This window comes from Callithrix jacchus, chromosome 2 (genome assembly GCF_049354715.1).
Source record: "Callithrix jacchus isolate 240 chromosome 2, calJac240_pri, whole genome shotgun sequence".
Lineage (NCBI taxonomy): Eukaryota > Metazoa > Chordata > Mammalia > Primates > Cebidae > Callithrix > Callithrix jacchus.
In genome coordinates, this window is record NC_133503.1 from 101,346,443 (window position 1) to 102,471,337 (window position 1,124,895).

The 1,124,895-nt window shown below is 37.5% G+C and overlaps 2 protein-coding genes, 1 long non-coding RNA gene and 6 pseudogenes across 32 annotated transcripts; 5 read left to right on the forward strand and 4 right to left on the reverse strand.

The window, feature by feature from the left end:
- Positions 1-16,287: 16,287 nt before the first annotated feature.
- Positions 16,288-17,715, reverse strand: LOC100386132 (ADP/ATP translocase 2 pseudogene; annotated as a pseudogene).
- Positions 17,716-54,833: 37,118 nt separating this feature from the next.
- On the forward strand, positions 54,834-55,708 carry LOC144581572 (small ribosomal subunit protein uS5 pseudogene; annotated as a pseudogene).
- A 62,638-nt stretch (positions 55,709-118,346) lies between these two features.
- On the reverse strand, positions 118,347-359,357 carry LOC128931339 (uncharacterized). Of its 18 annotated transcripts, none has more exons than XM_078365074.1 (9): positions 359,094-359,357; positions 357,786-357,869; positions 355,980-356,098; positions 351,819-351,911; positions 302,711-302,820; positions 282,127-282,226; positions 225,123-225,158; positions 221,771-221,809; positions 157,741-159,206 (listed from the first exon to the last, which is right to left on the reverse strand). In XM_078365074.1, the coding sequence occupies exons 5-9, from the start codon at positions 302,746-302,748 to the stop codon at positions 158,820-158,822; spliced, it is 600 nt and encodes a 199-aa protein (XP_078221200.1). In that variant the 5' UTR covers positions 302,749-302,820; positions 351,819-351,911; positions 355,980-356,098; positions 357,786-357,869; positions 359,094-359,357; the 3' UTR covers positions 157,741-158,819. The 18 variants fall into 18 exon arrangements, 14 of the variants coding, with proteins under 14 accessions (XP_078221200.1, XP_078221203.1, XP_078221198.1 ...); XM_078365077.1 differs by adding an exon at positions 296,677-296,875 and having other exon boundaries at positions 357,786-359,357; XM_078365072.1 differs by lacking the exon at positions 357,786-357,869.
- LOC100895762 (protein sprouty homolog 2-like) lies at positions 159,124-160,308 on the forward strand (annotated as a pseudogene).
- Positions 359,358-359,404: 47 nt separating the features above from the next.
- Positions 359,405-932,385, forward strand: FBXL17 (F-box and leucine rich repeat protein 17). Of its 11 annotated transcripts, none has more exons than XM_054252081.2 (11): positions 359,405-360,824; positions 373,441-373,563; positions 376,433-376,690; positions 392,548-392,679; positions 525,487-525,594; positions 526,286-526,378; positions 556,291-556,421; positions 750,190-750,266; positions 758,530-758,598; positions 909,339-909,481; positions 929,584-932,385. In XM_054252081.2, exons 1-11 carry the CDS (start codon positions 359,823-359,825, stop codon positions 929,722-929,724), a joined length of 2,277 nt encoding a protein of 758 aa, XP_054108056.1. In that variant the 5' UTR covers positions 359,405-359,822; the 3' UTR covers positions 929,725-932,385. The 11 variants fall into 11 exon arrangements, with proteins under 11 accessions (XP_054108056.1, XP_035148097.1, XP_035148099.1 ...); XM_035292206.3 differs by lacking the exon at positions 758,530-758,598 and adding an exon at positions 801,850-801,942; XM_035292208.3 differs by lacking the exon at positions 758,530-758,598.
- Positions 633,733-674,600, forward strand: LOC103791474 (large ribosomal subunit protein eL34 pseudogene; annotated as a pseudogene). Its single transcript, XR_013532421.1, has 2 exons — positions 633,733-633,736; positions 634,054-674,600. The product of XR_013532421.1 is annotated as a large ribosomal subunit protein eL34 pseudogene (transcript).
- Positions 796,328-801,843, forward strand: LOC108590603 (large ribosomal subunit protein eL21 pseudogene; annotated as a pseudogene). The gene has a single exon (XR_013532186.1). The product of XR_013532186.1 is annotated as a large ribosomal subunit protein eL21 pseudogene (transcript).
- A 24,448-nt stretch (positions 932,386-956,833) lies between the features above and the next one.
- LOC103791468 (uncharacterized) lies at positions 956,834-978,977 on the reverse strand. Its single transcript, XR_617856.5, has 3 exons — positions 978,776-978,977; positions 966,744-966,886; positions 956,834-959,195 (listed from the first exon to the last, which is right to left on the reverse strand). It is a non-coding gene; the product is annotated as an uncharacterized LOC103791468 (long non-coding RNA).
- Positions 978,978-1,074,378: 95,401 nt separating this feature from the next.
- Positions 1,074,379-1,081,263, reverse strand: LOC100407268 (ubiquitin carboxyl-terminal hydrolase 7 pseudogene; annotated as a pseudogene).
- Positions 1,081,264-1,124,895: the final 43,632 nt, after the last annotated feature.

The following is a 1,124,895-nucleotide window of genomic DNA, read 5'->3' on the forward strand; positions in this document are numbered from 1 at the left end:
GAATTATATGTGACAAATGTCAGGTCCTCTTACTTGAGGACTAGTTATTGTTCATCTTGAAAATATGTATGTAATGAGTCATACATACTTGGCTATATAAAATGGCGAGATTTCTGTTGTTGCAGTCTCTTAGCAAATTGTGATGTGCATCACATTCTAGTTTAATGCTTATTGAATAATAAAAGTGTTTTGTCCACTCCCGTTTGTGGAGAGGATTTCTGGATTGGGAGATTTGGATTTTTAATATATTTTTCCAACAATGCCTACACCCAGAATGTTGGGATGATAAAGTTAAGGTAAGTAAGTACTTCTGAGATTTCCCTAAAATTTGTTCCCTAAAATGATAGTTAAAGATTGGTGTGTATTTCATAGTGACTGTTAAATGCACAAACTATGGTTCTGTGAGTAAATTTCTTTCTTTTTTTTTTTTTGAGACGGAGTTTTGCTCTTGTTACCCAGGCTGGAGTGCAATGGCACGATCTCGGCTCACCGCAACCTCCGCCTCCTGAGTTCAAGCAATTCTCCTACCTCAGCCTCCTGAGTAGCTGGGACTACAGGTGTGCGCCACCATGCCCAGCTAATTTTTGTATTTTTAGTAGAGACGGGGTTTCACCTTGTTGACCAGGATGGTCTCGATCTCTTGACCTCGTGATCCACCCACCTCGGCCTCCCAAAGTGCTGGGTTTATAGGCGTGAGCCACCGTGCCCGGCCCGTGTGTTTGTGTTTTTAAGGAACCCAAATCTAAAAAAAACAGTAAGAATGTTTCCATATCTACAGTTGTTCTCTGAATTTTCACCTATTCATTCCAAAACCTTAAAAAGTTGCCTGCCAGATACCAGTCATTGTGCTAGGAAATGAAATTGTCAAAGAATGTACTTGAAGTAAATGAATGTGGCAAAAATCTATGCTGCTTTTTTGAAACAAAAAAAATATATATAGCAAATCCAGTTTAACATTTTTTTCTCTGTTGTAATTATCACATTACATTGCAACACATTTAATAAACACTTTGGGTCACCTTAGTATATATTCCATGTTCCCAAATACCAAACTTTGTTCTAATAGCATTACATAATGGACAAATGAAAATAATAATGTGGACATCAAACCTAGGTGAGTAATAAAAAATGATTGAAAAAGTTTTTTACTTTTTTTGATTAGCGCCATCCATGCCTCACTCCATCTCTCCACCTCCCTTTTTTCCTGTTTCTCATAGGCTTCAAGAGGAATCTTGGTTGTTTGCCATCTTAGTTCAGTATTTCCCATACTTAACCCTCCCTTTTTTTCTTCATCTATGTCTCTTTTTTCTGCCAAGTCCTTTGACTTGTGACTTTCTGCTTTCTAATCCTCTATTCATACTGTACCACACACACATACTGCTCCTAAAATAGAGATCATAATGAGGTATGCAACATGGAAAACATATTTATCCTTATTCTGTATATGCTGCAGTGTCTGTTTTCAGTGGATATATATATTTTTTTATTTTGAAAATTGTTCACTTGAATGAATACTGTTCCTAGAGGTCACATTTGTGTGAAATTTTCTTTAGGAATGTTTTTTTGGGCTTTCCAAATTTCAGATTTTCAAAATGGCTTAATTGTTTATTTTTCCAATCCCTGTTAGGAAAATAGCAGGGTAGTCGAAGGGAGAGGGGAGAAAAGAAGATGAGGTGGAGTTCAAGGAAGAAAAGATCTATTCTGTCTTCAAACCAAATGTCAAATGTATTAACACCATCTCCCAGCCACTTTTCCCAGCCAGTGGGTGGCCGTCCTGGTACTCTAATTAATATTGGTTCTCCTGCTTCCCTGACCTGCTCTCCGTTAAGAAATACTACCATCAACATTCAGAATCAAGACATGCCCTCTCCAAAGTGCCCCTAGATCACTCGAGGCCTGTCCATTTTAAGACACCCTTTTCTCAGTTTTTTTTTTTTTTTTTTTTTTTTTTTTTGGAGATGGAGTTTAGCTCTTGTCACCCAGGCTGGAGTGCAATGGCGCAATCTCGGCTCACTGCAACCTCCGCCTCCTGGGTTCAGGCAATTCTCCTGCCTCAGCCTCCTGAGTAGCTGGGATTACAGGTATGCACCACCATACCCAGCTAATTTTTTGTATTTTTAGTAGAGACGGGGTTTCACCATGTTGACCAGGATGGTCTCGATCTCTTGACCTCGTGATCCACCCGCCTTGGCCTCCCAAATTGCTGGGATTACAGGCTTGAGCCACCGCACCCAGCCTCTTCTCAGATTTTTTTTTTTTTAAGACAGAGTCTAACTCTGTTGCCCAGCCTGGAGTGCAGTGGCATGACCTCGGCTCCCTGCAACCTCTCCCTCCCAGGTTCAGGCTATTCTCCTGCCTCAGCCTCCTGAGCAGTTGGGATTACAGGAATGCACCACCATGCTCAGCTAATATTTGTATTTTTATTAGAGACAGGGTTTCACCAGGTTTAGCCAGGCTACTTTCAAACTCCTGACCTCAAGTGATCCGCTTGCCTCGGCCTCCCAAAGTGCTGGGATTACTGGCAAGAGCCACCACTCCTGGCCTTTTCTTAGAATTTACCTGACCTTTTCCTCATCTCCTTATCAGTGGTTCATTATGCCTTCAGAGTTAACTGTAAAATGTGTATGCCTGTGTGACAGTGCTGTAATAATGCATTTGTATGTATGATATTAGAATCACCTGAGGATCTTTTCAAAAATAGACTCCCAGATTAACTCCCAAAGATTCTCACTGGAAACGCAAAGGAGTTCAGGAAAGTCTGTATGTTTGGCATGAGACCAGTGAATTGTTCAACATGGTGTGTTGAACTCAGGCATTTATCTCTACACTGTCCTGAAAATCCTTGATACAGATAAACATAGGTCCAGGTGACCAGAAATCTAAGACGTAGGATCTCTGAGGGGGCATGGTTGAGAAAAGATGCTGTAAGCAACAGGATTGCTTGAAAGTCTGTAAAGGCGTAGGGAGACCCTTCTTCTCTCTCCAAGATCATTTTCCCCACCAAACAGCTAGGTAACACACTACCATACCACAATCCAGAGGCAACAAGATTTACTCCTCAGTATCATTAGGGAAGCTCTGATCTTGAAGATACAGAGACAGCTGAATAGTACTTAGGAGAAAAATGCCTTACTGCACATTGGGGTAAAGGGAATACGTTAAAGTCTACATACTGAACTTTGAGACTTCTCCTCCAGACTCCCATAATGCTGTATTTAGGTTCCTATCCCTCAGAGAAGATCTTACAGGATTCCTTTTAGGGAAATTTCCTTGCATAAGGGAAAAGTATTTTTATAGCTAGTGAGTACTGAGGGTGAGGGAGTGGATTTTCTAAAATGGACAGATTCCCTACCCAATCACATCAAAAATAAAGAATCCCAATCCTTAAAAATACTGTACCCTTGAATGAAAACAGGATGCTATTTTTCTAAAGAAAAATTCAGAGAGACAAACAAGCTTTGAAAAGTAAAAAAAAGAAAAGAAAAAAAAGAAATTCAATAGCAGATGATAAAAGGAAATTGAGAAGTCTCAGAAAAACAAAAAGACAAGCAGTTGAAAAATATGAGGAAAAAATGTAGGATCAATTCAGGAGATGATACATCTAATCTATAGAAAGAAAAAAGGAGATGAGGGAAGCGGGCAAAATTGTCAAAGGAAGAATGAAGGACCTGAATTTCCAGATTGAAAAGGATCTAGTGAGTGCCTTGCAAAATGAATGAAAAAGACACACAAAAGCACTTAATCCTAAAATGTCAGAACAGCTGAGATGTTTTAAATTCCCTGAATGCTTCAGATAAAATAACAGAATCCAGACAAAAGAGCAGGCATGAAAACAGAGAAAGGCATTGGACTTCCAAATGATACTAGAAGCTAGAAGAAAATGGAGCAATACCCTAAATTCCAAGGAGAGATCATTTACAATCTAGAATTCTCAATAAAACCAACAGATCAATGAAGTCTAAGAGCAGAAGAAAAGTACTTTCAGACATACAACATCTCAAAAAGTTTTCTTTCTATGAAATTATTTCTCATGAAGGTACTTAAAGGTGTTTTCCACCAAAAAGAGGGCTTAAAATATAAGATTGTGGCAGGCCATGTCTCACTAATGTAGGCCTCCATAACAACTGTTTCAGTACTGAGTGGTTAAGCTAAATATTAAAAGCAAGTGCCCTTATACAAAGGCTGGAATGTAACAAAAGCCCACCAAGAGTGTTGCCTAGGCCTTAAAGAATGACAAAATAACAAAGAATTCTTAACAGGGCCCATTTAGGATTAAACAAGTTTTATTGGGGATCTGTAGAAACTCCCCAAGCAACCACAAATAAATTTATTAGGGGTCTCAAGGAACTCCTCAAACCTCCGTGAATCAGCACTCCCTGGTGATCCTATGAAACTGTCTGGAGAGGGCCTTGTTGCTACAGTTTGCCAGTAACTCTGCCATCAGTCTGGAGCTATACCCTGTCCCCTCCCAGTCTACCCACCTTGGCCAAAAAGACGACCACAGGACAATGGGAACAGAAGATAAGCCATCCTCCAGGTGCTCCTGATGTTCATCTTCTCAACCCCTAGCCCAGGGCATGTAGGTGTCCACTGTGATCTCTCATTTGTGTAAATATTTATGTACGTATGTATTTTTACTTTTAATGTGTGCATTTGTGTTGAAGGAAGATAAATCCTTTCTGATTAAAGACTTTTTAATACAAAAAAAAAGAGAATAGTATAGCTTACAATTCCTTTCAAAGGTACAGTTCATCATTTTCATATGCCGTTATGTGAATTGAAGGATAATGCTGAAAGAAAATACATGCACAAAGAGTTTATGTTATTTTTTTTGATGTAGTTATACAAAATTATATGTGTGTTTATTTTTTAATTGTACTTTAGGTTCTGGGGTACATGTGCAGATCATGCAGGATTGTTGCACAGATACATACATGACAAGATAAGAATAGTCACCCCAGCACCTAGACCCATTTACATTAAAAAATTTACTGAGGCTCCAGAGGAAGGTGTTCAGGACTCAGACATTAGTTATAGATTAAAAGAAGTTAATCACTGATGTCTTTAGATGAATGCACACTTACACGTAGACATATAGCTTAGAAGATACATAAGCTCTAGAAAACTTTGTAATTTTGAGTTGGTCTGGCAATAACTTCCAGGCCTTCTCCCTGTAACTGGTTGTAGAAATAAAAACTCTCTTCCTCCCCAATTCATCTGCATCTCATTATTGAGCCACAAGAAATAGCAGCCTCACGGTCAGTTTGGTCCAAGAACAAGATGAAGACATGGAATCAACATTGGAGAAAGGGAAAGAGGAATATCCAGGATGATATTAAAAGTAATTTCTAGGACAACAGTTGTATCACAGGCCTAAAAGTATAGACTGAAGCAAGAGAATGAATATCTCTGGAACTGATGTCTCCAAGAAAAAAAAAATGGGGTCAAGAGAGTTCCTGATGTATTTCATCACAGTACAGCTGTACTAACCAAATTTGTAGATGACTTCGGGGCAGGCATATATAAGAGATAAAACAAACAGAAAATAGCAATTATTAACCACAGAAGGAAAAATTTAATTCAAAAACAGAAACTTTATATTTATTAATGTAATCATAGTATTTCATGTAACTTAGCCTTAACATTTATTGCATAAGTATCTTAATCTAAGCACTAAAATTAATTAAATGAGGAATCATAATTGTAGTTTCTATAATATTATAGGACAAGGGTAAGGGAAACTGGGTGGAAGTAATGTGAGAGAGCTAAATTCTCTTCTTTCTTAGTAGGAAGTCAGCGGATAATTTCCAATATTGAAAACTCAAGAAAAGGTATTGTGAGTATGCTTCATGGTAGAAAGGGTAAATACCAGTGTTAAGAGTAGAGTTCAACTATCAGATGGTGATGGGGACTGAAGAGTAACAGTGGTTAGGGCTGGGCTGCTGTTTTCTGTTATAAATGAAGGTATCATTTCACCTGCATTGCTTTGATAAATACAGCATTAAAATAAAAAAGATCTGTACATGAATCTGTTGCATAGCCAGGTTTGAGAGCTATTGAGAGAAAAAACAGAGCAAGGAACATCTGTCTCCATCACTGCAGAGAGAATACATGTTAAAAAGGATATGCTTGGAACTCAGAGCCAGAACAAATAAACACAATAGAGGTCTCCATTTTAAACACATTAAATATGCATTAACCACTTTAAACACTCAAAATATTGATCGGCCATTATTGAAACCCATTTTAGGAATGAGTAATATTCCTTTTTCCCTCATTTTCTTTTTTTTCCCCTTGTTTTTCTCTTTTTCCCTCAATAAAAAAAAAAGAAGAAGGCATAGGCTTAATGAAAGTGTGAAAAACTTATTAAAAAAAAAAAGGATATGCCTCGTCTACGTAAGTGACATTCTAGAGGAAAAAAAAGGCGGGGGGGGGCAGGCATCGTGGCTTACGCCTATAATCCCAACACTTCGGGAGACTGAGGTGGGCAGATCACTTGAGGCCAGGAGTTGGAGACCAGCCTGGCCAACATGGTGAAGGCCAATCTCTACTAAAAATACAAAAATTAGCTAAGCGTGGTGGTGGGCGCCTATAAGCCCAGCTAGGATGGATGAGGCAGGAGGATTGTTTGAAGCTGGGAGGTGTAGGTTGCAGTGACCTGAGATTGTGCCATTGCACTACAACCTGGGTGACAGAGAGAGACTCTGTTTCTAAACAAATAAAAATAAAATAAAAAGGAAAAAACTATGTCAATTATAACAATATTTTATCTTTGCTTTCTAACTTAGTTCTTCACTCAATGAATATTTCTTGAGCACCTATTATGTACCAAAAGCACTGTTAAGAAGCTCTGAGGATACAAGGAGCTGCTCCCAGGACAGGGTTCCTTCCCTGAAGTCAAGTGGGACATACAGACAATAAGCAAGAAAAAGGATCAGCAGACAACCTACAGACTGTGATAAATGCTAAGAAGGAAGTGAATAGAATGACATGAGAGAGAATAAAAAGGACTAGAAAGAAGGAAACAGTTAAGCTACAAGTCTTAGAATCATAGTTATATAGTGGGAACTTAAATCGCTTAGCCTTTCTGAGCTTCAATTTTTGCATCTATTAATTGCAGATAATAATTACAACCTCACTGGTTCTTAAGAGGATTAAGATGCAGTAAACAAACAAACAAAAAAAAAACTGAAAGAATTTTCAATGGATAGATTCCTTTTCAAATATAAGGTATCACCCTTAGGGGAGCCATTGTCACCTCTTAATTGGTTTCCCTGCCTCCCACCCTAGGGCTCTGTGGTACACATTGTCAACAGTGAAGTCACCAAACCATCATTTTCATTTTTACATTCTGATTTTCAAATTCTTTGGCTTAGAAGTATGTCTAGTTTCTCAACCTTGGCTTCAGGGACTTTTACAAATCTGTAAGCAATTTATCCAGACTTATCTCCCACCTCACAGTTACCTCTCCCTCTTCTTCTCCAGCAATAGAATACTTTATGCTTCCACATTTACTTTATTTTCTAATTTACATACAGTAAAATTCACTGTTTTTGGTGTACAGTGTTCTATAAATTTTGACCAACGCATAGCTGCATAACTATCACCACGATCAAAATCCAGAATAGTTCCAACTTCCCCACCCGCAAAATTCATTCATGCTATTCGTTCATAGTCAACCCTATCCCCACACAACCCCTGATAACCAGTGATCTGCTCTTTGTCACTATAGTTTTGCCTTTTCAAAATGTTATATAAACGGAATCATACAGTATATAGCCTTTTAACCCTGACTTCTTTCACTTACCATAATGTATTTGAGATTTGTCTGTTACTGTGTGTATTAGTCGTTGTCGTTTTTTTTTTTTTTTTTCATTCTATCAAAGTATGGTGTTTCACTGTTTGTTCACCCATATCTCAGTTGAGGGATGTTTGGTGTTTTCCAGATTTGGGCAATTATGAATAAAGTTGCTATAAACATTCACACACAGGTTTTATTGTATGAACACAAATTTTCAGTTTACTTGGCCGAATACCTAGGAGTGAAATTGCCAAACCCATGGTAAGTGCATATTCAGCTTTATAACTGCTGAACTTTTCTGAAGTGGCTGCACCATTTTACATTTCCACCAGTAACGAATGACAGTTCCAGTTGCTTCTCTCTCACCAGCACTTGGTGGTGGTACGGAGGTACTGGAGTTTGTTTGTTTTGCCATTCATATAGGTGTGTAGTGGTGTCTTGTGGGCTTTTAATTTACATTTCCCTAATGACTAATACTGGTAAGAATCTTTGCATGTGTTTACCTGCCGTCCATGTACAGTCATTCCTCTGTATTCTCCAGAGATTGATTCCAGGATCCCCACTTTTATCAGAATCTGCACATATTCAAGTCACTCACTTGGCACTGCAAAACCTACTTTGTGAAATCAGCCCTCTATATACTTGAATTATGCTTCTGCAAATACTGTATTTCACTTCACCTTTGTTTTATTTATTTATTTATTTTTGAGAAGAAGTCTCATTCTGTTGCCCAGGCTGGAGTGCAGTGGTGTGATCTCAGCTCACTGCAAATTCCACATCCTGGGTTCAAGCTCTTCTCATGCCTCAGCCTCCAGAGTAGCTGGAAGGTGCCTGACACCATGCCGGACTAATGTTTGTATTTTTAATAGAGACAGAATTTCACCATGTTGGGCAGATTGGTTTCAAACTCCTGACCTCAAGTTGACCCACCCACCTCAGCCTCCTAAATCACTGGGATTACAGGTGTGAGCCACCATGCCTGGCCTCACTTCATCTTTGGTTGAAAAAAACCGGCATGTAAGTGGACTTGTGCGGTTCAAACCCATGTTGTTCAAGGATCAACTGTATATTATTTGGTGAAGTGTCTGTTCAAATCTTTTGTCCATTTAAAAAATTTGGTTTTGTTTTGAAAACAAAGAAAAGCTGAAGGACTCAAACAACATGATTTCAAGACTTATTATAAAGCTATAGTAATTAAGAGAGTGAAATATTGGTAAAAACATAGGCAATCAGATCAATGGAACAGAATAAAGAATCTAGAAATATACCCATGCAAATATGGTCAGTAAATTATTGAAAAGGTGCAAAGACAATTCGGTGAAGAAAGGACAATCTTTTTAAAAAATGGTACTGGAACAATTGGACATTGACATAGAACCATGACCCATATCTCTTACCTTATATAAAAATTACTCAAAAATTGATCACAGACCTAAATGCAAAATATAAAATGATAAAACATTAAAAGAAAGCACAGAAAATCTTTGTGATCTTCAGTTAAGAAAAGTGTTCTTAAATACAGCATCAAAAACACAATACGTAAAAGAAAACATTTGGTAAATTTGACTTGATCAAATGTAAAGATTTTGCTCTATGAAAGATATTGTCAAGAGAATGAAAAGGCAACCCACAGAAAATAACTGTAAATCATTATTACTTTCCTGTGGAGAAACACACTTTGATAAATATACCCTAATATTCTAGTCCCCTTTGTAACTTAAAACCTGTATACATTTGCAGACACTGCACATGGATTAGATATACTGCAGTGTGTTGCCGTGGAATGAAATAAAACTTTACCAAAACAAATAAGTACCATGGATGGCATCATGTTACAGATCCCAAATTGCTCTCATCATGGCTTATCCCTGGGGAAGTCATATCTAATGAGGGCAGGGATAGAAAGGAACATGTATTTTATAACTGTAGATAATGTCTTGAGTGGATCTGTGAACATACAGTTACAGAAAGTTAAAAATCATTTGAAAAAAATTCTAAATCATATATCTTATTTGGCTGACATAGCAACTCTATTGTTTCATTTTGTTGCCACATCTACTGTTGTATTACTGTTTTCTTTTAAAATCAGAAGACTGGCAAAATAAGAAAGAGAGAGAGAGAGAGAGGGAGGGAGGGAAATAAATTTAGCTCAGGCTATCTTTAAAAGAAATAACGAAACTTTAGGAAAAGGGGTCTGTACTTGACTCATTCTCTCTCCAACTGGTTGGCATGTGAAGAGATTCAAATACCTTTTCATTTTGGTATATTGAAAATTTAGAGTCATAAATAATAATTGGGAACTCTCGAGTCCAATGTGTAAAATTAAAACATAATATTTCTTAAGCAATCTTTAGAAAGAGTTTCTACAGCATGCTCTGGAAAGAATGGAAACTTGGCATTACAATATGCTTCCGATCCCCAAAAAATTATGCTGTTATGGGCTAAACTGTACTCCCCCCAATTCATATGTTGAAGCCCTAATTTCCCTACCTTACAATGTGACTATATTTGGATACAAGGCATTTGAAAAGGTGATTTAAGTTAAAATGAGACGGTTAGCGTGTGACTGATTTCCTTACAAGAAGAGGAAATTGAGACACACAGACTCTAGGGATGCTCACATACAGAAGAAAGATCATCTGAGGACACAGAGAAGGTGTCCATCTGCAAGCCCAGAGGCCTCAGAGAAAACCAGTCCTGCCAAAACCTTGATCACGGACTTCTAGTCTCTAGAACTATAAGAAAATAAATTTCTGTTATTTAAGTCATCCAGTCTGTGCCACTCTGTTATTGCAGCCTCAGCTAACTAATACATACACCAAGGCATTTATTCATACTCATAATGTCAGCTCAATAATATTTTTTATATAAATGAAACATAATATTTTAAGATTGAAAACAAAGCAAAACAGAAAAACTAAGAAATGAATATAATAGATGTGTTCAGAAGTATTAGACCGAGCATCCAAACCATAGCAGTGTGATGCTTGCAAGAGGTAATGTCAAGGGATGATAACATGTCACTGAAGGAAATCTATCACACACAAGTTAAAATCAGAAAATGTTAGAGGCTTAGTGTATTAGAGACCACCCTAGTAGTCTCATTTTAACTTACCAGCCTTTTTAATAGCCCTGTCTCCAAATACAGTCACATTCTGAGGCACTCGGCTTCAATATATGAATTTTGGGAGGACACAATTCAGCCCGTATGACTTACACCTTGAGAACTGAAGTACCTCTTTTTTGGTCTTTTAATGTTCATAGAAGAACATGCATTTTCTTTGACAAAACTTGTCCTATTTTTCTTCCCTGAATATATATTTGCTGCATAGCATATTACCACAAACTTAGTGGTTTAGAATAATACCCATTTATTATCCCATATTTCTGTAGGTCAGTTCAGGTAACAAACACATGGTTGGGCCCTCTGCAGAGTTCTCACAAGGCTGCCATCAAGGGTTCCACTCAGGCTATGATCTCATCCAAACTCCGGGTCTTCCATACTCACTCAGGCTGTTGGCAAAATTTAGTCCCATGCAGCTATAGAACTCATGGTGGCCTTCATCTTCTGCAAAGCAAGGAGGTGAGCAATTCTCTGCCTCTGAATCTTTGCCATACAAAGTAATGTAATCATGGGAGTGAAATCCCATCATATTCATAAGTTGCACCCCTATTCAAGTGAAGGAGATTATACCAAATGTGTATGCCAATGGGCCAGGAATTTGGGATCTGTCTTACATGTGTGGTGTGGCTTTTTATTTTTATTTTTTGAGATGGGGGTCTTACGATGTTGCTAAGGCTAGTCTCAAACTCCTGGGCTCAAGCGATTTTCTTGCCTCAGCCTTCTGAACAGCTGGGATTATAAGCATAGTGCTACCTTGCTGAGTCTCTTGTGGGCCATCTTAAAATTCTGCCTATCACAGTAAGACAATAAAACAGTAATTATATAGTGTAATACATAATTTCATAATTGAAATTACTTAAGTAATTTCAGTGTGATGAGTTTTAAAGTGTGTGTTAGGAATTTTCTGGTGCAAATGCCAGAAACCCAACTTAAGCACCTTTAGGCAAACAGGGCAAAGCTATTTGAAAGATGTCATATATTTGGAATAAGTATGAATAACCACAGTGCTAGGAGTTACATAGGTATGCAGAAGCAACTAAACCAAGGTCTAGGCAGTAGTCACAATTCACTTTCTCTCTCCCCCATTTTTTTCCTTCTCCCTCATTTTTACTCTTTCATATTCTTCCTGTTACATGCACATACACATAAACATGCTAACAAACACTTTCTTCTATGTGGCACTGACAGTATTCAAGTTTCATATTCATAGCTACTACTATGGAAGAGGGAAAAATATCTTAGCAATTCTAGTTTGAAAAATTCAAGAAGGACCCCGATTGACTCCTCTTTCATTTATCAAATATCAAGATCAGGCCCGGTGCTATGCCTCATAGCTGTAATCCCAGAGCTTTGGGAAGCTGAGGTGGGCGGATTACTAGAGCCCAAAAATTCATGACCAGCCTGGGCAACATGGTGAAACCCATCTCTACTAAAAAATACAAAAATTAGCAGGGTGTGGTAGGGCACCCCTATGATACCAGCTACTAGGGAGGCTGAGGCCAAGGGAGGTTGCAGCTGCAGTGAACTATGATCATGAGTCACTTCAGCCTAGGTGACAGAGTAAGACCTGTCAAAAGAAAGGAAAGGAAAAAGGAAAAGAAAGGAAAGGAAAACAAAGGAAGAAGGAATGGAAGAAGGAATGAAAAAAAGGAAGATAGGAAGGAAAGAAGGAAACAAATCAAGATCAGTCAAGTATCAATGATTGGCAGAATTATGCAAAAACATGGCAGTTTCCACTGGAACTGCATGGTTGAAGTGGCATAAAAGCCCTTCTCAAGGATGGTTATGGCTTTCTAACAGAGGATAGGTAGTATGGAGATTCTATACAGAGTTTTCTTTTCTTTTTTGACACGGAGTCTTGCTCTGTCACCTAGGCTGGAGTGCAGTGGCACAATCGCAGCTCAGTGCAACCTCTGCCTCCTGGGTTCAAGCAATTCTCCTGCCTCAGGCACCAAAGCAGCTGGGACTACAGGTGTGAACCACCAAGCCCTGCTAATTTTTTTTTTGTTTTTGTATTTTTAGTAAAGATGAGATTTCACTCTGTTGGCCAGGGTGGTCTCAAACTCCTGACCTCAAGTGATCTAACCAACTTAGCCTCCCAAAGTGCTGGAATTAAAGGCATGAGCCACTGCACCCAGCCTCTAAATAGAGTTTTGTATTTCAAAACTTTAGCACCCTTTTATTATAAATCTTTTTCTAAAAGATTATTTCTAAGTTACATTTTCATAATTAAGATATTCTAAATGTACTAGAAGTACTCACTATTGGTAGCAGGTTATCATGGAGTTTACAGTTGGTTTTAATGGAATCCATTTGCCTCAAAACTGTATGGGAAATTGGACAATTATATGAGCATATAAGAGACACAGTTTTCCGGGAAAAATGGTTAAGACTCATTTGGCTCTAGAGCAACCTTGCTTGGTTTAAGTCATAGCTCAGTCACTTGCTACCTGGTTAATCCTACTCTGGTTATAAACCTGTATGCTTCAGCTTTCCTCATCTGTAAAATGAGGATAATAATACAAACAAATCAGAAGGTTTGTCTTGAAAATAAGTACACTAATATGTATAAAAGATTTAGAATGGTAAGTAGTAAACATTAGCTATTGTTAGTTCAACAGCACTCTTTTGATTCCTAGTAGAATCCAAATGCCAAAAAGGTTAAAAATAACAGATTTGAAGAAATCCTTTTGTAAATCCTTTTTAAAATAAACTTTAGTTAATCACATCCACATGTATCTGTTTTCTGACTCCAGATGTTCATATACCAGGCTTCAAACCACAATGCAGCATTAATGACTATGAAGATTGTGTGAGAAAGACCTACCAAAAACTCTTATAAGCAAGGTTTGATTATAAAGACGCCAAGGCAATCTTTATAAATCCTTTTCCTTGCAGAGTGAGTCCGAGATTTTGCTACCTATTTAGTAATGATAATCAATGCCCACATTTAGAATAACCTCTTTAGTATTTACTCCATCATCAATGGTATGAAATACACAGAAGTTACTTTCCTGATAGCATTTAGACCTTGCATTCAGTCACTAATAATCTTTAACTTCATCTCCTCTTCCTCGACTCTGGGGGAACGACTCAAAAGGCCCAAAGGGGTCTATGGGCCAGTGTTTCACTTCCTTCTAAACAAATGTCAGCTGGGTCTCTGCTTCTTCACAGGCTTTTGTTGGAAAATGTTATCATATGTACTACTGGTCCCTAATAAAAACTAATATGTACTGAGCACTTATTTTATGCTTAGTTATATACCAAGTGCTTTTACACACACCATCTCATTTAAGTCTTTAAAAAAAACCATGTGGGGTTGGTACTGGTATTATCCCTATTTACAGATGTAAAAAATGAGGCAGATAGAGGTCAAATCCATGATTCACAGTCTCACAACTTCTTAGTGTAGGTATTGTGATTTGAATCCAGGTAATCGAATGCAACAGGCACATTCCTTAACCATTATCTATGCTGCCTTGCCAGTTAGTTCTTAAAAAGGAGAAGAGTGATTGTGAGAGTAAGGAGGGATGACTAACATCCATGCAAAATGACAAAAACAGTAGAGAAGATTAGATCTTTTAAAGTAAAAAATAACTTGGCTGATAGGCAAACCCATTTGAGAACTTGCTCCACAACTTTCCAGCTATATGACCTTGAGGAAATTACTTAGCTAAGTCTTAGTAATCTAGCTTGTAAAATGAGGGCAATGCCAGCACCAGCTTCACAGGGTGGTTGTGAGGATTAAATGGCATCGTGCCTGTAAACTGTTTATCAAGGTGGCTGGCTTTTAATAAACACTGCATAAACATTGCTTACTGTTATTATTATTTTCAGTATTTTATTCTACTTGGGCTTCTCAGCTTCAGACACCCTTTTTCTTTCTGTTTTTGTGGTTTAAGTACAGAGCTGTGTTGAACTAGGGTTGAGTCTTACTAATTCAAGCTCCAGGCAACCAGATCTTCACTTTCTTCCTGCAATTCTATTTGCCACCCACCATATCAGTAGTGATTTCGTGCCAGATTATAGATTTTCATTCACACATTTTAATTTAGAACTTTCTCTTTTATCTGTTTTTCAAGCATATTGTGTTAAAATTCCCAAATGATACTCTCAGAGTTTGCTACAAAGTCCTTATGATAGCTTTTAGAAAACTTAAAGTTGTTCTTAGGGGAACAATCATTGCTTTGCATTTCGTTGCTGAATAGAAAATCTAGAAGAACAATATCAACTTTTAAATGAAATTATATGCCTGGAAGGGGAGTATAAATATAAAAAAAGGAGAGCACCTCATTATCATTCTTTCAAGCTGCTGGAGTGAAACTTGAGTCATTGCAAATTCCAATATCAAAAACTCTCTTGGATATACTAAAGAACGTCATTATGCACATAGCAATAAAATGAGGATGTTATTAGAGGGAGCCACTAAGAATAAAAGATAGCCAAAGCAGATTTCTAAAATGAATAATACAATAAGCTCGTTAATAAGTACTGCGAAATAGCTCTAAAATTTTCCAACTGAAACTGAATTCCTTGTGGTTCTTCACCAGCCAGGGGCATCATTTTTTTTTTTCTGCTTAAATTACCCATTCTTCTTTGCTGGCCCATGCAAGAATTGTCTACCTATAACTGTCTAAACACAAAGAAACGTTGGATTTCGGTATTGATATTTATCAGAGTACTCTTCAAAATAAGTGAAATTAGGCTTCTTTTTACGCTGGGGAATCTGCAAACGGCTTTTGAACGAAGAATAAGCATGTGAAGAAGTCATGCTTCACCATTTTGCTGTAATCTTCTAAACTGTCTTCATGACATAAAACTTTCAATTGCAGAACATTTAAGAATTATTGCATGTCTCTTCAATAAAGCTAGTCATTAAAGTTTATTTTTTAGTTGATAGTAGTATATTTAGAAATATACATACCAGTTCATTTTCTCTTGCCATTTCCGTTTACCTCGTACAGAGGTTTCAAGTGGGATCTCTGTCACATTCACATTCAGAGATTTTGGCCCTAAGAACTGTTCATTTTTAATGTTTGTAGTTTCAATAGTTTAACTTTTTCTTTTTTCTCATTTTTTTTTTGCTGTGTAATTATAAATTATAAATTTCTGAATTAATTAGCTGAGTAGGCTACAGTGTAGATAATAGAGCTAGTGTTAGATAATTTTTTTAATTTTAGATATTTTTATTTCTCCAAATTTGATATTTATCAGGAGTGACTGAAATAAAAAATATAATTGAGTCCCATCATCATCATCATGGAAATGGCTTTAAGAGAAAACTGGTCAGATGAATATTATTGCTTCCCATTTTCAACCAGTAAATAGTTGCCACAGATAAATTGACAGCCAGGAGTCTGTCGAGAATGCTCAAGATACGTTATATAATACAACATGCCTGTTCACAGGGGGAAAATTCCCAGGAAATAACTTATGTGTACGTCTTGATTTCATCATACAAGACAAGTACAAAAGCACCACCCATGCCTCTGAGAACATTGGACCATGCACCCTTGAAGAAAGCTTTGCCTCCTTCATCACGAACAATCTTCGACTAGCAGTCAAGTGTGCCTGTGTACATGATGTTAGTTCCTTTGCGCCCGGACTGCATCATCATGCGGCAGCGAACAGTGTCAAATGGATAGGAAGTCAACCTGGCAACAGCAGTGACAGTCTGTGCGATCATCCAGCTGATAACGATGTGAGTGTTCTTGGGATCTGGAAGCATTCCCTTTGCAGTGTCATAGATACCGAAGTAGGCAGCTTGGTAGATGATAATACCCTGCACAGATACGTTAAAGCCTTGGTACAGGCCCTTAATCCCATCAGATTTGTAGATCTTAGCCTCGGAATTCCCTTTCAGCTCCAGCTTTACCCACATCTGCTGCTAGAGGGGTATGGGCAAAATCAAGAGAGTACACAAAACACAAGGATGTGGCCCCAGCAGCATCGCCTGATGGCAGATTCCCTGCAAAGTAGCGCCAAAACTGGGTCCTCTTGTCCTCACCACCCAGGAAGATCTGCTTGTATTTATCTTTGAAGGCAAAGTTAAGGGCCTGGGTGGGGAAATATCTGATGACATTGGCCAGGTTACCGCGCCAGAAGGACAGGACTCCCTGCTCCTTGGGAACACCGACCACGCAGTCTATAATGCTCTTGTATTGCTTATCTGCAGTGATCTGCTTGCTGGCATGCTGTACCTGCAGCAGCAGCTTGACCCGCTCGATGGGCGCTACCGCCGTCTTGGAGATGGCTGCGGCCACTCCACCTGCCAGGAAGTCCTTGGCGAAGGACACAGCGGCATCTGTCATGCTGAAAGGAAAGAGGAGGCAGGCTGCTGCAGGACGGGACTGGGCCAGGAACCGGCTTTGACTCCGGGGCTGTGGGGCGTGTTAGATCATTTTTGAAGGCTTTTAGGTCTGTATGGAGGGCAAAAAGAAAAGGAAGTCGGGGAGTTCCCATACCCCACACTCTGTCCAAAGGTTAGGAAGTTGCGTCAAGGGTTCCTTTCCTTGGCTTCCACCATCTGAAGGCGTCTATAGCAAGAATTAGAATCAAAACCACAGAAACAAGAAATCAGCTGAAAATAAAACACTAAGAAATGGTAGTTTATTTTCTTTTGCCATTCTGCAAAGGAGGGTCGAATTTTTTGCAAAAGCTGATGGAGCTGCTGGCTGAGTTTTTCCCGGAGCAGGCAGGATGTCCATCCCGTCCTTCGCGCCTTCTCCCAGCTCCGGCCGGGTTCGCAGACTGAAGATTGACGCAAGGCCTGCGCCTCGCCGGGGACTCCGGCCAGGCCCCGCCCAGCCCAGAGGTAGGCTGCTCCCGCCGCGGGGGCGGCCCAGTCCCAACCACCGAGAAGAGGACCTTTGGTGTCCTAGAGCGGCCGCAGGCCGCGGGGCCGGGTTGGAGAACACCGAGTGCCTGAGGCCGCTTTTGCGGTCCCGCGCGGTCTCCTGCGTTCCAGGAGCCCTCACCTGATTCCCTACGCTGAGTGCGGCCCTCTGGCAGAACGGCGTCTGTGGCGAGGAGCGGGGTTCCAGCCTGCTGCGCTGACGCGGTCCCTGGTGTTTTCTGTGCGGTCCCTGGTGTTTTCTGTACTGGCCCTGGGTCGCCCTCGACGCTGCTTCCAGCCAGGAGTCTCCTTCTCACCGCAGAAAGGAGCTTCACCTGGGGCGGCCGGCGGGGAACCGAGAAGAACCCGCCGGGGAAGTGACTCCCAGGCCGCCAGACCTCGTGCGGATTGCGTCACTTTCCTCGGTTTTCTAGACCCCAATTTTGGGGTTGAATCCTTGCTGTGGTTTTGTAAGAATTAAATGATAAGGCGAACACCAATCATTGCTGCTTACTGAGTGCTTTCTGTGGGCCTGGCAATATTAACAGCTTAACACGAACTCGTTCCTGCATTCATTCGCTTCTGGCTGACTTTCCTATCAATACTGCAAGGTGCTGGAGGGGCCCCCACCCTTTGGTCAGTAAAACTGTCAGGGTCGGCCGGGTACGGTGGCTCACGCCTGTAATCCCAGCACTTTGGGAGGCCGAGGCGGGTGGATCACGAGGTCAAGAGATCGAGACCATCCTGGTCAACATGGTGAAACCCCGTCTCTACTAAAAATACAAAAAATTAGCTGGGCATGGTGGCACGTGCCTGTAATCCCAGCTACTCAGGAGGCTGAGGCAGGAGAATTGCCTGAACCCAGGAGGCGGAGGTTGCGGTGAGCCGAGATCGCGCCATTGCACTCCAGCCTGGGTAACAAGAGCGAAACTCCGTCTCAAAAAAAAAAAAAAAACTGTCAGGGTCACTGACCTTCTGAAGATGTTGAGGATGAGAGGTTTGTTGGATTCCAGAAGTGGAGACAGACTGAATAGTTAACTACAAAACACGCTTTTTAATTACGACTTTGAGAGCCCACAGCTGGAGACCCCTTTGGTGAGGAGTGGAGGTGGGGAGAGAGGAAGGGAAAGGCTTCCCTGAGGAAGTAATGTTGCAGCTGTGACCTGACAGATGGGGCCGAACCAGCTGGACTCGAATTGCGTTTCAGGCCTAGGAAATAGCATAAGGACTCAAGCTGTTTCCTTCCAGCTTGAGTCCCTGTGCTCAAACTGATATTTGGCACACACCAGTAGTGGAACGCCACTCAATGCCTTATTCTCTTCCCCTTCTCTCAGCTCTGTCCCCTCCACATGGTAGGAAAATGAAGCTGGTAACTAATTTTGGCCCGAATAGTCCTGTTATTATATCTATTGTACTCCGCCATGTGGGTTCTTCCTAACTCCTTTTGATCCAAATAGATATTTTTGAAAATGTGAAGAAAGCAGTATCATATCTTGTATGGTTTCTCATTGCCTTCTAAATCAGATATAAACAACAAAGTTGCTTGTGGTGTTCTCTGTCAAACCAAGGACCTACATTTAATTCCAACTTACACTCTGCCGCACCCTTTTTGCTATATTCCTTAGTTGATGTTGATTCCATTTGGAACCCTGTATTCAGCGTTGAAAGCATTGCATATTCTGAAGCAATTGTGTTCTTACTCAGCACAGGCATTTCTGTTATCCCAAGAATCTCCCTACCTCCAGAACATGTTTACTTCTTAATCACTTCCTGATAGTAGAGAAGACTACTATTACTGTAAATAGTTACAATTATTGAATATAGGCATGTTTTTGAATTAGAAGAATCCTATCCCAATCCAAGGTATAATTTGCTGATCCCATACTGATTCCTTTTCTTCCCACTCCGTGTCCTTTCATCTGCTATTCCCGAGTCCAGATGCCAGCCAGGCATTTGAGAACCATCCGATGGTAACAGGATGGAGGCTGACTCAACTTCACTCCACCACCTGCTTTCCTGCCTTCAGGGAGATTTTTGTACATAGCTTATGCTTTAACTTCTGCTTGTTACTGTTCACAGCACTGTGATTCTACTATTTTTTGGGGGGGGAGAGGAAGGGAGAAAGGCAGGAAGGCAGGGAAGGAGGAAGGGAGGGAAGGAGGAAGGGAGGGAGGAAGGGGGAGGGAGGGAGGGAAGGAAGGGAAGGAAGGAAATCAAGCAATGAGAGAGACATTGCCGACCTGGATCTAGAGGTTTACAAGTTGATTTCTTTTTTTTTTTTTTTCTTTTTTTTGAGAGAAGGAAAGAAAAAAATGAGTAAAGGAGAGGAAGAAAGAGGAAGAGAAAGAGGGAGAGTGATGGAAATATTGCTTTATTCTGAAAAAAATGGGTATTAATAATGGCCAATCAATGTTTCATTTAAACCTATGAGTAGGTGTGATGTGGTATTGACAAGAATGTATGTTTTGTGTATTTGAAGTAGAGAGCTCTATAGATATTTATTAAGTTTACTTGTTCTGGATCTGAGTTCAAGTCCTTGATATCCTTATTAATTTTCTGTCTCATTGAATCTATGTCTCCTATCTGGGTGTTAGGATCGTTAGCTCTTGTTGTTGCATTGATCCTTTTACCACTATATCTTTGTTGCTTTAAAATCTATTTTATCCGCTACGAGAATTGCAACTCCTGCTTTTTATTTATTTATTTATTTTTGCTCTCCATTTGGTTGGTAAATCTTTCTCCATCCCTTTGTTTTGAGTTTTTGTGTATCCTTGCATGTGAAACAGGTCTGGATGTAACATGCTGTTGGGTTTTGGCTGTGTCTTTTGATTGGGGGATTTATTCGATTTAGATTTAGGGTTACTGCCATTTGATGTTAACTGGTTGTTTTATCCATTCGTTGGTGTAAATTCTTCTTTATGTTGGTGCTCTTTACTTTTTGGTATATTTTTAGAAAGGCTAATACTGGTTGTTTCTTTCTGTGTGTAATGCTTCTTTCAGAAGCTCTTGTAAAGCAGGCCTGGTGGTAATAAAATCTCTGAGTTCTTGCTTGTTCATAAAAGATTTTATTTTTCCTTCAGTTGTGAAGCTTAGTTTGGCTGGATATGAAATTCTGGGCTGAAGGTTCTGTTCTTTGAGGATGTTGAATATTGGCCCCCACTCTCTTCTGGCTTGTAGAGTTTCTGCTGAGAGATCTGCTATAAGTCTGATAGGCTTGCCTTTGTGGGTAACCTGACCTTTCTCTCTGGCTGCCCTTAGTATTTTCTCCTTCATTTCAACCCTGGTGAATCTAACGATTATGTGCCTTGGGGTTGCTCTTCTTGAGGAATATCTTTGTGGTGTTCTCTGTATTACCTGGGGTTGAATATTGACCTGCTTTGCTAGTTTAGGAAAATTTTCCTGAATAATATCCTGAAGGGTATTTTCCAGTTTGGATTCATTCTCTCTGTCGCATTCAGGTACACCTATCAAACGTAAATTTGGTCTTTTCACATAGTCCCACATTTCTTGGAGACTTTGCTCATTTTTTTTTATCCTTTTTTCTCAAATCTTGTCTTCTTGTTTTATTTCATTAAATTGGACTTTGACCTCTGATATCCTTTCTTCTGCTTGAACAATTCGAGTGTTTAAACCTGTGCATACTTCTCGGAGTTGCTGTATTGTATTCTTCAGTTCCATTAATTCACTTATATTCCTCTCTAAGTTGTTTATTCTCAATAGGATTTCGTCAAACCTTTTTTCAAAGTTCTTAGTTTCTTTACGTTGGGTTACAACATGTTCTTTTAACTCACAGAAGTTTCTTATTATCCATTCCCTGAAGCATGGTTCTGTTATTGGGATGTGCTCGTTCTCCATCAAGCCTTGTTCCATTGTTGATGTGGAACTGTGATCATCTTTAGAGGGAGAAGCATTCTGATTTTGAGTATTCTAAGCCTTGTTACGATGGTTTCTTCCCATCGTTGTAAATTTATCCTTCTGTCGTCTTTGAAATTACCAACTTTCAGATTAGGTCTCTTGAGTGGACATCCAAGTTGTTAGTTCCCAGGGCCAGAACAGCAGCAGTAAGACTGATGGTGCTTTTCTGCCCAGGATTCTCTTGTCTGGCTTCCTTCTTGTGTCCGTAATGGGCGACTCTGCCTTCCCGGGGCTTCAAACGTCGGTCAGAAGGGGAACCAGTCTCGTTTACTCTGCACTGAGAGCTGCTGCACCAAGGTGCCATCACAGCCGCTGTGCCGGTCTCAGGAGTCATGCTGGGGACCTGTGTGGGTCCTCCAAACCTTGGTCAGAAGGGGAGCCTGCCCTGTTTACTCTGCTCCGAGAGCTGCCACGCCAAGTGCCAGCGAAACCGCTGCGCCAGCCACAAGAGTCGTGCTGGCGACCCGTGTGACTCCACTGGGGTTCTTCTGCTCCGTGAGCAACCAGAATTTGTCTGAAAGTGTGACGTCCTCTAGTTCTCTGCGCTTCCACTGAGAGCTGCAATCCCGAGATGTTAGTGATCGGCCCTTTTGGATCGTTCCGTGATTCTACTTTAGGCACCTTCTATACATTCTTATTCATTACTTTTTTTTCTCCTCTTTCCTGTTTATAATTAGAAAGGTGCTTAACCTATTTTATTTCAGAAGCAAAAAAGAGATCGAATTATAATGATAACATGAGTATAGTATTATACTTGATATATGATCACCATTGATATGTTCCTCATCCTCCAACATCCCTTAGATGAATTCTCATAACCCTAGCCTGTCATCAGCAAGAATCCTGTTCGGTTGTGTTAGCCAAAGTCCTCCTTATCCTTGATGCTTCCTCTTAGCAGTTTTGTATTCACTTATCCTACCCTGTTCCTTGTCGATACATTCCCACATTTCCCATGCTGTATACAGAGTTGAGCACAATCTCTCTCCCCAACTGCGTAATCTTATTGCAGTGGTCCCTATCCCTATGGCAATGATCTTGAATAAAGTCCTCCATGCCGTGCTTTAAGAAGTGTCATTGATTTCTTTTACAAGGCCTGTCCTATGCAATGCAGAATATTTAACAGCATCCCTGGACTTTATCCACTGTATGCCATTAATACTACCCCTTCTTCATTGTGGCAAATATAAATGTCTCCAGACATTGCCAAATGTTTCCTGGAGGACAAAATTGTCCCTGGTTTATTCTAATATTAATCATTTCTCTTTTCTTGACACTTGCCTACCCAATGACTATTGAAAACTCAATAGTAAATATTTTGCATTTTGCATTTTGTTTTAGAAATAGTTAATATCAAGTTAACAGAAGTTTTACAAAATTAGATGTTCTAAACTCTTTATTAAACTCTGAAATAATGCCACCAAACCCTGGAATGCTTTTTCATCTTAGAATGTACCCTTTTTATGACCTGTGGATTTGTTGTTTAAAATTTAAAATAAGTTAGCTTTGAGTGAATGAATTATCTTAAAGCAAAGGTATAGTAACATTATGAAAAAGAGTATTAAGACTGATATAGCCTTTGGGAGAAGTGAATTTGCTAAATGAGTGACTTTGATAACATTTTTATGCACAGATATATGTACTTGGTTGATTTTTACAATTGCAATGTCTTTTGTATCTTTGATTTTCAAAAGATTTCTACAATAAGTACATTCTTACACTAAAACTTCTTGAACATCTTTCCAAGTTTAAAAAGTCAGAAATTTTTAGAAGCTGTTATATTTTACTTTTTCAAAAATGTTTTTGGCTGGGCACGGTGGCTCACACCTATAATCCCAGAACTTTGGGATCACAAGGTCAGGAGTTTAAGACCAGTCTGGCCAACATGGTGAAACCCCGTCTCTACTAAAAATACAAAAATTAGCTGGGCATGGTGGCACATGCCTGTAATCCCAGCTACTCAGGAGACTGAGGCAGGAGAATTGCTTGAACCAGGACCTGGGAAGTGGAGGTTACAGCGAGCTGAGATAGGGCCACTGCACTCCAGCCTGGGCTACAAAGCGAGACTCTGTCTTATAAAAAAAAAAAAAATTTTTTTTACTGTGAATTGAAAACTCATTATAAAAATTGCATTAAAAATGCAGTTTACTGAATTACTATAATAGGAACACCGTATAATCACCAATGCAGGTGAAGAAGCAGAATATTGGTAGGGCTCAGAAGCATCCCTACCTCCATGCCCATCCCCAGCCACAGCTTCCTCTCTCCTAAGTGTAGTTCCTTCCCGGCACTTATGGGTAATATGTAGTCACTTCATTGTTCTGTTTATTCTCTATTTTTAATTTTAATTTTAGAGACAGGGTCTCAATCTGTCACCCAGCTTGGAGTGCACTGGCACCATCATAGCTCACTGCTGCCTCAAACTCCTGGGCTCAAGCAACTCTCCATCTCAGCCTCCCAAGTAGCTGGGATTTTAGGTATGAACCACCATGTCTAGTCCTTTTTTAATCTTTCACCAAAAAATGTGCATCTGTTTACACTGGAGTTTAGTTTTGCTTGGTTTTGAAGTTTATACAAATGGAATTACATACTATGTGGTTTTTTTCTATCTAGCTCAAAATTATGTTTACGAGCTTCATCTGTATCATTATGTACATTACATATTATTTATTTGCACTGTTGTATTATTTTACATTCTAAGAATATATCACTACCCTTGATGAACATTTGCTTTTTTCTGGTTTTGGCCAATGATAATGCCTGTTGATACACATGTGCCTACATTTTTGTTGCCTATATATCTAGAATTAAATTGGTGCATTTAAGAAAACACATTCTACAAATTTATTGCAAAATACCAAACTGTTTCCCAAAGTGACTCTCTACTTATATCTCCACCAGCAGTTTATGAGAGTTCTTGAATTTTCATATTCTTGCCAACACTTGGTATTTTTAGTCTTTTTTATATGTAGCCATAGTGGTGGGTTTCTAGTGGCTTTAATTTGTATTTGCCTGATTCATAATGAGGTAGAGCACCTTTTCATGTGTTTATGAAAAGATATCTTCTTCTTTGACATCTGGTCAAAATGTATCCTAAGTGTCTGGTCAAGTTTCTTGACCATTTTTCTATTGAGCTTACCTTCAATCTTTTTCTTAGTATTTTGTAGTAAATATTTTCTCAATATGAGTTACTGTGTTTCATTTCATTTCATGACTTGTTTCTTTACTTTTCAGTTTTCAACTTTTCTAAGTACTCTGTATTAGGAATACATCTTATGCATAACATTTAATTAGATTTTGTGGCATAATTCTTCTGAAAGTCATTCTGTTTTCATAGGCAAATGTATTGATATAATAGACATCCATTTTATGTTTCTTGGTTTTTATCTTTTATTATGTGATTGATATCTTTTTTATGTTTGTATTTTATATTTATAGGTGTTCCTTCTAAAAATGTAAAAAATTGCATTCTATGTTGTTTTTAGGCTGGATGTTACCATAACTTTCTTTTTCTTTCTTCTTTTTTTTCTTTTCCTTTTCTTTTTTTTGTTGTTGTTGTTGAGACAGGGTCTCCCTCTGTCACCCAGGCTGGAGTGCAGAGGAGTGATCATGGGTCACTGCAGCCTTGACCTTCCGGGCTTAAGCAATCCTCACCTCAGCCTCCCAAGTAGCTGTGACTGTAGGTGAGTGCTACCCCACCCAGGTAATTTATTTTTCTTTCATTTTTAGTAGAGACAAGGTTTTACCATGTTGGCCAGGCTGGTGTCAAACTCCTGACCTCAAGTGATCCATTCGCCTCAGCCTCCCAAAAGGCTGGGATTATAGATGTGAGCCACCATGCCAGGCCCATAACTTTCTATAAACTATTTTATTCTCGCCAGGCGTAGTGGCTCACACCTGTAATCCCAGCACTTTGGGAGGCCACGGTGGGTGGATCACCTGAGGTCAGGAGTTCGAGATCAGCCTGATCAACCTGGAGAAACCCCATCTCTACTAAAAATACAAAATTAGCCGGGCATGGTGGCACATGCCTGTAATCCCAGCTACTAGGGAGGCTGAGGCAGGAGAATCACTTAAACCCAGGAGGCGGAGGTTGCAGTGAGCCTCACCATTGTACTACAGCCTGGGCAACAAGAGCAAAACTCTGTCTCAAAAAAAAAAATTATTCTCGGCAGCTCTCAGGGAAGGCGCTGAGAACTAGAGGAGACAAAGTCTGGTCGCTCACGGAGCAGAAGATCCCTCAGTGGTGGAAACACACGAGTAGCCAGCGCGACTCTCGTGGTCAGCGCAGCGGTTCCGCCAGCACCTCGATGCGGCAGCGCTCGGCGCAGAGTAAACCGGACCGGTTCCCCTTCTGACCGAGGTTTGGAGCCCCGGGAAGGCAGAGTCGCCTACTACGGACACAAGAAGGAAGCCAGACAGGAGAATCCTGGGCAGAAAAGCACCAACAGTTTTAACGCCGCTGCTCTGGCCCGGGGAACTAACAACCTGGATGCCCACTCAAGAGACCTAATCTGAAAGTTGGTAATTTCAAAGAGACAGGAGGGTAAACTTACAATGACGGGAAGAAACAAGCATAAAAAAGCTGAGAATACTCAAAGTCAGAACGCCTCTCCCTCTAAAGATGATCACAGTTCCACATCAACAATGGAACAAGGCTTGATGGAGAACAAGCGCCTCCTGATGACAGAATCACTCTTCAAGGAATGGATAATAACAAACTTCGGTGAGTTAAAATAACATGTTGTAGTCCAACGTAAAGAAACTAGGAACTTTGAAAAAAGGTTTGATGAAGTCCTATTGAGAATAGACAACTTAGAGAGGAGTATGAGTGAATTAATGGAAATGAAGAATACAATACAGGAACTCCGAGAAGTATGCACAGGTTTAAACACTCGAATTGTTCAAGCAGAAGAAGGGATATCAGAGGTCAAAGTCCAACTTAATGAAATAAAATGTGAAGAAAAGATTAGAGAAAAAAGGATAAAAAGGAATGAGCAAAGTCTCCAAGAAATGTGGGACTATGTGAAAAGACCAAATTTACGTTTGATAGGTGTACCTGAATGCGACAGAGAGAATGAATCCAAGCTGGAAAATACCCTTCAGGATATTATTCAGGAAAATTTTCCTAAACTAGCAAAGCAGGTCAACATTCAACCCCAGGTAATACAGAGAACACCACAAAGATATTCCTCAAGAAGAGCAACCCCAAGGCACATAATCGTTAGATTCACCAGGGTTGAAACGAAGGAGAGGATACTAAGGGCAGCCAGAGAGAAAGGTCAGATTACCCACAAAGGCAAGCCTATCAGACTTATAGCAGATCTCTCGGCAGAAACTCTACAGGCCAGAAGAGAGTGGGGGCCAATATTCAACATCCTCAAAGAACAGAACCTTCAGCCCAGAATTTCATATCCAGCCAAACTAAGCTTCACAACTGAAGGAAAAATAAAATCTTTTATGAACAAGCAAGAACTCAGAGATTTTATTACCACCAGGCCTGCTTTACAAGAGCTTCTGAAAGAAGCATTACACACAGAAAGAAACAACCAGTATTAGCCTTTCTAAAAACACACCAAAAAATAAAGAGCACCAACATAAAGAAGAATTTACACCAACAAATGGATAAAACAGCCAGTCAACATCAAATGGCAGTAACCCTAAATTTAAATTGACTGAATTCCCAATCAAAAGACACAGCCAAAACCCAACGGCATGTTACATCCAGACCTGTTTCACATGCAAGGATACACAAAGACTCAAAACAAAGGGATGGAGAAATATTTACCAGCCAAATGGAGAGCAAAAATAAATAATAAATAAATAAAAAGCAGGAGTTGCCATTCTTGTATCGGATAAAATAGATTTTAAAGCAACAAAGATATAGTGGTAAAAGGATCAATGCAACAACAAGAGCTAACGATCCTAACACCCAGACAGGAGACTTAGACTCAATGAGACAGAAAATTAATAAGGATATCAAGGACTTGAACTCAGATCCAGAACAAGTAAACTTAATAAATATTTACAGAGCTCTCCACTTCAAATACACAAAATATATATTCTTGTCAATACCACATCACACCTACCCATTAGTTTAAATGAAACATTGATTGGCCATTATTAATACCCAATTTTTTTCAACATAAAGCAATATTTCCATTTACTCTCCCTCTTTCTCTTCCTCTTTCTTCCTCTCCTTTACTTATTTTTTTTTTTCTTTCCTTCTCTCAAAAAAAAAAAAAAAGAAATCAACTTGTAAACCTCTAGATCCAGGTCGGCAATGTCTCTTTCATTGCTTGATTTCCTTTCTTCCCTTCCCTACCTCCCTCCCTCCCTCCCTCCCCGCTTCCTCCCTCCCTCCCTCCCCGCTTCCTCCCTTCCTTCCTTGCTTCATCCCTTCCTTCCTCCCTACCGTCCTTATTCCTTTCCTTCCTGCCTTCCTCCCCCCCACACACACAAAAAAAAATTATTCTCTATTTCTTTTCAATATACATACTATGCATATATATATGTATAAAATTCCCCATTATGAACAATAGGTCTTTTTTATTTCTACTCTCTGCCCTCTAAAACCTGAGTTAAATTAAACTGTATTTTTTATATTCTTATAATGTTTACTTCTGTATCTTGAAATGTGGTTCTATATTTATCACTTGATCTGTCAACTTTAAAACCTAACTTTGTAACCTCAGCTATAACTTAGAGAAAATCAACATGTTACATACCTCCCACCTTTTTACTCTTTCTCCTCTCCTCTTTTGTGAATTATATATATTTCTATTTTTACTGTAGCCCTCATGGTTGTTTTATTTTTAGTCTTAAGTTAAGTTAAATGGAATCACTGCTTTCCACAGGCACTGTTGGAAATAATGTTAGTGTCCCAGTGTTGTTAGGAGGACCAAATGAGAAAGAATCAACATTCATTAAATTTTACTGAGAATTTAGTGTATCGTAAGTCCTATGCCAGGTGTCTGGGAATATAGAGGGCAACAACATTGTCTCTGCTTTTGGGGCGCTCCCATGCTCATGGAAGTGACAAAGAATTTCAGTCCAGTGTGATAAGACATGTGCCAGAGATGAGTACCCTGTGCTCCACACCAGAGAGAAGGTGTTTCTAACTCAAGCTTGGGAATACAGAAATGATCGGATTCCGGGAGGAGGTGCTACTGATATCTTATTCATGTGTCTTGAAGCCTGAATAAGATATCGCTGACTGATAAAGGGATGAAAGGAATTATTGGTCTAGAAAACATCAATGGCAGAGGCATGAGAGAGAACCATGTTCAAAAATTTGTAGTAATCCTGAACTTAAGTCTGGACTTAAGCTAGTGTGAGTGGGGAAAAGAGAATCAAGGGAACTAAAGAAATGGGCAAGAGGGCATTCATGAAGGCTGTATGGAACTACTGTGGAGTCTTAAGAACAAAAGTGACTGACTGGATTTGTGTTTCTGATGAACATTGGCAGCAGCAAGTGTGGACTCAATGAAGCTAGACTGGAGGAAGGAGATGAGTTACATAGTCACCACTCTCCAACAAGGTGATTCTTTGTGAGACTGACACCAAGACTTTAAACTCTTCATGAGGAGTGACTGAAAATGGACTAGAATGAGACTGGTTCAGGCTGACTTCCACTGAGCTGTTGATGTCCCGTATAAGAGGGGATTTAAAATGAAATTACCCAGACTTTAGGGAATGAACTGATATTGGCCAATGTATTTTGATGTAATTATCTTTGGGAACTGGCTCATATCCCTATTTGGACAGAGGGTGAGGGGAGGGAAGGGGGATTGAGGTTTTTGTCTGCAAGGAATGTCAGCCATACTGAGAAAGAAAACTGGCAGGTTTCAACTGGGTAAGGGGAAAACTTCCTCCTGTTTCTGGTGCTATAGTCAGTTTGGAATAAATTCAAAGCCATGGAGAGTCCTGGGGCATATCCAGAGGGGAAGCCACCCCTGGACAGGTGGATATTGGCTAAGAACAGGATCTCTGGGACCTTTGCATGGGTCTGGGCCTGTGCAGGCTGTAAGTAACTACCTCACTCTGCTTCCTTTTTTTAATTCCTAAACCTGCAGTGAAGTTGTGTCAAAAGTTATAGTCTGGACTTGGTTATACTGTGGGGAATTCAGGAAGGGCCTAGCCAGTCTTTGGAAAGAAATGCCAAAGAGAGAGCAGTACACTTGTTGGTAACGGAAGTCATCTGCAGAAAGACACACTCAACTGAGCTGTCATTGTGGTCTTACAGAAAGACATGCAGCCTTAGAGCCTTAGAGGGCACATGGCCCCTGGAGACTTGCTAAAGAGACCATATGGTGGAAATTGAGAGTTCTCAGAAGCAGCTGGTAAGTCATCTGATGAGGGCTTTCTGGAAATTAATCAGGATTGAAGCCATTATAGTTTGTGCCATAAGAAAAAGGGATTTCCTTATTTTATACCCACAGGATAGTGTGATCTTGCACAATGAGGTCACACAGTCATCCATGAAAACAAGGATGAGGGCCAAATAATGCAGAGGGAGTGATGGAGGAATACTGAAGACAGAAAATCAGCAGGGTGTAGTAACATTGAAATCTGGCCTAGTGGTAAATATTTGAAAATCGCAACCATAGAGATGAAAGTCGGGGCTATAGGTTTAGATAATATTGCCAGGAAAAGGGTACTGAGAAAGTACTTTATAAACAGTAAAACATTTCTAAATGTTAGCAATTAACTTCACATCCTAACAAAGTAGTCACATCATTTTATAAGCACATTTCATACATTTTTATTTAGTATGAATCTATATGTATAGATAGATATACGTGTGTGTGTAGTACGTGCTGTTTCTATGTTATCTTTTTTAATCCTCACCTTTTAAAGACAAAAACCTTTATGAAGTCCATTAAAGCTGTTGCTAAATTTCTTTAGTGCTAGAAGAGGATCTCTCAACCTTGGTAGTATTATTTGGGTGTGGGCTGGATAATTCTTTGACGTGGGATAGTCCTATGCATTGTAGGCTGTTTAGAGGCATCCCTGGCTTCTCTATCCATTAAATGCTGGTACCTCTACTCTGCCTCCTCCCTGGCCCGGTTAGTGTGACAAATTAAAACGTCTCTAGACATTGCCAGATGTCCCCTAGAGGGCAACATCAACCCTGCTTGAAAACCACTAGTAGACTATATGTAGCCGTAAGTTAAATAGTGCTAAATCTGAGATTTTTTTTTTTTCTTTTATTTTTTTGAGACAGTTTTGCTCTTTTGCCCAGGCTGGAGTGCAGTGGTGAAATCTTGGTTCACTGCAACCTCTGCCTTCTAGGTTCAAGCGATTCAACTGCCTCAGCCTCCTGAGTAGCTGGCACTACACTGTGCTACCATGCTCAGCTAATTTTTATATTTTTAGTACAGACAGGGTTTCACCATGTTGGCCAGGCTGGTCTTGAACTTCTGACCTCATGATCTGTCCACCTCAGCCTCCCAAAGTGCTGGGATTATAGGCATGAGCCACCGCACCTGGCTGAGATTAAAATATTTTAAAGCAATGAAATTTATGATGGGAACATCCTTTCAACATTACTGTAATAATTTCTAATTTCATCTGTTCTTTTTCTATTTTTTAATTAATTACTTAATTTTTACTTTTTCTTTTTTCTTTTATTTACTTTTTTTAAATAAAGACCGGGTTTCACCATGTTGGTCAGGCAGGTCTTGAACTCCCGCCCTCACGTGATCCGCCCACCTTGGCCTCCAAAGTGCTTGGATTACAGGCGTGAGCCACTACACCCGGCCTTATCTGTTCTATATACAATGCTCAGGCATTCATAAGTTTCAAGCTGAATGTCCTTTGTGGCATATTAAAGGAAGTATCAGCAGAACAATTAATTTCCCTCAAACTGATTTGAAAATTTGTCAGTATTCAGAGGAAGCCTAATTTGAAGTGTGATAGTGCTCGCTTGGTAAGCCTTTCCTTTTTCTGCAAGTTAAGAGTTTAAACAAGTGACAAGAAGATTATTTTTATTTCTTAAGAAAATGAATGTTTAAAGAATCTGTAAGCACTTTTGAATTACCATTTAGAATTTAGTAACTGATATATTAAGCAGAAATCATTCTGTACCATTCATTTAGAGTTGGACCACAAAAGCAACTCACTTGTAGCTTGATTCAATAATTCTCAATTAGCTTTGAAAATAAGACATTTTATCAAACACATCACATAATTTAGAACTTATTTATTTATAATTTATTCTGTACTTTTCACAATTACCTTGATTTAGAGAGAAGTTATCATAACAAACAAACAGGTGTTAGAAAAAAATGGCCTCCTGCTGTTAAGATCTGCTTGAATTTATGATTTTCTTTTCTTCTAGTTTAACCTCACTTTCAGTTTTCTGCCATTATCCAGAAAAGGAACACCACTAATCAAGAGGTAAATGGCAGTTTTATATTTTCATGGCTAAATAACACAGACTTTTAGTGCTTAAAGGAACTATTGCTACACCTTCATTACGAACATAAGAAACTGAGTTCTGGAATAAGTGACTTATTCCAGTGTTCATAGCTTCGGTGCCACTTCTTAATAGGGGGTCAGGAAGTTTCCTCAGATAACACGTGAAAGAAGTGTGCCCAAAGACTACAGAAGAGTGGAGAACAGAACTGTCTAGTAACATGAAAGAAAGCATGCCAATTTGGGAGGCAGAAGGATCGCAATTCAAATGGCTCTGTACCTGTTAGCTGGCTCTACCCCTAAATGGCTGGATTATTTGGAGGCAAGTTGGTTAACTTATCAGGTTCTCAGTTTCTACATTTGAAAAATGAGGATAGTGACACCTAACTTTCAGTTGTTGGAGAATTAGAAATAATATATGAATAATGTATATTGTATATCCAAACATGAATCACAGCTAAGTTGTATAGTAAATGCTGATTAATTCTAAATGTATTCCTAAGTATAAAAACAACATATATGTAATACATAATATAGATAAAAGCTATACTTATATATAGTCTATATTTTATATATAAAGGTTTATATATTTGAGATACAGTATATTTTAATTTTAATGTAATTGAATTGATCAGTATTCTCCTTCATAAGTCATATACACATATTTTCTTGTGTGTAAATAAATCCATTTGTTTTCCTGCTTTCCTCTTCTCCATTGTTTTTGAATTTAAGAAATGGGTTTGAGGGGAGGACTCAAGATGGCGCTGTGAGAACAACCCAGGATTGGAGCTCTTCTCGTTGAATCCGCAAACGGTGAGTCAGAGCGGCATTTCCAGACTGATCTTTGTTGCCCACAGAATGGGGAAACTCCCAAGTATAAAAAAGACACGGGACGCCAGGCAGTAGGTCTGCCTGGTGAAGCCAGCAGCCGGGGCAGCGGCGGCCGGTCCTACCCAGCAATCCCCACAGGGCGCGCTTGTCCGGGTGCCCTGTTGAACCGGCGACCTGAGACTTGAGAGGGCTGGATTTGAGACTGAACGAGACTTGGACAATAGGCCAGCCCAGGGGATTGCAGGGATTGGGATACCCAGTGGGACGAACAAAACCGCGATTTCAAACTATCCCGAGCAGATGGTCCGAGACGCTCTGTGGGGGAGGGGCGTCCACCACTACCGAGGCAACCCGCCCCAACTGAGATACACGCCCACTGCTGACGCAGCCAGCCGTTGCCGAGGCAACCCGCCCCAACTGAGATACACCCCCATTGCTGACCCAGCCAGCCGTTGCTGAGGCAACCCGTCCCTACTGAGATACACGCCCACTGCTGACGCAGCCTGCCGTTGCTGAGGCAACACGCTACAACGAAGAGACTCCGCCGCAGGGCGTGGCAGAGACCACAGCAAAGCCGGCGGGAACAGCGCGATCACACAACAGCAGGGCGGAGCCTCGGCAGCCAAACAGTGGCTAGTCTGCCTTCTAGCTGGGCAGGACACCTGATCAAACATCCAAAAATAAAGCCCAAACCCCTCAACACAGAGCATTTGAGAAAAAAAAAAAAAAAGAGTTTTTTAATGAGCTCTGTTGCAGCAGAATCAAACATAGCAGCCTAACAGCCCTGAATGAACAACAGAGTGCACAGCTCAGCAATTAAACCCCTATAAAGTAAAAACTGTCTCCTCAAGCAGCTCCCTGACCCCTCTATATCCAAAAGACTGACATTAGGCAGGCATCATCCTGGGACAAAGAGAGCAGAAAAAGAAACTGGTAGCATCCCTCGCTGTGCCACAGCTGCTAGAGGTGCACCCCAGACAAGCAGGGTCTGGAGCGGACCTCAGCAGTCGTACAGCGAAGGGGCTAGACTGGTAGAAGGAAAACCAAGCAACAGAAATACTTCATCATCAACATTCTGGGTGTCCACTCAGAGACCCAAACGAAAAGTCAGCAACTACACAGACGACCAGCGGACAAATCCACAAATATGGGAAGAAACCAGCGCAAAAAGGAGGAAAACACCCAAAACCAGAACACCTCGCCTCCTAGAAAGGACCAAAACTCCTCACCAGCAAGGGAGCAAAGCTGGACGGAGAATGACTGTGACGAAATGACGGAATTAGACTTCAGAAGATGGATAATGAGAAACTTTTGTGAGCGAAAAGATCATGTATTAAATCAATGCAAAGAAACTACGAACCTTGAAAAAAGATTTGAAAAAAGATTCGAGGAAATGATAACAAGAATGGATACCTTAGAGAGGAATATGAATGAATTAAAGGAGCTGAAAAACACAATACGAGAACTTCGCGAAGCAAACACAAGTTTCAATAGCTGAATTGACCAAGCAGAAGAAAGAATATCTGAAGTCGAAGACCAACTCAGTGAAATAAAACGAGAAACCAAGATCAGAGAAAAAAGCACAAAAAGGAATGAACAAAGTCTCCAAGAAATGTGGGACTATGTGAAAAGACCTAACCTATGTTTGATAGGTGTACCAGAAGGGGACGAAGAGAATGAATCCAAGCTGGAAAATACTCTTCAGGACATCATCCAGGAAAATTTTCCCCACCTAGCAAGACAAGCCAACACTCAATTGCAGGAAATACAGAGAACACCACAAAGATATTCCGCAAGAAGAGCAACCCCAAGGCACATAATCGTCAGATTCAACAGGTTTGAAATAAAGGAGAGAATACTAAGGGCAGCCAGAGAGAAAGGTCGGGTCACCCACAAAGGGAAGCCCATCAGACTCACAGCAGATCTCTCGGCAGAAACACTACAAGCCAGAAGAGAGTGGGGGCCAATATTCAACATTCTTAAAGAAAAGAATTTTCAACCCAGAATTTCATATCCAGCCAAACTGAGCTTCAGAAGTGAAGGAAGAATAAAATCCTTTGTGAACAAGCAAGTACTCAGAGATTTTGTCACTGCCAGGCCTGCTTTACAAGAGCTCCTAAAAGAGGCACTACACATAGAAAGGATCAATCAGTACCAGCCATTCCAAAATCACACTGAATGCTAAAGAGCTTCAACATAATGAAGAATCTACAACAACTAACAGGCAAAACAGCCACTTAGCATCAAAATGGCAGTATCAAATTCACACATAACAATATTAACCCTAAATGTAAATGGACTAAATGCACCAATCAAAAGACACAGACTGGCAAATTGGATAAAAATCCAAAACCCATCAGTGTGCTGTATCCAGGAAACCCATCTCACATGCAAGGATACACAAAGGCTCAAAATAAAGGGATGGAGGAAGATTTACCAAGCAAATGGAGAGCAAAAAAAAGCAGGAGTTGCAATTCTCATCTCTGATAAAATAGACTTTAAAGCAACAAAGATCAAAAGAGACAAAGAAGGCCATTACATAATGGTAAAAGGATCAATACAACAAGAAAAGCTAACGATCCTAAACATATATGGACCCAACACAGGAGCACCCAGATACATAAGGCAAGTTCTTAATGACTTACAAAAGGACTTAGACTCCCACACAATAATAGTGGGAGACTTTAACACTCCACTGTCAATACTAGACAGATCAACCAGACAGAAAATCAACAAGGATATCCAGGGCTTGAACTCAGACCTGGAGCAAGCAAACCTGGTGGACATTTACAGAACTCTCCACCCCAAATCCACAGAATACACATTCTTCTCAGCACCACATCACACCTACTCTAAAATTGACCACATAATTGGAAGTAAAGCACTGCTCAACAAATGCAAAACAACTGAAATCATAACAAACAGCCTCTCAGACCATAGTGCAATCAAGTTAGAACTCAGAATTCAGAAACCGACCCAGAACCGCACAGCTTCATGGAAACTGAACAACTGGCTCTTGAATGTTGACTGGGTAAACAACGAAATGAAGGCAGAAATAAAGAAGTTCTTCGAAACCAATGAGAACGAAGACACAACGTGCCAGAACCTCTGGGACACATTTAAAGCAGTCTCTAGAGGAAAATATATAGCAATAAGTGCCTATATGAGGAGAATGGAGAGATCCAAAATTGACACCCTATCGTCAAAATTGAAAGAGCTAGAGGAGCAAGATCAAAAAAACTCAAAACCCAGCAGAAGACAAGAAATTACTAAGATCAGAGCTGAGCTGAAGGAGATTGAGACACGAAAAACCCTTCAAAAAATCAATAAATCCAAGAGCTGGTTTTTTGAAAAGATCAACAAAATAGACAGACCACTAGCCAGATTGATTAAAAAGAAAAGAGAGAACAACCAAATAGATGCAATAAAAAATGATAAAGGGGAAATCACCACAGATTCCACAGAAATTCAAACCATCATCAGAGAATATTACAAACAACTCTATGCACATAAACTAGTAAACCTGGAAGAAATGGATAAATTCCTGGACTCCTGTGTCCTCCCAAGCCTCAACCAGGAGGAAGCTGAAACTATGACTAGACCAATAACAAGGTCTGAAGTTGAGGCAGCAATTAAGAGCCTACCTCACAAAAAAAGCCCAGGTCCAGATGGGTTCACAGCCGAATTCTACCAGACACACAAGGAGGAGCTGGTACCATTCCTTCTAAAACTATTTCAAACAATCCAAAAAGAGGGAATCCTTCCCAAATCATTTTATGAGACCAACATCATCCTGATACCAAAACCCGGCAGAGACCCAACGAGAAAAGAAAACTTCAGGCCAATATCCATGATGAACATAGATGCAAAAATCTTCAATAAAATATTGGCAAGCCGATTGCAACAGCAAATCAAAAAACTTACTCATCATGATCAAGTAGGATTCATCCCAGGGATGCAAGGCTGGTTCAACATACGCAAGTCTATCAACGTAATTCACCACATAAACAGAACCAAAAACAAAAACCACATGATTATCTCAATTGACGCAGAGAAGGCATTTGACAAAATTCAACAGCCCTTTATGCTAAAAACCCTCAATAAACTCGGTATCGATGGAACGTATCTCAAAGTAATAAAAGCTATTTATGACAAACCAACAGCCAATATCATACTGAATGGGCAAAAACTGGAAGCATTCCCTTTGAAATCTGGCACTAGACAAGGATGCTCTCTCTCACCACTCCTATTCAATATAGTACTGGAAGTTCTAGCCAGAGCAATCAGGCAAGAAAAAGAAATAAAGGGTATTCAAATAGGAAAGGTGGAAGCCAAATTGTCTCTATTTGCAGACGACATGATAGTATACCTAGAAGACCCCATCGCCTCAGCCCAAAAACTCCTGAAACTGATAAACAACTTCAGCAAAGTCTCAGGATATAAAATCAATGTGCAAAAATCACAAGCATTCGTCTACACCAATAACAGACTTAAGGAAAGCCAAATCAAGAGCGAACTGCCATTCGCAATTGCTACAAAAAGAATAAAATACCTTGGAATACAACTCACAAGGAACGTAAGGGACCTCTTCAAGGAGAACTACAAACCACTGCTCAACGAAATCAGAGAGGACACAAACAGATGGAGAAACATTCCATGTTCATGGTTAGGAAGAATTAATATCGTGAAAATGGCTATACTGCCCAAAGTAATTTACAGAATCAACGCTATCCCCATCAAGCTACCATTGACTTTCTTCACAGAACTGGAAAAAACCACCATGAACTTCATATGGAACCAAAAGAGAGCCCACATAGCCAAGTCAATTCTAAGCAAAAAGAACACAGCGGGGGGCATCACACTACCGGATTTCAAACTATACTACAAGGCTACAGTAATCAAAACAGCATGGTACTGGTACCAAAACAGAGATATAGACCAATGGAACAAAACAGAGGCACCGGAGGCAACACAACATACATACAACTATACAATCTTTGATAAACCTGACAAAAACAAGCAATGGGGCAAGGATTCCATGTTTAACAAATGGTGTTGGGAAAACTGGCTAGCCATGTGCAGAAAGCAGAAACTGGACCCCTTCCTGACACCTTACACTAAAATTAACTCCAGATGGATTAAAGACTTAAACATAAGACCTGGCACCATAAAAACCCTAGAAGGAAATCTAGGCAAAACTATCCAGGACATAGGAGTAGGCAAGGACTTCATGAACAAAACACCAAAAGCATTGGCAACAAAAGCCAAAATAGACAAATGGGACCTAATGAAACTCCACAGCTTCTGCACGGCAAAAGAAACAGTCACTAGAGTGGATCGGCAACCAACAGAATGGGAAAAAATTTTCGCAGTCTACCCATCTGACAAAGGGCTGATATCCAGAATTTACAAAGAACACAAGCAGATTTACAGGAAAAAAACAAACAAGCCCATTCAAAAGTGGGCAAAGGATATGAACAGATACTTTACGAAAGAAGACATATATGAGGCCAACAATCATATGAAAAAATGCTCATCGTCACTGGTCATCAGAGAGATGCAAATCAAAACCACATTGAGATACCATCTCACGCCAGTTAGAATGGCGATCATTAAAAAATCTGGAGACAACAGATGCTGGAGAGGATGTGGAGAAAAAGGAACACTTTTACACTGTTGGTGGGAGTGTAAATTAGTTCAACCATTGTGGAAGACAGTGTGGCGATTCCTCAAGGCCTTAGAAATAGAAATTCCATTTGACCCAGCAATCCCATTACTGGGTATATATCCAAAAGACTATAAATCGTTCTACTATAAGGACACATGTACACGAATTGCAGCACTGTTTACAATAGCAAAGACCTGGAATCAACCCAAATGCCCATTGATAATAGACTGGATTGGAAAAATGTGGCACATATACACCATGGAATATTATGCAGCAATCAGAAATGATGAGTTCGTGTCGTTTGTAGGGACATGGATGAATCTGGAGAACATCATCCTCAGCAAACTGACACAAGAACAGAAAATGAAACACCGCATATTCTCACTCATAGGTGGGTGATGAAAAATGAGAACACATGGACACAGAAAGGGGAGTACTAAACACTGGGGTCTATTGGGGGGAAAAGGGGAGGGCCAGTGGGAGGGGGAGGTGGGGAGGGATAGCCTGGGGAGAAATGCCAAATGTGGGTGAAGGGGAGAAGAAAAGCAAAGCACACTGCCATGTGTGTACCTACGCAACTGTCTTGCATGCTCTGCTCACGTACCCCAAAACCTATAATCAAATAAAAAATTAAAAAAAAAAAAAAAAAAGAAATGGGTTTGAATGTATTTATTTAAGTGGGCTGAGCCAATGGTATATCACATGAAAACATTTTAATAAAGAGAAAACCTATGATTTTTGTTCTTTTTATAAATTGTGAAATACATATACATAAGAATGTATGAAATGTAAGCACATGATATAAATAGAAATAACAAAGTGTACATTAAGTATCTACTTTTTCTGTTACAAAATAAAACACTGTCAATAATTGGAAGCTCCTTTTTTGCCTTTTCCTGAACATGGCTCCTTCCCTTTCCATGGAAATAGTTACACTTACTTTAATAATAATCATTTTCTTGCTTCATTTTAATATTTACTCAATGCTGTGTATGCATCCCTCAATGACCAATTGTGTCTGTTTTTGAACTGTGTATAACAGAATCATAATGTATATATTCTGTTTCTATTTACTTTTGCCAAAATATTTTGTGAGATTCCCACATTTTGCTAGATGTCCATTTGGCTTCTGTATGGGGTTCCATTGTATGAGTGTGTCAGTACCCTTTCTGCTGTAATGCATATCTTAGTTATCTTCACCTTTTCCATATGACAAACCAGGCTGCCATGAATGTCCCAATATATGATTCTTAGTGTACATGCACAAGAATCTTTCTAGAGCACATACCCAGGAGTATAAATGAGGGTAAAAGTATGAGTGTATTCAGCTCTACTAAGTACTGCTAATCTCTTTTCCAATGAAATTGTATCAATTAATACTTCTATTAATACGGATAGGAGACTTCAATGTTAACTATATTTGATTTGAGGTTTTAATTTGCGTCTGTCTGGTTACTTGTCAAGTTGAACATCTTGTTTGCATTAGCTTTTAATTTCCTCTTTTGTAAAGTCCCTGTTCTAGTCATCTGCCCATTTTTCTAGTAGGCTGTATATCTTTTTCTATTGTTTTATAGTTCTTTATATATTCTTTATATTGGTTCCTTGTCAATATTTGACAAATTTATTTGCCTAATTTGTAGCTTGTCTTTCCATTCTCTTTATTATGCTTAAGTGTTTTTGTTTGAGACAGTATCTCACCTGTCCAGGCTAGAGTCCAGTGGCATGATCATAGCTCACTGCAGCCTGGAACTCCTGGGCTCAAGTGATTCTCCTGCCTCAGCCTCCTGAGTATCTGGGACCACAGGCATGCACCACAATGTCCAGTTAATCTTTAAAATTTTTTGTAGGGATAGGGTCTCACTATCTTGCCCGGGTTGGTATCAAACTCCTGGCCTTAAACAATCCTCCTACCTAGGCCTCTCAGAGTGCTGGGATTATAGGCATGAGCCACTGTGCCTGGCCAGATGTTTTAAATTAAATGTAACCAGATAATGCTTCTTTTCCTTTATGATTGTCTTTGTGCCTTATTTGAGGAATCTTTTCTATCAAAGACTATAATACTTTTTACAAATTGTTTACAAAATTTTTTCTTATGTCAAAATCATAGGATGTTGTCTTACATTTACCTCAAAGCATTTATATTTTCCCCCTCACATTTAGGTCTTTAATTAACCTAAAATTGATTTTATGTATACTGTGAGGTAGGGAGTCAAAAAAATTTCCCCTAAATGAATAATATATTTTTTCTGCATCATTTATTAAAATCTATCTTCTATCCACTGATCTATGATGTGACCTCTATTATATGTTAGGCTTCCATATATGTGTGAATTTATGAGGGCTTTTTGTTCTGATTCTTTAGTAATATCTTAATTATCATGTATTTATAATAAGACTTGAGAATTTAGGCTAAGTATCTTATACTTTGTTCTTCAAAATGGTCTTGGCATTGTTCATTTGTTTTGTTTTGTTTTTCATTATATAGTTTTACAAAGTCCTAGGAAATACTCTTGGTATTTAAAAAAACTGCATTGAATTTATAGATTAATTTGTGGGAAATTGACATTATAAGAATATTGAGTCTACTTACCCATAAACATGGTATTGCTCTTTGTTTAGAATTTATTTTTTCATAAAGATCTTAAAGATTGTTACAAATGACAATTGCATCCCTCTCACTCTCCAAATTCATATATCAAAACCTAATTTCCAATGTGATGGTCTTCGGAAATGGGGCCTTGGGGAGGTAATTAGGTTACAGGGGTGGAACTTACATGACTGGGATTAGGGCCCTTATAAGGAAAGACATGCTGTCTCTTGGCTATGTGAGGAGAAAAGGAGACAGCTGTCTACGAACCAAAAAGAGGCCCCTCCCCAAACATCAAATCTGTCAGCACCCTGATTTTAGACTTCCCAGCCCTTCAAATTGTGAGAAATAGAATCTGTTGTTTAAACCACCCAGTCCAGGGCATTTTGTTAAAGCAGCCCTAGTGGATGAAGACACACATGTTCTGTAGATTCGTTTCTATATGCCCCTGCCAGACACCTTCTATTTGCCTCTCCTTATCTAATCGCCACTCTTCTCTGCTTTCTCGTCTCTGCTTTGTTCTTTATTCTGGGAGGAGGCTGACTTGCAAGGACTATATCCATGGGCTCCTATCCTCTCTGTCTGTGATTGTGTTCAGCCAAAAGGGAGCTTTAGCAGTAAATCAGAGAATGAATAGGAGGAGAGAGAGGTCGGGGTATCACTGATTACTGTTTTTCTTACAACGCTACTTTGGGTTGGCTATGTCCCTACACTGAGGGTTACTTCTCCTCTCAAAGCTGTATAAATCTCTTTTTTGCTGGGTTTTTCTCTTCATCCCTATAAGCAGAGTGATAACAGCTTCTTATATGATAAAAAATAGAAGTCCAAGAATTGGACATTAAGGGTTATTTAAAGTTTTGTCCCGGAAGAAGAAAGAGAACATTTTTCATAAGTACAAGATGGTGACATATATCACATGACATAGAAATATAGGAGAAATAAACACATGTGAAAAGCCTTTTTAAAATAATAAGAATAATCATTGAGCATGAACTATGTGCCTTGCTTTGTGCTGGATGCTTTACATATTTTATGTCAGTCAATCTTTGTGATAATCTTATTATATAGGTTTTATTGTCCCTTTTCACAAGTGAAGTTTTAAAAATGATTTCTCAAAGTCACCAGGGCTAGTTAGCAAATAACAGAAGCAGGAGTTTAACTTAGATCTGCCTAATTCCAATCCATTCTATTAAATTTCTTGCTGTTCTGTGTACATTATACAGTTAAATTAATATTCAAAGAATTATGTTATTTTAGGATGTAGTTTCAGTTAAGTGATCAGGATGTAGTTTCAGAGGAGTGATCTGGCTGGATGATCGTAAGAGATTAAATAATTAAGTGGCACGGAAATAAAGACGGCAGTGGCATACCAGTTATTTGATAAGTCTAATAATAAAAGGTTGGGACTAAACAGTATGATTTTCTATTCATCTCATTTTTTTCTACAAATTCTATGCCACACAAAGTCTAACTTTTCTCACCCCGAGAAAGCTTACTGACCCTTCCTGAGGAGTACTCTACTTTATTCTAATAGCGATGCCCCAGTTTTACAGGGTTTCTTATTCTCATAGGGAAAAAGAAGCTAGACAATGAGCTTCTTGGGGACAGAGCATCTCATTCATCTCTGTATTCCAACCACAGAGCCTGGTATGCTTTGAACTAAACATTATGATTTGGACTCTACTATTTGAGTCTTGCTGCAGGGCTTGTTTATACTCATTAACATTAATACAGTGACTGTCTTCCAGGTCACCTTGTCCCAGCAACACAGAAAAAGATATTTATGTCTGCCATCCTTCTGGCTTTCCTTCCTAATAGCTCTCCTACCTAATATTTAAGCACAGACAGGTGCCATTTAACAAAAACCACTGAAGAAGTTTGGGGGAATAATCAGCTTTAACCTTGGATCACAACTCTCAAAAGAGAGTAATCATTGCTATCACAGGAAACAGAGAAATTCTCTGAGGATAGTAGTCAAAATGTAGAATAAAAACTAGTGCCCAGATTCATGGTGAGAAGGTAATGGAACACGTAACATTTTTTTCCTCCCCATTTCAGATGAACAAAGACCAAGAAGAATTTAGGTCACGGCAGGGCTCATAAGAAAGGTATGAGATGTCCTAAAGAAGAGAACACAGTTCAGCTAACTAAACTTTGCTTATTTCTTTTCATATATCTTTCTTGTTTATATAGTATTTAATTTTTTTTAATTTTTGAGTTTTGTGGGTATGTAGTTGGTGCACATATTTACGAGGTACAGCATTTTTCCTTCCTTCAACTCACATACTTTATGTTTTTAACATGCTTCTTAAAAATGTCTTTACTGTATAAAGTCACAATAATAACAGTTTAACAACAATTATTAAATTTTGGTACACAAGAAGTGTTATTCAAATTATTGGGAAAAGTAAATATGGTAAATAAGAACCGTGAAGACTATAATAAAATTCTACTCGCAAAAGATCACATCTATCCAACTAACATGAGAGGAAAGGAATCAGCAGGATATAAATTGTACTTATGAAAGACTAATAATGGTAATAATAATGACAATTACAGGTCAACCCTTCTAATTTGAGAATTGAAATAAGTGGGAATCCGTGAAAGACTGCTAAGTATAGGGCAAAAATCTCCTATTTCTGGTTTAAACTTTGGAAAGTGAATTAAAGAGATTAAAAAAAAGAAGAGTGATTTACCATAGCATGGCTTAAAGAGAATGATGCTTTGAACAAGAACTCTGGCTGCTCATTTTAGTCTCCATAATTGAATGGCGTGATAAAGCATAGTACATGAAGAAAATATCTGATCTAAGTGATGTTAGAGAGGTTTTTACAAGATTTAGAAGCCCAAAACGATAAGGTAAAAGACAGTTCAGGGTGAAGTTAGATGTCTTATGTGCTTAGTAACACAGAGAATATGAGCTATTTTTAAGTTTAAGAGAAAGTTTTCCAGGGCTTAGAATCTCTCATATTTCATTTGGCATGACAACTAGATGGATTTCCAAATAAGTAAAACATTAGATACTTTCTAATGTTTCTTTACTACAAGCCCTTTTTTCTCTTGAAGGTAGCCTGCTAAATGTGGGTGAAAAGATATTTATGTCTACGTAAAAGAGAAATTCAAAATTAATTCCATCTTATGGAAAAGAAAGTGTTAGTTGGTGAAATTTGCTTGCAAAGTATTGTAAAACTTAGTGGAAACAGTTTTAAGGTCTAGTTTAATACAAATTCAAATACATTTTTCTTTACTATTCATCTAGTTCTCTAAATATTACTCTATTGATAATATAGTTTTGAATTATAATAGTATCACAATAATAAAATTATCATAACAAAATGGAGATGAAGAAAAGTGAATTCATACTTAATAATATTTTACATTTATTTGACCTGACATAATTTTCAATTTTGATAGAGAAAAGTTAAAATTAGATCTCTAGTCCAGGACTGGACAGAATAATATGTGTAAGTTGTTTTAAAGATCATTAGCCAATCTAAAATAAAAATATATCAGATATACAATGTCTCAATGAAAATAAATGACTATTATTCCAAGCTCAGTAAAATAAAAATACTCCTATTTATATATTTATGCTCCCTTTCTCAGACATTGCAGCCTTTAGCATCTCATAAATTCTAGCTAGTTACATGTCAAAAGGAAAGGTTAATTATAAGTTTAATATGCTTCCCTTTTCTATCTAATGAATCAATATCACACAATGGAGAATGCGAAAAGACTACAAGAGTAAGGCAAATACTTTAAAATAACGGCCTTAGGTTCCATTTGTGAAGAACTTCCTAAACAGTGATGCTGCCCCTTAATGGAAAAGGCTGCCTCGCTAGTCAGGCTATTTATTCAACAACCATTAATCGAGCGTCAAGTACGTTTCAGGCATACTATGCTAGGTTGTGGGTTGTATAAGGAACCTTGTTATTTGCTGATTTATAATTTCTGTATTTTCCAGATTTGCTAAAATGACTCTATTATGTAAGGAAAAGTCTTAGAACAACAAGGAGACAATATAGTTTAAAGGTTAAGACTGTGGGTGCTGGAACCAGATGAACTATTTTTAAAAAGACCTGCTTCTTGATAACTATGTATCTTGATGATCTCTTTGTTTCTCAGTTTTCTCATGTGAGAAATAATAAAATTGACTTAAAGATTATTTGAGGATTTAGTGAATAATGCTATATTTTATCTATTCTTAAGAGAATCTTTTTTTCACCCTTTAATATCTCTGATATTGGGCCATGACTTACAGTTGATGGTCGTTGCTTATACATGTAAACTTGGCTGTTGCTTTTCTTGTGGTTGCTACATCAATTGAATTGTGTACATTGTAGTGCTATACAATTTGAATTTATTACCATTTAAAATACCTTCAACATTACATTGATTCACCACGGAAACAAACATTGTTGTGTATGGACAATGGCACCAAAGTAAAGCAGGAGGGCTTAAATTTGATATTTAGTAAAGCAAGTATTTGTCCCTGAAGAAAAGACTGCAATTCCACTTATTCAAGCAAAACACCCCAAAGAGGAAGCTGCGTTACATTTTGTGACTGAATTGTAAGCCTATCATATACCAGCCAATGCAAAGAAACTGTATAGTCCTCAGAACAGAGGAGAGAGATTTCAAAGTAATGAGAGGCTGGTATGATCAATTCATGCCCTGTGCAGAACCATTATTAAGATGTCAAGCACCAATATGTCAGAAGTTTCCTGTTTACTTTAGATAGAAGTTGCTTAGCTTTCAACAACATGTGGTTCAACTGGAGAAAAAAGTATGTGCTGTTTGTATTATAGTTTAGTGAGCACTTTTTCAAAAAAAGTGATTTCTTAATGATACGTAGGGAAATGGTGCATCTTACAATCAATAACATCTCAGTTTCAATGAAATAAGATTCAAAGAAATACTTTATCACTTAAAACATGGTAAGTACTTCCTAAATGTTAGTTATATATAGTAAGCAGGAAGAAAAGCAGATTATAAAGTTGTACGTGTAGCTATCTCACTGTAAAAAAAAAACCAAACAAGATTTAGAGGGAATATATAAAAGCACAAATGATATTTGTTAGATTGATCGGTTGGTGGATATTTTTTCTTTCTGTTTTCAAATTGTTAGAGACCTGTCATTTTCTCATAATTAAAAAAATTTAATCGAAAAAATGTGTTTTGTAAACGTGGTTAAAAAAAATCACAACAGTTTAAATTGTACATTAAAAAAATGTAAATCTCTCTCCCATTCCAGATCCCATTTGTTTTCCCAGAAGCAATTACTTATTTCATTTCCTTATATAACCTTCTTGATTTTTTCTGTGTATAAATAGCATATGTGTGTATGTACATGATTATAAATGCTTTATTCTTATACAAATGAAAGTATACTTTATATACTATTCTCTATTTTTATTTGGACTGTAATGGTATAAATAGTATACTGTTCCATAGTCCATATAATTTTTTTTTTTTTTTTTTTGAGACGGAGTTTCATTCTTGTTACCCGGGCTGGAGTGCAATGGCGCGATCTCGGCTCACTGCAACCTCCGCCTCCTGGGTTCAGGCAATTCTCCTGCCTCAGCCTCCTGAGTAGCTGGGATTACAGGCATGTGCCACCACGCCCAGCTAATTTTTTGTATTTTTAGTAGAGACGGGGTTTCATCTTGTTGACCAGGATGGTTTCGATCTCTCGACCTCGTGATCCACCCGCCTCAGCCTCCCAAAGTGCTGGGATTATAGGCGCGAGCCACTGCGCCCGGCCCATAAATCTTAATTCTTGATATCCACATAGTATTAGTATCCATCAGGATTTAGTACAGGAAACAGAAATTACTCTAGGTATTTCAGATAGAAGGGATTTAAAACAGGAAATTGAGTACTCACAAAATTGCTGGATGGGTTCACGAGGCAGAAGACAGGGGTCTGTCTGCTACTGGATACTGATCTCAAGGGATCAGCACTGCGATACACAGGTCAGCAAATTGCTGCTGCTTCCACTGCTTGAGCCCCACAACTGCCCCAGTTCCCCTGAAGCTGGTGACTAGACACTGACTGCTACATCTGGGTGGATGCCTCCAGGTTATGACAAAGCTGATAACTAGACACTGGAATGCTGACTCCAGCTGCAAACACTCATGAGCTGGCAGCTCATATAAAGGAGGCCTCCATTTACTTCCAACTTTCAGACATCACACACGTTTCCCATTGGTGCCATCAAATTCTCACCGAGAACTCTAGCTGCAAGAGAATTTGAGAAAACTGTTTCTTCCTCTGGGCAGGAACATAGAAAGGGGTAGAAATATGTCCTCAGGGCTAATTCACCATAAACAGCATAGTGCCCCACAGTACCAATGTGCTATAAATGACTTAACTGGCCCCCAACTGTGGGAGTGGGGGTGTGTGATATGTATGTAGACCTATTATACAACTTTGCTATAATAAACAATGTGCCAATAAATATCAGTCTAAATACAGCTTTGAGCATCTGTCATAATACAATACATTCTAAGTGAAATTCATGATATTATTCTTCGTAGACATCTTTACATATTAAGTAACAAACTAATGAAGTAAAACTGGTGGCATTATAAGTTAGTTGTAGACAACTTTACATAATAAATAATAAACAAAAACTCACGTCACACTAGCTGAAACACAAAATAGCATTAGTAGCTCAATTATGCCATCAAGGATATATTTAAAATTTTTTAAATGTTGGCTGGGCGCGATGGCTCACGCCTGTAATCCCAGCACTTTGGGAGGCTGAGGCGGGAGGATCACGAAGTCAAGATATCAAGATCATCCTGGCCAACACGGTGAAACCCCGTCTCTACTAAAAATACAAAAAAATTAGCCAGGCGTGGCGGCAAGTGCCTCTGGTCCCAGCTACTTGGGAGGCTGAGGTGGAAGAATCGCTTGAACCCAGGAGGTGGAGGGTGTGGTGAGCCGAGATTGCGCCACTGCACTCCAGCCTGGTGACAGAGCAAGACTCCGTCTCAAAAAAAAAAAAAAAAAAAAAAAAAAAAATTTTTAAAATGTTTGTGTAATGTTTAAAATCATACAGAAAAGTGCCCACATTCCTGTTTGCTCTATCGCTATGATATACAGAAATGTTTTAGAAATACCTTTATTCCTCTATTTTAAAACCTAAATGAATGCCAGGTTTGTAGCTTTTTGCCTTTCACCAAAATCTCTGCCCCACTGTGGCTTCATTGTGTTTACCAGGCCTGCACTGGGGACAGAACAAGAAGGGGTGTGGCCCACAGTTCAGAGCAAAAGTAACTGGGCCACCAGGGACAGCAACTACGAGCTCAGTAGTGCAGCATTCCCAACCCCTGCACCACCCAAAGGAGGAGTAATAATAATTAGCGTTCTTGGAGTGCTTGCCAGAGGCCAAGATTCGTTCCTTCATTTAATCCTCAGGATGCCTCTCTGAGGAACAGGCACCATCGTGATCCCCACACACAAATAAGAAAAGCAATCCTTAGAGAGGTGATGAACCGCTCAAGGTCACAGGGCTTGGTTTTGCAGGAGCCTTTGAATCTCAATCATCTATCTCCAGAGGCTGTCCTTGCCATTCTCCTAGAGTGCAGATTTGTTCTTTCTTTTAGGACTAAGCAATAATTCCTGAAACATGAATCTGTCTGAGGTGAGGGAACGCTGGTATTTGGTGTAGTCAAAAAAGATGGAATCCCAATCTTAGGAAAACCCACATGTTCTATAGCCACAAACTCTACCTCATATGCCAATGTGTTCTCAATATGATAACAAGCAGGAGAATAACTGCAGATTAGAATAAATCTTCTACTGGAAAAGCAATGCATAGTGCATGTATATTTTCATTTAGTCAGCCAACCAGCCAGCCATTCATTCATTAACTGGCTGCTATTCACAGAACACTGTAGGTCTGTGGGGACTAAGAAAATAATACAAGTTACAGTCTCCCTTATGCTCTAAAGGAATTTACAATCATATTACTAAGAATAGATAAATACATATCAAAAATTTAAATAATTACAGTACAAGACAGAATAGTATCTTTGTAATGTTCTTGTGAAATTTAAAAACTCTTACACTGTAATTTTTAAATAAAATTTTTATGTAATTTGTTCCTATCATACTTGTAATGATATGAATATATTAAGGTTTTAAAACAATTAGAGTAACTTTCACAATCTATCATGACATACTCAGTTCAATCTTCAACTCCATGAAAATTACAAGTGCCTTTAATCCTAGTTCTAATTTCTACTAAAGACAATAACTTTTTTTCAAAAAGTTCCCATTAAAATGATTTTTTTAAAAATGGACTAGGTGCTGTGGTTTACACCTGTAATCTCAGCGCTTTGGGAGGCTCACAAGGTTAGGAGTTCTAGACCAGCCTGGCCAAGATGGTGAAACCCCCTCTCTACTAAAAATACAATTAGCCAGGCTAATTTTGGTGGTGGGCACCTGTAATCCCAGCTACTCAGGAGGCTGAGGCAGATAATTGCTTGAACTTGGGAGGCAGAGGTTGCAGTGAGTCGAGATTGCACCACTGCACTCCAGCCTGGGCAACAGAGAGACTCTGTCTACAAAAATAAATAAATAAAACAAAAGCCCAGCCCTGCATCCCTCGATTAAAACTGAAGACAAAAATTCCCTTTTCCAGCAGCCAGTGCATTTGAGTGGGTTGAAGGTACACTGAATACGACCCAATTTTGGTGAATTGGATGTCCCTATGTGTGGTGAGGTTCAGAGGATGGCTAAGGCTGGTCATGGCCAGTACTCAGGATTGTGGAGTCCCGCAGGGTGGCAGTGAGTGTCTAGTGGTTGCATCCTAAGAATACTGTACTGTGATGTGATTGTGACCTTAGCTTGACCCTACTGGTTCCCATCCATTTTTCAGCCTCATTTCAGTAGTCCTACCAGCTCAGGTCCAATAATCTTACAATAAATTTGTTTTGTTTTTAGCCTAAATTAGCTGTTTGACACCAAGAATCCAGAGGGCTAGGATTTTCAGCAACCTTGGGGCAGGCATTTGAGGGTGTTGAGTGCAGTGTCTAGTGGCAGTGGTGGCTGCAGCTGAAAGAACTGTCTAAGGTCTCCACTATGGACAAGATCAGGGACCCTATGCTGCCTCTGGCAGGTCCTTGAGTGTCACCTGCTTTATGGGAAAGTGCTATGCTGAGATATAAAAAACATTGAATTGCTTAATGATAGGGAATTAAAAAAAAAAAACAAAAAACACTGAAGGCCAAGAGCAGTGGCTCACACTTGTTTTCCCAGCATTTTGGGAGGCTGAGACAGGCAGATCACCTGAGGTCAGGAGCTCAAGACCAGCCTGGCCAATGTGAAACCGTTTCTTTATTAAAAATACAAAAAATTATCTGGGCATGGTGGCACACAACTGTAACCCCTGTTACTTGGAGGCTGAGGCAGGAAAATAGCTTGAACCTGGGTGGCAGAGGCTGCAACGAGCTGAGATTGCACCACTACACTATAGCCTGGGCGACAGAGCAATAAACTGTCTCAAAAAAAATCAGACAAAAAAAGGACACTGAAGCCTCAGTTTTAATTCAAGCATTGCTGCATTGCCTTTTAGGCCCTAGTGTCCTTTTAGGCTTGAGTGTCCCATTCATACCCTGCAGTGATGAGAACAGAGCACTGAAAAGAGCCCTCCCTGTGTTAGGGTTCTGTAAGTCTCCTCTATCATTCTAGACAACTAAGGTTGTGATTGCCATTTCTTTTTTTTTTTTTTTGAAACAAGGTCTTGCTCTGTCATCTAGATTGGAGTGCAGTGGCAGGAACATAGTTCACTGCAGCCTCAACCTCCTGGATTCAAGCGATCCTCCTGCCTTAGCCTCCCATCTAGCTGGGACCACAGATGCATGCCACCACATATAGCTAAGTTTTTTATTTTTTATTTTTGGTGCAGATGGGGTATCACAATCCTAGGCTCAAGTGATCCTCTCATCTTAGTCTCCCAAATGCTGGGATTACGCGTGTGAGCCACTATGCCTGGCTCAGGTTGCGATTTTAAATTTATTTAATTTATTTTTTGTTCAGTAAATATTTATAGGCTGCATATGCCTAGTAATAAACAATGAAGTTTTAAACTGCTAGCATAATTTGCCTTCCTAACCCTGAGATGTTTACTTACAACAAGAGATCTGAAGAAAAAATAAGTTCTGTACTACTGTGTAATATTATCTAGAATATTTGTTTTATTAAATTAAGATTAATTTTTAATGAATAATATGAAACACTAGCAAATATGTTCTTCAATGCCATCTACATATAATTTCTACTATACTAAGAAAATAATACAAGTTACAGTCTCCCTTACACCTTACAATCACTTCAGAAAAAATAGTTAAATACATATCAAAAACTGAAATTACAATTAGAGTACAAGACAGAACAGTATCTAAAAATTCCTAAAACAGTAGTTTTGAATATGCATAAAAATGTATGAAGAATGTATTAGTCAGGGCTGACCCGAGAAATGGAACCCTCGAATATGTGTGTGTGTGTGTGTGTGTGTGTATGTATAGATAGACAGAGAAGGAGAGATAGAGAGAGAGATTGATTTTAAATAATTGGCTTACATGATTGTGGAGTTTTGAAGCCTGGCAAGCCCAAAATCTGGAGGGTAGACTGGCAGACTGGACACGCAGAGGAATGGCAGTTGGAGTCAGAAGACATTCTGCGGGTCAAATTCCCTCTCCTTTAAGGGAGGTCAGTCGTTTTTCTCTTAAGGTTTTCAACTGATTAGACGAGACTGACCCACATTATGGAGGATAATCTGCTTTACTGAAAGTCTGCCAATTTACACGTTAATTTCATTTAACAATACTTTCACAGAAGCATCTTTAATAATATTTGACCAAATATATGGGCACTGTAGCCTAGCCAAGTTGACACATAAAATTAATCATCATAAAGATCTGACATATGGTTAAGTGTGAAAATGCATAGTGTGGAGAGAAAATGCCATCTATCATTGAGAGGAGAAAGGAAGAGAGATGGTGTCATGGAAACAGTGTGGCTTACACTGTGCCTAAGGGGAGGTAATGATGACAAGAACGTCTACTGTCTTTCTCACCCTCCAGATAGTGAATGACAGGATGGAGGTAAGTAGGCTGCCAGCAAGGAAGATTCTTCCAGCTCTTTCTTCCCACGTCATTCTCAGTGAGTGGCCACTTACCCTCCCTATGAGCGCATCTGAAACCTAACTAATTTAGATGAACTTAGACCTACTACACATCTTTTAGAACAAAATAAAATGTTATTAAACCAAGATAATCACAGCTAACATTTATTGAGTACTTCTTATATGTATTAGCCACTGAACTAAGTGTATTATCTAATTTAATGGATACAAGACACAACAATGTAAAATAGGTGCTACCAATTAGCCCCACTTTACCAATGCAGAAGACTGAAGCTCAGAGAGGTTAAATCACTTGCCCTAAATTACACAGCTAATTCCAGGAGAAGCCAGGATTTAAATCTAGGCCTGCTTGATGTAAGAGCTTGTGATTTTCACTACCAAAATGGATGTAAAAAAAAGATTTAAAAAGTGCTACCAAGGTAAGAATTGTCAATGGCTCAAATTTATCTTGGTTTGGATTTTCCCCAAAGCATACTTGAGACAACATTTTAAATGTATGTAAACTAATCTGAGAGGTTATTCTAAGAAACCCAGTGAGGGTGTGAGGAGATAGGCAGAGAAGGGAGGTCAGCTGACAAAAGGAGTGTTAACCAATACATCACTATGTAAGCTCAGGGCCCTGGAAATGCTCCAAGAGACTGCAGAACATGGCTCAGAACTGACCTACCAAGAGCAAGGAATCTGGCATTTTAATCCACCAATATTCATCCTTACTGGGTGACCGTTGTTCCTAAAGATGTTCATTCCACGCTTTTACTCTGTTGGTGGGAGTGTAAATCAGTTCAACCACTGTGGAAGAGAGTGTGGCAATTCCTCAAGGATCTAGAACCAGAAATACTATCTGACCCAGCAATCCCATTATTAGTTATATGCCCAAAGGAATATATGTCATTCTACTATAAAGACACATGCATATATATGCTTACTGCAGTATTGTTTACAATGGCAAACACATGAAACCAACTCAAATGTCCATATACAATGGAATACTATGCAGCCACAAAAAGGAGTGAGATCACTTTCTTTGCAGAGACATGGATGAAGCTGGAAGCTACCATCCTCAGCAAACTAACACAGGAACAGAAAACCAAACATCACATGTTCTCACTCATAAGTGGGAGGTGAGCAATAAGAACACATGGACACGGAGTGGGGGAAAAACACACACCTGGGCCTGTTGACGGATGTGGGGCCGAGGGGAGTGTGGGGCTGAATTAAGAAAAACCGAGTCCACAAGGGGCCTAGTTTTAAAGGCAAGAGCTTCCCAGTGCCATGCCTCCACCCACACCCCCATCTGGGAATGTAAAGTTGTTCATCTGCACAGCTAGCTAGAAATTCCAGGCGTGCTTGCTTGTTCAAAAAGCCCTGGAAAACTCTGGGAGGAAGGGCCTCTGTTCCCGACCTAGCAGCCAATCCGGTATCAGAGTCAAAGATCAATCAGTCCAGGGGAACTTTGAAAGAACTCCTCTCATTGGAGGAGAACATGAATGGGGCGGGAATAAGTCCAAGGTTAAAAACCCACTGCTCCTTACCCATAGGCATTCCTCCCTTAGATCCCCTTCCACGATAGCATGGGAGCTCTCTCTCTCTCTCTCTCTCTCTCTCTCTCTCTCTCTCTCTCTCTCCCTCCCTCCCTCCCTCCCTCCCTCCCTCCCTCTCTCCCTCTCTCCCTCTCTCTCTCCCCACCCCCCCCACACCAATAAATCGCTCCTTGCAAAGCCCTTTGGGTCCACAAAATTTATTCAAACGGTAAGCTCACATTGCCTCGGGGGCCCTTTCCCCCATTCCTGGGGCAAGAGAGGCCAAGGCCTGGGCACAAGTGGGAAAAAATCAGATCAAAGAACTGGAAGCTCTTTGGGACGCCACCACAGCTCTACTCCTGTCCCACTGCCCGTTACGTCTTTGGCGAGCATGGCAGAGAGCTGAGCACCTGTGCCCTGCCCAGTTACAGGAGGAAACCTAAATGATGGGTCAATAGGTGCAGCAAACTACTATGGTACAGGTATACCTGTATAACAAACCTGCACGTTCTGCACATGTATCCCAGAACTTAAAGTAAAAAACAACAGCAACAACAACAAAAATTTACAGAAATGTTCCCTGGCACTTCTGACCTGTAGCATACATGGGCTGAGCAGGAGGGACAGGTACTTCAGGAAGCCCTTGGTGTGCACAAGAAGTTACAATTGCCCCATGGGTTGGGCCCATGGATATGGGTGGGACATTGACAGATAACAAGATACAAATTAATTAAAACAATTAATAACCAGGAACTTCCCTTGTTGTGTTTGAACAGTTAATTTCGTAAATAGATTTCTGCTTCAGTGAAATTGTATCATAAAGTAGTTTTCATCCTTTAAATTCTCAATTTAAGGAATGCTTGTAATACTACAAAAAAAAAAAAACCACCTAAAATGTTATCCAATTCTAAGAACATGACAGAATTGATAAAAGATTCATATATTTTAAAAAATGCTGCTTCTCCGAGAAAATACCAAATGGCTGATGACGCAGATGCAGTGGGGGCAGGGGAGGGGGCCCCGGGATGGGGAACCGCCGTGCCTTCCGCGGAGGTTTCAGCAGTGTCATCTGGGGCCCGACTTGCAGCCGTGGAAGGGGCCAGGCCTGGGCAGAGGCCACAGAGCTCATGGAGGCAAGGCTGAGGATAAGGAGTGGATGCCTGTCACCAAGCTGGGCCGCCTGGTCAAGGTCATGAAGATATGTCCCTGGAGGAGATATATCTCTTCTCCCTGCCCATCAAGGAGACTGCGATCATTGACTTTTTCCTGGGGGGGCCTCTCTCAAGGAAGAGGTTTTGAACAGTATATCAGTCCAGAAGCAGACCCGCGCTGGCCAGCGCACCAGGTTCAAGGGATTTGTCATCGGGGACTATAATGGCCACATAGGTCTGGCTGTGAAGTGCTCCAAGGAGTTGGCCACTGCCATCCGCGGGACCATCATCCTGGCCAAGCCCTCCATTGTTCCCGTGCACTGAGGCTACTGGGGGAACAAGATCAGCACATACCATACTGTCCCTTGCAAGGTGACAGGCGCTGCGGCCCTGTGCTGGTGGGCCTCATCCCTGTGCCCAGGGGCACTGGCAGCTCTTGGTGCCTGTGCCCAAGAAGCTGCTCATGATGGCTGGTATCATGACTGCTACACCTCAGCCAGAGGCTGCACTGCCACCCTGGGTAACTTCGCCAAGGCCACCTTTGATGCCATCTCTAAGACCTACAGCAATCTGACCCCCGACCTCTGGAAGGAGACTGTATTCATCAAGTCTCCCTATCAGGAATTCACTGACCACCTCCTCAAGACCCACACCAGAGTCTCCATGCAGAGGACCCAGGCTCCTTCGGTGGCTATAACATAGAGTTTTTATACAAGAAAAAAAAGCTGAATTAAGCCTGAAAAAAAAATTCGCAATGTTAGCTGGGCCACCCCAGCATTTCTCTGGAGAATCACCAGCCGTGGTCACAAAAATAATTGCTGCTGTTCCTCATGCTGGAGACACACAGCTATGTGTGTGCCTGTCATTGCGCTGCCCCTGCAAAACTGAAAGCTTGTAGCTGTTCTAGAAGATAGGATACTCCCCTGTCTCTTTGAAGTGCCACCCCAATGACTTTTCAAAATGAATTGTGTGTGCATCCTTATGACTAATCTTTTTTTTTATGCATCAGACTTTCCCAAACATATTCTACAATCCATTCAGCCCTATTTTCGTGATACAGCAATAAAAAAGCAAAGACTCTATTTTATTTATATAGGTAAACTGGATTTCAGAACTGAAATAAACTAAAGTAGTAAACAGCCAAACCACAATTTCCCCAAAGGACAAAGTTTAGGGCTGTTTTAAAATTGTTTATTTGTGTTCTTATCATGTGACTATAGCTTCTAATTGATTCTAAGTCATGGATTCTAATACGTGTTTTCCACGCACTGCTTGTAGTGAAGGAGGAGAAGGACCAAGACTCTTTTTTTTTTTTTTGAGACTGTGTCTTGCTCTCTTGCCCAGGCTGGAGTGTAGTAGGGTGATCTCAGCTCACTGCAACCTTTGCCTCCCAGGTTCGAGTGATTCTCTTGTCTCAGCCTCCTGAGCAGCTGGGACTACAGGCACCTGCCACCACGCCTGGCTAATTTTTGTATTTTTAGTAAAGATGGCATTTCACCATGTTGGCCAGGCTGGTCTTGAACTCCTGACCTCAGGTGATCCACCCGCCTTGACCTCCCAAAGTGCTGGGATTACAGATGTGAGCCATCATGCCCGGCCTACTTCACTTCAATTTCTGAATGTTGTGTTTTGACTTCATAGTTATTAAGTTCAGCAGAGAATTAGGATTGATTTTTTTTTTTTAAACATTCTTCATGGAGAAAATGAGAAACTTGTCACAGAATTTTTAGAACCATCTTCCAGATACATGGAGAGTTTGTAAAGAGGATCTTGAAGAAAATGGAAAGGTATCGAGAGATGCCAGTTCAGTAAAACTGAGTTAATCTGAGGGTGTTCTCCTGGAAATACTCTACTAAAATTATATCCTAGGCTAAAAACCCCTTAGCTTTTTAGCTTTCAGTTTATTTCCTATAAATATCACAGCCACTGTTTATTTAGTAGAGATTATAGTTATTGCCTCATAAAAAGAAAATACCCACAATTTATCTCCTTAAGGATATTTAATCTAGAGGTGAGTTTTAAAGGACTAAAAAGACCAGAGTTTGGAAAGTTGAAAACTACACTCACTGAGGGGAAATATATATTCGTGCTATAGGAATTTTAACCTTCTTATAAATGTGAGCAAAAGATCTTAATGTGCTTTAGGATGTAATTTTTATTTAACAGACAGTTATCACCATGGATATTTTCTTTAATCTAGAAAAGTGCCTCAAAGGGTAATTAGACTGAATAATATATTGAGAATGAATAATAGAAGACTATATCCATTTCCATCATAATCAAAGTCAAAGCCACAGCTCTAATTCAACCTTCAGTATTTGAACCCATCTAGGTGGATGATCCCTTGCGAATTTGCAAAATTTTTCCTTTTTTTAACTCAAAGTTCGTTAAGCAAAAACTTAATCTAAAACTGCCAGACTTTGTACCCCATGATTATCAGGTTATTCTTGAGAAATTCTCTACCTGTCTTCTTTGTCTGCATTGATTTCCTGGGTTTCAGCAGCAACTTTTTTTTTTCCACGTGAGCTTGAGAAGAAGCAATTCATGTTTGTCTGTTTATGTAGAACACTGGGAATGTAGAATATATTCTACCTGCCCTTTGCAACTGATATCACCAGTCTCACCATCAGAATTATTACATAGAATTATTTTGCCTTTCGTATATGCTTACAGAGAGAGCTAAATATTTGAGATTTAAAAAAGAACACTCCACTAGAAAGAATAAAATATAACCATTCTTCAAATTCGATGTAAAAGTTTTAAAGTCTACTTAGGGGTGATAAAAACAGTCAACTTCAGAGTCTATCTTATTTGTTTCCAAAGCTAAACATATAAAAACTAACTGTTCTGGAATGAGTAGGAATGCAGAATTTAATTTCTTATCAGGTTGTATCTACATTAATGGAAAAGTAAGTCCAGCATATTGCATTTTTATTGTGTTACATTTCAGAAACACAAGCACAATGACTTTCATATGTCAATTACAACTGCTTATTTATAGATAACAATGTTTTTGCATTTCTGCCCTCTATTATCTTTCTTCAGTTTCCATTTTTAGTATATTTCTGTTGTTTTGTTTTAACCCAGACATTCTCTCTGAATTAACCTCCTTCTTCTACCTTTGGCAGCATCCTTCTCTCTTCCAAGGATTTCAATACATTATTATGTTCTGCACATCCCAGTAGCTGCTGGAAAAAAGCCTTCTGTATCTGCTGCCCTGTAATCCAATTATAATCACACAGTGCCATATTTTGGAGGTGTTTATAGTTGGAGACACTTAGTTTACAAATTAAATAAGACAAAAAGTTTGTGCTTCTGAATGTTCAGTTGTCCTTTTCAAGGGTCAAGACACATCAGCTCTGTAAAACTCAGCTTCCTCATCTATGGAGAGAAGGGGTTAGAATACATAATCTCTAAGGTTTCTTTCAACTGAGATTCTAGAGCTTAGGCTCTGCATCAGAATACCTAGGTTTGAATCTTCATTATTTCTTTACCACTTTGAAAAACTTGCTTAACCTTCCAGTTAACAAGAATAATAATACCTGGCTAGCTAATAGGGTTGCTATAAATATTAAATAAATTAATGCATGTAAAGCACATTGGATAGTGTTAGGCATAAAAGTATGCTTTAATAAATGTTAGTTCCTATTATTACTATTTTATAGTATCTTCATTTTGTAAGTAGGTATGTATTTTTAAGCTTTCATTTACTTACTTAACAAATATTTATTAAGCATTCATTTGGTATAAATCTATATTGAGGATACCAAAAAAAAGAAGCCAAATAAGACATTATTTCTGATCTCAAACTTGTTAGAGTCTCATGGAGAAGAAAAACAAGTAAACAAATGATTATAATTCAGTGGAGTAGGTGCTTTAATAGTAGAAAGAATCCTGGGCATGGGCGGGATGGAGTGAGGCAAAGCTTATGGTGAATGAGATCATGTCTAAGTTGAATCTTAAATTTGACCTGGAGTTAACTAGAGTCAGCAAGGCACAGGGCAGTAACAGGGGTAAGGACTGGGGGATGGAAGGAGTGAGGAGGTCCAAATAGAGGGAGTATCATGGGCCAAGACTCAGACGCATGAAAGAGGATGAAGTATTTAGAACTGTAGATGTTCTGTTAATCTGGAGAGGGGGATACGTGCGGCAAGTGACAGGCAAGCAACTTAGGTGGAGAGAGTGTCAGCATTTAAGAGCGTCAGGGGAGGAAGGATTTGGGAAGGAGACTGAGAAAGAGCAGCCTGGTGGGGAGAAGAAAATTAAGGTTGAGTAACAGAAGACAAGGGAAGAGAGGGCTCATGTGGACACACAATCGTGTGGGATGTAGCAGGGAGCTTAAGTGTTACTTGTTTCTACGTCTTCTGTTTTCCTTTGGATGAACTGAGCTTTTTTAATGTTTCCATTTTTCTCCGCTTTTGACTTACTACTTATACTTGTTTCATTTATCTTTTTAGTGGTTGTTCTAAGGCAGTGGTGGCAAGTTTTTCTGTAAAGGGCCAGATAGTAAATATTTTAGCTCTGTAGGTCCTCCAAATATGAAAACAAATGAATTTGGCTGTGTTCCAATAAAACTATTTATAAAACATTAGGCAGGGCAATTTTGGCTGGTAGGCTGTAGTTTGCCAACTCCTGCTCTAGAGTTTACAATATACATCTTGAAGTTATCACTGTATACCTTTAAATAATATTTTACCACTTTATATTTTAAGAATTATGCTACTGTATACTTCCATTTTCTTCCTCTCCTACTTTGTGCTGTCGTTGTCATATTGTTATAATTCTTCTTCTTCCGTTATACTTCTACAAGTGTTATAGTGTCTACATAAATACCCTGCTTTTATTTTTACTTAAGCAATGATCTCTTTAAAAACATTTTTTTAATGAGAAAAGAAAAACTAATTATTTTTTATTTCTGCACTGATTCACCATTTCTGGTGCTGCTCATTTCTTGGTCTAGATCCAAGTTTCCATATGATGTAATTTTCTTCTGCCTCAGTTGGGAGTGGGAATGACTATAATATCTAGGGGCAGGTCAGGTATCAATCTTTTTCCCCATGCTCCTGTCATGTGGCTAGCTTGGGCTTCCTCATGACATGGCAGTCTTCTGGTAGTTTTTTTTTTTTTTTTTTTTTTAGGGAGGGAAGGAGGAAGGGAGGAAGGCAGGAAGGGAGGGAAGGAGGAAGGGAGGGAAGGAGGAAGGGAGGGAGGGAGGAAGGAAGGGTTGATGGAAGGAAGGAAGGGAGGAAGGGGGGAGGGAGGGAGGGAGGGAGGGAAGGGAAGGGAAGGAAGGAATTCAAGCAATGAGAGAGACATTGCCAACCTGGATCTAGAGGTTTACAAGTTGATTTCTTTTTTTGAGAGAAGGAAAGAAAAAGAAATGAGTAAAGGAGAGAAAGAAAGAGGAAGAGAAAGAGGGAGGGTGAACAGAAATATTGCTTTATTCTGAAAAAAAAAATGGGTATTAATAATGGCCAATCAATGTTTCATTTAAACCTATGTGTATGTGTGATGTGGTACTGACAAGAAAATATATTTTATGTATTTGAAGTGGAGAGCTCTATAAATATTTATTAAGTTTACTTGTTCCAGATCTGAGTTCAAGTCCTTGATATCCTTGTTAATTTTCTGTCTTATTGAATCTATGTCTCTATGTATCTGGGCGTTAGGATCGTTAGCTCTTGTTGTTGTATTAATCCTTTTACCACTATATCTTTGTTGCTTTAAAATCTATTTTATTCGCTACGAGAATTGCAACTCCTGCTTTTAATTTATTTATTCATTTATTTTTGCTCTCCATTTGGTTGGTAAATCTTTCTCCATCCCTTTGTTTTCAGTCTTTGTGTATCCTTGCATGTGAAACAGGTCTGGATGTAACATGCCGTTGGGTTTTGGCTGTGTCTTTTGATTGGGGGATTTATTTGATTTAGATTTAGGGTTACTGCCATTTGATGTTAACTGGCTGTTTTATCCATTCGTTGATGAAAATTCTTCTTTATGTTGGTGCTCTTTACTTTTTGGTATATTTTTAGTAAGGCTAATACTGGTTGTTTCGTTCTGTGTGTAATGCCTCTTTCAGAAGCTCTTGTAAAGCAGGCCTGGTGGTAATAAAATCTCTGAGTACTTGCTTGTTCATAAAAGATTTTATTTTTCCTTCAGTTGTGAAGCTTAGTTTGGCTGGATATGAAATTCTGGGCTGAAGGTTCTGTTCTTTGAGGATGTTGAATATTGGCCCCCACTCTCTTCTGGCTTGTAGAGTTTCTGCTGAGAGATCTGCTGTAAGTCTGATAGGCTTGCCTTTGTGGGTAACCTGACCTTTCTCTCTGGCTGCCCTTAGTATTTTCTCCTTCGTTTCAGCCCTAGTGAATCTAACGATTATGTGCCTTGGGGTTGCTCTTCTTGAGGAATAGCTTTGTGGTGTTCTCTGTATTACCTGGGGTTGAATATTGACCTGCTTTGCTAGTTTAGGAAAATTTTCCTGAATAATTTCCTGAAGGGTATTTTCCATTTTGGATTCATTCTCTCCGTCGCATTCAGGTACACCTATCAAACGTAAATTTGGTCTTTTCACATAGTCCCATATTTCTTGATTTCATCAAACCTTTTTTCAAAGTTCCTAGTTTCTTTACGTTGGGCTACAACATGTTCTTTTAACTCACAGAAGTTTCTTATTATCCATTCCCTGAAGAGTGATTCTGTCATTGGGATGTGCTCGTTCTCCATCAAGCCTTGTTCCATTGTTGATGTGGAGCTGTGATCATCTTTAGAGGGAGAGGTGTTCTGATTTTGAGTAGTCTCAGCCTTTTTATGATGGTTTCTTCCCATCATTGTAAATTTATCCTCCTGTCGTCTTTGAAATTACCAACTTTCAGATTAGGTCTCTTGAGTGGACATCCAAGTTGTTAGTTCCCAGTGCCAGAACAGCGGCGTTAAAACTGATGGTGCTTTTCTGCCCAGGATTCTCCTGTCTGGCTTCCTTCTTGTGTCCATAGTGGGCGACTTTGCCTTCCCAGGGCTCCAAACCTTGGTCAGAAGGGGAACCAGTCTTGTTTACTCTGTGCCGAGAGCTGCCGCGCTGAGGTGCCGTCACAGCCGCTGCGCCGGTCTCAGGAGTCGTGCTGGGGACCCGTGTGGGTCCTCCAAACCTCGGTTAGAAGGGGAGCCGCCCCTGTTTACTCTGCTCCGAGAGCTGCCTCCCCGAGGTGCTGGCGAAACCACTGCGCCGGCCACAAGAGTCGCGCTGGCAACCCGTGTGGTTCCTGCATTGGGGATCTTCTGCTCCGTGAGCGACCAGAATTTATCTGAAAGTGTGGCGTCCTCTAGTTCTCTGTGCTTTGACTGAGAGCTGCAATCCCCAGCTGTTATCGATCTGCCATCTTGGATCATTCCTCCGTTTTTTTTTTTTTTAAACCTGATGGCTGACTTTCACCAGAGCAAGCATTCTAAGAGTAAGTGCTTTCAGAGACCCAGCAAGAAACTAGTAGGTTTTATTTTTTTTGTTACCTAGCTTCAGAAGTTATTCAATTTCATTTCCATTACATTCTATTAGTTAAAAAAAAAATGAGTACATCCTCTTAGGAGGATCTGGATTTGACTGCCTTTTCCATTTATTAACCCTGTTTCTGGGTTCTAAACCTAACTGATTAGTTGGTGGGGTTGGGGACATGCCAGAAATACCAGTATACTCAAAAAGCCTGGATTCTATCTGGGGATCATTTTAAAAAAAGAAAGGAGCTATTATTACTCATAAAATGATGACATTCCAAGCTGTTTAAAAATGGAAGCTTACTGTAGTCTCGACCTCCCAGGCTCAAGCCATCTTCCCACTTCTGCTTCCAAGTAGCTGGGGCTACAGGCACATGCCACCATGCCTGGCAAAACTTTTGTAATTTTTGAGACAAGTTTTCACCATGTTCCCAGCTGTTTGGCTGCTTTTAAGATTTCTCTTTATCATTTAATCAGTTTGACTATAATGTACTTTGGTGCTTGTATTAATTTGCTATTGCTGTGGTAACAAATTAGTATGAACTTAGTTTATCTTATGGTTCTAGATATGAGATGCCCAAAACTCTGCCCTTAACAATTAAAATCAAGGTGTTGGCAGGGCTACCTTCCTTCTGGAGGTTCTAGGGGAGACTCCATAACTTGTCTTTTTCAGCTTCTAGAGGCTGCCTGTATTCCTCGATTCATGGCTTACTCCTTGCTCACTCTGACCTCCACTTCCATTACCACATCTTCTTCGATTCTCTCGTCTCCTTCTTATAAGAACCCTTGTGATTACATTGGGCCTGCCCATATAATTCAGGTTAATTGCCTCATGACAAAATCTGTAATTAATCCCATTTGCAAACATATTATAAGGTAACATTCACAGACACCAAGAATTAGGACATGGAGATCTAGGGGGACCATTAATCTGCCTACTATAGTGCTTTTGTTTTGTTCCCTGTTTCTTCACTTGAAGTTTGTTGAGCTTGTTATATCTGTGGATTTATCGTTTTCATTAAACTTGGGGAAATATTACTTCAATTTTTTTTCATTTTGCCCTGTCCTTCCTTCTGTGACTTCAATATATGTTTATTAGACTGCCTGATAATGGTCCCACAAGTCATTGCTTCTATATTCCTTTTTTCTTCAGTCTTTTTTCTCTCTGAGGATAGTGTCTATTCAATGTCTTTAAGTCCAGTGATCTAATTTGCTGTTAATTTCTTCCAATGTATTTTTCATTTCAGGTATTATATTATCACCTCTAGATAAACATCTAGGTCTTTCTTCTATCTTTAATTTCTCTTCTCATTACGGTTAATGTTTTCTTCTACCTTCTTGAACATATGAAGTATATTTATAATAGATGTTTTAATATTTTTGACTGTTGATTCTAACATATTTGTGATTGATTTTCTCTTAGCTGACAATCATGTTGTCCCACTTTTTGCATGCCTGCTAGTTTTGACTGGATAACAGACATTTTGAATTTCATGTTGTGAGTGTTGTGTTTTGCTGTTTTTCATTAATTCTTGTTGAGCTTTGTTTTGGGATGTCGTTAAATCACTTTGAATTGACTTTGATAATTTTGAAGCTTGCTTTTAAGATTTGTCTGGTTTGGATCAGAATAGCCATCAGTTTAGAGCTAATTTGTGGTTGCCACTAAAATCATATCCTTTGGAAATTCTGATCAATGCCCCATGTATGAGGAGGTCTTCTTCCCATTTAGACTATTGTGAACAGAAATTACTCCTAGATATGCATGAATTCTGGTGATTCCTATGCTTATTCCTTCCTCTTGGTTCACCCATTGGCCTTGTGTAGTTTCCTTACAAACATGCTTACTCAGATCAATACTCAGCTAAAGATCTGAGGAAAGTCCTGTGCAGACCTCTTTATTTGCAGCTCTTTTCTTCTTTACTTTGCCCCATAAATTCTAACCATTATTGGCCTTCATGCATTTTTAAATCAGTGAGAATGCCAGGCCCTACCTCTGTTGTGGTCTTCTCATCAATAAACTGGGATAATTATAGGATTCTTCTCTCATGGATTACAATTCTGTAGTACCTGTTATCTAATGTAGCATACATTAAATATACTAACCATTGTTTTATATATTTGAAAACCATTGTTTTATAAATTTGTCTGGTTTTCTAACTGTTTAAGATGGTAGGGTAAATCCAGTCCTTATTAACCCATCATGATCAAAAGCTTTTAGTGTATTTTAAAGTATAAAAACAAACATACATTAAATATGTGTATTTATATAACAATGATTTAAAGCACTTTTATAGCCATTTCTTCAGAAGCCTTTCTTAGAACAGAAATAGTTAGTACCAGCTTCTACTGTCCTTAATTCCACAATATCTGAGTCCTTAAATCAAAGACCGATCACAATATGAAGCAGGCAGCATATTAACTACCTCCCTCTCTGATATGGTTTGGCTGTGTCCCCACCCAAATCTCACCTTGAACTGTAATAATCCCCATATATCAAGGGTGGGGCCAGGTGGTGATAATTGAATCATGGAGCCGGTTTACCCCATACTGTTCTCATGATGGTGAATAAGTCTCACAAGATCTGATGGTTTTATAAATGGGAGTTCCCCTGCACAAGCTCTCTTGCTTGCTGCCATATAACATGTGACTTGGCTCCTCATTCTCCTTCTGCCATGACTGTGAGGCCTCCCATCCCTATAGAACTGTGAGTCAATTAAACATCTTTCCTTTATAAATTACCCAGTCTCAGGTATGTCTTTATTAGTACCATGAGAACAGACTAATATACTCTCAATCTTCCATCAAATGAGAATTAGAATTTATTTGGGTAGATGGCTTACAATAACTCCCTTAATTGTCCCTCCTGCCCACCTTTTAATCACTCTAATTCTCAAATATGATGGTTAATTTTATGTGTCAATTTGGGCCACAGGATGCTTACACACCTGGTTAAACATTTTCTGGGTGTGTTTGTGAGGGTACTTTTAGAAGAGATCAGCATTTGAATTGGGAGACTAGGTAAAGCAGATGGCCCTCCCCTGTGGATAGGTGCCATCCCATCAATCCATTGAAGGCTTAAATGGAAGAAAAAAGTGGAAGAAGGCTGAAATCTCTCTCTGTGTGTCTGGGCTAAGACACTGATCTCCTCTTGCCCTCAGTGCTTCTGATTCTCAGGCCTTTAGACTCAGCTTGAAGTATAAGGCATTCATTCTCCAGCTCTCAGACCTTTGAACACCACCATCAGCTTTCCTGGGACTCTAGCTTGCAGATGGCAGATCACAAGACTTCTCAGCCTCCACAATCATGTGAGACAATTCCTTATATAAGACTTATTACCACTCTCTCTCTTCCTCCCTCCCCTCCCCCCACTGGTTTTGTTTTTCCTGAGAATTCTGACTAATACATCAGGGTTGGGTTTCCATGGTCCTATCTCTTCACTGTGACCCTACCTGCCTTGAATACAGCTGACTATACTAGAGCTGGGCCAATCATTAAATAAAATTTGTTACTAGATGGAGGTTGCAAGAGACCACGGGTAATAAATAACGAGAGATTCAGAGTCTGTGTATACCCTATGAATTCAGGAGCTAGAAGCTGCCATGATCAGTGTGGACTGAGGCAAGCTAGCCAACAGATGCAGAGAGAGAAGAATGTAGCATATGTCCAATGAGAAGCAGAGATGGTAAAATATGGCCTGTGTTCCTGATGATTTTCCTATTCCAAATTCCAGTTCCTTCCTGAATTCGTGACCTTTCTCTTATGATAACCCTATCCTTCTCTTCACTGAAACTATTGTTATGGGCCTGGATTTTGAGTTGCCCAGAGCAAACTGCTGGGTTTCCACATTCCACATTGAGTCTCCTTTGCTGCCAGTCAAATTTGGGGAAGGCCCATTTTTCTCTGACTTGCAGCTCTTTCCACCACTGTGTGCTACAGTTTACAGGATTTGCTTTTTTTCTCTGGTCTTGGTAACTTGTCTCTTCCCCTTGCCAGATCTCCCTGGGCCACTAAAGTCTTGTCCCAGTCCTCAGTGACTGCAACCTCTCTGCCTTACCTGCAAACTGATTTTTGGGATAAAGCCCATCTGATTCAAGGGCTATCCGTCCACGGTTCCTGGCTCCCGCACTGCTGCTTGCACTAAGAGAGACCTGTTGTCTCCTGTTGTGATCTCTGTGACCTGTTGATCACACAGAGGAGGCCGCCACTCTCTACATACAAGGCCAGACCCAAAGGTGACACAGAATTTTCTTCTGATGTGATAATTTCTGGGACAAAGCAGGCTGCTACACTTTCTAATATTCTTTCCAATCCAGTCAAAGTCATGGGAGGAGGTTAGGCAGTAAGAGAGTGGAGCACTGTTCATCACGTCTCCCCTTTTCTCTTAAGAGAGCACCTCACTAATGCCAATCTATATAAAAATGTGTAATTGAATACATTAATAATGAAGACTAAATTTGCTGTTTACCTGGATTGCAACCACAAGGAAAACTGACATTTTCAGAATAAAAATGGACAAGTTGCCTCCTATATCTTGAGCATGTATTGTTATTAGAGTTCATTTTTTATTTTACATGTTCACGTTTCTCTCCAGCTGATCATAAATTTGGTAAGCCCTGACATAAAACAATTTTTAGTAAGAGGGTGCACGAGGAAAGTCATAGTGGATTATTAAGGCAGTACAGAGAAACCTAAATATTAATAGGTCATAAACAAATCTTTAAAATGAGCAGTTACATAACTTAAGAATACTGGTGAATGAAATCAAAGTTGTAAGATTCCATGTGAATTTAGATTATAATTATTAAATTATTAAACTCTTTCATGAGTTTATCCAAATGCGACAGATATGAAAATGTTTTAAAAAAGAGAAGGTTTTTGTGCCTCTCGTGATTTTCAGGGTTTTTTTTGTTTTTCCATTTTGTGACCTGACCTAAAAAGCCAATGTCAATTTCTGTCCTGTAATAATATGCCTTTCTATCCAAACCAGAGATATTAAAATAAAGAGCATATTATGTCCAACTTTAAAAAATGACTACCTAGCCTCAAATTCAACTTAACAAAACTTAGAAAAATCAGCCAAGGATATGAATAGAAAATGCAGAGACGACTAAATACAAATGACTAATAAATACTATATATAAAAGTATGTTCAACCTTCTTAACAAAAATTCAAATTTATATCACAAGATGGTACTATTGTGGTACTATTATTTCTTTATCCTATCAACATGAAGTTTTAAGAAGATAATACTTGATAATGGTAAAGATACATTGAAATGGTTCCTCATATACTGCTGTTGGGGATGTAAATTGATGCAAGCTTTCTCAGAATAAAATTGGCAATAAATATAAAGAACAGTGGCCAGGCACAGTGGCTTATGCCTGTAATCCCAGCACTTTGGGAGGGCATGGTGGATCGCTTGAGCCCAGAAATTCAAGACCAACCTGGGCAACATAGTGAGACCCTGTATCTCAAGAAAAAGATATAAAAAAAGAACAATTAAACATGTTTTTCTTCAGAGATTCTATCTTAGGAAATAATCAGAGACATAAAAAAGATTTATGAATGAAGATTGTTGTAAGAGTAAAATTTAGAAAAAAATTTGTGTCAAAATAATTTTACCTGCAAGTATCTGAAACCATGATACAAGCTGACTTAAATCAAAAGCAAATTTATCTCACATAACAAGTACAGAGGGGGAAGTTAACTTCAAGGCTGTGATTCAGTTATTCATCAATGTCACAAAGAAACTAAGTCTTCTTCCTCTTTTCTGTTATTTTTCAGAAGTAAGATGGCTGACCATTCAGAATTCACAATGTCTAGAGGAAGAAAAGAGACTATTTTCTAATGACTCTCTCTCAGATGTGAGAAAACTTCCCTAAATCCTTCTAATCAAACTTCCTTTCATATATTATTGGCTAGAAGTAGTCATATGTCATTTCTGAACCAATCATGGGAAAGGGAATTGTATTATTCTTAGACCAGTCAGGTCCACTCCTAGAACTTGTAGTGAAATCATCTCTTTATGATGTATGGCTACTTGGAGGAAGACTATTATTATGGAAAAAATAATTATTCGTTTGGAAAACAGAAAGGACAACCCAAAGTGTGCATTATATATCTAAATGAATTAAAACAGTAGTATGTTAAATTATAGTACATTGATGTTTTATGGTGGATGATTATCTGATCATTATAAATCTTGGGTTTTAGGAATGTTTAAAATGAAAAAATTATAAATGCTGTCTTAGCTCCTGTTACCATAACAGAATACCATAGACTGGGTGACTTAAACCACAAAAACTTATTTATCACAGTTTGGTAGGCTAGAAAATCTACCATCAAGATGCTGCCTAATTCAGTTCTTGGTGAAGGCTCTAATTGTGGCTTATAGACGGCTGTGTTCTCAGTGTGTCCTCATAATGCAGGGAGAGAGAGAGAAAATGCAAATTCTCTGGTATCTCTCTTTATGCGGGTACTAATCTTATCATGAAGGCCCTACTTTTTTGACTTCATTTAATCCTAATGACCTGCTAAAGACCCAGTCTCCAAATACTGTTATATTGATGGTTAGGACTTTGAAATATGAATTTGGGGTAGGAGGAAATGGCACAAACATTCAGTCCATAACAAATATTATATCAAAAAAAAGAGAATATTTTTGATCTCTCAGGCAAGATAAAAAGAAAACAAAACAAAAGAAAAATGTATATACATTATACCTATGTGATACATAGCTATACATGTTAACATGTATGGAGATAAATCAGGAAAAAATGATAAAAAGTTAGCTGTGTATATCTCTGTATAATAAGATTATTGTTGACTTTTATTGTCTATTTTTCTACATTTTTAATTTTTTACATGAGTATATATAAAAGAGAAAAAAGTTATTTATAAAAATTCAACTCATATTTAAGGCTTATGACAGATCTAATTTTAGTAATGTCAATTCTCCACCTTTACTGTGTGGTTGATAGTTTTTGGATCTACAGAAGACCAACTTTGCAGGTTTATTAGGTCAGAAGTCTTTAAAGGTACTTCCCTTTGACTGTTCATACAGTACTCAGTCAAATCGCTGTTGTTTTACTACCCAAAGATTCCGCCTACCTTTGATACCAGCACCTGGAGTACTGTGATAAACTTTTTGAGGAATGCACGGTAGTGGCAGCAGCTGTCTCCTGTTTGGGGCTTGATGGCATCTGTCTCTAAGACAACTGATTGAGGACTAGTGTGAAATATTCCTTTTATAAGTACATGGCTCAGTGGCCCTTTGACTAGCTGTAGCCACATGAACATATTCAAATAAGTGAGACCCTTCTATTCTCAGATTGAGACAAGCCCAATAATCTTATCACCTTGTGTCTAAAGGGATACTGAAAGAGTTGGATAGGAAAAAATTCCAGGACTGGAAAAGAAGGCTTTTAGGGTGTTCCTTCTAACAGACAGGTAGGGTGACTAACTGTCCCAGTTTGTTCGTTAAGGACTGACAGGTTTCCCAGGATGAGAGACTTTCAATACTAAAACCAGAAAGTCCCGGGAAAGTTGGGATGGGTTTGTCTCCCTAGTCACAGTTCCAGAAACTGCTAGAGCCAAAAGAGCTACACCTTGGTGTCACTGAAAAATGATTTGGGGAGCTCAGAAAGTATTCATATTATGTTTTGTTTTCTTCCATTTTCTTATTAACATCCCTCTTGGAACATTCCAGGCTGTTTCTGTTGCACTACTAAGGAATGATATTTTTTGCCTCTTTTCAGCCAGCAGTCAAGGGAAGCAGAAAGACTCCATGGGCCTGGCTGGGTGTCAGTATCAGGAAACCCTTAGAAGGCAGAGGGAAGTAAAACCCAATGGAAGAGGCCTTTCTTGTCTAGAGGGATCTCCTACAGCAACTTTGCCCACTAAGAAAATTTATTTTTAAAAAATTAAAGATTTGATCCTTTTATAAGTTCTGCAACCTAAATTTTTGTTCATCTTTATCTTCACTTTCAGTTTTCAAGCTCTGTTGTCATGACAACATCATGAACTGAGTAGTTCAACCTCCTTAATATTTGTTTGTGTCTGCTATGGTATTTAAAACTGCGAGGCTTTCTTTAAAAAAAACTTGATATTTTATTTCTCAATTGCCTCAGAAATTTTATGGACTTATGATGCTTCTTTTGGACATGAACACCAGGGCCATATTCAACACATAAATAATCTCTAAGAATTTTATCATAGGCCTTATCCTCATATATAGAGGTTATGTGCAAAACTATACTCTGTTTTCACAAGGTTGTACAGATCAATGCATTCTGTGCAGTATGTTACACACTGCCCTACTTTTTTTTCACTGGTGTGATTATCAGAAAAGTCAAGAAAAAAAAAAACCTTAAACTGTGAAAATGCTTATATAGCTAACAACATAATGCAATCAGAAACTCAAGAATATGAGAGTTAGGCTGCGTGCAGTGGCTTAAGACTGTAATTCCAGCAATTTGGGAGGCCGAGGTGGGGTGATCACTTGAGCCCAAGAGTTCAAGACTAGTCTGGGAAACATAGGGAGACCTTCTCTCTACAAAAAATAAACAAAATTAGCTGGGTGTCCTGGTACAAGCCTGTGGTCCCAGCTACTTGTAGGACTGAGGTGGAAGGACTGCTTGGACCAGGGAAGCAGTCATGCTGCAGCGAGTCATGATTGTGCTACTGCACTCAAACCTGGGCGACCTACCCGGCCGTCCCTCCCACAGAACATGAGAGTTAAAAGTATACTTAAGAAATTAATGATTAGTGTAGTTTCCAACATTGGATGTTACTGAGAAACAAATATTTAATACTTGAATTACAATTCAGACAGGTTTCTTGAATAGTATACTAACTGTACTGAATGGATGGCTAAACTCAGACACCCATGCCTTTAGGCTAATGAGATGCATTTTCTTTCTTTCTGGAATTAGCATGTGAATGCACATACTTTAGCATCTGAATGCTTTTGTGTTTGTTGAATGAATCAGTTTATTCCTTAAAATGTTCGCAAGAAAATATGCTTGAGAAATTAATCAATATTATTTTTTTCTTTTTATTTCTTCTACTTCTCCCTTCCTTCAGGCTATATATCAGTTTGATCAGATAAAAAAATGTGGCAGAGGGCCGGGCGCCGTGGCTTACGCCTGTAATCCCAGCACTTTGGAAGGCTGAGGCCGGTGGATCACGAGGTCAAGAGATCGAGACCATCCTGGTCAACATGGTGAAACCCCCGTCTCTACTAAAAATACAAAAAATTAGCTGGGCATGGTGGCACGTGCCTGTAATCCCAGCTACTCAGGAGGCTGAGGCAGGAGAATTGCCTGAACCCAGGAGGTGGAGGTTGTTGCAGTGAGCTGAGATCGCGCCATTGCACTCCAGCCTGGGTAACGAGCGAAACTCCGTCTCAAAAAAAAAAAAAAAAATGTGGCAGAAAGAGAACTATCCTAGGTATCTAGACAGACTTTCTCATAGGCTACCTAGAAATAAGATTCCTATGTTCCAAATATGGCAACGAGGTTGCAGAGCTATGCTAAGCAGCACAATGGACCACCCTGCTATAAATCAGATGGATGGACAATTGATATCCAGAGAGGCCCACCTTGGTCCTGGGTACTGAAACCTTGGCCTAACTGGTGGTAGGTAGGAATTGAAATGGTTCCTGGAGTTAGGAAGCAAAACTCCCCCAAAAAGCTATATTTAAATGTTCTGAAGGCCATGTAAACTGGGGACTGACCAAGATGACCTTAATGCTCCCCACAGCTGGGCTAAACTTTACACAGTCTTGTTCCTGACCATAAGTTTCTGACCTCCCTTTCTTAGAATATTTTCTTTAAAAGATATTGCAATTGTAAATTATTTTTCTGCCTCTTTGAAATGTAAATCTTTCACAACCCAGGGATGTCTTTCTCAAGGAGCTGGCGCTGGGAGGCATCCCTTTCAAATGTAATCATCAAAAAAAAAAAAAAAAAAGAAAGAAAGAAAAAGAAAAGAAAAGAAAAGAAAAGAAAAGAAAAGAAAAGAAAAGAAAAGAAAAAGGGCTCCTGTCTCCCAGTTGCTGTGGGAGGGAGGAGCCTAAGTTGATAGTAAACAATGAGTAAATAAACATGACTCCCTGAAACATCCTCCAGTACTTTCCAATAAGCTTACACTAATCTTACTGTGGAGTTGGGTTCAGTGTCTCTCTCCTGTTGCTTTCGTTTCTCTCCCTTATTGCAATAGTCTTGGATAAAGTTTTGCTTGTCTGCTTAACTAGTCCAGTGCAATTTTTGTTTTCATTTCTTTTTTTTAGAGATGGGGTCTTACTGTTGCCCAGCATGGAGAGCAGTGTCTATTCACAGGTGCATCATAGCGCCCTTCTGTCTCAAACTCCTGGCCTCAAGCAATCCTCCTGTCTCAGTCTCCTGAGTAGCTGGTACTACAGGCATGCAACACCATGCCCAGCAACTTTTCTTTTACAGAGCTCAACATTAAACAATTAAGCTGCCATATAAAATTTAAAAAGAAATTATTTGTTGCACAGTTTAGCTCCCAGCCTGAAATTCATAACCCTTAAAGATAGAAACATTTCTCCTCTGCAGGTGGCTCCTAAAATCCTGAACATTTTGCATAGTGGAATCAGATTCAAAAATACACTATTTCCTTATAAACCTGCCTCCTTTTTGAAATAACGTTCCTTATTTTTCTTATCACCAGATATGGTTGCTGTTTTTTTCCTCAATTTGATCATTTGTTTTCCCTCTGGGGCGTAAAAGTCGTTATGAGGACTGGAAGTGGGATCTATAAGCTGACTAGCACAGAGCCTAGCCCTTGACATCCATTCAGTCAGTGCAAAGAGAGCTGCATTCTTTCATCAAAAGACCAAAACATTCTATAGTCCATAAGCAAAGAAGGGAAAGTTTTAACTTTTAAGCCTTTTTTTTTCACTGCTGGAGAATTCAAGACAATATAAATTTTTTTCTTTAATTATAAATACCAGAAGAACTACAGCTTAAACAGTAAAGACTTTTAAAATCCCACATAACAAGAATGGTGTTGTAAGTAATTATAATGAACACAGGTCTGTGGGTCAAGAGTCTGGGCACAGCAATTGCTCAAATGGGTCTTCTACTCAGGGCTTCGCAGAGCTGAAATCAAGTCATCAGCCGGACAGGGCTCTGGAGGCTCTTTCGGAGATTCTACTTTCCAGCTCATATAGTTTGTTGGCAAAATTCAGTTTCCCGAGGGTCCCATTTCCTTGACATGGTTACCTTCATCTTCAAGCTAACGACGGCATTTTTAATCCTTTTTATTCTTGGAATATCTGACTTTACATTCTACTACTAGCTGGAAAAATATTTCTGCTTTTAAGAGCTCATGTGATTCCACTGGACACACTTAGATAAGCCAATATAACCTTCCATTTTATGTCAACTGACTAGTAACCTTAATTACACCTGTGAAGTCCATTTTGCTACGTAAAGTAACATTCACAGGAGTGACTCCCAGAGAGGTCATGAGGCCCAAAATTCTGCCTACCACAGATGGATTTGGAATATATTTCATAGGTAGAAGTGAAAATATGGGCTTCAAAAAGTATTTAACATTTTATCTAATGACACATTTATCCCTTATCTAGAAACATCTTTTTTCTTTCTTTCTTTATTTGATGTTCTTTATTTTTTTTTTTTTGAGGAAGGGAGGGATGAAGGAAGGGAGGAAGGGGGGAGGGAGGGAGGGAGGGAAGGGAAGGAAGGAATTCAAGCAATGAGAGAGACATTGCCGACCTGGATCTAGAGGTTTACAAGTTGATTTCTTTTTTTTTGAGTGAAGGAAAGAAGAAAAAAATGAGTAAAGGAGAGGAAGAAAGAGGAAGAGAAAGAGGGAGAGTGAGTGGAAATATTGCTTTATTCTTAAAAAAAAATGGGTATTAATAATGGCCAATCAATGTTTCATTTAAACCTATGCGTACGTGTGATATGGTATTGACTAGAATGTTTATTTTGTGTATTTGAAGTGGAGAGCTCTATAAATATTTATTAAGTTTACTTGTTCCGGATCTGAGTTCGAGTCCTTGATATCCTTAATAATTTTCTGTCTCATTGTGTCTAAGTCTCTATGTATCTGGGTGTTAGGATCGTTAGCTCTTGTTGTTGTATTAATCCTTTTACCACGATGTCTTTGTTGCTTTAAAATCTATTTTATCCGCTACGAGAATTGTAACTCCTGCTTTTTATTTATTTATTTATTTATTTATGCTCTCCATTTGGTTGGTAAATCTTTCTCCATCCCTTTGTTTTGAGTCTTTGTGTATCCTTGCATGTGAAACAGGTCTGGATGTAACATGCCGTTGGGTTTTGGCTGTGTCTTTTGATTGGGGGATTTAGTCGATTTAAATTTAGGGTTACTGCCATTTGATGTTAACTGGCTGTTTTATCCATTCGTTGATGAAAATTCTTCTTTATGTTGGTGCTCTTTACTTTTTGGTATATTTTTAGGAGGGCTGATACTGGTTGTTTCTTTCTGTGTATAATGTTTCTTTCAGAAGCTCTTGTAAAGCAGGCCTGGTGGTAATAAAATCTCTGAGTTCTTGCTTGTTCATAAAAGATTTTATTTTTCCTTCAGTTGTGAAGCTTAGTTTGGCTGGATATGAAATTCTGGGCTGAAGGTTCTGTTCTTTGAGGATGTTGAATATTGGCCCCCACTCTCTTCTGGCCTGTAGAGTTTCTGCTGAGAGATCTGCTGTAAGTCTGATAGGCTTGCCTTTGTGGGTAACCTGACCTTTCTCTCTGGCTGCCCTTAGTATTTTCTCCTTCATTTCAACCCTGATGAATCTAATGATTATGTGCCTTGGGGTTGCTCTTCTTGAGGAATATCTTTGTGGTGTTCTCTGTATTACCTGGGGTTGAATATTGACCTGCTTTGCTAGTTTAGGAAAATTTTCCTGAATAATATCCTGAAGGGTATTTTCCAGCTTGGATTCATTCTCTCTGTCGCATTCAGGTACACCTATCAAACGTAAATTTGGTCTTTTCACATAGTCCCACATTTCTTGGAGACTTTGCTCATTTTTTTTTATCCTTTTTTCTCAAATCTTGTCTTCTTGTTTTATTTCATTAAGTTGGACTTTGACCTCTGATATCCTTTCTTCTGCTTGAACAATTCGAGTGTTTAAACCTGTGCATACTTCTCGGAGTTGCTGTATTGTATTCTTCAGTTCCATTAATTCACTTATATTCCTCTCTAAGTTGTTTATTCTCAATAGGATTTCGTCAAACCTTTTTTCAAAGTTCTTAGTTTCTTTACGTTGGGTTACAACATGTTCTTTTAACTCACAGAAGTTTCTTATTATCCATTCCCTGAAGCATGGTTCTGTTATTGGGATGTGCTCGTTCTCCATCAAGCCTTGTTCCATTGTTGATGTGGAACTGTGATCATCTTTAGAGGGAGAAGCATTCTGATTTTGAGTATTCTAAGCCTTGTTACGATGGTTTCTTCCCATCGTTGTAAATTTATCCTTCTGTCGTCTTTGAAATTACCAACTTTCAGATTAGGTCTCTTGAGTGGACATCCAAGTTGTTAGTTCCCAGGGCCAGAACAGCAGCAGTAAGACTGATGGTGCTTTTCTGCCCAGGATTCTCTTGTCTGGCTTCCTTCTTGTGTCCGTAATGGGCGACTCTGCCTTCCCGGGGCTTCAAACGTCGGTCAGAAGGGGAACCAGTCTCGTTTACTCTGCACTGAGAGCTGCTGCACCGAGGTGCCGTCACAGCCGCTGTGCCGGTCTCAGGAGTCATGCTGGGGACCCGTGTGGGTCCTCCAAACCTTGGTCAGAAGGGGAGCCTGCCCTGTTTACTCTGCTCCGAGAGCTGCCACGCCAAGTGCCAGCGAAACCGCTGCGCCAGCCACAAGAGTCGTGCTGGCGACCCGTGTGACTCCACTGGGGTTCTTCTGCTCCGTGAGCAACCAGTGTGGCGTTGTCTAGTTCTCCGCGCCTTCACTGAGAGCTGCAGTCCCGAGATGTTAGCAATCGTCCATCTTGGATCGGTCCCCTATTTTATTTTTTTTTTGAGACAGGGTGTCACTATTGCCCAGCCGGCTGGAGTGCAGTGATGATCACAGCTCACTGCAGCCTCAACCTCTGGGCTCAAGTGATTCTCCCCGCTCAGCCTCCTAAGTTGCTGTGACTACAGGTACCCATCACCATGCCTCACTATTTAAAATTTTTTTTTGTAGAAATAGGGCCTCCTTCTTTTGCCTAGGCTGGTGTTGAACTCCTGGGCTTAAGCAATCTTCCCACTTCAGCCTCTCAAGAGTATTGGAGTTACAGGCATGAGCTACCACACCTGGCCTAGAAGATTCCTTGAGGCCCCAATCATTTCTTTGAGTTCTCCCCTTCATCAGTCTGTAAATATCCTACTTGAGATCTTTGGGTGTGCAGAAAGAAGAGAACAACAACTATCACTCAAGAAAAAATTTGAATTTGGAAATAAGAATTGTGGTTTGTGGGGCAAAAAGCATGATGAAATAAAGCAGGAATTAGTGACTGTGGAAGTCACTTTTCCCGTGGCTTTTCTTCTGCCTGGGTGTGCTGGCATGAAGGAAGCAGCAGAAATTAGTAAAGAGCAAAATAATCTGGGACTTGGAATCAGATATGATATGTGAGTGGGGGAAACCAGAAGTGTTTCATATTAAAGAAGGTAAAATAACAAAGAAGATCCAGCAAGCCCTTAGCAGGAAGGGAGCAAAATAAAGGCAGAGACAATGTTAAGGCCACACAATATCATTGACTAACTAACTTCTTTAGGAAAAAAAATTTATTAATATGTGTACATTTTAAAAAGAAACCATTTTCATAAAACACATATCTCACTACTTAGAATCGACCCTGTAATTTTCTAATGATAGTCAAATATTTATCAAGTTCCTTGTCAAGTACATTATATACATACATGCAAACATGGGGGGCTGTTATTATTATTTTTGAGACGGAGTCTCGCTCTTGTTACCCAGGCTGGAGTGCAATGGCGCGATCTTGGCTCACCACAACCTCTGCCTCCTGGCTTCAGGCAATTCTCCCGCCTCAGCTTCCTGAGTAGCTGGGATTATAGGCACGCGCCACCATGCCCAGCTAATTTTTTGTATTTTTAGTAGAGACGGGGTTTCACCTTGTTGACCAGGATGGTCTCGATCTCTTGACCTAGTGATCCACTCGCCTCAGCCTCCCAAAGTGCTGGGATTACAGGCTTGAGCCACCGCGCCTGGCTCGGGCTGTTATTATTATATTTAAAAATTTTTTATTTTTTGAGATGGAGTTTTGTTCTTATCTCCCAGGCTGGAGTGCGGTGGCACGATCTCAGCTCACTGAAACTTCTGCCTCCCAGGTTCAAGAGATTCTCCTGCCTCAGCCTCCTGAGTAGCTGGGATTACAGATGCCCACCACCACACTCAGCTAATTTTTTTTTTGTATTTTTACTATGCCATGTGGGCAGGCTGGTCTCAAACTCCTGACCTCAGGTGATCTGCCCACCTCAGCCTCCCAAAGTCCTGGGATTACAGGCATGAGCCACTGTGCCTGACCAGGGCTGTTATTTTTTGGAGAAAAAGGCCACGGTAAAAACTGAGGGGACAGCTTGATAAATCTAAGATAGGCAAATTTTGTTGAACCACAGGACCTTTTGGAATGTTCTATTTTTTCTCACACATCTAAGACCTCTGCAAAAACATCTACCACAACTATAGAAAATGTACATTTTAATCTACTGTTTCTTCCAGCAGATACAGATTTGGATTTTCAGCGAGGAACAGTCTCACATTCTTGGTCCAAATTTTAAAACTGCTAAGTCACTGTGTAAGAAACAGATGACTAGATTTTGCTTTCCATAGCCTTTGAGCAGCTAAAACAATTGCGCCCCCTAGCCTATGAAGTCTGTACTGCAAAGGCCATTTCAACAGTGTTTGCTTCAGGTTTATCCTTAACTTTGGTTCTTGAAGCCAAAAGTCATGAAAAATATGGTAGAGATTCACAAAGCCCTCTCCAATTTTCTCTTTCAATTATAAATAACAGAATAACTAAAATGAAAACAGTTTAAATAGTGAAGACTTTTAATATCCCACATAACAAGAATTGTGTAATAATGTAATGGCGTAAATAAAGCAATTAATCTCATTTGGGTGCATAAACTGGCTACTGTGAGGTTCATTTACTTCCTTAGCTCTACCAGAAAAACAAATTAGCTACACTTTTGTCCTCATATTTGAAAAACCTTACGTATTATAGGAAAAATATTCCCTAAAATATTGCTAAGTAAGAAGTTATTGATCATTCCCTAAAGAAGGCACATGACTAAACTCATTATGATAAAGTCTGGAATTCGCCTGCTTGACTTTTATGAATCACCTGGCATTTAGGATACTGATTTTTTAAAAGCTACATTTCAGTCAGTTAAAACCACCTCAGCATCTTTAAAGAATGCTTAGATTTGATCTATTTCTACTTTTACTTTGAGGAAATCAAGCTGGGAGTTCTGAGAGCACATTGTTTGTTTATTTGTTCCCTTTATCCCTTTCTGTCCTCTCTGCTTGCTAGAGCACACCTCACCTTGAAAAGAACTCAGCAGCAGCTCTCATAATGGGAGTTGCAATGCCTTCATCTAGAGCCACATTTAACACAGTTCAATTTTTCTTTTCTGCTTTGATTTTGAATAGTGCATATGTTTGAACACGCTAACCACATTTTGGCCAAGTTTCCTTCATAGAGTTGGAATTCAGATTGGTTGTCAGGTTATTTAAAATAACTTTCTATCTGGATTGGATCCCTGATAATTGCTCTGATCAACTGAAGTACATGGTTAAGGTAAAACAATATATATATTGAGAAGAGACCTTAGTTAATCTGATCTTATTTCATAGACAAAGACAAATGGCCAGTTTATTTTATTTAAGGAGACCAGGAAGGAAGAGGAGACATCATTAAAGAGTAAATGTTTCCAGCAATTAGTTTCCAGGTTGTTAAGCCCAAATGATTGATCTCATTTGGTTATTTTAAAGGCTACTTGGAAATAAAATGGAAATAGTTGGGAATACTTCCTTTGTATATAGAGAATTTGGTTCATGGCAACAGCTATGTGTGCCTGAACATTTTGTGTCACACAAACTCCTGCATTTGACGTTGCCATCAGAGAGAACAAATAAAAACCATCTGAGAGCTTTCAAACACTCAAGCCATCTGGGGGCTTTGAAAGATCTTGTCATTTCAGAAGTGAAGAAATGGGGATGCTCTCAAGAGCAAGGGCAGCTTAACGGATTCCCCCAAGGCCCCAGAAGCAACTTCTCATGACTTAATTACTCTAAAATTTTCTATTTTTTTACATTGACTAAAATTCTCATCAACAAGAAATTCATTTGATTTATTAATATCAAAACCTCATATGAAGATAGTAAATACCTTTGGGATGGTTAAGGTAATCTCTGCCATTCACAAATGTACATATATAATTAGTTGAGATTGGTTTAAAAAAATCTTTGGGACAATAAAGGGTATTTTTCTTAATTAAAAATTACGATAGAAAATTCAGTATCAGTCATGTTTAGTAGTTCTTCCTCTTCTCTAGTGTTGAGAGTCCCAAACAGCTTGTGCTATCCAAAAACCTTGGAAAGGAGAGCCTGGTATCAGTTCATCATAGTTGCACTGAGATCCTCATTATTTGTGCTTATTACATGGCACTCTGCTGATTGTGGCACCTGCCCCTCTGCACCGGAGTCAGCCACTGGGCTCTCTGAGGAAGCTCTAAAGGCTGAGGCACTCTGCTCAGCAAACAGGCACCAATCCCATCAGACATCCTTCTGAGTTTCTGTGTAGGGGAGGGCATGAGTGTCAACTACAAGAACTTACCACCCCTTTACTTCTTCTAGGCTCTGGAAGGCATCCATACTTAGAGGTGGGTTCTCCCCTCTTTCAATCAAATTGAAAGAGCGTTCTCCCCTTCCTATCCACACAATCCCCTTCCTATCCACACAATCCTGCTGTTACAGCGAGAGAGACAGAGAGAGAGAGAGAGAGAGAGAGACAGAGAGAGAGACAGAGAGAGAGAGAGACAGAGAGAAACAGAGAGACAAAGACAGAGACAGAGAGAGGGAGAGACCTTTTTTTTTTTTGAGATGGAGTCTTGCTCTGTAGCTCAGTCTGCAGTACAGTGGTGCCATCTCAGCTCACTGCAACCTTCACTTCTCGGGTCCTGATTCAAGCAATTCTCCTGCCTCAGCCTCCTGAGTAGCTGGGATTACAGGCGTGCACCACCATGCCCAGCTAATTTTTGTATTTTTAGTAGAGACAGGGTTTCACCATGTTGGTCAGGCTGGTCTGGAACTCATGACCTTGTGATCCACCTGCCTCGGTCTCCCAAAGTGCTAGGATTACAGGCATGAGCCACCGCGCCCTGCCGCACTGGAGGGACCCTTTTGAAAACACAGACTTAACCTTCTCCTGAGCAAAGACAGCTTCAGACCTCCAGGATACTTGCCATTTTGAGAAAGGATAGTTAAAAGACCCTATTATGGAGAGCTCTTCAAGTTATCTATTGCTATGCAGTGAAAGGTGGCTGGGCCTGGGGTCATCTTGAAGGCCCTTCCACTCATTTATAGCTGGTACCTGTACTGGGGATACTCCAACAGCTGAGGCTGGAACAGCTGAGTTCCTTGGGCATCTCTCTGTCTATATTATCCCTCCACATGGTCTCAAGGAAGCCTCAGGGCAGTTGGACTTCTGAGTGGCCAAAAGCTCCCAGAGTGAGTAGAGTGAGTATCCCAGGGGCACCAGCAGAGGCTGCCTAGTCTTTTCTAACCTAGCAGTGAAGTGACTCAGTGTTATACTTCCAGTGTATTGGAAGCAGTCATGAAGATCCACTTGGCTTCAAAAGATGGGGCCATGCACTTCACTCTTGGTGGGAGAAGTGTGAAAGAATTTGTGAACATGTTTTGAAATCACCACAAGAGCATATAAGAAAGAAGCAGGAGAAGGAGGAAGAAGATGAGGAAGAGGAGGACAAGGATGAAGAGGACAAGGAGAAGAAATCACTTCTCAGATTCTTTCTCCCCTGTGTGCACCCATGACCATCAGGCAGCTGCGAACTCTCTCTCTTGCTTGGAAATCCTGTGTAAAGCTCTCCTGCTTTCACTTTTGGTCTCGCTGTCCCAAAACCTGATCATCCCTCTCCACCATGCCCCTTTAGACTAAAGCCAGGTTGGGTTCTGTTTCTGATTACTCTGCAGTTGTGTGCACTGAAAGCTATGGGTAAGTTTATACTATTTCAGTCCTGGCCAGACCATGGGGGGAACCAGGTCCCAGCCTGGGCAAGAAACAGCTCCTGTTTTCTGGGAGGAAGACTAGGAGGGGTTAGAGGCACTGAGGTTTGAAAAAGAAAGCTTGGCATATGCAAGTGGCGTTCTTTAAATCAGCAGTTCACCGGGCTTTCTGCTCTGTGGCTAAGAGTTGGAAAAATGTCTCTGGGCTTCATGTCTTTCCTCTTGGAACCCCATGGTTTCCCTCAGAGGACACAGAGCACAGACTGACTCTGTTGGTGCTGACGGTAGCTCCATATGGATTACCCGTGAGCTTCCATTCTCACTTATAAAATGGGCACCCTTGTAGGATTAGGCATCTAAAACTCCTACTGTGATATGGGTCTGGCCCATATCGATTCTGTGGCAGTACCTTTTCTTTAACAAGATCTATTCTAAGCTCTGGCCTACCCACTTACCAAAGAAATGGAACCATAAACCCACTGTATATTGGATTTTACTTATAATAAGTGAAGATCTCAGCACATTAACAGTGATTCAGAATCACCTTGCAGAACAAATTCTGTCTCTTCTATTAAACTTTTTTTTAAACAGTTCACAAAATTTGGGCAGATTTGATTCATTTTGGATTTAAAAAATATTATTTATATGAAATTCCTCCTCAAAGAAGTGCTTATTCATTATACATAATTCAGTAAACTATTTCTTTCAGCCTCCATAGGAAAAAATCGGGAAAGCAATTCCATTTCTTCTTCTGCATATAATGAATCTTTTCCCATTTCTTGTAGTTAATGTCTTAAAAAATAAAAATGAATGACAGCCTGAAACATGCTTCTCATATTCATCTGTGATGTTGTGTGGTTAATAGTCCAGTCTCGCATTTGCATGGGACCAGCTGTCAAAGATGGCACCGCAGGGAATCCACTATAATTTTAAAACATGTTGCGGAGTCACATATGTCCATAAATCTAAATTCACTATAATGCTTATGGGAACATATTATCATCAGATTTGAAAATAAATCCTTTATTGCTTTCATTTTGAACTTCACCCTTTACTTGACTCAAATTATCTTTATCAGATAATGAATGAGGGCCTTCATTATGAGTTCACAAGTTTCCAGGAGCAATTTCATTTGCAAAACTTCTTAAAATTCTTATCAGAGTCCATTTTGGACATATAAGAAAAGTCTATTTTACCTAGTTAACATCTATGATATGTTACAGTTAACATGTAATGGGAACAATAGTCAAAACCATAAATTCGTTTAATAAGTGCAGATTAAGAAATTTGAAATCCACATATTGGCAACCATAAAAATATAGTGTCCTCATCCCACACATAGTAAAGATTGACACACCCTACAAAGCTGTCTCTATATGCTTGATAAAAATCATTTTTTACTTATATATAACATAGCCCTGAAGTTTGTTAAAAGGAAAGAAATGGAATTTAAGTCAAATATTTTCTCATTAGTTCCTAAAATGTCAATGCAGTTACTAATTAATTTATTTAGTGAGTTAAGATTAGAACAATATAAGTCATAGCCTTTATTCTTGCATATTCCTAAGAATAAGTATAAAAATCTTAAATAAGTATTCATTCTCAAAAATAAGTATAAAATAATATTTAGATGGGATTTAAGCCTTCCTGCAGCACTCCTACCCCAATTCCAAACCTTGGAAGAGTTTCCCAATACACAAAAAATGAGGTGACTAAAATTTTTGAACCTCTCTCCAAAATGATAGCACTAAATTCAGTAGGTGTGTGTTGGGGGCAACATGCTATTTTCTATTTCTCCACAAATATACCCAATACTAAAATGAAAGCTAAATCCCAGCAAGGCATGTAATTGTCTATATCAGACACAGCCAAGTGTAACATCCCATTAAAATAAAGAGATCTTTTTATTTTGAAGTTAGTTGTGGCTCCTTATAGTAAACTTTCATCATGTATCTGTGGAATTAAATATATAAATACATATATAATTATAAATAATTTATTCACAGGCAAAGATCATTTATCTTAAAAAGTGAAAATAAGTTTCTTTTGTAGTTGAAAAAAAGCTAAGCTAAGGGAACTTGAGTATGTTCCTTAAACCTCTCTGAGCCTCCATTACCTCATCTGTGAAGTGGGCAGAAAAATACTTTCATGTGGAAGAATTAGACTAGAAGCAGGAGTAAGAGGTCGGTTTATTATTTCTTTAACTGGGTTAGGTGAGTCTCCTTCTCCAGTCCTCACCTTGGTAAATCGCTGTGTAGTGATTACCAAGCACCCTCTTCTCACTCGCTATTGTTCCACCCCAGATCCCCTTCAGAGCCTGCCATTCCCCTACCCTGTACATCAGTGTTGTCTAACCTGTCCAGTTCTGCCAAGGGGCTCCTGAGGGATGTTAAAGAAAACTCCATGTCTGGAATTGCAGATGGTGGTCCAGCCTCAGAGGAGCCCCACCTCAGCCTACAGATGGCTTAGGGTGCTATTGAGTTCACTCACCATCAGGGACGATTTCACTTACCCTGCTCTAGGTTTTTACTATCCTTGTTCCCCATCTTTTTCTCAGCAGATTATCTTGCCTCCCGTGACACTAGAAAAATGGAGACCTAAAGGCAGGTGCTCAGCTTCCCATCTCCTTCCTGGCTCCCATTCTAGCTCTGTTGCTCATTTCTTTGATTTTATTTTGTCTCTAATCAGTGTTTGATCTTTCCTTCTTCATTGATTTCTCCTCAGCTTATAGACATAGCCAAGCCCAGCCAATCCAAAAAGAGTTCCTATCAACCCTGCTTTCTTCTCCAGCCATCTTCAACCCTCAATCATTTTCCTCTTTTATGGCTAGTATTCCTGAGTGTCCTGGACAATCTCCATTTCTATCCAGTATGGGTTCCATTCCTACTCTGTTATTGGTGCTGCTGTGATTAACAATGAGTGCACTGATGAAATCAATTTCTAGGAATGGGAACTAGGCACTGTTGGTAGAGTGGTAAGGCAGACATGATTCTGTGGGATGCCATGCTGTATCTTTATGGAACATAAAATATAGTGGGGTGTCAGTTCTGTTCCTTGGAGAAACAGTTGTCAAGACAGAATTAGATGTGTAAGAGATTTATTGAGGGAAATGCCTATGAAGAATAAAGGAACTGGAGTAGGCAAGGAGAGCCCTTAGATCACAGTGCAGGTGGGATATCTGTGCAAAGAGAGAAAGAAGGAAGGGTTAGATGGGAAGGGCCACAGACCACAGTTCAGCTCTAAGAAAATCTCAGCTGTGCTGATAGGGCATCCTGGAGCAAAAGTTGCCTGTTAGAGGATTCCTGTTGCTATAGAATGAATGTTTGTCTGCCCCAAGTGCATATGTTGAAATCCTAACCCCCAAGGTTATGGTATTAGAAGATGGGGACTTTGGTAGGTGCTTAGGCCATGAGGATAGAACCCTAATCAGTAGGCTTTATGCCCTTAAAAGAGACCCTGGAGAATTCTCTTGCCCCTCTGCCACATGGAGACACACTGAAAAGAGAGCCATCTATGTGCCAAAAAGTGGGCCTTGCCAGACATCAAATTTGCTGGAGCCTTGATCTTGAACTCCCAGCTGTCAGAACTGTGAGAAATAACTTTCTGTTGTTGAGAAGCCACCCAGCCTATGGTATGTTGTTAGAGAAGCCCAAACAGACTAAGGGAGAAAACTGGTACTAAGAAGTAAGGGTGCCGTTGTAACAAATGCCTGAAAATGTGGAAGTGGCTTTGGAATTGGATACTGGGTAGAGGCTGGGAGAGTTTTGAAATCTGTGCTAGACAAAGCCTACGATTGCAATGAACAGATATTTAAAGGCAATTCTGGTGATGGCTCAGAAAGAGACGGGAGCCTCAGAGGAGGCCTGGATCTTCTCAGAGAAGATTAACCTAAGTGGTCACAAACAGAATGCTATTAGAAATACGGACAGTAAAGCCCATTCGATGAAGTCTCAGGTGGAGCAAAGGAACATGTTATTGAACAGTGGAGGAAAGGCCATCTTCATTATAAAGCAGCAAATAACAGAGTCATGTTCATGTCCTAGTGTTTGTGTTTTGTAGAAGGTACAGCTGGTTGTAAGGAGCTGCACATATAGGCACAGATGGGTGCTGAGAAATGCTGAGTGTATGATAAATTACGCTGTTGGCTAAGAACAGCAGCAAGGAAAGCTGAGCCAGCCCCCCAAAGCAGAAAACTGCTCAGGATAGTCTAAAGTAGCAAAACAGTGTATGTGTATCATACACCAGTTAAAAACAATTCTCTAAGCATGAGATATGTGACCCTGCCCCTGTGGCCCCCTTGTGGAGAATACTTTCTGGTTTGTCCTTCATCAATGGTAAGAAGGCACCAGCTGCCTATCTAGTTTATCTTGGTTCTAGGAGAAAACACAGAACACCTGCTGTTAATAATAATCACCTGTTCAGAGAGAAAAACTACGTGGGTCAGAGTCTCCTTGAGGCCCTCAGCCCAGGATGCTGTCAGCCCCCTGAGGCTCTCAGGTCAGAAGGCTGTTGGCCCCTGGATAGTCCCACTTTGCTGTTCTATCTGGGTCTCTGCTTCTTAATTACTTCAGCACCATTTGGGTGGGGATCTCTATGGCCAAGCTGGTCTCAGTAGATGAGATCTGGAAGAGGGATCCCAGAGCACCCGTGATGAAAATTTAAACCATCTGCCTGTGCAGTTTACTTGTGCCCTCTGGTCTTGCTTCTGGCTGCAGATTTTTAGCAGCACTGGCCAATTTTGCCCCATTGGATACCATGCTCTATTAATTTTCTCTGCAACTCCCTAGAGTCAGGCATCATTGACTGCCCCTTTGTCCTTATTGATCAATACAATAATTGTGGGCTTCTGGCTTTTAGTGGCTAAGCACCACTTCTTGGCTGTATTAGTTCACTTCTTCATGATGAGTCCAGCTCTATGAATGCCTCTTTTACCATTGTCCCTGGCCTGCAAAGGAGGCCGCCACTGAATATTCAAGCATCGTTGCTGCCCCTCTTTCCAGTACATTCCTGATGGCCATAGCAAATGGTATATTCTCTGGGTCCTTCCATGGAATATCATCCTGTGGCAGGTCTTCTGGTTTCATATACTATACCAATCCAGCATCTCACTTTCTACGTCTTTTTTATTTCCTCCTCCACCATGTGCAGAGCAACTCAGGCATTTCCATTTTGCCTAGCATAGGACATTATTTTTTCCAGGCTTCTAACAGTCACCCTAGTTAGAAGTTTGTCCTATTCATTTGAGTCCTTGCCAGGGCAGTGAATCTCATGTCTGGAGGAAGTGTTGCAAGTTACTGGATTTCTACTTATCCAGTTTCGTGTTCTATAATAACTCCCTTTATCAAGCACTCTCAAAATTCACTCCCGAGGGTATTTTCCCAGCTCTTTTATACACATGCTGGTTAATTTTTGCAACTCCTTCAACAGAAATCTCCATCTTTGATTTTCAGGTTCAGCATGTCCCCAGCTGGATTATGTTATCTTGACAGCCAGGAGTGTAGGCAGAATTAACCCCTGAAGAGGGTACCTATTACTTTATGGAGGAAAGACCTTTGAGGTATCTTTCCTCTGAGGCTGCTAGCTCTTCCTCTGGAGAGGTAGGCTCCCTCTCTAATTTCTGAGATTTCAAGGGGCTCTGCAGAGGTAAAATACACAGAAAGATTTTTTAGATGTCCTCATTTTGTTTCAGAAACCAGGTTTTCCCAACCTCAGCCCTTACCTTAACAAACAGACCTGCTTTGTCTGTACATTTAAATATCTCTGGAGTTAGGCAACCTCAACTATCCCACCTTAGCTTTGTTCCTCAGCTGTGATCCTTCGACCACTGCAGGAGATAAGGGCCCCTTTGTAAACCACTTAAACTCATACTTAGCCCTTAACTGTTTGTTAACTCTCACTTCTCATGATCCCCCTGTGGGGCTTCAGTACAACTTACTAATAACCAGTCATTAACCAAAGTAGGCGTTCTTGCTCCATTTTTCAACTGCTTAAATCATTTCACTGACAGGGGCATTTTCCTTCACTGGATGTTTCCTATGTCATCACCTTCCCAAAGTCATCCCAAACGACCTTTCCAACCTCCTCTCCTGACACCTGCCTTCTCTCATAAGCACTTTAGGCTGACTGTTCTGTAAGCATTTTGGGGGCTGCATCGAGCCTACATGGCTGTGGGGTTGTCTTGGCCTACAGTTTTCATTGTTCTTCTCATCCTATAATCCATCATTGTTCAGTGGTCAGCCCAGGCATTGTCTACTGGAAGAGTCACAGAGAGAACATGCATTTGCTTCAGGGTCAAACAGTCCTGGGATATAGTCCCAGCTCTGCCACTTACTGCTGCAAGAATCCAGCAGCTTTCTCAGGATGGAAACCCCTTTGTGAATGCTCAACCTGCAGGCACCGCTAAGTTTCCAGGTAAGCCCCAGAGTGTAGATCCAGGCTATGGTAAGGGTGTATTCAGGTGCCCAGTGGGTGCAAATGGAAGCTGGATTGAGGTTGGGGCTTTTAAACATGCATCCAAGGACTTTTAAAAGCCAAACTACCTCTGTAGGCCTTGGGAAGCCTCAACCAGTCAGAAGAGGTGAGATAGTGACTGCCGGAGTGGTGAGATGTAAGCAGATGAACCAGTGGTAAAAAGCAGGTCTGTTAAGGTAAGGGCTGAGGTTGGGAAAGTCGTTTTTTTTTTTTTTTTGAGACGGAGTTTCACTCTTGTTACCCAGGCTCGAGTACAGTGGCTTGATCTTAGCTCACTGCAACCTCCACCACCCGGGTTCAAGTGATTCTTTTTCCTCAGCCTCCTGAGTAGCTGGGATTATAGGCATGTGCCACCACACCTGGCTAATTTTGTATTTTTAGTTGAGAGGGCATTTCTCTATGTTGGTCAGGATGGTCTTGAACTCCCAACCTCAGGTGAGCCCACCTTGGCCTCCTAAAGTGCTGGAATTACAGCCGTGAACCATCATGCCCAGCCCAAAATCTGGTTTCTAAAATGAAATGCAGACATCTGGGAAATGCTTCTGTAAGTTTTACCTCTGAAGAGGTAAAGTCTTAACAGTGGTTAAGAGCCAGAATGGATCTAGATTCAAATCCTGACTCTGCTACTCAGCTGAATGACTGTGGGCAGTTTAGTTAAGCTCTCTGAACTTCAGTTTCTTCATGGGAAACCTGGAAGCTAAGCCTAGTGACACACAGTAGTGAGGGCTAACTGACAGAGTGCATAGAAACTATCTGGCACTCTGCTCACAACATTCTGGATAAAATGAAGAAATAACACTGACCAGTCCATGTTCCTGTGCCAGGTGAGGGGCTCTGCCATAGGTGGCGAAGGGGATTTCCTGAGTGGATTCTAGGCCTGATGAGGCCCCCAGCTGGCCTCCTTTGTCCCTAAAGCTCCTTGCTTTTTCTTTTTTCCTGACTCTTGATCTCCCTCTGGGCGCTCTGTTTCTGCCCAGGTTGCTGAGCACAGTTTTCCCCAACTAGTCCCCAGGACACTATCTCATTTATTCCCTTACTTTATCAACAGTTACCTGCTCTGCCTCCCCTTGATTAGGGCCTTGCTGAGGATCCACTCAATTAATCTGGTGAAACAATCCAGGGCAGGGCATTAATGACTGATAATGCTGCCTTCCTTCTAGGGAATCTGCTGTCCTTTAGTAAAAATCTCCTTAACTCGGTGCAAAGGAGTGACAAATGGGTTAATTTCAGGACCCTTTCAAGGTCAACACTGGGACAACAACCTACACACAGTCCAACTGGATGATCAAATAGGAGGGTTAGCAGCAGAAGTGTGGCTGAGAACAGGGCTCTATTGTCCCTTAAATCTGGTTTATGTTGCAGAGGCAACAGGGCTACTTCAAGGAGCATACCAAGCTGAACTGTGCAGGGGAGGGGCTCCAGACAGGTGCATTTATGAGCCACTGCTTCGATCCAGGACTTAGCCTATCTCACCTGGCCTAGTACAGAAGGCTCTTCTCTAGTCTTTCTGCCTCCTTGACAGGTCTCTCTCTCTCTAATCTCTCTTTCATACCATTGCTGGGGGACCTTTAGAAGATCCATTCTTGAGATGTCATCCTCTTGCTTAAAATCTTTTGTTGGGTGTCCATTACTTTCACGATACAGCATGGATGCCTCAGCCTGACACACAAGCCCCTCCTGTCCAGCTCCCTTCTGCTGGCTCATCTCCTGCCACCCACAGCGCACACACACACACACCAGATTGATCAAATGACTTACTGTTCCTGAAATTCCTGAAGACCTAGCATTTGCAGTTCCCAGCACCTAGACTATCTTCCCCCTCACCCTGTGTCCTGACACCCCCTGGCACCCTGCCTGTCATCTCCCCATTCTCCCTCCCTTTGATTGTCCCATGGACTCCTGTCCATTTTTCAAGATTCATCTCTTATCACATGCTGGTAACAGTGCCACTCTCCTTCCACTTTCACTGCACTCTGGCAAAATGAGCTGTTTTCTCTTTTGCCTACCAAGCATGCTCTGTTATAATATTTTCACTTTAATAAACATGTTTTGCCAGGTGTGATGGCTCACACCTGTAATCCCAGCACTTTGGGAGGCCCAGGCAGGTGGATCACGAGGTCAAGAGATCAAGAACATCCTGGCCAACATGGTGAAACCTTGTCTGTACTAAAAAATAGAAAAATTAGCTGGGCATTATGGCGCATGCCTTAGTCCCAGCTGCTTGGGAGACTAAGGCAGGAGAATTACTTGAACCCAGGAGGCAGAAGTTGCAGTGAGCCGAGATTGCACCACTGCACTCTAGCCTGGTGACAGAGCGAGACTCTGTCTCAAAACAAAAAACAAAAAACAGTTTTACCCACATTAGGTAAAAGTTCTTTGAGCATTTGGAGCCTGTCCTGTTTGTTTGAACTGTCAGCTTCAGAGATTCAAGACAATCAATAAATGTGTTCTGAGCAAAATGAATACGGCCATGAATAACCAGAATTTAATTTTCACTTTATATCCATCACACATTATTTAATCTCTCATTCCTCCATTTCCTATTTTGGCAAAAGAAAATCAAATGCCTACCTCTGAGGATGGAAGTGAGATTTTACGTATATGAAGTGTCCTTCATATACATGGGCTACACATTGGGCTGCTGCTGCCACCTTAACCCACCTCAGTGTAGATCTGGGTTGAGTTAGAGTACCTTTGAAGATACACCTCAAGAGTCAAAGGAGAAATCAAGAAACTTGGGGAAAACCAGAATTCGCCAGTGTCTTCTGTGTGCCTACCCTTATGCCTTGGCATTTTACACACTGTTCCCAAGGCCCTTTCTGGGTGTCCTATTTGCTATCTTTCCTCACTGCTTAGAGTTGGAGAGTAATAGTGGTTGCTCAATAAACATTTTAATTTATACGAATGGGGTAGAATCTTTCCTATATTGATTAGTAGTTTACAGAGCACCCTTTTCTTCTGCTATACCTTCTCAGTAATTAAGTTACAGATTTTCCTTGAACAACAACTACAATGCTGACAGATTTATATGCTGTTACTGTTGATTGCTTGAAAGAGACTAGTCCTTCACACTGGGATAAATGAGTTTGGCTCCCAGTTTTTGTCAGCTTTGTGAGTAAATGGTTCGAAGAAATAAATCTCTTCTGTGGTTGACATTTTCTCTATTAACAAGTAGAGGGAGTGAAAGAGACAGAGAGAAAGATTCCCATATGTGTACAGATACATATGGAGATAAATATCCCTCCCATTTGATAGCTATTCAAAGCACACTACTAGCCTGGTGCCCTGGAATAGCCTGTTTCTTAAATGCTAGAAGAATCAAGTAACTCTACAAGTTTCAAATTGCTACTGAATGTCAATCTTTGAAATATGTTGTCTGCTCAAATAAACTGACAAGCAAATTTTTCAGAAGGCAGGAGAAGACCTTCTGGATGTAAAAGGAAAAAAATCTAACAAAGAGCTCTTGGTTATGAAACACTTTTAAAACAAAGGGAGGTGACAATAAAATATCATTTCTTTGGCATTGTACAAATTCAGTCTGTCAGTACCTGGGCAAGACTATTTCAGTCCTTCACTACCAGATCTGAATGATAATATATGCTGTTACTTATTGCTTACAGAATGTTGTCTCTTAAGAAATGTTTCTGTGAAAGTGTACTTATGTAATGGCATTTTCCTGATGTCTAATTTGCATATATTTACTTATGAGTAAGCAATTACATATAGCATGCCTAGTACGGGCCAGGTGTGTTTTAGATACTGGGGATGTCGCTAACAACAAGACAGTATTTACTCTCATGAAGTTTACATTCTGAAAGCTGGGGCTGGGGAGATGGAGAAAACATGGTTGTTAAACTGATGAACAAGAAAAATATTAGAGAGTAAAAATATTATGCACTGGGAACATAAAAGCCTCTACAGTGGGAATGGGCTTGGTGTGTTGAAGGATCAGCAGTCAGGTCAATGTAGTTGGAGTGAAGTGACAAGTGTAGCAGTAGGAGATAAGGTGGAGAATTAGATGTGGCAAGTACAGATATTGAGTTTGGATTTTACTGACAGTGCAAATGGGAAGTTGTTGGAGGGATTTTTAACCTCAGTAGTGAAAAAATCTGAGGAACATTTAGAAATGTGGGTAGAGAACAGATTCCAGTGAGTCAAGAGTGGAAACAAGATTTGCAGTTAGAAGCTATAGTTCTGGGTCAGGAAAGGAATGATGGTGGCATAGACTAGGGAGATGCTAATGAAGATGAAACCAGTGGGAAGATCCTACATATGAGTCATGTATGGCTTCTGTTAACTGATTGCTCATGACACTTTTCTAAACAAAATTTTAAGCATGGGAACAAATTCCCCTGTGAAACAATTGCAAAAAATAAAATATGTTCACTTTTTGGATATTCAAATGCTAAATCTAAGCCAAGCACCACTATTTATACTTTATCTTGTTTATCATCGTTACAACCTTATGAAGGAGATGTTATAATTATTCCTATTATATTAAAGATAATTGATGAGGAAACTGAGACTTAGAGGACTGAGGTCACACAGCTAATAAAGAGTATAGTGAAGACTTGTAATCCAGGCCAATTTCTACCAAAACCAGTGAATTTACCAACCTAAGCCACTCTCCAAGAATGAAATATACAAGTGATTTGCTGTAAACACCCTCTCTTCTGTTATAGTTTTACTAAGGACTCTAGGTTCAACTGTTTACTAGTATTGGGGAAGGAGCACATATCTTGAGTCTCTGGGTGTGACTTTGGAATGGAGTATAACAAAGAGAACCAAAGAGTTACCAGATGGATTGTACATTTCTCAAGCTCCATCCTGTGTGCAAGCATCTGGCCAAGCATTTATAGGACAGTTTTCATCAGTAAAAAGGGGCCTTAACAACCCACATTTGTATTATAATTTGAAAATCTTGTTGACTCTCTTTCAGTGCCTCATACCCTTACAGTTTTTTATCCACAGCTTCTTTTCATACCCTAGTCTAGGCCCTTATCATCTTGTGCCTAAAGAAAGTAATCTCAGTAGTGCCTTATAGTTTACAAAATTCCCTTTCATGCTCATGAATGGGTAGAATCAATATTGAAAAATAACCATATTGCCAAAAGCAATCTATGAATTCAACACAATCCCCATCAAAATACCACCATCATTCTTCACAGAATTAGAAAAAAGATTCTAAAATTCATATGGAACCAGAAAAGAGCCCACATAGCCAGAGCAAGACTAAGTAAAAAGAACAAATCTGGAGGCATCACACTACCTGATTTCAAACTATGCTATAAGGCCATACTCACCAAAACAGCATAGTACTGGTATACAAAGGCACATAGACCAATGCAACAGAATAGAGAATGGAGAAATAAACCCAAATACTTACAGCCAACTGATCTTTGACAAAGCAAACAAAAACATAAAGTAGGGAAAGGACACTCTTTTCAACAAACGGTGCTGGGATAATTGGCTAGCCATGTGTAGGAAAATGAAACTGGATTCTCATCTTCACCTTATACAAAAATCAACTCAAGATGGATTAAGGACTTAAAATCTAAGACTTGAAACTATAAAAATTCTAGAAGATAACATTGGAAAAACCCTTCTAGACACTGGCTTAGGCAAGGATTTCATGTCCAAGAACCCAAAAGCAAATGCAATAAAAACAATGATAAATAGTTGGAACTTAATTAAACTAAAGAGCTTTTGCACAGCAAAAGGAATGGTCAGTAGAGTAAATAGACAACACATAGAATGGGAGAAAACCTTCACAATCGATATATCTGATAGGGACTAATATCAAGAATCTACAAAGAACTCAAATCATTAAGAAAAAACCGAACAGACCGGGTGCGGTGGCTCATGCCTATAATCCCAGCACTTTGGGAGGCCGAGGTGGGCAGATTACCTGAGGTCAGGAGTTTGAGACCAGCCTGGCCAACATAGTGAAACTCTGTCTCTACTAAAATACAAAAGTTAGCCAGATGTGGTGGTGGATGCCTGTAATCCCAGCTACTTGAGAGGCTGAGGCAGGAGACTTGCCTGAACCCGGGAGGAAGAGGTTGCAGTGAGCCTAGATGGTGCCACTGCACTCCAGCCTGGGCAACAGAGCAGACTCCCTCTCAAAAATAAACAATTCCATCAAAAAGTGGACTAAGGACATGAATAGACAATTCTGGAAAGATGATATACAAATGGCTAACAAACATGAAAAATGCTCAACGTCACTAATAAGCAGGAAACTGCAAATCAAAACCACAATGTGATACCACCTCACTCCTGCAAGAATGGCCATAATAAAAAAATAAATAATGGCCACAATAAAAAATAAATAAATAAATAAATAAATAATGGCCATAATAAAAAAATTAAAAACCAGTAGATGTTGGCATGTATGTGGTAATCAGGGAGCACTTCTGCACTGCTGGTGGAAATGTAAACTAGTACAGCCGGTATGGAAAACCGCATGGAGATTCCCTAAAGAACTAAAAGTGGAACTGCCATTTGATTTAGCAATCCCACTACTGGGTATCCACCCAGAGGAAAAGAAGTCATTATACCAAAAAGGTACTTGCACATGCATCTTTATAGCAGAGCAATTTGCAATTCCAAAATCATGGAACCAACCAAATGCCCACCAACTAACTAGTGGATAAATAAACAATGCCATATATGTATGATGGAATACTACTCAGCCATAAAAAGGAATGAATTAACAGCATTCACAGCAACCTGGATGAGATTGGAGACTATTATTCCAAGTGAAGTAGCTCAGGAATAGAAAACCAAATATCTTATGTTCTCACTGATATGTGGGAGCTAAGCTATGAGGACACAGCGGTATAAGAATGATACGATGGGCTTTGGGGACTTGGGGGAAAGGTGGGATGGGTGCCAAGGGATGAAAGACTCCAAATAGGGTGCAGATTTGTTGATGGGAGTACCAAAATCTCACAAATCACAGCTAAAGAACTTATTCATGTCACATCAACCTGTACCCCAATAACCTATGAGAAAAAAAGTTTGTCCTGCAAAAACAAACAAAAAACCTAAGAAATCACGGCCTTTCACATATATTATGTTAACTCTCACAACATTATGAAACAGATATCACTGCATTTGGTTGGTTTGTTGATGCATATATCTTTTTTCATACTTTAACATATTTAAAATCGGAATTGAGTTATACTCAATGACAACTTATTAAATTGCCATTGGCTTGAAGGCAGTTCTGGTGTATTTGTCATTGCCTCTATGAGCTCATTCTTATGTATTTTTCCTGGTAGTACAAATGGAACTCAGTGTTCTCAACTTCTAGATTTCAATAGACTGTTCTGGTTATTGCCTAAAAGCGAGTTTTAAATATGAGTTCTGGTTATTGCCTAAAAACTTTTCATGAACACCTTTGAATATTTTCCAACAACAAAACTTCCTAAATGAATGAAGCTTGAAAAAACATATTGCAAGGACGATAGTGCACTACTTTTAAAAAACAGTGCACTGCTGGGCATGGGGGCTCATGCCTGTAATCCCAGCACTTTGGAAGGCCGAGGTGGGTAGATCACAAGGGCAAGAGATCGAGCCCATCCTGGACAATATCGTGAAACCCTGTCTTTCCTAAAAATACAAAAATTAGCTGGGCATGGTGGCTTGTGCCTATAGTCCCAGCTACTCGAGAGGCTGAGGCAGGAGAACTGCTTGAACCTGGGAGGCGGAAGTTGCAGTGAGCTGAGATTGTGCCATTGCACTCCAGCCTGGCGCCTGGCGACAGAGAGATACTCTGTCTCAAAAAAAAAAAAAAAAAAAAAAAACCACAAAACAAAACAGTGCATTGCCAATGCATCTATGGCAAAGGCATAACACTATACACATCAAACATGGATGTAGATACTTTGAATCAAAGAGTGATCCAGAATTGTAGTAGGGATGTCAAGAAGTTTTAGGAATACTTTAACCCAGAGATTCTCAAACTTTCTTGGTTGAAGGTACTTCTAGTTTCTTGGTACCTTTTTCACAGTACCCCTAGACTAAAAGAAATATCTAACATTTCCATTTATTAAATAGTTAGGTCCAACAACTTAGTAGCCATTTGAAAAAATGTTTTCATTTTATCCTCAAGTAACTAGAATGACCTACTTATGGGATGGGTGTGCACTGCACAACATTCCAAATCTTGGGATCAAATTGGACATTACCTTCTTCATTTTCTATTCCTTTGTTTCTGCAGTACTCACTTTTAAAAAAAAAATCACAGCAATTGCCAACAAACCAAGCTTCACAAAATATGTCAGCCAAAGGAATGTAGCCTGATCTAATGTTGAAATGTCACTAACGTTGAGCTAGAAGTTTATACCATATCTGAACAAATGTCAAGAATCACTGTGTTAAAAATATTACCTCCCACAGCATCCCAGTAAGTGCCCAGTAGCTCTGTGAGGTGCTGTGGTGCACAGTTTGGGAACCATGGCCTTGAGCAATCCATTTTGCTCATAGTTTACTTTTATGAATGTATGAGGGAAATATATGATAAAAAGCAATGTCTAAATATAAAAGATCAATTCAATAAGCATGAAATAAAAATTCCAATGTGACAAGGAATCATTTTTCCATAGTTTTATTAAAATTTTTCTTTCTTTGTGTATGTCTAACTGCTTCTAATAACTGATGGCACCTTGGTTAGATTCTATTTTACAGATCAAGCTAATAAGGCATTGGATTCTCAATTGATCTCTCTGACTCTAGGCACTTATGCTATATGTTGTTACCAGATCAGCTGTCCTAACTTGTATTTTCACTATGTCACTTCCTCTTATCAAATTATTCAATAATTTGCTATGGCCTATAAAATACAATTTAGATTTCTCAATGTGACAAGTAACGCTTTCTGCAATCTAAGATACCTGCCTTGGAGCCTTACCCTGTCTCTACCTTTCAGAGACAGGAGACTCTCAACCTACATCTTCTGTTAATGAGTAAATAACTTCTCCACTCTAGGCCTCAGTTTCCCTATTTATAAAATGAGAAGTTGGACTCAATCATTGGTTCCTAGCTTCTTTGAAAAAAAAAGTAGAGACTGACTTAGTGTTACCAGGTTTTAGCCTATGATTAAATGTAATACTTATATAGGTATAGTTGACCCTCTATATTCATAGGCTTCACATCTTTTGAGTCAACCAGTCACAGATCAAAAGTTTTTGAAAAAATGGATGGTTGAGTATGCACTGAACATGCACAGACCTTTTTCTTGTCATTATTTCCTAAACAATAATGTATTGCAACTATTTCCATAGCATTTACATTGTGTTAGGTATTGGAAGTAATCTAGAGATGATTTAACGTATACCAGAGGATGTGCACAAGTGATATGCAACTACTACACATTTTACGTAAGGGACTTGAGCATTCATGGATTTTGATATCTGCAGGGGTCCTGGAACTAATCTCCCACAGATACTGAGGGATGACTGTCATCTATTTTAATTGTCTTGTGTTGCAAATAAAGTGAATTATATCTCAAAATAAATAATAAAAAACTGAATAAATTACCTGTGAAAAACCCTCAATCTATTGTTATATTTTTTTCATTTAACTATAGACTTTTTTATAGACTGTTAAGCACTGGTTCTTAGAACTACATTTGAGACCAAAGGGCGAGACCTTTACTACTCAAATTGTAGCCTTAGATCAGGGACATCACATCACTTGCAAGCTTGTCAGAAATGCTTCTCCTGTCCTGGACCAGCTGAATTAGACTATGCATTTTAACATGATCCCCAAGTGACTTGTATCCATATTAAAGTCTGAGAAGCCTTGAGCTAGATGCCATTCAGTCCACACATTCTCTATTATTTGGGATTGTCTTGTACAAACAACACAGCTACCTAACAATGACTTGCACTATGACTTGTATCCAACTAATCTTGTATTGTTCCTCCGAGTTTTCTATTGCTTGCCTACCTCCATGACTTCCTCCTATCTATTTTTCAACAGTTGGCTCAGGTTTCGTCTTTGCTTCTCTGTCTTCCGGCCTTGAGCAACTTTAGAAAACTTGAGTTTTCAGTCTAAGTCAGTTTCTTCGACCATAAAATGAGAATCATAATATCTATTTCATAATGTTTTTGAAAAGATTAAATGAGCTAGTAAATGTAAACTTTGTACCACACTGCTTGGTGTAGCAGGCCCTCAATAGGGTAGCTGCTATTGTTATTGTCCTTGTTCCTATAAAAACCGTAATAATACAGCAGTGTGCCAAACAGACAAAATAGACTGCCCTGTGAAGATTACTTTCTAGTGTGTACTTCTAAATAAATGCTTGTTAGGAACGGTAGTCATGCCTTAATTTGCCACACAGTCACTTGTAGGCACAGTGGGTCTTAGAGATTGTTGGAAAGCTAGTTGTGAGATTTTGTATGCCTTTCTTATACTATTTATCATATTATGTTTTGTATTATGGCTATTTAGGAGAGCATTTTCTCCTATTGCACTTGACATACAGTGTGTATGCTTAGTGAATGAAAGCCTTGAGGGAGCCTTTGTCCTTTCACCATGAGATAGCTGTGGCAAAGGCTGTCTGAACAGCCATTTCGGATGAAGGTGTTCTTGGTTCCAATTAGATGTTGTTCTCTCTGAATTACTATGCTTGCGCCAGCTGTTTAATGTGGACATCAGTATAGCCTCCCACCCTTCCTTCCTTCCCTCCTTCCTTCCTTCCTTCCTTCCTTCCTTCCTTCCTTCCTTCCTTCCTTCCTTCCTTCCTTCCTTCCTTCCTTCTTTCCTTCCTTCCTTCTTTCCTGCAGCAGCAAACTCCTGGGCTTAAGTGGTCCTCCCCTCTCAGCCTCCCAAGTAGCTGGGACCACATGCATGCACCACCATGTATGAAATTTGTTTATTTTTGTAAAGGTGGAGGCCTCCCTATGTTGGCCAGACTGGTCTCAAACTACTAGCCTCAAGCAATCCTCCCACGTCAGCCTCACAAAAGGCTAGGATTAGAGGTTGAGTCACCTTGCCAGGCCCTCAGTATCTTTAAGTTGTCTTGTCACAAATGCTAATGGCTTTAGGGAAAACTTCTAGCTAGAAAAAACAATGCCAACTACAGGATGGTAAAGAGTGCACAGACTTTCAATCTATTATAGTATGCGATGCATCCATTCTCTCTGATATTCCAATGTGGCCCTTCTTGTAGTGTTAGATGACTATTACAAAAAAAGATATTGGAAACTTTAGCGTAAATATAAATATTACCTCTAAACAAATTTCAAGGAAATAAGGAACTGCCAAATGGTTCCTTTGGCCTTGCTTGCTCCATGATGTAACTGATATCATTCCTTTTCCATTAATCACTCAATTTGCTTTGGTAAATCTAAGGTCAATGCGACTTGTTCTCTCCCCATTAACCCTTTGGTAAAGTCCAGGGTGTGTGCTTGTGTGAATCCATTTTCTGAAACTAGCTCAATATGAGCACAGACGACTTGGAAACCAAGGTTGTCTGGTTCACGAAAAGAGCTTAAAAATCACCCTCCAACTGAAGTCTCATCGGCAATTTGCCGATTAGTTTCTCTTTCTATAAAAAGCTCCAATAAAACTGCATCTCTCATTGGAAACACTCATGTCACCTTCATCCTCAAATCTACTATCTAAATCCAGGATGCTTGGGGACATCATTAATTCAGACATTTGACTGAACAGAGCCCTTTATCCCTTTTTTCCCCCAAGTAGCAAGTTATGCTTAATGCAGGGTAGGAAAACTCAATAACTCATAGAAAAGGCATTCATTTTACTTTCAAATTTCAATCACCAGGGTGAAGGGTCAGGAAAGGCCATGACAGAAATTCTTGCAGAAAATCCCCCCGTTGCCCTGCAGCCAGTCATCTTCCTGCTGCATAAATCATTGCATTCCGTGGAATGTCAGTGCCAGCTGTAATCAGACTGCCAAAGAGAAGGGCTTTCTTCAGGGCTTCTGACTGAGGCAGTTGTATTTATTTGGGCTTGGACTGACAGCTGAATGGCCCTTTCAAAATAGCAAGATTCATGAAAGAGTTTTTCCTATACATGCACTTGGCGCTGGCCTGGTCCCACTGTGGCAATGTGGAATCCGCATTGCTGTGCATGGTCTCTGCCTGTAGCACACTCAGACCCCTCGCTTCCCTCTAAGGTCACCTGAGGTGGCTGTTCGTGTCCTCTTGCTTCACTCCTTTTGGTAGAATACCACATTTAAAAGACATAGAGGATGCAGACTCTTGACTCTAACATGTAGCAAATGAACAAAGTAGGAAGCCCAGAAAAATCAGATTTTTCTAAACCAGATATTTCTGAACTTCCTTAACCCTCTTCATTCTTTTCTGCTCTCCGCAGAATCAGGAATGAGATTTATAGGCAGGCTGGAGCCTGGCCTCAGACGTGTAGGGAAGGATATACATTTGACTTTGGCCATCGTCCCACTTTTTGCCTCTCTCCCAGAGAGCATCACTTCCTTCTTATCACTTGTTTTCTCAGCTCACTCACATGTGCTCATATTCCCCTCCCTTAGTGCTCGAAGACTTGACTTCTGCACCCATCCTCTCCCGTTATGGGCCAGGATGGAACCTTGGTTGGAACAAATGCAAAAATAGTGTTTTGCTTCATTCAGGAAGGCTGCGGGGAGGAGAGTGCAGCTCATGGGTTTGAGAGCTCCTGCTAACCTCTGCTTTCTGCACACCCAGAGAACAGTGAAGGTCGTCAACCTGTTGGGATAAATGCTGCCTATAGGAATCTCAAACTGAGCTTTTCCACATAATTCTTGCAGGATGAGAAAATGTGTGCCAACATTTCCGCAAAGAAAGAAGTTAAAGGAACTCATTTGGCCAAAGATTCTCTAATAGGATGTGCACTGGACCCCCTAGGGTTCCCACAACTGAGCCAGAAGGAAGGAACCTCACTCCCACGGTGCCTCTACTTATGTGGGTAGTGAGGTTTCTTCTACCTGCTTTTCAACCATGTTTCACATTTCCATGAAGCATCTGGCCTTTGGCAGCACCAGCAGGCATCTGTTTCTTGTTTATGTCGTAGGATCTGTACGCTGCAAGGCAAGGACTTCCCTCTGGCTCAAAGAAATCACCCACACATCCCTGAGAGAGCCTTTTTTTTTTTCAGGTCAATAATTCTCAAATTTAAGCATGTACCAGATTTCACTTGGAGGCCTTGTTCAAACAGATTACAGATTACCAACCTCCGGAGGTACTAATTCAGTAGGTCTAAGGTAGAGCCCAAGAGCCCAATTTATGCATTTCTCATAAGTTCCCCAGTGGTGCTGATGCTGCTTTTGCTGGGACTGCACTTTGAGAACCACAATTTTATCTGAGATGTGTTTGTGTAGCAGAAGTTAGTGATTAACCATCAGTGAGGTCCCAGGAAAGGGTAGCCTGGAACAGGTGAAAAAGTCAGATGTTGGCCTTGGGTGTGACTCTGTCTTTCTCTGACCTCATCATCAGCCTGGACATTTCTTCTGCTCCTGGTAAAAGGCAGTGAAACACATGAAGTCAACTTATTTGTCCCTGGATCCCTCCCTCTTCCAATTCTTCCTTTCTTTTCCTTTTTTTCTCTCCTCTTCTCTCTTCCTTTTGAAGAGAATGGCCCTTTTTGAAGGTCACTTTCTCTGAGATACCATGTATGAGAAGTATCACAAAAAAGTAAACCAGAATCCCATTTTAGCAACAGATTTCAACTAAGTTTGAAAAGGAGAGCCCTATGGTATGGAGGAGAGTCCTATAAGGAGTGAAGTAAAAAATTCAAGAAGGACAGAAAGATTAAATCCTTCTCCAGCTTCAAACTCCTTTCTTGCAAATTATTTTTTTCACTAAGAGACACAATCGGGCAAATGAAACACAAAAATACTGCTTTTGCACCATACATATTTTACTTTATCTTTACAACCATATGAAGTAGTATGGTTACTAGCCTTTTTTTAGATGAAGAAATTGAAATTTTGAAAAGCTAATAACATGAGCACACTCATACAGTGACTCTGCTCCAGAGGAAAGATCTTAGTCCTAGGTCTGGGATGACTTCCTTCACAAAAGCCACCACAATGAATGTGACAATAATGGTGTTGTGGGTGGGGGCGTCGTGGGGATGATAATTCACAGAGGAGCTATTTTGACAAATAACCAGAAACTGGAGAATGAAAAGACTTGTGCAGAGGGCTAACAAACTCAGAGGATTAGAATATTCATGAGGAATAAAAAGTAAGAAAATGGAAAGAGGAAATGAAAACTTTCAATTGCTAGAGCAGAGGTCAAGAAAAAAGTCAGTCAATTATACAAATAACTGGTCCAGTATTGTTTCCTTATCTCTGTTACCATCCACAGTGGTCACCTGGGCAAAACCTCAGGTCCTCGATTGCTCTTTAGTACCTGTAAGGACCCCACAGAAAATCGCTGGGTGTGAATGTAGAAACCCTCCAGACTAGTTACTCTATGCTCCAATGGCCCTTGCCCTCATCCGAGCTTTCTGTCTCCTGGGACTACCTTGGTGTTTGAAGCTATTATCCTTTTGCACCTGGCTCTGCTTCTGTATTTTATTCCAACTTCACTTCCTAGCTGACTGATGAAAATCTCTACCGGGAGCACCACCTATCCTCAAACTCAGCACTTCCAAACTAAACAGCTTCACCCTCAAACCACTTCTCCACCTGACTCCCGTTTCTCCTGTTAAACAGACTTGAAAACAACAATCATATTTGTGCCTCATTTTCTCCTCCACAGAATTTAGCCAATAACCAAGTTGATACAAACTTCTACAGTGTCTCTTTAATCCATTGTTTTTCAAATACCAAGGCCTCAATTCTAGTTTAGACCCTCATTTTCTTTTTCTTTTTTTCTGAGACAGAGTCTCACTCTGTCACCCAGGCTGGAGTGCAGTGGTGTCATCATGGCTCGCTGCAGCATCAACGTCCTGGGCTCCAGCGATCCTCCCACCTCAGTCTCCTAAGTAGCTGGGACTACAATCCTAGGCTACCATGACTAGTTAATTTTTATACTTTTGGTAGCGATGGGGTTTTGCCATGTTGCCCAGGCTGGTCTTGAACTCTTGAGCTCAAGCAATCCACCTGCCTCAGCCTCCCAAAGTGCTAGAATTACAGGCATGAGTCACCACACCAGGCAGAGACCCTCATTTTCTTTATAAAACATTATTACGGAATCATTTTTTCCCTTGCAGGCACTTTCAGTCTCTCTCAACACTTACCTGTTCTCTACCTTAGGACCAGATCATTCTGGAACTGTTCTAATCATGCTGCTTCTTTGCCTAAAAATTTTCAGTTGCTCAAGTGCATTTTCTTCAGATTGGTTTCAGAGGCTGGCAGGGACACCTGCTGTTTTTTCTACCCAACAGGCAGTTATTTATTTGGTAGGGCTTTAAGTTTCTTTACAGGCACCCATTCCTTCATTCCAGTTTGGCTGGCAGTGATCCTTCTTCTTGGCTCTAGGAGTGAACACATGACGAATCCTCCTAGACCCAATAATTGGATCAGGGATAGGTATCTATTAGTTAAGTCAGACAGATGAATCTCTATTCTGAGACTTTTGTCTGAGCAGTTGAGAAAGAGCAGCTCATTTTCTGTTGAGGCTGCTAGAAGTCACTAAGATAAAAGACAAAACTTACCAGGAATTACCAACTACAACATGAAACCAACAGAAAAGAAAGAGGTGTAGTCTACTGAGCAAAGTGACAATCCCTGAAACCAGCTCTGAGTGATGCCAGAGCACATCCTCGACTTTGTGTTTTTTGTTTTTGTTTATTTTTTTTAGAGACAGGGTCATCACTATGTTGCCCAGGCTAGTTTTGAACTCCTGAGCTCAGAGGATCCTCCAGTCTCAGCCTCTTAAGTCGCTGCGATTACAGTTGCATACTTCCACACCTAGCATTCCTGACTTTCCAGTTAAATAGGCCAATACATGTCTTTCTGAGCTTAGTTCAATTTTAGTTATGTTGCAGTCACCTTCAGCCTACTGAAGAATCCTGACCAATATAGCTTTCTTCTTTTTTTTTAAACATCTCTTTCAACCCCTCTGTTACCTGCTAAACCATTCACTCTTGTCTCAAAGCATAATGATTTTATATATCTGTGCTTTTGCTTGTGCTGCTCTTTCAATCTGGGATGCAGCTTGCAGGCATCTCCAAGGCCCAATCTTCTAAGATCTATTTCAGATGTTACCCTCACATATGAGGTCTTTTCTGCCCTTTAGCTACATAAAGTCTTCATTTGAATTCCCCCATTCCCTGCTGAGTCTTCTTTGCTATTAAATTTTAACATATTTCACCAGTGGTCCACATTAGATGCTCAATAAACTGGTGTGAATTGAATCAGAGAAAAGGAAAATGAAACTAATGCTTGTTGGATTGAGTTGACTTAAGGTCCTGAGGAAAACAACAGGAAATAGCTTATTATCCTTTCTATATCATACCTAGCTTTTGTTTCTCCAAGCAGACAGGTAGACACTGCTACTTCTTTAATCACACAAGATGCTGTAAACTGTAATTTTGCAGAATAAAAGCACTTTTATTTGAACCCATCTGGTTCAAATAAAAAAATAAACGAATAAGTCTGATTTTAGGAAGATATTGTATTTATTTTAATATTGGTTGCTTCTCTTTGTACATAAACTTCGTTGTTTTTGTTGATCTTATTGTTATTTTGACGTTTGTTTTTTTCAAAGTCAATTTTGTTGATTTGTTTTACTAGCAATTTCAGTATTTTTGAGGCTTCTATATATTGCTTTCTTCTTTGGAATACTGCAACATTTTTTGAGTCTTGTTGAAGTTTTAATATGACATTATTTGAAAGGAATGTTCAGTTGTATTCAGTGTTTATGAAACACCTGCCAGTTTATCCTCTGAGTAATTTACAACTTCTCTAGGTAACAAGAAAGTAACCAACAAGGTAATCTGGCAGAAGAGGGGTTCTTTCTACAAATGCCAACCCGAGTGGTTAAACATGAAAATTTCAATCAAACACCTTGAGCTCTTGTCTATGTGATGCCAAAGACACTTTTTGACCCTAAGTTAAAATAGCTACTTTGATGTCACTTAAACACAATTCATGGAATCAATGTTGAATTTAAAGGGAGTCTTAAGACTGAAATCCAGACCTTTTCCCCCTTATTGCCATAGGCTGCATAAACCTGAAGGGCTGCTTTATAGCACAGCAGAAAAAAAATCTAAGAGGTTATGTTTGTCTTAGAAAGTGGCTTAGGAAAGGAACTCTAGATAGTTTATGCTTTTTCCCATATTCAACTCATACACCATTGAGAATTTTTTTTTTATCACAACTGAAGGATGGGGGAACTCGTATGTTTAGATTTTATATGTATGTGAGTTTCTGAATCAATGTATTTCTGTTTCCACTTGCTTTTTTAGCTGGCTTTGTAAGTAATATTTGCACTGTTTCTACCTGATTTTTCAAGTAGTACATATATACTTACAGAAAACAAGAATACAGACAGGCACACTGGCTCATGCGTGTAATCCCAGAACTTTCGGAGGCCAAGGCAGGAGGATTGCTTGAAGCCAGGAGTTTGAGACCAGCCTGGGTAACAAAGGAAGACCTCCCCCCGCCCACATCTCTACAAAACAAAAATTAATTAATCAAAAATTTTCCCATTGTAGCATGTATCAGTACTTTATTCATTTAAAAAAGACTACAATATTATTTTATAGTCACTTTACTGATAAAATTAAGAGATTTGGCATTCCCGGTATTGGAGAGGATATAGATTAACAACATCTTTTATATGTCAAGAGTTTAACTGGTCCAACTACACTGAAAAATAACTTGGCATTATCCTGAAGAGTTGAGAATTCATATGCCCTATGGCACAATTGTACTCATTAGAATATGCCCAAAGGAACATGTACCAGAAGTTAATGTACAAGAATGTTTATAGCAACCCTGTAACAGTAATAAATAAACCAACCAACAAACAAAAACTGGAAACAACAGAAATGCCCAGAGACTAGCAAATGTATAAATTAACTATTGAATAATTAAGCAACAGTGAAAATGAATGAATTATAACTACATACAGCAGGCTGTTAAAATCTAAGTAACATATGGTGAATGAGAAAAGCAAGTCTCAGAAGACTACATACAACATGATGTCCTTTAGTAAAGTTCAAAAGCAATGAGTACTAAAGATTTTGTTTAAGCATACATACATATAATAAAAAAGAAAAGTAAGAGAATGATAAACCCCAATATAGGAAAATGATTATTTATGGCAAGAAAGCAAAAGCATGCAATAGGGTAGAGTAGATGAGAGAGTTAAATCATTGTTACTGTTCTAATTCTTGGATTGTGTGGTAATTTGTGGGTGTTTGTTGGGTTACCAAGAAATAAAATGAGACAATGCGGTGAATGGGCCAATGATGGTAGCGTACCATTAACCAAGAATTAAGGTGAATCCAGTTCTTTGTACCTGAAGTCCAGAGTTTAAAAATAAAGGACAACAAATGCATACAAGAATAATAAGAAAAATCCATGTTCTCTGAAAGTACTTTTTTCGGTTTCAGATAAACGTGAATCAGCTTCCTTATCTCTTCTTGGACTGGCATTCTTAGTAGGACCTTCATTCTCAGGAAGGCTAAAGCCAAAGGGGCATGCTGACCAAGGCTAACCTCTCTTAAAAGGATCCCCGAAGTCCCGTTTAGCTTCTATGAGCCTTTTAAAAATTTCTGCCTTTATTTTTTATTGTTTTTTAAAATTTCTTTTTTTTGAGTTGGAATCTCACTCTGTCTTCCAGGCTGGAGTGCAGTGGCACAATCTTGTCCCACTGCAACCTCCGCCTCCCAGGTTCAAGCGATTCTCCTGCCTCAGCCTCCTGAGTAGCTGGGACTACAGCCACATGCCATCACATCCAGGTAATTTTCTGTATTTTTAGTAGAGATGGGGTTTCACCATGTTAGCCAGGATGGTCTTGATCTCCTGACCTCATGATCTGCCTGCCTCAGCCTCCCAAAGTGCTGGGATTACAGGTGTAAGCCACCACGCCCTGCCAAATTTCTGCCTTTATTAATTCTGCTGGTTCACACCAACTTCTCTCTACTTCCCTTCTCTCTTTCACATTGCTCCTGTTTATTATCTCTTATTGCTTCTGATTATTCATGACCTCAGTGTCTTACTTTCTCTCTTTGTTATTTGGCGCTTTGTTCCCAAAACAAATGATTCATTCCAATGCCTTAAATTCAGAATTCCTTGGGAGAGATCTATTTGGGCAAAGCTCACATATCAATCACCTAAAATGTGTCTAACCAGTAGGTTTATTAATTGCCTGCCCTGATTCATTCACTTGGGACCACAGGTAACTTTTGGGAAAATCTCTTTTGAGAAGGGATGTGGGCATGGCGGACATTCCAAAGTGTGGCTCATCCAGGACAGGCCAGCTCATAAGGCACAGCAACATAGGCAGGAAGAGCATAAGATATTTAGGAAGAGGGAGGATTTCTATCTCCTATGGTTTCAGAGAACATCAGCAACTCATTTTAGACTAATATGTAAAGAATTCTTGGAGGAGGTTTTAGTGTTTTCTTTTTTAAAGAAAAGAAGGAATTTCATATTGACTTGGGAAAGGCTTAAGGAAAGAATTGAGGACAAAGGAATGAGCCTGCAATGAAAAGAAGTAGGCTGAAATATTAGGATATCTGAGATGGTAAGAGAAGAGAGAGTCTGGTGTAACTGGTAGAGAGAAATTGGCGATAATATTAATCAATCCATTCATTCAACAAACATTTATTTTTGAATAGATACATGTGCATGAATTAAAATATGTTAAGTACTTAGAATAGCACCAGGTTTTGTTCCAGGTCTTGGTATACACCAGTAAATAAAATCACAAAAGTCTCTGCCGTGTGGAACTTATATCCTATTATTATTTAAATTCGGTGCTTAAATAACTTGACTCACTTTATCTTCATGAGAGTACTCTGAAGTAGAGTCATCTATATAAGCTTGAGTGATCTACTTTGTGCCAGGCTCCACTCCAAAAGTTTTACACACTTAATTTAGATTCTCCTCACAACAATCTTAAGAGTCAAGGTAATGTTATCACCCCCATTTTACAGGTGGGAAAACTGAAGCATGTGGATAGGTTAAGTCACACAAGCAATAGGTGGTAGAGCTGGGAATTAACTAGTGGATCTAGTTTCAGATTCTGTGATTCTTGTTATTTTGTGATGATGCTTTTCTGCTGTGCTGTAATATTATTCAAGACACAGAGGTAGGTGTTAAAACTCAGGTCTAACTCCATACAGTAGATATTCTGGCTACATTCATATGCCCTACAATTTAGACCTTGAACTTGATCTATAGAACCATAAGAAGTTGTTAAGGAGCTTTGTGAAGAAGGTACAGTGGTTCAAACAGGGACAAGTAGAAAAAGAGAAAGAATAAAGATGGTAAATTCAAGTAGGAAGTTGCAAACATTGAGGTAAGGGTGAAGCGTGTACAGATCAAGGACTAACGTGGGAATAAAGTCGTCAGAATGAATTGAGTCAATATTAGTTGCCAATCTGCTGGTATCATCAACATTTGGGAAATGACTTGATTTCAGATATTCTATCTAAAAGAAGTAGAATGAGATAAACATAAGCTTTAAGAATATCACAAAAATATTGTATTATGAACTTCATGTACATGGCAACCAACACTTAAAAGAGGAAACCATATGACATAAAAAGTAAATTTATCGTTTCTCTTTCTCCCCCAAAAATCGTTTTTAAAAATACAACTGATGATTATCAACATAATTCTAAATAATTTCTGTATCCCTCAATTTAACAGTATCTGTTGATGCCTAATAATACAAAATGAGCAAACTAGTGCTCCCACAGTATTTCTGCATTTCTGCTATCATCCCAAATTGTTAGTCTTATCATGGCATTTACGCTGTTGTTGACATTTACATTCTACTTTATAACTAAAGTTATCTTTCATGCTTTACATAAAGAACATTTTTTTTCGTAAATTAGAAACCAAAACACAAAATGATAAATATTATGATAATGTTAATTTTATTCTCTGTATAATTGACTAATGTGACTGGAACCACAGAAAAAGAAATGTAGTTTATGTTATCAACTTGTGCCATTCAAAAAATAAATTTTCACAAACAAGGCATAAGTGGATTTTCTTTTCTTACTCTCTACCAATTATTCAGACTCATGTATCTCTAAGTTTGCTTCACATTCATACTGTGATTTTTCTGGTATAGTTTTCTGTTTTCCTGACATTTTTAGTTGCCTTTCATCATTTTGAGTCAATGAAGAAATATGACTTTTTCTATTACACAATTAAGCTTTCTGGCTTCTTTGTTATTCCTCTTAGAATAGAAGTCTGCTCATATCCAGGTCTGATTTTGTATGATTGCTTTCTATGATTGCTGGTCAGCTATCTTTCTGATATTACTTTCCTCTTGCATTCTTAGCTTAGCCTGTTCTATTGGATTCCATGTTGCCCTCTTCAGTGAATTCTTACATTTTTTTTTCATAGTATATCCTCAAATATTTTTGGGAAAGTAAATGGAATAAATTTTTTGAGTCTCCCAGTGCCTAGAAAAATTGTTATTTTGCTTATACGTTCTTCTTTTAATAAATATTCTAAACTAGTCTAAGTTAAAAATAATTCTCCTTCAGAACTTAAGGGTATTGTTCCATTGTTTTTTGGTAACCAGTATTGCTGTTGAGGAGCCTAATGCCAATCAAATTTGAATTCCTTTGTAAAGGACCATTTTTTTTTCTCTCTAACCTTTCAGAATGTTTTTGAATAATCATAAGGATGTGACTAAATGTGTTTTTCTTTATTAGTCATACTTATAGGTTGTTATGAGAGTGAGTGAGACAATCCATGGAAGGCACTTAGTGGATGGTGTCGAGAATGTTATTCATGCTAGTTGTAGTCATCCTGCTCAGTGGTGAATAAGCCTTTCAATTTGAAGAGTGTCTTTCATTAATGAAAATGTTATTCAGCTATTTCCTCAATAATTTCCCCCATGCCATGTTTTCCTCATTATGCATGACTTGTTAGACAGATTTTAGAGTGCATAGCTGTATTGTTTGTATCTCTGAACTTTTAAAAATTTTTCATATTTTCCATCCTTTTCTGTCTTTGGCCTACTTCTGAAAGATTTCCTTTACTTTGTCTTTGCTAGTTTATTATGTATTTTATTTTGGTAATCATGTTTTTGGATTTTTTTCTTTTATTATCCCTTTTTATAGCAGCTACTCCTGTTTTATAGAAGCTAATATCTCATTGGATTGATACTAATTAGAATTCTCAAAAAATTCCTACTTCCTCTACCCACCCACCCCTGCTTTTCCCTTCAGTTGTTTATATCCTCAGCTATTTATTCCTCTGGGTAACTTTTTATTCTATTCGTTTCTCTCGTGCCATGGATGAGTTTTGGTTTTCTACTCAGATTTGCGAATTAAGGATGAGGTTGGTTAATAATGATTGCTGATACAGGTTTCTCTGCTGCTGTATGGGCCTTTCCTTCACTCCAGGATTGCACTGTGATTTCTATGTGTGTGTCTCACTTCGCCCTCCAGATATGGGGACAGGGCACAGATAGGATTACCTCCAGTCACACTCTTTTTGGTGTCAAAATTTTCAGGGTTTTACTCTGGAGCCATCTTTTCTTTAGAGACCAGCCCTATGGTTTGTCCCAAGGACAAAAATAATAGCAACCACTTCCAGTTTAAGTAAGGAGCAGAATGGAGGGACAGAGCTGTTCTGAAGATACTTTTCCAGGTTCCATCCTGATTGCTACTCCTGTTCTTGCTTGTCTCTCCTTCTGACTTTTAGTTGTGAGCCTCTCCACTCCAGGAAGAGAGGCTCCCACCTGTACTTCATCCCTTTTGCACACATTCTTGGCTATACTTCTTTCAGCTTTAACTTATCCATCACTATAATCTACAAGTCCATCTTCTAAAAGTCTGTCAGAAATCTCTGGCCTGCTGAGAGCTGCTCTTTCCTGCTTCCAGTATTATTATGAATCTATCTTTCTTCAGATATCTTTACTGTCACTTCTGTGGGACTTGGGGGAAGATAAATACAGGTTTTCAATCAATTTCCTGAACCAGAACCTAGCTGCTACATTTTGACGTGCTTAAGTTCATTTTCCCTTGCATCCTTGAAAACTACATATTTTCACAAGATAAACCTCATGTTCTGGTATCATAGCAGTATCACAGTGGGCTACAAATTTTAGAAGATGTGAATTTTGGGAAAGGCAAAGTTTAGGCACTTCAGCAGGGAACTGGGCCAGTGAGCTAATCTGTGGCCTCACTATCTGGGGAAGGAATCATCCCCTAGAAATTTAGCTAAATGACTGACCATCAGTGGATAGTTTCTGATATGCTTTGTGCTTGGGAAAGAAATAAACAAGACTAATTCCTAGAGGGCTGAGTAATCTTTTTAGGATCAGTTAAAGTTAGTAAGAAAAATCTAGAAGCTCAGCTCAGACAGGCCTGCAAGTAGCATTCTTTGACCATCTTATTGTTGGGTCTTCTTGACTCAGCAGGTAGTATTTATGGCATCATAAAACAGCCATGGAACAAGAAACAGGGAGCCTGTTACACAATGTGCTAAGTATGCAGTAAAATACTTGATTTTCTGGTGAGGATCGTAAGCCCAGTGCTTGGTTCTCAACACTGGCAGCACATTAAAAATCATCTGGTAGACTTTAAAGTCGTAGCACCCAGCTCAGTAACATCAGACTCTCTGGGGACAGGAGAAAGCCATCAGTATCTCTGGAAGCTCTCTGGTGTTGAGAATCAAATCCCTAGAGAAATTCACAGCAAGGGAAGGGAAATAATGTCTGTTATGCAAAGAAGGGAATGGGATGTTTTTGGTACAAAAGGTGGTGGCAGAAATACATGAGATTGGGTAATTTATAAAGAAAAGAAGTTTAATTGGCTCATGGTTACACAGGCTGTACAAGGAAGCACAGCAGCATCTGCTTCTGGGGAGGCCTCAGGGAGCTTTTAATCATGGTGGGAGGCAAAGTGGGAGCAGGCATCTTACATGGCAAGAGCAGGACTGAGAGAGAGGTGGGAGGTGCTTCACGCTGTTAAACCACCAGATCTTGTGAGAACTCATTCACTATCATAAGAACAGCACCAAAAGGGATGGTATTAAAGGACTCATGATAAACCACCCCCAAGATTCAATCACCTTCCACCGGACCCCACCTCCAACACTGGGGATTACAATGTGACATGAGATTTGGGTGGGGACATATCAGGATGTTCATTGCAGCTTTGTTCATTTCTGCCAAAATTTGGAAGCAACTGAGATTCCCTTCATTAGGTGAATAAATAAACTGTGGTATATCTATACATGGCTTAAGATTCAGTAATAAAAAGAGAAAAACTATCAAGTTAGAAAATAAACATGGAGGAACCAAATGCATGTTACTAAATCAAAAAAGCCAATTGAAAAGGCTACATATTGTATGATTCCAACTATATCACATTGTGGAAAAGGCAAAACTATGGAGACAGTAAAAAGATCAGTGGTTGTGGGAGGAGGAAGAAGAATAGATAGAGCACAGAAGATTTTTAGGCAATAAAACTATTCTGTATGATAATCATGACCACATGTCATTAAACATTTGTCAAAACTCACAGAATGTATATCAAGAACAAACTCTATGGAAACTATGGATTTGGGATGAGAATGATGTGTAAATGTATGTTCATTGATTGCAAACAATATATCACTCTAGTACAGGATGATGACAGTGAGGGAGGCTGTATGTGTGGGGGGGGCGGGTATATAGGCACTCTCTATAGTTCCTGTTCAATTTTGCTGTGATTCTAAAACTATCCTAAAAAGTAAAGTCTATTTAAAAAAATTTTTAAAAAGCAAGTCAGGATAAGGAGTTGAAAGTTAGACTGGAGCCAGTAGATTGCTCTTATCATTTCTTGGACAGGGAATTACATGGTTAAGAGGAATGCTTGAAGAATGACACCTTCCACAATGTATAGAGTGGATCACATCAGAAGGCTATGGCAACAACACAGATGCAAGGTGATGAGAGAAAACGAAGGTTTGGTGATGACCTGAGATTTGGCAATTATGAAGAAAGACCTGATGATTGACAACTCCTCAATGCAAGCCCTATTGTATTCTTTTAATTATTCTGATAAATGAAAGTAGTGGTGAAGTCATCTAAAACGAAAGGCAAAAGCATGAATTACGAGTTGAAATGTGCATTAGGTTCTAAAAAATCTGTTCTTCAGAACAAGGCTGGAAGGCTGCACATGGGAGGCACTTGAGTACATTAAAAAGCCACTATGTGAATTATTTTAAAAATCTAATTTGCAAAGGCCACTGGCATTGCTTGGGTGCATTTGTAAATCAGGCACTCGCTTAAGTCATCTTCACTGGCTAAAGCTATAATTTCCATGCCAAGGCTCAAAATATTAAAACATTAATTGAAAAACAGTACTTTGAAAATCCTGTTTGCAGAGTTCATTCAGCTGGGCAGGATAGGGTCAGGCCAGTTTTTCATCTGCAGAATAGGCTAAGCCTTTTTGCATGATTGCTCTGGAAAACAAATCCTTCATATGGCAAATGAATGACTCCTTGGTCTGTTTGCTTTATTAAAGGCTATCGTGGTCCTTTTTATTTATATGCTCTCAGTTTCTGCTAAACTCACAAACTTGAATATAAAATGTCCTGCCTTATTTAATCTGCTAGCTATTGTTTATTCCCTCTCTTATGAAGCTAGGGCTGGCAGACTCAGCTTTTATTACAATGGCTATAAAGTGTCTGTGGCATCTGTAACAAGGGCAGGGGTTTGCTGCTCTGTGCTCTTCTGCTGCAGGCTGGCAACTTGGGGTAGTGGGCACAGATGCTCCCCAAGCTCTCCCTCCTACCCCCAACTGCTACTGCCAAGCCTAGATCACCTTTACAGAACAGAGGGTAACTCAATGTCAGCATCTCACACAAGCTAATATTTCCTCTGAGGCAGCTGACAAAAGCTGCTGAGAACAGGGGAGTGATTCTGGGTTCCCTCTCTGAAGGTCTTTGCTGATTTCAAGGTCAGGTAGGTAGTGCACATGGTATCTTAATTAGAGCAGATGCCACAGAGTCTGGAATGAAATAGAAAACAGGGAAAAAGAGAATTCACATGCCTCATCTGGTCCTGATACTTTCCCTATGTTACCACATTTTAGCCCTCTCCCATCTTAAGAGATAAGAAACATTATTTTTCCTCTCCTAATAGTTGAAAAAAATGAAAGCATAGGGAAATTTAAAAACCTGCAGGCAGGCATTCTGATAAGCAGTAATTAGTAAGTGCAGAACTTGGGGGGCAAAGCCAGGCCTGCCTAACTTCAGAGCCCAGGGCTTTTCCCTCCACTGATTTTTGCTTTGGAGAATGGTCCCCATGCCTTGGCCCACGTCCCCATGGGCCCCCAGCATTCTGTGCCTCCATTACTACATTACTTCCAAGTCCTTGCTTGGATGGCAGAACCCAAGGGCTCACCCATAAAGTTATTTCTCTGTCCCTCCCACAGAATGCAGGTCAGTTGGGAAATTCTCATTCTTATCACACACATCAATTTTTGTCAGCGGTAGGATTAATTTAGCCCATTAAGTAGTTTCCCATTAAGCTTCAGGCTTAACTGAGGTGTCAAAATTTGATGTCTAATATTTTATGAATTACATTGATATGCTACTTATTTGATTCCTTTTCATAGTCTGTGTTATGACCATCTGGACACCTCCTTCTCTTGGAGTTTTTGGGATGGTGGCCAAAGCAAGTACAGAATACTGAACAGATCAATAGAGTTAAGCACATTACCATAATCCACAGACATTAAAACGTCAATACCTCATTCCCCTGACAAAGCTTATATCAAACAGAAGGCTCCATGGCACAATAGACAGATTCATTAGGCTTTCACCTCTGGGAATCGGTTTCAACAAGCTTAGGTCACTTACAAAGACGAGTTTCATGGTCTTAACTTTGCCAAACTTTGTTTATTAGTATTTGGGCTGCAAATGTGATCCAATCCAATCAGGCCAACAGCTTTTCCTTGTGAAAGGAACATTCTCTACATGTGTCCCATCAAATGCATAATGTCAACATAAGAATTTATTTGAGCTGTGAGTGACCAGAATCCTGTTCTACTAAAAATGCCTGCAAACATTTAGACTGAGAAGCTTTGCATATAACCACATCAGTATGTTAATCCAAGACATGAAGAATCATAATTATTTTATTTTTTTCAGAGACAGGGTCTTGTCCTGTTGCTCAGACTGGAGTCCAGTGGCACAATCATAGCTCACTGCAGCCTCAAACACCTGGGCTCAAGCAATCCTCCCGGTTCAGCCTCCCCGGTAGCTGACACTACAGACACAATACACCATACCTGGCTAATTTTTAAGAATTTTTTTAGAGATGGAGTCTCACTATGTTGCCCTGATTTTGAACTCCTGGCCTCAAGCCATCCTCCTGCCTCAGCCTCCCAAAGCACTGGGATTACAGCCACCACACCTGGCTTCTTGAGGAATTTTAAAACATGGCGAATATTTCTTGGGCACCTACTGTGTGCCTGGCACTGTTCAGGACACGAGAGACATAGTAGTGTGCACAACAGACTAGGAGTTTATCTTGTAGTTGAGGGGACAGATAAGAAAACATGTACATTAAGTCATCTCATGTAACTATAGATGCTGGGAAGAACACAGACATGATAATGTGACGTGGGGGCATACGAGGTAGGGTTGGTGAGAGAACTTTCTGAGGAGCTGGATCCACTATGTAAAGAAAGTGGCCCTGCAGAAAGGTGCCCTAGACAGGAAGAATAGCAAGTGTGACTGCCTTGAGGTGAGAATGAGCTTTGTTTATATGAGGAATAGAAATCAGGCCATGGCGGCCTTAAAGTCAGAGAGGTTGGCAGGAACTAGATCATGCAGAGACTTCTGGGCCGTGATAAGAGCCTTGGGAGTCACTGGAGGATTTAAATGAGAGAAGTGACATTACTATAATTGTTATTTTATTTGATTTTACTACTTACCATTATTGCTAATTATGACTCATTTGTTTTTTAAGTAAACTTGTTCATGCTATGGCAGAGATTCTCAACAGGGGGTGATTTTTGCCTCCTGGGAACATTTGTCCGTGTTGGGAGACATCTTCGTAGTCACACTGGGGAGTGCTACTGACATCTAGTGGGCAAAGGCCAGAGATGCTGCTAAACATCCTACCATGAGTGGACTACTCCCCACAACAAAGAAATAGGAAGACTAAAATGTCAATCCTGACGTGGCTGAGAAAACCTGAGTTATGGCAGGGAGAATGGATAACTGGAGAAGGAGATAGAGTGGAAGCAGGAGGCTGGAGCAAAAGCTCAGGAGAAATGTTGGTTATTTGGACTTGGAAGGGTAGCAGCAGGCCTGTAGAGAGTGACTCAGGATATATTTTGGAGATAAAGCTGATAGGACCTGTCAGTCAATTAGCTATGGAAAGTAAAGGAAAAGGAGCCAAGGGTTACTCTCTTATTTTCAGTGGGAACAACTGGGTAGACAGAGAGGTTATTTACCAAGATGGGGCACAATACACGAGGAATAGGTTGAGAGAGGTAAGATCAAGAATATTGTTTTGGACACATTAAATATGAGCTCTGTTAAACTTCCCTGTGGTGATAGCAAATGAGAGCTGAATAGTATGAGTCTGAAACTAAGGGTGGGGCCAGTTATCAGCATGTAGATTAAGGGACAAAGTAAGGAAGAAAATCCAGTGGTGGGGGCTGGGAGAGAGAGGTTAGGAAAGCAGGAAACTACAGTGCCCTGGAAACCACGGGGAAAGGATTTGAAACTGATGCTATCTGTGTTGAATGTTTCTGAGAAGCCAGTGAGATAAGAGCAAAAAATAACGCCAGAATTTGGGTGGCCTGGCTGGCTTTGGCCAAGGGAGTTGTGACACAGACTATCACAGCTTTGTTGGAGTGGACAGGATTGAGTTCTGATTGAAGTGGGCTTCAGAGAGCAAGGAAGTGTAGGAAATGTAATCAGAATATTGTAATCTTTCAGTAAATATTGATGAAAAGAGAAGCAGAGAAATAGGGCAGTAACATAATTCCAATTGTAGAACAACACAAAAAGTGTTATTTAAAAAAAAGAGTTCTTTTTTTTTAAGTCCCAATTTGTGACATTTACTTATGAAATTAACCAATAGAATTTAAATGAATATTTTCATGGTGTTACAGGTGTTGATAAATAACACATGCATTTCATTCAAATTAGATTCCATTTTATAAATGAAATTCAAATAAAATTTTCTAGAACACTGAAACTTTAGAATGGTAATTTTTGGAAGAATGCATTGGAATGCCACTATACAAAATTAGTTTTAACAGCAAAATTTCATGCATCAATCAGTCAGTAGGGCAATGAAGTTTTACTCACAATAAGCCCTTTCTCTTGACCCTGAAATTATAGCAAGATTTTAATCCTGTTGCTGTCACTTTTTAGCTCCTTGGCCTTGAGCAAATTACTTAACCTTCTGACATGTAAGGTTCGCCATTTGTAAACCAGTCAAGGTGAGTGTGATGAATAAATGAAATAATATATGCAAATGTGTGTGTCCGGCATGGGGCCCACCTTCTCCCTTCTTTCTGGCACCTCCACTTTAGAACTCTCTGACCAAAATTAGCTTGCAATGACTTTGTGTGGAACATTACTTACAGCAGTGCTGGTCATCATGGCAGGCTCTGGCTCTAGTTTTGTCCTCAGCTCACCTGTTATGTCTTTGCACCTCATCAAGCAAACATCTAGACCCAGAATGCAATGGACTTTGCAAACACTGGCTGCCTATTACCTTGAATTTATAAATGATGTAAAACGAAGGAAAGATTTGTTTTTGTGGTTTCTGGATTTTGGTGTATGAGATATTATAGAAAAGTAAATACGTGTAAGCTGTGACAACTTCAATGAGAGCATGCCACCACATTTTTAGATTAGGTTTTAGACACAACCAGGACCACAAAATAGTTACTTTTCCCCAAACTTCCAACCACAAATAGAAGGTTTTTCAAAACAAGGAAGATAAAAAAGACCAATAATAACTCTTGAATTATTTATACCAGTAGAAGTGAAAAAAAGTACTTTCAAATTAAAAAAAAAAGTGCCTAATATTGAGATTGTTGAAGAGAAAAGAACTTATTTGTTGATTTGTATTCTCTTTTCAGTAATGGGGATTGTTAAAAGGAATCCATACAGGAGACAAGGAAATTGTAGTAATGAAATCTTTGTATAATTTAAGCTAAGCAGTCATCTCCAGTACACCAAACCAAAGGCTTCCAGTACTCATCAGTCCAGACGAATGACACATTCACGAATGTCTCATTAGAGTGAGCAAAAGGTTTCTTGTTTTGTTTTTTATTTTTAGACATTGCTTGGTAATATTTATTTCTGTGCAATTCCTAAATTCTGTCAATCTTCAACTGATTTAAATGAACAAAAGATATCACTAAGTCACAGGCTAGAGTTGGAAGGAAGCTTAAAAAAGCCAAAAGCCCATCTACTCCTCAGCAGTGTCCATAACCATTGGTCATCCAGGTCTCCAATTCAACTCTCCAGAGATTTAGAAGGGACTGTCCAAATTGGCAGCCCATGCTAATTCCAGTTTACTCAGATGTCTATAAACTCCCTCCTTTAAAGCCACACAGAAACAGGCTAATGCCTCTTTCTAGGCAGGCATTGCCTGTAACACAACTCAACTCCTAGTAGAGAGTGATGGTCGTGGGAGTGAGGGAATGATTAGGTTGCTGTAGGTGGGTCCCCAGGCACTTCAGGGCTCTTGCTTCTTGTGAGAGGAGGGAGTACTGGTGAGTGAGAGTGGATAATGCTGTCTGTTGACACTGACCGTGTTTCAAGATACAGTTTGAACCTTATGGACATGCTGAAGGATGTATGCGATTTCAGTCCCAATTACAGCTGACACCAAGTGAGTTTCACATATTTTTCCCTTGCAGTCCTAATTTCCCCACTACCACTCTGCATGTCTTAGGTTGGAAAACGAACATTCCAGAAATCATCTATGTGAATATTCTGGGAGGGCAGGGAGAATATCAGGGAGAGAACTCCCCCAGATTAGAGTTGAAAACTGTCTTTGAGATTTTAACCTATGTCCAGCACCCTTCCTGGGCAGCTTTCATGATGAATGAATTCTGTCTTCAAACATGGAGTGCACTTGGGCTTTCAAAAATATGAATGTCTTTCACTATCACATGGAGTCAATGCCAAAAAGAATTAATTAAGATCTGCTGATCATTTCTGCCATGCCCTCCTTTATGTAAACAGAGAGAGCTTCCAAATTTCTTCAGGCTCAAAACAGGGTGCAAAGTTCCATAGTCTTCCCATGTACCAGCGTCCTTAGTGTAAGACTTCTGATACAGAAAATTTTCAAAGGTTCCATTTTCAGGGGATGTTTTTTCATTTTGATCATGCTTTATTTTCTCTTAGTGTCATTTTTATCTGTCTGGGATTCATTTTACTTTTTTAAAAACATTTTTTTTTAAGATGAGGTGTCACACTGTCCCCCAGGCTGAAGTCCAGTAGCACAATCACAGCTCACTGTAGCCTTAAACTCCTGAGTTCAAACAATCCTCCCCTCTCAGCCTCCTGAGTAGCAAGGACAACAGGTGTGTGCCACCATCCCCAGTTAATTTCTTTTATTTTTTTGTAGAGATAGGGGTCTCACTATGTTGCCCAGTCTGGTCTCAAACTTCTGGCCTCAAACAATCCTCCCATCTTAGCCTTCTAAAGTGCTGAGATTACAGATGTGAGTCATTGCTCCTGGTGAATTTTTTAAATTTATTTTAGGTTATGTGGGTTACTTTATAGCCCTGAGACAAAGACAATTAATAAGAATGAAGCAGTATCTAGTTCAATGATTTTCAGAATGTTAATAGTTAAAACCCTTTAAACGTTAAAAATATGTCCTGCTTCCCATATTATAGTAGTAGAACATTTAGTAGCCATTGATTGAGAAATTTTATAATGAAAAAAGTGGAAGCTTTTGAACATGTCCCAGGAGCAACTGAACAAGTCCACAAGTTTGAAAAACGTAATAGAAGTGTGTCACATTAATCCTTTAAAGGTAGTGCTTGGTATGGACACCAATGCACTAATTCTTTAACTCAATCTCCACTTAGAAGTTTGCACCCACCCTTTCCCCATGTTCCCTCCTTCCCTGCTACAGACTTCCATGAAGAACCAACATCTTTCTTTAGCCGCTTCTTGATTCATAATACTTACTAGTTTTGTCCAGAATGCAAGCTAAAGCTTCTAGCTTGACCTAATTGGATTTTACCTTAAAATCATAGAAATTTGGATTTGGAAAGGATAATAGAGGTCATCTAGTTTTACCTTCTTAATACCCAAATGAGAAACCTAAGACCCCAAGGCTTAGAAGTGGCTGCCCTGGAGCACAAAGAGTAGGACAGAACCAGGTCCTCCTAGTAGCATTCTGGTCCCAGTCTCTGCCTGGGTCTGGTGCACAGAGCTACTAGGTCTGCGTCTGGAGCACTGGCCGCTCCAAATGGCTGGAAGATTCACCGGTATCAGGCTGTGTCCTGCTACTAGCATACTATTCGTGTAACTCCTCTTGCCCAGAATCTATTTCTCCCCACAATTACTTGGAAACAATTTAGTTCATCTTCTAGATTCAGCTACAGTAGAACCCTTCCATGAGGCATCTTTAGACCTTCAAATAAGACACACCACCTCTTTTGTGCTTCTACTGTAGAAATAATAAGAATAATGTCTAACATTTACTGAGCACTTACGAAATGCCAGTAACATTACATGTTACATCTCACTTAATCCTCATAACATACTATGCCATAGGAACTATTATTTGCCTCCAGTTAAAAAATAAGGAAATGAAAATTTAGGGATATTGAGTAATTTGTATAAGTGTCAGAAGTGAGATCCTCGCTCCCACAGTGTGAGTCAAGCATCACACACTTAACCAATTCTGTTATGTTGCTGTGTATTGCACAATAGTTGTAGCAAAGCATCCATAACTTCTGAGCATACTTATGTTTTCATGTATGTCTTTCTTTTCCATTAGACCATAAGCTCCTCAGAGGAAGGAATAATATTTTATCTGTCTTTTTTTACCCCATAACTAGCAGTCTCTGTCAGAGAGTATGTTCTCAGTATGTATTTGCTTAATGAATGAATGCATAAATAAAATAATCACCGCAAAGGTGGTTTTTAAAGTGCAGTTCCAAAAACAGTTCATGCATAATGATCATTTATAAGTGAGAGGGCAGAACTAATAATTTATCTGCATGAATCATGACAAATTGTGGCAAAGTGTCAGATAACGGAAGTCCTTATATATTAGCAGAATCAAATATTGCTATAGGACAATATGGAAACTTCAGATTTCTCTTTCTTCCTGAATCCCTTTCTCTCTCCACAGACCCCTTCTTGTTAAGGAAGAGCACAGAGGAAGCAGAGAACTTGGAAGTAGCATTAGAATGGAATCAGGAGAGCTGGACCCAAACCACTTAGCTTCCTGTGAGACTCTGGCATGTGAGACAGCCTGGAAAAACAGCTCTTTCCATTTCTTCTAAGCAGGGATATGCTCTCTAAGCCCTTGTAGATGCAAACATTCTGGAATTCTAAAATTCACCAGGTGGTCTGTAGGCTGATCCAAAATGAAAGTCATTTGAAAAAAGTCTGTTATTTTGGGCTGCATTTTGAAAGGCAGAAAATAAAGATTTTAAAAATTGAAACTAAACCTGTGCTTCTTTTGTAGGGGCAAGGCCCCCAAAGATTTTGTGTTTGTGGTGGTGAAAAGAATTAGAGCAGACTGGGCACAGTGGCTCATGCCTGTAATCCCAGCACTTTGGGGGGCCAAAGCAAGTCACTTGAGTACAGCGGTTGCCTGGGCAACACAGCAAGATCCTGTCTTTTCAAATAAATAAAAAATTACCTGGGCATAGTGGCATGTGCCTGTAGTTCCAGCAGAGGTGGGAGGATCATTTGTTTGAGCCAGGGAGGTTGAGGCTGCAGTGAGCCATGATTTTGCCACTGTTCTCAGCCTGGGTTACAGAGTGAGACCCTGTCTCAAAAAAGAAAAAAAAAAATTAGAGGAGCTCTCATATACAGGAGGGTTTTAGCCAGGAAAAGCAAGAAAGATGCTTATGACCCCAAGTTAATCCCCTAGCCCATCTTGGTCTACCTGTCTGTCAAATGGAAGGGTGGGAGCTCATCAAAGGTCTCTTCTAGAGCAAACATTCCATGCTTTTATGTGCTCCTGAAATCAACTCAGGATCTCTCTTCACACCACCAGTGGGGGTAAGCCCCCATTTAGAAGCCCCTGTCCACTTCGTTGCCACTTCTTCCACTGCCTTTCTACTGATATTATGGCTTTGGTCATGTCCATCATCTCTGTATGACCATTATAAGGTCAAATTCAATTGCTTCTTTTTGCTGTTGTTTTTACTTTGATCCCTATCTATATTTTTTGGAGGGATACTTGTGAATTATCTAAGGAAGGGCAAATGCTCATGCATGTCATATTCTAGCTGTAAGTCAAGGGGTCTGCACCTACCTCTTACAATAAGAAAAATACAATATGCATGTATTTAACATAGTACTTTAGCCAGGCATGGTGGTGCACATCTGCAGTACCAGCTACTTGTGAGTCTGAGGCAGTAGGATCATTGAGCCTAGGAGTTCAAGACCAGCCTGGGCAACATAACAACACTTTATCTCTAAATAAATAAATAAAAAGGAAAATATAAATAAACTGGGATTTCCCTTAGAATGAGTGTTCTTAATTTTATAAATAAATGATTTGGTTTGACACTTGAAATCATCTTTATTTTTAATTTTCATGATTCTTCTCATGAAATATATTTTGTTTTAAAAAATAAGTAATAATAATTCAGTGTTTGAAATTAGCCATGAATGTTCATGATTTAATTATTATAACGTGCTATGACATTTTTAGTGATAACTATGGTAATCACAGCACACAAGTTTCCCATAGATATTTTTGGACAAATTATGTCAGCTGTTCTTACAAAGCTTCCTTTTATCCTTTACCACTTTCCCTTTTAAACTTGCTATATATATTTACAGAACAGCAAAATTTCCCACAAGATGTTTTAATTTGCATTTCTCTCAATGACTAATCTGACATGCCAGATAGGAGATTCTTGTTTTTTCTATCTCAGTAAATGCTAACCAAGTATTTTGATTTTGTGCATTGAGAAATCTAGCAATAATAGACAAGAAATAAAGAGTCCGATGTTTGCATGTTTTCATTCTCACGATGACCATATTTTTTGAGATTATACTTTTTTGCAAAATGGCAGTCCACATTTCCATTTCAGTAACTTTGCTGTAATGGAAAGTCATACAAGTGTTGCCAGTATCAATAGTTTAGATTCTCGTGTCTGTCTCTGACAGAAGGATTGCTGTATGTACCATGTGTTTCCATTTGATATTACCTGAGTTTCTTATTTGTAGTTATCTTTTAGGATAGTGTGATTCTGAGTCTTCTTTACTCCCAAAGTGATACATGATTTTATCGTCATTTTTTTTAAAAAAACCACATTTTATCATTTGTAAAACATTGAGTAATTATTTCATTTCTCTGTATTTGTACCAAGAAGGAGGCATTTATCCCTTTCTGTCTTATCTGTCACATTGGTTGGCAAATTAATGCTCTGTAAGCTTCCATTGGATGTTTTTCTACCAGCTATTTATAGCCAACAAATGGTCACTTTTCGGGAAATTTTGTCCGTGTTCCACATGTTTGATTGTAACAAGGCAGTTAACAGCCAAGAAGTTTCAATGAGAAGGCTCCTCAAAAACTGGCTTCAGCAGTTAGAATGGTGATCATTAAAAAATCTGGAGACAGCAGATGCTGGAGAGGATGTGGAGAAATAGGAACACTTTTACTGTTGGTGGGAGTGTAAATTAGTTCAATAATTGTGCAAGACAGTGTGGCAATTCCTCAAGAATCCAGAAATAGAAATTCCATTTGACCCCACAATCCCATTACTGGGTATATATTCAAAAGATTGTACATCATTCTATTATAAAGACACATGCACACGTATGTTCATCACAGCACTGTTTATAATAGCAAGACCTGGAACCAACCCAAATGCCCATCAATGATAGACTGGACAAGGAAAATGTGGCACATATACACCACGGAATACTATGCAGCCATAAAAAACGATGAGTTCGTGTCCTTTGAAGGGACATGGATGAATCTGGAAACCATCATTCTCAGCAAACTGACACAAGAACAAAAAAACAAACACCGCATGTTCTCACTCATAGGTGGGTGTTGAACAATTAGAACGTATGGACGTAGGGAGGGGAGAATCATACACTGGGGTCTGTTGGAAGGGAAATAGGGGAGGGACAGAGGGGGATAGGGAGGTTGGGGAGGGATAACAAGGCGAATTGCCAGATATAGGTGATGGGGGGATGGAGGCATTGCCATGTATGTACTTATGCAACAATCCTATATGTTTTGCACATGTACTCCAGAACCCAAAGTGCAATAATATATATATTTTGAAAAAAACTGGCTTCAGGATTTTCTGCACCTATTGCTGGTTAGAAAGAGGACTTGGGAAGTATTCATCTGCACTTGTCACCAAAAACAAACTGAAGATCTACTTATGATAAATGGAGGCATCCACATATTAATGGTAGTCTAGGTTCGTAAATGCAGACCATGTGTGTAATTGCACTGTTTCTGCTGGTGTTTACAGACCTTAAGTAAATCTTGCATCTGGCCACTGGGATACATCTTCTAGGAAAGCCCTCATGACTATGAGAATGGAAACCACTAAGTTCAAAGGGTAGCCAGGAGCTGAGGCTAAAGAATGGCAAAGATTAAAAAAGAGAAAAATATTTCCATTTGTGAAAGAAATGGGACAAATAATTTGCCTGACTTATTGGTAGTTTTACTTTTGAAACAATCATAAAGATTTCTTGGGAGGGTGGACAGAAGGACCAGAGACAGAGAATGGGGGCGAGGCAGAGGTTAAATAGACATGTCCAGACTGAGAGATATGAGCAAAAACCATTTCCAAAGCTGGAGAGCCCAGGACTAAGTTCCATTCAGCAGCATTTATTGAGTACCTATTGTATGTGAGTCACTGATTATATTACTATGCATTTCCAGCTCACTACTAAACAGATTGCTACTTTGCTGGCATTGCTGCCTTGAGTGGACAGGCATTGCTGTGTCTGTCCAGAACAGTACCCCTTCTTCTCTGGGGAATCATTCTTCACTCATTCCAACCATGTGGCTGTGCTAATGGAGGCCAATCTTCCTCCCTCTATGAGGAGTGGGTACCTAGCACAGATTGGTCAAGCTTTATACCCATTTTTGCTTGCCACAGTGATTGTACTAGGTTGTATGACCTAGGTCAAGCCAATCAGAGTCCTTTCTCAGAATTTTTCTAACTGCAGCTGTTAGGGCAGATCCCTCTTTCATCCTCATCGTGAAATTGTCAGGATGGAAGCCTAAATCTAGCTATCATTAGAGTCCTATAAAGACAGCTGGCCTAGAGGACCAAAGCTGACATTCAGAAAGAAGAGAAGAAAGTGGAATAGAAACATAGAGAAATATTGACCTGTTGGCTTTTGATTTCTGTAACCAATCACCTATGAGGTCAGATCCCAGGTAGTCCATGGCATTATGTGGGCTTATTCACTTCTTCAGAGAGTTAAAACTGTGTCTTTGCACCTTGCAACTGAGAATCTTGAGTATCCCCTGAAATTTGTTATTTTGTTAAGATGATTGTCACAATTATACTAGAAGAAGTTGTAAAAAAGGGTTGAAGAGGAAAGGCATATACTAGGAAGATGGAGGCAGAGGTAGTGTGGAGAACTGCATTCCCAAGTCTTGGCCCCAGGAGAAATCACCAAGCCCTCAGTCAAGAGTAGAGAAGGCAAGGGACAAGCCACAAGCTAGTGATTATAATCTGACATAAAGAAAAGATTGCTGGTTCACCATTCAGTTGCCGGATGTGTTTTGAACTAGTGTAGATAATATCTTATCATGGTTAGGCTATTAGTGCATTACCAAAGCACAAATGCTCAGGTTTATTTTCTGAATCTTGATTTGAGATCATGTAGTTTAAGAAGTCACTCTACACAAATAGTGTCAGCATTTAGGTCATCTGTCTTCTTTTCAGATTAAGCAGAAATCAGACACCAGAAAGAAAAATGGTAAACTCTGAATATCCTGGAAGAGGCAGGAACAATAGAATGGAATAAATGTTAAGCAACAGTGACACATTTTAGGCCTTGTTGTATTGATTTAAAGAAAGTAACTAAAAGTAAGCAAATGTTCTTTGGAAGATTAGTAACTGTAAATAACTGAAAACCCAACTCAAATTTGCTTAAGCATTCCAGAGAAATTATAGTTTACATCATTTATGTGGGGCCTTCAGGTGAGGTTGATTGGGGTTATATCCCTTTCCCTGTAATTCTCTAGGTATTTCCAATACTGTGACTCCAGATTTTCAGTAAGGGCTTCTCTTAGGAAATACATGCTCCACCTTTCCTTTTTTGTACAAGCTCTGTTAAGACTAAGCTTGCCTTTCTATTTTATGATCCTTCTGAGGACCACAAGGCATTCTAATCCACTGAGTTTTCTTTCCAGGTTTTCTAGTGCTATAGCCTCAGGTGGCATGTGGTCACAATCCCCATGTTTAACCAGCTGATTTGCTATCACATGACAATGATGGCCAATTTCCCAGACTAGAATAAAGGTTCACTACCTTCTATCTAAATTTCACTCAGCAACTCTGGCAATTTACAATCTGTTACTTTCAATTCTTAGGAACAAATTCTGGGTCCATTAAGATGTATTTGGTTGGAAGTAACAGAATATGCAGAGTAACAGAACACTCAGCTTAAGCACTGAAAGCGCTTTATTGGCTCATATAATGCACAGTTTGGCTCACACTGATAATGCCAGCATTTTGGGAGGCTGAGCTATGAGGATTCTTTGAGGCTAAGAGTGTGAGAACCGCCCGGACAACATAGTGAGACTCCATCTCTCCAAATATAAAGTTTGATGGTCATACAGCTTTAAGCCTGGTTTGATCAGGACTCTGGCTCCGTTTCTCCAGCACGCTTGGCTGTGCCTCTCCCTGTGTTGGTTTGGGTTTCAGGCTGGTTTCCCTCATGGTAGTGGCATGGCTGCCAATAGCTAACAAGGCTACGAGTTTCTTGTTTACAAATAATTTCTTTCTAAATTTTACAGCTTTTCTGTCACATTAGTGGAGAGACAGGAGTGCTGGCCCACAACTAAGTCGTACGTAATAGTTCCCCATTCCTACCTGTTAACCTAACAAAATGTAAACCATTCGCAAAATTAGGAGACAGGAAATCTCAGCCCATTAATTATTTTTACAAGCATTCTTTTTAGGGCACCTGACACTAAGCAGGTTTTTCTCTTATCAAACACTGAGATCCATTTCTTTCTTCTTCTGTCCCTCAAACAGAACAATTTTCTTGTTTCCAGATTGATATCTGACAGCAAGGAGGATAGACGGTTGCTGGTGATAATAGGAAGACCTTGGGAAAGGGGCCGTGTCATAAAGAACATGCCATCATCCTACTTCTTCCCATATGGCCTATTATGGGCTAAATTACGCCACTCACTCTCACATTCATATCTTGAGGGCCTATTCCTCAGTACCTCAGAAGGTAACTATTTGGATACAGGATTTTAAAAGAGGTAATTAAGTTAAAATGGATTTGTTAGGATGGGGCTTAGTCCAATATGACTGGCATCTTTATAAGAAGCTATTAGGACAGAGATAACATCAATAGAGAAAAGAAGATGGCCGTCTAAAAGACACACAGAGAGGCCTCAGAGTGAAACCAACTCTGCCAACACCTTGATCTTGGACTTCTAGCTTCCAGAACTTGAGGAAGTACATTTCTGTTGTTTAAGCTTCCTAGTCTGTGGTATTTGTGATGGCAGCTGTACCAAACTAACACTCGACCTTCTTCCTTCTCTCTTCTCATCTTTCTCTTAGAATTATCAGTAGAAAAAGGAACAAGTCATTTTTCAGAGGAGAAACAGGCAGTGGGACAATGTTACCACACACCATACGCACACACCCGGGGATATAGAGACCTGGTTGTCTGAGGATGTCTGCTCCTTCATGCCAGCTCTGCAGAGGGTCCCTGGACACCACTTTGCATCCAGGACAGTCGTATTATAGACTCATAATATACTCTATTCTTTTTTTCTTTTTTGCTAAGGCATAAACACATCATAGTTTCAAGTTGAATTCCTTAAGAATGAATTTAAGTATTGGAATAGTTTATGTATAAACCTGTGTTTATTTAGAATGTCCAACTACATGTTCAATTGGAAAGGAAATAACAGGTTATGAGGAAGATGTAGTCAGAGGACTACTTATAAATATCCTAAGGCAGGGGCTTAGCCCTGTCCTGGCCCTCTCCTCTATGAAATGTGCAGAAATGTCCAGGAGAAGGCCTGACTCCTTCCTTCCTTAAATAAATTCTGGGGAATTCCTAAAGAAAAATAGTAGAAGGAGGAAAATTTGGAAAAGACAACATAAATAACTCAGAAGTCACAGCAAAGAATATTAGATTCGATGGTTCAAGCTTATAATTCTCTCCCCAAAGTGCCATTCTTTGAGAGCTTACATGGAACTATGCTTAAAACACTGCCTTTCTGGTTCAACATACACAAGTCTATCAACGTAATTCACCACATAAACAGAACCAAAAACAAAAACCACATGATTATCTCAATTGACGCAGAGAAGGCATTTGACAAAATTCAACAGCCCTTTATGCTAAAAACCCTCAATAAACTCGGTATCGATGGAACGTATCTCAAAGTAATAAAAGCTATTTATGACAAACCAACAGCCAATATCATACTGAATGGGCAAAAACTGGAAGCATTCCCTTTGAAATCTGGCACTAGACAAGGATGCCCTCTTTCACCACTCCTATTCAATATAGTTCTGGTAGTTCTAGCCAGAGCAATCAGGCAAGAAAAAGAAATAAAGGGTATTCAAATTGGAAAGGTGGAAGCCAAACTGTCTCTATTTGCAGACGACATGATAGTATACCTAGAAGACCCCATCGCCTCAGCCCAAAAACTCCTGAAACTGATAAGCAACTTCAGCAAAGTCTCAGGATATAAAATCAATGTGCAAAAATCACAAGCATTCGTCTACACCAAGAACAGACTTAAAGAAAGCCAAATCAAGAACGAACTGCCATTCACAATTGCTACAAAAAGAATAAAATACCTTGGAATACAACTCACAAGGAATGTAAGGGACCTCTTCAAGGAGAACTACAAACCACTGCTCAACGAAATCAGAGAGGACACAAACAGATGGAGAAAGATTCCATGTTCATGGTTAGGAAGAATTAACATCGTGAAAATGGCTATACTGCCCAAAGTAATTTACAGAATCAACGCTATCCCCATCAAGCTACCATTGACTTTCTTCACAGAACTGGAAAAAACCACCATGAACTTCATATGGAACCAAAAGAGAGCCCGCATAGCCAAGTCAATTCTAAGCAAAAAGAACACAGCGGGGGGCATCACACTACCGGATTTCAAACTATACTACAAGGCTACAGTAATCAAAACAGCATGGTACTGGTACCAAAACAGAGATATAGACCAATGGAACAAAACAGAGGCACCGGAGGCAACACAACATATCTACAACTATACAATCTTTGATAAACCTGACAAAAACAAGCAATGGGGAAAGGATTCCCTGTTTAACAAATGGTGTTGGGAAAACTGGCTAGCCATGTGCAGAAAGCAGAAACCGGACCCCTCCTGACACCTTACACTAAAATTAACTCCAGATGGATTAAAGACTTAAACATAAGACCTGGCACGATAAAAACCCTAGAAGGAAATCTAGGCAAAACTATCCAGGACATAGGAGTAGGCAAGGACTTCAACAAAACACCAAAAGCATTGGCAACAAAGCCAAAATAGACAAATGGGACCTAATTAAACTCCATAGCTTCTGCACGGCAAAAGAAACAGTCACTAGAGTGGATCGGCAACCAACAGAATGGGAAAAAATTTTCGCAGTTTACCCATCTGACAAAGGGCTGATATCCAGAATTTACAAAGAACTCAAACAGATTTACAGGAAAAAAACAAACAAGCCCATTCAAAAGTGGGCAAAGGATATGAACAGACACTTTACGAAAGAAGACATATATGAGGCCAACAATCATATGAAAAAATGCTCATCGTCACTGGTCATCAGATCAAAACCACATTGAGATACCATCTCACGCCAGTTAGAATGGCGATCATTAAAATATCTGGAGACAACAGATACTGGAGAGGATGTGGAGAAAAAGGAACACTTTTACACTGTTGGTGGGCGTGTAAATTAGTTCAACCATTGTGGAAGACAGTGTGGCGATTCCTCAACGCCTTAGAAATAAAAATTCCATTTGACCCAGCAATCCCATTACTGGGTATATATCCAAAAGACTACAAATCGTTCTACTATAAGGACACATGTACACGAATGTTCATTGCAGCACTGTTTACAATAGCAAAGACCTGGAATCAACCCAAATGCCCACTGATAATAGACTGGATTGGAAAAATGTGGCACATATACACCATGGAATATTATGCAGCAATCAGAAATGATGAGTTTGTGTCGTTTGTAGGGACATGGATGAATCTGGAGAACATCATCCTCAGCAAACTGACACAAGAACAGAAACTGAAACACCGCATATTCTCACTCATAGGCGGGTGATGAAAAATGAGAACACATGGACACAGAAAGGGGAGTACTAAACACTGGGGTCTATAGGGGGGAAAAGGGGAGGGCCAGTGGGAGAGGGAGGTGTGAGGGACAGCCTGGGGAGAAATGCCAAACGTGGGTGAAGGTGAAAAGGAAAGCAAAGCACACTGCCATGTGTGTACCTACGCAACTGTCTTGCATGCTCTGCTCATGTACCCCAAAACCTAAAATCCAATAAAAAATTAAAAAAAAAAAACCACTGCCTTTTCCAATCACTATGCCCTTCGTGATTTAAATGTCACAAATAAGCAGAGTACAACTTGACACCACCTCAGTCTTGACAAAAGATCAAGGACCACAGCATCTGCTGCGGGATTGGGTACAGCTGTGATTTCAGTTAGTGGACAACCAATCTAAATTGCTCCTGGCTGCTGGTCTCAGAACAGCTCTCACTTCTCACCTAGGCAGCCATCCTGTTTCCCAAGCAGCTCAAAAGCCCAGCAATTTGATCATGTGATCAATACAAATAAAGCTTTTGATTTCACCCATCCTTCTTTATTATGAACACTGGATGATGCCAACTTAAGGGAGTAAGTGTTCAAGGAAAGAAATAGTTACTGTGTTACCATTGTACACAAAACAGGTGGGTGCAAATTCCTTACTTAATTGTTTTGTTTGGTTTGCTTCATTTCCTTCCACCCAGACCTTCTCCCTCTCTCCATAACCTGTTTTATATTCTCCTCATAGATCTAGCCCCTCCTCCCCAAAGAAAGAAAGCTAAATTGTTTTTAGATAAAAGTGTCATCTGCCTCCCTCAAAATGGGAAATTCAATCATACAAATGACTGTACAAATGACTGTGGAGGCTGGTTTTCCATTTCCAATGTGGTGTCACTTAGAATGAGATGTTCCTCAGCAGCTGTTGTACATTATTATGGAGGCTGAAAGCCCATCCCGCCAATCACAGCAGAGGACACCCAAAGCTGCTGTGACTCCCTCCACAAACAAATTACTTCAGGCTGTAAAATCTTAATTGCCAAGAGCAACCAAGAGAGCAGACTACATTTGGGAAGTCCGATGTACCATGCTTGGAGTACAAGCCAGAGACAGAAAATGGGAGCAGCGACTTGCTGTGTGGCCAGGGGACCAATGAGTGACTCTTCACACTGTCAACTCCTCTGTGAGGTAAAGGTATAGGGGATCTGAGAACCACCAGAGGTGAGGGGCCACAAAGCTTGGTTGCATGTCAGCTGGCCTCAGCCAGACCTCTACCCTCTAATTCCAACAAAATATTTTCCTGGGCCTGCTGCCCTTCTCTGTTGGATATTGTTCTTTAGGTAGATTTAGAACATGTTTTTAAGGTGAGTAGATACAGTTTAAGGACAACTTTAATTTATGAAATACACATATCTTACAGTCTCACAATTGAAGAAAAAAGGACTAATAATTTGAGACACCTGGAAGAGAATAATTCAGTGGAAATGTACAACAAAGTCATTCTAATGTGCTCAGATAACTATTATCCCCACAAGATGGGGGACAATAAATTAAAGTGCAGTGGCTTTTTCATTTGGCATCCACAAAGATGGTAGAGGGAAAGGGAATAAATATTTGCTGCCTGTCTATCTGGGGCCAGGCCTCAGTGTAAAATATTTTCATACACATTATCTCATAGAGTCCTAGAAAACCTTGTTAGGAATTGTTATTTCCATTTTTACGGGTGAGGATATTGAGGCTGACACTATTTAAATTGCCCAAATTTCTACACAGAGAGTGAGTGAACTAGAATCTGACCTAGTTGACTCTGTGTTCTTTATATTACATATTTCAGTTTTGGTTATGTGACTTTAAGAAAGTAGATACCAGTAAATCTTTCCTACCTTGAATATGCCTGATTTTTAGAGTATGTGCTATATGACAATAATATGTCTTTGGAAGCAAATTTCTCATAACTCAAGTAACGTAAGTTTCTCCTCAGTATTTTCACTTCCACAATATTCTCTTCCCTTTTCCTATTTGCATGAGCAAGGAATTTATAATAATAGAGTAAAATAGTAATGCTAGGAAATACGTGATCATAGTCCTCTAAAAAACACTAAAGTGCTAGTCCAGGGGAACACATATAATTATTCCCTTCATTGAAAATCATGAAGATACCATGGGTCATGACAGCAAATGAAAGCCATGAAGACAAATACCAAAAAAAAAAAAAAAACCCAAAAAACCTACAGGCATGCACATACACACACACACACACACTCAGGAAAAACACTCTCTGTGTGTCGCCTAGGCTTGCTGGTGCGTTCCTTATATAAAAAAAAATGTGAACAGAAGATCTCATTTAGGAAATAAATGATGGTTTGGCTGACTTGGCCACTGCTCCAATTGCTGGTGTGAGTCTGAAGGTTTGACTGAGGGAGCCCGAGATTTACACAGCCAAGGGACAAGCCAAGCCAATTTACACTCTGCAGGTAAAATGTGGAAAAGTCAAGGCCAAAGTTTTAGAGATAGGACAGAAGTCAAAGGTGCAGAGTGCAGAGCCAAGAGGTGAGAGTCTGGTAGAAGTGGAGATCAAGGCAAGGGCAGGGCAAAAACAGCACTGAAGGCAATGACCACGAACAGCCTTGAAGCATTGGTAAAGCTTTCCCATGTTGGGACTGATCAATCTTTAAAGTATAGTGTATGTAACGTGGGTGGTATGTGGTAGAGTGGACAGGTACCTAGGACGGAGAGCCACAAAATTATCCATGCATTCTATATGAAATTATTCTTGTTGTTTTTATATTTATTTTAGGGTGGCTCTCCCCAGTTCCAATAACCAACACCTCCATTTTTCTTTGCAGAGAAAGCACTTTATCCTTTTCCTTTCTGTGAGGTTACTCCTACTGGACCTCTTCCTGATGCACATATACTGTTGCATTTCTCTGTTACACATTTTCTTACCATGTGTAAGAAAATATTTCTGCCATGTTTTCCATTATTTACATTATTCCAAGTGCAATTTACATTTCTTACTGAGTATTATAGTCATTCGTGTCTCCTTTTCATAAAATTCCCTGAAAAAAAAGTTTAAAGCTGTGGAAACAAAGTATTATTGCCTGGATGGAAAAACTTAGAACATCAGCATTCAGACAGCCCTGTAGTCATGGAGCCCAATGGAAACCTGCCCTCTTATACAAATATTCTCCTTTAATATTACACAAAGAATCTGGTGTATTGAGTCCCTCTGGAAAACAAAGTAAGCACTACTATAAACTTGCTTTGCAATACCTAGGCAAGGGACATTGGGACTCTACCTTGAATTATAAAACACTGAAGCACAAAACATTGTTGGGCCTGCGGTTGCACTTAAAATAAGATAAATGCAATTCTTAAGCTCAAAATCAGAGAGCTGTAAGTCAAAAGTGGGCCTGGGTTGCGGTGAGAACCCCCTCAGACTCTTCACTTCTCCTCCCTCTTGACCCCTTGTAGGGAAGAGCCACACTTGGGGCTATGGTTCTTGGCCAACATACTTGCACTCTGCGTAGAGCAAAACACATGCTCTTCAAGTAAGTGTGCCCTAAAGGAGATATCATGGAGGCAGAGGAATACTCTGTCAAAACTTCTATTCCCTCCATGCAAACTTCTTCAGGGACTCAGAGAGGTGATTGAAGACCCAGGGGTCTTCAATCAGGTTGGTTTCAGCAAATCTCTCAATCAACTCTAAATTCCATTTGGGGTAGAAAACCAGGGAATGGTATTTTCTTCTTCCTACAGCTCTGAGACTTGTTTTAATTGAATATCTTGATTCATTAAAGGCAGATCAGACTCCAAGGTTTCTTAGAGTTAAAATGTGCCTGCAAACAAGTTGCCAGCATACTGAGCCTGATTTTTCTTCTTTTAAATTCAGAATACCTCCTGAGGTTTCTTCACTACGTCCTCACACAGTCCCCTTAGTGGACTCATGGTTGGTCTAGTTAAAAGTCTGAACACTATCTTCCCTAATGTATCTGCTGTCGGCTGACAGATTCTAACTTTGTTGTGTTTCCAGATCGTTGTCTCTTATGGTTTGGAAATGGGAATATACAGCTGCAATGTGGCAGTCAAAGTGGGGGAGGTGATCATTTACATTCTAACACACAGAGACTTCCTAGTCAAGGTTACTTATAAATCAAATACATGCCATTTCATAAACACCCCCAAACAACTGTATTTCATTATGAAAATGTGAAGCAGGGCAGTTAATGGATATCTAAGGACTAAAATCAATTTAACTTACAGGCACTCAGCTGCTGTAACAGTTGTGAACATGTCTGAATGTTAATAAACACTGATTAGTATTAATATCATACAAGATTTTTAAATGCGACTGGCATGAAATTCTCAATCTAATGGATAGGGAAGCCTGTTGACAAAGATTTATTCTCTTTATTCTCTTGTCGACAGAAATTTTCATAGGCTTGACAGTATTACCATCAGCTTCACAAGTGTACTATGTCACTGCTTGATTTTTAGAGACTATAACAACCTCATGAAAAGACAGAGGGTTGAACACTCATTTGTCACTCAGGCACAACACTGAAATGACACAGAGTAAACCAAGGCGCAGAAAGTGAAATGTGAAAATGAAGAGGAAAGAGAAAGTGAAGATGCACAGACCATGATCATACAGAACAGTTGTGCAAATGAGGGGCTGTTCCTCAGAGAAGTTGACAGTAGCCATGAACTCCAAAACAAGTGGTAATGCAGAGACACAGCTTACTTTTGTTACCTTTCAACACAATGTAAAGGAGCAAAATGAAGAAGAAAAATACATTGATTGGAATTGCAGAGATGTCTGATTTTAGCAAGTTTCATGTGAATTCTGATTCTATTTTCTCACTCACCATTATTTGCCTTGACTATTCTGTATATGAAATATCTCCCACTCGGAGTGGAGAGTAAAGGTCAGGATTACTATGAATCAGTGGGTTTTACTTGAATAATGTCGTTTTTCTAGAAACTGAACACAGTTAAACACAAATATTTCAAACCCACTTGAACTTCCACCAGTCTCCATCATAGGAAAAAGTATACAAAGAGGCTCAACAGTTGTTTCACCTAAAAAAAAAAAAAGGTGAAAAGAAAGAGAACACTACCTTTAAAAAGTAATCAAATTTAAATGACAGTCCATGCAAAATTTTTGTTTTGGAAATTGGCAATCAAATTCTAAAACTTAGATGGAAAGGCAAAGAGCTAAGTGTAGCTAAGGCAATCTTCAAGAAAAACAAAGCTGGTGGACTTGTATTATGAGATACCAAGAGCTGTAATAATTAAGACAGTATGGTAGTGGCACAAGGATTGGCAAATAGAACAATGAAAGGAAAAAAGAAAGTCCAGAAATATGGTTACCTGATTTATGAAAAAGGTGACACTACAGTGCAGTGGAGAATGAATAATCTTCTTAATAATTGGTGTTGGATCAGATACCCAGATGGGGAAAAATAAATTTGTACCCCACCTCTCACCATACAAAAAAATAAATCCTGAATGGGTTGTAGATCCAAATGTGAAAGGTAAAACAATAAAATTTCTAGGAGAACATGGGCAAAATTTCTTAACCATACAAAGAAAAAGATTGATAAATTCAACTTTAAGCACTGCGTATTAAAGCACCCCATTAAATGAGTAAATCTACCACCCATGGTGTAGGGAAGATATTTGTAATACAGATAACCAACCAAGGACATAAAACCTGATTATGTAAATAATAATGCAAATTGGGAAAAACTCTAACACGTTACTGTGTTTTTCTCTGCTCTCACACCACAATAATCATCAACACAGAAGACTTCTGGGACCAAATGTGTGTGTGAGGGGGCTCTCCCCACCACCAAGTGGGCATTCAGTTAATTCTCCAGTGGACACCAACTGGGTGTCCTCCCATTCAGTTCCAACACTATCTAGCTGGAGATTACATTGGATCTCACAGGTTGAGGGCTCAGTACCCAAGACTACCCACCTTCAGATACCAGTCACAAGTCCTGGCCTCTGGAACTTCTGACCAATGAGCTTCAAGTTGAGGGTCCCATGACCCCCCTCTTTAGGTTTGATTACTTTGCTGGAGTGGCTCACAGAACTCAAGGAAATACTTACTGGTTTATTATAAAGGATATTACAAGGGATACAGATGAAGAGATGCATAAGGAGAGGAGGAGAAGGCGTGTGGAACTTCCATGCCCTCCCTGGGATTACCACCTTCTAGGAACCTCCATGTATTCAACTATCCAGAAGCTCACCAAACCCTGTCCTTTTGGGTTTTTATGGAGGCTTCATTACGTAGGCATGATTGACAACTTTGTAGACATGTGACTGAACAAAAAGAGTATGATCTCGTACTAGTAGATTGAGTGGGGAAAACCAGCAAGACTCGTCTGTTCAGATTCTTCTTGACCTCTCTGTGCAGCATTCCTTCCTCCAGAGTATGGGGTGGGACTCTCTCTGGAATAAGGGTCTTTTGACCCACAGATTAGAGTCCTGTTCTGGGCAGGTAAAAGGAGGCCAGGATAAAATTAGAGAGATTCTGTTTCCTGGGGCTTGCTCCTAAAACATCCTAAAATTATAACAAAAGACTGTAACAAAGGCCATGGGATTTATGAGACTGTAACAAAGGCTAAAGGAGTTATGATCCAGGAACTGTGGACAAAAGCCAACAGATATATTTGATATTTGTTATTCATAACACAAATGAATAAGAAAAAAAATCTATATTTTTTAACATATATATATATTATGTATATATATATAGTAAAGGATATTACAAAGGATACCAATGAAGAGATATATAAGAAGAGGAGGGGGAGGTGATATATATATATAAGTTAAAAAATATAAATTTTTTCTTATTAATTTGTGTGATAGGATGAATACACATATATATGTATATATGAAAAACACAAATAAGTTAATACAAAAATAAGGTTTTACTTGGACAGAGAAGATCCAAGTGGCCAATGAACATATGAGAATGAGCTCAACTTCATTGATCACAAGCAAATGCCACATTGAAGAAAATAAAAGTAAAAGTTGAATATTATCACCTTCTGGCACACTTAGTAATTGGATGTTCTTTCTTGTAGGTCTTTCTGTTAGTACACGTGGCCAGGTGGCCTACTCTAATGAGCAGTATGTACACAGGTAAGGAAAGCTGCACTTAACCTCCTTCTTGGCTCATGTGTATAACCATTTAGCCTAAGACAGGACTAATACAGGACAATCACAGGAAAATAGAAAATTCCAGGCAGCAGTTTCACACAACTAGCAAAAGGAAACTATAGTAATAACTGCAGAATCTAGAGGCTGATAAGATTCTGAAAAACCAAGGTGTAGGCCAAGCTGGCTAAGACTGACTGGACCTATACCATGGCACTGGATTTGACCGAGGATTCAGCTAGGACCTCATTATATGCTCGTTAGCATACCAAACCCACACCCTTCAGTACCATGACAGTTCTGTGAGTACTCATATTTGTTGTAAAAATGAGTGGCACCTCAGTTCCCAGAAATCTCCATCTTTTTCCAGGAAACTTCATGAACATTCTACTCTTTGGTTAAAGAAACTCATAAAGATAGCAGCCGCAAACGCCCTTGTGTGTGACTCTCTTTAGAGTATCCCCAGACTCCCCTTTCTTGAGTGTGTCCTTTTTGCTTTGCAATAAATCTCCATACTTTCCCTGTTTTCTGACTCGTCCTTGAATTTATTCTCAAGAAGGTATAAGAGCCTGGACACTGGTTGGGGTTGAGGTCCCACTGACATTTTGGGACCTCCCCCAGACAACTGGCATCACTCCTACCCAATCTATTGACGCAAAGCAACAGGATCTACTGAGTACATGTATGTTTGTTTTATAAGTGGGCTTCTGGGGTCCTGTTAATGTACTTTCTCTTTTATCTGGATATTGATTATACAGGTGTACTTAGTTTGTAAAAATCATCTAACTGTGTACCCATAATTTATACATAACTTCTCTGTATAAATGTTATATACATATTATAGCTGTTATACTTCAATGAAAAGGTTTAAAAATCAAATAACCACCTGAACTTAAAATCTTAGTGCATCCTTATTGTCTGCTACAACCTACAGAAATATTGAAAGATTTACTAAAACAATGAATACACACACACTATATTCACCAATTAGTAAAATTTTCAACAATTAGTAAAATTTTGCCACTATACTTTACTTCTAAATCCTTCAGTGTATCTCCTAAAAACAAGAACATAACCGACCATACAAATACTTTTAAAGGAAAAAACAAACTACATTTTTCCTCTCTACTTTCACATGCAACACAGCACAGAATACTTCTTTTTATTTGTTTTAGTAGACAGTTAAAAAACTGTATATATTTATTGTGTATAGCATGATGCTTTGAAATATGTATCCATTGTGGAATGGTTAAATCAGGCTAGTTAACATATGGATTACCTCACATACTTATCATTGTTTTTGTGGCAAGGATGCTAAAAATCCACTTTCTTCGTGATCTTCAAGAATTTGTTATTAACTATAGTCACTGTGTTGTCTCTTAATCTTATTCCTTCTAACTGTATAAGTTTTTATCCTTTGACCAGTATTTCCCAAACCACCCTGCTCCCACAGCTCCTGGTAACCACCACTCTACTCTCTGCTTCTATTGTGTTCAATTTTTTTAGATTCCACATGTAAGTGAGATAATGTGATCTTTATCTTTCTGTGCCTGGCTTATTTCATGTAATGTCTTCCAGGTTCATCCATTTTGTTGCAAATGACAGGAATTTCCTCTCCTTTTAAAGTCTGAATAGTATTTGACTGTGTATATATGCCACATTTTCTTTATCCATTCATCCAGTTGTTACAGTAGGGTAAATAGTCAGACGAGAGCAGGGCAGAAGAGCAACCCCCCCAACCAGGAATGTCAGGTGACTATCAGGTGATGGTTAGGCAGTTGTTAACTGTTGTTAACTGTCTCTCAAAAATAATAATTGTTCACAGCCAGGACCATGGAAAGGTAGTCTCCCAAAATAATAGGAAAAACCTGAAGCTGGTGATCAGCAGCTTCCCCAGAAGATCTCAGGAGTTAGGGAAGTGGGCTTACACATGTGCAGTAAGAAACAAAATGGAGATGCTTTACTGGTATATGACCTTATAGGAACACTCAACTGATAAGGGAAGAACATCTCAACGGAGCGTGCATACAACTTCAGTATAAACACACTGTGCGTGCAAGCCTCTCCCAGGCGCTGGCAGGCCACTGTACATGTGGACAGCCCACTCCAAGGGAAGAATCAGGGAAGAAGTAACGCAACCCTGGAAACATGCCAATGTATAAAACTCCAAGTCAAAGGTCAACTTGCACATTTGATCTCTCAAGTTGCCTTCCTGGACCTCTTTCAAGTGTATGTTATACTTCCTTTCATTCCTGCTCTAAAGCATTTGAATAAACTTTCACTCCTGCTCTAACACTTGCCTGGCTGGGCGCGGTGGCTCATGCCTGTAATCCCAGCACTTTGGGAGGCCGAGGCGGGCGGATCACGAGGTCAAGAGATCGAGACCATCCTGGCCAACATGGTGAAACCCCGTCTCTACCAAAAATACAAAAAAATTAGCTGGGCGTGGTGTTGTGCGCCTGTAGTCCCAGCTACTCGGGAGGCTGAGGCAGGAGAATTGCTTGAACCCGGGAGGCGGAGGTTGCAGTGAGCCGAGGTCGTGCCACTGCACTCCAGCCTGGCGCCTGGTGATGGCGTGAGACTCTGTAACAAAAACAAAACAAAAAAAACTTGCCTCAGTCTCTCACTCTGCCTTATGTCCCTCAGTCAAATTATTTCTTCTGAAGAGCAAGGACTGGAGATGGCTGCAGACCTCTGCAGATTCGCCACCGCTAACACAGTGATGGACACTTATGTTAATTCAATTCCGTAGCTATTGTGAATGAAACTGCAACGAAGATGGGAGGTGCAGATGTCTCTTGACATACTGTAAGAAGGTATTTTAATGGTCCATTTGCAAGGCACGATAAATCTAAGCACTGGCAGCCAGCCTGTGGACATAACAAACCGAATGGCTCATGCACCTAGAAAGTTACGGTAAGTGAACGGAATGTAGAGGAGGGGTCAGCCCATAAAGTTTCATTATTGAAAAATCAAAACTTAAGCAGGGAAGGGGTCCAGGGTATGACCTTATAAGGGGATAATGAAACTTGGGTGATGTCTGGGAAGATTACAACCCCACAGAACTCAACCAATAAGAACTGGTGAAGGGACTTAGATGCTAGGAAATAACTGGCCCGGATGTGCCTGTCTACCAGACACCCGATCTTGCAAGACCGCCATTAAAAATCTCCCTTCTGGGCCGTCTCAAAAAAAAAAAAAAAAAAAAAACTCCCTTCTGCTATTCTTCGTGTCCCGGAGTCCATTCTTTGGGTTTGGACAGGTAAGTGTGTTTCTCATAATATCAATTTCATTTTCTTTGGAGATATACCCAACAGTGGGATTGCTGGATCATATGGTATTTCTATTTTGAATTTTTTAAAGTTTTTTTTTTGAAATTTTTGAAGTTCTCCATAATGGGTGTACTAATTTATATTCCCACCAAAAGTGTACAAGTGTTCCCTGTTCTCCACATCCTCAGCAATACTTGTTAGCTTGCATCTTTTTTATAATAGCCATTCTAACAGCTCTGAGGTAATATCTCATTGTGTTTTTGATTTGCATTTTTCTGATGCTTCGTGATTTTGAGGATTTTTTTCATTTACTTGTTGGATAGTTGTATGTCTTTCAGAAATGTCTATTCAGGTCCTTAGCCCATTTTTAAACTGGGTTATTTGTTTTCTCACTATTTAGTTGTTTGAGTTCCTTGTATATTTTGGAATGTTAACCTATTATCAGATACATGGTTTGCAAAAGGTTTTCTCCCATTCCACAGGTAGTCTCTTCACTCTCTTGATTGTTTACTTTGTGGTGCAGAAGTTTTTTAGTTTGATGCCATCCAGTTTGTTTATTTTTGCCTTGTTGCCTGTGCTTTTGTGGTCATAGACAAAAAATCTTCACCCAGACCAATGTCATGAAGCTTTCCCCCTATGGTTTCTTCCAGTGGTTTTACAGTTTCAGGTCTTAACATTTAAGTCTTATGCATTTTGAGTTGATTTTTATGTATGATGGAGGGTCTAATTTCATTATTCTGCATGTGAATATTCAGTTTTTCAACACCATTTATTGAACAGACTTTCCTTTCCCCATTGTACAGAGTACTTCTGTGACCAGATGTGTAGGGATTATTCCCCACATGCCAAGCAATTCTCCAACTCTCTGAATGCCAGCTGGATGTCCTAAAATCACTCCGATTCTGACACTACCTGGAAAGCATCAGATACCACAGGTAACGGGCTTAGTTCCACAAGACTGCTCCTACTATAGATGCCAATCACAAGTTCCAGGCTGTGGCCTGTGCTTCTGATTGACCAGCTATAAATTGAGGTTCCTATACACCAATTCTTGGGTTTGATAATTTTCTAGAATCACTCATAGAATCCAGGGAAACATTTTATGTACATTTACTGGTTTATTATAAAGGATATTATAAAGGCTACAGATGAATAGCCACACAAAGAAATGCATAGGGTAAGATACGGAGGAAGATATGTGGAGCTTCCAGGCTCTCTTCAGGCGTGCCACCTAGCACCTCCAAGGGTTCAAGAGTTTTTATACAGCTCAATCTCCAGCCTCCTCACCCTCTCCCACCCTTTTCTGGAGGTTGGGTGGTGGGGCTGAAAGTTCCAACTCTAATCCTCTAATCCTTAGGTCTTCATGGTGACCAACCCCTTCACAGGCTATCCTGGAGCCCCATCCCAAGTCACCTCATTAGCAAAAACTTAGGTGTTAGGCAAAGGGTGTTATGAATAGCAAAGACATTCCTATTACTCAGGAAATTCCAAGAGTTTTAAGAGCTTTGTGATAGGAATCAGTGACAAAGACTAAATATATTTTATATTATACCACATCACTACATAACCACAAGACCATGATTATCCTGAAAATATGTAACAGTTCTTATGTAAATTCCATGTTCAAATTTCTCCAATTGTCCCAATAATATCCTTTATAGATTTTGTTTTCCTAAAGATCCGGGCCTCAAACAATTTTTTGTCAAGTCTCTTCAGTAGCAGTTACTCTCCTTCTCCAGGCTGCCTGGTGAGGGAGACATTCTACATTCTCCACTTTGCCCAAGTCAGTCTTCCTCCCAGTGCCCACTGGGGTCTGTGCAGAGTAACCTGAAAGTGCTTGTAAATGTTCCTTGTACCTGAACCTTCCAGTGGCTCTGTATTTTCATACTTGCCCATACTCAACTTTTAGCAATTCATTAAAAATTTTACCCTTGCCTCTCACTCACTTGTCTAATGACCTCATCTTCCTCTGTGCCCTGCCAGAGGCAACCCACGGCTCATGCACTGTCTCTTCCAGGAAGCATCCATTTTTAACTTAGATTTTATATTAGTTGGATACACTGGAAAACTTAGGTCTTAGATGGGTTCAAGAAAATTATGCCTTTATGCAATATGTAACATTCACTTGATCTTGGGGGTTGGAATGACACTTTCCAACTTTCTACATCTTAAGAAGCTAGAACTCAACTTGATTTTAAACATTTAATGTATTCTCTTTCACATTAGAATTTTGAATGTGAGACAATTTGAGCATCAAAATGATGCCTTCAAGCTGCCTCTTGTGACTTTTTGACACGTTGTCATTTGTTCTTGAGCACTTCCTTTCTAGTTTAAGATCTTCCATCCTCACACTGTACTTTTTCTGCTTCAGATCTGGAATTGTTCTTGTCTTTACAGATCTTTGGTTCCTTTTAGTAGGAAGTAGCAAAGGGAGACCTGAATGGTAAATGAGTTCATTGCCAGTTGTTTGTCGTTATTTCTAGAAACTTTTAGTGATAAAGCTAACAAATATATACTTTTTAAAAAAATGTTAGTTTGTACAGAATTGTCTATTCCATTTCCATACCACACTCCCCCTTTCCTTCTTCATTTTTTTATTGTATTTTCCCTTCCATGGTAAGAACTCTGGTTCAAACATTGATAAATTAAATTTAATCATTTTCTCTATTTTATAAGAAAAATATATTTCAGGATAAGTATTTTTATAATAGTATCAAGAACAAGCCAACTAAGTAAAATCCAAAATTTCTTGCAGTTCTGAGGGTGTGTACCATATACATATAGTGTACTGTGTTTAGAAGTTGCTTGAATTGATTCTTTTTTGGTGCTTATGTTAAAATTTGATATTCAAAATTTTAGCTTCATTTGATTTTGTTTATATTCAATTTAGGGCTTTTTCATCGTTGTAGATATAATTATATTTCTTAAAATATATAAAACATTACTTCAAAAGTAAAATGTATATTACAAAATATACTCGGGTGGTCTCACTCCCTTCCCTATTCCTTCCATTCTGTTCTCATCCAACACTTGCAGGTAATTGGTTCCATTAATTTCTGATTTATACATGCATTATACACGTAGACATTTACTTAAAGACCAGCAAAATACGCAAGTGGATTTGCTAGCAGTTATCTTGGGTTTATGAGTGCAAATTTATTTACAAGAGAGGAAAATTTCATTTTTTTTCTCATAAAGATGACAACTGACTTGAGAAATTAAAAGCTTCTTGAAAGTTTTCATGCAGAGAATCGTGTTCTCTTGCATCATCTGTCAACTATAATTTTTTGTTGTATTAGAGCATAACAGAAAATATGATTGTTAAAGACTGTGATAAACATTAATACCTTTCATTTACTTTTTTTCCTATATTTCCTTTCCTTCCCCCTTTCTTTTCTTCCTTTATTACATGGACACTTATTTTTTATCCTTCTAAGTATGAGGTACAGAGATTAACAATACAGGTGAAACTCCTTCCTTTAAGACAGTAATATTCTATTTGGAGAGATAGTGAATGAATAAAGCAGTATAGAAAGATGAGCTAACATTTCCCCATATTACTGTAGGTGGTGACAGCAGGTAAGCTGAGGGATACCTATGAATAGTCTGAGTTGTGATAACATCTCAATATCCACCTACTTGCCTTCTTCTTTCCAGGTTGAACAAACAGAAGTTAGGAAGAGGTCATTAATGGTATGAAATTCTCTTCCTTCCCTTTGTTTAACCAGCCAGATTTGCTTTGACACATGTTGGAGATGGGAGTACTGGGAATAAAGACTGTAAAACAGAAACTCCTTTGCAAACTAACTTTGAATTTAGGAGTTTGGAGAGATACAAACAAACAAAACTATATGTTTGTGTAAGAGTATCACCTCAGCCCCATCTCAGCAGAGTATCACTGCCAAAGGACGATGTCAGCAGTTATGTAGTTAAATTAGTCATAGGCATAGTGCTGTTTTTTTTGCTCCAAGGCAATTTGTAACATTTCCAGATTTATTACCAGATCATATATAATCCCATAAATTCAAAAGCATTGAATGTGCTTAAAAAAAAGAACATGTTATGATAGAAACCAAAGTGATATTAGTTAGCTCTGTACAGATGGTTCATATACCTGTTACATTGTTCTTATAAATAAATGGACTTAGGATCAGACTTTAACCTGCATATAACTACAGGAGCTTCTGAATTTAATTATATAAGAATAGATTCTGTGTCTTTAAGATATACATCTTCCAGCAACATAAGGTCCTAAAGTCATTTAGTCAGGAATCCCCTGTAGTCAAAATGATCTTTGAAAATTCCTACATGGATTTGTGTATGTAACTGCATAATATTTCTAAAGTTTGAAGACTATTGAGTTAGTCTTTAAAAAATGAATAAAAATAAGCTCTCAATGCAATGAAATATCCGCATTCAAGTCATTCATCCTTTAAGATAATCATCAAATCTCTGGCTGGCATGGGGATAGATGAGAATTCTAAGCTGTCTTTGCTTATCTTCAGGATGACTTCATATTTTAATAGCAGGAAGCACATTTATTTTTAACACTGTGGAATTAATAAGGTATGTATGTGAAAGCATCTAGTCTAGGAACCAGCACATAGCTGGTCCTCAATAAATAATAGGGGCTGATTTTGAGTCTAAGATTTATTTGATCAGGGCCACATGCATACTGATTTTAAAAAGTAATAGAGAAGGACTCAGCCACCTGCTGCTTGTCATTTCAAATATGCATTTCTTGTGACTCTGATGAACTGCTGTCACACTCATGCCTTTGGGAACTGATGTTAAGCTCCCTTAAGTGGAGTCACACTCAGCCAAGGGATAGGTTCTCATATCAGTATGAAAAATAAATGCATTTGGACAGCATGACTAAAGTATAGATGTCTTCTTATCTGTAGTTCAGTGCACAAGTCATTTCTCCATAATTCCCAAATCTCTGTGTTCCCTTTTTCTTCCTTTCTCATCTCTATCAGAGTTTGTGCAACCTTGCAGGATGCCCCTTGCTGAGTTTTTTTAGCATTTGTTTTCTCAGTAGGAATATACAGACTCTAGGAGAACCTCCTTGGCAATTATTTAACTTCCCAGTAATGACATAGAAACAATTAAAGCAACGTTTCTTAATTTTACTCATTGAGTATTAATTAATTTGGAAAGTAGTGTGGATTTTTTCTGTATCTATGTCTAGAGCTTAATTAAATTAACCCCTAAGAGGAAATATAGCCTATTTACAGAAGTGCTCTTCTTTAAATATTTTCATTATCAATTTTTATAACTAAATTGCAAACATATTCCCTGTATTAAAGCACACACACAACTGGGCACAGTGGCTCACGCTTGTAATCCTAGCACTTTGGGAGGCCAAGGTGGGATGGATCACTTGAGGTCAAGTGTTCAAGACCAGCCTGACCAATATGGTGAAATTCTGTCTTTACCCAAAATACAAAAATTAGCTGGGTATGGTGGCTCGTGCTTGTAATCCAAGCTTCTCAGGAGGCTGAGGCAGGAGAATCACTTGAATCCAGGAGGCAGAGTTTGCAGTAAACAGAGATCGTGTCACTGCACTATAACCCGGGTGACAGAGTGAGACTCTGTCTCAAAAAACAAAACAATACAACGCGCGCGCGCGCACACACACACACACACACACACACACACACAATAGAGAAGAATATAACATGAAAGATCATAATCCTTAGTATGCTGTATTAGTCCATTTTCATGTTGATAAAGACATACCCGAGACTGGGCAATTTACATAAGAAAGAAGTTTAATTGGACTTACAGTTCCATATGGCTGGGGGAGCTTCACAATCATAATGGGAGGCAAGGAGGAGCAGGTCCTTTCTTACATGAATGGCAGCAGGCAAAGAGAGAATGAAGAAGATGCAAAAGCGGAAACCCCTGAAAAAACCATCAGCTCTTGTCAAACTTATTCACTATCATGAGAACAATATGGGGAAAACCACCCCCATGATTCAATGATCTCCCACAGGTCCCTCCCACAACACGTGGAAACTATGGGAATATAATTCAAGATGAGATTTGGGTGGGGACACAGTGCCAAACCATACCACATGCCCCCTAAATTCCAATCCACTCTCCAGAGACAACCAACTATGTTAACGGCTTTGTGTATTTCTCCAGAACTTTAATTTTTATTTGCATATGTATATGCAATTTAAAATATTTAGTATTGTTTTCTTTGCCTTTATATAGCAATACTGTAGTTATATAACAATATGTTGTAGTTCAATTTGCTTTTTTTTCACTTAACAATGTATCTTGGTAAACTTTCCCTAACCACGATCCACCTCGCTACCTCCTTCATTACCTCTGAAATTGTTGTTGTTGTTGCTGGTGGTTGTGGTGGTGGGGTTAGCAGGGTGTGTGTGGGGGGCCTGGTGGGGGGAGGCTATCTTTTTCTCCATTTTGTCCCATGTGCTTTCTGTTTCCTAGGAATTTTTCACAATTTCTGATCTGTTGATAGCACTTTTAAAAACTAATTTATTTTCTTGTGATTCTAAAGATTTATTTATTGCAAAATTTTTTAAAGGGATTTGAGTGGAAAAGGAGGTAGATGTGTGGTTCAGTCCAACATTTTGCTATAATCCCACAAGATTTTTTTTTATAATTTGGGTTAACTGTCTGCTGGTAGATAATTTAGTCAACTCTCAAATTGTTTTCTTGCCCTTTTATTTTCTTAATATTTATTCTTCCTTCCTTAGTTGTCCAAATAAAGAGGACAAAGAGAAGGCAAATAGAAAAATCAAATATCATTTTTCCTTTTGTGTTCATTACTGTGGAAAAAAAAGCTGACTTTGGGTGAAATTGCTGGCTGAAATAAAGCCCATGCCTTATTAGTGGGTGTCCTCTCTGCCTGAATCCCTTTTGCATGTGTAGGGGGGAGATAAGAATAAATTGGCATAAAACAGATTAACAGGAGAAAAACCATATTTAATTACATATATATGCATGGGAGTCCCACAGAAATATAAGACATCAAAGAAGGGCCAGATCATTGAAGATTATATAGTATTCTGAGCCACAGAGAGGAAAAAGGTCTTGGGGCTTCTGAGAGGTATTGGAGACAAGTTATGGGAGGGTGAGGGCAGGAAGTGTGTGGTGAATAAAGGTTGCCTTATTATGGGATAAGAAGTCTCTCAGGTAATTAAAAGTCTCAAGCAGCCCTTTTTCTGGTACAGATACTTTTACTAATGCTGATTTATTTTATAGACATAAATTTCTTTTACAAAAGTGCAGCTTTTGAGAGCTACTTCTGTGTTTGCAGTTTCTCACAATAACCTGTTTGAAATATGCTACAAAAGTATATTTTGGAGTGGCATATTCTGGTCATCTACAGTCATATTTTGTCCTGAGTCCTAAAACGTGGATAACTGAGGCACTTTCATTACTTAGAAATGACTAGAATATTTTAATGAAACAGGCTTATTCAATAAGCCCTCAAAAGCAAAAAGAAAGTGGAATCAACTTAGTAGCCTCTCTTAGGGAACTAAAGTAAAAGTACTGAGAGAGCCCAACCTTACAAAAAATAATGAAGTTTCCTAATTGGATAATAGAGTACAAAATGTCTTGTCACAAGATAATATGGCATAATTTAGCCTATGATTTAAGGGAGAGATTTTAAAGAATCAGATTTTGAAAATCATATAAATAAAGCAAACAACACATGCAACTAGTATATGTGCAATTATACAAATACACATACAATTTATTGTCCAACTCACAGAACAAGGTGGTCAAATTTGAACTACATTGAACTAAATCTATAGCAGACTTGTATGCTAAATGTATATAAGAGATCAGAGCATGAATTCAGATCCTGAGACAGTAGTAGTAACTGACATATAGGGCAGGGGAGAGCCATTTCACATGTTCTTTCAGCAGAAATATAGTAAAGGGAATTAAAAAAAATGTTTCAGAGAAAGCCATGGTTTGCAAAATGGGCCAGGTGGAAAGAATATTAATTCTAATATACAAGGCAAGCATTCGAGGGTGAAGGACTAGAGATTGTAATCCATCCTCCTCTATGCCAGATTGAGTGCCATCCATACCATGCCAGGAAAACGTTCTTTTTAGGGCCATGAACCCAGTGAAAAATTGAGTACCACCTATAAATTCTATTCACTCCGTTTTCCAGATCATTAAAGGCATTAAACTAGACCAGACCCAACATGGACTCTTGCAACGCCCTACTACACATTGCCCTAGAGTTAATTATACTATCATTAATCATTTGCCCATTGTTTATAATCACCCAAGCATTTTTAATATAACTAGATTCTTATTCAAGCCTGTTTTAAATTAATTTTGCAAATAAGATTTGGAGGTCCAGATAGAATGATCCATTGGCACTTACATTAATCAATTATGCAGCACTTTCTCTCTCTCCTCCTTGGGTGTTTTTCTGATAGAATATGCCCTCTCTGCAGATCTGTGTTTCATGTTAGACATGAAATATGCCCTCTCCTGTGCTCTAGTTGTTTACAACTTTTCTCTTTCAATAACTGCACCATAATTTTTTAATCTGTTGACATAAAAACAACCAGATAATATTGACCCAAATCATACTTATTGTTTAAAAAATTAATTATACATCTGCTTTATTTCTTATTCACTTCTCTGCTCATGTCTTTATTTTTAGTAATTCATGCTAGTTCTCCATTTGAAGTAACTTGTTTTACTTGTTGATGTATTTCTTTTAACATCATCTAATCATTTTATGCTTGGATATATGTCATATATATTTATCCTTTTGGATGTACTAAATATTTTATTACTTTTTCAGACTAAATTGTAGTTATTTTTCTCATTTCTTCCTATATACTTTCTTATTTCTTCTACAGACTTTCAAAAACAATCTTTTATCTTCCTTTTAAGTTAGGCATCTCTACATTTATTACTAGACCTTATTCTTTTCCAGCTCTCTCACTAATAAAACATAGTGCACATAGCTAACCATAGTTTAGAATCAAATAATTTTATAAGGTTGGTAAGGAAAAATAATAGTTTCCCATCCCCACTCCAGCATTTCCCTCTTTGAGAAACAACAAATTTCAAGACATTGCTGAATATTTCATTATTTACCACTATGACTTGAATTAAAGTGCTTGAATTTGTACCACATCAATTTTATTTTAGGCATTATCTATTGCCTTCCCACTATGGAAGTTGGGATTTTTGTCATCTGTACCATACCAAGCCTCACCTGTTCCTACCACATACATACTTCCTTTCCTTTACTTCATTCTCCGCCTCATACTTTTTATTAGATTAACAATGAGGGTTTATTTTATTATGACTACCTAAATGCTATCTGAAATTGAAATAAATTATAAACTCTGATAAGTTACTTTTACTTGATCGTTACTTTTACTGCGGAACTTTTTGGTTTTTCCTGGAATTAATGATTACCTTCCTCTTTTTGTTTGATTTTTGTTTTACTTATCAATCATTCATCCCCTAACTTATGTATTGATGAACGCTCCCCTCAAGACTGCTAGACTCATTAGATATTTTCTTCATGTCATCTTCCTATAGAAGACTCTTCCAGAGCCTCTGACAACGTCCTGTCTGAAATGGCAGCACTCTAGGTCTGATACTCAGCTTTCATCCTGGGACTCCCCCTTCACCACTGTCCTGGGATTCGTTTATCTCCTCTTTCTGTTGGCTCTCCTGGTCCCTCAGTCTTAGGTTTTCCACTTTCTTGGCTTATTCTCCAAGCTTTCTAAAAATACATGCACAGGAGGTGATTTTTTTGGGGTAACTTGCATGTCTGAAGATGCTTTATGGCCACGCTTGTCCAACCTGCAGCCCACAGGTTGCCTGTGGCCCAGGATGGCTTTCAATGTGGCCCAAAACAAATTTTTCTTTCTTTCTGGAAGCTTCTATTCCTTTTCAATTTTCTCTGTGTTCTGCAATTTTACAATGATGAACCTTGGTGTAGATCTCTTTTTATCTATATGCGTTGTAGATTTGGTGGGCCCTTTAAATCTGGAAGCTAGTTAACGCATTTCTAATAATTTTTTACCCCTGATTACTTGTTGATTGCTTCCCTTCTATTTTCTTTCTTTCCTCTTTTGGAACTCCAGTCATTTGAATATTAAACTGAATTAGACTTCTCATTTTATTCTCTTTCATTTTCCATATTTTTGTTCTTTTGCTCTGCTTTCTGAGATATTTCCTTAATTTTATTTTTCAACCCTTCTATTAAATTATTGTTTTATCATATTTTCAGTTTCAAATATTTTATCTAGTAAGTTCAGTTTCAGATTCTAATAGATCTAATAGAATGTTCTTTTTTTAAATGGATCCTGTCTGGTTTCGTTTTTACATCATCTTTTGCTACCTAAGGATATTTTCTCCAACTTTTTATTATGAAAAATTTTAAACATATATAAATGGCAAAAGAGTAGTAGAATGATTAATAACCATATAAATTCTACCTAAATTCAATAATTGTTAACATTTTACTTTATTTATCTATATTATGTATGTATATATATATAAATTTTTTGCCAAACCACTTGAAAATCAGGTGTAGACATTGTGTCACTTAACCCCTAAGTTCTTCAGTGGGTCTAGGATGATCAACTTATCCTGGTCTGGTTTTTAAATGGAAAGTCTTGAGTGTTGAGAACCCCTTCACTCCCTCCCCATGTCCTAGAAAACCAGGACAGTTGATGACATTCTCCTACAGACCCACAGGACCACTATCACACCTAAGAAAATTAATGCTAATTTCATCTGATTCAATTCTACATTCAAATTTATCTAATTGTCTATTTCAGCATATATATGCATATGTGTGTGTATGTGTGTGTGTGTACTGTCTCTCTCTCTCTCTGACATTGAGAAACCAGACCAACTACTTACAGAATAATGTTTCATATTGTATTTTGAATTTTTCTAATTTTTTCTTCTGGGTGTTATTTAGCTTTCTGCTCTAATAATGTTTTATACTGCATGCTAGTACTCAGGTTAGGAAGTTGAATAGATTGAGGCTAAATATGTTTGGCAAAAGCATTCTGTAGATTATACCATCCACTCAGAGCACATCACGGTAGAAGGCACAAAGTGTCAAATTTTTCCACTATTAGTGATGTTTTTTTTTTTTTTTTTTTTTTTTTTTTTTTTTTTTTTTTTTTTTTTTTTAATCCTGCCTCAGGTTTATTTGTACAAATAGCACAGGAGGACCCCAGCCCCATGCAGATGGCAGCCCCAGGGGAGTTACACCAGTCCTTCTGTCCTCGCATTGGCAGACAAAGATATCTATTCTGAAGCCTTTGTAGGGGCCTGGGCACCTTTGAGAGCCTGAGCTGGAACTGAAACTGGAGCTGAAGCCTGGGCCTTGGTTTGATCCTTGGCCTTGGCCTTGACCTTGACCTTTGGCCGGCAGAGCCTGAGCCCCTTGGCAATGCGTGCCCGAGCACGCTTCCCAAGCTTGGGGTGGGCAATGTAGGCAAGTCGATCGAGCTTGCGGCTGACACCCTTTGGGATCTTGGGCTTAACCTCCTTGGGCTTTACGAGGGCCTTGATGGCCTCAGCTCGTGAACTCATGGCCTTGGCATTGTTGGCCTGCATCTTCTTTAGGCCCTTCTTGTTGTGCTTCTTGGCAAAGCGCATGTTCCTCAGGAACTTGGGGTCCACCCCCTTAAGAGACTCGTATCTTTGTGATCGGGGTTTCTTGATACCATTTCTGTGCCATTTTCGGGACTGGTTGTGTGTGGTGTGGTTCTTGGACTTGGCCATGTCTGCACCCAAGCCGCGGTTCCCGAAGCTCCTAGGACCGGAAGAGCTAGTGATGTTAAGTTTGAACTCTCAAGTAAGATGATGATCAGCAGATCTTTCTACTATAAATGAATGTTATTTCCTTTGCAGTTAGCAAGTAATCCACAGGATGGTATCTGGGGGCTCTGAAAATATTCTGTTCTCCACAACATGATTTTAGCATCTATTAATGATTTTTATTTGGAACATTATTACAAATGGGGTTACAAAGTACTGATTTGTCTAATTCACTTATTTCTCCTACATTTTTAGCTGATAGTCTTCTATAACAAAGAACTTAAACTGAAATAAAATAGAAGTTCTCATAAAGAGGGTCAGTAATTGTTTACTTTTTTCTCTTCGATTGCCAATTTTCAGAGTCAGGAATGGTGCTATTGCCTCCACTGGTGGCAAATAGGGTCTCTCTCTCTCTCTCTCTGCCCCCCCCACTCCATATCTGGAATTATAGGTATTTTTGTTAATATAAAAGATTGAAAAATTAGTTTACTAAGATTTTCTTAAAGTCCTGCTGCATAGAAAAAGATTGATTTCTCTTGATGATGGTAAAATGAATTTGTTTGATCATTTTCCTATTGCAGTAGTGTTTAATAAAGTGATTCCTGGCAGCTTATTTTCTAAAACCTCAAACAAAACACCAGATATGATTCTGGGTATGTAAATATCTATCTCTCTACATGTAGTTACTTTTCCCAAAATGGAACTAGAGTGGCGGTATCTATCAATGTCCACCATTCGCAAATACCTTTGCATCTGTTTTCACTGTGGGGTCTGTCTCTCTCCCCTGACTTAAGAATAAATCTGATTGGATCTGACTAATGGGCATCTGTTTCAAATGCTGGTGAGCCTGCCACAGCCTGTGTTTCCTGCCTCAAAAAGAATAACTGGGCCAATTACCTTTTTTTCCCAGGAATTTGGCATGGGAAATCTGAGAAACCAAAGCAGCTAGCAGTAACACTGAAGTAGAGGTTTGATAAGCCATGTTAAGCAACAACCACATGAAAGGCAAAGTTGTGGGGAGGAGAAGCTGTAAGCAAAACAGAGAAAAGCAAGTCAGGTGGGTTGATGAACCAGGACAGTGTTTCTCCTCCAGTTGTTCATCTCTGGGAATGGCACCATCAGGTATCCAGTAGCCCCAGCCTAATGCAAGACATTGACGTATGGTAACAGGCTTAACTGCATCCCCTTCGACGATTCTTCAAGCAATTCTCCACCAAAAGTATAAATTTTATCCTGTTATCACTATTCCCACCTCAACTCTTACCCCTATAAATTTCATAAGACTTCCCATTTTTCATAAAAGGGAGCTAGAACTTCCACATGGCTTCCCAGCACATCCACTTCAGTCTTCTTGGCGCCTTGTTCTCTCTTCAAGCCATCGGGACTTGCCACATACTGCCCCTTGTTTCTGGAGCACTACTGCCTCTTTCTTAGACAACTCTTACTCCCACTTCAGCATTGGCATCACCTCGTCAGGACACTCATTCCTCTCTTATAGCCTCTAACAGGTCTGTGAATCCCCTCTTCATAGTATACAGTGGAAATTGTTTATTTTATATTTTTTCCTGTTTAATATCTCTCTTCCCCACTATTCTAGAACCCCCGTGGCCACTATATCTGGTTATTGCTCACTATTTTATCTCAGTATCTAGCACAGATATCGACACATGGAAGTGACTCAGCAAATATCTATTAGATGAATAAATGAGAAGCAAAGAAGCAGGGGAAGGGGGAGAACATGAACTTGCTTCTCTTTCATTCTCTCCACTCCACATTTGATTCATTAGTTGGTTGTGCAGAATCTACATGCAAAAATGTGGATTCACACCTGAATCTGAATACTTCTCATTACCGCCACTTCTTTTTTTTTCCTGAGCTAGCTGAGATTTTATTTTGGACCAGAAGCAATTGAATTGTTTTGCAGCTAGAGGCATGGGCAAGGGGAGTCCCCAGGCAGTAAACTCCCACGGGTGGGCTGAGGGTCGGGTGGGTCTCCCATTCCCTGCACAGCGGCCTCTCTCCTGGACTCTGGAGCAGCCTTGGGAGGGGTAGGCAGGGAGGGGCTGTTGCAGCTGTTCACTTGGGCAGGACATCAGAGGACTCAGACACCAGCCTCCCATCACGGGTCTCCATCTTCTTCACAACCACAGCCTTGGTGGAGCTGGTGCTGCTGAAGGAGCTGGAGCCCGCGACAGAGCCAAAGCTGGAGCCCAGGCCGTAGCTGAGGCCGGGGCTTGTGAGACCCCCATAGGCAGAGCTCAGACCACCTGCATAGCCGCTGGTGGTCTTCGTGTGGATACTCATGATCTGAATCCCGGACTCCAGCCGGCTCTCCTCGCCCTCCAGTAGCTTGTGGTAGATGGCGATCTCGATGTCCAGGGCCAGTTTGACGTTCATCAGCTCCTGGTACTCATGCAGCTGCCGTGCCATGTTCTGCTTGGCCTGATGCAGGGCTGCCTCCAGCTCCTGCTGCTTGGCATGAGCATCCTTGAGTGCTCGCTGCCCACGATCCTCAGCATCTGCAATGGCGGCCTCCAGGGAAGCCCTCTGGCCTTTGAGGCCCTTGATCTCAGCCTGGAGCCAGCTGATGTTCCAGTTCATCTCGGAGATCTGTCTTCGTACGCCGCAGGTCATCCCTGTGCTTCCCAGCCAGCATCTGCAGCTCCTCATACTTGATCTGGTATACGCTCTCCGCCTCAGCCCGGCTGCGGTTGGCGATCTCCTCGTACTGCGACTTGACCTCAGCAATGATGCTGTCCATGTCCATGGAGCGGCTGTTGTCCATGGACAGCACCACAGACGTGTCGGAGATCTGGGACTGCAGCTCCCGGATCTCCTCTTCATACAGCTGCCTGAGGAAGTTGATCTCGTCAGTCAGTCCTTCCAGGCGAGACTCCAGCTCTACCTTGTTCATGTAAGCTTCATCCACATCCTTCTTGATGAGGACAAATTCATTCTCCATCTCTATATGCTTACTGATCTCTTCCTCATACTTGTTCTTGAAGTCCCCCACCAGATCCTGAATGTTGCCAAGCTCCGCCTCCAGCTTCAGCTTCTCCTGGCCCAGTCTCCAGCTACCGCCTCAGGTTATTGATGTAGTTCTCAAACATGTTGTCCATGTTGCTCCTAGCCATTTTCTGCTGCTGCAGGAGGCTCCACTTGGTCTCCAGCATCTTGTTCTGCTGCTCCAGGAACCACACCTTGTCGATGAAGGAAGCAAACTTGTTGTTGAGGGTCTTGATCTGCTCCTTCTCCTGGGTACGCACGGCCTGGATGTTGGGGTCCACATCCACCTTAATGGGGTTCAGCAGGCTCTGGTTGATGGTGACGGCAGTGATGCCTCCCATGCCTATGCAGCTGGCCCCAGCATATCCTGCACCCAGGCCACCCTGGAAGCCACTGCCACTCACTCGGGAGAAGTTCAAGGAACTCAAGCGGGCACTGGGCCCACTCATGAAGGAGCGGCTGCTGAAGGCCCCGGGGCCAGAGGTGGACACCTTGTAGGACTTCTGGGTCACCCTGATGGACATGGTGGAGGCAGGAGTGGAGGCAGGTGGGCTGAACCCGGAAGAGATTCCAGAAGGAGTGGAGAAGCTGCTTCTTGCCATTACCTCCACTTCTGCTAACCTAGTCCAAGCCACCATTAACTCTCATCTGAATTATTATACTAACCTACTTCCTGGTCTTCCTTCTTCTCTAGGTCCCGTTAGAGCAGTCAGAGTGGTTTCTTAAAATACCAGTCCCACATGACACCTTCCAATGCCTCCCATAACAAAGAGAGCAACGTCTAAGCATTTTCACACTCATGAGCCTCTACATGATCCTTGGCTACTCTCTCTAGTTCACCTTTTCCATTTCCTTCTTCACACTACCCAGTCATGCTGGCCTTTTTGTTATTCCCTCAACACATGAAAACCATTCTGGCCCTAAGAATTCAAACATTTATATTTTCTTTGCCTGGAATACATTCCCCTACATTGCCTCCTCCAATCTTTCAGGTGTCTGCTCAAAAGTCTCCTTCCCTGATAGGCCTTTTCTGACCACTCTAACTAAAATAGTCCACTTGCCATCCCTGTCAATCTATGTCATCTTTTTGTTCTTTTTCTTCATAGAAAATTTTACTTTCTCAGATTAAATCACACATTATTTTCTTATCTTCCCTAGTGGAATATAATAACCACTGAACACCATATTGCTATTAGGAAAAATCAGAGTCCAGAACAAAGGAACCTAGAGTTTGCTTGATGAATATTATGGAATGAATAAATTAGAAAGAAAACTAGCACCAAGACAGTGCCTAGCACATAGCAGTTGCTCAACAAATAATGTTACTCCATTTCTAAAGATATTTAACCTTTGATATCAGAAAAAAATGAGACTGAATTCTCAAATTAAGACAAATATAAATGACATTTTAAAACAGTATATTTAATGGAAGAAAGAATAATCTTTTCAATAAATTATGCCAGGACAACTGAATAGGCACAGGCAAAAGAATGAAGTTAGATCCCTACCATATGCCATATACAAAATTAACTGAAAATGAATCAAGGACCTAAATGTAGAGCTGAAATCATACAATTCTTAGAAGAAAATATGATTATAAATCTTTGTAACCTTGGATTAGGCAATGATGTCTTAGACATGACACCCAAAGCACAAGCCATGAAAGAAAAAAGTAGATAAATTGGTTCAGGTGTGGTAGCTCATGCCTGTAATCCCAGCACTTTGGGAGGCTGAGGCAGTCCGATCACCTGAAATCAGGAGTTTGAGACCAGAGACCAGCCTGGCTGGCATAGTGAAACCCTGTCTCTACTAAAACTACAAAATTTAGCTGGGCATGGTGGTGCATGCCTGTGATCTTGGCTGCTTGGGAGGCTGAGGCAGGAAAATTGTTTGAATGCAGGAGGCAGAGGTTGCAGTGAGCCAAGATTGCACCAGTGTACTCCAGTCTGGGTGATAGAGTGAGACTCCTCAAAAAAAGAAAAGAAGTGAAAACTAGATAAAGTAGATAGATAAAACTTCAGAAACATTTAAAACTTCTTAGATTCAAAGAATACCATCCACAAAAATAAAAAGATAATCCACAGAATGGGAGAAAATATTTGTAAATAATATATCTGACAGGGTTGCTACTCAGAATACATGAAGAACTGTTGCAACTCAACAATATGGGCAAAGTATTTTAATTGACATTTCTCCAATAAAGATAAATAACCAAAACACATAAGAAGATGCTCAACATCATTAGCAATTAGAGAAATGTAAATCAAAACCACAATGGGATACCACCAAACACCTACTAGAATGGCTAAAATATTTTTTTTAAAGGAAAATAACAAGTGTTGGCAAGGAAATGGAGCCTGCATAGGTTGCTGATGGGAATATAAAATGGTACAGCCGGCCTCCACAATGCCCAGTCTGCACTGCCGAGAGCTGCGCGTCGCAGCGCTATCGGAGGAGAGGGGCCAGCGGAGCGCGCAGCGCTATCGGAGGAGAGGGGCCAGCGGAGCGCGCAGCGCTATCGGAGGAGAGGGGCCAGCGGAGCGCGCAGCGTCCATGCCCGGGCCGCGCCCCCGGGCCGCCCCGCTACGACGCGGACCCGGCCGCACCACTTGGACATCTGGCTTTAGGTTCTCTGTGAGGCCGTTTTCTTTTCCCACTCGCTCATCTGCTAGGAAAAAGGACTTGCCGTTGGCGCTTCGGCCTCTTGTGCATTGAGAAAAAAGAGGAAATACTCCGCGTGCGCTTCTAGAAGGCGGGTCGTCTACAGCCCCGAACCCCGGAGTGTTCATCAGCAGTGAATTTGGCTCCGAATTTTCCTCTGTTTTTTCTTCTCCCGCCGATTGCTTGGAAGTTGGACTGAAGCAGAGCTTGGAAAGAAAGGAAAAAAGTTTGCATCGAGACTGGATTTATTTGCACATCGCAGAAAGAAGAGAATCCAAGGGAGAGGGGTTGGTGCAAACCCACCATCACGGAGTTCAGATGTGTTCTAAGCCTGCTGGAGTGACCACACTTCCAAGACCTGATGGAGGCCAGAGCTCAGAATGGCAACGGGTCGCATCCCTTGCTGCAGATGCCCCGTGACGGTGGCAGACAGCCTGGGGAGCCCGACCCTAGAGACACCCTCACTCAGCAAGTACATGTCTTGTCTCAGGATCAGATCAGAGCCATCCGAAACACCAATGAGTACACAGAGGGGCCTACTGTCGTCCCAAGACCTGGGCTCAAGCCTGCTCCGTGCCCCTCCACTCAGCACAAACACGACAGACTCCACGGTCTGCCCGAGCGCCGCCAGCCTCCTAGGCTCCAGCACTCGCAGGTTCATTCTTCTGCACGAACCCATCTGTCCAGATCCATAAGCATGGTCAGCTCAGGGTCGCGGAGCAGTACGAGGACAAGTACCAGCAGCAGCTCCTCTGAACAGAGACTGCTAGGATCATCCTTCTCCTCCGGGCCTGTGGCTGATGGGATCATCCGGGTGCAACCCAAATCTGAGCTCAAGCCAAGTGAGCTTAAGCCACTAGGCGAGGAAGATTTGGGCTTGCACACCTACAGGTATGAGGACTGTGGCAAGTACAAATGTAAGGAGTGCACCTACCCAAGGCCTCTGCCATCAGACTGGATCTGCGACAAGCAGTGCCTTTGCTCAGCCCAGAACGTGATTGACTATGGGACTTGTGTATGCTGTGTGAAAGGTCTCTTCTATCACTGTTCTAATGATGATGAGGACAATTGTGCTGACAACCTGTGTTCTTGCAGCCAGTCTCACTGTTGTACACGATGGTCGGCCATGGGTGTCATGTCCCTTTTTTTGCCTTGTTTATGGTGTTACCTTCCAGCCAAGGGTTGCCTTAAATTGTGCCAGGGGTGTTACGACCATGTTAACAGGCCTGGATGCTGTTGTAAAAACTCAAACACAGTTTGCTGCAAAGTTCCCACTGTCCCCCCAGGAACTTTGAAAAACCAACATAGCATCATTAATCAGGAATATTATAGTAATGAGGATTTTTTTCTTTCTTTTTTTAACACACACATGCAACCAACTAAACAGTTATAATCTTGGCACTGTTCACAGAGAGTTGGGATAGTCTTTGCTGTTTGCAGTGAAATGCTTTTTGTCCATGTGCCATTTTAACTGATAGGCTTGTTAGAACTCAGCTAATGGAGCTCAAAGTATGAGATACAGAACTTGGTGACCCATGTATTGCATAAGCTGAAGCAACACACACACTCACACACTCCTAGGCAAAGTTTTTGTTTGTGAACAGTACTTGCAAAACTTGTAAATTAGCAGATGACTTTTTTCCATTGTTTTCTCCAGAGAGAATGTGCTATATTTTTGTATACACAATAATATTTGCAACTGTGAAAAACAAGTTGTGCCATACTACATGGCACAGTCACAAAATATTATACTAATATGTTGTACATTCGGAAGAATGTGAATCAATCAGTATGTTTTTAGATTGTGATTTGCCTTACAGAAAGCCTTTGTTGTAAGACTCTGATTTCCCCTTGGACTTCATGTGTATTGTACAGTTACAGTAAGATTCAACCTTTATTTTCTAATTTTTTCAACATATTGTTTAGTGTAAAGACTATTTGAAGTTTTATTATTTTATAAAAAAGAATATTTATTTTAAGAGGCATCTTACAAATTTTGCCCCTTTTATGAGGATGTGATAGTTGCTGCAAATGAGGGGTTACAGATGCATATGTTCAGTATAAAACAAAAAATATATTAACGTTTGAAATAAAAAAAAAAATGGTATAGCCATTTTGAGGATCCTCAAAAGGTTAAACATAGATTTACTATTGGACCCTGTAGTTCCACTCCCATGTATATATCCAAGATATTTAAAGGTGTACCTCTTCAAAACAGTTTGAACATCAGTATTTATAGCAGCATAATTTGTGGTAGCCAAAAATGGCAACAATACAGATGTCCATCAGCTGATGAATGAACAACAAACAAATGTTGTATACATACAATGGGATATTATTCAACCATAAGAAGGAATGATGTTTTGATTTGTGCCACAAAATGAATAAACCTTAAAAAAAATTAGGCTAAATGAAAGATGCTAGACGCAAAATATTACATATTGCATGATCCCTTTTATATGGAATGTCCAAAATAGGCAAATCCATAGAGACAGAAGATAGATTGGTTGATTGCCAGGGGCTGAAGCAGATGGGAAATGGAATGACTGCTAATGGGTACAGGGTTTCTTCTGGAATGATGAAAATGTCCTGGAATTAGATAGCGGTAATGGTTGCAGAACTTTGTGAATATACTTTAAAAATCACTGAATTTTATCCCTAAAAAGTGTGAATATTAGTATATAAATTATATTTCAATAAAATAAAGAAAAAACTAAGTATAATTTATGAGCCCATTAGAAATATCCCTGTATAAAGGCATTATTAGTTCCTCATTTTGAGCTATAATTTTCTTTTCAATTATTTATTAAATTTTAAAGCTCATTTTTGAATAAGAGATAATCATTGACAATTTTCTGTAAAACAAAAGCAAAGAAGGTGAAAGAATTAGAATAAAATCATTTAAAGTAGCTCTTGGTCATTCTGTATTTTCTATGTGGTCAGTATGTATACATTTGAAGAGAACTGCCCCAGAGTCTGATGGCTTCCTAATTTCTATAGTTGCTTTCATGATGCCCTGCAGTACTGTGGTTACTGTCTCTGAATTTCCAGGAGAGACAGTATACCTAAAATAACCCACATTTAATTAACTGGTTAGGTGAGTTACTGTGTCTTATGGTCATACAAACTCCATGAGAACAAGCATTTACTCCCACGTTTTATTTTTTTTATGTAATCATATAGTATGAAAAATCTATCCAATGTCAACAAACGTACACTGTATATGAATCATATAAAATGACTACATAGTGTTTCATTTAGCACAGATCTCCACACATAGAAGTAACTAAAATGTAAAATCTGACCAGTTTTCCATAATTAGACTTTTAAATTTAAGCACATTTATCTTCTTCACTCATTTGCCCACTTTTGTGAAAGGAAAATAAATCTTGGGGCCCCCAAATCACTAAGCTAAAGGAAAAAGTCAAGCTTAATAGCTTTTATTGAATTTTCAAACACATTTTTCTAAAACAAACCCTAAAATCTTCTCTGGAGAAAACAAAACATAAAAAGATGAAAGACTTACAATAAACTGATTAATATTTTGATGTTTTATTTTTTCTATTGGGGTTAAAAAATGGCTGAACATAAACCAGAATTCAGAATTCTGTGCAAGAGAACTGATGTCATAGAGAACGGATGTCACACAGCCTGTGTGCTGACCCATGGAAAAATGGGCAAAACAGTGGTTTTCTAGTTTCTTAGCCTTAGCTAAAGAGTGTGCCTGTAAAAGCCAGATTTTAAAATTTGGATACTCATTATCCATAATAAGGATCATTCTATAAGTCATATATTTGAGTAAAGAAGTACTTTACTCAAGTTCTTATTTCCTAAAATTAGTTTTGTTTTTAACTTTCTTTGCAGTTGACTCTAACTTACCTATGGGAAATTGGACTCAACTAAGTATGGAAGGTAATAGAATTGTTTCTTTGTGTTTTTTAGTTCCACTTCAGTTTACTAATAAAATAAATATAATTATTTCTTTTTCTTTCTTAGGTCACTTAAACCTCTGTTATTTTAAGTGTAATAGATTGTAATCGTTCAGTGTGTGTGATTGACCAAATTGCTCATTCCAGATAAACTGGATTTTCAGGGATTAAATTTATTTAGAAGGGAAATGCAGAAGAATGCTGTGATTTATAAAAGGGACAGAATGAGAAGCCCAATGAAAGGGTTGGCCGGATGCTCTGCGGTATCTTCTTAAAAATCTTTGAGGTTTTTATTGACCACTGGGTCAATAGCGAGAATTATCCTAGAGATAATTCAAACATTTTTTCCCCTAAAATTCTTCTCATAAAATGGACTTGGGTATTCTCAGTTTGTAAGATTAACAGTTTGAACAAAAATTCATTCCCATTCCTTTAGTCATTCCAAAAGGACTGTTTTGAACCTGACTTACAGCATAGAATTAATTCTGAGTCTCATAGGAAACATATTTTGGAATTTCTGGGAGCGGCCGCGGGAAACAGAGCTCTCGAACACCGAATGGGGAAAGAAGGAATTTATTATTATTATTATTACGGTCGGGAGCCGGGCGCTGGTTCCAAATTACCCAGCTGGTCTAACAAAGGAAGGTTCTGTCTTTATATAGGCTTACACTCCAGATATTACAGGTGGAAGAATTTTAGGTTAGCCTTAGAAATCACAATTGAAAGAGTTTTGGATTTACAGCTTTAGGAATCACATGTGAAAAGGTTCTAGTTTCCGGATGGAGGTTTGATCTTGCTTTAAGTAAAAACAGTGTCTCCCGGAGAGTTTCTCGATACCAAGCGTATTATTTACAGGAAGGTAAATTCAGGAGGTGCCAGTCAGCCAGTCTTTCCTTCTATTGAAATGCATTATGGAAGTCGAGGGGGAAGTTGATCCCAGATGCCTGGGTCTCCTTCCTCACCCCCCACTTTGAGACCTTCACTACTTTATCATATCAGCGACAGGTCTCACTCTTATTTTCACTTTCCAGATTCTTTGAAGAGATTGATTGATAATGAATTATATAATATACTTGTGATGTCGTTTTTCTGGTCTATTACAGCAATAAAGGATTTCTTAGACATTCAGAAGAACAAGGGGAGTAATAAACAAATAGCCACTATTGTTATTACATTTAGATGAGGGTTTTTAATCCTCCCAAGGCTGAGGACCAGCCTTTAAACAAGGACTTAGGGTTGAATTTATGTCATACCTACACAGGTACGTGTGCTGGTTTGGTTATATTCTTAACTGCATGACCCTGGTCGGTTATGTGCCGGCAGCAGTTGGTTAGTTTGAATTTTCCACAGATGACTCCGTCAGCTGCCAGTAAATAATCTAGGGCCAGCCAGTTCTGATAAATCCCATTTCTCATTTGAGTTTCTTGTCGGGCCAAAAGGGACAGAGCTAATTTTTGTATTTTTAGGAGAGTTGGGGTTTCACTGTGTTGGCCAGGATGGTCTCGATCTCTTGATCTCATGATCCACCCACCTCAGCCTCCCAAAGTGCTGGGTTTATAGGCATAAGCCACTGTACCTGGCCTGTTCTTTGTCTAATAGTTGCAAAATTTTTCTTCCAGTTTGGAATTTATGTTTTGACTTTGCATGTAATACTTTTTTTAGTATTGGTTTTTTTGTAGCTTTATTGAGATTTTATACACATACTACACAATTTACCCATTTAAAGTATACAATTCATTGGCTTTTAGTATATTCACAAAGTTGTGCATTCATTGCCACAATCTATTTTAGAACATTTTTATTACTCCAAAGAGCTACTCTGTAACTCATTCTTCTAGCCCAAAGAAACCATTAATGTACTTTTCTTTTGTTTTTTTTTTTTGAGACAGAGTCTTGCTTTGTCACCAGGCATCAGGCTGGAGTGCAGTGGCGGGATCTCAGCTCACTGCAACCTCTGCCTCCCAGGTTCGAGCAATCCTCCTGCCTCAGCCTCCTGAGTAGCTGGGACCACAGGCACGTGCCACCATGCCCAGCTAAGTTTTGTATTTTTTAGTAGAGACAGAGTTTCACCATCTTGGCCAGGATGGTCTCGATCTCCTGACCTTGTGATCCACCCACCATGGCCTCCCAAAGTGATGGGATTACAGGCATGAGTCACTGCTCCCGTCCACTTCTTTTTTTTTAATTGAAGAAAATTTTAAATATTTTAATAGTTTTTAGGGTACAAGTGGGTTTTTTTTTTTTATTTCAATAGGTTTTTGTAGAGCAGGTGGTGTTCGTTTATATAAATAAGTTCTTTATTGGTGATATCTGAGGTTTTGGTGCACTCATCACCTGAGCAGTGCACACTGTAATCAAGGTGTAGTCTTTTATCCCTGACCCCCTCCTATTCTTTTCCCTGAGTCCCCAAAGTCCATTGTATGATTTTTACGCCTTTATGTCCTCATAGCTTAGCTTCCACTTACAAGTGAGAACATACGATGTTTGATTTTTCATTCCTCAGTTACTTCACTTAGAATAATGGTCTCCAGTTGTATCTAGGTTGCTGTGAATGCCATTATTTCATTCCTTCTCATGGATGAATAGTATCCCATGGTATACGTATACTACAATTTCTTTATCCACTTGTTTACTGATGGGCATTTGGGCTGGTTGCATATTTTGCAATCGCAAATTGTGCTGCTAGAAACATGCATATGCAAGTATCTTTTTCATATAATGACTCCTTTTCCTCTGGGTTGATACCCAGTAGTGAGATTTCTGGATCAAATGGTAGTTCTACTTTTAGTTCTCTAAGGAATATACACACTGTTTTCCACAGTGGTTGAACTAGTTTACATTCCCACCAGCAGTGTAGAAGTGTTCTCTTTTCACCACATCCATGCCAACATCTATTATTTTTTCATTTTTTTGATTATGGCCATTTTTGCAGGAGCAAGGTGATACTGCATTGTGGTTTTGATTTGCATTTTCCTAAAAATTAGTGATGTTGAGCATTTTTTCATACATTTGTTAGCTATTTGTATATCTTCTTTTGAGAATTGTCTATTCATGTCCTTAGTCCACTTTTTGATAGATTGTTTGTTTTTTTCTTGCTGATACGAGTTCTTTGTAGATTCTGGATATTAGTGAGGGAATGTATTCTCTCCCTGGTCCACAAGGGAGCGTAGTTTCAAAGGCAAGAACTTCCCAGTGCCATACCTCCACCCACGTCTCCATCTGGGATCTTAGAGGTCTTTGTTTAACTTTTGCACGCTCAAGAAAATAATCAAAGATCAATCACTGCAGTGGAATTTTAAAGAAACTGCTTTCATAGGCTGAAAAACTTAAATGGGGCGGGAATATCTCCCAGGTTAAAAGTCTCCTCTCTCATCCGAGCAGGCTCCATATCTGGAGTCTGCTTTCTTTCTCCTTTTTATCTCTCTCTGTCTAAATAAATCACTTTCTGCAAAACTTTTTGGGGTCTGATATTTATTTATAAGCCCCTGTGCCCCAAGGTGTCCTCCTTCCCATTTGGGGTGGGTGAGGGACCAAGGGCTTGGAAGAACACATCCTAGCAGGGGAACTGAGCCTCCCCTACGACCCAGAACCTGGTCTCATCATTCCTTTGTCAGATGTATAGGTTGTGAAGATTTTTTTCCCACTTTGTGCATTGTCTGTTTGCTGATTATTTCCTTTGCTGTCCAGAAGCTTTTTAGTTTAAGTCCCATCTCTTTATCTTTGTTTTTGTTGTATTTGCTTTTGGGGTCTTGGTCATAAAGTCTTTGCCTAAGCCGATGTCTAGAAGGGTTTTTTCTATGTCATCTTCTAGAATTTTTAGGGTTTCAGGTTCTAGATTTAAGATCTTGATCCATCTTAAGTTGACTTTTGTATAAGGTGAGAGATAAGGATCCAGTTTCATTCTCCTACATGTGGCTTGCCCATTATCACAGCATTATTTGTTAAATAAGGTTTATTTTCCTCACTTTATGTTTTTAATTTCCATTTTGATTTCATTGTTGATCCATTGATCATTCAGGGGCAGGTTATTTAATTTCCACATATTTGCATGGTTTTGAGAGTTCCTTTTGGAGTGTTCAATTTTATTCCACTGTGGTCCTAGAGAGTACTTGATATGATTTCAGTTTTCTTAAATTTGTAGAGACTTGTTTTGTAGCCCATAATATGATTTATCTTGGAGAATGTTCCACGTGCTGATGAATAGAATGTATATTCTGCAGTTGTTGTGTAGAATGTTCTGTGAATATCTGTTAAGTACATTTGTTCTAGGGTATAGATTAAATCAATTGTTTCTTTGTTGACTTTTGGTCTTGATGACTTGTCTAGTGCTCTTGGTGGAGTATTGAAGGCCTCCACTATTATTATGTTGCTGTTTATCTCATTTCTTAGGTCTAGTAGTAATTATTTAAAGATTTGGGAGCTCCAGTGATAGGTGCATAAATATTTAGGACTGCAATGTTTTTCTGTTCAAGCTCCAGTGTTAGTGCATAAATATTTAGGACTGTGATTATTTTTCTTTTTGCTAAGTCCTTTTGTCATTATATAAATGCCCCTCTTTGTCTTTTTTAAGTGCTGTTGCTTTAAAGTTTGTTTTGTCTGATCTAAGAATAGCTACTCCTTCTCCCTTTTGGTGTCCATTTTTATGGAATATCTTTTCCCACTCCTTTATCTTAAGTTTATGTGAGTTCTTATGTGTTAGGTCAGTCTTCTGAAGACAGCAGAAACTGGTTCTGTAAATTCTTATCCATCCCACTATTCTGTATCTTTTATTTATTTTTTATTTTTATTTTTAGAGACAGGGTCTTACTCCGTTGTCCAGGCTGGAGGGCAATGATGTGATCTCAGCTCACTGCAACCTCCATCTCCTGGGTTCAAGCAATTCTCCTGGCTCAGCCTCCTGAGTAGCTGGGATTACAGGCACATGCCACCACATCTGGCTAATTTTTGCATTTTTAGTGGAGACAGGATTTCACCATATTGACTACGCTAGTCTCGAACTCCTGACCTTAGGTGATATGCCCACCTTGGGCATATGCTGTGATTACAGGATTAGCCACCATGCCCAGCCTACTATTCTGTATCTTTTAAGTGGAGCCCTCAGGCCACTTACATTCAACATTAGTATTGACATGTGAGGCTGCCTGAATACCTTGCTTTTTAAAAAAATTGTGTTTTTGTTTTATAGGTCCTGTGAGATTTGTTTTAAGGTGGTTCTATTTTTGGTGTATTTCAAGAATTTGTTTCAAGATTTAGTGCTCCTTTTAGCAGTTCCTTCAGTGCTGGCTTGGTAGTGGCAAATTCTCGCAGCATTTACTTGCCTGAAAAAGACTATCTTTTCTTCATTTATGAAGTTTAGTTTCAATAGATACAAAATTCTTGGCTGATAATTGTTTTGTTTAAGGAAGTTGAAGATCAGGCCCCAATCTCTTCTAGCTTATAGGATTTCAGTTGAGAAATCCTGCTGTTAATCTGATAGGTTTTCCTTTATAGGTTACCTGGTGCTTTTGCCTCACAGCTCTTAAGAGTCTTTGCTTCATCTTGACTTGAGATAACTTGATGACTATGTGCTTAGGCAATGATCTTTTTGCAAAGAATTTACCAGGTGTTCTTTGAGTTCCTGTATTTGGATGTCTAGATCTCTAGCAATGCTGAGAAAGTTTTCCTTGATCATTCATTCCCTCAAATATGTTTTCCAAACTTTTAGATTTCTCTTCTCCTTCAAGAACACCAATTATTCTGAGGTCACTTAATATAATCCCAAACTTCTTGGAGGCTTTGTTTATTTTTTTAAATTATTTTTTCTTTTTCTTTATTGGATTGGGTTAATTCAGAAACCTTCTCTTCAAGTTCTGAAGTTCTTTCATCTGCTTGTTTGATTCTATTGCTGAGAATTTGCAGTGCATTTTGCATTTCTCTAAGTGTGTCCTTGATTTCCAGAAGTTGTGATTATTTTCTATTTATGCTATCTATTGCACTAAAGATTCTTCCTTTCATATCTTGTATCATTTTTTGAAAATTTCATTAAGTTGGGCTTTACCTTTCTCCGTTGCCTCCTTGGTTAGCTTAATAATCAACCTTCTGAATTCTTTTTCTGGCAATTGAGGGTTTCTTCTTGGTTTGGATCCATTGCTGGTAGGCTAGCATGATCTTTTGGGGATGTTAGAAAATCTTACTGTGTCATATTACCAGAAATGTTTTTCTGGTTCTTTCTCATTTGGGTAGACTATGTCATAAGGAAGAGCTGGGGCTCAAGGGCTGCTGTTCAGATTCTTTTGTCCCATGGAGTGCTCCCTTGATGTGGTGTTCTCCTCCTTCCCCAAGGGATGTGGCTTCCTGAAAGCAGAGCTGCAATGATTGGTTTTCTTTTTTTTTTTTGAGATGGAGTCTCACTCTGCCACCCAGGCTGGAGTACAGTGGTGCAATCTTGGCTCACTGCAACCTCTGCCTCCCAGGTTCAAGCAATTCTCCCAACTCGGCCTCCTGAGTAGCTGGGATTACAGGCACATGCCACCATATCCAGCTGATTTTTGTACTTTTACTAGAGACAAGGTTTCACCATGTTGGCCAGGCTGGTCTTGAACTCCTGGCCTCAAGAGATCCACCCACCTCAGCTTCCCAAAATGTTGGGATTACCAGTGTGAGCCAACAGAGTTATGATCCCAGGTGGATTATGATCGCCTCTGGTATCATGCAGGTCCCCAGGGAAGTGAAGGAAAGCTGGCAATTACAGGCCTCCCCAAGCTTGCACACAGCCCAGGCCAGGCTAACTCCCACTATGCCCCTCCCCCAGTAACACTTGGTTTATTTTAGGCAGAACTTGCGCTAGGCTACCAGCCTCCTGGCTGAAAAAGCAAGCAGGGCTTTCAGGTTTTGCGCTCCCAATTCACCCCCACTTTCCAGGTTCTGTCCAGAAAACTTTACGTTTGTTCAAAATTGTTACGAAGTTCAGCTGGAAGTTTCCTTCACCCTGTGGTCTTTTCCTAGTTCCTCTGGTAGCCCTCCCAACGACCTCTGCAAGACAATGTCAGAAGTAGCTTTCCTGGCGGCCGAGAAAGCCCACAGGGCTCTTCCCACTGCTTCTTCTACCCTTGTATTTTGCTTGGCTCTCTAAATTCATCTTAGCTCCAAGTAAGATCAAATTTTCCTCCCGTGATCTGGACCTTCGGGTTCCCTAGTGAGGGTGTGCGTTCAGCGGCAGATGATCCCCTTTTCACACTTTGGACACTCACAATTTTTCGGCTACCTCCTAGGGCCTACAGGAGCAATTTGCTTCCTGCAAAGGGTCTGTGGATTATCTTGGCTTTCCTGGTATGTTCCTGTGGCAGTTCTTGGAGCAAAAGTTCTCAGTGTTTCAGTTTCCGCATGGTTCTCTGTTCATCTGAGTGGGAGCTGCAAATTAGTCCTGCCTCCTATCTGCCATATTCCCAAACTCCCAATCCCACTAATCTACTTCTATCTCTATAACTATTGGTTGGGTTTTTTACATGCAAAAAAAGATTATTCTTCTCAGTTTTATATCAAATTTATCTCTTTTTTTATACTTACTCCCGTTTTTGTACTCTTTTTTTATTCTTCTAAAGAATTTTGAGTCATAGTTTGGAAGATTTTCTTATTCTCAAATTATGATAGAATCTACCCCTTCTTGTACTTGCACAAGTTTTTGGGTTTTTTTTTTTTTTACATTTAGATCTCTGATTTATTTTGAGTTTATCAGGTGAATCACATGAGGTATCATTTTTTCCCAAATGACTATATAGTTCTAACACTTCCACTGAAAAAAGTTTCTAGGTATTAGTTTCCTATTGCTGCTGTAACAAGTTACTACAAATTTAGTAGCTTAAAACAACACAAATTTATTACCTTATAGTTCTGCAGGTCAGAAGTTCAAAAGCAGTTTTACCGAGCTAAAATCAAGGTGTTGGAAGCGCTGCATTTCTTCTGAAACTTCTTTTTTTTTTTTGAGATGGAGTTTCGCTCCTGTTACCCAGGCTGGAGTGCAATGGCGCGATCTCGGCTCACTGCAACCTCTGGGTTCAGGCAATTCTCCTGCCTCAGCCTCCTGAGTAGCTGGGATTACAGGCACGCGCCACCATGCCCAGCTAAATTTTTGTATTTTTAGTAGAGACGGGGTTTCACCATATTGACCAGGATGGTCTCGATATCTTGACCTCATGATCCACCTGCCTCGGCCTCCCAAAGTGCTGGGATTACAGGCGCGAGCCACCATCTTCTGAAACTTCTAAGAGAGAATTTGTTCCTTGTATTTTCTAGCTTCTAGGGTCTGTCACATTCCTTGGCTCACAGGCTTGTCATCCTGAACTCTGCTTTTCATTTTCTTATTTTGTTCCTTTTGTCTCCCTTTTATAGGGACCCTTGTTATTGCATCAAGTTCACCTGGATAATACAGAAGGATCTCCCCCTCAAGATCTTTCACATAATCACATCTGCAAAGTTCCTTTTACCATTGAAGGTAGCACATTTGCAGGTTCTGGGGATGAGAATGTGGACGTCTTTGAGGATTATTATTTGGTCTACCACATCATCTTTTCCCCAGTGTTGTAAGTTGACGCTTTTACTATGCATCAATCTTCAATAATTGGCTATTTCTGGAGTGTCTATTCCATTTGTCTGTCAATGTGCCAGTACACACTGTTTTATTTAAAAAGACTTTATAGCTTCTCTAGCCTTCCACTCTTACTCCCTTGCTTTCTTTTGAGGTTTTCCTTGGCTGTTTTTGTTTATTTTTCATAAAAATTTCAGAGTCATCTTGTTCAACCCCAGAAAAGAAGTGTGTTAGTATTTTATCAGAATTGTTTTACATTTCTGTGTTAACTTACAGATATCTGATATTTTTATAATGTTTATTCACCCTATTCAAGAATATAAGATGCTTTGTATTCATTTAAGTCAAATTTCATGACTTTAGGAGTGTTTTTTATCCTATTCATATAGGTTTTCCATATTTTTTACTAAGTTTATTCCTAGATATTTCTTTTATACTTTGCTTTTTTAAATGTCTTCTCTTTCTTTGTATCATCAACCTGGTTATTGTTTGTATATATATAGAGAGAGGTATTAATTTTCTTAAACTAATTTTACATCTTGCCACTTTACTCAGTTTATTGTTTATATGTTTTACTTTCTTGTTTAGTCATGTAAAAACCATAAAAAGATTTTAAAAATACTTATGTAGTTGAATTTACTGATGTTTTTTATTGCTTCCAGATTTTGAATCATAGTTAGAAGGCCTTACCTACTCTCAAGTTACAAAGAAATTCACCTTGAAGGCTGGGTGTGGTGGCTCATGCCTGTAATCCCAGGCTGAGGCAGGCAGATCACTTGGGGGCAGGAGTTTGAGAATAACCTGGCCAACATGGTAAAACCCTGTCTCTACTAAAAATACAAAAATTAGCTGGGCATGGTGGCATGCACCTATAGTCCCAGCTACTCAGGGAGGCTGAGGTAGGAGAATTGCTTGAACCCCGAGGGTGGAGGTTGCAGTCAGCCAAGATTGCACCACTGCACTCCAACCTGGGTGACAGAGTGAGACTGTCAAAAAAAAAATCACCTTGATATCCAGATATATTAACAAATCAACTGAAAATAGTCCTTTCTGCCTCTGCTTTTCCAAGTTTTATACCTCTATATATTCTCTTTTCTACTTTTAAGTAGTAATGGAGATAGTGGGAAACCTTGGCTTGTTCTTGACTGTAGCAATGATGCCTCTAGAGTATCCTTACTAATTTAGATGCTAGTTTTGGCTTTGAGAGGTATATACCATATACAGTGATGCTAACGAAGGATTCATTGATACCTATGTAACCAAGTATTTTTATTTATCTGGAACGAGTACTGAATTTTTTAAAAAGATCTTTACAGGGCTTATAAGATGAGCATATGAATTTTCTCTGTAGATATACTAATATGGTGAATTAGGTAAATAGTTTTCCTAATACTAAATTATATTTGCAATTTCAACCAAAAATAAATAAGCCTCCCAAGAATCTAAATGACTCCCTCCCCTTGGCCAAGTACATTTCAAAGTTAACCTGAAAAACTAGTTCAGGCCATGATGATTAGGGGAAGGTTCAGGTGCCTCATTACACCTTCCTCTCTTTTGGAATTACTATAGAATAGGCTCTTTAAGTTTGATAAGAAACATTTACAATCTATTCTCTCTGAAACCTGCTACTGGAGACTTCATCTGCATGATAAAACCTTGGTCTCCACAAGCACTTATAAGCCAGACATTCCACTCCAATGATTTCATGTCTTCAGATAATAACCTTTTCAACCAATTGCCAATCAGAAAATCTGAATCTGCCTGTGACCTGGAAGGTACCCTGCTTCCAGTTGTCCTGCCTTTATGGACCAAAATGCTTACCTTGGGCACATGGTCTCAGGATCTCCTGAGGGCTGTGTCATGGGCCATTGGTCACTCATATTTGGTTCAGAATAAATCTTTTCAAATATTTTAGAGTTTGACTGTTTTTTGTTGACACATTCTTACAGACGTTTGTAAATTTTTTCAATTTTAATGGCTAGATAGTTAATTCCCCTTTGTTCTTCCTAATCCTGTGCATTTGTGTTTTTGTTTTCTCTTCCTAAGTTCAGTAATTTAGGTACTTTGTTGATATTTTTCAATTTATGAAGTTATTTATTGAACTTTTTTTTTTTTTTGTGACGGAGTTTCACTCTTGTTACCCAGGCTGGAGTGCAATGGCACATTCTTGGCTCACCGCAACCTCCGCCTCCTGGGTTCAGGCAATTCTCCTGCCTCAGCCTCCTGAGTAGCTGGGATTACAGGCACGCACCACCATGCCCAGATAATTTTTTTGTATTTTTAGTAGAGATGGGGTTTCACCATGTTGACCAGGATGGTCTCGATCTCTTGACCTCGTGATCCACCTGCCTCGGCCTCCCAAAGTGCTGGGATTACAGGCTTGAGCCACCGTGCCTGGCCTTTATTGAACTTTTTATTGTACTGTTATCTTTTATTATTTCTGAATTTTGGCATTTATCTTTTGCTTTTAGTTTACTTTTTTCTAAATTAATTTTATTTATTTTTATTCTATTTTATTAATGTAAATGAGGAAATGACAACTTTTTTTGTAAAGGATCAAATAGTATATATTATTGACTTGGTGGACCATATTTTTCCTACTGCAACTACTCAATTCTCCTTTATAGTAGGAAAGCAGCCATAGACAATATTTAAATGAATGGCATGGCTGAGTTCCAATATAACTTATCAAAACAAGCAGCAGGTTGAGTTTGGCCTGCTGGCTGTGGCTTGATGACCCCTGGTATGAGTTGTTAAAGCTATGAATTTTATTTTGAGAACATCTTTAATTGTATACTATAGATTATGATATGTAGTGATTTTTTATCTTTGGTTTTAGAGATTTTTGCAACATCAGTGTATTTTCCCTTTAACTCAAGCAGTATATATAATAGTTTATAACATGTTCTTCCTAATCTTGAATTTGGTTTAAAAATGCAAGTATAATTCAGTGTGCTGAATTAGGTAGGTAAGTCAGATAAAATGTTCTTTTACAAAATGTTATTTCTAGTTTTATTGCATTACAGTTAGCTAATGTTATACTAGTTCTACCTCATGGAACTTATTGAGATTTTCTTTGTTACCCAAAATATGGTAAAATGTCATTTATGTTCCATAAATGTTTGAAAAGACAATGTATTTTTATAACCAATGAATAAAATTTGTTATATTTTTATTATATTCATTTTATGTTGTGTGTATTTTGTTTTCTTGACCTGTCTTGAACTGAGTGAATTAAGGGTCTCCTTTTATTAGATATATCTGCTTCTCATTATATTCCTATATTTTCTGCTTTATTGCAGCTGCTGTGTTATTTATGTATAGGTAATTATAACTGTTACAGTTTCATTATGAATTATGGCACTATACAATATCCTTATTTGTCTTATTTGTCATTTATTGCTTTTTTACTTGCATTATTCTATTTTATCAGATATCAAAATCACAAACATTGCTTAAATTTTATTTTTACTTTTGCCTTATATACTTTACCCATTCCTTTATTTTTAGACTTGCTGAATCACTTTGTTTTAGGTATATCTCTTTGGTGAGTTAGACTCACTTATATTTATAAATAAAATTGATATATTTGATCTGAGGGGTATGTATAATGTGTCTTACATTGACTATGTCAGTATGCAATGTTACTTTAGCTCTTCTAAAACTTTTGGAAAATTTTTATATACTTACAAAGGTTTGTGTTTTTGTTTCATGGTAGCCTTTATATTAATAATTCGGTATTAAAATAATTTAAAATACTGCTTTTTGTCCCCTGATTTTTCTTACTTAGCTGCTTGTTATCATGGAAACTTTACACAATATGTTTTGATGGCCATCAGTTAGCTCTGCAGCAGTCAATGAGTTTTTTCTATTTTCTCTCTCTCTTGCTTTTCTTCTCATTATTTTTAGTATTATTATTTCTATTTGTCAGAACATATAAATGTTGTATGTTCTGCAATGCAGTTACCTAATGTTGTATTAGTTCTACCTCACGGAACTTACTGAGATTTTCTTTGTTACCGAAAATATGGTAAAATGTCATTCATGTTCCATAAGTGTTTGAAAAGACCATGTACTTTATAACCAATGAATAAAATTTCTTATATTTTCATTATATTCATTATATATCATATATTTATGTATTCATTATATTCATTATAACGTTATATGTTCTGACAAATAGAAATAATATATACTACTTTTCCCCCTTAACTTCATTTTGTTTCAATCTTAAATTTTCTTTCTTTCTTTTTTTTCTTTCTTTTTTTGAGATGGAGTTTTGCTCTTGTTATCCAGGCTGAGTGCAATGGCGCAATCTTGGCTCACCGCAACCTCCGCCTCCTGGGTTCAAGCAATTCTTCTTCCTTAGCCTCCTGAGTAGCTGGGACTACAGGCATGCGCCACCATGCGCAGCTAATTTTTGTATTTTTAGTAGAGATGGGGTTTCACCATGTTGACCAGGATGGTCTTGATCTCTTGACCTTGTGATCCACCCGCCTTGGCCTCCCAAAGTGCTGGGATTACAGGCGTGAGCCACTGTGCCCAGCTTAAATTTTCAATTAAATGTTCAAGGCTCACCACAAGTCCTTTACCTGAGGTTTCTCTAATTATTTCTTTGTTGGATGAAACTTGTTCTCTACAGATTCTTGCTTTTCTTATAGTTTATTTATAGCAAATTATTATAAATAAAACTGTCAGGTCAAAATATGTGTATTTTATAAGACTTTTCATACATATAGCCAAATTGTCCACAAGACACCAATTTATACTTAACCAGTTGTATATGATAATTCACATGTCTCAAGAAAAATACTGCAACATGTATTTTAAGGTGTTATATGTGTACTTTATTACAAATTCATCATCAATCAATTTAACAAGTAGTTATTTTAGTGAGTTTACAAACACTTAGGAGTTGCATCAAAGTGTTGCATCAAACTCAGAACACATTTTATGTTATCTTTTAAATATCTTTCCTTAAGTATATGACAATTAATATATGTTTATTTTAGTTCTCATATTATTACCTTGTCAGGAGAAATAGTTACATATTTTCCAATTCTTTCAGTAGAGTTTAGAGTTCTGTATTTTTCTAGTGAATTTTTTTTTGCATAATAGTTGATGTCAAACCTAGTAGTTTAAAAAAAGCCTATCATTTTATTATATCTCAAGATTTTGTGGTTCAAAAATTCAGACAGAGCTTGGATGGGTGATTCTTATGCTTTACTGGCACTAACCAGTGTCATTATGCAGTGTTCAGTTGGCAGCTGAGCTGGTCTTGAGGACCCAAGATGGCATCACTTACATAGCTCATGCCCTGGCAGGGATGGCTGCAGACTGGGTTTAACCTCTTCCTCTCTATATAATCTCAGGACTTCTTTGTAGGTTCTTCCTAATAGGTAGCAAGCTTCTTATATTGTAGCTTTAGGGCTCAAAGAACTAGTTTTAACAGAGATGAGAAGTAGAAGTACCAGTTTATGTCCCAAGCTTAAAAATGGGCACAGCATGCCTTCTACAATATTCTATTGGTCAACGTAGTCATGGAGCTCAGATCAAGAAGAGATGACTTAGAACTTACCTGTTGATGAGAGAAGGGTAAAGGGAATTTGTAGCCATTTTGAGTCCACTGCAAATATTCCCTAAATGATGGCATTTTTAAAATTGTTTTTCTATATTCTTAAAACTTGACTGATAACTTAGCTGGATATAAAATCTTCGACTAACATTTTTGTGAAGTTTTTTGAATATGTTCCTCCTCTATTGTCTTGCTTTGTTTATTGCTATTGCAACATTAATGCCAATTTTATTTTATTTTTTAAGTGACTGGAGAACTCAAAGGGTATTTAATTGTTAAGGTCCAAAAGTTTTATTAACGTACACCTTCAAGTTTACTAATCTGGGAAAATTTTCCTGGTAAACAGTGGGTTCTTTCATATGTAAATTAAGAACTATTTTTATTTCAGAAAACTTTTCTTTATAGTTTGAATATAGTTCTAGTATGTTGTATTGCTTTATCTTCTAGGAATTTAATCGTATGTATTTTGGATCTTATTTTCCTGTTCTTTTAATAGTTTTTACCTTTGTCTTCATTTCTACATTTCTTTTGGTTCTTTTACTTTCTAGACCATGTAATTCTTACTATATTGGGTCCTATGCATTTTCCATGGGTATCCTGTAATTTAGTTTTTTTAAAAAATGATTCTGTCAGCTGGGCGTGGTGGCTCGTGCCTGTAATCTCAGCACTTAGAGAGGCCAAGGTGGGTGGATCATGAGGTCAAAAGATAGAGACCATCCTGGCCAACATGGTGAAACTCCGTCTCTACTAAAAATACAAAAGTTAGCTGGGCGTGGAGGTGTGCGCCTGTAGTCTCAGCTACTCAGGAGGCTGAGGCAAGAGAATTGCTTGAACCCAGAGGCAGAGGTTGCAGTGAGCCGAGATCGCACCACTGCACTCCAGCCTGGCACCTGGCAACATAGAGAGACTCTGTCCCTCCCGCCAAAAAAAAAAGAAAAAAGATTCTGTCTTTTTAAACAAAAATTTTTTCCATGAGTTTATTCAGATCGTATTTTATATCTTCTTATTGCTTGCCCATTACTATTCTGAATTTTTAATTTCTGATCCATGATAGTCCTTCACATTTGCAGTTACTTTGGGGATTATATTTAGTTCATGGAGAATATTTTGTTTCAGTGTTCCCCTCTTTCATACTTTTGTTATTTTCCTTTGCTTAGTTTTTTTAATGTTTTAATCTGCTGAAAAGTTTTATTGTTATTTTGTTTTTTTCACATAACTGCATGGATCCTGTTTTTTTTTCTTCATGACTATTTGTGCTGTGTTTTTCAAGTCCAGAAAGAATAAGCGATTCCGTTCTAAGGAGGAGGGAATTTGAGTATTTTATTTCTTAGTGCAATATTATCTTCATTTGTTGATACAGTGCAGTTCCCTTAATAAATTATGCTTTAGAAAAATGTTTCCAGCTCTAATTTTTATGTTATAATGCTTTAATAGGTCCTTATATTCAGCCACTCCCTTTGCCTTTATTGCCTATTTACAAAGGACATTACTTCCTTCTCAAACAGAAATGGGGCTTTCTCAAAACTGACTCCTCTAGTTTGTATTCTTAGGAGATGGGGGTCTCTTAAAGGTTCAGCCAGGATGAACTTGAACTCCTGAGTAAAAGCAATCCTTCTGCCTCCATCTCCTATGTAGCTGGAAGTACAGGTGCATACCACAGCACCCAGCTATTCTGTTTCAACACATTTCCCAGCCCCTTACTTTTGATTCATTAGTAGTCAGGTCTCAGATTTGTTATTAGTATTTTCCCACACAAATGGGATTCTCATCTTTTTGAGATGAACCCACTATACTCTCTTCCACATGATCTCTGCCTGACCATTAAATCTCTTGTGGGTCCTGGAGCTAATTCTGCTTGTCTTGGATATTTGTTTTTTAACCTGTATGTAAATTAAAGTTTGTAGTTTTCTCAGTCTCTTAGTTATGATGTAGGTGTAGGCTATGGGTAATTTTACTGCTACATGTAAATCTGAATATTTGTATTATAAAGGAGGTGTAGTGGTTTTCCAAAACAGGTAACCACCATTTTTACTTAATCATATACTTGTGTGTACACACAGAGGCACACACATGAACACTCTTTTTTGAAGTTTCTTCTCCCTGTGGAGTTTCTGTTTCCTATAGATTACTTTCTTCTGTTTCCTTGTTTTTTTTTTTTTTTTTTGAGACAGTCTAGCTCTGTTACCAGGTGCCAGGCTGGAGTGCAGTGGCACGATCTCGGCTCACTGCAACCTCCGCCTCCCGGGTTCAAGCAATTCTCCTGCCTCAGCCTCCCGAGTAGCTGGCACTACAGGCGCGTGCCACCATGCCCAGCTAATTTTTGTATTTTTAGTAGAGACAGGGTTTCACCATGTTCACCAGGATGGTCTCGATCCCTTGACCTTGTGATTCACCCACCTCAGCCTCCCAAAGTGCTGGGATTACAGGCGTGAGCCATCACGCCCGGCTCTGTTTCCTTTTTTTTGATGCCTTTGTCATGTTGGCGGCTTTTCCCCTGACAACTGGTTATCCGTAGAAGCTGGAGATTTTAGCATTGTGTATGGAAATGTCACTCATTTGCCCTGTTTTCAGTGTTTCCTATTCTACATACCTTTTGTTCTCTCCAAATTAAGTCTTTTCGCTGTGGCTGGGCAGGATCAATAACTTGGCTGTGTGGAATGGAGACAAGATACGGTGATCTAACTGCTTCTTAAACAGGCTCTCACCCTAGTCCTTGTTTTGAGGATTCTTGTGGCTGGCCGCGCTGGCTCACGCCCGTAATCCCTGCACTTTCGGAGGCCGAGGCGGGTGGATCATGAGGTCAGGAGTCTGAGACCAGCCTTACCAACATGATAAAACCCCGTCTCTACTAAAAATACAAAAATTAGCGGGCATGGTGGCGCGCGCCTATAATCACCGCAACTCAGGAGGCTGAGGCAGGAGAATTGCTTGAACCTGGGAGGCAAAGGTTGCAGTGAGCCGAGATTGTGCCACAGCACTCCAGCCTGTCAACAGACTCCTCGGAAAGAAAAAAAAAAATCTGTTAACCCTCTCTTCTACAAATACCTACTGCTACTTATTTCCGAGGCTTTATTGAGATTCTTTGTTGTAAATCTTTCAACTCTTGTTGCAGCTGGCTTGTTATGTCGTTTTCTCACATCTATTCTGATATTTAAGATTTATTCATCTGTTTTCTGGCTTCCAAGGCATTGCTGCTGTTCTGCTCCTAAACTTTTCTCTATGTTCTTGTAGGTTGATGTCTTTTTCAATCCCAGCACTATTTTCTCATGAGGTTGCAAGAGTCAAAATAGATATGTTTCTGTGACATGCCATCTTTATTGTCTGGAATTTTTTTTCTCAAGATATTTTTAAAAATCACGTTTACTCTTGCTTGCATTCGTTGGTATTACTTCATATAATTTAATTTGATTCTGCTCTTATAAAATCCCAACTCCCCACACCCCATCATTCTCCAAAGCTTTTGATGAAAAAACATATTTCTATACTGCTGCACCCCACCTTCTTTTTACCTAATTTCCAATACCAAGAAGCTCAGGGCTCCTAGTTGTACTTCTGGTCATTACATTGGAGACTCTTTGTTATATATTATTTTTCAAAAGAATGATAAATGACTATATTCTGATTATGATATCGCTTGTTAGAGCACATATTTTTTCAAATTTGGCACATATTTTCTGCAACATCCAAAAAATCTCATTTGATTTCTAAACTGCATAGAAGTTCCTGTTCTCTGACTTAAGGGCCTTGGGTCCCTTCTTTTTAATATACTTTATTTGATCAGGAGATGCCCTACGTTTACTCTCACAATCATGACTGTGAGCAGTGCAACTTTCTCAGTATAATTTTAAAATCCATGAGTACCTTAAGTGATTATTCTTAGTTAAAACAAAGTTAATGGAAACAACAATGTAAGGAAAGTCCTTACACTCTCTTGACACCCAAACAAATACAACTTCTGAGTTTCTTGCCAGCGTCTATGCATATGCATGATACATTTTTATAGTTATTATTGTGTATATACAATTTTGTTTAGTTTTTGATTTAATGTCTCAAAATAATTTTCTTTGTTGTTGAATAGTCTTCAGAATTTTAAATCTTAATGAAAGCACAGTGTCCGCCAAAGATCATTGAAAAAAATCACAGAAAGCTGAAAAGAGATACCATTTCTCCCAAGCCAATGTAAACAATACAGTGAAAAATCTGGATAGAATTGCTTATGGGAAATATATACTATCACAGTTTCTTCTAGTCAGATGATAACTGGCCCATATTAAGCTCCTCATTTTGACCTGTCTCAGCTGAAGCCCCACCCTGACTGTGAACATGTTTAATTTCTTTCACATCTTTTTACCTTCATGAAGTGTAACCATAGAAGTTCTGGTATTCAGCTTTGTCTAGGGAGCAGGTATGCAAACTGGAGCAACCCTCCTTGACCCCAGGTTGGGTTGGAGAGCTGCCTCCAAGGACTGAAGGCACAGTAGTGGGGAATCCATAGGCCGCTAGGCCTGGCCACACTGACCCTGTGGCATAGCTTTTCCCTTACCTACAAAACCACAAGTCCTTTTGTGGTTTCTCCTAGTCACCTCTCCCCATGTATGTGTCTTTTATATTTATCCCTTTCCTCTCACACCCCACATTCAGTGCTAGGTATGTTCATTCTAGATCAAATCATGTTTCCCATGATCATCTCACCATTCTTCCTGTCACCCTGCCTCAGGTCTTCAGAATCTTATCGATATGTTACAAATGCTCCTTACAGGATTTCATTCCTTCCCATAGGTCTATTTCCCACAGTTCCCAAATACCCACTTGCAGAATATACACATATACAATGTTCCCCCCTGCCACTTGCACACTCTACTAGTAATATGGCTATGAGTTATTTTTCTTAAGGATCATTCAAACATGTCACTCCTCTTCATTTATTAAAATAGGTTTACTGTGTAATTATCACATGCCATTTATTATGCTCTAATTTTTGAAATACAGAGTGTGTTAGTCACAGTTCTCTAGAGAGAGATAACTAATAGGATGCAGATATATATATGGGAGTTTATTAATTCACACAATCACAAAGTCCCACCATAGGCTATCTACAAGCTGAGAAGCAAGGAAAGCCAAAACTGAAGAACTCAGAATCTGATGTTCAAGGGAAGGAAGGGCCCAGCACAGGAGAAAGATGTAGGCTGGGAGGCTAGGCCAGCCTCATCTTTTCACATTTTTCTGACTGCTTTATATTCTTTATATATATATATGTACTAAGTTTTTAGATACCTGTGCGGAACATGCAGGTTTGTTATATAGGTATACATGTGCCATGGAGGTTTGCTGTACCCATGACCCCATCATCTACATTAAGCATTTCTCCTAATGCTATCCCTCCCCTAGCTCCCCACTCTCACAGATCCCAGTGTGTGATGTTCCTGTTCCTGTGTCCATGTGTTCTCATTGTTCAATTCACACTTATGAGTGAAAACATGCAGTGTTTGGTTTTCCGTTCTTGTGTTAGTTTTCTGAGAATGATGGTTTCCAGCTTCTTCCATGTTGCTGCAAAGAACATGAACTCATCATTTTTTATGGCTGCATAGTATTCCATGGTGTATATGTGCCACATTTTCTTCATCCAGTCTATCATTGAGGGCATTTGGGTTGGTTCCAAATCTTTGCTATTGTGAACAGTGCTGCAGTAAATATAAGTGTACATGTGTCTTTATAGTAGAATGATTTATAATCCTTTGGGTATATAGACAGTAATGGGATTACTGGGTCAAATGATATTTCTGCTTCTAGATCCTTGAGGAATCGCCACCCTGTCTTCCACAATGGTTGAACTAATTTACACTTCCACGAACAGTGTAAAAGCGTTCCTATTTCACCACATTCTCGCCAGCATCTGTTGTTTCCTGACTTTTTAATGATTGCCATTCTAACTGGCATGAGATGGCATCTCATTGTGGTTTTGATTTGCATTCCTCTAGTGACTAGTGTTGATGCGCTTTTTAAAATATGTCTGCTGGCTGCATAAATGTCTTCTTTTGAGAAGTGTCTGTTCATATCCTTTACCCACTTTTTGATGGGGTTGTTTTTTTCTTGTAAATTTGTTTAGGTTCTTTGTAGATTCTGGATATTAGTCCTTTGTCAGAAGGATAGATTGCAAAAATTTTCTCCCATTCTATAGGTTGCCTGTTCACTTTGATGATAATTTCATTTGCTGTGCAGAAGCTCTTTAATTAGGTCCCATTCATCAGTTTTGGCTTTTGTTGCCATTGCTTTTGGTGCTTTAGTCATGAAGTCTTTGCCCATGCATATGTCCTGAATGATACTGCCTAGGTTTTCTTCTAGGGTTTTTATGGTTTTAGGCCTTACATTTAAGTCTTTAATCCATCTTGAGTTAATTTTTATATAAGGTGTAAGGAAGAGGTCCAGTTTCTGTTTTTTGCACATAGCTAGACAGTTTTCCCAGAACCATTTATTAAATAGGGAATCCTTTCCCCATTGTTTATGTTTGTCAGGTTTGTCAAAGATTAGATGGTTGTAGATGTGTGGCGCTATTTCTGAGGTCTCTGTTCTGTTCCACTGGTCTATATCTCTGTTTTGGTACCAATACCATGCTGTTTTGATTACTATAGCCTTGTAGTACGTTTGAAGTCAGGTAGCATGATGCCTCCAGCTTTGTTATTGTTGCTTATGATTGTCTTGGGTACCAGGCTCTTCCTTGGTTCCATATAAAATTTAAAGTAGTTTTTCCTACTTCTGTGAAGAAAGTCAATGGTAGCTTGATGGGGATAGCATTGAATCTACAAATTACTTTGGGCAGTATGGCCATTTTCATGATATTGATTCTTTCTATCCATGAATATGGAATATTTTTCAATTTGTTTGTGTCCTCCCTTATTTTCTTTAGCAGTGGTTTGTGGTTCTCCTTGAGGTTCTTCACATATCCCTTGTTAAGTTATAGTCCTAGGTATTTTATTCTCTTTATAGCAATTCTGAATGGGAGTTCACTCATGATTTGGCTCTCTATTATTGGTGTACAGGAATGCTTGTGAATTTTGCACATGGATTTTGTGTACTGAGACTTTGCTGAAGTTGCATATCAGCTTAAGGAGATTTGGGGCTGAGATGCTAGGGTTTTCTAAATATAGAATCATATCATCTGCAAACAGAGACAATTTGACTTCCTCTTTTTCTATTCAAATACCTTTTATTTCTTTCTCTTGTCTGATTGTCCTGGCCAGAACTTCCAATAGTATGTTGAATAGGAGTGGTGAGAGAGGGCATCCTTGTGCCAGTTTTCAAAGTGAATGTTTTCAGCTTTTCCCATTCAGTATGATATTGGCTGTGGGTTTGTCATAGATAGCTCTGATTAATTGGAGATACATTTGATCAATACCTAGTTTATTGAGAATTTTCAGCATAAATGGTGTTTGAATTTTATTGAAGGTCTTTTCTGCATCTATTGAGATAATCATGTGGTTTTTGTCATTGCTTCTGTCTATGTGATGGATTACGTTTATTGAATTTGTGTATGTTGAACCAGCCTTGCATTGCAGGGATAAAGCCAACTTGATCATGGTGGATAAGCTTTTTGATGTGCTGCTGGATTTGGTTTGCAAGTATTTTATTGAGGATTTTTGCATCAATGTTCATCGGGCATATTGGCCTGCAATTTCCTTTTTTGTGTGTGTCTCTACCAGGTTTTGGTATCAGGATGATGCTGGCCTCATAAAATGAGTTAGGGAGGAGCTCCTCTTTTTCTATTGTTTGGAATAGTTTCAGAAGGAATGGTACCAGCTCCTCTTTGTACCTCTGGTAGAATTTGGCTGTGAATCTGTCTAGTCCTGGGCTTTTTTTGGTTGGTAGGCTATTAATTACTGCCTCAATTTCAGAACTTGTTATTGGTCTATTCAGGGATTCAACTTCTTCCTGATTTAGTCTTGAGAGGGTGTATGTGTCCAGGAATCTACCCATTTCTTCTAGATTTTCTAGTTTATTTGCATAGATGTGTTTATAGTATTCTCTGATGGTAGTTTATATTTCTGTGGGCTCAGTGGTGATACCCTCCCCTTTATCATTTCTTATTTTGTCTATTTGATTCTTTTCTCTTTTCTTTTTTATTAGTCTGGCTAGTGGTCTATTTTGTTGATCTTTTCAAAAAACCAGTTCCTGGATTCATTGATTTTTTGAAGGGTCTTTCATGTTTCTATCTCCTTCACTTCGGCTCTGATCTTGGTTATTTCTTGTCTTCTGCTAGCTTTTGAATTTATTTTCTTTGCTTCTCTAATTCTTTTAATTGTGATGTTAGGGTATCAATTTTAGATCTTTCCTGCTTTCTCTTGTGGGCATTTAGTGCTATAAATTTCCCTCTAAACACTGCTTAGGTTGTGTCACAGAGATTCTAATACATTGTGTCTTTGTTCTCATTGGTTTCAAATAACTTACTTATTTCTGCCTTCATTTCATTATTTGCCCAGTAGTCATTAGGAGCGGGTTGTACAGTTTCCATGTAGTTATGTGGTTTTGAGTGAGTTTCTTAATCCTGAGTTCTAATTTGATTGCACTGTGGTCTGAGAGACTGTTTGTTATGATATCCATTCCTTTGCTTGCTGAGAAGTGTTTCACTTCCAGTTATGTGGCCAACTTTAGAATAAGTGTGATGTAGTGCTGAGAAGAATGTATATTCTTCCAATTTGGGTTGGAGAGTTCTGCAGATGTCTATTAGGTCTGCTTGGTCCAGAGATGAGTTCATGTCCTGAATGTTCTTGTTAATTTTCTGTCTCATTGATCTGTCTAATATTGACAGTAGTATGTAAAAGTCTCCCACTATTATTGTGTGGAAGTCTAAGTCTCTTTGTAGGTCTCTATTTGCTTTATCTTGGTGCTCCTGTATTGGGTGCATATATATTTAAGATAGTTAGCTCTTGTTGTTGCATTGATCCCATTACCATTATGCAATGCCTTTCTTTGTCTTTTTTGATCTTTATTGGTTTCCATTCTGTTTTATTAGAGACTAGGATTGCAACCCCTGCTTTTTTTTTTCTTTCCATTTGCTTGGTAAATGTTCCTCCATCCCTTTGTTTTGAGCCTATGAGTGTCTCTGCACATAAGATTAGTCTCCTGAATACAGCACACTGATGGATCTTGACTCTTTATCCAATTTGCCAGTCTATGTCTTTAATTGAGGCAGTTAGCCTGTTTACATTTAAGGTTAATATTGTTATGTATAAATTTGATTCTGTCATTATGTTGCTAGCTGGTTATTTTGCCCATTAGTTGAATGCAGTTCCTTCATAATGTCAATGGTCTTTACAATTGGATATGTTTTTGCAGTAGCAGGTACTCGTTTTTCGTTTACATATTTAGTGATTCCTTCAGGAGCTGTTGTATGGCAGGTCTGGTGGTGTAAAAATCTCTCAGAAGTTGCTTGTCTGTAAAGGATTTTATTTCTCCTTTGCTTACGAAGCTTAGTTTGTCTGGTTATGAAATCTGGGTTGAAAATTCTTTTCTTTAAGAATGATGAATATTGGCCCCCACTGTCTTCTGGCTTGTAGGGTTTCTGCAGAGAGAACTGCTGTTAGTCTAATGGGCTTCCCTCTGTGGGTAACCTGACTTTTCTCTCTGGCTGCTCTTAATATTTTTCCTTCATGTCAACCTTGGTGAATCTGAAGATTATGTGTCTTGGGGTTGCTCTTCTCAAGTAGTATCTTTGTGGTGTTCTCTGTATTTTGAATTTGAATGTCGGCCTGTCTTGCTAGGTTGGGGACGTTCTCCTGGATAATATCCTAAAGTGTGTTTTCCCACTTGGTACCATTCTCCTCATTGCTTTCAGGTACACCAATCAAACAAAACTTTGGTCTTTTCTCATAGTCCCATATTTCTGGGATCCACTGTTCAGTCCTTTTCATTCTTTTTTATCTAATATTGTTTTCACACTTTATTTCATTAAGTTGATCTTCAATCTCTGATATCTTTTCTTCCACTTGATCAATTCAGGTATTGACACTTTTGTATGCTTCACAAACTTCTCATGCTGTGTTTTTCAACTCCATCAGGTCATTTATATTCTTCTCTAAACTGGTTGTTCTAGTTAGCAACTCCTCTAACCTTTTATCAAGGTTCTTAGCTTCCTTGCATTGAGTGAACATGCTCCTTTAGCTTGGAGATGTTTGTTATTATCCACCTTCTGAAGCCTATTTCTGTCAGTTTGTCAAACTTACTCTCCATCCAGTTTTGTTCTCTTGTTGGTGAGGAGTTGTGTTCTTTTGGAGGAGAAGAGGCATTCTGGTTTTTGGAATTTTCAGCCTTTTTTCATTATCTCTGTAGATTTATCTACCTTTGGGCTTTGGTGTTGGTGAGCTTCAAATGGAGTTTCTGAGTGGACGTCCTTTTGGTTGATGTTGATGCTATTCCTTTCTGTTAGTTAATTTTTCTTCTAACAGGCCCTTCTGATGCAGGAGTTTAGAGTTTGCTGGAGTTTGCTGGAGAACCACTCCAGATTCTGTTTTCCTGCATCACCAGCAGAGGCTGCAGAATACCAGACTGCTGCCTATTCCTTCCTCTGGAAGTTCTGTCCCAGAGGGGCACCCACCAGATGCTGGAGCTCTCCTGTATGAGGTGCATGTCAACCCTGCTGGGAGGTGTCTCGCAGTCAGGAGGCTTGGGGGTCAGGGACCCACTTGAGGAGGTCCGTTAGCATAGCTCCAGTGCTATGCTGGGAGATCCTATGCTCTCTTCAGAATCAGCACAGCAGGCAGGAACATAGCCGCCCCTGCCTGAAGCTGCACCCATAGCCACCCCTTCCCCCAGGTGCTCTGTCCCAGGGAGATGGGAGTTTGATCTATATGCTCCTGACTGAGGCTGCTGCCTTTTTTTATAGTACATCCAGAGGGGAGGAAATTGGAGAGGCAGTCTAGCTACAGTGGCTTTGTGGAGCTGTGGTGGGATCTGCCCTGATTGAATTTCCCAGCAGCTTTGTTTACACCATGAGGGGGAAATCGGCCTACTCAAGCCTCAGTAATGGCGGACGCCACTCCCTGCACGAAGCTTGAGCAACCCAGATTAACTTCAGACTGCTGTGCTGGCAGTGAGAATTTCAAGTCAGTGCATCTAAGCTTGCTGGGTTCCATGGGTGTGGGATCAGCTGAGCTAGACCACCTGGCTTCCTGGCGTCAGCCTTCTTTGTGGGGAGTGAATGATTCTGTCTCACTGGCGCTCCAGGCTCCATTGAGGTATGAAAAAAAAAAAAAAAAAACTCCTGAAGCTAGCTCGGTGTCTGCCCAAACAACCACCTATTTTTGTGCTTGAAACCCAGGGCCTGGTTCCTTCACAGTGTCAATGGTCTTTACATTGGCATAGGCACCAGAGGTAATCTCCTGGTCTGTGGGTTGCAAAGACTGTGGAAAAAGCATAGTATCTGGGCTGGAGTACACAATTCTTCACAGCACAGAGCCTCAAGGCTTCCCTTGGTTAGAGGAGGGAGTTACCTGACCCCTTGCACTTCCCACTGAGGCAGGCCCCACTCTGCTTTGGCTCACCCTCTGTGGGCTGCACCCACTGTCTAACAAGTCCCAGTGAGATAAACTGGGTACCTCAGTTGGAAATGCAGAAATTACCCACCTTCTGTGTTGATCTCAGTGGAAGGTGCAGACCGGAGCTGTTCCTATTTAGCCATCTTGTCCAGAAGTCCAACTACTTTATATTCTAGCCACACTGGCAGCTGATCATGTGGTGCCCACCCAGGTTAAGAGTAGGTCTGCTTTTCCTAGCCCACTGACTCAAATGTTAATCTCTTTGGCAACACACTCACAGACACACCCAGGACCAATAGTTTGCATCTTTCAATCCAATAAAGTTGACACTCAGTATTAACTCTCACACAGAGATTCTTGCCCTCAACAAACATCCCAAGTATCATGAGACACAGGTCACTTCAGTGCAATGTGGTGGATCTTAGGTTTATGTCCTTTAGGAGAGCTACTCAACCCAAAACAGGTGGAGAGGAGCTAGAGAAGAATTTTATAAAGAAAAAAACACTTGAGTTTAGATTTGGGGAGAATATATATGAATATTTAAATGTTTAATTTTCACAATTTTAGCAAGAGTAATATAGGTTCATAGTTTCAAAACAGCTTAAACACTACTAAAAACCTTATAATATAAAGTAACTGCCTCAGTGGAATTCTCAGTACCCAGAGACAATCACTTTAAATTATTTCTGTTGGTAATTCTCTTAGAGATTACTGCCATTTGTGTAAATAAAACATTTATTATAACTTTTTCTTGATTTTTTAGGTAACTTTTTTTTAGCTTCCTGCTCTTATAGATGATAATTTACCACATTTTAACTAGTTCTGCAGTGTAAAGAAAACTCTTTCCTTATCTGGGGGTAATTTTAAAATTTGTTTGCAAATTCTTTAAACTCTTCATTTCAAAAGATAAAATTATAGTTCTCTCTCCGTGAATGTGGGAAGGATTCACTGCTAACAAATTGTGATAGAAATGATGTTATGTGACTTCTCTCTGGTCTCTGTCAGTTTGGTTTGTCTTAGAACTCAGCCACCATCTTGTGAGGAAGCCCAAGTAATCCAGAAAGGCCACTTGAGAATGTTTTGGCCTAAGGTCCCAGTGAGTTAGGTCCTCAGCCAATAGCCAGAATGAACTCCACTCCCAGACACATGAGTGAAGATTCTAGCCCTCAGTATTCAAGCCTTCCTTCTGAAGGTCAGGATATTGTGGAACAGAGATAAGCCATCCCACTCACAGAAACCATGGGAGATAATAAATGATTGTTAAAGGCAAGACTCTTTAGTGAGTCAAACAGAAAAACACTTGATTCCCCTCTGGGAGGTATACTCAGACTTTCAGAAACACTGTGTTGACCTCCTTTTCAGAAATGAAGATGAGAACAAAAGATGCATTAATTAGCTTATTTCTTAAGTCACCATCTGTTTATCTGATCATAACTCCCTGGGTTGCACTTTTGGAAAAATTTAACCAAATGTAGCTTATACAAAGAAATGGGAGTTTATTGCTTCAAGTATATGAAAGATCCAATGTGAATCCTGCTTTCACAACCTTCCAAGTTTAAGTCTAACAACAATAAACAATTATCCTCTCAGCAGATCCAGCAAAACATCTGACTAAATTTCATTGGCCCTGATTGGGTGTTTGTCCATCTGTGGACAAATACTATACATCAGGGGAATGGAATGCTCTAATTAGCTAGATCTAAGTCACAGGAACCTCCTTGAAGCACATGAATTGAAAATGCAGAAGAAGGTGATTCTGGGAAGGCATCAGGCTTTAGTTAAAAAAAAGAAGGATGTATAGGTGGACAAAAATAACACTTGCAAAGAACCTGAATAATGTAACTCTCCTCTGCCATACCATTCCTTAATATTCTAGTCTTACCACATAACCTGCCTGGGGCTGATGCCATCAATCATCAGGGACCTGCTGGGAGCATAACCTGGTTTTGTGTCCAGCTCCCTTTCCCAATTCTTGGCCTTTATTTTGTGCTCTACCATTAACTTAGTGGCTCTTCCATGAGGCTTCTCTTTTTTTGGCCCTAAGCTAGATCCTAACTTTGGATATAACAGTACAGTAGGGCCGGGCGTGGTGGCTCACGCCTATAATCCCAGCACTTTGGGAGGCTGAGGCGGGTGGATCATGAGGTCAAGAGATCAAGACCATCCTGGTCAACATGGTGAAACCCTGTCTCTACTAAAAATACAAAAAAAAATTAGCTGGACATGGTGGTGCATGCCTGTAATCCCAGCTACTCAGGAGGCTGAGGCAGGAGAATTGCCTGAACCCAGGAGGTGGAGGTTGTGGTGAGCCGAGATCGTGCCATTGCACTCCAGCCTGGGTAACAAGAGCGAAACTCCGTCTCAATAAAAAAAAAAAAAACAGTATAGTAAAAATCTCCACAGACTGTAAATTTTCTTATGTCTTAGCCAATATACTTGTTTGGTTTGCTCTTTTACAAGTTGAAGCTGTAATATAAACAGAATTGACTTAGCCTTTGAAAGCCACACTGATTGGATTGAACTTGAAGCTTCTTATAAAATTCATCCAACCAGATGTTTCAGTCTCTGAAATTCTTAGCCATATAGGAGAATGAGAGGAAGCCACAGTGCAATGCAATGACACTTTTTATTTGAACAACAAGATCATTGAAAAGCAATCTCAGAATTGGGAATTTATCTTTACCATACATATCCTTTTCTCCTAAGAATCTGCTGTACATGGCTAAATTTTTATTTGCAACATTACAGAACTCAATTCAACACAGTGCTTATTTGAAAGAAGTGTTTTAATATATTATTAATTTTCAATAATTTATAATGAAGGAATTTCCATATTATGACTCTGTGAGTCAAAACAAGTCTTTATCTTTCCTTTGAAGTCTTTTTTAATGTTAATTCTGCAACCACACTTAACCAAAAAAAAATTATATTCTTCCTTTTTGAAGTTGTTTACTAAACAGAACATAAGACATTTTATCATACGGAGAATAACTAGCTGAGGAGTCTATTACATATAATCATAAATACAGTAAGTAGTATAATATTTTAAAAATGTTTACCTACTTCTGAACTGCAAATATGCTTTGCTCAGTACAGTGGTGCAAATTAAGATTATGAATCCAATAAAAGAAAAAGGCTTAAGTTTACATGGCTTATCCTTTAGGAATTGCATAAAAAGTAACTGCAGAAATGTGCTTAGAATGATTTACTTTTCTTTGTAGTTGCATTTTAAAACAATATATTTTTCTAATAGATTTTCTGTATAATTTTTATCAATATTTTTCATAAAAATTGTATCATTTTAATCAATATTTTATTTATTTTAAAATGTATTATTATTATTTTTGACTGGCAAATAATAATTATGTACGTTTAAGGGGTACAACACAATGTTTTGATATATGTATCCAATCTGGTATGATCTAATCAAGCAAGTCAACATGTTCATCACTTACCTCACTTACGTATTATTTTTTATGATGCGAGACATTGAAATTCACTCTTTTATTTTGAAATGTATAATACATTATTATTGACTATAGTTACCCTGATGTGCAGCAGGTCTCAAAACCTATTCCTCTTGTCAATCTGAAAATTTGTACCCTTTGATCAACAACTCCTCTTCCCTCTCTTCCCACCCTCCCAGTCTCTGGTAACCATTGCTCTACTCTCTACTTCTATGAGTTCTACTTTATTAGATTTTACATGTAAGTGGGATCATGTGATATTTGTCTTTCCATGCCTGGCTTATTTCACTTAGCATAATTTCTTCCAGGTTCATCCGTGTTGTTACAAATGTCCAAATTTCCCCTCTTTTAAGGCTGAATAGTATTCTATTATGTATACATATCACATTTTCTTTATTCATTACCTCTTGATGGACATTTTAGGTTAATCCCTATCATGGTTATTGTGAATGATGCTACAATAAACATGGGAGTGCGGTTATCCCTTTGACATGTTGATTTCAGTTCCTTGAATATATATCCAGAAGTGGGTTTACTGGATCATATAGTAGTTCTACATTTAGTTTTTTGAAGAACCTTTATACTGTAACAATTTACATTCCCATCGACAGTGAAGAAGAGTTTCCTTTTCTCTGCATCCTCTCCAATACTTGCTACCTTTCTTTTTTTTGACAAAAGCCATTCAAACAGGTGTAAGGTAATATCTCATTGTAGTTTTAATTTGCATTTCCCTAATGATTAGTGATGTTAAGCATTATTCATGAACTTATTGGACATTTGTGTGTGTTCTTTAGAGAAAGTCTATTCAGGTCTGTTGCCATTTTTAAATCAGGTTGTTTTCTTGCTATTAAGTTGAGTTCCTTGTATTCTGAATGTTAACTCCTTATCAGATGTACCATATTCTCCCATTCTCTAGGTTGTCTCTTTACTCTGTTGCTTCTTTCACTGTGCAGAAGCTTTTACGCTCTGCACATTTGTCTATTTTTGTTTCCGTTGCCTGTGGTTTTGGTGTCATATCCAAAAAATCATTGCCCAGATCAGTGTCATGAAGCTTTCCCTCAATGTTTTCTTCTTGTAGTTTTACAGTTTCAGGTCTTACATTTAATCCAGTTTGAGCTGAGTGTTTTTTTTTTTAATATGGTATGAGATGAGGATCCAATTTCATTCCTCTGCTTAAGGAGATTCAGCTTTTCCAACACCATTTATTGAAGAGACTGTTCTTTCCCAATTGTATGCACAGAACATTCTGTGACCAGATGTGTAGAGAATTTTCCTTAACACACCACGCAATTCTCCAACTATTATGTATAATCATAAATCATATGCTATTTTAAAAATACCTACCAATCTCTGAACTGCAAATATGCCTTGTTGAATACAGTGGTGCAAATATGATTATGGATTCCATAGAGGAAAAAGGCTTACATTTGCATGCATTATTCTTTAGGAATTACATAAAATGCAATGATAGGAATTTTTCAGAATGATTTACTTTCTTTGTAGTTACATTTTAAAAATACATATTTTCCCAATAGCTTTTCTGTACAAAATTACCAACATTTTAATTATCAAAGTTTTTTTTTTGTTTGGTTGTTTTTGCTATCAGAAGACTATTCCTTCATCTGCTATGTGCAGGAACTAAAATAACTTTGAGTTACATAAACTGAGGTTTTGGAGCTTTACTCTTAAAATTATATAATTCTATTTTAGCAAGGTTAACAAAAAGGAAGTTATGCTTATACCCTGATCAATTATCTGATATTATCTATGCTTCATGAAAGTAGAAACAGGGTTCAGCTGTAGAGAGGATGGCCCTTTTCATTTACCAGTTTGCAAAACAAAAGGATTCTAAGTTGAATATAATTGTACATAGTTGCCAAACACACATTCAAGATCTTTTATTATTGTTGCTGATGATGATACATTCAGGGTTATTCCTTTCAGGTTGATGTCTACTGGCTGTCCACTTTTTGTTCTCTGCATGTTGACCTTTCACAACATAGGACATGTAATGTTGGTCTCCCATATTATGGGACTCACAAGATCTATAGCTGGGCCAATAGTTGCTATATTGTGCAGGAAATCTAGGAACTCTTGAAATATAGTGGAGAGTGATGTTCAGGTCTCAGTAGGTGACTTGTTTCTATACTCTCAAAAACTGATATTTTATTTGGTGGATCAATGCTCCCATAAATCTATATTAAACTAATTAGCCAGAGACCAGAAATGTGCCCTATTTTGACTCTCAAACATTTCTAGATGTAAATGTCAGACAGGAATTGTATAACACAGATGAATGGCCTCTCCTTGTTCTGCTGATAAGTCTGCTTCTATTCTTGTTTCATTTTGGTTAGCAGTGAAAGGAATTCAACAGACACTGTTAAGTATTCCATATTTTTATTCTTTCTTCTTTTTAATAAAAGGCTGACCTATTTTTAGCTTGGAACATCACTGCCTAGCTGGAGATGGCATTTCTCAGCCCTTCTTAGAGGTAAGCGAAGCAAAACGGGATTCAGCATAATAGACTGGGATAGGACCATACATGTGGCAACTTCTGGTCATCTCCATAAAGAGAAATCACTTCCTCTGGGCTCCCTCTTTTCCTATTCCTAACATTAGGGAAATGCAACTGGAAAAGCTGCCTTGGACCTAGAGATGTACGCTATGTATTAAGGATGGTTGGTCTGGCCCAGCAGCCTGGATTTTGGATGAGCGTGTGAAGTAGTAACCCCATCATTCACATTGTATTTGAAGGCCTCTTTATTTTATCAGCTTTGCCTGCATCCTAAAATAATGGGAAATCTCTGAAAATCATTTTTATTTTTTATTTTTTTAAGATGGAGTTTGACTCTTGTCGCCCAGACTGGAGTGCAATGGTGCTATCTTGGCTCACTGCAACCTCTTCCTGCTGGGTTAAAGTGATTCTCCTGTCTCAGACTCCCAAGTAGCTGGGTTTACAGGCATGGGTCACCACACCCCACTAATTTTTTGTATTTTTAGTAGATATGGGGTTTTGCCATTTGGCCAGGCTGGCCTTGAACTCCTAACCTCAGGTGATTCACCTGCCTTGGCCTCCCAAAGTGCTGGGATTACAGGCGTGAGCCACTGCGCACGGCCAGTAAAATCTCTGAAAATTTTAACCACTCCTAGAACCAGCATAATCCCTGCCATTTTTATTGTCCTCACGAAAAAACCTTTATCCATTGTCACCTGATTTATTCACTAATTAAATAAACTGCCCATGTCAAGATTAGCATATCAACAATGACAACATACAACATTATAGGTGTAATACAACATGAGGTGCAGATTACAACAACAACAGCAAATACATGTATGTCTGGAGCAGTACTTTTATGCTAAAGGCAAGTTTGAGTAATGTGTGTGTACAGACTTCACATCTCTTCACCAGACTCTGGAGTATCAGAAAGAAGGTGACATGCTACAGATCCTTTGGAACAGGCAGTAGTGCAATCAGGAAACAGGGAAATAGAAAGGTGTGACAAAAGTTTGGAATCTCAAGTTGTATCTCTCTTGGAAATATATTTGCTGCTAGGTAACTGGTACTAAAATCTTTGATATTTTGAAACTGAAATTGACAGTTGCAGTGAAACTTTAGGGCAAACATACCACTCTTCGAGGGCAAAAAGGCAGCGTATAACATTCATCATCTAATTTGTGACTTTAGGTAAAATTAATCACCTCTTCAGGCTGCCATGACCTATCTTCTGCCCCTCCTCCCTTTTATTCTCTAGTGCAAAAGTTGGCAGAGCAGAGACTCCAGGACAGCTGCAGGCTGACAGAAATTGCTGGCAGTGAAGTTGTCTTTAGGTTTTTCTGTATCATTAAAATTCTATTTCCAAGGACTTTAATGCAGCAATGGAATATATTAAAATATTTGTATTACTCACTAGTCCTACTTAGCTACACACAAAAAGTTTATTCTAGATTCAGGGTCTCTGAGTCTTAAAGCTTCATAGATAAGAGTGTTTCTTTCTATAATCTGAAAAGGAGGTGGATGTGAGAATTTCTCCTTGGAAAAAAACACAGCCTCAAGCATCTGAGACCTTCCTGCCACAAATTTACCCTCTCCTGAGAAGCTCAAATCTCCTCTCCAAATTTATGAATATGTAAAGAGGATCTTGCCTTTCATGCTTGAGTACATGGGGTATGTACTGCGGAAAATCCCTGAAAAATAGACTTAATTAGCACAGGAAAATACCCAAAAGCAGTCATATAGAGACAAATCAAATGACTCTAACTTTATAAAGCCTAACAAACTGAAGAATGTCTCTTTCCCACAGATCATGAGCAATACAAGTTATTCATTTTCAGTGCTCACATTTACAATTCGCATTACTGAAAATTATCATACTCCAGCAAGGTCAGTTAAATTAGCACTACTGTGACCTCTTTGCTGTGTGTCCCAGCAATTATTCAGTGTGCTAAGTTGGGACAGGTACCTGTGAGGTGAATGCCATCATCATTTACGCCATAAAATCAACTGTTACTACGTGCTAGCTTTGAGTTGAATAGATAGAATAAGGACAATTTGGTCCTCTTATAAAGTATAGAAGCTAGTTGAGAAGCAAGAAACAAATATAACAAGCTTAACACTTTTCCTTAGCTGCTAAGTAGAATAAGAGGTACACAAAAATAAATTCTTAATAAGTTGCCCAGCCCTTGGCTAAGGACTTCCCATGTATAATATCATGCAATCCTTTCTACAGCGTCTGAGGTATTACCCCTGTTCTAGAAAACTGAAGTTTAGAGAAGAAGTTTGATTAAATTCACACAACTGATAGATGACGGGTTTGGGATTGGAATCCAGACCTGTTTTCTCTAACGATTTGAGTGTAGTGGACTGATTACATTTCTTGGAAGAGAAGTAACCTGATATGAGCTGAATTTTAGAGGACAGAGCATGTGGCTAAAAGAAGGACAAGAGCCTTCCAAGTCAGGTATGAGGCGCTATAGTCTGGATGTTTGAGTCCTCCAATAAGTCACATGTTGAAACCTAATCTAGAAGGTATCAGAAAGTGGGGTCTTTAGGTGATTAGGGAATGACAATGGGGACTTCATGAATGGGATTAGGGCCCTTATAAAAGAGGTCCTACTTCATGAACAAAACACCAAGAGCATTGGCAACAAAAGCCAAAATAGACAAATGGGATCTAATGAAACTCCACAGCTTCTGCACGGCAAAAGAAACAGTCACTAGAGTGGATCGGCAACCAACAGAATGGGAAAAAATTTTCGCAGTCTACCCATCTGACAAAGGGCTGATATCCAGAATTTACAAACAACTCAAGCAGATTTACAGGAAAAAAACAAACAAGCCCATTCAAAAGTGGGCAAAGGATATGAACAGATACTTTACGAAAGAAGACATATATGAGGCCAACAATCATATGAAAAAATGTTCATCGTCACTGGTCATCAGAGAGATGCAAATCAAAACCACATTGAGATACCATCTCACGCCAGTTAGAATGGCGATCATTAAAAAATCTGGAGACAACAGATGCTGGAGAGGATGTGCAGAAAAAGGAACACTTTTACACTGTTGGTGGGAGTGTAAATTAGTTCAACCATTGTGGAAGACAGTGTGGCGATTCCTCAAGGCCTTAGAAATAGAAATTCCATTTGACCCAGCAATCCCATTACTGGGTATATATCCAAAAGACTATAAATCGTTCTACTATAAGGACACATGTACACGAATGTTCATTGCAGCACTGTTTACAATAGCAAAGACCTGGAATCAACCCAAATGCCCATTGATAATAGACTGGATTGGAAAAATGTGGCACATATACACCATGGAATATTATGCAGCAATCAGAAATGATGAGTTCGTGTCGTTTGTAGGGACATGGATGAATCTGGAAAACATCATCCTCAGCAAACTGACACAAGAACAGAAAATGAAACACCGCATATTCTCACTCATAGGTGGGTGATGAAAAATGAGAACACATGGACACAGAAAGGGGAGTACTAAACACTGGGGTCTATTGGGGGGAAAAGGGGAGGGCCAGTGGGAGGGGGAGGTGGGGAGGGATAGCCTGGGGAGAAATGCCAAATGTGGGTGAAGGGGAGAAGAAAAGCAAAGCACACTGCCATGTGTGTACCTACGCAATTGTCTTGCATGCTCTGCTCATGCACCCCAAAACCTATAATCCAATAAAAAATTAAAAAAAAATAAATAAAAGAGGTCCTAGAGAGACCCCTTTCCCCTTCTACCACATACGGACACTGCTAGAAGCACTGTTTATGAACCAGGAAATGGACCCTCACCAGGGACTAAATCTGTTGGCATCTTTATCTTGGACTTCCCAGCCTTCACAATTTTGAGAAAGAAATTTCTGTTGTTTATAAGCCCCCTGGGTAGTGGTATTCTTTTATAGCAGCCCAAATGGACTAAGAAGGTAAGAAAGGACTGGAATATAGAAGCCTGAGGCTGGCCTGTCTGTCCTGAAGCTCTCAATCCTGGGGTGCGATTACTTTCTTCCTTTTGCTATGACATTCAGAGAGCTAGTTAGTTGTTTATAGTATACTCACTTTCTACATTTACATTTTCTCTTTGTTTCACTGGTGGTCTAATAGTGTGAGTTAGCTTTGGGGTCAGAAAAACCTGCATTCTATAATTCAAAAAAGAAAGTCCTCAGTTTCTTTCCATAGAAGGGCATCTGGATATTAGCATTTCCAATAGTGCCTAGGAGCCAAGAAATACATAAACACATCAGAAAGCTGACTTTTCATTATGTCCTTGAGCAGCTCATTGCAATGGAAACTTTAGTCCAATTAGGGTTTATGCTGCAAACCTAAAGTTCCAATAAAGCTACTAAATTTGTAAAGAAGATTCTGTTTTAAATCTGCTGGAAATTTCAAGCTAGTATCTCCTAGGGTTTCTAAGATACAGTTGTCTCCAAATTGGCCCTTTGTGTTGTGCCCTAGGGCAGCACAGCAGAGCTGCAATTGTGTCTAATTAACCTCCTGCTAAACACAAAATGTCAGAAAGGCAAATCACCAAACTAGAGAGGGATGCTGGGTTGTTGTTATTTTCAACAAGGATAAAACTAGCTATCCTGTTTAAATTTTTGAGGCAACTACTCTGAAATTTGGCATAATATTAGCATAATTTGCATTTCAAAGATGATATCTGAATAGGTCTTAACTTTGATGAGGTTGTATTTTAAAACCAGTGCTGAGAAAGGCATAGAGATTATTATAGCTGAATATTAATTTGGGAGGAGGTAAGATTTTTTAACTAAGTTCTGGATCCATGCAAAATTCTGTTTTCTGCGTAACTCAAGGTGACTATAATAGCTGGGTTTTTTCTTTGTTCAGTAATGTGGTAGCCTGGCAGAGAGAGCAAAAAACTGCCTTATAATTCAGTCAGGATAAGCTAAAGTAAGCTTTAGTAACAACTCCAAAATCATAGTGCTTTAAATACTAAGGCTTCATTTTGCAACCACACTACACGTCCATTGGGTCAGCTGGAACCTAGGTTAAAGGAGGCTCTATATCTGTGTTGTCACAATTGCCAGTTTGTTTTCTATTGCTCCTTATCAAATTATCACCAACTGAGCAATTAAAACACACACACACACACACACACACACACACGCTTATTTTCTCACAGGTTTTATGTATGGGTCAGGAATTCAGGCATGGCTTGAGCTGGGCCCTTGGCTTCACAATCTCTCACAAGGCTGCTATCAAGGTGTTAGCCAGGACTGGGAATCTTACCTGAAGGTTTTTCTGGGGCAGAACTTGCTTCCAAGCTTAAGTGGTTGTTGACAGGTTTCAGTTCCTTGCAGGGAGAAAATGTGCTAGCAAGATAGAGTTTGCAGTTTTATGTAATACAATAATGGAAGTGGCCTCCCATCACCTTTGCCATATTCTATTGATTTGCTGCAGGTCACTAAATCAGCCAACACTTAAGGGGAGGGGATTGTACAAGGATGTAAATTCCAGGTGGCAGGGATTATTGGGGGCCATCTGAAAGTCTGTCTGCCACTCACCAAAGCACATACACACACAAAATGGACATAAGAGTTCATGCCTTGACTCTTAAAGACATAATACTTTCACTTCCATTTCATTGGCCACATCAGGTCACGGGGCCATATGGCAATATCTATCTTGTGTGTGGAGTATGGGAAGGATGGATGGTGGGAAAGATGTAAACCTACCATATACCTGGACAGAGGAGAAACAGAACATTTGTGTAAAGCCCAAACGACAATTTTTGTCTATGAAATAAAATCACTTTTTTCTCTATAGGAGGATTTACCAGTTATATAACAGATCAGTGCATAGAACAAGAGGCTAAAAATTAACGAAGTAAATTATACTATGATACCATTGTTTTAGCTTGGTTTCCCTAGAAGCAACCCCTGAGGTGGGAAACTGAGTACAAGTAGTTTATTTAGGATGTGATCACAGGGGAGTGAAGTGTGAGATGGGAAGGGAAGGAAGCTAAAAGGAGTGTATCATCACAGTGGTTGTGACAGTGGGCAACTGGTGCTCTAACCCTCTGGGAACATTGATCCCACCTATGGAATTGTAGAGGTAGGATATTTATCTTTTGACTCCCATCCGTCATTGGCTGAGGCTATTCTAGGGGCATTAACTCTGAGCCTTTCTGGCCTGCTCTTTGACTGGCTGAGAGAGGGCACTCAGACTAAGAGTTTGATCTGTTTGCAGTAGAAACCTGTTTACATGCACTGGCACAGCAAGTGATGAGGGTTTTTATGGTCTGGGCCCAATAGTATCTGCTACAACCATTAGGCTTGTCTCATATTGTGCTGAAAATGAAGGGAACTGGATTTTAGAAAGGTTTTTATACCACTGAGTAATTTGATATCTGTGTCATTGAAATTCTGTGCTCCTCTCATACCCTGAGCTTGCTTCTAAGTTTATTTGGAAAAAAATAGTAGTAAAAACTATTCCCTAAGCTTCTTAGTTGTAGATAACAATGAGGTTATTCATTACCATTATTTAGTAATAATCATGAGTAATGATCATAAGCCTGAAAGTCCATGCACTCTTTTATAATATCACCAGAGGACCGAAGAAAAAAGGGGAGATGGTGGGAGGACAGTTTGATATTATGACCAGTAACTTTCCTACTTCTTATCTACATATGGCTGTTGATGAGGTATGAAGGTAATAGGTAATAAAGTCAAAGGCATCAGAGGTTGGGGAACTCTGAGGGAGGTGGAGACACAGGAATAGGAAGAGAACTTCATAACTTAAGGTAACTTCTTGGCATGTGTATTGGTTTACTGGGCCGCCATAATAAAGTACCATGAATTATGTGACTTATAAAACAGAAACATATTGTCTGACAGTTCTGGAGCTAGAAGTCCAAGATCAGTAGAGTTTGTTCCTTCTGAAGGTTGTAAGAATCTGTTCCATGCCCCTCTCCTAGCTTCTGATGGTTTGCTGACAATCACTGGCATTCCTTGGCTTGCAGAAACATAATGCCAATCTCTGCCTTCATCTTCACATAGGGTTCTCCCTGTATGCAGGTCTGTGTCCAAATTTCCCCTTTTTATAACACTAAGCATATTTCGTTGAATGACTTCATCTTGACTAACTATAACTGCAATGACCCTATTCCAAATAAGATCACATTCTGAAGTACTGGGGGTTAGGACACAACATAACAGAATTTCAGGGGGACACAATTTAACCCATAATATCATGTAATGCAAAATATATTGTCACTTAATAGATCTAAAGTCCAGCCTGCCACCTAAATCCTAAAGATTCTATGAAGTGTTTCTCTTTCTTTGTAAATATAGACACCTGCCTTTTCCATAGCATAAAAACCTGCCATTGATTTTAGATAATTTTTAATTTTCCCATAATTGTTACATATGCAAGTGTCTCCACAGCAAGTTTCTCAAAGACTGGAATCATAAGAAACACATGTCTGTGGCAATATTACGTTCTAGATTCCTTTAACATGGGTTAACATAACATCAGGTGACATACACCCTTTTCCACACTAAGTTCTAGAAGGGCAGTAGTTCATAGTCTTGTTGAACTTTACAAATACAGATTCCTGGGCTCCATGCAGATCTAGATAATCTGCACTTTGGGGGATATGAGGTATACAAATCTGTGTGTTCATAAGCTCCTCTGGCAATTTTGATGCAGCTATACCCATAGGCCAGTACTGGGAAAGCTCTAGGGTAGAGTCTACTCTTCATTGAGTCTTTGGCCACTGCTTGCCAAATATGTTATTATTTTTACATATTTCTAGCTCTTCTTCTAGGGTAACATAAAATATTATTTCTTAAAATTCCAAGGTAGCACGTTGGCAGAGATTCATGATCAAATAGGTTTGAGATATGCTAAGTTAATCACAGTAAAACAAATTTATCTACCACAGGACTTTTCAAAAATTATAATAGGTAATATAAATTATGAGCTGGGATAGGGAAGGATGGTATACAACATCATCCATTCTTATTGTACTAAAGAAACTCTTTTTTCCTAGGGTACCTCATGAGACCATTCTTGTGAAGAACACATTTTGGGAAATGAGATGAAATCTGGGGTCAATTTCAAGAAGCCTGGCTTCTAGCACCACCATTATTGTTCAAAGGAGCTAAGACTTCTTTGAATCTTATTATTTTCCTCACTATACAATTAAGGAAATTTGCTCCAGAATATTTTTTAGATATTATAAAAATACCTATTTCTGACTCACATGTAGTGTGATGTGTGTGATTTATTTATTAAGAAATCTATTTTGGTGCATTTGAGTCTATCACATTCAAGAGCAACTGAATTTCTACCACTATAAGGTACTAGTGGCAGGAACCATAAAAGAAAGAATCATTTTTCCTCAGGATAGGAAGGAGAAACAGACATTTACACCTTTCCTTATCTCTCTCTCGCTTTACTCTGACTGCACCCCCTCTTCCCCCTATATCATCTATGTCTGTCTTTGGTAATCTGAAGAAACAAATGCAGCAAAAGATGCAATAAAGTGCTATGTTATTTCCTACTTATCTTCATTATCACCAGAGAGAAGATACGCCAACATGAAAATCAATGAAGAGTTTACTGTTCTTTTCTCCTTACAAAAGAAATCTTTAAAATGATTCCTTATCAGAAAAATTTGACCTAGGGTCCCTTTGTGAGTTTCATTTAATTAAAATTAGGATAGAGAACTAATTCCATGACAAGTAAGTGCAATGCCACAGGCAAATTTTTGACTGATCCAAAGAAACAATTTCTAATATTGAATAATTTCTGCATACTGCTAGCAGTGGAAAACACAAAGGGAATGCTAGCGTGGTCATGATCCCAGATGTTGGAAGTTTGGCTTGAGGGCTTGAGAGTAGACTGCTGAGCAGCAGTTCTCAAGGGACTGGTACTTTCTTCCAGGATATGGTTGCTGGATTTAGCAAGTAAAAATACAGGACACCTTGTTAAAAGGAATTTCAGAGGCACCTTTCTTTTTAAAGTAAAGATATATCCCAAATATTGTGTGGTACATATTTATACTGAAAAAAAAATTGTGTCTCTAAAATTCAGTTTTAACCAGGCATCCTGGACTTAATTTGGCAACCCTATTCTGAGGAGCTTTTTCATAATTTGTGGAGGAAATTTTTGTCATCACAGTGATGGAGGGAGCAGGGATGTTAGGTATTGTGCATATGTTGAGCGATGAACAGTCTTACACAACAATTGTCCCATAGCCACATGACTTTGCATATCCCCATGGACATTCTTGAAAACAAAGTATTTTGGGTTGGTTTCAATGTACAATGAATTTAACATACAATGGACTATTAAGAATCACAATGCAATGACTATGTAAATTAAGGGATGATTTGACTTTTTGTTTTAGTAATTTCAGCTGTTCATTGTTCCGGAAAATCATTTCACCTATGACAACAGTGCTTGAGGTATTTCAGTTGCCATCATAGTGATTCTATGTGGGTGTGCAAGCATCCAATTGTTCATTACTCTTGTAGTATTATTAACCCCAACTTCTTACTTATTACTTTTAGTTTGTTTTTTTTTTACATTAAAATTAGGGCACTATATATTTAGTTCCAAAAAATTTTGTAGATAATGTCACCTGTCCTGTGAATTTCATTTCAGGAAAGTAAGGGGGTCTTGGGTTTGATACAGTTGATAGTCAGTGGTAGAGAAGGCTGGTACCTCAGATTGTCTACTATTTCACATGGGTAGACTCCAGTAGTGGGGGAAACACTTTGACTGAAAATGGTTCTAAAATTTTGGAGGAAAAATCAAAATGTCACTACTATGCAAACATATTGCAACCTCTTCATCTCCTGCTTTCTCACCTCTCTAAATCTCTCAGAGAAGCATAGAAATCAAATCTTCTTTCTGCTTTGTTTTAAAAATGCTGTTTTTCCCCCTAAGCATTTGGACACTAATCACATCATTGAATATCAAACTTATTTCTTGGCATTAATCAAATTTGTGTTTTATGAGTCCTGACATTTCTAAATGGAAAGGAAATTTAAGCCCTGAGGCTGCTTAGGGTTTACTAATACTGATACTTCTATCAGAATAAGTAATGATAATGTTGATTAGGGCTTAAAAAATATATGTTTCTAAGGGAATATATTGTCTTGCTAAGTAGAAGACAGCCCAGATCTTGAAGATATCCAAACACAAAGATTACAATTCACATTCTAGGCTATTAAGCAGTTTGTCTGGCAATTAAATTTCTATATGGTTCCTTGAACCACCATTATTATAATAAATCACATTTGGGTAAAATGGATGTTGGAGATGCTATCAGGCTGTCTTGGGGAGAAGAAGGGGAAAAAAGGATGCCAGTGACAAGGGAGGTGACTAGGAAGAAGAACAGTAATGAGCTTGGATGTTCTGGTTACCAAGTGCTATGTAATAAACTCTCACCAAAATTCGTGGCTTAAAACAACAGCCAGTTTAATTATATCTCATAATATCAAGGATCAGGGATTCAGGCAGGGTTCACATGAGCATTTCTGCTCCATGTGGTGGCCACTAGTCACTCTGCAGAGATATTCAGCTGGAGGATAGTCTAGTTTGGAAGGTCTAAGACAACTTCATGTGCATATCCAATATCTTAACAAGGAGAGTTAGAGGCAAGGTTTGTCTGGGCTCCTTGTCATCTCCATGTGATCTTTTTTTGCAGGGTAATTGGTCTGCTTACGTAGTGTCTCAGGATTGCAAGAGCGATCATTTCTTGAGATGTGAAGTGGAAGCAGCTGGTCTTTTGGCCTAGAAGGTAGTGCAGCATCATTTGTGCTATATTCTACTGGCCGAAACAGTCACAAATTCAGAGGAAAGAAAAAAACACCTCACCTTTCAAGAGGAAAAGGATCAAAGAATTTGTGACTATCTTCAATCAAAACCATCAGATTTGAAGGAAAATAAAGATAAGCAGGTTGATGGACACAAATGAGACTACCCCAAGATGCAAAGTACCATGTTCATGCAGGAGAGATTGTGAAAAGAGATAGAGGAAAATGGCCCAGTGCAAGATGAAACAGAATGTGATGGATGGGCAGAAGTACTGCTACTATGATCCTGAAGACATCTGAAAACAGGTTAAATTTACAGTGTCACGAAGCATGACAGTATCATGCTTGCTAATACAAAAAGGTACAGCAGGCGAATATTTTCAAATATTATACTGTGTCTATTTTGTTTCTGGAAGATTATTTCTCCAAAGGCCCTCTGGAAAGTGAGGAAAGAACACGGCAGACAAAAGATTAAGTGGTTCCATCTGGATTTCCAAGTTAAGTTCACAAAGTCCATTTTGCCCAAGAGTGTGAAAGTGTTAAGTTGTTTAGGTAAGTAGGGCTTGCAGTTTCAAATGAGCCTAAACATCAAGGAATCAAAGAACAGAGGTTATAAAATGGACCTCAAAATAGGAAGGATACAGCTATAATTGCTTTGTCGAGAACTGGGAGATGTGACTCTGCTTGAAAAGCTATGTACTTTTTAATATGTGAATACTGCAGAGACATGAGGCATCTGGGTCAGGGAAGAGTTCTTTACCAGTATAAGCAGATCAACAGCCAGAGTAACACTGCAGCACCAGTTCTGCACACTGAGCCCTGCAGGAGATAAGAGCCATGAAATCTTTTTATGTAGGTGCCAAGGGACAGGAAATAATGGATTTTCTTCATTTTATAGGAAAGAACCAATTGCCTCCCACTTCCCTCCCAAAATAAGAAAGGAAGAAGAAAAAAAAAAACTTTTGCTGCTTTCAGGTGGGGATGAAAAGGATCTGGGTTTCTCAGCTTAACCATTTGGATTACAAATGAAATGTCTCCAGGAGTGTGTTCCCGCCTAGATAGGTCCTGATCCACTCTTTATACGCAAATTCCTAGGAACTAAGCTAGACAACTATCATAGGACAACTGACTTTAGGGGAGATAAGAGAAGTTTTATCGTTATTTCAGATCAGAGCAATTAGCTCCATCAATTAGGGAAACATTGGCTACAGATCTAATCTTCATGGTATGTGAAATGTTTCTAGGGGAAGTGAGAGCCAACTTTTTTTTCCTCTTTCTATCAGTTACATTTCCAAGTTTCAGGAGGCTAGTGCATTTTACAAGAGCACTGATGAATTGAGGAAAGTTTCATACCCCTACAATGGTGCACCAGTAGTTTCACAAAATGTATGATGGCAATAAAAAAAAACTTGCTAGTCTGGGAGGTAGAGATGGGGTTTAGGAGGCCACATATACTCAGAGACCATAAGACTAGGCTAAATAAGGTACCCAAACTGATCATTTTGTGATGCTTCTAGTAGCATGTACAAATGGCCAGATCACAGTGGTATAAGTAAACAGGCATTTTTTTCCTCCCCTAACAAGAAGTCTGAAGGTCTGCACTCAGGGAAGTAATATTAGTCCAGATTCCTCCTAGATTCCTTCTGCCCTCTTAGTATGTAACTTGCTGGTTGCAAAGTGGCTGCTCTACCTCCTGCCATCATGTAGGTATTACAATCACTAAGAAGGGAAAAGAGCAAAGGTAAAAGGTGCCAGCTTTTTTTTTTTAAGAAGTCCTTCTGAAAAGCCTATAAAGTAATATCCATTTATATCTTATTACCCATCTCCAGCAAAAGGAAGTTCAAAAAGGTAAATATTGATACTAATCACATCAATACCCTGAACAAAAATGGGCTTCTTTCAGCAAAGAGATAGAGCTGTTAGAAAGGCAACCAGTAATGTCATCCATCACCTGGGCCTCAGTTGAGAAAGAAGCACAAGGCTACACAAGTCCCATTAGTTTGGGAGTAGGCTGACTGCCCCACTTCCTATTTGGAACTGTGGGAGGAGGCTTCCTCTCGATGTACTGGCATTGTCACAATGTGATGAAGTTGGGTAGAAAGGCGGAGGGGTGTGTTTAGATGGAGAGAGGCCTAAGCACAATATGAGGTTTTGTCCAGAAGTTCACTTCCCCATTGGGGTACTCAGAAGGAAGGTAACAGCAATGGACTAAAAGATACTCCAGCCAGGGGTGAAGAGGAGGCAGAAGATATGGACCTTGTTACTAGAGGCTCTGGCAGGGACCACAAACATCAACAACATATTTCTGATCAAGCCCCCAAACCAGGTGTGACCAGATACATCAGCAGCATAGCATTACAGAGGCCAATATCGAAAGAGCCCAGGGAGGAGGACAGCAGCAGAGGCCAGGGAAGACCTGTGGCAGGTCTGTAGACCAGATACACTCCCCAACACTGTAATGGGAGATAAACTCCCATACCCACAACTGTAATATTGATGCAGGGGTGGGTGGTAGGAAAAGCTATAAATTTTGAATTGTGTAACTATGAATCCTGACCTGAACCTAATAAATGAGAGACTAAATTTCAAACTGAATGTGATTAAATTACCTTTAATTTGCAAAATCAAGTCATTTTCCCCAACATCTGAAGAAATGATGACTGGGGGTGGGGTGGGAACTTGAATTAGTTGAATTTAATTGTGGAGATGTAAAGAGTTAATATTTTTGCACACCTGAGCAGTATATAAATTTAAAATCGATGGTCATGGATAAAATTAGGTTTACTGTGTCGAAGTTATTAAAAATTAGAAATAAATGTCTGACTATTTCTGATATCTAAGTAAAGTTATGAGCTGATTTAGCTAATTCCTTTGTCAATGAAAAGAGCCAAACTCTATAAAATATTTGAAGAGATTTATTCTGAGACAAATATGAATGACATGGCCTGAGGCAAAGTCACAAGAGGTCCTGAGAACATGTGTCCAAAGCATTTGGGTTACAGCTTGATTTTATACATTTTAGGGGGACATAAGACATCAATCAATACATGTGAGGCATACATTGGTTTTGTCTGGAAGGGTGGAACAACTTGAAGGGTGGTGGAATCGTGGGTGGTGGGATGGCAATGGGTCATAGAAGATTTTCTGACTGACAGTTGGTTGAAAGAGTTAAGTAATTATTTAAAGACCTGGAATTAATAGAAAGAAGTGTCTGGGTTCAGATAAGGGATTGTAGACACCAAGGGTCTTACAGGCGGCTGCCCTTAGAGAGAATAGATGGTGAGTGTTTCCCATTCAGACCTTTAAAAGGTGTTAGAGTCTCAGTTAATCTCTTCAGAATTGGTGGTGGTGGTGGGGTGGGGGCTGCAAGGGGAAAGATCTAGTTATGTTAATAGAGACTCTTAACATATGCAGATTCTCTCCCACGAAAGACAGCTTTGCAGGGCCATTTTAAAATATGTCAAATAAATATATTTTGGAGTAAAATACTTTGATTTGCTTCAGGGTCCTGCTGTCTGTCATGTGATGCTCTAGTAGAGTCAGGTTGGAATTTGCTATCTTATTGCTAGGAAGAATCTGTTTTGTCAGTCTTAGGATCTCTATTTTATTTTACTTATTTATTTATTTATTTTTAAATTGCATTTTAGGTTTTGGGGTGCATGTGAAGAACATGCAAGATAGTTGCATAGGTACACACGTGGAAGTGTGATTTGCTGCCTTCCTCCCCTTCACCTATATCTGGCATTTCTCCCCATGCTATCTCTCCCCAACTCCCACCCCCCGCTGTCCCTCCCCTATTCCCCCCAATAGACCCCAGTGTGTAGCGCTCCCCTCCCTGTATCCATGTGTTCTCATTGTTCAACACCCACTTATGAGTGAGAACATGTGTTATTTCATTTTCTGTTCTTGTGTCAGTTTGCTGAGAATGATGTTCTCCAGGTTCATCCATGTCCCTACAAAGGATACAAACTCATCGTTTTTGCTTGCTGAATAATATTCCATGGTGTATATGTGCCACATTTTCCCTGTCCGGTCTATCATCAATGGTCATTTGGGTTGGTTCCAGGTCTTTGCTATTGTAAACAGTGCTGCAATGAACATTCGTGTGCATGTGTCCTTATAGTAGAACAATTTATAATCCTTCAAATATATACTCAGTAATGGGATTGCTGGGTCAAATAGAATTTCTATTTCTAGGTCCTTGAGGAATCGCCACACTGTCTTCCACAATAGTTGAACTAATTTACACTCCCACCAGCAATGTAAAAGTGTTCGTATTTCACCACATCCTCTCCAGCATCTGTTGTCTCCAGATTTTTTAGGGATTGCCATTCTAATTGGCGTGAGATGGTATCTCAATGTAGTTTTGATTTGCATTTCTCTAATGACCAGTGATGATGAGAATTTTTTCTCATGCCTGTTGGCCTCATGTAGGTCTTCTTTTGTAAAGTGTCTGTTCATACCTTTGCCCACTTTTGAATGGGCTTGTTTATTTTTTTCTTGTAAATCTGTTTGAGTTCTTTGTAAATTCTGGATATCAGCCCTTTGTCAGATGTTTAAATTGCAAAAATTTTTTCCCATTCTGTTGGTTGCCGATTCACCCTAATCACTGTTTCTTTTGCCATGCAGAAGCTGTGGAGTTTGATTAGGCCCCATTTGTCTATTTTGGCTTTTGTTGCCAATGCTTTTGGTGTATTGGTCATGAAGTCCTTGCCTACTCCTATGTCCTGAATGGTTTTGCCTAGATTTTCTTCTAGGGTTTTTATGGTGTTAGGTCTTATGTTTTAAGTATTTCATCCCTCTGGAGTTAATTTTAGTGTAAGGTGTCAGGAAGAGGTCCAGTTCCTGCCTTCTGCACATAGCTAGCCAGTTTTCCCAACACCATTTATTAAACAGGGAATCCTTTCCCCATTGCTTGTTTTTGTCAGGTTTATCAAAGATTGTATGGTTGTGGATTGTTGTATTGCCTCCGATGCCTCTGTTCTGTTCCATTGGTCTATATCTCTGTTTTGGTACCAGTACTATCTGTTTTGATTACTGTAGCCTTGTAGTACAGTTTGAGGTCCAGTAGTGTGATGCCTCCTGCTGTGTTCTTTTTGCTTAGAATTGACTTGACTATGCGGGCTCTCTTTTGGTTCCATATGAAGTTTAAGGTAGTTTTTTCCAGTTCTGTGAAGAAGGTCATTGGTAGCTTGATGGGGATAGCATTGAATCTGTAAATTACTTTGGGCAGTTTGGCCATTTTCACGATATTGATTCTTCCTAACCATGAACATGGAATATTTCTCCATCTATTTGTGCCCTCTCTTATTTCACTGAGCAGTGGTTTGTAATTCTCCTTGAAGAGGTCCTTTACATTCCTTGTTAGTTGTATTCCTAGGTATTTTATTCTCTTTGTAGCAATTGTGAATGGCAGTTCATTCACAATTGATTTGGCTCTCTTTAAGTCTGTTATTGGTGTATAGGAATGCTTGTGATTTTTGCACATTGATTTTATATCCTGAGATTTTGTTGAAGTTGCTTATCAGTTTCAGGAGATTTTGGGCTGAGACGATGGGGTCTTCTAGATATACTATCATGTCATGTGCAAATAGAGACAATTTGGTTTCCACCTTTCCTATTTGAATACCCTTTATTTCATTTTCTTGCCTGATTGCTCTGGCTAGAACCTCCAGTACTATATTGAACAGGAGTGGTGCGAGAGGGCATCCTTGTCTAGTGCCAGATTTCAAAGGGAATGCTTCCAGTTTTTGCCCATTCAGTATGATATTGGCTGTTGGTTTGTCGTAAATAGCTTTTATTATTTTGAGATACGTTCCATCAATACCGAGTTTATTGAGAGTTTTTAGCCTAAATGGCTGTTGAATTTTGTCAAAGGCCTTCTCTGCATCAATTGTAATAATCATGTGGTTTTTGTTTTTGGTTCTGTTGATATGGTGAATTATGTTTATAGACTTGCATATGTTGAACCAGCCTCGCATCCCTGGGTTGAATCCTACTTGATCATGGTGGATAAGCTTTTTGATGTGCTGTTGCAATCGGCTTGCCAGTATTTTATTGAAGATTTTTGCGTCTATGTTCATCATGGATATTGGCCTGAAGTTTTCTTTTCTTGTTGAGTCTCTGCCGGGTTTTGGTATCAGAATGATGTTGGTCTCATAAAATGATTTGGGAAGGATTCCCTCTTTTTGGATTATTTGGAATAGTTTCAGGAGGTATGGTAACAGTTCCTCTTTGTGTGTCTGGTAGAATTCGGCTGTGAACCCATCTGGACCTGGGCTTTTTTTGTGTGGTAGGCTCTTAATTGCTGCCTCAACTTCAGATCTTGTTATTGATCTATTCATGGTTTTGACTTATTCCTGGTTTAGGCTTGGGAGGATGCAAGTGTCCAAGAATTTATCAATTTCTTCCAGGTTTACTAGTTTATGTGCATAGAGTTGTTTGCAATATTCTCTGATGTTGGTTTGAATTTCTGTGGGATCTGTGGTGATTTCCCCTTTATCGTTTTTTATTGCATCTATTTCATTATTCTCTCTCTCTCTCTTTTTTTAATTAATCTGGCTAGTGGTCTATTTTATTGATCTTTTTGAAAAACCAGCTCCTGGATTTATAGATGTTTTTGAAGGGTTTTTCGTGTCTCTATCTCCTTCAGTTCTGCTCTGATCTTAGTTATTTCTTTTCTTCTGCTAGGTTTTGAGATTTTTTGATCTTGCTCCTCCAGCTCTTTCAATTTTGACAATAGGGTGTCAATTTTGGATCTCTCCACTCTTCTCATGTGGGCACTTATTGCTATATATTTTCCTCTAGAGACTGCTTTAAATGTGTCCCAGAGATTCTGGTATGTTGTGTCTTCATTTTCACTGGTTTCGAAGAACTTCTTTATTTCTGCCTTCATTTCATTGTTTAACCAGTCAACATTCAAAAGTCAGTTGTTCAGTTTCCATGAATCTGTGCAGTTCTGAGTTAGTATCTGAATTCTGAGTTCTAACTTGATTGCACTGTGGTCTGAAAGACTGTTTGTTATAATTTCCATTCTTTTGCATTTGCTGAGGAGTGATTTACTTCCAATTATGTGGCCAATTTTCAAGTAGGTGTGATGTGGTGCTGAGAAGAATGTATATTCTGTGGATTTGGGGTGGAGAGTTCTGTAAATGTCTATCAGGTTTGCTTGTTCCAGGTCTGAGTTCAGGTCCTGGATATCCTTGTTAATTTTCTGTCTGGTTGATCTGTCTAATATTGACAGTGGAGCGTTAAAGTCTCCCACTATTATTGTGTGGGAGTCTAAGTCTCTTTGTAAGTCATTAAGAACTTGCCTTATGTATCTGGGTGCTCCTGTATTGGGTCCATATATATTTAGGATCGTTAGCTCTTCTTGTTTTATTGATCCTTTTACCATTATGTCATGTCCTTCTTTGTCTCTTTTGATCTTTGTTGCATTAAAGTCTATTTTATCAGAGACAAGAATTGTAACTCCTGCTTTTTTTTGCTCTCCATTTGCTTGGTAAACCTTCCTCCATCCCTTTATTTTGAGCCTTTGTGTATCCTTGCATGTGAGATGGGTTTCCTGGATACAGCACACCAGTGGGTTTTAGATTTTTAACCAATTTGCCAGTCTGTGTCTTTTGATTGGTGCATTTAGCCCATTTACATTTAGGGTTAATATTGTTATGTGTGAATTTGATACTGCCATTTTCATGCTAGCTGGTTGTTTTGTCCATTAGTTGATGCAGATTCTTCATTTTGTTGATGCTCTTTACCATTTGGTATGTTTTTGGAGTGGCTGGTACTGTTTTTTCCTTTCTATGTGTAGTGCCTCTTTCAGGAGCTCTTGTAAAGCAGCCCTGGTGGTGACACAATCTCTGAGTACTTGCTTGTTCGCAAAGGATTTTATTTTTCCTTCACTTCTGAAGCTCAGTTTGGCTGGATATGAAATTCTGGGTTAAAAGTTCTTTTCTTTAAGGATGTTGAATATTGGCCCCCACTCTCTTCTGGCTTGTAGGGTTTCCACCAAGAGATCTGCTGTGAGTCTGATGGGCTTCCCTTCGTGGGTGACCCGACCTTTCTCTCTGGCTGCCCTTAGCATTTTCTCCTTCATTTCAACCCTGGTGAATCTGATGATTATGTGTCTTGGGATTGCTCTTCTTGAGGAATATCTTTGTGGTGTTCTCTGTATTTCCTGGACTTGAATATTGGCCTGCCTTGCTAGGTTGGGGAAGTTTTCCGGGTAATATCCTGAAGAGTATTTTCCAGCTTGGATTCATTCTCTTCCTCACATTCAGGTACACCTATCAAACGTAGATTAGGTCTTTTCACATAGTCCCACATTTCTTGAAGACTTTGTTCATTCCTTTTTGTGCTTTTTTCTCTGATCTTGCCTTCTTATTTTATTTCATTGAGTTGATCTTTGACATCTCATACCTTTTTTCTCCTTGGTCAATTCGGCTGTTGAAACTTGTGCATGCTTCCCAAAATCCTCATGTTGTGTTTTTCAGTTCCATGAATTCACTCATATTCCTCTCTAAGTTGTCCATACTTGTTATCATTTCCTCAGATCTTTTTTCAAGGTTCTTAGTTTCTTTGCATTGAGTTAGAGCATGTTCTTTTAGCTCACAGAAGTTTCTCATTACCCACCTTCTGAATTCTGATTCTGTCATTTCATCACACTCATTTTCCATCCAGCTTTGTTCCCTTACTGGTGAGGGGTTGTGATCCCTTGTAGGAGGAGAGGCATTCTGGTTTTGGGTGTTTTCCTCCTTTTTGTGCTGGTTTCTTTCCATCTTTGTGCATTTATCCACCTGTCATCTGTGTAGTTGCTGATTTTCAGATTGGGTCTCTGAGTGGACATCCAGGTTGTTGATGATGAAGTTGTTTCTGTTTCTTAGTTTTCCTTCTAACAGTCTGGCCCCTCTGCTTTAAGACTGCTGAGGTCCACTGCAGGCCCTGCTTGCCTGAGGATCACCTGTGGCAGCTGCAGAACAGTAAAGGTTGCTACCAGTTTCTTCTGCTATCTTTGTCCCAGAATGATACCCACCAAATGTCAGTCTGATCAGTCTTTTGTGAGGTGACTCTTTGGATATACGGGGGTAACGGAGCTGCTTGAGGAGACAGTCTGTTCTTTATAGGAGCTCAAGTGTTGAGCTGTGAGCTCCGTTGTTCTTTCAGAGCTGCTAGGCGGGTACATTTAAGTCTGCTGCAGCAGAACTCATAAACCGCCTGTTTTTTCCCCAGGTGCTCTGTCCTGGGGAGTTAGGGCTTTATTTATGAATGTCTGTTGTGCTGCTGCCTTCTTTTTTTTTTTCAGGGCTGCCCTGCCCAGCAAGGAGGCAGCCTAGTCACTGTCTGCCTGCAGAGGCTTTGCTGAGCTCCGTGCTGCTGCCGTTGAGCTTCCCTGTAGTCCTGTTTATATGGGTGTGGTTAGAACTGGCTTGGCAATGGTGGCCCACCTCTGTAATGGTGGACTCTCTCTGTTGTGGCGGGTTGCCTCGGCAATGGCAAGCTGCCTCAGCGATGGCGGACTACCTCCATAGGGGTGGAGTGCCTCGATAACGGCGGATGCCCCTTCCTCACTGAGCTGCCCTGTCCTGGGTTCAGCTGTGCTTGCCGTGAAACTCTCAACACCGAGCATTTCCAATTGCTGGTTTTTTTTGTTTGTTTTTATGGGGGTGGAACCCACTGAGCCTGATCACCTGGCTCCCTGCCTCAGAGTCTTTTTTTTTTTAAGTTGAAGTGTTGACTCTCTCCTAGGTGTTCCAGTCGCCTGCTGAAAGCGTGCCAGGATCTGTGTGATTTCCCGTGTGGCGATCCACTGTGCTGGCTGAAACAATGGCACTGCCTGGGAATCTCCTGGCCAGCTTAAAAGGGCAACCAGACCAGTGTATTTTGTACGGAGAGCCACTGCACTGCAGCACCTCCTCCGCCTAGGAATCTCCTGGTCTGTGGGCAATAAAGATCCATCTGGAAATGTGGCGTCCACTCACCTTCTGCACTTTTACTGGGAGCTGCAATCCTGAGCTGCTCCTAAAAGGGCCATCGTGGATCTTCTCCAGGATGTCTATTTTAATGTTAATGTGGTTAATTGTGTTCCTGAACTCCAAAGGAAAGAGAGTCTAATGAGGCATGTCTGATCCCTACCTGTCCCCTCCTGTAGTGGTCTGAACTGGTTTTCAGGTTTCTTTGGAATCCCTGTGGCCAAAAGGGGGTCCATTCAGTCAGTTTTGGGGCTTAGAATTTATCTTTGGTTTACATATTTACTCAGGGCACAAATATTGATTGCCCTCCCATGAACAGATGCCATGCTTTATGCTGACGGCCTGATCCTAACTGTAAAGTGGCGTTGTGGAAAGTCTCTGGGGCTCTCTAAGCACGAAGAGGAGAACCCCATAAACTGGAAGGAAGCAAGACAACTTCTGCGTGTTCAGGTCTGAGTCCAAGGAGACTCTTGTGGGCTGGTCAGCAGGCTGAGGAAATTTGGGGTAAGTTTGGGAGGAGATGGTGAAAGTTATTTCTGCCTCCTTGGACCTAGTTCACCCAAAGAGAAAAGAAGAAATAGAATGTCCTTCTGTACTTAGTTGTCACTGGAGAGTTTGTAAGGAATTCTCAGGAGAAAGAGATAGGAGAGGGAGAGGAGATAATAATAGTAATAATTATAAGTTAACTATTATTATTGGTTATAATTTTCTACCTTGTGGAAAACATTAAAATAATAGTTGTCTTCAACTTTCACGACTATTTTTGCATGGTAGATATTTTGATTCCTACTGTAGTACATAAGGAAATGGAAACTCATATATTTAGAAACTTTCCCAGGGTCATGAAGCTAGTAATGATCAGGAGTTCAAACCCAGTCTAGGGAGTTTGATGCCAGAGCAGAGCTTGTTTTGCTGTGCTGTGTGACCCCAGTACATGTGTCTACTTCACAGGCCTACTGTGAAACCCCCTTGGACATCTGTACAACTTCTCTCACTCTGAGAGTAAGCAGAGATCATTAGAGATGAGGAGTGGGGTTTTACCACTTGTCCCTAGACTCCCTACTTCTCATTCCTGCCAAAAAGGCAGTGGCTGCGGGCCCCTATGTTTAGGTTTGGTTCCTAACCTCTAAAATCTGGCTCCATGAGTAGGAGGAACAGGATTGTCAACAGACAGTTTCGTGGTAACAGCAAAAGGCTCTCCTGATTCCTACAAGATGTAGTCAGTCTTCTCAGTATAAACACAGTAATCTTTCTGGATTCATAACCAACTACACATGCATTTTGGATTTTTCCATTACATTATTTGAACTACTCCCTCTCAAGTTCATAGCAAGTGGTGTCACCCGTGAGGCCATCAGGGAGCCCAGGGATTTTATGTCTTAAATCTGTGTTTAGATTACAATAGTGTAGCTAAATCACATTACAGTAATTGCAAATATGCACCTCATTATTTTCTTTGGATCACTGGAGTGCAGCACTAAAAACTCTAAATTTCAATTTTTGGTTTCTTTCTCAAAATAGAACTCATTATTACATCCAGAGTTTTATGAGTCTCTTTAGGAAGATAAGGACAGCTCTCATCCTATCACTATGAGGGAAATAATAAGTGAAGGTACTCTGCGGCCTGCATCTCCCATACCTAACTTCCTTCCTTTGCCCAAATTCATAAAGGTTTGATGGTACGATATTGGATGAAAAGAGGAGGATAAAAGTGCATGACAGGAAAGTTTATGTCACCAGCTGGCTTAATGAAAGATGCTTGGGAATTGATCCTCTAAATATTTTTGAGTTTTTAATGTATAACCAAAAATAAAAAAATGTGGTATTTATTGGCATGTTTCATCAGTTAAATTTAAAACTTTATTGTCAGGGCTCTTAACTGAAGTAATTTAAAACTTGGCCCACACTTGCATGGATTAATAAAGGTCGAGTGTTGTCTTTTGTGTTGCCCACTAGACCCTCCAAAGTGACCCTGCATGAAGAAGGGAATAAGCCCAAAATGGCAGGATCAATGCTGGGCATCAAATCACAACAGGACAAATCACAGTATTTGAGGAGGCTGAGCATAGGCTTGATCTGAGCTGAATCTGATAGGTGAAGCTTGTCGGCAATGGCTGGATGCAGTGGCTCGTGCCTGGAATCCTGGCATTTTGGGAGGCCAGAGTAGAGGGTCACTTGAGACCAGCAGTTCAAGATCAGCCTGGGCAACGTAGTGAGCCTCTGTCTTTACAAAAAATGTAAAACATTAGCCAGGTGCAGAGCCATGTGCCTGTACTTCCAGCTACTTAAGAGGCTGAGATGGGTAGATTGCTTGATCTCACGAGTTTTAGGCTATGGTGAGCCATGATTGCAACACCCACTTAGGCCTGGTGGAAGAGCAAGACCCTATCTCAGGAAAAAAAAAAAAAAAAGATTTGCTAGCAAGAGTTTCTGGAGCAGAGTGAGGCAAACTATACTTGGCTAGACAAGGCTCTAGCCAAGTGTGGGGGTAGAGTAGGATGGGTTCAGAGAACAGATTCTAGTTCCCTTGAGAAGGAAATGTAAGAATCACAAAGAGATTAGGGTAGCGTTCTAGAACCAGAAAGAAAAACCACATTAAGAAACCAAAGCAAGAGCCAAGTCATAAGCAACGTATACCACTGGTTGAAGGGGAAAGTCTGCAGCCAGATAAGCCTGAGAATGCCTGGCGGCCTACCCAAGGTACCACAGACCCCTGCCACAGATGGGAAAGGGGTATTTAATAAGTATATGAGGCTGGTTCATGGAGGTATGAGCAACAGGGCTGCCTCATTCTACAACTCCAAGAGCATTTGAAGGGCAGCCCTTGCGACTACGCAGTAGGGATTGGGGAGGGACTCACAGTGAATATTGTATGGAGTTGTCCCATGCATTTGCCTTGAGTGGGAGAAATTTAGTTTGCACATTTAAAGTCTTTGGAACCTTTAGTGTGGTGCAGATGGAGCAGAGATCACTGACAGCAAATTTCTTTGTATTTGTGCACATTTGAAATGTAGATTTAGAAATAATTCTAAATGTCTTGCTGCAAGTTAAGCATAGCATATTTGCAGTAAGCATAGTGGTGAGGGAAGCATTTCACTTGAAAGCAAATTTTACTTGTCAGAGGCAAGAATCATGTGATTTTTGATACTAAGTGCTTTGATTCTTATTTTCAGATTTATTTGTACACGTTTCTCACATGAGCCTGGAAAATGTTACACAGGGAGATCAACAACCAGCTAAACTGTGAGGCCAAGCAGGAACTGAAAATTGCCAGAGACTGCAATGTCTGGCTAATGGAACGCATTTATTTCCCTCCATTGCTGCATCTTCAAGGCATGCCTGTCAGTCACTCCTCACAACGATAAACTACTATTTTATTCTGGTGTCTGCACTCCCCTTCCCTCAGATGGGAATGATAAACTATAATCTGAAAAGTTGCAAAGGTTTGCACAGAAAATAATTCTCACTCATTTTCTTCTAGCCCAGCTATGATTGATTGAGTTCAGTCATGATGACACAAAGCTGGAGCTGTGATCACTCAATATCCCTTCATCAGAGAAAATAAATCAAAGGGAATAGCGCCATGTGGCCGGGAAGTGAGGTATCCCAGAGCGATTTCTGTGGCAGGCTGGGACAGTAAGAGTCTCCTACAGAGGCTGAGTCTCTCATTTTTATATTTATGATCAGGTTAGCTCCTTTTCAAAGATGTACTGTGACACTCACAAGGGGAGAGCCCATGTTACCTGCCTCAGCTAAATATGCCGACAGTGAAAAGGGTTAGGAACAGACCTTCCCCTCTTTTTTCCCTGAGTGAACTGAAAAGCACTTTGAAAATATTTTTAGTGTCTTTTAACATTTCTGGGCTCACTGCTGGATAGTGTTTCTAGAAGCCAAGTAGGGATATAGAAGAGTCACTCTCAAAAGCAAGCTGAGTTGAGTAAAACTCATGATCTAAATACTCTGTTCTAGGTTGGGTGATTGAGGCAGGGTGGGATGACAGTGTATCCTAGTTACCAGAAACCTTGGACTCTCCTTTGAGGCCTTTCCCTCCCTCTGTACCCTCTCCAATCCATCACCAGGCCCTATTGATATTACCTCCTAAATGTCTCAAGTCTATACACTTGTTTCTATCTCAATCTCTAATACTTGACCTTCACCTCTCACCAGGACCCCCTGCCACCACCAAGCTGTCCTTACTCCCATTCCTGTGCTTTCATAGTCCTTTCCCCACTTGGCGGCTAGGGAGCTGTTTTCATAATGCCAGTTAAGTTATAACACCGTCTTAATAAAATTCCTTCACTGGCTCACTTTGCACTTCAATGAAATCCTAATTCTTGACTGGGGCCTTCAAGGTCCTACATTATCTGACTTCTCTCTCCCTCTGTTTTTACTTCCTGCAACTCACTGATGATCCTCCAAACACACCTATGTCCATCTTGTTCCTTCTACTCTGCACTTGCTGTCCTCTCTTCATAGAAGGTGCTTCCTTCCAACCTTGGCTTCTTTGTGCCATTCAGATAATCAGATTAATGTCCACTCCACAGAACATCCTTCCTAGCCACCATTAGATTTTCATTCTCTTCCAAATCAGTCACATCTTATAGATTAACCATTCATCCATTAATTGTTCATCTTCAACAGACTGAGGGATCTCTGAGAAAAAGTATCTCACCCTTGTGTCTAGTAATGACTGGCACTTAGTAGGCACTCAGTAGTGAAGGAATGACATTCTGGCTCTGATTTCCAGCCCTGAGTTGCTGAGTTGTTCTAGCTATTAGGCTACCCTGTTCCCAGCATTACATTATCTGGATTTCCTCTGGCTCAAGGCACTACAAGAGACAATTTGATATTGTACTCCTCTTCTGATCTATGCTGCTTTGACTGAGTTCTGCTTATGAGAGTGGGCTTAGCCCATGACTGACCAGGAATACCAATGACTGTTATCCAGGTTCACTAGCAAACAGTGGGAAGGGATAATATGATAGATAAAAGAACACCACAAACTCACTAGCCCTCTTCTCCAGTATGTGTCTGGGAATATATATCCACTTGAATCTGGTTCTGTGAATGCTTTGGCTGATGGAATACATTGAGAATAACACTGTGCCAGACCTGAGCCTAGGACTTAAGACATTAGTTGCTTTTATTTTTGGCCTCCAGAAACACACTCTCTTAGAGCCCTGAGCCACATGGAAGAAATTCAGCTATCTTGCAAAGAGGCCATGTGGAGAAGCCTTGAAACCGCAGGACAGTAAGAGCGCCCTAGCTGAGCCCAGGTGTCAGCAGACTCAACTAAGCTGTTAGACACATAAAAGAATGCTTATTGGACCCCCACAAATCTGAACATCCACCAGCTGAAAGTAACTTGAATATTGTATTCATTGATTGAGTGGCCCCAATCAATGCCATGAGGCAGAAGAATTGCCAACCTAAGCCCTGGCCAAATTTCTAACCTATAGGTTTTGAACTTAATGAATTGACTATTGTTTTACGACGTTAAATTTTGGGTGGTTTGTTAAATGATGGTACATGACAGGACAAGCATGTAGACTGATTTTTGAACTTCAAAGAAGGTATGACCCTCTACTTGCTTCCTACCTTGAAAGAAATGGTTGTAACTGCCTAGCAATATGATATGCAACAAAACCACAAACAACACTTGGGAATGAAGGGTGGGTGAGAAGATGGCTTCACAGGTGCAGAAGCAGATTCCTGTTTTTTAGGATGGTTGATCTAAGCCACAATAATATCAAGGATATCTCATCAGGACAGTGCATAAATAAGAAATACCATTATAATAACCAGTTAAATTCCAGTCCAGTTTTCCTCCAGACCTAGCTGATAAGCCTATACAGTGTGTGATGTGGTAATCATAGGTGTACTTTATCAGATGCTAATAACAGCATATGATCATGATTTCTAAGTTTATTTGAGGATGCACAACATTCTCAGAGATTAGTCTTAAAAGGCTTTTTGGCACCCTCTACCAACACATCCACCAAATCCACTAACAGCAAATAAGAGAAAATCTCAGCAATTTTTTTTTCTGCAGTCGTCTTTCTTGATACTGTCTAAACCTAAAATGCACTAGAATATATTTCTGTTTGTTTTAATCACTGCTATGTTCTCAGTACCTAGAACAGGTCCTAGAACATAGTAGGTAATAAATATTGCAGATGAAATAAATTGTTGCATTAGAAAAAAGTAAGACACAATTCTGGGCAGAGGTGGTCACTCTCTAGAGGTATCAGACTACCAGCATCTCTTCAAGGCCTCAGGCATCCCCAAGTATGGTTCAGAAGATTATCACAAAACACTTTATTTAAAAAGTGTTGAAGTATATTTTATAACATTTAAGAAAAAAGAATGAAGAATAACATAAATAACACCCATGTACTACCACCTGGCTTAAGAGCCAGTATATTGCCAACAATATTCAATTTACCTTGTGTGGCTGTCCCTGGGTGCCTTCTCCATCCTGCCCCTGAAATATAATGATTAGACTTAATTTAGTTTTTATCAATTTCATACATTTCTTTATAATTTTATTATATGTATATGTATCTTTAAGCACCAGTAGTGTGTTGCATGCTTTAAATCGTAGGTGTTATTTTACTGCGTAAGTTCTTCTGTAATTTGCTCTAGTTTATTATTTTTAAAATTATACTTTAAGTTCTGAGGTACATGTGCAGAATGTGCAGGTTTGTTACATAGGTATACACATGCCATGTGTATCTATCATCCCGTCATCTACATTAGGTATTTCTCCTAATGCTATCTCTCCCCTAGCCTCCTACCCCCTGACAGGCCCTAGTATGTGATGTTCCCCTCTCTGTGTCTATGTGTTCTCATTGTTCAATGTGTACTTATGTGTGAGAACATGCAGTGTTTGGCTTTCTGTTATTGCGTTAGTTTGCTAAGAATGATGGTTTCCAGCTTCATACATGTCCCTGCAAAGGACATTAACTCATCCTTTTTTATGGCTGCATAGTATTCCATGGTGTATATGTGCCACATTTTCTTTATCCAGTCTATAATTGAGGGGCATCTGGGTTGGTTCCAAGTCTTTGCTATTGTGAATAGTGCTACAATAAACATATGTGTGCATGTGTCTTTATAATATAATGATTTATACTCCTTTGGATATATACACAGTAATGGGATTGCTGGGTCAAATGGTATTTCTATTTCTAATCCTTGAGGAATTGCCACACTGTCTTCCACAATGATTGAACTAATTTACACACCCACCAACAGTGTAAAAGCGTTCCTATTTCTCCATATCCTCTCCAGCATCTGTTGTCTCCTGACTTTTTATGATCGCCATTCTAACTGGTCTGAGATGGTATCTCAGTGTGGTTTTGATCTGCATTTCTTTAATGACTAGTGACAATGAATTTACTCTAGTTTATATTTAAGTGCACATCTTTCAGAAATTCTATACACATACATGTGCACACGTATATGCAGACCTACTATATATGCTGCTTTGTGACCTCATTTTTTCTTTACAGTTTTTCATCCTAAGACATCTCACAAATACAAAAAGTAATATAAAAAAACCCAAGTTGGGCAAAACTTAAGATTAAACATTGTACCCTATGTCTTCCCTTCCTCCATTGCATTCAGCTCCTCCCCACGTAGACATTTATGTTTTCTATCCCCCCGAAATATCTAGTATTTGTTTATATTTTTTACAACTTCATATTGCATTCTGTTCTGAAAAGAAGAGGTGAAATTATGACTTTTGAGGTTCTGGGCTTCCTATAGGGGTGTCAGTTCCAGCTCCCAACCTGGTGAGTGCCATTGCACCATTACTTGGTTTCAGGTCCCCTCCTGCCCCCTCCCACTCACTCCCCACCATCCCACAACTTCATTACACCTCTACTCTAGTCTCTTCGTTCTTCAGATTCCTTCAGGGCACACCGTGGGTATCACCACCACTCATATTTTTCTCCTTTATTTTGACATTTGTGGATTTTCCTGTTTTATTATGAAATCAATCATCTATGCCTTTTTTTTTTTTTTTGAGACAGAGTCTCACTCTTTCTTCCAGGCTGAAGTGCAGTGGCTCAATCATGGCTCACTGTGGCCTTGAATTCCCAAGCTCAAGCTATCCTCCCACCTCAGCTCTGGAGTAGCTGGAATTACAGGCACATGCCACCACATGCCAGCTAGTTTTTTTTTTTTTTTTTTTTTCAGTGACAGGGTCTCCATATATTTTCCCAGCTGGTCTCCTACCTCAGACTCCCAAAGTGCTAGTGTATAGAGCACCCTTGACATAAGTAACTCCATCTCAGATTCCATCTTCTATTTCCAAAGGCACTTTGCCAACAGGGACGATCAATAAAGACTGCACCCAGCCAGATAAGGAAATAACCAAGCATACTCTTTCAATATCAGTCCTCACCAGAGGACTCTGTGGTCATAAAAAGAGCAGGACTTCAGCAGCTCCTAACACCCATCGCTGCTGTCACTTGTGATAAGCACCTGGCATCTGCAGCCGAAGGCTCTGCCCACAACAAAGACTCCTCCTCGCAAGAATGACAGATCACCTGGGCTAGACCAGGATATTCTTTTTATCTACATCACTCTTGCTTGACTGGTTCAATAATCCTTTTTCCTATCTGCTTAATGTTAAATGTTTGTTGTGAAACATTTAGTCTATAACATTTATATACTGAGTAAGTATACTATTATGTATGGTTTGCAACATTGACTGACTTGTGGAGTGACTTAAGCCCATGGCTCTGACTACTGAGTGAACAGGAAGTACTAGGAAGAACTGGCTCCTTGGAAACTCCATGAAGCTCTTGTCTTTTGTAATTAAAATAGCATTAATAAAAGTCTGACATTGTGGAAAGACAGACGTCTGTGGACCTGGTTATCTCTGATTTGCATCCTTCACAATAGCTGGGATTACAGGCATGAGCTACCATACGTGGCCTCATCTACGCATTTTAAAAGATGTTTATTCTACCATATGCAGATTTTCTAGGTGTAGCAGGGGAGATTTCAGGATAAGAAATCTGCCAAATTTCTGGAAGTAAAAGTCTTGAAAGTTTCTAGTAATTTCCCATAAGAATCTCACAATTTAAATAGCTGGCAGATATTTATAAAACATCTGCTAGATTTTATTAGGGGTATGTCAATTTAATCTAAACAACTCACTGTGTTTCAGTGTTAACGTGTTTATATAATAATTTGTTTTCATAGCTATATTTTATAGTTATTAGAGAATAACAATACATGTCTGATAGGTTAAGAAAAAACCCAACAGACTTTTCCTTTATTATAATAAAAATGAAGGGAATTCTTTCATAGGAATTAGAATAAAAATGAAAGGAATTCTTTCATAGCAGAGTAGTAAAGAAAAGGAGAGGAAGGTATTTCAGGGACAATCTCCAAACTGGTTAGAACAAGTTTAGTTAGAAAGAACATTTTGAGTTGGATTGACTAACTCAGATGTGAGGGTGCAAAAAAGGTTTTGGTGTGACCATACAAGCAAGTATAACCATTAGTTATGACCAGTGGAAAAACGGAACTCTGTAAATTTGGGAAGCTCAGTTCTAGAACTACACACCAAATATCAAGTAGATATTATTTCATCTGAGGTTCATATTTTGTGGTTATGATTCCTTAGGTGTTTTTATTTTGTGCTGGTTCTCTTTTTATATTTGAAATTTATCTCTGATTTAGTAGATATCCTGACAAGTTTCTGACTGCTCCTCCCCATGTTCTGGCCTCTTGCTGCTTCAGCTCCTGGAGACTCATGCATTTCCACAATGGTTTCTTACCTCTGACTTGCAGTTGAGTTCAGTCAATGACAGGCACTAGGATGGGTAGAAGGAAATGAGTTGCATATGAGATGAATGAGTATGAATACTTGTTTCCCCAGCATGCTCCCTGACAGGTCATCTTGGGTTATCTGTCTCTCTACTCAAGGTTGTGGCTCCTGCCAGGCAACATTTCCATACAGTTTCCATCTCCTGGTTATGGTAACTCTTGCCACTTCAGGCTTGAATGGTCCCCATACTCCTTGCTACTAGCTCCACACACCATTGACACTGCCTACCTCTTTATTAAACTCTCTTCAAATTATTTAACTTGATTGTTACGTCCAATTCATGCTGGCTAATACAGGTGGATAATTTTGGTGTGAAATGAGGCAAGGATATTGAAAGCGAACAACCCTGCTGATATGGTCAGATATTTTTTTAAAAAGATTGCTCTGGCTGTAATAAAAAACAATTGTAAGAAAGCCAGGATGGATGTGGGTAGATCTATTAGGAAATTTTATAAGTTGCCCTGGAGAGACTAATACTATTTGTCATGGATTTAGATGAGGAGATGATGATGATTACTCTCAGGTTTCCAGCTTGCATACCTGGAAAACATGGCAGCCATAACATGGAGAACACTGGAACAAACCAGGTTTTCCAAGTACAGGCAAGCAAGCACAGGCAGGAGCTCATTTATTTTGATTCTGAATGTGTTTAGTGAAAGGAGTCTTTGGGACATCCAAAATGAGGGCAAGGGGCCAGCTGGACTGTATGGGTCTGGGAAGCTTGGAAGATGTAAATTTGTGAGACATGTACAGAGATCAGATGGCCTGAGGACAGAGTAAGGAGTGAAAAGAGGAGAGGGCTAGGAATGAAACTTGAGGAATCCCATCATATAATGACTAGTGTGAGGCAAGGTGTACAAATGAAACTGAGAAGGACTAGCCAGAGAGCAAAAAGGAATTCAGCTATCAAAATAGCTCTGAGTCTAATACAAATATTGGACAGACTAGTCAGTTTTTCCAACATTCAGATCCATCTCACCTGATGATGACAGCCAATGGTTGCAAAGTCTCACTAGGTTTCTCTCAAACCTTGGGAAGCCACAGAGACAGGTGGGTAGGTCAGGGTTTAGTAATACTGGCTCAGAGCCAGATAACCTGGGTTTGCATACTAATTTCATCTTCTGTCATCTAAATGACCTTGGGCAAGTTGCTTAACCTGTGTTATCCATAAAATGGAGATAAATTTACTTCCATCTTAAGGCATTGTGAAAATTAGACAAAAATAAAGTATATAAAGTCTATAGCACAGTGTATGACACACAGTAAATTTTGGATGTTATTCTTACTTTTCATGAAAAGATTAGGGAATAATACCAGGAAAGCAAAACAAAACAAAAGGTAAAAGAAAGAGAGATGAAATTTAGTGATAGAAAGCCCAGCCACACATTTCAGTAGGGTAGAGAGACTGGGGAATGAGGAAAAGCAGATGACAATGGCAAGTAGCTCTAATCTACCCCTGCCAGCTTCCATACCCTTTCCTGGTTTTAGTACTGTTAAGTCCTGACAAACCCCTCAATCTGGGGAGATTTTAGATAGTTGGTTACTCTACTGATCTCTCACTCTGATACTGAAGAAAAAAAACCAACACTTCCCCCAACCAGTTTGACACCTGGGGTTATAACTAACTTGCTGTTTATGAACAGAGAAGAGAGGATCCCTAAAGGGTATGAACTAAGGGGGTACCAAAAACCTTTTGTCTCTAGTCACAGTGTTCCTCATTTTCAGCCCAATTTCTACTCGTATTCCATTGGTTGATCCTGCCTGAAATTCTGAACTGGCTGACCCTGGGCTGGGGCCACCTGATGCTTCCTTGCAATATCGATGCAGCCTCAGAGAAGCAAGAAAGCTCTTAGCAGGCACTAACATTTTACCTCAATATAATTTATCAAATTTGTCAGTTCCCTGGCAGACGCTGGTGGAAATGGACTAAAATTATGTAAATTTTAGTGGAGTACATAGCAGGTCAAGAAAGAGTCAGATCATGGATGAAATTCCACACGCATTGATTTAGATAGGTTACCGTTGTAGAAACGTCTAGTCTTCTAGAAAAAATTTCCAATTATTTTTTTCCACTGTCCCAAGTTTCTCTCTATTTTGGGCTCTTTGGCAAATTATCGTTAGAAAACCTGACATGTTACCTCTCCTTTTTTTTAGAGATTCAATATGCAGAGTAGCACAGTAAGAGCTCTGAGAAGTCCAGCATTAAATAATCCTTTTGAATTTTCTTTAACTCATCATTTTTCCATTTTTTTTAATCATTAAGCCTTTTGCAGTAGTATCTCTCAGAACTAGTATGCTGCAGAACAGTTTTCAGGAAAAATGCTATCATTTTTGAAGAGAAAAAAGTTACCTCTGCACACTTGAGGCAAACAGATACTAAAAAAAGAAAATAACCGGATAGGAGGGTTAAAAAAAAAACTCATCTGCTTGACAATAGGGCCAAGTCTGTATTCATTCATTCATTCATCCATTCATTCCATAAATCTTTACGATGACTAAATGTGACCACTGACAATGGGGCACGCAGAGTTTCACATGTGGAGATAATAAGAAAGAGCTAGACAAAGACCACCTCACAGAAGTTTCATCCTACAGGGAGACTATAAAATTGAACCTAGGCTTTTAATCCTCTTTGAACATGTTTGTAAAATAAATCTTCAGAACACGAGGTGAGTTAAAAGTCCCTACTGGAGTTTGGATAATTACATTGCTAACTCCTGACCTTGTGGACCTAGATCTGAATCCCTAATTCTGTCAGCCCCTGCTTCAACTCCTCTCAATGTCCTTGAACCTCAGCTTTCCTCTATGGAATTATCACTCTAGATGTTAGTATGTTGTGGTATCTACAGTAGAGTAACCAGTTCCAGCCCATGACTGACAAATGCTAATCCTGACGTCCCAGATGGATGGAAGAGCCCTAGATCTTCAGGGGACAGGATGGGGTTAAAGTGGTAGTGCTGAGGGAGGTATTCAGCAGCAATTATATATATTGAATTTTTGAAATGTCATATAAATTCACATAAATTGATAAAACATTCCATTTTATTAAACAGAAGGAGGAAGAATTACTCTAAAACTCAAACATATGCTTGTCTTAAAAAGCAAGAGTTCAAGTCATGTCTATGCTACTTCATTTCATATATTTCATATTTACTTCATTTCAAGGTAGCAAATATTTCAATTATTTAGTTATATAAATCTAAACAAAGGCAAAAGGAGTTAGAAAATTAATGTTCTTTTTTTTTTTTTTGAGACAAAGTCTCGTTCTGTCACCAGGCTGGAGTGCAATGGCACGATCTCGGCTCACCGCAACCTCCACCTCCTGGATTCAAGCGATTCTCCTCCCTCAGCCTCCCAAGTAGCTGGGACTACAGGCCTGTGTCACCATGCCCAACTAATTTTGTAATTTTAGTAGAGATGGGGTCTTACCACGTTGGCCAAGATGGTCTCGATCTCCTGACCTTGTGATCTGCCCACCTTGGCCTCCTGAAGTGCTGTGATTACAGGTGTAAGCCACTGTGCCCAGCACAAAAATTAATGTTCTAATATGCACTGCTATTTGTAAGATTAAATCATATGTAAGTCTCCTGGCCAGTGGCCAAGATAATATGTCAGTTGCAAAAATGAGAGTAAAACCATCTCCAATAGCTACTCTAAAGCTGAACCAAGTTAACAGATAAAGCACTTGCCATTTAATGACATTTTTAAAACCAAATGAATTTTTCTCTTTAATTTCCTATAAGGAAAATTTCAATTAAAAATAAGTGCAATGCTAATAACTTCCAAAATGACAATAGGCTCCTTCATTTTAAATTACTAAAATATTTTTCATTATTTTATAACTTTAGGCAGTAGTGTCCTCATAAATGTTTAACAATTGGCTCTTTGAGTAGGGAAGAGGGGGTTCTGATTTGTAGCATTTGCCAATTTCCATGGTGTAAATACACTCATTCACCATGGTTGGTTTCAAGCTACCAGTGTGATATTTTTGAGCTGAAAGCTGCATATAATTAGCTTTCTTTAGTCAAGGGAAGCCAATAAGAGTGGCCTATTGCATACCATGAGAGTGGCCTACTGCATACCACGGATTAGATTTTCTTGTTCTGTGTACAGGTTTACTCAAATCCTTTTCTTACAATTAAGGGAACTGCCACCAGGTGATGAGAAATGCATGGATCCTGTGTTTCCAGAAATACAAAGAAATTCATATAATGAATCTTGAATTTTGAAGTCTAACATTAAAGAAAACCCAAATGCCAAACTATAGCTCTTTATTAGAGTCGCTAAATTATGTACAGATATTTAACATTTTTTTCTTAAGAGGTGGTATAGCATAGTGGGTAACAGAGTCAGAGTCCTAATGTTGAGTTCAGACTCTGCCCCTCTCTACCTCTGTGATTTGGGGCTATTTTATTTTTATCTCTTTGTACTATTGTTTCATTACCTGTGAATAAACAGAGCTAATTATCACATTAGCTAATGGAGTTATTGTGAGGATCAAATGAGACAGTATATATAAAGGACTTTGTAACCATGCATAGCACAGTGAGAATTTAATTGTATTAATATTATTAATGTCACCGGCTACTGCTAATGAAATACACTCATCAAGTTGTTGATTGAGGGTTGGCTCAGCTGCAAGATATGCTGGAACTTTGGCATTCTAGGGTCAGTGAAGAGGAGTGGATTTAGAGACAGCCAGAGACTCGCCTGCTGAACAACTAGGGATGGTCTCCCAACTCCACCACTTAGTCACTTTACCCCTCTATGTCTGAGTTCTCATATGTAAAACAGGCATAATAATAGTACCTAACTCATAGCATTGTAACGAAGATTAGTATATGTATATAAAGCACTTAGAATAGCACATTGGCATACAGCAAGCACTCGATGAACATTAGTTATTGTTTTTTAAGGCATAGACTGTTGAACAGGAAGTGTGCTAAAGTTGTGATTTGGCCAAAAGCACAAGTGTCATCAAGTGATAGCAGTAGACTGCAAATATTGTTACTGTCTCCTCGATATGGATTCAGGAAATGGGGCAGAACAACATATAAGGACAATTGTTCAAATTAACTCATAGGAAAAAAGAAAAATAGAAATAAGGAAATAAGTCACTGACAGAAAAAGATAATGTGATAGCTTTTTCAATAGTTTATACTAAATTGTTGTGCTACCATAGCTTAATATTTCTCTAGCTTATTCTTCACATTGTAGTAATAATTGTTTTCCAATGTCTCTTAAATCATCTCTGGAAATACGTTGCTCCTAGAAATAGCACTGTTCATTACAACCATATGGAGTCATTATGAAACATACTAATTCTTAGAAACTGGCTTAGTTATTCTAGGGTAGGACCTGGACATCTGCTTTGTTTTCAAATGGCCCAGATTATTTAAGTGTGCAGCTGGGCTGAGGACTTCTATCTTAGAAGAAGATGGTTTCAGAATTCAAATCAGTGGCCATTAAAAATCTTTTCCTCACAGCTGCTAGCTTTGAGTATTGCAGCATGATGAATAATTCCTGTGACTATCCCTTTTTCTAACACTACTGAAATCAGACTTTAATTTCTCTTTCTTTCATTAAGCAAAGGGGGAAAAAAGGAGTAAGAAAGAAGGAAAAAAAACCTTTCAACCAACATTTTTGTCTTTATTCAACCTATATTTGTTGAACATCTGCTATAGGACAAACATAGTGTTGACTTCTAATGAATAATGTAGATTTCATAGCCTGTTAAAGGAATGTGTGACCTGAAGTTCAAAGAATACCTCCTACCTGGTTAGAATTAATTTGCAGATTCTTTAGATGAAATTTTTTTCTTCAATATTTTTTATTGTGGTAAAATGCACTTATCATAAGATTTACCATCTTAATGATTTTAAGTGTATAGTGCAGTGGTATTAAGTATACTCATATTGTTTTGCAACCATTATCACTATCTCCAGATCTTTTTATTTTTTTATTTTTTGAGACTGAATCTTGCTCTATTGCCCAGGCTGGAGCACAACTACATGATTTTGGCTCACTGCAACCTCTGCCTCCTGGGTTCAAGCGATTCTCTTGCCTCACTCTCCCAAGTAGCTGGGATTACAGACATGTGCCACCATGCCCTGCTAATTTTTGTATTTTTTAGTAGAGACAGGGTTTTGCCATGTTGGCTAGGCTGATCTCCAACACCTTACCCGGGGTGATCCACCCACTTTGGCCTCACACAGTGCTGGGATTACAGGTGTGAGCCACCAGCCCAGTTTATAGAGCTTTTTTCATCTTTCAAAACTGAAACTCTATACCCATTAAATAACAATGCACTCTCTCACCTCCACTCCCAGCCCTAGGCAGTCACCATTCTACTTTCTGTATCTATCAATTTGATTCCTCTAGGTACCTCAGATAAGTAAAATCACATAGTATTTGTCTTTTTGTGACTGGCTTATTCTCCTTAGCATAATGTCCTCAAGGTTCAACCATGTTGTAGCATATACCAGAATTCCTTTCCCTTTTAAGGCTTCCCTTTTAAATATTAATAAAATATTTAAAAATATTTCATTTTATGTATATATCACATTTTGCTTATCCACTCTTCTGTTGGTGGTCACTTGAGTTGCTTTCATGTTTTAGCGGTTGTGAATATGTCTATGAAAATGAATGTACAAATATCCCTTTCAGACCTTTCCTTAGGTTTTTGACAACTTCTTTAGAGTTGGGTCTCGATCTGTTTCCCAGGCTGGAGTGATCATGGCTCACTGCATCTCCAACTCTTGGGCCCAAGGGTTCCTCCCACCCCAGCCTCTGAGTAGCTGGGGCTACAGATGCATGGCCATCACACCCAGGTAAGTTTATTTATTTTTTAGAGCTTGTTGCTCTGTTGCAGTGGCTGGTCTTGCTATGTTGTCCAGGCTGGTCTTGAACTCCTGGCTCCAGGTAATCCTTCCACCTTGGCCTCCCAAGTTTGATGGGATTACAGGCATGAGCCACTGAATCTGGCTGAAACCCTACTTTCAATTCTTGTGGATATACACTCAGAAGTAGAATTATCGGATCATACTGTCATTCTATTTTTAATTTTTGAGAAAACACTATACTGGTTTCTACATTGACTGTGCCATTTTACATTCCTATCAGCTGTGCACAGTGTTCTAATTTATCCACGTCCTCGCCAAACCTTGTTATTTTCTGTTTTATTGATAGTAGTCATCCAAATGAGTGTGAGATAGCATCACATTGTGGTTTTGATTTGCATTTGCCTAGTAATTAGGGACATTGAGCGTCTTTTCATGTGCTTGTTAATCAGTTATATATCTTCTTTTGTGAAATGTCTATTCAAGTCCCTTGCTCATTTTGAATCTGGTTGTTTTTGTTGTTGTTGAGCTTTAGGAGTTTTTCTATATATTCTGGATATTAATCCCTTATAAGATATACTATTTGTAAGTATTTCCTCCTATTCAGTAGGTTGCCTTTACACTCTGTTAATAACGTCCATCAATGCACAGAAGTTTTTTTAATTTTAGGGAAGGCTAATATTTATTTGTCTTTTGTTGCTTATGTCCTTGGTGTCATATCCAAGAAATCATTGACAAATCCAATGTTGTGAGGATTTTGCCCTATATTTTCTTTTGAGTTTTATAGTTTTAGGTCTTATATTTAACTTCTTGATCTATTTTGAGTTAATTTTTGTATATGGAGTTAGAAAAGGATCTAGCTTCATTCTTTTGCATGTGGATATCCAGTTATTCCAGCATGATTTGTTGAAAAGACTTTCCTTTCCCTCATTGAATGGGCTTGGCACCCTTGCTGAAAATCATTTGACTATGTGTATGGGTTTATTTCTGAGCTCTTTATTCTATTCCAGCAATCTATATGTCTGTCTTTATGCCAGTTATTTGGGTTAAATTTTGATAGGTGGAAGATTACTATTAGCATCAGTAGAGGATCAAAAGAAATAACGGAGCTATAGAAATCTGGGCCAAGAAAATATTTTTAGGCTGGCAACATGTGAGCCATATATTTATATAACCCAGCTTCTAGCCACCTTCATTTTGTACTGGCATCTTTTGGAGAAGAAGCAACAAAAATAGCCCAATACAACCTCTGATGTCTTCTTTTCAACATTTCTCTTTCTGCATGCCTCTGTGGTTCCTCCTTGCTTTATCTGCTTTTCTCACAATTCCAACAAGCAGGCTGACATGGAGGGAAGATTTTTTTCAGGTTTGGAGCTTACATTGGGAGGGATAAAGTAACGTTTGTCAGTCACTTATACTTTAGTGTACAATACAGAATGCTGATAATCTGGGGTACTTAGAGATCACTGAGACAGAAATAGCAGAGAGAAGCTACTTTGACATCTACTTGGCTGCAGAGTCAGTACTATAAAAACCCAGATATCTGTTCAGCATTTTTTTTAACTTATCGCTTCCTAATGGTGGAGTCAAGAGCAGGTGTTTTAGTAGAAGTTTGACTAAGGGTTCTCAGTGCTTTGGGCTGGGTTGTGAGTGCAAACAATGTGGCAAAGGATGCCAAACAGGATGATGGCAATGAAAAGCATTGCCTGCCTTTGTATTTTGCAAAGACATGGTCCTTGATCAAATTTCACTGAGATGAATTGGGTGTTATGAAATATTGAACTAGTTTCAAAAAAGGTGATGTTTGTCCCATTCTTACTTAAGTTTGCAAGACACTCTCAGCTATTCAGAGCACTCACACAGAGTATGTATTTGAATATCACCGCAGGATAATGCTATTCTTGTCCTGGGGATGATCAGAGGGTTTCAGGCTCCCGTTATTTCACTTTCTGCTTGCTAAAAAGAGAGGTGAAAATCTCTCACAGCAGGAGAAGCTCTTTCCTTGTCAAAAATTCTCACATAAATCATAGTTTCTAGTTATTCTCTTAATCACTGTACCCTTGATTTTCCAATTTCATAAATTTTTGGAAAGTCTTAATACACAAAGGGCATGGCAGTTTAACAATAATGGTGGGCAAGAAAGGAGTCTTTGGTGTGTTTTCTGTGTAAAGCAGCTAAAAAAAAAATCCCACCTAAATGTACAGAATTAATACATTTTCTTCATGGTTCTCCAGGGTTACCACCTAAGGCAAAAATCAGAACTGAAAACACTTAGGCCAGAAGACACTGTACTTGGAGAGCTTACTTGGATTGCCTGACTTGGAGCTTTTTTGTTCCTCATTTGTGATTTTCATGGGCTACCAATATGCTATAAAGTTAGGTATTTCTCATCTGGGTTGGGTGTGAGATTTCTTATTAAACATGAAGTTATCACAGGAAGACAAAATATAATTGTACCAATCTGAGATTATGGCTGGAGTACATTTATTCAAAGAAGATTTCTTCTTTTAATAGCTATTAGTTAGGGTCTAGGTCAAAATTTCTGCATGCCTTTTAAAATTAAGGTATTTGAAAGAGACCTTTTTGATGCTGTGTGCTGAATCTTGAAATTGTTTGAGTGTTGCTGCCGAAGACTCTCAGTGCTGAACTTGAAAAGATGTTTCAATGGACAATCATTTAGAACATTTATAGGAAATGAGCATTTGAATGAATCATTGACCCAAACAAGAAAAGCTTCCACATTATTTAAAATGTATCAGAAATCCTCAAGTAATCATCAGCAAATGTGAGTTCAGTGGAACATCCCTAGATCTTTGCTCCAAGAGCAAAATGGTGAATCATCCTTCTAAGGCCCATCAAAAATTAACATTCTTTAAGGCTCCTTTCATAGCACTTACTGTAGGGTGTGTTTTACCTTATCAAAGGAGAATATGAGTAGGAGGGTGTTAACATAAGCAGTCAAGCCAAAAAAAGTCATTATTCCTTACAATTTTCTGCTCATGTATAAAATATGACTTTTTAATATTACTATCCAAGCAATCCTACTAAATAAATAACAAGAAGTAATCAAAATTAAAATAATTGTCTATGGTCTCTAACCTGTCCAAAATGATTCATATATTTGAAAGATTTGTTGAACTTGTTGCAATTAAAAATAGGTCTATGAATGCTGAAAATATTATTTTATTTCTTATCTGGGTGGTGAATATATGGGTGTCTTCACTTGTTTGTATATTACACCTCAACAAAATGTAAATATAGGTAATATAAGACATGCCCTATAATAATAAACTTGGAAAAAATATTTACAGCGCATATCATAGACCAAAGGTTAATTTTCCTAATCTATATATAACTATATATAGTTATATAGGTTATATATAAACCTCCTAAAATCAAAATGAAAAAGATCTATAACCCAAGAAAAAAATGTGCAAAGGACATGAACTTACATTATGGTTCACAGAAAAAAGAAGTACGAGAGGGTCTTAAATATATATGATAATGTGCAATCTCATTTCAAGAGAAATATAAATAATACTTTATTGAAACAGAATTTTTTGTCTATCAGATTGTTTAAGGTCAGAAAGATTGTTACCACTATGTGGCAAAATCAAATCTCTTCAAGATTTTCTATATTACAGAGAGATATGAATTGGTACCACTTTTATGGAGGACAATTTGATGATATCTATCACATTTACAAATGGATTTTCTTTGACCCAGCAATTCTACTTCTAAAAATTTAATCTATAGACATGTTCAAGCATTTGTAAATTGACACATATACAAGGATATGTGTGGCAGCGCTGCACAAGCAAAAGATGAAAAGCATGAGCAAATGATGAAAAGCAACCTAACTGTCTGCCAGTATTGGACTGGTAAAATAATACTAAAGTCAAACAACAAGATACCCTTAGCCCCAGAAAAGAATGGGAATATTCTTTCTGAGCTGATGGAACAGGAGATTTTCCCTGATCACTTCACAAGACTCATGAAGGAGGTGACTAATTTACTCAGCTTGTAGCTCTCAACCCCTCACAGCGGGGAAGCATGCAGGTGAATGGGTGCAGGGGCCAGGACAAGTACTTCTAGGTGATGGCAGAAACAGAATTCTGTATGGCCCTGTGGCAGCATCTAGGAGGACACTCACGACCGGCAGAGCTCCAGAGGAGATGGGTTACTGTGTTTGCTTTAGCTTTGCTGTCTGTGGACAGCCTAAGTGTTTAACAGCTCAGTTTAACAACTGTCTGTATCCTGAGCTCTTGTTCGGTGTCAGGAAGAATCAGGTCACACAAACAAGTTGAAGATGGGAAATGTAGGAGATTTTATTGCTAATGAAAGTGGCTGTCAGTGGGATGGAGAGATGGAAAGACGATGGAGTGGGAAGGTGGTCTTCCCCTGGAGTTTGGCCATCCCTGGTCGAACTCTTCTGAGATCCCACCGTCAGGCTGTCCCTCTGAAGTCAAACTGCTTCTCTCCAATATCTCCCCTTCTCTGCTGCACCACTCCAAGTATAGGCTGGGGTTTTTATAGGTATAGGATAGGGGGCGGGGCAGGCAAGGGTGGTTTTGGAAAAGGCAACATTTGAGCAAGAAAACAAGAATGTAAACTTCTCATTTTGGGCTGTAGGTTCAGGCTTCAGGGTGAGGCCCTAACTGGTGACCGCCCTCCTCTACCCAACATTTCCCTGCCTCCTGTCCATATCACTGATATGGAATGATCTCCAAGATATATTGCTGGGTGAAAATAAAAACAGGGTACAGGACAGTGTATATAGTACACTATTATCCACAGAAGAGGGGGAGATTATATATTATATCTGCTCATATATGCACAAAATATACCTAGAGAAATAGATCAGAAATTCATTATTATTATTATTGCTTGTTTTCTTGCTTCCTGTCTTCTAGAATGTCAAGTTGGAGGACAGAGAGATATTAGCACAGCTTTGTTCACTACACCAATTAGAGAACCTGTTACACAGGGAAGGTTAATACCTATTGAATATTAGCACTCAGACACATCCAAATACACGGGTTTTACACAAACCTCAACATAGGTCCATCGATACATGATGCTCAGTAAATAGAGAAACTCACATTATTGATCGTTCTACAGAAAGCAACTGGGTGGCTTGGGAACTGAGGTTCAAAGAATACATTTCATTACATAGCTTTCTGTACCTTTTGGATATTGAACCAAGTGAATATATTATTTCCAAAATAAAAGGATAAAATTTAAAAAATATACCCATGAATACCTGTCCTTTCAAATAAACTTGACATGTCTTGCAAATAGAAATAGGTCAGAAGCATGGTGGGTGCATGAGGAATCTTATCCAGCATTAAGGGGCTGGCAGGTCAGAGAAGTCAATGCACGTAGTACAATTCAGTTAAAAAAATCAATCCAGGTAGTCTGTTCTGTTATGTTTTGTGTTGCGTGCTGATTTTTAGTGACTATTTATGTTCCTAGTGAGTTATCATTGTTACTAAAAAGGCAAATTATGTCCAGGCGCAGTGGCTTATGCCTGTAATCCTAGGACTTTGGGAGGCTGAGGCGAGTGGATCACCTGAGTTCAGGAGTTTGAGACCATCCTGGTCAATATGGTGAAACCCTGTCTCTACTAAAAATACAAAAAATTAGCTGGGCATGGTGGCGTGTGCCTGTAATCCCAGCTACTCAGGAGGCTGAGGCAGGAGAATTGCCTGAACCCAGGAGGCAAAGGTTGCAGTGAGCCGAGATCGCGCCATTGCACTCCAGCCTGGGTAACAAGAGCGAAACTCCACCCCCTCCAAAATAAATAAATAAATAAAATAAAATAAAAGGCAAATTACTAAAAAAGCAAAAATTGTGGCAGGAAATTACAGAGTCTCTTTCAATACCAGTTCCATTACTCTAAGAAATTCTAGGAATCAGTTAAAGATTGTGGTTATTCAAATTCTAATTCAATCCTATATTTATTGAAATATTGTTGTCTTTCTGAAGAATGCCCTTTATAGAATGCCCCAAATAGAATTCATACGACACAAGAAAAGACAGTCTTGGCATTAAGACAAACAGCTTGTTGGGTTGGTGTCATGTCTTATTTGGTGTTCAGCAGGCGTAACACTCTGTAAATAATCAAAACTGTTTTTGGCAGTTAATTAGTAAATGGTGGGGGCTGTATAGCCAATCTGGTTGTGCCAATGTTAATCGTTAAGCTAGCTGAGAAAAATTATACCACATGTAGTAATGGCCTTAATTCCTCATGATGGTAAGATATATGTTTAGTGAAATTGTTTAACTCTTTCATAGTATTGATATGAATAGGAGACAGGGAAATATTGGGTAGAAGAGGGCAGTTCCCCAGCAAGGGCTCCACCCTCAAGCCTGGACCCACGCCCCAAAGTGAGAACTTTACATCTCACTTTTCCCGCACAAATGTTGCCTTTCTCAAAACCACCATGGCCTGCCCTGCCCCTCATCTTGTACCCATAAAAACCTCAGGCTCCACTGGCAGTAGCATGGCAGAGAAGGAGAGAAGAGAAGAAACTGGATATTGGCGAGAAGCAGCTTGATCTCAGAGGGATGGCTTGATGGCAGGACCTCGGAGAAGAGTTCCCTTTGAAGTCAAGTTGTCCCTCTGAAGTGAAGCTGCATTTCCAGGGGAAGACCATCTTCCTGCTCATCCCCTTTCTGGCTCTCCATCTCACTGAGAGCCACTTTCATTAGCAATAAAATACCCCACATTTACCATCGTCAATTCATTTGTGCAACCTGATTCTTTCTGGATGTCGAAAAAGAGCTCAGGATACAGAAGTCTGTCACACTGAGCTGTTAAACCCTTAAACCATCAGTGGACAGCAAATCTAAAAGAGTGCACTGCAACACATGTCCTCTGGGGCTCTGAGAGTCATGGGTACTCCCCTAGATGCTGCCATGGGGCTCCATGAAGTTCTGCCCAGTTCCCAACCTACCCAGGAGTGCCCAGAAGCACTTATCCTGGCCCCTGCACCTGCTCACCTGTGTGCTCTTCATCCCGTGAGGGATTGAGAGCTGCAGGCTGAGTAAACGAGCCACATTTTTAATAAGTCCCACTGAGGAATCAGGGGAAACTTTGTTTCACTATTAGGATAGAGAGATCATTTTCAGCGATCACATTTGGTTTTTGACATGGAAAACTTGCATTGTCAGCTTCCCTACTTTTGAGGTTTTGGGACTCAGACTAGCTCCTTGCTCTTCAGCTTGCAGATGGCCTACTGTGGGACTTCATTTTGTGATTGTGTGAGTCAATACTCCTCAATAAATTTCCTTTCATATATACATCTATCCTATTAGTCCTGTCCCTCTAGAGGACCCTGACTAATACAGACGTTGCAGGTAGTGGGGAACTGCTGTAAGGATACCCAAAAATGTGGAAGCAACTTTGGAACTGGGTAACCGGCAGAGGTTGGAACAGTTTGGAGGGTTCAGAAGACAGAAAAATGTGGGAAATTCTTCCTAGAGAATTGTTGGAATGGCTTTGACCAAAAAGCTGATAATGGTATGACGATAAAGTCTAGTCTGAGGTAGTCCCAAATGGAAATGAGGAACTTGTTGGGAACTGGAAAAGGTGACTCTTGTTGGGCTTTATCAAAGAGACTGGTGGCTTCTTGCCCCTGCCCTAGAGATATGTGAAACTTCGAACTTGAGAGAGATGATTTGGGGTAACTGGTGGAAGAAATTTCTAAGCAACAAAGCATTCAAGAGAAAGCAGAACATAAGAGTTTGGAAAATTTGCAGCCTGACAATGCAATAGAAAAAGAAAACCTATTTTCTGGAAAGAAATTTAAACTGGCTGCAGAAATTTGCATAAGTGATGAGGAACCAAATGCTACTTGCCAAGGCAATGGGGAAAATGTCTCTAGAGCTTGTCAGAGACCCTCAGGACAGCCCCCCCATCACAGGTCTTGAGGCCTAGGAGGGAAAAATGGCTTTATGGGCCAGGTGCAGGGCCCCCCTAATCTATCAACCTTGGGACATGGTGCTCTGTGTCCCAGCTGTGGCTAAAAGGGGCCAACATAGAGCTCAGGCTGTTGCTTCAGAGACTGCAAGCCCCAAGTCTTGGCAGCTTAAATGTGGTGTTAGTTCTGGTGGTGCACAGAAGTCAAGAACTGAGGTTTGGGAACCTCTGCCTAGATTTCAGAGTATGTATGGAAATGCCTGGATGTCTAAGCACAAGTTTGCTGCAGAACCATGAGGTTCAACTCATGAAGAAACTTTGCTAGGGCAGTGTGGAAGAGAAATGTGGGGTTTGAGCCCCCACACAAAGTACCCACTGGGGTGCTGCCTAGTGGAGCTTTGAGAAGAGGACCACTGTCCTCCAAACCCCAGAATGGTAGATCCACTGACAGCTTGCACTGTGCACCTGGAAAAGCCACAGACACTCAACACCAGCCTGTGAAAGCAGCCAGGAGGGGGTTGTACCCTGCAAAGCCACAGGGGTGGAGCTTCCCAAGGCTGTGGGAGCCCACCTCTTGCATCAGCATGCCCTGAATGTGAGACATGGAGTCAAAGGAGATCGTTTTGGAGCTTTAAGATTTTGAAATGGCCTTATTGCCTGAGGGATCATAGTAATTTGTTTCATGACCAAGAAAATCAAGGAACACAAACTCCAAGGGAGAGGTTAGAGCGGTAGTTTAGTAAGTGAAAAAAAGAGAGAAAGCTCTCTGCACAGAGAGGGATCCTGAAAAAGGGTTGCCGTTTTACAGCTGAATACAAAGGCTTTTATCAACAAGCTAGTGAGGAGGAGTGTTTCATTTACATAAGGAGCAAAAAAACTGGTTAGGACTAGGTATATCATTTGCATAAGGTGTGAATTTCTGATAGCCCTCAACCTGCCCATATGGTGCGCATGGGGGCTCTTGACCAGAGTTACTCCATGTTTTTCAACGTCTCTTACTGTGCCTGTGTTAAGGGGCAGAATTCTTCATTGCAGAGGTGCCTAGCCCAGTGTAGCTCCTCTTATCTTTGCAGGTGCAGACATGTTCCAAGTAAATCTCCCCCTGTGTAAGCTTCCTTATCTGGGTATGTCCAAAAAAGGAAAGGAATGTGCTCACTGAGGCCTGCTGTATATATGTGAAGTTTGCTGATCACAGAAGGCATCCTTTTATGCTGGAACCTGCTTACTTATCTGTGTGTGAAGTTTAATCTTTCAGGCTGCCTCTTCCATAAGAAAGGAAATCCAACTGAGAACTTTGCTGTCTGCCTAACTGCTTCCTTCTTTCTTCCTTCTCAATTTAACTGCTCTGCTGGATTTTGAACTTGCATGGGGCTGGTATCCCCTTTGTTTTGGCCAATTTCTCTCATTTGGAATGGGTGTATTTTTTCATTGCCTGTGTCTCTATTGTATCTAGGAAGTAACTAACTTGCTTTTGATTTTATATACTTATAGGCAAAAGGGAATTGCTTTGTCTCAGATGAGACTTTGGACTGTGGACTTTTGAGTTAAGGTTGAAATGAGTTAAGACTTTGCGGGACTGTTGGGAAGGCATGATTGGTTTTGAAATGTGAAGACATGAGATTTGGGAGGGGCCAGGAGCAGACTAATGTGGTTTGGCTGTGCCCCCACCAAAATCTCATCTTGAAATTTAGCTTCCATAATCCCCGCATGTCATGGGAGGGACCCGGTGGGAGGTAATTGATTCATGGGGGTGGGTTTTTCCTGTGCTGTTCTCATGATAGTAAACAAGTCTCATGTGATCTGATGGTTTTATAAAGAGCAGTTCCCCTACACACATCCTCTTGCCTGCCACCATGTAAGAAAGACATGCCTTTGCTCCTCCTTTGCCTTCTGCCATGATTGTGAGACCACCCCAGCCATATGGAATTCTGAGTCCTTTAAAGCTCATTTTCTTTATAAATTACCCAGTCTTGGGTATTTCTTCATAGCAGTTGAAAATGGACTAAAACAGTAAATATTACCTGGAAGCACACAGTGTGCATCTGTCCCTCATGGATGATGCTAATTTTAAACACCTGGTCAAAGTATTTTCCAGTTTCTTCACTTTATAATTACTGGGGCTTTCCCTCAGTTGCAATCTATAAGATGTCAGTAGGGAGGTATTTTAACGCTATGCAAATATCATGCTCATCACTAAATTTCCTCCTAGGTTTAGCATGCATTGGTGATTCTTGTATAAACCAGTCTTTACCACCATGGTTGCAAATGATGATTTCCCAAATCCAATATTCCCTTAACATTTACCAGGAAGTCCTTGTCATTCTGTGTTAAGCAAGAGAAGTAACTTATATGCTATTATCTATCTATCCACCTATTTACCAATCATCTGTCTGTCATTAGTAAAGACTCATGAGTTCCTATTTTTCAATAATTTATAACTCATTATTTTACTTATTCAGTTGTAAACCTATTCAGTTGGCCTCTGTGACTTTTTGACATGCCTCTATCATGCTTTTGAGTACTTCTTTAGTTTCTGGAATAACAGTATATTCCTGTATTACCTTGTACCTACCCTGACCCTGCCCAAACCCTGGAATCAGCTATTTCTCTGAAAAGTCTTAATTTTTTTCAGTGGGGACTGATATTAAAGACTAAAATCTGGATACTAAGTATGCTGATTACTACTGGCATGTCTTTGCTTCTTAGCCATTTCTGCAGTTAGGAAATATATGCATGTATATCCCTACATACATACATATATGTACAAATAAATACACACACATAAATATATACATGTATCTATATACTGGCATTATGATAGCCAGCCTCCAAGATGATCTCCAGTGATCCCTGGCTATGGATATTCATACTCTTAGGCACATATAACATTGGATGAAGTCTGGTCAGTGTGACCAACAGAACATGGCAGAAGTGATGGCGTGTCACTTCTAAGATTCAGTTGTAAAACACTGGCTTCCATCTTGGTTTTTATCTCTCTCTCTCTCTCTCATTATTTTCTCTGGGAGAAGCAAGCTGCCATGTTATGAGCAGCCTATGGAGAGACTCATGTAAGGAAGAAATAAATCTTTCTACCAACGACCATATCCGTGAGCTTGGAAGTGGATCCTTCAGCATCTATCCACTTTTTTTTTTCAGATGGAGTTTCGCTCTTGTTACCCAGGCTGGAGTGCCATGGCGCAATCTCTGCTCACCGCAACCTCCGCCTCCTGGGTTTAGGCAATTCTCCTGCCTCAGCCTCCTGAGTAGCTGGGATTACAGGCACACGCCACCATGCCCAGCTAATTTTTTGTATTTTTAGTAGAGACGGGGTTTCACCATGTTGACCAGGATGGTTTCCATCTCTTGACCTTGTGATCCACCCGCCTCGGCCTCCCAAAGTGCTAGGAATACAAGCGTGAGCCACCGCGCCCGGCCCTATCCACTCTTTAAGATCATTTCGGTCTTAGTTGGTAAGACTGGTTGTAACCTCATCAGAGACAGTAAGTCAGAACTGTCCAGCTATGATAATCCTGGATTCCTGACCCATAGCAATTGTGAGATAATAAATATTTTAAGTTGCTAAATTTTAGGCTCACACACACACGCATACACACACACACACACACACACACAGAGAAATCATGAGTACATATCACAAGAAAGAATCCTATGGGAAGGGACTGATATCTAATACATCTTATGGAACTGACCTACTGTGACCCCCACAACTGTATAAGTAAAATGTCAGGTTTGGAGATCTGCCCAAGCATTACCAAAGTACTTAACATCCAGGTTCAAATTAGAACCGAATTATTTTGGTTCCTAGCAGTTCCCTTATTCTAAGGATTCACTGAACTTGTTCCACTGGTATGAATTCAATAACTAACTTAAAACTCAGAGTGCTTTAAATAGGTTAACGATTTCTCAAAGCACTTATGTTTAAAACTTAAAAAATAAATTGAATCATTTCCTCTTCTTTTTATCTTGAAATCAAATGCTACAGGGCAGATTTTTATTCATAATTCTTCTACTAAAACAAGGCATAATTGATCAAGTTTTAGTAATATTTTGATGTATTGCTTTTGAAAAAACCTTTTGCTAAGAGATTAGTAATATGATATCTGGATAAACAGTTGCCTGCAAGTTGAAAAGCAAAGGTTCTTCTCAATTAACTTATATCACATTAGATATTTATGTCAAGTGGGTACTTCATGGAATTTGACATCAGGACAAACATTATTAATAATAAATCCATCTTTCAAGTATATTATAAAGTATAAGTAGTTACTATCTAAAGACTGCTTTGTATGTAGAAACTGCTTTATAAATTCCAAGTACTATTTCTCATTAATAACCTTGAATGCATTTGACATTAATCAAATGTGAGTTAATTTGTTATGAATCAAAATTGATCATGACCTAGGAGTGGTATAAAAGATGTAATTATAAAACTTGACGGTTCTAGTCAAGTAGGAAGAAATGCATAATGGAAAAAGATATAAATATTTGAGAAAAAATTAAACACTAATCAAAAATAATTAAAAATCAGCTCAGGGCTCAAGAAAAATAATAAAGTTGTGGGGTGGGAAAACAATAAGACAACCATTTGACTATTGCTTTGGATCAAATGATATTCTTTTTTTGCAGAATTGATAATTTGACTTCATGTGAATATCCAAAAGGAATCAAAGCAAGGAAGTAATTACCCCATAAATCCTTGCAGTAGTTAAAGACTCATAAAAATTTCCAAAGGGTCATAGATGGGCATCTTTTATTTCATTGGGATTAAGATGAGCTCCTTTTCAAAAGGTTGCCCAGTACCTTGAAGTTAAAACTATTGCTTCTAAAATTCTTACAATTCAGCAATAAAAAGACAAATAAGCCAATTATAAAATGAGCGGAAGAACTGAATACACATTCTTCTAAATAAGACACAGTTAAGACCTCATTTAATATGTTGTGAGGTTCTTGGAAACTGTGACTTGAAGAGAAATAACATATAACAAAACCAATTTTACTATGGGCTAATTGATATGAATAAGAGTTAAGTTTCTATGGCATATTTCTGGTCACAAAAAATCACCAAAATTCTAAATAAAGTCCAAGACATTTCTAATATTATACATGGAAATAAATGTGAGCTCTACACACATTTAGAAAACATCAACAAAACCAAGATCATTATTTACCCAGTTGGTCTAGTTCAGGATCACAGGGGGCCAAAGCCTCTCCCGGTAGCTCAGGGAACAAGGCAGGAACCTGCTGTGGCCAGGATGCCATTCCATTACAGAGCAAACTCATACATACACCCACACTCACTCAGACTGAAACGATGCAGACACACCAATTCACTCAATGGGCACAGCTGTAGGTTGTGGGAGGAAACCAGAGTGGCCAGAAAAAAACCCATGCAGACATGGGAAGAATGTACAAACTCCAGACAGACAGTGGCCCTGGCTGAGAACTGATTTTCTTTTTCTCATCAACATTATAACAAAATGACATTGAATGAAACAATATTATTCAAGGATCTGTTATATGCAAATGGCCATTAAACACATGGAGAGACATTCATAGGTCATTAAGGAAATGCAAGTTAAAACTACAATGAGATACCACCTTATACTCACTAAGATGGCTAGACCCGAAAAGTCAGGTAATAATAAGTGTTGCAAAGGATATGGAGAAATCAAAATCCTCATACACTGTTTATGGAAATGCAAAATGATATAGTCATTTTGGAAAATAGCCTAGCATTTTCTCCAAAAGTTAGAGATAAAATATTACTCCACACCTAGTAGGATGGCTATACATTTTTTAAATGAAATTAACAAGTATTGGTGAGTTTGGAGAGAAATTAGAATCCTTATATATTGTTGATGGGAATATAGAAAAGTATAGCCACTGTGGAAAACAGTTTAATCACTCCTCAAAAAGTTACAGAATTACCATATGACCCAGAAATTTCACTCCTAGGTATCCACCCAAAACAGTGAAAGCAGGGACTTAAGCAGATACTTGTACACCAACTTTTATTGCAGCATTATTCACAGTAGCCAAAATGTAGAAACAACCCAAGTGTCTATCAATAGATGAACTGATAAACAAAATGTATTATATAGACACATAATGGAATATTATTCAGCTATAAAAAGGAATGAAATTTTGCTACATGCTACAACATTAATGAACCTCAAGCACATTATCTAAGTGAAAGGAGCCAGACATAAGAGGACAAATATTATGACTCTACTAATATGAGGTACCCAGCATAGACATATTCATAGAGACAGAAAGTAGAATAGAGGTTTCCAGGGGTTGAGGGAAGGAGGAATGAGGCGTTATTGTTTAATGAGTATGGAGATTCAGTTTGGGATGATGAAAAAGTTTTGGAAATAGATACTAGTGATGGTGGCATACATTGTGAGTGTAATTAATGGCACTGAATTATACACTTAAGAATAGTTAAAATTCCATTTTTTCCACATAACCACATTTTGGCCAAAAATTTTAATGCCAAATTTTATGTTATATACATTTTACCATAATTTTTAAAAATTAATAATACATCAAAGCCATGAAATTGTACTGTTAAAATTGGTGGATATTATATATGAAGTATATCTCAATAAAGCTGTTACTAAACACACACATACACACACATAACTATGGCTGCTGAAGGCAAAAATACCTCTTAAATGTTACTTACACACATATACACAAATAAATATATTTGTATATTTCATCTCTGATCTTAAGCAAGCTTTCTTAAACCCCACTAGTCCCATTAGAATTAGTCCTATCCATGCTGTTCCTCTATAGCATTACCACAGCTGGAATTACCACAGTTGAAACTAGATTGCTAGTTCCATGAGAACAAGGGCTTTTAATTCATTACTTTTAATTCACTACTGCTCCAAGTGCCTAGCATAGTGTCTGGAATAAAATTGTCAGATGGATGAATGGATGGATGGATGGATGCATGGATGGATGGATGATTGGATGGATGGATGACTGATTGGGCTTAAAGTCTGCATGAATAGCTACGAGTCTTGTCTGCTGATAATTTAACACTTGCAGAATTTATGGGTTACACAGGACAAAGAGTTCAAATAAGGAAGTAAATAGCACCTGATTCTCAAAATTGCCTTAAGAACTCACCCCAAGAGACATACTTAGAAGCATATTGAATACAGTTTGAAACATTGTTAAAAAGTCACCCAAGTCTGATTTGAAAAGTAAGGCAAGAGGTTTCTAATGGTGCTATATTGTAGTTGAATAAAAGATTCACTTATACATTATATGAAAAATGAATTTGGGAGATAAAATATTAAGAGAAACTTTAAATTCTAGAAACAAACATAAACTACTGATACAAGAGGGAAACTACTCGAAGACGTCAAGAGATCTAATTTATTTAGTCAAAGGAACATTTCAAATAGAAAAACTCTAATAAAAAAGTCTAACTTGAGAGGAAAACAGACTTTAGATTGAAGAGGTCTGAAGAACAGTAAAGCAAGAGCAGAGGGCAAACTCAAACTGAAATTGGAAAAATATTCCTGTAGCTAATTACAGTCAGAAAGTGGAACCATTTCCCTAAAGAGGTAATTATAGTACACTCAATAGAGATGTTCAAATGGAAATTAAATGTTTATGGAAAATGTGGAGTTCATTTTTCTGAGAGAGGAGGTTCTGCTGGCTGACTCATGAGTTCATTACCCTCTTCCACCTTGTCCTTCCAGGTTTTTTTTTTTTTTTTTTTTTTGCCTCTTATGAAGTTTTCCATTGTATCTGAGACTGGGTGTAGTGAGTGTTTTACAATTGTGTACTTAGTCAGCATTTGACATTTTATAGGAGACATTAGTTTAAATACCATATGTAAAACTTCACCAAAAAAACTAGGTCAGTGAAGGTTTGCAACATGATTTCTTAGCTTCAGTTCATTGCAAGAAAGTATCTCAGGCCAAAGTTTTCCAATGTAAAGGACATTGAAGACTAGTGAAATATTCAAAATCTCTTATTTAGATAGTTCTACATTCTATTTTCTACAGAAAATTGGTGTATTTATATTTCAAGATACAAATTGTGATTTATAGCTCAAATAGGAAATTTAGAACAAATGCTTATCTATTCTCTCTCCCTAGACCTCAATGAAATGATAGTAAAGAATTAAACCCAAATCACATCAGTGGAGGAGAGATTTTGAGACATTTCTAGAAAATAAAAAAGAAAGTCTGTTGACAGATTCAACAAAGCAAAGACAAGACAACTCTGAGCCGTGTATGTGAAATAAATGCTGATATTCTGTAGAAGCTCGGTGGAGCAGGTACTGTGGGAAAGTCAGATGCAAAGGGGAACCAAAAAGAATGAAGGGGTGATGGACCTTCTGTCTCTGAATAGCTCCTCCCCGAGGCTCTTCTCTCTAGGATACCAAGAGTTTCATTCCCAGGCAAAAAAATCAGGGGCTCTTCTCTTACGAATTTAGTCAACCATCAGAGGAGAATTAGAGTTATTAGGGCACATGTGTGCAGCCATTATCATTCTGACATTTGGAGGCCACTCCTGCGTATAGCCAGCTCCCTGTCTGCCCCCACTGCCCGTGGATGTAGAGCTCCTGGTCAGCCATTCTGATGGTGCTAAAGAAACAATGAGAAAAACAGCAAAGGTGCTCCAGGCCAGCTATCTGGAAATCAACACTGTCAGACAAAATCACAGACAGCTTAGGAAACCATCACCATTGAGTGGAGAGAAAAAGGTATTGTACAGATGAAACAAAAATCCTATGAACATGGAACAAACAGAAGTGGTCCTTGAGAAAAATAGAATGGATCCAACACACCAAATAGCAAAAGTAAGGTGAATAGGAGATGTTCTGACATGATTTAAAAAAAAAGGGGCAGGTACAGGGGCTCACGCCTGTAATCCCAGCACTTTGGGAGGCCGAGGCAGATGTATCATGAGGTCAGGAGGTCGAGACCAGCCTGGCCAAAATGGTGAAACCCCGTTTCTACTAAAAATACAAACAAATTAGCTGGGGGTGGTGGTGGGCATCTGTAATCCCAGCTACTCAGGAGGCTGAGGCAGGAGAATCATTTGAACTTGGGAGGCAGAGGTTGCAGTGCCTCTGATCACTAGAGCCTAGATCACGCCATTGCACTCCAGCCTGGGCAACAGGGTGACACTGTCTCAAAAAACAAAAACAACAACAACAAAAAAAACGAAAGTAAATGTTTCTTCTATCAAGAAGAGCAAATTAGAACTTCAGGGAGAAAAAAACCCTTTATAATAAAGCAAATTGAATTATGGCCAGATTTGGATGGAAAATATAAAGATAATTCATGTTAGACATATTCTTTATAGGAATATTAGTCTGTGAGTGGCCCAGGACGTGGGTTCTAATTGTTCCATTATTTAAGACTTTTTGTCTTATAGGCTTAAGGCCAATAGGCTGTATAGTTTGATCATTACTAGACTGTTCTGAGTGACTTGGAACCAGGCACTTTGCCTAGGTACTACAGCATGCAGGAGTTCCCAACTGCATGTATATGCAAAGTGGTGGAGACTGATGTGTGCCTTATACCTACCCACCCCCACAGTGTTGAGTGTGTGACATCACTCTTCAAGTGGTCTTCACCTCTCCCAGACTTTACTAGTTTCAGTGAATGTTGTCTTGAGCAGTGCAGAGAAGTAGTGAAATGAATTGCTGTGCCCCATAAAGCATTCTGCACAATTAAATTCGACCTTTGGCTTATCGATTCCCAATATTCTGTGTCATATAGCCCTACCTTCAAGTATAATTACGAGAGAGGTATGGCCACATGCATTTAAGTCATTATAAATGGTGACCTCTCCTGGCTGCTAATGGTGTGGCACATATAGCTGAAGCCTCTCTTCTGGAAAAGGAATGTCTTAACCCCATAAAAAATGTCCTAAGGATCTAGAAGACAACTAGACAAATCAACAGAAGTATTTATTGGTTTTACTCTAGTATTGATATGTAATGCAATGCTATTAAAAATGTTTTTTAGAATTCTGAAAGATTCCTGCTGCATGACTTCTTGGAATGAAATATTATTATGAAATAAACTATTATGACATAAACTATTATTATGAAAACCATTCATCTGTGCTTCATAAGTGACAGAGCAAAAAATCCAAACTACTTAAGCCAGACCTGACAATTAGGACTTTGTTAGACCAAAAGAATGAAAATGTAGTTTATAGGCTCTGGAGCTGAAATTCAGGGTTTGAAACTGGTTCTGCCATTTACACGTTACTATACCTGTCTGAGTTTCAAATTCCCTAAATTGGGATCACATACACTACTGTGGAAAACAAAAATAAGCCACCCTAAAATACACTTCTTTGACATATTTCGAGATGGCTGTTCAGAGGGTTGCAGACACAAGAATAGCTATGAAAAGCTGTCCTTTGTGAGGGAGATTTGCATCTGTAGAGGAAATCTGCAGTCATAAAGTAAACAGCAGATGCAAACATCCTTTCTTTGAGGCTCCCTTATCTGCTTTATCTGGTTTTAGAAAAGATTAACTCACAGGAAAAAAGACTCTAAAGGTCTGGCATTTTTTTTTCTCTTTTTCTTTCTTTTCTTCTTCCCCCCCGCCCTTTTATTTATTGCATTTTAGGTTTTGGGGTACATGTAAAGAACATGCAAGATAGTTGCATAGGTACACACTTGGCAGTGTGATTTGCTGCCTTCCTCCCCTTCACCTGTATCTGGCATTTCTCCCCATGCTATCTCTCCCCAATTCCCCACCCCCTGCTGTCCCTCCCCTATTACCCCCAACAGACCCCAGTGTGTAGTGCTGCCCTCCCTGTGTCCATGTATTCTCATTGTTCAACACCCGCCTGTGAGTGAGAACATGCGGTATTTCATTTTCTGTTCTTGTGTCAGTTTGCTGAGAATGATGTTCTCCAGGTTCATCCATGTCCCTACAAAGGTCTGGCATTTTTAAAGTTCAGACAGAGAAACTTTTATGACAGCAGGTCGTTCTGAGGGCTGCTCCCCAAGGAAACTCCTTTGTATAACAGAAAACCTTGGTATTTCCTCTCCTCATCTCCCCATAACCGCCAAAACCTGTGGCAACTTCACCCAGGAGCTCAAAGGCTCTATTTCTTTCTATACGGTGTAAAAACTTCAGTCATGTGACCCTTCATTGAGTCTCATATTTTGTGTGGCTCCAGTGCACGTGTGCACATCAATAAATTTTACACCTCTTCTCCTGTTAATCTGTCTATTGTCAGTTGTTTTATAGACAGAAATTATCAAACCTTCAGAAGCAGAGGGAGAAAAATTCCTTTTGCCTCTACACTATTTACTGCACAGGTTGGGTTAAATGAAATAATATTGTTAGACGAAACACTTAACATAGTCCCTGGCACTTTTGTTTTGGAGATGGGGTCTTGCTCTGTCACTCAGGCTAGAGTACAGTGGTGTGATCAGGGCTCACCGCAGCCTTAAACTCCAGAGCTCAAATGATCCTTCCATCTCAGTCCCCCAATTAGGTGGGACCACCAGCATGAGCAACCATGCCTGGCTAATCTTTTTATTTTGTAGAGATGGGGTCACCCTACGTTGCCCAGGCTGGTCTCAAACTCCTAAGCTCAAGCAATCCTCCTGCCTTGGCCTTCCAAAGTGCTTGGATTACAGATGTAAGCCACTGCACCTGACCTGATCATTCACTTCTATCAGAAAATAAAATGAGATATTATATCCCCAATATATTTATATTTCTTGAAAATTATATCCATGTAGCCCAATGTGTTACACAATCCAAAAAATTAAAACAGAACTGTTTAAAGGATACAATACAAAGTAAATATAAAGAAAAGTTTTATTACTTTCTCCCCACATCCCAATAAGTTATCTCATGCAAATCCTTCCATACATGTACCCTACTATGGAGACTACTACAATAAAGGCTCAAAATGAAAGGCATTTCCCAAACGATCTAGGTTTGAATCCAAGGTCGTAATTCTCCTCTATAATCTCCTACAATTCCTCTCTAAACTTAGCTTTCACTGCCACAAAAGGTAAATCCCATAGTATAAGGAGCTTTCTTTCTGCAATCCTGGTAAGCCACACTCACTGCAATTGAAGGCTCAGCTCCTTTGCTCAAGAGCCTTCCAGGAAGGCCCTAAGTGACTTCCCCAACACATGGGGTCTCATGTTAGTCCTGTCCTGTCTATTGCCAGCCCCATGTGAGTACAGGCTATCTTGGATCTATGATGGAATATTGAGTGTCGACTTGATTGGATCAAAGGATGCAAAGTATTGTTCCTGGGTGTGTTGCCAAAGGAGATTAGCATTTGAGTCAGTGGGCTGGGAGATGCAGACCCACTCTCAGTCTACATGGGCACCATCTAATAAGCTGTCAGTGTGTCTAGAATAAAGTAGGCAGAAGAAGTTGGAAAAAGAGCAGACTTGCTGAATCTCTCGCCTTCATCTTTCTCCTGTGCTGGATGCTTCCTGCCCTCAAACACTGGACTCCAAGTTCTTCAGTTTTTGAACTCTTGGACTTATGCCAGTGGTTTGTTGGGGGCTCTTGGGCCTTTGGCCATAGACTGAAGGCTGCGCTGTCAGCTTCCCTGCTTTTGAGGTTTTGGGACTCAAACTGGCTTCCTTGCTCCTCAACTTGCAGAAGGCCTACTATGGGATTTCACCTTGTGATTGTTTGAGTCAATACTTCTTAATGAAGTCCTCTTCATATACACATATACGCTATTGAAGTGGTGTTGTTCATCTGTGGTAATACCCGAGGTTTGTTGCCTCATCCCAAGGAAATCAAAGACATGGACATGTGGAGTGAGGTTAAGAGTAGAGGTTTAATAGGCAAAAGAAAGAGAAAAGAGAATAGCTCTTTTTCCTGCAGAGAGAGAAGGGCTCCTGAGTGGGTCTTTTGGTTCCGTGGTGAAATGCATGGGGATTTATAGACAGGCTTGATGAGGCTGTGTCTGATTTACATAGGGCCCAAAGATTTGTTAGACCAGGTGTGACATTTACACAACACGTGAAGGAGCTGGCCACTCCATCCTAATGTTTTTTTTTTTTTTTTTTTTTTTGAGATGGAGTTTCACTCTTCACTCAAGCTGGATTGCGGTGGCACGATCTTGGCTCACGGCAACCTCCACCTCCTGGATTCAAGTGATTCTCCTGCCTCGGCCTCCCAAGTAACTGGGATTACAGGCTCCCACCACCACACCCAACTAATTTTTGTATTTTTAGTAGAGACAGGTTTCACCATGTTGGGCAGTGGCCTCAAACTCCTGACCTCATCTCGGCCTTCCAAAGTGCTGGGATTACAGGCATGAGGCACCGCACCTGGCCCATCCTCATCTTTTATTATGCAAATGGGTTTTTTACCTGGCTGGTGCCCTGTTGTCTGCTCCTTACTATGCACATGGTTGATAAGAAAAAGGGAAGATGGAGCCGCCATGTTGAACACGCCTATCCCACAGGTAGACTTTGCTATTGTCACAGCTGCTGGCATTCACCCATGCAAGCTTCCAGCTTGCCTATCTATGTTTGCAGCTCAATTTTATAGGCGGCTTTTTGTTAGAATAGAAATTATTTGGGGGCTGCTTTTTATTAAAAGGGAAACCTTACCAAGAACTTCCTTACCCTTATTATCTGCCTAAATAATTTCTTTTTAACTCCTCTATCACTATTAGTTCTGTCCCTTTAGAGAACCCTGACTAACACAGACTCTTTGGCATATATCTTGTCTGTTTATCTTGTCTCTTCAGCAAGGCTATTGTTATCAAATGCAGGTTCAACCACTCGCAGCTTACAAAACCAAATTAGCAAGGTTGAGGGGTTGAGGTATGGTAGAAGGAGAGTGACTTTATTATAAACCAAAGCTAGCAGTGGGGAAAACGATCCAGGCTCTTGCCTTAAGGGAACTGCTTCAAATTTCCAAGTAAAATTCAAGGGTGTATGAAGGGTAAGTTTTGGCATAGAGGGTATGTAGGGGGTGAGGCAGTGCAGGTCTACACGACTTGTTCCAAGGACTTATCTTGAGTTATTGCCCAATATTGTGAATGGGTTGGCATCATCTCAGGCTTGGTTGGGTTGTAAATTAACTGTAGTCCTGAAGCAATCTCTTGGTGGGGGAGATTTCCTTAGGTGCTTGTGTCAGAGGTGTTTGAACCGTAGCACCTCCATCTTGAATAGGGGCTGGGTAAAATAAGATTGAGACCTATGTGGCTGTATTCCAAGAATGTTAGGCATTCTAAGTCACAGGATGAGATAGGAGGTCAACACAAGATACAGGTCATAAAGACCTTGCTGATAAAACAGGTTGCAGTAAAGAAGCAGGCTAAACCCCACTAAAACCAAGATGGTAAAGAGAGTGACTTCTGGTCATCTTCACTGCTACACTCCCAGTAGTGCCGACAGTTTACAAATGCCATGGCAATGTCAGAAAGTTACCCTATATGGTCCGAAAAGGGGAGGCATGAGTAATCCACCCTTATTTCAAATACAATCAAGAAATAACCATAAAAATGGGCAACCAGAAGCCCTCAAGGCTGCTCTGTTTATGGAATAGCCATTCTTTTATTGCTTTACTTTTTTTTTTTTGAGACAGAGTCTTGCTCTGTCGACGGGCGCCAGGCTGGAGTGCAGTGGCACAGTCTCGGCTCACTGCAACCTCTGCCTCCTGCATTCAAGCAATTCTCCTACCTCAGCCTCCCGAGTAGCTGGGACTACAGGCGTGCACCACCACGCCCAGCTAATTTTTTTGTATTTTTAGTAGAGACGGGATTTCACTATGTTGGCCAGGATGGTCTCGATCTCTTGACCTTGTGATCTGCCCGTTTCGGCCTCCTAAAGTGCTGGGATTACAGGTGATTTACTTTCTTAATAAACTTGCTTCACTTAATGGACTCACCTGGAATTCTTTCTTGTGCATGATCCAAGAACCCTCTCTTGGAGTCTGGATCAGGATCTCTTTCCAGTAATACCTGTAGTGTTTCCAAATAATTAGATAACACTTACAGTTTGAAGGGGAACACAGTGGTTAAATGAACATTAAGAAAAAAAGAATAAAACTTTAAAAACTGTGTACTCAGTTACACTATCGATCTGAAGACAGAGACCATGTCAGGTTTCTGGTAATCTCTGGCACCAAGACAGTCTGGGTGCTGGGGAATACGACATCTTCAGAAAACATCTGTTGAAACATTCACATTCAACTTACTTGTTTTTAAAAAGTATCCTGTGACTTCCTTGTCTAAAAACTTGTTCCACCATCAAACTAAACATAAAAGTAGACGTTTCTTGCTACATCTACTTAAAATCAAAACAATCTAAGAGGTAAAGAGAACTGTCTTATTTTTCAGATGTAGAAACCAGGATTTTGGGATATTGTGTGAATTTACATGTTTTAAAAATTCCAAAATAAATGTTCAGAGTTCAAGATAATTCTTAATTGATCAGAATAAAAATGGTTAGAGGGCATAGAAAGAGAATTTGGATATTCTTTTTATTGTTGGTTCAAATGAGACTCATTAGGACAGGATAACCTCCTTCTGTCTTCCTTGTCTCTGTACTTAATTTGTCTCCAACTCTAGGTATTATTTTATGTTCTGAAAAAGCACTAGGCTTTTAAAATCTGTCAAAAAAGAAAAAGAAAAATCAACTGCCCTTGTTATATAAGGTACCCTGAGAAATGAACATAAGCAGTGCTAGGCTGTTAGATGGCCTAAGTATAAGATAATGACTATCGGATAGAAAAAATCAATTGTCTATTTTTCCCCACCCCAGAAAGTGCTCTTTAGGGGATAGATAAGTGCAGGCTGTAAATAGTTTATTACTTGGTAGTTCTTTCTAATGGCAGGCAGCACCAAGACTGACAAGGTAACAAGCAGTCACTCATCCAAAGGTCACTTGCTCTGGCCCAGCAGCCTTTTCACTTGGAAATACAATCAGGGTCTAACATTGATTCTAAGAGAGCTCATTATACCGCAGCTCCAGGCGTCAGCTTCCTAATATTTTTTAAGTTGTCCTTCTTTTAAAAAATAAGCTCAGGTTTGTGATATTTGTGCTTTATTGCTAGTGGAAAGAACGGATTATCATAGTTAGCATAACTGCTTTTATTGAGAAGTAGAAGCCAGGTAGTGGAAAATAAATATTGTGGCTGTGTGTGGGAAGCCTAAAATAAAATTCATTGCTTCAGTTAGCTTTAAGAAAGAAAAGAGATGGGGACGGGGCTCTGGTTCCTTTGGATTTACATTGTCCATGCAAGTGGATAGGGAGACAGGGTGGGGTCTGAAGGGTGCTGCTGGGGAGGGGTTCACTGGGGATCACTGAGCAAAAGGGAAGGACCTCCAGATGGCTGCAGGCACTCTAGACCAGCGGGAAGCCCTTGTAAAGTAGCAAAAGACTAGTTCTGAGCTGCCCTGCACTGGGCAGAAAGGCTAGAACCCCAAAGATTTACATTTACACTTTTCAAAAAAACTCTATCCTTGAGAGTAAACCCAAGCAATTCTACTGGGATGGAGGAAGTAGAACTTACATTAAAGATGTGATTTTCCTCATTAATCAAGGAAGGCACTCTTCTACTTCTGGCTTTAGTAGTAATATTAGTAACACTGCACACAGCCAGTTAAATTTCAGTTATTTGGCATTGATTTAGTTTTGGCTCTTTGGGAGCCAATTAGTTAAAAACTGAATAACGCTGATTATTACATATAAGTTTTTCCTGATTATGTCCCTTGTTAAATTTCATACACTATTTATATTTACACATTTTATAATGTCTGCTTGACTATATCTCCCACAGCAGTATTCAGAATCACTCTTAAAATGGAGCTGGACTGACTGCATATTTCATAATTCAGCCCATATTATTTGCAGAGGGAAAATGACTCACCCCAATATAATTACATGGCTTGTGATTTGCTTCCATGGCTTATGTTTTGAAACCTAACTATTGGCAAATTATTCTTCATGTTCAGTAATTCCTTTGGAAAGTTTCCTTGATTATGTAAATACATTTCAGAGGTAGGTTATTCAAGCCAGCTTCGATTTGTGTGCTGGCCTTGCTATAACTCCACAATATATTATTCATAATTCTTTCCATTAGACAGCCCCTACTTATGTCACACTGCAGTAATGCAGCTTTATCTTGGGGTCATCACCACTAAAATCTCTACTTCTCAGAGGTACAGCATTACAAGCCATTTTGAATCAAACCACACTGAAATCAGAACTGCCATTTCTATACCTCCCTGAAGAAAATGTGTTCCTTAGTTTTAAGCTAACTAAAATGAGCAAAGGGTCACTTTGCTTCAAAGAGAATAATGGAAAATTTGTGTGCCTTTTCTCTTATATTTGCCTTTGGTCAGCTGACTTTCAGGAAGCTTCAGAGGGCAAAGGGGAAGTTTTCCTCTAACCCTTACATAACTGCATTATGACCAAAAGAGAAGTACTGCAGAGCTAAGAAATAATGAGAATTCCAAAGCAAGATAAAGAGACAGAAAATATGAAAGAGATATTAAGGGACATTGGGGATAGAAAAATCAGAGCCTATATATATCTAATTAAAGTTCCAGAGAAGGAGGAGATGCAATATTTAAATTAAAAATGGCTTAGATTCTCCAAGAGAATTGCCTTGTCTATAAAGCGACATGAGGTATTAAATGAAGGGAGCCCACCAATTCCTGAGGAGAGTAGGTGAAATCAATGTACATCTGGCAACATTGTATTGAAACTGCTAATATTAAGATCACAGAGAAAATCCTAACAGCTACCAGAGAGAAAAGTCAGATTATAGGCTTAGATAACTCACCTCTGATGTATATCCAGATCATAAAGAAAAAAATCAAAGATGTTACTGACAATGCTGTCCTCTACCAGTAGTTTGAGTTTCACAACATTGTCTGTACATATGAGGGAAATTTATTTCTATATAATTTTGTACCCTGCTATCTCACTGAATTATCTCAGTGTTTCCATAGTTGTCTACTGGATTCTTGTGTTTTCCACGTAGAGAATTACATCACTTAGAAATGACAGTACTGTTACTTCCTTTTTCCCAATGTTTATTCATTTGCCTTGTCTTTTTAATTGTATTAACCAGGACTTCCAGAAGAATGTGAAATAACAGTCAGCATCCTTGTCTTGCTCATTAGTTTATGAGATCATTTCCAGGGTACAATTTTAAATTAACATGATGTCCCTTTAAGGTGAAAGTGTCTTGTTCTTCAACATGATAAAATGTATCTCCTAATTCTTATTTTATTTATGGATTGTTTATGAAAAATGGATTTGAGTATTATTAAATACATTTTCAGCATCTGTCAACATGATCATATACTTTTACATTTTGTTTTATTGATGTGATACATTATTTTAATAGTTTTTTTCCTGGTGTTGAATTATTCCTATATTTCTAGATAAAATTCCACTTGGTCATAATTTCTTATCCTTTAAAAGTGCTGCTGAGTTTTGTTTATGGATGTTTTATTTAGATTATATAGTCATAAGAAAGATTAATCTGCCATTTTCTTTCTTTTCTTATTTTTGCTGTCATATTTAGGTTCCGGTATCAATGTTTTCTCATTTTATGAAAATTATTTGGAAGCTTTACTTTTTTTCCTATGTTCTAGAGCAATTTAGGTAACATTGGAACTATCCTTTAGGAGCTAAGTAGGATTCTATTGTGAGACCATATGGACTTGATAATGGTGTGGGGCTTATTGTTTGACAATATTCCATATTTCTTCTATGATAATTCCTGTTTATATTTTCAAATCTCTTCTCAGGTCACTGTTGGTAATTAAATTTTTCCCATGAAGTCAATCATTTATCGAGAGTAAACACACACACACTCTCACACACACACGGCTTAAACCAATCACAAACTTAACAAAAGTTGGAAATTAATACAAAGAACTTTGGTTTTCCTGAATTCTTTGAGAGTAACTTGCTGACCTGTTACACCATCATCCCCAAATATTAGTGCAAGTTTCCTACAAACAAGGAAAGTCTCCTTTATAATCACAATATGAGGATCAAATTCAGAAATCTAACATTGATGTATTACTACTAATTCTTAAACCCATTTAGGTTTTACCAGTTGCACTCAGAATGTCCTTTATAGCAAAAAGCTCTAATTCAGAATCATGTTTTCCATTTAGTTATCACATCCCTTTAGTCTCCTTCAGTGTGGAAGGAGATATTCTGTCAGTGACATTCATTATCTTGGCACTTTAAAACATTGTAGCACAGTTATTTTGTAAAATGCTCCTCAGTTTAGGTTTGTCTAATGTTTCCTTATGATTAGATCCTGATTAAGTGTCTTTGGCAGGAATATCACAGAAGTTATAAAAAACGTTTTGATTTTATGTAGTTAAAGGTATCACTTTTAATTATCTCTGGATTTTGAGTTACAGTTAGAAAGTCTTTCCCACACTAATATTAAAGAGGTATTCACCCTTGTTTTCTTTTGACATTTAAGTTACTATAATTTTACATTTAGTTCTCTGAGGAATCTGGAGTTTATTCTTTGGTGTATTGTGAAATCCAATTTCCTTTTCCCAAATGGCTACCTAGGGACATCTTTGACTCAGTAATTTGAGGTGCAATTCTTATCATATGCTGAATTTCTGTATGAACTTGGATCTCTATCTGGGTTTTCTGTTCTGTTTCACTTGTCCTTCTGTCTATTCATGCATCAGTACCACACTGCCTTAATTATAGAGGCTTTCTAATACATTTTAATGCCTCGTAAAAGTAGTCCTCCTTCCTGCTTTTCTTTTTTTGGTGCTGTCTCTTTTTTTTCTGGCAATTCTTGTATGTTTATTTTTATACACAAACTTTAGTATCAACTTACCTAACTCCATACCAAAGCTTGTTGGTATTTTTATTGGGAATGCATTAAATTAATAAATTCATTTAGGGTGCATGTCATGAGTTTTCCTATTCAAGAATAGTGGGTATACTTTTCATTTCTTCAAGTCTATGTTTGTATACTTGAGGAGTGTTTTAATGTTTACCTCATATGGATTTTAGATATTTCTTGTTAACTTTATTCCTAAATATTTGTTACTATTGTAAATGTGGTTTCTTTCTCTCTGCCATTACATAGAGGACTTTATTTTGAAATGGACAAACTTGCCTCATCTCCACAGCTGCCCCCTGTTCTTCTTCTATGTAATATGTTATCTATCCCATAAACCATCCCTCTACACAGACAACCATTCATCTATTCTTTTAACAAGTAGAGAGGCCAGCATGTGCTAGGCACAAGGCCACCATGTATGGTGTATGTAGGTGGTACACTACCTGATTTCAAAGCACACCATGCACAGTGTGGTCTATGGCCCTTTAGAGTCCTGGCCAGGAAGCCCAAAACATCATCTTTGATATCCAGAGGGAAAGGACATAGAAAGGTCTGTAGAGAGCAATTTGTTATAGAATTGCTTCTGGCAATGTCTGACAAACTTTAGACACTTTGTTCTGGGAGAAGCTTGTCTATTTCTTAACATAACAGTTATCATCATGCAATATGATTATTTGATAATGTGTCCATCTTCTCCCATCTGAGTCCCTCTTTGAAAGGAATGAAGTCTTAATTACTTTTGGATTAACAGTTTGTGGCACATCATACTAGGTACTCAATAAATGTTTATTGAATGAATGAGTTAATGAATGAATGAATTATATTAATCAGTAATAGTCTGTACTCTGAAAAAAACATGGATTGCCTCTTCCGGTGGCATTTTCTATCTCCTGAAAATTTAAAATGGAGAATTTTTTTCCTCAGAGTAAGAAGAGAATATAGTATTTTAGACTTACTATCTTAAAAGATACCATTAAAGTGAGATTTTCCCCTAAAGTAGTTCATTGAGTGTGACCACTCTTCATGGACTGTTTAGAGCCTCCCAGAACCTCTCTTTAGTGGATGTTTCAAGATACCAAAACCACTGGATTCCTTATGAGCCCTCTGCATGTTTTCAGGTATCACAGGATTGTGGACTTGTCACTATCAAAATTCCTCTAGCTAAGAAAGAAGGATTTCTCTCTAGATATAAAAACCAAAGTTGTTTTTTATTTTTTTAAAGAGTAGCCTTTAGCTGAAACTCACTGTACTGAACATAACTGCATTCTCTCACTCTAGTGTTGCCCCTTCTAAAGTCTTAAATTGAACTCACAGTGAGTTTTTAAGGCTTCAGAAGAATAGAGTGCTTTCAAACATTTTTCTGGCTTTCTTTTCCAGGCAGAGTTGTTCACTTTTATTCTCAGAGCCATTCAATTTGGTAAATCTCTTCACAAATACCAAAAAATGTTTCATACCTTTTACAAGCACAAAGCACTTTTTTTTACAAGAATCCTCAGGTAGTAGGCAAACAGCAGCAATATTCTTAGAAATGATGGTGAGGAAGTAAATGCTACTGTTGCATCTCTTCTCTCTCAGAGAAAATGAGACATCAGAAGGTGAAGCAAAAAAATGTCATAGGTAAAGGAAAGTTACATGGAATGATAGAATGAAATCTAATCTCTCAAGGAAGTACCATCAACCTTTCAGAAGCAATATCCTAAAGGTCATTAATCTTCTGATGGGCTTACATTTTCCGAGTGTGGGTGGGAAATGTGAAAGAGAGGAGATTGTGTGATGATTATGACCAGCTCATTTTTTTTTTTTTTTTTTTTTTGAGACGGAGTTTCGCTCTTCCTACCCAGGCTGAAGTGCAAATGGCGCGATCTCGGCTCACTGCAACCCTTGCCTCCTGGGTTCAGGCAATTCTCCCGCCTCAGCCTCCTGAGTAGCTGGGATTACAGGACGCGCCACCATGCCCAGCTAATTTTTTGTATTTTTAGTAGAGACGGGGCTTCACCATGTTGACCAGGATGGTCTCGATCTCTTGACTTCATGATCCACCAGCCTCGGCCTCTCAAAGTGCTGGGATTACAGGCTTGAGCCACTGCGCCCGGCAAGACCAACTCATTCTTGAAAAGTGAAACAGGTGGTGGACTTTTAGCTCTCTTAGTTGGTGGAGAAAGCCATTGCTTCTCACAAAGCACAAGGAAAGAATATTACCATGGTAACTCTTGAGATGGAAAAGAAGAGACAATATTCTACTTTTGTGCTTTGAGAAAATGCACCTGAAGTGATAAGATGGGCAACTCCTACAGAAAAACAGCAGGAGACTTGCACTGGTGGCTAGAGCCAGGCTGAAAGCAACTAAAATGTTACCCTTGTCTCACTCTTGGCTCTAAAAAGTATAGATTCTTGACTTGTCCTATTTTGAGAAATATTTTTAAGAAATGTCATTTGCCAAACTTTGTGGGGATAAACCTTCATCTTCATAATTCGGAAGAGAATATTATATTTCAGCTCTCCTGAATCAATTTTATCCTATTCATATGATAAGAATAAGTAAGTCATGACAATTATCTTCAAATATTAGGGACTAGATTTTCTATTATTTCAGAACAAAAGGTCAACAAGTTAACAGGTGATCCTAACATGAACAATATTTATTTAGGTATACAATTATTTCTATAAGAACATTTAAACCAAATATATATTTGAAGTTCAGAATGCATAGTGTGAAGATGAAAAAAGATTATTTTCAGTCTAAGATATTTAAAAAACTGTCTGTGTTTCAGAAAGTAAAAACTAAAAGTTTTCTACAGATCTAGGCCATTATAATCATTCTTGAAAAACATACTTCACGAGACTCATTTAATTCCAAAACAGATCTGCACAGTCTGTGATCACTAGAGGTTTAAATACATGTAGAGTTATTGTTTTTTAATTGCCTGCAAATTTAAATTAAGGCTTGATCCTGAGATTAAAGATTATCATAGCCTTAATACTAAAATCAGTATTTTTAATGTTCTCTTTTGATACCTTTTGCTTAGCTAAAAATTAATTTACCCAGTTGTCTTTTAAATTGTTGCAGTCATTCTTTTGACTTTGAATTTATGATAGCAGTGGGTGGTGGATCACAGAAAAAATTAACATTTTCTCTGCTGAGATCAATTTTTTTTTTTTTTTTTTGAGACGGAGTTTCGCTCTTGTTACGCAGGTTGGAGTGCAATGGCGAGATCTCGGCTCACCGCAACCTCCGCCTCCTGGGTTCAGGCAATTCTCCTGCCTCAGCCTCCTGAGTAGCTGGGATTACAAGCAAGCGCCACCATGCCCAGCTAATTTTTTGTATTTTTAGTAGAGACGGGGTTTCACCATGTTGACCAGGATGGTCTCGATCTCTTGACCTCGTGATCCATCCGCCTCGGCCTCCCAAAGTGCTGGGATTACACAGGCTTGAGCCACCACGCCCAGCCGAGATCAGTTTTTTAAGACTGCATAACAATAATATGAATGAGTCTACTTTAATAGAAATAAAAGTAACACAATTTTAAAATAAGCTTCTTAAGGGATCCATAACTAGCCCCTTTTAATTTGAAAACTAGCAGAATATACAAGACAACCAAAGAAATTCTAGATTCAAAACCCTTGTTATAACTATTGATTAGCAAAAACTGTACAGGGTATCTGTAGCCTAATTCATGTGATTATGGTAAACAACTCTGATATTATATTGTTTCTGTTCACCATTACATAGTCAATATTCTTGGTAGTGAAAAAACAGCTAATCTACCTTTGCCAACTTCAGAAAAACAACTTGTAACTCAAGTTCAATTCGTGGCACAGCCAGCACCTCTATGATCAACAGCAGAAAACACACATGTTCTCTGATAATAAATATTAGCAAAGGGTGTGCATATTTCTGTTCTTCAGATGACTTAGTCAGTTTAATCAAATTTTAGTTTAAAGATTTATTCATCTCTGGTTCTGCATCAGAGACAAAAATTACTTTATTTGATTAACCGTGAGGACTGGGAAGAAGTCTTCCATATATCTTAATACTCAATTCTAATGCATTCATTAGAAAGAAACAATTCCATAACCTCAAGTAAATTGTCTTAAATTGGAATGGGCAAAACAAAAATCTTAATACCCAAATAGAATTTAGTGTGTTACATAAGCATGCACAATCATCTAAAATTAAAACTAATTACTTTGTATCGGAAGCGGTAATAAAAGCCAAAGTTCTGCCTCATTGTTCTCCAGTGAAGCATGAATAATTCATGATTCAGGTAAGCTTTCCATCTCCCTTGGGTCTTCTACAAGATTTTACCAATTTCACTATTCAAATTCTATCTCTTTAGAGCACTTTAACCATGCTAGAACTGAAATGATGCTAGACATCAAACCCTCTGATACTATTTGTAGATGTGTCACTCATGCAAAGCAGAGTATGACCAGGTCTTATGGTTCCCACTCTTCCTGAATCTGGCCTGGTTCTTTTCCATACTCCTTAACAATCTCCCTAAATTCAAATCTTTTCTTTCTTTCTTTTTTTTTGAGAGAGGGTCTCACTCTGTTGCCGAGGCTGCAGTGCAGTGCAGTGGCACGATCACTGCTCACTGCAGCCTCAGTCTCCTAGGCTCAAGCAATCTCCCACCTCAGCCTCCTGAGTAGCTGGGACAACAGGAGTGCACCACCATGCCTGTCTAGTGTGTGTGTGTGTGTGTGTGTGTGTGTGTGTGGTGTTTGTTTGTTTTGTAGGGACAGAGTTTTGTCCTGTTGCCCAGGCTGTTCTCAAACTCCTAAGTTCAAGCGATCTGCCTTCCTTGGCCTCCCTATCACATCTACTTCTCTTTTATAGTCAAATCTTCCACTGCCTCCCTCATACAGGCATGAACCACTGCATGCAGCCTCAAATATTTTCTCATTCAAAAGTATCTGGTTCCATCTATTCTTTCCAGAAAACTGCTATATGGGAAAACAAATATTATCCTTTTTTTAATAACTGAAACTCTTCTTTTTATAGCATTTTAAAACGTCATAATAAATGCCCCTGTCTGTAGTGTCACTGGTTTCATCCGTGACATTTATTTACTCTGCAAACATCTATTGAATTTGCAATGTGGGTGATGTGCTAATGATAGAAGACTCTAACTCTGCCTTCAAGGAGGTGACAGATGAAGTAAGCTAAACATTAACATACTGGTGATGAGAGCTACTATCCCACACAGACAGGAAATGTGAAGAAAGCTTCCCAGAGAGGGAGAACGTTCACTTGTTCTTCAGGGTTGAGTAGGAGTATCCAGGTGATTGTAGAGGAAGGAGAATAAGAAAAAGAACTCTAGGAGGAGATGAACCTCTATGAAGGTGAAGAGTTGTGAAATGGCACAAAAATTTTAGTACAGGCATTATACACTCCAGTGTCTCCAGGCACCAGGCAGTTAGTGTGGATGAGAAAATGCAGCTGAATGCAGAGCAGTAGGAACTGATAGGTACTAAACTGAATGTGGGCCACTCTGAAGGCATGGGCCTATCATAGCCATGTAGATGGACTGCAGGTCCAGAGAGGTCAGATCTTCCTGACTTCTCAAAAGAAGCCAGAAATGTGGATTTTCATGTAGTATGTTGAAATTTTTCACTGTTAGCAATTTTTTAAATTGCCACTCTGTAGACAAAGTAAAACATGTCTTCTGTGTCAGGCTGAATAATGGTCCTGATGATATCCAAGTCTTAATTTCTGGAACCTGTGAATATGTTATCTTAGTTAGCAAAAGGGATTTTGCAAATATGATTAAGGAGAAGAATCTTGAAAAGGAGTGATTATCCCGGATTATCTGAGTGGGTCTCAAATGTAATGACACTTCAAGTGTCCTTAGAAGAGGGAGGCAGAGGAAGATTTGACTATAAAAGAGAAGTAGACTGACATAGAGACAAGAGATGGGAATTATGTGAAGAAGGGTTCACAAGCCAAAGAATACAGGCAGTCTCTGTAAACTAGAAAAACAAAAACAAATACAAATACAAAAACTTTCCCCTGATCCTGTAGAATAAACTAGCCTTCTAATAACACCTTGAGCTTAGCCTGGTAAAACTGATTTTGAACTTATGGTCTTCAGAACTATAAAAGGATAAATTTGTGTTCAAGACACCAGATTTGTTGTAATTTGTTACAGCAGCCATAGGAAAGTAATATATTTTCTGACCTGATTCAGCTCGTGAGCTTTTAGTTTGTAACCTTTGCTTTAAGGCCACAGTTAGAGTTGTGTTTGGGATGGTGTGCCTATGTGGAGAATGGCTAGAATTAGACTAGAGAGATAAGCCTAGACTAGATTCCTGGTGTCATTCTTATTACCTTATTTTGTAAAAAAACATTTGTTGACACATTATTCTCCTCTGTTAGACTATAAGTTTTTTTGGGACAGGAACAGTCTTATTCTCTTTGCATCTTCATTGCCTAGCAGAAGGCTTAGCACATGTTCTTTGCTTACTAAATGAATTAAATGCAAGGTTTAAAGGGAAGCTGGAGCCAAACCATCAAGCACTTGCTATTGCCATATCAAGGAATTTGAATTTTATCCTGAAAGAGATGGGGAACAAATGAAATGTTTTAAGTATTATAGGAATATGAGCAGTTTTGCTTTCTAGAAACTAACAATAACTTAGAGAATAGTTTAGAAAAGCACAAATGAAACCAGTAGATTGGCTAGAAAATTGTTGTAATACAGAAATCCTGTAACACTGGAGAATAGTCGATATAACAAAGATTGAAATTTGTCCAAGAAATTTGGCAATTACAAAGATATAAATACCCTTAGCAAGACAAGTTTCAGCAATGAGGCAAGGTATGTAAGGGTAGAGCAGAAACCATATTTCAGTGGACTGAGCAGTGCATTCAAGGTGAAGTTTGAAAACAGTGTGCAGAGGTGAAAAAATTAGCTCTGAACATAGATTGTAAAATGGAACTGGAAGTTATCTTGGCGGAAATTGAAGAGGTTCTTGTCTGATTAATTCCATTTTGTCTGTTAAGTGGGAGTTGAAATTCTTTCTTGAGAGTAATAGTGGGTTAGAAGACATGAGGAGAGTAGTGAAGGCTTGGAGTAGTTACCAAAGTGAGATGATGGAGAAAGTTAGCTGGCTAGGAGAATGAGGATAAATTAAAGGCAGTGTGAAAGACCAGAAGACACTGCAGGCTATGAATCTGTGGAGGTTCCATATCAACCCAGTTGTATGATTTTTCTCCATGGCTGGTACAGTGAAAACAAGAGGCCAAAAGAGTTGAGGGTATTTATATGTCATGGATCTCTGCCAGAAAGAAGGAAGTGAAGCCAGGACAAGACTGACAGCCTCAGAGATGATGATGGGATTAAGGGTCAAGTTGCTAGAGAATAGGCAGCAGAGAACCAAAATGATAGGATGCTCTAGTCATATAACAACATGTAGAGATCTTGTATTTCAGAGTTGGAACCAGTCTGGTTTAAGGAACAGCCTTGAAGTAAGTGACTAAATGGGAGTGGGCAAAACTCTGTAGAGCTGAGGAGAGTAGAAATCTTAAGACAAATATGATGCTAGAAGAGTATGTGTAGATATTGAGGTAACCCAGAAGGACTTTGGGTGGAGAAGAAGGCAACAGTTCAATGAACTTTTGTGCAGCCCCACTTGTATCAGGTACTGCATTAAGGGATGAGACAACCTCAGTGTGAACTAAAGGGCACACATGGTTGATCAGAGAAAACCGGTAAATAAATGTATCCCATTTAGTACATGGTAGATAGTAACTGACATGAAATACCCAATTACTTGGGTATTTCCTTTGTTGGGATACAAAGGAGAAAGTATACTCAACAACTTGACGATTTCACCGAGGAGGTAATGGGTGCCAAGGTTACTGGGGAAATTAATTTGGAAGTAGATAGATGGACTTAGGACAGCCAGTCCCTATTATATACAAGTGAGGATACAAGCACCAGAAGTGTACATGAAAAAAATGACATCCTCCCTCCAACATCTCTAGCTGCCCTAAATCCAGGTTTTCTCAACCTAAACCCTTCAGCACAACATCACCAGTCCTACTGGCCTTAAATGTCACGTTCAATACATCAGTTTCCTTATCAAATCCTTCCATTTTTTTTTCCAGTTTCTACACCATTGTGCCTAAACTCCTACATCACAGAGAGATAAAGGTTGCGTTGGCTGTTTTACTTGTGCCACATTCCCTGTCCAATAATACTTTCCACCACTTATCTATCATGTACTCCTACAATATGTCATATGCTTCCCTTCTCCTTTAGTCATAAACACTTATGCTCATTCCCACATCTTTTTTCCATGTAGTCTCCTCACTTGTAATATTTCTCCCAAATTTCTCTTCCAAATGAACTCATCCTTCATGGTCTGGCTGAAGTTCTATGGCTCCCATGGAATCTTGAGTATCTCTGAATCACTTTATTGCGTATCACTATCCTTAGAACTGTGCTATCTGCTGGTATTCTCTAATGGTTCAAGTGTGTTAGACTTGTTTTCTCAAATGAGGTCTCTGAGGACAGAGACATTGTTTTATATCCCTAGATTCTGACAGTAGTTTGTATTAAGTTGAGCACACAGTAGATATTTGAGAGACAATATGATAGAAAGTATCTGAATCAGGAGATCATTTTTTAAATTCAAGCTTTCCCTTTCAGGCTGAATTATCTTTATTTGGGAATTGAAGAGCCTGGATGCATATCACTTAGACAACTTTTACCTCCTGAAATATGATTCTACTAGATTCTAATTATTTTAGTTATTTGCTCAGCAGCCAAGATAGTAAAAATTATGTACATCATATTGATTTGATTCTAAGATTCTATCACATGGCATGCAGTGTATTTAATAGGTGAAAAACTAGATATTCAATGTCACTTTAATTGTGAGAGTTAAGCTCAGTGAAGGGTCTTATGTAGATATGCAATAAATATTTATTAATACATTTATTAAGAAAATATTTTATGAGCATCTGTTATGTGTCAGGTATAGTTTAGACTCTGTAGGACACCATAATAAACACAACAAACAAGCTATTTGCTCTCTTGCAGTTTATATTCTAGTGAAAGAAGACAGATAATAAATAAATGTATAATATAATGTCAGGTGTCAGTAAGTGGTATGAAGAAAAATAAAGCATGGAAAAGGGATAGAGAGTCATCAGGGTGGTTTCAACTAAGACAGCTGTCCTTATTTCAATTTCATACAGTAAAGACATGGATATTTTTGTAGACCTGTGCATAGTCAAATGCAGATATAAACATATAAACAGGTATAAATATGCAGGTAAATATAGATCTAAACAGTCTAGATATAACATTAATTATATTCCATGTATTGAGCTAAGGTGCATCATAGTCACTAGTTTGTCTATCCTTTCAACAATATTTTGAGATGGGTATTACTCCATGTTGCCAATGAAAAACCTATGGTTCAGAGGCTTTAAATAACTTGCCCCAAGTTACTTAGCTATAAAGTGTCAGTAGTTGAAACCACATTGCAGTTTCCTGTTATCTGCATAAGAAAACATATTATGTTGATTTTCTTGCACAAAAATATTCAAAATTAGAATAGGAAGGTAAACCATTATGTATTCTGATAATGAGAAAGGAAATTTATTTTCATTTTAAATATGTCTTAAATCCGTATACAACATCATACTGAGTGGGCAAAAGCTGAAAGCATTCCCTCTAACAACTGGAACAAGACAAAGATACTCACTCACCAATCCTATTCAACATAATACTGAAAGTTCTAGCCAGAGCAATCAGGCAACAGAAAAATAAAAGGAAGGAAACGAGGAAGTAAAATTGTCTCTCTTCATTGATGATATGATTCTGTACCTAGCAAACTCTAAAGATTCCACCAAAAGGTTCCTAAACCAGATACATGACTTTGGCAAAGTCTCAGGATACAAAATCAAAGTCCAAAAAACCAATAGCATTTCTTTTTTTTTTCCTATTTTTTTATTGCATTTTAGGTTTTGGGGTACATGTGCAGAGCATGCAATACAGTTGCATAGGTATACACATGGCAGTGTGTTCTGTTTGCTTTCACCCCTTCACCCACATTTGGCGTTTCTCCCCAGGCTATCCCTCCCCACCTCCCCCTCCCACTGGCCCTCCCCTTTTCCCCCCAATAGACCCCAGTGTTTAGTACTCCCCTCTCTGTGTCCATGTGTTCTCATTTTTCATCACCCGCCTATGAGTGAGAATAAGCGGTGTTTCATTTTCTGTTCTTGTGTCAGTTTGCTGAGAATGATGTTCTCCAGATTCATCCATGTCCCTACAAACGACACGAACTCATCATTTCCGATTGCTGCATAATATTCCATGGTGTATATGTGCCACATTTTCCCAATCCAGTCTATCATCAATGGGCATTTGGGTTGATTCCAGGTCTTTGCTATTGTAAACAGTGCTGCAATAAACATTCGTGTGCATGTGTCCTTATAGTAGAATGATTTATAGTCCTTTGGGTATATACCCAGTAATGGGATTGCTGGGTCAAATGGAATTTCTATTTCTAAGGCGTTGAGGAATCGCCACACTGTCTTCCACAATGGTTGAACTAATTTACACTCCCACCAACAGTATAAAAGTGTTCCTTTTTCTCCACATCCTCTCCAGCATCTGTTGTCTCCAGATTTTTTAATGATCGCCATTCTGACTGGCGTGAGATGGTATCTCAATGTGGTTTTGATTTGCATCTCTCTGATGACCAGTGACGATGAGCATTTTTTCATATGTTTGCTGGCCTCATATATATCTTCTTTCATAAAGTGTCTGTTCATATCCTTTGCCCACTTTTGAATGGGCTTGTTTGTTTTTTTCTTGTAAATCTGTTTGAGTTCTTTGTAAATTCTGGATATCAGCCCTTTGTCAGATGGGTAAACTGCAAAAATTTTTTCCCATTCTGTTGGTTGCCGATTCACTCTAGTGACTGTTTCTTTTGCTGTGCAGAAGCTGTGGAGTTTGATTAGGTCCCATTTGTCTATTTTGGCTTTTGTTGCCAATGCTTTTGGTGTCCAATAGCATTTCTATACATCAATAGCACACAAACTGAGGACCGAATAAAAAAATTCAATAACATTTACAATAGCCATACAAAAAAATAAAGTATTTAGAAATGCATCTATCCAGGGAAGTGAAAGATGGAGTTCTACATGGAGAACTACAAAACACTGCTGAAAGAAATTGTAGATATCACAAAGAAATTGAAAAATATCACATGCTCATGGATTGAAAGAATTAATATTGTTAAAAATGTCTGTACTGCCCAAAGCAATGTACAGATTCAACTCTATTCCTATCAAATTATCAATGCCATTTTTCACATAATTAGAAAAAAAACCATTCTAAAATTCATATGGAAAAAAAAGAGCCCAAATATCCAAAGCAATCCTAAGCAAAAAGAACGAATCTGGAGACATCACATAATCCAACTTCAAACTATACTATAGGGCTACAATAACCAAAACAGCATGGTTTTGGTATAAAAATAGACAGACCAATGGAGCAGAACAAAGAATCCATAATTATAAATGTATCACATACAAGAACTGATCTTCAAAAAAGTCAACAAAAAATAAACAATAGGGAAAAGACTTTGTATTCAATACATGGTACTGCAAACCATATGCAGAAGAATGAAACTAGACCCCTATTTCTGATCATATGCAAAAATTAACTCAAGGTGGATTAAAGACTTAAATGTAAGACCTCAAACTATAAAAATCCTAAAACAAAGTCTAGGCAACATTATTATGGACATCAGTCTTGGGAAATAATTTATGACAAAGTCCTTGCATTAGGCCATTCTTGCATTGCTATAAAGAAATAACTGAGATTGGGTAATTTATAAGAAAAGGTATTTAATTGGCTGACAGTTTTGCAGGGTGACAGTGCTGGCATCTGCTTGGCTTCTAGGAAGGCCACAGGAGACTTACAATCATGGTGGAAGGCAAAGTGGGAGCAGGCACATCACATGGTGAAGGCAGGATATATATAAAGGGAGAGAGGGAGAGAGAGAGAGAGCAGGGAGCAGGTGCCACACACTTTTAAATGACCAGATCTTGCAAGAACTTAAGATCACAAAGACAGCAGAAAGTCATGAGGGATCCACCTCCATAATCCAAAACCTCCCACCAGATCTCACCTCCAAAATTGGGGATTACAATTCAATATGAGATTTGAGCAGGGACAAATATCCAAAGTATATCATCGAGCCTCTGGCCCCTCCCAAATCTCATGTCCTTCTCACATTGCAGGATACAATCATGCCTTCCCAACAGTTCCCTGAAGTCTTAGCTCATCCCAGCATTAACTGAAAAGTCCAAAGTCTCATCTGAGACAAGGCAAAGCCCTTCCACCTGCGAGCTGAAAATAAAAAACTAGTTAATTATTTCCAAAGATACAATGAGGGTATGAGCATTGGGTAAACATTCCTTCTTCAAAAAGGGAGAAATCAGCCAAAAGAAAGGAGCTACAGGGCCCATGCAAGTTCAAAACTTAGCAGGCAGTCATTAAATCTTAAAGCCCCAAAATAATTCCCTTGACTCTTTGTCCCACATCCAGGGGACACTGATGCAAGGGGTAGGCCCCTAAGGCCTTGGGCAGCTCTGCCCCTGTGGCTTTGTAGAGTACAGCCACCAGAGCTGCTCTCACAGGCTGGAGTTTGAGTGCCTGCAGCTGTTTTAGGGAAAGGGTACTTGTGGATCTACCATTCTGGAATCTGGAGAATGGTGGCACCCTTCTCACAACTCCATTAGGCAGTGCCCCAGTGTGAGCTCTCTGTGGGGGCCCCCACTCCATACTTTCCCCTGGCACTGCCCTAGTAGAGGTTCTCTGCGAGGGCTCTGCCCTTGCAGCAGGTTTCTATCAGGGCACCCAGGTCTTCTCATAAATCCTCTGAAATCTAGGCAGAGGCTGGCAAGCCTCATTCATTCTTTCATTCTGTGTACCTGCAGACTTAACAGCACATGGAAGCCACCAAGGCTTATGGGTTATGTTGTCCAGAGCAGTAGCCTTAGCTCTACCTGGGCCCTTCTGAGTTAAGGCTAGAACTGTAGTGGTCAGGATTCAGGGAGGAGTGTCTCAAGGATGTGTACTGGGGTCCTGGGCCTGCCCCATAAAACCAGTTAGTCCTTCTAGGCTTTAGGGCCTGTGAGGTTAGGAGCAAACTGAAAGATTTCTGAAATGCCGTTGACGTCTTTTTCCCACGTTTTGGCTATTAGCACTTGGCTCTTCTTTTGTTATGCAAATCTCTCTTGAAAATGGTTGCTCCACAGCCTGCTTAAATTACTCTCCAAAAAAAGCCATTCTTTCCTTGTCACATGACTATGTGCAAATTTTCCAAACTTTTACACTCCTCTTCCCTTTTAAATATGAGTTCCAACTTATTTCTTTGCTCCTGTATCTGAGTATAGGTTGTTAGAAACAGCCAGGGCATATCTCGAATGCTTTGCTCCTTAGAAATTTCTTCTGTTAGATACCCTAGGTAATCATGCTGAGCTTCAAACTTCCACAGATCTCTAGGGCATAAACACAATACAGACACATTCTTTGCTAAGGTATAACAAGGGTGACCTTTGTTCCAGTTCCCAATAATTTTCTCATTTCCATCTGAGACCCTGGCAGCTGGGACTTCACTGTGTATCGCCATCAGCATTTTGGTCATAATGATTTAACCAGTCTCTAAGAAGTTCTAAACTTTTGCTCATCTTCGTTTCTGCTTCTGAGCTCTCCAAACTCCTCCAATCTTTGCATGTTACCCAGCTATAAAGTCTATTCCACATTTTCAGGTGTCTTAATAGCAATGCCTGATACCTGGTACCAAATTTTCTATATTAGGCCATTCTTCCACTTCTCTAAAGAAATACCTGAGACTGAATTATTTATAAGAAAAGAGATTTAATTGGCTCATGGTTCTGCAGGCTGTTCAGGAAAGCATAGTGGCATCTGCTGCTGGGGAGGCCTCAGAAAGCATCTAATCATGGCAGAAGGCAAAGGAGGTTCAGGCACATCACGTGACAAGAAAGGAGCAATAGAAATAGTTGGGGGGGTGTTCACACACTTTAAACAACCAGATCTTTCAAGAATTCACTCATTATCATTTGGATAGTACCAAGGGGAAGGTGTTAAATCATTCATAAGAAATTCACCATGAATCAATCCCTCCCACCAAGCCCCATCTCCAATGTTGAATATCACAATTCAACATGAGATTTGGGACAAACATACGAACTCTATCAGTTCTCAAAATAAATTGTAAGAAAACAAAAACTGACAAGTAGGATATAATTAACTAAAGAGCGGCCGGGCGCAGTGGCTCACGCCTGTAATCCCAGTACTGTGGTAGGCCGAGGCAGGTGGATCATGAGGTCAACAGATCGAGACCATCCCGGTCTACACGGTGAAACCCCATCTCTACTAAAAATACAAAAAATTAGCTGGGCATGGTGGCGCGTGCCTGTAATCCCAGCTACTCAGGAGGCTGAGGCAGGAGAATTGCCTGAACCCAGGAGGCGGAGGTTGCGGTGAGCCAAGATCAAGCCATTGCCTGGGTAACAAGAGCGAAACTACGTCTCAAAAAAAAAAAATTAACTAAAGAGCTTCCACACAGGAAAAAAGTATCAACGGAGTAAACAGACACCTAAAAAATGAGAGACAATATTCACAAACTATGCATCTAACAAAGGATTAATATCCAGAGTCTATTAGGAACTTAAACAAATCAACAACCAAAGAAACAAACAACCCTATCAAAAGGTGGGCAAAGGACATAAACAGACAGTTCTCAGAAGAAAACATACAAGTGGTCAAGAAACATAAGAAAAAATGTTCAACATTACTAATCATCAGAGAAATGCAAATCAAAACCACAATAGGATACCAACAGCAGAATGGCTACTAATAAAGTCAAAAATAATAGATGTTGGCAAGGCTGTAGATAAAAGGTAACACTTATACACAGTTCAGGCCCTATAGAAAGTAGTTTAGAGACTTCTCAATGAATTAAAAATAGAACTGCCATTTGACCCAGCAATCCCATTACTATTTACCCAATGGAAAATAAATTGTCCTACCAAAAAGATATCTGCACTTATGTTTATCACAGCACTAATCACAATAGCAAAAACATGGAACCTAGTTGCCCATCACTCATTGACTGGATAAAGAAAAATGTAGTATGGAATACTACACATTCACCAATACACCATGGAATACTACACATTCACAAAACAGAACAAAATTATATCCTTTGCAAAAACATGGATGCAGCTGGAGGCCATTATCCTAAGCAAATGAACAGAAACAGTAATCCAAATATTACATGTTCTCTCTTATAACTGGGAGCTAAACCCTGGGTACACATGGGCGTAAAGATGGAAACAATAGACACTGAGGTCTCCGAAAGGAGGGATGGAGGGAATGGGGCAAGGGCTGAAAAACTTTCTGTTGAATACTGCTATGCTTACTATATGGGTCACAGGATCAATAGAAGCCCAAACCTCAGCATCATGCAACATATCCTTGTAACAAACCTGCTCGTGTATCCCCTGTATCTAAAATTAAAACTAAAAGAAAAAGTCTTAAGAGATCAGAGACTCTTTGTGTATTCAATAATTGTGATGGAATAGAATACAGCCATAAAAACCAATAAAAACAACTGAATATGAAGAGCTCTATCTCCAAGAAATATTATTATATGAAAAAGCAAAGCATAAAACTGTTATATGTTATGCTGTTATTTGTGTTTAAAAGTGGATGGATTTTTTTTATATTTTTGCATATGAATACCTCTAGAAGACCACAAAAAATGCTGGTAAGAGTGGTTGTTCTAGAGATGAATAAGAGGGAGGCTTACTTTACACAGTGCATACTTTTCATAATTCTTGAAATTTTTCATATGTGTATGTGTTGTTTATTAAAAATAAATCTAAAATTAAAAATGTAAAATTGGAATAATTAATGTCAGTGAGACACCCAAATTGTTGATAGAACAATCTTGTGCAAATAGATCCTTTTCTTAACAAGTCATACAAATTTTCAATGAAAGAGGTTTCATTAATGTGTGGATACACTGAAAATTGATATTACAATAAGCTTGGCTTTCTTCAATAATTGTGGAACAGTAATCCATTTATAAACAAAGGATTAATGGACAAGTGGATGATACCTGAGGATTCGGAAGTGAGTACACAATCTGAGCACTACAGTGAATGTATATGCAGTAATTATCCAGCAGACATCAAAAGAATGATAGGATCCCAGAAGTTGCTTCCAAGTATTAATATAATGAAATAAAAATTTGATTTTTTTTCCCAAAATAATCCAAACTTTGCTACTATATAGACTTTTCAAAGTTTCAAGTCTCCACTGAGAATCTATAAGGTAACATATTAGTCACAAAAAAGTGGTCAGAAATAAATGAGAACATACCAGAAATCTCTTTATATAAAATTATAAGCATGCCAAAAGCCAGTATGACCCTTTTATTTAATGTATTTTAAATACGAGACACAGTTTATACTAACCATTTGCCCTTTGAGTCATAAAATGTAAGTTTTTAGATATAATAGGTATGTCATCTAAAAAAGTTTTACCTGATTCAAATTCATACTCCTCATTAATAGAAGGTAGAAAGCAGAGTACAACCTCTGTGTAATCCCCTGGAAATCAGACCTGTTATTGGCTATCCTTGGGTATCACCATTTGCTGTTCAATAGACTTGCCACTGATAAAGCATTTATCTGGTAATAAGAGCTTTTTATATATTATATGTGTCAGCTTTGTGTAGTTAGTCATATCTGCAATTAACTCTCCTTTACAATAAGCTTTGTGGAAAGATGTGTGAGTACTGGAAACAAAATCAGAACAGGTTGATGTTCTGTGTCATTTTGTAGGCTACTTTGGCTCCAGGAAGAGAAAGGTGCCAGGTTAACACAAAATTGAATATAGCATGATCTTTAATTTCTGAGACATTTACAAGTAAATAACTAGTTTCATATTCACCAGTTCTGCATCCATGGAAATATGAGCTCTTCACTTTGAAAATTCACTCATAATGATGAGGCTACCTTCAGTTTTCTCACTTCCTGATGAAGCAGGTGGCTCATTGATATGTCTGACTGCACTAAATACTATACCCATTTACAGCAGAAATGTTCTTAACATAAAACTAATCCACTTGGCCTGAAATGTGGCTCTGTCATTGTTACTATTATTAGCATCTTGTTGGAACCAAACAACCCACATACTTTTGAATCTTTACTGCATTCTGTGAATTAGTAAATGGGAACTCTCATGGTTTACTCAATGACAAACGTTTTACTTCAGGAAGGATTTTTTGTCAGTCTGCTACTTTTTTTTACTGATCCATGACTATTGTATATATTTATGGGGAACATGTGATATTTTGATACATGAATATAATGTGTAATGATCAAATCAGGGTAATTGGAATATCCATCACCTTAAACATTTATCAGTTGTGTTGACAATATTCTAAATCTTCTAACTATTTTGAAATATAAATTATTGATAAAGTTACCTGACTATGCTTTTGAACACTAGAACCTTTCCTTTTAACAGTATTTTTGTACCCATTAACCAAACCCCTCTCAGCCTCTAGTAACCACCATTCTACCTCCTTGAGATCAACTTTCATTTTAGCTCCCAGAAAAGTTTTGTTCTTTTTGCTAAAAAAAACAGTATGAACATGTGATATTTGTCTTTCTGTGCCTTGCTAATTACAAGTAATATAATGTACCCAGGCTCATCCATGTTGTTGAAAATGACAGAATTTCATTCTTTTGTATGGCTCAATAGTAATCTATTGTATACATATACCACATGTTCTTTATCCATTCATCCACTGATAGATACTTAGGTCAATTCTACATTTTGACTATTGTGAATACTGCTATGATAATCATGGAAATGCAGATATTTCTTCAATATATTAGTTTCCTTTCTTTTGGATATATACCCAGTAGTGGGATTGCAGGATCATGTGATAGCTCTAGTTTTAGTTTTTTGAGGAACCACCATATGATTTTCCATAATGGCTGTACTAATTTACATTCCTACCAATGTTGTACAAGCATTCCTTTTTCTCTACGTCCTTGCCAGCATCTATTTTTTTGTTTTTAAAATAATAGCCACTTTAACTACAGTGAGAAATCTCATGGTGGTTTTCATTTCCCTGATGATTAATAATGTCTTGAGCATTTTCTTCATTTACCAGTTGCCCATCTCTCTGTTCCCTTTTGTGAACTATTTAGATCAATTGCCCATTTTTAAATCTATTTGATTTTTTTCTGCTGTCAAGTTGTTTGCCTACCTTATATATTCTGCTTATTAACCCCTTGTTGGAGGAGTAGTTTTCAAACATTTTCTTCCATTTGTAGATTATCTCTTCACTGTCTTAATTGTTTCCTTTGCTGTGCAGAATTCCCCAATATGATGCTGTTTTTCTACTTTTGCTTTTGTAACCTGTGTTTTCGAGGTCTTACCCCAAAAATCATTGCCCAGACCAATGTCCTAAATGTTTCCCCTGTGTTTTTTTCTAATAATAGTTTCATAGTTCTGGATCTGACATTTAGGCCTTCAACCATTTTAATTTGATTTTAATATATGGTGAGGTCTAGTATGGGGTCTAGTTTTATTCTTCTGCATATGGATATCCAGTTTTCCCAGCACCATTTATTGAAGAAACTGTCCTTTCTTCAGTGTATGTTCTTGGTGTCTTTGCTAAAAATGAATTACCTGTAAACACATATTATTTCTGGGCTCTCTATTTTATTCTATTGGTCTGTGTGTCTGTTTTTATGCCAGTGCCATGTTGTTTTGGTTACTATATCTTTGCTGTATATTTTGAAGTCAGGTAGTCTGATGCTTCCAGCCTTGTTCATTTTACTCATGATTGTTTTGACTATTCACATCTTTTGTGGTTTCAAACATATTTTGAAATTGTTTTTTCTATTTTTGTGAAAAATGTCATTGGTATTTGGATAGGGATTGCATTGAATCTGTAGATAGATTACTTTGAGTAGTACGGACATTTTAACAATATTAAATTATTCCAATCCATGAACCTGGGATATCTTTTCATTTTTGTTGTGTCTTCTTGATTTCTTCCATCTGTATTTTATAGTTTTCAGTGTAGAAATCTTTCACTTCTTTGGTTAAGTTTATTCTTAGGTTTTTTTTTTTGTGGCTATTATAAATGGGATTGCTTTCTTGATTTCCTTTTCAGATTGTTCACTGTTGGCAAATAGAAATGCTACTACTTTTTGTATGCTGATTTTCTATTCTGCATCTCTATTGAATTCAAGTATCAGTTTCTAAGTGTCTATTGACAGAAACTTTGGGTTCTTCTAAATGTAAGATCATGTCATCTGCAAATAAGGATAATCTGACCTTTTTCTTTCCAGTTTCAATGCCCTTTCTTTCTCTGGCTAAGACTTCCAAAACTATGTTCAATAAAAGTAGTAAAAGTCTTTGTCTTGTTCCATATCTTAGGGGAAAGGCTATAAAATTTTCCCCATCAGTATGATGTTAACTGTGGATTTGTCATATATGACCTCTATCATCTTGAGGTATGTTGCTTATATAGTCAGTTTGTTGAGAGTTTTTATTATGAAGGAATATTGAATTTTTCAAATGCTTATTTTTAGTTCCATTGAGATGATCATATGATTTTGTCCTTTATTCTGTTAATGCTGTGGTTCCCTATGCTTTGGGCAAACTCATTGATGTGTTCAACCACCTGTTTCTCAGGGAGTAGGATGTTGCATGGGCTCAGATGCCAAGGACATAGCTGTACTACTGGGTCCAGGCAGTGCCATGATACTGCAACCCTCTGGGTGGATGTGGAGGGATCTTGGTGGGGTCCTAAGGATGTGGCAGTATAGAGACTATTGGACCCCAGGGCAGGATAAAAGTCCAGTGTTGGCTGTTCTTTCAAAATGGCACCATCTTGCAGCAGCTTAGGGGCCATACATACTCTCTCTGGAGCAATGTGTAGCCACATGGACTCCAGACAGCTCTCTATACTAGATTCAGGAATTGGGAGGATGAAGTGATTTCACAAAAAATTTTATTCATTTCTAATAATTGTTAACCATGTTGTGAGTTTTTTTTTTATAATACTTGAAATTTAGGTCAAGAAAACCTAAGGGATTTATGTGACGCATTAACAAATGGTTAGAATAAAAATAAAATAAGCTTCCTCTGGATTATAACAAAAAAAAAAACCACCATTTTTTCCCATCAGAGCGGTTTCAAAACAGTAAAGAAACACATTGGTAAAGATTCCCTTTGACATAACATAAAGATTGAGATGGGAATAACAGAATTACAAAAAAGATGTTCTTCTAAAGTTGAAAGTATAAAAGATCCACAATTAGAGAGCTATATTAGTCATATATCTAGACCACATGTCTGAGACAAGAAATCCTATGAAAAAAAGGCACTTGAACTAATCTAGTATCTATAGGTGGACCTGTTACCTCAACTATCATGTATGCAACTGAATCCTTTGAGCTCAAGCTGCCTTCGAAGCCCTGCACAAATGTACATTAGTGGTAAAGGAATTGCTTTTTTCTACCCACTCCTATGTAATGTGACAATTTCCAGACATCTTTATACAAAGAAGGCTTGTTTGAGGAGGAACAAAGATATGTACAAAGAAGGGCCAACATTTTTTTCTCAAATCACTAGCCATCCTGTCTGTTGTTCTGTCATCCTTGACTGAATAGGTGTCATCTATTGTCTACCAGACATAATACAAGATGATTAAAATAATATAAAGAGGATGTTAATAATGCTCTTCTCTTCTCTGTACTACAGAAAGAATGTACATTTACTCAGAGTAGGTAATAGCATACTTAGAGATGCTAAGCACATATACCCTCACGTAGAGAACAATAATTCATAGTATTTGATCAGCCCCCTCACCTGCAATGCATGGGGAAGTAGTTACAGGGAAGTAGAATAAGTGAATCTATGTAGTCCAGACTTAGAGTCATGGAAACATTAGAATGTGAGATGGCTTAGAAGGTAGGAAAAGGTGCCTTCCCTCCAAGCAATAGCTTAAAAGATTGCATATGGGCAAGAGTAAGCAAGGTATATTCAGAGAACAATGATGAGGCCAATGATTGTCTTGGATTGGTTAGTGGGCTAAGTATTAACTTGGAAGAGCAACCAGTACATAACATAGAGTCTAGATTTATTTCTTACTGACGTTAAACACCCCATTGGAAGATCATGAGCAAAGGAAAATTAATTATGCATAAGTACAAAGCTTATCTACATAGAAATTTCCTGAAATTGTAAATTTGTTATAAAAGCACTTCACTTAACCAAAGGTCATATCCTCATCTAGACATGGTTGAGAAAACCAGAAGCAAGCAATAAGCAGCCTTGAGTATTCAGGGGGGGAAAAAAAATCACAAAACCACACACTAAGGTCATCCAATTAACCATTAGAAAACTCTCAGACTTTCACTTAAAAATCCAATTTCTTTCTTCACTGCAGATTAGAAGCAAGAAATTAAAAGGGGTAGCTTCTAGACTCGGGCATCTGACAGTTGTAATATGTGATAGCTGACAGAATGACAATGAAAAAGGAGGCAGAAAAAGTATTCAAAGCAGCCTTAAGTTGAGAGATGTGGGTAATTATTTACCTGAAATTGAGATCAATTAACTCAGTAAAAAAATCTTCATTACATTATTATAATACATTGTTTTCACTCTTTAATAATTTTGTTCCTGTAACAGAAATTCATATTGTGCAATACTATCCAAAGGAGTATAGCTTAAAAACATGCCAAAAGGTCAACCTTTCTCTGATTTTCTGACCAATTTCAAATATTACATCCTTTTTTGTGTAATATAGTTTCCAATTATAACATGTGGTTTTACTTACACTAGATATGTCTAATATTTGCTACAAGAGAGCTCAATGAAGGCTACTGTACAACCATAATGTCTTCATTGTAATGCTATAATCACATATTTTCAGAAAAATAAAAAGTTCTAAATAAAAATGTTTAAAGCCATATATAGTCTAAGAAAACATATATTTTTTTCTTTCTTTCTTTCTTTTTTTAACCAGGCAGATTTCTTGCCATCACAATTCTCTTCTCATTGATTTCAAATAGCATACAAACTGGTCTAAATGAACATATAAAAATGGAAATTGCTTCAAGGCTGAATATAATCCTGATATAGCAGTCATACTTTGTTGAATTTCTATATTAACCATTAACCCACAAAAAACTGACAACCTTCTCAGGTCTAGTATAGAATCTTGCATTGATACCTTAGGCTGTTGATCCATGTCCAAATGTGGCTGGAGAAACATGGGGATGGTGTCATGGTGTGAGAATCCTGGGTTCCTCTCTGGGGCAATGATGCGATGTCTAAAATTAATGAGAAATAACATAACCAATGCACTTTGAGTACTTATTATACCCAGACACTGTTCTAAGCTTGTTCCCCAAATTAACCTGTTTAGTTTTTTTAAAAGCCCTATTAGGCAGGACTATTATCAGTCCTACTCTAAATATGAGGCAACTGTGGCTGAAAGGTTATGTAACTTGGCCACATTACAAAGCTAGAAAGCAGAGTCTAAATTCAAAAGTATGTCCATCACATGAGAACAATTTGGTACCTCAACTGGGATTTCCCCATTTATTTATTAATTATGGTACCTGTCAACAAAATACTAAGATTTGCTTTAGGACTGTAGAGCTGACATCATGCTGTAGCACAAGCATTTCCGTAATCAGTACTCTCCACTACTCCAGTTTTATGAAAAGGATACATGACACTAATGTAGAATTCCAAATAAACCACTAGCAATCTGCATTTCACTTTCTGATCTTCAGGGATATGCCAGCAATTAATTTCAAGGCCCACTCTTCAGCATTAACAATATGACTACTTTTGGGGGAAGGCGTGCATAGGCACATAACTGCTTTTGAGATTCAGTTTGTGGTCATCCCTACTGAGTTACTCAAGATTCTTCTGGTTGCAAAAGATATAACCCAATCCAGTAGCTAAGCTAACCTAAAATGTTAAGGGTTTATTGTTGGCCTCAGGTGAAGCTAGATCTAGGTGCTCAAAAATATAGTTCGTATGTTCTTCACCTCCCAGCTTGCTTTCCCCTATGCTGCCTTCATTCTTAGGCTAACCTCAAGTGGCGTCAAAATGGCTACAAGCAAGTCTAGGCTTAGCTACCACATAAAACAAAGACAGTGTTTCTTTCCCAGTGGTTCCAGCAGAAAGTCCTAGAGTTATGTTCATGGCTGTGACTGGCCTGCTTAGGTCACAGGCCTACTCTTTAACAAGTCTTAATAGTCAAGACATATATTATATTCAACTGTCGTGTACCAATCACTGGCTTCAGAGTGTGGTTTAGCCCCAGTAGTATCATGGGCCTTAATTGAATCAACAGAGGAGGGTCAGTTCCCAAAGGAGTTGATTTTACCTCATTGTAAGGAAACAGATGCTGAGCAGGGATAAACCACAGATTACCATTATATCCATCTTGGCATGCCAGAAGAATAAGTTGCCATCTTGTGTCATGTGACTTTAAGGAGATTTGGGAAATCTCCATCATCATGACTTCCCTGTGGTGAACTAATGTGTGGTGAGTCAAGGTAAGAGTAAGCCAAAGAATACTAACAAGGTCTCATATCAGTGCAGATTGTATAGACACAATAGCAGCAGAAAACATACAAGCTATGGCAATCAGAGATGATATGGCTGCTTGGGCAAAGACAACCTTTAACACAGAGTAGAGACACTGCTGCCAAAGAACTTTGCCACACAACAATCCACAGACCGAATTCACATAGATAATGCTTATTGTGAAAGTAACTGCAAGTCACACATGCATCAGCCTTTGTAGTCTTGCAAATACACAGAAAGCAATACTGTCTGTCAGCAGTAGTATCTTTAAATGCAAAGAATGCTGCATGAAGATAAGATATGAAAGAGCTCTAGTATTCTCCACATACATTATTCTAATTTGATTCAGTTTCTCATGCTGCATAGGTTTCCATTCATTGAAAGTTGCAGTCACCCAGTTCAGATAGTTCTCTACTTATAAATACATTGTGTTAACATACTCCATTTGTAAGTCAGTGCTTTTAAAGTTGAAGCTCATTTTTACATTGCAAATTTATTATAAATTGTAACTGGATTCTAAGACTAATCCATGAGTCTTAATCAGGTAATTTGAATGTGCTTAGTACAATGCCTAGCACATTGTAAACTCTTAATAGATTAAAGCTTTAATTAGTTATAAGCATGAACAAAATCATCAAAATAATTTTTAAAAATAAAAATACAAATTAAGGTAATAGCATTTAGAAAAACGACAGATAGGGACACTCAGTAAAGTAATATGAAAAATTAAGTCCTCAATTCTACTTAAGGTATTTAATATATTTCAGCTTAAAGATTGTTTATTGTTACTAAAGAAGAATTTACAAAATTATTATACCATCTTTTAGAATATCATATTACTTAAATTATTATGTTTTAATTTTGGAATTCTATGTAGTTACAAAACTGAAATTTGGGAGTATAACTAGATCCATACAGATGGGAATAGTATTTAATAAATTGCTTTTTATTTACAAGAAATTTTCAGAACTTCTTTTTCCACATACTTATATCTGGATGCAGTTCCACTTATAAATTGAGGACATAAAATACTGCTATTACCATAAAAAGAACCGTAATGGGAACACAGCCATAATCAAATTTACATCTTAATTATTTACAGTCTTCTCTTTGCAGCCTGAATATTCTATGCTTCAGAGTTGTTTTGCAGACAAAATATCATCCAGGATTTGTCCTGCAAACAGTCTTTCGATGCAGGTGACAAGTTCTTTTTGGTAACTTACATAACTTCTCAGTAAAATAAACTTTATTTAAGAATTAGTTCTACAGATCTATTATAGAATAATCTAATGCTAATTTCAATGTGTTTTCAATTATATAAATGCTAAAAATATCTCTGTCACTTATCTGACCATTTTTGTTTTAGTGACAACTTTGGGGAGATTTGATTTTTTAAAATTAAAATTAATTTAAGAAATAAAAGTATAAGATAATGGGTATCTAAGAAATTTAATGAGCTAGCATTAATAAGACCACCTGATTAGGACTGGGCTGCTACTTTCCAAGTATCTGCCATACAACGTGTCAAAAGAGATGGTGTAGACATATCAGGACTGAACTTTGCTTCATTCTTCTACTCAGTCAACAAGTAGTTATTGAGTACCTAATATGTATCAGGCATTTTTTTAGTTCTGGGGAGGCAAGAGTAAACAATCTGTGTCCTAGAGTTCTATGGTATTTACATACTTTATGACAAAGACACAATAAATTTTTCAGTACTTCTATTCTTCTGAGGGAGAAAAAAGCAGGGGAGGATAAGGTTGGGAAAGGGGGCAGTCATCAGGGAAATCCTCTCCAAAGAAGTGACACCTGAGAAGAGACTTTAATGGGAACACAAACTATGCAAAAATCAGAGAGACAATAGAGAAGTGCAAAGACCCCAGGTGGAACAAGCATTTGTGTTCAAAAAACATCAAGACCATGGTGGCTACCACCAAGTGAGCAGACAAGAGAGGGAGTATGGCAGAAGATGAGGTCAGGGAGAGGGCCAGATCCTGTAGGGCCTTGCAGATCATTTTAAGGAGGTTGGGTTTACTTTAGTTGTGATGAGAAGGCATAGGCTGGGAATGGGAGAGTGATATGATATGGACTTTGAAGAGGCTCTACAGAGGCAAGAAGTAGCGCATTTCAGCAATTTGGGCAAGGACTAATGTTCCTGCAATTGTGTAATATTGACTCTTTCCTACCTAATTTTCAAGATGAAAAATAAAAATAGTTTTTGTGCAAATGGTATGTCGGGAACACAAAAATCAGCTGTTTAATCTTTGTGGGGTGGTACAAAGGCAGCTGGAATAAAATGTCTGTTTTTTATTGACTGTAGGGAAACTGCTTACCTCAACTGCCAATTTACAGAGGATCTCTGTGGATGTTAAATCAGAGAAGAGTGCGAAAGGTAAGAATATCTTGAAACACATCTACTACTTTGTCTTCCATCCCCTCCCACTGTTGACAGCCTGACTTGGGTGCTGCTATAAATCAAAATGCACTGCAAGCACTGAACACCTTCCCAAGTAAAATGCTGCCATCTGGAGGCTTCCAGAGTACAAAAATTATGCCAAAAAAAAAAAAAAAAAAAAAAGCCAATAAATCCCACAAACACTCTGTTTTTGTTTCATGTTTCTATATGCAAGGGATTTTATTGAGAAAAAAAATTTTTAAAGGTCATTAATTCAAAAGAAACAAGAATGAAATTGCCCAGTCTCAATCTCTTGCTTCGCCTGGCCCTATTTATGAAGTGGAACTTGTTTATGTTGGTTTTGAAACCTTTCTATTTATTAGGCTGTAAATTTATTATACAAAATTTGCATAGTATGAAAGTTTGTATTCATTTCTTTTCCCTCTATAACAACTAAGACTGGGTGCTTATTCAAATGGTATATGTTCTCTGTTTCTTCCATGATTACTGATCTATTCAGGTTTTCTATGTATTCCATTTTGATAATTTATATTTTTCTGGGAAAACATTAATTTCTTCCATATTTTTAATATATTGTCATAGAGTTGCAAATAATATTCCTTTATAAAATATTTAGTCTCAGATACCCAGAGTTCCATATAACTTTTTATCTTTAATATTATATCCTTTTACTTTTCTCTTTTATTGTAGGATTATGAGCAGAAGAATGACATATTTGGACTATGTCCCAGAGAGATAACACTGATGATAATGAATATAATGGACTGAAAGAGAACACTAGGAACACTGTTTAGAAGGCAAGTATAACATCTCAGATTAGTGATGACTGACATCTAAACCATGGAGAAGATTTTGCAAACTAAAACTTGTAGGAATTTCTGACCACTGATATGTTTATAAGACAAACAAAAAAAGGTTAGCATGATGCTACAGTTTCCTGCCTAGGATGATGGGAACATTCGTAACCAAAGGGCAGGGAAAAATAATTTTTTGAGGGGACATTTGACTTTGAGGTGTTGGAATGATAGCCATATAAAAATGTCCCATCAGCTGGAGCTAGAAATATAAGTCAAAGCCAGAAGTTGCAGATGAAGTTATGAGATAGGATGAAAAAAATGTAGAGAGAGAAAAAAATGAGTGTATTAAGATGTCAATAACTGAAAACTTTTTGTAGAGGTTTACATTTTGGGGCAGCTAAACAAAATCAGGGAGCATATTACAGAAGCCAAAGGAGAAGAGAATTTTAAAGAGAAGGTTTAGGAAACTCATAGCACAAAACAAGTAATACCTTAAAATGATTATGAATTTGACTATACAATGGAAGAATAATTTTTGTATGAAACAAAGTTCCATAAATTGGAAAAATATTTACAATACATCTGACAGTCATAGAACTAATTTCTTCAATATATGAGCATTTAAAAGTCAATAAAACCATAAAGGAAAATTTGATAAACTTGGTTTTATCAAAAAATAAAACTTCTGCTCTATGAAACGCCTGTTAAGAAGATGAAAGAACAATGTTCAGACTAGAGAAAACAGTTGCAAATGACATACCCAACAAGAAATTTTCTCTAGAATATAAATAACTCTCAAATCCCAAAAGCAAAATAAACAAATGATCCAATTAGAAAATGGGAAAAAGATATGAAGAGACATTTTACCAGGAATGAAATAGGAATGGCAAATAAGCACATGAAAACAAGTTAAACAACATTAGCTGTTAGGAAAATGCAAATAAAAATGATACATCATTACACATCTAAGAGAATGACTAAAATAAAAAATGGTGATAATACCAAATACTGGCTAAGATAAGGAGAAACGTTATGACTTATACATTACTGGTAGAATATAAAATGGTACAAACACTCTGGAAAATAACATAGCAGTTTCTCTTAAAAGTAAACATGCATGGCCAGGTGTGGTGGCTCACGCCTATAATCCCAGCACTTTGGGTGGCCGAGGCGGGTGGATCACAAGGTCAAGAGATTGAGACCATCCTGGTCAACAAGGTGAAACCCTGTCTCTACTAAAAATACAAAAATTAGCTGGGCATGGTGGTGCGCGCCTGTAATCCCAACTACTCGGGAGGCTGAGGCAGGAGAATTGCTTGAACCCAGGAGGCGGAGATTGCGGTGAGCCGAGATTGTGCCATTGCACTCCAGTCTGGTTAACAACAGCGAGACTCCGTCTCAAAAAAAAAAAAAAAAGTAAACATGCATTTGCCATATGATGCAGCGGTCACATTCTTGGGCATTCATCTGACATGAAAATTTATGTTCACACAAAAATCTGTTCATGAATGTTCACAGCAGTTTTATTTGCAGCTGCCAAGATTGAAAACAACCCAACATCCTTCAATGGGTGAATAGTTAAACTCTGGTACATTCATGCAATGGAATACAACTCAGCAAAAAAAAGAGTAAATTTGTGTAATAAACAACCTGGATGGATCTCAAGGCTATTATTAGAAAATACTGACCTCAAATGGTTAAAATCTGTATGGTTACATTTATATACCATTCTCCAAGTGATAAAACTATAGAGATAGATAAACGATCAGTGGATGCTAGAGGACAGGGATGGGGTGGATGCTTATATAAAGTAGCACGAGTCTCCAATGTCCATTATACCACTCTTTATGCCTTTGCATACCCATACCTTAGCTCCCACTTATAAGAAATACAGTATTTGGTTTTCTATTCCTAAATTACTTCACTTAGAATAATGGCCTCTAGCTACATCCAAATTGCTGCAAAGGACACTATTTCATTCTTTTTGATGGTTAAGTAGTATTCCATGGTTATATATACACATTTTCTTTATCCACTCATCAGTTGACGGGCATTTAGGCTGATTATTGCAATTATGAATTGTGCTGTGACAAACATACACGGGCATGTGCCTGTTTAATATAGCTACTTCATTTTCTGTGGGTAGACACCCAAAAATGGGATTGATGGATCAAATGGTAGATCTACTTTTTGTTCTCTGAGAAATCTCCATACTGCTTACCATACAGATTGTACTAATTTACATTCCCACCAGCAGTGTATAAGTATTCCCTTTTCAACACATCCATGTCAATATCTGTTGTTTTTAATTTTTTAATAATGGTCATTCTGGCTGGGGCAAGATGGTATCTCATTGTGGCTTTAATTTGCATTTCCCTGGTGATATGTGATATTGAACATTTTTTTCATATGTTTGTTTGCCATTTGCATGTTTTCTTCTGAGAAATGTCTATTTATGTCATTTGCTCACTTTTTGATGGGAGTATTTGTGTTTTTTCTTGCCGATTTGTTTGAATTCCCTGTAGATTCTGGATATTAGTCCTTTGTTGAAAGTATAGTTTCCAAATATGTTGTCCCATTCCATGGAGTGTGTGTTTACTCTGATGATTATTTCTTTTGTTGTGCAGAAGCTTTTTTATTTAATTAGGTCCCACTTATTTATTTTTCTTTTTATCGCATTTGCTTTTGGGATATTAGTCTTAATTTCTTTGCCTAGGCCAATATCCAGAAGAGTTTTTCCTAGATTTTCTTCTAGAATGTTTATGGTTCCAGGTCTTAAGATTTAAATCTTAATCTATTTTGAATTAATTTTTGGTATGGTGAGAGACAGAGATCCAGTTTCATTCTTCTACATGTGGCTATCCAGTTTTCCCAGCACCATTTACTGAATAGGGTGCCTTTTCCCCAACTTATGTTTCTGTATGCTTTGTCAAAGATCAACTGGTTGTAAGTATTTGGCTTTCTTTCTAGGTTCTCTATTGTGTTCTATTGATTTATGTATCTACTTTTATATCAGTATCATGCTGTTTTGGTTACTATAGCCTTATAGTATGAAGTCAGGTAATGTGATACCTCCAGATTTGTTCATTTTGCTTATGATTACTTTGGATATTCAGGCTTTTTTGTGTTTCTATATGAATTTTAGTATTTTTTTCTAATTTTTTGAAAAATGATGTTGGTATTTTGATGATGATGATAAGAATTGCATTGAACCTGTAGATTGCCTTGGGCAGTATGATCATTTCCGTAATATTGATTCTTCCAATCCATGAGCACAGGATGTATTTCCATTTGTTTGTATTATCTATGATTTCTTTCAGCGGCGTTTTGTACTTCTCCTTGTGGAGATCTTTCATCTCCTTGGTTAAGCATACTCCTAATACTCCTAGGTATTTTATTTCTTTATTGCTGTTGTAAAAGGGATTGAGTTCTTGATTTGATTCTCAATTTGGTTGTTGTTGGTATATAGCAATACTACTAATTTGTGTACATTGATTTTGTAATTTGAGACTTTAATAAATTCATTTATAGACAGCCTTTTGGAGAAGTCTTTAGGATTTTCTAGGTATACAATCATATCATTGGCAAACAGAGATAGTTTGACTTCTTCTTTTTCAATTTGGATGCCCTTTATTTCTTTCTCTTGCCTAATTGCTCTGGCTAGGACTTCCAGAACTATGTTGAACACAAGTGGTGAAAGTGGGCATCATTGTGCTGTTCCAGTTCTTAGGGTGGATGCTTTTACCTTTTCCCTATTCAGTATGATGTTGGCTATGAGTTTGTCATAAATGGCTTTTACTATTTTGAGGTGTATTCCTTTTATGTCTAGTTTGTTGAGAATTTTTATCATAAAGGGATGCTGAATTTCATTTAATGCTTTTTCTCCGTCTGTTGAGATGATCATGTGGGTTTTGTTTTTAATTATGTTTATGAGCTGAATTACATTTATTGACTTACATATGTTGAACCATTCCTGCATCCCTGGGATGAAATCTATTTGATCACGGTGAATTTTTATTATTACTACTGTTATTTTTTAGAAAAGGTCTCTCTCTGTCACTTAGGCTGGAGTACAGTGGCACAATCATGGCTTACTGCAGCCTTGACTTCTGGGGGTCAAGCAATCTTCCCACCTCAGCCTCCTGAGTAACTGGGACTATAGGTACACACTACCACACCCATCAAATGTATATATATATATATATATTTTTTTTTTTTTTTGTAGAAATAGTGTTTCACCATGTTGCTCAGGCTAGTTCTGAACTCCTGAGCTCAAGCAATCCTCCTGTCTTGACCTCCCAAAGTGCTGGGATTACTGGTGTGAGCCACTGTACCCGACTTGAATTATCTTTTTGATGTGCTGTTTGACTTGGCTTTATAGTATTTGTTGAGAATTTTTGCATCTATGTTCATCGGGGATATTGGTCTGTTTTCCCTTTTTTTTTTGGTTGTATCCTTTCCTGGCTTTGGTATCAGGGTGATACTGTCTTGATAGAATGTGTTAGGAAAGATTCCCTCTTTCTGAGTCTTTTGGAATAGTATCAGTAGGACTGGTACCAACTCTTTGGCCCGTAACTCCAACTAGCACTGGGCTTTTTTTGGTGTCGGCAATTGTTTAATTACTGACTCAATCTCGCTGCTTGCTATTGGTCTGTTCAGGATTTCTATTTCTTCCTGAATCAAGCTAGGAGGGTTACATGTTTCCAAGCATTTATCCACTTCCTCTAGATTTTTTAGTTTGTGTGCATAGTAGTCACAAATTTTGTATTTCTTTTGATCTTTTGTATTTCTGTGGTGTCATTGTAATGTCGCTATTTTCATTTCTAACAATGTTTGAATCTTCTCTTGGTTAATCTAGCTAATGGTCTATTGATTTTGTTTATCTTTTCAAAGAAGTAACTTTTTGTTTCATTAATCTATTATATTGTTTTTATGTTTAATTTCATTTAGTTTTGCTTTGATCTTTGTTATTTCTTACTTTCTACTAGCTTTGGGTTTGTTCTTGTTTCTCTAGGTCCTTGAGGTGTGTGTTAGATTGTCAATTTGTGACCTTGCAGATTTTTTGATGCAGGCATTTAGTACTATAAACTTTCCTCTTATATTGCTTCTGCTGTTTCCCAGAGGTTTTGATAACTTATGTCACTATTATCATTCATTTCAAAGAATTTTTTAACTTTTCTTCTAGATTTCATTGTTAACCCCAAAATTATTGTGAAGCAAATTAATTTCCATGTATTTATACGGTTCTGAGGGTTTCTTTTGCAGTTGGTTTCTAGTTTTATTCGACTGTGGTCTGAGAATATACTTGATATAATTTGGATTTAAAAAAATTTATTGAGTCATATTTTGAGGCTTATGATATGGTTTATCTTGCAGACTGTTCCATGTACTAATGAGAACATATATTTTGCAGTTCTTGGGTAGAATGTTCTGTAAATATTTATTAGGTTCATTTTTTCTAGAGTGCAGCTTAAGTGCAATACTTCTTTATTGATTTTCTGCCTTAATGATCTCTGTCTAGTGCTGTCAATGGAGTGTTGAAGTTCCCCCACTATTATTGTGTTGTTGTCTATTTCTTTTCTGAGGTCCAGTAGTAATTGTTTTATTAATCTGGGAATGCCACACTTAAATGCATACATATTTAAGACTATAATATCTTCTTGATGGATTTATAATTTTATTAGTAAATAGTGACCTTCTTTGTCTTTTTTATTGCTGTTGCTTTAAAGTCTGTTTTTATCTGGTATAAGAATAGTATATTCCTTCTCACTTTTGGTTTCCATTTGCATAGAATATATTTTTTTAGCCCTTTACCTTGAGTCAGTAAGAATCTTTATATGTTAAATGAGTCTCTTGAAAATGGCAGATATTTGGTTTGTGACTTTTAAATCTGTTCTCCCAATTTGTACCTTTTTATTTTCTTTTTGAGTTGGAGTTTCGCTCTTGTTATGCAGGCTGGAGTGCAATGGAGCGATCTCGGCTCACCTCAACCTCCGCCTCCTGGGTTCAGGCAATTCTCCTGCCTCAGCCTCCTGAGTAGCTGGGATTACAGGCACGTGCCCCCATGCCCAGCTAAGTTTGTGTATTTTTAGTAGAGACGGGGTTTCACCATGTTGACCAGATGGTCTCGATCTCTTGACCTCGTGATCCACCCACCTCGGCCTCCCAAAATGCTGGGATTACAGGCTGGAGCCACGGTGCCCGGCAGCCAATTTGTACCTTTTAAGTGAAGCGTTTAGACTACCTACATTCAGTGTTTAATATTGAGATGTGAGGTACTGTTCTAGTCATCATGTTGTTACCTAGATACTTTGTTTTTCACTGTTATTGTTTTATAGCCCTTATGAGGCTTTATGCTTTTAAGAGGTTCTACTCCGGTGCATATAGACCTTTTGTTTCAATATTTAGAACTCCTGTCAGCATTTTTTTTTTTTTGTAGGGATAATCTGGTAGTGAAAAATTCCCCCAGAATTTTCTTGTCTGAAAAAGACTATTTCTTCTTCATTCATGAAACTTTGTTTTGCTGGATACAAAATTATTAACTGACAGTTCCTCTGTTTAAGGAGACTAAAGATAGGATCCCAATGCCTTCTGGCTTGTAAGGTTTCTGCCGAGAAGTCTGCTATTAATGTGATAGGTTTTCCTTTATAGGTTACCTGACACTTTTGTCTAACTGCTCTTAGAATTCTTTTCTTCATGTTAAGTTTACATAGCCTGATGACTATATGTGCCTTGGCGAAATACTTTTTCCAGGAATCTTTCAGGAGTTCTTTAAGCTTCTGATATTTGGATGACTAAATCTCTAGGAAGGCCAGGTAAGTTTTCCTCAATTATTCCCTCAAATACGTTTCCAAAACATTTTGCTTTTTCTTCAACCTCAGGAACACCAATGATTCTTAGGTTAGGCCATTTTACATTATAATATTTACTGGAGACTTTGTTCACTTCTTTTGATTTTTTTTTCTTTATTTTTGTCTGATTGGGTGAGTTTAAAAGGCTTATCTTTGAGCTCTGAAATTCTTTCTTCTACTTATTCAAATCTATTGTTAAAACTTTCCACTGCATCTTATGATTCCCTAAAATGTGTCTTTCATTTCCATATGTTCTGATTGGTTTTTCTTTAAAATATCTATCTCTTTTGAAATTTTTTCATTCATATCCTGATTTAAAAATTTTTCCATATTAGTTTTCACTTTTCTCTTGTATCTCCTTCAGTCATTTAATAAGTAACCTGTTGAATTATTTATCTAGTATTTCAAAGATTTTGTCATGGTTTGGATCAGTTGCTAGAAAGCTACTGTGATCTTTGTAGGTAGGGGACAGTTATAGAACCCTGTTTTGTCATATTACCAGAATTACTTTTTCGGATTCCTCCTCATTTGGATAGAGTATTTCTTCTAATTGTATTTCTTCTCATTGTTTTAGAATTTTTTTCAACCGTGTTTATTTTTTAATTTCTTTTCCTTAAGGCTATGACTTTAATGATTATAGTTTATTATAATCTAATTCAGTTCTGGGTGCTTTCAAGAGTGACTACATGAGTTTCTTGTTTATAGAGAGTCTTTATGATGGCCTTCTCAGATGCTGGTTGTAGTCGCAATGTGCTCAGTGTGTAGGCAGATTCACTGACTTCTATGGGGTAGAATGGCAGAGATCTCTTGAAGCTTATCTCATTCCTCAGTGGTGTGCAGTTTTTTATTTATTATTTTTCCACTAGTAGTTTATTTACTTGGTTAAACAGTTCAGGATTCATGCCAGTAGCTGTGGCTAGAGCAGGTGGATAAGTGCAATACCCAATGGTGGGGCGAGGTCCGAGTCTTGCCAGAGATGGCTAAGGGAGCTCTCTGTGAAACACACTGAGGTCTTTTCACAGGGAGGGAGGGAGCCACCTCACCTCTTCTGCAAGCCAGCATAAAAGCAGTCTGCCTCCCAACCAAACTCCTGGCCCAGTGTTCCAGCTATTTAGATCAGACAGGCACCTCTTTACATCTGTAAGAATGCTGATGGTCCATGCAGAGAGGGATTGTGACTCTATCCCTGTGGAAGCCTGAACTGAAGAGTAGTCCTCCTGTGGGGATGCAGTCACCCTTAAGTGCTCCAGAAAGTCTGTCTACAAGTACACCCACACCAAGCTCCCATGAGAGAAGCCCCAGCTGTGTCTGCACAAAAGAAGACATTTATGCAGCCAACAAACATGAAAAAATGCTCATCAACACTGGTCATTAGAGAGATGCAAATCAAAACTACATTGAGATACGATCTCATGCCAGTTAGAATGGTGATCATTAAAAAAATCTGGAGACAGCAGATGCTGGAGAAGATGTGGAGAAATAGGAATAATTTTACACTGTTGATGGGAGTGTAAATTAGTTCAAACCTTGTGGAAGACAGTCTGGTGGTTCCTCAAGGATCTAGAAATAGAAATACCATTTGACCCAGCAACTCCATTACTGAAAGGATTATAAATATTTCTATTATAAAGACACATGCACACATATGTTCATTGTGGCACTGTTTACAATAGCAAAGACTTGAAACCAAACCAAATGCCAATCAATAATAGACTGGATAAAGAAAATGTGGCACATATATACCATGGAATGCTATGCAGCATTAAAAAAGGGATGAGTTCACGTCCTTTGCAGGGACACGGATAAAGCTGGAAACCATCATTCTCAGCAATCTGACCCAAGAACAGAAAACCAAACACCACATGTTCTCACTCATGAGTGGGTGTTGAACAATAATAACGCACGGATACAGTGAGGGGAATATCACACACTGAGGCCTGTTGGGGTGGGAGGGTGGAAGGGCTAGGAAAGGGATAGCAGGGGGTGGGGGGATTGGGAAGGGATAACATTAGGAGAAATATCTAATGTAGATGGCAGGGGAATGGATGCAGCAAACCACCATGGCATATTTATATCTATGTAACAATCCTGCTTGACCTGCACATGTACCCCAGAACTTAAAGTATAATAGAAAAAAGAAAGAAATTCCCTTCGCCAAAATCCTTCATTAGCACCAGGGCTGCCTAACTGTTAGGGTAGAGCTGCAGACTTTCCCCACTGAGCCCAGTACTGTACCTGTGCCTCTGCTAAAAGAAACTTTTCACAAGCAGAAAGTTCTGGGATTCAATTTCTGTCATCTGGATTCTTTTGTCCCATGAAGTGCTCCCTTGATGTGGTATACTCCCCCTTCTCCTAGGAGTAGGAGTCCCTAAGGCCCAATTCTGCTGTTCCTTTGGGTCTAGCTACCCAGTGGGACCACAATACTCCACACTGGTGCTGGGAAATGTCTGCAGATTTTGATAGGGATGGCAGGGGAGTGATATAGACTCTGTGAGATTCCTTGGCTCTCAAATTCCAGCTATAATATTAATGTGGGCAGACGTAAGACCTTCTGGTTATCTACCCAGATAGATCTATCTTAGCTTGGTTTACCCCAAAACAGATGCAGATTTGGTTCTTTGAGAGGTAAGCCCAGAAGTGAGACAGGGAAGGAAGGAAAGCAAAGACAGTGTTGATGAGCAGGTTACCACTGGGGGTGAAGTAGACCTCAATCCTTCTGGAGATCCTCTCAGAAACTATGGGAGATGCCTCAGAGTTGTCCTACCGAGGGATAAGGAAGCTGGGGTATATACAACATCTCTCATCCTCATTGGTTGAGGATTATTTCAGAGGTGTTAATGCAGTTCTGAGAGTACACCCAGGCCTAGAGAACACCCTCAGCAGAGACACTTGGGAATCCATTGACATGTACAGGGACCAAGTGCAGGAAATCTCCAGAGAAGGCTGAATGGATATGGGCCGGGCAAGAACAAGCTATTCCTGTCATAGCCTCAGCACCCAGAAGAAGCTCTGGAACATGTTACATGCTCCATAAACAAGAGCCAAACAAAAAGGAAGATTGAGAGATGGATGAATAAAAGAAGGACTGAATGGGATTCTAGTAATTCTATTACCTGAGAGGACTGTTTTTTCTTTCTTGGGGTTGGCCTTAATTTTGATCCAGATTTTTAATTTTTACATCCTCTTTGTTTATATACTGGGACAGGTCCATCCAATTTTTCCTGGCAAACACTCCTCTTCCTCTTCACCTCTGTGGTTGCTGCTTCATATTCCTCCTTCATCAGCAAAAGGTGTTTCCTTGTGCTCGCCCACCTCAGAAAAAAAGCACTTTCAGATTGACTTCATTCCTACTCATTTTTCAGTGGGAAAAACATTGCTAGATTTCTTAGAAATAAATATTGCATTACATATTGATCCAGTTTTTTTCTTCTTATATGTAAGCTATTGCCTATAAATTAGCTGGCCTACTTTTTAGAAGTTGCGTTAATTCTTTTGGGGCAATTGAGTACCCTTCAGTGCACAAACAGCAATAGAAGCTAAATTTACAACATGGAAGACTGGAACCATTAATCTAGATCAATGCATTCTAGGAACCACTTGCTTCTTTCCTACTTTTTATATTGTTTTCATCTGGGTTATGAATAGAACATCTTGTCCTAAGCAAAGAAGTATTATATCTTTGGGACATTTTAATTCTTGATTAATAATACTAAAAGTCTTTTAACCTTAAATGAATATTGCTGATGTGCACATTCTTTTTGCTTTTCACCCAGAGCTCTTGGTTCACATAAGCTTGGCTTAATTTTATTATATAGTAAATACTCAGTGAGAATGAACTTTAACCATGTAGCAAATAATAACCCAAGTATTGAAGATGAGACCTGGTGGAGTGTGATGAGATCATGGGGGTGCATTCTAATGGTTTAGCACCATCCCCTCACGAGATCTGGTTGTTTGGAAACGTGTAGAACCTCTCACTTTGCCCTTTCTTCCTCCTGCTCTGGCCATGTGAAGACATGCTTATCATCTTCTTTGCCTTCTACCCTCATAGTAAGTTTCCTGAGGCCTCCCCAGCCATGCAGAACTTTGAGTCAACTAAACCTCTTTTCTTCATAAATTACCCAGTCCCAGGAGGTTCTTTATAGCAATGTGAGAAGGAACTAATGTAACTATTAAATAAATGTATTTCTCTTTAAGGGTCCTATGGTGGTTAATTTTATGTGTCAAATGGCTAGACCATGGTACCGCAGTTTTTGGTCAAACAGCAATCTAGATGTTGCCAGGAAGATAATTTTTAGATAAGATTAACATTTAAAACTATAGATTTTGAGTAAAGTAAATTAGTGTTCAAAATGTGGTTTGGTCTTATTGAATCAGTCAAAGGCCTTAAGAGAAAGCTAAAGTTTCCCAAAAAAGAAAGCATTCTGCTGCCACATAGCCTTCAGATTTGAGACTGCAACATCATCTCTTCCCTGGGTCTCCAGCCCACTTGACTGCCCCTAAGATTTCAGACCTGTCAACCTCCAGACTGGTGTGAGCCATATTCTTAAAATAAATCTGTGTGCATGCATGTGTGTATTAATTCTTTTGGGGCAATTTTATACACATATTTTGCTTTATTGCATTTTGCAGATATTATGTTTTTTCACAAACTGAAAATTTGGCACTCCTGCACTGAGCAAGTCTATCTGTGCTATTTTTCCAACTGGACTGATTCAGATTTTGAAAAACGTTCTGCTGTGGCTAAAATGCTATCAAACAGCATTGCAGACTACAGAAAACTCTCTCATAAAAGAAGAAGTGAATTGATGCAGCAAACTTCATTGTGGTCTTAGAAATTACCACAGCTATGCCAACCTTCAGCAACTACTGCCTTAATCAATCAGCAGCCATCAACACCGAGGCAAGACCCTCTACCAGCAAAAAGATTACAAGTTGCTGGAGCCTCAGATGATTGTTAGCACTTTTGGCAACAAAGTATTTTTAATTAAGGTATGTACATTGTGTTTTTAAACATAATGCTATTGCACATTTAATAGTATAAATATAACATTTATATGTGCTGGGGAACCAAAAAAAATTGTGTGACTTGCTTTACTGCAATGATTTGGAATAGAACCCACAACATTTCTGAAGTATGCCTGTGAGTGTATAAACAAACACACACATACACACACACACACACACACACACAAATTGAGTATCACATCACTAATCTTAAAATCCAAAATCTGAAAAGCTCCAAAGTCTAAAACTCTTTGAGTGCCAACATGATGCCACATGTGGAAAATTCCAAACGGAACCTCAGGATGGGTCAGAGTCAAAACACAGGCCCACATTACAGTTTATCCAGCATCCCAAAGGAAAAAAGGATCCTCTCAGCCCTATTCTCCATTAAATGGAACCAGATGTCTGACTCCTTACATATACAAAAAGTATGTTTCATAGTCCATCAGTAAACTGAAAGAAGTCAATATTGAGAAGATTTGACATTGATAATGAGGCTCCAGACCATGCATGTGGCTCACACCTGTAATCCCAGCACTTTGAGAGGCTGAGGTGGATGGATCACCCACCTGAGGTCAGGAGTTCAAGACCAGCCCAACCAACATGGTGAACCCACGTCTCTACTAAATGCAAAAAATTAGCCAGGCATGATGATGCATGTCTGTAATTCCAGCTACTCAGGAGGCTGAGGCAGAAGAATTGCTGGAACCCAGGAGGTGGAGGTTGCAGTAGGCTGAGATTGTATGCCACTGCACTCCAGCCTGGGAGACAAGAGCAAATCTCCGTCTCAAAAAAAAAAAAAAAGATAATGAGGCTCCAGTTGTTCATTCTTTGACTGGCGGTGAAACAGCAGAAATTGTTCTGAATCAAGGTTATCGTGATAACACCGATAATGAAAATGACATTTGTTAATGCTGCAGAAAAAGTGCCCGTAGACATGGTGAAAATATGTGATGGGCTTATGGAAGGACTAGAGAAGTCTGCATTCATAACAGAGCAAGAAATCATGTCAGTTTATAAAATCAAAGAGACAGCCAGAAGCATTGGCTCACTCCTGTAATCCCAGCACTTCAGAAGGCTGAGATGGGAAAATCACTTGTGTTCAGGAGTTTGAGACCAGTCTAGGCAACACAGTGAGACCTCATTTCTACAAAATAATTTAAAGATTATCCAGGCATGATAGCATGCACTTGTCGTCCAACCTACTCAGGAGGCTGAGGTGGGAAGGTCAATTGATCCTGGGAGGTCGAGGCTGAAATAAGCTATGATCAAACTGCTGCACTCCAGCCTGAATGACAGAGCAAAACCGTTTCCAAAAAAAAAAAATCAAAACCAAAAATAAAATCAAATAGAAGATAGACTTCTAAGCCACCAAATTTGGGTTAATGAGGCAGATGACTGGAGGAAACATTTTAAAAAGCCATCCAGAAGAATGGCTCCTCATCCCTAGAGGACCCACTACCTCATCCCTCAACTACTTCTGATTGTTTCTTTTACCTTAAGAAATTATTTTAAATAAAAACACAGCATTCAAACTGGGTGCGATAGTTCTAGTCTATGGTCTCTGCTATTCAGGAGGCTGAGGCAGGAAGATAGCTTGAACCCAGGAGTTCAAACTCAGCCTGAGCAACATAGTGAGACCCCATTTCTAAAAATTAAAAAAAAAAACCAACAGCATTGTACATGGAGACTGACTGAAAGCCTGCTGTTGTTTGTTGTCTGTGTTGTTTAACAGCTGATACAGGTATTCTGGTGGTGCTACTGTGCTGCTTAGTTACCCTGATATTATATTTTCACTGTATTAATTGTTAAGTGCTTAAGTGTGAATAAGTGTAAGAAAATGATTGCTTATCCATTGCATATTAATTCAGAGTCAAGAATGATGGTGATGCCAAACAACCACAGGTTATCTACATGGGTGGCCGAGAAAATGACACCTTTACTTTCTGATGGTTCAGTGCATACAAACTGTTTCATGCACAAACGTATTATAAATATTGTATAAAATTACCTTTAGCTATGTGTATAAGGTATATATGAAACATAAAATAATTTTGTGGCCGGGCACGGTGGCTCACGCCTGTAATCCCAGCACTTTGGGAGGCCGAGGCGGGCGAATCATGAGGTCAACAGATCGAGACCATCCGGGTCAACATGGTGAAACCCCGTCTCTACTAAAATTACAAAAAATTAGCTGGGCATGGTGGCACGTGCCTATAATCCCAGCTACTCAGGAGGCTGAGGCAGGAAAATTGCCTGAACCCAGGAGGCGGAGGTTGAGGTGAGCCAAGATGGCGCCATTGCACTCCAACCTGGGTAACAAGAGTGAAACTCCGTCCCTAAATAAATAAATAAATAAATAAATAGAAAGAATTTTGTGTTTGGACTTGGGTCCCCTTCCCAAAATATCTTATTATGTATATGCAAATATTCCAAAATCTGAAAAAGTCTAAAATCTATAACACCTCTGGTCCCAAGCCTTTTGGATAAGGAATCATCATTTCATATATACCCTAGTAGTTTTATTTCTTTGGAGAAAACTTGTTCCTAAATTTCAAAGAAAGTAAATCTTTTGAGGAAAGTCTTATGTGAATTTTTATGTTTAGGAGAATTTCTTCCTTGATTATCCTCCATTGTTTCAGACACCAAATTGGGTATTAAGGACACAGAAGAAAAATCATGGTCATTGTTCTGATGTTTCAACATGATGAGACAACAGCAAAGGTACATGCAAGGGAGGAAAGGAGGCTAGGAAAGCTTGAGAGAAAGTCACATTTGAGCTGGATCTTGGGAGATTAGTAGGGGCTGGCTAACTGATAAAGGAAGAAGGGATTTTCTAGAAGAAGATTTGGGTTAAAAATATGGCAGCCATCTCCAATATTCATACATTTATTTAACAAATATTTAATGCATGTATGTTTTGTGTCAAAGACAGTTTTGTCCCTAATTTTGACCCATGTTTTTATATCTCCTTCCTCAGGCTGGGAAAGATGAATCATATTTATCCTGCTAGATGGCTGAGTCTCATAGTTCTGTTCCCTTCAGATTTTATCCCTGGAGATAAAATCGTGAGCAAAAACAAACAGAAAGGAGATGTTTAGAATTAGTTTTGTCAGCTAATGACAGAAAACCTAAAATAACAGTGGCTTATTTTTTGAATGTTAACATTTTAGAATGTTATTGTTCTCTTATGATCTAGAGTGAACAGATAACAGTGGACTTTATTTTTATCTTACTGTTCCATTAACCTCATTAGGCAGCCATTGCTTGGTGACCCCAGATGGAAGCTTCAGTTCTATTTCTCTTGTCTACAGTATTCTAGCCAACAGAGGGGGAAAAGGAACACAAGATGAACATTAACCTTCTCTTTAAAGACACTTCTTGGAGGTTCCATACGTCACTTTATCAATATCCCATTTTAAATAATTTAGTTCTATAACTAAAACTAGTTTTCATTCCTACCTAACATATACTCAGCTAAAAATTGAAGAAGAAAAGACAAATATTAAGAGTCAACGGCCTGCACTGCAGAAAGGAGAGAATCAGGATGAATATTACTCTGAAGACTATACTCAAGCTGAGAAACAGAGTTGATAAGCAGAAGCTAATTGTTTTATATCTTTTAAAGTCTTTACTACATAATTACATTGTTTTAATGGTAGCCATTTATAGCTAGTTGTTTAGAAGAAAAGTATACTTGAATTAAAAAAAACAGGTAACAAATTTATTTTTGTCTATGTGAGTTAATTGACCATTGGTTATGGCAATTGGTTTTTAAAAGGTGAATTTATTATAACTACTCAATAGTTATCTCTTTATTTTTTAATGTTTTGAATCCTTCATATGATTCACGTGAAGGGAAAACACAGCACTGAAAACACAAATAGAAGTCAATAATAAGGTTTTGCTATTAGTTTTTCACCAATAGCAAAAGTAAAAAATGTTTTTAATTATTGTATTCAACTATATCTATGTGGTGCCCTGGAGAAGCAGCACTCAGACCTCCTTTCAAAGTACTTACTGTGAGAAACATTATTGACTGATATATCTCCACAAGCTTCACATGGAGGCCACACACTTCCCCCTTGCTCCCAGCCCATGACTAAGTAAACAGTGGAGAGGAGATACTAGAAAAGTAACCTGTGAGATTTCCAAGCCCAGTCCTCAAAAGGTCTCATAGCTTCTATTCTCTGTCTTCACATGCCAACACCACAGGAAGAAGTCCAGGCATCTTCCTCAAGAATAAGATACTAAACAGAGAAAATAACTCAGTCAACAGCTGACACCAACCACCAGACCTAGAAGAACATCTTGAACCATCTAACTACACTGAAATTACCAAATGACTTGTAACCACCTGAGCAATCCCACGCAAGACCTGTAGGAGAACTATGTGGCTCAATTCTATCTATATTGCTGACCCACAGAATCATGAGCAAATAAAACTGTTGCTGTAATAAGCTAGAAAATTTTTGAGCATCATATTAAGCAGCAATATATAACTAATATGTACCATAAATAGAAGGAATAGGGTGATTAAAGACTTTAAAAATATATATGACAAATACGAACAAGGTAAAAGTTCAGCTCCATATTAATATCAAATAAAATAGATTTTAATACAAAAGTTACTCTCACAGTTAAAAGGGAGATATAATTCTAAATTGTGTATGCATTATAAAAAGTTCTCAAAATATATAAAGCAGAAAAAAGGAAATGATGCAACTATAAGAAGTAGAGGCTGGGTGCAGTGGCTCAGGCCTGTAATCCCAGAACTTTGGGAGGCTGAGGCAGGTGGATCACTTGAGGACAGGAGTCGAGACCAGCTTGGCCAAAATTGTGAAACCCCATCTCCATTAAAAATACAAAAAAAAAAAAAAAAAAAAAATAGCTGGATGTGGTGGCAGGTGCCTGTAGTTCCAGCTACTCAAGAGGCTGAGGCAGGAGAATTGCTTGAACCCAGGAGGCAGAAGTTACAGTGAGCCAAGATCTACCACTGCACTCCAGCCTGGGCAACAGAGTGAGACTCCGTCTCAAAAAAAAAAAAAAAAGTAGATTAATTTGAAATCAACAGAACGGTTTTACTGATTAAAATAAGTCAAGCAGACAAAAAAAATAGGCATAAAGGATATGTAAGACCCTATACCCTATGGTGGGCAGAATTCTAAGATGGTCAGAATCCCAATATAGCCCTCTGATATACACAACCCATATAACCTCCTCCACTTGAATATGTGCAGGAACTGTGTGATAGTCAGTTCCTTAATTACATTATGTTATATCCAACCCCATCTTGCCAGACTAGAGAGATTCTTGTGCTGGCTTTTGGTAAAGTAACATGTCATTAGGGAGAGGATCCTTTGGCTAGGACAAGAGTGGGCTCTAGGAGCTGAGAGTAACCCTTGGCCAATAGCCAGTAAGGTCATGAAGATATCAGTTCTACAACCACAGGAACTGAATACAACTAACAACGTGAATGAGCTTGGAAGACGACCTTGAGCTGCAGATGAGAACACTGCTGGTGGATACTTTGATTTCAGTCTTGTTTCTCATGAGCCCATGCCCAGATTTCTGACTTAGAGAAGCTGTGAGTTAATCAATGGGTGTTGTTTTAAGCCTCCAAGTTTGTATTAATTTGTTATACAGGAATAGAAAACTAATACAGTAGTATCTCCTTATCTGAGGGGAATACATTTCACAACCCCCAGTTAATGCCTAAAACTGTAGATAGGACTGAAGCCTATATAAACTGTTTTTCCTATAAAAACATAGCGTGATAAAGTTTATAGATTAGGCGCAGTAAGATATTAGCAACAATAACTAATAATAAAACAATTATTATAATATATTGCAATAAATTATGTGAATGTGGTCTTTCTCTCCTAGAATATCTTATTGTACTTTACTCTGTTACAATGACTATGCGATGAGATGAAGTCCGGTGAAAGGCATTGTGATGGAGTATTAGGCTCCTACTGACTTTCTGTATTCCTAAATCTGTGTAACCACCTCTTATTTGCACTAAATGGCTTGGTGTCACTCATTTCAGAGGATCACTTGCTTAAGTCTCCATATAGGTTCAACGCTTTCTGGTGCAAACTACATTGCTGTTGATTGGAACACATTTTCTGTTCATGTCTTCTGTTCACAAATTCCATGCCTTTTCCACTGGAACTAAGCACTTATTATGCACTGGGGCTGTAACTTTTACAGTTTAAGTTGCAACAGCAAAACTAACAGGAATTTCTTTTTCCTTTTTTGTGATTTCACAGATAGAAGATTCATTCTTACTGTATCTTTTAGCAATCTCAGCATACAATTTTTTTCTTTCTTTATTAAGTTGTCACCTTTTTATTTAAAGGAAGCACTTTATACCTTCTCTGTGGCACATCTGAATTACCATCATTGCTACTCTTGCAATTTGGGGCCATTAACAAGTAAAATAGGGGTTATTTGAATGCAAGCACTGTAATTCCATGACAGTTGATCTGATATCTAAGAGGGTTATTAACTAATGGGTGGGTAGCTCATATAGCATGGCTACACTGGACGAAGGAATGATTCACATCCCTAGTGGGACAGCATGAGATTTCATCACTGCTCAGAATGGCATGCAATTTAAAACTTATGAATTATTTCTGGAAGTTTCCATTTAATATTTTCTGACTGTGGTTAACCATGGGTACCTAAAACAATGGAAAATGAAACCCCAAAAGACTAAATGGACATAAATTGAGTGTCCCCAAAAGACTAAATGGACATAAACTGAGATACTATCGATAAGCAAAGTTTAAATTTCGCTTAATTTCCCTATTATACAACATAGATGGCTTGTGAGACTTTTTTTTCCCACAGCTGAGAGGAGTGTGAGTGAGAATATTTTAACACACCACATACAATTACACAATTTTCTTTTAAATGAGTTTTAAAGAAGTGTGTGCGTGTGTGTGTGTGCGTGACAGAGTATTTCTCTGTCACCTAGGCTGGAATGCAGTGGCTTGATCACACCTCTTTGCAACCTTGACCTCCCAGGCTCATGTGATCCTCCCAAGTCAGCCTCCTGAGTAGCTGGGACTACAGGTATATACCACTACACAGAGCTAATTTTTTTTTTTTAAGTAGAAATGCGGGTCTTGCTGTTTCCCAGGCTGGTCTCATATTCTTGAGCCCTGCAATCCTCCCACCTCAGCCTACCAAAGTGTTGGGATTACAGGCATGAAGCACCATGCTTAGCCTACAAGAACAGTTTTTAAAGTCAGTTCATAACATAGCATCTCACGGTAGGTGAGATGTTAGACTTATCTCTATACGAGGACCTCAAACTCAATTGCTTAACAAAGACCAGGCAGATAACAGACATTAAATGAAGCAAACTAAGTTTAACAGAATAGGATATGGTAGAGTCTTTGACAAATTAAGGAACACAAGCTCAAAATGAAAGCACCTCAAATTCTGTGGGCTGATTCTAGTCGATGGGCCCCATTTTTCATCTTCCATAATATGGAATACATATGTATAGTTGTTATCTCTATAACAGCTTGATCAAATTGTATCATAATCAAGTATTTTTTTATCTGTTTCTCCCACAGTGACAGCCTTCAAATGTTGGAACATTGTCCTATTCATCTTTATATTACCAGGATATATCTCCTAGCATATAATAAGCCTGCAATAAATGTTTGTGGTGGGAATGGTGAATGAAAGAATAAATGCACAAGGGCCCATACAGCAAAGAAATGCAAATTAATGTATTAACTGAATGATAGTAAGAGTAATCAAATCAGGGACATGAGCATGAGACAACTAACAAAAGTCTGCTTCTCTGGGATGTGGCATGCAAACAGCTGACAGCTCTCTGCTAAATGACAATCTGTGACCTGAGATTCTAGAAGCTCAGTGTTTGAAAAAGGCACTAATTTCTTTCATTTTTAATTAGGTGACCAGTGATTAGATTATTATTGCTAAAGACAGGCTGATTAAGAAGTCACTGACAGTCATTTGTCCTCCTCAGAGAGCTGTCACACGGGTACATTTACATAATGACAGCTTCCCAGCTGGGAACTCTACTCTGCTTGTGTCACTTCTGGTGATAAATGCTGGTCCCTCACTGTTTGGGACTTCAGTAAATTTTTCCAAGCAGTCAATCTTTCAGAGGAAACTTTAAATGAAAAACCTTATAAATGAAAATACACCTAGGGGAATTTGCTAAGCCTTCTACATCTCTTTTTTACCCCAGGAAGTTTCTTAAGGTAACGGTTGTAGGGGAGCGTTCACCATTTGCATTTAAATGCTTGGAAGAATTGTTTAAAACTGTATCACCTTAAAGGAGGTGGATAGCTATAGGTGAGCGTGTGTCTATGTGTGTGTGTGTGCGTGGGTGGGTGTGTGTGGGTGTAAGGGGTTGGGAAGTGGGGGATGGGTGGAAAGTTCTCACCTAAATATTGTATCTGAAAAGCAGAGAAAGGCCTTTTCACTTAATAAATGTTTAAAACTGACAATATCAAGCCTCTTGATTGCCTTATTTTAATTTTTTTCTAATTTTTAATTTTCAGAAACCCTTCAAGGCTCATTGTGTTTCTCCATTTTTACATAAACAGTTGATTACATTAACAAAATAAAACATTCATTAGTATAAGTCAAAGACAGGGAGGAAAGAGGGGAAAGGAAGGGGAGGGGAAAACGAAAAGGGAGAGATAGGAGGTAGAAAGGAAGACAGAGAGAAGGAGAGAGAGGGAGAGAGAATTCCTCTTCTGATTATTTCATATTAGTGAAGCCTGGGTTATTTTCTAAATGGAATGTCATTAATCAAGTCTCGAAGTTGAATCATAAAAAAGACAAATGGAAAAACAGAACACCAAATGCTGCCTTCAAAACAACGGAAAAATATAAGACATTAGCTCATTTGGATTAAGTGTTCTAAATTAAATAAAAATCCAATTATGCAAAATAAGGAAAACTGGTTTACAATGTTGCGAGTTAGGAGTACTTCTGGACTAATAATGATATTCTATCCATGTGTCTGAAATTTTCTGAAATATGTGTAACAGTTTTCATGTATTTTATTTACATTATTACTTTGGTAAATCTATTTTTCCATGGTTATGCTAAGTACAGTATCCACATCTAGATTAAAAAGGGTTTATTCCAAGAACACAAGGAATTCAACATCAGAGAATCTACAAATGCAATTTACCATATTAACAGACTCAAAAAATATTCAGTACAATCATTTATTTTGCTTGTAGTCATGTAATTTAAGCAGGACTTGGTAGAGATAGTTTACCTCTGCTACATACAGTTTTAGTTTGGGTGGGTCAACTGCAGCTGAGCAGATCAACTTACTTCCTCACTTACTTGGCAGTAAGTTGGTACTAGCTATCATCTAGAAGCCCAAATGAAATTTTTAGGGAGCCTCAGTTCCACTCCAAAGGGCTACTTGGACTTCTTTCCAGCATGGCCACTGATTTCTAAGAGCAAGTGGTCCAAAGGACTTGGGTGGAAGCTGCAAGGCTTCTTATGATTTAGTCTTGGAAGTCCCAGAACATCATGTCCACTGCATTCTCTAGAGTGAAGCAAGTCTCTAAAGCCAATCTAGATTTAAGGGGAGGAGACTACCTAGTCTGATTTATGAATGCCAGCCTTTATAGGAGTTCCATGAGAACCCTAGCAGGTTACACCTGGAGATCTGGGGGGTCTGTGGGATGGTATAGCACCTCCTCTGTCAGGGGGCAGAAGTCATTGATCCCATGGGAAGCTAAACCTGGATGTATCCTCTCTGCTCAATGGAGGAGGTAAGCTGAGTCTCAGATTGTTGACCAGACAACCCACAGTGAGCACCACAATGAGGACTTTAGCCAATCCTTTCATTGCATTCCAGGTTTATTTGTCTATTTTCATCCATTGTGATGGACACTTCCTGGGCCTCTTCAATATTTCCCACCATCAGGTGTCTCTGTTCTCTCTTCCTGGAATTCCTATTATTTGGACATTGAATTTCCTAGACTAGTTTTCTAATTTTCTTGTGTGTTTTTTTAAATTCGTATTTTCCATCTTTTATCTTTGTTCTGCTTAGTGGGGGATTTCCTCAATTTGATCTACCAATATTCTATTGAGTCTCTTTCTCCCTATTACTGTGTTTTTAACTTCTAAAACTTCATTTTATGACTTTAAAAATGGTTTAGCATCCAGAGGTACAAAGAGGAGCTGGTACCACTCCTTCTGAAACTATTCCAAACAATAGAAAAAGAGGGACTCCTCCCTAACTCATTTTATGAAGACAGCATCATCCTGATACCAAAGCCTGGTAGAGACATAACAAAAAAGAAAATTTCAGGACAATATCCCTCATGAACATTGATGCAAAAATCCTCAATAAAATACTGGCAAACCGAATCCAGCATTATGATCAAGTTGGCTTTATCCCTGAGATGCAAGCCTGGTTCAACACACACAAATCAATAAATGTAATCCATCACATAAACAGAACCAATGACAAAAACTACATGATTATCTCAACAGATGCAGAAAAGACCTTTAAAAAAATTCAACACCACTTCATGCTAAAAGCTCTCAATAAACTGCTATTCATGAAATGTATCTCAAAATAATAAGAGCCATTTATGACGAACCCACAGCCAATAACATACTGAATGGGCAAAAGCTAGAAGCATTCCCTTTGAAAACTGGCACAAGACAAGGATGCCCTCTCTCACCACTCCTATTCGACATAGTCTTAGAAGTCCTGGCCAGGGCAATCAGGCAAGAGAAAAAAATAAAGGTATTCAAATAGAAAGAGAGGAAGTCAAATTCCCTCTGTTTGAAGATGACATGATTGTATATTTAGAAAACCCCATGATCTCAGCTCAAAATCTTCTTAAGCCGATAAACAACTTCAGAAAAGTCTCAGGATACAAAATCAATGTGCAAAAATCACAAGCATTCTTATACACCAATATACACAGAGAACCAAATCATTTGTGAACTCCCATTCACAATTGCTACTAAGAGAATAAAATACCTACGAATACAACTTACAAGAGATGTGAAGGACCTTTTCAAGGAGAACTACAAACTACTGATAAAGGAAATAAGAGTGGACAAAAACAAATGGAAAAACATTCCTTGCTCATGGATAGGAAGAATCAATATTGTGAAAATGACCATATTGCCCAAAGTAATTTATAAATTCAGTGCTATTCTCATCAAACTATCATTGCCTTTCTTCACAGAATTAGAAAAAAAACTACTGTAAATCTCACAGGGAACCAAAAAAGGGCCCAGATAGCCAAGACAATTCTAAGCAAAAAGAACAAAGCTGGAGGTATCATGTTATCTGTCTTATAACTATATTACAAGGCTACAGTAACAAATATAGCATGGTACTGGTACCAAAACAGATATACACAACAATGGAATAGAACAGAGGCCTCAGAAATAATGCTCCACATCTACAACCATGTGATCTTTGACAAACCTGACAAAAACAAGCAATGGGGAAATAATTCCCTATTTAATAAATAGTGTTGGGAAAACTGGCTAGCCATATGCACAAAACTGAAATTGAACCCCTTCCTTACACATTATACAAAAATTAACTCAAGATGGATTAAAGACTTAAATGGAAGACCTAGGCCAGGCACTGTGGCGTACGCCTGTAATCCCAGCACTTTGGGAGGCCGAGGTGGGTGGATCACGAGGTCAAGAGATCGAGACCATCCTGGTTAACACAGTGAAACCACATCTCTACTAAAAATACAAAAAATTAGCTGGACATGTTGGTACGTGCCTGTAATACCAGCTACTCAGGAGGCTGAGGCAGGAGAATTGCCTGAACCCAGGAGGCGGAGGTTGTGGTGAGCCAAGATCAAGCCATTGCACTCCAGCCTGGGTAACAAGAACGAAACTCCATCTCAAAAAAAAAAAAAAAAGACCTAAAACCATAAAAACCCTAGCAGAAAACCTAGGCAATACCATTCAGGACATAGGCATGGGCAAAGACTTCATGACAAAAACACCAAAAGCAACGAACACAAAAGCCAAAACTGACAAATGGGGTCTAATTAAATGAAAGAGCTTCTGCACAGCAAAGGAAACTATCACCAGAGTGAACAAGCAACCTACAGAATAGAAAAAATTTTTTTCTATTTTGCAATGTATCATCTGACAAAGGACTACTGTCCAGATTCTACAAGGAACTTCAACAAATTTACAAGAAAAAAAACAACCCCATCAACAAGTGGGCAAAGTATATAAACAGACACTTCTCAAAAGAAGACATTTAGGCAGCCAACAAACATATGAAAAAAAGCTCATCATCACTAGTCATTAGAGAAATGCAAATCAAAACCACAATGAGATACCATCACACACCAGTTAGAATGGTGATCATTAAAAAGTCAGGCAACAACAGATGCTGGAGAGGATGTGAAGAAATAGGGACACTTTTATGCTGTTTGTGGGAGTGTAAATTAATTCAAACCTTGTGGAAGACAGTGTAGTGATTCCTCAAGGATCTAGAACCAGAAATACCATTTGACCCAGCAATCCTATTACTGGGTATATACACAAAGGATTAAAAATCATTCCACTATATAGACACATGCACATGTATGGTTACTGCAGCACTATTCACAATAGCAAAGATTTGGAACCAACCAAAATGCCCATCAATGATAGACTAAGTAAAAAAAATGGGGCACATACACACCATGGAATACTATGCAGGCATAAAAAAGAATGAATTCATGTCCTATGCTGGGACATGGATGAAACTGGAAACCATCATTCTCGGCAAACTAACACAGAAACAGAAAACCAAACACCACATGTTCTTACTCATAATTGGGAGTTATAAATGAGAACACATGGACACAGGAAGAACATCACACAATAGGGCCTGTTGGGGAGTGGGGAGCTAGGGGAGGAATAGCATTAGGAGATATACCTAACGTAGATGATGAGTTAATGAGTGCAGCAAACCACCATGGCACATGTATACCTATGTAACAATCCTGCATGTATCTGCACATGTATCCCAGAACTTAAGGTATAATTTTAAAAACTGGTTTAGCATCCTCTTCTTCTTTAATAGTTGTAACATTTTATTACTCAGAGGAAATTTTAAAGAATGTTTTGTTTTACATTTTCTTTTACCTGGTGTATTAGTCCATTTTCAGACTGCTAATAAAGACATGACCAAGACCTCAATTTAACAAAAGAAAGAGAGTTAATGAATTTACAGTTCCATGTGGCTGGGGAAGCCTTACAATCATGGCGGAAGGTGAAAGGCACATCTCACATGGCGGCAGATAAAAGAAGAGAGCTTGTGCAGGGAAACTCCCTTTATAAAACCATCAGATCTCATGAGACTTATTCAGTATCTATCATGAGACTATCAGGGGAAAGATCCACTCCCGTGATTCAATGACCTCATTATGGTCCCTCCCACCACATGTGGGAATTGTGTGAGTTACAATTCAAGATGAGATTTTGGTGGGGACCAAACCATGTCATTCCACCCTTGGTCCCTCCCAAATGTCATGCCCTTACATTTCAAAACCAACCATGCCTCCCCAACAGTCCCAGAAAGTCTTAACTCATTTCTGCATTAACTCAAAAGTCCACAGTCCAAAGGTTTATCTGAGACAAGGCAAGTCCCTTCTGCCTATTGGCCTGTAAAATCAAAAGCACGTTGGTTACTTCCTAGATACAATGGGGGTACAGGCATTGGGTACATACAGCCATTCCAAATGGGAGCAATTGGCCAAAACAAAAGAGCCACAGAGCCCATGCAAATCCGAAATCCAGTGGGGCAGTCAAATCTTAAAGCTCCAAAATGATCTTCTTTGACTCCAGGTCTCCCATCCAGGTCATGCTGATGCAAGAGGTGGGCTCCCACCAACTTGGACAGCTCCACCCCTGTGTCTTTGCAGGGTATAGCCCCACTCCTGGCTGCTTTCACAGGCTGGAATTGAGTGTCTGTGGCTTTTCCAGGCACATGGTGCAAGCTGTCAGTGGATCTATGATTCTGGGGTCTGGAGGATAGTGGCCCTCTTCTCACAGCTCCCCTAGGCAGTGCCCCAGTAGGGACTTTGTGTGGTGGCTCTGACCCCACATTTACCTTCCACACTGCCCTAGCAGAGGTCCTCCATGAGGGCCCTGCCCTGCAGCAAACTTCTGCCTGGGCATCCAGGAATTTCCATATATCCTCTGAAATCTAGGCGGAGGTTCCCAAACCTTAATTCTTGACTTCTGAGCCTGCCTACTTGCAGGCTCAATACCACGTGGAAGCTGCCAAGGCTTGGGGCTTCCACCCTCTGAAGCAACAGCCTGAGCTGTATCTTGGTCCCTTTTAGTCATGGCTGGAGCAGAGCACCAAGTCTCCAGACTGCACTCAGCACAGGGACTCTGGGCCCAGCCCAGGAAACTATTTTTACCTCCTAAACTCTGGGTCTGTGATGGGATGTGCTGCTTCAAAAGTCTCTGACATGCTCTGGAGAGAGTTTGCTTCAAAAGTCTGTAAGCCATTATCTTGGGGATTAACATTCAACTTCTCACTACTTATGCAAGTTTCTGCAGCCAGCTTGAATTTCTCCTCAGACAAAGGGTTTTTCTTTTCTACTGCATTGTCAGGCTACACATTTTCTGAACTTTTATGCTTTGTTTCTCTTTCAAGACTGACTGCCTTTAACAGCACCCAAGTAACCTCTTGAACGCTTTGCTGCTTAGATATTTCTTCTGCCAGATACCCTAAATCATCTCTCTCATGTTCAAAGTTCCACAAATCTGTACAGCAGGGGCAAAATGCCACCAGTCTGTTTGCTAAAACAAAACAAAAGTCACCTTTGCTCCAGTTCCCAGCAAGTTCCTTATCTCCATCTGAGACCACCTTATCCTGGATTTCATTGTCTATATCATTATCAGCATTTTGGTCAAAGTTACCAACAAGTCTCTAGGAAATTTCAAACTTTCCCACTTTTTCCTGTCATCTTCTGAGCCCTCCAAACTATTCCAAACTCTGTCTGTTACTCAGTTCCAAAGTAGCTTCTACATTTTCAGATGCCTTTTCAGCAGTGCCCTACTCTACCGGTACCCATTTACTGTATTAGTCTATTTTCACACTGTTCATAAGGACATACCAGAATGTGGGCAATTTACAAAAGAAAGAGGTTTAATGAACTTCCATTTCCAAATCACTGGGGAGGCCTCACAATCATGGCGGAAGGCAAGGAGGAGCATGACACATCTTACATGGATGGCAGCTGTCAAAGTGAAAGTGCTTGTACAGGGAAACTCCCCTTTATAAAACCATCAGATCTTGTGAGACTTATTGATCATCACGAGAATGGCATGAGAAAAATCTGCCCCCATGATTCAATTACCTCCCAGTAGGACCCTCCCACAACATGTGGGAATTATGAGAGTTACAGTTCAAGATGAGATTTGGGTGAGGACACAGCCAAACCTTATCACCTGAATAGTTTCTGTTCCCTCCAAGTTGCTGTTTTCTGCAAGCTTTTGTCCTAATTTTCTATGGTAGCTTTCCTCCTATACCTGGCAATACTTGGCTGCATGTCCTTGACTGATTAAGATTGGGAAATTAAAAAGTTAACTAGAAGCTTTTGGCATGTGACTGAGGTCTGTCAACTCTAGGCATCTGTATAAGTTTATCTGGATAAGCCATTTTAAGAGAAGGATCTGGTGTTGATATTGTTAGCTATTCCCTTCTGGCCTGATCATTTTTCCAAGAGTACTCCAATACTCTGACTGGAGAGTGAACATCTGGCTGCCCCTGTTTTGGAAGCCAAATAAGGGATGAAGGCAAGGAGTCTGCATTCAGCATTTGGTTAAGTATATGGTCTTTCATTCCCCATTTTTGGCATAGAATCCATGTATTCTCAACTGTGAATTGAATTCCCTTCCCTACCAGTCCCTATGCTTTCTGATCTATAATCAAGTTTATAAAACCATCCTAAAATTGCTAAAGTACTATATATGTATGGCAGTTTAACTTCTACAAATTTTTTTAAGTTCATTGGTGGCATAGTGCTGTGTCCTAGAAACACATTTCATGGATTTGAAAACCAGACTTTGGATTTTCAAGATCTCCTTGGCTCAATCGATCCATCCACCTTGGTTTCCTGAAGTGCTGGTATGACAGGTAAGAGCCACTGTGTCTGGCTTCAAGTACAAATACTTAAGATAACTTTTACATAGTATTTATGAAATTTGATCATCATATAATCATATATATCATTGAAAGAAAGACCTTCAAAAAAGTTAACAACTTCTCTTTTTCTTCAGTAGGAAAATTCAAAGTCATTTATAATAATTTCTAGTTTGTTCTTACTGACCTTAAACTTTGTCAGTTCTACCAAGAAGTAGAGAAAATGATACTTTAAATTTTTATTATAATTTTAATAACATCAATTAAAACCATCAAACAACCACTGCATATGTCAATTTAATAAAGCTTGTATGTTATTAACAGCCAGCTAAGCCCCATGGGATAATTCTTTCACTCTTTTGGTGAGAGGTAGGGGTTTCAAAGAATTACCTCTTTCTTTGGTAATTGAAGCCAATCAAGTTTTTTTGCATTTCTACTATGAAAATGAATGCCTTTTTATGTCTTATTGCTTAATTAAGGGATATAAGTGTTCCCTGCTGATAAAAGTGCTTCACCACTTAAAAACCAGCATTGCAGTATCTCTTTTTCATTTTCCGGTTGAAAGTTGTCTTTATATAGCATGAAGCAAGAGTGACATCTGGTGATCAATAAGTTCATCACATACAACTATGCTCTTAGAAATATTTCATTTGTGTTTTAAGGTTTCTATTAAAAACAAAAACTTTTAAGTGTGTACTTTTATATTTCATGAACTTCAAAAGCTGCTTTTAGGTAAAACATGTAGATAATTACAAAAGTCATAAGAGATGGGCTATATAATGAAAATCAATCAAGGGATATTTTCAGTTTCATGAGCACAAAAAATGGCAACTCGATTTATCTTGTTTGATTTGTAGGAAAGCTGAAACCTGCTTTTTATGTTAAAAAAGTATATCGATTCTTCTGAAAACATAAGGATTTTGCAGAAGATTCCTCCCAAATATTTTTTAATCTGAAAATAAACAGAGTATAATGACACTACTATCAACTGTGAACTAAAAGAATGTGTATAATCTTGTCTAAAAGCTCCACAAGTCATCAATAAAGAATAATTCAATTTATACCAAAGTAAATGTAAATACCAAGGTCAAAAGAGCTTCCTTTATGGAAAGGTCAAGGTATATAGCAAGACATTAAAAAACATTTTTTTTCAGCCTGAGTATCATAAGAAAACTTGTCGCAACAAAAAGAATTTTTTAATTGTCCAGGCATGGTGGTGCACACCTGTGGTTCCACCTACTCAGGAGGCTAAGGTGGAAAGATTGTTTGCTTGAGCCCAGAAAGTCAAGGCTGCAGTGAAACATGATTGTGCCATTGCACTCCAGACTGAGTGACAGAGTGAGACCCTGTGTCAGAAACAAACAAAAAACACACACACATAAACCCCAACAACTTCTTTGGTGCTCCCAGTTTGGAAGTACCACATCTGATGACAGGAGCATACTACGAAAAAGACATGGAATATATTCTTTGGATCCTTAGCCAACATTCTAAGGTAGGAGTTAAAAGAGATACCAAGCCACAGAGGTTTTCTCCTTGACTCACCACAAAGTGGGAGAGAGATGAGAATAATTCCTGGGGACCACTAACTTGTTCTTCAGTGAGAGTGGCAAGAAAAAGCAGATGAATTCAGGGATGTAGGTGAACACACACATATACACACACAAATGATAAAAAATATGGTCACTATTCACCAGTGTGGTTCACTCACCTTGAAGAGAAGAGCAAAACACACTGAAGGTAGTATGTCCTCCCAGTTGGTTAGAAAATACTATATCACTGGCTCAACTCAGCTAGCTTCTGGTTCAGGAATTTCAGCAGAATTATGAATAAAAAAGACAACAGAAATAAATTTTCCTGCATACAGTTGCCCATAGATATAGATGTCTTTTCACTCATCTCATATAGCTTCATAATTGGATAGAAAAAACAAACCAACAATATGTAGTCTTCTAGCTTGAGCTCTAAGTGAAAATTCAGTGTACAGGGAAATAGGAAAAGTCAGTAAGAATTCATATATAGTATTTTGGGCAAATAATAATTCTGAATAAACTATTCTGATTCAAAGTTGGCAATAAAAGAAGCAAATAATAAAGTTGAGAATAAAAGAAGCAAATAATAGAACCAACGCAAAAGTTTAGCAAAAGGAAAAGGAAAGTGAACATCAGCATCCCAAGAGCATACACTGGAAGAAGTTTACTCCAGAAAAAAGAAAAAAATATCATAAAACATGGCTTAACAATGTCAGAAAAAAAAATAAGAGGATAAAATAAAATAGAATAGATGGAAGTAAGTATTTTAGGAAGAAGATACTTCAAGTTAATCTGGAGCAAAATTTACCCTACAAAAAAGTGAACTTATGACATTCGGACATATTTAGGATTTCTACACAATGCAGAGGGAAAAGACAAAAGGATAAACATAGTGTAGGAGAAAAAAAGACAATAGACAACAGAAAGGCAACATAGAAATATCTGGTATAAATTGAAGGACAGAACAAAAACAAGGGAATTTGCATAATATGGAAGCATATATACCTCAGTCTACACATCTAAGGGATCACTGTATTACAGATAAAAATTAATGTAACTAGAATAAGCTACTCCACAAAAATCATCTGTAAATATGGTATCTTATTTGTTTCATTTGATTATACAGTTCCCTAACTGCTTTATTAAAAGAAAGTTTAGTATCTCCCTCTTGAAACTCCATTCTCTCACAGACCTATTCATTACAATCCCACAAAGTTCAGAAGAAGGATACTCCAGCTTCCACATCTATGCAGGAATAGAACTGCATTATGATCAGCCCATCTTTGGAATTGGTACAACCCAACAGGTTATTGAAAAACAGCCCCTTAGGCAAACAGGCAAGAATCATCAATGGGTGTTAAAATTAGCAAGTAAAATATAATGAGAAATAAGACAGGCTCAAAGACTCCCCTTCCAATATATTTATTATTAATTGAAAATAGAAAAAATAGAAAGTGTACATGGAAAAACCCTCCAGACACCATGTTAATCAGGTGATAAAAGGTAATGTGGTAATATGATACATTAATATCATGTACCTCCTGATATGATTCACTGAAAAGAGCATAATTTCTGTTTTTTGGCCAAAAATGCCAAAGTAATACATAATGTATTTACACCAAAGTAATACATAATGTAATTATGTAATTAATACATTTTTAATTAATACATTTAATTATGTAATTTAATTAATACATTTAATTATGTAATTAATACATAATTACATAATTATGTAATTATGTAAGTAATACAAAGTAATTACACCAAAGTAATACATAATGAAATACTGGACTAATCCTATCTGAGGGACATTGTAAAAAAACGAAAATACTGACCTATCAAACTCTTCAAAAGTGTCAAAGTCATGAAAGACAAAGGAAATGTCACAGATTAAAGGAGATGAAGGAAACATTACAAATAATTGTAATATGTATCCTAGACTAGAAAAAGAACAATAGTGAGAAAATGACAAAATTATAATAGGATTGCAGTTTAGTCAATATTGTTCTAATGTTAATTCCCTGGCTTTGATAATTATATAATTATTATGTATATAATATAACTGAGTCCCAGTTGCCCATGTTAGTTACAGACTCCATAATGTATTCTTTTTTGACTTTCTACTTTGGCTGTCTCACTTTTAGCATTTTCTCACTTGTGCTTATATATTGTGTAGGATGTTAACATTAGCGGAAGCTGTGTGAAGGGTATATGGAAATTTTTTAAATTGTTTTTGTAACTTTTCTATGTAAAATTATTTCAAAATAAAAGGGCTGTAGCTCATGCTTGTCATCTCAGTGCTTTGGGAGATAGAAACAGCAGGATCACTTGAGGCCAGGATTCAAGACCAGCCTGGGCAACATAGCAAGCCCTCATACCTACAAAAAATTCTTTTAATTAGCAAGGCATGGTAGCATGCATTTGTATTCCCAATGACTTGGGAGGCTGAGGTAGGAGGATCACTTGAGCCCAGGTTTGGGAGACTGCAGTGAGCTACGATTGTACCACTGCACTCCAGTGCTTGGACAACAGAGCAAGACCCTGTTTCTAAAAAAAAAATATTTTTTTAAATTAAAAATTAATTTAAAATGAAAGGGTTTTTAAAATTAATATAATTCATTAATCTTGAAACAGATCCCTGTCCAGGGCACATTGTCCTTTGAATGGGAATGATCCATTCCCTCAAAGCTAATCAATCAGCTAAATTTCTTCTACCCTTGGGCTCCTTGGAGAGAAGTCTTTTGTGCTGGCTCCTTTCGTTTCTCATACACAGACACATCCCAGGGTTTCTATTAAGCTAGGAGTGCTGGGGTAGGATTGGTTTCTGGGTTAGGCCTTCTCACTGTATCAAAATCATGTCTGCCTTTTCTCCGCAGAGAATAATCCAAAAGACAAGCAGCATTTTCTTTCTTTCTTTCTTTCTCTCTCTCTCTTTCTCTCTGTATTTTTCTTTCTCCCTTTCTTCCTTTCTTTGAGACAGTCTCACTACTGTGTTGTCTAGGCTGCCTTTGAACTCCTGGGCTCTAGCATTCTTCCTGTATCAGCCTCCAGAATAGCTGGAACTACAGGTGTTCACCACCACATGCCCAGCTGTTTGTAATTCTAAAACATAAAGGGTCTGATGATTTCCCTTTCTCTGAGTTATTCTCCCATTACTTCTGTCATCCTACATGCAGCAGGCATGGCTGCTTTCCCAGCCCATATCCCCCTAATCCAGTGAGTTCACTTGCACATACTGTAGACAGCTTCTAGCATGCTGAGGTGCTCACCTCAAGTGCTTCTTCTCATTGCCTGTGAGCTCTTTCTAGCATCAAATGCAAGTAGTCTTGGCCAGCAGGTATGACCTACAGTGTGGGAAAGTTAAGCCCCTGAGCGTCCAACAATGGGGGAAGGGAGTGGAGAAATAAATGCTCCATCCTTTCCTCCTCTCCTGTAATTGAGGGAATTTTTCCTGTATTTTCTCAGAGATGGCCTGAGTCCCAGTTGCCCATGGTGGTTACAGACTATATAATGTATTCTTTTTTGACTTTCTACCTTGCTTGTTTCACTTTTACCATTTCCTCACTTGTGCTTCCTAGAATAATCTAAAAAACTATCACACCCAAACTGTAACATGGAGTTAATTTAATGATGAAGATAAATGTTCACAAGATATTCTGAAGCAAAAAATAAAACATATTAGAAAGTAGCACAGCCAATCCATGTCTAACTAGCATGTGATGTGACTTCCTTCCCCTACAACTAACCATAGACATTCTGCTGAAGCTAGAAGGTGGTTGGTGTGTTCCAATGCCAACCCCCCAAACTGTGGAAAGCACATGGATATGGAGTATGTGTATGGGCGAGAAAGGTAATGTGAAGAGGAAGAGGAATGTGTAGGTAGAGTAAATGAAGGCCAGACATGAGGGACAGGCATGGGCTGGGGAGGCCTTCTTTAGTTCCTCCCTTCTCTGTCCCTTAACATCTCCTAGACAAGCCCATTGGCTGTTGCAATGCCTTGTGTAGCAGCCCTATCCAAGTGCCCCCTGGAGGTATTGGGTAACAATGAGTAGTGCAGAAACTTGGCTACAGACTGGAGCTGATAAGGGTCAGTGTAGGCCTTTATTTCCACCTCTCACCATCTTCCTATGTCCTCAGACCTCCATTTCCACCCCCCACACTCAAATGGCCACAGGATAAACAGTTAAAATTTTAAAAGGCAGCCCCTGTTTCAGAGTGGTAGGCATAGGCTGGGGTCGGGAGTGAGATAAATGAGTGGTTGAGCCTAGATTGTTTTATTCCTAGACATTGCAACACTCCTAAATAATCTAGGGTGACATAAGCAACGGCCTATGTTTTCTCCCCTCCCCTAGCTAAATATTTTCTGTCAAGAGAATCAGGCCCAAGGGAATATGAAGGGGTAAAAGGAGATCACTGAACAGTACAAACACAATAACACAATAAAAGAGATTACTTTCATACTTTTTTAAATGTTAGAAGAAAAAGAAGACATAAGTCATATAGTTAGAATTACACAGTATATTGACTTTTCAGATTGATTTCTTTCACTTAGTAATATGCATATAAATTTCCTCCATGTCTGTTTATGGCTTGATTGGTATTTCATTGTCTGGATATACCACAATTTATTTATCCTTTCACCTACTAAAGGACATGTTGGTTGCTATAAATATCCATGGGTACATATCAAGGAGTGTGACTGCTAGTCTGTATAGTAAGGACATGTTTAGCATTGTAATAAATTATCAAACTGCCTTCTAAAGTGGCTGTACCATTTTCCATTCCCAAAAGCAATGAATGAGATTTCCTGTTGCTCCACATCCTTGTTAGTATAATATTTGGTGTTGTCCGTGTTCTGAATCTTGGGCATTCTAATACCATTCTAATAGGTATGTAGTGGTATCTTACTGTTGTTTTAGTTTACATTTCTCTGATGACATATGATGTGGAGCATCTTTTCATATGCTATTTGCCACTTGTACATCTTCTTTGGTGATGTGTCTGTTAAGGTCTTTAACCCATTTTTTTATTGAACTTTTTGTGTTCTTATTGTTGAGTTTTAAGTGTTCTCTGTATATTTTTGATAACAGTCATTTATCTTTTCCAAATTCTCTCAGTCTGCAGTTTGCCTTTTAAGTCTCTTGGCAGTGTCTTTTGCAGAGCAGAAATTTTTAATTTTTTTGAATTCCAGCTTTCTTTTTAATTATTTCTTTTATGAATTATGCCTTTGGTGTTGCATCTAAAAAGTCCTCAATGAACTCAAAATTATCTTTTAAGAGATTTGCTATATTTTAAGAGTTTTATAGTTTCTCATTTTATAGTTAGGTATATGATTCATTTTGAGTTAATTTTCATGAATAGTATAAGGTTTGGGATTAGATTAATTTTTTTGAATGTGAATGTTCAGTCATTTCAGCACCATTTGTTGAAAAACCTATTTGCCCATTGGTCTTTGACAAAGGGCAAAGGCAATACATGGAGGAAACTTCCATGTATTGGAAGCCCTTTGTCAAAGACCAATTGACTCTATTTATATGGGTCTATTTCTGGGCTTCTACTATATTCCATTGATCAATGTGTCTTTTTTTTTTTTTTTTTTTTTTTTTTGCCAATACCACATTGTCTGGATTACTGTAGCCTTGTAGTATGTCTTGAAGCTGAGTATTATCAGTCCTTAAACTTTGTTCTTCTCCCTCAGATTTAATATTGTGTTGGCGATTATGTGTCTTTTGCCTGTTGATATAAACTTCACTTTTTGTTTTTTAATATTTGAAAGATATATGCATTTTATTGTAATATTTTGTGTTTTAAGACACGTAAAAAGCAGATTAAAAAACTGTATGTAGTATTTGACATCATTTGATATGATTGCATTTGAAAAAACGTATGGTTACCTCTTGGTTGTAAGACTACTGGTGATTTTTAAACGTTTCTTTTTCTAGGGCTGGGTGCAGTGGCTCATGCCTATAATCTCAGCACTTTGGGAGGCCACAGATGAAGGAGCACTTGAGCCCAGGAGTTTGAGATTACAGTGAGCTTTGATCACACCACTGCACTCCAAGACTGGGCAACAAAGCAAGACCCTATCTCAATGCTGTTTAGGGGCAGCCACTATAACAGAGCTGAATCCAGTTGCTGGGCTGAAGAGATAACAATCTTTTTCCAGACAATTAAATTGCTATTTAGGGAACAACTAACCTTTGTATTTTCACTGCCACATACGACCACATACAGCTCATTTGCTTGTCAAACCCCTATAGACACTCAGCCTGCCCAGCAGGTCCCATCCTCTTTCATACCAGGGGAGACCCTGGGATGACACATATAAACTTTAGAATCAGTTTGTCAATACCCATAAAATAATTTGCTGGGATTTTGATTGGTATTGCATTAAATCTATAGATCACACTGGGAAGAACTGACATTTTGATAATATTGAGTCTTCCTTATCCATGAACATGGAATATCTTCCAATTCATTTAGTTCTTTGATTTCTTTCATCACAGTTTTGTAATTTTTCTCGCACAAATCTTATACACATTTTGTTAGATTTATAGCTAAGTATTTTATTTTTGTGTGTGCTAATGTAAATTGTATTGTGTTGTTAATTTAATCTTCCACTTGTCCATTGCTGGTATATAGGAAAGCAATTCACTTTTTTTTTCATATTAATCTTTTATCCTGCAACCCTGCTATAATTGCTTATTACTTCCTGGAGCTTTTTGTCAAGTCTTTCAGATTTTCTACAGTGACAATCATGTCATCTGCTAGGTCTTTTATTTTAATTACATGTTTTATATACTCTTGTTTATGTGCTTGTGTTTTCTTACCAGTAATTTATAAAAAGAGAATATGGGGTGAAATCATGTAATTTGTTTCTCTAGCAAATTTCTTCACAAAATAGAGTATGTAGTCAAACCTTTTTTTTTGTTTTTTGAGATGGTGTCTCACTCTGTTGCCAGGCTGGAGTGCAGTGGTGCAATCTCGGCTCACTGCAACTTCTGCCTCCTGGGTTCAAGTGATTCTCCTGCCTCAGCCTCTTGAGTAGCTGGGACTACAGGTGCATGCCACCATGCCCAGCTAATTTTTGTATTTTTAGTAGAGAAGGGGTTTCACCATGTTGGTCAGGATAGTCTCTATCTCTTGACCTCATGATCCACCCACCTTGCCTCCCAAAGTGCTAGGATTACAGAAGCCACTGTCCCTGGCCAAACCTTTTGTTTAATAATTGATGAAACCCTGCTTTGTTTCTCAGATAAAAGATTTCCTTTTATCCTGAGAAGAATAATCATCTTTAACTGATAATTGATTAGAGATTCTGTGTCTCTAGAGCCTGTTCTCAAGGAGTTTCCATCTGGAGCAGGAATTTAGTTGCAGGTAGAAACAGAAAAGTGAACATGATATCCCTTCAGGAAGGCTTGCTGATCACACATGGTCACCATATTCTAGGATTTTTCCCTCTCCTTGCCAGGTACAACCTGACTCATGCTAATAAATTCTCCAGCTGCTATGATGTGTCCAACAAGGCCAGATAAAGCTATATGCAGACCAGGTCATGTTCAAAATGGCTGGGACAATTTGGTACAATACTAGGGCCAAAAAGGAAACTTCAGAGAGACCCCCCAAACCCCCTCTGTGGGGATGCCCTCAGCTGCTGCCAACATTGCATCTGCCAGTAGAGCCAACAAAGTCTACTGCTGCACATGATTATGTCAGTTTAACCCTACATTGGAGTCTGGCTGGTGTCCTCTGCTATCTAGCAACCACAAGTGAAAATGTAGGCCCCCAAACTCCCCGAAAGACCTCAAGACCATGGTTTGGTTCCTGGTTAGAGCTGGCCAAAAGAGAAATATGAGAGGGATTTGAAAAGTTGTGAACTTAGAGGCAACAGTTAAGAAGAGGAAACAGCTTTTCATACATGCTGACACTAGCCCTGTAGAGTCCCACTCTAGCAGCTGGATGTGCCTGGCTTTCCCGAAGCTCTGACTTGTTCATCTGTGCCAGTACTTTAGAGCAACTCACCTTTTCATAATCCTTCAACTCCTTTATTTTCTCCAGAACTTTATTGCCTCAGCACTTCTCTCAACTGTATACTGTCCAATTCCTAAAATAAATCCTTATTCTATATACTCATAGTTGTTCTGTGTCTCTGAATGAGCTTCATGGAAACACCTGCTCTGCAATAATCCATGATAGCAAAATGGGTGCTCTGTACCTACCTGTTTCCCTGCATAACTCAGCTCCAAATAAACATTGCAGGAGGCTATATCTGATTAGTGGAATGTAATTCATGTTGGCATTCAAGCAAATGAGGGTATCAGAAATGTGTGGGCTTGGTTTTGCTTTTGAGTATTAAAATGCGGAGATAAGGCTGAGCCTGTAATCCCAGCACTTTGGGAGGCCGAGGTGGGTGGATCACGAGGTCAAGAGATTGAGACCATCCTGGTCAACATGGTGAAACCCCGTCTCTACTAAAAATACAAAAATTAGCTGGGTATGGTGGTGCGTGCCTGTAATCCCAGCTACTCAGGAGGCTGAGGCAGGAGAATTACCTGAACCCGGGAGGCGGAGGTTGCGGTGAGCCGAGATCGCGCCATTGCACTCCATCCTGGGTAACAAGAGTGAAACTCGGTCTCAAAAAAAAAAAAATGTGGAGATAGTATCTGTATCAGTCCTATTTGGAATAATTGATACCCTTAAACTGAGTACTTTGAAGCTAGTTTTTGGTTTGGGAAAGTAACAAGGGCTCATTCCCTAATCCAGGGATAGTAAACATGGAGACTGGTTATAATCTCTAGGCCTGAGGGGTAAATCCAGGAGACGGATAACATAAACAGACAGAGGGTTGAACAGACAGGAGATGGGGCCTTCCACAGAGGGACACAGCTAATCCATTGTGACCTGTCAGAGGTAAATATCTTGACCATTTTCTCTTTCTGCCCTCTGGACCTCCTCTGGTGTCTTCTATGGCTATGCACTCTCCTACCTCAGGTATTTGTCCATGCTATGGTCCTCACCCCTTAGTGTAATTAATTCCTGACCACACTTCTGATATCACATCAACTATTACTTCAATCAGTAATACTTTTTATAGTGACTGGATGCAGTTTCTCACACCTATAATCCTAGCACTTTGGGAGGCTGAGGTGGGTGGATTGCTTGAACCCAGGAGTTTGAGACCAGTGTGGGCAACATGGCAAAACCCCACCAAAAACTGGCCAGGCATGGTGGTGGATGTCTGTAGTCCCAATAACTTGGGAGGTTGAGGTAGAAGGATCACCTGAGTCCAGGGAGTTCAAGGCAGCACTGAGCTGTGATTGTAACACAGCACTCCAGCCTGGGTGACAGAGTGAAATCGTGTCTCAAAAAAAGTAATAATTTATAAATAATATTAAAAATAATTGTTTCTTTCTGCCACAAAAAGACTTTGCAGCATAAGTTTTAAAATGTATGTTGAAGACACTTAAGGCCCTGTGAAATTATTTACAATAGTAATTCTTAATTTTAAAATTCTACTTCATCATACAGCAATGTTTATAAAATACAAGTGAATAGAAAAATGTATAAAAATAAAAGTAAATAAAATACAAGCTGAAGTATTTTACTATTCAAAGGTAAACATTTTTTTGGTTAAAATAAGTTTGTTTTTCTTTTTTCCTTTTTATTGACTCATGGCCTTGCTTTGTCATCCAGGCTGGAGTGCAGTGGCACAATTTCAGCTCACTGCAGCCTCAAACTCCAAGGCTCACGCAATCATCCCGACTCAGCCTCTCGAGTAGCTGGGACTGTAGGCATGCACCTCCATACTGGACTTTTTTGTTGTTTTTCTGTAGATAGAGGGTGTCACTATGTTGCTCAGGCTGGTCTCGAACTCCTGGCCTCAAGCAACCCTCCAACCTCAGTCTTCCAAAGTTCTGGGAAATAGGCGTGAGCCACTGTACCCAGTTTAAAAGTTTCTTAATGCATATCCTCAATTCTATACTGCCGGTGAATCTGTGCCTTGGCTACACACATGAGGATAAATATCACCAGGGGACGTTTTAAAATATAGTACTAGATTCCTACCCCAGATCAATTAAATCAAAATCTCTGGAAGGTGAGACCTGGAGTGAGTGAGTGAGTGTGTGTGTGTGTGTGTGTGTGTGTGTATTTTAAATTCCTTCACAGGAGATCATAGTTGAAAATCAATTTCCCACACTGATGAGTTTGCTAAATAAGATAAATTGATTCTTCTTTTCCTCTAGTTACATAGCCATAAAGCCCTAAAATTGATTTTTCTAATACTAAATTAATGTATTTACAAAATATTTACATGGAAAAAAACTCTTTTCCTTGAGGCATTTAGATTTCAATACCACAGTAATTTAGAAAATTCATAATTTTGATACAGCAATTTATTTAATACTTCTTTTCCTTTCTCCAACATTTCTTTTTTACCCTCTGAAGTATTTTATCTTAATTATTGAAGGTACTGGGAAACAGTTTAGAAAATCTTGCATGAAGGCATCTGTTTCTCTCTACTTATTTAATGTAACTTCTCTGAACTTTTTTATCTTGTACCAGCTCTGAGGCCTGTTTACCCTTCCAGTAACCTAGTTTAAAAGGTCAGGGATGGGGCTCAGAACATCCTACCCCAAAATATGATGCCTTAGTATAATGTATATTTTAAACTGAAAGAATTTGAGAAAATCAAAGGAGAAAGAAAGTCTCTCTGACCTTTTCCCACTGCTCTCCCCTGAAGCAAGTCATAAAACCTAGGAAGGATTTTCTGACCTTTTCCTGAAGCAGGTCATAAGACCCGCATATGAGAGGTGTCCTCCTATACCTGGAGGAAGGAGCATCCAGGAGCCAATCATAATCTGGAAAGACACAGTCCTGAATGCCATAATCCCAAATGACTATAATCCTCAAAATATGAATGTGGAAAAAGTCATTTAAAATTTCTTTAAAAGATTTTATCTATATTTTTAAAGGGAATTTATTTAAAAAACATATAAAAATTCAACAGAACACTTCATAGGCTACTTTACACAATAAAATCGGCAATAATAATATACATATTATTTTTGCAAGTATAAACATTGAGGTACACTATCCACAGTTGCACAGGTATAACAGTTATGGGCAGATGAACCATATTCATGAAGAAATAGGTCAAAAAGGGAACTGTACAAACACATATTACCATGATTGCTAGTTGTGTGCAACCACTTTGTAACTACAGTTATTTGAAATACCATGACCAACAACCTAAGTCTTTTGACAAGATTGGTTAAAAACTGTGATGGGGCCAGGCACAGTTGCTCACACCTAACACTTTGGGAGTCTGAGGCAGCAAGATCCCTTGAGGCCAGGAGTTCAAGATCAACATGGGCAACATAGTGAGACCCTGTCTCTATGAAAAATTTAATAATTAGCTAAGCATGGTAGCACATTCCTATAGTCCTAGCTATTGGGGAGGCTGAGGTGGGAGGATCCCTTGAGCCCACCAGTTTAAGGCTTCAGTGAGCTATGATCTAGCCACTGCACTCCTGCACTTCAGCCTGAGCAACAGAGTGAGACCATGTTGCTAATCAACAACAACAACAAACAAACAAAAACTACAATGGGTGACCATCACATATGCAGTTGCCCCCAAAGCCAAGATCTCCAGAAATTTTAACTTTCACCAATTCATGTATCTTTCACAAATTCAAAATGAAGAGAGAGGGTCATCTCTTCTTTTATTGAGGAAGTTTCAACAGTTTACTGTATATGCATGGTTCTTACACACAAAGTGTTCATGCAGTCAAATTTGTGGGAAAAAAATGCAGAAAACAAATTAGAACTCTCTAAAAGTCTCTACATAATTGGTACCTCCAGTATCGGAAATGATGTTAAGATGAAATACATAGCACAGCAAATTGCTTTACTAGATTTCTAAGTATTCCTTAATCCAGTCAAGTTGACACCTATAATTAAGTCCACAACTCCACCTCTTCTCAACTTGGCACCCATGTTCATCTCCTAAAACCATACTTAATTTCCAAATAAAGATAATAACAAGGTAATAGTTCTGCCTAACATGATGCAATTATCCTGTGATTGTGATATTGGGGATTTTGAATGTTAGAGATTTTAGACTCGAGATTTTAACATTCAGAATTATGGTGTTTGGGATTGTGTCTTTCAAGATTATGATCCAAACCTGGAGACCCTTTATCTCCAAAGACACAAAGATGCCCAGAAGAATTTAAACAAACAGGCCTTGCTAAGTTTCCCCTAGTTTAATACCATTGATCATATCCATTTTGTCTCATCATATTTATCTTCATGAAACCTACTATTAAGACAAATTCAGGTCTGGCATGGTAGTTCATGCCTATAATCCAAATGCTTTGGTGGGGCTAACGTGGGAGAATCACTTTGAGGCAAGGAGTTGGAGGCCAGCCCAGGCAACATACCAAGACTTCATCTCTTCAAAAAAAATTTTTAAATTAGCTGGGAGTGGTGGTACATGGCTGTAGCCCCAGCTACTCAGGAGGCTGAGGCAGGAGGATCTCTGGAGGCCAGGGGTTTGAGGATGCAGTAAACTATGATCACACCATTGTACTCCAGCCTGGGAGACAGAGAGAGATCCTGTCCAAAAAAAAAAAGAGAGAGAGAGAGAGATGACTTAACTGTCTTTTTGAGTCTTCATTTCTTCATAAAGGCACTCATGTCATGTAAAACATATTAAGTAAATTTGTATGCTTTCCTTCTACTAATCTGTCATCAGTTTGATTTTTAGGCCTAGACAGGGACCCTAAGATTATTGAAAAATACCTTTCCTCCTCTACATCAGATTGGTGTAATCCATATCCTCAATTATCTAAGAAAATTTTTACATAAATTTAATTTTTATTTCCACTAAAATTATTCTCTTTGTGCTTTTATTTTTCTACCTGTATTAAATTTTTATTTTTTAACTTTTTAAAATTTTCCTTATTTTATTTATTTACTTCTTTGTGCTGTCTTTCCTTATTTTATTGATTTTTCTGGCTTTGCTTTTAAGATTTTTCATAGATCTTCTCTAATCTCCCCAAGAATACTTTTATTTCTTCCTACTCTTAAAGACCCAAGACAGTACACTTTTAAATAAGTTCTACCATTTTATTCATTCTAGCTTTGATGATGTCAAAGAGTCTTTGTGAAGATTTTAGGGGCTCTGGAAAATTATAGGAGAAATTAAAAAAGAAATTATTCTTTCATTTGTCAATTTTATAGTCTTAATGACCTTAGAGGATTTTTCTAAATAAGAGGCTTCAAATTAATTTGATTTTTTCTTTTACTTCCTATTTTCTTTCTTGGCAGTCTGACTGTTAAAACAGAAACTGAAAATTTTAGATGAGACTCTGAGGAATTCTTTAAGAAGCTGCCCTTGAATCTATTTCTTTCTCTTCTATCTAATAGAGGTTTTCTTCCCACTCTGGGGTAGAAAGTGTTTTTAATGAAGTTTTCTCCGTCTCCTAGTAGCCTAGTTTTAAAATAAAGGGTGGATTTCTTAAACATGAAAATTTTCCAGAGCACACTTCTTCTTCTTCACCTTTTTAACAGCTGCTGGCTTCTTGTAAAAAATCTGTCTTAGCATCTTAAAGGCACTGGGGAATTAATTATTGAGGAAGTTCTACATGGAGACATAATCTTTTCTACTTCAAGCACCTTGTTCTTTCTGCAAGCCTGAGATGGTGTTCTCTGATGAGGAACAACATCTTATAATGAGAAGTGTTGACTGAACCTAGCTCTACCTTGTGGTTGTGAAATTCAGGTGTAGATGAAAGAACATGGGTTTTAGAGTCAGAATACAGAGTTTGAGTTTTCTATAAAAATCACCTGTTAACTACATATTTATAAGATTCACTTAGACTCTCTCAGCCTCATTTCCTTTATCTTGTTGCTGAGGGAATCATATCTATTCCCACAGAGTTGTTGGGAGAATTAAATTTTATGATGATGGGGTTCAGACTAAATATTTATGGCTGAAGAAATCTGAGAAAACATCAGAAACAGTAAGGTCATTCTCACCTTCCCCTTGCCCTTCGTCCCCTGAAACAGGTCATAAAACCATAGAAAGGATTTTCTGACCTCCCAAAGACCCTCATGTGAGAGGCGTCTTCCCTTTATCTGGAGGAAAGGATCATCCTTATCTCTGAAGAGATAGAAAAAGTAATCTCAAAAAAAAAAAAAAAAAAAAAGGCCTCACTAAGTTTTCCCTAGTGTATGATAGGAGCTTCACTATTTACTAAATCGTACTTCTCCACGACTCTCCATTCTTCATTGAAACTACTATTTTAAAAACTTGGGTTTAACTGTTCCTTTCAGTGTTCATTTCCTTATGAAGCCTCCCATGTCACATTTAATTTGTATTAAATAAAGTTGTAAGTGCTTTTCTTGTTACTTTGTTAGTTTTCCTCTCAGACCCAGCCAGGAACATATGCAGCTCCCTCAAGCTTTACTTTTGCCTTCAAAAATGTCAGTTCGTTTGCACAATTTGTGTTAAGCTACTTCCTCTTCTTCTCCTTTCCTGCCCAACCTCAAAATAAAGGAATAGGAAAAGAAGTAGATTTAGTAAGTAGCATTAGGGCTGTTCTTTGGAAAAATTGTAAAGTAGGTACTTGTGTTTGGATTCCTCAGTAACTTCCTGTGCTGTCCCCCAAATTTCCCCATGCTTCCAGACTCTCCGTGGTTTCTTGCTCCCTCTGCAGGAACCAAGTGCCACACCTATCTTCCTTTTCTTTTTCAACTTTCGATTCAGGAGGTACAGGTGCAGGCTTGTTACCTGGGTATATTGCATGATGCTGAGGTTTGGGGTACGAATGATTCTTTCACCCAGGTACTAAGCATAGTTAGTTTTTCAACCCTTGTCTCTCCTCCTCCTTCCCTCTTGTAGTCTTCTGTGTCTATTGTTGCCATCTTTATGTCCATGAGTACCTGATGTTTAGCTCCCACTTTTAAGTTAGAATGTGTGGTATTTGGTTTTCTGTTTCTGCATCAACTCACTTAAGATAATGGGCTCCAGCTGCATCCATGTTGCTGCAAAGGATGTGATTTCTTTCTTTTAACAACTGCATGGTATTCCATGGTGAATAATTACCACATTTTCTTTATCCAGTTCACCGTTGATGGGCACCTAGGTTGATTCCATGTCTTTGCTATTGTGAATAGTGCTGCGATGAACATGAGAGTGTGTGTGTCTTTTTAGTAGAAAAAATTGTTTTCTGTTGGATATATTCTCAGTAGTTGGATTGTTGGGTCGAATGGTAGTTGTAAGTTCTTTGAGAAATCTCCAAACTACTTTTCCACAGTGGTTGAATTTAAATTCCCACCAATAGTGTATAAGCAATCCCTTTTCTCCCCAGCCTTGCCAATATCTGCTGCTTTTAGGCTTTTTAATAATAGCCATTCTGACTCCCACATAGCTTTCTAGGACAATGATTCACAATACTTTCAAACACTTTTGTTTACTTATTATTACAATAAATATGAAACTCTATGAACACTCTTGCTCATGTTTGACAACTAAAATTTTATCACTATTTAAATATGTGTATTTATTTTTAATAGAAGATACAAAATCTTAAATATTTTTTAAGTAAAATGGAATGATTGAGTAAAACTGAAATCAATCTTTCAAGATACAATTTGATTAAATGGTTCTAAACTACCTTTTTGAATAAGTATATCCTATCTGAGGAAGTGATGTTAACTTTTTATCTGTGGGTCTTATCTAATGTATTTCAAATACTTGGTAGCCTCATGACACATTCCATTTGCATTTAAAGGAAAAAGTATCATGATCTATACTGTCTATCCTATTCTGAATTCAGAAATTCTGAACATGGGTCAACACCTTATTTCTCAGACTAAACTTTACCTTTAACAGAAATATGCATTAGACATATGTGATATAATGAATCATTGAAAAAGGTTTTCTTGAGCAAAATAAACTTGATATTTTTATTTTTGGTTCCTCAAAGGTATTTAGACTCCAGAGCCAACTGCTGTGGTGAGATTTGGGATGAGAGATGGGACATCAGTGTGCCCTTCTTATGGACCACTGGGAAGTCAGACATTATAGGCAGATGGATTTTAGGAAAAGGTGCAAAGGATGTTGATACCCCTTAAAACTATTCATTTAAGTGCACATAGTGTCATTGTTTTAAACCTTACATGTATTTTAAGCTTTATTTATATTTATGAAATAAAAGGATTCATTCTGTTTAAAGAAACTTCAAGTACCATCAAACTGGTGATTCAAAGAACTTTGGAAGGTATTAGACGTTGTTCATTGCTGTGGAAATTACTCAGTGATGGTTGTCATCTACTGCATACAAGTAACCTATACCATAGTTTTAGATTCTTTAGACAATTCTACATTCAATAGCTTTATTTCTAAGCAGACTTTCTATTGTATTTCTGAGCTATAAAAATTTAGATGTGTCTTTCAGATTTCTTACAAAAGTGATTTTTTTCTTTTCTGCTTTACATACACTCATATTTATCACCTTAAAAATTATATACTTTTTTTTTGAGACAGACTCTTGCTCTGTCACCAAGACTGGAGTGCAGTGGTACGATCATGGCTCAATGCAGTCTCAACCTCCTGGCCTCAAGCATCCTCCTGCCTTAGTTTCCCAAGTAGCTGGGCCTACAGGTGTGTACCACTGTGCCCAGCTAATTATTTTATTTTATTTTTTGTAGAGACAGAGCCTTGATATGTTTTCCAGGCTGTTCATGAACTCCTGGGCTCAAGTGATCTTCCTGCCTTGGCCTCCCAAATTGCTAGGATTACAGGCTTGAGCCACCATACTCAGCCCCAAATTATATTCACTTAAGATGTCAGTAACTTTTCTTTTACATTTTTGTCTTAAATATATAAGTGAATATGTTACTTAAGAGAGTTCAAATGGCAGTAATTTTTCATCTTGTGCCCCAAGTTATTTCTTCTTCCAGTAGCCTAGAAATAAAAACCCAATATAATATTGTAACAAATTATGATTTCAACAGAAAATGGCAAAATACAAACTGTGGGCCCAATCCAATCCAACTCAAAGCTGCTTCTTCTTCTTCTTCTTTTTTTAATAAAGGGTCTCACTATGTTGCCAAGGCTTGTCTCAAACTCCTAGCTTCAAGCAATCCTCCCACCTAAACATTCTGAGTAGCTGTAGCCAAGAGCCATTATACCTGATCCAAAGTCTCTTTTTATATGACCCATGAAGTCAGAGTGGGTTTTACATTTTAAAATGGTTAGGAAAAGGGGTGAGGCCAAAATGGCTGACTAGAAACCGCAGTGTTCAGAGCCTTCCATAGAAAAAACACATAATAAGTGTGTGAATCCTTCACTAGCAACCAAGGTATGCAGTTTCTCTCATCAAAATTGACTAGAAGGCTGATGTGACCCACGAAGAGAAGGAAGAGCAGTGTGGTGCAGTGGCCCACCTGAGAGTCACATGGGGAAGGGGAAACCCCTCCCACAGCCTACTGCTTTTTTCCATGAAACTGTGAAACCCCAAGATCAGAAATCCCACTTGCAAACCAGCATCACCGGGGCCTAGTGTTTGAACCCTGAAATGTTCAGATTCTTAGAGCCTCTCAGCTGGAATCTGCTTAAGCCTACGAAACTCCCGGGGAGGAGGGATTATTAGCACCTGCTGCCTGCTGTCTAAGCCCTTTGAGCTCTTTGGGGAATGGGCAGCAGCCAGCACTGGGACTCACTACTGTCTAACACGCTAATCTCCCTAGGTGGGGGAAGGGCTGCCCCCATTTCTACAGTTCCAGACTGCACTCTTCCCTGCTGTAGCCAGGGAGGCTGGATGTCTTGGTTTCAAGAGTTGTCCCCACAGTCAAACAGAACAGCTGTGGCAGTCTGTGACCAGAGTGTCTCTTCAGGCCTAGCCCTGACCCAACCGTCCTCAGTGGGTCTTCCCTAAAAGATCTCCAATAACTCCAGCCAGAGCCTCAGAGAGCCTCAGCCCCTAGGGAGAGGGGTGGCAACAGTCTCCGCAGACCAGCAGACTTAGCCTCTGCTCCTAGTAGTTCTGAGAAATCTGGGCAGCCCAGATGAGTGTGCTTCCCCCCCAGCAGAGAAACCCTCTCAACCAAGGGAAAAAAATATTTTGTTAAACGGGTCCTGCTCCCTGTGCCACCCAACTGGGTAAGACACTCCAACAGGGGTTGTCAGATAACATATATAGGAATGACCCTACTGGCATCTGGATGGTACCCCTTGAGGTCAGAGGTCCCAGAATAAGAAGGAGGCACCCATCTTTGCTGCTCTCAGCCTCCTTGAATGACATCTCCAGGCATGGGAGTGAATCAGATGAACAGGGCCTAAAGTGAACCCCCAGAAAATTACAGCAGCCTTACAGAAGAGGGACCAGATTACTGAAAGTAAAACAGGCAGAAGGTGACAACAGCATCAGCAACGACAACAACAAAAAGGCCCCCAGAAAAACCCCATCCAAGGGTCAGCAGCCTCAAAGACTGAAACTAGACAAACTCATGAAGATGAAAAAGAATCAATGAAAAATTGCCAAAAAACCCAAAGGCCAGCATTCCTCTTCTCTAAATGATCAAAACATGTCTCCACCAAGGGCATAGAACTAGACAGAGGATCAGACAGGATGAATTGACAGAATTAGGTTTCAGAAGATGGGTAATAAAAAACAACAAGGAGCCAAAGGATCATGTTCTAACAACCCAAGGCAAAGAAGCTAAGAAACTTGATAAAAGGTTAGAGGAATTGATAACTAGAATAACCAGTTTAGAGAGGAACATAAACGATCTAATGGAGATGAAAAACACAGCGTGAGAACTATGTGAAGCATACACAAGTATCATTAGCTGAATTAATCAAGCAAAAGAAAGGATATCAGAGTTTGAAGACTACCTTACTGAAATGAGACATGTAGACAAGAATAGAGAAAAAAGAAGTAAAAGAAATGAACAAAGCCTCCAAGAAATATGGGACTTCATAAAAAGACCAAACCTATAATCGATTGGAGTATCAGAAGATGGAGAGAATGGAAACAAGCTAGAAAATACAATTCAGGATATTATCCAGGAGCTCTTCCTTAACCTAGCAAGAAAGGCAAATGTGCAAATTCAGGAAATACAGATAACACTGCTAAGATACTCCATAAGAAGACTGACCCCAAGACACATAATCATCAGACTCTCCAAGGTTGAAATGAAGGAAAAACTGTTAAAGGCAGCCAGAGAGAAAGGCTAGGTCACCACAAAGGAAAGCCCATCAAACTGACAGCAGACCTTTCAGCAGAAACTCTGCAACCCAGAAGAGATTGGGGGCCAATATTCAACAATCTTAAAAGAATTTTCAACCAAGAATTTTATATCCCGCCAAACTGAGCTTCATAAGTGAAGGAGAAATAAAATCATTTCCAGACAAGTAAACGCTGAGGGATTTCATTATCACCAGGCCTGACTTGCAAGAGATCCTGAAAGAAACACTAAATATGGAAAGGAAAAACTGGTACCAGCCACTGCAAAAACACACCAAAATATAAAGACCAATGACATTACAAAGAAAGTGAGTCAACTAGTGTGTAGAATAACCAAATAGCACCATGATGACAGGATCAAATTCACATATAACAATACTAACCTTAACTGTGAATGGGCTAAATGCCCCACTGAAAAGACACAGATTGGCAAATTGGATAAGGAGTAAAAAGACCCATCAGTGTACTGTATTAAGGAGACCCATCTTGCGTGCAGAGAAATACACAGTCTCAAAATAAAGGGATGGAGGAAAATTCACCAAACAATGGAAAGCAAAAAAAAGCAGGGGTTGCAAACCTAGTCTCTGACAAAACAGACTTTAAATCAACAAAGACAAAGAATGGTATTACATAATGGTAAAGGGAAAAATTCAACAAGAAGAGCTAACTATTCTAAATATATATACACCCAATACTGGAGCATCCAGATTCACAAAACAAGTTCTTAGAGACCTACAAAGAGACTTAGACTCCTAGACAGTATTAGTGGGAGAATTTAACACCACATTGTCAATATTATATCAACGAAACAGAAAATTAAAAAGGATATTCAAGACCTGAATTCAGCTCTGGATCAAGTGGACCTAGTAGATGTGTACAGAATTCTCTACCCCATACAAACAGAATAGACATTCTTCTCAGTGCCACAGGGCACTTATTCTAAGATTAACCACATAATTGGAAGTAAAACATGCCTCAGCAAATGCAAAGGAACTGAAATAATAACAAACATTCTCTCAGACCACATTGCTATCATATTAGAACTCAGGATTAAGAAACTCACTGAAAACCACACAATTTCATGAAAATTGACCAACCTGCTCCCGAATGACTCCTGAGTAGATAATGAAATTAAGGCAGAATTCAAGAAGTTCTTTGAAACCGATGAGAACAAAGAGACAACATACCAGAATCTCTGGGACACAAAGCAGTGATAAAGGGAAATTTACAGAACTAAATGCCCACATCAGAAAATGAAAAAGATCTCAAATCAACACCCTAACATCACAATAAAAAGCACTAGAGAGTCAAGAGCAAACTCATCCAAAGCTAGCAGAAGACAAGAAATAACTAAGATTAGGGGAGCTGAAGGAGATAGAGACACAAAAAAACTCTCCAAAAACTCAACAAATCCAGGAGCTCGTTTTTTGGAAAAAAAACTAAATAGATAGACCGCTAGCTAGGCTAATAAGGAAGAAGAGAAAGAATAATCAAATAGACACAATAAAAAATGATAAAGGGGATATCACCACTGGCCCCACAGAAATACAATCTACCATCAGAGAATATTATAAACGCCTCTATACAAACTAGAAAATCTAGAAGAAATGGATAAATACCTAAACAAATACAATCTCCCAAGCCTAAACCAAAAAAAAAAAATAGTTTAATCCCTGAACAGACCAATAATAGGTTCTGAAGTTTAGGCAGTAATTAATAGCCTACCAACCAAAAAGAACCCAGGACCAGAAATATTAAGAGCTGAATTCTACCAGAAATACAAAGAAGAGCTGGTACCATTCCTTCTGCATCTATTCCAAACAATTCAAAAGGAGGGCCTCCTCCCTAATTCATTTTATGAAGCTAGCATCATCCTGATACCAAAACTGGGAAGAGACAAAAAAAAAAAAAAAGAAAACTTCAGGCCAATATTCCTGATGACCATTGATATGAAAATCCTCAATAAAATACTGGCAAACTGAATCCAGCAGCATATGAAAAACCTTATCCACCACGATCAAGTTGGATTTATCCCTGGGATAAGGCTGGTTCAACGTACACAAATCAATAAACGTAATCTATCATATAAACAGAACCAATGACAAAACCCACATGATTATGTCAATAGATGCAGAAAATACCTTTGATAAAATTCAACATCCCTTCATGTTAAAAACTCTCAATAAACTAGGTATTGATGGAACATATCTCAAATAATAAGACGTATTAATGACAAACACACAGCCAATTTCATATTGAATGGGCAAAAACTGGAAGCATTCCCTTTGAAAACTCATACAAGACATAATTGCCCTCTCTTACCACTCCTATTCAGAATGTATTGGAAGTTCTGGCCAGGACAATTAGGCAAGAGAAAGAAAGGTATTCAAATAGGAAGAGAGGAAGTCAAGTTATCTCTGCAGATGACATGATTTTATATTTAGAAAATTCCATCTTCTCTGCCCAAAAACTTCTTGAACTGATAAGCAACTTCAGCAAAGTCTCGGGATACAAAATCAATGTACAAAAATCACAGGCATTCCTTTATTATCAACAATAGGCAAGCAGAGAGCCAATAAAATACCTAGGAATTGGCCGGGCGCGGTGGCTCAAGCCTGTAATCCCAGCACTTTGGGAGGCTGAGGCGGGTGGATCACGAGGTCAAGAGATCGAGACCATCCTGGTCAACATGGTGAAACCCCATCTCTACTAAAAATACAAAAAATTAGCTGGGCATGGTGGCGCATGCCTATAATCCCAGCTACTCCGGAGGCTGAGGCAGGAGAATTGCCTGAACCCGGGAAGCGGAGGTTGCGGTGAGCCGATCGCGCCATTGCACTCCAGCCTGGGTAACAAGAGCGAAACTCCATCTCAAAAAAAACAAAAAAAAATACGTAGGAATATATCTAACAAGGGATGTGAAGGGCCTCTTCAATGAGAACTACAAACCACTACTCAAGGAAATAAAAGGACACAAACAAATGGAAAAACATCCCAACCTCATGTATAGGAAGAATCAATATCATGAAAATGGCCATACTGCCCAAAGTTATTTATAGATTCAATGCTATTCCCATCAAACTACCATTGACATTCTTCACTATTTTATATTTCATATGGAATCAAAAAAGACTCTGTATAGCCAAGACAATCCTAAGCAAAAAGAACAAAGCTGAAGGTATCATGCTACCTGACTTCAGACTATTACATGGCTACAGTAACCAAAGCAGCAATGGTACTGGTACTGGTACTAAAACAGACATATACAACTATGGAGCAGAACAGAGACCTCAGAAATAACACCACACATCTGATCTTCAGATCAGATGGTTGTAAATGTGTGGTGGAAGATCAGATGGTTGTAAATGGGAAAAATGATCTTCCTATTCAGCAAGTGGTGTTGGGAAAACTGCCTAGCCATATGCAGAAAAGTGAAACTGGACCCATTCCTTACATACACCTTATACAAAAATTAAGTCAAGATGGATTACAGATTTAAATGTAAAACCCCAAGCCATAAAAACACCAGAAGAAAACCTAGGTAATACCATTAAGGACATAGGCATGGGCAAAGACTTCATGAGAAGGAAGCCAAAAGCAATTGCAACAAAAGCCAACATTGACAAATGGGATCTAATAAAACTAAAGCGCTTCTGCACAGCAAAATAAACTATCATGAGAGTGAACAGGCAACCTACAGAATGGGAGAAAATTTTTGCAATCTACCCATCTGACAAAGGTTTAACATCCAGAATTTACAAATAACTTAAACATATTTACATGGAAAAAACAACCCCATCAAAAAGTGGGCAAAGGATATGGACATGACACATCTCAAAAGAAGACATTTATGTGGCCAACAACATATGAAAAAAAGTTCCACATCACTGATCATCAGAGAAATGCAAATCAAAACCACAATAAGATACCATCTCACACCAGTCAGAATGGCAATTATTAAAAAGTCAGGAAACAATATATGCTGGTGAGGCTGTGGAGAAATAGTAACGCTTTTATACTGTTGATGGGAGTATAAGTTAGTTAACAATTGTGGAAGACAGTATGGCAATTCCTCAAAGATCTAGAACCAGAAATACCATTTGACCCAGCAACCCCATCACTGGTTATATGCCCAAAGGAATATAAATCATTGTACTATAAAGACACATATGTTTATTGCACACTAGTTACAATAGTAAAGACTTGGGACCAGGTGCAGTGGCTCATGCCTGTAATCCCAGCACTTTGGGAGGCTGAGGCAGGCAGATCACCTGAGGTCAGGAGTTTAAGATGAGCATGGCCAACATGGTCAAACCCCATCTCTACTAAAAATACAAAAATTAGCCTGGCACCGTGGCACATGCCTGTAGTCCCAGCTACTCAGGAGGCTGAGGCAGGAGAATTGCTTGAACCTGGGAGGCGGAGGCTGTAATGAGCTGAGATCATGCCACCACATTCCAGCCTGGGCAACAGAGCCAGCCATTGTCTTGGAAAAAAAAAAAAAAGACTTGGACTCAACTCAAATGCCCATCAATGATAGACTGGATAAAGAAAGTGTGGTACATATACATCATGGAATACCATGCAGCTATAAAAAAGAATTATATCATGTCCTTTGCAGGGACATGGATGAAGCTGGAACCCATCATCCTCATCAAACTAACACAGGAACAGAAAACCAAACACTGCATGTTCTCGTTCATTACTGGGAGCTGAATACTGAGAACACATGGACACAGAGAGGGGAACAACACACACCAGGGTCTTTTGAGGAGTTGGGGGGGGTGAGGGGAGGGAACTTAGAGGATGGGTCAATAGGTACAGTAAACCACTATGGCACACGTATACCTATATGACAAACCTGCACATTCTGTACATGTATCTCAGATACATTCTAGAAAATAAAGAAAAAAAAAGCTTGAGAAAAAAATAGTAATATTTCATGACATGAAAATTATATAAAATTTCAATTTCAGAGTTTTACTGGAACATAGCTATGCTCCTTTGTTCACATATGTCTATGCCTGTTTTTATACTATGGTGGCACAGTTGAGTAGTTGTGACAGAAACTGTGTGAACCAAAATGTCTAACATATTTACATCTGGCTCTTTACAGAAAATGTTTGCTGAACATTGTGTCAGCTAATTATTGTATGATTAAGAGCATGCCTCAGGCTGGGAGCAGTGGCTCATGCATGTAATTCTAGCATTCTGGGAGGCCGAAGTGGGAGGATTTCTTGAGCCTAGGAGTTTGAGACCAGCCTGGGCAACATGGTGAAGGTGGAGGTTGCAGTGAACCAACATTGTGCCACTGCACTCCAGCCTGGGTGACAGCGAAAGATTCTGTCTCAAAAAAAAAAAAAAGAAAAAAGAAAGAAAGAAGAGCATGCCTCAAGGTAGAAATAAAATGATGCATGCTTGTGTCAGAGGCATTTGAACCAGAGTGATTCCATCTTGAATTGGGGCTGGGTAAAATGAGGCTGAGAGTTACACAGCTGCATTCCCAGGAGGTAAAGAACTTGTAGTCACAGGATATTTATGGTTAAGGGAACAGATGAATAATGTTTAACAAATGGACCTGGGACTTAACAGACCCAGGAAATGTCTGTATGTTCCTTTATCTTAAGAACAAAAGCACTCTCAATTTAAGAATATGTTTTGCTTTAAATATAATAATACAAATTCTTGCAGAAGATGCAGTTACACAGAGACCCTGCTGATAAAACAGGATGCAGTTAAAAAAAAGCCAGACAAAACCTGCCAAAACCAAGATGGTGATGAAAGTGACCACTGCTCATTATATGTTAATTATAATGCATTAGCATGCTGAAAGACACTCCCACTCGCACCACAATAGTTTATGAATGCCATGGCTATGTCGAGAAGTTACCCTATATGGTCTAAAAGGAAGAGGAACCCCTAGTTCCCTGGGAACTTACTCCGCCTTTCCCAGAAAACTGCTGAATAATCCACCGCTTGTTTAGCATATGATCAAGAAATAATGATAATAATAGCCAACCGGCAGCCTTTGAGGCTGCTCTGCCTATGCAGTAGCCATTCTTTTATTTCTTTACTTCTCTAATAAACTTGCTTTCACTTTGCTCTGTGGCCTCACCCTGAATTATTTCTTGTGCGAATTCTGAGAACCCTCTCTTGGTGTCTGGATAGGGCCCCCTTTTTGGTAACATAAGGACTAAGTTGATTTTTAGCATTGGTCTTTTTAAAAGCAGAGCTCAGTTTAAAATGGTATTTCTTCTAGTGGTTTCCCACATCATTCCGAATGAATTCTGAAGACATTAACTAGAGCAAAAGAAGGTCACTCTCAATATTGCCTGTAGCTACCTCTCAGATTTCTACTATACTTCGCCCTTAGTCACTCTGCTCTAGCAACACTTCCTCCTTACTGTTCTGGGAGTTGTACCTCAGGGCCTTGACACTGTCCTCCCCCTAACCACAACACCTTTGAGCATAACCTGCTTGCTAATTGCATTCCTCAATCTGTTCAAATGTTACCACATTGAGGCCTCTGTTACTTACCTTATCTAAGATAGCCCCAGTTCCCATAACAAAAACTCCTGTTTTCTAAAAGGTAAGCTCCCTCACCCAACCCTCCCAATCCTCACTGCCCACTGGCTGCCCCAAGAAACAGGCACTTTGACAGTTTTATTCTATACATCTTAAAAGTGTTTGGTTCAGAGTAGATGCTCAAAAATATGTGCTGAATGAATGAATAAATATATGATCCTCTGAAATGGATACATGAGTTACTGCATCAAATAGTGATTCATGTCTAAAATGCTGCAAGTTACATGGACAAAATAAATGCGTGCATGTATGTACTACCCTTTGTTGATAAAAAGATTTAAGGCAGAAAAAAAGGAGAGTAACCCACGTTAAGGCAATTGTGGCTGAAACTGAACTACTATTGGCTAGACTGGTGGCCTAACAGGTGATAGCCGTGGACTAGATGAAGCCAGTTTAGGAAGATCACGTGGTGTGCTGAAACAAAGTGGCCTGTGAGCTGTCTGGAGCAGAACCAACAGTGACTGTGCACCTACTGGCTATGTGTTAGTGGTCCTCACTTACAGGAGCTCATTAACCATGGAAGAGCTGCGGGGCCAGCCTTTTCAGATATGGAAATTAGCTCTCAGATAGAAAATTTGCTTTAACTTTCTCTCACTTATTTATGCAACTACAACTAGTAGATTTTGTAAATGATAAAATTGCCAAGTGGGAAAACAAAACATTGGTGGTGTTTTGTAAAATAAAATTATGCTTGATTTATTGGAATTCTTCAAAGGAGAAAACACAGATGAGGGGGACTGGGACTAACTACTGAAATTATAGTTTATTTATTTATTTATTAACAATTCGTTATGGAAATAAGACAAGGAAGGGGGTGGGATTTTGTCCAAAACTGAAAGTTGGCCTGAAGAGAGAAAATAAACAGAGTATATAGATGAAAAGTTTGAAGGGCTGATTTCTTAATAATTAGTGGTAGGATCAGTCTTTTTAGCATTTTTATAAATGATGTGGGGAGGTCTTATCAGAGAATCACTGGGTTTAAATGAACTTTTTTTTATATAGCAGGAAGGATTTAAGATAAGAAACTGCAGTCATGGAGTCATAATACATTCTATCTCTACTTGAAGGATTTTACATAGCTGACTCTGGACCAATCAAATGCACTGTTACCATCCAGAAGTGGAAAAGGAACTGTCTGTGCTTGTGTGTGTGTGTGTGTGTGTGTGTGTGTGTGTGTTTACGAGAGAGAGACAGAGAGGCAGACAGAACAGGGTGGGGGTAGTGGGAGAAGTAATTGAAGGTGGAATTAAAATGGGAACTTTAGAAAAACAGGGCCAGAATGTGTTTTAGGTTAGAAACACTACTGATATTTTTCTAAGGCATTAGTGAATCCCCCCTAGGAAATTCTGACACCAGTATCAACAAAACAAGAAAACCCTTCTCCTACACTTTTGTAAAACCAAGTGTTAATATACTTGGAATATTGTGTATTTTTTATAGTTATTTGTGAATATCGGGAATGTTGAAGGACAACTAAACTCACTGAAAGGACATGGGTAAGAGGTAGGCTGCTTATATGGCTTAAGAGAGCATGAAAACAATAGGTTGAGAAGAATAATGTAGGACATAGGGTGAGGACAGCATAGTGGCTTTTGTCTAATAATTTTTGCTAGTCAAGATCTGCTAAGGCTTGGATATATGTTGCTGGTTCCCTGGGTGTAATTCAAGACTTTATATAACCTAGATTTATTATAAATTGCCTTCCTCAAATCATTTCTCATTTCAGTCTCAGACCACTGCCACACAGCATCAGAAGTGCATCCAATTAACAAAGGTTAATTGTTGTCATTATCACTATCAAACTTAAAAAACACAGTCAGCTGCTCCACTCTCTGAAGCCTTCCCAAAAGATCTCTCCCTCCCTCAACAGGATTAACTGATCCATTTTTTTTCTGGTTTTTCAAAGCACACATCTTTTTAAAAAAATTTTTTTAGGTTCAGGGATGCATTGAAGGTTTGTTAAATAGGTAAATTCATGTGACAGGGGTTTGTTGTATAGATTATTTCATTGTCAGGGAATTTATGCCAATAACCTTAATTACATCACACTTGTCAATTTTTGCTGTTTTTGCATTTTCTTTCAGTGTCTTTGTCATGAAATCTTTGCCTATTCCTATGTCCAGGATGGTATTAACTAGATTGTATTCCAGGATTTTTATATTTTGGGTTTTACATTTAAGTCTTTAATCCATCTTGAATTGATTTTTGTATAGGGTATAAATGACACAGCATTTTTTTTTTTTTTTTTGGTGCTACTTCCCAGCCAGAAATTTGTATGATTGGCAGCACTCCTGTCTGGGCTTCGCTTGGCTCCGGGCTTGCCGCTACACTTGCCTTGCTCACTTGACCCTCAAAGGCTGAACTCAGCTTGCACTACTAGCCTGGATTTCATATCTGCTAAGGGTGAACCAGGTGTGCTGGTTGCTGTGACGGGGTGGGGGGGGGTGGGGGGGGGTGGCTCCAGGCGCTGGAGGACAACTCCACGTGGACAAATCAAAGCAGGGGCCTCTGTGTGTGGCTATGGCTGGACCAGGTGTACCACAGCAGCTTCTGTCCTGGGTGCTGGTGTTTGGACAAGGGGAATACGGGTGATCAAAAAACTTGGAGATGCCAGCAACCACAGAACCCCAAAGAGGGTGTTATGGGGTATGTTACAACTCCTGCTCAGGGAGTCTCGAGGTCTGGGCCCCAGAAGGGTTGCAGCTCATCCATGCTACAGTTCCTTTTGTACCCACTGTTCCATGGGTCCTCATTTCTTGTCCACATCCAAGGAGAATGAGGTTATACACACAACCAGATAGTAAGCAAGGTGGAGAATAATTTTATTGAGTGATAGAATAGTTCTCAGCAGGCAGGGACCCAAAGTGGGTAGGGTAGTCCCCCACCTGGAGGTGGGTTGGCCCTATCCAAAGGCAGGTAGTACCCCCATTTGGCTCAGTCCAACGTTTTTATAGGCTGAGAACTGGGGAGGTGTGGGCTGTAGGTAGCCCTGGAAAAGGCAACATTTGGTTGGTTAAAAAGCATTATTCAGAAAAAACCAATTGGGAAAGAGCAGGCACACAGGAATAGAAGTTCTCACTCTAGTCATGGACTCCATCTGAAACCAGTCACCTGCAACAATCTGGAAATTTATATGCAAAGAGAAAAATGAGGGAGACATTGAATAAAAATTACTAAGAGGGTACTGCCAAAGGTGGTTGAATAGGAACAGCTCTGCAATCCAGCAAAAACCCAGAGGCCACGGCAGGTGATCCCCAGGCAAGCAGGGTCTGGAGTGGACCTCCAGCAGTCCTACAGCAGAGGGGCCTGACTGTTAGAAGGAAAACTAAGAAACAGAAAGTACTTCATCATCAACAAACAGGATGTCCACTCAGAGACCCCATCTGAAAAGTCACCAAATACAAAGACCACAGGTAAATAAATCCACAAAGATGGGAAGAAACCAGCGCAAAAAGGATGAAAACACCCAAAACCAGAACGCCTCTACTCCTACAAGGAATCACAACTCCTCATCAGCAAGGGAACAAGGCTGAATGGAGAATGAGTCTGATGAATTGACAGAAACAGGCTTCAGAAAGTTGGTAATAAGAAACTTCTCTGAGATAAAAGACCATGTTCTAACCCAATGAAAAGAAATGAAGAACCTTGAAAAAAGGTTCTTCTAAGAGACTTTTGTTGTCTCTTAGCTATTTTACCACTCTGTTAGTTGTGGTAAACTGTTAGTAATACAAATGACTTTTGCTGGTCATGCGATTGATTATTTCTCTGTGGAATCTGACCACTTTTGAATCTACTGAATTCACGTAATTACTCTGGATTACCTCTATTTGTGTCTTCTTTGGAATCTCCTTGATTTGGCTCTATACCCTTTTCTAGTTTCTCAATACCTGAGTTAAAACATTCTTTAACATATCTTTATTTTTTGTTCAAGATTCATCATTTTACCTTTAAAAAATTTATCCTTTAATAATGGGTTAAGACATGCATAAGTTATTATAAAAGTTATACACTCAAGAAACTGAGGATATATCTGGAATGATTCATGTGATCCAACTATGTGGCAGGGTGTTGGGGATACAATTATGAATAAGGAAGACAAGTTCCGTCCTTCCAGAATTTACAACCCAGTTAATTTCCTGGTCCTTTCTATTGATTCATCCATTCAATCACTCTTCTATACTGTTTATTGAAGCACACTGTTAGTACTAAAACTCAGTCATATTTGAGTTGAATAAACTTTTTCAATCTAGCCTTTAGGCCTTGAAGAGGTGTTTAACAATGTTACTGTATGAAACCATGTAATGCATTCCACCCAACATTTGTTGATTAAATAAAAATCTTAGTAACATTTCTCCAGCTTTTTAAAATAGAAGAGTAAGAGGTTCTACTCTCATAATTCCTATGACTACAAGACTAGTAACAACTTACAAATAAATTGTTATTCTATTATTATACTGCATACTATATTCTCTATAGAAGGTATATACTTACCCAATGATGCTGTTACTGAAAATGTTTCTCAAAATTCTTTGGAATTGCCTTCAAATATACAAGTACACTATTATGAATACCTCACTGTAATATTCATCCATTTAAGGAGGATCTGATTTTAGAATAGGCCAAAAGTCTTTTGGAAATAATTTTAGTCTCATTTTGCAGATACGAAACTAAAGACAAAAAAAAAAATAAGGTTTTAGATGACCTCTTTTACTTTCCTTGAGTGTTTTACCACAAGAAATGTAGAAATCATCCAAAAGACATTTAGCATTTTAAAGTAAAATAAAGTATTTAGTACTAAATGAAATGTCCACTTGGGTCCTTCCAGTCCTGCTGCTCCCCTGCTTCATTTACCAGTGGGTGCCATTATTAATGATATAAAGTACATTAATGCCAACCTTTTCAGTTTATAAAGATAGAACTATATGTACTAATCAAACATAGGTTTTTTTAAAACCTAGAATCATGCAATACATATTTGTCTATAATTTTCCTTTTATTCATAGTCATTTACTATGGGTTTCTTTTTAGTCAGAATAAGAAAGTTGTTATTCATTAGTTTTAAGAGTTATTCAATTTTTTTGTGGTAGCAGATCATAGTTTATTCAACCATTTTTCTATTAATGGTCATTTGTTTTAGTGTATTGCAATTGCAAAAAAAAAGATGCTTCAATGAATATCTATACATTTATATTTATTTTTGTAATATTTCTGTAGGATATTTTATATATTATGTAATATTAAAATGTTATATAATATACAATAAAATATATATTAAAGTTATATAATAAAATAAAAAACTATATAAGCATATTTTAATAGATTTTTCCAATTTGTATTTTCAAAAGACTGTAGAAGTTATTACACCTCCCAATTATTCTTGAAGAATATCAGAGAACAGCAGTTTCTACATGCTCACCAACACTGGATTGTATTAATTTTTTAACTTTTGACAATGTGATGAGTGAAAACAAAATTTCATTGTTACAGCAATTTGCATCTTCCTGACCAATAATAAAGTCAAGCACATTTTAATGTAATTATTGATTTTTATGTTTTTCTTCAAATATTCTTTTCCATATTTTTGTCTAATTCCAATTTTAGGTTGCTTTCTAAATTATTATTAATTTCTAGAAGCCCTCTAAATATCAAAATGCCTCTATTAACTCTTCATTCCATGTAAAACATCCATTTTCTCCCAGTTTTTTGAATTTTTTCATATGTGTCACTAGATATATACAAATGTGGCTGGGTGAGGTGGCTCATGCCTATAATACCAGCACTTTGGGAGGCCAAGGCAGGAAGACCCTTTGAGCTGAGGAGGTCAAGACCAGAAATTAGCCGGGCATGGTTGTGTGCACCTGGGGGTCCTGGCTACTCAGGACACTGAGTCAGGACACTTGCTTGAGTTCAGGAGGTGGAGGCTATAGTTAGCCATGATAGTGCGACTGCATTCCAGCCTGGGCAACAGGGTGAGACTGTCTCAAAAAAATAAAAATGTATAATCAAATCCGTCACTCCCCTCTTTAAAATTATAGCTTCCCTGCATTGCTTAGGAAGAAATTTTTTTATTTCCAAAGAAAAATAATAAAATAATAGTGTGTGAAATACAACAAAAACTTTCTCCAGCTCCTAAGTCAAAATGAGAAATCTTAGTTTTAAGCCAAAATAATTAATAACCAATTCAACTCATATATTCAAAAATCTAAAAAAAAGTAAACAAAATGACTCATAATATATTAAAATAATACAATATAATCACATAAAGTTTATTACAATAATGTGAGTATGACTTACTAGTTAGAAATTTGTTAATGTAATTTATCACATCAATAGGGCAAAGATTAAAAAATGTGTAATTATTAATACACATGCCCCCCAAATCATGAAATTGTATCCAATTTCCACTGCTGCTTTTTAAAAAAATACAAAAATAGGAATTCAAGAAAAAGAATATTTATCTCAAATAGCCAAAATCACACTTAATTTGGGAAGCATTAGAATCATTAGTTTTATATTTCAGGTACATGACATCATTGCTTGTTTCATCACTATTATCTGATTTTGCTTGGAAAGTCTATGCAAATGAGTAAGATTAAGAAAAAGAAATGAAAGCTATTTATATAGAAAAATGAGCCAAATTAGAAGATTGGATAATTTTCCACCTAAGAAAATTTTAATTCAAAAGATATAAGAGCTAATAAGCAAATTCATTCAAGGGTTTTTTTTGGTTTTTTTTTTTTTTTTTTGGTAGAGATGGGCATCTTGCTATGTTGCCCAGGCTGTTTTCAAACTCCTAGCCTCAAGCAGTCCTGCCTCAACCTTCCAAAGTGCTGGGATTACAAGTATGAGCAACCATGCCCAGCTAAAGTTTGTAACAAAATAATGATACAACAATTACTACATTCCTAACTAGCAGGAATTACACTAACTAAACAATGCACTAGAAAAAGCATCAATTTCCAGTAGTACAAATGCTATTAAGTAATGAGAAATAAATATTTTTAAATGTCCAGGAAAATGTAATACTTTATGAAGGAACATAAAGCTTTGAGTAAATATAGAACTATATTACGTTTCTCAAAGAAATATTGCTATTTAGGCCGGGTGCAGTGGCTCATGCTTGTAATCCCAGCACTGTGGAAGGCTGAGGCGGGCAGATCATGAGGTCAGGAGTTCGAGAACAGCCTGGCCCACATGGTGAAACCCCGTTTCTACTAAAAACACAAAAATTAACTGGGCATAGTGGCAGGCATGTGTAGTCCTATCTACTCAGGAGGCTGAGGCAGGAGAATCGCTTGAACCTGGGAAGTGGAGGTTGCAGTGAGCAGAGATTGCACCACTGTTCTCCAGCTTGGGCGACGGAGTGAGACTTCATCTCAAAACAAACAAAGAAATACTGCAATTTAAAAATATGTCAGCCATGCATGGTGACTCATGCCTGTAATCCCAGTACTTTGGGAGGCCAAAGTGGGAGAGTTGCTTGAGTCTAGGAGTTTCAGATCAGGCTGGGCAACACAGTGAGACCATGTATCTTCAAAAAATACAAAAAAATTAGGTGAGTGTGGTGGTGGCTATTTTTTATCCCTCCAGTTTTGCCTTTTTAGGAAAGTTATATAAAGGAAATCAAACAGTATGTAGCCTTTTGAATTGGACTTCTTTTACTTTTCATATTTGTTTGATATTTATCCATTGTGTGGATGTACCAAAGTTTATCCATTTACAAGTGGAAATATTTTTGAGTGGTATTCTTGTTTTGAGTTATGGATAAAACCTCTATAAATATTGGTATACAAGCTTTTGTGTTAACACACGTTTTCATTTCTCATTGGTAAACAGCTAGAAATGAGATTGGGGGAAGGTAGGTTAAATTTTATAAGAAACTGGCAACATGTTTTCCAAAGTGGATATACCATTTACATTTTCATCATCAGTATATGAAAGTCTGGCTGGGTGTGGTGGTTCATGCCTATCACCTAGTACCTTGGGAGCCTGAGGCAGGAGGATCACTTGAGGCCAGGAGTTCAAGGCTACTCTATGAGATTTTTAGTGGGTTCACATTCTTGCCAACACTTGCTATGTCACTCTTTAATTTAGCCATTCTAAATAGTTGTGTGATGGTGTCTCATTATGGCTTTAATTTGCATTACTCTCATGAACAATTATGTTGAACTCTATATTTCTAAGACAGGAAGAAACAGTTTTTAAGCTGGCTGCTATTAGAAGGACTCTACCCCAGTGAAATAATAAAGTCATTTCTCCATTGTCTTTGTTTTCCCCTTTCAAGCTTTCTCTCTGTTGGGTAAGAAAATAAAACCAAGCCCCAGTGCTTGTTTCAGTCTACTTGGAAGGCTGCAAGAATTTTCCTAACATTGATTTTTTTTTGTTTTGTTTTACTTCTGTGGATTATGGTTTCACTACCAAAGGACAATAATGAGTTGGAAAATCATTTGGAATTCCTTGAAAATTATTGATGATAGCAGAAATGAGGAGCTCTATTTCTGTCATCTTCACTTTCTCTTTCACACATATATGCATATGAATACCTCACATAGTCTAAAAAATGGTGGCTTTTCAAAAAATGTATTCCATGCTCACATTTATTCCAGAAATTATTCTTTACCCATAAAACCTCACTTCAAATTTCTTTTCAGAATAATTATTTTCCAACTTGATATTAGCAAATATTCCCTTTAATGTGCCTGAAAAGGATTTTCTTCACAGACTACTCCCCAAAACTATATCCATGAGAAAAAACTAAGAAGCAGATCTCAATATTGTTGAGGTATAGATTGGAATGTAAAGGAAGAGTCAGAAATGGGACATTTCAAGGGTGAGAAAAACTAATTTCATTAGTTAGTAATGAAAGTAGATGAAACTGTATGAAACAGGCAATGCAATTTAAAGTAGGTTTTAGGGTTAACTTCCCTTAGAATTCACTTCCTTTAGAAATAACACATTTTCTTGCAGTCCTTTATGGATTCTTGTCTCTTACCAATGACCATGTGCTCTACAAAATTTTCCAGTGAAGATTATGACACATTTTGGGCCTCTTATGACTTCCAAAGTAAATTTTCCTTTTTTTTTAATTTATAAAAAAGATGGGGAGGATATTACTTATCATTTCATGATTGACATAAAAAACAGCTATATTAATTTTTAAAATAGATTTCCTCTGGATCCTCAGCACATGAAAACAGCACCTATCTGCAGTTGTTACCTATTGACAACTCAGCAGTGAACATCTTTGATTTGTAGTGCAATAAAGATTTTAATTATTCAAATTAGGCCTAATTCATTAATGTTTAGAGATGTCAAGTTTTTACAAATGTTGAAGACAACAGAGAGGAAATATATTGATTTGCCAGGGAAAATCATTGGCAAAACGATAGAATTTGCAAGAGTTTCTGCCTCTTAGTACTCTTCCCAAGACACAAACACACTGTCTCTATTTTTCAAAATAAGATTTAAATGAAGATATAAAGCAGTGTTGAAAGGAAAAGAAGTTAGCAAGGACACCATACTACCCATGATAATGGTTCTCAAGCTTACAAAATGAATTCCCCTGGAGGGAGCAAAAGATCCTTATACCCACATTTTACTCATTTCCAGTTTTCAATTGAGGATGGAAAAGTTGACTGAATACCAAGTGTTGCTGAACAAACAAATTTAAGAATATTATGTTTCAGGCCTGGCATGGTGGCTCATACCTGTAATCCCAGCACTTCGTCAGGCTGAGGCGGGAGGATCACTTGATTCTGGGAGTTCAAGACCAGCCTGGGCAACATAGTTAGGCCTTGTCTCTACAAATAATAAAAACAATTAGTGGGGCATGGTGGTGCTTGCCTGTATTCCCAGCTACTCAGGAGGTTGAAGTGGGAGGACTGCCTGAGCCTAGGAGGTTGAGGTTGCAGTGTGCCACTGCCCACTCTAGCCTGGGTGACAGAGTGAAACTCCGTCTAAAAACAGAAAAAAAAAGATGTTTGTATCTCCTTTAACAATTGGGTACAGATAATATTTTTAAATCTCTGTCCCCTTATCTTACTTAACATGTAGTTAGTAGGAACTAATGAACCCTAAATAATGGACCCTAAATATGGTTGATACATTTATATGACAATGTACTATAGGTGTGACTGAATAACATACAATAACCTAAATGTGATAAACAAATGATAATGTATAATTAAAAAGCATGTAGAACAGAATCAAAACCTAAGCCCACTCAATGTAACACTAGTGATATGTTGATAAAGTGTCCTGCCAGAATAGGGAGTTTATGTGATTTACGAGGTTACAGAGAACTTAGATTCCTAAGTCATTTTGTCCACTGCTTTCAGAATTAGGTATGACTCCAGCTTTCTATTTTTAGAAAGGAAAAACAACTAAAAAAAAAAAAGTCATTTATCATCCCTTTCCACATCTAAGGAAAATTATCCACTAATTTTCCCTAAGTTGTGACAAAGACCAGTGCTTCATTACTTTCCACAGGAGTAAAATAAGGTTAAAAATAAAGGGGGGACGGAATTACTAAACCCAGCAATATCAGATAGATAGGTGACAGCCACCTGCAGTGGCTCTGATCAGAGTGATCTCTGCCTCACTACTGCTGCCACCCTTCCTCTGTTGCCCACCAGGAGAGATTACATATAACTTAAATGGTTATTTCCATTCCTCCAGTTTCTGGATTCTGGTTATCATGATTTTATCTCCAGATATAGGGAATGAATTAGGAAGGGGCAACCTGCTACTCATCAGACTCAGAGTAGAGCACACAAGTTTGGGACAGACATTTCATTATTATAATAATAGCACAAATTCTTAATACACAGAGTTGTGAAGGTGACTTGTCATTTCTGAGTCACTAAAAGTAGATTTAATTATCTGGCTATAATGTGCAAGTATGTAACCACTTAAAAATTATATAATAAGAAATACAATGTTATTAAATTCAAGAGGAGGCCAGGCGCATTGGCTCACACCTGTAATCCCAGCACTTTAGGGAGGCAGGTGGATCATCTGAGGTCAGGAGTTTGAGACCAGCCTAGCCAACATGGTGAAACCCTGTTTCTTCTAAAAATACAAAAATTGGCTGGGCACAGTGGCTCATGCCTGTAATCCCAGGACTTTGGGAGGCCAACGTAGGTGGACCAGAAGGTCAGGAGTTAGAGACCAGCCTGGCCAACCAATATAGTGAAACCCCATCTCTATTAAAAAGCAGCTGCATGTGGTGGCAGGTGCCTGTAATCCCAGCTGTTTGAGAGGATGAGGCAGAGGTTGCAGTGATCCAAGATCTCACCACTACACTCCAGGCTGGGTGATGAAGTGAGGCTCCATCTCAAAAAAAAAAGAAAAAAAAAAGGAGAAAAAAATAAATTTAGTAGGAAAAATATTTACTATTAGGGAGACACATGCAATTTCTATTTTCTATAGGCACTGTTTCTGTCAGTTGAAAATGAGAAAATACTAATTATAGAATATAGACACACACAAAATTGAAGGAATATAAACAGTTGAACATCTTTGTATTACATTAATTCTATTTAAGGAAAAGATATATATGTGAGTCTTAAGCAAAAAATAAGCCCATACCTTTGTCTCGATTATCTAATTTATGTAAAAGTGGGAGAACAACAAATAGTCTGTACATGTATTAACTTCTAATTAGTTGTTTCCTTTCATGAGCTTCAATTAATCTTTGAAGTTATAGATAATTGATAATTTGATTTCTGCCATTAAAACTACATTGTTTTGGTATTCACAGGACTGTATTTAATATATGCTTTATTCCATGCAAAAACATTCGCATTTAATGCACAAACGATTACCAGAAATAAAGTGACTTAAAATAACACATTTATTATCTCATAGTTCTGTAAGTCAGAAGTCCTGGCATGGGCTCAGCTGGGTTCTCTGCTCAGGTTCTTGCCAGGCTGAAATCAAGGTGTCAGCCAGACTGTTCTCCCTTCTGTAGTTCTGGGTATTCTTCCAAGCTCATGTGGTTGTCGGCTGAATTAAGAATTCTGTAGGAGGGAAAGCCTGCTTTCTTACTGGCCATCAGCCTAGGGGCTACTCTCCATTCTTAGGGGCCACTGCCATCTTCTGCCACAAAAGCCTCTCTACAACATGAAACTTTACTTCTTCAAGGCCAAAACAAAACGATCTACTGTTGCTTTGAATCTCTCTGACTTGTCCTTGACCCTCTTTTTAAGAGTTCACTTGATTATGTGGATAATATGCCTTTATTTATTTATTTGATTCTTTTTGAGACAGTGTCTCTCTAACTCTGTCACCCAGGCTCTGGAGTGCAGTGGTACAAGATCATGGCTCACTGTGGCCTGGACCTCCCAGGCTCAAGCAACCCTTCCACCACAGCCACCAGATTAGCTAGCACTACAGGTATAAGCCACCATGTCTGGCTAATTTTTAAATTTTTTGTAAAGATAGGGTCTCCTTATGTTGCCCAAGTTGGTCTTGAACTCCTGGACTTAAGTGATCCTCCTGTCTCAGCCTCCAAAAATCTCCCTTTAAAATTCAGTTAATTGACAAATTGAGGTACTGGCAATTTGAGAGTAAACAAAGTAGGAATTAATTCTGATGGGTATGATAGTCAACTAACACAGAAATACCACAGCTGCAGACTATGGTAACTGCTGTGAAGAAAATGAACAGGGCAGTATGACAGAGTAACTAGTGAAGAACTCTCATGACGGGAGATGATATCAGGGCTGATATCATCTAGAAACTCAGAATGAATCAGTTAAGAGCTGAGCTGAGGGAAGAACAGGCCAGGAAACAGCTGAACTTTCATATCATGTCTGAAACAAATTATTCAGGAGTATAGATTGTCCTCCTGAAGAAAATTCTCTGGAAACCTGTTTTCACTATCATCTTTGGCCTTGAGTGTTTTAGCAAAAACACAATATAGAATTAAATTTACTGAACACCTGGGTGTTCCACGATTTCCAGATGCACAAGACAATGTCTTCTGCCCTCAGAGTGCCTTTCTAGGCCACCCATCACACTTACCACAATTATTGGGATCAACGGCACAAGAACTTTGTTCTCCTTGACAAATGGTGCTATTGGATGTTTTAGCTATTTACCACAACCACCATTACCCAACTTCAAGCTTGAAAACTTTTTACACAGGCTGTCTTTTTATAGGAAAATGTGAATTTCAAAGTGAGTATAATCTATGTTAGCAAAGAAGAAAGAAAAATGTTTTTTACGTGTTTTGTAACATTTTAAATTTATATACTGGTTTTCAGTATGAATCTCAGTATGTCACAACTCAAATCTACCCTAGGTTGGGATACTATTCAAATACGTAACTATTTTACATTACAGAATCCATTATTTCATCACAGTAAGTTATTCATTGAAGTAAGTCATAAGAACATAAAATTTGGGTGTTCATTTTCTCCCTATATCCATCATTCCCTTCCCTCTATCCGGTTCAGAAAGAATTCATTAAATCCTGACAACTCCCATCAGAAATGTTTCTCAATAACAACCTTATTTCATTATTCTCAGAATGTCTAAGTTCCTATTTTCTTTTTTAAGTTTCACTCTTGTGGCCCAGGCTGTAGTGCAATGGTGCGATATAGGCTCACTGCAACCCCCACCTCTGGGGTTCAAGCGATTCTCCTGCCTCAGCCTCCTGAGTGGCTGGGATTACAGGCATGCATCACTGCACCCAGCCAATTTTTGTATTTTCAGCTGTGTGGGGTTTCACCATGTTGGTCAGGCTGTATCGAATTCCTAACCTCAGGTGATCTGCCCACTTCATCCTCCCAAAGTGCTGGGATTACAGGGGTGAACCACCATGCCTGGCCCTAAATTCATACTTTTAAGGCCTTGTCACTAACCTTTTGATCAACTTTAACTGGTCTTCCTTCCAAGAGCTTGCTTCTTCCCTAGTCCATCTTCTACATAGTAGCCTGATTATCTTCCTGAATACTGAACAAAATTCCTGTCCTCATGGAGCCTATGGTATAATGGAACAAACCAAAAATTTTTTGAAACGTGACAATGAGTTACAAAAAAAATAACAACAGGGTAAGAGGAAAGGGTAAAGGAGGGAGTCACTTTAGATAGGCTGGTGACATCTGATTATAATAAATGCTAATGCCCTTCAGCTAAAAAGCAGCAGGAAAACACCTAGAGTCAAATGAAGCTGGGTTTAATGACTCGTTGCAAGGGGTGGGGGTGGGGGTGGGGGGCACTCTCCGTAAGTGGGTATTGGTATTGTGAAAAACATTTCAGCTTGGGTTAGGTGATTTTGGGGAAGTGTCAAGGTTTTGCTCTGGATTGAATGCTGGCAGGAAACAGGTAATCCTGTAATTGAATATTTTAATATTTGTTATCTAGAAGGCAGGAAGAATGGAGCAAGACTAAGGTTGTAATTGGTCAAGAAGCGGTGGTGACTTATATTAACCAGAATGTTTGGTCATCTTTGTAGTTTAGAGACTGTGCTTCTATTTGGTGTGTTTAGACATGATTATGAAGGGGTCTTATTTTTGTCTTGTCTGTTACAGTCACAGAGAGACGATAACCGATATTGACGTTTTGTGAGATTGTTTATATTTGATAAAACACTCAGAACTAAGAATGCCAAGACAGCTGCCAGTACCACAAATACACAGCTAATAGTGCCAGTACAGCTCCAAGCTGTCCAGGGTTGGTTCCCACTGCAACCCAGCTCCCTCTGTCCCCCAACAAGCAAAGCTATCAGCTGTTACATTTGTCCCTATAATTGCAATTTATGACTCTTATTCATAATTTTGTATCTTTAACATTTACAATAGTATTACTATTATTTAGGGTACTGAGTTCCAAAACTCATTGTGGCTCTCCTGATAATAGTAGAGAACTAGTGGTATGATGATGGTGGGTGATGAGAACAGACATGCAAAATATCTTAACTAAAAAAAACAGGTATTATTTGTCTGCAGAGTCCAATAGGTAGACCAAAGACAATCTGCTTGTGGCTAAATGGTTTAGAAATTGGGAGTAAGAAAACGAATACTGTAAATTTTGTCAACGACTTCAGAAGTCCCAGAGTCAGTTGCTTCATCTCTAAAAACACGAAGCTGAAGTTGGATGGTGTGTGTAGTTCTGATATATTTGCATGGTGCCAGGCTGTCTGTACAGAAATCATATAGGGAGCTTGTTATAAGCAGGTAGAGATTCAAGGGCCTCATCTCCAGAAAGTAATAATCATCCTAAGTTTTTGAGACTCATCCATGTTTTTTTCTTTTGTTGCTGAGTTGTATCTAATTAGATGAATATATTGCCTTATTAATGATGGACATTTTTGGTGACCACGAATAAAGTTGTTAGGGATATTTTTGTACAAGTCTTCTTATTGATATATGCTTTTATTTCTCTGGATAAATACCTAGATGTGGGACTGCTGGCTCATAGGGCAGATGTGCATTTAACTTATATGAAATAGATAGGTCACATTTTTTTAAATCAAACTGGGACTCACTATGCTACTCAAAATGGAGTATAGTTGCTATTCACATGCATAACCATAACAAACTGGGTTCAAGCAATCCTCATCCCTCAGCCTCCCCTGCTGCAGCTTGAATGATGGGTAGCACTACAACTGGTTCTGACAGGTTCACATTTTTGACATAAAGCAACAAAACATTTTATAATACTCTTGCCTTTGGTCAAAGTGCAGCCTAGTAGAGATGTCAAAGGATCTGTTATAAGGCCTCAAGCACTGCCCTGGGGCCCAGGAAGATACCCTACAGGCAAATGGAAGAAAGTTATGTGGATTTTATCTGTAGGTAAATGTAGTTCAGGCAATGCATTTGATAATATGTAGGTGAAACCTTTTGACAAATATATCGCCTCCAGGGTTCTTGGAATTCCACATCACTGTCATTAGGCTCTGAAAAATGGATACCTGAACATGACAGACTTAAGACTAAAGTCATTTCTGACAGAGGACAGAATTAACAAATATTTGATAGCATGTTTGAGTGGAGGCTGGGTGGGGCTGGCCACTGTTAACTCTCAAGTTATCCTTAGCAGATTTTTTTTTAAACACCTGACACTTCCACCCTTCGGCAGGTAAACAAACTCTATCTAAAGGAAAATGGAACCTAAAGAAAGAACTCTTTCACCTTCCTGTTAGAAACATCCATCTTGCCTTCTTGATAGCCTTGGTCTCTCATAAGTTGCCAAGCAATATTTCCTATAACAAGTTTAACTCCCATTGTCAAAAAAAAAAAAAAAAAAAAAACCATACATCTATCTGTATCCATCCTTTATTCACCTCTCCTCATTCTCTGTAATCACAATCAAGAAAAGCATCCTTCCTAAGTACTCTTCATTCCACCTTCTCCCCTTATTTCTCTCATTAGAGTGGCTCATTCCCATCGGTATTTGCCTCCTCCAATTTTTCCCTCGTGAAAGTTAACCTCGATATTGTTAAACCTTCTAAAGGATTGCCGGCACAGCTATTTACTCTTTCTAACCGGGATCACCAAGGTTTGTCATACAGCAGGCACTGCACCTTCATCTTTAAAATACGTAATATATGACTAGACAGGATTCCGAGGGTGCAGATAATGAAGCTATCTACAGCTTGTAGCCTGGGTGTTGCATGGCTCACTGGATGAGGAAACTGCTTATCCTTCAGCTGTATATGGGTAATTTGATATATGCTTTCATTCTGAAATAAAGTTGTGGAAAGGAAGTAGTACGCAACAAGTACGAAAACAAGTGGGGAAACAGTGGTGCGGTACAACCAATTAACCCCTCACACGACTTGGGTGCGCATCACCCAGGAGCCGCGCATCTGCCACTCCGCTCGCCGAGCGGTCAGGGCTCGCACAGGCCCTTCCGGCGGAACCCGCCTAGTGGATTCGAAGAGGCCTCAGTTTCCGAGTCGGGAGTAGTGATGGGGGTGGAAGGTGAGGGGAAAAGCCAAGGGGCTCCCGGCCAATGGCAGCTCTTGAACTTACACCTCCGGACGTCAGCGCGGCTGTGTAAACGGATGTCACACAGCAGGCTCGGAAGTGTCTCCTCCCGCCTCAGAAACGTGGCGCACGCCCAGCAGGCTCGGAAAAAACCTTAGGCGGCGGGAGGGAGGGGCGTGCGCCGCACCTCGTGAGCCCAGAGTCCCGAGCCCTCGCCGGCCGGCCTCCTCCCCGCAGTGTCTCTGTGGCAGCCGTCCCGGTTGAGCAGCTGGGCGCCGGCGTCCTAGCCACAAGCGCGCCGCCGCAACTGGCTCCGCCCCTGCCGGAATGGGCCGCGCGCTCCTGCGGCTCTCAGCAGAGTCGCGGGCGCGCGCGCCGCCGGCAGAGCCGCAGTTAAAATGGTCCGAGCGGGTACCGGCGTTGCCCCCGCTGCCGCGCTGACTGACTGAGCCGGCTGACCGGGCCCGACTGGTCGCCTAGCCGGCAGGCTCGCTCGCTCCCTCCCTCCCTCGCGTCCCTAAAGCTCGCTCCCATCGTTCTCCCGGCTTCTCTGGGCAAAGCATGTAGCCCCCTTCGGGCACTCCGGCGGCCCGCGGCTAACGCCCACCCCCCTACCGTCGCGTGTGTGCCCGTGTGTGCGTGTGTGTGCGCAGAGCGGGCGACCCCGCTGCGGGCCGGAGGCCGAGCCAGCGAGCGGCCTGCCCCGCTGCCGGGAGCTCGCCTCTCTGGGCCTCCCTCCCTCCCGTCCTGGTGCCCCTCCTCGGGGCCTTCTATATGGGCCACCTTCTCTCGAAGGAGCCGCGTAACCGCCCGAGCCAGAAGAGGCCTCGCTGTTGCAGTTGGTGCCGCCGCCGGCGCCCTCTCCTCAGGCTGCCCCGCCGGACCCCAGCCAAGGTGCCCCCTCAGCCGGCGGCGCCCCGGAGCCGGGACTGCTTCTTCCGCGGGCCCTGCATGCTTTGCTTCATCGTGCACAGTCCCGGCGCGCCCGCCCCCGCCGGCCCAGAGGAGGAGCCGCCGTTCTCGCCGCCGCCGCCGCCGCGGGACGGGGCCTACGCTGCCGCCGCCTCCTCTTCTCAGCACCTGGCGCGGCGCTACGCGGCCCTGGCCGCCGAGGACTGCGCCGCAGCCGCCCGCCGCTTCCTGCTATCCTCGGCCGCCGCAGCCGCCGCCGCTGCTGCCTCGGCTTCGTCGCCCGCCTCTTGCTGCAAAGAGCTGGGGCTGGCTGCGGCCGCCGCCTGGGAGCAGCAGGGCCGAAGCCTTTTCCTGGCCAGCTTGGGGCCGGTGCGTTTCCTGGGGCCGCCCGCCGCTGTGCAGCTCTTCCGGGGGCCGCCGCCGCCGGCCGAGCCCCTTACGCCCCTCGAAATGGTGTGCAAGCGGAAGGGGGCCGGGGTCCCCGCCTGCACCCCCTGCAAGCAGCCCCGCTGTGGCGGCGGGGGTTGCGGCGGCGGTGGCGGCGGCGGCGGCGGTGGGGGAGGGCCTGCCGGGGGAGGCGCCTCGCCGCCCAGACCCCCCGACGCCGGCTGCTGCCAGGGTCCGGAGCAGCCCCAGCAGCCGCTCTGCCCCCCGCCCTCTTCTCCCACTTCCGAAGGTGCTCCCACCGAGGCTGGCGGGGACGTTGTCCGAGTCGGGGGCACCGCCCCCTCGTCCGCCCAGCAGCAGCGTGAATGTGGCGACGCGGACTGTCTGGAGCCCCCCGAAAACCCCTGCGACTGTCACAGGGAGCCGCCCCCCGAAACCCCAGACATCAACCAGCTGCCGCCGTCCATCCTGCTCAAGGTGGGTCTGGGCGAGAGGCGCAGGGATGCTCGTTTTCCCCCACCCCGGGCCCCCGCCTCCGAGGCTTTCTCTCTCCTCCCCCTAAGCGCGGAGGAGGGGGGGTTCCCTGACAGCCGAGGGACGTCCGAACCGGAGACTGGGAAGCCAGTGGGTCCTCTGCCTGTGGCCTATTTTTTGAAGTATAAGCACTTGGAGTCTACTGAATGTCTTCATAGCTTGACTCTATAACCCACCCTTCAGGGTTCAGCTATTATTAGAATCCCAACCCAGTGTTTTAGAAACTTCGCAGGCATTCTGTGGGGGGCGGGGGGGAGGGAATTTGTTTTTAATCAATTGAGGAATTTATAGTTAGTGGGTAAAGGCTTTGCATATCAGTGTTTGGAAGTGTTCAGACGTTACTTTCAGGTTTAATGGCTGGTAGTTAATGTCAAACAGTTAACTTTTATTGAGCATTTACCATAATCAGGCACTGCGCTAGAGCTTTATATATACAGTATCCCACTTATTTATCCAGTTAACGCTGCGAGATAAATATATTGTTAATATATTTATTTTATACAAGAAGAAACTGATTTCTCCGTGCCGTGGAGCAGGGTTTTTACAGTAGTGAGTCAGGAAGAAGTGGTCTTAGCGCCTATGGAGCTGACAGTCTAGTGGGGCTTGAACTGGTTGAATGACTTGTGCAAGGTCACATACAGAAAGTAAAGGGCAGATCCAGGTCTTGAACGAGGTAATTTAAGACTACTTGATTTAAAAATTCCTTTGTTTACTATGTGGTAATGCCCTCCTACATTTTAACCCTTACGTAAAAGCATACAGATTACCAGAGGTAGCACAGATGTATTTTTTTGTTGGGAGACCAGTGAGTAGAGGTAGGTGTCCTGGATGAAATTTGTGTCATTTTCAACTACCATATTTTGCAGTTTTGTCAATGCTAGTGACAACCTTAGTTATGTAATAGAGTTTTTATTAAGTTATTATTAACTTTTTTCCTCTTTTTCTGCCGTCTCTCACCCCACCCTTTCTGGGGCTTAATAAATATAAACTATTTTCATTGTGGATGATACTAGAGACTAGCCATAGATAACCTTGTTAAGAATTTGGCTACTTTTAATATTACTGAAGTAACTTTAATTACAATTGTTATTGTCACCAACATGGTTTATTTGATTAGACTTTTTGCATATTTACAGTACTGTGTGTTTGGGTCTGTTTTACTGTGGTACTAATGTTCTTGTGAATGATACAGCAAGAGAGTGGGAAAACTTACATTTCCTTGTGTCAAGATGTAATAATCTAATTCTTATGGTGGTATACTTGTTGGAAGAGTAATTGCTTACTCTTTGTGTGCAGAGGAGCATTTTAGGACAAAGGGAACTTTCTTGAGTCCTTTAAATCACTGGATGATATGGGTAAATAAAATACCAACAAATTTTTGGTGTAGAAGTTTGATTGCTGCCTTCTTGACGAGTAAGACTGTTTCGGAATGAACCAGAACAAAGCCAGGTACCTTCTACTTAAAACGTTATTTCATGAAGTAAAAAAAACATTTTAATATCAAGAAAAAAAAAAAGGAAGGACGTCTCATAATAAGGAGAAACTCTAATAGAATAAAATAAATTTATTCTATGAATTCTGCATTGTTCTTTTTCATATTTTTCCCTGTGGGTGGTTGAAAAGTTTGTCTAAAGGACATTTGGGAATTACATGGGCTTACCCTTTTGTGTGTATTTGGACATGTTTTGTAGATTTCCATTTTTTGTATTGGAAAACTCTAATAAAGATTCTCTGTCTGAGTCTCATGGTCCTAGTGGTATTCAGCACGAAGTGAGTTGTACTATCTGGGATGAATTGAATTAGAGATTGTTCAGTGTCTGCCAACCCCAGTTTTTGGGGGTAGAGACTCAGGATTCATATCTTGTTCATTGCTTTCTCCTCCTTTAAGTGCAGTGCTTGGCATATAGTAGCACTCAGTAAATACTTAAGAACAAATGTATGCTTAGGTGTTTAGAGTCTGTGCTGAAACTCGGGGTGATATGCCACACTACGAAGAGACATTTCTAGGGAATGTCCATATTCTTACTAGAGTTTGAGCCACAGTAGAGCCTTGTGGTGGTGAAAGGGTTTTGGCTCTGCTTCTGTTAAAGACTGGAGTTGTTTGACTTGGAGAAAGGAAGACTTAAGGAGCTATGACAATTATTTTTTTCTGATATTAGAAGAGTTGTTGCATGAAGAGGCACAAGTCCATCATCACTATTGGAAAACATTCTCTGAAATTATGCCCTGTTTTGGTAGTGGGTCCATAGCTATTATAATTGTATTGCTTTTATAGCTGTAAAAAAAAAAAAAAAAATGAGGCAGGTAGAATTTGGGAGAGAAATGTGAGGATGTTTAAAAATTAAAAAGATGTTTCTGAGGAAAGCTACCGTGCTTGCCCAGTGGTGTTTTTTATTTTTTTAAATTTTTTTGGTATGGCAGAGGAGAAAAACTAAACTGTGTTATATCAGAGGCCGATTTGTGGCTCAATGTCAACAAGAATCTTTCTCCTCTATATAGGTTAATAAATATGATGTGCTTTAAAACAGTCAAAAATGCATTTTAATATAATAGTTTCTTTCAAAAGTTGTTTAGCTTTGGCAGAATATCCTATTTTATGCTTATTACCCACATCTTAAATTTCTTCACTTGGATAAACAAAACAAATCTGGATTTAGTCAATGATCTTTGGTTTATGACAGCCGTCTCACTTTTTTAAAAAAGGAAACTAACCTTCAAAGAAGATAATAGCATGTTTAAAACAAGATGCTACTTGGTTCCAGTGACCATGCCTATGTGTTGATTGTTAACTGACAAATTAGCCCTTCAAGACCATTTAGTCCTTTAACCTTAAAAAATGATCTAGGCCCCCTAAGTTTTTATTTTCTCATGTGTCAGATAAGGAGGATGAGCATAAAAATATCCACAAGAAATTTACTTTGACCTGTGCCTGCTTGAAGAGTTTGGTGAATATTTTCCACACACAAAGAAGTATAAAACTGGCAAAATTGCCCAAAACTATTTGAACTCTGGAAATCAACTAAAAGCAAGGAAAAAAATTGAGAAACATTTATTCTTAGGAAAACTGTTAGAGCTTCAGGTAAGAATAGCCCAAGTCTACAGCATTCTTGCATGGGCCCCTACTATGACCTCTTGCCCCAGCACCTTTGGCAAAAAGTGTAGTTTGGAAAACCAGCAGCTTTGCTGTCAGAGAGCTGATTCAATTTGGGGCAATGAGTAAAAACCTTTGTCGATAAAATATAGTGAACTTGGTAGGGAAAAACAAGGAGAAACCATATATTTTCTAGTTTAAGGTTGTAGTGTCAGTTGGGATGAGTGGAAGACTAGCTATAAATTAAAAGGCTGACCCTGGAAATGAGAGAACCATAAAGGGATAATCTCTACATATCCCGTCATATTGTGAAACTGTGCACATGTGTAGGGGATACCTGAGGTTGTCTAACTGAGAGCAAGGTTCAAGGCAGATAAGAATTCTCTAAGCTTTGAATGTGCCCTTCTTAACCCAAACACAGATTGAAGAGCAGGCTCAAGCTGTTTGAGCATATCTTTGGCATATACATAGCTAAAAACTAAGCTATTTAGACACAGGATAACTTCCCTAGAAAGCCAGGATAAAACATGTATATGTGAATTAAAATCTAAACAGACGTATTCACACTGCCCAGAACACAGATTTCATAGTTTAAGGCCAGACATGTTGAAAGGCTCAGAAATATAAAATTCTACACTGACTGTTATCTAAAATGTCCAGTTTCTAACAAAAAATTATGAGACATAAAGAGACAGAAAAATGTGACCCATACTAAGGGAAAAAGAAAGCAGTTAATAGAAATTGACTCTGAGTAAGCCTACATATTAGACTTAGCATAGACTTCAAACTATTATAAATATGGTAAAAGAAAGGAAGCATTATTTAAATAATTACAGAATATAATGACATTTACCCAACAAATTGGAAATCTCAATGAAGAAATTGAAGCTATAAAAGTGTTTTATTCTTTTTGATGCTATTGTAAATGGAAGTACTTTCTTAATTTCATCTTCAGATGAGTCATTGCTAGTATATAAAAATATTTGCTTATTAGTGCTAAAATTAATTTTCGTATTCTTTGGGATTTTTCTCTATATAAGATCATGACATCTGTGAATAGAGGCTATTTTAATTCCAACTCCACAATTTGGATGCCTTTTATTTATTTTTCTTGCCTAATTGCCCTGGTCAGAGTCTCCAGTACAGTATTGCATAGAAGTCATGATGCAGGCATCCTTGTTTTGTTTCTGATTTTGGAGAAAAACTTTTATTCTTTTACCATTAAGTATAATGATAACTTGGGGTTTTGGTAGATACTGTTTCCCAGGTTGAGGAAGTTTATTTCTGAATGTTTTAAGAAAGGGTGTTGGATTTTGTCCATTGCTTTTTCCTGCATCAGTTGGGATGATCATGTGTTTTTTGTTTTTTGCCTTTATTCTATTAATACAGTTTGTCACATGGATTTTTTTCATATGTCGAACCATCTTCCTGGGATAAATCCCACTTGGTCATGATGTATAATCCTTTTAGTATACTGTGGATTTAGTTTCCTTATATTTTATTGAAGATTTTCACATCTATATTCATAAGGGATGTTAGTCTGTAATATTTTGAGATATCTTTGCCTGGCTTTATAGCATGAGTTAGGAACTATTATCCCATCTTCTCATTTTTGGAAGAATTTTAGATAGATTGGTGTTTATTCTTATTTAAGCATGTTACTGGTGAGGTCATCTGGTCCTTGTCTTTGTTGTAAGTTTTTTGTTTTTTATTACACATTCCCTCTTTTTACATGGTGTACATATTTTCAGATTTACTGTTTCGAGTCAGTTTATTATAGTTTGTGTTCTAGGAACTTGTCATCTGTTTCACCAATTTATTAGTATACAGTTATTTGGGTCCCGATTCAAACAATTCTCCTGCCTCAGCCTCCCAAGTGGCTGGGATTACAGGTGCGCACAACCATGCCCAGCTAATTTTTGTATTTTTAGCAGAGACGGGTTTCACCATGTTACCTAGGCTGGTTTTGAACTCCTGACCTCATGATCCGCCAGCCTCAGCCTCCTAAAGTTCTGGGATTGTAGGTCTTAGCCACCATGCCCAGCCTTTGATTTTTTTTTTTTTTTTTTTTTTTTTTGACATAGGGTCTCTGTCACCCAGGCTTGAGTGCAGTGGTGTGATCATAGCTCATAGCTATGTAAATGGAAGTGCAGCCTTAGACTCCTGGGCTCAAGTGACCTTCCCTCCTCTCAGCCTCCTAAGTAGCTGGGTCCACAGGCATGCTGGTGCATACATGGTTAATTTCTGAAATAATTTTTGTAGAGACAAGGTTTTGCTATGTTTCCCATCCTGATCTCAAACTCCTGGCTTCAAGCAGTCTTCCCACTTTGGCTTCCCAAAGTGCTGGGATTATAATTGTGAGCCATTGGGCTCAGCCTGATCATTTTAAAGAATAAACTTTTGGTTTTGTTGATTGTCTATTATTTTTCTAGTCTATATTTTATTCGTAGCTCTATTTTTCCCCTTGTTTCTGCTTGGTTTGTGTTGAGTTTTTAAAGTTTCTTAAGGTAGAAGTTTAAGTTGCCAATTCAAGACCTTTCTTCTTTTTAAATGTTGTTATTTGTATCTATATCCCATACATTTTGCTATATGTATTTGTTTTCATTCATTTCAAATTATTTTCTAATATTCTTTATCAGTTCTTACTTGATTTTCATGTATTTGTAAAATTTCCAGATTTCCTCCTGTTAGTGATTTCTCCTCCTCTTCCCTCCCTTCCCCTCTTCTCTTCTCTCTTATTTTTTGAGACAGAGTCTCACTGTATCAACCAGGCTGGAGTGCAGTGGTGTGATCATGGCTTACTGGAACCTCTGCCTTCTGGGCTTAAGCAATCCTTCCACCTTAGTCGCTCTGGTACCTTGGAGTACAGGTGACGTGCCACCACGTCCGGCTAGTTTTTGTATTTTTTTATAGAGATGGAGATTTGCCATATTGCCCAGGCTCATCTTAAACTCCTGGGCTCAAGTGATCCGCCTGCTCTGGCCTCCCAAAATGTTGCAATTAATAGGCCTGAGCTGCTTTTCCTGGCCTCTGTTTCTGATGTCTAATTTCATCATTGTTATTGGAAAAGATACTTTGTATGAGTTTAATATTTTAAAATCTGTTGAGACTTGACTTACAGTCTAATATATGGTTTTTGAGAATGTTCTTTGCACTTCAGAAGAGTATGTATTCTATTTTATACAGTGTTCTAGAGATATCCGATAGGCCCAGTTAAGTTTTGTTCTTCAGTTTCCTTGTTCATCTCTTGTCTGGTTGTTGTATCCATTATTGAAAGTGAGGTGTTACAGTCTTCAAGCATTAATGCAGAACTCTCTTTTTTTTCCTTTCAATTCTGTCAGTTTTTGCTTTATATATTATTCCATGCTTTTACTTTCAATCTGTGTATATTTTTGGATCTAAAATGAGTCTCCTAAAGACAGTATATAATCGGATTGTGCTTTTAAATTTCATCCTATCATTACTTGTGTCTTTTTTTTTGAGACAGCGTCTCAGTCTGTTGCCCAGTCTGGAATGCAGTGGCATGATCACAACTCACTGCAGCCTTGACCTCCTAGGCTCAAGCTATTCTCCAACCTCAGCCTCCCACATAGCTGAGACCATAGGTGCACACCACCATGTCTGGATAATTTTGTCATTTTTTAGTTGAAACAGGGTCTTGCCATGTTGCCCAGGCTGGTCTTGAATTCCTGGGCTCAAGTGATCCAACACAGCCTCCCAAAAGTGCTGGGATTGCAGGTGTAAGCCACTGTGCCTGGCCCTAGCCCTATGTATCTTAACTGGAAAGTTTAGTCCATTTACATTTAGTGTAATTACTGATAAGGAAAGACATTTACTGTTTTATTATTTGTTTTCTCTGTCTCTTATATTACTTTTGTCAATTCCTCTGATGCTGTTTTTTCTGTTAGATATTTCTAGTGTACCATTTTGATCCCCTTCTCATTTATACATATAATTCTCACATTATGTATTTATTTATATTTGAATTTATATAAACATATATAATTTATGTTTATATAATTATATAATTAATAGTTGTATATTGTAAACATACAATTTACAGTTATATATTATATAAACATAAATATATAGATATATAAGTATATTTATATATTTTAATATGTAGATATATCTATATATTTAAACATATTTATATATTTGTATATATATTTTAATATATATACATATCTATGTAAATATATTTGTATATTTCAAGATACAGATTTTTTAAATTATATATTTTAATATATAGATTATATATTTATGTTTATATAATGTGAGGATTATATATATGAGAATTATATATATGTATAAATAAAATATAAATAATTATATGTTTATTTCTTAGTATTTGCCCTGGGGATTATAATTGACACTATATTTTATAACAATCTAGTTTGAATTAATACCAGTTTAGTTTCAGTGGTATACAAAAACTTAGCTCCTATATTTATTGTGATTGTCACAAGTTACACCTTTATGTATTTTGTGCTAATCAACATAGATTCATAATTACTGTTTTATGTAGTCTTTTAAATCATATAGGAAAGAAGAGTCATTACAAACCAAAAACACATTAATATGTACTTTTATATTTACCTATGTAAATACCAACCATTACTGGTGTCCTTTATTTCTTAAGTGATTTTAAGCCACTGTCTGATGCCCTTACATTTCAGCCTGTTGGACTCTTTCTAGTATTTCTTTTAGGGGAGGTCTACCAGTGACAAACTTCCTCAGTTGTTTATCTGGAAAGATCTTAATTTTGCCTTTATTTTTAAAGCGTTTTTTACAAGATAGAGGATTCTTGGTTAAGTTTCCTTTCAGCATTTTGAATCTGTTATCCCACTGCCTTCTGGCCTCCATAGTTTCCAGTGGAAGATCAGGCATTAGTCACATTAAATGTCCTTTTTATGAATTGCATTTTTCTTGTTGCTTTCAGGGTTTTCTCTTGGATTTTTGTCTTCAACAATTTGATTACGATACATCTTAATGTGGATCTTTTTGCATTTATCCTGCTTGGAATTCATTGAGTTTATGAGCTAGATTCATGTCTTTCATCAGATATGGAAAGTTTTAGGATCATTTCTTGAAATATTTAGGCCTTTTGAATTCTTTCTTCCTTCTGTGACTCCAATTATATGTATGTTAGTATGTTCGGTGGTGTTCCACAGGTATGTTAGGTTCTGTTCATTTTCCTTCAGTCCACAGACTCAGTAATTTCAATTGGCCTATCTTCATTCTTTCTTCTTGGAGAGATTCAACAGATTTTGATGCTTACCAAGAAAGAGATATGATTATAAGAGGTGGTGACACACAACAAGCTTCATTGGGTGGCAGTTGGACAGTATTATATGAGAGGAAAATTCTTTTACAGCGTGAGGCTGTGCAGAAGCTTATAGCAAGGTAGACCACCATCCAGAAGTGGAGGAGGGCAAGGCAACCCCTGGGGGCACAGGAGAATTGGAGAGCAGGCTTACTGGTCTAGGTGATGTCACTCAGCAGCAAGGTGGGATGTATAAAAATTTGAGTTTGGTACTAGTGGGCTCTCGAGCTAATGATTCTCATCCTGTGGAGAAGAAATAACCTAGGGACCAACACAGAGAAATCATCTTTGGCTCATTTATATAACACTTCTGCTTGCTCTCATCTGTTGAATCTCTGCAGTGAATTTTTAAAGGTCAGTAATTGTATAATTTAGTTCGAGAATCCTTACTAGATTTAGTCATAATTTCTACTTTTTATTAATATTCTCCATTTGGTTAAACAGTTCTGTTTGGTTCTCATCATTTCCTTTAGTTCTTAGTCCATGGTTTTCTTTAGCTCTTTGAGCATGTTTAAATTATTGATTGTCTTTGTCTAGTAGGTCCAATGTCTAGGTTACCTCATGGGCAGTTTCTTTTCATTTCTATTTTTCTTGTGAATAGGCCAGCAAACTAGCCCTTTGCAGGCCAAATCCTCTGCCAGTTTTTGTAAATCATGTTTATTGGCACATAGTTGCATACATTCATTTATGTTTTGTGTGCTAATAAAACTTTATTTGGTTATCTGGCTTGAAAGATGGAGTTTCTCTTAGAGATACAGTCACCTGTGCTGCTGTGTAGTTTTTTGTGGCTGGGGCTGCTTTTATGATAAAATTAAGCAAAGGTAGTGGGAATTCCTTGCATAATTGTGGAATCACCGAGTTCTCTTCCCCAATTATTTTGGCCATAATGGTGAGTTTACTTTTGGATTCTGCTACTGACAGAGCATTTGGGACATAGCCAGTAGGGAGAAAAGAGAAAAGGAGAAGAAAGGAAAGCCAAAAATGAGGATTCTTCTCACATTCTGTCTTGTGGAGGCCCATTTTCCTGTTCCTTTGTCCAGAAAGATAGCTTTTTCTCTGAATTTTTGTTGATTGTACCTCCTGTGCATTTCTGTACAGGGACCACCCTGAATTCTATGCTAGGGGATTAAAGAAAAAAAAAAAACAGGAAACTCATCCTTATTATTGGCCATTCTTCAAATTTTGGCACCCCTTCACAATCCATTTGTTATTAACTTTGTAGAGTTTTGAGGTAATTGCTTTTAGTATATTGTCCAGATATTTTAGTTGTAATGACTGCAAGTGAAAGGCTGTAATGGGCTTAATACATGTTTGCTGGCATTGCAGACAAACTCGCTAGTGACTTTTATGATTTTTGTTTTTTTTGACATAGAGTCTCGCTCTGTTGCTCAGGCTGGAGTGCAGTGGCACAGTCTTGACTCACTGCAACTTCCGCCTCCCATGTTCAAGTGATTCTACTGCCTCAGCCTCTCGAGTAACTAGGACAACAGGGGTGCACCACCACGTCCGGCTAATTTTTGTATTTTTAGTAGAGACAAGGTTTCACCAATATCGGCCAGGCTGGTCTTGAACTGACCTTATGATTTGCCTGTCTCTGCCTCCCAAAGTGCCAGGATTATAGACATGAGCCACTGTGCCTGGCTGCTTTTATGATATTCTCTACTTCTCACTAGACTTGTTAGAGGAAAAACAGTGGTTGTGAAAGGAACAGGCAGTTATTTTCCCAAGGCTCAAGATTTAAACATAATAGAGATTCTAGCTTATATGTCTACAACTTTTGTCCATATAGAGGTAAGTCATTTTAGGTCATAGTTATGATTGAAATCATTTATGTATTAAAACAAGTCCTTGAATGATAGCCTTTATTTAGTTCAACATCATTTTGTTATAATGTTGATGAGAAAAAAATTTGTAGCTGGGGCCACAGTCTGTGTAGAGTTTGCATTTTTTGCCCATGCCTGCATATATTTTCTTTGGGTACTCGGGTTTCCTCCCACATCCCAAAGCTGTGTATGTTAGGTTGTGTATAAGGTGTGCATGTGTCGATAGTCCCAGTATGAGTGAGTGTACATGTTTCCTGTGGTGCAGTGGTGTCCTGTTCATTGTTAGTTCTTACCTTGAGCCCTGACCTCTGGCCACTTGCAACCCTGAACTGGAATAATTGGGTAAATAATTATCTTGTTTTTATTAATCTTTTTTAAATGTATAGCTCACATTTATTTCAGTGTTTAATATTATTTAATAATTCTTTAATATCATTTGTGTTCAGTTTTATTTGTCTCAGAAAATCATCTTAGAGTTGGTTCATTTCTGGATCTCATTGTGGCCCACACATGGTGTTTGTTGAAGTAGCTTTTAATTTTCCAAGATTTGTATTGGACCTCACCTGACCCTAGCCATCTTTTTATGATGTAACTTTTAAAAATTATTTTTTAAAATAGATTTTATTTTGGAATAATTTTATTGTATATATTTAAAGTATATGTTTTCACATGGAATACTTCTAGATCTATAGAAAAATTGCAGTGATAGTATAGAGATTTCCCCTGTGTTCCTTATGCAGTGTTGATGAAAGCAGTCAAACTGTAAAATATTTGAAGAGTTTTACTCTGAGCCACATATGAGTGATCAGTGGCCTGTGACGCAGCCCTCAGGAAATCCTGAGTACGTGTGCCCAAGGTGGTTGGGGCACAGCCTAATTTTGTATATTTTAGGGAGACACGAGACATAAGATATACATTGGTTCAGTCCAGAAAGGCATGACAGGCTCAAAGTCAGGGCTTCCAGGTTATAGGTAGTTAAAAGATAAAAGGTTGCATTCTTTGGGGTCTTTCATCAGCCTTTCACTGAATACATAGTTTACATGTGACGGGGGTAGAGGAATAATCACTTATGCCTTAGTCTGACTCAGTGAACCTACCTTTTTACATAAACAGTACTGCAGAGGAAACAATCATATATGCATTTGTCTCAGGTGAGCAGAGGGATGACCGAGTTCTGTTATTTGTCCCACATCTGTGAAGAGAAGCTATCAATTTACATGGTCAGGGTGAAATTCAACAGAAGTGCTTTAGGGTCAAGATCTTGAGGTCTACAGAGAATTTCCTTGTGGGCAAATTGTAAGGGAAGTATGTAGCTTTATTTATTTATTTATCTTTAATCCTTGTAGCTATCTTATTTAGAAATAAAATGGGAGACAGGCTTACCTGATGCAGTTCCCACTTTGACTTTTGTCTTTGGCTTAGTGATTTTGGGGTCTTGAGACTTATTTTCCTTTCACACCAGTTTACTTCCCCTAATTTTATTTTCTTCTGACACTGTGTTACATTTGCTAAAACTATGAAACCAGCATTGGCAAATTACTGTTAGTTAAACTTCAGTTAAAATTAAACTTCCAGTTAGTTAAACTTACAGTTTTTCGATTAATGTCCTTTTCTGTCCCAGGATCTAACTGGATTATATTAGTTGTCATTCTTTCTTAGTCTCCTCCGGATTGTGATAATTTCTGTCTTTTCTTGATGTTTTTCATGACCTTGAATTTTTTGAGGAATTTTGATCCAGTGTAGAATGTTCCACATTTTGTATATATTTTTTCCTTAGTATTAGATTGGGTTACGGATATTTTGAAAAAGATACCATAAAGGTAAAGTACCTTTCTTATGATTCACTTTTCTTTTTCTTTTTTTCTTAAATCACATATAAAAAGTTCACATGGCTCCAAGGTCAAACTGTAAAACTTCAGAATATTCTCAAGTTTATCACTCTTTCTTCTCTCATCTTCTTTCCTTTCCCAGAAATGTAAACAGTTGTTTTAATTAGTTTAATTAGTTTATGCTTTCAATTCATTTTTTTCAAATGCAAGCAAACACAAAGATATACATGAATACAAATGTTAGTATGTGTCTGTTCTCTTCTTCTCCATAACATCAGTCCATTTTTAGCTCCTATGTCATAGTTTCTCTTTAAGGCAGTCTCTTACAGTGACTTATAAAATGACCACTTTTATTCAAAAAGGTTTCCTTTTTAAAAAGTTAACTTTTTGTAACTGGTGAAAATCTTTTTCCTATGCCTTGAAAATGTTTAGCACGTAATAGTTTTAATTCTAAGTAAAAAAACTAAATAGTACGTGTTTTTATTCACAGATATTTTCCAATTTGTCACTGGATGAGCGTTGCCTTTCTGCATCATTGGTTTGCAAGTACTGGCGTGACCTTTGTTTAGACTTCCAGTTTTGGAAGCAGCTGGATCTTAGTAGTCGTCAGCAGGTATGGAATCGAATTTCAAGTAGCACTTATATGACCTACTCAAAAAATATCTTTATTTCTCTTCAGAAATCTTTACTGTCTTTTTTTTTGACATAGTTCAAATGACTATAATGTACAATTTTGTGCTTTTGTATTTTTTTGTATGTGAATTCAAGTTAAAGCTAGATTCTCATAGTAAATAAGATAGTTTTTTTGTGTAGATTGGTAATTTAGGGCTGCTATTTAATTCTTTTTTTCTTTGTCTTTTTTCATTACCTTTTCAAAAAGTTGTTAAACATTTTTATTGCTGGAGATCATATTACTATTACTAGCTTAATAGTAGAAAATGATGGCAAACATTTCTGTAGTACTGCCTCTGTGCTGTGTACTGTTCTAAGGGCTTTTTACATATTAATTCATTTGATCCACCCAACAACTCTGTAAGTAGATACTGTTATTTTTTCTGTTTTACAGCTGAAGAAATGGAAGTAAAATAGGCTAAGATAACCTTTTATTTTCTTAACTTTTCTTTTTGTGCACTTTCTACTCTTCCTGTTGCTTAGCTGCCTAATGTGTAGCTGCCTAATAAGGGCATAAATTAGGAAAAAAATGTTTATTGCTAACAGTTTTTTGGACTTGTTAGATCCCATTTTTAAAACGTGGTAGTATTTGACATTAGAAATGTGTAAAAAAACCTATTCTAAACTTAGAACAGGTTTAGGACTTCAATAAAATCCTATCCAATAAAAAAGAATAGGATTTTATTGAAGTACTAAACCTGTTCTAAATTCTGCCATGGTATATTATTAGTAGTGTCCTGACAAGTGTTTAATAACTGGCTTTAAAACAAAAGCCCTGATTTTTAATATTTACCAATTTCTATTACATAAATACTCCCACCATGACCAATGTCAGGCTGCACGTTATGCCACTGAGTGCAGATTTGGAAAGAGGGACACACTATAAACTCCTGTGAGTTGCTACGAGCCAGCTATAGCATACTGGTAGTGTTTGTGTGTGTATAACACACACTTTAACCAAGTTAAGCATGCCCATGAGAATTTGTGCATAAGTTGTTCCCTTTCTGTTTTTCTGCTTCATTAATAAGAGGTTAAAACAATTAAGATAATTTCTTATTTATCTGCTTGTGTTCATGACATTTATGTCCAAGGAGAATGGTGAGGGAGTTAGTTGTGGACAGTGGAATGGAGAGAAGATATGCGTAAAACAATCTATCATCTTGTTATTTCATTACTCTTCAATGTTTAAGTTACTTATTATGAATTAAGACTAAGAATAGCTTCCTACCCGATACCGCATTCCCTCCCCTCCCAGCCCGATGTTGGTAGTAAGGTATGGAGAATGAAAAAGTAAGAAATAAAAGGAAAGGTATGTCAGAGTTTTAACTTTTTCAGGAACTATGTTTATGCTGTTTCCAACAAGCATAAAGATAGATAGTTTTATCTTTGGCTCTTACTCTGAGTGCTGCCTAACATTATAGTTATTTCCTTCTATTCTAAATTTTATGTGCATTTTCTATCTCCATTATTTTTCCTGAAATGACTTGAATAACATTAACTATGTTTTGTATTTTGAAAATGTGGTGATTGGGCACGGAATATGTAGAGGCTGGTTTAAAAAAAAATTCAGATGGCCATCTGAGTAAAATTAGATGAATGCTAAGCTTACTTATATTTAGCATTGACTCTTTTGAGAAAAGCTTTTTGATGTGGATATTTCTATATAGTCTTTGGTGTTCTGATTTGCAAAATGGTATATTTTCTAACCCATGAATTGGTAGCATTCTCATAGAAACAGTAAAAGATTTAAAACTTAATGTGCCGTTGTATCATCTGATACCAGCTGTAAAAAGTGAAAATACATATTGTGACTGATGTAAACTATTTCATGGGTTACAAATGGAAAGTGAAACATTGAAAGTCTCAATATAGTTTTGTTTGTGGTGAGTTTTTGCTGAATTTGAAGGTTTAAGTAAAGTGAATTTTCACAGCAATGATAGATTTTTAGGCTTTTAGTGAAACTAACACATATCTTTTGTTGGTGTTTTCTGATAACACTTCTGACATCAAATATGTGGGGTTTTTTTCCACACTAACAAACAGTTTTTTGACACTAACTGTGTGTACAAAAATTCAATTTAGCTAATAACTCCCAGAGTATCACTGAGTTTAAGGGCTTAATCCCACTAGACTACCCACACTTCAAATGTCAGTTGCAAGTCCCAGAAGCCACCTGAACTTCTCACTGACCAGTTATAAATTTGTGAGTTCCCTTAATTTCCTTCTCAGTTTTCATAATTAGCCATAACTATTCACAGAACTTATAAGGGTTTCTTATAAAAGATACAGCTCAGGACCAGCCAAATGGAAGAGATGCAGGAAGCAAGGTATGGGATATACCACTCTCTCAGCACTTTGATGTGTTTACCATCTGAATCTCTTGTCATTTGAGTTTTTATAACCCAATCTCCAGCTTCCCTCCCCTCCTGGAAGTAGCACTGAAAGTTAGTCTTTCTGGTAACCAGCCCTCATCCTGAAGCCATCTGGGTGCCCCACTCTAAATCACTTCATTAGTATGAACTCAAGTATGGTCTAAAGGGCTTGTTATGAATAACTAAAGAAATTCTATTGCTTAGGAAATTCCAACAGTTTTGGGAGATCTGTGGCAGGAATTCCGGACAAAGATCAAATATAATATTTTTATTATACCAAATTCTTGTTATGCTTCAATATTAAGGTTTATTTTTTATTGTATTGTTCATGCTATAATGTGATTAGTATATTGCTTATTGAGGAAAGTTTAGTTGAAGAATTGAAACTAAGTTTTTATTTGTAGCAAAAGTTTAAATTTATTGCTTTTTCTCTTACAGGTCACTGATGAATTATTGGAAAAAATTGCATCAAGAAGTCAGAATATAATTGAAATCAACATTTCTGATTGTCGTAGTATGTCTGATACTGGCGTATGTGTTCTAGCATTTAAATGTCCTGGACTTCTTAGGTATACAGCCTACAGGTGTAAACAACTTTCTGACACCTCTATTATTGCGGTTGCCTCTCACTGTCCTTTACTTCAGAAAGTGCATGTAGGCAACCAGGACAAACTTACTGATGAAGGACTCAAGCAGGTAAATTTTAGCATTGATAAAGTGATTTTACTTGAATTAATTCAAAATGTTTTCTAGCAATAATATTTTGAATGGTTATGTTAAAAATAATGCTGAGACTCAAATGAGTCATCTTTTTTAGATATTAATGAATATTTGTTTAGATTAGTGAACTAGAGTGCCATGGTTATAATCAGTAAATTAACTGCTATGTTTTGTAGTGAGAGCCTGAACTTCTTTGACCAGCCATTTTATTCATTTGTGCTTTTGTTACTTAAATTTTGTACCACATTTTGCTTTAGGCAACTGTGTACTTTAGGTCAGCATAAGGTTTTAAAAATTAACTTGTAATTTCCCCTTTATTATACTGGATGACATACATGCTTAAATTGAGGGCATAAATGGAAGTTCTAATTGAAGAGCATAAAAGTTAGAACAAAGGGCTAATTACCTATATTTGGCATTATAACTGGATTAAAAATAGTATTATACATTCCTTCTGTTTGTTATATTTCCTTTGGAAGTGACATTTAAGGTTTCTTGGCTCAGAGTGGATCATTTATTCAGCAGATGAATATGCTTAAATTTAAACCTTATATATGAATTAACTGAAAGCTTAGTATGAGAAGAAATTTGGGAAGATTATCTTAAATAGTGAGTACTGGGTGTGTCAGTACAATTTATCTATTAAGAATGTTACCAACTTATAAGGGAGCCCATTTTGTTTGTCAAGGCATATTGTGCAAAAAGTCTTATTGAATATTTTTCTTGATTCATTTCTGCTATGTACAGGATTATTTACTAGCAAAGCATTTTATGAAGTTCTTTAACATATTAATCTTTTCTGAAGAAATATATATTTTGTGTATATAGCATGATTTTATTTGATCAAAATTTCTCAGCAATTTATCTTTTACAAAGAAACATTTTTAAAACATGTATGTGTTTATTATGAACTAGATTAAATCTATTTCTTATTTAATTCTGATACAACACAAAGAGTAGTTTAGCAGCCTTCTTAGGGTATAGCTAGTAATCTTTGTGAAAAAGAAAATGATCATAGTCATGGGTAAAGTAGAGAAGGAGCAAAATTTAATATGCCAATCAAGTATTATAAATTTATATTATATTTACAACTTTGAGACTAATTATGTAAATCTTCCTTAGAATGTGAGGTATTTTGGAGCCTGTTAACTTACTTAGATTAGATGTTTCCTTCAGATTTGTATGGTTTCTGAATTATGAATTAATTACATATCAGGTAATATTCTGATAAAAGTAGCAAAAACAATGAAATTTTTTCCCCCACAGGTAGTTTTCTTCTTAAGTAATTACATAGGATATCATTGCAGTGTAGAGAATATTATCCTGTACTTAAGACTGCTGTAGCAGGGTGTGTCTGACTTCATAATAGACTATTTTCCTCTGATGGAATAATGTTATGGGTATTGTAGTAAGAGAATGGCTTTCATATATGCATAAAATAGAAGGGTATATTAGAAAGAGAATGGCTTTCATATATATATATGAAATAGAAATAAAGTTTTATGAAATAATACATATCCTTATGTGCAGTGCTCGTTGATATTATCTATTCTGTTCTATACTACTATGTTAAATAAATGTTGGCCTTGGCCCACTCACTAAATTAATTTATGATCCAGTGATATTTCATAAATCTGACTATAGATTTATATTATGGTTGTAGTAAACTAACAGTGTTATGTTAAAATGTATAATAAAGTTACAAAAGCCTAAAAGGGAACTAGCCATAATTGATGATTTTATTGGGGCTGTTATTTTTTCTTGAACTCATTAATTTAACAATTGACTGAATTGTTGATTCTACAGATTATTGCATGGTTTTGTTTTTTACGTCTTCTGTAAGTAAAATTTGACAAGTGTTTTAGAATGAGGTATGTAAGTTTTATTGATAATTTCTTTAGAATATGTTTTCTTTATAACTGCCATAATTTTGATTGACTTTAGCAGACAACAAATATGTGTGCTTTTTGAATTCTGTCAGTTTGTTTACAGAAACAGTTGCTTAAAGCATTTCAATTTGGAGCTCTAATAGATGTAGACTCTGATGTTTTAAATATCGGATTCTGCTTAACAATATTTCTTAAACATGGTGTAGCACCTAAAAAAGTCAGGCTGCTATTGGCTGAATATTGTCCTTTTTCTGAAGTACTACCCTGAAATATTTATATTTTTATTTTCATAATAGTCACTCAGTTTTACCATTGGAATGTATGTCTATGGTATACATCTTTTAAAACTATGTATCTAGGGCAAAAATCTATTTAATCAAGAATAAAAAGCTGTTTCAATTTTTCTAATATTTTATCATTTAGTACTTGCCAGCAAACAAACAATAATAGTAGTCAAAGTATTAAAATATAAAAAATTATATTCATTAAGTTGCAATTTTATGTGACTAATTATATGCAGTTTTAGCAGTTTAACACTCCAACTCGTGGAACTCAGTAGAAATTTTTGGAAATAAGACACTGTAGGCTTTTAAAGATAAAATGGTACAAAAATAATAAATGTTACAATAGTAGATTTTTATCTGGCTATGCTATCAATTTTTAGATCTTTAAAAATAACTACTTAGCGTGCCATCAGCAAAATGTTGGAGCAGGCAGCCCTAAAACCCTACCTCTCCACAAAAACATTGAAAAGCAAGCCTAAACTATCAGATTCAACTTTGTCAGAACCTGGAAACATCAAAGGTTTATACCAACTGAAGGAGTGCTGAGAAAAGAAAAAGACAACTGAAAGGTGGAAAGAATGCTTTGTTCCTTTTTTATTTGCCTAAGCCTCATTCCTTCCCCAGCTTGGCAACAGTCTTGAAGATGACAGTCTAAGTTGCCACTGTGGGACCCAGATGCCCTGTTCTAGAGGGAGCAGAGCAGACCTTATTTGCAAATTATTGCATTTGTCTGATCAACCTACCTGAGAGCTACTTGAAGGGCTGATGCAGGTGCTTATATATCTGTTTTACCTAATTTGAACCTAGTCAGGCGGGAAAATTAGTAGGCATTGGTTGAACACATTATAAAGCAAATGAAAACTTGCTTTTGGGCAAGCTTTTTTGGGCAATAGAGTACGGTGAGAAATATAGTTGACCTAGTAGAAAGAGTCTAGCAGAGAATTTGTTTTTATTTTTGTTTTTGTTTTGAAATTAGTACAAGCAGCCTCAGTGTATAGAAGGGAATTTAAAAAGCCACATGCATGCCCAGGGCAGGACACATGTTCAGGAAAGACCAAAGAAGACCATAAACTTTATCACTGTGTGCTTTCTAGGCCCAGTAAAAGCAGGAAGAAAAGGCCAAGGCAGAGTTGTGAATGGTATGGTTAAGTCTTAAAGGAATATCCCAGCACACAGTCAGTCTGCAAAGACTGGGATAAGTGCTTTTGTTTTTTGTTTTAGTTTTGTTTTTAAGCTTTGACTTCTAAGGAAATCTCTTTCAAAACATTGGCTGAACACTAGCTAAGCCTCGATTAATCAAAAACAGTGAAATGTAGGGAAGTGGGGAGAATCTAATTTCCCAAGTTACCACATTATAATCTAATATTTTAATATCTAATTTGCAGCAAGAAATTACAGGCATGCAAAGAAAACAGTATTACCCATTAAAACAAAAAGAATAAATAGAACCCATTCTTGAGGAAGCCCAAACATTGGATTTACTAGATAAAGATTTTAAATTGAGTATCTGAAATATGCTCAAAGATGTAAAGGAAACCATGGCCAAAGAACTAAAGGAAATAAGAAAAATAATGTATGAACAAATTGGGAATGTCATTAAAGAGCTAGAAATTATGAAAAGAACCAAATAGAAATTTGGAGCTGAGAAGTACAATAACTATAAAAAATTTACCAGAGGGATTCAAGAGTGGATGTGAGCAGGTGGAAGAAAGAATAAATGAACCTGAAGATAGGATAATTGAATTTATTGAGTCTAAGAAGCAGAAAGAAAAAAGAGTGAAGAAAAGTAAGTAGAGCCTAAAAGACCTGTGGGACATCCATCAAGCAGAAGAACATTTACACGTTAGTAATTCCAGAAAAAAGGAGAAATAAAAGGGGCAAGAAGAATATTTGAAGAAATAATGGCCCAAACTTCCAAAATTTGGTAGAAGATATGAACCTATACATCCAAGAAACTCAATAGATTCAGGTAGTATAATGTCAGAGAGGTCTACACTGAGACACATTGTAGTCTAATTGGGAGAAGTCAAAGACAGAATTTTGAAAGCAGTAAAAGATAAGTGACTCATCACATATAAGCACTAGTCTATAAGATTTACAACTGATTTATCATCAGAAACTATGGAAGCCAGAAAGCTGTGGGCTGACAATAAAGTGCTGAAAGAAAAAAAGTCAAGAAAGAATTCTGTATTTGTCTGTACTATTAAAGAATAGGGGGACATTCAAGGGGACATTAAGATATCTCCAGATAAGCAAAAGCTTAAGGAGTTTGTTACTAATAGATCTACCCTACAAGAAATGCTAAAGGGAGTCCTGGCTGAAGTAAGATACTAGACAGTAACTGAAAGCCATATGAAGAAGAAAGAAAACTGATAAAAGTAACTACATAGAGGTTGAAAGGATGGAAAAAGATATTCCATACCAAGAGTGAGCTAGAGCAACTGTTTTATTATCAAACAACACGAACAACAAACATTTTAAGTCCAAAAGGGATCAAAGAGACAAAGAGAATTATTATATATTGATAAACATATAATATTATTCTGTCAGGAAGATGTAGCAATTATAACCTTGTGTGTACCTAACAACAGAATCCCTAAAAAATATATATATATTTTAGGGATTCTGTCATTTAAATCATACATAAAAGAGTAGACATTACTACTGACTTTATAGAAATGTATATATAATATATAATGTAATATATATTATATTATATATTTTTATATTCTATGTTTTTATATATAATATACAAATATATAAATTATATAATCATTATTAATGAATTTAATATGTTATATATTATATCACATTATATAATACATATTTATTAATACATTTATGTTTATTAATATATCAATAACTTGTATCAATAAATTTTTATAATAAATTATATAAATATAAATATGCATAATATGTTTATATAATACATAATATATAATAATACAATATATGTAATATATATAAATATATTTTAGGGATTCTGTCATTTAAATCATAAATAAAAGAATAGACATTACTACTGACTTTATAGAAATAAAAAGTATTGTATGAGAAAACCATGAATAACCACGTACCAACAAACTGGATAGCCTAGATGAAATAGAAATTTTCTGGAAATACAGAAACCAGAAAAACTGACCCAAGAAGTAGAAACTCTGAGTTCCAGCTACTTGGGAGCCTGGGGCAGGAGGATTGCTTGAGCCCAAGAGTTTTAGGTTATAGTCACTTCACTTCAGTCAGGGCAATATAGCAAGACCTCATCTCTTAACAAAAAAATGAAAAGGTAGAAAATCTGAAAAGATTTACTTACAATAAATAAGGAGACTTAATCAGTTAAAAAATTGCCAGTGAAGAAAGGCTAAGGACCAAATAGCTTTACCAACGAATGTTTTCAAATATTTAAAGAAGAATTAACACGAGTCCTTCTCAAACTCTTTCAAAAAATTGAAGAGGAGACAACACTTCTTAACTTATTCTGTGAGGCTAGCATTACCCTGATTCTGAAGCCGGCCAAAGACCCTACAAAAATGAAACTACAAAACAAACAGAAAACAGCTATAAACCAGTATCTTTAATGAATATGTAAAAATCTTCAGAATGCTAGCAAACTGAATTTAGCAGCAGATTAAAAAGATTCTACACTGTGACCTACTATGATTTATCCAAGGAGTACAAGGGTGGCTCAACATACAAATAGCGATCAATATAATATACCACATTAAGAGAATGAAGGGTAAAAAAAACCAATCATCTTAATTGGTATACAAAAACATTTGGTGAAATAAACAGCCTTTCTTGAAAAAAAAGAAAAAGAAACAAAACACCTATCAACCTAGGAATAGAGTGATGCTTCCTAAATATAATAAAAACCATATGTGACAGACCCACAAATAACATATTCAGTGATAAAAGATGGAAAACTTTTCTCCTAAGATCAAGAACAAGACAAGAAGGCCTGCTTTTGGCAATCCTGTTTTACATTGTGCTGGAAGTTCTAAGGAGGAATTTGGCAAGAAAAAGAAATGAAATGCTTCCAGTTGGAAAGGAAGAAGTAAAACTATTTTTATTTGAAGCTGACATTATTTTATGAATGGAAAACCCTAAAGAAACCACAAAAAAACCCATTTGAACTAATAAATGATATCAGCAGAGTGCCAGGATACAAAATCAAGATTAAAAAAATCAGTCGTATTTCTACACACCCCACAAGAAATAGAATCTAAACTATTTCATTTACAACAGCATCCATAACTATAAATTTCCCTTTAAACAGTGCTTTTGCTGTATCTCATACATTTTGATAGTTTTCATTTAGTTCAAAATATTTTAAAGTTTCTTCTGAAGTTTCTTCTTTGACCCATGTGTTATTAAGAAATGTGCTATTTAAATCTCTGAGTATTTTAAAGTTATGGGAGTATTTTCAGTCATCTTTTTGGAATTCATTTTTAGTTTATTGTCTTAGAGCAGATATTGTATAATTTTTATTTTAAATTTGTGAATATGTGTTTTGTGCCTTGGAATGCAGTCTGTCTTGGTGAATATTCCATGTAAGTTAGAGAAGAATGTGTATTCTACTATTGGATGAAGTGGTCTATAGATGTCCGTTATATCCAGTCAATTAATGGTTTTATTGAGTTGAACTATGTCTTTACTAATTTTCTGCCTGCTGAATTGTCCATTTCAGATAGAAGGATATTAAGATCACTAAGTCTAATAGTGGATTTATCTAATTTTCCTTGTAGTTCTAACAGTTTTTGCTTCACATATTCTGATACTCTCTTGTTAGATGAATGCATGTTAAGGATTATTATGTCTTCCTGGAGTGTTGTTTCTTTTATCATTATGTATGTCCCTCTTGATCCCTGATAACTTTTCTTTTGAAATCTGTTCTGTCTGAAGTAAATCTGGCTATTCCCAGTTTTATTTTAGTTAATAATTGTAATGCTTCTTAAGCATTTCTGAAGGATTGTTTTTAACTACCTTTTCTCTCAATTTGCAGTTCTCTTAATTTACAGTTTTATTCACTGTTCAATTTTTGAATTAATTGAAATTTTGAAATTTTGTTTGCTGTCTAATTTCTGTGAATGCTCTTTTGACTTTTAAAAGAGGAATTCACTGCAAAATTAAGAGGAATGTACAGAAATTTCTTACATACTCTGATTCCATGCATGCATAGCCCCTCCCATTATCAGTATCCCCCACCAGAGTGATACATTTATTATAATCGATAAACCTTCATTGATACATTATTTCCAAAGCTCACAGTTTATGTTAGGGTTCACTCTTGGTGGTATACTTTCTATGAGTTTTACATGTATCTACCATTACAGATACAGTAAAGAGTATCTTCACTGCTCTAAAAATTTTCTGTGCTCTGCCTGTTTATTCACTCCATTCCTCTAACACCTGGCAACCCCTGATCTTTTTATTGTCTTTGTAGTTTTACCTCTTCTAGAATGTCTGTGATCTGAGTTATATAATATGTAACCCCTTTTAGATTCGATTCCTTCACTTAGTAGTATGCAGTTAAGGTTCCTCCATGTCTTTTCATAGCTCATTTATTTTTAGCAATTAATATATCTTATTGTCTGTTGTGTACCACAGTTTGTTGATTCAAATATTGAAGGGCATATTGGGCATGTACAAGTTCTAATAATTATAAATAAAACTGCTATAAACTTCTGTATGTAGGTTTTTGTATGGACATAATTTTTTTAAGTTCTGGGGTACGTGTGCAGATCTTGCAGGATTGTTGCATAGGTACACACATGACATGGTGGTTTGCTGTCTCCATCCCCCCATCACCTACATCAGGCATTTCTCCCCGTGTTATCCCTCCCCAACTTCCCTGCCCTCCCCTAGTTTCCCACCCTCCAACAGACACCAGTCTGTGATGTTCCCCTCCCTGTGCCCGTGTATTCTCATTGTTCAGCACCTGCCTGTGAGAACATGCAGTGTTTAGTTTTCTGTCCTTATTTCAGTTTGCTGAGAATGATGGTTTCCATATTCATCCATGTCCCTACAAAGGACACAAACTCATTGTTTTTTATGGCTGCATAGTATTCTGTGGTGTATATGTGCCATGTTTTCTTTGTCCAGTCTATCACTGATGGGCATTTGGGTTGGTTCCAGGTCTTTGCTATTGTAAACAGTGCTGCAGTGAACATACATGTGCCTGTGTATTTATAATAGAACCATTTGGACATAATTTTAAAACTTTTTTGGGTAAAAACCAAGGTGTACATTGGATCATGTGATAAGAGTCTCCAGTTATAATAGTAAATTCATCTATTTCTCCTTCTAGTTCTGTCATTTTTTTACTTCACATATTCTGATGCTCTATTGTTAGGTACATACACCTTAAAGATTGCCAAGTGTTTTTGGAGTGTTGACTCCTTTATCATTATGTAATATCCCCTTGATCCCTGATAACATGATTCGCTTTGAAGGTTGTTCTGTCTGAAATTAATATATATGAATACAGCATATCTTTCTTCATCTATTTACTTTAAATTTATATATTTCTGTCTATTTAAAGTAGTTTTTTGTAGACATCATAGAGTTGGGTCTTGTTTTTTGATCTATTTTGATAATCTGTCTTTTAATTGCTATTTTTAGACCACTGATGTTTAAAGACATTATTTCTGTAGTTGGATTAATAGCTACCATATCTGTTAAAGTTTACTCTTTGCTGCCTTAGTTCTTTGCTAATATTTTTGTCTTCCATACTTTTTTTGCCTTTTGTGATTGTAATTGAGCATTTTAATGATTCCGTTTTCTTTCTTAGCAATCAATCATAGTTTTTTCTTTTACTTTTAAAAGTAGTTATTCTAGAATTCACAATATATGTTTATAACTAATTCAAATCCACTTTCAAATAACTTTGTACTGCGTCACAGGTAGTGAAAATATCATAGGTAATGAAAATATCCTATAATAACAAAATATTTTAAAGTTTTCTGGCTGGGTGTGGTGGCTCACGCCTGTAATTCCAGCATTTGGGGAGGCAGAGGCGGGTGGATTAGTTGAGGTCAGGAGTTTGAGACCAGCCTGGCCAATATGGAGAGACCCTGTGTCTACTAAAAATAGAAAAATTAGTCAGGTGCCATGGTGTGTGGCTGTAATTCCAGCTATTCAGCAGGCTGAGGCACAAGAACTGCTTCAACATGCGGGAGTGGAGATCGCAGTGAGCTGAGATTGCACCACTGCACTCCAGACTAGTGACAGAGACTGTCTCAAAAATAAAGTTTTCATCCCTCATATTATTATTTATTTCACTTATATATAAGCATGTATATGTGTGTACATGATCAAATGCATTATTATTTTGAGCAAATTGTTATCTATCTTAAGAATAAGGAAAAGTTTTTGTTTTACCTTTATTATTCTTTCCCTGATTCATTCTTTATCTATATAGATCCAATTTTCCTACCTATGTCATTTTTCTTGTTTCTGAAGAACTTTTTTTTTTTTTTATCATTTCTTGGAAGGCAGGTCTAGTGTTAACAAATTCCCTCATTTTTTCTTTCTCTGAGAAAGTCTTTATTTCTCTTCACTTTTGAAAGAAAATTTCACAGGCTATAGAATCCTAGGTTGGTGGGTTTTTTTTTTCACTTGAAACTTTAAATATTTTACTCTACTTTCTTCTTGATTTCTGTGTGGTTTCTAAGGCAAAGTTGGATATAATTTTTATTTTTGCCCCTCTATAGGTAAGGTGTTTTTATCCTCTGTCTTCTTTCTAGATATTTTTTTTTTAACCTTTGATCTCTTGTACTTTGAAAATGATATACCTAGGTGTAGTTTTTTCTTTCTTTATTTGCAGTCTTCCTGCATGGTATTCTTTGAACTTTTTGGATCTGTAATTTGGTGTCTGATATTAATTTGGGTAAATTATTTGTCATGAGTACTTCAGATGTTTCTGTGTTCCTGTTTCTCTCTCTTTTCTTGGTATTCACTTTTCACTTATTTTATACCTTTTGTAGTTTTTCTGTACTTCTTAGATACTCTGTTCATTTTTAATCAGTCTTTTTTCTCCTGATTTTCGGTTTTGAAACTTTCTATCATATTCTTAAACTCAGACTTTTTTCCTCAGCCATATCCAGTCTACTAATGTCTCTTTTTATAGTGCCTGTTGGTTCTTGCCATGTTGCCTACTTTTTTCATTAAAGGTCTTAGCATATTAATCATGGTTTTAAAAAATCTCTGGTCTGATAATTCCAACATTCCTGCCATATCTGACTGTTGTTCTGATGTGTTTTTCAGTCTCTTGAAATTGTGTCTTTTGCCTGTTAGTATGCCTTGTAATTTTTCATTGAAAGGTGAACATAATGCACAGTTTGAGTCTCCCTACCTCAAAATTCCAAAATCTAATATAGTCTAAAACTGGAAGCTTTTTAAGTGCTAACATGATACTCAAAGGAAATACACGTTGGAACATTTCAGATTTTGGATTTTCAGATTAGGCATGCTCATCTGATAAATGTAATGTAAATATTCAAAAATCTGAAAAATATCCCAAAATTAAAATGCTTCCGGTCCCAAATATTTTGGTTGAGGGATACTCAGCCTATCCTGGGAAATGCACCTTCTGTGAATGGACCTTTAGTAATGGTTAGGTGTGGGGAGAGAGGAAATGTTCTATAGTTTTAGGATTAGGTTTTAATCTTTTGGCAAGTTTATGCCGCTGGACTACCTTCATCAGTGCTATTTTTTTCCCTACACTTAGGTGGACTAGACTGACTAGAGGGGGCTGGAGTTTGGTGTATCCCTTTTCTTATATGGAAGACTAGAGCTGGCTGGAATTCAATCTTTCTCTTCCCCTAGGAAAGTTAGGCTCTGACAAGACTCACACAGGTTAGGCTCTGGTAAAATAGTTCCTCCTGAGAACAGGCCTTGTTAAGAATAATAGAATGCTCTGGTATATTTCAAAATGGTTACTTTTCTCCTCTCACTGCTGTATGCATGAGGTGATTTCTCTCCAATATTCTCCCTGAGGACCTGGAAGAGTTCCTGTAGATAAACTCACAAAAATGTGAGTGTTGTCTTATAACTAGGTCCCCCTGGAATTTTTAATTGTTAGACTTATCCACACTGTGCCTCCAGTATTTTGGCAAATAGAGTTCATGTTTTCCTACTCCAGTCCTGGTTCCTGCTGAGGTTTCTGGTAGTAATTTCTCTTGTGGTGAGTTGTGCTTCTCTGTATCTGCCTATCTGTTTCTGCAGTTTTGCAGCAGTGGTTTGGTCTGTGTCCTCATTTCTCTGATGGATCTAAAAAGAATTGTTAATTTTCAGTTTGTTCAGCTTTTTATTTTTTAGAACAGAGTGGCAACTTCTAAAGTTCTTACATGCCAGACTGAAAACCAGAAATATTTTTTTTTAAGGCAAGCCTTACAGTTACTGAATGATCATCCTCATCTTGTTTATGTTCAGTTTTATGCTTTATTTTGTGGAAAGCCCAAGATGTTTCCCAAATACTTCTAACTTGAATGGTCTAGAATAGGCCTTATTCTAGGACATTGTTTTTGCTCCCAAGGTATCATCTTTTTCATGTCTCAGCTGGATGCCAGGGCACTAGGATTTCTCCCTTTTGACAGGGTAGAGCTCCAGTTTCTTGCAACATTGAGAGATTTAAAGACTATCAGCCAAATTGGTAAATATATCAGTTATAATGATTGACTTTACAGTGCTTGGGTAGTCTGGAACTTAGGACATTTATGGATGGCTCAATGGTGATTAGTGCAGATAGGCACTGATTAGGTGTAGTCTTGCCAGTTATATCCAGTGATGTCTGAAACAGAGTATCGGTTTCTGCAGTGAGATTAATGATGGTTTTACTCAGTAGTAGTAAATCGTGATAGCTTCCCCTGTGAGGCACTGTTCCCCATATCTAACTACCTCACATGCTGGTAATTTTTGCATATGCCATCCACATGGTTCCCATCTTTGTGACCTCTATAAAAAGTGATTTCCTTATAGATAAAGCCACCAAAGCTACTTTTTAATGTCAAAACACCATGCAGTCAGTTTAAATTTTTTTCCCAGTCTGCAGCACTGTGATTTACGTCTCTTAACCTGAGGTTCTACAACTTGTCTATTCACATTGATGTTTAAGACTTCACCAAAAACCTCCTTTATTTCTTCTGTTAATATATAGATTCTGTTCTTTTATTTCTCAGTATTTCTAGTTGTCGTACTAACTGTTGAGGTCTCACACAACCTCCTCTTCACTGCTCAGGATGTTATCAGATTGATAAGTATGACAAAGAAGTAGTGATAGAGGAACAAGATGTCAACTTTAGGACTCGGAAAATCTAAGGTAGAGAATGTTGCTTACAAACAGTGATAAATGGGTTTGTTAATCTAACTCTGAAGTTTGGCTAACTGACTAGTCATTGGCTATGCTGACCAGCAGAGTAGCCCCAAATAGAGAAGTAAAGATAGCTTGCTGCCTGTGTGTAGTTTATTCACAATGAGAAGAAGTATATAGACTTACGAGCTGGAAATGTCCAGTTTATTAAATAAAGAATAATCAATGGAGAGACTAGGAATTAGACTAGTTGGGCTTCCTACCGAATGAGAAAATGTCTTCCCCTACCATATCTGCTTGTATTTTTTAAAAACATATTCACTTTTGACTATTTATTGCTGATTCTTTTCTGTTGAAGATAAGGATTTAGCTCACGTACACTTCCTTCCCTTCCTTGTGTCTTATCCTCTCATCCTTCCAACATAATTCTTTTATAATTTTTGTTAAATAAGTATTCAGCATTTACATTTTACAATTATGTACCTACCTTTTTTTTTCTCTAAAGCATTTTGTTTTCATTGGAATTAATAGATGTCTTTTTTTTCCTTTACCTAGTTTTTATACTCTTAGCACTAATAAAGACCAAAGCCTTCTTCCAGTTGCATTAGTATGCCTATATGTGAATACTTTATTAAATTTACTGCCTTAAAGCAGATTTGCCTGTAATAGTCTAGTCTGGACTTCTCCTATACAAGTGTGATTGTATTAGTGGTCATCTTAGTGTCTTACCACTGTTATTCTTAAGGTTTTCTTCCTCTTGCTGTTGGGTTAGATCTTCTGTTACCCAGATGTCATATTTCCTTTCCCTTGGTGTATTCTTATGTTTTGTAGAGCACAGATTCCAAAACCTTCCTGATAAGAGTATATGGGAGGTAAATCTTTTGATAACTTATATGTCTGACAGTGTCTCTAATTCTACTTTCACACTTAATTCATAGTTTGACTCCTGAGTACTGAATTCTAGTTTAGAAATAATTTCTCTTCAGAATTTGATAGGATTGGACTGTTGCTTTCTTTTAGTTTTGTTAAGAAGTTTGATGTATTTTCCTCCTAATCCTTTCCATGAAGTTTATCTCTGTAAGTCTGTAGAATCTCTTTAAACTCATATTTCTGAAACTTTATAATGATTTGCATTGCCACGTGTCTATTTTTGTCATTTGTGCTGGACACATGGATGAGCCCTTTCAGTCTGGAAGTTGATATCCTTTCATCCTGGAAAATTGGATAGAACTATTTGTTTGAATTTTTCATTTTCACTGTATCCGCTTTTACAAATCCCCATATTTTCAGCATTGTTTTTTGTTTCTCAGCTATGTGTGGTATACGGCAGTCCAAAAACTCATACGTTTTGCTCTCCCCAGAGAAATACAGTTTTTAGCCATTGTGGGAAAATGGGGAAGATCTGCCTATGCAGTAATGGGCAGGTGATCTGAGGGTTTAACTAATTTTTAAGCTGACTTTCAAGAATTCTAGTATTTCTGGCCCCACCCTCATCCTCACTGCCAGACATACGTGAGCCTGTTGAGAGTTCTTTAGTAAACTTCTTTGCTTTTCCCACTGTTGTCTTTGGATTTAGTTTTCTCAGGTCCAGTGACATGCCGTCGTACATTTGTTATAGAACTATATATGCCTCTTTTAATGAATTCAGTAAAATCTGATATCTAATGAGCATGCTGAATACTAATGAAGGAAAATATTTCAAGGTATCTGCAACAGTGATATATGAAATAATCTTTGATTTCTATTGCTTACAAAGTCTCGGGTGTTGCTAAACTACTGTGGTGTTTTTCATGTAATAAGGAAAGGCTGAAGTTCACTTAGAGGATAACTTAAAAAAATGAACGTGTCCTTTTTAAAAATCTGCTTTCCTGGACCCCTGAATTATCTCCTTGGGCCAGGTAGAACCCTTGGATTAACTGGAACTTAGTAGTATGTGAGGCCACAATCATGGTTTCTTGTATTTGCCCATTTAAAATGAACTTTTTTATAGTGCATAATCCTGATCGGCTTTTTCATTCATTTAACAAATATTTATTTATTTATTTATTTGAGACAGAGTCTTGCTCTGTTGCCAGGGGCCAGGCTGGAGTGCAGTGGTGTGATCTTGGCTCACTGCACCCTCCACCTCCTGGGTTCAAGCAATTCTCCTGCCTCAGCCTCCCGAGTAGCTAGTACCACAGGCGCGTGCCACCACCATGCCCAGCTAATTTTTCAGTTAAGGAATATTTATTAAGTGTCAACTAAGTGTAAGATACTCGGCACTAGAGATACCTTATTTAACAGAATAGACAAACCACTGTTTTCACGAAGTTTACATTTCTGTAGGAATATTTAATTGGTTGTAGTGCAGCCTAGATTAGAATAACATAGTTTATGTCTATCACCACCCCTGGAAAAGTAACTGAATTCCCACGTTTCCAATGTCATTACTTCACTTGAAACAGAACTTGGAAGTTTTTAAAAATTATTATTACAAAAGTAATGTTTATTGCAAAAATTAGAGAAGATTCATAGGCAGAAGGAAATAAAAACTCATGTACTTGTCAGGATTAACCACTGTGAACACCTTGGTATGTATTTTAGTCTCTTTTTCTGTACACAAATACATATGTATGCATTTAAATTTGCATAATTTCTTTATAAAATTTGATCATACTATAAAAGTTATATACATTTTTGTCAAATGTTTGTTCCAATTTTAATGTTTATATAATATTCAATTTTATGAATACACCATAATTTATTCCTTTAAGTGTAACTTTTTTTTTCCTAATTATTAAGACTAAAAAGAGACTGGGTTCAGTGGCTCACACCAGTAATACCAGCACTTTGGGAGGCTGAGGTGGGAGAATTGCTTGAGCCCAGGAGTTCAAGACTGGTCTGGGCAACATAGCAAGACCCTAGCTCTACAACAAAATTTAATAAGTAGCCAAGTGTGGTGGCATGCACCTGTACTGTAGCTGCTCAGGAGGCTGAGGTGAGAGGGTCTCTTTAGCCAGGAGGTTGAGGCTGCAGTGAGCCATGATTGAGCCACTGCACTGTAGCCTGGGTGACACAGTGAGACCCTGTCTCAAAAAAAAATACTGGAGTAATAAATATATAACTTTGAACTGTTAAGTAATCTGTGTACCTTGGTGGGCATGTAGTATGAGTTAGTTGAAGCAGGGAGGAAGGTAAAAATGTTTATATAGTACTGTTTTAAGTTATGGGTTGCTTACATTTTATCTTATTTTAAAAGTAACAGATATTTAACTCTGACATGATTATTTTCAAAAAATATGTGAAAATCTCACTGGAAATACATTACCTTTGTTATGTTTTGAGCATTCAGCTAAATCTCTTTGTTTACAGCTGGGCTCAAAATGCAGAGAACTCAAAGATATTCATTTTGGCCAATGTTACAAGATCTCAGATGAAGGCATGATCGTCATAGCTAAGGGCTGTCTGAAATTACAGAGAATATACATGCAGGAAAACAAATTAGTAAGTACTTGTTTTCATCCTCATGTTGTCCATTTAGTTGCTTACCTTCAAATTCTTCCTACTATTTATAATTTTTTTTTCTGCTTGTTTTCTTGTGGTGGTTCAAATACTACTTTGTCAAAAGCAAAAATTCTTTTAAAGTGATGATTTTATAATGATTTTTTAAGTGAATAGATGGTGTTTGTAGGTGCTACTTGCATGTTAAAAATCCATCATTAGCATGTGCTAATGTGTCTTTTCTAATGTGGACAGTGAACTAATGCTGGTAAATTGGAAAAATCAAACTTATTTGCCAAACATAAGTCTATGGTTGTAGTTCTTTCCGTATCTCTAGGGATTGTAATAATTGTAGAGAATTAGAATTTTTTAATGTCCAGAAAAATGTACTCTTGTAAAATAGAGCCATTTACTTATGATAAAAAATGGGATTCGATAAATTAGAGCAGATAATATGGGCAATTACATAGATTTTGTATTTTAAGCATATATATGGGTAACTCAGACACATTTAATGTATAATACTTAAACGTCTTTTAATCTTTTTTATTGAGAGGTAATTCACGTAAAATAAATTTCCCCTCTTTAAAGTATACAATGCATCAGTTTTTAGTGTATTTACCATGTTGTGCAGTTATTACACATGTCTAATTTTTTGAATATTTTCATTGCCTCTAAAAAACCCTGTGCCCATTAACTACCACTCCCCATTTTACCCTTCTTCTAGTCCCCGGTAACTGCTAATCTACTTTCTATCTCTATGGGGTTTTCCTATTCTAGATATTTTGTATAAATGGAATCACATGATACATGGTCTTTTATTTCTGGTGTCTCACTTAGCATGATGTTTTCAAGGTTCGTTTGTGTTTACCATGTATCAGAGCCTTATTAATTTTTATGGCTGAATAATATTCCAAAGCATTTATGTATTTACTGGATAGGTACATCATATCAGTTAAACGAAAAAGTTGTCACTAGGAGGCACCAGTAGGAGTTCTCAAAATTGAAAAATAGCATACATACAGTCATGGGCTATATAACAATGTTTTGGTTAACGGTGGATAGCATATACAATAGTGGTCCTGTAAGATTATTATAGTGCATTTTTGCCTTTTCTATGTTTAGATACAGAAATACTTACCATTGTGTTACAGTTGCATACAGTATTCAATACAGTGACATGCTGTTCAGCTTTGCAGCTTAGGCACAGTAAAAACTATACCATATAGCTCAGGGCTTTAGTAGGCTGTTTGGTCTAGGTTTGTGTAAGTACATTCTATGATGTTCATACAACTACCTAATGACACATTTCTCATAATATTTTCCTGTCATTAAGCAATGCATGTCCGTATTTGAAAATGTTGTCAGGGTAGTCCTGAACGTGTAGTATACCACAAAGAAGACTTGCTTTTTTAGTTGTACTTCAAAAATAAAGAGATCTTTTTATTGACCCTCAGAATTGATAACATTTAATAAACATTGTGTAATAGTCATTCTTGAGACAGTAAGATTTGGTAAAGAGAGTTAGGTCTTCTGTGTTAGAGAGACTGAATTTTTGAATATTGATATCTACTCACTTGCATTGTGACCCTGGGAAAGTTACTTGAGTTCTTTATACCTCATTTGTAAATGAGGTTATTGATATCTGTCTATTTGCTGGTTATAATTTTGAGAAATAAATTACATAGTATCTTTAAATTGGTGCAAACTATGACTTATAAGAGACATGTAAAATATAGTAGTTTTTATGGCATCACAACTGTATTTGTTATCCAATTTTTGGGTTTCACTTTATATCCAAGATAAATTAAGGGATGGTGATCTCAATTTGGAAGTTTTCTATTCCTCAAGAAATAGGATATTTGCTGACTTGTATTTTTCTTGTTGAACAAGCATAGAGAAATAGTTTTATTGGCACATCAAACAGTTTTTAGCCAGTGGTTTCCCAAAGAAAGCAACTTGTTTTGTTTTGAAGGTTCTTGTTATTTTCACATTAGTTTTTTCCTAATATTTTGGTACATTGAAAAGATGTTATATACTTAAATGCTAAATGCTAAGGGAATCAGTTTTGTATTTAGTTTTTTGATTAAACGTTTTTATTTCATTGGAAATTTGAGGTAATTTTGCTGTTTTAAAGGCTAATTCACTGCAGTTTTTCCCATTTAAATTTCTTAGAAAAAGAAATGTAGAATCATTTGAACTATTTATTGGATATTTGAGATATTGATAACTAACCTCCCATAGGAAGTTTATATTTTTAAAATTTAAAACAAGGAGAAATATTTAAATACTTGAAAAGCTACAATTTTAAGTAGTTGGGATGTTTTTGTTTTGATATGTATTCTAATTAATATAACAACAAATATTTTAAATTAGCAGCTGATACAGATATGTACAGAGAACACTGTGTCAGAAAGAATGCCATAAGAATCTCACCTATGCTTTGACAAATACTGATCATTAGCCAAAATTATTTTGCTAATTCTCTTAATAAACTGAATCTTCTCAAAAAGTGTTAGAGCTTAATTGCATAGTCTAAAAATAATCAGCATAGTTTTAGTATAAACTTTTCTGACTAAAATATGAAGTTGTTTTGGTAGTATTTGAGTATGCATACATCTTTTCATATTATATCTTGGCCTTTAGATGGCAGCATTGTCTTTGTATATTTCTATGGCATAGCTTTTATATCCTTGATGTAAGTATAAGGATGGAATGCCTCTACAAGTTTCTGCACATGTTATAGTTTATTTTACACTTTTGTCCTTTATGTGCTCTTAATGGGAACATTTCTTCTTAAGTAATTCACAATATTAGTTGCATCTAGAATGCTACAGGATGAAGTTACCATATTATACAAAGTGGTAAGATAGTAGAACATTCTTATTTGTGGCACTGGTTTAAGTAAGATATAATTTAGAATAGGGGAAGGATTCCAGTGTTTATGAGGGAGAAGTTTTATTCATGTGGAAAGTGAGAACAATGATTTGACTTCAATGAGTTATAGTGAAGCAGAGGATTTAGATATAGAATTTTCTCAAAAGAGAATGAGTTTTTGTTTTAGTTATTTTTGAGTGAGACAAATGTGATGTACCTTCATAGGTAAAGTTTGTATTTGCTATAAAACTCTTGTGTTGACTGTACAATTAGATTTAAGGAGTACAACTATAGTGAGGGTCTAGCATATTGTATCTATCTGTCTCTTCTAGAGGTAGGTTTTGTATCACTTCTATGTAGAGCATGCCACAAAGCTATTTTTAAGTCATATTTAGTTTGAGCATATAGTTATTAATGATCTAGAAACCTCAGTTAAGTATGTTTCCACTGCTTTCTTACTTTCCCTGCACCAAATTCTGCTTCTCTACTTTTTGGACAGAGAAGCTTTTGGGTGCCTTTTTATTCCATTGTAAAACAATGAGGTCAGATAGATTATCTGTCATTTGTTATCTAGGCTGATGTTTTAAAGTATTGGAATTTTATTTCAAAAATAACTTCTGTGCTATGTCCTAGTATCAGCATTTTTGATGTAGATCTGTATATGTTATGTGTGTATTTGGTCTATTTTTTACATTTTCTACCCTAAAAAATTGGGCTGTAAACTATTATAGATTACTCAACTGTCAGTAAAATAGTAATGTACTATAAATAGATTTCAGAAGGTTATAGGGAAATGATGAAATTTCCTCATTGAAAGCTGATTTCCTGAAAATTAATTGTGACTGTTTACTTTTTCAGTTTTTTAGTTGATATTTTACTAGTTTTATAATTTTGTGACTTCTCAGAGTCCTTTGGCTGCTGTGGTAACACTATTCTTTTAAATTTAATTATCCTTTGGAGACTTACATGAATGATATAGGACCAAATTCACCTCTCCAGGCTTTTTTTTCCCTTCTCAGGCTGAAAGCATTTTAAGTGGAGATGGAGGCAAACACCGTTTTTGAGTTGCACTGAATTCATTTAAAACCTTGAGCCTGCCGTTTCTTACTCAGGTGACTTGTTTTAGTTATCTTAATTTTTACAAGGAAGGAAAGATCTTTGTTTTCCTTCCTTGCAGAAAGGATACAATGCTACCTCATACATGTTCTTATGAGGATCAGACTAAATGAGATTAAGAGGTAAAGCACCAAATAGGTTTCGTGGCCCCAAAACACAAGAAGGCTTCAATAAAGGTTTTTTATCCTCTCCTATCAGGAGAGGATATTGAAGCTTATTATTTGCTTTCTGCAGTTTACTAATTTGAATTGGGCTGTATCAGTGCCTAGTATCACCTCGTCTGATTTCACCAGTTAGCCACTGACAGTTTCATGTTTTATTTTTATTTATTATTTATATTTATATTTATATTTTTTTGCTCTTTGCTGTGATTTGAGGCTGTTGTAGCAGTCAGCTGAAAAGATTGGTAGCCATGTTGATAACTAGAGTAGTATATAAGATAAACATTTGTGTCAGAGTTTAAATAGCAGTAGTTAATTCAGCATATGTGAAAGCTTCCATTTCCTGACTCTCTTACTGTTCACCGTAGTTAATATATTAATGGGTTTAAATATAAGAGTTAATAAGGAGATTGTTTGTCCCCATCCCTACTATACTCTTGATGTCTTATTTCTCAAATACTTCTTGTGAAGCGAGTTTAATTGTAATACCAGACATAAATAATTTACATTTTGAAGGATTTTGTAGAAAAGGGCTAAGTACTCACTTTAGTCTCCAAAATCATCAAGCATATACACTTGCCTTCAGTGTTGTTTTCCCTCTTAATGGATGGGACATTTACTTAAACCAAGAATGGTAGTTTCCAGTGAACAGTGATATTTGAATATAGCGTTCTAACGGAGTTGATCTAAAGATACTGAACCTCATCTTATTGTTGTCTTTGTCCATTTGGGTTGCTGTACCAAAATACCATAAACTGGGTAACTTATAAACAACAGAAATATGTATGTCACAGATCTGGAGGCTGACAAGTCCAAGATGAAGGCACTGGCAGGTTTGGTGTCTGGTTTATAGACACCTTCTCCCTGTGTCCTCACATGGTAGAAAGGCAAACAAGCTCCCTGGGGTCTATTTTATGAAGGCACTAATTCCATTTATTAGGGCTCTGCCCTCATGATTTAATTACTCCCCAAAGGTCCCACCTCCTAATACCATCATCTTGGAGGTTAGGATTTCAACATACGGATTTTGGGGGTACACAGTCCTTTAGACCATAGCAACTACATTTCAGAATTTTGCTGTCATTTGTTGGTAATGGAAAATATTTAATACAGGTTATCTTTTATTGAGTATTTTTAATATACCAGGTACTGTGCTGTTTTATATAATTAATCCTCATAACTACCACATGAGATAGCTATTTTTATCCCATTTTACCAGTGAGGTAATTGAGGCATAAAGAAGTTAACAACAGATAGATGTCAAAGTCAAGATTCTAATTCAGATCTGTTAAGATTCCCAAATCTTTCATTTCCAGCTCTTTGGATTGCATGGATACATTACCTATAATGCTAATCCACACATCTTTGAACAAAGTAGCAGCTTCCGAAAGACATTATCTGCCTTTAAAACACTTATGGATTAGTGCTGTGAGACATTAAACTAGCAGGAGTAGAAAATCATTTTTTAGAATGATAATTGATTTCAGGAGAAGCTGCAAGTACCAGCGGAAGTGTATTCAAAACTTTTTTCTAGGAAAATTACTGAAATTATCAAAGAGGAAAGCTAGTATTTAGTGTCAATCTTAATCCTATGTGAATATGAATATAATCAATAATAGAATTGCAGTATTTTATACAAAGCGCCTCTGTATTGCAAACATAGTATTTTATGTTTTTGTGACATTTGGATTCAGCAGCTATACATTTAATTTTTGTCCAGAAGATTTAGTGGAAATTTTAATGAATTCATGAACTGATAACTCTGTACTCTGTTCCTTAACACTGGTTTCAGATGTTCATTCAGTTCAGTTAACATTTGAACAGTTACTGTGTGCCAGGCACTGTGAGAAGTGTTGAAGCATTAAACAAGAGTTATACTGCCAAAGAGAGGAGATTCTGGTCTCACAATAGTGCTATAGAAACACCAATTGCAAAAATAGTTATTCTTATGTGAGGGATAAGGGAGGAATCTGAAAATCCTATAAATAGTAGGTGACATTTGAACTGGGTTTTGAATTATATATAGTGATGTGATGATTATGCAAGAGACATATTTTGGGATAAGGTAATTGCAGTAATGGGAAAGAGCATTAACAAAGATAAGATGTCAGAAAAATATGGGGAATGTTTAGTAAGTGGTGAGTGTTAAAGTGCCACTAGGTTGGTAGGCTAGATGGTAGGGAAGTGTTCATATTTGGGTCTGGAAAAGAAGGAAGGGACCAGATTATTAATTTTTTTCAGTATCATGCTGTGGAATTTGAAAGTCTCTAGGTAATAAGGATTATAGCATGGGATTTTAGCAAATGTGAAGTGTGATCAGATATTAATGTCTTGTTTTATTTTCCTATTTTGAGAAATTAAGAAAAATGTAGAATACAAAAAGGAGTAATAACAGCTCTATGCCTGTCACCCAGAAATTGACAGTTAGCATTTTATTAAATTTGCTGCTGCTTCTTGAATTAATAAAGCAAATAAACTTCAAGTCTCTGTAGTCATACATTTTTACTGTTGTCCCATTATTCCCTTGCAGAGCAACTGCTGTGATGATCTAAAATGCTTTTAAAAATATTTTAATGTGTATGTAGATAACCATGACATGTGGCATTTATTTAGTTTGTGGTCACATATAATTTATATCTGGTGTCATATGGTTAAATATTTGGTCTCACAAAGTATATATGAGTCTATAATTTGTATTTTTACTTTTATTTTTGAGATCTAGCTGCAATGAATATGATGCATTCTTTTTCGTTGTTAGTATTCTATTATATATATAAACCTCCTGGTTATTTATTCCCTATTGAAGGACACTTACATTGCTTCCACTGGTTTACTATTACAGACAGTGTTGCAATAAAATTATTGTACAGATCTCTTGTGCTCATCTTTAAGAGTTTCTCTCAGGCATATACCTAGAAGTATATACAATATGGTGCTAAGATATATACATTTTCAGATTTTTCTAGATCGTATTAAATCACTCTCTACTGATAATTGAAATCATGTTTTAAAGATATATCTTGCTGATGAGTGTCAACTCTTTTGAGGGCCAGGAGTATGCACTCATCTTTTTATCATTACCTCCTAATGTTGGAATATAGTAGACATTCAATAAATGTTGGTTTAGTGACGGATGGGTTACTACCGAATTGAGCATGCTTTAAAAAATGTTATCACTTAAAATATTTTGGTGATATATTTTATGAAATAAAAGGTTAAAATAAAGTTTAATGATAAAGAATCAAATGTTTTTTCACTTTTCAAGTAAGTAAATTGTTTTGATCTAGTTAGCACATTAATGATGCTATTCTTTGTGTATCAGATTTATGCAGCCAAAGTCACTAATGTACTCAAAGGGTATTTTTTGGGATAATTGCCTTTAATAACATTTAATTCTGGTCAACTGGAATATAATTCTTGTCAGAATTATGTTGACTTGCATATTTTTACGTTAATAAAATATGTTGACTTGCATATTTTTACGTTAATAAAATCAGTTTTATTTTGTTAAAGTAGTATTTGAAAGATTCAGTTGAATTTAAAACAAGTTTGTTTTGTTTTGTTTTTAAGTAGAGACAGTCTCACTGTATTGCCCAAGGCTGGTGTTGAACTCGCAGGCTCGGGCGATTCTACTGCCTTGGTCTCCCAAAGTGGTGGGATTGCAGGCATCAGTCACTTTGCCTGTCGTAAAACAAGTTTTTGATGGTGTAATTTCAATCTGAGGAATAAACACATTTTTACTCATTTTAAATTATTTGCTAGATCTTAATCTCTTACTCTCTTTTTAGTCTATTGGTGTCTTTCTCTTAAGGCTGCTGTTGTTTTTTTAAATCAGATAACACAAGTGAATTATATTCTGCTATTTGAAGGCATAGAAAGCAATAAAGAATGAATGTGTATTTTTTTCTTTCCCTGTGTGCCAGTGTCGTATAGAGGATAGACAGTGACTTTGGATGATATCCAAATAATTTTTTTTGGAATGCGTTATTTTTTACCCAGCAGATTTACCTGCTTAATTATATTAGTTTAGTAATATTAAAATTAGTTCACAAACTCTGGGGACTCATCAGCTTATGATAGGAGATGACCAAATGCAAACAGGATCTCAGGAGGAAGCTGGCTTAGTATTAAAAACTCTGATAAAGATATCCCAGTGTGAATAATGCAGAATTTGTTATGGTTAAAAATAGGAAACTCCACATAGTATTTAAGTATTCTTTAAATATATGTATTTTTTTGGATCAAATTCAAAAGTGCTTCTTTTGGGTTTAAAATTTATAATTGGTAGATTATTCCTAGTGTTATAATTTTTTGCTGGTGCTTCCCCCCATACCTATATAGTCTGTAGTTTAAGTCCTGTTTTTTTTTTTTTAAATAAAAATCTAATTTTTATTTGCTTTCTTTTTTGACTACCTGTTAAAATCAGAGATTTGAAGCAAAACAAATTATCACTAAGATACAAGCATGAAAGTGCAGTCTTGGGCTTTGTGCTCAAGTGTTGGCAATAGGAGATAGTGGGTTGAGTAAAGAGTTGAGCTGTTAGACTTAGCAAACAGAAATTTTATAAGGTTAGATGGTAGTGGCATGGTAGGAGTACATTAAGCCGATCATTTATGAGCATATGTTCCTGAACTACCTTTCTAGCCTGTCAGTCAACAAGTGAGTTATATTATTTGAATCTAGGAAGAAGTTTTTGCTTATGTTTTTATCCACAGTAATGAGGCGCTACAGTTTTAGGATATCCAAGAGTTAATCCCAGTTATTTCAGTGATTAGGCTTAAAGGAAGGAGAATTGGAGAATCAGCTTTTTTTCTTTTAGTATATATTTTTTATTGCATTTTAGCTGCTGGGGTGGGTACATGTAAAGAACATGCAGGATTGTTGCATAGGTACATACATGGCAATGTGGTTTGTTGCCTCCATAAATATAGTTTACAAACTGTAGTTAAATCTGGCTTCCAGGCAGTAGGATGCAGTCTTTCCATCATTTTATTGTAGTCATTATCAAAAAGATACATTGTCGTGAATGTTCTGTGCTACTTGGGCCTTTGTCAGGCAACCCTGTCTTTAGGCAAAATATACACAGGCGATGTTCCTGTCTAAACCTGTGTGTTAAATATTGTTTCTATTAGTGATGCAGATTTTGTTTACTCATATTAGGTAGGTTGTCTTTTTTTGCTGTCTTTCTTGAAATTATTTTCAAAGATTTGAACAAAAAGTTACCTGATAGTAGAAAGATGAGTAGTAATATGAGTTTTGGGTAGATTTTTTTTTTTTTTACTAGATTGTCTAGATTTTAATAACCAAGAAGTGTAAAAGCCAGATAAGTCCATACAGTTCTGACACTTACTTTTTTTCCCAGTCCTTCTTGTGTTGCATCTTAATTTGTGTAGCACATCTAGGTTGCAGAATACATCAGTATAGTCATTTTCTTTAGTGCTGCCTTATTTCATTATTTTTCTTTTGAAAGTATGATGGTAGAAGTACTCAAGTTACTTCAGGAGAGTTTGGGGGTAAAAACTTTGTAGTGTCTGTTACCAGATCTTCATTGGTTATTTTTTAATTGGAGCCTAAAATCTAGATGGTTATCATTCACTTTAAGAAGACATATAAATAAATATATTGAGACTCTGTAATACAAAGAAAAGTAATTGTAAATCTGAGTCCTTATTTTCTTTTTTACAGAATATCTTTGAGACTATAAAGAAGGTATATATTTATATTCATTAATGTTGAAATGTCCAAGTGAATGCTTAGCAGTTATAAAATTGTTTGCATCATGTTCTGCTAGCTTTTCATTTTAACTCCTCTGAGAACATGATAAAATTTCCATATCTTTTTACTAGGTTAATAGTTGAGTATTTGAAGATAATTTTGTAGTTTGCTACTTCATTTTAAGTTGTTGTGGGACATCATTTTCTTCATACACACACACATATACCCTTATTCCATTAATATACTGATAAATCTGCTTGTCATATATAATTGTAGGCAGTTTCATTATGTAGTATGCATTCTATAGTTTATATTTGTTTTGAGCTTTTTTTGGGTGAAGAATTTAATGGATAGAAGTATGAACGGGTAAAGATACATTGTATATATTCCTCTGAATTCACTCATGAACTAAGATGTTTCCAAAGGTTGACTTTTATTGATCATATCTACAATCCAGGAGTGTTCTTTCCAAAATATTGTTTTTTTATCATTTCAGAAATCTGTAGTTGCTCATTTCAAAGATTGCTTCAGTTACTAGTCTCTGTCTCATCATTTTCCATACTTGTCCATTTATCAGTCACTTCTTCTTATGTTTATTCCAGTATGTGTTCATTACTACTGTCAAGCTTAGCTGAAATTACTGCCAAGCTTATTTTTTCTCAGATATTCTTTGAGAATGACCCCATATTTTTTACTTTCCTGTCTTCTATCAGCTTCCAGTATTTAGTTGGTTCTTATTAATCCATTGATAATTTGTTGTAGGTTTGAGAGTTTTCGTTTAGTAATGTTTCCCCATGTAACTCCTTAGAATGGGAATGAGATTGTTTGCATACTGGTTAAAGAAATATGTATATTCTTCAGTATTTTGATTAAATGGATAGTTGTTAGAATTTCTTAAAAATAATTTTTTTTCAATGTATGAATTGTAAATTTTCTGAAATGGACTGCCAATGAAGATGAATCATTTATACACTTAAGTTCTTTTGGTTTAGTTCTGGAAAGATTCTTTTTGAGATAAGGAAGAAGGAGTTTCTTTTAAAGTCACATTTTAAGTGAGACATATGTCAGTAACTTTAAACATGACCATTTATACTTTAATATGTACACAAAAGTATATGTTTTAGGACATAAAATTCAATTTTTATTAACTGAATGGGTGAAACATACTTTATTCGATAGCAGTATCAAGTGATTCTTCATTAGCATTAATCTGAGAAGAATGGCAATGATAGTTTGAAGAAGTAAAATCCCAAATAAGTGTGTTTTTTTTAAAGAATTAGATAGATTTTAGGATATGATTTCTTAAAAGTGAAAGTTGAAACTTAGGGCTTTAAACATTTTTATTACAAATTACCTATTATATATTTTCATTTACATGGTTTACATCTCATTGAGGATATTTGGTTTGTTTCAGTATTTCCCCCAATGCATTTTCTTCCTTCTGTTTTCAGGCAACCCTACCAAAAATCTCTCAAGGCTGCTATGAAGGGTGGTGTCTCTTTTCTTTTGTCATACTTTAAACCTGATTCTTGAAAAGATGAAAGTTAGCTAGTTGCTTCTGTGATTGAGTTTGTTCAGAAGAGCTTGACTTTATTGTTGCAATTAGAAAGAGGTAGATATAATATATAATATTTGATATATATTTGCTGCTTGGTACCAATAAAATGCATCAGGCAGATCTGGCATTAAATTTAGTTCAGAACACTGGCATTGCATGCCTTGAGCATAATATACCATGCAGAAATTACACTGGCAAGTTGTTTTTTTAAAAAAAATACTTTCTGAAATGGACTGCCAATGAAGATGAAGTTTTTTTAAAAAAAATACTTCATATAAAATTTTTAGGTTTTAACTTGATAAATTCTTCCCATATATTTTATTATTTTTTCTTTAATATGTTTAACAATTTTGTAGAATTGAAAATGAGAAAAGAATGCCCAAGAATAAGCATAGATATTTTGTTACAATACTGCAGTTTGTTTTTTCATTTTCTTGGAGGATTAAGTGACATTTGGAAGACTTGAGAGGGGAAAAAAACTGGACAAGTATTGGTTCTGCCAAATGTATTGTTTATCCTTGGATTAAATTGTTGTTTTTATTTCCCCTTCTAGAAGTAATATATTTTTCTAGTATGCCCTTATGACTTTCTACTGTAAAGTTAGTCCAAGTATATAGGAATAATCTTTTTTCATATATTAAAATCTATTTAAAACAATAACATTTTTCTAATAGACTATATATTATGATGTTTTTAGATTACAGTCAAGAACAGGTTTTTTTTTTTTTTTTAGAATAATATAATTATGCTGACTGCTGGTCAGTACAAGAATAGAAGGTATTTCACATCTGGTCTTCAATAGTGGTAAATCATTTTCAGTCTAGTGTGTGCTTTTGCCTAGTGTCACAGGTTAATTCTTCAGACATGGGTACCTTACTCCTTTCTGTTAAGGCTTACCTTTGTCAGCTGTTGTAGAAATGAACTTCCAGTTATATTCATCAACTTGTAATCACCTTAGTGCTTACTGTCTATGTTTGAGCTTCTGTATTTGTATATATCTAAGGTTATTTGTTTTTATGCATTATAATTCGGTATTTTCATTAAATTTGCATGTAACTTATAATCATGCAGTTTCCTCTTCTGGTCCTCCTTTTCAAAATTTAAAAAAGGCTCTTTTTTTTTTTGTTTTTAAAGATGGTGTTTTTAACCTTAAAAATGATACTTGCCTCTAAGCCTGCTTTTTGGCAAATCTCATTATTGCATGTCTGATAATGAATCATATATCATTATATGTGTGTTGAGGGGGCTTGGGGAGTGCAAATATGTATATTCAAGAATTCATAAAATGTTTTAATGATAGTGAAAAATTATGAGTAAAATATTATCAAAATGATATTTGATTTTTCTAATTTCTAACATTTAAGACTTATTATCAATGCCTTAAGAAAAAGGTTATATATAATTATCACATTATTTAAACAAGACTAGTGGAATTTATTTTCAATTTTACCTTATTCTCACACTAGTATGGTAGAATTTGTAATTTAACAATTGAAATGTTTACTTCTTGTGAATACGTGCATTGCTCTAGGGGACTTTTCCATTTTTAGACAGTGAATGGCAGTACCCACTAAGTAGTGGTCCTTGTAAAACTTCGGTGGTTTCATTTAACCATTAACGTGCTCTTTGACAGCTGGCCTTTACTAATCTCACACCATGGGTTTGAAATTTTTTCCTTAAAGCTTTATAGTTGAATTATAATATATTGTTTCCTTTGTTTTCTCCTGGAAAAGGATTTTAAACAAACTTTCTATTGCACTTGTTGAATGTGTATTTCATAGTAACCACCATGAAGTTTGCAGCATTTAAGAAGATGAAGAAGCAAAGATAAAAGATACACATTCAAGAAGGCTTGGTTTCACAGTTGGTGCATAATCCTTTCTGCTGTCATTGGTACCCTAACCCTGTACCTACCAGAACAAAAGAAACTGAATTGAAAATTGTGGGAGCTGGGGAACATTCTGTTGGCAGCACATCGCATGGCCCATAGGCGTTGTCAGGTCTCAGTTTGATGCCCTTTATTCTTTCTGACAGATGTGAGGTAGGGTCTATGAGGGGGAAGTCATTACTAGAGAGAGGGCAGTGTCAGATCAAAAGTAACCAGTGATCAAACAAGGTAAAAGGCTGTGGAAAATAGGCTCTCTTTCTGGCCTCAACACCTGCCTCACCACTGAAGGGAATAGTCCTTATGTGTCAGGGCAAGTTGATTTTCTTTGATGTACAGTGAATTAGAAGTCAGAATGGAAGCTTAACTGGAGCACAGAAGATTTTTATTTCCTAGTTCTTGGGCAATTTAGGTGTTTAATTTTTTTTTTAACCCTAATTACCTAGAAATCATTCTGTTGAATAAAATATTAAAATTTACTCATTCTGACTTTGTTATCACTATATATTTGGAAGTGGTACTAATAAGCAATTTCCAGTGGTACTGTAGGTCAGGCTTTACAAGTCATTAGACTCTCCATTTCTCACAAGCTTCTATTGTGACTTCAGTCACATCATTTGTAAAATATAATGGTGGATATAAAGTGCATAGTACTGATGTTGGCACATAGTAGGTCCCTTCATGGTAAAATTTGGGAATTTATCTCACTAAGTAATTTTGAATAAATTTGAATTAACTCTTTGCACATAAGTACTTATTATGTTTTCTTTTAAGGTAACCGTTTCTAATCAAGTCCACTGAAAGAAAATATAAAGAGGTAATATCATTGGGGTTTTTGTATGTATGGTTCTTTTCCCCTCCCCTTTCATCTTTAGAGTATGTGACTCAAGTCCAGAAGGATGATATTTCTGTCTTTTGTTAGCTTCCTGTGTGGATAAATTAACAGTTGAGACTACTTATAAAAATTTCAGTTATATTGCTTTCCTTTACATTAAGAGCAAAGATTTGACCACTACTAGCTCTAAATGTATCAACCTTTGGTATTTTAAATACTGCCACATTTTTATTCAGGTTCTTAAATAGTTAACAGTCATTTTGTCCTCAGAATTCTGGATATAAGAGTTTATTTGAAATTATTTATTTTCTTGTCAAAGGAATAAAGAATTTGAGTACTTAAGCATTTTAAACGTGATTTTTTAATCTAGTAATTTGTCTATTTGTCTTTGCATGAAGTCCCGTGTTTGATTTTGATACTTTTAGGTAACCTTAAATCTTCTTCCTTTTTACATTTAGAAATGTAAATATAAAACATAAAATATATTATGTTGCATTGTCTTCACGTTAATATTTGGCTTATAGACTACTATTAGCTATAAATATATTTTATGCTTGGGAAATTTTAGAATAATATGTTGAATATAAATATACAGATACTGCTAATTTGACTTAAGCAAAATTTGCTTATAAATTATTATATGTTTTGCTTTGGCTCTCATTTTAATGTGGTTTGACGTAGAAGTTCTTATATAAGATTTGATATCTATTTTGAAGGTTTTTTTTTTTTAAATTTACAAGATCTTAATACAGATTCATTTCATAATCTATAGATTCTTTTTTTTTTTCCTTGCTTTTTGCTTTTTTGATTGTTGTTTAACATGTTTGTCCTGGCCACATGGCTTACACCTGTAATCCCAGCACTTTGGGAGGCCAAGGTGATGGATGACTTGAGGTCAGGAGTTTGAAACTTGCCTGGTGAACATGACGAAACTCTTGTCTCTACTAAAAATACAAAAATTAGCTGGGCTTGATGGTGAACACCCATAATCCCAGCTACTCAGGAGGCTGAGAGAGGAGAATTGCTTGAACCTGGGAAGTGGAGGTTGCAGTGAGCTGAGATCATACCACTGCACTCCAGCGTGGGCAACACAGAATGAAACTCTGTTTCAGAAAAACCCAACAATAACAACAACAAACAAAAAGTTTGCCCTGAACTACCTTTGAGGGACAGTAATTTGAAACCAATATGGTAGTATTACTCTGATTTAGGGAGAAGAATGATTTTGGTTTTCGTTTTCTGAGGTCATTTCTACAATCCTTCCTTTAACTTGAATGTTTATTTAAAAAGATTGGAGTTTGTGGATATTTTAATATTAATGTTAGAAGTAACATTTATAAAAAGTGAATTTCTGTAAGTGGATATAAATTATTTTTTTTCAAAATGGACCTCAGCAGCATAGAATTTTACTATTTATAATCTTTGATTCATGATGTACTGTGGTAATTGGTCCAGGCATAATGTTATTTCATTATAAAAGTTAATTTAGCTAAAAGTTCTTAAACATTTACTCAGGAACCTTCCATCTATACTATTAACTAGAATATTATCAATAACTTTCATCTACCTATGCATTCCTCCCTTCTCTCATCTTGACTCCTCTTCAGAGATAATCAGAATTAACTATCCTGAATTTTATGTTTATCATTCTTTCCATTTTGTTACATTTGTATATATGTCTGATCAATACATTATTTAGTTTTTACTAGTTTTTAAGAAGGTCATTGATGAACTGGTTGATACTATTCAATTCTAACTTTTAAGATATTCTCCACTATTTTTTCACATCAAGTTATTTCAGATTTTTAGATTGAATATGTGGTATCTATATGTTGGTCCCTTGTATTTTGCATTTTCCATTTATAAGTTATATTCATAAATATGGATAATGAGGTCTTTTTTTCCAGTTTTGATTTGTTGTAATTTTAGCCAGTCCTGTGACTTGATGTATGGGTTAGAAAATTTACTCTGTTAGGTGACAGGTGTAGTTGGTTAGGAATAGCCAACCATTTCCCAGTTTGGAATGGAGATAAGTGAATATTAAGCCTACCAAATGACTTTTATATCTTACTTATCAGTGTTTAGTGTCATTAACAAGTTCAACCACTGTAATTTTTCATAAGGATAAAATGATAGTATTAAATTTCTTTGATTGCTAGAAGTGCTATTAATTTAATAACAGCTTAAAAGGAGAAAAATGGAAAAACACATTAAACATATATGTTGATTTTAAGACTTGGATTTCAAAACTACCCATTTCAAAAAAAAATTAGTCTTTTTTTTTTTTTCTATAACAGCTTAGTTAATTGGTTAGTAGCTTAGTATTTGACTCATACAGTTTTGGTAAAATCAAACCGAACAAAATACTTGCTTTCGCTACAGATGGAGTTTTTTTCAGTTTTCATTTTTAACATATAGTTTTATGTAAAATAAAAATATATGTTCATAATCTGCCTTCATACTTTTGCTAGTCCTTTGGAAATGGTGTTGATTATAACTGAGAATAGTCAGTGCTGTAATGGTTAATGACTTACTGATATTGAGTGAACTGATAACATTTTACTAGATAGCAAATTAGCACATTTTAACTTTGACAACAATAGATGTTTTTTCCTTTTGAATAAGTTATGATCAGTTGTATTTACAAGGATGTAGGATATAGAATACATTTTTGTACCAGTCTCAATTTTTAGGAGATTTTCATCTAAGTGGAAAGCTCATGTGGGCATATGTATGTGTATGTGTGCCTGTGCTATGATGTGTGTGCCTATATGTATAAAATAATATAAGGTGATGAAGTGATTTCAGATTAATACAGTGTGAGTTTAGGAGGGTTTTTTTTGGTTCCCTTTTTTTTTATATTGAGACTATACTTCTTTGCTTTATTAAGTATTCTAGGAAATCTATATTTGTTGATTTGTATGTGTTATTTAAAGTATTATCTTGGTGAGATTGCTTATGAATTATTAATATAAAATAGTTGACATTGAAAGTTTTGGGTTGTAGTGTGAGAAGTTTTACATAATTTATTGCATTGAAGTTTATTCATTATTGTTTTAAACACATGATGAAGCTAAACAGTAATCCCTTGCATGCTTTTTAAAACAATGTCAAATAATTTTATAAAGATAAAATGGTATAGCTTCTTGGGTTTTCTCGATGTAGATTAGTCATTTGAATAATTTAATGGAAAAAAGTTATATGGTTCATAGCAGTCATTTCCTTATGGTATTTTGGAGAAGGGACTGGATTTTGAGAGTGATGTGACATTATTTTATACCCTGCAAAACTATATTGAAAGCTAGGGCATACATGGTTCTGTTCTAGTAGGTGGTATGATCCTAGCTCCATAAAGTAGTCTTTGGCTACTTCGTGGTTGTTAGCTATGTAGATCAGTTAATTTTCTGTAACCCCATATCCTACTGTCCTCTCATGCAGTAAGTATTTATTGAATATTAACCACCTATGAAACAGTATGTTTCCAGACCCTTTTTCCATAAGCCATGCCAGTCCACTGATTTTAAGTAACTTTTAACTCATAGGAGTAATTTCCTATTATGTTGTATTTACCTATCTAAGTGCTTGCTGGGGAGGACAGTAACACCTGGTATCAAAACAACTGTTCCAGAGTCTGGACTGTAGCCTCTCATATTTTGAATATTGTATTTTAAGAGTAAACATTTGAAAATGATGGCACTTATATAATATTTAATTTACTAATAACTTCTAAGTTAGTTCATCTTAAAGTGAAATATTTTGAAGATTTAAGTTAAAGGAGCTATTTTATAGTATAAAACATGGTGTACTCATTACAGTGACTTATTCTGATAATTTTTTATAAAGACATTTTGCTATTAAAGACTTGTTTCATTGAGCTATGGTAGTACTTGGGTAATGCAAAGGTGGCAATACTTGAAGAATTAAAGTGAATTGAGTTTTGGAATTATTCTATTGAGTTGATATTTGTTTATTTTTAAGGACATTGTCCACTGTATTTTATGAATCCTCCCTTATGAGAACCTGCAGTTAAGTATTCCACCTGGTCTTAGTACTAGGGAAGGCTAAACTTCTAAGTAATTGTTTTCCTTTATTATGATAATGCTGTGAATTTTATTAAAGATGTATAATTGTCCATTTTCTCTTTGCTTTAACATCTAAGAAACCAAGAAGCAAATAGTAGTCCATCTAAGGCAAAGTATTCAGGACTTCCATCTTTGTTATAGATAAACTTTTTGGAAAATGTTTCTTTTTCCTTTTGCCTTATGTTTATTTCTACCTGTTTTTCTCCTGTAACGTTTATTTCCAGAAAGAATTGCCTCAATTCCTTTTTGGAAAGAGACAAGACATACCTACATATAAACAGAAGTTATTACATAAGTATATTCTAAATTTAAAATACCTTCTTGTTTGCATAGGCAATTGTAGCATAATGAAAAGTACCTTGGAACTTGAATTGGGAAAATCAGAGGATAGATAATTACCTCTGTCTCTCAGTTGAGTGACCCTTAGCAAATGACTCCGAGGTGGTTTTCTCATTTATAGTATAAGAATAATACTGCTTTAGGAGTAAGTCAGATATATGTAAAAGTGTTAGTCACATGTTAAATGAGTAGATTTTCTCTTCAGTCAGTTAACTGTTAAAACTCTTGATAAATACTGAAAGCTATTCATAATTTATAAATGTATACTTGGGACAATTTTATAATATATTGAGATACATAAGAAAGAGGCCCATATAATCCCTGTTCTTATAAAAATGTGCATAGTATAAAATTCTAATAATGTAGAAAAGTAGAAAAATAAAAACTGAAAGTCTCTTGCTAATTCCTCTGATGATTATTTTCAGAAAACTTTTAATACACATACCAATATCCATGTATCTGTTCCTATTTTCAAAAATTATATTGCATCTTCTCTTCTACAATACTTCGTTATTGTTAGGTACTATGGCTCTTTCATTTTTTTCCCATAACAAAGCTATAAATTTTGATGGTTTCTATCAGAAGAATATATTCTCATATTTTCCCACCCTTTTTATGTTATCTTGTTGATAATTTTGATGAAACCAAGAGGCATGTCTTTTCTACATACTTCTCTTTATATCCATTCCTAGTGTTTTTGTTTTTCTTTTAAATAATGTCCATGTCTGCTGCTTTTTCTGAGACCACCAAATAGTTTAATATCTGGAGTTAGAGATAAGAATAAACAGGCTTAAGATGCTTTTAAAAATGTTCAATACTCGGTCATATCATTAGTGAACATATTTTTCTTTTGGGAAGTAACTAATGCTTTCCTTAAGGCTAGGCTGGACAAAGGGATACACAGTGACAAACTTCTTGGTGCTTACTCTCATCAGGTGGTTTGTGGGAAGGTACTTTTTGTGTCAGACAGATAAAGATTCCAATACCAGTATAACCATTTTACAAGTTGTAAGTTCCTTGTTAAGCATTTAAATGCATACATTTAAAAAATCAAGATCCAAGAAATCAAGATCCAGGGTTTCTCCTTGGATATTGATTTTTTAAATGTGTGCATTGGAGATGATATAATCTCTTCTTGAGAAGATCAAATGAACTCAGTGTATGTAAATTGTACAATAAAGCATCTTGGGAAATAGTTGTTAACAAATGTTAGCTTCCCTCTTGTTAACTTTGCAACTGCTGTTTTTCTTCTGTCTTCTTCATGACCAAAGGAAACCCGTTGCCAGAGCTTTGTTGGTAGTGAATGCTATTCTTACTGAGAACTTAGCGAGGGGAAAAGGTAACCAATGGTTGCGTTATGTATTTTTTTTTTTTTTTTTTTAATTTTTTATTGGATTATAGGTTTTGGGGTACATGAGCAGAGCATGCGAGACAGTTGCGTAGGTACACACATGGCAGTGTGCTTTGCTTTTCTTCTCCCCTTCACCCACATTTGGCATTTCTCCCCAGGCTATCCCTCCCCACCTCCCCCTCCCACTGGCCCTCCCCTTTTCCCCCCAATAGACCCCAGTGTTTAGTACTCCCCTTTCTGTGTCCATGTGTTCTCATTTTTCATCACCCACCTATGAGTGAGAATATGCGGTGTTTCATTTTCTGTTCTTGTGTCAGTTTGCTGAGGATGATGTTTTCCAGATTCATCCATGTCCCTACAAACGACACAAACTCATCATTTCTGATTGCTGCATAATATTCCATGGTGTATATGTGCCACATTTTTCCAATCCAGTCTATTATCAATGGGCATTTGGGTTGATTCCAGGTCTTTGCTATTGTAAACAGTGCTGCAGTGAACATTCGTGTACATGTGTCCTTATAGTAGAACGATTTATAGTCTTTTGGATATATACCCAGTAATGGGATTGCTGGGTCAAATGGAATTTCTATTTCTAAGGCCTATTTGAGGGTCCAGTGAGCCTTTCATCTTGGGAATTTCTGCAAGACTCATATTTAACCTTTGTGTTTACTTGTTTTCAAAACTCTGCCTACACTTGTTACATCTTTTATATTTTTTACTCCTAGTCACATATCCACAGTGGGTGTTCCAGTCCATTCATTTTTTTTTTCCTTTGTTACCTGTCATTTTCTTTGCCACAAATCTTCATTCTTTCCAGTTAAATGATCTTACTGTTAAATGGCAAATACTGAAATCATTAAATATGAGCTACATGATATAATCTGTAATTTACTTGACTGCAGAAAATCAAGTGAGTTTGGTTAAACAATAAGAAGTTTATTGACTTATAACTGAACTGTGCTGAGGTAGTTCAAGCTTTAGGGTTGAGTTAATTCAGTGTCTCCATAGTGCATTTAGGAAGCTAGTTCTTTTTGACTCTTGGCTTAGCTTTCTCTTATGTCAACCTTAGTCTAAGTCTGGATTTACTTCTGGGTCAAAGATTGTTGACAATTCCTAAGTAAGTGTTGTATGTATATCACAGTTTATTATTTTTTATTGCTGAGTAGCATTCCATTGTAAGGACATACAACAATTTGCCTCATCCATTTACCTGTTAATGGACATTTCAGTTGTTTCCAGGTTTTTTTTGGGGGCGGGGGATGGGGTTTTGCTCTTGTTGCCCAGGCTAGAGTGCAATGGTGTGATCTCGGCTAACTGCAACCTCCACTCCCTGGGTTCAAGTGATTCTCGTGCCTCAGCCTCCCCAGTAGCTGGGATTACAGGTGTCTGCCACCACGCCCAGCAAATTTTTTTGTTTTTTTTATTAAGGTGGGGTTTCACCGTATTGGGCAGGCTGGTCTTGAACTCCTGACATCAGATGATCTCCCTGCCTTGGCCTCCCAAAGTACTGGGATTACAGGTGTGAGCCACTGTGCCCAGCCTGTTTCTAGTTTTTAACTATTTCACATAAAGCTGCTGTGAATATATATGAGCCAGGTTTTGAATGGACAAAAGCTTTCATTTCTCTTGAGTAAATTTTTAGGAATGAGTTGGCTCAATTGTTTGGGAAATGTATGTTTAACTTGAACTTTGTGAGAAACTGCGAGTTTTGAAGAGTGGTTGTGCCATTTTATACTCTTCCCAGCAGTGTTTGAGAACTCCGTTTGCACTACATTTTCACCAACAGGTGGTATTATTTTTAGACTTTCAAATTTTAGCCATTCTGAGTGGGTGTGTAGCGGTACCTTATTGTGGTTTTGACTCTGAGTGAGTGTGTGGTGGTACCTTATTTGGTTATCCTTTTGTCTAATGATGTTGAGTACCTTTTAATGTACGTATTAGCCTTTCCTGTCTCTTTTATAAACTGTTCAAATCTTCTGCCTTCTTTTTGTTTAAGACTGAGTGTCTCTCTGTCACCCAGGGTGGAGTGCAGTGGTGCAATCTCAGCTCACTGCAACCTCCACCTCCTGAATTCAAGTGATTCTCCTGCCTCAGCCTCCCGAGTAGCTGGGATTACAGGTGTGCACAATCCTGCTCAGCTCATTTAAAAATTTTTTAGTTTTAGTACAGACAGGGTTTCACCATATTAGCCATGCTAGTCTTGAACTCCTCGCCTGAAGTCATCTGCTCCCTGCGGCCTTTCAAAGTGCTGAGATTACAAACATGAGCCACTGCGCCCACTTAAATCTTCTGTCTTTTTTTTTTAATTGGTTGTCTTTTTATCAGGTTGTAAGACTTCTATATTTTTGACACAAGTTCTTGTGTCAGATGTATGCATTGTGATTACTTTTTCTATGTGTGTATCTTTTAATTTTCTTAATTGTGTCTTTTGAAGAGTGCAAGGTTTTAATTTTGATGAAGCCCAATTTATTAATGGTAAGTACTTTTGGGTCTTGTTAAAATCTTCTGTTGTTTCATTCTTGTTAAAATATCTGTTGCTTTTCTCTGTTATTGTTTGTTTATCATGTTCACTACCAAAGTGTAAACTCAGTGGAAATAAGGAGGTTATCTTCATTATTCCTTGCTATATCCTCTGTCTAGAAGAGTGTTGGGCACATGATAGTTGCTCAAAAGTAATTTTTGAATAAATGTATTCTTTTGGTTTCATAGGCTAGAAAATGTTATCTATTGCTTATGTCATGTTCACTTCTATTCTCTGTATTTCACTTGTCACTATTACTGTCTTGTTTCTTTAGGTTGATTCCTTGCTTTTCTATTTCTGCTTCCGACTCCTTAATCCTAACCCTTATATGTGTGTCTGAATTGCAGTAGCATCTCTTTAGGCTTGTCAGGTGCCACCACTTCTCCTAGGTTTACCTATAACCAAATTCTAGACAAATCAGGTGTTTACTGTTTTTTTAAATAATATTGCTTTCCTGCTTAAGAACTGATTTAAGCTCTGTTATAGCTAGTGAGGCTGGACCTGCCATGTTAATATTTCTTTTTCCCTTTATTCTTATTTTTCAGTTTCTAACTTTGATTATACTTTTTCCTGAAATACTATCCCTTTTTCTCTTGCTAAAAATCAATCCCACTTATTTTTCAGGTGTGCCGTTTATTCTTAAGATTAAATTTTTGCCTAACTCACCTAGCTGAATATTTCACAGATACTGTATTTTTGTGCCTTTAGAATTGTTTGTCCTTGAGATAAGAATTCATGCATTCTACTTCTTTGGTAAAGTTTTGAATACAAAGATAATACTTCTTGGTTTATCACTCTTTTCTTCCTTGACTGAATTTTGATGGCAGTACATGGCAGATTTATGCCTTTCTATCAGTTTTACATCTTAAATTAAAAAATAATTGTGGTAAAATATATATACCATAAAATTTTCCATCTAATTCATTTTTAATTATGCAATTTATTGATGGTAAGTACATTCACATTGTTGTGTAACCGGTCTCCAAAACTCGTTATCTTGCAAAACTGAACTTTATACCCATTAAACAACAATACACTGCTTTTCCTCCAGCTTCTGAAAACTACCATTCTACTTTGTGTCTCTGTCACTCTGACCCCTCTAGGTACCTACTTTCTGCCTCTCTGACTTTGATTCCTCTAGGTACCTCTTCTAGGTACCTTAATTTCTTTTTCAGATTGTTCATTATAATCACACAGAATTGTCTTTTGTGGCTAGCTTATTTTATTTAGCATGGTGCCCTCAAGATTCCTCTATGTTGTAGCATGTTAGAATTTTCCTCCTTCTAAAGGCTGGATAATATTACATTGCGTATATGTGTACATTTGCATATGCATGCATGCACAAACATATATATACATACATATACCACCTTTTGTTTATCCATTCATCTATTGATGGACACTAGGTTGCTTTTACTTTTTGGTTATTATGAATAATGCTGCTATGAACGTGAGTATGCAAATACCTCTTTGAGACCCTGCTTTCAGTTCTTTGGGGTATATATTCAGAAGCAAAATTACTGGATCCTAATATAATTCTATTATTAATATTTTTAGGAACTGCCATACTATTTTTATAGTGATCATACCACCATTTTACATTTCAGCCAACAGTGTACAAAGATTCTAATTTCTTCACATCCTTGCTAACACTTGTTATTTTCTGTTGTTTTTTTTTTTTTAATGGTAGATACCTTAATGGATGTAATGTTGTATCTTTTTGTTTTGATTTGCATATCCCTAATGATTTGTGATGCTAAGCATATTTTCATGTACTTTTCTTGGCCATGTATATACCTTTGGATAAATATTTTTTCAAATACTTTACCCATTTTAAAATTGGGTTATTTTGTTGTTGAGTTATAGAAGTTCTTTGTGTGTGTTTTGGATAGTAACTGCTTATCAGGTAATGATTTGCAAATATTTTCTTTCATTCCATAGGTTTCTTTGTTATTCTGTTAATTGTGTTCTTTGTTGCACAGAAATTATTAATTTTTATGTATTTTTATTTTTGCTTTTGTTGCCCATGCTTTTGTCATCAAAACTTAGAAATTATTGCCAAATCCAGGCTGGGCACGGTGGCTCATACCTGTAATCCCAGCACTTTAGGAAGCCGAGGTGGGCGGATCACGAGGTCAAGGGATCGAGACCATCCAGGCCAACATGGTGAAACCCCATCTCTACTAAAAATACAAAAAATTAGCTGGGCATGGTGGTGCGCGCCTGTAGTCCCAGCTACTGGGGAGTCAGAGGCACAAAAATTGCTTGAACCTGGGAGGTGGAGGTTGCAGTGAGCCAAGATAGCGCCATTCCACTCCAGCCTGGTGGCAGAGTAAAACTCTGTCTCAGAAAAAAAAAAAAAAGAAAAAAAAAGAACTAATTGCCAAATCCAATGTTGTAAAGCTTTTGCCCTATATTTTCTTGTAAGAGTTTTATAGTTTTAATTCATATGCTTTAGGTCTTTAATTCATTTTTAAATAATTTTTACATATAGATCAAGCTGAAGGTCCTACTTTATTCTTTTGCACATAGACATCCAAATTTCCCAGCACCATTTGTGGAAAGGCTGCCCTTTCCTCACTGAATAGTGCTGGTACCCTTGTTGGAAATGATTTGACTTTTTATGCAAGAGTTTGTTTCTTCACTGTTTCATGTATTTGGTCTGTGTCTGTTTTTTTTTGCCAGTACCACACTGTTTTTTTTTATTACTGTAACTTTGTAATAAGTTTTAGAACCAGTTTTAAAATAAAACTTTGTAATAAGTTTTAGAATACAGTGTGGAACTCTAATTGGATTCTTCTTTCCAGGATCGTTTTGGCTATTTCTGGTCCCTAGATTCCATATGATTTTTAGGATGGGTTTTTCTTTTTCTGCAAAAAATGACCTTGGGATTTTGATAAGGATCTTATTGAACCTGTGTATTTCATTGAGTAGTATAGACATTTTAACAATATTAAGTATTTCAGTCCATTAACACAGGATGCCTTTCCATTTATTTGTGTCTTTAATTTCTTTCAGTAATATCTTGTAATTTTCAGTGTATAAGTCTTTTACCTCTTTTAAATTTATTTCTAAGAATTTTACTCCTTTTGATGCTAATGTAAGTGGAATTGTTCTCTTAATTTCTTTTTCAAATTGTTCCTTATAATTGTTTAGAAATGCACCTGATTTTTTGTTGATTTTTTAAAATTCTACCACTTTGCTGAAGTCATTTATTAGTTATAATAATTCTTGTGCATGTGGAATCTTTAGAGTTGTTATTTATAATATTATGTCATCTGTGAACAGAATTTTGTTTCTTCCTTTCTAATTAGATTCCTTTTCTTTCTTTTTTCCCTCTGATTTCTCTGATTAGAACTTTTAGTACTAGTTAAATAGAAGTCGCATAAATGAGCATCATGTCTTGTTCCTATTCTTAGAGGAAAAGCTTTTAGTCTTTCACCATTGAACATGTTGTTAATTGTGGGTCCTTTCTGTCACTTTTTATTGAACACTGTTGATTACATCCAGTGTACACATTATACATTTTCTGGCTATAAACTGACCATGTTATACTGGTATTTAATAAGATTTTGGAGCTTGATCTTTTTTTCCAGGAGTCTGGCATATAGTAAATTCTCAAATAACATTTTCAGTGACCGTACAGGCCTTGATGTAGAGTACAGATAAGCCTTTTTTTCTTTTGAGACTGAGTCTTGCTCTGTCACCCAGGCTGGAGTGCAGTGGCATAATCTTGGCTCACTTACAACCTCTGCCTCCCGGGTTCAAGTAATTCTCCTGCCTCAGCTCCCGAGTAGCTGGGATTACAGGCGCCCACGACCATGCCCGGCTAATTTTATTATTTTTAGTACAGATGCGGTTTCACTGTGTTAGCCAGGATGGCCTTGATCTCCTGACCTGGTGATCTGCCTCCCTTGGCCTCCCAAAGTGCTGGGTTTACAGGTGTGAGCCACCACACCTGGCCCTGTACAGGCCTTGATACTATCTTAGCACCCTGTTTGGAAACACCTATTAAATTATTGATGGAAATGTAATAGATGATTTGAGAGATCTAGAGCAGTAGTTTCCCTCTAATATTTGGCAAAATCAATATTTATTATTATTTTTAGAAAGGATCATGGTTCAAAAATGAAATTATTAAAAAAAATACGAACCAGGAAGTCGTACTTCTACCAATCACCATCTGCTACAGTGCTCTCTATGTGTAATTAGTGTTTATGAAAATACGAGAAAAAATAATATATTCTTACATTCTTATACAAAAAAGTAGCTAGTATTTACACAAAGAACAGGATAATATTTACATAAAAGTTAAAGTAGTATATACATATATACGTCATACTTTTTCCCTCCAACGTAACAGGTCTCTCATAATGGGTTCATAAGATTGCTCCCTTTTTTTCTCTTTTTTTTCTGGAACTGTGGTATAATAGTCTAGTATTAGGCGGTTGCTTAATTCTTTCAATCAGTAGCCAATTGATCACTAGAAACTTAACATATGCCATTGTTTTGCAATTACATAAATTATGTCATTTATAAATATATTGTACAAATTTGGGTATATTTGTAGGGAACATTCTCAGGATGGGATCCCTAAATCAGGGGGTATAGGCCCCTGTGATTTTTATAGATATTGCTGGATTTCCTTCCTTGGTGATTATACCTATATGCAGTGGATTTGAGAATGCTTGTTTCCCACATTCTTATTACTGGTGTGTTGTTCAGCTATTCTGTTTTTTGCTATTTTAACAGGTGAGAAATGGTATCAGAGTTGGTTTTAATTTGTGTTTCATTATGAATCTGATTGGGAATGGTATGTTTAAAAACCATTTAGATTTCTTTTTCTGTGAATGTATACTTGACTCATTTTCCTGCTGAATTGCTAACCTTTTTCTTCTACATTCCTAAGTACTTTTTTATAAATTAAAGATATTAGTTCCTCATATGTGATAGGAGTTGTAATTTTTTTTTCTTGTTTGTCATTTAGTTTTAGCTTTTGCCAATAGCAATTTTGTCATTTAAAAGTTCTTTTTTTTAATTTATTTATGTTTACTACTTTTTTGTTTTTTTGGCTTCTGAGTTTTGATTTATAGTTAGAAAGTTAAAACAGCACTTTTTGAATGGGCTGGAGGTAATAGGAGCAGTAGCAGTATACATTGACAATATGGTATCTGTCCAGGGACATTGGAACGTGTTCAGGACAATAGTATGCAGATGTACTCTTAAAGAATAGCATTCTATGCCAGTCTACTGTTCTGTAAATCAGTGACTATTTTTTATGTGAAACAGTATGGAAAGAGCTTCTGGCCATTTTTTCAAATCAGTACTGATAACATGTACTTGATTTGGTCAGTACTTGGAAAAAAGTTGTTTTCTATACTCAAAGCAGCAGAATAAGTATTTGAGTTGTGAATTTACCTCTAGCAATAGACACTTAGATATTCAGTTTCTTCCAGTTCAATATTTTATTATACACTCAGTAGTTAAGGATGTTAAATGTAAACATTACTTAGATTTGAACATACTACAACAATAAATGCATTTGTGACATGTGGTAGGTAATAATAGTAGTAATAATAATTGATTGTAAGCATCAATGAATAGGCAACATGAAGATTAGTGTTACTAGATAATATTGTGGAATACATACTCTTAGGACATCTCTCCTAGGTGTATTACTTGGTAATTGTTTATTTAACTTTAGATATTTGGCATAAAGTTTGGTTTGCATCTGGCATTAAACATGTGCTTTTTCTTTAAATAAATTTACATGGTTTTTCTAATTTAAAATTAGCATTATCTGTAAATTGTAACAAAGCTAATCTGTTTTAAGAAAACCCTGTTTGAAGATAACCTATTTAAATATGATAATATGCTGAAAATCACGTTTTTAGAGGCCATAGAATTACTTTGGTTAATTATTTTCTTAATTGTAAAAATGAGGGTTTTCGTTCTTGACTAATCTAGCAATTACATATTTAGTAACTGATATCTCATTGGAGCAAACATCATGGGAAGTAGAAAATAGAGTTGAGCCTTCCCTCAGATTTAAATTTTTAAATGAAATTTAAAATTGTCAAAACATTTAAAGTCTTAACTTACAAAGATTTCATTCAAAACATTTTCATGTTAAATAGACTTGTAAAAGGGATTGAATTATTATAGTCCAATTATTTTTTTAGTTTTCTAGACAGGAGAGAAAAGACCAAAAAAAAAAAATTTTTTTTTTTGGATGCTTTCCAAGAGCTCTATGTGTTTGCATGAGAAGTTACAATCACTTGATTCAAGTCTGAGTTTTATTGGACAGGCTTGTCTGGTGGGTTAAAATCCCCTCATGCTCTCCCAGATGATTACTGGCTTGTTTTTCTTTCCTTAAAAATAGTAAGAATTTTTTTTTTTTTAGCTATACCAGACCAAGTGACATAGGCCACTTTGGGTCTGTATGCTGCTGGCTTAAAGAAAGAATGAAATATGAAAAGACAAAAACAAAGAAGGTTGTAAAAGAAGAGGTAAGGAAAGGAACAAAGCCAAAGGTAAAAGAAAGGAGACCATGATAATTTTAGAGTAGTGAAGTAATTTCATAATAAGGAGACAGAAGTTTGAATGCTAAGTGTTCTAAAGGAGGACCTCATCATACTAGAAAGTGATGTTTTTTGAGGTAAGAGAATATCTTTTTTTTAAATATCAAAATTGAGTAATTTTTCATGATATATAAGTAATATTCAAGGCCAGTAAATCACTTTTACTTTGGGACCCTAGAAAACAGGGTCAGTGTACATATTTGAGAAAAAAACGACTGCTGCTGACTTTTTGATGATATCTAACCTCGATTCTAGTGTTTAAAGAAATAGAAGTTATATATTTAAAAATAAATTCTTAAATTGAAAAAGTGAAAGTTGTAAAAAATGTCATTGTATTTTTTTCTGAGAGATAATTTTCTCCAGTTAAAATAATTTTTATATTTTTGTCCATTTAAAATATATGATTCTTAGGGTTATATATAATTATTTTCATAATTAGGTTGTGCTTCTTCAAAAATAACATTTTTAAGTTATTTTGAAAATATTTTAACTGATAGAAAAACATTAAAATCTTCATATTAATTCAAATGTTTTATAAATTCTGTTGAAAACTATTAAATAAGTAATTTCCTTTGTTAATACGTTTGCATTACAGTGCATAGTTAAAATTCATTAGATTTAACCTCTCCCTAATGATAGTTACTTGTCCCAACCAAATTACAAATGCTTTAATTCAATAAATAAAATAACTTTTGTTTTATAATAAATAAAATATTTGACTTTTGTTTTAACTGTAGGTGTAATGCCACACTGATAATTTTCACATCCAGAAAAATTTCAGTGCAGGTGCATAATTAATGCTGTTTTATTGGGAATGACTTCATATTTTGCTTTTTTTAATGTTAATTTGCCCATTCTGCACTAGAATGATCAGTTTCAAGAACTGGTTTTCTTCTTTCATTTTAACACTATTATACAGAAGTTATTTATTTTTTTGACAAGTTTAAGTGGAATGTCTTATTTAAAATATTTTTGTTGTTGTTGCCTGTTTTTGTAGAATAAAATCATTGGAAGGCAGTGCCGCATGTCCCCACCTTGTGTCTTTCAGGGGAGTAGACAAAGCAGAATGTTCCATGTGTGAACTCAGTCATAATCAGTCATGAGTGGGTTCGGCCTTGATTTGGGATGTGTTATGACTTATATTTTTAAAATCAATATTTCATTTCACTGCAATTTTTAAAACTGTAAAGTTAACAGAGCTTTAAAAATATTAATTGCTGCTATCCTATCATAAATATAATGGAGTCTAAGCAGTTGTTTTCATAACCATCACTTGTTTTACTCATAATTTTTAATGCCATGGATGGCTATATTGAGCATTTCACTATCTGAGAGCATCATATTTTATCTTTATCTTATATGCTGTTAATTCTAGGTACTCAAATTCTGGCTCTTAATTCTGTTGCACTGAGTGCCAGAAATGCTTAATCATATACAGATGATACAGAGCTCTATGTGTTTGAGAGCTGATGAGAGAGAATCGAAATATATCCTATATTTAAAAGTGTATACAAATAGTAAAAGATATTAGATGCTTTTAATCTTTAAAACTAGTTTTCACTTCCTGCCTCAAAATTTCAGGGATACATATTTTTTTAATAGTTTTGAATTATTTGGGATTAATTTGGAAATCAAAATAGAAATAAATATATTAACAGAACAGTGTAAAGTATGTAACAGGAGGTCAATAAATACTTTTTGATTGATATCTGTGTATCTTACTGATTGTTTTGCTAAAGACATAGCAAGGATGAAAAACAAGTGCATAAGGCAGTAAGTTACTGGGTGCATTAGTCTTCTATTATTGAGTACAGTATGCTTGGTATAGCTCATTATTAATTTGATGAACTCATTGTTGATTATTAAGAATACAGGGCATTTTTGTTGTGCATGTGGGTTTTTTCTCCTATATTAAGGAAACATAATGTTCGCTTGTTAGGGAGGAAAATGTTTATAGTATTTTTTAGCTATCAGTGTATTGTTTTACGTTATATGCAGACATTGGAATATTTTATGATCTGTTTCATAAAAGTCATTTGGGCCAGAACCATATGTAATTTTATAATTATTTAATTATCCATAAAGCTTTTGTGTTAGCAAACATTAATTCTAATAAAAGCAGTAGCCTCATTTGATTATTTGCAGATATGTACATGGATAGAATGTATGATTTTAAAACCTTTTGCATTTGCATCACTTGAGTTGCAATACTTTTACACTAAAGAATACTGTTCCACTTGATTGCTGAAATTCTATGTAGGTCTTGGGATAGATATTTAATCATTGTTTTAAGATAATATGATGTGCTTATTGGTATAACTTGTTCATGGATTTGGCATATTAAGATGTTTGAAAATTTTTTTAATTGTACTTAGGTAGTTAACCTATACCATATCGTATCCCCGTTTTTATTCCATAACAGAGTATTTATAAGATCATTAATTTGTAGCAATTGAGCAATAAGTAAAAACACTATTTAAAAAAACTCCAAAAAGTTTTCAGTTGATGTGTACTGGTTGTATATATTTTGCAGATACATGTGATTTTTTGATACTTGCATACAATGTGAATTGATAAAATCAAGGTAGTTAGGATATGCATTCCCTCAAACTTTTGTCTTTTCTTTGCATTGGGACCATTGCAAATCTCTTCTAGTTAAAAACAAAACAAAGAAACAAAAAAAAACAAATCAGTAATTTATTGTAACTTTTAAATATGTGTTCTTTATGTTAGAATTTAAAAAGTTACCACCCAGGTTTTATGTATATGACAATAACAAATAAATGAATACATATGGGTTTGATTTGGGGGGAACCAGTTTATTAACTTTGCATGCTTAAATCTTATAGTGGAAAACATAATTATTATGAATAACTTTAAACGTGATAAATTTACAGTTTGATAAATACACAGTTAATTATATAAAAAGGTAGAGAACATTTTATTGACTCAGTGATAAAATTATATTTCATATAATTAATTGGATATATAATAACTTAAGGAGTTTCCAGTGGTTTAATACTTTGGTGCGATTCAGTGATTATTCATCTCTAAAAAAATCAACAGTATAATTTCCTGTATGTACTATTTATTTTAAGGTTTCTTTTGGTATGCTGTTTTCTGGTTCATGACTTGCTTATTGTTTTTGGAACATTATACTGTTTAAAAATGACTATTTGATTGAAAAGGCTAAAACCGTATTGAATCTGGTTAGTGTAATAATGAATAGGCATCATTAAACACAGGAAATAAGTTTTGTCTTCTGAATTTAAAAGTGCTCTTCAGTGTTTTGTTTTGATATTTTAATATTAAAAATGTTACAGTTTAGATTTGAAGATAGCTATTATTTATATGATATACTTTTCAGTGCCTGCTGTGTTAAGGTTCTGTACAATGTTGGCTAGCACTTGTGTTTTGGAAGAGGATTTTATTAATCATAAATTGTCTTTTAGCTTTAATATTTAATGTAGAACAGAAGTAATTTATTGTTGTAGGAGTTATTTCATAAGAACTTAGAATTTAAAATTGATATTGCCATATAAAAATGGTTTATAGTTCACATTGAATTCTTTCATTGTTGATTTTTTAAAGATATATTGTCTAGCAAAGTATTTTGATCACAGTTTGCCACTGTTTTTTTTTTTCCTTTGAAGTTTTCAGAGGGTCATGCAAGCAAGCATGGATTCTACTAAAAGTCTTAATCTTTTTTAAGGGAAGAGTTTTGTTAGATTTCATAATATACAGTATTTTAATGTATCGTAATACATAATTTTCTGGATAGATCTATGTGAGCCTTATTCAAAGAGATTTTATTACTGAAGACCCTTCTTTAATCGATGTCATGAGCCTCATCATTAAGGTATGTGTGTTTGCAGGGCAGCATTGCAGTCAGGCTTCAATTATATTTTGTGCCCATTTCAGAATGTTTTAAAATGAAGGCTATTTACATATAGGGTTTATTTTATACATCTAATATATTTCTTAACATTATCAATTCTGAAATATTTTATAGACTTATGACATGTTAATTACTCTTTAAATATTGTGTTTTAAATACTAGAAAAGCATTAGATTTATATCCTAATTGAATTATTAAATGATGTTGATTAGCAAGCCTAATTAAATTGTTTTGTTTGGGAATTCTTTATGTTTTTATGAGAGACCAAGATGCTGAAGTTAAATAAGCATATGATTGATGCTTTCTTGGTTAAAGGATATTTTTTCTCTCTTTTTAAACAAGGTTCATTTTTGGAATACATTATCTTGGTTGTATTGTAATTAGAAATAACACAGAAATATCAGTGAAAGCAGTATGTTACCAGATTTGGTTAAAATTATTCAAGCTTGGGGTAATTTTTAGTGTGTTAGTTTATTTACATACAAATATTTTGAAATTTGTATACATTTACACTTTAATAAATAATAGTGTATTGATTGCACTGTTACTAAATTTATACATGAATTACGTTTTCACCTTGACATTTAAAAGCACAAAATATTATAAATGAAAGAATATTACTGATGTTACTATTTGTATTTTAAATGACAAACTCAGAAAAAGTAAAACTAAGAATATATTACTAAAACTGATTTTCTTTCCATCTTTTCTGGAGTTCATAGATCTAATAGATTCTAAAAAGATAAATGAGAATTCCTCTTTTGATCATTTTATCTTTTTATTTTAGTAATAAAATAACCAAATTTATATGTTGTTTTTCTGAGTTTTGTCTTTATTTTCTAATGAGCTCTATTTTTTTAAACCATGGTAATTTATTGTAAAAATGATTAATCTGTCAGTCTTGATCCATTTTTAGAGGACAGTTCTCATAGAGAAAATAATAATGTATTACCTGGTGTTTCTTGTTTAGAATTTACATAAAATTGTAAATAAAAATGGAAAAAAATTTAAATTTGAAAATAAAACAATAAATGATCTTTACTATTACAATAGGTATGAAAACTTAACTACTAAATTAGTATTATGATACCTATATTGACCTAGTTTACAATATTTTTTGAGACTGAAATAAGACTATAGATTTTGAAGTACTTTATAAATAATGAAATGTTTTATAAACATAGAATAGTAGGATTATATCTTAGGACTTTAATGACTTTCTTGCCTGATTTTAAAATAATGAAATGAAATAAATGCATCATCACTCTTAGAAATAGTAATTTCAGACACTGATTTTTTTTTTTTTCCTGGTGATGGTTCTTTTTTGGCCTAATTTCTAGGTAGTAATGATCAACTAACTTTTGAACACAGTATTAATCTGAATTAAATTTGTAATATGGAAGAAGTATTCAGACTAAGTACAAAATTTAGAGTTAAAGTGAATAATGGCTTTTGGAATATGGCATATGCCAAACATATGAATGATATGTTAAATTACAAATCATTTCTCTTATTATGCTTATTTTCTAAACTTACTTATGGGATAGTCTTAGGAATTTTATGTTTTCAAATAATTACTTTTTTCTTATACATCTCATCTTTGTAAATATAATTTAGAGGCTTTTTGATTATGCCGTTTTAATATTGGCAGAGTGTGTGAGGACCATGATTATTTTTAAGAGTGTATTTCAGTTGGTAGATGTCTTTTTTTCTTTTATCACAGTTCAGGAGAAAATATATTCAGAAGAATGTGCAAACATGTTAGCATTTAAGGCTTCATGATTACTTTTAAATATTGGTAGTATTAAGATGTTTTAAGTACGACCTTTCTTGCTCAGATTTTAGTTTAAATTTTGCTCTATTTTGAAGTAATGAAAAATAGAAATGTTGCAAAAATAGCACAGAGAACTCCTATTTTTTACTTAGATTTAATAATTTTAACGTTTTTGTCACCAAATAGATCTCCCATTATCTTATATTTTTATCATGAAAACCTACATCTTTCTTTATGGTAACTCAATATTCATATTAGTAAGAATTTTATTTTTAGACTTCTTTTATCAGGTTCTTTTTGCCATGTAAACCTTATATAGTAAAATGAATAGAATACTGTACTGTTGTTCAAAAGTATATACTTTGGGACTAGAACTGATGAGCATTAATAGACTACAACATACAGATATTTACCTCCTTTCTTATATGTGATATTCCTTGTCACTGAGGCTGATGAATGAAACGATAATCTGTATCTTAATAATGGGTTTAGGAATAATAGACAATAGAATATGATAATATATAAATGTAAATAATTGAAAGAAAAATCTTTAAACCTGATTACCAGCTTGTGATAATTCTTCTTTTGCTACTGTCCAACTCTTACTGAAATGTTAATGAGCAGAATAGTTTAGTATAGCTACTAAGTGCATATTTTGTAGTTGTTGGCTTACTGTAATTGAGTGACAGAACTAGGTCTGTCTGTTATAATTATTTCCTCACCAACATGGTGGTGGACTTCTTACATGGCGTAAGGTAGAGTTGAAATTAAATGGCCTTAAGTATCTACTTTTTGAAGGCAGCTGGGCTGTTTTTTTCCAAATTGAAAATTCTGCTCCCATAGGATATGTATCCAGTCCAGGTGCCAAAGGCTGGATGTAAATATAAGTGGTAGGTAGGCTTCTTCAAGAGAAGTTGTGATTGCTGGTACCTCTTTTAATAGAATGGATTATCTATATTTCTATATGATTGGAAGTACATTCATAAGGTAGAATGCTGGATTAGATAAATGTCTACGTTACCATCTCTTCTTATAATTACTTTATTTCTTCGATGGGTAAGCAGTGAAGGTGACCCAAGAGCAGAAGTTGGAAGGAGAAAAAAAAGCTGCTTGAACATTGGACAGTCAGATTTTTAGTAATTAAGATTTGATTATGTGTGAAATATGTCCCGTCATTTAAAAACATGATGATAATTATCAATTGAAATTTGTAATTGATTAAATTCATTTTATTTCATATGAGTAACTTCAGTCTAACCTAAAAATAGGAAGTCAGAGTCAGTGTTATTAGCTTATTATGGTTTAACTGCTGAAATGACTATGCTGATAACTTAGAAATTATCAATATTGGAGTAGTTTAATTAGGGGGCCTGGAAGAAATATACATTTGTAAATATATTACATAGAATAACTAAGTTGGCCCTATGGACAATAATAGAGTGAGACTCATTTCTTTGTATGTCCTTAAAATAGTGAAAAAGTTACATAGTTGTGTTTTTAAGGGTAGAATTTTGTTTTTACTATAATATTACCTTGGCTTGGAAGTAACACATTTAAAATTAGAATAACACGGATTTTTTTTCCTTTAGTTTTAAGGTGCTTTTCAAGTATAACTTAGGTTTATAAGAGTTTTTTTTATCATGCTTTGGCATTTGGGCAGTGTCATAACATGTGTGGCTGCTTAAATAGAAGATATGTGTGAAATTACTCTCATCCTACTATTGGGGCTGCCTTCCAGCAATGGCTTGGACTGCTACAGTCAAGCAATCTGCTACTCAGGATATGTAAGTTTAGAAAAAAGAGATTCTTTTTTTTTTTTTAATAGAGAAAGGAAATTGCTTTCTACATGGAAATTAGAAGTATAGGTAGTTCATGAAATACAAATGAGCAACCATCTAGGAGTTGATTTTTTTGAAGTTATGTTTTTTATAGGAGTTGAGAGAGATTAGGGATGCCTATTCTTTCTAGGAATGTTTTATGTAATGAATTTCTAATCTGTTCTGCAATAGCCTTTTACATGAACTACGATGTTGATGGTATGTATTATTAGACCTAGCCACCTTTTATAAGAATGTTTTTATAGAAAAACGTATATCTTTTTGAGTCCTAGCAATGTGTCCCAAAGGCACATTTCTGTCTTCTGATGGTAGCTTCAATGACCTGGATAGAGTGTCAAGCAGTATGCTAGCTGAAGCTGTAGGAGATGGGGTCAGGGTCTGGAGAATAGGTTTTCTACAATAATTTGAAAGCCAAAGGGACTAACTGGAACTCTTCCTATATAAGTACCTAGAAAGCATGCAGCATTTCCTGGCTCTGGGCCTTTCTCTCTCTTCTCTTTCATAGGTTCATTGTTAGCCCTTTGTTATTATGCATTCTCTTTCTGACGAAGAGTTCTTTCTTCTTCAGCTAACAAGACACAAAACATTTTAACGTTTCTTTCTCTTTTCCTGTCATCAGAGCAAATCTATCTTTTTTTTTTGATTCTCTATGAGCTTATGCAGAATGGCAAATGGAGATTTGGAGATGAAATAAAAAGACTCTTAGGAAGACTCTGTCCAAGTAAAGATACCAGTGGTGGATCTTTGGGAATTCAGAGACCCAGAATAATTTATTGTACATTTGGAACAATACTCAGACTTCCTTGAAGCATATTAAGAATAAAAAGCATGAAGAGAATTAATGATAAAAAGTATGTAAGAAGGCCAGGTGCGGTAGCTCACGTCTGTAATCCTAGCACTTTGGGAGGCCGAGGCGGGTGGATCACCTGAGGTCAGGAGTTCAAGACTAGCATAGCCAACATGGTGAAACCCTGTGTCTACTAAAAGTACAAAAACTAGCTGGGTGTGGTGGTGGGCACCTGTAATCTCAGATACTTGGGATGCTGAGGCAGGAAAATTTCTGGTACCTGGGAGGCAGAGGTTGCAGTGAGCCTACATCATGCCATTGCAGTCCAGCCCAGCTGACAACAGTGGGACTCCATCTCAAAAAACAAACAAACAAAAAAACAAACTATGTAGGTAGGTTGACTTTTCTGCATTGGGGAACTAAAGGTAGAATGCAGTGATTTCAGTGATGCTTACCTTTCCCCCATTCCCTTTTCTCCTTCAGTCCCAAATTTTATTTGCGTTGAACTGGTGGTGAATTCTTCTCTGTTAGAAGCTAGAATGGCAGTGGCTGTCATTATCTGAAGAAGTTTATTGGCATTTTGGCAAAGAGGTAATGCTGAAAGGAGATTAAATCTCAACTGGCACCTGCAGGTAGTGAAGGAAGATTGTCTGTGGACCTTCAATGGTGGGCTGGAGATAATTCATATGTAGGACATGTGTAAAGAAGGAACCCTGACAAGTCACACATTAACTTTTATTTAAAATAATAGAAACTTACACTCCATATTAATGATGCTTAAGTAGTGGTGTAATGGTTGTCTTAAATCGCAAAAGAGAAAAGCCCTTCAATAGTTGAATGAATTTCCTAACATATATAATCTATTTATTTTAAGTAGCTAGCTTTAAATTATTTCTTGAAACAGTTTTAAAAAATCTCAAAGTTCTGATTCAAAGTAACTATTATATAAGTAATTTACTAGAACATTTCAAATTGTATATATTGTAACCACAAGTGGGTGGGTTATTTATTTAGCTACATGGTTTAAATGAGCAATTTCTGTTATAATTAAACTTTTTGGGATACAGATAGCTTGACAGGATCATTAAGTAGAAATAGTGTGGCCAAATTTGGGACAGATGATTTAAATTTTTTTTTAGAGTAAAGCAGCTCTTAGAGTTAAAACATTTAGTAATTGAGGGCAAGTTATTTGGGTAGGAAAGGAAGTCCATTGGCTAGGTAATATTTTAAAGGTCAGGATATGTGGATAGTATGATAGTGCTTTTCTCTTAACATTGCAGTCCTTTTGCATATATTGAAGAATGTAGTCCACTCAGAGGTCTCATGTGTTTTGTGAGACCTCAGAATTGTAGAACTGTGATCTTGTGTAGAAAATATGCCAGATGCATAGGAAGACTTTCATCTGGTTAGGATACTTAGGAAGGTGATGCTTAGGAGGACCTGATACCTTCAAACAATTATTTAAAGATATTTCTTAATGCATGGAAATTCATCTGCCTTTAAAAAACCCTGAATATTTAACTTATAGAATATATTTTATGTTTTGATAAATATTCAATTTCAGAAGACCTTTTGTGATTTTTAGCCATCTAACATAATAATTTAAACAGAATTGTTCTTATTTGAAGTATTGAATATAGAATATTTGTTGTTACAAATAAAAGTAGATGAGGGGTAGAGAATCCTTTTATTTCTTTGTTTTACTTTTTTGAATTACAAAATCAATACATTCTCACTAAAGGGAAAACCTTGGAAAGCACAGTAAAGTACAAATGACAGAAATCATAAATTACCCATAATCCACTGCCCAAATACAAAAATCAATCACTGTTTATACCTGAGTGAATGTTTTCTGTAAAAATATAAGTTGTATTGTATAAAAATATTTTATTATTTGTATGTAGCTTCACTTATTAGTATATTTTGAACTTTATTCTAAGATAAATAATCAAATAGAACATTAGTTATGGCTGGGAAATAATGCATATATTAATTTATTCGATATTTTAATTTTTCTCTTTCTTGCTCTCTGTGTTACGCTGTAATGAATATTGTAGTTATACCTTGGTAGGCTTCTTGTTTCCTTTGTTTTTTAAAAGATGAAAATAGCCTTTTTTCTGATTAGTAAAGATAATGCATGCTGGTTGGAATTTACAGAGTACAGTAATGTCTTTTTAAAAGTGTACATTTACAGAGGTCTTTCAAACACATAATCTGTTGTTAATAATTTGGTCAATTTTATTTCATACTTGTTAATACATATATGTATAGATTTAAATGTTTTTATTTTAATATTAAAATGGCTATGCTCTGTTATTTGGGGTTATGCTTATTTACATTATCTCTTATACATTATTCTGTGTGAAGGAATATAGATTTTACCATCATTTTAAAAAACTATTTTGATCTTCCATTGTACTGATGTGTCATAGTTGGTATAACCAATTAATTACGTTTCATATTTAGGTTATTTCTGATGTTTCAGTATTATAAACATCCCTATAATAATTCTCTATTGCCATGCCAGGTTTTTGTTTTTTCTTTTACTCTTGGAATTATTTCCTGGAAATATATTCTGAAAGTGAAATTTTGGGATCCAGAGGATATTTGCTTTTAAAATTTGCTATTCGTTGGCAGATACCTCTCAGGTAGAATAGTTGTGTCTGTTTAAACTCTTACCCACAGTGTATATAAATGCTCTTTTCCTTGTGTCTATTCCAAACCATAAGTTAGCCATTTTGAAATTATTTAAAATTAGTAAGTTTACAATTATGCTTTTAAAAAATTAATGCTACCTGATTTATTTTCTTTTCTAGTGAAAATTACTGTCTTATCAATTACAGTTAAAGGATGGAGGAAGTGAACACCAAAGTTAATTCTGTTCTGAGTAGCAACCTGATGTGTCACAGTGCTCATTCAGATTCTCTTAGTAATTAAGCAGTTTTGTGTAATAATTGCCAATTCAAAATCTATAAGGAAGGTTTTCCTTCCAAATTACAGTTAATATTTCTATCACAATGTCCATTCAGCAAAACCTGTTTTGACTGCAGGATATAGTTACAGGAGTCGGAGTTCGTACTGTTGTTCGTTCATACTATCGTCTGATAGTACTGATTTGAATTTCCATTCTACCCTTACTAGCTTTGTGATTGTGGGCAAGTTATTTACCTCTCTGCACCTCAGTTTTACTAATCAGTAACATGGGAATATTTTCTTATAGGATTATTATAATGAGATAATATATAAATATGCTTTTTATAATGCCTATAGACTCGACACTAAAAAATGAAAATCACCATTATTTGTTATTATTTCTACTACTATTATTTTTACTACTACCATTGTCATTTTTACTATTAATACAATAATGTTTTGTCATTCCTTAATTTTAGTTAATAAAGATGTTTTTAAAGATCATGATAGTAAAAAAACAGCAGTAGTAGGCATTTCTTTGGAAAGCTAGAGTAAAATGGGGACAAGATTGTGTTTCTATTTCTAGGAATAAACAGAACCAAGAACCTGAATCTTTGAGGCAGTATTCATTGATCATACGATATGTAAGAAAATGTGTATGTGTATTTTATTATGTCTCCCATTATACAATAGTTAAATGAAGTTGTTAAATTGTGTGTAACATATAAACATAGATGAAACCTAAGGCAAACTGGAGTTGCTTATAAAGTTTCTGATGGTTTGCCTTTTGTTTATTCCTTCATGTTTTATAGCAACATATCTAAAACAAAGCAATTTTTTCCTTAGCTATCTTATTTTAAAGCTATGTTAATGGGTCAGGATGAAGGGTAATTTGTTGTACAGGCTCTTTCATACAACAGAGCATCCTGTCATTCATAGCAACAAAGTACCTTTATGCAAAGATGAACTATCAGTAACGACAATATATATGTTAAACAGAATCAGAGGTTGATATGGTATACAACAAAACAAGATATGGCTGGGTGCAATGGGTCACACCTATAATCCCAGCACTGTGAAAGGCCAAGGTGGGAGGATTGCTTAAGGCCAGGAGTTCAAGACTAGCCAGGGCAATATAGTGAAACCCTGTGTCTACAAAAAAATAAAAAATTAGGTGTCTATGGTGACACATGCCAGTAGTCCCAGCTACTCAGGAAGCTGAGGCAGGCAGGAGAATTGCTTGAGTCTAGGAGTTTGAGGCTGCAGTAAGCTATGATTGCAACCACTGCACTCCAGCCTGGGTGAGAGTGAGACTCTGTCTCAAAAAGTAAATAAATAAAACAAGATTTTACATATACTACAAAAGAGTTAACACCTTTGACTAGATAACTAAAGGTCACTTAAATTTAAAGCTTTTTTTCTTTTTTTAAAACAGTCTTTCAAAAATGTCTTCCCAAGGAGAATATCAATATAATAAAACATTTTCTTAGTGACTCAAATTCATCACCATAAATACCAGTAACAGGTCCTGTGTTACATACGTTGATACACTGAGGGACAAGTGAGAGACATAGGGGTACTTGACCTGATGATCTCAGACTATTACCTTTTGGGTTTCATGATGGATACCTAAAGATAATGTATATCATAAAAAAGAGAGGAAGTGTAAGAACCAATAAATGGGAGGGATTAAAGGAGGCATAATCAATAAAGTTAAATTAGTACATTTAATAGTATGGAGTAATTGCTAGTGTCAATATTTAGAGATAACCCTTGGACTTTTAAAAAATGTGCTCACAAGTGATGTTTAATTAGTGAAGAGAGAGAATATGAAGGTTCAGTTTCTTTTTATATGAGACTTGCAAATTATACCCAAGTTAAAATCTGCCTCTGTGTTCTGTAGACACGATGATGGAAAAATGCTATTCTGTATTTCTTACAGTGAACATGATAGAATACTTGAAAAACCTTGCAGTGAAATACACCTTTACTTCAAAGAAGCTAGATAACATGTTCAAAGATAAATTATATTAATAGTTAACATTTGAACCTGACTCCTTAAAAAACACTATACATATTTTGTCTAGTTTAATTCTCACACTATCTTTGTAAGGTAGTTACTCCATTTTCCAGATGAGGAAACTTGAAGTTGCTAGTATATATCAGGTACAGGGTTAGAAACCCAGCAATATGGCATCAAAATTCATATTCTTAACCACTACCACCTGTGTAGCAAATTATTAAATACAATGTTTTAGACTACAGTATGCTAACAGTTGTTCTTGGAGACCTATATCCTTCAATAATTTGTATTAAATGCATAATCACCATGTTTGTAATTCACAGCATCATTGATTAAGTCTTTAGGCCTACTCGAGGCAGTAGGAAGTATATTTCCCCCCATATATCTAAAATGCAGAATTATGATATCAATACATACACATACTTTTTTCAAGAAAATGTATAAAATTTACTGCCAAGGTAAAAAATGTCTCCTAAAATATGCAAATTCATGTATACTTCCATTTATGTAAATAGGTATGGATAAGATTAAAAATCCAAATGTAACAGCCTTTGGATATTGGGGATCTACGCAAGTTACTACAGCAGTATCCTAGATAATTATTAATCTAACTCTACTAATGGGTTTTGATATAAATTTATGAGATCTAAACTGGCATTTTTTAAAAGAAAATAAGCTATAAGAATCTATCACACAATAAGGGTAAACATTGTTTTATAGAACTTTTATTTTCAGGGCTGGAGAGTTAAAACAGATGGATGTTTCTTTCTGTCCAGATTGTTCAAAAACAGTTTCAAAGGACTACCTAACAGTGTTCTGACTTTACCCCCTTTATGCTGAGATTGTTGAGCAATTTTCTTAGTCTTCTCTTTATTTTCAGTTCAAACTGAGCATGCCCAAAACTCAATTGGACTGAACTTGTGTTCTTAGCTGTTCTCTTCTGTCACTATATTCTTCTGTGTTCCCATTCTTGGGTAAAGCCTTTGTGATTTTTCCTTTCATACAGGATGGAGATGCCACACTTCTTAGCATACTTGACAGTGTCTCTTGTGGCTTCACTTATGCTTAGCAAACCTCACTTCTTTTTTTCCCCCACTTCAACTTTTAAGTTCCAGGGTACATGTGCAGGATGTTTGTTACATAGGTAAACCTGCGCCATGGTGGTTTGCTGCACAGATCATCTCATCACCTAGCTATTAAGCCCAGCATCTATTAGCTATTCTTCTCTGGTGCTTTCCCTATCACCCACTTCCAATAGGCTCCAGTGTGTTGATCCCCCTCCATGTGTCCATGTGTTCTCATAATTCAGCTCCCATTTATAAGTGAGAACATGAGGTAGCAAATCTTAGTTTTACTGTGTCCTTACTAACTTACTCTGTGTTAGCCAAATCCACATCTGGTTTTCTGAGCATGCCATATACACTCATTTTTCCCTGCTAACAATTTCTCCTTGCCCTCTTCTCTGTTGATTTATGAGCGCTTTATGAGGTAGATCTTATATCCTCATTGTTCCTATGGAGAAATAAAAGCTCAAAAAGTTTACCTTTTCCTAAATCCTTCTTTTAAGAATTGGAAATTGAGAAACAGAATCAGTTTCTAATACAAAGTTTTATTGTAGACATTCAGTAGAGTATTGGTCCCTCATGGAAAAGTTTTATTCTTACTATAGAGAAGTATAAGGAAGAGGTTTCCCTTTTTGCAGGGAGGTAAATGGTTTTTAGTTTTTAATCCAGTATGGACAAGGCTGAGATATGAGGTAACAGAAAAGGAATATTGATTGATTATGAGAGGTAGAAATTCCAACTGAGGGAGAGAGAGAGATTTCTTGGTGCATAGGCTTTTTCATTCTTGCATTGATAATTGTAAGAGATTCTCTTTTTCTGAAGTTGATTTCAGTTTATTTTTGTTCTTGGCTACCGAAAAGGCAAAATTAAAGCAAATAGGTGTATTTATTTATTTATTTACTTATCTGGCTAATCTTCATTTCATTTAAGTAGGGGAAATCTTCACTGAAAGTGATTGTATCCTTCAGATTTGTTCAGGAATTTTGGAATTCAGGAAACTTTTCATGATAATTATAAATGATAATTATGTTATATAGTTAACTCATAAATGTTGAATAAACCTATTGGGTTGAATTACTAAATATTAAAATGAAATACTATTGGCATATTATTTCTGAAGTACAATAGTAATTCTAATTAAGATTCAAAAAGTTTTTCTAGAATGCTGTTACTTGAAGAAAAGCAGATTTATAGAAGTGTAAAGTACTAGATGCAAATTTTCATAGAGATTTTGGCTGATACAAATTTAAAACAACTATTAAAGTGTTTAATGCCCATCATAGGTTATTGGTTTTGATTTTAAAAGTGTAATAAAATTAAAATGGGTGGAGATACATGTCTTTGGGCTATGAAAGATAAATTAGTTGGAAGGAACATGGTATAAGATTACCCTGCCCAATAAAAAGCCGTATTTGATTTCCACTAGTTCACTGATTCTCAAGCTCTGGTCTAAGGACCTGTTATACTCTTAAAAGTTATTTGAGATGTCGAAGAGATTTTGTTGTTATATCTATTGATATTTTTTCATTTGAAATTCAAAATGAGAAAATTTGAATATATAAGTATACATTCTATTTGTCATTGGGGTGATGATGTTATCACAGGTCATGTAGTCTATGAAAAATTTCACTGTTACTGAGACAATGAGAGTGAAAAGACAAATAACGTGTTACTGTTATATTATTATTAAAATAGTTTTGACTTTGCAGATAACCTGGACAGATCCCAGGTAATAATCCCTGGACCAAACTCTGAAAATTTCACTTGTACTTAAAATACTTCCACTTTAAAACCTTGTTTTACATGGGAGAAGCCTTTAGTTGAAGTAAAAAATAAAATCTTCAGAATATATACATTGTAAGTGGTAGTTCGGCAAACTCTTTACATTCAGAATTATTTTCCACAGTGAAAGAAAGCAGTTTGACTTGTCTTTATTTGCATTTAGTCTTAAATTGGAAAATCGAAATATGAAAAAGAGGAATGAGTAGCGTTGGCTGTGTGTGTGTGTGTGTGTGTGTGTGTGTGTGTGTGTGTGTTTTGGAGGAAGTGATCTGGTCAAGAGAAATTGAACTGGAGCTAGAAATTTGTTCTGGTGTCTCATTAAGTTAACATTTATGGTGGCCATATGTGCATTTTGCAGCCCGTTTTTAGTCATACATTATGGTTTACTATACAACTGTTACTTATTCCTAATACTCACTAATTCAGAGTTAGTAGAGGGACTATATTTTGAAATCTTTATATATATACACAAATCTTATGATCTTTTAGAGCTTTAGGAAGAGTATATTAAAACTTAAGCATTTTGTAATGTTTGTTATGAACACAAACTAGATTTGGACCAAGGGCTTAAATGTAATGGGGAAGCTATATAATTTAATGTTCAGTTTTCTTAAAATATTTGTGTTTGCACTTTTATGTGTTAGGTACTCTACTTAGGAAGTGAATGTAAATCACCTTGATATATGGAGTTACATGTTAATTATCTGTGACATTTTTGGCTTAAATGATATGGCTTTTCTTTTTTATAAATAAAAATTATTTTGGACTATGAATTATCACTGATTTGTCTTTCAACTTAGGGTTTTCTTTAGAAAATGGAGCACATCTGTATGTAAGTTCCATGGATTACATTATTGAAAATACTGTAGTATATACATGAAGGATAAATGTCAGTAGCTAAATGAACATTTTATATTAAAATATCCAAGAAAATACAAAAATTTTATTCCTTAAAGTATTATTTAAATATAGTAAAATTAACAGTTCACTTAGGTTAAGGGTTTGATGAGGAAAATTATCTTAATTACAGCTGTTTGATTAAAAGAAATTTTTCAGGCTTTGTATGTAGAATTACATGTTGTAAGTATCTGTTAATTTTCCAGGATTTCTCTCAATCCTAGACAATGATAGGCTAATGCTCTGTTTTAAAAGGGTTAATTTAAAAGTGATTATTTACTTAAGCTATAGACTCATTTAGAGAGGCTTCTAGAAAGACTTAACTCTGTAGAATTAGGAAGCAATATATATTTCTTTTACTTTGGGATTTTGTTTGAAGCACTCATTCCATAAACTGGAGGTGAACCCTATTACCCTTGTTTTGGAAAGAAATTGTTCTTCAGTTACAATATATTGGTGTATTCATGGAAGTATTTTTGATTAGTGATGACTTTATATTTACTTGGGATAATCATTATACTATCTTTGTCTTGAGTTTAGTGTACACTTTGTGTTTCCTTGGATGTATCAGTTTAGTTACATTGGATGACATATATATTTCAGATAAAGGAGACTTGACCAATTACTTTATTGATTGGTCCACATTTGTGGCATGTTTTTCAGAAAGACATTTGAAGGGTTGGCGCACAGAAATGTCATATTCCAATCACGACATGAGAAATGGTTGGATTGCCTGTCCTACTAGGAGGTATTCTTAAAATTAGTTATCCTGTTATATTATGTCAATACGTATATCTTCCATTAAGAATGAGACATAATGAATTTTGTTATTATCAGAGTTAAAAATTATAATAGGCATTTATAGGTATGATAGACATCTATAAAATTTATAGAAATTATAATTCTAGGGATTAATGCACTGAACATTTTTGGATTCTAAATTTTTGATGGTTGTCCTAAATGGAAAAATCCTATCTCTTAGTGGATAGTTATTAATACACACCATTTATACCAATAACTAATGTAAATTTTCAAGGAATGATAAAATTTTATTCACCTTTCATCCAAGAATAAGTGTTATTTCTCCAGTGTTTGTCTTTTTTTCTGGAGATTAGTACCTATGGTATTGCAATTTAAAACAAACAACTCCCCCTGTATCTTAACCACAGTTTATTTTTGTTGCATTCAACTGTGTAGCAGTTAGCATAGCATTTAATTTTTCCCGTTAGAAATGTAGCTGCAAGTGCTGTATGAGAAAGATGTAACAATCTTGCAGCATAGATAAGCTGTTGTAAATGTGTTAAATTTAGTAAAATTACTGACCTGAAATCGTTTTGGATTCAAATGATGCCAACAGTTCTCTGAGAAAAGGACTTGCATTGTTTTTAAAACTTCTTTTTATTAATATGCATTTTTAAAGCTCTTGAGTTCATCTTAGGTTTTTATCACTTAATTCATCTGTATACATATATATCCCCTCTATCTTAAGACTGGGTAATAGAAAACTGAGCACCAAAGGCCACTGAATTAATAACTGGAAGGAATAATAGAATTCAGAAATCTCTGAGTATTTTTATACATTTTCATACTCTCAGAGACAAAAAAAATGAAGTAAGAAGCTGTAATTAAAATGCTATAGTAATCACATCATGAATCAATTTGATTTTACAAAATGAAACTTTAGTAGGTCTGTTACTTTTTATTGTGTACATGTATATGTATACTATATTTTACTCTGTGATCTAATTATAGACTGCATTTTAAACTGTTTCAGACTTAAAGTATATATACACACATATTTTTTAATACTTATTTTACTATGATCTCTAATTTTAAATCATTTTGCGTCATCAGTTTTTTGGAACTAGCAGAGAACTTTACTCTTACATATATAACACAATTCCATATAGAGCTTCATTATTATGAATGCAAGGTACTAAAAATATAGATCTTTATTTTTTCCTTCTCTTTGTTACCTTTTTATTTGTGGGTGAATGAAGAAAGCTGAGTTATGTCATACTAATGAATAATTTTTAGGTCTAGGAGCTGCCCTCCAGGTTTTCTCAAATTGCTGCCATAGTGAAATAAAACCGTTTCTTCAGTATATAAAACATGGTTAAACTTTACAGTGGAAAAATCTTCATGTGGAGATAAGTAATACAAAAAGAAGACCTTTTATAGTCATTAATTTTAAACAATTATTCAAATAATACCATAGATAATTGGATATACACATTTAATTACAACTATTGTATTTCTTTCTGGAAGCATTTGTTCAACAATTCCAAAAATTGAATATGAGAAAAAATAATAAATGTATTTGTTTCTAAACTGGGCCACTTTGAACTAAGTAGAGAAGTAGAAAAAGTTTGAATGTATCTCTGTAAAAAGAATTTTCCATTTGAGATCTTTGACATAGGTGAATATTGAAGGATACACACACACACACACACACACACACACACAGACACATATAATTTTTCCTTGCTGCTCTATTTTTTTAATCAAGTAAATGGAGTTCTTTAGTATCAATGAGTAAAACTTTTGAAAATTATTTTACTTCTTAAGTTGGTAAAAGATTTTGAGTCAGAGATATAAATACTAAATCATTTGTATAAGCAGTGATTATTCTAAAATATTAATGAAAATCTCAAATGAGCTGCTGATACATAATCATCTATTTCTGGTTTTGAAAATTTTATACACTGAAAATTGTAACAAGAATTGTCCCTAAGAATGGACATACTCCTTTTAAACTTTAAGAAATTAATTTTCTGAAACTTTTAAAAGTAGGATCTAGATTTGGACATTTACCTTTATTTACCCATCATTTTAGATGTTCTGGGAAGAAATATCTAATGATTTTTCCATGGCATCTACCCTTTTTTTCAGATTCTCGACTGACATTTTATCGTGTTATTGTGTCCACGCTAATTAGTTCCTCCTGGAGCCTTCCGAATTTCACATGCACTGCTTCAATCAGCTCCTGCAGAGTGGATAACTTACCTAGGGACCCAGGCCTTACTGGACAAGCAGCCAATCATGAACAGGGGCAGACTGGCCTTTTTTTTAAATTTAAAATTTTATAATTTTGCATTTTGAAATATAGGTATTCATTATAGCAATTTATTGGAAAGTAAAAAGCCAGGGAGCTTTTCTAGAAAATTATGTCTTTATCTAAAATTGAAGGATTATATGGATATTAGCCCACCTGTTTTCTTTTCTTTCCTTATCAATAACTTTTATATCGTGATTTAAGCACTTTTCTATCTCTATAAACTTCTGTGTCTTTGCTTTTAGTACATATTTGTGTAATGTAAATTTGCTTGTATAGATATGAAAAAGTAGTTTGAGAAAAGTACTATGTATGTACAAAATATACTTTAATGGTATCTTGGAATTGGAGATGGGTGAGTGAAACCTCAGTTTTCGTTAGGAAATAGAAGAGAGGGATTTGCCCTGAGGAGCTTTAAACTAGGTGCAGATTGGGAATTTATCGTGTATGTATGTCATAAAGATACAAAGGTCCAACTCTGCCATTTGTTTAAAAGAAAATAAAATTGGTAGAACCCTGACAGATTTTTAGCAATTTTAAATTATTTTAAAAACTGTTATAAATCAGACAGTGTTTTATAATAGCAGTAAAAATTTGGGGCTTTTTTTTCAGATATGTACTCATATTGAAATGAGGTGTCCATATTGGGACTTAGGTAATACAGGAAAAAGTATTGTACTCTTCTAATAAATACTGGCACTATATGTGAAACTGAAAGTAATATTATTATTTAAATCAGTGTGCTATACTTTTAATGTGGATATAGAAAAATTCATTTTAAAAACTGCAAAAATAAATACTTTTAAATATTGAAGTGTTAGGTTTTTATTTTTTGTTTCATTCTGAAAATATGTATGAATTAAATTAGGATTTTGATTAATGGTTATGAATAGTGAATAAACAAACATGGATTTAAAATTTAAATGAATTAGGAATTGTAGGACTTTGATACTTTAATATTCTATACAAGGAAGATAGTATATCAGTGTATCAAAGGATGAACTGTGTTTTGTGTTAGTCAAGAACTTTGCTATTAAAAAAAGGTTCATATTTTCTACAATTACAACATTGTTTCTCATCTTTCAGACTGAATTTGTGTTGATTTATTTCTTAGCCCCATTAGGCAAGTTAGTGAAATTTAATTTTTATAAAGGAAAACTTAGGGCTTTAGATGTTTTCAGTAAAATTTAAAGCCTATTGAAACTGTTTTGTTGAGATTTTAGTTTAAATCTTTGACTGTCTTGCTTTATTGATCTTCTTTGCCTAGTAGAGTAGAAAGAAACAGCTTTTTCTATGCACAGATTTTATACAAAATCAGTTTTTCTCAGTGCCTTCTGTTCTTTATTTAGATGTTTGGAAACCAAATTCGGTATGTCTTGTTCACATAGCAGTAAGATGTAGCAAGAAAACTATAACTTCAATACAAAAAATTATTGTTGGGGCATTGTCTATCATATGGAACTGTACTTTGTAGAATCCTGTGGTACTTTGTTTCTTTCTCCCCAAAAAAGAAAAATAGATTAGTCATATAATAGTAAATTAATATTGTATCATATAAGCCCTACATGGGTATTTGTGGCAATTTAGGAGTAATTGCTTTATCATTATTCTGTTAAGAAATAATTGCATTGCTTTTGGTGATTGTAGCTTTCATTTAGAATTCAGTTAATTGTGTCATATGCCATTTTTTACAAACGAAGAATATAGTGCCATAAAATGTGAATTTCTGAAGGTACATGGATTCTGATTTTGCTGAATTTTTTAGTTTTGTTTTTTTAGGTTTGTTATAAAAACTACATTTCTACCAAAGGGAGAGAATGTTAAATGCTTACTTAATAAGAATTCTAAAGTATAAGTTAAGTTCGGATAAATGACTTAAATTATTTCTTAAATTGTGATGAATAAACATTTTTTTGAATTTTATTTCTGAGTTGCTTAATGTTTTTTGTAGTACTGAATGTCAATTTTGAAAGCAATGTTTCAGAAACATATAGAAAACAATTTTATAGGTCAGTATCATTCTTAAAATTCTCTTTGAAGGTATCCAAAATTATTTACAGTGAACAGTTAAATGTGGTGTTTATATATTGGGTTTTTGATGTTTGAGTCTTTAAATTGCCACATAGTCTGAAAATAATTTTATTTTACTGGTAATGCTTTTGTAATATTTATTTTCTTTATATATGGAGGTTGAGCACCATCTATTGGCTAACCTGAAGTATATTTGTGAATTCAGCAAAAATCGTTATTTAATTAAGTTCCTTAATTACTGAGGTTACATATATTACATAATTTTGTCACGATATGGACTTATGTCTAAAAACTTTACCTCTCATAAAATTTACCAGATTTTCACTGTTGTAGATTATAAAATGACTCACCTTTACTGTTTAAGTTTATAAATCTGCTATAGATTACTGAATTATATTAAAAGAGGTGAATGCTCTTAACCCTGTGTTAAGGATAAATCCTGTTTATTTATGGATTTATTAGAGATGATTATTTGCTTTATGTGGAGATTATCCAATTGAAGAAGAACAGGCGATTTATATATTATTACCTGTGCATGCTAGATTTATTATTTCAGAAAACGATGCCACATTTAACATTTAACATAATAAAATACTTTTTGTTTCCTTTAATATCAATTTGAAGGAAAAAAGTATATTATCACATTGAGCAACAATGGAATTAGGTATATTAAAAAGAAAAATTGCCATTTTTGTTAATATGTAATTTTAGAATTTTGATTTTTAAGATATTGAATGTGTTATTTTGTTTGAAATGGATACTTACAGTTTAAGTATGTATTAGTAAACAAAGTATTAATTCTAAAAGCTATTTTAATGATAGATTGAAAATAGATATTAATAAAGCTACCAGTTTTCTTAGAGCAAAGCAAAAAAATATAAAATGACATTTCATGATCTCAAAGATATTAAAAATGTGTATTCAAGACTAGATATAGAAGGCAACTCTGATACTTCTCTTCATTCCTGACATCAAAGTGAGGCTACAGCTGTATCAAAGTCTTAACCCTCATATATTAATAATGTACAGTAAATAAATCAGTGCTTTTGGGTTTTAGGGAGGTTGATTTTTTTATTTTAGGTTGTACTTTTTAAACAAATCATTCAGCACTTAGATGCATTCTTAGAAAGAAAATAGTTATAAATAAGGCAAAAAGAAACAAGTTTTAAGAAACATATTAGTATTTTATGTTTCGTAACAGAAAGTCACTGATTTTTTATATAAAAATGAAGACTAGTAGTGTCAGCTGTATTACATTGTTTCAAATTATGAATCGTATCCTAATTCCCCTTGACTCCTGTTGCTTTTTCCTTATCCACTTAATGTCATCACTTCTTCCTAGTGTTCTAATCTAGAAACTTGAGGCTCAGTCTTGATTCTTCCCTATCTCTTATCTTTCTCCTAAAAATTTAGTGTCTAAGCTTTGGAAATAACTTTATTCTTTCTCTTCTCTTCACAACTCTCCTGTTTCAGTCTTCCTCATCTCTCCGACAATTCCAGAGAGCTTATTGTGTAATGTTGAGTAATTAAATTAACTAATGTTATTATCTCCAATCTCTTTCATGTTGCATCATATTCTTACTAGCACTGAAAGGTTTTGTTTGTTGGTTGGTTGGTTTTGTTTTGTTTTTGTTTAATTTTCCTTCTAAAACACTTCACTGGTCATTTTAAAGATTCTTTAATGGCTGTCGACTATGGACTACACAATTGAATCTAAATTCCTTAGAATGTCATTCACTAGGACTTTTATAGTCTTGTTCCAACTGACCTTTTTAGCCTTAATTTTTTCCTTTCCCCTTCCTGTTCCTACATTTTGAGACCTGAATGAAGAATAGGGCAAATTTGTGAAGTGTTACTTTAAGGATTAATCATACTGGTTTGAGCTCTACTAGCAATTGGATTGTATTACTGGAAGATCTCTTATTACTAGAAGGTTTGTTGGTCGTGTGTGTATTCATAGTTTTGAACTCTGAAAACAGTGACTGATTTGTGTGTTTGATCTGTCAATTTCAAGTCTTAAGGACAGTGCTTGGCACGTAGCAGTCTGTATAATATAGTAAAGAGTATGGACTCTGGAGCAAAACTGCCTGTATTCAATTCTTAGCTCTTTTGCTTTGCCTCCTTGAACAACTTAATTCCTTAGCCCTTCAGTAAAATGGGGATTGTAACAGTATTTATGTTATTACTGTGAGGATTAAATGTGTTAGTATACACGCAATGTGCTTAGAACATTGTATGATATTATGTACTTGGTATATAGATACATATGAGAATTAAATACTCTGTTATTTTTAATATTTAAAAATATTAAAATGAATAATTTACGATATTTCAAAATTTGGAAAAGTACATGAATTTGGGAAAGAGTTCTTAAGTTTTTTTCTTGTAGCAAAATATCACAAATTAATGTTAATTGAAAATCTTTTTTTGCTTGAAAAATATTTTGTTTAAAATTTTAGTAACTAAGAATCAAATTGTGTACAGTTTCAGTGAATAATACATCCTTCACAGTGTAAAAAAGTGCACTCGTATATAAATACTTTTTTGGTTAAAGTTGTTGCTGTATTGTGTTAAAGTAATGCCACTGTAAATAACTATTAACCAAAATGTGTTTTTTTAGAAATATGAATACTTATATTAAGAACAAAGAATAAATTGGCACCTTATCTGTATAAGTAGACTTTTAAATTTAAAAATGAAGACCTAACATAGTTGTTTTTTTTTAAAGATAGGCTGAATATAGTAGCATTAGTAGGTAGCTTTAAAGAACAACTGTGGATATGAAGTAAGTCATTCTGTAACAAGGTTTGTTGCAGAAATAGATTTGCTAATGACTAATAATGTCTTAGATTTGGATTATTTTGTTTTTTAACTTTTTTCTATATTTGTTGTCTCGAGTTTTCTCATCACTTCTAGCCATGTTCCAAGTAAAGATTTAGCTTTGTGCAATTTGCTTTCAGTGTTTTTGGAGGAAGAATATGGATGGATACAAATGTCGAGAAGAGAGAGTTAAATTTAATTTCTTCATTTTGAGATTTTTATTCATCATTTGGCATTTTAAGATGAAGGTTAAAAGTCTCTGTTGGGATATAAACTTCTGAACCTAGGCAGTTCTCCTTGGAAATTCATAAAAATATTATAATGAATGAGAACACTGAGTAATGTTAATATTAGCTTAGATGATAAAGTATTTTTTTAGGAGCCTACAGCTATTAGGAATTATAAAAAGTATACACTTCAGATAATAGAGTAATAAGAATTTATCCTTTTTTGGGTTAGAACTTATCTTTTGAATGCTAGTGTCAGTAAAAAAAATATATAGTATATCTTTTCAAAATACTGTTCATATGTATTCTTTCTTTGATTGAATGCTTATGTTAGAAATATGTATAGATTTGACAGTCTGTATTTGTTTAATATCATGTCTGCTTTGAATTTTTTTATCTTAATGATTGAAATACATTACTTCTTTTTTTTTTTTTTTTCCTTCTGAGACAGAGTCTTGATCTGTCTGTCGCCCAGGCTGGAGTGCAGTGGTGTGATCTCAGTTCACTGCAACCTCTGCCTCCCGGGTTCAAGCGATTCTTGTGGTTCAGCCTCTGAATTAGCTGGAATTACATTCATTATAAATATTTTTGTGTTTTTAGTAGAGATGGGATTTCACTAGGCTGGTCTTGAACTCCTGTCCTCAAGTGATCCGCCTGCCTTGGCCTCTCAAAGTGCTGGGATTATAGGCATGAGCTACCATGTCTGGTCAAAATACATTACTTCCCGGTGAGATCCTTTTTGTTGATACTGTTCTTAAATAATTTGTGCAGTGGTAAAATTAACAACTTAACAGCAAAAAAACAGTTTGCCTTTTATGGTGTTTCATCTTTTGGTTATAAAATATATTATGATTTAGCAAGCAAGTCTGATTTATTTGGGAAAGTTACTTAAACATATCTTCATTTTAGACATAATTTTGAAGCTGTATTTTTGTTTTGGAAACTATATATGATTTCCTAAAAGTTGTATAGGATCAGGTAGAGACTTAAAACTTAGGGAAATTATAGAGGAAACAGAAGTATTCCAGTATTATTTTCTAGGAATAAAATTATGCCTTTCCCCATGTTTGAGAATGTCTTTCACTTATGAAATTCACAGTTTTCACACTTTATTTTAGATGTGAAAGCTTTCACTAGTTTCTTATGAATAGGCCACTAAAATTAGTGTAAAATATTTTAATTTTCTAAAATAACTTAGTATTGCAATATTTCACTTTATAATGAGAAATCCTTACTGTAAGATGTAATGATTCCTACCAAGAAATATTTTAAAGTATCAGCAATAACCATATTTTCAGACTAATAAGAAGCTAATATAGGTTTACTGTTTCTAGTCAACAAGTATTTTTACAGTGTCTAATAAATACTGACACTGTACTAAGTCTCAGTATTTCCCAATGAAATATTATTTAGGAGGAGAAAGACATTAATAGAGAATTAAAATGTGATGTTCTATGTGCTATGTAATAAGGCATGATTGAAAAGAAACTTAAGAGTATTGCTTACATCTTCTTGGGAGTTCAGAGGTCTTTTGTGAGGTCATGATACCTCAGCTAGTTTATAAAGATTTGAAGAATATTTCCAGGTGGATAGTAGAAAATAAAGAAGGGATTTTAGATTGAGGGAGCTGTATTAGCAAAGGTCTGGGGGCCATTTAGAAAGCAAGATCAGGAAGAACAGACTGTGGACCATGAGGCTAACTAGAGATATAGAATATAAAAGCTTTTTGGATGATATTATAACAATTTTGGATTTTATCCTTTAAGCATGGGGAGGCATTAAATAATTTTGAATAGAAGAGTAACATACATACATCTGTTTACATTTTTGAATTATTATTCTGATCATTCTGTAAAGTATGGAGATAGAAAGACCAGTTAAAGGAATTACTGCAACAGTACAGTAAAGAAATGATGACCACCTGAACTGAGGGCAGTGATAATGAGAGGAGAGAAGGTATTAAGGAAGTAGAGTCAGCCAGCAAGTCTTGATGATTAATTGCATGTTGGGTTCAGAATGTTTTTTGCAGTACTCAAGACTGACTGCTGGGTTTCTGGCTTGAACTACTAGTCACTGACATAGGGATTAATGGAAAGAGGACATAGTTTTGGGAATGGGTGGGCTTCAGTAGTAAACATGTCTCATTTGAGATGTCAGAGAACACTTGATTAGGAATGTCCAAGTATGCAGTTGGATGTCTTGAGATCTGGAGCTCAGGACATGGCAATTTGGACATTAGCATACTGGTCCCAATCTCACTTCATTATTTTCATTTTAAAAAAATTTATTAATATTCCTCTAAAAAAGGGTAAAGTAATGACAATAAGAAGAACTTAGAACTTAAGTTAAAGAAATTAAAAAAAATAAATGTCTATATAGAGCCTATTTCACACTTTAAGGGAACTGTCTGGGATTCATTTCTTCTGCCAGGAATTTTAGTTCTTTGCCACCAGCTGTCTTGTGATAAGTGAAGTTGTTTTAAGGAAAAGTAGAGCAGATGATGACCTGGTTGTTCTGAATACTTAGAAATTTAGAGGACATCTAACTTTTTAGCATGTCTCCAACTCACCTAAGTGAACTATTTGTGTTTTTTTTTTGTTGGGTGTATCATTGTTTATCTCTGTTGGTTTGAGCAGTTGCAAGTTGACAGAATGTAATCATTAAGATGGGTGAGAATAGTTGTTTTGATATCATTACCACTCATATCATTTATTTCGCAGTTGCAGAAATGGGACTAGTCCAATATTTAATAATCCAACATTTTATGTGTATTGTATAATCTACATGAGAGTAGGTTTTGGTTGCTGTGTTCTTTCCAGGACAATTTAAATCTATTTTTAAAATTATTTTGAATAACGTTGCATATGTGGTATGATCTTTTGTTTTGACTTTGCTGTTTTAATATTCTGTATATCATGGGAATGTTTTGTTAATTTTTAAATTGTGACCTGTATCGAAATATAGAAAAGCAAGATTAAACATTGATATTAATTGAATCACCATATATACTTGAGATTGCTTAATATGCCATCAATTTACAGAATGTAATTCAAACATTATTTGCAATAACAATCACCAAAATACCAGTGAATAAATCCAACAAAAGATACGTAAGACCTTTATGGAAAAAGTTATACAACTTTGTTGAAAGATGTTGGATCAAAATAAATGGAGAGCAGTGTTATGCTTTTGAATGGAAAAACAGGAATTTCTGTTCTATAGTTTATTCTGTAATTTCTATGATTGAATAGAAATTTCTATGATTGAATGGAAATTTCTCCAAAATTAATCCATTAAGTTCAATACCATTACAGTTAAAATCCCAACTAGCATTTTCTTTTTACAACATTTGACAATCTGATTTGAAATTGACATGAGAAAGTAAGAGCAAGAAGAGCCAAATAATTTTGAAGAACACTGAGGTAAATTTATCTTACCAAATACCAAGATTTACCATATAGAAATAGTAAAATAATGTGATCATGAGACATGGGGTAAAAAAACAACTAATGGAACGGTCTGCCTTTTCAGTCTTGCTTCCTAACTCCTCTTTGTATGTGACACACCAGCCAACCTGAGCTATGTGTGCTAACATTCATGTCTAGTACTCTGCATTTGCTATTGCAATTCCTTGGAATTCTCTTCTTCCCTATAGACTCTACTTCACTGAATCTTAGGTGTGTTATTAATTTATGTACCACTAAGAAAAAATGTTGCCAATTAAACTGACACACCATCATTGCCGGATACAGCCAGCTTCAGAGATGTTAAAACATAAAAATGTGTCTTAAGATTTATGGAAGATGATATTTAAAATGCCAGTGTCTCCACTAAAAAGATTCCTTAGTTTGTCTTATCTGAAAGTAGATTCTCTCCCTATGAATCTGCGTAGCATTTATTTGTGCATTTTTGTGAATGTTTTATATAGCAAAACAGACTTGTACAAAGGTTTTCCCCTGAATTTTTCATTTTGGAAGGTATCTCCTATAATAATTTTAATAGGACCAAGAGTTACCAAATATTGAGCACATACTGTATGTCACATGATAGTTGCTTTAAGGATATTATCCTGACTGTTAGGCAACCTTCCAAGGCAATTTCTGTTCTTCAGATTTTTACATAGGAAACTGGAACTTAAGAGTTTGAGAAATTTTCCCCAAAACACAGTTGTAGGATTGGAACCCCAGACTGCCTAACTTCAAAACCATAACGTCATGTCATGTTGTGGCAGCATTTGCTTGTTTCTTCTCTGCTTCCCTCTCCTGATTACAGTACGCTCTTTGAGCACAGTCACCGTGCATTTTGCATCTTTATAGTCCCCATACCTTCTTGTGCCATTCCATGAAACCTTATGAATGGCCAATATCTGTAGAATGAATAGAAGCAGAGGAGGAGATCAGGGCACTTCTTTAAACTGATACTTCTTTATATATTGGTCTAGTGTTTATTTATGTGTGACATCAGCAGAAAGGAGGTGTAATTGAGGCTAAGCTATTCCTTTAAAAGCATTCAAATGTTAGAACAAAGAATAGATACAACTTCCTAATTCAAGGAGTGTGTTAACATTTTAGAAAAACATTTTTGAATTAAATTTACATATTCATTATTGAAAAGTTGAAAAGTGGAGTAAAATAATAATACATTATCAGGCGTGTACTGTGAACCAGGTACTTTGTGTGTATTATATCATTTAATTTACAAAACAACATTATCATGTAGGTATTGTTGTTATCTCTGTTTTGTACATGAGAAAGCTGTAGCTAAGAGCCGGTATTCATTTATGCATCATGTCATTACTAGTAAGTAGAGGTGTTCCAGTTTGCTTAACTTCAGAGTACACACTTCCCTCTTTTTGTTTGGTTTTCTGTATTTAAACTTGGTATAAATGGCATCAATAGTGAAGTTTCTTCAGTTTTCATTTTATGCCCAACATATTTTGATTTGTTATCAACATTGATTTATGCAGTTTTACTTCATTCAAGTAATTTAAAATGTTTCTAAAAGTAGTAAGTGTGCATAGTTTAACAAGTCAAAGTTGTTTAAAGTGAAGAGTAGATACTTCTCTCCATTCCTTAGTCTTCTCCACAGAGACAGCTGCTTTCAACTTTTTGTTATTGTATTTCCTCTTTTATTTTCCTCTGTATTACCCCACTCAAATTTCTCACTACCATTTCCTGACTTTTAAATTTTAATTACATAATGCCTTTCTACTATGAAAGAAAATAATACTTTTCTTCCCTTCCATCATTTTCTGTTTTTCTTTTTTCTCTTTCTATCCTTCCAATATATTGATATCACACTATTATTACTATGTGAACATTCGCAGCAGAGCTATGTAATGTACTATGTTCAATTTTTCCCCTTTTTTGTAACTGCTCTTATTTATAAGCATACCTCATTTTATTGTGCTTTGCTTTATTGTGTTTCTGAGATACTGTGTGTTGTACAAATTGAAGGTTTGTGACAACCTTATATCAGGCAAGTCTGTTGGTACCATTTTTTTTCAATAGCATGTGCTAATTTCATGTCTCTGTGTCATATTTTGGTAACTTTCACAATGTTTTATTTTTTTCTAAATGTGATTTTAAACTTTTTTTTGTTAAAGTTTTATTTTAGGTTCAAGGGTACATGTGTAGGTTTGTTATATAGGTAAATTGCATGTTGTGGGGGTTTGCTATACAGAATGTTTTTCCACCCAGGTACCAAGCATAGTGCCTGATATAAAGTAGTTTTTTATCCTCATCCTCCTCCTCCCCTCCACCCTCAAGTAGGCCCTGGTGTCTGTTGTTCTCTTCTTAGTGTTCTTATGTACTCAGTGGTTATCTCCTACTTGTAAGTGAGAACATGTAGTATTTGATTTTCTGTTCCTTTGTTAGTTCACTTCGGATAATGGCCTCTAGCTCCATCCATGTTACTGTAAAGGATAGGATTTCGTTCTTTTTATGACTGCACAGTAATCCATAGTGTATATGTACCATATTTTCTTTATCCAGTTTACCAATAGGTATTTGCTATTGTGAATAGTGCTGTGATGAACTTGCACATCCATTTGTCTGTAAGGTAGAATGATTTATATTTCTTAGAGTATATACTCAATAATGGGATTGCGGGGTTGAATGGTAATTCTGCTTGAGCCCTTTGAGAGAGAAATCACCACACTCCTTTCCCCAATGGCTGAACTGATTTATGTTCCCACCAGTGGTATAGAAGCAGTTCCTTTTGTTCACAGCCTCGCCAACATCTGTTATTATTATTTTTTAATAATAGTCATTCTGACTGGGATGAGATGACATCTCATTGTGGTTTTTCTTTGCATTTCTTTGATGATTAGTAATACTGTGCATTTTTTATATACTTATTGGCCATGTGTATGTCTTCTTTTGAGAAGTGTCTGTTCATCTCCTTTGCCCACTTTTTAATGGGATTGTTGCTTTTTGCTTATTTATTTAAGTTCCTTATAAATTCTGGATATTAGACCTTTGTCAGATGCATAGTTTGCAAATATATTCTCTCATTTTGTAGATTGTCACTTTATTCTGTCAGTAGTTTTTTTTTTTTTTTTGCTGTTTAGAAGCTCTTTAATTAGGTCCCATTTGTCAGTGTTCGTTTTTGTTGCAATTGCTTTTATCTTTGTCGTGAAATCTTTGCCGGGTCCTATGTCCAAAATAGTATTTACTAGGTTATCTTCTAGTATTTTTATAGTTTTAGGTTTTATTTTGAAGTTTTTAACTTATCTTGAGTCGACTTTATAACTGATCTAAGGAAGGGATCCAGTTTCAATCTTCTGCATGTGGCTAACCAGTTATCCCAGCACCATTTATTGAGTAGGGAGTCTGTTTTCCCATTGGTTGTTTTTGTTGACCTTGTTGAAGATCAGATTGTTGTAGGTGTTTGTCATTATTTCTGGGCTCTCTGTTCTGTTCCATTTGTCTGTGTATCTTTTTTTCTACCAGTATAATGCTGTTTTGGTTGCGGTAGGCCTCGTAGTATAAAGTCATGTAATGTGGTGCCTCCAGCCTTATTCTTTTTACGTAGGATTGCTGGTGCTATTCAGGCTTGTTTTGGTTCCATATCAATTTTAAAGTAGTTTTTTTTCTAATTTTATGAATAATGTCATTGGTGTTTGATAGGAATAGCATTGAATCCGTAAATTGCTTTTGGCAGTATGACCATTTTAACAGTATTGATTCTTCCTAACTATGAGCATGGAATGTTCTTCTGTGTCATCTCTGATTTCTTTGAGCGGTGTTTTTATAATTCTTACTGTAGAGATCCTTTACCTCTCTGTTTAGCTGTATTGCTAGGTATTTTATTCTTTTTTTGTGGCTACAGTGAATTGGATTGCATTCTTGATTTGGCTCTCAGCTTGGATGTTGTTTGTATATAGGAATGATACTGATTTTTGTACATTGATTTTGTTTCCTGAAACTTTGCTATAGTTGTTTGTCAGTTCAAGAAGCTTTGGGGTAGATGCTATAAGGTTTCTAGGTAGAGAACTATATAGTTCTAAATTGAAAACTTTCTGGAAAGGATTCACCATTCTAGATGGCATTAAGAACATTCATTTCTAGGTAGAAAACCATATAGTCTGCAACATGGATAGTTTGACTTCATTTTTTTCTATTTGGTTGCCTTTCATTCCTTTTTCTTGACTAATTGCTGTGTCCAGGATGTCCAGTACTATGTTGAATATAGTAGTGAGAGAGGGCATCCTGTTCTTGTTCTGGTTTTCCAGGAGAATGCTTCCAACTTTTGCCCGTGCAGTATAATGTTGGCTGTGGGTTTGTCATAGATGGCTCTTATTATTTTGAAGTACTTTTCTTCAGTGTCTAGTTTGTTGAGGGTTTTTAACATGAAGGTATGTTGAATTATATTGAAAGCCTTTTCTGCATCTATTGAGATAATAATGTGGTTTTTGTTTTCAGTTTTATTTATAAGGTAAATGACATTTATTGACATGTATGTTGAGCCAATCTTGCATCCCAAAGATAAATCCTTCTCAATTGTGGTGGATTAGCTTTTTGATACAATGCTGGATATAGTTTACTAGTATTTTGTTGGGGACTTTTGCATCTATGTTCATTAATGATGTTGGCCTCAAGCTTTTTTATTTTCTCACAACATTTTAAATCTTTCCATTATTATTATATATGTTATGGTTAAAGGTGATATTCAAGTTTTAATTGTTTTAGGATACCATGATCTGTGTTCATATAAAATTCTAAGCTTAAATGTTGCATGTATTCTCACTGCCCCATTGACCAGTCTTCCACTCTCTCCCTCTCCTGCACCTCTCTATTCCTTGAGACTCAGCAATCATGAAATTAGGCCAATTTATAACCCTACAGTAGCCTCCAAGTGTTCAGGTATGAAGTAGAATCATGTATCTCTCACTTTAAATCAAAAGCTAGAAATGACTAATATTAGTGAGGAAAGAATATCAAAAGCCGAGACAGGCTTAAAGCTAGGCCTCCTGTGCCAAACGCCATGTTGTGAATGCAAAGGAGAAGTTCTTGAAGGAAATTCAAAGTGCTACTCTAATGAATACATAAATAAGAAAGCTAAACAGCCTTATTGCTGATATGGCAAAAGGTTTGGTGGTCTTGATAGAAGATGAAAGCAGCTATAAAGCCAAAGCCTGATTCAGATCAAGGACCTAACTGTTCTCAATTTGATGAAGACTGAGACCGGTGAGAAAAACTCAGAAAAAGGTTTGAAGCTAGCAGAGGTGAATTTATGAGGCTAAAAGACAGAAGCTGTCTTCATTACATAAAAGTGCAAGGTGAACCAGCAAATGCTGCTTTAGAAGCTGAAGCACATTATCCAGAAGATCTAGCTAAGATCATTGATGAAGGTGACTACAGTAAACAGTACATTTTCAGTGGCGATGAGACAGGCTTATATTGAAAGAAGATGACATCTAGGAATTTTACTGATAGAGAGGAGAAATCAGTCCCTGGCTTTAGAAGACAGGCTGACTCTCTGAAGCTGATGACTTTAATTAAGTTGAAGCCAATGCTCATTTACCATTTCAGAAAATCCTAGGGTCCTTAAGAATTCTGTTAAATTATTTTGTCTGTGCTCTATAAATTGAACAACAAAATCTGTCATACCACAGCTGTTTATAGCATGGTTTACTGAATAGTGTAAGCCCACTGTTGGGACCTACTGCTCAGAAGAAAAGATTTCTTTGAAAATAATACTACTCATTGACAATGTACCTGGTTACCCAAGAACTCTGATGGGATTTACAAGGACATTAATGTCATTTTGATGCCCACTAACACATCTATTCTGTAGCCTGTGGATTAAGGAGTTTTAACTATTATTATTTAAGAAATACATTTTGTAAGGCTACAGCTGCCATAAATATGATTTCGCTAATGGAGCTTGGCAAAGGAAATTGAAAACTTTCTGGAAAAGATTCACCATTCTAGATGGCATTAAGAACATTCATTATTCATGGGTTGAGGCCAAAATATAAATATTAACAGAAGTTTGGAGGAAGTTTATTCCAGCTCTCTTGAATGACTTTGAGGGGTTCAATACTTCGGTGGAGGAAGTAAATTCAGATGTGGGAGAAATAGCAAGAGAACTAGAATTAGAAGTGAAGCAAGAAGATGTGACTGAATTGCTGTAGTTGCATGATCAAACTTCTTAGGGATATGCAAAGAAAGTGGTTTCTTGAGATGGATTCTACTCCTGGTGAAGATGCCATGAATATTGTTGAAATCACAAAGGATTTAGAATATTATGTAAATTGAGTTCATGAATCAGTGTCAGGGTTTGAGACAATTTACTCCAATTTTTACTCCATAGTAGAAAGAAGCTGTGCTGTGGGTAAAATGTTATCAAGCAGCATCACATGCTACAGAGAAATCTTTCGTGAACAGTTCATTGATGCATCATACACCATTGTTGACTTATTTTAAGAAAGTATTAACAGCCACCCCAATCTTCAGCAACCACTACCCTGGTCAATGAGTAGCCATCAACATTGGGGCAAGACTTTCTACCGCAAAAAGATTACAGCTTACTGAAGGCTCAGATGATCATTTGCATTTTTTAGGACTAAAATTATGGGGTACATGTGCAATTTTGTTATATGCATAGGTTGTATAGTAGTTACGTCAAAGCTTTAAGGGTGTCCATCACCCAAATAACCTACATTGTATCTGTTAACTAATTTCTCATCTTCTTCCCCCACCCCGACACACTCCCTCACTTTTCCAATTCTTCGTTATCTATCATTCCACTATCTACATCCATGTGAACATATTTTTTAGCATACGCCTAGAAATACAAATGATATTTGTCTTTCTGTACCTGGCTTGTGTTACTTAAGATAATGACCTCCAGTTCCATCCATGTTGCTGCAAAAGACATTTTATTCTTTTTTATGGCTCAGTAGTATTTTGTTGTGTGTATATACCACATTTCCTTTATCTGTTGATGGACACTTAGGTTGATTGAATATTTTTTGCTATTGTGAATAATGCTGCAGTAAACATATGAATGTAGATATGTTTTTGATGCAGTAAACACATGAATGCAGGTATCTTTTTTGATTTCTTTTCCTTTGGGTTGATGCTTAGTAGCAGAATTGGGCAGATGCTCAGAAGCAGAGATCAAATGGTAAATCTATTTTTAATTCTTTGAGAAATCATACTGTTTTCCTAGAGGTTGTACTAATTTACATGCCCACCACAGTGTATAAGTGTTCCCTTTTCTGTACATCCTTGCAAACATCGATTATTTTTTAATCTTCTTTTATTGCCTTTTAGGTTTTGGTGTACAAGTGCAGAACATGCAAGATAGTTGCATAGGTACACACGTGGCAGTGTGATTTGCTGTCTTCCTCCCCTTCACCCACATCTGGCATTTCTTCCCATGCTATCCCTCCCCATCTCTCCCCCAACTGTCACTCCCCTATTCCCCCCAATAGACCCCAGTGTGTAGTGCTCCCCTCCCTGTGTCCATGTGTTCTCATTGTTCATCACTCACCTATGATGAGAATATGTGGTATTTCATTTTCTGTTCTTGTGTCAGTTGCTGAGAATGATGTTCTCCAGATTCATCCATGTCCCTACAAAGGACACGAACTCATCGTTTTTGATTGCTGCATAATACTCCATGGTGTATATGTGCCACATTTTCCCTGTCCAGTCTATCATCGATGGGCATTTGGGTTGGTTCCAGGTCTTTGCTATTGTAAACAATGCTGCAGTGAACATTCATGTGCATGTGTCCTTATAGTAGAGTGATTTATAGCCCTTTGGATATATACCCAGTAATGGGATGGCTGGGTCAAATGGAATTTCTATTTCTAGGTCCTTGAGGAATTGCCACACTGTCTTCCACAATGGTTGAACTAATTTACACTCCCACCAGCAGTGTAAAAGTGTTCCTATTTCTCCACATCCTCTCCCGAATATGTTGTCTCCAGATTTTTTAATGATCGCCATTCTAACTGGTGTGAGATGGTATCTCAGTGAAGTTTTGATTTGCATTTCTCTGATGACCAGTGATGATGAGCATTTTTCATATGTTTCTGGGCCTCATGTAGGTCTTCTTTTGTAAAGTGTCTGTTCATATCCTTTGCCCACTTTTGAATGGGCTTGTTTGTTTTTTTTCCTGTAAATTTGTTTGAGTTCTTTGTAAATTATGGATATCAGCCCTTTGTCAGATGGGTAAACTGCAAAAATTTTTTCCCATTCTGTTGGTTGCCGATTCACTCTAGTGACTGTTTCTTTTGCCGTGCAGAAGCTGTGGAGTTTGATTAGGTCCCATTTGTCTATTTTGGCCTTTGCTGCCAATGCTTTTGGTGTTTTGTTCATGAAGTCCTTGCCTACTCCTATGTCCTGAATGGTTTTGCCTAGATTTTCTTCTAGGGTTTTTATGGTGCCAGGTCTTATGTTTAAGTCTTTAATCCATCTGGAGTTAATTTTAGTGTAAGGTGTCAGGAAGGGGTCTCGTTTCTGCTTTCTGTACATGGCTAGCCAGTTTTTCCAACACCATTTATTAAACAGGGAATCCTTTCCCCATTGCTTGTTTTTGTCAGGTTTATCAAAGATTGTATGGTTGTAGATATGTTCTGTTGCCTCCGATGCCTCTGTTCTGTTCCATTGGTCTATATCTCTGTTTTGGTACCACTGCCATGCTGTTTTGATTACTGTAGCCTTGTAATATAGTTTGAAGTCCAGTAGTGTGATGCCTCCTGCTGTGTTCTTTTTGCTTAGAATTGACTTGGCTATGCGGGTTCTCTTTTGGTTCCATATGAAGTTTAAGGTGGTTTTTCCCATTCTGTGAAGAAAGTTAATGGTAGCTTGATGGGGATAGCATTGAGTCTGTAACTTACTTTGGGCAGTATGGCCATTTTCACGATATTGATTCTTCCTAACCATGAACATGGAATGTTTCTCCATTTGTTTGTGTCCTCTCTTATTTCGTTGAGCGGTGGTTTGTAGTTCTCCATGAAGAGGTCCCTTACGTTCCTTGTTAGTTGTATTCCTAGGTATTTTATTCTCTTTGTAGCAATTGTGAATGGCAGTTCGTTCTTGATTTGGCTCTTGTTAAATCTGTTATTGGTGTATAGGAATGCTTGTGTTTTTGCACATTGATTTTATATCCTGAGACTGCTGAAGTTGCTTATCAGTTTCAGGAGTTTTTGGGCTGAGGTGATGGGGTCTTCTAGGTATACTATCATGTCGTCTGCAAATAGAGACAATTTGGCTTCCTCCTTTCCTATTTGAATATCCTTTATTTCTTTTTCTTGTCTGATTGCTCTCGCTAGAACTTCCAGTACTATATTGACTAGGAGTGGTGAGAGAGGGTATCCTTGTCTAGTGTCAGATTTCAAAGGGAATGCTTCCAGTTTTTGCCCATTCAGTATGATATTGGCTGTTGGTTTGTTGTAAATAGCTTTTATTATTTTGAGATACATTCCATCAATACTGAGTTTATTGAGGGTTTTTTAGCATAAAGGGCTGTTGAATTTTGTCAAATGCCTTCTCTGCGTCAATTGAGATAATCCTGTGGTTTTTGTTTTTGGTTCTGTTTATGTGGTGAATTACGTTTATAGACTTGCATATGTTGAACCAGCCTTGCATCCCTGGGATGAATCCTATTTGATCATGGTGGATAAGCTTTTTGATGTGCTGTTGCAATCGGCTTGCCAGTATTTTATTGAAGATTTTTACGTCTATGTTTATCATGGATATTGGCCCGAAGTTTTCTTTTCTTGTTGAGTCTCTGCCAGGTTTTGGTATCAGGATGATGTTGGTCTCATAAAATGATTTGGTAAGGATTCTCTCTTTTTTGGATTGTTTGGAATAGTTTCATAAGGAGTGGTACTAACTCCTCTTCATATGTTTGGTAGAATTCGGCTGTGAACCCATCTGGACCTGGGCTTTTTTTGTGTGGTAGGCTCTTAATTGCTGCCTCAACTTCAGACCTTGTTATTGGTCTATTTGGGGTTTCGACTTCCTCCTGGTTTAGGCTTGGGAGGACACAAGTGTCCAGGAATTTATCCATTTCTTCCAGGCTTACTAGTTTATGTGCGTAGAGTTGTTTGTAATATTCTCTGATGATGGTTTGAATTTCTGTGGAATCTGAGGTGATTTCTCCTTGATCATTTTTTATTGCATCTATTTGGTTATTCTCTCTTTTCTTTTTTATCAATCTGGCTAGTGGTCTGTCTATTTTGTTGATCTTTTCAAAAAGCCAGCTCTTGGATTTATTGATTTTTTGAAGGGTTTTCCGTGTCTGTATCTCCTGCTCTGATCTTAGTTATTTCTTGTCTTCTAGGTTTTGAGTTTTTTTTGGTCTTGCTCCTCCAGCTCTTTCAGTTTTGCCATTAGGGTGTCAATTTTGGATCTCTCCACTCTTCTCATGGGGGCACTTATTGCTGTATATTTGCCTCTAGTGACTGCTTTAAATGTGTCCCAGAGATTCTGGTATGTTGTGTCTTCGTTCTCGTTGGTTTCGAAGAACTTCTTTATTTCTGCCTTCATTTCATTGTTTATTTAGTCTACATTCAAGAGCCAGTTGTTCAGTTTCCATGAAGCTGTGTGGTTTTGAGTTAGTTTCTGAATTCTGAGTTCTAACTTAATTACACTGTGGTCTGAGAGACTGTTTGTTATGATTTCAGTTGTTTTGCATTTGCTGAGGAGTGCTTTACTTCCAATTATGTGGTCAATTTTAGAGAGGTGTAATGTGGTGCTGAGAAGAATGTGTATTCTGTGGATTTGGGGTGGAGAGTTCTGTAAGTGTCTATCAGGTTTGCTTGTTCCAGGTCTGAGTTCAGGTCCTGTATATCCTTACTAATTTTCTGTCTGGTTGATCTGTCTAATATTGACAGTGGAGTGTTAAAGTCTCACTATTATTGTGTGGGAGTCTAAGTCTCTTTGTAAGTCATTAAGAACTTGCCTTATATATCTGGGTGCTTCTGTATTGGGTCCATATATATTTAGGATCATTAGCTCTTCTTGTTGTATTGATCCTTTTACTATTATGTCATGTCCTTCTTTGTCTCTTTTGATCTTTGTTGCTTTAAAGTGTATTTTATCAGAGATGAGAATTGCAAATCCTGCTTTGTTTTTGCTCTCCATTTGCTTGGTAAATCTTCCTCCATCCCTTTATTTTGAGCCTTTTTGTATCCTTGCATGTGAGATGAGTTTCCTGGTTACAGCACACTGATGGGTTTTGGCTTTTTATCCAATTTGCCAGTCTGTGTCTTTTGATGGTACATTTAGCCCATTTACATTTGGGGTTAATATTGTTATGTGTGAATTTGATACTGCCATTTTGATGCTAGCTGACTGTTTTGCCCGTTAGTTGATGCAGATTCTTCATTTTGTTGATGCTCTTTAGCATTTGATATGTTTTTGGAATGGCTGGTACTGGTTGTTCCTTTCTATGTATAGTGCCTCTTTCAGGAGCTCTTGTAAAGCAGGCCTGGTGGTGACAAAATCTCTGAGTACTTGCTTGTTCACAAAGGATTTTATTTTTCCTTCACTTCTGAAGCTCAGTTTGGCTGGATATGAAATTCTGGGTTGAAAGTTATTTTCTTTAAGCATGCTGAATATTGGCCCCCACTCTCTTCTGGCTTGTAGGGTTTCCACCGAGAGATCTGCTGTGAGTCTGATGGGCTTCCCTTTGTGGGTGACCCGACCTTTCTCTCTGGCTGTCCTTAGTATTCTCTCCTTTATTTCAACCCTGTTGAATCTGACGATTATGTGCCTTGGGGTTGCTCTTCTTGCGGAATATTTTTGTGGTGATCTGTGTATTTCTTGGACTTGAATTTTGGCCTGCCTTTTAGGTTGGGAAATTTTCCTGGATAATATCCTGAAGAGTATTTTTCAACTTGGATTCATTCTCTTTGTCACATTCAGGTACACCTATCAAACATAGATTAGGTCTCTTCACATAGGCCCACATTTTTTGGAGACTTTGTTCATTCCTTTTTGCACTTTTTTCTCTAATCTTGCCTTCTCATTTTATTTCATTGAGTTGATCTTTGACTTCTGATATCCTTTCTTCTGCTTGGTCAATTCGGCTGTTGAAACTTGTGCATGCTTTGCGAAGTTCTCGTGTTGTGTTTTTTAGTTCCTTCAATTCACTCATATTCCTCTCTAAGTTGTCCATTCTTGTTATCATTTCCTCAGATCTTTTTTCAAGGTTCTTAGTTTCTTTGCATTGAGTTAGAACATGTTCTTTTAGCTCACAAAAGTTTCTCATTACCCACCTTCTAAAGTCTGATTCTGTCATTTCATCACACTCATTCTCCATCCAGCTTTGTTCCCTTCCTGGTGAGGAGTTGTGGTTCCTTGTAGGAGGCGAGGTGTTCTGGTTTCGGGTGTTTTTCTCCTTTTTGTGCTGGTTTCTTTCCATCTTTGTGGATTTATTCACCTGTCCTCTGAGTAGTTGCTGAGTTTCCGTTTGGGTCTCTGAGTGGACATCCAGATTGTTGATAATGAAGTATTTCTGTTTCTTAGTTTTCCTTCTAACAGACTGGCCCCTCTGCTGTAGGACTGCTGAGGTCCACTCTAGGCCCTGCTTGCCTGGGGTACACCTGTAGCAGGTGTGGAACCATGAGGGTTGCTACCAGTTTCTTCTTCTGCTATCTTTGTCCCTGAATGATGCCTGCCAAATGTCAGTCTGATCAGTCCTTTGTGATGTGACTCTTTAGATATATGGGGGTCAGGGAGCTGCTTGAGGAGACTGTCTGTACTTTATCCTTGAGGAGACAGTCTGTACTTTATAGGAGGTCAAGTGCTGAGCTGTGAGCTTCGTTGTTCATTCAGGCCTCTTAGGCAGGTACGTTTAAGTCTGCTGCAGCAGAACTCGTAAAGCCCCTTTTTTTCCTCAGGTGCTCTGTCCTGGGGAGCTAGGGCTTTATGAGTATCCGTTGCACTGACCTGCCCAGCAAGGAGGCAGTCTAATCACTGCCTGCCTGTAGTGGCTATGCTGAGCTGCTGTGGGCTCCGCCCTGCTGTCGTGGGCTCTGCCCTGCTGCCGTGTGTAATTCCCTGTAGTCCTGTTTATATGGGTGTGGTTAGAGCTGCCGTGGTGATGGTGGCCCGCCTCTGTCATGACGGACTCTCTCTGTTATGGCAGGTTGCCTCAGCAACGGCAGGCTGCATCCGCAATGGCTGAGTACCTCTGTAGGGGTCGAGTGCCTCGGTAATGGTGGACGCCACTCCCCCTGTAAGCCTCACCATCCTGGGTTCAGCTGTGCTTGCTGTGTAACTCTCAACCCTGAGTGTTTCCAATTGCTGTTTTTTTTGTTTTTGTGAAGGTGGGACCCACCGAGCCTGATCACCTGGCTCCCTGCCTCAGAGCCCCCACCTTTTTTTTTTTAAAAGTTTAATGATTGACTCTCTCCCAGGTGTTCTAGTCGCCTGCTGAAAGGGTGCCGGCATTTGTGTGATTTCTTGTGCAGCGACCCACTGCGCCGGCTGAAACAACGTTGCTGCTTGGGAATGTCCTGGCCTGGCTTTCTGTTTCAGTCCCGTTTAATCAGATGAATGTGCTAATCTGCCTTCCAAAATCTCCAATTGCCGGTTTAACAGGGTAACCAAACTAGTGTATTTTGTACAGAGTGCCGCTGTGCTGCAGCCCCAGCCCAAACAGCCGCGCTGGCAGCCCTTGGGGCTCCTACACCTGGGAATCTCCTGGTCTGTGGGCAATAAAGATCCATCTGGAAATGCGGTGTCCGCTCACACTGCATTTTACTAGGAGCTCCTGAGTTGGTCCTACAGAGCCATCTTCTCCCCTCTTCTTCTTGTCTTTTTAATAGCTGTTTTGCCTGGAGTAAGATGACATTTCATCATAGTTTTGATTTGCATTTCTCTGATGATTAGTAATGTGGAGCATTGGTTCATATGCCTGTTTACCATTTCTGTGTCATCTTTTGAAAAATATCTATTTACATCTTTTGTTAACTTTTAAATGGGGTTATTCGTAGTCTTTGGTGGTTGGCGAGCTGTTTGAGTTCTTTGTGTATTTTGTGCATTAGTCCCCTGTTAGATGTATAGTTTGCAAATGTTTTCTCCCATTCTGCACGTTGTTTCTTCACTCTGTTTACCTCTTTTGCCACGCAGAATGCTTTTAGTTTAATTAAGTCACATCAATTTTTGTTTTTGTTTCTCTTTTGATGTCTTAGTCTAAATTCTTTGCCTAGATCAATGTCCAGAAGAATTTTTTCTAGGGTTTCTTCTAGTATTTTTATAACTTTGGTTCGTACATTTAAGTCTTTAATCCATCTTGAGTGTATTTTTGTATATGGTGACAGATAGAGGTCCAGCTTTCTCCTTCATATGGCAGTCCAGTTTTTCCAGCACTATTTGTCCTTACACCAGTGTTTTTTCCTGTCAACTGTGTCAAAGATCAGTTGACTGTAAATATGTGGCTTTATTTCTGAGTTGTATTCTGTTCCACTGATCTATGTGTCTGTTTTTATACCAGTACCATGTTGTTGTGGTTACAGTAATTTGTTACCAGCTTACGTGATGCCTCCAGCTTTGTTCTTTTTTTTTCTTTTTTACTCCTAGTCCAGATCCCAAGGGCTGACTGCTGCAGCTGACCTCATAGACTGGACTCACTCACAGTCCTTCAGGATGTCTGGCTTTGTTCTTTTATGACAAAATTATAATACAATTTGATATCAGCTAATGCAACAACTCTAGCTTTGTCCTTTTTGTTCAAGATTGCTTTGGCTATTTGGGCTCTTTTTTGGTTCCATACTATTTTTAGGATTGTTTTTTCTAATTGTGTAAAAAATGACATTGATATTTTGATTGGGATTGCATTGAAACTGTAGATTGCTTTAGGAGTATGGTCAGTTTAATGATATTAATTCATTTGATCTGTGAGCATGGGCTCTTTTTTTATTTGTGTCATCTATAATACAATTTCTTTCATTGGGGTTTTTGTGTTTTTTCTTGCAGAGATTTTTCACCTCCTTGTTTAAATGTTTCTAGATATATTTTTTGTAGCTATTATAAATGGGTTTGCCAAGCTGATTTCTTTTTTAGCTAGATCATCATTGATATATAGAAGCATTACTGATTTTTTTATATTGATTTTGTATCCTGCAACTTAAATTATTTATCTGATCTAAGAATAGGGTCTTTAAATTTTTTTAGATATAAGGTTGTATCTTAGCAAACAGGGATAATTTGACATTTACTTTTCCAATTTGGATCCTTTATTTATTTTACCTGATTGCTCTAGCTAAGGTTTCCAGTACTTTCTTAAATAGGAGTAGTAAAGTCGGCATCCTTACTTTGTTCCAGTTATTAGAAGAAATGCTTTAAATATTCATCATTCATTATTATGGTAGCTGTGGTTTTGCTTATATAGCCTTTATTACTTTGAGGTATGTTTCTTCCATGCCTGTTTTGTTATGAAGTGTTTTTATCATGAAGGTATGCCTAACTTTATCAAATGTTTTTTCTGTGTCTAATGAGATGATTGTATGGTTTTTGTCCTTGTTCCTGTTTATGTGAAATATCACATTTATTGATTTGCAAATGTTGAACCATCCTTGGATACCTGGTATACCACCCACTTGATCACGGTATATTTTTTGGATGTTCTGTTGGATTTGGTTTGCTAGTATGTTGAGGATTTTTGTCTCTGCGTTCAACAGAGATACTAGTCTGCAGTTTACTTTTTATTTTATGTTTTTCATTTTGGTATTCAGATCATACTGGACTAATATAGTGAGATTGGAAGAATTCTGTCCTTGATTTTTTCAAACAGTTTTAGGAGGATTGTGGTTAGTTGTGTTTTGTACCTTTGGGATACTTTGGCTGTGGACCATCTGGTCCTGAGTTTTTCTTTTTTAGGGAATTTTTTTTTTATTACTGATTGATCTTTTTATTACTGACTCATTATTGGTTTGTTTAGGTTTTTTATTTTTTCCTGGTGCAAACTTGGGAGGCTATATGTTTCCAGGCATTTATCCATTTCCTCTAGATTTTCTAGTTTGTGAGCATATTAGTGTATGATGATCTTTTGTATTTCTGTGGTTATCAGTTTTAATTTCTCCTTTTCATTTCTGATTTTGTGTCTTCTCACTTCTTTGAATAGTCTGTGTAGCTATTTATCAATTTTGTCTTTTTCAAAAACCAACTTTTTGTTTTGTTGATCCTTGGTATTTTTTAAAGTGTCTATTACGTTTAGGTCTGCTCTGATCTTTGTTATTTAGTTTCCTCTGCTAATTTGGAGTTTAGTTTAATTTTGCTTTTATGATTCCTGGAGATGCATTTTTATACTGACAGTTTGTAATCTTTCTTCTTTTTTGATGTAGGTATTTAATGCAATAAACTTCCCTCTTAGTACTGCTTTTCCTGTATCCCACAGATTTTGGTATGCTATATTTCTGTTTTCATTTATTTCAAAAAATTTTAATTTCCATCTTAGTTTCTTCATTGAGCCAATTGTCATTCAGGAGAATGTTGTTTAATTTCCATGTAGTCTTATAATTTCCAAAGTCCCTCTTGGTAATGATTTCCACTTCAGTATTGATTTTCTAGTTTTATTCCACTGTGGGCTAAGAAGATACTTAATATTATTTTTATTTTTAAAAATGTGTCAAGACTTGTTTTGTGGCTTAACATATGCTCTGTCTGTTCAATATGTTGATAAAAAGAATGTATATTCTTCAGTTTGGCAGAATGTTCTGTAACTTCTGTTAGGTCCATTTGATCTAAAGTCCAGTTTAAGTCCAGTGTTTAAAAATTTTTGTATTGATTATCTGTTTAATACTGTGAGTAAGGTGTTGAAGTCCTCTACTATTATTGTATTGCTATCTCTCTGTCTCTTTAGGTCTAGTAATACTTTTTTTAATGAATCTGGGTGTTTCACTGTTGGGTCCATATGTATTTTTAGAATTGTTATATCCTTGCACTGAATTGATTCATTATTATAGCCCCCTTCTCTCTGTCTTTCTCTCTTTTTACTGTTTTTAACTTAATGTCTGTTTTATCTGATACAAGTATAGTTACTATGGCTTTAGTTTGATTTATGTTTGTGTGGAATATCTTTTTCTATCCCTTTATTTTCAGTTATATATGTCTTTGTCCTTATAGGTAAGGTCAGTTTCTTGTGATCAGCATATAGTTGGATCATGTTTTCTTTTTAATTCATCCAATGTATAGCTTTTAATTGGAGCATTTAATCCATTTACATTAAAAAAATACAAAGGATCAACAAAGAGTTGATTTTTGAAAAAGAAAAACACTGATATGTGAGGTTTTATTCCTGTCATATTGTAATTGTTTTCTAAATTCTTTTTCTTTTTTTTTTTTCCCTGTATTTGTTACTGTAGTTTGGTGATATTTTGTTGTGGTGACATTTCTCTCTTTCTTCTTTGTGTGATTACTTTGCCAATGAGTTTTATATTCTCATGTGTTTTTGTGAAGGTTAATGTTGCCTTTTTGCTTCCAAGTTTAGGACTCCCTTGAGCATTTCTTTTAAAGCCAGTTTTTAATATTTGCTTGTCTGGGAAAGACTTTATTTTGCCTTCTTTTATGAAGATTAATCTTGCTGGCAGTGTTTTCCTTCAGCACATTCAGTATATCATCTCATTTTCTTCTGGTCTGTAAGGTTTCTGCTGAGAAGTCTGCTGTTAATCTGATGTAATTTCCTTTATAGGTGACTAGGTGCTTTTTTCTTTCTGTTTTCAGAATTTGCTCTTTTACTTTGACTTTAAGTAGTCAAAGTAATAATGTGCTATGGCAAAGTCATTTTTGCATTATATTTGCCTGGGGATCTCTGAGCCTCCTGTGTCTGGTTGTCTATATCTCTTGTTAAACTTGGGAAGTTTTCAGTTATTATTTCATCAAATAGGTTTTCTAAACTTTTTGATCTCTCTTTTTTCTTTAGGGATACCAGTAATTTGTAAATTCAGTTGCTTTACGTTGTCCCAAATGTCTTGAAGGCTTTGCTTATTCTTTTTTAAATTTTTTCTTTATTTTTATTTGACTGGATTATTTCAAAAGAGTTGTCTTCAAGTTCTAAAATTCTGTTTGGTCTAGTCTTTTTTGGAAATTTTAAAAATGTATTTTCTATTTTCTTCATTGAATTCCTTAGTCCAGAATTTTTTTTTTCCCAAAGATATCTGTTTGGTAAATTTTTTATTAATGTTCTTAATTGTTTTTCTGTGTTCTTTGTATTTGTTTTCAGACTCCTCTTGCATCTGGTTGAGTTTCTTTAAATACTTAAAATTCTTTATCTGAGGTTTTAAAAAAAAGATTTTTTTGTTGTTAAGATCTATTGGTAGAGAACTATTGTGCCTCTTTAGGGGAGTCATCTTATTCTACTTTTTCATGTTTCCTGTGTCTTTACACTGATTTCTGCTCATCTGGTGAAATGGTCACTTATTCCTAGGTTTGAATTTATTTTCCTTGGAGGCGGGGGACTTTAGAAGGGAGTTTTTTTTTTTTTTTTTGTTCTTGCTTTTTGTTTTGTTTTGTTTTGTTTTTCTGAAGATGTGACTATGATGTTAGTTGAGTAGGATGCTTTGGTGTTGTTTCTGGGTGCATGTAGCACTTAAGTTTCTGTATGATTATGAATATTATTATTTTAGCTAAATAGTGTTGCTGGTATCTGTGGTTTCCTCAGTTTGTTAGAGTGCTATTGTTGGTGGAGGCTGTGATGAAGTTGTGCTGGGTTCTGGGATGCTGGATGGCCTGGTCTTTTAAGTTTTAGTGGTGACAGTGGTGGGCTAAGCATGCCTATCTTTGTTACCAGGGCTTTGAACACTGGCAACTGTGTTAGTGATTCCAGGCATGCTGATTCTTGGGCCTCTAGGTGTCTTTCTTGGATGTTGGTTTTAATAGCAGTTAACTGGACAGGTGAGGTGGACTCACAAGTCTCTAGGTTGGTTGGCATGGCATTATTGATGGCAGTAACAGTGTTGAGATACTTTTCTGGGTTCCAAATGCTGTGTGCTTGTGTTGGCAGTGGTTGAAATGTGAAGGCTGGCTTCCAGGCCAGCAGGTGGTGCTTACAGGTAAGAGCCAGAAACAGCAGGGTATTTATGACCAACCTCAGTCTCTCAGGAGGAGTGCTTCAGTGTACCAGGTGGCACCATGGCCCATGACTGAGTTGCAAGCCAGGTACAGCTGCCAGGTCTGAGTGAACAGCAAGGTCAGCTGCAACAGCTGGGACAGGGGAGTGAGCCCCACCAGAATTAGGGTATGAGTGGGATGCAGGCCTTAGCCACTAGATTTGGCTCCACCCTCCCTGTGGCTGGACCTCAATGCTGCAGCAACCACCACTCACCCAAGCATTCTACCAGGGGCCTGAGAACTGCATCACCGTCCCATCACAGCTGGTGCATGCACTTGCCATTCAGGGCCTGAGTGCAAGCTTGACCAGTCCAGATGTGCCTGGCTTTGCCCAACCTCCCCTGACAAGACAGAGTGAGAGATTCAGGATCCTATAGGTTACAGACCAATCTACCCACCTGGTAGGACCAAGCCTCTATAGCAAAGCTCCTTCTGCTTAAGTCCCAGAGACAGTGCCTTCTTCTAATACTGGGAGCTGCAGCCCATGTCACACTTTTTTTTCTCTGTCACCCTGCCACCACTCATGCCTCTGTCTGCATGCAGCAGCCCCAATTTTCCTAACACCTGGAACTGGTGAAGCAGGTTACTAGGAGCGCACACAGTCTTTTAAGAGCTAAGATTGAGAATGGCATCTTACTACTCTCTTAGGTTTCAGAAAGGATGTGGGACCCAGGGTGTGTTCCTTCCCTGAAGTAGTTCCTTTTCACAGTCTTCCAGCCACTCTGTAAGTTAGATTTGAGGGTTGGAGGGTCAGGGCATTCTCTGGTGGTCTGGATTGTATGATTCCCTTGTAGGAAAGTGGGAAATAGGACCTCACTTAGCCTCTTCCATATTGGAGAATAACTTCCAATTCCTGGCTGGTCCCAGCCAAGCAGGTTGCCGGCTCTCTTTTTCCTTCCCCATTTGCAGTGTTTCCTTTTGCTTTTCTATTGAACTCCTGTGTTTCCTCTTGGGCATGTATTCAGAGTGTGACTGTCTACACATGATTTGGGTTCTTCTAAGCGCATGAAGCATGCTTGAAATGCTTCTAGTCAGCTATCTTGAAAAAAGTATTTTTAGTTAAGATGTGTACATTTTTTAAAGACATGATGTTATTTTACACTTAATAGAATACAGCATAGTGTAAACGTACCTTTTATATGCACTGGAAACCAAAAATTCATATGATTTGCTTTTTTATGATATTCACTTTATTGCAGTGGTCTGGAACTGAACCTGCAATATCTCTGAGGTATTCATTTTTTTTTTTTTTAGTGGAAGTTAATAACTTCTAAAACCTCCATTTGCTTAATTTTCTTTGTACCAATTACTGCTTCTTGTTCCAGACTGGGAGGAGTCTAAGCACTTTTTAGAATGACCAAATAAATTAGCGTTTGGCTTTTTATTGTTGTTTTTAGAGACATTCCTCCTGAAACTTTTAGCCCTCCTCCTTCAATTTGGGTTTCTTCTGTCTCTTTTCTGTATTAGATTTCTGTTTTTCTTCATTCTATATTTTTCTTTTACTTGTTTTACACCTTTAATTTTAATTTTTTCAGTAGTTTCTTGAGAAAGAATGCATGGAGGTTACACTTTTTCCCCCAGAAAGTTTAATAAGTTGGTAAGAAGTTAATTCTTCCATAAATCCAATAAACAGATTATTTTTAAAAATAATACCCAACAATAAAACCAGATTATTTCCTCTCATTAGTTAACTAGTTTGGGAGAAGAAATATGGTGAACTGCTAGCTTGTTGAAAAATTTCCCTTCCCGTTTAATGCTGTAAAAGATATCAGGTTAGTTGAATTTAATACATGATAAAAATGCAGATTTAGAGAAGACATAGTTAACATAACTCTTTGTATAAAAGAGGCAATGCCAACTGTAAAGCAGGGTCATCATTCTGTAGGATGGCATTTATTTTAAGTAATTTTTAGTTTAAATGAAAACATCTAAATTGTAGTGTTTAAAGGCAATTATAACCTTCTCAGTAAAGATATCTCACAATCTAAATATAGATTAAATGGGAAAAAGTCCTCTAATTGCTTATGGAGAAAAAATTGACCAGAGTATGCATTGGCTTATGTTTTATGGTTTTTAAGTGGAAGTTTTCTGTTTCTGACATGGTAGAGAAGGCTTTTTACATAAATAACCTCCCATATATCATTTCAAAATGCCTAAATGCTTGAATAATAATTTTTTTCTTGAGTAGTCAGTAAATGACATCTTAGTCATTAACTACTTTAGGATAAAAGCATTTTGCTAACATTGAACTTCACTCAAAATTCTTAACTTGTTTGGATTGGCATATGCTGTTTATTGTTGTATTTGGCTTGTTCGTTAGGTGTCTTTTTTTCTCCGTAGTAAGAAATTTTACTGCTAGTTAGCTTGTCAGAGATAATTATAAATAGAAGGATAAAAATTCTGGTGGTAGATTGCAGTGTTTTATACTGAGCATTATTGATCCATAAAGACTTACAATATATTATTCTAACATTGTCATTGCTAGAAAGGACTGAATAAGGATTAAGAAACTATGTTGACAGAAGCCATCACTTTAACGACAGGCAATTTAGTTTGCAGTAACTGAAGCAAGGAAAAACGCAATCAATCATCACAGCAAGGATTTTCACAAATGTTTACCAGTCTGTAATGAATGTTGTGTAGATCATCAAGGTCATTTGATATCTTCTCTGACAGTAATGTTTTTATATTCTAACAAAACAATTCAAGTATTTCAAATAAACTGCTATGTCCATTTCTTGAAGTTCTGTAGTACATTGAAGGAGTGAAATATGATGGATTAAAAAGTTAAGAAACATTAAAATAAATTCAGCTAATTAATTAAGCATTTTGTTTCATGCTTGGAGTTAGACATGTTATTTTTCCCCCAGTGATAATTGCCTCAAGTGTCTGGCTAAAAAAATGCACATGGAACCTAATGTGTATTTTTACACATTAGTTTCTTAATGTCTCTTCAAATTGTTTTCTCTTGATAATGTTGAAGAGTAAATTTATATGCAATGTACAAATTTTCTCCTACCAAGATTCCCCATCCACATTGATTCTGGGATAGTAAATGGATTGGAATTAGGAGACTAGAGCCAGCAAAGAAAGTTAGGTACATAGGCTTGTTCTTGAAGCATTGCTGAGGCTGCTTCTGGAATCCATGGCTGAGCAAGCTCTAGATTTAGAGTTCAGATTCAAGCTCTGTCCATTTCTTAGTGGAAGATTTAGTCAAGAGACGTAAGTCTCTCTTTCATTTCCCTACTTGGAAAATTTGAATAATATCTTGCTCAAATTGGGAAGATATATTTCACAACTTTTGTAGGGGCCTATAGTTCTTGACACAGGTGGCGCGTCAGAGATGTTACTTAATTCCTGTTCACCATCACTCCAGTCTCGTAGCAAAGATAGTAAAACATTTGACCTATTTAGTGGCAATAGAAGTAGGCAGAAGGGAGTCATAGTTACTATTTTACATTCTATGGAAATATATTCAGGGTAAGTCATAGCATGCTTAGCATAGGCCAGGCCACTTAAGATGACAGTTGTATTTTTTTTTTTCAATTGGTTTAGTAATTTCACACACTGGTTTGATATAAAATACTTAAAAAAAAAAAAAAAGAGCAACCCTCCAAAACAATAAGCAAGGCAAAAAATCTAAACTAGCTCTTTGACCAACTTGTTTGTTGGAGTCTTGTGTCATAGGCAGTGCCTTAGTCAGCCAGACTCATTGTAGGCTTAGGGTGAAAGAAGTGTCCTTATCCTCTAGTCTATAAGTTGTGCATTTGTATTTCATTCAGCATTCATTATAAGTAACCTTACAGGTCATTAAAGGTATAATGTATGTATGTGTGTATAAATTGAATTCTGAGTGAGTTGGGAGTTATTTGCGAATGTAGTGTTCATACTGGTAAGGAACTCTGTTTTGGAGGGTTACAAAGACTTGGGTTTAATTCTGTCTTGGTCACTTTTTTTCTTGTGGACTTGAGTAAATTAATCTCTCTCTGCTCTTCAGTTTCCTTATATGTGTAACTAGGATAATAGTACGAATAGTACTATTATTGGGAAAGAAAGTGAATTCTATGCTTATACTTGGGGTTCTGTTTTAAATTAAATATTGTAACAAATGTAAAATTTGTAACATATAAAATGCCTAATGTCATTAACTATGATTATGTTTTTCATATTATACTCTGCATAATTTATTTTTATGTACATACACATATAAATCATTTTGCTGTAGCTGTATTCATGATGTGACTTTTTACAATTAGGACACTAGTCACATATATAACAGGTTTCTGATGGCAATAATATTGATTTTATCCTAAGTTAGAAACCCTTTTATTGGAAAAATGCAGAATAATTTGTTATAGAGATTGTAGATAATGGCCAGGCGTAGCGGCTCACGGCTATAATCCCAGCCCTTAGGGAGACTGAGGCGGGTGGATCACTTGAGGCCAGGAGTTTGAGACCAGCTTGGCCAACATGGTGAAACCCTGTCTTTACTAAAAATATAAAATTTAGCCAGGTCTAGTGGCACATGCCTGTAGTCCCAGTGACTTGGGAAGCTGAGGTACAAGAATCACTTGAACCTGGGAGGTAGAGGCTGCAGTGAGCTGAGATTATGCCACTGCCCTCCAGCTTGGGCAACAGAGTGAGACCCTGTCTAAAAAAAAAAAAATTATAGCTAACATTTTTTGTTGCTTTTTATGTGCTACTTATTGTGCCAGTGTATTAGCTCATTTAATCTTTAGTACCACCCTATAAGGCCCATTTTAGGGCCTTTTGCCCTGGTAATAGCCTCATTTTATCTGTGAAGAAACTGAAGCACAGAGAGGTTAATTTGCTGAAGGTCACATAGATAGTAAGTGAGGGAGCCAGAAATTCCTGTTTTGGAGATCTTTAAAGAATTCTTAATGCTTCCTTATTCTCTTACTAAATACTTGGAAGGCGTTTTTCCAATGGATGAAAACAATGAATTAACTATTACCATGTTACAAATAGATACATGGAAAAATCTTGCATTTATTTATGTCTCTCCGAGGATGTTGTTTCAGGTGTTGTTTTATAGTTTATAATATATTGTCAGGTATTTCCCAGCTCATAAACATGTGTTAATCTGCCAATATGTCCTCAAGAAGTTGGCTGTATTTGTAGTTTTCTTTATGGTAGCTGCCCATCCTTCATAATGTGTGGTTGTAGGACTTTACTTTTTTCTCCAGAGTTTGAGTTTATTGTAATGAATAAAGAGAACACTTATGGTTTTGCCAGGTGTGAGGGATTCACTAGCTATCTTAACCTGCTTTTTTCTGTGTGTATATTCTGGTGCCTCCTGCCAGATTACTCAATATGTAGAGAAGAACAGGAAAAGCATAATAGAGCTCAGTGATAATATTTCATGGAGTAAGTCTTCAGTGTTGAGCAACCTCTCTTCTTTGTTTCAGTTCTCCATATCTTAGCAGTGATCCTTCTAGCCAAGCATAGGGCCTGGAACTTAGAATGGGCTTAATAAATGTGTGTTGGGTAAATGTAAATGAATATGTAAAATGAATGTTCTCTTTTGCTTGTAGCATTCTTTCCTTATCCCAATCAAACATGTTGGGCCAAGAGTGGGGGAAGGATGAGAACCTGCCACACATAAATATGATTTGGCCATTTGTTGGATTAATAGAGAAGATAGGCCTTCTTTAATAGACTGGAAGAGGAAGGGAGCTCTAGTTTTAGTGGTTTATTTTACTGGAGGAAGTGAGACCATCATGTGTTATGAGTTCTACTATCATTTGATTAGGTATAGGTACCTCTTTTTCATTAATCATATTCTCTTTTTTTGCTATTTTTTTTGCATTGTCTTTATTTACCAAATCATTTGTCTTCTTCATTTCCCCTGCTCTCTTGGATGCAATTACTGGGAAAGGAAGTGAATTGTATGATTACACAGGGAGGTAGGGAATATGGAGAAGGAGAGAGGGAAAGAGGGAGACATGCATGTTTATGTGAAAAAATAGACTTATGGGGGAGAATTTCAGCAATCTGTTAGTCTATGTTTATGCGGTTTTCCTCTCTTCTTATAATAGTAAAAAGGGTACAGGAGAAATAATTTAAAACCATCAACTGTTTAGTTATTTTAACTTAATAATTTAAAAGTGTTCACCTAACTGTTACTGTGACTTTAAATAAACATCATTCTGAGAAAGAAAAATCTTAAATGGCAATTATCCTCAAAGTTTGTGGCTAATAGATCCTTGTTTCTTTGGTTTTACTAAAATAAAATATCTCAAGATAAATTTCCTTGAAAACGTCTTTTTTGTAAATTAACCTAAGAGTTGCCTCCTTTTCATTACAATGGTTGCTAAATATATGATTTATACATTTATAAATAAATATATGATGTATAAATTATATTTAATTTTAAATATTAAAATATGATTTATGTATTTCTAAATAAATATGTGATTTAGCTGCATCATAAATATAGGATTTAGCTGCATTTCATTTAGATACATATATGAGGGAAACAGCCTCTCTGAACCTGTAACTGGAGTGAATCGTAGGGGAGATTGCCATCACTTTTTTGTAGGTTATCCACAGACACTGAGAATTTCTCAGTATTTAAGATTCCTTTTCCATTAAGAGATTCCACAGTTTTCTTAGAATCTAATTCTTTACATGGCAACATGCCTGGCATCCATGCTTTTTACTTTTCCTGGGTGCTTTTAGATGCTTGGAGATTTACTTCTTTAGTATCTTTTAATCTGCATGTTTGAAATCTTGGCTTCAGAGTTGTTGAGAAGATCTTTTATATTTGGTACTTGATTTTGCTGCCTTTTTTTTTTTATCTTTGGTTCTGCCAGGACCTACCTAATCTCCATTGAGGGGAATATAGGCACACTCCTTTACCTTGATATTTGCAGCAACAGTAGAAGGGGGAAATGCATTTTAGGGCAGTACTTAGGTTTTATTCAGTGTTTCAAGTAGTAAAGTAACTTGATTAAAAAAAAAGAGAAAAATCCTTATCTAAAAGATTTCAGCCAATATTCTTTTTTTATTTTTTATTTTTGAGACAGAGTCTTGCTCTGTCGCCAGGCTGGAGTACAGTGGTGTGATCTCAGCTCACTGCAGCCTCTACCTCCTGGGTTCAAGTGATTCTCCTGCCTCAGCCTCCTGAGTAGCTGGAATTACAGGTGCACGCCACCATGCTCAGCTAATTTTTGTATTTTTGGTAGAAATGGGGTTTCACCATGTTGGCTAGGATGATCTTGATCTCTTCACCTCATGATCTACCCTCCTCTGCCTCCCAAAGTGTTGGGATTACAGGCTTGAGCCACTGTGCCTGGCCTCAGCTAATATTTTTTATTATTATATTTGAATATCTTTTTTTGGTGGTGGCACTGTCTTAGATACTATGGATTCCAAGACAAATAACATATGATACTCTTCTTTGGAAGACCTTAAAGTCTGTCTAGGTGGTGGAAGAGGGGCATGGAGGGTGTGGGAAAAGATCTAGTACCCATATTTTAAGCTTTTTGCCTTACTTCAGATTTTTCCAGGTCTGGAGAATGAAGATTCTTCTTTTGTGCACCAATTTTATGAGCATGTGGAAAAAGAAATAAAAATTGAGGAATTTACAGCTGCTTCATCTGTATCCAATATAACCAAATTTGATGAGAGTAGTTACTGTGTATATTCTTCCCACTAAGTTCTTGAGGTTATACCTGTCTTGGGTTATCCCTAGAGATAGTGGTATCAGTACCATTGCTCTCATCATGAGTGTCATTTGAAACTAAAGATTGAAAGCTTGCATAACAGTGTAAGGAAATAATTAAAGAACTTAAGAGCATGCGACCCCAAAATATGCCATTTTGGCATATTGACTATTTTGAGGTGAAGGCATTTGAAAAACAGTAGGTGCAGTCAGATCACTGTCACCTTCCTCCTACTCCTTAAAAGCACAAGATGGAATTCCTACATGAAAGAGGTCCTCCTGATAAGAAGGAAAGTATCATTCTTATCAAGGACGGGAAGTTGAAGCTGAGGGGAATCTGTACGAACCAACCTTATGAAACCAACCTTTTATCTTCCTAGTCACTTCTCTGCCTAAATAACTACCCTAACTGAAGCCTCTTTGCTTTTTTATATTTTCATGAGTTACTTCTCTTTGTCTACCTCGTTATATGAGTATTCAACTTTAATTGAGTCTTTGGGTCTTCATATCTTTATGAAGGCTCCTGTGCTAAATAAAATTTGTATTAAATAAATGTGTAAGCTTTTCTCCTGTGGATCTGTCTTACGTCAATTGAATTTTCAGGTACAGCTTAAAAACCCTAAGATGGTAGTGGTAAAATTCTATCTCCTCTAAAGAATGCTTTCCAAGATAATTCATATAGTCAATTTTAAAGTTCTTTAATTAAAAACCTATAAAAAGAGGATATGTAATAACTAATAGCAGCCTCTTTTGAGTAGTATTTGTATATCTTTAAAGAAAATGCATTTCTTTCCTTGCCATTTTTTTTCAGTTTGAATTCTAGGTTTTTAGTTTGATACTTAAAAATACATTCAACATAGTTCTGATTGAACAGTTTATCAGGGAAGGAGTGAGGAATCAGGCACTCTGCAGTGACTGAAGTATTGTGCCAAGCGACTGATGCATCTCAGAAGAAAAACATGAGAATTTATATAACCTAAAGTTCTGGTCCTTTTCTGATAACGTTGAACCAGAGCCATTTCATAGTTACAGATTTGCCTTTAAATCTTATAGTTTGACATAAAATGCTTCGAAAGTAAAAAGAGGAGTGTTAGGTGAAGTTAAGTATAAAAGCCACGGCACACATGCATGCATTTTTGTCTACAGACACACACACACACACACACACACTCTGCCATTAAAATTGTTGCCTCTGAGGAATAAAATGAAAATAGAAATGTCACTTATGATTTATTCATGAGTTAGATATCCACTTTATGGATCACGTAGACCTTTAATTTCCCTTTATTCTTCCCCTTTCCCCAGTTTCTCCCATCAACTGCCCAATGTTTTCTGTTTTTTCTTTCTTATTACTATACTAGAGGATGGGACATGTCCAGGACACAAAATTTAAATTATCCAACTTTGTTAGCAGTCAACAAAAAACTAACATTAATTGGAAATTATCTTTTGCATTTAGTTGTTAATGCCATCCCTGTTTATAATTATTATAAATAAATGAGAGTTCATCATTTAATAATAAAATTTAGAAAGTATATTTAAAACAAAATAGCCATGAATATTGGTTTTACATAATATCTTAGAGACAGGTCTTATCTCAAACGTCACTCCGCAAGGAGGCCTACTTTACCCCTGTCAAATACAGCAGTTCTAATCACTTTTAACCCTTGTGTCTGACTTTATCTGACTTCATAGCACTTATTTTATTATTTATTCCTGTTTGTCCAGCCACCTGTATATTGTCTTTCTTTTGGTTTAAATTGTAAGTGCTGCGGTGAGCAGTTGATCATCTTTACTTCAGCATTGTGCCTGTCCCAGAGTAGGCACAAAATATTTGTTTTAATAAACCATAGATGAGGGAATTAATTTGCTTTTTTTTATAGAAATGGGGAATTAATATTTAGCGATACTTTACCAATGTTACACTACTTATGACTAGGAGTAGGAGTAGGATTAAGTAGCACCCTGCATCTTATACTGAATAGCTTGAACACCGATGAATTATATAATTAAGAATTTCCAACCACCTAAATTTGTTAATCTCTTATATAAACTAGAAGTTGAATATTCTGTGGTTATGTGAAATTTCTTATTGTAGTTCTTAGATTTCTAGTTCAGCAGTAAAAATTTGGTCTGTTTTCTAAATGTGTTCCATAATATGTCTTTGAAATATGTTTGGAGACTTCTGTACATAGATGTTTTAAAAATGTTACATTTTCTATTTATATAAATATTTAACTCAAGTATATGGGAAAAACATTTAGATTTGCTTGTATAGATTTAGAAACTTTGAAATAGCAGTAAGGGTAAACATTTTCCAAACTTAAAATTATTTTCAAGCTTACATTTGCAAGTGCTATTTAACAAACTTACAGACCTGCCTGCCCTGAAAAGTAAGATTAGGTGTATGTAATTTGCAGCATTTTTTAGAAATACATTGAATAACTAGATGTAAATGCTACTAGATGTTTGATATTTAAATTATATAACAATTTCAAATATACAAAGATTTGAAAATAGCATTAATTTTTCTTAACTTTTTATTATTGTTTAGGAAAACTGGTTCTTTATTGCCAACTAGATTTTTTAAATGATGTCATAAATAATTTTTACTGATATCCATTATTGGAAAATCCTTAATATGTAATGCTAATCCCTTCAAAATTGTACTATCTAAATGTTAAATACTTTTAATAGTAAAAGCTTTTTTGAATAATTTTTTTTGTGGGAACCTTAAATGTAACTTACGGTATAGAATAAATAAAAAATTATGCTGTAGACTAAATCTAAAATTGAAATCTAAATAATTAAAAATTAATTTTCATTCTAATAGTTCCCCTTATCTATGAGGGATCTCAATGGATGCCGGAAACAACAGATAGTGCTAATCCTAACTGCCCTCAATCGGAACACATTTCTGTTGTCTACAAATTTAATGCCTTTGCCATCTTATCTAAGCACTTTATCATGCACTCTAGCCACAAATTTTGCTGTTTTGAGGTGTGATGGAAAAACTAGCATGATTTTCTTTTTCCTTCTTCACAATTTCAGAGATAGAAGATTCGTTCTTGCCACAGATTTTAGCAACCTCTGTATACCATTTTTTCCTTAAGTCCAAAACTGTTACCTTTTTACTTAAAGGAAGCACTTTATGGCTTCTTGGTGGCATATGTGAATTGCCAGCATCAGTAGTCTTGCACTTTGGGGCCATTATTAAGTAAAATAAGAGTTTCTTGAACATAAACACTGCAATACTCTGACAGTTGATTTGATAACTGAGCCAGCCACTAAGTGACTAAGGGTGTGTGGTGTTGACAATGTGGATATACTGGACAAAGGAATGATTTATGACTTGGGTAGAACAGAGCAGGATGGCATAAGATTTCATCATGATACTTGGTGTTCAGAGTGATGCGAAAGTGAAAAATTAATAAATATTTTATTTCCAAAATTTTCTGCTTTATATTTTTGAACTGTGGTTGATAACAAGTAACTGAAACTATGGAATTTGAAACAATGGATAAGGGGGACCACTGTATTCAAATTTTAAAATTAGAATTATAGTTCCTACTAATAGTTGACCCTTACTTAAAGTTACAGGGTGAGATTTCAAGCAAATTCTGGCTACTTTTACAACTTGAAAGTAAATTGTATATATTTTTTGTGCCCCAACTCCACCACACTTAATCATCTGTTATAGATATTTTAAAGTTCAGAAACATGGAAGATTTGGAATAAGTTCACCTAAGTAAGAAGCTGAAGGGCAACTAAGTATCTCTATCTGGAGAACTATATTGCATTTCTGTAAAAGTTAAACTTAATTGTAATCTTGAACCTTACTATTCAAAGTGTCATCTGAGGACCAGCAGTATACCAGCATCACTTAAATGTTTGTTAGAAATGCAGGAACTCAGGTTTTACCCCAGACCCACCAAGGTTTTTGAAATGCTTTGGTTTAGAGAAAACTTCTCAAACAAAAAAAGAAAACAGATCCTGATGTTATGATGATTAAATACTATTTTCCAGAGATTTTTAAGATATTTAATAATAGCGCAAATTCCATAAGTCTTGGTTAAAGTAAGGATGTTACTGTGTATGGGAGCCCTAAGAAGAATGGTTGGTTTTGTTATCTCCTAATGAATGATATAGATGTTAACAAAATACAATTGAACATTGGAGATCACTGATAGGATCTTTTTAGTGTATGTTGATTTTATTTATTAAATTATTATCAAATGGTACTGGGCTTAATATAGTCTGGATATAATACGGGAATTGTTGAGAACAGTAAATAGTATTCGCAATGGTGGCTTTTGGTCTCTATCATTTGAAAATGTATATGGTTACTTGGGTCCGATTTAAGAGTTGTATTAATATCTTTAAATGTCAAATTAAAATATTTTTCCCTGAAGATTAGTGCAAGTAGTTTTCTTTTTTCCTTCTGATTAGGTAAAATTACTAATAAAGTATTTAAAAAAATAAAGTGACAGCTGCCTCAGGTTAGTCATATACTCAAAGCAACTAAAAGGGGAATGAAATAATCAGTGTCTAAGAAAACGAGAAAGCTTTTAAATGTAGATAAATCGTCAATTAAAAAAAACTTGTAAATTATTCTGTCGCTTCGTTTAAAGATTTTTGTGTTCTTGATAGTATTAATTCATATAGTAATCTTTTAATATAGAGGATGGATCATGAATAAAAGAAATGGGACTTTTGACCCTGTGACAATGCCAATAAAAAATTAAAAACCATTTATCAACTATTACTATAATTCTCTATGATTGTTTTTATGTTTACTAATATTAGATAGCATAAGGAAATGTAAACTAAGGAATTAGAAAACAATTGACTGGTTTATTCTTTCATGAAGAATTATAACTGGTACTTTCATACTAAGATTTATTCAGCTAAAGTTACTGTCATGAGTCAAGAAAGCTGGCAAGGCTTAAGAGAGCTGATCTTGGCCAGGCGCGGTGGCTCAAGCCTGTAATCCTAGCACTTTGGGAGCCCGAGGCGGGTGGATCACGAGGTCAAGAGATCGAGACCATCCTGGTCAACATGGTGAAACCCCGTCTCTACTAAAAATACAAAAAATTAGCTGGGCATGGTGGCGCGTGCCTGTAATCCCAGCTACTCAGGAGGCTGAGGCAGGAGAATTGCCTGAACCCAGGAGGTGGAGGTTGCAGTGAGCCGAGATCACACCATTGTACTCCAGCCTGGGTAACAAGAGTGAAACTCCGTCTCAAAAAAAAAAAAAAAAAGCTGATCTCATCTTTGCACTCTGAACCTTTTTCAGCAACTGGAGATCTATTTAGAAAGTCTTCTGGATGAAAATATGAATACTTCCTAATTTATTTGAATGTCAGAAAATTTTAATTTATTTTTAATTGAAATTTATTTTTATTTTACACTTACTAATACCTGTACATTTAAAAATTGAAATAATATAAAGAGCTAGTATAGCGACAGGGACCATCTTGTTATTCTGCTTTATATAATGATTTATAAAGTTGACTACTTTCATCTAGGCTCTCTTTGTTAGCCAGTTTAAGTAATTTAGTTCCTTCATCAGTTCTCTCTTCATCTTTTGACCACTTGGGACCATGCTCCTGACTCTTTGAGTGTTTTGGGTGCTCTTAACATATAGATGTTACACTGGTACACAGTACCTGTTGTCTTTCTGAATCAGTTAGGACCAAATGATTTCATTGAATAGAGGTGTTTAAAGTAGAGATTCTTTTTTTTTTTTTTTGAGACAGAGTCTCATCGCACTGTCGCCCAGGCTGGAGTGCAGTGGCGTGATCTTAGCTCACTGCAACCTCCACCTCCCAGGTTCAAGCGATTCTCCTGCCTCAGCCTCCTGAGTAGCTGGGACTACAGGCACATGCCACCATGCCCAGCTAATTTTTGTATTTTTAGTAGACATTGGGTTTCACCATGCTGGACAGGTGGTCCTGAACTCCTGACCTTGTAATCTGCCCACCTGAACCTCCCAAAGTGTTGGTATTACAGGCGTGAACCACCACACTTGCATACAGTAGAGATTCTTGAAATGAGTAACAAAATACTTTACATTAAGAATGAAATTTGCTCATCATGTGGGTAGTTTGTTCTATAAACATACTTTTCTGTTTCTGTGATATCATGGTTTTTTGGAGTTAAGTTCCCTGGACACTTTGCAATGCAGGGAAGTCTATGGGAACCTTTTCAGGATAATGTGAAAATACATAGATGTGTTTTTTATGTAATAAATAATATTGGCCAATAATAATAATTTTGAAATAATGGACATTAATGCTTTTTTAAAGATGTCTGCAACAACTGTAATGTGATGTGGAAACACCTTTGATTTTTATTGCTGACAACTACTGTGGTTTCTTGACTATATTTATAATAGAAATGCTGAATAGAGATTAGTGAAAGTAGAAATGTAATAAAGTTTAGGGAAAATAAATAGAAATATTTCAAGTAGAAATGGAATGTAAACATGTAATTACTTTTCCCTCCAAATTTATGGACCCATTAGAGTTTGTGGACTCCAAGATAAGAACTCTTCATCTGACAACTTCACTGAATTCCCTTATACTGCAATTTTAAAAGTTTTATTGTTTTTTCCTACGTGGTTATATCATCTAAAAATAATGATAGTTTTTTTCCTTTCTATCCTATCTTTGCAAATTTTATTTTTAATTTAATTTTGTCCAAGACCTCTATAGCTGTGTTTGAGTTGTGTTGATAGTAGTCTCCTTTGTTCCTGACCTTAAAGGAGATGCAGACCCTCCATTAAGTGTGGTGTTCATGCAGGTTTTTGTTATATAGGTATTCATTGCTAAGATTACTTGGGGCCAGAAATCAGATAGGGAATTGTTGTAGCAAGATTCTCAATTAATTGGTTATATATGGTTCATGAATTTTGGATAGTGAGTAGTGAGAACTGCGATAGGAAAATTAAAAATTGAACATTTATTTGTGTTAATTGTGTCACTGAGTTTCACTAGCAGGTTTTCAGCTAAGTTCAGATTGAACAGTAGCCTTGTACAACTTTTACCTGGTAAGAAAGTTCCTTTCACTTTATAATTTAACACTTTAAAAATTATAAATAGATAAGAAAGATTATCACATGCTTTTCCTCTATAAGTGAACAAATCATAGGTCATGTTGAACTAAGTTTACATTCCAGGACACTTTATAACAATTGTATTTTAATAAAGTATTGGATTTATTTCGCTCATTTTTTTTTTGATGGAGGTTTTTATGGTTGTTGCTCTCTTTTTTCCCACCTAATTCCTAAGTGAAGTGGGCCCATATTTTCTTCCTGTAAATTGTCTAATTTTGGAATAAAGATTCCAGTAGCTTCCTATAATGAGCTGGGTGGTTTTATACTCTTCCTATCTGCTGTAACAGCTTGCATTAGAAAGTCAGTAATGTTTCTTAAAAGTTTATTAACCCCACTTGTGAAAAATCATGTAGACCTTTGACTTTTTGAGAGGGATGCTTTGAGTACCTTCCAAATTATTTCATAATTTTTGGTATATTCAAGGCCTCTATTTCTTTTGACAATTTTGATGTGTATTTTTTTCTGGGATTTTTTCCTTTTTATGTAGATTTCCAAATTATTAGCCTATATTTAAGGCACTTAAAAAATACATTTAACATTTTGTATTCTCTCTTTTCTTTACTTTTTTTTTTTTTTTGAGACAGAGTTTCGCTCTTGTTACCCAGGCTGGAGTGCAATGGCGCGATCTTGGCTCACCGCAACCTCTGCCTCCTGGGTTCCAGCAATTCTCCTGCCTCAGCCTCCTGAGTAGCTGGAACTACAGGCGCACGCCACCATGCCCAGCTAATTTTTGTATTTTTAGTAGAGACGGAGTTTCACCTTGTTGACCAGGATGGTCTCGATCTCTTGACTTCGTGATCCACTCGCCTCGGCCTCCCAAAGTGCTGGGATTATAGGCGTGAGCCACTGCGCCCGGCCTGTATTCTCTCTTTTCATTCTGTATTTTGCTGCTTTCTCCCATCTCCCCATCTCATCCCTATGTTTGATGAATCTTGAGAAAAGTTTATAAATATTTATTAATATGTTTAGTCTCAGGAAAGTAATTATGAGATCTTTCATCTTTTTTTTTTTCTTTTTAGTTCTGTAGCATTTACTTTAACCTTTCAAGCTTTTCTTTGTCTCTCTGTCAACCTTCCTCTTCTCACCATTTTTTTCTGAGCCTCCTGTTACCTGGATGTTCACGTAACTGCTTCTGTTCCTTGGCTTTTCTTTCATGTTGTTTTATGTTATTCTTTTGTTTTCTTTTATCTTTCTTTCTTTCTTTTATTGAGGCAGAATCTTGCTCTGTCGCACAGACTGGAGTGCAGTGGTGCAATCTCGGGTCACTGCAACTTCTGCCTCTCACATTCTAGCGATTCTCCTGCTCAGCCTTCCAAGTAGCTGGGACTACAAGTGCGCACCACCACCCCCAGCTAATTTTTTGTATTTTTAGTAGAGACGGGGTTTTACTGTGTTTAGCCAGGATGGTCTTGATCTCCTGACCTCGTTATCCACCCGCCTTGGCCTCCCAAAGTGCTGGAATCACAATCTTGAGCCACCGCGCCTGGCCTGTATTGTTCTTTTTTATTGTCTTTTAGGAAGGACCCATAATGTGATTTTTTGAACTCAACAATTTATCCTATAATTCTTTTTGTCCTGCTGTTTTTCTCTATTGTATTTTAAAATTATGTCTTTTTTAATGAATACTTTACATTATTTTTAATGATTTCTTATTCATACTTAACATTACTGATTTCTTACTGCCTTAGCTGTATCATGTTTATTTTGAATTATTGGAGTATATTTCAATAATTTTGCTTCAGGAACACATGAAACCTCTCCACAAGACAATAAGGGGAGCCCAGATTTTTCAGTATGTAAAGTGCGAGACTGTGATACCAGTATCAGTGAAATGACTATAGCAAACTTGGCGCAGATTGACAGCCAGAAATCCTGGGAGTTGGGCTCTGAGCTGAATCTTTCTTGGTCCCGGCTGTAGTTTGGTGCCACCTAGTGGCCATTGCCTCCTCTGCTCCTCTGGCTTAAAGTTTCACAGGTTCCTTTTGTGAGCTCCAGGACAGTGGCAGCAATTTCAAGAATCTCTTGGTTAGTTGTCTCTCATTTTGTGGGCCTAATTGGAATGATTGGTCTGGGAGAAATGTAGGGGTGTAGGAACCCGTTCTCTTCTTTCTACTTATAAATACGATGTTGCCTGGCATGGTTGTGCCGTTTCCTCCACTTCCTATATCCCCCTTTCCTTTCCCATGTTATATGTTTAGATGGTTGTATTTCTTTAATAGGTAGATGTTTTTATTAGTTGATTTTTAGATCAATTCTTATTTCCTGGATATAGCTACCATGTGTGGCAATGTGAATTGGGAAGGGCAGAAGGCCAGCCTCTCTGGTCATTGTTAATCTGGCAGAGAACCCCGGGAACCACTCAATCTCTGCTGATCAATCCTTGTCTCTTCACTACCTATGGTTTTCACCTTTACTTCACAAGTCCTTAAGCTACCCCAAATTACTAATTGTTAATGCTGACATTAACAACTAGTCCTCTCCTGTCCATTGTCTATGCCGTGGTAAAGGTGTATGTTTTACCTGTCTTCAGAAGAGAGGCAAGAGTAGCATGGAAAGTTTTCCAACAACTGGTTTCCTCCCAAATTAGGCTGCAGTATTCTGACCTGACTTCAGCATACGTAGTTTTTCTTTTCTTTTTTTTTTTTTTTTAAGTTTCTTATAACTGTTTCTCTCACTAAGCTAGTTTCTCCAGTATTGATTTTTGTGGAGGAAGCTGGTAGTGGACAGAGTTTACCATCTTGATATGAACAATGAAATATACTACCTTATAGATAAATCCACATTTCAACTTAGCCTAAATTATAAAAACTGTTAGTCCCAAGTAGGTAAATTTAAAAATAATACTTTGACTGAGGGAGGAAAATTGCTTGAACCCAGGGGGCAGAGGTTGTGGTGAGCCGAGATCGTAACACTGCATTCCAGCCTGGGCGACAGAGCTAGACTCCATCTCAAAATAATAATAATAATAATTTATTGTTTGCTTTCAGATATTTAAATTTTTATTTTGCTGGCTGTTGAAAAACATTCCTTCTAGATACCCTCTGTATCCTTATGTGATTCTTTGGCCTTAGAACTTTCTTTTGCTTTTTGTTTTACTTTACATGTTTTACGTCTTACATTATTACATCTTTGATACTGAGACATTGTCTTGAACTTCTTTAGAAGTTCTCACATTTTTTCAAGCAACATTTTTACAAAGCCCTTTCACATATTTAATCATATTCATTTCTGAGGCTGTATGGGTGAAACTATAAGGCTAGAGATTTTGTGTTAGACCTGATGATACAGCCAGCAACTGGCAAACCAGAAATGTAAACATGAGACCAACTTGAATTCCAGGGCTTTGTCTGCCACACTACAGCTACATTGAGGATACATTTTTTTTTTTTTTAACATCAGAATCTTCTGAATGCTTCAAAAGAAATTCTTAATTTCAGTTTTCATAATAAAATGAATTTCATAGTTTTAGCTTTTCATAAACTTTTAAGTTAAAGATTTCCACAAAACTGTCATATCCCACGTTGATAGACATTTTTGATGGATTGTGGTATATATATTTTTAACCAGCATAGTTTCTTTGTACCTGACTTCCTCTTAGATCAGATCTCTTCAATTCCTGATTCTTATAGCTTGAAAAACAGTGTTGTTTGTGCTGTCTTTCCTTCATTTCAAATTATACTGTAAAAATAGCGGATAGTCGCCAAAGATTTATTGTCTGACGGAGAAAAAAACCTGCCACTTTAAAAGCATAGAAACTTGTTATTTAAATGGAAATTGTGTAATTGCTTTCATTATGATCTATAGACGACTGCCTTGGAAATGTGAGGGCCCTGGATAAAGCATATCACAACTTTTATTATGTCTAGCTTTATGTATTATGTTTATTATGTTTAGTTTTTCTAATGGTTTCAGAGATCTAATTTGGAATTTCTTTTAAATCCTCTGTGTGTTATCACTTCAGAAATATATCCTGGATATACTCTTCTGTTGACTAGCTTTCCCACAAGCTAGATTGTAGGATCCTAGAGTGTTTTCGCAGAAAAAAAGATGTTAAAGGTCATTTATCCTGGCTTCCTTGATTAATCTGAGGAAATGGAAAGGTTAAATGATTTGACTAATGAGCGTCTAGCTAATAAGAGACTGAGCCTCCTTAGAGCCCAGGTTTTTTAACTCCAACTCTGCTCTTTATATGCCACTTGATCTCCTTAATGAATGACAAACAGAATTTTTTCTTTGAGCCTATTCTACTTCTAGAAATCTCACCTTATTTTTCTTTTCAACAGCTGAGTGCTTCTTTGCTACCTATTTTTTTTACACCAGCATGTGAAAGGGTAGAAAGAAGAAAAATAACCTTGTTCTTTTTAAGTTCATGTTTTATATTCATCTGCTTAGGCTGCCATAACAAAAGCTCATAAACTGGGTGGCCTAAACAACAGAAATTTATTTCTCACAACTCTAGAGGATAAAAAGTCCAAGATCAAGGTCTGGCTGGGTTTGATTTCCGGTGAGTGCTCTCTTCTGGCTTTCAGACTACTGCCTTCTTGCTGTGTCATCACATAGCAGAGAGAGCATAAAAGCCACAGCACTGTTGGATTATGACCCCACCATTATGACCTTATTTAACCTTAATTACATTCCAAAGACCCTATCTCCAGATATAGTCTGGAGTTAGGAAGTTACGGCTTTAACATATGAATTTGAGGGCAGCACAATTCAATTTATAGTATGCTCTATATATCATCATCTTGTATTGTGATGTAATTTGCATTCCTCACAGTTGGTGGCGTGCTCGCCTCAGCATCCTTAATGTGATCAGTCTTTGAGATCAAGGTATGACTGGTCTGGGGAGATGCAGGTTGATACATGCACAATTTTTTCCGCTACCTTAGCCAAAGCACACACAACCTCATAGGATTGGTACCAACAGGTCTTTTGTTCAAAAAATCATAATACAATATGTATGTGAACAATATTAGATTATTTTTTCCATTTAAATCTTCATGGAAGACATTGTCAGGTCATGATCGAGTTCACATGTGCACATATTTTGGCATCAGAATTCCTGGTTTCTTGGATCTGTGAAGCTGAATAGGATTTAGTCACTGCCTCTGTTTCTCATCTGTGAAGTGGATAGGATTATATCACAGCTACGGACAGTGAGGGTTATATGAGATAGTGCCTGATGCATAGAAATTATTCAGTTAATGATAATGATAATTATTATCTTTTTGTTGTTGTTGCTTTTCCTGAACTTTGGAACTCAAATGACTAGCTCATTTGTTGTCAGTATGTACCCTAAAGATTCCTCACTTTGTCATTTATGGCCTTGGTAAGCTTTAATTAATTCTTTGTCTCATCTTGGTGTGTGTATGCTTATAGAAGATTTTATCCAAGTCCTTTGTTACTAAATTATTCAAGTGAGTAATTCAGAAATCAACTTAATGATATTCCCAATAGTCTCTGTTTTACAGATAAGGAAACCGAGGCTCAAAGAAGTTAATAACTGTTCAGCTAGGGTGAAACCAGAATTCTCTATTGAATCTGTCTTCGTAAGTTGTCCTGTTTCTATTGCATCATGTTAAAAAAATTTAATTCGTTTAAGTGATAGTAAATCAGTGTTAAATTCTGTAATGTGAAATATCTGTAACCAATATAAAGCCCAGGTAGTTTGTGATCCAAGCCTAATGGACTGATTCAGTTAGAGGCTGGTAACTGAAACACAGTTAAAAACAATTTAAATATTTATGTTGCTCCTGAAAATGCTAAAGGGACACCACTGCCATAATGCACAAGACAACTTTAAAAATATCCTTTAGTGAAGAATTTTGTGTTGAATTCTTGTTACATGCTTAGAGAACTAAGGAAAACACAGAAGAAAAAAAATACACTCATTAACCTCAGGTAAACAAAAACTTAGGCAGGGAAGGAGAAGGAGTAATAGCTCACTACTATTACTGGATTATCAGCTCTGGATATTTTTATATAGTCATAACTATGTAAATACTAAATGTGAATCTAACTACAATTATAATACAACTACATAGGAAAGATTGTGTATATGTTGGGTCTGGGTGAAGCATATATAGCTTCATCCTCATTTTCATATTTGAAAAGTCAAATGCCTAAAACTTGAAATCAAGAAGTAGCAATATAAACATTTGGAGATACGGCATTTGGAGATATGGAAGTAAATTCCAAAATAATCATGAAAGAACTGAAAATGTTTACCTCTGGAAAGGGGGAAATGGGGTAGAGGTGGTGGGGAAAGAGTAGTCTGCTATTTTTCAAACAAACCTTTTGGGTTATTTGATAATTCAAGCCAGGTGCCTATGTAATTTTAATAAAATGATGTAAAGAAAAAGCAAACTTTTGCCCAATGATAAATATTTTGACTTGACTTTAGCTGATGTTTTGTTTGAATGTCAAGATAAGCATTGATTTTCTTTAGAAGGCATAGTACTTAATTAATTTGCCTAATATTAATTGAATGGCTGCAGTGTGCTAGGCATAGCAGGGGATGTAAATGTAAATTAGACAATAATCCTTCCAAGGAAGTTGTGATCTTGTCAGAAGATGAGATATATGCAAATAACCGAAATGGAAGATTGTAAGTAATACCTGCCAAGAGAGCAGGTTTTGCTTAGTCTTCTTGACTCTGAGGTTTGCCTCAAGCCTTGGGTTAATAGTGCAGCTCATCTTTCCAATGATCTTGGTCTTGCTTATGATTTGCAGAATTGGTTTTATTCTAGACCTTTATCTGTTTCCAATCTTGGTGATCTTGGCCCTTGCCTTACGCTTTGCTTTGTTTAGCATTTTCTTTGGTGGATGTCTCGTAAGTCGAATCCCAGTTAAAGAAATTCAATAGGAACAAAACCTTTTCATCAACATTATATTTTTAGTTCTAATTTTCCTCTTATGTCAGAGCAAATGTTTCTTCATTTGTCAACAAATTTTTTTTATGTATCTGTGATGGGGTAGAGGTGAAACTACTGAAAGGCTAGATATAATATTTATATGAAATAGGAATCAGATCACCCTCAGTTTCCTTCCTGTCCAGTCCTTTGAGTCCGAGTCTCTTAGTTGGAAAGATTAGAACCTAGGAGTATGATTTTACAGATGAGAAAACAAGCCTAGAGAGACTAAGTGGTTTCTCTCAGGGCAAAATGCTAGGCTATTTTCAAGGTGAACATAGAAGCCAGTATTCAAAGTTTTTGCCAAAATTTGTTGTGCATGCTTTTCATGAGCCTGGCTTTTTGCTAATTACTTTTACACATAGATTCTTACTTTATCACTATAATAACTGTGTGTTTTAGGCATTACTTCCTACCACTCCCAACAACCAAAGAAAAAGTTTGGAATTTATGTGCAGACACATATTTAAATCTGTTTTCCTAAGTGATTTGACTAAAGGTTGACTTCCTAGAAAGAGGCCTAAGGAAAAAAAAAGTTCTGTGTTATCTATTTTGGATGTTAAGTCTCCCATTATCTTATTTTCAACCAGTTTACTACACCAGCGCAATGTGTGGAAATAAACTAACATGTCTCATGTGTTAGAAATGACATCTGCCTTTGTTTCATGCAGACGGTGAAACTAGATCATGTCATGGATCTGGTCAGTTTTTCCTTGGATGCAAGCCCAGATGACTCCCGAAATTAAACCTAAATATGAACCCAACAGAATTCTGTTAAATTCCCATAAACCAGGAAAACCTATTGATGATAAATTAAAAATCAATTAATTAGATGACTTTAAACAAAAAGTGAAAAGAAAACCTGCTATCTATCTGTTCTTCCTTTTTTTTGAAATTAGCTTCGAATTGGTCAAAATGTAGGGATCATTGAACAAACATAAAAAATTGTATTAGTTTTTAGATTTATGATTTTATAAAATACTACAAAGATAAGATAGGAATAACGGAAAAAGTGAAAATTCATGTTATGACATGTGTATGTATTAAAATATGCTGTATGCTAAGCTTTCAGTACACAGTAACAGACTTCTATTTTTAGAATAATTGAATTCTGCCATTATTATGTTCTATCTTAATGCTTTTCAGGATTTGCAAAATATATATTTTAGTGTGTCAGAAAATAAACTACAAATTATGTGTATACATATGTAGGTACATATATGCATGTCTATGTGTATTTTTCTACCTGATTGATATAGATAATACTTAACACTGTTTTCCATCAAGTTGTATGAGTTTTTGTACATGCTCTAAAGCCACACTAAATTTTTTTCAGCATCATATATATATGTATTAAAGCAATAACTTTAGTGTAGAGATTGCAAAGTGTCATATTACAGTAGATTGTGACTGAGTGGCGTGTATATATGTAGGCAGTTGAAGACATTGGGATTAACTTAAACATTGACACTTAATAATTTTTCTGAAGGTTATAATGCAGTACTTCTAACAGCCCTATTAAAGAGAACAAAGGATAGGGCTTTGCTCTCTTTAAAATCATTGTTTTACCATAATTATTTAGCTCACCTTTGTGGGGGAAAATATATATTTGTGTGAAATTATGACTTAAATTATTAAATATTCTACAAATTAACATATTGTAGCTCCCTTGCAATACAATTAAATAGGAATCTGTTAATCTTTAATATTACAGAGTTAAGTGAGCATCTTGGGAAATTAGAGGTGTTTATGATTTTCATTTTCTCCCAGTGTTCATTTCATCTCTTGAGAATAAGTGAAGCCCATACAATGTCCTGATTGTGATTTCTGATCCTTACCGGATCAGCAAACTTAGTCACAGCATTGACTTAAACAGTGGCGAGAAGGAAAGCATTTGGGACAGTTTTTTGTCTAGTTGGGTATTGGCAGGGAAGAGACTATAGGCAGAGAATTTTGGAAATTTTCAGTTGCTCTCTTGTCTCCTCTAAAATACCAGAGAATATATAATTTATCCAGTTTAAGCTTAAATAGGGAAATTGTCTTGAATATGTTGTGATTTTGGGAGAAAACTTTGTTCTTTCTTTCCTAGAGGCACAGTTTACAGTTGTCAAAAGGCATAATTATCTCATTTATCAGTAAGTTTCTTTAATATATAATGCACTTGAAAATTCTTTAAATTTGAAGTTTAAGATTTTGTAAAATTTATTCATACCCTAATCAGTTGTTTCTATGAATTCAAAATATGAGCTTACATAAGAATATCTATACTGTGTGAAAAGGTGATTTCACATCTACTATAGTATTACTTTTATGTAGATACCTCTTTATACTTTCTTTTCGTTTTTTGAAACAGGGTCTAGCTCTGTGGCCCAGGCTGGAGCATAGTTGTGCAATCTCCGCTCACTGCAACCTCCACCTCCTGGCCTCAAGCGATCCTCTCACCCCAGCCTCCTGAGTAGCTGGGTTGGCAGGTGCCCACAACTAACCCTGGCTAATTTTTGTATTTTTAGTAGAGCTGAGGTTTCACCTTGTTGCCCAGGCTGGTCTCGAATTCCTGGGCTCAAGTGATCTGTCCACCTTGGCCTCCCAAAGTGTGATTATGGGAGCAGGCCGCTGCACCCAGCCCTCTTTACAAATTTTTAATTATTTGCTTTTTTTGCCTAATTACTTCTTAAATTATTGCTAGTTCTAATTATCCCTAATGGTTAATGCAGAATGTTAGAACCAAGGAGAATGGACTGAGTAGAGGAGTCATCAGCTGGTGGCAAGATGCAAGCTAATTTATTTATTTTCCTCTTATTAAGAGAACAAAGAGGAGGGAGGAATATAATTTTATGAGATACATTGGTAAGACATATGACATTGAAACAACCATTAAATGATGAATAGTATTTCTGTAATCTGAAGAACTTTGAGTGGAGAGGTAGTATTTCATGCTTTAATAAACATCAGTAAAGATTTAAAAATAATACATTTAGCAGGTATGAATCATTTGGAGACAGTATTCAAAGAGCCATTCTACATGCATAAATACCAGAATTGCCATTACAGAAAACCTGTTGAGGACAGAAATAAAAATTAAAAAAACCAAAAACCAAAGCCCTCACTTTTCTTTCCTAGAATAAAGTACCCTTTCTGTGTCATGAGACTTGTCTTAAAGGGAAAATTTCATATACTACAGGTTGGGAAAGCTTTTCTTCTCTTCATTAGCTTTAACAGTTACTTTGATCATGCAGTTACAGTTTTGAAGGTTCGTTTCGAGAATGCTTTATTTGATATGGTAATCTGCTTTAACTTTCTGAGGTGATTTATTATTGTAGTTCTTTGGAATCTCTCAGATCATTGTTATAGACTCCTAGATCCTTTAGAGGATCCACACATTCTACTTGGGGGCCTCAACATCTTCACATCAGCCTTTCCTAAGAGTATAAGTGTAACTGACTCATGTGGATGATGGTGCAGATACGCTGTGCATAATGAAAATTTGAGAATTTCTCAATTAGAGCATAAGGAACAGCAAAAGGACCTTTTACCCAGCTTCGTGGATGAAATAGTGTTTGCCTCTCTGTTGTCAGAAATTTGATATCTATACAGCTGTCTTGTGGCCTATAGTTGTTTCTGTGACATTTTGCCCTCAAACCAAAGTCAAGTATTGTCTTTTTTTTTTTTTAGACGGAGTTTCTGCTCTTGTTAACCCAGGCTGGAGTGCAATGGCGCAATCTCGGCTCACCGCAACCTCCGCCTCCTGGGTTCAGGCAATTCTCCTACCTCAGCCTCCTGAGTAGCTGGGATTGCAGGCATGTGCCACCACACCCAGCTAATTTTTTTGTATTTTTAGTAGAGATGGGGTTTCACCATGTTGACCAGGATGGTCTCGATCTCTTGACCTTGTGATCCACCCGCCTTGGCCTCCCAAACTACTGGGATTACAGGCTTGAGCCACCGCGCCCGGCCAAGGATAGTCTTATATGTGTTTATGTATCCTTCTATGTGTAGTAGAATATATTTAAATGGCATTAGGTTTCTAGGCATATGTGCATTACCAACTTTAAGATAGCAAATGACTATAGGAATTCACACTAAATATCTTACTATGTTTTACATGGTTTTAGTCATCTTGCTTATTCCAGAAATTTTAGAAGCAATTTGAAAATAATAATCTTTCAGAATTCTGGTTTTTCAGAATTAGTTTTTTTTTAAAAAAGCAACATAGGATTTTGTCTTAACAAAGAGGCAGCCGATTTAATTTTGTACAAATGATGTTTTTTAACCTTGTAAAGCACTGTTCTTCAGTCATGTATTAATGTTTTAGATTGCAGCTTAATTGCTCTAAATACACTTAAGCCAGTTTATATGCCTGATAACAAGAAACAGTCCCAGTTATAAAATTATAAGAATAGAAGGAATCTTAGTGATAAACTAGTTTATAGTCACAGATGAAGAAACTTTATAAGATATTGGCAAATTGTTCTCAAAAATGCTCATGAAAATTTGTATTCTCTCCAATATTGGAAAAGTTCTCTTTTCTTTATATTCTCTCCAGCACCTGTGCAAGGGCTTTGTTAAGATTCAGCAATTCCATTTCTACATACACACATATCTATATATACATATCTTGTCATGGTTATTGTCCACGTGTTCAAAGAGACATGTGCAAGAATGTTCATTGTATCATTGTACTAAAATTAATAAGAGAATTGATAAATCACTCTATATTAAATAATGTGAAGTGGTTAAAATTAATGGAATATGTCTATATGTGTCAATGAATATGTGTATATCTTAGTCACATAATATTGAATGAAAAGATAAAAGCCAATCGTAGAAGGACTATACAACATATTATGTATATAAAGAACACAAACCTATAAAACACAATTTATATAGGATTGATGGAATATTATTGAGCTTCACAAAGAGTTTACATAATGTGGGGAAATATGTGTTATGTATAACAGGGTAGCAAATTGTGATTCTAGCTAAAGGAAAGCTACTACATGCCATGTTTACAGTATACATTCTTCTGTTTGAAACCTGCTTGTCCTATAGTGTTGCCAACTTCTCTTGGCTCTGTTTCAGGAAATTTTATGAATTTTGAAACCAGACATTAGATTGTGTCCTAATAATGAAGTCTGGCTATAGGAAGATTTCTATTAAACTGTTATTTGATTCATGTGATAAGAGGACAATAGCATTTGGGTCTTATCTTTAAGGCCCTAAATGAAAGGGAACAAGCTTAATTTTCCTGCTCTATCTACATAAGAAAATAATAATAACTAAAAATAAATATATGGGAATGTTTACACCCTTAATAATGAAAATAATAATGACTAAAAATAAATATATGGGAATGTTTACACCCTTAATAATGAAGGAACTCCAAGCGAAGACATCATTGAGATTTTTTTTTACTCTGCAGGTTGGCAAAAATAAGTTTGATAATTTCTGGTGGTGGCAAGTGCATGAAGCAAGAGACACTCTTTTCAATGGCTGGTATCAATCAGTGCAGTTTTTCTGGAAGACAGTATAAATGAATATGTCACAATTAAAAAGGTCCATTTTTTTTAACCTGAAAGTTGGACTGCAAGGAATTATTGCAGATAATTGGTACAAGTTTTTCAAAGTATATCTACAAGGATGTTTGTTGAAGTATTTTTTTTTGCAATAACAAAACAAATAAAAACAGGAAATAGATATTCATCAATATAAATTTGTATTTTCATCTGATAGAATACTGCATAGCTATTAAATAAATGAGATAGATCTATGCATGCCGATGTGCAAGGTTCTCCAACATATTTTAATAGCTCCAAGATATTTTAGGTAAAAAAAATGCAAACAATATGTCACATTTGAAACTATTATATAAAATCAAAAGGAAAAATAAACAAGTATAGATACTATACATGAGCATTTGCATTAAACAATTTATAAGCAATTCCAAGAAACATAGCAGTGTTTGCTTTTGGAGAATGTAAGTAAGAGAAAGATGGCTTTTACTTTTCATTTTGTACCTTTTAGCACTTTATATTTTTTAACCCAATACATGTTTTACTGTACTTGTTTTTTAAATGCTGCTAGAGTTTGTGTCAGAATTTCTATCTCTTCATTTTCTATTCTTATTCCTTTATTAATTATAAAATACTACTAGCTGCAACAAGAAAAGCAAAAATCAGCAAGTGATTATATAAAACACAATACAATTATGTTTTCAGTGAGCATAGATGGTCACTGAAAAAATCCTTCAAAATAGGTCATTATTAATAATTATTTATTGCCTTGTTAGTTTAAAAAATGATGTAAAGGTCAGAACATTAAGGGCTAAAGCCAATTGGTCATTAACTGTGGTAATCATTGACCTTAAAAAGGAGAATTGGTCTTCTAAATGATTTTCTGAAGTTGTTAATAACTGTATTTGAAGATTAGCAGCTATATTGTGATGACAAGCGTGCCAAAAGACATTGTCCCCATTCATATGAAAAATTATGTTTTTAGTGTGTAATTTGCTGTAGCATTCATCAAAATTATGCATTCTTTCTAAAAGGAAAAAATTGATTGGTAGCAGCTGCAGTGCCAAGGTTAGAATTAATGGTACTGAAACATCTAAATTTCCTGGCTTTTAAACCTTTTAAAAACCTTTGAAGAGATTTATATGGGCTCTTGGATATGAAACAGTTCTTAAAAAAATAATAAGGTCACTTTTTTGTTGCATGCCAGAAGTGTTTCCTAATGTAGGAGAGCTGTCAGCTCCTTCTGACTATTTTTACAATCTCTTCATTTGTGGCTGTTTACTTTTGGATAAAGGAAAGAAGAGTTAGTTTCTCTGCCCTAATGTGGTGGTCCCCAGCCGACTTTCCTTGTATTCATATTTTGTTAGTACAAGAATATATCTAATTGTGGTTAGGTGACCTCTACTAGCATGTTCCAGAAAATATATGTCGGTAATGTTTTGTAGTTCTTGACTCTCTACTACTTCTTATGGCATCGTGCTTGGGGCAGTGGAATATGAACCGAGGCCAAGCACAGTAGATAACATTCCTGAAGGCTGAGGTGCAAAACTCCCTTTTTGTTACAGCGTAGGTTGTACTTGTATACAGGGTATGGCTTTTCAAATTGCAGAGAAACAAGCTTTACTATTTGAATAAGTTAAATGTAGAGTTAAACTTAATTTGTCACAAAGTACATGATGCTGTTTGTAATACTGACTAGAGATGTTTCTATATATTAATATCTTGGTATAGAATAAGGCAGTATATTTTTTTGACCAGATAATAAATAGAATGAACCTTCAGTTTTAATATATTGCTCCTCTCATGTTTAAAAATCATGTGCAAAACTCTTATATCAGTCAGATATATTCCTAGCTGTCTGATACCCTTCCCAGCAGGGTAAGGCATGTCTAGTCATGGTGGTGCAGAATCAGAGGGTTAGACCGGTCTCTAGGCCAAGGAATGATTAGTGTACCTATTTTCTGGTGAAAAAGGGAAAAAATGGTAAAAGGAGCATTAACTCTGGGTTGAATCTGGCTTTGAACTTTTCTCATCCTGGACTGGCTTAAGTGTCTTGATGTCAAACATAATTTAGAAAACTCCAGAGAAGAGAGAAAGTCTATTGTATTAATCCATATTTTTACTTCTCCTGTTGCTGCTTCTTCCTGATGTTTCAAGATTCCTTCTTTAATCATTGGAATTTCATTTCATGAACTGTCTCTTATACCTTTAAGATAGGGCTGCTGGGAAAAAAATTCTGTAAGTTTTTCTTATCTATGAATGTTTTAACTTCCTATTTATTCCTGAAGGATATTTTTTTTCTGGATATAGAACTCTGGCTTGACATTTCTTTTCTTGTGGCACTGGAAAAATATTGCCCCACTACCATTTGGCTTCCATGGTTTCTGATGAGAAATCTGATGTCATTCAGATTGTGTTTTCAGTTTTAGTTGTAGAGAGATCTTACTGCTTTCTTTCTTTATATATATATATATACGTTATATATTATATATAAATATAATATATATAAATATAACGTATATATTATATATTTTAATATATGTTATATATAATGTATATATATAATTATATATATTAATATATATAATATATATATTACTGCATTTTAGGTTCTGAGGTACATGTAAAGAACATGCAGGATTGTTGCATAGGTACATACATGGCAAGGTGGTTTGTTGCCTCCATCCCCATCACCTATATCTGGCATTTCTCCCCATGTTATCCTTCCCAACTCCCCACCCCCCACTATCCCTCCCCTGTTTCTCCCCCACAGACCTCAGTGTGTGATGCTCCCCTCCCTGAGTCAATGTGTTCTCATTGTTCAACACCCACCTGTGATTGAGATTCTTGTTCCAGAGATTCTTGATTCTCTGTTCCTGTGTCAGTTTGCTGAGAATGATGGTTTCCAGGTTCATCCGTGTCCTTACAAAGGACACGAACTCATCATTGTTTATGGCTGCATAGTATTCCATGGTGTATATGTGCCACATTTTCCCTATCCAGTCTATCATCAGTGGGCATTTGGGTTGGTTCCAAGTCTTTGCTATTGTAAACAATGCTGCAATGAACATACGTGTGCATGTGTCCTTATAATAGAACGATTTATAATCCTTTGGATATATACCCAGTAATGGGATTGCTGGATCAAATGGAATTTCTATTTCTAGGTCCTTTAGGAATTGCCACACTGTCTTCCACAATGGTTGAACTAATTTACACTCCCACCAACAGTGTAAAAGTGTTCCTATTTCTCTACATCCTCTCCAGGATCTGTTGTCTCCAGATTTTTTAATGATCGCCATTCTAACTGGCTTGAGATGGTATCTCAATGTGGTTTTGATTTGCATTTCTTTAATGACTGGTGATGATGAGCATTTTTTCATGTTTGTTGGCCTCATATATGTCTTCTTTTGAAAAGTGTCTGTTCATATCCTTTGCCCACTTTTGAATGGGTTTGTTCATTTTTTTCTTGTAAATCTGTTTTAGTTCTCTGTAGATTTTGGATATAAGTCCTTTTTCAGATGGGTAGATTACAAAAATTTTTTCCCATTCTTTTGGTTGCTGGCTCACTCTAATGATTGTTTCTTTTGTTGTGCAGAAGCTCTGGAGTTTAATTAGATCCTTACTGCTTTCAAGATTATTTTTGTCTTTAGTTTTTAGGAATTTGGTTATGATATGTCCTGACTTGTATTTCTTTGGGTGTTTCATTTTTGACATTCACTCATCTTGAATTTGTTGGTTTATGTCTTTTAACAAATTTGGGGAAATTTCTGCCATTATTTCTTTAAATACTATTTTAGTCCTATATTCTTTCTCCCTTCTTTCTGGAATTCTGATAACATGAATGTTAAATTTTCTGTCATAGTCACATAGGTGTCTAAGGTTATGTTCTTTTATTTCAGTCATTTTCTCTCTGTTTTTCAGACTGGGTTCTTTTTATACTATCTTCAGATTCACTGACTCTTTTCTCTGTCATCTTCATTCTGCTGTTGAGATATCCAGTGGCTTTTTCATTTTGGTTATGTATTATGTTTTTTAGTTCAAAAACTTCCATTTGGTTCTTCTTTATATCATCTACTTATTTACTGAGACTTTCTGTTCGTTTGCTTCAAGTATATCAAATTGTTAAAGCATTTTTATGATGGTTGATTTACAATTTTTGTCAAATAATTCTAAAATCTTTGTTCTCTCTTGATTGTCTTTTCTTAAGTTGCGATTTTCCTAGGAACCAGAAAAGCAACAGAACAATGAATTATCTGGATTTTCTTTTTGCTTCATATATTGCAGACTAGGTGCTAAATTAGCAGATAACCCAGAAACACCAATGAGTACAAATAAAAAAGCCCCAAGGAAATACTGCTCTTTCTAGCCAAAGAATCAGAGTCTTCATGTGTTTGTTTTACAAATAACGTCCAGAGTTTTTAGCTGTTCTTAGCTAAAATGCTTTCTCTTCTTTGAAGCCAGGGCAATTTTTGCATAATTGTTTTAACATTTATCTCATGTTATTATGGATATTTGTGCACATTATCCCACCATCACCACTATTGCAAACACAGACATACTAGACAGTGCCTTTATTTTTTGAAAGTGTGCATTATTACATAGTTGGTGGTGAACATTTATGATTTGAATTAAATTTAATATCTACTCCCAGTCAGGCCGTCACTTTACTCATGCATACTCTGGATATAGTGGATTCCACAATGTTAGGTAAGTACAAATTACTCAGTATTTCAAAGAGACTGAGTCTCCTCAACAAAACAAATCCAAATACGTTATTGAGCAAAGATATGCTTTTCTTGATACTTTTGTTTCTTAAATGAAATTCTGAAAATTTAGTTATTTCCTCCAGATTAACATACAATCTTTTCTAACTTTTGCCAGATTAACTGATTTATTTTAAAACAATTTGACCGAGCTTATATTATGTGAATTCTTTACTTGCATATCTCCATTAGTTCTTACAACTCAATGAGAAATGCACTATGGCAATTCTGTTTACAATGAAATTATTATGGTTAGGAGAGGTTAAGTATGTGGCTGGTGGGTTGAGAAATGAGTGATTCAAATTCATTCCTTTAGACTCTGGATGCAAGTCTTAATCATTTGAAGTTATAGAAACTGTTGTCTGCCCATTTCTTTTTGTATATGTGCCTATACACATCATGTTTGCCAGTTTCTTTTTATTTTTTTTTCTCTTTTTTTTTTTTTTTTGAGATAGGGTCAGCTAGGCTGGAGTGCAATGAAATGATCATGGCTTACTGTAGCCTCAACCTTCTGAGCTCAAGTGATCCTTCCGCCTCAGACTCCTGAGCACCTGGGGCTATAGGTATGCACAACCATGCCCAGCTTGCTTGCTTATTTGCTTATTTATTTTTGAGACGGGTCTCACTATGTTGCCCAGGCTGGTCTTGAATTCTTGGGCTCAACTGATTCTCCCACCTCGGCCTCCCAAAGTGTTGGGATTACAGTTGTGAGTCACCATACCCGGCCTCTTGTGTTTGACAATTTCTAATGTGTATATTTGGAAAATATGAGGAGAAGGGAGAGATGTATACTTGGAGAGTAAAGAAAGAGTCAAGGTATATGGCACCTCTTCCTCATCCAACTTCTTGTACTTGATTTTAATTCCTGTAGTTATCAGGATATGTGGTTAGAAATATGTAGGTTTTGTAGTTAGAAATAAATATAGGAATTAAAATCAAGTACAAGAGGTTGAATGAGGGAAAGGGCCAGAAACTGAAGAAACTGTGCATGGGAGAGACAGACATTGTGAGGCATTGGGGTCCAAATAAAAGCACTGGATTGATTTAACTCATTCATGTGTTCAATAAACGTTTATTGAGTACTTACTTTCTGTCAGGCCCTGTGCTACTGATACTTGTTAACTTGGACTTGAGTAGAAGAGTTATTATGAAAATACCCCAAAACTTCCTTTGACCCCTCTACTTGGAGAGGTGAATCTGTGTCTTGGTGTTGTACAATGTGAGGTCTGCCCTTTCTGAACTTCTAATTTAAAAAAGTTAAACAGATTTGTATAATATACTTGCTTTTTTCTGTCTGCCAAAAGTGACCAAGAAAATGTCTTCTTTGCTTTCCTGTTACTAGCATAGCTTCCTTTGTAGAGGTTAAGTGTTTGTACCAAGAGGGCTGGGTTAGGATGGATGGTGGATTCTCCATCTTATTTCCCATTATTGGAGAACCTTATTTAAAGAAGGTGGGATTTTATAAGCTGTTTGAAATGTAAGAAAGAACATGTAGTGAGCTGTGAATTTATTTGTCTGACATGATGAAAAATGTATAACCTAATTTTAGATTTTGTTTTTTGATGATAGGTTTTCTTGTTTAAAGAATGTTAACATGAATATGTAAGAAATGTTCTATATTCATACATCAGGGTGTTTGTTTTCTTTTTTTCACAAGTAATTATTGTCTTTCATTTATGATTAAAACACAGATTATTAGGGCTTTAAACCTTGGTTAGATTTTATTCATCTTGGGAAGCGTTTTCTCCTGTTAAAATATTAAAGTCTAGTCTGAAATATTTTCACAAACACAGGTGACTTTTTGAAGGTCATGCTCTTGCTCTTGTGCATTTTCTTTTTGCATATTGTCTATCAGACTTCCAGGGATGGGTATGTTCTTTGTTGTTATGGAATATTGTATATTTAAATCAAGTCTATTCATATGTATATAAGTGAAATACCTTAGTGGAAACTTTCTTGATGTATTTTCGTTACCAATAAGAAATTTCACTGTTTTACTTATTACTCAAGACTTCATATCCTTAAGACCATTACAAAGCCTAATTTTGAGTATATACACATTGTTGTGCTTTCCAGAGACTTTAACAACAGTAGAATATGCTGCCATATTCAAGTATCAAACAGTTATTTGGAAACTTTTAAAAATTACCTGTAATTTTAAATATATTACAAAGGACAGGTAAACCTGTTATATACAGTTGAACTTGTTACTGATATTTTCCTAACTGGAAGTTTTGTTTAACTTGCATTTTTTTCCCCCAATATGTAACTTCAGCCTGGTGATTAAGTATAGAATAGAACAGTTTGTGTATTGTTTTCATTTCTATTTCTAATGGTTTGGAGAGTTTAGGTGCAGCATACCGTAATGAAGTTTTTCATTAAATGATTTATATTCTATCTAGTACAATGATAGAAATAAAAGTTAGTGTACAATACTATTCAAAATGTCAGCTCCATATAAGTGGAGAAAGGAAGTATTTATATGTTGAATAGTGGCTAGCCCTTGTTAAGCACATTGTATTGTATATGCACAGCCCACAGGTCTTCTGAAGGAACTGTCACAAGAACCGCCTTAGGTTGGTATCTCATTTTTACACTTTTCAGAAATAACTTCCTCAAGGTCACATAGCTAGTAAGAAGTCAAGCTGGATTGCAACCTAGACACACATTCCAGTGATTTCATAGGGTTGCATAAACTTTAATTTTCTCTTGAGATAAATTAAAGTTTAATATTATTGATTTTAAATTAATATAAGATTTATGATTTCATTCCATATTATGACCAGTCAGTTAAGAAAGGGTATGACAATGGGCAAAAGGATTCAGAAGAAATAGGAGGAAAGAGAACTAGTAAAAGGAGGTAAGGTGACAAATGGAAATGCAGGAAAGGGGTGAGGACAACAAACAGCATGGAGAGGAAAAGGTATTTAAGATGAGGTTGAAGAATAAAAACACAGAAAGCAAAGTTATGTTAGTAAGAAAAAGACCACAGACAGTTTGAAAATCTAAATACATTGCCTTTATCATAGCTGGCTTTTCCCTTGTTTTGTGAATTTTAGCATGCCTCTTGAAATACTATCTAGCTCTGCCACTGCTCAGAGCTCCTCCACTGTTTTGTATGTTACCCATCTAAGACGTAAGTTCATCTCATCCTTTATGATTAGAGGATTCAGACTTCAAATTGTATATACTATTTCTGTTTTTTCTGTTTTCATATGTAACACATGATATATTCACATCATCAACTTTTGGTAAGTGATCTGTATAGTGGGGTTAATTTAGCCTTTAGCAATACTGTTGTACATTTCTTTTTTAGTCTTTAACCTTATCTGTTAATTTAAATATCTTATTTAGAAATGAAATAAAGTTTGACAAAATGGAAGAGGATTTCATTACTTTCAGAGAATTAAAATACTACCAAATGACTAGCTGTTTTTAAATGAAATACGTACTGGGCTAACGTACAATCTTTGGAAGATTGCTTAACTTCTCTCTTTCTTCATTTGTAAAACTGAAATTGCACCTGCCTGTTGATCTCAGTAAGCTAATGTGCAAATGTATGTGTGTGACAGAAAGTACTTTGTAAACATTACTGCTATACACACCTATGGTTGTTACATTAGTAGGTTACATTTTGAATTACCTTTTTCATGAATTAAAGATGGAACAGTCAGAGAATAATTCTTCTGTTTCATTTGAATTATCTCAGTATTAAATTTCAATAAATGAAAGCAGTATTAGTCAAAGAAATTTGGTCAGTAAATTGAAGGAAAGTGGTTAAGTCATGCTTAACTTATTGTTGGTCTTTTTAATAGGGACAAATCTCTGTGTCATTAGTTTTAGACCAATGTCTTTCTCTTTCACAATACTTTAACACATAACTTATCAATCTCTTTTTGTCAGCCACTCTGACTTTTCCAAATACAGTACTAGGCAAGATAGAATGAACAAAAATCAGGGAAGTTCAAATAATCAAATTATCAGATTCTCATTGGGTGCTAATAGAGTTTTAAATATTTAGAAAATGATTAGTTATGAATTCCAATGCCGTTGTTGACAAAGGATCAGTTATCATAAAGTTGTGGTAAAATTTTAATAAGATTTAAAAATCATTCGGTGTATTATTAGCTGCATAAAACTATTCTTAGTTCATTTTTCATACTAAGTTTCACATGACCATTTTTGCTGAATTGTTTTTTAAATATATGGGTATTATGGTTATGATTTTTAAGGGGACTTATCTTTCATAGATACATTGAAATAATTAAATATATTTTGGAGGTAGATGAAGCTGACCATAAAAAAAAAAATGAGCCATGAATTGAAATTGTTGAAGCTAGAAGATTGTTAAATGGAGGTTTATTTTAGTATTTTTGTCAACTTTCATTTTTTGTTTTTGAAATCTTTTATAATTAAAAGCTAAAATATTTCACTTCTTTGTTCTTCTAGTTGCTTGATGAAATAATTACATAGGGGTAACTTAAATTCAGAGTTATACGCCAGGCACAGTGCCTCACACCTACAATTCCAGCACTTGAGGAGGCTGAGGTGGGAGGATTACTTGAGACCAGGACTTTGACGCCAATCTGGGCAACATAGCAAAAACTTGTCTCTACAACAACAACAAGAACCACTAGCCAGGCATGATGGCACCTGCCTTTAGTCCTAGCTACTTGGGAGGCTGAGGCAGGAGGATTGCTGGAGTCCAGAAGTTCCAGGTTACAGTGAGCTATTCATATCTTATTGTACTATCTATGTCTTGAAAAGTTGTTATAGTTATTATTATTGATCAGTTTATATTTTAGTCTTTCCACTCAAGATATGAGTAGTTTACACACCACAATTACCATATTATGATATTCTGTGTTTTTCTGTGTACTTACTATGACCAGTGAGTGTATGTCTTATTGCTCATTAGCATCCTTCTCTTTCAGACTGATAACTCTCTTTAGCATTTCTTGTAGGACAAATCTAGTGTTGATGAAATCCCTCAGGTTTTGTTTGTCTGGGAAAGTCTTTATTTCTCCTTCATGTTCAAAGGATATTTTTTGTTAGATAGACTATTCTAGGATAAAATTTTTTTTTCTTCAATATTTTAAATATATCATGCCACTCTTTCCTGGCCTATAAGGTTTCCACTGAAAAGTCTGCTCTGGACGTATCAGAGCTCCATTGTATGTTACTTGTTTTTGTTTTTATTTTTATTTTGTAGCTTTTAGGAGCCTTTCTTTATCTTTGACCTTGTGAATTTGATTATTAAATGTCTTGTTCATTGAGGTAGTTCTTCTTTGGGTTAAATCTGCTTCGTGTTCTGTAACCTTTTTTTGCTTGAATATTGTTATCTTTCTCTAGGTTTGAGAAATTCTGTTATCATCCCTTTGAATAAACTTTCTACTGCTCTCTCTCTCTGCTTCTTTTAAAAGCAATAACTCCTAGATTTGCCCTTTCGAGGCTGTTTTCTAAATCTTGTAAGCATGTTTTATTCTTTTTTCCTTTGTTTCCTCTGACTATATATTTTCAAATAGCCTGTCTTCAAGCTTACTGATTCTTTCTTCTGCTCCATCAATTCAGATAAGAGACTCAGATCATTCTTCAAGTATGCCAGTTGCATTTTTCAGCTCCAGAATTTCTGCTTGATTTAAAAAAATATATATTTTAGTCTCTTTGTTAAACTTATCTGATAGGATTCTAAATTCCTTCTCTGTGTTATTTTGAATTTCATTGAGTTTCCTTAAAATAGCTATTTTGAATTCCCTTTGAAAGGTCATGTATCTCTATCCCTTAATGATTGATCACTGATGTCTTATTTAGTTTGGTAAGGTCTTGTTTTCCTGATGGTCTTTTGGATGCTTATGAAAGTTCACTGGTGTCTAGGCATTACAGAGGTATTTATTATAGTGTTTTCAGTTTGAGCTTGTTCGTCCTATCCTTCTTGGGAAGGCTTTCCAGTAATGCTATGGCTCTTGCATAGAGGTACTACCTTGGTGGTCTTGGATAATATCTGGAAGAATTCTGTGAATTACCAGGCAGAAACTCTTCTCTTAACTTTCTCCCAAACAAAGGGAGTCAGTCTCTCTCTCTCTATCTCTCTCCCCTTCCCTCCCTCCCTCCCCGCTCTCCCACCCTGTGCTGAGCTGTACCTGGAGCTGGGTGTGGAGTGACACAAGCACCCTGTGACCACTACCAGTGGGACTGTGCTGCGTCAGACCTGAACCAGAATAGCACTGGGTCTTGCCTAGGGGCTGCAGTATATTCACTATCTGGCTACTGCCTATATTCATTCAAGGCCCTAGTACTCTGCAATCAGTAGATGGTCAAGCCATCCAGGCTTGTGTCCTTCCCTTCAGGGTGGCAAATTCCCCATGGTCCTGGGCATATCCAAAGAATGACATCTGGGGACCAGGACCTGGAATCAGAAACCTTAGGAATCTACTTGTATTCTATTCTGCTGTGGTTGAGCTGGTACCCAAGCCACAAGTAAAAGTTTTTCCCACTCTTCCCACCCCTTTCCACAAGAGAGGAGTCTCTTCTCCTGGCCACCACTACCACAGGCCCACAGAGAGTACTGCCTGGCTACCATCGATGTTCATTCAAGGACCAAGGGCTTTTTAGTCAGCTTGGGATGAGTGCTGCCAGGCCTGGGACTCACCCTTCAGGGCAGTTGGCTTCTCTCTGGCCCAGGGTAGTTATAGAAATCCAAGAGCCAACACCTGGAATCAGGGTTGCCAATAGCCTAGTTGTTGTTCTACCCAACTGTGGCCCAGCTGGTACCTAAGCTGCAAGATAAAGTCCTCTTTAGTCTTCTGTTTTCTTTTCTCAAGCAGAAGGAGTTCTTTCCCTGTAGGCACAACAGCTAGGAATGCTCTGAGTCACCATGAAGCCAGCACATCTCTGAGTCTCACTCAAGGCCCATGGCAAGCAGTTCCTGAGTTCTGCTTCGATTATTCAGGCCCCGAGGGCTCTTTTTATCAGAAGATGATGAATTCTTCCAGGCCTAGGTCCTTCCCTTCAAGATGGCAGGTTCTTTTGTGCCTTAAAGTGTATCTAGAAATGTTTTCCTGGAGCTAGGTTCTAGAATGTGGGCCTCAGGACTCTGCCTACTGCCCTACCTCACTGTGACTGAGCCAGTACTCAAATTGCAAGACAAAGTCTTCTTTACTCTTCCCTGTCTTCTAGCAGAAGGAAGGAGTCTCTCCTGGAGCTGTGAGCTGTGCTGCCTACGGTTCAGGAAGGGGTGGTGCAAGCACTCCCTTGGCCCCCCTCACCACAACTGATATCTCACTGCGTCATGTGCACCTCAACTTCACTGGCTCTGAGCCCAGCACAGGACTTACTTAGGAATTGCATTCTTTGTGACCTAGACTGCCTTTCAAGTTTATTTAGAACTTGAGAGCACTTTAGCCCAAAGTGGCAGGCTTGCCAAAGCTAAGGTTTTGACTGGTGGGATGGGAATTCCTCTCTGGCTAGGGCTGGTATAAAATGCTCCCTCCATGGGCGCCAGCGTAGTTCTGCCTGGTATTGCTTTCCACGGTGACAGGGCAGCACTGAGTTCAGATGCAGGGTCACAGAGTCACTGCACTGTCCCTTCCCCAAGCACACAGATTCTCTCTGTGCCACGTGGCTGCTGCCAGGGAATGGTGGAGGGGTGGTGGTAACAATTCAAGAGTATCTTTTCAACTGTCTTTAGTGCCTCTTTCAATGATATGAAGTTAAAATCAGGTATTCTGATCACTCACCTGAGTTTTGTTTCTTACAAAGGTGCTTTTTTATGTGGATAGTTGTTCAGTTTGGTGTTTCTGCAGGGAGGATAACTGGAGGCAGGTTCTGCTCAGCCATCTTGCTTTGCCTCCTACGGTGAGATATGATCGTGCTACTGTACTGCAGCCTGGGTGACAGAGTGTGGCACTGTCTCTAAAAAAAAATGTCAAAATTATGTTAGCACATGTAGGTTCTTAAATCTTGTTTTTCTCATGATATGTAAAAGCAATATTTATTTAAAAAGTAGTATTTGTTATAGCTCTCTACTGAAATGATATCAGTCATGTAATTAAAACAAAATATTTGAGAAAAATATTTGTACTAATTACTATAATTTTTAGTAATGTGTTTGGCTCATTTCCACATTAACCACATGTGGAATTATGGCTTATATAGAAAATAACAGTTTGGCTGGGCGCAATAGCTCCCGGAACTTTGGGAGGCTGAGGCAGTTGGATTGCTTGAGCTTAGGAGTTTGAGACCAGCCTGGGCAACATGGTGAAACCCTGTCTCTAAAAAAAATACAAAAAAAAAAAAAAAAAAAAGAAAATTAGCCTGGCATGGTGGCTCATGCCTGGGTCCAAGCTACTGGGAAGGCTGAGGTGGGAGGATTACTGGAGCCTGGGAAGTGAAGGCTGCAGTAAGCCATGATTGTACCACTGCACTTCAGCCTGGGTGACAGAGCGAGACCCTGTTCCCCAAAAATAAGTAAATAAAAATTAAAAAGTCACAATTCATTGACTAATGCAAATGACTATATTAATATAGTAACCATACTTGAAATAGATGTTTAACTTGTGCCCTTCTTACTAGATTGTAAGTTCCAAGAGGGCTGCCTGCCTTTCTCAATCATTGTATATAGCAAAGTACTTAGCACATAACATGTGCTCTGTAAATATTGTTGCCTGACTGTGGTTTGAAAGAAAAGTACTTTAAATAATCTTTTAGATTTATTTTAAAAATTTACTAGATATGAAGTTTTTATTAAATGAAAAGCACAATGATGAAAGTCTTTTTGAAATGATTTATAAAGTGAATCCATACCAAGTATTTTTTCACCATATTTATCTGTTTCCTTTTATGTGACAAGTGCCAGTTTGTTTTCTGTTTTTGTATTTCTATTTCAAATAAGAAGGCTTCTTGGTGCATTAATAGTAGGTATACATACTGTACCCTGTAAAAGATATAATTTTCACATGGATTTTGAAGACTTGAGTAAACAAATGGAAAAATTTCCTTGCATTCCATTTTTAAAGCCCCTAATAGGAAATTTAAATAAATTTCTTTCATTTGGTATTTCTGTCATCACAGTACTTCATATACTCTTTGTACAGCATCAGATATGGATGGTTAGTGACACTGGCATGTGGTTAAGCCTAACTGAGGCCCCCTGGATGTGGTATACTATTGTCCTCTGGGTACATGGGGTTTATTTTATCCATAGCCTCCTGGCCTCCTTGAGGCCAAAATATCCCTTTAGTTGGTCTTGTATATACTTATTGGACTTTAAAGTGCAACTTTGTCTTTATTACCCTGCCCTTAAAGTGTTTAATGAATGACTCCATCAGTCATGGACCTGCAGTCTGTTGGAACTCAAGGGGATATTAAAGTCCATTAAGCTCATATGTTTCTATATTACTAATAAAATAGCCTCCTTCAGTATAAAGTCACAACCATTCTGCTGGTGTTCGGTGTCCCATAACCTTGTTCTCTCTTTAAACTTGCTTTCAGATCTAGTCAGAAGTCCTTGGGGGAACTGAGCTGGGATGCAGTCTACAGATTAAAATATTCCCAGAGATCTCACTGGTAGTTATAGGAGCTAGGCCTGTTCACATCACAACCTATTACCTTTCCTCTTGGAGGCAGACACTACCTCATCTTCATACAGCATCAGCACTTAACATGAAGTGTTGTGCATATAGTAGGTGCTTGTATATTTGTTGAATTAGAGGGATTTAGGAGACCTGAGTGAAATAAACCCTTCATTGAACACAGTATAAATGTGCCTTTATTATTTTCAAAGATAATGCCAACTCAGTGGACTGAAGTAGTTGTTCAGGATTGGAGTAAATTCTCCAATTTACTTCCCTAAATCAATAACCTGTCCTGATGGCCACCATTGTTCTCTTTTGTTACTACCCACTATCTGGCAGAGGGGATAGTCAGACAACCAAATTGTCCCACAGGCTCCTGCCCAGAATCTGTATGACTGTTCTAGACTGGTAAATCTCACTGAACTGGAACAATGGAAATGATTTCCCCTTCCTGTATAAGTTTTGTCAGGGCAGAGCCTAGCCTAGGGAAATTGCTTTATGCTGGTTTTATTTTGCATTCAGAAGATGAGGGTGCCCTATGAGCCCACTGACCACTCGACCTGCAAGAGATGAAAAAATTAATCAAAGATTGGTATTTCCCCTGGAAAATAACCCAGAAAGTAGCCTTGCTATGCTGTGGGTCTTTGTTTTGCCCTTTTTCATTGAGGGTGGAAAGAAGGTCTTGAATTGGTCCTGAAGTCTTGAGTAAGATTAGTTGTTCACCCCTGGTAATTTTTTCACATTGTTATTGTTTTCTGTTTGTTTGCTTTTTGTTTTTGTTTGTTTGTTTGTTTTGAGACGGAGTCTCACTCTGTCACCCAGGCTAGAGACCTGAGTCTTGCCCTGTCTTCCAGGCTGGAGTACAATGGCATGATCTCTGCTCACTGCAACCTCTGCTTCCCAGGGTCAAGCAATTCTCCTGTCTCAGCCTCCCAAGTAGCTGGAATTACAAGCGCCCCTCCACCACACCCAGCTAATGTTTTGTATTTTTAGTAGAGACAGAATTTCACCATGTTAGCCAGGCTGGTTTCAAACTCCTGGCCTCAAATGATCCCCCTGCTGCAGCCTCCCAAAGTGGTAGGATTATAGGCGTGAGCCACCACACCGGCCTGTTTGTTGTTTTTATTTTTATTTAATTAAATTAATTAATTTATTTATGTTTATTTTTAGGACGGGGTTTCACCATGTTGGTCAGGCTGGTTTTGAACTCCTGACCTCAGGTGATCCACCCGCCTTGGCTTCAAAGTGCTTGGATTACAGGTGTGAACCACCACGCCTGGCCGACCTGTTTGTTGTTTTAAGAGACAGGGTCTCACTCTGTCATCCAGGCTGGAGTGCAGTGGTATGATCCTAGCTAACTGCAAACTTGAACTCTGGGCTCAAGTGATTCTACCACCTCAGCTTCCCAAGTAACTGGGACTACATGCATGAGCCACTATGTCTAACTAATCCCATATTGGTTTTTCAGTTTACTTCAGACATATTGAAGAGTCAAAGTACTGCTGTTGATTTCTTTGAAAATTCTGTCCTTAGTTTTGTGATGTCATTTATCTGATTCTTAGCTACTACTTCTGTGTGCCACATGAAGCCAATAAAATCAATAGTTCAGTTTTTCTTGGCATTAAAAAATACATTTCTATAGTATTGGACCAGCAAGTCATTGACACGCATCAAAACAGTACTTCAATTATTCATTTTGATTTCTGGAGCTTCTGTTGTATGTGGGATGCTGTACTCAACTCTAGGGGGTAGAGTAGTAAAGTAGTGAACAGGATAAATGGAGAGATCACGAAGTGAGCAAGGAGAGGGGATAGTGGGATGAAATAAGTTGGATGAGATAGGATCAGGTCATGCAGGGCCTTATTGGTTATGAAAGGAGTTTGGATTTTATTTTATGAGTACCACTGGAGAATTTTGAATAGCAGATTGACATGATTTGATCTGTGCTTCTTAAAAGATTACTCTGACTTGATGAGTGGAAAATAGATTGGTGGCATCAAGAATGGCAGAAGGAGGTCCATTTGTGTAGGTTATTCCAAATATCCAGGAAAAGAATGACATATGGTCTTTGACCATGGTGGGGGCAGTAGAAATGGGCAGTAACAATGGGTTATACTAGTGCTGTAAATGGCCTTGAATATACATTTTGATAATCTTGTACTAGTACTGTAGATACTAGTATAACCCATTATTATACTGGCCTTTGTTGTACAATCATTGTTATTAGATTTAGTCATGAGACTTTCTGGATTTATTCCAAAAGAATCATTAAGAGACGGATTAAAAGTGCATATTTTCAGGCTCTGAATTAGTTGTCTGGGGCAAAATCTAGGGAAAACAGTTTTTTGTTTTTTTTTTAGTTTCTAATGAAATTCAAAAAATACTGTTATATTGTTTGGTATATGCATGTAGGATTACACAGAATAACTCTATAATGCTGGCAGTATTAAAATGTCCAAAGATTGTTCCACCTTTTTAGAATTAGTACTGCAAATTCCTTTCCTTCCCAGATATGCTAGCAATTATTCCTAAAATATCTTTTCGGCATAGATTACAAAATTCCTCTTATTCGAATCAGTTTTGTTCTGATAAAGATAGATCTCTTTTCCCATAGTCCATGAAAACATCAGGTCTTAAAATAAGACTACATTGCATCTTTTTATTTAGAATCTTGTAATTTACATAAAAGCTTTCCCTGTCCTTACTTTTTTTTTTCTTTGTTAATTTTAATCCTTTCTAGATAAAACTGCTTCCTTGGATTTCAGTTACTACTTTTATGGTTTTATAATTTACTACCATTAAGGAGCTTCTTCAACACCTCTGAATTAGACTTCCCTGACCCTCTACTATGCTTCCATCTTTTGGAGGGGTTCTCAGGATATATAAGACTATCATAGCATCAGTACCAAAGCGATTCTATCTGCAGGAGATGAAAACAGTAATCAAGTGGTAATACTTCTCTTAGAAAATTCCCTAGAAAGTAGACCCATTGTGCCTTGATTTCTGCCACTCTACTTATCTGGAGGTGAAAGGAAGGCCTTGAATTTACTCTTGCATTTGAATGAGATTAGTTCCGTCAAAGGAATCATAGCCTAATTGCTGTAACATAAAAAGCACAGGTTTTAAAACCTAACAGACCAATGTTTAAAACCCAGTTTTGCCACTTGCTACTTGTTTGATTTGGAGGAGGAAGTCAATCTCTAATATGCTTATTTTAGTCACCTATTAAATGAGAATAATTATGCCTCTCAATACTATTATGAGACTCAAGATGATGGATAGAGAGAACTTAGCTGGGCACATGGTAAGGCCTTAGTAAATGTAGCTTTTTTTTTGTTTGTTTGTTTTTGAGACAGTGTCTTGCCCCATTGCCAGGTGCCAGGCTGGAGTGCGGAGGCATGATCTCGGCTCACTGTAAACTCCACCTTCCGGATTCAAGCAATTCTCCTGCCACGGCCTCCCGAGTAGCTGGGGCTATAGGTGTGCGTCACCACACCCAGCTAATTTTTGTATGTTTAGTAGAGATGGCGTTTCACCATGTTGCCAGGATGGTCTTAATCTCTTGACCTCGTGATCTGCCTGCCTTGGCCTCCCAAAGTGATAGGATTACAGGCGTGTGCCACTGCGCCCGGCAATGTAGCTATTTTTATTGCCTATTATCTCTCCAACCCTGTGGCTGCTAGTACCCAAATCTCAGCTGAGTGTGAGCTGCCTAGAAACTGAATCTCCAAGTTTAGAAGTAGAGTAATCCACAGTCCCAAATCACATTTATAAACGGTAATTCTCCAAGCAAAATTGGTGACCCTGTACTGCCTGTCTTTTCTTTAATCTTCTAGCCAAGAGTTTCTTAGTCATATATGGCCATTTCTGCCACAGTCGCTATTACTGTTGTCCCCCAACTCTGCATTTTCTAAGCCTATTATTTCTGCCTCCTGCAGGGACTTCTCTTTTGTCCCTACATTTGATCTCACAGGAATCTACCATCAAAAGATTTCTGATTGAGTGCAGCCCTCAAGAGCTTATGAGAACCAACATTCTCCTCCTTTTCCCTTTTGCACCCTGGGTCTCTGGTTTTCATTTGCCTTAGGTTTAGCAGCTTAAGACTTCTAAACTGAAGCTTTACTAGGATCTTGATGTATGTTGATATTATTCAGGCTTTTAATGGTCCTTTTGAGTCTGGTACAATAGACATTCCTTATCACCAGTGCTTTTCCTGGTCTAACACTAAATGCGCCTACTTTCTTTTCATGCAGTTATAAAAGTGTAGCTTGGCTTTTAGAATGCCAACTTAAGGAGATGATTTTTCTTTACCTCTGCCATGCGAATCAAGTTGAATCTGAGAGTTATCTTTCTCTTAGTCACTATCATAGCATTGACTGACTGAAAGATCAAAATCTACTTTGCAAGCTGATCTCATTGTTCTCTAATTTTCCGATGCTTCTTTGCAAATCCTGAATCACGTTTCTGTCTGCATACTAATTCTCACCTATTGCCTGGTTTTCCCATAGCCTGTGAGTATGTATGATTCTTCAAGGTGTTCCAGGCAGGAGCTTTGAAATTCCTCCATAGTGTGTAGTCTTTTCAACAAATGGTGCTGGCAAAATTGGATATACCTATGCACAGATGAACCTTTGCCTTTATTTCACACCATAAACAAAGATGAACTCTGAGAACATCATAGACCTAAATGTCAGAGCTAAGAACACCATTAAGAAAATTAAAGACAAGGCACAGAGTGCAAGAAAACAACTGTGAAACAAATATCTGATAAGGGTGTGTATTCAGAATATATAAAGAACTCCTATAACTTAATTAGACAAATGGCCCAATTTTAAAAATGGGTGAAAAATTACACATACGTTTGTGTGACTCACAAGTTCTACTCCTAGATATTTACTCAAGAGAAATGAGAATTTATATCCATACAGTACTTATATGTGAATGATCACAGCAGCATTATTTGTCAAAGCCCCAAATTGGAAACAGTTCAAATATTTATCAACTGGCGAATAGATACACAAGACGTAGTATATCCATACAGTGGAATTCTATGCAGTAATAAAATGAATAAACTACTGTATTAGTCAGGGATCCCTAGAGAGACAGACTAATAGTATATATATATGGGAGTTTATTAAGTATTAACTTACATGATCACAAGGTCCCACAATAGGTTGTCTACAAGCCAAGGAGCAAGGAGAGCCAATTCAAATCCCAAAACTGAAGAACTTGGAGTCTGATGTCTGGGGGTAGGAAGCACCCAGCATGAGAGAAAGATGTAGGCTGGGAGGGTAGGCCTGTCTTGTCTCTTCACGTTTTTCTGCCTGCTTCATCTTCACTGGCAGCTGATTAGATTGGGCCCACCAGAGTAAGGGTGGGTCTGCCTTTCCAAGCCCACTGACTCAAATGTTCATCTCCTTTGGCAACAGCCTCACAGACACACCCAGGATCAATACTTTGCATCCATCAATCAAGTTGACATTCAGTATTTCTTTTTTTTTTTTGAGATGGAGTTTCGCTCTTGTTACCCAGGTTGGAGTGCAATGGCATGATCTCGGCTCACCGCAACCTCCACCTCCTGGGTTCAGGCAATTCTCCTGCCTCAGCCTCCTGAGTAGCTGGGATTACAGGCACGTGCCACCATGCCCAGCTAATTTTTTGTATTTTTAGTAGAGACGGGGTTTCACCATGTTGACCAGGATGGTCTTGATCTCTTGACCTCGTGATCCACCCGCCTCGGCCTCCCAAAGTGCTGGGATTACAGGCTTGAGCCACCGCGCCCTGCCAACATTCAGCATTAATCATCACAAGTCTTAACCCTTGTCAACTTGAACCCATACACATCTCCAGAGATGATACATAATCTTCAAATAAAGACAATAATAAGTTCATAATTACACCTAACATAATACAGTTATCCTTCATACAACCAGAAACTCACCAATTCCCAATCCAAATACGATTTTATAAAGTTAACAATACTTAAATGCTGATGTGAAGTCAATAAATCTTATGTTTCATGATAAAAGAAAAGGAAATAAAATGAAGATATTTCCTTATTATAATTGTATACATGAACATACATGTTTTTAACAAAAGAAGGAATAAAGAAATACTCATGACAGTTAACAGTCCTAATTTCTGCAGCTGGTATTGATGACTACCTTCTTCTACTGCCCATTGGGTATTTCCTTTGCCTTCAACAAGCACCTCAGCAAGTCGTGGTTTTTTTTTCCTGGTGAAGTGACTCAATCCTTCATCCCTGTGGGGTCTGGATCATTTGTAGTCTTGCCTGGATTGGGCTGTTGTAGTTTCCCATTTACCTTAATCACAGGGCATGGCAATACTAAGAGATGCCTGAATAGATCTCCTGTATTCCATGCGTACTCTTCCTACCTCCGTTATAGAGTAGTAGACTGATTTCATCTTGATAGTCCTGGTCAGTCACCCCAGCCAACAGTATAACTCCCTTCTTAGCCGGTTGACTTAAAGGTAGGAGGAGCCCAGAGTGTTCAGATGGTAATTTTAATTTCCAGTTTAATGGAATCGTTGTTGTTTCTCCTGGTGGCAGAGTTCCTTCTTCTAGAACTAAGACCTCTAGGCCAGCAGAATGTAATGTCATGAAAACAGGAAGCAAAAATTTTGCTAGTAGATCACTAGGGGTAATGGTGAATCATGCCATTACTACTACTATTGATACATGGAATAACATGGATAAACCTCAGAACATTACACTAGTGAAAGAAGCTAGAGACAAAAGACTACTTATCGTACAATTCTATTTATATGAAGTTTCTAGAAAAGGCAAAAGTATAGAGATAGGAAGCAGATCAGTAGTTGCCTGTGGGTGACAGCTGTGATTAACTGTACATGAGCATAGAGGATAGAGGGAATTTTTGGGGTGGTGTCATGAAAGTGTTCAAAACTGGATTGTGGTGATGATTATATAACTGTGTAAACTTATTAAAACTTGATGAACTATACTCAAAATTAATTTATGGTATGTAAATTGTACCTCAATAAAGCAGTTTAAAAAATTATGCATAGTGCTTGGGTTATGACATAGCCATTTAGTTTTTGCTTCATCTCACCGCAAGAAGATGACATAGTCCCTTATCTCATGAGCAGTATTTCTCAGGCTTTAAGGTTTATAAGAATCACCTGAGGATTTTGCTAAAAGCTGAGTAAGATTCAATAGGTCTGTGCCAGGACCTACTGTTTTGCTTTAAAAATTTTTTTTTTACTGTAAGTTATTGGAGTACACGTGGTATTTGATTACATGAGTAAGTTTTTTAGTAGTGATTTGTGAGTTTTTGGTGCACCCATCACCTGAGCAGTATACACTGCACTCTATTTGTAGTCTTTTATCCCTTGCCCCCTCTTAACCTTTCCCCCAGGTCCCCAAAGTTCACTTTATTGTTCTTATGCCTTTAGATTTTGCTTTAAGAAGAAATATTTCCATTGGTTTCTGGGGAACAGGTGGCATTTCATTACATGACAGAGTCCTTCAGTGGTGATTTGTGAGATCTTGGTGCACCCATCACCTGAGCAGTATACACTGAACCCAATTTGTAGTATTTTATCTCTCATCCACCTCCTACCCTTTCCTCAGAGTCCCCAAAGTTCACTGTATCGTTCTTATGCCTTTGGATCCTCATAGCTTAGTTCCCACTCATGAGTGAGAACATGTGATGTTTGGTTTTCCATTCCTGAATTACTTCATTTAGAATAATAGTCTTCAGTCCCATTCACGTTACTGTGAATGCCCTTAATTCGTTCATTTTTATGGCTGAGTAGTATTTCATCATGTATATATACCACACTGTCTTTATCCTCTTGTTGATTGATGAGTATTTGGGCTGGTTTCATATTTCTGCAATTGCAAATTGTGTTGGCATAAACATGCATGTGCAAGTATCTTCTTCATATAGTGACTTCTTTTCCTGTGGGTAGATACCCAGTAGTGGGATTGCTGGATCAAATGGTAGTTCTACTTTTAGTTCTTTAAGGAATCTCCACACTGGTTTTCATATTGGTTTTACTAGTTTACATTCCCATTAGCAGTGTAGAAGTGTTCTCTTTTCACCACATCCATGCCACCGTCTATTACTTTTTAATTTTTTGATTATGGCCATTCTTACAGGAGTAAGCATTGTGGTTTTGATTTGCATTTTCCTGATGATGAGTGATATTGAGCATTTTTTTCATGTATTTGCTGGCCATTTGAATATCCTCTTTTGTGAACTGACTATTCATGACCTTAGCCCACTTTTTGATGGGATTGTTTTTTCTTGTTGATTTTTTGAGTTGTTTGTAGGTTCTAGATATTAGTCCTTTGTCAGATGCATAGATTGTGACGATTTTCTTCCACTCTTTGGGTTGTCTGTCTATTTTGCTGACTGTTCCTTTTGTTGTGCAGAAGCTCTTTAGTTTAATTAAGTCCCACTTATTTATCTTTTTTTTTGTTGCATTTGCCTTTGGGTCCTTGGTAATAAAGTCTTTGCCTAACTCAGTGTCTAGAATGGTTTTTCTGATGTTATCTTCTAGAATTTTTATAGTTTCAGGTCTTAGATTTAAGTCCATGATCCATCTTGAGTTGATTTTTTTTATAAGATGAGAGATGAGGATCCAGTTTCATTCTCCTACAAATGGCTAGCCAGTTATCCCAGCACCATTTGTTGAATAGGGTGTCCTTTCTTCACTTTATGTTTTTGTTGGCTTTGTCTAAGATCACTTGGCTATATGTATTTGAGTTTATTTCTGGGTTCTCTGTTCTGTTCCGTTGGTCTATATGCCTGTTTTTATACCAGCACCATACTGTTTTGGTGACTGTGGCCCTATAGGATAGTTTGAACTCGTAATGTGATGACCCCAGATTTGTTCTTTTTGCTTAGTCTTGCTTTGGCTATGCGGGCTCTTTTTTGGTTCCATATGAATTTTAGGATTGTTTTTTTCTAGTCTGTGAAGAATGTTGGTGGTATTTCAGTGGGAATTAAATGGAGTATCCCATGCTTATAGATTGGTAGAATTAATGTTGTGAAAATGACCATACTGCTAAAAGCAATCTACAGATTTTGCATTTTTAACAAATTCCAAAGTGATGTCATTGCTGCTGGTATGAGAACCATGCTTTCAATGGAAGGCATTAAAATTTTTTCATTAGAATCCCCTGGGGAGCTCTTAAAATAAAATTTTATTTGATGTAGAGCTCTATCCAATAAATTAAATCAGAAATCTTGTTTGGTGATTTTATTGTGCATCTAGGTTAAGAGCCTTGACAAAATGGGATTCTTTCCAACATAGGGAGTCAATAACAAACTTTCACCTATGTCTCCTTACACACAGCCATCTCATAGTTTAGGTTATAACTGAAGACCCCCAAATTAAGATCAGGATCTCTTGTGATAACCAGGAGAAGAAAGTAGAATGCTTTAACTACACTCCTTTTGAATAATCTCTTACACATTTCAACTCTTTAGTCCTAGTAATCAGAATACAGAAGAAAGGGGAACCTGGAATGATTATGATAATAGTTAAAATCTACTGACTAATGACAATGTGTCATACTTTGTTCAAAACATTTTACATGCATTATCTTATTTTACCTTCACATTTTACCCTGTGTGGTAGGTACTGTAATTTTCTCTATATTATAGAATGAACAAAATGTATAGAGAGGAGAAATGACTTGTTCAAAATCACACAGCTACTAAGTGGTCCAGCTGGGATTTGAAGCTAGGCAGTCAGACTCCAGGGTCCCAGAGAAGCTGATACCCACCAGTACCTGCTTCCTGTAATCTGTAGTCTGTTTCTGCCAGACTTTCTGCCCCAAATCCCTAACTGATCTATCTTTGGGAAGTGGAGCTGGATTCCACCCAAATCTTCAAGGCCATTTTATTAGTCTCCTGAAACATACCCAAGCCTACTAACAGTGTTTCTGTATCCTCACGACACACTCTTGCTTTGCTTTCCAGGACCCTGTTGGTGTTAGAGGTTCCTCTGAGCTATCTTACTCTAATTGCTTGAGCTGAGAGAGAAAGACCCAAGAAGCACATTTTTAAACCCCATTTTTTGCTCTCTGAATGCTCTGGCCTCTTGGACCTGAGTTTTCTTGTGCCCTTAATCCTTATCTGTGTTCTTCTCCTCTCCTCGAAGATAGATATAGAGAAAACTTAATGTTAGACTGAAATTGAGCAGGGTGTTTAACCAACTGACCATGTACTTAACCTCTGTTACCCCTTTTTGTTTTAAATAGTGATTGAATTTCATTGAAGCTTCCAGCGATTTTAGTGCTTTAAATATTCTTTGTTAACATAATGCCTTTAGAATGCTAAGTATCAGGAAGTCTATTTTTAATTTATCAATGGCACCCTTAGTCTTAATATGCTTAAGCATACTTTACTTTTGAGGGGAGAATTAATCTTTTATCACATGTACCATAGATGCTGTTGGTTTCATTATTTTAGGAAAATGTTCTTATGATTGTTTTAGCATTAATGCTATGCACATACCTCTTTTTCCAATATCTGTTCAGCATAGATAAGGAAGATACAAAAAGAGTGACCCATACTAAAGCTAATGCCAAAGAGATGTAAATTGCAGCTGTTTGAAAAACTAACAAAGACGTTAAACTTGTTGATTTCATCTTGACTGAGAAGAAAGTGAATCTGAAATTAGGAATATGATGGAGAATATTTGGACTTTCTTTTATAAGCTACATCTTTGGGAAACCTTGAATATTTAAGCACAATTACAAGAAGATAATTCTATAAAAGGAAATTTTTTGGAGGTGGGGAGATAAAAAGGGAATTTTATTCTGCCATTCATGTGAAGCAGAGCTGCTTAGAAAAACCAAACACTGTCAGTGTAACTTCTTTGCAGCACTGGGGACTCATGCTTTCACATGCTTATGTGCCACTTGGCAACTTGCTGAAAATACAGTTCCTTGGGCCTTACTCCTTTCAACTCTGAGTTTTTAATATAATAAAGCTCAGGATTATAATGCTCAAGGTTTTATTCAGGGTTCTCCACAGAAACAGAACAATTAGGATATTGCCTATCTGTCTGTTGATATACTTTTCTAGAGATTGATGTTAGGAATTGGTTTCCATGATTATGGAGACTGAGAAGTTCCAAGATCTCCATTTGGCAATCTGGTGTTCCAGGAGAGCCAGTGGTATAGTCTCAGTCCAAGTCTGAAGGCCTGAGAAGTAAAAAAACTAATGGTATAAATTCTAGTCCAAGTTTGAAGACCTGAGAACTGGGAGAGCCAATGGTGAAAATTCCAGTGCAAGTCTTAGTCAAAGGCAGGAGAACACTAATGTCCTACCTGGAAGATAGGCAGAGGGAGCATCAGTTCTCCCTTACTCTGACTTTTTGTTCTATTCAGGCCTTTGACAGACTGGATGAAGTCTCTCTCCATTGAAGAAGGCAATCTGCTTCACTCAGTCTACTGATTCACTTGTTAATATTACTCAGAAACTCTCACAGAAATACCCAGAATAATGTTTAACCAAATATTTGGGCACCTCATGGTATAGTCAAGTTGATATAGAAAATTAATCATGGTACAGATCAAAGTTGAGTCACTGGTGTAAAAAATGTGCCTCCTCCCACTTTTTAAAAAAAGTCTTCATAAAACACATGAACTATATCAGAAAATAAAGCCACTAGTAGAATGACATTTAAAAAATCAGTGTATTAAAATAATACAAATATACCCTCTGTCTAAAAATAAATAAAATAAAGTAGAAGTAAAAAGTATGATGGAGTACATAGAAGGAAAAACAATTTATTTACTTCTTTCAGTTTTTTCTGCTAAGTACCTGGGATTATTCTAGGTGCCGATGGGGAACTAAGTAGTTTTCTGGGTTGTAGGACTTTCAGTGCTAAGACTGAAACTCTCTGAGGCAAACCAGAATGGTTCGTTATTCTAGGGGAGAAGGAGAGAAGAGTTATTTTCAAAGGGGAAGACCGACAAACTAATATGTGAGGAAGTGTGTAATGTGATCAGTAGTGATAAGTATGAAGAAAATCAAAGTGTGCTCAGAGACAGAGAGAGTCTAGGAGAGTTATTTAGGAGCCATGAGATTAGATTTTATTCACTAGGGAATGAAGTAAGATGGAAAAGAGAGGCCGGGTGCGGTGGCTCAAGGCTGTAATCCCAGCACTTTGGGAGGCCGAGGTGGGTGGATCACGAGGTCAAGAGATTGAGACCATCCTGGTCAACATGGTGAAACCCTCTCTCTACTAAAAATACAAAAAATTAGCTGGGCATGGTGGCACGTGCCTGTAATCCCAGCTACCCAGGAGGCTGAGGCAGGAGAATTGCCTGAACCCAGGAGGCGGAGGTTGCGTGAGCCGAGATCGCGCCATTGCACTCCAGCCTGGGTAACGAGTGAAACTCCGACTCATAAAAAAAAAAGAGATGTAAAAGAGAAATGAGCTGAGGACTGAGATGAGATAGACTCAACCAAGTGACCAAGAGCCAACAGTAAGGAAGGAGGAAAGCTAGAATAGTGTGATGCACAAGAAACAACTTAAGTAATTGTTTCCAGAAGACTCATCAACTGGAGTCTTCTCCAGTTGATGTTGCTGGGATGAAAATTCAGACTGACCATTTAATTAATAGAATGGTGACAGTGATTGAGAGGGACAAAAACTTGATTACTGTGAGATCAAGAGGCCGTGGAAATTAATGTGTATATTAGCTTGCTAGGGATGTTATAACCAAGTACCACAAACTGAGTGGCTTAAACAATAGAAATTTATTGTATCACAGTTCTAGGGCCTGGAAATTCAAGATCAAAGTGTTGTCAGGGCCATGTTCCTTCTGAAGGTGCTGGGAAAGGATGTGTTCCAGGCCTCTCACCTAACTTCTGGTACTTTTTTGGCAATCTGGTGTTCCTTGGCTTGTGGCTGCATAACTTAGTCTTCACATGGCATTCTCCCTGTGTGTGCATCTGTGCTCCACCAGTTATGTTGGACTGGCAACCCACTCCACTCCAGTACAACTTCATTCTAACTTAGTTACTTACAACTATAGCAGCCCTGTTTCCAAATAAGATCACATTGTGAGGTGCTGAGGGTTAAGATTTCAAAATAGGAATATTAAGACATAATTCAACCCATAAAAATGTAGTATATCCATACAATGGAGCATTTTCAGCCTTGAAAAGTAAGGAAATTCCAACACCTGTTACAACATAGATGAACCTTGAAGATTATGCTAAGTGAAAGAAGCTAGTCACAAATGATCACAAATTGTGTAGTTATTTTTATATAAGGTGTTTAGAATAGGAAAATCTAGACTGTCAGACTTGGAGGCAGTGGGAAATAGGGAAATGACCGTTAATGGGCATGGGGTTTTTGGAGGGTGGTGAACATGTTCTGGAATTAGATATCGATAATGGTGCATAACCTTGTGAATATACTGAACTGTACACGTTGAAAGGGTAAATTTTATGGTAAGTGAATTAAATGTCAATAAAAATATATATATTGGCTGGGTGTGTTTGCTTGCACCTCTAATCAGCACTTTGGGAAGCCGAGGAGGCTGGATCACTTAAGGTCAGGAGTTTGAGACCAGCCTGGCCAACATGGTGAAACCCTGTCTTCACTAAAAGTACAGAAAAAAAAAAAAAAAAAAAAAAAAAGACCGGGCACAGTGGCTCACACCTGTAATCCCAGCACTTTGGGAGGCCAAAGAGGGCAGATCACGAGGTCAAGAGATCGAGACCATCCTGGCCAACATGGTGAACCCCCATCTCTTAAAAAATACAAAAATTAGCTAGGTGTGGTGGTGTGCACCTATAGTCCCAGCTACTTGGGAGGCTGTGACAGGAGCATTGCTTGAACCTGGGTGGCAGAGGTTGCAGTGGGCCGAGATTGTGCCACTGCACTCCAGTCTGGTGCCTGGCGACAGGGCAAGACTCTGTCTCAAAAAAAAAAAAATATTAGCTGGTCATGGTGGTGCATGCCTGTAGTCCCAGCTACTTTGGGAGCCTGAGGCAGGAGAATCACTTGAACTTGAGAGGCAGAGATTGTAGTGAGCCGAGATTGTGCCACTACACTCCATCCTGGGCAACACAGTGAGACTCTGTCTCAAAATAATACAAATAAAAATAAAGCCAAAAAAAACCCAACCAAACAAATGCATGTATATATGTGTGTGTGTGTGTGTGTGTGTGTGTGTGTGTGTGTGTGTGTATGTGTATATATACATATATAAAAAATATATATATTTTGACAGAGGGAGGGGAGAAGGTAAAGAAGTAGAGGTAGCCAGTGTCAATATCACTGAGTAATTTTCTATGGAGAAGTGTACAAACATGGGGTGATGAGAATTGGATGTAGGGTCAAGAGAGGACTTTTAAAAATATGGGAATATTATAGCATGTTTGTATGCTAACTCAAACCATCTAAGAGAGGGAAATACTAGTGATGCACGGCAGGGCCGAGGGGATTTTCAGGAGCCAGATCCTTACATTCATTGAACTATCACCTTGAATAACTTTATCCATGTCTCTTCCTAGGTGACAGATCAGTCGGTGAAAGCATTTGCTGAACACTGTCCTGAGCTTCAATATGTAGGCTTCATGGGTTGTTCAGTCACTTCTAAAGGAGTCATTCACCTAACCAAGGTATGTACTATGGCTGCTTTTCCTTGGTTATCCCTAAATTGTTGAATTTACTTGAATAAGGGATAGTCAGACCATTATAGAAGTATACTAATGTTTGATAAAGTTAAAATGAGTTGAAGAAAGCAATACCAAACTTTTACTTTCTGAAATGGAATACTCATTTAAACAAGAAGCTTTTTGCTTTTTCATTGCTAATGGCTATGAAATATATATCAAATAAATATATATGACAAGAATCATTTAAATGTAATCCATTGTGCTTAGAAGATATTTTGATTGATTTAATTTTAAGTGCTCATATATCACTAGATCCTATGAGTATTTGGCTTTAAAAAGTGAATATGGTCAGTGCATATGATCAAGTTGAATATGTAAAGTGAAAAGAGAGGTGAATATATGATATAAACTTACATTGTGGTTCAGAGAGTTCACTAATATAATGATTATATGAAATTTCATATTTTTAGAAATGATCAAACTGCCAGTTCTTTTGTAATCTCTCACTGATGTGTCATCTCTACTGCTTTCCAGAGCTTTAAAATAATTAGAAGCCAACTCTCACATCTGTGTAATGGAAAAAACAGCTACTATAAAATTTACCCATGTATTATCTGTAATTTGTTACTGTATATAGCCTTCAGTTCTATCCTATAGTACCTAGGAAAGTGAATGTGAGTCTTGCCTTTTCCAGCTTATAGCTAAGCAACCTTTTTCTTCAACCTTCCTTCATTTCACAACTATTAGAAAGCTGCTATATTGGCAACACAATGATGAAAAAAAACAGGTAAGATCCCAGGTCTCTTCAGTTTGATGTCTTCAGATCTCTTTGAGCTTACACTTTAATGGGATATAATGTCTTTCTTTACTCCCTAGGAAATGAGCAAATATTTATGAGTTACCTAGGACTGTGATAAGGCCATACAGTGAACAGGACCCTGGATGCCATTATAACCTCAAATTGGATTATTGGGTCTATCACTTAGCTAAATGGGAAAATTATTTTTTAGGGTGTTAAATAAGGTAATATATATATAAGATGATTGAATGAGAGTAGAGACTACAGTAAACGCTAAGTATAAACTATTGATATTAAAACAGGTGTCAGCAGGGTGTGGTGGCTCACACCTGTAATCCCAGCACTTCGGGAGGCTAAAGAAGGCCGATCACATGAGGCCAGGAGTTTGAGACCAGCCTGGCCAAGGCAGTGAAACCCTGTCTCTACTAAAATACAAAAATTAGCTGGGTGTAGTGGCGTGTGCCTGTAATCCCAGCTACTTGGGAGGCTGAGATGGGAAAATTGTTTGAACCTGGGAGGTGGAGGTTGCAGTGAGCCAAGATCATGCCACTGCACTCCAGCCTGAGTGACAGACTGAGACTCTGTTTCAAAACAACAACAACAACAACAACAACAACACAACAACAGCAACAGCAACAAAAACCAGATGCCATAGTATCTAAATTGCTAGAAAATTAGTACAAAATTTGATTTTAAGAAATCAAATCACTATTCTAGTCTAGTGTATCTAAAAGAGAGCCTGCAGTTGTACTGTGTCTTAAAGGACTGATTAGCTTTAATTTTATTTTGAAGATCAAAGCCTAAAGCTAGAGGAGAGGATAGGCCTGTTATTCTCAATTATTGCTCTATCAGAACATCTTAGTGTAACCATAATTTTTAATTTATTTTTTATAACCTTGGCCTGAACAACTTGGTAGATGAGTTTTTCTAGTCACATTTAATGCTGTTTATGGTGTAGAGTAAAAATGCCTTTGATTGAACAGATTGTGCACAACAAGTGTTGTGATGGCCATATGTGGGCTTTTTATGATCACTTGAAATTGTACTCATTAATGACAAAACAAGACTTATTAGATCAGTGAGTGCTTCCCTGAGCATTTTGAGATGGCCAAAAATTGTGGTACACTGGTACTTAAAAGATCACAATTATTCTCTGTGATAAAACACAGCTACAGCAAATGTCTGTATTGGAAAGCTCAATTTGCTGAGATGGTTCTTCTGAAGATTATGGGCAAGGATTGCTGGTTTGGTCTGTCAACAATCAGAATCTATTGGACTCAGAGTTAGTCCACAAAGTTTTGAGGAACATCTTTGTTCTTCAACAGAGCCTTTGCTTTGATGAGAAAACTGTTGTGTAAAACTAAGTGACTAGTGTTGCTTAGTTTTCTGGATTCAAGTAAAGGCAAGAAGACATTTTATACATGCATGGGTTCTGCAAAGCTGTTTTAATTGGTTTATCTCTTGAAAAGAGTAGAACTCAGTTTTTAATAAAATTAATGCTTTTTATTTTATGAGATTTGTATTCGGGTAGTGTTTTCATACCAGTTACTAAGACATTCACAAAAATGTTTGTAATTATATAAACACCACTTAAAAAGTTGTGTTTTCCTTATCATCATAGTGCATAATAAAACAAATAATCAGGAAGATGTGAGATATAGAGTGTTGAGAGATATCAACCTAAATATGTTTTTACATGATTTTAAAAAATCTAACACATGATGTCACTACATATCTGCCTTTTTAAGTTTACTAAGAGAGGCAAGGAGCATAAAATCTCTGTATCTTAGTTCTCTGTCTTTGAAATTATGTGCCTGTATTAGATGATCTCTCATCAGATTTGGAGTTCTTGCACCCTGAAGAATTTATGAATTTATGAATCATTGGCCTAGAATGGACTGTGAGGGGCTCTCATGGAAACTAAGAAATATCAAGTCTAATTTAGTAGGTTAGAAGGGAAAATTGGGGATTTGTGATATCTTAGATTGTTAAATCAAGGGCAGGAGAATAGATGATTGGGAATAGATGGAAGGACATTGGTATCCTTCTGTGGTCCCTTGGATTTAATTTTATTTTGATTTCCTCAGGCTTGACTGAATTCTCATTTACTTTGTATTACTTACTGATGGCACACCATTGTTACTTAGATTCTGCTAATATCAAGCAATATTAGGATAAGAAGCCTTCTTTTTAAGCTGCTATGACCGTGTAAATGAGAGTTCAGAATTAGCAGACTGAATACACACTGGTTGATAAGATAAAGTCGACTTATGGGATGATGTTTGGAAACTTAGAGGTCCATATTTAAGAAGCAAAGATAAGAATTTTTGAGGTCTATATGTAACAGTTAAGAGTATTAGTGACTTGTATGTGGTAGAATTGGGTCTCCTCTAACACAAGGGTGTTCTTTTCATTGTAGTGTACCTGTTATGTAAATATAAAATCTCTCTATCTTGGTCTCTTTTCCACTTTTAAAAACAAGTTCAGAAAATGCAAATATATAGTTATCTTCAGTGTTTAGACTGTGGGGCCTGCATGTCATTTGCCACTAAAGAGACTAGAAGGAATATGTCAAAGGACCAAAAGCCAACGTGAAATAGCTACTACTGACTTAAGCTGAGATATTTTGAGCATTGAAAAGGAAGATTCTGTAAAGAATTAAAATAAATCAAATGGGTTTATAATGATATAAGCAAAATGAAATGGAACTTCTTCCAGCTTATGTGGAGTAACAGGCCAATTTATTTATTTATTTATTTTTTGAGATGGAATCTCACTGTGTCACCCAGGCTGGAGTGCTGTGGCACAATCTTGGCTCTGTGCAACCTCCACCTCTTGTGTTCAAGCAGATTTTTTGCCTCAGCCTCCTGAGTAGCTGGGATTACAGGCACCTGTCGCCACATCTGGCTAATTTTTGTATTTTTAGTAGAGACGGGGTTATACTATCTTGTCCAGGCTGGTCTTGAACTCCTGACCTTGTGATCCACATGCCTTGGCCTCCCATAGGGCTGGGATTACAGGTATAAGCAACTGCGTCCGGCCAGGGGCCAAATTTACTCTCTTCCCTGAAAAAAAACCATAAAAAAAAAACAGGCAAAATATATGAAACGGTGGTTTTTAAGACACTGGATATCAGGCAACCAAGGACATTGGTCCCCCGCGATATGGGAAAAAGGCAAGAGGAGTGCTATGATTGTCTCAGTTTACTGCATTGAAAGAGTTTCCATACTGCAGCACAGGAAGGGGCTAACTCAGGTAATGCATAGCAGACTGTCTGAGTTGACAAAACAGAACAGAAAGGCCAGGGAGACCAAAACAGCCAGATTTCAGAGGACAGAACACTGGCGTGAAGAGAACTGCATAGAGAATCCCAGAGATCTCTGGGTGACTCCTCTTATGCATTCATCTACATAACCCGCGAGTAAAGACAAAATCCAAAGAGAAATTAGGAAGTATTTTGAAATGAATGAAAAATGAAAACACATTGTATCAGATTCAGTGTGATGCTACTAAAGTACTACTTAGATAAAAATAATGAAACAAATACCAATATGAGAAAAAAGAAAGATTTCAAATCATGACTTCAACTTCCGTTTTGTGAAATTTGAGAAAGAAGAGCAAATTAAACCCAAAGTAAGCAAAAGGAAGGAAATAGTAAAGATCAAAGAGGAAATCAATGAAATGGAAAGCAAAAAGAAGAGAGAAAATTATGAAACCAAAAACTAGTGATTTGATAAGACAGATAAAATTGATAAATCTCTAGTTACACTGATCAAAAAAAAAAAGGGAAGACATAGTTGCCAATGTTATAGCTCAGAGGATTGACAAAACTACAGATACTACAGGTATTAAAAGGATAACAAGGAAATATTATGAACATCTTTTTTTTTTTTTTTGAGATAGAGTTTTGTTCTTATTGCCCAGGCTGGAGTACAATGCAATCTTGGCTCGCTGCAACCTCTGCTTCTTGGGTTCTAGTGATTCTCTTCTCTCAGCCTCCCAAGAGTCTGCGACTACAGGGGCCCACCACCATGCCCAGCTAATGTTTTGTAATTTTAGTAGAGATGGGGTTTTACCATGTTAACCAGCTGGTTTCGAACTCCTGACCTCAAGTGATCCACCTGCATCAGCCTCCCAAAGTGCTGGGATTACAGGAGTGAGCTGCCACACCCAGCCAATGAACATCTTTAGGCCTATCAATTCAACAATTTAGATAAAATGGAAAATTTATTTGAAGAACACAGACTACCAAAGCTCACTTAAGAAGAAATAGATAACCAAATGCCCCTGTATTTCTTAAAGAAATTGCATCTGTAGTTAAAAATTTTCCACCAATACTCTAAGCCCAGATGACTTCATTGTTGAATTCTGCCAAGTATTTAAGTAATAATTAATACCAATTCAACACAAGTCCTCTAGAAATTATACTATTATTACCCACATAAAAAAACTTGATAACGACACTCTAAGTGAAGAAAATTGAACACCACTATCTTTCATGAATATAGATTCAAAAATAATAAGCAAAAATTTAGAAAATCATATCTAACAATATTTTAAAAGGATAATATGCCATGACCTAATAGACTTTATTCCAGGAAAGCAAAGTTGGTTAGGCATTCAGAATAAAGCAAAGCTAGGAGATCACTACACAAAAATTTGTTGTATCTCTATAGCAAAGGAAACAACAGAGTGAAAAGACAGCCTGTAGAATGGAAGAAAATATTTCAAAACCATATATCTGTTAAGGAGTGAGTATCCAAAATATGTAAGGAACTCAACTCAGTAGTTAGAAAACAAACAACCTGATAGAAAAATGGGCTAAGTACCTAAATAGACATTTTTCAAAAAGAGACATACAAGTGACAAGCAAGTATATGAAAATAATGCTCAGTATCACTAATCATCAGGGACATGCAAATTACAACCACAATGAGATATAACTTTATGCTTGTCAGAATGTTATTATTAAAAAGAGGAAAGATAACAAGTTTTGGTGGGGATGTAGGGAAAAGGGAGCTCTTGTACATTTTTGGTAGAAATGTGAATTAGTATAGCCATCACAGAACACACTATGGAAGTGACTCAAAAAAATTAGAAATACCATAAGATCCAGCAATAGTGCTGCTGGGAATATATCCAAAGGATATAAAATCAATATGTTGAATAAATGTCTGCACGCTTATGTTTGCATAAGCAGCACTATTCACCATAGCCAAAGTTGGCATGGAATGTCCATCAAAGGATAAATGGAAAAAGAAAATATAGTATATACACACAATGGAATACTATTCAGCCCTAAAAAGAAGGAAATTTCTGTCATTTGCAACATCATGGATGAAACCAGGGGAACATTATGTTAAATAAAATAAGCCAGGCACAGACAGACAATACTGCAGGGTCTCCTTACATATGGAATCTAAAAAAAGTCAGACTCATAGAGTCAGATTAGAATGGTGGTTACCAGGTGCTAAAAGGAGGGAAGGGATTAAGGAGATGCTGGTCAAAGAATACAAAGTGTCAGTTAGGAAGAATAAGCTCAAGAAATCTATAGTACATCGTAGTGACTATAGTTAATAAATATATTGAATACTTGAAAATTGCAGAGAGAATACATTTTACGTGGTCTGCCATAAAAAATATGATATTGAAACAGACTTTCATTGTCTGAGATAATGCCTGGAGTTCTTGTCCTACCTCCAAGATGATTAAGGAACACGGACACAAAGGTGAGGTTAGAGTGAAAGTTTAATAAGGAAAAGAAGAAAGCTCTCTGCCAGCGGAAAGGGGGTCCGGAATGGGAGTATCCACTATGGGGCTGGGGTCCAGGGTTTTTATGGACTGGGAAGGGGAAGGAATGAGCTTAGTCTGCGGGCCGTCTTGGCGAACGTGTGACTCAACTTGGCCTGGGATCAATCAGGGGCTGAGGTTACGATTCATAGGGGCCAGACTTACAGTCTAAATAAAGGAAAGTAGAGCGCCTACCAGAACTCACTGGAGCCCACTATGCCTATGCCCACAAAAGAAGAAACTTTACCTGGGAGCCCACTGACTATACAGAAGACAAAGGCATTTCTGTGCCAGGCCTTGTTCCCTTATCTGAGTGAGCTGGAGGTTTGTGCAAGTTCTTATCCAAATGGTCCGGAGGTTCTTCTAACTGTGCAGCCACGGGCATGTCTCCAGGCATAACACCCTGAGCTATGAGCTAGTTCCCTTATTGGTGCCTGCCGCTTGAATCTTTTCTCAGGCTGCTTTTTACGTAATGTGCGGATGAGACACTGACCCATGGAAAGGGGGCTCTCTGGGACCATTCCCTTGTTATCTCCATAAGGCAAGCTAACTAACTCCTTTCATTATGTGAGGTAAGGCATATATTAATTATCTTGGTCTGGCCATTCCACAATGTCTACTTATATCAAAACATCATGTTGTACACCATAAATGCATACAATTGTGTCAGTTAAAAAAATTAAAAAGATTTTTAAAAGAAGCATTAAAAAGTTATGTTTTTATATGCTAGCAATGAATAATCTGCAAATGGTATAAGGAAAAACCTTTCATTTACATTATTATCAAAAATAATAAAACATTTATAAATAAATTTAACGAAGGATATCAAGACTTGTACACCAAAACTCACAAAATATTACTGAAAGGAATTAAAGAAGACCTACATAATGAAAAGGCATCCACTGTTAATCTGAAAATACTAAATATTGTTAAGATGGCAATATTACGACTCAAAGCATTTTAGAGACAATTAAATCTCTATAAAAATCTAAGCAGCTTTTTAAAATGGAAAGTGTAATATTCAAATTAGTATTGAATTGCAGGACACTTCAAGAGCCATAACTATCTAAAAAAAGAAAAACAATGTTGGAGGACTCATTTGTCCCAATTTTAACACTTATTACAGAGTTATAAGAATCAAAACATTATGGTCCTGAAGTAAGAATAGACATATAGGTCAATGGATAACAATTGAGACTCCCTAAAGAAACTCACACATCTATGTCCTATTAATATTTGAAAGGGTTCTAAAACCATTCAATGGGAAAAGAAGAGTCTCGTAAGCACATGGTGCTAGGATATCTGGATATCCATATGGAAAAGAGTGAAATTAGACCTCTACCTTAGACTGTATATAAAAATTAACTGAAACATGGTACAAAGACCTAAATGTAGGAGTTAAAACTACAAAACACTTAGAAGAAAACATGGGAGAAATCTTCATGACCTTGAATTCAGTAATGGATTCTTAGATATGATACCAAAAGCATGAGCAGCAGCAGAAAAAAAAAGATAAATTGGACTTTATCACAATTAAAAACTCAAAGAATACTCTCAAGAAATTGAAGAGGCAATCTACAGAATAGGAGAAAATATTTGCAAATCACATATCTGGTAAGTGTCTTGAATATATAAAGAACTCATATCTTAGCAACAAAAAGACAGCCTAATTTTTAAAAATGTGCAAATGACTTGAATAGATATTTCTCCAAAGAAGATATACTTGGCTGGCAAGTACATGAAAAGCTGCTCAACATTATTAGTTATGCAAATTACTGGGAAATGCAAATCAGAAACCCCAGTGAGGTACAGTTTCACATCTAGGATGGTTGTAATCAAAACATGGACAATAGCAAATGTTGACAAAGATGTGGAGAAAGTAGAACGCTTGTACATTAATGGTGGGGATATAAAATTATTCAGCTGCTATGGAAAACAGTTAGGCAGTTCCTCAAAAATTTAAATATAGAATTACCATATGATCCAGCAGTTTCAATCCTAAGTATAGAATAAATAATTAAAAACACGTTTCAAAGAGAAACGTGTATATGAATGCCCACAGCAGCAATATACACAATAGCCAAAATATAGAAACAATGTAAATGCTTATCGTCTCAAGTATGTATAAGCAGAATGTCTTATATTCATATAGTAGAATATTATTCATCCATGAAAAAGAATGATGTTCTGAAACATTCTATAACGTGGCCTTGGAAGCATTATGCTAAAGAAGATAGCTCCTTTATAGTAGCTATTTTTTTATATTATTCTGTTTATATGAAATGTCCAGAATATGCCCATGTATACTGGGTTTCTTTCTGGTTTAATGAAAATGTTCTGTAATTAGATATTGGTGATGGTTGCACAAATCACTCAATGTACTAAAAACCATTGAACTGTACACTTTATCAGGATGACTTTTATAGGAAGTAAATTTTGTACCAATAAAAAAGTTTTAGAAGAACATATAGGAGATAACTTGTGTGACCTTGGGTTAGACAAAGATTTCTAAATTAGGATACCAAAAGCATGATCAAAATTAATAAGTCAATTAATAAATTTATAAATTAATAAATTACACTTTATCAAAATTAAAATCTTCTGCTCTTTGACATGTACAGTGGTTCCCCCTTATCCTCGTGGGATATATTCCACACCCTCCAGTGCATGCTTTAAACCATGGATAGTACCAAGTCTTTGGATGCTATGATTTTTCTTACACATACATACTTATGATAAAGTTTAATTCATTAATTAGGCACAATATGAGATTAATAACTAATAATGAAATAGAACAATTATACAGTATGCTGTAATAAAAGTGATGTGAATGTGGTCTTCCCCACCCTGTCAGAATATCTTCTGGAACTGTACCTTGGGTAACTGATACCACCCATGAGAAGTGAAACTGCAGGGAGGGGAGAGGGACCCCTGTACTGTTAAGGAGACAAGCCCCAGATTGGGGAAAAAAAATATTGAAAAACGTATATCTTATAAACTAATTATGTTTAGAATATATTAAGAACTACCAAAACTCAATAAGAAAATAAGCATATGGAAAGATGTTCAGTAGCATTAGGGATTAGGGACACACAAATTAAAACTATAGCAAAATACCACCACACACCTATTAGATTAATATTAAAAATACTTGCTGTATCAAGTGTTGGTGAGAATTTAGAGAAACCGGAACCCTCTATTAATTCAACAATTTAGATGAATGGAAATTTCATGCAAACTAAGGGGAGAGTCCCTTTTCCCTTATCTGCAGTTTCACTTTCTGTGGGTAGTATCAGTTCCCCAAAATACGAAACAAGAAGATATTTTGAGGGGATCCGGGAGACCACATTTACATCACTTTTATTGCAGCTTATTGTTATAATTGTTCTATTTTATTATTAGTTATTGTTACTAATCTCATATTGTGCCTAACTGATGAAATAAATTTTATCATAGGTATATAGTCCAATTACACATACTTGTGGTCCATTTTACACATTGTGATAATATAAAATAGTCCAACCACTTTGGTAAACACTTTAGTAATTTCTAAAATTGTTAAATGTGTACCTGCTATATGATAGTCATTCCACAACTAGGTATTTACCCAAGATTAGTGAAAGCACATGTACAGTGAAAGACATGGATCTATATAGCAGCTTTATTAGAAACAGTCCCAAACTGAAAATCACCCAAACCTCTGTGGGTTGGTGTACCTGTAAACAATCTAGCATATTTATACAATGGGATACCACACAGTATGAAATGAAGGAATTACTGATACATACTATAGTATGGATTAATCTCAAAATAATTCTGCCAAGTATAATGAACCAGATGAAGAAGTTTTGTTTCATCTGTAAAATTCTAAGAAATGCAAATATTTGTCTAGTTACAAAAAGCTCACCAATAAGGGAGGGGAGGGAGGAGAGAGGAACAAAAAGGAAGGAGTACAAAGGAGCATGTGACAACTTTGGGGGATGACATACATTATGTTGGTTGTGGTGAATATTTCATGCTGCACGTCTCAGAGCTTATCGAATTATACACTTTAAATATGTGTCAGTTTTTCTTCAGTAAAGCTGTTTTTTAAGAAAAGCTCATTGGTCATTTTTGGAACTTAATAAGGCAGCAGTTTATTACTGTAAAAATGAGTAAACAAAATGCGTATCACACATTTATCCCTTTTTTCTTATAAGAATTACATAAAAATAACCAGACAATTCATAAGGGAAACAACTTCTGTATAGGATTATAGTAACAAATGGGAGAGGAATGATAGAGGTAGAAAATTACAGTTTTGCAGTTACTGTGAAATAATGGACCAAGGCAATGCTCATCGTCAATGAAAGCAAAAGCAGTTGGATGTGGATTGATATTCTAATTCAGGAATATCATAACGGAGGGAAGAAGTTGATACAATTTAACTCACTGATCAATCTTAGCATGAAGAAAAGTGAGACAGCCAGACCTTAAGTACTCATTAGGTGATGCAGTAGAGATTACAAGCATCACTTATATAGTATTCTTGCTACTAAAAAACAAAAATTAGCCAGGCAGGGTGCAGGGCAACTGTAATCCCACTTACTAAGGAGCGTGAGGCACAAAAATCGCTTGAAACCCAGGAAGTGGAGGTTGCAGTGAGCCGAGATTGCACCACTGCATGCTAACCTGGGTAACAGAGTGAGAGTGTGTCTAAAAAAAAAAAAACGAAAAACCAGGAGCCTGAATCCAATCTGCCTCTGTATTTACCCATTTACAGGGACTAAAGCATTATGTTAAATAACACCACAAAAAGACAATCAGCTAAATCCTGATTTGTCTAAGGCAAATGACCCAGTTTCTCCAAGAAAAAACATCGTAGAAAAAAAACAGAGACATTTTTATAGAAAACACTTAAGACAAAACAACTAAACGTGATGTGGAGATTTTGCTTGAATCCTGATATTGAATCCTGAGAGTAACAAAACAACATTAGAATATATATTCTTTAGACTATTGAGAAAACTTGAATGTGAAATGGTTATTGGATGATGATAAGGTATTATTGTTAGTTTTGCCAAGGATGATAGTGGCATGCTTGTTAAATTTTTATTAGTAAGAGACACATACTTTATTTACTGGTAAAATGACACAGTATTAGGGATTTCGTTTAAAATATTACAGTGGGACTAAAAACAAGAAAAAGACCAAAGTGCATAGGCCAATAAAGGAAACAAAAATGGTGAATATATTGGGCCAGTATGGTGGTTTGTGCCTGTAATTTCAGATGCTTGGGATGCTGAAGTGAGAGGATGGCTTGTATGATAATAAGGGACATGCCTTTTAGAGTCATGGTAACAGACCCTGTTTCTAAAAAAAAAAAAAAAATTAATTAGCTTGATATGGTGACACATGCTTATGGTCCCAGCTACTTGGAAGGCTGAAACAGGAGGATCCTTTGAGCCCAAGAGTTAGAGGCTGCAGTGAGTTTCAATCACACCACTGCACTCCAGCCTGGGCAAGAGTGAGACCTGTTTCTGAAAGAAAAAAATGTAAAATATTGATAATCAAGCTGGATTTTAAGACATGAAGGTTTATTATACCTCCTGAATACTTTTGTTTATATTTAATAATTTCCATATGATTAAAAAAAAACTTTTGAGGATTCAAAAAATTAAAAATGTTGATGTTAGTCTAACCTAATAAAATTGTACCATTCAGTATTATACTTTTCAAGAATACATAATGACATGAAAAATGCTTAGGATAATAATATGTATTAACAAATATTATTTTAAAATTCAGTTGAATAGGTTACCTGTAGAATCTGAAATGCCAAAAATGGCAAGTTATTTTTACATGTAGTTCAAAGGCAAGCCTTACAGATGCTAATTCATCAGTATAATGTCACAAATTTCTTGTGATTTTATTTATATCAAATCAGTTTAAATGCTTTTAGTCAGTGGTCAAGAAGACCTTTTTTTAGGCTGGGTGTGATGGCTCATTACTATAATCCCAGTACTTTGGGATGCTGAGGTGAGAGGATACCTTGAGCCCAGGAGTTCAAGACCAGCTTGGGCAATATAGTAAGACCCATCTCTACAAAAAACTAGCTGGATGTGGTGGCAAATGCCTGTAGTCCCAGCTACTCCGGGGGCTTTAGGTGAGCGGATTGCTTGAGCCCAAGAAATTGAGGCTACTTACTCTGAGCCATGATCATACCCCTGCAATCCAGCAAGACCGTGTCTCTGAAAAGAAAAAAAGACCTTATATTAAATAACTATTATTTAATATAGATATTAAATAGATGGTAGAGAATTTTTATTTATATTTATAGTATTTATTTATCAACATTCAGTTTATAAACATTAACTGAATTCTTGGAGTTTGTTGAGTATAAGTTTGGTGAGTTTTTTTTGATACTGTTTTTTAAAAACAAAGTTCCTTAGGAAGGTAACAAACAGCTAAATAGAACTTGTGATATTTTCTTGTATCATAATCACATTTAAAGAACTTTGAAAAAGCACATATTTTAAAAGTGCTTATGGTTGGAAATATGAAATGTTTTTTAAAGGAAAACAAAATTGATTTTTTTCAGTTGATTTAACATAAGTAACTGAAAGAATGTTCATTCATGCAGCTAACTCAATTTTCATCTTCTTTTTTTTGTTTATTCAGAGACTAGAAATGAAAAATGAACTTTCTTGCCTTCCAAATTTTCAAACCACTGATTAGTTTAGATTGCTTTACTCTACAGAAATAACATACTATTTTACCACTTAAATGGGAATACTGCTGCTTTGTCATAGATTATTTCATTTGTTTCTGATTAATTATAGGTGCTTGAGTGGTATTCTGAGATGTGGAAAATATGTTCTTAAATCCATTCAGCTCTGAAATATTCCCTAATGAATATGACTTAGTGAGTACAGTATTACGAAAGGCTTTTGTTGGAGGACCATGTTTTTGGTCCTTTTTAGCATTTCAGAGTTGAGCTAAAAATTGAGTGTTGAGAATATAAGCATTGATTATCTAGGCCTGAGGTGATCCGTTAATTGATCTTTTTTTCTTAGAAGTTTGCCAAGGCCAGCAAAGCATTTATTGCTGTCAACGAAGCTAATTGTGACTGCTGATTGTATGACTTAGGACAAATCACCTAATCTCTCTGCCTCGGTTTTCTCATCTGTAAAAAGAGGATAATAATAGCATCTATCTACCTCTAGGGCTGTAACAGGAAGAGTGCTTGGCACATAACTAAAGAAATGATTGAAAAATGAAAAAAAAGCAAATTAAAAAATATAAATCATGACATAAAAAAAACTTCCTCATAACTTGTTAGTCCTGATTCACTTATATCCTTTCATTAACATAAGATAAAATAATTTTATGAAAATAAATCTTACTTAAAAACTTTATAACCTTTTTTCTACCTGAGTGCCAGTGCTGAATGTTAAGATTAATAACTGTTTGTTTGCTCTTCATTGTATAATTTTTTTTCTTTTTCTGCTGACCCATTAAAGGTTGCTTAATTATTTAAGTTAAACACACTGTGTAACTAAAATAGTATTTTTTAAAAATCATTTAAAAAAACTCACACTATAGCAATACACTGAATCCGGGGTATACGGTAGATCCCACCATGTACTGTTTCACTTTCCCAGGTTTCAGTTACCTGCAGTCAACCACAGGCCGAAACTGTTAGATGTTAAATTTCAGAAATAAACACTTCATAAGTGTTAAATTGCAGCTCTTCTAAGTAGTGTGTTGAAATCTCACACTGTTGCACTCCCTCCTGGCAGGGCTGTGAATCATCTTTATCCAGCATATCCACAATGTAAATGCTACCTGCCTGTTACTATATGGGAAAACATATAGTATAGATAGAGTTCAGCATTATTCTGTTTCAGGCATCCTCTGGGATTCTTGGATTGCATCTCCCTTGGCTAAGGGGAAACTGGGATATACTCTTCTACCTCATCATTATTGCCCAAATTAGTGACTTCAGTGTTTTTATAAATTAGTATAGACAATGTCTACATAAGCAATAACAACTTATCTATTTTTGATGCTGTTTAGTCAGTAATACCTGATCAGTGAGGCTACTCTTTTTATATTTTATAACTCTGTTATTCACATTCTAGTTGTAATGTGTATTTGTTTGAGCTACGTTTTCATTTCAGCAACTGGAATGGCAATATGTATCAATATCACACCACTAAAATAAATGAATTCATCTTTCAAATAGCTCAGTTTGTAAAAGTCCTAACAAATAAAGTGAGCCAGTGAGTTTCTCTGTGGCATCTATCTTTTGGTAAAATGGTTGCTTCAGGCTTTAAAATAAATATATAAATATAAAATGAAGAGAATTGGCAATTGTTTTTGAAAGGGCCTTTCTTGGATTATGGCTTTATATTTTAAATATTATTTTGTTTTGTTTATATTATCCTCAGTTCACTCTTTGAATGTTTATCATATACTTGTTTGCAAAATGTGGTTTTTGTTGAAAATACGCTTATAAAAAGGATTTCCACTGAATTTTATCTGGTCTCTAACACATGAGGTCAGTCTTTATCCAAGAAAGATATTATAAGCTGTTGCTTTCATTCCTTTTTGTTTTTTCTTTCAAATTCATTCACAGTGTTTTGTGGCAGAAATTTTATTTAAGGATCAGTGTCACTCTGCTTCCCCTATCTTGTGGTTTATAACATAAAGAGTGATCATGAACATGGACGGGGTCCCATTTCTAAATCAGCAGAACAGACTGCCCAAATTCGAGAAACCAGGTTTGGACCTTAATGAGAATAAATTAGTAATTTAATTTAATGAGAAAAAAATATGCAGATCTCATTTATAAACTTGAAGTAAACATGTATTGAGAATTACAGAGTTAAATAGAATCCAGTTAATTTAAAAAACATAATTGATTAAAGACATTGATAGTTATAGGCAATTGTTTTGTACATGTATAAAATACTTAACCATATTTTATTTTTAATTAATTCAACTATCTTATTTTAGCACCATTTTTACTCCACCTGGGCAGATCTTGCCTGCCACAATCAGCCACAGGGAAGTACATGTCTATGTACATATTGTTTATTCATTTATATACATCAACACAATACACACATCCACACCGTGCTAGTTGTTAATCACAGATAATCCAAAGAATCTATGTATTATCTTTTCCTTTGCAATTTTGTTTAATGATGTGTGAAGTCTATAGTCGTGATGGAAAATATTCTACATGAGTCTAAAGGGGCTCCTGGATACTAAAAGCAAACAAATAATGTTGTGTTTTTATTGTAGTAACATTCTTTGAAAATAGAGAATTCATTATCATAGTAACTCCCTATTATTAAGAGTTACAAGTTGGTTGTTGTGAGACAGAGTGTTGTGAAATTTTAGCTTGGAAACTCAACATTTTAGCAGAATTTGGGCCTACATGTTATTACTCATTGTTTTCTCTAATAATTTTTGGATTAGAGTTTGGTTTTGAGCTCCCGCTTCTCTAGACACACTTGCCCAATAATAGAGTCCAATAGAATACATTGACTAAAGGCAATTGAGCTCCCCACATGTTTGCTCTCTAGCCCAGAGGTATTACAGGCATTTACACAAAAGCTGTTGATCACAGTGTATTTACAAAACCTTCAGGAGCATAGCTGCTTCCCCCACTGTAGACTTCTGTTCAATTGATTTTATCCCAGTGGGATGATTGGCCATCAATTTTTTTTTTTTTTTCAAGAAAAAGCTTTCCACTGGAGCTTTCTCTGTTATATTCACCAGAGGAAATGCTTGGTTATTGTGTTTTATCAGAGGCCCTTTTCAACATGCAATTGACTATCAATCTTGAATCTTCAACAATGAAACAGTACTCCTGTGCCTGAGAAAGCAGCTTTCATCTGGCTCAAAGAAGAAAACAAACTTGGTCAGCACTGTGGGTTTCTCAGGCAAAGTACAGGAATACACTGGCAATTATTCCTGTTTCTGGATAGTTAAAAAGAACTCCCATTAGAGTGACTCTGCTTCTTTTCATTGCTAGAAACCTGTGCCCCACTTCCTCCTTTTCTTTTGCTTCATGCTGCTTGCCCTCAAAACCAAGTCTCCTTGCCCTCAGAACCTTTCTTCTCTCTAATCATGCTCTTCTATAGCTATATTCTATAGGGGGCTTCACTTTGCAGGCTGCATTTAGTGAGAGACAGGAATGCCAAAGAGAGGCAGAAACTACAATAAATGTTTCTCTCCCTCCCTCTCTGTCTCAGGTAGCAATTTTGGCAACACCTCTGTCTTCTCCGTTTCCAGCCCTGGACTGATCCAGGGTAGTAGTTCCAACTTATGTTGGCTGACTGTGGCTTGTGGGTCCCAGTAACGCTGACTCTTCCTTTTAGGTCTTCAGCTTTGGGATGCTGAAGGGATCAGCTTTAATGTCTTTAGCTTTGGGATCTGGTGGTTTCCTGCTGTTGTAAAATTTGTGGCTTACACTACCATATTCAGTTTGTCGTCTTAGCTGCTCCTTCACCAAAATAACCAATTCCCTTAACCAAATTCCCTTCATGTAATTTCATATTTATAGTAGTTTTTGTTTTCTTAATTATACCTTGATTAACACATCTTCCTGTCCATGTCATTCTGGGTTTCTTACATGAAATCACATTTAAGACAATAGAACTGATATTTATTTTCTTTATGAGAGTATTGGAACAATTGGGATCAAAGAACAGCAGAGAATTGAACATAATATAAGATTTAAATTAGACCTGACTCTTTCTTAGACCACCACTGAGTCCATAGTGATGTCCTGAATCCAGACAAGCTGTAGCTAGAAACATAAGGGCAGCCAGTTACATGAAATTAAGAATAATAAAGCTACAAGTCCATGATGAGTTCCAAGAATAGGGTAGAGCACTAGCTGCTTAATTACAGAAAGATAGTTTTCATACATGCCCCGAGCAACAACAGCGTTGTAATGTTTTCTCAGTGCCAAAATCTATAATATCAACCTACAGAAGCAAATGTAAAGAAAAGTATTTGACTAAAGAAGTTAACTTGCGAACTAGTTATTTGAGTTATTGGTTACTAGTTATTTGAAGCTATGTCTTGGATAGTTTTGATTGACAATTAAAAAACAATTCATGTTATCCTGTTTATACTTGTTCATATGTTTTTAAAAATCTTGGTCATGTTTTTGTATTGGTGTGAGAAGGTATAAGTGACCAAAGTATGAAATTTTTTTTTTTTTTTGAGATGGAGTTTCGCTCTTGTTACCCAGGCTGGAGTGCAATGGCACGATCTTGGCTCACCGCAACCTCCGCCTCCTGGGTTCAAGCAATTCTCCTGCCTCAGCCTCCTGAGTAGCTGGGACTACAGGCTTGCGCCACCATGCCCAGCTAATTTTTTTGTATTTTTAGTAGAGACAGGGTTTCACCATGTTGACCAGTAGGGTCTTGATCTCTTGATCTCGTGATCCACCCGCCTCAGCCTCCCAAAGTGCTGGGATTATAGGCGTGAGCCACCGAGCCCGGCCCAAAGTATGCAATATTAAGGTAAATTATAAATTGATATTTAAAGACCTACCTTAGATGTACACTAGATATTGTCATTTTAAATTTTATTTCAATTGGCTGAAGCTTTTGAACTCAGAGGAGGTTAAAATTGGTTGAGAGCAGTTTTACCAATGGACATTTCTTTGTATCAGAAAGTAGAGCTTTAATATATAAATCAAAGTTACAAATTTTTACACCTCATTTAAAAATACTTTTATCATCTCCCTTAATGGTAGTTTTATATTCCATGTTGTTTAATATCAGGGAAAACTTTATAGAGATCTTTCTGATTACCATTTTTTACCGATAATTGATTTACTCCCTGTAGCATAGTCATTAACCTAGACTTTTAGCTCTTTCACTTCCAGCTCATAACATTGAGTGTAATTACAGAAGTCAGGAAGTAAAAGTTACTAATTCCAAATTGAAATACTTTGTGGACCAAATGCTGTTGCTTCTTGGAACTATTTGTAGAACAATGTAAAACGAAATAAAACCAATGGGAACTGATTCAGTGTTTCAGGAGTTATTGACCTGAATTTCGAATATGAATCCTTACCGGCCCTTTAAAAAGTTTGACTCTTCTAAGATTGTTCTCACCTGGAAAGTGTTCATTCCTTCACTGTCTATCACAGGTGACTGGGAGCACTTTGGTAATAACCATGAAAAATGAAATCAAGTACAATGCTGAAGATTGTGGAAGAAATACTATTTTTCTCAAATCTGCATCGTTATTTATTTTAGGACTATTTATTTATTCTGTGACTTCTATTGCAGTATTATGTAAGACCCGATTGATTCCTTTTTAGATTATTAATATCAGACTTGTGGCTTTCTTTGCAGACTTTGGAGCAGGGATTGGGAGAGAAGTATATATTTTGGAATTTTTTTGCTCATAAAAAATGGCTTAAAATTGGAAGGAGAGAGAGTTGCTACTGAATGCCTAGGTTATTTCGTTTCTTCCTGGGCGACTTGGAGCATTCTAGACCTATGCAGTAAACCCCTTCTACAGAGAGAAGCCATAGGGACCTGTTGACAGGGCCTCATGGTGTTTCTCAACATATTAGAGAATCTTTTGTGATAGAAGACCCAAAGATTGCAGGTGGCCCAGCTGGTGGTTATCATCCTGTGCACCACAGCTTTTTGGCTCAAAAGATGAAAATTTCTCATCCACTCTTTGAAACAGTACTTGGTCACGGAATAGAAAAACTGATTTCTGAAATTAAGGTTTAGGAGTTTTTTATTCACTTTAGGTTGAGGCCCATAAATGAAAATGTAAGGCCATGAGATTTTCCATGTAAAGGTGAGTCCCAGTTCTATACTGTAAACCAGGAAAAAAAGATATTTTATTTGAGGGTGTAGATATAACATTTCTGTAACATGTTTGGAATGCCAGAAAATAAAAATATATGCCAGAACATTCATTAATTTAAAAATCATTACTGTCATTCCTTTGTTTTTCAGCTTAGCCCATTTAGAAATAATGAGTGAAATGATTTGACTGTATTGCTTTAATAGACAGTATAAGATCAAGAGGCCAATGTACAGGTCATTGGTTTGCATATGGTAAGCTTTTGTCTTGGGCTAATGACATTTTAGTTATTTCATTACTTTAAAAAATACGATTGTAAAACTTTCATTTGGAATGTATTTCCAAAACTTTTGACCCTTCGAAGAGTGATCCATGAGTGCAAGTGACTGAAGCTGGTTCAAAATTTTGTAAACAGTCTCTCTTTTTTGTAAATCACTGGACTTGATATGAGGAAGTGAAGTACACAACCAGTCCAATTAGTTGAAGCAATCTCTTCTCGCTTGCATTCACATTTGACTTAATTTACCCTTAATTTACTTAAGCTTTGATTTTTTTTTCTGCTTTAACTGAAACAGTGTGAATATTTTATTTTTTAATTGAAGGGAAATTTTCATTCTTAGCTCCTGCTGGGTAAAAAAGTGACAGGGTTGCTTAGCACTGCTAACTTTAAGAGCTGTTTGTAGTCTGTTATGAGCTCTAGAAATCTTATATGGAGAAATGAAAGAGATTTGGTGGAAAGAAAAGTCCTAGGAAAAAAGTCAATTAGAGACTGTGTGACTGCCAGAGTGAAAGAGGAGGAGCAGAGCAACCATTCTGAATTGGTATATTGAGAAGCAGAAATCCAATTAACAAATTCACATTTCTGCAGCAGCAGACAGTGATTAAAATTTTGGTGAACTACTCAAAATTCCTGCCACATACTTCAAACAGATAACTTATAGAGGCTCTTAAAAAAAAAGTTCTTCATTTTAAGAACAAATGTGTAAATATAGCACTCATTATGCTTCATGTTCTGAAATGACCTTTAATTGTATGCAATGAGAATGTTGTTTTTTATTAGTATTTAATGTTTACAAATTACTTAACTTTATGTTCAAATAGAAGAACTTTAAAAGCATGTAGCCTCAGAGCTGCAGATCCTGCATTCGATGAAGTTAAAAGAACAGAACTGATTTGTAGAAACTTCAATAAATAGTTATATCTAAAGTTTTGATCCTGATTTCAAAATTTACTCATTCAGTTCTAAGCATTTAATAGATATGTTTAGGCCAGGCACTATGGCTCATGCCTGTGGGAGGCTGAGCTGGGTGGATCACCTGAGGTCAGGAGTTTGAGACCAGCCTGACCAACATGGTGAAACTCTCTACTAAAAATGCAAAAATTAGCTGGGCATGGAGGCATATGCCTATAATTCCAGCTACTCGGGAAGCTGAGGCAGGAGAATCACTTGAACCCAGGAGGCAGAGGTTGCAGTGAGCTGAGATTGCGCCATTGCACTCCAACCCAGGTGACAATGTGAGACTCTATCTCAAATAAAATAAAAACATGTTTAATGCACCTAGTACTCTGTTAAGCACTGGTGACACAAAAGTGAATAAGACATGGTCCTGACCTGCAGTAGCTTCCTTTTGTCTCTAGTGGGAGGAACACACACTTAAATTAGACCAGATTATAAAGCAACGTAGTTAACAACATGGTGAAAGGCTGAGCAACATCAGTGTGTGTACAGAGGGCAGAGTCTCCTGCTGTGAATGCTCGCATCCCAGGTAGCTTTGCAGAGGACATGCACTGGGGCTGTGAAGACTGACTTATGCTGTTATAGACTAAGGAAATGAATTTCACCTTGTAACTGCCTCAGATGGCCTGGGTGACACTATTGCTATAAGCCTTTTTTTTTTTTTTTTTAAAGAATTGGGCTAGGCTTTTTGCACTCTGTTTTATTACTGGTGTGCCTGCACATTAATTCAATCAATTAATTCAAAATTGATTCACCATAAATTGTAAGACTACTGTTTGTACCTAGCTAACTTAATGAATTTAACACATTTATATATAATTATTACAATTATATATTAAATGTAGAGGCATAAATGTCATTTGTGTGCTACTGACACCTAAATTTATTTGACATCTCTACTTGATTATCTAGGCATTTCAAACGTAGTATATTCAAAACAGTCTTTCCTGCCTGCCCCAAAAATGTCTTTGTTAGTTGCAACAGTATTTTCTGATTGCTCAAACTAAAACTCTTGGCTTCGTCCTTGATTCTTCTTTTTCTCTGATGCTCCTTAAGATATTTGTCAAAAAATTCTGTTGATTCTACTTTCAAATACTGTATAGCCAAAATCACTTCATACCACCTCCAACAGCCATCACAGTGGTCCCAGTCACTGATACTTCTTGACTGGATTAATTCAATATAGCTTCTCTCTGCTTCCACCCTTGTGTCTATATTCTGGATTCAACACAGAAGCTAGGGTGATTGTTTCAAAACATAAGTTGGAACATGGTACACTCCTGTTCACAACCCTCCAGAGGCTCCCGAGATTCCTCAGAGCAAAAGCTAAAAGCCTTACAGACCCACAGGACAGTGTGATCTGTCCTTAGCTTCCCTCTTTGACCGTGTGCCCTGTTGGTGTTCCTTCCATTCACTCTGTTGCAGCACCACTGGCTCCTGAATCATCCTCCAAAGCACTGGGCCAGTTTCCACGTCAGGGCCTTTGCACTGTTCTGACTCTTACTCCAGATATCAGCCTGGTTTTGTTTGCTCTTTCACTTCCTTTAAATCTTTGTTCTAATATCTTTTCAGTAAGATCATCTTTGACTGTCTGTTTAAAATTACACCCCATCTTCCCTCTCTCTCTTCTCCATCCAGCTTGTCTTCCATAATTTTTCTCTATAGTACTTAACACCTTTTAACACATTTTATAATTTATTTATTTATTACCCCCAACCCCCCAACTAGGAATATAATCATTCTATGGACTGAGATTTTTGCTTTTTTGTTCACTGCTGTATTTTTATCATCTAGAGAAGTTCCTGGTACATGATAGCTGCTTAATCAATAGTTACTGACTACATGAATAATACCTTTTGCATTTTTTTTGAGTGATTAAAGAGACTACGCTTTACAAATTATTTTTTGTACTTTCAGTAACTGGATTTAAATATCAATTGTTCTGCACCAGAGAAGTGGTTACCAGTCCAGGTTGAGATCAACTGGATATCTTTTTCAGAAATACTAATGGTTTGCCCTGTTCCAAGCTAATTAAATGAAAATCTCTAAATATGGGGCCTGATTATCAGTCTTCTTTTTATGTTCCCTGGTTATCCTGACTTGTAGCCAGGGTTAGAGCCAGGTGCTCAGGAAACATTTAAATGAATGTGAATAAATGAATAAAGAGTTACCACAGCTACTACCTCAGAGACTCAGAAAAGGCCCAGCTTAAGCATCAAGATTAGATTTCAGATGTTTGTAATGAGAGACTGATTCTGAGAAGCACAGCCTAAGAAAGGCTGGAGAGGTGGAAGGAAGGGGTCAGGGAAGGGAGGGTGAAGAGAAGGAGACGTCAAAGAGGGCATTCCTAAATAGTTATAGCAGGAACAAAAGATTGTTGCCTTGTCCCTTGGCAGCTGTTGCCTACTAATGGTTCCCCATTTAAAGAGCATAGATATGTTGGGAATTACCTAGTTAATAATTTGCATTAAGGCAAGTTTATTATATTTCCAAGACTTTATTTTTTGCTCTCCATATATGAATCAAAAAGGCTTTGTGTAGAAGATGAGATTTGAACCATGTAGTAGAATAAGAGGAAGGGAGAGGGGAGCAGATACTTCTAAGTTATCAGAGTAAAATAAGTGAAGTGAGAGCAGATTTAAAATAATGAGCACAGTTCACCGAACATAGTGAGAACAACTTCTCAAAATCTGGGGAAAGAGATTCTAGTTGGCTTAACAGATTTCAGAGAATGGTAGGGATGGACAGTGAAGGGCCTTGATAGGGAAGTTCTGAGATTCCTTTTTGCAGCAGAAATATTTTTGTTGCTTAAAGGCTTTGGAGAAGGTAGATTTGATTGAAGTAGTTTCAGGAAGATTAATCTGGCTGGTGATGTGGCAAGAAGGAGTTATAAGGGACCACTTTGAGGAGAAGCTGGGCTGTAACATATCCTAGAAAGCAAAACAGAATGGATAAAATGGAGAATAATGTCAGATCTGTTAGGAGAATGGCAAAACCAAACAGGTCTTGAATTTGAAAATAATGCGAAGAGAAAAGCCCAGTGTGATTAAGAAGGCAGTGGGTGAAAGAGAATACATAGAGAAAGTGCCTCAAAATTAAGATCATAGCTGCTATTGATTCCAAGACCCTGGAAGTCCTGTCTTCATAGTTAGTACTAGCAATTTTTATTGTCTCTACCAAGCTTTAAGGATTTTAGAAGCCTTTCAGTTCCACCCTCAGGGCTGGGAAGGATTTGCCTGATTTCCTAAATATGACTTATTTAGATTTTTATTACATTTAATATGCTAGCTGAGATTCCAGCCTAGTTAATCAGTAGAAGGGATAACCCTATTCCCTCTCTTGTTCAAACAAGTCCTTTTCTAAGTTAGATACCAGACCTTCTCAAAGTGTAGAAGTCTTTCTAGGCTTGGAAACAGAAATTCTCTCTGCCCCTTTTCTTTTCATTCCCAGCAGTCTTAGTTTCTTTACTTTTTTCTGTTTTTATACTTCAATATCTATTGCTACCACCCCCTTCCCTTTCTCCTTGAATCACTCACCCTGTCCTTAATAGGAAGCTTTCCCTAGTTTTCATATAGCGGCCTTTCTCTGACCCTTCTCTCTTCCTCTGCCTTTAGGCTCACCCATAGTCTCCATCTTGACAGCCTGACAGCTGTTTGGCAGATTAGTGCGTGGTGCTAATCTATGCCCAACAAGCAACCCCTTCATCAGCGAGGCAGCCTGTCTTAACTCTTGACTTTGCTCCCTAAACATTGCAACTGCTTAAAACCTAGTCCAATAAAGTCAATATGTGCAGTACTGGCAAGAAGTAATTTAGGTACTAATTAACATTTGAACATACTTAACTATATAGAAGTTTTTATTATTTTCAAAAATGACCACTTCTAAGTTGTGTCACTTAAATTATCCTCAGTGTCCTGAAGTGATAGAACATCCATCCTGCCTTTGCCAAGGTACTGTGAGTACTCTTTTGTTAGTTCATCCACTTCAGTCACCCTGCACAATTGGGGGTTTTGTTTCATTTTCAACTTTTGTAGGGTCTTAAGAAAATTTGGAAGCCATCTGAGGTCTTTCTATAATCCACCAAGCCTGTGTTTCCTAGGTAACATTTTAGTGTCTCATTTATATTTAAGTACATACATGGCCATACCAATCATTGACTAATTTTAGTCTTTAACATGAATTAATTAGATGTCACATTTTTTTCTAATAAAAGCAGTATTAAACTGAAAGATGATTACCTACATTCTACATTCTGGACTTGGGTTTCTGTTAAAATACTAAGTGTTTAAAAATTGGAATGAAACATTTAGATCTTGGTTGTAAGGCTTTGCTTATTCAAATCTTCTGTGATTTATGTAACTCACAACTACCAGTGAATTATAAGGAAAGTAAGTTTAATTAAAATGTAGTTTCCTAAATGTAATTATCTGTTTGAGACTATGAAGGATTATTTTAGGTAGCTTTTTATGAAACACTGTAGGGCACCATTATGAAATTCTCATGGCGAAGGAAGGGAGTTTGATGAATTTGACAGAACTGTTTGTGGAGTTTTGAATAAAAATGACACATTTCATAGAAGTGCTACTTTTGTGTCTTGTAATGATGCTGGTAACTGGGTATTAGTCTCTTGGAACTGCCTTTGGATACTGTCATATTTCATGTTGAGTTAGCCACAGTAGTTATAGGCAAGGCCGTGTGAACATAGTGACTGTCGGCGCATGAAAAAATGAAAGTAAAATATTCCTTAAGATCCCCGTAGAATCCTGGAGTGTAAGAGCTCAAGTAAACCGTTTTCCTCAAGGATTCAAGAGTGAGAAACTTTTTATTTATGGACAGTACATACAGGGCAGTAAGAGGCACAAGTAGACCAGTGTCATCCGTCATCTAGTTTATGTTACTATGAGGTGTAGGCCTGGATTCTAAAAGTTCAAGAGTCAAATAGAACTCAAGTTTTAGATATTTTTGGATTTCCACAAGTCTATAAAATATTTTAGATTTGCCAACATCTGTCTATCAAGCATCTGCAATTTGATAAGTTATTCCCTCTTCATTAGCACTTAGTTATCTTTTCAATGAGGAAAGACTGAACTGGCACGAGCAGCTTTATATTTTCTTCTTTACACAATTTTTATTGTAGGCTCTCACCAATCTTCTTCTTGATATGTGATTTTTTTTTTACTGTGGTAAAATGTACATAACATAGAATTTACTATTTTAACCATTTAAAATGTACAGTTTAGTGGCATCAAGTTCATTCAAACTGTTGTGATGAAGAGATACATTACAATGAAGGAAGCCAAGAGATAGGTAAGGATTCACATGGAAACTCTGTGTCAGAAGCTGTGCTGGAACCCCAAATATGCATATGGAGGAGATAGCTATGTAGCTGGATAAAATTTTTGTGACTTTGAATCTTCCTAGAAATTAAAGATAAATTGGGAAAATAAGGTCATGCTGTATGTGTATTTTGCATGGTTATATTTAGTGGTTCACATATGCATACGGTTACAAATAGCAAAATTAATGCTTAATGTTTATAAGTGTAAGAGTCATATGTCAAAGTATTTTCAAGCAGCTTTGAGGGTCCATTTAATGCAGTTTATTTCTGATTTTCCTGTGATACCATCATGAGGCGACTGTCAGCATATGAGGCCAGAAAGCTACACAGCATCTGCAGTTCACAAGGGCTGTCTGCTTCTTTTTACATGTTACTGGAAGAGTATATTTCCAACAGTGATAAAAACTTTTTGGGTGTGGGGATAAAAAATACCCTATAAAGGAAGCTAACTGTAAAGATAATGTGGTTTTAAAAAATGGTGATTTTTAAGGAAGAAAATAGAAATGCGGGGAACAGCAATATGAGGATTATCAAATTTAACAGTGACTCAGATGCTTGACACATACAAGTTCATCTTTGCTCAATCAAAAACAAGAAAACCTGACCAGTGAAACCATTTTATCCACCTCTCTAGCCCTAATGCAAAAATCTTGTGAAAAATAAAACTTTAGGAAACGTGAAAAGGCAGTTAACCTGTTTTAAGGATACATGTATATGGAAGCACATGACTATTGACAAGTATGAATTGAGTAAAAGCCAGAAGGTGTGCAAATATTTTCATAAAGCGTTTCCATTAAGCCCATCTTTCCATGAATAAGGGTCGCTTTAAGAAATTTAGGAAGATCTCCCCACTTTCTCACTATCTCTGTCTCTGTCTCTCTCTCTCTCTCTCTCTCTCTTTTTCTTCTGATGAGAGTGGCCACATCTTAACTGACTGTTTTCTAGGAAGTACTTTCTTGGAAGCTGGAGACAAACCTAGACGAGAAGGCTAAATGGACCAAGCCTCTCCCTCTGTGCTTTTGTGAGCATAAGTATCTAAAGAGGGCAGAAAGCCTCAGCATTTAAAGTGGGCAAGAATATTCCTCTTGAGTGAAACCTGGCTTTTTTTCAGCAATACAGTGTCCCCTGCAGCTTACCTGTATTTGTTTTCTACTGATGCACATAAATTACTACAAATTTAGCAGCTTAAAACAATGTACGTTTATCATCTCACTAGTTCTGTGGGTCAGGAGACCAGACATGGCTTAGCTGTGTCCTCTGCCTAGGGTTTCACAATGCAATCAAGATCTCAACTGGGGATGTTCTTTATAGAGCTCAACTCTTATTACAAGTTCATGTAGTTGCTGGAAGACTTCAGTGCCACGTGGTTGTAGGACTGCTGGCCATCAGCCAGTGGCCAATCCCCAGAAGACTCTCACAGTCCTTTTTATAACACAGCTGCTTAGTTCTTCAAGGCCAAGCAAGATAATTTTTTGACCTCCAGACCCTTTGTAAAGGCCCAACTGATTAGGTCAGGTTCACCTAGGATACTTTCCCTTTTGATTCATTCAGTGTTAACTAATCAGGAGCCATAATTATAGCTGCAAAATCTTTTTGCTTTATAAGGAGAATTTCCATCCTAATCATGGGTCCTATCCACACTCAAGGGGCAGGGATTATGGTAGAGCATAGGCCATTGGGATCATCTTAGAATTTCGCCTACCATACCTGTTTATTTTCTGTGTTTCTCTCAGTGTCAGGAGGAGGGGGCAGGATTCTCTTTGCTTTCCATAGCTGCTTTCAGACTATTAGTTTCCTTCTTCTCATGAGAAATAACAACAAAAAAACACTGTGTCTGAGACCTGTGTTTTTTGCTATTACTGTTGTCTCTTTCATTTTATTGCCATCCTATACTATCCTATGAATTATTCCAGCAACTACATAAGCTTGTAAGAGGATGTGAGCTCTTGAAAGAAATACAGCCCCAGTTGAGATCTTGATTGCCTTATGAAACCATAGGCAGAGGACACAGCTAATCCATGCCTGGTCTCCTGACCCACAGAACTAGTGAGTTGATCAATGTACATTGCCATCTATCCTTCTGGTATGTCCTGTTAATAAAAGATGTTGGCCTTTCATTTTGCTCCAAGCCTAGCCATGACTGTGGGTGATTTCAATTTCTGGGCCCACCACATGCAGATCAGGCATGGGAAGGAAGAAAGCTTAGGAAGGAGCATGCATATCAACCCTTTGTTCCTTTAGGTGATTTCTAGTGAGGTCAGAAAAGTTGTAGAAATGTATTTTGCTGTTTATTTTGTATTTTCTCTCTCTCTCTCTCTCTCTCTCTCTCTCTCTCTCTCTCTCTCTCTCTCTCTTTCTCTTTCTCTCTTTTTGGTACCTGTAGATGCTTAAAAAAAGTTAGCTACAATGAGAGGTAAGATCTAGGGATCAGAAGCTAGATCCCTAGCTCCTGTTTGTTTGCAGCAAAACTTTAGAGCCCAAACAGCTTACCTTAAGAGCCCTGGGCTTAGTATTGTCTATAATTATTTCAGTAAGGCGAACCTTGAAGAAAGGGAAATTGAGGGAGTTGACCCAGGTTCTGACTGGTCAGTTGCCTGAAGCTGTCAAGATAGCCAGAAAGGTCTATGTTTTAATGAGAATGAGTCCATTCCTGTGTGCTTTGGTTGGCAAGTACAAAGTATGTTCTGATGTTGCTAAAGCCCTTACTCTGCAGTTATTGAATGGGCTTTGTCCGAACCTATTTCTTCTTTGCTTGTCCTGCCTCTGTTCTGGAGCATCATTTTGCTGAGTCCCATACTGGACTGGATGTGACTTCCTTGAACATCCCAGCTGTTAAGGCAATTGCAGAGAGCTTTTCCTGAAGCTCTGCCTTTTCTAATGCCTACAATCCAGCCCTTAGAAGAAGCTGGTACAGATGCTCGCTGTCTCCATTAGAAAGAATTTACCTACTGTTGTGGACCTTTCTGTATTTTATGTGCAGCAGCTATCTCTTTTTATCTCCATAGTTGGGCAGCATGCTTCAGAGGGCATCGAGTAGTGACTCTATGAACTTACTCTGTATAGCTTCTCCCATTGGGAGCTGAGGTGGAAAGAGAGTGTGAGTACTGCCTGGCACGTTTGCCTCCCACCCTTCCAATGACCATTCTTTTGAGCCATGCTGTTCAACACTATAGCCATTAGCCACATATAGATATAAAAATTAAATGTAAATTAAATAAAATTAAAAGTTCAGGTTCCCTGTCACACTGGTAACATTTTAGGTGCTCCATAGGTACAAGTGATTAATGGTTACTCTATCAGACAGCAGAAATATAGAACATTTTCAGTGGAGATTCAAGTGTCTACTCTTCCCTTGGGGTTTAAGCTAAACTGACTTAAATTCCCACACACTTAGCAACTTAAAACAGCACCAGTTTATTATTTCACTATTCTATAAAACAGACACCCATCTGACACAGGTCTCACCAGGCTAAATTCAAGGTGTCAGCTGGATTTTTTTCTTTCCAAGAGCCTGAAGGGAGCATCTATTTTCTTGCTCACCTCTGCAGGTTGTTTGGCAGAATTAAGTTCCTTAAGGTTGTAAGTCCGAGGTCCTTATTTCTTACTGGCTGTCAGCTGAGGACTGTTTCCAACTGTAAAGCTGCCCATATTCCTTAGCTCCTGGCCCCTTCCTCAATAGTCGAAGCTAGTAAAAGTAGCTTGAATCCGTTTCATGATTGAAACATCTCCTGTATCTTCCATCACATCTCTCTGACTTTCTCTGAGTAAGTCTGTGCTTGTAAGGGGCTCCAGTGATTAAACTGGGCCTACTCAGATAATCTAGGATAATATCCCCATCTCAAGATCCATACCTTTAATTAATCACATTTGCAAAATCTCTTGCCTTATAAGGTAACATATTAGAGCATAAATATCTTCGGTGGGAGGGTATTTGTGTTATTTGGTCTATCATATGCCTCCAGATTAAGTTTTGCAATTATTAAGCAAAAAGAGCTTACTTAATATTTGAAAAGGTAGCTTATTTGAAGAGGATAATTAAGATTCTACCACTTTTATGTAAATATTATCACTAATTTGCTTTAGAGGTTAAACATCAGGGGAAAACAGGAAAATTAAAGACATAGATGAAGACATGGAGAAGGTGGAACCTGGAATTTTTGTTTCTTAAAACACATTTTATATCATGTCATGATGAAACACATATCCATAATAGTACAGTTTAGAGTACATTGATAATTTATCACCAAGCTATCTCTGAATTAAACGTTTACTCATATTTCATCTTTTAAAAAATGAAAAAAATCTATACAGAAATGACATTATAATTATGAAGATAATATCTGACATTGAACAATGTTATAATAATCTTACCAAATTGTAGGTATTTACTGTAATATACTCAATAGCTTGCCTGCCTATCAGACAATAGATTTCTAACTTGATTTTTAAGATACTTGAGTAAAATCTACTTTCTTTTAATGTTTGTTGCCATTCAAATATTCACCGTAGACTTCTGTACTACACTCATGTTTAATGTGTAAAATATTATACAATATATTTAATTAAAAGATTCTAGTTTATCATCTATTTTAAATATTTTACAATGATATGCTACCTTAATAAACTCCATTTATAAGTTTTAAGAATGAATGCAGTATTTACGTTTTTCATCTTTCATTTTATTTATCTCATTAGCTAAGAAACCTTTCCAGCTTGGACCTACGTCATATCACTGAACTGGATAATGAAACCGTGATGGAAATTGTCAAGAGGTGCAAAAATCTTAGCTCTCTCAATCTCTGTCTGAACTGGATCATAAATGACAGGTAACCATTGTAACATGTTAAAAATACTTTTCTGGAGGAAGACATGTAGCAAATACTAATTATCATTATAACAAGGCATGTCTTTAAAATTGAATGCAGTTGTGCCTTTTCAAATAGATATGTTTAAGTTTTGAAAACTATCTAGATCTATACATTTAATGCATTTTTTTGCTTGTAAGTGCAGCAAAGTTTTTAGGTGCTTTAATACAAATGTTTGCCTCAACAGTTGTAACAATAGTAAGCTGTTGAATTTTTTCTTTGATATCCATCTAAGATGTGCCTGCTTTTTGCCATGCTTGTAAGTTTGTAATGATATATTATTTGTCGCTTTAACATTTTTGCAACATTTGTGGTTGATTTTAATGATTTGGAGAAAGCATCTGAAACATTATACATTTAAACCCTTTCCTAAAGGTGACTTTTTTTTTTTTGGAGATGGAGTCTCACTGTGTTTCCCAGGTGCAATTCCTGGGCTCAAGTGATCCTTCCACCTCAGCCTCCTGAATAGCTTGGACTACAGGCATATATGCCACTGTGCCTATATTAGTCCATTCTAGTATTGCCGTAAAGAACTACCTTAGACTTGGTAATTTATAAAGATAAGAGGTTTGATACATAGTTCTGCAGGTTGTATAGGAACTATGGCTGGAGAGGCCTCAGGAAACTTAAAAGTATGGCAAAAAGCAGACGCGTCTTACATGGCCAGAGAAGTAAGGAAGAGAGTAGTGAAGTGGGATGTACTCCACACTTTTAGACATCCAGTTCTCATGAGAACTCACTCACTATCAGGAGAACAGCAAGGGGGAAATTTGTTCCCGTGATCCAGTCACCTCCCAACAGGCAGGCCCCTCCTTCAACATTAGGGGTAACAATTTGACATGAAATTTGGGTGGGAACACAAACCAAACCATATCAGTGCCTAAGGATGAAATTTTCCTTTCGGTATATACATGCAATTTGTTTCAGAAATGGAAGTCTCGTGATGAATAGTTTAATATACAGTATAGAATTGAAAGTTTTTTTCTTATGAATAATGATTAACTCATTTTTCTTTGAAATATTTCAGGAAGGAAGAAAAAAATACAGGAAAACCCTTAAAAGTAGCCTATTATAATGAAAACAACTACAGAGTAGCACTAGTACTACTGATTAGGTAGATTTGTAAATATGGGCATGAGAGGATTCTTGCCCAGTAAGTTTCCAAGAATTTTTATTTTAAGATAAGTTTCTAAAAATATTTTCCTTTCAAAATAGAAAGCACTACTTCAGCTAAAATTAGAACCTATTTAGATTTAAATATTCTTTTAAAAATAGGAGAAATAATTTTTGGTGTCAGATAATGCTTTAAATTTAAGATATTTCCCCTCTTTTTTTTTTTTCTTGAGACTGAGTCTTGCTCTGTCACCCAGTCTGGAGTGTAGTCAGTGGCACGATCTCTGCTCACTGCAACCTCTGCCTCCTAGGTTCAAGGGATTCTAGTGCCTCAGCATCCCAGTAACTGGGATTACAAGTGGGCACCACCACTCATGGCTAATGTTTGTATTTTTAGTAGAGATGGGGTTCTGACATGTTGGCCAGGCTGGTCTCAAACTATTGGCCTTAAGAGATCCCCCACCCCCTGCCTTGACCTTTCAAAGTGCTGGGATTATAGGCATGAGCCAATGTACCTGGCCTCCCCTCTTTTAATTTCCTTTTATACTTTAAAAATAAAACCATGTAGACTCCATTTTTCCCAATTTTGGTAAATTCTAGTGACATTTTCTTAAATTACCCTTAATTACCCTTTAAATTATGTGATAGCCTTTACTTCACTCTTAGTGAAATTTTTCTTGAAAAATGTACTCATCTAGAATGGGTATGTGATCACCATTTATAAAAATTCTCTCGTTTTTGAGTACTGTTCACCCTATGAAATATATCACTTTCTAAAAAAAATGGAACTGGAGGTCGTTATTCTAAGTGAAGTAACTCAGGAATAAAAAACCAAATACCATGTGTTCTCACTTATAAGTGGGCATTGAGCTATAGGTATGCAAAGGCATACAGAGCAGTATAATGGACATGGGAGCTCAAAGTGAGGAGTCTTGGAAGGGGGTGAGGGATAAAAACTGCCTATTGAGTACAATGTACACTACTCAGGTAAGGGGTGCACTAAAATCCTAGACCTTACCACTATACAATTCATCCGTGTAACCAAAACCACTTAACGCTCCTAAAGTTATTGAAATTAAAAAATTAAGAAAAAGAAAATTCAAATAAATTAACTTTCCTGAAAAGAAAGTGTACAAAGTAAAATTCTCTATAATCAACATTCTATATAAAAATTTAAAGTAATCTTTAAAAAGCTATTCACAACAAATAATAAAGTACATAAATAAACAATATCTTGTGGGCATTGGTATCTAACATTAGTTTAATATATTACCAGAAATTTCTTGGTAGTACGTTGAATTAAAAGGAGAAAACTGTTTCTGCAACAAGATGATTATATTCCAAAACAGTTTTCAGTATACAGGACATGTGTAGAAGAGTCACTAATTGGAGACTACTATAATTGATAAATAAGATACAGTCTATACATGGCTATATGAATTATCTAAGTAAATATTTTGCTTAGGTTTGTATCATCTAATTAAAGATGGGAGAATAGATTTCTAATCTTCTAGTTCTTTAAATGCTAATTTTGTTGTAACTGGGTAATTTACAAATGAAAATGTTGGGAGCTCTCACTTTGCTTATCCTTCCCTTTGTTAGGCTTCCTGTATTCAAACTTTATGCTTTTTCAATCATTTTTTCCTACTTAACTGTAATGGTTATTTGGTGCTTGATGCTAAATATATGTATTGTAGAGATTTATTTGTAAGGAATGAAAGTGTATTTTTATGTTCTTAATGGAAAAGTTTGGATTGAGAAAACATGCATTTTAATGAGGTTGAACAGTAGCATTTTAAAGATCAGGCTCTTTTAGGTTTTAATTACACTACTTGCACTTATCCTGTATACTGTAATAGAAGTTTCAAACATTAAAACCCACTTTGCAGTATGATCTAAATTACTCATCTCATTGTTCTTGCCATACTATATTACTAAGCTAAGTAACATTTGTAATTATATTGGTGTAAATCTAGAACTTCTCATCAGACTTAATTATAATTTCAGCACTTAGCTGAGATGGGTTAGTAACCTTCCACATAGAGGGCACTGGAATGCACTAATGCATTTAGCCTATCAATTAAGTCTGTTTTACATTTGTTCATTATTATTATCCTCCAATAAATCAGAAAGCATTTATTAGCCCCCTACTAAATACTTGCTAGTATGTCTCAGACTATGGGGCACTGAGTTCCTGCTGTTCTCAAAGGTCACTCTCTTTAGGTGACATAAGACTTAATGATAATAGTGAGCCTTGTAAGGATTGAGGGGATGAAAGTAACCTTTATTACCCAGGTAATTGATAGGCACTTTACAAGTATTCTCATTTAATCTCTTCAACGTCTTTTATTCTGGGGAAAGTCATACTATTTCTATTAAGTCTAGACCATTCCTTTGACTTTTCTTTGGCTTTTCAGTGGATGTATTTCTCCATCGTCATTGCAATAAAAACTAAGTGAGGACAAACAAGAAAAAATGAATGGCTAATCAGTCAATTTTCCATGTCATAGTTGGGATTCACATACAACTAACATGTATAAAATTCTTAATTTTTAAACTAAGCTCATTATTTTCTTTCATACTGAAAGTATAGTGGAACTTTTAGATATTAATTTCTATACAATATCTGTTACAAGGATTTATCCTGAATGTTGCTGGTTTTAATAAAGGATTTCTCACATTAAGATAAACTTCAATACTTGTCACAGTCCTTATATATAAGATTTACCCTAGGCTTTAAAAGTTCTTATCTGTGAACATTTTTTTAAGTTCAAAATTTTAAAACATGCAGTAATTGAAAGACTTTACTCTTATGGTGCCTTTTAGCATTTTCTGGTCCTTGAATTGATGATCTCTGTGACTAAGACATGCTGCTCTTTATCTGTGTTTTTCTAAAAGCACTTTTTGTGTTTAGAGAGTTAAACAGCATGATATTTTCTTGTATTCAGAAGGATGGTCTGGTAGTCATTTGACATTTACCATTGCTTTTGAATACAAATAAAATCCAAGTGTTTTATGAAAAGAGGACACTGACTATTTCTATCACTGATTTAAATTAAACATCTGGTTATTATGTCTCCTCCACTCTGATTCTAAGTTTATTGAAAATTTTTTTTGTATTTATATTAGTCTTTATTATTTCACATCCAATTTGGTCTACAACATTTTTATATGTTTGACACAGAGTCTAAAAGCAGCAAGTTTTGGGTGTAAAAGCTGATGTATGAAAAACTGAATGGTCTGAGCATTGTTATAGCAATATACTTATAATGGTTCTTTTATTCTTTTTTGTTAATAAGAATTAAATAAAATCTAACTGATTTTAATAGATCTTTACAAAAGCTGTTTTTAGTTTTTAAACTATCAAAGAGCTAATCTCATTTTCAATTTTTAACATTGGTCCTGAAAATTAAATTAGTTTAATCTTATGTTTTATATCCCCATTATCAAATATATGAGCCTTTTTTGACAGTTGACCATGCTTGCTCATGAATTAGGAGAACAATATAGAAAATACTACAAGGCAAATAACATTATCTAATAAGTAGCTAAAATCACAAAGCATAACAAAGCCAGTGTTGTTGTTAATATCAATTATGTTGCCATAATTTGCTGTGTGAATCTTGTATTTATGTTAAGGAAGCTACTTCATCACTGCATATTCTAAAATTTGGAAAATTTTAAATCTTAGACTGGTATCCATTTTCTTTCAAGTAAAAAATAAGGTTTACAAAATAATTACTGTTTTATTCTGTATGTGCTAGAGGTTAAAATAGTGCCTATAGATATTTCTCTCTCTCTTTTTTTTAAAGATGAAGTCACACTCTGCTGCCCAGGCTGGAGTGCAGTGGCACCATCTCAGCTCACTGCAACCTCTGCCTCCTGGGGTTCAAGTGATTCTCCTGCCTCATCCTCCCAAGTAGCTGGATATACAGGCATTCACCACCATGTGGGGCTTGTTTTAGTGTTTTTAGTAGAGATGGGGTTTTACCAGTTTGGCCAGGCTGGTCTAGAACTCCTAACTGCAAGTTATCCATCCATCTTGGCCTCCCAAAGTGCTGAGGTTACAGGTGTGAGCCACTGCCCCCGACCCAGATATTTCTCTTTAAATATAACTTTTAAATAAGACCATTTGAAGTTGCAAACTAGTGAGCAACAGCTGAGTCTAGTCCACAAAGCTGTTTTGTTTGGCATACATAGTATTTAAAAATTTTGAATTAGTTGCCAGCACTTTAAAAATTAGGATATTTAGCATAAATATTCTGAATTCAGGCTTTCTTTTGGAAAAGTTGTGGACCCAATAATAATAGGCCCACATTTTCTCATGTCAGCATTCTTTCCAGGATGAGGAATGCACTGTTCTCTTTGGCCATTTTCCATTTATCCACTCTTCCCACCAGGCATGATCCATTTTCTTTATATTATCTGCCTGTTCCCCATCTAGTCTACAAACTGAATTCTCCTTCCTTAAAATTGAAATTTGTTAGATATTTCATACTGAAATCATACAGTTCTTTTTAAATTGCATCTGATAAAATATGTTAAAAAATGAAAGAGAGTTCATTAGTTTACCTAAATTAGTTACTTATTATTTTAGGCACCGAAATGTTAGTCAACCGGTGGAAGTTATAGATAGAGACAGAATGAAGTTTAAAATAAGTTAAAACCTTGATTTTCATCAGCTGCTTTCCGAAACAGAGAATGCACTCTTTGTTAGTGTCCAAACAGAGTGCTGTAAAAAGTTTCCTGAATTATAAGGAGGGTTGGACTAGTTGATTAACATTCCTCCAACTCCAAACCTATGATTTAAACTTGCTAATTTTAAAATGAATTCATTGGCAATGTTTAGTGTTTGATTCATGATTCCTTTGTTTTCAATATTAAGAAAACTCTTAATACTATTCTCTTTTTCTTTTTTGTATGGAAAAATCCCTCTTTTTTTTTTTTTTAGGTATACTGAGGTGAAAGTTGTAGAGTGACAGATTACTTCACTATCCCTTTCAGTGAGACTGACAGCACCTTGGCTCATGTAAAACTCAATGAGTCTTTATATAAAGATTTTTCTAACTCCCCTGATCCTCTCTGGATGTTTATTCTGTTTCTTCTTTCAAATTTCCGTTGATTCAATAAAAAACGGTGATATTTAGAAATAAAGTTCAGAGAGGATTTGAGCAGGTGTTGGTGATATAAAATATTTGCTGAGTGCCCATTGTGTTTTATTTCCAAGAATTGTTTTGTGAACATATGCTATATATTGTATTTATAAGTGTTCAAGGACTGGGTAGATAATCTACCATCTTCCTGTGAATGTCATGTCACAGTGGACTTAGAATTTTATTTCATTTCAATCCCCTAATATTACTTAATTCTCCTAGAGACTGAGGTTTTAAAGATTGCCCAAGGGAAACAAACCTATCCATTAAATCCAGCAGGCAGAGTTGAAATGAGTTTGAGAATATTTTGTTTTCTGTTAAAGTTAAGTGGTGTAGAGGAGAGAAATACTTTTCACCTTGGAGTATTGAGTGTGAAGTTTGAGCAATTTTCTATCATAAAAACCTGAAAACTTGGAATCAAAGAGGTGGCAAAAATAATGCTGACTGTTGAAACTGCTTGGTGGTGGTATTTATAGCAGCACCGCCCTGCCTCTATAGAATGCAGAGCAATCTGTCTGCAAACTTTTGGTGCCTAATAATGTGTCTGGGCTGGTTAGGTAAAGCTTTAGTAAAATTGAATTTTAGCTTATTTATTTAATACACTGAATAGTTTTGCATATGTTCTATGACATTATTTGTGTTTTTGCAAAAAGAATAATGAAATATATTTTGCTGAGTTCTGAGACTACTGTAGAAACAGAATGAAGTCTTTCTAAACTAGTGACATCAGTTTGAAGTAAGCATATTTTTGGCACTATTTTTTTTATTCACAAATTTACATTTATGTGTAAGACCATCCCTAGAAGAATAGATTGGTATTGGAGTAACTATTATTCCAGGCTTCCAAACTATCTTTAAAAAATCATGAGGCCAGGCAGTAGTCTCACCTCTTGTCATCTCAGTACTTTGGGAGGCAAAGGAGGGTAGATTACTTGAGCTCAGGAGTTTGAGACTAGCCTGGGCAACATAGTAAAACCCCATCTCTAAAAAACTAGCCGGGTGTGATGGGACGTGACTGTAGACCCAGATGTGAGAGAGGCTGAGCTGGCAGGATCGCTTGAGAGTGGGGGACAAAGGTTGCAGTGACCTGTGATCGTGCCATCACTCTCCAGTCTGGGAGACAGAGGAAGATCCTTTCTCAAAGAAATAAAATAAAATAAAAAACCATGTCTTCTTTATTATTCTATCAGAGCTTCTTTCTAAAACCATAATTGGCTGTGTAGTGCTAGTAAGGTAAGAGTGTATATTTTTTCTCTTTCTTTTTTCTGGAGCCAGGATAATAGCAATAACTGTAATAGTTACCACTTAATTACAATCTGTTCCAGACACTGTTCTGTTTATACATGTTGTTTTATTTAATCTCTACAACCCTGAGGAAGGAATTATCCCCATTTTCAAACAAAGGAATTAAGGCCCAGACATCTTGACTAGTTCACAACTAGTAGAACCAAGACTGGAACCCATTTTCATGTGTCTTCAATGTCCAAGATCCTACTATGAAAGGCTCACTGTCTTCCACATCCTTATTCTGCTTCAGACCTAGAGTGACCATATAGCTTGGTTTGCTCAGAATAGTTACAGCCCATGCCTGTTATTTTGGCATTCTGCGAGGTTTAGTATTTGTGTTGCTGCTCTTCCTAAGTTCCAGAATATCTTGGTTTGGATGATAAATGGTCATACGCCCTCAGACATCAGATATGGTTGATCATTCTAAATATAGTTAGAATGATACCTTTTCTTATTCCTATGGGATATCTGAAAGTTGACATGTTTTGAATATTTTAGAGCATATAGCAAGTTGTGAATATTTTTTGAAACAGCTTATTTTTGGTAAAAAGTAATTTTTCCAGTCAACCCCATTTGTAACTCTTCATTTCTTATGATGTTTCTTGAGGAAAAGTAGAAAATCTTGCCCACTTTTTTGTTTTGTACTACACATGACTCATAGTTGGTCTGAAAAAGAATTTCCTTAATGAATTTTGAATAGGTATTTATTTAACTTATAATGATGCACAGTTATTTTTACAAATATTTCATTATCTGTAAATGCTACTTTGTTATTTGTAGCAAATGCTTAACCACTGCAGATTAAACCACTGTATGACTACAGGTTATATACTTTGAATAAGTTGTCTTTCTGTTAAAAAGAAGGAAGCTGGCCCCGCACAGTGGCTCATGCCTGTAATCCCAGTACTTTGGGAGGCAGAGGTGGGCGGATCATGAGGTCAGGAGATTGAGATCATCCTGACCAGCATGGTGATGAAACTCCATCTCTACTAAAATAGAAAAAATTAGCTAGACTTGGTGGCATGTGACTGTATTCCCAGCCACTTGGAAAGCTAAGGCAGGGGAATTGCTTGACCCTGGGAGGCAGAGGTTGCAGTGAGCCGAGATCATACCTCTACACTTCACCCTGGAGACAGAGCAAGACTCTGTCTCAAAAAAAAAAGAAAGAAAGAAATAATTGGCACAATTAATGTCTATACTTCTTTAAGTATGTGGGATTTTTCAAATAAAAATTGGTGATATTTTACTCCAAAATGCAAAGTTTTTCTGGTAAAATTATTTGTGCATTTATCTTCAGATGAGATTTTTAGTGCATTCAAATTTAAAGAAATTTTTTCAGTTGTTTGGTAGGTATAGTATTAGATATCAGTTCTGATATTGGTTCTTTTAGTACTTCTAGTAACTAAATATCATTTTTAAGGAAATATTAATTGCTATGTAACACCAGAGTATTTAACCTGGTAAGGTAACTTTAAAGGAAAAATCTATAATATATGTGTATATTTCAGCCTGCTTTTTTAACTCCAAGAGAGAGAAGGGACTGAATTTGATGTGGGTGATTTTGGCATATTGATTCTCCATGTTGACACTATTTTGTCAAATAGAATAATGTGAATATTTAATAGAGTCCTAACATGTAATGGTAATTTTTAAATTTCTGTGTTCTCTTTGATTCCTAGTGAGCAATAGTGCATAAGCGAACATTTCTGTAAATACAAGTAGTAGTAATTAACAACTTCCATAGAACCACTTTATGGATATTTCTGGATGTACTACTCTAAATGCTGAAACTGCTTTTGTGTTTTTTAGGCCATAAAAAGTTGAGTGAACAGAGGTAGGCATTTAGCTTGCAGGATTTAAATGTATTTTCCATGTTATGAAGTCGTAATTTGTGATTAAATTATAGGAAAGAATGAGATACAGTTTATATAATGATAAATACAGTGCTATAAGCACATGGATTTAGAGACTTCCTAGTCTCAGATCTGTTTAAAATTACCAGCAATGAAGAAAATCTTCATTTATTGATGAAAATGATGATAGCTTATTGACTGCTTGGACAAATTTATTTCGTCTTCCATTTCTCCCAGGTGTTGTCTTATTCTTAATCCACCAAACCAAAGGTGGCAATTAAAATAACTCACTGTTGTCAAATTTTTAAAATGTATGATAAATGAAGCCCAGTAAATAGTGAAAATATGAGAAAGGTGATTAAATCTGACAATTTTCTTGTAAAAGACTTGAGATGATAAATATCTCCTGTGATTAGTTATTAATTTGGTGCAAGGGATTTTGCTTCAGCCTGAAATATTTTATGAACAGTGGCATAAAGAAATATTTTAGAAGATAAGTGCACACATGTTTAACCATAGGAGAAATTGCTGGAACTTGATTGGTAATAATTAAAAATGGCAGACATGACATGCAAGTGTCTGGGCTATTTTCTGTATGACAAGTACTTTCAGAAATTAAGAAAGGGAGGTGTTCCCTGGAGACATGAAGAATGACAGAATACTTTCAGCTTGAACCTTTATGCCTCATGAAAATGGAAAGGTTTTATGTGTATCACTCTTCAACTGATAAAACATTTAATTTAAGACAGTATAAAATTACTCCTTACTTACTGAAGTATGAAAAAAACCCAAAGTTGTTCCTTAACAATTATAGTTGCACTGCTACTAATAGTTTCCCTTAAAATGAATATGAATTCCTTTTATTTAAAGAAAAGATGAAATAATAATGGTGATTGTAATGAAGTGCTGTATCATGTTACTGTCTAGCTAAATCTATAGCACATGGCCCTGTTGGTGGCATATATTATTGTGTGGCTGTGTGACATTTTGTTTACGAGTCTTTCTCCTTGTAAGGAGGACCTGGGTCTTGCATCCCACTCCCTCACCTCACAGCCGCCTACCACCCCTGCTTCCAATCAGCACCTCACACAGCTCCCTGCTCAGAGAATAAGTTTAATATATTTGTGTTGAGAGAATGATAGATCATGCTTTTGTATGATGAATAAATTTTCTTTTAAATTTGGCTCAAACTCTGGCTAAAATCCAGGCAGTTGGTTCAGATTCTCTTTTCTAACAGATTTATTTATTTCTGAATAAAGTTGGTGCTTCATAAAGTGAGGATTTAATGTCATTGTTCAGATTCAGATAGAGCTTGCTTTATGTAGTACATGCTATTTGTCTGAAAGCCATAGTCTCATTTTTGAGCCAGAAATAGAATTTCAATGTTCAATCAGTGGGTTTTGCCCTTTTAGTAGGGACTTTGGAATACTTTGAGTAAAGAAGTGAAGAACCAGAAACTTTACTTGCCTTCCATTTATACCTTGTATTAATTGAAAAGAGATGGAGGAGACAGTCGCAGCTTATTTTTTCTTTTTCTTTCTTTCTTTCCCTCCCTCCCTCCCTCCCTCCCTCCCTCCTTCCCCCTCCCTCCCTCCCTCCCTCCCTCTCTTCCTTCCTTCCTTCCTTCCTTCCTTCCTTCCTTCCTTCCTTCCTTCCTTCCTTCCTTCCCTCCCTCCCTCCCTCCCTCCCTCCCTCCCTCCCTCCCTCCCTCCCTCCCTCCCTCCCTCCTTCCTTCCTTCCTTCCTTCCTTCCTTCCTTCCTTCCTTCCTTCCTTCCATTCTTTTCTTTCTTCTTGGTGAAAAAAATATGGCTATATGAGGAAAAAAATCTTATGAGTTTTTCTTTAGCTCTTCTTGTAGTACTTTTAAGTGCTACTTTAAAAACGTATATTTAGTGTTTGGTTAATTGCTACTATGAACCTAAACACACTGATTAAGGCCAGGTTCACATTAGAACAATTATCTGGTTAATTGCTCTGGTGCAAAAAGAGGCTAAAAAATCATCAGAACATCAAGTTGTGAAAGCACTGGCAGGAGTTTCAAAACCACCAAGCATACCTACTGCAAATCACATCAGCAAAGCAATTAATTTAGCCTAATTGCTTTTCTGTTTGTTCAAGATGCACTTTGGAACTGTCTTTTGAAATTGTGGCAATTAAGATTAGTGAGCAATATAATTAAAAAATGTTGGAATAGTCACTATTTTTTAAAAGTGGTACTATTTCATATAAACCTGTACAGTATATCTCTCATCCATGTAATACTTTGAAATAATTTAAAAAATAAGATTATTTTATATCTTTATAAGATCTCCATAAAAAAATTAATTGAGGAGTAGATTACCTATGCCTGAACTATAGCATAGGGTTATCTTTAATTCTAATTATTAGTTAGAATTGGCTAATTTCCAATAATTCATGCTGTGACAGCTTGTTCAATATGGTGAGAAACAGCTAGCCACCAAAGGTGACATTGGCTAGTGGCATTTTCTCCAGATGAACGTATGTTTGGCTTCTCATATGGCTTCTTATAACATAATCAGGATTTTAAAAAGTATTAAAAACCAGATTTGACACAATTCACATTATTGAGGTTTTCCTTGTTATTAACTATTATAATTTTGAAAGCACCCATTTGTCTAAAATTGTAACTACTTAAGTTTCCAGCTGTTTCTCTATGAAGCAGTGTTATAGCATGTCCCCATCTGAAAAGAATGACAATTTTAGGAATCAGTTCCTTGTTAGGAAATGTAGTAATGCCATTATTGGGGGAATAACCTTTCATTCCCCAAACTGTCTGTTTACCATATTGTCAAACAAGCAAGTAGCTCTTTCCTTTACCTCTCTCCTTCCATTGAAGCAATTCTTATGCAGTATGTGTAGTGACATATTCTGCCCCATGAAATTGTTCAAAGAAAATATATTGCATTATATTAAGGAGTGTGGCTCCTCAAATGAATATTTTAGAGACACACGTGTTAAAGGAAGTCCTGGTAGCAATTATCATTTCTTCACCATAATAAATTTGATCTCTTCATAATTCAGTATGAATAGATCTTTGGACATAGCTAATTAACTACATCACAAAATTAAATTTTTCTCTAGGGATTATTTTCATAGGAAAAAAGTATATGTGCTTTTTATAATATATTTTTCTTCTTTTATAAACTTCATAGTTTCTAGAAAGGCTACCTACTCAACCAAGATTTCCTGGTGTTCCTATTTATTGTGGAATGTCCAATTAGAAAGCTGCTGTTGGCCAGGCATGGTGGCTCACACCTGTAATCCCAGCACTTTGGGAGGCCGATGCAGGTAGATCACTTGAGGTCAGGAGTTCAGGAGCAACCTGACCAACATGGTGAAACGCCATCTCTACTAAAGAAAAGTACAAAATTAGCCAGATATGGTGGTACATTTTGGGAGGCTGAGGCAGGAGAATCACTTGAGTCTGCCTGTAATCCCAGCTACTTGGGAGCTGAGGCAGGAGAATTGCTTGAACCTGGGAGGTGGAGGTTGCAATGAACCCAAGATCATGCCATTGCACTTTAGCCTGGGCAACAAGCAAAACATCATCTCAAAAAAATAAAATAAAATAAAACACAGAAAACTGCTCTTGTAGGTAAAAATACCAAATTAGATGGAAATCAAGTTATTGATTAGATCAGATAGAAAGTGTTGGAGGCTCTTAAAACACAGAAAAACCAACCAACCAAGCAACTTAAATGATGGTATTAGATGTTGAGTCTGGATCTTGGTCTTCTGTTGAAATCTGTGACTGAAGCAGCAGAGTAATATTACTTCATGTTGGGGAAAATGCAAACTAGTACTTACTTTTGCCCTTTGAAAGTTGACTTCTGTGATTATTTATAGTTGAAAATATAGGTACTATAAAAATTTCTCTATTTTGTAGACAGTAGAAGATGTCAAAATATAACCACAAATTGTGGCTATATATGCACTTTTTTGTGCAATATGACATTGCCTATCCTCCCATTGAAAGGTGGAGTCTTTTTCTCTCTCCTTCTATCCCCTTGCATTTGTGCTGGCTTTGTGACTTGGATGTGACTGATAGAATATGGTGGAAATTTTGTTGTGGAGCTTCTGAGCTTTGGCTACAAGAGGCCTTGCAACTGCTGTTCTTGCATTTTTGCAATATTGCCACCAACATTTAAATAAGCTCAGACTGGTCTTTCTAAGGATGAGAAATGACATGAAGATGGAAGTCTAACCAACAGCCAGGACAGACATGAACTGTCAGACATGTGATTAAGGCCATCTTAGACCATCTGTATTAGTCCATTTTCATACTGCTGTTAAAGACCTACCCAGACTGGGCAATTTACAAAAGAAAGAGGCTTAAATGGACTCACAGTTCCATGTGGCTGGGGCTTTCACAATCGTGGCAGAAGGCAAGGAGGAGGAAGTCACCTCTTACATGGATGGCAGCAGGCAAAAAGAGAGAGAGCGAGCTTGTGCAGGGGAACTCCTCTTTTTAAAACCATCAGATCCTGTGAGACTTATTCACTGTCATGAGAACAGCACTGGAAAGACCTGCCCCCGTGATTCAATTACCTCCCATCAGGTCCCTCCCACAACACGTGGGAATTCCAGATGAGATTTGGGTGGGGACACAGCCAAACCGTATCACCATCCAATCTCAGTCAAGCCTTCAGATTTCTGCAGTCCTTGGTAGTACAACTAGCAGAACTGCATAGCAAAGTCCAGTTCAAATAGCCGGTCCAGAGTTGTGAGCAAGTAAGAGTTGTTTTTTTAAAGCTACTAAGTTTTGGTATGGTTTGTTATACAGCAATGAATGACTAAGACACTGACTTTGTAGCTGCCCTATGTGGTAAATTTTAAGTCAGACTAAGAGTTTTTCATTCATTAACTTATTTAATTATCACATTATATGACATAGGTTTCATTATGCCCTGTTATACAGATAAAACAAAATGGAGCACAGAGAGGTAGTGTCTTGCTGAAGATCACAGATAGCAAGTGCAGAGCCAAGACTGAATGCAGATCTATCTGACCTCAAAGCCCTTGCTATTTCCTAGCTATCAAACTGCCTCTAACACCTTATTCTGAATTTAAAAATACGATTGGTTGCAACAAGCAGTTAAACTTACCTGGGAGTCTCTGAAATACAAGTGCTAGCTAATAACATTACAATAAAATAAGAATTAAATAAAATAAATATTACAATAAAATAACATCCATTTGCAGTTTCTAATACTGCTATTTAATCTTGAGTATTCATTTAGTGAATGCAAGGAGAAAAAGACACCTCTTCTGGTCTCATAAGGGCCTAAGTCTGAAAGGGAGAATGTAAAAACAAAATTTAAAACATGTAAATATAAGCCCTTGACTTTATATACATTGAAGATAGTTTTAGTATTTCACAGTATTAAATATCTGTATTCTTTTCTCTGTTGTCAAGTTATGGAGAAATGGAGAGGGGAAAGAAGACCCTTCCTTAGAATAATTGTGATTATGGCTTAATCACCACTCTATTTTTGTCTTTGACATCTTTGTCGTCTAATGAAAAGTCTTATAATGCTGGGTACAGTGGCTCATGCCTGTAATCCCAACACTGTGGGAGGCCAAGGTGGGTGGATCACTTGAGGTCAGGAGTTTGAGATGAGCCTGGCTAACATTGTGAAACCCTGTCTACTGAAAAAAGCAAAAATTAGCCGGGCATGGTAGCAAGGCCTATAGTCCCAGCTACTCGGGAGACTGAGGCAGGAGAATTGCTTGAACCTGGGAGGTGGAGGTTGCAGTGATCTGAGATGGCACCATTGCACTCCAGCCTGGGAGATAGAGTGAGACTCTTGTCTCAAAAAAAGGAAAAAGAAGTCTTATAATAACATAATTTCTATGGTACACAGGTAATAATGGTACTAATATCTACCAAAAAACTTCACATATAGAAATGGGAATCTTCATTTTTGAAATTCTTTTAACTAATACGTAAATGACAATACAACCATAAACTAGTTAGTAGGTGATTCTGACATATATGTATCTTATCATACCCATTTACCGTAGCGACACACTAATCAGACCTGCCTCGGGATTTTATTGCTTGTTAAATATTAATGCCTGGGAGCATTTTCTCTGTGATTTGTTTTTGTATTTTTAGAGCTATTTTCATTTAGGAAATACGATTTCCATTTGTTTTCCTTTTAACCTGAATTTAAACTGAACTCCCATTTTTGCTTTTGACATAATCGTTTTTCATTAATAAATTACCAACAATTTTAATATTTTATTGTATTGTGCACACATGCACATGAATATATTGCTATGTGTGAATATATATTTGGAGAATCTTAGGTTTGGGAAAAGAAGGGAGAGGGTTATACTTTTTTTCTTTTAGTTTTAATTTACACTCAGATGGATTATAAATTTTTTAGAATGTTACATTGATAACAGCATGGGTATTACAATTATAGGCAGGAATTGTGACTAAGCTCAGTAGATGCATGCTGATTGATTGATTGGATGGAAATCAAACCTAGTGAATATAAGCCTATGTTCAAGGTAAGATAAAAGAAAATTGACTTACTCAAGTTGAACAAGAAATAGAGCAAGTCGAAATAAGTCAGTAAAAATTTTCAAGTTTATTTAATGGGGGTAGACATAGCCCTTAACAATAAACAGCACTCACTGAATTCGCTAACATAGAATGGTGGCTTATGTATGAGGTACGTGGATTCAGTTTCAGTCTAACTGACAACATGTTAACCTTAGATTTAAAAAAAAACTACAGGAGAATGAAAATGCTGGAAAAACATAATATTCTTGTGGCAACAGTTTATTTGGAAAGAGATGACAAAATATGTCAAGACAATGCCCTGGCTTTCTTCATTAAATTCAGTAAATACATTTGAAGAAAACTAAAACAACAGTTGTTTTCTATAACATTTCTTTCTGCAGATTAATAGACATCTATGGGATGACTATCTTTGAGGAAATATATATTATTTACATAGAGTTAATATTTTGGGTACTATGATCTTGTTGGAATTAGAAGCTCACAGTAATTTATATCCTTAAATAGATGTCTATCTTTTTTTTATTTCCAAGATTTTTCTCACAAGTTTATTCCCAGTATGGAGACATCATTATGTTATAGAGGAGCTTTTTTGTGTGATGGCTCTTGGCAGCCATCCATCTCTAAGTAGGACATAACAGTGAAGCTTGTTAGAGGGGAGAAGTGTAAAATATTACCAGGCAGGCCCTGACAGACATTTAGACATCCACACAGACATTGTTGCTATTTGATGGCCATCTTCCATTGTGAAAAATGTAGCTGTTTAAAAATGGACAAGGTTACAATAACTTTACAATGCTACACTCCTGATGTTTATGGTATGCACATATATTTTACTCCTGATTCTTTCCCCAGTGACAGTGTTTTTCTTATGTTTAATTTGAATGGTTTTATTTATCTTTACTAACTTGCTACTCTTAGTTGTACACTGTATTTTAGTCCTTTAAATAGGTTCTCTATCTGCACATTGCACTTGGTAAAGCACTTAGAATTTGTAATGATCCACACTGGTTGTCTTCAGGGGTATGCATAGGAGAGAACATAGAATAGTAATACAGAGTGGTAGGAGATCCTAAATTGTAGCTCTCTAACTGTGTTTTATTAATGCTTATATTCGCATTGATTTCACTTCAGCTGGATGTTGGGAGGATGATATCCTATAAGCATTTAGGTAGAGCAGACTGCCTAGGATTACACCTAGGCAGATTAATCTTGGAAACAGTTAATCCTTAGGCCGTTGATGGAAAGTCGACATATGTGTTATTTCAAATGTTCTATTAAAGCAGTCATTTGAAATGTGCCAATTATATATGTATGAAAATTTCGGAATATACAAAAAATATATTCTGTACATCTGTAATGAACTGCAGTCACTCTTTAGATTATCACATTTGTAAGCTAGACCTATTTGAAAGAAAGATCTCCATTCTTATTGCAAAAGTAATTTTCTCAGTGAGATCACTCTTACCCTTCCCCTCTCTTTGTTAAATTTCAGAGAGTAGATGTATCCAACTGGGTTGTTTCATTTTAAATATATATATGTGAAACTTACTTCCAAAGACTGTGAAGTAGGAAAATCAACAACTTTTGACTTTCTATTTTAAGGGCAGCTGGAGTAAATTTTTGTTCAATTTTTATTTAAGTTGCTGTGACTACTTTTGACGTTCACAAATTATATCATTCACTTTGACATGCAAATAGGAAAATGAATAACTTTGGGATTCAGATGTGAAGAGCTCCTCACAGGTGCTTAGATATGTTGCCTCCCATCTCCTCATTCCTTCTTTCCCCAGGCGCAATGATATGATCTCTAAAAGAGATGTAGTTTTTCCACCAGCTTTTGTAAAAGGCGTCTTTCTTTCTCTTTACTTTTTTGTCACTGTAGTCTCTTATGACATTTTCTCAGGTAATTTATTTCCCCTGTAATACGGATCTTCTTCTCTTTCTTAAATCTGTAGAATATTTTCTTTTATTGTTGTCTGTGTCACTGATGACATTTTCATCTGATTCTTGACATATTCATTTTATAAAACATGGCTTTGTAAGGAGTTTTTTGGTCACTGACATTTTGGCAAACACTTGCCAGTGGCCACCAGAGAAGGTCAGTTAGATTCAAAGCAGTGACATAAATTATCCTGAAAGGCTTCTTCAAATACCTGTGAATAGAGCTTGCAGTGGGAGCTAGGAGACTGAGGACCTTTATGTTTTTGTTTTTGTTCCAAACTTTTATCATTGGGTCATTCACTATATAACCTTGCTAAACTTATTTAAGTTATCTTTTATGCTTGGGGTAATGGGAACCCACCTTAGTGAAATGTTTGGAGGCTTAATCATGTTTCAAAAGCACCTTGAGCATGAATCATTAGTTCATTATTAGAATGGTGGCTTGGGTGGTACCATCAATCATCAATGCTTTATCACCATCTTAGCCTCATGGTTTTCTGCAAATTGACAGTGAAGGTCTTAAATCAAACTTTGTAAAGACACTAGCAGATTCTTGAAGGTTACTTATTGCTTATGGTATGGTAGCACTGAAGTGTTCACAATTATCTGAGGAATGTAAGACAATTATAGTATACTCATTGTATTCTCTGTTTTCAGATTAAATGGGCAAAGTGTATTCAAATTCATAAGTAGAGATGAAAATAAACAGCGATTTCTCTTATGTTTTACTCTGTAATAAAATAAGATTCCTTAGTATATAGCTATTTTGTATTTTTGTGAAATAGTTTTCATTTGAATTTTTCATCCAAATATATTTTAATGAGTTACATTTAAAAAGATAGATTTTAACATTATCTGCACATACACACATGATGGATTAATAAGCGATAAATGAAATTCAAAATATTCCAGGAAGCATAGCTTTTAATTTCTAATTTCTAGCTCAGTTGAAAAAAATGATCTAGTGATGGAAAATTAACTGTTTGATTGTTTATGTATAATTTTGAGCTTGATGTATTTCAGGAATCAGGATCTGATTGGAAGTAGTGTCAAAGGTCAGCTAATTTAGCCTTCTCCCAACAAGCTCTTGGCTCTTTATCTATTGCATATAGCTCATTGTTTTTTATTTCTCCTCTTGTTACCATGTTTTCTTCATATACCATTTGGGTCCACTTTGTTAACATATCAAATCACACTCTGACACTCAAAATGTTTCTTACAACTAAAAGATCAGCACTTTCTTAGGGTATTTTTTAAATCAGGAGGGTATTTTTTAAATCAGGTTATTCATTATCAGTTTTTTAAAAAGACTGTAACACATCCCCTTAACTTTGTAGCTTAGAAACATCTACGAGAAATTTAAAAATACAGAGGTGTCTCCGTGGAGTGTGTGTTTTGCAGTAGCAGAGCAGGGAGGGCACAGTGGACTGCCAAAGGGCACACTGCTAGAGGTGAGATACTGGCAGCTGCCGATTTTTCTTTGCTTGGGTCTTGCTCTGTTTTTCCAGGCCCGTGGCTTGCAGGTTTATTAAAATGCTAATGCTATTTATTCCATTTTTATTGGCAGCTCTCCAGATTTGCTTATTGATATATCTGAATTACAGTGGAATGCAACAGCTAAGTCTCACTTGATTTTTTCCTTAGATTTTTGTCTGTGGAAATATGTATACCTCAGTGTGAGATAGATCATATGTACTTTTAAATCTGTATGAAAGTGAAATGTTATAAGGGAACGGTCAACTGCTTGAAAATGAGCTTTTAGTGGGATAGTGAGGTGTCTCACGTGGGCTTCTTCCTTAGGTTAGTGTATTATTTCACTCCCTGAAGAATAATCATATTTTCAATAACAAGCACTCAAATGTATTTGTGGATTTCCTTTGTTGTTTCCATTTTCTGTGCTTTGATATTTCACATCTTATGCAAACTGACTGAAGTGTAGATTAATAAACTGCAGAGTAATCCACTTGTGACTTGTAGCAGATGGAGTTTTCATGTTCCTACATGTCTTTCTGAAATTTTTAACCACAGATACTCAGAATTGTAAAGAATTTCTGAGCAGTACAACCCATCTAACACCTATATTTTGCTATTTTGAAACTGAAGCTCAAGGATAATCTGTGACCTGTCCAGGTTCATGCAGCTAGTTAGTGATGAAGGTGAAGCCTGAATGCTGCTTTGCATTAATTGTGAGGCAGTTATATCCCACTATGCTCAGCTACTCCCCTGCCTTTCTTTATTAGAAATTTATTTGTCACCAACACTTGTTTTTTTTTCATGGTATAGAATTGACTGTGGTCTCTAGATTGTAGGCTCTTGTATCTCTTTTATGTTCCTTTGAGTGGAATAGCATGCACACAGTAGATATTTAGTAAATATTTTTTTAAAAGAAAATTAAGACTACCTAATATCCCACTGTTTAGAGATTTTCACTGTTTACATTTTGGTGATCATCTTTTCAGTTATATGTATATCCATGTGTAAATTACCCACTCCCTTCTGCACTGTTCGTAATACTTTACAATTTGCGTCTGTCACTCAACTTCTTTTTGTTTTAATAAATATAGACCTATGTCACCATTTCTAATAGGTTAGTGGTAAGATTTAGCACAGTGTATTTAATGAATTGCTTATTAACAGACATTCTAACTAGTTCAAATTTTTACTCCTACAAATAACTGTATGATAAACATTCTTATACACATACCTTTGTATACTTTTTTGTTGTCTCCTTAGGAATAATTTCTTGAAATGGAATTTCTATGTCTGTGTCTGTTTCTCCATACCTATGCCAATTGTGGATGTTACCATCAGCTGTTTTGGAGTATTTAAAAATAACTTTAAGGTTTAAGAACTGACAAATTTGGAATACGTTATTTAGGCACAAGCATATTTTTCACTAAGGGGCAGAATGCAGTAATAGGTATCAGCATCAGCTCTGGAGCCAGACCATCTGGACTTGAATCCTGGCTCTGCCACTTTACCTGCTTGTTGTTGGGCAAGTTACTTAACTTCCCTGTTTCTCATTTTCTCATCTGTACAATGGGGACAGCAGTAGTACTTATTTCATAAACTTATTGTGTGATATAAATTTATTGTGTGATCATATATGTGAAGTACTTAGAATAGTTCCTGGCACATAGTTGACTACTCAATATAATAATTATTATTATCAGTCAGTGAGTATTTGATTTCTGCCTACAATTTATAGTACATGATGTTGGAATGTAGAACTTGAAAAGAAATGTGAGAAATTACCACAGTGTTTTTTTAAAAAAAAAAAAGCCCTACCAAAACTGGAGGAGATAAGATGTTAAGTAAATGAAAGTTGCATAATTAGGTTAAATAAAGCAGAACCACAGCCTAAGAAGAGGTTTGGACTAAGGCATTGTTAATTACCAAATGACTGACATATTCATGAAATAGGGTCCTCTTGTGATACTTGGAAGGGCAAAAATGAAGTTTTTTCTACTTTTTTATTCTAACAGGAACAAACCTTCTGATTTAAAGTGGTCATGTGTCTCACTTGGTGCAGCACAGTCCTGGTTCATATGGCTTAATGTCATGGTTGGATAATTAATTAATTATATGCTTATCTTATTTCCTTTTGATATCTTCTTTCTGTCAGTGTCATTGCGATGTTGATTCTTGCTTAGGCCTGAGAACTATTTTGATTACTAAGTCATCTTTGCTCATTTGTTCTATTTTGGAGTGATTTTATAGTTTGATTTAGAGGACAATCCTATTTTCAGGTGCTCAGGGAAAAGCTTGTACTTGCCTATCATGTACTGCTTATAAATATCAGGAGAGAAAATCTAGAAAAATAGTTTATTGTCAAGTTTTAGATGATCTAGCATGTTGCATTAAGATAACCAACGAAGACTTTATTTTTCTGAGATTAAAGAGAGCAATATTTTAGGCAATTAGGTGGAAAGTTTTATAACTATAAGTAAAACAAATCCAGTGTTTCTTGGACTTCTAACATATAATTTTGCACACAAGTTTGCATGTAATGCTAAACATATTTTGAGCAATGCATAGTTCTCTATATCTTCAATGCAGATTTTTAAAAATGTTTTAATGTCCTGTATTGTTGACATCTTAGCCCATTTTCCTATATTTGATTGTCAGTTGAACCTTCTTTTCTTGCCTTTGGAGTCACAATAATACATTTAAAGAATTGAGAGTTTAGTCTTTGAATTATGAATAAATGATAAGGAGAATGTAAAGGAATAGAGGTTGACTCTCTGATGGTCCCTGGCAAAAATGAAACATTTTAGCCTCTTTCGTTATGACTGTCTTCTAATTAGATATTATCAAATGTGAGAGGAAAATGCTTGTCACATTTGGATTTATTATGTAGGAAATTTATGCTCTGAATCATAATGGGACTAGATGACTTTTTTTCTGAACTTGTTAAGAATATTATAAGAGTTTGATCCAATACAACTTGTATTTCTTAAAAAATCCTTTTTTATATGTTAGGCACTGTGCTTTGTACTGGTGATACATAGTTGAATCAGAAATGGGCTCTATTCTGAGGGGTTAATAGGGCCTGTGGATGGCTACTTAGGATTTCAGAAATGTCTGCACATCAGTACAGAATGATACCAGTGACCACTGACACTTCTATAGCACTGACTCTGACAGTTACTATTCCAAGTGTTTTATATATTTTTAATTTCTAGTAACCCTGTGAGGTGATACTGTTATTGTGCTCAGTTTTCAAATGAGAGAACCAAGGCACAGAGATTAACTTGCTCAATGTTGTATAGGTAGAAAACAATTTTCTATTCCAAGTGAACTGTTTTGAGAAGCACTATTCACATGTCACTGTTTTGTGTCTTATATTATGAGAAGTAGTTGCTTATGTATCTCAAGAATGAATATATGGAAATTACTGAATATAATTCATTCATTCATTTACCAGATTTTTGTATGTATGTTTGTTTTTGAGACAGAGTCTTGCTCTGTCACCCAAGCTGTAGTGCAGTGTCATACCTCACTGTAACCTTGAACTTGCGGGCTCAAGCAATCCTCCAGCCTCAGTCTCCCAAGTAGCTGGGACTACAGGTGCACTTCACCATGCCTAGCTAATTTTTACATTTTTTATAGAGGTAGAGTCTCAATGTCTTACTCAGGCTGGTCTCAAATACCTGGTCTCAAGCAGTCCTCCTTCCTCTGCTCCCAAAGTGCTGGGATTATAGGTATGAGCCACTGCACCCAACCCCAAGTGTTTATTGAGCTCCTACCTTGATCCAACATTTGGAATAAAGCAGTGAGTAAACATTCGGGTTTCCTACCTTCACATAGTTTAAAAGTCAGCATGAATTTGCCACAGAATTTATAATTTAGCAATATTTGCCTCATAGAGTTTATAATTCAAGAATAATTGTATAATGCTTTTGCCACTTTACATTTTCATAATTTTTATTTACCACTTTTAACTCTGTTGAGCATGCTCTGAAACCTTATTTGCTATTCCTATAATTAATGATTTCCAATTTGCATGTGTGGACATTTTTAATTACTGTATATTGTACTTTTCTATAAGCTAGATTTTCACACATTGTACAATAAATTCCTTAACCTGCCTTTTATATGTCTAGTATCATTGCACTTGCTGATGAGAGGTGGTTCCTGGCTCTCACTTAGGTTTTCCAACTTAATTATGAACTAACAGGGATATAGTATTTAACTAAAAATCCTATTGCAATCAAATTTCTTTACATATGTAGAGAAAATGAATATGCTTTTATTATCATAATGAGAAAGTAATTTTGGACCCTGAGTTGATTCATTATTGCCCAGTGGTGTGAATGCCTACTGGTTATTGCAGCTGATGAGGAAGGTCTAACCTATGTGGAGGTCTTGGGATGCAAATGGGTAGCAATTTGTGAAAAGAATCAACTTACTAGTTGAATTTGTGAGTTATTTATGTATTTATTTCTTCCCAAGATGCCACAGTTTTCTCTCCAGGGACTCTCTAAACATGTTACTATTTATGCATAATCTTGGATGTTGAAAAATAAATTCCCTTCCCCTTCCTCTCCTCCAGGGACCTAGTATTTCCCAATGTGAAGGCTTAAAGGCTTGGGGACTAGGTGACCTTCTCAGAGGCCCAAAAGCAGGGTGAAGAAAAGCGTTCTTATTCTCAGCAAGGAAATGGCTCCCTTCACAGACTCAGCCATAAGTCATCTGGGTTGACTAGCAGCTAACTGTCCAACAAGGCCCTCGTCAAGACTCTTACCTCCCCACAGAATTATGTGGGGCCCGGAAAAGGTGCATGCCTGTGGACCACAGTTTGTTGTTTTCAATCATTATTATTTTTAGATCTTTGGGAGTAAACTTCTCTCTTCTCTAGTCCTTTCTCCAACTGTCCTAAATAACATCTGAATTCACTTTTTGACTTTCAACCCTGTTTTTAGGTCTCATTTTTGTCCGCACAGTGGCTGCCTCTAGTATATGAGAAGGGCTTTCCTATGGAATTTTTGTCTACAGTTCAGATATTAAACTAAACATGGGACATAATTTATGAAAAACCAATTTTCTTATTGGTTGCTCATTTTGCCCCAGTAGAATGCCAACCCAATTTCACTCTGTATTTTTAAAGCTACTGACTGAAAACTTTCTTCTTCTTCTCTTTGTTTCACAAGAAAGTAGTGGTTTGTCTAATTACTATACTGTGGTTACCATTATAGAGAAAAGGTCAGTCTAGTCATTGCCAATTAAAGTAGGAAAAAGCCACATTTATAATCACTAAGTGCCATTATGTCAATTTAATGCTGTTCATCAGCGTGTAACCCGTTTTCTAAGACATATAAATCTAATCCTGGTATTATAGTACACTCACCTTATTAAAGGCCTTTGGTGCTGCAGAGAAGAGATTATTACAAGCAACCTATATTTACTATAGGTTATCTATCTTTTCATGTAGCTTATCATACCTTTTAAGATCTGAGTTTTGTAAAACCTAGCCAACATGAGTACAAATAGATCCTCCAAATCACTGGTTAGTCCTTTTATTTTTAACATTTGACAAAGCAAAATAACTTGTTGAGATTGAGGTTTCTCTAATTTTTTTTAACGGGGTTATACTATATAATCATGCATTGTATACTATTGCAATCATGTTTCTTTTGTATATAGTCAAAGTGTATAAATATTTACTATCCTAAAGAGAAAATAATCCTGGGTTTATTTATCATTGCTATTTCCACTTTTATATCTTCATGTAGTATTTAAGGGATTTTAGCTCATAAGAGACATCATAGATTTAGTAGAATTAAAGAAAATATGATAAAAATAAAGGATTTTCATTAGTTTCACCATTATGAAAAGTCTATCTGAACACTTTTGAATGTACTTTAAACAATGTTTTAGTCTATTCAGGCTACTATAGCAAAATGCCGTAAACTGAGTGTCTTATAAACAACAAAAATTTATGTCTTAAATTTCTGGAGGTTTGGAAGTTAAGATGAGAGTGCCAGCATTGCTGGGCTCTGGTGAGGACCCACTTCCTGGCTCATAGATGGCACTTCTCACTGAGTCCTCACATCATAGAGGAAGGAGCTACCTCTCTGTGGCCTCTTTTATAGGAGAGTGAATTCCATTCAGAAGGACTCTGCCTCTGACCTGATTACTTCCCAATGGCCCCACCTATCAATACCATCACCTTGGTGATTATGGTTTCAAAATAAGAGTTTTTAGGGAATACAGACATTCAGACCATAGTGTATGCTATGCAGGATATATCACCTATCAACAAATTATTACAAATTTGAAATGTTGTCTTCCTAAATTTTCCTTTGCTGTAAGATTTTTATGGATCAAATTTCATTGTGTTTTGAAGTAAGAAAAAGCAAAAGGAAAGTTTTTTGGCTTAGAGTTTTGAGGGATATGAGAAAACACCTACATCTTGATACTGAGATGTAGATTTCTCTTTTTAGAGTAACTGTCATAATAAGGTCAAGAACATTCTGATCTTTTTCTCTGATACCCTTATAAATCTAAAATACTGCATTACTAATTGAAATACCACTACTCACTTGTCAGAAACATATTATACTGGTTCCCTTTTCCTTGTTCCAGTGAGGTTTGAGATATATTTTCCAATTTTTGAAGCTCTCCTTAGCTACATTTGCCTCTTCTGGTATCTTCTACACCCCAGAAAAAAATGTAAAACTGAAAAGACTTGTCAAGGCTTTCTTTTATTGTTTTAGATCCCAGATCTATTGTCTTGAGTTTCTTAATCTGAATATTTCTTGGTTGATTACCTTAAACTTCCTACTGAGCCTACTTTACTCTAACTGAAACTGAAGCTGAGACATTCCAATTATCTGCATAATCAATGTCTATTATCTTGACTCTCTAAAAATCAAATTTTGGATTGAATTGATTTTAGAATCTTTAATTCTTGGTTCATATGTCACCCAAATAGTGCCTGGCTCTGCTTTTTCTGCCCCAGTTTCTAGTTTTCTTAATGTTTGAACAATGCAACCCTCTATCTCCCCTCACCTTGGGCACATGGATACACATGTGCACATGTGGGTGTGCAAATGCACACGCACATGCATACACACACACACCACTATTACTGCTTTACCATTATAGTTTTATTTGTAGAAATTTGATACCTTTAAAATATTTTAAGACACAGCACTTTTTATTTGCTTTAAGCCCCTTTTTAGAGGTTTTAATTTGTGCTGTTGCAATCTGTTTGCCAGTATTTTATTGAAGATTTTTGCGTCGTTGTTCATCATGGATTTTGGCCTGAAGTTTTCTTTTTTAGTTGAGTCTCTGCCTGGTTTTGATGTCAGGATTATGTTGGTCTCAAAAAATGAGTTAAGAAGGATTCCTTCCTTCTGTATAGTTTGATACAGTTTCAGAAGGAATGGAACCAGCTCTTCTTTGTACGTCTGGTAGAATTTGGCTGTGAACCCATCTGGACCTGGACTTTATTTGGTTGGTAGACTATTGATTGTTGCCTCTACTTCAGCCTTTGTTAGGTTTACTCAGGGTTTCAACTTCCTCCTGGTTTAGTCTTCGTAGAGTACAAGCATCTAGGAATTTATCCATTTCTTCCTGGTTTACTGGTTTATGTGAGTAGAGCTGTTTGTAGTAATCCTTGATAGTAGTTTGTATTTCTGTGGGATCAGTGGTGATATCCCCTTTATCATTTTTTATTGCATTTATTTGATTCTTCTCCCTTTTCATTTTTATTAATTTGGCTAGCAGTCTGTCTTTTTATTGATTTTTTGAAGGGTTTTTTGTGTCTCTGTCTCCTTCGGTTCTGCTCTGATCCCAGTTATTTCTTGTCTTCTGCTAGCTTTTGAATTTTTTCGATCTTGCTTCTCTAGCTCTTTCAATTTTGACAATAGGATGTCAATTTTAGATCTCTCCTATTTATTACTATAAATTTCCCTCTTGACACTGCTTTAAAGGTGTCCAAGAGATTCTGGTAAGTTGTGTCTTCATTCTGGTTGGTTTCAAAGAACATCTGTATTTCTGCCTTCATTTCATTATTTATCTAGTTGACACTCAGAAGCAAGTTGTTCAGTTTCCAAGTGATTGTGCGGGTTTGAGTGTGTTTCCTGATCCTGAGTTCTAGTCTGATTGTGCTGTGGTCTGATAGACTGTTTGTTATGATTTCTGTTGTTTTGCATTTGCTAAGGAGTGATTTGCTTCCAGTGATGTGGCCAATTTTAGAGTAAGTACAATGTGGTGCTGAGAAAAGTGTATATTCTGTGGATTTGGGGTGGAGCGTTCTGTATGTATCTAATAGGTCCTCTTGGTCCAGCACTACATTCAGGTCCTCAATATCCTTGTTAATTTTCTGTCTCATTGATCTGTCTAACACTGACAGTGGACTGTTGAAGTCTCCCCCTATTGTTGTATGGGAGTCTAAATCTCGTTTTAGGTCATTAAGAACTTGCTTTATGTATCTGGGTGCTCCCGTGTTGGGGGCGTATATATTTACGATAGTTAGCTCTTCCTGTTGGATTGATCCTTTCTCCATTATGTAGTGTCCTTCTTTGTCTCTTTTGATCTTTGTTGGTTTGAAGTCCGTTTTATCAGAGACTAGGTTTGCAACCCCTGCTTTTTTTTGTTCTCCATTTGCTTGGTAAATCTTCTTCCATCCTTTTGTTTTGAGTCTATGTGTGAGATGGGTTTCCTGAATATAGCACACTGATGGGTTCTGACTTTTTATCCAGTTTCCCAGTCTGTACCTTTTGATTGGGGTGTTTAGGCCATTTACATTCAATGTTGATACTGTTATGTGTGAATTTGATCTGCCATTTTTTTACTGGCTGGTTTTCTTTCCCATTAGTTGACTCATTTTCTTCATTGCATTTTTGCTCTTTGCCAACTGGTTTGTTTTTGCAGTGACTGGTACTTGTTCCTTTCCATGCTTAGTGTTTCTTTCAGGAGCTCTTGTAGGGCAGGTCTGGTGGTGACAAAATCTCTCAATAATTGCTTGTCTATAAAGGATTTTATTTCTCCTTCACTTACAAAGCTTAGTTTGGCTGGATATGAGATTCTGGGTTGAAAGTTCTTTTCTTTAAGGATGTTGAATATTGGCCCTCATTTTCTTCTGGCTTGTAGGGTTTCTGCCGAGAGATCTGCTGTGAGTCTGACTGGCTTCCCTCTGTGGGTGACTGACCTTTCTCTCTGGCGGCTCTTCACATTTTTTCCTTCATTTCAACCCTGGCAAATCTGACAATTATGTGCCTTGGGGTTGCTATTCTTGAGGAATATCTTTGTGGAGTTCTCTGTATTTCTTGAATTTGAAATTTGGACTGCCTTGTTAGGCTTGGGAAGTTCTCCTGGATAATATCCTGGAGCGTGTTTTTCAGCTTGGATTCATTCTCCTCATTATCTGCAGGTACACCGATCAAGCGTAGATTAGGTCTTTTCACATAATCCCATATTTCTCAGAGGCTTTGTTCATTTCTTTTCTCTCTTTTTTCTCTTGTCTTCTCTTTTTATTTCATTGAGTTGATCTTCAGTCTCTAATATCCTTTCTCCTGCTTGATCAATTCGGCTATTAAAACTTGTGTTTGCTTCACGTAGTTCTCGTGCTGTGTTTTTAAACTCCATCAAGTCATTGTTTATGTTCTTCTCTAAGCTGATTGTTCTAGTTAGCATTTCGTCTCACTTTTTTTCAAGGTTTTTGGTTTCTTTGCATTGAGTTAGAATATGTTCCTTTAGCTCAGAAAAGTTTGTTATTGTCCACCTTCTGAAGTCTGTTTCTGTCAATTCGTCGCACTCCTCTGTCAAGTTGTGATCCTGTGTTGTTGAGATGTGATCCCTTGAAGAAGAAGAGGTCTGGTCTTTAATGGTTTCATCTTTTTTGCTTTGGTTTTTTCCCATCTTTGTGGATTTACCTGGCTGTGGTGTCAGGGAGCTGCTTGATGAGGTCACTTGTCTGTCTCTGGAGGTGCTACTGGGTTTCTAGGGATTCCTTCAGGTTACTAGGGAAGCTTCCTGTGTCTTTTTTGTTTATTCTGGGAGATTAGGCCTGCCTCTTCTGGTGACCTGTAGGTGCTGCTGGCTTGTCAAGAATGTGCCTTCCTGTTGCTATGTAAGCTTCCTGTGTTTTTCGTTAAAACATGTAGCCCAATCCCACCCCTCTAGTGGTGGGTTGTGCCATTCCTCCACTGGGCTGGATCATTCAGGGTTCATCTCAGACTGTGGCACTGGCTGCGTAACCCACTAGAGTCAGAGCTTCAGCCCTCTGGGGTTTATGGGGGAGGGTAGGGACCTGCTCAGTTGCACCTGGCTGTCTCCCCCTTTCAGCTTCCTGTCTCTCTGGTCATGGGGTGGGGGCCCGCCCAGCTGCTCCCACTTACAGCTCCTTCTCTCTCTGGGTGGGGGTAGGGAATGATAGCTCAGTCCGCAGGCTCTTATTCAACTCTGTGCTTGTAATTCCCGGTGCTTGACTGGCAAAGATCCCCTGTTCCATGTATTGCTGAGGTTTTGGGGGAAGTGCTGTATCTGGACCGGAGTGCCAGAAGGGGAGCCTCTGACTTAGTGGTCAGATGCACTTTCTGGCTGAAGCAGGACCCCTCCCCACCTTGGTCTGACCTGAGTGGGCTTTGCCCACCACTGAACCTGACCCACTGAAATGCACCAGGTACCTTGGTTGGAGCGAGGAGATCTCTGGATTTCTGCATCTCTCTTGCTGGGTGTTGTGCACTGGAGTTGTGTCTAATTGGCCATCTTGGATCCACCTCCACACCCTTTTATTTCTTTTATATACCTGATTGTATGTTGTAGATATTCAAAAGGCAAGTTTTGTAAGTAAAGTTTCATTCTTTAAATCTACTTCTTGTTTTTTTGTGTGAACTTTCCCTCTTTTCTTTTTCTTCTCTATTTTTTAAACAGATAAATGAAATAAAATGGCAACAAGTATTAATGGAAAGTTACCATTTTCTGGGTAGGGTTGAAAGGTGGTACATAGATAGAATTGATACATTCATTCTACTTAACATTGAACTTTTAAAAAGCTAAACTGGGTTACATTTTTGTTTTTAATTTCTATCAAGAAAAAATTAGTGTTTCTCTGTTTCTTTATATATTTTCGTTTTCTGAAGTAGTCATTAAAATATGGCTCTTCTCAAATAGTACCATTCTATGAATTTATTTTTCATATAGTATGCTAAGAAAAATCAAAGTTCAATTCACTGGTTATTGAGTCTTCATAGATTGTTTTTAAAGCTGTTCATAGAATACAGCAAGCATGATCTTTTGAAATAAAAAATGTTTTATTTGTGAGTTTTCCTATTTTCTCTTTAAAAGAACAAACCTTTTGTAAGAGATATCTTGACATGTTTTCATGACTAGATCTATATAAAATAATGTAACTTAGTAGTGATTTAGAATTTTAGAACATTTTGTTCACGGAATTTGTATTAATGCCCCGTGTTGTCAAAGGAAATGAATTATTTGCAATGGAAAAGTCTTTTGGGAAGAAATTTTTCTCCTTTCATTTATTTATTTAATTTTTGTCTCTAATTATGTCACATTTGTATGTTGTCCCTATCTTAGTTTTTTTCCAGTTTGTTCAGTGCCACATGTAGGAGTGCATGAACTGGAAAATCGAATACTAGATGATGCATATTATCAGATGGTAGGTATTTGCATATCTAAGAGCTAGATCTATTTCTTGTGTTTTGATTCATTGTATAAAATAGATTTATTGAGATTCTTATTTTTAAATATGGAAAATATAGATTATTTAAAGAACGATTAGACATAAAGTTATATAATTTAATTTTGAAAGATTATTACTTTAGTCTTTTGTATAACTCATTGTCCTGGCCCTCACTAATTTAATTGTTTTAATTTTTTGGTGTCTGTTTGCCATGCAAATGTGCTATCATATTTGCATTAGAAACAAATTATTATTCTTGGAACTTTAGATTAGAGCAGGAGTGTAATTGCTTCCTTTAATTTTTTTTTAAATTTGATATATAAAACTAAAAATATATTTCAAGAAAACATAATTTTAGATTGAGTCATAAAGTGATTCCCAAAACTTGCTTTTATGAAAGAAGATGAGAACTTATTTATACTAAATATTTTTTATAGCAACACATTTCTAATTTCTTTAAGTAAGGAAAAAACAGAAATAACTAAGGATTCCTAGTAGGATGCTAACATTTCAACCAGCTTTGCTACTTTCTCTACTACAAGAAATTTTAACTATCAACACTGTAAAAAAGATAACTTAAAAAAAACTTCAGTGTAATATGTCTAATATATATAAATAGGATTATTTATTAGCCATATTACTGTACATGTTTACAGAAATTATTTACTGTTATCAAATATATTGATTTTTTTCTACTTTGAATATATACAGTTTGCATTTCATAGAGGATTTTGTCCTTTCAATTAATTTTTCAAATTCAAGTATATATATTGAACACCTATTATATACCAACACTGTGGTAAGTGCTGGGCACAAAAAGATAAGTAAATAATGTGATCTCTTGTCATAAATATGAACCAATAACTAAAGCATGATATGATGCCTATTGTAATAGAAATAATGAGAAGCAAAATTGAGAATAATTCCCTGTTAAGGTTAAATAAGCAAATATTCTTCCCAAGTTTTAATAGTTTATCTTGGATAAAACTGTCCTCAGCTAATTAGAACTGTTTATAGATTGCTTCTGTAAAATTAAAATTAAGATTAAATTTTAGTGTCTTTTTTTCTAGCAAAAGGTAGTCTTTTTATTTGCAGTACTGTAACTTTCCAGGCAGCATATAAGAATTATATAATTTTGATATGCTATAAATAAAATTTTAAAAAGCAAACTGCAGAGAAAGATAATAATTCAAATTGAAAATAACCTGAGGGCATAAAGTGTTTATTGCAAGATGAATTCTGTAAGTAATTTTTATTTATTTATTTTTGTTCTAAATCATAATTTAATCTAGGACTAATTTATATCTGAATTCTGATGGTATTTTAGGTGTTTACAAAAATCAGTTTAAGGATTAGGAGCTAGGGAAATTAGAAAGGCACACTCGTAAGCTCATCAGAAATCAAAATAAATTCTTACTAAGCATTTCAAGGATCTGCTAGTCAAAATACTGTACAAAGTCAGAGAGTTTTAACCCACTTAGCTACTTGGGGGTTAATTGTAGAGACCAGGACCAATTAAAAAAAAAATTTTTTTTGAGACAGAATCTCTCTCTATTACCCAAGCTGGAGTGCAGTGGCACGATCTCTGCTCATTGCAACCTCTGCCTCTTGGGTTCAATCGATTCTCCAGCCTCAGCCTCCTGAGTAGCTGAGATTACAGGCTCATACCACTACACCTGGCTAATTTTTGTATTTTTAGTAAAGATGGGGTTGCACCATGTTGGTCAGGTTGGTCTCGAACTCCTGACCTCATGATCTGCCTGCTTTGGCCTCCCAAAGTACTGGGATTACAGGTATGAGCCACTGCACCTGGCCTAAAATTTGTATTAATCTCTAACTGGAAACCACAAACAGCTATAGGATCCTACTTGATGTGTTAATATCTCAGTTTTTTTCTGAGAAACTTCACCTGAGGTTTAAAATGTATATATATATATTGTTTTTGAGTTTATATGTGTGTAATTAGTTAGTACTTGGTTACAAAAGACTTTAATCAGCTTATCATGAATATTAGTTTTATTAGATTAATTTTACTGGTAGCTAGTTATAGGAAAGTGCCAAATTAGGTTGTTTTTTCTTATTAAATCTGAAGGGTGGCCTGATTTCTTGTTAATCTCTAATCTGTTGCTTAAATTTATGGAAATCCCCAGTTTCTTGATTTCTTGTTTTGCTTCCTGCTTTCAGAGCAGTCCATGAGGATTAGGTCCTTCTTGATTTCTCTGGGGTTCATTGGTCTGTTCAGGGGTCATGATTGGCTGGGTCTCCTTTGTGCTTCCTGTTTTCACCAGCTTTACTCATCTTTTTAAAAATATTTTTTCTCCTTTTTTTCATATCGTCTTTTTGTCAGCTGTGATCTTTTTTTCCCTCTGAATTTACCTATCTCTGAAATGTCCCTTTCTCTCTCCTCTCTCCCATTCTCTCATTCACCCATTTTGAAGATAATCTTGTTCTCTACCAATCCAAATTCAATGTTTTCTGTTTGGTGGCAGGTAGAATAGTGAGTCAAGTAATCCACTAACCTGATGTCCCAGTTAGCAAATTTGAGGAATGGGCTCATTTGAGCTATTTATTAGCAGATTTGAGGAACTCTCATTTGGGCTATGTGAGAGTTCCTGTAAAGCCACAGAAAAGAAACACTGCCTGCAAGAAGGAAATTTTACAGGTTAATTGGGCCCTGGACACCTAGTTGGTTCATAAATACAGGTGTAAAGGATGTTGAGCATTCTGGATGTTTTAAAAATTGGTTTTTAAACACAGTTTTACAGAATTATTAATCATCTGTAACTAGTCCTGACAACAATGTAGAGAGTGTTCTCATGGATTGAACCTTGTGTCAAAGAATTGTTCTGACTATGAATGAAGCTCCATGTTCAAGAAGGCAAGCTGGCTCAACCTTGATATTTTTAAAATGAAATTTCTTAACTCTTAGTCACAGACTTAATTGTCTGTGGACCAAGTGCTGATTGTGGAACTGTTGGGTTACCACCTAGTAGATCAGCAATGTGAAGGCTAGACTCTATAATAAAACTTAAATTCTTATTTTCTTATTACTTATACCTTATAAGTCTTTTCCACAAATATTTAATATCAGGTTTATTGAGCCTAGCAATCCTGCAAAATATGTAGAACAAATTATATTATTATATTAAGTGGAAAAACTAAATTCAGGGAAGTAGCTTATCCAGTGTTATCCTGCTAGTTGGTGAATTTATTTCAGTGCCATTTGTCATAATGCTTCCTAGCTGAATAGTAACTAGTAGCTGAATAGTAGTTTCCAAATAGTAAAGTAGGAATTTTTAATTTAGATCCATATTTCAAGATTCAGTTTATGTGCTACCACATCAGGATTGCCAGATAAAATAAAGGCTACTATATTAGTGCCTTCTCACACTACTAATAAAGATATACCAAAGACAGGGTAATGTAGAAAGAAAAAGGTTTAACAGACTCACAGTTCTACATGACTGGGGAGGCCTCACAATCATGGGGGAAGGCAAAGGAGGAGCAAAGTCACATCTTACATGGCAGCAGGCAAGAGAGAGAGCATGTACAGGGGAACTGCCCTTTATAAAACCATCATATCTCATGACACTTATTCACTGTAATGAGAACAGCATGGAAAAGACCTGCCTTCATGATTCAAGTACCTTCCACCAGGTTCCTCTCACATCACATGGGAATTATGGGAGCTACAATTCTAGATTTGAGTGGGGACAAAGGCAAACCATATTAGATGCCCAGTTAAATCTGAATTTTACATAAACAAGAAATACTTTTTAATATATCTCATGCAGTATTTGCATTTTTATTTACTAAATATAATACTCCTGTGTCACTTCCAGGGGTCCTTTTCTAATTTTCATGCCTTCCAACAGAAGGATACATGATGCTCCCTGAATTCCAAGATTTTTTTTTTCTCTCTGCAGTACTTTGTATTTCACTGTACTTGTTTGGAAAATTGATTCTTCATTTTTATGAGACTGAAAGCTCCTGTAGTAGAGGCATTTAGTTTTAAGCATTTTGATGCTCTATCAGTTGACAGAATGAATTCTTAAATCTAGTACCCTGCTGAATCATATTGGAACCTGAGGCAAAAATAGAAAAGAAAGTGTGCCTGTATATACACTTAACAAAATATCTCCTCATATTTTGTACCAAATGAGAAAAAGTTAATAAAAACTCTACAATAAGAAAAAGTGACTGTATAGAAAGATCCACAGTGCCCAATCTGTTGGACACCATTATGTCATTCTAAGTAGGGGACTCTACCAGTTGAGTAGAAATGGCTATTTCCATAGCATAATAGCAGAGGGTTATAAAAAATAACAGCGTTTGTTTAAAATTCTGATATTTTGTTCATCATAGATTTTTGCATTAATTTTTATGTTAAAAACTGTTGTACTAAATTATTATCTTGACTTTGGAGTGTTTTGGGTACCCCTTAAGTCTTGTACTTCTAGTTAAATCTTTTGGGAGAATTCATGGAGTAATTTCATTTTAGTATCTACTTACGTTTTTATATCTAAGTCACCAGTGTATTCAGGTTCACAGGTGATTGAAAATCTTGAGGACTCATTGAGTTTTTTATTTTCATAAGTGAAGAAACTGACCACAATGGCAAGGTTGAGAGCAGAACTTCTAACTTGCTGTTATTTCTGCTGGCCATTTAGGCTTCCCTGGGGAAGAATGAATCATTTAATTCAAGCATTCTTTTTGCCTTTGATATTAAAGTTCTTAAGAATAAAGAATGTCATTGGAGCATATTGTGTTCATTATTGGAACCATGAATGCATGTTGATCATCCCTAGATCACTTACTTTGAATGTCTGCCAGGTTTTTCACAGAGGTAAAAATGTAAATGGAAACATAGGTGTCGTTATATAAATTGCCTTTCCATTTTGCATAATAGGAGGATCAGTTTTGGTTTTTATGGATAACATTTGAGCCTAGGTCACAGTTAGTTTCTCAAAAAGTTTCACTATTGTAATTATCTGTCTTAGTAAAGTTTTTTTCTGGTTGTCTACAAATAGCTATGCTCTGCCTTGAATTGCCCTCTTGACTTCTGTTTTGGGAATTAAGATTTCGATAGAAACCTTATCTCACCTTCCTATGTAGTTTGCTTCATTAGGGCTGATAAAGTAAAATCCACAGCAAATACAGAACATTGGAGATGTGACAGACAACCTGTTAAAACTCTTTTTTGAGACAAGTTAGGAGTCTGATTGACAGATTGTCCTGTAATATTTGTGAAGCAAAGAGAATTTTCTTATTAAGTAAGGAGTCTGATAGGCTGAAATGTGATAGACTTAGTTTATGATGGGAAATACTGTATTTGAAGCTGTAATTCAGAGAAACTTCAAAAGATTTAGGGGAAAAAAACAAGACTCTTTACATTGAGTACTTCAGCAAACTTACGCTAAAACTACAGGCCTCACAAAAGAACTTATAGTACCATTAGTAAAGTAAGCATTCCGAGAAAGACAAACTGGTCAATGTAGCATCCAAAATGAATAAGAGACCCACACAAAACCTAAGGTCGTAAGATTATCACGATAAAATGACTGTGTAGAAAGCTGTGGAAAAGATAATATTGTAGTCTCAAAATGCTAGCTCACTAATTATTAATTATGTAAGGCAAAGATACCTTTACAATAGGGAAATCCAGCAGATGGCACCTTAATCAGGTGATCAAATATCACCTCCAATAATGAGGAAAATGGTTATTATGTGCCTTCATATGTGATCCTCTGATCCTGTGGGAAATACAGCACCTCTTATTGTATTCTTGCCAAAAAACGCTTCATCTGAATTTAATCGCAAGGAAGCAAACAGACAAATCAAGATTATGAACATCTCACAAGACATCTGATACAGACTTTTCAAAATCGTCATTGTGATGAAACACGAGCAAAAGGAAAAGGAAAATGACAATTAAATGCATTGCGTGATCTCTTGTTGGATCCTGGATTGAAAGAAATCTATTAAGAGCATGACTGGGGACCAGGCATGGTGGCTCACCCCTATATTCCCAACACTTTGGAAGGCCAAAGCTAGAGGATTACTTGAGCCCAGGAGTTTGAGATCAGCCTGGGCAACATAGAGAGACCCTATCTTGACAAAAAGTAAAAAAGTTAGCCAGGCATGGTGGTGTGTTGCCTGTGGTCCTAGCTACTGTGGAACCTGAGGTGGGAGGATCACTTGAGCCCAAGAGGTTGAAGCTGCAGTATGACTGGCACAAGTAGAGATAGACTGTACCTGAAAAAAAAAATGATTGCATCAAAGTTAAGTTTCTTGGGTATGATAATGATATAATGTGATTTAATAGGAGAATATCCTAGTTCTTAGGAGATACATGCTGAATACTTAGGGGCAACATGTTATGATGTTTGAAATTTACTTTCAAATGGTTTTGAAAGCAATGAAGCAAATGTGGTGAAATGTTAGCAATTGATAAATCTGAGATAAACATTCATGGGTGTTATCTTTGTTCTTTCCTCTTTTAGTATGTTTGAAAATTTTCCAACAAATAAACATTAGGTTTTTAACCACATATAAGATGGAAAGTTAAAGTGCCTAAGAACAGAGGTCATCTCTAAAGAATTCTTTGCTGTCAGTTTTTGCTGCCTTATGCATTGGACTTAGAAAAAAAGGTAAAAAGGAATATTTTTAAAACATAAGCCATATGGTATGTAAGAAAACAGAGAGAAACATGGACTATCTTAAAATTAGGGCTGTTTTGTCCATTCATAGTTAATAGTGGATAACTAACTTGGAGTTAATAATGAGAAGGATTGAATATGACTTACTGAACCTTCAGAGATTGATATGTAAGGTGGTTAAGATAGCAGGAGTCTTCATAATTCCAAACTGAAGCCACTCTACAGACTGTCCGAAGAGACTCATATGTCAAGAGTAGTTAAAATAAAAGACGCCAGTACTAGAGCCTAGCCCTTTCATGCTTAACACATGTGTAACGCACTTCAAAGTGAGACTGAGGAAGCTTAAATGTGAGATTTACTTAGGAGGTGATGAGAAATGAGAGTAATCAGGAACTGAGTAGTCAGAAACTATCTTTGAAGGAAATAATTTATAGCTAAGATATTCTTTAAATGACATAATTTCTCTAAATTGTATGTAATGATAAATTTTAGTTTTAAATAAATAAATTAAAAGTTTAAGGCTTTTTAAAAATTGAATGTTTACTTTGAAGGATACAAGAAAAATAAATCATGTATAGACCCTACCCTCAAGGAAGTTATATTGTTGAATTACAATATATCTATCTATAAATCATTGTCATCCTACAAGATGCACTGTGTACATTCCACAAAACAGTGGTGGAAAGTCAACAGGCTTTGGAGTCATGTAATTAGAACCTGTCATTTGCCATGTGCTTTATAACCTTGATAAAATAACTTTTCTTGCATTTATTATTAGCAAAGTAAGGAACCTCTGTTTTGCTTGAGTCATGAGGACAGGACTGACATGTAGTTAACATTGAAGAGATTATAAACATGATCATATTAATGATATTATTGTGACATACTTTCATATAGTTCAGCATTCTGTATTTTTTCCAGAACCCATACCGTGACCTGCCCCTTAGTGGCAACCATCAGAATTATATATGCTGCTGTAGAGGATGAAATCATTTGGGCTGATGTGTCCTGTGAGACCATCTTGAGATATTAATCTGTAATATTTGAATGTGAATATTCAATTTTTCAAGAGTCTACCTCACCATACTCTTAGCCTGGCACATTTTATCATAGATTTTGTCACCTATGTAACTCTATACATTTTGCCTATTTTTATTTCTTTATTTAGATAAAATCATACTGTGTGTATTCCTCTATGTCTTGCTTCTTTTGTTTGATAAAAGATAAACTGAGGCATAGTAAAATTTTAGAGGATTTATTTGGACAGTGATTCATGAAACAGGCAGCTTTAGACTATAGATGGTTTGGGGCTCCACTAAAAGGACACAAGGGAATGATTTTTATAGGGTGAATGTGGAAGCAAGGCAAACGAAATATTTGATTGGTTAAAGTGGAGCATTAGTTTTATTTGGATTATCTCAGTGGAAAGTCTCAGTGGAATGTCAGGATTCCCTGGCACTTGTTTTTTCTTTGTTTAGTGGTTATATACTCTTATTATCTGCTATTTTAATGATTACACTTATATTTTAATATGCATAGTTAACAAAGTATGTAGGTAATCAATGTGTACTCTTTTGTCTGATTTACTACTCCCTCCCCTATCAGAAATAATTACTGTTTTGTACAGTTGACGTTTACAGCTGCCCATATATATACAAGTGTTTTTGCTTGCATCTCTTTCTCTTTGAGATAATTTTTCTTCCTTCTGCATGTGTTCTTTAGAATTTCCTTTAATAATAGACCCTTTTCAATTTTTTCCCTTTGCATATGTTACAGTTTTTTTTATTTTTTGGGAAGATAGTTTGGCTGAATATGAAATTCTGCATTATTTGTTATGTTTTCTTAGCTCATTGAAGATACTATTTTACTGTTTCCTGGTACTCTATCTTGCTATTAAAAGATTGTTATAAATCTAATTAAGATTCTTACATAGGTAAGAATCTTATTAGCCTTTATTTTCTGGCAGGTTTTAATATCTCCTCTCTGTCTTTGGTACCATTCAGATTTATAATGAGATACTGAGGTGTTTATTTTTTACTTATTATGCTTGTAATTGAGCTCCTTACATTTGAGGATTGATGTTCATTATTTCTCTACATTCTTAGTATCTCTAAAAATTTTTACTTTTTCATATGCTGATGTGTTCTTCTGGGATTCTGATTACAAATGTGTTGTTTCCCTCTACGTGCATTCTACTGAATATCTTGTAACCTATCCTTCTACTTGTTTGTTTGTTTATTTATTTCAGACAGGATCTCATTGTGTTCCCCAGGCTGGTCTAGAACTCCTGACCTCCAGTGATCCTCTCGCTGCCTCTGCCTCTCAAAGTGCTGGGATTATAGGCATGAGCCACTGTCTGGCCCAGTTTTTACATTTTTGATGAAAATTCATCAATATTGTGTTATGCCAATTTCGTCTAAACACAATACTTTCCATTGAGTGTAAAAGTGGGGGAGAGGGGAGACAGCAGAAGAGAGAAAGATGTTGTTACCTCAGCTTTTATTTTTTTCTGCTTCCACTTTATCCTGGATGTTGGAAAACTGAGTTCTTGCTGCTTGCTATGGTCTGAATGTTGTCCCTCAAAAAGTTACAAGTTGAAATTGAATACCTATTGTGATAGTATTAAGAGGTAGAGACTTTTGGAAGGTGATTAAAGTGATGAGGGCAGAGTGCCCTTATAAAAGAAGGTGAAGTGAATGCCCCGGTCTCCTTCCACCATGTGAGGATGCAACAGCAAGGCATCTTCTATGAAGCAGAGAGAGAACCTTCACCAGATATTGAGTCTGCTAGTTCCTTGATCTTGGACTTATCAGCCTCCAAAACTGGGAGAAATACGTTTCTATTTCTTATTAATTACTCAGCCTAAGGTATTTTGTTATAGAAGCAGCAACAGACTAAGACCCTGGTCTTGTGGCCTGTGTGAGATAAGGTTTCACAGATCCCTTTTTGCTGGAATCTGTTTGAGGATCTCTAGCCTACACTTCTAGGGTCCCCACCCCAGGGTACATATTCTCTAAATGTTTCTCTTCTCCTCTATGTGGAAACTGTAGATAGTCTTTGGCATGAGAGAAATGACTGATTCTCCAGGAGTCTTCTAGATCTTTGTGTGATGGCAAAAGTTATATAGCTTTAGTCCTTAATCATAAAAGCCCATTTATTATAACTCAAAAGCCTGGGTAGGGTTTATAAAACTCAAAGAAGAATTCGATTCTTATTTTCTCAGGATTGCTTCTCTGAGAAAATTGTGAGGTAGACTTTTGTAGCCATTTTGATTGGGGGAAGAGGGTATGGCATTTCAAGAACTGAACTGGGAGCGAGTGTGAAACTCCTGTTAATATATCCTACTATAGTGATAGTGAAAGAGAAAGTACCACTAGAATTACCATGGAAGCCATGAATCAAATTTATCCTCATTTGAATATGGGGATTTGTACTTCCCTTTTTTTTTTTGGTACCAAACTGGTGAAATTAATACAGGTTCTAAGATCCTGGTTCAGCTTTGGTGATGAGTCTTAATATCTTATGATTACCACTGCTGTCTTGTGCATTTCTGACTCAATGTTGATAGTGATTGTCTCTATATTGTAATAAATTATTATTACTATTATTATTTAGGCAACTGAAGATTTAGTGCTATATTTTGTAAGTAAAATGGTTCCTTTGCTGTCCTTTAAAAATGTCCTTTGGGAACTGACAGAACCACTTAAAGTTCTGATTTCAAATAACTCTTCAAAATTGACCTCATTGTTGTTTAAAATAATTTCCATTATCTGACAAGTCATTTTCTTTATTTGTAGAAATGGGACTAAAAATATAATCTGTTTCAGATCCTTGACTTCCCCATAGTAAACATTGTAAGATACTTCTTAACATTTCTGTGTTAGTAAATGAAAGTAAGTGGGAGAAGGAAGGAAATTGGCCAGTTAGTATTGTTTAATGAGGGAAATTATTAAGTAAGCTGCTTTGGTGGGGAGATAAAACTGAAGATGTCTTTATCTATCTGATGCTGGAATTTATGAACTTTAGAGTTCTGTCCAATTCTAGCAATTCTGAAAGAGAAGAAATTTGTGATGCCCTTGTCTTTGAGGAATAGAGTTCTGCTTGTTACTATGTGATCTCTACTTATTTATTTCTGTTAAGTTCATTGTTTTGTTTTTGATGCATTTTCTTCACAAGTACTTTACTTCTAATGACAGAAGTAGAAAATTATCTGATCAGTAAACTTAATGCATGTTTTTAAATCTAAATTATATTATTCAATCCATCATTGGCAAGTGCTATAAACTAGAATATATCAAAGTATATGGAAAATTTGGTCCTAATTTACTATTTTCTTAAAAATTTTTGTGAAACTCTGATAGTGCAGCAACTGTTTTCTCTACCTAATGCCATTTTTTTCTTGGTTCTAGTGGGTTTTGATTGAAAATGCATAATCCTAAAACAATGTTTTTAAAATGTTATTATGCTTCTCCATCACATTTGCATTTTTAAATGTAGAAAAGTTAGCAATATCAGTCTGTAAGTCTAACTAAATTACTTGAATATTAAACATGTTTGTTTTCAATTTATATGGAGATTCAGAGTCATGAGCTCTATTTTACTGGTTCCTCCAGGTAAAATAGGCCAACTAAAAGATTTTGTCAGTTTCATTCCTATTATGATTTAATTTAGTTAGAGAATTTCAGTAGATTATATGTGTTAAAGAAGTTTCTGATAAGAAAAAGTATGCAAAATCTATTAGACATACTGTATGAGGAATGTTTATGAAATAGTTTAAAATGTAGACAGTATAGAATTACTAGGTACAGTTTTTTGCCTACAGCAGTTGACTATCAAATGATTAGAAATGTTGGAACACTTGGTATATCTTTGAAAGAAAAATCTTTAGAAGTCTGTATCTACCCTTGGCAAGTAGCCAAATCCATGTATTATGGCATTTTAATATAATTTTGTTTTTATATCAGATTTTTAAATATTTTTAGCTGTGGGAAATTGCTTTCTCCAGTCAACACATGATTAAATTATGGCTTTTTCATGTTAGAAATAATTCCAGCATATGTATATTGGTCCATGTGAATACCTAAAATTCGGCCCAAATGATTTACTATTTATCATATCATTTTGGATTCATGCAGAATTAGTTTTTTTAAGCGCCTTTTAAGAATCACTTTCCCTAATAGTATGTGCATTAACTCTTTGAGGGCATTAGAGTATAATCTGGAAGAAAACAATGTTCTCCTTGAAATGGGTCAAATAGAAAACCTCTTTTTAACTTAAGATTCTTTTTAATTTGGTCAAGTGTGCTATAAATACCAATTATAGAACCAAAGTAAGGTTTCCAAGGATATGACCCTTCCTTGGTTCTGCTGTCATCATACAAATGTGAGTTGCTATTCTGTTTTTCAAAAGCTGCAAATAAGGAGATGCTATAATATTTCTCTGTCGTTTTTCAATTATAAGTTTTTTTTATTAGGTTAAGTTTTGGGGGTTTTGTTTGTTTGTTTTTTTTTTTAATCAAAATCTCTACCAGCTTACTGGGACATAGATTAAGAAATTGAACAGTGTGAGTTATGTTTTCTTTGCCAAAATGGAGTCTTTTCTCAAATTTGTATGGAGCAAAATTGCAGACATATCCACAGACAGGATGATTATCAGTCTAAGAAATCAGTTTTGGGTTTTGTTTTTTGTTTTTTTTTTTCATGAAAAAAAGCAAGTTCACAAGTATGAAGAATATAGAAGCACCTTTACTTCGGCTAAGGGACTCCAGGAAGGTTTATTGGATGTTTCTTGGTGCCATCTGGGCTTCAAAATATACTTAAATATTCATATACATAAAAGAAGATGGAAGAAATTTAGCTACAAATGTTTGTAAAAGCAGAGGCAGAAGAAAGCAGGGTACAATCAGAAGACTGAGTGTTCCACTGTGACCAAAAATCTGTTGTAGAAAATCTGGTCATGAAGAGATGCCTGTGGTTACACTTTATGTTCTTTATGAAATACTATAGCAAATGAATAAATACTTAATAGAATGTTCTTTGTGTACACACACACACACACGAATGCTGTTCTTCTGGTAAAACATTTTAACTGTCTATTTATTGAAGAATGTGTTTAGTATCTGAATAATTTTGTGTGGTGGGATCTGTAATGTCATATTTTCTCCTTTAAGCACTTAAATTCATCATGTAAGGGAGTGATCCCCAACCTTTTTGGCACCAGGGGCTGGTTTTGTGGAAGACAGTTTTTCTGTGGACTCAGGGTTGGGGAGCAGTTGGTCTCAGAATGAAACCATTTCACCTCAGATCATCAGGCGTTAGGTTCTCAAAAGGGCCATGCAACTTAAATCCCTCATATGTGCAGTTCATAATAGGGTTCATGGTCCTGTGAGAACCTTATGCCCCTGCTGCTGCTGCCGATCTGACAGGAAGTGAAGCTCAGGTCATAACACTTGGCCACTGCTTACCTCCTGCTTAGTAGCCTGGTTCCTAATAGGTTGGGGACTTCTGGTATAAGGGTTTTTACAGTTTGAAAGAAATCCTGTCTAACTTCTCATCAACATTTTTTTCCTATGGTTTTCCTTGTTCCTAACTTGTTTTCAAATAAAATGGTAAGTATTACTAATTGATATTATTTATGTGGGCTGTAGGCAAAAAATCAGTTAACAAATTGATATTTATTTATAAACAACATTTTGGACAGAGATGCTCTCTGTGAATGCCAAAGCACTGCTGCTTTGAGTCGATTAAGAAAATAAATAAGGCTCATCTAGAAATTCAAGTCCAACTGATTTACCATTTACTCTATCATTTGGGTCTGTACAGATTTAGCTCATTAAACACCTTTTAAGAATCTCTTTTTGCTAAAAGTAGACTGGGGAAAAAGTACCAAAACAGTCTTTGAAAAAATTACTATTTGCAAAAAAGATTACAGAGGCAGTAAAACGTTGAATTCAAAATAATTATAATTAGAGTAGAGCTTCTTACAGTTTCTGAAGTACCAGTTCAAAAATGATAGGAATAGAGAGAGAATATTTTAAGTGTAGACAAATTAATGCCAACCAAAGTGACATTAGAATGTGTTTGTATTTTTGTGTTTATACATGCTCATCTTGTTATTCTGCTACTATGTGAAACATATGCTTTTAAGTGCCAGAGATTTAAAGATAAATGTAACAACCTCCATTCTGAAGGAGCTGATATTCTAGTAGGAGAACCACATTTTTAAACCAATAATGAAAACACGTAAAGAGAGTCAAACATACTGAGCTCTGCTGGAAGTTTATCAGAGCGCAGGTGAATCAACTCAACTTGGAATGGGAGCCGTGAGGTTGAAAATGATTCATAGAGATGTGATGTTTACACTGAAGCTTGAAGGATAAAGGAGACTTTCCCATGTGGACATTGGAGGCGAACAGTGCCCACATGTGCAGACCTGGGGCATAAAACAATGTATAGTCTGATTGCTGGATTCTGACATGAGGATGAGTGTTAGAAAGTGACTGAAGCAGGCTGGGCATGGTGGTTCATGCCTGTAATTCCAGCACTTTGGAGGCCAAAGGAGCCGGATCACGAGGTCAGGAGTTCGAGAGCAGCCTGACCAACATGATTAAACCTCGTTCCAATCAAAATACAAAAATTAGCCGGGCATGGTGGCAGTGCCTGTAATCCTAGCTACTCAGGAGGCTGAGGCAGGAGAATCGCTTGAACCCAGGAGGTGGAGGCTATAATGAGCCAAGATTGCACCAGTGCACTCCAGCCTGGATGACAAGAGCGAGACTCCATCTCAAAAAAAAAAATAAAGTGACTGAAGCAAACAAGGTTCGGGTGGGTCCTACAGAGATTAGGACGCCATCTTGAGGTGTTTGGAAATTTCTCCAGAGGCTCCACATTGCCTTCAGATTAATTAGGCAAGCAACCTGATCAGATCTGTTTTTAGAAACAGAACTTCTGTAGATGTGTAGAAGAGTGGCTGGAAAGAGAAAGGACTGATGTTTTTTTTTTCATTGAAAAAAAAAATTGATTAGTTCCTATAATGGCTTAGGTATATGGTTTGAGACTCCTGAGTTACAAAGCAAAGAAAACCTGGCCTCTGCCTTGCTCAGAGAATAGCAGGGATACCGCATTTTTAGCACATAAAAATATAGTATGGAAAGGTCTGTAGTGATAGTAGTCATTTTGACAATAAAAACGAATGTGTGAAACTTCCAGGTCTGTGTGTCTTTTGGGGTTGGTGGGTCAAGGGAGGGGATCCAAAGATGGTTTCACTAAGAAGGGAAAAATGTTGGACATGAGACTTGAACTCAAAGTAGAATTTTGCCAGGCTGATGATCTGTTCTTCCAGGTAGATAAGCCATCCTGGGCAGACAAAACCAGGCTGTAGGAGGAATGCCATTTGTGAAGCAATAGAAATTTCTCATTGTTACTAGAGTATAGTGTGTGCAAGAAGCAGGCAAGGTAGACGGGGACCACCATGAAGGATACTCTGGATAGGGGAGTAATATCACATTTCTGTGATAGAACAAATAGAAGAAGTTTAATATCGAGATGTAAGAAAATTGATGGAGACAGTTCAGGTGGTCCAGGCAAGAGATGACATACCTAGTTTATAGGCAGGGATAGGGAGAAAGCATTAAGGGAAAAGAGGTGAAAATTAGAAGGAGATAGAATTAATGATTTGGTGTGGGGAGTAAAAAAAAAGAATGATGTTTCTTGTATGTGTAATTGGGTGGTACCATTCAATGAATAAGGAGTCATGTTGAATTTTAGGGGATATTTTTGAGTTTACATCTACTCAGCTATTGAATGTATGGAGTAGAACTTGGGAGAGAAATCTGAGCCAGATATTCAGGATATGTCAATTTATAGGTGACTGTTGCAGCCTTGGGTGTGGATGCGTTCTCAGGATTGCTATGGCATTAAGGCCCAGATGTAACCTCAATGAACATCATTTCTACGGGATGAGCAGAGGAAGCAGAAACACTGGCGAAAACAAAGAAATCATTTGAAAAATAGGCAAAGTTGTCACCTGAAGCCAAAGGAAGAGAAAATTTCGAGCAAGAGGTTGTCAGGTGCCTCAGAGAGTTATGAAGATTAAGGACTATAGGAAGCAGTTTGAATTTGGCTTTAGGAGGATCTTGCAAAATAAGTTTTCTTTTTTTTCTTAGCAAAGGACATGATGGGTTGCCAGGCACAGTAGCTCACACCTGTAATCCCAGTGTTTTGAGAGGCTAAGGCAGGTGGATCACTTGACCCCAGGAATTGGAGGCTAGCTTGGGCAACAAAGTGAGACCCCATCTCTAAAGAAAACAGAAAAATCGCCGGGTGCTGTGGCTCATGCCTGTAATCCCAGCTCTTAGGGAGGCAGAGGCAGTAGGATAGCTTGAGCCCAGGAGTTCAAGACCTGCCTGAGCAATATAGCAAGACCCTGTTCTCCATAAAAAGGAAAAACAAAGATGAAAAAAAAAAAGGAAATCAGAAAAATTTTTAGCTGGGTGTGGTGGCATGTTCCTGTAGTCCCAGCTACTTGGGAGACTGAGGCAGGAAGATTGCTTGAGCCCAGGAGGCAGAGGTTGCAGTGAGCTGAGATCACGCTACTGCACTTTAGTAGCATGGGTAACAGAGAAAGACCGTCTCAAAGAAAGAAAGAAAGAAAAAATGATGGGGTGGGGAACTAAACCCAGATTATAGTATACTGAAGAGTTTCACTTTGTTTAGTCTTTCAAAGTAGGAGAAACTTGAACATGTTTAGGGACTGAGGCAAAGGAGATAAGAATGAGAGAGATATAAGTGAGAGGAAGGGGAAATTCGTGGAGCAGGTTCAGGAGGAATTCAGAAGGCATGCAAATTATACACTAAATCACTAGTAAGTAAGTAGTTAAGAATAAGCTAATATTGGAAGGAATTAACCTGAAGGAGGCAGAGAGGTAGATGCCTTCCAGCTCTGAGAAAGAGGATGGATGCTGATTAAACATTTGTAAGAGTTTGTGGAGTGTTAGAAGTTGAGAGAACGCAAGCTTGAGGTCTTATAATTGTTCTTTCAAGCCAGTCAGGTTCTGCGATTCCCCGAGCCAGGAAAAGAATTGGTAGGGCCCTTGGGACAGAGGCTAAATTTTGGAAGAGCTGCTATGAGAAGTGGCAGAGGGAGCTGACGAGCAGAATGTAGAATTGCTGAGTGGTTTTGAGTGCTTGGAAACTGTAAATTTTTAGTGGCATCAGTCCACGTGATTGTGGTATTTCCTCCAGCAGAAGTCAGCAGTCCAGTTATGGGAACTCAAAAAATGCTGATTGAAACTGAAACTGTAGGTGCTGTGAGCCCAAGATGGTATAAGACACCTATCAAATTTCATAAATTCAGATTTGTAGATGACAATAGACTGAATTATTTTGTCATTTCTAAAATTAGTGAATGCTGTATCTCAGGTGCTAAATGGACACAATTAGTTTTCTATGTAATGTTTCCTATCCAGGAATATCCTCCATTACTTAAACACTGTAATCACTACATGCATGCTTCCCCCTTTCCCCTATCATGCGTGTGTACACACACACACACACACACACTAAATATGGCATGATCTTCATTCTTCCAGTGCCTATTTTTGTGCATAAAATATTCTTATTTCACTTAGAGCATTTTATCTGAATATTAAAGATTTCTGAATTTGTCCACATATGAATACAAGATTACTCCTGATAAATGATTCTATTGCAGGCAGATGAATGCTCATTCCCAATGAATTAGTAAATCTGGGGCAAGTCTTACCTAAATGTAGTTCTTATATGGCTCTCTCCATAAAATCTGCCACAAGCTTTTTTTTTTTTTTTTAAATTTTTTATTGGATTTTAGGTTTTGGTGTACATGAGCAGAGCATGCAAGACAGTTGCGTAGGAACACACAAGGCAGTGTGCTTTTCTTTCCTTCTCCCCTTCACCCATATTTGGCTTTTCTCCCCAGGCTATCCCTCCCCTTTTTTTTTTTTTTTTTTCTGCCACAAGCTTTTATTTTCCCTCTTAGATAGGCAACTTGATCTCTTCTTTCTGTATCTTTTTCGTATTTTGTCCATATTGCACTTATCACAGAATTTCATGGTTCTTTCTGGATAATTTCATATTCCATGAGAGTGGGGACTGAGTCTTACTCATCTTTGTATTTCCAATATCTTCCTGTTGCCTAGTGCAAATTGCACATTAAATCACTAATAAGTGAATACTAATTTCATGAGTGACTCATTACTTCTTCAAAATGAGTTAAGTGAGAGGAAAAATCAAACTTTATGACTATCTGTAATTTCTCTTTGTCCCCTCTTCCCACCTGCAGTATCATCTGATTTACCTTTTTAACCTTTGGCCAGTTGAAGAGAAGAAGTTTATTTCTTGAATAATATCAGGCCCAATTATACTAGGCATTGGAATAGAAAAAAAAAAGTATGATATCTACACACAGTCCAAAAACCCACACTAAATCTACCAACGTTATTGATAAATAAAAAGAGAGTTTTAAATTCTTCATGCTTAGGTTTTATGGATAATGTAAATTTAGAGTAAAGCTAATGAAAAATTAGCCAGATGTGTGAGAGAGGAGGAGAAAAGGGAGAGAAGTAAAGTGTTTCTATAAATTTCAGTAATCTTGATGTTTATAGTCTGAAACATATTTTCTTTGCTTGACCTTGTTTTACTTTTGTTTGTAAGACGTCTCCAATTAGCTAGGGTCTCTTTTAAATATAACTTTAGACAAATTACTGAACAGCACATTATCCTACCAACAATTTTGTCCTTTTGATTTAGGATCTTTAAGTTATATTTGCATTTATAAAGTCCTGGTCCTGAGAACTTTCTTAGGAAGTTACAAAAAATTGACACAAAATTTTAGAAAAATAAAACAAGGTAACATAAAATTCAAGTAGTGTACAGTTACAAATAGTTTTAATAGCACTTGGGTTTTTATCTTGGAAGCATTGTGCCCAGATTATTGATAGTCTAGGCATAGATAATGTGTTTCTTAGCAACTCATCCAGTTCTTACTGGATCTAAAATTACATGCGATGCTTCTCTTTATCCCAACATTTGAGGTTTCATTTTGTTCAAGAGACATTGTATGAAATAAATGTGTAGGTGGTCCTGTAAGATCATTTATTTTGAGGAAGAAGGGTGCTACTAAGATACCTGCCCAGGAGTTTTTCTTTTCAAATTGATTTCATGACTTTCTCTTGAAATATATAATTCACAAGTACAGTACATTTTCTGAAGCGAGTAATTGCTGGACAATGAGAAGCTCCGGAATAATGAAATAATCTTCTAAGTGGGCAGTTATCATCTATGGCAGCTTTTTCAAAAGGGGCATGCCACTTTATTCTCATGCATGATTACTAATAGGTGATTATGCCAAATTTTAAAAACACAGAGGTTATGTGATGTGTCTGATTCTGTGAAGGTGGGTGGTGGGGAGATAAGGAGCAACATGCCGTGACTTTAGGCAGAAATCAGGGAGGAGAGCCTCTTCCAAATAATGCATGAGAGAAAGCAGAGGCTGATCCTCTTACCTCCCCTTATAAAAAAAAAAAAAAAAAAAAGCCTTGGCTTGCCAACACCTGCTATGTATCATGCCCAGATAACCAATTTCCATAGAGTTAGAATGAAATAAAGTATGCTTATAAGAGATTACACTGAATGTAATTATCCTTCTTAAAAATGCCAAAGACATTTCAAGATTTTTCCATGTTTCGTGATTAACATTATGATTGTCATCTTAAAAGAGATATATTTAGTTCATAGAGAATTAAGCTATGGCAACTTTGATAATACTATAAGTTAATATAGCATTTCTGATAACTCTGGTTTTTAAATTTTATTATTCTTTGTTTAAAAGATTGGATGATGTTATATGATCATCAAAATGAGTTTCTTGGAATTTGAAATGAATGTTACCATTTCTTTAAATATACAATTTTAAGTTATAGTTTTGAAGTAATTAATGAGTTAAAATTTGGTTTTAAAATAACATCAGTAATATTCTGTATTCATCAAATCTTCCTTTTTTGCTATATTAAGAAAATGTGGAATGATCAAAACAATTTTTTTTTACTAACAGAAATATGAGGTTTCCTATTGAGTTTAGAACACATTCTTAATTATAAACAGTCACAGAAATTTCTGGGGATTACCAAGCACTTGTATGTTTTTGCAGTGGGGCTTTATCACCAGTGCAAATTTAATATAATTAGGAAATTTTTTCTGAGGAATCAGTTTTGTGTATTAGTAAGGTGTAAGGAAGGTACCACTAAATATCACTGTGTATGTTTGTATGGATTGGCTGCAGTCGCTATTCCTAGCTATTTCTTTGACTAGAGTCCTTTGCTCTATATTGCTTGACTGAGCAAGAAAAACTAGTTCCTATGTCCACAACCCACTTTGAAGCAAGAAAAATCATTGTGTTAACTTGGTGTTATAGCGTACCCAGAAATGTGTTAGAGAAACTTGCTATCATTGTGACTTAGTGGTTTTGGATCTTTTATTTGAATGCCTAATTTTTCATATTTACCAAGCTTAAGATGTGTTTGTCATTTTCCTTTTTTTGTGAGAATAAAGGAAAGTTGTTCAGGATAAATGAATGATTCAGGAAACTATCAGTAGTAATTTGAATTAAAGAGTTAAGGTCATAAATACAAAAAAGGTCTAAGGTTTTCCCGTCTCCAAATATAAAAGGTTTGACCTATCTGCATATTTTTCTTTTACATATAAACAGCATACTTATTCATATTTTCAGTTGACAAAAAAATTGTTCTTCAGAAGTCATCTTATGTTATTCTTCCCCAAAAATAACTCAACTTGATTTTCCTTCTATTTTGAAATAGCAACCATTGTTGCTCATTGATGATTGAAATACCCCTTATACTTGCCATGGCCTGCAAAGAACTATATTGGAGGCATTGACACCTGGATAGTATGAGGAAAAGATGAATATTTTAGAACTTACTTCTTTGCCTCCATTCTGATGCTTACCAAAATAATTCATCTAAAAAATTTCATTTTATTGGAGATCAGATATGTCCAATTTATCATAAAGTTTAGAGTGACTGGTTGGAGAAGAAATAACTGTCTTATTCTTCTGCTTCTAAACTCCATAAGCCCTAATCGAAAATCAAGAGGAAAAGAAATGCCAAATGCAAATGGCATTTAGAACGAAGACCTTTTTTTTCCCCACCTTTCTCTGGATTTTTCAAAATTCCATGTGTAGCCTAAGTTCCTTCTTGTCTACTCAGAAAGAAATTTTTTAGGAGTGTGAGGAATTATGAAGGAAGATAGACCAAAAAAATCTAGATTTGTTCACTTCACTACTGATAAATGTACTTTAAGATGTTAGTGGAGTACTGAATCTCTTATAAACATGATTTGATTCCAAGGATATTAGTTAAGGTGGTTTCTGATCAGAATCCAGATGCTTGCATAATTTTTTTCCTTTTACATGTAAGGGTGAAATTACCAGGAACAGAAACAGCACATGTGAGTAAATATTACCCTTGTTCCCACCTTCACTCCTAGTTCTTATTGAAACTATCTCCTTTAGATATGAAGGAGCTATTTTGTAAGGAGTGTTTTGTGGGTCTTAGCTTATGATATCCATTGGTACTCTTCCTTCCACCTGATTGATGTCCCCAGAACCCTTCTTCAGTGAAATTCTGAAGCTATCACTACATATATTGCTACCCTTTTTGAGTCTGTGAGTTTCTGATCAAATTACTTTAGAACATAAGCGATAACAGTAATACTTTTTATTTAAATATTAATGACCAAAATATATGTAGATGATGTCATTATTAAAATACAAATTTATTAAGCACTACAAATTCCATAGCAGCTGTTTTTGCTAATAAGGAGGAGAAAGAAACGCAAATGCAGGAGAAGCTTAATTTGTAGAAGTAGGAGACAAAGCATCATCTGAGGATTTCTACAGAAGAAGCTGCCAACCTATGGGGAATTCAGGAGCCTGGAGGATGTTGGAATTAGGATCGGAAATCAGCAGATACATCAATATAGTACACATATGTATGGTTTTCAAATGTTCTACTTCATGGGGAATTTCTTCAAATATTTACTCTTGTCACATTGGTAGTTCTCTGTGGTACCTCTCCTGATACAACTGTGCTTTTCTTTTCGTCACTACACTAAGCTGGGCTCATTTTGGAAAGAGAACTCTGTTATTATCCTAGAAAGAGTGGCTGCAGTTCAGATACGTGGTTTTGGGGAAAAAATAAGTTGGATTTTTATGTGTCTTTTTCTGAAATTACATCTATCTGTTATTTAAAAACTTATGATTAGAAATACAACTATGTTCCCAGTTTAAGAAAACCTCATGTATTAAATTATAAAAGTAAAAACCAGACAAAGGGAACAGGGAATTATTTACATTATGAAATAATTTCTTAAAACGAAGGATTCTCTCCAGCTCTCCTGATAGATTTTCTCTATTTACAACTCCATATATGTTCATAGGTTTGTTTCCAGCCCTGATTTTTAGATGAAATATAAGAGTTTGGGTTTTTTTGTTGTTGTTCACATAATTTCCCTTTAGTGGAATATTGTGGTCTTTTAGCAAATATTAGAGTTGTTTGCCATTGGCATTATCTTGAGAATCACTATTTATTGTTTTTTGCCATTTTGGAAGAAATGAAGCTAGATTGTTAGACTTTTGTAAATAATGGTAATATATCTTCAAAACCAGCTATTAAGGACAGCCAATTTTTAACCTTGTCTTACTGCCAATACTTAAATTTATAGTATTAGAACATTAGAAGTTATTTAAAAACATATATTCTTCCAAGTGTACCAAGACATTAATAGAGCAGCTGGTATTTATGGAATACCTACTGTGTATTGGACTTCTGCTGAACATTTTACTTGTGCCAACTCATTTGACTCATTTTTACAGACAAGGCAATGGGAGCATAAAAGTTAAAATACGTTTGAAATTTTACAGTCGGTAGGAATAGACACAGAATTCGAGTTGAGATATTTGACTCCAAACCCTACATTTTTGTCTTTTCTTCTTTTTGCATTGTTTTCCTCTTCCTTTTCATTGCTTTCATACAGACCAACTTATTTTCCTTCCTTTCTTCTCAGCCCTCCATTTCTTTCTCTCTTCCAGCAGATCTTCGTATGCTCTCTTGATTCCTGTCATTGTGGTAGGAATTCAGTGATGCTCTTAGGGAACGTAAAATTTAATCTCTAAAATGCACTGTTCATTTGTGCTCTGAATGAATGAATGGAGTAAATAAAATAAATACTTCAAATTTCTCTCATAATTTCAAATAGTTTATTATTGCTGCTTATATGTAAGGCTAATGTGGCAGATAGAATTCAAATGTATAAACTATTAATATTTAAATATAGTGTATGAATATCTCATTTGTGGCCACTTCCCCCAGGTATAGTAGTAGTTGGAGACCCCTGGAAGAAAAAAAATGAGCCAAACTTTATATAAAAAATTTTAGATATACAAACAGACAGAAAAAGATTAAGAGGGGGTAGTTTATGGGGCAAGTTTAAAATTCATTTCAAACATTTCATAATTTTTTATGCTTTTTCTCTACATCTTCATGAATAATGCTTTTAAAATTATCATCATAGTGCTTATATAGTTTTACTGTTAGCCTTTGCATTCTTCTAGAATCTTCAGTGATCATATTAATGATGGTTATTGTTTCCCAATATGCATTGGAGTGGGCATTTATCAGTTTGCTTAACCATTTCTATTTCTCTCTTTGAAGGCACTTAAAATTTTTATTTTTCCCACTGCTATTATGACATTTCTTTATTTTGGTTCCATGTTTATATGCCAGGTTAGAGGTAAACTGATAGTGGAACAGAGATGTTCTTATGCTTATTTGGAAATACAGAGTGTGGGTGAGAGCTGGCAGTGTAAACTTCAGTGGTCCTAGTGATCTTTTCACAGCCTGACCTGGGAAATCAGATACTGCTTTGTATGGTGAGGCCATCATTATTACTTAGTCAGATAACATATCTGTCAAAAGGAGGTAATATTGAAGGCAAAGGTATTTTATAAATCATTGTTTACTGAAAGTTTACTGAAATGCAGACATTTTGTACTTGCTAATCAAATCAATTAGAAAATAAAATTTCTGTAATTGAATTTTTAAAGAGAAAATATTATTTACATAATTTTTCAGTGTTTGTTATATATACAACATATTATATAGAGAAAAATATTATGTATTCCCTTAAAAAGAACACGTTTTCCTTAGTAGTTTTTCATTTTGGTTAATATCTATTAACAAGATGTGAGCATTAGTGTATTAAGTAATTAGGGGTTTCTGTTCTTCTGCATGTAACATAACAAACACAGATCTTGGTCTATTGTGGTCTTTGCTATCTATCTATAAGAGATAATTTTGATTTAACAGAGCTGTGTGAATTGTTTACATTTTTGCATTTCTTAAAAAGGACTTTCTTCAGTCAAGGTTAATATAAAATAATTCATTTTGGAAGGACTCATGATTATCCTTCTAGTAAAATACTAGATTGAATATGATTGTACATGTAAATGTATGCCAATTACTCTTAAATAATTAAAATGATTTTGTAAAAATAAAACCCAAAAATTTAGCCTTTACATTTATTGAGATAACTTTTATAAGAGAAAGCTACAAGTTATAATAGAACCATAATTACTATAGCTATCTAATAATTAGCATTCATTATTATAACAAAAGCTATAATAATTTTTTCTTACTAATCAATCAATGTTTGAAATTCCCTCTGTAGTAAAGATTTATAGTTTGATGAAAATGTGTTCTCTTGCTGCTCTGAGAATATAAGGGAATTCAGTGGTGATTAGTTGGTAAGAAGTAAATCCCACCCCATATTCTAACCCCCCTAATGGAATGTTTTATTAGCATTTTCTCCAAAAGTGTGGGTTCTCATTATTAAAACCAATAATGCCCATGTAAGTTATCTTTTCATAGACACATCCACCTCACTGCAATTTTAAATCATTTATAGTCATCCTATTAATGAAGACTCTGGAGGTCTCTTCATTTGTGATGTGGGTAACTGAATTCTTGGGCTGCTTGCAAATCTTTCACAAATCACTCTTATAGAAAAATATTGTTACCAAACAGTCACATATTTATTTATAATAGAATTCAGAACTTTCACTGGTGAATAGTCAAGGAAACACATTTATTATTTAAGATTCATTAGATGCTCAAGGAGCCTTTTAATGTAACCAGGAGGTAATAATTTACTGGGGTTGGAAACAACTTGAACCAAGAATTTTGTGTCAGAATAGACATAAAACAGGCATAGATCTAAACCTGCAAAATTGTTCCTATTCCTGTTTGAAATAGGTTATTTATTTCAGTAACAGAGTTGAGAATTACATAGAGATTTATATGGAAACTATGTCGCTTGAGTTTTGCTGTTTTTCTGAAATTTGAAGATTTAGAAAGACTTGAAAAATTCAGAGCAATGAAAAAAATTACTTATTCTATCTTCCTTCTTCAGAAACAAAATCTAAATGAGAAATATTGTAAAATGAGGACCAGAACTTCAAAGTCAGTCTTTTAGATTAGGACCCAATAATATGGTGTTTTTAACCGAACTTATAAGAGCTATCCTAATCTCAGCACACCTGGCTAATGTGGTTGTGCCATCTTTGAGCCCATAAATCTTACACAATTGACAGTCTATATAAAGTTAAAAAAATAAAGTAGGATATTAAAGCAGACATTCTTTAACATTTATCAACCTAGTAAGGTAGCAATAGAAAAGAATTGATTTGAGATGTTTTCAGCATACAGAGAAGCTATCTTTACAAATGAGCTTGTTCTGGGTTTTTACATTTTATTAACCAAGTTAAAATCTTGAAATACTTTTTGTTTTCTTTATTCATTTAAATTGAATCGCATATAATAACAGCCCCTGATGTCTTATCCACGGGCCTAGTAATCATTCTATTGTGGGTTTAGGGGCATGTCCTAAAATTATATTACTATATCCAGATACTTTTGAATATTGTTATTATTTTCCACTCCCACTCACAGCGTCTTGATTACTAAGATTTGAGATTTTCTGCTAATTTTAAGGTTTGTGATTCTTGGGTTAGAATGTAAAATTCACATGTACATATGAAAGGGAGATTCTTTTTTTCTTCCTGTCATTTCTTTCCTAAGCCAACTCTCAGTTTTGACTTCACAAAACCTTTTTAGTGTTTTCTTTCTCTCCCATGATAAAAATTATATTTTAAAAGTAAATTATATTTATTATGTTCATGGTTATATACAAATATATAACAAAGTCTTAAAGAGAACATGAAAAATAAACAGTTTATGTATGATTATTCTTCCTATGAAACAATTTTTCTCCTTTTAAAATATTATTTTAATAAAACAATCATAAAAAGTAGAATTTTTTATAGAGACTTACCAGAACCTGTATTGATTCTCAATTGTCTGGTCACTTTTTATTAGATTATTAAGTAAATGTGGTTAAAAGAAATAGCTTATTTAGATTTTAAAAAAACTATGCAACAGCCTCTTGAACAACATTATTTTAAAAAATGGTAATTTAATATTATTTTAAATATAAAAGATCTTAGTTTATCTGCCAATAATTATTTTTATTTATTTTGAAAATCTTTGTTCTATTCAGGTTTTGGAATAGATTTTAGCAATCTATTATGGTAATGAATTACTGCTATAAGAAATGCAATTTGATATATTCTCAGGAGTTATGTAACTACCATGACATATTTTTACTCAGTAATTTTCATCTCAGTAGAGACATATTTAAATGAGTAATGTTATTCAAAATGATTCCTGAAGTCTTTTGACTCATTTTCACTGTATAGAAAATATTAAGGTTAAAACTGCAAAGTGATTGAAGCTAAATGGGAGCCTACTTGGATTCTAAAAGAAAATGATATTCAATTAGACAATTTCATACCTGTGAGACTTTTCGACAGATAGTGGTAGGTTGTCTATTTTAAGAATGTAAATCAGACTACAGCTAGATTCCTTAGAAATCTGTGTATGCAACCCTGCTTGAAGATGCATTCCCTTAATTTACAATACTGTCATCCTGTGACTGACAACTAGTGAATACATTGCATCGATTTCATAATACTTGACAGCCTATACAACTGTAGAACAAATTGGTAAAATCCCACTTCTTGAAAAGACATTACTGAAAGAGCCTTTCTTTCGGTTCTCTCATTCTTAACTCATGTGCTCCATCAGGGTGCAGTATCAGATTGATTGCTTACCATTGAAAGAAAATACAGAAATTCAGATTTTTCTGCTAACAATAGTCAAGACCATAGAATGAGTTTTTAAGTCAATCTATTTGATACAATTCTCTGAGTATGTAATTCTCTCATTCATAATTGGTATAACATTTACCTAAAAATTATATCAACCAAAAAATCCCATTTAAATAGTTTTAAGGAAATGAATTTCTACATACTATGAACGTAAATGTAGTAATTCAGCTTGGTTGGGCTCATTATTTTGTTGCAAATATTTAAATATCTACATATTCCTGTTGAAATTATATATACTTTTGAAAAGTTTGTTTTCCTTATAGTTGGTATGATCTATAGAAATATACATGTAGCTGTACTCCCTGGTGTTTCCCAGTTACTTTCCTTAGCTAGTGTTGAGTGACCTGTATCTCATTAAAATTTTAAACTGCTTGAAATAAAAATGTGCTGTAGATCTTCACATAATTTTTAACTGTGCTTTGTAGACTCTTGCTGAATTTGGTATTTTAATCAGTTATCATAACAAACCATCAGAAGTGTGTTGTGTTCAGAGGGAGCACTCATGGTTGCTGTTTTTATCACAGAGTTTCTATTTGCCATAGGGCAAGTTACAATAAGGTGACAAATAATTGTTGGTATATTAACCCTTTCACTTTTCATCTGTTTTGTAGCCTTCTTTCATAATGCAATAGCATTTTTAGTACTGAAGCTGAGCCAGGCTAGTTGACTAAAAAATCCCTAGTTGCACAACTACTGACTGCTCATATTAGAGAAAATGATACCTCAAATGAGGAACATTGGCCTCCATCATAGATGGAAATCCAGTGAAAACAAAAAATGATTACTGAAAGTTGGTTACATTTTCTGGTAAATTGAGGATTAAAGAGAAAAAAATTTTTTTTTTTTTGAGACAGAGTCTCGCTCTGTTGCCCAGGCTGGAGTGCAGTGGTATGATCTCGGCTCACCGCAACCTCCGCCTCCTAGGTTCAGGTGATTCTTGTGCCTCAGCCTCCCCAGTAGCTAGGATTACAGGCATGAGCCACCATGCCCAGCTAATTTCTGTATTTTTATTAGAGACGTTTTTCACCATGTTGATCAACCTGGTCTCTAATTCTTGATCTCAAGTAATCCACCTGCCTCAGCCTCCCAAAGTACTGGGATTATAGACATGAGCCACTGTACCCAGTGAGAAATTCTTAATAATTAATTGATATATAGAGAAAACAAAAAAACATATTGTTTTATGAAAATGTACAACTCTGATTAGAAAGTCTTACCAGGGGATTATTATTCAAAGGTTTGTCAATATTTAGATGGATTTATACATAGCATATTAAAAATTAATTTTTAATTCATACTTGTTTTTTACTAGATTAATTTTATTGAAACCCATTAACATTTGGGAAGTTTTTCTTGAATGTTAAAAATTATGCTTTCAAGTATATATCATATTTTCTATAGATTTTTTTGAGGCAGAGTTTTAAAAAATCTATTAAAGATTTTTTTAATTGGAAACAATACTGTGCTTCATAATTTCCCCCTTCTTAGCTCATTCCATGTTCTAAGCACTCTCTTTTCTCATCATCTTCTTAACTCTAAGCACCTCCCTTTCCCCAAGGGAACAAGCATAATATGTCAATCATCTTTGAAACCCAAAGTCCTGTTAGTTATGCCAATTTGACTGTGAATTTTATTTATATGAGTAAGACAAGAACATTAATGGTAATTTCAAAAAGGAAGAAAAAAGGCATAACCCCCTTGTGTCAGCACAGCTTTTTTACACTGTTTTCTTTCCTGTTATGTTTTGAACAGGACAATGACAGTGATTTGATGTTAGTCATCACTGTAGCTCTTAAGTATCAGGATTTATCACTGTGGGTCTTATCATAACCTAAATTTGTACTATAGTGAGAATGATAGGCAATTTGAAAGCTACTTCTACAAAGATATGTGTTGATGTCTTCCAAATTTATAATTACTTTCTTAGATAAAACTGGCTTTAAAAATTTCATATGTATATTTTTCTCATTATTGTTCACATAAGCAAACTAAAAAACAAAACACATACACACACACATAAAAAACAACAATATCAAGTATAATATACAGAAGCAAAGACAAGATTGAAATTGTATTGGGAACCCAAGTGTTTCTGGTGACTTTATTTTTTATTTTTATTTTTTTTAATTTTTTATTGGATTATAGGTTTTGGGGTACATGAGCAGAGCATGCAAGACAGTTGCGTAGGTACACACATGGCAGTGTGCTTTCTTTTCTTCTCCCCTTCACCCACATTTGGCATTTCTCCCCAGGCTATCCCTCCCCACCTCCCCCTCCCACTGGCCATCCCCTTTTCCCCCCAATAGACCCCAGTGTTTAGTACTCCCCTTTCTGTGTCCATGTGTTCTCATTTTACTTCACCCACCTATGAGTGAGAATATGCGGTGTTTCATTTACTGTTCTTGTGTCAGTTTGCTGAGGATGATGTTCTCCAGATTCATCCATGTCCCTACAAACGACACAAACTCATCATTTCTGATTGCTGCATAATATTCCATGGTGTATATGTGCCACATTTTTCCAATCCAGTCTATTATCAATGGGCATTTGGGTTGATTCCAGGTCTTTGCTATTGTAAACAGTGCTGCAGTGAACATTCGTGTACATGTGTCCTTATAGTAGAACGATTTATAGTCTTTTGGATATATACCCAGTAATGGGATTGCTGGGTCAAATGGAATTTCTATTTCTAAGGCCTTGAGGAATCGCCACACTGTCTTCCACAATGGTTGAACTAATTTACACTCCCACCAACAGTGTAAAAGTGTTCCTTTTTCTCCACATCCTCTCCAGCATCTGTTGTCTCCAGATTTTTTAATGATCGCCATTCTAACTGGCGTGAGATGGTATCTCAATGTGGTTTTGATTTGCATCTCTCTGATGACCAGTGACGATGAGCATTTTTTCATATGATTGTTGGCCTCATATATGTCTTCTTTCGTAAAGTATCTGTTCATATCCTTTGCCCACTTTTGAATGGGCTTGTTTGTTTTTTTTCCTGTAAATCTGTTTGAGTTCTTTGTAAATTCTGGATATCAGCCCTTTGTCAGATGGGTAGACTGCAAAAATTTTTTCCCATTCTGTTGGTTGCCGATCCACTCTACTGACTGTTTCTTTTGCCGTGCAGAAGCTGTGGAGTTTCATTAGGTCCCATTTGTCTATTTTGGCTTTTGTTGCCAATGCTTTTGGTGTTTTGTTCATGAAGTCCTTGCCTACTCCTATGTCCTGGATAGTTTTGCCTAGATTTTCTTCTAGGGTTTTTATGGTGCCAGGTCTTATGTTTAAGTCTTTAATCCATCTGGAGTTAATTTTAGTGTAAGGTGTCAGGAAGGGGTCCAGTTTCTGCTTTCTGCACATGGCTAGCCAGTTTTCCCAACACCATTTGTTAAACATGGAATCCTTTCCCCATTGCTTGTTTTTGTCAGGTTTATCAAAGATTGTATAGTTGTATGTATGTTGTGTTGCCTCCGGTGCCTCTGTTTTGTTCCATTGGTCTATATCTCTGTTTTGGTACCAGTACCATGCTGTTTTGATTACTGTAGCCTTGTAGTATAGTTTGAAATCCGGTAGTGTGATGCCCCCCACTGTGTTCTTTTTGCTTAGAATTGACTTGGCTATGCGGGCTCTCTTTTGGTTCCATATGAAGTTCATGGTGGTTTTTTCCAGTTCTGTGAAGAAAGTCGATGGTAGCTTGATGGGGATAGCGTTGATTCTGTAAATTACTTTGGGCAGTATAGCCATTTTCACGATATTAATTCTTCCTAACCATGAACATGGAATGTTTCTCCATCTGTTTGTGTCCTCTCTGATTTCGTTGAGCAGTGGTTTGTAGTTCTCCTTGAAGAGGTCTCTTACATTCCTTGTGAGTTGTATTCCAAGGTATTTTATTCTTTTTGTAGCAATGGCGAATGGCAGTTCGCTCTTGATTTGGCTTTCTTTAAGTCTGTTATTGGTGTAGACGAATGCTTGTGATTTTTGCACATTGATTTTATATCCTGAGACTTTGCTGAAGTTGCTTATCAGTTTCAGGAGTTTTTGGGCTGAGGCAATGGGGTCTTCTAGGTATACTATCATGTCATCTGCAAATAGAGACAATTTGGCTTCCACCTTTCCTATTTGAATACCCTTTATTTCTTTTTCTTGCCTGATTGCTCTGGCTAGAACTTCCAGTACTAATTGAATAGGAGTGGTGAAAGAGGGCATCCTTGTCTAGTGCCAGATTTCAAAGGGAATGCTTCCAGTTTTTGCCCATTCAGTATGATATTGGCTGTTGGTTTGTCATAAATAGCTTTTATTACTTTGAGATACGTTCCATCGATACCAAGTTTATTGAGGGTTTTTAGCATAAAGGGCTGTTGAATTTTGTCAAATGCCTTCTCTGCGTCAATTGAGATAATCATGTGGTTTTTGTTTTTCGTTCTGTTTATGTGGTGAATTACATTGATAGACTTGCGTATGTTGAACCAGCCTTGCATCCCCAGGATGAATCCTACTTGATCATGATGAATAAGTTTTTTGATTTGCTCTTGCAATCGGCTTGCCAATATTTTATTGAAGATTTTTGCATCTATGTTCATCATGGATATTGGCCTGAAGTTTTCTTTTCTCATTGGGTCTCTGCCGGGTTTTAGTATCAGGATGATGTTGGTCTCATAAAATGATTTGGGAAGGATTCCCTCTTTTTGGATTGTTTGAAATAGTTTTAGAAGAAATGGTGCCAGCTCTTCCTTGTGTGTCTGGTAGAATTCGGCTGTGAACCCGTCTGGACCTGGGCTTTTTTTGTGTGGTAGGCTCTTAATTGCTGCCTCAACTTCAGACCTTGTTATTGGTCTATTCATAGTTTCAGCTTCCTCCTGGTTTAGGCTTGGGAGGACACAGGAATCCAGGAATTTGTCCATTTCTTCCAGGTTTACTAGTTTATGCGCATAGAGTTGTTTGTAATATTCTCTGATGATGGTTTGAATTTCTGTGGAATCTGTGGTGATTTCCCCTTTATCATTTTTTATTGCATCTATTTGGTTGTTCTCTCTTTTATTTTTAATCAATCTGGCTAGTGGTCTGTCTATTTTGTTGATCTTTTCAAAACACCAGCTCTTGGATTTATTGATTTTTTGAAGGGTTTTTCGTGTCTCAATCTCCTTCAGCTCAGCTCTGATCTTAGTAATTTCTTGTCTTCTGCTGGGTTTTGAGTTTTTTTGATCTTGCTCCTCTAGCTCTTTCAATTTTGACGATAGGGTGTCAATTTTGGATCTCTCCATTCTCCTCATATGGGCACTTTTTGCTATATACTTTCCTCTAGAGACTGCTTTAAATGTGTCCCAGAGGTTCTGGCACATTGTGTCTTCGTTCTCATTGGTTTCAAAGAACTTCTTTATTTCTGCCTTCATTTCGTTGTTTACCCAGTCAACATTCAAGAGCCAGTTGTTCAGTTTCCATGAAGCTGTGCGGTTCTGGGTCTGTTTCTGAATTCTGAGTTCTAACTTGATTGCACTATGGTCTGAGAGGCTGTTTGTTATGATTTCAGTTGTTTTGCATTTGTTGAGCAGTGCTTTACTTCCAATTATGTGGTCAATTTTAGAGTAGGTGTGATGTGGTGCTGAGAAGAATGTGTATTCTGTGGATTTGGGGTGGAGAGTTCTGTAAATGTCTATCAGGTTTGCTTGCTCCAGGTCTGAGTTCAAGCCCTGGATATCCTTGCTGATTTTTTGTCTGGTAGATCTGTCTAGTATTGACAGTGGAGTGTTAAAGTCTCCCACTATTATTGTGTGGGAGTCTAAGTCCTTTTGTAAGTCCTTAAGAACTTGGCTTATGTATCTGGGTGCTCCTGCATTGGGTCCATATATGTTTAGGATTGTTAGCTCTTCTTGTTGTATCGATCCTTTTACCATTATGTAATGGCCTTCTTTGTCTCTTTTGATCTTTGTTGCTTTAAAGTCTATTTTATCAGAGATGAGAATTGCAACTCCTGCTTTTTTTTGCTTTCCATTTGCTTGGTAAATCTTCCTCCATCCCTTTATTTTGAGCCTTTGTGTATCCTTGCATGTGAGATGGGTTTCCTGGATACAGCACACTGATGGGTTTTGGATTTTTATCCAATTTGCCAGTCTGTGTCTTTTGATTGGTGCATTTAGTCCATTTACATTTAGGGTTAATATTGTTATGTGTGAATTTGATACTGCCATTTTGATGCTAAGTGGCTGTTTTGCCTGTTAGTTGTTGTAGATTCTTCATTATGTTGATGCTCTTTAGCATTCAGTGTGATTTTGGAATGGCTGGTACTGGTTGATGCTTTCTATGTGTAGTGCCTCTTTTAGGAGCTCTTGTAAAGCAGGCCTGGTGGTGACAAAATCTCTGAGTACTTGCTTGTTCGCAAAGGATTTTATTTTTCCTTCACTTCTGAAGCTCAGTTTGGCTGGATATGAAATTCTGGGTTGAAAGTTCTTTTCTTTAAGAATGTTGAATATTGGCCCCCACTCTCTTCTGGCTTGTAGTGTTTCTGCCGAGAGATCTGCTGTGAGTCTGATGGGCTTCCCTTTGTGGGTGACCCGACCTTTCTCTCTGGCAGCCCTTAGTATTCTCTCCTTTATTTCAACCCTATTGAATCTGACGATTATGTGCCTTGGGGTTGCTCTTCTTGCGGAATATCTTTGTGGTGTTCTCTGAATTTCCTGCAATTGAGTGTTGGCCTGTCTTGCTAGATGGGGGAAATTTTCCTGGATGATGTCCTGAAGAGTATTTTCCAGCTTGGATTCATTGTCTTCGTCCCCTTCTGGTACACCTATCAAACGTAGGTTAGGTCTTTTCACATAGTCCCACATTTCTTGGAGACTTTGTTCATTCCTTTTTGCGTTTTTTTCTCTAATCTTGGTTTCTCATTTTATTTCATTGAGTTGGTCTTCGACTTCAGATATTCTTTCTTCTGCTTGGTCAATTCGGCTATTGAAACTTGTGCATGCTTCGCGAAGTTCTCGTATTGTGTTTCTCAGCTCCTTTAATTCATTCATATTCCTCTCTAAGTTATCCATTCTTGTTATCATTTCCTCAAATCTTTTTTCAAATCTTTTCTCAAGGTTCTTAGTTTCTTTGCATTGATTTAATACATGATCTTTTAGCTCACCAAAGTTTCTCATTATCCATCTTCTGAAGTCTAATTCCGTCATTTCGTCACAGTCATTCTCCGTCCAGCTTTGTTCCCTTGCTGGTGAGGAGTTTTGGTCCTTTCTAGGAGGCGAGGTGTTCTGGTTTCGGGTGTTTTCCTCCTTTTTGCGCTGGTTTCTTCCCATCTTTGTGGATTTGTCCGCTGGTCCTCTGCGTAGTTGCTGACTTTTCGATTGGGTCTCTGAGTGGACACCCTGAATGTTGATGATGAAGTATTTCTGTTGCTTGGTTTTCCTTCTACCGGTCTAGCCCCTTCGCTGAACGAGTGCTGAGGTCCGCTCCAGACCCTGCTTGTCTGGGGTGCACCTCTAGCAGCTGTGGCACAGCGAGGGATGCTACCAGTTTCTTTTTCTGCTATCTTTGTCCCAGGATGGTGCCTGCCTAATGTCAGTCTTTTGGATATAGAGGGGTCAGGGAGCTGCTTGAGGAGACAGTTTGTACTTTATAGGGGTTTAATTGCTGAGCTGTGAGCTGTGTTGTTCATTCAGGGCTGTTAGGCTGCTATGTTTGATTCTGCTGCAACAGAGCTCATTTAAAAAACCCTTTTTTTTCTCAAATGCTCTGTGTTGAGGGGTTTGGGCTTTATTTTTGGATGTCCGTTGAGGTCCTGCCCAGCTAGGATGCAGACTAGCCACTGTTTGCCTGCCGAGGCTCCGCCCTGCTGTTGTGAGGCTCACCCTGGCTCAGCTGTTCTGCTGTTCTCCACCAAGCCCTGCGGTGGAGTCTCTCTGTTGTAGCGGGTTGCCTCGGCAACGGCAGGCTGCCTTAGCAGTGGGCGTGTATCTCAGTAGGGACGGGTTGCCTCGGCAACGGCTGGCTGCCTCAGCAGTGGGCGTGTATCTCAGTAGGGACGGGTTGCCTCGGCAACGGCTGGCTGCGTCAGCAATGGGCGTGTATCTCAGTTGGGGCGGGTTGCCTCGGTAATGGTGGCCGCCCCTCCCCCTCAGAGCGTCTCGGGCGGTCTGCATGGGGCTTGTTTGAAATCGCGGTTTTGTTCGTCCCACTGGGCCAATCCTAACACTCTGTTCCTGCAATCCCCTGGGCTGGCCCACTGTCCAAGTCTAGCTCAGTCTCAAGTCCAGCCCTTCACGTCTCCGGTTGCCGGTTCAACGGGGCACCCGGACAAGTGCGCCCTGTGGGGAGCACTGGGTAGGACTGGCCGCCGCCGCCCCGGCTGCCGGCTTCGCCAGGCGGAGGTTCTGCCTGGCGTCCCGCGTCTCCTCTTCACTTGGGAATTTCCCCGTTCCGTGGGCAACAAAGATCAGTCTGGAAATGCAGCTCAGACTCACCTCTCCGCCGACACAACGAGAACTCCAATCCTGGGTTGTTCTCACAGCGCCATCTTGAGTCCTCCCCCTTCTCTGGTGACTTTAAATGGAAATTTTGTGATGTTTATAGAAGTATTCAGTGACTGCTGAGATTTTTTCTTTTTTTTTCCTTTTACTTTTCATTAACAAGGTATTTCCTTTTTTTTTTTTTTTTTTGAGACAGAATCTTGCTCTGTCACCCAGGCTGGAGTGCAGAGGAGCAATCTCGGCTCACTCACTGCAACCTTCACCTCCCAGATTCAAGTGATTCTTCTGTCTCAGCCTCCCAAGTAGCTGGGACTACAGGTGCCTGCCACCACACCTGGCTAATTTTTTGTATTTTTAGTAGAGATGGGGCTTCACTGTGTTAGCCAGGGTGGTCTCCATCTCCTGACCTCGTGATCCGCCCGCCTCTGCCTCCCAAATTGCTGGGATTACAGGCATGAGTCACGGTGCCCAGCTGACAAGATATTTTCTTTTGACTCAAAATGTCTTTTTTTTTTTTTTTTTTTTTTTGCTACTTGTGCCTTTAGGTGAATTAAAGAATAGACCAAACGCCTTCATCTAAAATATTGTGCCATGATAGCTTTTTAAAGTCAGTGAGCTTTGTCATGTGACCCTTCTTTTAAGAAATAGGCCTTTAGCTCACTCATACTATATATATATATTCTTATATAGCATGAGTTGCTCCAAGAATTAATGGTATATACACACATATGTAAAATAAGCTATGACTGGTGGTAAAAATATAAACTGTCAGTTTCTTCTAGGGTCTTAGCTGTCTAGAATGTTAATAAAATTTTGTTTAATCTGAAGTAAATATAGTCTGATTTGAATTGGATGAATTTTTTAGGTTTATTTAGCAGTATTTTTAAAGACTGCTTAGTGGTTTAACAAAAGAAACTGAATCTTAAATGAAAATAGAGGGAAATGAATGAACCTGATCTAGTTTCACCTACAAGACCTCCAAAATAGTTTTGAAGAAAATGTGCCATTGGACTCATATCTTATATGCCAGGTTCTAGCCTAGTGCCCAATTTCTTTTTTTTGGTCTGATCTTCAAACTGATCAAATTAGAGAGTAAATTATGCTCCGTATTTTAGTCAAGCCATGTGCTATTAGCAGGGCACTCTAGGACTATCTCTAGTCTACAGCTGACGAGAAACTACTTGCCTCTGCACCTCTTATAACTGCACATGATTGCTCTAGAGGAAATTCTCAAAACTCCATTCCATCAGAGTAATCTAAAATTAAGGAGTTGAGAAATAGGATTTTTACACTTATGGGCTTTCAGAATTTTTGACTCTTTGGGCCCTTTGGACTGTAAGAATATACAGGTGTTATGTTTCACTTGGTTACCTGCCTAGGAAAATAGAAGGGTATATATGACTAAAAAAAGATTTTCTGGTTCTTTTTCAGGTTTAGATATTTTTTGAATGATAACTAAATACCTATAAACACATCCAGCTTAAAAAGGATCTTCTCCTCCAACACAAAACTATAACATAGTTCTGGTAACACTAATGAAGATTATATGTAAATATCAGCCCAAATTTCTATTAGCATAGCCCACTAAAGCTATCACCTTCCATCAAAACTGCCATTTTTCAAAGGTTTAAAACATTTCATTACCTGCCCCTTTCTTGCTACTCTCCATAGAATACTCCTATAGTTACTAATAGATATAAATATAAATTCTAAATATTTCATTTAGGAAGTTCTTATTCCAGGCTAACTTAAATTATAGCCCATATAAGTGTTATCCATTTTGTTCAGTTTTCATCATGACCTACTTTTATTGATTCTTCTGGAACTCTTACAAAATTTTCAAGCCTTCCAAGTTTATTTTCGTGTAGCTTTATTTCATCTTTCTATATAGTATAAGCAGAGAAAGCCCCTAAGTTTAAAATCCTTTATTTATTTATTTAAGGTACATAGCAGGTATATATATTTATGGGGTACATGAAATATTTCAATATAGGCATATAATATGTAATAATCACATCACGATAAATGGGGTAAGATTATGTTGCATTACATTTTAGTTTTCTAATATGTGGCTTAAATATGTATGTTTTTGGTTTCAAGCATTTTTTTTTTTTTTTTAATTGGAGATGGAGTTTTGCTCTTGTTACCCAGGCTGGAGTGCAATGGCGCGATCTCGGCTCACCGCAACCTCCGCCTCCTGGGTTCAAGCAATTCTCCTGCCTCAGCCTCCTGAGTAGCTGGGATTACAGGCACGCGCCACCATGCCTAGCTAATTTTTTGTGTTTTTAGTAGAGACGGGGTTTCACCATGTTGACCAGGATGGTCTTGATCTGTTGACCTCATGATCCACCTGCCTCGGCCTCCCAAAGTGCTGGGATTACAGGCTTGAGCCACCGCGCCTGGCTCTTTTTTTTTTTTTTTTTTTTTAATAAAATACTTGTTGTATGGCTTGTATAGAATTGTATAGCTTGTAGTACCTAGATAACAAAGAGAAATTGTATTAGCCAGGTTTCCAAATTCTATCCCTTTTCCTTGAACAACTAGTTAGATAAATTCAGGATGGTTTAGTTGAACATGGATTTTTATTCTTAGGATATTGCCCTAGTCGTTTTCCTTTCTTGAAAAGCGGTTATTTGATTGTGGTTAAATTGTGATGTTGTAAAGCTATGTTAGCTAAATTTTTTACTATGTCAGCAAGCAGAATATTGTTTGCACTTCTTTGCTTTTTAAATGCTGCTCAGGGAGCTGCGTAAGTTATAATTGATGCACAGAAGAGATTTCAAATTTTATATGCCTATAAATTGGCACTGCTACACAGACTAGAAAGATGAGATTGGAGAAGTTATTTTCCCGTGAGAATGATACAAATTACTGTCAAACTGTTTATGCTTGCTGTAAAAATATTTTCAATGTACAGGTATTTGCTTACTATCTGGGTAGCACTCTTATTAAAGTAGAATAACATTTTGAGCCAAAATGAAATGTTTTCAGTACCATTACATATTGTAGTAGGCTGGTTTAGTCATTCCTGGGCTTATATGCCTGTAATTATGTTTGTTTTTTTTTAAATTATTGAATTTGCTTAAGTTTGGAGTTTTAGAATTTTTAGGAACCACAGTGTTTATAACAGTCCAGCCTTCTTATTTTACATATGAAGAAACTGAGGCTCAGAAGTGTTAAAAAAAATATGCCAAGGTCAAAGACCTAAAAATTTGCATGAATGGAATTAAAATAAGTTTTTTTGCATCACTCCACTTCTTTTTCTTTTTCTTTTCTTTCTTTTTTTTTTTTTAACATATCTCATATCTTAGGAAATTGCCATGTTTAATATGTATTCGTTTCAGGAATATAAATGCCTTTACTTCTTCCCAGTTTACACTTAACCTCTAGATGACCTGAAATTTGCAGCGTTTAAGATGAATTTGTTGGACTCATTTGGTGAAGTTGGCCGAAACTTTAAAAATATAGACTAAAGTAGGTGTAAACAATTATGCATCTCTTATTTTGTGAAGACTGTTTACTAATGTCAACAACAGGAGTGTAAAGTGATCCTTTACCGTAAATAAACTTCTAGTCATTGTCTCAAACTTACTGCATTCTTTAATATATTTTCCTAAAGAATGCTGGTTGGTAGGTGGTCTTTAGTTTGGATCAGGAGAAGAACTGTCATCCCTAGGTTCTTGGGAAATTCGAATTCTTCATTTTGTGAGTGGTGTATCATAATAGTATTATGTTTTGCAAAAAAAAAAAAAAGGATTATTATGCAAAAATAATAGTTTTGCATATGAAAATACTGATTTTGACTCATTTAGGAATATAGGTTTTTGTTTTACTTTCCCATTTCTCAATAGCAGAATCTGCTAGATCTAATATTTTGCAGCAATTTTTTTGTGTGTGCGTTGGTATATAGACAAGAAAACAGAAATAGGGAGTATCAGCTAATGAAAGGTGACAATGAGATGACAGTTTGAGGTGTGCTGAAATAGGATGAAACTAGGGTTTGCTTTCATTCAGACTGCTGGGTTTTTTCTTTCATCCTAGAAAGTAAGTTCTAAGGTAAAGGCTCGGTGATATCTTTACTAAAGATTCAGTAACATGAAAATACTAGAAAATAATTCGTTTATATTAAAGTTATCAAATGGAAATATAAACATAGTAGCCAAATATATTTCAGTGCCCACAGTGACATTTATTTTAAGATTTGTGTTTAGGAATTGGCTTGCACACATGATTGCTGATCTTAAGGTAGTTTCTCCCAATTATTTTAAGAATTGCTCCATGTTGCTTTGTAGAGCTTCGCCTGTGTTGGGGGCAAAGAAAAAGATGGGGAGAGGAAAATTGACAGGCTAAGGTACTTCTTTCAGGGTAAAACTGCATTGAAAATAGAGATATCTGAGCAATTCTTGGGGAATGTTAACTTTCCTCTAAACAGTTTTGCCAAAACTGTGTGGTGGCAATTAAAAAAAGCAAAAGACAAAAACTTACTCAAGCACATACACATCAACTATCACGCAACAAAAAAAGAAAAACTTTTCTAAAAGATCTAGTATGGAGAAGTAGGAAATTCTATATGCAGCCAAAGAATAAAGAGTAAAAATCACACTAAAACGTGAGAAACAATGCATGTATCACCCAGCCCTAGCCTTTGGCCACAGATTAAGGTCATGTGTTGACGATATCAAAAGCAGATGCTCTTATGAACTAAATGTTAGGCTAATGAGTCCGATAGCACTTTTGGTAATCAGAGGTGACCGTTAGGAACATGTTGTTTTCTTGCACATGCTTTTCTGAAATGCTCTAGGAATGAGAGTATACTGTAGGAAGAGGCAGAGGCAAGAGGCAGTGCTGTCTTGGTTAGTTCCTCGTGGGCATTTTCTGTAAAGCATTTTGCAGATAAATAATGCAGTAGACAATAATAAGAGTCGTTTGCATTTTCCTTCCTGACTTTGAGTATATGTTACTCAAGGTCTTGCTTTTGTGTGAACACAAAATTGGCATTTGTTTTACATTTCTATAATGTTGATTTTCTTTATATTCATTTCTCTCTAGAGATTATTTCTTTTTCTTTCCTGCTGTATGCATGCAACTCCCATTCATGGTAAAATAAATTACTATAAAACATAAGTCCATATTTTAAGGGAAATTTATAAGTGGATTTATTAAAAGACTGTAAGTTATCTTTGTTAAGTGTGCTCTGAATGAAGAGATCACCTAAACAGGCTTTGTGTGAGCAACAAGGCTGTTTATTCACTTGAGCGTGAGTGGGCTGAGTCCGAAAAGAGAGTCAGCAGAGGGTGGTGGGATAGGAGCTGGTTTTATAGGTTGGGGGTAAGTAATGCAAAGTTGCAGTTTAGAGTGTTTTTTTGTAAGCCAGGGGCAGGGGGATGTCACGGCATCCAGTGTTACAAGGCTGACCTATCATTTGAGGTAGGAACAGTGGTAGAGTGTCATAAGGTCAGTTAATCAGGCCACAGGGTCCAGTGTCACAAGGTCAACTTATCAGTTGAGGGAGTAACAATGGTGGAATGTCGCAAGGTTGGGTAATCAGGCACTGCAGGAGCTAGCTATTCCTCTTCTTTTGTGATTTTTCTGTTACCTTAGACTTTCTGGCTCTGGGAGGCTATCTAGAGGTGTATGTGTGGGTCAGAGGGGTCACCATTGGCATGACTGTGGTGTAGTCCATGGTGCAGTCAGTTTGAAGAACCTTGCAATCTTTATGTTTTCCAACAATATACTTAATTTGTGATATTTTCAAAAAAAGATTAAAATGTAATTGTTTATGAAGTATAGCACTGTGGTTAAGAACGTGAAGTCAGGAGTCAGACCCTGAATTTGAATCTTGGCTTTGTCATATATTAGCTATGTGACCTATCAGCAAGTTATTTAATATCTGTTTGCTCAGCTTCTTCATGTTTAAAATGGAGACTATCCCATCTACTTCATAGGATTTTTGTGAGAGTCAAATATATGGGTATTGTACTTACCACTTGAAATGAAATAAAAACTACATTTTTTAATATTATGATGTACTTAGTATAATACCTGGTACATAATAAGCCCTTTTCAAAATGTGATTTATAATTTAGAGTATAATATTTCATTGCCTTTTTAAGATGTTTTTAATATTTATTAATTTGATTCCATCTGTCTCTTAGTGCCTAGAATTAGAGTATTAGTCTTTCAAATGAAAGCAAAATTTTAAGGTTGGAATAGATATTAAAAATGTAGAGTAACAAAGGATCTCTTGTCATCATCTTTAAAAATAAGATAAAGAAAACTTTTAAATTATAAACATTTTTGTATCAATTAGATTTATGTAGCATTTTCTTTTCATATAAAAAACAGTTATATTAAAATATGCATAGACTCATTCTGTATAACTTAGATTTTCTTTCTTGCTTTATGTTTTTGTCAAGACTGTGTGTAGAGCATATAAATGTGTGCTTCTGTTTGTTATCATTTTATGTGTTCCATTGCCAAAAAACATTAAAAAGATTTTCTTTTTTTTTGTTATTGTTGTTGTTTTTTGAGACGGAGTTTCGATCTTGTTACCCAGGCTGGAGTGCAATGGTGCGATCTCAGCTCACCGCAACCTCCGCCTCCTGGGTTCAGGCAATTCTCCTGCCTCAGCCTCCTGAGTAGCTGGGATTATGGGCACACGCCACCATGCCCAGCTAATTTTTTGTATTTTTAGTAGAGATAGGGTTGGTCTTGATCTCTTGACCTCGTGATCCACCCGCCTCGGCCTCCCAAAGTGCTGGAATTACAGGCTTGAGCCACTGTTGTTGTTTTTTTTGAGAGGGAGTCTTGCTCTGTCACTAGGCTGGAGTGCAGTGCATGATCTCGGCTCACTGCAGCCTCCACCTCCTGGGTTCAAGCAATTCTCTTGCCTCAGCCTCCTGAGTAGGTGGGACTATAGGTAGGTGCCACCACACCCAGCTAATTTTTGTATTTTTAATAGAGACAGGGTTTCACCATGTTAGCCATGGTGGTCTTGATCTCTTGACTTTGTGATCCACCTGCCTTAGCCTCCCAAAGTGCTGGGATTACAGGTGTGAGCCACCACGCCTGGCCAAAAATATTTTCTTAATGGTATAGCCTATTCACTTAAAAATTATTTAATAGTGAAGAGCTGAATCTGAAACTCCTTTAATTTTCTGAGCTTTTAAAGTTTGTTTTGTTTGGGTTCTTTTTTTAAAAAAATAACATACATATGGTGATTAAGGATAGGCATTCATTCATTTATTCAATCAGTATTTGAGTGCTTCAAGGCACTGTCCTAGGCATTAAGGATACATCAGGGAAACATTTATCTATTTAGAGACAGGATCTTGCTCTATCTCCTAGCTCTCTGCAGCCTCAAACTCCTGGGTTCAAAGGATCCTCCTGCCTCAGCCTTCTGAGTGGTTAGGACTACAGGCATATGCCACCAGGCCTGGCTGATTTTTAGGATTTTTTTTGTAGAGACAGAGTCTTGCTATGTTTCCTAGTTTGGTCTTAAACTTCTGGCTTCAAGTGATCCTCCTGTCTCCACCTCCTGAAGCCCGGAGATTATTCATGTGAGCCATTGTATCCAGCCACACTGAAACTTTTAGATCAAACAATAAACTCATAATTGTATCAATTAGATTTTTCTCAATTGTTTAGGAACTTCATAGTCTTACTTTTGGATAGCAACCAAGTACATATTCGGTACACAGAGCTTTCCTTTATCTGTGTCATGCAGTTAAAAAGGTTTTTTATTGTCTTCTATAAAATAGTTAATATGCAATGGTCAAATCTGAAACATCATCTCTTACAAAGATTACACAGAAAAGAATTATTTATAGAATTTATAACTTATTATAAGCCACACTTTTCATTATTTTGGATAACTAGTGGTGCTTTCCTACCTGATTTAAACTAGTTTTATTGGCCAGGTGCAGTGGCTCATGCCTGTAATCCCAGGACTTTGGGAGGCCAAGGTGGGTAGATCACGAGGTCAAGAGTTCAAGATCAACCTGGCCAATATGGTGAAACCCTGTCTCTACTAAAAATACAAAAATTAGCTGGGTGTGGTGGTGGGTGCTTGTAATCCCAGCTACACGGGAGGCTGAGGCAGGAGAATTGTTTGAACCCAGGAGGTGAAGTTTGCCGTGAGCCACGATCGTGCCATTGCACTCCAGCCTCGGCAACAGGTTGATGCTCCGTCTCAGAAAAAAACAAAACAAAAACTAGTCCTGTTTAGGCTATGGATCAACCTCTTTGTTCCAAAACACTGGAATAGGGGAATTTTGTGCCTTTCCCCTTCCCCCCAGAGAGTTTTTGTTCCACTAAGTGACATTAAGATCCTGTTCTCAAGCTGTTTTCCTTTCACCTACTGCCTAGTTTTTTGAGGTGGGAATGAAGGTAGGCGAAAGTTAATTGTAGACCAACACAAAGAGTACAATGCAGCATGTGTTTGCAATAATGATTAATGGACACTATGAAGCAAGTCTGATGGCAGGACCTGATCAAGCAGTGCTCTAGAGCCAATGGGTGACCCATCAGATACAACTGGTTTCTTTATTTTTTGAAGTTCTATAACATGGAAATGCAGTCACAGGTTAATCTTTACTAAATTTCGTTCTACAGGATTATTTAAAAATATAGGGAAATGATCAGGAATTGCTGTTGTTAGAATGTAGGGGGATTAAATAGGTTCAAAATGAGTAGATTGTATATTCTCATTACATAGAACCTTTTGCAAAATGTCTAATTCAAGTAACAAGTTAGTCTACAGCTAATTCCTCCTCACTGGAGTATTAGATGTTCTTAATTAATTTTCTGACAAAAATATGAATGCTGCAATTTCATTGATCCTTAAGGCCTTATTCCAGAACTTTCTTCATTGAGTTTTAGAAAAAGAGAAATACATTCTTTCTGAAGTTGAGGGTCCTGATTTTCTCAGTGTTAACAATAGGGCCTATTATGCTGCTTCCAACTGAGCAAGGCTAGAAAGAACTTCACAGCTGGCTGGGCACCTGACATGCCCAAGGCAGGTACTCTGACCTGCTCATATAGCCCTGGTTCCTCCTGGGGAGAATAGCAGTTTCCATTCCCTGAAGTGCATAATTTATTCCAGGCTATGAATAGAATGAGCTTGTTGATTTGGGACTAGTGGCATTCCCCTTGCACAACCTCAGGACATGATTATCCACACCAGGGTCATGCAGGAGCTTCCCATCTGACCCTGAGCAGTCCTCACCCTGAGCACTTAACAAGAGTGATAAGAGGCTATTGGAATGTCACATTCCCTTGAATTTATTTATATTTTTAATAAGGTACTGGCATCCTCTTTTGCTTTTATCTAAGCCTGACTTTCTAGAAACCTGATTACAAAAAGTCTATTAACTCAGTGAGTTGTTAGATTAACTATATTAATACATGAATCAGGAAAATCGTAGTCCTATAACGTTTCCTTTTACAGCACATGTGTTTTTTGAGTTCATAAAGTATGCAGAGCACTGCATTAGGTTCTATCAGTGACACAGAAATAAACAGGAAATAATGGTCCTGCTCCTGAGGCGAGACAAAAACTAGAGACAGAGAAATTTGACAGCAAGTAGAAGGAGACATATTAATGAATAAAATTATGAGTACCGTGGTATGACAAAATACTTGTGTTTTATTTAAACACAGAGGACAAACAACAGAGAGAGGGTGATTAGGAAAGACTTCTTGTAGATAGCAAATTGTACTAAATCTTAGAGTGCTTAAATAGGGCTCAAAAGAATGAAAGGGTCACTGTCATGAGTGGTTTTTGCTAAATATGGGAAAACTGTTACCTTCATACCTGACGTGACCCCTTTGTGGTTGCTCAGTAATTTTTGAATTGAATCAATTTTTCCCATAGAGGAAGAAAGACTAAGGCCTCTAACAGAAGAATCAGGTCAAGTATTTCAGATTCTAATGTCCTTCAGGCATATGGATTTGTGACCAGAAGAGAAGGGACATACATTAAAATTAACATATTTGAAACTTGACTATATTTTGTGCTTTAATTATAGAAATGAGTAGGAAAAATAGGAGGGGACATCTATCATTTACTATTGGCCAATTAAAAAAAAACAAAAAAAGAAAAGTTGAAATAGGTAAGATAGTGAGATGGAAATTTCTGATGGAATTTCTAAGGGAGAATTAGACAAAGAAGAAAATAGTTGAATTATAACTTAGACTTAAAAAAAAATTAGAGTATTGGCCGGGCACAATGGCTCAAGCTTGTAATTCCAGCACTTTGGGAGGCCGAGGTGGGTGGATCATGCGGTCAGGAGTTCGAAATAGCCTGTCCAATGTGGTGAAGGTCTGTTTCTACTAAATGAAAATTAGCTGGGTGTGGTGGCACACTCCTGTAGTCCCAGCTACTCAGGAGGCTGAGGCAGGAGTATCATTTGAACCTGGGAGGCGGAGGTTGCAGTGAGTCAAGATCGTGCCACTGCATTACAGCCTGGGTGACAGAGTGAGCCTCCATCTCAAAAATAAAAAATAAAAATAAAAAAAATTAAGAGTATTGACTTAGTTTAGGTACTTTGCCAGGTATTTTTCAAAGATTTTACAAGATCTGGAAAGTACTCCATGTTGTTCCAGTCTTAGCGGCCTGGCAGCTATGTAAAGCAAATAATTGCAGCAATTTGAAATGAGTGCCTTTTGCATATATGACTAAAGTGTGGTGAACTAGGCCAGAAAAATAAGGAAATATGTAAAGGGTAGGGGAGGCTCCCCAGAGGAGGTGGTATCTCATTTGAATCTTCATGGGTGAGTTAGGAGTTTTTTGGGAGAAGGGAATATAGTAAGGGTGTTCCAGAGAAAACCGCATGTATAAAGATAGAGAGATCAGAAGGATCACTGCATGTGTGACAAGTTGGATGTGTCCAGAACACAGCATAAGCCTAGAGGTCATAGTGAGAGAGGGGTCTAGAGAGCTAAGTAGAAGCCAGAACATGAAGGACTATGGATATTATCCCAGGAATTTAGAATATTATATATACATGATCGGGAAGCATTGAATGACTTATGCTAAAAAACAAAATTTGAAACACCTCATACTATGGACTATAGAGGGAGATCATAAGAAAGACAACCGCTTTTCTGGGGAGGTTGTCTTCAGGCACTCAAAAGGGTCCAGCATTTGACATACCGGCATAGGCTTTCCTACAATAAAGCCTCTAACAAAATTAGGCTGTCCCAAATCCCTGGTAATAGCATTATTTACCTTTATACCAAGAAGGTTGAGAAAGCACCAAAATCTGCATGTGGCGTGTGCCCAGGCAGACTTCAAAGGGTTGGTGCTATAAGATCTAAAGTTCTTATGAGATTGTCCAAAACAAAGAAACATGTCAGCAGGGCCTATGGTGGTTCCATGTCTGCTAAATGTGTTCCTGACAGGATCAAGCATGCTTTCCTTATTGAGGAGCAGAAAATTGTGAAAGTGTTGAAGGTGCAAGCACGGAGTCAGAAAGCTAAATAAAAAATGAAACTTTTTGAATATTAAAAATGAAAAAGCTTGCCAAAAAAAAAAAAAAAAAGAAAGACAACCCGTCAGAGATTGCAAAGCCCCAGGAAAAAAAATAATGACATCCTAAATGTCAGTAGTGAAAACCAAAATGGAAAAAAAAGGATGAACTTAAGTGGGATCAGGGATGTGTTGCAAAAGGTCTTACCCATGTGGAGGCTGAGGGAGATGAGGGACTCTAGAATTTTCTCAAGTTTTTAGATTGAGCACCTGGGTAGATGGGATACTGTAACAGAATTGTGGAAAGCTGCAGTACAAACAACTTTTGTATGGAAAAGAATGGACTCAGTATTGACTTTGTCGAATTTGAAGTTATTTTAGGTCCACCAGGCAGGGATGTCCCTTAGGCAGTTGGGTTTGAATCTGAAGATGTAAGTCAGGAATGGCGTTAAGGATTTTGGAATCATCCAGAATATAGGTTATAGTGAAAATCTAATATATGCATGGAGTTTTAAGAAGAGAACAGGCTCAAGTGTTATACTTAGGAAAGCACAAACAGTAGTTTTTAGCAGTGATAATACCTGAAAAAAATCCTGAGGTAGAACTATACCATGTCATTAAGGCAGCCTACCTGCCAGCTGTTATGTCGTAATACCAAATAATGAAAACATCAGCCTCCTGCCATCTCTTTCATTTTCATTCCTTATGGTTCCTAGTATTCTGATGAAGAAGAATCCTTGAAGGAGTTTTTCCCTGCTGTCTAATGTAAGGCTTCCTAAACTGTGCTTTCTAGAGCATTTCTGGCAATTCTGCAAGATGTTAATAAGCCTTCACAAACTCCTATGTCAAAAACTGAAATATGAAACATTTCTTAATTGCAATCCTTCTTAACACCTTTAATAATGTACACCAGGAATTTCTAAGAGGGATTGTAGTTAGTAGCTCCTTCCTGAGTTCCCCCCACCCCAAACCACAGACCCCTTTTCTTTAGGGACTACCTATTAATATCTCAATTTTTTTTTAAAAATGCTCATTTTTTGATTGGAGAAATTAATGTCATCTTCATAGTCATTTGGGCTTTCAATATTTGAGGGTCTTTTGTATATGAAAGGTATACTAATAGTTACTGTGTTTTAATTTATAAAGCTGAGTGTTTTCATAAACCTTTAAGCTCAATTTATAAATCTTATTAATCTAGTAATTTGGGATTATATTTAAAACACTCATTTTCATTTGTTCCTTAATTAGTGATCAATTAGCTTATACATTTGACAGATTAAATTCTCCTAAACATTTCACATCATTTTCAAACTTGATTAATTGCATTACTTTAGACTTCTCAAACTGTAACTCCCAATATGCTTAATTTTCCCAAGCACTCTAAATCTCTGGGAAGGCAGCCTTACAAATCTAATACAAGTCTTTCTGAGCACTTAAACACCACTTTCACACTGAAAGCCAAATGCATGCCCTAGTCAATCAGTTTTCAAACACTGTATATGAACTTAGTCAATCAAACTGTTCTTAAGTATTTCAAATTAAAATGTCAAGATTACTACTACTTGCTTTAAAATATTTTAAATAAAAACCACAAGCCTTAAATATCGATTTCCTAATGTGTCAGATTCTCTTAAATGTTTCACACACTTGAAATAACAAATGAAATATTCCTAGCCCTAACAGAAGTATGAAAATTACTGTTTTCACCAATTCCATTTTTTAAAATATATTCTCTCCCTGTTTCTGGTTGAGGGCAGAGAATTACAGTCAGCCCTGCTAAAGCTGAAGATACAAGGCTGCTGGCCAGATTGGGAATTAAATACCTGGGTGTTAATTCCAGGATGGATCTATCTGAGCTTTTTTTTTTTTTTGAGTGATAATATTTTGTGCACATAAATTTTTTTGAAAACTGTATTATGCATCTGTCATCCCATTATTCTTTATCTTATTAACCAGTTTTATTATTTTAATTGCCCAATTGAATTAATGATATTCACTACCCTGCCATGGATTGCAGTTAATCTCTTAACTACCTAACGATTCTCCACCTGCTTTATATTTTGTTGCTCTTTCTCCTAGAACTATTCTTTAATACTTTTACTGATAAAAGGCAAAGAAGCCCTTACTATGCTCCTTATTATATGCTTTCTTAACTTTAGTGTTTTTCTTGTTTCTGCTTTCTTTTTTGTTTATTATACTCCATCTATGGTGATTTTGTTCACTGTCACCTTTATTTCAAAATTTCCTTTTCATCTTTTTTCAGGCCATGAATTATTAAGTAAAATTTCCAAGCCAATAGTTATTTAGCTTAAAAACAAAAACAGTCATGGAAAGTGGTCAGCTTGTCATGTTATTTACTTTCAGTGTGATTTTGGATAAGCTCATTTTAATCTCTGAGCCTTGACTGCCTCAGCTTTTAAACCAGATGAATATCTTACCTGTCTGCAGGCAGGGGCCAAATGAGAAGATATCTTGGGGCCTTCTCTTTCATCTTCGATAGCTCTAATTCTTACTGCTTTTCATCTTGCTCAGTTGCTCTTTACTGACACGGTCTGTATATGCGGGTCATTTTGTAGAACTACTCAGAGAAATAACTTTTTCAACCTTTAATTAGTTGTAAATATTTAAAAACTGGGAGATTTTACTCTTTTTTTTCCCAAAGATGGAAAGATGTGAAAATACTGTGTCTGCATTTCTCCTTCTCCCCAGCAGCTTGAGCTGACTTCTGTCTAGTGTCCTGTGCTTTCCAATTTGCCTCAGTGCCTACCGCATCCGTTTTGTAATGAATTGAGCCAATGAGGTTTACATAGAAACAGTTAGTGTAAAAAATAAGGTCAGTTCTAGAATTTAAGGCCCTAAGTTTATGTATATGATAGTATCAGCTTTTTGAAGAAACAAAAGTTTTAAATACTATACTTTTTTCGTATCAGTTTCAACCTATATGCATACTGAATTTTCATATAAAAACTAACTTCGGTTTAAAAAAACCAGTGAATAAAGCTCATGCTTCTCCTGTTTCTGCTTTTTTTTTTCTTCCAGTGTGAACATTCTGATTTTCCGTTGGGTACTAGGAAGAGGTGAATACTTTTGTTTGCTTAACTTGAGGACTTACTGTTCTATCAGGTTATTGCACTTGGACATAAATACCTTCGTATATTTCTGAATAATTATTCCTCAGATTTTTTTTGTGATATGTCTTGAATTTGCCCAATTTTCAGGTGATTGATGCAGTCATTTAAAAAATTGCTTGGGGATTATGATCTTGTATACACTTAAAAGAGTGGACACCACGTTGAAATTACTACATTTTTTGGACTACATTTCTGTATAGGATTGGAGACACTCTGTTAATATTCCAGATAAGAAATCTGCTACATGTTTGTCATTTACCGTGGTTTTCTGGACTTAGGACATGAAATTCTATCAAGCAGCTTGAGAGCAATATTAAAAAATGATGTAGCATCACAAGCCAATGATAAATGTGTTCACCATAAGAATTTAAATGTGGTGAATAGATGCAGTAGTGTGATTAGCATTCAGTGGCCTATCTCTAATTTTCTTTACCTGCATTGAAAGCCAACCAAGCTTGAAACATTTTCAGTGCGCCGAGCATTTGTGTGCTCCACTCAGTATCAGGGCAAATTTTGCCCCTTTGAATTTCTTTCCGATATACATAGTTTGAAAAACAAATGTCCACAAATAAGAATATAAAAGTCACTTGATATCCTACACCATCACAAAAAAAGAATGTGGGGCTACTAGCACACAACAACTTTATTTCTCATTATTGGCTATAAAATTATTTTCTTGCCTAATTTGTTTCAATCAGACATTTAGTGGTGTATACCTAATTGTCTTTCATTAACAATCACACTCAATTAATATAAACATTGATTTATGCTTGATATCATACTGAATTTATAATAATTTGGAAACAAGAGACAACTTATAGGGAATAGAATGGAATAAACTCTGTAAGATACAAAACAAATCAGAAGTACTTTAAGAGTAAGCAAATTGTTATGATGCACAATAAATACACAAACAATTGTGAAGATCTGGGAACTGGATTTTGTAAAATGTGAACATGTTATATTCATACAATGGTGTATAAATTCTTTGGGAGGGGTACTTTCTTGTTTATTTCATTAGAATGATAATGAAAATTAGCTTCATGACCTTCATATACAGCACTGCTGTGTAATACAAATAATTAACTGCCACAAGTCTATTTCTGTAACTGAAAGAGACATGCAAAGGATTATGTTGTTTAAAGGACTCTTAAAATTAATAATTATAAATTTCTTCTACATGTAAAAGTTCTAAAAAAGAGAAGAAACTGAAATGGATATGTCTTAACTAATTATGCCTAAAATCTGATGCACATTTTCCTTTGAAAAGCCAATTTTCTGAAGAATAGTTATACACAGCTTCATTCCTGGCATGACTATTTCAGGTGTAGTGTTCAGGGATTATTTCAAAGCAGACAGATATATGATATAGAATGATTCTGGGGACAGACTTTCCAGATTAACAAGAAAAGAGAATTTTAAAATAGGTATACCTAAAATTGGATATTTTTAATGTGAGGAGTGCTTAATTCAATGGGGACATTTCTCAGAGAGATTTATTACTTTTTGATGGTGCCTCTGTGACTTTTATGAGAGTCCCTCAGTAGCTGTCCTCCATCAGAGAACATCTCAGAATTACTTTTTTTTCTGTCCATTTCCCCATATTTTTCATTTACTTTACTAGATTTGCTCACATTTATTACCCCTATTCATATTTCCTTTCATTCTTGATACATTGGAAGAAAATTTAAGAAAACAATTTTTCCAACACATACACATATGTGTACATATGCTATATCTATGTATATGTATGTGTATACATAGTTTGAAAAATGAATGTCCACAACTAAGAATATAAAAGTCACTTAGTATCCTACGCCATCACAAACAAAGAATGTGGGGCCACTGGCACACAACAACTTTATTTCTCATTATTGGCTATAATATTATTTTCTTGCCTAATTTGTTTCAATCAGACATTTAGTGTGTGTACCTAATTGTCTTTCATTAACTGTCACACTAAATTAATATAAATGATGATTTATATTTGTATATATGCTATATATATGTATATGTATGTGTATAGCATATATACACACAGTGCAAGCTTAGCATAGCATCTGTCTCTCTTGCACATTAGATTTAAAGGCTCACTAGCTAAAATGTGTTTAAAAATTGCAGATTACATCCAATCTTTTAATTTAGAAGATAAAGATATTGAGATCTACCCAGGTTAGCCACATGCCCATGTGGTCTTCAGACAGAGGCATAGCTCAGATGGGAAGGCACGACTCTGATGCCCTGCTCATACCTTCCCTTCAGTACTGCCACATCTGGATGAAGGAGGTCTGGGTGAAAGTAAGAAGTATTAAGAAAGACTGGGTGAGGTATTAGCAAACTCTAGATTGCAGTCAACTTGATCACTATATGCTAGGCAATTTTAGGAATATGACTTTCTATCTGTAAATGGAGGTAGAATAGATGAAGAACATTAGAAAGATTATTTAAGAATATGAATGGTGAATTAAGAAAAAGGTTAGGACCAATGAGATGTGACACAATATCTACTCCCACTTTACCCCTGTTTTAGAGTTAAAATATCAGAAGATATCAGAGGAAGTAAATAAAGTTTTATGAAAATACAATATTTGTTAAATTTAGGATATTTTGACCTTGAAGCATGTTAGCATACCATTTCATCTATCGATGTTTGATTGGGATCTTTTTACAACTTTCATTTTGTTCTTGATCATATTCATGCATTCCTTCTCCTTCTTAAACAGTAACACACTTTAATACCGGATTAAATGCCTTGTTCACTAATTCTATCGCCTATTTATATGTCTATTTATATTGATTGTTTTTTCTCCTCATTTTGGGATATGATTTTTTTCTGTTTCTTTTCATGCCTGGCAATTTTGACTGGATGACAGACATTATGAATATTATGTCGTTTGGTATTGATTTAAAAATTTTTAAAAAATATTTCTGGAGGCTGGGCACGGTGGCTCACACCTGTAATCTCAGCACTTTGGGAGGCCAAGGTGGGCAGATCATGAGGTCAAGAGATCAAGACCATCCTGGCCAACATGGTGAAACCCCATCTGTACTAATAATGCAAAAATTAGCTGGGTGTGGTGGCACACACCTGTAGTCACAGCTACTTGGGACTCTGAGGCAGGAGAATTGCTTGAACCTGGGAGGCGGAGGTTGCAGTGAACCAAAATCGCGCCACTGCACTCCAGCCTGGCACCTGGCGATGAAGGAAGACTCTGTCTCACAAAAAAGAAAAGAAAAGAAAATATTTATGGGCCTTGTTCTGGGAAGAGTAAAGGTGCTTGGGCACAGTTTGATCATCTTTGGCTTGCTTGTAAGCCTTTTTGGTAAATCCTGAACAGTGTTTATAGTCAAGTGCTAATTTGGCCACACTAGTGAGGGTTTGCCCTTCTGAGCCCTTGACTCAATGCCCTGTGAATTAGCAGGTCATTTCTATCCAAGATCATCAAGTACCAAGGCCTTCATGAGCTCCAGATAGTTTCCACTTCTTCCTTAATGATGGTTCTTTCCCTGGAGTCAGTAGTTTTCTTTTATATATGACCAGACCAGTATTCAACCAAAGACTCAATTGGACTGTGCCTGTCTCCAGAGCTTGCTCACTTGCCCTTTCTGTGCAGCTCCCTCCTTTCTGGTACTCTTGCGAGCAGATTCTGGCCAACTTGGTGTCCTAGAGCCCTAAACTCTGTCTCCTGAACCAAGCAAGACCGTTGGGCTCTGTTTGGAATCTGCTTCCCCATGCCACATCTGGAAACCCTTTTCAGGCAGTGAACATTTTACTTATACATATTGCTGTCTTCATTTGTCTCCCTTCTCTCAGATTTTATTGCGCAACATTACCCCTTATTCAATGTGTGTCAAAAAGTTTATGATACAGAGTGCTAACATGATCTATATACTGGGTTCTCTGAACACTGCTTGAACTTCTGTAAGCTCAAAGGCAGAGCCTTATCAATTTATTTGCAAACATTTATTGAGAGTTCATTACATAATAGGATTCTCTTAATTATTGGAAATACAGAGATTAATAAACTGTGTCCCCGTAGCCTTGATGAAAAAGCTAGCATGAACATTTTTTTTTACACTGACTGAGATTAAAAGATTGTTATAATTGGAGATTATCCTGAGAGATCAGAAGGTCTTAGAAACTTTGTGTGTGCAGTATGTAGCATGTAACTAGATCTTGAATACAGCATTCAATAAGTACTAAAGGATGAAGGATAGTGCAGCTAATTTATAGGCATATTCTGCTAAGAAATGCTTACAGCTTTTTTTCTTAGTTCCCAAGAAAAGATAACTTAAATCTAAGAATATGATGATGTATGTTTTAGAGAGAAAAAAAATCTAACTTATTTTGATTTGGACTATCATGAATGTTATTTATTGACAATTCCAAAAAACTTTAAATGTCACATTGATATCTAAGTTTATAGTCTTGTTTTGCTTTCTAATTGTCATATCAAACAATTGAAAAGTACCAATCGTATCAAACCTTCATTTGTAACTGCTGCTTCCCCTTTCTTCTTTTTTTCTCTTCTTTTTTTATTCTTTTGCTTATTTCTGTTCATGTTTTGAAAAGCAGGGTCTGCAGATAGTTATTTATATGTATGAATTCACTGGTTCATTCTAGTGCGAAATAGGTCATTCTGGAACAGTGAGAAATGTGATTGCTGAATTTCAAGCAGTTTTTGCTGCTCAGCTGGATCTGTAGAAAAAGGAAAGGGGTCAGGCCCGCACTTGTTGAAGGTTTCTTGTTGCCATTGTCCTAGTGAAAGAGACTTGATGCTGGTGAATGTGAAGTATTCAATATATTAGGGAGGAGGAAAGGGAGGCTTAGTATCAAGTTTAATAATTATTACAGTATTTTATTTTAACTGCTCTTTAGATGGTTAATACAAAAAACACCTAAAATGCCATCCTAATAAAGATGTGTAGGGCTCTTTCTCCTTAAAAAAAAAAATAGGTACAGCAAATAATAGCACTGTGAAAATTTTTAGGCACAAATCCGCCCTTTTTTTTTTTTTTTTTTTGCATGCCAATGTACTGAAAAAGAAAGAAAACTGCAGTAGGATTGGCAAGTTATGATTCTCATAAAAACTTTTAAAAAATTAAACAAGAAAATAAAGAATGTTAGAAAAAATTGTACATTACTCAGTATTTTAAAATGAAAATCATTTAATCTTCTGCCTTCTTTTCCTCTGTGTGGAAATTAGGGTTGTAAATAGGAAACTACTTTCAAATGTGAAACTGTTTACAAACTTGACAAAAAGAGCCATTAATTAAAATCTAATTTCCACATTCAAGTGGCAATTTTGTTTATGAATACAGCCATTAATTCATAGGTTTCTTTTTCTTTTTTGTATGACATAGTCATAATGTACTTCAATTATTTCCATTAATATCTAGTTAAGAAATTTCAGAAATTCTATATTTAGAAATATGTACTTTAGTCTATTTCAGTTGTTAATATAAATAAATAGGCTGCATTACTGAAGAATTTCTTTTAAATTAAACTTGAAGAGAGAATCTTATAAGAGATTAATTCAGAATTATGCTCAGGTTCTGCTTGGGTGTTCTTGAATCCAGTGGTTTGTCTCATATCCATTTTAAAGCAAGTGAGTTAGAATGAGTACCAACAGAACAGTGAGAGCTTCGCTTGGCTGGCCAAGGAGCAGGTGTGAGCTACGGGCACACCCTTCCCATTTAGGAGCTGTGTGGTACTGACAGACTATGATCTTAATCACTTATTGACCTGTAAGCTGGAAAAGAATGAAGGTTTCTGACTCAGTCATATGGCAGACTTTTAAATGGAAATCTTCATTATAAAGAAAGGGAATTCTTTCTCTGATTTTAACAGAATGGGAGTGTTATCTGCATCATCCCCATGACCCCACCTTCTGTGGACTGAATGAATTTAATGTTTGGAAACTGATTCAGATAAAATGTAGTATTGTGATTAAAGCTATCTCAGAACATTTTATCATGTATTGCTCTTGTATTATATACATTGTATCATGTATTATATACATTGTTTACATTGAGCTAATGCAATAACATAATTAAAGATTCCCCTAGGACTGCATAGGAATCTAGGAGTGGGGCACTAACCGGTATTCCATTGTGTGGGGGAAGGAAATTTCTCATCTTATTCGTTACTAGGTTTATGGCTGAGACCCCTATGACAAGACAGATATCAAGAAAAAAATAGAAATTTATTTAAATATAAGTTTTAGGTGACAGAGGGGCCTTCATAAGGAAATTAAAACCTAAAGAAACAAGTAAACCTGTATATTTTTATGCTAGGTTTGATGAAAAAGTCAATCAATACAGAGAAGTATGATTAGACAAAAAGGTTATGAACTAATGGTAATAAACTGTGAAGAACTTAGCAAGTCTTGTTTGTTGAGATTCTCCTCTGTGTCCCTGTATCATCAGAGATGAGGATGTTCCTTTCTTGTGGATATAGAATGAACACCTCTCACATGAAGGTCTTATGACCTGCTTCAGGGGAAGGTTAGAAAAAGGATATGGGGAAGGTGAGAGTGACCTTCCTCCTTCTGCTGTTTTCTCCAATGCCAAGGTATCATATTTTGGGGTAGTGTGTCCTGACCCTCCTCAATTCTCTCCATTACTCTTTGTCCTTCCTTTTGTAAACCTCAGATATTTCCCTGACTGTTCTCCCTTTTTACTTTCCTAATAGATCTTTGCAAGTGTGAGTCTTTTGGCCCACAGGAGAACCAGATATAATGGGGGTGCTTTTCCTAACTTGCCTTGTTTTAAGTAAGGACACAAATCTAGGATTTCTAAGGAGTGTTCTACTTAGTGCTGAAAAAAATGGAGAGGATTATCAAAGTGTTTTTTACAGTAGAAAACTAAAGGAAACATTTAGAAATCTTTAGTAATAGCTACCCATGTCTTTATTTAAATATATATATAGATCTATCCTAACATGATTATTCTTAGACATAACAACTTCATTCATTCATGAATCTATCAAACCTTTGAACATACTAGATGTGCAGCCCTAAGTGCCCAAAACTGACTCCTATATCTAAAGAGCTTATAATACTTCATAGTTTTCTAAGCACTTTCATTAGGATTCATCTGATTGTTTATCTACTTATTTAACAAATACTTGTTTATCTCCCTGTTGTTAGCACTGGAATTACAGCAGTGAATAAAATAAAACTCCACTGCCTTTGTAGAGTTATATTCCAGCAGGAAAAATGATAATGGACAAGTAGAAATATTCTTTACCTCACACAGTGCTAAGAAAAGTGTAAGAGATTAAAAGGATGTAGAGGGTGGGGTGTATGTTTGCAGTTTGAACTACAACTCATGGAGGAACTGGCGCTGGAGCAGAAACTTGAGTAAATTCAAGGAGTAAGCCACTTGGATAAAAGAGTAAATAATAAGTAAAAAGTTCTTGAAGCAGAAACACGTTGGTGTGTTTGAGAAACAAAAAGAAGGGCAGTATAGCCAGACCAAATCAGAGAAGGAGGGAAAGGCAGCAAATAAGGTTGGAGTGCTAGCCAACGGGCAGATTATGTTGGGCCTAATAGGTCATGCAAAGGGGTCTGGATTTTATTCTAGGTACAATGGAAAGCCTTTGGAAGATTTTGAACAGGAGAATGACAGGTTCTCAGTATTGGTTTAAAAGAATCATGCTGGCTAGTGGGTTGTGAGGAGATAGTACTGGGGAAAGGATGGCAAGCAGATAAATCAGGAGTAGTTTAAGTGAGATAAGATAGTGGTGTCCACTTGGGTGATAGGAGTGGAGATTATGGGAAGTGGTCAGCTTTTGTATATATTTTGAGGATAGAGCCAACAGCATTTGCTGCTGACTTGGATGTAGGAACTCAAGAGAGTAGTTAAGATGACCCCCCTATGCTATTGCTCCACACTGCAGTTAAGGAATGGAGGTTCCAATGTGAGCAGTACTTTCCCAAAACTAGTTCTGTTTTAGAACCTGGATTAACACTGAAACAAATGTAAAGTTTTTCTTGTTTTTTTCTTCTGTTCAGAAAACTAAGACCATTCTGGATTTAAGCAAGGAGGTGATATTCTGGATATCTGCACTCTAAATATAACAAATATCCTTATCACCATAAGGGTCACACACAATTTCATTGTGGGTTTTTTGTTTGTTTTGTTTTGTTTTTCTGAAAGCACACACTCAAGATCCTAAAAAAAATATTTAAGATTGTTTTATCCCTTCCATTCCATGTCTCCTTTCCTTAGTAGGACAGTAATGAATGATCAACAGCCATGTGTGCTTTTAGAAGGAGAAAGGAATACTTAAAGAAGGGCTCTTATGAAGCTGAAAAAGAACAGGAAAGAGAGAATAAATTGGGAATTAAAGTACCTCTCATTTATTTGTGTATATTATTCTCTTTCCAGCTCCTTTTCTTGTACTGTGTCAGCCTGGATGTCCAGATAAGTTAAGGCTGATCTTAGTCCAAGCTGCAAATAAAGTTGGGGACTGCAGATAATTTCTGTTTTCATTATTAAGGAATTAGCTAACTTACAGACATTGCTTATGTTGTACTACATACGTGACACTTATCAAAGTGCTTATATATTCTAACTTGTATAACTCATTTAATACTCACCAAAGTGTGCAAGGAAGTTAATACTTCAGATTTCCCTACTTTAAGATGAAGAAACTGACCCCAGAGAGGTCAAGTGACTTGCCTTGGGTTTGTAGAGCTATAGTGGAGTAGCAGAGCTAGGATTACCATCCTTCTCATGAGAAATAAGATGTGTGTTGAATCCAGTGAAAAGGGAGAACATTATTTACCTTTCATAATTCAGCAGACTCTGAAGTTTTAGATAAATGAAGAGGAATATAGGATTAGGAAAAAATGTTCCCTGGAATATAATTAATTCAATTTCATCAAAAGCAGAATCAAAGTGTGTGTGTGTGTGTGTGTGTGTGTGTGTGTGTGTATGTGTGTGTATTTAGCAGATATCCATTGGAAGGATACAAGGAAGATGAGCACAATGATGGAGTGAGATGCGCTCACATTAGTCAACCCTTAGGAAATCCCTCGGGAAATGGGTATACATCCTGATTCTGTTAAAGTGTCATGGGATCCTTGGAGTGTTGCTTTGCCAGCCAGAAACCTCTGTAGCTGGTGGCACCTTTGCCTGAGTTTTGTGCTAGCCCACTGGGCTTGTTCTACCCACTTGGCCTGGCAGGCTGTGCTTGGCTTGCCCTTGTGGCCCAGATCCCCCACTCACCAAAGGCAAGCCAGGTGCGTGACGAGGGGTGTGTGAGCGAGCAAGTGCAGGGTCCAGCCACTGCACACAGCCAGGCATGCCAGCTGCGGCAGGGTGGGCAGCTCTGGGCACCAGCATGGGTACCAGCTCCCTGTGAGGCTGTGGCTGGACCAGGAGTACTACAAGTGGCTTCCACTGTGGGCACTGGAAAATGTGGTGGTACCTTGAAGCTTGGAGATACCAGGAACCACGGAGCCCCAAAGAGTGTGTCACAGCCCTGGCTTGGGGAGCTCCTAGGTCTGGACTCCCCAAAGGGCTACAGTTCTTCTCTCCCTCTCATCTCCTGCAATGTGGCAAGTGGGGTTGGGGACCATGTTTCATCCCTGTTTTTGTTACAGCTCTTTCGGTCCCACCATTTGGTGGGTCCCAATTTCTTGTCCTATGTCCAGGAAGAATGAGGTATACAAATGACGGGAGGGTGAGCAAGGCAACGAGGTGCTTTATTGAGCCATAGTATAGCTTTCAGGAGACCAAAAGTGGGTGCCTTCCTTCTGCAGGCAGGTTACCCTGGAGAGTGCAGCTCTTAGCAGAGAGGAGACCTGGACTGGGTAGCTCCCATCTCCAGGAAGGTTGTCCTGTTTTTTCTGCATCCCTCAGTTGAGAGATGACCCAGAGTTGGTAGCTCCTATCCACAGGCAGGTCATCTGCCTTCTGCCCAAGTCTGGCTGAATCTGGGGGGTTTTATGGGCTTCAGAGGGGAGTAAGTTTGTGCTGATTGGTCCATGGGTGGCCATGGGCAGCCATGGTCAGCAGGAAAAAGCACTGTAAGTTCTCACTCTGGTCTGCAGAACTGGCAGCCTGACCCCCAGGCTTCACACCATTCCTGGCCTGCAGGTGGGGCTTCACCCTGGATTTGCCCCTTCCTGCCTAGGACCCTGTCTGCCTCCAGCCACCATCAACCTGCCATCCATAGCCCCCAGGCTGTGCATGCTAAGGAGTGCCAGCAGGCTTGTGCTGAGCTGCCCTCACACCCCCATTGACCTCCCTCTGATGGTTGTCAGTGTATCGCAAATTCCAGAGACCTCTGTGGCAGGGGTCTAGTGTGTCAGCACTGCCCCCATTGTGGGTACACCTAGCTGGGTCGCAGCAGCCCCAGGCTCGGCCTCAACTTTGCTTCAAAATCATCATGGGTGTCAGGAGTGTGGAGATGCCAGGTAGCAGGAACAGGCACTTCTGAGCCTGTGGGCAGGGGGCCTGCCTGGCCCCAGGAGCGCAGCAATGCCTGGGTCCACAGCTACAGCTGGGCATTGGTAGCTGCACCTGAGAGGGCAGGGCTCCCTCCCCTCCAACGCAGAAAAGGGTGGGGCTCCTGGCTTTTCCAAGCTCCCACCACCTCTGTGGAGCAAGTGGCCCTGGCGACACTTCCCGCACTGCAGTCAGCATCTTGGCAGCCACTGCTCCAGACAGGCCACAGCTGCCATCAAAAACAGTACCTGTGGCTTGCCAAAGTTGTGTTTATGTATGTGTCATCTGTTCCTTTAAAAATACCTTTTGCCGGCTGGGTACAGTGACTCTCGCCTGTAATCCCAACACTTCGAGAGGCCGAGATGGGTGGATCACCTGAGGTTAGGAGTTAGAGACCAGCCTGACCAACATGGTGAAACCCCGTCTCTACAAAAATAAAAAAATAAAAAAAATTAACCAGGCATGGTGGCAGGTGCCTGTTATCCCAGCTACTTGGGAGTCTGAGACAGGAGAATCACTTCAACCCGAGAGGCAGAGGTTGCAGTGAGCCCAGATCGCACCATTGCACTCCAGCCTGGGCAAAAAGAGCAAAACTGGGTCTCAAAAAAGAAAAACCTTTTACCTTGTTTCTCACCACATATTCTATTCAACTTATGTATTTTATTAAGACAGTTTAGAATCTGTAATTCACCTTTTTATTTTTCATGTTTTTATTTAAACAGCTTTTGGAATGAAAAGAATGAGATTTCTCTTAAAGGAATCTAGCAAAATGAAATTGTCCAGCTTCAAAGGACAGTGAATTATAAATTAATGACTGATCATGTAGACACTTTGCTTAACAGTTAAAACGCATTTATGTCTTTATTTCATCTAATTAACAGAAAACACAAAAATAATATGCTTTTCATAGTTGTATTTCAAATTCAGAGGTGTTCACTTTGGGAGACCGATGGCAGGCATTGGAGACCAGCCTGGCCAACATGGTGAAACCCTGTCTACTAAAAATACAAAAATTAGCCAAGCATGGTGGTGCATGCCTGTAATCCCAGCTACTCAGGAGGCTGAAGCAGGAGAATCGCTTGAACCTGCGAGCTGGAGGTTGCAGTGAGCTGAGATCTCACCATGCACTCCAGCCTGGGCGACAGAGTGAGACTCTGTCTCAAAAAAATGAATAAATAAAATAAAATTCGAGGTTTTTAAGTAGGAAATTTTACATAATTGATTCTTATCGTATTTACCATTTTTCAAATTTTATGAGCATTTCCTTTAGTTTTTTTCACCTCTTTAAAAAGTGACAACTTTGGGCTGGGCACGGTGGCTCACGCCTGTAATCCCAGCACTTTGGGAGGCCGAGGTGGGTGGATCATGAGGTCAAGAAATCGAGACCATTCTGGTCAACATGGTAAAACCCCGTCTCTACTAAAAATACAAAAATTAGCTGGGAATGGTGGTACGCGCTTGTGGTCCCAGCTACTTGGGAGGCTGAGGCAGGAGAATTTCTTGAACCCAAGAAGCGGAGGTTGTGGTGAGCCGAGATCGTGCCATTTCACTCCAGCCTGGCTGGGTAACAAGAATGAAACTCCGTCCCAATAAATAAATAAATAAATAAATAAATAAATAAATAAATAAATAAATAAAGACAACTTTATTGAGATGTTACTACATACCACAAAATTCACCCATTTAAGGTATACTATTCAGTGGCTTTAGTATTTTCACAGTGGTTTAATATATTCATATTTAGCACATTCACAATTTAGTATATTCAGTATTGCTGCTATCTAATTTCAGTAAATTTTCATCAGTCCAAAAAGAAATCCTGTAACCCATAGCATCACTCCTTGTTATTCCTTTTCCTTAGCCCTTGGCAACTATCCGTCTACTTTTTGTCTCTTAGGATTTGCCTATTCTGGATATTTCATATAAATGGAATACTGTAATATAATGTGCACCCTTTTATGTCATTTTTTTTTCAGGTAATACAGTGTTTTCAGTGTTCTTTCATGTTGTAGCATGTATTCATTTCCAAACTTCATTTCTTTTTATTTACAAATAATATTCCATTGTACTGATATACCATGTGTCTGTTCATTAGTTGATAGACATTTAGGTTGTTTCTATTTTCCTATTATGAATATTTGTATACAAGTTTTTGTATGGACATATATTTCCATTTCTCTTGGATATATACCTTCGAGTAGAATGGCTGGGACATGGGGTAACTTTACATTTCATATTTTGAGGAATTCCCAGACTCCTTTCCAAAGTGGTTGTACCATCTTATAATCCCACTAGCAGCATTTAAAAGTTCTAATTTTGGCCGGGCGCAGTGGCTCATGCCTATAATCCCAGCACTTTGGGAGGCTGAGGCAGGTGGATCACCTGAGGCCAGGAGTTCGAGACCAGCCTGACCAACGTGGTGAAACCAATCTCTACTAAAACTTAAAAAACTTAGCTGGGCATGGTTTTGGGTGCCTGTAATCCCAGCTACTCGGGAGGCTGAGATAGGAGACTTGCTTGAACCCAGGAGACGGATGTTGCAGTGAGCTGAGATTGTACTATTGCATTCCATCCTGGGCAACAAGAGCAAAACTCAAAAAAAAAAAAGTTCTAGTTTCTACACATTCTTGCCATCACTTGTTATTGTCTGTCTTTTCAATTTGATTTTTGTTTATTTTCTTATTTAGAAGAACTGAAAACCTGTCCTACTTGCTTGTTGGGGCCGTACATGCTCAGTTTTTCCCTGTTTTAGACTGTGGTGGGGATGGTATAGTAGAAAGAGCCCGAAACTTAGAAGAATTGGCATGAGTCCCAGTTTAGCACTTACTGCTTGAATGAACTTGAGTAAATCATTCAGTTCACTTTTGTGAACTTCAGTTTCTCCCTGTTTAAAATAGGATTAACTCTTGCTTTCTAGCGATGATCCAGTAAAGCAATATGTAAAATATATTAGAGGATCAGATTCTTCTTCTTGTTCCTTTTCAGTCACTCTCCCTTTTACTCTCTCTTTGATGCATATTTCTTAATAAATAAGGAGAGATACTAAGTAATTTTGTTTTAATGGCCTTTCCCTCATGGGATATAAACCCTAAACAAGCTTTAAATTTCCTTTCTGTCTTTGTAATTGTTAGTTAACATTAAAAGTAGTTGTATCAGCAGAAAAGTTGAAAGCAAAGTTTGTCTCCTGCTCTATTCCATTTGGGAAGAATTTTATAATTTGTCTAGGATAATAAATGAAGTAGATAATCTATATATATGGATAATTAAGAGATGAATGTGGCTTTTTTTCTAGTATTTAAATTGTTTTCCCATATTTTTCTTATTTATTCTTATAACTTAATTGTGTATCCAAAGAAAGCTGTGTTTTCTCCTTTACCTTCTTTTCAGGTAAAGGCAACTTTCAGAACATATGCAAGGTTTAATGGCTTCAAAACAGCATGTGGCCTTAGTCTTCACTGGTTTACAACAGCCAGACTTTTCTGCTACAGTTTTGCCTGAATCACCTTCTGAAGCCAAATCAACACAACTATACTCTTTCACAAGTGCTATTAACTTTCTTTTCATTGTGTTTTGCCCTCTCTGCCACTTGCCTGGCCCATCATTCCTCCTGTCCAGCCCCCAAGGTCCACTTCAGTTGCACCTTATCCAAGAAGCCTTCTCTTCTCTTTCTTCATTCATTAGAATCCTTTTTATTTACTGCTATTTTTTGATATAAGAAGCTATTTATACATTTAAAAAAATCAGAATTGCATACTCCCCAAATTACTATATATGTATCCTTCCAGTCATTTTAAATATATATCCAAATATATTTTTGACACAAATGAGAATATCCCATATATGTTGTTACATACTTGCTTTGTCACAAAACCATGGGTCATCTATTGCACTCACTGAATGAATCTCTTACTTTGTATTTCTGTTTTTATTTAATGTTTTTATTAGTGTATTAGTCTTACTCTTCCAATTAAAATAGACACATCTTGGAGGACAGAGACTATATCTTAAACTCTTAGACATTAACCAGGAGCACACAGAAGTCTGCCCTGCAAGAGACATTCAATAAGTGTTGTTGGTTAAGTTGGACATTTTGAGCCTATACTTAGTGTGATCTTTTGTAAATTCAAGAGAAATCTTAGAGGATTGACTTCTTTATTTTCACTATCGGTAATCTTTCTAATCAAAATAACATTTAGAAGTACAGTTGCATGTAAGATTAATATTTGGTTTACAGAAAGAATAAAACTGATGTTGGAAGTTTGAGAAGGCCTGGCATGAGGCATATTGTCTGGAACAATTTGTTTTGTAAAATGAGGGAAAAGGATAGCAGGTAGAGGGGGATGAAAAGGGTAAATCAACAAAAAGTAAAACAGTTATTTGGTTGGGGATTGAAAGAAAGGGTAACTGTAGGGAAACTTTTTGAGAATTCAAAGACATGTAGTCAATACAAAAACTACGGAAGAGACCTGTTATTCTTTTAACTATAATTAAAAAGCCCTACTGGCTTCCCAAAATACCTATTCCATCAAGGAAAAAGATAAGCTTTGTGTGTAAGTGAAAGACAGTATCTCTTCTTTGTCTTGAAACAGTTGAAAAATAATATGTTTTACTACAAGAGTATGAGATTGCCTGATAAATACATGATATAAAAGCCCAAAATTAATCTTTTGACATGTATTTGTTTACTTTTGATTCACGCAAAGACTAATGTTATGTTTTATTTTTTTTCTAAATTTGATTAATAGTATTTTATACTAAAGGTTCGCAGTGAAGATAGCAATGATAGAATCTGGTGACCAAAAGATCATTTTTAACAGTAGTAAATAATGTATTGTTTTTAAAACAGGCAATGGCCCGACTTTGTGCATTTTCTAATGAATGCTATTTGAATTTTAAAGTTCTTCATGCCACTGGAAAGCAGAATGGCTGCCGCTTAAAACCATAAGCTGCAGGAAGTTTCCTGAACTTTTAGAAATTGAATTACTGAATACAGGTTACCTTTTGCATAATTGTATAAAGCTGATGAAATGGGTCTCTTTTGCTCTGATTGCTTTCCAAATTCTACCCAAGTGAATTCACAGCTGATGGTTTTAAGCAGAGCAAAGACAGATTAACTGGCTCACATAAAATAAAACGTTTAGAGACAGAAAAATTAAATAGTCCTACAGCTCCAGAAGATGTTATACATATTTTCAAAATACCCAGTAATTCTTATGGCAAGTACCATCTCTCCCTCTGATTAAATTCATTGTGGTGTTTATAACATATTTTACCTGGTGCTATTAGTTGATATTACATCTTTTATTTAGTTTCTCAACTTTGCTTTACAGTGTTTAGAATAGTAAATGTCACTGGCAAAAAAAAAAAAAATAGCATGAGAAAATTGCTTTAAGATTTCTCTATTCGATTAAAGGTATTTATATATTAATTCTGCCAGGAATGCTTTAGATGGTTAAACATTAGTGACACACATAGAGACATTATTCCTGAGTGTGTGTTTGCAGAAGTATCTTTATCTTTTCATGAAGGTTTTTGTCTTGCCTTGTTTTTTGGTACTGTATATCTACACACACCATTGTGCAATGATGGACTTAAATGAAAGCAAAACAAAAGAGAAGCCAAAAGTAACACAGTTGCTGTGGTCTGGAGCCCTTCTGACCAACAGTGTGGCCTAAGCTAAAATGGAGATAGCCCATCCCACAAATACATGCACTTCAAATTCAAAGGAGTAATGTAGACATTATTTTCATTTAAAAGATAAGGAATCAGTATCTTAAAAAGGTTTAAACAATTTGCCGAGATCTCAGTTAGTGGTGAAATCAGGATTAAAATTCAGGTCTGTCTGATTGGAAGATTGGTTTGGTTACCTTAGTGCTAAAACATTTGATATACATAAAGCCATTTTTAGTGAAAGAAAATTAAAATTTAAGAAATTTATATTCTTAATTTGAGACTGAAAACTGATACAGAACTAAAAAATTCAGCATTTAAAAATAGTGCGAAGTCACTTCAGAGTTTCTGTTTTAGTACCAGGATCTTTTATGCCCTCTGTATCTCTTCAGATTCTGACTTTGTGAATGTCCCTCTTTGGAGACACAAACACTTTAATGAACATCTGTCTCTCAAGGCGGTATTTAATCCTTCTTCCTTGGGGCAGAGTATAGGCTACTGAAATAAATTCAACTCATCTCACTTAGGCCTCAGCCACTTAAATTCCCTATTGTACCAATTGACCTAGTCCTGGAGTGCAGCAGCCCTGGGAACTTGTGAACCCATTCACACAGGTCTCTGTCAAATGTGCCGCTTTCTCAAGCGGTTTTTTGCTTCTATGATGTCTACCTTGAACTTTTTGCAAAGTATATTCCTAGCATTTCTTCCAGACTTAAGTGGCATGCCCTGTATAGTCAATTCTGTATTTTTAGTAGCTTTGAAACATTTTTGTTCATTAAAATAAAAGCCACAGATTAGTGTAGGTGGTAATTAAAAGTTGGTACTTTTTGTCCAATACTTTTCCCTGCCCATGCACCATTGAGAAGCGTGGGAGAAGATTGCTTGGGAAATTACTATCACAAAGTATATTTTAAAATGGCTAATTATAAACAGTTTCTCCTCTTTTTGTATCACTTAGGGTTGAAATAAGGCAGAGAGGTAACTCAATTTAGTTCAAAAGCCATTTTCTAAATGAGAGGAATTAGCTGAGAACTGTTACATTAATAGACACTGCCAGTGGCTGTATTCTGCATACAAAACACTTGTTCATGTTTTCCTTGACCTCCTTTGATTGTGCCCAGCACTAAGTGTATACTGAATGGGTTCAGTCTGGTCTTTGGCAAGCATCAGGGAGTAATGAATAGTGGAACATAGAAAGGCTTAAATGTCCTGGCACAGGCCCTGTGTCAGTATGATGCACTAACCACAGCATTGTTCAATGAGAAGGCCCTGTGTTCCTTTGGAAATAAAATCTTGGCTTGTGGACAGAGGTCTATGTACACACATTGAATTTCTCTGTCTTCCGGCTATGCTATTCCATTCATAATTAAACTTTGAAAGCAAAGTTCTGAAGAGGTTCTTCAATGAGCCTCTCCTCTGAGTATGCCCAGAAACAAGTGGCTGATGTAAAAATGGCATAGCCCTACTCTTATTTGGGAGCTCTCTGAAATTTAAGTCCAAAGACTTGAAGAACAAACTCTTTAAGCTGGAGAGCAGTGTAGACATTCACTGTTTTTCCCCCAAAAGGTCTTCCCTCTGAAAGCTATGGTAATCACAGATTTTTGCTGCAGAATTTCTGATGTTCCGATCTTTTATGTTTACAGCTCCATCTGTATTTGTAGTGAAATGTCTAAATTTGTCTCAGTACATCTCAATTCCAAGAATGAATTGATCTTCTTATGAGCAGTTTCCCCTTGAAAACAAAGAAAGGAAGGAAAACTAGGCTCTAGAGATGGTTAAAGCTATGACATTATAACTTGCCTTTTCTTTCTAATTTTTATTCTTAAAATTGTATAGTCAGAGTCTGCCAGAAAGTACCTAAAGAAGCCAGGAATATTTGGGTAATAGCAATGTATGCTGTTGATATTGTAAATTATCAAGAAGAGTCTCCTAGGAGTCCTTCTAAAGCATATTTTAATTTTGTGTTATAAAACCAGCCGCCTGGTTAGGGTATAAGCAGTTAAATAAAACCATCAAGAACCTGCATTATGCAAGTATTTTAAATCTGAAGATGTTTTAGAACTACTTATAGAACTACTTAGATAATAACAACACAATTTCTGGGATTTGCTTAAAGACAGTTTGATGCAAGGATGAGTAGGTCAGCATACAAAGGAAGTAAGATTAGCCATGAATTCATTGTTGACCTGGGTAATGCATACATGCAAATTCTTATACTATTCCCTCTACTTTTTAGATGTTGGAAATTTTTCATAATTAAAAGTTAAAAACTTTTTTAGATGGTTCAGAATGATGGTTTCATAGGATGAAATGTTTTCTTGCTAAAGTAACACAGTGCAAAGATCTAAGCTACTTTATAATCTTAAAAAATTTGTATGCTATACAAATAATACAATTGTAAAGAATCTATTTTTACTTCAGTGATTGCATTTAGAATGCTAGCAGTGAATATGGTTCTAAAAACCATAGTATAAATCGTTTGATTCCTGAAATGCTTAGGTCATTGAGATAATTGGGATAGTTTAATTAATTTTGAATATAGGTTATTCACAGGTAAACAATACTAAAAGCATTACTATTTTGGAATACATAGCAGTAAACCCATACTAGACAATCTAATTTCTGTGAGATGATCAAGAAAATGGTTGTATTCTTATGGTTGCGATTTTTCATACCTTTGTGGTGTTGGAAACATTTTGATTAATAAACTGTCAGTTAAGAGAATGAAAGATGATGAAGAAGTTAAGAATATGCCATCCTCAGACATGCCATTCTAGCATATTAACTATTTTGAGGTAAAGACACTTGATAAACAGCAGGAGCAAGAAGGTCATTCTGACCTTCCTTCTGTTTCTTAAAAGCAGGGGGTGAAATTTCCATGTGAAAGATGTCCTTCCTCCCTATACCAGAAGGAAAGTATCATTCATATCTAGGGTGGTAAGTTGAGCCCAAGGAAAACTGTACAAACAGACATGAAACTTTCTCTTCCTATCCCTTCTCTACCGAAAAGACTCTAGCCCAAGCCTCTTTGCCTTGCCACATTTCCACAGTTTACTGCTTTTTGTCTAAATTTGTCTAATGATTTGTCTATAAATCAGTATCTAAATGTTCAGCTCTTAACTGCATCTTTGGGTCTTCATTTCCCTATGAGATCTCCTGTGCCATGTAAAACTTATATTAAATTAATGTGTTTGCTTTTCTCTTGTTGATCTGTCTTTGGTTGGTTTAATTCTCAGGCCTAGCCTAAACAAACTAAGAGGACAGAGGCAAAATACTGACCCCCTACAGTGTTCTGTGTACCCAAAGTAACAGATAAATATAAACATATATCTACTTATATAATAAGCTGTTTTATACTTTATTTCTCATTGGCTTAGTTCAACCATTATTGATCAATTGTATTAAAGTTCAGATTTTTAAAAAACTATAGTTATAATATTGCTTAGTTGGGGGGTGATTATATCTTGGTGGATTCCCACTGGGAAAGCTTTACTCTAATGAGGCTACTCATGATAGTATTCCAAGAAATGGAAATATCAAGTAGTTGCTGGTGACTATTGAGTAAGTAGGATGAATCTTTAATGACTCTGCTCTTATCTATTGCTACTCTTAGTATTTTCTTGAACATAGCAATTCAGAGCCTAAGTAACTGATCATATATTCTCTGAAGAATGCTACAATTTATCCATTAAGTTATTAATGATGATAAACATGATATAAACATGTAAACATGTTATATTCATGTTTACAGTCATTTACTTGTGCCACATGAAAAAAATTACATTGTTTTGTTCAGCTTCCATTCCATTTGAGAAATATTTTTTAAATACTGGTTTTTGGCCGGGTGTGGTGGCTCACGCCTATAATCCCAGCACTTTGGGAGGCCAAGGCAGGTGGATCACGAGGTCAAGAGATTGAGACCATCCTGGTCAACGAGGTGAAACACCATCCCTACTAAAAATACAAAAATTAGCTGGGCATGATGGTGTGTGCCTGTAGTCCCAGCTACTCAGGAGGCTGAGGCAGGAGAATTGCTTGAACTGAGAAGGTGGAGGTTGCAGTGAGCCGAGATCGTGCCATTGCACTCCAGCCTGGGTAACAACAGCGAAACTCCATCTCAAAAAAAAAAACAAAACTGGTTTTTGTGGCAAGTTGACCCAACAAGTTAATAGGAGGTGAATCAAAGCCTTTATTTATTTGTTTTCAGATGGGGTCTCACTCTGTGGCTCAGGCTGGAGTACAGTGGCATGATCATGGCTCACTGCAGCCTTGACCACCTGAGTTCAAGCTACCCTTCATTAAGAAATCAAATCCTTCATTAAGAAAAAATATACCCTGTGATTCATAGACTGTGCAGATAGACATGAAAGTCATATTTGCAATATGTGATAGCCCAGATTAGATTTTTGTTTTTTTCAGAATACTATCATCAGATATTTATTGAAGTTTTGCTGAAGTCTGTGTTTTCATCCATCTGATCATACACTTGTCCGTTTGTTCATTCAATATTCATTTAGTGTGTACTATGAGCTTCTTCTAGGAGATGTAGTGGTGAATAATAGACAAGTTTTCTGCAGTCATGGAGCTTATGTTATAGGGATTATGGACAGATAGATAAGAAACATGTTAGTAGAAAATGTTGTTCAGAGAATTATGGTAGCATGATGTTATGGAAAGAGATGGTAGGTGGTCAGGGAAGACATCTCTGAATATATAATCTTTAAGCTGAGATCTGAATATTGACAAAGAGTCAGTCATACAAAAATGAATTGCTTAGTTCTTTTGTTAAACACTAGAATGTTAGAGCTATGTACAACTTTCATAGTGTCAGGCTTTTGTCCAAATTATATATATGTATTAATCCATTTTCACACTGCTGTAAAGATACTGCCTGAGCCTGGGTAATTTATAAACCAAGAAAGTTTAATTGACCCACAGTTCCACGTGGCTGGGTGGCTGGGGAGGCCTCAGGAAACTTTCAGTTATGGCAGAAGGTGAAGCAGGCACGTTTTTCACAAGGCAGCAAGAGAGGGAGAGAGAGAGAGAGAGTGAATGCAGAGTGAAACTGCCATTTATTAAACCAACAGATCTCATGAGAACTCATTCACTATCACAAAAACAGCATAGGAGAAACTGCCCCTATATAGGATTCAGTCATCTCCCACCAGACCCCTCTCTTGACACCTTGGGATTACAATTGGGAGATGAGATTTGGGTGGGGACACAAAGCCAGACTATATCAATATATGTATAACCCTAGTTCTACTAGACCCATCAGTAAACTAGTTAAATGTCCCCCACAGGTGCCTTTAAATCTGTACTGCTCTTTCATTCATCAACACGCTATAAGAGCTTTTTAACTTCCAGTGCGAAGCCCAAAGCAGGATGCTTAAGTTTGACATACTTCTCTTGCCTTTCATTTATTGTTCTGAGGCCTGCCTGCCCTAACCCAGAGCTTCATCTCATTGCTCAGACAGCTCCTTATTTCTTGATCCTTTTCCTTCCATACTCACTGGCCATCCAGGCACATTTGTTGCATACATCCTATACCACACAAATAAGAAAAGCTGATTTTGTTGTTTATGTCTGCTTAATGCCAAATTCTTGTTCTTCTGGAGTTTACTTCTGGATAATATGATTCATCCTAAGCTGAGCCAGTGAGTGCAAGAAAGTTTGACTATGTTCTCCTTCTCTGTGTCCCATTACACTTTCCCTTGCTTGTCAATCATATTTTCTCACTCCAGGGTAACATAAGCACATATTCCAGTGGTCTTTTGAGGCATCTCCAATACATTTGGTATTAATTTTGAACTGCCACCAAAGACATTATGGAGAAAATGGGCCTAGTGACACTAAGATCATCCTATGTGGGTAACTGCCTAAATTAAGAGCTGTTCCTGCTCATGTCTGAAAAACACTGTATTTTCTATTTGCACAGGATCAGTGTTATTGATAATGAATTAATGGCTTCTTACTGAGATGAAAAATCGTTTTGCTAATCCTCCATATGTGGACTCTTCAGGCCTAAATAGCCACATCAGTACATAGGCAAAGGATAACTAACATTTATGAACAAAATCAGAATATTTTGTGTTGCAATAATCATTCATGTTTTTTTGGACTCCTTAGCTTTATGGAATTGCAAACAAGAGTAACAGTTTTAAAATACTGAATCTATATCTAGGAAAATAACTAGATTGATATGTTAATCATGTTGTTTAAACAGATTCAGAGCAGTTTTAGCTCCTTAGAATTTTAAACTTTTAAAAAACAATTTTATCTATATATTTAGAAGTTGTGTTTTGGCATATAGAGTATGTTTATGTTTTTCAATGATTTTACCTGTCTGGGAAATAGATTTATCTGTTTTTCTTTTTTTGAGAAGACAGTTCTTTCCATAAAATTTCCTAGTTCTTTTCAAACAATTGAATTTGTGTCATTTTGTTCTGGCATCTGACTTAAAAGGTGAGAACTCTATGAATGATGCCATTTATCATATTAGTTCTTAGTATGAATAAAATATAAGTAAATTTTCCATTTATTGCCTCTTGTCTAATAATAAAATTGCTAAATTGCAATAATGGATTCCTAACACATTATATGTTCCTAATACACTAAATATTAAGAGTTGTTGAAGAATCAAAAACTTATCTAAATTGTCAATAGATTATCAAAACAGATGCTAGATAACATTTTGTTAATTTATTTGATTAGCTACTCACTGATCTACCCTATACAGTATATAAGATTAGGACTAGAAGACAATTCTTCAACAATTTCTTTGTTAATAGCTTACTAAAATACTTTATTTAAATTTTATTTAGATTGAGTTTTTCCACACAGTGGGCATAAATACCAAGCCCTCTCTTTCTTCCTAAGTGTGGTAAAGGTTAAATAAATACCACATATTAAGCGAGAAAGCATCTGAGGTTCCCACTGATATCTATTCTCAGTTCTTTCTTTATTTTCATACTGTAGGTAAACAATTGTTTTTTACCATTTGATGGTATTTATAAAAGTTGATTTAGGACGTTTAGAAGTAGAATTCTGGTGGACACATGGAAAATGCTAACTATTAATAGGAAGAAAAATTCATGAACCCCCCCAAATGTAAATATATTACATGTTATGATTTTTAAATGAATGTTATAAATGGCTTATTGGCTTTTTAAGAGGACTCAACTTCTATACAAAGGAGAAGAGCTAAATATATCACTTATCATATTTGGCCAGAGAAGCAAATTTTTTCCTCAGTGTGATGATTGCTTTCCTACCAATTTTGAAATGCTCTGATAAAATGCATAAGAAATAGGCTTGCCAAGATAACATTAAGTTGATTTTTCATAGACGGTTACTCATTTATTTTTTTGCATCCTTGTTCCTGTCAATTTTGATATAACCTTTCAAAATTTCGGCTCTTAAAGTCATTTTTATTTTTGCTTCAGCCTCCATGAGATTCCGAATCATAGTAAATAATGTAATAATTAGTCCCAGAAATGGTTTAGACAATAACATTTTTAGAGCAGACTATGAGGGCCCTTTGCAGATTTTGAAAGGATCTATTTCAATTACAAAAAGACCTTTCTTTCATAAAATAGTAGGAGCACATTTCCAACCTTATATTATTTGTCCACAGACCTGTTTTTATACATGAATGGGGAACTTGTAAATGTTGTTCATGTGGATGAGTAGGATGACATTTAAAAATAGCTTCAGTATTCTTTAAATATATTGAAGAGAGATGGAATGAATGTGAATAGAAAAAAGTTTTCTGGATTTCTTCTCCAAATAATGCAAAATTGTTACACAGTGTTAGACACTTGTCCTGCTGGCATTTGTATGAAGGATCGCCAAGTAATCACCCCTCCTTTGTATGCCAGAGTTTGAACAAGTTTCTGGACATAAGATATACAGAGATACGTTATTAATTTCATCCTTTTTATCAGAATGATGATTTTATAATTTGTGCAGAAGAGCTTTTCCCTCATGTTCTACATTTGCTTTTTATTAACTGAATGGTCAAGAGAGCTTAATTTGCACAAAACAATGACTGAATAAAGCACATGCTACTGTGAACTGTAGACTGTGTTTTGTGCCTGTGTTCTAGTAAAGTAACCATTTAAAGTTGAAGAGCCCAAGGCTTTTTAACTGTTCAGCCTTCAGAGACCATACCATGCAGAGGTACAGATTTTGATTTTTAATCCATAGACTTTATGCTATTATTTTAGAACAGGTGATCAAGAAACTACAAAGGGGAGTACAGACATCTAAAATTAAGGCTTACAGATGTGTTTTCAAGCTCCAACATCCTGAATCTGTGGTTTTCCAAGTATTTAATGACTTTGATTTTTAAAAATCACACTGTTTCTTTCTACATTATCATACATTTACATTACATCTTGAAATAAATTTAGACATTAGAATAAAACATAGACACCCCACTGAGTTAAAGATTTTAAATCTTATTCTATTGTACTTACCCTTAGACAGATCCACCCACTTAACTCTGAGGTCTGCATATAATATTCACCGATATAAATGCAACAAGATTACTAAATCAGAAGATGTTAAAAACTGTCGGTGTAGGATTGTGAACTTGAATAGGTAGAAAAGGAAATTCTTCTAAGACAGTAAACACTGTATGATTAAATATTTTTTCATTGGTGACCATTAGGGAATATATAGTAGTGAAAATTACCTTTTCAGCTTTTCAAGATGAGTTTCTGATTAGAAATTCAAAGGAAATCTTCTTTGGTAATCATTTTAATGCTCCACATCAGTGAAGTCAACTTTGCTTCCTCATAAAGTTTTGTTTTTCATTGGTAATTTACTAATAAAATGCAGTGAGGGGTGGTGCAGGACTGTGTTTTCTAATAGAACTCAAGGGGGCAGTAGTTCCAGGGGAAGATAAACTGCACTAAACTACTCATTTTTGTTTTTTTAAAGTAGATTAAAATTTTTAGTGGGAACATTATAACAGTTATGGCATGTAAAATACAGAAAATGGCATTTTTCAATAGTAAACTAATTACTGGTTTTGTTAATAAATTATAAAAATTGAATTTTAATTTACTCTCTGGAAGGGTGATTGGAAATATGCATGATGCATCTATGGGGAGAGGGCTAGTGTGGTGAAAAAAGGGGTCTGCATATGTATAAAGTTAAAATATTAATTGTTAAATTTTGTTATTGGTCTAAGTGAATGGTTTAGAAGAATGTTTTATTCTCCCTCTCTATTGACAATTTTCTGTATAGTTATTTCACACATTGATTATATGTTTATATTACATGGGAATCAAAGAGAGTATACCATATGCAGTGTCTCTATTCATAGTCCTTTCCTTAAAACAAAAGAAGAATATCAAAATTCTCAAAATATGTCATACATCTTAACAGTATGCACAAATTCAGTAGTTACTCCTTATTTTCATTCTGTTCCCTTTGGGAAATACTCATCCCTCAGGTGTGATTGAAAAGGGCTGCCTGTGTACTTATATCGGGGAAAGCATTTAATGAGACCTATAAATGATTCTTGGCAATAGAAAGAAAACAACTACAAATTTTGTAAATTCCATATTTACAAAAAAGATGCACCCACTTGCCAGGCACAGTGGCTCGTGTCTGTAATCCCAGCAGTTTGGGAGACTAAGGTGGGCAGATTGCTTGAGCTCAGGAGTTTGAGATCAGCCTGGACAACATGGTGAAAGTCCGTGTCTCTTAAAACTTCACAAATTAGCCAGGTATGGTGGCACGTACCTGTAATTCCAACTATTTGGGAGGCTGGGAATCATCTGAGCCCAGGAAGTCAAGGCTGTGACCCATGATCACACCACTGCACTCCAGCCTAGGCAACAGGACTGAGACCCTGCCTCAAAAAAAAAAAAAACATTTAGCAGCTCCAGCTTCACTCTCTCATTTCTGAAGGCCAAGTGTTATCTACTCTCATTATATCCAACTTTCTCCTAAATGCTAAGGGTCATTTGAAAAAGTCCGGACTTCCACTGGTCCAGCATACTAGGAGAAGGCTTCATAGAGCTTCTCTGTTCTTAAATTGCAACAATGACACTAGTTAATTTTTGGTGGTGCAGTCCAATAAGTTTTAGTATGTAAAGTAGTACTTTTCTCAGCCTGGCAGATTACAGGACAGTCCCAAAGCTAATGCCAGAAAATAAACAGATACTGTGTTGACCAGGCAGAGGTGTATGACACCTAAATTAACAAAGAAAACATGTTGTGATAGATTATTTTACTGTTACTAAAACTAAATATTTTGTATTGATATCCATGTATTATTATAATCTGCAACATAATGTTAAGATTAGAGCATACTAAAAATTTAGGGGAATTCCTATATGTACCTCACTTTCAGTGAAATGCATTTAAGCAAAATGCAGATTTAAGGAATTCACAAATTAAGTTAAAAATTCACTCTGTAAGTAGCAGTTCATTTCCTAGGGTCCTGCTGTACTAACCTTGTTTTAGGGGAGTGAATAGGGTGTTTTGTGTGTAAGAAGTAGGGGGAAAGTATAAGCCCTGATTCCCATTCTCAAGAAACGTATTTAACAACCTACTTAGAGAAAAAGTAAGGTTTGTATAAAACAAACAGCAGAGAAGCAAATAATAATAAGAAACCTGCAATAAAGTGCCCAAGTGGGTAGTGTATTAAAGGAAAAAGTAAAAGCAGACCTCCCTTTCCAAATCAAAGTATATGCAAAACACCAACACAGAAAATGGAGAAATGTGATTTTTTATTACTATAATTTTGTCATACAAGGTCAAATGTATATAACATTTACTCAAAGCATTCAAAAAAATGAGGCCATTTAAATAAGTAGCAAAGGGACTGATCTGTGGGAAGGACTCAATAAATGTTAAATACTGTTATTGGTATAAGTTATATATTATGTGCTTTGAATAGCCGTGGCAATACTCTATTAGCCTCAGCTTTCAGTTTGTTTCTGTATTTTGTTCAGGCTGCACATTGTAGAGACGAATTTTGACATGGTGAGGTTTTGTTTGGTGGTAACAGCTTGCTCTGCTAACATCACATTGGGATAGTCTTCAGTTAAATCAAGAGGTCAAGAAAAGAGTTTCTTTCAACCAGCACCCTCTTGCACACCCAACAGAAGAAACAACAAGAACAACAAAAAAAAAAACCTTAGTGGCACAAGTTAAATTGGTTATTTTAGTAAACAAAAATAGGTAATAGTGACTGTGTGTTTTGTATTCATGTTAAACCTATAAAATACAACCAGGCATATGAAAACCCCTTATAATATCCTGATGAAAAACTAACTTTTCAGTGGGACATGGTGGCTCACGCCTGTAATCCTAGCACTTTGGGAGGCCAAGAAGGGTGAATTACCTGAGGTCAGGAGTTTGAGACCAGCCTGGTGAAACCCAGTCTCTACCAATTGTACACAAATTAGCAGGGTGGGCATGGTGGCTCCTGCCTATAATCCCAGCTACTCAGGAGGTTGAGGCAGGAGAATCACTTAAACCCGGGAGATGGAAGTTGCAGTGAGCCGAAATTGCGCCATTGCACTCCAGCCTTGGCAACAAGAGAGAAACTCAGTCTCAAACAGAAACAACAACAACAACAGCAAAAGGCTAACTTTCCAAGGTATGTGCTCTGAGAAACCCCAATAAGTCTTGTAAGACAGGGAGTCAACAGACCACGTAGTCCATAGGCCAAATCTGGCCAACATCTGTTTTTGTATGGCCCACATGCTGAGACTGACTTTTGTATTTTCAGAGATTGAAACACATTTTTAAAAAAGAAAGAATTTATTATGATGTGAAAAATATATGGAATTCTAGTTAATTATCTATAAATTAAATTTTATTGGAACACAGCCATGTTCATTCACTTACATATTGTCTGTGAATGGTTTCCTGCTAGAGTGGCTGAGCATAGTAGTTTTGATAGATTCCACATAGCCTGCAAAGCCTCTTATTTACTATCAAGCCCTTTACAGAAAAAGTTTGCCAATCCCTTCCATAAGAAATATTAAGGTGGAAAAAGAGGGGACCATTAAATGCTGAAGCCAGGGAAGGCATCGTGAAAGAGTTGGTCTTGACTCAGACTATTTGGATGGACAAAGGAAGGTCCAAACAATGAAGGAAAATACAGGAGAGAAAATGTAGAAGACTAAGGGTGAATGGCTCGCATTTGGTACACCATAATCAAATTCCTACATGTGATTTTTTTTAAAGATGTCAATAATTTGTCAAAACAGGAGATTTTATCTACTTACATTATTTAATGATGACACATGTTACTAATAGTTTCTTTATGTTATGATCAAGCTTATTAAAACATTGTACTTTGGCTGGGCATGGTGGCTCACACCTGTAATCCCAGAACTTTGGGAGGCCAAGGCAGGTAGATTGCTTGAGCTCAGGAGTTCAAGATCAGCCTGGGCCAACATGGTTAAACCCCGTTTCTACAAAAAAAAGTGCAAAAATTATCTCATATCGTGGCACGCGCCTGTAGTCCCAGCTCCTTGGGAGGCTGAGGTGGGAAGATCTCTTGAGCCCGGGACGTTGAGGCTGCAGTGAACTGTTTGTGCCACTGTACTCCACCCTGGGTGACAAAATGAGACCCTGTCTCAATACAAAACAAAAACAACAACAAAAACAAAAACATTCTACTTATATTTATTAACTCTTTGGTCATTCTTTTATTGGGGGCAGGGGGGAAGGAGTTTCGCTCTTGTTACCCAGGCTGGAGTGCAATGGCGCAATCTCGGCTCACCGCAACCTCCGCCTCCTGGGTTCAGGCAATTCTCCTGCCTCAGCCTCCTGAGTAGCTGGGATTACAGGCACGCGCCACCATGCCCAGCTAATTTTTTGTATTTTTAGTAGAGACGGGGTTTCACCATGTTGACCAGGATGGTCTTGATCTCTTGACCTCATGATCCACCCGCCTCGGCCTCCCAAAGTGCTGGGCATTCTTTTAACAAATATCTCTTGAGTGCCTATTGTGTACGAGGCAGTTTGTCAGGAACCTCAGTTGCAATGATGAGCAAAACAAAAACTAAACAAGGGCAAAAAGGCTATGAGTCCCAGCCATTTTAGGAGCTTACAGTCTATGGGGAAGAAGAAGGTTTCTCAAATAATCACAAACAAATAAAACATTTTCCTGCGGTCGGGCGCTGTGGCTCAATCCTGTAATCACAGCACTTCGGGAGGCTGAGGCGGGTGGATCACGAGGTCAAGAGATCGAGACCATCCTGGTCAACATGTTGAAACCCCGTCTCTACTAAAAATACAAAAAATTAGCTGGGCATGGTGGCGCGTGCCTGTAATCCCAGCTACTCAGGAGGCTGAGGCAGGAGAATTGCCTGAACCCAGGAGGCGGAGGTTGCAGTGAGCCGAGATCGCGCCATTGTACTCCAGCCTGGGTAACAAGAGCTAAACTCCGTCTCAAAAAAAAAAAAATTTTTTCCTAGGAAAGCCTGTAGTTGACGTCAAGGATCTGAGCATATATTAAGTAGGTCCAGAACTGGAGGACCATGAGAATCTTCCCTGAGGAGGTAGAGATTAAGCTGAGATTTAAGGAAGAAGCAGGGGTTATTGTGGTGATGGGTATGGGAGAGTGGTGAGCATTTGAGTCAGAAGGAATACAGGTGCTAAGGGTCCATGGTAGGAGTAACAGTGAAAATCGGCTCCTGTGGCAAGGTACAGGGAAAAGGAAGAGCTTAGTGCTGATGGAAATTGAGGCAAAAACCAGGAGATGCAGTGCATTGTAGCCACATTAAGATTTTTTATCTTTACCCCAAGAGCAGCAGATTTCATTGAAATGTTTTAAACAAGGGGCACAAATTTTAACTGGCCCACTAGACAAGTTAGAAGGTCATTGCAGTCTAAGTGAGAGATGAGAGCATTTTGTTTTATGATAGAGCCTGTAGGGATAGGGAAAAATGTATTGTGAATAGTGTTCAGAATACATTTTGGAGGCTGTACCAACATAACTTGATGGATTTGAATATGGGGAGACAGTGAAGGAAAGAGGGATTTTACCTAAGACTATTTGGTTTTGGTTTTTCATGACAGGATGAATAGGAGCACCATTCTCTGAGATAGGCAACTTGGGAGGAGGGCTGTCAAAAGTTCACTCTTTGGCAGGTGGAATTTGAGGTGCCTTTGAGGCATTCATTTGAAATGTTATGTAAGTAATCTGTGTATAAGTTGATTATGCATATCTGTGTATCAGTGATCTGTGGATAAGTGCTGCTTTAGAGCCAGGAGTATGGCTGAGAACACCAGAGATTGCTAATAGAGTGAGAAGGGAGAAAGCATTCTTTTTTTTTTTTTGAAACAAAGCCTCACTCTGTCACCCAGGCTTGAGTGCATTGGTACGATCTCGGCTCACTGCAACCTCCACCTCCCAGGTTCAAATGATTCTTCTGCCTCAGCTTCCTGAGTAGCTGGGACCACAGGCGCCTGCCCCCATGCTCGGCTGAGTTTTTGTATTTTTAGTAGAGACAGAGTTTCACTGTGTTAGCGAGAATGGTCTCGATGTATTGACGTTGTTATCCACCTGCCTCAGCCTCCCAAAGTTTTGGTTTTACAGGCATGAGTCTGGAAAGTATATCGAGGAGAAGCAGAAAAATGGGAATAAAACTAGAAAAGTATAGTGTGGTAGAAGTCAAAGAAGAGAAGTGTCAAGGGAATGATAATGCTTTAGAAAAGTCAACAGAAAGAGATTGATGAATGTCCATGGATTTTGTGAAATCAATGTCTTTGGTGACCAGAGTAAGAAATGTTTCAATGAGGCAGTGAGACTAGAATCCCTAAATCATTGTTTTATCAAAGTTATTTATACTTTTAAATATATTAGTTGTAAAGAAAACCTAAAGAAAGGTCCCAGGCGTAATCTTTCTATTGTTCAGTTGATCTCCAACTTTACAATGGCAGTTAATTAAAAATCGATTCACTTAAAAGAAATTTGCTTCACAGCAAATTTTGACTGAAGACATCTATTTCCCATCACCTAAATACTTAAATCTTACCCAGATTGGCCAGGCGCAGTGGCTCACGCCTGTAATCCCAGCACTTTGGGAGGCCGAGGCAGGTGGATCACAAGGTCAAGAGATCGAGACCATTCTGGTCAACATGGTGAAACCCCGTCTCTACTAAAAATACAAAAAATTAGCTGGACATGCTGGCACATGCCTGTAATCCCAGCTACTCAGGAGGCTGAGGCAGGAGAATTGCCTGAACCCAGGAGGCGGAGGTTGCGGTGAGCCGAGATCGTGCCATTGCACTCCAGCCTGGGTAACAAGAGCAAAACTCCGTCTCAAAAAAAAAAAGAAAAAAGCAAAACTGGTGACTCATGAGAAATACATCCACAAAGGCCTTTTCAATTTTAAGTAGGTTTTCAGCAAACTTAATTATATTACATCAATTTATTAAATAATGCCTTTCTGCCTCACCAAGATTAGTTCTGTATGTGGCTATAAGGAAGGTTGAAAAGGGAAGGATGGGGCATATTGTTTGTTTACATGTGGCTTCTCATATGTATTTAATTGCTTTTCTTCTGCTTTCTTTTTTTTTATAATGTGAAAGTGTGTTATAATGTGAAAGTGTGTTATAATGTGAAAAAGGGCAGAGATTGTATGTTACTGTTGGATTCTTCAGAAGCAGGCACTGAGATGGAGATTGGGGTATAAGATGTTTACTAGGGATCAACTTCCATAAAAGAAAGTATGAAGGAAGAAGGATTGAACAGAGGTAAAATTCAAACTGTGATGCAGTCACAGAGATGCTTTGGCCAACCCAACAGGAACGCTCAAGCAAGTTTTCCCTGTTGGAGTGTCCTGCTTTGGGTTGACCTGGATGAGTGTTTATGTCCCCCCTCACTCAGTGGCTGTTGCAGGCTGCTGTTTGGAAGATGCTGGCTGCCGCCCCACCCAGTAGTTGGCTGCAAGTCCTTATTTGAAGAGGAATCTGAGCAGTGCATCTGTCTCTACCATAGCATATTGTAATCTTCACATAATTGAATTGAATACTTGTATACATATAAATTGGTTTGGATCTTTTAAAAGCAACAACTTGCACTTACCCAGTCAAGGACTTAATAGGCTCATGTGAACAGAGGCCCAGGGGTTTGGTAGGCTTCAGAATTTCCTTAATCCGTCAGCTCCAGCTCCATTCGCCAGAGTGTTCTGGACGTTGTCCTGTTCAGTGCTTGGACAGTGTATGTCCTATTCAGTGTGCTTTTGCTGCAGCCAACCTTTCTGGTAGTAGCAAGGTGACTAAGGCCCCACATCTGCATACCATCAAGTCCAGGAGAGGAAAGACCATCTGATGATATGCCACTGTAGAGGTGAAAGGGGGTGATACCTTTCCTCACGCATTATAAGGGTCATAGCCAACATTCCTATAAAACAAGACAGGTTAGCAAGAAAAAAAACAAATTTATTTAATCAGAGTTTTATGTGACATGGAGCCTTCAGAAATCAAGACCCACAGACTCAGAAAAACTGTTTATTTTTTATGCTTAGGTTTGATGAAGGATAGACAGCTGTGTTGAAATGTGATTGGATAAAAGGCTACAATTGAATGTAATAGATGGGAGGGTGGGTGGACCCACCAAAGCCTGTCTGTTTAAATTTTTTCCGGCCTCTTTGTGTATCATTTCTTCTTTCTAATTATGGGGCAGGACTTCTCTGGAATGAGGATCTTTAAGGGAGAAGAAAGAGAGTGACCTTTCTAGGTTTTATGGCTTGCTCTGGGGTTGAGGAATTCAGTTTCTATGATCTTCCATGGTGGAAAGAAATTCTGATTTCTATGAATAACTTTGATAGGGTAGAAAAAGGGGCAGGAGATATGAGAAAGACCTTGCTTCCAAGGCTCTTCCAATGTTCTGTATTGTTGTTGTTATCAAGACAAGGTCTCAGTGTGTCATCCAGGATGGAGTGCAGTGACACAATCTCTGATAACTGCAGCCATTGCCTCTCGGTCTCAAGAGATCCTCCCATCTCAGCTTCCTAGTAGCTGGGACTACAGTGCATGCCATTACACCCAGCTAAATTTTTTTGTACTTTTTGTAGAGACTGGGTTTTGCCATGTTGCCCAGGCTGGTGTCAAACTCCTGGCCTCAAGCAGTCTATCTGTCTCTGCCTCCCAGTGTGCTAGGATTACAGGCATGAGCTACCACACCCAGCCCCAGTGTTCTGTTGCTCAAAGTATTCAGCATGCTAAGGTACCATACACTGAGGTTTCATGTTCTGAGCCCCAACAGCACACAGTGTTCAGGCACAGTCCTGAGACATGCTCAGCCCGGACCACATGGGGTTGGAAATAGTGGCAGAGGTAAAGAAGGCAATAATTAGCTTAGCCTAGGTTCAGCCATCTATTGTTGGAGCCACTAGTAGAGTCAACTTGTCCTGGAATCCCTTGGTTTCCCAGTGAGAAACTAAGGAGAGGAGACCACCAACAAACAATGAGAAATGGATTTTTGACAAATTCTGTCTGTGTTGTTGTCAGATGATAATCAGTTTACTTTACCTGTGTGGGCATAACTGTAGACCAAGCTACAAACAAAAAACTTGTTTTTTTTTTTTTGGTTACTAAGAACCAATTATCTTTGTTCTTTGAACTGTTACTTGTGGGTCAAATTAAACTTATCAACACTAAAGTTTTTATAACCTTTTAAAGTTATAAGTTTTATAAACTTATAAAAACTTATGACTAAAGCTGTCATAGAGTTGGACATCCAGTGAAGGGAAGGAGGAACTATGCAAGACTATGAAGTCAAAATTTGAAATTGATATGTTTGACTTTCAGCTTGTCTTTTTTGCTCTGGTTCACCTCTGAGTGAAGATAATGAGGAAAAAAAGTGAAAGAATCAAGGAGCTTAGACAATTCAAAAATGTAAACCCAAATTAAATCACGGCAAGCTTTCTTTTGGGTCAAGTTGCAACTCCAAAGAGAAAAGAGAAACGAATAAAACTGGCATATAGGAATTGTAAGTGTTAAAATATTTATCTACGTTAAGAAGTTCCTAGTCCCATCTGGGACACCTATTGTATTGATGGAAGTAGACTCTATAAAAATTTCATTTTCTTGGAGATTTTATTAGGTTTTTTTTTTAAAAAACAGCAGCATTTGATTTCTCTGCCTTTACTAAATGGTTGAGATTGCAGGCTGACACTTATTAATTATACCAGATTTCTAGTTTTAATTAGAAAATCTCTTCTGAGACTAAACCTTTTTACCATTAGGCTGTTTGAAACCTATGAGATAAAAAGGGAGAGTTCTTTCAGAAAATTATTTACATGAATTTAATTAATGATTATAATCTCCATGGTCATTTCTGCAAAAGAGCATTTAATCCCTTAACCAGTTTTCATGATTTGCATTTTGCAAAAACATGTTGGCCCTGCAGGCTTATTATCTGAGTTGTGTTTCTTTTCCAGATGAAACTTATTTTGGGTGAGTTTTATTTTGCTACTGCTCCAAGACCCCCCCCACCCCCCACCCCCCGTTTCATACCTTAACACCTGTTTCTCATGCAGAGCAAACCGATTGGTAGAAAAGTAAAGTTTGCTTCCTTTTGCCAAGACAGAACATAGCCCTTGGCAAGGTTACCTTTGAAAACAGTTTTTCATGCAGAGACCGTATACAAGTAGCATTGCTGTTGCCAAGATCCTCTGACTAATGAAGGGTCGGAGCGATGGTGTATTCTTTTTCATTGCTTGCGGCACGTATATGTGGCATTTCTTCTGAGAAAAGGCACTCTAGCGTTTCAAACACAAGCTAGAAGTTTAACCTTCCAAGAGGAAGGTCAGTGTTAGTTTTTATTGATAACACAGAAGAAAGCCACTTTATAAGAATATGAAAGATAAATTCTTTGCTAAGTAAAAACGATTAAACACACTGAGCTTTCCAGCTTTCTTATGAAAATCAGTTTGAAACTATTTTACATTTTCAAAGTTTCTTTTGTTTTCCATCCTAGCTTGGGTGTCAGTCAGATCCTTCATATTGATGATGCTCAGCAACAGTCTCCAAGCTGTGGAGACATGGTAACGATTCCAGGCTCAGGTCCCTGTATACAGCTGTCTGTTCTGTTTTGTTGCTGTTATACTATATTTTTTTTGGTTATGTTTAATCGTATTTTATGAGAACATTTCCATTTCCATTATGCTTTAAGCCATCTATAGTTAACAACGGTTTCATAAACTCTGAGGCTGCCGGGCATGATGGTTCAGGCCTGTAATCTCAGCACTTTTGGAGGCTGAGGCAGGTGGATTATTTAAGGCCAGAAGTTCAAGACTAACCTGAGCAACATGGCAAAACCCTGTCTCTACAAAAAAAAACCAAAAAACAAAAAAATTAGCCACCAAAAATATGGTGAGACATACCTGTAGTCCCAGCTATTCAGGAGGTTGAGGTGTGAGAATGGCTTGAACCTGGGTGGCATAGGTTGCAGTGAACTGAGATCACACTACTGCACTCCAGCCTAGGTGGCAAAGCAAGACCCTGTCTCAAAACAAACAAACAAACAAATAAACTCTGGGACAATGCTTTGTTTCACAAGTACTAAAACCCTAGAGGGCAGTGTTTTGTGAGTTTACATGAAGCTAAAAAAAGAATGGAAAATATTTTATTCTTATGTGCATGATAAAAGAAGCTGCTTTCTTAATATCTGTGTGTGTGTGTGTGTGTGTGTGTGTGTGTGTGTGTGTGTTTGCTGGGGTGTGTGTGTGTCTTTGTGTCCGTGTGCTCTGAGGTAAGGGTGAGGGAGAAGCCATGGAGATGGATTGTTTCTTGCTTTATTTTCCTTTTATTAGGTGGATGTTTTTCACATTAAATATTTTTACTATTTTATAGCTTCTTAAATATTGATTATTTGGGGTTATAATTTTTCAGTTTTCTTATATCTTCGCCTCTTCAGTCATGGACAAGGGCAAAATAATGCATTAATTCTATAACATTTCAGCAATACTGCTACACAATATTGCCTTCTTAAACAATTGTCAATAGCTGATTGAAAAGTACATTTCTTTAAATAACAAATTTTATTATCCCAATCCTACTGAAAGGCTCCACTTACCTCCAGTTATTGGAGGAATTCAACTATTTCACTTTAGTTCTACAGTCTTTTTATATTTCTTTTGGCCAAACACGATATGGTCACAGAAAGTTCAGTCATACAAAGATGAGGAAATCGATTCTGCAAAAGGTACTGGAAACAAAACAATAATGTTATAATCATTTGATTATTACTATTATTATTTTTTTGATGTTTTAAAAAAGGGATTTGTAGATGATCACTCTTGAATTGGGGTTCATGTTCTACCACACTTTGCAGATTATAAAGGAATGTTTACAGGACTGGAAATAAGAAAACTCGAAAAAGCAAAGAGATTGCTACTTTATAAAATGTTGTCTACTGGGAAATAGAGGCAGCATGCTGGGTGGCTGCTTACACCTGTATGTCACTGGAAATTTTTAGAATAACAATGACAATAACAAACATGTTGAGCACTCAATATATGTCAGCTGTTAATCTAAGTACTTATAGATAATATTGACTCATTTAATTTTTATAACAATGCTATAAGGTGTATTGCTGTGTTAGAGATGAGAAGTCAGCCAGGTGCAGTGGCTCACACCTGTAATCCCAGCACTTTGGGAGGTGGAGGCAGGTGGATCACTAGATCAGGAGTTTGAGACCAGCCTGGCCAACGTGGTGAAATCCTGTCTCTACTAAAAACACAAAAAATTAGCTGGGCATGGTGGTACTAGCCTGTAATCCCAGCTACTTAGGAGGCTGAGGCAGGAGAATCGCTTGAACCTCTGAGGCAGAGGCTGCAGTGAGCTGAGATCACACCACTGCACTCCAGCCTGGGTGACAAAGTGAGACTCCATCTCAAAAAAAAAGAAAAGAAAATCAGAAATCAGAGACCCACAGTCATATTTCTTGGAAGTGAAATAGCTGAAATTTAAACCCAGGAAACCTGAGCCCACTGTCCTTGGTTCAACTGCTGTTTTTTCCACATCATAGTATTAGCATTTTTCATTAGAGGGGGACTTTAAGAAATCCTCTTTAATAATCTTTATTTTTCATGTATCTTCCTATGTAAATATATAACTGGCTCAGAGTCACTGAGTTACTTTCCAAAGGTCAGATTGTCAGGACAGAGGCATGATTATAGTTGAGCCTGTGTACCTTTTGGTTCCATGTTTTCTCACCTACTAGGCTTCTGCCCTGGTAGCAATACTGGAGGCTTATCTAATAGGAAGCCTCTTTTCTCCTGCTCTATGAAGAGTTGAGAGTTGGGCTTAACTCTTTCCTTCCTGATGAACTTGCAGCCCAGAGTGTGATGTTCAGCTAAGTCAGCAGACTAGAAATGTTCTTGGAGAGGGGTAGAATGGGGAGGGAAGCTGGACAAGCACAGGTGAAGTGGGGCCTGGAAGAATGACTTGGACATTTATTTGTGAGGCAAACCTTGAATAATATTTGAATATGTGGTTGTAAGGAGATCTTGTTACTGGTTCTTACCTTAGAAAAAGCAGTCTTAATGGTAAGGAACCCTAATTTCTCAAAATATAAATGCTCTGTTCACATTCTAAAATAAAAAATAAAATTCCAGGCTCCCCAACCAACTGAATCAATCCTTCCTTTCAGCCAAGGAGATTCTAAAGTAAATCTGAAAATTTAATTCAGGCTGTGGTGAGAAGGAAGAGTCAGACAGGCCTCATTATACTCTCCTTCTTTAGGAATTCAGGCACAACTGACCGACATTCACATTAAAAAGAGATCTAAGACTGGCAAAACTGACTTTTTGTTGTGATAAGATACGAAACTCCAACCTGACTCCAGTGTGGTATCACATGACAGATAGCAGGACTTGATCAAAATTTTACCCCAAAATATATTTCTTTGACATAGTTTGAAATGGCCTTACAAAGCTGTCTCTTATGAAGAAAATCTACATTTTGTAGAGAATCTCTTTCCCTTTCCAGGTTTCCTTCTGATCCAGGAGAGATTAAAGAGTCTGGCACCTTTTTAGATCTGATAAGAGACATTTAACATCTATTCCCTCCAAACCTGCTACTTGGAGGCTTCATCTACATTATAATAACCTTGGTCCCCAGGACCCCTTATCTTAACTCAGATACCCTTTTCTATTGATTCCATGTCTTTGGATAATAATTTAACTCCTTCAACCAATTGCCAATTTGAAAATATTTCAATCCACCAACACCTGGAAACCCCAACTTCAGTTGTGCTGCCTTTTCAGACTAAACCAATGTATGTAAGTATACCTTACATACATTCATTGATGTCTGCCTGTAACTTCTGTTCCCCTAAAGTGTATACACTCAAGCTGTAGCCCAGCCACCTTGGGCACATGTTTTCAGGACCTCTTGAGACTGCTTTGGACCTTGGTCACTCATACTTGGCTCAGATTCCTTCAAATATTTTACCGAGTTTGACTGTTTATCATCAATAACGTGAATTTGGGTATATGACTACTGATTCCAGATCTTGCCTTTACTGACAAAGTGCATGACTTCTGAACAAGATGGGAAACTTAAATGCTTTTGAAACATAAGAATCGTTTCCCCAATGGCAATTTGGTTGGAAACATTAATTTCAGAGGAAAATTCTATTCTTACTATAGATATAAATAATTAATAGAACAGATCATTATCCTTTGTATTTCTATGTGAAAATTAAATTTTAGATGTAGGTAGGCTTTTATTTTTAAAAGCACCAAAAATTTAACCATAAGTTAAATTTATCTGGTTGTAGTTCTTTGCTAAGATATTTGCTTTAACTCATATTCATGGGGTTCCATCAGCCATATTCACAGTGTCACAGGAATACACTGAATAAATCTAGTGCCTGCAGACAATAAGTAGGTGGTGGTGTTCAATCCTATACAGAAGTGCTGTGTAATACCAAAAACTATGCTTAAACAAGGCCTGCCTCCCCGCCTCGATTCTTAATTGGATCTGTGTTCTAGGGGGCATTAGGTTGAAGTGAACAAAAATGTAGAAACAACATTCCATTTTTGAAGCCACGTCAGTTAATCACACAGTACATTTCAGAAGAGTAACTTCTAAGAAATCGTTGTGTAAATCAGGCCCATTGCAATTGCTGAGTGGTTAACATGAGACAAACCTGTTTTATGCAACCTAAAATACTTCACAACTGCTACTTCTAAACCCTCTCTGAGATAATCCTCAAAACCTCATTGCTGGCACCCACAAAATAACCATAAAGTTTTTTCATAACTACATTGGTTATGTTCTTCCAGTGAGCCTATAATTACACATTTAACTTTTTAAGTGGAGGTTAATAATAATGATTTTTTAGTTTAAAGGTATTTTATTTTTCTCTAATATTTTCTCTGGTCCTTTTGTCTAATACAGAGGATTAAAGCATATGTAAGGAATGTTTTGTCTTTAACAGTATTGAAACTCTACCCGGTGGCTTTCATCATATTGAATAATACCAAATATATTACTATTTCTAATTTTATTTTAATCAGTAGTCAACAATTGTATCTTTAGGCTTCCTATTTCAAAAATATGTCAAAAATTCTAAAAAAGCCTTGCGAGAGGCCTGGCGCAGTGGCTCACGCCTGTAATTCCAGCATTTTGAGGCCGAGGCGGGTGGATCACGAGATCAAGAGATCGAGGCCATCCTGGTCAACAAGGTAAAACCCCGTCTCTACTAAGAATACAAAAATTAGCTGGGCGTGGTGGTGTGCTCCTGTAGTCCCAGCTACTCGGGAGGCTGAGGCAGGAGAATTGCTTGAACTCAGAAGGCGGAGGTTGCGGTGAGCCGAGATCGTGCCATTGCACTCCAGTCTGGGTAACAACAGCGAAACTCCATCTCAAAAAAAAACCCTTGTGAGAGAGTTTCAGGATCACTTTGATCCATTATTACACAAACGATTTTTCAGCAACATAGTCTAGATACTCAATAAAAGTTTCCCACGGGTCTCATTAAGAATCACCCAGCTTTCTAGGCCTGGCGCAGTGGCTCACGCCTGTAATCCCAGCACTTTGGGAGGCCAAAGTGGGTGAATCACGAGGTCAGGAGTTCAAGACCAGCCTGGCCAAGATGGTAAAACCCCCTACTAAAAATACCAAAAATTAGCCGGGCATGGTGGCATGTGCCTGTAATCTCAGCTACTTCGGAGGCTGAGGCAGCAGAATTGCTTCAACCCTGGAGGTGGAGGTTGCAGTGAACTGAGATTGCGCCACTGCACTCCAGCCTTGGCACCAGAGGGAGACTCTGTCTCAAAAGAAAGAAAGAAAGAAAGAAAGAAAAAGAATCAACTAGCTTTCTAATAAGCATGTGTAAAGACCTTCCTCTCTTCCTCTGAAGGTTGACTGAAAAATCAACTCACTAAAGGCAGATTAATAACAGAAGAGGGATTAGGCACGATGACTCATGCCTGTAATCCCACCACTTTGGGAGGCTGAGGCAGGAAGATCACTTGAGCCCAGGAGTTTGAGACCAGCCTGGGCCACATAGTGAGACCCTGTTTCTACAGAAAACAATTAGATTCTTCAAGGCTGCAAGATTGAGGCTGCAGTGAGCTGACTGTGCCACTGCACTGCAGCATGAGCAACAGAGTGTGATCCATCTCTAGTAATAAGTAAATAAATAAGAGAAAAGGCATACAATTATTAATCTGTACACAGGGAGCATCACACAGTGATTACCCAATGTCCCCCCTCCCCACCCCACATTGGAGTACAGAAGCTTATATACTATTAATATATTGAGGTTACATAAAGAATGGAGGCTCAGTGCATACCCGAAAACAAGTAATGGTGATAAATCAGTGGCAAGGCAGGTTATGGAAGGGAGAAAAGAGGAAGCCTTAGCTAGCAAAGGTAGTCTTTTTATGTGATGAAACCTCACCGGTAGCAGCCCTCAGAGAAAATAGAGAGTAAATGTTTCTTTCAGATCTTTAAGGTGTCAGACTCTCAGTTAATCTTTCCTAGATACCCACAAGAGAAGGCCTGCCTGCATCAATGCAGATTCTCTACAGATGCAAATTTCCCTCACAAAGACAGCTTTTCAGGGCCGCGTCTGTTTGCTGGCTTTCTGACAGTCATCTCAAAATATGTCAAAGAAATATATTTTGGAGTAAAATATTTAGATTTCCTCCGGTTCCCACTTCGAAACTTTAAAAAGTTTTCCATATGACAACCAAGTTGATAGCTTTGGAGAGATTTGGGTTAGAGGTTGTTAGAGATAGACAAAGGAAAGGGAAAACAACTTGAGATAAGCAAAAAAGAGCAAATTTAAGTATGTCATCTCATATCTTCTTGAATCAGTCTCTTACTCCTGAAAATAGATTTGTTCAGTTCAACAGCTGTGTCCCAGTCCAGGTGGTGGCATTGCAGATGGGTGAGGCCTCTCTATATGATGTAGGCAAACAGATTTTTAACCAGAGGCATTTCTGTGGAAACATAAGAAAAACAAAGGTTGATGTCTGGAGTAGTCTATAGACTAGATTTTTAGAGCCTCTGAAGTATCTTCAGATTACAGTGGCAATCTGACAGATGTTTCTGGATTGTAGTTTGAATCAGGTGTTTAAGTGAACTTTTTGAGTAGTCTATACAGCAGCAGACGTGAAGGCTGTTTATATGTAAGTTAGTGTGCGTTCTCCCGAAGTTCATTTAAGTTGTTTAGCTTCTGTTTTCCGGGCTTTAAGAAAAGCACAGTTTTAATTTCTAGTGATTCGAAGTCAGAAGAAATGGAAGAAAAATTTGAAAATGTTAGTTTGGAGACTTGTAGCCAGGAAGGAACTCAGGATTCAGTCTAAATTGTAGACAAATAATAAAAACTCAAAAACAATGGACCAATACAAAAATGAGTATTTTCTTTTTTTTCCTTTTTTTTGAGATAGGGTCTTGCTTTGTTATCAGGCTGGAGTGCAGTGGTGTGAACATGGCTCACTGCATCTTCAATCTCCTGGGCTCAAGGGATCCTCCTGCCTTAGCCTCATATGTAGCTGGGACCACAGGCACATGCTACCACATCTGATAAATTTTTTTGATTTTTTTGTAGAGAGGGGGTCTCATTTGTTGCCTAGGCTGGTCTCAAACTACGGGGCTCAAGTGGTCCTCATGCCTCAGACTCCCAGCTTGCTGGGATTATAGGCATGAGCCATCATACCCAGCCTATAGTTTTCTTTTGAAACGTATTTTTTTTCTTTCCAGCTGTTGTGGATGAATTTCACCTCAAAAGAAACCCAAATGGTACTCAGAGGGTTGGAGGAACACAGTTTATTATACCAGCAGGCCCAGACGGGTTTGTACCCAAAGGTTTGGACCCCCCAACCTGGAATAGCACACAGCTCTTATAGATTGGGGGGGGGCGGGAACTAACTCAAGGTTTTAGGCAACGTGGTAGTTTCTCTAGGGACTTCCTAGTGAGCAGGCAGGAATCGAGCATACAGAAGCAGATAGTGGTGGTTAGTCGGGCAATCAGGAGATTTTTCACAAACTTTTCACTTCATTCCCCCCTTTGATGCTCTTTTATGAACTATATAGAGCATCACCTTTATATTTCAGTTGAGTTTAGTGGCTGATAACCCAAGAGGGCTAGCAGTTGACTACTGTGGTCTTGATGAAGCCCTGGAGTGTGCTGACTAGGCATGGGCTGAAGGTGAGGGCCATGAAAAGCGTCAGTACGGACCTTAAGAAAGGTAGGACCCATTGAGTCTAAGCTTCGAGTCCTGGGAAGCCCCAGAAGCTTTCTGACTCCATACGTCACCTTTGAATGTGATCCCTCAGTTCCTTGACCTTTTCCTGTTACAATTCCTGACTGATTTACATAGTAACAGCATTCTTCCTACAAGAAGAGGCAGGTACCCCTTTTTCAGCCATGAGTAAGTCCAAGGCCCTGTGGTTTTGCAGAACCACGGCTGCTATGGAATTTAATTGGTTTTGCAAGGACATGAGGGAGTCAGCCACCCTTTCCATGTCCTTATTGAGTTCCCAGGACAGTTTATGAAAGAAGTGGACTGAAGTGCTGATGCCGTCTATCCCGGTGTCTATTCCAGCTGCTGTGCCAGTTTCTACCAGGAGGGGAATATAGCCTGTTTGGACCGGTAGTGGGGATTTAGAGCCATCTTAATTTCTTGGTCTGTTGCAACTGAGATTTCTGGGGTTAAGAATGCTCAGATACATACTCCAGTCCAATTTCTGTCTAAACAAGTATACGCCTGTCTGCCACGTACGAAGAAGGTACCTGGGGGGGAACACTGGACCTCCGCGTTGGAGAGGTTAACAGTAGTAGTGCAAGGGAGGCTTGAGAGGTTGCCGACTGGCAAGTTTCCTCAGGGACTCCGGACACAGGTAAGGTTGGTTTCCACCTTCATGAGTACATTCTCAGCTACTGGTCCTAGCTGAGCCATTCCGTTGGCTTCTGTCCAGGAGAGATTCCAACCATAAGGGACTGGAGTAGCCATAAATATTCCCTGTTGGAAGGGGAGATATAACCAGCAAGGGTTAGTGAGATTAGTCTCCCCTTGTGTATACTGATAAGTTGTGTTTAGAATTTGAGTCAATTGGACATCAGTTTCTAAGGGCTGTGTAAGCCTTCTAATTGCTGAGAGATTTATGCTTCAATAGGGCTCAGGTGTAGCCCTGGCTAGTTTAATAAGTTTATTTTTAACCTCTTGGATTTTGTTTTGTTTGGGCCTGGTTCTGAACCCCGAAGCTGTTTGACATCCCATAATAGGTATAATAGGTCCAGCACTGGTCCTGACCCTGCCTGTGGTATCTCGCTATTGGGCAATCAGATTTTTCCATTTTTCCTGTCCAATAGGTTTTTTAGTCCCTAGGCCTGTGCAGAGCTTAGGGCTGCCTTGCTTATAGCAGGTGGCCTTCATGGGGTTGAAGTATGCAAGGGGTGAAAATGCCTTTGATTTTGCATGTTTCCAGGCGTGATGGGTGCAAGTGAACTAGGGTCCCACACAGAAAAAGGAGGGGAAGAAGCAAGGCTGACAGCAGAGGCATCCATGTAGCATAGGTGTAGATAGGATGGTTATTTAGAACATCCCCCGCTTACTAAGTTTGCCATAAAGGCCATCATGAACAAAATAGAAAGTAACATTGTACACTAGGCATGGGCAAGGAATGTCCTTAAAGGGATGGCAACAATGACAGCACAATAGCAGAACAGTAAGTACTGCCAACATAGCACCAAGTATTAAGATTTCAGTCCACATTTGCTTGTTCAATGAAGACTCCTCAAGCTTCGGCTGTGTATTGACTAGTCAGCTTCCAGTTGTGTGACTAGAGCAGGGCTTGATGAGTCCTCAGGATTCAGCTCACTGAAGAGTGATTTTCATAGGGTGCTGGGGGTCTGGCTGTGGGGTCCACAGGTCTGGTGAAGTGTCCGGGTAGGCCATTTTGGCTCTGGAATGGTGAATCCACAGAACGATTCCTGTAACTTTGAGTGCAGTTGGAGTGACAAGGATTACAGTATGGGGCCTTGTCCAAACAGGTTGGAAGACTTCCTTTTTCCAGTCCTTTCCCCAGACTAGGTCCCTGGGTTGGAAGGGATGTACTGGATTGGCTAGGGAGATGGGTGCTCTCTCCATTACAAACTGGTTGACCCGGGACAGTATTTTTCCCAATGCCTGTAACTGAGATGATACGTCTATTTCTCCTAGCTATCTGAGGTCTCCCCATACTTTGCTGACCAAGTGGAAGGGGGGCCTCCCAAAGAGTATTTCAAAGGGTGAGTAGCTGGTGGATCCTTGTGTGCACTGTGACCGTAGCAGGGCTAGGGGAAGCATATCTACTCGGGAAGCCTGGGTTTCTTGACAGAGCTTTGCCAGTGCAACCTTTAGGGTTTGATTCATGTGCCCCACTTTCCCTGAACTTTGTGGCCTATAGGCTGTATGGAGTTTCCATTTGATTTTGAGTGCAGTGCTCTGGTGAGAGTTTGGATGATCTCTGCGACAAACACTGGCCCATTGTCACTGTATAGGGTGAGTGGAAACCTGTATTGGGGAACAATCTCACGGAGTAAGATTTTTACTACTTCTCTGGCCCTTTTAGTCTCGGTCAGGAGTGCCTCGGCCCAACCTATGTATGTGTATACAAGAACCAGAAGGTATTTGTACCCTTTACTGGGCTTGATTTCAGTAAAGTCCACCTCTGTGTCTTCAAAGGGGTAGCTCCCTACTTGTTGCACCCCTGGAACGAGTTTCAGCTGCTGTGTGGGGTTGTTCTTAGCGCAGGTTAGTCACTGGTTGCTCACTGCAGCACAAAGTTTAGGGAGGTGTGCAATGTAGTAATATCTGTTGAGTAGGGTTCCCAGGGCAGTCTTGCCTAGGTGGGTGAGAATGTGGCACTGAGTAATGACAGTGTGAGCCAGGTTCTTGGGCACCAAATGTCTGTTATCAGGGAATAGCCAGCATCCCTCTGTGTGCTCTCTTTTGCCCCCTCCTGTTGCACCCATTTATTTTCCTTCTTGGAGTACTCTGGCTTTCCCAAATCCTCGCAGAGCCAAAGGGTGACTATGAATAAAAGGGTGGGGGTTTGTGTTGGATCTTCCTGCATTGCAGCTGCTTTAGCATCTTGGTCAGCCAGCCAGTTTCCCATGGAGATGAGATCTGTTCCTCTTTGGTGGCCCTTACAATGTATAATGGCTATCTCTGTGGGTTTCCAAACTGCTTCCAGCAATTTGAGGATTTCTTCCTTGTTTTTGATTTCCTTTCCCCCTGCTGTCAGTAGTCCTCTTTTCTTGTATATTGCCCCGTGTATGTGGACTGTTGTGAAGGCATACTTGGAATCAGTGTAGATATTGGCCATTTCATTTTCTGCATGGCACAGAGCCTGGATAAGGGCATATAATTCTGCCCCTTATGCTGACCAGCCTTTGGACAAGGGAGCTGCCTCAATCACTTCGGTGGCAGAGGTGACTGCATATCCTGCGTACCTCTCTCCATTTTGGATGTAACTGCTCCCAACGGTGAACAGGTTCAAATCTGCTTTTGAGATTGGAGAGTCCTTGAGGTCTGGCCAACTAGCAAAAACTCCATCCACCATTCCTCACAGTTATGGTCCAGAGCTCCTTCTTCCGTAGGCAGGAACATGGCCGGGTTCAGGCCACACACGGTTTCATTGGTGACCTGCGGGTTCTCACATAGAAGTCCTTGGTAGTGGCTTAGATGGACATTTGAGAGCCATCAATGTCCCTGACTGTTCATGAGGCTGGACACCGAGTGGGGCACTTTGATATGAACAGTCTGGCCCAAGGTTAACTTGTCAACTTCCTTCATCAGAATAACTGTGCCAGCTAAGGCTCAGAGACAAGGGGGCCATCCTGACGCAACTATATCTGGCTGTTTGGACAGATGTGCTACTGGTCTCTGCCAAGGCCCAACAGTTTGGGTGAGGACTCCGAGTGCCATTTTGTTCCTCTCTTGAACAAATAGATTGAATTCCCGAGTAACATCTGGAAGCCCTAGCGCTGGGGCACTGTGGAGTAGCACTTTGATTTTTTGGTAAACTGCATCTTGGCTATTACCCATTCACGGAGTCTATTCTCCAGCCCAGTTAGTGCCTCATAGAGGGATCTTGCTATGTCCGAGAAGCCAGGGATCCTTATGCAACAGAAGCCTGCTGCCCCGAGAAACTCTTGGAGTTTCCACTTGGTGTTGGGAGTGGGCATGGAGCAGATTACTTTCTTCCTCTCCAGTCTCAAGGACTGGTGGCCTTTGGTGATTACAAATCCTAAGTACCACACCTGTTGTCTACAAATTTGAGCCTTTTTCCATGAGGCTTTGTATCTCACCTCCATGAGGAGCTGCAGTAGCACCTTGGTTCCCGCCCAGCAGTTCTCCCGTCTCCTGCTGGTGAGGAGGAGGTCGTCCACGTACTGCACCAGTATGTGGTTGAGGTCTTCTCGTGGGAAGGCAGCTAGGTCTGCAGCGAGTGCATTGCTGAACAGTATGGGAGAGTTTTTGAACCCTTGGGGTAGATGAGTCCAGGTTAGTTGTGTCTTCATGTTTGGGGGTCTTCCCATTTGAAGGTGAAAAGTGGCTGGCTTTTTGATGCCAGTCATAGGCAGAAAAAGGCATCCTTTAAGTCCAAGCAAAGGAACCACTAGGCCTTGGAGGGGAGTATATGGGTTAGGAACCACTAGATGGAGGATGATTGCGGCACTGTTAACCGCTCTCAGGTCCTGCACTGGGCAATATCCCCTGCTGGGCTTTTTGACTGGCAGTAAAGGGGTGTTCCAGGGAGACTAGCATTCGACCAGGATTTCCTTTTTTCTGAGCTGTGAAATGTGTTCCTGAATTCCCAGCAGGGCCTTTAGAGATGTTGGGTATTGTCTTTGTCTAACAGGGAGGGCTCCAGGTTTGAGGTCAATTATTAGTGGCACATTGGCCTTAGCCATTTCTGGGGTGTTCTTTTCTGCCCAAGCTGCGGGGAAGGCATCTAGAAATTCTGGTGGGTTTTCTTCTGGCCTCTCAACAGTGTGCAACTTCCATTCATTTTCATGCAGAAGACCGCCAGGATCAGGCCCTTCTTGGCCTCACCCAAAGTCAGACTCGCTGCCCTCCTGGTTCAAAGGTAATCTGTGCGCCCAGTTTACTTAGCAGGTCACTCCCTAAGAGGGGAACAGGGCATTCCAGCAGGTAGAGGAACTCATGGCATATCTGGTGTCCCTCTAATTGACATATTTGGTTTTGACAGAATGGCTGGGGCTCTACCTGGCTGCCTCTTGTTCCTCTTATGGCAGACTTCCTGTTGCCAAATGGGGCAACAGGAGTGGTGACAACCAAGTACTCCACCCCAGTGTCTACCATAAAGGTTATTGGGTGGCCCCTGACTTTCATCTTGACCATGAGCTCACAGGGGCCAAGTCTGAGTCTGCCCCGGCTAAACCGATCAGGTGGGCCAGGTTAGGTTCTGGCTGGTACTTCGCCTTTCCTCTGGGGGGTGCCCCACTTGGGGTTGCCCCCTTGGGGCACTCATTCTTCCAGTACCCCACCTCTTTGCAGTAGGCGCATTGATGAGGCTGTAAGGGGGATGTTCGGACTTCCCCACTTTGTGGAGGGGAACCAGGCACCAGGTCGGATCAGGGCAGCTAGCCATTGCCAAAAGTGTCACCTTCTGCTTCATCCATTTGCCTGCCTCCCTTTGTGCTTGTAGGTCTTGGTTCACATAGACTTTATTGGCAACCTCCATCAGCTGAGTGGCATTCATTCCTGCAAAGCCCTCCAGCTTCTGCAACTTCTGGCGAGTGTCCGGAGCTGACTGGGCTACAAAGGTGTCGTTGACCATCTTCATGTCCTCTGGCGCCTCTGGGTCAAACGAGGTATATATCTGGAAGCCCTCACAGAGTCACTTGTAGAAGTCACCGGGGGTTATATCTGGTTTTTGAGTGACTACTGCGGTTTTTGACATGTTGGTCAGTTTTCTTGCTCCCTCATGGACTCCTCTGAGGAGGGCCTCCCAGTAGTGCTGGAGGGAGGCTCTTCCCACTTCAGTGTTAAAGTCCCAGTTGGGCTTGATGTCAGGTGCGGCCTCTACAACCTACTGGGCCAGGTCCAGGGCCCCCAATGGGGCCTGTTCTTCTAGCCACTTATGGACTTCAGTCAGGATGCGCCTTGACTCTTCTGTGTTGAACAGTGTGAGGAGGAGCTGGTGACAATCATCCCAGGTGGGCTGGTGCATTTGAAAGATGGATTCTAGATGGTCAACCAGGGCCTGAGGCTTCTCTGAGTACGCCAGAGTGTGGTGTTTCCAATTTAGGAGATCCATAGTACTGAAGGGTTGGTAGTAAAGGATGGGCCTTCCCGGCTCGACTGTTCCATCATCCGTCACAGTGTGGAGGCGGGGAGACAAATTTCCCACAAAGGCATCTGGAGGGCCAGTGCTGGCTGCGAGGACCGGAGGTGCCTGGACAGGGGTATTCCAGGGCGCAGAGGCTCCGAACTGGCCATGCCAGGTTTTGCAGTCTTTACCGACACAGGAGGCATCTCTGGCAGGTTGGGAGGGGCTGACGGTGCAGCCAAGGGAATGTATGAAGGTGGCAGAATGTCTTCCTTATGGTCACCCTGGTGGATAGGTCTTTTGGACCCCTTAGTCACCTGAGCCACAAGGACTTTGCCTTTCCCTTTTTTCTGGTTCAGAATCGAACCCAAGGTTTGAGCTACCTCCAGCCAAGAGTCAATAAAAGAGAACTGGTCTCGGTATCCAGGACTATTGGTCACCACTTTCCAAGCAGCCTGAACGGTGGAGACATCTAAGATTCCTTCAAATGGCAGCCAACATTAAACATCGGCCACTCTACTTCACAGAGAGTTTTTAGTCTTTCTGGGGTCATTTTGACCCCATAATCTCCAGAGAAGGCCTACCTAAAGTTCTTGACCATATAGTCTAAGATAGAGGGTTTGACTCCCATGATGTGTGCCCTCCTCTGGCCAGTGGCATGAGACAGACAAAGGGAGGGGGTGTCCCATTAAGGACCACTCAGGTTCTCGCCTGGCCTTGTCCCTCGTGGGAACTTTAGGTGTCTCTTAGCATTGGCAGATCGGTATAATCCCTCAACTTGGATTGACCCCAGCTTGATACTGTCCTAAGCCTTATGAGATTGCCGTGGAACCGCAGGTTAGGGCCCACTTGGACTTTGTAGTTTGCACCGCAGAGCCACAGACTGGAGTTTCAAGGGCAAGCCTTTGAGCTCCGCATTCACTCACTTACACACACACAGGTTACAACATTCCCACCCTAACTCGGAGAATCTACCTGCAGTCTCTAAACAGAGACCCCGGCAGGTGACCAAGCTCCTCTTCCGTCTGTAGATGGGTCCTTACATTATCTGAAGCTCCTCATAGTTCAGTCCATCCCCTCCACGAGTCCAGTGAGCGGCAACACTGGAGCAGCAGCAGTTTGCCTGCCAGGGAAGAAGGCCCTGGTGAAAACTACAGAGGGGGGAGCCCTGCCTCATTCCACAGTGGGGAACAGACATGCCGTCCGCCCTTTCTGATCCCAAACCCATGGCTCAAGTGGCCAGCGTGGTTGGGTTTCCTGGTCAGGGAACCAAATGTTGTGGAAGAATTTCACCTGACAAGAAACCCAAATGGCACTCAGAGGGTCGGAGGAACACAGTTTATTACGCTGGCAGGCCCAGACAGGTTTGTACCCAAAGGTCTGGGCCCCCAGCCTGGAGCAGCATGCAGCTTTTATAGATTAGGGGCAGGGGAAGTAACTCAAGGTTTTAGGCAACATGGCAGTTTCTCAAGGGATTTCCTAGTGAGCAAGCAGAAATCGAGAGATTCCACAAAAGCAGATAGTGGTGGTTAGTTGGGCAATCAGGAGATTTTTCACAAACTTTTCACTTCACAGCCCCATTTCTACCAGAGAAAATCACAGTAGGATTAACTTATTTGAAAAATAAATTTTAGTCTTATTATGCTTGGCCTGATTACTTGCACTAAGAATAGTGGTTGATCATGTAGGCTCTTTTCAGTTGGCTTTACTGAAACAATTTATTTTTCTTTTCTTTTTTAATTTTTTTTTTTAGACAGAGGTTCACTCTTGTTGCTCAGGCTAGATCACAATGGCACGATGTCAGCTTACCGCAACCTCCGCATCCCAGGTTCAAGCGATTCTTCTGCCTTAGCCTCCCAAGTAGCTGGGAGTACAGGCATGCGCCACCATGCCTGCCTAATTTTGTGGTTTTAGTGGAGATGGGGTTTCTCCATATTGGTCAGGCGGGTCTTGAACTCCTGACTTCAGATGATCCGCCCACCTCGGCCTCCCAAAGTGCTCAGATTATAGGAGTGAGCCACCACACCCAGCCAACTGAAACATTTTCATAAGGAAGATGTTCATAAAGAATGTCAGATTAGACTTAATATCTGTGAGGCTAGGAAGTCAAGCCAAATATTTACCATCAGACTTTGCTTGCATGTATGAATTGGGTAAATTTTTCTTAAGGTCCCAAAATAACTTGGGGTTCCTGGACCTGTCAGAAAGTGATACTCTGTACTTGCCACAGATCAGGAACCTTGTAAAAGAACCACAAAGACAAAGCACCAGACCAGTCTTTCCAAGGATTTTTTTATTGGTTCCATAAAGTCAATCTCAGGTCCTTGAAGTAGTTCTTACATATTTGAAAATGTGCCATTCCACTGAAAGCCTGAGTGAAATAAGAAGTCTGGCTAGCAAAAATGGCTTTGTTATGTAGATGAAGACTTCCTTAGGGAGAATAGGTGGTAAATGTTTCTTTTCAGACTTTGAATGGTATCAGACTCTCAGTCTCTTGTGGATCTGGGGAAAGACATAAAAAAGGGAGGGAACATGGCTGCATTAATGTGGATTCTCTATGGCTGCAAATTTTTCCTACTTAAGGTAGCTTTGTAAGGCCACTTCTGCCTTATGCTCAAGCAGCAGCCATTTAAAAATATATCAAAGAAGGACCAGCTCGGGGTGGGGAGGGTTGGGGAGGGATAACATGGGGAGAAATGCCAGATATAGATGAGGGGGAAGGATGGAGGGAGCAAACCACATTGCCGTGTATGCACCTATACAACAATCCTGTATGATCTGCACATGTATCCTAGAACCTAAAGTACAATAAAAAAGTGAAACATATATATGTATATCAAAGAAATATATTTCAAGGTAAAACATTTATTTTTCTTTGAAAAAATCACATTTCATGCCTTTTAATAACTTTTCTGTACAAAACCAGTTTCCTGTACTTTACTTATAGAATTGTTTTTCTTATATATAGGAATTTTAATTTTTATACTTATTACAATGTTAACTCTTAGTAACACTTACTTTCTGTGAAAAACATATAAAGTAAGCCATTTTAATTATTTTCCAGATACAAAGCCTAGGATAAAGGACAGAGCTATGAAGGCAATGCCTGGACAATCAAATTTCCCCCAGCAGGGCAAAGATACACTCCTGAGTCAGGGAAGACAGGTCCTGGGTGTTGTGCCCAGGCCTTACATTGGTCACTTCTCTAAACCTTAGAGCCTAAAAGCTCACATCCAAAGATATAAGCTCAAAGACAAATTAAGCAGCTATGAGAAATATTACAGACACAATAATATTGTGACCTTAAAACATCTAGCCAAGATAGTATAAACCTGTCTCACTAACCAGTCCAGGCCAAGATGTCTAAATTCTAAAGATTTTCTATTTTATTTTACCAAAACTTGTAAAACTATCTTTATTTACCAAAGATTACTACAATTATTGGACTTGAAAAGCATTTGGGCTCATTTCCTTAATTTTTGAATACTCATTTATTTTATAAGTCAATTTGGCATCATAAAGATAGTATGTAAATATAGATGTATATGCATATATGCATAGAAATACAAACACAAATAATGACATTATAACTTTGACTTTGAAAGTTTAGCTGTGAGAAAGGTCAAAGTCACTAGTTTTAAAAGGACGGTTGGATTCAAACTGTGCCTTTGCAACAGGAAAAAGTAAAGTTTGTCTTTCTCACATGGTTGAAGCCCTCATTGAATTTTAGAGAAAACAGAGTGGCAAATTTTCATCTCAAAGCACAGAGACTGATGGAGAGTTTAAGCTTAAAGATGATTTTGTGTTAGTTAGAGGAAGATTAAAAATGATGCTAAGGTAGCACAAAAATCACAGGAATTTACCATAGGATTGTATACGAAGGCCAGTTTCATTTAGATAGGTAGCTTTTAATTTGATCTCGTTCCCAACTGTACCATTGAGCTCAGGGCAGAGCCCATTAAGGAATAAAGCCAACAAAGTATTTTCAGTTTTTAGGGCCTAATAATGTAAATATGTGAAAAACATGCACAGCTGGAAGGCAGACCATCTATATCTTTAAAAAATAAAGAATTTCGGCTGGGTGCGGTGGCTCACGCCTGTAATCCCAGCACTTTGGGAGGCCAGGGTGGGTGGATCACGAGGTCAAGAGATTGAGACCATCCTGGTCAATGTGGTTAAACCCCATCTCTACTAAAAATATAAAAAGAAAATTAGCTGGGCATGGTGGTACGTGCCTGTAATCCCAGCTACTCAGGAGGCTGAGGCAGGAGAATTGCCTGAACCCAGGAAACAGAGGTTGCGGGGAGCCAAGATTGCACCATTGCACTCCAGCCTGGGTAACAAGAGCGAAACTCCATCTCAAAATAAATAAATAAATAAATAAATAAATAAATAAATAAATAAATAAATAAATAAATAAATAAATAAATTCACTTTCACAGGGAATTCTGGTTCCCCATAAAAGAGAAAAGCACCATGGGACTTGACAGAGCAGTGCTTTTACAATGCAATTTGCTACAAAGACATTTCTCTTAAGTGTTTAAACCATGCCTTTCTTACCTCAATGCACAAGGAAACCAGTAGTCTCCTGTAGTAATAACCATTTACTGTAAACAGCTGCTGTCAGCTACCTCCAAAACTGCAGCTCTCACCAGTGACTTGTCAGCCATCACAGATAGAAAGGTCAAGTGTTCTCTCACAGTACAAAGTAATCTCTGGTACCCACAAAAGCCAAAGCAATCAGGTAATGTAATACAAAAGAGAGCAGAGTTTTAGACCTGAGATGAATCTCTCCATGACTTTAGACTCCACAGGAAGACAGAAAAGGCAAAAAAGAGGTGAGTGGTGCCTTTTTTGTGTGTTCCTTAAGGAGTTTGAGTCATTAGATATCCCCTGTAGGTCCTTTCATGTGTACCTTAAAAGGCAAACAGGAAGAAAGATTAGAGAAATAGTATTAATGGGAAAACAATTCATAAAAAAAGGAAGCAAACAGAAGGACCAAACACATGATTTTAAAAATGTTTTTAGTCAACTAAAAAATATTTAAATATTCTCAAAACGGGATTCAAAAAGAGAAGAAGCAGAAAGTTCATTAAATACACATATTGAAAACTAGTTTTTAATTAAGCTGACTTCTGACCATAGAGCTCTTAAAAAAAAATCTTTTCAAATCTCTTATCAGATTTTAGCCAGGACAAGCTGTCAATATTCCTGGCTTTTAAACTCTGTTTTATCAAAAGGTACTCTCTGAAGTTAAATGGGTACCCCAAAATATCAAAGGCCACACACATTATGAACCAAAATGGACCGCTCATATTAATGTGTACACTGGGAGCATCACAGACCCCCAGTGAGTTGCAGCTTTTATACATTCTTGAGGTTCCAGGAAGAATAGGGGCTCAGAACATAGCCCAAAACAGGTAATGGTGGTAAATCAGGTTATAGAGGCAAGAGGCTATGGGGGAGAGAGGAGGTTTGGCCAGTGTGTTAGTCTGTTTGCGTTGCTATACCTGAGACTGGGTAGTATATAAGAAAAGAGGTTTATTTGGCTAACATTTCTGCAGGCAGTAGGAGCATTGCACCGGCATCTGCTTGGCTTCTGGTGAGACCACAGGAAGCTTGCAATCATGCAGAAGGTGGAAAGGGAGCCAGTGTATCATATGGTGTGAGAGGGAACAAGAGAGAGAGGGAGGAGGTGCCAAGCTATTTTAAACAACCAGATCTGGGGCCAGGCGCAGTGGCTCATGCCTGTAATCCCAGCACTTTGGGAGGCCAAGGCGGGTGGATCATGAGGTCAAGACATTGAGACCATCCTGGTCAACATGGTGAAAGCCCGTCTCTACTAAAAATACAAAAAAAATTAGCTGGGCATGTTGGTGCATGCCTGTAATCCCAGCTACTCGGGAGGCTGAGGCAGGAGAATTGCCTGAATCCAGGAGGCGGAGGTTGCCATGAGCCGAGATTGCGCCATTGCACTCCAGCCTGGGTAACAAGAGCGAAACTCCGTCTTAAAAAAAAAAAGAAAAAAAGAAAGAAAACAACCAGATCTTGTGTGAACTCATATAGGATAGCTCACTCATTACTGTGAGGACAGCACCAAGCCATTCCTGAGGGATCCGCCCCCATGACCCAAACACTTCCCACTTGGCCCACCTTCAACATGGGAGGTTACATTTCGACATAAGATTTGGAGGGGACAAAAACATCCAAATCATATCAACTAGCAACGGGCATCTTGTTATGTAGATGAAACCTCACAGGTAGTGTGGCCCTTGGAAAGAATCAAGGGTAAATGTTTCTTTCAGATCTTTAAGGAGTGAGACTCTCAGATTCCTAGATCCATCACTTGAACCTAGGAGGCAGAGGCAGCAGTGAGCAGAGATCACACCTCTGCACTGCAGCCTGGGTGACAGAGCGAGACTCCATCTCAAAACAAACAAACAAAACCTTCCCTAGATCCAGATAAGGGAAGTCCTTTTTGCATGAATGCAGATTCTCTACAGATGCAAATTTCCCCCAGGAAAAGCAGGAAATACATATTTTTATATTTTTATTTTAAAAATATATAATATATATTTTATTTAAAAAATATATATAATATATTTTTATTTACCTCAGATGCCCAGGAAGTACAATTCCTGCTGAACCATGACTAACCATCTGAGGTAAATATATTTTTATTTCCTTCACATGCCTGTTACCAGAAGGGAGTCCTGATCCAGACCCAAGAGAGGCTTCTTGGATCTTACACAAGAAAGTATTCAGGGCAAGTCCGTAAAGTGAAAGCAACTTTAAGTAAAGGAATAAAGAATGGCTACTCCATAGACAGAGTAACTCCAACGGCCGTTGGTTGCTCATTTTTATGGTTATTTCTTGATGATATGCTAAACACGGGGTGGATTATTCATGTCTCCCCTTTTAAGACCATGTAGGTAACTTCCTGATGTTGCCATGACATTTGTAAACTATCATGGTGCTGGTGGGAGTGTAGCAGTGAGGACCACTAGAGGTCACTCTTGTCGCCATCTCTGTTTCGATGGGTTTTAACTCTCTTTGTTACTGCAGCCTATTTCATCAGCAAGGTCTGTATGACTTGTATCTTGTGCGGACCTTGTATCTCATCCTGTGACTTAGACTGACTAACCATCTGGGAATGCAGCCCAGTAGGTCTCATCCTCATTTTACCCAGCCTCTGTCCAACATGGAGTCACTCTGGTTTAAACGCCCCTGACATGCCCAGTAAGTACAATTCCTGCTGAATTAGGACAGATTATTTGAACTTTGCTGTTCACATTTCATCATCTTCTCTGATCTCAAATGCCTTTGACTTCAGAATTCTAAGGTAGTGTTCCTGAGAGGGCTTGCCTAGTGATTGTTCTAGCACAGTTGTAAACAGATGCAGCTGGTCAATGCACTGCTAAGGATAGGAAGATGTGAACCTAGGACTGTCTCAGCCATGGTCCAGAGTTGTGATGGAAATAATTCTGAGAAAAACCAGTTTGCAGAGGTGAGTGGAAAGAGACATAGAGAAAGAAGGGCTTCAATATCCCTGTTTCCATTTATTCCTGAATGCATCATCCTTAACGCAATTCATTGGCATTTTATGTAGTTCAAATTTCTTTCACATTCAGCAAAAGAGACCTCCTGGCTTAGATACACCTCAGCTAGGTTTCCATAGGACCCCTACAAACCTCTGTGACTCTCACTTACCACATTGCTTAGTGTTTGTCTCTATGAGGAGAGATGCTATCTTCATTATTATTTAGCAAAGAGTCGGCCAACTAATGGTTAATATGTAAATATTGAATAAAGAATGAATAAATGAGCAACTATATAGATTTCCATGTCCTTCTGTTTTTCTAGCATGAAGAAGATCTAAATTTACTTGACTTTGCATTTCCTGGTCATGTGATAACTTTTAAGACATGTATAGCTAGGCATAGTGGTGCATGCCTATATTCCCAGCTACTCAGGAGGCTGACACAGAAGGATTGCTTGAGCCCAGGAGTTTCAATTCAGTCTACACAACATACCAAGACTGCATCTCCAACTGAAAAAAAAAAAAGACACATATAGAAGCTATAAAATGTAACCAGCTTTTATAGTGTTTTCAGTATTGATAATGTTTGCCCTTTCCTTCTTTTTTTTTTTACTTTTCTCTTAGCTAAATATAGTTAACTCCTGGTGCCTGGTTTCATGAGCATGACCTAATCTACTGCATGAATTCATATCTATGTTATTCCAAGTATAGAAAACATACTTTATATTGATTTATAAATATGGCACTGAGTCCTTTCCATGACAATGGCCTTAACATATTGGATTTTCAGGGAAACTTGTTTATAGTGTCCTGTAAAGCCTTGTCATGTTTGTCTTATTATTTTCATCCGACGAGCCTTCCATAGACCAGGTTAATTACTTAGTAGTTTTTTTAGTTTTGGCTGTTTTTCATTTCTTCATGTATGATATTTTTATGGCAAGTTTTTTTACTTCAATTTGGATCCTTGTAGATAATACCTTATAATTGGCAGTAATGAAATTCAGGAGTAATATTTTCTTTCCTTTTACTTGTGTCTCAAGTCACAAATAAAATGAAATGTGAATCAAGTATGTTTCTTTTCAGAAACTAAGCAGGGTGTTAATAAATATTTTAATTATGTATTCTCTTCACCCCTTGTCCCCACTTTAGTGCCTAATTTCATAACTGATTTGGTTCAGACTTTTATCCATTAAGAGTTACTTCCCAGTAGATTTGGTGTTACTCAGTTTACGAGTATAGCCACAGAGTTTTTCATTTTTTATTTTGCCCTCTTTACCGTGTCTTTTAACCAACTAATACTGTGGAATATCACTGAACTATATATAGCCTTTCTAACTTTTTTAACTAGACATAGGACTAAAGAGTTTTGATCCTGAGGTAAATATATGTGTAAGTTAAAAAAAAGCAAATATATTTCACTAATTTTATGGTCATGATATCATATACTTTTATCTTTTTACCTCAGATTTAGTTCTTTTATTTGTGTTACTATAGGACATCTTTCTGCTAAAAGCAACATATTTCGAATCAGAGAAGGTAAATGTACATTGGCCTTCCTTTAGACATCTCAAATGTTTCTGATGAAAAAGAATTAATGAGGAATGAGTTAATAAGTGTTGTGATTGGTTAAAGTCAAAATATGGTTGAGGATTTCCTTTCTGTACTTTCTAAGGAACGTCTCTGCCAATTGTGCCCTGTAACTGTTCATTGACTTGCTATTGATCATACTTTAATTTTTGCTAATAACTATCTCATTTTTACAATATTTTTAAAGGCTTGGGATGATAATAAGGAGTTTTTTGATATTCTTTGTTACTCCTTTACACTCTGTTACATGAACTATTTAAAACTTTAGCTAGGTATAGTTAAGTATGAGGAGGATAAAGATAATGACTGCTCTTAGACATGTGGAATCTCAATTGAAGTTCATGTAGATAAGTGTTGCTGGCATAAACACAAGAGCAAAGATCAATACTCAGAATGCATTTGGAAATCATTCAGGCAAAGTGATGTACCCATCACTTTGGAATAAGCGAGGTTACCCAAATTCAAGAGTGCTAAGGAAACATCTCTATGCTAGGAAACTAAGAAACAATCAGGAAGACAGAGGAAGAACCAATCCGGTGGTGCAGAGGAGAAGACAGTTTCATGAAGGAAGTATTTGGCATATTAGATTCCACAGAAATTGTGCAGATGAGATCCTGAGCTAGGCCTTTGATTTCAGAAATTATGTGACTTAGGTAATTTTGGTGGTGGTGTACTCTAAAATGTAGGGGATAGAAACTAGATTATAACATATCAATGAGTAAGTGAAATATGCAGAAGAAGGGATAACAAGTTTAAATGATTTAGCCTTTACTCATGAATGAAAGTGGAAAATGCAATAATCACTTCAGGATAAAGTAGAACAAGGGAAGTTCGGGATAAAGTAGAATAAAAGAAGTTTGTTTTAGGATTTGAAAAACTTGAATATGAGGAAACAGAAAGACTAAGAGGGGAAAAGGAAGAGAAAGAAAGAGAACAAAGAAGACAAAAAGGAGGAACAGGAGGAAAAGGAAGTGGGAATGGGGACAGCAGGGGAGAGGAGTGACTTGGAATTAAGTTGGTTGTCAATTTAGATCTGGGTTGATTGACACAAAGAGGAATTCATGCACTTCAGTGAAGTCAACCACGCAACTGGAGATCACAATCATAACATAAATTTTTCTTTCTAATTTGAAGTCTACACATGAGATGTGACAAAAAGAGTTCTTGATTTTTCACCTGTTTTTGAGTCCTGAAGCAGATAGTTGCAGTTTACAGATTATGCTCCATTGCCTTAAACCTAGAAGGTAAAGTGTGGCAGGGTCATGAAAATCTTAGTACTCACATTTCTATTGCTGAAACACAATACTAAAGTGCATATTTTGGCAACCAAGCCAAGAGTTACATTTTGAGAATTGTAGTGTGACAACTGAGTTCATCGCAGAGATGAGACTTATAGCTGATAGTGCCATTTGTATCTCAGTAAACATATACTGTTGTCACAAATTGTTCCTTTTTTTATCTCAAGGTGCTTTGGGTTGCAATTAGTTGAGACAGCTTTTTCTCCATCAAGAAACTGTGTTATTTGGTTTAAAAAATGAAAGTGTTATGGCAACGTCTTATCTGCTTCATCTGCAAAATTGCTGAATTTAAAAGATTTGTAGAACTAAAATAAACTCTTTTACACCACAGAGTTTCTTTAAAATCCTGCTGCAAATTAAAATTTCATTTCCCAGTGGTAGTTACATGGTAGTGAGTATTTTGGGTTTCGGCCTCTATTTTAGAGAGCCTTTATGCTCTGCTGCACTCTTGAACTACTCATCCTTAAATTATCTTAATCTCACTAGTCCAGTTAATAAGGACTAGGGTTAGTAAAAACTTTCCAAAGCAAACTATATATTTTTAATTAAGTGACATTAACTTGGATATCTTTATATCTATGTTTTCAGAAATGCTGAGATCCTTGCAATTGAGGTTTGGTTTACCCTAATGAGTTTACACTAATGAGTACTGTTTTGATTTATGTAATGGAAACAACGGTAAGAAAAGCAGATGCATCATGTGAGATGGGTTTGAAGCATTTGCAGTGATAAGGTATACCCTTATTAAGTAAACTCTGTTGGGGACTTAAAAACTGTATAATTTTTCAGTTTCCATTTTATAGCAGTTTAGTTCTTCATGGTATTATCAAAAGCTCTTTTCATTTGCTGGCATGAAAAATAAGATTTTGAGTAATAGCGAAGAACTGTTGAAAATATATTTAAGAGTTAATGTCTCTGAACTTAACAGTGGTTTTTAAAGACTACCAGACTTTGTGTAGATTAATGCAATCTTGAAGGAAACCATCATTAACCTGATCATAGCCTTAATATTACATATGTTAGTGAATCTTCTGTAGAATTTGGCTTTGCGGGACTTTATTAGGTATAATGGAGTGATAGAGTGAACATATTAATTTTTGATGCCATTTCTAACATTGATAGGCTTATTTACAAATATGCTACATGAAGAAATACTTCTACTTAATTTGATGTTTTAATGCATTATTTTAATTTGAAATAAATGCCATTTGTCCAGAGAAACAACTTAGGACAGCAATAGAGAAAGAATCAACCAATTAACTTAGATAGTTAATTCTCTTTGTAAGACTATTTCAACAGATTAGTTTTGTTATTTGACCACTGGAGTGCTGTCTAGCTTCAAAATAATTATAGCTAGTAGTCTGGAATATAAAGTGAAAAAAAATCCGTTATCAGCACTATAGAACTTTGTTTCAGGCATCTGCATGAGAAGGTTTTGAAATTAGAAAGATATATGTAAGCTCTCATTTCTTCCTCCAGCTGTGTGGGGCATGACACCCTTTGAAACCAAGAAAAGTTAAGACAGTTTCTTCACCAACTGTAACCAGGCTAGGAGGAAGGAACATTTTCCTTTCTTCCCTGGATCAGCAGGAAGTTTCCTTCTGTGATTTCCTAACTTGCAGGTTATAGAATCTGCTTTTTAATGAGTATAATTTCCTTTGTAACTTCTTCCTGTGAGTGATTACTTTTTATTTATGCCTACTGTTGGCCTGATACACAAAAACACATTAAAAGAGATAGCACAAAATTATCATTTAAAAATGATTTTTCCTTGTTGTTTCATTGCACATAGTTTCTATTTTTAAAATAAAATATGTATTCTGGAGTAGCCTAGCCATAAGCCAAATTGTTGAATCAAATGCTAGTCTCCTAAATCTTTAATATCCACCTTTTAAATATAGTACCACTTATTTAGAGGGGGAAACAAATGATATTATAGTTTCAGTAGGCAGGATTCAATTTTAAATGTTAGGGCATGTTCTCTGGGTAGTTTTTCTTATTTCTCTTAGCTCTGCCCCCAAAATAACATGTCTTACGTATCAAAATATTTCTTCCTTTAGACTGTGAGGGTGTATATGTATGTGTGTGAAAGTGTCACACTCACAACGTCAAGCAGTTGTTTTAACAGAATTATCTTATGATCTTGTTTTCAGCAAAATAAGGTGTTCTCTAAATGTTTTCTTATATCAATTCTAAGGCCACACTTTCTAATTACCCCATTAGCTAGCACTGCTATAAAAGTTTGATGTTTTTTCCTTCATTTTTGCTTTAAACTGTGTCAGTGTTTCAAGTGTAAATGCTATTTTCCAGGCATCCATTGCCCAGTATAGTTTGTAAACACTCATTTTGGACTAACGCTTGTCAGAAAAAGTCTGTTAGAAATTAGGAGTATTTATATTTTATGGATATCAAGAGAACTTGGGGGGGGCTAGTTTTAACAAAGACGTCTTTGACTCAAAGTTTTTAATGATGCTTTTCTGAGAATTGACTTTGGCTATTCAGTGAACTAAGTTTGTCAGAATATTTAACTGAAAATCAGTGTTATATATGTATTTTAATTACTGTACACTTTTATGAAACATCTTAGATTTGTAAGCAAATATTAGCAATGTTGTGATAATTTCATATGCACAATAAAAGGAAAAGATTTTTTTTAAAGAATCTAAAAAGTGATATTCTATTAAAGCAGCTGGATTTTTTTCAAAAATTTCAGGCTATCTGAAAGTGTGAGTGAATATGAAATATCAATATATGAAGTTTTATTCATTTTTTTTTTGAGATGGAGTCTTTCTCTGTCAGCCAGGCTGGAGTGTAGTGGCACGTGAACTCAGCTCACTGCAACCTCTGCCTCCTGAGTTCAAGCAATTCTCCTGTCTCAGCCTCCCAAGTAGCTGGGATTACAGGGATGTGCCACCAACTTGGTTAATTTTTTGTATTTTTAGTAGAGATGAGGTTTCACTATGTTGGTCAGGCTAGTCTTGAACTCCTGACCCCAGGTGATCCGCCCACCTCAGCCTCCCAAAGTGCTGGGATTACAGGAGTGAGCCACCGTGCCTGGCCAATACATGAAGTTTAAAAAAGTGAAGTAGTGAAGAAGCTGTTAACTGGTCAATAAATGTCCAAGCATGATTGCCCAGAAAAGAAAACTGCAATTTGAGAAAGTGTGCTGATACATAATGGAGATCTCACCACATGGTTTGTTAGATGATAAACTGTACTTTAGAATAATGTGCTTATCCTGTAACTAGAATTGGCTATATTTTTATTTTTCAACAGGAAGTGACAAATATTTATGAATGTAAACTAAACCTCTGTTACTTGTCCAAATCCTGGATCAGTTTCAATTCTCCTATGAAGTTATACACAGTACAATAGAGAAATATGGAGGAGCAGATCCAAGTTTATTGGTCCTGTCACTTTTATACTTGCCCTCCACCCCTTAAGAAATCATATACGAAACTACAAATACAAAGTTGGGTTCTAAACGTGCAGCAGTCTTAATTATAGTTAAAATATCTTATGAAAAATGTATAAACACAAATGACCGTATGAATCCAGTGCTAGGACCTCTCTCAAGCCTTAGAAACATTCCACATAGTCTAGAGACCCTCAAGCTCATAGATTATAGAAACTGACTTCCTGGTAAATATATTTATTCTGTTAAGTTTTTGTTTTCCAGTTATTTGTAATAGGAATTCATTTTCTTTTAATTTTAGGAGTTTTTTTGCCTGTTCATTTATTTAGTGTTTATTGAACTCCTCCAATTGATGAGGTTCTATGCTTACTAATTGGAACAAAATGATAAGTGCCCAGAAGGAAGATAAAAGAAGTACACATATAATGAAAAAAAATATGAAGTTGATATTAAGTTTGTTTTACATGTCTTAAATAATAACATATGTTGTTAAGGGCATTAACAAAACCCATATTGTTACAATAACAAGTTTTCTTCTATGTTTTATAAATTATTAAAATGACATTCATCATATTTCCTTTAGATACTCATTCAACAAACAAAATACATTCTAGAGTATGTCTTTCAGTACATTTATTTAAAACTACTGTAGACTCAGTTTTATATAATACTATGACCTTGCTTTATTATAAATATAAGAAGAAAATTAATACTTCAGAAAGTGTTATTTGTAGAATATGTTTTTGTTTTAAATTATTACTTAGCTTTTACATCTAAATGCTTCGTGCTCATTTTCAAGATTCAAAGACTTTACTTAATTTCAGGTAGAATTTTCTTACATATTTTTATGTACTAACCAGAAATTCATACTGTAAAGGTACCTCTGTTGTATTTTGAAGAATTGGGAATAAAAGTGAGTAATTAAGATATTCCATTTCAGGTAAACATTATAATTATAAAAACAAGTTATTTAAAAAACTAGTGAAAATATGTTGGTTTGTAGAAAAGTTAAAATAATAAAATGAAGGAAAATTATAATCATTTTCCTTCTAAAATGATACATTATGAAAAGAACATTTTAATATTTTGGCTCTGTACTCAAATTTTAGATACTAGTTATACACCTGAAACCTATTTTGCATGTCCTGCATTATTTAGAAAAATTCACAAGTAGTTGATAAAAGAGATGGTATTATAGTTCTGAAGAATTATGTAAGTTGTTTGAAGTCATTTAGTATTAAAATTATAATAATTATGATAAATTATTTTATATTAAGTCTTACAATAAAGCCCGTAAGGTCATATACATGTATTAGTTTATAACAAGTACATATCCCAAACTTTTTTGTTTGTTTGTTTTTGAGACAGAGTCTTGCACTCTCGCCCAGACTGGAGTGCAGTGGTGCAATCTCAGCTCACTGCAACCTCCACCTCCCGGGTTCAAGCAGTTCTCTGCCTCAGCCTCCCTGGTAGCTGGGATTACAGACACCCACCATCATGCTTGACCAATTTTTGTATTTTTAGTAGAGACAGGGTTTCACCATCTTAGACAGGCTGATCTTGAACTCCTGACCTCATAATCCAACCACCTCAGCCTCTCAAAGTGCTGGGATTACAGATGTGAGCCAGTGCTCCTGGCCATATCCCAACCATTTTATGACAAAAAGGATTCAATGGTAATGTGTGTGTTTAGTTTATATGTTATATAAATGAATATTAATAGTTATTGTATCCTAGATATTTTAAATGCTAGGATACTATTTTCTTTAACCCAATGTAGTGCCATGGTTAATCACAGGACAAGTTAGCTGAGTATGAATTATCTATTAGATTTCATGACCTTCCTTACAATCAGTGTCATGATGTCTCTTTTATTCCCAGTAAAGGTATTTTGGGTTAGGAGTCTGATGTTTCAAAGCCTAGATCTACCCACTTAACTTGTCCCACCTTCCTCTTAGCTTTGAGAGAATTTCTTATCAGGAGGGGAGTCCATGAAAACCCCTGCCATAAACCTAAACTTCAGTAGTCCCCTGTTCCCTTATGAAGCCATTTCCTTCCCCAGGTACCCAAGTACCATTAGTTTTGGGGATTTTGTTTTGTTTTGTTGATAAACATCCCTTTCCCACGTGAGACTCTGTTGGAAATTTTAGGATTTCCAATTCAGACAGTCCTGGTTGTTTTATTTTACTCTTCATACAGTTTCTTTTTCTTTTGTCTCATCACCTCTTGCTTCAGATGTAGGCAAACAGAAATTTTGCCCTGAAACTCCAAGGTTACTTAGGAAAGGACACTCTTTTAAAACCCAAGTCTAAAACTTTTTCTTTCATGTTGTACCTAATTCATTTCTTGTTTCCCCATCTATTAAGCAGTATACTCCATGTGATTGATGGTCTTATTTTCTAGGGATCTGTAATCAATCATACACCTTGAATTATTAGCCCTGAGAAGAAGAAGGTAACTAGAAGCAGAATGTATTAATTTTGAATTGTCTTCCCCTCTGTAAAAAATCATTGTAAATCATTCTATAGTCACAACATACAAGGCGTTAATTGCCATATTGTGATTCAGAATTCCAAGTTTTTACCATTGATAAAATGTAAACAATTTGGTAATATCTTTCCAAATAAAAAGTGTATACTTATCGACACAGAAATTCTGTTGTACGTATTTAAACTCCTACATGTATAAAATAACGTTTAAAGATATTTCATGTTATGTGCTATTTGTATGTCCCATGTACATATTAAAACTTAAAAGTTCTGTATATGGAAAGTTAAAAAGCAAAATGCGAAAACATCATGTATGCTATGCTCTTATTAAAAAAGAAATAAATTGTATAAATACATACATGTATATCATACACATATACATACACACACACACACACGGAATATATTTGTAAATTCACTAGTTACCTCTGGAAGGTCATTTAAGAAATTTCTTTAGCCAGGCGTGGTGGCTGGCGCATGTAATCCCAGCTACTCGGGAGGCTGAGGCAGGAGAATTGCTTGAACCCGGGTGGCAGAGGTTGCAGTGAGCCAAGATAGCACCACTGCACTCCAGCCTGGGCAACAGAGTGAGACTCTGACTTAAAAATAAAAAAGAAATTTCTTTTGGGGTAGTCTCCAGGGAAAGAAGCTGCTAGGAATAGACGAGGGAGAGAGGTAGACTTCATTTTCACTCTCTTAATTGTTGTAGCTTTTATATGTAATGCTTATTTGAATAAAAAATAAAATATCTAATATTAAAATTAATTTTGAAAAGCTAACATGAAAAAGAAGTGGTCTAAATGAGAAACTCTGCTGGAAGGAAGCTGCAGGAAGGCTGTCCTGTGTAGCCTAGGAACTGTGAGATAAAATCACCAAGCCCTTTAGTTCTCACTCTGCCCATCAGGCAAATTCTGTACTGTAAATTTCTGAGTGAGTGAGAATAACTACTCTGACAAGACTAGCAATTCAACTTGCATTACAATAATGTTTCATTCTAAAATAATAAAGTCACATTATAAAGGAGTTTGGTTTTCATTAGTTTGTCCCAGAGAGGCTTTTCAGTTTCTCTGTATGAGCAAAATCATTTCTGGAGTGCAGAAATAAGACTAGATCCTGACTGTAGTGACCTGGATAAACTGCTGCCCTTGAAAGACCCTGCCAAGCGGCTGGCCGGCACCCTCCATTAGCGCCTCCATCCATGCCTGTAGCAGGGCTGAATGTACATGTCCACCACTCATCCACGGCCTCCCCTACCTTAGATTTTAGTTTCTTTTCTTTGGTTTTTATTTCACATACTGAAATGAGCTCAAATCCCAAGAAAAGTGGGAAAATGACTGCTCATTATGTACATTACAAATTGTGAAATTATTTCTCTGAAAGTGAAACTCGATGGACTCATAAAAGAAAATTATCTTTATGCAGAATAAGTCAGAATAGAATAAAAAGCACAGTAAGTGATTGACTGACATAAATATAGGTATGCCTGCAATATATATTAATAAACAGGGCCATAATGTTAAGGGGCCAGAAGCTATTTCATTTTAAAAATATCAAGTGAAAGTTATCTCCATAATTATGAATATTTAAACAGCATTATTGCTTCTCAATATATAACATATGCAAACATACCACATCATTTTTATTACCAAAAAGGAAAAAATAATTAAAACTATAAAAAGCTGTTCTTAGTGTCATGTTAATGTGTCTTTGTTATTGCCGTTTATCTCCAAGATAATATGAAAAAGAAATTGAGAAATAATACATCAGTAGATGATAAATTTTATTCAAAGCAAATGGTTTTGAAAAAAATTACTGTTGTTTTCATCCAAGAAAACAACAGAGAAAACAGGAAAGGCATATCTAGTATAAATATCTGTTTTGTATTTATATCATTTAAAAAATAAAAGCTTGCATTCCCCCCCAATTTTCAGTTTAGCTTGCCTTTTTATTTGATTTCTGTCTTACCTAAGTTTTTAAACATAAGGAAGATTTTTACTCATTTTAATGAATGTATATATGAAGGACTTTCTTGCTTTCCAATATACACTTTTATGTTACTTCCCTTGTGAATCTGAAAAATTCAGAATAGTAGTTCATAGATTGGGTTTCTTGTTTCCTTACATGTTAAAGGTATTACAGCAGGCTGAGAGTGTGAGAGCTGCAACAGAGAGAGATTGACAGTTCTGGTTTTTGAAAGCCATGTTAAGGTAAGGTTACTGTATAGTTATGATCTTATACCTAAGACTTCCCTGTAACTGATATGAGATTATATTCTTGGATAGGTGACAAGGTTAGTTACTGGCTTCTCTCCAAGTTTAGATACCAACTACAGTGTTTCCTTTTCTTGGAGCACTCCACATAAGACTGCCACTATCATTTCTCACCATTGGGAACAGTCTGTAGGACAAATACTGAAGCTCTGCGCTCAACAGTGTCTCCTCTTTGTACATTTAGGAATGTCGGCTTTCCATGGTGAGAGGTTAAAGCAGTTTTTAGAAGAGGAAAAAAATGAACTTGAAAAACACATGCTTGGGTATAAAAACTACTCCTTGACATAAGTGAAAAGAGCGTGATATAACATTGTATCTCTCGTATGATAGTGTATGAGAGAAAATCGAGAAAAAAACACAAAAAAGAAAACAGAAAAGGTAAAGGAAGTGACCAGCGACTGTACTAATACTCATGGTATTATTTGTACTCTCTTTTCACTTTGCCAAACTTCAAATTTTCTTTTATGAACTCACATTGTTTACATAATAATGAGGTGAAAGGAAAGCTCTCTACTTTGGAAATCTGATAATTTTATCATTTATGTTTTTGCAGTTATTTCTTTGTGCGTTCTTTTGATATGCTGTACATTTATAGATTATGTGTCAAAAAGACAGAAAAATAAGCCATAGAAATGAATAAATATAATAAAAATATTTAATTAATAGTTCATGCTCCAAAAAAGGCATGAAAATTGCTTTAGCATTTAAATTCCTAGGTAAAAAAAAATGTTAAGTTTCATTAGAGTAGGAAGTTTATCTATTTAATATGTTTTCTATAACATAGAATTCAGCTCATTCCCAGCTATAGTTGTTGGTGATTATTATTTATAGCTCCCTTCAGAGAGTCTCTCCTCATTGCTTTCTTTTCTGTACTTAATAGAATAGCCAACCATAATGGTTGTTGGAAAGCTTTTGTTCTTTTTAATTGATATCTATACTATAAAAAATATGAATTTTATATAGATGGATTTCTAGCTTCATGTTAGATAGTCGTCATATCCACGACCACAGAAGCATGATGTCTGTATGCTAATATGCTTACTTAATCTTTAATACATTATATTTTAATAATATAGGAATGCCAAGCTACGGAAGAGCAAATGAAAAGGTCATTTTTTATTCATGTACTACTGAATGTACCTTCTGCTTGTAGCTCATTATATATGCAGTTGAGCCCAATTTTTTAAAAGTGGAAAGCATACAAAATTAAACCACAAGTTTCGCAACTAATGTTCCTTTTGTAAAAGGAGTCCTCTCCGTCTTTTCAATTTTATTTATTCTGACTGCTTGTTACTCATTTGTGCTTCTCTCTTCTCTGTTATAGTCAGAATTTCTAATCCCATTTCAAGCAGAAGGCTGCCACTTTTCATCAGAGGAGAGGCAATAAATACACATCACACTTATATATGCAGGCTTTCATCTGGGGAGCTCAAAGTGTTTTATGCATAAGTAGCATTTCCCCTGGCTTTTTTTTTTAAGTAGAAAAAATGAATCCTAGAGAGCTTAAATGACTAAAAGAATCCCACACCTGCAACAACGAAAGTCATGATTTTAATTAAATACATACATCTGTGAAAATACTCAGGATTCTTGGTGGATATCAGTTTATATACTCGGCTTGAAGAGTAACAAAATTGTGGAAAGTAAAAATAGGTACTGGTGCATTCTTGTCATAATCCAGTTAGGGGTAATGGTGGTGTAACAAAAATGAGCTCCAGCAAAGAGTAATTTTACAGACTTGACTATTCATTTAATGCTTTTAAATATCAAAATTATAAAAATAACAAGTGGGAAAAAATGTTGTCAGGGTCAACTTTTGAATGATTTGTGACTGTGGTTGAGAGGGCCAGAGAAAGGGCAGCCTGTGGAAGTAATCTAGCCAGGGCAGCAGGAAAGGCTGTTTTGGAAATGAGCCTTGTGCTCATTTTCTGTCTTCTCTTCCTCCTCTTTTTTGCCAAAGGCATAAATCATCTCATTGGTATTAAGGGAAATGTGGATAATTAGTTGTAAAAGCTTGAGTAAGAGATTAATAGAAAATAAGGACAATTTTTTTTTTTTTTTTGAGATGCAGTATCACTCGTTGCCCAGGTTGGAGTGCAGTTCTGCGATCTCAGGCTCACGACAACATCCCAGGCTCAAGCAGTTCTCCCATCTCAACCTCCTGAGTAGCTGAGATTACAAGTGTGAGCCACCATGCCCACTAATTTTTGTATTTTTAGTAGAGATGGGGTTTCTCCATGTTAGTCAGGCTGGTCTCGAATTCCTGATCTCAGGTGATCCACCCACCTTGGCCTCCCAAAGTGCTGGGATTACAGGCATGAGCCACTGCACCGAGTCAGGAAAAATTTTTTTTAATTAAAAAACCCAGTCTGGGCGTGGTGGCTCACGCCTATAATCCCAGCACTTTGGTAGGTCGAGGCGGGCAGATCACGAGGTCAGGAGTTCAAGACCAGCCTGACCAATATGGTGAAACCCAGTCTCTACCAAAAATACAAAAATTAGCTGGGCATGGTGGCACGTGCCTGTAGTTCCAGCTACTCGGGAGGCTGAGGCAGAAGAATCACTTGACCCCGGGAAGGCAGAGGTTGCAATGAGCCAAGATCGTGCCACTGCACTCCATCCTGGGCAACAGACTGAGACTCCATCCCAAAAAAACAAAACAAAAATGAAAATCCCAGACCATCTTGTTGGAAAGATGTCTGGTTTGTTATAGGCCTGTGGTTCTCCCCCTGCATTGCACTGCATCTGTGAGGAAGGGCTCCAGGAATATAGAAAATCAAAGGAATGGGGACTAAGGACGTCTTTTTCCCCCTCCCCTTTTGGCGGTGGTGTGCGGATCGATTTAATGCATGCATGTAGAGGTGGAGTGAAAGGACTCTGGAAAGTTTGGTTTACATTGAGAAGGGGGGCCTAGGATTATGTGTGGGTCAGGGGATGAAATGAGAGAAGTTGCAACCAGGGAAAGCAGTGTCTGAGAGACAGTTATATGGGAACTGAGAGAGTTAAATGTACTGGTTAGAAATTCTTGATTGTCTGTGATGATTAGGACTTTAGGAAGACCACTTTCTGAAAAAGGCTTTTCAGAAGTGTAACTAGACAGTAAGACACTAGTGGCTATGTAAAGTTCTACCCGATAAGAGATTATTGAACTCACTGGCATGTGACACTTTTTGCCTGATGAAAAAAATATATAAAAAAGTGTTGTATGTCCCATATAATCATTAGAGATGGCTGGCTCAGAGGAAATGATATAAAATAATAAACAGATTGGCGGAACAGCAGAGGGATGCCCACACAATCTCACTCTACCACTTTACCATGTGTAATCCAACCAGAGTAATTTCTTAATAATATAATTGCTGAAGGCCGGGCATGGTGGCTCACGCCTGTAATCCTAGCACTTTGGGAGGCTGAGGCGGGCGGATCACGAGGTCAAGAGATCGAGACCATTGTGGCCAACATGGTGAAATCCCGTTTCTACTAAAAATACAAAAAATAGCCGGGCATGGTGGCATGTGCCTGTGGTCCCAGCTACTCGGGAGGCTGAGGCGGAAGAATTGCTTGAATCCAGGAGGCGGAAGTTGCAGTGAGCCGAGATTGCGCCACGGCACTCCAGCCTGGCGATAGAGCAAGACTCTGTCTCAAAAAAAAAAAAAATAATAATAATATAATTACTGAATCAACTGTAAGAAAACCTTTCTTTTTTATTTAGCCGAAAAATAATGTTAAGCAGAATCACTAATACCAATCAATATATTTTTAGCTGTGATACAGCTATTATATATACCTATGTGGAATAGAGATATTTAGGTAACATGTAGATTTGTACTTAGTATTACTACATATATATGAACTTCACATGTCCTGCTGAATATATATATTCATATATTTTGATATATATTCAGTATGTATATGTTTTATATATATTCAGAATATATGTCAAATATATATTTAGTATATAAAATATATATTTAGTGTATATGCATATATATTCAAATAGTGAATATATATATGTTTATATATATTTCCGCTAGAAAACCAGTATAAAATCACTCTCTATGTAAGTATGATATAAAACAGTTATTTTTTTCTCTAAATTATCCTTATAAAATTTACAAATACTCCTGAGTGTTGTAAATGCCAGTCAATACAGTACTAGGGGGAAAATTGTAGGTATATTAGCATGGAAACATAAACCTGCCTGAAATAAACCATAAACCATGGAATTTCAGACACTTGCTTGATACTCTCACTACAAACATTTCATACTCAAAATTGCCATCTGACTATGATGTTTTCAATGGTTCCCTTTGGAGAACAAAAACAGTGAAGTAAGAGGGCAGAACAAGAGTATTCTGAGGCCATATCCTACAGTGCTGATAGCTGCTCCTCCTTAGCCTTCCACCTGGTGGCCCTGGACTAGACCTCTTGAGAATTCCAGGTTGTGCAAGATGGGTTGCCTCTGACATGCCATCCTGCTGAGGCACCGTTGCCAAGTCTGGTAATCCGACGGTAGCAGGACAGCCACTTTTGAAGGTCATATGATCTTGGAGCCAGTTCTCTTTCTTTTTTTTGAGACAGAGTCTCACACTGTTGGCCAGGCTAGAATGCTGTGGCACCTTCCTGGCTCACTGCAAGCTCTGCCTCCCTGATTCAAGCAATTCTCCTGCCTCAGCCTCCCAAGTAGCTGGGATTACAGGCGCCTGCCACCACACCCAGCTAATTTTTTGTATTACTGGTAGAGATGGGGTTTCACCATGTTGGTCAGACTGGTCTCAAACTTGGGGATCCACCTGCCTCAGCCTCCCAAAGTGCTGGGATTACAGGTGTGAGCTACCACACCTGGCTTACTTACTTTTTTTGGGAGGGTCGGGGGGCAATTCTCAATCCCTGTAGACTCTAGCTTCTTCATATGTTAATGGAAAGAGATGATAACCCCTAAGGCCCTCTGCCAGCTCTAATGTTCAGATTTAGTCTCATCTACCTTGTAACTGTTTCTTGTCTATACCTTTAGAATAACACACCACATGTCTGAACTTTAAGAAAAAGCACTAAAGGTTTCATTCTGTGGTAATTGTACAGGAATATCACAGTGCAGTCCATACTCAGATTATTTTCAGAGTCAAGTCTGAAACATCAGAAGTTGTTCCTTGGAATATTAATAGGTCTTACACTTGGGAAACACACTCAGTCAAACCAAGTGAAACAAGCCTTTGTTCTGCAATACTGCTCAGAACTTTTTCTATGCTCATATATGCATTGTGACCCTAGGATCTGTGGGTTCCAGAATGACTTGAATGAAGTCTCCCTTTTTGTTCAGAAAGTCTCTACATTCTGGGAAATTATGACTGTAGCTCTTCTCAACCCACAGACATATTCAGCTAAACAATCATCAAATATACTGAGTGTTCCTCTTGCTAAAATCTGCCCTTCTACTAACTTGCTGTAGCTTTGAGGGGCAACCTCTATAGAAGTGCCTCAAGGCATTGGGCTATGAATTCAGTGTTAGGAAGAAGTGTAGGAATATCAGAATAAAGAATTACAGTACAGACCTTGCCCAAATTCACCTGCATTTTAGTTCCATTCTCCCTTTCTTTCCGAAACTCCATCTCTACTAAAATACAAAAAATTTAGCCAGGTGTAGTGGTGTGTTTCTGTAATCCCAGCTACTGTGGAGGCTGAGGCAGGAGTATTGCTTGAACCTGGGAGGTGGAGGTTTCAGTGAGCTGAGGTTGGCCACTGCACTTCAGCCTGGGTGAGAGTCTTAATAATAATAATAATCATCATCATCATCATCATCCATGTAGACAATAGTAGGAGTCCATATCTTGGCTTTGAAATTCTTTCTAAATGTAAGGTGTTCCTCTTAGAGAAAGAGGAACTTTGTAATCATGCTTACCTCAGTTTAAATCTGCCACTTAAATATAATAAATCAGACTGCTATAAAACTGAACTTCTGTTTGTGCGACTGTAAAACAGAAATGGTCAAATGGTAAAACAGACTAATATTCTGCAGAATTAACTAAGTAATTGCTTAGCAGATTACCATTACTACTGAGTGCTCACTAATGTTAGGTAATATTCTTTCATTGTCTAGCATGTGGTCCTAGAATTCGGAATCTAGTTACCTGGTCTCATCCCTTTACTAAGTCATTGCTAATTTGCATAACATAGAATATTGTTGGCCTACACTTAAGTTCTATTTCAATTTCTTCATTTGTTAAATGAAGATAAAACTACCTCACATGGTGTTTTTTATGGATAAACTGAAATAACAGATGTGTTACTAATTTTGAAGGATTCAAAAATGTGCCAGTTATACTTATTCTTAGTAGTGGTAAAATTATTATTGACTATTAGTCTGACAGAGGGACTTTTTGTTTCTTGTAAAATATCTATTGTAATGGGATTGCTGAAAGAGCACACTATTTTAACAAAATCCCTTAGGACGTATTTAAGAAAAAGTACTGAGGTTCTTGTTTTCCATCTTACATGGGAAGATTTATATACTTTTAAACATTTGTATACAAGTTCTTTCATCTTCAGCTGTACAACTGTAAAAGATTTAGAGTTTTTGAAGATTGTGCATTTAATTTTTAGCTGAATTGTATATAGATCAAATCCATGCATCAGAAAGGCTCCAAAAAGAGAATTTATAGAGCTTGGGGAGATGGAGTTAATAATTTATAAGTCTTTGGGACCCTTAAATGGGAAAGATGTGAAAATGTATTTTTTGAGAGGCTTAAAAACTACATTTTATAACTCTGGGAAACTGTCTTTAAATTCTTACATGAAAAATCATACTGTTTATTTCTTCTGTTATGTTTAAGATATGTCATTAAATCTATTAATTTCACTATACAAATATGTTATTGGTATTAAAATTTTGCTCTAGCTGTTTTAATGTGTTTTCAAATTAATTTCTGATGTGAACTTTTAGTAGTTTGGTCCAAACATTTAAGGCATTTTTTTGTAAACTAGATTATTTATTCTGAGTCATGTATTATATTTATATTATGTCAAATACTTTTTATTTAAATTTTTCATTTGAATATTTAACCTCTTTGAATAGACTTAAGTTTTTGACAGCATTTTCAAAATGCTTTTGGATGGCGGACAGCTTGCCTGCCTTTTTGTTAAGTCTCTGTTCTCTTGAACATTTAGGAGAAAGATCCAGATTACTGAGCTATGTCTCTAATGAACTGTGTGCTTATTGTGTCTACTGCAACTATCTATTCATAGTTCACTTTCCAAGTGAGAATAGTTAGGTAGGCATATTATAATGTCTATAGGAGTTAAGTATGTATGCAGAAAAAGTCTTAACGTTGTATTTTTGAGAAAAGATGTCCAAACATGTAAATTATTGTTCCATCTAAGATGTGCTTAAATTGGTGACATTTCAAAAGTTCATAGACTAGGTGTCTATTTTTATTCCATGAATGATGGCACAGAGTGCTCCTTAACTAGTTTTCTAGGAGGTCATCAAAGCGTATATGAACTTATCTATTAAGTTTCATTTGTAGTCACAGCAATGTCTCAACACTGTGGCTGCCTACATCTCATGAGAGGTCATCATTTCTTATCTGCATCAATATATTAGGGTTGACTACTTTGTGTATTTGTAAAACTCATCACCAGTTGGCTGGGGTGATAGACCCAGCATATGCACTAATCATGTCTCAGATCATTTAGAGTTTTCTATTTTGTGCGTAACCAATCACACAAAGTGAGTGAACAAAACTAGAAAACTAATTACAGACAGATTATTCGCCACTACCTCGTGTAAGAAACACAGGCTTTCGTAGTTCAGTAGACTTTCTTTCACTGCAGGCGTGTGCTGTTCTGCAACTCTTTGTAACACTTGAGAGGCAAGTACCTGACTCTCTGATGGGCGGTTGCCAAGGAAGTTATCAGTATTTACATCCACAAGGCAACTAAAGACCATCATAGACACCCACCTACGAGTTAAGATACCCCAAAGGTCTAAATTTAGTCTTAACAACGTCTTTACCCCAAAGGAATGTGTGTAGGGTATAAAGGAATTAATAGGAATATTTTGACTAGACAGATAACATTATGTTGGATAATCAGTCATGTTGAGAAGTGCTATGGTATATATATAAATAGTTTTAGAAAGCAACCCCTGATTATTTTCCATGCATGTCTTAATCAAAGCCAGTGGAGGGGAAGTTATGTGATTCCATGTAGATCGTAGTCTCTCTATAACCTTGATCATCATGAACTTTAATTTATATTGTTTTATTATTATAAGTCTTCACTTCCAAAGTAAGCTAAAAATGACATGAGAACTAGACATTTTTTTCTTTTTCTTTTACAGAGAGATTAGAAAGTGCATTTGAAATTCTTGTAACAAGGGAGGAAACGTTAAAAAGATTTCTTTCCCTAGGTGCAGAATAACAGAAGATAATTTTTAAGGCTGAATATCCAGTTCTAAATTTTAAAAATTCATTTTTTCATTATAGTTTATATAATTTTTACTTTACATACATGAGGAACCACATTTATATTGAATGGTTTTTTTTCCTAAAAATTCTATGTCATTTAAAAATCTGTCACCAGCAGTCTAAATTTTAAAAATCATCTTGGAGAACACTTGTCTGGTAATAATTCTGTAGTATATTGATTATCGATAATAATATTATTTTATTATTAAAAAACAAGAGGAACAATGTTGAATTAAAGAATTCATATCAGCCGGGTGCAGTGGCTAAAGCCTGTAATCCCAGCACTTTGGGAGGTTGAGGCGGGTGGATCACGAGGTCAGGAGATTGAGACCATCCTGGTCAACATGGTGAAACCTCTCTCTACTAAAAATACAAAAAATTAGCTGGGCATGGTGGCGCGTGCCTGTAATTCCAGCTACTCAGGAGGCTGAGGCAGGAGAATTGCCTGAACCCAGGTGGCAGAGGTTACGGTGAGGCAAGATCGCCCCATTGCACTCCAGCCTGGGTAACAAGAGCGAAACTCCGTCTCAAAAAAAAAAAAAAAGAATTCTGTTATTTTATGGAAAATGAAAAATCTTTTTTTTTTTTTTTATGAAAGAAAGAGAAAGAGAAAGGGGGAGAGAGAACAGGAGTCTTTCTCTATTGCCCAGGCTGGAATGCAATCTAAAAATAGGTATTAAAAACCTCTTTTATACCTATAATTGTGCTTAAAGGCAGAGACAGGAAGGAATAAGGGAAGAAAATAACAAATAAACAGCCAACCAATATTTCATTTAAGTCTGTGAAATGCTATGCAAATGCTGAAGAGTGATTTACTTCCAATTATGTGGTCACTTTCAAAATAGGTGTAATGTGATACTGAGAAAAATGTATGTTCTGTGGACCTGGGGTGAAGAATTCTATAAATATTCACTGAGTTTACTTGTTCCAGGTCTGAGTTCAAATCATAGATGTCCCTGTTAATTTTCTATCTCGTTGATCCATCAAATATTAACAGTGTGGTGTCAAAGTCTCCCGCTATTATTGTGCGGGAGTCCAAGTCTCTTTATAAGTCATTAAGAACTTGGCTTATGTATCTGGGTGCTCCTATATTGGGTGCATATATATTTATGATCATTGACTCCTGTTGTTGCATTGATCCTTTTACCATTACGTAATGTCCTTTTTTGTTTCTTTTAGTCTTCGTTACTGTTAAAGTCTATTTTGTCAGAGACAAAAGTTATAACTCCTGTTTTTTTTTTTGTTTTTGTTTTGTTTTTTTTTGCTCTCCATTTGATTGGTGGGTCTTCCTCCAATCCTTTTTTTTGAGTCTTTGTGTGTCCTTGCCTATGAGATGGATCTGGATACAGCGTACAGATGGGTTTTGACATTTTATTCAATTTGCGTCTCTGTGTCTTTGATTGGGGCATTTAATCCATTTAAATTAGGATTAATATTGATATTCATGAGTTTAATATTGTCATTTAATACTATCTGGCTATTTTGCACATTAGTTGATAGAGATTCTTCATTATGGAGATACTCTTTACCTTTTGGTAAGTTTTTGGGATGACTGATACTGGTTGTTCCTTTCTGTGTGAAATGCTTCTTTCAGAAGCTCTTGTAGAGCAGGCCTGGTGTTGATGAAATCTCCGAGTGCTTGCTTGTTCATGAAAAATTTTGTTTTTCCTTCATTTATGAAGCTTAGTTTGGCTGGATATGAGATTCTGGGTTGAAAATTCTTTTCTTTGAGGATATTGAATATTGACCCCCTCTCTCTTCTAGTTTGTAGGGTTTCTGCTAAGAGATCTGCTGTGAGTCTGATAGGCTTCGCTTTATGGGTAACCTGACCTTTCTCTCTAGCTGCCCTTAGAATTTTCTCCTTTATTTCAACCCTGGTGAATCTAACAATTATGTGTCTTCGGGTTGCTCTACTTGAGGAATATCTTTGTGGTGTTCTCTGTATTACCTGGAGTTGAGTATTGTCCTGCGTTACTAGGTTAGGAAAGTTTTCCTGATTAATATCCTGAAGAATATTTTCCAGCTTGGATTCATTCTCTTCATGACATTCAGGTACACCTATCAAACGTAAATTAAGTCTTTTCACATAGTCCCGTATTTCTTGGAGACTTTGCTCATTCCTTTTTACTCTTTCTTCTTTAATTATGTCTTCTTGTTTCATTTCATTAAGTTGGTCTTCAAACTCTGATAGCCTTTCTTCTGCTTGATTAATTCGACTGTTGAAACCTGTGCATACTTCATGGAGTTCTCGCATTGTATTCTTCAGTTTCATTAATTCATTTATATTCCTCTCTAAATTGTCTATTCTCATTAAGATTTCGTCAAACCTTTTTTCAAGGTTTTTAGTTTCTTTACATTGGGCTAGAACATGTTCTTTTAACTCACAGAAGTTTCTTATTATCCACCTTCTGAAGCCTAATTCTTTTAATGGAATGCACTCGTTCTCCATCAGGCCTTGTTCCCCTGTTGATGAGGAACTGTGATCCCCTGTAGAGGGAGAGGCATTCTCTTTTTGGGTATTCTCATCCTTTTTAACGCTGGTTTCTTCCCTTCATTGTAAATTTATCCACCTGTCATCTTTGTAATTACCAACATTCAAATTTGGTGTCCGAGTGGACATCAAACTTCTTGATTCCCAACGCCGGCTAAAACAGCAGCATTAAGATTCATGGTGCTTTTCTGCCCGGGAATCTCCAGTCTGGCTTCCCTCTTGAGTCCCTTTTTCAATCAGCTGAATGGGTGACTCTGCCTTCCCGGAGCTCCAAATGTCGACCAAAGGGGACCCAGTCCCATTTACTCTGCATCAAGAACCGCTGTGCCGAGGTGCCGGCAAAACTGCCTCACTGGCCACAGAGTTGTGCTGGCGACCTGTGGGGTTCCTCTGCTGGGAATCTCTTGGTCCGTGAGCAACAAAAATTCGTCTGAAAGTGTGGCGTCCTCTTGTTCTCTGCACTTTCACTGGGAGCTACAATCCTGAGCTGCTAATAATCGGCCATCTTGGATCTCTCTCTCCAAAAAATCTTTAAAAAAAACCTTGGAATTTAAATGACATTATTACATGCTTGGCATTTGAGAGTTTTTAGTGTCTTTTAAACTGTATTACAGACTTCCACTTTGAGGAAGATAGAATAAGCATACTTTTCCCTATTTCCTCCACAAAGTACAACTAAAATCTCAGACATTACATATCAAACAAACATAAGAAGACTCTAAATAGTGAAGAGAAGAGGCAGACTGACTAGGGAACTTGAGACCCAACTTACAATGTGGTGGTGAGTTCCCTGGATTTTCTTTTTGTTTCATATATCCCAGATTTGGAGGTGAAGAAGCTGGCAATCTAGAGCCAGCAATGGGCACAGACAGAAATGTTCCAACAAAAGCCTGCTTTCTGTAGCCAAAGGATCAGGAAAGGGACAGCCTTACAAGAGAAAATCTTTCAGATAATAACTACTCTATTCCAGGCAAGCACCACAGAAAACAACTGTTCCCATTCAGCAAAGGCTGAACAGGAAGCCTAGACTTTTACCCTTGCCAAGCTGCAATGGGACACCTCAATTAACCCCACTGTGGTTTTAGCAGAGAATGATAAGCAGGAAGCTAGAGCTTCTATTTCTGCCAGCTAGTAACTATCTGCCATACATACTCCATATGAGAAGGGGTAAGTAGAAACTATAGAGTAGTTTCCTCCACTGCCCAGTAGTAATGAGATGACTTTCCTTTTCTTCCTGGAGTCTTATCAGAAGAGACCTAATGCTGAAAGAAAACAACTGTCAACTCATAATTTTATACCCAATGAAAATACCCTTCAGGGATACAAAAGAGATAAAGACACTTACCTTTTTTTTTTTTTTTTAGTTTTTATTTTACTTTAAGTTCTGGAATACCTGTGCAGAATGTGCAGGTTTGTTACACAGGGACACATGTGCCACGATGGTTTGCTGCACCTATTGACCCATCCTCTAAGTTCCTTCCCCTCTCCCCCTACCCCACAACAGACTCTGGTGTGTGTTGTTCTTCTCCCTGTGTCCATGCATTCTCATTGTTCAACTCCCACTTATGAGTGAGAACATGTGGTATTTGGTTTTCTGTTCCTGTGTTAGTTTGCTGAGGATGATGGCTTCCAGCATCATCCATGTCCCTCCAAAGGACATGATCTCATTCATTTTTATGGCTGCATAGTATTCCATGGTGTATATTTACCATGTTATCTTTATCCAATCCATCATTGATGGGCATTTGGATTGGTTCCAGGACTTTGCTACTGTAAATAGTGCTGTAGTAAACATACATGTGCATGTGTCTTTATAGCAGAATGATGTGTATTCCTTTGGGTATATACCCCAGTAATGGGATTGCTTGGTCAAATGGTATTTCTGGTTCTAGATCCTTGAGGAATCACCATACTGTCTTCCACAATGGTTGAATTAATTTACATTCCCACCAACAGTGTAAAAGTGTTCGTATTTCTCCACAGCCTCACCAGCATCTATCGTTTCTTGACTTTAATAATTGCCATTCTGATTGACTTGAGATTGTATCTCATTGTGGCTTTGATTTGCATGTCTCTAATGATCAGTGATGTTAAGCTTTTTTTCCCAATGTTTCTTGGCTCTATAAATATCTTCATTAGGGAAGTGCCTGTTCATATCCTTTGCCCACTTTTTGATGGGGTTGTTTGGATTTTTTTCTTGTAAATTTGTTTAAGTTTCTTGTAGATTCTGGATAGTAGACCTTTGTCAGATGGATAGATTGCAAAAATATTTTCCCATTCTTTAGGTTGCCTATTCACTCTGATGATTGTTTCTTTTGCTGTGCAGAAGCTCTTTAGTTTAATCAATACCATTTGTCAATGTTGGCTTTTGTTGCAATTGCTTTTGGCATTTTTGTGATGAAGTCTTTGCCCCTGCCTATGTTGTGAGTGGTATTGCCTAGGTTTTCTTCTAGGGTTTTTATGGTTTTGAGTTTTACATTTAAGTCTTTAATCCTCTTGAATTGATTTTTGTATAAAGTGTAAGGAAGTGGTCCAATTTCAGTTTTCTGCATATGGCTAGCCAGTTTTCCCAGAACCATTTATTGAATAGGAGATTCTTTCCCCATTCTTTGTTTTTATCAGGTCTTTTGAAGATCAGATGGTTGTAGATGTGTAGTGTTATTTCTGAGGTCTCTGTTCTGTTCCATTGGTCTATATGTGTGTTTTGGTATCAGTACCATGCCATTTTGGTTACTGTGGCCTGGTAATATAGTTTGAAGTCTGCTAGTATGGTGTCTCCAGCTTTGTTCATTTTGCTTCGATTGTCTTGGCTATACAGTGTCTTCTTTAATTCTCTATGTAATTTAATTTTTTCTAACTCTGTGAAGAATGTCAATGGTAGTTTGATGAGAATAGCATTGAATCTATAAATTACTTTGAGCAGTGTGGCCATTTCATGATATTGATTCTTTCTATCCATGATGATGGAATGTTTTTCCATTTGTTTGTGTCCTCTCTTATTTCCTTGAGCAGTGGTTTGTAGTTCTCCTTGAAGAGGTCCTTAATGTCCCTTGTTATCTCTCTGTAGCAATTGTGAATGGGAGTTCATTCATGATTTGGCTCTCTGTCTATTGTTGGTGTGAAGGAATACTTGTGATTTTTACACGTTGATTTTGTATCCTGAGACTTTGCTGAAGTTGCTTATGCTTAAGGAGTTTTGGGGCTGAAATGGTGGGGTTTTCTAAGTGTAGAATCATGTAATCTGCAAATAGACAATTTGTCTTCCTCTCTTCCTATTTGAATGCCCTTTATTTCTTTTTCTTGCCTGATTCCCCTGACCAGAACTTCCAATGCTATGTTGAATAGGAGTGGTGAGAGAAGGCATCCTTGTTTTTTTTTTTTGAGATGGAGTCTCACTCCAGGCTGGAGTGCAGTGGTGTGATCTCAGCTCACTGCAACTTCTACCTTCTAGGTTCAAGTGATTCTCCTGCCTCAGCCTCCTGAGTAGCTGAGACCACAGGCATGTGCCTCCACACCTCACTAATTTTTTGTATTTTTAGTAGAGGTGGGGTTTCATCATGTTAGCCAGGATGTTCTTGATCTCCTGCCCTTGTGATCTGCCCACCTAAACCTCCCAAAATGCTGGGATTACAGGTGTGAGCCACTGTGCCTGGCCTCATCCTTGTCTTATACTGGTTTTCAAAGGGAACACTTCCAGTGTTTGCCCATTCAATATGATATGGCCTGTGTGTTTGTCATAAGTAGCTCTTATTATTTTGAGATATGTTCCATAAATACGTAGTTTATTGAGAGTTTTTAACATGAAGGAATGTTGAATTTTATCAAAGGCCTTTTCTGAGTGTATTGAGATAATCATGTGATATTTGTCTTTGGTTCTGTTTATGTGATGGATTACATTTATTGATTTGCATACATTGAACCAGCCTTGCATCCCAGGGATGAAGTCAGCCTGATCATGGTGCATAAGATTTGTGATGTGCAGATGGATTCACTTTGCCAGGATTTTATTGAGGAATTTTGTATCGATGTTCATCAGGAATATTGGTCTGAAACTTTCATTTTTTGTTGTATCTCTTCCTGGTTTTGGTACCAGGATGATGCTGGCTTCAAAAAATCAGTTAGGGAGGAGTCCCTCTTTTTTAGTTGTTTGGTATAGTTTCAGATTTGTACCTCTAGAAGTATTGGGCTGTGCATCCATCTGGTCCTAGGCTTTCTTTGGTTGGTAGGCTATTAATTACTGCCTCAATTTCAGAACTTGTTATTGGTCTGTTCAGGGATTCAGCTTCTTCCTGGTTTAGTCTTGGGAAGGTGTATGTGCCTAGGAATTAATGCATTTCTCCTAGATTTTCTAGTTTATTTGTGTAGAGGTATTTATAGTAGTCTCTGGTAGTAGTTTGAATTCTGTGGGGTCAGTGGTGATATCCCCTGTATCATTTTTTATTGTGTCTATTTGATTTTTCTCTCTTTTCTTCCTTATTACTAGTTAGTGGTCTATCTATTTTGTTAATTTTTTTCAAAAAACCAGCCCCTGGATTAATTCTTTTTTTTTTTTTTTTTTGGAGGGTTTTTTGTGTCTCTTATCTTCTTCAGTTCTGCTCTGATGTTATTTCTTGTCTTCTGCTAGGTTTTGGATTGGTTTGCTCTTGCCTCTCTAGCCCTTTTAATTGTGATGTTAGGATGCTGATTTGAGATCTTTTTGCTTTCTGATGTGGGCATTTAGTGATACATATTTCCCTCTTAACATTGCTTTAGCTGTGGCCCAAACATTCTGATATGTTGTTTCTTTGTTCTCGCTGGTTTCAAAGAACTTCTTGATTTCTGCCTTAATTTCATTATCTACCCAGGAGTCATGCAAGAGCAGGTTGTTCAATTTCCATGTAATTGTGTGGTTTTGAGTGAGTTTCTTAATCCCGAGTTCTAATTTGATTGCACTGTGGTCTGAGAGACTGTTAGAATTTCTATTATTTTGCATTTGCTGAGGAGTGCTTTACTTCCAATTTGTGGTCAATTTTAGAATAAGTGCTATGTAGCACTGACAATAATTTATATTCTGTTGATTTTGGGTGAATAGTTCTGTAGATGTCTGTTAGGTCCACTTGATCTAGAGCTGAGTTTAAATCCTGAATATCCTTGTTAATTTTCTGTCTTGTTGATCTACCTAATATTGACAGTTGGCTGTTTAAGTCTCCCATTATTATTATATGGGAGTCTAAGTCTCTTTGTAGGTCTCCAAGAATTTGTTTTATGTATCTGGGTGCTCTTGTATTGGGTACATATATATTTAGGATAGTTAGCTTTTCTTGTTGAATTGATCCTTTTACCATTAAGTAATGCCCTTCTTTGTCTTATTTGATCTTTGTTGGTTTAAAGTCTGTTTTGTCAGAGACTTGGATTGCAATCCCTCCTTTTTATTTTTGCTTTCTATTTTCTTGGTAAATATTTCTCCATCCCTTTATTTTGAGCCTGCGTGTATCTTCCCATGTGAGATGGGTCTTGATTTCTTACCCACTTTGCCAGTCTGTGTCTTTTAATTGGAGCATTTAGCCCATTTACATTTAAGATTAATATTGTTGTATGTGAATTTGATCTTGTCATCATGATGCTAGCAGGTTATTTTGCATACTAGTTGATACAGTTTATTCATAGTGTCATTGGTCTTTATAGTTTGGAGTGTTTTTGCAGTGGCTGGTACCAGTTTTTCCTTTCCATACTTAAAGCTTCCTTCAGGAGCTCTTGCAAGGCAGGCCTGGTGGTGACAAAATCCCTCAGCATTTGCTTGGCTGGAAAGGATATTTCTCCTTCACTCATGAAGCTTAGTTTGGCTGGATATGAAATTCTGAGTTGAAAATTCTTTTCTTTAAGAATGTTGAATATTGGCCCCCAGTCTCTTCTGGCTTGTAGGGTTTCTGCTGAGAGGTCCACTGTTAATCTGATGGGCTTCCCTTTGTAGGTGACCTGGGCTTTCTCACTGGCTGCCCTTAACAGTTTTTTCCTTCATTTTGACCTTGGAGAATTTGATGATTATATGTCATGGGGTTGATCTTCTTGTGAAGTATCTTAGTGGTGTTCTCTGTATTGCCTGAATTTGCATGTTGGCCTCTTGCTAGATTGGGGAAGTTCTCCTAGATACTATCCTGAAGTGTGTTTTCCAGCTTGCTTCCATTCTCCTCGTCTCCTTCAGGTACTCCAATCAATCATAGGTTCAGTCTTTGTACATAGTCCCATATTTCTCAGACACTTCGTTGATTCCTTTTTATTCTTTTTTCTCTAATCTTGTCTGCATGCCTTATTTCAGCAAGATGGTATTCAAACTCTGATATTCTTTTTGTCTTGGTTGATTCAGCTATTGATACTTGTATATGCTTCATGAAGTTCTCTTTATGCATCTGGGTGCTCCTGTATTGGGTACCTATATATTTAGGATAGTTAGCTCTTATTGTTGAATTGATCCCTTTACCAAGGGATCAGTTCTCCTTTTGTGTTTTTCAGCCCCATCAGGTTATTTATGTTTCTCACTAAACTGGTTATTCTACTTAGCAGCTCCTCTAGCCTTCTATCAAGGTTCTTAGCTTCTTTGCATTGGGTTAGAACATACTCCCTTAGCTCAGTAGAATTTTTCATTACCCATCTTCTGAAGCCTACTTCTGTCAATTTGTCCATCTCATCCTCTGTCCAGTTCTGTGCCTTTGCTGGAGAGGCATTGCAATCATTTGGAGGAGAAAAGACACTCTGGCCTCTTGGGTTTTCATCACTTTTTTGATGATTCTCATCTTCATGAATTTGTCTAGTTTCAATCTTTGAGACTGCTGACCTTGGATGGGGTTTTTGTGGGGACTTAAAAAATTTTTTTTTTTGTTGATGCTGTTGTTGTTGCTTTCTGTTTGTTTTTCTTTGAATGACCAGGTCTCTCTTCTTAAGGTGCTACAGTTTGTTGGGGGTTCACTTCCAGCCTTCTTTATCTGGTTCACTCCCAGACCTGGAGATGTAACTCAGAAAGGTTAGAGAACAGCAAAGACGGCTGCCTACACCTTCTTCTGGGATCTCTGACCTTGAGGGACACCAACCTCATGCCAGTAGGATTGCTCTTATCTAGGGTGTCTGAGAACCCCTCTGGGAGGGTCTTACCCAGTTGGGTGGCATAAGGAACAGGACCTGTTTAACGATGCACTTTGGCTGTTCTTGGTGGAGGGGGTATGCTTCGCTGCGGGGGAACACCCATTCATCTGGGCTGCTTGGATTCTTCCAAACTACCAGGAGGAAAAGCTAAGCCTGCTGGTCCACAGAGACTAGAGCCACCACTCCCTGCTAGGGGCTCAGGCCCAGGGAGATCCAGGTTCTGTCCCTGAGCCTCTGGCTGGAGTTGTTGGAGTTCCTGAAGAGAGGCCACACCCAGTGAGGAAGGATGGGTCAGAATCAGGCCTGAAGCGACATCCTGGCTGCAGTCTGCCACATCCAGTGTGTTGTGCTGTTAGGGACACCTCGGGACCAAGCTGTCTAGCCTCCCTGAATCTAGCAGGGGAAAAGCATGGCCAGGAGCTATAGAGATGGATGCCACCTTTCCCCCACTCAGGGAGCTTAGTGTGATAGGCAGTTATAAGTCCTAATGCTGGCTGCTGCCCCTCCCACAAGGAGCTCAAAGGGCTCAGACAGCAGTCAGTCGCAGTTGTGGTGCTGGTCACCCCTCCCCCTGGAGACTTGGCAGGCTTAAGCAGATTCTAGCTGAGAAGCGGTTGAGAATCTGCGTGGCTCCAGGGTTGGGACTCTAGGCCCCCATGGTGTGGGCTCACAAGTGGGATCTTCTCATCTGTGGGTTGCACAGTTCTGTGGAAAAAAACATAGTTTCCCCAGCTGGGTAGCACATTCACTTACCACCTCTTTTGGTTAAGGGTTGGGGGCTCCCCTGCCCTGGATGGCTCTCAGGTGCACCCCGCATCTTACTACTCTTTCTTCCTCTCCGTGGATCACGCCAGCTGCCTAGTCAGTTCCATTGAAAGAACCTTGATACTTTGGTTGTTGGTGCAACATTCATATGCTGATTATGGTTCCTTTCCATGGGAGTCTCTGATTGCCCCTGCTTCTAGTCTGCCCTCTTGGCCCTGCCCAATCCAAGACATTTTTCAGGTGAAGGGCAACTAAGAGAATTTGTCACCGGGAGACCTACCCCAAAAGAATGGTAAAAGGACATTTTTTAAACAGAAAGGAAATAATAAAGGAAGGGACTTTGGAATATCCAAAAGAACATGGTAAGCAAACATGTGGTTAAATGCAATAGTATTTTATTTTCCCCTGAGTTTTCTAAATTATATTTGATGGTTGAAGCAAAAATTATAATGCTGGCTGGTGTAATTCCAAATATATGCAGAGGAAATATTTGATTACAAATGTGGGTAGTAAAGGGATACAAAGAGAAGTAAAGTTTAATACTTCACTCTAACTGACAAAATGATACCACCAGTAAACTGGGATAAATTATGTATATATAATATAATAGCTAGAACAACCATTTAAAAAGTTATATAAAGAGATACTCTTAAAAACAAGATACAATTCTAAAAATTGTTCATGTAATCCCAGGAAGGCAAGAACGAGAAAACAGACAAATGCAAAACAGAGAGAACAAACAGAAAACAAAACAATAAAATTTCAAATATAAGTCTAAGGTATAAATAATTACATTAAGTATAAAGCTCTAAATATTCCAATTAAAAGACATAGAGTTACAGAGTTGATTAAAAAATGTGACACAGGTGTATGCTGTGCCTAATAAACTCACTTGACTATAACAATATAGGCAGGTTGGAAGTTAAAGGATAGGAAAAGCTATATCATGTAAACATACAAAACTAGAAGTGCCTACATTAATATCAGATAAAGCATATTTTAGAAAATTTCAAGGGACAGATAAAGACATTATATAATAATCAAAGGGTCAATCCCCCCATTAGACGTAGTCATCCTAAATGTTTGTGCAGCAAACAGAGCAGAAACATATGTGAAGAAAGAAACTGGTGAAATTGAAAGGAGAAAGATAAATCCACAGTGTAGCTGGAGACATCAACACTCCTCCCTCAACAATTGGTAGAACAATTTAAAAAAATATCAGCAAGGATACAAATGATCTCAATAACACTATCAACCAAAATGACTTAATTGATTTTTATAGAATACTCCATCAAAGAACAGTATTTCACATTCTTTTCAAGTAGCCATGTGGCATATGCCAAAACACACTATATCCCGAGCCATGAAACAAACTTCACATTTAAAAGAATTGAAATCATATGGATTGTATTGTCTGACCACAATGGAATCAAACTGGAAATCAAAAACAGAAGGATATCAGAAAATTCTCTAAACACTGGGAAACAAAAAAGACACTTCTAAATAATTTGTTGGTGAAAGAAGAAGTCACAAGGGAAATAATTTGAAAAATACATTGAACTGAATTGACATGAGAATACAAAGTACAATTTTCTAAATTTGGTATTAGAAAACTGCTAAAATAGTGCTATGAGGAAATTTATATTGCTAAATGCAGATATTAGAAAAGAGGGAAAATTTTAAATCAACAATCTAAGCTTCTACATCAAGAACCTAGAAAAAGAAGAGCAATGGAAAGCCAACACCAGCAGAAGGAAGGAAATTATAAAGATAAGATCAGAAATCAATGAAATTAAAAACAGTAAACAATAAAGTCAATGAAGCAAAGAGCTGGTTCCTTGAAAAGATCAATAAAATTGGCAGACCTCTAGCAACACTGACAAAGAAAGAGATAAGATACAAATTACCACCATCAGGAATGAAACAAGATATTACTACAGACCTTGCATACATGTCGAGATAATAAAGAAATACGACAAACAATTCTACACACATAAATTTGATGGTTTACATGAAGGAGAGCACTTTCTTGAAAAACACAAGCTACCACAACTTGTCCAATACAAAACAGCTAAGTTGAGCTGTCCTATACTTACTAAGGAAGTTGCATTGATAATTTTTTAAATCCCCCAAAATAAATCCCCAGCTCCACATGGTTTCACTGGAGTAATCTACCAAATATTTTAAGATGAATTAATGCCAATTCTAGGCAATATTTTCCAGAAATTAAAACAGAAGAAAACATTTCCCAATTCATTTTATAAAGCTAATGTTACCCTGATGAGCAAAAATCAGAAAAAAATACACTTCAAAATAAAACCATAGACCAGTATTCCCCATGGATTCTTTGCAAATATGAGCAAATAGAATTGAGGACCATACAAAAAGAATGAGGCAGTATGGCCAACTGGAATTTATTTCAGGGATTCAAGGCTGGTTTACTATTCGAAAATCAAAAGATCACATGGTTGTATCAGTTGTCAAAAAAGCATTTGACAAAATTTAACATCCATTAATAATAAAAATTGCTTGCAGAAAGATAGAAATTGACAGGAGACTTTCTCAGCTTGATAAAGAATATCTACACAAAAATCCTACCACTGACATTATACTTAATTATGAAAGATTGAATTTTTTTTTATTAAGACCAGGAACAAGGTAAGGATGTCTGCTCTCACCACTCTTAATATAGTTCTAACCAGTGCAGTTGGCAAGATAAGGTAATAAAGGCATACAGATTGGAAAGCACTAAATAAAACTGCCCCTATCTGCAGATGACTGATTGTCTATGTGAAATATCCTGAGGAATTCATTAAAACATTACTGGAGCTAGTAAGCATGACTTCAGGATAAAAGGTAAGCCAACAAAAATGATTGTATTTCTATATACTAGCAATGAACATGTTGGACACCAAAATTAAAAACATAATACCATTTATATTCACTTAAAAAAGTAAAGAAATACTTAAGTGTAAACTGATGAAAACATGTATAGGGATTGTATGCCAGAATTTGTACAGGCCTTGAAAATCAAAGATCTAAATAAATAGAAAGATATACTTTGTTGATGGATTGGAAGCCACATAGGCGATTTCTCCCAAAATTGAAGCATGGATTTAATGCAATTTCTATCAAAATCTGAGGAAGTTTTTTTGTAGGTATAGACAAGACTATTCCAAAACTTACATGCAAAGTCAAAAGAACTAAACAATTTTAAGACATAATAAAGTTGGAGAAATAAGTTTACTCAATTTCAAGAGCATATAGCTACAGCAATGACGACTATGTGGCATTGGGGGAACATTAGACATATAGAACAGAATAGGACACCCAGAATGAACTCACATAAATATGCTTGTGTGATTTTTGACAAAGATTCAAAGGCAATTCAATGAAGAAAAGATGGCCTTTTCAATAAATGGTGCTAGGAAAAATTTGACTTCTTTGGCCAAAAAGTGAATGTCAACCTCTCTCATACCTTATATAAAAATGAACTCAAAAAGGATCACAGATTTAAATGTAAGACATAAAACTATAAAACTTGTGGAAAGAAACCTGGCGGGGGCGGGGGACTTCAGGATCTAGGGTTAGGCATGTAATTCCTAGACTTGACACCAAAAACATGATCTATAAAAGGAAAATTGATAAACCAGATTTCATAAAAATTTGGAACTTTTGCTATGTGAAAGACCCTTTTAAGAGGTTTGAAAAGACAAGCTACAAAGTGGGAGAAAATATTTGCAAACCATGGATCTGACAAATGACTAACCTATCACATATATAAAGTACTTTGAAACTTCATGAGAAAAATAATCCAGTTAAAAAATGAGTAAAAGACATAATTCACTGATCATATACAGATGAAAATTAAGTACTTGAAAAGATGTTCACTATCTTTAGCCATTAGGGAAATGTAAATTAAAACCACAATTCAGATTTTACTACAATCAGAATGGTAAAATAAAAATTGTCACAAAACCAAATGCTGTTGAGGATGTGAAGAAACTGGATCACTCATATATTGTTAAAGTGTTAAAGGGTATAGTCACTGGAAAATAGGCAATTTCTTTAACAACTAAATATGCAACTACCGTCTGACCCAACACTTGCACTCCTGGTCATTTGTCTAGGGGAAATGAAGACAAAAATCTATACACAAATATTTATAGAAGCTTTATTCAAAATAGCCAAAACCTAGAAATAATTTAGATGTCCTTTAATAAGTGAAAGGTTGAACAGAATGTGGTATGTGCATATCATGGAATGCTACTCAATTAAAAGGAACAGACTGTTGATACATGCAGCTACCTCGATGAATCTCAAGAGAATTACAGAGTAAAAAAAATCAGTCTCCCCAAATTCTATTCTCTATTATTCTGTATTTCTGTAGCTTTCTTGAAATGACAAAATTGTAGGAATGGAGAACAGATTAGAGGTTACCAGAGGTTAAAGAAGGTGTAAGGGTGGGAGGAAAATGGGTGGGATATAGAAGGACACCGTGAAGGATCCTTGTAGTGATGGACATATTCTGTGTGTAACTGTATCAATGTCAATATCCTACTTGTGATATTCTACTATAATTTTGTGAGATCGTGGAAACTTGGAACAGGCACACGGGCTCTCTGTGTATTATGTCTTTTGACTGCATGTGAATCTACAGTTCTCACAAAATAAAAAGTTTGATAAAAAATTTGAGTTATAGAATGGATATGAGTATGATAGAAGAAGTATAGTAAAACGTTAGTGGTAGAATTTAGGTGGTAGGTATAAAGGTGTTTACTATAAAATTATTTCAACGTTTCTGTATTTTTCTGAATTTTTACAGTAAATATATATTTTACTGTATTATATATTTTTACAGTATATAAAATAAAATGTTATATATTTTATTTCAATATAAAATATTTATATATATATATATATATATTGTTTTTTTTTTTTTTTTTTTTGAGATGGAGTTTTGCTCTTGTTACCCAGGCTGGAGTGCAATGGCGCGATCTCGGCTCACCGCAACCTCTGCCTCCTGGGTTCAGGGCCTCAGCCTCCTGAGTAGCTGGGATTACAGGCACACGCCACCGTGCCCAGCTAATTTTTTTCGCATTTTTAGTAGAGACGGGGTTTCACCATATTGACCAGTATGGTCTCAATCTCGACCTCGTGACCCACCCGCCTTGGCCTCCCAAAGTGCTGGGATTACAGGCTTGAGCCACCGCGCCTGACCTAAAGTATTATATATTTTTACAGTAAAACATCCCAATTTGAGAATTTGGGATTACATGAAGAAAAGGGGCTGAGTACAGTAATTCACACCTGTAATCCTAGCACTTTGTGAAGCTGAGGTGAGATCACTTTCAGGGGTTTGAGATCACCCACATAGTGAGAGTGCATCTCCACTAAAAATCTAAAAAATTAGCCAGATGTGGTGACATATGTCTGTAGTGTTAGCTGCCCTGGAGACTAAGGTAGGAGGAAAACTTGAGCCCTGGAGTTTGAGGCTGCAGTGAGCTATGATTGTGCACTCCAGCCTGGATGACAGAGTAAAACCCTGTCTCAAACAAAAAGCAATTTGCTTAGGGTCAAAGGTGAGCAATTCAAGGTTCTTAGCATGAGTTTGGCTTGACAAATGCCTTGTGACATGAGAAATCCTTTGTACTTAACACCCAATTGTGAAGGTTGATTAAACATGAGCCTCCTTTGTTGGAAGGGGGAACATTCTTGTGTTGAGAGTTTTAATATAAAATACTAAAGAAAAAAGCTCTTAACTATTTTACAAATGTATATTTTATGATTTAGAAGTATTTAATACTAATACCTACCAGTTAAAATAATTGAACTCAAACATATGAAGTACTGTACATATATTACATCATTTAATATTCCCAACCACCCCGTGAAATCATTATCTCCATTTTATTACTAAGGTGATAGGACCACAGAGCTTATATAACCTGGTCTGTGTTCACACATTATGAGACAAAAACCAGATTTGAACTAAGATGTCTGATTCCAATCCTGTGTCATAATGCTTCCCACTTATGATACATTATTGTGATTTTTTATAGCTATTTCATTGCCTGATATGTCTAAACCAAATCACTCTAACAATGCTAAGGCTGCACTCCACTTGTATATTCCTACATATTTAATGTCTCTTAGTCAACTTCCGTGGTAAAAAGCTCATGTTCACAAAGCCTCCGAAATTATATCTTTATTCTTGCATATTATTTGGCAATTAGCTTATTGTTTTGAAAGGGACAATGACATTAAATCCAAGCCAGTTTAAGAATATGTAAGAAATATAAAATAATTGTGTGGGAAGGATTATATTATTCATGCTGCTTTTGATTTTCTTTTAAAATCCAGCAATATTTCTTGAAATCTTTGCATGTCAAGGAAAATATATATCATCTTATTCCATGCCTGCATCTGGATACCATATTTTATTCAATCTATTCTATTTGTATGTGCAGAAATAGAATTTCTGGGTCACAGGAAATAGTTATTAAAAGTTTTCTTAGTTTTTTAAAAATCATATATCACTAGAATATAGTATATCCTAAGGTCATGTATAGTGGTCTACAAGTATATATATTAAGGAATAAATAATGCTAGACCACACTCTAGAATGGTTTTGCTAATTTATGCTGCCACCATGTACATGTCTTTTCCCCTACATCCTTCCCAAAGCAAGGCATGAAAGCTGGCAACTAAGTCCACAGTTTCTTTTTTATAAGTAAACTGTTTGTAGAGTGAAAGTAGAAACTCCAAATGATTAGAGGCTCCTGTTAGTGACTATGTTTAGGCTGGCTCCCAAACAGCAAAAACGCCCACAGCATTTTAGAAAAGGCACTATCTGATTTCTAAATTCTTATTCGTAAGCCAAGATCTTATTATTGTACCCAAATATTTAGTTTTTATAATTTGGAAAGTTTGGTTTAGAGAAACTATAATATAAACTTTCCTGTTTTGTTTCCCAAGGTATAAAATAATATGCTTCAACATTTTTACTGTTTTTAAATAAACTGCCAAACAATATCATTTTAAAATTTATGATGATGAGGAATTCTGGCATGAAGCTTTAGGTACTAATTGATTTTATTCTGATTTGCTGCTTTGTTACATTTTCTAACATATTTGAGATGGGGCTATATTAAACCTGTAACAAAATATATCTTATTAAGATCAATTTTTTTCGCCTGGTGCGGTGGCTCATGCCTGTAATCCCAGCACTTTGGGAGGCCGAGGTGGGTGGATCACGAGGTCAAGAGATAGAGACCATCCTGGTCAACATGGTGAAACCCCGTCTCTACTAAAAATACAAAAAATTAGCTGGGCATAGTGGTGCATGCCTGTAATTCCAGCTACTCAGGAGGCTGAGGCAGGAGAATTGCCTGAACCCAGGAGGCAGAGGTTGCGGTGAGCCGAGATCATGCCATTGCACTCCAGCCTGGGTAACAAGAGCGAAACTCTGTCTCAAAAAAAAAAAAAAAAAAATTTTCTACTTTAATGGTCAGGATTCATATAGCCTTTGGTGAATTCATTGTTGTTCCCCAAGTATATGAGTAAAACTCAAAATTATGCTACTGTTGATATCCAGTTATACAATATGAAGACTGATAATTTTAACAGGAAGTAGTATTTAAATTCTGGTACTGTATAATATTGACTATGAATATTTTACATAACTTTGCTTTGGGAAAGAATCTTATTTTAGGCATTTTTTTAAGAGCAAAGTTCAAAGGCATCTTACTTCTTACAACTAGCCAATAGAAACACTTTATTTTTAGCTGCTACCGATTCTTTTGTTAAGTAGGCAGAATATAAATAAATAACTTGTCACTGTAACAGTAGTTACTAAATCTAGTTGATATATTTTGTCTTTGATCAAATGCCAAACATAGCTTTTGGAAAAGCCTCTAGCTTCTAGGTTATATTTATTGAAGCTATAGTTGTATCACATAATTTTTATTATTAAAACTGTAAAACATCATATCATTTCCTCAATTTATACTTCTTTAATTTTATATTATTAATTAAATAATTTACATAGTTGAAACAGTATTTTCAGCAGTATTTTAAAATGATTGAATCTTTGGACTCAACAAGGGATCCAAAAACTTTCATTAAAGAACAAAAACTTGTAATGCAGTAAAAGGCCCATTTTTCTGCTCTGGAGGGAATTAGTATTTGTTCATTTAAAGAGTTAAAGCAAGAGGAAGATTATGAAATAAAATATCTTAAACATTGGTATCTTTAAAAATTATTTAAATGTCAATTTATTCACTATTCTTCTACTGAAGGCCTGTGATCTTTTATCTGCAACTAAGTGTGCTGTTGGGAGTTTCATGTTTTCTTTCTAATAGAAACCACACACTGAGTGCATCAAAAAGGATTTCCAGTTTTCAGTACATCATGATGGGGTGATCACTAAGATACTTGTGAAGCAATTTAAGTATAGAGACCTTTTAAATTTCACCAACTTTTATTCTCTAATTTTTTTACAATTATCTCACAATTAATTCAAAAGCATTTTTTTTGTGAATGCCTTTATCAAATATATACATTCAATGTAGTTTTACAGAAATAATTATCTTTTACTTTCATATTTATTCATTATTATATAACATTTAATTAAATTGCTCAAGTAAAGTAACAAATATGATAGGCATATAAACAAATTTGAGTGCAAACACAAATGTTAAGTCTACAAGGTAATGTATTTGTGAAATTTTACAGTTATTGTGGAAAGTTTCAAACACATAAATATAGAATCATATAATAAAACCTTGTGTATCCATCACCCAGATACAGTTGCCAACATTTTGCCGTTCTTATTTCATCTTCTGATCCCCTAAACTTTTGGGGTTTCGGGGGAGTATTTTAACATAAATCTCAAAAAATGTATCATGTATAAAATGCTTCAGTTATCGCTAACAGATGAGTTTTTTAAAAAATGTATACATACAGTACTATTATTACAATTAACAAATGTTAACAATAATTTCTTAATATTATGTAATATGGAACCTATGTTAAAATTTTCCTGTCTCAAAAAATGTCCTTTTCAGCTTATTTATTCAAATTAGGATCCAAGTTAGGTCAAGTGTTTTATTTGGTTGATATATCTCTTAGGTCTTTTTAAATGACTAACATCTCCTTCCCTTCTTTTGCATGTCATTTATTTGTTGAATAACCTGAATCATTTGTCCTGCAAAATTTCTTTCATTCTGTATTTAGCTAATACTCTTCTTATGGTGCCATTTCATATGTTTTTCTGCTTGCCTGCTTCCCTTACATTTCTTGCAAACTGATAGGTAAATTAGAGGCTTGTTTAAATTCAGGTTTTTTTATTTGGGGACAAGATGTAGGATAGATGATGTGGGGTAGGTCTTGTTATATGAAATCAGGAGGCACATAATGTCTAGAAATAAAGGAAGATTTAACTCAAGTAATAATAACAAGGCATGTACCAGTGTATCCAAGGCACTATTCTAAACTCTTTGCATATATCATTTATTTTAATCTTACAAAGACCCTTTGCGGAAGATCTTATTGCCCCCACTGTAAAATGAGGAACATGAGACACTAACTTGCTGAGGTCTCCAAGCCTGGATTTGGTCCCAGGAACTCAGACTGCTGAGTCTGTGGCCCAGAGCGCCCTATCATTCTGCCTGTAGAAGCCACTGCTTGAGCCACTGAATTAAGTAAAAATAGTTAGGCATGTTCCAGTTACGTCAAGTAAACATGTTGTCTTAATTCTGTAAGTAAATAAATATTAAAGAGTATATATGTTAAATAAAATGTACTTTTAAACCATATTGTTTACCTCACCTCCCTTCTTTGAAAATAATACCTGGTAAAACCCATATTGTTTTAGTATGGCATTTACTCTCACATTGACAAATTGTGATATTTTCCTTGTCTTAAAGTAGGAATTTTCATGGAAAGTAAATTTACCTCCTTTAGGCAAATGTTTCTTTTCCAATATCAACAAGTGTAAAGTGAGCTCCTGAAATTAATGGCAGTTTATAACTTTCAATAGCCATAATATTGTCAAAAATTATTGTAGCTTTTGTTGCTTTTTTTTTGCTTACTATAAAATGAATATTATGGTTTCTTCTCAATTCTTTTGTCTTATCTAGAATAGGAGATATATTTGCTGAGAGAAATTCAACAGAAGCTACTTTATGTTTTCATCACATATTCTTACCTTATTTATATTTTAAACCCCTACATATGCAGCTTTTTCTCCTTTTAAATCCCTCTGTTTTGTTACTAATACTTTTTATCCCTTTTATTAGACAAGTTTTGCCTAGGTATTTGTCTTCTTAACTATAAGGAAACCAGTCATCATGCCTAAATATAATGCCCTACTTTGTTGAAATATTCTTAATATAAGTAGTATTCTGAATAATAAAAATAATTCAAATGCTAAGTATATAACAGCATGACTTGTCTTATTACTATGCCCCAATTCTTCTCTCATTCATTCAACAAACCTGTTTTCAGTATCTCATCCAAGATAAGCATGACCCCTGCTGCCAGTGGGTATGTGATGAATGGTAGCTGGACAAGTCAGGCCAGAACTGGAGGAAGTCAGGTCAGCATGATGACATACTTCATACAGTGGTCACAACAGAACAAAGGCAAACTAGGGGTTAGGAGCAATAGTCACTCTGAGAAGAGGCAACTGTTTGGGTCTGAATTATGGGTTTCAGATTCCTGTGGAAGCAATGTATAATGTATTCACAGAGATTGCAAGCTTAAATTTCTGTAAGGGCCAGATATAGAATGCAAATGAAGAAAGTACATCCAGTGTAAAATTAGGGAATGCTCAGATCTGTGACAATTGGAGAGTACACATCAGATCTAAACTTATCCATATTCAAGTATTTATTTAACACCCTGACTTAGCCTCACAAAATATGGCTGACTCTCATGGGATCTCAGTATATGAAAGGTTTACTGTTTTGAGAAACCATCTATGTAATAAATATGTACAAGGGACCCACAGACAAAGTTATGAAGAATATATGAACCAGAAGTCAATATCCAGAGTTTAAAGTTATATTGAAAATAATAGATTGGAGCCAACATGTGAACAGCAGCAACAAAAAATACTGGCAAGTCATCTCAATCCATAAAGCAGGAAAATAGACTTGGTGCAGTCAGTTGCTACAAACTCATTCATTCTCCTGGATTACTGTTAGGCATACTAGGCACACAGCCTTAGTTTATCAACATGACAAGAACAGCATGAACAATCTGAAAAAAATTAGACTTTGGTTTTTCTTTCATTAATTGCACAATTTAATATTTTTGTTGTTATTTTTCACAAAAACTAAGGAGAGAAAAGGAACTATATTTTTTCCCCAGGTCTTCACGGCCTCTTCACACCTTTATCTGGCCTGGATCAAGCAATAATATCTCATATTGCAGGCATAGAGTGCTTTAGGTGTTTGGCTAGACTAGAGGTGGCTGGGCATGGGCCTTGGAAGCCAGGCTCAATAACAAATAAGGTGGTACTGCATTTGTGTGACTACACAGCCGGCTGGCCATGTAAAAATTCTTTCTCTCCCACCTAATTCTGAATGTCTTTTTATAACATTTGGCATTTGTCATGCTAGCTATTATGAGAGATTTTTAAACAGATTTGGGTTCTGTATTAATTTTTGCAATAAGTATGCATTTATTCTCCTTTGCAATTATTTGTGGACATTGATTCTAATCATTGTTCTTAGAAGAAAGGTATAAACATAACTACATATTGAGAGATCAATTTCTTTAAATTTGAAGACAATTGAGTAATTTGGAGTCACTTTCCATGGCTTTCTGTATTAGATCATTTGTAGAAAAATTATATGTTTATTGGGGGAAGGATTCTTATGAATAGTGTTTCATTGCTTAGAAATTCCAAACATTGTAAAGAACAATGAGAGAAGATAAATTACCCTCATGTCAATAAATGAAAAGCTTGAGGTTGATAGTAAGCTTGCTTTAAAAAGAATTAGATTGAATATTCTGAGAGTTATATGGCATAATTGAATTGTGTAAAAGTGTAAAATGACTTTTAAAAGCTTTGATACAGTTTTTAACTTTGCAATTATTTCTCAATGTTTTTCATTTTTAAAACAATAATCTTATGAAAAATAATACAGTTTGTCTCTCTAGTAGTACAAAGCATCTTTATGTTCCTTTCAAAATTTCTGAAGTTTTAGCATGTTTCAGTGAAGAATTTTATTTCATATACAGTATATGTAGCTATGAAAATCAATAACTGTATGTTTCTTAAAATTAAGCAATTTACTTAAATATTAATTAGAAATAGTAAAAGAAAATAAATTCCTTTTTTATTTTCAGTGATTTGAAGAAAACTGCTGGGAGATGCATGGTATCTAGCTTTACTATTTGCTGACTAATGCCAGAGTCCCAATCCAGTTTCTGGCAACAAAATTTTAAGAATTCTTTAGGTGATAGGATACGCCATGTACCTTTTAAGTTGCAACATTATGTAAGGTCTTCCATCAAATATTCAGTTAGAGCAGAAATTTTAAATGAAAAGTCTGATGCTAACAGATGATGACAGTTTGGGGCTAATTTTAAAATCGGTTCCCAACTTCCAATTCAACTCATGAGAGATAAAGTGGAGAACTGTATGTAACACAATGTTGAGGGCTGTATGCAATGGCTAAAGGTTTCTGTCCTGAAGTTTTCTGTTGGTTGTTGGATATGTAGGTTGCTTGGAAGAAAGGTGATGAAATTAATAGTATTAACCGTGAAGTTATTCCAAAGAACTAGCATATAGAATGTTATCTGGGACCAGAGAGCTATTGCATGGGGTCTACAACAAGTATTGCCCACAAAATGCATAAATTATACCACATACATGTGCTTTTATGTCTTGTACACTTTTTCAAAATTCTGGAAGTATATGAATTACTTTAAAAATATTACCCAGTTTCTAGTTGCTTTTTGTCAGTATTTTCTTAATCAAAAGATAAGAAGAGTAGAATCGTTATTACAGGATCTTTAAATTTTTAAATGTTGAACTGGTCTTTACGAACTCACCAGAATGGCTAAAATTTGAAAGATAGCATCTACATTGTTGAGGATGTGGAGCAATTAAAATTCTTGTGAGTGTTGGTAGGAATATAAAATGGTATAAAAACCTTGGAAGAAGATTTGGCAGCTTCTTATAAAACTAATTGCACACCTACTACGTGTGTACTACTAATACTCTGTGACTCTGCAACTTCACTTTTAGGTTTTTACTCACAACAAAATGAAAACAGATAAAACTAAGCTATTGTTAAATAAAGGATCAAAAACATCATGAACAGTAGTTGCATTTGTGAGTGGGAAGGGGCATTGGGAATGAAGGAACTCAGAGCTATTAGGAATACTCTAGATCTTGATAAGGGTTCAAGGTAGACATATATATGCATTTGTCAAAACTAATTGCTTTTAAGATTTGTGCCCAAATCACAAATTTCACAGTGAGTAAAACGTACCTAAAAAAAGAACCATTAGCAAACATTGAACTGTAGTTTATGATGTGTATGCTAAAGGGTTTGGGAGTGAAATGTATCAATGTCTGCACTTTGAAATGCATAAAAAATAAGATAAATTGATGGATGGATACAGGGATAAATAGATGGATACACTTAAGATAAAGCAGATGTAGCAAAATGTTAATTATAGAATCTAAGTGATGGATAATGGGTTTTTTACTGCACAATTCTGTCAACATTTTTGCTTGAAATTTTCCCTAATAAAATAGCAGAGGCAAATTGGTCTTTAATCTAAAAAAAAAGGTTGAAGTTCCAAAGGCATACCTTTGGGGAAGTTATTCTAATTCAGGCTAAAGATATGGTAGCATTTTTTTTTTTTTTTTTTTTTTTTGAGGTGGAGTCTCACTTCATTGCCAGGCTGGAGTGCAGTGGTGTGATCTTGGCTCAATGCAACACCCGACTCTCTGGTTCAAGCGATTCTCCTGCCTCAGCCTCCCAAGTAGCTGGGATTACAGGCACGTGCCACCATGCCCAGCTAATTTTTGTATTTTTAGTAGAGATGGAGTTTCACCATGTTGGCCAGGATGGTCTCGATCTCCTGACCTCATGATCTACTCACCTTGGCCTCCTGAAGGGCTGGGATTACAAGCGTGAGCCACCATGCCCAGCTGGTAGCATTCTTTGAGTGTAGGTTTTCTTTTTTCATCTTTGTTACAACAACTTAAAATTTTGTTCCATCCAATCACATAATTTTAATTGCCATTAACATGTTACCCTCATAAATCAAATTGCTTGGTGTTATACATGTAATCCAATGATTAATTTAACATCATTCTTAGACACTGTATTAGTTTCTTGTGACTACTGTAAAAAAATTACCTTAACTTTGTAGTTTGAAAACAACGAAAATGTATTCTCTCACAATTGTGAATGACAGAAGTCCAAAACTAGTTTTTCTGGGCTGATACCAGGGTGTCATTTCCGTATGGAGGCTCTAGGGAAGAAAACATTCCTTGTCTTTCTAGCTTTTGGTGGCTACAGGAATTCCTCAGCTTGTGGCCACATTACCGCAATCTCTGTCTCCATGGTAATAATGCCTTCTCTTCTCTGCCAGTGTCAAATCTTCATTTGCCTCTCTCTTATTAGTATGCTAGTGATTGCATTTAGAACCCACCCAGATAATCCAATATAAAATCTCCCCATCTCAAAATCATACCTGCAAATACTTTTTCCATGGAAGGTAACATTTATCAGCTCTGTGAATCAGGACCCAATGTCTTTGGGGGCCACTGTTCAGCATACTACAGTATTTTTTAAGTGTGCCAGGTTCTGTGCTAGGGCCTAAATAATGATAAGTAACATTTAATTGCTTACTGTATGCTAGGTGCTGCTCTACGTACTTTACATTTGTATTTTTGCTAGAGAAAAAATTGACTTGATTTAATATAAACTTACTGTGCCATACATTTCTTTCTTGCATCTGTCAAATATTAAAGCCCCAGAGAGCTAGTTTTCTGAGAAATGTACTTTAGGAAATACTGTTTTATTCTAAATAACCCTGCCTTATTTATGTGGAGGATATTTAAAGTTGACAAGATTGTGAATTCTCTTTGGGAAGAGATTTGTTTTATCTGTCTTTGTATCCAAATAATTAATGGCACAGTAGACATTAGCAAATGTTTGTTAAATGGCTAAAAGTATCTTTGCAAACGTTATGAAATATAACCTTCATGGAATCCTTGATGGTAGATATTATGATTTTCATTTTATAGAAGAGACTTAGAGAAGTTGAATTTAGTTCCAAAAATCAGTTCCATGTCCTACACAAACATGCACACACACACACACACACACACACACACACACACACAGTTTTTATAGTCAGCATTGGAGATATAGTTCCATTATCTATAAAAAGTGTTAAAATCTAGTAAAATACTGGTGTAGTGAAATAACATCTCTGTTTTATTACTGTGTTATGTCAGTAACCATGTGCAATTATGCTTTTTATATTTTTAAACTTTTTCTTTTGAAAGACCAGTTTCTCATGGATTAAGTTTACAATGCTATTAAGAAGTGGGAAGAAATTTTATGAATGATACAGAATATTTTGAACTTCTTAAAACTTTAGCCTTCCACCAGAAATGCCTTAAGCATATCTAGCCATTTTGTAACTTCTTTTGAACATCTGATTTTTTAACTCTTATGATATCATGAATGTATTACCATGCTTCCCTATTTATTTGGTTCTTTGAAAGCTTGAAATTTTATCCTACTTGTGGAAGCTTTTCAGGTATGAATAATTTGAAAGCCTTCAGGATGAGTGTATCCCAGACTTTATTATTATTATTTTTTACCTATTTGTTACCCTCCTTGCCTTTCTCAAATGTTTCTTTTATTGTTTTTATGAATTTCTAATGGAATACAGCTAACTATAAGTAAACAGCTAAAATAAATTTGGGGACCTTAGTAATTGTGCAATATATTAATGTATTATTTCTCTTCTTTTTCCCCATTACAGTGTTCTCTCCACAAGCTTAAATCAAACCACTAACTCAACTAATCCCTCCCTGAGTATATATCCATATTTGCTAACTTGCTTATACTGTTACCTTTTACAATTTCTATCACTTTTTTCAGAATATGATGTGTCATTGAATTGCTCTTCCTTCTTCTGTAGCCCCAAATGTTGCCACATGGCCTAAGAGTATTGTGAATCTAATGACCCTGTGCTTACCTTTCAATAAAAGATCTCAAAAATAATAATTTATGCTCTAACTTTATTTTTTCTATAAAATTCTGTGATTATCAGATTCATGATTCTCCCTCATGACTTACAGAAGCACAAAACTGACCAACTTACTCCAGGCACATTTACCTGCCATCTCTTTCAAATGCCTGCCATTGCTCTTCCTTCCTTATTCCACTAATGACTTTTGAAAATAATAAACTATTTCTCCTGAACTCTCAATCTTTCTTTCGCAGAATGCCACAATGTTATTCCTTGGGTACTTGAAAGGAGTGCTTTTTGTGTAGAGCAGAAATTTTAATACTGTTACTCCATTTTGCTAAATGGCTTGTTGATTATACAGACAGAACAGTAATGGTATTAATTAATAGTAGATCATTTAGAAATATGCCAGAGAGATACACTGTTCATTTGGGTCTATCCTTTAAAATAACGTAAATCTGAGTACTGGATTGGGAATGTCGCTGGTTTTTGCTGGCTGTCAGACATGATGTTGCCTGCAGAGGTACCCACTGCCTGAAACAAATAGTGAATGTGCCTTCTCTTTTCTCCTTGTTTACTTACCATCTTGCTTTTGCAACTTTCTGCAAGGAGAAAATGGGTAATACTTCCTCCCTGTGGTCTCTATCAGTCTTACACACTGGTTTCATTAGCTTTCCACCACTCTCCCTATGAACAAAGAGATGTGTTTCTCCTCAGAGGAAATAGACTGGTGACTAGTCCATGCAAAGCAACCTGATTTGTGATTATGGTATTTCAGAGATTAGTCTGCTAAATTATTTTATTCAGTACACACACAACAGCTATGTATTTGTTGATTTAGTGACAATATTGATTAGAAAAAATATATTTGTTAAGAATTCTCTTGTCAAATGTATATACATACATGCACACATAGACTGCATAGTCCTTTGATTATAAATCATCTATAACTAAGTGTTTGCATTGTTAGATAAATTAAACAGTTTAGAAAGAAACCTCTAGAAGTATATTTATTTTACAGTCAAATGGGCTTTTAAGTATTAGGAACCACTGAAATGGCCTGATAGCCAGCGAAGCTAAGTAGGATTCAATAGCCTCTTCTGAAATTTTGAAATCTAATCCTACAGCATTTACTTGAACATCAAAAAGGAAATGTGGATGACTTTGTTTCTCTGTACTTCAGGTAAAAAAAAAATAATAACTGAAATCAGCGATCATCCTTTATTTTGGATTAAAAAAATAAACTATAATTTTTATAAGAGAATTATTGGTTGATATCCTTTATTGTCATTTATAGAAATATGTAGATTTTAAAAAAGAAAACATGTTCTCTTTTAAATACAGTCTACGTATTTATATAAATAAAAAGAATTCTTTTTTAAGGAAAAAGTTACCCCTCTGTGTAAAAACAGTGCACCAAAACAACTTAACATGACCTGCTGCCTCTTTCTTATAAATGTTAGAGCGAAGATGATTTGCCTCTCATGTGAACATTAATGTACAATTATGTGGGGAAATTGAGAGTAAAGCAATGGCAGTCCCTGAGCTTTGGAAGCAGCTTTTATATATTCAGTGATAATCCTTGAGACTCAAAGGATTCAGAGTACAATCTGGCTAAGCATCAATAATGTCAAATTTATGTAGGTTCCCACCTTCCTCAAACTTGTATCATTCTTCTTTCTTGTTTCTGAATGACTATGTGGGTTACTTTGTTCCCACTTTTCCTGCTCCCTAATCTACAACTGCTTCCTTCTTCCTTCCCTTTTAGAATATAACAAGGAGACATGACCATCCTATTCTGACATCCCGATTGCAGGATTAATTAGTTTTATATAATCTCTACATAAAATCTCCTGTAAAAATTTTTTTTACTAGTTTGGATCAGGCCAGAAGTTGCCAGGCTTAAAAATTAATGACAAAGTGCAGGCTTCCTGGTTGAAGCATATGGGAAACATTTGGAATGAAGATGTTGATCTGCTTTCCTCTGTATTTGATTACAGCTATTTAATTATAAGCTTTCAAAGGCATCAAATCAGGTACCCTCTTCGTTGCATTTAAAACAACTAAATTTTTTTTTCTATTACTAAAACAAAATTTTGAGTTGGACATTGGGATGCTTAGAATCATTCTTAGCTCAAGTGAGAAACCATTCTTTTAAGTTTTATAAATTATCTTTACCTCCTGTGTTTTTTAGTGTTCTGAGAATTTGGCTTATCCAAAAAGAGATTCTATGTCTTCCCAAATGAGAAGGAAACCTTTTGTCAGCATCTTGTCTGAGTTGCCTCCTTGGCTACACAGGTCATGGGAGGTCTATGTTGAACATCAGTCTTTGGCTGTATCACAAAACTAGTATTGAAGCACAGGCCAACTCCCAGAGCACAGGGGTTAAAGAGGCAATTAGTCACTACAAAGCAGAGTTGTGGCTGTCTTCTGGTGAGGAAGTGCTTAACTCTTTCATGAATGATGCCTGAAATCTCATCTTCTGAGTGCTTTTATATTCCACTAAAATAATTTAGTCAGCCATTTTAAATTAAAAGTGAGCTTAAAATACATGGTCTGTTGAATTGAGATTTTCATATCAACACTTACTTACAGCAGGATAAAGGGAACAGGCTGGGCAGAGAGATTATCATCAATTATATGTTTAATATTTTACCTAAATTTCACAGCATTCATTTTAGCTATTTGGAAGTCTGACAAATCTCTTTACAGTATTTCTAGCTTCGCTATTAATGTTTATATTTATTATTTGTGATGGGCAGCAGTTTGGAGCTTGCAGAATTTTGTCTGACTTTTTTTCAGGAAAAGAATGGCCTCTAAAGAATTAAATTCATTAACCTGGATTGTAGTTTTAAATGTTTTAGTATTTCTGTTTTTCTAGGGTCCTGAGCTTTTGTTTCCACATGGTAAATCGTTTTTACGTGTAGGGTGGCAAAGTCTTCTCTTCCGCTTTCTGTGTTAAAATATGCCAGAACACCACTGGTGCTATAAAGATAACACCAGTCTTAACTATATCCAAATTGTACAGTATCTGGATTCCCTTCAAGTTATGGATTATGAATTGATGGAAACTCAAAAACCTTAAAAGGTGGAGGAGGTTTCTTAGCATTTCCCTATTCAAAGTAACTACATGTGTTTCTACTGAAGAATGAATAAACTGGTGAATTAGGAAAGCTGGCCTTTAATTTTTTTTTTCCTTTTCTTTCTAGCATTTCCTTTAGTTCTGAAATGTTTCCTTTACAGGACTAAAGGAAATGCTTACCTTCAGTTGATTTTTAGTAGTTATAGAAATAGTAATATGATTTTGCTGTTTCTAGGTATGAACATTAATATCAACTACAGCCACAAAAAATAAATGGTATTTGATCCATTAAGGTTATAAGTATTATGTTTATCATTTTATAATAATGTGGCTTTTAGTTATATCTTTTAATATTTCTAAAACATAGTTTACACTCAACAAAATATTTTGAATTCAATAAATAAGAGTTTAGCATCTTTTTCTACTTCTTGCACATTCTGAGGAATGCTTAGAAAATGTTAACTCCACTTTTTACATAAGGTTTAGGGTAGTTATGGTAAAAAGATGGAGCAATGGCTAAAATTAAAAAGAAAGACTTTTGGTTCAATATATCTGAAATATTAAAACCAAAGCCATGTTTCTTGCAAGTTTGTTATTCAATTTCTGTACCCACCCCTCAGAAAATCCTTTAATCATCTTGTTTTCTTAATGCACAGCCTAAAGAAATTGTGTATTGTAAAATATTGCAGTCTTTATTCTAACTAAAAAACATTTTAAAAATATTCTAAGAAACACTCAAATTAAATTTAAACATATTTTACTATATACATAAAGAAAAACATATTTTCATAACAGCAGTTTGTGATGGCCATTCCTAAATATATGAAAAGTATTATTTGTTCCTATATTACTTTTCAGTGCTAAATCCTATTCTCTAATTAGAAAACCTGTTTAATGTCACAGACACCCAGGGAGAGAGTGGTCTAGAAAGAATCAGCAAATGACATCTTCTCTGCCTTCTTTCCCTTAAAGGTATAAAACCCTCTGTTGGCAAAGATGCAAAGCCATAGAACTTAAGTTTCAATAACATTTCAGTTTGTAGGCTACCTCTTGTGCTGTGTGTCATTAAAACATAAACAACAAAACACGACTATTCTAATTTTGTAGCCTTCTATTACTTCTCAGTGTGACAAAATGGGCATCAGTTTGCTACTGTTTAAGTAGCAAGAGCTTAAATTAATCTCAGCCACACTAATCAGATATTGGCTTTCTAGAGAATAACATTTGGTAGTGAGAACTTAATGAGTGTCCCAAGATAATTGTTGTTAACTGGTGGAGCTAGTGACATTTTGCATGTCACTCCTAGTCTTTACCCCGGTGGTATATTAATGTGCTTTGAGCAAATGCTCTTGCATTTTAATTGAGAGTCAACCTTAAACAAAAAAATCTTTCTTGCAGTAAACATTTCTTCTATGAGCACATTTTCAGAAGTTTACATGAAAAATGGACTCAGATGTATATTTGGTATTTTGTTGTCAATAGGATTTAATAGAAGAGCATTTACAAATAAGTACACTGTAAAATACAAAGTGCATTTAACATATCACCTTGATACCATCTGTCATGTTCCAGAAATAATGTTGTATTTGTCATTTATGTTCAGGTGTTTGACTTCAAGATTAAAAATAAAACTATTTCATGCTATTTCTGCAAGGTTAAGGTGTACTATTACTTAGAAAAAGTAACTATAAATATAAGGCTCATAAGTAACATTGTATTCAAATATATTAAAGAGAAACATACTATTAATAGATTATTGATTGCTTCCTCTTTTGACTGCGATCACATGTATTAATAGATTCTTGAATTGACTCATCTTGTAAAAGTTTATCTGTAAATTTATCCCTTTTGCACATAGAAATCTTTTATATTGTGCATTTTCTGAAAGCAGAGTAAACCTAAACCTATAAATTGTACTCATTCGTTTACTGCACTGGGATTGGATTATCCTTCAGTGAAACTTGATTTGGAGCTTTAGAAAAATCAATCAGATATCATTATTTTTTCTGTAAGATACCAAATTGTGTTTTGGTGACCTCTGCTATCATTTAAATGACTCATGTATGAATTAGTCAGGATGAGCTTCTGCAGCATGGTATTGGACTGTTTGCTCTCTTGTTATTCTCTTTAGATCTCATAAACATTTTTTACTCCCTTCGTGTGTGTGTGTGTGTGTGTGTGTGTGTGTGTGTGTGTGTGTCTTGTAGCTACTTAAGCCTCTACCCACTTAGAATCTATGTAACATAGGTTGGATTCTTGGCTTCTTTAGTTTCAAGAAATGATGAAACTGAGGTTCTATTTCTAAAACCTCCAAATAGATCACTTTTGTGATTTCTTGGTTTCAGGAATTTTGAGGTTTCATCCACATATTTATTCAACCTTAAACATACCTAGCTCCCAGTTGCACTTATTTGCCAATTACTTTATGTCACTCTTCATAGTTCATTGTTTTAGATCTGTGGGATTGTTTTTGTCTTGTTGCATTTGTGTTTCACTTAAAGATATATCTATTATTCAAATATAAAAGTGACTTAGGAAAGAAAATTCCAAATTTTATTTAGAAATTCACCAAGCCACACATACTAATGCATCTCTAATGGGGACATTTCTTCTCACACCTCTGAGGTGATTGAGCCTGTCCTTTAAAGTGAGATTTGCAAACCAGTGTCTGGCAGCTCCAATTAGCTTCTTTTGGGTTTGAAGCACATCACAAACAGTAACAAGGTCTCCTAGGACACTCCTATTGCAAGCAATGTAGTCATATTTCCTCATTAGTTCTTTTCAATTGTCACTAATGCCATGTTCTAGCTTTTGAGTAGGAGACAAAAAACATAAAAATTTGGTATGTATGTAGAATGGGCCATTGTTTTCCATAATTCAAGGCTCTTTTGAATTTCTTTGATAGTTTTGAAGCTTACACAGCTTAATTCATTAACCTTTACCCTTCACATAAATCATATGATTAGGAATCTATTGCTAAAGAGACAGATTTTCCCTCTACTGAAAATAAGTAATGCCTTCTTATCTTTAAAAAAAATTCTATCTAGCTTACAAAAGTAACCTTTCTGTTGCTTTTCATATCTCATCAAATGTTTCAGGTGCATTTCAGAACATTATCAAAAGCAAGTGAGCATAAAATTACATTATTATCAAAAATAACTCTGGATGCTTAGGATACTTTGGAGCAGGTTTTCTGGCCCTTTTTCCATATTCTAAAAGAGTATATATATATATATATATATATATATATATATATATATATATATGTACTCAACAGCTGTTACTCAAGAATTTACAATGGTAGCAATGTTTTTTTTTTAATTCTCTTCAGATCCCTGCCAAAACATAAAAGCAGGAAAATAAACGGAGGGTAGGCAATTCAGAATAAATTAAAGTATATTTAAAAGATCCTAAGATACTTTATTTGGAGAACTTTTTCATATGAACTTATCTTGTAGAGAATGATGATGTATGGCTCCAAAAAATGTACGTGATTGTTCTGTCTCCCTGGAGGGGAGACTAGAATGTGTCTTTGATTCCTTTATTCTCTCTTGTTAAGACAGATCTCTCCTTAGGGTTTAGTAGTCTTAATTGTGCTTGACTTCCATAAGGTACTTTAAAAGTATTTTATGTTCTTCAGCATTTATCCACTATGCCATTTTCCCATGTTATAAATTTTTCTTAATTATCTTATACATTGTTTCTTTCTGTAAGGAGAAAGTCCTTTTCTAAAATTTTATAACTTCTTATGTTATCATATATGAAGTGGGAAACTTTTGAACCTACTGATATATAGAGAATGTTGACCATATGATATTCTGAGCTTTGTCTATAGGAATGATGGGACAAGGGGTTGGGGGAAGAACAGGAAAAATTTGAATTCTAGATTCTGTGTTTTAGATTCTGAGTTTAGAGATTCATGGCTTGCTCCTAGGGACCAAATTAATTCATCACTATGATTAATGAATATTCTTCTATGTGATATCTGTGAGTGAGAAAGATGATGAAGAAGTAAACATCTATCACTCTCCTTCTCGCTTTAAGATGATCACTTTGCACACATTTCTCTCTTTTATTGGTATCAATTTATAAATACCTCTTAACTTGCTGTATCTATAGTCCATACTAAGATTTATGAGTTTGTTTTGGCATACATACTATACAGTGAACTGGGAATTGCTCTGATTTTAATACACTAAAGGTTATTAAATACACTTGAGCCAAGATTCTTTGCAAAACAGTGGAATTATTTGAAGTAAATATATTCACAGACTTGTGTTATGTACTACTTGTAAATATGTTATAGAATGGACTCTAAAAGTTTCAGGCAAAAAGGACAGTCACCACACACAATCTCTCCACATGCTGTCACCACATGCTGCCAGGGAAACGCTACATAGATGGATTATAAGACTTCAGGCACTAGCCAGGAACATGAGGTGGTGTTCCATTTCCGCCAATTTGTAGTAATGGGATAATACAAACCACTTCCATTTTCAGTTCTCAAAACAACAGCTACTTTATCTACTTATTTCAACCACTCAATTTTGTGTTTTAATATATATGAAGTTTCTGTCCACAATCACAGAACTTGGGGTTTCTCTTCTTGCATATGAAATCTATGACAGATACAAAATTAATATTTTGCTCGAAGTCTTCCAAGGAGCATGGTTTTATCTCCATTAATTTTTATTTCAGGAATAGTTCTATGTTGTACCTGACTTTTGGCACACTGGCTGTGATCAGGGTAGTTAAAAGTATTTGGAAACCTTGTGTATCTAAACTTTCAAGAGCAGAGCATAAGTCCTAGGTGATTCTCTATAAAAAGCAAATTGCTTTTCTCTTATATTTCTCCCTTTTTTGTCTGAAAGGCATTGTTCACTCTTAATAATGTGTTATCTCTTGGCCACTGTATTGCCTCCTGAGTATGACAAATGATTTTATAATATGTATTCATGACTGTCTACACCTCTTGAACTTTTCTCTGTCAATAAGTGGGAAACCTGATGTTCATGACCTTTTACCAGTTTTAGGACAGTCTTTATCCAGTGACTGATCATCTTATTTTATATAAATGTCGGTTCTTGTTGCCTATGCATTAACATTTGACTTGCCTTGTACGGTGAAGTCAATTTGTGTCATTTGCTATTTGTAGTTATCTGTATGTCTTTAATGTTCATATGTGCTTATATCATATCTACTGTAAAATCAAGTAGAAGGAAGATAAATAGGATGTCGCATTTGTTTAGAGCATAATCAAATATAAATCAGGCATTTTGAACTATTTTAATAGAGCATAAGAACAAACTACAATTAATGACTTTTGGTGGCCATGCAAAATATTGGATCTGTTAGGTTTCTTATAATAGAAGAGGACATTAGATATGTATATTTGATTTGACAGTAAGTAGTCAGATTACTTTTTAATGATTTAGGATACTACAATCATCTGGGCCTTTATTTAATACTCTTAGCATGTAAAAATAGTTTTTACCATATAAAATAACCATATAAAATGTGCTTATTGTTGGTAATGTTTCATTTCTATTTTTATCCTTTTTTAATGAATTTATTCAAATATTATGTTAAAACCATATTACGTGGAATTAGTTTTAAAATTTCCCTGACAACCAGTATCAATCATAATTGGATTGTGTTACTGTTTTAAGTTTCCTATATTAGACATGGAAAAGCTTATCCATTTTTTCATATATCTTTTTTTAATAGTGAAAAAAAGAATGTTTATTTGGTTATTCTGAGAACATTTGAAATGTTTATCATTTCATTAAAATGAAATTTCATAAAAAATATTTTAAAAGAAATATGTCTTCTCTGTAACTAATTTAACCTTCAATAATGAATTATGTGAAGTAAAATTGTATAAAATTTCCTGACATTTTATGAAGATTTCTACAAATAAGCCAGACAGCAAATAAAATATAGGAAAGACAGAGATGGATACTGAGTAATTTTTTGATAGATTATGCACACAGGTATCAAATTACTTGATCCTTTCTTCCTAGAAAAGGTTAATGCCTCTTTTTGCTTTTACCCTTTACTTAACTGTTATTTATAAAGATTGAAACAGGGACTGCATTGAAGGGTGCATTTGCCTGTGTGTCAGTATGACTGCACAAATTTTTCTGATGTTATATGAAACTAAGCCACCAAATGGATAATATTGTTAATCATTATTTTTAAAGTTTATTCAATTCTGTAATAAAACTTCCACTAAGACTATTAGAGTACACCATTAAAAAAATAATAATAACTTAAATGAAACCAGAAAAGACAGTCTTAAATATCTATATCTATATTGTTAAAATGGCCTAAACCTATAATTTATTTTAAAAATTAAGAATAACATTTTAAAGTAAAAGATTTTAAAGTTATGTGTGCATATTTTCTTTCATCTTTAATCTGGTTAAAGTCATAGCTTTTTCAAATGTATTTTTGTATTATGTGGAATAAAATTTTGCAAAAATTATTATTTCAGTGTTACCTGATTCCATCATTAATAATTGAACCATGTGTGTATAACCATCTACCTCTAATGACCATCTATCTATATTCTACAGTTTTATTATAATTATTTTATATTATTTTATTATGTAAATGATACATATTCATTAAATAGCATATGTTTACTAGTCCTTTATTACCAAGTGTAACATTTCTCTTATGGGACTCTTTCTAAGCTATTTGGTTTTAAAAGACGCACCAGTCATAAATGTATTTAAATGAAGTCATTTAGGTATGAAAGCACTTCACTTTAAAGCAGGGAATATAATACCTTTCCTGAAACATTTTGAAAGAAGATTGTTGACAGAAGAGAACTGTGGCGTTCATCAAATACTGACCTCTTCCTGTTATATTCAAACGCTTGCTAATTTGACTTGAAATGCATTAGTATAACTCACCACATTTTGTGTGTGTTTCAGGTGTGTGGAGGTCATTGCAAAGGAAGGACAAAACCTGAAAGAGTTGTATTTGGTGTCCTGTAAAATCACAGATTATGGTAGGTAATGAACCATTGCCCTAATCCTTTTTAAGAATAAAAAGTTACAAAATCACTGAAAGTTTTTAGAAAGAAATCAAAAACTATATCAGAGAGACTGTCTATCATCATTTATGCTCATTCTGACCATACCAAAAAATGAAACTAAAAAATTCATGAGCTGAGAACAATAGTAAAATGAATATGCATATGAATTCATTGCCACACGCAATCACACACATACACACATGTATGTGTGCACACAAACACTCACACAGCTAAAAGAAGTATGCAATGAAAATAAGTTTCAGGACAATGACATTTGTATAATAAATATAAATAAGAAAATTATTACAGAGTTTATTTGCTTAATGCAATATCATGTCAAAGGCATATCTGCTGACATTCTAAATGACAAACTTCTTAATGCTTTAAATTCTGAAAAGCATTGGAAATGTTCATTTGTGAATACAGGAAGTAAAGGGTATACATTTATATGCAACGTGTTGAATTATCTTAATTTTTAATATTCTTTTAAAGTGGAGAAAAGCAAATTGTTTTCTACACTTATGAAAAATATGAAGTCATATTGTTGGAGTAATAAAGAAAAATAACCTAGACCTTCCGTTTTTTGTTTAATTTTATAAAATTTTTCTTAACCATTTGTGTATTTAATCTAATTACATGGTTTTAACCGGAAAATATATTAGGCTTTATAAGAGAATGAAAAAGTTTTCTTTTAGCTTTTCTGACTTATATAAATATATTTTATTACACTTTAGGTTCTGGGGTACATGTGCAGAACATGCAGGATTGTTGCATAGGTACATACATGGCAATGTGGTTTGCTGCCTTCATACCCATCACCTATATCTGGCATTTCTCCCCATGTTATCCCTCCCAAACTCCCTACCCCATGCCGTTCCTCAGCTAGATTCCCCCCACAGACTTTTGTGTGATGCTCCCCTCCCTGTGTCCATGTGTTCTCATTGGTTAATACCCACCTATGAGTGAGAACATGCAGTGTTTGATTTTCTGTTCTTGTGTCAGTTTGCGGAGAATGATGGTTTCCAGATTGATCCACGTTTCTATAGAGGATACAAACTCATCATTTTTTTATGGCTACGTAGTATTCCATGGTATATATGTGCCACATTTTCCCTGTCCAGTAATCATCAATGGGCATTTGGGTTGGTTCCACGTCTTTGCTATTGTAAACAGTGCCACAATGAACGTACGTGTGCATGTGTCTTTATAAGAGAAAAATTTATAATCCTTTGGATATATACCCAGTAACAGGATTGCTGGGTCAAATGGAATTTCTGTTTCTAGATCCTCGAGGAATCGCCACACTGTCTTCCACAATGGTTGAACTAATTTACACTCCCACCAGCAGAGTAAAAGTGTTCCTATTTCTCCACATCCTCACCAGCATCTGTTGTCTCCAGATTTTTTAATGATTGCCATTCTAATTGGCATAAGATGGTATCTCAGTGTGGTTTTGATTTGCATTTCTCTAATGACCAGTGATGATGAGCATTTTTTCATATGTTTGTTGGCCCCATATATGTCTTCTTTTGAATAGTGTCTGTTCATATCCTTTGCCCACTTTTGAATGGGTTTGTTTGTTTGTTTCTTGTAAATCTGTTTTAGTTCTTTGTAGATTCTGGATATTAGCCCTTTTTCAGATGGGTAGATTGCACAAATTTTTTCCCATTCTGTAGGTTGCTGATTCACTCTAATGATTGTTTCTTTTGCTGTGCAGAAGCTCTGGATTTTAATTAGTTCCCATTTGTCTATTTTGGCTTTGGTTGCCAATGCTTTTGGTGTTTTAGTCATGAAGTCCTTGCCTGTGCCTATGTCCTGAATGGTTTTGCCTAGGTTTTCTCCTAGGGTTTTTATAGTGTTAGGTCTTATGTTTAACTCGTTAATCCATCTGGAGTTAATTTTAGTGTAAGGTGTCAGGAAAGGGTCCAGTTTCTGCTTTCTGCACATGGCTAGCCGGTTTTCCCAACACCATTTATTAAACAGGGAATCCTTTCCCCATTGCTTGTTTTTGTCAGGTTTGACAAAGATCAGATGGTTGTAGATGTGTGGTGTTGCCTCCGATGCCTCTGGTCTGTTCCATTGGTCTATATCTCTGTTTTAATTACTGTAGCCTTGTAGTATAGTTTGAAGTCTGGTAGTGTGATGCCTCCTGCTGTGTTCTTTTTGCTTAGAATTGACTTGGCTATGCACTCTCTCTTTTCGTTCCACATGAAGTTTAAGGTAGTTTTTTCCAATTCTGTGAAGAGGATCATAGGTAGCTTGATGGGGATATCATTGAATCTATAAATTACTTTGGGCAGTATGGCCATTTTCACAATATTGATTCTTCCTAACCATGAGCATGGAATGTTTTTCCATCTGTTTGTGCCCTCTCTTATTTTGTTGAGCAGTGGTTTGTAGTTCTCCTTGAAGAGGTTCTTTACATTCCTCATTAGTTGTATTCCTAGGTATTTTATTTTCTTTGTAGCAATTATGAATGGCAGTTCATTCTTGATTTGGCTCTCTTTTTTTATTGGTGTATAGGAATGCTTGTGATTTTTGCACATTGATTTTTGTATCCTGAGACTTTGCTGAAGTTTCTTAGCAGTTTCAGGAGATTTGGGGCTGAGATAATGGGGTCTTCTAAATATACAATCATGTCGTCTGCAAATGGAGACAATTTGACTTCCTCCTTTCCTAATTGAATACCCTTTATTTCTTTTTTTTGCCTGATTGCTCTGGCTAGAATTTCCGATACTATATTGAATAGGAGTGGTGAGAGAGGGCGTCCTTGTCTAGTGCCAGATTTCAAAGGGAATGCTTCCAGTTTTTACCCATTCAGTATGGTATTGGCTGTGGGTTTGTCATAAGGATACCTAGTTTATTCAGAGTTTTTAGCATAAAGGCTGTTGAAATTTGTCAAAGGCCTTCTCTGCATCAATTGAGATAATCATGTGGCTTTTGTCTTTGGTTCTGTTCATGCGGTGAAGTATGTTTATAAACCTGCATATGTTGAACCAGCCGTGCATTCTGGGGATGAAGCCTACTTGATCGTGATGGATAAGCTTTTTGATGTGCTGTTGCAATCGACTTGCCAGTATTTTATTGAAGATTTTTGCATCTATGTATTGGCCTGAAGTTTTCTTTTTTTGTTGAGTCTCTGCTGGGTTTTGGTATCAGGATGATTGGTCTCATAAAATGATTTGGGAAGGATTCTCTCTTTTTGTATAGTTTGGAATAATGTCAGAAGGAGTGGTACCAGCTCCTCTTTGTATAGCTGGAAGAATTCAGCTGTGGACCCATCTGGACCTGGGCTTTCTTTGGTTGGTAGGCTATTAATTGCTGCCTCAACTTCAGCCCTTGTTATTGGTCTATTCAGGATTTTGACTTCTTCCTGGTTTAGGCTTGGGAGGGTGCAAGTGTCCATGAATTTATCCATTTCTTCCATGTTTACTTATTTATAGGTATAGAGTTGTTTGTGGTAATCTCTGATGGTAGTTTGCATATCTGTGGAATCTGTGATGATATTCCCTTTATTGTTTTTTATTGCATCTATTTGATTATTCTCTCTTTTCTCTTTTATTAATCTGGCTAGTGGTCTATTTTGTTGATCCTTTCAAAAAACCAGCTCCTGGGTTTATTAATTTTTTTGAAAGTTTTTTGTGTCTCTATCTCCTTCAGTTCTGCTCTGATCTTAGTTATTTCTTGTCTTCTGCTAGCTTTTGAGTTTTTAAAATCTTGCTCCTCTAGCTCTTTCAATTTTGGTCATAGGGTGTCGATTTTAGATGTTTCCTTGCTTCTCATGTGGGCATTAATTGCCATAAATTTTCCTCTAAACACTGCTTTAAATGTGTCCCAGAGATTCTGGTACATTGTATCTTCGTTCTCATTGGTTTCGAAGAACATCTTTATATCTGCCTTCATTTGATTGTTTATCCAGTTAACATTCAAGAGCCAGTTGTTCAGTTTCCATGAAATCGTGTGGTTCTGAGTTAGTTTCTTAATCCTGAGTTCTAGTTTGATTGCACTGTGGTCTGAGAGACTATTTGTTATGATTTCCATTCTTTTGCATTTGCTGAGGAGTGATTTACTTCCAATTATGTGGTCAATTTTAGAGTAGGTGTGATGTGGTACTGAGAAGAATGTATATTCTGTGGATTTGGGGTGGAGAGTTCTGTAAATGTCTATTAGGTTTGCTGTGGTCCAGGTCTGAGTTCAAGCCCTGGATATCCTTGTTAATTTTCTGTCTTGTCGATCTGTCTAATATTGACAGTGGAGTGTTAAAGTCTCCCAGTGTTATTGTGTGGGAGTCTAAGTCTCTTTTTAGGTCGTTTAGAACTTGCTTTTTGTATCTGGGTGCTCCTGTGTTGGGTGTGTTTGTATTAGGATCATTAGCTCTTGTTGCATTGATCCTTTTACCATTATGTAATGCTCTTTGTCTCTTTTAATCTTTGTTGTTTTAAAGTCTATTTTATTAGAGACTAGGATTGCAACTCCTGCTTTTTTTGCTCTCCATTTGCTTGGTAAATCTTCCTGCATCCCTTGATTTTTGAGCCCTTGTGTGTCCTTGCATGTGAGCTGGGTTTCCTGGATATAGCCACCAATGGGTTTTGACTTTTTAGCCAATTTGCCAGTCTGTGTCTTTTGATTGGGGCATTTAGCCTATTTACATTTAAGGTTAATATTGTTATGTATGAATTTGATCCTGCCATTTTGATGCTAGCTGGTTGTTTTGCCCATTAATTGATGCAGTTTCTTTATTGTGTCAATGGTCTTTACCATTTGGTACATTTTTGGAGTAGCTGGTACTGGTTGTTCCTTTCTATTTTTAGTGCTTCTTTGAGGATCTCTTGTAAAGCAGGTCTGGTGGTGATGACATCTCTGAGCAATTGCTTGTTTATAAAGGATTTTATTTATCCTTTGCTAATGAAGCTTAGTTTGGCTGGATATGAAACTCTGGGTTGAAAGTTCTTTTCTTTAAGGATATTGAATATTGGTCCCCAGTCTCTTCTGGCTTGTAGGGTTTCTGCTGAGAGATCCCCTGTGAGTGTGATGGGATTCCCTTTGTGGGTAACCTATCCTTTCTCTCTTGCTGCCCGTCACATTTTTTCCTTCATTTCAACCCTGGTGAATCTGATAAATATGTGATTTGGGGTTGCTCTTCTTGAGGAATATCTTTGTGGTGTTCTGTGTATTTCTTGGACTTGAATATTGGCCTGCCTTGCTAGGTTGGGGAAGTTCTCCTCGATAATATCCTGAAGAATGTTTTCCAGCTTGGATTCATTCTCTGCATCGCATTCAGGTACACCTATCAAACGCAGATTGGGTCTTATCACATAATCCCATATTTCTTGGAAGCTTTGTTCATTTCTTTTTACTTTTTTTTCTCTAATCTTGCCTTCTCATTTTATTTCAATGAGTTGATCTCTGATATCCTTTATTCTGCTTGGTCAATTCAGCTATTGAAACTTGTGTATGCTTCGTGAAGTTCTTTTGTTGTGTTTTTCAGCTCCATCAATTCATTTATATTCTTCTCTAAGCTGTTTATTCTCATTAGCATTTCATCAGACCTTTTTTTCAAGGTTCTTAGTTTCTTTGCATTGGGTTACAATATGTTCTTTTAGCTCAGAGAAGTTTGTTATTACCCACTTTCTGAAGCCTGTTTCTGTCAATTGATCAGACTCATTCTCTATCCTGCCTTGTTCCCTTGCTGATGAGGAGTTATGATCCCTTAGAGGAGGAGAGGCTTTCTGGTTTTTGGTGTTTTCATTGTTTTTCATTGTGCTGGTTTTTTCCCATCTTAGTGGATTTATCTACCTGTGATCTTTGTAGTTGGTGTCTTTCGGATGGGGTATCTGAGTGGATGTCCTTTTTGTTGATAGTGAAGTTTCTTTCTGTTTTTTAGTTTTCCTTTTAACAGTCAGGCATCTTTGCTGTAGAACTGCTGGAGGTCCACTCCAGACCCTGCTTGCCTGGGGATCACCTGCAGCGGTTGCAGAACAGTAAGGGTTTCTGCCAGTTTCATCTTCTGTTATCTTTGTTCCAGAAGGATACCTGTCAGATGTCAGCCTGAGCTCTCCTTTATGACATGTCTCTTTCAATATATGGGGTTCGGGGAGCTGCTTGAGGAGACAGTCTGTGCTTTATAGGAGCTCAAGTGCTGAGCTGTGAGCTCCGTTATTCTGTTCAGTGCTACTGGGCAGGTACATTTAAGTCTGCTGCAGTGGAACTCATAAGCGCCTTTTTTTCCCAGGTGCTCTGTCCTGGGAAGGTAGGGATTTGTTTATAAGTTTCTGATATGCTGCTGCCTTTTTTCAGAAATCTTCTGCCCAGCAAGGAGGTAGCCTAGTCACAGTCTGCCAGCAGAGGCATTGCTGAGCTGCTGTGGGCTCTCCCCATCTGCTGTATGAACTTCCTTTTGGTTTTGTTTATAGAGGTATAGTTAGAACTGCCTTGGTAATGGTGGTCTGCCTCAGTAATGGCAGACTGTCTCTGTAATGGCAGACTGTGTTTGTAATGGCAGATTGCCTTGGTAGTGCATCAGTAATGGTGGACTGCCTCAGTAATGGCGGACGCCCTTTCCCTCACAGAGCTGGACTGTGTTTTAAAATATTTTTCTTTACTTGTAGTTTGTTTTCTGGTTTGGCAATTATATTGCTATTTAGACATGGTTAACTCTCTCAATCTTCTATGTCTTGCATTATCCAGGCCCTAAAGGATTCTCCCTGACCAACACAGGCTATACTGAGTGTGTGTGTGTGTGTGTGTGTGTGTGTGTCTGTGAGAGGGAGTGAGAGAGAGTAGGTGTGTGTCTGTGTGTGTATTGTATATGTATATTGTATATATACACATGTAGATTTGTTAATTAACTAATAGATTCATTCATTCACTTGAAACTTGTCACTACTTGCTCCTCCAGTCTTTTTATATACTTCTCCCTTTTTAACTGCCAATTGTCAGGTAGCTAATAGCCGGGAGCTATGGATTAAATCCCTTATAATGAACTCTTCTGAGTTCTGCAGTGTAAAATTTTGCTAAAGACACACTTTGTTCTGAAGGCATAGAGATACTTCGTGTCATAACAAAGGCAGTGCCTAGTACCTACTAGCTTAATAAAGTTATCAATAACAAAAAGAAATGTTTCAGAAGATATGGAGAAGAGAAAAGGCTCTGGAGTTAAGACACATCTTGAATCAAGTTCTGTCTCTGTAATTTGACCTTAGGGAAGTTTCTTCCCATACAGGATGCTCCGTTTCCTCAGTTGCAAAATGAGGAATTAATATCTGACTTCATGCTTCTCTATGTATCTGCTACCTAATCTCATGAGTAGCACAGTGTACACTGCTAGTAAATGTTGTTCTTCTACAGGAGTGGGATTAAAAACAAGAGTCATTCAGAATTCTGCCCCCTTTCTTAATTGGAAGAGGTTTGCGTTAAAACCATACCAGTACAGTTTACATTTATTTGTGTCTCTTAATTATTTTAGTTCAGTGTTTCTCAACCCTGTGGGCACATTAGACTACCTAAAGAGTTTCTAAAACACATTGATGTACAAGCCTTACCTAAAACTAGTCAAATTAGAATTTCCTTGAGGTGGGTCCCAACCAGTGGTTTTGTAAAACTTGCCTAGATGAAGATAATGTCAGCCAAAGTTGACAACAGATCTTGTCAGTTTGACCAGAATCGGAAATGAAACTTTTGTGGACTTTCCTCTCCATGGTGATAAGAAATTGATCATGCTTTTTCTTGGACCTCAGTCACTCTGGCTCTCAAGCTCTCTGCCATGTCTTATCTTCCTTTTCACTAGGATTTCAAGTATTCAAAAGGTTCATGGTGAAAGTCTTTACATTTGTTGATTCAGTTCTCCAAAATGTTGGGGCACAATTGAGGAATAGAGGGAAAGGTTGATAGGTTATGAGATTGTAGTACATTTTCTATCTGATGATACAATTAAATTATTGAAAGCTCAGCTCATCTCATCTTCCCCCCCACTATAATGCCAATGCTATGTGGGTAATTTTTGTTCAAAAAGGCAGCAAAAAGATTATTCATTGTAACCAGAGATACAGTGTGTTATTGCAGGTAACTGCTCTGCTGGAGAGACTGTGTTCCCCCTACCCTATTATTACAAATTCTAAGAATGAAAAAGAGATTCCCTTTTCCTTCTTTAGCTGAATAAGTAGAAACATATTCTATAGGACTTGTTGATTATTGAAGCTATTTAGAAATTGTGAAATTTGATTTACATCTGATACAGGGGGAATTTCATCCTTTAAGAGACCACTCCATGATTCTGCTTCCTATTGCTTTACTTGTGTTCAAGCTGGTGAGTCTGTTTGGCCTCCTCTTTCTATGGTGGTGGGTATGTATATTCTTTTAGTACAGTATGCTGAAATCTTTTTATTTTTATTGTTTTTACAGGCTTTATTGGTTCAGAAATAGCCCCTCACCTGGCATATCATTTGTAATTTTTGTCAAGATTCTCACACGTGTTAAATGTAGTATCATAATACTTAGTAATGCCCGGCCAGGCTATTACAGAATTACATTTATTTTAATTGATATATGATATAGTTGTCATAAAGAAAACAATCATGCTAATAGGCTTCTTACTCTCCAAATTGAGCACAGATCTTTATGGAAAGGGGTAGCAATTATAAACAAATCAATAATCCAGAAACCACTAAATAGAAAATACAGGTCTTAGGAAATTGCTCCCTGAAGAGAAATATAATGTTGTCATTCCTGTATCACTGAATAAATGTATATAAATGGCAGTGTGGAAAAAAATACTAAACTTAGAGAGTTTGGTTAAAATTCCAGCTTTGCCACTTCTTTTCTTTGTAACCTAAAGCAAGTTACATAACTTCCTACTTTTGCCATCTGTTAATCCACATGATGATACGTGCCACAAACTTTAATGAAAATCAATATAAAACACGCGTGTAGTGCCTGGTGACATAGTTGACACTCACTAATTGGCAGTTCTTATCACAACAGAATCTTCGTTCTGTCTCCCTTTGAAGAAGAATTAGCCCTTCTCCTCTTCCAAATGCAGCTTTTCTGTTTATGGAAAATCATTATTTAGCAATTTTACCTACATTAGTCTATACCTGCCTACTTGATGTCCAGAGCTAAGCTATCTAAATATGATTTTTGATAGAGAATAGAAAAAGATACAGCAAAAAGTTTAAAACCTTTCATTTGGCTTCCTCTTAGATTTCTCAGCTATCTCTTCTTTAAGCTACTTTCATTTTATGTGGATAATTTTCTCATTGCTCCCTTTGCGCTTTTCTTTGTTCCTGGAACAATTTGTCAGTGAATACTTCCCACCATACTTTTTGGCTCACTTTTCTTTTGAAAATTTACTTCCTTCAGAAAAGTGTATCCTTGGGATTAAGAGAAAGACATGAAGCAGAAATCAGCTTGTATCACTCAGGCCTAGGGAGGTGTGGTCTTTCTCTCGGGCTGAACAGCACTTCATATGGTATAATAAATGAGATGGATGAATAAAGTGCTTATCTCCATTAGTGTCTCCACAGTGAATTTTACCATTGTGACCCTTGTGTCCGGGGGCAGTTGTAAAAGGGACCCAGGTTTCTTTCTGGTTATCACATTTTTTTTTTACTTTAGCCCTCCGGTGGGCCCTAGAAATACACTCTTGAGATATTTTTCATTTCCATTTTTAAGTAGTAAAATAATCTTAATTAAAGAGGACTGGAAACACTCAAATATTGACATTGTTCTTTGGGGGCATACAAGGTCACTGACAACCCACAGCCTCACTAAATACCATTCCACATGCTTCTCTGTAGTTTCCACAGACCTGTGGACTGCTCTCCTGGGGCTGTCTTTAGCCACCCAGTATTCTTGATCACAGTACTAACCTGGGACTTTTTAACATAGTCATGTGACTTGACAAAACTTTTGAATTGCTCTGGGCAAAAGGTCTTCCAAGTCAAGAAGGTCACGTTGTACATGATTATGATTGGAGAAGTTATTTTAGTTGGGCTGCCATATGTCAGACATGATAAAAAATAATTCATTCTGTCAAAAGTAATATTCTGTCAAAAAATATTGACTTTTTTGTGCTGGGCCATGTGCTAGATTCAGATATTTAGTTTCTACATTCCCGAAGGGATAATTCCGGTAGAATCCAGAAGACAGGATTCTGTCTTCTAGCCTACTTATTAAAAAAAAAAAAGTAATACATCTTCTTTTCCAGAAAAGAAAAATGGCAGGGAGTAGCCTAGTGACATTAGTCATTATTTTGGTGTAACCCATGCCTCACCCCAGCCTTGTTTACCTTCTGATACTATTGAAAGATTAAAAGGTTGTACTTCCCTTCCTCTCCTTGGGATAAGAACCCTTTTAAGCTGTTAGTTAACCCAAATTAGGATCTGGAATACATTATCAAAGTAAATACACTCATGAAACAAAAGAAACCCCAACAAGCATTCTGATTAACCCCAGTATCAAGAATGCTTCTCTTTTGTTGCCAGACTAACACTGATAAATTATTCAAGAAAAACAAAAAGAAAACTCTATACGAAAAATAATTTTGCTCTTTATTATGTCATTTTATTTTTCATATTATTAGGTATGCATCACATGATCTCCCATTTTAAGTGAAATTCCTTGTTTTTACATTTTATGTTTTGCTTTGTTTTCAAATAGTATTTTAAACTGCTCCAAGACTGCTAGGTAAGATTCCACTCCTTTTGTCAAGAGGAATATTTCTTTTGTCATTAGGAATAACTCTAATATTTGTAGTGACAGAGAAGAACTTTAGAAAATACATTTGTAAGTCAAAAAGAATGTCCTAATGTTTACTTTTGATTATTCATACTTTTTTCCATTCTATTATTTAAATATAGATAACTTTTATTGTTTCTAACAAAATAGTACTAAACTGCTAAATCTATTCTTGCAAATTTTCCTTGTTTATATTTTCATCTCAAAAGTTATTCCTCTCCATTTCTAAATTTTATCCTCTCCATTTCTAAGTTTTATTTTATTCCTGGTTTCCTGGGGTTCCCCATTACCAGATTTATGTTCTTACTGTTACATTTAGTGGGTGTTATGTTCTTTTGCTTAGAAATGTAATATGGTTTGGCTGTGTTCCCACCTAAATCTCATCTTGAATTGTAGCTCCCATAATTGCCATATGTTGTGGGAGGGACCCAATGGGAGATAATTGAATCGTAATGGTGATTTCCTCCATACTGTTCCCATGGTAGTGAATAAGTCTCACAAGATCTGATGGTTTTATAGGGGTTTCCCAAGTTTGCTTGGCTTTCATTCTCTCTTGCCTGCTGCCATGTAAGATGTGCCTTTTACCTTCCACCATGATTGTGAGGCCTCCCCAGCCACGTGGAACTGTGAGTTTATTAAACCTCTTTTTCTTTATAAATTACCTAGTCTTGGGTATGTCTTTATCAGCAGCGTGAAAGCAGACTAATACATAATGGAAATGATTTTTTACCCAAAATTTGGTATTTAATTATTTAGCTTTTCTAAATACTTTCTTCTTTGCTCAACAGCAAAGAAGTTGTTGATATTCTTTCCTATTTCCTAGGTCATCCCAAGACTGCAGCTAAGCAACCTTGAAATAAAACACTGAGCAGTGACATCTCTTATCACTGTGTCTTGCTAGAATAGACTACAAATGTCAAATCTATTGAGAGGGACTTCTTAAAACATTCTTTCAACAAAATACCACCACAAGCAATTCAAAGATTAACTCTAGCTTCATATTTCATAGATTTTTAAAATTAAGAAACATTTTGACCTTCATTTAAAAGATACATGAATCTGTTTTTGTGTGCTAACCACTTAACTTTCTTACCCCTCAAAGTACATACATGTTATTGTTCCAAATTAGTTTTTATAGCCAAATAATAAATTTGTATATTTGACTTTTAACTGAAATACTAACTTTTTATCTTTCCTTTCCTCAGTTTCTGTTAGCATTTCTGAAGTATATTGTCTAATTTTAAGTAGCTATGTTTAACATTAGTCTTGTGAAGCAGTCTTCTATAGGTATAGGAAATATGTCCCAAATCATATTAAGAGTCATTTTTCGGCCGGGCCCAGTGGCTCACGCCTGTAATCCCAGCACTTTGGGAGGCCGAGGTGGGTGGATCACGAGGTCAAGAGATAGAGACCATCTTGGTCAACATGGTGAAACCCTGTCTCTACTAAAAATACAAAAAATTAGCTGGACATGGTGGCGTGTGCCTGTAATCTGAAATACTCAGGAGGCTGAGGCAGGAGAATTGCTTGAACCCAGGAGGTGGAGGGTGTAGTGAGCCGAGATCGTGCCACTGCACTCCAGCCTGGGTAACAAGAGTGAAACTCCATCTAAAAAAAAAAAAAGAGTCATTTTTCACAAAGTTCCTATCTTTAACCCTCATTACATAGTACCCTTGGATATGCAGGCTAAGCATTGTTTTCCATGTACTATGCAATGGGGTGTGTGTGTGTGTGTATATATATATAAAATTATTGACCATTATCAGTATTATATCAGTGATGGTTAGTTCTAAATTGAGCTGGAATGAACACCAAGATAATTGCAATAATGCTAGACTTCCAGTATCCCAAACAAGAAATGATTTCCTAATGTTTAAAACCTCTTAAAAATAGATATCAAGTGGTAGTGAGTTCTCTATTACAAGAACTATTAAAGCAGAGATAATGTCTGAGGTAGGATATGGAAAGAGGGAACATTTGATAGGGAATCAGCCTATATGATCTCTAAATTCCTTTCTAATCCTGGGGTTCATTCTACACTGGTTTTATTATATTTGTTTCATTCTTTACTGTGTGTATAAATGCTGCTGGCAGGGTGCTGGGGAAATACAGAGATGGATGAGAGGTACTCTTCCGTTGAGAAAGAAGATGTAGCCATGTAAATTTTTCTACCTATGAGATGTTGAGGCTCAAAGAGAGGACAGAATCATCATAGACTGCAATATCTGGAGAAGGATTTGTGGAAGGGGAGACATGGGAGAACAGAGAGGAGAAGGAAGGGCATTTGAGGTAGTACAACCTTTGGAAAGGCTCAGAGCAAGAACGGGTGTCTCAATGGATGCTTTTTATGCGTTGGGTTTTTTTAAAGAAAGAACAGAAATCATCCAAAGTGATTACATGCAAACATGGAAAAATTTTTGAAGAAACTTTATGAAAATATTCTAGTTGAAAATTCAGGGTAAGTTCCAATTTTTATTGTGACTTTTCCTGTCTTATGCAGCATTCCCATAGTAACAACTTCCAATAACATAAAATATGTAAAAGGAAATATTACTTTGGGTTATCACTACTAATCAAATATCCAGTTAAATTAGAAATAAGTCAAATACAAATGTTTATAACAATAATAATAAAGATAGAATAGCTAAAATTTATTTGATGCTTTTTGTGGGCATTATTCATTTAATTTCCTTAATATTTTACTTTAGGTAGGTACTATTAATATTCAAGCTTCCAGACATGGAAACTGAGACCTGGAGGGCTTCAGGTTTACATAATTTGTAACAGTATAGTGTAGATTCAATATTAAGTCAGTGTCTTGCATAATCACTCAGAGGTCAGTGATATGTTTGTATTTATTATTAGTGACACTTTTTTTTTCCAGCAGGATTTTTCCAGATGTCAGAGCCTTAAAAATATAACTAAATCCAGACAGCCATATTTGTTAATCTGCATATGAAAAAACAGTGTCGTAAAGCAGCTACCCCATGAGATCTAATTATATTCTTCTAGAACTTAATAGGTTGAATTTACTTATTCACTATAACTTTACCATGCTGATACCAAATATAAGTTGCATGCCATGATTAAGTGTTCTGTAGCAGAAAGGGGAAGACTGTCGTTGATATTGAGTATGTTGATGTATTCAACAAATACCTTCCTAAATTGATTTCAAAAGTGTATACAATTCTTCAGGAGTTAAGATTTTTTCTTAATCCTCTTATAAAATTATTACAATTAATTATGAGAGAAGTAGTATTACCTGTTTTCAATAGATGAGGAAGTTGAGGCCTGACAGGTTTTGATTAATTTGCAAAACAGAAACTAACATCCACCATTGCAGATGCAGATGACTTCTCAAATTTCTCTTCTTTTAAGACTTATTTCTTCTTTTAAGTAGTGATTTTAAAGCAATTTAAGACAACATTAAATGAGATACTTTCATAGTAGCTTTAATTGTACCATTCCCAGAAATGTAAGCAATTGCTGTCTTAAATTCCTTTCTTAACCCTGCACTCAGAAGTTCTTAGGCCTCAGTGTCATCATTCACCCTCACTTGCCCATTAACTTTTTTTTTTTTTTTCATTTTTGAGATGGAGTCTCACTCTGTTGCCCAAGCTGGAGTACAGTTGTGTGATCTTGGCTCACAGCGACCTTTACCTCCTGGGTTCCAGTGATTCTCTTGTCTCAGCCTCCCTAGTAGCTGGGATTACAACCAGGTACCACCACCACCAGCTATTTATTTATTTATTTATTTATTTTTGTATTTTTAGTAGAGACAGGGTTTCACCATGTTGACCAAGTTGATCTCAAACTCCTGACCTCAAGTGATTTGCACACCTTGGCCTCCCAAAGTGCTGGGATTACAGGCATGAACCACTGCACCCAGCCCCATTAACTTTCTTCTCCTGAGAGAACCTCTCCAAGAATGTTCTCTGAGAGGTCAAAATCAGGTCCCTCTTCAGTGTGGCTTTGTGTTCTACCTAATCCATTCTCTTTAGCTTTAGTGTTCCTCATTTTCTGAGATATAATGAAAAGTAGGAGCAAAAGGGGAGAAAAAGTTTTAGAGCTGCATCCCTTTCTTTTAAAGTATCAAACCGTATCTTCTACTCCCAAGTACTCTCTTACGGGTTTACCTGCTCTTTAAGATAATTTTGTCCTCACCAGCTGATGTTGGAGTAAATCTACTTCACTACTTACTAGTTAATTAGCCTACTTAAGACACTTAACATATGATTTATTTTGAAGAAAAACAACAATAAAAACAAAACAAACATCTCGCAACTTCCCTTTTTAGAAAGTGAGAGTAACACTCAAAACACAATATAAATTCAACATTAAAATAATTCATTATATTGTACGTTTATCACTGATTACAGTCACATTCTTGTATCCACTAACATTGACAGAGTTAAGCCTCTCCAGAAGGTCTTTCCCTTTTCATCTCTTAGCTGGACTTCCTTGGATAAATACCAACTTGCCAGTTAACCCGAGTTCAATTTATTTAGGAAAGGCAGGTATAGTACATACATTTTTTTCATTTATTTTCCAGTTTTTAAAATATTGAGTGATTTTGCATCATCTCATAAAGGTAATCAATGAGGAACTGTTGTTGTTTAATTAGCATTTTAAACTCAGTAATCCATTGCAATTTTTTTAAAATTGATACTCAAATTTCCCTGTTTTTGGTAGTGGAAGCTTCTTCAGGTTGATTCCTGTTTCATTCTGACATGGACTCATTATATCAAGATACACCAGGCTCTTCTTGTGCACTTTATGCTAGAGACATGGGATCATCCATTTTTCCAAAGAACCCTGCTTCCTTTGAATGAATTTTTCTAATTCTGTGGTACATTTTGAATCTTACACCACTGTATCTTAGGCCTTTTATTCCTCCAGCTTAAAACCTTTTATATTCCTCATCACAGATCCAGCCTTCTCATTACAACTCAGCAAAGTGAGCCCCTACCCAATAGGTTTTAAAGCATCCTCATTCAAGGATTCACAGTATACTAAAAGCTTGTAGTTTCTTGAATCCAACATTCACTTAATCTCTAGACACATTTTCTACCTTTGAAGAAGCTAGAGGTGGGACTTAAGAAGAAGTAGTTTTACATTTTAGCTAGTCCGTCAGCTTGCTAGGATTCCCTTCTGATTTTGTCTCAAATTTTCTGCATTTGTTTTAAGTAAGTGTTGAAGATGGACTCCTTGGACCTAGTCATTTGGAAATAAGTAGAAAAGTGTTCAAACTGTATAACTGTATGGTATTGCATTTATGGGCTTTAAAACTTCTTTGTCCAGCAGTGAGAAATCTATTTTGCATTTAAAGTGCTTGTTGGACTCTCAGTAGATTAATTTTATCACTTAACACGATGACCAGAAGTTTGAAAAATACTGGTGTAGTTCAACTTCTCTCTCAATATATAGGTAAGAACTGGATCTGTCAGTGAATGACCTGCTAGAGCGTAGAAAACCAGTGGATTTCCTTGGTACAAAATGGACACTGTTCTCAAGGTGGAAGGTGCCAACCTTCCCAAGCTCATCAGATCCCACACATTCATCTTATTAGCTATAAAATCGGGGGTTAATATTCCTTCCATTTCATATTTTTGGGAGGCAAAGAACCAGACAATTTCCCCTGATAGTTTCACTGTAGGATAGATATTAAATGGAACTTTCTCCTTAGGCAAAAAGACTGTTTTATTCATCTAATTTCCTAATTAAGTAAATCAAACTTACTTTTAACTTAAATATTAAACTGTTAATTTTCACTCTTATCCTAAAACACTCCCTTGGGCTTGTAAGACTCAATCACCTAGAATTTATCTGTCATATGTGTTTCTTTCCTTGGGTTTAACTGCATGACATTAAATAAATACTTTGAACTTTTCAACTTTTCAAACAATTGTGTTGAGTTGACGTGGCTGATCCAGCCTCCGTGCCTCTGTGTGCAGTGTACGCCAAGTGCCTGAAAGTGACTTGGCTTTCATTGAAAATGACTGAGTGCAGGCAGAGAAAGTATTTTAAAAAACTAAAAATTAGGAATAAACAGAAAATTCACTCTGTCTTCAGGAAGTTATGATACTTTTCGATTTGCCTTATATATACATATGTGCTTTTCAAATGAACTATGTTCATACTGAACTATGATATACATTTTGTGTTTTTCAAATGAACTGTGTTCATACTGAACTATGATATACATTTTGCCTGCCAAAATACTTTCATATGGTAAATAATTCTTAGAAGCAGAAGAAAAAAAATGTGCAGAAAACTAGCTAAGTACTGTTTGATGATTGATACTTGTGTATTTTTAATTGTCTCTATTTCTTTCTTAGGTTAAATTTCCCTGGTTTTCTCTTCCTACTTACTATCTCTTTCCTTACATATGGCTCTAGGAGCTTCTCTAAGAAAGCAGTTTGCTTTGAAGATAGTTTATTTCTGCTCATAAAGGATTCTTCTGTTCTACTATTAGAAATAAAATCACAATAAAATCCTAATAGGATCCAATCCCTTCCTTGCCCTTTGTATGTTTGGAAATCTCTCCAAAGTCAGCCTTATAAAGTCAGATTTGGAGGTTTGAAGTCCAGAGATGTCTCTCTGGTGTTCTGAGGAGCAGGCACTTGTACAGAGAGCACCTCATGACCAAGCTGCAAGGATATAGAATCCTACTTTCTGAATATGCTAGGAGAGTGTATATTTGAAATTTTAAATTATTTCTATCCTATAGTAACCAATTAATTTTTAATGAATAACACATAGTATTACACACATATATATTATTCTAGCATACCTATATATGTGCATCAATAATAAATAAGGTTTAAGCACTCAATTTTGAACAGCAATAAGGAACTTAAAATTTCTGCTCTACAAAATAAATGAAGAGTTTCAAATTTAATCAGTCTTATTTTATGTTGAGGCAAATGTATTTGGCTCTTTTTGAGAATCATACCTTCTGGCCTGGTTTACAAAAGAAATTGGGTGAAATCCTCTAAAGTGTTTGTCAACTTTGCCATATAACACACCTTGCATTCAAGGTTTGCAAATGATTTACTTTCTAAAAAAATTATGAATTAGAACAGATTAAGTGCTATCTTCTTTTCACTCTCTTGGATCCTGACAAATTTTAAGTGCTAGAAAGGGGAATGAGTGTATCAAGCAAGTTCATATTCGCACATGATTTCTGGCTTCTTTGTTTTCACAGCTTTTGATGCTTATACTTACCAGTGTATGATGTATTAGTTATTTACATGCCTGTGAAATGTGTTATTATAAAGTCTAGTCCCTTATTCTCCTAATGCATATTTTCCCCACATTCTGTAACATTTTTTTTTATTTCCACAATATTTTGGGGCTACACAAAATTCAGGGAATGAGCATGAATATGTGCCAAACATGTAAACATTATCCATCACATTCATCATTTGGTGGAGGAACGTGCTGATTCTAGAGCTGGAAGAGGTCCTTGAGGACAAATAGGACACCAAACAGTACAAACCTGATGATGCCCCCACATATTCCTACATTATGTGGAAAGGTAGAGACTTTCTATAGTTATGCTATCTTTTGCACGAAGCTTATGCTTCATCTTTATTCCTAGACTTGATTTGAAATCTATTCTACTCTTTCAGATTTATGAAAAAATATACTTTTAAAATTTTGTTCAAAAATGTGGCCTTGATTTTTAATAGGCTACATACCATATACTTTTAAATTAGTTGTTTTAAGATACAGCATTCAAATTAGAAACCTACTATAATTTCCCAAGTTTTTCTGGTAATGGGAAGGCCCTGTAAAACATTTTTTACATGCAGTGAGCTCTACAAATGTTTACTTTTTTTTTTACCTTTAAGAAACTGGTTGAAAAGTGTAGAATTAGACTTTGAAGCTGCGTAGTATATTTTTGGACTATTACAAATCTATCTAAATCTACAACCTGCTAGGAAAGATCGGATCCCTTCCAGCTTGTGATTGTAATATATGATTTGTGTGGACTCTAGTCTGTCTAACAAATGCATTTAGTATTTTCTGAACTGAGCTTCTGTTCTGTGCCAGGCAGGTTTCTAACTGTGCGTGTTCAGTCCACTGATTGACTGACTGAGAGCCGAATTATTCTCACTAACACATACTCAATTCCCAACTACTACAGAAAAGATGGACTCCAGGGCCAAAATTGGACCCTCACTAACAAAGCTTGCTTTCTGTCAGTAGTCTTACTTACACAGTGAATGAAAATTCAGTGACCTATATTCTTCCATTTAAATCCTTAAAATTTTAAATTAAAACTTTGTCAACAGTAATTCTAACCATACTGAGGCAAAAAGAGCGTTCCCTGCAATCTGGCAGCACTAAATATAATTCATAACTATCAAAAATCCGTTTTCTCTGCATAACTTTTAAAAACGCTCCTGATGTCTTCAAAATTCCATGCAATTTTCTTTAAAAGTTGGTTTGGAATGCCACTGTGCATCTTGAAGCCCACATACAGGGAGTTAAATTACAGCAATAGCATATTTCTCAAGCACCATATAGTTGCAAATCCTTTATCCTGAAGTACATAGTAAAGGATTTTCTCCTTGAACAGTGAAGAAAGTTGAACTTTGGGGTTGTTTCAATTTAACACATGATGTGTTGCACACTTAAAGCTGTGTTTTGACTTTCCTACTTTTTCTTCTTTATTCATCCCTGCTTCCCATAAAAGGAGTTAAGTATGTAATACTGATTATAAAACTGGATCCACCTTATCACTGTTTTCAAAGCATCATATCCCTGCACTGTCTAATGTAAGTACTTCCCTTGCAGTGGGTTAATCTAAATACAGAGTAGTAGGCTGTTTATTCTCAAAATCATTTCTATCACTTCATCATAACCGCTGCTGTTCTTCCCTGTATGGCATCACTGTTCAACTTGCTACTTGGCCAAAACTTTGATCTCCCTGATGCTTCACTTTCTTTCTCCCTTTCGTCACATCCATTTGCAAACCAGGTCAACTCTATCCTCAAAATATATTTCAAGTCGAGCCAGATCCACCGATAACTGTGTTAACAACCACTTAACTGAATCTCCTATTTGTCTTATTCCTATCTTATAGTCTGTTTATCACAGAGCAGCTTCAATGAACACTCTAAAATATTTTTGAATGAATTAAAATATTATTTAAATTAACTTTTTATCACTTTAACATGTAGTGTTTATCCTGGGTTACATATAGACCTAAAACCAAAAGAAACATTAAAATTTAAACATTACGGTGCCTTGCCTACCATTTAGTTTAGATTCAACTGAATATTTAGACATTTAGCCACTATAGGCCACCCTTGGCACAGTGTACTCAGCAAGACAAGAGCCTTAGCTTACTGCAGGGCAGTGTCAGGTGGTTAGCTTCTGTAGGAGACTTTGTGGTAGTCCCACGTCACAGTTCACCCAGTAGTCAGGAGACTCTTCTTTTACCCACCAGATGAAGGCTCAAGTGTATGGAGGTAAGATCCACATAGCAGGGATACAGGCATTGCTCTGGCTTAGAAGCTTTAATCCCCCACAAACAAATAGGTCTTGGAACAGTCAACAGGCATAGTTTCTAGAATTCCCACACATTATAAGGCCAGTTATAAGAATGATTGCATTCAGGTAATTGAAAGCAATGTTGTCCCCATCAGGTATTTATACTTCTTTCAAACCAGACAGATGCTATTTATCAATCAGTGGTCATTGTTACAATAAGTAATAATAGTTGCTTATAATAACATGGTTAAAATACCATTTTAGAATTGCCAGAGAAAGTCTGGGAAGTTAACCAAAGGTCAAATTTTCATGGAAAAGGTTTGTTAGCTCTTACTCACTGTAGGAATTTGTTAATCAGCTTCAGATTTGACTTTAAATGTAAAAATGATTCTATAAGTAATAGAGGGCAAATATTTAACCACCATACATAACATATTTTTATTTCCTCTGCCCAGCATGCTTTTTAAGAGAACATTTATCATACTCCTAAAATTGAGACAAAGGAGGTAGGACATATGAATAGATGACAGGGCTGATTCTGAAATCCTCCCCTCCAGCCTCTGGACCAAGCTGGACCAGCCAGTCCTGGCTTCACCTGGGACTCTGATACCTTACATATGGTCCAGACATAGCCATAGGCATAAGCAACATTAGATTTCTATTTTATTTTTGCATGAGGGAGAAAACCTAGCTAATACAAGGCAGCAAAATCACCCAGAATCTTTCTTGTGCCTATTCAGTCTGGTCTTCAAATGACATAGTAAAAGAGAAAAAGAAATGTCATTGAAAATTTGACGCTTTAGCAATCTGCTTTGCTACTATTGGGAACACTGGCAGGCGAGCACCTAGTATCCCCTAAACAGTATAGAGTGTTCTTGGTAAAAAGTTGTCAGTATTGCAAACATCTTTGAAAACAACATTTCTATTATCTAATTTCTTAGGGCTGGGGAATGAAGGATCAGAATGGAAACTTCCTAGATAAAAGGAATATTTGTGGGAAAATATTGCAAGAATGTATTCTATAATATGCTACGAATACTGTCTAGAAGTATTTTCTACTAGTTTGATGATTGATTCTGAGATTATGAAGGACAGAAGTTTCAATGGCATCCTACAGAATTTGGCTAAAAATTTTTCAAGCTTCAGAGCTATAGGAGCTGTGAGAAAATGCTGATTCCTCTGAAGTCTCAATTATCATTCAGAAGAAAACTGAGGCCAGTTTTTTCCTGCTCTAGAACCAGAACCAAGCTGTCCTCTATCCCAGGATAAAGTACTTTTCCTCCCATTGCTTAACTATGGCACCTCTTCCTCCTCTTTGCCCAGAAGCTTTTCTGTGAGAACACCAGACATACAAAAGGGGTAGAAAATATGAGTATTTTGCAATTAAATCATGTTGTATGATAATGGAATATTATTTCATTTCTATAATATAATGATTTTAGAAATGTTCCTTATTAATTTCTTATATCAGCTTTTTTGAAATAAGATACAATTTCTTACCTAATTATTTAGAATAAGTAGGATTACATTATTTTTTAGTTTATTAAAAAATGGGGAAAATTGTGTTCATTAAGTGAAATGTATGAGGCTTTCACACACAAATATTTGTTAAAATATTAAATCATATTTTAGTTTACCCAGATTCTTGAATAATATTTAACTGGCTATACAATATTAGGAATTAAAATGTGTTTTGTGTATTTTGAAGATATTATTCCACCATCTTCTGGCTTGCATTATGCTGAAAGACCTGCCAATCTTTTTTCCTTTGTCTTTTTTCTTTGCTTGCAATATCTTCTTTTTACTTTTAGTGTTCCACAGCTTTTCTGTTATATCTCTTTGTATGTGTTTCTTTTTATTTATCATGCTCAGAATTTATAGATTTTTCCTTAACCCGAGGACTCAGTTCTTTAATTAGTATGGGGAAAGTTTCAATCATTATTTTCTCAAACATTGCCTTTTTCCCATTGTCTCTATTCTGGACATTTAGTCATATATTAGACCTTCTCATGCTATGTTTTTAATCTATTAATCTTACTTTTATTTTATCCATCCCTATGCTATAATGTGTGTTATTTTCACATCTATCTTATGATCTGATTTTTTCCTTCAGCCCTGTTCAATTTGCTCGGTAAGCTATCTGTTGCATTTTTTAAATTTCAGTGATCATCTTTGTACTTTCTGGAAATTGTGATTCTTTTTCATAAATCTGCTTTGACTTTTTTTCATAGTAACATGTTATTTGCTCATGTTTTCAACTCTCTTTATTTCACAGTTTTAACATACTTTTACTACATTTATTTCTGATAATCTAAAATCTGAAGTCCTTTAGGACTTTATTCTTTTATTTCTTCTTTTTGCTGGCTCTCATTCATAGTGACTTGTGTTTTTGTTTTGTTTTTAATTGTGAGCTTCTATTTGATCTTTATCTATGGGAACCCAATGTGACTTTTGTTAATGGATGTGCCTTCAAAGATCTGTGGTTTGCTCCACCAAGAAATCTGGGGCACTACTGGTTTGGATTACTTTCAGTTTATTTCTTGGGCAGGGTTTCCAAGAGCAGAAAAAAAGGGTAATTCACTCTCTACGTTCATGTGGTTGGCCTGTGACTTTAAATCTCAGAGGAGATATTTTTTTCTCCTTATCCCACCTGGCCATTAAACTCAGGCCACAAATATTAGCAACTTTCCTCAAGGTAGCTGTGGCATTCATACCTAATTTTAGGTCCTTAACTTTTTACATTTACTTTCTGGACATTTATATATCGTAAAATTCATGCATTTTAAGTGTACATTTTTATTATTTTAGTAAGTTTGCAGAGTTGTGAAATCATCATCACAATTAAAATTTAAAACTTTTTTTCACTCCCTTAAGATCTTCTTCTCTGTTTACAGTTAATCAGTGTTCCTGTTCAACCTCAGGCAACTAATAATACTGTTGCTAAATAATATTCCATTTTATGGCTGTACCATGTTATTTTTATCCTTTCATAAGTTGATGGACACTTGGGTTATTTCTACTTTTTCACTATTATAAATCATGCTGCTATGAACATTCTCATGCAAGTCTTTAATTTGAACACATGTTCACATTTATCTTAGGTAGATACTTAGGAAAAGGATTACTGGGTTGCATCATAAATTTTTTCTTACTTTCTTACTAAGTCAGGTATGTATTTTAAAGAATGTGAATTTTATTTTATCCAGTATTTCCATCTGTGTTGAAGTGGGAACAATTTGTGGCAGGTCTGGAGCACAAGAGTTTTTGAAAGAGAAGTGGTTTTTTTGTTTGTTTTAAATCTATAAGAGAAATTTGCAATTCGAAATTTATGTCATTTGAAAATATTCACTTGCAAGGTAATGATCATATTTTTGCATCTCTTTTTTTTCTTTTTAGTTATTAGAATCATCAAGGCTCTTTAATAGCACAAGAGGAAAAATTTCAATAGAATGTTTAAAGTATTAGCCAATAATTTTTTTTTTTTTTAAGTTCTGGGACATAGGAAACTAACCTTAAGAAACTAAATTTCTGCTGGATATGGTGGCTCACACCTGTAATCCCAGCACTTCGGGAGGCCAAGGTGGGCAGATCACAAGGTCAGGAGATGGAGATCATCCTGGCTAACGTGGTGAAACCCCATTTCTACTAAAAATACATACACACAAAAAATTAGCTGGCTGTGGTAGCATGCACCTGTAGTCCCAGCTACTTGGGAGGCAGAGGCAGGAGAATAGCTTGAACCCAGGAGGTGGAGGTTGCAGTGAATTGAGATTGCACCACTGCACTCCAGTGTGGGTGACAGAGCAAGACTCCATCTCAAAAAAAAAAAAAAAAAGAAACTAAATTTCCTTCTGTATTTTCAGCCAAATAAATATATTTTTAATTTACTCAAATATTTAAGTATAGGGTACTTAAATTCTACCTTTTTATTATGAGAATTAATTTAAAACATTTAAAATGATGAAGCAATTTAATTAGGAATTAATTCCATTTTGCAGATACGGTTTTGACTTACGCTTTTATTAAAAACATAAAAACACTTCCACATACCCTTTTTATTTCTCTGTTTGGGGTTTTTCTTTCCCTAAATTGGTTCAAAACTATTCAGTAGTTGAAGTTGTTTTATATGTGTGTGTGTGTGTGTGTGTGTGTGTGTGTATAATTTACATATATAAATTACACAGCTAGCAAAGTCTTCTACCACATGTGAAGAGAATCTTTCTTTTTACCTTTAGGTTGTTTAGGGCTTGGAGGTCAACATTTTAATATTATTAGTTGCTTTGAAGTTTTGTATCTGCAGATCAGTTTAATGAATATGTGCACAGCTATTTTATAATATCCTGTGTACATTGTAAATTAAAGGGAGCACAGGTGTATTTAAATGTTCACCATGTAGGAGCACTTAGGATTCAAGGACTGGTGCTGGATTCTATTTCACTAGTCAAATGCATTAAAATAATAATTTATTGTGCTGTTTCTCTTTTTCTTTTCAATGGAATCATTTTTGCAAGATCTTTTTAAATGGATGTTTTCATTCATGGAAAATTTCAAGAACAGAAGGTTGATTTAAATGCTTTTAACTAATCATTTAACATTAATGCACTGAATCACTGTGGAGATGCTGAAAGCAATTTAAGGTTCTGGTATATGATACTCTCTAGTGAGATTTTATTGTCTTGAGATTCTGGCATATCTATCTTAATACAAAGTTGAAGATAGAGTTTTTATTCAGTGTATGGATTACATTAGTATAGGATGTTATGAAATTTATTTTTCCATCAAGTGTATATATTAAATTTTAGCAGTAATCAGATATCTATTGTCATTTGTAAAATATTGTTATTGCTTCTGAGTGTGCCATCTAAGAAGAGACTTGATTTTCCTTGGTGGAGTCTGAAATGAACAAACAGAAAAGGTGATTAACATGCAGCTCTAAATAGAATTGTTTTTTTATAGTACTGCTGCAAGGAACCTGTCTTCATCTTCTCCCTGCATACTTTTCATTACCAAGTGTACCCACATCTTTCTATTTTCACCCTAGCCTGGTGAAGCCTTAGCAGCATGTGTATAAGAAACGTCTGGTTAGACCAGAAGTCAGCTCATCTTCAGAGCTGCCAGGGTGAAGTTGTTACTGATATTATTGTTTGCATATGCATACACACAATAATAAAAACAAAGCAGTTTTCATTTATACAGCTTACTAGACACAACAAATCTAGAAGGGAGGAGGCATTATCCTAATTTTACAGATAAGAAAACAGGAATCCAGGAAAGTTAAGGAAATTGCCCAAGATTACACAGCTGGAAGTAAAACTCATTCACATAACCTCTATTCCCAGGCTATTCTGACTTTTGGTTTGGGAGGATTTTCTAGTTTCTATCCACCTTGTGTAGCCTTTCATTATCTCCTTTTACTGGTTCTTAATTGGTATGCCCATTTGTTTCTTTGCCTTGACTGTGGTATACCAATGCATCTCTACTTCAGAATGTTGAACAGATCACACTTAAGCACCAAAGACCATGTGTATTCACTTATCCATTCATTCAATCAACCAGGAAGTGTTTGTTGAGTATTTATCATGCGTAAAGACCTCTATATTTGGGAGAGCATAAAGATAGAGATAGATGCTTCCTTTTGCTTATAGTCTCTTTGAGAGCAAGGTCTGAGTTGTATTTGTGTGTGTTTGTGTGTGTGTGTGTGTGTGTGTGTGTGTGCATGTGTTATTTAGAAATACGAGAATGAAGGGAAGAATTGCAAGAAGCAGCTAAAAGTTGAAAGTAGCTGGCTTAGGGAAGTGTGATTTGGGTATATGGGGGCATACAGCATGAGACTGCTAATTATAGTTCACTTTAAAAATGTGTGTGTCTGTGTGGTGTGTATGTGTGTTTCTGACAAAAGTAAAAACAAAAATAAATTTCAAAAAAGTATCCCACACTTTAGTAGAATGGCAGAGACATAGGGACAATGTTAGATATTTCCAAAACGTAAGAGTCTTGCATGACCAGTGCCTAAGATATGGAGGGTAAAAGGTATAATTCTCTCAATCAACAAATATTTGTCAGAGACCTAGTACTTGCCTATCCCTGTGCTAGATACTATGGACACAAAGATAAAATATCATTATTCTTATCTTCATCCTACTCGCTCTATCTCAAACTAATCTTGGGGGCTGTAGGCCTATATAATATAATATGACAAGTGGGCTATATGATGATATGCATCTACCAGATACCTGGAAAGTATAGACAAGGTCCTCCCAAGTCACCTGGGGCTGGCACTGACAGCAAGGAGAGATCACCAACAGACATGGAGGGAGACAGGGACAGGAGTGCTACTCAAGCTTGGCCTGATTGGGAAGGGTATTCGCCTTCAGTATTTAGACTTTATGGTAGAAAAAATTATCTGAGATAAGAGTGGGAAAGGAGTTTGGAGTAAGGTGTTGTCAACCTTTAACTCTGAGTTTAGACTCTGTTAGGAGTTATTGGAGATGTTTGAAGAGGCAAGTGTCAAGTCAAATTTAATCTTGCAATGATAGAACTTTAGCAATGGTGTGGAGGATGGGTTGCACAGAGAAGAGCTTCATGAAGAAACAAAGAGTAAGGAAGATATTTGAGTACTTGAGGATGACAAATTTCAGGTTTTTCAGGATTTTGCTTTTGACTCTCTGACCTCAAAAGTTTTATGTACATGTATGTTGAAATCTAGTATTCTAGTGATACCATATCAATATCACTATGTATACTTAGAATTTATATTTATGTATTAGAAATTTATTCAGAATATGTATATTTAGAATTAAGTTATTTAAATACTATCTCTGTAGATTATAAAATTAATGGCCAAAATATTTCAGGTAGCACTGTAACTTGCTAAATACCTATTGTTTAATGTCACATGAACATCTGTGACTCAAAAAACAGTTTGCAAATGGAATTCTTAATGAAGTTTAACCCTTCTTGTTTGAGTTGAAGAAAGTAATTGTTATGTATTGTCACTTGCCTAAAATGTCTTTGATTCTTATTGTTGGCCAACACTACCCAGTGGAAATTTAATGAAAGTCACAAATGTGAGCTACATCTGTAATTTAAAATGTTCTAGTAGCCACATTGAAAACAGTGAAAAGAGACTGGTGAAATGTATTGTAATAATATACTTTATATAATACAATGAAATCAAAGTATTATTATTCCAGAATGCAATCAATTAAAAAATACTAATGAAATGTTTCACATTCTTTACTTGTAACAAGTCTTTGAAATCGGTTATATATTTCACATCTATAGCACATCTCAACTTGGGCTGTGTTTCCAATGCTCAGTAGCCATGTGTGTCTTTGGACAGGGTAGCTCTAGAATAACCTTCTGTAGTGTTAAAACCCCACTTCAGGGCTGGGCATAGTGGCTCATGCCTGTAATCCCAGCACTTGTGGAGGCCAAGGCGGGCAGATCACGAGGTCAGGAGTTCAAGACCAGCCTGATCAACATGGTAAAACCCCATCTCTACTAAAAAATACATAAAAATTAGCTGGGCGTGGTGATGCACGCCTGTAATTTCAGCTGCTCCAGAGACTGAGGCAGGAGAATTGCCTGAACTTGGGAGACGGAGGTTGCAGTAAGCCATGATTGTGCCATTGCACTCCAGCTTAGGCGACAGAGTGAGACTTCGTCTCAAAAACAAAACAAAACAAAAACTGTCCACTTCAGGATTCATTCTAAATTTATTGAAACGATAGAAAATGGCTGTCAGTGTGGACTTTAGTTTCTTTCTTTGTGGCAGATATGCAAGCAGTCACTGAACATGGATTTTATTTTGTTTATTGTCTTAGTGACTCAGGGTGTTGATTTATCCATCTAGTTAACAGACCTTAAGTTCACCTCCTATCTCATTCTTTTGAGGCTTTTCCTTTCTTTTTATAATCACATCCTTTTGTTCTCAGTCTTAGTCGCATTTATAAATAAAGCAGACTGTTCATCTGACATCTTGGAAGGCAGACAGGAACATCAGACAGAGAAAGAAAAAGGAAACTATCTCCTTCATAACTGCTTGCCCTCTTGTAATGAAACCTGTATTATTTGATATGATAATGAATTCTTGAAATTGTTTTCAAGATGCCATCTCCTTAACACTCTTGGGTAATGAATAGTGAGAAGCACTGTTCCCTCATTACGATGCTTGGAGGGGTCTTGAACACCAATGTGGAGTAGAGCCACTGTAGAGAACATACATCTGAATTGTGGACTTTGCTGTATGACAAACTCCTGCAAATGATGACATGTTACAGAATATCAGAGTTCAGCATTTCAATTTTACTTATAAGTTAGGATGGAGCAGAGAGACCAGTTCTAAGTATTTTGTTAGCAATTTACCATACATTGGATCCCTTAGTCTTCACAGTTATCAACCTTCAATATCTGTATTATTAGTATTATACTGGTAAAGAAATATGCCCAGAGTATTTGCCTGTATTGCTTAAGGATACAATGTCAATAGTAGAAACAGGATTTAAAACCAGATCCCACTGACCCTAAACCTTCTGCTACAATATATTGCCTGCTTAGATAAAAATCTTTCATCTCTGAATACTCCATGCTATAAGTTTTCAGTGGGGCGTGGTGCAAAGGGACCAGGAGACGGTTTCCAGTCTCAACCCTGATATTAACTGGTTATAAGAACATGTGCATATTCCTCAAATTCTCTCTAATATTTTACATCTGTATCTGTCACAATGTGCTGAGTAGTGATGTTAAAAATTCAACTCGTTTTTCCAGGAGAGGTACCATGATGAAATCAAATTCTCCCTGTCCTCCAAAATTACCGTCTGCTTAAAGAAGGTGGAGGTTTCAATGCTTTGGAGTCAAGCAGGCCTAACTTTAAAACCCAGCCTTGTGTCTTAGTATCTGTGTGACAACAAGCACATTATTTAGTCTCTCTGGATCGCAATTTCTTCACTGTAAATTGAACTGTGTAAAGAATCAATGAGAAAATATAGTAGATATATTTTATTCCTTTAGAGTTTTACTTGTAAAACATTTCTTATGTAAAAGTTAAATTATTAGTGTTGGGTGATCACATTGGCTCATACCTGTAATTCCAGCACTTTAGGAGCCCAAGTGGGCAGATCATCTGAGGTCAGGAGTTCTAGACTAGCCTGGCAAAACTGTCTCTACTAAAAATATAAAAATTAGCCAGGCATGGTGACACACACCTGTGGTCTTAGCTACTCAGGAGGCTGAGACATGAGAGTCACTTGAAACCAGGAGGTGGAGGTTGCAGTGAGTTGAGATCTTGCCGCTGTACTCCAGCCTGGGTAACAAGGAAACTGTCTCAAAAAAAAAAATAGTGTCACAGGAATTCAGAGAAAGACAAAGACAATTTAAGAGCTGGAGTGTTATCAGGGAAGATTTCAGAAAACAAATGAAAATTTAGGCTGCTAGAGAAAGAAAGGAAGGACTTGGATAGGAAAACTCAGCAAGGCAGAGAGATATTATATGAAACAAAGGGAAAAAATCAGGCATGGCATATGTTAGGAAATTTGACATTTGTCATGCTTTTTGAGCATTTATATATGATCAAGTTGCTGAGTTTTTAGTCATAAGCTAACCATAAAATTAAGTAGCTGCTTCTGCCTGAACATATAACTGTTGCTTAAAAAAAATAAAAAGAATACATCTGTTGAGGTGGATTGTCTTTTATAGACTCAGCTACTGCACTGTGCTTCATCAACTGGAGATTCTGATATTTTGGGTTGCTTCATTGTCTCACTTTTCCATGTCTGTATTTTTCCATTTTTCTTATTTGATGTCCTGAACTTTCACCTTCTTTTAGAATAACAGCTTTGTGTTTTGTATGAGGTTTCAGAGAACTAATTTAAATGCTCATTGATTTTATACTATTTATTTAATTTATTTAATGTTATTTATTTTTATTTCATAACATTATTAAATAAGGCCAGATTACTTGAATTTCTAAGTATAAATCTCATTCATTTTTCTAAAATAAGTATTTTAAAGATACTGAATAAATTTATAAAAGCCTTCAGAAATTTGAGTTGATTTGGCTTTGGTCACATTGATATACATACACACACAAACAAACTCTTGTGAAACGTTTGATTTTTTTTTTTTTTTCTTAAAAGTAAGAGAAAGTTTGTCTTCTCTAAAATAAGTCCTACTAGAATTAATGAAGACTACATTCTGGGTTTTTGGTTCTTTCAGTTTGACTGATAGAGAGAGTTTAAATATCCTATAAGAAAGAGTTCATTTAGTCATGCTTACCTCTCTTAATGGCAGCTAAGTCATATGCAAGATTATTCCAAATTCTTCAAACAGCATGTATTTTAAATAAATCAGGTTAAATAGGAAATAATTGGCTTCTAAAGCATTTAAATTAGAAGAACAACTTCTGTATTTTATATGTATTTATAAATGTGAAAATATTTTTCTAATATATAAAGATAAGCAATAGCAGAACGGTGTAGGTGATACAGTGTTAAAATACTCTAGTATGATTTAAGTTCCTTTTCTGCTTTAAAAGTCTTATTATTGATGTAAATATAGAGAAAATTAAACGTCTGTCATAAGTACACAGTTTCGTGAATCTGCACAAACTGAATACACTCTGTAACCAAAATTCAGATCAAGAAACAACATTTCTATTATTGCCGCAGTGCCCCATGGCTCCAGACATTACCCTATCCTGAGGGTAACTGGTATCATTATTTGTAACAACAGTGTAGATTAATATTAACTTCTTTTATACTTAAAAAAATTTTTAAACATGTATAATATTATAGAAATATTGATATAGGTTTTTTTGTTTGTTTGTTTTGTTTTGTTTTGTTTTTGATGGAGTCTCACTCTGTCTCCCAGGCTGGAGTGCAGTGGCATGATCTTGGCTCCCTGCAACCTCTGCCCCCACTGGGTTCAAGCAATTCTGCTGCCTCAGCCTCCCAAGGAGCTGGGATTACAGGCATCCATGACCATGCCCGGCTAATTATGGTATTTTTAGTAGAGATGGAGTTTCACCATCTTATCCAGGCTGGTCTTGAACTCCTGACCTTGTGATCCACCTGCCTCGGCCTCCCAAAGTACTGGGATTACTTTGGTACTGGTGAGCCACCGTGCCTGGCCCTGTATAGGCTTGACATAGTATGCTTATTGCCTTTTATGTTTATTTTTTAAAATATGCAATTTTAATGTGATCTTTAGCCTAAAGATAGACTAATTTTTAATTAAATGCCTGTGGCATCAGGGGGAGACTGATACACATGTGTGCACACATACACATACACAAAAGATTTTGCCTTACCACAAATTCTTCTGATTTAAAGCAATGTATTAGCAAGAAAATATATTATTAATGATAAGAAGAAAAAAAAGAAAACATTATTTCATTTAACTTTTTTTAAAATTCGGAATTATTTGGCATCAAAACAGAGGATTTTATTTTTAAACACAATATTTGTGATATCATGTCACTAGGCTTTAATGGAAATAAATTAGAAACTTCCTAGAATGGTAGAGGAGACAGTCTGGCTTTCTGAATCAATATGTATTATTCCTTTTCCAAGCCTTCTTAATTAATGAAACAATTTTCACCTTACAATTTTACTTTAAAATACGTAGAATTAACCATAATTATAATTTTAATATGATTTTAACATTATTTTGAAAATCTCAATCAACTAATTCTAACTTTTTAACTTCTGTACCACAGCCCTGATGGGAACACTTTGAGGGGAATGTGTATTCTTAAGAAAAGGATGTTAGTCTGAAATGAGTTTGCTCTCGTAGCATAGACTCTGTTCAAAAATTGTTTAGCTGGGTCATTATCAGGTATAAATTTTGGTTTGCCACATGTTTTGTGTAGGCATTGCTATGACTTAATTATTGGGGTTAGCACCATGATACCAAGGAGTTTGATTTGACAGTAAAAGTCCTGAAAAATGATAAAGTGTATACCTTTTTTTTAAGCTAAACATTGTGTTTAAAGAAGACATCAGATGTAAAAATGGAAAAGACTAGGAAAATATGTATTAGATTCAATATTTTGAGAAAAATAAATGTTCCTGTTTGTTTAGGGCTTGGCTTTTAGATATGTGAAAAAGCAACTGCCTAGACTATTTATTGCTTAGTCAGCTAAATGTAAAAATGGAGGCTTCACTGACATTCAACTTTCCTAATAGAAATGTCAGATAATCAAGTATTTAGTAGCTTTGCTTAGAACATGTTTGCACATGGAGATTGAATAAATCCCTGTATCTCTAAATTTTTACCTAATGATTTGTTCAATAAACTCACAAATTATAAATCAGAAATACACATGGTTAAAGAATAATCACTCAGCATCTTACCATGCCAGTTATGAGAATCTTTCTTTTTAGCCCTCACAGGCTTATAAAAGCATTAAGGCATGAGGAAAAAAGTTTTGGGATTAAGAAAAGTACAAGTGATAGGACTTAGAAAGGAAAAACAAAAGTGTAATAATTCTTATGCTGGGTAATGGCATAATTAAATGAACCACCAAAATCATAGGACATGCTATTTGGTATTAGCTATAAAATAGTTGGTCAGTGTATTCATAGAATAGGGGGAGTAGGTAGGGACATATAAAAAATACTTTGGCTATGGGTTAATTGTTGCAGCTAAATGTTGGATACATGTAAGTTACTATTTGTCTACGTTTATTTATGTTTAAAACTTTCCATGATAAAAAAGTCTTTAAAATGTGTACCTCAGAGCACACTTAGAACTGACCTAAATAATTTTTCCTGTTTCAGTGACACAAGTGGCATCAGTTGCTTTTTTATCATGTAGAAGGACGAAGGGGAAAATCTGCCTAGTAATGGCATGTTTTTCACGTTACATAAATAATGACAGAAATTGGAAGAGTTATAGCGTTTTTTTATAGGGCTTTCTCAGGGCTAACATTTTTCTGATTGTAGTTCCAGTTCAAGGAAGCAAAGTATTTTTTTCTGATACAGTAAATTAGAAAATTTCACTTTGTTCTGTGTTTATTTTTTTTTTTTTCTTTTTTTTTCTTTTTTTTTTTTTTTTTAATTTTTTATTGGATTATAGGTTTTGGGGTACATGAGCAGAGCATGCAAGACAGTTGCGTAGGTACACACATGGCAGTGTGCTTTGCTTTGCTTCTCCCCTTCACCCACATTTGGCATTTCTCCCCAGGCTATCCCTCCCCACCTCCCCCTCCCACTGGCCCTCCCCTTTTCCCCCCAATAGACCCCAGTGTTTAGTACTCCCCTTTCTGTGTCCATGTGTTCTCATTTTTCATCACCCACCTATGAGTGAGAATATGCGGTGTTTCATTTTCTGTTCTTGTGTCAGTTTGCTGAGGATGATGTTTTCCAGATTCATCCATGTCCCTACAAATGACACGAACTCATCATTTCTGATTGCTGCATAATACTCCATGGTGTATATGTGCCACATTTTTCCAATCCAGTCTATTATCAATGGGCATTTGGGTTGATTCCAGGTCTTTGCTATTGTAAACAGTGCTGCAATGAACATTCGTGTACACGTGTCCTTATAGTAGAACGATTTATAGTCTTTTGGATATATACCCAGTAATGGGATTGCTGGGTCAAATGGAATTTCTATTTCTAAGGCCTTGAGGAATCGCCACACTGTCTTCCACAATGGTTGAACTAATTTACACTCCCACCAACAGTGTAAAAGTGTTCCTTTTTCTCCACATCCTCTCCAGCATCTGTTGTCTCCAGATTTTTTAATGATCGCCATTCTAACTGGCGTGAGATGGTATCTCAATGTGGTTTTGATTTGCATCTCTCTGATGACCAGTGACGATGAGCATTTTTTCATATGATTGTTGGCCTCATATATGTCTTCTTTCGTAAAGTATCTGTTCATATCCTTTGCCCACTTTTGAATGGGCTTGTTTGTTTTTTTCCTGTAAATCTGCTTGAGTTGTTTGTAAATTCTGGATATCAGCCCTTTGTCAGATGGGTAGACTGCAAAAATTTTTTCCCATTCTGTTGGTTGCCGATCCACTCTAGTGACTGTTTCTTTTGCCGTGCAGAAGCTGTGGAGTTTCATTAGGTCCCATTTGTCTATTTTGGCTTTTGTTGCCAATGCTCTTGGTGTTTTGTTCATGAAGTCCTTGCCTACTCCTATGTCCTGGATAGTTTTGCCTAGATTTCCTTCTAGGGTTTTTATGGTGCCAGGTCTTATGTTTAAGTCTTTAATCCATCTGGAGTTAATTTTAGTGTAAGGTGTCAGGAAGGGGTCCGGTTTCTGCTTTCTGCACATGGCTAGCCAGTTTTCCCAACACCATTTGTTAAACATGGAATCCTTGCCCCATTGCTTGTTTTTGTCAGGTTTATCAAAGATTGTATAGTTGTATGTATGTTGTGTTGCCTCCGGTGCCTCTGTTTTGTTCCATTGGTCTATATCTCTGTTTTGGTACCAGTACCATGCTGTTTTGATTACTGTAGCCTTGTAGTATAGTTTGAAATCCGGTAGTGTGATGCCCCCCACTGTGTTCTTTTTGCTTAGAATTGACTTGGCTATGCGGGCTCTCTTTTGGTTCCATATGAAGTTCATGGTGGTTTTTTCCAGTTCTGTGAAGAAAGTCAATGGTAGCTTGATGGGGATAGCGTTGATTCTGTAAATTACTTTGGGCAGTATAGCCATTTTCACGATATTAATTCTTCCTAACCATGAACATGGAATGTTTCTCCATCTGTTTGTGTCCTCTCTGATTTCGTTGAGCAGTGGTTTGTAGTTCTCCTTGAAGAGGTCCCTTATGTTCCTTGTGAGTTGTATTCCAAGGTATTTTATTCTTTTTGTAGCAATTGCAAATGGCAGTTTGCTCTTGATTTGGCTTTCTTTAAGTCTGTTATTGGTGTAGACGAATGCTTGTGATTTTTGCACATTGATTTTATATCCTGAGACTTTGCTGAAGTTGTTTATCAGTTTCAGGAGTTTTTGGGCTGAGGCAATGGGGTCTTCTAGGTATACTATCATGTCGTCTGCAAATAGAGACAATTTGGCTTCCACCTTTCCTATTTGAATACCCTTTATTTCTTTTTCTTGCCTGATTGCTCTGGCTAGAACTTCCAGTACTATATTGAATAGGAGTGGTGAGAGAGGGCATCCTTGTCTAGTGCCGGATTTCAAAGGGAATGCTTCCAGTTTTTGCCCATTCAGTATGATATTGGCTGTTGGTTTGTCATAAATAGCTTTTATTACTTTGAGATACGTTCCATCAATACTGAGTTTATTGAGGGTTTTTAGCATAAAGGGCTGTTGAATTTTGTCAAATGCCTTCTCTGCGTCAATTGAGATAATCATGTGGTTTTTGTTTTTGGTTCTATTTATGTGGTGAATTACGTTGATAGACTTGCGTATGTTGAACCAGCCTTGCATCCCTGGGATGAATCCTACTTGATCATGATGAATAAGTTTTTTGATTTGCTGTTGCAATCGGCTTGCCAATATTTTATTGAAGATTTTTGCATCTATGTTCATCTTGGATATTGGCCTGAAGTTTTCTTTTCTCGTTGGGTCTCTGCCGGGTTTTGGTATCAGGATGATGTTGGTCTCATAAAATGATTTGGGAAGGATTCCCTCTTTTTGGATTGTTTGAAATAGTTTTAGAAGGAATGGTACCAGCTCCTCCTTGTGTCTCTGGTAGAATTCGGCTGTGAACCCGTCTGGACCTGGGCTTTTTTTGTGAGGTAGGTTCTTAATTGCTGCCTCAACTTCAGACCTTGTTATTGGTCTATTCATAGTTTCAGCTTCCTCCTGGTTTAGGCTTGGGAGGACACAGGAGTCCAGGAATTTATCCATTTCTTCCAGGTTTACTAGTTTATGTGCATAGAGTTGTTTGTAATATTCTCTGATGATGGTTTGAATTTCTGTGGAATCTGTGGTGATTTCCCCTTTATCATTTTTTATTGCATCTATTTGGTTGTTCTCTCTTTTATTTTTAATCAATCTGGCTAGTGGTCTGTCTATTTTGTTGATCTTTTCAAAAAACCAGCTCTTGGATTTATTGATTTTTTGAAGGGTTTTTCGTGTCTCAATCTCCTTCAGCTCAGCTCTGATCTTAGTAATTTCTTGTCTTCTGCTGGGTTTTGATTTTTTTTGATCTTGCTCCTCTAGCTCTTTCAATTTTGACGATAGGGTGTCAATTTTGGATCTCTCCATTCTCCTCATATGGGCACTTATTGCTATATACTTTCCTCTAGAGACTGCTTTAAATGTGTCCCAGAGGTTCTGGCACGTTGTGTCTTCGTTCTCATTGGTTTCGAAGAACTTCTTTATTTCTGCCTTCATTTCGTTGTTTACCCAGTCAACATTCAAGAGCCAGTTGTTCAGTTTCCATGAAGCTGTGTGGTTCTGGGTCGGTTTCTGAATTCTGAGTTCTAACTTGATTGCACTATGGTCTGAGAGGCTGTTTGTTATGATTTCAGTTGTTTTGCATTTGTTGAGCAGTGCTTTACTTCCAATTATGTGGTCAATTTTAGAGTAGGTGTGATGTGGTGCTGAGAAGAATGTGTATTCTGTGGATTTGGGGTGGAGAGTTCTGTAAATGTCCACCAGGTTTGCTTGCTCCAGGTCTGAGTTCAAGCCCTGGGTATCCTTGTTGATTTTCTGTCTGGTTGATCTGTCTAGTATTGACAGTGGAGTGTTAAAGTCTCCCACTATTATTGTGTGGGAGTCTAAGTCCTTCTGTAAGTCATTAAGAACTTGCCTTATGTATCTGGGTGCTCCTGTGTTGGGTCCATATATGTTTAGGATCGTTAGCTCTTCTTGTTGTATCGATCCTTTTACCATTATGTAATGACCTTCTTTGTCTCTTTTGATCTTTGTTGCTTTAAAGTCTATTTTATCAGAGATGAGAATTGCAACTCCTGCTTTTTTTTGCTTTCCATTAGCTTGGTAAATCTTCCTCCATCCCTTTATTTTGAGCCTTTGTGTATCCTTGCATGTGAGATGGGTTTCCTGGATACAGCACACTGATGGGTTTTGGATTTTTACCCAATTTGCCAGTCTGTGTCTTTTGATTGGTGCATTTAGTCCATTTACATTTAGGGTTAATATTGTTATGTGTGAATTTGATACTGCCATTTTGATGCTAAGTGGCTGTTTTGCCTGTTAGTTGTTGTAGATTCTTCATTATGTTGAAGCTCTTTAGCATTCAGTGTGATTTTGGAATGGCTGGTACTGATTGATCCTTTCTATGTGTAGTGCCTCTTTTAGGAGCTCTTGTAAAGCAGGCCTGGTGGTGACAAAATCTCTGAGTACTTGCTTGTTCGCAAAGGATTTTGTTCTTCCTTCACTTCTGAAGCTCAGTTTGGCTGGATATGAAATTCTGGGTTGAAAGTTCTTTTCTTTAAGAATGTTGAATATTGGCCCCCACTCTCTTCTGGCTTGTAGTGTTTCTGCCGAGAGATCTGCTGTGAGTCTGATGGGCTTCCCTTTGTGGGTGACCCGACCTTTCTCTCTGGCTGCCCTTAGTATTCTCTCCTTTATTTCAACCCTATTGAATCTGACGATTATGTGCCTTGGGGTTGCTCTTCTTGCGGAATATCTTTGTGGTGTTCTCTGTATTTCCTGCAATTGAGTGTTGGCTTGTCTTGCTAGGTGGGGGAAATTTTCCTGGATGATGTCCTGAAGAGTATTTTCCAGCTGGGATTCATTCTCTTCGTCCCCTTCTGGTACACCTATCAAACATAGGTTAGGTCTTTTCACATAGTCCCACATTTCTTGGAGTCTTTGTTCATTCCTTTTTGCGCTTTTTTCTCTGATCTTGGTTTCTCGTTTTATTTCATTGAGTTGGTCTTCGACTTCAGATATTCTTTCTTCTGCTTGGTCAATTCGGCTATTGAAACTTGCGTTTGCTTCGCGAAGTTCTCGTATTGTGTTTTTCAGCTCCTTTAATTCATTCATATTCCTCTCTAAGGTATCCATTCTTGTTATCATTTCCTCAAATCTTTTTTCAAATCTTTTTTCAAGGTTCTTAGTTTCTTTGCATTGATTTAATACATGATCTTTTAGCTCACAAAAGTTTCTCATTATCCATCTTCTGAAGTCTAATTCCGTCATTTCGTCACAGTCATTCTCCGTCCAGCTTTGTTCCCTTGCTGGTGAGGAGTTTTGGTCCTTTCTAGGAGGCGATGTGTTCTGGTTTCAGGTGTTTTCCTCCTTTTTGCGCTGGTTTCTTCCCATCTTTGTGGATTTGTCCGCTGGTCGTCTGCGTAGTTGCTGACTTTTCGTTTGGGTCTCTGAGTGGACACCCAGAATGTTGATGATGAAGTATTTCTGTTGCTTGGTTTTCCTTCTACCAGTCTAGCCCCTTCGCTGTATGACTGTTGAGGTCCGCTCCAGACCCTGCTTGTCTGGGGTGCACCTCTAGTAGCCGTGGCACAGCGAGGGATGCTACCAGTTTCTTTTTCTGCTCTCTTTGTCCCAGGATGATGCCTGCCTAATGACAGTCTTTTGGATATAGAGGGGTCAGGGTGCTGCTTGTGGAGACAGTTTGTACTTTATAGGGGTTTAATTGCTGAGCTGTGCACTCTGTTGTTCATTCAGGGCTGTTAGGCTGCTATGTTTGATTCTGCTGCAACACAGCTCATTAAACAACCCTTTTTTTTTTCTCAAATGCTCTGTGTTGAGGGGTTTGGGCTTTATTTTTGGATGTCCGATCAGGTGTCCTGCCCAGCTCGAAGGCAGACTAGCCACTGTTTGGCTGCCGAGGCTCCGCCCTGCTGTTGTGTGATTCGCGCTGTTCCTGCCGGCTCTGCTGTGGTCTCCGCCATGCCCTGCGGCGGAGTCTCTTCGTTGTAGCGTGTTGCCTCAGCAATGGCAGGCTGCGTCAGCAGTGGGCGTGTATCTCAGTAGGGACGGGTTGCCTCGGCAACGGCTGGCTGCGTCAGCAGTGGGCGTGTATCTCAGTTGGGGCGGGTTGCCTCGGCACCGGCTGGCTGCGTCAGCAGTGGGTGTGTATCTCAGTTGGGGCAGGTTGCCTCCATAGTGGTGGACGCCCCTCCCCCACAGAGCATCTCGGACCATCTGCCCGGGATAGTTTGAAATCGCGGTTTTGTTCGTCCCACTGGGTATCCCAAACGATCTGTCCCTGCAATCCCCTGGGCTGGGCTACTGTGCAAGTCTCGTTCAGTCTCAAGTCCAGCCCTCTCAAGTCTCAGGCTGCCGGTTCAACAAGGCACCCGGACAAGCGCGCCCTGTGGGGATTGCTGGGTAGGGCCGGCCGCCGCCGCCCCGGCTGCCGGCTTCGCCAGGCAGACCTACTGCCTGGCGTCCCGTGTCTTTTTATACTTGGGAGTTTCCCCGTTCTGTGGGCAACAAAGATCAGTCTGGAAATGCAGCACTGACTCACCGTTTGCGGATTCAATGCGGGCTCCAATCCTGGGTTGTTCTCACAGCGCCATCTTGAGTCCCCTCTGTTCTGTGTTTAATACTATACCTTTCATGTTAGATCAGGGTATTTAGTTAGTGATATGTTTTATTTCCATAATAAATAGTTAATTCCATCCTAGTTTGACTAAATATATGGATCATTAAATTCTGTAAAGAGAGGTAATTTTTACCTGTTTCTTATTTATCATAAAGAAAATCCCAACATTAAATGGTCATCTACCTGCCCTAATTTTACATTTTTGAAAGTCATTTTACACACACACACACACACACACACACACACAAAATTAATATTATTTATGTTATAATTATATAGAATTTATATATATGTGTGTGTACATATATAATTTTTATCTCAATATGTTAGACATGAACAGGCAAAAGTCATATTTCATTTGTCTTCTCACTTCATTTGGAAGAAATTCTAATACTCATTTAATCAATTAGTTTTTATTTTATTAAATACTGTGATTAAATCTCTCAACCTTAAGCAATGGAATGATATGCTTAGATATTTTAAAGTGGGTTTTATATAGGGTACCCCTGAAAATAAATTATGTTGACTCCTCATTTTCCAAGCTGATGAAAGGATATTATAAAACAGCAGATAAACCATGCAGGATTGTTCTTCTCCCAGCATAAGCAGTATTTAAATACCAAAGATAGAAAGAGATGAAATAGCAAGAGAAACTTAGATCTGAAAGAGCAGGTTATTTCTGGGGAATAGGAAGGATGCATGTAGCCGGTCTGCAAACTCTAGTGGCCACCCTGTCTCTCTGTTGTAGCCCTGCTGGGCAAGAACACAGTAACTTGCAAGGCCAACACAATCTTCCTTCTGACACTCCAAAACCAGTATAGGCTCTAAATATAGTAGAAAGGAAACAGTCTCAACTGAGAAAGGGAATGGAGTGAAGCAGTAGAGAAAAACTTTCTATGAGCATGATATGAGCTCTTTTAATTATAAGGAACTAAGAAACAGCGACTCAGTCAGGCCACCTCTTCCCACCTTAACCCCACCCCACAAAAGAGCATTTATTTATAAGAAGGCAAATAATCAGGTGTGAAACTGAAGAGCTGTAGGGAACTAAAGCAGCTCTCTTGTTGGTTTCTTCTCATGAGGGCGCTGCTGCATTCAGTATCTCCTCAGTTTTTTCCAAACTTCTCAGCATCGAATGGAGCTAGTCCCCTGCCCCTGTAACCACTGAAAGTTCTTATCTCTTCAGTAGCTTTAGTTGTCCATCTTTAAGACTGCCCATATCCTTTATCTTTCTTGAGGTACAGTGACAGTGATCTAACTAGGTCATTTTGACACTATACCTACACTTTTCTGTTTACTTTTTGATGATGCCACACATCAGTGTTAGCTCAGAGCCTCTGTAACTAACCCTTTTCAAATAGAAACAAAAGATTTTAACTAGTTGGCTGCAGTCTTGGTCCTGGCATCATTCTGAGAGTCTATGTTTATTATAAGGATAAAATTAGATGGTTATTAAGATGGTACTTCGCCTCCAGAAGTCTGAGACTGAGACAAATCCTGCAGTCTCTGAGAAGATGCATACACAAGATACGATGAGATAGGTTCCCTGGGGGCAGAGACCTTGTCTTTCATGTTTCTGTTTGGATCTTCTGTTGCTTAGCAGTTTGCCAAATAAGACTAACATTACTTCTTATATTAAATAATTATTCATAATAGTAACTAATGTTTATTGAGCACTTGCTATATGCCAGCCCTTTTTAAGGGTTTCACATTTATTAACAATTAATTCTCACAACTCTTCTGCTAGGGATTTATTATTCATTATTATTGTTATTAGTTCCATTTTTACAGATAAGAAAGCTAAGGCACAGATAAGTAGCCTGCCCAAAGTAATGCAGTTTTTAAGTGATGAAGCCAGAATTCAGATTTATGAAGAACAACTTTAGAGCTTGCTGTAATCATTATTCACTTAATAATCAATTAATACATGAATAAATGATGATAAACTTTTTTTTTTTGCACCAAAGCTAATGCAGAACTCTAATTTTAAAAACACATTGTCCTTCTATCTTAAGGACCAAATGAGTTTCTGCTCCCAGATGTCAATCTTATAATTAGTAACTCTGTTGAAATAAAAAGCTCTACCCATCCATACTATCCCAGACCTTGTCTCCTTTGGGCAATAGCTCCAGTTCTGTATGCCCCAGCTGAAAGTAGAGGGATGTTAGGGAGCTTGAAGTTACCTGACTAGTCACAGGAGGAGGCCAGGAGAAAGAACAGCCACAGTAGATAAAGAAAAGCTCTTACCTCTTTTGAAAGTTTCATCCCTAGAACATGTTGCTCGGTTACCATCCCAGAATCCAGTTTCAGATCTGCACTCCTCCTTCTATGAGAGAAATGAAATGGGGTTAGGGGATGAGAAGGAAAGAACTTCGCAGCTTTCTTCTGAAGCCCAGCAGTGGTGATCCTTTTTGTATAGAAATCCTGGAACAATTCCAATCAGTAAACCTGGTGGAGAAATTAACCAGTTTTATATTTGTGTTAATTTAGGAAGTCACAATGTCTTTATTATTTATCTAGAAATATTTCAAGCTGCAAATACACCTTTATTTAGATGTTCTGATGAAAACACCTTCTTGGGGAATGTCAATTAGTACAGCAACTATGGAAAATAATATGGAGGTTCCCAAAAAAACTAAAAATAGAACTACCATATGATCCAGCAATCCTATGGCTGGGTATGTATCCAAGAGAAAGTAAATCAGTTTATGGAAGAGATAATCTGTGCTTTTATTACTATTACAGCACTATACACAGTAACCAAGATATAGAATTAACTTGTGTCTATCAACAGCTGAATGGATGAAGGAAATGTGGTACATATTCACAATGGAATATTATTCAGCCATAAAAAAGAATGAAATCCCATTACTTGCAGAAACATGGTTGGAACTGGAGGACATTATGTTAGGTGAAGTAAACCAGGCACAGAAGGACAAATATCACATGATCTTATTCGTATGTGGGAGCTAAAAAAATTTCATTTGTAGAGGTAGAGAGTAGAATGGTGGTCACCAGAGACTGGGATAGGGGTAGTCAGAGATGAAGAAAGATTGGTTAATGGATACAAAAATACATTAAAATGGAAGGAGTAAGTTGCAGTGTTTGATAGCATAGTAGGACAACTATAGTTAACAACAATATATTGTATATTTCAAAATAGCTAGAAGAGATTTGGAATATTCCCGGCACAAAGAAATGGTAAATGTTTGAGGTGATGAATATCTCAATTACCGTGACTTAATCATTGTGCATTATATATATGTATGTATCAAAATGTCACCTGTACCCCATAAATATATACAATTATTATATGTCAATAAAAAGAGAAAAAAGAAAATGAAGACATCCCATGGGCAAATAGGCATATGAGTTAAAGTAATCATTTGGGATTATGATCTTCATTATCAGGTATTATTAAGAGTTGGCCTCTTTATACAAGATTCTTTCTTGGCCATTTTCATTACTATGAGAAAATTTTGCCTTGGAGTTAAATTCCAGGGTGGGCAGTTACTTGGATTAAGCTAAACAAAACATCAGATCATCATTCTCTTATTCATTTTTAATTAATGGACCAAGAAATGTAAAGATAGCACTATATCTATCATAAAAGAATTTCATCCTTTTAATTCACTCAAGCAAGATTTTTACAATTAAAAACTAATCATCCAAATTTGATCTATTATCAATAGAACCCATTATTTGAATCTTTGATGTTTCCCTTATATGTGGTAGATAATATTTAATTTAAATGCCTTGCGTTTATTTTAATAGAATGATTTATTTAGTCCTTTGCAAAAATACTATTTCTAAAACTAAATGTAGAGAAAGGACTATTTGTAGCAGCCTGTATTTTCAACTCATATCAAATTTTCAGTGCTCTAAAGGTGTTGATTTTGCTTATGAAAGTGTTAACACTCTGTATGACATCTTCAAGAGAAGGTGATTGAAAACAATTTTTTTAATTACAAAAGTGGAGGGAAAGTGTTGTTCCCAGATTAATCTGTTTCTGCAGCGGAAAAAAAGAAGTGGTAATGAATTGAAAGGCACTGTCTTGCTAGACTCTTAGATATAGAATTACTTGGTTTCAGACTACTCACAGAACTCAGGATGTTGTAACAGTATTATACACAGGATATATTTGAAGAGGACTCCTGAATATTTTGTCATTTGATCTTTATTATTTTAATTATATTTTTAAAAAGAAGAAATACATTAAAATTGAGAAAACCTGATGATATTCTTGTTTTTATTGGTGATTTTTAAATTATCATTGGTAGTTTTTGTGTGTTCATTTTCAAATATAATCTGTATAAAAATAAAATAAATGCAACAGTACTCTCTTTTAACCAATATTTAGACATAAATATTTAACTAATTTACAAAATAATGCTCTCAGCTATCAGAACCCAATTCAATTTCATCTAATACGTCCTGTGATGAATTCAACATGGCCAAAGAATTCTATTTTATTATTAAAATGGTATAGATTTTTCATTGCTTGGCCTTACCAGAGCTTCTCACTCAATCCTAACAGTATTAAAAAACTCTTTTCCAGTTTTCTTATACCCAACCAGGGTTTTCATAGCATCTATTCAACATGTGCTAAATTACACTAAATTTCTTGGTTTTGAATATCTTTATTGTAAACATCAATTAAAAATAGTAGACAAGATTTTTCATGAAGAGATTTTATCATCTGGACACACAGTATGCAAATAGCATGAGCAAGGCTCATGCCAGGCCACCCATTGCAACTATCTTACTAGATGAGTGTCTTGAGCTACTCAACACTTCACTCACCTGAAAAAAACTGAAATATTTATGAAGGAGTGCAAGTATGAACTTATAGTAAGTGCCCAGCTCAACAATTTGCATTCTGCAAGTGATAGTCATTATTATTTTAAAATAAAAATCTTATTTTCAAGATAGGTTTTAACACCAGGGAGGAAAAATTCATTCACCTGCCTGACCATTATGAATCTGAAATTTCTTTTTATGAAAAGGTGATTGTTGGTTAAAAAATTAAGCAATAGCAGATGTGAGAAGCTGAAATCCATATTCCTTATGTGGTTTTGGTTTTTGAAGATCATTTAGAAAATATGTTGATGCTACTTTTTAAAAATAATCAAAGGGCTGTACAGAAAAGATAACTCAATTGTATGTGCTATCTTATACTTTAAATTCCCTCTCTTGTCTTTTCCTCTGTCTTCTCAAATGAGCTAGTTCATTTTCAGCCACTGTTCTCTAAATCCCATTGGTCAAAAATGTATAAAGGTTTTTAAAAGTATGTGACATTTTTGTCCTGAGTTTATTAGTATTTTCAGCTTAAGGTGTCAATAAATATCTGTAAACATTTGGAAACTACAGTAGCATTAAAATTAGAAAAAGAATTGATCAACCCTATAGTTTTTCCACAATTTATCTTCCAAGTTAAAATTGCATTTTTATTAGATGTTTCCACCCTCCAATCTGATTCTTAGAATAAATTTTTAAGTTTTCAGTGACTAATGATTTTGAAAATTGTCATTATAAATAGGGCTGCATATTTATAATGACACTAATCAGAAATTTATAGTGCACTATTGTAAAATATGCTTTATTTTTTAAATGAGAATATCAATAATTAGTACCACTCTACTAATCAGAAATTTATAGTGCACTATTGTAAAATATGCTTTTATTTTTTAAATGAGAATATCAAGTTCTTATTAAAATAATTTGAATAAAATGTAATTTAAAAGAATATTCTACTTTAACCTTACAATTTTAAGTGATGTGATTTTGGTCTTTTAAAACAGTTTACTTGGTTTTAGTAAGTATCCTTGTTATATTCAAGAGATAAGGAAGATAGGACACATTGGGATTTGAATTCTATAGTATAAATGAAGATATTTGCAATCTTATTCATATTGCAACCAAAATGATTAATATACATTAATATAAATTCTGTTAGGCTTGTGTTATGTTGTTCTAACATTTGATTAAATTGCTTTTTTCTTTATATTTAATCATAATTTTTCTTAGCCTTAAAAAGATTAATTTGTGAGGGTTAACATCATTTGTGGTTGTAAGTCAAACATGCTAACAAAAGAAGTCTCTTAGAATAATTGTTAATGTCAGGTTTTCTTATGTTATCTTTGTTATGGTTGGCATAACAAGGCAAGAAGTATATTTATCAGTATAAAAAACTTAAACCTGTATTAGACACAAAAATACCTACTTCAGCTACTGATATGGGTTATCTCATAAATTTATTATGGTTAGCTGTGTAGCTTAAATTCAATTACTGATGATCTAGAAGATTATATATCTAGTCAAAAGAGTAACTTATGCCTTTTGGCCGGAACCGCCATCTTCCAGTAATTCGCCAAAATGACGAACACAAAGGGGAAGAGGAGAAGCACTCGATACATGTTCTCTAGACCTTTTAGAAAACATGGAGTTGTTCCTTTGGCCATGTATATGCGAATCTATAAGAAAGGTGATATTGTAGACATCAAGGGAATGGGTACTGTGCAAAAAGGGATGCCCCACAAATGTTATCATGGCAAAACTAGAAGAGTCTACAATGCTACCCAGCATGCTGTTGGCATTGTTGTAAACAAACAAGTTAAGGGCAAGATTCTTGCCAAGAGAATTAATGTGCGTATTGAGCACATCAAGCACTCTAAGAGCCGAGATAGCTTCCTAAAACGTGTGAAGGAAAATGATCAGAAAAAGAAGGAAGCCGAAGAGAAAGGTACCTGGGTCCAACTGAAGCGACAGCCTGCTCCACCCAGAGAAGCACACTTTGTGAGAACCAATGGGAAGGAGCCTGAGCTGCTGGAACCTATTCCCTATGAATTCATGGCATAATAGGTGTTAAAAAAATAAATAAAAGACCTCTGGACTGTAAAAAAAAAAAGTCACTTATTTTAGCCACATATATTATTACTATAATTTTCTAAGTTGTTAGGTTTTGTGTCTTTAAACTGATTTTATAATGGAATTTTTCAAACATTAGCAATCGTCTACAGAAGACTATGATGAAGCCCTGTATACATAGCCCAGCTTTAATGTCACCAATAGACAGCTAAACTTGTTTCATCTACACTCTCAGCTTCCCTGCTCTCTTCCCACACACTGGATTATTTTGATGCAAATCCAAGAGAGATTATGATTTGTTTAAAATTAGCAATTTGTATTTATAAACAGCTGACCATTTGCCTCTTGGATGATGTTATTGTTTTTTGACAAATAGAAAACATTAAGAGTTCACATTTGGAGTAGTTGCCAAAGTTTAATATGAGATCATTCAGATGTATATGAATCATAACAAAGGTGAGGAGAGGTATGTGGATATAGATGACCTGATAAAATGATCAAAGTTATTTTACACTATGTTTCGCAGCAGTGTAGAAAAATATGAAGTAAACAAGAGACTAATTTAAGAAGGTCCACTTAGGGCAATCTGAAAATACACATCATAGGCACAAGAGAGAATAGATATCAAACTCTGACAAGCTTTCAACAGAAAAGACAGAGTGTTCTCCAAGGTAATCCTGGAATAACTACACAGTCTGCAGCACCTCCACTGAACTTTTAGCTTTCTCTTGAGACACTTGGCCACATGCCATATCAGCCGATGCCAGCAGTACAAGGACTAATCATCCTTAGATGTGGCATGCTCTGAAGGTGCATATAATTCTTTCAAAAACCGAAATAGGATCACAAGACTGAGGCATCTATTTCCAATTAATTTGGTCACAGGAGTTTATCTGTCATCTTTGTTCTGTCACAGCAGTTTGTGGTAAACCTGCTTCACATGGATTATCAAATATTAAGAACAGTGGATTGCAGAATTTTCCCCCCAGTCAGTTCCTATTTTGTCACTTTTGGTTTAAAGTAGATGAAACTAGCCATGGGTTTAAAAATGAACTTGACATTTTCAAACTTCCATGAAAAGGAATTGGTCAAACTTCTGGCACGATGACATAGTAGGTTATTGTATACACCATACTAATTCATTTTGATTTTCTACAAAACGTAGGTATAAAGTTTTTGCTCTAGAAAAGTATATGCAACTTCAACAAAAATACTCTTGTGCTTTTTGCCCCAAATTGCACATAGAAGGATTCTATGCACAGTATCCTTATCATGTGCCAAAATGAATGATAGTTTACTGAATAGCATTTCTCAATATTTAAGTATATCTTATCTATCTTAAAAGCATAACAAATTATTTTTTTCTCTGTGGTCATATAATTCCAGTGCCAAACAAGTAGGAATTTAGATGGCATGGTAGCCATTTTTAATTTGTATTTGACTTTGGTTCAGTGGATTTTAGTATATTTTGGTTGCAAGAAACAAAGCCATGCTTGGGTTTAAGCAAGTACAGGGAGAGGACATTAGAAGGATGCAGTGTATGCTATAGCAAGTAGGTCCCAGGAACTCACAGGCATTCAGGAACTGAAGTTGTGTAGCTGGCTTACTATACCCTGGAACTAGATCCTGAGTAACCCTGCGGACCTCATCAGCATCAGCACGGGAGACTAGATCTTTGTTAATATTGTCATTCCAACAATATGTGCTCACTTGTTAATAGTAATATACTCTGTATGAATTTCATTAAAATGTTGTACAATTTGTTATAGATTGACATAATTTAATACCTTGAAACTTTAGGGAAATGGAAATGGGACTGTGATTCCTGGACGTGTTTTAAATATCTGAGCTTACCTTTATGATAGCTGTGGAAAGTTACTGATATTACCTCTATATAACTTGTCCAATTTGATGCAACCATCTCATAAGGGGAAAAGCTGAAAATAAAAATCTTAGCAATACTAACCCCCAAGGCCAAGCCTGCTCACTTGATAGTCTGCCTGTGATAGAAATTATAAGAATATAAAGAATATACAAATATAGGAAGACTTATAAAAATCACTTATGTTTAAGGAGCAGAGTTGGTAACCCCATTTCCTTTTTTTTTTTTTTTTTTCTGCATGTCGTTTTCTTCACTGCAAAACACGTAAAACCAATCCAGGATACCCTCTCCACCTTTGTTCTCACTGTGTCCTCTTCTTCCTATCTCCCTCGCTCTATCATTCCCTACAATGCCCAGTCTCTTCCATTTCTATTTCTGATGTGTTAATGAAAGTGGAGTATGATGCATCTACCCAAAATAATTTGGGGAATACAACAAAGATGCCAGTCCTCTCCGGACTTCGCCCTCCTCTCCTGGCTTGGGTGTTCTAACATTTTTTTTTTTTTTTTTTTTTTAGTTTTCATATTTTTTAAAGACAGGGTTTCACCATGTTGGTCAGGCTGGTCTTGAACTCCCAACCTCAGGTGATCCGCCGCCTTGTCCTCCAAAGTGCTTGGATTAACATTCTTATCATTAGAAACACTTCTTTGGGATTGACCCAAGAGGATATGGTTTTATTCTATGAATTTCTGGTAAATTTGTGTCAGTTTTGTGAAGAGAAGTTCCCCATCAACCATATCCCTCTCTCTCTTTGCCATCTCAGTATTTTTTTTTAATGAAGTTTGTTCCTTGTTATGCAAAACACAAAGAATACTGGGCTCAGTGGCTCATGCCTGTAATCTCAGCACTTTGGGAGGCTGAGGTGGGAGGATCACTTGAGTTCAGGAGTTTGAGACCAACCTGGGCAACATAGCAAGACCTCATCTCTACTAAAGAAAAAAAAAATAACTCAGCATGGTGACACACACCTGTAGTCCTGGCTACTCAGGATGCTGAGACAGGAAGATCACTGGAGCTTGGGAGATTGAGGCTTTAGTGAACTATGATCCTGCCACAGAGTGAGACACATACCTCAAACAAAACAAAACAAAACAAAAACTGACAGCATGCAGCTTGGAGGAAACAGCAGTACAACACCACATCTCAATAAGGACATAGCGTCAAAGAAAAGCCATCAAGTCCAGCCCAGATGAAGAGAATAAGACTTCTACGAATTAATAAGAAAGGGGAGAAGCAGAGGCTGACTGAAGGAGATAGAAAACCAGGGTGGGGTGGGGGGGAAGAATGACTTATAATGGATTGCTAAGAAAATTTTTAGCTATCTCCTTAGCTTTTATTTCTGAGAACAACCTTATAGGTGTATTCCCCATGGCCAAACGTAGCAGTGGGGCATGAGAGGAGCACTGTAGTCAGATCCAGGAAACATGAAAACCATTCCTTTTGTTTCCAATCTCAAGACTTGATTATAATGAAAATGCTGCCAGACCCTTAATTAGGAAAGTACAACAGGGCATTAATATAATTCATCACCTGTTAGAAAGAGCACTTGTGGGCTATTTACTAGAAATCTATTAAATATGACATGAAGACAGATTGCACTCCATTTCTTAACATGACATTATAATCAGGATGTATGCTCAGTAAAATGGTTTATAGAACTCTTGTCTGTGTGTCCTATCAATTAACCTAAAATGTGCATAAGTGAAGTGTAGCTAAGCAGCACCTTTAGCAAATGGATGCATTTTTTTTCTCTGGTTCTCAGTAGAGGAAAGTTTCATTTTGAAATATCATTGTTTTTATAGCAAGCCTATTGCTATGTGTTTTTTTTAAAGCATTGAGCAAAAGCATAATAAAGCAAAGAGTACTCACCTCATAGTTCTATTACCGAATATTGAAGGATTTGTTTTTAAACGAACCTAGTACATTTCCTTGACATCCTAATATAAAAGCCTTTTGTGTAGATAAGGTCAATATTGATGGCCCAGCACTGTAATCCTGTAAAGTATGCCTGATGTACCTTATAGTACAATTATCCTTTCAAGCTTTCAGTTTACAAGTGAAAGAAAATTTATTTATGTACTAAAGACAAGACTCTCTTTTACTTTAAGTGGAGAGTACTGTATGTTCAAATATCTTTTATCTTTGTGCTTAAGATTCTTTTTGCCGCTTTTTTAACCTTAAGATATCGTATGAAATTGCCCTCATTAAGTTATCATTATATTAATAGTTAGGTCTCTACTCTTTGAGACTCCATATTATATTAGAAATGTTGCACAGTGAAGTAGCAATCATGTATAATATTGTTCACAATCAGCCTTAGATTAGACCTCTTTGTACATTTTTCCGTAATAAAATTACATTCATAATTTCATCCATAGGGAGGCATTGTATTTTCAGCCATAATGAAGAGAAATGGTAGAAGAGGTAAATCAGCATGGTGGGGTAAAAAATTCAGGTAGATGTGGCTCTAGAATCAATGCTGTTTTTACTTACTGTGTTTGTTCATTGGTTTTTCTCCCCTCCGCATGCTGGCAAGAATATCAAGGAGATGTTTTTCTTGTATAATGTTCCCAGCCCTTGTGCCATAATTTGTTGGATTTTAAAACAGAAACTGCAAGAGCCAACTGAGATTTCTTTAAAGAGAAAATACTTTCTTCTGGGCAGAACAGTGGGACACTCAAAGCGGAATGCAGTGGGTGGGTGATGATGACCTCGTCAGTCCTTCTTCCTACACCATTGCCTGGCCTGACTGAGCAGCTTCCCACCTCTGCTCTTTCTGTTCTGCTCCAATAAGAGGTTACTCCTCTAGCAAAATCTCTGTGCTGTGGAAATGGAGAGGAGCACTGACCCACGGTTGTGGTCACTCCATGTAAACATCCTCCTAGGTATATCTGAGATCAGCACAGATGTGCAGAAACAGTAAAGGAAAAAATGTTAGGCCAATAAGAGATATCTGGCTTACGAGGCCTTTAGCTGTGAACAGGACCCAGGCCATAGGATTCATTTTCACTCCTGGCTCTCCATGTACTCTTAGCCTTATCTCCAGCTTCTGTCTAGCATGGACACCTGCTCAAGCCATGCTGAGCTCCTCCTCACTTTTCTTTCAGTGTCTACCCTCAGCCCAGTTTCTGCGACCTTGCCTGTGCCTCAGATGCCCTCCCACTTACCCTCACAATTGTGTCTCATCTCCTGTATGAATTGTAAGTTCCCTGATGACTGAGAAGCATTTATTCACTTTTGTATCCCTCCCAGAGTTTAATACAGGATATTGTACTAAGTAGACATAGTAAATAGCTGTTGTTTTTAAAAAATATTATTGGCCAGGTATGGTGGCTCATGCCTGTAATCTCAGCACTTTGGGAAGCCGAGGTGGTTGGATTACTTGAGCCCAGGAGTTCAAGACCAACCTGCACAACATGGTGAAACCCTGCCCTACCAAAAATACAATGATTAGTTGGGTGTGGTGCATGAGCCTGTAGACCCAGCTGGGTTGTGGAGGGAAGTTTGCTTGAGCCCAGGAGGTCCAGGCTACAATGAGCCATGATTTCACTACTGCGTTCCAGCCTGAGTGACAGCAAGATCCTGGCTCAAAAAAAAAATCCTATGTATGTGTATATATATAGAAAGTAAAATTTGTAGATGGTTTTAGATCTATATTATCTGTAGGGTTAAGTTAATTGAAGGGTAGTCATGACAACTCTTTAAACAGAAAGGTGATTATTTTATCCCTTCTCAGTCTTTTCTCTTATAGGCCAAGCTTCATCAAGTCCTTTTATCATTTTGTTCATAAGAATATTTTCACCATTCTAGGTGCCTTACCAGTTTACTTTAGCTGTAGTTCTCTCTGTATAGCTTATGCAAAATAAAACTGGAAGTCTCTCCCTTTAAAAATTTCTAATAATGCAATTTAAGATCTTTTTAGTTCATTCAACAGCCACATCCTATGTAGGTTCATACTGAGCATGTGGTCAAGTGACACCTCATGGTCTATTTCAAATAAATGACTATTTCTGCCATCAACAGAAAAAGGATTAAATTTAAAGATTTGTTAGAACATATCAGATGCATTTACATTTAAAACCAAAACCGTTCTTGTTAAGGATTATTTATTTATTTCTTAAATCTCTTTTCCTTTTCTTTATATACTTAGAATATAAGCAAACAGGATGTATTTCTTGAAATATAAAGGCATGAAAATAATCCTTCCAGTTTGTTTTGTTATATCACATGCATCTAAAATTGATGTTCTCTGAAGGATCACTCAAGATTCATGATGAATATTTGTTCAAATAAACAATAAAAGTCCTAGTTAGATGTCAGTCCCATAATAGAAATGGTCATGACCAATAATCAAGCCCCTATAATAGATTTGTACTCTTTTAGAGAAGACCATGTTTGCTGCCTCATTTCCAGAGGGGGCTTGTGAGAGAATCAGTGCCTGAAGTCACAGCTGTCACACTCTGGAGTCTCAGCAAGGGATGCTGGCTTAGAGAACCAGCTTTCCAAAGGGTCAAGGAAGCAGAAACTGATTTCTCACACACCATTATGCAATTTAACTAACAAAACAAATGCCAAATAATTGCTGGCACTAATGGGTAGGTAGATGTTTACTTTGTGTGGTTACCATGGATTCCTTTAACATTGATGGGCCTGCTGTGATTAAAATGCTGGAACTTTAAGGAAATAGTGATGATATGATTAGCTTGACTCAATAATTTGAACAGGATTTATTTATCCAAAAGATGATTGAAACTGTATTATACCCAACTTGCTTTGATTTAACATATTATTCTATTCTATGGGAATTGTTTTAGTATTACATAATTCCATTTAATCCAAGGAGACATGTATATATTTTATGTGTAAAGCTTATTGAGCTATTCAGTTTATTGACTTTTATATAAAGTTTATAGTGCTCTTAATATATGTCAGGAACTGGAATAACCATTTCACATGCATTATCTCATTTAGTCTTCACAAGGCCTAATTATCCCCATTTGACAGTTAGAAAACTGAGATAGAAGTTAACTTGACAGTGATTCCACATCTGGTAAGACCCAGAATTTAAACTCTGTTTGGCCCCAGAGCCTATGTTTCAACCCTTACATGTGGTTCTGTAATCCCCCAACAAGTTCTTCCTGCTCCCCTGCACAAACAAAACCAGTTCACTGAGACCGTGGTATTGCAGTAAAGAAAGAGTTTAATTAATGTGGAGCTAGCCACATGCAAGACAACAGTTATTACTTAAATATTCAGCCAGTCTCTCCGAAGGCTTTGGAGGTTAGGGTTTTTCCAAGAACAGTTTGGTGGGCAGTAGGGTAGGGAATGGGGAATGTTGATTGGTTAAGAATGAAATGATAGAGATGTGGAAAATGGTCCTCATGCACTAATTTAGCCTCTGGGTCAGGTCCATAGAAAGACTGAGTCACAAGTTGTAGGTCCAGGTGGAATCAGTCAGTGGCCAGAAATGTAAAAGTCTGAAAAAACATCTCAAAAGGTCAATTTAGGCTCTACAATATTATCTATGGGATATTATCTACAGGAGTAATGGGGAAGTTACAAATCTCCTGACCTCTGGAACAATGGCTGGATGTAATTTAACTGCAAATATGTCTTAGCAGAATTCAGCCCCTTTCATAATTCTAAACTTGTGGCCTTTCATTAGTTTAACAAAGCAGTTTCAGCCCCTGAACAAGGAGTGGGAGCAGTTTCAGGGAGGTTCTGTTATCATCCTTGCTTCAAAGTTAAACTATAAACTAAATATTCTCCCATTGTTAACTTGGCCCACACCCAGGAATGAGTGAAGGCAGCCAGCCTGTTTGGCTAAAAGTAAGATGGGGTGAGCCGTGTTAGATTTCTCTCACTGTCATAATTTTTGCAAAGGCAATTTCAGTTCTCTATCTAGCAGTATCAACATTTAACTGGACACTGAGAAATGCAAATTCCTGGGCCCCACTACAGCCTAATTGAATGAGAAACGCTGGGAATGGGACCCATAAACCTGTTTTAACAAGCCCTACAGGTTATTCTGATCATGCTACATAAAGTTTGAGATCATGGACTTCCACTGTTCCCTTCTCAGGCCTGGGTCTCCCCAGCTAGCTTTCCTAACCTACATCTGCCCAGACAGCTGCAGCTGATTTCTGGCTTTCACTTCCCATCCCCACAGTCCTTCCTTTCATCACAGTCTTGTCTTTAATGAACCCAGCCATACAAGAAATATTATTATGTTTATTTAAAGAACAAACTATTTGCCGGGTTTCTTGAACAAGCACTTTATCTAGTCATTATCTGATGAAAGTTATGAACTTCCTGCCCAGAGAAGTGCACATTATGTATGTCTATGTAGAATGTGTTCATCATGTTTGCCTGGAGCCGATCCATTGAAAGTCCATAGATTCCAAGTGAAGAATCTCAGGCAGTGACTATAAAGAATGCCAAGATTATATCCAAGACCCATACATGCCCCTCACAGCAACAATAATAGCAGCTCACCTCTGTTCATTAGCATTTTTCTAGAAAACAGTATTGCCTCTGACAGTTATCTATGTGTGAACTTAAGCAAGAACTTTAACCTTTTGGGAGCCCCAGTTTTTTTCTCTGTAAAGTAGGAGTAATAATACCAACCTTGCAAGATTATTGAAAGTTTAGCAATAATAAATGTAAAGTTCCTAGCATTATAGTAGTGTACTTATTAAATTGTGTGTATGTTCCTTATCATTTGGAAATTACAATTTCAAAGAAAATAAATAATAACCCATAAATAAAATAAATGATAACTCAGAGATAATAACAATTGCTTCTCATTTTAAAAGTCAATTTGGAATATATGCACTTTACTAAACCCTAAACAGTTCTTTGTTAACCCTCTCAGAAAGAATTATCTCCAATGAATGATTTAGCATAATACATGAATAAGTCTTAGCTCCTGCTTGCCTATACCCAACTAGATGTTTTTGTCCCATAATAGTGGCAAGGGATAAGCATATTTTTTGTTTTAATTTGATACTTAAATGGCAGACATTTCCAACCCTATTCTCCAGTCCCAAACCAACCCAATCATACATGAGCTTGGAAAGAGAGAAGGGAGTGAAAGAGAATGGGATTTAAAATGTATCTCATTGTCTTAGTATATTCTAATACTTATAATTTCCCTTCAACCCCTGTGAGACTAGAATCAGTTATCTTTTATCTCTAGCTTATATGACTTGAGACCTTAAATGCCATTTATTATTATACTGGAGTCTGTGATATATGTTACTGTCTTATCCTTTTTTTCTCCAATTGATTCAATAACATGAAATGTCCCAAAAAGCAGGAGAAATAAATCATGTCATTAAAGCATTTAAAAAAAATGAAATGTGTTTTTTTCTACTCATATCTCACATGGTTGGTTCTTATTGTTTTTTAGAACAGGCATCACCAAATAGTCAAACTGCAGGCCCAAACTAGACAATCATGGGAAATCATAGGCAGACAATTCCTGCCTTCAGGTTTCTGCTGCCAGTATCACCACCACTAAGTCTTTGCCTTTATGACTCCTGATCCCTGAGTAAGAAAGGGCAGGATTTTTTTTTCTCCTTTTTGGTCCATTATCTAAGTCTATATAAAATTAACAAATCGGCCAGGCAGAGTGGCTCATGCCTATAATCCCAACACTTTGGGAGGCCAAGGCTGGCAAATCATAAGGTCGGGAGTTCAAGACCAACCTGGCCAATATGGCGAAACCCCATCTCTACTAAAAATACAAAAATTAGCTGAACATGGTGGCGTGTGCCTGTAGTCCCAGCTACTCGGGAGACTGAGGCAGAAGAATCACTTGAACCTGGGAAGTGGAGGTTGCAGTGAGCCGAGATTGCACCACTGCACTCCAGCCTGGGTGACAGAGCAAGACTCCATCTCAACAACAACAACAAAATATTAACAAATCTACCCAATAACTCTTTGTTGACTGAATATTATATGTTAGCTTGAAATAATCATTCAAATAATTTCTTTCCTCCCTATTTCAGACATATTTATACCTACTTCAGTAATTGTTACTTTAAAGGAAATCCAGGGATGAGATGAAAAATTGCAGATAGAAAATCCTTGATTCTTCTGGTTTTGTAATACTTATAATGTTATTTATACTTCTTATAACCAGTAGAGATAAGGGAGACTTTTAGGCTCATGCCTGTAATTCCAGAGGCGGGCAGATCACAAGGTCAGGAGATCAAGACCATCCTGGCCAACATGGTGAAACGCAGTCTCTACTAAAATACAAAAAATTAGCCGGGTGTGGTGGCACGCACCTGTGAGTCCCAGCTACTTAGGAAGCAGAGGCAGGGGAATTGCTTGAACCTGGGAGGTGGAGGTTGCTGTGAACTGAGATTGTGCCACTGCACTCCAGCCTGGTGACAGAGTGAGACTCAGTCTCAAAAAAAAAAAGCCTCTAATTATCATAATAAAAGCAAAGTGTCAAATTTGCATGTAGATTGGTTTAGATTCCAAGCATCCTTTTTTTCCTTTGGATTTCCAGGATTCTTTGTGTCTTGCTGAAAAAAACAGTAAATTCATCCTTCCTATTTCAATTCATAAGTCAAATTCTACTAATCCTAATTGAATTACAATGAAAACCACATATTTTTATTATCTAAATACCAGGCAGCTGGGTGCAGCGGCTCACACCTATTATCCTAGCACTTTGAGAGGCCGAGGCAGAGTGAGCACGAGGTCAGGAGATTAAGACCATCCTGGCTAACATGGTGAAACCCTGTCTCAAGCAGGAGAATCGCTTGAATCTCCAGGGCGGAGGTTGCAGTGAGCCAGGATCACTCCACTGCACTCCAGCATGGGTGACAAAGCAAGAGTCCATCTCTAAATAAATAAATAAATCTCAGGCAATGATACATTTATTTCAGGTACTCTTTTAATATAATAGTTTGTGCGAAAACAAATTTTAAAACACATTTATTTTAAAAGATTTCACCTACATCTTTAATCTTGAAAACTGTATAGACTAAAAAACAAATATCAGGTAGTTTTTAATGGAAATACATTATAAGCTGATGGTATATGAGATGTGAAAATAACTATTTTGACATTTCTCTATGTAATCTGTTTACTTGCCTGTGGACTTAATCCTAGTAATTAAACATATATTAAGAACTATAATGAAAAATAAGATAATTGTAGAGAAGTCAATTTCCAGAAGTTTTTGGCAAGTTTTCTAAATTGGTAGATTTGTGTCACCCAGCCTATCTTATTCTGGATGTGCTAATGAGCAGTCAAAGCCAATACATGAAGAAAAGGAAGGAAGAGGAGAATTACCCAAGCATATTTATAGCCAATTCGTAGCTCAATGACTAGACTCTGAGTATCTAAGAATTGATTTTATAGAATAACATATTTTAAGAATGAGAACTTTCTCAAGTTATTTTACTCCCAGAACAAAGACTTTAATCTTACTATATTTTTAGGACTCTTGTCTAGGGCAGGCTTTTGATATAAATAAATGATGCATTAACATTATATGAAGACAAGCGTATGTGCCAGCAGAAAACTAAATGGGGAGAATTGTATGTTTATACAATACAACTCCAAGGTCAGTTCACTAACTCCTTGCTGAACATCACAGCTCAGATATTTTTTCTTCTTTTGATATATGTTCCTTTTTCTGTTAGTAGATATCCCTTTAGCAAACATTTCATAAATCTGAGTCTAGTGAGATAATTTTTTATTAACTCTCACTTTACCTATTTCTGTGCAGTTTTGTAAATATCTAATAAGCAGTTGCATAAAACAACCTAGTAATCTGAAAAAACTGAACCTAAAACTAAAAAAATTAGAAAATAATCAACTAACAAACCATATGGCAGTTGAATTTTCAGTTAATAAATATTGTTGATTAACAACACTGTTCCTTAAGGACATTGCTATTTAATTGTCTCTAGGTATGTTGTTTAGACCCTTTGGAGAGTGTAGCAATGGTGACAGAAATGTTGTCTGATGGAAACTGTTCTGGCATGACATTTTTGAGTGGAAATTAAATTTACTTACCTAGTTAAAAAACGCCAATGAAGAAACTTTATAACTATTAAGACATAATTGTTTTACTCTTTTTTGTTTAACTGTATAATAGGGTATCTAGTTTGAAGTCTAAAAGATAAAGGAATTTTTTTTAGAATACATTTAACTTTAGTTATTTTTGCTAGTGTTTGCCTCTCTATGCAGTTACTCACTACGTATGTTGTTGACCCTATCACAGTTACCTAGATTGATGAGGTCTCTGTCTTTAACTTCTTATATTTGCTTAAACATCCTTTTACATTTTACATTTTAATGTAATGTAATTTTACATTTTTAAAACAATTAGATTATTGCTGTTTTAAAAGTTCCACAGTGACAACAAATAGTGTAGTAAAGATCATCCTTTGCAAAACCTTTGTTATAATTTTACTTTCTGTTTTGCAAATAGCAAATCTGCCCAAAATGGTATACATTTTTTTTGTGATGAAATATTAACTTACACTGGCTAAAGGAAAACAATGGATGGAATTATTATCAATTTAATATCACATTAATTCAGCCCCACAAGTTGCTGCTCTTTATCAATAAATAAGATTTTGTCTAACTAGAGCCTATCACAATTAGTTAAGTGTACTTTTTTTTGGGGTATTACCCCCTAAAGTCTTTACCATAAGCCAACAGAGTCCTGTTGATTGAAGATATTCAGGATTCAGTCCTGGTGCCTGTGTTAGATTCTGTTCTGCATTTTTCATTATTTCCTGGATGACAGAATTCAAGGCATACTGATTAAGTTTGGAGATTACACTAAGCTAACAGGAGTTACAAACAGTAGGAACACTAGAACTAGAATTCAAAATGATCTTAATAAATTATATAAATCACATTTTAAAATTGTGGAACAAATTCAAGGTTATATCCTGAAAGAGACAGCAAACTATACTGTCAGCAGAGGGAAGAAGATTGTCTGAGTACAGGTGACAGCAGAGTGGGGCACACTCTAAAAAAGGGGTGTACAATCTTTTTGTGTCCCTGGACTACACTGGAAGAAGAATTGTCTTAGACCACACATAAACTGCATTAATCCTGATGATAACTGATGAGCTAAAAAAAAAAATTTACAAAAAAAAATCTCATCATGTTTAATTATGAGAGCTCTTATGAATATGTATTAGTCTGCATTCAAACCTGTCCTAGACTGCATGTGGGCCATGGGCCACAGGTTGGACAAGCTTGCTATAAAACAAGATGGAAAAGGCTAGCTTTGCTCTGCAAAAGGCACTTTTAGCTCCTCTGTGGCCAGAACTACAGAAAATTAAAATGAAGTATACCCTGAACAGGCTCCATTTCCTGAAGCTCTGGTTCAATGAGCTGGTGAGGGCAGACCCAGAGAGTGTTGCATGCATTGAGGACACCCACCTTTGAACATTGTCCATAGAGATAGTGTGGGTGCCAGGCCCTCTTTAAACACCACCCATTCAGGAAACACATGAGGACTAACAGAGATGGAGATGGGGTAAGAGGTTGTTGGCTATTAACAAAGCATGCTATAAAACTCATATGATATTGGGATTTAGGGAATTAGGAAGTAAATAATTCTTTGTTATGTTTGGCATTGTGTAAGCTTTTATTAAACTATTTTGACAACTTTGAGTTTTTACATTTTAGAGGTAAGTGTGAAAATTGGGAAAGGTCTATAAAAAAAAGTGACAAATGCTTATGGGATGTAAAATAGGTCATCTGGGAAAAGATTAAAGGAGTTTGGTTGCTTAGCCAGGAAAATAGAAAGCTAAGAGGTGACTTAATAACTGTCTTATAGTGTGCTTATTATAATAATGCTTATAAGAATAAGAATGCTGACCAGTTCTCCATCCCTATAGAAGAAAGAACAAAAGAAAATTGTTTAAAGTAGCAAAGGGGAGCTTGATCTTACATTGGAAGAAGCTTCTTGATTATAAAATATTATTAAGCCTGTCTAAGGCTAGCAAGGAACATGATATAATCTTTGAAGATGTTTAAAATGGAATGAACACTGATCTGGTTGGCTTTAGAGTTGACTGGATGGTAGAAATGAGCCAGACAACCTCTTGAGGAATCTAACAGTTCTATCTTTGTTATAAAATATGAGTCATCTTTCTTTCTTTTCTACCTATAAAGATAAATTTACACTATTTATATTAAGCCCTTATTTGACAATTTCAAGATATAATTTTATTTACTGTTTGCCTGTCTCTAAATAAGTACACTTTTTGTTTTCTCTTTTCTTTCATTTATTTAGCAAGTATCTATTGAGTGCCTGCTCTGTGCAAAGCACTGTGCACAGGGCTGTGAGTGATACAAAGAAGAACTGGACATTCCTTTATTCTTCCTTCACACACATTTTCTGGGCACCTCCAGTCTGCTAGCACTGTGCTACATGTTCAGAATTCAAATACATGTGCAGAGGGGGCTCTGAAGAGCTCACAATCTGGTGAATGAATATAATAAGTACACAGAATTACAGTGCAGTGTGATGAAGCCTTTCCCAAAACTATGAGCAGGAGCCTGGAAACACATAGGTTACAGTGGAGGCATCTAATACAGAACTGGGGTGAGGAGTTAAGGTTTGCTGGAGGAAATGACATGGGAGCTGAATTGGGGTGGGGTGGGAAGGAAGCCCAGAATGCTCTAAAATGCCAATAATCATGTGAACTTTCATTCCTACCCAGTAGGATATATACTAGAAGTAGAAATGAAAATGTTTGTTTCACTTTATCAACTAAAGTGTTAGTGATTCTGTCCTCTGACCTTTGTTCTGTAATAAAACAATGAAACCTGATTTACAATCATTTCTGTTATAAAGTGACAAAATCATCATGCTATGCACCAAATTTTAGCTTATGAGAAAACGGAATCAGGGGTAAACACTCAAGAACTTTATCAGGAACACTTAAAATTTTTAAAGGATCGGGACCTCATAAAAAAAATAGCATAGTTTTACATGTATTCAGTGGTTAAGAAATACATATTCATGCTACAGAGCTACATATATACTACAATAACTGTGGCAGTGCATGTTGAAAAAGACCTTAAGTTTACATGTGGAAGTTGACATTAGAAGGTGATGGTGACACGGTGGAAGTAGAATGATCTGAAATCCCATGTAAAGATGTAGCAGCAGATGTGGAGGGGTGTGGCTCATAACTGGCCCATACATATCATAGGAGGTGAAATGAGATAGCTGGTAGAAGTTTAAGATGTGTGCTTTGTGAATTTCATCTCCCTAGCCCAGTTCAGCCTAGTGCAGTTTTCCATGTTGAACTGGTGTTTTCCACAAGGAAATGGTAAGCAAATGTAATTTGCATTATTCTCACATTTTTCCCCAATATATCAATCCTTTTGGAATAAATTTGTGACTTCAAAACACAAATTTTATAGAAGATTGACTGTACATTGTTGCAAATTAAGTTTATAATTTTTTACCTCACTTCTGAAATTTCTAGCATACTGTATTTAGATTCTGTTAGGCATATCGTAATTTTACATAAATCCAGTTTTCTGCCTAACTAATGCTAACATAAGCAACTCCGTTTCTTCCAGAGCAACATTTCCTCTGGGCTCCTCTAACACGGGGAGCACCTGCAGGGAACCTGATAAAACAGGTGAAGGTCATGCAAGCGCATACAGTTTTCCATGCAGTCGGAGCCTCCGTACCTGCACAGTCCTTGGGGAGTTTCAGTAACAAGGGCAACAGGTCTTTTTCCACTCTGGCAAGATAAATGGCCAAAGTTTTAAAGGAGAAATCACAGGAGAGTGGGACTTTGGCCATGGATCAGCCTCTACTACCAGGCATGCAGAGAGAGCCACGCATGCAGGAGCAAAGAGTTGCCTTCTAGTAGAGTTGATAGGTCTAAAGAACTGGCCTTTTCTTTCTGCTTTTATTGTTGGCTTTGGTCACAGATTCTGGCCTGAGGGATAGAAGAAAAACCCACTAGAGGAAATTAAAGTTAAGGGCAGAAGGGTAGCAGCTGTGAGATTGGTTAGTGTTCATCACTGGGCACCTGTCCTTTTTCTGAAATATTTTTCCCACAGAAAATATGAAAGGGATGTTTCGCTGTCTATGCAATGTGGTGGTCATTTTTTTCATCTAATTCAAGTGTTTCTGCAAGTAATGCAGCTCTCAGTTTTATTATCTAAGGTAGGAGAGATGAGAGTTTTGAACTTGGTAACAAAGAGAACCATCACAGCTCCTCCTGTTCATGCAGAGCCCTAAAGTCTCCAGTGCAGAAAGGGAGCGGAAAGTTCCATCTGCTCAACTCGCAGATTAAACAGCCATTACATAAAAATGGGGAGCTGAAGGGTTAACACACACCAGACGATAAAATCCTTACATAGCCTGAAGCAAACATTCAGCTGACAAAAATGTTATTGTATGTTCTCTCTTGAAAGCCTTAAGATATGCTTGGGTTAATTAGATTTCCAAATATGCAAATATGCCCTAGTGAGGTTTTTCTGAAATGCACCATTTTAAAATTATGTAGCATGGCATTAGTGTTCAAAATACTGAATTGTAAGAGGATGCCTGAATAGCTTACTAACATATCATATAAATTCATAATTGATCAAACCCATTTATTCCCCACTGTCCACATTATACTGTTCAAATTGGGTTAGAAAATTTTATGGAAATTAGGTTCTCTAGCATGCTTTAGGGGAAGATTAAGGAGTAGTTTAAATTACAGCCATAGTTCTTCAAAAATGCCAATTCACTTGTCTAATATCAATGTTTCCAGGGTGCTCAGTTTGGGGAACATGAGGCTTCTACCGTACTTAGACTGTGGATCTCCTGATGGAAATTAGAACACAAACTTTGATCTTAAGGGGAAAGATATTTTAACAAGGGAGTCTGAATTGACTTAACTTTGTTCACCTGCTTGTGCTAGTAAATTATTTTAGGATTTCAATTTCTGAATAGGTTTTTTTTTTTTTTTGAAATATAGAGAAGCATGTCTTTATTTAGGTGTTCTATATAAATGGGTTTCTGGTTAAGTAAAATATTTAGGCTGTGTCCATTAAACAATAATGAGTCATCTTTTCTGGAAACTTTTCTAAAATGCATTACATTTTTCAATGATTTATTAAAGTGTATACTAAAGTGTACTAATTACAAACCAACAATTTCTGTGTGAGTCAAAGGTGCCATGTCTACATACCCCGCACGGTATGGAAAACTATTTATTCATGCTTTCAATGACCTAGACCACGATATTGACAGCCTTTTCTGCAAAAGGTCAGAGAGTAAATGTTTAAGTTTTCCAGGCCACTTAGTCTCTGTTGCTGCCACTCCACTGTGTCATTGCACTGGGAAGGCAGCCATAGACAATGTATAAGTGATGAACATGGGTGATTTCCAGTAAAACTTAGTCACCAAACAAGCAGTAGGTTGAATTTGGCCTGCAGCCTGTGGTTTGACAGCCTCTAACTTATGCTTGGGTAATTTTGGGGAGTTCTTTCTTGGGTTTTTTTTATGGTGACGGGGGTTCCTCATGGCCATTTTTGATGTTTTAGTGTTCTTGTATTCCTACTTTTAGCACTATATCACTCCTTTTTGTTTACTTACTTTGATGTACTTTAGACTACATGAAAAAAAACCTAGCTTATCAGAATTGTTTCTAAAATAAGAGGTACTAGACTCCAAGAGAGGTTCATATGGCTTTCCTATAAAGAAAGTACAGAGGGCATTTGATTTGGCATTTCTTCTCAATGCATATTCAAAGGCAATTTTTATTTATTTCTGGATTCTTCACCTAATTGTTGGCATGTAAAATAAGTTTTGTATTAAAAGAATTTTGTTATGATGCATTGGGTTTTGGTAATGATTCATCGCATTCACTTATAAGTAAAAACAAAATTTTCATCTACATTTTCATGGGCATAGTTTAGTGTTTCTCATCCTGTGTTTTCCATATTTATGAATGGTTTAGCAAGAGTAACAGATGTATCTACTCTAAAAGAAGAGACTAAATTGCCTTTTACAGATGAGAAGAAATTGCCCTGCCCTCACCATGATCAGTGTACTATAATATTTTATGATTACATCTAGCTTTACTTTATATATATAGGTAAACTTTGTTTTTTGAATTTTCGGGAACTCTTTAATCTGCACACACGGCTTACTTGTTGAGAGCACTGGATCTGTGTTCAAATCCGAATTCTATCACTTGTAGCTGTGTCATATTAGAAAAATTACATAACTTTTCTGAGATTCATCTCTTCCATATGTAAAATAGGGACTCCAAGGATACCCACCTGAGAGCATTGCTTTGTTTCCTTTATGCTGTTGCCCTTGTTACTCTTTTCCTCCTCCTTTCTGCCAGTGACACTTACATCAAGTCTAGGTGTAAAACTTAGCATATAATCAAAACACCACATTTATACATGTGATCAAAACACCAGATTTAAATATGTACGGTTTTGTCCATTATACCTCAGTAAAACTGGGAACAACTTTTTTAATCTCAAAAAATAAAACTATGCTATTTGTAATACCACCCTGTTAAAGCCAGTTTATCATTGAAGCAGATAATACCTAAGATTAGATAAAATTTTTTCTCATCTTAAATTAGGTGGCCACGTGATATGTGGAATACAGGAAGTTAGTATTTGTAACATAAAAAGCTACATCCAATTACAGAAAATTTTTTATTCTTTTTGCTATTACATCATTAAATATTTAAGGTATAATTTACATCTAATTTGATATGCATGCTAGGTAAAATATTGAAAATGTTGTTTGAAAAGGGTCCTAAAATATAGACTGCCTGCTCTAAGAAAAGGGCATATAAACTTAGCTCTCAACAGTGGTCAAGTTCTTCCATGCTTGCAAGTCTAAGGAGTTCTAGAGATTTGATTCTGATCTTCGATATCCTACTTACTGTCACCACAAGAATTAAGTAGATCTAGCTTCCTAATGAGCAACCTTCCAACAGTTAGTATTATAATAATATTTATAAAAACATCATTCTCAATCTCTTTGGTATACACAATTTAAAACAGTGTACAAGAAAAAGAAAAAGATCCTAACTCATAAGAACTCCAATAATGATATGAATAGTATAGATGATGGAAAGTACCCCAGGTAGATAATTAAGAAAATTGGGTTTTATCTTGTCCACTGATTGACACTGATAGCCAGATAAAGTTACTTAATCACTCCAAGCAAGAGTTGTCCCATCTTTAAAAGAGAGGATGATACTTTGGTTTTATGATTACAGAAAAAGATACTTCTGCATTCATCTCTTGAAAATTACCCCAAAGCAAGGAAAAAAGAAATACACAGTTCAGTTATGATTAAAGTAGATCACTGGACTCCTAAAACACAACCTGTGAAACAGGAAAGCAGATGGAAAAATAATAAAAGTTCAGAATGATGGAAGAGTTTTGGAACTAGATGTGGTGATAGTTGTACAATAAGGTAAATGTAATTGATGCCACTGAATTGTGCACTTAAAAACAGTTAACATGGCAAATTTTGTTAGATATATTTTACCACAAAACATTTTTAATGGAATCATAAGGATTTAGTAGAGAGGAGTAAGGTCAAACAAAAATGCTTCCAGGTTGAGAGTACGAAAGAGCAGTTACCCAGTTTATCTCCCAGAAAAGTCTGAGAAATTGGAAGCAAGGTAGTAACAGAAAGTGGGGGGGAGTGAAAACAGGGATTGCTTGAAAGTGTGTGTAAGTTACAACTGGATCTCCTGATCTCTCCTTCCTCAAAACCTTCTCTGTCACTGGACAAATGACCTCACCACTTTCATCCTGGCAGTAAATGATGCTCTTGGAAGATTGAATTAGAGAACCTCAGGGCTTACAGGCTGCAGGGACTGAAGAGGATGAGATCAGACTGAAAACAGGGGTGAGAGTCTGGTACTAAATGTAAGATCCCAGCCCCTTCCACTGAGTAACTCCAAAATACAGATAGTCGGGACTTATCCCTCTGAGCCATTTCACTAGAGCAGTCTTAGCTGATTTTAAAATATGGAGATGAAGAGCCAAAGCAATGGCTTGAAAGGGTTGAAGGTAGTTGTGTCTGGAGAGGAGGAGGGGAAGGGATAGGACAAATACCCTGACGTTTTCAACAGGCTTTTTATTATTGTGTGATTTTTAAACTATATGCCTCTTATTCTTTGATTAAAATAAATTTGCAAGGCATAAAATCAGGGAAAATTTCTAAGAGCCCATTCTGCCTTTGTTTTAGTCAGATTCAATCATATTATCTTTCATGGAAAAAAAACTGTTACTAGACTTTCGATTTTTTTGCCCCTAAGGGGAAAAATATCACCAAAATAGCTATTTCTAAGGAGTGCTAATTGGTGTCATCATATTTTATGTGTAATGCATATTTGTATTGGGAACACATTTTTCCCTTCAGTAATTATGTATCTGTACACTAGACTGTGTCTATTTCAAGATCACTAAATTGGTCCTAGTTCAGAGTGTCCAGTAGTATAATCTGGACTGACTATAGCTCCATGTATAATTTTTCCTATGAAGAAAGCATTTGCTAAATAATGGAACAGGGTATGTTTAAAAACATATTTGAGGGAGAAACGTTCCCTCTAACATCCAGCTGCTTTGTATTTGCATTGAAACTTTGTGCTGATTTCAAAGGATCTTATCTATACTTTGGAGAAGGTCTGGGATTTTCTATTTTACAGCATCTTATTTCCATATAGAGGTATCTCATCGGCCTACTCACTCATTGACCTCTGTTTTAATTCATTTTTGTAAATCTAAACAATAAGTTGATTTAACAGACATTGTTATAATAGGTGTTTTTCCAGAGAGTTCTGCAGTTGATTTATGCAGTTCTTTATGTCTGATCCCATGAAAAGACCATTTTCATCTTTTGTTTTTATTTTCCAAACATACAAGCATTGTTAAAGCTCTTTAGAAACTGCTTTTGAATAGTCATTCTTTGTGTAGAAAAACTACAGTATATTCCTTAAGTGAAATTCAATCAACTACTTTCATGGTAACTGGGCTTAAAAGATATCAGTGAAAATACCCACACAAGCTCTTAAGATCAAGGCATTTGTTTCAGCTGACTTTAGTATGTACTTATCCATTGTGCATCAAATGATGAGCAAAATAGCCAGATTTCTAATAAGCAAGTACAATATAGACAAAAGAGAACACTGATTTAGGGTCCTAGTGTCAAATGCGGTAAAACACTCTGTTTATAGCAGGTCAGGCTTGGGTTTACAATTAGCACTAATTACTGAGAAAAAAAATCAAAACCTCCGCTTTAAGGAAGGACACTTTTCACTGCAAGATCAAAGCCAGTCTCTGCAGAATAGGAAAGCCTCTACCACTTAATTGCACTGAAGTGCTAATTGGATTGTAAGGTACTTTCATGAGTTTCCCCAATTAGCCAGCCATTCCTGACAGAATCCAAAAAGAAGAGATTATGAGTTCTTAGAGCTTTTGTCTATATGGTTGTGATTTGTATACCTGACTGAATGTAGCCTTGCCTTCTTTTTATGTAAATTGAGGTCTTTGGGGTCTCAGTTCTTAGCTTGCTATAAATAGCCTTGAAGGTAAAGCTATCCATTGTATACAAAGTCTTAACTGTGTACTAACGATAATGGGACAAAATTTAATGGGGACTATCAGTTCTATTAAGATTCCTAATTTGAAGTATGAGAATTGGGTACAGCTTCTTGGCTCAGGATTTTCACCTTGTGTAGTTAGGATCCAGTTTGGATATTTGTGTTACATTTCATATTTGTATTACATTTTATTACTATTCATTATGGGCAATTTTTTTGAAAGGAACAGATAACCAGTAATTTTGTAGTGTTTATTTTCTAAATACTAAGTTTTATCCCCGAGAATAATTGATGGCTCTAATTGTACCTTGCCTATACATTGTGTCCCTTGTGATTTTGATTGTTGCTGTTTGATCATATAAGGCAGTGACAATTCTACCAGCTCACCACACAAAAACTCATATAACAAAGTGATCTGTTTGGGCAAAATTATCCATTTGGATAAAGAAAATGGGAACCTTTAGTTGATGTCAGGTCTTCCCTACACCAAGTGAAGTAAAAAGTTGCCAGCTGTGCAGTGAATTCACCTGTCTGTACTAAAGTGGAACCATAATAAATCTTATAAATCTCCCACTGACATAAAAACTATGCTACTTTATTCACATTTCTCAAACTTTGTTTGGACATTTGCCTAAGCGATAAATGTGTTAGGTCTCCATTGTGCTGGTAAAGCAAGAGGAACTTAGGAAATTTATAAAGAACTTTTGGATGTTCTGAATTATCTGATGATTAACCTCATTAATTAGAAAAGAATCTACTTCCCACAATTTACTTTCTGTTCTATAAACCCTAGAGTGAGTTTTCAAATAATAAAGTTGTTGATTTGTGTCTCTGAAATTTGAGTCTGACATTGAGAAGCAACATGATTCTCCATGCTCCTAGGGCTAAATATGCTTTATGCTCCATTATTGTATTTTATAGTAAATGGAGGCATTATAATAATAACACCTACTATGTATGCACTTTATACTATTAAGTATTTTATATACTTTTTCACCGACTCTTAAAATAACCCTAAAAGAAAAAGTAGTAGTACTATCTTCATTTTAAAGGAAATAAACAAGTTTAGAAAGGTTCAATAGCACAGCCATCAAGAAACACAACTCCCAACTAGAGAATCCACCATTAAAACCCACTTTTTCTGACTTAAAGCTTTTGCGCTTGGCTCATTAAAATTAGTGGGAAATTAGATACCTCCGCTTATGTTTAGTCTTGTACATTTCTTTTATAAAACTTATAATTATGTATAATATACACACACACACACACACACACACAGTTTTGTTTAGTTTCTCCTTTCCCATTTTGGGAGTAGGGGACTACATCTGTCTTATTCATCAGTGTCTAACAACAGTACCTGTCTCACAATAGGCCCTCACTTAATGGGTGGATGGATACGCCAGTACCAGAGCCAAGGGCTTCTAATGCCAAGGCTAATCCCTTAAGTACCCTCTCTGGTAAAGTTCTTCAATTTATAAACTATGTATACTTTAGTAAAAGATCAGGATACCCAAATCTGAGAAATAATAAAAAGAAAATATTTTTGATCTTTGGTACTATGAGATTAGCACCTTGGAAATATTTAAAGTGTTGTTTTTTTTCCTTCACCAGGAACATACAACTTTCAGTTTCAAATGAAAACATTTCCTAAAGGAGGATGTGTTTTCTACCATGAAATTACACATATAACTTTTAAAAATTAGATGTGGATGATATGTATTGTTTAAAATAACTGTCTTCTCTATCAAACCTTATACTTTTGCCAAATTTGGGCATATCTACAAAGACTTCTATATAGATCATGACATAACTGAAGTCATCAAAATAAATGGATCAGGCAATATACATTTATTGATGTCTACTTCTTATTATGAAAAAAATTAACTTATAAATAGACATATCTCCTTCAAATAAAATCAAATTTGTTGATTAAAAAAAAACTTTTAAAACTTCCCTGTTATTTAATTCCAGAGAAACTAGCTCATAGATAACTTTTAAAATGCATTTAATAATATAATAAGCAATATGAATTTAAAAATTTCCCTTGACATGTAGGATAGTAGCAATAACATCCATGTATGTTTTTCAGATCATGTATGTAAATGGTATTTTCTATCCCAGTTACATGTATTTGTCATCTTTAAAATGAGAAAAATATCAGTATCAAAGGACATGTGTTATGTAGCTGGTCTGACACAAAATAGTCAGTGATTGGTAGCAATTTGTATAGTAGAATGTTACGGTCACAGTGAAAGCATAGATTGCTAAATGTAATTAATGCTGTTTTACTCTACATAAAAAATTTTTTACTACAAATCATAACTATATTATTTTATAAGTTTAATTTTTTTCCAGGCTTTTTTTCTTTTTCTTTTTTAATGACCAAAACAAAGCATCTAAAATTGCAGCTTCTGGAAGAACCACTTGTTCTTGCCTGTCTTGTATCTCTCTTCAAATTTGACCTTGGCCTCTCGTCGGGCCTTGCATTTAAGGGCAGGATATAAGTTTAATTTTTAACTAGTAAAGTATATACATAACATAAAACTTGCCACTTTAACCATCTTTAAGTGTACAGTTCAGTGGCATTGAGTACATTCACAATGTTATATAACCATCACCACTGTCTCCAGACCTTTCTCATGATCCGAAAGAGGTGTGTAGATACTTTATTTTTAATTTTAAAGTGATTCTTCCTTTTAAAGAATTATACAATAGGAGTACATTTAACAGATATATAGTAAACATAATTTTGTACTTACATTTGTTATTCCAAAAGCATTTCTCTGTCTGATGAGTCACATTTACAATTAATTTCTTATTGTAATTACTCATTGTGTAAAAGTATCCTTTTTAAAATGTTGAGCTTTTCTTCTTCAAACCACAAGAACCTATCTCCTATCCTGTGTTCCCTCCCACTTATCTGCACAGACATAGACCCGTCCCATGATCATTTGACATAAAGTTTAGCTTTAGTTGAGAAACCCATGCAACCATGAGATAGGCTGTCTCACATCGAAATGCAGGTATTCTTGAGTCAGGAATCTTTCGACAAATAAAATATTTATCAAGAAATATATTTTATGATTTTATGTTCCATTTTATCCAAATCATACCAGGTTTTGACTCACTTTGTTTTAACCATGAGTTTGGATCATATGTAACTACTTCCCTGTCCTTGCCACTTGCCCCACTCTTATTGCCTACTCCTATTCTCCACCCCCATCACATTGGTTAGTCAGAAGTTGCCTAGCCAGGTATGGTGGCTCACGCCTGTAATCCCAACACTTTGGCAGCCGAGGCAGGCAGATCGCTGAGACTAATAGTGAGAGGCCAACCAAGACAATATGGTAAAAACCTGTCTCTACCAAAAAAATTACAAAAGTTAGCTGGGCTTGGTGGTACGTGCCTGTAGTCCTACCTACTTGGAAGGCTAAGGTGGGAGAATCACTTGATCCTGGAAGATCAAGGCTGCAGTGAGCCAAGATTGTGCCAGTGCTCTCCAGCCTGGGCAACAGAGCGAGACCCTGTCTTAGAACAAACGAACGAAAGAAAGAAAGAAAGAGAGGGAGAGAGAGAAAGAGAGAGAGAGAGGGAGGGAGGGAGGGAGGGAAGGAAGGAAGGAAGGAAGGAAGGAAGGAAGGAAGGAAGGAAGGAAGGAAGGAAGGAAGGAAGGAAGGAAGGAAGGGGTAGCTGACAGCACCTTAAGTTCCCATGTCTGCGCCTCTTGCATGTGTTGCTTATTGAACCTGAAGTGTCCGTCTCCAACTTGGACCCCCACTTCTTTGTAGCCAGCCTGTCTCTTCCTATCACTTTTTACTCAGCTTAGACTTCACTTACTCAAGGAAAACTTCTCTGGCACCCATCCTACCTACCTCTCCTCAGTTCCTCAGTAACTTCCTATGCATACCCTCTGGTAACATGAGTCACACTCTATTGAGAATATATACTTACTTGTCTTTCTTTGTCTGTAGATTTGGAACTCCCTCTAGTTTGGATTGTGACTTATCTGTATCTCTCTTTCCTAGCACAGCATGTGGCATGAAGGAAGAGGCAGTCAGTAAATAGTTATTAAATAAATGTTACAGTATTAGCATTTTTTCAGTTGTTGTGGTAGGAGCTGTAGTCAGACCAAAATACAATGGATTGCTGGATTTGTATTTTTTATTTATCCAGAAACCTTTCTGAAGTACTTTGGGACAACATGGATTAACCTAAGGGACATTATGTTACGTGAAATAAGCCAGGTACAAAAAGACAAATACTGAATGATCTCATTTATATGTAAAATCTAAAAAACTTGAACTCCTGAAAGCAGAGTGTTGTATGGTGGTTACCAGCAGCTGGGAGTGGGAAGGAGCAGAGACTTGTTGGACAAAGATACAAGTTCCAGTTAGAAGAAGGAATGTGTTTTTGAGATGTGTTGCACAGCATGGTGAATATAATTAGTTATAATGTATATTTTAGAATTGCTAAGAGAGTAAATTTTCAATGTTCTTATCACAAAAATGATATATGAAGTTATTATTCTGTAATATATACATATCTTAAAATATCACATTGTGCACCTTAAAAAAAAGAGAAAGAGTAGATGAATGAGTAACTATTGAGAGACTTAGTGAGGACAAACTGTGTCCCAGATGATACTTTTACTTATTGTGTACAAGTATTATTTTTAAAATGTTTATCTCAGAACCCTGGATAAATGAGTAAGCTTTAGTCCACATGAAAAGCAAGGTAACTAACGGAGCAAAATTAAAAAGGATCTTAGAACCAATAAGAACCACAGAGTTTTCCAAATTTCTGTCCATATTATTCCTGTTCTTGATTAATCTGAGTATCAGTTTCCACAACAGAGTAAGCCCCTGGGACTTTTGTGTCACATGGGAAGAAAAGTACATAGATTAATTTTAGTCACTGAGAATAGATCTACTGAAACATCCCCTGAAATAAGTATGGATTTTATTACAAAGTGCTGAATAAACTTCCCAGAGCTTTTCTTGCCTTTGTAAGTCTATGTTAGTTCCACAGTTGAGAAAACAAAGTGGCAAAGAAGCCGGGAACTCAGAGATTGCTTCTAACCACAACTTCAGCAAACTACTTTAAGCTCTATTCTGTGTCAGTCAAGGCCAGGTTGGAAGGGACCTGAAAACTATAATGTTTTTAGTAACAAATGTCACACTTAGTCCCCATATTATAAGAAACATTATAACAAAACTTTATACATTAGGGATGTAATAAAAGCCACTCCTATTAAAATACAAACAAGATGGGGTGGTTAACATGCTTTTCACAGTGTGACCTTCGAAACATACCAAGCAAATAAACCAGTGAGTTTGATGAGTGAGTGAAAGGGGCATGAGGTTGATTAGAACCAGGTGAAGGCAGGTGGGGCAAATCGAAACATATGTACAGAAATAAAATCTATTTTAATAATAAAGTGTGTGTGTGTGTGTGTGTGTTTATATAGCAGCCCTGTATGTTAAATAATGATCATGACTCAGAACACTTTAGTTTTCTGTTTTACTAAAAGTGAGTTGAAAATATATAAGGTACTTCTAAATTTTTCTTGACTACCCCTCTTTAACAAAGTGCTCTTTGTACCCTGCTAGACCCAGGGCTCTGTGACTGATAATTTCACCCATCAGCATTCCTAAATTAAGGTTAATGGCCAGTCCTGAATGCAGAGGGCCCCCACCTATGAGGAGAACAATTCCATGGCCCAAGCACTCATCAGAAATATCATGGCATGTGGTGCATGCAAGAGAAGGCCCTTTGATGTAAGCACCAAGGCTGTTACCATGGAGACCACATGATTCAAGTCACTTCCTGATGCTAAAGCACCTGATCTTCAATTCTTCACTAATTTCCACATAACCTTGACCATACTTGACATTTTAAACTCTAATATGCCAGAATTTATTTTAAGAAAATGAGTGATCTATATACAATTTAGAACATGATGTAATTTTTCCATTATTTTCTTACTTCTTAGTATTATGACAGGATTATTTTCCATTTAATTTTGAATGTAATTCTTTTAACTTAGATATGTCTGAGAAAGCACAGGCCTGCCTAATATATGAAAAATGGGTCACAGGTATTAGCTGGCAGTCACATTATCTGGGAAAAGACAGGGGCTGGAAGAAGAAACTGTTGTTTAAAATGGGTATGCCAGGAGCACCTATATACATGTTCATTTGACAGCTCTTGTCCCATTCCTTGAAGAAGTGAGGCCGCAGGACAGAGAAGCACATAATAGCTATCTGCAGATTAAACAGCTAAGTCATCTGTGTTTCAGTGCTTTTTAAGGACAAGTTACCCTCTGGCTGGCATAACTATAGAAGAAAAGATAATTTAAGCTTTTCTTTCTTTACAAAAGGAAGTAGGAAAAACTATATGAGATGTTGATTCTCATATTTTCTAGCTGGCTGCAGTGCAAATTACTCTGAGGTCCATATACACATGTTTAGTTCTGAGAGTAAAGATTTTATATTAGTCCATAAGAATCTTAGAACTAAAAAAGGAGAAACATTGATGGCCATAAAGGGAAAAGATATTTAAATTTATGAAGAAAAAAAAACCTGGGCTATCTTTTCTCCTTCTATTTTTACTCATGATTCATTTTTTTGAAGCTACTCCATTTCTGTGTACCAAAGTTGACTCACAGTCATAAGGGAAATAATTATCCTGTTCACCTGTATTACATGGCCATTGAACTATTTCATCTTGGACCTTTTATCTGCCATGTCAACAATGAACAGTGTGTAACTTGGACACAGGCTCTCACTCCCTACACAGAATGCTTGGGCCACAGACTGCTGTTTAAGGATGCATTGCATATGTTGATGTCTGCTCCCCACAGAATTGAGCAGGTCATCTTAAAACTGCTCTGTGAAAATGGAAAATGGAGATTCATTTTTCAACATTTTTGTTTTCTTCCTGAATCCAACTGAATCACTAGGAAGTTTCTACCACAATTATATTTTAAATATGTACAAATTATGGCCTATGCAAAGTACAGTCAAAAGTGCTTACTTTTTTATATTTGTGTATGTCAGTGTGTATTTATGCAGTGTTTGGGCATAGAAACCAGTTTAGGTTAAATCTGAGGTGATGTGAGCACAGAACTGCACAGTTATGTTAGTTGGGAAAAATGGTATGTGCCCCAAATTTAGAAAGTATATGTCACCAATGAGTTAAAATTTGTATGGAGATCTGAAAGATTATGTCAATACTCTGTTCACTAACATCAGTTTTGAGTTTAGTAGTTTTTAAATAATATACTTCTAAGTGGGTATGCTAAATAAGAATTAAAGCTTCTCTTCTTGTTGAGTGATTTTTTTAATAATTAGACCTGTACCCAGTTTTTTCTAACCAATGGGAAAAAATGTTGTTTCCTTTTTCTCCATTCTAGTATTAGAACTGTTTATTAGCATGTTACTTTCTGATCACACTAATTGGCTGAGTATAGTGAGCAGTCGGTGGAACCAGATGTTTACACCCACTCTTCCTGGGTCTCTGTCCCTATTATCCTCACTTGGATTACTTACAAAGCCGGGGCCCTTTGTCCTGTTAGCTGTATACTTCTGGTATAAGCAATCTTAATCAGTGACACTGAAAGGTTGAGAACGCCCAAAAGAAAGAAAGAAATAATCAGGAAGTGAGTATATTAAGCAAAGCAATGAAGCCATGTAAATTTAAAATTAAAGGAGTCAATCTGACAGTACTGAAGGTGGCAAATTACATCCTAATTTTAAATGTGAAACCTATACTAATTCTCTTGCTACCATCTCAACCCTATCAATGCCTAGAGTTGAGCACTGAGAAAACTCAAAAATCTGCTTTTATTTTGGAACTAGTTCTTTTTGGTGCTTCTCTTAATTTTTTCCTAAGCTGTCCAGTAAGCATTCCGTCTTATGCCCACCCCCTGAAAATTAATTTTATGAAATAGTGGTAAAAATTTTCAAGATTTCTTGAAATGAGCTTGTCTTGGGGAGTTAGGAGCATACCACCCCAGAGTAGTCAGTTTCTTTTATTGGCTGCTGTTTTGAGGTACGTTCTGTGGATCAGCTGCAGAACAAGTTAATTGTCACTGTGGGGATTGAACTAATTATACTATCTTTGAAAGCCTCCTTTGTGTCAGATTCTTAACATAAATTTTCTTTAATCCGTAAAACATCTCTATGAGATATTAAAATTTTTACTTTCAGACGAGAAACTTAAATCTCAGAGTTTAAGTAACTTGCCCAAACAAAGTTAGATTATAGAGGCAAAAACTAGAGTTGATGCCTTTGGTCTATCTGACCTCTGATCACTGCCCCTTACACCTTTAGAAAGAAAGCTCAAGTGCCATCTTGTATACAAGTGAATTGGCCAACCAAGTTTTTCATAGCAATGGTTCTGAAACCTCGTGAAAAATAAACACCTTGGAATGTAGTAAAATTGTGGATTCCTTACCATACCTGCAGATATCTCAGGAATCTGAATTTTTAACAAGTCCAAGGTAATTCTGAAGCAGATTTCTACTTGGAGAATCACTTTCTAAAAATATTAATAAAATTATTTCTATCAGCTACACATTCATCTATCATACTTGAAGGAAAAAGAAGTTGACTTTACTACACAACGATTATGTTTTGATGGTTTTATGACAACCCCTTTACCATCTAAGATTCCTTCTGTGTCCACTTTCTTCCTCCCAAGAAAGCTGAAGGGTTAGTTTTGCTTTCTTCAGATTAATTAGAGGTAATTGATTTTGAGGTAATTGACTTTTTAGCAAGTAATGCTAAAGATGTTTTTATTTTCAAGGGATCAGAATTTATTTGAGATTGATATCTATTTGTATTTTGAGTAACCTTTCTTTTGACACTTTTAGCCATAGACATTGATATTAATTAGTAGACACGACTTTTTAAGAGCTCTTTGAGAGGTGGGCTATTCTGAAACTAAATATAAAAGCAGGCTACCTTGAGAATCTATGTCTCTGAGCATTTAGAGGAAGAATAGGTGTAGCAACACTTTTTTGTTATGAGACAAATTTTTAATTTACAAAATTAGTTTTGCCATAAGCTAGTGCATTTTTCACGGAGAAGGGCTGTTGGTGACACTTACTAAAGTGTTGTAACATTTTGCTAATTTAAAAAAGGTCTGCTTCAGATCGATTGCGACCTTATCAATAGGATGATCTCATTCATCTCCTTTGGAGACTCCTGTCACAGCCCGCTGCAATAGCTCTGAGCTGCCTCTACTGTGACTGCAAAATCAACATTAAAGAGGGTTTCAAATCACTTTGTGGTAAAGTGAAGCATCTTTGTGGTATTTTTTTAGTTATTGGTTTTTAAAAAATAATCTTTCTTAGTTTTTTGTTTTTAAAAAATCTCGAACTCATGCTACTCATGTTAGACATTCTAATTTTTTTTGTTAAGACTAAGAGCTATTTAGGTGAGAGGAAGAGTTATTTTGTGATATGTATTGAATTTATGGTCCTTTTGCCCAGCTGTTACTCCTAGTTAATGTTAATTTATTTAAAAAATGTATTCTACTATTTCTTGCAATTTTTTAATATCAGGAAATAAAAGATGACATCTTTTCTAGTTTAGTAGTTTTTAGCATTTTCTTTTTCTAAGAAATTGTTTTATGATTAAAAATGATCATTTTATTTCCTTGAAGTTGGGTAAAACTTAAGACAGCCAATTTTCAAAGTGTGTTACATATTCCATACTTAACATCTATAGAGTGTCAGTAAATTAACAAGATTGAATTTCCTGGGTGGCTTTGGAAGTAAATCTTTGACTTTGTGAACACAGATAATTTCAAAGCAGAAATTGTGCAATCTATAATTCTTAAGCGTAATTTCATAGCTCGGAATTTCTTATAACCTTCTTCTGTTTCTCTTCTGCTTTTTAAATTTATTAATTTTGTTCCAACCTTTCTAATATTAATTTATCTCAATTGTCCTTCATTTATAGTCATTTGTGATCAAAACCACTTTCTTTCCATCTGCTGTCTTTTCATTCATCTCTCCTTTTAAAATCTGTTTCCTCCCCTGTAGACTTATGAATATGCCATGGTATGTCAATTTCTTTGACTAATTAGGAGGGTAAAAGGATTCTCTGCTTTGGAGATTGTCATTCTCCCTGTGTACCAGTCTCAACAGTTAAAATCAGCTGTCTTTGCCTACTAATGATTCCTTAAAAGAGAGTTTCCTTTTGGGGACCCCTGCACTCTGTAACAGTGCTTCTTCCATGGCCTACAGGCCCACTGACCGTGGTTCACTGCATGATTCAGCCTACTTTCTGAACTGCTCTTTCCTAATGAGATACCACTGGTCTTTTAAAGTCATTGCTATTTTAAATTATTTTTATGTGATTCAAATAAGTGTCAGGAAAAGTATTTATTTAAATGGCCCCGGTTTGGTAATGTGCATAATACTTGATGGTTATTTTACATCTATTTTATTTTGTGCATAACTATTATTTACCTTTCTTCTCACTTGAAATTATTATATTAAATAAAATGTTATTTTAAGAGGAATATTTATTCAGAACTTAGTTTCTATGGTTTTAATATTCAAAACTATTAAAATATTTGCAAGCATTTTATTCATGTTTTAGAGAGATGTCAGCCAATAACAAGTTATAAAGAAATATGATTCAACACAGTGTGGATTTATTGAGTACCTACTATTCATAAACTTTTCTAGGTCTTATGAGAAATACAAAACAATTTAGAGTTTATTCATTAGCGACACAGTAAGTTACATGATTTAGTATCAGAATAATTGGTGGATTCAATCAGTGTTCTATAATATTAGAGGAAAGAGAAATTAACATGAAGTAATTACTTTGGAGGGGTTGATTGAAGAACTGATATGTGCACTTGTTCTTGAAAGACAGATATAATTTCAATGTACTCTCTATACCAAAGATATTTTATTATATTTAGAGGGTAAAATGGAAGAAGACAAAGATGATCTTATGATTTCATGCAGGGATTACCTAGAGAGTGAGACATCATTAGTGAGGAAAGATGTCATGGGAACTGGCTTGCAGCAGAAGGTGAAGACTTTGCTTTTTGATACTTAAAGTGTGAGGTCTAGTAAGAAGGCAGAAATACACGAGAACAAGTGAGATACCAAAGCCAGAAAGGAAAGCAGTATTGTATGATAGAGGGCAGTACGTAACTGGAGTTTTGGAGATCTGTGTTCTAGTTCCTTTTCTGACACCAACTTGATGGGTAAATTTAGTCAAGTGACTCCATGGCTTTCATCTTCCATTTTTTAAAGCATTAAACAAGAGTCTTGAAATTCCTTGTACCTTTAACATACTGAAAATAAATATTTCAGAATTCTCCACTCAAAAGCAATAGCTGAACCTACAAAAGTACATATGACCTGTGAGAGGGGAGGATGACTTAGTGGGAGTAATGGAGGAGAGTGAGCCTAGAGGAACACTGTAGTTTTAAATTTAAATTATATATATTTAAATATATAGATAATATGTAATATAGATAATATATTATCTATATATTTAAATATATATAATTTAAATTTAAATATATAGATAAATATCTATATATTTAAAAATATATGCTATATTATCTATAGATTTCCCCCTAGTTACCTGCATTGGATATTTATATATTATGTATCAGGAAAGTCAAATTAACTTATTACCTGTTCTAAGAAAAGCTGGACTTCCTTAGTCCAAGCCATATTCATGTACACTATATAGTTTAATCTGAATGTGAGAATATTTCAATATGCCATTTATGCTGTTCGAATAGTTCAAATAGCCTTGCTTTAATCTCTGATTACTTATTCAAGGTCTACATCTTGGAACCATGCCAGTATTTGAAATGGAACCACTGAAAACGTCATTTGGTTATTTGAGGGTATATTAAAATTTGAGCTATTTGATGACGTATTAAAATTTGACCCTTTCATTAAAAAATAATTACATTAAAATACGCATCATTTCTAACCAACTCTGTGACTGAAGTCTACAAATAACAATTAAAGTTTATCCCTAAAGATTATGCTGAAATAGTTTCAGTTATGGTGGAGACAGATGTGGAAAACTGCCAGCACTTAATACAACCACTTAAGCTTCAAGACTATTAGGAAAGCAAAAAAAATTCAATTTCTATTCTATCAAAGAAGATAAACAATAGAAAGATCATTGTAGAAGAATACAAAGAGTAAACGTAAAAATATTTGAAAGAGAGGAGCCATCAATTATTTGTGTTCTGCACATAAATTGGCATATATGTGCATACTTGCACAAATGACTAAAGGAGTCTTTTTTAATGCTTGTGTTTTCCTATTATTGATATTCCGCAAGTGTTAAAATAGTCAAAATTTTCAGATATTTATTGAGCTTAGATGTGGCAAGAAATATTCAGATTATCATTTATTCTTATGAGTATTTACTGTTTGGGGACAGCTTTCTTTTAGACAGTTGTGAGAAAAAGCTTTGAAAGGCCAATTAGAGTTTTCCTTTTTAAAAACTAGTTTTGTACAAGTAAAGGTTGTCTGCACCCATCTCACAGGTGCTATGCGTAAAACTTTTCTTAGTACTGTTTGTCTGTGAAAATGTATTTGATGCAATAAAGTGCCATTTTTAGCACGATTATGTACTGAATACTTTAATACACTATGTAATCCTCACAACAACTTGTTTTCATTCTTGGAGAGAGAAATTCAGACAGAGAGCTGACATCATTGCCTGAGATTACATAGGCTAGCAAATGGCAAAGCCAGAGTTACGTCTATTTGCTTAACCCTCTCACATACTGCCCTTGATTTCTTGGCCATCTGCTCAGGGCACTATGCTCAGTGCCAGGTATGTCAAGATAAAAAAGACTTTCTTCCTCACCTCATGGCATCCAGTCTAGCAGGATAGGTGCATTGCCTTTCCTTGTGAAGCCCACCAGCAGTACCAGCTTGCTAGGTCCTGCCAGAGTATATGCTTCCCCTAGATATCAAGTGCCATCAGCCAAGTACCTATTGTGCCAGAATGCACTGGCAGTTTTTTATGTGAATGCCAATGTGATGGTTCCTGAAAGTAAGCTCTACACATATATAAAACATTTTAATTGTTACGGTACTAAATTACTGAATTACAAGTACTTTTCAAGTCTTCTGATATTCTCTCAGCAGAAAATAGGGAAGAAATATTGCATAAGAGACCAGAATTAAGCAGACATATTACCCATACGCATTGAAAATGTGTTTATGCCATGTGCATCAGAACTCTCCGGCGCATCGAACCTGAGACTGAGCCAGTAATGAGACTTACTTTTTTCCAGCACCCTGTGACCTTCTGCCTAGCCAGTCCATTATGACAATGACAGCAGCAACTGTGCTTAGCTCACCACATGATGACAGCCTTTCTAGTGTGTGCCTACCATTTATTAGGACATTAGTGGCCGGCCATCATCCAGATGCCCAGCCGTGACTATCACACAAAGAAAACATTAGCTTTCTTGGATGTTGCTATTATAATTTGGAAATTAGTTTTGCCTTCATGGCTGCATCACATTTGGAATCTCTCTTTGATGTTGTTATTAGTTTGTGCTCATGGTGCTCATGATAACTGTCACACATTAATCATGTCCATCATGTGATTCTTAATTTGCTCTATTATGACAAATGGATTTAGACACAAACTTGCAATTGCCTATTTTGAGGTTAATAGCAGATTTGGGGTTGTAATTGGTTCCCAAATATTCAATTTAGGGAAATTATTTTTCACCCAGCTCTAAAACATGTTCTAAGTGAGCAAATTGTATTTTTTACTATCACTGCAAAATTGTGCCAGATGAGACCATATGAGACATCTGAGTTTAGTAATACACCTGAAAGTTTCTACCAGAGTGGCATATTTGTGCATTCTGTGGGGTGTTCTGCTTTTTGTCATTATCTCATTTATCTACCCCATATTTATATATATCTCAAATTATTCCAAAGCATTTTATTTTATAAATGCTCTCTTTATGGGGAATATTATATAATGATTATTCTGTACTCAGAATGTTAGTAGTATTAATAACTTCCAATTAAACTTTTTTAGTCTAATGGCAAGAAGATGTTTGTAAAGATTGCTATACGTTTTGATTTTCTCTGAAATCCCTTTCTTAAATAGGGATTAAATATTGCATATTTAAAATAATTGTATTTCTAAAGTGATGCCAGAAATTTGCTTTCTAAATGAGCAGAGAGGTCTCCTATAAGGTCCTCTCTGGTTGCCAGGACTTCTGTCTTTTTCTTGGATGGTTTGCATAGACTAATGTTCCCCTTCTGCAGCAACCCTCCCCCTTGCATGTGAATTCTTGTACATCTCCAGAAAATTGTACACTTTCAACTATTCAGAAAAACTTTCTTTTCTAACAAATCTTAGTAACAGGAAATTAAAGGCATATGGGATATCAGTCAACAAAGTGACTGCAGAAAGTTATGAGACATAGAAACTTAGAAATTAGAGGTGGAGGACATTCACAAATCATCTCCTTTAGAAGCTGTGTAGAATGTAAACTAACAGTCAAAATCCAGAACCAAGCAGCTTGGATTTTGCTCCTATTTCAGCTACTTCCTGTTGGACAGTGGGCAAGTCACTTAACCGGTATCGATTTCCTCATCAGTAAAATGGCAGTATCTATTTCATGGAGTCGTTGTGAAGATTAAATGAATAATTTTGTAAAGATCATAGCACATCATTAAGTGCTTAGTAAATGTTAGCTGTTATTATCTAATCTATGCTTTTATCCAAAGGGAAATTCTTTTCACATGGTTCTAAGAGGGCAATCATTCAGTCTGTACCTAAAACTTTCCCTGTAAAGAGCCATTTGTTCCTCTCCCAAGTATTTTCCCCTCATTTTTGAATAGTTCTAATAATGACAATGAAAGTCTTCCTTCTTGTGACTTTTGTACTTTGGGTCCAGCCCTGCTCATTAAAGCATCTAGAATATGTTGTCTTTAAAAAGATTTTTCAAATATTTGAAGTATCTTGTCTGTCTACTCTTCCAGGTATTTTCTTCTCAAGGGTAATTACCCAGGTCCCTTAACTTCCATATGTAACATTCTTTGCAGGTCCCTTACCTCCCTACTTGCTTTAAATTGGTCATTAATGTCCCTATTAAGACATGGTACCCAGAATAAAACCAAATATTATCTGACCAGTGCAACATGTTACTTCTCTTGTTTTATATATAAATTATATCACGTTCTAAGATTTCTTTAAATTTTTTATTTTTGTGAAGTGCATTGACAGATGTGGTGTGGAAACCACTGTGCTCTTAGATTACTTGCCATTCACCTAAAATCCTTAAGGTCTTTTTACTCTAACTGTGAAAATGCCCTAAGCCATTTGGGGTACTATTGATTTTTACCCCAAGTGCAAGACTTTATGTAGTTACTAGGAATCTCCTTGTTGACATAGTGATGAGAAAAAGACAGGTTGAAAGAAGTTTTAGAAAGGCTTCAGTAGTTTTTCAAAGTGCCTAGCTTAGTGTTATACACAGAGCAAATGCTCTGTAAGTCTTTATTGACTATTAAATTTTCAAATAGTTAACACTCATTGAGTGCTTGCTATGTACCAAGAACTATCTTAAGCACTTTATAGCCAGGTTCTGCTTCTTAGTGGCATTTTATAGGATGAAATTTATAATGTAAAGAGAGGTTCTATAACTGTCTCAAGCTCACATAACTAGTTAATGATGGAAAGGAAGGCAGGAATTAAATCATGTATGCCTTGAAGGCCAAGGAAGAAATTTGGGTTTAATTCAAAAGCCATTGATATGACATTAAAGGGTTCCCTGGGGAGAGGCACAGCCAGGTTTATGGATTAAAAAGACGGCTCTGGTTACTCTCTGGAGAGGAGATTGGAGAATGGCCAGAGTGCAAAGAGGCCACCACAAGGCTATTAAAGAGTATAAGCAAGAGATGGTTAGGCCCTGGGGGAAGAGCAGCAGAGAAGTGCATGGTTCAGGGTCTGTTACCGAGTTTAAGTGTTCAGGATTTGGTGATGGAATGAACATGTGGTCAAGCAAAGGAAGGAGTCCTGGACACTCACAAACCCAGGTGTCCAGTTTCAGTCAAAAGATGACAATTGTTATTAAAAATACAAATTAGTTAAGAAGCAATAATTACATGATTATGCTAGGTAAATACTCAGAAAAAAGTGAGTGACTGAATGTACAGATTATACATGTTACAGTTAAAATAAGAGACTACTTTCAAAAGGTTTATTTCTCTATTACCTCTTATTCTTAGGGAAAATTGTGTATGATAATACCCTCATGAGAAAATGGAGCCTATTTTTTTTTAACCATAGTACCTTGAGAGATTTTTCTCTCTAAAAGAAAATGCCTTTTTCCTATGAGTACAGTTGGCAGGCAGCAAGTCCCATTTGTTCCTTTAGGCGTTCAAGCCTTTATAGTCTTCTCTGATATATTTCTATGAGATTAAATCATGGATACATGTGTCTAAATACATCTTCTGTTCAGAGTGTGTTTTAAATGTTTAGGTAGAAAAGGAATAGAGGTGGAAGGAGGTAAAAGAGAATTTTTTAAAACAAGAAAATCATAGAATTTTAGCCTGTAAAGGAGCCTTACAGATAATGTCTACTAAGCCACTCATTTTAGAGTTGACCAGAGAAGTTATTCGTTATTCAGCCTGGAGCCCTAGATCCTCCCTCCAGAGTTCTCTCCACTACCATGATTTTCTTGGAAGCTATCTGCTAGAACCCTGCTCTTTAGAAAGAACCAGTAGGTAAAGAAACAGAATTACAAGTTTAGGAAGAAGTAGCTTCCATCTAATTTGTAGAAATGATCAGAACAGAGTAATATATTAGTGAGAACTTCACATCTTAGGAATTAGTAGATTTGGCAGGGGAGAAAAGATGGAAAAAGAGCCTACAGTGGATACTCCAGTGACAATCAATAGCACATGCTCAAGCCTAAGCCAAGATAATGAGGAGCCAGTAAGCACCCACAAACCTAGGGGTCAAGGTGAGCCCAAGTTGCTAAGTGGGCTGGTGGGCATATTTTAGATACTCTGAAGAAACTCAGGCACCTCACAGCCCAGGCAAGGCCAGTGCCATGTTACCTGCCAGAGCTTAAGGCCGACAGGAAGGAAGAAGCATGAGACATTTCAACTCAGAAGCTAAAACTAAAGTCTTAGTACACAAGAAGCTGAGACCTAGAAATTGTCCCTACTGTCCACAGCAGTGCTGCCGTAATTGCCGTTGTACTTTACCTGTCAGGAACTGTCAGCCATCATTTTCTGATCAGCCCATGTTGGTGCGATTGGAAGCTAAAATTGAGTTCATCAAGAGAAGAAGGTGAGAAAAATAATGCATCTTTCACAACTGAGAACTAGATCAATGCATCTTATAAGGGCTTTCTTTTTTAATTCTTTAATTAACTTTTGAATAGGTAATATATTTACATGGTTCAAATTGCAGAAAATAAAAAATAAAAAGGTGTATGAAAAAAACATCACCCTCCAAGTGCCACTGTGCTCTACCCAATACCCATTCCTGCCAATTGCTAAGCACGGTTCTTATTTATTATCCACTCATGGGTATTTTTCTCCATATGCAAGCCAAACAAATATAATATTCTTGTTTCTTTTCATTTTTTACAAAGTGATGCTATAAAATACACTCTATTCTGTATGTTATTGTTTTCATTTGATAATTATGATTACTTTCTCAATATAGAGTCATCTTAAGCCCGAAAGTTATTCAGGGGCTTCTGTCTCTGACAAAAGCTTAAAGATATAAGATTGTAATCCAAGATTAAATGAGATTAGCTGGGCACTGTGGCCCATGCCTGTAATCCCAACACTTTGTGAAGCCAAGGCCGGATGATCACTTCAGGCCAGGAGTTGGAGACCAACCTGGTCAACAGTTTGAGACCTCATCTCTACAAAATAATAATAATAAAATTAGCAGGTGTGGTGGCACGCATCTGTAGTTCTAGCTACTCCAGAGGCTGAAACAGGCAGATCACGTGAGCCCAGGAGTTTGAGTATGCAGTGAACCATAACCATGCCATTGCACTCTAGCCTGGGCAATGGAGCAAGACTCAGTCACTAAAATGTGTGTGTGTGTGATCAATAAAAGTAATAATACTAGAACTTTCAGCATTGTGCTTTGAGTGGCTTTATTTAATTACACTCATGTGTCTGGGGTTGTAGCAGATGGGGTCTTAACCTTATTACTAGCCAATCTAATAATACTGAGTGATTGAAGTAATTCTTCCATTTCCTTATTTGCAAATAGGAAAGGGGTAGACTGACCAAACTTTAAGGTAAATTCTACATCGAAAACTGCCTACACTGTGTACTTTAAAATCTTTGTCTTCAGGCACTGGAATATGTCTGGCTATTAGATTATCATTATGGAGGTACATGCTATAAAAATAATTGTCTTAAAAGTGAGTTTCCAAATTGTGAAAATTCCAGATATTCAGCAAAACATAGAGAATAGTATATAAACATTAGTGTACCTTAGCTTAAAAAATACATTTTTACAAAGAAAATTGAAGTCCCTAATTGCATTCCTGTCTCTCCCCTCCAAATGTAACCACCCTTCTTATTTTAATATTATCATTCCCAGTCACATCTTCATAATTTTGCTTTATTTGTATGCATCTGTAAACAATATATATCATTCCTTTGCAGATTTTGAAATTTTACATAAATCATACGTGTACATTCTTCTGCATCTTGCATTTTTTTTTATTTTTTGGCATTATGCTTTTGAGATTTTTCCATGTTGTTATATGTAGTCCTAATTATTTCATGTTTGCTCTTATATATTATGCCATTATATATAACAATCCCAACTTAATTTTGTATTCTCATGTTGATGGGCATTCAGCTTATTTTCCACTTTTGTATTACAGTGCTAAAATGAATATCCTTGTGTATCTCCTTGTGTCTAAGAATAAATATAGGAGTACATCTTCAACTTTACTAGATATTGCCAATTTGCTCTCCAAAGTAAGTTGTGCTAATTTATACTCTCACCATCAGGTATAACATTTCTCATTGCTCAATATCCTTGCCAATGATTGATGTTGCCAGACTTTTAATGTTTGCCAATCCGATTGCTGTGAAACTGAATCTCCTTAAGGTTTAAATTTATATTTACTTGATTTCTGATGAGAAAGAGCATTTTTAGATATGTGTATGGAATCTTCAAGTTTCCTCATATTTCAGATTGTCCATTCATATCTTTTTTTATTTAGAAGATTGCATTTTTCCTATTGATTTGTAGTTATTCTTAGACAGCCTGGATGCTAACATTTTGTCAGTTATATTTTTTACTGGTATGAATTCTCCAAATTCGTGGCTTGACTTTTATTTTATTATGCTATCTTAATCAACAAATTTTTCATTTTACTGTAGTTGAAATTATCTTTTGCTTTATTCTGTTTCTTCTAGTTTGCATTTTTAAGGCCTTCTTTATTCCAACTTTGTAAAGATAATTTTCTCCTAAAAGTTTGAATTTGCTTTTTATTTTAGATCTTTTATCTACTTGAATCCAATAGTCTTTTTAAAAATGTGGATATGCATTTATTGAGTAGTTCATTTTTTTTGAGTGTCATTTAATTGAATGAACAAAAGAGACATTCCAGAACATGCAGCAGTCTCATCAAAGTTAATAGCCTAACAAAAGTATTTATCTATTTCAAGATGGCTATCATTGCTCAAAATATTTTTAAAATTATCTTTTCAAATTACATCTGATGTCAGCTGCACATTACTTAACAACTACCAACATTGATAAACTTTTTTCTTTAAGGGCAGATTTGATATTTTGAAAGATTCAAAGTCCTTTAGAACATGCTTGCTGATGAAGCTGTAGAGTAACGTTTTGGTTTAATTTAAAATGAAATGTAACTGTGAAATGTTAATATGGCCTTTCTTGAATGAACATAAAGTGATTCTGAGGGTAAACACTTAGAAGAAATTCTCAAACTATTTTGAAATAAAATTGACCTTAATATAAATAAGGGCATAAAACCTCTATTACATTCATTTGAAAGTTTGATCTTGATATATTTAACTCAGGTCCTCATGACTTAGCAAGACAACCAGATGTGTAAATAGAAGACCAAATGAATGAAATACTGAGTGATAAATGCAAAATAGACAAATGTATAAAGTATATGGAAATAAGGTATGTAGGGAGGAGCTCACTATGGAGAGGAGTCAAGGAAGGCTACATGGTGATGATATTTGAACTGAACCTGGGAGGATGAAAATAAATTATTCACATGAGGGGCATGATACACTAAACACACAGCATATGCAATAGAACAGAAGGACAAAGTTGTTATCAATATGCAAGGCACCTTCAAGATCTGGGGTTTATTTAGTATGGCCAGAAGTACTTCATTTGGTAGTCACAGATTGGTCTCTCACCACAAAATGTAACTACCAAAGTCTTTTAAGCATGGAAGTAGCATGATCAGATTTGTATTTTTTTAATCAGAATCATCCTGGCAGTAGTGGGTTAGACAAACTTTCTCTAAAGGGCCAATTAGTAAATATTTCAGGTTTTATGGACCATACAGTCTCTTTCACCACTGTAGCACAAAAGCAGTCACTGATAATTCCTAAAGGAGTGGGCAGATGCTTTATATACCAAAAGCAGCAGGCCAGATTTGACACTGTACCATCATTATTTGACCAGTGGAGTAGAGGATAGCTTGGAGTGAAGATGCGTTGAAGAAGGGAGGATTAACTAGAAGGATTGCAGTGGATTGTGTTTAAAAAGTGGGGGGGCAGGATCCCAGCACTTTCGGAGGCTGAGGTGGGTGGATCACGAGGTCGAGAGATTCTGACCATCTTGGCCAACATTGTGAAACCCCGTCTCTACTAAAATACAAAAATTACCTGGCGTGGTGGCTCGTGCCTGTAGTCCCAGCTGCTAAGGAGGCTGAGGCAGGAGAATTGCTTGAGGCCGGGAGGTGAAGGTTGCAGTGAACCGAGATTGCGCCACTACACTCCAGGCTGGTGCCTGGCAAAAGATCGAGACTATGTCTCAAAAAAAGAAAAAAAGATGAGGTTCTAAACCAAGACTATGAAAGTTGAGATGCATGAGAAAAACGTTGCAAAAGAAATTTGGCAACACTGCTCTGGAATGTGTGGGGGCTAGTGTTAAGGGAAAGGGAAGACCCAAGTTAACCAAACGGTGGATGGTGATGGCTTCATCTAAGGTGGTAAACCTAGGAATAGGTGATTGGTGTTTTCTCTTTGTGGGGGAAGATGGTGTGAGGAAAGCAGGCTCAGTGAGGCAGCTAAGAGAAAAGAACGTGTTTCAGTTTTGGCATACTGAATGGAAAGGGCTCACAGAGAGATTTGGGTTATTAAACTTATGTCTCTAAAGCTTAGCAGAGTCTGGCACTCAAAGCATAGAGTTGATTGAAGTCCACAGGATACAGGAAGTGTTGTGTAATGGGAGACAAGCAATGACAGAGCCTGGGCTCACCTACATTTACAAAATACCAAGGCAAAGAAGAGCCAACATGAGTGAGCAAATACCCAGAGAGGCAGGTTAAGGAGCATTCCACAAAGGAAAGATGAACAACTATGCCAGATGCTAGCAAAAGGTTAATTCAGTGAAACGAGGACCTGAAAAGTGTCTGTTGTATTTGGAAAGGGAAATATGTTGGTGACTTTTGTCAGAGCAGTCAGCATGATGAAGTTTCCAAAATAATCTGAGAAGCAAATGGAAGGTAAGGAAATGGGGAAAGGAGAATTCTACTTAGATGAAGAATTAGATGGGTTTTGTTTTAATTTTTTCCTTTCAGGAAGGGAGAAAATTGTGCGTGTTGGTGCACAGAGAATGGGAGCTGGTAAAAATAAGAGATACTAGGGGAAAGGCATTATCAGTGGGACAGGATTCCAGAGGAGTAATCATGAGTGCACTAGGAGCACAGGTGGAGAGGTTGGCTGCATATAAGGGAAAGATGGGTAAAGGGATTGAGGTAAGTAGGAAAAGCTCCAACCAAATGTCCTGGTTCTCTCCCTTGGAAATCATTCAAAGCTAACGTAATGGGCAAGTCTTCATGGTTTGAGTGAGCCATTTATGGTTATATAGTGAGGAGGAGATAGGTGTGGCATCAGTAGTTCTTTGTTAGTAAAAATTTGCAGATCAGGTTGGGTGAGACTTCTGAGAAGGCCCATTTAATTGCAGCAGAGGTTATATGACGAGATGAGGACCACAGGAGTTTGAAAAAATGGCTGTGGAACCTGCCATTGGGAAGCTGAAATGTCATGGTCTCTCCCCTCCACCTCTGCTCTGAACTTTCTAGGAAGACAACATTTTGTCTTTCCTTTTAGAGCACTGCATTATCTGAGGAACCATGGTGAAGGGGAAGGACCCAGCGAGGGCATGTTAGGCACTGTGAAGATGGTCATGGGGCCTCCGTAATGTGCTGGTGTTGCCTGCATGCACATGTGTATGATCTCAGCCCTGTGCCAAGAGGTAGAAGCTGTATATGGGAACATCTGTGCCGCTGGCCTTCCATGGCCAGGGACCAACATGGCACCTTGAGTTGGCGGCAGACATTGTTACATGCGGCACAGCCCTTAGCCATTTGAGAGCCAACAGTCAGAATCTCCACAGGCCGAGCGCCAGTAGTAGTTCAGTAATAGGACTTTCAGTCACGACGGTCACTGAGGGAAGCCTACAAATTCTGTCACCTTCTTTCCTAACAGCTGAAATAATTTAGCTATATTCTGCCACATGAGCTCTGTTGGAGGAAGGGGGATGCATAAGATGCTGAATTAGGTTCCAATTGAATTATTTAGTCCTCTTGATGCTGAAAGGTTCTTCTTATCTTTTGAAATGTGAGTGCTAACTTGAAGACAGTGAACAGTTTCTTTTTCTATATCTCTAATGTGGGATCAGGATTATATCCGTCCTTAGTCACCAAGTCTTGTGTTAATGGAACTAAAACTCTCTGGGGAAGCATCGTAAACCTATTTAACATTCCCAAGCACTAAAGTTTGCATTAGGACTTTTATATGAGCTAAGGTGTCTATAAAAATATATGCTTGCAGCCAGGTCCCTAGTGGCTTCACATCCGAGGAAACTGTGGAGCATCCGTCATTCTAGCCAAGGGTTGGAATAACTCACTGCCGCAGATACTTCCATTATGTAACCCAGCTGAGGGTGTTGTGCACCTGTCACAGCAGAGGTCAGCCATGATTCTGTAGAATTCTGCAATGATTCAAGTGATTTTTAACTATTATCACCCAAGATGCAATGATAGAGAATCATGAAATTTTAGGGAAAGAGAGTTTTTAAGATGAGTGGTTGATTTCGTTTTTGCTCCATTAAATGCCATGGCTTTTAATGATGACAATGTTGTGTCATCATCTAGTTCTGTAACTTAACCCTTCAACACCCTGGTACACATCTTGCCAACAAACCCATAACTTTCAAATGTAATCGCAGAAAAAATTGTATGTGGGATTTTTTTTCACTTGACTTAGCAATAATTTTGTTTGAGACACATTTAGAATCATATCTTTGGTGAAATGTCCTGAATTACTGGTTAAGTTTTGCTGTTTGTATGGCACATGTTTAATAAAGCACTTTTCCCCCATAAATTAGATATTAAAGCCAAGAAGCTGTGGTTCTCAGCCTAGGCTGCATATTTGAATTGCATAGGAACTTCTTTAAAATACTGATGCCCAGGTCCTCCCACAGATAAATTCCATTAGATTCTCTGGGGATGGGGTCAGGGCCCCAGTATTTCTTTAAAAGCTCCCCAGGTGATTCTAGTGTGTAGCCAGGTTTGAGAATGCCTGCCTTTTAAAATGCAAATGCAACTATGTCTTAGTTTAAAACCTTTCCTCAACAGCCAAACTCCTTAGCAAGGCATTTAAGGTCCTTTCCAGAATGGATCCACTACCCTCCCAGATAAGCTCATACTACTATGCTGTACACGCCTACCCTCCAGCTACTTCATTTTTTCTCATAAGCAGCCCTACTTTCCATCTCCATGTGTTAGCAATACTTTGAAGAAGACACTTTCCCCACTAAAGTATTTCCATTTTTAAACATGCCCTTAAGATCACCACCTACTTAACAAGCCTTCTGTGGTTCTTCCAGGCAGCATTCACTCCTCTCTGTACCTTGCATGCTGACCACCTTGTATATATCCCATCTCACTGCTGTTGGTCTAGGTCCCCCTTTTCCAAAAAACTGAGTTTATGTGGTGGTTGGATTCATGCCTTACTATTTTTTGTATTAGTCACAGTGCCTAAAACATGAACTACATGAATGAATGAATGAATGAATGGAATTTATTCTAAAAATGCATTATATGTAGCAGTAGGTGGGTTCTGGAGTCAGACTTCCTGGGTTCAAATGACAACTCTGCCACTTACTGGTTTTGTGACCTTGAACAAGCTGTTTCATGTTTCTAAGTGCCAATTTCATTATCTACTAAGTAGAAACAATACTGTTGCCTACTTCAGAGGCTTGTGGGACTGAAATGGGATGCTAGTCATAGAGTGGCTAGTTTACTACTTAACACATTAAGCACTAAATAAGTGCTCACTGTAGTTATTCTTATTATCCCTTAATTGATTTTCATCTGGATGGAAGTTTAAGAATTATTTATAACAGGAATAGAGCACGAAACAGATGAAATATAGTCAATGAAGTTTGCATCAGCCTGGTCTGGGTCTGCCGAGCCCTCCTGCTTTTCTCTTCCAGGGACTTCATTGATTAGTCTTGAGAAAGGAATACACGGGAATCAGCTAATAGACTTTGGAAGATAGACAGAGGATTCTGTCTTTTGAAAGGATATGCTATAGCAAGAGAGTGAAATAATTCTGATTGTATAATATATGAAGAGAATTATTCTATACAATTTTACATAATTGAAAATAGGAAATACTGGAAACAGGGTGATTCTCCATACTCTGACATAAAATAATGAGAATCTACTGAGGGTTGAGACTGCCTCTGAATTCCCCACTATACAGCAGCCTGACATTAAAAGTTGGATACACACTAATACTTCATGACTAGAGTCATCTACCCAGAGGCATTTGTTGAAAGCAGATCTCCACAGTCCACCCTGACCAGTGATCTGAATCTGTGGAAGTCCTGGTAGTTAAAAGGAAAAGAAAGAAGATGGAGAAAGAAGACAGAGAGGAAATAAACAAGTCACTTATTTACCGTCTCTCAGGTTGCATGCCCCAGAGGCACCATGATTGTCAAGTCTAAGATGTGCAGAATCACAACTGTGATGACTGATAATGATATGCATTCAACCTCAAAATGTAGCTGTAAACATTGTTACTAAATTTTTACTACATGTTACCTATAGGTAAAATGTCCCATAGCATAATACCTGGCACATCATATATACTCATTAACTATAAACTGTTGTTGATATTATGAGGATGATGAAGATCATTCATGACTCATTCAGCAAATCGTCCACTTCCAGAACATAGTCAGGAATGTTGGTTTGGATGATGCACTAAAATTCATGCTAAAATCTCTTTCATCTGAATGGCAATAATATTCTATCTTGATATTCAAGCTTGAGAATTTTTGTATTATAGAAAAGAAGTTTGTAGGTCCTAGAAATACAATATTGTGAATAACAGATTATATTCAATGCATTTTAAAACAATTCTTTTCATAATTACTGTAAATATTTCAAAATCCACAGAATGGATAAGACCAAAGGATAAAGAAGGGCCACTATTATTCAGGTATAAAAGTGAAGCATCTGGCTGTTTTCTAGAAGATATGTTTATGGAAATATAACATATGGGCAACATACGGAGAAAATCAGGTTGGAAGCTCTCTGGAGAGTAGACTAATATATCAGCACTAAGCAGATGTAAATTGCAGTGCCTTAGTCACCTACTGACTGTTTCTCTTAGCAATTAAAGAAGCTTTTCAATAGCTGAAAGTGAAGTTATTTTTAAAGATAAAAATCATTTAGACACATATTTACATACAATGTATTTATTTTTATCCTTAGTATTTAAAGTTCATGCTACTTGTTCTGACTACAATTTGTGAAGACTGATGTCACTAAAAGATAAGTGACTAATAACCATTCTCACCCTAGGTTCATAGAAACTAGTGACTTTGATGCCTAGAATCATGTTTTCCCACATAGTTTTTCTCAGTATGAGCCGCCCCATTTTTTGATTATTGATAAGCAAGTTGATCTCAGCTTTTCTGTTTTCCCAGGATTTTTTTTTTTTTTCTTAAACAGCTTGGCTGTATCATTTTGAATGGTACTTCACTGGGTTCTTTAAAGCATTTCTAACACTCATCCGGCTTATGTTAATCCCATTTCAGGTCACCATAAAGCAGTTGTTTTCATGTCAAATCAGCAGGCTTGCATAATCCACAAGAAGCCTGTTGTCAAGCGCAGGTCTTCAAGCTGGTAAATTTGCTGCATTCTGGGATTGTGTTGTTTGTGCTCCTCTCTCAGTGTTTACTATTATTTAAAGTATTACTTACATGTGATGCTGATGAAATTGTGCAGATAATCAGATGTGGTCAGTACAGGTCTCTAGTCATGTACTAGAAGGTTGGACATTCATCACTTTGATCTTGACCTTGTTGCTACAGTGAGTGCACACCCTGTCTGCCGACTCAAAGGTCATACTGGCCTTCTTGATTTGATTTTCTACTCTGTCAGTCAGTATGCCATTAGGCAGAGTGCTGCCAGTGACCCCTGTAATCTCAATATTGCCAGTGAGAGGTGTGTAGGATTCTGCCGACGGGAGCAAGTAGGTGATCTCATGCTGTAATTCAATTCAATGTGTATTCACTGCACACCTACCATTTGCCCAGAAATACACAATAAGCCACAAGAGAGAAATAAAGGCACAGTTTCTACCTTCAAGGAGCTTAGTATTTGTATGATGATGAAAGTTTATCTCATGATTAGAAGGGACAGGCAATAATTACTATTGGAGGTCAGAGTAAGCTTATCAGCATTTTGGCCACTGGATTTACTCTGCAGTCAGATCTGTAATCATGGCCTGTCTTTTCTGTGTGTGCGTTTTGAAAGCTCCCATGACAACCTACAACAGCAGCCCTTGAATGACTGCCTCACAGGCTTTTAATGATATTCAGAGAGGTTAAGTGGAGTTTCCCAAAGGACAAAAATCACAGTCTAACACTGGCTTCTGAGTCCCTTATTCCACCCTCAGAGAATGCTGCACACAATAGATTGGATAAAATCAGGCTGATTTGCATCCCTGCTTTACCCCTTGGTGACTAGGCATCTCACCCTATTTATGTTCAGATGATTATTGGATGTTTCACATACATTGTATAATATGTTTTTTCACTAAGGTAATTCACAGCCTTTTGTGTTTACAAAGAGAATATGGATTTTTTTTTGTTTAATAATAGGACTTATTTATTATCCAGGCTTTATCCTGACTTTGTTTTAATTTAAAGAACATTTTTCAAGGCTGACATTAGCCATTGTGTGTTTTTTTCAGCCATTTTTTTTTAATCCATGGTTACTTTCAGTGATGAATTGTTTAGTCTCATTTTTGTTCTTTTATGAGTTGCTTTATATTGCTAGTGAAACTCCTGCAAGATTGCTTAATATAATACAAAAATAAGTGTTAATGACAAGTACTTGGTAGGTAAAGCTGCTCATCTTGTTTCTGTTGTCATTTATAATCTAGAGAGTTTACCATTGTAAATATTTTAAAAAGTCATTTTGCCACCCAGCCTCATATTTACACATGGGATTTACAGGTCCAGTGTTGGGTCAAAAGTCAGCATAAAACAGGAATGGAGGCTCTGATGTCTTATCCCCTGGAAATGTTCTCAGAAAATTTCGCAAGCAGAATCACTGTACTGTGGATATAATGGGCTGCTTAGCACATCTCCAGTCTTCACCTACATAGGGGCCTTTGTGTAACACATCAGTCATTCTTCTAATGTAGCGTCATCAGTAGTTTCGAATTCAAGAAAAGTAGGACAAAAGAATAGTTGTTAGATCTGCCAATGTAGAAGGTGGTGCAAGAGGAGGAAGAATAATTAGCTAGAAGGCAAAGAAAAGCAGCAAACTTAAGAGTATTCTCAGCCCCTGGAAATACTTTTTTAAATAAATAACAAATTAAGTACCTTACAAGCTTCTTTGACCCCATTTAACGGTAAATTGAGTAATCTTGCCACCCAAAACAAATGAACATAAAGAGAGAATTTATACCTTGCGTTTTTTAGCTATTAAGAATTCGAAAAGATTTGAATGTAAAACATTATAAATTATTTAAACTTTGAAGCTACATGATGCCTTAATGAGAGATTATAAAATACTGAATTTGAAATCAAGCTGATTTTCAAACTCATGCAATATTGCAGTTGAATGCAAACTAAAAAGAAACTATCAATACAACTTAAAAAATGGATACCATACTTCTAGTAATAACATAAGGAAGTAAGATTTCTTCAAAACAGATGGCATACTACAAAGTGGCTGGTATGAACTAATGGATTATTAATATATGGGTACTGACAATTTCACTGAGTGTTATAAGTTTAAAAGAAAATTCCCAATTAAGTTTTTCTGTGTACTTGACCCTACAGCCTCACTCAGATTCTCCAGGATTTCTTGAGCTTGCGAACAGTTCTAATTGATTAGCAGGTGGCATGCAGTTTGTTGCCTTCCCCCACCCTCTCAGGTTGCTATGGTGATACAATCTTAGCTTCCCCTGTATTGCTTCCGTGTTCCAGCTGATCTATGGAATGAGATCTTGTGAACCTATTGGACAAACTGGTGCTGGCATTTCTATTCAGACTTGTTACCTAACACTTCTGTTTGACTTAATAATTGGAAAATGTCCCTTTATACCAACGTGCTTACATCTTGCAAAATTGTCAAAGAAAAAAATGACGTAATTCTATTTTTTATTACCTCTCTAGTGTTACTTCTACAGTACAAGAATATAAAATGTTTTTCAGGCAAACCTTGAAAGCATATTCACCTTCTTTCTTAAAGATTCTTAACTATCACTGTGAAAAGTGTTCCATTACCACTGACAACACTTTTTTTTTAAAGATGTTAAACACAACATTTTGAAATGAGGCATACACACACACACATATAGATGCTTCTTTTATTTAAAGTCGTTTTGAAAATCAGAAGCATTGTTTCATTTGTTTTCTCTGGTGTGTTTTTACAGAAAAGCTTAGGCATAGCAGTAACACTTATATACCTTTGCTGTATTCTCCTGCCAGTGTAAAAAGGATAGCAATCACTTTCAAATCAATTCTTAATAGTTCTTGATTCTCAAAGGCTGCTATTCACAAATAACAACCAGAATCTAATATAAGCAAACTTCACATCTTCAGTAAGGAAACAGACATTTAATACATAGAATGTGAGTTCTTATTTAAATAGTATCTTATGTGTGTAAAGTGCAGAAAAACAAAAGACACCATCTTGTTGATCCACAGACCATTCTTTTCTATAGACTAATGGCAATGATAACCTTCTTAGAACAACTCATTTCACAGACCACCTAACTTGAAGTCTACATTTTCAGAACACTCATTTTATTTCCAGTCAAAAGGATACTGTGTTTTAGGCCAACATTTGGCACCTACATGTTTAATATGACTTTATATTCTTTCCAAAGTACATTAAAGCATGTGATAAAATTAGTGTCATTAGGGCAATAGTTCAAAATGCATTACCATAATTTTATAGGAAATATAATACATAGTGAGAGATTCCAGCTCTTGTGACCTCCTGAAGTGGCCTGTCTGAAATTCAGTCATAGCAATTACTGGGATTCTCCCTCTCCACCACCCTGCAATAAAGACCTAAGGAACTACGTTTCAGATCTGGTAACTGGGGCTAGTCTGCAAAATAAAGTGCCTCGTGAGAGAATGAGAAGAAAATGAAATTAAGAAAACAAAATAGGAAAGAAAATTAAAAAGTAACCTTTAAAGTTGGAAGTGTACTTCTAGTTTTAAAAACAAAAAGACACCTTCGGTGAAGTTATAGTGGGTTTAAGGATTAAATGAACTTTTCAATAATTTTACTTTATGGGAAATAGTTTTAAAATATCACAATATCATGTCTGCTTAGTCTGTCATGTTGACTATTTTGAAACCAAGAAAAGGATTCATTTTATTAATGTAAAATGTTGATTTATGCTATTGGATGACAACCAAAAATACTTTTTAACTAGAATTGTTCTCAGTTTGCAGTGCAATGTATGTAGTTAAGTGTGTCATTTTTGAGAATTGGTCAAATTTTGGTCAAAGTTTACTTTTAGATTATTATTATCCACAATGAAAATAATTTCTTTCCTAAAGCCTAGATGTGTCATGGAAAGTAAAAAAGGTAGATGAAATTAGAGTCAATTATCAGAGAAGTATTTCAGATACTATTAAAAAAAAAGTTTTTCAGATCTCACAGTACAGCATCTGTGTTGTCAAAACACAGGTAGGACTTAAAATCTCCTCGAGTCCATGTCATATGGCAGCACAGTTATAATGCCTTACACTCAAGAGGAGCTGCAGTGGTCATCTCCCTGTAGGAAGTCAGACTGCTTCTTTTATATAATTCATGTTTGAAGCTGATCATGTGGGGTATGAGTTCACATCCTTTTGTTCCCTTCCCCAACCCACATTGATTTGTTTTGTGTTTTGAAATTGTCAGATGAAAAGAAATGTAATGGTCAAAATCAAAATAGTTAGGGAGAGTTATATCCTAGAATAAATCACAGATTTAAAAAAAAAAAATTCCTAACACTACCTCACACTTTGCAAAAGGAGGAAGAGCAAGCCAAGATGAAAACTCATAAGCAGAATCAGACAAATTGGTAAAAAGAAAGAAAATAGAATTGTTTGCATTTCAATGACGACATTTTAAGTCTATTCAGGGAATGGTATTATTTAAATCTGTATACTTACCATAAATTGCTTGCATGTTTGAAATAATTACAAAGACAAGAAGGGATTTAGATTTTCCATTTATTCGTGTTCTGGTTACCTTGATGTAAAGAATACTGACAGTATGGATCTAGAACCAGAAATACCATTTGACCCAGCAATTCTATAACTGGGTATATACCCCAAAAATTATAAATCATTCTACTATAAAGACACCTGTACATATATGTTTATTGCAGCACTGTTCACAATAGCAAAGACTTGGGCCCAACCCAAATGCCCATCAGTGGTAGACTGGATTAAGAAACTGTGGCATATATACACCATGGAATACTATGCAGCCATAAAAAAGGACGAGTTCATATCCTTTGCAGGGACATGGATGAAGCTGGAAACCATCATTCTCAGCAAACTAACACAGGAACAGAAAAGTAAACACTCCACATTCTCACTCATAAGTTGGACCTTAACAATGAGAACACATGGACACAGGGAGAGGAACATCACATACTGGGGCCTGTCAGGAGATGGGGAACTAGGGGAGGGATAGCATTAGGAGAAACATCTAATGTGGATGACGGGTTGATATGTGCAGCAAACCACCATGGCATGTGAATACCTATGTAACAAACCTGTACATTCTTCACATGTATCCCAGAACTTAAAGTATAATTTAAAAAAAAGAAAGAATCCTTGAGAAGCCTATTGACTGATATTGTCTTAAGTCCATTGTAAGTGACTACTTATTGTTTATAAGTCATAAAGTAAAAATTTGGCAAATTTTACTGGACCAAAATTTGCCAAATTTTTACTGGACCAACAAAGATAAGTAGATAGGAAATATTTGTGATGCACATACCCAGACCGAATGTGTGGAGTAATCAGCGAGGAGGTGAATTCTGAGCAGACCGGTGAAACTGGATAGAATGGCAAAAGCAGATTATCTCCCAAGTTCCGTCTCATTCTTTACCTATAGATCCTAATTCTGTGCTGCATAATGGTAATCCCAATGATACCAGTCAACCATTTACAAGGCACTTTAACATAGATTATAGCATATCCTCAGAATAAACATATAAATTCAGTACCTTTCCATACTTCAAATAAGAACACTGAAACTTTTTTAAAGTGACATGGCCAAGCTCCCACTGCTGAACCTCAGACTTCCCTTCCTTACTGCTGCCATCACCCATCTCCCTGTACAATTCCATTTTCTCTTTCCAAACCACTTATATCTCTTTTTCCTCTTTCATAATAACCATGACCTTATATCTAATTCCTAAATTTCCGAGTTTATATACACAATCAACACTGAACAAGACATCTTATGTACTTCTTAACTAGCTCATTGCTTTTGGCAGTGATAGATTTTTTAAGCTTAGAAGTAATTTGGATTCTAAAATCTGTTTTAGAGATAGTTTATGGATTCTTTTCTCCTTTGCTATTCTTTCCAGTTTTTCTTTAAATGTATTTTAACAGGTAATAACTCTTATTTAGAAATAAATCGTGTTCGTTTTGAATTTTTTAAGATTGTCTTTGAGTCTTAAAAATTTTTCCCCATATGCTAAAGGAGAAAAAAGACTTAGTTCAATGACTTGGTATACAATTGTGCTTTTAAAACAAATTACATTTGTTTTATTATATCTGTTTGGGCTAGAAAGTTCAGTGGACAGTGGCAGCACTTTATGTCAAACTGTTTAATCAAATTGCACAAATAGAGTAGTAAAGAGCACTTTCCTCTTCTTCACAATAGTTACACCTGCTGCTAGCCACATGGAGTTCATTAAAATATCCAACCTCCTTCTATTCATAGAAAGTTGTAAACACCAACATAGTCTTTAAATGTAATCTTTTCCTAAAAATCTAATATTCATTAAGAGTACTACTCAGAAAATAATTTATACCAATGAGAACATGCTATTATATATCTCATAAAATTATAAAATAAACTTTCTATTCACATGAACATTTCATTCAGTGAAATTTATTGATGCCTATGCAATGCCAGGTAGTGTGCAAAGTACTAAATGAGACATTAAAATGAGCCAGACAAAAATCTTTCTTAGCAGGAAAGTCTAGACCAGTGTCTTTCAGAGGCTTTGCCTCTTTCTACTAACATCCAAATCATCTACAGGACTTGTTAAAAATGCAGATTCATGAGCCCCACTCCAGATCTACTGACTTATAATCTGCAAGTGGGATTCAGGAATCTGTACTTTTAATAAGCCATCTTATTATGTAAACCAGTGATTAATAAGCTACTGATTCTGAGGCTTATTAATTGGAGAGGCACCTGTGTGTCAAAAAGACAGACATGAAAAGACGTAGAAGTGCAATACTGAGTGATAGTTATTCTAATAGAAATGGCATTGATAAACACTTAAATTTATGTTTCTAATGAATATAAAATGTGAACCTGTGACATTACATATGGAGTGAGCACCTGGATAAATATGTACCTACATTTCTATGTCTTGGATGTCTTTAAGTTTTCACAGAAATTAAACATGTTCTAGAGATTCTGTTTTGAACTAGATATATCAGAATGAGGTCATGTTTGCAAGAGTTAGGAATAAATCCGCTATGCAATGAAGTAGAAAGATACCTGTATAAATCACTCAATTAAAAAAAAAAAATCTCGACCAGGCCTGATGGCTCATGCCTGTAATCTCAGCACGTTGGGAGGCCAAGGTGGGTGAATTACTTGAGCCCAGGAGTTCAAGACCAGCCTGGGCAACATGGCAAAACACTGTCTCTATAAAAATACACACACACAAAATAGCCAGGCATGGTGGCACATGCTTGTAGTCCGAGATACTTGGGAGGCTGAGGTGGGAGGATCATCTGAGCTTGGGAAGTCAAGGCTGCAGTGAGCCGAGATTGTACCACTGCACTCCAGCCTGGCAAAGAGAGTGAGAACCTGTCTCAAAAACAAGCAAACAAACCAAAAACAAACAAACAAATTCTCTTTAAAGTGAACAGCAATAAAACTGCTAAAGAGATTTTGACTTCTTACACGTGTCCTAGGAAAAGCAACGTCAAGTTGATCTACTTGAGGCCAACAGTACATACAGCCTGGTCAGTTCAGATGGCAACTGGCAGCATCTCAGAAATATCCATCACTTGGGTTTTATTGTTCTGCTCAATGCAACTGACTTCTCAGCACAACCAAAAGTGATAGTTCACACTGGTCACAAAGCCTGTATACATGGTCCAGGAAAAAAATGTCTTTATTTACTTTTTGTCCAGTGCTTCAGAATGGTAAATAGAACTAACTTCCAAAAGATGCTGAACAATCAATAGAAAATGTCAAAGTAGGAAATACTGACAAACTAGTATAAATAAAACTTTTTAAAACATTGGTGTACCTTTCCAGTATTTATTTAAAAAGTACTAATTCCAGTAAATCAATCACCTTCATAAATATGCAAGCAGTAACAGTTTGTCCTCTAGATCATAATTGTGTATAAATAGGTAACAACAAACTGAAATAGAAAAGAACTTCAGGAACCTGCTAGATCCTGGATTCATTTCTCTTCTTTCTTTTGTGTTCTTCTATTTAATAAATGCCTACTAAGTGATGGTGCCAGGCTCTGGCCCAGGCACTGGGGCTGCCATGTAAAATGAGCACACAAAATCATTCCCTCCACTTGGGGTTTATGTACTAGTTGGAGAGGCAGGTTATGAAAACTTGAACAAATCAAGTAATAGTGCTTAAGAAAATTTACAACACTTCGTGACAGAAAAGAACAGGGTAGGTGCCTAACTTTACTACATAGGATTGTCAGAGAAGGCTTCTCTTGAAGGAAACAGTCTTAAGTACAGGCCTGAAGATGAGAAGTTGCTGGCCACAAGAAGAGCTGGGTAAAGAAACTAAGAGAACAGTGGCCACAAAGGCCTGGCAGAGGGGAGAGAGTTTGGTGAGTGGAGAAAACTGACGAAGATAAACACAACCCCAGGAATAGGGAGAGTGCGCAAGAAGTTGGATTGCTGGACTGGGACATAACTCATATAGGCTGTGCTAATGTGCTTGGCTTCCATTCTGATTGCAGCAGGAGGCCGTTGAAGGGTGTTATACGGAGAGATACAATCAGAATTACTGTTTGAAAAATTCTTTGGCTACTGTGTACAGAATAGTTGGGGGTAGAAAAAAGATCAGGTAGGGGACTATTGCTGTGGCCCAAGGAAAGATGACAGTGGCCATGGAGATAGACAAAAGTGAATGGATTCATGGTTCATTAGATTTTCTTCCGGAATTTAGTTGAAGTTGTGAGGAGCATCACTTTTGGGAAGACTATATCCAGAGTTTATGGGTATAGAAGTGTAGGGAAAAGGGTATAAAAATTTTGCAATTACTAGCTCCCCTCTCTTTTCCCATCCTAGACTCTGTCCTCTTTGGAGTGGTCATCACAGAACCATTTTGCCTTTGTATATACAGATCGGGGAGGAGATGGAAGAAGTGACTCTCCTGTAGGCTTTCTCTCTTTGATTCCTTCCACGAAGATCTAACACATGATGGGGTCCTCTGGATACATTAGCAAGTATTTCTTGGAATCATTGTTTCATAGGTATCTGATTCCAACTCCAGTTTTTGCCTTTTACGCCAAATTCGTATTTTCAATAAATCAACACTTTAGATTTAGAGGTAAATCTGAAGCTTTTAGAAACTCTAAGTATCAGAATAAGTTGCATATATATGCGTGTGTTTAAATATTTTTATTTTGCTATTGCACACATATATCCTATCATGGCTAAACACTGTTTTTATAATAATTTGCTATGTTTTCCCACTAAGTAGTAGTAAAAGTAAGAGCATTTAGGTGAATGTATCAGATTTACTAATGCCAAACAAATGTGGCTCATTTTAAGTAATGAGACTAGAGTAGGAAAGAAGCATCAGGACAAATCTGAAACCACAGAATAATTAGATTTAGGCTTTCAAAAGCACTTGGCTCTGTATCCTCCCTCCATCCCACCCTCAAGGAAATAAAAGGACAAGCCATTTAAAAATGAATTCTTCTCTGAAGACTTTCCCTATTGTGCCTGTTTAGTCTTCACAGTTTTCAATATTGACAGTGAGTTTCTTTTCACCACCAATATGGCAAGTTCCTTTGAGATAAAGAGAGATTTCACCTTTCATTGCCTTGTGTTATTTCCCCTCTACTGAACTATGTAAAGAAAGGTAAATGGTAAAATGGCAGTGCATGAAATGGAGAGCTTTGGACTCTTCACTTCTGCACAAGAAGATTGTTTTCTTTTTTCTGGTGTCAGTTTATATCTGGGGGGAAAATCTGCTTTAGAAAGAATTCTTCTTCCAGAGACGTAATTAGAAAATACATAACTTCTGTTTTAAGGGCATGTTTTCTACAAATGGCTGCCTACACTTAGGGGCACTGATAATTGTGTGATTGTAGGTGAGCCCACAGCTAACTAGTGAATGAAAGATTAGGACTTGGAAGATTAGGGATACATGCCTTTTGCTCTACTTATAGTAACAATATAGTAGGTAATCCTCTTGAAACCACTACCCTCTTTCTCATCAAACTCTCTCCTTCCCCCAAAAAATAAATTTTTGAAGCTATTTATCAGTGAACTAAATGTGCAAATTATTTGTCTTCCTCAAATCTGAGCATACAAGATTACTTAGAAGTAATATTACTGAGCTGAGTTTCAGTACATACAATTAAATGTAATATTATATCCAAATACAGTACAGCCTCTTCAAAAAGAATAGCTAGGGAGTATTTGGGGGTGGGGGTCATCTTTGCTGCCTAAAAAAAAAAATCAAAGTATGTAGCTTTTTGTCTCTTGGAAAGAATCCTAGAGCCAAATTCTCTTAAGTAAATAAAGGTTTAAAAGAATAAATGTTTCACAACTAATGGTGTGATGGATTGCTGCTGTATATGTATTTCCCTGCAAAGCTAGTCAAAGTCTTTTTTCTCACTTCCTCTTTAATCTTAGTGAAAAAGCTTTCCTTAGAGCTTGAGCAGGCCCCATAAGAGTCCTATTTGTTCTTTACATGTTCCCACATGCTGCTTCTCTTTACCAGATTTTAAGATATACTTGTTTCCTACACCCATGTTCAAAAAGAAATTGTATTTTCTTATATTAATTTTTATTTAGAATTATCTTTGTTATGGCAGAGACTATCCAAGAACCTCGTTTCCCAAGGTAGCCTTAATATTTTAAAAAGGTTTGTACATGGTGAGAAATGTAGTCATTTTTAAATATCATTTGCCATTCTTAAAATATTTGGACATTTGATATCTAAATACCAGAGGAGGTCAGTTGTAAGAGCAGGTGAATTTAAAAGAGTAATTGCTAACATGATATGAAAAAAAGCCGTCTGCAGCCTCCATCACTCTTGCTTCTTAACTTCTTGGAACACATGTAGAATACCACTCAGCATATGGCAAGAAAAAGAGTAGGTTGAGTTTCAATTTATCATTATTAATCATCAAAAAATTAAGATCTTTTTCCCCCTTATAAAGAATATGGTTAAAGGACCTTTTCTAAGGAAGGAAATTACTAAGCTAGTGACAAATATTATCTTGTGATAGATAATAGGCTCTTTTATTTCAAGCTTATTTACTGGAGAATCATTATGGGTCCATAGTTGCCTTATGAGATCTTGTTAATTAAAAATTTTATTTTCTGTATGTTTTGGTTTTCACATTTGGCTCATACTCCATTATGTGAAAGAAAGTGATTGTTTCTAGCTATTGAGCACATAGGCTTCTCAAGAATCAAAGTCTTTAAAGCCTTCTATCAAAGAGTCTTAAGCATTTGCTTGCTCCTCTACAACATCCACTTCTTTAGGAAAGTAACTCTAGAGTCAGAGTAGCCATCGCATTTTTCCCTCATACAGTTAATTGCCCACACCATTGCATGCAACATGGCCCTGAGCCATTATTTAAATATTGCTATTATATAATGTAGTTACAGTTCTTATTATTAGAGGCCATTTATTATTTATAACATGTCACTCTTGTCATGGCTGGTTCACCAAAATAGATTAACCTTTAACATTTTAAATATTTAAGAGAAATTGATTTAGCATTTATTTTCTATTTAGTGTTTATATTAAAAGTCATAGGACTTTAGGGGCTTCATTTTAATAACCACTGAGACCTATTCTATATATAACTTTAGGTTTAGCTGCTTTTTCTAAAAACTTGCTCATTCACTTATGTAATTTTCAGTTATTATTTTTAGATACATCCCTTATTGCTTTATTTTATTTAAATGTTTAACCAGTAATTGTACTTTGCTTTGTCTTTAAATAATATTCAAGTCAATAGTCCAGCAAAAACAAATGTTTCCAACTGAATGGGCTATCAAAATCAAATCATAACTCACTGGAGAAATCAGTTGTAGGTAGCTCACAAACGTAGTTAGTAACTGAAAAGAATGCATTTTGAAGTACTTAGTGTTCCTAATTTATTTTGAAGCAGAGAATAAACATTGTCACTACCACCTTCCCAACTGTCTTCTTCCATATTATCTTTTTTAATGGAAAAAAAGGAAGCATTTACTTCTTTCCCTATCATAGGCAAGCTAATTATTCTGCCTTCCTAACTATTGACCTGAGAACCAGCTATTAGACGAGTAGGAGGTTTGCCAGAGATCATGACACATGTTAATCACCAAATTAAGCAATGGAATTTTCTCACCATACACAAAGGCAGAAACGTGAATTTACCTACTCAGGAGATGCAAGAAAAAGAGCAGGAAAGGATGCAGGTAGTCAGAAGGGTTATACCTAGAATAATCAGAAAACAAAGATGCAAGTAATACAGGTTTGGTGGGAAGGACAAATAAGTTGGCAATCCTACCTATTACTTAATCTGTCCGTAATCTCTGTCAATGCACTCCTACCTCCTCTTCCTCATCTAGATCATCGAGAACAATATGGGGTTAAGAGCTTCAGCTCTGGAGTCAGCTCTCCCAGTTACAGCTGTGGAACCATCAGCAAGTTACTTAACTTTTAAAGTCACTATTACATCATCTGTAAAACTGGATTTATGCAGCATACTTAGTGAGTGCCTGATATGTTTAGGTATTTTTCTAGGAGCTAGGGCTTAGCAGTGAACTAAATAAAGTCTGTGCCTTCAATACTATCTACTTTATAAGGCTGTTGGAGGAGTCAATAGGATATACAGTTTGGCACAGTGTATTGCGTAGAGGACGTGCTCAGTCAATGTTAGATGCTTTCTTTATTAATGCCACAATTCATGTGTAAAAGCATTGCATTAGGTGTTATAAGAAATGCAAAAAAGTCTGTGAAAGAATGAAACCCATCTTTTAGTATTGATAGTCTGTTTGCATATTAAGATATTGATTGCTTTAGTTTGTAATTCCCCAAAGTGGACTCTGAGACAAGGATTTGAATGCATGTCGTTTATTTACAAGGTTATCTTAGGACATACTGGTAGGGGAGTGGGGATGAAGGAGGAGTCAGAAAAATCATAGAGAATGCATTAATGAACACATTACTACTGTAGACAACTGGCGCTCAGTCCCACTTGGGGGTTTCTGCAAGATGACAAAGCACACCTCAGAGTTGTCTTCCCAAAGGGAAAAGAAACTGGGATATTTATTAGCCATTGCCTCTCTGTCATTGGCCAGGGGCTGCTTTTGGGCAGATAATTCTATGGCATATCTAGCCAGTGCCATATGCAATCCAGGCATGCTCTGGGGCCAGAGAGTGCTGTCAACAAAGTCACAGATGGGTACTTTGCAACAGGAAGCCATTGGCCTTTTCAAACACTGATCATTTAAGGAATTGTGGGAGGGCAGTGATAGCATCTGCTACGTAGATCTTCACCCCAAAACTGCAACGTAAGGCAGGATGTGGCAAGATCAAAATACATAGAAACATAGGAGGAGTTTAACTGTGAAAACACTGGGTTTATAATTCTTTTTTTTAGAATAAAGATGAAAATAGTATGGAAACATAACACCTGAGTTATAGAAAACAATATACTTGGGAGTTTTTCTTTTGAGAAACATTACAGGTAATTGTTTGGCACCGAGGAACATTTCAGACTAGTCACTACTATTTGATCAGCTCTTTTATCAAATTAGAACTTAATTATATAACATGTATATGAAAAATCAATGTTTTTTTTCTTAGTTGCTTAAGCACTTGGATACACCAAAGTAAATTGAATCTTTACATCAATTTTCCAGGAAAAGGAAATGATAAAAAATCTTTGTCCTTGAGGTTCCACTTGACAGGGTCAAAAGCAATTCTTTCATTATATTATACCATAACACAAATCAGAAAATGCAAAGATTTCAGAATTGCTCTGTGTCACATATTATCTTCTTAGTTTGCCTCTGCAGCTGAGCACGTTATTAGGCACAAGAAATTTTGTTGAATTTGCTCAATTTAAAACAGATCATCGGTGAAATTGCTTTCAGGTTAAAAGAAGGATTCCTAAGATTCTTAGAGCAGATCCTCACAATTACCTGGTTAAGTCCAGAACCGCTAACCTGTAGAGTATGAAGATGCTGGGTACATCAATAGTGTGAATATGATGAAAAGAGAATTCGAGATGGAGAATCGGGCAGCCTCAAAGCCAAACCTTGTCTTCTTTAAAGTTTTATAGAGGATTAGTACTGGCCTGACCACTTATTTGCCATTTTTTTAACCCATCTTATTCTGACTAATCTAAATCTTCGTTAATGATTATTAATTTGACATGAAGTTCTATGCAAATGCCTAGATACCATCTGGAGTATTCTACCCAGTTACATGTAATAAATATTTCTCTAATAATAAAACTCCTTGTACCCAATTAAAAATGTATGTGGCTCTCTGCCATGAAGCTTAATTTTTAGTGGAACCTAAACCACATTAATGCAGACAAATAAAGTGACCTTTTATGTACTTCCTTCATTTTTTGGTATTTTCTGGTGACGGCTACAAACTAAGGTCTGAAAAGAACACTCTCTCAGAAGACAAGTCTTGCAAAGTTGGGCGTAGTGGCTCACCCCTGTATTTAGAAGGCTGAGCCCAGGAGTTCAAGTCTAGCCTGGGCAACATAGGAAGACCCCATATCTTAAAAAACAAAACAAAAATACCAAGCTCATATGCCACTTCTTAGGCAGAACTTCTCTGGTTACTGAATCTAAAATAGCAGACCCCTCTCCTGGCCCCTCACTGCCATCACTTTATCCAGTGTAGTTGTCTTCAGCACACTCATCACTCCCTGAAGTTCTTGTTCCTTCATCTCTTTGTATGTTTGTCTGACACCCTCCACTAGCACGTTACAACTTTGGAGGAAGAGAATTCTCTGGCTTGTTCACTGTAAAATCCCAGTGTCAAGGACAGTGCTTCCCACAATGTGGGCGCTCAATAAATTTTTGTTGAATGAATCAATGAAAGAGTAGATATTAAAATCCTGTGCCCTGGAAAATAAATGTAGCATATCAAGTACCCTAGTGTTTTAGGGAAGAATATTAACACTTTCTAGCTTAAAAATTCATTTCATTTTACTACAACAAAAACGTAAGCTTAAAAAAGAGTCAGCTTTTCAGGAATAGAATGCTGAGCCATTGACCCTGCGTTTTCTGAAAGGGAGCACTAAGTGCAGGGGTTGAGAAGATGGCCAGGGGAAGATGCTCTTGGCCATTGTGCCCAGCAGCTGTGGAACTGTATTTGGGAAGTATTCAGGAGGTAAGGCCACATGAATTGGCCAAGACACAGGGGGCTGAGAGAAACCCTGTTTTCTTAGGGCCTACATCGCAGCCATTCCCGACTTACTAGGCTCTACTTGCCAAAACTAGGAATAGGATGAAAATGCCACAAGAGGCCACCAGAGGAAAGGACAGGTGGAGTGTACTGGAGGCAAATACACCAGGGGTCTTCACAGCAGTCCAGTCTGTGCTTTCCTGAAATGACAGGTCATTTATTCTTTTAACAAATACTTACTGAGCACCTTCCGTGGCCCAGTACTGTTTCAATTCCTGCCTTGTTTCTTCTCCTCCTCCCCACAACACATTTGCATACCCATTGCTACAGAGTCATTCTACTTTTGACTCTGTTATTTATTAGCCTTTCATGAAAAATTTGGTTTGCAGAAAAGGGCTTTGCCACATAACAGGTCTGACAAGCCTTCTCTGCCCACCTTATTAACACTGGTAGGAAGTGCTTTAGGCACTAGACAGAAACACCTGTTCCAAAACACAGAATGAAAGAAAAAATTGTAATGCTTTATGACCCACTACAGTATTCCTTCCTGCCCTCCAAGACATTGAGAAGTCTCTGAGCTTATCCTTTATACCAGATTACTTATGTGCAGGCCTGTTTCTTCAAAGGTGGCAGATGACCCTGTGCCTTCTGGGTAATTGAGATTGAAAGTTAGGCTTCTGCCTGTTATATTAACCTCACCGTGGTTTCTTATTTGACTGAACATGAGGTAGCTGGGCTTTAGGATTCCTTCTGTTATATTTCCCAAGATGTGAGTATGACAGGAAATTTTATTTTAAAACAATCTATGGACTTACTGACAGAAGATGTTGGTTTAAAAAACAAAGACAGTGTCAATCTTAAGAAATTAGGTGCAGCTATGCTATTAGTCAATTGCTGAAGATATCTCATTCTCATTCATGGAGCTTCCCTGGAGGGTTTTTTTAAATTATTGTGTTTTCAAGGTCTATGCAGTCTTCTACCCAGTGGGCCATTACCCACTGGGATTGAGCCAGTTAAGATCCTTGCATAGACTCAACATCTTCTTAATCAAAATGAAAACAGTCTCATGTTGCCTTTTGAATCTGTTTCAAGGGAGCAGTATTTTTAGGGAAAAAAAAAGATAATTCAAAAGCTCTATAGTCATCATTCTGTGCCCTAGGACATTGATTTTTCAGACATTGTAATGTATTACATGAAGAAATAGTCCCATTTCATACATATTAGTGACTCTAGCGCCCACAGCATTCGAGCACACATTGCAAACCATCCACTTTTAAAGATCAGCATGCCTTGTATTTCTGTCTGAGCTCAATCCATTTTGGAAATCAAATGTTCCATATACTAAGGGAAAAACCAGGTCTTATTGGCCTCCTCTCTGTCTTTCCCAACATCCTTTAGTGCTTGTATAGGGAAGCCAGCTGCAGGCATCATTGTTCAGAATCTCTCTGGAGATACCCAGGTCTCTGCCATTAGCTTTAGAATCCATGTTTTAGTCTGCTGGCTCCCAACAATACTGCCCCACCCATGTGCACAGAGAAAATGGGAGCTTTATATTTAGCAAGTGCTGAATAGTCATTGAAATCGAATCAGGATTGAGTAAACCTGGTTCAAATCAGATTTGGGTTATGTGACTGTACCTTCCCTGGCTTTCTAGACAGAAGAGCAGCCAGCAGTGTTCAGAGTAAGAGCTTCCCAAGGGCAAGCACAAGTGTTGATCTGTTCACCTTGGGCAGCTCTTGCTGCCCCTTCCTTATCTCCAGCAGCCATCATGACAGCTGGCTTGGATTTAACTCTTCCACTTGTGTGTGGAGTTGGGTTTTTTGTAGTAAGTAAGAAAATGTTGGCTTGTTGCCTCCACTTTCTATATTCTTTTTTACCACCAGCCCCTTCCTCTATGCCATGCCACCATCTATGCCCTATGCTTTGCCGTACTGCTTCCTGCTTCTCAATGCCATTGCTTTCAGCTCTAAAAAATCTTTTAAAGTGGCTCATTGATATTAAGTTTTGCATTACCGATTTCTTAATGCTTTAGTGCAAATACGTGGATTAGATGGGATACATGCACACAGCTACTGCCCTTGCATCGTATTTGACACATTAAATGAAGGTGGCGAGTATTTAACTTTACAGAATTTCTGAAGAAGCCCCAAGGACTACACTGTAGTCACTGGGCAATTAGTGTGCAAATAATTAACTTTTCCACTCTTGGAAATAAAAAGGCAAATGACCAGCTCATCCATTCCTATTTAAATCTGAAACATTCTATTCAAACTGTTAGATGAACAATACAATGTTTTTTGGTACTTAATTTATTATAGTCAAACAATGTTAGTTTTTAAATCATTTACCCTTAGAATTTTCATGCAGCTCTCTATATTCTATGGCTTTTATAATGTATATAATAGCATGTATTTTTTTCAACAAGCCACAAACAAGGAAGTTCTATGAAAATAGAAATGCATTGTAAACCATGATCCTGACATGAGCAACTTAGTTCCTAGTGAGATTGTGGAGCAATTTTCACGGCTTTTAGGGCAAAGCAGAAACTTGTAGTGGTGACAAATTATACCGCGGAGACCTTTTAAACACTTAGCCTTGGTGAACACTAAACCTGTCTGTTCAACAGGTTTATTGCAGGATTAGGTACTTCCTGGAGAAGGATTCACTCTGCCTTTGACATTGATGTAAATTTGGCTTCTGCTAGATTTATAAAAGGTGCTGCACAGAAGTCATTCAGTTTTCTCAAAAGTTCACTTAAGAATTTGGGGTGTGGATTTATTCATATTACAGACATCTCCTCATTATCCCTTGAAGTTGACCACCTAAGAAATATTCTCAGTTTCATATTGAGTTAGGTTGTTCCAATCCCTTCTGGTAATTCATGTATTTACCTAGAAATTATATTAACTCTTTCTGTCCACCAGAATTTTGTTGATTAAGTGACAAAGGCAGTGCTACTAAGACTTGGAATTCCTATAGTAAGATTTACATCTTGGCCAACGTGGTGAAACCCCATCTTTACTATAAATACAAAAATTAGCTGGGCATGGGGTCGGTGCCTATAATCTCAGCTACTCAGGAGGTTGAGGCAGGAAATTGCTGAAACCCAGGAGGCGGAGGTTGCAGTGAGCCGCATCATTGCACTCCAGCTTGGGCAACAACAGTGAGACTCCACCTCAAAAAAAAGAAAGAAAAGATTCATATCCAGTTTCAATATGAATGTGATAGGCCTAGTCACTTTGGGTCTCAGTTTGCAGATTTCTCAAAAATGAACTCAGATGGCATTTGAAATGTCTAATTGCTGAAGAGGAGTCACAACACTGAATAACTCTGCTGTTTTGGTCAAGTTTTAAGTATGCGTTTTGCAACTGTGGCATAGAACTAGATCTTAGAAGGTTATTTGGTTGCACTATATAGCCATCATTCAACTAATTTATTCTGTGTTTAGTGAGTACTATACCCTAGGAATTGTCGTAGGTGCTGGAGAGAACGTACTGAAGAAAAGAGACAAACATTCTTGCCCTTTTGGGACTTACATTCTAGTGTCAGTAAATGCTGTAAACACAGTCAGTTGGTAAGTGACCTGGAGAAAAATGATGCAGGGCAGGGAAGATAATGGAGAATGGGTGCAAGTGCCATCTTAACAGGGTAGTCGGGGAAGGCCTCATTGAGCAGAGACCTCTATAAGAAAGATCTGAAACAGGAGAGAGTGTGAGCCATGAAGATTCGGGAACAAGAGGATAGAGCATATCTGAAGGATGGGACAGCAGAATGATTCATTTGTTGGTGAAGCAGGGATGAGGGCAGTGTGGCTGGAGTGGAGTGAGCAAGAGTGAGAGCAGTAGGAGATGAGATCTGGAGGTAGAGGACACTGGAGCATATAAAGCCTTTATGGCCTTACCTGAGTGAGGAGAGAACCCACTGTGAGCAGAGGAGGGACTTAAACTGATACACTTTAAGAGTATCACTTTGGCTGTTCATTAGTAGATCCTCTGGAGACAAAGGTGAGGGACCTGTCAGATGGCTGTTGTGATCATCAGTAATCCAAGCTTTGACCCGAGTAGGAGCAGAGGAGTTGGGGAGAAGCTGTTAGATCCTGGATTGATGGAAAGTGGAGCCAACAGGACATGCTAATAGATTAAATGCGGGTATAAGAGCAAATGAGGACCTAAGATGATGCCAGTGTTGTCATCCCAAGTATTTATTATGTGGCCAAAATAAGGAATCCAATCTTTATTTAGTCAGGACCCTGCATTTTTTCTCTCTCTTTTTTTTGACTCAGTGCAAAATCTGTTTATATGTCTTTAAAAAGAACATGCTACTGGTAGTATTTTTTTTTTTCTGTAAAATACACAAAGTTTTACTATGGTGTAACAAAATAGAGATGCTTTTTCAGAATTTAGTTGCCAAACACCCGGGTTCATCACACAGCCCCTCCCGCAGTGTAGTCCACCGGCAGTGCAACCCAAGGGAGGGTCAAGTTTAAAATTTAGCAAAAGCAAGAGCTTGTGCCTGGTTTTCCTGGACCTACAAAATCCAGAGGAGGGCTGGGCAAAAGTTGGTTGGTGTAGTTACTCAGCCAAGCAGCAAGGCTAAGCACTGGAAGTCAACAAAGGAATATGACACATTCTTTGTCTTTGAGGAGCCTAAAGTCTCATGAAAGCACTTTGGCTATCATAATCCAGTGGAACAACACTAGGATTTTGTTTATCAGAAATAGTTAAATGACATACATTTACAGACATTTATCAGTAAGATAACTATTTCAAATACAGATACTGATATTTTATATAGACAGATAGATAAATATTTCAACATGTTTTTATGTATATAGAAACCAGCAATATAGGTATGTGCATGCACATTTATCTATAGTCTTGCTTCATACTTTAGTATTCAGAAATTGTTTGGCCACCCTGATGAGTAAAAGCAATAGTAAACTAAGAGTTTATACAAGCTACTCAAGTTTTTTGTCTATGAAAAAGTTGTTTGGTTAGTTCCCAAATTAATCAGAAGATATTGGTCAAAATTCCTTTTAAAAAACTCTCTCTACATTTGAGTAATGTAATCTCAGCAACCCTCTTTAGATTTGCCAGGAGTTCCCAGCCAGCTCTTAGAGATACCCTTGACTGGGTTATGACTGTCCAAGGAAGCTGGAGAGCAGTTGTGTGCAGACTCTGAATCACTTCTGGTTTTGCCACCATGAGGGCCGCCCCAGCCCCAGAGCCTTCCAGGGAGCTCAACCTCTCTTCACAGCAGGGCCCCATTGCTCTGGCTCTTATCCCACGAGGTAGCTGAGGGAGCTGCCTGCATTCCTGAGAATGAGTAGATCTGCCCAGACGCTCACTAAAAGGCTTCCTCAGCAAGGAATGAGGGGACATGGAATGGCAAGCCAAAAGTAAGGAAGGTGGAAGGATACCTTACCTGAGGATTGTTCTTAACATTTCAATGATTCTATGCTGATTCTGTAACAAACATTTAAACCATTACTTCTCAATCTGCCCAGTGGAAGGTAAATTTACTAATCTACTTTCTGAAATTTTCTTGTGAAAGTTTATTGCTGCTTAACTCCTATAAGTTATTGAGTTTGTTTTTTCCTTTTCCCCCTCCTAGTTTTAAGCTTTCTTTAACTCATTTTGGAATAAGCCAAAAAGAAACAAAATCATAAATTCTAAATCAAGCACTTAAAATGGAACTGAAGTTCATTGATTAAATATGAAAGGGAGCATCTTTAGCAAAATGAAAGCCAAGCTTTTAAATCTTCACTGAACACTGGTTAATCTTAAACCGTCTTGGCACTAGTTTCTTCATACAATTTTGCATATCAGGTGTTTACAGACTAAATAGTAGATGAGCTCCAAGTACACTATGTCATTTAATGTCAATGAGCTAACCCTGTTTATTCGGCTCTGTGCTTAGCAATTGAAATCATCTGCATGAAAGTGCTCAGTATGCTACAATTAAGAAGCATACTTGTGGAAGGCACACTCTCGGTTCATTTTTTAAAAAGACCATCTGTTTCTTGGTATGCTACTTGTGCAGGTTTGTCTTTCATCTTTCACCTTCTTTAAAAAAAAAACCCACAGCTTTGTAAAGCTTTTGATATTATTCCGTTCTTAGGTTTTATAGAATGCTCATTCTCTGGATTTTCAGCTGTGGTTTTACCAGCATCGTCACAAGATCATTTTAAACCCTCAGTAATCTTAGAAATTAGAATAGGAAAATAAAGAAGGCTTCTCCCACCCCCTGTTTGCTGTCTTCTAGCAAGTTGACAGTTGCTGTCAGCAACCAGTAGTAATAGCTGTAATGGTAATAGTAGTGGTGGTGGTAGTACTCTATTAATATTTGCAAGTTAACAGGGTAAAAGATATTCAAGGTTTACAAAGTGAACTTTTACTAGTTTCTTTGAAAAGTCTTTATGAAGAGATAGAAATATACTGACAGGCTATGAAATAGGAAATCCTAAGTAGGATTCTTAAACCAAAAGTTGCTGTCTTAGTGCACACCTTTGATCATATTCAGAGACTAACTTATAAGCATGTTATGAGAAAAGGGTTTCTGCTTCTGAGTATTTTTAATTCAGAAAACAAAAATTTTAACCACATATGTTTGAGGCATTTTCCCATTCAATCTGTTCTGAAGGCAAACTATGTACATTATTTTGTGGAAGATGAACAAGATAAAGGGCAGAAGTAAAATATTCTTTAGTTAAATAGCACATTTTTTGCCCAGGAGCCATGGGAAGTAGGACAGCTTATTTGAAAGGTTTATTTTCTTATATAAGAAAGAAGAAATATGTTTGTATACCCTGTGCTCTGGAATAAAAATAGCAAATTTTAGCAAACTGACTTCATTTTAAATGATTAAACATAATACCTATTTATTGTTGAATGTCTTTAAGGAAAGAACAGCCTTTTCTGAAATTGCATATTCCAAATATCTTTATTTGGTGTCATTTTTATCTCATGAAGCTGTATTTAAAAAGTTAAGCAGGAGGTGATGCAGCTTTGAGGAAAACTACAGTGTCAGAAAAGACATTAGAGTACATGGGGTGACCCGACTCCCCTACCCCCATGCTCAAGTAGAATATGTATAAAGTTGGGTTCTTACAATGACTTTAGTCTCAACAAAGAGCATTCCCAACCTCTCTTATAAATTTTGTTTTAGACTTTAAAAGCATGACCTTAACCATGTTTAGATGGCCTTACATTTCATAAAACCTTGTGAAAACAAAGGATTGATTATTATAGTCTCAAACCACCTAGTCTTTATTGAATAAATATGGACATAACACCAGGGATCTGGACTTTATGTTTACTGCACCATGTACACTACCTAGCAGTGGCTTAGGTAAGGTCTGTGCTGCATAGAAGATCTTTAAGCAACCAGGTTTTGTTCTTATTAGACTGCCCCATCAGAAAAAGAAAAACCTGTTGTCTGGAGCAAAGAAAAGTATTAAATGAATCTCTAAACAGTGAGAGAAAATATCTGCAAAAGATGAGAAGTCCAGAGGTGCCTATTGGTAACATGCAGATGTGGCGACACATATCCTTTGTCTGCTGGCAGTTGTGTAAAGTTCTTTGAACCAATAGATGTCAGCCTGATTGAACACAGACAGTGGGAACAGCGGGAACTGGCAATAACGATGAAATGTTTGGGAAGTCAAGTTTGGATTAAGGTATTTGGTTCGAGCAGTTGAATAAGGCAGCAGACGAGGCTAGAGTAAACGCAATCCTCCTGTTTAGCTGTTGATTTATTATAAGTCCCAAAATTACTTTTGCTTCTACATGCAAAAAGGTACATTCAGCTTCTAAAATTATATGTCCCAAGACTAGATTACGCAAGAACATAGTGGCTCACTGTAAATTTCTTAGAAGCTAAGGGGAAAACATCTCATTACTTTCATAAGTTCTTGCAGAAAAGAAGACTGTTGTGTATTTTTTTCCAGACTATTGGTGGAAATTTTTCTTCACATATAAAGAATAAACCAGTCCCCTATCCCAGCCCCTAACCAGTCTGGGAAAACGCTCTTATGAAATAGCAGTTCTCTAAAATAAAAACACCAAAGACATATTAACTAGGGTTCTTTTTTTTATTGTTGGCATTGAATACAAATCAACATTAAATCTGAGACAATTTTTAGTGTCAGATTCCCAGATCTAAAATAGGGTATACAAATTTAAAAAATTGGCAAAAATGTTTTACTTATGTTTTATGCAGCTTGTAATGGTTGAGACTCTTCATTTAGAATTCAAACATCCCTCCCCAGATTCCATATGGAGTAAATTTCAGGCCGTGCCAAAAATAATGAAGAGATGCTTGGGTCTAAGCAAATAATATATTTTAAAATTTCAATTATAGTAAGAAACTAGATTTTCTTTATACAAAAGATAGTTTATTATCTTCTTCATCAAAGACTAAAATGTAGTTCAGTGTTCTATCCATGTTTATTTTTAAAACCATTAATCAACTAAATGGAGTATTGTCAGGAATCTTTTGGTTGCAATTAGTAAAAACACCAACTCAACTGATTTAAACAAAGAAGGGAGGGTTATTAGCTAATGGAAATTAAAAGGTAGTTCTAGTAATATGTAAGGTTTGGAGCAACAGTTCACATTTCCCAGGCTTCAGCTCTGTTTTTCTCTAATTCCTTCCACTTTGTCTTAATATATTGGTGTTATTCTTAGGCAGAGTCTCCTTATGGTAACAGAAAGGACTACAATAGCTTTAGACCTTATATGCCATAAATACCATCCTGAAGAAAGAAAGAAAATCCCAGCATTCCCAGCAAAAGTCCCAGGGTCACTCGGATGGGATTGACTTATGTCAAATGCCCACCCACCATTGTGGCCAGGTGGGTGGAATACACAAGTGTGTTTAAGCCAATGAAGGCCTAAACCTAGAGTTGAGGATGGCTTCAATCTAACCTAAGTACAGTTAAGAATTCGGGATGGGTTGATTCTTAAATGAAAATTGAATAATTCGGGGGCAGCAGCAAATTTTCCCTGCACCTGTGAATCTAAAAAAAGATACAGATTTAGATGCTTAAGCTGAAACCAGTTGGGGAAAGTTTATCTTGCCTATCATCCCCTTTACCTTTCAGCAGAGAGAACTCATCCAATTCCTTTATTTGGGTATTTCCAGGTAGGGATGGTACAGCCTTATCTTTTGGAAGCAAATTCACTTTTCGAAGGAGTAGTGTAATCAGTAGATAAAGGAGAGTTTTCCCCCATGACTCCAGTAACCCATCAGTCTACCTAAATTGACTACACTCCCTGATTTGAAACACTGCTCTCGTTTCAGTGAACTACTTGTAGGGTTTAGAGAAAAGCTAAATTTGACAGGAATCATTTCACCAGTTTTACTGCAGGTTTTTAAACTAAATCTATAATGAAGTATTCCTATAGAACTAAATTTTCATACCATAAACTCATGGTTGCATTTTATACTTACATCATTGTGTGAAGTGCCTCTTGTTAAAAAAAAAGAAAAAAACAACCTAAAATGAAACCTAAAGTCTTTTCCCTTTCTTTTTCCTGCCTGTCTCCATAATATCATCAAACTATGCCCATTTCAATCCTGTGTGGCATGCTCTTGTACTGTTTTTTATAGCTCTAAAATTGCCCTGGCTTGGCCCTAATTTGGATTTGAATTTTCACCCACAGCTGATAATTTTTGCAGAATAAGGAATGACACTATTGCCCTGAGCAAATAGCATCTCTTTCATGTTGTTTATGAAGCTAAGCCCCAAATGCTCTTCTTAGATGTTAAAGGGGAGGAGTCTCAGCATTAGAGTGTGTCCCTTTCTCCCTCACACCCTGCACCCCTAATCTCCAGGATGCCGTGCAGTCAAGAGTTGGTGGACCTGCTTTACTTAAAGTTCAAAGATTCTCAGGGGAGCTCTAAACCTTTTGAACCTAAATAGCACTCCCTGAGGATCAAGAAACCATAAAAAGTGACACCATCATTATTGTCATGATCATCACTGTCATCCACATCACCACTCTCTTCACAATTCTTCTCTTCCTACACTCCCCTATCAGAAGAAAATGTTGCTTCTCTTAACCCGACCATCTGCACGTACACTTCTCTCATCCCATCTCCTCTGCCCTACTCCAAGACTTGACATGCCATTTCTACATTCTGCCTACTTGGAATGTAACTAAGGCAACAAAACAAACCTCTCTTCCTTCAATCTGTCAGTTCCACAAAATGCCACCTTCTCATTGCCCTTCATGGCTACTCTTTTGGTAGTAAATAATACAGTCCATACCAACTTCTTCAGCTCCTTCTACCCTCCCCATTAACGTATACATTCTCCTAAAGTCTCTCTAGCCACTCTCCATATGTATTGTGAGCCCACTGTGTAAAAAGCTAATAATTGTTCAGATAAAAAATAAATAAAATATGATCTCTGCTTTTAAAGCACTTGTAATCTTATGTTAGCTATTTCCCACCCAGTTAAGACACTGAAATTCTTCACAGTGTCCCCAGTGCCCACCTGCACATCAGACCTTAGCTCCTCCCTAAGTTCTTATACTATACTGTTTCAGAACATTTGATTCCTTGGCCAAATATGAAAACAAGTGGCAGAGCTAAAATTTGAACCCCAGTTCTTGGGCACCAAATTGTGTACTTTCCTTATTATTACATTTTAATTGCACTGATAATATATGAATATATTGTCCCTTAGTAACCTGTGTGTTGTTCTAGATAAAACTGGAGTACCTTTTAGCTACCAGTCTCCCTCTTCATCCTCTCTCTCTTCCTTAGTGGCAAATACTTTCATAGTGGTCCTACATCCAAACAATTTTATACATATTTATATGTATGTACCCATCCAAAATATATGGCGTTTTGTTTTTATTATGGAAATAGAATCAGGGTGTAAATATCTGTCAATAACATGCTTTCTTCATTCAACAGTATTCCCTGAGATTCATCCATATTGATACCTATAGATGTACTTCGTTCTTTTAATCACTTTGCGTATACCATGAAATGAATATACTATGTTTTATTTATTTATCCCTCTACTGGTAAACATTAGGCTCTTACTCATTTTTCACTTTTACAAATACTTCAATGAACCTCTTTGGGTGCAGCGAGCAATGTATTTTGCTGGTTATATACTAACGCTGTACTTACTAGCTATGGGACCTTAGATGAGTCACCTTAACAATCTGAGTTTCATTCTCTTCATCATGAATAATGTATGTAAGGTGTGGAGTTACAGGCTTGGCACAGGGTAAGTACTCCCAATAAAGAGAGCTGTTTGTATTATAAATGTTTGGGTCCTGAGCTGTGTTCATTTTCAGTTTAATTGCTACTTTCAAATTGACCTCCAGAGTGGCTACATCAATTTATGCTCCCCTCAGCAGTATGAGAAAATGTCCATTTTCCTAATTCTTACCCACACCTTATATTATCAAACCTTTTTATTTGCTATTCTGTCCAATGAGAAAGATCCTCTCAGTGACATTTTAATTTGCATTTCCCTGATTACTAGTGAAGTATAACATTTTAATGTATTTATTGGCCAGTTTAATTTTTCTGTAAATTATTGGTAGCCATTGCCCATGTTTCTGTTTTTATAGACCTTTGTGAAATTTAAAAATATATATTCTTGACCCTATTTTGTTACATACCACAAATATTTTCTCTTATTCTGCCAATTAAATTTATCTTGGCTTAAAATGTATTTGTTTTTTAGAATAATTTAATTTTTGAAGCCGCATTTATCAATCTCTTCCTTTATGTGTTTTAGGCCTTAACGGTTGAGATTTGAATTCCAACTCTGTCACTTGCTGACTGTGAGGTCTGGAACAACTTCATAATGTCTAGATGCCTTCATTTCCTCAGATGTAAAATGAGAATAATAATAGTATCTACCTTATAGATCGCTGTGAGGTGTGTGAATTAATGTATATAAAGTACCTGGCACAGAGTAAACATCATGTAAGTGTTTTCTCTTATTAAGTACGCCCTCTGCAATACAAAGTCAACAAATATTCTCCTCTAGTATCATAATTATTTCAGTTTTCTTTTAAGGTTTAAGTCTTTACTCCACCTAGAATTTGCTTTTTATATGTAATATTGGCATCTGCGTATTTGAACACAGGAAACATGAATTTTCTCTACATCATTTATCAATATCCTTTTACCTCTGATTAGATATAGCACTGCTCTTACAGATAAAAATTTTCGTATATCCACAGGTCTGTTCCTGGAATCTCTTCAGCTAGACTGTTTTGTCACCAACACTATAGTGTTATTACTATAACTTACATAATGACTGTATATCTAGCAGATTCATCCCACTCTTAACTACTTTTTAGAATTATCTTACTTATTCTCAAATAATGTTCTTTCATATTAATTTTATGATTAATTTCTTAAACTTTCCTTAAAAATCATGTTAGTATTTTTAGGGGATTACATTGAATGTAGTTTTGCACAGAATGATTTTTCTGAAGACAAAGGCATTGGATTTTCCCATTTTTAAATTTGATATAGCTGTCCATTTTAGGTCTTCCTTAATGTCCTTGAATACAGTTTTATACTTTTTTGACAAAGCTATTTGTCAAAGCTATTTAATATTTTGTTAGGTTTATTCCTATATAACATTTTTTTGTTGTCATTCCTAATGTCAGTGGAATCTTTTCTCTCTTATAAATTCTAACTAGTTCTTGCTACTGTATTAAAATACAACTGGTTTTGTGGATCTTGTAACTGGCTAACTTAGTACATTTAAAAAAAATTTTTAATAGTGTGTCAGTTTGAGTTTCTTATATTTTTTTAGGTAAGCAATTATATCCTTTGAAAATCCTGATCATTTTGTCTGTTTCCAATTTTTAGGCTTTATATTTCTGCTTTTTTATTGTGATGATCTAGGACCATGAATATACTGAAGACTGGGAATGCTCGAGGCATCTCTTACTTGTTTATGGCTTTAATGGACACTTACACTACTGGACCACGCAATGTGATGCTTGCTGTCAGTTTCAGATGGACACTTTTTAGTGAGAATCTCTGCTACACCATGTTCTTTCTCATTTTGTTGTTTTGAAGACCAAAACAATTGCCTTAAAAGTATGTGCCAGCCTTCTAGAGGTCCTAGTATATATATTTACAGTTTATCACTCATTAAGTTTCTAAATATGTAAGATTTTAAATTCACTTGATTTGCTTCATATGTAGTTTTCAAAAGAGTCAGGCCCAATTGTATTATTTCTTTTCTTCCTTTAACAAGTTCTTTTTTTGAATTGCTTGAATAGTTTGTCCCCTAATCCCCCATGGCCAGGCCTTTACCCACTCTGGATAACCTCCCTTCCCTAAACCCCCATTCCACACTGCAAGCAAATGACATTGGAGATTCTGAGCTGCATTTGAGTGGCTTGTGGTGAGGTCACTTTAGTTCAGCGTATGCAGCTCTCCAAGAATAATTTAGTGACTTGACTTTTCTAAAGAAGCCAGATTTGTAGAATGCAACCAAAATGGATCATATACATTCAGCCATTTAGCAGCAATAATAGTAAGGTAAATATAAATAAATTTGTTTGCCTTCCCCAGACTGACTTTTAGTCCTGAAATGTTTAAATCTCCTTGGAAATAGAGGACTGCTCTGGTCTGGTCCCAGTTCTTCAAGAGTGAGGCTTGATGCATTCTGACGGCCTTGCTCAGTCTTTGTGCTCAGCCCTTCTGCTCACCTCTCTTGTCTCTGCACTAGAGCTTTATGTTTTATTTAGAGTCTCAGAATTCTTTGGGAGAGGATGTGAAGGAGATGCTGCCATTGTGTTTTCTTGAAAAATCCCTCGGGCAAAAAGTCCTTAATTAGTGAGAAAAGTAAGATTTTGCTACTTAAGCTTATGATGCAGGATAGGCTGAAGAAATATTTTAGTTTAGGGGAAAAGTGTTTCAAAGGCCTCTAGAACTAATAGCTGTTCTTTGTATTTCTATCATTCTCATTGTTGTTCAAGGATTTTAAAGACAATTTCATTCAACCACCTTCCTAAAGTTCCATGTGCTCATTAGGCAAGGCAGCTAATTACGGTTTAAAGCTCTGTTAGTCTAAAGAATATGCAAGTTATGTGTAGCCGCTGAGCAATAAACATTGTTCACATACAGTAGGTATCATTATTTGAAGCTAATTTGACAGTCTTGAAGCACTGTGCACAAATTGTGACTCTTTCCAAGGAAACTTGGCTCAATTGTTCTTTCTGAAGTACTCAGGATCCACTTAAAGGAGTTAATAATGAGTCTTCAAAATGGTCTGACTGGAAATACTGCCTTCACTGTGTTTTTACTCAATCTACATTGATTCACAGTATAGAATTCTATTTAATTTTGTTCATTTTTTACTCAGAATCTCAATATAAGTTGCTCTAAACATGTATTTGTGTTCATTTAAGTGTACAAATGAGACTATCTCAGGTTCAGTTAATCATAGTTAAGATGGGGCACAATCTATCATGACGGTCACTTGCCGTGCTGCAGCTAGCAAAGGTGTGCACTGGCACAGCAGAGAGGACCATTTCAGAAGGAGTTCACTGTCCCAGATCCACAAGCCTGAGGCTTTGGGAGCTGTTAATGCAGTTCAGCTTCCCAAACTGGCATTTAACATTTAACACTGTCCTCGGAAGATCTCAAACTGCATTTCCCACCCTGATGCTCGAGGTTTCTCTCCAGAGATTTAAATGCTCCCTGATATGCTCAATGAACTCCTTTCTACCATGAACATTCCCACCCAAGGGCCTTTGCCCCACTGTCCTCCTGTCGCTTTTCAGCCCTCTTGTGCTTCAGTGGCCCTGCTCATAGCCCACTTCTCCTAAGTATTCTGACTACTCCAGCATATGTAAGATTATCCCTACATATAAATAAATCCATAGCTCTTTATGGAGAATTAATTGCGTATAGGTTTCTGGCCACATATCTCAGTTTTTATATAAGTCATCTTCTCAAGTGAGCTCAAATTTCCTTGAAATTTGAATATATGAATTTTTTGGCTTTAATTGATCTATTTTAAATGTCTCCCACTCAACCCATTCTTTGTGCCTAAGAATTTGTGCCTGGAACTTAACCTAGTAGATCCCTGTAATCATTTTTTGAATTAAAGAATGGATTCTCTGTATGTGAGAGGCAGTATTTGAATATTGAAGAAAGTAGCAAATAACCTAACTATGAGTAAGTAACCAAAGTACATCAGAATTAGTTCTTAGCCTACTGCCGAGTAGGATCACGTCGGTTATTGGTTTGCTTAGTTGGCTCCATTTTTTTTGTTTGTTTGCTTTGTCTCATTTTGTTTCATTTTGGAGAGATACTGGTTTGCAGCTGTGCTGAGCCAGGCACTGTGTTGAGAGTTCACAGGGGGTTAGTACTGAGCTTGTGTGTATGTGTTTGTGGTTTTTGAATAATTTCATTCTAAAAGCACAAAGGATGCTTATAAAGCAATGTGACTGATCTTTAACCAGCATAACTAGAACATCCCCATTTAGATCATTGTTATCACCTTCAAATTAATCGTCTTTTGAGACTACTCATTCATTACACTGTAGTTACACTTCAGAGGTCTTTACAAGGTCAGTGTGTGAAGTGTAAATGGATGATATGGTCAAGGAGAGGTAGAGGACAACAAGGTAGGAAGGTGCAAATTAGCTACTAATGTTTTGCTCCATTCATCAATGAGTTACTGTACATGTCATGGGAGTTTTATCTATTTTACAAAGATATTAATTGTGATTTCAAAGTTTGACTGTATTTCTAACTCTGACTAGAAAATGTCTGCCCTTGCATTTCAGTATCACATTACTTTCCATGCAGAATGGAAACTGCTTTAGAGATATTACCTAATTGAAAGAAAATTAAGTTTAATGTAACAGTAGTATTATAAGCTACCTAAATATTGCATGATGTTTAGGAATGTGGAGTTTCTTTGTTTTGTTCAGACTGTTTAAATGAAAAGTTATTCCACTCCTTAGTTGCTTTTAAATCTCTTTGATTACTTTAGTTTATTATTCATAACAATTTCCAGTTATGAATTAGCTCTCTTTCTAGACATGTTCTCCCCACTCAAATCTTTTTACCTTCTTTTATGAATTTTATCTGATTATCCACTGGTATGAGGTGGGACGTTGGGGTCAGTCATGGTCAGACAGACCAGGGCTCCAGTCCTGTTCCTACTTCTTATTAACTGTGGTCCTTAAGTTGCTCAGTCATCTGTAGTGTAACCGCCTCATTTAGATGATATAAATAGCATCTACATCACAAGAATGGACTGAGGATTAATTGGTAAATATACCTGAAAGCACTTAGCATGATGTTACCGCAAAGTAAAAATTCAAAAACTGTCATTCATTTTGTTGCTATGTTCATTCAAAGCGCTTTTCCTAACAGTGGGTGTTATATTGCTTTCCCTCTTATTTTATTTATATTTAAAATTATTTATATCCATTGTGTGTTAGTATATGAAGCTAAAAGTAATAAATACTGGATATATTCTATTCACATTTAGCATATACATATAAATATAACATCTTAAATCTCTACAATGTTTAAGGAACATACCTTTTTAAAAAATACCTATTAGTAGAAATTATTCCGACTACTTGCTGGCCTGTCATCTAGTTTCCAAGAAAAGGTCAAAATATACATTTGGATCCAGGGAATTTAATCAGATTTGCTAAACTCCTTGAGAAAAAAAAAAAAAAAGCTTCTCTCTAGGCATGTAGTTTACCTCTTTTCCTTTTCAGTTCCTTTGGGCATAATATTAGATTGGTTCCCAGTGTGGTCATTCCCTTATATTCCTGCTGAGTTTGACTGCAGTCCCATACTTCATTCTCAAGAAATGTTGCCCAGAGGCACATATGCACAAAGGTAGACACACAAATTACCACGGGAGGCCACAGCAGTCTGAGGCAGATGAGGCCCAGAGAAAATGTGAAACATATAGAATTTATTAAAAGGGAATCTCTACCCCAAAAGTGTAATATGAAATTCTGATATGGGAATAACTCCAGATGGACAAAGTATTGAAAATAATCTTTAGTGTGGGTGAGTTATAGCTTCATGTACATATCCAGAGAGAGAAGATATATACATACATACATGAACATACAGTGTGATCGTCTGTATGCTCAGGTTGACCTGCTGCTGGCTGTATTTAACTATACATGTCTGTAATTGTGTGTATTTGATGTATTTTAAAGTGTCATTTTCACAATATCTACAAAGTATATATTATTTCACAAATAGCAAGCAAATATTAACACGGATATCTGAGGAAGTATTCCATACACCTTGTTTTAAGGTCATTCTTGCTTAACAACAAAAAGATTATATGAGAAATCAAAGCAAAAGGAATTAATCAGTACAATGTTGGATAAAATCTTAAGTTTAGGATAAGTTCTTTATAGAAATATATCAGATATTTTTAAAAAAATGTTTAAACTGGCACAGAATAGTTTTATATTTATGAAAAAGGAATCAGTTTTGCATTAATGATTATTTAGATGAAAACTGTTTTTATGTATTATACAAAGAGCTGCTACACACTGAATTGAAATTTTTCTCATCTACTCATTTTTCTCATCTCTTAGACTATAGAGTAGTAATTATTTAATTAATATTTTAAACATTATTATTCTTTTATTTTTTATGAAAATCCACTATAGATAGTATGTATATATACTATATATATAATATATATATATAAATCCACCATATATAGAGAGGGTGTATGTGTGTGTGTGTGTATGTATATATATAGCAAAAAAGTTCAGCCCTGTTTGAGTTGGAAGCAGGAAGCTAGGAATCTCACTTATTTGGGACCTTCCTTTCCTCTTCCCTCCTCCTCCCTCTGCTTCCCACCTTTACCCTCCTCCTCCTCTGCCTTACCCTTGGAAATGAGAGACCCAGAGGTTTTTGCAGCAGAGTTGGGGGTTCTTCAGCATTCTGTTGGAATGTCACTCCTGGTGTTAAAATATCTAATAGCAATTAAGCATATCTTCTTAGAATGATAATATATAAGCACTGATGTTATTTTACACATTTGGTCCTTTAGCAAATTCATTTAAGCAAAATATACTTTTGGATTTTGTTATTATATTTGATTATTAGCATGAATAAATATTCCATTAAGGAGTCCAGTGTATAGGGCCAATCTGTTTGTCAGTGGATGTTACTTACCTGCCAAAACCTGAATTATCTAGTGTTTATGATGTCTGTGTCTTTGGTTCAAGCCCCAAACCAGCTTATTTAAGGAGAGAAGGTTGATTTTCCTCTTTTATATATGCTTGGTATGACTAGAAACTAGATATAGTTTTATATCAGATGATGTAACAGAAAGCTCCCTTTCTAGGAAAGCTAGATTGGAGTGGGGCAAGACTGGAGTCAAGGAACCAGTTAGACTGGCTCGTTGACTGGGGAGAGATGATGAGGATCCAAATAGAGCAGAGTCGGTGGGGTTGGAGACACTAGGGGAGATGGTAGAGCTATTTAGGAGATTCGATCAGTAATGAGTTACAGATTGAATGTGGAGCCCAGGGGCAGGGGGAGTAGATGGTGACTCTTCTGGCTCCGATATGGACAACTCCATGGTGCCAACATGAGATGGGAAATAGGAGGAAGAATAGGTTTGGAGACAATATAGTGAGTTTATAAATGGCCATGTTGCTTTTGAGTACCTCTGGAGCATCCAGGTGAAGCCCTGGAGTCAGAAATGCAGTGGAGAGCTCTGGAAAGGGGATCCAGGCTTGGAGTCATTAATATTTTAGAAGTCTGTTTGTTTCATAATGAATTATACAGATATCAAAGTCAAAATAGAATTCTTATAAATATGTAACTATAGATATTTTAGAGAAAGCTGCCCTTGTAGTACGTGGATCATATGATCAATACTTCTTTCTTGCCAACTGGTGACATGGTGCTCTAATGGCCTCAAGAAAAAAAGCACTTGAGAAATGAAGAGCAGCAGAGGGAAACTGATTTTGAAGTTGCACCAATAAAGCTCGAATCATGATGTAAAAGCAAATGTCCCATCATTTTGCATTTTTTGTTAGGATGGTTTCTACTTTTCCTGGTTAATTTTGGCATTATTATTTTCTCCCTAAGCAAGCTATAAATCCCTTATAGTTAAAGACCTATCTTTACGTTTTTCCTTTTATTCTGTCTTCACCTATCAGCTGATGCCCCACCACTGTTTTTTGATATAAGAATATAGGCTTTGCGACCAGGTGGACTTCGGTTTGAATCCTAGCTTTGCTGCTGACTAACTGCATGACTATAAACAAATCATTCCACCTCTGTTTCCTCAGTTTCCTCTTCTGTAAAATAAGGTCTATGCTAATATTACTTACTAATATGAACCACTTATAATTGCTGATGTTTGGACTACAAAAATACCAATTTTGTGTGGCTTGCCTTAATACATTGCAGTGTTATTGTAAGGATGAGATACTGTTTCAAGTCTTTGAAAATGTTCAATAAATGCATTTTTCATGAATTATTTTATGTTTGACTACTACTGCCTTTGTAAATATACCTCATTAATTCTTCTCAGTGATAGTTTCTTTTAAAGGTATATCAAGTAAAGCTAATATGGAAACTGAAAATTAAAAGAAAAAATAATGTAAAATGACATGTCTTATTGTAAGGTCTGTAAAATGTGAAATATTTTCCAGAACTATGTTGCCTAGGTCTTTTTGTTCTCTGTGTAAGCTTAGATTATAAATCAAGTTACAGTTACAAAGACAAAATCTAAATGATTTATTAGTTTTCATTTTGATCATATAAAGGTCGATCAAATACACAAGGAAAGTTTTTGAGTTTTATAAATTACTGAGACAAAACACAAAATTTCTATTCTCTTCACTTTTTATTCAGTCAGTGTGGTGAATGATGATTTTTATTATACAAACTGCAGTAAAATTTCAATTGTCTGGAGATCAATTATCAACCAACTTCAACTAGAACACAAACCAAAAGCCTGCAAGTTATTTAAAAAAACACTTTGTGCAATTAAAATAGATAACACAAGGTGCATGCATAAAATCTCTTGTACTTTTGTTTTTAAATTTCCATAATAAGAACTTAAAAAAAAAATAATGGCAGATGAGAAGAAAATGGAAAAAGACATTTTTAGATGGTCTCCAAGAGTGCATCATCTTCAGGTAGCTGCTTTACTTTATGGAAGGAGAAGAACAGCCTCTGAGATACTCACTCTTTGCATAGGTGTGAGGGATAAGCCTAACTTAGCTGTTTGAAATTTTGCAGTGCTGATTTTGATCACTGCAACTCCTACTCTAATAAAGAAATGCTGTTGTAGGATAATAACACATGGCAACTGCTCTTTCTTGCCTGTCTCTCTGACACTGCTAGCTGCATTAGTAGATTGCCAGTAATAAATATTTCTTTGAAAACCTGCTGTGATGATGTATTGGATACATCAATTTATTGATTTAATGTATCAATAAATTAAATCATTTCAGAGAAATCTCTTGTCCTTTCCTCCCACAAAAACTATTAATTCCAACTTTATATACTGTTGTGACAAGTGTGATAATCTGATTTCTCCAAGATCTAGCAAACTTAGGAACCACTGAGAAACAGCTGTGAAAACAAGGGAAGAGAGAGAGATACATAGAAAACTCAAAAACCACAGCATAATGTGGAAACTATTAGAGCAGAGATTCCAAACTCCATGGGCCATATTCAGCTCACAAACAGGTTTTGTTTAGGTCTCATGATGTTCATCTATGCAGTGTTTTTGTTTTATCTTGTTTTGGTTTTTTTTTTTTTTCTTGGTTGCTAGCAGTTAAATGGCAAATGATACACATTTTTGAGAATCTATTTCAAGTCTCTCTTGAAGAATTGAAGATCTAGCAATGCTGCATCTGCATTCCTGAAAGGTATTCGTTCTTAGGAATTTTAAATGACTGCAGTGTATGTAGTTCCAGTTTATCACAGCTCCCACTTTTATGGAGGGCATTTCAATATCCCCTGTTCCTAACCTTCCCCATTTTCTCCCCAACACGGAGGCCAGTGTTGGTTGCCATTTATCTTTGTGTGTTTTTAAAAATAGTCTGGCTAAAAAGAAACTGAACAATATACTCGTTACATCTGAGTCACCATCAAAAGCAAGCAATAGGAAGGCAGGCCCAGAGGAGTGAGTGGCGGATGCAGAAAGGGAGCAAGTGCATGTCTTTATGGAGGAGAAGGATATTTCTGTGTGTAATGTGCAAACAAATTGTGCCCAAGTCAAAGTAATATATAAATGCACCTTCGCCTGCTCCCTTTACCTAGATGGGCCCTTTAGGCATTGGGGTTTAGTAAAATCTCTTCAGTAGTTCTGAGCACAGTTTCTTCCTAAAGCAGATTGAAATCATTATCATTAAGGAAAGGTTTGCCTAGATCTAATAAAGGCTATTTAAAAAAATAATCAAGAAAGAAAAATTTCCAGAACTATTTGTATCCAAAATAGTTATTAATAAAATAAGAAACCTTTGGTGTATGAGATGAGCCATTTGAAATTGTCCATATTTAACTATTTTTGACCCACAAAAGTGGCAATTTTACATGAAATAACCCACTGTAAAGTAGTAAGATCGTGCTACGTGTTTATCTCACTTATATGGAACTCCTTCTTTCCCTCAATACCAAGTAAATGTGCTTTATCCAGGTTAAGAAAATTTATGATATACTGAACAATGGTTACAAATATTATATAACTGTTATAAAAACAATTAAAACAGTAGATCATGCTTCATTACAGTCTTAAATGCAGCTTATGTTCATGGATGTGATAATATACTCAGTAAAATCATTAAAAATATTTTTAAGTTGATAAGCCCTCCATTATGAGCAGATAGTAGCTTTACAAATCCTCTAATCCCCTGAAATATAATACTGTCTCTGGAGAGGCTTACTTTATTTAGCATCTAATAAAATCTGTTCAACAAATTAAGTACATTGAACTTTGTTAGTTCTCCTCAGTGGATGCAACTTGCTGCTTTTATAGGGTTCACTTTAAAAAGGATTCTAATCTAAAATTCAGTAGATTTTATTATATAAGAAGCTTCAAGAAATTCAAAGTACTTAAGTAGAAGCTTTTGGGAATGGAATTTTATTTGAAATATTTCATTGCTTGATGTCTCAAGAGTTCTGTCAAGTAATGTATTTAATGCACACAAATAATTTTAAACACATAGTAGTTACATATACTGTAAGCATATCTAAAAAATGAAATGTAGTCATCAGTAGGTAGAGAACTACATTATCTGTTATTCTTTAGTTAGAACAGTTTGTTTTTGTTGAAAACATAAAATTTTAAAGAGCTAAAATGTTAAATTCTGCCTTTTAACCTTCAAAGACATTATCACCAAGGATAAATTGCATTTCTTAAACTAATAATCGTTTGTTTATAACTGTATATATAAATATTTATGATATTACTGATTTGGGAGAACTGTCAATCATAGTCTTTTTTCTTGAAGACATCTCTCTTGACCTGAAAAATAGTTGGCTGAATATGATGTGGGTATACATATATTGTGGGTAGATGATAGAAAGAAGTAAATGGAAGCATAATACTATTTTATCAAGATTTGCTTCAATTAAACCAAGTGGAATTAGCCTTGCTAAAAGACAACCTGAATCAAGCCGCCTTCTTAATAAACTTATTTTAACAAAAAAAATCCTTATTGAAAATACTCTTACAAAACATATCAGGTGTTTCCTTGTTTGTTTTCACATATCTTGAAATAAAAATATTTAGTATACATAAGGTGTTCGTTAAATCAGAGTAAGTGTTTCAAATATATTATGAAGGAAAGATTCAAATTATAGAAACTGTTTCTTGAGACTATTTAGAGATGTTTCAAGCATCCAGAATTTTTTTTTTAATATTTAGGGATACAAGTACAGATTTTTTTTTAAAATACATGTTTTGTATGAAGCATAGGCTTTTAGTGTACCCATTACCTGAATAATGAATATTATACCCAACAGGTAATTTTTCAACCCTCACTCCCTCTTCTCAGGATTTAATTTTAGATATTATTTTACTCAATGGTAAATACAGTTCTCCAGCTGGTAAAGTACGTCTAGATATGTACAACTTACATTTAGAAAATCATCCATTCATTCATATGGACTAACCTAAATTTAAGTACAGTGACCTTTGAACAATGTGTAGGTTAGGGGCACCAGCCCCCTCTGCAGTCAAAACTCCATGTATAACTTTTTTCCTTTAAGAGGGCTGGAGTGCAATGCAGCAATCAACTGCAGTCTTGAACTCCTGGGCTCCAGTGATCCTCCCACCTCAGCCTTCCAAGTAGCTGGGACTACAGGTGCCTGCCACCACACCTGGCTAATTTTTAAAGTTTTGTGGAGACAAGGAGGATCTCACTATGTTGCCCAGGCTGGTCCCTAACTCATGGCCTCAAACTATCCTCTTGTCTCAGCCTCCCAATGTGCTGTAATTACAGGTGTGAGCCCAGCCCATATAACTTTTGATCCCCTGAAAATTAACTACTGAGGGCCTACTGTTGATCAGAATGCTTACCGATATCATAACAGCCAGTGAAAACATATTTTCTCTGTTGTGTGTATTACATGCTGTGTTCTTACAATGAGGTAAACTAGAGAAAAGTCATCAGAGAAATGCAAATCAAAACCACAATGGGATACCACCTCACACCAGTTAGAATGGTGATCATTAAAAAGTCAGGAAACAACAGATGCTGAAGAGGATGTGGAGAAACAGGAATACTTTTACACTGTTGGTGGGAGTGTAAATTAGTTCAACCATTGTGGAAGGCAGTGTGGCAATTCTTCAGGGATCTAGAAACAGAAATATCATTTGATCCAGCAATCACATTACTGGTTATTTACCCAAAGGAATATAAATCATTCTACTGTAAAGACATGTGCACACATATGTTTATTGCAGCACTGTTCACAATAGCAAAGACTTGGAACCAACACAAATGCCTATCAATGATATACTGGATATGGAAACTGTGGCATATGTACACCATAGAATACTATGCAGCCATAAAAAAGGATGAGTTCATGTCCTTTGCAGGGACATGGATGAAGCTGGAAACCATCATTCTTAGCACAGTAACAGTGGAAAAGAAAACCAAACACTCCATGTTCTCACTTATAATTGGAATTGAATAATGAGAACACATGGACATAGGGAGGGGAACATCACACACAGGGCCTGTCAAGGGTGGGGGGATAGGGGAGGGATGGCATTAGGAGAAATACTTAATGTAGATTACAGGTTGATGGGTGCAGCAAACCACCATGGCACGTGTATACAAACCTGCATGTGTATCCCACATCTTAAAGTATAATGATAAATTTAAAATGTTAATAAAATAATGAAGAAGAGAAAATATAATTATTATTCATTAAGTCCAAGTGGATTATCCTAAAGGTCATCATTCTCATCTTCTTCACATTGAGTAGGCTTAGAAGAAAGGGCTGGTCTTTCCGTCTCAGGGGTGGCAGAGGAGGAAGAGGTGGAGTACATGTAAGTGGGGACAGGAGAGGCAGCTACATTCAGTGTAACTTTACAGAAATACAACATAATTTTTGTCTATTTTCCTTTTTCACTAAAAGTGTTTCTCCATGGTACCAATTCTTCTTCCACCATTTGCTTTAGTTTCAGTGCCCACTTCATAAAAGGGTTTATGTTATTTTAAAAAAAAAATCTTAAACAGTCTTGAGTAGTGGGAACCCTTCTGCCAGATTGTCAATGTGTTTTCTTTCATAGCTTCTTCTTCATCTTCATCCTCATTATCTGGCACTGGTTCAAAAGTACTTATCTTCATCAAGTTATCTTTTGTTAATTTGTTATGGTGTAGTGTCTGTTATTTTTTAAATTTCTCCAAGATCCTTATCTTGAAATCCTCCACCCCTCACTTTTTTTTTTTATATTTCCACAATCTCATTCATGATTTTCTTGATGGACTCTGTCATAAATCCTGTGAACTCATGCACATCTGGACATTTTCTCCAGCAGTGATGGTTTTCACAGCTTTTTTTTTTTTTTTGTGATAAGAATGGCATCTTCAATGGTGTCATGCTTCCAGACTTTCATATATTCTTTCTATCTGGGTTCTTTTTCACAGCATTGATAATTCTTTCCAAAAAGTACCATCCATGTGTAGTGAGCCTAAAGGTCCTAGCAACTTCCTGATCTAGAGGTTGAATTAGAGACATTGCATTTGGAGGCAAGTAGACACTTTGATGCCTTTAATGTTAAACTCGTGGAGTTCTAGGTGGCCAGGGGCACTGTCCAATATCAAAAGAACTTTAAAAGGCAGTTTATTCTTGGCATGGTACTTCCTGACTGCAGGGACAAAGCGTCCAAAAATCCAATCTAGAAAAAGAGTTGTCATTATCCAGGCTTTCTTGGTGTATACCCAAAGACTGGCAGCTGGTATTTACCTTTTCCCTTCAAGGCTCAGGGTTAGCAGCTTTCTAGGTAAGGGCAGTCTTGATCATGAATTCAACTGCATTTGCACAAAACAGTAGAGTTAGCCTTTCCTTTCCTGCCTTAAATCTTAGTGCTTGCTTCTTTTCCTTATTAATGTTCTTTGTGTCATTTTTTCCAGAATAGGGCACTTTCATCGACATAGCAAATCTGTTCAGACAGATATCCTTTCTCTGCTATGATTTTCTTAATGACACCTCGGAAATCTGCTGCCTTTTGGTTGACAGAAGCTGGTTCTATTATCTTGTTATCTTTTTTAAGCTAAACCACTTCCTAAAATTATCAAACCATCCTTTGCTGGCATTAAATTCTCCATCTTTAGATCCTTTGCCTTCCTTTTGGTCTAATTTGTCATTTACTGTAATTACCTCTTTTTTTTTCTTAATTTTACTTAAGTCTATAGATGTGCCTTTCTTATAGTAATCCCCTACCCACATAAAAGCCGTATTTTCCATACAAGATTAAAAAGGTCTAGTATTTCACCAAAAAATGCCAAATTTTCATGCCTGGTGGCATAACTGCAATGACAGCTTCACAAATTTTCTTTTCTTATTCTCAATGGTAATTACATTGGATTCGTTTATTCTGATATGACAAGCAACTGCAGCTGCAGACCTCAGTCTATAGTATGTATTAAGCAATTCAGCTTTTTCTTGTAATGTCATGGCTTTTCTCTGATTCTTGGGAGCATTCCCAGCATCACTAGTTATATGTTGTATATGTCCCATGATGTTATTCCAGGTTTACAGTATTGCACTAAACATGATCAAAAATATACAAGAATGCAAGAACTGCAAGAGATCACTTTTTTACTGTGATATGTGAGATGTATGGATCACATGGAGATGATTAGTGTCACACAGTGTTTTAAGTGGTTGCTTACAATACTCCTCTTCTAGTTGTCTCAGCAGTGAACAGTATTTGCATTGTCATAATAGTATCTTCTATTTTATTTATTTTCTTGCTACACTGAAAGTGAAGACAAGGACTTTCTTTTACTCATCTTTTTAATAATCTTCTTTGTTATTTTGCATGAAATAATCATACAACAGATATTAGTGAAATTAACCCCAATTTTAAGAATTTCTTGCATAATTTGTTTATCAACATTATTGACTCTTTTTAACTTCATAATTCTTAAACAAAGTAATGATGCACAGGATACTTCTGGTTAACGTAAAAATGAGTATCCCCATCAAGAAAGGCAGATCCAGCAATTCTTTGTTTAGAGTCATGAATCTTCAGTAGTATACCAGTACCTGAAGGGTGAGAATGTCTTTGAAGAGTCCCAGTTTCACATCCCAAAAATGTCAGGGAAGAGGGATCCAATGGACAGACCATGTTGATGAGCCATCTGCATTGTCTGTCATCTTGCCTCCAAATGGAGGAGATTGCCAGAAGTGAAGTGGGCAAAAGAGGATGACAGAGAGCAAGTGCCAGAATTCAACACGAAAATGACCCAAATCCTTTTTATTAATACCACGTAATCCTTTAACATAGAACCCTGAGAGGACAAGTGTGCCTGCATAAAGGAAATAATAGATTTTTGGTAACGACGCTAGGCACACAGACAGCTCTAGCTCATTAATCACCTCCCCATATTCCCCACAGATAACCAACCCCAGTCAATCCAAGAAGAAACAATCTGAAAGGAACAAACATAGGATCATTTGCAGTACCTATTTACAGTACCTTGCATTTTATTTGAGAGCATCATTTGCAGAAAAATGGGGATGGGGAGTGAAGTGAGACCAACAGAACAGGAGTGAAGCTTGTGTCTCTTGTGTCTAAATAGTTTCGAATCTCTATAAGTTTAAAGAGCTTGTCAATTTCCAGTTAAATAAATTACTACAAAACAATGAAAACATGTCCTGATAAAGGTATTGACCTAAGAGACAAAGGAAGAACAATATAGCTTCAGACATTAAAAGCTAGATACACATGAAGGGTAAAACATTATGTTGGGCTTAGGCTTCTTCATAGCAAACTGATGCACCTATCTATAAAGACTTGAAGGTAAAATTAAGGATGATACCAACATTTACTATTTAGCCATGTTGTTTCTTCCCAAGCATGAGGGTACCAGTCTTCCTTAAGCATATAACAACTTAGGGATTATATGATGAATCTTTCTTTTTTTTTTTTAATTGTACTTTAAGTTCTGGGATACATGTGCAGATCTTGCAGGATTGTTGCATAGGTACACACATGCCATGGTGGTTTGCTGTCTCCATCCCCCTGTCACCTACATCAGGCATTTCTCCCAATGTTATCCCTCCCCAACCTCCCCACCCCTCGCTGTTCATCCCCTATCCCCCCCACCCCCCAACAGACCCCAGTGGGTGACGTTCCCTTCCCTGTGCCCATGTGTTCTCATTGTTCAACACCCGCCTATGAGTGAGAACATGCGGTGTTTGGTTTTCTGTTCTTGTGTCAGTTAGCTGAGAATGATGGTTTCCAGATTCATCCATGTCCCTACAACGTACATGAACTCATCATTTTTTATGGCTGCATAGTATTCCATACTGTATACATGCCACATTTTCTTTACCTAGTCTATCATTGATGGGCATTTGGGTGGGTTCCAGGTCTTTGCTATTGTAAATGGTGCTGAATTGAACATATGGGTACATGTGTCTTTGTAACAAAATGATTTATCATCCTTTGGGTATATACCCAGTAATGGGATTACTGGGTCAAATGGAATTTCTATTTCTAGATCTTTGAGGAATCGCCATACTGTCTACCACAGTAGTTGAGCTAACTTACACTCCCACCAACAGTGTAAAAGTGTTCCTATTTCTCCACATCCTCTCCAGCATCTGTTGTCTCCAGATTTTTTTTTTTTTAATTTTTTATTGGATTTTAGGTTTTGGGGTACATGAGCAGAGCATGCAAGACAGTTGCGTAGGTACACACATGGCAGTGTGCTTTGCTTTTCTTCTCCCCTTCACCCACATTTGGCATTTCTCCCCAGTCTATCCCTCCCCACCTCCCCCTCCCACTGGCCCTCCCCTTTTCCCCCCACTAGACCCTAGTGTTTAGTACTCCCCTTTCTGTGTCCATGTGTTCTCATTTTTCATCACCCCTTTCTGCGTCCATGTGTTCTCTTTTTCATCACCCACCTATGAGTGAGAATATGCGGTGTTTCATTTTCTGTTCTTGTGTCAGTTTACTGAGGATGATGTTCTCCAGATTCATCCATGTCCCTACAAACGACACAAACTCATCATTTCTGACTGCTGCATAATATTCCATGGTGTATATGTGCCACATTTTTCCAATCCAGTCTATTATCAATGGGCATTTGGGTTGATTCCAGGTCTTTGCTATTGTAAACAGTGCTGCAATGAACATTCGTGTACATGTGTCCTTATAGTAGAACAATTTATAGTCTTTTGGATATATACCCAGTAAAGGGATTGCTGGGTCAAATGGAATTTCTATTTCTAAGGCCTTGAGGAATCGCCACACTGTCTTCCACAATGGTTGAACTAATTTACACTCCCACCAACAGTGTAAAAGTGTTCCTTTTTCTCCACATCCTCTCCAGCATCTGTTGTCTCCAGATTTTTTAATGATCGCCATTCTAACTGGTGTGAGATGGTATCTCAATGTGGTTTTGATTTGCATCTCTCTGATGACCAGTGACGATGAGCATTTTTTCATATGATTGTTGGCCTCATATATGTCTTCTTTCATAAAGTGTCTGTTCATATCCTTTGCCCACTTTTGAATGGGCTTGTTTGTTTTTTTCCTGTAAATCTGTTTGAGTTCTTTGTAAATTCTGGATATCAGCCCTTTGTCAGATGGGTAAACTGCAAAAATTTTTTCCCATTCTGTTGGTTGCCGATTCACTCTAGTGACTGTTTCTTTTGCCGTGCAGAAGCTGTGGAGTTTCATTAGGTCCCATTTGTCTATTTTGGCTTTTGTTGCCAATGCTTTTGGTGTTTTGTTCATGAAGTCCTTGCCTACTCCTATGTCCTGGATAGTTTTGCCTAGATTTCCTTCTAGAGTTTTTATGGTGCCAGGTCTTATGTTTAAGTCTTTAATCCATCTGGAGTTAATTTTAGTGTAAGGTGTCAGGAAGGGGTCCAGTTTCTGCTTTCTGCACATGGCTAGCCAGTTTTCCCAACACCATTTGTTAAACATGGAATCCTTGCCCCATTGCTTGCTTTTGTCAGGTTTATCAAAGATTGTATAGGTGTATGTATGTTATGTTGCCTCCGGTGCCTCTGTTTTGTTCCATTGGTCTATATCTCTGTTTTGGTACCAGTACCATGCTGTTTTGATTACTGCAGCCTTGTAGTATAGTTTGAAATCCGGTAGTGTGATGCCCCCCGCTGTGTTCTTTTTGCTTAGAATTGACTTGGCTATGCGGGCTCTCTTTTGGTTCCATATGAAGTTCATGGTGGTTTTTTCCAGTTCTGTGAAGAAAGTCAATGGTAGCTTGATGGGGATGGCGTTGATTCTGTAAATTACTTTGGGCAGTATAGCCATTTTCACGATATTAATTCTTCCTAACCATGAACATGGAATGTTTCTCCATCTGTTTGTGTCCTCTCTGATTTCATTGAGCAGTGGTTTGTAGTTCTCCTTGAAGAGGTCCCTTACGTTCCTTGTGAGTTGTATTCCAAGGTATTTTATTCTTTTTGTAGCAATTGTGAATGGCAGTTCGTTCTTGATTTCGCTTTCTTTAAGTCTGTTATTGGTGTAGACGAATGCTTGTGATTTTTGCACATTGATTTTATATCCTGAGACTTTGCTGAAGTTGCTTATCAGTTTCAGGAGTTTTTGGGCTGAGGCGACGGGGTCTTCTAGGTATACTATCATGTCATCTGCAAATAGAGACAATTTGGCTTCCACCTTTCCTATTTGAATACCCTTTATTTCTTTTTCTTGCCTGATTGCTCTGGCTAGAACTTCCAGTACTATATTGAATAGGAGTGGTGAAAGAGGGCATCCTTGTCTAGTGCCAGATTTCAAAGGGAATACTTCCAGTTTTTGCCCATTCAGTATGATATTGGCTGTTGGTTTGTCATAAATAGCTTTTATTACTTTGAGATACATTCCATCGATACCGAGTTTACTGAGGGTTTTTAGCATAAAGGGCTGTTGAATTTTGTCAAATGCCTTCTCTGCGTCAATTGAGATAATCATGTGGTTTTTGTTTTTGGTTCTGTTTATGTGGTGAATTACGTTGATAGACTTGCATATGTTGAACCAGCCTTGCATCGATGAATCCTACTTGATCATGATGAATAAGTTTTTTGATTTGCTGTTGCAATCGGCTTGCCAATATTTTATTGAAGATTTTTGCATCTATGTTCATCATGGATATTGGCCTGAAGTTTTCTTTTCTCCTTGGGTCTCTGCCAGGTTTTGGTATCAGAATGATGTTGGTCTCATAAAATGATTTGGGAAGGATTCCCTCTTTTTGGATTGTTTGAAATAGTTTTAGAAGGAATGGTACCAGCTCCTCCTTGTGTGTCTGGTAGAATTCGGGTGTGAACCCGTCTGGACCTGGGCTTTTTTTGTGTGGTAGGCTCTTAATTGCTGCCTCAACTTCAGACCTTGTTATTGGTCTATTCATAGTTTCAGCTTCCTCCTGGTTTAGGCTTGGGAGGACACAGGAGTCCAGGAATTTATCCATTTCTTCCAGGTTTACTAGTTTATGCGCATAGAGTTGTTTGTAATATTCTCTGATGATGGCTTGAATTTCTGTGGAATCTGTGGTGATTTCCCCTTTATCATTTTTTATTGCATCTATTTGGTTGTTCTCTCTTTTCTTTTTAATCAATCTGGCTAGTGGTCTGTCTATTTTGTTGATCTTTTCAAAAAACCAGCTCTGGGATTTATTGATTTTTTGAAGGGTTTTTCGTGTCTCAATCTCCTTCAGCTCAGCTCTGATCTTAGTTATTTCTTGTCTTCTGCTGGGTTTTGAGTTGTTTTGATCTTGCTCCTCTAGCTCTTTCAATTTTGATGATAGGGTGTCAATTTTGGATCTCTCCATTTTCCTCATGTGGGCACTTATTGCTATATACTTTCCTCTAGAGACTGCTTTAAATGTGTCCCAGAGGTTCTGGCACGTTGTGTCTTCGTTCTCATTGGTTTTGAAGAACTTCTTTATTTCTGCCTTCATTTCATTGTTTACCCAGTCAACATTCAAGAGCCAGTTGTTCAGTTTCCATGGAGCTGTGAGGTTCTGGGTCGGTTTCTGAATTCTGAGTTCTAACTTGATTGCACTATGGTCTGAGAGGCTGTTTGTTATGATTTCAGTTGTTTTGCATTTGTTGAGCAGTGCTTTACTTCCAATTATGTGGTCAATTTTAGAGTAGGTGTGATGTGGTGCTGAGAAGAATGTGTATTCTGTGGATTTGGGGTGGAGAGTTCTGTAAATGTCTGTCAGGTTTGCTTGCTCCAGGTCTGAGTTCAAGCCCTGGATATCCTTGTTGATTTTCTGTCTGGTTGATCTGTCTAGTATTGACAGTGGAGTGTTAAAGTCTCCCACTATTATTGTGTGGGAGTCTAAGTCCTTTTGTAAGTCATTAAGAACTTGGCTTATGTATCTGGGTGCTCCTGCATTGGGTCCATATATGTTTAGGATCGTTAGCTCTTCTTGTTGTATCGATCCTTTTACCATTATGTAATGGCATTCTTTGTCTCTTTTGATCTTTGTTGCTTTAAAGTCTATTTTATCAGAGATGAGAATTGCAACTCCTGCTTTTTTTTGCTTTCCATTTGCTTGGTAAATCTTCCTCCATCCCTTTATTTTGAGCCTTTGTGTATCCTTGCATGTGAGATGGGTTTCCTGTATACAGCACACTGATGGGTTTTGGATTTTTACCCAATTTGCCAGTCTGTGTCTTTTGATTGGTGCATTTAGTCCATTTACATTTAGGGTTAATATTGTTATGTGTGAATTTGATACTGCCATTTTGATGCTAAGTCGCTGTTTTGCCTGTTAGTTGTTGTAGATTCTTCATTATGTTGATGCTCTTTAGCATTCAGTGTGATTTTGGAATGGCTGGTACTGGTTGATCCATTCTATGTGTAGTGCCTCTTTCAGGAGCTCTTGTAAAGCAGGCCTGGTGGTGACAAAATCTCTGAGTACTTGCTTGTTCGCAAAGGATTTTATTTTTCCTTCACTTCTGAAGCTCAGTTTGGCTGGATATGAAATTCTGGGTTGAAAGTTCTTTTCTTTAAGAATGTTGAATATTGGCCCCCACTCTCTTTTGGCTTGTAGTGTTTCTGCCAAGAGATCTGCTGTGAGTCTGATGGGCTTCCCTTTGTGGGTGACCCGACCTTTCTCTCTGACTGCCCTTAGTATTCTCTCCTTTATTTCAACCCTGTTGAATCTGATGATTATGTGCCTTGGGGTTGCTCTTCTTGCGGAATATCTTTGTGGTGTTCTCTGTATTTCCTGCAATTGAGTGTTGGCCTGTCTTGCTAGGTGGGGGAAATTTTCCTGGATGATGTCCTGAAGAGTATTTTCCAGCTTGGATTCATTCTCTTCGTCCCCTTCTGGTACACCTATCAAACGTAGGTTAGGTCTTTTCACATAGTCCCACATTTCTTGGAGACTTTGTTCATTCCTTTTTGCGCTTTTTTCTCTAATCTTGGTTTCTCGTTTTATTTCATTGAGTTGGTCTTCGACTTCAGATATTCTTTCTTCTGCTTGGTCAATTCGGCTATTGAAACTTGCGTTTGCTTCGCGAAGTTCTCGTATTGTGTTTCTCAGCTCCTTTAATTCATTCATATTCCTCTCTAAGGTATCCATTCTTGTTATCATTTCCTCGAATCTTTTTTCAAATCTTTTTTCAAGGTTCTTAGTTTCTTTGCATTGATTTAATACATGATCTTTTAGCTCACAAAAGTTTCTCATTATCCATCTTCTGAAGTCTAATTCCATCATTTCGTCACAGTCATTCTCCGTCCAGCTTTGTTCCCTTGCTGGTGAGGAGTTTTGGTCCTTTCTAGGAGGCGAGGTGTTCTGGTTTCGGGTGTTTTCCTCCTTTTTGCGCTGGTTTCTTCCCATCTTTGTTGATTTGTCCGCTGGTCATCTGCGTAGTTGCTGAGTTTTCGATTGGGTCTCCGAGTGGACACCCAGAATGTTGATGATGAAGTATTTCTGTTGCTTGGTTTTCCTTCTACCAGTCTAGCCCCTTCGCTCTATGACTGCTGAGGTCCGCTCCAGACCCTGTTTGTCTGGGGTGCACCTCTAGCAGCTGTGGCACAGCGAGGGATGCTACCAGTTTCTTTTTCTGCTATCTTTGTCTCAGGATGATGCCTGCCTAATGTCAGTCTTTTGGATATAGAGGGGTCAGGGAGCTGCTTGAGGAGACAGTTTGTACTTTATAGGAGCTTAATTGCTGAGCTGTGAGCTCTGTTGTTCATTCAGGGCTGTTAGGCTGCTATGTTTGATTCTGCTGCAGCAGAGCTCATTAAAAAAACCCTTTTTTTTCTCAAATGCTCTGTGTTGAGGGGTTTGGGCTTTATTTTTGGATGTCCGTTGAGGTCCTGCCCAGCTAGGAGGCAGACTAGCCACTGTTTGCCTGCCAAGGCTCCGCCCTGCTGTTGTGAGGCTCGCCCTGGCTCTGCTGTTCTGCTGTGTTCTCCGCCACGCCCTGCGGCAGAGTCTCTCTGCTGTAGCGTGTTGCCTCGGCAATGGCAGGCTGCGTCAGCAGTGGGCGTGTATCTCAGTAGGGACAGGTTGCCTCGGCAACCTCAGAGCGTCTCGGGCCGTCTGCACCGGGCTTGTTTGAAATCGCAGTTTTGTTCATCCCACTGGGCCACCCCTAACGCTCTGTCCCTGCAATCCCCTGGGCTGGCCCACTGTCCAAGTCTAGCTCAGTCTCAAGTCCAGCCCTCTCACGTCTCCAGTTGCCAGTTCAACGGGGCACCCGGACAAGCGCGCCCTGTGGGGAGCGCTGAGTAGGGCTGGCCGCCGCCACCCCGGCTGCCGGCTTTGCCAGGCAGAGGTTCTGCCTGGCGTCCCGCGTCTCCTCTTCACTTGGGAATTTCCCCGTTCCGTGGGCAACAAAGATCAGTCTGGAAATGCAGCTCAGACTCACCTCTCTGCGGACACAACGAGAGCTCCAATCCTGGGTTGTTCTCACAGCGCCATCTTGAGTCCTCTCGTCTCCAGATTTTTTAATGATTACTATTCTAACTGGCATTAGATGGCATCTCAATGTGGTTTTGGTTTGCATTTCTCTAATGACCAGTGATGATGAACATTTTTTCATATGTTTGTTGGCCTCATAAATGTCTTCTTTTGAAAAGTGTCTCTTCATATCTTTTACCTATTTTGGATGGGTTTATTTGTATTTTTCTTGTAAATCTGCTTTAGTTCTTTGTAGATTCTGGATATTAGCCCTTTGTCAGATGGGTAGATTGCAAAATTTTTTTCCCATTTTGTTGGTTGCTGATTCACTCTGATAATTATTTCTTTTGTTGTACAGAAACTCCTAAGTTTAATTAGATCCAATTTGTCTATTTTGGCTTTTGATGCCATTGCTTTTGATGTTTTAGTCATGAAATCCTAGCCTCTATGTCCTGCATGGTTTTGCCTAGGTTTTCTTCTAGGGTTTTTATGGTGTTAGGGTTATGTTTGATGAATTTTTCTTTTAAAAAAAAAAAAAAAGCTTAAAGGTGGTATCTAGCCACCAGACATTAATCACAATAAACATCTCAAAAACTTAAAAAAATATATGGATGAAAGCATACTAAGTATAGAACCAGAGCAAAAGAACTATGAAAATAATGGTTATAAAAGAAGACGGAAACATTAAAACCTGACAATGTAAAAATAATAATATAGCTAATAAAAATAAGACGAGGAAGAGGGAAAAGGGAGAACTGCCTGCCAGTTTTCTGATCTTTCCTAGAACTGATTCCTAATAGGTTCTGTCTGAATTTAAAGTGCAGAATTTTTCAAATGACTCCAAATTATTAAAGGTTTCATAAAATTGATCTTAATTGATGTAGATTCTTCTAACAATTATTACATTTTATAGTAAAGAAATAGCTGAAATTCTGTGATTCTTATAGTTGCAATTCAGTGTCTTTATTTTGATTAAATTTATGTAAAAACAAATACATTTTTAAAAGCACATGTAATTATATATGAATGAGAGTTATGTATAAATCTCACTCATGTGTAATTATATATAAGAATGAGATTTATATATAATGTCCCTCCAGCTGGTTTTCTTCTTAACTCATTCCAGGCAGGAGTCAGATTATTTGCAACTGATAATGGTTAGTCAGGTTTGGGACACATGCCTACCCCTAGCCTGAAGAAGGCAGAGAATCTTGGATCATACACCCCAGACTGCATCCTATAAGAAAAACTGAGGGTTTGTTGTGAGAAAATGAGAATTTATGCCAGGCAGGTAAAAACCACCAATGTCCTCCATCTTTGCCTCACTTTAAAACTTGCAGGAAAGTAAGCTTCTCTTCCACTCAGTATGCCACTAGAGGAATTAGCTGATTTAGTTTATCAGATCAGTTCCTTCATTCCTTTCACAGTAATTACAGGCTGCTTCTTCCCTGTCTCATGACACTGATTATTAGCTAAAGCTAATTCATCAGCTGGATATAGGTGAAACACCTTTAGCTATCTTTCAGGAAAAGCTTAGTAAATTATTTGTCATTCTCCAACCCAAGAAATGTTCTCCCTGTAAGTAAAAGTTTATTAGATACTGTGAGAGGTCTTTGGGTTCAGCCATTTTCTGTCCAAGCTATAATTAGAAAGCTAGACAAATTGTATCAACTCCTAGGGAAAAATCCACACACATACTTTTTAATAAATCCAATTTACTCTATTTGCTTGGTATTAACAACTGTTAATGTTATGTCCAAATTCCCTTCCTTCCTCTTTGGAAAGAACTATATCACTTCAGCCAGTACATACAAATGGATAGTTAATTACTCGGCACAGAGGGTTATGTGATTCATCACTGCAATGTGGAAGTGACTGTTGCCAATTGTCAGCTTTTTCCAAACTACATAGTGTTATGGTTTATGTCACAATCAATGGTGGCAAATCTCCAGAAATAAATACTACCTAGGTGTCAGAGACTCATTAAAATATCAGTCTATAGTCCTTCATCAGTGATTTCCAAACCTGGCTATGTATCAAAATCACTTGGCGACATTTAAGAAAAAAAAAAAAAAAATACAGCGTTTATCCCCAGACCCTCTGGAATCAGAATATTGTTGGTTTGGTCAGGGACAGATTCAGGATTTTGTAGTACCTGAGGATTATACAATATGGAATCTCTCTTTAAGAAAAAGAATGTAACAGTGTCTTGTTTTTACAGACTTTCCAAAACATATTACCATGTGAACACACCTCTAGGCCCTTCTAATGCGTAGGTTCATGTAAGTGATAAATCCTGAAGCTCATCCTTCATTAGCTTCATGCTAAGTCTACCTGTGGGTTAGGACCTAGGGATAAATGTGTGTTTGTGTATTTGTGTATATGTATGTGTATGTGCACATGTGAACAGTGTGCTTGTGTGCATTGTTTGCTCCCAGATGAGCAGCTTCAGAACCGGGCCTCTCCCCTCTGTAGCATCCATTCTGCTTATTCTGTGCACCTCAACTTCTTTCTTTCAATGTCTTTTCTTTCCCTTCCTGCTTTGTTACTTCCTCTTGTGCTTTCCTTTTCTTTTCTTTTTTTTTTTTTTTTTTTTTTTTTTGAGACGGAGTTTCGCTCTTGTTACCCAGGCTGGAGTGCAATGGCACGATCTCGGCTCACGGCAACTTCCGCCTCCTGGGTTCAGGCAATTTGCCTCAGCCTCCCGAGTAGCTGGGACTACAGGCACGCGCCACCATGCCCAGCTAATTTTTTGTATCTTTAGTAGAGACGGGGTTTCACCATTTCAAGCAGGATTGTCTCGATCTCTTGACCTCGTGATCCACACGCTTCAGCCTCCCAAAGTGCTGGGATTACAGGCGTGAGCCACCGCGCCCGGCTGTGCTTTCTTTTTCTGCCTCCCAGTCCTTTGATTTTGTCCTCTACTTTTTCATTGGTTCCAGATCCTGACAATGATACCCACAAGTCCCACTGCTGGATTTTTGGATTGAAATAATTGCTGGACTTTCTGAGAGATAGACAAGTATATTAGATAGCAAACTGGGAATGAAAGGGGGGCCATTTGTAGGAAGATAATAGAAAAAATAGAAAACAAAAAGAACGTAGAAAATTTATTGTTTGCTATATTCTAATCTAGCTCTCTATTAAACTATCAAAACTTGAAATGTTTTGAATTTAATGTTTTTATTTCCTTTGCCTTTCTTATGGCAGAAATGCCTATAGCAAAAATTATTGCAAATAATCTACACTAATCCACACTCCAGATAACCGCCTCTGAGTTACAACTGTTCTGGTTGCAGTTAGGGAGAAACAATTGTGCTACATTTTCTGTGTTTAGTTTTAGTTTGTAAATAGCTTTATGCTTTTTTCCCCACATAATTTTACATGATTTTAGGTGTTGGATTTTGGCACCAGTAAATAGGTTTGTTTGCCTTGAGGAGCACTGGATTAGAGAGAAAACTCACTGTAGGAAATGTCAAGTTCTTAGTTTTACTCTGGGAAAATGAAGTGATCTATTCAGTAGAAACTTTTTAAAAATGTTTTTCTTTTTACTTTGTAAAAATAAAATATGTATAATATTGAAAAACATTAAATACACAAGCATGTAAGGAAAAATGTGTATTATATATAATCTCCCCCAAGCAAAGACATCTCAGTGACACAGTCATCATGGTGATTGATGTACTTGTAGCTACCCAGTAAATATTTTTAGAATAAAAGAATGAGTGTGAACTCTAGAAAATAAACAAGACCCCTTTCTGATTTTCTCCCAAGTGCTTATAATTCTGATAACTAATATGTATACATAGATAGTCCCTAGCTTGCATTGGTTTGAGTTAGGATTTTTCAGTTTGATGATGGTGTGAAAGCAATACGTATTCAGTAGAGACAGTACTTAGCGTTCTCATACAACCATTTTGTTTTTTTTTTAACTATAGTATTCAATAAATTATATGGGATATTCAATAACTTTATTATAAAGTGGGCTTTTTGTTAGATGTTTTTGCCGAACTTTAGGCTAATGTAGGTGTCTGAGCACATTTAAGATGGGCTAGGCTAAGCTGTGATGTTCTACAGGTTGGGCAAATTAAATGCACTTTCAGCTTATGATTATTTCAATTTATGAGTTTATTGGGACATAACCCCATTGTAAGTTGAAGAGTATCTCTCTTTAAACAAATATATAATGAATAATAACAAAGACTCAGCTTGACACTGATGATGCAAAGATGAATAAGAGTGGTCTGTGCCCCCTCAGTGGAGTTTACATCCAGTAGAAAAAATCAGCATATTGCCATCAATCCAAGGACACTTAGACACACAAGGACACAAAGAGCAACTTTGTAAAATTCCATGTAAGAAATTTCTTTCCAATCTAAGAGCCAAGAAAGTTTCTTTTTTCTTTTTGCATCCTTGAGTCCTCTTTTTCTCACTCCACGTTCAATCTATGAGCATATGCTGTTGGTCCTATCTTTAAAATCTATTCAAAATTCAACCCCTTCTCTCATCTCTGTTATGCAGCCTTGGGCCAATCCATTATCACTTCTTGCTTCGATAATTGCAATGGCCTCCTTATTGGTCTTCCTGCTTCTGTTCTTACCTCCGTACAGTCTGTTCCAATCCAGAAGCTGGAGCAATTCTTTGAAAATTTAACTTAAATCATATCACTTCTGTGCCCCAAATATTTTGGTCAATTCCCATTTCATTTAGAGTGAAAGCCAATATTGTTAAAAATGGCCAGCAAGGTTATTTTTCCACCCTCTTTTCCATTAACTCCCTGATCTCATCTCAATGGCACTCCATCGTTTTGGAACAGACCAGCAGCTTTCTACCTCATGGCCTTGGCGGTAGGTTTTCTCTGCATGGAAAGCCTATCCCTTAGATATCATTATGGCTTACTCCCCCATTGCTTCAGGTTTTGGTCAAATGTCACTTTCTTTGTGAGGCCTTCCCTATCACTTCATTAAAACTGCAACACTCTCATCCTGGTCCGTGTTTTATTTTCTCCAAAGAATTAATGCCATCTGACAAATTACATATTCTACTTATTTATTTGTATCCAGAATACAGGTTCCACAGGACCAGGAATTTGATCTTTTTATCCCCAGCTGCTGAAACATGCCTGACACATAGTGGTACTCAATTTATATTTGTCAAATAAAAGAAAAGATTATCTATTCACTCTGCCATTATCCCCACGCATTCTTCCCTTTTCCTCTGGTTTCATTGGCTTCACTATCAAAATACTTTGATAGTGTTTATTGGTCAGCCTGACAACATGTATATTTTCACCAACCTTGGTGTCTTTTAAGTGGCGTTCACTGAAATCACATCCTACTCTACTGCACACTGGGTCAGACAGTTTTTTTTTTTTCTTAAGATACGGTCTCAGTTTGTATCCCAGGTTGGAGTATAGTGGTGTGATCTCAGCTCAATGCAACCTCCACCTTGTAGGCTCAAACAATCCTCCTGCCTCAGCCTCCCCAGTACTTGGGACCATGGGTGTATGCCACCACACCCAGGCTTATTTTTTAAATTTTTCGTAGAGATGGAGTTTCGCCATGTTGCCCAGGCTTGTCTCAAACTCCTGGCCTCAAGCAATCTGCCTGTCTTGGCCTCCCAAAGTGCAGGAATTACAGGCATGAGCTACCATGACCAACTTCTGACATTTTTTTTTTTTTAAATCTGAGACCTGCTTAAAACTGATGCTCTGTCTACAGTGGTCTGAAAAACTCAGTTTAGAGAGCAGGACAAGGCAGATATGTGACAGAGACACTAATGTACTTTTCCATCTCTACAAACTAACATATTTAAACCCAGAATTGACTTCTCATAAAGTGAGGAAATCTAATGTAATGTCAGGATTTTGAAAAGGATGCATAATTCTTTGATAAATAATATATGTATTTATGTGGGCTGGAATAAAAAAGAATCGCTGAACCAGGGACTTTAGGTTCTCAGCTAATGTTAGAGTTGTAAGGTTCTTCTGCTTCTTCATCTTTAATTTTAAAATTTAATAGGGGGATTGTCAGGGGAAACCTAACATTCTACTCCAAGGGTTGGTTCCCACCAAATACAACGCTACTGAAAACCAAAGCAGTGGAGCAGTTTCCTGTTAAATATAGGTTAGTTCTAAATATGCCCCGTTTATGACATTTTTAAAAGTCACATATAGGAATCATTTCTACATACTCAATCAAATTTGTGTCTTTCTATCTTCAAAATAAAGAATAAATAAGAAGGGACAAGGGGTAAATTCTTGTCCTTGCTGCTGATGCTTAAAAGATATTTGTTTAAAAAATTCTTCACTTGAACTGACTTTTCCACCAACTTGTTCATATCATAGGAAGGAAAGCAGATGCAACCTATAACTAAGGCTTGAATTATCATTTCAGGAGTTACAGGGCAGGAGAGCCTCTGCCCAGAAAGGTCAAGGGCCACAGCCAGCTTGCTCCCTTTGTGAGTCAGACAATACCAGTGTGTTGCTATTCTGAATTCAATAAGCAGAGTTATATAAAATGAATATCCCTGCTTGCAGCTGCTTGACAATGCTAGCACAATTCAAATGTTTAGTCTCTAATGTTATCCATCATTGATGGGCAATCATTTTTATTATTTGTATTTTTCCCTTTATTTTCAGAGATTCAAAGTTCCTAAATAAAAAATACTCTTTAAAATTTTCACAAACAATTGAGCATTTGCAACATTTTCTATAACCTTATATCTTCCTGAATTTACCTAATTTTCATGTCTTTAGATTACATGGGAAATTATCTGTTGTTTAGAAAGCTATTCTTTGCTGTTGTCTAATAACAGAAAAAATATGTGCCTTCCCTTCATCAATTTAATGTAGTAGATATCTACCAAGTATTATAAGGGTAGAGGCACTCTGCTAGAATTTTTTTTAAGTGTGACACAATGAAAAAGATACATAATACCATTAATCCTTAGGGGAATGGAAATTAAAACCCACAATAAGGTACTACTACATACCCACTGGAATGGCTGTAATTAAAGAGAGACACATTATCAAGTACCAAGTATGCAAGGGAAACTGGAACCTTGGATACATACTGGTGGGAATATGAAATGATACAGCCACTTTGGGAAAACACTTTAGCAGTTTTTTATAAAGTTAAACATACACTTACCATGTTACCCAGAAATTCCACTCATAGGTAATTACTCAAATGAAATGAACACATATATCCACACAAAAACATGTATGCTAATGTTCACAGCAGTAATATCTGTAATAGCCCCGAGGCAGAAACCATCCAGATGTCCATCAGCAGAATGAAGTATTATACAGCATTGAGAAATGAACACATAACACTTACCAGTATATATAACAACATAGATGGATCTCACATGCATAATGGGCAGCTAATTACCCAGAAGAATTTTTGGCGTTTGACTCTATTTATGTAAAGTTCAAAAATAGGAATGGTAATGTGTGTGACTGGAAGTCAAGATAATGATTATCCTGGTTGGGGGAATAGAAGTGACTGAAGCAGGGATGAAAGACTACTGGCGTGCTGGGCTTGCTCTGTTTCTCAGTCTGGAAACTGTCACAGCTGTGTGAACTTTGCTAAAATTCATCAAGGTGTACCCTTCAGACATGTGCAACTTTCTACAATTAGGTATGCTTCCAGAAAGTTAATTAAAACTATGAAAAATGAGTGACACTTGATTTTCAGACATTTAGAGGTCTTAGATAAAACACACTCCATATTCACTGCTTCAAGGATTTTACAACCTAATGAGGAAGACAAACATGTTGCTAAATAATTTTAACATGAAACAAACTCTGGAAATTGCTACATTAGAAATATAAAATAAGTACAATGAAGAAAAGGAAAATGTTTACAAAATATTGCGACAAAAGAACAATCTGGAAAAATGTTTTAAAGTGTGGTCAGTGTATGGTTTACTATATATAATAGGAAGAACATAATAGTGTATAAAAATGGATGGAAAGAACATAAATTAGAAGTAAAGAGATATAAAAGTATTGAATTATATACAAAAGTAACTACGGTTTGAGAGGCCAAATTGTTTTAAAATGTCAGAACACATTAGCTATTTATATCCTTAAAGCAGACTCTTTTGTTTTTAGTTGACTGACTTGGCCCAAGCTGTAGGTCATTCTGTTCCAGTAGTTCTCAGCCCTAGCTGCACATCAGGACCACAGAAGCTTTTATAGCTTCTCCCAAATCAGACTCTCCAGGGGTGGGACTCAGGTATCAGTACTTTGAATAGGCACCTGTGATTCTCCTGAACAGCCTGAGTTAGGAATCATCCCTGTAGTCCCTGTGGGGTAGAGGAGCCTTAGCAGGGACCATCAACACAACAAATTATTCTGAAAGTGTCATTTCTTTGTTTTTGGAGCTCTGTGGCTTCCACAAAGAAGAGCACATTTTATATTTATCTCTTTGTAACCATGCCAAGAAATTTCTTTGCAAATGGCTTTTATCGAAGTATCACATGAAAGACGTTAATCCTACTGTTAAATTTTAACACTAATTCTTTCAAGCACTAGGGTTTTTCCTCTGATTTTATTACAGGTACATAGATCCATAGCAGAGGCTAGAACTGGAAAGGACAAAATGGCACATGCAGGTCGCTTGTTAATGCACTTGTATGACTAATCTTCTTTCTATGAGGAGGAAATGTATTTTTAGCCCTCATATTTTTATATCCAATGTTCCATTGTGAAAATGTTGTCACTTAGAAAATTTTAGTCCTCACTTAATTCATTCACTTGTTATCTATTATTAGCTTATCTATGCTTTTTTCACTCCTTGTTTTGAAATCATTTTAGAATTACAGAAAAGTTGCAAAAATAGTAGAGTTTACATATATTCTTCACTCAGCTACTTCTAACTTTAACAACCTATATAATCAGAATACACTTATTAAAACCAGGAAATTAACATTGAAACAATAAAATTAGGTGAACTACAAGTCATATTCAAATTTAACTATGTTTCCATGATTTGTCTGTTCCAGGATTCAACCCAGGACCCCACATTGTATTTAGTTGTCACGTCACCCTCATTTCCTCCAATTTGTAACAGTTCCTTGTTTTTTTTTTTTTTTTTTATTACCTTGACTCTTTTGATGAGTACTAGTGAATTAATTTGTAGAATGTTTCTCATTTTTGGATTTGTGTGATATTTTCTTATAAGTACATTGAAGTTATTCACTTGGCAAGAATATTGTAGAAGTGATCAGAGAGTACATATGATATTAATATGTTTATATTTATGTGATTATTTGTATTAGTATGGACTTGTGAATACTTATTTTATGAACTATAATCTATGCTATCATTGATTTTGATGCTCAAGTTGTTCAAGCTTTGGTCACTGGCAGCTTCTTCTGATTGGATCCTGTGTCCTTTTGAAATGCCCCCATTCTTTAAAAAGCTCTTACTTTTTCTGACATCACTAGATGTTCCAGACTCATCTTGTATTTACCCTGCTCTAGTCCTGGAATCAGCCATTTCTCTACGAAGCTCTGATTCCTTTCACTGGAGAATGATATTTAGAAACCAAGATGTGAGTGGTGCTAGGGTGCCACTGCCCCCAGTCCCTCTCAGCAAAAAGAGCTAGGAAATATATGCATGTATTCTAAACCAGGCATACACATATACAGTACTTATTACTTACTTCTATAGCTATCTATGTATCTGTGTATATGTGTTCTTCTCCTATTTTCTTATTTGTAACTTCTTCTCTAACAATAAAAACACTAGCTGCCATTATTTACAATCCTAGATTACCCAGAGTAGTTACTGAATTCCTAACTCATACCCCTGTAACAAACAGATTTACTTACTATAGTACAGTATTTGCTTGCTTAGAGTTCTTTTTGGTTTTTGTCTTATAATATACAGTTAAGATCATGTTTCCAAAGTGACTTAAACTCATTTTTAATTCCTTTCACCTTTGGCATAGTTGTATCGTTCATCTGGGTTACGCTGTTCATTTGGGTTCATTTGCTACTGTTTGTGTTTCTCTTTGAATTCTTAAATTTTTTTTTAATTTTAGGAAGTGTGTAAAGCATTACTATGGTTCAGAGGCAAAGCTGTATAAAAAGAGCTATTATAAGGAATTTCTCTTCTTCTATCTCTTCTTCCTCACAACCCCACCTCCACATCTCATGCCTGCTTTGTTATTTTTTACCAACTTAAGTTACAATCTTTTGTGGTGTCTGGTTTATGCTTCTCCTATTACTTATGCACAGATGAGCAGATTAATACGTATTTTATTGTATTTTCTTTTGCTTTTCATGAAGGGTGGTAGCACATCATATAAACTATTTGCCCTTTGCTTTTATTTCACTGAATGATTTGAAAATTATTCCAGATTAATTCCTAGTGATCTTCCTTATTCACATTTTTAGAGCTGCATAGTATTATTCAGTTGTGTGGATATAGCATAGTTTATTCAATCACTCTCCTATGTATAGATATTTATGCTGTTACCATTATTTTGCAACCACAATTAGTGTTCCAATAAATAAACTTGTATATATTCAAGTAATTTTGTACTATTAGAAGTATATTGTCAGAGTAGATTCCTGGAAATGGAATTTCTTGGTCAAAATTAAGTGCATGTGTGCTTAAGTCTTTTAATCACTCTGTCATCTGTATGCCTATGGGAATGACTGTTAGGGGATTAATGTATATACTTCATCAACACACAAGTTACTGAACTACAGCTTTTAATTTGTATACCTTTTTTAAAATTTAACTTTCTTCGTTAGTTGCATTTAGCACATTAAAAACTATATTAAAATTGCATTGGAGTTAGGAATTAGTCTTGCATAATTTATTCCTTTTCAAGGTTCAATAAATACCATTGTAATATGTCAACAGCCTCTAATGAAGGTAGTAATCATACATTACATTTACAGCCCTATCAGCCCAGGTGCAGACTAGAAGTTTATGATCACTGATAGAGAGTGGGCAGTTCAAGAACTCTAGCAGTGACATAATGACTAAGTATTTATATAATGCTATCATTTTCCCAGAGTTTATTTTTTAAAATTCTTTCAAGACTTTTCATTTTATAGCAACTACACAACTGTAGGGTGGGTTAGGGAAATAACAAATAAATCATGACATTTATGTAGTACAAAGTTCTTTACATCTATTATCTCACTTGAACCACAAAACAACCTCATGAATTAGACAGGACAAATCATCTAGTGTTCAGGTAAGGAAGCTGAGACTCAGAAAAGTTAAATGTGATCTCAATGTCAAACATCTGCTAGGTAGTAAGCCTAGAACCAGACTTGAGACTAGAACACACTACAGGTTTTATAGCTAGCTTATGAAACAACAATGAAAAACTGTCCAAGGACATGATACAGTCAAAGAGAAGCAAATCACTATTTTGGAATCAAAAGTGGTAAAGAGAAATCTGTTCTCACCATGTGCAGGCTTTACTCCCACCCTAGGTGCTGCTGCTATAACAGAATAAGCACTGGCCTTGGAGCCAGACAACCTGTTTGTACCCTGGTTCTGCCACTTTATTTAATTTTTGGGCCTTGGTGAACTATTGAAACTGTTTTCCTCCCTCTAAAATGGGTATTGTTCTGCAGAGCTGTTGGAAGAATTAAGAGCAACTTCATCAGAGAGACCCTCCCTGATACCCCCAGCTAAATGTTGTTCTCTCCTACAGTGGTCAGTCCATTTCCTTCAGACCACTTGTCACAATTTAGAGCTACGTTTACTTTTATGTTTATTTGTTTCATATCTGTCTCTTCTGCTCGACTATAAACATCATGACATCAAGGACTCCGCTTGCTTTTGTCACTCTGTGTCTCTTGTACCTACCCCAGTGCCATTAGTCACTAAATATATCTCTGAAATGAGTCTTTCCACTTTCTTGTACTTGTTTTTACTTCAACCACATAGAATACCTACAGCCTACTTGTCCTTTCTCCTCTCTTACTTTCACACAAACTGTTTCCTTTGCCCAGCATACGTATCCTTGCTTCTTTGTTTATCTGGAAAATCCTTACTCATCCTTCAAGACCTAACTCAGCTGAGGGTTTCTGATGTATCCCCATTTCCCTGAAGCATGAGGGAGATTTTACACCCCCTTAACTTGCCTCTGTTATAGTCGTTGCTGTATTCAATGAATATTTTTAAGAGCCCGCTCTGTACCAGGCATGTGCTAGGTGGTGGGTATACCGCAGCGAACAGGAGCTGTCGCTCTAATAAGGGAATGGGCCACAAAGAAGTAAACAAATAACAACATTCCCAGTAGCAATAAATGATAGGGTGATCAGTTCTGAGAAGTTGACCTTTGACCTGAGATTGGAAAGGTAAGGAGTTGGGAAAGGGAATAGATGGGGGGTGAGCCTTGGATTGTGACTGACCCTACCTCCCACCCACCCCGCACCTCGATTCAACTGGCCTCTGAACTCCATGAATCTTGTACTCCAAGTAGCCGGCGCAGGCCCGGTATGTCATACTGCAGTTCCACCACTGGTGGCATAGACTATGAGAACTGCCAGGCGCCTTGCCGCGTGATTCTGCTGGGAGCTGGATTCCAAGTTAAAATCTACTCCCCCACTTACTGTCTTGTGACACTAGGAAAGTTATTCAATATCTTTATACAAATCTGTTTCCTGATTATTAAAGTGAATATAACAATAAGACTTAATAGGGTTGCAGTTAGTAATAAATCAGATAATCCACCTGAAATTCTTAGCCAAGAGCCTGGCACATGGAATGTAGTTAATAAATGTTGGCAGAAATGCTCCAGAGCTCACAAGGTGTTTATTAAGTAAATGAATGAGCTAAGAAATAATACAGTTCCATTCTTACTTCAGTAACTAATACTAGGACCAAAGAAAAGCTGAGTACCCTAACTTATCTTCAGTTGCCTTCTTTATTGTGTATTTTAGTTGGTATAAAAAGAAAGAAAGAAGAAAACATCAAACATCAGTGATTTTACCACCCAGAGTTGATAGCTATTGACTCTTCATCTGCTTATAAAGCAGGCTGTGATAGTCTAGGGCTTTTCTGGATAGTATAAGCCCTTTGTGTTCTAGCCTCAGACCTCAATAAAACAACTGCACAAAATCTACCAACCTCAGGCCATCCTGCAACTGGTGCTTTGTCATCTTTGGAGATGACAGTTTGAGCACTTGGTATTAAAAGGGATTTATTTTATGCATCCCCTACTTCACTTTTCATAGCAGATCTCAGGATATCATAATGAAAGTTATGATGATACCAGAAAGAACAATTTTCTTAGGTCAGAGACACCAATGGTATTAACCTGGGATGTTGCTCCTGCTACACAAAAATAGTATTCAGATCATTTCTGCAAGCCTTGAGTAGTTGTCAAATCCCCAAACCCCCTGGAAAACTTTAAATATCAAAACAGCATGCACAAAGATGAAAACATTAAAAAACTGGTACATAAAGAATTTTTAAAAATTATCTTTCTATTTCTCTCTATTGTATTTTTACTGGAAAACACTGAGATCATGATTGCTGTTTTTATAAACATTAAATATGTGGCTACTCAAGAGCACTATGATACTGGAATGTACGGACATGGGTTTTCTAATTAGCAAAGAGAGATTTTTGCCAAGTACTCTCTTCTGTGAGCTGTAGGAGTAAACATTTGTTAGCATGAGTACTTCACTCTAAATTATCCGTCTAGCCAACACATTTTGGGAACAAACATTCACCTTTATTGTAACAGAAATCAACTTATGCTATCTTAGAATGAGCAAATTATCAGAAAGCCATTTCTCTTTTGTTTTTGAGATTTGTGGCATCGTTTTCAGGGTTTTGATTCACAAACTAATGCACCATAAACTGGTGCTGGAGGTACTGAAATCTGTTTTTCTGCTCCATAAATATAGAGGTGGGTATGTTTATCAAAGTCGGTAGAAAAGAGCGACATTCACCAATTGGTCACTTTGATGGGTGATAGGTTATGGGGCTTTGCAGTGATTAGTAGTGCACATCATAAATTATGGGATAAGTGTCTGCACTTTGATGGTGGTACAATGCTAAGCAGCTGAGACGACTCCAGATACTCTCATAGTTTACAGACAACCGGCTGTATTTTATATGTTAATAGAAGGAAGACTTCTGATAGGATGAGGAAATTCACCATAACAAATGCATTCTCTTTACTGTACTCTAGCATGGCACCAATTAAATTCAGCCATACGTATGATGTACTCTTAATTCCTAGTAGTCCCAAGAAGGACTAATGTGAAAAATATTACATACTCTTACATTTTACAGGGAATAAGCAGATGGAAAAAATTATGCCAATTGTTAAAGACATTCACATGCAGTATAACACACCTCAAAACGGTGTTTACATGGGTTTTGCTTTAAAAAAAATTAAAGTTATCTTGTGTAAAATTAGTTAGTACTTGGGTTTTTTTTAATGTTATATATGTAATCCATTTTAATGTATTCCTTCTGCAGAGCTGAATGAAAGTGCATGTAACCTCGTAATGAATAAAACTGATAAAAGGTTATGTCCAATGAAAGGGAAATTACGGAATGATTATTCACTTTGCAAAAGGGTTTGTCATAGGGATGCTTTCCTAAAGCATTTCAAATTTAATTTGGTTTATAAAACATTCATTTACACACAAAATTTCAGGAACAAATTTAGTGAGGAAATGAGATAAATGGCCATAATAAGATAGAGGTCCTGTACAATGCTAACGTTCATGCTTTCTCTCTGCTCCTTCTTGCAGCACTGATAGCCATTGGGCGATACAGCATGACAATAGAGACTGTGGATGTTGGATGGTGTAAAGAAATTACAGATCAAGGAGCCACCCTGATTGCACAGAGCAGCAAGTCTCTGAGATATTTGGGGCTGATGAGATGTGACAAAGTAAGAGTTGTCTATCAAGTTGTTTGCTTTCTACATATCAGTATAATTAAGAGCTTGATGTAATATCCTCTCTTCTTCTCTATCCCTACCCCCTATATATCATATATTATATATAACTTTTATATATATATAAATAATTATAGCTATGCATTGTTTGCCTGCTTTTGTAAACTAATCTGAGATTATCTTTGCATTTCCCCCACTTAATAATGAATTTTGTACTTAAGCAGAAAGAAAAAATAATCATATACTACACAGTCTGCTTAGAGTTTGGCATCCTATTTACAAGTCCATAGACCAAAATATAAAAGGTTACCTGACAAACTGCAATTTGCAGGATCTAACCCTGGATTCCAAGTTTCCAGTAATAGTAAAGGTGGAAAGAACAGTACCAAATTGTTTTTTCACAGGTATATAACTTCAGTACTCAACATTTATGTATTCTGGCCATTTGGGACCAAGAAAGGGCCAGTGAGGGGGTATGTGGGAACCTGCATCTCCCCATACATCAGATGCCACTCCTAGCACGTGATTAAAAAAATGGTTCCAGAGATCTTGGCAGAAGGCTTGTGGAGCCAGCCAGGGATGTAAGCATGAGTTTAGGAAGTGGTGCAGCATTTATCATGGGACCTTTTGAAGACTGAGACAAGAGATAATAAAAATCTAAAATCTATTACTGACACCTGTAATCCTAGCACTTTGGGAGGCAAAGGCAGAAGGATCACTTGAGCCCAAGTTTTGGAGACTAGCTTGAGCAACATAACAAAATCTTGTCTCTACCAAAAAAAAAAGAAAAAAAAAATTAGCCAGGCATAGTGGCACATGCTTGTAGTCTTAGCTACTCGGGAAGTAGCTTTCAGTTATATTTATTTGCTTTCAGTGACCTTCTGTCAGTCTGTGGTGAGCCCAAGTAGTTGAAACTCCTGATGCAAGTAGTACAGATGTATTTAGGAGAGGCACTTCTAAGGGGTTGAGGGGGAAAATGCCTGTTGGGCGTCAATGTCCCCCTAATGCTTGAGTTGGGGCTAGGCTGGAGTGGTAGAATACCCAGAAGAAATCGGCAAAGAAGAATATTTCTGACATAATAAATAAGATTATTCCATATCAGAGCTCACCTGACCTCAGTAGGCCGAGGTTACAGTGAGCCATAATTGTGCCACTCCACCCTGGTGATACAGCCAGACCCTGTCTCAAAACAAAACAAAACAAAAAACGATCCTGGACATCAGGCACTCAACAGGTGCTTTCTTCTTTGTTTGTTCCATGCTTTCCCTATAACAAGTCTAAGAAATAGTTATTTGCATTGTGAAAGGGAGAAAACAGAGGCTCAGAAAGAACAGTCAGTGGCCCAGGGATACTCTGGCAAGACTTCACACCAGGCCTTTGGAGTATGTGTCCAGTGCTACCGCACAGCCCTGGGGCGGTCTCTGGCCATGGGGACTGCTTCCTTAGAAAAGGTCCAGATACTGGCTCAGAATGTGCCATCATCTGGTACTAATTTACACATGTGTGCTACTTTTGTAAATGGTGATTAGGGACAAATCTAGCAAAATAATGTGAAACTAAATAGACATGTCATTCAAAGGGCATGCATTTTCTAAATGTAGCAAATCTGGGGGCAAATGAAGTATGGCCCAAAGCCCTTGTGTCTTTTGTCATTTTTTGTTAATTGACTAATTCTTTTATCCAAACACTTTAGAATCCCAAATTTTACTAGACCTTTGCCAGTTAGTTATGTTTAGAGGAATGTTATTACATATTCTCAGCCCAGCCCGGAATCGACTTACTTTGTAACTAAGCAACAGCACTGAGACTCTGGGGTTGAACGTCTCCCACAAATCCAACCCAATGCTGCTGCTAACATTGCCACTTTAAAATGACTTTTGTTAAGACAACTTAAAGGGTCCACCATAGGCAGAGTGCTCTAGAAGCAGGAAACAACGACAGCAGAGCTTCTCAGTTTCCAGCAGAAGGAACTGCCATGAGTGCTGTCTAACTAAAGCTACCGAAATGTAAGCACTCATGCGTATGTGTCCACAACCATTCTCAGAAATTACCATATTTCTAATCTGTCATCTTTAGATTTGTTAAGATCAGCTCCATCTTCAGAGATACACTGTAGAAGTTGTATGTTACAGTTACTACAGGAGAATATTATTCCAGACATATTTCCTGACCAGCATTTTGCTGATTGTAAGTTAAGAAATGGGTTGTTTTCTACCCAAATGCAAATTAGTCCAAAATTAAATAAAGATACTGTTCCTATTCGCTGTATCCCTGAGGGCTTTAGCCCTTTCCCTGGGTCACCTCTGAATCCTTTCTCTAACCAGAGAGCCACTCTGAGGGCCCATTGGCTCCAGCACGATGCCGTCTGGTCAGAGCCTGTGCAGTGCAGCCCAGGGAGATGCTGGACCCAGCCTTGCTGTCTGGCTTCCTCAGACTTAAGGCAGCTCAGAGCCAAACATGAGAAGCTCTGTGAGTATGGAAGACAGTTCCAAACCACACACAAAGCACAAGTGAAGCCCTGCACAGAAAAGCATGCTTGTTGGTTTAGTTGGATGGAAATCTAAAGTAGCTATTCAGTTTTCAGATTTTGTAGCATGCCATCCATCTCCAGATTTTAAGTTACCATCAAGATTCAAAGGAAGATTTGAGTAGCAAAGAAAAGAAATTCATAGCAAGGGTGAGGTCTGCAGAGCCTGAGTTCAGGTTCAGATCTGGGGTCTGCACTTACTAGTTATGTCGTCTTGGGCAGTTACTAACCTCTCAGTGCCTGTCTCCTTGTTTGCAAAATGAAGTTGATATTAGTACCTATCTTGTAGAAATACGAACATTTAAATGAGTTAACGTATGTAAAGCACTTAGAATAATGTCTATTATTTATATAATGCTCTGCTACTGATTATTCTGACATCATCAATATTATTATATTAACCTATTCTGATACTGGAATTTCCCAATGAGAAAAAATTATATTACCTGCTATCCCATTTTGAAAGAAAATTAAAAAGAAAGGGAAAAAAATAAACTCAGAGAATGTTTTGCCTTTATGCTTTTTCCTCACCTAAATTTAAAATTAAGATTATTTTTTATACAAAGATGTTAGTAATTACACTTTCCATACACTTTGCAATGGAAAACTAATGCCTGCCTAGGACGCTCCATATTTGGAATCAATTTATTAACCATCTACTCCAACAGAGGGATGCAGAAAGGTTTGCAGTGGGAGAAAAGGGTGAGTTGAAGATAAGACAGTTCAAGTAGCTAGGGAAACAGAAAGTAACAAGAAAAATAAAGGTGACAAATAAGAATAGAAACAGGAAACAGAAAAACTATGATTAGGGAATGGAGAAGAAGATACACTGTCTCTTGCAGTCTGCGATCATCTGTGCCAGCAAAGCAATAAAGAACAAAATTAATTTGGGGCTATCACTTTGCTCCCTACCTTAACCACATCTGCTAACCACTAATAAAACCCATTAGAGTTCTCCTCTGTGTTTCTGCACATCAATTGGAGCCAATGGAGGAGGGAGGGAACCTCAGTATCTACTCAGTAAACCCCTTGGTTAGGAATGGTGTCAGTAAGATCTCTGCACTGGAGAGAGATGGAGTTTGTGAAGTCTGTGCGTCCTTGCGCTGGCATTCCGTGATCCTGTGGTTCTGAGAAAGAACATTCTAGTTGCATGTCCTTTCACATTCAATCACTTTTACTGAGGGCAACTTATTTTTAATTTGGAGGCTATACTTTACCAAACTGAAGCTTTTTCCCTCATTTCAGCTTTTGAGGAATTGCAAGAATAACAAAACGCATTGTATTTGTTGTAGGAAAACAGTGTTTCCCTCACCACCCCCAACCCGTCTCTCTTGGTAGGTTAGCAGAGAACAAATAAGAAATGTTAAACATATTCATTGCAGATGAAAGCAACATGCGCTCGGATTGTTAAACAAGGGCTAAGCTAAACTGTAGTAAATGTTTGGCTACAATATTGGTGATTCCTAGGGAGGAGTCCTCCAGTCCTTCAACAATGCAGCATTCCCCATGCAGTTGCAAAGTCAGGAAGTGCATTAAGAAGCCCCTGTTTGAGTAGCTTTTCTGATTGCTGGATGGATAAGCATGTTAGAGGGTTTTGAAGCTGACGCCACTTAATCTCCTAAACTTCAGTGCATTGTAAAGAACCAAGAAAAGAAAACGCTGTGTGAGACGGCTTTGATGAATTGGGGTGAGCTTATATTCTTAAACACTGTTCAAAGGCTTACTTGACCTTGGGAATTAGAGTTGACCCGAAATCACCTATCAACTTAACTCACATTTATTTGGTGATTTAGTTAAAAATACATGTGTAATCAACAAGAGTCTCTAATAAGAGCAGTATGTTTACTCTATTTTCCACAATTATAGACAGTTGCTTTGGTCATAGAAATTGTTTTTGTGAGTTCAGTGAATTCTAGATTCTTTATAGATCTGTTCTTATTACTGTACCATATTTTCTTCATTTCTTACAAGGCAGTTTGGATGGAGAACAAAACTAAAAAGGACCAAGAAAATCATGGGAAAGCTGTAGGGCAAATGGAAATGCAGTGTTCAAGGTTAATGAAAAATGTTTGGGGTGACAAGGTTGATGAGAAGGGAGGAGGCACCGTGGCCTGGCACTGGTGGAGAAACCAGCCCTCACCAGAGGCAGCCTGGCTAGTTTGCGAGACCTCGGTGATAAAATGTCGTGGTGGAAACCTCTGCAGTGTGTGTTAATACAGAAGTTTGGAGACGCAGGCCTAAATTATGAGCAGTGAATAACATCATAAATGTAGCAATTCTCAAATGCCAAACCCTTGTGAAAAGCAGTTGGATGGAGAAATGCTGGAGCTTTTAAAAGCTCCCTTTCACTTTCTATTTTTTTTAACTTCATGCAGAACTAATTTTATACACTGTTCATTTGATTTGAAAATGCCAGCGTCTGGGGTATCATTAAAGAGCGTTATTGAGGGAGCCACTCTTGGCAAAGCATTTTGCTTAAAATGCTTGGTTCTTTATGTCCCTGCATAGTTATAGATGGGAAGGAGAAAGTGTGCCTTGGTTTACCGAATCCTGCCTCCGCCTTGGCCCGGAGCAGGTAGCTACCCTTCTGCTGGGATTTTTCTCCTTGGCCAGTAGAGGCGCCTGGAGGGCTGTGAGGGCCACGTTACTTAAGGAACAGACATAAATAGATTGTGAAAGGTCCACCCCAAAGTCCTATGACCAAAGCCTCTTGGAATTTCTTTGATTTCTAGTTGACATAAATTAGAATTACACAGGCGTGAAGAGCCCGCCCAGTAAAGATGAGAGAGGCTGCTGGGGAGGAGAGACGCCTCTGTGTGAGTCTATTGATTATCCGGCTGCCTTCAGGCCAGGGGCTTCTGTGGAGGCTGACTACTATTGATCCACACCAGGAAAATAATCGAATTAATTCATTTCTCATCAAACTGCCATTGCCAAGACCTTTCTCTTTACCTGCCCCAATTCCTGAAGTTCTTAGTTAAGGAGAGAAATAGTGATTTCTTTTAATAAATGTTGCTATATTCTTCAGGACATAAGAAATCCTGGTTTTCACATGGAGTTCCACATTTTTAAATGGTAGAGAGATTTTTTTTTTTAAATCAAATCAATAAGAAGTCAATACAGAAAGCAAATAATAGAAACCAGTCAGCTCTTTTGAGCCAGGAGTCCGCTTTACAACCTGAAAACATCTAGGGCCAAGTTTTATGGTGCCCAATTTAATGTAAAAATATTCAGGAAAAATTGACCACTGTATATTTCAGGAAGTAATTATGGTAAGAGAAAGCCTCAACAACCTAAATATTTCTGTGGAGAAAATGGAGTTTTTATCAGCTTGTTTAGGAATCATGAGCAGGAAAGCCCTATGGGGAAAATAATATGGGACTCTGTAACTAATGTACAGAACTAACTGGAAAAATCAGTTTCAGAGAAAAATAATTTGAGGGGCACTGTGTCCAGGACTGTTTTGGTAGCAATTCAGCCATGAAATAAAGCAGGTACCTGCAGGGACTCTCCTCTTCCCTGCCATGTCTGGGCATCTGTTTCCAGGTTGCCCATAGCCAAAATGTAAGATTTAAATTTGATGCCATATCAAAGAAAATAAAGTAAAAAAAGAAAACATTCTATCCGAGTAAGGCAGGAGTGGTCTAACTGTATTGGACTGTGCAGTCCTCTGTTGTGGGTGACATAACCTTTACTCAGCCCACAATGCCATGTGCCCCAAAAGAAAGGGGGGATGAGAAATGGTGAGAGAGTGCAGCTGGGGCTCTAAAATCTGAACTTAAGTCCTTCACTGGAAGCATCAGCATCTTGTTCCTTTTGCTGATGGAACAGTTTCTCCAGGTGATTTTCACACAGGAGCACTTTAAAACACATTTTCACACAGGAGCACTTTAAAACACATTTTACAACCCTCTCCTGATTATTCCTGGTAATTGAAACAGGGAAGAACACATCAGCTGAAATTCAGAAGTTACCTTTCAACCTCATTTTCGTTAAGTGTTTCATCTCTTCTTCTTCCAACCCTGTTCACCTGAACTTCTAAGAAGTGGTAACTGAAAGTCCAATGCGGTATTTAAATATGAAACCAAGAAACACTGACGTGGAACTTTATGAAAGAGGTTAAGTGGTTGAGCACTAGTGTGAAACCTCCATCATTTTACTCTCTGTGGGACCTGGGGCAACTTAATCTCTAAAAGCCTCAAATTCACCAACTGAAAAATGATAGGGGATGATAGGGTTGTTACAAGATTAAATGAAATATTGTGATAAAACATGTAGCCCAGTCAGGCACGCTGTAAGCACTCAATAAATGTTAACTACTGTTAGCATTAGCATTATGTTTATTCACATATGCATACCTGCTCTGGAATCTTGTATCTGATATATTAATCACCTGTCCAACAGGTTCATAATATTCTAGCCATTAATGCTTCACAAGCTCAGATCTTCATAGAAACACTAGCCTCCTGAGACTAAGGCAGTAATTCTTGAAAATGCTCGAATTTTTTTTAATCATTAGGACTCACTAAATTACAGCCAAACTTACAGAGAAAGAAGAAACCTGGAATCGGTAGGAATCAGTCCTTTCTTTTGAGCAGAAAGTGAAGAGCTGCCAAGTCAAACAGCCAGTAGTGTCCAGGCTGAGATTTGTTTGGTTTGTTTTTTCAGGAAAATCAACATCTGTGTAGAACCTTTTAAGGGAATGTGCTGCAAGCAGCTGCTTATGTTTTTCTGGCTTCTGTTATGGGAGTGATGGATAGTGAAATTGTTTGTTTGCTTTTAAAAGGGGGAAGGAGAGAGCCTCCTGTTCCCCAAATACTGTAGGGTGAATAGATTGCTATGTTGGAGTTTGCCTGAAGGCACCCTGGAGTGTCATTGCTTTGCAGTAAATAATCTCCTTGGAGCTTTGATTTGGTTTCAGTAATTATATGAAAGAATTAGATTGTAGGATCACATTTTTTTTTCTAATTTAAAAATAGAAAAGGTAGCAGCAATTCCTCAACGGAGCTCAGATGGGATCCCAGAACTCCTAATCACCTGACTTCACCAAGTAGCAACAAGGCCAGTCTGCCGTGACCAGGTGACTAAGGGACTACTGCAGGTGGAGAAGGAATTGCTCAGCCCACGTGCCAGGCCTGGCCATCCAGCAGCAGGTCTTCAGAACCTTCCATGCTGTTCCTGGATAAATCCTATTCCTGTTTGCAAGCAGTATTTTGGAGAAAAACTAAGCCTCCCCTGCCTCCAACTTTTATCATATATTTTATTAATAGTTTATTTTTTCAAGAAATGCCTATTGAGTGGCTTACTATAGTCCAGTCACTGTGATAGGCGATGTCAGAAAAAACAGTGAACAAGATATATTCCCTGCCCCATGGGCCTGTAGCCTCTTGGGAGAGGACAAGCAAATGGGCAACTACAGTACTGCAAAATTGCTAATTATTTTTTTAAATGACACCCAAGGTTATGTTTCTTTTGAACAAAGGACCTCACTTTGAGCCTACATCAGCTTTCAACCGTGGTCCTCTAAGCCTCTTTTCTTGCCATTCTAATTTCTGAAAAGGATTGTCTGGGAACAGTTTTCCTTACTTTCTTGTCACCTGTTATGATCCATTTCCATTCCTGCCATGCACTGATGCTGCTGTTTTCAAGGTCAGCAGTGGCCTCTATGCCACCAAATGCAGTGGCCATTTTTCTGTCCCCACTTCCTCCATCTCTTGACAATGGCATTCATACGGTAACCACTGTGTCCTGCCTGAGAATGCTTGTCTCTTCCACTTCACCAGACTGCCAGCTTTGCTTATAACTATGTGTTCCCTACTGCCTCCCTGTGCCGCCATTCCCTCATCTGTAAAATGAAAATAATAGCATTTATCTCACATTGAGAGAGTCGAGTGAATTAATCTGCATAGTATTCCTCATATGAAGCAAGCAATAAATATTAGCTCTTACTTGTTGTAGTGGTTAATTTTTACCCTTCCTACCTCCATCTCTTTCCTTCTCCTTATTAGAATATAAGATCTGTGGGTTTCTCCTTCTATGTTATATTACCAGGACCTACCACAGTAACATACTAGTTGCTAGACAAATATGTATTGCATGCTGGATGGATGGATAGATGGATAGATTAGATTGTGTTTCTCATCTGCATTGTCTTCAACCAGAGCAGCCCCACTTTTATTGCTTTATGTTGCTTTGTGAAAGTATTATACAGCTGAAAGTAAGTTTGAAAAGCATTAGATCCCACTGCCTCTTAATAATTTATAGATTGTAAAAAGTATCTAGACAGAGGAAAATAAATAAACAAATAAGAAAGGTCCCCCTTCGATGTCATATGAATGCCATATAGCTGTGGAGTTCTGGGGCAGCTGCAAGCCCCTGGGGATTCCAGCAGTCAGGTGAACTTGGCATCTGCTGTGTGGTTGGACTTGGCATCCTTCAGAGCCTAGCCCTGCAATGCTCTGATTTACGCACAGTTCGTCTTCCAAAAACCAAGAACGTCACTTATTTTCAGGTTTTTGAATCTACAGATTTACCGATCACATTAATGCAGAATAAATTTTTGCTGATCATAAATTTGTCTTAGGAAACAGGTCAAATTCATAAATTCTACATGATGGAAATGGCAATTTTAGAAAGATTTTTTTCATCAAGTGTGCACTGACTGATAACCACTACCTTTTCCTTTATGTAGGAAAATAAAAACTGAAATCAAGAAAGCCATTAAGCACAAAAGAAAACACCTTTTTTAGTTCAGAGAGCTTTCCCCCTCGATTATGTTTTTCAGCTTAAATTCATGAGTTTAATTCAGAAATACCCAGATGTGTTGCATAAATACATTGCACTTACCACTCACTCAGTGACTATATTAATTTTCTTATTAGGGCCTAGGTTTTTTTTTTTCAGATTGTTGATCTTTTGCTGAACCATTTGGAGCACTGCAGATGACTCCCCTAAGCAACTTTCTCAATCCTGGTGTCTCACATACATACATTCTAGTGTTCATCTGCACCACACGTGCATATGCATAGATTTCAGCATGGTCAAGACCATGGCCAGTGGATTGTGGCCTTAGAACAGCCAACAGAAGGTTATGTACCTGGAGCTTGCATGCAATTGGATGGAAACATCTTTCTCAGTGGAGGATCGCTTGGTGATACAGGGAATGAAAATGTCACTAATTTTTCTCTCTGACAGTCTGCTTGTTGGACTTCTGTCACACTAATCTCTAATTAGAGGCTTCAGGTTAGCAAGCCCCAATTCTCACTTAACACTGCAGGCATTTCTGTGATCCCCATCCTCCCAAGCTCTTTGCTGCATTCTCACTGTGCTAATTCAAGTGAATAGAAGCAGTGCTAGTGTTAACAGGCAACACACATTTCATAAAAAAGAGACAGCATGAAGCCAGGCCTGTTGTGATATTGACAGAGCATAGCACTTCCAATCATTGCAGATTCTGAAATGGAATGACTGCATTTGACAAAGTTGACTGAATTTATGAGCCTGCCTCTGTCAGGTTCATTGCATTCTCAGTATCTGTCTTATTGTATACTTTGGGATTTTTAGATGAGGTGTTTTTTGCCACCCAAGAGTAATATTTCTTACCTCTATATAAAAAACACATCCTTAAAGACCCCAGGCTACCGGTATGAGGTTCATGCATGAAGCATCGTACATTATGGATGTTTTGTGGTCAGCTGACTCCCGTATTTAGCAGGTCGCTTTTAGGCTCCAATGAGATAGTCAAGTTTTCTTCTTAAAATTTCTTTTATTAAAATTGTATTAACCCAGCACTTTGTGAGGCTGAGGTGGGGGATCACAAGGTCAGGAGAACAAAACCATCCTGGCTAACATGGTGAAACCCTGTCCCTACTAAAACATACAGAAAAATTAGCCAGGCATGGTGGTCAGCACCTGTAGTCCCATCTACTCGGGAGGCTGAGGCAGGATAGTCACTTGAACCTGGAAGGCAGAGGTTGCAGTGAGCCAAGATCGTGCCACTACTCTCCAGCCTGGGCGACAGAGTGAGACTCTGCTCAAAAAAAAAATTTTGTATTAAATACCTAGTCATGAGTAGCCTCTCCTTCTATATTGTGGATTTTCCGTTGAGGAAGCACTACATTCATGTGAGAACCGGGGTTAGGAGAATTTTTCTTTCCTTCCCCTTAGCTGTTGGGAAGGTCAGATGGAGGCCTCATTTGGCTTTGCCTAACTAGAGATGTAAGACTTGATGCTGAAGGAGAGGAAGCCAGTCTATTTTTACCACATTCCAAGAATACGCATTTTGTTTCAAACAGTGATGAATGTTTGAAAAAAGGAAGGGCTAATAAGCCATAGTAGCAATAGTTCCTTTTCCCCAGAACCTCTAGCTCAGGGAGGACGCCAGTGGGAAGTGGGCAGGTGCTTATTTCAGGCCTTACCTTCAGATCCCCAAGTACAGAAATCACCTGTGCATTTTAGGAGCTTTTCAATCAGTGGCTTTAAACCAGTAGGTCTCCTGATCTGCACTTTGGAGTCTCCCGGGAAGTTTAAAAATACTGACGCCTGGCTCTCTCTCTCAACCAAGACTCCAATATAACTGGTCTGGGATATGGCCTGGGCATCGGGATTTTTAAAAGATCTTCAGCTAATTCTAATGAGCAGTTGGGTTGACAACCACTTTATTCTTGTTTGTATCTTGCTTGCAGTTGTAGACACAGTTTCATTCATCCCCTGTCAGTAAACATTTATCATAAGTTTGTTATATATGAGTCACTGTAGGGTTTATGGCAGAAGGCCTTGGTTTGTCTGAGAAAGGAAGAGGGAAGGAAGGGAACGTGAAGCTGATTACAGAAGAGAATAAAGGAGCCAAGTGCTAAGGTAGGAAGCCTAGCCTCGCCACTGAAGAGAAAGAGGTGAGAGATTGCAAAGCAGCACCAGATTCCTAGTTCTCTGCTCTCACCATAGGAAACCTCAGCACAATGTGGCCTGTCATCCAAACAGGGATGTGAGAAGTCCTGCTGTAAAGGGAGAGAGAGAGAATTATGAAAGTCTACTCAGACCAGCAGAGAGCAGGCACATGTTGTCGGCTGTGCAGGATCCTGGAAAAATCAATGTATCGTCTACTCTTTCTTGCTTTTCTTAGTGTCCTATTTAAAATATTTTAAACTGCACTTAGATGACTCACCTCATTTACATGCAAATTTGGGGTGTTACTAAAATTCACATTACTCTGATTTTATCCTTTTTAATATGTGCCCATCTTTGAGCCTGTGGGCACCAGCTGAAAAGCGCATTAAGGTCTGTTTGAATATGCATCGTGCACAGTGACTTTTGCTGGCACCCAGTGAATACCAGGTTCCACGGATACCCACTATAGTTTCCCAGAGAAGCAGGTTCCGGAGGCGTATTGCCTCAGAGACAACACTCTGCCTCTGGGCCGCCAGGAGTCAGCCTCTGGGGCTGTTAGGAGTGAGTGACATTGCCCAGGGAGTCTGTGAAGAGTGACAGACCAGTGTGAGGGCCTAAGCCCTGAATGAGGAGGCAGGTGCTGAGTGTGCTATTTGTGATGCCTTCACAGACATACTGTGGGCACTTTACTTTTCCCACCTGCAGACAAAGGGGTCCACCTTCTTCGTCCCTCCCTTCCTCAGAGCAGAGCTATTTCATGCAGGAACTTACTGTTGAATGGAGCAGGAGAAACATTGCATAGCTTACAAAGTAACGACTGATGAGTTGTTTTATTCTAGCTCATAAGCTAGTTTCCTTTCTTCTCTGAGTAATATGTACATATTTTGTGCATGTGGTGCACAGGCTGACACCTCCTTGTCCTTCAGAAATCCACAGAAATACAACTTCCTTTGGAAAGCCCTTTCCAACCCTCAAGGAGCAGGCCAGGTGCCTACTGCGGGCTTCCTGCACTTCCCTAGAAAGCACTTCTTGGACTTTGGTGTTGCTGGTGTCATGGTTCCTCCCCTGCTGGGTTATAAGCTACAAGAGAGCAGGGGCCATATCTGGCTTGATGGCCATTCTACCTCTAGAACAAGGGAAAGTGTTTTTATGGGCGAGAGACTGGAAAGAAAGCAATGCCTGTTTCCGACGTAGTCATGGATGGCCTATCCAAAGGCCCCTTGTCAGTCCTGCAGCTTCATCAGATTTCCATCATACTTCAAAGAAGTCTCATGTAACCCACAGCTCCACAGTAAACCATTCTGCAGGCCAAGTGAGAACCATAATTTACATTTAGAGCAGCCATTTTGAAAACATTGTCAAGGACTTTGAAATGTATTTATATGCAAACTGCAATCTCTTTTATGTTCAATAAAAAAAAAAGGATGTCAGTAAACATTTTCTAGGGCAGACGATCAGCTAGGCCCCAGACTGGCACTTTCCATACCATACCATCTTACCTAGGGGCCAGGCAGTGTGGTGCAGTGCAGAGAGCGCCATGTGTTGGGGTCTTGAATTCAAACTCTAGCTGCCATTTACTAGCTGTGTGAAATACGAATTCCATCTGAGTAGGGGTATTCATGCTTAAATGTCTGGGAAATAATAGATACTCACTGAGTGTTATTCCCTTCCTGTCTTCGCACTCCTTACCTGAACAGAGTTAGAGACATACTTTTGTTTTGCCTTATTGGTTATTTGAGTAAAAAATTAACAAATTGTTTTCAAATATTTTGCCAAAGTAAATCATGCTAAAGAGAAGCATCTGATTGTCTCTTACCACATGAAAGCCTAATACTACGTGTTTAGCAGTGGGCTTATGGGGCAGTTTTGGTGACAGAATTTCTCCTTATCTGAGATTGCCATTCATTGCATGCTCCTGAGGCATCAGAGACTAAACACTACCATGTCAACAGAACCGACTGAAAAAAGAGTGCCTTCACATCCATGTAAAGGCATACCAACTCCTAAAGCCCACGAAATCAGACGATGAAATAGCATTGCTGTGAGTCAGGAGACCTGTCCACAATTTATCCTTTGCTGTCAGATAACTATGACATTAAAAGGGAGCGTAAACATCACAACATTTCCAAATCCTCTGCCCTCCTGGGCTGCCATCCGGAGCAGGCTGCTGATGCTGTAAACACCAGTGTCAAATCCTCTGAACTGTGTGGGGTTTGGCCAAGTTTTGGAAACTGACTCAAGTCCAAGATCATTAGCATGCCTTTTAGTCTACATACCTGGTTTACTCTGTCATCGATCTCCAGTATGGAGGGTTGCCATCAGCTAATCCAAAGAGTAGCTTAGTACTTACTACCTGACGGCCACACAACCCAGCACAATTTGATAAACCACCATCATGAGGTACCTGGTTATGTCAGATGGAAAAGACAATAGCCCAAAGAGTCACTATGGGTATGAACTTCAGAGGATGAAAGGAGTTTGGGGCTACCATAATATCAGGACTTTAAACACTGCTACCACTCTAGCTGGAACAGTCTGGGAACAACATGGGCTTATCTCTACAATTGATGGTATAGTACTATCTAGTGCTTTTAAAAATGTACTCAATACATATTCATTGAACAACTCTTATATGAATTTATCCAACACATATTTATTGAGTATATACTATGTGCTAGGGATTTGACAGTGAGCAAAACCAACAAGAACTCCTGTCTCATAGAGCCTGTATTCTAATGGGCAAGAATGTACCAGACAATGCCTGTAGGACTAAAAACAAAGAGATGACTAAAATTCTCCTTGTTGTTTAATCTTAAGTGTGATTTTAATATACTCAGATGTCAAATATTTTGCCCTATCATAAATATGTCTTCTTTTAAAACCTGAGTCAAAAGGGAAATAACAATCACCTAATGTAAATAGTTTCTTCTGCAAATTTTATCAGAAATTACATTTTTTGAACAGTGGATGTCATTGAGGAAATAAGTCAGGCCTAGGTTTACACTTAATTTTGGAATTTTCTGGGGAAGGTATTAATAAAGTAAAGAGACTGTAATGGCCTAGATAAATTGGTTATACTGACTCTCTGTAACTCTGAAGGTTCTCTCCTCACCCTTCCGTAACAGCAGCAGCCATATCGTGAAACTGTGGTGTGATTTACCTTCATTAGCATAGCAATTTGCCTCACATTTTCAAAAAGTGCTAATAGATGTTAACTCAGAATAGATTAAAATACCAGACAAATTGCTACTACCTTAAAAAGAGTTATAATAATTTTGAAATGTAAATTATGATTATGCAGCATTTGGAGAGAAGTATAAAACCCAGTCTTTCTTATATTAAAAACAAAACTTGTGGCACATGGTTTCTTTCCCTTTAATCACAGTAATTTCTTCAAATGACAATGCAGCATTTTTTTTTTTAGGAAGATACATTGCATTTTGTAAATCTCATGTGTCATATAGGAGTTGCCATTGATAGTTTTCAGCAAGGGGAAAAGAAATTGAATACAGAAAACCAGGGATCATTGGGAAATTAAAAAAAAACCTTCATCTTTAATGTTCCTTTTTTATATTACATATATTTTATGAGTTGGAACAGAGAGGGGTTCTTTTTATTCTAGCAAGTGGAGTTGTGCCTGACAAAATGTCTGCAGAAATGTGTGTGTGGGCATAATGATGTAAGAGGATTTGGGCTCTGCTGGTGTCTTAGGCTGAATCCTCTATGGCACCAAAGCACTTATGGAGTCCAGAAAAAGAAAAGGGGAGCATAATTTGTACTTTTGAGGAGTAAATGAACAGAATTTTAGTATAAAATTTGTCACACTATATTGCCAGGAGAGATTATAAGTAAAAGATAGAACCTTCCCTAAGTAGGAGCCCATGTATTTCCTCTGAATAATATCTACCCAACAGAGCTCTAAAATGAAATATTTGCATTTTCCCCACTGCTTTGTTTCCTAGAATTTACAGAGTACAGCTAGCAAGAGGATTGCTTAGAAGATACATTATATCCACAGAGGATTACTGGTGCCATTTTTCATATAGTTACATGAAGTCAAATTATTGTCTATTCTTACCCAAAACCTGTGAAAGCCAGAGAACAAACACATCATCATCTATATTCTCAACCACAGATGTGTTTTACTTTCTGCAGCTGAAATAAGTAAATTGCATTTGGGGAAATCAAAGGATATATAAAATACACTGGGGGAGCTGGCAAAATAAATTAACCCTACCATGAAATTATTTACTAAAGTGAACAATTATCCTCTAATTTGTACACTTCATAAATCCATATCTTCATGTATCAAGTTTGCTTAAGGTGAATTATATGCCTTTTCCTGGAAAACAGTTATCACATAGAGATATTTTTAAATTAATTGGCCCTCCAAAACAAATTGCCTGTCAACCATACATACAAAACTCTGTACAAGCCTGTGTATAAATTGGAAAAGATGTACCATAGAAAACAGTTCATATCATTAATGGTGGGTTTGAATGTTTTCTCTGATCCATTCTTTTCTCATTTATTTTTAGTTAGTACTTCCTTGAATGCCAAGTGGCTTGGACTGCATTTACTTCTTTGCAATGTGATGCAGATTTTCCAAGGTTCCTCTTTGACCAAATGACTTCAGCTCTCTCTTAGTGAAACCTGCATCCTTTTATTCGTTTATGGCAGGAGGGAGTTAAATCTTCTAACTGCAGCATGGGGAACATCTGTTAAACAAAAGGAATAACTTCCTGACAGTGGTGTATTAGTCTGTTTGTATTACTATAAAGGAATAGCTGAAAATGGGTAATTTACAAAGAAAAGGGTTCTAAATGACTCATGGTTCTACAGGTGTACAGGAAGTGCGATGCTGGCATCTGCTTCTGGTGAGGGCCTCAGGAAACTTACAGTCATGGTGGAAGGTGAAGGCGAGCAAGCATATCACATGGCGAGGCTGAGGGCAAGAGAGAGAGTTTGGGGAGGTGTCATACACACTTGTAAACAACCAGATCTTGAGAGAACTCCTCCACTATCTCAAAGACAGTACCAAGCCATGATGGGCAGACCCCCATGAACCAAACACCTCCCTCCAGGACTTACCTCCAACACTGGGGATCACTTCTCAACATGAGATAGGTAGGGGACAAATATCCAAACCATGCCAAAGTAGTTACTTAAAACTTGGTCTGTGTTATTAAGGAGAGTTCTGGAATCTGATCAAGAAAGCATTAGGATAAAATAGATTCTTCCTGTACATGGAGAACATTCTAAAAATCATTTCTTGCTCAGAACAATATTAACACTATAGAGAATTGGTGGCTGTAAGAGACCATGAATTAACTCTTGCATTCAATGACCATTTATTGAGTACCTCCTGCAATAGTGAGAGCTGTATGGTGGGCCTTTTATGTCAGTCACAGTGCGAGGCATTTTTTTCTTTTTTGAGATGGAGTTTCACTCTTATTGCCCAGGCTGGCATGCAGTGGCACTACCTCGGCTCACCGCAACCTCTGCCTCCCAGGTTCAAGCGATTCTCCTGCCTCCTCCTCCCAAGTAGCTAGGATTACAGGCATGTGCCAACATGTCCAGCTAATTTTTTGTATTTTTAGTAGAGAAAGGCTTTCTCCATGTTGGTCAGGCCGGCCTGGAACTGCCTCAGATGATCCACCTGCCTGGGCCTGACAACGTGCTAAGATTACAAGCATGAGCCACCACACCCCGCCTTATCCTGTCTTTACTGTTGAGAAAAACTAAATCTTAAAGGAGTAATATGATACAATGTGTTGATTCCTCAAGAATCTGAAACTAGAAATGCCATTTGGCCCACCAAGCCCATTACTAGGAATATACCCAAAGATTATAAATCACTTTACTATAAAAACACATGCACATGTATGTTTATTGTGGCACTGTTCACAATAGTGAAGACTTGGAACCAACCCAAATGCCCATCAGTGATAGACTGGATAAAGAAAATGTGGCACATATAAACCATGGAATATGAAGCAACCATAAAAAAGGATGAGTTCATGTCCTTTGCAGGGACATGGATGAAGATGAAAACCATCATTCTCGGCAAACTAACACAGGAACAGAAAACCAAACACCACATGTTCTTGCTCGTAAGTGGGAATTGAACATTGAGAACACATGGACATAAAGAGGGGAACATCACCCATGAGGGCCTGTCAGGAGTGGGGGACTAGGGGAGAGGTAGCATTAGGAGAAATACTTAATGTAGATGACGGGTTGATGGGTGCAAACCACCATGGCATGTGTATACCTGTGTAACAAACCTGCACATTCTGCACGTGTATCTCAGAAGTCAAAATATAATTTTTGAAAAGTAAAGTTAGATTCCTTAATCATATCAGAATAAAACCTGGTAGATTAATTTAAAAAAAAGTAACATGAAAGCAGGATTCAAACCTGTTTCTGAGGGCTTCCAAAGTCCATGATATGAACCACAGTTGCTATGGTTCTTTTCTATTTTGAACAGCCCAACAGATGGAAAGATAAAAGGCAATCTTTAATCTTCAGAGGCTTTTATTCAGGTGGAAGAGATGGACAGGTGGACAGATAACTGTAGTACAGTATGAGAGTGCTCAACGAGAGGACACATCTTTCAGGGTGCCTGCCGTGGTGTACTGGGAAGGGGTGCCTAACCCACCCTTGTGGGTTGGGTTGCTTAGGGAGGGCTTCCCTGAAGGAGGAGAGTCTTGAGCTGAGTATGAGTTCCTCAAGAAACACTTGGTCATCTTGATTAGTATGTTAGTTTCTGGCTTTGCCTTATTCTTGGATTTCTATTTTTCATTTGTAGTTTGTGTTTTTTTTAGCATTCACTCACTAGTAACTATTCCTGGCTCATCATAGTTATTACAGATCTTACATTGGAGCAAGAAAAATAGACATTAAACTAAGCAATCATAAACTAACTTAGTACAATAATAAGTACTCTGAAGAAAAATAGGCAGTGTTGAAACAGTGAATGATCTGGAATACTTATATCACTTAGGGAGGGGAGCAGAGATACGGCAGTGATCAAAATTTGCTGGGAAAATGACATTGAAGCTAAGAATTCAAAGATGAGTAGAAAGTAGTCATGAGAAAGGGGTCGTAATGGAGAAGTGAGGTAAAAAGTACTCCAGGGATGTGTAAAGATCCCAAGGCCAGAAGGAACTTGAACAACTTGATAAACTGAAACTAGGCCAAGTAGCTGGGTAGTATTAAAAATATGCAAGAGGAATAGGCAAGGCCAGATGATACATGATTCTTAAATGTTCTATTATAAGCTCTCTGAACTCTAGACTTACAGCACACATTTTTAAAAAATTCTATTTCTTAAAAATTCGATTAAATTAATCACTTCCTATTTCAACTCCAATTTGTCTATCAGTTTTTCATTTTTTATTCAAAATTATTTTAACTTTTGAAAATAAAATGTTAAAAATCATAGCTTTATCACAAAAAGAATTAGCTATATGGCTTGGTTGAATTAGGAATAAAAGTTGACTTAAACACAAGCAAGTCGTAAATAGAGAAATGCTCTGGCAAAGATTAAGTATCATCAGCACAATGTTGAAATGCCAACTCTCAATAATGTAAAAAGATTAATACATAACATACTATTCTAGATCACTTAGAAAACATGCTATTTCAGAATAGTGCAGATAGCTGAATTTCATGATCTTCAAACTTCTAAGCAGGCTTTCAAAGCAAACAGCAAGGGTTTGATGTTGTTTTAGGTTTTTCCTAGTGGTCCTGATCTTTTCCAATAATGGACATCAAGAGGTATGCTCAAAAATGTGTATCGCAAGTACCTTCTTTCAGACTGGCTTACTCGGTATAAATGAAATATTGATGTATTTGAAAATGCTCAAGTGTTCAATAAAGATTTTAAATAAAGCTACCTAAAAGTTGTGGTTCTTAGGTTAATCATTTATTTATCTAAACGATGAAGAAAACTGTCTACTTCTGTGTTATGAACTGCAATCAGCTTAAAAATAATTGACAAATTAATCCCTTCACAGCACAGCAATTGTAAAGGTGTTAGTTTTAATTAGGTCTGTCTGATTGCCTTGTCTAATCAAGAATCAAGGTGGTATCTTTGATGGTTAAGGTCTGTTGGGGCCATCTCTGACCTGCCAGCCATGTATGTTTTAATTATTGATTCCTCACATTTCAGCCCTTTTCACAAAGGAACTTGAAGTTTGCCGTACCTTAACATTTAAAGGGAAGAAAAATAACATCTTCCCCAACACTCTGTCTAGAATCCTGTGTATCCTCTCCTACATTCCACAGCTTTTGTCCTCAAAAGTCTGTTGGGTTGATGATGAAATCCAATGCAAAGCAGAAAGCTGTCTTACTGCTTCTTTCCCTCCCAAGCACTAGATTTTCAATTGACATTGTTAAGATCTTGACAAATCAGTCATTTATGCCTCTAGAGAACACTTTTGATATCTTGGTATTATGTATTTTAAAAATCCCTAAGGGCAAGTGTTTTACCGGAAGATCAGAGAGGTCAGATGAAAGGAGACACGTACCTTCTCACAAAACCCTCCTTCACATCACTAGGAGGAACAAGGCGAGGGCTCCTCATGCCACAGTGAGCTGGCTGCAGCACACCAGTGAGCGTGGGCAGCGGGTGGTGTTGGTAGTCCCTGTGTGTGATATGGCTCTTCTTTGTTTGCAGGTCAATGAAGTGACAGTGGAACAGCTGGTGCAACAGTATCCCCACATCACCTTCAGCACTGTCCTGCAAGACTGCAAGAGGACCTTGGAGAGAGCCTATCAGATGGGCTGGACCCCCAACATGTCTGCCGCCTCCTCCTAATGCTCCTGCCCCACCTAGTCCACTGGGATCATTCAGCAGAGCAAAGGAGAATTGTACATTTGTGGGGCCGATCTCTCAGAAGGGTTTTAACTGTCACCTGTCTGTGTGCGTTCAAGTATGTGTATTTGTGTCTTGCTGCATACCAAAAGTGCAGTTGTCATTTGTTCCCAAGTGAGCTGGCTTTTTTTTTCTTAGAAATTAAAGATTATGAAAGCCACAAACCTTTTAGTTTTAACTTCAAAGGCTTCTTTCTCTTAAAAAAAAAGGTTTTTAATAGAGTCAAAAAAATGGATGTATTATTTTGAGCTTCTAATTGCTGCCACTTGGAGCTGTCCAAATAAGAAGGCCTTTTTTTATGTGGGATGAATTGTGCACTTCTACTGATGATGACTACAACAGAAGTGATGTTACACATGCAGGCACTTACACTCTCTCACATACTCACATATGTGTGTACATCTGCACCAGGGCGGTGTCTTTCTAGATCATTTCCTAACAGAGAAGGCTTCCCCCAGGCCACTAAGGGAGCATGTTATCCACTGTGGCACTGCCTAACTTCATGTATCCACGGGTGGCCAACTTGCTATCTGTTGGGTGACTTAGGGACTAGAAAGAATAAAGCCTATTGTAAATGTTTTATATGGAGGCAACAATCTGAATTCCCCTGGCCAGCTCACAAAAGTTAATTATTCATTATTCTACAAATGCATTCTGTTGAGCACTAAAAATTTTAGTTGCTTTTATGTTACCATTGCGTTAGCTTTTATTTCCTGGATGGTAACTGGTCAGGATATATTTTAATGACATTTGAAGCTAATCTTAGCATTGTAACCACCAGTGTAATTAATGGTGTGCAGTTACTTTAAAAACTACACATCATTTCATTATTTTCCTAATTTTGGTAATTATTAAAGTCTATTTCTGAGATGTGAGAGGGTAGTCACATTAATAGAAGATTCATGAGTGAGGTATAAGTAGACAATCTTTCTACTGTTGTCGCTTTTTTTGCTTTGCTTTGGGTTTTGGGACAGGATTTTTGGATATATGCATGTTGTCATTTTTGACTAGTTCTCATGCTACTACAGAGATTTATTGCTAGCTAATATATGAGTTAAGAAGGAAAATTAGAAAATCTGTTCATTGAAATTCTGTTTACAGTTGTCAGAAATAAGCATTTCTTTGTTTAATTAAAGATTGCCAGCTTCAGTTAAGACGAGACCTATCAGTAAATGAATATGTGTTTTGATTTAACACATCTTTACAATTAATTCATAATAGGGACTCAGGCTCAAATAACTGTTCCTGTGTGTAGATTTATAATGAGGACATCAGGGAGCCTTTTTAAGCTAAAGAGTGATTATCTTTCACAGTAGAAGTAGAAACTAAACCCTGACTTGTGAATTTGCTATTTATTCTTCCCTGAGTGAATGTAACTGTTATTTGGTCTTTAACAGATATACTGAGGTTTGAGTTTCACTTTCTTTAAGTCCCACATTGCTAACATGACATTAGCTGTTAAAAAAAAACAAAAGATAGCTTTATATTTGAATGCCATTTACTGATTTCCAATGATTCTCTTTTTTTTTGTAATCAACTGTTTCCTTTGATTATGTCAACATGTTTCTGATGTGGCATTTTTGTTTTAATCCCAATCAGTTAGAAAAATCTAGTCAGTAAGCACCATGAGTATTTTTCCCACAACTAAATGGGTTTCTAATTTAATTTGAAGGAAATAAAATCTGTGTAAGAACAAAACTGTTTAACATGAATAAACTATATTTCTTCTTACACGTTGAACTATATCATTTTCATATTCACTTCCCCACCACTGAAATCTCTTATTTCACAGTATTTTAACTGATTTTTAATCCAAAACTAATTTATAAGACAGTATGTATAGTAATAGTAGCTTGAGTGAATATGCAAAAGTTTAATTTTTATATATGTCTTACTATATTTTAAATAGTTAAAAAGACAAAAGAAGGGAGAGCCATCTATGATATAGATGGTACCATTTCAGTTCAAAGTTGTAATAATCTTTGGAGTGTTACAGTTTGATTGTCAAATGGTTTCAGAGTGTATAATTGATTTTTTAAAATGTTGCATTGTTTGAATCTGAAGTACAGCACTATAACATGCTTTAGCTTGGGGGGTGGGGGTGGGGTGGGGACTTGCACTTATTCTCTAAAATGTTGACTAATCCAGAAAGCCTGATGCAACATAATCTGGGAAACTGCTTTGGTACATTTGTAGAAATCCATAGAAATACCATATCCAGCCTCAAAACATTAATCTCAAAAAAAACAGCCAGAAAAAAAGCATCACCTTGAGTGATCCTGTGATGGTTGTTGAATGTGTTCTCATTAGATGCTTTGAAATGAGGCTTAAAATAATTTTTCTGGGCAATATAGAGTTTCTTTTTTTTGCTTAGAATGTCGTAAATACATGTGAACACGTTTAATGCAGGGCTTTTTATTCTCTCCAAAATGTCAACAGTATTTTCAGAATAAAGACTATGAAATATATTGCTGTAATGGAAAATTCTGGTCCTTTGTCTTTAATGTCTTTTTGAGTGAATAAAGAAAATTCACCCAGTTTGTAGTTTCTATATTTCTGTGAATCTTTGACCTTGCAATGGGTTGCAATAAAAGAGAAACAGAACACTGTGTCTTTTGTTTTATTTCGGAGACAGTAAATGACCTCCCTAATGCTGGTGGGGTATGATGCATGCAGTGGTCTGTGTTTTTGTATGTTTCATTATAGAATTTTGTAGGTTTGACTAACCCAGAAATAATAAATGAGACTTGAGTTTTCGAGTTTCTAATTGGGGTGGTGACTATACAGAGAAGATTAAAACCTCAAGGATTTAAATAAGCGTGTATTAGTCTGTTCTCACACTGCTATAAGGACATACCTGAGACTGAGAAAGAGGTTTAATTGACTCACAGTTCAGCAGAGCTGGGGAACCCTCAGGAAACTTAAAAATCATGGAGGGGCCAGGTACGGTGGCTCACTGTAATCCCAGCACTTTGGGAGGCTGAGGCAGGTGGATCACCTCACTCAGGAGTTCAATACCAGCCTGGGCAACATGGCAAAAACTGGTCTCTACTAAACATTCAAAAATTAGCCAGGCATAGTGGCAGGCGCTGTAGTCCCAGCTACATGGGAGGCTGAGACACGAGAATCACTTGAACCTGGGAGGTGGAGGTTGCAGTGAGCTGGATTCTGCCACTGTACTCCTGCCTGGGCAACAGAGGGAGACCCCATCTCAAAAAAAAAAAAAATGTGGCAGAAGGGGAAGTAAACAAGTCCTTCACAAGGCGGCAGGAGAGTAAATAATGAGAACCAAGTGAAGGGAGAAGCTCCTTATAAAACCGTGAGATCTCCTGAGAACTTGTTCATTATCACAAGAATGGCATGGGGGAACCACCTTCATGATTTAATTGCCTCCCACTGGGTCTTTCCCATGACACAAGGGGATTATTGGAACCACAATTCAAAATGAGATTTGGGTGGGGACACAGCCAAACCATGTCAAGTGAGTTGTTTAAAATCCCATTCCTAAATAATCATTATTTATATAGCCATATATTCGATTTCTCCAAAGTATAAAACATTTATTGACTGACAAATATAGGCGCTGGAGATTTAAACATAAATGAAACTCATTCCCACTCTCAATCTGCTCTCAGCCTAACAAGGGGACATTCTGGGGCACTAGTAATAGCAGGGTAGTACAATAGATATGATGATGGGCAAAATTATGGGGAGTGTACCTAGGACCAAGCAGCAACTTTGGGAAGGTAGCGCTTCGCAGAGGAGGAGCTTTTCCTGAAGGCTAGAGAAATAGTGGGAATTTACCAGACCTGCTTGGGGGAAGGAATAGAAGGCAACCTGGAAAATGGAAAAACCTGTGGAAAGGCATGAGGGAATGAGATAGCATGGAAAGAGCAGGGCCCTTGAGGTAACCGAGTTTAATAGGAAGGTGTGCTATACTGAGGCAGCAGGTGGAAAAGGTTCCAGGAAGAAAGCAAGGGCAAATCATAAATGTTTTATGGCCTACTGAAGAGATTAGACTTGTAGGAAAAATAAGATCTAGAAAAGCCTTGGCCTAAATTATTCAAACAAGTAAAAATGTAAAATGCAGGGGGTCTACTTACAATAATATAGTGGAAAGGACATCCTGAAAGATTTTCTGCTACATAACATCTAGAAATGTTCATTAAAATATTTTTGAAAACCTTTTAAAGTGACCAATATACCTGTAAGAAAGCAAAAGAAACTCCTGTGGCCTGGGACAAAGTGTGAATAGGAGTCTAGAATAGGGATCAGCAAAGAGTGGCTCCTGGGTCAAGCATGGCCAGACACATATTTTTGTACTAAAGTTTTCTAGGGACACAAACATACCCATTTGTTGTTACATTCTCTGTGGCTGATCTCATGCTGCAACAGTAGAGTTGAGTGGTTGCCACAAAGGCCATGTGATCTACAAAGTCAGAAAGATTTACTCTGGCATTTCACAGAGAAAATTTGCCAACCAACCTGGTCCAGAGAGGTGTTTCTCAAGTGCAGACCCCAGATCAATCACATCAGCACTGCCTGGGAACTTACACCTACAAATTCTTGGGCCCCACATGAGACCTACTAAATCAGAAACTCAGACAGTAAGGCCCCAAATCTGTGTGCAAATCCTCCAGGTGACTCTGATGCATGTGCTAAACTTTTATCGCTATAGAGACAAGCCTGGAAACAACCAGAATATGGGATTATATTGATCACGATAGCCTAGAGAACTTGTGGAAACTTTAGGGCCAGTGAATAACTGAGAGTCAGATCAGAGTCTACCTCACAGAAAGCCTGGATCCCTGAAAGGCTCTACCCTTTTAAAAACAGTGAACTGTGCAGGCACAGTGGCTCACGCCTGTAATCCCAGCACTTTGGGAGGTTGAGGCGGGCAGATCATGAGGTTAAGAGATTGAGACCATCCTGGCCAACATGGTGAAACCCCATCTCTACTGAAAATATAAAAATTAGCTGGGCATGGTGGTGTGCGCCTACAGTTCCAGATACTCAGGAAGCTGAGGCAGGAGAATCACTTGAACCCAGGAGGCGGAGGTTGCTGTGAGTTGAGTTCCGCCACTGCACTCCAGCCTAGCAACAGAGCAAGACTCCGTTTCCCGCCCCCTCCAAAAAATGGTGAACTACGATAAACCAAAAAATCGAAGAGGCAGATAGTGGGCAAAGTAACCATTCTCAGCCTGCGTTACTCATGGATTTTTCTTTTTAAGGACTCCTCTGCAAATTAACAGCTACTGGCTAACAACATTCACATGGGTTTAAACCAAGTGTGGTGGCCCATGCCTGTAATCCCAGCACTTTGGGAAGCCAAGGCAAGAGGATTGCTTGAGCCCAGGAGTTTGAGAACAGCGTGGCCAACATGGGAAGACTCTATCTCTATAAAATCTCAAAAAACTTAAAAAAAAAAAAAAAAGCCAGCCATGGTGGTACACGCATGCCAGTAGTCCCAGCTACTTGGGAGACTGAAGTGGGAGGATCACTTGAGCCTGGGAAGTCAAGGCTACTGTAAGCCATGATTACACTGCACTCCAGTGTGTTTCACAGAGCAAGACCCTGTCTCAAACACACACACAGACACACACACACACACAACAGATGACGTTAGTAACTGAATCTACACTGTCCGCTTAGTTTATGTTGCTGATAATTGTATTTTTAAGAGGATTCATGTCAGTGGTGCTCAGTGTCTGACAAAAGCAAACAAAAATCATCCATGGAGAAAAGTATCCTCAATGCAGGCTTCCAAAGATATGCATTCTATCCAGAGATAGAGTGCCAGCAACTATGAACCCACAGTCTAAAATCACAGAGAAAAAAAGGACATAACCCAGGATTAGTGGTGCAAATCCGTAGAAACAACAAATAGATCCACATCCTCAAAGACTTCGATATTACATTTTCAGACACATACTACTACAAAATAAACATGTTGTATTAAGAAGTTGTTTGACGTGTATAAGGAAAAAGAAACTACCAAAATGAACAGACAAATCAAAAACCAAACAGTATAAAATTGTGAAAAGTCCAGGCACAGTGGTTCACACACATAATCTCAACATTTTGAGAGGCCAAGGTGGAAGGACCACTTGAGACCAGGAGTTCAAGACCAGCCTGGGCAGCATAGTGAGACCTGTCCCTAAAAATTTTTAAAGTGGCTAGGCATGGCACTTCTTGCCTTAGGTACTCAGGAGGCTGAAGCAGGAGGATTGCTTGGACCCAGGAATTCATGGCTACACTGAGCTATGATCACACCATTGCACTCCAGCCTGGGCAGTAGAGTGAGACCTTCTATTAAAGACTGGTTACTATTATTATAACTTCTATTTAACATGCTAATCAGAGAGCTAAGCCAGCACAGAACTATCAAAATAAAAGGGTAGGGGCCATAATGGAAAAGACAAACTGAATTATGTACAGCCAACAAGAATATAGACATAACAGGCAAAGATGAGCAAAACCTCAAAAGAATTAGAAAATAGAATTAAGAAGATTTAAAAGTTACTTGGATGTAATGTTCAAATATGATACTCATTTACATTTCTATATACCAATCATGAAGTAGAAAAATATAATTTCAAAAAATACTTTTTACAAAAGCAACACAAAGTAGCATTCCTTTATGAGTCAATTACAAAGCTATATTAAAAGACAGAAAAAAATGTAGAGAGCAGAGCAAACATCTTCACAGAAAGGAAGTCTTAGTATTCTACAGATGTCATGTTGAGAGACACGTCTCCATAGGCCTCTTGCATTTCTGCATCTCTTTCAAACAGAGGTTGCTTACTTACTTGCTGCCTTTGCTCTGGATTATCTTTTCAAAGATGTTCTTATGGTGAATAGCCTTCAAAGACAGGGAGAGTGTCTCCCTCTAGAGCAGAGGGTAAGCATATTTGATGTTCCATATAAAATACTTGTTTCCTATGCTCAGTGTTCCTCTCCTGTACCACAGCCCAATACAGACACAGGTGTCACCCACCCTCTTCACATGTCCTGTGGGAATTACAGCTTCAGAATCTTCAGGATCAGCACTTCAGGAAAATGCTGATACTCTGGCTACTGCCATTGCTGTGGGTAATAAAGTTCTTTGTCTCTGATTCAAGAGTCTAGCATCTTCTGCCAGGATCCCTGAAACTATTGGACTGACGTGAACTTGCAAGTAGAGTAAAATCTCAAACCCCTCACAGTTTTGTTTTTTTTTTCTTTTTTTTGAGACGGATTTTCGCTCTTGTTACCCAGGCTGGAGTGCAATGGCGCTATCTCGGCTCACCCCAACCTCCGCCTCCTGGGTTCAGGCAATTCTCCTGCCTCAGCCTCCTGAGTAGTTGGGATTACAGGCACGTGCCACTATGCCCAGCTAATTTTTTGTATTTTTAGTAGAGACGGAGTTTCACCATGTTGACCTGGATGGTCTCGATCTCTTGACCTCGTGATCCACCCGCCTCGACCTCCCAAAGTGCTGGGATTACAGGCTTGAGGCACCGCGCCCGGCCCCCATCACAGTTCTTAACCTGATAATTCTCCCCTAATTGATCTATTAATAACATGCAATTCCAAACAAAATTCTAATAAGGTTTTTAAAAATCATACTCAACAAGCTTATACTTAAATTCGTATCGAAGAACAAACCCAAACTCATTTGTATTTAGACAAATGCAAATTAAAAGATACAGAGTTTATGCCCAAAAAGCTGGCAAAAATTAAGTCTTGAATGATTAAGTTTTGGCAAAGATGTAGAACAATAAGAATGCTTACGCATTGCTGTGGAAGTTGGAAAAGAGTTTGGCATTATCTTAAAAAACTTAACACGCACATACAGCAATTTCCTTTGTAGGTATATACCCCAGAGAAACATTAACACATGTGAACCGAGAGACATCTACCAAAATATGCATAGCAGCATTGTTTATCACAGCAAAGCAAGGAACTTTTACATATTTAATTCAATAAAACCAAGTAGCAAAAATGAGTGAATTGTAGCAACGTATCTCAATACAAGTGAATCTTAGAGACAGTTGAATAAAAAGGGCGAGTCCTAGAAGAATGCAGAAAGCTGTACATCATTTTATAAAATTCAAAAACCAACAAAATTAAATATCCATTATTTAGGTATTCAAGTGAATTTAGAAAAAAAAAAGGAAAAAGAAGAAACAATTTCCAAAATTTCAGAGTAGTTGTTATCTGTGGGAGGACAGGCAGTGGACTGGGATAGGACCACAAAAAGGCCTTCAACCAAATGTGTAGGTTCTATTTTATAAATTGAAGGGCGGCTTTTCCAGAATTTGTTTTATTAATATTAAACATATTTTAAGCTAAATGTCTGTAACATTACATTACATCAAACATATTTAAAATATGTACCAATATTTTGCATCCAATATTATCATTCAAAATTAAAAATGTTTTATGTCTTATTTAAGTCAATGGACTGCCTATCAAGAATTTCTAAACCTAGACACAACTTTGCCCATCTATTTGGTTATGGAGGTTATCTCTGCATGAGGCAGAACTTACAGATTTCTGTATTTAAGCAGGTGGCAGAGATGGGAGAACCCAGTAGGCTCACCCTTCTTCTCCTGTGCTGGGAGCATAGCACTGTGTAAGTGCCTGGCTTTTAGCTGACCCTCATTGGAATTCTAAGCGGAACAGCTGTTCTTGTTGTGCCGAGACAGCTGTGAGAATTCATGTGGCATATCTGTTGTGTCATTACCATAGAAATCAAAGGACCACTACACAGGTTTTGTAAAGTAGAGGGGGGCTCTTTCATTATCACTTCATTTTTAATTACGCCAGTAAATCTGGTATCAAAACCTCTTAGAATAATACAGAGACTCATCTGATAATGTGATAATCTAGAGTTGAAATGGAAATTTAGTTAGGGCCAAGCTTATCCCTTTTATTATGTAAGTATGCCACAATTTATTTTCCCATACCAGCACTGGTGGACATCATTGGGGCATTATGCTAATTAAAATTAATTCCATTTTCATGAGATATCTAGTAGACACAAATGCAGTTAGAGACGCTTCCTCAGTCCCTGAAATGCAACCATATCCAGGAAATAAACTTCAGAAAACTAAAAATATCTAAAAACTAGCCCTTCAAAGCATCCCCTTTCCTATGATTTTCCTTGACTAATAGAACCATGTGTGGATGCCAACAACCCAACAGAAAACAGAAACATTTGAAAGGGCAGGCATTATTTGATTCGGCTCTTTTATTCACCACATGACTGAAGAGACAGTCATACTTTTCTCGAATGTTTTCCCTACAGTTTGGCATTACTTGAAAGATCTGGTGATGAGGGGCATCATCGTCAAGTGGCCTGAGGATATTTGGCTAGAATACCAGACCAGTGGACACTCACTGAGTTTATTTCTGTGGACTGAAATCTTCCAGTGGTGCAGCTTGGGATGTGCATGTGCACGTGTGTGTGTGTGTGTGTGCACGCGCGTGCGCTCCCATGTCCATGCACTATCTAACCATGAATACAGCCTACCGAATGCAGTCTATTCAGCCCTCTGTGGTTAACACAATGGAAAATGAAAAATTAGTCATTACATACAAGATTTTTTTTAAAAAAAGTCTCACAAATAGATACTGCCTTGATGGGCCTAGTAGCTATTGACAATGATGAGCTTTATAAGCAATGCCAAAATGAATGAAGAAAGCTTAGCAAGTTTGATTTTGTTGATTCTAGTGGGTTCTTAAGCAACATCTTGCAGCTGAATCATTTACTAAGTGAAAAAAAAGAAATCTTGATAATTGGTCTTAAAGCTTTTATTAAAGTGTTTTTTCAATTTCAAATCAAAATTGGATTACAATATAGAATTCACGGATGTAGAAAGGCAAATACTAGGAAGAACACTTGTACATAACTTAAATAATTATGCTTAATGTGAAAATTAATCTACTGGCACTCTGATTATTAGATAATTTAGATGAGTGAATTTGCTCTAAAGTAAGCTATAAAATAGGAAACATATTTTTCTTAGCATAAATTTATACTAATGGATGTTTAGTCCACTTCCTTACTCTGTAGCTGCTGTTGAGTGTTACTGTTCCCATTTCTTCCCAGTCCTACTTCATTCTTAAAATTAACCAAAGAGACTAAGAAAATTAGTGATTAGAATCTTCATGCTTCTTAGAGTGAAAACAATGCCCCTGGGCGTGATCTTCAAACAAAGAATTGGGGAGAGAAAGAGATGATGGTGGCAGGGAGAATTAAATGAATTATGTAGAACACTCAGGATGTTTTAAAACACTAGATTGTGAAACGTAGAGAAAATATGTAACACCTATGCACACAGTTGTAAAATGATTAAGAATCAACACCATGCAAGCACTATTCAGGTCAGAAAGGGAACGTCACTAGCACCTGGAAGTTCTTTCCTCATACACCCCCTCCCAGAAACTTCCTTCCTCCACATGAAACCACTCTCCTGGCCTCTGTGAAAATAATTTCGTTGTTTTTATTTTTGTCATATCAATATAGTATGCATCCTTTAAAATGTAGGTTGATTTTCCCTGGTTTTGAACTTTATAAGAAAGCATCATGCTGTGTGTATTGTTTTGTGACTTTCTTTTTTTACTCAGTAGTGTTTATAGGATCCATCTATTTTGTTGTGTGTAACTCTAGTCTCTACAGTTTCATTGCTATGTAATTGTCTTAGTCCATTCAGGCTGCTATAAAAACCGCCATAAACTGGGTACTTTATACACAACAGAAATTTGTTTTTCATAGTTCTGGATGCTGGAAAGTTCAAGATCAAGTCGTCAGCAGATGGGTTGTCTAGGGAGGGCACACCTCTTCATAAAGCCTTCTCACTGATCCTCACTTGGTGGGAGAGGCAAGGCAGCTCTCTGGGGCTTCTTCAATGAGGGCACTAATCCCACCTAATCATCTTCCAAAGGCCCCACCTCCTAATGCCATCACCTTGGGGGTCGGGATTTCAACGTATGAATTTTGGGGGACACAAACATTCAGACCATAGCAACAATATTCCATTGTGTGGATATGCTACTATTAATTCATTTTACTACTGAAAAGCATTTGGTTTGTTTCCAAGATGGGACAATTATAAACCCTGCTATGAAGAAAATTCTTGAACAGGTGTCCTAGTGCACCCACGCACATATATCTCCAGGGGACATACCTAAAAAAATGAATTGCTAGTATTTCCGCATTTTCAATTTTATTAGGTGATGCCATACCATAACCTAATAAAATTTCAAAGAGGTTGAAAGAATTCACATTTTAACCTGGAGTGTATGAAAGATCCCATTGATTGCCAATTTGCTTCTGATTGCCATGTAGTGGTATCATGATTTTAGTCTGTGTTCTGCTTAGTATTTAAAAACTGGGTATCATTTTGTATGTTTATTGGCCACTTAGAAATAATGTTTCTAAATTCCTTTAAACTAACAATTGCCTTTACATAGTAGAGAAAGAAATAATATAGACAGGAAAAAAAAATCCTTTTAAGGATTGCCGTAATTTCACTGTGGATTATAGCTATTGGAGCAAAAACTATTTTAAGAGGGCAAGGAAAGCAAAGGACTCTTTCAGAGATTTGCAGGTTTAAAAGACAAAGCTTTCTTCCCCCTTCACCATCTTCTGACTTTATTACATCTTGATGTGTGGAAGGAAGTCATTATCTTGAGTTTAAATGAGAAGCTACAGGAATCTGAGCCAAGCCTCAGTGCAAGATTGTATGGTTATTGTGAAATAATATGTCTTCATTCAATTTAATTGAATATCATGTAACCCACTGAAATAAGAATGACAAAAGGAGAGTTGGCCAGACACAGTGGCTCACACCTGTAATCCTAGCACTTTGGGAGGCCGAGGCGAGAGGACGGCCTGAGCTCAGGAGTTTGAGACCAGCCTGGGCAAAACAGTGAAACCCCATCTCTACTAAAAGACAAAAAGTTAGCCTGGCGTGGTGGCATACGCCTGTAGTTCCAGCTACTTGGGAGGCTGAGGCAGGAGAATTGCTTGAACCTGGGAGGTGGAGGTTGCAGTGAGCTGAGATTGTGCCACTGCACTCCAGCCTGGGCGACAGAGTGAGACCCTGTCTCACCCCACCACTGCCAAAAAAAAAAAAAGAGTTGTCATTCCTCTGCTGTGAAAACAAAGTTGAATACTTTGGAAATCTAGATGAAAGGAAGACACAAAAAAGTCTGTCAAATTAATTGTAAGGCACACAAGACATAGAATGTGAAAAACATATATAAAAACCTAGAAAGATTTTGCTTTTATATTGCTTCAAAAATGCTTTAAATTTTTACTCCTTTTTAAAGAAATTAAGACTAGAAATTGTAGATACTAGTTACAGAGATGGTTTATACAAGAATGACAATGTGGAACACAAAGAGCAAAGGCCTTGGCCATATATAAAAAGATTAGCAATGAATGCACACACACACACACACACACACACACACATATGCTTTTGTTTTTGTATGAAAGATAAAATATTTAAAATATGTGTGTAAATATATACCGTTTTAATGAATTTTAGTAGCTTTTAAAATTAAATAACCAACTAGCTGTTCTAATCATGCTGATAAGAGAATTTTCACTGCATCTACTTAGGCCAAAACATACACACACATAGTAGAAAAACAATCGCTTAAAAAGTAACATATTTTTTCAATTGAGGTATAATTTACCTATAGTAAAATACACACATAGTACAATTCTCTGCATTTTGATGAACGTAGAGACTTGTGTGGTAAACACCCCAAACAAGCCATGCAACATAAATAAAACAAAGAATACAATGTATTTGTACGTGTGTGTGTATACACCACCCCAGAAATTTCTCTCATTTCCTCATGCCACCACGGGAAATCATTGTTCTGATTTCCATCACATGTTTCTTTCACCTTTCATTGAACATCTTCTAAATGAAATGAAATAATATGTCTTCTTTCTGTGAGACTTCCTTCTCTCATGAGATTAAACTTTTGTTGTATCAATTGATGCTGAGAAGTATGAATGTACAAGAATTTATCTATCATTCTCCTGTTTATAGACATTTGGGTTGTTACCAATGTTTTTACTGTTATAAATAAAGCAGCTATATGTATTTTTGCATAACCCTTTTTGTGGGATATAAGTTTTCCTTTCTCTTGGGTAAAACCTAGGAGTGGAATTCCTGAGTCATGGATATGCATATAAATATAGACCTTTATTTAAAAAATATCAAACTTGTTTTTAAAGTGTTTGTTCCATTTTCCACTACTATCTGTACCATGAGTGACAGAGTTTCAATTCCTCTACATCTTCACCAACATTTGGTGTTGTTGGTCTTTTAAATTTAGCCATTTAAAAAATACACGGTTATATCCCAATATAATTTTAATTGCCTTTCCCTGATGACTAATGATGTTAAGCCCTTTTTCATATGCTAATTATCCATCCCTACATCTTTTTCTGGGAAGCTTATGTTAATGTCTTTGATCTATTCTAAAGTAATGTTTGCATTACTAAAAGCACCATGTATTAGGTTGGTACAAAAGTAATTGTGGTTTTTGTCATTAATGTTAATGAAAGTAAGTTTATACGCATATCTGTGACTCAGGAATTCCAGTCCTAGGTATTTACTCAAGAGAAAAGAAAACATGTCCCACAAAAATTATTCAAAAATATGTATGGCTGCTTTATTTATAATAATAAAAATTTGTAACAACCTAAATGTTTAATATTTCCAAAATCAATCATGTTGGCAATTTTTTTGTAAATCAGTTGACCATATATATGTGGATATATTTCTGGACTTTCCACCATGGTATAATCATTTATTTGTCTATCCTATGCCAATACCACATTGTCCTGATTCCTATAGCTTTCTAGCAAACCTTTAAATCAGTAGCATGAGTCCTCCAGTATTATTCATTTTCAAGTGATTTTTACTAATCTATGTCCTCTGAATTTCTCTATAAATTTTAGAAACAATCTCTTTTTTAAAAATAAAAAGGCCCATTACAATTCTGATTGAGATGTGCTTCAACGTCTAAATTAATTTAGAGATAATTGACATCTTAATAATATTGTCTTCTAGTCCATGAACAAAATCCATTTCTTTATTTATTAAAATCTTCTTTACTCTCAGCAATGTTTTATTCACAATACAGGTCTCACACTGCTTTCATTAAATGTATTCTTATTTATTTTATGCTCTTTGATGCTGCTATAAATGTAACTTACAAATTTTTTATTTTTAAGTTGTTCATTACTAATATATAGAAGTGCAACTTGTTTTTGCATATTGTCTTTGCATCCAGTGACCTTGCTAAATTCACTTATTAGTTCTAAGTAGTGATTTGAAAATTTCTAGAATTTTTTAATCAAAAAACATGTCACATATGAAGACAGTGCTTATTTATTTCTAATATCTATACCCATTTTTAAACTTGCTTTATTGTACTAGCTATGACCTTAAGTACAACATTGAACAGAAATAGTGAGACCTAACTTCTTTATTTCTGGTCTGAGGAGGAATGCATTTAATCTTTCACAATTAAGTATGAGCTTACCTGTAGGGTCCTAAAGATTTCCTTCATAAAACTAAAAATGTTCACTTTTTTTTAAGTTTGTTGATGGTTTTTGTTACAAATGGGTGTTGGATTTTGTCACATGTTTTCTTAGTCCTTTGATATCTAGCTTATTTACCACTTCTTGTATTCTTTGTTACTTCATGTTTATATAAGACTCTTCTAATATTTTTTTAGTCCTGAAAAGTTTCTTCTTAGTATTTCTTGAAAATGGATTGACATGATCATAGAGATTCTCTCACTTATTTTCTTTTGTTATAGTATGATCTCATAATATTCCTCTTTTTTCTGAAAAATGTTTATGTAAAATTGGTGATTTATCTCTTAAATGTTGGAAAGAATTCCTCAGTGAAATTACATGGGCCTGGGATTTCTCTGGAGGAAAGTTTGTTATTGTTTGCTTTCTCTTGTCAGTTTTTCATTGCATCTGAGTTGTAAAATTTATTGGCATAAAGTTGTATGCAATCCCTTATTATCTTTTTAATATTTGTAGAATCTCTAGTAATGTCACTTTTCCATCCTTCTTTGGTTATTTGTGGTTTCTCTCTAACAACACAATGAACCAAGTCTTCAAAAGTTTAAGATCATCAGCCAATAATTTAATTACCTGATGCAAAAAAGTCAACAGTCTACAAAGGAAGATAACAGAAACCAGAATCTCTACCAAACAGAATTTACAGTGTCCTTTGTACAGTAAAAATCTACTAGGTACATGGAGGAAAAGAAAAATCTGACCCATTTTCAAGAAAAAAAAAAACAGCCAATTGAAATAAACCTGTTATGATCTAGATGTTGGAATTAACAGACAAAGACTTTAAAGAAACTATTATAAATATGTACAAGTACTTTGAGGGGGAGAAATGGTCATAACAAGTGAACAGATGGGGAATCTCAGCATAGAAATTGAAGCTATATTTTTTTTTAAAAAAGGAAATTCTAGAACTGAAAAGTACAATATCTGAAATAGAAAATTCATTGAATATGGGCTTAAGAGCAAATGCAAGTTGGCAGAAAAAAGTGTCAGTGAATGTGAATATATAGCAATAGAAATGATCCAATCTGAAGAATGAAGATTTTTCTTAAAAAGCTGGTGGGTGGGGGAAAGAACAAAGCTTCAGTAGCCTGTGGTACCATATCAAGCAGTCTAATATATGTGCAATTGGAATCCCAGACAAAGAGGAAGAATAGGGCAGAAAAATGTTTGAAAAAATAGTAGCCAAGCCCCTTTTACTTGGAGGAACTTAAACCCCCAACTCTTGCTTGGCAGCATCTGCAGAGCTGAACTACATTTTAAATCTTTTCAGCCTTCCAATTGCTGCTTCTACTAGGCTCTCTATAGCCTCCTCATGCAAGCACAGAACAGGAGGCAGCAAAAGATTTGTGGAAAGCTTATATGCAGATTCTGATTAGTCCCTTTAATTTCCAGGATTTTCCCCACCCAATTTCCAGTACCTTTCAAGTCTGTAAGATAGCAGCATTCTGCTCAGGTTCTAACCTTCCCTGTACCTTGTAGACTGGTAAGTACACTCAAGGGAAAAGCCATATAAAAGTGGATCTCACCCAATGAGTGTGGCCCCTTTCTTTAAATGGTCGAATCCTTTTCAATAGCTTTTTGTTGTTCTCCAGTGACTTCAAGAAGGCCATCCCCACCCCCGCACCATCCCCTGCCAGCAAAGTGTTGAAATGTTATCCATGGAAGGTTAGTCTAGTGTAAGCTTCCAGAACCATATCCCTTATGTATTGGTTTTAAAGATGCCAAATTTAGATACACTGGTGTTTTTAGTACTATATACACACTGTCTACACTAGCAGAAGTAGGTAGCTCCTTGCCTCCCTATACCCATATTCTTTTTCTTCTTCAGTGAAAAAAACCCGCATCTGAGTCACAATGCACATTTCCCAGTCTGCCTATGACAATAGGTAGATTTTTATCTTGTTCTAGCCACTATTAATAGTAGTTGAAACTAATCCTAATTTAAGTGCAAGGAGACTCTCATATAAGTAATACAGGTAAAACCATCATGTAGGACTTTTTTCAAGGAAGAAAGTGGTAAAGTAGAGAGGCCATTAGCCTGAAAACCAAAGGATCTGCATTCTAGTCCTGCTTCTTCCAACAAGGCTACATATTTTGGGTAAATCCCCCTCTCTGGGGTGACCATCTTCTCATCTGTGAAAATGTTGCATTAAATTAGTCTCTCATTTTCCTCTCCTCCTTAAGAATTTACAGAGCTTTATATATATAATTTTTAAAATGTTTTAATCATGAATCTTTGCTTGCAAACAAAGCCCCTTTTACCCCTCATTTTAAAGGAACTTTTGTGACCACAGTCAGAGTCTATGATTCCATTGATCTTTGTTTGTTGACCTTATGTTTCTAATGGAAAGACATCAATTTTTTCAAGGTACCTCTCTGCTCACAAAGATTTTCCTAATTTTTTAAGAGGCTAGAAGCAGTCACTGGTACAAATAAAACACATTTTCAACAGTGTTGAGGCTCAGAACTGTGGCTGAGATGATAAAATGGTCTTATTTTCTAGATGACTATTTTTCAAACTAGAAATATGTTTTGCATCAGTGATGTGTTAAGGTCAAGTCAAGAAAAGAGACAATATGTCCCATGTCACGGAGACCAGGATAATGAGAGTGTTCTCTGGGAGATGGCTCAGAAGCTGTTCATTTCACCGGCAAAAGGTTATACCAGACAGATTGTTTCTCATTTGATGTCTTAAATTAAACTGCTGACATGGCCTGCCTCAAAGTAAGAAGCATACGTGTTTGCCAAACAGACCCTAAAGAAAACCCCTGTTTGAGAGAGTTGGTTCCTTTATCTGCAACCTTTGAGACCTTTCTGTTTTTAAGGTATGCTTAGGAATTAAACCAGGTTTTCAATTACAGAGCAGCTCCCTAAGTGTTCATGAAGAAGGCTTGGTGACTCTGAGACTGCTGTTTTGTCAAAGTGCTGTGGGATAGAAGTGAGATAAACGCTAGTTCCTATTTGGAGTTTAGGAACATCACACATGCAAGATGCACAGGACATCATAGGGGAATTACTGAAGATAGAGAGAATGGACCTATGGAAGATTTGCTGTAGCCACTGCCCTGCACTTTGGACCTGCTTGCCCTCCTCAATGGCCATTTTCACCCACCCCAGAGCTCAAAGAAGACCAAACAGACCAGTGTCATAGGGAATGGTCTGCAGACCAGCAACTTCAGCCTCACAGGCTCTATCCCAGGCATCAGAATCTGCACTGGAACAAGATCTGCAGTTGATTCAAATGGGCTGATCTTCATTCCAGAGTGGATCAGCCAGGCACACTTCTAGGTTTGGAAGATACAGTAGGGAATAGAATGGAGAAGTTCTGCTTGTGTTGCACTTACATTTTAATGAAAGAAGGGAGAAAAAGCATAAACAAGCAGACAGGAAAGTATTTGTGTTTCTGAAGGCCATAGTGCTAAGGCAGGGAAAGAGGGAAAGGAAGTCTAAATGTGGAGTGAGGGTTACTACTTATACATGATAGGCAGGGAAACCTTCGCCAAGAGGGTGAAATTTGAACAGAGATATAAAGGAAATAAGAGAGCAACCCAGTGAGTGAGTGGTCAGAAGACCCGAATTCTAGACCCTCTCCCCAGGTATTGCAACATTTTGCACTTAACTCCTTAGTGGTCCACTAGGAATAATAATACCAATGATGGAGAACTCATGGCTGATCTGTGAGGATCAGATATAATGGAGATATGAACGAGTGCTGTTAACTTTGTCTGCAAGGCTATACACTCCTTGGCCTGTTGCCTGTAACTCACAGGGGGACCAAATTGGTGTAATGTGAAGTTGCAAATTGAAGTATAAAGAGTTGAGCTTTGTGTACTTAATCTAAGCCTTCCTTGAGCACCATATCCAACTCATGGCCTCACTTCCCAGTATTCAACCCGTACCCCCCAACTTTCTTCACCATGGACCCTCACTGATGTCCTACCTGAACATCCTCCCTCACTCCTCCTGCTCACACTCTCCTCCCCATGACCAGGACTTTAATATCCCCTCTCTTCTGACAGCTCCTCACCAACTTTTGCTCAGATCCTGGCCCTTTCCCAGGGTGAAGGCCCGCTCCAATTTCTTCTGTTGGAGAGTGTTCTTCTCAATGCAGTAGCTCTTGCAGAATTTACATAAGACATTCATGTCCTCCTTGCTCTCATTTGTTTTAGTTTCTGTCTCCTTTTTAGACTCTGAGAGCTGCAGTATAAGCCCTCTTCTAAGAACAGAGACAGGGAATGCTCAGCCTCTGTCTCGATTGCTGGTCAGGAGGTAAAGTGACAGCAGTGCCGCCACCTGAAGAGTGCCCACCGACATGACATCTGACGGAGGGACCCTCGGCAGGTCTGCGCTGCCATGGATGTCGTGGAGTTTGTTCCTCACTAACAATGTTTTTTCCTGGTTAATTTGAGAGAATGTCTGTATTTGGTGTTTCTGTAATCTTATTTTGTGTTTCAGTTGAGTAAGTGTTGCTGAATATCTGTAGAATGTGTGATAATTTTTTGTAAAAAGAAAAAACTCAATAAAAGAAACATTAGCATAGAAAAATATTTTATGTTGTGTAAAACACTTGGCTGAGGAAATGTTTTAATGCATTATATCAAAATGCTACAGACTCTCAGCAGATTACAGGAGACAGCTCTGTTTGGCACCGAAGGAGACCCCACTCAGCACTGCCAGGTTGGGAGAAGGGCCCTGCGGGAGCGAGGATCAGAAAAAGGATTGAGTGTCAGATGGTTCCCTTCAATGAAACCAGCATTTGCTCAGCACCATCAATGAAAATCATTGTTGTTCATTCCTTGGAAGACACATTAATGAAAAAGACATCCAATCTATCTTCCAGTGGCCTACAAGCTAGCGATGATCTGGGTATAAACATTAATTCACTTGGCCTGTCTTTACGGAAGTTACTATGAGCAAGGGACTGTGCAGGATGTTAAGAAACAAAACAGATGTGGACCATGCCCTTAGTTCAGTAGTGGTGAGAAGGCATGTTCATGAGTCATCCTGAGATAATGTTAAATATGAATGGTAGATTTTGACATTAATGAATTTATATCATATTTTGAACACAGCATTTCATAGCACTTCACAGCCCTGTTTGACAGGCTTTTGTTCACAGAGTTTTCGTGACTTACAGAGTTGCAAAGGTCATGCTTCCCCTCTGTCGTTCATGCTGCCAACTCCACTGACAAGTGCTTCTCACCCCTTGAACCTCTCTCTTCAGCTGACCTCATAGGGACTTCCCATAGTAAATGCTCAATAAACATTTGTGTGTGGAATGAATTGGACCTGCTGTGTGCTTGCTGAATGTTATGCTAGTATGCCCCTCCATTTAGTTCATATTGCGGTCCCTTGACCTTAATAACTTGAGTTGCCTATAACCCACACTGTGGAAAGAAGTTTAATAAAAGCATCCCCTCCACCTAGGAGGACAAATTCTGCAAGGGAAGCCGTATATTCAGACTTCAGTTAAAATCTCAAGGCTTCTCTTGCAGAGAGCACAAAGTGACAGAATGCAGATCAAAAGCATCAATCATGTTTTGTTTCTTTGAAAACATTTAGTTTCGAAAGGTTGAGGCATTTACCACCAACGCCACTTCTAGCATCTCTTTCTTTTATATTACCTGACTGGAAACTGAAGACATTTGAGCTGTCAAGTCCGAGGGCCAGCAATCCCTGACTCAATGCATTTTAATGCAGAGTCTGAATTTTCAGTGGCATGTGGACGATGGCTGCTCTAAGTCCATACCATTCCCATGCCATGAAACATAGCACTGCAATAATCTCTACTCCCAGCTCACTGGGAAAAACCTGAACATCTTACCCTGCTTCTGAAGGGTCACTGATCCCCTGACCTACGAAAATGCAATAGCTGTTGGGAAAAGGTTGGGAGAGATAATATAAGGGAGGCCTAGAATACTAGAGTCTTAATGTGTCGCGATTGAGGCTTAAGAAAAAAAATCCTGTGACTTAAAAGCACCATTTTTTTTCATTTTGCATAAAAATAACATTGGAGTAACAGAAATAGGAAGTATATCAATTTTTAATAAATACAAGCCACAAAATAAATTTAATAAATTATAAATGATAAAATTATTGAAAAATTAAATATTAAACATTCTCACATTAAAATGTAGAACATTTATTAATTAGAGAACATTTTCAGAGTAATACTTGCACTTTAAATGCTCTTAACTTTTTAAGCATGCAACGTTGTAGACCTGTAGAAAGCAGTCTTGGTATATTTGCATGGCTGGTCACACTAAAGGGATGACATGATCGGTCAGTTCCCTGTAGGATGGTCCATGGGAGACAGGCACCAGATGGTCAGGGGAGTAGGCAGAAAATGGAGCCTGAGATACATAGATTTCTCCTTTCCAGCTTTGATTTCAAATACAGGGAAGATCAATCATGATTTGATTGAACATTTCTGGCAGAAATCTGGAAGAAAGACTGATACAGATAGACCTGGGTCTTTTCCAAGAAATTTGAGGGAAACTGAGCCCTTGTGTTCTTATTGTGGAGCTTGGACTGGAAAAGATGGGAGGAAAAGATAATGAAAGAAATATCTGGAGAGGGGCAAGCTGTCATTTTTCTTCTTAGATTGTTGTGGTGCCTTTATCTTTTACCCTCTAATTTACACACAATTATTCTTTGGGTCCTCCCTGCCATCTTTGCCCTCACCACATGGTGGGAACACAGAGGGCTCAATTTGTCCTGCTAGGTGGAGGGATGTCCACATCGGGTCCTGTGCAACACCATTGACCTGTTTCATGAGGTCTCCTGAGTTGTTTGAGGAGAGGGAAGGTGTACAGCTTGGAAATGTGCTATGCAGACCCCTCTTCCCAGAGGAACGTAGGGCCAGCTGCAGAGAGTGAGTGAAGTTAGCAACCAGTATCAGCTCCAGCATCAGCCTCAGCTGCAGAAGCCGCTTCGCTGGTCTTACTCTTTCAGGGCAGCCTGCAAGAGACTCTGATAGGGAATATTCATTCCAGAATGCCCAAAGCTTTGTGGGTTTGCATTGCTGATCACCTTCTTCCTCTGACCAATACTGGCTCTTCTCCCTTCCCTTTACTGGTATTACTTTCTAATGAATATTGTGCTCCCTGAACTCTGTGTCGGTGACTGCTTCTAGAGAGCCAGCCTTGCAACAGATGGCACTGAGAGAAAAAGGGGTGAGAAAGCTGGTGGAGGTAAGACAGAGTTTGAAGCTGAATCATTCACCACCTGCTGGCAATTGGGGCCTGTTTTTCTGGTGATAGTAGGAATACTGACAGCCCTGCACCAGGTGGTGGTTCTGTTGTTAAAACTTTCATCAGTTGTGAATTGGGAATGTGTACTGGGAAAGAACTAGTGAGAGCAATCTACAGGGCGCCTGGCACTTAAGAATAAGCAGACATAAAAAGAGTGGGATTGGCTATTGCTAAGCATCACTGATCCTCTCCAAAAAGATAATGCACAGTTGAAGATGAGCAATAAGCAACTGACAGCCAGGAATGCAAGCCCCAGGGACTTTGGTCACACGCAGTGAAGCTCTCATCTCCTTCAGCTGGAGGATGCAGAAAGCCAAGGACCATACCCAGGACTTCAAGTCAGAGTGGCTGATGCAACCAAGACAGGTCTGATAACCAAAGGTCAAGGCTCTGGTGGAGAAAAGCTGGGACCTTGACCAGGGGAATAAGGACATCTGGCTAAATGACTCCAAAGAATGTATAGCAAACCCCAGTGGGAGAATAACAACACAGGTTTCTGATGCTCTGCAGTGAAACCATGTTATCCTCAGTGGAGAATCACACACCTTTTGAAATAGAACTCCTGGCATACTAACTAGGCCCTATTAGAGACAGAGTATCTGACCAATGCATCCTGGTTTGCCCAAGATCTTCCCAGCTTTTCTGTTTTTAGCACTCAAAGTCCTATGTCACAGAGAACTCCCCAGCTCTGTGCAAACTGAGACTGTTGGTCACACTAAGCACAGGACACTAAATGACCATGCGGCCTGAACTGCCCGTCTGGTTTGGGCTCTGTAGGCCCACCACATCAAAAGGTAGGGCAACACCATCAGTGAGATGGGAATGACACATCTGGGATCTAACACAGGTAGGATCAAATACTCAAGCAAGCTGCATGAACAGGTGGCCCAGGTCCATGCACCACCACCGCTGCACAGGCCCTGCCGTGGTTCCTGCTCATGAGGGTGTGGGGCATAGTATGTGAACAGCTGAAAATGGAGGGAAAGCCTGAGTTTTCTTTACAGATGGGTGGCTCAGTGTGTAGGTATAAGCCAAAACAGATGGTAGCTTCAATATACCCTCATCAGCAGTGGCCTTAAATGACAGCATCAAGGGACCATCCTCCCACAGGGCAGTTGCAAGGGCCATACCTGGCATTAACTTGTATAGAAAAAGAAATGAGCCATGATTGGAATAGACACAGAATTGTGGGCTATAGTGATGTCCCTGCTCTCTGGTCAGGCATTTCAAGATCCTTGTATCCAGGGACCAGTGGGCATGAGCAGTGGTAGAGGTGACTGAACCTGATCATCAACAGAGGATGGGCCACTGTTACACCGTGGGAGCAGGAGGAATATGTGAGGAACCCACTGGGTGCTTTTCTGCTGCCTTGCCCAATTGTAACTGTCAGTGGACAGGGTCAGCAACCCTAATCAGAGAAGGACATGGTGACCAGAGGCCTGGCCCCCTGGAGACAATGATCTGGACCCAGCCACAAATGTGCACAGAGGTGGGACCTGAGAGTAAGTGGAGTCTGAACTGAATAGTGGAGGAGGAGACAATGGTGGTCACCTGTGGGTCCCCAAACACCTGCCCTTCCCAGACACTCACATGGGCGCTATATTTACTCATGAATTTTCCTTTCCTTTTCTTCTTTGGAAACAAGTCTCCTTTGTCACCTGGGCCAAGTGCAGTGCTGAGATCACAGCTCTCTCCAACCTCAAGTTTCTGGGGTTTCAGGGATCCTCCTGTCTCAGCTTCTTAAGTAGCTGGGACTGCAGGTGCTTGCCAGCACACCTGGGTGCTTTTTGAAATAATATTTTCTTTTTTTTGTAGAGACAGGGTTTCGCCATGTTGCCTAGGCTCATCTCAGACTACTAGGCTCAAGCAATCCTCCCTCCTCAGCCTCCCAAAGTGCTGGGATTACAGGTGGGAGCCATTGTACTAGACCATGAATTTCCCCTTTCTAAGTTTCCTCGGGAACAGAGGTCCATGGAAATCCTGGAAGAGTTGTTTCCTGAACATACATGGAGAAATGAATTTGAGTGGTCCAAAGGGTGGGCTGCGGTGGACAGAGATTTGACTCCCAGATCCCTTTGAGTGGAAGAAAAGATATACCTCCCAGATCCCCCTTCAGGGAAGGACTTGCAACCCAGCTGTGGGCAACGCAGCAGACAGATGGCTCCCCTGTCGGTTTTGTTACCATCTAGCCAAGCTGCAGAGTGCCGCTTGCTTGAAGTCACATGCTCCCACGACAGCTCTCATTGATGACTGCATCAGGCAGAGTAACGCGACGCCCGGCCGGTTCAGCCAAACTCGGGGCACTCGGATGGGCAGTACTCTCTCCAAAGCATCCACTAGCTTGGCTGGGGTTGGTCACTCCTGCAGCATAATTTTACTTTTCCCTCTGCCTAATTCTGCATAGTCTGCCTTCCACTCACAACTACTATTTCCTAAAAGACATTTTTCACCCCAGATGCCATCTAAGCTTCTGCTTCTGGAGAATGCATTCCATTGCTATCTATGAAAGAATCTTTGGCTCCAGAGCGAGGCATTAAGGGCAGGAGATAAAGAAAGATTACCTCCCCATCCTTGTGATGGATGCTTAGGAAGTCACCTTGCAGGCCTGGGTCTGTCTTGGAGCAATCACTGGTTAGAGATGATGAAAGCAGTGCTATCATGTGGCAAAGTAGAGCTTTAAAGAAAAGCTTCTAAGGCATCTCAGGGCATCGGTCTAGACCTATAAAAGAAAAGCCACTCCCAGGGCTGAAGGATCCTTGGCTATGAAGGTTTGGAGCATGTAGGACCAGCATGGCCGGCTGACTTGACGTGACATGACATTACAACTCCCATCTACCACAGACGTATCCAGAGAGAAGGTAGGGAGAAGCTGCAGGGTGTCAGCTGGTCACAGTGGCAGCCTCTTGTTCAGGTGACCTGTTGATTTGTCTGTCTTGCTTCCCTGCCTAATGCCCTCCTATCTATTTTGATGGCAGTTACTGTGCTATTTTCTGTGGTCCCTGCAGTGCCAAGTATAGAGCCTATCCACAAGAAACATATTTCTAGATGAACTGAAAATACTTGAGAAAGGAGGCCTCATACCTCAGAAAACCTCCGGCTTTCTAGCACTGCCTTAGAAGAGTCATTGTGGACTCCTGGAGGTGATCAGTAGTCAGAACAGCACTGACGACCTCTGGGGAGATCTGGTGGAGCCAGAGTTAAAGGGAATCTGCATATGGCTCTAGTTAAAACTCTGGGAGTTTTTTGTTTTGTGTTGTTTTTGATGGCTGGCATGGCCTAAAAAGCATGTGTTATACTTGTCACATGGATATATGGATGGATGGGTGGATGGATGGACATATGGATGAATGGATGGGTGGATGAGTAGATGGATGGATGGATGGGTGGATGGGTGGGTGGATGGATGGATGAATGGGTGGATGGATGGGTGGATGGAGACAGAGAGTAGGAAAGAGGCAGATCACTTCTGGAATGTATCAGTTAGAGTGCCTTGGGGTGACAGTAACAGAAAATCTGACTAAAAGCATCATAACAATGAGATGATTGTCATCTCACAGAAGGTTGGTGACAGAGTCTTCTACGTTGAATTCCCTGGTTCAATAATGTTATCAAGGGCCCTCTCTCCTCACAGTTTGCTCTGGTGGTTTCCTTCCTCCTCTGACTTGAGTTGATCCACAATCTGTCCCCTCGTGGTTGCAAGACAGCAGCATCAGCCCCAAAGTCATATTTAGGGTAGGAAAACAGGCTGTTCCTTCTTGCATTTCATGTCTATTGTTAAGAGCAAGAAAAGCTGTATGGATCACAACAGACAAATTTATGCCATAGTGACAAATAACCTCCAACTCTTAGTGTCTTAAAACAATACAAGCGTATTGCTTGTTCCAGCTCCATGTCTTGAGCCTTGCAGCTCACCGTAATGGACCCAGGCTAATTGAGGCTCTCATATTAAAAAGAACTTCAGATTTTGTGGTGGCTAGGGAAGAGAAGGCTGGATGGTCTAGCTTCTGTTGTTAAATCCTCTGGTCTGAAGTGATACATGTAACTGCATCTTAGATTTTGTTGACTAGAATGCTCTCAAGGCTGTGCTTAACTTCGGTGAGATGGGCAGGTACAATTTGCCGATACACAGAAGTAGACAAGAATCAGATTACCAGTGAACATTTCCGAAACAGCCGTTTATAGAAATCCCAAGCCTCTCATAGCTCTCTGGTCAAAATCGGGTCACATGATCATAATGAAAAAAAAAACCCCTATCTGGATGTATGGAATCAGTATCAACCCTGTGGGCCAAAGAAACATTTGTGGATTGATCTTGGTAGGCAGACAACAGTATCCACTGCCTGCTATAAGAAGATGTATTTAGCAATACCTGTGAGTGCATTGAAAAGGTCCTTCACAAAAGGGTTTCCTTTAGATTTAGAAGATAATGGCTTTGATGGGTTAGCATCTTACTCACTGACAGTCCCTTAATCAGCACAGTAGAGTCAGATAAAAATAGATCCTGCCATGGGTACTATTAAGGATTTTATCTTCATTCTCTAACAGCGTTGAGGGACGAATAGTGAAATGTAAACAATAAGCAAAGCTCTGGTTTGTCAGGCTTTCCCCATTCCGAAATCAATTCAAGCAAATGACCAAATAAAAAGTCTTTGAAAGAAGTCCATTCATTCTCTTATTGAGAGTTAATGCAGGAGAGTTGAACTCAGCAGATCCTGTTAGTTTCTTCCCTCTCCCCTCTCTTTCCACCCCTCAGCCTCTCATAAGACAATATAAGGGGCCTGTGCCCTATTCTGCCACAGTGTTGGTCATCAGATGTTTATGATTTTGTGGCAGTGTAGGGGCCATTTAGATGAACAATTGGCATAGGAGGGGAGGATTGCAGCAGATGGTTGAAATTCCAGAAAAATGCCCAAGCTAAGTCAGCCTCAGCACACCTCCCACCCCATGAAGATTAAAACTGTACTATTTCTGGGGGTACAAACCTGGAAGCTTGTTGCCTCTAGCCCCCTTGAAAGAAAAAGCAGAGGGTGAAAGAGGGAACCCAGTCTGTATTACCAACTTGATCTCAGCCCCCAAACAGGCATGTGTGTGTGTGTATGTATGTATGTATGTATGTGTGTGTCTGTGCGTGTGTGCGCGTGTATGTCACATATGGCAATTTGAAACAGTTAAACATATGAAGAACTTTTTCATTCACAGATGGCAAAAAAAGGCATTTATTTTTTCATATAACACATTCCTGGGATTTGGAGCCAACAGCCTCCAGGGAGCCTCCACAAATTCACTCTGTGCCCTGGATGACTTGGGTTTATGTTTGAAGGTCTGCTCCAGCTGAAAGATGAGTAAAATCGTGGGTAAAAGTCAGACAGTTCCCTGTTGGCTACAGGGGCCTAGGGGCACTGGGTATGTCAACAAGGCTATATGAAAAAGTCCAGTTCATAACATTTGCTTCAGATGGACCCACCTGTCTGAGGCAGCCGGAGGAACACACTTTATCCATTGGGCTAAAACCTTCTCGTGGTCCTTAGCTGGCACCTGGTGCCATAGCTCTTCTGGGAGGGTTTCTGGGGCTGTTAGGGGAGAGTGGAAGTAGATTTCCTGTGCCACTGCCTGCCCCCTTCACCAGTGAAACAAACATTGCTGCTTTCCAAGGTGCTTGCCTGCTGCTATGAGAATAAATTGGGATCCAGAGTACCCAGCCAAGGCGCCAATGCTCTGTGTGACTTGGAGAGACAATTGTTCCACTGTGGCTCTGGCAGTAGGAAAGGAGAGTTAATTAAATCTCACTGTAAAATTAAGTAGCATAACTATATATTTTAGAACCAGTGTAATGATGCCTTATCTTGGTGCATTGTTAATTCTTTGTGACTGTGATGTATTCTTATCAGAAATTTTTATAAGATTCTAGAACTAAGGGAGTTTTAGAGATCACATAGTCGGGCAACTCCATTTTATAAATACGAGAACAAACCCAAAGAGACTATGTGACGGACCAAAGCCTACAGTAAGTCTCCTGACTCAACATCGAGTACTCTTGCCATTTCATTTGATCTATATTTTGCACAGAGCTGAAGTCTACAGCAGGTGAAAATAGCAGAGGGTCAACAAAGTCTCTGAAAATCTCTTAGGAAGTCACCATGCTGGCGATGAACACATCTGTCATTGAGTCCAATGCTGCCAAGTTTGATTTCAGAGTCAATGCAATCATCATTTCTTAAGTTGTACACCAAATGAAGTAGTGGGTTGGAGTTTTGGGGTCCTGCTGTATGGAAAATGAGTCTTTTAAAATAACCACAATCTGTAAAGATGCTTCTACCAGGAGAGGCACCCAGAACTGATACAAACTCATGGATCAGGAAAGTCTTTAGGTGAAGACTCGAGAGACAGTAAATTCAGTTTCTCTTCCTCCATCACAGCTGAAAGTGGAGATCTGGTAGGTGTGTTGTTATTTTGAAGGTCACCATCAATACTTGTCTCAGGAGTTTGCCATTTTGCACTCCGCCAGCCCCTCTTTTCCTGGCCCACCAATGGAATTGTTATCCAGCATTTGGATTTTGTCAGTCTCCTAGAGAGAAAGAGCATTCTATGTAGTTTTAGTGTGCTTTTTTCTTGCAATGAGTGGCACTGTAATCTTGATGTATGCCTGGTATTTGTGTTTCTTTTTCTACTAACTGTTTGCTCTTGTCATTGGTTCATTTTTATATTTAGGTTGTTAGTTGTTAGTCTTTTTTCTTTTCTAAGAGTACTTTCCACAGAGAACTTAGTGCTCCGCCTATATATGAGCTGCAGTTACTTTTCTCTTTTGACTTCTCTTTCTGCATTGAGGAGGTTTTTGAAATGTAATTAAATGTATTACTCTCTTTTTTTTATGGATCCTGAAGTTTTAGTCACAGTTAGGCCTTCCTGAAACCAAAATTATGAAAGAATTCTCATGTGAAAGTTTCCTTTGTACTTTTATGATTTTACTTTCCACATTTAAAACATGGATCTTGTTGTATAGTGAAAAGTATGGATTCAATTTTATTCTTTAGCACATGATACTCAGTTGTCTCAATTCCCTGTATAAAAAAGTCCATCTCTACCACATGCTGAATTCTATGCATATTTTATTCTTCTCTTTTGTTTCAATGGTGTACTGATACGGCAACAACACAGTCTTTAAATACGGAAGTTTTGTCAGTGTGTTCTGATATCCTCCTAGGGCTGATCTCTAAAACCCCTGTCCTTGCCGATTGTTCTTTAGGCATTTCCAGGTTATTTGCTTGTTTATTTTTCCATATGAACTTGAAAATCAACTTGTTTAAGTCCAGACTAGGACTATTTATACTTTTATTGAAATTATGTTAAATCCATAATTTAGAGAGATTGATATGCTAATGATGAAAAGACTTATTGACGAAGAACATTTTGGAACTCTTCATCTGTAAAAGCCTCAAGGAGATTCTGATGGTGTCTGCCCACTGACCTCCAGACTCAGCAGTGAATGCTACTGAACCAATATTAGGATTCTGTTTTACTTGAAGGCTGAATCACCCAGAAAGCCAGAGCTGAAAAAGGTCAAATGTTTTTAAGTGTTTTGGTGGGAGTTCTGTCTGCATCATTGTTAATAATATGGCATATATAAGAATTCTCAACCAGCAGGTTATTCTAAATGACATCTCCACATAGCTCAGCAAAGCCATTTCATTACCGAGGAATAAGTCTGGCCCTATGCGGAAATTGTAAAGTGACCAATTTTGGAAACCTCACCCTTCCCATTGTTTTATTATTCCCCCAAAATGGCATTTCCCTCCCTTGTCTAAAGCTGTCAATAATAACTCCATGCTGTTTTCCTTTTATCAAAACCTATCCCTGGGAAAGAATCTGATATCAGTCATTTACACATTACCAGGAGATTCTTTCCATCTGACGGTGAAAAAAAAGATTGTATTTATTTAAAAGACTTTTGAGCACCTGGGAGCAATTGGAGGAAGCAGGCAAGGAACCTTCCAGCTTCCTCCCTGAAATATTACCAGGTGGATCTGCACCTTCTATGCCCCTTCCTCCAGGCTGAAGAGGACCCTGCAGACCCCAGGAGAGGCTCTTATCATCTTCCTTCCCCTACTCTGAGAGGAATCACAAAAGAAGACAAGTGATTTCATTGTGACCACAAATTAAAAGGAGGCCATCCAGAAGGAAGACATTTCCCTTCCGTGCTAGGCTTGGCAGCAGACGTCCGGGATCAGAGTCCTCCCTCCGTAAGCCAGAAGTGGTGTGATTAGAAGCACAAATATGAAGTGCATTACATGCAACTTCTCTCACAACACACGCAAAGCAATCAATCTTCACCTCTGGCAGCCACACCAGGGAGGCTGTCTTTCCCTCTTTATTTATTGACTTGCCCTTGACCAGCCCTTAACGTATTTGTTTTTGTCACCACAAGGTTTTTGCTTAAAATCCACCCAGTTCTATTTCCTTCCTGGGATATAGATGGCTCATCTGTCAGCTTCTTTCGGCATTAGTGAAAGATACCCACACCATATTGTAAAACAAAGCCTGCCCGACCGTGATTTAGTGTCATGGAGTTTTTTAGGTTAAATGGTTGAAAGTTTTAAAGAGCAGAGAGTCAGAGAGTCTCAGTCCCCTACTCTTTGCAGGTTACCTTCTAGGGTCCCCGTGCCCAAGGCTTCTTGGGATCTGCTAAGAAAACCTTGATGTGCCTCAGGCGTCATTCTCCATTGCTACTGCTTTGGAATGAAAACTTTGTCCCGTCTCTAAACACTGCATTTGAACACTTGAAAAACCCACAGCTTCACCCTCAGGTATAAGGGGAGTCTTTGGAACAAATGTGAAAGGAATTTGTTACTGAAGTTCCTCAATGTGAGGCGCTGAGAGTTGAGAACTGCACTTCGTTTTTAAACACCGCAGCAGAGTGACTCTGCTTCAAGAGCTAACTGCGGTGCACAATATTAAAGACCCAATTCCCTCTGACATTGCTTCTTTTCTCTCAGCTTCAAAACTTAAACAGAACTGGAAGTGAGACTTGGGATGACAGACAGGAGGATACAATTCTGACTGCAGGAGACTGTGTTGCCCTGTCCTTGTTCCGGCCACTCTCTCTCTCTCTCTCAGGCAGGCTGTCTGGTTTTTAATCTTTGGACTTTTGATTAGGCTTTCATAAGAATGCACATCACAAATCAGCTGTGCAATAACCATAACAGTTTATTTTTCTCTACCTCTGGTTAATTTATATTCAGCCCTGACTCTGCTGAGGTAGTACCCTCTGTTGAATCAGGGTTCCACCTCACCTTTCCCTCTGGAATGGCATTTGCTGTGCAGGCACTTACAGAAGGGAGAGGAGTGTGGAAGAGGATGTGGGAGGGGGTGCTTTTGATAGTGGAGTATCTGCCTCTCAGGTTTCTGCTTAGTAGTCTACCAGCCCTTCTGCCTCTATCCTCAGTCCTTTGCTTCTATTCACCTGGACCCCTGAGGCCAAACATCTCTCTCAGCTTCCCAGGGCCATGCTTGACGAGTCATCATTTTGCTCCTTTCATGCTGTGTGCCCTGCTGAGCCATGAAAATCTCCGGAAGATGGTCAAGGGTCCTCCCCTGTCTACCTAGATTCACTGCACAGCCATTTCATCCCTTTGGGAAAGACTCAGGGGCCTTCTGGTCTCAGATTTTGGAAAGCACCTTGAGTTTTCCTGCTTTCGCCAGGCTTGGCACAGAAGGCAGGGTTAGAGATGCTTCTATTCAGAAGACATTTTCTAACTCTCTATGAGCTCATGAATTCTTCTTGTCTCTCTTTCATCTTCCCCAGCCCAGGGAATTTTTTCTAGTCTGACGAGTTAAGAGTATAAAGGAATAAATTTCTACATTTTCCCATTCAATCTACAGCTCTCAAAATTTTTGTCTTTTTATCTTCCAAGAGCCAAGGCTTTTGGAAGAAAAAATCCAGGAACACAATTTTGCTTTCAACCCTATGTAGCACTCTTTCCCTGTAGAATGACCCTAAAGTGGCCCAGCTACTTGAGTGAGTATAAAACACATTGATTAATATTTCAAAGATATTATTCTGCCACAAAGATAAAATAGCATAGTAAGCAAAAATCTCTTATTGAAAAGTCCCCCCGTTACAGCTCCTAATGCCTGCTTGCTAAGGGTGAAGTGAAGCAATATATCACAATGAAGAACTCGAGGAAACGCTGTGAAATTTGGCATTAGTTTTTCAAATATGGCTACTTTTAAGCACACCAAGATGTTTGTTTCTTCTTTCTGAAGTGGTTGTATTCTAAGGTCTTAGCTTAAACAAATGACTTCAAGCACTAAGACCATATTACCAATACGGTGGTGAATTCCAGGTCTCTTCCTAACTTGTGTGTGCATGCACTTGGTGTGCATGGCCTGTAAGCAACTGTGAAGATGAGTTCAGTGGTCAGTGGCACCACAGAATTGATGGAGCCTTTCTGCTGCTAAGTACCTCACATGTGCCCTTGGTCCTGATGTTTCCACTGGAGGCTGCCCTTTTTCTCCGCTGCCCTTGTCCCTCTTGATATATTCTGAGGGCAAAATTTATACAAAAATGAAGTGTAATCTTCAGTATGATTTTGTTATCTTTCTTTTCTCTAACATATCCTCTAAAGGTTGTGTTTTATTTTTCCCATTTAGAATTCAATTTTCCTTAATATGTGAATGAATGCCTGAAAAACACTATTTTTTCATATGCTTAATTTTTCAGCATGTTGTTACTCATTTAAACTTTCTTTTTAATTATAAGTTTCTTTTACACATTTTGGAGTCAACAATCCCACTGCAAAAAAAATTTCTTTTTATTGATTATACCAACTGGAAATAAAAATAGCTATATGAAAAGGAAGTTTATTTTGAGATTCTTAAAGGTAATGACTGCAAATATCAATGTAGACCTCAATATTCAACATTGTGCAAATAAAGACATAAATCCACACATATGCAAGAACACCTATAAATGTAAAGATATATTTTAAGAAGGGAATGATACAGCGATAAAGAGTTGGTAAACTATGGAGCAGGAAAGAGAATGGTGCCTAGAAGGGAATAAAATAAAATAAATTAACATTTAGAAGGTTTCTGATACATGCCTGAGACTTCTCAAAACTGTGATGCAGACATTATAACCTCTGTTTTGCATAGAAGGAAACTGAGACTCAGGAGGGCTAGGTAACTTGCTCAAAGTTACATGTCTACTTAGCAACAGAGGTTGGCCTTGAATTTAAGTCAGTGGGACAACATAACATCCTCTTTTGGCAATAATACTTAGTTGCGGTCAATTCAGTATCTGCAAGGTGCAAAGAAAGGTGCCTGGGTATACTTACCTTGTGTTTTTTATACTCAGAAAAATCCATGCCAAAAGATTAGCTAGAAGGAATACAATGGAAGAAGATAGCCAACCATACATTCGTAAACATACTATATCCATTTCACACATTGAAAAAAGGTTGGCTACAACCAGTCTTGTTGAAGATATTGATTTGATCAGGCAATATTTCAAGATATGATCCAGGTCTTTAGCAAGAGCTATGCCAGTTTTGCAATCCACTGAGTGGTGACAGGAGTTCACTTCACACCATCACAAATTTCCTACGAGAGCTAACAAAAGCTTACAGCTTGCTAACATGTGGCAAAGTGCAATATTCAACTCACAAAGTAAAAGTAATATGTCACCATTGCATGGTACAGTAATAAACTACCTATGTATTATAAGTGATGTGGAGTTGGGCAGAGAGGGCAAGGGTAAGTCTTCATACAGAAGACATATTGTGAATTTAGAAATAGCTGGAGATAATGCATTTATGCAGCCAGACACAAACACATTCACTTCTGACACTCAGTCTAACAACTTGGAGTATAAATGCCTTTGTCTCTTTACCTTCAGCATGGGACTAAAATTCAGGCATTTTAATTTTAAAATTGGTTCTTGCAAGGGCCGTGTTTCTGATAATGCTTTTGGTCCCTTTAGACTCTTTAGTCCCTCAGGAAAAAAATACAATTGACTTCAGTCTAATTTTCTTGAAGACCTAATCTTTTAAATAAAATTCTTGGTAAAATATGTAAACTCTGTATAATGCCTTAATGAATGCCCTGAGATGTTTCTACTCTTTCATTTAGACCAACCAACCAACCAGCCAATCAACCAAACAAGTCTCTTAGATGACCTATGTCCAAACTAAGCAGCACCAATCTTGACAAGTGTATCTTTATATTTGAGCAGCAGTTCCTCTCTCTTTTCTGATTAATTATTATGTTGGTTTCAAAACTGGCCACTTAGAGAGGAAAATTTTTTAAGATGATTATTACATAGAAATGGAACCAAGAACTAGAAAGCCTAGTGAATATAAGGTTAATGAGCTTCTCATCCACTGCCAGAAAAACTGCTTCAGGATAAATTCATTCTTCTCTGAGGTAGACTTATTCTCAAAGTCACAAGGAAGACATCAAATATCCCAGGAACATTGGAAAATTCAAGGTGAACATATTTTTCTAATTTTAAATAAAACTCACTGCTTTGTTATATCACTTGAATTACCCCAGAGACTTTCTGAGACAGTCTTACATAGAAAGACTAACATGGGCTCTTGTGCCAGAAGAGTTCCAGTCCCCGAACCACTGCTTCTTAACCAGCTGATGCTTAGGGAGTTGCTTGGCCCCCGCGAAGTCTGGTTCCCGAACTTACAAAAACCAAGATCAGTAAGTCAATTTTCTCACAGGGTCAAACAAGGTAATATTTGAAAGTATTTTTTATACTCTGAGAGTTGGTACAGACTTTTTTAAAATATGAAACTCATATTTGAAATGGTACGTATTTACAACAACAGTGCAATTACCTTTGCACTCTTTTTTACCGTTGCAGGGAATTGTGACCACATTAGGAGTTAAATAGGCTTTCATATGGCCAGGCTTGTAACCACCACCACCACCAGGGGAATCTTTTTTTTTTTTTCTTTTCTCTTTTCCTCTCTTCTTTTTTTATTTCTTTTCTATTCTCTTTCTTTCTTTCCTTCCTTCCCTCCCTCTCTCTCTCTCTCTCTCTATCTCTCTCTCTCTCTCTGTCTTTCTTTCTCTCTCTCCCCTCCCTCCCTCCCTCCCTCCCTCCTTCCCTTCCTTCCTTCCTTCCCTTTTTTAGACAGGGTCTTGTTCTGTCACTCAGGCTGGTGTGCAGTGGCATAATTATGGCTCACTGCAGCCTTGACCTCCTGGGCTCAAGCAATCCTCCTGCAGCCTCCCAAGTAGCTGGGACTACAGGTGCGTGCCACCATGCCTGACTAATTTTTACAATTTTTTGTAGAGATGGGGTCTTGTTTTGTTGCCCAGCCTGGCCTCAAACTCCTGGCTTCAAGCAATCCTCCTGCCTTTGCCTCCCAAAGTGTTGGGATTACAGGCATGAGCCACCATGCCTGGCACATTTTCTTTCATGGGAGGGAAAAGTGTGAACTGATTTCCAATCAAACAATTAGCACCTAACCCATCTCTTTATTTTCTTTTTAAAATAAAGCCAATTTGTTGGTTGAGGATGCACCTATCCAACAAATATTCTCCTTACTGCTGCCTGGAATTCAGGGTCCTGCTGTGAAAGAATGTTAAGGGATTCACTATTCCATAAGCTTTTAAAGAGCAGGGACTATCTTTGCATCTTTAGCACTAGGTGCTGTGACAATTGTTTGAATTTGGCCATTGAACTGAATGCAGTGTAATAAGGAGGAGAAGCAGCCATGAGTTGACAGGTGTTGAGTATCAACGCTGGTCTAGATGCCCTGCTCAGGGCACATCACCCATCCGAAAACAAGGCCCATGGCTGAGGTGTGTTTGTGTGTAAAGGTGGAGAGGTGGAGTGTAATTCTGCTTCCTCTGTGAGGCTGTGTATACCTTTTAATTTCTGTCATGTGTAGATAGATGATGGTAAGTGAAAAGAAAATAGTCAGAATTTAGATGACCAGCTTTATGTGCGAGTCCGTTGATGTGACATTTTGAGTAAAATCTGCTCTTAAAAAAAAAAAATCCAGTCCTTTCTCTCTCTAGTTCTAAAAGTTAGTCTGCTTTGCCTTTTCAATCTGAATTTCCAAATAAAAGACTTATTTTAGTTATTTTATCATTTTAGTGTAGCTTAACTTTTTTTTAATAAAAAAGGAACAAGTTATAGATGAAGAACAAAAGTCAGTCTATTTGTAAATATATTGGTGTGTTTCACTTCACTCAGATGTCTCTCTGGTCTGAATTAGGCTGTAATGGGGCCAAACACTGGGTTGGTTTTGTGGGGAAAAGCCAAGTAGTCCATTTTAATTACTTGTTGCCATATCTTTAAACAATGCACCAAGCGTAGAAATGTTCAAAATATCTTTCCTTCTGTCTGATTTCACTTTAGTCAATTCAAATTTGGCATCACTGCTTTCTGAAATATTTTTGATTGTAGAGCAGTTGGTGATTTTAATAATTTAGTGTAGAGAAAGAATGAAGAGAAGAAAATTGGAATTTAAAACACAATGGCAAAAAAGTTAATTTAAAGTGATGTTTGGCTAAAGAAAAAAAGGTTCCCTTCACGATGCTGTTGTGTAATTGAACGGATTAAGGGAACTGACGGGAACTTCACTGGGTGTCTCAGAGGAGGCCTCTGGGGTCAGCCCTTGGCTCTTGTGCCCCATGTTAAACAAGTTTGTCAATTTTCCATCAGATTGATTTTTCTCACAGGTCTGAAGGCCTTGTCTCATTTCGCCTCATTTCCACAGGGGTTCTTAGCATTGCAAACATCCATTTACTTTTGTTTCAAATTGGGAAGAGTGATTTTTATCTCTGAGAGATTATTAAAGAAGAAACCACTGGAATTGGAAGACATTGTTTAATATGTAGACTATATTGGTCACCTATCGTTTTTCATTGTTTTTCTCTTTTGAAATGAAGTACCTTTTAGGACAATCATGTTTACCTAGTTTATCTAGAGTTCTCTCCCACAATTGATTTTTTAAAAAATATCTGCTTATAACAGAGGGTTCTGAAGATCAGATGGGTTATTCCTTCTAAGACAAGTTGTGAAGTGTAACTATGAGCAGATTCTAAATAGACTCCTGGGAAATACACATACTTACTAATGTTAGGAGTTGATCTACTGCTCCAAGGACATCAGCAAGGACTCAAACACTGCATAAAGAAGTCAGCTCCTGGCTTGTAATCCTTAGTTTCTTCATGTTAAATATTGGATCCCTCAGGTTGTTTTTCTTTTCATTGTGTTCTGTTAGTTCCAAAAAAGAAAAATTGCTTTACTCCCAAAAAAATTACTTTAAACGACTTTTAGTCTTATGACTTCCTGTTGAGTTTTTTGGAAAGCTTATAAGAAAAACACCACATTTACGTAAGCAGAATCAATTATATCTTCCATTGCTGTCCTTACACATACTTGGCTATTTCTTATTTAAATAGGAAATCATGAAAATATGTACATCGTGCATTTCTGTTTTCTTAAACTTTCACACATTGTCTTCACATTCGTGATCTCAGTTGCTCCCCACCATGGTGCTGTGAATAAGAAAGAATGGATGTTACTATTCCCCATTTACAGATGGCGTGAGTGTGTTCTACCTTAAGGCACACACTAGTCGTGGCAGCGTTGGATCTAGATAGAACTCAGGTCATTGGACTCCTCAGTCTCTGCCCCTTCCACTGCATCCTGCTACTTGAAAGCTTGTCAAAGACTGTGAATCCCTTGAACAGATTCCCTGGCAATTTTTCCTTTCCAAAAAAAAAAAAAAAAAATGGAAATAGGTTTCTCATCCTCAAGACTACAATCACTTCATCACATTAATATTAATCTTTCATTTGGGGGAAATTTCTCATTTCCAGACTCTTGACAAAGAGTCCACTGAATAAATGAACCCTGCTCTCTTTCCTACCTGCTAATTTATTATCTCTTTTAATATTAATACCCAGGGCCAAGCTTAGAAGGAGGCAAAACAGGTGTCCGTGATTTCTGAAATTCTTCCATGGTCACCCTTCTTTCTTCACATGCCTTTGTCCCCAGTGAAAATGCAAATAATTCTCAGAGAATCATGAAACAGTCATTGAAATTTTATTTTGTGCTTATCTCTGTGATTATAATTATAAATAATAATTAATATACGTTTAACTCTTATTGCCAGGCCCTGTGATAAGCATTTTCCACATATTATCTCACTTAACTATAAAACAACCCTGTACATAGGTCCTATTATTCTTCTCATTTTGCAGCTTGGAAAGTTAAGTCTTCAGTGTTTATGTTAGTCTGTTCTCACAGTGTTATAAAGATACTACCTGAGACTGGGTAATTTATAAAGAAAATATTTTTAATTGACTCACAGCTCTACATGGCTGGGGAGGCCTCAGGAAACTTGCAATCATGGCAGAAGGAGAAGGGGAAGCAAAGCATGTCTTATGTGGCAGCAGGAGAGAGAGAGAGCAAGGAAGTGCTGCACTTTAAAACCATCAGCTCTCATGAGAACTCCCTCACTATCATGAGAATGGCAGAAGAAAAACCACCCCCATCATCCAGTCACCTCCTACCAGGGCCCTCCCTTGACTTGTGGAGATTACACTTTGAGATGAGATTTGGGTGGGGACACAGAGCTAAACCATATCAGTGGTTAAATAACTTGTCCAAGGCTCATAGCTAAGTAAAGAGATAAGGAAAGGATTTTGAATCTAGTTGGGTGGGCTCCTAAACCTTTGCTTTTAATAATCATGCTCTAGGAATTATTTTTTTCTACCTGTGAGAAATCCATGGTCTAGTTAGGGAGAGAATGGTAGAGTAGGTGCAGAGAACTATGGGAACATGGAGGAGAAAGTGTCTCACTTTATCTATAGCAGAGAAGGCTTTACAGAAAGGAAGTTGGAGCCTGGATCTAGAAGAATGGGTAGCAGTTTTCCAGGATGTCACCACTAAGGCTGATGTGGAAAGGGCATTCCAGGGAGAGGAAACAGCCAGGACAAGACAGAGGAACACAAAAATTGTGGTGTGCTGGTCAATTGCAAGTAGTTTGATGTGGTTGGAACAGAGACATTTAGAAGTCTGAGCATTCACCAGGTGTGGTGGCTCTTGTCTGTAATCCTAGCACTTTGGGAGACTGAGACAAACAGTTGGCTTAAGTCCAGGAGTTTGAGTCCAGACTGGGCAACATGGCAAAACCCTATCTCCACAAAACAATTTTAAAAAAGAATTAGCTGGGCATATTGGTGCCTGCCTGCAATCCAGTTACTAGAGAGGCTGTGGTGGGAGGATTGCTTGAGCCCAGAAGGTTGAGGCTACAGTAGGCCATGATGGTGCCAGTGTACTGCAGCTTAGGTGACAGAGTGAGACCCTATTAAAAAGAAAGAAAAGAAAAGAAAAAGTGGGAGCACAGACAGAAAATAATTTGAAAAGCTGCAGGTAAGTGTCAGATGACCAAAGACCTAGAATGTTCTGTGCTTGATGTCAGAATTTTTCTTTTGGAGTAATAAGGGACCATAAGATATTTTTCAGTGAGGTGAGTATGATTGAAGTTTTGGCAAGGAAAAGTAGTGTATGGAAACAAGAATACCATTCATCAGATCGTTACAATACCCTAAAAAACATGAGACTGACTATCTTAGCTATGTATGCTGTGTAACAAATCATCCCTGAACTTAGTAACTGAAAACAACATATATTTCCTATCTCCCTTTTTGTGGATCAGGAGTCTGGGCATGGCCTAGCTGGGTATATCTGACTCAGAATCTCTCAAAGAGTTGCAGTCAAGGTATCAATCAGGGCTGCGTTATCTCCAGGCTCGACCGGGGGAGGGTCCACTCCTAAGCTGACTCACCAGGCTGTTGGGAGTCCTCAGAAGACCCACCTCCAAGCTCAGTTGCATGGCTACTGGCAAGCCTCAGGTTCTCATTGGTTGTTGGCCAAGACATGAGTGTGTTGTCACATGGGCCTCTTCATAGAACTACTCACAACATGGCAGCTGGCTTCCCCCAGAGCAAGGGCTCTGAGACAAAGAGAGAGAATGAGGGAGAAAGAAAAAACTAGGGAGAGGTAGAGAGGGTTAAGGAGCAAGAGAGAACAAGTAAGACAGATGCTAGAGTCTTTGGGCATCTAGCCTCAGAATTCATATTCCTTAAGTTTTTGTCACACTTTGTTAGAAGCAAGTCTCTAGGTCCAGCCTTCTCAAGGGCATGAATACGAAGAGGCTGGGTCATTAGCAGCCATTGTGGGGACCACCTAACACACTGGCCTTTTGTAATCTTGTTTGAGCTGCCTATGTGGCCTCAAGATGCTGATGGCAGTTGGGTCACTTAAAATAAAGATTTGAAGTGAAAACGTAAGTTGGGTCAAACTACACTTCTGTGTGAAGCAATTTTATTTTCCGGAAAGCTCTATGGCAGCTGTGTTTGAGAATGGGGCATGGCCTTGATACACTCTCATTTACTTAGTAAATATCCAAGCACCCTCTGTGCATGAGACACAATATTAGGCCTTCAGGTAGTACTTTGGTATGTTGCTCTTCTGTTTCTTAATGGGGGCTCCACCTCTTGTGGCCTTGTAGTAAGTAAGGCCATTATAATGGTGTGAAAATGTAAAGTCACAAGCCCTCAGATCCTTGTGGTAGGGCCTAACATGACCAGAGGAAAGGCTAGGCAGAGTGATGACCTCGGCAAATGAAGCAGCTATAGATAATCACCCCATGTGAAAGGCCAGGCTAAGGAAAGGCAGTGCTCAGATATGGTTGAACTATACTGTGTGCAAGCTGATCTAGACAAGCTGGCTGGAATGCAAAACTGACTAGCACGGGAGCCCAAGCCCACTGCTGCCTTCATTCAGGCAAACTTGGAAAAAATTTGTTTTTCTAGAACCATAATTTGACTGTGGCGGAGTTCATGTTCTGCAAACTCAAATACATTATTGATAGGGGCATTTTCTGCTTATCTCTACTCAAGGTGGATTGTATAGTTTTTTTTTTTTTAAATGAAGTAATCATTTCAGACCATTTTTTAAGGTAATTTAGCAGGTTAAATCTGATTATAACAGGCACCATTACAATGATAACAGCCTATAGAGATCTAATACCCAAATGATGACTCGCTTCTTACAAACAATATTCAATATTCCAAGTAATTAGGACAGCATGTTAAAGTTTGTTGAAATGGGATTTTACCTACATCCAGATAATTAAGATGAGTCAGTGGTTTTCTTGAAATCTCCAGATAATTGCTTCACTTGCCCTCTTGGGGTACATGTGAATAACTGAATCCCTGTGCAACCCAAGGCAGAATCCCAGGTGTCTGAAAGAAGCTGTAAGTACCTCACACTTTGGTACAGAATCCACTTCATTATTCAAGAAGCAAAGAAAGTACAGCAGTTCTCAGATAATTAAATGCCCAGCCTGTCAACACTCAATGTGATACATGAACACGTGAGAAACTACAGTGAATTACAACTTTCAGGAGAGATATATGACTAAAGCTGTCCACAGCCAAGCTTTGGGGAAAAAATATCACCAGAGCTAGGGAAATAATATCACTGTTCTACTCAAATATGACTCAAGTTCTTCCATGCTGCTAATTTAATTTCTATCCTGTTGAGTTATTCTTTGTTTCCCCACTCCAGACTGCTGAGTCGTGTGGCATGTAATGGAGCTGTGACTGCCTAGGGAAGGGAAAATCCTCTCTCTACGGAGCACCCATCACCACACTGGCTCTTTGACTTCACAGAACTTCCAAGTGTCTGGCCTTGCTTCTTTCTCCTCTCTCATTCTCTTCTTTCTTCATGTCTATCCTTCTCCAGCTTGATTTGCATCATGCCCATGGTTAAGGTTATTGTTAGGACCAATGCTTCGTGTCTCACAAAAGCCCAGCAAGCAGTTGAAGCTGCCCTATGCACCCCTACATATTTACAACACTAGTATATTTGGAATATTTGAACCGGGAACCCACCCTGACTTGGAATATGAATATCATAATCATCCCTCATATTTGCAAAGCATTTTGTGCCTTTCCAAGCCTCCAAATCTTTGTAATTTTATTTTTACTGACATGCAAGGCAAGTACTTTCAAGTTTATATTTTCAATGAAGAAACAGATACAGAAAGTTGAGTCACTTATCGAAGTTCACACATGTTTGATGACAGGATTGGGATGATATATTATTCTTCCCAAGGAAACTGGTGAAAATAAAATCTTAATACGTCTCCTCCCTGTTGTTATCAGTTGGTGCAGCAAGCAGAAACCCTGTTGTGCATGGATTCTCAACAAACTTAGACCTTCACATCCTCTCTAACTTCTCTATCACTCCCGGTGAGGTTGTTTTCTTCCTTGCTTCTGATTCAGCTTCCTGATTTCAACCCAGCACCATCAGTGCCTTTATCTGGCTGCTTGGAATTGCCATATTCCAGCAAACCAGATCTGTACTCTTTTCTCAGGGTGCTCTTGTTAGCAGTTTTTTAAAATTGACACCTGGATCTTCCCCAAGGCTGCAGCCCTTGCATGTCTGGCTCTTACTCCATCCCATCAACTATGCTTCAAGGCTACCAGGAAGGGTTGGATCCTCTTTGCTTCTGCTTCTACTTGACCATAACAGCCCCACTTCCTTTCCCTATGAGTTAGTTCCATCATGAACTAGACCATTCGGCTATATCACCCTGCTTCGTTTCCAACTGATCCATCCAGTGACCTATGGGTTCCTCTGCTCTACCTTCTTCCACTGTTTTTGTATTGAGTAGAGACTCCATTAAACATCTTTTCAAAAATACATTCATTCAAGGACCTGTAACTCTCTAATACCTCTGTATTATCCTTCATGATATCTTTCCTGATCTCTGAGCCCATAAATGCAATTTACTGTTATGCTTTACACCAGTTACCATCACTACCATTATGACTACCATTAATATCACTTCCACAACCACTGCTATTATTACAACTCCTACTACTTGTAATATCACCACCATCTACCACTGATTGAGTGAATAGTCTGTGCCAGCCCAGTGCTAAGTGCTTCACACGAATTATCTTTTATAATCTTTACAACAACCCTGCGAGGTAGGTCCTACTATTATTACCATGTTACAAATGGAGTCTGGAATTTAGCAAGACTTACTGCCTGTCGCACTTACTTTGTACCTATATGAATAAAAGTCCTATTTAAAAGCCCCTGCTATAGGCCTGATCTGCTTCCTCAATTAAGTGCCAAGCTTTTTACGAGTGGGAACCCTGTCTTTTTCATCTTTGAATCTCCAGAGCCTAGGTAGAATAGTGGCCCACACTTCACAGCTCAGTTAATTTTCTTCAATGAAGGTGACTTCAATGACATTCAAACTTTTCTTTAGGATCAATTATACCACACACTGGAGATACAGTGATAAACAAAATAAATATTGTCCCTTCAAAATTTATGGTAAATAACATGGTAAAGACCGACAATTAACATGCAATTGCAGTCAGCCATGCTTATATTTCTGGGACCAGGACAAGAGTACAAACAGAAGCCCACATACCATATGCCTAAATGTTTAAAGCTAATAAACTGTTAAACAAAATATGTTCTATTTTCCTTCCTTGACAATTATATTTCATTGAGACAAATTGAAAAGTATAGTGAAAGTATGGCCTTTCTATGAGTTAAAGTTAGCAAAATGTCAAAAATGACTAAATCAATTGTTATTGCATATGTCTGGGTGTTTTGTTGAAGAGCTGGAGATGTTTGAATGAGTAATAAAATAAAGACATACATAATTCATGAACTATTATAGATTCATTTCATAAAATTTATTTTTTCCTTCATTTCAACAAAATCACTAGTTGAGATATTATATTCAACACTTTTCATACAATTGGTGTTCCATTGAGACTAATGTCTAAAGAATTAAAATATTAAGATACAATTATATTCAAATACATATATACAAAATTTGAATTTATTTTCATCAAAATGTAAATTAAGACTTAAAAATAAATTAAAAGTGTCTTATGTTTTCAAAACCAATTTTCTTTTAACAGGAAGTGGAATGTGGTTGCCAGGAGCATGGGGGAGGGAGAGAGTTGTTGTTCAAGGGTGTAGAGTTTCAGTTTTACAAAATGAAAAAGTTCTAGAGATCTGTTGCATAGCAAGTGCGTATAGTTACCACTAGACCTTAAAAAGTACTGCATGCTTAAAAATGATTAAGATGGTAAATTTTATGCTATGTGTTTTTTACCACAATGAGAACAATTTTCTTTTGAAATGTTCAAAATGATCGCTTAAAAGGCAAAATATGTTATAATTAATAAATGTCAAATTTTAAAATAAAGAACATTCAAATAAAGGCCAGATATTTCATTTGGTAACTATGTACATTTTTATTTAAAAAATCCCTGCAGCTCGAGCTGTAAATGTCTATCTTGCTGTCTGTTAGAGAATCAGTATCATGCTTCACTCATGTTGCACACAGACCTATGTATAGATACACACTTCAGAGTGATTTCCATTAGCAGCTATGTGTAACTGTTGTGACTGTCATGTTAATATGTTGTGTACCTTTGGGATCTCCAATTGGAGACAGAAGAGAAGCAAGTAAATGGACATTTAGCACCACAGGGAAACGGTGCTTTGTTACTCAGGAATCCATAGCATTCATGCTTTGTGAGAGGAAGAATATGACAAGTTAATTAATTTGTCCTTGCTCTTACCTAAGCACTTCTGCTGATGAAATCCTCCCTGAATTATAAGGCAGAGTCCATCCCTTCCATCTTCCACCTTAGCAGATGACACCCCACACAGTTTCATGCCATTTGGATGTAGTCACCATTTGTTTGAGCACTTAAGGCAAGGGATGTGAACAAGTGTTTCCCTAGGGCTTAAGGGTGTTGTTCAGGAGAATGGATGTTTAAAATTACAAATAGCCATGTGCTCTCATTGAACTTAGGATCTAGAGTGATTGGGGGTCCACAGAATTGCCAGGTAAAGAAAACTGAGCAACTCCTGGCTTTCCCCACCTCCATTTCTGGAGCTCCTTCCTTTCCTTTCACAGCACTGGGAATCCAAAGCATTCCACTGACAACTCACGGTGGCACCCCCTCTTGTTAAGGCCACATGCTTTCTTCCTTTCCCTTTACTTTCCCCTCATTCTTACCCCACAGCAGAATTTCTACTACTTTTAGTGCCACGTTTGCAGTTCACCTACATCTTGCTCTCTCCATAATAAATATCCCTTTCCTAAGAGTAGAAGACTCAAGCAGGTTCCTTTCCAGATGATATTCTTGAGTTTGATCAGTGCCTTTTGGATCCAACGCCTTTTCCCAGAAGATCAACTTCAATACTCAAAATTCAGGTCACTATAGCCTGAACATGGGGGACTGGTGGGTGGACCTTGGCATAGCCAAAACCTTTATTATAAAAATGTCACAATTGTGAACTCATTTTTCCCCATTCAAATATTTTTCATTCAGTTAACTAATTCCACTAATGTTAACCCCTTTGCCATTATTTCTGGTCTTATTCTAATCTCATTTCCAAGGGTCAGAGTGATATTTGGTTTTAATGTATCACAAGAAATCTCACTGTGTTTGGTGTTCCTTCCTGCTTAACAGTTGATTCTTCAGAGATGTAAAGGAAATTAAGAAACTGGTTTGTTCTTTGTTTGGCCCCTGTATTCTAATTCATAAATTTGATATACACTTTAGAGTAGTGTAGACCATGACATGTCACATGTTCTTTCAAGTCAGGCTTTGCAAAAACTCTACCTCATAGGCCAGTGACCTTACGTGACAGCAATAGCAATATTGGTAATTGTTGCAAATGCTATTTAAGGATGGCAAGAAAACTAAAATCCTTATGAAAGGTAGTGAAAGTTAATTGCCATAGACACTTTTCAAAATTAAATAGTTGAGACATATTACATTTTTCTCATAATTCTAAAAATAATTAGATCACAATGTGGATTAATTTCTTGTCACATTTAATTTTTTAGACAAAAGCTGTTGTTCAGTTATAAGCACCAAAAAAAAAAAAAAAAAAAAAATTCCCAAATGATACCATTCAGACAGTGTTACTTCCCACTTTTGCCCTTGCATTTTACTCTAGGAAGTAACGATGAGGACTCCTAGAATTAGTGTTGCAGACCAAGATGGGATTTGCCGTCTGAGTCTCATTTTCTAAAAAAAATAATAAGGCCATTAAACAATCAAATTGTCAATTAAGAAAGAAATCTTCAAATTAACTCCTCACGATATTTCAGGTGATAGCTTTGACTGTTCAAAAATCTTATTCTCAAGGCCAAAAGTACAAAAATTAGACATATAGTATCCTGACAGCCATAATGGCCTATTAGCCCAGGATAGCCTGGTTGCCAGGATCTTTGACTCTATGTTAAGAAAGACCTGGGCTGTCATTCCAGCTTTGCCATTCACCCCTCTGAGCCTTGGTCGATTTGTCTGTAAAACCGTGAGGATGAAATAAGTGCATGTAGAGTGCTTAGCGCAGGTCGAAGTTCAGTTCATTTTAGAAAGCCACACCGAGGAAGCCAGCACCATTTTCGGAACATTACAAATTACTGTCCATCTGGCATCAAATTAAGACTTAAGAGTAGCAGAATAGCTTTGCTATGGAGAAAGAATCAGACTTGCTGAGGACCATTTGAATCCCCAAGGCCCTGAAGGGTTTGGGGACACTTCCAACTTAAGTGTGTGGAGACAGTCTTAGTTACTCTCATCACCTTGATTTCCTAGGAACTAGGTTACTTTGAACTCCCAGCACCTGACCTCTTGCCTGTTGTGGAGAAGCTCCTGAGAACAGGGCCTAGGTCAAGGCAGCGGCCAGGAAGACTGCAGGGTTGCTGGAAGGCCCTGCTGTGGAGGGGATGCCTGAGGAAATTTTCAACAGCTTCAGCTCAGCAGTGAGTGGCTGGAAACCAGTCCAAGTGGGTGGGCAGCATCTGTTAAGGATGTCCAGCCTCATTCACTCGCTAAAATACTCCCTGAACAGCTGAAGTGGGGGCGATCTCATGGCAATGCCAGAAATCTGGGTTCCGTAAGCCTAAATGAGAGAAAGGATCTCCCCACATCCCTGCCCCCAGAGCCACCACTTTCTCTGCCTCCCTTGTTCTGGGCCCCTCTGGTTCCTCTTCTGCTACCAGACCTGCCACGTGGCCTCTCCCAGACTCAAGAGTCAGATTACCAGAGTTCAAGCCCCACTCCACCACTCATCAGCATTTGGCAAGTCACTTAATCCTTTTAGTCTCCATTTACTCATCTGTAAAATGAGATTAATTAATATTAATTTCACAAGTGGTTGTTGAGGATTAAATGGTAGAATACAAAATTCCCAATAAATATTAGCTCTTATAATCCTTCAAGAAATAGTTATTTCCTGAGGGTTTAGTGTGTGCCTGGCAGGGTGCTAGAAACAGGGGATTCAACAGAGAGCAAAGCCATTGTGCTCTAGGAGAAGAAAACAGATGTCAATTAACAACCATACAATGACAATGGTGGTGTGCAGAAAAGGTTCACAGTGCTATGAGAATATATAATAAAGGGCCAGGAAAGGTGTCCCTGAGAGTGTGACAACTTGGCTGACCTCAGAAGAAAGCATACTCAGCTTCTGTCCATCCCTGTCTACCTAGTCCCTGCTGGGCCCCACTAAATCCTCAAGGACCGAAGCCGCCCCTCCCCTGCCTCAGGACTCAAGCACTGATCTTTGCCCAAAGGAAACTACTCCCTGTCTGTACTGGTCTGTGTCCTCCCTGCCCTCTGGCTCCCTGCCTATGAAATAGCCAGGTGGTGGTATTAACTCAGGTGGGGGTCCTCGTCCAGCACTACCAGGGCAGAACTTTGGAAGACTTTGTGAAGGGTCCCTAAGTGGCAGCCACAACTATGCATTTCCTGTGAAACGTGTGGGCACATTGGGAAATGCTTGAGGGGTCCATGGTTCAAGGATGACTCTTTGATATAAGATTTAAACTGTGATCAATTTAAACATTTACACTTGTAATTCCAACACTTTGGAAGGCTGAGGTGGGTGGATCCCTTGAGGCCAGGAGTTCGAGACCAGCCTGACTAACATGGTGAATCCCCATTTCTACTAAAAATACAAAAATTAGCCAGGCCTGGTGGCAGGTGCCTGTAGTCTCAGCTACTTGGAAGGCTGAGGCGCAAGAATGGCTTGAACCCGGGAGGCAGAGGCTGCAGTAAGCCGAGATAGCACCACTGCATTCCAGCCTGGGTGACAGAGTGAGACTCTGTCTCAATAAATAAAGAAATAAAATAAAATAAAAATAAACATTCAGATTAGCCTGCTTAAGGAGAACCAGGAAGGCGGTAAGTTCTTCAGGTGACAATCAAGATCTGATATTTTAGCATTAGCTTGTGGTTACTGCACTTTGTTCAATGGCTTCATTTTCTCATGTCTAAGTCCTCTTCCCCCAACTGCATGCCCCTCCAGCACACTTGAGCAGGCCCCCGCCTCCCACACTATGCCTGCTATGCCTCAGTGGACCCATTCACTGCTTCCTAGACCTGTGGCCTGAACTCCTGCTATTCCTACAGCCTACATTGTCCTTTGTCCTCTCTGCAGACTTCCATGACTCTACGCTAAAAGCAAAACTGACCTGTCCACCTTCTACAACATCTGCTGGCCTTCTATTTGTCTAGGCTGATCAAGGCTGGGGATAACTCTATATTCCCTGTGCCTAGCACATAGCGGGCACTCAATAAGTTCCTGTGAAATTGACTCGACTCTGATCAGCTCTAATACCCCGTCAGCTGGAGCCTCCTCTTTCATAAAAAGCAACAATATTTAGAAAGAAAGCACCATCTCTGTTTTATTACCTCCTTATCACGTATTGGCTTCCAAATCTTTAATCCTTTCTTGTATTTTTTTCATCCTGAATCTTACCCTCATTTGAACTCTGAACACATTGTTGGAACTTTGTAAAAGTTAATAATAATACATTTTATACTATATTTATTTGTCTAAAACTATTTTTAAATATGTACATATATAGATAGTAGCATCGCAGAGTCCCACAGATATTTATAATGTTTGACTCACTCCAGAAAGATTCCTGGGATTTTTGCTGGGTCAGCCATCTGGCCGCTGTACCGTGGGCTGCCTGGCGTATCACTGCGGTGTCTCCCAACCTTCCATCCCCCTGCTTACTTGGGTGACAGCTTGCTTCAGTGGTCAGATCCAGCCCTCAGTCTGCTTGACCCTTCTCCCGTGGAAGTCAGTCCTTGGCTGGTTTCAGTGGACATTGTTGAGATGGTGGCCACATGTCAGAGGTAGAGAGTGGAGAGGAGAGAATAAGAGAAAGGGGAGCTCCCAGCTGCATGACTGTCAGGGGCTTCTGGTGGGGGATTCTGACAGAGTCAGGAGGTGAGAGGAGGACCAGCTGCTTAGCAGCTATTTATAAGACTGTCATATGGGGAAGTGTGTCTGGCCGGCAGAAGCAAAGGGGGGTGGCGGAGTGAACTGGCTCCTTATTTAGCTTTATGACACACACGCAGCCCAACTGTGAGAACCCACTCTGTATGAAGACACCTGGTCAAATCTGCCTCCGACAGACGGTGGGAAAGAACATTGACATTTCTCAATGGAATTGAAAAATGGCAGTGCAATTGGGTTTTCAGCAAGAATAATAAACTTCTTTCCACCTTGCTTTCCTTCCTTGCTGAAACTCTTAGGCCTCCCATCAAATGGACTGGTGTTACCTGCAGCTGCTGCCCCAAGGGTGCAGGCCCCCTCCAGAGAGCCCTGCAGCATTGACCAGGAAAGAGCAGAAGCAGAGTTAGACTCTTCTTTCAGCTGGGCAGGAGCAGGCAAAGGCTGGAGATTGTTATAAAGCCAGCTGAGCCAAGGGAGACAGAGTGACTGCTGGTCTCCTGGAGTGGAGAGAGGTTAATAATGTGGTGCATTTGGGGTCTGTTTGGGGACCAGTGGTATTTAATGTGTTTATTATTGATTTGGAAGAGCGAGTGGATACTAAGTTAGTGAAGGCTGTGGAGGGCACTAAGTTATTTTACTTAGTAAACACCACAGAGAGTTGCGGACAATTCAGGAAGGATTTTCCGTGGAGTTAAAGAAATTAGAAATGAAAATGTCTTGTTAGATGATGCACTCTGTCCCACTGGGCTGGCATAGAATTGTTGCCGACAATAGAAAATATTTCCTTGAGTTTAATTCAACCTCAGTTTTTAAATGCCTTCAATGTGCTCACCTTCTTCTGGGAATATGGAAGTCTGTTCCCTAATGCCTGTCTCAAGTTTTTCTTTATAAATTCCTCCTGTTATGCCTCACAGTTATATCAGGGGGATGAGCTTTCTTTGTGGCTTCTCAGATTCATTTTCTGTACAACCCCATGAAGGTAGGCCGTTAACATTTCTTCCAGCCAATTCTGGTCCAAAATAGTTCTTTCATCTTTTCTTAAACTGTTTTGTCATTATTCATTCTTCCTACTTCCCAAATCCTGGTAGCTGCCATAAGCCCCTTTTCAGGTTCCAAAAGTAGTTCAATTCCCAGGCCTGGTAGATCATCCTGTTGGCCCCACAGGGGAGAATATTATAGAAATATACAAATAGTAGTTAGACATTTACCTATTCACATGTCTGTCTAATACTACGGCCTGTGGTTGAAGCTCAAACTCCTAAAATTTATGTTTGTCAGGTGATTATATTGAAAACCCATTTCCGGCCGGGTGCAGTGGCTCACGCCTGTAATCCCAGCACTTTGGGAGGCCGAGGCGGGTGGATCACGAGGTCAAGAGATCGAGACCATCCTGGTCAACATGGTGAAACCCCGTCTCTACTAAAAACACAAAAAATTAGCTGGGCGTGGTGGCGCCCAGCTACTCAGGAGGCTGAGGCAGGAGAATTGCCTGAACCCAGGAGGTGGAGGTTGTGGTGAGCCGAGATCGCGCCATTGCACTCCAGCCTGGGTAACAAGAGTAAAACTCCGTCTCAAAAAAAAAAAAAAAAAGAAAACCCTATCTAACTTGCCATCCGGGCTCATTACCAGCATTCTTGAGTTTCCTGGCTCTATTTGTGTTTCAGCTTACTATCCCCCCCAAAAACTGGTTTGCTGCTTTCGATTTCCAGAACAGAAAGTTGCAACCTCCAGTGAAGCTGTATGGAGCATTTCTTGTTTAAAATATTCTTGAACATGCCGAGAGATGGAGCAGCTTGATGAGAGAGGGCTCTTTCCATAAACGTAAAATGAAAAACCTAATTGGTTCTTCTCATCTCGATTGTTTAACAAAATCAGGAACATGGATAAACATGATTTGAGGATGAAGTGTAATCTGTATACAGCCAAGACAATGGAGGAGGACCCCGATGTTTTACCCATTTTCAATTATGTTTTCCTTCCCCCCGGTAGTATCTTCTCACTTGCACTCCTTTTGCCACTGTGTAAAAACCACCTATTTCTTCCCTACTCCACAGAGTTCAGAGGAGGAAGAGATGGCATAGCTCCTGCAACTCAACCTTGAGTAGGATAGTCAAAAAAATACGAATAAATGTAAACAAAAGAATGACTACATTCTTAGTAGTCGCAGGTCGATGACAAGCGGAACCTGCCGACTTGTTTCAAGTGTATAGTAGGAGTGCTAGCCTCCTTATGTCTCTTATCAAAAGTCAGATATTTTCTCCCTGGAAATGTGCCCTCTCAGCTCAAATGTGCAGGTTTGGGAGGTGACATAGAAGGAGCTTCGGGGCAAAAATAGGATTCTAGCCCAGCCAGCAAGCTGAGCCCAATCAATACTGGTAAGCATGGAGTGACAGATGTTGTAGCCAGATTATTCTTACATGAAATATGAATAAAGCCATTTATGCAAAAACCATTGTCATGAGCAAATTTATTTATAGGTTAATAATAGAAAATGAGTGACTAATTTTTTATGGTACTTCCCAATGTGAATTCTTCTATCTATTTCTGCAGGATGCCCTAGTAGCGCTGCGACATGCCACCCACACCCTCCTCCTTCAGGACGGAGGCCCTCATTTCTGTCCTCATTCCCAGCTTCTGAAAGTTGGGTGGAGGTGGTGACCTGCAGCTATCATCTGACCCACTCTCCAGGAATGGGCCTAAGGTTGGTAATGGCTACTTACCCAAGTCACATTTTCTCCTGGGGGCAGCCAATGACTGGCCCATTTCACCCCCAACAATGTCTTATCTGAGAGCACTCCCTAGTAAATTTTCTATACTCTCCTTTTCAGAGTCTGTGACCTAAGATAGATATATAGGACAGGAATTATCACCTTCTTTACAAAAATAGAGAAATGGAAGCTCAGAGCAGTCACATCTTCCCTTTCATAGCACTTATCATATTTTATTGTTTAATTATAACGTTTTTCCACTCCAGTGAGAAACCACCAGAATCACTAAAACACTTTCTCAAAATTCACATGCTCAAGTGGGTACCCTGAAGATGCTATGCAGCTCTACTAAGGCTGGGCTGGGGTCTCAGTAAGAGCAGTTTGAAAAGCTCCCCAGGTGATCATGAGGAATGTCCTGGTTTGAGAACATCTGGGAAGAAGTGCCTAGTCTTTCTTGCACATCATTTTGTCCCCAGAAGCTACGACAATGCCTGGCATATGGCAGCACTCAATAAATGCTGAATTAATGAATGAATTCCCTGGGATCACAGGCTGGTTCATAACAAAGCCCTAGAACTCCTGGCTCATTGTTTTCACTGCTGGAGGTATTAAAAGAAACAAAACTTTCTTAGCGATATCTTAATCATCACTCCTTTGGCAATTGTTTATTTAACTTCTTAAAATTCCTCCCAGCAATGGCAACAAAAATAAAACCATACACACACAAAAAAAGCTGCATACAAATGGGCTCTCTTAATAATTTTACCACCAAAGTGTATGGTACAGTCTCCACTGCCATCCCCCACTTCGGAGTCATCCGTGCTAGAAAGATGATGGATGCATATATTAGTCTCTGGTTGTAATGAACACATCCATTATAAAAGCAATAGTAACTGCAACGGGGATTATGCACTTGGTGAAAACATCTCTAGTGCCTTGTAAACACCTCAGCCTTCTGGCAGCCCCCCCTGTGGGCCTATTTACTGCCTCTATGTTGCAAGGTAGCTACTGTCTAATTATACACAACTGGCTTGGTTAATCCTGCATAATAATAATTAAAAACAATTCATATTTTTTTCTTTTACTCTCTTTATTAACTTTAAACTTTTAAAGCCTCAGAGGTCCCTGTAGAATCAAAAGCTTATTAAAATATCAAGACATGCGAGCCTTTTCAAGTGCATATTATTACATTTGTTTTTGTTAACATGACAAGGCCCAAAAGAAACTCAGCAGATTTCTGAAGATCAAAGCAAAGGCACTGTGAGAAAAACTGGACTGCCTGTGCAATGTCACCCATAGTCATGAAGAAAGCAGCAGGCCCCAAGGAGCCTCCCTCAGCAGTGGCCCAGATGGGCAGGACAATGTCCAAGGAGAGAGAGCACAGCAGGGAGAGTGGCTCCACTGACTGCACGGAGCCTGTGGCCTTTGGGCGGTCCTTAGGGAGGCTGCCTGGGCTCCAGGGGCTTTTGGTTACCTTGGTTACCTGGCTCCCGGAGCCCTGGTGTGAGATCTAGCCTGTGGACTGGAGGATTGGAGAAAAAGTGGGGAAGGGAGGTGGAGGCACTGTTCCAAGCGCTGGGCAGCTGGAAGACTTGACGTGAACCAGGTGAAGGAGGTGTCTGCTTGGCTTGTGGGAAAATAAGACAGTAAGTCTTACCTACTTACATAAACCCATGTGCACACTCTGGGAACACATATGCAATGTGTGTTCTAAGAGCTCTCTGTCCATCGGCCACAGAGAAAGCAGTGGGCCCTGCCTCTAGGCTGCATACTTGAGGCTGCTTGCCCTTTTTTGATTTCTTTCCCCTTCTGGAAACTGCCCTTTGCCTTATTTCACCTCAACTCTGGGAGAGCTGGGACTGAGTTGTGTATGTGGTGTGATTGGGCTGCTGGTTTCCCCAGGGTGGCCTCAGGCCCTGAAGACTCCCAGGTTATCCCAGGTAAGCCTTGTTACTAAGTCCCCAAGTGGACCCTTCATATTCTGTAACCAAGGAAGAAATCCACACATTCTATGCAGCAACAGAGCATTAGACTGAAATGGTTGGAGTGGTGGGGAAAGGAAAGATTCCCCTGCTTATATGTTCCAACTAATGAGCACTAAATATTTTAATTGGTCTCAAGAAACAGAGGAGAGTGTGGATCCATATAGGCCACACAGAGGCAATTGTAATTCTAGAGAAAGAGTATCAAATTGAGCCTCTTCTGGGGTCAGGCACTGGGCTAGATGTTCTGCAAATTTGTAATTATATGTGACTCAAATTCAAGTACCTAGTACAATGACTACACTTAGTATGTATTTATTAAATGGCTTAACTCATTTGTAATTCTCACAGTAACCTCACATGAAGAATTAATATTCCCATTTAGCTGATGCAGAAAGTGAAGTTAGGCAATTCACCTGAGTCCCTGCTTCACACATTCTTCCCTTGGCTATCAGGGCACTACACTCTCGTGGTTTCCATCTTATCCTTGCTGGTTCTTCCTTTTCTCCCTGATCTCTTCATTTTAGTGTGCCCTCTTCTCTAAATTTACTTCCTTGGTGATCTCATTGAATCCTATGGCTTTAAATACTGACAACTCTCTCATTTATATTGCCAGCCCAGACGTCTCTCCCACACTCCAGACTTGTATATCCAACTGCCGCTCTGCATCTATCATCTCTGTTTGGAGGTCTATTGGATATTTCAATCTCACTGTGTCAAAAATTAAACTCCTGATATTCCTGCACGTGCCGCATTCCCCAGCTCAGCAATGACAACCCCACCCTTCTTGTTGCTCAGGCCAAAACCATGGCACTATCCCTGACTGCTCTTTTTCTCTTAAAGTCTATCCATCCTCTATCTTCAAAATAGATCCAGTTTGGGATCTCGACCTTCAGCATCCTGGAGGATGTACATGCAGCATCTTGTACATCCTGGCCCGAATCTCTTATCTCTTGCCTGAATAACTGCAGCAGCTGATGGGTCTCCCTGCCTCTATCCTTGGTCCCTTAATGCTGCAACTAGATCCTGCCACTCCTTGCTCAAAACCCTACAATGCACCCCATTTCACTCAAAGGGAAAAAAACAAAGTTTTTAACAGTCTACAGGGCCCAACATGACCTACTGCCCTGTCACCCAGGCTGGAGTGCAATGGCACTATCTTGGCTCACTGCAACCTCTGCCTCACAGGTTCAGGCAATTCTCCTGCCTCTGCATCCCAAGTAGCTGAGATTATAGGCATGTGTCACCACGAACAGCTAATTTTTGTATTTTTAGTAGAGACGGGGTTTCACCATGTTGGTCAGGCTGGTCTCAAACTCCTGACCTTGAGATCCACCCACCTCAGCCTCCCAAAGTGCTGGGATTACAAGGCATGAGCCACCGTGCCCAGCCCTACTGCCCTCTCTTACAGGTGAGATTTCATCTTTAATTGTCACCTCACCCCCTGAGATCCAGCCACCCTGGGTCTCACCTTTGGTCTAGCTATTTCCTCTGCCTAAAATACTTTTCCTCCAAAAATTCACAAGGTTCCCAGGACTTAAATCTTTATACAGATCACACTTTCCCAATGAACCTCTGGGACAGTGCTACTTAGCCAACTGAGATAAATACAAAAATAAAAATGTGTAGAACTTTTCCAGCAACTTAACATTGCTCTGACATCCAGGCACGTGGCTCTGGAGCAAGGGGTAGGCCAATCCAGGTATTGTTGCACTTGGGGGTGAGGCATATGTGATATGAGTTTACACACTAGTCATCCGGAGTAGAACTGTAAACTAAGTCTGCAACAGATTGGAATTAAAAAAAAATAGTTCCTTGCCATCATGAGTTTGAGAGGAATTAACTTCTAGGGAGCATATGGCTGTTGAGGAGGTTGCTCAATGTTAAATTGGAACTTGGAGATTGGGGAAGAATTTACTCCATTGTCTCAAGTCCACCTGACACTTTCATGCTCATACAAATTCATTCCCCCTTTTTTTCCTCTCAATTTATCGAAGACCTTTATTCTTTTTCCCCTAGAAAGTTGTATGCTATCCACTCTGTTAACTTGGTGAGGGAAGGGGGAGAGGTAGAGCTATAGAGACAAAGAACACAGCTGCTGATTGTGACAGCTGCTGCTTCTGTTACTGAAACTGGGAATTAACTGAATTGGAGAGGTTGGATGGAATTAGCAAGCTGTTGGATGGATCCTCTGGGAATGGGTTCCCGGAGAGCTGGTAGGGATGAAGGTTTGGTGAGGAGGGATGAGGTAGGAAGCTCCCTGAGGACTCTGTGGGTGAGCACTTGCCCTGGTGCAGGTGGAGCTGCAATCAGCTCTCTTATGAGCTGAGGGGGCTCAGTTTCCCCAGCTTTGCCCCTTATCAGAATCATTACCTACCTCCCCCGACAGCAGACATTTTCCTCCTTTTCTTTCTATCACCTGTGGTAAAGTAGTTATCTTGATCAGGGAAGCATGAAGGGCTCTGACATTTTAATTATCATCTGTCTCCTTGAACAACAAGAATAAAAGGAAAAACAAATCCCCTAAGAGTTACCTGCTGCAGGGTTTTACCAGGTCTCATTTTACCCTAACTCTCTTTGTATAGTTAAGCAGGGGCTGGGAGTTACAGAAAAGGGGACGTATGAAAATGCACCATGGCGGCCAGCAGAGCACAGCTGAGATGGGCTCCAGGAGGTGGGGCCGGGCAGTGTGAAGAGGATGGCACTGTCCTGGAGCTGTTACTTAGCACTTCTCTGAATTGTAAGCAAGTTACATAACTTCTCTTTGCCTGTTTCCTAATCTGAAAATAGGGCAAATACCAATGCTACTAGATTGATGTAAGGATTATATTCTCAAAATGTATATAAGGTCCTTAGCACAGACTCAGATACCTCATGGTGCTCAAATAGTAGGCAGTGGGAGCAGGTGCTTTCGGTGAGTAATGTTTATGTGAATTTTACAAATTTCTGTGTCTCTTTCTTCACTTTTACTCTCTGCTTCACTGTGGAAAACAAAATAAGCCCCTCCCCCAAGGTGCCCACATACTAATCCCTGAAACCTGTTCATATAATTTGGATTTTAGTCCCCTTCAATTCTCATGTTGAAATGTGACCCCCAATGTTTGAGGTAGGCCTAGTGGGATGCATTTGGGTCATGGGGGAGGATACTCATGAATGGCGTGGTGTCCTCCCCGAGGTAATGAGTTCTTGCTCTGTTAGTTCACACAAGAACTGATTGTTAAAAAGAGCTGGGGACCTCTCGCTTTCTCCTGGTCCCACTCTTTCCATGTGATATGCCAACACCTCCTTCCCATTCTGCATAATTGTAAGCTACCTGAAGTCTTTGCTGAAAGCAGACGTTGACACAAAGCTTCTTGTACAGCCCACAGAACTGTGAGCCAAATGAACCTCTTTTCTTTATAAATGAACTAGTGTCAGGCATTCCCTTCTAGAAATGCAAGTGAACTAAGACACCTGGGGATCTGTTACGTTACATAGCAAAGTGGAGCGAATGCTGCAGATGAAATTACGATTGAGGGAGGTGGAGGTTGCAGTGAGCTGAGACCGCACCACTGCACTCCAGCCTGGGAGACAGAGTGAGACTCCATCTCAAAAAAAACAAAGAAGAAGAAGATGTAATATATCATGGATTATGCAGGTGGGCCCAATGTCATCATAGGGTCATTAAAAGCAAAAGAAAGAGGCAGAAGAGAAGGTCAGAGTAATGCAATGTGAAGTCTTCCCCTCTGTTACTAGCTTTGAAGATGGAGGAAGGAGGCTGCAAAGCAGGGGATGTGGTGGCCTCTGGAATCTAGAAAAGGAAAGGAAAAGGATTATTCCCTAGAGCCTCCATAAGGAATGCAATGCAAGCAACTCCTTGATTTTAGTCTCACAAAACCCTTTCAGACTCTGACCTCCAGAACTGTAGAATAAATTTGTGTTGTTTTAACCCAGTAATTTTGAGGTCATTTGTTACAGCAGCAATAGGAAACTAAAATATATCTCACTCCATTTGGTATGCATAGATCTGCAAGAAGGCAAAGTTCTTATTTAACAGTCATTTAATGTTGAGCACATGCTCACTGTGTTCCTGCTATTTATGAATTGTTGTTCTAAGGTTTTTGGGGAGAGTGGAAGGAATGTAAGACTGCCGGTGGGGACTTACCATCTAATCGGAGAAAATAGGTACATATGGAATCTAGGACACAAAGTAGTTTAAGAAGGGGCGTTCACTGTGGAGTTGTGACTTTGAAGGGATAGTTAGGATCTGGATATTCACAGGCTTGGCACTCATATGAAAGAATTATGTGACCAGGCATGGTGGCTCACGCCTCTAATCCCAGCACTTTGGGAGGCTGAGGCGGGCAGATCACGAGGTAAGGAGTTCGAGACCCGTCTGGCCAACATAGTGAAACCCCGTCTCTACTAAAATACAAACAATTAGCTGGGTGTGGTGGTGTGGGCCTATAATCCCAGCTACTTGGGAGGCTGAGGCAGGAGCATCGTGTCGCTCTCAGTGAGCCGAGATTGTACCATTGCACTCCAGCCCAGAGGACAGTGCGAGACTTAGTCTCAAAAAAAAAAAGAAAAGAATGATGTATGTGCATCATGTGTGCATGGAAGGATGCAGCCAGTCAGACTTTCTGCCTTCCTGACTGGTTAAGATAGACAATAGTGCAGAAGTCAGGATGTGTCCTAACTCAATTGCTTCTTAGATGGCAACCCTAGGACACATCACTGTATCTTTTTCATCAGTAAAATGTGGAAAGGACTCAGAGGATTTTTATAAGGATTAAGTGAGACATGACCTATGAAAGTACTTTGTAGACTATAAAGAATACATAAAAATAAGCTTTTCTCCCCTAATCTCTTTTGTAAAAGTTGATAGTCTATATCCAACTGGCATCCTCAATACTTAAGCATAAAAGCTGATGCAAGCAACCTCTGGCTTAATCCAGAGACTGCCAGATAAAAACCAGGGTGCTTTTGGGAAATTGTTAATTATAAGCAGACAACTCTTCTTGTATAGGCAGGCATCTTTATAAGCACCAGCACAGAGCAGCTTCTAGAAAACCAATTCTAGGAAGTAGAAACTTTTGCTTTGGATCATAGGATAAGCAAGGTGGCAGGAAATGGCAGGTCTTTCATAATTCTTTCATGATTCTGTCTAGATAGAAAGGATTGATTTCAAATGTTGGGGCATCAGGGTAGGATTCACTCTGCATAAAAGCTTTCTGGGGGTACAAGGATATATGGAGGATTAGAGCCTTGGGGTGACTGACAAAGAAGTACAGATAAATTCCCAGGGACTGGATCCCCAAGCAGTGTCTCGTCTGACAGCCATTCCTACTTCTTCCCTGGTCTGAGAGCATACAGCTCCATGGGCCAGCAGTCACTCTCAGTCCTTCGCAGTCCCAGCCCACCCCATAAGCAGCAAATGGGTTGAGGCCAGCAGAAGTGCTTTGCAAACTGGAAAGCAGTGCTCTCAAAGTTTGATTCTGGACGTGGCAGTGGCAGCATCACCTGTTAAAAAGTAAATTATTGGCTCCCACCTCATACCTACTGAGTCAGAGACTCAGGTTGTGGTCCCAGCATTCTGCTTCAATAAGCCCTCTAGGGGATTCTGGTGGATGCTAGTTTTAGGACCACTGCTATCCAGTTATAGCATTATTCCTCTCCTGAAGGGTTTCCCAGCATTTCTCCTTCCCTAACTTGGATGTATGACACTTTCTTCTGGGCTCCTAGTTAAGGGGACAAACAATCTCAGTATTATCAGTGAGAGGCTGTGATCCCAAAAACTCCTTAGTCTGAGGCAAATTTATATAGTTGGTCACTCGAGATAGGATTTCATTCATTAAGAGAGAGCTCACCAACTGATGCCATGGGTCCAACTGAGCCCATATTTGTGATCTGCAATTTTTAAAAATGTAATTAGGGAATCAGCATTTAAAAAATCAGTAGATTTAACCTAAAAATCATAAGTCCTGGCTCCTCTTACAAAATTGGGCATTCTGGTCACATAGGGCACACATTCCCATGTGGAAATGCTAGGCTGGAACACAAGAGCCCTTCCTCCTTTCGAGATGAGCAATGCAGGATATTTAGTCTGTGGTCTCTTTCTCTCTCTAATATCTTTATTGCTGACCCCTCTGTCTACTCTTAGCACCACAACCCTAGTTCAGGCCCTTACTGAGCCTGATCTGACCTATTGAAACATCTTCCAACCAGCAGAAGGCAAACAGTATGAGTTTAGCATTAGGCAGAGCTGATTTAATAGTGCTTCCATTCATCCATGCATCCATCCATTCATTCATTCACTCATTCATTCATTCATTCATTCATCTATTTGTTCATTTTTGTCTATACCATACAACAAACCTTATTAGGCAAAATGTGACAGATACAGAGAGCTTAGCAATTTACTTAACCAACTGTGTCTGAGCTTTCCCCTCTGTAATTTAAATGAGAATCCTAGCACCCTCTTCATAGAGCTGTGAGGATAAGATGAAATCATAGATTAAAAGCCTTACCACAGCCCTGACACACCCAAGAAATGCTTGTTCCTTTTCACATTACGTCTCACCTCTCCAATTCCTCCTGCTGCATATGCCACCATAGCCAGCACTGATCAAGTCACTCTGCAGTTCAAAGACCTCAGCAGGTCTCTCACCATTTATTCAACCAAGTGTCACTTCTCAGCCCTGTATTGATGGTCTTCACCTGTGCTTTAGACACAACCTATAAACTCACTGATCCCTACATGCTCTTCCAATGTCTCTCTCTTCCTCCTGGAACATATCCCATGTTCATTTTTCCCGTGAAAATCTTCACAAAATATTTCAGATGTCAGTATCTCCAAGAAGTCCTTCTTAATCTCCTTAATTAAACTTGAAAATGGCTCTTTGCATTTTTCATCTATTGTATTTTTCATGTCTTATGGGAATATATTGTATGTATCCTAGCATCCTTGCAGGACCTGGCACAGAGTAAGAGATATATACAAACCTGTGGGTGACAAGCACATTCAGAGAAAATTCTATTGTGACATGACAAGCATGATGATAGAGAAGCATACAGAGTCCTAGGGTTATGAAGACACCAGACTCATCTTCAGAGGGGCAGGGAAGCCTTCTGGGGGATGAGGACACCTAAGACTGGGTAGAGTTTTGCCAGCTGAAGGACACTGGGGTACATTCTAGTTTCTATCATCAGGTAGTTCATTGGGCTATTTCATCTGTTTATGCCCAAATTAGTGGTTTGGGCCATGCATTCTCTGAGGATGGAGACCACTCAAATATCTACTGGTGCCAGGAAGGTAACACAATTGAGTGAGACAGGAAAGATGTGAGGGACATACACTGTAGACTAAAGATCTTGTACTGCTCCCCTCTAAAGGGGGCAGGGCTCCTCTGTTGTAGCCTAGCATTTCCAGGCAAGAATACATGCCCTGTGTGATCAGGTTGTCCAATTTTGTAAAGGGAGCCAGAACTTCCAATTTTTAGGTAAATATCTACAGATTTTAAAATGAGGATCCCTTATTCACCTTTTTAAATAATTGCAGATCCCAAATATGGGCTCAGTTGATGAGCTGTCTCTTAACTTTCCATTGGTCTTTTCAGGCCAGTGCTTAATGGGATCTTACACCACCAGCAGTCAGGACCCCATTGCTCCAGCACCCACTCCACTGAGGCTCTTTATAGAAATTGATGTAGTTATTTGTGAGCCTCGAGAGGATTTACTCTTTTGCTACAAGGATTTGGGAAAGTATAACAGATTTTAGAGCCAAGAGGCTATGAGTAGTGTAATTATCACTGATGATAAGAATATAATTTTTCTTGATTATAACTAATTATATGATATTTATTGTGTCCCTGATAAATCTACAAGTAACAGGTAGCTTAATTTTGATAACATACATTTTAAGAAGAAGGCCATGTTAGAAGAATGTTGTAGCAAGAAACACTGTATGAGAAAGTGATGCTATTGGCCAGGCATGGTGGCTCATGCCTGTAATCCCAGCACTTTGGGAGGCTGAGATGGACAGATCATGAGGTCGGGAGTTCAAGAGCAGTCTGGCCAACGTAGTGAAACCCCATCTCTACTAAAAATACAAAAGATTAGCTGGGTGTGTTGGTGGGCACCTGTAATCATAGCTACTTGGGAGACTGAGGCCTGAGAACTGCTTGAACCCGGGAGGGCGGCAGAGGTTACAGTGAGCCGAGATCGTGCCACTGCCCTCCAGCCTGGGTGACAGTGTGAGACTCCATCTCAAAAAAACAGAAAAAGAAAAAGTGGTCCTATTACTAAATTCAAAGGTAGAGGTATTCCTAAGATAAAATTAATCAAAATTTCACCTTTAATTACGTTTTGTTTTTAAAGTGACATTTTGAGGCAATTAAAACTTGCTCTAAAATATACCCTGCTCTCACCATATATGTGTGCACAAATATACACACAGTTGTAAACTTGCACTTGTGTACGAGGAAATCATGAGTTCTGTTTGCTTGAGATTATTTTCTGCTCTCTGCTACTCTGGCTTTCCTTGAGATCAAAGAAAGCACTCACTACCTCATGTATCTTAAGTGATTAAGATCACCTCATAAGAAATAGGACAATTTTCACATTGGTAGCTGTGAATATAAATTGCTATCTTTGCAAAGGTGTATGAAATTTTTTGTTTAAAAAATGTTACATGAGGATGTTTATTCCTATACAATTTTAGATTATATTTATGGAAATATCAGTAAAAAACCACATAAGGCTTATGAAAATACGAGTTGCTTTAAATTCCAGTCTGTCTCTTTTTCAGCAAAATTACTTCTCTACAGAGAATGCTACTGAAAAAAAGGGGTAAAAATAGGCCAAGGAACACCATGAAAATTCACAAAAGCCCAGAGTGCTCTTGTTAATAGACGTTATCTTCCATGTTTCCAGAATGTTCACAAGTGAATGTACCTAGTGTTCTATAAAATGTTCTCATTCAGTATTTCGCTTCATGGAGCTTTCTACACAGCAAATATATTTGGTTCATTTTAGTGAAATTGTTACTCATGTAACTGATTTCAACTAGTTAAATTCTGTATAGAATAAAAATGCAGTTTACTTTGAAGAACAGAAGAAAAACACAGTTCTAAGCCACATTTACTTTCCTCTAGTTTTGAAATGTTTTCCAGCTTTTTAAAAAAATGAGAATTAGCATAAAGTATTTCCTGGGCATCTCTTAAGGCTGAAAACGAAAGAAAATTGAAATAATGGCCCCTGTGTTTGGCTTCCTTCCTCCGTAACTGAAAACTCTTCCATATGTTTGCTGTGTTACCCCACCCCACCCCCACTCAGTGCCTTTTTGATTTCTAAAATGACTGATCTTGTCTTCCTGTTTCTCTGTTTTGACTGTTATTATCTGAGAATGGTAGGAGGTCCGCAGAAATCGCTCTGTGCTGGTGGAAGGCTCCCATTAATCGATAGATGTAGAATATCCCTCCTTGTTGAGATATTGTGCCTTTGTGTCAATGATTGGAGCCTCAAGACATTTACATGGGTAAAGAGAGTATTTTATCATTTGCACCCTGAAGTCTTTAACCCTCCTCAGATTTCCAAAAAGTCAAAGAAAAGACCAGGTTTTTTTTTGGCTGTGGGCTGCCCCAAATGTGACTCCGGGCAAGAGCGAAGAAGTAGCACCAGACCCATACATGGCCAGACCTCTGCAGGGCTGCTATTGTTGTTGACGGTAATGCATTGACTGCTTCCTCTTTAGGCTTAGAACAGTGGACTTCCCACTGGGGCAACAGCTCAGACTATGTCAAGGACAGTGAGTTGATCACGCCCAAGCACCTGGCTCAAATTAGAGCTTGTTAATGGGCATCTGGGAACCATATTGACTGGACTCACCTCATACCAAAGAAGATTTAATGCTGAGACCCATTTGAGCTTGTTATTTCACCCAGAATCAGGATATACATTAAATTTTAAAGCTCATCAGCTGGTGCAGTGGGTCACTCCTATAATCCCAGCTTTTTGAGAGGCCAAGGAGGGAGAATCACTTAAGACCAGAAGTTCGAGACCAGCCTGAGCAACACAAAAAGACCCTGTCTCTAATATAAATCAATAAACAAATAAATGAATGAAAACTAAAATAAGTAAAATCTATAATAAATAAATAAATCTCTATCAACTCACTGTGTAAGCCCCTTTGTGAAGGCAAAGACCATCTTTAAAATCTCCAGTTCAAGTTTGATTTATATGTCCAAAAGCAAACTATTTAAATACCATTCTCTGGCATTTTCTGTACTTACTGGTTACTTACTAACTTTTCTAGTTGATTTTCTTTTCTCTATGGCATTTGTCTGTGCTCTTAGATTTGGTGTTTCCCCTTCCTTTACTTAAAACTGTTCTCAGGAGTGACCTGGAGTCAGTCATTTCTACTTTAGTGAGAACTGGAGCATATATGTTGTTTCTCCCAGATGAATCTATTTATCTGTAACAATAAGCACTTTGGGAAAGATTTTAATGATAAGAAGTTCTAACATTCAAACATGGTGGGAGTGACCTCAGACATGTCATAAACATTTCCCCATCCGGTCTTAGTTGGGAGCCTGACATCTTCTTCCCTTGGTGAAATAGATTTAAATGATTAGCCATTAGCATGATGGTTCTCCTGCTGGATAACCATTTAGAAGTTCTCTGATATTTCCCACATTCCTCCCTAGAAATCCTCTCCCCTGCAATATGCAAGTTAGGTAACTTATATTCTTGAAAAGCACTGAGAAAAACTTAATGTTAAAGAGGCCTGAAAGTCAAGGAGCTAAGATAAGATTCACAATTCTCATCTCCTGCCTTTATAAAATGTGGGTTGCCATGGTGATAGAAGGATGGGAAGTAGGAAGAGATAAAGATATGTTATAAAACTTTTGTGGACATTTCTCCTATGTATCCAGCCTGGACCAAGATATTGCTGAGACAGAGTCTCAAACTCACATGGAGACTTTTCTCATTGTTTCTGCCTTCTCTGCTGTCCTGGGACCTTCAAAGGAGCAGTGCTGCTAGAGGGCTTTCTCCTCTACAGTTGGCATTTTAAGTCTTCTTTCTAATTTTGGGATGGAAGAGTGGGAATTTCAAATCTCATCATGTGTGTGGATGCTTTTGGTAAGGGTCAAGGAAAAGAGCATATGCTTGAGGTTGAACTGTGCATGTGCGTGAGATAGACCTTGTCGCTGCATTCTCAACATTCAGGAGAGCAGGAGGGCACAGTGAGTCTTTAGTTCAGGTATTACATCTTTCAGAATATGTCTCAGTTACTAAGCACTCTTAGTTGAAGTCCATGAGGCTTTTATGTAGAGAAATGACCCTCAGTCACCATCTCTTTGACTGTTTGTTTATAGATACTACAGGTTCACAAAGGAAATTCTAAACAAATGCACATTTTCTGAGTAGAGGAATTTGGTACCAGAGGCCTCATTAGAGTCCTCTGGTTTTGGAGAGCTGAACTGGATCTCAAGTGACTTTTGTCCCTCAGGCTCAAAGTCTATGGTTTAAGTCTGTTACTGGTAAGCTTATACTAGTGTTGGCCCTGCAGGCTGTGCCAATCAGAAGGCAATAAATGGCAGAAAATAGCAAACACAAGAGCAAGCGAGAGTGAAATTCTCCCTAAAGTCTAGAGCATGTGGGGTCTGTCACTCACTCCCTGTGTCCTGATACCTGGACTCCGTGTTGGACCCACTGGGCTCTCTATAGAGAGAATGGGAGGGAAGCAGTTATCTTCTCACATTGGAAGAGGTCTGGCTCCTCTCATCACACCAGTTTTGTGAGAGGGGACAAGAGGGACTGAGGGAGAAAGACAGGAGCCTACAGAGAAAATCCAAAGGGGCTATTTGTATAGACAGATGAGCTTTGAACTTCATTGTTTGTGTCCCAGTGGTACTTGGGACCTAAGGGACTACCAGTAGCTGTGATCTCAATCAACATTGCTACTTGTCTTCTTCCTCCTCAAAGCTCCTTCTGGACTTGGGCAGTTTTATAAACCCTAACACCTCTGTGGTCCAGGGGAGTAACCTCAGTGTGTGAAGGGGGCCAAGTAGGGATAGTGGGGAACTGGAGAGCACAATGGGAAAAGCTACTCAAATCCAGCTGATGGTTGCCATGAGAAAATGCATCGTCAGATATTTCATTTTTTTTTCAAGTGAAGCTAGGAATTCAGATTTTGTGTGAATCTCTTGTTCTTAGAATGCTGGCTCAGTTAAAACCAAACCAAACCAAACCCTGCTTTATACCAGATATAGCCTGTGGATGGCCGGTTACCAATTTTTTTTTTTCGAGACGGAGTTTCGCTCTTGTTACCCAGGTTGGAGTGCAATGGCGCGATCTCGGCTCACCGCAACCTCCGCCTCCTGGGTTCAGGCAATTCTCCTGCCTCAGCCTCCTGAGTAGCTAGGATTACAGGCACACGCCACCGTGCCCAGCTAATTCTTTTTTTGTATTTTTAGTAGAGACGGGGTTTCACCATGTTGACCAGGATGGTCTCGATTTCTTGACCTCGTGATCCACCCGCCTCGGCCTCCCAAAATGCTGGGATTACAGGCTTGAGCCACTGCGCCCGGCCCCGGTTACCAATTTTTGCCTTAAGGCTTAGACATTGAAACATTTTCCAAGGTTTCTCCTTTTTTTTTTTTTTTTTTTGAGACGGAGTCTTGCTCTGTCACCAGGCTGGAGTACAATGGTGTGATCTTGGCTCACTGCAACCTTCACCTCCTGAGTTCAAGGGATTCTTCTGCTTCAGCCTTCCATGTAGCTGGGATTACAGGCATGCCCCACCATGCCCAGCTAATTTTTATATTTATAGTAGGGACAAGGTTTCACCATGTTGGCCTGGCTGGTCTCAAGCTACCGACCTTAGGTGATCCACCCATCTTGGTTTCCCAAAGTGCTGGGATTACAGGCATGAGCCACTGCTCCTGGCCGCCAAGGTTTATCTTCATGAGTGTTAAGTAAAAACATATGTTTGGGAAATTCAAGATAGGATGAGTAACTAATACATAGTAACTTATACTTTGGGAAACTCAAATATAAATAAAGAAGATTCTCTAAAGAATATATAGAGAATTCAACTGCTTCTTCCCGCTTTCCTTGCTTATGCCCTGATCCAAGGCACCATCATCTCTTGCTTAGGTTACTGTAATGACCTCCTAAATCATCTTACTGTGTCTATAATTTTCCCTTACAGTTTATTCTCAATACTGCAGCTGGAGGGATCCTTTTGAAACATGTCACATCATGGCTCACCTCTGCTCAAAATCCCACAATGACTCCCATTTTACTCAGAGGCAAAGACCAGGCCCTTATAGTGGCCTTTAAGGCCCTCCCTGCCTTGGCCCTGTTCCTCTTTGATCTCATTTCCTACTCATTTCTCCCTTGGTCACTCCACTCATGCCCTTCCAGCTTTGGGCTTCTGTACTGGCTGTTCCCACGGCCTGGACTACTCTTCCCCACAGAGAGCAATGTGTGCTTGACTCACTTGAATAAACAAGCCACTCTAGCATGTAGTTTGGATGTCCTCTCCAAATCTCATGTTGAGATGTAGTCCCCACTGTTGGAGGTGGGGCCTGATGGGAGATATTTGTTTTGAATCATGGGAGTGGATCCTTCATGAATGGCTTTGGGTCATCTCCTTGGTGGTAAGTGAGCTTTTGGTCTGAGTTCACAAAACTTGGTCATTTTTTTTTTTTTTTGAGACGGAGTTTCGCTGTTGTTACCCAGACTGGAGTGTAATGGCATGATCTTGGCTCACCGCAACCTCTGCCTTCTGGGTTCAAGCAATTCTCCTGCCTCAGCCTCCCGAGTAGCTGGACTACAGGCTCACGCCACCATGCCCAGCTAATTTTTGTATTTTTAGTAGAGACAGGGTTTCACCTTGTTGACCAGGATGGTCTTCATCTCTTGACCTCGTGATCCACCCACCTCAGCCTCCCAAAAAAACTTGGTCATTTAAAAATGTGTGGCACCTTCCCCCACCCCACTCTCTCTCTTGTTCCTGTATTTGCCATATGAAGTCCCTGTTCTTGCTCTGCCTTCTGACATAAGTGAAAGCTTTCTGAGGCCTCCCCAGAAACCGAGAAGGTGCTGGCACCTCTTTTCTTATATTTACTTTATAAATTACTCAGTCTCAGGTATTTCTTTATAGCAATGCAAGAATGGCCTAATACACCTAGTGTCCTATTCAACGTTGTCATTGGTTGAATTGAACTATCCTATCCCCTTTATCCTGATTTACTTTTTCCTGTCATCCATAGTACAACATATCCCCTTCAACAAAAAATGTAATGTATTCATCATAGGTCTTGTTTACGGATTTCTGCTCCCACTGCAATGTACGCTCCGTGAGGTTGAGAACATTTGTCTGTGTTGTTTACTGACCTATGTCGATCCTTAGACTAGTGCTTACGCAAACAATGGGAGTGCTCATCACGTCTTTGTAGTGAATGAACGCATGGTATTATGCATGGAAACCCATGTCTGCAGAAGCCCCATGCTAACAGTTCCTAATGCTATGAAGGACAAGGCCTGCAGCTTGTGGCCTGTAGTGTGGCTGGATGGAATCTGGAGGTGGAGTGGCGACTTAACATCTCAGGGACTGCACACAGTGTGTGCAATAGAAAACGATGGGCTCCTTCAGTTTTGCCTCTGAAGGTGGTATAGGAGCTCATGAGCGTGGAAGGGGTGGGTCTGACACAGCACACAAGGAGCTGAGCGTCTGGATTCCACTGCCTTTTTGAAATCTGGTCTAGAATGACATCTCTTTGGCAAAAGCTTAGTCCCCATAGCCCTGACTAATATTCCATTAAGACCTTGAGGTAGTGAAACAGTTTCTCCTAGGGGCTCGAGTGAGCCCTGGCAGAAAGACAGGCAATCCATCCCCGCGTGTTGGCAATTGGCCTCGGCTCAACATCTGTTCCTTCATTTTTCCTGTAACCACACACACGCCAATTGATTTTCAACTCTATTAATGCAGATTTCCTACCACAGCACCCACCATCTTCACCCCTTCTCAGTGAGCTTTTTGCAGACCTACTCTCAGCAGAGGAGACATTCCCAGGGTGTGATCATATGTGAACTTTGGCCCATTGCATACTTTTTTTTTTCCCTTAAATGCTTTACAAATATATTTTTAAATATTTTATTCAACAATATTACATGTTTTCAGCAGGAGGGTTCGTTAAAATAACCTAGACTACCATTACTGGAAAACAGAAACTGAAGCTCAGGGTTTTTTTTTTAACTTTTATTTTAAATTCATGAGTACATGTGCAGGTTTGTTACATAGGTGAATTTATTTTATGGGGGTTTGTTGTACAGATTTTTCTCCTGACCTCAGGTGATCCATCCGCCTCGGCCTCCTCACACCTGGGATTACAGGTATGAACCACCATGTCCAGCCCAAGTGTTCCTTTTTCTCCACAACTTCACCAGGTCCTGTTATTTTTTGCCTTTTTAGTAATAGCCATACTAACTGGTGTAAGATGATATCATATAGTGGTTTTGATTTGCATTTCTCCAGTGATCAGTGATGTTCAGCTTTTTTTCATATGATGCTTGTCAACCTCATGTATATTTTCTTTGAAAAGTTTTTGTTTGTGTTCTTTACTCACTTTTTAATGGAGTTATTCGTTTTTTTTTTTTTGTAAATTTGTTTAAAAGTTCTTTATAGATGCTGGATGTTAGACCTTTGTCAGACATATAGTTTGCAAAAATGTTCCCCCATTCTGTAGGTTGTCTCTTTACTCTGCTGATAGTTCAACAGAATTGTCTTTTGCTACATTGCACACTATTTAAAGGAAAACTGCACTTAGTACATGACTATACAGGCAAAACTTTGAGGTGGAGTGCATAAATTGCTGACCATAGCAAAAAGGTTCTAATCCTGAATAAAGCCCCCCACCCATCATCTGCCCAATCTCATCCCACCTAGAGAAAACTTAGTATTATGACTATCTGGGGAAGGGCCTGAAAACCAGCCAGAGGCTACAAATCCAGGGGAAGGAGTTTGCAGAGAGAGCTGTCCTGTGAGAACTATGCACATTCCTTAGTTACCTTGACAGATGAGGCCTGAGAGGACAGCTGTCAGCCTCTGGAGCTCCTAAATGTTAGGAAAGGAACCAGATTGAATTACTTTAGTAGACCACTGGTAGAAAAAGTCCAGAGCTTTGAGGTTGACCTGGGTTGGGCATTTTAGTTGGGCCGGTCTGCACTCTCCCCAGTTTGGGTCACATTTAATCTTCCCTTCAGGCCTTGGCTCACCTTATACTTTTACCTCCCAACCCAGTCCCATTCATCTTAAAGGCCAACCACATATAGATCAAGCTATTGCTGGGTCAAATACAGCTCTGTTTTGTGGACCCTTCCTAATGACCCTCATCCAGTAAATCCAGCATCTGGAGAGTACCTTGAATCCCCAGTTCCCTCTACCACACAGCTTACATTCCATTGCTTTGAGTTATTTCAGACATATTGATTCTTTTATTTTAGTAGTTTATCGAATCATATCCTCTGGAACACAGTGCTGTTACAATAATGTTATACCATTGAGGGCCTCAGGGGAGATGGCTTGAATTCTAGGTCAGCAGGATAGTATGACATTAAGGATTTGGGATGTGGTTTCAATGTGAAGAATAATTATATCCACACTGGAATTGTGTACCCCAAGGGGTTCATAAGATGATCCTCTCAATTAAGAGAAGATAGTGTTAGAATTCCTATTTACATTTACTTTTTTTGAATTTTACTCTCTGAAGGTTTCTATGAGAATGTGATTTGTTATATATACATTATATTAGTACAGCAGTATACACCTGCACATTTTGTAAATTTATATATGTATGTATACATGCAGTCATGCATTGTATAATGAAGTTTCCTTCAACAACAGACAACATATATGACAGCATCCCCATAAGATTATAATGGAGCTGAAAAATTCCTATCACCTAGTGATGTCATGGCCATTATAACATCATAGTGTAATTACTTTATTTTTTATAAATTTAGCATTAATGTACAGTGTTTATACAATCGACAGTAGTGCACAGTAATGTCCTAGGCTTTCACATTCACTCACCACTCACTCACTGATTCACCCAGAGCAACTTCTAGTCCTGAAAGCTCCATTCATGGTAAGTGCACTATGTAGATATACTGTTTTAAGTCTTTCATTCTGTATCTTTACTGTACCTTTTCTATGTTTAGAGGCACAAATATCATTGTGTTATGATTGCCTACAGTATTCAGTATAGTAATATGTTGTATAGGTTTGTAGCCCAGGAATAACAGGCTTTACCATGTAACCTTGCTGTATAGGGGGCTATATCATCTAGGTCTGTGTAAGCACATTCTATGATGTTCACACGACGATGCAATTGCTTAACGATGCATTTCTCAGAAATGTTTTAAATGACGCTTGACTATACTGAAGAGGCTAAGTCAAAATTATTTCAGAGATGGAGGATGCAATTTATAAAGCTTTGAGATTATTGGAATAGACTTCCAAACAGAAAGTAAACATCTTTATCTGCCTACATATGCATGAATAAAATGAAAAGTGATCATCTGATTTTTAGAGGAAACAGTCTGATACATTTATAACAAAGAGTATAACCCCAAACCACTGGCATTTTTTTTTTGTTATGGATAAATCCTATGACTTTTAAGGAATCTTCCCTTTTAAAAGTGTTTGGTTCTCAGATTCCAAAATAAAAATGAGCAGTTTATTGATATTCACTAATTGTGGGACCAGGGATAGTGAGTATTAGGTGTTAGATAAAGGTATTCAATGAGTTGAAGCTAGATGGATCCTCTCAAGTCCTTAATTGCTAAGTGTAGCTTTGTGTCTGTGAGGGTAGCAGTGAAGAAGAGAGAAGTACCTAGATGAGACAGGCCCAATGGATGGATTTTAGAGATGGTACCAATATCATAAAATCTGATTGTACAGTAAAGAGTTAACCACAATGCCATTTATATTTTAAAGAAAGGATTGGTCCTTGACTGGATCCCAGAAGATAAGTTCTGGAAAAATCCTACCCAATAAGACTACCTTTGTATAGCTGGGATCTCGGGCCTGGGTGCATTAGTTTGATCCTTGGAGGGACTAGAGACTAAACAACTACAGTCAGCCATGTGGGTACTCTATGCCTACATGACAAATCCCCAATAAAACCCCTTAACACCAAGGAGTAAGGGATCGCCAAGGCTCAGGTGAGTTTCCTCAGTTGGCAATATTCTGTACATATTGTCTCACGTTGTTGCTGGGAAAATGAAGCATTGTTCATAAACTCCATGGAGACAGGATAACTAGAAGCTTGTGCCTGGTCTTTCCTGGACTCCACTCTATGCTCCTTTTCACTGCTTTTAATGTGTATCCATTCATGGTATTCAATCATACCACAAGGAAAACAGCTTTTCTGAGTACTGAGTCCTTTTAGTGAATCATCAAACCTGAGGGTAGTCTTAGGGAACTCCAGCAGTGATGGGTATATCTGTGATGTAGATCAGACCCTATCAGATGATCGATCCTATTGCATGGGATATGAAGCTCAGAGAGGTGAAGTGAGTTGCTCGAGATTGCAGAACTGGAAAACAACAGAGCCAAGCATCCAAACTAGGTCTGTTGGATGCTAAAACTTGTACTCAGATTTTCTGAAATCAACTATTGGCTCTTTCACTTACTAGCTGCATGACCTTGTCCAAATTATTTAACATTTCTGTGTCTTGAGTTGCTTCCTTTGTAAAGCAGGGATGATAAAGTAGTTGCTTCCTCTGTAAAGCAGAGATGATAAAAAACAGCCTCAAAGGACTGTTGCAGTTATGAGGATTTAATGAGATAGTGCATGTAAAGATACTTAGAAGAATGCCTGGCATACGGCAAACACTTAGCAATTATTAGTTTGTGTAATTACAATGATGAAGGCAGTACTTAAGACTAGATTTATTCTAAACTTGAAGAAACAGAAGACTAGCTATATTACTGTGTGCGTATGTATATGTATGCACACACACATACATACACATATCAGCTATTCCCAAAGCTCATCTCTGCTTCCCCTCCACACAGCCAATTACTTCATGTTCTGTTGGCTCAGATGGACCATGTCATACTGATGAGAAAGGCCTGGACTCTGTGCTCCTTCTTCCTTCTGTTGGATATAGCTCATTGTCAATGTCATGCATATTTGCTTTAGGCTAAAGCTGATGCTGATGATGGAGTAGACAGCAATAAAAAACTTCAGTGCTTGATGACATTTTTCAGCTGTTCAAGTCTTGGAGTTTGCTTTTCTTTGCACTTCCAGTTATAAGAGTTAATATGGCCAGGCGCGGTGGCTCCCAGCACTTTGGGAGGCCGAGGCAGGTGGATCACGAGGTCAAGAGATCGAGACCATCCTGGTCAAAGTGGTGAAACCCTGTCCCTACTAAAAATACAAAAAATTAGCTGGGCATGGTGGTGCGTGCCTGTAATCCCAGCTACTCAGGAGGCTGAGGCGGGAGAATTGCTTGAATCCAGAAGGCGGAGGTTGTGGTGAGCCGAGATCGTGTCATTGCACTCCAGCCTGGGTAACAAGAGCAAAAACTCCGTCTCAAAAAAAAAGAGTTAATATGTTTGATTACTGTTAAGTCACTTTAAGTTAGAGTATGTTTTTTAATTTGCAACCAAATATGTTTTAACTGATACACACTGATGCTTAGTTGATTTTTTCGCTTTGCTACTCTGTCTTGGAAAGTCTACAGGCAAGGAAACTCTTCTTCCCTTCTATCAGTTGGAGTTCTTCAGTTACAGAAAAGAGAAAACCAACTCAAACTGACTTGATCAGAAAAGGGGCTATATTTATTCACATAAGAGGAAATTCCTGACCTTCAGGTGAGCTTTAGGTGTGATTTGATTGAGGCTCTAGCTCCATGTCTCTATGTTTTTACAGCTCTATCTTTCTGCCTGTGCCAGATTCCTTAGGCTGTCCTTGTAAGATAACTAAGAGGCATTTTCTCTCTGTTTTTCTTCCAGAAATTATTTCCCACCTGCTGGTAACTCCATGCTAGGTTGAGGCCTACTTTTGTTTAGTGTGTACCTTAGTCTTTTTGGTCTATAATAACAAAATGCCATAGATGGGGTGGCTTATAAACAACAGAAATTTATTTCTCAGAGTTCTGGAGGCTGAGAAGTTCAAGATCAAGGTATGGCAGATTCATATCTATTGAGGGCCTGCTGCCTGTTCATAGCCAGCATCCTCTTGCTGCACCCTCACATGGTGGAAGGGACAAGGGAGGTCTCTAGCAACTCCTTCATAAAGGTACTAATGCCACTCAGGAGGACTCTTCCTCTATAACATCATCAACTCCCAAAGATCCCACCCCTATCACCTTGGGCATTAGGATTTCAACATATGAATTAGGAAGGGGTTGGCACAAATATTTACTCCATAGCATTCTGCCCGGGGCCCCTAAAACTGCTGTCATTCTTAAATGCAAAACACATTCATTCCATCCTAAGAGCCCCCAAAGTCTTAACTCATTCCAGTATCAACCTGAAGTGTCAAGTCCAGTGTCTCATCTAAATGCCATCTAAATCAGAAATGAGTGAGACTTAAGGTCTGATTCATTCTGAGGCGAATTGTTCTCCAGCTATGAACCTGTGACATCAAACATGAAATATACTTCCAAAATACAATGGTGAGATGAGTATAGGATTAACATTCCTATTACAAAAGGAAGAAATAGAAATATCGAAGGGAGTCATGGGTCTTGAGCAAGTCTGAAACCCAAGGGCTAATCCTTTAGATCTTAAGGCTTAAGAATAATCCTCTTTGGCTCAATACTGGGCCCTCCAGGCCAACTGTGACAGAGGTCCCACCTTCTGAACTCACTGGGATGATAGTTCTGTACCCTAAAGCTTTGCTGGGCATGAACTGGGCCCTTGCAAGCTCCAGGCAGCCCTGACTCCAAGGCTATGCTGGATGCTGACTGCGCTGCATAGAGGCCACTGGTTCTGCACCTGAGGCAGCCAAGGAGCATGATGCTGGAGTGTGTGGAACAGTGTGTGATGTGAGGCAGCCTGGACAGCACTCATAGAGATCCTATGGGTTCAAGGGGCCTCTCCTTTGCAGGTGGCCCCTCTTAGACAATAGCTTCTGCCTTTTCTTGAGATGGTTGACTAATGTTATCAATAGTTGTTTTTTTTTTTTTTTTTGCTACATCCTCAGAATACTCTCCTGAACATGCTTTCTTTTCAATATGGATAGGCTGAGAATGTTACAAACTAATGCAGTCTGCTTCTCTTTTGATGAACAACTCCATCTTTAAGTCATTTTTCTCTTCTTCTATTTTACTACAAGCAGTCAAAGAAGCCAAGGGCAGCCTTTAACCCTTTGCTTAGAAATTTCTTCAGTTTTGCCACTCACAAGTTCCACTTTCCACAAAAAGTTAGAACATGAGCAAAATTCAGCCAAGTGCTCCACTACTTTATAACAAATCACCTTTTCTCCAGTTTTCAGTGATGTGTTCCTCATTTCCACTGGAGCCCTCATCAGAATGGCCTTTACCATCTAGATTCCTACCAAGTTTCTCTTCAAGATTCCTTGGGTTTTCTCTAAGAGGATTGAGGCTTTTTCATAGCTCTCTTTTCTTTCTGGGCTCTCACCATACTTACCCTTAAAGAACCATTTATAACAATGAGACCTTTCCTAGCATACACCTTGAAATTCTTTCAGCCTCTACCCATTATCCAGTTCTAAAACCACTTGCACATTTCGAGATATTTATTACAGGGGCACCCCTACTTCTTTGACCAATTTTCTGTCTTAGTTTATTTGGGCTGCTTCAACAAAATATCATAAGCAAGGTAGCTTATAAACAACAGCAATTTACTTCTCACAGTTCTAGAGACTGAAAAGTCCAAGATCAAGACAGTAGCAAATTTGATGTCTGGTGAGGGCTCACTTTTTGCTTCATAGACAAAGTCTTCTTGCTGCATCTTTACATGGTGAAAGAGGTAAGGGGTCTCTCTGAGGCATTTTTTTATAAGGGCATTAATTCAATTCATGAGGGCTCCACCCTTATAATCACCTCTCTAAGACCCCACCTTTTAATACCATTATCCTGGGAGTTAGGATTTCAACGTATGAACCTGGAGGGATACAGACACAAATATTCAGTCCATAGAAGTGTTTAACAGAGATGCCCCAATCTCATAGAAGGTGGGCCCTTGGTCTGGTTTAAAGGTAAGTGTGCAAATCAGTCTGGGACAAGCAAATGGCTTTCGGAATGTCTATGAATGACATTTTTCCATTGCTAATTGGAGGAATGTATGCGAGGAGAAATGGTGCTCTGTGCCTTTTGTCACTTCTACCTATTTCCACTGAATACACATGTGAGGATGGAGCTGTCACAACCATAGGACCAAGCAAATCATGGAGACATTGCCTGAAAACCACGGAATCAATGTCAGTAAACTCTCATTCTCTGCCTTCTTGTTCTTTCACAATAACAAACCACATTAAGCAGGGTTGTTTTTTTTTTTTATCTGTTTGTTTCTTTTGGCTAAAACATTCTCGACTAATACAGAATACCAGCAGCAGCCAGGGTTACATGCTTCCTCATTTATACCCAAGGAGATAGAAGCTACCACTAACAGTAACCCCTGACTGAAAGTCCTAAAGTTCACTCTGCTTCAACCATCCCTGCAACAATCACTATGGCACTAGGGATGACCTAACTCTGATGGCCTTAGTCTGAAACAGAGCCAATCTCTTTCAAATCAAAAAGGCAATGCAGGATGGTGCCTTAGTCATTTTGGGATGCTGTTCCAAAGCACATAGACTGGGCAGCACATAAACAACAGAAATTAATTTTTCACCATTCTGGAGGCTGAAAATCAGAGATCAGTTGCCACTGTGGTTGGGTCCTGATGAGCGCTCGCTTCTAGTTGCAGACTGTTTTCTTCTCATTGTATGCTTACATGGCAGAAAGAGGGCAAGAGAGCTCCTTGGTTCCTTTTATAAGGGCACTAATTCCAATGATGAGGGCTTCACCCTTATGACCTAATCACCTCCCAAAGGCCCCATTTCCTTATACTATCACTTTAGGGTTTGGATTTCAATTTATAAATTTTGGGAGATGCAAACATGCAAACATTCAATCCATTGAAGATGGTTTGGGAGGAAATAACCACTACGCACCTTAAATCACAAAGACAAATATTAATAAGTGCTGTGGTGGCCATGGAGGTGTACTGCGTGGATGTCTCTTTAAAAGAGCTTTCTGTTGTATGTGTATTCAGCTGACAGCCTCCAGCAGTGATACCTGTGGACCCACCGTGGTGCTCATGCCAAGCCAAGGGTATTAGATATAGGCCATTCCTGCTTACTGCAGTATTCCTCTCCTTCCAGTCTTGCTCTCAGGCTTCCCATTGGCTTGACTGAGTCTTTCCCAAACAGCACTGTGCTCTGAAGCTGCTCCTAACCTATCTTTGTCACTCACTCCATTCACAAGGGTTGAACCTGTCTATTGGTCTGATGCCCCTTGACATCCTCCATATGCAACTCCTCCTGCTCTGTCTCTACCTTATTTTTATAGGCCTTTCCTCCAATAAATCTGTAGTCCAACTAACTTTTTCATTGTATCTGCTCCTCAGAGGCCCAAACTGACACCACCATCTCCTGTACAGTTCAGTGCTTCACATGTTTTAGTACGATCACACTGAAAGGAAATTTCTCCTTAAATTTTGCACTCTGGGAGCTTCACTTGTATTCCTAATCCCAGTCTTGTGACGTAGTAAGCATTTCAGGCTTTGTGGGCTATTTAGTCTCTGTCACAATCAAACTACTCAACTCTGTCATTGTAAGAAAGAAGCAATGTTAGAAAAATACGTAAATAAGTAGACATGTTTGTATTTCAACAAAACTTTATTTATGAAGACAGACAGTGTCCCAATAGGGCCTGTGGCTACAGTTTGCTGATCTCTTATAGAAAGGATTGATTTGAGGAAAAGGAAAAGAGGCAACTAAAATAGTAGAGATGATAAATAATGGTGGGCTGATTATAATAGAGAAAATGAATAAAAACAATTTTAACTTTCTTCATATTATAAAATTAATATATGTTATTTGTTAAGAAGTGAAATTCATAGGAAAAAATGCAAGGAAGAGAAAAATTGACCATACTCCTCAACCTAGAGAAAATCATGGCCACCTTTTCTTCTGTGTATGTTCCTTTCAGTAATTTTCTATGTTCATGGTGACAAATTCTCTAGAGTTATATATTATTGTTACTCAATATTATTATATCATTAGCATGTCCCTACACCATTAAAAATCATTGTAAAAACTACATTTGATGGCTGTATAATCTTCTACTGTGTAGCTATGGTGCAATTTATTTAGTTAGTCCCTCACTGATATGTTTAAGATTGATTCCAATACCTAGCTAGAAAGGGAACTTGGAAATTAACCTTTTAAGATCTGTTTTCATTTTTTACAAAACATATTTTTTGAATGATTTCTTGTTCTCCAATATTTGGGGATAGTTTTAGAATTTATGGCCTTTTCAGAAAGTCACAAAACATATTAGCATATCAAAAGTCATGAGAATTCTGGAGTAAAGAATAAAGACCTTGTTTTAACAGAATATTTCCCAAATACACTTGCTCGTGAAATTCTACCTCTTCTCTTTATTTTGGCTGAAGACCTGTTATATTCTTTCTGCAGCATTCTAATACTCCAAGGAACCTAGCTGGACAAAAGTTGCTATTGGGTTTTCCCATTGCAATTTGAATCTTGGAACCAAAGCAGTGTCAGGAGAGTGTAGTTCTGTTAGAAGTACAGGTAACTTGGTGGCTTTAATGGGTAAGACTTCAGGAATATAATCAATGACTGTAAATATAGTATTTGTAATTCTTATAGAAACCTAGTTATTTTTATTATTTCTAAAGAATCTTTTCATTGAAATAAGGGAGGAGATCAAGAGTATGTCAAATAAAGATTGTAGATGACCACTAAACTGAGGCAAGAAACTAATTTATTAATCACGCTACAATTGCAGTTTCAAAGAAGATGAAAGAGTTAGTACTCATTCAGTTAAGAGTTATAGATTTCTATAGTTAGAAAGGAATGATAAATGATGAGAAGAGGTAGGATAATTTCAGAATGGAATATAACTGCTGAATATTATTTATATTTTATTATATATCAAAAGTATTGCAGTGTTAAAATTTCATCTTGAAATATAAATCTAAAGATATATTAATCTACACCTGCATTTCTGAAATAGTAGAATCCTCTGATGAAATTGGCATTCTGTGCATTTGTCAGTTCATTGATACTGTTGTCGTTCTGTGGAAACAGAGAAAAGGAAATGAACATTTTCTATTTTCCAAAGAATTCTGCTTTTTTTTTTCCATGAACTTACATGAGAAAAAAATCAGTTGAATATTCTTTTGTTGGGCACGGTGATGTCAGCAGCTATCTGTAAAAGGAAATCAGTATTTTGTAGCCAAAGACAGAAATTAAGTTTGCATGTCTAAGTACATGAAGGCCATATAAAATACCTTAACTCCAGACTATATCCTATTTAAACAACTTTCAGACTGTGATAATAAGAGAATAAGGGAGACCTTATACAGTCTGAATTAGGTATCATCTGCCTTATAAGTGGGGACCAAAAAGCTCATAAAATATCCCTATTTTAAAAACTAGTTGTCTTTATCATAAAGAAAGGAAAAATAAATAAAATTAGAGAATTACTTAATCTTAACTCATATACTTGTACTTAACTTAGATTGTTAGGAAATAATGAACAGGAAAACTGTATATGTACATGTTTTACAAATAACACATTTATATTTATATACATGCATATATGCACTGGTTTGGTTGATACCTCAGCAAAAGGGTTTGTACAAAAGATTTTCCCAGCAGTACTTTCCCATTCCTTCTCACAGCAGTAAATGCTCAGTCATGATCTCAACTCTGTCTGGAAGACTCAGTAATAGTTAAATCCACTGTAACACACATTCCTTCTGTTATTCTTACTAACTCAATGCCTAATCTCTTTGAATACAAGTTCTGAACCCACTCATATTTCTATTAGTGGTAAGTTGGGCTAGGCTGCAGCATAATTATATTTATGACTTCAATTTACCAATCTTTTTCTAGATCATGTTTACCAAATATCTCTTTTCTATACAAAATGCATTCAGTTCTCCTTCCTCCAATTGGACCAGACCAGCATTTCTTTTTTTTTTTTTTTTTTTGAGACGGAGTTTCTCTCTTGTTACCCAGGCTGGAGTGCAATGGTGTGATCTTGGCTCACTGCAACCTCTGCCTCCTGGGTTCAGGCAATTCTCCTGCCTCAGCCTCCTGAGTAGCTGGGATTACAGGCATGTGTCACCACGCCCAGCTAATTTTTTGTATTTTTAGTAGAGACGGGTTTTTACCATGTTGACCAGGATGGTCTCGATCTCTTGACCTTGTGATCTACCCGCCTCGGCCTCCCAAAGTGCTGGGATTACAGGCGTGAGCCACCGCGCCCGGCCCAGACCAGCATTTCTAAGTCACTAGGTCCATGGCAGGAAGCTCTGAGATTATTACAAATGTGGAAACTATAAGTTTTCCAATTGTTTTTAAGAAAAAAGGAAGTACTTACATTGAAAACCTTATTATGGCCTTTTTTGTCCTATGTCTTCCATTGTTCCTCCTTACCCAAATGTCATCTGTCAATATTTGAGCATGGGCCATTGGGTCCTTATCTCCAGACTTCCCTTGTCAAAAGCATATGTCATTAATCTCCTTGTCAGAGGAAGAAGTGAAGTGTTTCTTTCAGTATTACATACTCATCTTATCTGGGGCTGATGCTATAATCTCCTTGAGTAAAGTTTACTTTCAAATGAACTATAAAGGAGAAAAAAAACGAATGCTTCTTAGTAATAGAACAGATTCCAAATATATGAAGTTGATGGGATATTGGGATTGGTTTTATAAATTAAAATTATATTGCCATAGATTCCTGTAAGAACAGGATATCATATGTCAGCATTTTCTCCCCTTTCCTCTATATAAAAGCACAAAGTAAATAAAGAAAACTTCTGTAAACATTATTCTCAGTGAGAAGATAGGAGACAGATATAATCAACAAATTCTAAAGTATATACAAAGGCCATAAAGCTTCCAGGGAAAACATGTCAAAATATTTTTATGACACCAGGACAAGAAAAGATTTTTTAGGCAGGACACAGAAAGCACTATCCACAAAAGAGAAAAAATGAATTAGATTTGAAACTTCTGCTTATCAGAAGGTACTTAAAAAATAAATGGGCAAACCACACAGGGAGAAAACATTTGTCTTATATATATCTGGCAAAATGCCTGTATTCAGAATGTGTAAAAAAAATCAATTATTTAATTTTAGAAAGACAAAAATCTCTTTTAAAATAGGCATTCCCAGAGTTAGCCAAATTGCAAGGTCTGAGGGCATAGTCTTCTACATGTGACACCAACTTCAAGTTTGAGGAAGCCCCAAATCACCATTAGTTTTGATAATTGATTGGAAGTACTCACAGAACTCACTTAAAACTATTATTCTCATAATATGGTTAATTATAGAGAAAAAATACAAAAAATCAGCCAGAAGAAGAGATACTCAAGACAGAATCTGGTCAAGTTCTCAACATGAAGCTTCCATTGCCCTCAGGACACATTACCCTCTCAAAGTCAATGTGTGACAATACACATGAGGTCTTGTCAACCCAGGAAGCACAGCAAGGCTAATGGGTCAAGTCTCCTAGAAAGGGAAAAATTAGGCTGTCTTCAAATCTGTCCAAAGAAGTTTTCAGCACCTCAACAATTTAACATGCTTAAGGAAAGAAACGTGTAAGCCAATCATTTTATATTCAGCCAAACTTTTATTTCCAGCAAGTGTAAACATCACAGACAAAAGTTTTGGACATGTAAAACTGGGGAATAGAGGAAGCACTTCTAAACGCAGAGTAAGAACATGACAAAATCTGTTCTATATAAAAGCAATTTAAAAACTGGCCCAAAATGGTCAAAGGTAACCTTTTTAGAACTCTGGAAATTAACCAAAGGCTTGCAACAATTAAAGAAGCATTTATTTTAAAAATAGCTAAACTTTGATGACAATAGTACATTTCGTGGTGTTTTTTTAAATTATTTATTTATTTATTTATTTATTTGAGATGGAGTTTCGCTCTTGTTACCCAGGCTGGAGTGCAATGGCGCGATCTCCGCTCACCGCAACCTCCGCCTCCTGGGTTCAGGCAATTCTCCTGCCTCAGCCTCCTGAGTAGCTGGGATTACAGGCATGCGCCACCGTGCCCAGCTAATATTTTATATTTTTAGTAGAGACGGGGTTTCACCATGTTGACCAGGATGGTCTCGATCTCTTGACCTTGTGATCCACCCACCCTGGCCTCCCAAAGTGCTGGGATTACAGGCGTGAGCCACCACGCCCGGCCTTGTGGTGTTTTAACTTGGTCCATTCCTGTCTCCATCTCTCCAACTACATGGTAGCTTTGAAATCTGGGAGCCTCACAACCATGGTAGCTGTGAAAACCAAAAGCCTGGCAGCCACTGAACAGGGCTGGGTTTGGATCTCCTCCAAAAGCCCTACACTGAGAGAATTGCCACTGTTTGATCTGTAAGCTCCCTTAAAAGACATGAGAGACATTTCCCTTATTTGACTTGACTCAGTGTTCACTCAATCCCCAAACCATTTGTTGAAAACAGTCAGGGGCAACTGTTCACTATTGCAGCTGCATGATGCAGTACTATAAGTTGAGGCAAACAAGAAGTTAGTCAAAATAATTAAAAGGTAAGTGTGGGTAGTGAGAGAACTGTAGGAGATTTTGAAAAGTTTTGACATTCTCCTAGGAATCTAGAAAGCCATGTACATGTGCAGGGCTGTGTGTATGATTAGGAAAGACCTAAAGAGGACTTAATCTCTCAACTCTAGCTGAGAGTTAGTTTTGTACCAGCAGAAAATGAAGACTAAGGCAGAGTTGTGAACTTCCCTAGAATTGAAGGTGTGTTCCAACATGTACACACATATATGCACATACAGCCCTTCAGTAAAGGGTGGGAGAAAGATTTATTGGTTCTGGAATTTAAGGAAATGATTGATCATTAGCTGACCACTAAACTAACCAAGTAGAGACTACATGGGCAGCACACAACACAGAATACGACTATAAGAATTCCTTCAAGAAAGTCATTAAATAAACAAATAGCCACAACAACCACCCTGAGAAAGGAATGTACTTGAGTTCTACATAGAACCAATAATATATATATTGAGAGACAGAGGCAGAACCAATAATATATATACCAAGAGACAGAGAGAGAGAGATTTGTTATACCAAATTGGCTCAATAAATTATGGGGACTGACAAGTCCCAAGTCCAAATTCAGCAAGCTGGAGACCCATGAAAGCTGATAGTGTAGTTCCAATCTGAAGACCAGAAGGCTCATGACCCAGAAAAAAAACAAACAATGTTCCAACTTAAAGGCAGGTAGGCAGGCAAGCAGGAGTTCCCTCTAACTTGCTTTTTTTTTTTCTATACAGATATTGAATGTTAATACTGTGTCTATTTTTATTGTTATAAAAATAACTGAACTTTTTATTTTTTAAAAGTAAATTATAAAGTAAACTTTATTTTTTTAATGTTTTCTTAGAATTTTGATGTTCTAATAATTGTCATTTATTATAATTTACCTTTTCATTTTATTTATTTAATTTTTTAAAATTGCATTTTAGGTTTTGGGGTACGTGTGAAGAACATGCAAGATAGTTGCATAGGTACACACATGGCAGTGTGATTTGCTGCCTTCCTCCCCTTCACCTATATCTGGCATTTCTCCCCATACTATCTCTCCCCAACTCCCCACCCCTCACTGTCCCTCTCCTATCCCCCCCAACAGACCCCAGTGTGTAGTGCTCCCCTAGCTGTGTCCATGTGTTCTCATTGTTCAACACCTGCCTATGAGTGAGAACTTGTGGTATTTCATTTTCTGTTCTTGTGTCAGTTTGCTGAGAATGATGTTCTCCAGGTTCATCCATGTCCCTGCAAAGGACACGAACTCATCGTTTTTGATTGCTGCATAATATTCCATGGTGTATATGTGCCACATTTTCCCAGTCCAGTCTATCATCGATGGGCATTTGGGTTGATTCCAGCCAGGTCTTTGCTACTGTAAACAGTGCTGCAATGAACATTCATGTGCATGTGTCCTTACAGTAGAATGATTTATAATCCTTTGGATATATACCCAGTAATGGGATTGCTGGGTCAAATGGAATTTCTATTTCCAGATCCTTGAGGAATCGCCACACTGTCTTCCACAATGGTTGAACTAATTTACACTCTCACCAGCAGTGTAAAAGTGTTCCTATTTCTCCACATCCTCTCCAGAATCTGTTGTCTCCAGATTTTTTAATGATCGCCATTCTAACTGGCATAAGATGGTATCTCAATGTAGTTTTGATTTGCATTTCTCTAATGACTAGTGATGATGAGCATTTTTTCATATGTTTGTTTGCCTCATGTATGTCTTCTTTTGTAAAGTGTCTGTTCATATCCTTTGCCCACTTATGAATGAGCTTGTTTGTTTTTTTCTTGTAAATCTGTTTGAGTTCTTTGTAAATTCTGGATATCAGCCCTTTGTCAGATATGCAAAATGCAAAAATTTTTTCCCATTCTGTTGGTTGCCGATTCACTCTAATGACTTTTTCTTTTGCCATGCAGAAGCTATGGAGTTTGATTAGGTCCCATTTGTCTATTTTGGCTTTTGTTGCCAATGCTTTTGGTGTTTTGGTCATAAAGTCCTTGCCTACTCCTATGTCCTGAATGGTTTTGCCTAAATTTTCTTCTAGGGTTTTTATGGTGTTAGGTCTTTTGTTTAAGCCTTTAATCCATCTGGAGTTAATTGTAGTGTAAGGTGTCAGGAAGGGGTCCAGTTTCTGCTTTCTGCACATAGCTAGCCAGTTTTTCCAACACCATTTATTAAACACAGAATCCTTTTCCCATTGCTTGTTTTTGTCAGGTTTATCGAAGATTGTATGGTTGTAGATATGTTGTGTTGCCTCTGATGCCTCTGTTCTGTTCCATTGGTCTATATCTCTGTTTTGGTACCAGTACCATGCTGTTTTGATTACTGTAGCCTTGTAGTATAGTTTGAAGTCCGGTAGTGTGATGCCTCCCACTGTGTTCTTTTTACCTAGAATTGACTTGGCTATGCAGCTCTCTTTTGGTTCCATATAAAGTTTAAGGTGTTTTTCTCCAGTTCTGTGAAGAAGGTCATTGGCAGCTTGATGGGGATAGCATTGATTCTGTAAATTACTTTGGGCAGTATGGCCATTTTCACGATATTAATTCTTCCTAACCATGAACATGGAATGTTTCTCCATCTGTTTGTGTCCTCTCTTATTTTGTTGAGCAGTGGTTTGTAGTTCTTGAAGAGGTCCTTTACATTCCTTGTTAGTTGTATTCCTAGGTATTTTATTCTCTTTGTAGCAATTGTGAATGGCAGTTCATTCTTGATTTGGCTCTCTTTAAGTCTGTTATTGGTGTATAGGAATGCTTGTGATTTTTGCACATTGAGTTTGTATCCTGAGACTTTGCTGAAGTTGCTTATCAGTTTCAGGAGATTTTGGGCTGAGATGATGGGGTCTTCTATCATGTCATCTGCAAATAGAATTTGGCTTCCTCCTTTCCTATTTGAATACCCTTTATTTCTTTTTCTTGCCTGATTGCTCTGGCTAGAACTTCCAGTACTATATTGAATAGGAGTGGTGAGAGAGGGCATCCTTGTCTAGTGCCAGATTTCAAAGGGAATGCTTTCAGTTTTTGCCCATTCAGTATGATATTGGCTGTTGGTTTGTCATAAATAGGTTTTATTATTTTAAGATATGTTCAGTCAATACCAAGTTTATTGGGGGTTTTTAGCATAAAGCACTGTTGAATTTTGTCAAAGGCCTTCTCTGCATTAATTGAGATAATCATGTGGTTTTTGCTTTGGTTCTGTTTATGTGGTAAATTACGTTTATGGACTTGTGTATGTTGAACCAGCCTTGCATCCCTGGGATGAATCCTACTTGATCATAGTGGATAAGCTTTTTGGTGTGCTGTTGCAATCGGCTTGCCCCCTTTTTTTTTTTTAGATGGAGATTCGCTCTTGTTACCCAGGCTGGAGTGCAATGGCACAATATCGGCTCACCACAACCTCGGCCTCCTGGGTTCAGGCAATTCTCCTGCTTCAGCCTCCTGAGTAGCTGGGATTACAGGCACACGCCACCATGCCCAGCTAATTTTTTGTATCTTTAGTAGAGAAGGGGTTTCACCATGTTCACCTGGATAGTCTCGATCTCTTGACCTTGTGTTCCACCCACCTCGGCCTCCCAAAGTGCTGGGATTACAGGCTTGAGCCACTGTGCCCAGAGATTTTTGCCTCTATGTTCATCATGGATATTGGCCTGAAGTTTTCTTTTCTTGTTGAGTCTCTGCCTGGTTTTGGTATCAGGATGATGTTGGTCTCATAAAAAATTTCAGAAGGATTCCCTCTTTTTGGATTATTTGGAATAGTTTCAGAAGGGATGGTAACAGTTCCTCTTTGTGTGTCTGGTAGAATTCGGCTGTGAACCCATCTGGACCTGGGCTTTTTTTGTGTGGTAGGCTCTTAATTGCTGCCTCAACTTCAGATCTTGTTACTGGTCTATTCATGGTTTCGACTTCTTCCTGGTTTAGGTTTGGGAGGATGCAAGTGTCCAGGAATTTATCCATTTCTTCCAGATTTACTAGTTTATGTGCATAGAGTTGTTTGTAATATTCTCTGATGATGGTTTGAATTTCTGTGGGATCTGTGGTAATTTCCCCTTTATCATTTTTTATTGCATCTATTTGGTTATTCTCTCTTTTCTTTTTTATTAATCTGGCTAATGGTCTGTCTATTTTGCCTTTTCATTTTAATATGTAACTTTTGATATTTTAGAATAAAAATAACTTGAAAAATATATAAATCTAATATTAATTTTTGTTTTATTTAAATTTTGATTTAAACTAATATTCATATGTCATACACTTTGTTACTCCCTTTTATATTTAACACTTTATTTTTGGCAATAGAACAAAAATTATGTGAAACTCTTACTTATTAACTAGAATTTTCTTGTGATTGTGAAGGTTTGGGGACAGGGAGAAATGGAAAGTAAGTGCTTAATGGGTTGAGGTATGAAATGTTTTATAAGTAGATAGGGATAGTAATTGCACAGTGCTGAATATCTCAAATGCCACTGAATTGTTCAGTTTAAAATGATAAATTTTATGTTATGTGGATTTCACCTAAATAAAAAATGCTGAAAGGGAGGCAAGACACAATTTTAAGGGATAAATATACAATAATTTATGAATTATATGTGTATTATTTTGTTATTTATCCAAACATCAGCAGCACATCAACAAAACATCAGAAATAATTAAATTCTGTCATCTTTTGTATTTTGCTGACCTTCAGTCATATAAACACCATACCTTTATATATATATTATTCTATTTTGTTGTTAGGAACCTATATTTATCAAGGGAGATGAAGAAAGTATATTTTATTCAGTGCTAGCTTCAATGTATAACTTGTATACTTTTAGATATATTGTCTCTCTTTTACATATTAAGACATGATTTATTGACCTACATCTGTGCTCCTGCTTCATGCCCCACCAGTGTTAAGGATGAGCCTGTCCTACAGTGTATGATATAGCAAAAGACAGTGAAAGGATAAAGCTCTGGGTAGTTCTTGCATCCATTCATCCAGTAATGCGTGGAGAATGTTAAATAACAGGAGATACTTACTAAGTTCTATTTCAGGGTAAACGATGAAATTCTCATTAGGAATTAAGTTTTCAATCTGATTTACATATGTTTAATCTGTATGATTCATTTAGTGATATTTGAAAAGACAGTTCACAGAGGAAAGGAGACGTTTATTACATTAGCAATATCATTCTAAAGGACTTTGCCAATCTCTTAAAAATGTACATTAACATATATATTATAAAAAGCACTGATCTGAATATCAGTACTTAAAATAGATGATTGTTTATCCATCAAAGGTTTGTAAAGATTTACCTACCCACTGACTTCTTAGTTATATCCAATAAAGTATAGTTGGAGAAAACACAAGGAAATCACCAAATAGGAGATTATTTAGAAGGCATGTATGTACCTTAAATTAATAAATATGGCACAACAAAGACCTACATGCTATACAGCTGCCAGGGAAAAGCTGAATGATCACTGAGTAAATTTCATCTAGAGCAGCTGATGTTGTGTAGAACTCCATCTAGAAATAGCCTTGGCCAAAATGACATTTTTTCTTCTGTAGTCATTACATAAGATTATATAATCTTAAGCACATGACAAACATCCTCTGATCGCCCCATCTATAAAATAATTTTTATTCTCAGTCCTTTACAAAAAGTTAAAGACTTCGACATTATGAAGGTCAGGAAAGTGATCTGCATTGCTTTCAGAGCTAACCTTCAGCACTTAGGACTCTAGCTGTTCTGAGAGCTGATGTCACACGACAATTCTAGGAGGGTTTGACTGACAATGCTGCATGATAGCCCAAGCAAAAAATTAATCTGTGTTGAAAGCAGTGAAACACCCTAAAGACAGTTGGGTCTTTTTCACTTTTTCGTAGAGATAGCAAGGAATATAGCAATTCTTCTGTCCTTGAGGAAAGGTAAAGATCCGTGCCACATCTTAAGTGTGTATTTTCAGCAGGTCGGCCATCAAGGAGCATTAGTCTTCTTCAAAATCATACTGAAATGTCAGTTTGTCAGAAGATAGTATCACATCCATGCTGAATATCTATCTGGGTGGTGGGGCTGCATGGGGCCATGGCAACACTATCTGTGATGATGGAAGAGCTTGAAAGGTGATCACAGAGGCATTGTTGTGAAGTCCAAAGGGTCCTCCCTTGTCAGCTCTTCAGAAACTCCTTCGTAACCATGGAGTTCAAAATAATCTTTCACGTGAAACACTTCAAAATGTCACGTTACAATTATTTTTCCAGCTAGCGTTGAGTTTTCATGGTGCAAAAAGAGCAGTGATTTTGAATGTAAACCCTGAGAAGGCAGGGAGTAATCCTTCTTCATGATCTGATAGCAATTTTAGTTCTCAAAGACATGTAGAAAGATCTGAGTTTAGGCAAGAAATAACTTCGAAGTTCCTAAAAAACTGGAATGGCCTCGAAGATGAAATTTTACCCCAAATGCCTGCTGTTTATTTTCCCCATTCCCTCCAACCTGCAACTGCATCCATAGTCTCTGACTTAATCAGTGACCTTTATAATCAAAGGATAAATTGGGTCTTCCATAAAACGAAAGTCACAACTCAGTGGTTCTACTTCTGTTCCTCTTACTGACTCTGAAACCTCCGTGAATGAAAGGCTTGCCTTAGCTCATCTCTTGTGAAATACAAAGGAAAATGTCTTTGAGAAGGGAGAAAACGTGTGTGTGTGTGTGTGTGTGTGTGTGTGTGTGTGTGTGTGTGTAGAAAGAGAGAGAGAGAAATAGATTTAAAAGGCCATGTAACAGAAAGGGGTTTGTTCCTTTCTCCCCAGACTATCAGAGAAATGATAGACAACACATCTTGAACACAATCCCTTTAGGTTGCCAGGCCAACCATGAACTCTGCCATTGGAGTTGTCAATGTCTTAAAGGAAAGATCACAGCTATTTTACTTACCAAGAGATAAAACTACCATGTGTAGAAGAGCTAGGCCTGAGAGCTGTCATTTCCCTTCTGACTTCTGCTTGCTGCAGTCTGCTGAAAGATGTTATGGCTGACCGACCCTCAAAAATAGACACTGTGATGGTGATATATTGTGGCCCTTGAAGAATTTAATTGTCAAATTGACATTTATCAAAAGCCTTAGTGCATTTAAAAGATAAATTGTGCAAGTTTGGCTCAGATCAAAGAGCCCCTGTCCTTCTCCATTCATAGCACAGGCCAGCTTCAGCAGGCAAGTCATGTGTGAAAAATGATCCCTTTCCACTTCCAGCTCCTTTAAGCACTGCACTGGTGACAGATAATCAGAAATTTAAATGTTAGCCTCCTCTTCAGAAAGTTCTTAAAATAATGGAGGACCCATTGAGACCATTTGTATTTGAAAGGAATGCTAAATAATTTAGTGTGCACGAGCAGGATGCACTGTGCTGGGCAGATAAATGATGAAACCTCAGCACAGCCTCTCTTCAGCAGTTGCCACACTAATTACAGATCAATTACTTCCCAGTTGTTTGCAACCTTATCAAAGAATGGTAAATTTACTGAGAGCAAAGTGTGATAAGATGACTTTTCATTATTACAGTAGATTTGTTGAAACAGCTCCGACACTGAGATTAATAAGAGCTCGCCCAGGGGTAATAGGATCTGTGCACATGTAGGGAGAATTTAAGAGCTGAAAACAGGATGCTGGGCACTACCATAAAAGCCCTTCCTCTCATTAATTGTTATCACTAGTGTGTTCATAATGCAGAAGTAAGGTGGAGAAATGACCCATTCACTGAAACTGGCCTAAAACAATGTAGCTTTTTACTCTCAAAAAGGCACGTGGAAAATCAAAGGAAAGGAAAGGCTTTTGGGTTTGGAAGCAAGAGAATTTGTGTATGTGTGGTGGGGGGTGGGGAAAGGGTATGTGCATTTGCATGTTCTCACTGCGGTCCATTTTCATTAGGACAGTCACAAAGAGATGGTCTGTTCAGTGTCACTATAAACAGAATTGTCATGGTTTTTGAAGAGCTAAGACCAATCAAATTTTGGGGTGGCTGCTAGGGCCACACATAGCAAGATCCCTCTTGTAGAGCAGAGGCCTGGGAGGAAAACTAAGGGTTCACAGAGGCCGGGAAATCTTTCAGGTTGGAATAAGTAATGTGCAATATTCTTAACATGACATATATAACTATGGAAGCCAATTTTAGTTTTTTTTTAAATTGAGAAATAACTCATTGAAAAAATACTTATATTGGGTGAATTTTAAGACCTATACGCCAGTCTACCAGCCTTTATAGGCTATTTCCACATACATCTCTCTTAATAGCCTGAAGTCTTAGTGGGTACTTGGAACACCTATTGAATTGTTTATTCCAATTTGCAAGCTCTTGCTATTTTAAAATTTCTGGAGGCCAGGCACAGTGGTTCACACCTGTAATCCCAACACTTTGGGAGGCCGAGGTGGGAGGATCGCTTGAGCCCAGATATTCAACACCAGCCTGGGCAACATGGCAAAACCCTGTCTCTACGAAAGACACAAATTAGTTACCTGTGGTGGCTCACACCTGTGGTCCCAGCTACTTGGGAGGCTGAGGTGGAAGGATCACCTGAACCCATGCAGATCGAGGCAGCAGTGAGCCATGATTGAGCTACTGCACTCCATCCTAGGCAACAAGGAGAGACCCTGTCTCAAAAATAAGATAAAATAAAATAAGATGTCAGTCTGGTCAGAGATATATGTGAGAAATGAAGAGAAAATGTTACCATGACTTGGGTAACCAGGGTAATGTTTAAAATCCCAGTGAAAATGGAGGAAGAGAGAAGCTGAGAGGCAGGAGCCAGCTTTTGAGGAATATGCCATTTTTATAAGACATTTTAATAAAGGCTTTCATAAGCTTTCCTGACTTTTAAAGGAAATAAGTAACCATTGGGTGCAGGTCACCTCTCTTCATGAATTGAAAACCAGGTAGGAAAAGAAATGACTTGTGGACTTGTGAGGCAGCATTTCGTAGTAGAATATCTACCCCAACCCTTGTTGAGTGCTGCTTATGGGAGTAGGAACTGAGTGTGCTTTTCCACAAATGATGTTTAACTTCCTAGGAATTCTGTTTGATTAAACCCTGTATGAGTATCCTTATTTTTTGAACATCCTCATATAAGTAACCTGAAGCCCAAATACAGATAATAATTTCTACCAGATTACTTTCTGAACCAGATTTGAAGCCTAGTTATGGATGTTCAATGCCAGTAATTGTCTTTCTTCAAGGACAAGCAATGGCAAATTTGAAGACTTTTTAGATACAACCAAGCAAATTGGAAAAGAGGCCAGTTGGAAAGCATGTAGTATTTAATTTGGGCAAATGAAAGGAAAGATGCTAATGACTGGGGAAAGGCAATATGAAGTTTGCCTGCTTCAATCTTGTTACATATACACACAAACTTAATTCACACACATCCCTGTTGAAGGGTCTTGGAAACAGTTGTCAACCAATCAGTACCTTTTTCTAGCAACATGAACCACAGACACCAAGAAAACAATGTGAAAAAGTAAGTCAGATAGCATTAGGAGAAATACCTAATGTAAATGACGGGGGGATGGATGCAGCAAATCACCATGGCATATGTATACCTATGTAACAAACCTGCATATTCTGCACATGTATCCCAGAACTTAAAGTATAATTTAAAAAAGTAAAAAAAAAAAAAAAGAAAGAAAATAAATGTGGCATCAATAGTAATGGTTATTTTTGTGTGATCACTTTGTCTTTTTGCTACTACAAAGAGACATAAGCAAAAGCTGTTTGAGAATAATAAAATATCTTCTTTAAAAACTTCCTCCATTAAGTCCAGAAGTAAACCTACATAAACAAACATTTGTATCCACTTCTTCTCAATGGGCGTATGTTAGGCTATTTGTAAGGTGATAATAGAGAAAAGAAAGCTTAGAAAAGCCTTTGAAAATCACCCAATGATGTCTCAGGTTTAAATTTCTTCCCTCATTTTGATTTAATTCACTTTTGATGGTTATTTGGACATAGCAGCATACTGCCTTGCATATTCTTGTTGCAAATTTATTTTCCTTCATTTAAAAAATCAGGCTGGTAATGCTACAGTGTGTGTATATCGTGAGCTGCTATTACATAAAGGGGAGAAGAGAGGAAGGGAGCTGTGTTATATATGAATTACACATGTTGAGAATATTTAGCATGGACTATCTTGAAGCAGATGTGTTTGATGTATTCAAACATGTGCATATTCAAAAATCATGTGAGGTGTTAGAAAAGTTGATCAGTTCTCACCATACTTCCTGCCTAGAATGTTAGAACAAAGGATCGCTTGATAAAATTGAAGGACAAAGATTTATGAGGGGAAGGGGTACAAAATGAAAGGAAATTCCACTTCACATTACATTCATTCAACCCTCTAAATCTGCTTCCATGGAAATCCCTGCTTTAATAATGTAGTCAGATTTTAATACAGTTAATTTTCTGACTGATTGTACCACTTACACAAGTTTGTGTGTGTATGTAACAAGGTTTAGCTGAGATTATGATAAAAATAATAAAATCTCATCTTTGGGTTGTAAACCATCCCTGGAATGATTAACTTGATTCTGTGCAGAGTGTGGGCAGAGTTATTTGAGGGAAGAGTTGGATTTGTTTTCCTTCCTCAGAAGCACTGTTTTGGATCATTATGGAGCTAAATGAACCTTTTTGCTTTAGAAAAGCTTGTTCATGACAACCTGAAATGCACTTTGTTGAAGAGACTGCTTCATTTTAGTGTTAGCTGTCATTTTCTAAAACATTATGTTTAAGTCTCATTTTAAGAATTTATACTTTTTTCATTATAAAAGTAAAACATGCTCATTTAAGAAAATGCAGAAAATTAAGGAAAAAAGGAAAAAGCTGATATCACCCAGACACAGAGCTACTATTAACTTTTCAGTGAATTTTCCCCTAATTTTATATTTCCTATACAAAAGATTTTTTACTTGCTGGCTGGCTGACTTGCATAATGTATAATTATGCTTATTTAGAAATTTGTGTCTTGCTTTTCTGACAACATTTTAGCATAAGTATTTTCTCTGTTATTGTATAATCTTTATAATCATTGCAATGGTTGTATAACATTTCACTGAGATCATAAACTGTGCTTTACTTAACCATTTCACTATTATTGAATATTTAACTTGTTTTCCATTTTATGCTATTGTTTAGAATTGTTTTCTTGGAATAAATTCCTGTAAATGGTGTTACCAAGTCGAAGCATATTAATATTTAAAAAGATCTCACTCATTTGAAATGCAAATAACTAGGAAAAGTAGATTGATAGCTTTGTTTGAGTCCATATTTTACTATTTAAATAATAAGGCACCCCTTTAGGTAGGAGGATAATAAAGACATGAGTTGTAAGCCTTTTGAGTAAACTGATGTCTGCTCCATCATAAACACAGGACCTGCAGTCCTCACTGGGGTCCAGAGCCCTTTAATGCCACCCATACCATGCCAAGTGGCCATCATTTTTACAGTATATCAGCTTCCAAGCTGGTTTGTTGACTGTTTCTAGCAACCTTTTGTCATTTTTACATAGCACAGTCTCAAATTCCCCTTGTGAAAAACATCTACAATTGCCCCCCTGGAGCTTCTGGATGGTATTTGCCTTTCACTACTTATGTAAAATTGAATCCGCTTTCTTTTTGCCTCTTAGGAAACTAAATAAACTCACCCAGGGACACTCAAGGGCAAATCTGCTAACACAAATAAAGGGAGTCAGACTGGATTACAGAAAGAATATAATATCTTAGAGTGGGGAAAAATGTTTTAGACCACATTAAGTGGATTTTTAAGAAAGGACAATGGTACCATATTCAGATCTCTTACCCATAACTTCTATCCTAAGTGCTCTCCTGTTATAGACACAAGCATTCCACTGAAAATCTCCTGGGTAGGGGCTGCAGCAATGGGTCCTGTCCACCCCGGCAGTCCTGGGGTACCTGCAACGTTATCACAGCGACAAGATGAGGAGGTCAGAGCACCACTTTCTGCCTGTGGCAATAGTGGGATTGTACTCATTCTATCCCTGCTACAGCCCCTGCTCATCTTTGCCATGGATATGCTGAAACTTGTGATGTGATGTAATGTCAGCATCTGTGCCAGCCAGCTCTGTCACACAGGCTTCCTGTGGGGGAGGAGATAAGTAGAGGTATGTTCCGGAGCTCAGCGAGGACAGGGCTTGCAGTAGAAGTTAAGAAAATGGTTGTCCTTGACAAGTGGACGTTTTGGTAGGAAAATTAGGTTATACTCTAAGGCAGCCTCCAGACAACTCTTTTTTTCATTTCAAGGTTGTTAAATTTTTAAATAAATTGCTAATCTCTAAAAATTGGCCAAATTCACAGAAAAATTTAGGTCTTTTATTTCTCTTTTGAACAAATCAGAAGGATAATACTGGACTGCATTTCCATAATGTACCAGTCTGAGTAGCAACTTCCTCCTCACCCTGTTACACATTCTTTCCTGTTTACCATGGTTCCCACTGTCCCCTATTCATTTCTCACACCTTCTCACTTCAGTCACTTGTTTCCCCTGGCCAAGTAGGCACCTGAACTTGCAACGTTTAAGATGTAAGAGCATATCTGGGAAAAATTGTGGAGTTCAATATCCTCTATTAAACATGACAAGACCTTGCCTTTCTCATGGATGCTACAGTTTTTATTAGGGGCCAGTGTCATTGGCTCTTCTAACTCCTTTGACAGTGACACTCTGCAGAGCTGTTTGCATTTACCGGTACAGATCCTTGGCTGTTCACCTGCACAATCACATAAACAATACAGTTCACATTAACAATAGATTTGACTTCACATTTTCTTAAAAGAACAGCATGGGAACTTTCCCTTTTTCATTCACAAAAATTCTGTGGGATATTTTGCTCACTGCAATAGTATGATACGATTTTAATAAAAACTGGCGTCTATAAAGAAACTGTTGGCCATAGTTATTCAATCCCAGGAAATAAAACTGAGGTCTACAATGAGAAAAGAGAGAATTCCTTTCCATCGCATTACATTTCACAGTGTATTGATTTTTTTCCCAACAAATCAACATGTAAGTTTCATTTACAAAAAGCTAATATTTATTTTTAAATAACATAAGATGACATGGGAGAATGAATTTAACTTTAAAAAAAAGCCAGGGTACCATATTATGTACACATAGGATCCCAGTTTTGCAGAAAGTGGTATTTTATGTGCATATTAAAAGTCTGAAATCATTTGCAATATTGTTTGTGATAATCTCTAAGTGGTGAGATACAAGTAAATTTTTTTCTTTATATATTTATATGTTTTAAAATTCAGAAACAGTTATATTTTAAAATTACGTTAAAATGTCTAATTTCAGAATGAGGATAGATTGGCTTGAGCCTTCCTCTCATTGGCTGCTCTGTAATCTCCAGTCCTCTTAAAGTACAATAGGTTTATTATCTTTGGGTCATGCTATTTTATGGGAGAATGCTGTTCTGGAACCTCTTACTCATAATTATACAGATTGTAATAGCATTCTGAAATCTTTTTACAAAAAGATATCAGTTGTTGTTACGATGAGACCATGTTGTACATTAATATTATATGTTCAGATCAAAAGTCCATTAATTTCTCCATATATAATAAAAGGAATCATACTTATTTTTTTGTCTCCAAGTCTGATCTGAGGCCAGCCAATTTCTCAGACAACACAACTGAGGAAATGCCAGGAAACAGGAACCAAGCAGGGAGACAGTATGTCTGATATTTATTAGCCTCGGATACTTTTCAGCTAAATAGTAATTCTATCTCACTCTTTCCTTTCTGGATTTTAGGGCAGAGGAATGCATAAAAATGACACACAAAAAAGTGTTGAACATAACTCATTCACTGATAAGGAAGGTGAACACTGTCCCTTCTACTGCTTTTGTCATGTGATCAAATATTTCTGACAATAAAGTGAGAACTGGGATGCAGATTCTGATGAGAACATTGTCAAAGTGTGGATATTCTCATATGGAACATTTTCCATGTTTTGTGTTATGAGGAAAAATAGGCATTGCATTAATCACACAGTTTTTCATGTGGAACTCTTATTCATAGATGTTAAATATTATTTATTAACAGGATAACCAGACATCAGATTTAAAAAAAAATGTGAACATCAAACTCTAACCATATTCATAGAAATAACCAAGTTTTATATTAACAGGCAGAGATCTCAAAAGGGAGAGTGTTCCAGAACTTTTCCCTGATTTATTTATGTTACTAAGAGAAAGAACTGCATTGGATCAAAGTTAAGCTAATTACCAGAATGTATTTAGACATCCCTAAACAGAGGTTGGGATCTTTATAAACATCACTTGAATTCTCGTCTGGAGATGAAACAGGAATATACCATTTAGAATACCATGTATATTACTCTTACCAAATCACTAAGGAAGTTTGAAATGACTTCATAGAAAAGTTTCTCCCTCAGGCATCAATCGTGTCTTGGTGCCCATAGTGCCTGATTGGCCCTTTAGGTTCCCCGCCACCCCCCCGACCCCAACCCCAACTTTATCTTTTTCTCAACTCCTACTTCAGAAGCAGATGATAAAGGCCATTCTCCCAGGCATATTTTCTAACTGCAACTATTAGCATTTTTTTCTCATTCTGTTTTGCAATTAAAAAAAAGTAGTGCTCTTTTAAAAAAAATTCTTGCATTCCTTTCAGCTGCAGAGAGGGCCACCTGCAAGTCACTCTGCTTACCCTCCATTTCCACAGAGGGAAAAAAGACAGGCATTGTGTTCTCTGCCCCATGGCTTCTTATCCTTATATCTATTGAAGGACACCCCAGAAGCATAATTGTCACATTTCAAGCAAGTGGATAGAAAGTGAGAATTAGAAATTTCTAAACTTTTTATTCTAATAAAGGAGCATTCTGCTGTTCAAAGGTGTCTGGGTCTGACAAATATCTCTTCCTTTGTGGCAGGGAGGTCCAGGGTGACACAAAGACAGACAGAGATGGACCAGAGCTGGCTTGTTCCTTCGTTAATTCAATGACCATGAAAAGTAAACTTTCCTGACATAGTTTTGTGGTTCACTGCTTTTATTTCCCCTGTCCTCTCTGAGCACAGAACAACTTTTAACTCTACCTCAATAATTAGTCAAGCTCAGACAGCTGAAATTTAAGTCCCTCTGAGAGGTGGTAAAGACATTTTAAAGAGCTATGACTAAAACCATTAGCCTATACCGAAATTTTTAGAAGCCCCTGAAATCCCTTTTTCCTTCAAAATTCTACTTTGGCTTTGAAGAAACCAGAACCTGGGCAGAGGAATAAGTACTTAATTCTTGATACCTTAATTTTCTCAGCACGACCTGTAAATAATCCAGCCTACAAAGAAAGAGGAACCATTTACTTGATCCATTTACGTTGCCTGTTAAAAATGTAATTCTTAAAAACATTAGATGTTCAATATTTTCCCTAAGATGAATCTATTCCTCTCAAGCAAATACCAGTCATTGTATTCAAAATGCTGAGAAACAGATTGGTGATTAAGACAAAAGCCACGTTCTACAGCAAGGACTAGCATCTGATGTTGCACTTGCCCCACAGGTGAAGGCTAGCTTCTCATGCAATCTATCAACTATGCTTTAAGTGAACTGGTATAATACTGGTTAATTTCAAAATCAATAACAAAGCCAACTTTTGGGAGAACCTATAAAGTAATCAATCCCTGTAGATTTCACCCCTACTCCATTTTTCTTTTTCAAAAGCTCGTCTCCTGTGTCTTTTTCTCTAAGACAGCACCAAGCACCCAGACTCAGCACCCCGAGATTCCCTGGTAATTCTTCATCTGGTTTTATAACCCTTTGCTCCAGTCCTACTACTTCTCCCTCTCTATTGCTGCTGAGCTCTCAACTCTCCCACCTCTCTTGAAACATGCCCAGGAGTCCTGAGAATACCTCAGGCGAGGTTCTTGGCACAGATTATTAATCTAAGATGTGAATCCTAGTGCAAATTCAAGAAGAATGCCTGAGAGAACCTATTGGTCTTTAAAATTCTCTTAGAGACAAAAATCCTAGGGCCCTTAAGAATAATGCTAAATCCACTCTGCCCGTTTTCTATAAATGGAATAATGAAGCCTGGATGACAGCATACCTGTTTATAGCCATTTACTGAATATTTTAAGCCGGTTATTAAGACCTACTCCTCAGAAAAAAAGATTCCTTTCAAAATATTATGGCTCATCAAAAATATACCTAGTCGCCCAAGAGCTTTGATGAAGATATATAAAGAGATTAATGTTGTTTTCATGCCTGCTAACACAACATTCATTCTGTACCACGGATCAAGGAGTAGTTTCAACTTTTGAGTCTTATTATTTAAGAAACACATTTGGTAAGGCTATCGCTGCCATAGATGGTGATTTCTTTAATCTGGGAAAAGTAAATTGAAAACCTGTGGAAAGGATTAACTGTTCTAGATGCCATTAAGCATATTTATGGTTTAAGGGGAAAAGTTTAAAGATTAACATTAATATTTAGAAGTTGATTCCATCCCTCATGGATGACTTCGAGGGGTTCAAGACTTCAGTGGAGGAAGTAACTGCACATGTGGTAGAAATAGCAAGAGAACTAAAATTAGAAGCAGAGCCTGAAGAGGGAACTGAATTGATGCAATCTCATGGAAAACTCTCAACAAACGAGAAGTTGCTTCTTCTATAAGAAGTAACTTCTATGAGTAAAGAGAATGGGTTCTTGAGATGGAATCTACTCCTGGAGAAGATGCTGTGAACATTGTTGAAAGGCCAACTAAGGATTTGGAATATTACACAAACAGTTGGTAAAGCTGTGGTGGTGTTTGAGAGAATTGACTCCAATTTTGAAAGAAGTTTTACTGTGGGTAAAATACTATCAATAGGCATCACATGCTGCAGAGAAATCTCTCATGAACAGAAGAGTCAATCAATGTGGCAAACTTCATCGCTGTCTTATTTTAAGAAATTGCCACAGCCACCCCAACCTTCAGGAACCACCTCCCTGATCAATCAGCAGCCATCAATATTGAGGCAAGATCCCCCACTAATGAAAAGATTACAACTTGCCGAAGGCTCAGATAATCACTAGTATTTTTAGCAGTATTTTTAATTAAAGTATGTACATTTTTAAAAGACGTAATGCTATTGCACACTTAATAGACTACAGCACAGTATAAATATAACTTTCATATGCACTGAGAAACCAAAACATTTGTGTGACTCTATTGCGATATTCATTTTATTGTGGTGGTCTGGAACTGAACTGGTGGTATCTCTGAGGTATGCCTGTATGTGCGCAGAAAATCGAATTGAAGTTAGTAAACCTAGCATTTACCCGGACCTAAAATTATTCACTTGGAGGTCTTATTGATGCTTCTTTTCTGTCATGCTTTATAAACACAATTCTCTAAACTTATTTATGCTTTTCCTTTTTCAGCTACAAGAGCTGTTCTCAACTGCACTCACTCCGCATATGTGTCATGATCAGTTGTGAGATGTCACAAGAAATTTGTTGCCGGTAATAGTTTCTCCGAAGCCTGAAAAGTATTTGCTTTTCTTTTTCTAAGAAGAGAGGTTTCCTGGCTATAGCAACCATCTCACAGTCTCGTTATAGCTAGAATAACCCTGACAGCACCCTTGGGAGTGTGTTGCACATGTGAAAGCCATCTACCATGGATGATAAGGCAGAAAAAATGTTGACAAATTCTGCTATAGCATGGGATCTAGTAATTGAATGTTAGGGAAATTATTGGATCACATATGCCAATGGATTCCTATTCAATTAAACCATATACCTAGAGGAGCAAGGTAGATGATTATAAGAAGGAATAGGGCACAATGTTCATTCTGTGACCCAAAGCACACACCCAGCAGCTACCCTCCTCTGATTGATTGTTATCCTGAGAGAAGGCAAGCCCAGTATTGCCAGCACTTCCAGTTTTTCCAGAGAAAGTAGAAATGCAGATTTTTCATGTGGAATCTCTTCATTTGTAAACATGAGTATGTATACAAAACAAAAACCCCATTCACAATTTGTTAAACTCTCTTTGGGACAGATGATATGCAACCAGCCAGATCAGTTTGCAGGCCACCGTTTGCAATCTCTGAATTAGATAAAACATTAACTAGCAAGACTCAGTTGGACTCGGTTTAGCATTCAAAGATGAGTGGGACCCAGTCCTTGGCTGCAAGGGATGGATAGGGGAGAAAAGGAAAATACCAGAGTTAGGTAACATTAGGCAAAAAAAAAAAAAAAAAGGGAAACTGCCTTTGAAGAAGCAAAAATACTATTTAGCTAGGAAGAAGAACAAACAGAGTTGAGAGCTGTGTTTTAACGTTTCTCAGCCACTTAGCTAGGTTTTGGGAGAGTCTGGCACCTGAGCTGTGTCTTAACAGATAAACATTCTTCAACAGATCCACCTCCACCTGGGATTCAAGAGCAGATGGAAGACCTCTTAATCAGAGTCACCATTATATCAGGTGACTTGTGGATGCAGCTCTACATACACAAGTGTTGCAGGTGGATAACATATTAAACAGAATAGGGAAAAATACCTCTTCCTCTAGGCACTTGCAAACCCCATGGCAGGATGCATGGGTTGGCCAGAAGACTGTGGCATGGATTTCATCCCCCAGCTATGCCCTCAGCTGGGCCGCCTTTTGCAGGACATAAAATGCTAGTCACATTTACCAAGCTGCCCACCTCCTTCCCAACGAAGCTATACATCTCCAGATGTGCTTTTTTGAGCCTAGTAAAATGTAAACTGTGTTGCAAATTATTTTCTGCAGTCTTCCTACCTGTTGTGTGGATGGAAATCAGGAGCCCTTGGGATGTAGAGCTATTTAAAAATAAATGTGGCATATGTAACCATAGCAAGTGATTATATCAATTCTAAATGGACTTTGCCCTAAGAAAAATAAAAAGCCAAGCTTTAGGGTTTCATTTCATTTATCAGAACCCAAGTGAATTGAGCGTGATTGAAGTGCCTGTGTTTGGCTGGTCTCCTCTATGTAATGCTGGCTTGTTGGACTGGTTTGAGTGAACCCAGCTGTAAAACTAAGAAGCCCCTCTGGACACAATCTCTTCGCAGATGCAAAAAATACCTCCTCTTTGAGAAGCTGGGGGAATATTTCTGCTCCAACAATAGGACATTCTTTCTTCTTGAAGGTTTTATTTTTGCAGGAATAGGAACGGAGCAGGAGGTTATTCTCTACCACAAGGCAATGCCCAGAGCAGGGACAACGTCCTAACCTAGTTAGGAGAATGGGAATTTGATCCAGCATCCCAAAGAGAAAATTGTCCTATGTTTCTCATTAGACACAGCACCCTTGTCTCCATGGCACATCTACTGTGTATGTGTGTGCACGTATGCACTCATGCACGTGTGTCAGTGTTGCCAGATGGGAACAAGAATCACTAAGATTCTTGGAACCTGACTCTGTTTTTATTTCAGAGGGCACCTCACAGAGTTCTTTCAAAAACCCCAGTGCTAAAATATTTCATCAAGCCATATTACAACAATGTGGATTATGCTGTGTAGGAGGTGTGTACATTCTCTTCCTACACGTAGCTTTGTGGATCATTGTGTAACCATAACCTCTTGTAGAAATGTTATCTGTCCCTTATTTTTCTCTCAGGATGTACTCAGCAGTTCTCCCATGCAACCTTGTAAAACGGATGTCTCCCAGTTTTATTTTAGCTCACCACTTAGTTTGAAATTCTCCCTTCTTGATTCAATTTGAACAACTGTGAGAGTTCAGATTGAAACAAAACAAAAAAGCATTACCTCTCTGTCTGATGTTGACTTTCAAATTGGCTAGAGGGCTCCTGGGATTGAAAAGAAGATATTTGGTATCTTCTTGTTAGGAGCATTTCCCCCTTTCTTTTTAATAGAAAATTTCTGACTGAGACAAAGAGACCAAGAGAGTGTGTTGAAAAATCAGAACATCTCATGTGGCTATTGCAATGGAAAACAAAATAGAAACATAAACCTTATACAGCACCTCAGTCCCTAGGCAGGAACCATGAACTTACGAAGTCAGGAGTGGTAATTCACCTCACTGGAGTTCTAAAACAATTAAATGGGCGTTGAAAAACCTAACTCTGAATGGATTTAAGCTGTCACTGGGGATGTGCCGTCCCTTCTTTGGGAAGAAGGTGAAAACATGCATTGCAACGGCAAACAAGAAAGCTTTCAATTTGATTCTGTACTTCTTTATAGCATTTGCTACTTTCTGTCTGTCATATTTGAGTTTATCTTCCTTTCTCCAGCAATAAGGAAGCAATGTTATAGCTTGTTATGTGAAAGTTGTGAAGGAAGTATGTACCTAGCTGAAGAAAGCATGTCATTATTTTTCTTAATTATTTCAGAAATGTCACCTTCGATACCATCCAGTCTTTTGTAACTGTGAGGAGAAAATTGAATAACTACCCATTTCCCGAGAACTGCTCTAAAAAGTTTGCAGTCAATTTTTTCGACTGGCTGTGAAACAGTTCAATGATATGGGTAAGCTTGCAGGATGATAGGAGACCCATTACATGTAATCAGGAAAAAAATATTATGGTGTATACAGGCAGACTGTTTCACATAGTTCAGTTAGTTTAGGTTAAGAAATGTTTTCTCTCAGGAAATGCCTTTAAACCAGGGCTACATTTTAGTTAATGATGTGGAAAAATTCCACAAAATATCCTTATGAGAAATGTATTTAATTTTCTCTTTTTAAGCCAGTCAGCAAGTAAAGTGAGCTGCATATTGCTCGCATTACTAACACCGCCTGGCAGAGCATATTGAAATATGCCTGGTCATGCACATTCAGAGGTAATGTTAGTTGGGAGCACTTGGTATGGTTGCTTAGCACTTTCCAGAAACTGATTGACTTCAGCTGCTGAAAATTTTTGCCTTGATTTTGACGTATGTTGAAATTCAGAGTAAACTCCCCTTGCCTTTTTCTGTCCCTAAGTATTAAGAAAGAAACAGAAGCACATGCTGGCCTCACTAAACAGGATCCTCACCTTCTTTCAGCTTTAATGACTGCATTGAAGAAAAATCATTTATGCCCTGATGTAAAAGAGCAGCTGTCAACCATGGCGTCTTCTGGGTAGGTGCGGGGGATTAAAAGATTCAGGAAATAATACCGAACTCTAAGTGTGCACCTTATTTCCATCCCACTCTGGCCACTATCCTAACTCAATTTATCTTTTTCGGGGTTTAATCACAAACAGGTCACTCTCTGTTTGTGAGAGTCCTTCCCTGGGTCATTCTGTTTCTTTCTCTGACCTCTGGTGGAGGCAGGCTTGCTCCATTCTGCTCTATAAACACTGCCAGGCAATAATGACATTCTCGAAATATGAGGAATTTGGTTATGAAAACCACTGGGTCGACAGTGATAAAATAGTGTGCTAAATTATCTTGCCCCCTCTATTTACAATTTGCAAACTCTAATTTTTACTCCAAGTAAAAAGTAAACTATAAAGATAGGCAGATTTTTGATAGAGGTAAGTATGATAGAAAAACTCTTGGTGCAAAATGAAATGTATCTGATTTATTTAAGATTTCCTGTCTTATTTAACCTTCACTCTTGCTTCCAGCTCAAGGATACTGCTTGAACTCTACAAAGAGAAAGTGTGTTTTTCAGAAGTCAGATACACAAAGGAAGAATGTATGGGCAGGGCTGCTTAGCCATTTTAATTCTATTAAAGCAGTCACAGGATATTGTGTCTTTATAGAATCAATTTCTACAAATTTTAATTATATACACTGAGCCTAAAGCCCCTACATGATCAGAAAATTAATAGAAAATACTAAGGTTATGAGCACTATAAAATGATAGTCCTAGTAGTCCTTTCCCCTGGTAATGACGCTGATTATGTTTACTCCATCCTCTATGGTTAAATGTTGAGAGTTTTTGATGTGATAATAGTAGCCTTTAAAGAGAATGTCAGCTATGAGTTAAAAATGAAGCATCATTGTTACGTGGGAAGAGTTTTTGCCCTCCAGTCTCCTGACTGACACTAGGCCATGGATAAACTCTGGGGTATGTAACTGGTGCAGCAGTTGCTTGAAGCCAAGTGTCTGACCTTATCTTAATCCAACGGGAACAAAAGGAACCAGTGTCCTGCAACACAGTATATCTTCTCTTTGGCCTGGAGATAGATGTTATCTCATGCTGAGTAGAGGTTATTTTACACACAGCTTTCAGTTCCCTGGGAAATATGCTGGTCTACCCGACTGAGGGCCAGAAGCCTCTCTTAAAGAAAAATCTTACAAGACAGAGATCTCCCATGCATGGGCAAATATTTGGTCTCCCTTACCAGGTATCTTTTTAATTAGTTGCCAATAGCTGATAATTCCAAAATAAATTGGCCATGGGCTCTGTATAATACAATAAGCAATGGGTATGCATTCCAAGGTGACATTATTGAGTAAGGGAAATGATCTCTTGTAGATAGATCCATTAATATTCTATTGCTTTCGATAGCTTCAGATTACCCATAAGAGATTGATAGAATAGTTTCTTATATTTATGGGACAAATATAATTAATCTTTGACCCAATATTCATACATTAGCTCTATACAGGATAAAATATTAATTCATATCTTTTGCTGATTTTCCTACTTAATTTCACACAGTGTCCCCTTTTTCTCCTTAGGACAATTAGGTAAAAACGTCTAGTTACTCAGATTTCATTGAGGGTCTGAATAGCTCAATCAAAGCTCTGATAATTTTTCCCTTTTTCAGAATAACATAATCTGAGACTGTTCAATTTCATGCTGTTTTTCGGATCTTCCATCTTACAGTCCCTGTTTGGAGTCCCAGCCAAGAGTGGTTGCCTTAATTCTTACTATGCATAGTTGTGCTAGATCTTTTTGAGTAAAGTCACCACAATTAATTATACTCTTTTAGGTAAATATTCTAGGAAACATTTTAATATTGGTATCTTGCAGTTATTTATTTCAACCAACTTTCCTGACTGTAGACACAATATATATACATGATAGGAAATTTAGAAAAAAAAAAAAAAAAAAAAAAAAAAGAAAAATATGTTACTTTCAGAAAGTCCGATTTTATTGGCCTTCCCCCAAAACAATTTAAATTGACTATTGATTTTATTTCTTAATTCATTATATATCAAATTATAACTTCATATTGATTCTATTAGTCTTTGAAGCAAGTATTTTAGAATTCAAGAGGCTCAGAGGTTTTTAATTTCTTGTATCTCCTGAGGACAAAACACCTTTCTAATTTCCCAAAATAATTTGTCTGGACTAATAGATGATGGGACCCAATTCTCAAACCTTTATTTAAGGAAAAACTCCCAGTGGAGCCGGATCTTAAGAACGTGGCAGTGAGACTGTATTTCATGTCCTGACCAGTACAATGGCCATTCACGTGTGAGTCCTTCTGGGATCTTACAATGCGTACCATCTGGCTTTGGAGATTTGAAACACTTACATCTTCAGTGCTATGTAACGACTTCCTAGCAGACTTTATTATCCATCAACGTTGTACTAAAAATGATTGCAGGAGAAATCTTTGTTTTACTTTAAAGTTCTTTTGTTGAAACTGCATCTCTTAAATTCTCGGCTTGGTGTCAAATTCTTTGTGAAATCTATCTTTAGCAACAGAGTTTTTCATCCAGCTTCTGAACTACCATATGTAGTTTTCATAAAGGTTCGCAACAATTTATTTTGTGTACCCTCTGTTTATCTACCTCATCCTATCTGAATTTAATACACACATTTGGTAGTTCAGTGACTATAATTATGTCCGGGTAGATTTTCACTTGCTACACGATATTTTATTCTACAAGAATTTCTGTTTTCTCTCTGAAGAAGTCATTTCTCTGCTTTATCACACAGGGATTGCTCTTTCTTGCCCTTGTATTTACTTTTCAAAAGTGTAGTGACCTTCAGTGCCTTTAACTCACAGGCTTATACAACCTCAAGGCGGATTCTAGGCTGCTGGGGCTTTTTGATTTTGTTTGTCTCTCCTCCATATGAAGTTTGTCCACTGTGTTGCTGCTGCTGCTCACCATGTGGAGAATGATAAAACTGTAGACTCTCACTCAGCGTTGAATGGCTTTGCTAAGGTTCATCTAATTTAGTAGTGCTTAACCTTTTGTATTTTGTGTCCAACCAATGTGACTAAATTGTAAATATATGGAAGGCAGGGGCTAAGGCTTATTAAAATTAATCTAAACATCCCCAGCGTCTAGCACAGTGTCTGACATGTATGAAGTACTCAGTAAGTATTGGATCAAAGAAGATTGAGCATCCCTGGACCTCACCATGATTCAGAATGCTTGTTTTTTCTCAAGGCTGACTCTGACTTTTATTAGTTTACATAAAGTATGTATCATCTATGGACAGGCTTAAAGATATTAAAATTACAGAAGTACTTTTTGGAGTGAGTTTTAGTATTTTTGCTAATACAAAAATATCTCTAGAACATAAAAGTCATGATACTATTGCAATTAGAAATAGAGATTGCAGAGAATAAATTTATAATTTTTCTGAAATCTGTGTCTACCTGTACTACTCCTCCAGCCCATGGGTGGCATGCAGCCTACCCACTGAAAACCATCAGTCTAGTGCCATCAGCAAGCTGACCCTGCTTCTTCTCACCAGGACTTCCAGCCTAGTGTCTCCAGACGTCTATTGGGACAGCTCCCCAGAGGGTACAGACCATCCCTCAAGGCTGTCCTTCCATCACCAGCTCTGTCAATAACAATAATAACAACAACTATGGCTGCTGGGATTTATAGGGTGCTTAGAATATGCCAGATGATGTTCTAACCTTTTTAGAATGTCTAATTCATTTAATCTTATAATACTATTGGAAGATACTACTTTTTTTTTTTTTTTGAGACGGAGTTTCACTCTTGTTACCCAGGCTGGAGTGCAATGGTGCGATCTCAGCTCACCGCAACCTCCGCCTCCTGGGTTCAGGCAATTCTCCTGCCTCAGCCTCCTGAGTAGCTGGGACTATAGGCACGTGCCACCATGCCCAGCTAATATTTTGTATTTTTAGTAGAGACGGGGTTTCACCATGTTGACCAGGATGGTCTCGATCTCTTGACCTCGTGATCCACCCGCCTCGGCCTCCCAAAGTGCTGGGATTAAAAGCGTGAGCCACCGCGCCTGGCCCAGAAGATACTACTATTAATGCCATTTTTGTAATTAGAAAACCGAGGCACCAAGAAGGTAAGTAATTCGTCTAAGGTCAAACAGGACTGGGATTCAAACCCAAGTAGCCTTATTTTAAAGCCTATGCTCTTATTCCTCATGTTGTTTTACTTTCTGGAAAATTCCTTCTTATATTACTTGCTCTGAAATCTATTTCTTGTAACATCCACCCATAGATCCTACATCCATACAAGTATAATTCTCTTTCACATGACAAACCCTTAAATATTCAATGATGAATATGATATCACCCTGAATTCCCTCTTCTAATGGTTCAGTATCATCGTTTTTTCTTATCCGATCACAGATGGCATGAGATTGGGCCCTTTGGTTCTCTGAGTTACTCTACCCACTTTGTAAATGTATTTATCATAAACTGAACCTAGTTTGACAGAGGAATGGGATAGACTATAGGAGTGTCATATTTTAGTGATTACGTCTCTGTATTTCCTGAAACTAGATAACTTCAGCTCTCTGTTGGCTCAGTTTGAGTTGAATAAATGCCGTCTACAACTCTGAGGATCTTGCAAGTAAATTTTAGTTTGGTCCTGTCTCTACCATTGCTTGTAGGTCTCCCTATTTAAACTTTCTTAGCCAGTGTAAACACCTCTCTGCATTATGATCTGCCATCAGCAAATGCAGTAATCTCCTTACATGGCCTTTGTGGTGAGACCCCACAGTTCGTACTCTGTCCTCCTCACTGTGGGCTAGTTTAATCCTCATTCATCCCTTCTGTGTTCCTCTTGTGTACACAGGGAAAGCCCAGCTCCCTGCTACACCAGTTTCAGAGAGATTCAGGGCACTCAGTTGGCATTCACCTTGCAGACATGTTAATTATACTTTTCCCATAACATGGTGGTATGGAAAACACCCCCAAAACCCCCCACGATACCAAGATTTGGGGAAAAAGAGGATAATAAAAAGCAGCTCCTTCTCATAAAGTGATAGAATCCTGTTACCCATTTTCTAGGAGATGCAAGGGTGTCACTGGGATCACCACACATCATCATCTCCTTTTGCTTGTTTATTTTATTGGTCAGTAATAGTAGTGCTGGCTTATAAGGAAATTAAAATGCTGAATTGATGTAAAGGAACTTTAAAATGTAGAAAACGTTTAACAACTATTATATTGGGTACCCTCAATCTAGTCATCTCATCCAGCTATCAGTCCCCATGAGACTGCCAAGGATGCAGAGAATTGCAGAGTACTTGTTTTCTATACGTCACCAGGGTGTGTGAACAGAGAAGTCCTTGAGAGGCAACATGAGGATGAACCTATTTTATTGAAAAGACCTCAGCCTTCAAAATTCTCTAAGATTTCTGTAAGTTGATCTGTCTACCAAGGAAGTGAGAGGATATAAACTCTATGGTGGGAACTGTGCCTTATCCACAGTATAGCTAGCACCTTCTGGTAAGAAAGGCCTGCCCTGAGAAGCTGATTCTGGGCATTGCACAGTACCCCTTCTTCCCAGTGTCCTCAGTGGTTCTCAAAGTGTGGGCCCCAGTAGTGGTATCATTTGGGATATCATTAGAAATTCCAATTATCAGGCCCCACCCAGATTTACCCAATTTAGTCTCTTACCTGTCCACCTATTATGCCAGAAACTGTGGAGGTAGGACCCACAGTCTGTGGTTTAACAAGCCCTGGGGGTGATTCTGGTGCACACTAAAGTGGAGAACTAGTGGTTTACATCAGGGAGAATTACAGAGGCCACCCTTCCACAACCCCATGACTATATTTCAAAGTTTCATATTGAGTGAAAATGCTACACAGCATTCCCCAACCTAGTGTAAAAAGACATAGCCTGAAGTTCTCTGAACATGCCTAGAGCTTCTAGCCTCTTATGTTGTTCTTTTTGACTTACTTTTGTCTCCCTTACTTCTGTCTCCCTTATTTGCCTGGAAAACTCCTACTTGCCCTATATAGTCCTGTTCAAGTATCATTTTCCTTGTGAAAACTTTCCTGACCTCTTCCTCCTCACACCAACATGCCTGACAAAGTTATTTACACCCTTCTCTGTATGAATTTTATTCTTTGTGTTTTTCAGAACTACAGACATTGTTCTAAGTTGTTCACGGAAGGCCTCTTGGAATTTCTCTTCTCCCACAGTCAACCCCCAATTTGTTGGTAATCTCAGGGCTGTCTCACTTGTGTTCTCTTCCTGGATGATGTTGTCCATTAGCATGGTTTCAACTACCATCTTTTAGCTGATATGTCTAAAATCCACATCTCTAACTGCTATGGTTTGAATGTATTTGCCCTCTTCAGAATTCATGTGTTGAAAACTTAATCCCCAGTGCAACAGTGTTGGGAGACAGGACCTTTTAGGAGGTGTTTAGGTCATGAGAGCTCTACTAATTTCCTATAATCATTCTACTATAAAAGAGCTTACAGGAGATAGGTTGTTGTTCTTACAGGTGAGGATATTGCATTTCTGTTTTCTGGAGGATACAGCACTCAAGGCACCATCTTGAAAGCAGGGAAACTGGGCCCCATCCTACCAGCAACTTGATCTTGGACTTCTCAGCCTCCAGAACTGTGAGAGACTACATTTCCATTCTCTAAATTACCTAGTTTTAGATAGTCTGTGATAGCAGCACAAAATGGACTAAGACACCAACCTAGACCTCTTCTCTGAGTTCTAGACCCATATTGCTAATGCCATCCGTACATCTTCATCTCAGGGAATTACAATGAACCTCATATTCAATGTCTAATATAGAATAAAACATCGTATCTCACCCTTCCCTCTCCCAGTCTCTCATTTGCTTCATTTCCTCTATTTCCTCTCAGAAGTTGTCACTGCCATTTACTCCATGAACATGGCTGGAAACCTGGAAGCCATCCTGGACTCCTTCCTCACCATCTTCCCCAATATCTGACCATCGCCAACCAATGGTGATCCTATGGATCTTAACCTGTTAAGTCTCTCACATGGACAACTAAACTCTTTCCTAACTGGTTTTCTAGCCTGAAGTTAGTGTCTATACCCATGCCGAAAATTCACCCTGTATATTCAGGCAGAGAGATTATTCTAGAGTACAAATCTGATGAAAGTGTGCCCTGCTGAAAACCTTCATAGCTCCCCATTCTATACTCAACAGGAGAAAGACCAAACTCACTCATCAGGGTTTTGGCTACCCATTTAGCCTTAACTTCTTCTTCCAGAAATGTGTTATAAAAATGTTCAAATATACAGAAAAGTTGAAAGAACTTTACTGTGAACACCCATATACACTGTATTTAGGTAATGCAATTAACAATTTCCTATACCTGCTTTATTGTCGCAACAATCCCCCATCCATCCCTCTATGCATCCATCAATCTAGTTTATCTTTTGATGTATTTCAAAACCACTTTTAAACATCAGTACACTTCTCCCCAAACATTTCAGCATGAATATTATTTACTAGGGTTCAATATTTTGTTTACAGCGTTGTTTTTATATGAGGCAAAAGTTACATGTAATGAAATTCAGAAATCCTAAGTAAACATTGGCTGAGCTTTGATAAATATATACACTTGTGTAACTCAAACACCTATTCAGATACAGATCATCACCAACACTCCAAAAAAGTTTCCTCATGCCTTTTTCTAGTCAATTGCTGTCCCCCATAGCCAGCCACTATTCTGACATTTTCACCACAAATTAGTTTGGCCTGTTTTAGAACCTCTCTAACTGGAATCTTTGTGTAAGTATTCTTTCACTCCATGTTATATTTTTGTGTTTCATCAGTACTCTTGTAATTGGCAGGTTTTTTCTCCTTTTATTGCTGAGTAATATTCTATTATATGAATAGAACACAGTTCATTTTTACATTATAGACTCTTTCTGGTTTTTAGCTATTATGAATAAAGTTGTTATGAACATAATTGTACAAGTTTTGTGAAGACATATTGTAATTTCTCTTGGGTAAATACCTAGGAGCAGCATTTTAGGTCATAAAGTAGCTTGCACATACTTCAGGTTGTACCATTTTTTACCTCTACCAATTGGAGAGGTAAAAAATGCTACAACCTGGAGTACCATTAGAAGTGAGAGACTTCTAATCACACCATATCCTTGACAATATTTAGTGTTGCCGAGTCGTTTTCATTTTAGCCTTCCTATGGATACATACTGCTATTTCATTATAGTTTTAATTTTTATTTCCCTGATGACCAATGACATTAAGCATCTTTTCATGTAGTTATTGGCCATGCATGCATCTACTTTTGTAAAGTGTCTTTTTAAATTTTTGCCTCATTTATGATGGAATTATTTGACTTTATATTACTGAGTTGTGGAAGTTCTTTATATTCTGGATATGCATCTTTTGTCAGGTGTATGCTTTGCAAATAGTTTCTCCCAGTCTGCAGTTTGCCTATTTATCTTGTCAGCACTGTCTTTTGATGAGAGAAGCATTCACTTGATGAAGTCTAATATATCAATGTTTGTCTTTGATGGTTAGTGCTTCTTTGCTGTACCTAAAGAAACTTAGCTTATTCCCAAATCATAAAGATATTCTCTTGTGTTTTTATCTGAAAGCCTATGGTTTTAGCTTTTATGTTTTGGTCTATTATTCACACCAAATTAATTTATGTGTATAATGTAAGGTAGGTGTATTAGTCTGCTCTCATGCTGCTATAAAGGACTGCCCAAGATGAGGTAATTTATAAAGGAAAGAGGTTTCGTTGATTCACAGTTTCACATGGCTTGGGAGGCCTCAGGAAACCTACAATTATGGTGGAAGGGGAAACAAACACATCCTTTTTCACATGATGGCAGGAAAGAGATGGAAGAAAGAAGTGCTGAGTAAAAGGGGGGAAAAAAAACCCTCACAAAACCATCAGATCTCATGGGAACTCACTTACTGTCATGAGAACAGAAGCATGGGGGTAATTGCCCCTATGATTCCATTACCTCCCACCAGGTCCCTTCTACAACATGTGGGGATTATGTAAACTACAATTCAAGATGAGATTTAGATGGGGACACAAAGCCTAACCATATCATTCTACCCCAGCTCCTCCCAAATATCATGTTCTCACATTTCAAAACACAAGCATGCCCCTCCAACAATCCCCCAAAGTCTTAAATCATTCCAGAATTAACTCAAAAGTCTAAATCTAAAGTTTCATCTGAGACAAGGCAGGTTTCTTCTGTCTATGAACCTGTAAAATCAAAAGCAAGTTAGTTAATTCCCAGAGACTATGGGGCACAGGCATTGGGTAAATTACACCTGTTCCAAATGGTAGAAACTGGACAACAGAAAGGGGCTTTAGGCCCCATGTAAGTCTGAAATCAAGCAGGGTAGTTAAACCTTAAAGCTCCCAAATGATCTCCTTTCATTGCAAGTCTCACATCCAGGTCATGCTGATACAAGAGGTGGGCTCCCATGGCCTTGGGCAGCTCTACCTCTGTGGCTTTGCAGGGTACATCCCCCATCCCAGCTTCCTTCACAGGCTGGTGTTGAGTGTTTAAGACTTTTCCAGGCACACAGTGCAAGCTGTCAGTGGATTTACCATTCTGGGGTCTGGAGGACAGTGGCTGTCTTATCACAGCTCCACCAGGCAGTGCCCCTGTGGTGACTCTGTGTGGGAGCTCCAACCCCACATTTCCATTCTGTGTTGCCTTACCAGAAATTCTCCATGAGGGCTATACCCCTGCAGCAAACTTCTTCCTAGACCTCCAGGCATTTCCATACATCCTCTGGAATCTAGGTAGAGGTTCCCAAACCTTAGTTCTTGACTTCTGTACACCCAGAGGCTCAATACCACATGGAAGCTGCCAAGACTTGGGGCTTGCACCCTCTGAAGCCATAGCCTGAGCTGTATCTTAGCCCGTTTTAGCCATGGCTAGAGTGGCTAGCATGCAGGACACCAAGTTCCTAGGCTGCATACAGCAGCAGGGCTCTGGGCCCAGCCCAGAAAACCACTTTTTCCCTCCTGGGCTTCCAGGCCTGTGATGGGAGAGGTTGCTATGAAGTTCTCTGACATCCTCTAGAGACATTTCCCCTTAGTCTTGGTGATTAATATTCAACTCCGCATTTACTTATGCAAATTTCTGCAGCAGGCTTGAATTTCTCCCAAGAAAATGAATTTTTCTTTTCCACAGATCTCTAGAGCAGGGGCAAAATGCTGCCAGTCTTTTTGCTAAAACATAGCAAGAGTCACCTTATTCCAGTTCCCAAAAAGTTTCTCATCTCTGAGACCATGTCAGTCTGGACTTCATTGTCCAAATCACTATCAACATTTTGGTTAAAGCCATTCAACAAGTCTCTAGGAAGTTCCAAACTTTCCCAAGTCTTCCTGTCCTCTGAGGCCTCCAAGTCAGTCTCTAGGAAGTTCCAAACTTTCCCACCTTTTTCTGTCTTCTTCTGATTCCTCCAAACTGTTCCATCCTCTGCCTTTTACCCAGTTTCAAAGTCACTTCCACATTTTTGGGTATCTTTATAGCAGCACCCAACTCTCAGTACTAATTTACTGTATTAGTTCATTCTCACTCTACTACAAAGGATTGCCTGAAACTTGATAATTTATAAAGGAAAGAGGTTTCATTTTCTCACAGTTCCACATAACTAGGGAGGCCTCAGGAAACTTACAATCATGGTGGTAAGGGAAGCAAACACATCCTTCTTCACATGATGGCAGAAAGGAAATGTCAGGAAGAAGAAGTGCTGAGCAAAAGAAAGGAAAGCCCTTTATAAAACCATAATATTTTGTGAGAACTCACTCTCTATCATGAGGACAGCAGCATGGGGGTAACCACCCCCATGATTCAATTACCTCCCAACAGGTCCCCTCCATGACATGTGGGGATTATGGGAACTACAATTTAAGATAAGATTTGGGTGGGGACACAGCCAAACCATATCAGTAGGGGTCACACGTCATTTTTTATGTGAATACTCAATTTATTAATATTTATTTTATTTATTGTATGTGATAACAATTTTCTTTTCCTATTGGATTGCTTTGGCACCTTTGTCAAAAGTCAAATGAGCACGTAAGTGTGGGTCTATTCTGGTGCTCTCAGTTCTGTTCCATTGTTCTGTCATCTTTATACCAGTGCCACACTATATTGATTACTATAATGTCATAGAATATTGAAATCAGGTAGTCTAAATCTTCTAACTTTATTATTCTTTTTCAAGATTGTTTGAATGTTCAAGGTCATTTGCCCTTTCATGTAAATGTTAGGGTAGCTCACCAATTTAACACAAAAAGCCTTGTCATCCAGCCTCAATTTTTGGTGTGTCATATTCCATCTCCACTGTCCCTACAGAATAGAGAGAGTGAAGGGACTGCTCTTTTTAATAAACACTTAGCCATATGGGGTTTTAGCCAAGGGAATAATTTATTTTTTAATAGCATATTTGAAATGTGTTCTTAATTCTAGGTTAAAAAGATCATGTTTTTACTCTGACAAAAAGTATACAACCTCCTTTTAATTTTGCAATGAATAATTTTCTCCAAAGACAGGTAAAAAATGCACCTAAATGCTTCACTATAAAATATTTTATCCTTGGAAGGAGTGAGAAAATTTTCTCATTTAATCACCAGACAATTGTTTCCTCTAATATGTTGCTTTTTACAAATAATATAGATGCAGAGTCCAGCTGATGTTTTTCTTCTTTGTTCCCTTCCTCCTCCTCTGCATCACCTCCACCTTCACCATTATCCACACTGTAGCTGACATTTATTGAGGACTTATTCTATCCCCGATCCTGTGCTAAGGGCTTTATTTTATGTCATCGAAATCCTCACATCCCCATGTGATTGGTCTCATTATTATCCTCATTTTGCAGATGAGGAAATTAAGCTTGGTGAAGTGAAGGACTTTCCCACGGTCCAATAGAGAGGAAGTGGTGGTGCTGGGGCTCAAACCCAAGTCTTTCTTCCTCCAAAGTTGATGTTTTAAACATCTTCTATAAAAGAATGCTTTACCGAATCTAATGCAATAGTTCTTCCTTTGTCCATTCTAGGATCATTTAAAACTTTATCATTATTGTTGCTGTTTCTGACACAAAGTACCAGGCATATCCTGAAATCATCTGCATATCCTTCTCAAAATTCTGCAATTATGCAGTTCTGAAGACATCTGGAAAACGAAGTTGGTTCAGTTGGTTTTTGCATGACATGTGGTTTTATAGCCAAAGTAATTTAACTTTCCCTTTTTCTCTTCACAGTGGTAAACTATTTTCATAGTGTCTCAGGATTTCTTTATACACTGTGCATGTTTTCTTATTCAAGTCCTAAGATACCTTTATGTATAACTCAAAGTAAAGATTGCCATGCCCCACTGATTTCTATCATCCAAACATATTGCTGAAATTCCAATTATGATGACTCTTTCTGATTTAGTTGTATAAATTCAATTCTATGGTTTGGATTTTTAAATCTCACTATTAGCATAGAGAGGGTTATTAATATATTTTACATTAAGCTATATCTAACACTTTGTACTGAACTTGTTTTGCTAGGAATAGAGCATATGCCTCATTATCCTTGCTCCTGGGAATACAAACTTTTCTTTAAAAATGACACACACACACACACATACACACAAACACACATGTAAACTCTGATACAACTATCTAGGTAACTTTACCATCCTGTTCTTTTTATCTGACTCTCAGAAAGGGAATTGGAACCTTACCAGGTGCCTATATTGATATACAATAACTCCTGCCAAGATCAGAATGATGATTTCTTTACTTGATATAAACAGAGAAGAGTTAAAGGATTCAGACACTCAGATCCTTGAGAAAATGGCTTTTTTTCCCTGAAGGTAAATAGCAGAAGAAAGAGGCAATGACCCAGAGGAAAATACACTCTGTGTATTAACCACTGGCTACAAACAGACCCTCTATCACGAAGTTTGTTAGGTAGTAATAAATACATTATAGCACACATTGAACATAAATACATTAGTTGATATAAATATTGTTTTGAAGATGTGAAATTAAATAGAAGGATTTTCTTTCCTTGTATCCATTTATTTTATTAAACAGACACCATATTTGTGAGCTTAATGGCTTTGGTGGGAAGCACAATGAAAAAAAGTTAGTACATCCTCAGTTTAATTTGATAAAGATCACATAATAATGGTGACAGGTGGAGCCACGTGGGGGTGGAGGCATATTGGTCTTCTGTCCCAGATGTCAAAGACGTGCTGCAGACATCAGGGAAATGTCTCATGGTTGAGAAAGGTAAGGGAACTCAGCAGGCTGGTCTTTGATATCTAGGGCTTTCATTTTTAATTAAAGAATGTAACTCTGGTGAAAAGTCATCATATCATCGTATTTTATATAGGGCTTGGATGACTGCTCTCTGAAGGAAATAATGATTGGGAAAATGCCTAACATAGTGCCTAGAAGGTGCTACAGGTCCAATAAAATAATAAAAGTTGTCGTTTACAGAGTATCATCTCCATGACTATTCACATCATCTCTATTATCATCAGTTTGCAGAGGAGAAAAGTGATCCTTAGAGCAGTTTAAAACTTTTCCAGGGTCACAAAACTAGTGTGATGATCCTGGAGAAGGAACCAAACTGTCTTGTTTCAGACTGTGCATCTATCCACTAACAATGCCATATTCTCAGAACCTTCCTTTCTTCTTTGGGTGTAGATTAGATTACTAACTTAGATTTTCTGAAAAAGCTTTCTCACATACTGTGGGATAGAATGAATCACTTCTTTCCCTGCATGTAAGATCTCATTAGAATAGACAAAAATCTTGAGTAAGCCATATCTATAGCATCTTTTCTTCCATACAGAATACCACCCTGACCCACTGTGCAAAAAGATGTCTTTTTCCTTTCATTGACAACATATTATGATGCACCGCAATTTGACCAACTTTAGAGTCTGAAGACTTTTTCTAATGCCTCTTTGGATTTTTTGTTGCAATAGCCCAAAAGCATTTGTCCTGCTCTAGGTAGAAACATGAAACAGCTGCTAACTGTCACTCTTATAATAGCTTTTTTTAGGTGCTCAGAAACTAATTGCTAATATTTTCTGCCCCTGCATTTTCTTTTCTAAGTCAGATAATTCCAGTTCCAGTTCCTCTTCCTCCTCTCTCTTATTCTTCCTCCTCCCTCTTTATATATAAATTACCTCCCCAAAAAGCCTACTTCTGAAAGTGCTAATGATTCTAATTCCCATCCTCCAGATTTTTCAGCATCTGGGTATTCAGTGGGTGTCATGATGGCATCACCATGCAGTACTGAAATTATGGCATCTGGGAAAAATTTTAAACAGGTTCACAGGAATATTTTCTGTTGTTTTATAAATTACAGGCAAAAACCTAAAGAAAATTATAGTTTTTCCCAATTCTCAGATGGTATTTTGTCTAATTAATGCAAGATGAAAAGTGGAGTAATTTATATTGTTTATCTTGTATTGGAAAGATGTAGTTATTTTGGAAGGATACTATGCTCTCTAAATATAGTAACTATTCACCCTTGTGTGTTTGAATGTGCAACATAAGGCCATGCCAATGGACTATAGGAATTCAGAAGAAAGAAGTCACACTAATTTAAAGGAATGTGGCAAAGCTCTGAAGAAAAGTAACATTCATGAGGGATATTAAATAATAAGTAGTATTGTGACATAAACAACTTGAAAGGAAGGAAGTTCTAAATAAAAAGGCAGCATAATTCAATGTTTGAAGAAATGAAAACAGCTTGGAGAAGAGGAAATGTGTCATTCACTGGTTGGTGTGTCAAAAAAACACATTAAACAGTGGATAATAAGGCTGAAAATGAATACTGGAGTTAGATTATTTATTTCAGAAAAGGTTGAATTTCCTTTAGGAAAGTAATTCCAGCAATAGGATATACAACAGACAAAGAAATTAGCAGTAGGGAAGTCAATTTTAAAACTGATGAAATTATAATCACTGGGATTGAAATATATTGAGTACTTATCACATACCCAGGGGAGAGTCAGGAGTATACATTTTAGCATAAAAAGGACAGGGTTCCAAGAGGATGAAAGAATAAGAAAAGTTCTTGGGATCTGTGATTAGATCATTGACTGGCTTTGAAGGAAATTTATCAAAAGAATGGAGGAAAGTGAGCAGATGTGGGTCAACAGAAGTGAGACACAGGAAAAGGACGCGATGGTCACGGCATGTTTTCTTGTTGGTTGGTTTTTGGGATATGAGACGTACACAACTAATGCAGAGAGACAGATTAAAGAGAAAAAGAAATGGGAGTCCCAAGTGGGATGAGAAAAAATGACAAAGATGGAGGCATGGTCTTGGAAGAAAGAGTAACAGAGTCAAATTACAGAGAGATTTTTGAGGTAGAGAGGAGGAAAGTTCAGGGATCTCATATCGTCTGACAGTTCTTTTACTCCCGTGGATGTGGAATCATTTATGGGGAGTTAAGGGGAACAAACAGTGCTTGGACTTTTAGGAGTGAAGAAGATTTGGCATAATCTCCATGGAGAGCAATAAAGGGTTAAGAAATCCATCGCTGAGCAGCAGTGCCCAACCAGGAAGGGTAAATAGCACAGATGTATACTAAGCATCTGCAGGATGTTTGATGTAATGACAGCAAAACATCTGATAAATTCTTCATATTCCTTGATGATAATTTCACCTTTCAGATGTAGAGGAATGGACCAGGGAATTAGTAATCTCCTCTTAATTCTGATCAATAGGAAGGGGAAATGTTGCCAATAATGGGAACAGTGATGATTTTACCTGAATGTGCATAATATAGAGAGAGATTTGGATATTGGAAAAGTCAATGCTGGAAAGCTCCGTGAGTTCCACAATGTACAAACACAAGAAGGCAAGGGTAGGCCATAACCATGGTAAATATGAAAGAGAAGCCAAAATATATTTAAAAAGTAACACAAAGACCCAGCTAAGAATAAATTTTGGGCAGACATGACAACAGGAGCATAAAGGAAAATATTTTAAGGGAATTGACAATGTATCTTATATTATCAGTGATATGATAGGTCAATGTGAACTTGGACTTCATACCTAAAATGAGTGTGTACAACAAAGAATAGCCATCTTATTGGATTGAGTTTTGGTTGCCATATCCAAGAAGATGTTAAATGTGACTTTTCTGCTCTCAGATTTTTTCAACAGACCCCAAAGGCCATACGAGAGGTATCAAGTCCTACTACATCCAAAGTGGAAATGCTAGATCACTTTTGTGGAACTGTTAACACACAGGAAATCCAGTTTTATTTGCATGGGTCTATCACTCACTTCAATGGGAGAGAAAAAAGAGGAACATTATCCACTTCTTAAATCAAGAGAGGGAGATTTAGAACTCCCTGAGAGCTTTGTTTTATCTTCTGGAGTTTGGAGCACAGAGACACATCTGCCTCACCCCAGAAGCCTAAGATGGACAACTGGGTTCAGGGCCTCTGAGAAGTATAGCAGAGAGGAAGGAATAATGTTTGGAGGGAACTGCCCTGCCACCACCTTTAGGGAAAGCTGTGGTGTCCTGCAGTTCACCTATGGGTTAGCTCACAGGAAAACACAGCTCTGGAGGTGCAGTGTGCCCCAAAACCTGGACCTTGTAAGAGACCAGCCAGAGGAGAAACCACTGTCTAGATCAGTCCTTCTCTAACTTCAGCCTGCATTAGAATTACCCTGGGGGCTTGTTAAAACAGTTTCCTGAGCCACGTCTCCTGGAGATTCTGATTCCTTAGGACTGAGGTGGAAATGCGTATTTCTAACGCGCTCCTAGGTGATAATAATTTTGTAATTTATGGACCATACCTTGAGAAGAACTGCTTTAGATATCATCAGCAAAGCACCTCAAAGAACATACAATGGTGTCATGTGAAAGAAAGAATCAACTTTGTATATCTATTATCCTTCGAAGGCATCAGCACATTTAACTGTGTCAGTCACGTTCCCATAGTCTCCTCCTCAGCCCATCATTAAATGGTGGGAAACTGCAGCCAGTGAGAAAAAGAGAAAGATGTATGAAACAATCGATATGCAGTCATACTCTGTCCCCCAACTCCAGGCTTCTGAGACTGGGTCAGATCTTGGCAGGAGGGGAAAAGCCCTAAGTGGGACATATATTTGGAATTTGGAGCAAACTGGGATGGACCATACTGGAGTTACAGAGTTATTAGATTTTAAATGTCCAAAAGGACTGCTCTTATTCCCCACATTAGAAAAGCTAGGGAATCTGTTTCAAATTTTGGACAAAGGTAGAAAAAGAACTGTTTTGAAAACAATGGATAAAAGAATAAAATTGATTAACCAGCTTATGGAATCAGCCAATTGCAAATGTATTAAGAATGGTATTTTTCAGACTCTTAGCAGGTCCAGAGAAGTACAGCCAATGTGATAACTCACTGGAAACCTCAGCAGAGAAGCCCCCATGCCAAGAAATAAGGAGCCCCAGCCTGCAGAAAATCTAGGAGACATAATGACACACTTAAAGTACTAAAGGGTTTTATTGTCAACAAAGGATTAGTGTCTGCAGGGGCTGCAATTAACTTAAGTTAGTGGAAATTAAGGGAGGGGTCTGCCTGAAGTCAATATAAGAAGACAACAGCTAAAGGCACATTATTAACACCTGGTGATGGCCACTTCCCTGGAATGGTGAAGAGAACTTTACACGTGGCAGACGGTGCATTTTGGATGCCATATTAGTTTCTACAGCAATGTTTTGCAACTTGGAGGCAGATACACATATAGTGAGAGGTGGATTGCCCAGGCTGGAGTCATCGGGACCTACCTGGCTCCCTGGCTCCACATTCTACCATGTACCCCAGCTTAGATGGCCTACCCTCTACATTCTAGCCCTGCTTGGGCTCCAGGACTACTTTTAACATGACAAAAGGGACTTAGGGTTTTGATCAGGGCAATAGGTCACACATGGTTTTAGTCCTGGTTAGTTGAGATTTGATAAATAGGCCTTTTCAATCAGTCCTTTCTAAGACAAGGTTATATGCTAGTTAGAGATGGCCGGATTCTGCCTGGCTCTTGCCAGTTCCTCTCCCTGTCCTCCCCAGTCTGGCACTACAGCAACAGCTCTGTTGTAATAACTGACTGGAAGTCTAGGTATGATGGGAAACCAGGGAAGTTAGAGATGGAGTAAGAAGCATGGAGAGTCCAAGTGCAGACAGGGATGCTAGAAGGGTGATGAGTAAGTACAACATCAAGAATGAAGGAGAGAGTCTGCTCACCCTGACTCTGAAATGCAGAAGTGTGCTTGTTAGACCTAGTTTGGACTGTCACCAACAGGAACTGCGATTAGTTGTGCCAATCAAAATTTTGAGCAGACAGAAAGACATTGTGTCTTTAGCTCAAAGGTTGACGTATAATAATCTAGAATCAAGAAATTCTTAATCCTTCACTGCAAATAGCTTCCAAATGTCCTCAGGGGCACAGAAAGATATTACTGGGGTCAGGTGACCACAAGATAGTGATTGTGACAGCTGCAGGCCTTTGCATTTACTTAGTGAGACAATTGGCTTTTAGACAATGTCTTTCCAATTTGTTTTCAACATTGCAGCCAGGGTGCTCTTTTCAAAACACAAATCTGATCATGTCGCCAACCTGCTTAAAACCCCTGAATGGCTTCCCACTGATCTTGGAATAAAGACCAAATCTTTAACAAGGAGCTGCCGGGCTTGGCCCCTGTGGAGGTTGGGAGTGGGGGTAGGGTTCACCCTTGTGCAAGCTCTTCTCAGGATCTGGAATGCTCCTCCCTCCACCCACCCCCGTCTTGGTTAGCTTTTACTCAACCTTGTTCTTTAGATCTAAGCTCAAATAGCCCATTCTCCAGGAAGCCTTCCCAGGTCTGCGCCCCCCACTTGGAGTCTTTTGTTGTTGCTTCTTAGAAGTCTCCATTCTTTTCTGTTAAAGCACTTATCTCAGTTTGTAATTATACATTCATCAGTGCCATTATTTGTTTACTTCTCTTCCCTAACCCCCTCTAACCTCTCAGCTCCATGCAACTGAGAAAGATCTTTCTGTTCACCATCTTGTCCTAGAGCCTAACACTGTGCCTGGCTCATAGGACTGCCCCAATGCCTTCTGGCTGAATGAGTGACAGACTGCCTCATTGTGTTTTCCTTCTGCAATTTTGAATTCTGTAAAGGGAGGAAAGTGTTAACCCTACATGAGAACAAAATTCTTAGTTATATTTCCTCTGCTTCTATGCAATGATTTATTTTAAAATATAAAATGCTGTGAGCACTAATCTTCCTTCATATTACATAGAAATCAGTTCATCAAAATAACTCTCTAACTCTACCTGGTATGCTTATTTATTCCCCATTTTCTCTGGAATGAATTTAAGTAGTCCTTCTTAGGGCTCATCTTCTTTTGGGGACTTGTATAGAGAACATTTCATTTTAGGTTAATTCAGTTGAGATTTTATTTAAAGGCACCCTAAGTTACATTGACAGGCAAATGTTTATGAAAAAAAAAAAAAATATATATATATATATATATATATCTGTATGTGTGTCTATCAGTCCATCTAAAAATATGTATTTTCATGACTTGAAATAGAAAAGATTGGATTTAGGCAAGGAAAGCATTGCAGTGCAAAGTTTCCACCCCCAGACTCACCCTCTCCAGCTAACTTCTGCAGGATTTGGTGGAATAAGCAGGCAGTCATAATTTCCTGATGACTGACTGAAGGACATGTACTTCCCTCCTAATGAAATCCTCAGTAGTGAGTCATGGTGCCAGAGGCACTGTTCTCCAAGGCTCCATTCTGCTGATTCCTAATCCAAATTCTGAAAAGAGCACACATCTAAATCCAACCCTTTAGATCTCTGTGTGGGACTGGAGTATATATTTCTTTTCCAACTTCTCTCTTCCTTGTATCCTCTGCAGCAGAACTGACAGCCACTGGGCAGTCAGCTTTAGTGACCATGATGGCAACTGAGAAATAAAGAATCCATTATCATTGCTGACTGTGCCGTGATAGTGAATGTCTCTCCCATAAGGCCACAAAAATGAACACTTAATCATTTACTGAGTCACGGTAGAGCCTGGGCCAAATAATTTAGAGGAATAACTTCCCCTATGACTATCTACAAATGGCAAAATGTTACAGAAATCTGGTTATTTCCTTTAGGACTGTAAGACTGATACCTCTGCCTCCTTGGAAAAGACATTTTCTTGAGGTACATGGAAAGAGAAAACAATTTCTTATTTTATTCTTTAACACACTTTGGTTATCATCAGCTTTCTCATCATCTTTTCCCTGCCAGATTTCTAAAAGAATTAGTCTTCAAGCCCTTCCTCTTTTTCCTCACCACCTATTTTTTTTCTTAAACTTCTGATTTTTCTTCCCACTAAGTGACTAAATTTGTTCTCACAAAGCTTCTAGTAGCCCACTCCAATAGCTTTTGAGTATTTGTTTTCTAAATTAATTTAGGGAGTTGGCCATTCTCATTCTTTCTGACCTCTCTACAGCTTTTAGTTTCTCAGAGGTCAAGCCCGACTTGACCTGAGGCTACAGTGTCAGTGCTCTAGAGAGATTTTCTTCTTAATGAGACAGGCTCCTGGATTTTAGCTGCCTGTGTCCAAACTCCACCGATCGCCAACTTCCAGCCTTGTCTTGGTTTTCTCTCTAACTTTCTCCTTCAGGGTTCTCATTCATCTTCATATTTTCAATCACCACCTGTTAGCAGTGATTCCCAAAATGTTCTCTAGTACTTAACTTATTCCCAGAGTTTTTCAACCTCACAACTTCATCTTGTTGAACATCTCCACGTCAATGACTGTCTTGCTAACCTATTCATATCATGCTCCCTGTTTCCCTCCAAGTCAACTTTGTCCCCCCACTGAGACTTTAACTCCTCCATCTCATACGATCTGTATCCCATAATTACCAATGCCTTTTCTATATGCCTCTAATGTCTGCTCTGCTTCCCATATCCACTGCTGCCACTAAGGTCCAGAATCTTTTTACATCATATCTAGATTGTGGCCATAAGCTTCTCATTGGGAACAGTAATGGGAACAGTAATGCCTTCCCTGCCCCTCCCCTGCAATCCATATTGTCCCCTTAAGTAAGAGAATCATTTCTACATTTGAAAACATCATTATCTAAAAGAAATCTAAGCTTCTCAGTTAAGTGTGGCAGGAAGACTCTTGAGATACTAATTAATAGGGGGATACCCATCCCCTACCTCTACCCCCCTATTATTAATATCTCCTATCCCACTTCTCCAACCTGGTCCGGTTCAACCCTCCTTAGGCAACCTGGTGGTCCCCCGCTCCCGGGAGGTCACCATATTGATGCCGAACTTAGTGCGGACACCTGATCGGCATAGCTCGCTGCCACCCAGAACTCCTGGTCAAGCGATCCTTCCACCTCAGCCTCCCAAGTAGCTGGGACTACAGGCACGTGCCACCACGCCCGGCTCCTATCCCACTTCTCAAAGATGACCTAGTTTTTAGAAGATAGTGCTAATATCTGAAGGTAGCTAAAGGAGAGAAAGGGTGATTGCTACAGATTCAGAAACATGATAAGGAATACAGTGTGTCTTCCACAGCAATGCCCCCAAAAGCAGGTAAGACCTCAGAAGCAATGACTTTAGGTTCTACCCAAGAGATGGGACCATATTCACATTCTTAGCAAAGTTTCCCAGATGCCACTGTTTAAAAAAAAAAAAAAAAGCAAGGGGGCTATAAAGGACTTTAATGAGCACAGTAAATAAGAATGGTTAACATCTTCACACTAGAATAGGTAATAGAGATCTGATCTCTTTTTTTTCCCCTGAGATTCAGGTATGTTTTCCAGATTCTAGTGTATTTTGGAATGTCAGACAGCCAAATAATAACTAAAATGGACTTTCCCACCAGGCTTGGTAGAAGTATGCTCAGAGTGGGATCTAATTTGGAATAAGATTCATATCCTCTACTCAAAATCCAATGCCCTCCAAAATCTGCACACCTTCATTTAGTCACTTGATAAAAATACACTGTGTGTTATGGTTTGAATGTGTCCGCTCCAAAATTCAGATGTTGCCAATGTGATAGTGTTAAGAGGTGAGGTTTTTAAGAAGTGATTAGTTCTTGAGTGTTCCTCCCTCATGAATGAAATTAAGGCCATTATGAAAGAGGTTTCACACAGCATTCAACTAGCTTACCCTTCTTTCTTCAGGTGTGTAAGGATGTTGTAAGAAGTCCCTCCCCAGAGAGCAAATGCAGTGCCTTGCTCTTGACCTCTCCAGCCTCCAGAACTGTGAGAAAAAAGCTCTTTAGAAATTATACTGTCTGTGATATTTTATTATAATAGCACAAAAGGATTAAGATACTATATACTTATTATGCTGCCTGGAAAGACAAAGGCAAAATAGGACACTTTCAGATATCAAGTTATAATAGTGTAATAGTGAGAGAAACAGGCAAATTCTCTCCTTTCTCTTCTTCAGAGAAACCTTCCCTAATCTTCCTTGATCTTGGTCAAATCCCTTATGTGCATTTTTAATAGTATGTGTTCCTGTGTTAAATGCTCCCAAGAAGAGGTAATTTTATGTTTATTTGAGTGGTTATTTCATTAATTTCTGTCACCCCCCAATGGACTAAATTCCGTGAGTGGAGGGACCATGTCAGTTTTTGTGCAGTCAGTGTTTGGAAGGGACAATGCCTTCAGTGAACACTTCCTTTTCCAGCATTAATACCTTCTCCACTGTACTTCACAACCTCCGCCATAGTCTCAGAGATCTCCGAGATACCTTGTGAACACATCATTCTATTTTCCTTCAAGTGAATGCCAGCTCCCACTCTCACTGTCACTCTTGAGGCACAGGATATATAGAGTCTGACATTTCAGTTATATTTTTCTCTGTAATTGTCCTGTCTCTCCAATTGGTTAGCAAGCACCTCAGTTGTCAGTGCTGTATTTTATAATAGTCCAAAATAAGATACACTTAGTGGGTACTCAACTAGAGACAACTTTGCATGTGGTTTGAGGACTGCATTCTCTGCAAGAGACTTCTCTGAGGTTAAATATGTATGGTAGCACTAATTAATTGATATTTGCTGAATGAATATGGAGCAGAACATTTTTGTGAGGCTCATTGCACTCAATTCATTTCAACAAGTTGATTCATTTTAACAAATGTTTCTTGAGTTCCTACTATGTGTCAGGAACTCTTCTAGGCAACTGGGATACTTTCAAGAATAAAACAAAAATTGCTCTTTCCCTGGAGCTTATAGTTTAGTGGGAGAAACATATAGTAAGGCATTAATAAAAATATCAAAATTAGAAGATGAAAAATTCTATAGGAGAAAAGAAGAGCACAGGATGAATGTTTGGTGAAAGTTAACCTCTCGCCTCCAGATCTGATCTAGTTCCTGTCATGCCAAAAATGAAGGTCAACCTGGAGTAGGTCATTATAAATCAGGTGAGGATCAGATCAACCCTCATCTAAAGGACTCAGAAAGAATTTGGAACAGTTTGGATGCCCACATAGAGTTAATTGACCACAGCTAGGGCAATCAGGCAGGGAAGTATTCAATGATAATACTAAGAAATTGCAAGCTGTAGCATAATAATGTTAATTTTCTAACCACATTAATCAAAATTAATAGAATTATTTTATTTCAATGATAATAATTAACAAATAATTTTGTGAGCCAAGTATGGACATTTTATGTAGCTTTTCTTACATTATCACTGTAAATCTTCACAAATAATAGACCATGCATGACGTGTGGTCTATTATTACTTCCATTTTGTAGATAAGAAACCATAGACATAGAGACTTTATGTAAGTCATCTAAGGTAACACAAATAGTACATGACAAGGTGGTGATGTGGAGACAGCAGCTTGACTCCTTAGTTATACTCTCAACCACCACACCCTACAGCCTGGTGTTGATGAGAGATTGGGAAGTCAACCAGTGGGAGGTTTAAGTATTGAGTCTATCCATGTGCAACAATAAATCATTATGAAAATTCCATGGATGAATACAATGAAAATTTAGTGCTATGGTTTCCATTAGGCAGGAGAGAACATAGGAGAAAAGAAATGCTCAAAAACAACAGCATTCTTTATAGCTTTTAAGACCAAAACTGTGGTCTTAAAAGCAAATTAAAGACTCTTCATTCATTTTCTTCACAACATAGACGGAATCTCTCATTTAGATACATCCAGAAGGCCTGGTACTAATCAATAGGAATGCTTGTAAATCTTAGTAAATGTAATTTTATCTAGCTACTTGTCTTGATTGATTTTAATTAGTTTAATTCAAACCTCAATACTGTGGTTGTGGAATACTCTTTGGAATTTCTCAAGACATTCAGTTTCCTTCTTTTAAATGCAGTATATGTTTTCATTTTTATTGGATTGTCTAATGTACCAATATGCTTAATTCCCTGTGATCATTTTTACATAAGGGAGTTATCTTATTCTATTGATGTTTCTGTTGGACAGGCTGGGTTGCCCTCCAGGTGCCAATTGCCTGGTTAGAGGTCGTCATCTAGAAATCGTATGGGACATCTCACTGGCCCTTCCCTCAGCAGCACTCTGCTGGGATCTTTAGAAAAATACTTATCCAGTTCCAAGAATCATGTCTTTTTAAGTTATGAAGAGCATTCTCTAGTGATCCTTTAAATCTAAAGAACTTTCCTACTGCATATTTGAATTGAGACACTCTTTCTGTGATATCACATGTGGGTGCATGCTAGCTGAGGCTAGCAACTTCCAAAGAAGATGGCCTTGCCATTTTCTTTCAACTTCAACTCAAAATGCCAAAAAGTCTTCCTTAATCTCCTCCACTTAGCACCTCTGCATAAAGCTTGATAAATATTATCATCACACATTAATCATGGCTACTTAGCTCACCTGTGTGTGCTTAGAACATCTTCCAGGTGATACACATCTTGAGGACTGGAATCTTGTCTTCTGTGCCTTTTTAATTTCTAGCTTTCTTATTACACCTCTCCACCTAAGTGCTCAATGGAAACTTGTTGAGCTGAAATGAATGGGGCTGAAACCTTGAACTGACAACCATATAACTAGATGGTTCTGTGCAGCTCCAATGAGATGCACATCTCAAAGCCCTTTACACTTCAGAGCACTATAGTCTCCATGTCTTCCACGTTATCTACAGCACAGAAAATGTTGACAGTCTTAAAGGATTGAGAAAGCGGCAGGAGAAGAAGCCACATATCCAACCACGTTTTTTTTTTTCCTACTCCTAAGTAAGTGCTATTGATTGTTGGCCTCTCATAAAATACGGGTTTATGTCGGCTAGCTGCCTACTCGATTTTGTTCATTTTATTTATGCCAAATGAAAGCTTTCCAAGAATTCATTTAGAATCTAGAAATATTTATTAGGTATATATGTTTTTGTGTCAGAAAAAATAAATCCAGAGGAAAATCCTTCCTTATGTAATATGGAAAAAGAACAACTCTAAAGACAAAAGTCAACTGTATTTGAATGAATTACCCATTCATGTTGGGCTCTGTCTCCCTACTCTTCATTAAGAATTTATCAATTTCTTAGAAGGAAAGCCTACTATACGGTGACTCTATATCAATATTTAATGTAATAGTGCCTGGAGCACTAGATTGACTTTCTTACTGTGAACACGGGAAAGAAAATTAAGAGAGACTGCTCTATTTTCTGATGGTGAGACCCTTAGATAAATTACATTTTAGTTGTTCTATACATTCGAGGAGTGACAATGATCAGGTTCTTTGTGTTCATTGATATGTTCTTGCTAGTTTCATTTTGTTAGACTTAAGTGCAGCATTTAATGTTATTGATCAGTCTGGAAAGTACCAAAATGGCCTAACACTCCCATGGCTATGTGGCTTGGCTCTACTTTGTCAAGAAAAGGTGGCTTATTGGCCTTCATTAGGTTCCTGAAATACTCACTTTTTCCCCTACTTTCTCTGACAGTAATACCTCACATGCTAATAAGTACTGCATATTAACAAAAATTCCAACAGATTTTTGCATTCATTTTTACATCTAGTACATTCAGGCCAAGTTAAATTTGTTTGTAATATTGGCAATCCTCTTATTTTTTCTCTCTCTGCTGCCTACCTGTCTACCTTTCAGTGTCAGATATGATGATTCTGTCTCTGCCCAGATAGATATTGACTCTGATGCAGCATCGAGGTCACCTAACACAAAAGACAGGATACCATGTAAAATAAGAACAGGAAAGAGACAGACACAAACCACTATGAGGTATTATGTACCAACAGACGTATATAACTCAGGTCAAGGTCATAGTGTATTGTTGGGGGTAGGTGGTCACAGGGGACCCTGGGGTCCTCCTGTCTTTGTTGCTTTTGGCTGAGACACCTGACAGTACAGAGATGAGAAAGCTAAGGATAGAGTGGGAATCAATATGGTGATTTCATCAGGCACTCACACTGAAGTGTCCTCACTTTGCCATTGAGTTTGGCTACAAATGATTCTAAATCAATCTCATGAGATAAAGGTTCCCCAGATTTTCTCCTCCAAAGCATCCTCTGAAAGTGTTCCCTAAGAGCTCTTTTATCCCTGTATTTTCCCATTACCAGATTTTTGCATGGTAAAAAGTGAAACTTCTTTCTCCATGGACTTGAATGTGACTGGGAAAGATAGAATTAAGGACCTGGGAAAATGCTTTGGTGACAAACCAATTTGACCTTTAAGTGAATTTTGAGAATTCATCTTTGAAAAAGAAATTTTCAGCCCCAGATTCCCCAGATTCTGATAGTTATATTGAAGCCAAAGTGTAACTCTTGTTCCTATCTCTCTCAACTCTGGTATTTCCTGTTGCTTTAAGACCACTATATTCTGGATTGTGTATTACCATTGCCATCCAAATGAATCAGGACCAGGAAATTACTCTTTGTAGTAGAACAACTCACCACAGAATGCATACATGATACCCCAACTCTCATCTGTGGACAAGCTCTCTTGCCCAGATTTCTGTGGTGAGTGGGTTTGAAGTCTGTTGGCCAGCTGCAGAATGGAGAATACTCATTAGTCAGCCCTATAGAAATAAACTTCTAGTGATACCTTATTTATCCAAGCATCGCATGCTTCCAACTGCATAATAACTAGGGATTTCATATATGGATGTGTGTAGACATTATTCTATAACTATACATCTATATGGTTGATATATGTATATAAATATATAGAAGGTAATTGTTTATATAAATATATAATATGAATAATCCTTGAGAAAAACAATATGTTCAGAAGATACTGTGGAACCTACACCAAGAGGTAAAATATTTTTCTTCAATATAAAAAAAAATCTGTTTCTTCTTTTGGTCTTTGTGAGGCTTTTACAATAATCTGTGAGTTAATATAATTTGGATAGAATGGAGTGCAGCTGTGCAGCTCCATCATCAAGGGCAGGCATGTGACCCAGGGCTAGCCACTCAGATTATCCCTGGGTTTGATTTAGAGATGGTTCACGATCTAGTCAGGGAAAATGCAAGTCAGTTCTAAGCAGTTAGAGGAGCTGTTGGGGAAAGGAGCTCTGTAGCTGGTGCAGCCATCTTGGCTCTAAGAATAAAGAGGCTGCATAAGAATGGGGCTCAGCAGAGGGTGGTAGAGCCAAGAGGCGGAAAGAGCCAGTGCTCTGGTGATATAGAATGTACAGTTACATGAACTGATAAATCATCTCTAATTTAAATTGAAATTCACTTAAAATGGAAGCCAAACTGAAACATACATGGGTTCACTACTCAGGTAGGTCAAGGAAACGCTGCATACATAGTGTGTTAGCATTTTAGCAAAGCATCTGACAGTGTTTTTCACGAAATCCTGGTGGATAACATGCAGAAATATGGAGTAGATGCAAGTACAATCAGGTGACTTCATCAATAATTGAAGGGTCATGTCCAAGAATGCTAATTCCATGTCAACCTGAAGGGAATGTTATAGCTGTGTGCCTCAGGGTTCTTCCCTGGGCCTGTCCTTTTTGACATATTTATCAAAGGTTTGGATGAGCACACTGATGGCATTCCTATCAAATGCTGCAGATGACAAGATGATTGGAGCACTAGATAGTATGTTGGATAACAGAGACTGGTTTCTAAAACTCTTCATAAGCTAGAGTATAAAAATTGAATTTTAAGAAGAACAAATGTAAAATCGTTGAAATAGATCCAAAAACTAATTATACAAATAACTGGGTAACACTGGAAATTTAGTTAGGTGTAATTTAAAAATGGACAGCAACATGATATGGCTGCCAAAACAAACAAATAAATAAATAAATAGAGTTACATTGGACTGCATAAACAGGATACAGTAGTGATGGAGGCAGATGTCGTATTGCACATATCATGTGGTTAGGCTTTTAGGGTAGAAAGACATAGAGCCAAAGAAAGTAAAGTTTTCAAATATTTCTACCTGAATATGTAATTATCTTATCTCAATGTGCCAAATCTCATTGCAAAAAGGGCAAAAATTATCAATGGAACTGTTCTTAGCCCTCTCTCTGCTCCCACCTGCTATTTGTATATTCTACTTCCCCTTCCCAGAGAGGGTTTTCTTTGAGAGACAAGTTATGTTATGCTACATAATAAAGGATAGAGTGGGAAAGAAGGATGGGGTAGAGGAAGACACAGAACAGTCAGTGAGCACATGTGAAGAAAGAGCTGGCAGTGTTTAAAGACAGAAGGGTCTGGTGTGGTGGCATACGCCTGTAGTCCCAGCTGCTCAGGCTGAGGTAGGATGATTGCTTGAGCCCAGGAGTTCTGAGCATTTGTGTGCTTTGCCAATTGGATGTCTGTACTGAGTCTGCCATCACTATGGTGACCTCATGTTCATGGAGGATCACCAGGTTGCCTAAGGAGGGAACCAGCCCAGGTCAAAAATGGAGCAGGTCAAAACTTCACTGCTGATTGATAGTGAAATGGTGCCTGTAAATAGCCACTGCATCCCAACCTGAGCACATAGCAAAACTTGGTGTCTTTTTTTAAAAAAGAGGGGCTCCAGAATACTTTTTAGGTATGAAAGAATAGGAAAGAAAAGAAGGGGAGAAAATTTAATTTGGATTATAGTAATCACTTAAGTGTAAACCCAGAATGCATTTTTAATATAATTATCTGGCTTTAGTACAAGAAATCCATGGATTCGTCTTATCAAAGACTTTTTGTATACCTGCATTTCCTTTTCTGCCACATTCTAAGCCCACCCATTTTCCCATCACAGGCTGATAAAAGTCTTAAAGGAAAAACTACCACATTCCTAACCAATAAGGTATGTGGTTTCATATTATGATATGATTGGGTCTGGAATTAAACAAAGTTAATTTCTTCAAATGCTACTGAGTGAACATAGTACTGGAGATTTGTAAATAAACGTTGGAAGAGAAAATTTGCCATCATTTGTAGGTTACATAATAATTTACTTAAAAAACACAGGCAAAACAGCAAACTATTAAAAGTAATATGAGAGTTCAAGTCAGCAAGGTTGAGAAATAAAATATCATTAAAGACAAATAGCATTTTTTACACTACCACTAACCACTTAGAAAATACAATATAAAATAAAGCACCATTTACAATAACACAAAGCTACGAACTACCTAGGAAATAACCTAATGAAAATCTTTATAGGGGAAGTTTTAAGATTCAGCTGAAAGAAGATAGATTTGAATAAATGAAAAGTTACATCATATAAATGGATGTGATTGTTTTACAATGTAAAGATATAGACTTCTGCAAATTGATCTATAAATTCAATGCACTTCAAGAAAAATTCCAGCAGAATATTTGCAGGGAGCTGGATAAACTGATTCTAATTAATATGGAACAATATATACATTTTTAATATGGAACAACTAAGACAATTTCAAAAAAGAAGAGCAAATAAGATAACTGCCCTAGCAGACACTAAGAAATACTACAGATATTATGAAAAATTATACTATTTGAAACAATATACTACTGGTGAAAGAACAAATGCCAAATACAAAATAAAAGAGTTGCAAAACACAGTTTCATAGAGTTATACGGAGTTTCATGACAATCTTTAAAGCCTCAGGGCAGAAAAGTAGTCTTAAAGTAGAACCCCCAAGGCATAATCCATAAAGAGATAAGGATTGAGTTTGACTACATCAAAATAATTCAAGTTTCCTATCGTACAGGGAATACTACACACAACATTAATAAATGACTCATAGATTGGGAGATCTTCACTTAAATAACAGACAGAACATTATTTTCCAGAATATTTAAGGAACTCTCAAATCTACAAGGAAAGGACAGAAACCCAGCAGAAAAAAAAATGGGCAAAAGTTATGAATAGGCAATTCACAAAACTCTAATGGAGAAAAACTATTTGAAGATATGCTCAATCCCACTAATAATCAGAGAAATACCAGTGAAGACTCAGGATATAGCACTTGATACTATTCACATTGGCAGAATTCAAGCATTAAAGATATCACCAGCTGGCAAGAATATAGAGCGATAGGAACCCTCCTGCAAATGAGCTGGGAGCATAATCTGGTATACAGTCCATTTTGGATTGCAATTTTGCAGAATTTTTTTTTGAGACAGTTTCAATTTTGTTGTCCCGTCTGGAGTGCAGTGGTATGATCTCAGTTCACTGAAACCTCTGCCTCCCAGGTTCAAGTGATTCTCCTGCCTCAGCCTCCCAAGTAGCTAGGATTACAGCCGCCAGCCACCACGCCCAGCTATTCTTTGTATTTTTAGTAGATATGGGGTTTTACCATTTTGACCAGGATGGTCTCAAACTTCTGACCTCAAGTGATCCACCCACCTTTTCCTCCCAGAGTGCTGGGATTACAGGCATGAACCACTGTGCCTAGCCAATTATGCAGAATTTATTGATACTAAGTATCTGTGTATCCAATGATTCAGAGATTGTACTCCTGGCACAACTATGTACAAGGAGACACACAGGGAGGTTCATTGCAGTATTATTTTTTGTATGGTGATTGGAGGCAGTATGGGTGCTTTCACAAGGGGAATAGGAAAGTACAATAGAGTACTTGCCGAGGATAGAATAATATGAAGTAGTCAAAATAAATTAATTAGATTGCCATATAGTAACATGGCTAGATATCACAAACATACTGCTAAGTGAAATAAAACAAATGAAACTGATAGCACATAATAATTGTGTAAATTCCCCCCATTCACATATACCCAAGAATATTTTTACAAATACACATAGATACATATTAACAATTGTACAGAAGGTAGTTTGGAAGAATTGACAATACCGACATAAGAATGAAGACTTGTGGGAAAATGGGGAATAGGATCAGAGATGTGGATGAGAGAGGAAAGCAAATTAACAGGAGTGGTCATGCACAGACTAATGAAGTGCTATGAACCAAAGAGCATAATTCCCTCACTGCTGCATTGGCAAAGACCAAAAAAATAAAAAATGAAGACAGGGAAGGTTAAAAAAAGTGACTTCATGAAGGATATCAACACAGGATTTCTTTTTCCCTAAAAAATTTGAATGAGGCTTGATTATCTAGATTTCAGGCAATAGTTATTTTTAAATGATACATAAGAGGAAGTATCATTTTGCTCCTGAAGTCCTAAGATTTGAACTGTCTATACATTAAATCAACTTAATTTATAAATTATGCATCATTTCTGTCCTTTCACATTTTTGTCTATCTAGTTATAACCTAAAGCCTAATCATTTACATGATGTCATAGTATATAAACGATTTTCATATGAACTGTAATATTTGATCTTCACAAAATTTTATAAAGTAGATGACTCAGGTATTATTAGTTTCCCTTTACAAATTAGGGGATAACAGTTCATAAATGCTCACTGATTTACCAAAGTCTTATTGGCAGAAAGGGCCAGAGCCAGGGACTGAATCTGATCATTTCATACAAAATTTCACAATCTTCCTACTAGATCCACTCTACATATGTGAATGTGTACAATAAACTATTTTCCTTAATAATTAGAGCATCCCTGAAAGGAAAGGACTATTACAAAATGAAGAAACCGTAGCTCAGAAAGTTTTACTCAAAATCAGGTAAATTGTACCTGTAACTCTAGCACTTTGGGAGGCTGAAGTGGAAGGATCACTTTAGGCCAGGAGTTTGAGACCAGCCTAGGCAACATAGTGAAACCCTGTTTCTACAGAAAAATCTTAAAACTTAGCCAGGCATGGTGGCACACAAATGTAGTTCTTGATACTCAGGAGTCTGAGGCTGGAGGATTGCTTGAGCCCATGAGTTTGAGGTTATAGAGAACTATGATTGCACTGCTGCACTTCAGACTGGACAACAGAATGAGACTCTGTCTCTAAAAAAAGATAAAATAAATAGACAACAAATTTAAAAAATTTTAAATGATTAAATAGCAAGTGCATCCTGCTTCTGTGCCTTAATCAGCAAAAGGCCAACACTGAAACAATGGCTAACCAACACTCTCTAAAAAGTGGGATTCTCCTTTTTTTTTCTGGGGATGGAGTCAAACTCTTGTCACCCAGGCTGGAGTGTAGTGGTGTGATCTCGGCTCACTACAACGTCTGCCTCCTGTGTTCAAGTGATTCTCCTGCCTCAGCCTCCCGAGTAGCTAAGATTACGGGCACATGCTGCCACGCCTGGCTAATTTTTGTACTTTTATTAAAGACGGGGTTTACCGTGTTGGCCAGGCTGGTCTCCAATTCCTGGTCTCAGGTCATCTGCCCACCTCAGCCTTCCAAAGTGCTGGGATTACAGGCTTGAGCCTGTAGGAGTCTTAAAAATAGTAAGCCAATGTTGCAAAATTCAGTAGCGGCTCTGCTGAGGACTGATTTATCCAGTTGAGCTACGCAGAGGCTCCTGCAGTTTCCAAAACTCATCTTTGATTTGCAGGGAAATGCTGCTGGTAGTGGAGCCAGACTTACCAGCATGTCACCTCTATGTCCATCTATTAAAAGCCACCCAGCTCTCTGCTTCTGAGAGCTAGGAATCAGGGTAATGGTTCTTCTGTATTATGATTGAGCAAATTTTATAGACAGGCATGATGTTATAGGGAGAATATGTCCTAGTTCCTTTGTACAGACAGCAACCCTACCAGGGTAAACAAAATCCTCTGACTAGTTCTTAACTTTTCAAACACTCTTGGAACATCTGTAGTCAACTCAGGAACTGTGGTTCTCAACCCTGGCTGGACTTTAGAAGCATCTGAAAAACGTAAACAACAATGTCTGAGCCAATTAAGTCAGAATCCCTGAGAGTGGAACTCACATACCAAAATTTTGTTTAAAAACCTCCTAGATGGTGATGAAAGTGTTCTAGAATTATATAGTTGTGATGGTTGTACAATTTTATGAATAAAAAAGAACTACTGACTTTAAAAAACTATACATGTTAACAGGGTAAATGTTATGGTATGTCAATTATATCTCAATTAAAAAAAAACAACACTTTTCCAGGTAACTCTAATGGAAATCTTGGGTTAGGAACCACTACGACACTAGGCAGTATCCCACCCAGGGCTGCACATTAGAAACTATGAAGGAACTTTTAAAAATACTGAAGTTTAGTCACAACCAACCATAGATTCTAATGTTATTGGTCTGGGTTATAATTTGGACATCAGGAGTTTTAAAACCTCCCAGGCAACTGTAATGTGCAGCCAAGGTAGAGACTACTGGTCCAGAACGGTGGTCTTCAATGGATACCCCCAGATGAGCAGCATCAGCATTACCTAGGAATTGTCAGACATGCATGTTCTCAGCCCCACCTCAGACCTACTGAATCAGTAGAGCCCAGCAATCTGTCTTAACAAGCCCTCTAGGTGGGTCTGATGCACACCACAGTTTGAGAACTACCACGCTAGCACATAAGAAAATTGCCTTCCAACCCAGTGGTTACTCTTAAATCTCCCTAATCCTTAAGAATGTGTGCAGGGTCTGTTCCATACCTAGAAAGAACTTAATACTTAGCACCATACTAGACAATAGAGACTGAGGAGCCAGCTGGAGAGCCACACAAGTGGAACAAATTAGTGAGAGAAAATATGTAAGATGCTGGGTTATATATATTCCTTCTATATACAAGACTGTTGATTTTGGCTCTTACTCTAAATCCTTGAAATTATGATTACAAAATACTACCTATGTGGTCTGTTATTTCTTTACTTCCTGCATCTTCAAACTCCAAATGCATTCTGTAATCTCAAATCCTTCCTTAACCTTATCCTGTTGAGCCAGTGATTCTGTTTTTTTTCTTGGTTTTAGATCAATAAATGATTCTTCTTTTCCCTTTCTGCAGCCATTTGAGAATGTTATTGGAATATCTATGATATTTTAGAGAATATATTGTTTAGAATTTTTGTCTTCTGAAGGTTTTTAGTAAAAAGGCTAAATTTAAATGTATTCTGAAGATTTTGAGTTACGTTTTTATATGCCAGCTTACAGTTATGCAGGAGTTACTGCATCATTAGTTATGGACTCCTAATGAAACAAGTTTTCCTAGATTTTCAGCATCTATGGGGTTACCCTTAACAATATTGATTTAAAGTCAGGCTGTGAAGGAATGGCTGGATTATTTGTCCTATGCTAAGGCACTTTGACATAACAAGATCGCTAATAATTATTCCCCCCAGCACTAATTACTCTGAAACTACCCCTACAAATAGATGACTCAGAAACTAATGTTAAGCTTAATTTATTTGAGAGCATTATTATATTACACACGCACAATGAACCTTCAGGTTCATTAAAACAGATGACACAGCAATATTTCTGGGGCCTGAATTTTGACTATATTTTTATTGGAATAGAGATATAAGATGCAAAACCAGGATTTATTTCTTTGAAATAGTCAGTTAAATTTGGCTTCCGAGATCTGTCAGCCTCAGAATATAGCTTTATGTACCTCACCTATCTTCTATTCTCTCAAAACTAAGAGGACTTAACCTCATTCTGCCAGAGGTATGCCTAACCTCTTGAGCCCTACCCCATTCCCAGAAGGGCCCTGCTGTGGTACCCCATCACTATGGTGACATTCAGACATCCTTCAAGAGGCCTAAGCAGGCTAGTCAAAGTAGGGAGCTTATTATCCCTACAGAATCAGAAGAGAGAGTGAGGCATTGAAAAATAGTTGGCAATCATGGAAAATAGATAAAAGAGAGTTATTAGGACCATTTGTGGGAATTCTTTGGAGAGTAGAAAATTAAGTAAGAATAGGGTTGGAAATAACTGGAGGTATGGTTGACAAATTTGGTATGAAGGAAGTGCTCTCTCTCTCTGGTGGAAAATGAAGTCTTGAAAGATTGGATGGTAATTTCTAGGAATATGTTGGGAGTTACATTTTTTGACTTATATGTGAATAATATCTCAGTGAGTTGTTAGACTCTTTTGGCCTTGCAGACCCTGGGAAAGTTCTTTTAAATATGCTCCCTCACAGTTTCCCAGGACTTCCCAAGTCTTGAAAATCGATTTCTATTCATTCTTCATGGAGTTTGTTGTTCAAATACTATTGGAAATATTTTTAAAAATTACAATCATGCGAAGTGACTGATCCATTATCTTTCACTCATAACATAGCAATAATCTCCCAAAGTAGGTAATTATATCATTATTTGCAACATGATCTTTGAATAGAGCAGGTGCAGTTAGAAGAGGGCACAGACTAGTGTAACAGCAAACGGTCTGCTCAGGGATCAACATTAAAAGAAAAAAATGCCTACTTCATAAATATTACCACCTGCAGATAATCAGAAAAATATACCTAATTGCATCTATTATGCTCTATTTCTCTTCTGGTACTCAAATTATTTCTTCTGTAATGAAAAAAATTCACATTGAAAAATTTGTTTTGGTTATATAACCAATCTAAACACAATGTATTATGTATTAATGTGAAATTACACATAGTTTTGTTTTCATGCTAGCCTAAATCAAATAGATTAATAACTATTAGGATATATTCTTTTTAAAGCCTCAGTAAAAATACCCAAAGGCTATATTTTAATGCAGGTAATAAAATATTTTTCTCTCTAGAAATCTAAAAACCAGAGAGGATTATATAAAACTATGAAATTGAAATCTTCTGTTATAATGGAAAATGGTGTGTATTAACTCTCAACTACCATGAGAGAAAGAGGATTTTTCTGTATTTCTGCCACGAATAAAGCATTTGTTCAGGGTTCAAAAAATGAGACCTATGTGGTGTTAATGATTCTAAAAGCAACTGAATAAAACCATTTTTCTCTAGTTTTCATAGTTCAATGTCTAAGGAAGTTCTAAATGTGACTGTGAAAATTGGCTTATGTTTTCTGACTTTTTGAAAAAGTAAACATTATTTTTAGAGTAGTTTTAGGTACACAGAAAAATAGATGGAAAGTATAGTGAGTATTCATATAGCCCCTCTCCCTACACACACACAGCCTCCCCTACTATGAAACCCGAATCACAGTGATACATTTTTACAACGAATGAACCTACATTGACACATCACTATGACTCCAAATCCATTGTTTACATTAGGATTATTGCTTGGTGTTGTACATTCCATGGGTTTTAACAAATGTATAATGACATATGCCCATCATTGTAATATTATAAAGAATAGCTTCACTGCCCTAAAAATTCTCTGTGCTTTATCTGTTCATTTTTCCCTCCTGTCTAACCTGTGGCAACCTGACCTTTTGTCTCCATTATTTTGCCCATTTGAGACTGGCATATAGTTGGAGTTACACTATGCAGCTTTTTTCAGAGTAGTTTACTCAATGTAATATGTATTTCAGTTTCCTCAATGTCTTTTCATGACCTGATAGTTCTTTCCATTTTAGCACTGAAATAATGTCCCATTATCTGGATGTACCACAATATGTACCACAGTATTTATTCATTCACTTTCTGAAGAACATCTTGGTTGCTTCCAAATTTGGGCAATTATGAATGAATTTTCTATAAACATTCATGTGCAGGTTTTTATGTGTACATAAAGTTTTCAGTTCATTTGGGTAAGTACCAAGGAGCACTATTGCTGGATCATATGGTAAGATTATGTTCACTTTTATAAGGAAACCACCAATCTGTCTTCCAAAATAGCTGTATCATTTTGCATTCCCATCAGCAATGAATGTATTTCCTGTTTTTCCACATCTTCACCAGCATTTGCTGTTGTCAGTTTTGGATTTTAGTTATTCTAATAGATGTGCCATTGTATTGTTATAATTTGCAATTCTCTAATGGCATATGATGTTAAACATCTTTTCACATGCTTCCTTGCCATATGTATATCTTTTTGGTGAAATGTCTTCAGGTCATTATTGCCCATTTTTAATTTGCTTATTCAAAAGTAATGGCAAAAGTCACAAAATTTTTGCACCATCCTAGTAATTGTATTGTTCATTTTCCCTGTTGTTGAGTTTTAAGAGTTCTTTATATATTTTAAATAACAATTCTTTATCAAATGCATCATTTGCATATATTTTCTTCCAGTCTATAGTTTGTCATCTCATGATTTTGACATTGTTTTTCACAGAGCCAAAGGTTTAATTTTAATGGAGCCCAGCTTATTAATAATCTGTTTCATGGATCATGCCTTCAATGTTGTAACTAAAAAGTCATCACCATACCCCAGGCCATCTAGGTTTTTTCTTGTGTAATCTAAGAGTTTTATAGTTTTGCATTTTACATTTAGGTCTATAATAAATTTTGAGTTAATTTTTCTGAAAGGTGTAAGATCTATGACTAGATTCTTTTTTTTTTTGCATGTGGATATCTAGTTGTTCCAGTACCACTTATTGAAATAACTATCCACTTATGTGAGTCTATTTCTGGACTCTGTAATCTGTTTCACTGATCTATTTATCTGTTCTTTCATTAATTTCACACTGTCTTGATTACTGTAGTCTTATAGCAAGTCTTGAACTGGAATAGTATCAAACCTCCAACTTTGTTTTTCTTCAATATTGTGTTGGCTATCCTGGGTCTTTTGCTTCTCCATATAAACTTTAGAACAAGTTTATCAATATCCACAAAATAACTTGCTGGAACTTGGGTTAAGATTGCATTGAATCTATTGATCAAGTTGGGAAGAATTGACATCTTGACAATACTGAGTTTTCCAGTCTGCGAATATGGAGTATCTCACCATTTATTTAGTTCTTCTTTGATCAGCGTTTTTTAGTTTTACTCATATAGATCTCATACAAATTTTGTTAGATTTATATCTAAGTATTTTATTTTTGAGAGGTGCTAATTTAAGTGGTAATGTGTTTTTAATTTCCAATTTCACTTGTTTATAGCTGGCATACAAGAAGGTGATTGACTTTTGCATGCTGACCTTGTAACCTCATTAAAATCACTTATTAGTTCAATTTTTTACAGATTCTTTTGAATTTCTTACATAGGTGATTATGTCATCAGTGAACAAAGACAGTTTTATTTCTTCCTTCTCAATCTGTAAACCTTTTGTTTCCTATTCTTGTCTCATTGTATTAGCTAAGACATCTAGTACAATGATGAAAAAGAGTGAGAGAAGAAATTCTTGCCTTGTTCTTGATTTTAGTGAGAAAATGTCTAGTTTCTCACCATCAAATATATTCATGGTGGGTTTTTATGTATGTGGCCTTATCGATTTTAGGGAGTTCTCTTTAATTCTTAGTTTGCTGAAAGTTTTTATTATGCCTGAATGCTGGATTTTCTCAAATACTTTTCTGTGCCTATTGATATGGTCATATGGTCATTAAGATTGCATTGAATCTATTGATTAAGTTGGGAAGAATTAACATCTTTACAATACTGAGTCTTCCAGTCTGTGAATATGGAATATCTCTCCATTTAGTTCTTCTTTGATAGATGTTATCAGAGCTTTTTAGTTTTACTCATAGAGATCTCATACACGTTTTGTTAGATTTAAATCTAAGTATTTTATTTTGGGGAAGTGCTAATTTAAGTGGTAATGTGTTTTTAATTTTCAACTTCACTTGTTTATTGTTTTGAGTTTTCTTTTTTAGTCTGTTTATGTGATAAATTACATTAATTCACTTTTTTATATTAGCCAACTTTGCATAACTGATAAAAGCCCCACTTGGTCATGTGTATAATTCCTTTTATACATTGTTGGATTGAGGCTGCTGATGTGTTGTTGAAGATTCCTGTATCTATGTTCATGAGAGATATTGGTCTGTAGTTTTCTTTTCTTGTAGTATCTGTGGTTTTGGTGTTAGAGTCATGTTGGACTCATAGAATGAGTTAAGAAGTAGACCTTCTGTTTCTATCCTCTGAAAGAGACAGTGGAGAATTAATACAATTTCTTCTTAAATTTTGGGTAAACTTCACCAGTGAGCCCACTTGGGCCTGGTGCTTTCTATTTTAGATGGCTATGAATCATTAATTCTATTTATTTACTTTTTATTTAGTTTTAATATATAATAATTATACATATTTATGGTATGCAGTGTTAGGTTTTGGTTTAGGTATCACTGTATAATGATCAAATCAGGATAATTGGCATATCATTTCAGTTCAATATATTTAATAGATATAGGCCTATTTAAGTTGTCTGTGTCTTTTAATGTGAGTTTTAGTAGGTTGTGTCTTTCAAGGAATTGGTTCATTTCATTAAGGTCAAATGTGTGGGTACAGAGTTGTTCATAGTATTTTTTGATTATTCATTTAATAACCGTGGGACCTATAGTGATTTCCCCTTTTTCATTTCTGATAGTGGTAATTTGTGCCCACTCTCTTTCTTAGTTAGCCTGTATAGAGGCTTATCAATTTTTGTTTGTTTGTTTTCAAAGAGAAGAGCACTATTTATTAGGCTGTGAGTTTCTCTGTTTTGCCTTTATAGATGCACAACGGGTCACTGAAAGCATAACTGAAGGAAATAGGCCAGATGAGCCTAAACACAAGACTTTCTAGGTGCAGGGCTGGTACACGGGACCCCAGCAAGGCAGCCGGGCCACTCGTGCCCTCTAGGGACAGCCCAGAGACCTTGAGTCAGGGACCCGCGCTCCGCTAACCAATTCTCCCACATTGTGCTGACAGTTGCCTTGCGCTGTGGTTACCATAAAATAACTCCCACTGGCATTCAAGCTTTATATAAAACACCTTCATTTTGCTCAAAAGGGGCAAACAATAGATACAGAGAAGCTAAACTGAACAGCCTCAATAAAATAAAATTAATACCAGCAGCGAATCCTCTTGCTGAAGACTTTGGCTAGAGGGCATGTGTACCAAAGTTCTAGGCTGTGAAGGTTCACTCACACACTGTTCTCGCCTTGAACTCACCAGTTTGGAAATCGGTCATGGATTTTAATGGCCTTTTCAAGGTCAGTGTAGTGATGACTAGAACTTTGTTGAAGTGATTGAGCCTTAGCCAAGGCATGAAGATAAGACATGTTAATGGGTTGTGACTCAAAGTCTTTCAAATTTACTTCACACTCATCTTCATTTACATACTAGTGTTGGCCCATCACTCCAACTGCAGATTTAAACTTCTCAAACTCCTTCTCCTGGATGTCCAGCAGGCTCAGGACTTGCTTCATCACTTCTTGAAAATGCTTGCCATGGTGTATCCTCAGCAAAAACGGGATTCCAAACATTCCAAAGACCTCTCTGTGGAAATGTGTCACTGTGACAAGCATCTCTTTCTCTTTGTCTATGTCCATCTGGTACAAAGGGATTTTTTATATTTGAAACGTCTGCTCGTTGCAGGAGATAAACATTCTAACAGTTAATCTTCTTGACAGACAGCAGTGATTTTGTAGCTTACAATTTCTAGCAGCCTACGTTTCCCTGATGCCTTCTCCCCAGGTTCCATGGCCTTTTTGCATTCTTCTAACAGGTCCTGGACATACCCATGCTTGTCTGGATATAGCATTATTTCTTTTTCCCTAAATTGGCTGTTTAACCATATACATTTAAAACTTTGCCAGTTCTCAAAGTCTGTGATTTTCATCTTAAGCTGCTGATAGTAAAGTTTCTTAGGTTGTCTAGCCTTGAAGAATTATAGAAGATCTCTTAAAATACCTTCATAATTATGTCTAAGGGGGGCCATTCCTATAATCTTGAGACTTGAAAAACTGGAGCAACATTGGATCTGTTTTGAGTCTCTGTGCAACTGTCTGTGCAACCTGAAGATAATTCATTCTATTTGATAACGTAACCACAAATCCAGGATCATTAGGGATTGTTTTATCACAGAAAATGTCATCAACGTGGTGGTAGAGATCTCAGAAATATTCCTTTGTGGTGGGTAATTCACTGTTATCATTTTCAGGGTCACTCTTCTGAAATACTATGATATCACCATCCATTTGTTCATCAAGGGCTTTATCAAAGACATGTCATAGTCTTGAATTCTCTCTGTTAAATTCTGTTTAATTTCCTTATAGAGGATAAGGCTAGTATCTTGAATAAATCCTGCTATGTCGCACATAACTGGGAGCAAGTCACATATTTTACAGGATATTGGTATGTCGATATACCCACAGTAATTCAAGCTCCACATTTTGGGATCATACATCTTCAAAAATAACATTGCATCATGATCTTTATCAAACTTGGGTAAGGTCACTCCACTAGCAGCCAGCTCAGGATTGACTGTTTCCAGGAATGTTGTCCAAGTTACCACTGAGCTCAATCATTGTTTTACTGCCGCTGGCTTCATTATCTAACATTGCCGGCAATTTTGTTCCACTACTCCTTGCTTGCATGGGCCACAATCAAATTGGATCTTGTGGGAATTCCATGGTCTGAGAGAGGTTCTGAACAAACGCGGCAGTTGAGGAGTTCTTCAATACTTTGAACACCGTGTATTTCACTTTTTCTTCATTGTACATGCTATTTCCTTGGTGGCCACAAAACTGGTCCTCTGTGACTATCTGCACTTGCATATAGAGATGGGCTTCCTGCCGCTCCTTCTGCTTCTGAGCCTCGATCCTTTTCTCTTCTTGTAATTGCTCCACCAACTGTTCAGGAATATCGTGGTCAGTGCCTGCCTGTAAAATTTCACTCAGTTTTGATTCCCTGATATAGACTAACATGTAAACATGAGTGCAGTGTCAGACAGACAGGTCATCATCATGAACCCCGTAATTGTGCTCAATTGCTTCCTCTTTAGTACACCCTGACACTACATCATCATCAAATTTACACCATTTGCCATCCCCTTTGGGGTTTGGATAAACCACATGATGTCCACCATGTTTATCTCCACTATGAACGAGGACTGCATGAAGAATATAATTTGCAGGGTCCTTAGGATCTGTTTTTTGCAAAAATTCATCAAGTGGTAAATGCTCTGGGAATTCAAACTTATCATTGATCTTGATATTTTGGTCCATCTGAGGGTCATACGTAAACCCCATCAGTTATAGATGTAACACTGGTGGCAGAGTTAGGAATTTCACACCTTCTTCTGCTTCCTGTAAGCCATGTTCCTCAGTGTCATATTGTCCCCATTGAGCTGTTCTACTGTCACATAATCCACAAATGAATCAAATATGTTTTTCTGTCCTTTGATACTTTGGTGGATATCATAATAATCTTCTCTTTTATCAGACCGATAGTCCACTTCTTTACACTAGATATAGGACCCCATTTTACCATGGAATAATCTGGGTATGGTGCCCTTTACACAGGTGCCTTTCATCTTTTGTTCCACATTATTAAGCAACACTTGACAAAGCTCCTGAACATGTGTTGCATGAAGTATCTAAAGTTTCCCACCCAAATGACTTTGTTAGCTTTTTTGTTCCTATGGGTTTACCACTGTGCTATAATTCATAGATCACTCTTTGTAATGCTAAAGGGACACTTTTAGATGAATCGTACCCCTTGCTTGGTAACAGGTACATAGCCTTTAGTAGCTGATTTGTGAAAAATAAAGTCAGTAGAAAGCTGTTCATATAACAAGTCGCTCCCTGATTCTTTAAGCCCACATAGCCTGTGTGCTTCTTTGAATCCCACGCAACTCCATGGGGAGCATCGCCTGTACAAAGACTTCAAAGGTAACTTTGTCATCATCTATAAATCCTTTCTCAGGATCAGTCCTAATGTCCTTCTCCGTGTTGTGTTCCTCACTCAGGGCCACGTTCCCATTGATCACAGGGTTCTGAGTAATTCTTGGTGAATCATCTGTATCTCCAGCTTCCAACTCCACGTCCACAGGCTTGCTCAGCTGCTGTTCGCCTGGTTGCTGCTGCTACTGCTGCTGCTGATGATGATGATGATAATAGTGGTGATTCATCTCGGCCACTGCCTGGGCCTCGCCTGAGGAGTGGCCTCCTCCATCTCCCGCGTGTCGTCGGTGGCAATTTCATTGATCTTTTCAAAGAACCAACTTTTGGTTTTGTTGGTTTTCTCTGTTGATTTTCTGTTTTCAATTTCATTGATTTTGACTCTAATTCTTATTAGTCCTTTGCTTCTGCTTACTTTGGATTTTATTTGGTCTTCGTTTGCTAGCTTTCCAAGGTAGAAATAGATTATTCATTTGGATCTTTCATCTTTTCTAATATCTACATTTAATGCTATGAATTTCCCTCTGCACACTGCTTTCACCACATTCCACAAATTTTGATAAGTTATGCTTTTGTTTTGATTAGTTTAATATGCTTTTAAGTTTCTCTTGAGATTTCTTCTTGACCCATGTGTTATGTAGAAGTGTGTGATTTAATCTTCATGTATTTTCAGATTTTTCAATTATCTTTGTTATTAATTTCTAACTAAATTTCCTTATGGTTTGAGAGCAGACATTGTATGATTTCTATTTTTGTATTTTATTTTAAGTTGCATTTATGTTACAGAACATGGTCTATCTTGGTGCATGTGTGCTTGGGATAAATATGCATTCTGTTGCTGAAGTGGTTGATAGATGGCAATTATATCCAGTTGATTGATGGAGGTATTGAGTTCAACGACATGTCCTCAATGATGTGTTTGTCTGCTGAATCTGTTTATATCTGGTAAAGGGTGTTGAAATGTCCATTTATGATAGTGGATTCATCTATTTCTCTTCTCAGTTTTTGCCTCACATAGCTTGATACTCTTTTGTTAGGTGCATATACATTGAGGATTGTTATGTCTTCTTGAAATCTGTACCTGTTTATCTTTTTTAATGTTCCTCTTTATTCCTGATAATGTTGTTTGTTGTGAAGTCTGCTCTGTCTGAAATTAATATAATTAATTTTGCTTTCATTTGATCATTGTCAGCATGATATATTCTCCTCCATCATTTATTTTCAATCTATATTTGTCTTTATATTTAAAGTGGGTTTCTTATGAACAACATATAGTTGGGTCATGTTTTTCAATCCATTTTGACAATCTCTTTTTTAATTGCTGTATTTGGACAATTGATATTTGAAATGATTATTGATATAATTAATATCTATCATATTTGACATGCTTTCTATTTGTTGCCCTCATTTTTTTTTCTTTAGCTTAATTTTAAGTTCCCAAGACATGCAGGTTTGTTACATAGATAAACATGTGACATGGTGGTTTGTCACACCCATCAACCCAACACCTAGGTGTTTAGCCCTGCATGCATTTGCTATTTATCCTGATGCTCTCCCTCCCTCTGACCATCTGACAGGCGCCTGTGTGTGTTGTTTCCTGCCCTATGTCCATGTGATAAGCTTTTATGTGCTGCTGGATTCAGTTTGCTAGTATTTTATTGAGAATATTTGCATCTATGTTCATCAAAGGATGAATGTACCTTGCATCTTGGGGATGAAGCTGACTTGATTGTGATGGATAAACTTTTTGATATGCTGCTGGATTCAGTTTGCTAGTATTTTAATGAGAATTTTTGCATCAATATTTATCTGGGATATTGGCCTGAAGTTTCTGTTTGGCTGTATCTCTGCCAGGTTTTTGTATCAGGATGATGCTGGCCTGATAAGATGAGCTAGGGAGGAGTCCCTCCTTTTCTGTTGTTTGGTATAGGTTCAGAAGAAATGGTACCATATCCTCTTTGTACCTCTGGTAGAATTGAGCTATAAATCCACCTGGTCCTGGGCTTTGTTTTTAGTTGGTAGGCTATTTATTACTGTGTCAATTTCAGAACTTGTACTGGTCTATTCAGACTCCCACACAATATTTCTTCCTGGTTCAGTCTTGGGAGTGTGTAAGTGGGCAGGAATTTATCCCTTTTGTTCTAGATTTCCTATTTTATTTGCATGAGGGTATTTATAGTATTCTCTGACGGTTGTATTTCTGTGGAGTCAGTGGCGATAATTGCTTTATCATTTCTTATTGTGCCTATTTGATTCTTCTCTCTTTACTTCTTTATTATTCTAGCTAGCAGCCTATCCTTTTCATTAATTAAAAAAAATAGCTTCTGGATTTGTTGATTTTTTTTTAAGGGTTTTTTCATGTCTCTATCTGTTTCAGTTCCACTCTCATCTTGGTTATTTTTTGTCTTCTGCTAGTTTTGTGGTTTGTTTGCTCTTGGTTCTCTAGTTCTTTTTTTTTTGAGATGGAGTTTCGCTCTTGTTGCCCAGGCTGGAATGCAATGGCACGATCTTGGCTCACCACAGCCTCTGCCTCCTGAGTTCAAGCAATTCTCCTGCCTCAGCCTTTCCAGTGGCTGGGATTGCAGGCATGTGTCACCACACCCAGCTAATTTTGTATTTTTAGTAGAGATGGGGTTTCTCCATGTTGGTCAGGCTGGTCTCAAACTCCCAACCTCAGGTGGTCTGCCTGCCTTGGTCTCCCAAAGTGCTGGGATTACAGGCGTGAGCCACTGTGCCCAGCCGGTTCTCTAGTTCTTTTAGTTGTAATGTTAGGGTGTTGATTTGAGATCTTTCTAGCTTTTTGGTGTGGGCATTTACTGCTATAAATGTACCTCTTAATACTCTTTATTGCAGCTAAAACAGTGCATCACAAAGATTCTGGTACATTGTCTTTGTTCTCATTTATTTCAAAGAACTTCTTGATTTCTGCCTTAATTTTATGATTTACTCAGGAGTCATTTAGGAAAAGGTTGTTCAATTTCCATGTAATTATGTGGTTTTGAGTGAGTTTCTTAATCTTGAGATCTAATTTGATTGCCCTGTGGTCTGAGATACTGTTTGTTATGATTTCAGTTCTTTTGCATTTGCTAAGGAGTATTTTACTTCCTATGATGTGACTGATTTTAGATTAAGTGCCATATGGTACTGAGAAGAATGTGTATTCTGTTGTTTTTGGGTGAAGAGTTCTGCAGATATCTATTAGGTCCACTTGATCCGAAGCTGAGTTCAAGTTCTGAATATCCTTGTTATTTTTTTCTCTGGATGATCTGCTATTATTGACAGTGGGTTGTTAAATTCTCCCACTATTATTGTGTGGGAGTCTAAGTCTCTTTGTAGGTCTCTAAGAACCTATTTTATGAATCTGGGTACTCCTGTATTGGGAGCATATATATTTAGGATAGTTAGCTCTTCTTGTTGAATTGAACCCTTTGCCATTATGTAATGCTCTTCTTTGTCTTTTTTGATCTTTGTTGGCTTAAAGTCTGTTTTGTCAGAAACTAGGATTGTAACTCCTGCTTTTTTCTGCTTTCCATTTGCTTGGTAAGTTTTCCTCCATCCCTTTATTTTGAGCCTGTGTATGTCTTTGCATGTGAGATGGGGGTCTCTTGAATACAGCACACCAATGGGTCTTGACTCTTTATTCAGCTTGCCATTCTGTGTCTTTTAATTGGGGCATTTAGCATATTTACATTTAAAGTTAATATTTTTATGTTTGAATTTGATTCTGTCATCATGATGCTAGCTGGTTATTTTGTAGACTTGTTGATGTAGTTGTCTCATAGTGCCATTGGTCTTTGTACTTCAATGTATTTTTGTAGTGACTGGTACAGGTTTTTTTCTTTCTATATTTAGTGCTTTTTTCAGGAGTTTTTGCAAGGCTGCCTAGTGGTAACAAATTCCCTTAGCATTTGATTGTCTGGAAAAGATTTTATTTTATTTCTCCTCCACTTACGAAGCTTAGTTTGGCCAGATATGAAATTCTGGGTTGGAAATTATTTTCTTTAAGAATATTGAATATTGGCCTCCAATCTCTTCTGGCATAGGGTTTCTGCTGAGAGGTCTGCTGTTAGTCTGATGGGCTTCCTTTTATAGGTGACCTGGCCTTTCTCTCTGGGTGCCTTAATATTTTTTTCTTCATTTCAATCTTAGAGAATCAGAAGATTATGTCTTGGGGTTGATTTTCCCACCAAGTATCTTACTGGGGGTCTCTGGATATCCTGAGTTGAAATGTTGGCCTGTTTTGCTAGGTTGGGGCAGTTCTCCTGGATGATATCCTGAAGTATGTTTTCCAACTTGGTTCTGTTCTCTCCATTTCTTTCAGTTACCCCAATCATACGTAGGTTCAGTCTTGTTACATAATCCCATAGTTCTCAGAGGTTTTGTCCTTTCCTTTTTATTCTTTTTTAAATCTAATCTTGTCTGCCTGTCTTATTTCAGCAAGATAGTCTTCGAGCTCTGAAATTCTTTCCTCCACTTGGTCTATTCAGTTATTGATACATGTGGTTGTATTGTTAAGTTCTTGTGTTGTATTTTTCAGCTCCATCAGGTCATTTATGCCTCTCTCTGAACTGGTTGTTCTGGTTAACAGCTCCCGTAATGTTCTATCATGGTTCTTAGCTTCTTGACATTGGGTTACAACAGGCTCCTGTAGCTCGGCAAAGTTCATTATTATCCACCTTATGAAGCCTACTTCTATCAATTCATCCATCTCATCATCTGCCCAGTCCTGTGCCCTTGCTGGAGAGGTGGTGCAATCATTTGGACGAGAAGAGGAATTCTGGCTTTTTGAGCTTTCATTGTTTTATCATGGATTCTTTTTCATTTTTGAGAGTTTATCTGACTTTGATCTTTGGGGCAGTTGACCTTTGGATGGGATCTTGGTGGGGACTTTTTTGCTGAAGCTGTTGTTGCTCTCTGTTTGTTTGTTTTTCTTTTAACAGTCAGGCTCCTCTTCTGTAGGGCTGCTGCCGTTTGCTGGGGGTCCACTCTAGACCATATTTACCTGGGTTCCTTCTGTCACCAGTGGAGGCTGCAGAACAGCAAAAATGGCTGCCTGCTCCTTCCTCTGGGAGCTCTGTCCCAGAGGGGCACCAACCTGATGCCAGTGGAAAGGCTCTTGTATGTGTCTAGTGACCCCACTGCAGGGGTCTCACCCAGTGAGGAGGCATGGGATCAGGGACCTGCTTAATGAAACACTCTGCCTACCCCTTGGTGGAGGGAATACATTGCACTGGGGATAATCTCACTTGTCCGGAATGCCTGGATTCTTCAGAGCCAGCAGGGGGGAAGGACTAAGTCTGCTGATCTGCAGAGACTGCAGCCACCCCTTCCCCTAGGGCTCTGTCCTAGGGAGATCAGAGTTCTGTTCATAAAACCTGGCTGGAGTTGCTGAAATTCCCATAGGGTGGCCCTGCATAATGAGAAGGGATGGGTCAGGGTCTAGCCTAATGAGTCTGTCTGGCTATGATCTGTCACAGCCAATGTGCTGCACTGTGGTGAATTCCTCCTGGGTCCAAAGTGCCCAGTCTCCCATGCACTGGCAGGTGAAAAATAACAGACTGGAGCTGCAGTGATAGTTGCCACCCCTCCCTCCAGGTGCTCAGTCTTCTTAGGCATTAGGCAGCTGCAGTGATGATGGCTGCCCCTCCCACTGGGTTCCTGGTTGCCTTAGGCAGCAGGCAGCAGCAATGACGGCTGTCACTACGCCCTCTGGGAACATAGTCATTTTAGGCAGCAGGCAGCTGCAGTGAAAGTGGCCGCCCCCACCCCCTGAACTCCACCATCTTAGGCAGTCTCCAGCTGTGTGGCTGCCAAGAATCTGTACAGTTCTGTGCCTGGAACCCTGGTGGTGTGGCTCATGAGGAGGATCTCGTGATCCTCATGAAGCACAAATTCGTGGAAAGAGCTTGGTTTTCCGGGTGGGCTAGCACAATCACTCACCACCTCCCCTGGCTTGGGGTGAGCCCTGTGTTCCTCCCTATTAGGTTGTCACTCCACCCTGCTTTTCCTCACTCTCCGTGGGTCACACCAACTGCCTGGTCAGTCCCAGTGAGAGAACCTTGATACCTCAATTGCTGGTACACAGCTCATTTGCCATTTACCTTCTTCTTTGTGGGATCTTCCCACATCTATTTCTAGTCGGCTATCTTGGCCCCTCTCCAAGTTATCTTGCCCTCATTTTTTGTTTTTATTTTCGTCATCCACAATTTTCTTGCCTTTTGTGGTTTTAAGTAAGTACTTTATATTATTTCATTTTCTGTCTTTTCTTACCATATAAATTACCATATAAATTTCTTACCATATAAATTTTTAAAACTTGTTTTAGTGGTTGCCCTAGAGTTTGCAGTATATGTTTACAACTAATTCAAATTCCTTAACAAATAGCAATGCATTACTTCATGGCTAGTACAAGTACATTATAGCAACAAAATATTCCTTCCTATCCCTTGAATCATTGCTGTCATTCACTTCATATATATATAAGCAAATATACATATATATAAGATATATATTTTGTATAGGCATACTTAATTGAATACATTGTTTTTATTATTTTGAACAACCTTCTATCTGTTAAATCAATTAAGAATAAGAAAAATATGTTTTTATTTTATCTTCACTTATTCTTTCTTTGACATTGTTCTTTTTTTACACGTAGATCTAAGTTTCTGACCTATATCATTGTCCTTCTCTCTGAAGAATGTCTTTTAAATTTTCTCACAAGGCAGGTCTACTGGCAACAGACTCGTCAATTTTTGTTTGAGAAAATCTTTATTTTTTCTTCCCTTGTGAAAAATTATTTCACAGAGCAGAAGATTCTAGGTTGGTGATTTTTTTTCTCTCAACACTTTAAATGATTCACTCCATTGTCTTCTTGCTTGCATAACTTCTAAGACGAAGTCAGACAGAATTCTGCTCTTGCTCCTCTATAGGTAAAGTGTTTTCTACCTCTGGTTTCTTTCAAGATTATAAGAAAACTTTTTGATTTGCTGAAGATTGACTATAATATAATTGGGTGTAGAAATTTGGGATATTTATTCTACTTGGTGTTCTCTGAGCTTCCTGGATCTGTGGCTTAGTGTCAGGTGTTAATTTGAGGGGAATCCTCAGTCATTACTGCTTCAAATATTGTTTCTCTTCCTTCCTCTTTTTCTTTTCCTTCTGATATTTTCATTACATGTGTGTTATACTCTTTTAGCTGTCCCACTATTCTTGGAATTATTTTTTGAGATGAAGTTTTGCTCTGTTGCCCAGGCTGGAGTACAGTGGCGTGATCTCGGCTCACTGCAACCTCTGCCTCCTGGGTTCAAGTGATTCTCCTGCCTCAGCCTTCTGAGTAGCTGGGAGACAGGCGCATGCCACCACACTAGGCTAATTTTTGTATCTTTAATAAAGACAGGATTTCACCATGCTGGTTTTCTTAGGCAGCAGGCAGCTTCTACTCCTGACCTCAACTGCTGACCTCGTGATCCACCTGCCTTGGCCTCCCAAAATGCTGGGATTACAAGTGTGAGCCACCATGCCAAGCCTATTCTTGGAATTCTGTACTGGCTTTATGCAGTCTTTTTTCTCCTGCTTTTCAGTTTAAGAAGTTTAGATTGTTGCTTAGAGATTCTTTCCTCAGCCATGTCTGGTCTACTATAGAGCCCATCAAAGTTACTCATTTATTTTACATTGTTTCTAATTTTGGCATTTCTTTTGATATTTTCTTTTTTATGTTCTCCTTGATTTTTAAATCTCTCTGCATACATTATCTATCTGTTCTTGGATGCTGTCTACTTAAATCTATTAAATTCCTTTTAATTAAGGCATATTATGGTTTTTTTTAAATTCCTGGTCTGATAATTCCAACATTTCTGCCATACCTGAATCTGGTTCTGATGTATGCTCATTCTCTTTAAGCTCTTTTTGTCTTTTTGGTATGTCTTATATTTTTTTATTGATAGGCAAACTTCAGTGATGTAGTAATAAGGTATTGAGGGAGAGGAAGTGTTCTACAGTCCTAGGATTAGGTTTCAATCATTTGGTGAGTCTATGCCTTTGGACTGTGAACTTCATGGGTGCTTCTCAGTTTTGTACCCTTTAGGTGGGACAGGATGGCTAAAAGGAGCTAGAGTTGGACGTTTTCTTTCTCCCACATAGAAGGCCAGAGGGAGCTGGAGCTGGGTATCTCCCTTCTGCCAGGTCAGTTAGGTCCTGAGAATACCCCAAAAAGTTGGGTTCTAGTAAAATAGTTTCTCCTGAGAGCAGGTTGTGTTAAGAAGAACAGAATGCTTTGGTTGTGTCTCATGCTTTTTTTCCCTCTTTCCTCCAGAAGCACCAGGGGATTTTTCTCTTATATTACCATGAGAACCTGGTAGAGCTCCAAGTGGAGAGACTCACAAAAGTGTGGGGCTTCCCTATGAATAGGTCCTCCTGGAGTTTTTAACTTTCAAGCTTGTCTACACCAAGCCTTCAGCATTTCATCAATTACACTTTAGGTTTTCCTACCATGGCTCTGCTTCCCACAAAGGCTCTGTCTCAGGTAAGTTTTGATTCTCTGTGTCTACCTTTCTGTCTCTCCAATTCTAGGGGTAGCAGTTTGCCCTGTGAACTCGCTTCCCTGATTAAGAATTGTTGATTTTTCAGTTTGTTCAGCTTTTTACTTGTTTGGACAGACTGGCAACTTCTAAGCATCTTACACAAGTGACCAGAAACTTCCAGTTTCAGACCTACTTTTATGGGGAAATCTAGAATTGTCTCTAGATAATGTTTAAGGAAAGAATTTCATGATTTTATTTATTAAAGGTAGGTGAAAAACATTTTTTAGTGTTGTAGTACTAAAACATGTACTAAGAAAGCTGCTAAAATAAAATAAAAGCTGTATTTTTACACCCTGGTGAATATGATGGCTAATAACACAGAGGCCTAACTCTTCCTTTTGATTGCAGATGTAATATGCTTATAGGGACTTATCACTGTGACAGGAGAATTTTTTTTAATGTATCTTTTTTCTTTCTAGCTGATGTACAGTTGGATTCATTTCATAACATGCAAATTATATGGCATTTCTGTGTATTTTGCTGCTGTGTACATATTTTATGTAAAATTTTAATCCTAATTTCACATACATAGAAAAAAGTATACAGAACATAAATGTACAGCTGAATAAATTTTTGCAGAGTAAACAAATCAATTTAAGCAGCCCCCACATCAAGAAACAAAACATTCTCAGAAACACAGAAGGCTTCCTGTGCTTTCTTGCCCCTTTCTGTCTTACTCTTTCCTTCCATTTACAAAAGTAACTACTATTTTGTCTCCAAATAGCTTTGGACTTTTTATTGTAGAAGCATACCATATTTACTCTTTTGTCAGGCTGCTTTTTCTCAGTGTTATATGTATGAGATACATTTATGCTGTTAAAGATAGTTGTAGTTCATTCATTTTCATTGCTATCTAGCATTTCATTGTATAAATATACCAAGGTTTATTTTATGTATCCATTATACAAGTGACATTTGGGTTGTTTCAAGTTTGGGGCTATGGCAAATAGTGTTGCTATGGATATTCATTTTTGAAAACATGTATATACTTTCATTGGGAATATATCTAGGAATGAGAGGGCTAGGTCACAGTGTAGGCATTATACACTGTTTCACTTTAGTAGATATGACAGTGGAGTCTGTTAGTCTTCCAAAAATTCCCTGTGAAAACAAAGAAAACTACTTAGGATTGTAGAGGGGAAATTGTGGATGATGTATTCAAAAAACTAGAAAAAAGAATCCCTGCGTATTCCAGAATAGAGGAGAGAATACACAAAGCACCAAGATTAATAATTGTGTGGTAGGGCTGGTAGGGAAATACGTTGTAGGTATCTACAACATATTGTGAAAGCTGGGGAAATTTAAAAAAATCATCAACACATACCCCACAAAAGAGGTGACGCTACACTGCCTAGGGGAAGGGTCTGACAACAACCAGCGAAAGTGAGGAAAGTCCTCACAGGATTCAAATTGTAAGTAAATGCAAAAAACTGTACAGCCATGGCAAGATTCCACAGTGCTGTGTCAGGTTACATCTTCCAGAATTTCAGAGATATCTGACAAATCTCCCTTCATGAGTTTTCAAGATACACTAGGAGGAATCAAAATCAAATGGATGAGAACAGAAATATTAGGGGCAAATAAGGAGAAGAGTTTCTGATAATTAGGAGGAGTGCTGCAGTGGAAGCACATCCCAAAAGATACCACATAAACAAAAATCTAAAGCTGAGAGCTCTGTGGAGCTAAATTCTACACTTTCCAGATTGTAGGCTCTGGATCTGGTTATGTCCTTAACCAGATGTGCCATCATAGGAAGTCACGTGTCCTCTTTCACCTGCAATTTCTAGTTAAAACAGTAATCAGTTTGTTCTTTATTATTTACTCATAAAATTCATGAGGTTTTTGTAAAAATGAAATGTGGTAAAATGCTTGTTAAGTGTCTACCTACTCTGTGAACGTAGCAAGTACTGTAATTCATGGCTATGATTACTGCTGTCACCCTACTATACTTATTAGTTTCATTTGATATTGTTCTGTTTTCTACTTCTTAAAATACTTGCTTTCTCTGGCTTCTATAATGCGATCTTCTAGTTATTTTTTCCTCTTATTTCTACAATTCTATGATTATCTTTATGACTCTCTCTTTTCATGCTTTAAAGTCAATATTCCTCGGGGTTCTGACTTTGACTTTTCCTTTTTCTGTATATATATATAACAGTGGTTGACAACCTTGACTGATTATTGCAATCACTAGGGGAGTTTTTCCAAATCCTGATTCCCAGGCTGCACCCCAGACCAAGTAAATCAGATTCTCTGGGGAGAGGAACCCGATGTCAGTACATTTCAGAGTTTCCAAGTGATTGTTCTATGCAGCCAAGGTTTAGAACCACGGACATACAATGTCTTTAGATGATCTCATCCACTCTGGTAGGTTCAATTACCATTTACAGCCATGGTTTTCAATCCTGGCTGCATATCAGGATCACCTGGGGATGGCAGTTTTTTTTTTTTTTTAAATCAATGTCTTTGCCCCTAACCCCAGAGCTGCTGATTTATTTATCCAGAGGTAGAGCATTGAGTGAATGTGTCTGTTTTAGTTGTGGAAATTAGATTACTAAGTACAAAAGAAATGTGTTTGAAAAGCAAGTAGGCATTGAATGAGAACCTGAGGAATTCTCCAGTAAATAAAATGAATTGGTTAGTGCATGAATTTTTGACATATCATTTGGCTGCTAAGGGTTCTAATTTGCTTTCTTTCTAACAATTGTCTATATGATATCAAAAGTTTGAATGGATGATATGATGCTTTAAAAAACATTTTATTTTAGGAGAGAGATCCAAGATGGCTGATTGCTAGCAGCTCAGGATTGTAGCTCTCAGTGAAAGCACAGAGAACCAGAGGACACCATACTTCAGACAAATTTTTGCTGCTCACAGACCAGGAGATTCCCAGCGGAGGAGCCCCACAGGTTGCCAGCGTGACTCTTGTGGCAGGTGCAGTGGTTTTGCTGGCATCCTGGCACGGTGGTTCTTGGTGCACAGTAAATGGGACAGGGTCCTCTTTTGGTCAACGTTTGGAGCTCTGGGAAGGCAGAGTCGCCTATTCAGCTGATTGAAAAAGGGACTCAAGGAAGCCAGACAAGAGATTCCCAGGCAGAAAAGCACCATGAATCTTAATGCTGCTGTTTTAGCTGGTGAAGTGGGTTGCTCAGATTTCGGTGCTGGGAATCAACAAGTTGGATGTCCACTCAGAGACCTAATTTGAGTCAGTAATTACAAAGACGACAGGTGGATAAATTCACAATGATGGGAAGAAACCAGCATAAAAAGGCTGAGAATACCCAAAATCAGAATGCCTCTCCCTCTACAGGGGATCACAGTTCCTCATCAACAAGGGAACAAGGCCTGATGGAGAACAAGTGTGTTCCATTAACAGAATTAGGCTTCAGAAGGTGGATAATAAGAAACTTCTGTGAGTTAAAAGAACATGTTCTAGCCCAACATAAAGAAACTAAGAACCTTGAAAAAATGTTTGAGGAAATCCTAATGAAAATAGACAATTTAGAGAGGAATATAAGTGAATTAATGGAACTGAAGAATACAATGTGAGAACTCCATGAAGTATGCACAGGTTTTTTTTTTTTTTTTTTTTTTTTTGAGATGGAGTTTTGCTCTTGTTACCCAGGCTGGAGTGCAATGGTGCAATCTCGGCTCACTGCAACCTCCACCTCCTGGGTTCAAGCAATTCTCCTGCCTCAGCCTCCTGGGTAGCTGGGATTACAGGCATGCACCACCATGCCCAGCTAACTTTTTGTATTTTTAGTAGAGATGGGGTTTTACCATGTCAACCAGGATGGTCTCGATCTCCTGAACTTGTGATCCACCTGCCTCGGCCTCCTAAAGTGCTGGGATTACAGGCTTGAGCCACCGTGCCCGGACTGTACAGGTTTTAACAGTCGAATTGATCAAGCAGAAGAAAGGATATCAGAGGTCGAAGACTAACTTAATGAAATGAAATGAGAAGAAAAGATTAGAGAAGAAAGACTAAAAAGGAATGAGCAAAGTCTCCAAGAAATATGGGACTACATAAAAAGACCTAATTTACGTTTGATAGGTGTACCTGAATGTCATGAAGAGAATGAATCCAAGCTGGAAAATATTCTTCAGGATATTAATCAGGAAAACTTTCCTAACCTAGTAACGCAGGACAATACTCAACTCCAGGTAATACAGAGAACACCACAAAGATATTCCTCAAGTAGAGCAACCCCAAGACACATAATTGTTAGATTCACCAGGGTTGAAATAAAGGAGAAAATTCTAAGGGCAGCTAGAGAGAAAGGTCAGGTTGCTCATAAAGGGAAGCCTATCAGACTTACAGCAGATCTCTCAGCAGAAAGCCTACAAACTAGAAAAGAGTGGGGGTCAATATTCAATATGCTCAAAGAAAAGAATTTTCAACCCAGAATCTCATATCCAGCCAAAATAAGCTTCATAAATGAAGAAAAAATAAAATTTTTCATGAACAAGCAAGCACTTGGAGATTTCATCATCACCAGGCCTGCTTTACAAGAGCTTCTGAAAGAAGCACTATACACAGAAAGGAACAACCAGTATTAGTCATCCCAAAAACTTACCAAAAGGTAGAGAATATCTCCATAATAAATAATCTATATCAAGTAATGGGCAAAATAGCCAGCTAGCATTAAACAACAATATTAAACTCACAAATATCAATATTAATCCTAAATTTAAATGGATTAAATGCCCCAATCAAAGACACAGACAGGCAAATTGAATAAAGAGTCAAAACCCATTGGTATGCTGTATCCAGATCCATCCATCTTGTAAGCAAGGACACACAAAGACTCAAAACAAAGGGTTGGTGGAAGACTTATCAATCAAATGGAGAGCAAAAAAAAAAAACAAAAAACAAAAAACAGGAGTTGTAACTTTCATCTCTGACAAAATAGACTTCAATAGTAACAAAGACTAAAAGAAACAAAGAAGGACATCACATAATGGTAAAAAGATCAATGCAACAACAGGAGTCAATGATCATAAATATATATGCACCCAATATAGGAGCACCCAGATACATAAGACAAGTTCTTAATCACTTATAAAGAGACTTGGACTCCCGCACAATAATAGCGGGAGACTTTGACACCACACTATTAATATTTGATGGATCAACGAGATAGAAAATTAACAGCAACATCTATGATTTGAACTCAGACCTGGAACAAGTAAACTCAGTGAATATTTATAGAATTCTTCACCCCAGACCCACAGAACATACATTTTTCTCAGCATCACATTACACCTATTTTGAAAGTGACCACATAATTGGAAGTAAATCACTCTTCAGCATTTGCATAGCATTTCACAGACTTAAATGAAATATTGGTTGGCTGTTTGTTATTTTCTTCCCTTATTCTTTCCTGTCTCTGCAGTTTAGCCCAATTATTGGCATAAAAGAGGGTTTTAATACCTATTTTTAGATTGCATTCTAGCCTGGGCAATACAGCAAGACTCCTGTTCTCTCTCCCCATTCCTCTTTCTTCTCTTTCTTTCTTAAAAAAAACAAAAAAACAAAAAAAGCTTTGAGAGCTTGTTAACCACTGTGAAAGATGAATGAAATTCTAGGTTGCAGCTTTGATGATGTGATACACATTCAGCTCATTTTTTTTTTTCTTTGTCAACTATAAGTCAGGGTATCAGCATTGGATTCTTGGAAAATGTCATCTCACTTAAAAAAAAACATTTTATTTAAAAATAATTATAGATAAACAGAAAGTTGCAAAATTAATACATAGAACCTCATGAACCCTTCACCCAGTTTCTTCTAATGGTGACATCTTATATAGCTGTAGCACAAAAACCAGGAAACTGACATGGGTACAAAACATTCAATAGACAACAGACTTTGTTTAATTTTCACCAGTTTTTAAATGCATTCATGTGTGTGTGTGTGTGTGTGTGTGTGTGTGTGTGTGTTGTTCTATGCAATTTTATTCCATGTATAGATTTCTATAACTACTACCACAATCAAGATACAGAAATATTCAAGCAACACAAAGAAACTCTGTCATGCTATCCCTTTATTAGTCACACCTACCTCCACCCCTAACCCCTGACAACCCCTAATCTCTTCTCCATCTCTTAGTTTGTCATTTCAAGGATGTTGTACAAATGGAATAATAAAGTATATAACCTGTGGGTTGGCTTTTTGTACTTAACGTCCTTGAGATTCATCTAAGTTGCTGCATGTAATACTATGTTTTTTATATCAGAAAATGCAAAAGGGATACACATTGAGTTTGAACATTTGGAAAAATGTCTTTTATCTAAAAATACATTGACTTGGGTCATTTAAAAGTATTTATTTATTTTAATAACAGATTTATTCATTTCAGCTAATGATTTAAAAATATATTTTAAAATTCAGGAGAGATTGTTACATTGTTGGAGAAATATTAATGAGAGTTTCAGGTATCATTTGGAATGAAATATAAACTCAGATTGTGCAGTTTTTAAATTATGCCCTGCAACTTGATATATACTTTCAATATAAAAATTCACAAAGTAAACTCAATTTGCCACTGCTACAGACTATCGAGGGCCAATAAGTATTTTATCGACTGTTATATTTGGTGGAAATATAACTCTGGTAAGACTATTTGGGGTTTTATTTAATTTGAAGAAAGTTTTCTAGATTTCACTGTTACTGAGGTTTTTTTTTTCTTGTCTGCCATAACCTTGAATTATTGTCACTTCTCTACAAAATGCTATTATGGTTACCATATTCAAATGCATTTTCAATTTTATTCATATTTTTTAGCTACTGACAGCTATCAGTCTTGTGACAGGTAGTATTAATGGTAATATACTCACAAATTGTTTGAAAGAAGAGAAAAGTAAGTGATTTATGTCTTGGGTTTAAGAGGTTAAATTTGATTTTATTGTAATAAGACACTTTGAGACAGACTTAGTTTTGCTGCTGTGAGCCTGCTGGAGTTATTATGCCATATTGAGCAAACGCTTTTATCCGTGTTTAGCCAAAAGACATTTTCATTCTTGAAAAGAACAATATCTGTAGTTCAAATAATTGACTTCTTAGTAGGTTCTTGGGAGAGAGACTTTATCCCGTTAATGCCTTGGTTATGTAATACAAACATAGGAGGGATCCTCCAAAATACATTTTAACTATAAGAACTCCAGACTTCTGCTTTTTGATTTAGTGATGACCTCTTCAGCTATGTTTTTCAAACACAGCCATGGTTAAAGTAGTATTTGCTTCCTGTTAACCCTTTTGACCCTGATGTTTTCACTTGTCTTTCCATTCACAAATGTTCCTTCATGTTGACATGTATAAATTGTCAAACAAACAAAAACAACAACAAAAGAGGAAAAGTATTTGAACATTCTGTGTCTTGATATGCTTAATTTATTAAGTTTTTACACATTAATAAGAAAAAGAGAAAAAAAGCCACAATTGATACTTGGGAAAATATTATGAACAGGCAATTCATAAGAGGAGGACATAACATGACCAATAAATATATGAAGAAATGTTCAACAATATCAGAAACATAGAAATTCAAAATTAAAAACCAACAAGTTATAATTTTTTTCCTTTTGGTTGTTGAGGGTTTCATAAAAATGAAAATTGCTCAGCTATGGATGAGTTAAACCATCACTTTAGTGCAGTACCTAGTATAAAGGTATTTGTGACATTTCTAAAGGCAATTTGGTAATAAGAGCCAAATACTTTAAAAAATGTTTAAGTGTCTCACATTGTTGTTATATTTTATATCATTTATAATAATTTTAAATCGAAACAAATTTGGTGCTTAACAATAATACAATGGTAAGTAAATTATGGAACATCTATTGAAATAATATGTATTAAGAGTGATTTTTATGGCCAGGCACAGGGGCTCATGCCCATAATCCCAGCACTTTTGGAGGCAGAAACAGGTGGATCACCTGAGGTCATGAGTTCAAGACCAGCCTGGTCGACATTGCGAACTCTGTCTCTACTAAAAAATACAAAAATTAGTTGGGTGTGGTGGTGTGCACCTGTAATCCCAGCTAACTTGGGAGGCTGAGGAGGAGAATTGCTTGAACTTAAGAGGCGGAGGTTGTGGTGAGCCAAAGTTATACCACTGTACTCCAACCTGGGCAAGAGAGCAAGATTCCGTCTCAGAAAAAAAATTTGATTTTATAAATCTACACTAGCTATATAAGAAGAGATCTATAATATATTCTTAAAGGAAAAACATTTATGTAACTTTTATGTATGATATCAATTTTGTCCTCCAAAATATGTATATGGTGAAAGAGATAAAAGAACATAGAATTCATAACTATCAACAGTAATCATCTCTGTGCAGAAGAATCATGGTCTATTTTTCATTTTGTGTCTTACCATATTATCCAAATTTTAATAATATACATGATTTATTTAAGATGACAGAAATACAGAAATGATTTTGAAATGATAACATGTAATATTTTTAAATGGATCAATACAGAGGGTTAAGTACTGTGATATATCAAAAGGTCTGGCTCAAACTATTCCCACCTCTCTTACCATTTTATTTTTGTTAACCACCAGGGACCATATTGGTTATTTTCTTCCTCTCAAATAGACCAACTTTTGAAGTCTCATCTATCAAATAAAAGTAAGTAAAAGTTAATTAATGTGTTTTCTCAATTTTGTTCAAAAAATTATAGATGCCAATTATAGGTGAAGAAGTAATTGTTACCAAGTGTGGTAAATGATTGTATGTGTCATCTTGACTGGGCCACAAAGTGCCCAGATATATAGTCTAACATTTTTTTGGGTGTATCTATGAGGGTGCTTCTGGATGAGATTAATAATTGAATCAGAAGACCCAGTCAGGCAGATTTTCCCCTCTCTCCCAGTGTGTGGGCCTCAACCAATCAGTTGAAGGCTTGAAAAGAATGTAAGACTGATTAAGAAAGAGTTCCTTCTCTCTGAGAGTTTTCCAGCAGGATACAGTTTTATATCTGTCTTTGGACTATTCAAACTTATACCGTTAGCTCCCCAGCTTCTTAGACCTTCAGACTCAGATGGAACTATTCTATAGGTTTTCCTGGATTTGGACTTCTCAGACACCATATTCATATGAGCCAATTTTTTATAATAATCCATGTGTATGTATGTATACACTCACACATATTTGTGCATATGTATATATAACTATATATAGTGTGTGTGTATATATACATATAAATATATATAACTATATATGAACTGCATTGTATGTGTGTATATATATATAAACATATATAACTATATATAACTACATGTATTGTGTGTATGTATATACATATATACATATAAACACATATGTATGTATACATCTATATATGTTATGTTTAGTATGTATACACATACACCAACAGTATATATAGTATGTATACACATATACACACATACGTGTGTGTGCATGTGTGGTTCTTTTACTTTAGAGAAATATACACCAGCCAGGTGTGGTGGCTCATGCCTGTAATCTCATCACCTTAGGAGGCTGAGGCAGGAGGACTGCTTGAGCCCAGGAGTTTGAGACCATCCTAGCAACACAGCAAGTCCCAGTCTCTACAAAAAATCAAAGAAATTAGCCAGGCATAGTGGCACATGCCTGTGGGCCCAGCTACTTGGGAGGCTGACATGGGAGGATCGCTTGAGCCTGGGAGGTCGAGGCTTCAGTGAGCCATGAATATGTCACTGCATTCCAGCCTGGGTGACAGAGCAAGACCATATCTTAAAAAAAGAGAGAGCGAGAGAAAAGAAATATACACTGATCTGAGTTGACAAAATTGGACAAAGAACAGATAGATGCTATTGCAGCACTGAGCAGTCTTGTTTTGGGATAATATGCTTAAGTCCTTTGCAGGGTTAGAATAGTGAAATCATCAGGGCAAGGATTACTGTGACCTGTTTTGGGCATGTTTGCCTGGAGAGACTAAATTTTTTTAAAATTTATTTTTTATTGCTATCTCCCAATATTTTTTTCAGCTTTCTATGTAACTTTCTTAACTGTATTTTCATAGAAAATAGTTATTTTATTTATCCTTTAAAAAAAGCTATCTCTTGTTCTCTTTTTTTAAAAAAATTTCTCTATTTCATAGATTCATAGATGTCGTATAACCTCTTGACCCTCTGGGAAAAATAATTATTGTTTTATCTGTGTTCTGTTTTAGAAGTTTTCTTCAAATGTGTGATGACCTTAGCTGACCATATTTTTTAAAAAACTTCTAACATTTTTTATTAAGGAATAAGTAATGCATTTTCATTAATGTGCAATGATCTTAAATGAACAATTTGATAAATTTTTACATATGTATAAGCATATAACAATACTCAATCAAAGTATAGAATATTTCCACCACCTTGGATAATAACCTCCAGAGATAATCACTATCCATAGATATTTTGGGTTCTACTTAAACTTCATATAAATAAAGCATGCAATGTATATGTTTTTATAACTAGTTTTTACTAAAAATGTTGCCTGTGAGATTTATTCATGTTGTTACATGTAGAATAGTTGATTCTTTTTTAAAAATTGTAATTATGAGTACAATAACTATTAAAATTGCTATTAATTTAATAATCATTATAACTATTCCACTGTGTATACATACTATAAATACTTTATCCATTTTCCCCTTGATATTTTGATCATTTTTCAATTTAATTCTATTATGAAAAAAATTACTATGAACATTCTTTTGACATATTTTGGTAGACATATGTACTAAATTATCTTAGGTAAATACCTAGTAGTAAAATTCCTGAGTTGTGCAATAGGTATGTGTTTAGATTTGGTAGACACTGATGAACAGTTTTCCAAAGTAGTTGCATGAATATATCAACATGGATACATATATACACCTACATATGTCTATATATGTATTATATGTATACACATACACCCACGATATATATATAGTAGGTATATGCATATTCACACATATGTGTATGTGATTCTTTTACTCTAGAAAAATGTAGACCAGCCACGTATGGTGGCTCATGCCTGTAATCCCAGCACTTTGGGAAGCTGGTATTGTTATCCAACATTGGTATGTTGGATAAATTGATATCTAACATGATATGTTGGATAAATTGATATCCAACGTATCAATTGGCTTTTTTATGGTTAGTGTTTTTTGTGCCCTTTAAGAAATCTTTTCTACTATAGGATCATGGATATATTTTCCTATGAATTCTTCTAAACATTTAATTTTTTTTATAATTAGGTCTATGGTCTACCTTTAACTATTTTGTTTATCTTATGAGATAGAGGTAAAGTTTTTCTTTTTTCACATACATATTTAAATGAATCTCTATTTGTCTTCTGCACAAACTATCTAGCATTCAATCAAAAAAGCAAGGGGAAAGCAACCTATTATCAAGAGATAAAGCAGTCTACAGAAATAGACATCAGGAGTGATGCAGTAAAATCTAATTGGAAGTTCTCTGTACATGGATCGGATGTATAGACAGTTAGGCACCACTGTGTGGGCTTCAGGTATTCAGCTGGCTTTTAAATGGGTACCCACAATGTCAGTTACTGAACTATTGTTTTCAAGGAGATTCAGTTTCTGCCATAAAGAATCTTCCAATCCCCTGCCCCCCTTGATGTGGTAAAGAGGAGCTAGTAGCCTGAATTTTTTTTCTAGTCTTTCACCTAGTCACTGTTTTAGCCCTGTCAAGCATTCCGTCTACTTCCCAGTGATGGTGTCCCCAATTACTGAGTCTTTTCAAGGTTTGGAGGGGCAATTTATCTTGCTTGTCATTGATACAATCTTTTGTATAGACGTGAGACATGTAAAAGTTCTACCACTTAATAGCTTTCCTTCAAACTCCCTCTGCCTCAGCTTCATCACCTGTTAAATGGAGATAATGCTACTTAATCACAGTATTATTGTAAAATTAACTAAATTAAATTAGGTAAAGCTTTTATAATAATGCTTAGCACATGAGTGCTCAAAAATTGTTAGCTATGATTAGCTCTTTCATTCAGCTTATTCATTTACCATTCCATTTGCTTTTATCTTCCAAAAAACTGGATAAGTATGTGTCTTTAGTATCTCCTCTCATATTTCCTTTGTTCTTTTAAATTCCTTTTCTATTATTTTTATAAGATTTATAAAGAAATGTAATGTAAAAACATGTTTAATACACATATTTAATGAAAATTCATCCAACTGACAAAGTCAAAAGTGTAAATTGCTGCAAAGATATAATTACCCAGACCATGGCTGTAAAATCACTGAGCAACATGATCTCTAAGGTTTGTTCCAGATTAAGTTTTATGAATGAATGACAGAAAAAAATCATGCCTATGAAAACAGTGAATTTCATATTTTTAAAGAAAGCTAAAACCATTTGTTTGCATTTTTCTCTCTGTTTTCCAGAATACTCACATTCCTACTTGATTGGATATGGGCTGGTTGATTGACAGGTGTGAAAAATACTTTTGGGCAGCTCTTTGGAAAAGACATGGAAAGCTATATAAATTCTTTGATCAAATTTAAATACCCTTAAGCAACCTCTATTAACCTTGAATACCTCCAGCTGTTCCCACAGGCTCTAAAAGTTACTCAAAGCTCAAACCATATTTAGTGTAAGAACAAGTCTATCCATAAAATGTTATGTTTATATATATACATACACATGTATATATATGTGAGCCAGTGTTGTTTCAATGAATTTGAAAAGTTTGAATATTTTCTATAAATATAATTATGGTATTAGTACCATATATCTGTATGTTTTATGCTAAATAGACTATAGTTAATATAATACTATATTAAAAGATCATATTATTTTACTCATGTTAAAAATATTCACAAGCAAAATAACATTTAGGTTTATTCTTTGTTGCCTCTATCAGTTTTAAAGCAGTAGTTTATTGATGTTTTTGTGATTTTTAAAAATCAGTGAATGATCTAAAAATTAGGGGCCTCTATTTTTCTCATAAAATTTTTTCTTAGACAATCACATTGTGGCTGCATAACATTTTCTCATTGTGTATGTATGTATGAGAGTACATGCATGAATATATGTGTGTTGTGTGCATATGTATGTATTCATGTGTGAGTGTGTATGTGTGTGTGATAGAGTGAGAGACATGAACCTAGCCATAATGACCCAGCCTCAGCTGGGTTTAGTCATTTAAATGTAGATTATATGCACTTAAAATTAAATTCCAGTAGTTTTAAGATGAGTTGGGGAAATACAAAACAGAATAATGGAAATAAGGCAAAGAAAAATAGGAGCGGGGATCTCCTAGCAATTAGCTATTTCAGACTCTGAAATGATATCCCAAGAGAAGCCGAGGAGGCTCGATCACTTGAATCATTCAGAATTGGACTGGACTAAGCCTGGAAGAATATTCCATTGGGAGTAATCATGCTTTGACGGAGGAAGACTGAAAGATCTTTTCCAATTCTAATTGCCATGATCCTGTGTAATTCAATTTGAAATGGCCTCGCTATTCTAATTCACAAAGATCCTATTTTTACTAACTCTTTCTTTTTCATAATCCTGTTTCTGATATCACTACTCCTTTAAAAGGAAAAAGAAACCCTTGAGCTTGGTTTCCAAGTATTCATTGAATTACATCCCTTATTTCCTTTTTTTTTTTCCTCCAGACGGACTGTTGTGCAGACTCAGGCAGCTCACTCCGGGCTGGGCAGCAGACAGTGATTATCATCACCCCCTGCTTTCATCCATTACGGCGGGTGTTAGCAGGTAAGGGTGAGGGCTGACAAAGAGGTTTTCAAAACTGGTCAGCATAAATGCTTCCAGGAGGCCAATTCAGGATAATCTATTGAAATATGGATCGGAAATATGGCCAGCCCAGGCTGAATACCTCTATCTGCTGCATTTAAGCCAAAGCAACAGAATGCTTTCATGGGGGAAAAATAACAAAGCCATAATTACACGTGGAGAATTGTCTGTTCATATCGTTTGGGGTTAATTTAGTGAAATGGTTGCCATTCTGTCTGGGTCCAGCGTCTGTCTCAGCCACTTTATTTGTTTTGAGATGCTTCAGGGGTAAGGTCCCTGGAGACTTGAGTCCCGGAGGCCTTCTGGTTTTCAGGAGCCAATTTGTGACAAGATCAAAGGGGCCTAAAGTCCCAAGAGCCTGAATTACACTATGGAATTTACTGGTATATCTCATTTTACAGAGCACTTCCGTGTTTGAAAGGTTTTAGGGAGTAAATTTTAGTGAATCAAATTTTATTAACCCACTAACACTATACTTCGCAATGGTAATGGTCCCTGGACTCCAGCTTTCATTTTTCCTTGTCTATCTAGTAATTAATGATCAAAATTGAAGTGGAGCCATGCAGTGAATTTCTTTATAAGCTAATAATGCTTTGTAACGCCAGCGTTTTATAGTGTTTTCTTTCACATATAATTTTTATTTAACAATTTGAGGAAACAAAGAACTAAAACAAAACAATTTCTGAGAATTTGAGGTAAAATTTCCAAACACTTCCAAAACAGTAATAATCATACCTTAAAATTCAAACAATTATACATAGATAATATTTAAATTACTGGGGTGAAAAAAATCATGTTACTAATGCTAATTTTTTAACTTGAAATATTTCAAACATATAGAAAAATATAAACAGTAATATAACAAACATATATTATATACCATTTAGAATTTTAACATATGAACATACAGATTTTATTGATTAAAGAAATAAAACCTTGTACTTAGAGTTGAAGAATGTTTAATCTCCTCCCTGATATTATTTTCCTTTCTTCCTCTCTAAAATAACTTCCATCCTGAAGTAGGAGTATATTCTGACCATATATTGGCTATATTTTTACTATATGTATATGAATCCCTAATCAGTAAATAGTATTTTTTGTGAGAATTTCATTTTCTGCATCTTATTTTCATTCAATATTTTATTTTTAATATCTATCTATATCAATACATATAGGTTAAGATTTAAATAAATTTAACAGATATGGAATATTCCATTATTATTGACTTATCCTACTCCATTATTATTTACTTACCCATTCTTTTAATGACATGCATTTAGGTTGCATCCAATTTTTCACAGCTATACTGTACAGCATGTCTCCTTATGCATACATATTCAAATTTCTTAAAAGTCTATAACAAGAACTAGAGCTTTCAGATCTAGAATACAAGCATCTTCAACTTCACTATATATTACCAATTGCTCTCTAAATTTACTGCTCTCACTAACAATGATGTAGTCAAATTGACCAATGTTTCCCTTTAAGATTTATGCTTTCTGGGTTTGGTTTAAGAAATCTTTCCATCCCCAAATTATAAAAATATATTTGTTGTATGTTCACATTTGTGTCTTTAATTCATTTGGGATTTATTTTGGAGTATGACATGAGGTAGGGTTCTAATTATATTTTCTTCTATATGAATAGAAGCAAAGCTACTTACAATGCCCACCGGCTTTTAAGGTCACGTCTGCATACCCTGAGGTCTGATGTAAGAGTAGGTTCTGTGTATCCATTCATGGATGTGTTGACCCTCTCCTAACACCATATTATTTTAGTTGATAAAGCAGTACATGATATCATGATATCTAATGGAGGAAATCCATCCTTTTTATTTCTCTTCTTCAAATTTGTCTTGGCTATCCTTGGACCTTTATATTCTTATGTGAATTTTATAATGAGTTTAAAAAAATCTTTAATATAATAAATTGGTAATAAAAATGTGTAACATCTATCCTACTTATATTAAACCACTAAATCTAATTTATTGGTCATTCATCAATATTAAAGATATCCTACCATGCCCAGATACTTAATGTCTTTGAAAAATAAGCTTATCTTGTTGCCTTTCCTCTACATATAATTACTCTCTGCTTCAGCAATTTTCATGTCTTTGCCGCTCTCTCAATTCATGGGCCTCTGATATCCATTCTGCACCAAGTTTAGAGATTCAGTCCTTCCAGTTGTGCCGCTGTGAGATTACTTTGTAAATATAACTGCTTTTCAATCTCAATCCTATTCTATTTTTCACTTCAATCAATTCTACAAAGAACTTGTAGTGTAACTGCTTTACCGTTTTAATCATGCCACTTTTCTACCCAAGAATGTAGATTCACTTTTGCCACAGGGCTTGAGTGACTCTCAGAGACCACACCTCCTATCTCAATGACTTGAGTCCCAGAGAAGATTTGCTCTGCCCAGAGTGACATAGCTAGCCAAGACAGGAATTAGGACCCAGAAGGTAAAACCTAGTCTAGACCCCAGGTCTTCTGATTCTTAAACCAATTCTCTTTTGGCCTTTTGCACTGCTGTACTAGACCTTCAGATAACATTCCCTTCATGATAAGACTGCATCAACTGCACTTCATATAATTCCTCAAATGAAATTCCCTTGAAATATGACTTTTTCTTCCTACTGCCTTGGAAATATAAGCTTTCACTTTGAAAGCCACCCTTCTTACTTTCCACCGAGCTATGTCTCAATTTCTTGGAAATAATGCACCTTTTTCAGGATGTAACTGCTGCTGCTACTGCTACTACTACTCTTAACAATTGCAGTATGACCCTTATTGTACTTTACCTGGCTCTTGAGAGACATGACCTCAACTTTCCTTGTTCCATGGATATGAGATTTGAGACCCAAAGAAGTGAAGTAACCTACCCAAGTTTACACAGCTTGGAGTAGAACCTGAATTTCTCTGGACTCCAGAGCTCATGAGTTCACCACTTCATTCTGTGCCTCCTAACTGTGTAAACATTTGGCACTGTTCAACTCTAGATTGCTCTTGAATTCAGTTGCACTTACTATTAGCTGCTTTGGGTATATGCTGAACCTTTGTCATAAATGTAGGCTCTAGCCTTGCAGCTGGACAGTATATCCTCTGAATACAGAATCATTGAACGCTATCTTTAGATTATCTAGCTCCCCTCAGGGCATCTACTATGAAGCCCTGCTCTGAGCCCTCCTCTGACTGATGAGGGTTTAATTAGCCTAGAGATTCCTCTGTGACAACCAGCCAAGAAGCTTCTATGTTGAAAAATTTCCCATTGTGCCAGAGACTAAAGCTGGTACTTAGATTTTTTTATAACAGGGTGAATAGAATGCCACTGAGAAAACACACTGTATTTCAGCATAACAACTTGTTTGCTATTGCATAAAGAACAAGAAAAAGCTCTCTCACTCATCATAAGTTACTGTTTCTCTACCTAGTATTATATGCCATTAATTAGAAACAAATTCACTTATCATGTAAGATGTATTATAAAAAAATTATTAGGAAATATTTCTTCAAAAGTTATTTTGTGAGAGTAAAACATAAAAGCATATGAAGTTGCTGAAATGAAGAAAATGCAAAATATGATGCAGTGTAAGGTCCACTATTTGCAGTACTCCAATTCTATTTTCCAGGAGCTTGGATGAGAGTGTTCAGTGGCCGGGCTTGGACGAGGAAGGAAGACCTGTCCTCATTCCAATTCATCCTGGGCAATCATCTTGCAGCAAGGAAGGGCAATGAGCAATGAGGCTCAGTTCCCAAGAGCCTGATTTAAAAGACGATTTTAATACTATTGGGGTTTTTATTATAAAATTTATAAAACAGATTTATAAACTAATAGACTACTTTAAAAAATTAATTGACTTTAAAAAAAGTTAATAGACTTTCATTTTTAGAGCTGTTTCAGGTCTATAGAAAAAGTGAGTGGAAAGTGTGGAAAATTCCACCCAAACTCCCTCCTACCTTACCTTACAGTCTCTCCTATTTTTAACATCTTGCATTAGTGCAGTACATTTATTATAATTGATAAACCAATATTGATACATCATTAATTAAAGACTACAGTTCACATTAGAATTCACTCTTGTGTTGTACATTCTATGGATTTGGAGAAATGTATAATGAAAAGTATCTACCATTACAGTATCATCAAAACAGATTGTAAGCTAACAAAATTTCACAAAAAGAAGACTAAAAGATGCCATGTTGAAACCCTTAACTGTGCTGAAACAAGTTAAATAAAATAACACTCAACCTAAAACTTAGTGAACTTATTCTTTATAGTTCCTTCCAGATAGAAAACCAATATAGTAAAAATTAAGTAGTCTTTTCTTTGAAAATTGTAGTTATTTTGATAAAGAGTGCTGTGAAAACAGGAAATACGAACACCAAATACTCTAGTTCATTCTCTTTCATGTGCTGCTCTCAAGGTTTGGTGTGAATACTTCATAGTTAAAGTATGTCTTCCCTTGAGGATCACACAGACATTTAATTTCTGTTCTGGCATTTGACCTATTGTGTTTATGAGGTTCTATTGAGAAATGGAATTGATGATTTCTTCCATAACCACAAAGAAAAAAATTGAGAGTTACTGATTTCAAACCACTATTATAACTTTCAAGTTTTTCTGGAAAAATGTTTTCTTTCCAAAATGAAAGAAAAAGAACTCATTATTATATGTCTAACTTTTCTGTATCATCACATCTTTCAATACGTTAAATTCACCTCAGACTTGGCTGGAGGAAGGCTGCAGTTCCTCATCTGTAGTTTGGAATCTACCAGGAGATGTCACTGGCTGGCCTAATCTGTATTGGTTGCTGCTTGTTGAGACATTATTTTCAAGGAGAAGAGTGGATTTTCCATCTGTGGCCCGCCCCTTCTGTCCTCCACAATAACTTTCTTGTCAGTATACATTCACTGTTCATGCCTCAAAGTCCGTCCTTTTCAACCCCCATAGGCCCCCGAGGACTCAGAGGAAGTCAGTGCTAATGCTTTCTCCAGTCTTTCCCTCTTGTGTGAACTGCCACTTTAAAACTCTTTTGGAGTATCATAATCTAAGTTGTGAAGTCCAACAATGATTCTCAACGGGGGCCAAATTTGGGCCCCAGGAGACATATGGCAATGTCTGACAATGTTTTTTTGCTTGTTACAAACAGGTTGGGGAGAGTCCTGTTAGCATCTAGTAGGAGAGGCCAGGGATGCTGCTGAGCAGCCTGCAGGATGCTCACCCACGCCTACCACCACCCATATCAAAAGATTCTCTGACCCACAATGGCAATGGTGCTGAGGTTGAAAAACTCTGCTCTGGAGTTTTAATCAGTTGGCCATTTTTGCCATCCCATGTTGAAATATTTTGATTTAAAGCATTACATCTGGATTCTTTTTTCAAGATAATATCCATTGTACAGTGGAAAATGATGTTTTCCTATCACTTTGCTCAAGAATAAAGCTGTCATATTTGCAAAATAGATAACCTTTGTTGTCACTCAAAATGTAAACTGTCATAAGGGATAAGAGATTAACTGATTTCACTGCCAACCTTTACAGTGTCATTATTTTTCCCTCTAACTACCTGCTTGATATCCTTGCTGACGAAGTTGTTTTAAAATGAAAGACAATTAGAGGCTTTATGTTTATAAAAAATGAAGTGTTCAGGCACAAAAGAATGCACAGTGGACCTTTTATGGGATGTTTAAAATATCCTTTCATTAAAAGATTTTCTGAAGTGGCTGTTTGTCACTTAATAGGAATCCCTGTTGTTGCTACTGTTGTTTTCATGCATAAATACCAGCATCTGTAAGTTTCCAGGATGTTCTTTAGAATTTCACACCACTTGACTTCATGTTGGGTTGCCTCAGATGATTTTTCAATCTTAAAGTCACATCATATAAAAGTGTATCTTTCAACACACTGCAAAAACCATTAGAAACGCAGCCAGAGAACAAGATTCTACTCACTGATGAGTTTTGTTTAGCTGGGATGGAATTCAAATCTTTTTAAATTCGTTGCCAATATTCTTAAAAATTAGTAGATTGCTCATAAGAATCTAAATTATTTTTCTTTTCTGAAAAATCAAAAGATCTGGCTTTTGTGGCCAGCATTCCTCCATGGCAACAGTCTACTGCAGGAGAATGTATGCTTTAGACAGTTCTGGCACCTGCCCACTTGCTCTAGTCCCCACCCAGCCTGTTGGACACCTGTGGATCTGTTTGCTGCAGTCATTTAAGGGGATAGACCCCTGCTCCATTGCAATTGAGTTCTGCAACTGAAAGTGCTTATATATAACCCATATATCCTTGCTGCATAAAATAACATAGCAATTCATATGAGAAGGAGCTGAGGCCATTTTGGAGGATGGTAGAAAATGTGCTAAGAGTAGAGATTGAGCTGTGACTAAATGGAAGGGAACAGATAAAAGCAGATTCAGAGATTCCAGTCTGCTTCCTAGCATCACGCTTACAGAGAAACATGAACTTTGGTGAGAAGAAGGCAGACCAGGTAGTAAAAATGAAGGAAACTCGACTACTTTTATGACCATGTCAGAGGCTCTTCGCCGTTGAATTCGACTGTGTACCATCTTTGCCTCAAGTGTTGAGTTCTTAGTCCTGGCCTATGTTCTTGAGAAATCACCACAAATAGAAATGGAATCCAGGAAGAGCTCCATGAGGTAGGCATCAGTCCAAGGTGGCAGTATTACTAATACAATGTGTGGGAGTTAGGACTTGAAGCAAAGGTAGAGAAAATGCAAATCCGGAATCAAAGCACAGAGAATATCAGACACATCAGGGCTTTTGGATTGAAACTGTAGAGCCCAACGCAAGGAGAAAGGTCAGCTAAAAACCTTACAGGACAGGTGAGAACAATAAGATGGCTGTTTTTGGCCCCTGCATTCCTTTGTGAGAAGTCTGATTTTGCTTAATCTAGAAGACCCATTGGTCAACTCATTACTCTGTCGGTAGTGATCTGAGGCTCATACTGGCTCAGTCTTCATTTGACAGTGCCTGATTGCGTGTCAGCTACAGCACATTTCCTGTCAGCTACATCATACCTACCTGATAGACCATTTCTCTAGTCTTTCAGAGTCTGAGAAAGTCCAGGATAGTCTGGCCACACAGAGCTTCAGGAACCTTCTTCTCTCCCTGCCCCCAAACAAGATAAAAAATCTTGGCCGGGCACGGTGGCTCAAGCCTGTAATCCCAGCACTTTGGGAGGCCAAGGCGGGTGGATCATGAAGTCAAGAGATCGAGACCATCCTGGTCAACATGGTGAGACCCCATCTCTACTAAAAATACAAAAAATTAGCTGGGCATGGTGGTGCGTGCCTGTAATCCCAGCTACTCGGGAGGCTGAGGCAGGAGAATTGCCTGAACCCAGGAGGCGGAGGTTGCGGTGAGCCGAGATTGCGCCATTGCACTCCAGCCTGGGTCACAAGAGCGAAACTCTGTCTCAAAAAATAAAAATTAAAAAAAAATCTTGAAGCTCTGGCCTCCACCTGGACTCCAGAAACATGGAGATGAGGAGAAAAAATTCTAGGGTTTGGGGTGGGAAGTGAGGTAAGGGAATGAGCTGGTTTGGAGGGTATTTAAGCCTTATCTGATGAAAGAGAAAGAAGAAAGACTGGAAAGACAATTGAGGAAGCAAAAGAGTGAAAGAATATTAACATTGTTGCTGGAAGACATCCTAGGTAAACATTATCCTAGGCTTGGCTTTCTTTAAATGTCGTTATGTATAGAGTGACCATATAAATTACCATCCAATCTTCTAAAGCAAAAGAGGGAGCTATTAATAATTTTTCCAAGATAACAGCATGACTTGGGACTGGCCGTGGTAAACCAGGGCATCAGGTCTCCCTAGTTAGCGGCAAACAATAGCAAAGCTTCCTTAGATTCACAGCTCCAGGCTACTAATTAAATTATAGAGGCCTAGAGGCCTGGAGGCATAACCAATTGTATTATGATGTTGAAAGTGAAGACTCCAACTTGGTTAGGAGGATGAGGAGAGTGTTTCTGTCTCTAAAGTCCCTGTGACTTTGAAAAAAATGACAGATGCACAAGAATTCAACTTGAATTTTCTGGATTGGGCCTAAACAGGTGTTTTCATTTTTTGAATCTGCCGGTGATTCTATGTGCAACCTACTCCGAACTCTGCAGCTTCTCCCAGGCTTTCAAGAGACCATGCCTTCTATTGCCCTCTCCTTAATTGGCCTGTGCTGGAACTAGCGGATTTCCTCCCTGTTTATCAGCCCCCACCATTCTGGGGCAAGAGGAGGTGGCGGCTGCAGTAAAGCAAGCTTTGCATTTGAGCCAAAAATATGTGTTTATTGTCAAGGACAAACAAACAAGAAACCTGAGTAAAACCTGCAAACCAGGTTTGTAATAGCTCTCAGCATCACGAGCACAAAAGTTTAAGAAGTTATGCTTGGTTTGGTGCTTTATCACGACACAGAGTCACACAGACACATTTGTGAAATTGGTTGCTGTACCTATTTAGTTTTCAGAGACGCCTACACTGACTCCACTTCCAGACCCCAGTGATTTCATTCAACCTGTATTTATGGAGCATCTGCTAAGGTTCGAGTGCTAGGGGCTGCCATAGCTGCTGCTACACTACAGCAGAGTCTTCACTTTCAAGACTGAGTCCAGTGGGGAAGTAACACACAGAACCAGAGAGTGACCTGGGCTGCGTGGAGCTGCTCTCACCCACAGTGTCACGTGGCTACACAGCCAGTAGTAAGACCAGTCTCACAGGATAAATTAACAAAAGCATTTTAAATTCTTGTTGCAGTCTCTCTGAAAATCACCTAGAGCTTATACAACCCTCAGCAAGATTTCCAGAAGCCTTCCTCTCTCTACCCACACTGCCTCATCTTCCCTATTCTCTCTCCGGATCTCAGTATCGCCTCAACCCTTATCAATATCTCAGTATTTCAATTTCGTCTCAGATCTCAGCATCTTGCACAGCTCGCCATGGTAACAGTTCACTGTTTCCTTTTTCTCTCTTCGCTCCCCCAAACTCTAATTCCTAACTCTGGCTTCTGTAAACCTTTTCTTCTGTCTTCCTCCTCCCTCTGGGATTGGTCAGGGCCAGGGCTCCATTTCCTTTAAAATGGAAATCGTGCAGCTCTGCTCTTATTCTAATCACCAGGACAAAAGGCCGGGCTTGGAGCTGCCCAAGCAGCAAGGCTGCTTCTTAGAAGCCTGGTGGAAGGGCGGGGGGGGGATGTTTTGACTGCTCAAAAATTAACGTATTTGCTCTCACACTTATGCATATATGTAAGCATAACTACATAAAGGGCCATAGTATCATGAAGTATTGTGGAAGGATTCAGGGATGATTTTGTGTGAGAATGATAGTATGATATAGAAATAAATGCCAGAGGAGTGCTTTTAAATTAACTTGTATTACTGAACACCTTTGCAGAATATTAGTAAATAACATATATATATATATTTGCCAATGGAATTAAACTGCCTTTCGATATCCCACTGCTGTTCATTTTTCATGATAACAAAATGGAAACTATTGTTTATTGTTCCAATAAGTATCAGATGCGGAGAGGTATGCACAAACTTTTTAAAAGAAAATAAAAACAATATCTTTTAGGTTGATAAGAACAATGTAACATACGATATGGAAAAGTTTACAACATTTTTTCTTGTTTGTATTTGTCACTAGACTAGAAACTCCTGAATGGAAAGGATTGTTTGTTAATAATTGTAACTGTAGCGCCCAGCATATTGCCTAAAATTTGAGAGGTCATTATTAACGAATAAATAATACAAGCTGGTATTAACTGAGCATTTGATAAATTCCTGACATTTTTGCCACTTACATTGTCTATAGTAAGGATTATAACACTGTAAGGTATTTTAAGGCTTACATATTCTAGTTTTTAATTTAGTTTTGTTTTTTTGAAAAAAAATTGTGAGTGCACAGTAGGTATGGATATATAGGGGTTACTTGAGATATTTTGATATAGGCATACAATGCATAATAACTATATCTGTGTAAATGGGGTATCCATAACCTCAAGCATTTATCCTTTCTTTGTTTTACAAACAAACCAATTAAATTCTTTTCATTATTTTGAAACATTCAATCAACTATTGTTGACTGTAGTCACCCGTTATGCCACCAAATACTAGATGTGATTCATTCTAACTATATTTTTGTAAACATTAACCATCCCACTTCCCTCACACAACCCCACTACTCTTCCAAGCCTCTGGTAATCATCATTCTATCCTCTATCTCCATGAGTTCAATTGTTTTAATTTTTAGTTCCCACACATAAATGAGAACGTGCAGTTTATCTTTCTATGCTTGGCTTATTTCCCTTAACATGATGACCTCCAGTTCCATCCATGTTGTTGCAAACAATAGGATCTCAATCTATTTATGGCTGAATAGTACTCTATTGTGTATAAGTAACTGATATGGTTTGGCTCTGTGGCCCCACTCAAATCTCACCTTAAACTGTAATCCCCGTAATCCCCACGTGTCAAGGGTGGGACCAGGTGAATCATGGGGGTGGTTTCCCCAACGCTGTTCTAGTGATAATGAGTGAATCTCACGTAATCTGATTGTTTTATAAGTATCTGGCATTTCTCCTGCTTGTACTCATTCTCTCTCCTGCCACCCTGTGAAGAGGTGCCTTCTGCCATGATTGCAAGTTCCTGAAGCCTTCCTAGCCATGCAGAACTGTTTGTCAATAAACCTCTTACTTTTATAAATTACCCAGTCTCCGGTATGTCTTTATTAGCAGCATGAGAACCAACTAATGTGGTTAACACATTTTCTTTATCCATTTGTTTATTGATGGACACTTAAATTGTTTCCAAATCTTTGCTGCTGTGAATAACACTGGAATAAATGTGCAAATAACTCTTTGATATGCTGATTTTCTTTCTTTTGGATTTATACTAAGCAGTGGGATTTCTGGGTCATATGGTAGTTCTATTTCTGGTGTTTTGAGGAAGCTTCAAACTGTTTTCCATAGTAGTTGTACTAATTTATATTCCTGTCAACAGTCGACAAGGGTTTCCTTTCCTGTATATCCTCTCCAGCATTTGCTGTTGCCTGTCTTTTGGATAAAAGTCATTTTATGTGAGATGAGATGATATCTAATTGTAGTTTTAATTTGCATTTCTCTGATGATCAATGATCTTGAACATATTTTTATATGCCTGCTTGCCATTTGTGTGTCTTTTTTTTTTTGAGAAATGTCTGTTCTGATAGTTTGCCCATTTTTAAATTAGACTGTTAGATTTTTTTTTCTGTTGAATTATTTCAGCTCTTTTTATATTCTGGTTATTAATCCCTTGTCAGATGGGAAGTTTGCAAATATTTTCTCCCATTCCATGGATTGCCTCTTCTCTTTTCCTATTGTTTCTGTTGCTATTTAGAAGCTTTGTCACTTGATATGATCTCATTTGTCCATTTTTGCTTTGGTTGCCTGTGCTTATGGTATATTACTCAAGAAATCTTTGCCAAGACCAAAGTCCTAATGAGTTTCCCCAGTGTTTTTGTTTAGTAGTTTTATAGTTTGAGGTCTTAGATTTAAGTTTTTAATTCATTTTTATTTTATTTTTGGATATTAGCTATAGAAAGGGTTCTAAGTTTTGTTCTTCTGCATATGGATAGCTGGGTTTCTCAGCACAATTTATAAAAGAGACTGTCCTTTTCCCAATGTGTGTTCTTGGTCTGTTTGTTAAAAATGAGTTCACTGTGGATGTATGGATTTATTTCTGTGATATCTATTCTGTTCCATTGGTCTGTGTGTCTGTTTTTATGCCAATACCATGCTGTGTTAGTTATGATAACTCTGTAGTATAATTTGAAGTCAGATAATATGATTCCTTTTATTTTGTTATTTTTGCTTAGGATATCTTTGTCTATTCTGAGTTGTTCACAATCACATACAAATTTTAGGATTTTTTTCTATTTCTGTGAAGAATGTCATTTGTATATTGATAGGGATTGCATTGAATCTGTAGATTGCTTTGGGAAGTATGGACATTTGTAATAATATCGATTGTTCCAATCTATGAACATGGAATATCTTTCCATATTTTTATGTCCTCTTCAATTTTTTGCATCAGTGTTTTCTAGTTTTTATTGTAGAAATCTTTTGCTTCTTTGGTTACGTTTATTCCTAAGCATTTTTTGGTAGTTATTATAAATGGGATTACATTCTTGATTTCTTTTTTAGATGGTTCGCTCTTGGCAATAGAAATTCTATGGTTTTTTTGTATGTTGAATATTGTATCCTACAACTTTACTGAATTTGTCAGTTTCTAATAGGTTTTTTATAGTAGAGCCTTTAGGTTTTTCCAAATATATGATTATATCATTTTCAAATAAGTATCATTTGATTCTTTCTTTCTAATTTGGATGCTTTTTATTTCTTTCTCTTATCTGATAGCACTATGTTGAACAACGGTGGTGAAAATACATATCCTTGTCTTGTTCCAGATCTCAGAAACAAAGCTTTCTGTTTACCCTATTCAATTTGATACTAGCTGTGGGTCTGTCATATGTAGCTTCTATTTTGTTCAGTTATGTTTCTTCTATGCCCAGTTTTTAAAGAGTATTTATCATAAAGGATGTTGAATTTTATCAAATTTTTTTTGGTATCAATTGAAATTATCATATGGTTTTTGTCCTTCATTCTATTAATATGATGTATCACATTGATTGATTTACATACGTTGAACCATCCTTGAATTCCTGGGATAAATCCCACTTGGTCGTGATGAATGAACTTTTTAATGTGCTGTTGAATCTAGAATGTTGTTGAGAATTTTTGCATCAGTGGTCATCAGGGATATTGGCCTATTGTTTTCTATTTTGGATGAATCTTTGGTATTTGTATCAGGGTAATACTAACCTTATAAAATAAGTTTAGAAGGATTCCCTCCTTGATTTTTTGGAATAAGTTGAGTAGGATTGGTATTAGTTCTTCTTTAAATCTTTGGTAGAATTCACCAGTGAAGCCATCAGATGCTGACTTTTCTTTGCTGAAAAAAGTTTATCACAGCTTTGATCTTGTTACTTACTATTTGTCTGTTCAGGTTTTGGATTTCTTCATGGGTTCAGTCTTGGTAGGTTGTGTTTGTCTAGGAATTTATCATTTCTAGGTATTCCATTTTATTAGCATATAATTGCTCATAGAAGCCTCTAATGAGGGTTTGAATTTCTGTGGTAACAGTTATAATGTCTCATTTTTCATCTTTGATTTTATTGATTTGGGTCTTCTCTCTTTTTTCTTTGTTTCTGTTCTGCTCTTTATTATTATCTTTCTGCTGCTAATTTTGCATTTGGTTTGCTTTTGCTTCTCTAATTCTTTAAGATGTATTGTTGAGTTGTTTATTCAAAGTTTTTTTACTTTGTTGATATAGACACTTATTGCTATAAACTTCCCTTTTAGTATTGCTTTCACCGTATCTCATAGGTTTTAGTGTGTTTTCGTTTGTTTCAAGAATTTTAAAAATTTGTTTCTTAATTTTCTTATTGATCCACTAGTTATTCAGGAGCATGTTCTTTAATTTTCATGTTTGTGTAGTTTCCAAAATATCACTTGTGACTAATTTCTAGTTTTATTCCATTGTGATCATGGAATAAAATGATCTTTCTATATCATATAAAATGATCATTAAGTAAATTATCATGATATAACTTTAATTTTTTAATGTTTAAAGACTTGTCATATGGTCTAACATATGATATATCCTTGAGAATGATCCATGTGCTGTGGAGAAGAATGTGTTTTCTGTGGCCATTGGATGAAATATTCTGCAAATATCTATTAGGTCCATTTGATCTATAGTAAAGATTAAGCCCAATGTTTCTTTGATGATCTTCTGTCTAGGCAATCTGTCCAGTGATAAAAGTGGGGTGTTAAAGTCTCCAGGTATTATTGTATGGGGGTCTCTCTCTTTGACTATAATAATATTTGCTTTGTATACATGAGTGCTCCAGTGTTGGCTGCATATATATTTATAATTATTATATCCTCTTGCTTAATTGACTCCTCTGCCATCATATAATGCTCTTCTTTGTCTCTTATGATTTTTCTTTTTAAATATGTTTTGTCTGATACAAGTATAGCTACTCCTGCTCTTTTTTGGTTTCCATTGGCATGAAATATCTTTTTCCATCCTTTTATTTTCAATCTATGTGTATCTTTATAGGTGAAGTGTGTTTCTTGTAGGCAACAGATTACTGGGTGTTTGTTTGTTTGAGACAAAATCTCACTCTGTTGCCCAAGCTGGAGTGCATGGTGCAATCTTGACTCACTGCAACCTCTGCTTTCCAAGTTCAAGTGATTCTGACTTGAATCAGGAGTCAAGACCACACGATGGTCTTGAACTCCCGATCCCATGATCTGCCCACCTTGGCCTCCCAAGGTGCTGAGATTACAGGTGTGAGCCACTGCGCCTTGCCTGGATTTTTTATCCATTCAACCACTCTTTGTGTTTTGATTGGAGGGTTTAGTCTAGTTACATTTAATGTTATTGTTAATAAGTTAGGCTCAACTCTTGCCATTTTGTTATTTGTTTTTTGGTTGTTTTGTGGTCTTCTCTTTCATCTTTTTTTCCTTCCTGTCTTCCTTTTAGTGAAAGTAATTTCTTTTCTGGTAACATGTTTGAATTTTTTGCTTTTTATTTTTTATATATATGCTGTAGTTTTTTAAATTTGAGGTTAACATGAGTCATGCAAAAACTATCTTACAACCCATTATTTTAAACTGAGGACAACTTAACACTGAATGTATAAACACACTAATAAACGAGCAAAGAGAAAACTAGTAAAAACTATACACTTTAACTTCATCTTGCTGCTTTTTCAGTTTTTGTTTCTTCTACTTATATCTTATTATACTGTGTCTTGAAAAGTTGTAGTAGGTATTATTTTTGATAGATTCATCTTTTAGTCTTTCTACTTAAGATATGAAGTTTATATACCACAATTACAGAGTCAAAATAGTTTGTATTTTTCTCCATACTTACTTTAACAGTGAGTTTTGTAGCTTCAGATGATTTCTTATTGCTCATTAGTGTACTTTTCCTTCAGATTGAAAAACTCTCTTTATTATTTCTTACAAGGCAGGTCTCGTATTGATGAAATCCCTCAGCTTTCATTTGTCTGAAAAAGTCTTTATTTCCCTTTCTTTTATGTTTGAAGGATATTTTTGCTGGAAATACTATGCTAGAATATACATACATTTTTCACTTCGCATATTGCTACTCTCACTTGGCCTATAGGGTTTCCCCTGAGAAGTCTGCTGCTAGATATTTTGGAGCTCTTTTGTATTTTTTTTGTGTGTGTGGTTTTTCAGATCCTTTCTTTGTCCTTGACCTTTGGGAGTTTGGTTATTAAATGCTTTGAGGTAGTCTTATTTGGATTAAATTTGCTTGGTGTTCTATAAGCTTCTTGTACTTAAATATTTATATTTTTCTCTAGGTTTGGGAAATTCTCTGTTATTATCCCTTTGAATAAACTTTCTACTCCCATCTCTCTCTCTTGTCCTCCTCTTTAAGTTCAGTAACTCTTAGATTTACCCTTTTGAGGCTATTTTCTAGATCCCATTGGTGTCTTCATTCTTTATTATTATATTTTCTTTTGTCTCCTCTGACTATGTATTTTCAAATAGCCTGTCTTTGAGCTCACAAATTATTTCTTTTGCTTGATCAATTCTGCCGTTAAGAGGCTCTGATGCATTCTTTAATATGTCAGCTGCATTTTTCAGCTCCAGCATTTCTGCTTGATTCTTTTAAATTATTTCTACCTCTTTGTTAAGTTTATCTGATATGATTCCAAATTCCTTCTCTGTGGTACCTTGAATATCACTTAGCTTCCTCAAAACAAGTACTTTGAATCCTCTCTAAAAGGCCAACTCTCTATCTCTCTGGGCTTGGTCACTGGTGCCTTATTAATTTTCTTTGGTGAGGTCATGTTTTCCTAGATGTGCATTAGTAAACATGCTGTGAATGTTCATTGGCATCTGGCTGTTGAAGAATTAGGTATTTATCACAGCCTTTGCACCTTGAGGTTGTTTGTACCCATTCTTCTTTGGAAGGCTTTCCAAGTATTTGAAAGAACTTGGGTGTTGTGATCTAAGTCTTTGGTCACTGTAGCCATCTCTTCATTAGTGGCCACCCCAAGCCCAGTAATGCTGTGACTCTTGCAGACTCATAGAGGTACTGCCTTGGTGGTCTTAGGGAAGATCCAGAATTCCCTGGATTATCAGGCAGATTCTTGTTTTCTTTCCCTACTTTTCCCCCAAACAAACAGAGCCCTTCTTTGTACTGAGCTGCTTGAAGCTCGGGGAGAGGTGACCCAAGCACTCTTATATTTACCATCACTGGGACTGCTGGGTCAGACCTGTAGCCATCATAGAGCTAGGTCTAACCCAAGACCCTTAGTGTCAACTGCCTTGCTACTGTCTATGTTCACTCCAGGACCAAGGACTCCATTATCAGCAGGTGGTGAATCCAGCCAGGCTTATGTCCTTTCCTTCAGGACAGCAAATCAGCCCCTTGTGGGTGTAGAGATGTCATTCGGGAGCCAGGGTCTGGAATTAGGGACCCCAGGAGTCTGCTTGGTGTTCTACCCCATTGTATCCTACAAACTTGTAACTGAGCTGGTACCCAAGCTGCAAGACAAAGTCCCCTCTACTCTTCCCTCTTATTTCCTCAAGCATAAGGAGTCTCTCCCCATGGCCACCACAGCTGGGAATTTGCTGGGTCAACCTGAAACCACATGGTTTTGAGAATCACCCAAGACCTCTAGTGAATACTGCCAGGCTATCACTGTTGATTATTCAGAGCTGAAGGAGTCTTTAGTTAGCAGGTAATGAAATCTGACAGGACAGGGTATTTCCTTTCAAACTGGTGGATTCCCTTCTGGCCCAGGGTGTGTCCAGAATTGTCACACAGGACCTGGAATGAGGGCCTCAGGACTCTCCCTGATACCCTATTCAACTGTGGCTGAGTTGGTATCCAAGTTGCAAGACAAAAATCCTCTGTACTCTCCCCTCTTGTCTCCTCAAGCAGAAGGAGGAAGTCTCCCCCAGAGCTGTAAGCTGCACTGCCTGGGGTTGGGGGAGGTATGACACAAGCACTCCCTTGCCATCTCAGCTGGTGTCTCACTACATTGTGTGCCCCCCAAGCCCACTGGCTCTGAGCCCAACACAGCACCAGAACTTGACCAGGAATTGTGGTCTTTGTGGCCTAGATTGCCTTTCAGATTTGTTTAGAACCCCAGAGCACTTTAGCCTATAGTGACAGGACTAGCCAGAACTCAGGTTCTGACTGCTGGGATGGGCAGTTTGCCTCTGGTTAGGGCTGGCCTAAATGTTCCCTCTGTGGGTGCCGGCTAAGTTCTGCCCATGTTCCTTTCTGCTCTGACAGGGCAACACTGAGTTCTAATATGGTCACTGCCCTCTCCCTTCTGCAAGATTCCCTGTGCCACATGGCCACTGCTGGGGGATGGTGGAGGAGTGGTGTGAGTGATTCAAGACTATCTTTCTTACCCTCTTCAGTGCCTCTGACCTCAATATGGTGTTAAAATCAGGTACTGTGATCACTCACCTGAGTTTCAGTTCTTATGAAGGTGCTTTGTTGTGTGGAAGGTTATTCATTTTGGTGTCCCTAAAGGTGGGGGTGGGGGTGATCAACTGGTGGAGGTATTTATTTGGCCAACTTGCTCCACCTCCTCTCTCCATCTTCTAGTTCTTAAAGATATTTTCTTTTCATTTTCCTTCTTTACTTTCTTGTTTTAAGGTATTTAATGTTGACACCAGCACTGCCTAATAGAAACATAATGCAAGCTGCAGATGTGGGCAACAAATATTTAATTTTTCTAGTAATCACACTGAAAAAGCAAAAAGCATGAGATAAAATTTATTTTAGTCATATATTTTATTTAATCCAATACAGCTAGCCCTCTGTGTCCAGAGATTCAGCATCCGTGGATTCAACCAACCATGGATCAAAAATATTTTTTTAAACTAAAACTATATTTAGTTTAAAAATATAAATAACAAAATAACAATTAAAAAATAACACAAATAAAAAACAATTCAGTATATTAACTATATATACAGTATTTACATTGTGTTAGATATTATTACTGATCTAGAAAGGACATGCTTAGGTTATATAGAAACTCTACACTATTTTATACAAGGGACTTAAATATTTGTAGATTTTGGTATTTGTAGGGTTTCTGAAGCTAATCCGCTGTGGATATTGAGAATCAACTGTATATACAAAATATTTCCGTTTCAACATGTAACCAATTCAAAAAAATTTTTAACAAGATATTTTTGCAGTCCTTTCTTCACACTGTTTTCAAAATCCGATGTGTATTTTACATTTTCAGCACATCTCAATTTAAAATAGCCATATTTCAAATGGTCAATAGTCACATGTGGCTAATGGCTTTTGTATGGAGCAACACGGTTTTAGACCATCAAACCTAAAGATCAAAATTGCTAACTAGTCATTCAAAGCCATTTTCTGAATAATTTATCTTTTCCTTACTTACATCCAAAGATAAATTACATCCTTACTTTGGATGTAAGTAAGGAAAAGATAAATTATTACTCATTTATTTATGTACTGATATCTTGTATGTATGTGTGGTACTCAATACACATTGGTAGAATGAACGAATGATAGAATGGCATTGTGATTTATTTTGGGAAGACATTAAAGAACCCAAGTGAGGGGGAGGACTTAACATTAATAATACAGACAGTATTGAATATGTGTTACATCTCTAACATTAGACCAGATACCTAAAAATTATTGTATTATGTACTGTCCATGGCATATTTTACAAGATTGATATGATTAGCCTCACTATTAAAAAGAAATTTAAGGCTTAGCAATGTTTAGTAACTTGCTCAAGGTTAGGATCACAGTTAGTTGCAGAGCCAGATTTGAAACTACATTTGTCTGATTCCGGACTGAACTCTTTTTACTACACCATTCTGCCTTATAAGATGAGGCTGAAGAAATAGCAGAGAGCATAAATTCATTCTATCAGGTTAGAAAAGAGATTATTGCTTACTGTAGTCAATGAAATTTTCTCTCACTTTAATATCACTTATAGAGAGTAGCAAAAATCTTTCATTGTTTCCACAAATTTTTCAATTTGTTTCTAAAACATTTATTGAAAGGGTATTTAGAAAATTATATTTCATTAGAGAGGAAGAAAGAATATGTAACCTATATTTTACAGTGCAAAATGGAAATGATAAGTGATTAAATAGTTTCACAAGGATATTAGTAGTAGAATCATGAAGTTGCTATTATTACATTCCTCTTCTCAACATCTTCTAATAACTAAAAACTGTCCTCATTGGATTGAGGTTACAAACTAGGATGCTAAATTAGGTAAGTCTCTTCTTTACCTATTCTGTAAGGTAGGCTGCCTGTTGAAACTCAGAAAATAATGCATTCCTGTGCATATGTAATTGTACAGATAATTGCCTCTATCATTTAAAAATATCATTTGCCAAAATGGTGTGTATGATTAATTATGTACATTTATCATTGAGTAGACGCGAGTACATTATAAAATCCTCTCTCTATGCTCATGCATCTTTCCTCCCTACTTGTTTTTTTCAATGTAAGTCATTTAGTAATTCGAATTTTTTTTATTATTTCTTAAGCCATAATTAACCTGCATAGGAACCAGATGCTAAGTTCCCTTGTGGCTGCAGAAACGTCGCTTTTATTACTTAAGATATCAAGAGACAAGAATGATGTTTAAAATCTCCCCTCTTGATTTATGAATGAGTCTAAAGCTAAAATCCTGGGGAGAGGGCCATTTACTGATATTCAGGTATCTTTAGTGCCATTTCTTCAGCTCCAAACTGTACATTGTTGGGCTTCAAAGTCAAGTGGTACCAGGCCAGGTGCGGTGGCTCATGCCTGTAATCCCAGCAGTTTGGCAGGCTGAGAGGGGCGCATCAACTGAGGTCAGGAGTTTGAGACCAGCCTGGCCAACATGGTGAAACCCTGTCTCTACCAAAAATACAAAAAATTAGCCTGGTGTGGTGGTGGGTGCCTGTAATCCCAGCTACTCTTGAGGCTGAGGCAGGAGACTGGCTTGAACCTGGGAGGCAGAGGTTGTGGTGCACCCAGATTACATCTTGACTACATAGACATTTTTAATTTGGATTTACCTGTCAACCTGCCACTCCACTCCAGCCTGGGTGACAGAGCAAGACTCTGTCTCAAACAAAACAAAACACGGCAAAAAAACAAACAAAAAAACCTCCCCAAAAAACAAAGTCAAGTGGTACCAAGGAAAGAATTAATGAATTAAAAGTATAAAAGTATATAGTAATCTCGAAATCCTGACACGTAGAACTTACCTATAAGTAATGTAATTAGTTTATATTATTAGATTGCAGTATTAGGAGCTCTATGCTTCTGCCTTGCCATGGAATATCAGAAGAGCATCTGGAATGATCATATTAGACCTCAGTCTGATCCTCAGCTCTGAACTCTTCACTCTTTCCCCTCATTCTGGACTTTATTTATTTGTTTGAGATGGAGTTTCACTCTTGTTGCCCAGGCTGGAGTGCAATGGCATGATCTCAGCTCGCTGCAACCTCTGCCTCTTAGGTTCAAGCAATTCTCCTTCCACAGCTTCCTGAGTAGCTGGGATTATGGTACCAGCCACCACGCCTGGCAATTTTTTGTATTTTTAGTAGAAATGGGGTGTCACCATGTCGGCCAGGCTGGTTTTGAACACCTGCCTGACCTCAGGTGGTCCACCCACCTTGGCCTCCCAAAGTGCTGGGATTACAGGTGTGAGCCACTGTGTCCAGTTCATTCTGGACTTTAAAAGTCTGTTTTGACAAAGGCTTATGATGCCTAAATGATCTGGCCTGTGCTACCCCTAGGATATTATCCTTCTGCTTGTTCCTTTATAGGCTCTCCCCAGCCACTGTGGCCCCTTGCTGATCCCCAGATACTCTGTGCACTCTTCCGTTTCAGAGCCACTGTGCTCGCAGTTTCCCTTTGCCTGGACCAGCTGTAGCTGTCTCCCGTATTAGTGTGGCTGTTCCCTTACCCATCTGAGGTGTTTACTCAATGTAAAAATGAGAAGATGAGGCCATCTTCTCAAAAGGGCCTTCCCTCTCTTTTGGCTCTAAGATTGCAACCCTCTCCCCAAGCAGAAACTGCCTATTACCTTGCCCTGCATGATTGTTTCCTTTGTATGTATTACTCTTTAATGTATCATATATTTTACCGATTAATCTTGCTTGTTAATTTCTCCCTCTACTGGAAAGTAAGCTCCATAGGGCAGAGATTTTAATCTGGTTCACTGATGAATTCCTAGCTCCTGGAATAGTGCCTGGCATAGAGTAGGCACCCAATAAGTGTTTCCTGATTGCATGAATGATGACATCTTCTATTTTTATTTGTCAACACTGGCAACCCTACTCCCCAGCGTAGGAAACATAGTTACCTGTTGCTCAAACCTATATCCACATAAGTTAAAATCCGAAAAGAGGACAGCACTTGCAATACTAGCTCTATTTACAAATCTCAACGAGGACCCTGAAAGGCCTAATTTAGTAACATACTCTCCCCTGTAGTGGTGATAGGGCTGTGGTGGTGTTGCAGGGTGCCAGGTCATGGCAATGGATAGCTTCACTAGCATCTGAAAGACGGGAGAAGAAGTTCTCCAACTTAAGAATGTCAAGCAGGCAGGCAGCATTAGTTCACAATAGGATCCAACACTTTTATAATGAATTGCTTTTTTAATTGTCTGTGCTGCCTGTTAGACTGTAATATAAGCTCTATGAAGTCAGGGAACAGCTTGGTATTGCTTGCCGTTATATCCTAAAAGCATGGCACACATCAGAATATACTTGTTCTCAATAAATTAATTAATGAATAAATTATTTTATATGTTTGTGAGTACATGAATGAATGAATGAGTGAATAGCAAACCACATTGAAGGCAAATTATTAACAGGTTGTTTTGTGGCATCAGTATAAGGGGGATGTTATGTGGCATAAATGTTTAATGGTATTATGTTGAGACAGCTAGATGGAACCATTTATAATTTGGATTTGCCTGTCAACTTGCCCAAATACTACTTTCCTGGAGTATTCAGGAATGAAAACTATGAATTTGCCTCAGGTAAATTTGTTTTCTTTGCTCCATTTCTGACTTGTTCCCTTTGAGATAATCACATTCCTTTTTTAGAAATGGAAAGACTTTCAGTTAGATCTGGATCTAGGTTGCAAGGATTTCTTTAAGGTGGGTTTTCTATCTCTCTGCTGGGGTCTATTGTGAGGAGCTTCTCTGTTTAAACTTTCTAAGGGAAATCCTTTTCCAAATATTTTGAGAGACACTTGACTGTCCCTCCCTCTTATCTCCACTGCCTTTTGTATAATGCTGAGATCTGGTTCCTAATAGCAACCACAAGGGAACACACAGTGTAAGGTACTAGCACAATCATTCATTTATTCATTCATTCAATATATATTTATAGAGTGCCTACTACATGCTGTGCACAATGCTAAGCTTTGGTGAGATAATGGAAAGCAATTGAACTAGAAGAGGAAACAGATGAAATAGTCAAACAAATACAGAATTTCAATCAGGGCACAGGTGGTATAAAGAAAATGACCTCAGTGCATTGTAGTTATTTAGAGGAGTCTTGGTCTATTCTCTGGGGCAAGAATAGATTTGACCAAGGAAGTGACATCTGAGCTGAGGTTTGAAGGAGGAATATAAGTTAACCATGCAGGACCTTAAATGTTTCGAACAGAGGAGATGGCATAAGCAAAGACCTGGAGATAAGGAGCTGCATGGCTTCTTTGAAGACGTGACAGAAGGCCAGAGTGGCTGCAGTTATTGATGTGGGAAAAAATTCTATGAAGAGAAGTCAGAGGAAGGCAGGAATCAGCTTGGCCTGGCCTTGGTATCCATGGTAAGGGTTTCATTTTTATTTGGAAAGATATGGAAAGGCATCTAAATGGTGGTGGAAGATGGCATCTGGATTTCCCTTTGGAATAGATCGATCTGATTGCAGAATGGAATAGACATTGGACAGATATAAGATTATATGATTGAGACCAGTTAGGAGGCAATTTGATATAGAAATGAAACTTTGGGGCCGGGCGCGGTGGCTCAAGCCTGTAATCCCAGCACTTTGGGAGGCAGAGGCGGGTGGATCACGAGGTCAACAGATCGAGACCATCCTGGTCAACATGGTGAAACCCCGTCTCTACTAAAAATTACAAAAAATTAGCTGGGCACGGTGGTGCGTGCCTGTAATCCCAGCTACTCAGGAGGCTGAGGCAGGAGAATTGCCTGAACCCAGGGGGCGGAGGTTGCGGTGAGCCGAGATTGCGCCATTGCACTCCAGCCTGGGTAACAAGAGCGAAACTCCGTCTCAAAAAAAAAAAAAAAAAAAAAAAAAAAAAGAAATGAAACTTTGAAAAATGTATTTTTACGTTCCTTGACAGAATACTGAGTCCTCTGCTTTATCAGGCCTGTCAGCTAGAAGTTCTCATTTGGAAACTGGTGGGGGATTTTATTCTAATCTTGTCATGCTGGAGAGCAGGAGTGCCCGGAGCAGGGCAGCTGGGTCTGTTGAATGAATAGATGCAGTTTTGGGACTTGCTGTCTTTGAGGTATCAGTACAGTGATGGAGAAAAGTCAACCAGACCCCAGTGCGGTGGCTCACGCCTGTATTCCCAGCACTTTGGGAGGCCTAGGAGGGCAGATCACCAGGTTAGGAGTTAGAGACCAGCCTGGCAAACATAGTGAAACCCCATCTCTCTTAAAAATATAAAAAATTAGCCAAGAGTGGTGGTGGACACCTGTAATCCCAGCTACTGTGGAGATTGAGGCAGGAGAATCACTTGAACCCAGGAGGTGGAGGCTGGGGAGGTGGTTCTGATAGTGGCAGGCAGTAAGTCCTAGAGCTGAGGTTGGGAGACAGCCACACACACACACACACAAATCATAATTGGACCTGTAACTGTGTTTGGAATTGTTAAAGAAGATCACTTTGGTAAAGGAGTCTAAAGAAAAACACCTATATTTAAGGAATGGGTACTATGTATTTATTCATTTCACAAGTAATTATTAAGTTGTCTTCTATGTGCCTGTACCTGGGCTGTGAGTGACAGATGAAGTGGTGGAAAAAAGCAGTTGGGGATAAAAACAGAACTCTGCAAGTGTGAAGTAACAAACTCCAAGGAGGAAGGAAGGGTAGCCAATGGTTCAATTGCTGCTGAGGAAGAAAATGCAGTGAAAGCTGAGATGATGACTTTGAGTTTGTGGATTAGCCTCCACCCTAGATAGCACACATTAGAAACTTGGATGAGTAAACCTGGGCTAGTAGTAAACAGACCCGGGGACTGCACGTAAGGGACCCTGACAAAAACTTCCTCCTATTTTAGAACTTTACAGGAAGATGAGATTTGACACATATTTCCCTTTATATCTCACTTCCTTGAAATACATCTATTCCATCTACAGAAAGAGAGCTGTACCTTCCTGGGCCTGCCATGGCTGACAGCCAAGAGCAGAGATGTTGTAATTTGAAGTTGACAGCAAGATGACCCTTACAGGGTCACTATAGTTTCTGTCTTGTGGCAAATCCTCCTGCTGAAATATGGAGGTGCCATGATGTTAAATCAATAGTAGTGAGTGATGCGAAGATTTGAGTTGAAGCTAAACATAGCTTCCTTGGATTTTACCATTTCATTTTTCTTGCTGGACACCACTTTAGAAGAAGAATCACCTCTGGATAAATCATCTGCTCAGGTTTGCTATTCTAACCAAATGATATTATCCAAAGAGGATCAGAAAAGCCTGAATGTTAATTGTATTCATTTAGGGTTCCACGTAAGGCTTGTGTTGAAGACAAAGTCTCCCTACGGAATTTATGAAGTAGCAGAAACAAACATTTCTGTTAGAGATATTTGGAAAGCTGTGATTACCAAGTACAAATTTAACACAAAGTAATTCAGTAATAAAAAGGTTGTGAAAGAATAACAACATTAGAGCTAAATAATATTCAAAGTTTTATTTTCAATAATGTGAGAAGAAAATGAATTTGTTATTTGTTGCTGTTCAACAAACCACCTCAAAATGTGAGGACTTACAAGAACCTCTGGCAGTTTAGGCTGGGCTTTGGGCCACAGTTCTTCTAGTCTCAGTTGGGCTTCTTCATGCATCTATAGGCAGCTGCCTGCAGACAAGCCTGCCATTAGGCAGACAAGTCTTGCCATGGCAACTGGACAGCATTCCTCGAGGTATGCTTGAAGACCACTTGAGGCATGGCTCAAAATTGGTACAGCATTTTGCCACATTCTGTTAGCCAACGCAAGTCACAACATCAGTTCAGATTTAAAGGGTAAAAAAACACAACTCTATCTATTGATAGGGAGGGGGACTAACTGCAAAATTACACCGTAAGGAGGTAATTTTGGCCATTTTTGCTATCTACTGCAGATAATGTATCCTTTTTATATATAGGTAGATAAAATGTACAACATTTGAACACTACCTTTGGAAAGGAAAATATTTTCATTCTTTTCCTTGATGGCAGTTTCAAACTAGGACCTTCCTTAAAGCAACCAGTGAGGATGAAATTGTGTTAATAAAATCATTTTCTACTTCATTTTTGTTTCTGTAACTGTAAGGAAAATCCTCATGTTTTCAGTGGCTGTTACTCTAGGTCTGTGTGACATGACCAATCATAGACAAAGCAGAACTTCTTAATGGCAAGAAACACTATCTAGCTTCTGGCCTAGTAATCTTGTATAAAAATTTCAGAATTGCCATTGGGAAACTAACATTTACTTGACAAATGGTGCAATTTCCATTTTGTCTGCCCAATTTTAAACTGTCTCTTATTAAAATGGCAAATTCAGGCCCAGAATATATCGAAC

What these genes read in the sequence shown, in the direction of transcription:
- FBXL17 (XM_035292206.3), top strand. Translation starts at nt 359,823, where the DNA reads ATGGGCCACCTTCTCTCGAAGGAGCCGCGTAACCGCCCGAGCCAGAAG. An exon ending in ATCTTAGTAGTCGTCAGCAG is followed by an intron (nt 373,564 to 376,432) that starts GTATGGAATCGA and finishes TTTCTCTTACAG; the next exon opens with GTCACTGATGAATTATTGGA. An exon ending in ACATGCAGGAAAACAAATTA is followed by an intron (nt 392,680 to 525,486) that starts GTAAGTACTTGT and finishes GTCTCTTCCTAG; the next exon opens with GTGACAGATCAGTCGGTGAA.
- LOC128931339 (XM_078365072.1), bottom strand. Translation starts at nt 302,748, where the DNA reads ATGAGACCTTTTGAGGACTGGGCTTGGAAATCTCACAG. An exon ending in TGGGCTTGGAAATCTCACAG is followed by an intron (nt 282,227 to 302,710) that starts GTTACTTTTCTA and finishes CATTAATTTTAG; the next exon opens with ACATCGCATCATTGCCCCAG. An exon ending in ACATGGATCAACAGCCTAAG is followed by an intron (nt 225,159 to 282,126) that starts GTATCAATGCAA and finishes TACCCATCCTAG; the next exon opens with TGCCTGTCATTGACTGAACT.